Source organism: Tenrec ecaudatus, chromosome 2 (genome assembly GCF_050624435.1).
Source record: "Tenrec ecaudatus isolate mTenEca1 chromosome 2, mTenEca1.hap1, whole genome shotgun sequence".
NCBI classification, from domain to species: domain Eukaryota; kingdom Metazoa; phylum Chordata; class Mammalia; order Afrosoricida; family Tenrecidae; genus Tenrec; species Tenrec ecaudatus.
Window position 1 is genome coordinate 106,025,992 of NC_134531.1, and position 1,153,433 is coordinate 107,179,424.

Consider the following 1,153,433-nt stretch of genomic DNA (forward strand, 5'->3'; position numbering starts at 1 on the left):
ATAGTTTGTGGTTGGATTTAGAAGCGGTTTAAAATATTTCAATAATAGGTAAATAGAATTACTGTTGTTTTTATTAGTTGCCACTGTGTGGTAAAAAAAAATCAAACTTTCAACAGGTAAGTCATTTCCACATCAGTAAGTCATTTAAAAAAGTGAACTCTTCTGCTTACATTAAATATTATACTATCTTGATAGCAGAGTATATATTCAGATTATTCAAGATAACAAATATATAACTTACCAAGTATTTTGAACTTACAGAAATAGATGTTTACCATTACAATTTTTTCCATTTCCAAAAATGAGTTCCTGTTTCATTTTATAAATACTTCCCATTGGTGTGCAAAAGAAGTAGTGTTTGAATGAGTTTTTTAGTGAAATAAAACCAGGTATACTCATGTGTATAATGACATAAAACTTAAAAAGAATGCATATCAAGGAAGCATCCCAACCTATCAAGTGCATGGTCAAATAACCCCTCCAGATTCATGCAGTTGCCCACTAGTGAAGCCTAAAGGTGAACTGGGAAGCAGGGCCCTCACAGCCTGGTGGGTGTATAGACAGATGGATCCAAGAGCACCAGATAGAAGGCAGAGTACTGACAGCCACTGTACTCAGAACCAAAACACAAGCTTGTAGGAAGACCATGAGGGGCAAGAGAGAGAGAGAGAGAGAGAGAGAGAGAGAGAGAGAGAGAGAGAGAGAGAAGTTCTTCATGGTGACTCTCATAAAACAGACCACATCCAAATGAAGACTTTATTATGCTATGAGGTTGGATTTCACCTGTACCTTCAGAAAGTTGTACAAAGTTGACATACAATATAACCAACTCAGCCCACCCCTTGTCAACTGGCCCTTGTACACAACTCTTTAACCATACATAATATCAAAAACAAATAAATAAATAATCTGGACACCTAACAGGAAACAGCTAATATGCATACAACCATCCCCCTTTGCATCTTATATTTCATAAATGACCAAAACAAAAATAGCTGATGCTGAATAATGGAAAATCTTTTAAAAATCACCTACACCTGTATTCTATGATTCTATCACCATCTTTCCCTCCCTCCCACGCCCCCTTCCATTCTGTTCCCTAGGCCCAGTGGAAAAAGAGAAAGCTATTAAGTAGAAATCCTTCCTTGTTCCACTTTTTTGAGACCATAAATGTATGTAAGCCAACCACGTGATGTATTTGTCTCCCCTCATTTGGGATATCCAATTTCTAATTCCCCATTCCTATCAATCTAGTGTTGCAAAGATGCAAGTGTGTTAATTAATGTAAAGAATCTTCATTCTGGTTGGAACCTTCCATGTCTCCTTCCATATAAAAGGGCCAAGAGCAGGCCATCTGTCAAAACTACAAGGATTGCGCACCAGGTCATAGGGCCAATCACCTTTCTCTTCATCTACGCAGGTTCCCATCAACTCAGACGTAGTCATTCCAAGCTGGGTCAATGATAGCAGCACTAAACACAAGAGTTCACACACACACACACACACACACACACACACACACACACACACACACACACCTCCCTTACCCATTGGTCTAGTTATGAGGATTTTGTCCTTTTTTATATGGTCACTGTCCATACTGAAGGATGAAGTCCTTGGATTTCATCAGCAAGTGATTCAAGTTCTCTTCACTTTCAGCAAGCACAGGTGCGCCATCTGCATGTCATGGGTTGTTAAAAAGCCATCTCCAATCCCGAGTTCTTGTTCTTCTTAACATAAACAAGCTTCTCTGATAATGTGATCAAGACACAGATTGAACACGTTTGGGGAGTGGATGCTACCCCTACCCTGACAAACACCTTTTATGATTTACACCATGTAGACACCCTTGTTCCATTCTCACAACTGCCTTCTGATCCATGTACAAGTTCCCCTGGAGCGCAATGGAGTGTTCTGGAACTCGCATTCTCCAGGTCAACCATGCTTTATTGTGGTCCACACACGTGAATGCCTTTCACAGTCAGTAAAACCCAAGTAAGCATCTTTCTGGTGTTCTCTGCGTTCAGTCAAGATCCATCTGACATCAGCAATGATACCTTTGGTTCCATGTCCTTTTCTGAATTGGCCTGAATTTCCAGGAGATACTGTGTCAATGCGCTGTAACAACCATTGGCAGGTAATATTCAGCCGCATTTACTTGCTTGTGATATCAGTGATACTATTGTACAGTTGAGCATTCTATGGTGTCACCTTTCTTTGGAATGGGAAAAATTATGGATGTCTTGTATTCCTTTGTACCAAGGAAGCAGCATAGCCCAGAACAACTCAACTCTATGGGTCACATGCCAGTTTAGCCCCTCCAGGCTTATGCAGTGGACAATTGATGAAGCAGGAAGGCAAAGTAGGAAAAGAAAACACAGATCAGTAGTTTGAGATTCAAGTGGATCCAAGCTAGACAGGACAGTGGCAGGGTGGCAATAATCCACAAAGTCTATTACAAAATCCAGGTAAGCAAGACAATGACCAAGGGCAAGAGAGACTACAGCGTCTCTTATAAAATAGGCCACATCCCCAAGGAGACATCATAACCTGATTGCACACCTCCGCACACGTTTCAACTTGATGTAAGTCTACCTATCATAGGCATTTTGTATATTGCACATATTTTACCATTTTACCTTACACTGGAAACTGGGGATTATCCCTGTAATAAATACATGATTACATATGTCAGTATTTCTAAACTTAGAATCAGATGAAGTATTGTTATGAAGTCAGCAGTTGTCTTTGACTAGAGAATTATAAAAATCTCAAATCACATGTAATCCACTTTGTTCATGTTCTAAAGCTATGCCTATTTTAGTGAATATTTGTTTGGTTTCCATACTTTTTGGTTACCAGTCACACAAAATCACTAATAAAGGACACAACTACTTTTTTTGTGTGTAGTCCTCAGTGATTAACTCCACAAAAATTATCTATCAATTTTATTTCCCATACTAAACTTATTTAATACTAACTAAACATACTAAATCAGAAAGCTGACTTTCTACAAATGGTTCCACTCTATTTTTAAAAATTAGGCACAAGGATAGATTATGTTTAGTCTACATATTATGGTACTTCTACCTAGTATTAAATAATGCTACCTCATAGAGTAATTTTGTTGGAATAATTAAACAGTTGTATGAAAAACTATATTGAGCTCAGGAAAACACTTTTGAGAGATTAGCCTTTTAACTTTTTTAAATTGAGAGATAACATAAATATAATAGTAACTATATAATTCTAAAAAAATTAATCTGTAAACATAAAATATCTTAAATACCATGAGTCACTCATGGAAGAAAATATGTAATTACCTGAACTGCCATAGTGTAATATGTGCAATATTCAAAAATTTATTGATTTACAAGAATATAATAAAATTTGTGAACAATATATGTCATTTCAAATGTTTTAAAGATCAGTTATTAAAACAGCTATGCTACTGCATGCAGAGATTTACTTAATGCATTTCCTTTTGTATGAAGCTCTCACAGAGCTCTGGTAATGGCGTGGTTAAGAGTTGGGCCGAGAACTCCAAGATCTGCGGCTTGAAACCAATAAGACAGGGCTTTCCACTTCTGTACAAGTTACAGTCTTGGACCTCAGGGAGGCAGTTCTGTCCTGTGCCAGAGGGTTCTCTGAGTGAGCGCTGCTCCCATGGCAATTGCTTTGGTTGTGTGTGTGTGTGTGTGTGTGTGTGTGTGTGTGAGAGAGAGAGAGACATTAGCCATCCTCTTTGTAATTCCCACCAAACAACTATGGGACCATACCGTTTGGGCTTATTTTCCTTTTTCCTAAAAAAAATCTATGTAAGAGAAGATGAAAACAATAGGATTCTATGATTCGGTTGTGAGTGATATTGAAGAGTAACTTGTGACTGTAAAAATTCGGAACTCTACTGTGGAATTGCTAGGAAGTGCGGTTTAAAACCGGCAGCTGTTCCTTGAGCAAGAGATGAGGCTTTCTGTCCCTGGAAAGTGTCATAGTCTCAGCGACCCACAGGAGCAGTTCTAGCCTGGCCATAGGGCCACCGTGGCCAAAAAGTGTCTCTATAACAGTGAGCTTGGTTTGGAATGTGGACTTAGTCAATTTTTCCACCGTGCTGGGTATAAACTAAGCCATTCCTGAAGCAACAAGGAAAGGATCTCCCTACCAGCAAGAAAGAAGAGCCAGGTGAGGAATTCTTCCAAATCCTTGTGAGCTAAACTTCTTCACTGCAGGACACAAAGATGTGATCCCTGAGAAGCGGCAGCGGCAGAGGCAGTGATACCAAGAGCAGTAGACAAAACTGGCCCATGGCACATATGCATCAGAGGGCCTTCAGGAAGCAAGGAAGTTTGCAGAATCAGATGCCTCTAGACACTTCATTGGGGGAACTTTTTTTGCTGACCAATGGACCTACAGTTGAGTGCCTTTGGACTGAGGCTTATAGCCAACTGGCCGCCTCACAGTACTTCTTGGTAATACTAAGTGGGTTTTGTAATGTTGCCAGAGCAGGACAGAGGCCATGGTGTTGAGTGGCTTATATGTCAAATACCAGAGAGAGGCATATCTGTGGGAATGGCTGATGATAGATTGTGCTAACTGAACACTGTATTTTGAGCATTTCTGGCACTAAGTTATATGTAATTTGTTGGCTTTTCTAGAGCTTCTGTTACTTCCATCAGACTACCTTCATTTTCCTGATGGGCCTGGCTAAGAGGTTGGTGATGATATTAATTGGCTTTGTGATTCACCTTTTAGTTATTGTTAACAAGATTAATTGTGATTGTCACCCAGCAGGGTAAGAACAATCAGCCATCTCAGAAATGGGAAGAGGGATTTCACTATCAGCAAGAGAAAAGGATTGAGCACATCCTTCGAATTCCAAAATTCCTACACAGTGAAATGCCAAGATCCAGGAAGCAGATTTGAAATCTGAGGAGCCATGGCCGCAAAACCAGGAAGCAGAGCCTGGAATCTGTGGTGGATTTTCTGGCACCAGAGTAACTAAAGCTGAGTGCTTTTGGACAGAAGGCTGGCTTGAGGAGTGGGGTGCTTGTGGTCATTTAATTGGGGGGATCTGGGTTTTCTAACTCATAAGGCTGGAATTAATTGCCCTCTGTCTCAGGCTTATTGTACAGGGATATCTACTGATAGCTCTAAGAGAACTCTGTAACATTACCTGATCAGGGCAGAAACCAGGCCAAGAGGCTGAGGGTTAGAGAGAGAGGCCTGTCTTCAGGCCTGGCAGAGAAGTGTCCTGACTCACCAACAATCCTGAGCATGCTCACCTGAATTGTATACCTGAATTAAAGCTTCTTAAATTCACTAATACCATAATTGTTAGCATAATCTGTTAGTTCTGCAGCTATTGCAATGGATTATTGAACCCTGCTGAAAAATCCAAACATCATGATTAGGAAAAAATTAAAGTTTTCCCTGTAGAGCAGTAATTAATTGTTCAATGGAGCAACTGGAATTATTTTTGGAATGTTTGGGAAAAGTACAATCTTGTCCCAGGATGTCTAAAAGTATAGTCTATCCAATATGACAGACATTCCACCTCAATTAGTTCTCAATAGCTTATCAGAGAAATGCTTCTCTAAGTTACTATATTTACAAATAGTATTTCAAATATAACCATTGGAAATGCAAATTCTGATTCAATTGGTCTCGGATGGTGTCTGAGATTTGTTATTTATAACAAAACACTTTGAGGAACAAATTATTATTTAACAGTCCTCACACGAGTAGATCTTAGGTCAGTGTATGGAACAAACAGATAACATGTTTGTATACTTCTTGTATTGGCAAGTAAAAACTATTATTACATCTGATATTTTACATAATTCATCAATTTTCCTTCCTTTAAACAGTCATGCATGTCCTGTTAGCTTAGCTTCAGAGCATCCCAGTAGGATTAGAATGCACCATTTCCAATTTAGAGGTAGAAATGAAGATATAATAAATTGAGAAATTTTCTGAAGGTGACAGGTGAGGAACTTTACATTTTCCACAGTCACGGCTCTAATCTAGTGTCTGGAAATGTTTTTTCCTGTAGTGATGGGAATTCTGGAGTCTTTGAAATAGATAATATTTTAAGTTTAAAGATAATATTTTAAGTATATTTCCCTAGTTAAGTAATTTGGGCATGAATTGATAAAATAGTCTTCAATTTTTGAACAAAGGACCTATACTTTATGATACATAGCTTATTTTATATTTTAAAAAGAAAAACTATTTCCTTTAAACTATGACTATTTGAAATGTGAAAGGAAAAGTTCTCCAAAAGTTCCTTGTTTTGACTGACAAAGACAGACTGTATAGGCAGCAACTAACAGAATCACGTTTCCTTTCACATATTGCAATGCCATTAATGTGGCCCTTGGTAATTTTCCCTGTCAGAGATTTTCCCTGGCATCCTCACTAGCTGCCATCAGTTACGAAATGTTCCATGCATCATGATTTGCAAGTTTTATCTCACATTGCTGATGCTGATAAAATCCCTGAAATATTCAGTATGGGTGGCAAAAATAATTGATACATATTCTAGTTTATTCATTTCCCTTATTATTATTATTTTAGTATTTATGATAGGCACATAGTTTATTTTCTAGTTTATTTTAGAATTAAAATTCACAATTGTAAGTGGTGGTGGGAGGAGGGGGTAAAAGAGAGCTGATGTTAAGGAGTTCAAGAAGAAAAATAATGCTCTGAAACTGATTGTGGCAGCAGTTTTACAACACTGCTTGATGTGATTGAACTAAGGATTGATATGATAGCTGTATTAACTCCCAATAAAATGGTTTTGGAAAACAAAAACTCATAATTATTGGTTGACTTAGACATATTTGACATAAGCAAACATATTTTTATAATTATTTATTTAATGATTGCTGAAATAATAAGATTTTATTGTGAGTTATATATTGTCTTGGAAAAATATGATTATTTTTAATATTGTTGTTTAAGATATAAATAGATTATAAGGATTATAATGTATAAATATTTTTGACTATTATTAAACTTTAAATAATAAATTTGGGCCCAAAGATTTTAACTAATATTTAATAGCACATTTATCAAATAAACTAAGGTGATATCAAAATTATTTACAATACTCACACATTTTGAAGTTAGAAACATTTTTGGCATTTGTATTTGAAAGTCTCAAATTTAGGGAATTTCAATTATTTTTATTAAAATTCAAAAATAATACTTATTGGATATTGCTAATAATTTAAAAAGCTCTTTTAGAGCTCTAAATTCCTCTATAAGCTATTCATGGATTCCAAATTCATGCCATTTCTATCACATCTCATGTAATGTCTATATGTCTTATTAACAAATGCAATTTAAAACAGAGGGATCAAGAATAGTTTTACACTATTCCTAAAAATTATAAAAATGTGATGCAGTAACAAATTGGATAACAATTACCACTCATTTTTATTTGAATCACTATAGAAAGGCTATAAATATAAGCAACATCACTCACTGTATAATAATATCACTTCATTATTTCCATTTGTTTTATGTGTTGGTCTTCATATCTAACACCTACCTCGCTGGGGTAGTTACACAATTTCAGTTCAACTTGACAAAAGAATGAAGGGGTGGAGTTTAGCCTGTCAAGCAGGTGACAGCCTGATGATCCCTCCTTGTGGAGGTGGCCTTCTCACGAGGATTCTGGGAACTTCCTTTCTTCCTCCCTAGAGACGAGTGCACTCTCGCCACTTAACCTTCCTGTTGACAAGCCAAATGGAGCCGCGCTGATGGCAGCCAGAGGCCTGACGTGCTTCCACCACCACTGGATACACATGACTATCCACCCCCTGGCCTGTAATCTTCCTGCATTCGGCATCATTGCATGTATTGGACTTATGTTCTAATAATAGATGTTTGACTTGATCTAGACTGGGATGTTTTCTTAATATACAATCACTCTTTGATATAAAGTCCCTCTTATACATATATAAGTGCCAATGAATTTGTTTCTCTAGGCAACCCGGTCTAATACACTGCCTACCTGCCTGGCTTTCTCCCTACCCATTTACATTATGAAATGATATCATAATACTTAATACATAATATTGTGGAATGCAGAGACACTAGAGGAATGAAAATAGCCTTTCATTAAAAATATTAAAATTATTATGTACTAATTAATTTCATGTATATTTTCAATGTCAATTATTTGAAACATTTAATCCTTATGGATCTATTTCCTCAGAGCCCTTCTGGATCAGTGAGGATTCAATCATGCAAGCAGGAACTACTCTAGTTATTGAAGACAATTCAATTTAAAGAATGTTTAGGTGAAGGCCAATAGAAGCAAAAGGTAATATTCTCAAATAATAATTACAAGAAGAAAGTCACCCTTTCCCTGATGAGTGGTATTACTGAGAGTTCAGGACTGCTGCCTGCCTGAAGCTTTTGTTACTGCGCTTGAATTGACTAAGCAGGAAGTCAGAAACTAACCAGGCCTGCTCCTATGTTAGCTACTGGTACCATATTTCTGTTTCCCTGATCCTATTGGGAGCATCACTGTTTATCCAGCTCCCTTATTTTCCATACATACACTTTCACCAGCACTGCTGGAACCACCACTGACAGAGATACTTAAAATAATCATAGAACATTCACTTTTATCTTTAAATCCTCTGCTATTTAATGTTTCACATCAAGAAAAAATGTGCAAAAATTATCACAAGTGTCTGGAAAAGATAATTTTTAAAACTAGATGGAAATGAAGAAACTGGTTTAAAGGGCCCTGGTATATTGGCGTAGTAGGTTATATGTTGGGTGACTAACTGCAAGATCAGCAGCTCAAATCTACCAGGCACTTTAAGGGAGAGAGTTGAGGCTGCCTTCTCCCGTAAGCATATATAGCCTCAGAAACCCAAAGGGTCAGCTCTACTTTGTCCTACTGGATCTCTCTGAGTAAGAATTGACTTGATAGCAATGGCAGAGAATGATGTAAGAAATATCATACATTAATCTATACACAAAGACAATAAAGAAAGCCAGCATAAAGCATAAGAGAACAATAAAACCTAAGAAAAACCGCATTTTCGTTTCAAGCAGAGATGTTGCGTGGATCTATATGTTTGGAATCCATAGGGAAAGGTGAAATAGAAATAAAATCTTGAAATACTTCTTTATAAGTGGCATATAATCTGGATATATCAACCCGGTATGACTATAATGAGAGAAGAAAATTTATGTTAGAACTTAATTCTGGGCAACCGTAAACATTTAGAAGCCAAAAAAGAAGTAGATCAATCAGGGCAAGGTCTAGAAAAATTAGAATAAATCAAAAAGATTTTGCTATTGCAAAATTCGAACCAGGTTTTGAAAAATGAAATTATATCTAATGCTCCATATCTAAGCAATTATGTTATTCTAAGTAATTATATCTAATGCTGTTGTTCAGATAAAATGAGGACTTGAGAATTAACCGATACCTTTTAGTTATCTTAATGTCAGTTGTTTTAAAGATCTCTCCTTATATAGTGTAACCAAAAGATAAATTTTATTAGGAAATTCTGCTTTAGGTAATTTCCTGATTTGAAGAGGTTTATGCAAAAGTTAGGAAAAAATAAATGAGTATATGTGTCAGCCAGGGCTAACTATGAAACAAATTCAGTAATACTCATATATGTGTAAGAAAGAAGTATATATCGAGAAATAATTATATATCAAGAAAATATCCCAGCCCAACTCAAGTCCATAAGTCTGATAATAGTTCATTAGTCCCTCTTCAGTCTCACACAGTCTCATGAAATTAGGCCAGCTGCAGGAGTAACACAAACCAGTGGATGTGACGTCCTGTGGCTACAAACATCTCAGAGCTACGGTAGCACCGGGCGGTGAGCAAACAAGAAGGTAAAGGCACAGGGAGAGGGAGGACGGTTCCCTGGGCCATCCTTAGGAGAAGGCCATGCTCACAAGAGGCACCATCAGGCTGGGGCGTGACTGGTAGGCCGAATGCCACCCCTACACTTTTATGTAGCTTCAATTTGACACATTATGTAACTGCCACGGTTTCTTCCCTTTAAAGCTTAACTATTCATGCACTATGCTTAAAAGGGAAGAAATGCGTTAGAACCTGGGGAAGAATAAATGATCAGAACAAATTTTTGGTAATTTGTTTTGACTTTTTTAAAAAGATGATCCATTTTAAAGATGGTCCACTTCTTAAAAAACTTCAGAATATTTTGTACTGATTGGGAAAACAGAGTTGTTGTTAGGTGTCACTGAGCTGCCTTTGACCCATAAAAAATCAGTTCTTTAATTTCAGATGTTCTTCCCTTTTGGTTTTCTAATTCTAGGTCTTTGCACGTTTCATTAAAATATTTGTCTTTGTCTTCTCAAACTGCTCTTTGAACTTTTGTATGTTCTAACTCTGTGATTAAGACCTAGTTTCAAAGTCTCTGCTGACATCCATTTTGATCTGTTTTTCCCTGTCTTTTAATGACCTTTAGCTTTCTTCATGAATGATGTTTCTGATATTGTCATCAGGTCTTCTGTCATTGGTGCCACATGTGTCAAATCTGTTCTAGAGATGGTCTTGAAATTCAGGTGGGATAGATTCAAGGTCATGTTTGGCTGTTGTATACTTGGTTTACTTTATTTTGCTTTATTCTGAACTTACATATGTGCAATTGATTTTCTGTTCCATAGTCATCTCATGGTGTGGTTTTACCTGCTGATATTGAGCTTCTTAATTTTATCTTCCCACAAATGCAGTGAATTTCATTTCAGTGTATTCCATCTCAGGAAGTTCATGTGCATGTTTATTATGAACAAGCCATTGGTTTTGCCAAATTCTATCATGTGATCTCCAGGAACATTTCAATCATCATGACCGTGTTTTCCAATTACTGTCCCTTCCTCTTTGTTTCCAAATTTTGCATTCTAGTCACCAATAATTATCAACGCATCTTGATTGCATGTTTCATTTATTTCATACTGAAGTGTTGGGTATAGTTCCTCAGTTTCTTCATAACTAGCTTTTGTGGTTGCTACATACATTTGAATAGTATTTGTATTGATGGTTTCCCTGAAGGCGAAGAAATATCATCCTATCATAGGAAATATTGCACTTCATGATTGATGTAACAATATTCTTTCTGCCAATGAAAGCCACCCCATGGCTCTTGATTGTGGTGTTCCAGGCATAGTAAGTTATATGATTTTCTACTTCAAAATGGCCAATAATATTCCATTTCAGCTCACTAACACATCACAGCAATGAAGATTACCAAAGACTCACCTACCACATGCTTACCTAAGTCAAGTCACCAAGAAATCAGGTCCTCCTCAGTCATATTTCCAGCACTCTCACATGGAAGTCTCCGTCATCTGGACCTGCTCTGACAATGTTCTGCTTTTGTTGTCTGTGCAATCACAATCTGAAAATACTTAGAAGCTATGAAGGTTTTCGGCAATTTCTTTCTCAGAAGTAGGAGCTGATTTCTTCTTTATTGCCTGTTCTTATTCTGGAAGCTCCCCTGAAGCCTATTTACTTTGGTAGACTCTGCTGGCATTGGGAACACCGGTGACACAGCTTCCAGCAGCACAGCAACACACTCGCCGCCACAGTCTGAAAACTGATAGACAAGTGGTGGGGGTAACAAAGCAAAGGGAATAAATGAATATTTTAAAAGAGAAAGAGAAAAAAAATTCTGTAATTTAGACATGTAGGGTGAAGCTCAATACTTGGAAGAAAGATTTGTCTAATACAGTTGATTTACCTATGTATGAAAAATAAGCTGGAACTGTATTTGAAAATTATATGGATACATTTTGTACTGGAAATACACAGGAAATTTTTCTAATAGATATTTTGACATCAGTTGAGTGAACATTATGAATGTGCGAAGAATTTCTGCACAAGCATGAGTTGAACATTAACAGCTTCTCCTTGGTGTTAGAAGTCATTCTTGTACCCACTCTTCAGTACTAAGGCTCTCCTATTAGAAATACCTCACAGAACAACACTTTACAAAGGTCTTACAGTATTTTTACAATTCAATACATGTCTTACAGAAGAACATTAAAAAAGTCACTCAGGGACTGTGACGAGATAATGCCAGCCAACTAAACAACAACAAAAATGTTCAGTGTTGTCTGAGAAAAGGCACAATTTATTTCATTGTACAAACTATAAAATGTAAAATATCTATCTTCCCAGATGAATATGAATTACTGCTGCTAATTTCTAAGTAAACATTTAGTCATGCTTCATGCCACTCATATTCTGGAATGACCCTGCTTTCTGCTTAGATTCAATACAGATCAGTTTTCTGGCTTCCTTAAACTCTTACCATAAACCCAATTTTTAAATAACTCTTCTTTAATATGCTATAGATATTTCTCAAAAATCCCATAATATGGGTTCTCCCTATTTGTAAGAAGCCAAAAAACAACAAAAATACTGTTTAATAACCTCATGGTTCTAGGGATCAGTGGCTACAGAAAATTGATAGCATGACATTGCTTGAAAATAAGAAAGCGAGTTTTGAAAATATTGAGCAATAAAATTATGAAAAATTAAAATATGAAATAATTTAGGAGACTATGGGTTTATGAGATTATAGTTTAATTTATTAATTAGGAACAAGAAATACAATTAGAAAATGACTTGCTTGTGGCTATCATTGTAAATTTAGTGATAAATGTAAGATTGCTTGATTAGCCCACCCCTCTCCAAAATTCCTGGTTGTAAACTTTGTTTCACGAACAAGGTAAGTGTTATGATGAACAAATATGGAGTTTCCCTAAGTGAGTGTGAGAGAAAGTGGGTAAAGAGGAACAAGCAAGGGAGTTCAATCTAGATGCAAGTTACTGATTACAATAATTTGTCACACAATTTTTTAAGATGGTTAGGAAGCAGTGATAGGGTAAACAGGTTGAGCAGAATCAATGGAGTTACAATGTTATTACTGTAATATTGTTGAAATGTCAGTTCTAGGAAGAACAAGCTTTAAATGTGATAGGTCAGATACTAAACTAGGAGGAAAGATGCAATTGAAATTGAGGTGTAGGAAACTTAGGTTTGAAACGCTCATAGGACAAGCTTAGGTTAATTTTAGGTTTACGAGTAAAATATCGAGAAAAATATCAAGGAAAATCAAGAAGAAAGTTGGATGGAAATTCAAATGCATAATGCAACTTCAAACATGTTAGCATCAATAACAATAAGGACTGATGATGAATGTATCATAGAAGTGATACTGGGGCACAGTCTAATAACATGTATTTAACGAGTGTCATATTTTTAATTAGTGGAGGGGTTCACAGTAGTTTGAGAGGAATAATACAAAATAATATAAATTATAGATCCCAAAGGGGAAAGAGCAACTAACTGAAAGAGATATAGCTGGAAGTAGTGATGTCAGAAAAGAGTTCAGGTCAAACTGGATGAAGGAAGTAAAGGAAATTGTTCAAAATGTTTGAATATATGCAGTATAAAAAAACAATGATGACATTCCATGAGTTTCAGAGACTGAAGATTTGTGGCTTGAGAATGAAATAAAGTATCAGATGTAGTTTGGGATATGCAAAAACTATATGAAAATCTCTGCATTAGAGAATGGCAGAACAATGTTAGATTTCTAATGGCATGTGATAATTGGGTTTTCTGTTAACATGGCTGCACTGAGATTCTCAGTGGTTTAACAGTGTAGGTCTAATAACCCCCCATGAGTTGAGTTTACCATAATATAATAAATTCCAGATTGATATCTGCTATTAGGAGCAATCAGATGTATGAAGATCAGGTTGGAAAGTACAATACTCTTACTCAGCTCATAGTCCTGAAGCATTCAAAGGACATTTCCTATGTGGTATGGCTTGCTTCTTCCAAAAGTGTACAATGTAAGCAAGTTTTCTTTTTGCTGGGTCTTTATCCTGTCATACTGATTAACCTCTGGCTCTTTGAATTTGAGCCAAGTGTCTTCCCTTTTGCCTACTCACCTCCACAGGAGCAATCGTTGACTTACCATCTGACCTGATGATCTTGGATTCCTCTCTAGGCATCAGTCTTGAGGACCTGGACAGGACAGGACAGCCTATAGAATATGTGTGCCATTTCTAGAAGTGTGTGAGTAAGCATCACTAGAGAACCCAACCTAACACACAGCATCAACCACTAATGTCAACTACGATGGCAGGAGTCCCAAGGATCCTTTATTTAAAAAAAGAAAAGGCTAGTTTTTTTTAATTGAAACTATGTTTTGAAACTGGGAGCCTCACAATTGTAAAGTGCTTTGATAAAAAAGTAAAGAAAAATTAGAATTTGATATTTCATTGGGAATTCCTAAATCTTTTATATAAATTAGTCATGTCCATGAACAAATTACTTGGTTTATTAACAAAAAAACTCTGGGAAACTCTTTCCATACAAGAAAATTCTCAAAGCAATAGAAAGCTAGAGACTGAGCATATGAAGACTCTGAAATGCATATTAAATCTAGAAAACTTAGAGTTTGCTCAGAATAAATTGAATCTATCAGAAATATATGTTGACTAATAAATTCATATAATGCAAGCAAAATAGCAGGAAGTAAATTTTCTAAAAGCGATGTTGATAATTAGGTTTTATGTCAACTTAGCTTGAACACGAGTCTCTGTGGTTTCTCAGTAAGCCCTACCTGATAAGGTGCAGGTTACAACCTAATGATGTCTACTTGGGGATGTGGCTTATCGCAAGAAATATAAAAGAGACATTGAGGAATTCCAACTTGTTTTGCCTACTTATATAAGATAGGCATGGGAAGCAAGCCCAAGGAGAAGGCAGCAGGAGGGTAGAGGAATGGAGAGATGAGCAACTAGGGAAGTAAAAGCAACAATGAGGTAGATGTATAGCTCCTGATGGTGGGTGTTGCAGCAGCAATCTAGCTGAGAGGAATTACTAAGAGACATAAGAGGGTGAGCCTGACCTTGGGGCAGGAGGAAGATAAATGGAAACAGAGGAAAGATCTAGAAAGTAAAGCGATGTATAGCGGTACAAACATGGGTGTGCACTTCTTTATATATAGTAATACATAAAAATATAATAATATACATATATCACATGGTGATTCAATGAGGAAGTGGATGGACTTTGGGCCTCTGCTCAAGCCCTCCCTTAATGCAAGAATACTTTGTTCTAAAAACCTGACATTCTGTGATGCTCACCCTCCCAACGTGATCACTGAAGACAAAATGGGTGCATAAGCAAATGTGGTGAAGAAAGCAGATGATGTCTGGTTATCAAAAGATATAGTATAATATCTTAAAGACTTTAAGTAAACAAACGGTTATCTAACTGAGAAGAAACAAGCCCACAAAAAGAAACACACCAGCCTGTGCACTCACGAGGTGTCAACAGGTTCAAGCATCAGGCATCAGAAGACCCCAAACAACAACAACAACAACAACAAAAACATACCGTTGAAAATGATGTGGGGGTTGGAGCATAGACCCAAAACCCATCTGTAGACATTAGGACATCACCTCACAGTGGGTCACAAGGGATGAGTCAACCGGAATGCAGTATAGCACCGATGAAACACATTACTTTCCTCTGGTTCTTTGAGGCTTCCTCACCCTCCACTATCATGACCCCAGTCCAACCTTTCAGTTCTGACTAGACCGTAGCCTGTGCACTAGTAAAGAAAAGAGCTCATGCCACACAGACAGATAAAAGGTCAGATAAAACCTTTAGGAACAGGAATAGGAGTAGCGATACCCAGAGGGTAGGATAGAGAGAAAGTTGAGGGGGGAGTGGAGGAAAGGGGAACTGATTGCAAGGATAAATGCATAACACCCTCCCCCACCCACACACCTCACTGAGGGGGGTGAACAACAGAATTTGGGAGAAACTGGTTGGTGTAAAATACAAAAATAATAATAATTTATAATTTATCAAGGGTTCACAAGGGTGTGATGATGGGGGAAGGGTGGAAATAAAGGGGATGGAGTACAAAGGACTCAAAATGAAAGTAAATGTTTAGAAAATTTATGATGGCAACATGTACAAATATGCTTGACAAAATTGATGTAGGATTGTTATAAGAGCTGTAAGAGTCCCCAATAAAAATGATTAAGAAACAAAAATGAATACTGGATACTGGCTCTCTCCTTCTCCCTTCTACTTGCAGGGTTCTGAAATTTGGTCTCTTGGGATATATTCCAGAGACTTACAATATGCCTGATGATCCCACAAGTTACCTGGGCCCTATCATCATATCAGATCTGCTTCTCCTAGTCTTCCTGCTTCCCAACCCAATTTCCCAAAAACCCTCCAGAGTATACGATCTGATAACTAAGTTCTACCAATGTCTAGGACCTTTTTCTCGATATAAAGCTCTCTCTCCAGCTCATCTCATAATTTGACTTCCTCAAATTAATCTTATTATCTTTTACAAATTATAGACAACTGTTAACATATTACCTTTACCAAAAGCATTTAAAGGAATACAATTATGTAACTTTAAAATCTGAAGGAAACAAAATATTTGAGGCAGTTTTAATTATATTTAACAGATTATTTCAAAAAATCATTTTGTTTGACAATGACCGTGTTACTCCGGGTAGACTACAGAAACCAAGTCATAGACACTCATATGTGCATAAGAAAGACCTTTTCATGAAAGAGTAATTGTATGCTAAGAGAATATCCCAGCCAAGTTCAGTTCAAGTACATAAGTCCGATATTAGCCCATATGTCCGATACCAGTCTATAAATTCTTTTTAGACTCATGCAACACATGCAATGATGCCGAATCCAGGAAGAACATGGGTCAGTGGGTGGAAACTCTTGTGAATCCAGTGGTGGTGGAAGCATCTCAGCACTGATGTGGGTCTTTACGTGGCCCCTCCAGCCCCAGGTCTCTGGTCCATCAGTGTGTCTCCATGTGGCTTGTCAACAGAAATGTCTCAGAGGGAGATGAAGCACAGAATGTGTGTCTAGCTTCCAGTGAGCTATTTATCTTCACAGCACCTCCAAAAAAGGTCATCAAGCTGCGACGTGATTGACAAGCTAAACTCTACCCTTTCACTCGTAATAGTTTCAAGTTGACACCAGATTATGTAATTACCACAATGATTAAAAGTTCATTTATTTATATGGCATGTGCACTTTTAGGTGTGTGTGCAAGTATTGACATGACAATATGTATTAAAACACAAACTTTCATATTTCTGTGATTTTATATCTAGGATACATTTCTTAGAAGCCATGACACATCCTCATAGTAAATTACATATCTTAATAACATTGATAAAAGAAACGTGATTACACTGAGACAAAAAAAGATTAACTGACTTTGGTGGTAGGGAATGGGAGTAATATTCAAAATGATCATTGTTATCCACCATTGGAAGTTTTATTTTGTTCTTTAGTAATTGTATTGTCTTAATTCATATTCCCTATTTTATCTCTCCAGGATCTAATACCCATTGTACTGGTTACATAGGACCCGCAGACAAAATTCATAATTAAAATATTTGTTGAAGAAATTAGCAGGTTGCAATTCTATTGAGAGATGCTTAAAATAGTTGTTTATCAGGATATGTTTCAAAGTTTTTCTTGACTGCTAATGAATGCCCCAAAAGTTACATAACATTTGACTGGAAGCCTCAGCATGAAGGCAGGCAACTCAAACCCCATAGGTCATGAAACCCAGATCCCTGAATTAAACTGCCTCACTCCACAAGCCAGCCTCTACGCAAAAGCACTCTACGTTACTTTTTCATGGGTTGGGAAGCACTCAAGTCCATGCTCTGGCTCCTGATTCTGCTGTTCTGCTCCTCTGGTGGTAGAGCTGTCTATAGGATCTAAGAGGGTCCCTGGACAGGGACTTGGGTGCAGAGGAAGTGCCGCATGCTCGACTTCTACTGGTAATGGGATCCCTCCTGCTACTTCCCAGAGGACTCATTTTATGTGAAGCAGGATGACAGTCCTCAATCACTCACGGGCAGTATTATCAATACCTCCGCTCACCTTCTTGCCACCTCCATGGAGGACAAGGACATTTGGTGAGATTTAGAGACTTTGGCAAAAAGATCCACTTTAAATAATTCATTGCTACTGCAATAATATCTCTTCATCTTTTGTCTAATAACATACCATGAAATGACTTCCAGGAATCTCACACAGATTTGACCAATTTGGAATGACACAGAATGATCATTCCAAAAGAGTTCAAACACTTCCAAGAATGATTTTAAAAACTTACCTTGCCAACAATTAAAGATGACATGTACAATTTGGAGAGGACAGTGATACTTGTCAATTATGAAAGTGCGTCAAAGTAATGACTTTTATTTTGGACAGTGGTTCTCAATCTTCCTAATGCTGCCACTCTTTAATGCAGTTCCCCATGTTGTGGGGACACCCCCACCGTAAAATTATTTTTGTTGCTATTTCATCACTATACTGCTGCTACTGTTTTCCATCGGTGATGCCTGAGAAAGGGTCATTTGACCCCCATGGGGGACACAACCAACAGGTTGAGAACCGCTGATTTAGGAGGACACATAAAAGATATGACTGTTAAATTACATACATCTATTTAGAAACTCTAATAGGGTTACAATGCGTCAGAAACAGCTCATTAGAAGCGATCTGGTATTGTTCTCTTTAATGTCCTATATATGAGAAAGAGAGGCGTGAGTCAGCTTCTGCAAGATTCCAGTCTGGAAACCCTAGAGAGCAATTATGCTCCATTAACCAGAGCTGCTGCGAGTTGGGGTTCACTCAGCAGCAATGAGTTAACTTCCTTTATAAACCCAAAATGAAAAGCTACAAGTTCGATTGAGTTGATATATTTCTTATCTGATATGTCCAATATTTTTAATTAAAATTCATTTATATTTGAGGAAATTAATTTTATACTCTTATCAATACAAATGTCTGATTAGCAAAGCTAAGAAAATCATTAGCTTTGTTATTGAAACTTATTGTTGCTGCATTTTAAATTATTATTTCTATGTACTTTTATCTTTATGTAAGCTTATCTGTTCTTGGTTAAGAATAGATTTCATTCAGTTATACTTACATTAAAATATACCCAGAATAAAAAATATTAGGTACCTTTATATATGTAAATTTTTTCTTATTTTTAATTTGTAAAACAACAGCCATATCTACCACCATGTGGTTCATAAATGTATTTCATGAAGTTTTAATTCTCAGTATTGTCAATCAAACTCCCTGGGAGGTTTCCAAAAGGGAATTAATTTATTTTATCTTATTAATTTTTTTGTCTGAAGAAACCTGTTGTTTGGATTCATACTACTTAGAAAACCAAGAATACTGTATTAGCTTTGCAATTTCATAATTGAAAATACATAATGATATTCCAAAAGTTGACTATATGTTATTGAAATATGCCAATACATTTTACTTATCTTTAGAATTATTTGATGGCTCTTAAAAATGATGCACAGGCAAATTCAAGGTTATGGTGACAATTTATATCTGTTTTTTATTTCAAGAGTAGAGAATTAAAAGACCTAAAATAGTTGGAACACTATGACTAATGAAGTTTAATACCTTTTTTCCAGTTATTAAAGTATAACTGAACAGCTTGCTCTCCAAGAAACAGAAAAATACTATGTGATGGTGTAAAAAGAGAAAAACAAACACATGCAATAAGCCATGGGATATAGATGAAAAATATTCCAAAAGCCCAAATAGCATACCTTTGACATTCTATTTTATTTGTAGCACTATAGCCTAATACCTAAGTATAATTTTAAATGTATCTATGTGATAGATGAGGAGCCATATTTGCATTGTAATTACACATTGGACTACAACCCACAAGGTCAGCAGTTCAAACCCACCAGGAGTGTCAAGGAGGAAAGATGTGGTTTTCTACTCTCGTTACAGTTACAGGTTCGGGAATTCAGGTACAGTTCTACTCTGTAGTACAAGTTAACAATGTGTCAGCATTAATTTGATGACAGTGATTTGAGGGGGGGGGGAGAGTTCAGGGGGTTTATATATTACACTGCAAAAAACATTCATCTTAGAGCCAAAAATTAGGATATATTCCCTACTTGTGGAGGAATTTGGAAAACCATACTTAATCATCTAAGATAATTCTACTGAAAATAATAGAACTGAAAATTCAAAATTATATCATTTAATAAAATTAGCTCCCCCCCACACATAACCAATGATATGATTCTGAGTATTTCTAGCTTCATTTCTGTTAGTCTTTTAGTTGCTTTCTCCAATCTTTATTTGCTACAATTTCATGTTAATTGCATGTCTGCAGGCACTTTTAAGCCATATATTCGCACATATTTTTCAAAGGAAGAGATTTCAAAAATCAAAGTTTACTACCCAGAACTCAACTATAGGCTCACTGATATGTAGCTAATTTCTAATCATACATTGTGAGGCTTTTGGACAGCCCTTCTGGATTTCTGAGTTGTTTAAATCTTCATTGAAGCAAACAGCTTCATTTTTCCCTTGCAGAGCTCCTGGTGAGCTTAAACCACTGACTGTGCAGTTAACAGCTTAATGCCTAAGACACGAAACCACCAAAATTTAGCAACGTTGTTCCCCAGGCTCACTACCTGAATTTATCATAGACTTCTCCCTGTACTGGTGCATGTTTTAGATGATGAATTGTGTTCACAGACTAGTCATGTGTTCTTGAAAAAGTCAAGGTTGAAAGAAAAGCCAAAATTCATCTTTCACCAAAGAGGCTCACATATACAGCTAGGGTAATCAATTTCACTACCAGCACTGGAATAGCATTGAGAAGGGGCAGAAACTTATTTCACATAGAAGTGTATAGAGAAAGAGAACACAGAAACAGAGTGGACAATCAGCACTCACTATTATAAATTGATGGTGATAACCAAAAATATTTCACTGGTATAATATTCATAGCAGGTTTCTAAAAATGAACAACCAACAGAACCAAAGAGTGCATATTAGCTTCTTGTCTCCTTAGTGTCTTCACAGAAAGAAAATTAGTATAAATAACTTATTAAAGAACCCCTAATCACTAAACAAAAATGAAAGTCCATGAGGTTCAATGTCTTGACCAATGTAATATAACTAGTTTTGTGAGTCTGAAGTGAATTAACTTATGGCTAATTGGCACAAATCAACACCATCTTATCAAGTAAGTTATTCCCATTTATCTGCTGAAATCAGACACTACACATATTTTATGTAGAGACATTGCCCGAATTCTTGGTACTAGGGAAAATAATCTTGCCCAAAGAGTCATACTGAAATTTCCTAGAAATTTATAATAATTTTAAATTATTAGAAACATATTAATATGCTTATCATGCATATATAGGTATCTGTATATCAGTTTATACATACTTAAGATAAGATAAACCTGGGTTCTGGTGAAGCTTATTTCTCTGATTCTTATGAATACTATTCCTGAATTCATAGATTCTGACTGTAGCTTCATAAATTTACCCATGTTTGTACATAGATATTAGTAAATTAATATAATTCACACAAAATTCAATTGATTAAATGCACTGGCTGACCTTCTACCATTTCAAGAAACAGCATATAAGAAATAACCAATAGTGCTGAAGGAGAAATTTCAAATTTACTGAAGACATTGGCCAAGAGAAAGGCTCCAGGAATTAATGGATAACAATTGTAATATTTCATCAAGCTGACGAAGTAACTAAAGCACTCACTCCTCTTTGCCAAGAAATTAAGAAGAAAACTTCTTGTCCAACTGATTGAAAGGAATCTGTATTAGTACACATTCCAACTTGTACATGATCAAGAGAGAGTTCTGAGAATGAAACAAGAGAATCTTGCGTGGTTAAAAACCAGGATAGATGTATGATAGATTATATGTTCTCATCACATTTATTCAATCTATATGCTAAGAAAATAATCAGAAAAGGTGGTTTATATGAAAAAGAACATGGCATCAGGATTTGAGTAAGGCTTATTAACAGTCTGTGGCATGAAGATAACACAACCTTGGCTTGTTGAAAGTGAGGAGGACTTAACACACTTGCTGATCAAGACCAGGGATTGCAGCCTTTAATATGTATTCTAACACTATATAAAGAAGACCAATACCTCACAACTGGACAAACAGGATATCATGATAAATGGAGAAAAGTTGGAAGTTGGACAGTCAATGCTCATGGAAGTAGCAGTCAAGAGAGTAAAAGACATGTTACAATAGTTAACTTTGATGCACAAAACATCTTCAGGATATCAAAAAGCAAGGATGTTGTTTTGTAGACTAAGGTGTGTCTGACCGATGCCACGGTATTTCAGTTGCTTCATATGCATATGGAGGTTGGGCATTGACTTAAAAAGACTGAAAAATAAACAATGTATTTGAATAGTGGTTCTGGAGAAGAATATTGAGAGTATTATGGATTGCTAAAAGGACACACTGATCTATTTGCAAGAAGTAGGCCAGAGGACGTCTCTGACGCAAGAATGGGGAGACTTAATCTTACATACTTGGGACATATTTGGAAAGACCAGTCTCCGGAGAAGTACATTATGTTAAGTACAGTAGAGGGACAGCAAAGGAGAGGACAGCGTTTAGGCTATGTGTTGACACCAAGGCTGCAACTAAGGGCTCAGGTGGAGGAACAATTGGAGGATGGCGCAGGACCAGGCAGTGTTTCTGTTTTGCATAGGGTCGCTTTGGGTCAGATCCTAATTGATCGTAACTGACAACAGCAAATTAAAATGTTCTACAACTAGGGTTCCAGTTCGTACATATTTAAGTCAATTAACATCAGTTTATATATCACTTCCTTTAAAAGACAGATTTAAGAGGGAGTAACCCCCAAAACCTGGAATTGGGTTGAGCATAGTGGAGCTTTCATAGTATGTATTTTTCTCACCAGCTGAGCATAAGCAACACACTGGGTTAGTGCACCCAGTGGCATCCTTTGGGAAAGTTCTCTATGTTCAAAGTGAATTTTTTTATAAAAGCAGTTTCACTCAAATTCATTTTTTATGGTGGTGATTTAAAAGCATGTAGCTGTGAAATTTTGTTTCCAGCTTGGGAAAAATGCCACAGAAACTGTCGTGATGTTGAACACAGCTGACAAGGACAGCACTATGGGAAAAACTCATGTGTAGGTGTGGTTTTCTCATTTCAAAGAGGGTGAAATGTCCATTGATGACAAACATTGCTCTGGACATCCATCAACTTCTTGAGTGGATGAAAATGTTGACTTTTAGTGTATTCGCAGCTAGTTCCACCAGGTCAGTTAATCAAGCTTTCTATTTAGAAGTTGTGAACAGATTGCATAACAGTGTGCCACACAAAATGACCTGATTTGTGGCACACGGGGGGCTGGTTTTGCCACCACGACAATGTACCTGCTTATGTTATCATCTGAGTGCACCAGTTTTTGGCACAAACATTTTTCTCTTGCCCCACACACCTGACTCACATGACCTTGCTCCATGTGACTTCCTTTTGTTGCCATGACTTAAGAGGGACATGAAAGGATAATGGTTTAATGGCAAGGAAGAGGTGAATTAAAAAAGTGAAGGAGGTGCTGTCAGCCATCCAAACAAATTAGTTTGACAAATGTTTCCAAGAATGGAATCACTGATCTGTATTAAGTGTAATGGAGAGTACGTTGAAGGTGATAAAGTCATTTTGTAGAGAAAATTTAAATGCATAGCTTTGAAAAATAATTGTCTTTTGGGGGGTACCCCCTTGTAGATATAGGATATAATCTTTAAGACATTATGTGATTGTTCCTAGGGTAGGAGGGTAGGGAGAATAATCACTGGAACTAGAGGGTAGACAGATTATTAACCTGGGTGAAGGGAAATGCAGAAAGAAATGCATCTTGCAATCAGATAAATAAGAAATCTACGTAGCTTAGTCTTGCTTGGCTGCTTTCAAAATATCATAATTTTTGTACCAGATGAGGAAAAATGATTTTGAATTCCAGACTATCACCATTTTGAGAAAAATCAAGTGAGAATCTCCCAAAATGAGCTAATATTTACAATACATTTCTGGGATGCAGCACTATTTGCAAAAGCAATTTTTAGATGGCTCATACATTTTATGGAAGTTCAGGAAGGCCTTTGAAAAGAACTAACAGAGGGAAGTCTGTCAACCTTGACAAAGTATCAAGCCAGACCTGACATCTAGAAAATGGAGGAAGAAGATCAGTATTGATATGATAGCAACTGAAATTGAGATCTCTGATGGCTTGGCCTTTTGAAAATTTTAATCTAACATCTTGGCCTGAAAAAGCTTTGGGTGAATATATAACAATGTGCTGCATCAGCTAGCTCAAAAAATCTGATCTTCCTATCAGTCTTTTAAGTTTGTTCAAAGCTAATGAAAATCGTTTTATGAAACAAATCACAATGAGGGACAACAAATTTAATCCAAAGAGGAAAGTCTAATAAAGGAATGGTTTTCAGGGACATCAGCTGAACCTGTTACATTCAAGGAATAGGTTCCACCTCAGAAGTTTACAGTAAGTGTATTTTGGTACTAATTGAGAATATAAAAACTTGGAATTCTAACAAGGTCAATTTTGTCATCCCCTCAAAAAATTTACTACTATCAAGTTGATTCTAAATCATAAAATCCCTACAAGACATAGTAACCGTATAGCAACCATAAAGACCCTGTAGATTTCTGAGACTAACTCTCTTTTGGAGAAGGAAGCCCAGTCTTCCTCCTGTGGAATGGCTGTTGGTTTCAAACTCCTGACCTTATGGTTAGCTGTCAAATATGTAACAATGATATGAGGGTTCCTCTTTGCAATCTGTGTTAATCTTGGTTGACTAAAGAAACAAATCCAAAGACACTCATATGTACATAGGAGAGAGTTTTCTATCTAAGAGTAATTGTATATTAAGATAATATCCTGGCTCAGTAAAGATAAAGTCCATAAAGTTTTATATTAATCCATAAGTCTGATATTAGCCCATATGTCTGACACTAGTCCATAAATTCCTCTATAGACTCATTCAGCACATACAATGATGCTAAAAGCATGAATAACACAGGCCAGTGGGTGAAAACTTTTGTGGAAGCATATCAGTGCTGCCATGACTCTCCATGTGGCTCCTCCAGCTCCAAGGCTCTGGCTGGAAGAGGGTTCATGTGTCTTGTCAACAGAATGAGAAGCAAATAGAATGTGTGTTCCATCTCCAGGGAGAAAGGCAGGGGTTCCCAGAATCCTCATGAGAATGCCACACCCACAAGGAGGGACTAATTAGTTTGTGACCTGATTCCCAGGCTAGACTCCACTCCTTCATTCTTTTATCAAGTTGACATCAGATGTGTAACTACCACAGAACACCACTTGACAACTTTACACAACTCTTCAGCTATACATAGTGTTTAAACAAAACAATAATAAAATCACATCTGTACCTAATAGGATAAAACTAAAATTGATATTTCCCACCCAAAAAAGCCCCAAACCTAAAATGCAAACAATTTGAAATATGCCAAAATATTTTATAATTGAACAAAACAACATTATTCTATGCCTAACAACTGCAGTTAGTGAACATGTACATCTTAATCCTATAATCCTATGAATATATTCTGCCACCTATGGAAGTTTGTAAACTAGCCACTTCATACCTTTATTTGCCCAATTTTGGGTTTCCACTTTCTATACTGCCCGCTTACACCCACCCCTGCTCTGAGGATACAAGCATGTTCTTTGATGTGAAGAATCTTCATTCCAGTTGGAACATTGTAAGTCTGCACTCATAATAAGAAAAGTCAAATCAGGACAGGTCATCCATAAAGCAGCAGCAATATGCACCAAGTTGCAGGCTCAAAATTGTTTTCTTCATCTGGTTGGGTTCTGCTCAACCCAAGGTGGGCCCCTCAGTTAGCCCCACCAAGGTGCCCAATTGGTCACCTTGCCTTTAGACCATGACCCCATCACAAATTCTCAACAACCCTAGTCCCCTTGTGATAACTCATGAACTTCAGACCAGTGAACCTGCTCTTGTTTTCTCTTATAGTCTCTGTGAACCAGGTCGATGGGTGTCAGTGGTCAGACTCAATCTGTCTCTTTATTACTGCATTTGTCTCACTTCCACTCCACAAGTGGATGCAGGTGGCCACCTACCAAGCATCTCAGCCTGCCCACAGGCTTCCTGTAATGCTCCATTCTAAAGAGGAGAATTCCTTCATGAGTCCAGATTTTGCCAGTCTCGGGCACAAACCACCTGCTCAAAATTTTAAAAGCCAAAGAGTTTCTTTTTTCTTCAGTCTTTCAACTGACCCTAGGCAAGTCTCTTCAAATTTCAATGTCCTGAGCACTCTAAAGGACTGGGTGGGACTTATCTTCTCAGAGCCTTGTTTGCAGGGGTTTCCTATACCCATTTAAAGATCCAATATTTATGACTGAAGGCAAGTAGGCTTACAAGCTCTCTGTTTTCAATTCCCAATAAACATTTATAATAATCATTATATTCAATAACATTAGGTAGAATAAAACAGTGCAATCCTAGTAGAGTCAAATCCGAACCTCAATGTTTAAAACAGTTCAAGTTCAATTGTTATCTATCTTATCTTCTTAATCCTTACCTAAACTATTTCATTGATGGGCCTCTGACAGCATCAAGCCAGGGTGGGGCCTACTGTCAACCATTTTGACCTTCTGTCAATCCACTAAGCAGTGTGGTCTCTGAGAAATTCAAGGGGTGATTTCACTGCCTTAGCTCAAAATATACAGTAATCACATTCATTTTTGGCATTTCAAACAGGAATAACCAAAGACAACAATCAAAGAAAATAATTTAAACGTTAACTTCCCATATTCTTGCCAGAAAATAACCCAACAAACATCATGCCTACATCTGACCTCTGACTAGCCAAAGAAGAAAAAAGTATCATGAGGCAGAGTTGAAACAAACACCCACTCTCCCGTCTTTATGATTTGTTTTTCTAGAACTCTAGACTAATGCGTGATGGTACCAGGAGTTGGGGATTAATTGAAAACATCATTGTCGAACATGCTTACTTGGAGGCTCCCGTTTACCAGTCAGATTACAGGCACGGATTATAGGCACGGATTATAGGCACGGATTATAGGCACGGATCATAGGCACGGATCATAGGCACGGATCATAGGCACGGATCATAGGCACGGATCATAGGCACGGATCATAGGCACGGATCATAGGCACGGATCATAGGCACGGATCATAGGCACGGATCATAGGCACGGATCATAGGCACGGATCATAGGCACAGATCATAGGCACAGATTATAGGCACAGATTATAGGCATGGACATCACGGAGTTACTTTGATCCTTCTGAGCAACTCTTTTAATATGTTATTTTGTTCATTTCTGTAACATAAATGCATTTGCTCTCTCTGAGAACTTAGTTTCAATATCCATACCCTATATATTTATTTCACAGTAGCCCCTCATTGGTACCCCTTTTCTCACCTAGACAGCTTTGCTTTATTGGTATTTGAGGCATCTATTTTTATAGCTGCCACTAAAGTAAGCTTGAACAGACAAATATTTCTTTACATGCAACAATGCTAACGACCTCCAAATCACGGTCATTTTAAAGTTTCATTCCTATTGATTAAATTGCTTAAATCACTACTTTTGTAGTCCACTTCTATTATTTTCATAGTAATTTCTTCTGATTTTTCTCTGAGGAAGCAATTACTCCTAATCTTAGTCATTGTCATCTTGGATGGGTGACCACACTTCAACTACATGCCTTAAGCCAAACCAGAGAGACTTAATTCCAGAAAATGTGGTGACAATATAAGGAATAAACAATCTCTTTCAAATAATTTTAGAATCAATTTAACATCTTCCTGACATGAGTTTGCTGCTTGAGAATGAATATGACAGAGAAAAAACACACACTGAAATATAGATTTGTGACATATTCTTAGAGTATCTGTAATCAGTCATGCTTGGGCACTAATGTAGTGTTCAGTTGATTACTGTTTTCCAGATTTTATATTATTTATTTATAATTTATATCATTTATTTCACTTTCAAATAAAAGAAGTAAAAGATGTAAATATAATTTATATAATTTATTTGACTTGCAACATCACAAGGTTGACCCTGTAATCTGTCATGAGTAAGTTTCAAAAGTTTTCCATGCACACAATCCTGGAAAGATCCAGGTACTATGCAAGTCTTCATAAACTGAGGCTGTCAAGTTTATTCCAATAGCTTCAAGTTCTAATAATTATCCATGTCCGACTCCAAGGTCTTGCTCTCAAAATAATTATCTTACATACCCCCTTTCTCTAGATCCTCCAATTCCCTCCTGGAATATAATTTTTAACTTAAATGACATTTGTACTTCAGAACATTAAAATTATTTGACTGAATATGTACCATTTCTCCAAATGATTCTCTCTTACATTTCTTATTTTAAATTATTACCTATTTTGATATTTCTTTTGTGTTTTCTACTTGCAGTGATGTTTCTTCCCCATGCTGTATATTTCAATATTTATCTCACAACTTACACACAAATGACCTCAATAGTATCTTCTGCTTCTCCTCTGGGAGTCTGGCAGCTCGGCTTCACATTTGTATGTGTATATGACTGAGGGGCGTTGAACATTTTGCTCATTCTTCTTTAATTTTCTTTCTTAGTATATGTATTAAGTTATTTATTTAACTGAACATTTGAATCAATTACTTGTTTATAACCCTCGGCTCTCACCTAAAGTTGAGTAGATATAGAAATGTAAGTAAGTTATATAACCTCTAAGGGAAGATTTTCTAGGTGTTCCTAAATAATTCTAGAATTCTCTACTCAGTAAATATAATATTGAAACAATGTTAATAATTTTCCTTTTTCTCCTAGTATTTCCAGACTACTCTATGTTATTATGCCTACAAATATTTTACCTAGATGAAATATAGTCAAATTGAAAAAGAATCTGGCTTTCCTGTTCTCTGTTTTTAAGTTTAAGAATAATAAGCATGGAAGTATATCAGTAAGGCTGCGGATTTGCATATGTACTTGTCTACATGTCTTGTTGGGTGCCTTGGAGTCAGTAGTAACTTATAACAACCCCATGGACAATAAAACCACAGCATGGTCCTGTGCCATCCTCACAGTCACTGCTATGCCTGAGCCTACTGAGGTAAGTACTGCACCAATCCTATTGCTAAGCATGGACCACTTTTCACTGACCTTCTGCTTTATCTTGAATGATGTCTTTATCGATGGGCTGGTTCCTCCTGATGAAATGTCCAAAGGCAGTGAGAATAAGTATCACCATTATCACAACCAAGGAGTTTTCTGGATGTGTTTTTTCTGGAACACATTTGTATATTCTTTAGCAGTTCATGCTATCTTTTTATAAGTTGGTGATGTGAACCAGTTTCCTAACCTTGACAAGATTTAGAAATTTACGTAAGTTCCTTAAGTTACAAATATAGTTCACAAATATTAATATTCACCTGCTCTTCATTCATTTTCTTCTATTGGATTAGCTTCACCAAAGACTACTTTGCTAAAATAAACCAACTCCCATACTCTAACAACACTCTTGTTATAAAATTGATTTCCTTTCCACAATGCTGCTAACTGGAACTGATTACAGAGGGCTTTTCTAATGTACATATGAACATTGGACTAACTGTCAGAGAAGCACATTGATTGTTTATAGAAAAAAGAAATATTTGAGCCTTTTTTACATTGTAATGATAAAGCAACAACTACAAAATTTAAGTAATTAATAATGGTCAGCTTTAAAAGAATGTGTTCTTCTCTCAAGTTTTATAATTAATATGCCCCTGAGATGGCTCCCCAGAGTTAGTGATACAATTTGAACAAAGAAACAAGCAATCTATCAATGCTTTTTGCCACTTAAATGAAATTGGATTAGAAATTGTGTAGCTGAGAAGTTCTAATTATGTAAGTCTTTTAAAGGCACTAAACACAGAATAAATCAGAAATATGATACTATTGAAGCTCAGGGACCATGTACTTACATAGGAGACAAGAAGTCTAAAATAGTCTCACTTCCACCTGTGACAGCACCTCTGAATTAAATCAAGAAAGTAATCTAATACAGCGCCAATACTGCTCCTACTGAATAAATATTTAAAGAATATTAGTTTGAAACTCTGGCAAGTCACTAGTTTTCTGTCAGGTATCTGCCAAACGATGCTTATATATCCACCAAATTTAATGCTCTAATTTATTGTTTACAAGCTTATGAAAGAAAATAGGATTTAACTTTACTATGTGGCTATTTTATAGCTCTTTTGGTAAACTCGAGATCAGGAAATCGAAATTTGGTTTCAGGATGAGTATAAAATATAACCTTATTTTAATCTATTGAATACTTTTATATTAAAATGGTACCATAGCAATTCCTTATTAGTTTAATGTCTATAGAAATATCTTAGACATATGTACAAGTTAATTCTTGTGAAAGTGCATAACACAGGGGAAAATTTCCCTTGTGGCAATTGAATTAAGAGATCTTTGTAAATATGCATGATGGGTGTTTATTCATTTTCACATTTTACCTCCAACTATGTAAAAGAGATATAAATAACTTTAGCACTGTGATCTGAAAAGGCAACCATTCCAAATGAAAGCTCTTTCTACTCCTGAAGAGGTCCGTATTCAGAAGAGCATGTGGAACATGGGATATCACAGCAGATATCAGATGAACCTTGACTCTAATAGAGACTGCCAGACAGATGCTTACTTGTTTTCATTGACTATGTCAAGACATTAGACTGTGTGGCACATAATAAACTGTGGATAATCCTGAGAAGAATTTCGAAACACTTCACTGTGTTCATTTGGAATTTTTTACAAGGATCAGGAGGATTTTGTGGAAACAGAACAAGGAAACACTGTGTCATTTAAAATCAGGAAGGAGAGCATCAGGGTGTGTATATTCTCACCATATTTGTTCAATCTATGTGTTGAGAAAATTATCAGGGAAGCTATATTTTATGAAGAAGAGTGAAGGAAGGTTTATTACCAACCTTCGGTACGCAGCTGACACAGCCTTACTTGGTGACAGTGAGGAGGACTTGAAACTTGCTGATGAAGATCAAGGATTAGAGCCTTAAGTATGGATTACAACTCAATGTAAGGAAGACCAACTGGACCAACAGATAGTATCATGATAAATTGAGAAAATGTTGAAGTTAGCAAGGAATTCTTTGTGACTTGGATTCACAATAATCAATGCTCATGGAAGGGATCAAAGACTTGTTGCACTAGGTCAATCTGCTGCACAAGACCTCTTTAGATTGTTGAAGAGCAAGGATGTTTCTGTGAGGAGTAACATGTCCTTGACTCATGCCCTGCTATTCTTCATGGCCTCATACATATTTGAAAGGTAGATATTGAATAAGGAACACCATAGAAAAATCTATGCATTTGAATTGTGGTGCTGGAGAAGAATATTGAAAGTACATGCTAAAGGGACAAATTGATCTGTATCAGAAGACATTAAGTCCACAGTGCTTCTTAGAGGCGAGGATGGCAAAACGTCAACTTACATACTGTGGACATATTATCAGGCGAGACCTGTCCCAGGAGAAGGGCATCATGTTTAGTAAAGTGGAGGGGGAGCAAAACAGAGTAAGACCCTTGAGGGGATGGATTGACACAGTTGCCACATGAATGGGCTCAGATATGGTAACAATTTTGTTGGTGGTGCAGGCCTCTGCGTGCATTCATTCTATGGTCATGGGGTAGTTATGAATCAGAGCTTATTGGATGGTAACTATTGAGGCCAACAAATAGTTACAGTTTCAGAGACTCACAAGGGCAGTTCTACCCAGCCGTAAAAGGTCATTATAAGTCATCATTGACTAGAGGTCAGTGAGTTTCTTTTTCATTTTTTTTAAAAAGCAAACACTGATTGGACAATCATGCCAAGAGCCAGACCAACCAATTTCTTAGTCATTTTCCCTAAATATGTTCTATCAAACAAATAATATAACTGCTTCAATTAAACATATTTCTAAAATAAAATACTAGTATTGACCATCCATTCTCTATAGAACAATGGATTTCAAAAAGAGGTACTTTTGAACTCAGAGCACTTTAGACAATGTTAAGATCTATTATTAAAGCCTAAAAGGAAGTATGGGATATGCTGCTAGAATATAGTTGGTGGAGGCCTTGAATGATGTTAAATATATACTAGAGTGCACAAAAGATTTCAACCCACTGACATAGAAATAATTCTGACTCATAGTTAGCCTACACAGAGTTTCTGGGGCTGTAAATTATTCAGAGAGCAGGTACTTTTTTGCTTTTTCCCACAGTGTAGGAGCTGGTAGGTTTGAACCGCCAATGTTGCCATAACAGTCCAATACTTAACAGTCAGCACCACCAGAGCTGCCTTTAATATGCATTGCCACTTAGTTTCTTTTGACTTATGACTCATGTGGTCTTTATGAATTGTATATAGTCACGGTAGCAGATAATCTCCTCTGGTGAGTTTGAACCAGCAACCTTATGGTTGCTAGAGAAGTATTTATACAATAGCTGCAACAGTGCTCCTGCAAATAGAATTGTTGTTGTTATTAGATGTCATAAAGTGGTTCCTCCTCATAGCGACCATATGTACAACAGAAAAAAGCACTGTTCAGTCCTTCACCAGTCTCACAATTGTTCCCAAGCTTGAGTCCATTGCTGCAGCCATTGTGTTACCCACCTTTCTGAGGAGCTTCCTTTCTTTGACTTCCTCTCTACTCTTACCAAATATGATGTCTTCTTCATTGACTGGTATCTCCCAACCACACATCAAAAGTTCACAAGATGAAGTCTTCCCATCCCTGCCTTTAAGGAACGTTCAGCTGTACTTTTTCTGAAGCTGACATTTTATATCCTTTGGTAGTCCACAGTTCTTCCAGTATTCTTCTCTAACAGCCCAATTAAAGCACATCAGTTCTTTTTGGTTTTCTTTATTCAATGTGAAATTCTCCCTTGCATATGAAATGAATGTAAAAACATGGTTTGAGTGAGGTAAACCTTAGTCCTCAAAGTAACATCCTTGCTCTTCAACATTTCAAAGAGTTCTTGTCCTGTATCTTTGCCCAAATGAAAGGCATCTTCTGATCTCTTGACTGCTGCTTCCTTGGGCATTAATTGTGGATCCAAGCAGGACAAAATACTTGACAACCTTTCCTCCATTTATCATGCTGATACCTATTGGTTTAGTTGAGAGGATTTTGGTCGTTTTTCCATTGTGTTTTAATTCACACTTAGGACTAAAATCCTTTTTCTTCTTCAGTAAGTCTTCCAAGTTTTTCTCAGTTTTATCAAGCAAGGTTGTGTCATCTGCATATCTAAAGTTGTTAATGAGAATTCCTCCTATCCTGATTCAGCATGCCTTTTCACATAATCTGGCTTCTTTGAAGATTTGTTCAGATAAAGAATGAATCAATATGGTGAGAGGATCCAACCATGGCTCACACCATTTCTGATTTTAAACCATGTTGTATCCCTAGTTCTGTTCTCACAACTGCCTTTTGATCCAGGTACGTGGTCTGCATGAGTATGAGGTACTCTGTAATTCCCACTCTTCTCAAGGCTATCCATAGTTTGTTTGTTTTTTATAATCTGTACAGTTGATTGCCGTAGCACATGCAATCAAACACACATAAGCATATTTCTGGTAATATCAATAGCCAAGATACATCTGACGTCAGCAATGATATCCCTTGTTCCATGTCTTCTTCTGAATCCAGCCTGAACCTCTGACAGTTCCTTTTCATTATATTGAGTGATTGCCAGTAAAATTTTGTTTGCATGAAATATAAATAGTATTGTTCTACAATTTGACCACTTTGCTGGATTATCTTTCTTTGGAATTGGCGCAAATATGGATCTTTTCCTGTCAGTTGACTACTACATAGCTGTTTCCCAACTTTCCTGATATAAGAATGCTTCATTTGCTTGTTGAAGCATTTCAGTTAGCACCCCATCAGTTTCTGGAGCCTTGTTTTGGGGTAATGCTTCCAGTGCGGCTGGAACCCTGTTCTTCAGCACTGCTGGGCCTTGCTCATATGCAACTCCTGAAATTGTGGAATGTCAACTTGTTTTGTTGTACAGTGACTGTGCATTCTTTCCATCTTCTGTTGATGCATTGGCATCATTCAATATTCTGCCCATAGAATCTTATAAGATCGCAACTGGAAGCTTGATTTTTTTCCTTCAGTTCTTTCATATTAAGATACATGTTCTTTTTTGGCTTTCTAATGCTAGGGCTGTGCACATTTCATTGTAATATTTGTCTTTTAAAATAGCCCTTTGAAAGTTTCTATTCAACCCTGACTTCTTCATTTCTTCTATTTCCTTTAGCTCTCTACAATTAAGAACATATTTCAGTGACATCCAGTTTAAATATTTCCTTCCTTCTTGTCTTTTTAATATCCTTTTGAGTTCTTCATGAATGATGTTGTGCTGGTGTCCTCTAGAGTTCACTAGGTTTTCTGTCATTAGTGTTCAATGAATCAAATCTGTTCTGGAGACATTGTAGTAATTCAAGTGGGATATACTCAATGTCCTATTTTGGTTCTCGTGGATTTGTTTTGTTTTTCTTCAGCTTCAACTTGAACTTATGTCTAAGCAATTGATGGTCTGTTACACAGTCAGATCCTGGACTGGTTTTAGCTCCTAATATTAAGCTTCTAGACTTTCTCTTCCAGCAGATGTACTCAATTTATTTCCTTTGGATTCCATCTGGAGAAGTCCATGTACATAGTCTTCTTTTGAGTTGTTGAAAAGTATGTGCTATGAAACATCATTGGTCTTGAAAAATTCTATTGTGTGATCTATTATGTGACAGATTTGTTTCTCTCTCCAAGACCATATTTTCCAACTATTTTTCCTTTGTTTCCCACTTTTCTATCAAATCACCAGTAATAATCAATGTTTCTTGATTGCTTGTTTGATCACTTTCAAACTGAAGACATTGGTAGAATACTTCAATTTTTTCATTACCAGCTTTAGCAGATTGTACCTATATTTGAATAATAGTTTTATTGATTGAACTACAGAATCACAGACAACATTGGATTTCAAGACAGATTTTGTAATTTCCCTTTTGATGATCAGTGTAGTGACTCTTCTTGATTGTGTCTATCCCAGCATAGTAAAGCAGGTGAAAATCTGATTCATAGTGGCCAATCACAGTCCATTCATCTCACTAACACTTAGGATGTGTATCTTTATGCATTGCAATTTAGACAATTTCCAATCTTTGTAGATTTGTGCTTCTTTCATTCTAAGTTCCAAATATGACAGTTTTCACCTGTTTCTTCTTATCTTCTGTTGTGCCCAATCAGCAAATGAACATCCTAAAGACTCCTCTCCCCTGTTTTACTCCATTCACATTACCATGGTTGACTCTACTTTAAGAAAGCAGCTCTTCCCCCTTCACATTTTGATTGTCTTTCCATTGGAGGTTCACATCCTCTAGCAGTATCTCCGATGATATTCTGATTCCATTTATTATGTCTTCAGTATCTGACAATATTTCTGTGCTATCCATAAAGTTTTCAGTGGCTACTTCTTCTGCAATGGGCAGTTTTTTGTGTGTACTCTGGAAGCTCCTTTGAAACCTGTTCACGTTGGGTGATCCTTCTGGCATTTGAAATACAAGTAATGTATTTTTTCCCAGCATCATAGCAACATACAAGCCACCACAGTAAGACAAAATGACAATTAGTGGTCTGTAACATAGTATTAGCCTCCCTTAGAAATAAATTAATCGACACTAGTGTTATTGTTGACATTGCCGTGAGAAATATTGTCATAAGTCAGAGTTACTATTATTTCACAACATATTCTCATGGTTTAAGCTATACTCATATCTCCTGTAGCAACTTTACCATATATTGCAAAGTTTAATTAGCTCAATGTTCCTTATTTTAACATATCACAAACTTTTTTTTTGCAATAGTTAGTAGTAAAGATCTTCAGCAATTAACTCCATTCAACTGCTTTTCCTTCCTCATCTAAATTATCAAGATTAATTAACAGGAATTTTTCTTTGAGTTTTAAAATTTATTATAATTTTTTTAATTTTATGAGAAGACATTTGAACTTTATTAATTTTCACAATATTTTATTTATATTAGTAAGAAAAGCACAAGAATCTTATATTGAAAAACTCAAATTAAAAAATTGGAATAAGTGGTTTAAATATTTAAAAATTAGTATCAGAAAAAGTTGAAAAAGGAATTAAAATAGTTTAGTAAATATTTGATTTAGGCAAATAGAGTATAGAATTGTCATTGCTGTTAGGTGCCATCGAGTATTTTGTGACTCATAGCAAGCCCATGTACCACAGAATGGAACACTGGCTGATCACGCACCAACCTCCTCATGTTTTTTACTTTTAGACCCATTGTCGCAGTACTGTGTCGATGCATCTCCTTGAGATTCTTCTTTTTTTTCCCAGTTATTCTTTAGCAAGCATGCTGCCATTTTTTCGAGGACTCTCCTGGTAATGTAACCGAAGTATATGAGATGACATATTACCTCCTTGCTTCTAAGAAGCATTTGGGTTCTGCGTCTTTCAAGCCAGATTTGTTTATTCTTCTGACAGTATAATGTTCTTTCAATAATATTCACCAACATTATGTTTCAACTGCATCAGTCCTTCTGAGGTCTTTCTTATTCGTTTTCCAACGTTCCATAGCATGTGAGATGATTTAAAATGCCCTTGCTTGTATCATGAACACTTTAGTTCTCAAAGAGTGTCTTGCTCTTCAATGCTTTAAACACGTTTTATGTTTCACATTTGCCCAATGCAATGTCTTTGTTTTATCAACACTTGCTTCCATAAGTATTCATTGTAAATCCAAGCAAAGCAAGCAAAAGAATTGACATCAATTTTTTCTCTGTTTATCATGCTTTAGCTTAACTCTTACTATAACAATTATATATAGCCCATCTCTTATTATAACAATGCTATAATACTAACACTTATTATAACACTATAAAATATGTGTTAAAATTTAATAGACACATACTTTTACTTTCAAAAGTCACATAAAATATGTGTACGCTTGATTAATATTATAATCTAACCACCATTTATCTCCCAGTTTGTCATACTATGGGAGCTTGGGTGTCGACGTGATGCTGTGGACATGTAGGTAGTGAAGCTGTCCACACGACGTTAAACACCTGTGTAGAGTAACCCATGCCAAACAGTTTTCAGTTTTGCTTCTTGACCCTGAATGACTACGGATTAGGTAGCAGCAGAATACAATATAGTGACATAAGATGAGCCTCACAGATTGGAAAACTCAAAATATAACTTGGAAAGAGCTACCTCCTGAAAGCCATTGTTGTTGTTAGGAGCCATCTACTAGACTCTGACTCATAGCAGTCCTATGTGAAACAGAGTGAAACTCTGCCTTTCATGTGCAGTCTTCACAATTGTTGTTATTCTTGAGCCCTTTTTTGGAATTACTGTATCAAACCGTCTGAGTGCCATGCTTTCTTTTGTTGAGTTTCTGTTTTACAAAGTATAAGTATGATACTAATTTCTCAGGATTGATCTCGTCTAATAAAAGATCCGGAGTACTTCAGACCAGACCATGGGATCCTTCCTTCTAAGGAGCATCCTCACTATGTTGCCTCCAGACAGATTTGTTTTTCTTCTGGAATTCAGTGGCAATTTCAATATTGTTTGCTAAGACCAAAGTTCATATATGGTCATTATCTTTCTAGTCTTCCTTAATCACTGTTCAAATTTCACATGTATATAAAGCAATTAAAATTGCAATTGATTGGGTCAGGGGTCCCTTAGACCTCAAAGTGAGATATTTACTCTTTCACATTTTACAAAGGACTTGTGTGACAACTTTGCACCATACAATGCTTTGCTTAGTTTCTTGACTATTGGTTCCATGACCATTGATTGTGGATCCAAGTTGAATCAAACCCTTGACAACTTCAATTCTTTTTTTTCAATTATCATGATGTTTTAGTTTGGTCTACTTGTGAGGAGTTTTGTATCCTTACTATTGAGTTGCCATCCATACGGAAACAATTTTCTTTGATCTTCATCAGTAAATGTTTCAAGTAATCTTTTCTTTCAGCATATAAGGGTATGCCATCTGCACAACGCATGTTGTTAGTTAGCCTTCTACCAATTATGATGCCATGGTCTTCATATAGTCCACTTTCTAAAAGTATTTTCTGCACATAGAGATTTAAAGTATATTGAAAGGATACAACACTGTCAGGCACATTTCTTGATTGTTACGCAATGTTCAAACACTGCCTTTTCTATGCAAAGGTGCAGAATGAAGAAGATTAGGTGTTCTACAATTCCCATTCTTCACAATGTTGTCCATAGTTTGCTATGATACACACAGTCTAATGCTTTTGCACAATCAGAAAAGCAGTAGTAAACATCTTTTGGTATTCTCAACTTTCAATAAAGATCCATCTGACATTGGCAATGATATCTCTCTTTTAAAGTCTCTTCTGAATTGGGATCAAATTTCTGGAAGTTCTCTGTCAATTTATGACTGTAATAATCTTAAAATTATCTTCAGTAACATATTACATGAATATAATATGAATTGGGTTAATATATATTGTACATCCTGTTGGGTCACTTTTCTTTGAAATGGTCACAAATGCAGATCTCTTCCAGTTGGCTAGCCAGATGACTTTTTCAAATCTCTTGGCATAGAGCAGTGAGCTCTTCCAGTGCTGCAGCAATTTGTTGAAACCTTTCCATTGGTATTCTGTCAAACGAAGAATAGGGAGATTCTATATCATGTATTTGGGATATGCTATGAGGAGAAACCAGTACCTGGAAAAGGACATCAGACTTGGGAAAGTAGAAGGCTATGCAAGCAGAGGAAGACCCTCAGTGAGATCCATTGACAAATGCAAAAATAAGGTCGAACATAACAAGCAATGTGAAGATGTGCAGGTAGGGAAGTATGTTGTCCTATTGTGTCTAAGGGTGATGATAAGTAACAGCACCCATTAGCATAACATGACTTCAATCGTTTTATAATGTGAAACTTAGTGAATAATATAGGGAATACACACATTTTGCTGCCCTAGTGGTATAGTGGTTATGTGTTGGCTACTGTTTATAAGGAGTACATTGGAATTCATTGAAGGAGAAAGACAGGGCTTTCTATGCCAATGAAAAGTTCATCTCAGAAACTCTCCAGGGGGTTGCTATGAAAGGGCACCAATCCAATGGCAATAAGTTTGGTTTGATTTGGTCACACAAATTTTATGGCAAACAGAGACTAGTTATCCTTTTTTTAGTTGTCGTTTAGTTTATTTGAAAAAATAACAAATATAATTGAGAAAAACAAAGGAAATAAAATAAAACAAGGATAGAATTCAATGAAATAGAAAGAAAGCATTTTAAAGGAAATCTACAAATTCAAGAGTTATTTCTCTGTAAAACCCCCCAGCAACATGGATTAAGAACAGAGAAAAAATATAATGCCAAAATGAAATAGCATGTCTAATTTATTGGTCCCAAGGTTATTAAGAAGAATAAAGTAGGATATACTTTTCACCAATAATTTTACGATTCACGTATAATGGATATTATTTTTAAAAGAAATAAAACATATTGAGACTGATGCAAGATCTAAATCAAAACTCCAAATATTACTATATTTAAATATAATATTAACTAATATATTCCTACACGAGGATAATAAATTCAAAATGGTGTCACTAGTAATTATTTCTGGGTACCTAAAGATTAAATGATACAAATAATCCTTAAATTATCTTAATTTTTGAGTCTCTGCTTTATTCAACATAATATCCTTTTCCAAGGATCGTTTCACCCTGATAACATGTACAAAGTATGTGAGAAAAAAATCTCCACACCATCCTAGTTTCTAAGGTCCATTTAGACTATTCTTCTAAAATAGATTTGTTCGTTCTTCTGGCAGTCCATTCAATATTCTAATGCAGTAATGCAAAATCATCAATTTTCTTTTGCTTCTCTTATTTATGGTCCAGCACTGGGCTACTAACTGCAAGGTAGTCAGTTCAAAGTTACCAGCTGCTCTGTGGGTGAAAGATGAGGCTTTGTATTCTCTGAAAGAGTTACAGACTCAGAAACCCATAGGGGAAGATCTGACCTGTCCTACAGGAATACTGTGAGCTAACGTTTTCTCAATGGCAGTGACTTTGTTTTCCTGATTTTTCATTTTCCAATTTTTTATATTCATATGGAACACTTGCCTTTAGATTTCCCTTAGTCCTTTTGTTATGCTGGGTTGTTTAAAGAAACAAAATCAATGATACTCATATATGTACAGGAAAGTCTTTAGTGCCAATGAGGCCCAAAGGACACCTCCTACTGCAAGCTCGCCTAGTAGTAAAGAGTGTTAGCATTATTGTGTCATGGGTTCGGTGTACTGCCCTCTCCCTCCCACTGTCTCTGCTGCTGCCACCCTTTCTCCAAATAAGGGTTTCAAACATGCTCCTTTACCTGCCAGTGTGATATTCTCTAATCATGCTTCCGAGATACCTAACAATGACCTGAAGAAATGTAAAACTGAACAATTGAGTTTTGCCATATTTGACTAATTCCACCCAGTTTTTTTTTCTCTAATGGTCGTTTCTCTCTTTCTTTTTTTTCCCTTAATTAAGTCATTTTATTGTGGGCTCTTATCACAATCCATGCATACATCAATTGTGTCAAGCACATTTTTCATTGTCCTCATCATTATCAAAATATTTGCTCTCCACTTAAGACCTTGGTATAAGCTCCTCATTTTTACCCCTCCTTCCCCACTGCCCCCTCCCACATCAAACAGCAATAATTTATAAATTATTTTTATTTTGTCATGTCTTACACTGACCAAAGTCTCCTTTCACCCACTTTTCTGTTGTTCATCCCCCAGAGAGGAGGTAATATGTAGATTCTTTATAATCAGCTCCCTCTTTCTATTCCACCTTGCCTCCACCCTCCAGTATCACCACTCTCACCCCCGGTCCCAAAGGGATCATCTGTCCTGGATTCTGGTTTGTGTCTGTACCAGTGCACATCCTCTGGTCTAACTAGATTTGTAAGGTTGAATTGGGATCACTATAGTGGGGGGTGGGGAAGCATTTAAGAATTAGAGGAAAGTTGTATATTTCATTGTTGCTACAATGCATGCTGACTGGCTCATCTCCCCCCAGCAACAGTTCTGTAAGGGGGTGTCCCATTACCTACAGATGGACTTTAGGTCTCCACTCTGTACTCTCTCTCATTTACCATGACATGTTTTTTTGTTCTTTGATGTCTAATACCTGATCCCTTTGGCAGCTCATGGTCACACAGGCTGGTGTGCTTCTTCCACGTGGGCTTTGTTGCCTCTAATCTAGATGGCCACTTGTTTATCTTCAAGCCTTTCAGACCCCAGATGCTATGTTTTTTGATAGCCGGGCACCATCAACTTTCTTCACCACATTTGCTTATGCACCTATTTGTCTTCAGTGATCAAGTCAGGAAGGTATGCATCATGGAATGCCAATTTAATAAACAAAATGTTATTGCATTGAGTTAGTACTTGAGTGGAGTTCCAATATCCATCTGCTGCCTTAGTACAAAACCTATTAATATATGCATATAGACCTATTTCCCCATCATCTTACATAAATATATTTACATATGTACATGCCTAAATTCAGACCTCTATAAATTGCCCTTTGCCTCTTAGTCCTTTACTCTATTTCCTTTTTTTCTCTCTATTTCCTTTTACTTTCCTCTTGTCCCACTATCATGCTCACTCTTCATTTGGGTTTCAGTAATTTCTCTCAGTTACATTGCCCTTGCACACCCTCCTTGCCACTAATTTGGATCACTTGTTCTGCCCTGAACACAATTATTTTAAACAAAGACTGTGTATAGAAGAGTGTCAAGTAATTCAACTGTCTCACATTTGAAAATTTTAATCTTTTCCTGAATACAAGAGTGTTATCTATTAGCTCAGTAATGAGAATCTTTCTTTTATTTACATTGAAGTGGAATTCATACTGAAGAATATAGTATTTAGTACTCATCAGTAAAAGGTTCAAGCAAGGTTGTGCCACCTGAACACAAATTATTAATGAGCCTTCTTCCAATCCTAATGTAATCTTCTTTATATATGTCAGTTTCTTGGATTATTTTTATGACATCCAGAACAGATATGTGTGGATATAAGCCTGAAAGGATATAAGCTCGAATCACATGTTTTCTCATTTTAAACTATTCAGTATTCTCTTGCTGTCTCCAGAGCATTGTTTTTTTGGTATATATGTAAGTTCTGCATGAACACAATGTAGTATTCTGGATTTTTACTTCTATGCAATGTTATCTATAGTTTGTTATTATCCACACAGTTGAATGCCTTTGAATATTCTATAAACACAAGTGAACATCGTTCTGTTATTCTCTGTTTTCAGCCAATATATGTCTGACTTCTGCAGTATTTTATCCCCTTTTCTTGTGAATCAGCTTACATTTCATAATGTAGTTGTACTTTATTATTAGATTAGAGAAAATATAAAAGTGTCCCCCTCCCATCTTTTTTCTGTTTTATCTTTTCCTAAAAGATTAAAAAAAGACAACTTTCAACTTCTTGGAGAAGGCTTACTGTAAAATCTCAAACACATCAGGTAAAAAGAAAACAGATATATTTAGTATTACAGGAAAATAACATCTAATACAATTTTGACCCCAACCAAATGTTACAGATAGATAATTTGTGTGGGTCGTTTCCACCATGACAATAGCTCTTCATAGCACTTTCCAGGGCATTACATCAGTCCATCATTCATTTGGTGACTAAACCATTGCATATATGCCAAAAAGGAGGGAAGATGATGAGAAGTGTCCTAAACAGATGGCAGCTATAATAGCTCTTTTGTTTGGAATAAATTATATATAGAAAACGAGCACTTATTTTGTATTCCTGCAATTTGTTCTGGCAGGCTGGCACATCTGCAAAACACTTCTGGTTGGGTCACTTAAAGTGGTAAGAGAGAAATATTATGATGTCTAGGACAGATAAAAACTGCACTTTGAAATTCTGTTTTATAAATATGATTTTAAAGTATTGCTCAATAATGTTTTGATTCAAAATATATGAATACAAATCGGGGATTATCCTTATTTAAATGAGTTAAAGCATCATGTGAAGTTCAAGGATCATTATCTACCAAATAAGACATCATGATTCATATTTTAACTTCATATGAAATATTCACTTTAAGGTTGTGTTAAAATTTCATTTATGCTTCTCAGATTTTTCTTTATCTTCTGAGATAGAATTTCTCCCAAATTTCCCTCAAAATTTATTCACAGATCTCTCCTCTAGATCTATGAATATATGATCATGATAGCACAAAATATTCTAGACCATTGTCTTTGTTAGTCAAGGTTTTATTTAATGACAAAATCTTAAATCAAAGGAGACTAATTATGAGGTGGAGAAGATCTGCCCACACATGGAAAGGGATCTATAAGACAATTGTTTGCTAATCCTATGCAGTGGGTGCTTGAATGACAGGGTATCTCTTTCTTCTGGCTTCATTCAAATTTGCCATTGGCAAATGCAGTTTTACCCTTGGCAATTGGCCTGTGAATAGACAATCTGAGCAATCATGCAGACAAAAAGTTCTTTTAAGATGGCATATTTAGTTTTCTCGTAAGCATTTCTATACTACTTCATGATGGTAATCTCAGTAATAATTGCTTCATTCTAAAGGAATTACATTGATTTAGAAATGTTTCATATATCAGAAAATACCAGCTTCCCAGAGGATAGATAGGAAATATGTCATCCTTGGTTTGTTTGTATGTGCAGTTATGAGGAACTCTTAAGAAGACTGTCAATGATAATCACCATAATTCTGTATTGTTAACACAATACTTTACAAGGAAAATCAAATGAGTTTTCTGTGTTTGACAAAAATGCACACTTAATGCCATTAGTTATTGGGGATTTTAAAAAGTGCTTTAGCAATGCCTGCAGCAATATTCTGAGCATGTTAAAAGGTATGAATTATAAAGTAGAGCATATTGTAGGTATAAAATGGTAATATTATTCACTCGTTTTCCATAGAGTTGTTTTATGGAACAAAATGGACAATCTGCTCATGCAACTAAATATGATTAACCTTAATACGTTTGTTAACTAGCTCTAAGATGGTCCCAACTCCTTCAGGGACGCACACCACCATTACAGTGCTACAATTCACTACAGTAATGTGCAAAATAATTAGCAACCGAGAAGAGCATTGCATATATTTTTGATCTTTAAATAGAAGTCAAAGATACTCTTCAATTTGTCATTCATTGCTCCATATAATACATCTTATTTTATGCTTTTTAGCAGTTATATTTTTCTACTTTTGAAATATGATATAGGTAAATCAATAGAGATAGTAACTGGATTATTGGCTTATTTGGAGTATAATGGAGGTGGGGTGGGGAGTTCTTAACATTATTGAGAGAAGGAAGAGAATGTTCTAGAGCTCATTTTATTGATGCCTGTATAACTTTCTGATATAATTGAATTATTTAATTGATATGTAATTGATATTGATGAATGATATGTGAATTTTATGCCCAAACTATTTTTATAAGTCAATTAGATTTAGCAAATTTACATTCAGGTATGTACAGTGGAAACCATGTTCAGTTATCTCTTCCAGAGGATATATAATCTCTGGATTTATAGCAGAAAGATATTTTTCCTTCCACAAACCAGGACCATCTGAATCCGGAAGTTGAGATGAACTAGATTTTAGATGTGGTAAGAGCATTTGATGGTTCAGGGTCCTGACATCTAAAGAGAAAATGATAGAACATGGAAATCTTAATTTCCCTTTTCCTCATGATGAAGGTGATATGTATTTCCATATATCCCAGAGCATTTCCTAATGTTTGATGTTGACTTTTTAATTAAGGGGTCATTTATTTGATCTTATGCTCTGAAATCTGATGACTTAATTTAGAGGTATACATACACATATTGTTTCAGGTTAAGTTTTCTAGAGAATTAAAACCAGGATACTTATATACATATATAAAGTGAGAAATTTATATCAAGAGGAATTTATATCAAGACAGAAACTAAGAGGTGCAGTGCAGGCAGTGTTTATTATGCTTCCAGTTCACAGGTCAGATGATAACTGGAGATCCTTCCTGACTCACATAGGGCCAGCCAAGGACGAGGAACCACAGTCAAGTGGATGCAAGGCAATGAACAGGACAAGCTGCCAAGAGCTTCCAAGGGTCGGCAATCCACCTGATGGCCGCCAGAGGAAGTCCCAGGAAGTGAGACACAGGAAGACAAGGAAGAGGGAGGCTTAGTACTCCACTGTGTCCTTATGGATCTCAAATTGACTGCACCCCAAGTAGATGTCATCATGTTGTGACCTAACAGAGAGGTTGGACTCAGACCATATTTTTATGGGTGCAACCAAGTCGACCCCAAACCTGTCACATGCATGTACGTATATATCTGCAGACACCAATAAAATTAAAATGCAGAACGGCTCAATAATTCTGAAACACTTCCCTTTCCCACTATTTATCTTGTTGTTTACAAGCAAAGAGTTATGCATGCCTGCTTACTCTGTTGTAGTCACTGATAGAAGTCTGTAGACATAAATTTCAATTTACACTCTTTGATGTTTATAGCTTATTAATATACAGTGATGTTTATTAATATTAAAAGGTCTTTATCATGAGTTAAAGTAGTATAGATAAGTAAAACAAATGAATTTATTAATAAGCATTTTTTATTTTCAACAATATTTAATAAATGAATTGTGCAGCTATTTTTGTTCTTCCAACATAGGGGTTTTAATATCTAAAGGGCCAACAAGCTAAAACTTCTGATCATCATGCAACGTAATTATTCTTTTTAAAAATTATTTTATTAGGGGTTCATACACCTCCTATCACAATCCATACATACATCAATTGTGTAAAGCACATTTGTACATTCATTGCCCTCATAATTCACCAAACATTTGCTCTCCACCCAAGCCCCTGGCATCAGGTCCTCATTTTTTCCTCTCCCTCACCACATCCCCCACTCCCCCACTCCCTCATGAACCCCTGATGATTTATAAATTATTATTTTTTCATATCTGGTACTGTCCCATGTCTCCCTTCCCCCACTTTTCTGTTATATGTCCCCCCAGGGAGGCAGTCACATGCAGATCCTTTAAATAGGTTCCCCCTTTCAAACCCACCCTCCCTTTGCCCTCCCAGCATCGCCACTCACACCACTGATCCTGAAGGGATCATCCGCCCTGGCTTCCCATCTGTACCAGTTTATATCCTCTGATCTATTCAGGCTTGCAAGGTAGGATTTGAATCATGACAGTGGGAGTGCGGGGGAGAAGCATTTAGGAACTAGAGGAAAGTTGTAGTTTTCATCTTTGCTACATCACACTCTGACTGTCTCATCTCCTCCCCTAGACACTTCTGTAAAGGGATGTCCAGTGGCTACAAATGGGTTTTGGGTCTCCACTCTGCACTCCCCCGCTCATTCACTATGATACGATTTTTGTTCTGATGATGCCTGATACCTGATCCCTTGACACCTTGTGATCACTGAGGCTGGTGTACTTCTTCCATGTGGGCTTTGTTGGTTCTGAGCTACATGGCTGCTTGTTTACCTTCAAGACTTTAAGACCCAGGCGCTATATCTTTTGATAGCCAGGCACCACCAGCTTTCTTCGTCACGATTGCTTATGCACCCATTTGTCTTCAGCGGTCATATCAGGGAGGTGAGCACAATATGATTTTTTTTGTTCTTTGATGCCTGATAACTGATCCCTTCAGCACCTAATGGTCACACAGGCTGGTGTGTTTCTTCCATGTGGGCTTTATTGCTTCTGAGTTGGACGGCTGCTTGTTTACCTTTAAGCCTTTAAGACCCCAGACGCTATCTCTTTTGATAGCCGAGCACTATCAGCTTTCTTCACCACATTTAGTTGTTCACCCACTTTGTCTTCAGCAGTTGTATCAGAAAGGTGAGCATCATAGAATGCAAATTTAATAGAAGAAAGTATTCTTGCACTGAGGGAGTACTTGGATGGAGGTCCAATGTCCCTCTGCTACTTTAATACTAACATAAATATATGCACATGGACCTATTTCCCCATCCTCATGTATAAATATATTTTTATATTTACATGTATTTATCTAGACCTCTATAAATGCCCTCTGCCTCCCAGGTCCTCCCTTTGACTTTCCTCCTGCTCCACTATCATGCTCAGTCCCCACCATAGTTTCAGCAATTCCTCTTAGTTACATTACCCTTGATCATGCCTAACCAGGCCTCCCATACCCTCCTCACCACTGATTTGGGTTGCTGTTGTTCCCTTGTCCCTGGGTTTATTAACACCACTACGTTTCCCCCACCTTCTCATCTCCCATGTCCCTATGGAACTATAGGTCCCATTGTTTTCTCCTCCAATTGTTCATCCAGCCTATCTTATTTAGATACACCTGTGGAGATAGGAACATGCACAAAAACAAGACAGAGCACAACCAAGCAACAATATACAACAAAACAACAACAAACCAATGACAAAAACAAAACAAGAAAGAAAAATTTTAGTTAGTTCAAGGATTGTTGGCCTTCAGGAGTGTTTTCCAGCCCAATCTGTTGGGGCACTACGCCATGGCCCTAAAGTCCACCTTCGGCATTCCCTGGGGACCTTGACCCTCCATTCCCATGTTGTTCTGTTGCACACTCTTAATGTTTTGTCTCAGTGTGGCAGGATCTGATCGGGTGCAATTCCCTCATGGTGTCTCTGGTGTTGTCACCTGTAGAGCTATGAGTCAGTGAGGGACGTCATGTCTAATAGTGGGGCCATGTGGTCCTCTCTGTAGACTGGCTGTTATAATTGGGAACATTGACCTCCTGGCCTGGTGGGCTATGATGTGTTCCACTCATCCTTCCCCTTCATCTGTTTCTGTGTGCTCTAATCAGATATGTCCCTCTTCCAGAGCTGTAGATTCAGTGCGGTCCATTGAAATAAGTTCTTCTGAGGGGAGGGGCAGTTGTCCTCTTACTAGTTGGGGTAGAGGTAAGCCCCGCAGACCTCTCCACTGGTTCCCTATTCCACACCAGCATGTTGCATTTACATCTTGGAGCATCAGGTTGAAGTCTGGTCCCTCTTTCCCTGTGGAGATGAGACACAAACAATACCCTCCCTTTGGGTGGGTTAGTGCCCTGTGCCCCCGCTACCCTTTTCTTTTTTATTATTATTATTTTTTCCTTTCCCTACCTCCTATTTAGTTGTCTATCATGTATATCCATAACTTATTCTTTAATACCATGTTTAGGCCTATGATATCCCATGGAGTATTAAATATGACAAAATAATGATGTATAAATTACCAGGGGCACATGAAGGGGGGAGAGGGAAGGGAGGGAAAAAAAAAGAGGACCTGATGCAAAGGGCTTAAGTGGAGAGCAAATGCTTTGAGAATGATTGGGGCAGGGAATGTATGGATGTGCTTTATACAATTGATGTACGTATATGTATGGATTGTGATAAGAGTTGTATGAGTCCCTAATAAAATGTAAAAAAAGAAGAAATATTTTATAGCATTCTCAAACTAACAACACATATAAAATATATATAATATATAATAAAAGCTAACACACATTATAACATTATATATGTGTTAGTGAATAGTAATTATGAATTGCGCTGCTAATGTCATAATCTCAAAATCAGCAGGTCAAAGTTCAAAACCACCTGCAGCTCCGAGGGAGAAAGGCTTGGTTTTCAATTCCTCTAAGTAGTTACAGTCTCTGAAGCCTGTAGGGGCAGTTCTACCCCGTCCTATGAATTGGAATCCACTCCACAGCAGTTAAAAAGTAAATACATGCATATATAAGTGTATGGCTACATATGCACATACATTTTATTAATTACAATTATGATGCCTATTTTACGTCACTAAAATCCAAATCATCTCTAGTGGAATATGTACATCTGTTATTTTTAAATCATGAAAAGTTATTGGCACACAGTCTGCCTATGGATGCAGAAAAAAAAACGACTATCCTGATCAAAGAAATGTATCCTGAGTATATCTGATTCTAAATTATAGCCTGTAAAAGTCCCTAATATGCTCCATAATTATGATTATGGTCTGTAGGTTCTATGTGGTGATAGCAATGAATTATCAGACCCAGACGAGGCATAGAATGACATAGGAGGGATGGCTCAGGTCAGAATTTATTAGATCTTTGGAGTTTGCAGGCATATCTGTCTACTTCACAGAAATCAGCTAAGGTCTGACTTTGATAATGATTCTCACCTCCCACCTTGTGAAATTAGAGAATGCTACCACACCCTTTTTACAATGCGTAAAAATGAGTGTTTAAAAATTCACTCACACAGAGTCAAGTGCTGTTTGATTTCTAAATTTCTAGTTCATTTATTATTTCATATACCACTCTATGCCATTCTTATAATTTATAGATTCATTGTTGAGATAATTGCTTAGATAAAAGGCTTCAGTGTTTCTGCATGACTATAGATATTTTGAATGCAGTGCTACTGTCACCATCCTCTTTCAGTTAATATTTTATCTTAAGAATAAAGATAGCAGTAAGAATAAAGAAAAGGAATCAAGTTATAAGTGTCATTTTCAGAGACACAATCTCCATGATAGCTCACTGCTATATTCAATTTAAATAACAAGTATATATGAATTTATATTGTGCCTTATTGTCATGTAAATGCATAAAAGATTTTTAAATTTAAATGTTTTCCAGACATCTGTTTGACTGCTTGTTGGAAGCTTTTTCCTAGGTGAAACATATGTACTTTACATTTGAAGTAGCATGACAATTTCTCTAATGCATTGCCATATATATAAAAAAATAAGTCATTTTATTGGGGACTCATCCAACTCTTATCGCAATCCACACACCTATCCGTTGTGTCAAGCACATTTGCATATTTGTACATTTGCTGCCATAATCATCTTCAAAACATTTGCTTTCTATTTGAGCCTTTGATCTCAGCTTCTTATTCCCACACCCCTCCCTCATGAACCCTTGATAATTTTTAAATTATTATTATTTTTTCAGGTATGTGTAAGCATTGTAAGTGTAAGCACTGACCAATGTCTCCCTTCACCTACTTTTCTGTTGTCCACCCCCCTGAGAGGAAGCTATATGTGGATCATTGTGATCAGTTAGATATTATAAAATAAATAACAAAAAACATCTGCCTACCATCATAGTTGGAACAGAATGAAAACAAACTGGAAAACTAGAATTCTGGTTTGGAAAATGATTGGAGATGGCATGTCATTCAAAGCTTTAACTTCCTGAAATGTGCTTTAAAAAATAAATTCAGAGAACAATAATATTGAAAGGCCTGGATTTTGTATACCAAAACACAAGAGGGCATTTTGTAAATTTTAGAATTTAAGGTGATTTTGAATGTTCATGTATTAAATATGTATTATCAAATTGTAAATCAAGAGAAAGAATGCTTTATTTTGAACATTTTTTATTTAGTCTAGAAAATATTAGGATTCAGAGAACATTAACTAGAAGAGGATCATTCTGATTATTTAATTCAACTTTCTAGGCACTGAGAAGGCATCTTCAATGTTTGGAGACTAATTTCTGTTTATAGAACTAAAAACAGCATATCAGAAAAAATGTTGATGAAAATTTGGAAATAAAGATCCATGTTCCATAAGTTTTATGCCACTGAACTGTAATGTCAATAATTAGGTACATTTGAAAATTAGACTGTATATATGTGGTCTATATGTTATATATCTGCATATCTAAGTCCTTAAAGATATGATCATATTTGAGATATCTATCCATATTTTATAATTGTGTATAGTAGTAAATTTTCAGTTTATCACAGATTTCTTTCCTTTCTATTAGAAAATGAAAATAATAGTGAAAAATATTTTTTCTTATGATTCAAGTTCTTTTCTGAAGTAAAAAAATCTAAAAGGTTTATGAATACAAAACATACTGTTAGAACTTTGAAAATTTCACCTATAAGTCTTTGAAAAAATTAATGTAACTAATAAAGTTATGCAAATTCAAAATATAGTAATTTACAGTATAACTTGAATATCAATTTTAATAAACACTTAAGTATTTTTCTTAAAAGTAATAATCATCCATAAAAACAGTCTTTGAATTTTTGAATAGATTAAAGATGTTTTTTCACTTCATAATTAGTTATTTGTTCATGTTTACAACTTAAACAATTGAAGTATAAGTCAACAGTTCCTATTTATATTTCTTACAGTGTTTAAGTCATACAGAAACCAACTCAGAAAAATGGCTCTGGATCCACAATTGGAAATTGTAACCCCATATTCTAGAAAGAAAATGTAATTTTGAATGAAATGCTATCAAAAATTTCCTTTTAATGGATCTGACTCATAGGTTTTTTTTATTTTTAATATTTGATTTTGTTGCAGAAATAAAAGTGCTTCAGTCCCTTGTGGTAGTCTAATATAAGAATGGGTTTCACCATAGAAAGTTAAATGAAATTGATTTTACTTGATACACACACTTCTTTCAAGACCATCCCCAGCACCACACATACTACAAAACTCTGACACAGTGATGATATTGTGATAGATCAGCAGAAAGTGATATTTGATGACTATTTCTCAGCAGTGTTAGATGATGAACATATAGTTATTTATGGTTATTTAACATTCTACAAAACTCAGTGTACAATATGACATAGAAGAATAATCTGTGTTTAACAATTGGCTATTTGCCTTATTAAAAGTATAAGTATATATGTGTATATATGTGTATATGTATATGTGTATATATATATATATATATATATATATATATATATATATATATATATATACCATATTAAATGAAGGGGGAAGTGCAGAGTGGAGACCCAAGGCCCAAGTGTCGGCCAATGGAGATCCCCTCATAGAGGGGTTTAGGAGAGGAGATGGGTTAATTAGGGTGCGAGGTAGTACCGATGAAGAACACAGCTTTCCCCCAGATCCTGGATGCTTCCTCCCCCCAGCTACCATGATCCGAATTCTACCTTGTAGGACTGGATAGGGCAGAGGCTATACACTGGTACATATGAGGGCTGGAGGTACAGGGAATCCAGGGTGGATGATACCTTCAGGACCAAGGGTGTGAGGGGCGATGCTGGGAGAGTGGAGGGTGAGTGGGTTGGAAGGGGGGAACTGATTACAAGGATCCACATGTGACCTCTTCCCTGGGAGAGGGACAGCAGAGAAGGGGGGAAGGGAGACTCCGGATAGGGCAAGATATGACAAAATAACGAGGTATAAATTACCAAGGGCACATGAGGGAGGGGGGAAAGGGGAGGGAGGGGGAAAAAAAAAGAGGACCTGATGCAAGGGGCTTAAGTGGAGAGCAAATGCTTTGAGAAATGATTGGGGCAGGGAATGTATGGATGTGCTTTATGCAATTGATGTATGTATATGTATGGATGGTGATAAGAGTTGTATGGGTCCCTAATAAAATGTAAAAAAAGAAAAGAGGAGAAAAAATGATTAGGGCAAAGACTGTACAGATGTGCTTTATACAATTGATGTATGTATATGTATGAACTGTGATAAGAATTGCATGAGCCCCTAATAAATTGTTAAAAAAAAGTATATGCTACTTTTCCTTTTCATGCATAGTGTTTATTTTATAATTTTCCCTGTCAGATACCAGAATCCACTCTATTTTCTTAGTTGTAGCATGGTGGTGTCTTTAATATAATAAATGTTAAAATACTTACATTGTTTGCTTAATGTTTTTATCACCATTGATGGATGACTCTTTTACCTTCTAGATTAAGACAACCATTTAGGAAACTGTAGTTTTTCACCTAATTCACTGCAGACATTTCCTTCTGTCAAAACCAACCCTAGCACAACCAAGATAAGTTTACTTTAATTTTAAACAGCAAAACAAACGATAAAGGATTTTATAATATGTTCAACATAATGCGGGTCAATATTTTATAAATCATAAGTTTTATTCATTTTATCTATGAAATATATTTCAAAATCCATTTATTATTTTTAATACTTTTTAATATCTTGTAGAAGAAGAAAACAAATAAATACTATCCTTCCTGGAAAATCCCTCATTCAACTAGGTGTAAAATAAGTTTGAAATCTCCCTAACTTTACCTGAAGTTTAGTTCACTAAATAAAAACTGAAAGAGGGTTTTATTGTTTTGTTTTAATTGAGAAGAATTCAAATAAAACACATTGATTCCAAAATTGCTTTTGGCCTGGCCTAAAATTCATATCAAGAGAAACTTTAGGATTTAGTTATTGAATATTTGTGTAATCCTTATTGAAATATATATTTTAGTTCACAGCCTTCCAATGTTCAGGGCATTGTAACAGGTCAGTGGCTTCAACTCACTGTTGGCCCCTGGGAGGAAGATTCGACAGCCAGCATCCCTAGAGGTTTCCAGTTTGGAAACCCGATGGAGAGTTTCCAGTCCTTCTTCGTCTCTATGAGCTGGAATCACTTGGACAGCAGTGGGTTTGTTTGGTGGATAATTTAGTTAATTGTCTCTAATTCTTGAATGGTTAATTTTGTCATTTAAATTATAAATACTGCTAATAAAAGGCCAATTCAAATTTAGAATATTTAATTAAGGAACCTAGTGGCACCTTGCTGGACGGCTGGACTGCTAATCACAACATTGTTGGTGTGTACCTACCAGCTCCAATACAGGAAAAAGATGTCGCAGTGCACCTTTGTACAGATGGCCATCTTGATGAGGCAGTTGTACCCCATCCTACAGGATGCCTATGTGTTAGAATCAACATGATGATCATGTGTTTAGGTTTTATGGTGGAACAATGGTTAAGCATTCAACCACTAACACAACAAATTGGAGATGTGTGACTAATACTCTGCTCTCATAAAGATCACTGCCTAGAGAACTCATTGGGTCAGTCTCGGTTGTCAAAACAGGGTCACTGTGAATGGAATTAATTTAACTGAAAACGAAGCAACAGTATATTTAATAACATTTTACCTTCCCAAAGGGAATGCTTCACAGAAGTGAAAGCCTAGTGTAGTTGCAATATCTAAAGAAATTCCAGGAGTCCTCCTGGCATACACAGAGCTCAGAATCATGATCTAGATATCCTGTCTTCACAAGTGCGTGATGGATTCTCTCAATGCTCTTGCTTCTGTAATTCATTTCTTGTTTAGTGTAAAACCTCCCATAATCTGCTTTATCGAGATTCCTTCCCCTCAAATGTTATTCCTTCTACCACTAAAATCTCGATCTCCAATTTCCTGTTCCACACCATTGCCTCTTTTTTGTGTATTCAAAGGAAATATCTGAGAATAAAAATGGATTTCCCTTAATATGATGGAACGATTGAGCTGTTGAATTGCATGATATGTAAATTATATGCCAAAAAATTGGAAAAATAAAGTCTTCAAGTGGTATAATTACTTATTCTTATAAGAGGCCACTTGGTACATATCTCTGTTCATGAACAAATTGTGAAATTCCTGTTAATGGCAAAGATCCTATTTATATTCCTCACATAATATATGTTTTAAAATTTTATAAACAAATGGTGTACCTCATGGCATTGGAACTACTTAAAAAGGATAATGTACAATGGAACACAACAAACAAAAAGATAATGGTGTGCACTAGACTGGAAGCAAGACCAGCTACAAGACATGAAGATGAAGCAGGAAGATAAAATCGCAATACCAACAGCTAGTGGCTGCAGATGTCTAGGAATTCAAGTTCATGAGGCCAGGCTTTTATGTTGCCAAAGCTAACAAATCCAAGGTCAGCAAGTCATAGGACAGGTCAGATGGTAGACTGCTGGTGACTCCCAAGGCCAGCAAGCAATGTGAAACGTAATTTGCATTAATCCAAAGGCCTGGAGTTCAATGTGCTGCATGTAGTAAGTAGATCCAGCAAGAAAACAAATTAGCTACCCTACAGTGTCAATCTATATGGAAAGTAGAAATCCTGAAAGGGATTTCTTTGCAATTGTATTAGGGCTGTGACATACTTAAGGAGATGTCTTTCCCTCCCTAATTTTCCCACAACTGCTTGACAACCCACAACAGATCCTAACATGGAGTTGATTATTTTATGTTAGGTCATATAATGAGGGAGAATTCTGGACCAATCAAGTTGATACAAAACCTAATTATTGTGCAATAGTGGACCTCTTGTGAAAAATCTCTGCCTATAATGCTATTTAGTGTTTAATCATGTATCTGAAGAATCAAGAGGGACCTAAAGATTGAGCAGATCAGTTTGGTAATGCGTATTTTTTTTTCACCAACTTTGATCATTTCTGTTTCTTAAGACTTTATAAAAGGTGTCAGTGACTGTTCTCTTATGAGTGGCTGTACCATTGACTTTCCCCTAATTTTTAAAAGCGGTGAGCATCCTCATTGACTCATCATTGTTGTTAGGTACCATAAGTCAGTTCTGATTCAGTGACCCTGTACCCAACGAAGGAAACACTGCTTGGTCCTGCACCATTCCCATGCCCATCCTTATGTTGAACCCATTATTGTAGCCTTCTCTCAGGCCATTCCTTGAAGGACTTTCTTTTCATTTTTTTTGCTAACCCTCTACCTTGACAAGCTTGATGTCCTTCTTCAGAAACTAGTTTCTCTTTAAAACATGTCCAAAATATGGGAGACCAGCTCTCACCATCCTTGCCTCTCAGGAGTATTCTGGCCATACTTTTCTCAACACAGCATCGGTTGTTTTTTTGAAAGATCTTTGCCCTTTCAATATTCTTTGTAAGCACAATAATGGAAATGTGTCAATTTATCTTTTCTCTGCTGTATTCAATGTCTAAATTCGTATGGAGTATCTGAAAATACATGGCTTGGGTAAGGCGTATCTTAGTACTCAAAGTAACATCCTTTCTTTTCAGCACTTTAAAGAGGTTTGCATGGATTTATCTAATGCAATGTGTTGTTGGATCTCTTGACAGCTGCTTCCATGAGCATTGCTTATGAACTCAAATATGATGAAACCCTGGAATCCTTCAAACTTTTTCCATTTACCAAGGTGTTACCTATTGGTCCAGTTGTGAGCAGTTTGTTTTCTTTAGATTGGCCTGTAATCTATATTAAAGACTGAAATTCTTGGTCTCCATCAGTAAGTATTTCAAGTTTTTCTCACTTTCAGCAAATAAGATTATGTCATCTGCATATAACAGGTTGATGGTAAGCCTTCATGCTATCCTGATGCCACATTCTCTTTTATATAATCTAGCTTCTTTATTTGCTGTGAATTGACTCATGGACAAGGTGAAACGAGAAGGAAGATAATAGTATGATGAAGAGTATGGTCAAAAGAACAACATGCATTTAGCTCAGAAACTCAATCCCATTAATGCAAATGTGATCCGTAGTTATTAGAATTCCAGAACACTCAGTTGATCTTATCCAGAAACTCTACGTAGATTAAGAGGCAGAACAATGTCATATATTGCATGGTTTAAAATCAGCATAGTTGTGTGTCATGTAGTGTCGTTTACCATACATATTCTGTCTGCATGATAATCCTGGAAGGTAGATTATGTGAAGAATTGAAGGAAAGTTAATTTACTATCTTCGATATGCAGATGACACAAACTTGCTTACTGAGAGCGAGAATAACTTGAAGCAGTTGCTGTTGAGGATCAAAGACTGTAGTCTTCAAAAGGCTTACAACTGGACCAATAGACAATGTCATGATAAATGGAGAAAAGATTGAAATTTTCAAGGATTTCATCTAACTTGAACCGTCAATCAGTGCTCATGAAACATTAATCAATATATCAAATGACACATTTCATTGAGTAAATCTGCTATATACCTCTGTCTTGGGGGAAAAAGAGTTGGAAAGCATGAATATCACTTTGAAGACTACAGAGTGCTTTGCTCATCATGATATTTTCATTCAATTCATGTGCATATTAAAAATGTGCATTGAAGAAGGAAGATCATAAAAGAATTGTGGCATTTGAATTATGGTAGTGGAAAAGAATATTAAAATCACTGTGGACAAAAATCTGCCTTGGAAGATGTACGGGCAGAATTCCCACCAGCGGCAAGGATGCTGAGACTTTGTCACACCTACTTTAGACATCTTGTGAGGAGAGACCTGTCTTTGGAGAAAGGACATATTTGGTAATGTAGACATGGAAACAGAGAAGGACTTTCACCGATTTGGGTGAATACAGCTGTCGCAACAATGGGTCCAAGCAAAAGTACTGGGAGGATGGCAGCGAACCTTCTGTTGTATGTCGTGTCTCTCTGTGTGGGAACTGATTTGATGGCACCTGGAACACCAATAATTGTACAACTATACGACAAACTGCTTCTGTTTCTGTAAAAGAGGAATTTAAAAAAATACAGTTGGCTAAAATTAATTAGAATAAATTAAATTATTGAATTCGTTCCCCATTTAAAATTCCAAAAATGGAGCTTGGATAAATGAATTCCTTAATTTCCCATTGCTGAACACTCCGAATCCTCCTCTGTGAGGCATTTTATTCTAAAACTATTACCTCTCTTCACTGATTTAAATAATGACCAAAATACAACCCCCCTGGAAAGCTCGGAAGAGCCATTTCCTTGTCTTGTAGCCACTCACATGGTTGCTGTTGCTGTTACTCTTCCCCGGTGCTCCTCCTGCTCCACGCCTGGTCCTCCTCCATGTCTCCTCCTGCTCCATGTCTCCTCCTATAAGGAGTCATCATCCTTTCCAAATTAAAATTCCTACTTGCCAAACTCTCCCTGTGCTTTCACAGGAATTTTTGTTTAGTCACTGCAGGATAAAGTTAGGTGACAGCAAAGAGGGGCGATAGTAAGAGGTAACATGAATTTTCCTTAGTTTAGTGATGGTAGATGCATGAGAAAAGTGAATAATTACATTTCTTTCATGTGTATGAATAAGTACCATCATATAAAATATTACATTAGATATATAAAATATTTGTGTCATATGCAAGGAAAAAACAACATTTTTTTATCCCACCTATAAATGAGGGAAGGTGGGTATTTATGGATCCCTGGTGGTACTGTTAGGTAAGCATGCAACTACTGACTGCGATGTTTGAGGTTCGAACTCACCAGCTGTTTTCAGGAGAAAGATGAGGCTGTTTGGTCCAGTAATATTAACGACCTTAGGCACTCTCTATACAGTGGGTATTGTTTTTGTTGGTTTGTTGTGATCATATGATTGTAGTGTATCTTGTGGTGTGCAAAAAAATTGCATACACCACAATTAACTTGAGTCCTAAAAACCAAAAAGCAACCACCCCCCAAAAAAATCTAGCTCAAAAATTAAATCTCATGATTTTGTCAATAAATTGGAAGATCATACTCACATATACTAGAAATAAAGGCTCATTTATTTTTGAACAGTAAATCAGTGCATAAAAACTAATTAAAGTGAAGTTGTCTATCAAAAACCCAACCTCACTTGCATTGATCCAATTCCAATCCATGGAGAACCCGTAAGCCAGGTTTCTGAGACTATAACTCTTAACAGACATAGAAAAGCTCATCTTCCATCCATGGAGCACTTTCAATTGTTAACTGTTGACCACGGAAAGTATAACCACTATGCAACCAGAGCTTCTGCAAGTGGCTTAGTAAATAGGATTCCAATGATGTTTCTTTAGTGTCTAAACTGTTTACTTGTGTTTGCTTACATATATTTGCCAGAACATTTGCCAAAAATACTGGAAATACCAAAATAATTTAAAAATATTTTTCATATTTTTGCTTTGCTTTCTAATCACATGAATTTTCCAGATAATTACTGTATACTGTTAATTACTTTAAACCCAATATTGCTTGAGTAGCAATGCCTACGTGTCTGGACCCCTTAAGATGAGCTTTGAATCTAGTAAACAGGCAGAGATTCCTGAAATATTTCCTGGGGCTCAAAAGCCCTCAGCAACTTTGCAGAACCTTCAGTTAGCAAGTGCAGAGCCCTCCAGGCAGCTCCCCAGGGGGCATATCTTGTTATTCCTTTTTTCATTGCCTCAGGCAATGAGTTTCCTGCTAGGTAATTTTTTTACAGGTTGAAAGGAGTAAGCATTCAAGCTTAAATTCCCATTGCATTTAAGGAGTTTCATTATTGCAGTTTTCTTCCTTTTTGATAAACTCAATAAAACCACAAGTTGCATTAAAATAATAAGTCCATTGTCATTTTGTCACTGCATAGCCCAGTGCTCAAGCTAAGCTTAGATTTTCATGTGCTGCTGGGAAAAACCCCATTTTGATTTTATGGGGACAATTGTTCCACACATTGTAGTCTTCAAACCTTTATGAACACTATGTTTTATTAGCTATTAAAATTTACAAAAATAATTACCACATGCAAAAGGGCGTAGATCACACCAAATCCAAAAATGAGCTCAAAATAAATCAACAGTAAGAATTAAAAACATAAACCTCTAAGGAAACAATAATTTATTCTTCATGGCTTAATTATATATAATGATTTTAAAAAATAATAACACCACAATTATAAGCAATAAAAGAAAAGAAAAATCAATTTTTCATCTCACTGCTAGTCAGTCTATGCTGACCTATTGAACCCTATAAAGCTAAGTAGGTTCTGAGTCTTTAACTTTAAGGGAGAAGGAAGAGCCATTTTTCTCCCACAGATTGACTATTGGTTTAGAATTTCTGTCCTTATGAGAGGGTACCCAAAAGAAAACAAATTTTTTTCAAAGCCATGTATTTATTTATTTTAACAAAACAACCTTATCACCTTCAAAATACTCTCCATTACACTTAACACATTTGTCAAATATGCAATTCTGTTCTTGGAAACATTTTTCAAACGCATTTGTTTGGGTGGCTGAAAGCACCTCCCTCATTTTTTGTTTTGTTTTTTCATCAACTTGCTGTCCTTTCATGGCCATCTTCATCTGTGGAAACAAACATAAATTACATGGAGTGAGTGAAGTCAGGTGAGTCAAGTGGTGGAGGCAAGAGAGGTATGTTTTGGGTTTTTTGTCCCAAACTGGTGAACTGAGATGGCTACATGATCAGGTGCATAGACGTAGTGGCAAAAACAGTCCCCGGTGTGCCCAAATCAGGGCTTTTTTTGTTGCACACTATTATGCAATCTTTTCAAAACCTCTAACTAGAAACAAACTCCAAATGCACTATGGGTGTCATTTTCATCCTGTCGGGAATATGATGAGGTTTGTCATTAATTGACATTTCACCTTTTGTGAAAACCACTCATACATTTGCGTTTTTCCCTCCTTTTAAGCTGTGTTCAACATCAAAACAATAGTGGCATTTTTCCCAAGCAGGACACCAAAAGTGACAGCTGAACAGTGTTCTTTTAAATAAACCATTACAAAAAATGAGGTTTGAGTGAAACTTAAAAAAAAAATCACTGTGACTAGAGAGAACCTTCCCAGGAGATGCCACTGGGTGCACTAACTGAGAAAGATGCCGAATGCTCACCTAGAGGGAAATATGCATACTCTGAAAGCTCTGCTTACCAGAGCTATTTTCCATTGAGGTGGGGGGTTCCCCCTCATATGGTCAGCAGTTCCGTGTGTAATCACTAAGTCACCAGGGTCCCCAATTATAGGGAGAAAAATCAATTTCCCTTGTGAAAAAATAGTGGTTGGTGCATACATATGAATAGCACTTGTATTGATTGGATTTCCTTGAAGGGGAAAAGTATAATATGATCAAAGACAGCATTGTACTTCAAGATAGATCTTAAAACGGCATTTTTGACGGTGAATGTTTTAACATTCCTCTTGCGAGTGTCACTCCCAATATAGGAATACATAAAATCTTCTGGTTCCAAATGACCCAACGAGTCCATTTCACTCATTCATGCCTAGAATATTGTTTTTACTAAGTTCCATCTTATTTTATACAATTTCTAAATTCTGATTATGGATAGATGTTTCCAGCTTTTGCTTTTCCTCATTTTGAGTTGTGCCCTATCAGCCTGTGAATGGTTTTACTCCCACAGACTTTCCTCATTCCAGGTTATTATGGTCAACTGTACCCTGATGAGGCAGCTCTTCTTCAGTCAAATTTTAGTGCCTTGTAACCTGAAGGGCTCATCTTCTGGCACTATCGTTGACACTATTCTGCTTCTACTCATTAGACTTTCAGCATCTGACTATGTTTCAGTGATATCCATAAGGTTTTCAGAGGCTAATTCCTCCGAATAGGACAGCCGATTTCAGCATTCCAACAATACTCAAGCCACCATAGGATGACAAACTGACAGACGGGTGGTTGGATGGTCAGATTACATTGAACAAATCTGATGCACAAGAACTCTTTCAAGTGCTGAAAGAACAAGACTGTTATTTTGAGGACTAAACTGCACATGATTTAAGGCATAACATTTTCGGTGCTTCTTCTATAGGTGAATATTGGACACTGAGTAGGCAATGTCATTGAAGAATTGATGCCTTTGAATTATCATACTAGTGAAGAATATTGAAAGTACCATGGATTGCCAAAAGAACAAAAATATCTATCCTGGAAAAAGTACATTCAGATGCACCTTGGAATCAACGATGACAAGACTTTGTATCATATATGTTGGTCATGTGATCAGGAGAGACTGCTGTTAGGTGCCATCAAGTTGACTCGGATCCATAGAGACCCTGTGCACAAGAGAAAGAAAACCAGCACGGTCCTGTGCCATCCTCATAATTGTTCCTATGCCTGCGTCCCTTTGTGCTGCCACTGCGCCCACCCATTTCATCCAGGGCCTTCCCCTTTTTGCTGCCCCTCCTCTCTAAACACATGATGTCGTTCTCCAGTACTGGTCTTTCCAACATTATGTCCAAAGCATGTAAGAGGAAGTGTGGTAGTTACAAAATTTCATGTCAACTTGAATAAGAATGAAGGGGTGGAGTCTAGCTTGTCAGTCTGGTTACAGCCTGTTGCCTCCTATGGGCATGACCTCTGCATGAGGATTCTGGGAACTCTCCCTCTCTCTCGGTTTTATCATCAGAAGAGGCGGGACACTCTCTCTGCTACATATTCCTGTTGAAAAGCCACATGAAGCGGCACTGATGGCAACCAGAGCCCTGGAGATGCTTCTACAACTACTGGATCCTTAAACATTCCATCCATAGGCCTGTGATCTTCCTTCATTTGGGATCATTGCATGTGTTGCATGAGTTTGAAGAGGGATTCATGGGCTAATATTGGATATATGGACTTGACCCAGACTGCACTGGGATGTTTTATTGATGACAATTACTTTTTGATACGAAGTTCATATATATATATATATATACCCAGACTCCCACACAAAGTCTTGCCATCTTTGTCTCTAAAGACCATTCTGACCTTACTTCTTTAATGCAGATGGATTTGTTCTATCAGAAGTTCATGGAAGGACTAGCAGGGGAAGAGGGGGCAAGGAAGGGAGCAGTGAGCAAACAATGCCATCGACAGGGAAACAACTAGGGAATTAAAAGCAACAACGAGGAGGCCATAGAGATTCTGGGGCTTTTGGAGCAACAACAATCTAGCTGAGAGGAATTACTAAGAGACAGAAGAAGAGTGATCATGATGATAAGGCAGGAAGAAGATAAAAGGAAACACAGGAAAGATTTGGGAAGTACATCTATGGATAGAGGTATAAACATAGGTACACACTTATGTAAGTATATTAATGCTTCCTCCCCCCACTATCATTATCCCAATTCTATAATACAAATCTGGCTAGCCCAGAGGATGTACATTAGTACAGATAGGAACTGGAAACTCAGGGAATCCAGGACAGGTGATCCCTTCAGGACCAGTGGTGAGAGTGGCAATACTGGGAGGTTGGAGGGGAGATGGAGTAAAAACGGGGAACCGATTACAAGGATCTACATATAACTTCCTCCCTGGGGGATGGACAACAGACAATTGGGTGAAGGGAGACATTGGACAGTGTAAGATATGACAAAATAATAATTTATAAATTATCAAGGGTTCATGAGGAAGGAAGGAGTGGGGAGAGAGGGGAAAATGAATAGCTGATATCAAGGGCTCAAGTAGAAAGAAAACGTTTTGAGAATGATGATGGCAACACATGTACAAATGTACATGACACAATGGATAGATGTATGGAATGTGATAAAGCTTGTATGAATCCAAAATAAAATGATTTTAAAAAATCAGAAATTAAAAGATTATTTATGGGAACTTCCTTAAAGCATATGTGACAAACATGCCAATTGGTAAAGAACAAATATTAAGTAGCTTATTGTCCATTTATAAAATATGGTCATAGAGAAACCTAAAATATGTAATCTGGTTAGAATTATTTGCACTGGGGACAGTAACATAGACATACTTGAAATAAATAAAATTAAATGAAAGAAATAAATTATAAGAGATATATAGATACAGTATTAATGAAACAAATAACATCAGTATTAAAGAATTGTGTTGACATTATTAGATCAGGTAGTAGAATAATTGCTTTGTATCAGAAATTCTCTTCTATAAATTGATGAACCACGAAAAAAAGAGATATTGACATAGGTACATATATTTATATGGCAATACATTGAGGAAGTAGACAGACTCAAGCCCTCCCTCAATGTAAGAACAGTTTGTTCTAAAAAAAATGGGCATTCTGTGATGCTCACCCGCCCAGTACAAGTGCTGAAGACAAATGGGTGCACAAGCAAATGTTAGGATGAAAGCTGATGATACCTGGCTTTCATAAGATGTATCTGGGGTCTTAAAGGCTAAACAAGCAGCCGCCTAACAGACAAACAACAAGGCCACACAGAATAAGCACACCAGCCTGTGCGATCATGAGGTGTCAATGGGGTCATGTAACAGACATTAGAAGACCAAAAACAAACAAACAAACAAACAAATAAACCAAAAATAACATATTGTTGAGAACCAAGGGGGTTGGAGCAGAGACCCAAATCCATCTATACACAATGGGACATCCACTCACAGGAGGGTCACAAGGAAGGAATGGGTCAACCAGAGTGAAGTATAGAACCAATGAAACACACAGTATTCCTCTGGTTCCTTGCAGCTTCCTCACTCCCTACTATCATGACCCAGTCCTGCCTTTCACTGAGGGATAGGCCGGGGCATGTACAAAGGTACAGATAAGAGCTCATGACACATGAAATCTAGGTCCGATAAGCCCCTTAGGAACAGGAATGGGAGAAGCGATACCAAGAAGGTTGGGAAAACTTAGTGAGAGCAGGGAAAGGGAGACAGTGGTTGGTGTAAGATATGAAAATAATAATAACTTATTATTTATCAAAGGGTCACGAGGGTGGGATGGGGAGTGGAAGGATAAAAAGAGGAGCTGATACCAAAGGCTCAAATAGAATGTGAATGTTCATAAAATAATGATCACAAATGTGTACAAATATTTGATATAATTGATGTATGAATTGTTATGAGATGTAAGAGGCCCCAAAAAAATGATCTTAAAAAATTCATGTCTGAAGTTACAAAGGCAGCAGAGGAAATGTGTTGTCATGATAAGTCAGAGAAAAGAAGTTGAGTCCATGAGGTAGATCAGTGGGATTTCAGACCAGGGAACAAGTCAGAGACCAAGGAGGCCCATGGCTAAGAAAACAAGGACCAGAAGGAAATATGCCTGATAACTGCACTGAGTGAGAAGAACATTGCAAATAAACAAACAAACAATCCTTTATATTTTGTATCACAAGTGCTTAACAAACCTTCCTCCGATAATGATGTCACATTCTGCTTCATATAATTCAGTGGTTCTCAACCTGTGGTTCACGACACCTTTGGAGGTTGAATGACCCTTTGACAGGGGTCACCTAATATAATTGGAAAACATATTTCTCATGGTCTTAGGAACCAAGGCACCGCTCCTCTATCTGTCTCCAGGTGGGACCTCTCACATGCATATACATCTACATATGAGTACCGGCGTGAAGATTATTACCCATGCTACGCCATGCTTCAAGACAAAATTTAATTTGTTTATAATTAGAAATATATATTTCACAATATGTAATTACATATTTTTTATTAATCACTGTGCTTTAATCATGTTAAATTTGTAACAAAATACATTCTGCATATACGATACTTACATCATGATCATAACAGCAGCAAAATTACAGTTATGAAGTAGCAATGAAAATAATTATATGGTTGGGGGTCAGAATTAAAGGGTGGTGGCATTAGGAAGGTTGAGAACTGCTGATATATTTAAACTTTTCCAATGGTTTTCTCAGCATAGAAATTGAATAAGTGTGGTGAGAGGATACAACTCTGATGCACACTCTTCTTGATCTTAAACCATGCCACATTTCTTTGTTCAGTTCACACAACTACGTCTTCATCTATCTCCAAGTTCCACAGTAGTATATTTAAGCGTTCAGGAATTCCCATTCTTCTCAAGGCTATCCATAGTTTGTTATGATGTTCAGAGACAAATGCTTGGATACAGTCAATAAAACATAATTAAACATCTTTCTGTCTGTCAGTTTGTCATATTGTGGTGGTTTTTGTGTTTCCATGGTGCTACAAAATATGTTACTGGTGTTTCAAAGATCAAGAGGGTCACCAAAAGGGAGCAGATTTCAGTGGAGCTTCCCACACAAGGAACTAGCTGCTGAAAAGTTTATGCATAACCTTAATATGTATATTGAAATATTGGTATAAACCTAATGAATGGAAGCCACATCTTTTCAGACATAGTGCTACAGGCTTGAACTGTAGGCGGGCGCCAAAATTTGAATGTGGAATAGCTGCTTTTTTGGAGTGGATTTGATAATTGTGATTGAATGGGATAAAATCTGTGAGGGAAGAGTTGATGGGGCTCAACTCAAGGTAAGTACAAACAGCCATAAAAATCTGCTAACTATTCAAACTTGGAGTGTGCAAAGTATGAATTTCTAGGAAAATCGGAAGTCATCAAAAATGAAATAGAATACATGAAGATAAATATCATAGCATTAGCGAGCTGAAATGGTCTGGTACTGGCTAGTTTGAATCAGAAAATCATATGATTTACTGTAATAGAAATGACACACTCAAGATTGCATTGAATTCATTGTCAAAAAGGACATTAAAATACATCTTTGACATTAAAAAGAAAAAGAAAATCAATTTTGAAGTACAATGCAGTCTAATAGGATTATATCTATTTGCCTTCATGGAAATCAAATCAGCACTACTAATATTCAAATATCTGCACCAATCACAAAAGCTAGTGGTGAAGAAATTGAGGAAATCTAGCAATGTTTTCAGTTGACTATTGATCAATAAGATACATTGATAATTGCTGGCAATGAGAACACAAAAGATGGAAACAAAGAGGACCGAATTGCAGTTGGAAAAATAGACTTGGTGATAGAAACTGAGCTACAGGTCAAGTGATAACTTTTTGCAAGCCAATGACTTATTTATAGCAAATACTGTTTTTCAGCAACACAATAGGTGATTGTATACATGGACTTCTCCAGAAGGAATACACAGGAATCAAATTGAATGCATCTGTTGGAAGATAAGATGGAGACGCTCAGTATCAGCAGCTAAAACCAGGACAGGGGCTGACTATTGAATAGACTATCAAATGCTCATCTGTAAGTTCAGGCAGAAGCTGAAGTAAATTAAAACAAATTCCCAAGAGACAAAATATGACCTTGAAACTATACCACATGAATTTTGAGAACACCTCTCTAACAGATTTGACTCACTGAGCACTAATGACAGGCAACCTGATGAGCCGTGGGAGGACATGAAGTACATCGTTTATGAAGGAAGCAAAAGATCATCAAACAAACAAACAAAAAAACGCAGGCAAAAAGATCAAAATGCATATCAGAAGAAACTCTGAAAGTCCCTCTTCATTTAGAGTACCTAAGGCAAATGGAAGAAAAGATGAAGTCAAAGAGTTGAACATAAAATTCCACATGTCTGCTCCAGACAAAAAAGTCAAATATCATGAAATGTGCAAAGACCTAAAGTTAGAAAACCAACAAGGAAGAACATTTCAAAATATCTTAAACTGAAAGAGCTGAAGAAAAAATTCAAATCTTGACGTCTAATATTGAAAACTGCCAGGGCAAAATACTGAATGATGCAGGAAGCATTAAAAGATGCCTGGAAAGAATACAAAGAGTCACTGTAACAAAACGAACTAGTCAACATTCAGTCATTACAAAAGTTGACATATGAGCAAGAACTAATGATGCTAAAGGAAGAAGATCAATCTGCATTGAAAGCATTCACCAAAACCAAATCTCTTCCAGGAATTGGTGGAATAAGAATTGAAATGTTTTAACAAGTTGATGAAGTACTGGAAACACTTGTTCATGCTTGCCCAACTGACTGGAATAGACACTCATTGGTACCTATCCTAACAAAGCTGATTCAACAGAATGTTCAAATTATAGAACATTATCATTGTTACCATTGGCAAGGCCTGCTTACTGCAGATCATGCAACAGCAGTTGCAGCAGTACGTTGACCGGGAGACACCAGAGGTTCAGGTCGGATTCAGAAGAGGATGTGAAACAGGTGAGATGATAGCTACAATCAGGTGGATCCTAGCTGAAAGAAAATAGCAAAAAAGGTATTTATCTTTTATTGACTATGCCAAGGCATTCCACTGTGGATCATATATACTAGGGATAACCTTGAAAAGAGTAGGAATTCCAGTACACTTCATTGTGCTCATGCTGAATTTTTACATAAATGAAGAGTCAGTTGTGTGAAAAGAACAAGGGAGTACTGTATGATTTAAAATCAGGAATGGTGTGTGTGGCAGTTACATATCTCCTGTCAATTTAAGTGAAGAGGTAGAGTCTATCCTGTCAATCACATCAGAGCCTTTCATGCCTCTGTGTGGGCATGGACCTTCTCCTAGGGATTCTGGGAACTGCTGTCTTCCTCCCTGGAGGCAGGACACGCACACTCTGCTTCACATCCCTGTTTGTAAAGCCAGACGGAGCTATGCTGATGGAGCCAGTGCTCTGTAGCTGGAGGAGCCACATGGAGACACTGGCCAGGGCAGAGATACTTCCACCGTGATCTTCCTGCACTTGGTGTCATTGCATGTGTTGCATGAGTCTGAAGAGGAATTTATAGACTGGTATCGGACATGTGGGCTAATATAGGACTTACGGACTTGATCTGGACTGACTTGGGATATAATTACACTTTTATATAAACCTCTTTCTTGTACACATATGAATATCTATGAATTTGTTTGTCTAGGGTTTCATACTCTTACCAATTTATTCAAACTCGGTGCCGAGAAAATAATCAGAGAAATTAGATTATTTGAAGAAAAATATGGCATCAGATTTGGACGAAGGATTATTAAAAACCTGAGATGTGCAGAAGCTACAACCTTGCCAGCTGAAAGCGAGGACTTGAAATGCATGCTGATGAAGATCACGAATTGTAGCCTTCAGTATGGATTGTGACTCAAAACAAAGAAGACCAAAATCCACACAGCTGAACCAGTAGTAATGACAAATGCAAAAAATATTGATGTTGTCAAAAATTTTGTCTTGCTTGTACCCACAATCAGTGCTCCTGGAAGCCACAGTCAAGAGATCAAAGAATGTTGCATTTGGTAAATCTGTTGCCCAAGACCTCTTTACTGTGTGGAAAAGCAAGAATACCACTTTGAGGACTAAGATGTGCCTGATCAATGTACCCTGAAGAAGAAAGACCAAAGAAGACCCGACGCATTTGACTTGGAAAGCTGACGAAGAATACTGAAAGCAGCGTGGACTACCAAAAGGACAAACATCCATCTTAGAAGAAGCCACGCCAGACTGTCGTTTAAAGGATGCATGACTTCACTTCGTAGACTTTGGACTTGTCAGTCTCTGGAGAAAGGCATCATACTTGGTAAAGTAGAGGGACAGCAAAATAGAGGAAGGCCCTAAATTGATGGATTTACACAGTGGGTTCCACCACATGTTCAAATACACGAACCATTGTGATGATGGCAGGCGACTGGCAGTGTTTTGTTCCATTGTGCATAGGGTCACTATGGGTCAGAAGAAACTGGATAGCATCTAACAAGAACATTTCGTAACCTTAACCTATAACATCCCTAATATACTCCATAATTGTGATTATCTTTGATCAGTTTGGCTATTGCACCAGATTATTGAATCCACGAGAGGAGTACATTGAGAAATATAATTTATGACACAATAAGGCAAATAATACACAGGAGGGAAGCATGTCCAAACCTTTGTTTTGTTTCAATTAGATTTGATTTGTTTAGATTTGGACCCTCATTTTCCTTTTTGTAGCCAGATGAGGTTGTTTATTTGGCCTAATCCCATTTTCTCATCTGCGCTGGGTTGTTGTTAGGTGCTAGGTTCCAGCGAGTCAGTTCTGACCATTAATAGTATATGCACAGCAGAATGCATCACTGCCTGGTCTTGGGCCATCCTCACAATTGTTTGAGCCCATTTTTGAAGCCAGGCTGTCAGTCCATCTCCTTTAGGGCTTCATGGGAGCATGGTCTTTTTAAAGTGAAATAAGGAAGGAGCATGGAAACTGAAACGTGATTCTTACATTATTACTCAGATTATTCTAACCCACAATAGCTCAAAGAAACATAAGCTAGCTTAAACCATACACAATGCATATTTTCAGCTTTAATGTAAATAATAATAATTGTTTTAAAATTGACTAACATTTTCAATAGATCTGGTCTTAACAGGGAAAAATTAGGTGCTTCTTATTTATTTTTATGTTTGTTTTTCTCCTACAACAAGCATGTTGATCATTTCAAATTGTAGCGACTTGAGTGTTCCAGTTCATGGAAGCAGTCAGTGGAAGGGAATTATGCTATGGCATGTAATGTAGCCACGTTGCTGCTGTTAGACTGCCCGCCACACATAGTAAGAGTGGAGAACTGTGATACTTCATCTCTTTCATACAGTTGTATCCTCCTGACCAGATATAGCCTATATTTTTCAGTTTAAAAGCATATTTACTTAAAATTCATTAATAGATTCATGTACACATTTAGTAATTGTTCTAAGCAATGGAGACATAATAAAGGTTTATAAAATAATCATAGTCATTTAGGAAATGTCATTGTGATATAATCTGAATCATCAAAATAGTTGTGTGAATCATGTGTTTATTAAGAATCCATATAATTTAACACTAGCTCTATAGAAACAAAATTGTTTGTTCTAAATTATTAAGAGAATATTTTATAAAGCTAATTTTAAGTTGCTCTAAATGGAGGTGAATACATGTATTGATAAGCTTCTATATTCCACAAAATGTTTTAATTATACCATGGGTGCAAAAACACAAGATGTTATCCCATAGGTCACCCACTGGCAATTTTTTATTTACTGAATGACTACTTATTTATTCTCATCTTCATGTCTCTAAGTCCCTCATTAATTTTCCTTAAGCTTCCAATTTGGAGTGCAGTCTCAATACCCTAAGTTCATCTCCAGGAAGGGCACCAGGATTTTAATATGCTATACTCTATGCCCCAAGGCTATTTTCTAGGACTATTAAGCACATTATCCCAATATAGCTAGAGCATATAATGAACTGTGTTAAACACTAATCAAATATTTAAATAAAGGCATTCCACTGGATGATGGTATTGCTATGAACTTCTCCTAGTTTGAATACATTGATTGAGTCAAGTGACTATTTTAATGAAGCCTTTGATGGATGCTTTAATCACAGTGTATTTGTTAAAAGACATCTACTGGGGGCATAAATACAATTTTATATTAATTTAAATTTAATATTTTCAGATAATAAAATGCTTTCTGATTAAAAGTTAATTATTTGAAAAGCAATACTGTTAAGTATTTTGTGAAAACACATATGAGACTTCACTATTGTAATCTCAAATTATTGATCTACAATTATCCATATTTGTTTGTAGAACAGCCAAAAGACATATTTAATTGAAATAGCCATAATACAAATAGCTGGATGCATAATAAAACTAATGTGCATTTTAAATGGCCTCAAGAAAATTGCACTATAGATATTGATTGATTTATACTAAAGGTTGTGAAAAAGAGTAATAGGTATCCTCGGAGGACTCACTTGTTTGCATTTAGAGTTGAATTGAGAATTGAGTTCACAATTTATTTATTAAGAAATTCATCAAATTTTTATTTTTATTCACCTATTTTGAATAGATTTCTTAAGGATTTCATTTGCTACAGATACACAAGAATAAAAATCAATCAATGAATCCTCGGGTTTCTAGTGAGAGAAATGCAAACTAGGTCTCTTTTTATCTTGCCTGTCGTACAGAATCTGATCATATATTCTATATACTATATGAGTTTTATGTGACGGAGAGTAAGGTTTCCCTCCGAAAATTACACATGAGAGAATGAACACACCATAAATGAGAGCTGAAATCTGAATAAAGATTAGACATTAAATATGTTGACCAAGGAAATGTGGAAATATTCATCCTGATTGCCGTGAGGAATTATTTTGCAGGTGCAATAAGCATGCTTCAACATCTCAGTTTTAGCACACTTCATTTTGCCTGAAATATTTAAAGTGATTTTGTACAATAAATTTTCTGAGTTCAGCTTTAATAGCATGCTGAAGAGTATATCAGATGCTAAATAGGGTTTTATTAGATGAGTTACTGGTTTTCATACAAGTTTAAATTGTCGAAGGTTTGTGCAAAGAAAGTCTTGAAAAAGGTTTACTTATTAATGGAATCACTAACTTTCTTTAAAAATTCCCTCAGAAAAAAAAAAAATTGCTCAGACCAGTCATATGAATAACCCAAATGTAGCGATTATTTTAAAAAACTGTCAAATTTTTATAAGAGCTACTTTGATTTCAATAGTGTATCTCTATTTTCATGTTTGATTATAATTTATTATGTATTTTGCATATCTTCAGTTACCTGTATATACACTGTAGTTTTCCACTTTGTTTCGCACAAAAGGTAAAATCATATTTTAAAGTAAAAATATAACCAATACATATTAATGGTATATCAATATTATTCGTAAACTATGTTTTATGAATAAGATTGAAGTAACTTTATAATATTTTGTTTGGACTTAATTTTTTAAAGAATCCAATAAGGAATATATTCAATAATCCCTGTAGGATATAGTTATTAATTATCACCTATTAAGTTCATATCGTATCTGTTATTGTTTGGTCCCAACATCAGAGGGATTCTGCGTACAACAGGGGAAAGCTCTGCCCAGTTCTGCGTGGGCACCTTCATCATTGTCACGTGGGAGCCCCTTGTTGAAACCGCTGTGAGGGTCTATCTCATGGACGGCCTTCCTCTTTCTCTCGGCCTTCCTCTTTTACAAAGCATGAAGTCGTCCAGGGACCAGTCCTAAATAAGGGAGACAAAGTCTTGCCACCCTCGAGTCTAAGGAGCCTTCTTGCTCTGTTTCTTCCAAGACAGATTTGTTTGTCCTTTTGGCAGTGCCATGGGCATTTCCAATACGCTTCATCAGAGTTATATTTCATACCCATCAATTATGGCACAGTCTTCCTGATTCAATGTCTAGCGTTGACATAAGCAACGGAAGCAATGGGAAATACCCAGGTTTGGGGTATTAGAGAAACAATTCCAAGACTCACTTTCCAGTTTTCTGTAGTGGTTTGTGCGCTGCTGTACTGCTGGAAACGATTCCATCAGTATTTGAAGCACCACCAGGCTCACCCATGGCAGACCTGTCAGAGGCGCTTCCTGAGATAGAGCAGGAAGAAGTAAAGTGGTTTAGAAAAAACAAAAACCTTACACACTGAAAATTTAATGAATAGCAATAAAACACTGTCGAATACAGTACCAGGGCTGATCCTCTCACGTGGAAACTCAAAAACGGAACTCACTGCCAATGAGGAAACGCTGACTCATAGTAACCCTTCATGAGTTTCCAAGACTGTAGCTGCTTACAGAAACAAACAGCCGCCTTTCTCCCGTGGAGCTGCTGCTGGTTTGAAACTGCTGCCTATGCAGATCACAGCCCAGAGCTGGCAGTCAATAGATGATGGCCAGGGACTGTCTACTGGAGGAGAGTCTGTTTCAATGACACGGAAGGAACATAACTTTTGGGGCTTTAATTTACTTCTTTAAGTGTCACATCTTAAAAGGAGAAAAAAAAGCTGCAAATAACTATAGTAATCAAAATGTAGGTTGTATGAAGTATGAATCTGGGAAAAATTAAAATAATTTAAAATGTACTAGAATGCATTAAATTCCACATCCTACATATTAGTAACTTGTGATTGACTGTTATTGGTCAATTTGAATTAGATAATCAAATATTCTTCTTCATTTTGTCATTTTAGCACAGGAGAATAATTTCCTAATCATCACTGAGTAATTCAAATTCAGCATTTCAAGGTATATCCTGAAGTATAACACTGTCAATGACTGTATATGTGCATAAATCTATAATGGTGGTCATATAATATGATTATTATTCACATCTGTGCACCAACTCTTGCTAAAGTTTGGAAATAGAAGACTTTTCCAAACTCTGCAATATGGAATTTATGAGGCAATCTAGATGCATTGATAAACATTGATGATTGGAATATGAAAGTTTAAAACAAGGAGGATTATCAGTTTGATAATTAGGCCTTCATGATCAAAACTAAGCCTGGCATCTCAGGATAAAATTTTACAATGACTTATTCATAGAGCATATCTTTTCTCAACAACATGCATAATGGTATCAGCTCCTCTCTTTTCCCTCCCTCTCCATCCTCTCATCCTTGCGAACCCTTGATAAATTATAAATTATTATTATTTTCATATCTTACACTGTCTTCTGTCCCCCTTCACCAATATTTCTGTTGTTTATCCCACTGAGTAGGGTTAGATGTTACACTTCGATAATTGTTATCAATGTCCCCTTTATCTCCCTTTTTTTCCCCCTCCTTCCTCTTACTCTCATGGTATCATTACTCCTAGTTTTGTCTCTGAAGGGTTTATCTGTCCTGGATTCCGTGTGTCCAGAGCTCTTATTTGTGCCAGTGTCCATGCTCCTGTCTAACTGGATTTGTGAGGTAGAACTGGGGTCATGATAGTGCAGAGGGGTGGGTAGCACTAAAGAACTAGAGGAATGTTGTGTGTTTCATTGGTACTATACTGCACCTGGGCTGACTGCTCTCTTTCTGTGACCCTTCTGAAATGGGATATCCAAATGTCCTCAGATGGACTTTGTGTCTCCACTCTGATCTCCCGCATTCACATTGCTATGATTGTTAAGGGTCTTCTTTGCATGATAACTGATCTCATAGACACCTCGTGATCACGCAGGCTAGTGTGCTTCTTCAATGTGGGCTCTGGCACTTCCCTGCTAGATGGCTGCTTTTTTAAGCTCAAGCCTTTAAGACCCAAGACACTATATTTTATAATAGCCATCAGCTTTCTTCACCCACATTTGCACATGCATCCATTTTGACTTCAGTGACCGTGTCAGGAAAGTGAGTAACATAGAATGCCAGGTTATTATAAAAAAAAGTGTTGTTGTGTTGAGGCAGGACTTGAGAAGAGACCCATGCCTGTCTGCTACCTTCATATTTAACATATAAATATATGTCCAAGACCTATATTACTATAAATATAGATTAAGATATTTGCATACATACATGCCTATATTTATGCCTCTATCAACATCTTTGGCCTCCTAGTTCTTTCCTTTATTTCCTTTTACTTTCCTCCTGTCACACTATGATGTTTGACATTCATTCCACTCAAATACTCCTCTCGGTTACATTGCACTAATCAAACCCCAACAGGCATTGGGCAATCTCCTTGCCATCAATTTTAGGTCTCTTGTTGCTCCCTTGTCCCTGGGTTCCCTTGTCCCTCTTCCTTTTTCCCCACCTCTACCTCTCCCCTGTCCCCCTGGAGTCATCAGTCCTGTTTTGTTGTTTTCTCCTCAGGACTCTTTGTCTTGACTACCTTATATAGACAGAGAAGAAGGAGGAGGAGGAGGAGGAAAAGGAGAAGAAAAAGAAAAGGGCCTATAAATAGTTCCAGGTCTGTCTGCTGACCCTTGTGTATGTTTTCCTATTGAGTCTGATAAGGTGCCAAGCCCTGCCCTCTGAGTCTGAAGTCTATTTCCGGGATTCCTCAGGGACTTTGTTGCTTTGCTTCCCTTGCTGCTTTGTTGCACTCCCTTCAGTGTTACCCTGGTGTGTGTGTGCGGGGGCAGGGGTGGGCTGGGGATGGGTGGGTACGGGGTGGACGTGTCAGACTAGGCACAATTCCTGCACTGTCTCCAGTTCTGTTCCCTGCAGTGCTGTGAGTCAGTGAAGGGATACTGCAAGATCCTCTCTGTGACTTAGTGAGCCAGGGTGCAGTTCGCAGTTCTCGCTCTTGCTCTCTCTCTCTCTCTCTCTCTTCCTCTTAGTTTGCTTCTGTGTGTTCTGAGCAGACCCGCCCCTCTCCCTGGGCTGTATATTCAGTGTTGTCCCCTGTAGTGCAATCTGCTCGGGAGGGGGTCGATGAAGCAGGGATTGGGCAGGCCCTACAGATTTCTCTGTTAGTTCAGTTTCATGCCAATATGATGCCATTGAAGCTTAGCTTACCAGGTTGAGGTCTGGTCCCTCTATCCCTTTACCGTGGAGACATAAATAATTATGTTTATGTTTTAGCTAATTTTATTGCACTTCTTCAAACTCTCTTCTCATTGTTGTAATCAGTGTGATTCCTGTTTATTTCCTGCGCATTCCATACAGTGAGGTACCTGTATTTAGTTGCTTTTTACATTGCTGAAAGAAAGGTATTTTCAACGAGGATATCATTGGTCTTGCAAAACTCTATTATAAGTTCACTATCTATATTTCAATCACCAAAGTCAACATTGTTCCTTATTTTTTATTTCCACCTCTCACATTCAAACCACCAATAGACATCAATGCATCTTGATTGCTGTTTGATCAGTTTCAAATGGAAGACATCTTCAATTTCTTCATTAGTGATCTAAAGGAAGAGTTAGGGATTAATGGTTAAGTAGTGGGCAGCTAACTGCTAGGTCAACAGTTCAAAACCAATAAACACATTTTGGTTTCCAGTACTTTAACTGTCATGTGTGTATATATAATTATTCATCACGGTTAATTAAGCTGAGGTGATGTGTGCGTCAAATTTTTTTTGTAAATTTATTAGTTTTTCCTATTATTTGTGTACTCTTTTTTTTTTCTGGAGGGAGTATGTATTTCTCCTTTTTCCTAAATCACAATGTGCATATATTGCCATAGTTTTTATTGTATATCACAAGAGGACAATCTTTGTCTATTTTCACTCTTTTTGTTTTTTCCTTTCTCAGGTCCTAAATCTGGATAATACAACGATTTGACAATAAATTAATTAAAGATCAATTTCAGTTATTTCTTTTTTCATTTGTTGCCTTAAGTCCATCTGAGCTACTCTAGTTGTTTGTGTCAATATTTGTACTTGTTAAATGCAGAATTTTTGTTAGTTTCCTTTGCAAAATTTCTATCATTTCCAGGATATTTGATAAGGCGTTGTTCTCACTTTTCTTCAATACATTACATATTATGTAATTATTTAGGCATAATTATAATATTTGATTTAAATTTGTCTTTAGGAAGTCTGATATCTAGCCAATTCAAGGATAAGTTCTTTGCACAGAGCCATATTTTTCTAGGTGTATACTCATATCTCAGGAGCCCTGGTGGCACAGTGGTTACTCTTAGGGCAACTAACTGTAAGGTCAGTAGTTTGAAACCACCAGCCACTCTGCGAGGAAAGCAAGGGGCTTTGGGTCTTGTTTTTTTGGTTCTGTTGTTTTTTTTAACATATATAATTATCATAGTTGGTCCCTCTTAAAAATTTGACACTTTAGACAATATAATGAGGGAACTCTATAGATCTTAATGTCCTTTTTTCAGGGTTTATTCCTAATCTTGTTCGTTTTTGTTATTGTGAGTTTGGGTTTAGTGATTTTTCTGTTATATTTGTAAGGATTCTGTGGGAACGACTATTTAATATTTACTTCTGATATACAGAGTGTCTTATGAGTTGGAATCTGATGTGACTGATGGCGCATAATAACCTTAATCTTCCCACAAGTGTTTAGCTTGTCATAGAAGATATAAACAGAAAAGATGGCATTACAGTTAGATCACATCATGCAAGAGACTTCAATTGTCAAACTACTGAAAATTTGTCCCAGCCAAGTTGACAAAAATCCTTACAATCACAGACAGTCACAATAATGTTTGGATAGAATCAATTTTTAAAATATTTTTAGAGAAAATAAAGCATTACAGTGGTGATTATTGGGTCTGATCTACTGAAAGAATTGAGAGAATAATTACTAAATAGGGATGATGATGGAGGAATTAACCTTGAAACCTAAAACTTGTAAATATGTTTTAAATGTAATTATTTACATATTTCAATTGAAATTATACATTTTAAAATAAACATGCAAATGGAACTTGGGTCTAGAGACAAGGTCACTAGATGTCCACGCAGAGATCATTCTACCCATTGTAATGGAAATACACTTGGGAAACTCACAATTATAAAAATTCCCAGAAACCTAGCTTCCACTTAGTCAAAGACTATCAGGAACACACTTGCCCAAGCTAACTTTATTATGTTTTTCATAAAAATATAACCACAGACCATGGGAAATCTCAACATGTCTCAGAAGATATTAGAAAGAAGTTATTGAATTGTGTGACCTTGGTTTCATAATTTGGCAGAGGATTTATTGAAGTGAGGTTTTACCCAACTGGAGATAACATCAGCAAGTGAGGAAATTCAATAATGAGCTATCTCTGTGACCTTATTTATACTCTAAAGGCCGCTTAGATTGAGGACAAAAGGGTAATGGTAACAGCCTCAGTTACTCATTTTTGCAATGGCGAGGTATGCTTCAACTTTGGTCTTGCCCAGTTACAGTTTGGGAGGGTCAAAAAATGAGTTTTTCTAAATTTAATATTTTGTGAGATCTTTTTTGTTTTTTAATGTTCACCAAGTGACTCTGAGATAACCACAATTGCCAAGCAGGCACGCAATAACACTAAAATCTCGCTTTGCATCCAGGCTGTTTGTAATAAGATGGAGGTTTGACCAGTTTCCACATCTAAGGGGTTTCTTCTTTTCATACTCATAAAAAATAGTGTGCTTCATGAAATTAAACTTAGAATATTCATTAAATAATGGAGGTTATTTTTTTCTACTCCCATTTCCTTTCCCTGCCCAAAATAATTCAAAACAATATAGTGCAAAAGATTAGAAAGAAAGACAGTGAGCATGCCATTCCTATGCCTCAGACTTTTGGAATTGTATCAGGCTTAACTAAATAGTATTAAGGAAGACCAAAGTAACAGTGATTACTACATGGAATCTCACTATGGAAACATAAGTAAATAATAGACTCATGGGCTTATACATACACTAAATATGGAGAAGAGAGCTGCTTTCTGATTGCATTTTTAAAAATAAAATGTTATCAAAATATGATATGATTAATGCAGATTGTTACTATGCTTTGTTTCTTTTTTGCTCTCTTTGGATGTCATAAAGAAATGTCCAATAATATGCTTATCTTAAAATTGTGTCTTTTCCAGTCTTTGGAAATGTATACTTCACTCTTAATTTTTACTATTTTATGGAGTTCTTCCTTGTCAAATCTATTATATTTGAATATTACGTCTCATTATTATGATGATTTTCAAGAGCAGCTTTCTGTTAAAACAATAATAATTTCTAATAGACATAATGGTCTATTGTTGGTCTGATAATTACTTATGTAGACTATACTTGCATTAGATCTACTTATATATAGTGCTTTTATGCTATACATATGATGCTATTCTGAAACATATTAATAATAATAAACATGACTTCACTTCTCAGGAATTGAGCTTAAATTGAAAGACAAAAATTAAATGCCATAAAATAAATATGAAATGTACAAAATGAATATCTAGGGGAAAATGACAACTTATTGTTTAAAAACAAAACTCTGTCTTTTGATAGCTGGGCACCATCAGCTTTCTTAGTCATATTTGCTTATGCACCCATTGTCTTCAACGGTCATATCAGGAAGGTGAGCACAAAATGACATGTTTCTTTTGTTCTTTGATGCCTGACAACTGATCCCTTCAGCACCTCATGGTCACATAGGCTGGTGTGCTTCTTCCATGTGGGCTATATTGCTTCTGAGCCAGATGGCCACCTGTTTACCTGCAAGCCTTTAAGACCCCAGATGCTATCTCTTTTGATAGCTGGGCACCATCAGCTTTCTTCACCACATTTAGTTGTTCACCCACTTTCTCTTCAGCGGTGTGTCCGGATGGTGAGTATCATAGAATGCCAATTTAATAGAAGAAAGTATTCTTACATTGAGGGAGTACTTGAGTGGAGGTCCAATGTTCCTCTGCTACCTTAATACTAACCTTATAAATATATGCACATAGATCTATTTCCCCATCCTCATGCATAAATATATTTGCATTTGTACATGTCTTTATCTAGACCTCTATACATGTCCTCTGACTCTTGAAGGTAAACAAGCGGTCATCTACCTCAGAAGCAACAAAGCCCACATGGACAAAGCACACTGGCCTGTGTGGTCACAAGGTGTAAAGGGCTCAGGTATCAGGCATCATCAGAACACAAAATCTTACCACAGCGAATGAGCGGAGGAGTGCGAAGTGGAGCCCCAAAGCCCTTTTGTAGGCCAGTGGCCATCCCCTTACAGAAGGGTCTTGGAGAGGAGACGAGACAGACAGGGTGCGACATAACAATGATGAAAAATACAACTTTCCTCTAGTTTCTAAATGCTTCCTGCCCCCTCTCCCACTGTCATGATCAGAATCCTACCTTGCAAGCCTGACTAGCCCAGAGGATGTACACTGGTACAGATGGAACTGGAAACACAGGGAAGCCAGGGCGGATGATCCCCTCAGGACCACTGGTATGAGTGGCGATACTGGGAGGGTAGTGGAAGGGTGGGTTGTAAAGGGAGAACCTATTTCTAGGATCTAGATGTGACCTCCTCCCTGGGAGACATACAACAGAAAAGTGGGGGAAGGGAGACGTGAGACAGAGCAAGATATGACAAAATAAGAATTTATAAATTATCAAAGGTTCAGGTGGGAGGGGAAAGTGGGGAGGGAGGGGAAAAATGAGGACCTAATGCCAGGGGCTTGGGTGGAGAGCAAAAGTTTTGAGAATGAGGAGAGCAACAAATGTACCAATGTGCTTTACACAATTGATGTATGTATGGATTTTGATGGGAGTTGTATGAGCCCCTAATAAAATGATTAAAGAAAAGAAAAGTAAAAAAACCTCTAGAAGTTAATTCAAAAGAAGTAATTTCTGCAAATTGTTCTCCAAAAGCCATTTAAAAAACTTCTCCAAGAATGAGTGAAACATAATATTAGAAATGCATTCTGCAAAAAACAAACTTCCTAAAATAACCTGCTTGCACTTTAATCAGATTGAACACAGAAATGAAGTGGCAAAATATGCCAGCACACCTGGTCATTACCCCCCGTGGCTTAGATATATTCCAAAAGGTTGGCATTGATGTGTCAAAGTAAGTAGCAGGTGGTCTCAAAGTCTTAGTTCCCTCTGGTGATGGATGTCAGTTGGTTCCTAATTCTTCCAAAGAAGGTGCCCTAAGCAAATTAGCAAGGAAAACTCAGAAACCTTTTGGACCACATTTATGCAAAAATACAGCAAAAGAGCATTTTCACTAATCATATAAAGACCTATTAACCCATTAAAAAGTACTTCAGCTCCTCAATGGCAGGCCAAGGGACAGTACCCGAGAGCCCAGCAACTTATTTTGTACTTTTCTATTCTCCACTGGGAAAGAGAAACTAAAAGAAGCAGAGTTTTAAAATTTTTCTTTTGTTCAAAATGGAAACATACTTTTCTTATATTTGTGTTGTTTGTTCCATCTTGTCTAAGATAGACTTGTTTATTTTTATTGTTGTTCTTTTATTCAAAATTGATATTACATGTTTATTTACTTATGTACATGCCTATATTTAGGTCTCTATAAATGTCCTTTGTCTCCCGGTTCTTTCCTCTATTTCTATTTTACTTCCCTCTTGTCCCACCATCATGTTTGGCCCTCATTCAGGTTTAAAAATTCCTCACTGCTACATTGCCCTTGATTGAGCCCCACTAGGCATCCTACAACCGTTTTTTCATTGATTCTGGTTTACTTGTTCGCTTGTCCCTGGGTTTGTACCCACCCCTCCCCTCCACTTCCTTTCTCTCACCACCTCTTGTCCCATATCCCCCTGGGACCTTCGGTCCCATTCTTTTCATCTCAGAATTACTTGTCCTGCATATCGTATCTAGATAGACATACAGACAAATTAATAAGAGCAAAGATAAGGCAAAGTCAAATGAAACAACATAGGAAGTCAATAACAACAAATCATAACAGCAGAAAGCAAGAATAAACTAACAATAACAAAAAGAAAGCCACTGACAAAAATGGAAAAGCATATATTTAGTTCAAGCTATGCTTGTTGACCTTTATGAGTATTTTCCAGTTGAGTCTGATGGAGTGCCACAGTCTGTCTCCCAAGTCTATTTTTGGTATTCCCCAAAGGTTTCATCACTCTGCTCCTCCTGTTGCTCTGCTGCATGCCCTCAGTGCCTTGCCCCAGTGTGATGGTGCCTGGCTGTGCACTATTCCTAGTGAGGGACGCTGTGCCCCATGGTGGGGCAGGCCCCATGTTCCTCCCTGTGCATGTTTTGCAATAAGCAGGAAAATTATCCTTGGGACTTTGTGGGTCAGGATGTCCTTTCCTCCCTCTTCATCTCTTTGCATTTCCCCCACATGCTCTAATCTTACACACCCCTCTCCCCAAGCTGTAGAATCATGTACTTATATTTATATGTTAATAATTAAGTTTCCAGATGGATATTGGGCCTCAACTCAAGTACTCCCTTAACAAAATAATACTTTGTTCTAACAATCCAGGTTTCTGTGATGCTCCCCTTCATGACACGATTGCAGTAGACAAAATGGGTACATAAGCAAATGTGGTGAAGAAAGCTGACGGTGCCCAGCTATTAAAAGATATAGCATCTGGGTGCTTAAAGGTTTGAATATAAACAAATGGCCATCTAGCTCAGAAACAACAAAGCCTACATGGAAGAAGCGCACTAGCCTGTGTGCTCATGAGGTATTGATGGTATCAGGTATCAGGCATCCAAGAACCAGAATAAAAGCATACCCAATGTGAATTGGCGGGGAGATGGAGTGGAAACCCACTGCCCATCTCTATACAATTGCACATCCCCTCAAAGAGGAGTCACAAGGAACAGATGAGCCAGTCAGAGTGCAGTATAGCACCAATTAAATACAACTTTCCTCTAGCACTTTGATGCTTCCTTCACCCCACTATCATGACCTCAATTTTACCTTACAAGTCTGATTAGACAAGAGCCTGCACACTATTACAGATAAGAGCCCACAACACTAAGAATCCAGGAGAGACAGACCTCTCAGGCCAAACAAGAAGAGTAGAGATACCAGGAGAATTAGGGGAGGGTAGGAGGAGAAAGGGGCAACCTATCACAAGGATCAAACTAGAACCCCTCCCCAGGAGAATGAATTGGCTAAATTGGCTAAAACAATTCCATCTTATTTCAGCTCCCTAGTGATTAGGATATTGATCTTAAAGCTAAAGTAGAATAGAAAAAGCTAGCCAATAGAAGCAACACAAATGTCTAAGAACACTCAGTCCTCACTAATTGTGACATACTTCTATTATAATATTTCTAAGTTCAAGGCTCTTAACATGTGTGATAAATATTATGTAACTTTGAACAATATTTAGAGCTATACGTAAAATTTGTGAATATAATCTTTTAAAAGTTGGCTCCAGAATTTAAAATATTATAATATGTTGTTCAAAACATGAATATTTTTGTGTTATAAAAATAATGAATGAGAAGAAGTTTTGTATTAAAAAGAATTAGTAAGATGATTTGAATCATGGGGAAAAGTTGGTATTTTTCCACACTTGAAACAATTAGGAATATTGTTGGCCAGGTGTAGTCCAGTCAGTTCTAACCCATAGTGCCCCGATGTACCATAGAGGTGCATTCTATCCTCACAATTGTTATCTCTGCGCCATTATTGCAGCCACTGTGAGAATCCATCTTGTCCAGCACCGTTTTCTTCTTTATTTTCCTTGTCCCGAGAATAGGATCCTTTTCCAAGGACTGGTCTCTCCTGATAACAAGTCCAACATATGTGAAATGAAGTCTCCTCTTTACTTCTAAGGAGAATTCTGACTTTACTTCTTCTAAGACTAAATTCATTTACTCTTTTGGCAGTTCATGGTGCTTTCAACATTCTTTGTCAGCACCATAATCCAAAGGCAATGATTCATCTCCATTCTTTCTCATTCAATATCCAACTTGCTTATTGCATGAGACAGTTGAAAATGCCATGGCTTGGATAAGGCACACCTTAGTCCTCAACATAAAGCTTTGCTTTCCAACACTTTAAAGGAGTCTTGTGCAGCACATTTACCCAATGCAATATGTCCTTTGATTTCTTGACTGATGCTTGTGTGAGTATTAATTGTGGCCCCAAACAGGACCAAATCTTTAAATACTTCAATCTTTTCTCAATTAATCATTCAATTACTAACTATTGGTCCAGTTATGAGGATTCTGGTTTTCTTTACATTGAGTTTTAATCCATACTGAGAACTGTAATCCTTGATCTTCATCAGCAAGTGCTTCAAGTCCTCCTCACTTTCAACAAGCAAGGCTGTGTCATCTGCACATCACAGATTGTTAGGACTGCTATTGTAACTTAGTCAATAGCATGCAAACAAACATAGATAATGCATAAAATCAGGAATCGGTGTGACATCAATTATGTTCCCATCCTGTTTGTGCGATGATTATGGAAGCATGTATCAAAAAAGAACTTCCTTAACCCTGAATGACAACCATGAGCAGAAAACCTTTGCTTGTCCACATGGCACAAATGAGTTAAGGAGAAATAAAGCTTTTTACAAATTTTGGTGAAAGAGTAGGTACATTTACTATTCTAGCATTGCAATATGTTTTCTGACTAATACTGTTCAGTAAGGGGCACTGCCATCATCCCAAATTAAAATATATGTTATTTGTTCTTGGGCATGTGATCAAATATAAAGATAACAGTGCTTCCAAAAGGATGACCTATGCTATGGGTGATTCATATTTGGTAAAATGCTACCTATGATGTCTTTACAGTCAGATCATGCATCTAAAATCATGAAACATTAGGGTCCACAAACTGAGGAATGTGCAGTTTAGAAGAAGCTGTTTGTCGACATCAAACTATAAATGGCAACACTGAAAAGGCTTTGATATACAAATGATAATTAAAATTTGGTTTTATGAACATAATTTATTTATTTTATTTCAAGCCTTAATGGATTAAAATATTAAGCGGGAAATCCAAAGGGTAAATCTTGCTAATTGCTAGTGAGTGGGCTCCCAATTTATGCCAAATCCTTACACAACTGAACTATATACTACACAGAGGTGCATCTCCCTCTGTATCTGCTTTAGATGATATCCTTGTGATATATATATATATATATATATATATAATTTGTATTGGCTGACTTTTGGAAGCAATTTATGAAGCTTTTCTTTCTAGTCAGTCTTGGTTTGGAAGCCTTGATAAAACCTATATATCATCACAACATACAAACCATCAATGACAGACAGATGGTGACTTTTTATGAGGATAGAAACGTCAATTTGTGTGGTGAAGATTCCCAACTTATGAAAACTCCATGTGTGAGTAAACTCATGCTACATCAAATTTGCACTGGATGATCTTTTTGGAAGTGTATCATGAGAACTTTCTGTGAAACCAGCAGCATTTCAGTTAGCAGTTGAGCATGTTAGCTGTTGCACTACACAAGGGACTTTCCTGGCGATGTAGCATTTCTACGTCTTTTCCATTGAATCCAAATTTCCAGAGATAAAACATAAGGAACAGACTGAATGTGTGATTTTATTGAGGTCTGATAGGTCAAGCACTTGTAATTGTTAACCAAAATATTTGTATGGTGGAGTACAAGCGGGAAAAGAAAGAATACAATATATTTAATATGAATATGGAAGGGCTAACCGTGAGTATAAATAGTTCTATGATATTTAATAGGGTTAAATTCATGAAAAACAACTAATGTAATGAGGATCAGAAAGCTGATTTTTCATGGACCTCCTTTGTGTTAATAATAAACTACTTATAATTCACAGATCTTCACAAATATTTCCAAATAGATCTGATGAGATTTCTGTAGAAATTGGAAATAATATAAAAATTTTAAACAAATCAGCAGAGAATCAAATAACAAACCTTGGTCAAAGAGAATATTAGTATCAATATATGCAAAATAATTCAACGTGTAATCACATGACATTGCTCTGCTATCCCTGATAACAAAAGGTACTAAGTTAATGGATTTCATCCAAAAGTTATGCTATCCTTAAGAATTCCTTTTTCTTTACCATAGTATGTTGTAAAAAATAACACAAATATTTTTCTATAATATGATATCCTTTGGCAATTTCCTCTGGTAGGAGAGCAAGATGAATGTAAGCAATGTAGAGTAAAACAGTGCAGATGAGTTGAGCGAACCCTGATAAAATGCCAACCTGATTTTCTACTCTCTAATATATCTACCAATCTAAACCAAATCTAATTTAGGATTTGATTATCATACTTAAGCTCTAGACTCTGATATTGAGATCTCAAAATATCATCTTTCAATTTCTACCTAAATTTAATTGTAATCCAATAGCTGTGCATTCCTTAAAAGTAATAAATGAATTTTTGAAAACATCTCTAGTTTTGCCATTGTATGCAATGAATCCTGTTTTGTTGTCTATATTAGAGTACTGAAAGTTCCATTACTTTATCAAAAGATTCTAAAATATATATCAATTATTCTGATTTTAATAGCTATATGTATCTATCTATATATATTATAGGTATTTAATTGTGCATGTTTCTAAATGTGCATAACATATGTATACAAAATTTCTCTGAAGCCAAATCTAAGTTTTATTCTTGTGTCATAGACTATATGTTTAATACAGTCCAAATGGCCCATTAAGATTTATCTGATAATAAATGAATTATATAAATGGGTATAAAATACTATAAATTCAGAAAGCATCTCAAAATGGAAAAGAAATCATCTTAAGCAAATGAGAGGGATTTTATTTTACTCATTTCCCTTTATTTCAAGTGATTAGGGGCAATATGAAACCTCCAATATGCTCAAAACCTTTCAAGAGCACATAATAGTTTTCATGGAAAGATAATATCTAAGTATTTTAAATTAAGGTGTTCAAGGGGAAAAATATAAATGAAATAAAAAGATGCAAAGCAATGCTATCCAGCTCAGAGTTAGTAGGAAGGAATGACCAAGGTTGTGTTCATTACCTGGTGCCACTAAAACAGAAAAGCCACAAGCAGATGGGTTTAGCAATCAGCAAAGTTGTCCTTCCCAAGGCACAAGCTGTAGGGAAGGCTCTGGGGAAGGGCCGTTATCTCTTTATAATATCCATGGCCAGTAGTTACCAGAATATCTACAGGTGTCTTTCCACCAAACTTTCTCTGTGTCCAAAGAGTTCTTAGTACATGGACTCTGGTCAAAGGGCATGCTTTGCTTCCAGCACGTCTTTCTGTGTGGAAGTAGGCACCTCTGGTTTCTACTTGCTCCTAAATCTCAAAAAAGACACTTAGAATATATCCTGCTTTATTAACATAAATACTTCTAATCCTATCTCATTAACATCAAAGGACTTAAGGTTCACTATCCATTAGATAATTAGATCAGATCATAAAATTGATGATGATTACATTATATTGAGAAACCCAGCCTAGCCAGGTTGATACATAAATATATATTGAGCATACAATTCAATCCATTGTAGGAACACAGGGTTTTAATTTTTTTAATTACACAAAATATTTGTGCACAAAATGATCTAAAGATTTCCATTCCCTCTTCTTCTATCATTTGAATCCTTATCTCTTGCTGTCTTATTTAATCTTGCCTAACAATATTTTGTCACATGTCTACAGGAAGAGTCAAAATACTTTCAAACTCAGAGTGTTTTCATGTACTTCAAATTCAGAGCATTATGGCAGAATATCTACAAAAATTGAATAATTGTATTTAAAATTAGCATGTCTAAATGCTTGAAATATATTCAGATAGAAACCCCCACACACACAATGTTCTGCAACCTACTTCATGAAGTAATTGGTGCTTGTTCAAGAGAAGCAAAGTCCAGTCATGAAAATAAAATATCCAAGGAAAGAACTAGTCTGAAGAAGTCATGAAGCACAATTGTCACTATTTTAAAAACAGAACTAAGTGGTCCCCAGCTGCCACTCTTGATCCCTTTGAGCAGCACCTCAGTAGAAAGTCCTGCAGAGAAGAAGAAGAAAAAATAGAATAAAAATTAAAAAAACATAAAACAATGACAAGACTGACGATTGAGATTGAGACTGGTGAAGCCCCTGAAATTGTGACTCTTAGACACTCTTCAATCCTGGAATTTAACCCACCAGTAGGAATGAAATTTCAAACAACAATGTGAATAATGATACCAGGAAGAAATGTAATCTGTATTATAATCCACAATATTAAACCAAAGGGCAACATTCTACCCAAACCAAATCTCAGAAGTAAGAAAAGAAATAAAACCATATGGAAACAAGAAACCAAGAAAGGAAGGTCAAAGGGTGCTGTTATTTTGGGACGCTTGCTGCTAAAATCATGGGGAAATGCATATAAATTGTTGTATAGAAAACTAAAATATTCTGTAAAGTTTCACTTAAATTGAAATTGAATTATATTGCATACATACTTATAAAATTATTGAGTGAATGATAAAAAAATCAAATAACTTCATTGATGAATTAGGGCTTCTTAATGACAATTCCTATTTAGATACATTTTCATCACTAATTGGAGAATATTATGCTCCAAGTAAACCAGAGTTCAAACAAATATCTCTTACTAGCTTTAAGAATTGGCAGAATATCAATTGAAATGCTTCAATAAACTGATGGAAGCACTTGTTTATCTAAGCCTTGATATTTGTAAAACAGCTACATGGCCAACTACCCTGAGGAGATCTATATTTGTACCCATTCCAAAGAAAGGTGACCCAAAAGAATGTTCAAATTATAGAAAAGTATCATTGATTTACATGAAAGTAAAACTTTGCTTAGGATCATCCAAGAATGGTTGCAGCAGCTGCCAGAGGTTCAGGACACATTCAGAAGAAGACTTGGGGAAAGCATACCATTGCTCATATCAGACAGAGCTTGGCTGTGGCATTCTTTGAAAGCAGAGAATATATGAAAGATGTTTAATTTTGTTTAATTGACTATACCAAGGTAGTTGACTGGATGACGCATAACAAAAGATAGATAACTTTGAGAAGGATGAAATTCCCAAACACCTTTTTTGTATTGTGATCATGAGTAACTTGTAAATGGATCAAGACAAAATGTGGGAACAGAATCAAAGAATACTTCATGGTCCCCCCTCAAAAAAAAAAAGATGCACAATTCAATCCATTATAGGAAAACAGGTTTATTGGTTTTGGATTTTTTCAAATCACACTTAAAATATTTGTGCACAAAATGACCTAAAGATTTCCATTCCCTTTACTTCCATCTTTTGAATCCTTATTTTAATGAGGGTTGTAAACACTCACCAAAACTATGCAATCTGTACGCTGATCAAATAGTCAGAGAAACTGTTTGGCTTATGTGAAGAAGAATCTAGCATCATGATTGGAGGACGGGTTATTAACAACCTGAGATATGCAGATGACACAACCTTGCTTGCTGAAAATGAAAAAGACTTGAAGCACTTCTGATGAAAATCGAGGATTGCAAACTTCAGTATGGATTACAATTCAAAGCAAAGAAGACCAAAATCTTCACAGCTGACCTAATACATAATGCCATGATAATTGAAGAAAAACTGAATTTGTCAAGGATTTTGTTTTAATATGATCAGCAATCAATGTTTATGGAAGCATCTGTCAAGAGACCTAAAGACATGTTGAATTAGGTAAATGTGTTTTAGAAAACGTTTTTAGAACATGGGGAAATAAGGCTATTACTTTGAAGTCTAAGGTGTGCTTGTCTCAAGCCACGGTATTTTCATTTGCTTCAGTTGGATGTTGACTAAGGAAGACAGAAGAATGAACGCATCTGAATCGTGGTGCTGGAGAAAAATGGCAAAAGTACCATGGACTGTTAAAAGGACAAACCCAACCGTTTAGGAAGTAGTGATGCCAGAATGCTCCTTGGAGTTTGTTGTCAAGTGAAACCTGCACCCGCAGAAGATCACCATACTTGGGAATGTAGAGGGGCAGCGAGAAAGGGTGACGTCCTTAATGTAAATGGATTGGCACACTTGCTGCAGCAATGGGCTGCAGCATAGCAACGATTGTGAGGATGGCAAAGTACCGGGTTGTGTTTCATTCTGTTGTGCATAGGGTCTCCATTGGCTGGAACCAACAGGATTACACCCAACAACAACATCTTTCACTGCCATCTAGCCAATTCTGACAAATAGTAACCCAATAGAACAGCGTGGAACTGCCCTTGTGGACCCTTTTACCTGCTAAGGAAAATATGTACCTACCTGGAATTACAATAAATCATGTGATGTTTATGCTATTTATTACCTTCACAATAACCAAGCAAATATCATTAAATTAACATAGATGCTTTGAGGTATATCCTCACTATCCGTTCCCAAACCACACTTTAGATAGTATCTATGAACTGACTAACTTCAGAAGGATATTAAACATAAAGCCGATCTAGTCATAAAAATTGTAATTTAAATAATTTTTGCAATAATGTCATAGAAAACCTATACAAACCTCAAATATTTAGAATGAAAAAAAAATCATTGCTGAAGCAGGAATTTATCACACACAAAATTTGACCCTTTTGGCACAGATATATAAGGAAACATCATAAAGACATGCTTTGTTCATTTGTAATTAGTGCTCAATAATTTGTTCTTATCTGGAAAGAAAGTCAAAACATATTAAATGTACAAGGACATAGAAGTTCTTTATTTTATATTGAGTTTAGACCAAGACCACATTTAGAGACTGCATTGCACATCATTTTTTCCTGGAAATATGTGGCTTATAGTAGCTAGGAGAAAAGCCTGGTCTTAGAGATACCTACATTATTTGACATAATTAAATGTTTTTGATTTATTTGAAACATTATTTTCCTTTCTCTAAAATGAACATATTGTCTTATTGATCTGCAAAGATGTTTCCAAGTTTATGTTTTAAATTGTGAACTTTAACTTAAGTAGAATATATAACTGAATATTTTATAATATGAACTATAATATTGAAAACTGTATTCTAGGCAAAATAAAATCTATAAAATATATATCTCATATTTAATATTACTATTTAATCTATAAATTATTGCATTTATTTTTATCTTAATCTTTTATCCAATCAAATTAAGAACCATATAATAAATCTATTAAACTGAGCTAAGTGTAAGATTCATCAAAATAAGTTTCATTAAATATCAGTAGGGAATAAATGGTAAATGTGGCTAAAGCATTTCTCCATCTCTGACATGACACAGTCCAGATTATGAATTGTGAGAGAATGTGTATAAAAGACATGTTCAGCCCTCTGGAACAGAAAAGACTGCCTAAGGACAGTGGAGTGGAAAATAAAGGTCACAGGAGTGTGGTAGGCCATACAAAATGACAAAGTTTTTGGTAACTTATTAAATAAAGGGATTAAATAATAGAAACTAAAAAACAAGTGCTAAATCCTCATTAAAAGATCAATATAAAATAAATTCACAGCAGAATATTGATGTTATGATAATCTGGAAAATTACATCTACAGGCCAACTTTAATATCTTAGTACATGTATATAAATAATAGTGATTGTCACATTTTAGTGTAAATAAACTAAATGAAGTTGAGGAGGTACCTTTCGTTTATACCAATATTTTATATTGCTGTTGTTGTCTTTTAAGATTTTTCTTCTGCAATCTATTTTTTTAAATTTTTGTTGATATAAACATATGGAGATATAGTCGCGCTATAGCTATTTGAAAATTAAAGTGTTTTCAGTAAAGTGCTTGAATATTCTTCTAAAATGAATCTAGGAATACATCTCACAACGTCAGATAAAAATCCGTCAAAACAAGGAACTTCTACTGTTAGTGAAGAAGTAATTAAGGATATACCATGGAATTGATAATACTACATACACAGAAACGATGAAGAACGTTAAGAGTAAGCACTATTTCCCAAAAGAAAGAACTTTCATTCACAAAACATTTTCAGGCCAAGGAGTAACTTGTGAAATTGCTTCAATTGTCAAATGGGAGGGAGGTTACATTTGCTTTATGATAATCAGCAAATAATATAGTGTAGAATTATGTATTCATTAAAGAAGAATAGTGTCGCTTTTCACCAAGATGGCACCAAGGCGAAGAAGGAAGTCCCTGCCCCTCCCCAAACGGAAGCCAAAGGAAAGGCTTTAAAAGCAGGAAGGCCGTGCTCAAAGGCGCCCACAGCCACACAAAAGAAGATCCGCATGTCACCCTCCTTCCTGTGGTCTGCCCAAATACCCTCAGAAGAGCGCCCCAGGAGAAATAAGCTGGACCATTATGCCATCATCCAGTTCCCCTTGCCTTGACCACAGAGTCTGCCATGAAGAAGATCGAAGATAACAACACACTTGTGTTCACTGTGGATGTCACAGCCAACAAACACCAGATCAAACAGGCTGTGAAGAATCTCTATGACATTGACGTAGTCAAGGTCAACACCTTGATCAGGTCTGATGGTGAGAAGAAGGTGTATGTTCGACTGGCTCCTGACTATGTGCTGTAGATGTTGCCAACAAAATTGGAATAATCTAAAGTGAGTCCAGCTGGCTAATGCTAAATATAAACCTTTTCAATAAAAAAAGAAAAATAGTATAGCTGAAATGTTTGACTATTTTCACGGAGGAATTTTCATCCTTGGGGATATAAGCGTGGCAACTTCACAGTGACAATGTGTGCCCTGGATGTGCTTCAAACTTAGCACTGCCTTTCACTACTTCCTTCTCAGGAGTCATAACTCCAGTCACACTGCTCGAACTAGCATTCTGAACCACGTTATTTTTAGAGAGCACACATTACCCTCATATGTAAATAAAAATAATATTTAGGAAACCTAGATTGCTTCATATTAATTATTATTATGTATTATCCTAAAGATAATTGTGAGACAATGCATTTTGTAAGTTAATTTTAATTAAATAATTTGTCTTTGATAGTAACTCAAAAAGCAAGTGATATAGCTATAATGTTTCCTGAAAAATAAAACCACAAGTATACATGGAATAAAATCTTCAAGTATGGCATGAATGTTTCTAATTTATTGACATTTGTTAATTTTTTTCTGAATTCATTTTATCGTCACTTTAATGGTTTGGAAGGGAGAGTAGTATTCTGTGTGAATTTAGTCCATAATAAGAAACATATTTTGGACTCCTTTATTTCCATTTAGAAAATACTTTGGAAAAGAAATAATTAATTATCATAAAGAAATAATAGTCCACTATTGGTTTCCCCTACCATGATCACTTGTTGCCATGATTCTGGAAGGTGGGCTGCCCAGTTCACAAATTCACAGCTGGATTATCCAGGGAGAATACAATTTAGCAAAATTCTAGACCGTGAACAGACTTTGAAAAATAGAATGCCCACATCTGAGAGATTAACCAGTGAATATCTTATGATAAGGAGTAGAATATTTTATGATATATTGCTGAAAACGGAGGCCTTCGTGTTGGTCAGCACTAAACAGAGAACTGCAAAAGAACTACTTCTTCAAAGTAGAGTCTGCCTTAATGATGTGGATGGAGCAAAACGTGAAGGACGTTCATTTGCTGATGAGGCATGACTCAAAATGAGAAAAACAAACAAACAGATACAAACATCCATTAATATTTGCAGCACGGAATACAGGAAGTCTAATTCTAGGAAAAGTGAATGTCATAAAAAATGAAATGGGATGCATAGGTATTGATGTCCTAGGCATTATCAAGCTGAAATGGATGGCATTGGCCAATAAGAGTCACACAATTATATGGCTTATCGTTCCAGGAGTGACACATTCTTAAGGCCATTTCAATACATTTCTTTAAGCACAGTGCTTTCTGTGATAAGAGAGCAAATATACAGAAATCCCAGTTACTGCTACTATTATTCAAATTTCACCCCAACCACAAAAGCTAGTGATGAAGAAATTGAAGAATTCTACCCATTTTTTTCTGTCTGAAATATACAATCAAAATACATTAATATGGCTGGAAAGTGGAACACAAAATTTGAAACAAAAAGAAATGATCCGTAGTTGGAAAATATGGTCTTGGTGATAGAATTTTGCAAGACCGAAGTTTTCTTTATTGCAAGAAAACTTTTTCAATAACATAAGCAGCAACTGTGCATGTAGATGCAACTAGACGCAAGACACAGAAATCAGAAAGACAGAGGTAAATAAGTTGAATGTTATTGCTGTCAGGGTCCATTAAATTGGTTCCAATTCTTAGTGACTTTATGTTCAACAGAAGGAAACCCTGCCTGTCCGGCTCCGTTCTCACAATGGTTCTCACGTCTGAGCCCAGCGTTGCCACCCCCCGCCCCCCCCCGCCTCAATCTATCCTGCAGAGGGCTTTCTTCTCTTTTGTTCCCCCTGCACTTTGGGCATGATATACCTCTCCAGGGGCTGGTTTTCCCTGACAATTTGCCCAAAATACATGCGTCAAAGTCTCATCATTCTCTCTAATGAGGGCCATCCTGGTTGCACTTCTTTGTAGACAGAGTTGTTGGTTGTCCTGGCAGTATATGAAACTTTCGATATTCTTCACCAGTACCATCATTTTAATGCACTGATTATTCTTTCGTCTGCTTGGTTCAATGATAAACTGTCACATGCATATCAGGTGATTGAAAATGTCCTGACTTGGTCAGGCACAGGTTAGTTGTCAAAGTAACATCCTTGCTTTTACATCTTTCAAGTGGTTTTGTGAGCAGATTTACTCAATCCAATGTGTCACTTGCCCAGGTTCCAACTGTGGAACAGTCAGCCAATCACCTGTTCATATGCAAGTTTTATTAAAGTCCAGGAAGATGAAAATAAGGTGATGAGAACCAACATGTAACCTTGAATATATCTGACCTGGATTTAAATTGTGGGTGATTTCAGCATAGTTGATTAATAAAATTTTGAGAATAAATATTTGTTTACCAACCTTGAGCAAAATAGATACTTCAAGGATTTCAAAACAATGGTAGAGAGAAATCAGTGAAAGAAAATATGAAGAGTATACTTTCACAAAATCAAATGTGAAAAGAGGATCAGAAGTAGTGAAAAAATAAAATATAAATTATTTTAAATTCTGCAAGATTAATTGGTTAAAGTAAAATGTGCTTTCTAATTTAGAGATGATTTTGAAGAGTGGTAAAGTTAAAGTAGGAAAAGAGTGTACAGTCAATATTTTTAAAGGAGTCTTATAATGAAGAAGAGAAAATCAATTCAGATAGGCACAGGTAAAATGATGGGAGATATGAAATGATCTTTGAAGACAAATGGGTACATAAGGAAATGTGGTGAAGAAAGCTGATGGTGGCCGGCTATCAAAAGATATAATGTCTGGGGTCTTAAGGGCTTGAAGGTAAACAAGCGGCCATCTAGCTCAGAAGCAACAAAGTCCACATGTAAGAAGCACACCAGCTGGTGTGATCACGAGGTGTCGAAGGGATCAGGTATAAGGCATCATCAGCGCAAAAAAATCTTATCATAGTGAATGAGGGAGAGAGTGCAGAGTAGAGATCCATAGCCCATTGGTAGGCCACTGGACACCCCCTTACAGAAGGGTCTTGGGGAGAAGGTGAGCCAGTCAGGGTGCAATGTAGCAATGATGAAAAATACAACTTTCCTCTAGTTCCTAAATGCTTCCTCTCCGCCCCCTCCCACCAACTATCATGATCCCAATTCTACCTTTCAAGTCTGGCTAGACCAGAAGTTGTACACTGATAGAGATAGGAATTGGAAACACAGGGAATCCAGGGCGAATGACCTCTTCAGGACCAGTGGTGTGAGTGGCGATACTGGGAGGGGTTAGGGAGGGTGTGTTGGAAAGGGGGAACTGATTACAAGAATCTACATGTGACCTCCTCCCAGGGGGATGGAAAACAGAAAGGTGGGTGAAGGGAGAGATCGGACAGGGCAAGATATGACAAAATAATAATTTATGAATTATCCAAGGATCATGAGGGAGGGGGCTAGGGAGGGAGGGGAAAAATGAAGACCTAATGCCAGGGGCTTAAGTGGAGAGCAAATGTTTTCAGAATGATGAGGGAAATGAATGTACAAATTTGCTTTACACAATTCATTTATGTATGGACTGTGATAAGAGTTATATGAGCCCCTAATTAAAAATGAAAATAGATAAATATCGACATACATACATAAGTAATGAGTTACTCCTACATATTCTGGTATTCTTTACCATAGATGTAAAAGACTTAAAAAAATATTTTTTCTTACTTTAAATAAAAACAATATAGTTTTACTTTGTAAAATTATATATGTTTAAAGACATCCATATATATATAAACTCTTCATTTGGCTACTTTTAACAACTTAATTGATTCTATGATGCTGATTTCTGTGTTTTATGATCTCTAAAATATGAAACAACATCACAATTGATGTGGCAATAAAATATATCATCATTTTATTGGCAGGTTTATTTTGTTTGTTTTCTTCTTTGATAGTCCATAAGATAAGAGTGGTTAAGATAATGATATTATCTAAAGGGTAATAATACTGGGGCAAATGTATATTTCATGAAATACTATATAACATGATAATCTCTCTGCTGATCTTTACAGTAAAATATTCCTTTTCAGATAAAATATGTAATAATGATGCAAGCATGTCTCACAAATATCTATTTAGATTCTAATTTAAATATTGAGACAATAATTTTGCTTCATTTGATTTCTGAATGGAAAATAATTACACATACAATGTTAAATTCATTACTAATTAATGATACAAGAAAGTATTTCATTTAAAAGCTGCACTTGCCTTAAAAATAAGCTTCAAAATTGCTTCTTACTTGTATTAGATCCTAAAATTTGGTCAATACATTTGATTCCAAATAAAAGCTCTAATTTAATATTCCCCAATGCTAAAATAAATATACATAACACATAGATGTAATAATACGTTTACATGACATAAATTGTTCACATATATTTTCTTCAACCTCATTTTTACCCAATTTTAAAAAATATAAGAAACCAATTGATTCTCTTCTGAAATATGAACTCTTACTGCCTTCAATTAATATTTAAGTGGAACATAAAACTTTGGTAATTTTACTTTTTTTCTCCTTTTAAGATCATTTTATTAAGGACGCTGGTTACGATCCATACATCAATTGTATCAGACATATTAGTACATATATTGCTTCTTTGTTCCTTCCTAGGCATTTACTTTCTATTGAGCCCATGGGATCAGCTCCTCTTTTCTCCACCCCCACCACCCCAACCCTCAGGGCCTTGAAAGATGATAGATTGTTACTATTTTCATATCTCACACCAACTGCTGTGTCCTTCCCCTCTAGTTTCTGCTGTTCTTCCCCCTGGAGGGTGGGGATTGGTTATGTGACATTCAGTGCGATTGGTCTCCCCTTCTTCCACACCTCTCTCCCCCTTCCCCTACCCTTTTGGTGTCGCTATTCCCATTCCTGTTCCTGAGTTCCATGTGTCGTGAGTTTTATTTTGTTTTTAAATCATTTTATTAGAGACTCACAAAACTCCTGTCACAATCCTTACATACGTCAATTATGTAAAGCACATTTGTACATGTGTTGCCTTCATCATTCTCAAAACGTTTGCTTTCCACCCAGGGCCCTGGCATCAGGTCCTCATTTTTTCCCCTCCCTCTCCACTCCCACCTCCCTCATGAACCCTTGATAATTTATAAATTATTATTTTGTCATATCTTGCTCTGTCCCAGGTCTCCCTCCCCCTACTTTTCTGTTGTATGTCCCCCAGGGAGGAGGTTACATGTAGATCCTTGAAATTGGTTCCCCCTTTCCAATCCACCCTCCCTATGTCCTCCCAGTATTGCCACTCACACCACTGGTCCTGAGGGGATCATCCGCCCTGGATTCCCTGTGTTTCCAGTTCCATCTTTACCAGTGTACCTCCTCTGGTCTAGTCAGATTTACAAGGTAGGATTCGGATCATGACAGTGGGGTGGGGTTAGGGTGGAGGAAGCATTTAGGAACTAGAGGAAAGGTGTATTATTGATTGTTGCTACATCACACCCTGACTGTCTCGTCTCCTCCCCAAGACCCTTCTGTAAGGGAATGTCCAGTGGCCTACATATGGGCTTTGGGTCTCTACTCCACATGCCCCCAATCATTCACTATGGTAAGAAATTTGGCTTTTTAAACACTGTGTCACATTTCAGAACTTAGAGCTAATGATAGGAAGATCATAAACTAACTTTTTTGGTGAAAACAAAGGGTTTGATACTATCTGGCTTAGCATTATCAGATAATTCACTATATCATTAAGAAACTCAGTAAACCAAAGACCTTTTTGTAGTCAAAATGTGTTTGGCTTTTACTAAATTAGATACTCTGTTGAAATCAGATGTGAATGGACGTTACACTCCTCAGGAATCAGAGAATGTTTCATTGTTGCACTAGAATACTATTACTTGTACCATGAAACAGAAAATTAATATCCTTTTATTTACTAGATTTAAACTTCAGAACTTTTAAACATAATTTTAACAAATTGCTTGTTGTTTTATTATTTAGAAAAGGTATAGGAACTTAAGGAAATTAGTAGAAATTGTAATTCATACATTTAATATAAATGGCCTGAATAGATTTAGCTCTATGCTAGACTTGAATGCTTTAACCTTGGGAGTGGAGTGATGACTTTTGTCATTTTGAGGTTTACCATGTATTGCCATACACATGCCCACACATGTGCATATGTTTTCTAATATGTTGAACTTTATGAAATGATTTTACTAAATAACTCATGGCAACAAAATATTTTAACCACTCATATTTCCTCAACTTAAAGAATAGGAGAGAAAGACTTCTTAAAAAGTCAGGACCAAGGGTGTGAGGGGTGATGCTGGGAGAGTGGAGGGTGAGTGGGTTGGAAAGGGGGAACTGATTACAAGGATCCACATGTGACCTCCTCCCTGGGAGAGGGACAGCAGAGAAGGGGGGAAGGGAGACTCCGGATAGGGCAAGATATGACAAAATAACGATGTATAAATTACCAAGGGCACATGAGGGAGGGGGGAGAAGGGAGGGAGGGGGAAAAATAAAGAGGACCTGATGCAAAGGGCTTAAGCGGAGAGCAAATGCTTTGAGAATGATTGGGGCAGGGAATGTATGGATGTGCTTTATACAATTGATGCATGTATATGTATGGATTGTGATAAGAGTTGTATGAGTCCCTAATAAAATGTAAAAAAAGAAAAGAGGAGAAAAAAAATGATTAGGGCAAAGAATGTACCGATGTGCTTTATACAATTGATGTATGTATATGTATGGACTGTGATAAGAGTTGTATGAGCCCCTAATAAATTGTTAAAAAAATTATTTTATAAAAAAGATATGCTTTCAAGAAAAAAAAGTCAACATTAAAGTGTGCAGCAAAAAAACAATGTTGATGTCAAAGCCGTCTGTTGCATTAAGTTTAGCAGGAAAGCTGACATCTGAGAGGGAAAAAAGTGATGTAATTAGTTGTTCACTGGTGACTAGAGGTGCCTAAAATGATTTTTTTTAAATCTCTACCATGTCACACTCTATATTTAACATGGAAACTTCTAGTAGTCATTGAAGAAACCTTCACATAACTATCAATCATCATTTCATTAAATAGACCATTGTTTTAAAAAATCAATTTTATTGGCATGTAATCCACATATGATACTATTCAGCAGTTCATTCTTAATAGACTGTTATTGAAGTTTATTCTAATCCTATATCACTCTAAAAAAAGAAAGAAAATTTTCCAAGAAATAATTCCATTATTGTCTGATTCTAATTATTTTATGATTCTTGTACATGTAAATATATTAGTGCAATAAAGAATTCCAACTTCAGAAATAATTAAATAAGAATAATTGTGGAGTATAATTATGAGTATGTTTATTATAGTGTGATGAAATGCTATTCTGGAGAGGCTGTGAACTTCATAACATCTTATTTATATTTTTGTGCAAATTAGAAAAGCTACGGAGCTCTAATGAGCTTCATTCTGTGTTTTAAAATTCCTCAAAAAGATTTTTAGATCATTACCTCCATAAGCACTAATGCACACTGCTACTCTTAATAGAGAAACCATTAGAGTAGCTAACCTTAAAACTGCCTCAATTCTAAAAATAAAATTGTATATACATGTTTTTGGTAACCAATGCAAAGAATAAATAAAACACAAGATAAATTTTTCTCCTTCATATTTAAAAATATCATTTTTAAAAGAATAAATGGATATAAAACAAGTAGAACATTGTCAGGATAATTTAAGGAAATTCTCTTTGAGACTTTTGAATTTGAAATGTTTGTCTTTCAGCCACAGTTCATGTCACTGATTACGGATTATGCTAAACATCTCCAGGGACTGCTTATTTCCAGTTTTTTGAAATTCTCTGTATATCAATTCATAAACACTTTTGAATCATAATTCTGGGGAGTTTACAATTACTAGTAGATCAAATGGGACTTTGGTAACCAATTAACATGTTGATTACAATCACAGAGACCGAGTATCACTGAGTAAAACTGCTTCTGAGAGTGTCTAGGCTGTCTTCTTTACTGGAAGGCACCGTGATGGTATGACGGTCAAGGTTAGGCAGCTAACCCAGAGATCAACCTTTGTAACCTATGCGTCACTCCGCGGGGAAAGTTGTGATAGTTGCTTCCATAAAACTTACAGGCTTGGAAACTGTATGGGGATTCTACTTTGTCTTTGTAATCAGTCAAACAAATCCCATGGAAATGGATAGGAGTTTGAATGGATACCAGGAGCAGATCGATAAGTCTCCCACAAAGTCTCTGAATAGGTTTGATGCATCCACCTGTTGGCCAGCATCCTAGCACAAAACTGCTTTTCTCACTAAAGCTCTTCCCTATATCCTCAGCAATATACTAATCTTGTGTGACCCTTAAAAAAATCCTATTTAGCAATTTACTGTGATAGGTAGGTTTATTGTGCCAACCTGGCCAATGAATACATATGGGATTAATTGAAGGGCAGAGAGATAAAGGCTCAGTGAGTCTCGCCTTTCTTGTCTCTTGCTCTTTGATAATCGGACCAGTGTGTAGCTGCTTTAGCGGGTTCTCTTTAACCTGCAAACTGCAACTACTGTGTCGCTGAAGTTTGAGGTTCCTTCAAGAACTGCTTCGCTACGCTACTGGAGTCTATGTGACTTGAGCTGGGGACTGTGGGACCCTGACATCTGACTGACTATTGGCGACCTGCCTTGCCATTTGCTGCCTGTAGCCAGATTGCCTGAATTGCTCAACAGAGGACTCAACTGTCTGCTTCTTTGAATTGCACCCAGCAGCCCTCATGACTTGAAGGACTGCCAGTGTATTAACTGTCTCAAGGAAGTGAATTGCACTGAGCCATTTATACTGCTCTATAGACCAATTAGCTGTTTATTTCATATGTTGTATATCTATCTATCTATCTATCTATCTATCTATCTATCTATCTATCTATCTATCTATCTTTATGTACTATCTTCTCTCTCTCTCTCTCTCTCTCTCTCTCTCTCTCTCTCTCTCTCTCTATATATATATATATATATATATATATATATATATATAAAATCAAAAGTGTCCTGATTTTGTTTCTCTAGAGAACCCTGTCTAACATACTTACATTGAAAAAATCATATAATTTATTGGCCATACTTTAATCAGTGATCTCATGAGGTTGAATACCCATGTCTCAAAAATGAATTGTTCTTATAGTAGGATTATGTTCAAGTGATAGCTCAAAATCGACTCATGTAACCATGGTTTCTACATGTTCCTGGTTCACTTTTAGAGACGTTTGTATAATTTTGTTGTTGTACATAATAGATCATCCCCATGGGGTTTAAGGTATTTCTATTGATGATAACATTATTAGAGGCAATGGTAAAGCCCTGCCATGGTCCCTGGTTTTCAGGAAGTTAGGGTCTGGCATCTTAAAGGCTTGTCTCAAAACAAGCAGCCAACTAATTGAGGAGTGAACTCAATCCACCTAGAATAACACCAGCATATGTGATCGAAGTATCCCTAATAATGAGATTCAGACCATTTGGAAGATCCCTACATGGATTGAGTGCAAACCGAAAACCCATTGCCACAAAGAAGGACAGAGAACATATCTAATATCTGTCAAAGAGGAATTGTAAAGGGGTTTTAGCAATTGTAATTAGACTGGAATGTAACACCTTGCCTTTTGGACCCACATTCAATTTGTCCAAAATTTTTAATATCATTTTGCCCCTTAAATGGAGATATTTCACTGTTTCATATGATTATAGTTTTGGGTCCTATTTTTCTTTCTACTCTTTGTTTGTTTCCTGTATAAGACAGCTAGGGTTTCTGAAGGTCTTAACTGAAATAATAATTTCTGGGGAGCACAAAAAGCAAATGTGAGGGAAATGGGAAGTCAGCCCTAATGGGTTCAAGAAGAAGAAAATGTTCCAAAGTTTATTATAGTGATGATTGCATAAACTTTCTTAATATGATTGAAATATTGAATTGTATGTTGCATTACTAAAACAAACAAACCAGGCAGTGCAAAAAGACAGTAAACAGAGCATAGATGTAATAAGCCAAGTACCTTACAATCACCTCCTGCTGTGAGGAATCTGACATCTATGATAGTAGTTCTCCACCTTCCTAATGCCACAACCCTTTATAGAGTTCTTCATATTGTGGTGACATCCAACCATACAATTATTTTTGCTGCTATGTCATAACTGTAATTTTGCTAATGTTATGAATTGTCATGTAAATATCTGATATGACAGATGTATTTTGATTGTTACAAATTGAACATAATATGGCATAGTGATTAATCACAAACAATGTGGAATTATATATTGTGAAATATTTATGTGTTTTCCGATGGTCTTAGGCGACCTCTGTGAAAGGGTCATTTGATCCCCACACGTTGAGGACCGCTGATCTAGGGTATGACGCTGGATTTTATATGGTTCAGATAACAGTACTGCATTGACTCGCCTCATCACCTATCTTGTTCCCCACTGGGCCTTACTCTTGCATTTCTTCTGATCCTTATTACAATTTAATGGTTAGCTTGGTAATCACTGGGTGTGCACCGCTTTATCATATGGTGTAGTCACCTCATTATGACATAGCGTGGTGTTAATAAAGAGATTATCTCTATATGACTTCTGGAATGGGTACTGTCAGGAAATTGAGGATGGATCCTCCAAATAACTATTCCTTGACATGACCAGTGGGGTAGATCAGGTGAGTCATTTCAGGATTGGTTCTTCAGACTTCATAGGTCATCCAGACCTCTAGCTGATGCTGACACTACTCACCTCTTGGCTCACAGACCAATGGGCAAGCGCTATTTTACCATGGCTCCGTATATGTCAACTGTATAGCTCAAACATTCTAATTAAAATGAAAACCAGAATATGCATAATGTAAGAAATAATTTGTTAAGCATATCAAACTATAGGTATTTTCAAAATCACAAAACACTAGAAATAGAGCAATAATTGTTGGTACTGTTGCTGTTCTTGTTGATTTTGTTAGCTTCCAGCGAGCCGGTTCCTACTCAAAGTGACCTTATGCGCAGCAGAGAGAAACTGCTTAATCCTGTGTCACCCTCACAGTGGTGTTTATATGTGAACCCACCATTGTAGCCACTGTGTCAACCCATCTTGTGCAGGGCCTTTCTCTTTTCTTGTTGCCCCTCTACCAATTATGACTTCCATCTCCAGGCACTAGTCGCCCTCATAAATATGTGCAAATACGTTGGACCAAGTTTTGCTGTACTTATTTCTCAGGAACATTCTGGCACTACTTCTTCCAAGACAGATTTGTTTGTCATTTTGACTGTCCGTGGTATTTTCAATATTGTTTGCCAACACCAGAATCCAAAAGCATCCATTCTTCTTTGGTATTCCTTATTCAATGTCCAGCTTTCACATGTATGTGTGACAACTGGAAATACCATGACTCGGGTCAGGCACACCTTCGGCACCTTAGTCCTCAAAGTAATGTCCATATTTTTCACGGATGGTTCAAAGAGACCTTGTGTAGCAGATACCCAGTGTATTAAGTCTTTTGATCTTTTGAATGCTTCTTCCTTGAGAATTGATTGTGGATCCATACATGATGAAATCTTGAAAACTTCAATCTTGCTTCACTTATTATGATATTACCAATTGGTCCAGCTGTGAGAAATTGGGTCTTCTTTACATTGAGTGGTAATCAATATACTGAAGGCAGCAATCCTTGATCTTCAGCAGCAATTGCCTCAAGTTCTACATTTCAGCAAGAAAGGTTTCAAGGTTTTGTCATCTGATATTGAAGTTATTAATAAACCTTCTTCCAATCCTAATGCCACATTCTTCTTCATATAATCCAGCTTCTCTGGTCATTTGCTTAGCATACAGATTTTACAGATTTAATAAACATGGTAAGAAGAAACAGCGCTGATGCACACTTACCCATAATGTAGTTGCTTGTGTGTTACTGTGATGCTGAAAGCGACAGCACTGACATTTCAAATATAAGCAGAGTCACCCAAAGGTAACAGGTTTCTGCAGAACCTCAGATTAAAAACCAGAATAAGAAGGAACTGGCTGACTTCTTGTGAGGAATTAGCCACTAAAAGCCTTATGGATAGTATGGAACCATTGTCAGATCGTGTGCGTAATAATGGACCCTTGAGAATGAGTCCTCAGTGCCAAAATAGCCCAGTTTGCACAGATAACGCATTGTTGCTTGCTGTGGTTAGCTGCCAGCCAATAGTATCCCTATGCACAACAAAATGCTTCCAGTCCTGCATGATTCTCACAATTGGTATGTTTTAGACGACTGTAGGAGCTCTATGTTATTCCATCTGACTAAGAATTTAGCTCAATTTTGCTGACTCTCTACAAAGCATGATTTTCTCTTCAACGGACCACTTTCCTTCATAGAATATTCAAAGCATAGTCTGCAAAGTCTCCCTATTCCCATTTATCAAATAGAAATCCACCTATAGCTCTTCCAAAACAGATATCTTCATTCCCTGGAAGTATATGGTATAGTTAAGTCTTTGCCAGCAACATAATTCACATTTATCTATTCTTCTGTCATTCCTATTAATTGGTTCTCTTTCATTTGTATAAGTAACTACTAAAAATGCCATGGTTGGAGTCAGGCACACCTTAGCCATCAAAGGGATGACTATTCTCTTTAAAGTTGTTTTGTGCAGCAAATTTACCCAATGAAATATATGTCAAGTCATTTTATTTTTGGAAAGCTGCTATCATAAGCATCGGTTATAGAGCCCAGCAAAATGGAATCCTTGAAAAACTCAATACTTTCTCTCTTACAATGATGCGATTTACAGGTTCACTTGTCAAGGTTTTTTACACTGAATTGTAAACCATGCCATAAACTGTAATTTTTATATTCGTTAGTAAGTCTTTCAAGCAAAATTTTGTCATCTGCATATGCCAGGTATTTAATAGCTTTTCCTCCAAACTGTTTGCCACATTATTCTTAATATAGTCTTAATTACTTTTCTCAGAAGAGGTTGAGTAAGTATAAAGAGAAGATATAATCTTAATGTATACCTTTCCTGATTTTTAACTATTCACTAGACTCTTATTCTTGCTGAATGACTGCCCCTGGTCTCTGCACAGGTTTCATATGTGCACAACTAATATTTCTGAAATTTTCATTCTTCATAATGTTATATTATCCACACTATTGAATGCATTTGCATACTCAATCAAACATAATTAGCCTTCTTTCTGTTAATCTCTACTTTCAGCCTTTGATCCATCTGATGTCAACAATGGTATCCCTGCCCATGTCCTCTTCCAAATCCAAATTGAATTTTTGTAAGCTTCCTGTTTATTTACTTCTAAAAGTATTTTGAGCTATTTTTAACAAATATTTTACTTGCGAGTGATATCAATGGTATTGTTCATAAATTATTCATTTATTTTAAAATACCTTTCTTTGAAATAGGCCAAAACATGGATCTTTTGCTGTGTGCTGCCAGGTGGTCTTCCAAGCATTTTGGTAAAAAGAGTAAGCACCTCCAGCACTGTATTCACTTATTGAAACATTTCCATCAATATTCTGTAAATTCTTGGGAGCCTTGTTTTTATTGAATGTGTGTAGTGCTGCTAGAACTTCTACTGATACAACCACCTCATCGTATGCTGTCCTTGAAATGGATGAATGTCAACCAGTTCTCTCTTCGAACTCTGATTCTACGTATTCCTTAATTACTCTTCTGATGTTTTCTGCTGCATCCATTATTTTGTCCATGGACTCCTTCAATGTTACAACTGGATGGTTGGGTTTTCCCTGTATACTTTGAGCACGGGGCATACTAAATGTGCTCTTCTTTTTTTGGGTTCCCACTTCCAGGTATTTGCACATTTCATTGAAATATTTCTATTCTCTAGATTTCTTTTGAAATTTTCTATTTCTCTTTTATTTCATTGTTTCTTCCATTCGCTTTAAGTACTTTACATCCAAGGGCAAGTTTCAGCGTCTCTTCTGACTTCCATTTTGGACATTTCTTTGTTCTGTCTTTTAAATGACCTTGTATTATTTTTACACACAATGTTCTTATCCCTCAAGCTGTCTGATCCCTCAAGAGTGTTCACTGTGTCAACTCAATTCTGGAAATGATTTCTAAATTCAGATAGGATATATTGAAAACTGTATGTTGACTTATTTTAATTTTTAAAATTAAATTAAAATTTCTTTTTCTGTTTCATACCGAACTCTCCTATGAGCAACTTATGGTTTGTTACACAGTCAGCCCCTGGTTTTGTATTGGCTAATGGTGTTATGCCTCTACATTTTTTTCCTTTACAAAAGGTGGTCTATTTGAGTCCTTTGAATTCCATCTGGTGAGATGCACTTGTATAGTCAGTCACCACACATATTTTTGCAAAAGTAATTGTAAGGAATAAGTAGGTGATCTGAAAAAAATCTATCATAAGACCTTCAGCATTATTTCTCTCATTTCCAAATGGCAATCCTTCCTCTTTTCCCCAAACTTTTGCAATCCCATCACCGATAATTATCAATGCCTCTTGATTGCATTCTTATCAATTTTACAATGAAAAAGTTGATAGAATCCTTTAATTTATTCATTTTTTACTTGGTGGTTATATATGAATATTGTGAATAATTTTATTAACATTTCTTCCTCGTGGGCTTGTAGACATTATCTGATTACCGAGAGTGCTGTACTTCAAGAAAGAGCTTGAAATGTTCATTTTCAATGATGAATGTGAAACCATTACGATTTCAGTTGTCATTCCAGGGACAGGATGCTTTATGATTATTGGTTCAAATGGCCAGTACCCACCCATTTCATTTCACTCATACCTAGAATAGGAGCACTGGCTCCATAGTGAAATACACATGGGGCTGCCAACCACGGAGTCTGCAGTTCAAAACCAACTGCTCTGCAGGTGAAAGATGAGGTTGTCTACCCTCCTAACATACCCTCTGCTCTGTGGGCTGGCTCAGAGTCTGAATCCACTTGGTTGAAGTGAATTTAATGTGTAGGATATTAATTTTGGTGTGTTCCATTTTATTTTTTCTTACAATTTCCCTAGATTTATATTTGATATATTCCATTTCCCAGTGCCAATGAATGTTGCCTCTCATTTTTAACCATCCCACGGTAGCAAAGAAATATTATGGAAACTTTGCCCCGTGCCCATCATTCAGATTGATTCTAAGTGGAGGAGATGGGTCTTCAGCTTTCATTTGTGAGTGTCTTCCAATCAGAGATGCTCTTCTGGCACTATACAAGATCATGCTAAATGTCATTCATAGAAATTTGAATTTTTAAGTTTTTCAGAAATCATCGACCCGTCCATTCTTCTTAGGTTGTGTTCGTCTGCAAGCTGTGCTGAAAACAATCCACCGTGAGTCACCCTGATAGTACTTGAAATGCTGGTGACATGGCTTCAGAAACATGCAAGACACAACAGCATGGCAAACGAACAGGCAATGGATAGGTAAATAACCATGAGTTGCAATATGAAATATAAACTCTTCAGTTTTGAATAAGTGATATTTACCTAGGGATCATTTGCCTAAATTAAAATAGCAAATACATTTCATATTATTTTCAAATTGAAACTCAATGCTTTACTATAACTCAAATGATTATAAATGTAATTGAAATTGACAATTAAAATAGATATACAATTTCTGATTATAGAAGACAAAGGTGATTTATGAGAGACAGATTTATATTTTCCACGACATTTAAAAATCATCTTATTGGGGCCTGTACAATGCTTATCACAATCCATACACCCATCCACTGTGTCAAGCACATTTGTACATTTGTTGCCAACCTCATTCTCAAAACATTTGCTTTCTACTTGAGCCCTTGGAATCAGCTCCTCATATTTCCCCTCCCTCAGTTCTCCCCCTCCCTCATGAACCTTTGATAATCTATAAATTATTATTATTTTGTCAAGTCTTATACTGTTGACACCTCCCATCATCCACTTTTCTCTTGTCTATCCCGCAGAGAGAAGGTCATATGTAGATTCTGGTAATAAGTTCCCCCTTAAGTAAACACACGTTCTGATTTCTCTCCAATATGCTCTGTTGCACAATTTTGCCATAATTTAAAAAATATAGTAGTAGTATAACCAAAAGTTACATAGTGTCTTTAGAACTTTTTCATCCATTTAAATTAAACATACATTAGATTTTACATATGTTATTTTTCATTCCAATTGGTGCAACCATATTGAACATTTTCTTTCCTTTTTCCCACCAAAAGTAATTCTTTACATTGATGAAAATGGTAATATATGAGAAAATATTACAAATGATTAAGTATTGTGAACCAAGAGAAATTCATATACATGTATGAAAATGTTTAATAGATTTCTACTAGACAAATTAGATTTTGCACATGTTTTCTCTAGGAGAGGTAGAATTAAACCATACATTCTGATCCTGGCAAGTAATAGTTATTGGAAGTAAGTAAATGAGATAGGCTTAGAATGCTTCCATATGTTCTATATCATAGTTGTTGCCTGCAGCCAGGTTAGACCATGAGAGAGATAAATATACAATCTCCAACATTATTTTTTGTCACACTATTCAGAATCAGCCTAACTGACAAGCCTAGAGGCAATTATTCCAACATCAAACAGACAGCAATTAGATGATATAGATCATTCCTCAGGTGAATTTTTCAAAGCAAAAGCCCCGCTCTTGAATCATAGGCAATCACTTCAGGAAGCAGGTCAAATTCACTCCTCATGGGGAACCCGGAGTAAAGGCCAGAGTGTGAGGAGGTGACCAATGTTCAAAGAGAAATATGTTTTTCTACAGGGTCCACCGATGTTTTCTTTTTCCAAATCCAGTTTTTACTAGGTTGTTTGATGACTGAATTGGCTATATTATGCATTTCAACTGACATTCAAAATTAGTAATACAAGTAAAATGAATCTAAAATAATTATCACTATTAAGCCAATAAACCTCTTAATATTCAAGAACACTCAATCTATATAGAGGATCAATAAATTCTAATAATATAAATATAAATAATATAATATAAATTAGAGATGGAAAAATCAAATAAAAATAGTAATAATAAAGACAGTATTAGGAACTTTCCCCAATTTTTCAGGCTCCCTGGTGGCATAGTGGGTTGATTACACATTGCATTGCTAACCCCAAGGCCAGTAGTTCAAATATGTGAGCTGGTTAGTGGGAGAAAGATGAAGCTTTCTGCTCTCTTGATGATTTGTAGTCTCAGAAGCAATTCTAGTCTATCCCATAGCATCTCTGTAGTCAGAATTGACTCAGTGGAAGGAAGTTTTATTTTGGCATTTCCAAATTGTTAAAACAAAACAAAAACTATGGTGTTTTTTTAAATCTTTTTATTGGGGCTCATAAGGCTCTTATCACAATCTGTACATACATCAATTGAGCAAAGCACCCTTATACATTCGTTGCACTCGTTACTCTCATAATTCACCTTCCACTTGGGTTCCTGGAATCAGCTCGGTTTAAAGTATATTGCTCATAGAAAAATTAAAAATCCATAGGACTAAATGTGCAGAAATACTTCATTAATATGAGTGTTGGTGTGTATGTGGTGTTTCTTGTAACTGAGAATGGTTTCAATCAATTTAATGATTTTCAGGGTAAATATTTAGTAAGAAAAAGGAAAAAAAATCATGACTTAAGAATATAAACTAGATTAAGCTTCATACAGACCCTAAAAATAAACAGAACTACTCCTCTGGATTTCTAGACTTTAAATATTCAGCAAAGCAGAAAGCCGCAACTTTCTCCTGAAGGGTGGCTAGTGGTTATGAATCATTGACCTCTTTGAAGCAGCTCACTGTCTAACCCACTATGGCAAAAGGATGTTAAGAAGAAAAGAGGCGGAGAAAGACAGTCAGGAGTATACCTTAATAATAGAAAAATTAAATAATGGTGTTCAAATTACAAAGATAAAATATCTAACAGATGATAGGAATACATACAGACTTTTGTTAGCCACATCAACATCTTTAAAAAGTAAAACCATTGGATACATTTTAAAATCAGAACAGATGAGAACATGGTTTCATTGCTGGTACCAGAAGAACCTTGCCCACAAGCTGAGACAACTGGGATGGAGTTTGCTTGTGCTCTATTGACCATTCAAAGGCATTCTACTATGTGGATCATGATAAACTGCGGATAGCATTGAGCTGAATGGGAATTCTGGAGCACTGTGCTCATGTGAAACCTGTATATTGATCAAGAGTGGTTCACTGAAAACAACAACAAGGACATTTGGTGGGGTTTAAAATCAGGGAAGGTGTCTGTCAGGGTTGTATCTATTTTTCTGTATTTATTAAATCCATATGCTGAGCAAAAGCCCCCCACTGATCATAGACTAGAGATGTGAATAACCTTGTTATCATGCACAATGCATTGGGAAATGGATTATTATGGATGTTGTTCCGTTAAAATTTAATAACATACATTTGATCTTCCTTTTGATCCATTTAAATTTGTTCTAGTTTTTAAGATTTTCTGATTGGTTTTCAATTGAGGGTTTTTGTTCATTTTACTTTGTTATTGTTGTTTTACTTTAATTTTTTTTTCTGTATATGAAGTACAGTTGGTAAACCTATGGAGACAGTAAAAATATAGGGACTATGTGAAAACGTGTGGCATCAGGATTGGAGAAAAGTTTATTAACAAATTTCAAAATATGAATGACACAACCTAGCTTGCTGAAAGTGATGACAACTTGAAGCATTTGCGAATGAAGACAAAAGACTGCAGCCTTCAGTGTGGCTTATGATTCAGTTTAAAGAAATCCCAAATCCACACAACTGAACTCACATCAACATGGGCTCAAACACAACAATTCTGAGAATGGTGCAAGACCAGGAATTGTTTTGTTCTGTTGTGTGTAGGGTCACTATGAGTCAGAAGTATTTAGAAGGCACCTAAAAACAAGAACAACACTAAGCATGATTATCAATTGTGAAGGAAAATGCTTCTAAATATACTTCCAGTTAGATGTAATCTAAGCTTATTAAAATAGATACTTTAATAAACACACACATACACACACACACACACAGCTTTCAAGTAGAGGCAGACTCCACCCATAAAGCCAATAAATACAAGGTGCTGAGTCCTGTGGAGAGAAGCCTGACTGCTGATGCTGTCAGCTGCCACTGGGAGAGCTCTGACCCATAACGACCCATTGCACAACAGAAAAAACCTGCACCTTCCTGTGCCAGCCATCCTCACAATTGTTCCTGCGCGTGAGCCCACTGTCACAGCCACTGTCAATCCATCTCATCCAGGGCCTTCCTCCGTCTTGCCACCTCCGTTTTATTAGACATGATGTCCTTTTCCAAGGACTGGTATTTCCTGACAATATGTCCAAAGTATGTAACATGAGATCTAGTCCTCTTTGTCCCTAAGGTCTTACCTCCAATACAGATCTGTGTGTCCTGTCAGCAGTCTAGGGTACTTCACTATTGTTCTTCGGCACCACAATTCAAATGCATCAGTTGTTCAATGGTCAACTTTATTCAACATCCATCTTCCACATGCATCTGAGGCAATTGGAGAGTATCATTGCTTGGATCAGGTCATAGTAGTCCTCAGAGTAACATCCTTGCTCTTCAATACTCTAAAGAGGTCTTATGCAGCAGATTTACAGACTACAATTCATCTTTTGATCTCTCGACTGCTGCTTCCATGAGCATTGACTGTGGGTCCAATTACGATAAAAGCTTTGACAACTTCAACTTTTCTCCATTTATCATGATGTAGCTCTTGGTACAGTTGTGAGGATTTTGGCCTTCCTTATTTCAGTTGTTTTCCTCAACGAAGGCTCCAATACTTGATCTCCATCCGCAAGTGCTTTAATTCTTCCTCACTTTTAGCGAGCAAGGCAGCATCTGCATACGACAGGTTGATACTATTCTTTCCTCCAATCCTGACGCCACACTCTTCTTCAATGCTCAGCATACAGATTGAATACTCTTGGCAGAAGGATACAACCCTGACGCACACCTTCTCTGATTGTAAACCATGTAGGGTTCTCTTGTTCTGTTCACACAACTGCCTCTTGGTCCACGTACACGTTTCTCATGAGCACAACGAAGTGTTCCAGAAGTCCTCTCAGGTTTATTCACAGGTTATTGAATAATAATGGGTATCTTTCTGGTGTGTTTTTCTTAGAGCCTGACATCAACAATGATATCCAAGACCCATCTTACTTCATCAATGAAATCCTTTGTTCCATGCCCTCTTCGGAATCTGGCCTGAGCTTCTGGCAGTCCTCTGTCAATGTACTCCTGCAACCATTGTTGGCTGCACAGCAGCGTGCCCGCTCAGCGAGGCAAGTTTCCAAAGCTCCACTCCCACAGGCAGACTCCACGCAGCTCCCCGTGGTCGACTCCCCTCCAAGAAATCAGCTAATCTTCATTCACCTTTTCTGTACCTTATGGGTCCATCTGCTGGCAGTATCTCCAGCACTATCCTGCATCCTTTGATTAATCGGATTTCAGTATTTTAAAATGCTTCGAAACTATGCATAAGCTGTTCAGCTTCTTCTCCAAAGTGGGAGCAGGGTCATTCTTTGATGTCTTTGTCAAAGCTCTACTGAAACCTATTCATTCTGAGTGACCCTGCTGGCATTTCAAATACCGGTCACATAGCTTGTGGCATCCAGCAACACACAAGCCACCACAGTATAACACACTGACAATGTGGGTTTTATGACCACTAAAAAACAAGCATTTGAACTGTGGTGCTGGGGAAAATATTAAAAGTACAATGGACGGCTAAAATGACAAGCAATTTCTCTTGGAATAATTCCCACCAGAGTGTTCTTTGTGCGTGCTGTCAGGAGAGACCAGTCTCTGGAGAAGGCCTTCGTGTGGGGTACAGTGGAGGGGCAGCAGAAGAGAGGAAGGCCCTCAACAAGATGGAGTCACACTGGAGGAGGAGTGGACGATGAGCGCAAGCACAGAAACAATTGTGAGGATGGTGCGGACCGTGCAGTATTTCGGGCTGCTGTGCCTAGGGCTACTCTGGAGCAGAATCAACGCAATGGCACCTAACAACAGAAAAAGATGACTCAATAGAAGTTTAAATGTCTAATTTTGAAATTAGTGCTACTGAAAAAAAATTAGTTTTCCTTAAATTCTCTGTGTCTGTCAAATATTTAAAAAATAAACATGAAGAGCTCTTTAATTATCTTAATTGAAAGGTCATAATATTAATAGAGTGTCCAGAATGCTACACATTGAAGGCTGGAGAGCCAGAGCTCCCTGAATGCTATTTTTCTGGATCTCAAAATTTTCCTCATTGGCAGGGTACAAGGCTGACCCTTTGTCTATGACTCACTTATATGGGAAATATTTTCCTTTACCTTCTCTAGTAGGTACCCATCTACACAGGATCTGGTTTTCAAAGGTTTCCTCTGAAAACTCCCTCTACTCTTTGTGGTAACTCTCAAACAGCGCCGTGTATCAGGGACAATTTTAAGTAATGCTACTTGAGCAAAGTAGCAAAACTGTCACCTTATAACCCATTTCTAAAAATAAATTAATATACATTTTGAGATTCTGATAAAAAGTGTCCCCCTCCCAAAAGTAATTTGAATGATCTCTGCTTGTTGCTTCTGAGGCAAAACTAGATGGCTATTTTTTAGAAAAAAAATACACAGGTAAGTGAAAAGGTGGTTATTAAATATATATAAATTTTAGTTGTCCTAAAAAGAATTATATTATTTCCTACATAAGTTTATATTAGTTTATAAGTTAGCAGTTGATCTTTATATATATATATATTTTTTTGGTTTTATTTTTATTTATTTTTTAATTAATTAATTTTTTTATTTTAACAATTTATTGGGGCTGATACAAGTCTTTTCACAGTTCATACATATACATACATCAATTGTATAAAGCACATCTGTACAGTCTTTGCCCTAATCATTTTTTTTCTCTTTTCTTCTTTTACATTTTATTAGGGACTCATACAACTCTTACCACAATCCATACATATACATACATACATCAATTGTATAAAGCACATCCATACATTCCCTGCCCCAATCATTCTCAAGGCATTTGCTCTCCACTTATATTTTTCTATTAAAATATTTTGCCCTTTTATTTTTTCTATTAAAATATTTTGCCCTTTTATCTCATAACACAACCAAGACTACTCATTTTCTTTAGGTTGAAGTGATGTTTAATGGTTTATATGACATTTATGTGATGTGAAAAGAGGCATGTTTTAAATGTTTTTATATTAAACATTTTGAAACTCTGGAATACAGTATCTATAGAGATTCTTGACCATTATTTTGCAAATATCACCTGGAACTCTCTTTCTCTTACATCAATTTCTTTAAATATTTTATATATACTACACTTTACCATGTCCTTTAAATAAGTTATTTTTATTTCCATATTATGCCTTTTAAATTGCTCATTTTTCAAAGTAATATAGGCAAATTTTACACCTGCTACTTTGTAATATTTCATAGTGTATATGGAAAGTGTCTAAATTTATAAAACCTTACTTATAAATTATTGTTTAAGTGCTATTATAAAATGTTTTATTATAAATATAATTTCAAATTCAGATTAGGAGATTTGAATTGTTCTCTTTCTTACAAATGTTGAAATAGTTAGTAGACTAAATAGAAAAATAAGAACGATGAATTAAAAAAAATGAATAGAATATTCAGAATTTCAAACATACAAAATTATATATTCATTATATTTTTCTTTTAAGTAGGAACTATACTCCCTTTTCTGATCCTGCTAAGAAAATTAGAGTGTTGTTGTTTCTATTGAGAACAAATAGTAATCATTTTCTGTGTAATGATCTAGAACCAGTTCATCTGTGTGTATCTTATTACTATATACACAGAAAAAAATAATTTGTTTTTTTATTTAGAAAGTAAATTCAAATACCAAGAGTGTATAGAAAATAAAATATTTGGAAACAACAATTTTTCATTATGTTTATTTATGTACTATATAGTGAATATATAAGTATATATTCTATATATATTGAATATATGCTATAAATTATTGAATATAAACTATACTTAACCTTTTTCAGATAATCTATGACTCTAAGGTATAAATAAGCTTGGTAAATATTATTCTTGCATCTCAACATTAACTTACTTGTTTATAAGCTCAAACTTTCTTCCTGCTCTATATAGAGAAAAAAATAGATTGATAAAATTAATATAATAATTATAGTCTAGAGACTTCAATACTAATTAGGTGCTTGTAATATAATTGGTACTCCCATTATAAAAGTTTTAAATAACACAATTATAATTGCCAAATAAAATACTGGCACATAAATAATTAAATATACTGCCAGTTGAAAACCTCTTAAATATAACAATATTTCTGTGTGCAGGAAAATTCATGTGTATTATTGCCATGTTCGAAGAATTCCTGAGCTATGATGCTTTTATACATAAGAATAACTGAAATTTTAATTGGTCTTATATTTTCTATCTGTAGTAACAAAACTTTAAATGTACAGTTCATCAGCTACTTGTTACCATTCAGTTCCAACACTGCATGTATTCCAGTTCACTGCCATCTAGTCGGCTCCAGCACGCAGCGCGCTGAGAGGCCAGGGTCGAACTGCATGGCAGGGCTCTGCAAAAGCAACTCTTTTCAGGAGCGGAAGGCAGAGTCTTCCTTCTGACATCCCAATGTTTCAGTCCCCAAAATATACTCACCAGTTTTTAGAAAAGAAAAAAAGATCATCTTTTCCCTCGAGTTGTAGTAGAATGGAGATGAGCCAGGAATATATTGCATGGAAAATTGTGAGAGATGAGGAGATGAAATAGAAAGAGGTGAAAATATTCTTGCCATAATCCTTTCCCACCCCAAACTGTTTTATGATAGGATTTAAGAAGAGATGGGTTAGAAGGAGACAAGGAACATTTCATATAGAATATCCCCATATTCACTTAGAAATGCATCCAAGATAAATCACTAGACAAATAAATTATACTTTCACTATGTTTTCCCCTACATGAATGATTGGTGAAATTGTGGTACATCCATACTGGGGAATAATACTCAATAATAAAAAATGAAAATTTTATGAATCTCAGGAGAATTAGGCAGAGTGAAAATAAATCAAATCTAAAAACTGCATTTCATTTATACAATATTTTGAAATGAATAAATTATAAAAATGGAGAGCAAATTAGTACTTATTTGTTTAAATGATCGGAAAAAAAATTTGGTTGTAAAGTAGTAACATGAAATATCATTGTCCCGATGGAAAGACTATATGAGATAGTTAAGGATTATTGTGCCAATAAACACATATGGTTTAATTGAAAGGCAGAGAGATAAATAGCTCAGTGAGCCTTGCCTTTCTTGTTCTCTGGTCTCTTGATCTCTCATGGCAGGACCAGGGTGCAGCTGCCTTAGCCAGGTCCCTGCTTCAGCTGCCAAGGCTCATTTCCTGCAAGACATCCCCAAGGAGAAGCCGCATGGACCAACCCTGATGCAGGCTTGGGTGCTGGAACAGCCGTGTGGAGACACCTGCCAGCGCTGCGGTGCTTACACATTCACTGACTCGGCTTTCCTCCTGCAGTCAGTGTCATTGCGTGTGTTTTGTAATATGGAGAAGGACTTTGTGGACTGGTGTCAGACATATGGGCTAATGTCGGTCTAGATTTATATAAAGAAAACGCTTCAGTGAGGATTGGAAATAGTAGAGTAACAATATCAGTATTTTGTTGGGCTGGTTAACTAGAAGGATAGTACTTCTAAACAAGCAGTCACTCTATGGGAGATCAGTGAGACTTTCCACCCGGATAGAAAGCCCCAAGGGCAGTCTCAGAAGCTCACGGGGCATTTCTACGCGGTCCTGCAGGGTTACCATGAGTTGGAATTTGAGACAAAATTCCTGACCCATTATTCTTAAATCCTGGGTAATTAATAGGAACGTCTGTCTTCGATATCAACTCAGAGTCGAATGTTAGACTATACAATTAGAATTTCCAATTTAATTGTTTCTAATAAATGGTGACATTTTAGGTGCTAATGCTTATGTTTTGTTGGTTTTTTTAATGTGGGTGCATTTCATCAGCATATGGTTAAGTGAAATAAAACACAAAAGATTTACACTGTGCTAGGCAGAACGTGAGATGAGCATAATTTATGCAAACCGTAAACTAATCCAGGCAGAGGCATGCTTCTGACTCCAACTGCCTTTGCTCCCCCTCCCTCCAGGGCCACTCGATTTCTCCACTGGGCTTCATGATATATTGCAATGGCCATGTTGAGTTCACAAACTACTTATGATTACTGGGGTTGATTAGGGAAATCAACAGGTAACATGGATTTAGGATCAGAAAACAAGAAGGATACGGTCTATATGTTCCCAGTAGTGTTTATTTTCCGCTATACTGGCAAGCACCCCTCTATGTTCCTCAGCTTCCTAGCCATGCAGTCCCATCCCTCTGCCTTGCTGCGGCCAGTATTACAACCCTCCTCAGACACTGACAAACGGGCACGATCAAAGGGCACGATCGCCTGCAATCTAGTTACCTGCCCAGGGACGCTCAACTTTTCTTGTCCCGTAGGCTAGGGAGCCCACTGATGCGACTCATGTTTCCAGCACATTTCCTCTGCTCTCTTTTATCTTCTCAGTAGTGTGACCATTGGTACCTCTGGTGCCCTTGTCAATTCAAGTAGAGATTAGCACGCACTTGGCTGGCGGCTCTTCTCTCTTGATGGTTGTGGTACCAATAGCTTCTCAGATAGCTTGCTTTTATATTCAGGAGAATGCTAAAACTGGCTAATCCATGAGTTAATCTTCAATGTCTTATTTGCATGCTGCCACCCAGTTATTGGGTGAGTATTACCAACATATGGGTAGAGGAGTCATAGCAAGTAATTTCACTTTATCACACAGTAGTTATTCAATAATTCACATTTACCCACTCAAGATGTGTTCAATGGTAGCTATTTTGCATTAGATGCTGCTCTGAATAACATACAAGCAAAGTATTAAATGAATTCTTTCATATTAGGGAATTTAAGTATTAGTCTAGAAGGCAGAAAGCACACAAGTAAACAAAGGAGTCATTTCAAAGTTAAGAAGACTTTTTAAGGACTTAAGAAGATCAATGTGATAGGGAGAGTTTGGGATCAGAAGAGGATGGAGTAGTGCTTCAGATGGTAGTAAGCCGGAAGTGCTCAGAAGAGAGGGCACTTCACTGAGAACTGAATAAAATTTGCTAATGGATGCGCTCTTCTGTGCAGAGAGGTTTTCAAGCAGTACCAGAAAACAAGCTGTTACAACATTTAGGATTGTGATTATATATACATTCAAAATGTTGGACAGGGTAAATATTGCAATAATTTATTATATTTTGAACTGTAATTTTAATAGATGTGAACTCTATTTATTTTTAATGGTTTCCTCTGGTGTATTTATGGAAGTGAGACCTCTTAATTGTGCTCTCAAAGGTGGGAAATTACCCTTTGTTGAGCTGTCTCCTCTCAGTGTACAAAGGCACATTACTCTGCTTCCGCTAATCTCAAGTTCTAAAGGCAAGGAACATCTTATCTTAGCAAAACGTGTGAAATTTTGACTACAGTATTATATTTACAAGAAATCATTTTTATATTGCATAATCACAAACATGTAAACACCAATATTTCCTCATTAAAATATAAGGCTCTCTGAGGATTAATGGACATTTATCGCTGGCAATTCACAGGAAGCAAAAATATCTTCTGCTTTATGAATGAGCTAAAGAGTGGCATGAACAACATTATAGAAATTACATGGGATACATTTTTATAGTAGAAATTTTCAACAGTACACTGAAATCTCAGCTTACATATACAAACCAATGGGCATTATTAATGTGTCATATGGACTCTCTAAAGCAGAAATTTAAAAAAATCATAAAAATCTAGGAGCAAGGGAGAAAGGAAACTGAGTCACCAAATGTCTTGTTGAAAACTATAGAAAATTGAAGTTACACAACATTGATGTACATATTCTAGTCATGAAACAAATCAAACAACACAAAAGTGAATAAAGCTAAAGTAATCAGAATGCCTCAACTGTTCTCCTTTTCATAATTAGAACTGGGGTATTAGTTTTCCAGACATTTATTTTTAATATTTTACATTAAGAAGCCACCTTAGATTGAATGTATACATTCATTTTTCATTTAAAAGTATTCAAGTGTAAAATATGAAAATCCAGATCTTCTGCTCCCTTAGAACCTCTGGTTACTCATAGAAGTGACTCTTGCAGAATGAATGGTGCCTTTGGGGAAAAAATACATGCTGTAAATTCTAACCTGTTTTGGGATGCCATTCCATTAAATAATACTATTTTTTTTTGTTAGTAAGGATATATCGGTGTAGGTAATGTCTTAAACAAATCACTTTTGAGAACTACTGTGATAGATTCAGCACAGAGGAAATCAACATATATGGTGAAGAAGAGGAACAAAAGCTGAAAGGCAGCCGACCCTTCTCCCAGAACCAGCAGACAGCCTCCCCCGAGCCAGTGGCCTGAAGCCTCTCAAATTTAAGAAAGTAAATTTCTCTTTCGTTAAAGCCACTAGGGGAAGTGTGTTTGCCAGCAGAACTAAGAAACTGAGATCACCCCCGTGGACCACACTGTGCACACACCAACAAGGCACTGCGGGTCCTGTGTTGTCTTCTCAACCTTGTGTCAATCCCTCTCAGCAAACACTAAATAAATAAATCCAAGGGGTGGGCTATGTTATCTTTGATTTCCATACAGGAGATAAAAGTTGTTAAAATTGTTGTTAATTCCCTTACATGTCATAAATTCCTGTTGTCAGGAACTTTGGGGTGTAAGTTCCTGCTGCACCCTGGTGGTGTAGTGCTTGTGCATTTGTCTGTGATCCGTGTGCTCTGCTCTTTGAAACCAAGAGCAGCTGGTGGAAGAAAGACTGGGCTCTCTACTCCCACAAACATTTATCGTCTCGAAACCCACATGGGTCACTATGAGTCAGCCTGGGCTCCTCCGCAGTGACTTTGAGTATTGCTGTCGCAAAGTATCGTATTTCAACGACACTTTTCCTAAACTAAATGGTATAAAGTAAGATGCAGTCACCATTGCATTATATAGGAAACAGTTTTGTGCATTCAAAGAAACATCCATTAAACCTACCACATACCACATGAAACGTAAAATAACACCCACCACAGACAGTTCCAAAGTACAGCGGCTTGTGCTGAGTGTACTTCCCAGGAAAGAAGTTTCATGACACTTTTCTCGCTGCTCAGGACACACACTGCCTTTTTAATAAGTCCAATGCTTAATTGTAACATCATTTTTCATCTTATATTTTTAAGTGGCAATCCACTTTGGATATTTTTATTTGAGGGTGGGCAAAGAGGAAGAGGACAAAAATCAAATATTGATATAGGTGTTTTGTTGGTATAAAGCAAAAACTATAGGAAAGGGCACATGCATATAATTTATCTCTATGGGTAGAGTTAAATAACATCACGTGCATATTTCTCCTTTTCTTCCTTCTCCTTCTCGCTCTCCTCTTTCTTTTCCTTTTTCTCTTTCTCCTCCTCATTCTCCTTCCTCCGCTGATAATACACAAGAATACTTACTGTGTGTGTAAACTACAGTTCATCTACAATGAACAAAAAATGTTGGAGTTGAAAGAATCTATGTGATGTCAAATTCATTTAATAAACTCCTGGGGCATATAAAATCAAAATAAAACAGAAATCCATGCGGATTTGGACAGATAAATTGAGTTATGTACAATCATGTATTTCTCAAACCAAACTCGCTGCCGTTGGGTCAGTGCTGAATCACAGCATCTCACCTGTTGGTTTTTGAGACTGCAACTATTTTCAAGCGTAGAAAGAGCAGTCTTTCTCCCGTGGAGCTGCTGGGTTTCGAACTGCTGACCAGGAGGACAGCCCAACGTGTAACCACTACACCAACAGGGCTCCTAATTATGTATTTAAAGTACCAGATTTATATTATCACTTGCTCGGGTTCGTAAGGAATATTAATAATCACAAGGAACAAGATTAGTAAAAAATGAAACCATAACATTTTGTAATTAAGCTGTTGACCTCACAGATGACAGGCAAGATAGCAGCTGAGCTAGGTTGGAATATTAGAGTGTACCAATTTTTGAAGTAAATTTAGCCCAAATCTATAGTGAACAATTAAAACTGATTTTTCTCTTATTTTTAATTCTCAAACTTGAATTGTCGATCCAGCTTCTTTTTAGTGCATGAAATGAAATGTTAGAAGGAGCAGTGATCAATATAGGGCTTTCCTCTAGACAGCCTGGCTGCGGACTAAAGAGGAAACAGTGAGACACCAGATCCATGCACTCCCTGTTTGAAGCAATATTTCTACACTGCATTAGTAGATAATTTGTCATTAAGTAAGTAAAAAAGCAATCGTTCAAGAGGACTCTTGAAATATTTCTTTCTTATATATTTTTTATTTTGAACAATTTTTAGGAATCAGTGCTAAGACAGTGGATCACTTTTATAACAGGAAATTCATGTCCACATCACTTATCCTTTTCTAAATTTTTATAGTGTATTTTGGGAAGGTTAAGATCCAGCTTTGAATAGCCAAGATGTTTCTTCTAGACATTAAAATTGTTCAAAATGAGTGTAGCATTAATTAAATTGGATTCACTGACTAACTTCATAATTAAAGTGATTTACTTTTCATTTCTAATTATAACAATGACATTAATGCAGTTCACCGTGGAAATTTATAAAGTGAATATAATTGGATGAATTTTTAAATGATTTAAATTCTTAAAAGTAGGTACTTTCACAGAATGATAAAATGATCCAAATTTAAATCTTTGATTTCAGCAAATACAATCTAAGCATTCATTATTATATGTTTCTCATTATTCTGCTCACTTTTAGTTGTGAGCCCTAAGTAACACTGTTTAAAAAACCACAGTTCTTGATTTCAGTAGTTGCACCTTGCATCGTCTCTGAATGGAGCTGATATGGATCCTCTAATAAGTAGCTTTCTGGTTAGATGCCATAGAGTGAGTTTAGATTAGGAGGAGACTTATTTAGAACAGAAAGACTACCCCAAACTGTGTAATCTTCACAATCGTTCATACAATTCAATCTATTGATGCAGCCATGGTGTCCATTTATTTGGATGAAGGCTTCTCTTTCCATATCCCTCTATTTCAATGAAGTCTTTTTCCATGAATGGAACCCTCAGGTCACATATCCAAAGTTCACGAGAGGAATTAGCACAATCCTCAGTGTACGAACTGCATGTTGGCAGTACGTATTCCCACACAGATTTGCTAATGCTTCTGATAGTCCATGGTTTGTTCATCATCCTTTTAAAGCATCCTTAGTTAAATGCATCAAACTTTCTCTGTCTTCCTTATTCATTATTAAGTTTTCACACGCATATGAAAGGATTGAAATAGCTGTGTAAACGTATATTCCCAATCTAAAATTTCCTGACAAAAGATATTTGTAAGCAAGTAAGGAGCTTACTAAAATTGATGAACAATATTTAACATTTGTTAAAATCTAAATTAAATAGAGGTGTACTCAATATTGAAGAATACACCATATATACTCGTGTATAAGCCATGTTTTTCAGCACATTTTTAATTCTGCTTTGTGGTAAAATTAGATGCTTCAGCTGATATTCAGGTAGGCTTATATTTGAGTATATATGGTAGTTTTTGATCTCCATCAAAAATGTTTCAAGTTCTCTTGACTTAAAACAATCAAGGATGCAGTATTTGCTACCACAGGATATTAGTCAGTATCCTCCAATCCTGCTGGCATATACTTCTCTATATCGTGAAGCTTCTTTAATTGTTTGTTCAGCATACACATTAAATAAATATGATTAAATAATACAACCCTGGCACAGCCTTTTCTTCCTATAAAATCATGCAGTATCCCATGTTCTACTCCAAGGACTAGACCTTGGTCCATGTCCAGGCTTCACATGCACACAATTAGAATGTGGACTGTGAAAGACCTAGAGTTACAAACGCAAAAACAAGAGCACGCTCAGGATAGCTCAAGAACTGAAGAAAAAGTCAAACCTTATTGTAATATTGAAGGATTCTATAGGCAAATAATGAATGATTCAGGAAGAATCAAAAAGGGATGAAAGAAAGACATCTTATTACTATACCCAAAAGAAATGATTTTCCTCCATGCCAAGAGGTAGCACATGATCAACATTCGATACAGAAGGAAAATTTCCAAGTTACAGTGAAAGCATTGGTTAGAAACAAAGCTACAGGAAATGCAGGAATACCAATTAAAATGTTTCAGCAAATTGACAAAGCATTAAAAAATTCTCTCAACTATGCCTAGATATGTAGATGACAACTACCTGGTCAAATGATATCAAAGAGTGTCTGTGCTTTCCAAAGAAAAATTACACAATTGAATAAAGATATTATTGATGAACATCTTTGATATCACTTGAAAGTAGCATTTTACTGAAGGTAACACAACAACCTTTGCAGCAGTACATTGCCGGGGAGCTTCCAGAAATTAAATTGCTGCAGCTGTGTTATAAGGAATACCACTGCTGGTGTCAGATGGATCTTGTTGGAAAGCATAGACTATCAGAAAGTTCATTACTTGTGTTTTATTGACTATTCAAAGGCATTTTTTCAACTGTGTGGATTATAACCAACTATGTGTGAGTAGAAGGGAATCTCAGAACACTTGATTGCATATTACAATCCCTGTGCATAGAATAAGAGGTCGTTGTAGTAACTGAACACGGGGATACTGCATAGTTTAAAATCTGGAAAAGTGAGCATTAAGGTCTATGCTTAGTAAGCATAAGGAAATGTGCTCAAGCATATTTCATCACACCAATTCAATTTGTATGTTGAGCAAGTAATTTGCGACACTGGACTATATGAAAACAAATACAGCGTCAAGTTTAGAAGAACGCTTATTAACAACTTGTGAGATGCAGAGAACAAAACCTTGCTTTCTGAAAGTCAAGAGACCTGGAAGCATCATTGAGGAGGATCAAGGACTTCCGTCTTCAGTATCGATTCAAACCCAGTGTGAAGGCAACCAAACCGCTCACTAATGTATCCATAAATAACAACAGGATAAACAGAAAATAATGCTGTCCTCCAGGATTTAGATTAGTTTGGATTCACGGGCAATGTTTATGAAAGCCATGGTCAAGGAACCAAAGAATATTCATATTGCATCAGAAAAATGTGCTGCACATGCCTCTTTATAGTGTTAAAGAGCAAGGATAACACTTTGGAGACTAACGTGCAGCTGATTTAAGGCATGGCATATTTACATACATGCTAAAGTTAGACAATGATATTAGGAAGAGTAAAAAGGAATGAAATCATTGAAATTATGGTGCTGGCAAAGAAAATTGGAAGTACACTATTCTATAAGAAGACCAAACAAATTTGTCTTGGAGGAAGTACAGTCAGAATAATCCTTAGAAATGAGGATGGTGAGACTTTGTCTCAAAAACTTTGGACTTATTATCAGAAGAGAAGAGTTCCTAGAATAACACATCAGTGAAAATTAGGAAGACTTTCAAGGTGTAGATGGAGCCAGTGTTTCAACAATGAGCTCAAACATAGCGATGTGAGGATGGCATACAATAAGGCAATGTTTGCTTCTATTGTGCATGGGCTCTCCGTGTGACAGACTTATTTCTGGTAGCTAACAATAACAGCCACACTCAACATTTACTGATATTTAATTGTATTTGACTTACCTTTAGTGATCCTTGATAAAAATATATTCTTGGCAGGAATAGTGATGCATTTATGTCATCCCTCATTCAAAGCATTACTTATTGGCTATTAGATAATATTTCATCTATAAAAATTCATTTTATTGGAATAAATAGGCAGGTAATTTAGTCATATTTATGTTATAACATTATTAAAACATATCACTAGAAGTAATTTAAAGAAAAATTTTAAGTAAACAATTTCACTGAATCAATTTCCTATAAATTATGGTCTGATCACCAAAGTATTTTGAACTGGCTACACTATTTATTTGCTCAATCTCCTTTGTGCCACATCATAAATCAGGTTTCACAAGCAAAAGGTTTTAGAAGCTTTAGATGTGTGCATAGGTAGAAAACACTAAATTCAGAGTATCTAAGGAGAATATTGTGATGAATCCAGATATTCTAGTGAGTACACCAATTCAAATAGACTATATTGAGAGACAACAAAGAAATTCTGCTAGTAAGTTTTCTATGTAAAAAGCAGAGAAAAGTCAAAAGTGCTTAACACATGGATGTATGTATGGATTGTGATAGAGTTGTATGAGCCCCCAATAAAATGATTTTTAAAAAGGAAAAGTTTGTAAATTGAGTAATAAAAACAATAGACATATAGGTATTGCATATTTGTATATATATAGTTGACCCTGAAATAAAATTAGTTTCAGTTGCATGGGTCCACTTGTTATTTTAAAGCGCTGTGTGTGACTCTAATCACTTCTGTGTAATCAGTTCACATTTCTAATAAATTGTGGGTCACAGCAAAATGGGGTTTCTCAACGTGTTTTCGTATTTTCAATGTTTTAGTTCAGTGCATTGCAAACCTTAATAAAACCATAGAGCCATGCAAACTTCCACTAATGATGCTCCAAAGAAGTTTACGGAAATCACGACGAGAGAAAAGTGCATTGTATGACATATACCACTTCTTGAAGTCTGCAACTACAGTAGTGCACTGTTTTAAGATCAATAAATTTAATTTAAGAGCCATTGTCAGAAATAGTAGGAAATGTGTGAAGTGGTCACTAATGCTCAGTTCATAGTTGCAAAAACATGGCATGGTTTGTCAGTTACCTTTTTTTTCTTGTGTTGAACATGCAGATTTTTGGGTTGCAATATATAGTATATATAACAAAAATATATATTATTTGCTTATGTTTATGCTTCCAGTCAAAATAGGCTATTTGCAGTTAAGCAGGAGGGAGTCAACTGTTATAAGGGACTTTTTACTAAGCTGGAGATTGGGTATGCCTTAATCCAAAATTGTTAATTGATCAACTGCATTAAAGCTGATGATATACCATAAATTGAGTACTGCAACTGGAGTTCCCCACTATTTTAAGAGAAATGACTTCAGTGTAAGAACTATTGTAAAATGATAAATAGGAAATTGGTGAAGCCATCAAGGAAGCTCAGCCCACTGGTGTAAAAGTGCATGTTCTCCCTACTTTCGCCTCTTAATAATTCTCAATTAGATTGCTATTGCTCCAGTAGCCCCAGGATCTCTGCATAAGGTACAGATAAGACATAAGAGCTTACGACACATAGAATGCAGGAACAGTGGGAGTGGGGATACCAAGAGGGCAGGGAGAAGGCAGAGAGAAGAGGGGAAGAAGAGGTGATGATTGACATATAACCGCAGCTCCCCCACCGCACTCCCTGGGGGGGCGAACAACAGAAACTGTGGAGGAAGGGAAACAGTGGTTGGTGTAAGATATGAAAATAATAATAATGTATAATTTATCAAGGGCCCACGAGGGGGGGGTTGGTGGGAGTGAAGGGGCAAAAAGAGTAGGTGACACCACGGGCTCAATAGAAAACACATCTGGAAAACAATGATGGTAATATATGTACAAATGAGCATGCTACACGTGATGTATGTTATGGACTGTTCCAAGAACTGTAAGAGCTCTCAATAAAAAGTAAAATAAAAAGTGCAAGTTCTCAGAAATAAAGAAAGCGTTGACCTGGTTTAGACAGGTGTGAGAGGTTTGGGGTAGTAAAGTTTCGTGACTCCACCTTCTTTCATTTGCTTTAAACGAATGAATTCTTATCACTTGCTGGCATAGTGGAGGAGCCCGGATGGCCCGGTGGCTCCATGTTGTGCTGCTAACCCAGAAGGAGCAGCCCAAATCCACCAGCCAAGCCACCGGAGAAAGACAGGGCTTTAACTATAAGAAAAAGTTACTGTTTTAGAAACTCAGAGGTAGCAGTCCCACCTTGTCCTATAGAGTCACTATGACTCAGCAATGACTGAATGACAGTGCGTTTTTTGAGTAAGAACACCTTTCAACAAGTATCAAATTTTGTTAGCTTACTGCAGCTTAATTACATGACCACTCCTAAGATAATGTGTCTCATGAAAAGCAATGGAAATAAATGAGTGGGGGCAAGACTCCCCCAAGTTACGAATACTGAGAGTATATGTGAAAAAGAACCTTTAGATATTATTATCTGTTTATCCTAATAAGGTACCTTCTTCCCATATAAACAAGTCAAGAAATGCTATATTCTAAATAGAGTGAGGACCCCAAAACAGATAAAAGTGGCATTCCCTTTGAGATGGAAGCTAGTTTTACTATTCAATCTAAGTCAATTCTAAGCCTCAGAACTCCCCAGAGGTTCCATAATGAGAAGAAATTTTCTTTCAATAGATCTTAGAATTAAACCTATCTTCTGTCACTCTTTCTTTACATTCTTTTCCTTATAAAATGCAGGCCCATGAAAATAATAAAATATGCTTTATGTTTAATAGAACCCCTGAAGCGTAAAATATTCAACTGTCAACATCAGTGTAAATGTATGATGTAAGCATTATCATGTAAGCAGTATTCCCTAGAGTGTGATCTCTTTTGTACCAACATTAAACTTACCTCATGATCAGAGATAATGGAACTGAGAATTATAGAGTTGAGTGAGAAAGCATCTGCGTAGATTTCTGTTAGGTTGTTGCCCCGGAAAAGCAAAAATAGTGAAACGCCAGAATATATAAGAAAAATTTATATCAAACGGTCCACACATTTGTAAAAGTGGGTAAGTCTAGGTCCAGAGAGGTTCTAAATACACAGATGAGATGCTAGACTAGAGGTTTCTCTCGACTCTCAAAAGCTACATGACCTGATGAACGTCAGGAGGACACAGGCGAGTGGCTGCAGAGACTAACTGTTCAATGTCAGCAGGTCAGAAGTATGGAGGGAATGACAATGAAGCCAAGTCGTGGGAATAGGACAACTCAGAATCTATGAGCTACATATACAGGGCCCAGGCTCAGTAAAAGCAAATGGAATATTTTTACAATGTTCACTTATATTGAAAGCAGGCTGCACTCCTGAGGAAGCAGCATGCGGTCTGTGATAATATATGTGAGTGAGGATGCTGCACCTACCTAATCTTTGTAAAGTTGATTGTCTAAACTGCATTAAGTCAAGCTATGGGGATGATTTCCCTTAAATGACAAGCTGCTGACTATCCTAGCCTAGCCATGGTGACACAAAACCTTAACTATCAAAGCTGCTAAACATAGCAAACCAAATCCTCTTCCCTGGAGGTAGGTGCCAGCTAGCTGGCTCTGAATCATCGTGACCCTTTGAAAAACAGAAAGAAACTCCACCTGCATTATCCTGCTCCATCCTCGTTTTTGTAGGTTTGAGCTCCTTATTTCCATTACGACATCTGTCAATCTTGTCAAAGGCCTTCCTCTCTTTCGCTACCACTCCACCAAGCATGTTGTCATCCTCTAAGGACTGCTCTCTCCTGATGTCATAGCCAAAGTACATGAAACAAAATCTCACCATCAGTTCAACTAAGGAACATTCTAGCTGTACTTCTAAGATCGGTTTGTTTGTCCTTTTGGCAGTTCCTGATTATTTCAATATTATTTTGTTGGGGCCAGGCCCACAGTCGAATGGTCCTGTGGATCGACATGCACAATTAAAGAACACAAGACAGAAAAGGGTGCACAAGGGACTCAACTCCATTCTCAGGCAGGCAAACCTCTTGTTAATCATATACTTCCTACCTAAAAATGGGCAGTGCCCTGGTCTTGGTATTGCAAGCATTCAAAGGGAGTACTTTAAGTGGAGGACAAGGCATACAAGAGGAGCAAACATTCTCTAAGCAAAGCATACTGTATCTGTGTATGAGAGCAGTCAAGCATTTGTAGAAAACAGCTTTGTCTAAGCCTTTAGTCTTTCTTATTCAGTGCCCAACTTTCACATACATGTGAAGCAAATGAAAATACCATGGCTTGGGTCAGGCACACGTCAGTTCTCCAAGTAACATCATACTTGCTTTTAAACAGTTTGAAGAGACCTCGTGCGGCAGATTCACCCGTCACAATGCGTTCTTCAATCTCCTGACTGCTTCTTCTGAGACCACTGATTATGGATTGAAGGAAGATGAAATCCTTTTACAACTTTGGCCATTTCTCTATTTATCATAAAGTTATTTATTGAATCGTTGTGATGATTTTGATTTTCTTCATCAAGTGCTCCAAGCCTTCCTCACTTTTATAAAGCAAAGTTTTATCATCAGAATATCAAAGCTTCTTACTAAGCCTTCCTCGAATCTCCATTCAGAATACTTCTTCATATAATTGAGCCTGTCTTATTAATTGTCCAGCATACAGGTTGATTAAAGATGGCTAAATGGTTAAATCCTGATGCACATTTTCTTGATTGTGTATTCCTCTTTCTGCTCCAAAGACTTCCTCTTGCAGGTTTCACATAAGTACAATGAAGTATTTTGAAATTCCCACTTAAAATGGTTGAATGTAGACCTTTTTTTTTTTTGAACATTCCCTCCGATTATCTTCTTTGATGCTTCGTGCATCCTTCACTAATTTTCCAGACGCAACTTTCACGATTGCATCTCTAAGACGGAATTTCACATTCAGCTTTTTCAGCTCCAGACTTGTTAAGTGGTTTTCCTTTAGCAAGTTTCATTATAATTAATTACTTTATATTCTTAAGCTATCTTTTGGAACTTAACTGTTCAGCTCTTTTATTTCATCATTTCTTCTGTTACTTTAGCTATATATAATTAAGAGCAAATTTATGAGTTTCTTATGACACTTTGACCTTTTCTTTCTTTTTTTCCTTCCTAAAGACTTTTTACTTTCTTCAAGCATTATTTTCTTAATCCGACACCACAGCTTGTCAGTTCATCTGTCATTAGTTTTCAATGAGCCAATTCTATTCTTGAGCTATAGGTATAGTTGTATGTTTTGTTTCGTTTATGTTAAAATGTTCAAATTTATCATAATGACCCTTGGAACTTTCCAAATGACCATGGAATATTTAAAGCATGATGCCAAATTATTTTACTTGATAATTAGGTCATATACTCCACCTTTGAATCTACACAGAAATGACTGACATTCTTGTGATTAATTTAATGTAGCAGAATTAACACTTTATAATTCATTTCTAATGCTAAATCATAAAAATCAAAGAAATTTCTATCCTGTCTTGCATTCAGATCCTTGAGTCTTTGTAGGATAATTTAACTATAATGAGGCCTCTATAAGAAGAAGATGAGGTAATATATTAAGAACACTGTAACCCCTCTTGATGTCAGCTTCATATTAGGCTCTTATGACAGTTATGAATGATGGCCAGATGTGTGAATATAGATTCTTTTAGAAGATTCCATGCCACTTTTATCTAGAGACTTCTGATTAGTTACTATTTACAATGAGAATTCTAAATATTGTAGAGCAAATAAAAGCTGTGTTTTATTCAAATAACTGACTTGAAAACACTATGATAATAACAATATATTTCATATTGCCAAATATTCTAATAATAGTTCTGTGTGGCAATATTATATGTAACACAAATAGTATTAAAAAAATTAGAATAATTAGTACATACATAAATATGCTACTAATTCATAGTTACATTAGATAGTTAGGAGGCAGGGTTAACTTAATCGCCTGTCTCACATAACTTCACACTGACAGATTAAATGGGCAGTGTCATTATTTCTTTTAAAATTATTATTCCAGAGTTCCTAGAGCCCTCATATATTTGAAATTTTCTATCTTCAAATATATAATTATTCATGTAATTTCATACATACATTTTGGGGTGAAGCTGAGAAGAATTTATATGTGATCTTATAGGGGTCACAATTCTAGATTTGGATCGCACATATATTTAGTTTGCTTAAGTTTGGAGATTTTGTGATTATAACATTAAACAAGATCATGATGGACATGATTTATTTTTGTAAATCATATGATTTAATTGATTTCCAAAACTTGGATATGTTTAATATGTTTCCTTTTATTCCCTTTTACTATACAATATCATCTCTGTAGAAATTTGGTTCTAATAGTTTATACTGTAAGACTCTTCCCATAAGCATTGAGAAGAAAAAGTAAAATTTATTGATTCTTTCATCAGTATTCCCCATATAGAAAGAAAAATTATGGTAGAGGTATTCCTTTCCACAAACCATTTTATCAGAACATAACCCAGACATCATACCATTCAGTAGTTCAGTCATATCAGGAAATATTGTACAATCACTACAACAATCAGTTTGACAGCATTTTCTTACTTCTTGTACTCTGATATTAGTTCCCCATTACCACACACACACACACACACACACACACACACACACACACACACACCAAGCTTCCCTGCCATACGCCCAGGAACTCTTAATCTAATTATTGTCTCTATAGATTCATCCACTCTAGGTTTCATAAACCGGAGAATATAGAAAAATATATAATAGAGGGGGGAAAAACAGAAAATATTAAAAAACAGATTAAGCTCAAAGTATGTCAAAGTGGAGAACAACTGATAAGGTTTTCACCATCTAAGTCAAATTTTTCACTTTGATCTATTTAATCCTCTCTATAATACTCTGTCTGATAACAGTGATATTCCTATCCCTCAATTAGGGCCAGAAGGAATTCACTGGAGGCTTCTTCCATGTGTAGGTCCTGCAGATGCATTTTGGGCTTCCACTGTCCTCCATATTCCTCAGTGTCAACAATTTGATGCGGACTAATAGCAACCCTATGCAACAGAATAGAACTGCCCCTGGCCATATATCTATATATCATTCTCATCTAGGTCTTGATCTATCTCATCTATCTATGTCTCATCTATCTATATCTGATCTGGATCTTTATCTGTGTCATCTATAATAAATATATCATCTATATCTATTTAGTTACACTAATGTGTTACTTTATTTCCCACATTTTATTTTTTCCCATTTTATTGGGAGCTATTACAGATTCTACAACAATGCAGAGTTCAATTAGATCAAGTGTAGTTGTGTAATTGCTGCCACCATCATTTTCAAAACATTTTCTTTCTTCTTGCACTCTTTGATATCAGTCCCTCTTACCCACCCATCCGTCTTGCCCACCCTCACAGGAACACTTGTTGTTACATTACATGTTATTATTATTGTTGTTATTTCATTTTTGTGCCTTACCTTTTACAATCCAGTGTATCTCTTTGCCTACCATTCTGTTATTTGTTCCCCTCTAGGGGGCTTATATACTCATCATTGCTATCAGCTCCCCCTTTGTCACTTCCCCCGCCTCTCTTTCTGTACCCTCAGGGAATCATTGCCCCCGTTACTATTTCTGAAGGGTTTGGAGTAGATAGCCCTGTATTTCTCTTATAGAAGAGCTAGTGGTTTCCAATTCCCAAATTTGCAGATTATAACTCAGTGTATAACCAGTTCTCTAATGCTCATCCATAGCCTTCTGAAAACCAGAATGACACAATTTAAGGTCTGATACCATCCCCTGCTTCTGATTTGGATTGTACTATTTATAATCCTTTGATCATACATGTTAGTGTGCAATAATGCAGATTAATTCTTTCTTGGAATATTATTGGAAAAGTTATGGGCTTCCAAAATAAAATATAACAGATTGGGTAATCTACTGTCTCACAGTCCTAGAGAGTATAAATCTGAATTTTAAGTGTTATAAGAATTATGCTTTCTCAGAGAAGTCTGGGAAATAATATTCCTTTGCCTCTTCCAGTGTCTGGTGATTTCACGCAGTTTTTGGTGTTCCATAGGTAGTGATCAATACTTCAATCATTGCCTCAAGCATTACATGGCATCTTTGTAATTGGGTGTCCCCTGCTTTCTGTTCAAATTTCTCTCTTTTTTATTAGGAGTAAAATCATTCAACTGAGTGCATTCTGATCTAGAATTACCTTATCCTAATATAAACATATCTATGAAGTGTCTATTTTCAAATGTAAATATTAATTTCATAGAACCCTTTTGACAAAACTGATTGGTTGAATTGAACTCAGTTCATAATGAATTAAACTGTTTTACTTATCTAGCAATATTAGTTAGCTGTGGAATTAACCTACGTAGAAACTCCACTAGGCTTCCTATGATAATTTTTAGAAACCATAAAAACCCATAAGCAATATTTCCTTATATGATTGAGTCAGGATGTGAAAGTAATGTGCTCTAAGGAAGGGGCTCTTGACATATCTGTCTTTTGTATAAAAGAGTTTCCAGAGTCGAGGAGTCCATGAAGGAACGTAATGTATTCAAACTGATTTTGTTAACAATTTAAAGTTCTGCTTGATGTCACGGAATTATGGAATGACATGATATATGTATTAACTCCCAATTAATAAATTTTAAATAAAAGAAAAATATTTTTCATGACAAGATGTATTTAAAAATGGTTTTAAAAGGTTTGGGATCCAACTTTATCTAATTATATTAAAGAGTTGTTCTGCAAAAAAGCAGATCCTGTTAACCAAAATCAGTTTTCACAAAATCTTGAGAGATTTGGATTGAGCTGTTCAGGCTAGCACTGGGGATCCTTTTATGATCCCATCTGAGTGATATGTGACTGTTATTGAAAATTAGTTCCTGAAATAAATCACCATAAGTCTATAGACTCAATTATCAAAAAGAAGCATGTAGCTGACCTCTCTTCCTGACATCTTCTGAACAGAGACTAAGCACTCAAACGATCATATTAGAACTATCTCATTTGGTGGACCTTGTCTTTCTTTGTTAGAAGTCTTTTAGTTATAGTTATCAATTCTCATTTATGTGGCTGATATTTTCATGCATTTGAATAATAACTTCATTTTCACCCATGAAAAATGTTATACTCTAGAATTACTATCTTATTAACAACTAGAACACTAAGAAAAACAAATGAAAACAAAACATTGTCTCAAAAGATTCAGAATAAAATTAACAATATTTAATACATAATCATAGTGACAAGGGGACAACAAGTGGTCCAAATTGGTGGTGAGGTGGGTGTGGGAGGCATGTTAGGGCATGATCAAGGGTAATGTAGCCAAGAGGAGTTGTTGAAACCCAGGTGGGGACTGAGCATGATAGTGAGACAGGAGGAAAGTCAAGGGAAATAGAGGAAAGAGCTGGGAGGCAAAGGGCATTTATAGAGGTCTACATATAGACATGTACATATGCAAATATATATATATATATATATGGAAATAGATCTATGTGCCTCTATTTATATGTTTAGCATTAAGGTGGAGGAAGGACATTGGGTCTCGACTCAAGTACTCTCTCAATGCAAGAATATTTCTTCTATTAAATTGGCATTTTATGATGCTCACCCTCTCGACACAACCGTTGAAGACAAAGTGGGCGAACAAGCAAATGTAGTGAAGAAAGCTGATGGTGCCCTGCTATCAAAAGATATAGCATCTGGATTCTTAAAGGCTTGAAGGTAAACAAGCGGCCATCTAGCTCAGAAGCAAAAAAAAAACCACCATGGAAGAACCACACCAACCTGTGTGATCACGAGGTGTAGAAGGGATCAGGTATAAGGCATAATCAGAACAACAACAAAAAAACCTTACCATAGTGAATGAAGGGGGAAGTGCAAAGTGGAGACCCAAAGCCCATTTGTTGGCCACTATAGATCCCCTTGCAAAGGGGTCTAGGGGAGAAGATGAGTCAGTCAGTGTGTGATGTAGCACCGATGAAGAATACAGCTTTCCTCCAGTTCCTAAATGTTTCCTCCCTCCCTCACCCCTACCCCAATCATGATCCAAATTCTACCTTGCAAATCTGGATAGAGCAGAGAATGTACACTGGTGCAGATAGGAGCTGGAGGTACAGGGAATCCAGGGAGGATGATACCTTCAGCACCAGGGGTATAAGTGGCGATACTAGGTGGGTAGAGGGAGAGTGGGTTGGAAAGAGGGAACTGATTACAAGGATCTACATATAACCTCCTCCCTGGGGAATGGACAGCATAAATGTGGGTGAAGGGAGACTTTGGACAGGGCAAGATTTGACAAAATAATAATTTATAAATTATCAAGGGTTCATGAGGGAGGGGGAAGGGAGGGGGAAAATGAGGACCTAATTCCAGGAGCTTAAGTGGAAAACAAACGCTTTGAGAATGATGAGGGCAATGATTGTACAAATGCACTTTATACAATTAATGTATGTATGGATTGTGATAAGAGCTGTATGAGCCCCTAATAAAATTATTTTTAAGATAAAAGAAGGATGTGGCATCAAGATTGGAGGGAGGCTTAGTAGCAACTTGCACTATACAGATGATATAAACTTGCTTGCTGAATGTAAGGGTGACTTAAAACATTTGCTGATGAAGCTCAGGGATTGCAGTCTACAGCATGAATTATGAATCAATATAAAGAAAACAAAAATCCTCATCATGTGCCAATGATAAATGGAAAAAAGCTTCAAGTTGTCAATGATATTTTTTGCTTAAATCCATAATCAATGCTTCTGGAAATAGCAGTTAGGAGATCAAAAGACTCCACAAGAATCCTTTAAAATATTGAAAATCAAGAAGTTTACCGTGAGGACTGAGGTGTACCTTACCCAAGTCATGGTACTTTCATTTGCCTTATAAACATGCAAAAATTGGGAATTAAAAAAGGAAAACTGGAGAAGAATTGATGCATTTGAATTATGGTGGTGGCAAAGAATATTGAAAGTAGCATGGACTGCCAAAAACAAATCATTTTTTTCTTGGAAAAAGTACTTCCGGAGGGCTACTTAGAGGTAAGGATGGAGATAATTTGTCTCCCCTAATTTGGCCATGATGTCAGGACCGACTAGCACCTGGAGAAGTACATAGTGCTGGGGGTGGTAGAGGGGCAGGGAAAAAGATGGAGGCTGAACAAAGCACATTAACACTGGGCTACAAAGATGAGAGCGGGCATAACAACGATTGTGCAGAGGGGCAGGACTAGGGAGACATAGGCTGTGGCACAAGGGGGGCTAGGAGTTGGAACGGCTTTGTTGGCACCCAAGTATAAAATGGACTCTCCTTGTAAATGTTCTCTAAGCTGTTTTGAGGGCTACAGAGAAGGAAATTGACCCTTGAACACATGGGGATAAGAATCACAAATCATTCCCTGCAGTCAAAAATTCCGAATGCATTAACAATGAAAGCCTATCATTGAATTTACTTATACCGTAAGCATCCCGCATAGATACTTTGATAGGCTACATGTATTATATAATGAACCCACAGAGAGCTGTATTTTCAACATAAGATTAAAGTATTCTTTTCAAATAATGCAAGATTTCACACCTGTTGATACAGCTGCAGCAACAGCTTTATGAATTACATTTTATTTTATTTTGTTTACAATAATCCTTTATTCAATTGTCTTGTCTTAGTGGACAAAAAAGGCTAAAGGCCACTATCCAGTTATGGCATATATTATTCATTATGCAAAGGATTTCTCTGCTTCTTAGAAGCACTTCCAGCATTACCAGTGGTGCTTATAAGCGTCAGATGAAGCCCCTCAAAGCTAGAGTTACTCAATATTTAGTCTAAACATGATGAAATAATACCCGAAGATGGCAAAATACCACTATATACTGTTTCATAATTTGTTGATGAAATGGACTGCTCAAGTAGAAATATTTAGTGTTACTTATACATTTTTAAATACTTGTATAATTGGTCAGGTTCAAATTTCAAAGTGTCAGATGTAATGTTAGAATTTGTGTTTTTCAAGTAACCTTATGTTATTCTTTTCAGCATTATTCTAAAAGGAAAGATCTTTCATTTAAGTATAATGTCTTGTTAGTTTTCAGGAGCTTTGATTTTTGAGAATTTTATTTTTACAAAGCATGACTTGAACTATTTAATTTTTATGTCAATAAGATCAGGGTTCACTCTTCTAAAATGATATATATCAGTATGTGAATGTTTATCAGTCAATTAAGCAACATTTTTCCTTTATTACCTAAAAATGAAGATAAATTGAAAATATGTTTGTTTTCTTTTTCCTTTTTTATCATATTATTAGGGGCTCATACAACTATTATCACAATCCATGCATACATCAATTGTGCAAAGCACACTTGTACATTCATTGCCCTCATCATTCTCAAAACATCTCTTCTCTGCCTAAGCCCCTGGCATTAACTCCTCATTTTTCCCCTCCCTCCTGCTTTTAATAAATAGTATCTTACCATAAAATGACCAAGTTCAAATGCTCCTACTATTTGTTTACTTTCCCTATAGTTGTAAACTTTCCCTTCACTGTGGTGTAAATCTTCCAGAGAAATTTTGATATGTTTATCTCTAGCTCCATTTCCATCCACACCTTCACCTGAATCCACATATACATCCACAACTATAACTCTATCTGTCTATATATACCTTAAATTGGTTATAGGTCCATGCTTTTAATGTGAGTTCCTGTGATGTGTAGTTAATCAGAAATGCATGTATGATAGGGGTAGTTACCAAAATGAAGAGATACTGGGAGGATATCTTCAAGAAATGCCCAGTTTACTAGATGGCAAACCTAGTTCAAAAGCTCTACATTTTCCCCCATAATATTTATGTTATTGTGAGCAAAACTCTCAGAATGATAATAACCAAATCCATAATGTACTCAAGTTGACCTTTGTGAGTCCTTATGACTCTAAAACTTCGATAAAGCTAAAGTAAAGCAAATTCTGTTAGCATATGTTAATGAAATTAATTTCCATTACTCAGGCACACAGTTGGTCACGTGTTAGTTCTCCTCTTTATCCCCTTTTATCCTCTAAAGTCGTAATATTCTGCAATGAAGCTAAACTAGAAAAATGTGGATTTACTGCTTCATATTCTAAGTTGATTTGGTGACACATTTAAAATTGCTTTCTCTGAGAAACATGGAGCCTACATCGACTATGAAGGGATTCAACTCTCCTCATTTTCCTAGCTCTTCATGTGAAAGATCTTACTACTTTAAAATTTTTCATTTTTAGCTTTTAAACTTACTATTTCTTTAAAACATTTTATTAGGGGCTCATACATCTATATCACAATCCATACATATACATACAACAATTGCATAAAGCACATCTGTACATTCTTTGCCCTAATCATTTTCTTTTTTTTACATTTTATTAGGGGCTCATACAACTCATCACAATCCACACATATACATACATCAATTGTATAAAGCACATCCATACATTAAACTTACTATTAATACATTATGCTTATAATTTTACGTAATTTGATTGGGATCATGTGTGTGTAATACTGTATATCAAATTAATATTGATTCATAGTTTTTAAATTCATGGCAAAGATTTCAAGAATGATGAGAGTACTTTTGTGTGTTACACATGTTTGGATTAATAATATTTTTCATCAATTAAAGTTTATATGTTGCTGCAAAGGCAGTTGATTATTTGATGTGACTCTTCTGCCCATCATCTCTCTAACTTCCACCAAACTACGTTTTCTCACATGGATCTGGGGAAGAAGGTGGGAAAGACACTGACAGGATTGCACTTGTGTATAAATATTAACAGGATGCATTTTGATTGCCAACTTGCTGTTTATACAATGAATTCTCTGAGAAGCAAGAGAAGGAGTCACTCTACTGACAAGAGCCCTAAGGGGAGTGATTGCTCTGGACCCCACGATTACGATTCCTACACTATCAGCGACCTTGATCTAGAAGAGGGCTATGACATCAGAGGAGCAGCAGCTGGACCAGGACGTAGAGCATGACATAGAGTTGTGGATGCCTAGTGTACACAACATATAAGGTTGAGGGCTTGGAGGAGCGGGATGCATCTGAGCATTGAACTTGGAAGCTGGGCTGGCTGATCCACGGAGCTTGAGCGGAATGCCTTCAGGTTGACACTTATAGCTGAGGGTCATGCTCTTTAGTTTGGCCATTTATAAGCAGCCCTGAGAGAACATTGTAACATGTCCTAGCTAAACATCTGTGTGATCAGTATTTCTCATTTGCATTGGAACATGTTAACTTCATTAATAAAACCTTCCATCACGAATATTGTCTGTGACTTCTGTGTGGCCATTGCAATGAATTATAGAAACTAGATATAAAAGATCCTTCTTGTGTATTGATTGCATATTGGGCTGTTAATCACAAGGTCTGCAGTTAGAAACCCCTAGCTGCTCCATGGGAGAAGGATGAGGCCTTTTAATCCTACAAAGATTTACAGTCTTGGTAAGCCAAAAGTGAGCTCTGCCCTTCCTGTAGAAGGTCACTGGGAGTCAGAATGAAATTGATGGCAATGGGGTTTTAGAGATATAAAAGTGGAATTATGTTGTTAGTGACATCATGATCGCCCAAGCTTTTCTAAATGCTTACAATCACCTTTTCCAGTAATTGTACTTAAGCAAAGAAAAATGCAACACCATTGCTATAACAACCAGTGTAAATATGATGTAGGATAGGCGCACAATGAGTCAAAACAGACTCTATGGTATTTAACCATAACAACAAAAACATATGATACATAATGCAAGTTCACAAAAATTACACTTTTGTTTCCAATTTATAAGAAACTGATATTTGCATATACTCATAGATTAAAGATATAAATACTTAATTTTATATTTTGAACATTTATGTTGAAATTGACTCTAATAGAGTTCCTGCAAAACTTCTTTGCCACAAAAATGCATGTTGATACAGAAAGGTTTTCCTTTCTTTTTATAACTATTATAGAAAAATCATGCTATAATGTATTATATTTCTATAGATTATATTAAAGTTACCACAAATTACCTGATTTAACACAATTGCCCTACACTGTTGGAGTTTAGAGATTCAAAAAAGTTTTTCATGAACATAAAAAAAAATCTCATGGAAACTATATATTGTTTCTCAATACTAGTATATATTATTGCTAAAATGGACTATGGAGTTATATAAGTTTAGATATATGAATGGATTTTGAGCTCACATTAAATTATAGGCTCTAATAGGAGAATATTTAGTGCATAATAAGTGGTACTCCTCAATATTTGCCTTCAAGAAGTTATCACTGTAGATATGAGTGCTATAGCAAAGTGTGGCAAAGAAATCACTTGATGCCCAGTTATAAAAAGAGCAGTGTTTGAGGTCTTAAAGACTTGTCTTAAACACCCATTTAAGTGTGGTGTTAGCTATGTCTACATGGAAAATGCACACCAACCAGTAGGATCAAAGATTTATTAACAATAAAACACAATAATAGAGAGAGGAGACTACATGCAGCTGAAATATGAGCACTAATTTGCATAAGGCTACAGATGAGAATCAGTGGGTTTCACTGTGATTTATGCATTGGCGTGTTTCCAGCAGCTCGGTTAGCAGCATTTCAAATGCCAACAGGGTCACGGAAAGTGAACAGGTTTGAACAGAACTCCCAACTAAGAACTGGCCACTGAAGAGGACTCCACTGTCTACACCCGAGGCAGTAACAACATAAAACCCTTATGCAGAGCTTTGAAATATGATTAGATATTGAAAGCCTAATGAGTGGAATCAGAATATTGACAGAGGCAATGCCAGAGGATGGGTCCCTCATTTGCTGATGGGGCACAACTCTGAGTAAGACAAAACAACTGCAAAAAATCTAATAATTGGAAGGTGAAATGGAAAAAATATGAATCTAAGAAAATTGCAATAATAAAAAATGAAATTGAATGCATACGAGCCATATCCCAGGCATTAATAAGCTAAACTCGCACTTGAAAAGAAGATTTCAAGATCTATGATGAAATACAATGCCGTGTGTGAGAGGATTATATGTAACTGAATTCAAAGAAATTCAATCAATAAAACTATTATTCAAATTTATGCACCATAAAAGCTAAGGATGCAGAAATTAAAACATTCTGCCTTTATCTTCTGTTAGGAATTGATCAAATATGAAATCAAGATGCATTGATAATTATTATTGTTTAGAATGCAAATGTGTAAACAAAGATGTGGGAACAGAAGTTGGAAGATATAAACTAGGTACTAAAGACAAAGCTAGAGATCCCATGACAGAATTTTACAAAACCAATGACATGTTCATAGCATTTTTTTTTCAATGATACAAATGCTGATTAAACACATGGGCTTCTCCAGATGAAATACACAGAAATGAAATTGATTACATCTGTGGAAAGAGAAAACAAAGAAGCTCAGTATTATCAGTTAAAACCAGACCAGGTGCTGACTGTGGAACAGAGCATCATTTGTTCATAGATAAGTTCAGGTTGAAGCTGAAGATAATTAAACTAATTCCATGAGAACCAAAATACAATATTGATTTACTCCACTGGAATTAAGGAACATCTCATGAACACATTTGATGCATTAAACACTAATGTTAGAAGACCTGATGGAATGTGGAATGACATTAAAATGTCATATATGAAGAAAACAAAAAAGTCATTTAAAAGATAACCAAGTAAGAAAATAGCAAAGTGGATGTCCGAAGAGACTGTGAAACTTACTCTAGCTAGGGTAAATTGAAGAAACGATGAGCCAAAGAGCTGAACAAGTTATTTCTACAGGTATCTTGAGAAGAAAAACATCAATTATTATAATGCGATGGGCACAGCACAGTTAGAAAACCAAAATAGAGCATGCTCAACATATCTTAAATGAAAATAACTCAAGGAAAAATTGATCCTCAGGTAGAAATACTGAACGATTCTGCGGGCAAATATTCCATTATATGTGAAATATCAAAAGAAAATGGAAATAATACAGAGTCACTTTTCCAAAGAAACTATGAGACATTCTAGCATTTTAGGAGGTGGCATATGAGTAAGAACCAATGGTGCTGAAGGAAGAAATGCAAGCTTCGCTAGACGTGTTAGCCAAAAACAAGGCTCCAGGAATTGATGGAATACCAGCAGAAAGGTTTCAATGAGCTGAAGAAGCACTGGGAGCACTTATCTATACCAGAAAATTTGGAAGGCAGCTACTTGGCCAACTGACTGGAGATGAATATTCCTACCCCGCCCAAAGAAAGGTGATCCAACAGAATGCTCGAATTATAGAACAATATCATTCATACCATGTGCACTTGAAATTTTACTTAAGATTATCCAGGAAAAGCTGCCCCACTGCATTGATGGAGAGCTGCCAGTGTCAGGCCAGTTGCAGAAGGGAACAAAAACCAGGGATATCATTGCTGCTGTGACATGGATGTTGGCTCAAAGCAGAGAATACCAGAACTATGCTTGTGTTTTGTTGACTATACCAAGGCATATGACTGTAGATCATAGAAAACTATGGGTACCCTTGAGAAAAGTGAGAATTTCAGAACATTTAATTATGCTTATGAGAAACTTGCTCATGGATCAAGAGGCACATTTTGTGAACAGAACCAAAGAATACTGCATGGTATAAAATTAGGAAGTATGTGTTTCAAAGTTGTATCCTCTTACCATATTTATTCAAACTGTATGCTAATAAATAATCCAGGCCCCTGGTTTATATGAAGAAGAATGTGGCTTCTGGATTGGAGGAAGGCTTAGTAAAACTTACAATATGCAGATAGCACAACTTTGCTTGTTGAAATTTAGGAGGATTGAAGCACTCCCGGAGGATGATCAATGACTATAGAATCGGGGTGTATTACAACTCAAAGTAGGGAAGACCGAAATCCTCACAATGGAACAAATTTGTAACATCATGACAAATGGAGAAAAGATAAAGTTTTTGAGATAATTAGTTTGTTGTGCCAACCTGGCCAATGAACACAAGTGGGATTAATTATAGGGTGGAGAGGTAAATGGCTCTGTGAGCCTTACCTTTCTTATCCCTTGCTCTTTGATCATGGGACCAGTGTGCGGCTGCCTTGCTTGTTCTGTGCCTCAATTTACAGGTTACACCACATGTGGGACGCCTAGCCTGTGGACTCTTGAGCTGGGGACTGATGGTTGCTGACCTGGCTGACAGTTGGTGAGCTGCCTTGCTGTTTGCTGCCTGTGCTAGGATAACCTAGCTCTCTCTACAGAGGACTACCTGGTGACCCTCAAGACTTGAAGAACTGCCAGTGTCTCACAACTTTCTCACGGGAGTGAGTTACACTGAGTCATTTGTACTGCTTTATAATTTAACTGTTCATTTCTTGTATTATATATCTATCTATCTGTATATAATTTGACAGTTCATTTCTTGTGTTATATATCTATCTTTATATATATATATAAGCTTTATATATTTATAAAGATAGATATATAACACAAGAAATGAACTATTAAATGAACTGTTAACTGTTAAATGATCTGTTAAACTTTATATATATATGGATATATAACATAAGAAATGAACTGTTAAGTTATATAAAATGTATATATGTATATATATAAACGATATATAGTTATTAGCAATCTGGTTTTGTCTCTCTTGAGAACCCTAACACAGCTTTCAAATATTTTTATCTTGTTTGAATCCACAATCAATGTTCATGGAAGCAGCAGTTAAAACATAAAATAATGTGTTTTATTGGTTAAACCTTCAGCACCAGACTTCTTTAGAGTGTTGAGGAAGAGGGGAGGTTACTTTAAATATTATGGTGTGCCTGACTCAAGCTATGTGTGGAAACTGCCTGGGCAGCTCCTAACAACAACAACAACAAACAAACAAACAAACACTACTGCTTTTGATATGTCCCAAAGTCCTAAAATGATGTGTTATCATTATTGTCTGAGTAATTTATTGATTTCATGCCTATTTGACTTATTAATAAGTATTTTTTCAGTAGTATATTGTTCACTCTTCTTGTGTTTGTACTTATGCTCCTGTTCTTGCTATTGCTGATTTCCAGTTTTTCAACATTGTGATCTGGGAAGATGGATTGTCGGATTTTAATACTTTTGAATCTGTTAAGGCTGACCTTGTGGCCTAACAGATGTCCTATTATAAAGTACATTCTATTTGTGCTGGTGAAGACTGAACATTGTGTTGTTCAGTGATGCGCTCGGTATATGTCAAGGAGGTAGATGTTGATTCTGTTGTTTAGGTCTTCTATTTCTTTATTGGATGATCTGTCTTCCCTCAGTGTTTTATGTTGAAGCCTCCTACAATTGTTGTTGAATTATTTATATGTGTTTCAACTCTTGGAGCATTTTATTGATGTATTTTGAAGGTCTTTCCTCAGATGCATATGCTTATTAGGGTTATATTTTCCTTGCATATTATATTTTTAATCTTTATGTAGTGTCTATCCTTGTCTCTTTATGTTACTTTCCTTGAAATCCATTTTATCAGAGATTAATATTGCTACACCTGCCTTTTTATGGTTGCCTAGGCTTGGTAGACTTTTTGCTATCCTTTGATTTTTTAGTCTTCTTTTTCCCTTGAGTATAAGTTGTGTCTATTTTGACAAATCTTGTTTTCGAATTCAGGCTGATAATGTCTGTCTTTTGACACTCAGTGACATTTTTATATCTTCAGGTTTGGTATTACGGTTTTGCTGTGTGCCCCTCCCTTTTTTATTGAAGTCTGTTCCTCCTCTACTTCAGTGCTGTTTTGAGCGCTGCTTTCATCATACTGGTGCCTGGGTGGTTGAGTTTTGTCTGATGCTCTTAGGTTTGCCTGCTGTTATTAATGATTTTCTGTCTATAGTGATCTGATTAATAATTTTTGAAATGGTGGTCTTGATATTATGAATTCATTTAATTTTTCCTTTCTTCTCTGAAAATACCTCTCTTTCTCTCTCATATATGAAGGATAGTCTTACTAAATATAGTATTCTCATTGGTCAGGTTCTTTTTTTCTTTCAGGATTGTATACATTTCACTCCATTGTCTTCTTGGCTTCCTACTCTCTACTGAGAAGGCTGAATTTATTGCTGCCTGTTTTCCTTTGTAGATGGGTGCTCTTTAATTTTAGCTGCCCTCGGGGTTCCCTCTTTTTCCTTTCAATTGGAGGGTTTGACTGTAATGTCTTTGTGTTTGTGTGTGTGATCTATTTTATTTTGGCGCCCTCAGCTTATTGGATAGATTTTCTCTCCTTTTTTGTCATATTGGAAGCATTTTCTTCCATGATTTCTCATGGTTTTTCTCTGAAGATTTTCTTCTTTCTTCTTTTTCCAGGATTCCATAGAGATGTAGCTTGTTTCTCTTGCTATCGTCACACATCGTTCTCATGCTTTCTAATTCCTTTGCTTTTTTTTTTTTTCTGGTGATTCTCTTGTCGCTTGTAGTTAGAGTGGTTGTCTTCAAGATCATTGCCTAGATTGTTGTCTTCTTCCATCCCACTCCTCATGTCTTTTCCTATATTGCCTAATGATATTACCTTCTTGTTGGTTTTCTGAGATTCCTTTTGCTTGCAGGATTTTAGTTTTACAACTTCATTATGTTGTCTCAAGTGCCCCCACATCTCTTGATAGAAACTGAATATCATTTTTCTGAATTATATATTTGATAGTTTGAGAGCCACTTTTTCAGAGTACTCCATTGCTTTAGGGTTATTTTATTTTGCTTTTTTTTCTGGATTTTTGGTTTGCTGTGGTTGATTGCTTTTTCGTCAGTATCATACTACAGCACTTAGAGGTGTGTAAGCTGCTGATTATACGGAGTTATTTGGTTCTATTTAGTGACATGAGAAAGGTCTAATAGGAGCTATAAAATATACAGTGGTGAAAGGGAGAGAGGGAGGAGAGAAATGGGTAAATGGGACAGGTGGGGAGGAATCAAAGCAAGAATAATATAAAATAATGATAGTAATGATAAGCAGCTATTTGGAGACCCTCGCAAATTTGTAAATGTAATGGAAATATATTTTAAGAGGGCTAATCAGAATTATTAATTTCCACTGATATATATTTCATGAGGAAAAAGAGAGAGCAGAAAGGGATAATGAGTAGAATTGCAGGGAGAAGAGGTACAAAAGAGACAAAAGAGCTGAGTGTGGATGCTAATTTCTGTTGCCATGGCAACAGTGCTGTCAGAGGGGATAGAAGCCTTTTTTGAGTGGATGTCCCTCTCTTTACCTGGGGAAATAGGGATTGTTAAGAGAGTGGAGCTGAAGGGAATAAGGCATTTGACTAGGAAATGGGTGATAACTCTGAAATTCTTTGATTATCATAATACAAGAAAAGTGCAAAACCTGAAAAAAATAATATAAAGTAGAAAATATAACTACCTTGTGGGTAGGAAACCTGTTCTTTGATAGTGTCATTTTGTTACAGGTGTGCTGTTTGGAGGAGGTGGTTCAAGTGATGAAGCAGGGCATCAGAGCCCAAAGAAAGAAAGAAACAGGAAGGGAAGAGGGGGGCAAAAATGAAACGAAAAAATTTAGTTTGTGTACTGAATATATTTGTACCAAGCTGTCCAGGTAGAGCCATCTCCCGGGCCAGAAAAGGAAGAGGTTTACCTGCTCAGGATGTCTCAGGAAAGGGATTTGGGCTGTCTAGAGGAGAGGGTTCTCAGGAGTGACTTTGGCTGCTGGTCCAGCGTACAGGGAGTGTTTCTCCTTTAGGGCTGTTCTCCTACTTTATGGAACCTGGGTCTACTTATCCTCATGTTGAACTTCTCACATCCTGAAAAGTGCAAAATATCCCAGCTAGTTAACCTTCTCTAGTTGTTGTTGAGAAAATATTCCCGTGCTCATCATTTGGCGGTCATCTTGACTCCTCTCCATTTACATTTCTTTAGAGAAATGCCCACGTGTCATTTCTGATTGATTTTCAGTGGTTTTTCCAGGTAATTTTCTGATGTGAATGTCCAATAGAATACTTTAATTCCTAATATATGTATTTTATGTTTAGGAGTTACACCCTGTTTCCATTAAGAAGGACGTTTTTTACAACAGAAGACTTACTTTGTTAAAGTTGTTTTGTTTATTTCTACAAGAAATGTACTATAAGTATTTCATATAAATAATGGCTTTTACTCAAAAATGCACAAGAAAATAGAAATGCTTGATATCTGTTAACGAAGCATGTAAAGAGGATTATAGTAAACCGTGCTGAGAAATAACCTTTGCCTAAATAAGTAGTAAATTTATGTATACTATTAAAGAAATTGAAGAATGTAATAAAATCATTTTTGCTAAAAAAGGGTATTAACAGAAATGACTTGATTCTTTATATTCTACAGAAAATGTGTTGCTGGTGGTCTTTTAATTAGTGAAAAGCAAGCTATAAACATGACCTCTAGCTAGTGTGAGGAATTATACAATGTATATAGAATTAAAAACCTAGCTTAAATTTTAAGACATATTCTTGTGTGAAAAAATAAGTAGACTTAGTTAAAAAAAATCTCTGTAACAATGGATGACATACATTAGTACTTACTCAAATGCAAAGAAACAACATTATATACTTGCACCATAGACACAAAATGTGTCCTATTTCAAGGAGGAGAAGGCATGCAACCATAGATTCTACCACTTTCAAAATAAATCATTTGAGAATATTATGATATATTATTTATATATATAGGTATATATATAAATTCACATACATACAAACACATATCTATAATTCTACATAAAATAACTCAAAAATGGTTACAGTAGAATATCTATGAGAGGATGTCTGAAATTCAAGCTGAGTTTAGAAGAGACCATGGCATAGAGGTGTCACTGTTGAATTCAAATGGATCTTGGTTGAAAATAATGGGCTCAAACATACAAAACTTGTGAAGATAGTGCAGGGCTAAGCATTGTTTTGTCTGTTGTACATAGGGTCATTGTGAGTGAGAACCGCCGAACAAGAACAATTAAGAAAACTAAGAGATTCAGTGATAGATTCTCTTAAGTTTGAATAAAAATTATAACACTGCCCAGGGATATTTTATAACTCTATAACTGTATATAAACTGCATATAACTGTATATTTTATATTTTACAAACTGTTTCAGTAGAACTCAGAAACATAGGCATGGTAACTACAGCAACAATAAATATTTTAACATTAGCCTTAGTCCACTTGGACTTAGGAGATAGCATTAAGTTTCAAAAGGCTTTCATTAAAGTGATCACAAATGTTTCAGTCTCTTTTGTGAAATTGTCTGTCTAGTTGTGCATGAACTTCATCAAGAAAAGTACTGGTCATGTTCAAACATACAAGTCTGTCATTCTGTAGAAAATTGTGAAATTCAAAGGTGATAACTTTCAACTATTCCTATGTAGCTAAGGTGTATCTACTTCCAATATAATGACGGTGTTCCTCCAAAAATGATGTCTCATTTTTGCACGTTGTTGCTTGGTCCTGTCAACTCATTTCCAATTGGTACCTCTAGTAGTTTCATAATCTGGTGTCAATTTGAGAGGATTAATACTGAAGGGGTGGAGTCTGGCCTGTCAATCAAGATATAACTAATGAGGCTTCTGTGTAAGCATGACCTCCTAAGAATTCTGGGAACTCTGGTATTTTCCTCCTTGGAGGCAGGAGACATTGCTCTCTCTCTCTCTCCGTTGCAGATGCTCTACTGACAAAGCACAACAATGACTCCTTGTGAGACATCCCTGTGGAGAAGCCACAAGGACTTACCTTGATGGGGCCAGAACCATGGACCTGGAAAAGCCACGTAGAGATCGCGGCCAGAGCTGAGATTCTTATAATGCCACTAGCCTGTGATCATCCTGCATTTGGTGTCATTGCATGTGTTTCGTGAGTCTGAAGAGAACTTCATAGGTTGGTATCAGACATATGGACTAATATCGGATTTATGGGTTTGAACTGGACTGGGTTGGGATACTTGCTTAATGTACAATTACACTTTAAATAAAACTCTCACTTATACAATATGAGTTTCTATGGATTTGTTTCTCAAGTCTGCCCAGATTGACACAGTACCTTATGTACAATAGAATTAAACTCTGTTCTTTTCTGTTCACTGTGTCATCCGCACAATCATGCTTGATTGAACCCATTGCCGCAGCCACAGTGTCAACTTATCTCATTTCAGCTCTTCTTCTCTTTTAGTTACCCTCTACCTTAGCAAGCATGATGTCCATTCCTGGGTATTGCTACCTCTGGATTTCATATGGTAAGACAAGTCTTACCATGCTTGTTGTTAAGTAACAATCTGGTTTTATTTATCTCAAGACCAACGTCTTCAATCTTCCAGCAATTCATGGTATGTGCAATAATGTTTTCTAAGACCATAATTCAAATGATTAATTCTGCAACATTCATTTTTACTGGCTCAGCTATCAATACATATGAGGTGATTGGAAATACCTTGGCTTATATTTGAAAGTGATATATTTTCTTCTTATCAGTTACACAGGGTTCTTTGGAAACAGATTTACCCAATGCAATAAATAGTTTGACTTGACTTGACTTGCTTCCATGGTGTTGAGTCCAAGAAAAATGAAATTCTTGACAATTCAATATTTTCTGATTATCATGAATTTGCTTATTGATCGATTGTTATGTTTGCATTATATTGAGGTATAATCATCAGAGTCATTGTCTTTGATTTTCTTCAGCACATGCTTAAGTCTTCTTCATTTCAACCAGAAAGCTTTGTCCTAAGCATATTATAGATTGCTAATGGAATTTTCTCCAATCTTTTTTAAAAATCATTGTATTGGGGGCTCATACAAGTCTTATCACAATCCATATATACATCCATTGTGTCAAGAACATATGTACATTTTTGTCATCATAATTCTCAAAACATTTGCCTTCTACTTGAGCCCTTAATATCTGCTGCTCATTTCCCCTTCCATCCCCACTCCCGTCCACTCCGTGAACCCTTCATCGTTCATATATTATTATTATTTTGTCATATATTACACTATCTGACTTTCTCCCCCTGCCCTCTTCTCTGCTGTCTCTCCCCCAGGGAGGAGATTATATGTAGATTCCTGTAATCAGTTCCCCCCTTTCTACCCCACATTCTCTCCACCCTCCAGGCATTGCCACTCTCATCACTGGTTCTGGAGGAGTCATCTGTCCTGGATTCCCTTTGTTTCCCATTGCTACCAATGTACATTCTCTGGTCTAGCCAGATTTGCAAGGTAGTATTGGGATCATGATAGTGGGGTGGGGGTGGGGGTGGGAAGCATTCAAGAACTAGAGGAAAGTTATGTGTTTCATCGTTCCTACTCTGCACCCTGCCTGGTTCATCTCCTCCCCACAGCCCTTCAGCAAGGGGTGTCCAGTTGGAATTTTCTCCAATCTTTATGCCATGTTCTTTTTTTTCATATAGTTCAGCTTCCCAGATTATTTGCTCTATTTACAGGTCAAATAAATAGGGAGAACATGTACAATTTTGACACTCCATGCTTTCAAAACATGAAGTGTCTCTTAGTTGTACTTAAACAAGTTCATCTTGGTCTATTTATAGGCTCTGTATGATCATATACATTTTCTAGAATTTCCATTGTTTCAATATTAACCATATTTTTATGGTCACTACTATGAAAGATTGCATAGTCAATAAAACACAGGTAATCATCTTTCTGATACTCTATACTTTTGGTCAAGATTCATGTGACTTTGACAATGATAATTCTCCTTCCATGTCCTGTTCAAATCTACCTCAAATCTCTTGCAACTGCTTGCCAATGTATTATTGCAAAGATTAAAAAAATAATTTCAACAAAAATTTAAATGCATTTGATATTTTCACATATATTTCATTCTTTTTATATGATTATTCTTACTTTATGAAAGCAATCCTGATAGCTTAGTGAGTAAGTGTTGTGCTGCGAACCTCAAGAGCAGCAATTCAAATCAACCAACTGCTCTGTGGGAGAAAGCTGGGAGTTTCTACTCCTGGAGAGAGTTGCCATCTTGGAAACCCACAGGGTTAGTTACTGTATATTCTTTCTTACAATAAGTCATCATTGACTCAACAACATTGAGTTTTGGAGTCATTTTTTATGAAATATCTTCAAAGCACAAATTAATTTTTCATACTTAGTACTAATTTAAGCCTTAATTTGGTCAACATCACTAGGCTTTACAATATCCCTTTCTTTAAGTTTCATGGAAATGTTTCTATACAATAAAAAAAATAAAACAAGGAAAAATAAGTAGGGATTTCTAGTGGCTAAGCAATAATTTAAAATTTATGTTTTAATACAAGTCACATAAATGAATTAAATTTTAGGAAAAACATTTTCATCTTTTAGTTTTTTCGCATTAAAAATCATAATAACAGTTGCTATGGAGAAATGATCATTTTTATTGATTATGGTTTTTAACTTATTATATTCATCAATGGAATTTAACTGTCTTTCATGCAATGTATTATTATCAAGAGTGAACTTACCTGTAAACTTACTTAGTTCTCTTTTTTGGTGTTAAAGATGTCTAGAAGAAATCTTATCTTTCTTATTACACTGTGAAAATCTTGAGGATGGTAACCATTTTAAGTTATCTTTGAATTCCACACTGTTCTTTGAATATTATAAATGTTCATCTAAAATTGAATAAATGAAGAAGCAAATGGATAATACAAAACAAAATATTAAAATAATAATTCAAAAAGTTAAAATGTGCTATAAATATGTGTCTAGCATGATATACATTTGTTACTAATGAGTTCAGGGCTAAACATTATTAGGGGATCATTGAAGAGTATCAGCTTCAGCAGTATTTGTGCATATGTATATACTGTAAACTCAAACCCAAACCCACAGGCTTCAAGTCGACTCTGACTTAGAGTGATCCTGCATAGTGTTTGTGGCTGAAAAATGATTGAGGGACAATAACCTCATCTTTCTCCCAGAGTGGAAGGTAGATTTGAACTACCAACTTTTGTGGTAAGCAGCCAGACACCTCAACCTGGGCTCCAGTATTTACGCTAGTTACTTGCATATTGTGAACTCACTGGAAATTCTAATTTTTTAAGCTCCAGCATAGGATGGGCTAAGAAGCAAGAAGATGTGCCTATTGGAAGGAAATGGAGAGTTTTATTATATCTACCTTGGTAGATAAATTGTTTTCATGCTATCAAAAATAATTGTTTATTTCTAAAAACTTCAATGTTGCTTTAGATAAATTTTACAAAATAATTGCTTTATATTATTTAACATGTTTCAAATATTTTATAAATTGTAATAAAATTTATATGTATACTTTACTTTGTTTGGATGATAATAAATAAAAGGTTAACAAAGCATTTCTTGGTTGAACATTATGCAGAGTGCCAAGCAGTTTCCACAATAGGAAGACTTTTTATTTCAGTATTACACATGCAATCCTATGATTTGGGGTAAATTTGAATTTTATACATTTGTAATAGTATACATTGGAAGTACAATAAAATCATTGTAATCACTATTATGTTATAATATTTTACTGGCATTACCTAAAATTCTGTTATTCATTAGTAATAATTCAGAATACATACTAATATTCACTTACTGAATTGCTTTAATGTAATCACAACTTGAGTCCTATTACTGATGTTTATGAACAGCATGCGGATATTGGGTTTTTGTAACGCAGCTGTAGATCAACATGGCTTATCATATAAATTGGTATCCATAGGAGTAGATAATGCTGATGAGATTTACCTCATCATTTTTTAGGAAATTTAAAAAAAGTATTCCTAGATTTCAGAAGGCATAATTAAAATACTGATTGAAAACACTCTGCCAAATGTGTACTGCTGAGCACCTTACTTATCAGAGCTCTGTGAGTCTTTTAAATGCATCTAAGATACCATAACAGCAAGACAGCACCTTTGTTATACATATATGTACGCAATTTTGCATATTGAATGCTAGGAATTTTCATTTTTGCATTATAAAAATATTTATCAGGAAAAATGTGGTGAAAATATAAAAAATGATAAGTGACTAGCAAAATAAGTGATGAAAGGTATTCAATGTATGATCGAGCTTCTCAACTTGATTTCATAGTTAACCCCATTCTACCCAGTAATGCACACTCTCTTTCTCCTGCTGCTCAGTGTGTTCATTGTAAACTACACTTAGCAGTTTCCTTATGTTAGGATTAGAGTTTCTTGGAGATAAAATCATGCTTTCACAACTTTTGTTTTCAAAATATTGATATTTTGAATAAATCCAAGTCAGAATATTATACTTAATGATATGGAAACTAGTCAAATGAGTGAACTGCTTTCAAGGGAGTAAACGTGATTTGTAAGTAACGAAAAGTATGATGCTACTTTTTCCTTCTATAGCTGTAATTAGCGGTACAATTTTAGATCGCTTGTCCCTATTTTGTTTTGTTTTTGCGCTTATCATTAGTAATATTTGCTACCCACAATGTTGCAGCATGTGATTTACTGAGGTTATCACTCACAGCTATTCAGACAAAGGTGTTTACAGACAAGATTTATAATAACTATTAATAAACAGCAATGGTAATGAAAAATAAAAATGAAAGTTTTATTTGATGTATGTCAAAACTCACATATGATGGGTTGTCAAAACAGAACTGCATTAGGACTACCTGTGCTTATATAACCTCTTGCATTGACTGTGGCTTCTTAAGAAAACAATATTCACATGTAATACAATTGAACAGTTCAGTCACATGGAAAAAGTTGTGCAATGATGACCACAATCCAATTTAGAATGTGCTCTTCCCTCTTTCACTCCTTGTTGTTCGCTGCTCATTTCTTCCCAACCGCGCCCCTAGGAAAACAAGATTGTCTTTTATGCATTGTATTGGGTAAATTTGTTGCAAAAAAATCTCTCCAAAATGTTGAACAGCAAGGCTGTTGCTTTGTTTTATAGACAGTGGTCATGAGTAGCTAAGGAAACGGATGGCACCTAACAACAACAACCACATGACTTTATGTCAGTTACCTATAAATAGGAAACATTGTTATACCAAGGGAGTAATTAATTCACTTTAACTTGTAAACGCCTGAATTTACTATTAATCCAACATTTGATATTTAATTATAAATGCTGTACAGTATTGTAGAGTGCAAAAATGGTTTCTGCTTACAGTGAAAAGCAAGAGAAAATAATTCAAAAAACTGGGAAACACAAGACCAAGATGTCCTCAAAACAGTGTTCCGCATAGTAAAGAGAACATAGGGATTTTAAAGAAAACACGTGTATGGGGGTGAGTCCTGGGGACTTAATGGAGAAAAGCTAAGCATCTACCAGTTTAGCTGCTAGATTGGATCCCAAACTACCAAGAAGTCATCAGCTACATATACATTTTTATGCTACAGTAACATAATATCAAATACTCTGATTAGACATTCCAGCAAAATATTTCTATTTTTTGCCTCCTTTATTCCTTGGTGACAATGGTTAAAGTTGCATTGTTTGTTCAAATATCCATTCTTATCTGCAAGTTTTTTTTATCTAGTGCAGTAAAATCGTACAGACATGACAGACAGTCACCTAATACTAAAAATAAAAATGGAGTCTGTGACATTAAACTCCTTTCCTGATGGGCAGGTGCCCCAAATCTTACTTTTAAGAGCACTTGTTTATCAGTGAACGCACGCAGGAGGTCGGTCTCAGAGCACCTGCACGACTATAATAGTTGCACCCTCCAAGCACTCGCTCCTGAACCCTAGGACTAGGGCCTCTCTTCCTCACAGTGCTCAGTTATGTCTAAGATGTTTTCATAGATTTGTTCCATGTATTCTCCACCACATTCATATATGTGCCTGTAGGAAATGAAAGTGCCATGTACAAGTTTCCTGTCAGATTTTATATATTTATAGGTGCGTTCACATCCTCCCTCCTAATTCTGACTATATATTTCCCATATGTCTATTCATAGATTATTGTCATTACAGAATTGTGTATATAACAATATTTATCTAGCTGTCTTTAACTCTTTCATTATCATCTCTTGCTTCCTGTATTTTCACAGATTTCCTTTACATTATAAGTTGCCTTCCCTTTCACCCAACTTAAAACATGTATGCTCTCTATTAAGTAATTTACCCTTCTTCACCCAACATAATCCGAATCTAAGGGTGTTTCTTTGACTGAAAATTTTTTCTTCATTTTTTAACATTATTGGGGAATCATAGTTTTCCTTTTATGATGGGCATATTTCACTTAGTATTTGTCTTCATGGTCCATCCATGTTATGAGGTGTTTCAGAGTCATAATTCAGATAGTATCCCATGGTGTTTATGTGCCTGAGTTTTGTGAACAGAATTGCAATAAGTAGAATATATATATATATATATATATATATAAATATATATATATATATATATATATATATATTAGGGATCTTATTTCTTCACTATTCTTACCAAATATGAATGAATACTTGGTCACAAGTTATTTTTATTTCCAAATTTTTTAACTTCATCCAGACTGTTTTCCACAATTCTTGGATCATTTTCCAGGTCACAGCAGTGCACAAGAGGTCTAGGCTTTCTACATAATTTCCAACATATTTTCCTGCTTCTTATATTTACTATTAATGAGGAGAGATGATATATCAGAATTTTTACTTGGATTCCTTTAATAATTTTGATCATGATAATTTCTTCATAGGCTGGTTGGTGCCTCTGTCTTCTTTGGCACAATGTCTGTTTAATCGCACTATGCATCTTCTCTTGTTGTTGGGGTTGACTTCTTTTTTTTTTCAGGGGAGAGTGTGAACACAGTCCCCCATTACCACAAATTATGCAGTCAAGTTTCCCACATTTGGGGAAATCGCAGGGGTCAGCACATCTGGAGTGCAATGGATAAGCCTCTCCCTGGGAAAACCACCGTCATGATCATGGTCTCTCCCCTGCCAGGTATGTATATGTGTTGACTTCGTCTATAGAAGTTTTCCCTTGTCCAATATGTAATTGCCAGAAAGTTTGCTCAATCAGTGGGTTCTCCTTTTATTCTTTCTGATCCATAAGAACCAAAACAAAACAAAGAGGAACTCTGCCACTGAGTCAGTTCTGGGTTGTAGTGACCCTGTAGAGCAGGGTAGAATTGCCCCTGTGGGTTTCTGAGGCTGTAACTCTATAGGAACAGAAAGCCTCATATTTTTTTAAACTGTTGACCTTTTGGCTAGCAGACCAATTCAAAAATTCTGTGGCCCCAGGGATTTTCTTTGATGCACATAGCTGTTTATATTTTGGTACCAGGAATTTAGCTTGTCTTCTGTTCTTTGTGTGTTTTATTTATGTTATATGATTGTGTATTGATGCTATGTATTAAGTTTACACTTCATTTGTCATTGAAGAGTTTTATGGTGATGTTGTTAGGTGCATTGTTGTTGGAGGTCTTGGAAAATTCTATAATACAATAGGTTGCTTTGTTTCTAATACCAAGGTCATATTTTGTAACTTTCATAATTCAATCACCAAAAATTATCAATGCATCTTGATATCATGCTTGATAATCTCTGAGTTGAAAATGGAAACTTTAAAAAACTGTCAACACTGTATAATGGTTGTTGCATAAATGTAAATACCTGTTAGTAAGCTGTTCTTTTTTTGTAAGTTTATATATACATTTTCATATCACATACAGCATTGGTCAAGATAGCCCTTAAAATTGTCTCTTTTATAATGAATGTGATATTATTCTTCTTGAAATTTGTAACCCAGCAGAGTAATATCATTGTTTACATTAAAACTACCCAAACCAATTCACTTTAGCTCAATACTGCTTAGAACATACATCTTTATATATTCCATTTAATTTCTGAAACTGCCAGTCATTCTTTATTTATACTTTGCACATTCCACATTGTGGTTATTAGGGAGTGTTTTCAATTTTTTATCTTTTTTCTCAGTTTGCGTTCTGCCTCATCAGCAGGTGGAAACTTGAAATCTTACTGAATTCAAGGCCTGAAGGTAGATCTTATTTAGAAGAGGTTGTGTTTTGCCAGTCTTATTTTGAATGCTTTCCAACCCAAAGGGCTCATCTTCTAGCTTTGTAAGAGATAGGATTCTACAGCTCTTCATACACTTATCAATGGTTAATTTATCAAAAGTGGGATACCTATTAATTCTTCCTAGATTTCTCTAAGTTTAGAAGCTCTCTAGAAACCTGTTCACCATAGACGGCACTTATTGTATCTGGAATAAGGGTGACACCTTTTTAGCATCATGATAACATGTAAGCCACCATAATATGACAAACTAACAAACAAGTGATTTTCTTGGTTTTATGTCTAAGTCTTTGATCGATCGTGAGTTCATTTTTATAATATTTTGTGTTAAATTTAGGTCCTGTCTCATTTTTATGTAAATTAATATCAAAAAATTTTAACATAATTTGTTAAAGACACTGTCACTTTCCCACATAATTAGTTTACTCCTTGGCAAATATCATCTATCCATAGGTTGATAGAATTACCTCTTTTTAAAAATAAATTCCTGTAGGTTCTCAATTTTGTTCCATTGGTCTATGTATCTTCAATTTTGCCAATATTTCACAACCATGCTATGTAGTAGATTTTAGATGGGAAAGTATAATTGTAGACTGGAAAATGCAGGTATCCTGCCTTGCTTGTTTTAGTTTAATTATCCAGCAACTCTTTCTTTTCCACTAACAATTTATGGCTTGGTTTTCTGTCATTTTAAAATATTATATTGGAATATACATGAGAATTTCAAGATGCTTGTACATCTTTTAGGGTAGCATTGGCGTGTTCACAATATCAGTCACATCGATAGACATGGTATCATCTTCCAAATAAGTAGTTCAATTCTGGTTTCTCTGAATAGAGTTTTATAATTTTCTTTGTAATAGCATTTTGTTTTTCTTGTTAGATTTTCAATTAATATTTCATCTTTTGGATAGCTATTGTAAATGGCATCATTTTCTAGATGTCCTTGTTTTGGCTACATTTGTTAGTGTAAATTTTGACTACTCCTTATATGTTGATTTGTACCCTTCAATGATGCTGAATCTTTCAATCAATTCCAATCATTTTCTCACCTAGTCTTTGAGATTTACTCTATATAAGAACATGTCATAGATCTATAGAGAAAATTTTACTTCAGTTTTTGAGAAATTAGTTGCCTTCAATTTCTCTTTCTTAACTTAGATCTCTGTCTAAGAACCCCAACACAAACTTGAATAGGAGTGGTGATAAATCACATCCATATCTCTTTCCCATTGGCAGGGGAAATGCTATCAATTTCTCTCCATTAAGAATAAATTGGGGGAAAAAGAATAAAATTTACTGTTGATTTTTTTACAAAAACCATATGTATATATATCCTTGATTATGCTGAATAATCTTTATCTATGGTATTAATATTTTTGCCAGATTAAAAAAAAACAGAAATAGGTTTTTACTATTGTCAAATAATTTATTGCATTATCATTATGAACATTCAGTTTTTTTTCACTAGTTTTATTTAATAGAGTTGTTTTTCTATGTTTTACCATCCTAGCACTTGGTATGAATAGTACTTAACCACAAAGCATAATTTTTTATTATTTTTGCATTTATCTTCATGAGAGTTATTAGTCTATAATTTTATTTATTAATTTCCAAACCATTTTATTAGGAGCTATTCCAGACATCAAACCATTACATATTCAATCATATTAAACAGTATTTTGCAATTGCTACAAAAATCAGATGAAAAAATGTCTTCCTTCTTGAAATCCTTGAAATCAGCTCCCTCTTATCCATTTACCTTCCTCACTGTACCCCCTAGGGAAACTTATTCTGTTTGCTGTCTCCACAAATTCACATGTCCTGTGTTTCACATACTCTGAAAAACAAAGAAGCACATAACAAAGAGTCACGTAGAATACCAACAATGATAAAATACAGCAGGGATGTACCCCAATATGGGAATTAAAAAGAAACAAATAAACAAACAGGGGGAAAGTGTATTAGAAGGAAGATCCAATGACAAGATTTTAACCATTCAAGATAGATTTATCATTTTAATATATACTATAGTCCTCTCTCCAGTACTCTTTCTGCAGGATCTACACAGGGAATAAGCCCCTGGTGATTTCCATCTAATAACCGGGAGATGGGAATAACTTAGTTTTCAGACATAGAGTATAATTTCTATTTTTAAGCGGTATCTTTTTCTATCTTCAATATCAGGGATGCACTTATTACATAAAATTAATTCAAGAGTATTCTGTTCTCCTTTTCCTCTAAAATAATATGAGCACAATTGGAATTTTATCTTCTCTTGGTGTTTGGTAGAATGCCAATGATTTGTTACTGTTGATGTAGGCCTTGTTTTAAATGATCTGGTAAATTTCTTATTTTGTTATGGGTCTGTTCAGGTGCTGTATGTGTGAGTCCTGTTAGTTTAGCTAGGTAATGTGTTTCTAGAAATCTATTAATTTCTTCTAGGCTTTCATATCTGCTGGAGTACATTCCATCTAATTATTCTGTAATTACCATTTTTATTCCATTTCATTTGCTTGTGACATTAACTAATTTCTTATTTGTGTCATTTGCAAAAAAATATTTTTGTGTGTAATTAGTTTAAACTTTGGACTTGTAGATTATAGAAAAGTAATGTTCATTTTAATGTAAATTCAGGGACAGTGGATTATTTAATGTGGCTAATCTAGTCAACCACATGTTGTCTGTCAGTTTGTAAAATTTTACTCAAGTAAAAAATTTTAAGTAACATTTTTTTAAGATCTTCCAACAATTACAGCAGCATCATGACCGGGAACTGCCATAAGTTCAAGTCAGATTCACAAAAGGACATGGGACAAGGGAGCTCATTGCTGAATTCGGATGGATGTTGACTCAAAGAGGAGAATTCCAGAAAGATATTTACTTGTGTTTCATTGACTATGCCAAGGCCTTAAACTGTGAACACTAAATAAGCTACTGAAAACCTTGAGAAAATGCATATTCCTGAACACTTCACTGTGCTCATTCAGAACTTATACATAGATTAAGAGGCACTTGTACAAACAGAACAGTAGAATGATACATGGTTTAAAATCAGGAAATGTGTGCATCAGGGTTGTATCCGCTCACCAAATTGTCCAAAATAGGTGCTAAACAAATGATTAGAGATGCTATCTTATACGAAGAAGAGTGAAGCATAAGGATTGGTAGAAGGTTTACCAACAACCAGAATTATGCAGGTGATAGAAGCTTGCTAGTTGAAAGTAAAGCGGAATTGACATGCTTGTTGATGAAGAGCAAGGATTATCACCTTCAGTAAGGTTTACTGAATGTAAGGAAGACCAAGATCCTCATGACTGAACCAATGGGTAAACATCATGATAAATGGAGAAAAGGTTGAAGTTGAGAAGGATTTTGTCTGACTTGGATCCACAATCAATGCTCATGGAAGCAGCAGTGAAGAGTAAGGAGGCTTTTTTGAGGACGATGATGAGCCAGACCCAGGCCATGTTATTCTCCATTGCATGCACGTGAAAATTAGACATTGATTAAAGAAAGCTGACGAAGAACAGATGCATTTGAAATGTGGTGCTGGAGAGAAAAATGTTGAAATCCCATGAAGTGCGGAAAGGACTAAGTACTGAATTGGAAGCGGTAAGAACAGAGTGCTCCTCGGAGACAAGGATGGAAGGATTTCCTCTGACATAATTGGGACATGTTGTCAGGAGAGACCAGTCCCTGGAGAAGGACAACATGTTTGGTAAAGTGGAAGGTTGATGAAAAAGAGAAGAGCTCTTAGAAAGATGGATTGACAAAGAAGCCGGATCTGTGGGCTTCAGCATAGGGTGAATCGTAAGGATGTCACAGGACAGTGCAGTGTTTTGTTCTGTTGTGTGTTGATTTGCTATGGGTCATAGTGAACTTAAGGACACCTAACAACAATGTCTAGCCTAAGACTTTTAAGTCCTACCAAACAATCATTTTCTGCATGAGTCTGGCAAGAGGACCGGGGAAAATACTGATACAATTCACTTGTGGGTAATGGTCAACAGGAATCCCTGGAGTGCTGTGGCAGTCACATGATCTGTTGTCAATTTAAGAACTAAGAGTGAAGAGGTGGAATTTAACCTGTCAATCAGGTCATAACTTGATGACCTCATTTGGAGGCACTAAGGAGATAAATAGATTGCTGGAGGTAGGACAGATGCACACTCTCTGTGAGACTTTCCTGCTGACAAGACACACAGAGCTAAGCTAGAGCCCTGGAGTTAAAGGAGTCACATGGAGACCTCTGCTAGTGCTGAGATGCTTCCACTGCCACTGGATCCACAAGAATTTCCACCCACTTGCCTGTGATCTTCCTGCATTCAGTGTCATTGTATGTGTTGCATGAATCTAAAGAGCACTTTATTGATTGATATTGGACATATGGGCTAATATCGGACTTATGGACTTGATCTGGACTGGACTGGAATGTTTCCTCAATATTCTATTGCTCTCGAATATAAAGCTCTTTCTTTTTTCTTTTTTAAATCAGACAGGAGCAAACAGGATGTTGCGAGGCCTGCTCACAAGGAGACGCTAATCACGTATCATGAGAGCTCCGATCATCATTTTATCTCTGTTCTCCAAAAGGAGGAACAGATAAGGATTCACCTTACTGATGATAAAGCTCTTTCTTATACACTATTGTCTATGAAGTTGTTTCCCTAGTCTACCCAGACTAATATATTATGAAAAGAAGCCTTCAAGAAGCATGAGGAGGGATCTCATTACCTATAAGTACCGGGAGTAGAGCACATTCTCTGGATCCAAGATCCATTCACAGAGAACCACCTGGATCCAGGTGACAGCTATAACATCAGAAGAGAACCAGCAGAACCGGAGACCAGAGCATGGGACAGAGTGATAGATTCCCAACCTACTCAGCAGTAACAGCTAGTGGCTCTTATGTAGGAGGCTAGCTTGTGGATGTCTCCAGGCACTTAAATGTGGAATTTGATCTCATTGACTCACAGAAGCTGAGCTGAGTGCCTTTGGGCTCCACCTTACTTGATTGGTACCTCTGGGATCTTAATTCAGGAAGATGGACTTACTAACCCACGAAGCTTGAGCTGAATACTTTCTGGCTGACACACAGTGGACAGGCATACCCCTGTGGGTATTTATTGGCTGTCTTGAAAACACCTCGTGGCGTGTCCTGAAAAACAACTTAACCCTGTGCATTTCTTTGCTCTGTGGGTTGGGAAGTCCATCACAGTATACTTTGCACTAGTATTCTTAATGTAACTATTGAAATGGATATTACAAACAAAAGATTAATTAGAGAATACTAGTGAAAACTACATAAATTGGCATGAGAAGTTGAATTCGTTTCAATAGCTCCAGATTTGTAGAACCATGTTTCTCTATAAGCTACAGAATCCTAGTAAAAGTCACACAGTGGATATACTTTCTAACATAAATATATCTTAATTACACATCAATATCTGAGAATATTATAGTAGTTGTTAGGTGCCATCAAGTTAGTTCCAATTCATAGCGCCTATGCACAACAGAATGTATTACTGACTGGCCCTGCTGCATCCTTACAGCATTAATAGATTTGAGCACAGTGTTGTAGTCACTGGATCCATCTTTTTTATGATTGTCCTATTTTTTGCTGAGTCTCCACTTTATGAGGCATGATATCTTTTCCCAAGGACTATTGTCTCTTGATAACATCTCCAAAATACCAATGACAGCATCTTGCCAGCCTCACTTCTGAGGAGTATTCTGGCTGGGCTTCTTCTGAGATAGACTATTTTTATTCTTCTACCAGTCCACAGTGTGTCCCATATTCTTGGAAAATGTCATAATTCAAATGCATCAGTTCTCCTGCCATCATCCTTATTGATAGCAGCATTATATGTTATGAAAACCCAAATTATCACAATCAGACCACTAAACAACAAGATAAGTGGACAAAATAATGAAGTTTTCAATGATTTCATTTTTCTTGGATCCACAGTCAATGTTTATAAAGTAAGAGTTAAGACATCAAATGCTATATTGATTTTCATTCAATTACAAATTATACTATTCATAGACAATCCCCATGAGTGTCTTTTATTAATTAAAAAGAAAGACCAAAAAAAACCAGGTGCCCTCTAGGTAGAGAAGATGCAGAATGTTGTAAGGAAGCCACACACTTTAGGAAGAAAGCAGGATGAGCCTAAAGAACACACTATTTACTGTGGTAGTTACATAATCTGGTGTCAATTTGAGACTTGGGTGAAGAGGTGGAGTATAGTCTGTCAATCAGGTTATAGCCAATGAGGCCTATTTGTGGGCATGGCATTCTCCTGAAAATTCTGGGAAATCTGGGGTTTCCTCCTTGGAGGCAGACAGCTCTCTCTTTCCTTCTGCTCACTAACTGTAAGACATCCCTGAGGAAAAGCCACATGGACCTACCCTGATGCAGCCCTGGAAACTGGAGAAGCCATGTGGAGACCCTGCCAGAGCTGAATGTCACTGAATCCAAAGACTATCTACCCACTGGCCTGTGATCATCCTGCATTCATCAGTAGTGCTCAGGTTTTGTGAGTCTGAAGAAGATTTAAAGATTGATATTCAACATACAGGCAAATATTGGACTTATAGGTTTGGACTGGACTGAATTGGGATGCTTTCTTAATGTACAATTACCCTTTATATAAAACTCTTTCCTATACTTATATGTGTGTTTATGAATTTATTTCCCTAGTCTACTGAGACTAACATATTTACCAATGCTTATACAATATACATTGTGTATAAAAACAGCAAATTGTAATTTCTTAATCTCTTACACCATTTGGATCCTACAATACAACTAAATCAAAACATTAGTAGACAAAGGAATTAATTATATACCTTTTATATGCACTTTAAAATAATACATGAGAAATACCTATGCAATGCATGGACTGCTATAAAGTTATTAAAGTCGATTTATCTCCACAAATATAGAAAAGAAACAGGGGTAAAATAATATGTTCACATCTTCATATTTAAAAATAATTTAATATCCTGTTTATGTTAAAAAGTGAATCACATTTTTCATATTTTATATATCTATATCTCTTCTCTCAAATATAATTGATAGAAATCATTTTTAAGAGTGTTATTTATTACATAATTCAGTGTTTCATAGCCCTCTTGTCTCATTTTATTAAACGATTATGCCACATGTGGTTTCCAGCTTTGGTGAGATTGTGAAAATTATGTATAATAAAAATATGTATAATTAATCAATTATCAATGATAATTTTTACATATTCTGTAGAGTGAGATAATAACTGTGTAGCTAACTGTCAGGTCAATGGTTCAAACCTAACTTCAGCAGACAGTAGAAACATGCAACTGTTTGCTTCCATAAGATTTACAATCACAGAAAGTCAATAAGTCTCCCTGTGAGTCAGAACCGCTCCACGGAAATGTGCGTATGCGCTTTAGCGATAATGTTCTAAACATAGATATGTAAAAAGCATATTATGACCATAACTTATACAGTCTGATTTTCTTAAGATCATGAGAAGTAGCCTTTTCAATGTATCTTGCTAGTTATTATTTTCACATGTCCCTTGGTATCTCAAGCACCTCCACGAACCTAAAGGAAGAACTAGCGTGCTCAGTTGTGAGTCTCTCTTTTAGTTCCTTCTCAACTTTTTCAAGTCTCTCCTAAAACACTGAAAGGTTGGAAATGGGAGATCTTAGAGGTGCACAGGCACATGAATCAAGTCTTCAAACCTGATGGTGAAATAGTATTGTGTAGGAATCTGCGCTCTCTGATGAAGGGTTCTTTTCAGCAAATGTGGAAAGGTTGACAGTAGTTGCTTTGTAGACGTGGGACAAAAAGCAAGCTGATACCAATCATACAAAATTGCTCCTTTATGGCACAGGTTAAAAAAATAAATAAAAGAATTTCTCCAAAGTTCTGATTTTAAGTAACGGAATACAATTCTTAGAACATCCTTATGAATTTACAAATAAAACCCTAACAAAGAGAATTAAATAAAACAAAATTTGTTCTCTGGGTAAGCATTTCACTTTATTATCCTAGCACTCTTTTTGTCCAATAATAATGATAAAATGATTGAGGGTTGAGTATAAGTAAGTGTCAGTCTGATTATACACTTTCAGTTTGTTGAATTTAATGTGATCAGATTGCTACAATGACAGCGGATTTAAGCATAAGAATAATTGTGAGGATAACACAGGACAGATGGAGCTTCCTTCTGCTGTTCGTAGGAGGGCGGTGAGTCGGAACTGACTTGGTAGCACTTAAAGACAACAAAGGTTAGGACGCCAAACAAAGCCTCTGTGAAGAAAGATCCCATCAGACACGATTATTTGCAGCAAAGTAGATATGACTTAAACTGAACACTATGTTCCTTAGCAGATAAGATTAGCATACTGTGAGATAATATAACCTTGGTTGACTCTGGTATGATTAAACTGTCATATAAGACTCTCTTGTCTGATTTTTTTCTATTTATTATTCATCATTATTTAGTACAGAATTTCAGCTAAAGTGGGAGAGTGATAAAATGTGAAAAGGAAAGAAGAAATCGATATGATGGAGAAGTGATCCAGAACCCAGAATCTCTTCCTCTACTCTACTTTGTGACCATGGAAAATATCTGTGATAAACTATTTGGAATCTGTAGCTTATATTGTGCCTTCACTGTAGGAGTAGACATTTATGAAGGTGTATATTACAGTAAATGTTTTCATAAACTTTAATATTCTCATTTCCAAGAAATTATTTTTTGTGTGATAAAACATTTTCTCTTTTTTTAAGTCGTTCTCTCTACTTTTTGATGTTTACTTATTAATCCAGAGGAAATGATAGCTAAGATTTTATATATTTTTAACTAAACATATCTGTTCAGATAAATATAGGTCATTCAGTTTTGGACTCAGACTTTATGTAAGCCTGATCAGATTGAATATGTTTCCTTAAATCTTCATTGAATACAATACAAAATCTTGAAATTTTTCCAATGTTCATGATCAGGAGCTAATGTCTTCTCTATTGCTTTCCAAGTATATATATTTATGAATGACAGAGTTTTGATAAATGCAGGTTCATAATAGAATAACTCTCAGGAGAGGCACTCCTATATTATAATCCATAACGAAGCAAAATACAATTAAAAATTGGATATATTTATTTCCAACATCTAGTCTTTGTTTTGTCTCATGATAATTTTAAGTGTCCTAAGTCATGATTATTTGATATCTGCATGTGGCAGCACATCAGCAAAATCTGCTGTATCATGTTTTTGAAACCTTAAAATTATTAAAATGATTTGATGTCCTAAATTTTCTTAAAACACAATTATATAGCTTACTGTAAATCTAAGCATAATAACCTGAAAATGGCTCCAAAAAATCAAAGCTTAATATGGGACTATAATTCCTTTCAACCAAAGGAAATGGGATTATTGAGCCTGTAGAGCAAATATCCCAAGGTCACGAAAGAGCCTGTTCAATCTGCCTCTTCTTCTCTATGCGATCAACTCTCAGCATTCTTACCAGGCGCTTTGTACTTCAAGCGTAATGTTGTCAGAACATACGCACATTGTCATCAGGGTTTTTATATCTCTGTTTAGGACATTGAAACAAAAGCAATCAGCCAAACAAACAAAAAAAACCTATTGCCTTCAAGTTCCTCATAATCCCCATGTATGTTAGAGTAGGATCGTAGTCCATAGCATTTCCAGTTATTCATTTCCCCCTTTTTAAAAAATTAGGTGACCATGTAATTTTTCTGAGCATTCATTGGATAAACTCAAATTTCCAATCTTGGAGTTACCAGCCAAAACATTAATTTTTTGCACTACTCACAGACTCTTTGGAGATAAGATATTATAGTAGAACCCAAGATTGTTTTATCCAGCTCCATCCTCAAAATCTGTGTCCTGTTTTATTCTGGTGAGTTTCATGATGCTGGAAGTGCTGCCACATTCACCTCCGGGTCCAACAGGTGCACTCACGAGAGGCAGGTTTCAGCCAGGCTTTCATATGAACACAGACGAGGAATTAGGGTCTTTAGAAAATTAGTCGGTAAAGACCTAACAGAACTCAGTAGAACATTCAAGACATAGTAATGTGTTTCCTAGTGAATACCTACTAATGTATACATTTAATTTCATTCATTGCTTCCATGAAAATATCTTTTAGCGACATCAGTCTTAGCTTTCCAACCTGTGTGTTCCACAAGCTTTGCTGCAGAATCATAGACATTTTATTTTTTGATATGAAAATGTGAAATTATTTCTCAACATACCTCCCATGTACGCCTATGCCTTTCTGAAGTTGGTGTTTCCGTTTCTGTATCCCTTCCCAAGAAGAGTGTGTGCTCCTTGGTTTACAACTCTCCAAAATAGCAGTTTGGCATCCTGAAAGGACTCAAATTTTGTTCTTTGAGATTTTGAGGAAACAAAACCAACCAACTGAACAACTACTTCCACCCCAGGACCCCCAACAATTTGAAGGGCAAGATCCAGAGCTGTAGGCTGAATGGAATGATGCTTCCCAACCAAATTTCTGCAGCAATGTGCTTTCTACCTTTGAAGAAGAATAGGTGCTTTGTCATGATAGGGAAATATTCCTTGAAAATATTTTCTTGGAATTTTTTTCAACAATGTAGTTTTCAACTTTTTAAACTTAATAATATCCATGTTCCTTTTGTGTTCTTTGAGAGAATTTATCAAGATTACCCCCTTTGGCATACCCACTTCCCCCCAAAACCAAACAAAAAAATATTGACCTTATACTTCTGAATTGATTGGTCTACTTTTAAATGTGTTTTTATGTACAAGTTATTCTATGTAAAAATGGTGGTTTTATGTGCGGGAACACTCTTTGTTCCCCATGTTGCCCCCTTGCCCCGGGTTAGCTAACCCTACCTCCTAACCCCACAAACATTCTTTCCAACATATCAGCTTCCATGATTTAGGAAGATGTCCACTTCGGCTTTACATTTTTGATATTTGCCTTAATGAAAGCATTGTTTTCTTTTTCCCCATAGGTAAAAAAAAATCTTTCTTTTTTTCGGAAGACATGGAGGTTAAGACAATAGTATTTTACCAATAGGACTTGTATGCGACTGGTCATATTTGGTTAAAATAGACCGTGTTCATCTAAGAAAGGAATCATAGCAGCAAGACTTTTGACCTAACTTCGTGTCTTTTTATAGTAGAGCTACTTTTGTTATTATCACAGTTTTGATATGTTGTTGTTTGATATATAAAATTAGCATTACCGTCTGGGCAGAGTTCATTTTAAAGGTATTGTACTCAAAGGGGCATAAGTAAGTGAAAAAATATCCAAGGATACATTGCAGAGAGAGAAATGTTTTTTAATGCCCTTATTTTTCAAATGTGCAGAAATAATATATAACTAAAACCATTTTAATGGGAATTCAATGAAAGTTTACAGAGAAGATCATCTGTTTTACATTCAAAGATTCTTATATATTTTGCTTCAACTCATTCATTTCAATCCCCTCCATGTGTCATCATTTACCCCATGTCCTTTTTCCATTTCCCTTCTGTCCTAACACTTCTAACCTTGTTTTCTTAATTAAATGCAGCTTCTGAACTTAAATGGTTGAATATTAGAAGACGCGCAGTACCATATGATTGTCGTTGTTACCTTGTCAAAAACTCTCTGCTCTCTGGCCTGTTAAGACTCATGGCAATCTTTTAGGACAGAATAGTACTGGCCCTGGGACTCTGACATGAAATCTTTGGGAAAGTAGAAAGTGTTGCCGCTCCTTTCTCACCCTTATAAGCTGGCCTTTTGTTAGGGTGATACTTGAGACACACTTCGCAGGACTGAAGCGTGACTATGACCGCAGTCTCTGTAGATCCAGCAGGAGTGCTGTATTGAATGATTTTTGAGGATTTCTTTTTCACATTTTTCTCCTACTCTATACAGGAGCTTCTAATGCAACAAGTGAGATTAGTCGTGATAATAATAGATTCAGTGATGAAAAACAAATAAATACATTTAAAACAAATTGGGGTTCATCGATGGAAATTAAGTTTTGGTGCATTTGAAAATGTTTGCAGAGACAGTAACTGAGAAAATATTTTTTAAAGTAATCCCACAACATTTCATAGATTGTTTAAAAGGAACAAACATTTATCAAATCTTATAAAAAGTAGCAGGTGATTAGGATTTACAAAAACGAAGAAGAATGAAGTTTATATTGAATTTCTAAAATGATTATTAGCATTGATGCAGTATGCTTGATTCCAGGTGAAGCATGGGAATTCCAAAACACTTAATTGTGCTTGGACCAAAGCTGTAAATATACCAAAAGGCAGTCATTTGAACAAAGGATTAGTTAATGGTTTTGAGTGTGTCAGAATGGTAGTCTCTCACCCTACTTATTCAATCTGCAGAGCAAACGATCTGACACGAGTAGCTCTGTAGAGAAAAACAGCTTCTCAGGTCTGAAGGAAAATGCATGATGCACCTGTGATATGGAGGTGGCAGCACCTGCTTACTGAAAGGGAGGCTCTTGCTAATGAAGATTCAAGAATGGCGCCTTGGTAGTGTATTCCATCTCAGTGATAAGAAAACCAAAGTCGTCAGACCTAGACCGAGATACAGCATCACCACCAGCAGGGGGAGGTTGAAGTTGTCCAGCATTTTGTTTAACTTGGGCACACATGAATGCCTACCACAGCAGCAATCAGGAAACAGAGGTTCTTATTGCAATGTGCACACCTACCACAAAAAATCTCTTTAAAGTAAACATCACAAAGATAGCACCTGAAAGAATAAGGTGCCCTTGACCCAACCCATTTATTTTCAATCATCTTGTATCCCTGCCAAAGCCAGACAATGAATAAGGAAGACAGTGGGATTGATGCATCTGAATTATGGAATTGATGAAGAATATTGACAGGTCAGGAAAATATAAAGCTATTAAAATATAATTATTTTATGCAAATGGCATGGTAAATATTGAAGCAATAATGCTTAACCAAAATAATGGCAATTAAAAAGGGTGAAATTTTTGTGTATTTTACATTTTATACCAGTATGTTTTCTTTTTTTTTAACCAATATGTTTTCTAAGTACTGTTGAGAGCAACTCTATCTTATCTTTAAAAGGCTAATGAATTTATAAAGTATAAGCTTTCTTTGAGGTATAGTTTTCTCTTTGTTTTTTAATTTTATTTTAATAAATAGTTTCATTGGGGGCTCTTACAGCTCTTATAACATTCCATGCATCAATTGTATCAAGCACATTTGTACATATGTTGCCATCATCATTTCCAAAACATTTTCTTTCTATTTGAGCCCTTGTATCACCTCCTCTTTCCCCCGTCCCTTCCCTCCCCAACCCCCTACCTTTGTCAACCGATGATAATTTAGAAATTACTTTTATTTTCATATTTTACACTGTACACTGCCTTCCTTCACCTACGTATTTGTTGTCCATCCCCCTCGGGGTGAGGTGGGATTGTATGTCAATCACTGTGATCAGTTACCCCCTTCTTCTCCCCCTCATCCCCACCCTCTCTGCCTACCTCATGAGGAGTTTATCTGTCCTGGATTCTGTGTGTTCAGAGTTCTTATCTGTACCAGTGTACATTCTCTGGTCTAGTCAGGTTTATATGATAGAACTGGGGTCATGATAGTGTGACAGACATGTAGGTTAGTTTAGGATCTAAAATTTTGGACTCTAAAATATTGTAACGTGAAATAAAATAATATCCATTCCTTAAAACCTCTATTTTTAAATTAAGATTTATAGATTTGATCATAACATTCTGTTCTTTTGTTAGTTTCACATTATATCATTGTCTTGTGTCAGTAGCCAAAGCCTAACTCATCCTGATTAACCTATCCTCCATTTGGTAGTAAATCTGAAATGACATATGGTCTGTTGAATTTTCTATTTCAGTTGCAAAGTTCCTCGTAGGAGCTTTAAAAACTGCCCAAGTCTTTCACAGCAAATTAGAATCAGGAAAACTTCAGCAGTCTGCTGGTAGTAAAATAGACAAATATGAAGGTGTCTTACTAGAATAACTCTCTCTCTCTCTCTTTATATATATATATAAAGAAAACACTTTATTTTTCAGAGTAGTTGTAAATTTATCGTTGCTCTTATCCTTGATAATACAGGAATATTGTTTCAATTAAATTATTTTTAAAATGCTAACCTCTTGCCAATAATTTACTACTAATAGTGAAATAGCTCATAGTAATTAAGGAATGCCTAGCAATCAAAGAAGCAGTTTGCTGAGTCTGTTTTATTGCTTATTGAAAAATGTATCATTACTATCAGTATTTTTTTTAGAATTAGATAAGTAGCTAAACTTTCTTTCTTTTTTTTTAAGCAAAAGGGAAGAAATTTATTGGAGACCATATAAGAAATCTTAGAGGGACCCAGCTTATCCTACTGTGTAGATATGCCAGCAAAGGGTCATGCCATTCGCTGTACTCCCATATCCCAGAGGGACACCCCTTGAGCCAAGCCCCAAAGCCCCAAGACTGGCTGGGGGTGGGGACATGAAGCTAAACTTCTTAGTGTGTCCTGAGCAAACTTTGAAACCTGATTGTGAGTCCTTGAAAAAGTTCACTGTATATGGTAGTTAATTAAATTTGCATGTCACCATTTTAGCCAAAATCAATATTAGTAACTGTCAAGATAACCCAGACTTAATGATAATGATATGCTAGGATATATCTAAAATCAAATACAAATTGTTAATCAGCAAGTGTTATAGGAATTATATTACATAGAGTAAACAAAACTGAAATTTTCAAAAGGAATTTTTGGCTGAAAAGCAAATCAATATATTGTAAGAGATTTGGGAAGGTCAGGATGTGATTTCTTAATCGTTTATAAAATTGTATAGTTTAGTAAATTTCTTGATGTTACTTACGGGCTTGCAACATGCTTGCTATTAAGAATAAAAAGAAAATAACACTATGAAGTGTAGGGAATGATTCAGAGGACAAGAATAATCTGTATTCCATAGTTAAATTGATTCAATTTGTGGAGGAGGGGAGATATATATGGAGATTAGCAAGGCAAGGAGTCAAAGAAGAAGAATAAAATCCAGGAATCAGGCACCCCTTCAGTGCCTCTGGCTTATCTACACGTGATCGTGGCTGTGAACATAGTCACGCCGAGTTATTATTCCTATAGATACTTTTCACTGGCTCCCACCAATTGTAAGAGCATCATTTTTGAGTTAAGAATGTCTGGCTTTGAATACAACTCTTGACATTTATTTGCTCTGTGACAGTGTTCAAAACATTTTACTTTTTCAATCTACGTTCTAATTCTTGAAAACACCAAGTCAGACAAGAATCCTGGGGGATTTCTCTGAAAGTCGTGGGGAGAAAAAGATTTTCGCTATGGAAATGAACGCAGTAATTTTTCTCAGCAGAATACAAACAGAAGAGAGTTGGATATATTTTTAAATTCAATTTATAAGTCATGTTAAGATTATGAACAGTGTTATACTAGAAAATAGGAACAATACTTAATTAAAAGTCAGCAGGCCTGCACGCTAGCCTATATACCTTCACCAATTTGTCTGGATCAGTGAAGAAATTAGCTGACTTGAAGAGGTGACAGAAACTTGACTTTTCCATTACGAAGATTGCACTCCCCTTTTCTCCTTTTCTTTCCTTGAAGAAGGAAGACACTTGCTTGTTAAATGTAAACTGATGTTTACACCTGTGCATTCTGCAGGGTGGAGAGACATTGATTGGATTCTACAGATAAACTAGAACATGTGTATTTTATCGGACATTATAAAACCTTAAAAGCTGAAAAAGGAAACAATATAATTTTAACCTACATAAAACAAAGGTAATTCCTTGCTTACTCTGATTCCAAATAATATATGTAAACAAAAACATTTTAAAATTTATACAATTTGGAACTTAAAGTGCAGTTTTCATAGCGTGTGACAAATAACATGGAAGTTGCTACAGCTTCTGTATATTTAGTTAAAATGGATACTTTTAGCTACTATCTGAAATATATTTTCTAATTTTTAGTTAATGATTTACTATTTTGTTCACTGTGTCCAAATTACTTATACATCTAATACTAACAGCTCATTTTATATTTCTAATATTTTGGTTTATGATTTCATAGTGCCATTTTCTAATTCTCTTTCCATATTTGGTTTCTTAACTTTCATCTCTTTCAGGGTTTCAGATATATTCATGCTGTGGATATTTTGTATAAAATAAAGCCTTTAGATTTCTTTAATTATCAATGTTTAAAATAAAAATATCCCAAACTGTATATAAATAAGAGTAAGAGTATAATTTTATTTCCTTTAAATATAAATACTTCTCTGTCTTCAGTCTAATAAGCAATCGTTTTAGTGATTTTTTTCATGAAAACGATTGATTTGTTCTCTCCTCTAATTATATTTATATAATACATTTTGTGGCTTTTATTGGACCCCACAATAAATGAACATTCCATTGTTCTCTTGTCACATTATGGTTTTAGTTGTATACTAAACCATGCATAATATTATTATAAATTTATTCAAATAAAATTGCACTGAAATAGAATAATCTACAATATTTGACTAGTACAGAATATCATCCTTCCTGTGCTTTCTTTGTTGAGGGAGATTTTCTACTTGTATGATATATATCTTTTTCTCCCATGGATTGGCTGGTAGTTTCCAACAGCTGAGCTTGTGCTTTTGGTAGTCTTGTAAATATTTTCTATTGCATGTCTGTTTCTTTTATTCCAGTGTTAACCTCTACTATTTATTTTCTTTTGGTGTTATAGTCTTATTTTGCAGTTCTTTTTAAAATTGTTGTAGATGTTGGATTTATATGTGTTGATTTTGTTTCTTTGATCTATTATGAATTTTGTATTTGTTGTTCTAAACTGTCCTGTGATCACTGGTTTTTCTGTATCTCAAACGTTTTGTTCTGTTGTGTTTTAGTTCTCACTTTATTCAAGGATATTTTAAATTTAATCTCTTCTATTACTTTATAGTTTTAAGGCAAAGAGCCATTCAATTTTCATATATCTGATTTTTTTCTCCCTTAATTGCCCTATTGTTGGTTTTTAATTTCACAGAGCTGTGATCTGAGAAGATACTTTGTAGTATTTCAGTGTGATTATATTGCTTGATGCTTGCTTTTTTATGTATGATCTACTGGAATTTGTTTCTTGCATGTTGGAAAGAATGTGTATTATGCTGTTGCATGAAGGACAAGCGTGTATATTAGGTTATTGCTGTGTGGAGAGTTTGGCATGTGTCCATGAGGTCAGTTTGGTTGATTGTATTATTTAGTTCTATGTTTTGGTTGAATTCCTTTATAATTGTTCTTTCCTTTATCGGAAATGGTGTTTTAAACTTGCCTACTCTTATTAGAGGGTTACCTATTTGTTCCTTCGTTTCTGTCAGAGTTTGATTGATGTATTTTAAGGTTCTTTCAGTGGGTCCATAGCTAGTGATTATGGCTATATCCATTTTTATTGACCTTTTAATCATTGAATAATGCTGTTCCATTTCTCATATGCTGGTGTTTTGCCTTATACTTTAGTCAGAAATAATTATTGTATCAATTGTATCATTTCTTCATTCTTTGATTTCTAGTACATTTTTTTGACTTTGTGTCTAAGATATATGTTGTGTAGACAGCAAATTGATGCACCCAGTTTTCTTCACCACTCTGCTACTTTGTTTCTTAAGCAATTGTTTTCAGTGTGATTATCAGTAGGTGTGAACTTGTTGCTCATTTTGTTGTGTGTGTGTGCATCTTTTGTGGTGCTTCTGATTTCTTTGTTCCAATTAATTTTCTAGACTGAGCTAATTTTACTTGTGAGTTTTACTATAACATTCTTCATTTTAAAAAATAGTGTGAGTGTGCTTCCAAAACCTTTTGTAATTTTCTCTAATTAATCTTGACCTGAAGGCTTATTAATATCTTTTGAGTTTACCTGGTAAGAAGAACAGTGTAACTGGACCATATGACCAGAGTGGCTGATTCCACTTGGTGGGAAAAGATGAAAAAGAAAAAAAGGAAAACAAAGTCAACAACAGCAAAAAGAAAGTAATCAAGGAGAAGAAACCACAAGTTGTTGAAAACAAGCTAACAGCAGAAACAATAATTGATTTTATAACATATGAAAACAGCTATATAATTTTTTAATTGAAAAAAAGGCAGTTGGAAAAATGCTAGGTAGAAGATAAAAAGAAACTAAAATAACAGAGCAAAGAAGAGTAAATAAAAACATAAAAATAAGGGAAGGAAAAGGGAAACACAAGAAAAATAGAAAAGAAAGCGGAGATAGAAAAAGAACAAGAAAGAAAAGGGAAAAGGAAGAAGAAACAGAATATGTGGAAGAGCAGAGAGTCCAGAGAGTACAAAACTCAGTTGCCGCTCAGTGCCTTGGAGTCAATTCTGACCCATAGGGACAACACAATATGCGCAACACAACCTAACATAGCTTGGTTGGTCCTGTGCCACTTTTACAATTGTTCTAGTGTTTGAGCCCATGAATGGATTCACAATGTCAGAGATTCATGGCGTCACTTTGTCAACCTATTTCTTGAAGATCTTCCCATTTTTCACTACCCCACTATTTCACCATGCTTGATGTCCTTATTCCGGGACTGGTATGTCCTCACATGTCAGAAATATGTAACAAAGTCTTGTCATCCTTATCTCGAAGGAGTTTTCTGGTTGCACTTTTTTTTTTTTTGGTAACATACCGTTTTTGTTGTTTTTTTAAATCATTTTATTGGGGGCTCTTACAACTCTTATCACAATTCATACATACATCCATTGTGGCAACCACAGAGATTTCTCTGTTCTTTTGGCAATCCATGATACTTTAAATATTCATTGCCAGCAATAAAATTTACCTTTCTTTGCAATGGGTAAAATATGGATCTCTTCCTCTCATTTATTTGGCCAAATAACTGTCTTCCAAATCCCTGGCATAGGTGAGTGAGTCCTTCCAAATCTTCATTGGCTTGATAAGACATGTTAGTTGGTATAACCTCAATTCCCACAGCTTTGTTTCTCACTAATGCTCTCAGTGCAGCATAGCATTTTCTTTTAGCACACATATGCTACCTCTTGAACTGGTTGAATGTTGACTACGTCTTTTGGGTACAGTGTCTGTGTATTCTTTCCATTTTCTTCGATGTGTCCTGCATCGTTCACTAGTGTTTGCCTTACGATGCACTAATGTTCCATCTAAGGGGCTGCCTTCAATATTTCAAAGTGGCTGTGCTTGTGAGGCCAGCTGACTTGTAACTTACTTTTGTCTGACCCTCTCTTGTCATTGTTGCTCAACTTTTTCTTCTACATGCTATTCAATAAATTTCTCTAACTTTCCCTCTGAAGATCAGTGTTCCAGAATTATTACCTGTATATTTTACTTTTGATGTGTTTTGTCTGCACGGAAGTGTCTGAGTAGTCTGAAAACTTGCCAGAAGTCCATGAAATATTTTAATATGATAGCCCTAACTTTACATTTAAACATTTTCATTGCCATCAAGCCAATTCTGACTCATAAAGACCTGATAGGACAAAGTAGAACTACCCCTATGGAATTTGGATGGTACACTTTATAGAAGTTAAAAACCTTATTGTTCTCTCCCAGAGAGCTGGTGGTTTTGAACTGTTGACCTTGATATTGTCAGCCCAATGGATAACCACTATATTTAGTTATAATCTAAATGTTGATTCAAATAAGCGATCTATTTTTTATATTTTCAGTCATATATCAAAAAATTAGAAATCTCAGATAATTTGTGTTCAGTTAAAAATTATATTTTAAAGCTATATGTCCATTCACAGCTTTTATGGCTTGTGATATTGAATAGATGAGAGGGTACACTAAGAAAACAGAATTGCGGTAAACAGAGAGGAGCTTTCATAGTACCCACTTTTCCCACCAGGAGAGCATCGAGTAACACACTCCACTTTAGTGCATCCAGTGATCTTGCCTGGAAAGGTTCTCTCTGGTCACAGTGAATTTTTTCATAAAAGCAGTTTTGCTAAAACATCGTGTTTTGTGTTGACCAATGTATGAGAACAGTGTGTGGCCATCAAATTGTGTTTCCTGTTTTGGAAACATGACAGAGACACTTGTAGAACACAGGTTACAAGGACAGCGCTATGGGAAAAACTCAATCGGTGCTTTTATTTCAGAACAGGTGAAATGTCGATTAATGACAAATCTCATTCTGGATGTCCGTCAACTTCCGAAACAGATGAAAACATGGACGAAATTCATGCCCTTGTGCTAGAAGACCAACAAAAATAATTTTATGGTTGGGGGATCAGCACAAAATGAAGAAATGTATTAAAGGGTCGCAGTATTAAGAAAGTTGAGCACCACTGGTCTCGTGGAAACATGCTGTGCTTTGAAAGAACGCCTCCAGCGCAACCCAGATTTTTTGCCAAGTTATTACTGGTGACAAGACATGGTGCTGTTCTTAAGACCCTGAAAGCAAACATCAGTCAAACCAGTTGAAGACGCCATCGTCACCGCAAAAGTCCTAAAAGGTCTCACCACGTGAAACCAAAGATCAAGACGATGCTCATTTGTTGTTTGTTTTTTTATATGAGGGGGATAGTGCATTTGGAGTTCACTCAACCAAGTCAGACTGTTAATCAAGCTTTCTATTTAGAGGTTTGGAAAGATTGTGTAACAGTGTGTAACAAAAGGCCTGAATTGTGGCAGATGGGACTGGTTTTGCCACCATTAATTTTTGGCAAAATATAGCAAGCCTCTTTTGCCCCATTCACCTCGCTCTGTGAGACTTCATTTTGTTTCCACAAATGAAAAAGGGCATGGAAGGATGACAAGTTAACTATGTAGAAGAGGTGAGAAAAATATGAGGTAGAGCAGTCAGCCATTCAGAGATGAGAGTGAAAAACGTTTCCAAGAATGGAATCACAAATTTTACAAAATATTAAATGTAATGGCGAGTAGCTTGAAGGTGATAGGGTTTGTGTGTGTGTGGGGGGGTGGAGGTATTTAAATACATAACTTAAAATAATTATTTTGTTTTGGGGGGTATATAATTAAATATGATACTGAAATATTGCATTTTAATTTTTAAAATATATTATATCACTTAGTATGTTTTTAAAAACAGGATTTAGGGAACAATATTTAATTCAGCCCCTCATCTTTTGATTCTTCAGATGAATAATTAAAGTTTTCTTCATTCTTCAACATTCCATAACTTCATAATAGAAATATTTGAAATAATTTAATACAATACCTAACCATCAAGAGTGAGGATTTTTTCCCCTTTACACTGAGTAATCTATAACAAAGGCTGTATTCTTTGAATTCCACCCATAATTTCTCCAAGTTCTCTCTGAACAAGAGAGCTTATGATATCTGTGTTTTATAATTTTTTTTCTATCTTTCATGGTTTCTTTTTTTCCCTTAACCATTTAATTGGGAGCTAATATAGATGGTATATCATTCCATAGTTTAATTGCATCAAACAGTATTGTACAATTGCTACCACAATCATTATTGAAACATGTTCTTCAACTCCTTGATAGCAGGTCCCATTAACCTCCCCTTCCCCACTTGACTCCCCACTGTGCCCCCCAGGAACCATTCTGCTACTTGTATCCTTTTAATGAGTATTTCTCCAATTCTGATTATCCCATTTTATTTATTTAGTACCTCTTCTCAGATTATTTGCTCAGAATTCAGACACAATAAGTATACCACCATGACATCCTTCTTGATTATAAGCTGAGCAGTATCCCGTTCCAGACTGAAAGACTGCCTCGAGGCTTAAGCACAAGTGCTTCATGAACACAACTTAGTGTTCAGGAATTTCCATTCTTTGCATTGTTATCTATAATTTGCTAACAATTTACAAAGTGGAATCACTTTGAAGAATTAATGAAACACAAGTAAATATCTTTATGGTATATTCTACTTTCAGTAAAGATCCATTTGATATCAGCAATGGCATCTTGCTTTCATTGCAGCTTACACTGCTCAATCCTCAGATAATGATTCCATATTTCAATTACAAACTTAATTCTTTCCTTCAGATCTTTAAGGTTGAGAAATCCTGAATGTGATCATCCTTTTTGATTTTTTAATTCCAGTTTTTTGCATATTTATTTCTTTATAATAATTTATTTTGTTTTCTCAGGGGCTCTTTGAAAGTCTTGCCTTTTTAATTTCTCCATTTTCAAGATCAAAGTTTAGACTTTTGTCTGATATCATTTAGGTTTTTTATTTCTTTCCTGGCTTTTCAATGATTTGTTTGTTTGTTTCTTCATAGATGATGTATCCATATATTTAAGAAATATATTTAATCATATATTTATTTTAGTCTAAAATTATATATAATTGTGTAGAGTATTATCTTACATAATTATAAATTTTTAGTTAGAAATTCTGTGTATGCAAAGATGAAGATATTTTTTCTTACATAAATATTTAAGAATTTTAATAAATCATTCTGTATTTCCTGGGGTTATTTTTTTTTGCTTTTTTGTTTTTGATCATTTATAAAAATAATTTCCCACACTATGATTACAGATTAGAGCAAATCTTAGACAGTCTAAACTTTGCATTTATTTTCATTAAGACAATAATTTTGGAGAGAACATCAGGTTGAATTTAATAACATTGACATATATTTTCTCAATCATGCCATCTATTTAAAGTTTATAAAATAAATAGTGAGACTGTGTACAGAGTCTTGTATAGAAATAATTCAAATTCAGCAGTGCTATACTTCATTATTCATTTCAATAATCTAAAAACACAAGCCAGCAAAAAAACAAAAAGGGTCTTTGTAAGCTTTCTTTTTTATTGCTTCAATTTTTCATTTTTCCTCAAAGCAATGTAAGCACTCACAGGGAAATAAATCCTAGTTAACATTTGAATATTGCTCATTTAATATGCATTTAGAAATAAACTAAATGTAAATAAAATGCTCTCTCCTAGTAATATGTTCTAGCCTTTTTCAGTGGTAAAATATTTTCTGATCACCTCAAGACCATATACATCATGGATTTCCACATTATAATTTATAAAAGATGCATTTGTAAGAGAGATGTTTAATGGATTTTTAATGCACATTTGTAGATCTTAACACAAATGAATCTACTTCAGTAACTTAGTAATATAGCAAACAAATTTGCAACAAATTTATTAAAATACACTTTATTACTCAATTTATTCTATGCATTAAGTATATTTACTTGAAAATAAGCAATCTGTAATTTGGATATGTATTTTGCATGTATATTAATTGTATTGCATTATTTGAAATACTAAAGAATGTTAGTCTCCTCATGCTACCAATATCACAGAGAAGGTGGTTAAAATATCTTACCACAATTTTACATTTGACTCAATTTCTATTTACTTCATTCACACCATTATGGTCCACTACTTTATGAAGTCACCTTTTCCTCACTCATACTTTGAGAGTAGCTGTTATGATTTGATGGTATCCATGGGGTTTTGAATTGCTAATTCATCCCAGGTAGGCAGTCTATTCCTTCTGTATTGTCAGTTCATAGTCTGAAAACTGCTGAATCTGTTCACTTTGGATGACCATGTTGGATTGGCGAAGCAGAAGATGTAGCTTCCATCATCACAGTAATCCAAAAGCCACCACAGTCTAACAAACTAACAGAAAAATTCCTTCAGAAATTAAAGAATACCAATTGAAATCTTTCAAAATTCTATTGAAGAACTGGAAGCACTCAATAATTTATGCCAGAAAATTTGGCAGACAGCTACTTGGCCAACTGACTGGTAGAGATCTATATTTGCTCCCATTCCAAAGAAAGGTGACCCAACTGAATGGCAAAAGTATGTAACAATAACAAGAATATCACAAGCAAGTACATTTTTGCTGAAGATCACTCAGCAAATTTTTCATAAGTACATTAAAGAAGCTGCCAAAAGCTCAGGCAGGATTCAGAAAAGGATGTGGAACAAGTGATAGCATTTCTGATGTCAAATGGATCTTGACTCAAAAGATGATTACTTGTGTTTTATTGACTATGCCAAACTTTAGACTGTGTGGATCATAACAAATTATGAATAGCTTTGAGAAGAACTGGAAATCAGAGCTCTTCATTGTGCTCATGAGAAACTTGTACACAAATCAAGAGGCAGTTGTGTGAAGATAAAAAGGAAATACTGCATAGCTTAAAAACAGCAAAGGTCTGAAGTAAGATATGACAAAATAACAATAATTTATAAATTATTGAGGGTTCATGAAAGAGGGGGGAGCAGGGAGGGAGTGAAAATGAGGAGCTGATAACAAGGATTTCAGTAGAAAGCAAATATTTTGAGAATGATGAGGGCAACAAATGTCCAATTGTCAGAACTGACTCGATGGAACCTAACAATATAACCACACATATTTTATCATCATGTTATCTTAATAAATTGGCCCACCAGACCTAGAAGATGATATCCCTGCTCCAAACAGCTTAGGCAGAGTGGACCATATGGCTGATCCCAACATGAGACACACCATCCCTCACTGGCCCAGGGCCCTGAGGGGCACAACACTGGAGACTCAGAGTTGGACTGGCCCAGACTGACCCCATGACACTGAGGCAAAACACTAAAGGCGAACAGCAGAGCAATATGGGGGAGCAGAGCAGGGAGCTTCCAATGGAGTACAAAGAATAGACTTTGGGACCAAAGCATGGTACCCCATGAGACTTGACTGGTGGACACGCCTGGAGTTCAAAATTCAGACCTTGATCTATGTACAGGTTTTTTCTTTCTTTTGAAAATTATTTCTTTTTGTTTTAATTAATTTATTCTTTTATGGGTCATTGGTTTTCTTTTTTGTTGTCATCGCTGTGTTCTCATTCATCACCTGTCTTGCTATGCCTTGTTTTTTGGTGTATATTATTATCTCTACATATCTATCTCGATAAGATGAACAGTCTGGAAGAGAATACAATGGGACCAATGGTTCTGAGGGGAAATGGTAAAGAGGGAGGAAGGCTTAAGGTGTGGTGTTGAACACCCAGGGAGAGGAGAGCAACAATTGATCCAAAATCAGTGGCAAGGAGGGTGTGAGAGGCCTGGTAGGGATTCCGCAAGGGCCCTGTTACCGAGAGAAATTATTGAAACCAAACTGAAGGCAGAGCATGATAGTGGGACAAGAGGAAAGTAAAGGGAAATAGAAGAAAGAACTAGGAGACAAAGTGTATTTATAGAGGTCTAAAAGTAAATATGTAGATATATTTATATAGGATTGTGGGGAAATAGATCTATGTGCATAATTTATAGGTTTAGTATTAAGGCAGCAGATGGACATTGGACCTCCACTCAAGCACTTCCTCAATGCAGGAAGACTTTATTCTATTAAATTGGCATTCCATGATGCACACTTTGCCAACACAATTGCTGAAGACAAATGTGTGCATAAGCAAATGTGGTGAAGAAAGCTGATGGTGCCCTGCTATCACAAGATTTAGTGCCTTGAGTCTTAAAGGCTTTCAGATGCACAAGCAGCCATCTAGCTCAGAAACATTAAAGCCCACATGAAAGAAGCACACTAGTCTGTGTGACCATGAAGTGTTGAAGGATCAGGTATCGGGCATCAAATAACAAAAAAATATATATCATTGTGAATTAGGGTGAGTGCAGAGTGGAGACTCAAATCCAATCTGTAGGCAACTGGACACCCCCTTACTGAAGGGTTGTCATCAGAAGGAGATGAGCCAGTCAGAGTGCAGAGTAGCAATGATGAAACATGTAACTTTCCTCTAGTTCTTAAATGCTTCCTCCCCCACTATCATGATCCCAATTTTACCTTACAAATCTGGCTAGACCAGAGGATGTACATTGGTACAGATAGGAACTGGAAGCACAGGGAATCCAGGAGAGATGATACATTCAGGACCAGTGGTGAGAGTGCTTATACAGGGAGGGTGGAGGGACAGTGGGGTAGAAAGGGGGAATCGATTACAAGAATCTACATATAAACTCCTCCCTGGGGAATGGATAAGAGAAAAGTGGGTGAAGGGAGACATCAGACAGTGTACAATATGACAAAATAATAATAATTTATGAATTACAAAGGGTTCATGAGGCTAGAGGGAGTGGGGATGGAGGGGGGGAAATGGGGAGCTGATATCAAGGACTCAAGTGGAAAGCGAATGTTTTGAGAAAGACGATGGCAACAATGTACAAATGTGCTTGACACAATGGATGAATGTATGGATCATGATAAGAATTTTACAAGCCCCAATAAAAAGATTTTTTAAAAAAGATAAATAAATTAAAAAAGTGTTCCTTACCTGTTTATATCCTCGATCTTGGAGCTCCCACTTTCTAATACCAATGAATCTTATGCTTAATAATTTCATGGTCAATCTTTTTCTATTTTAAAGCATTTTTAAACTCTAGATGCTATTTTTTGAACAACATATTTCTGTGTGTTCTTCCACAGATATGCAAATTCTGTTATTTGATTGATTATCCATTTACATTGGATGTAATTGCTCATATGGTATTAATAATATTGCCCTCAATATAAAATTTTGTTTTTTGCTTTCTGTCTGTCTTACTGTGCATTGCTTTATTCTTCATTTCTGCCATATTTAGATTTAAATTTAAGTTTATTTCCCTTTTGACTACACATATATACTGATTATATTATTTAGTTTATTTAATTTTTATTTATATACATCTGCAAGTTCTCTGAGAAAGATCAAAGTATGTGAAGAGATTTGTGAAAACAAATAGAAAATACATTACAGTATCCACTTTACAATTCTTTTTTTTCCCAGGAAACATGTTTATTTATTTATTTATTTTAAAACATATTATTAGGGGCTCATACAACTCTCATTATAATTCATACATACATCAATTGTGTAAAGCACATCTGTACATTCATTGCTCTCATCATTTTCAAAGCATTTGCTCTACACTTAAGCCCTTTGCATCAGGTCCTCTTTTTTCCTCTTCCTCCCCGCTCCTCCCTCCCTCATGAGCCCTTGATAATTTATAAATTATTATTTTGTCATACATTACCCTGTCTGACTTCTCCCTTCACCCACATTTCTTTTATCTGTCCCCCAGGGAGAAGGTCACATGTAAGTCCTTGTAATTTGTTCCCTTTTTCCAACCCACTCTAGCTCTACCCTCCCAGTATTGCCACTCACACCCCTGGTGCTGAAGGCATCAACCGCCCTGGATTTCCTGTGTTTCCAGTTCCTATCTGCACCAGTGTACATCCTCTGGTCTAGTCAGATTTACAAGGTAGAAATCAGATCATGACAGGGTTGGGAGGGGGCAAGGAAGCATTTAGGAACTGGAGGAACGCTGTAGTCTTCATAGGTGCTACATCACACCCTGACTGACTCATCTCCTACCCTCCTCTAGACCTGTCTTCAAGAGGATCTCCAGTGGCCACCAAATGGGCTTTGGGTCTCCACTCTGCAGTTCCCCCTTCATTTGCTATGGTAAGGTTTTTTTTTTGTTATGATGATGCCTTATAGGTGATCCCTTCAACACCTCATGATCGCATAGGCTGGTGTGCTTCTTCCATGTGGGCTTTGTTGCTTCTGAGCTATATGGCCGCTTGTTTACCTTCAAGCCTTTAAGACCCCAAATGCTATACCTTTTGATAGCTGGGCACCATCATCTTCCTTCATCACATTTGTTTATGTATCCGTTTGTTCTCAGCAATCATATCATGGAGGTGTGAACACAATGATATGATTTTTTGTTCTTTGATGCCTGATAACTGATCCTTTCACAACCTCATGATCACACAGGCTGGAGAGTTCTTCCATATGGGTTTTGTTGCTTCTGAGCTAGATGGTCGCTTGTTTATCTTCAAGTCTTTAAGACCCCAGACGCTATATCTTTTGATAGCCCGGCACCATCAGCTTTCTTCACCATATTTGCTTATTCACTTGCTTTGTCTTCAATGGTTGTGCTGGGAGGGTGAGCATCATAGAATGCCACTTCAATAGAAGAAATATTCTTGCAATCAGAGAGTACTTGAGTGGAGGCCCAATGCCCTTCTGCCACCTTCATACTAAATGTATAAATAGAGGCACATAGATCTATTTCCCCGTCCATATATATATATAGATATATATATATTTGCATATGTACATGTCTTTGTCTAGACCTCTATAAATGTCCTTTGCCTCCCAGATGTTTTCTCTATTTCCCTTGACTTTCTTCCTGTCCCACTATCATGCTCATTCCCCACCTGGGTTTCAGCAATACCTCTTCATTACATTACCCATGATCATGCCCTGCCAGGCCTTCCACACCGACCTTACCACCAATTTGGATCACTTGTTGTTCCCTGGTCCCTTGCATGCTCTCTAATTTCTTCAGTGATTTAATATTAACTTCTGATTTCAAGCAGTTTATCCTCCTGTATTAATTTCTACACCTATTTTCAAACATAGTTTCAATATTTTTATTTGGCCCACATGTACATATCACATATATAAAATAATATATTCTTCATGTAAATAATTGCTTTATAGTCAGAAATTATAGTCCTATATACAGAGTGAAGTAAATGAGATTGAATGGCACAAGGTTCCTTGGGTAACAGAATAACTGATTATGACTCACCTGCATTGTTACAGGCCTTCATTACTTATAGTAAGCAGGACAAGGAAGTGAACTGGGGTTTATACAGAGACAGGTTCTACCAATTCAATGGGAGACAGTTTGGGTCCCTTACTTGCATGTGCCATGTGAGAGAGCAGAAAGATGAACTCAGGCCCAGGTTTATCGATACTTCTGTGCACGACAGTAACATGACTAGGATGAAACCAAGAGAAAGTTGGGTAAGAGAAATGAGTCTTTGTACATGTATAAAGAATATGATCATGCTGTGTCCAAAGTGACCAAAGTGCACAACATTTCTTCCCTTCTCACCACAAGGCTGTACTTTAGTACATGCCAGTATGCATGAGTTGTCATAGAGACAGGAAAATTCACTGTGGGTTCCAGAATTGAGGAAAATTTCTCTGAAAAACAGAAGAAACTGGTAGATAGTGAGACCTAATTCCCAGTGCTCATATCTGGGAATGTCCCAAGCCCAAGGCCTCCTCTAAGGCAGCCTCGATGTGAAACAGATAGGTTGAGTGCCCTCCAAGCTACTAGGCTACAAGGTGACCTATTAGAAACAAAAGCAGCTAGGATTTCAGTCTTAGAATGAAGACGGAGATTTATGCCTAACTAACGTCGGTACTAGTGCAACTCATTTCAGCTCATGCCCGCATCGGCTAAGAGCAGTGCTTACCCTCTCTAGCATGTACTTAATAAGCAGTGCTTCTGTGTCAAATTATAATATTAATAAAAGTCTTACACAGAAACAAATCCAAAATAAGCTGGGATGACTGATAGACATGAAAACAGCCCCTAATATGATGAACAATTCAACTGTAAAATAATATTCAACAGGAATTTAATCTCATTTACTAGAGATATTTATAAATATCCTGGAACACAAACTAACTTATTTCTCCAGTAACAGACATTTCTATAACCAAAGAAAAGCACATAAATATATGTGTCATTTCATTTTTCCACTATCTGTGGCTTTGAAATCTGCATATTTGCTGATTTCATTTCTTCATGATACAAGAAAGATACCTAAAAATGGTACTATGTGCACCTAATGAAGTTATGTTGGATCCTTTTGATAGTAATTTATTTTGAATACAAATTCAATGTTGATATATTGGGGTTTTGGTTTTTTTATATTAAACCTCAGAAACCCTAATTGTCTGAGGAAAATATAAAATATGTAATACAGGGGAATATAATAATGCATTTTGTGATATTTTATATAGGCAACAGCCTTCACAAATAAATCATTGCAGCAGGATTTAAAACAACAAACTTCTGAACTCATGTTGAAGGCAAGTTGAGGGGTTGCAAAGGTAGGAGCTTTAGTATGATCGTGGGTTTTGTGTGGGGATTCTAACAGTACGGTTACTGGTTTGAAACCCCAAATTGCTCTGCATGGAAACAATGGACTTTCTGCTTCCATGAAGATGAATTATCTTGGAAACCCCGAGGCACAGATACATCATATCCAAAGGGTTGATCTGTGTCAAAACAACTCTGTGGTTGTGGCGAGGATGCCCCAGTGCACTGCTCTTCGGTGCCATGCAGTCCACCCTGACTGACAGAAACCCTTTGCACAGCAGAACCAAACAGTTCCCAGTCCTCTCGTTTCTAAAATTATTCCTATGCTTGAGCCCATGGCTGTAGTCATGCTGTCAATCATCTTGTTGAGGTCCTTCCTCTTTTAGGTTCCCCCTCTACTATCACAGGCATGATATCCTTCTCCAAGGACAGGTCTCTCCTGATAGCATGTTCAAAGTATGTAGCACGAAGTCTTGCCATCCTTGCCTCTGAAGGCACCCTGGCTGTACTTCGTCCAGTAGAGATTTGTTTGTCGTCTGGACAACCCATGATATTTTCAATATTGTGCCTGAGCACCACGATTCGAACACATTGATTTTTATTTGACCTTCCTTATTTACTGTCTACTTTCACATGCTTATGGAACAATGGAAAATACCATGGCTTTAATTTTCGCACATTAATCTACAAAATAACATCTCTGCTTTTCAACACTCAAAAATGTATAGTTCAGATTTATCCAATGCATGTCACCTTTAACATTTTAACTCTGGCTTCCATCAAACTTCTATGAGCATTGGTTATGGATATAAACAAGACAATATCCACGATGGCTTCAACCATTTATCCCTTAATCATGATATTAACTATCGGTTCAATTGTGAGGATTTGGGTCTTCACTCCATACTGAAAGCTGCAATTGATGATTTCATCTCCAAGTACATCAAGCCCTTTTCACTTTCAGCAATCAAATTTGTTTCATTGTGTATTGCAAATTACTAATAAGCTTTCCCCAAATCCTGATGCCTCATTCTTCTTTATGTAAGTCAGCTTCTCTGATTATTTGCTCATCATACAGATTGAGTAAGTACAGCGAGAGTATATGATTTAGATGCACACCATTCCTGTAATAACACTATGAAGTATTGCTTTGTTCTGTTTGCACACCTGTGTCTTTATCCATGTACAAGTCCCGAAGGAGCACAGTAAAGTGTTTTGGAATTCTCATTCCTCTCAAGGCTGTTCATATTTTCTTATGATCTAGTGTTGAATACCTTGGAATATTTAATAAAACACAAGTAAACATGTTTGTGGTATTCTCCACTTTCAGCGAAAATCTTTCTGACCTTAATAGATGGATTGACATTGTTTCATGACCTCTTAAAATCCAGCTTGATCCTCTAGAAGCGCCCTGTCAATGCACTGCTGCAATCATTCTTAGATCATCTTCAGCAAAATAAAATTTGCATGTACTGTCAATAATCTTTTTCTATAATTTGATGATTCCGTTGGGTCACGTTTATGTGGAATAAGTACAAATATCCATGGATCTCTTCCAGTTAGTTGACCAAATAATAGCTGTCTTCCAAATTGCTGGCATCTATGAGTGAGTGCTTCCAGTACTTCATCAGCTTGTTGAAACATTTTAATTGGTATTATATCAATTTCTGGAGGCTTCCTTTCGGCTAATGCTTTCAATGCAGCTTGAAATCGTTCCATCAGTGTTGTGGGTTCTCCTCGCCTATTGAACCAACTCAATGCCGACCAGTTCTTTTTCGCCAGTGACTCTGTGCATTATTTCCATCTTCTTTTGATGCTTCCTGCATCCTTATATGCTTTGTCCATGATACATTTCAATATTGCAACTCAACATTTCATTGTTTTCTTGAATTCTTTCTGTTTAATATCTGCTGCATGTGTTCTATTTGGGTTTTTAACTCTAGATTTTTGAATATTCCATTATAATCTTTGGCATCTCAAGTTTCCCTTTCAAATGTTCTTTCTTTTCAACTCTGACTTCACCATGACTTCCATTTGCCTTAGTCATTGTCAGATTAAGAATAAATTTCAGAATCTGTTCTGACATGCATGCTGATCTGTACATTCTTTCCTGTCTTTTAAATGCCCTTTGGCTTTATTCATGAATGATGTTTTGATGTCCTCCCACAGCTTGTCAGGTCTTCTTCCATCATGTTGAAACTTGTCTTTAGAAGTTCTGTAAATTCAGATAGTACAGACTCAAGGTAGTATTTGGCTCACATGAACTTGTTTCCATTTTGATCACCTTCAACCTGAACTTACATGTTAGCAATTGGTCTATTCCACAGTCAGGGTCTGACCTGGTTTAAGCTGCTGATACTGAATCTCTCCATTTTCTCTTCCCACATACGTAGTCAGTTTGATTTCTATCTACTACATCCATTAGCCGAAGCCCAAAAATGCCTGTCGTGAAGTTCACAATAGGAGTGTTGGAAAAGAGTTATTAGGATTGCAAAATTCAATCATGTGATCTCCAATTTGAGAATTTTGTCACCAAGTCCAAATATGCATTCATATTTTCCAACTATTATTCCTTCCTTTGTTTTTCAACCTTTGCATTCTGATTTTCAATGATTATCAATGCATCTTGACCACATGTTTGATCAATTTCAGATGAAAAACTTTTTTAGAATTCTTCAATTTTCATCACTAGCTTTAGTGGTTTATGAATATATTTGAATAATACATATACTGATTGGATTTCCTTGACTATGCATGGTTATACTCATATAACTGACAGCCTTGCATTTCAAGATAGTTCACGAAATGTCCCTTTTGATAAAGAATTGTCACATGAAGAGTAATGCATGTCCTCTTGATTGTGTCATGCCCATAATAGTAAACAATATGGTTTTCTGACCCTAGTATCCCAATATCAGTTCGTTTCAGCTCACTAACACGTAGTAGATGAATCTTTATGTGTTTCATTTCAATTGTAATGACTTCTAATTTTCCTAGATTCATATTTCATACATGAACACTTCCGATTGTTAGTAGATTTTCACCATCGTTTCTTCCTATTTTGAATTGTGTCCCAACACCAAATGAAAATCCTAACGGCTTTACTCTATTCTTATCACCAAGGTCAACTTTGCTTTGGGAAAGGAGCTCCTCCTCTGTTGTACTTTGAGTGCCACCTGATCGCTGGGTCCCGTTCTCAGGCACACTCTCGAACAATGTTCTTCCACTCAGTAGACCTTTGGTATCTGACAATATTTTAAAGGTTGCCATAAGTTTTTCAATAGCTACTTCCTCTTAAGCGGGCAGCTGAATCATTATTTGTGGATTGTTTTCAGTAGGAATATTTTTTCACTTTTAGTTCACCTTGCTGAATTCGGAATATCAACACCACAGTTTCCAGTGGCACAGCAACACACAAACCCCGCAGGATGTCCAACTGAGAGGGGAGTGGTGGCTAGAGCGCATCAGGGGAGCTAGCTGAATGCTGGCCGTCTTACTCCACTTCCCAACTAGAGACAGATATTGGTGGTCTGTATTGCTGAAGATTAAAGTCTTAGAAACCCTATGGGCAGTTCCATTGTGTTCTTTTAGCACTTTAAGATTTTGGATTAACTTCAGACAAGTTGAATGTGGACTTGCCTAAATTATTGTTTAGAATCTAAGTGAAAAAGTAAAGTCAGACTTATAAATGTTAACTGGAAATATTATTTATAATATGAACTCACTGCTTTGAGATGATCCCAACTAACAGCAAACCCAATGATAGTGTAGAACTACTCTATAGGGTCTCAGAGATTGTAAATCTTCAAGAGAGCAGGTAACCTCATCTTTCTCCTATGGAGTAACTTGTTTTGCCCTCTAATCTTACTGTTAGTGGCCCAGTTCTGAGTTTATGTCATGCAATTCAATTTTCAGTAAAATAAAAAAATTTCCAAGTTTTGAGGCTTTTATTTATATAAATATTTTAAAATTATTTTTAGAGTACAAAGATGATCATGCATATTAAAAGTAACATATGCTAATTAAGAAAAGCACCTAGATATTTTGCAATATGTGACTAGTGTTCTTTGTTTTATTACCAAAACCCACAATATTTATAAGAGCAACTAAAGATTGCGAAAACTTGAAGTCTCCAAGACAATGGAAAGCAATAGTACATTGGCATTTGCATCAGAAAGTAGATATGCGTTTTGTTTTTCATTTGCATATGTATTTTGGCACTGTGCTGCTAGACTTGAAGTCAGCAGTTTGAAACCCCCAGCCTCTCTTCTGGAGAAAGGTTAGTTTTTCTCTCCCATAAAGAATTACGGTCTCAGAGACCTACAAAGCCACTTCTACCGCATCCAATACGGTCACCATGATTCCACGTCAACATGGCGGCAATGAACTTTGATTTGGGTCTAATCCTAAATTTAGATTCAGAAACACAGTGATAGCTAAGGACAATTGTTCACTCATAATCATCCATACCAGTGACCAACACACTAGTACCCATTTTTTTAAAACAACAACCAGCAAAAACACTTCTATTGAGTCATTTATGCTTCACAGTGACCTTATAGGACAGAGAAGTTCCCTGTGGTTTCCTAGATTGCAGATTTTCATGGGAACAACAAGTCTTATCTTTCTCACGCAGCACAGGGCTGGCCTTATAACTGCTGATCTTGTGGTTAGAAGGCCAGTGTTTATCCATTATGCCACCAAGGCATCTGAACTGTGACCAACAGCATGAGAGTAGGCATAGCTGTTTAACAGAATCTGTGAGTGTATAAACCACTATTCTTTTCCCTTCTTTGTCTATATAAAAACTTAAAAACCCATATAAAATATAACATTTCTAGAACCAGGAATATCTAACAGTGTTCAGATAAATCCAGAGAACATAAGCTAGCCCTATAAAGTGTAAACAGGCTATAAATGCCCTTTCAACTATTTTATTTTATTATTTTAAAAGATATTTAACATCCTAAGAATATTTACTGCTGTAATACATATATTTGCCAAAATATTTAAAGTGGGACTCCAAAGTACCTGTAAAAACATTTTTATTAAATTTAAGGAATTTATAAGATGTAAAATAGTAAATATGAAGGACATTTATGTACTTGATCCTGGAGTAACATCATCTTTGTCTAGTACACATCATAAGTACAAATAAGATATATTTTTTAATACATTTGGTAAAAGAACTTATCAAAGAGAGTGTCTTAGAGTTTATCAAACAATAGGGTCTTAAAAATACAAATGAAGAGAATACAAATACTAAGAACCTACAATTTACATATTTGATAAAGAATTTCTATTAGAATATTTTTAAAAACTTGAATTCAATAATAAGAAAACCAAACACATTTTAATTGGTAAAAATATTTATTGGCATGTCAAGAAAAATAGGCCCAAATTACAAGTAATTACATGAAAAGTTGTTACACATCACAAGTCATTATTATAAATAAGCTAATATTGTAGAGCCTGCCTATCTCAAGCACTGCGTGGATGTGGAAAAGGAATCTCTCTTAGGGCTGATGGTGGGAATGCAGAAATGTCAGCAGTCTTTAGCTCACTATATGATTCCGTTTGTGTAAAGTTCTATGAAATGGAGAGTAATTTATAGTGACAGAAAATATGTGATGGCCTAGAGATAGGGGCAAAACATAGGGAAAGGTTTTGAAATGGGGTGAGTAAGGAAAGAAAATGAAAAGTTAGGGGAGACACTTGGGTCATAGATAAGTACATTCTCCTGATCGTGGTGATTACGTGCAGGTATATGCACGTGATGTTCAGAAAATAGAAAGCCCCACAACTGGATCAATAAACAACATCATGATGAATTAAGAAAATGCTAAAATTGTCATAAATTATTTTTCTATATATGCCACCCTAAAAACCTAAAACAGAATATAACTTCAGGTGTGATACTTCCCCCTGTTCTTGTCTCCCTCAAAATAACTCTTTGCGGTGCATCATCCGTAGAAATGGGTCTCTGAGCATGTTACCATACATACCAAATATTGAACTTTAATGCAACTGTGGTATATGTGATCACTGCCTCTTTCTACTCCTAGTGAATCTTGGTCTGCTACAATCCTAAAGAGTAGCATGTCTTGACATTTTGATCCCCCACCAAAATGAAATGCAGGCATTCTGAATTTCTCATTTAAATGAACCTTGTAAACTGCTTATGCAGATGTTAATGATGGTGGCTGACTCTTGCAGAAGTAAATTTCTAGAATTTCAGAATTGATAATAGGTCCTAAAGTAACAGGTACCATTCATTGAGTCTCTGTTATATGCCAGATGTTGATCAAAGTGATTTTCCACATATGGTTAATATTGATATTAGCAAGTAAAACAGAAATTTTAATACCCTTTCTAAGGATAAAGAATGCTATATGCACATTATTAATAAAGGCACAAATCATAGAGAGAGTTGTTGGTACTGAATCCTATTTTTTTCAACAAGTCCAAATTGATTATCTTATAATTATTTTTCTTAAAGTGAGACTTTAATTCTTGTCTCAAACTTCAAATAATAGTTTTATATTCCTCAGAAATTGCTGATAGTTGTAGGAATGATTCTTTTTTGCTAAACAAATAAATTAAATATACAGTTTTTTGAGCCAGTGTTTAACTGGTTTTTGTTAAAAGACAAAATCAGTATTTCTCTATTTAAACATAAAGTGGCATATATTAGATCCTTTATGTTTTATTTTCACTCATAATTTTATTGCAACGTTGTTTTAGAAGAACATGGAAGATACAAAGATACATGGGAATTAAATAATTTGCATCATGTTTACAATCAAACTACCTATCCCTGACTCTAGTCACTGCCATTCAAATTTTGTTGTTTGTTGTGGAGTCAATGTCAACTCATGAAGAATCTGCTGTATTAGAGTACAGATACTTCATCAGAATTTTGTGGTGGTGATCTAGTAGAAACAAGCCAATAGGATTCTTCTCTGGGGTACTTTTGGTGGATTTGAACCACTAATATTTTGGGCCATAGGTGAGTGCTTATTGTTTGATCATCCAGCCACTCAGGACCTCAAGACCACTCAAAGGACTCTGGATAATTTTATCAGCAGAGCTGCGTTGTGCTGAGTTATTCTAAAACAAAAGTTAACTAAAACACTCAGTACCAGTATACCACCCCTTCTTTTACTAAAGTTCTACTCTTTTTACACCTGTATGGCATAAATTGACTTATGAAAATTAGATTCATAAAGAACCACTTCATTTGGAAAGCAGAGATTCATGAAAAATACTAAAAATAATCAGACTTGAGTCACCCTCAATTTCTTCACTCTGTGACCAAAGAGTTTTAAAGGTAAACAATGAATATTTGTTAGCTTAGGTTCAAGTAAGACATTTGATACCTAGAGAAAAATAAGCAAGAGAGCGAATAAGGCAGTAGTCACATTTCTGAAGAATGAAGTCGGTAGATTGCAAGTGACAGGTTCAATTACTAGTCCATGGACCACTGACACATCTGCCTTAGACTCTGAGGAATGGGCAGTGGGAAAAGAATGAATAACTCTTAAGATTTAGAGAAAATATGTAACCACTCAGGCAGAAAATTAGCAATTACGTTTCTTGCCATCAGTAATAACTATTTCAACAAAGATCTTAGGTTAACTTCAGACCGTGTGACAGTATATCAACCATTACACCTGTGTTCAATCAGCAACCACATCCCTCAATGTGATACTGAGCTGTTTAGTTCAAATGTGGCTTGTTCAATGATAAGCAAGATGGCTGACATCTGGCATATAAGTATTCAAAAGCAATTTACTTCAGAGTTTTGATTTTGACTGTTGAAAAGAAAAAAATTCTGTAAAATTTGGATGCAAAATTTGTCTTTTCAGGTTGTACTTTGATGTTATTTTTTTCTTAAAAGTGATAAATAAAATTATAATTTTTGAAGATAAAATATCTAATTAGTTCAAATGCACACATTTTAGAGTGGTATTCTTTAAATTAAGAGTTCAATAAAATATTTACAATTAAATATACCTGAAATGGGAATATAAATACATGGTGTTATTCCTAAGTCAAAGGAATAAAAACAATAAATGACAAATTAAAAACTAAATCAGAAAAGAAATCTATAATTAATTACCCTATCTGTGTTCTTAATTTATATTTGGTTGGTTATTGTAAATCTAAATAACAGATTCTCTTAAAATTTATTCATTCATATTCTTACAGAAAAAATGTGGAATATAATAGGTTTTCAACAATGGAAAAACATAAAGCAATTATTTCATATGTCTCATTACATTAAACTTTTACACAGGTAATATGCTAAATAAGTAAAAGTAATACCAAAAAAGCAAATCAAAATAAAGGATAATAAAGATGAGTAGCAAGTGAAAAGAGTCTAATAAAATTTTCACATAAAAATTAGTAAAAATAGTTTTAGAATGTGTTTCTAAATGACTTATTACCATCGTTAGCCCTAGTATTTACGGAAAAATGTCCTTTGTAAATTATAACAAAAGGGGGTCAGATTTTATTCATGAACAATTAAGTATAAATGTTTGATATGGACTATTGCTATCCTGGCAGTCAAATTATTTTTAACTCATTAAAAGTGTTCATAGGGCGAAACCAAACAAGCAAACCAAATGTCCTTCAATTAACCATAAGAAAAATTTTAGTATGTCCTGATATAACGTTAATGTTACAAATGTCTCACACTTATGAATGATCTTAAAACTATATTAAACTACTGAGCTATTCTCTTCTAACACATGTTCCCAATATAGTAATTTTTTAAAACTGGTATTGATGTAATTATATGTGCAATGGTATGTTTACATGCATATGAATAAACTGGGTAAGTACAATCATTAATCATGCAATATTTAGTTATACCGACATAGCATATAACTTATATAGTATATAGCTAGATATCATAAACTGTATCTTCGTAAAGACACCATTACCCATTTTTTCCTTAAACAAATGAAATTGGAATAGTGATGATTATGAAAATCCTTCCTGCCCACCAAGCCCTGAGTACGATGGTCCTGCTCAGAGCTGACAATGCATGGGGAGGGCGGTAGGACTGGCCACACCATGGGACACAGCCTCCCTCACTGAACTATAACACTGTAGGGGACAGCGCTGGAGACACAATGTGAGAATAGTGCACAGTCTGGCCCCCTCATGCTGAGGCGAGGCTCTGAGGGCATGCAGCAGAGCAGTAGGACAAGCAAACTGATGAAACCCCGGGGGCAAACCAAAGATAGACTTTGGAGACAGAGTGTGGCACCCCATCAGACTCAACAGGAAAACACTCATAAAGGCCAACAAACAGACCTTGAATTATTTATAGGCTTTTCCATTTTTGTCAGTGGCTTTCTTTTTTTACTTATTGTTAGTTTGTTCTTGCTTTCTGCTGTTGTTGTTACTATTTTGTTGGTTTTAACTTCCTTTGTTGTTTCATTTGGCTTTGCCTAGTTTTTGCACTTATTAATGCCTCCCTAGATAAGATAGGCAGGATAAACTATTTGGAGATAAAAAGAATGGGGCCAATGTTTCTGGGGGGATATGGGAGAAGGGGAGGTGGGAGAATTTACAGGGAACCACAAATGAACTAAAATCAATGGAAGGACAGTTTTAGGATGCCTAGTGGGGCTCAATCAAAGGCAATGTAGCAACGAGGAATTACTGAACCTGAATGAAGGCCGAACTTGATGGGACAAAAGGTAAGTAAAAAGGAAATAGAGGAAAGGACCAGGAGGCAAAGGACATCCACAGAGGCCTAAATAAAGGCATGTACATATGTAAATGTACATATAACAAGAAAGGAATCGAACTATGTATTCATCTGTATATGTTAAGAATTAAGGTTTCAGATGGACATTGGGCCTCAACTCAAGTCCTCCCTTAACACCAGAATACTTTGTTCTAACAATCTGGCATTCTGTGATGCTCACTTTCCCAACACAAACCTTCAAGACAAAATGGGCCCATAAGAAAATGTGGTGAAGAAAGCTAATGGTGCCCGGCTATCAAAAAATATACCATCTGGGGTCTTAAAGGCTTGAAGATAAATAAGCAGCCATCTAACTCAAAAGTAACAAAGCCCACATGGAGGAAGCACACCAGCCTCTGTGATTGTGAGGTGTCAATGGGATCAGGTATCAGGCATTTAAGACCCAAAATAAAACCATACTCAAGGTGAATGGGGAAAGTGGGCATGGAGTGGAGACTCAATATCCATCTGTAGATAATTGGACATCCCCTCATAGAGGGGTCATAGGGAAGAGATGAGCCAGTCAGAACACAGTATAGCACTGAAGAAACACACAACTTCCCTCTAGTTCTTTGGTGCTTCCTTCCCCCACTATCATGACCTTAATTCTACCTTACAAATCAGATTAGACCAAAGAGACCAAACAAACATGCATGCACAAAGCTACAGATAAAAGCCCAAAACACAGGGAATCCAGGATAGATAAACCCCTCAGGCCCAACAAGGAGAGTAGACACACCATGAGAATTAGAGGAGGGTGGGGGGAGAAAGGGAGAATCATCACAAGGATCAACCTCCTCCTAGGGAGATGAATAATGGAAAACGTGGATGAGGGACAATGGAGGACAATATAAGCTTTTAATAAAAATAATCTATAACTTATCAAGAGTTCATGAGGGAGGTCAGCTGGGGGAGGAAGGGGGAAGCTGGGGTAGCTGATATCAGGGGGTTATGTGGGAAGAGAATGCTTTGGAAATGATGATGGCGGCATGTGTGCAAATGTGCTCGACACACTGGAGGCATGTATAGATTGTGATAAGAGATGTAAGAGTCCCCAATGAAAGTATTTAAAAGAAAAAAAATACTTGCTAATGGGAAGGAGCTATTGACAGAGCAACATACGATGCATGCTATGATGGCAACAAATGTACAAATGTGGTTGACAAAATGGATGGATGGATGGATTGTGATAAGAGTTGTATGAGCCTCCAATAAAATGATTTTTAAGTTATATTCCATAATTAAAATGTAATAATATTGGTCTCCTCTTCAAGATTGAGTGGGATAAAACATAAAAGGGATATGCACATAATTTTTAAAACAAAACAGAGTTGCCCTTTAAGTCAGAGAATACCTACTTGCTTTTGCCCGACTCTCGCCTGTATACTTCTAAACAACCACAAACACTATAATAATAATGATAAAAATTTCAATGAAAATCACGCTATCTTATTCAAATCACTTATACAATTCAATTCCCATAAGAAATTATAAATTTATAAGTATTAGAATTGATGTTAACAAAAAATTAGTAAATCTCTGACATTTTACTTACTAGAAAAGCCATTTCATTTATATTCCTGTCCCTAAAGGTGAAGTTTCTTTCTAATTATTTTCTTAAGTTATGTTCACATATGTTCACAATGCATTTGCTTTTAATTTTGCTCTTAAGAAACTGTATGCCTAACTGGAGCACATAAATATTGATCCCTACTATATTGAGCGACTGAACTGTCACCCCGCGTGCCTGTTAGTCATTTAACCAAAGAAGAGAAGAGAGTATAAAGAAAATAAAAAATTTCCCCCATGCAAATGTCCCATTGTAGTTCTTTACAAAGAGTACACTTTTCCTGAGTTTGTTACCACCATCCCCGCTATTTGTTTCTCACATAGGACACAAGTTCTTTATGGCATCATAAATTAAGTGAAGTTGATCCTCCACCCTCTCCTATTTCTCTTTTAGTTTATCTTCCTCCCTGCTCATGGTTCCGAAAGTACTCTGTCTCACATCCTTCTCAGTCACGCTCAATTTCAGATAGCTGTAATGTTGGGAAGGATTTGAGTGACTACTTCTCATTAAGGTGCAAATGATTGATTGAGTCTTACACTCTCTTTTCCGGGGCATTTACATTTTAATAGGGAATAATTCTTTCATTCTTGGGGAATGAATTCTATATTCATGTCATTTCCAGCAAGAGGGATAGGAAAGTGTGAAGGGAACTTTCACACTTGAAATGGGTAAACTTCCTCCTGCCTTTTTATCAAGGTCATATCCAATTGCTTATTGAAATTTAAGCATTCAGAATGTTAGCCTATATCGTGTATTCTAGTTTCTCCAAAGCTGATATTATTTTTTGAAGTAATTTAAACATAAATTTTATGAAATTAATAGTTACATCTCAAAGATAACCTTGTTTACACAAATGCCATATTATGTAAAGTCCTGAGATATATGGAAACAAAAGTTAAACAAACCATGAAAAATGAGCAGAAAATACAAATACATAAACCCAATGAATGTACAGTAATACAACATAATGAGCTACCCTAGCACTAATTTTTATATCCCTCTCAGAATCATAGTAAATGGTAAATATTGTTTGAGTTCCACATGCCATGCCCCCGCATCAAGCAGAGGTGAAATACCTAGCACTCTTGCTGTACCACACAAGTAAATAAAGCATACGCTATTGTCATAACTATCTAAGATGGACATGGAGGTCACATCATAGCAATTCTTTTTCTACCTTGGACCTTTTTTTTTTTTTTTTTTTTCTACCTTGGACCTTTTTTACGAATTGCAAATTACACACCATAGTGAGGAAAGGAAATGTACATGTAGCAGATTTTACTGACAATTTGTTTGTCTCTATCACAAATAATTATATTTAAAATTGCACAATCTCATAAACCACTACAGTAGTATAATTTTATTTATTGTAAAATCATATCTGTTGCAAAGCAAATTTAAAAGTAAACAAAATGTTATATATTACTAGGAAAAAGCAGATTATCAGATTCAATTGGGAAAAAAGATTCAATATCAGCTAAATCAGGTATCATATATCTAAGTAGATATTCCGAACATAAATGCATTTTCAACAGTTTAAGGAAGCTATTGTTGTAAATTAACATCAAATAGAGTTGCTATTCAGGAAAAGAGAGTTCAAAAACAGGGCAGATTCATGTAACTACATTGAATTTCATGCAAATAATATCAAGTAAGTAACATTAAGATTGATATATATATATAGAGAGAGATTTCAGCCTTCGCTTTTGAAAGATATTTAAGTCTCTAGAAATACTTGAAAAATAAAATATTACTTTTTCTAGAGAACCAGCATTTATGTTGAAATACTCTTTTTTAAAAGTTATATAAATATTTACTAGTCAAAGTGTAATTAAATATAGATGGTTGATTTCACGATGGCAACCAATTTGTTTACATGTAAAAATCTACATTAGTGATTTGAAATTGTTTGCTTATAAATGGAGATTTCTGAATGTCTCTGTACAGGTAATCTTGTTGCACAAATATTACTTAATGAAACTTGCTGGAAAATCTGTATGAGTGTGTGTGTGTGTGTGTGTGTGTTTCCTGGTTATTACTTTGAAACAGAATGTCAGATATTATATTTAGAATATTCTGGTTGCTGAAAATCTGTTCCAGGAATAATCGGACTCTCACTCCCTTGTAGGTGTTTTATATTTATTTCAAATCACTATTCTGCAGATTCTTTGAAATTCTCAATTAATAAAAATAACCTTCCTCAGAATTTTGGTAACATATATATGCTTCTGATAAAAAATGGAGGATATTAAAAATAATTCTAGTTCTCCAAAATTTATTATTTCACTCTTTGTGATTAATAAAAAGATCAGTATTTATGACCTAATCATAAAATGGAAAGTTTGCAATTTAATTTAAGAATTATAATAGGAAACACTTTGCTGTATACTTGCCCATATGACAATTAGTAAGGAGAGAAGAAAATACATTATTTTCATTTTTACTTCCTTTGGTTGAACTAAATATTATTCAAAGAATATTAGAGAAGGTTCTTTCTTTTCTGCATAATGTACCATATATTTTATAGTGTATTAGATGCAAATTGCATGTGAATTAAAATTCCATTATTAAGAACAATAGCTGACCTGCTAACTCTAAGAAACTGCTATAAAGAGGTTAACCAAGGACATAGCTGCCTTAACTCAGTTTAACAATTGCCAAAAATAGGTGTTTTCTTTGAAATATTCAATTCAATTGTGTTTTTTTCCAAAAAAAATAAATTATGCTTACTGCAGAAAGCTTTGTGTAAATGTTAGAAATGACATAATATTACATAATATTCATCAAAGCTTTCAGTACTTACCTTGGGGATTATCCTGGTAAAAAATTTTGAAATTAAAATTTCTGAATTACTTTGAACAGCAATTAAAAGAAAAAGCATTCTAAATATGTTTTAATAGTATATTTTGTTAAAATCATAATTCATTTCAACTGTAAAATTAGTGTCATATAATTTAAGAAATGACTATTAACTATCTCTATCTTATAAGAATAGTGCTTTCTTGATTAAATTTTGCTTTAATAGTTAAACATTTTTAAAAGTCAACTTATGATAGAGCAAAAGCAGAAATGTAGAAATCATTTAAGTGAATATTTTCATTCTGGTGAAGTCATTACTTCATATGATTATCCATGTCTTTGTAACTGTCACCAAATGATTGACATCATGAAACAGAGCAGAGGGGTTTTGATGAGGAGACATGCTGGGACCATGAGGCAGAGATTACTGCAACCACAGGACCATAAGGCAGAGTGTGTGAGATACCTGTATGAAGCGGCTAAGACAGCAGAGGAACTAGAGGTTGGATCACTGTTATGAGCCAGAGCAGAAGAGTTACACTGAGACCTTGTGCAGAGGACAAACCTAAGCACATGTGGCATAACAGAGGAGCAATCTGGAGAGAGCAGAGGAGCAACAAAGGCCAACGGATAATGACTGAGAGGCTGAAGATCAGAGAATGACATGCATACTACTCTGGCTAAGAGCAGGCATTAAAGACAAATTTATTCTGTTACCTGCTCGCTTCACTAATACTTCCATAATCATGATTATTATCTGTGAGCACTAGGGAACCACTGAAAAAATTATTGAACTTAGTAGAGAATTGGAGGGCACTGGAGTAAAAGCAAGAATCAAATACGCTAAAGAAGGATAAAGAATGGAGGTATTTTGATCTCTGTCTTGTGTCAGTTGATCTGGGTTGATGTGAAGTTCTCCTCCATTGTGTAGCCAGAGAAGGTCAGAAAAATTGGCCACCATGCCATTTCCCCTATCACAATGGATGTTAGACAGGGTTTTCTAGAAAAACAAAACCAGAACACTTATAATTTATATTTTATGGTATACTTATGATTATAATGTATATATATATATATATATATATATATATATATATATATATATATATATATATATATATATATATATATATATATATATATATATATATATACAACTATTTAGACTGTAGAGCAGTACAAATGGCTCAGTGCAACTCACCTCTGTGATACAGCTAATATACTGGCAGTCCCTCAAGTCTTGAGGGCTACTGGGTGCAAGTCAAGGAAGCAGACAGCTGAATCTTCTGTAGAGCAATTAAGGCAATCCGGCCACAGACAGCAAACAGCAAAGTAGGTCATCAACATTCAGCCAGATGATGGGGTCCAACAATCTCCAGCTCAAGCAATGTATAGACACCAGTAGAATACCAAAGCAGGCCTTAAAGGAGCCTTAAACTACAGCGACACAGTCCATGGGTTCGGTGTCCCACAGGTATTGGAGCTCATAAGTTGAGGCAGAGAACCACCTAAGGCAGCCACATAATGGTCCTATCATCACAGAACAAGAGACCAGAAAGGTGAGGCTGGCCAAGTCATTTATCTCTCTGCCTTCAATAAATCCCACATGTGTTCACTGGCCAGGTTGGCACAAAAAACCTACCTTTCACAATTCACCCCTTGCCAACGTGGCACCTGTACACAACTTTTAGCTATATATAATTTACAGACATTAATGAAATCAGACTTATACTTAACATCAAACATCTATCATACATATAAATTAAAACACACTGAGTCCAATTGTATCTGATATATCATACATGAACAAAGGAAAGATATACAATAAGTACATATAAAGAAAATACACTGACAATTACAAGCCTCACTTTTGCAATTGATCATGTGGTCATAACTGATAGGTAGAACTACCTTCTTGTACTACCCATTCTGTTACCTTTGCTCTTGGCAAGTACCTCAGTTGGCTGTGGTTTTCTGCCTGGTGCCTTCGTTCCCGGGGTCTGGGTCATTAGGCATCCTGTCAGGATTGGGTTGCTATAACTTACTATTTACTTTAATCACAGGGCATAATAGTACTGAGTCGGCCTATGGGATCTCTTGGATTCAAGACATAAACTTCTTTACCTCCATTATGTAGCATCAGTCCAATTTCTCCTTGGTAGTCAGGATCAATCACACCACTCAGTACAATGACACCCTTCCTAACCTGTTTATCCAAAGGCATAAGAAGCCCAAAGTGGCCAGGGGGCATTCTGAGCTACCAGTTCAGTGGAATCTGTGCTCACTTTCCAAGTGGGAGAGTTCCTTCCTTTGAAACTAGAACCTTCAGGCTTGAAGTGCATAAGGTTTCTGGGACAGGAAGCAAAAATGCTGCAAGTGGATCACTAGGAGTAAGAGTGATTGATGCCATGCTGGTTTCCACCCTCTGGGTTTCCGGATCTATGAATTCTGGCTATTGGAGACACAGCACCATATATTGGCTGCTGGTTTAGAGTGAATCCAGCTTCCTGGAGATCATTGCCCCAGCCCCGCAAGATGTTGCCACCTAGATGATGGCGTAATTGTGTCTTTAGGAGCCCAGTCCATCATTCTATCAAACCAGCACCTTCAGGATGATGAGGAGCATGGTAAGATCAGTGGATTCCATGGGAATGCGCCCATTGCCACACTGCATTTGCTGTGAAGTGAGATCCTTGATCTGAAGTGATGCTATACGGATGCCATGCTGGTGGATGAGGCATTCTGTAAGTCCACGAATGGTAGTTTTGGCAGAAGCGTTGCATTCAGGGAAGGCAAATCCATATCCAGAGTAGGTGTCTATTCTACTAAGAACAAAATTCTGTCCCCTCGATGAGGGGAATGAGCCTATGTAATCAACATGGCACCAAGGTGCCAGTTGATCTCCCTGAGGAATGGTCCCATATCTTGGACTTAATGTTGGTTTCTGCTGCTGGCAAATGGGCCACTCAGCAGTGGCAGTGGCCAAGTCAGCCTTGGTAAATGAGAGTCCATGTTACTGTGGCCATGCAAACCTCCATTCCTGTCCCCAAATTAACTTTGTTAATGTGCCCATTGAGTAATGAGTAGTCGCCAGCGTGTGTATCATCTATCCACTTGATTGTTAAAGTCCGCCTCTTCAGAAGTAATCCTTTGGTGAGCATTCACATGAGACACAATTACCTTTACTTTCTTGGCACATTCAAAGAGGTTTATCCACATATCTCTTCCCCACACCTCCTTATTACCAATTTTCCTATTAGCTTCCTTTCAATTCCCTGATCATCCAGTCAAACCATTAGTTACAGCCAATGATCAGTAAACAGTCTCACATCTGGCTATTTTTCCTGGCAGGCAAACTGAACAGCCAGGTGCACTGTTTGAATCTCTGCCCATTGGGAGGATTTCCTTTGGGAGGATTTTCCTTTAGGGAAGTCCCAGAAAGGGGCTGTTCAGACATGCCCCACATTACTGAACCCCTCAAAACTTTATTGAGGTGGAGCACGTCTGAATCTTTTTTGGGTTAATTTACTAACTTCTTGTACACATTTTTGTATCAACGAATCTAGAGGAGCAGTTCTCAACCTGTGGGTTGCGACCCCCCTGGGGGTCGAATGACCCTTTCACAGAGGTCACCCAAATCATAACAGTAGAAAAAATGATAGTTATGAAGTTGCAACAAAAATAATTTTATTGTTGGGGGTCACCACAATGTGAAGAACAGTATTAAAGGGTGGCATCATGAGGAAGGTTGAGAACCACTGATCTAGAGTCTTTGATGTACCCTCCTTAGTGGGTCCAATCAGCATAATGTCATCAATATAATGGACTAGTGTAACATTTTTGTGGAATAGACAGGTGATCAAGGTCCCTTCAATTAAAATATGACACAGGGCAGAAGGTTTGATGTACCCCTGGGCGAGAGTTGTGGAAGTTTATTGTTGCCCCTGCCAGCTGAAGGCAAACTGCTTCTGGTGGTCCTTTGTGACTGATATTGAGAAGAAAGCATTGGCCAGATCAATAGCTGCATACCAAATACCAGGAGAAGTATTAATTTGCTCAAGCAATGAAATCACATCTGGAACAGCAGCTGCAATTGGAGTCACCACCACCTGGTTATGCTTATGTAATTCACTGTCATTCTTCAGGATCCATCTGTTTTCTTTACAGGCCAAATAGGTGAGTTAAATAGGGATATGGTAGGAATCACCACCCCTACATCCTTCAGTTCTTTGATGGTGGCACATATCTCTGCAATTCCTCCAGGAGTGTGGTATTGCTCTTAGTTTGCCATATATACTCAAGTATAAACTGAGTTTTTTCAGCACATTTTAATGCAATTTTTGTGGTAAAATTAGGTGTCTCGGTGGATATTTGGATTGGCTTATACTTGAGTATATATGGAGCTATATTCCTAGGCAATGGCAGCTCTAACGGTGTCCACCTGGCCTTTCCTACCATAATAACCCTTATTCCACATAGGAGGGATGCAATATTGGAGGTTCTGCCAGTTACTAAATATGTTTATTCCAATGATATATTCCGAAACTGGGAAAATAGCCACAGGATGGGTCTGGTGGTCCACTAGACCCAGGGTGAAGCATACATGAGCTGAAACTCCATTGATAACTTGACCTTCATAAGCCCCACGCTGACTGATGGGCCTTTAAAACATTTTGGGTCTCCTTGAATTAGTGTCAGTTCAGAGTCAGTGGTCAGTGATTAGTAATCCCTGAAAAGACTCATTATTTCCTTTCCCTCAATGAACAGTCACTCTTGTGAAATGCCGCAGGTCCCTTTGGGGAAGGTTAGAAGAAAGACTAAAAGTATAAACCTTCAGTGATGTAGAGGGTCCTCCTTCAAAGGGACCTGGCCTCTCCCGCATTAAAGTGGTTGTGGGTTTGTAAACTGGCTCAGGTCTGGGATTGATTGAGTGATTGTGACTGTCTATTCTGCCATTCATCTGATATAGCATTCTTCTTCCTGTATAGATCATGTAAATATTTAGTCTTTTTACCATGAATTTCACTCCTAGGGACACCGTGGTTAAGTAGTCAATGCCATAAATCCACATGAGACAGGTTTCTTTGATTACAAAAATCTTGCTCTCTATTATGATAACTACGTCCACCCTGTCTCACATGATTTAGTGCTGACACCGGCTCTCTACCACCACGGGGCCCAATAAGAGTTCACTTAGGGTTCACCTAGGGTAGTTCCCACGAGGAAAATATCAGAGTTCACTTAGGGCAGTGCCCACTGTTAATCCTGGTGCACATAAAATAGCAATCACAGGAGTCTTCAGAGATGCTGGGGCCCACTTCAAAAATTTGTTCCTTACAGTGTGGTGAAGGGTATGTCCTCAGTACACCCACTTTTGGAGTCTATGGGAGTATCCTGATAGATCCATTCCAACATAACAATTTCCCTAAGCTTTCGGATGCCTTCTTCTACAGTGTGCCAAGGTAGAACAGATACCTCAAGTTGGTCATCAGGCAGCCTATGCTTCAGTGAATTAACTAAATAAGGAATTAATCCTCTCTTAACCTCTCTCCCAGAGGCATTGAAAGAAGAATCTATGCTTAGGTGTCCCATATCCAGAAACTCAGACCGGTCTAATGTTACATTCCTTGTACCAGTAGCCCACACTCTTAGTAACCGTTCCTAGGGATATTCCTCAGGCTCCTCCTTGTATGTATTAGAAAACTCGAGCAGATCGTTCTGAGCATAGCATGCTGCTTCCTCAGTAATCATCTAAACCTCACCTTTAGGAGCTTTCTGAGACTTAATTTTAGTTACAGGTCTAGCGGAAATAATGGGTGATGAAGGTGTCTCCTGGATGCTCTCAGCAATATTCTATATGGGCATCTCCCCCAGGCAGTGCTACAGATGCAGCCCTACCTGGCATTTCAGCTTGAACAGTTTCATTATTCTGCTCAGGTGTGGGTTGTTTTACTGATAGTAGATTAATCCCCTCTGGTGGGAGGGGTGGGTCTATTGACTGGGGTGCCTCGATCATTTCTAGGGGCTCAATATCCTCCTCTTCTGGTTCATCAGCCCATACGTTCTCATCCCCTCTTTGAGGGTCCCAACATTTTCTTATCGATGCCCTTACTTTAGCATTAGACACTGCTCTAGACCTGCAATTCAGCTGACATTGTAATTCAGCCACTCATATGATGAGACTCTGGACCGCGTTCTCAGCAATGTCAACTCTATTACCAGAGGAGAGAAGGCTCTACTTTGTATCACATACAGAAGCTGTTAGGTCTGTTATTCAGCACTTGAGATGTGCTTCTGAGGTTCTGAGACCATCCCTCTCCTTAATCACATTTTCCATTGTAAGGAGGACCAGCCAACCAGCGGCCGTATATTTATCATCCTGACAAAATTTGCTGGAAAATATCAAGCATATGATCACCCAGAGCCTCTTCTCTAACCAGCACTGTATCTATTGGTGGTGATACAGTGGATGTTATCTTTGCTACTTCACACCATGGATTAGTAAGAGTGGCAGATTTAGCCATGCCTTTATGGGCAGAGACAGCATTATCAAGTTGGAAAGTCAATTTAAGAAGCCTATATTTATGCTTTTGTTTCTCTAGAACCACGCTTGGTACCAATTATGTTAGACAGGGTTCTCTAGAGAAACAAAACCAGGATACTTATGATTTTATCTATATTTATATAGATATGTAAATATAAGAAATGAATACCTAATTAATCTATAAAGCAGTACAAATGACTCAGTGCAACTCACTTCTGTGATACAGATAATACACTGGCAGTCCTTCAAGTCTTGAGGGCTACTGGGTGCAAGTCAATGAACCAGACAGTGGAATCTTCTGTAGAGCAATTCAGGCAAGCCACCACAGACAGCAAGCAGCAAAGCAGATCACTAACAGTAAGCCAGATGACAGTGTCCAACAGTCCACAGCTCAAGCGATGTCTACTGCAGTATCATGGGGAAGCAGGTCTTTAAGGAGCCTCAAACTACAGCGACACAGTCCACAGATAGAGTAGTGTGCAAGTTGCAGAAGAAAACCAGATAAGGCAGCCACACACTGGTCCAATCATCAAAGAGCAAGAGATAAGATAGGCAAGGCTCACTGAGCCATTTATCTCTCTGCTCTTCAATTAATCCCTCATGTGTTTATTGCCAGGATGGCACAATAAACCTATCACAACAATGATTTCTAATCTCATCAATATTGGTTTAGTCACTGTCTGTATTAGTTAATCCATGATGCGTCCACCTATCTTTCCCCTTTCCCTATGTCTTGACAAATTCTCAGAATACAATTTTTCTCTCATACCCTTTTCTCTTTCACAATCTTTTATTTGCCATTAATATTACAGCAAGATGTTCACCAACATTACCTGGATACATAGCAAAACAAAATAATAACAGGGAAAAATCACTACCTATCATAACATGGTGAGGGTCAAACACTTGACTCAGAAATCCTTGACATGAAAGTCTCTTCTTAGCATCCATGGTACTAATCTACAGTGGTGCCTCAACCTTCTAAAATAACAGTGTTCTCAGACCATTCCGATTGTTTTAAAAAGATCACCTATCACAAAGCAATCTGGTGAAAGATCAATGTCAAATATATGTAGACTACATAGTCAAGGACTGGAAATTACTTTAACACACTCAAGAAAGTTTCATTTTTAGTCGTTAGGAATAAAGCTAAAGCTAGATATAATTGATTTTATTTTATTAGAGTCAGAGGATGAGAGAAATTCTCATTTTCCCCTGACTATCTACTTTATTATGACTTCCTTTTTTGGAGGGCCTCATTACAGTAAGGCTTGATAGTAATTATACAAATTCTTGGTTGCATTATGGGTTATATATTGAGCTGTTAATCACAGTGTCTGCAGTTTGAAACTGAGGGTAAAAAGACTTTCAACTCCCATATTGATTTACAGACTCTTGAACCCAGAGGGGAAGTTCTACTCTGTCCTACAGGGGCACTATGAGCCAGAATTGACTTGATGGCAGTGAGTTTTGATTTTGCATAGTCACCTATATTATGGTCTTCACTATAGACACATTTACTAGGCTCCTGACACACAATGATTCTTCCAAAAGTCGTGGGTGGTTTTGTTAAAATAATACCTCAGATAAATATTTTCTATTATTCATTATTTCTTCTCAATGCCTTTTCCCTGCTTTCTGTTTCCTCTTGCGACTTGCTAGCTACCATGTCATTTATCCTGTAGTTATATTACTCGTTGCATTTTTAAATGTATTGATTATCAATATTTAGAACATATAATGTCTGGTAGATATATAGATAGTACCCATTAAATATCTGTGATATTGATTATTCTTGCCCACCTTTGGTATCAGTGTTATAATTGCTTCATAGAATGAATTTGGGAGTTGGCCATCCTTTTCTATGCTCTGGAAAAGTTTGTGGAGCATAGGTGTCAGCTCTTCCCTAAATGCTTGGTAAAATTCTCTTGGGAAGTCATGTGGCCCAGGGTTTTTTAGTTGGTAATCTCTTGATTACCTTATCTGTTTCTTCTCTTGTTGTGGGTCTGTTGAGGTTCTTGACATCTATCTGGGATAATCTGGGAGGGATTCTTTTTCTAAGTTATTGTCTATGTCTTCAATGTTGTTGAATTCACTGGAGTTCAGGCCTTCATAGTTCTATGTCATTATCCTTTTAATTCCATTAGGGTGATTGCAATGCCCCTGTTTCATCCCTCCTCCTAGATATGGATGTTTCCTCCTTGATTGCTCAGGTTAGGTTTGTCAATTCTGTTGATCCTTTGAAAGAACCAGCTTTTCAGAATGTTGATTAATTTTGCCACTTGTTTATCTTCATGCTGATTTATTATTTATTTTCTTTTGATATAAGTGAGATTATTCTGTTTACTCTGGTCTAATTTATAGAGGTTTCATGATAGTGTATCAATCATACATTTCTCTTCCTTTTTCGTGTATGAATTTATTACTATCAAACTTCCTCTGACAACTGCTTTTGCTGTGTACCAAAGGTTTCGGTATGTTGTGTTCTTACTGTCAATGGTGTTTAAAAACTTCCTAATTTCATCTCTATTCTGGGCCAGTACCCACTCATTTTGCAGAAGAGCATTATTCATCCTTCATTGTTTACTCTTGTTGTTTGATAGTTCTTTGGTTGATTTCCAGCTTTAGGGCACAGTAGTCGAAGAGGGAAGCTTGAATGACCTCTATGTGTTTTGTGTTTGAATTTACTGAGGTTTAACAAGTGTCACAACATATGATCTGTTTTGGAATATGTGCCATGTGCACTGGTAAACAATGTGATATTTTTTTGCATTTAGGTGAAGAGCTCTAAAGATGGCCATCATATTGAATTACCTAATTATAGAGTTTAATTCTGCAGCTTCCTTATTGAACTTATTTCCTAGCAATCTATCTTTCTCAGAAAGTGATGTATTAAAATCACTCATTATGATTGTTGAGTTTGTGATTTCTTTTTTCCTCTTTTGGAGAATTTGACAAATTTTCTGGGTCTCTCATTGAGCTCATATATATTTATTATGTTCATTGGTCTTGACCTACTGAACTTTGAACATTATATAGTGTTGATCCTTATCTCTTGTTATGGTTTGCACCTTAAGATCAATTTTATCAATGATCAAGATGGCAACACATGTTTTTTAAAGTTGCCATTTGGTTGGTATATTTTTCAGCAACCTTTCATTCTCAGCCTATTTGAGAGCTCAAGATGTGTTGCTTGCAGACAACAAATTAATGGGTTATAATTTCTAAACCAATCTGCTAGTCTTTATCTTTACAGGGTGAATTCAGACCATTGAATTCAGAGTTAATATATCCATCTATTGGATTCTTTGTTGTCATCTCATATCTTTTGTATTGGATATTTTCCTACCTTCTTTCATCTCAGTGGGCTGTGTATGTGTAGGAGGCTTCTTTTTTGCCTTCTTTTCATGATTGAGGTAATATCATCTTGGGGATTATTTTTGGTGTGGCGACTTCTGGGTGGATGTGTGCTATGTTGTGGCTGCCTAATTGTGCTTGGTGAAAGTTGGTCTTCTGATGACAGTGAATGGGCAAGAATTTTTTCAGAGCTGGGTTTCTTTTGACATATTTTTTGAGTTTTTCCTTGTGTGGGAAGACTCTTACTCCTGCCTATCTTGATAGATAATATGGTGTGATGGAGGGTTCTTGAATTGGTGTTGTTCTCTTTCAATTTTCAGAAGATGTTAATCTACTCCGTACTCTTCTTCATGGTCTGTTGATAGACCTGAGGATATTCTTATCTGAACACCTTATATGTGACTGAATTGTTTTTCTAGCTGCTCTTATGGCTTTTTCCTTTTTCTCAAAGTAGGATAATTTAACTATTATGTGCCTTAGTGAATTCTTCCTGGAGGTAGGATAATTGGTATCCTCTCTACTTCTTGTATGATTGTCTGATTCTCATTAAGTTGGGTAACTTTTCTTCCATGAATTCCTTTGCCGATTTTGCTGTTGACTTCTACATTGTGTCTTGTTTTGGAATGCTAATTATTCTAATATTGTTACTCTTCATATCATAGGTCATTATTCTCAAGTTTCCTTAAGCTTCTTTGAGTATCTTGATTGGCTGTTTTGCTGTTTGTTGAAGTCTTCCTGGTTGTCCTTAAAATTACTGATACGGTTATCTGCTTTTTCTAGTCTGTTGGTCATGTCTGCTGTCTTGTTCTTGGCTTCTGTTACCTCATTCCTTAACTATTATAATTCTCTCTGGTGAGAGGACTTTATTTCTCTATTGTTTGTTCCTCTTTCTGTATTGCTTCCTTCATATCCTGTGTGACTTCAAGCATCATTCTGAAGATTTCTTTTAGTGGCAGATCAACGTTTGCTTCTGCATCATTTGGTTCTGGACTTCTTTCAGCACTACATTTTGTTTCTCTTTTTTTCTTTCTGAGAGTGTTAAGTCAGGTTACTGTTTGTGTGTTGTTTTGGAGGAGCTTGGTACCATTTTACCAGGAGTCAACGAGCTCTGAGTTTTCTCTCTGTAAGTCTAGAAAGAATGATTCTGTGGACCACTTTCAGCCAACTGTTCTGGGGGATTCAGGTTACTTCTTTATCTTACTAGGGTTTTACTCTCTCCAGAGTCAACTATGATTTCCTTTTTTGGAGGACAATTTGAGTGACCTTCTAAGGAAACAGTTTGCGTGGACGCAGGCAGTGAGAGTGTTGCTGTGCAGACCAATCAGGTTAGGTGCTATGGTGGCTTGTTGTCCAGCGGTGGCAGGAGACCTAGGAGGGTGGGCTGAGGCTGGTGACTATAGAAAATCCTCTAGGTCAAGTCAGACTGGCAATGTAACCATGGGACTGCTCCTGCCTGGCAGGGGATCCATGGATCCTGGTAGTGCAATGGAGGAGCCACAGAGCTGGGGCTGGTTGACTGGGGAACAACAGGGGCAGGGAAAACAGGTGTGGGGTTTATGGGTCTAGAGAGACCTAATGGCTTAGGGGGTGGGGGTTAAAGGGTTTGGGTTGTCCAGTGGGAAAATCTGATGATACATGGTACTTTTTTTCTGGCCACAGCATCAAGAGAAAAAGTCAATTGTTGTGGAGGGATTCAGCTACAGCTTTAAGAGTCATGAATTGAGAGGGGGGAAATAAAGCGTCACGAAATTTGACTAACACTTCACATATTGCACATTCATAAGACGCACTGGTGTTTACAAGTCATGTATTAATATGGTTCCAAATTAGCACTTATATTCCTGCACTAGCTTTGGATCCTTAGAGATTAGAACCTAAGTAAATATTTAGAAACAATTTATTATAAAGCGGATTCCTAGGAAAGTAGCATATATGAAAAAGATGGTGAGGGAGAGAAGGAAAGTGAGAAAATATAGTGAATTACTAGCTTGGCTTGAATATAATGGTTGGCTAACTGTGATGGCTCATTAGACATGTTTATGGAGGATTCATGAAGCCACCACGGAGTATTAAAACCATGGGGCTGATCATAAGGAGGGAGAATCATTCTTTTTATTAATAACTATCTCAAAATGATCAACATTTGTCTCAGGACTTAAATCCCTCAGAACAAATATTTTTCAGCAGTGCAAATTTTGAGTCTATCCATATCTTATATCACAGAAGTCATCAGTGGTTTTGAGGAAGTCTTGTATTGAGACTGGGACATCAAACTACATAAAATTTAAACAAGACACTGTCAGGTTTGTTTGTTATTGTTGTCCTTCACAGGTGCCTTCAGGGCTAGAAACGGTCACTGCAGATAACAAATATGACTATAGCAAAGACAATAACAGGTAGCAGTGACCAGATGTCATGAACATAATGAGTTGTTAGTTGTTAGTAAGACAGCTCTAACCAGAAAGCCCAACAAACACACAGATATAGGCATGATTGATACACTGAGGCACACATATGTACCAGAAAGTGTTCTGGATCTGCTGTAGTTACCTTTCTATACTCACGGTGACTAAATCCTCAAAATTCTGTAAAACTATTAAAAGTAGCTTCCCCTTTCATCTATATAAATATAATATTTAAATAAGGATTGTGTTAAAAAGTCTTATTTAAAATAGAAAATCATAAATGTTCAAATGTCCATAAAAGATATTCTTAACATAATAATGTTGTTACTGATACACACAGGTTACTTCACTAACAATATTCATCCTTGTATTTTAGTAAGAATTATGTTGGGGTTCATAGTGTAAATATGTTGTTAAATATAAAGTAGGAGACACTGTTATGTGCAGATCTACCTCTGTAATGTAAATTAACACCCCATTCAAGATTAAGTAATGAAATATCAGACATAATCAAACCATAAGACAAATATAGATCTTTCTGAACTTTAGTTTTTAATCACAGATGTGAGAAAACTTTTGAATGCATTTCACCAAATATTAGCATGAATTTTATTATCAATGTCAATTAATTTTAGATAAGAAGAGAAATATATTGTGTATTGTATCTTTATTTACAAAAACATACAAAATAACCTCTGCAAAAGTAGTCAAGCCTTTATAAATATCCATTAAAGGGAACAGATTACTGCCTATGGTGAAAGTTAATGATATGAGTTTAATTGCCCTGCATACTTGTCGTAGCATCAACTTGATTTAGAAACCGGGAAGGGTTAGAAACTAGCTTTCTAATTGAAAGGTCTACAGTTCAAACCCTTGAGACACAATACAGGAGAAAGTTGTCGACTAGCTTAAAGATTATATCTTAAAAATTCTATGGGCTGTTTCTGAGCTGTCTTATAAGGTTGCTATGAGTCAGAATAACTTGTTGGAAATGATAAGTTTTTGTTTGGTTTCATTTAGGTGTATAAAAGGAGTGGTAAATAGTAACAAACAATCTAAAAATTCATGACACACCTATATATATTTTAAGTGTGGACCTTAGGATTATGAGTACACAATTGTACCCCCATTTTTTTCTTGGAGAATGACTTACATAGAAAATATTAATCTGGAAGTAGCTAAGCAAATAATTTATATACCTTAAATGATACAACTCTTAAAAACCATTGGTTTTGGAGTAAGAAATATCTAAAACCATTCTCAGTTCCATTATGTATTAGTAAACTAACCCATCCTCTGCTGTTGATTCATATAGAACTTATATCCAGAGGCTATACATCTTTACAAGAACATATAACCGCATCTTACTCTCTCAGAGTATTTATGCCACACATTAGGACTCTTTTCATATTGTTTTCAGTGATTGTATGATTATAAGATTATTTAGGTTTTAGTTCACCTTGAGTTCGTTTTGTACCTGGTATTAGGTATGTGTCCTGTTTCATTCTTTTTTTTTTTTTTTAAGTTTCTTTGGAGGTAGAGATCCAATGTTTCTAGCATCGGTTATTGTAAAGGCTATTTTGTCCTCACTTAATGAGGTTTAATACATATCTACATATACATAGTGTCTATAGGTACTTGGTTGCATTTCTGGGTTTTCAATTCAAATGCAATCATTTTCATGTTTATTGTTGCACCAATACTAAGCTATTGTGATCATCATGACTTCTTAATAGTTTTTAAAGTCTCAAAGCAAAAAACCTCATTCTTCTATTTTTTTAGTCTTGTTTTGTTTATCCTGGGTTTCATTCCTTTTCATATAAAGCTGGTGATTAAGTTTTCCATTTCTTTGAAGGCTTGTGCTGGAATTTCTATTGGACTTGCCGTGAACTTATAAAGCATTTTTGGTAATATTGGTATTTTCATTACATTTAATTTTCCTATCAGGAACAGAAAACGTTGTCCCATTTGTGTAAATCTATTTTGATTTCTTGTAGAAGTGTTTTATTGTTTCCTGTGTGTAAGTCTTTTGTTTCACTTGTATGATTTATTTCTAGAGATTTTTATCTTTTGAATACTTATTGTAAATCGTAATGTTCTTTTAATTTCCATTTTGGTGTAATCTTCTTTACCTTACAAAAAAATCTAGCTGATTTTGGTGTTAATATTATAGCCTGCTATGTTTCCATCAATTTTAGTAATTTTTAATAGAATCTTTGGGTTTTTATATATAGGATAATATCATTTACAAAGTTTTGAAAGATTACATCACTAACAAAGTTGTTTCTTCTGGAAAAAGTGTGTATGCTTTTAATATATTTTTGATGTCTTAAAATCTGCCTAGGGCTTCCAGGACTCTGTTAAATATGAGTGGTGATAAAGAATAACCCTGTTTGGTTCCAGTTAAAATGAGAAATGTTTCAATTTCTTTCCTTTAAGTGAGATGTTAGCCATTGTTTTCACAGATATGCCCTTATTACTTTGAGGAATTTTCCTTCTATCCCACTGCCTCTTGTTCTTTGTGTAGGCTCATTATGAACACAATGAAGTGCTCTGGAATTTCCATTCTACTCTCAAAGTATCCATAGTTTATTATGATACACATCGTTAAATGGCTTTGCATAGTCAATAAAACACAAACAAACATCTTTCTACTCTTCCCTGCTTTCAGCTAAGATTAATCTGATGTTAGAAATTATGTCCCTGCTACAAATCCTCTTATTAATCTGGCCTGAATGTCAGCCAAGTCTCTGCGAATGTACTGCTACAATCATTGTTGCATGTTCTCTAGCAAAATGTTGCTTGTACTTGACATCAATGCTATCGATCTACAATGTACACATTCTGTTGAGTCACCTTTCTTTGGTGCCGCACGTGGATTTCATTTAGTACCCCATCAACTACTGGAGCCTTGTTTTTGGCTATTGCCTTTAGTGAAGTTTGAACTTCTCCCTGCAGTGGTTCTTGCTCCCATGCTACCTTCTGGAATGGTGGAATTTCCAAAAGGTGATTTTGGGTACCGTGATTCTCTGTACTTGTTTCATCTTCATTTGATGCTTCCTGCATCATTCAATATTTTGCCCAAAGTGTATTTCAGCATTGCAACTTGAGGCTTGGTTTTCTTTTTAAAAGTGCTTTCAGTTTAAGATCTACTGAGGGTGCTATTCCTTTTTGGTTTTCTGCTCTTGGTGTTTGCACATTACATAGTATTTTACTTTAACTTCTCAAAATGCTCTTTGCCATTTTCGGGTCAGTTCTCTTTTTTTTTTTTTCATTTGCCTTAGCTACTCTATAAAAATTATAGAACAATATCAATGAAATTATATTCAGGGAAATTTTTTCTGAAACTCAGACAGCAAATGTTTCAGCAGTAGGAGTATAGCAGCAGGAAGGTGCCAGAGGTTCAGGTCAGCTAGATTAGATGAAGATGAAGACTCGGATCATGGATTATCTTTGATGATCTTAAATGGATCTTGGCTGAAAGCATAAAATAGCAGAAAGCTGTTTATTTGAGTTTAATTTATTACAGAAGAGCATTCGACTATGTGGATCATAACAAACTGTGGCCACTTTTAAGAAGAATGGGAGTTCCAGAACATTTAATTGTGCTCATGTGAAGCTTGAACATGTATGAAAACATAGCTGCATTAGCAGAACAAGGGAAAACTGAATGGTTTAAAAGCAAAGAAAGATGTTCATCAGGGTTCTATCTTCTCACCATACTTATTTAAAGTGTATGCTGTGCAAATTATCAGAGAAGTTGGATTGTATGAAGAAAATGAGTATCAAGATTGAAAAAAGGCTAACAACCAGAGATATGCAGATAACACAACTATAATTGCCTTAAGTGAGGAAGACTTGGAGCAGTTTTTTGATGAATTGCATCCTTCAGTATGAATTACAATGCAATGCAAACCAAATGGAAATCTTCACAAGTGGACAATTGGTAACATGATACAATCAAGAAAAAATTGAAATTTTCAAGAATTTCATCTTGTTTTGACTTACAAATAATGCTTATGGAAGAAACAAGGAAGAGATCAAATACCACATTGCATCAGCGGCACAAGGTCTCTTTAAAGTGTTGAAAAGCAAGGAAGCTACTTAAGGCCTAAGATTCACTGACCATAGTATTTTCTATTACCCCATATGCAAGTAAAAGTGGGGCACTTAATTAAGGAAGTCTGAAGAAAATAAATGCATTTGAAATATGATGGTGGAAATGAACATTGAAAGTATCATTGACTCCTCAGAAGCAAACAAATATGACATGGAAGAATTACAGCAAACGGGTTCCTTATAGGCAATGGTAGAAAACTTCTCTTTTGTACTTTGTTCATGTTCTCAGGAGAGGTCATTCCCTGGTGAAGGTTTCAAAAAAGAGGGCCACCCTGGACAAGATGAATGGACTCTATGACTTCACAATATGCCATACATTTTTATTGACCTGCTTTCTCCATGTTTATGTTCTTGATGTTATCCCATAGCTTACCATGTGTGTATAAGAAAGAGGTTTATATATGGAGCAATTGAACAATGAGAAAACATCCTAGCCTAGTCCAGATCAAGTCCATAAGTCTGATATGTCTGATACCAATCTATAAAGTCCTCTTCAGACTCACAAAACACGTGCAATGGTGCTGAATGCAGTGGCATTGGACACATCTGAGCACCGGCTGGGGGTTTGCATGCACCTTCAGCACCCAAGCGGCATCAAGGTGGGTCCATGTGTCTTGTCAACTGCGATGGCTCCCAGGGTGTGACAGAGAGAAAAGTAACTCCCACCTCCAAAGAGGAAGTACCGGATTTCCCAGATCTCAGGCGAAGGCCCACACAGAGGCCTCATAGGCTAAGATATGATTGACCAGCTAGACTCCACCCTTACATTTAATCCTCAAATGGACAAACGATTATACATCTACCACACCAGGTCTTCTGTGATTAGTGTGAAATGCAATAAATCTATCATTGAGATGTTCTCAAAATTCAGTATACTCTTGGCTCTTATGGAGTTGTTTGAATTTTTTCAGCTTCAACCTGAACTTACCTATAAGAGTTGGTCTCTTCCAGTCAGTTTCTGGCTTACTGTTAGTTGCTGACATTCAGCTTCTTCCTCATATCTTCTCACAGATGTAGACAAGTTATTTCTATGTTGAAATCTATGCCTGCAGTTGACTTTTAAAGGTGCTGTTGAAGAATGGGGTTTGAATTGCAGTAATTTAATTCTCTCATTCTTTTCTATTACCAAGGCAACGTTTTCCAATGCCTGGTCCTTCCTTTATGTCCAAATTTTGCATTCCAATAGCTTAGAATTATCAATGCATCCTGATGGAACATTTGATTAATTCCAAATTGAAAACATTGGCAAACTTCTTCAGTGTCTTCATTGATTGGTGCATAAATTTGAATAATAATTATCTTGGGTTGTTTTCTTTGTATGCAAAGAAATATTCTTTTTTGACAGTGTCATTGGCAATTGATCCACATATCATGCAGTTCAATAGTTTAATCATATGAAGAGGAGTTTTACAATCATTAGAACAATAAATTTTAAAACATTTACTTTTCCCCCCACACTCATTGTAATTCATGTATCTTTTATTTTTTGGCAAAAAATATACATAATAAAACATTCACCAACTTGATAATGGCTACATGCATAATTCAGTGTCATTGATTATACTCTTCATGGTGTTCAACCATTATTGTTATCCCTCTCCAAATTGTTCCACCAAAATTAACATAAACTCAATGCCAATAAGCAAAACCTCTCCCTCCTTCACGCATGGTAACTATAGATAAATATAGGTTTCTTTTTTAAGTTTTCCTGATGTAATGTTCACATATCATATACTTCCATAGTTAAACTGCTTCAATAAAGAGTTGTATATACATCATTACCCTCAGTTCTAATGTCCTCTCCCCTCTCTCTCATCCATTGATTGCTTCCCAATTCCCCTATCCCTCCCTTCTCCTTCCACATAAACCATTGCATCAATTATTGTCTCTATGAAGGGGTACCCCCAACAACAGATTTCTTTTCAAAGCTAGGTATTTAATGTTTTTTTTTAACAACCTTATCACCTTCAAAGTACTCTCTAATACTATTAGTACATTTGTCAAATTGCCATTCTATCCCTGGAAACATTTTTCAAACTCATCTGTTTGGTTGGTTGACAGTGTCTCTCTCATTTTCCTTCACCTCTTCTGTGTCTTCAACTCACTGTCCTTTCAGTTTCCTCCGCACTTGCAGAAATAAAAAAAGAAGTCACACAGAGCTAGGTTGGGTGAGTAAGGTGCATGGGGCAAGAAAGGCATGCTTTCTTTTTGCCCAAAACTAGCATACTGCAATGACTGCATGAACAGGTGCATTGTCATGATAGTCCATCAGACAGAAAACAGGCCTTTTTGTTGCACGCACAGGGCTACGCACTCTTTTCAGAACCTGTAAATAAGTATCTTGATTAGCATTCTGACCTGGTGCAATGAACACTAAGTACACAAGGACTCAATATTATCATCCCTTCAGGAAGTTGAGATGTCCAGAATGAGGTTTATCATTAATTGATATTTCACCTTTTTGGAAATGAGGAAACCCACTCGCACATTTGAGTCTTTCCTATAGTACTGTCCTTGTAATTTGGGGTCAGCATCACAACAGTTTTTGCAGCATTTTTCCTAAGCAGGAAACAAAATTTCACAGCTGCACGCTATTCTCTTAAACAGCCATCTCAAAAAAAGATATTGGAGCAAAAGTGCTTTTATGAAAAAATTCACTATGACTGAAGAGAACCTTCCCAGGTGATGCCACTGGGTGCACTTATTCAGAGCATGTTGCTTGATGCTCACCTAGTGGAAAATGCATGTTGAAAAAGCTCTTCTCTGGTCAGCACAACTTCACCTTTTTAGGTGGTACACCCTCGTATGCATCAATTCCTTCTGTGCTTTCTAAACTGGAAGACCTAACAGACACAATAAAACACACACACAAATTAAATAGAAATTAGAAAACAATAATCATCAATAAAGATATAATAATATAAAGAAAAAGAAAGAAAAATCACCAACAATATTTAAAAAGCTAGAAAAGACATTTCTGAAATGGAATAATTGTGAAATATTTGAGTATAGTGCAAAGTCAGGTTGGGTCAAAAAAGAATGATCAACTGATCAAAAGTATTATATTATACTATCATTTGATTCACCATAATCAAGTTTGCAATGATCTCTTTCTGATATTAAAGCTTTTCTAGTTGTCTACCTATGACTAAAGGGGATCAGCTAGAGGCCCACTCTGAACATATGGATTTTGGGTTAACACTGTCCTCCATAACCTTCTACAAACTTGGTGTTCTCTTCATGAATTTAGTTGACGCTTAATTTAAATGGTTACTTGTTTGAATAAAAGACTTTAAGACCTTGTATCCCACTGTTCTGATTGGTATTTGAGCACCATTTTCTTTCTTCACCACACTTACTGTAGCCCTTTTATAATCAGTGATCACCTGGTGAAAATGGATATTGAGCAGGTCTACCTGTTCTTGGGTTAGGGCAGAATTATATGGGAGCCCAGAATGCATCTGCTTGTCCCCCAGTTATGGATGACTCTGGTTTGCTTTGTTGGTCATATTGTGACCGAAACAAAAAACAAAACCAGAACCAACAAGATAATCAACAACAACAAAAACAAACGAAACATTAAAAAGATAAACAAAGAAGAGAACATTGCTAATCATCCCAGTGGTGATTTTATTATCGTTTGTCAATTTGACAGGATTAGGAGTGAAAGGATGGAGTCTAGCCTGTCAATCGGTGATAGCCAATGAGGCTTCTGTGTGGGCATGGTCTTCTCCTAATGATTCTGGGAACTCCTGTGCTCCTCCTTGGAGGTGGTAGACGCTCGCTTTTGGCTCACTCCCTGGGAGACGTCGCAGCTGACAGGACACATGGAGACAGGCTAATGGCTTCCAGAGTCTCAGAGCTGGAGAAGCCACGTAGAGACCTGTCAGTGTTGAGATGCTTACAATTCCACTGGGTCCATAAGACTTCCCACCCACTGATCTGTGATCTTCCTGCTCAGTGTCATTGCATGTGTTCCATGAATTTCAAGAGGACTTTATAGATTGGTATTGAGCATATGGCTCAATATGGGACTCATGGCCTTGATCTGGACTGGTCTGGGAAGTTTTCTTAATGTAAAATTTCTCTTTATTTAAAGCTCTGTCTTATACATATTAGTGTCTAGGAATTTTGTTTCCCTAGTCTACCCAGAATAACACAACCCCTTAGAGTATAAGTTGATTACATTGATATCATCAATAACTTATCCAATGACACAGTATTTAAAGTACTGTTGATATGAGGCATGTATGCAAGTACAGTCCAACTGTGAGATGATATCTATGAGTTGTTGTTTTATACAGATTAATTTCTTAATTCATTTAATTCTGTTTACACTGAGGATGGGGATTAGTGCTATGGGGAATTTTCTGCATCATCTCTTTAAAAGGCAATTCCTTGCTTCACAGATCAAAACCTGGCATATTAATGCGAGAGGAGAACTGAGGTACTAAATATTTGGTGGTTCTGGGTCCCCTTTCATTAAACATCCACTAAGCCCAGGGTACCACCTGAGGTCCAAGGAATGCCATGTCTACAGGCTTGGGGTGACCTTTTCTTGCATCCTACCCCATCATGGAATTTTAGTCTAAAGTCCAAGGGTGTAGGTAGTTTTGAGGTAATGCCCAGTTTGTTCAGTCAAGCTTCCACTCTGAGTCATTCTGGCCTTTTTGAGATTCCATGTTCACTGTAAGGTCAGCATCTAAGATCATTATGTGTCCCAGTTGAAGGTGCAGTTCACTGAGGTTGGGTAGAAACATATTTGAAGCATCTACCCAGGACCATAGAACTGGGTTTATTCTCCCCTTAGGTTCAAAAATTATTGTTCAGCATTCCTTTCCTACATGAGGTTGCTCTCCCTCACTTGGGAATATTATTCTTAAGTAACATGAAATATCGTGTCACCCAGACCTTGGAAGCTACTTTAAATGAGCTGGACCTTTTCTTCTTGAATATAGATTATAAGTAAAGTTAAACACATACATTTTACTCATATTTGAGATAAAAGGAAAATATGTAATTCATTTTTTAGATTGCAGTTACAAAGATACTTGGTGTAAAACTTTTATTCATTTGCATAGGATTTTCTTTATTGGTTTTTAAAACTTCAACGTCTATAAGTCTGTATGTTTTTTAAATTTCTTAGACTAATTTGATTCCATGGTGTAAGTGTACAACAGAAAAGTAATTTAAGCTTTCTTTATGACCCTGAAAAAGACCAAAGAATTGTTATGTGACAAGGGAAAATTTGCAAAGCAGAATCATTAGCTTTTTATATTTATAGGCAATTACTTACTTGAAATATAAAACCTTCTTTTACACCTAATTTTGTAAATATTTATCTAAAATTAAGCCAACTGATCCACGTGGATATCATATAAGAATCTGAAACTTACTTTAGATTTTAGATTTTAGAGTAACTAAATCAAATTGAACTAAAAAACAAGCCAAAAAGTTTAACAGAAAATTTCAAGAGTAGTGTGAGAAGACAAAGTATTATAATAAAATGTGCAAGGAACTAGAACTAGTAACAAAAAGAGAAAGAATGAAAATGACACACTCATCACATACAAAGTTGTAGAAACTGAAGTATTCAAGTCTCAAGTTGCAATATTGAAAGATTCTATGGAAAAAAATGAATGGTGAAGTAACCATGAAAAGAAGATAAAGTACACAGACTCACTATTTTAAAATAATAGTTGATTCTCAATCATACAAAGACAGCATATGATCAAGAACTGATGGTAGTGAAGGAAGAAGTTCAAGCTGCACTGGAGACATTAGTCAAAAGCACGACAGACAACTACCTTTCCAACTGACTAGAAGTGATTGGAAGTAAGATTTTGCTGAAGATCATTCAATGATGACTGCAGCAATACATTGAATGGGAGCTGTCAGCATTCAGTCAAAATCCAAAAGAAGATATGGAACTAGGCATATACTCGATATGTGTGGTAATGAATTAGCAATGGTATTTGAATGTGTAGACCATAATAAAGTATAAATAGCATTGCCAAGAGTAGGAATTCCAAGCCACTTGATTGTGCTTGCAGGAGCAGTGGATTATTTAATGGGCCTCCTCAAAGCAAAATCTCTGCCACCAAATGACCTTTCCCTGTGGGGTAAGGTGGGGGAGATACTCAAAGGATTCCCCTGGGAATAATTGTAAACATATTTCTCTAGAATGCCAACCGGTTGTGTACAAAATGGGCACATTTGAGAAGCAAGAGAAGTAATCTCATTATCAGCACAAGCTAGGGGTGGAGTGCATCATCTGCACCTGAGACCCCTGTGCAGTGAATCTCCTACATCCATAACATAGTTCTAGTGTTGGGATCCAGGATAATAAAGAGATTGATGGGTTCCTAAATCCATGGCAGAAATAAAGCTGAGTGTTTGTGTGCTGGAAACCAACTTGAATACTGGCATGCCTCTGGGCCCTTCAGTGGGAAGTTAGGCCAGCTGACCCGTGGAAGTGGAGCTGAGTGCTTTTGGCAGAAACTTACTGAAATGCGGTTTCTCTGGGCATTTAATTCAGGGGGTTGCTGAATGTCTTCTAGTTGAGACTTATTAGCAAATTATTATGCCTGAAAGAATTTTGTAACATTTCCTAATACACTCAACCCTGCACATTTATCACTTCCATTAAAACTTAAGTTCTTTAACAAACACTTCTGTCATGAATTTGGTCTGAGTTCTTTGTAGCCATTGCAATGGAATTTTGTGCTCAGAGAGTTAAAATGTTGTTGCTACTGTTGGTAAGTGCCATCGATTTTGACCAATAGCTATTTTATGGAGAACCGAATGAAGTACAGCCCAATCTGTGCCATCCTTACATATTGTTGAGCCTGTTATTGCTACCACTATGACATTCCATCTCCTTGAAAGTTTTCCTCTCTTTTATTGCCCCTCGACTTTACCAACCATGGTGTCTTCACCATGGCCATAGGAAGAAGTTTTTCCATCCTAACCTCTAAGATGCACTCTGGTTGTACTTCTTCTAACACAGATCAGTTTGTTTTTTAGCAAATAATACACATTTTCTTAGCCAGCACCACAATTCAAATGCATCAATTCTTTCTGTGTCTTTGATATTAAATGTCTAACTTACACATGCATGTGAAGCAATTGAAAATACATTATTTGAGTCAGTTGCACCTGAGTCTTCTAAATAAGATCCTTGTTTTCAATATTCTAAATAAGTCCTTGCAGAAGATTTACATAATGCAATATGTCTTTTGATATCTTGATTGCTGTTGCATGATCTCTTAGATCATAGACTAAAGCAAGACAAACGTCTTGACAACTTCAAACTTTTCTCCATGTATGCTGATGTTATCTTTGGGTCCAGTAGTGAGGATGTTGTTCTTAATTACATTGAGTCATAATCTATACTGATGCCCACAATACTTGATCTTCATCAGCAAGTACTTCAATTCCTCCTCACTTTCAGCAACAAGGTGGTTTCATTTACACATGGTAACTTGACAAAAGCCTCCATCAAATCCTAATGCTTTATTATTATTCATATAACCCTGTTTATCTGATGATTTGCATAAAATACAGATTGAATTAAGTATGGTGAGATGATATAATCTTTACACACATTTTTCCTGATTTCAAAATGTGAAATATTCCCTTGCTCTGTTCACACATTTCCCCTTGTACATGTACAGATTGCACATGAGCACAATACAGTGTTCTGGAATTCTTATTCTTCTCAAAGTTAATCATAGTTTGTCATGATCCATGTAATCTACTTTGGCAAGTAAACATCATTGTGGCATTCTCTGATTTGGGTCAAGATCCATCTCACATCAGCAATGACATCATTTGTTGCATGACCTCTTCCCCAAACAGGTAGAAATTCTAGCAGCTCTTTCTCAATGTATAAGTGCACCTTGTGTTGGATAATCTGCTGCAAAGTTTTACTTGTATGTGATATCAATAATATTGTTTTCCAATGTGAACATTATGTTCAGTCATCTTTCTTTGGAATTGACAGAAATGTGGCTCTTTTGGAATTGACAGAAATGTGGCTCTTTTCCAGCCTGTTGGCTATGTAGCTCTGTTTCAGTGTCCTGGTATAGATGAATAAGTGCTTCCAGTGATTTATCAGCTTTTTGAAACATTTCACTTAGTATTCCAACAATTCTTGAAGTCTTGTTTTGGCTATTGTTTTCAAAGCTATTGAACTTCTTCCTTTAGTATCATTGATTCTTGCTCATGTAATATCTTAATTAAAATAGAGACTATTACTTAAGACATCCCAGTGCTCATACAGAGCCCATCTGTGAACCAAGAGGCAATCATTGAAAAGAGCAAAGGAATGTTACATGTTTTGAAATAAAGTTTTGCTTTACTGTTGTATTATTTCATCACACTTAGTCTACATATATCCGAAGCAAAAAATCTGAAAGGATGGGCCATAGAAAGAAGAAAGTGGCATCAAGAGTGGAGGACTTATTAAAAACTTTCAGAATGTAGTGAGCACCTTTGTTTCTGCAAGGAAGGACTTGAAGCACTGGCAGGTGAAGACCAAGGATTATAGTCTTCAATATGAATTATAATGAAAACAAAAATATTCACAAGTGGAACAACAAAAACTTTAACACAAATGGAGAAAAAGTTGAATTCGTCAAAGATTCCATAATGCGTGGGTCCACAGTCACTCCTCACGTAAACAGCTATCGGAGATCAAATTGCATAGGTCCTTGAGTACATGTGTGGCACAGGACCTCTTGAAGAGCAAGGATGTCGCTATGCTGACTAAGGTGCTCCAGGGTCAAGTCGTGGTATTCTCAATCACATCACGGGCATGTGAAATTTGAAAATTGAATAACAAACACTAAAGGCAAGTCAATACATTTGCATTATCATGATGGCAAAGAATATTGAAAGTACCATGGACCACTCAAGAAAAATCAGATCTACCTTAGAAGTGCAGCTAGAGAATGATGAGGGCAATGAATGTACAAATGTGCTTTGCACAATTGATGGATATATATGGATTGTGTTAAGAGTTGTATGAGCCCCAAATAAAATGATTTAAAAAAAAGAAGTGCAGCTAGAATGCCCCTTAGAAGCAAGGGTGGCAAGACTTTTTCTCATGCCCTTTGGGTCTATTTTCGGGAGAGAGGAGTTACTGGAAAGGGACTTTGTGTTTGGTAGAAGGCAACAAAAAGTGGGAAACCTTTGATGAGATTGCACAGTGACCAGAGCAGGGGCTCAAACACAACAGTTGTAGGAATGTGCAGTACCTGGTGAAGTTTCCTTCTGTTGTACACAGTGTGTATGAGGCAGACTGAGTTGAGAACAATTAACAACAACAACAAAAACCATAACCAAATTATAACACTGATGAGGAGCTGCCTTGAAATATTGCACACATATGGTTTATCCCTCTAGTTCTTTTAGAAACACATCATTGTTTGTTTATTTTTCCACAATTAAATTCATTTCCACATAGGTTTACCCCTACATCATGATATTCAAAATCACAGAAAATCCTCTGTTACACTGACTATTCTCATTACTCTCCATTTATTGAGAAACCGTAGAAGGATATTTCAAAATTTCAAGCTTAGTGTCACTGGCGAATTGGAAGTATATAATGCACAATCACTATTCTCATGGGAGTCTTACTTTTTAAAATTCATTGTGAGAATGGCTTAAAAGCTTTTTGACACATGTATGGTAAAAATATGAAGTTGAAATTATTATCTGCTAAAAGCCACTCATGGTTTCCCACCTTTGAAAGATGTGGATAGTTTCATTAATCTTTTTTCCTGACATCATTATTGTCTGCTTTTAGAAAGAGCTGGTATTTATTTATAAGATCAGATAAAATACAACTTTAGCCATAGTAATTCACATTTTTCTATTAAAAAAAAACCAAGCTAGAAGTGGAAGTAGAGCCTAGTCCTGCTAACAAAAATAAGCCAAAATTACTTGCAAAGAATAGTTACTAATACATTTTTATAATTTGGGATGCTTTTAGTAAAACATCAGCAATAGTTTGTAGCATCAGTAAGCAAGCCCACTGGTTTGTGAAAGGACCTTGTTAAATTTAAAATTTAATAAAAAATACTTGCATCCTACTCATAGAACTAACATTAGATTTTCTGTCATTTATAATAACCCACATTTTAGTCATTATTCCACTTTTTTGCTATTGAAATCAATTTATTTACACATTCTCATATTGGTGAAATCTTAGGTTACTTTTTACTGTCTATCTAAAAATTATAATATTGTAATTAAAATTTTGGTACCATTCCTTTTACAACTTTCTGGTATACCCAGATAAAGGCATTATGGATGAATTGTCAGATATATATTTATATATTGTGGAAAACCTAAATTATCTTTTGATTCCTTTAGCTTTTTTCCCCCTCAGTTAAGAGTTTATTGTCTCAGATCTCTAATGGTGATTACTCTCTATGGATAGAAAACATAAATGCTTCTATAATAGCAAACAAAAATATCTAGGCTATCCGCAACAATTTCTACTATTGACCAAGCCTTTATTGTCAAAGTTTTTCTTAGTTTTAGGGGTCTTCACTGTCCTATTAGGCCGTTTCTTTTCTGTCTCTTCAGCTGCTGCCCTTCCTTGAACCCAGATTTCCTCAATAAATGTACAGTCTCCAACTGGACTCCATTCCTGCTTTCCCCATTCCCTTCCTTCCTCTCTTTCTTGCCTTTATTTTTTTAAAAATATATATCATTTATTTGGGGCTCTTACAGCTCTTATAACAATCCATACATCAATTGTAACAAGCACATTTGTACATATGTTGCCATCATCATTTTCAGAACATTTTCTTTCTATTTGAGCCCTTGCTATCAGCTTCTTTTTTTGTCCTCCCTCACCCAAACTCCCACCCTCATGAACCCTTGATAAATTAGTATTATTTTCATATCTTACACTGCCCAATGTCTCTGTTCACCCATGTTTCTGTTGTTCATCCCCCTGGGTGCAGGGTGTTATATGTTGACCATTGTGATCTGTTCTCCCTTCTCCCCCAACCTCCCCCTTACCCTCAGGGTATTGCTACTCCCATTTTTGTTCCTGATGGATTTATCTATCCTGGATCCATGTGGTAAGAAGTCTTTTCTGCACCAGAGCACATACTCCTGTCTAGCCAGATTAGTAATGTAGAACTGGGATCATGATAGTGGGGAGGAGGAAGCCATAAAGAACTAGAGGGATGGCATGTTTCCACAGTGCTATACTGATTCCTGGCTGACCTGTCCCTTCTTTGTTATCCTCTGTGAGGGTATGTTCAATATTCTACATTTGGACTTTGAGTTTCCACTCTGACTCATCTCATTCACATTGATGTTATTGTTTATTTTGGGTCTTCTGATGCCTGACACCTGATCCTGTGGACACCTCATGATCATACAGACTGGTGTGTTTCTTCCAGGAAGGCTTTGTTGCTTCTTGCTAGATAGCTGCTCATTTAACTTCAAGCCTTTAAGATCCAAGATGCTATTATCTTCTACTAGTCGGACACCACCAGGTTTCTTCACCACATTTGATTATGCACCCATTCACCTTGAGCGATCTTGTCCAGATGGTGGGCATCACAGAGATTAGAACAAAGTGTTCTTTCATTGAGGGAGAACTTGAGTAAAGGTCCAATATCTGTCTGCTAACTTGATCATTAACATATAAACACATGTACATAGACCTATACCTCTACTTTTATAAATTAATATATTTACATATATGTATGCCTATATTTTGCTAAAACTTTTCCAGAATTTTTCATTATTCCTGATATCAACCAGCACCTTTCTCCTCAGTGTATGCTCCTCACATGGTTTCGGAATATGCTATAGTCTTACAGAACTCACAAACATGAGCTATGGTTTATGTGTTGTTGTTGTTAGGTATGATCAAGGCTGATCTGATCCACAGCAGCCCTGTGTACAACAGAATGAAACACTGCCTGGTCCAGTGCTATCCTCACAATTGTTCCTATGTTTGAGCAAATTTTTTCAGTAACTATGTCAATCCATCTCCTAAAGGCCTTTCTCTCTTCGGCTGCCCTGCTATTATACAAGCATTATGGCTTTCTCCAGGGACTGGCATCTCATAAAACATATCCAAATTATGTAAAGCTAGGTCTCCCCATCCTTGCCTCTAAGGAGCACTCTGACAGTACCTCTTCAAGACAGATTATTTCCCCCCTTTGGCACTCATGGGACTTTCAATATTCTGCTTATTGTTGTCGTGGGTGCTATTAATTTACAAATCTGACTTTCTGATATCTGTCTAGAAGTCACTCCTCCTCTCTAAGGATTAGAAGGAGGTAAAATCAGGTTTGGTAACAGGACACAACTCCAGTCTCAAGAACTGGAAGTCAGGGAGAGGCAAGTCAGATACAGGATACAGAGCAAGAGAAAGAAATATTTGAAAGTGGAAGGCCCAAAAGTAAATTAAGATCATGTCAAGATAGTTATTCAAGACCTGGGCCTGGAGTCTTCTTTCTTGGGTGTCAATTAGTATCTTGTGAATCAGAACTAACCATACACACACACTAGGTTGTAAAGAGGTTTCATAGATTACTTTACTATAAGTTTGCTTTTTGCCTTCTCCAGAGCACACCCCTCAGGAAATCAAGGGTGGTGATTTGAGTTATACCCTCTCATATGGGGCAAACTCAAAATATATCCCACTTTAATCCTACATCATTAGCATAATATATAATTTCCTCCAAAATGGAATGATAAACACATATTTAGAGACAAACATTCACAACACTTCATGAAACTAAAATCTATGACAAGAACTGCCATTTCAATTAATCAACTATATCTTATTTTTATATTAATTTGTTCTTTAAAAGCCCATTTGGGATATGATTTCCTTTTGGAAACCTCTATTCTTTACTTTCCTATCAAGGATCCAGTACATAATCATAGTAGTCAGTGTAGAAGCAAATTGTGCCCATTTACATTGCTTATATTTTTAAATTAAGGTTCATATATATGCATTTAATATGTATGTCAATGCCATTTTCCAGTATCAATTAAGAATTTAACTAATCACTAGCATTCAGTCTTCTTTACACATAGCTCAATGACCACCACCCACTGTTAAAAAAAAGAGTATTCTTGATTTTAAATTAAAAATTTACTGTAGTTTAATTGGTTAATTATTTTAAACAGTATAGACCAGTTTAAAGAATAACATAATAGAGAACTATTACAATTGTTGATAACTGCTTAGCATGATTTTTCCTACCTTGTTCATATATAATTTCCAAAGATACTATATACAAAAGTCAGAATAATCTGTTTTCACAATGTGTTCCTGTTAGGTGTCATCAATTCAATTACAACTCACAGTGACCCTATGTAAAACAAAACTCAACTCTTCCCAGTTCTGCACCATAATAACACTTGTTCTGATGTCCGAGCCTATCTACGCAATCATGTTGTCAATCGTTTTCTCGAAGGTCTTCCTCTTTATCACTACTCTATATTTTACCAAATATGATGTCCTGCTCTGGGGACTGGTCTCTCCTGATAAAATGTTCAAAGTACACAGGACAATTGTCACCAACCTTTCCTCTGACAACCATTCGAGCTGTACCTCTTTCAAGACACATTTGTTTGTTTTTGTCAACCCATCGTTTTTCAGTATTCTTCACTAGGACCATAAATCAAATGCATCGATCCTCCTACAGTCTTTCTTATTCAATGCCCGACTGTCGCATGCAGATGGAGCAGTGAAAATACTGTGGCTTTGGTCAGCTGTGCCTTAGTCCTCAATGGAACCGCCTTGCTTTTCAACAGTTTGACGAGCTCCAGTGCAGTGTCTTTACTCAATGCAATGTATTGTTTTATTTCTTGGCTGCTGCTTCCATGGGCATTGATGGTGGATCCAAGCAAGACACAATCTTTGACACCTTCGGTATGTTCATCATTTATCATGATGTTGCCAATAGGTCCCGTTGTGAGGCTTTTGGTTTAATTTACATTGATTTGTAATATATGCTGAAGGCTGAAATACTTGATCTTCATCAGCAAGTACTTCAAGCCCATCTCATATTCAGCAAGCAGAGATGTGAGATCTGCACATCGCAGGTTTACAATAGACCTTCCTCCAAACCTAATTCCACATGACTCTGCATGTAATGCACCTTCTCTGATGCTTTACTCGGAATAAAGATTGATTAAGTATGGTGAGTGCATACAAACCATAGACACACCTTTCCTGCTTTTAAACCGTGGAGTGTTGAAACAACTGTTTATGTCCAGGATCCGCATGAGCAAAAGGCACAGTCCTGGGATTCCCATTCTCATGGTTTTCAATAGTGTGCTACATATACAGACAAAACTATTTGCATAAGCATAAAACATCTATAAATATCTTTCTGATATTCTATTTTCAGTCATGCTACATGTGACCTCAGCAATGATCAAGCTTTTTCCACATGCTCTTCTAAATTCAGCCTGAATCTCTGACAGCTACTTATCAATATACTGCTGCAACATTTTTGATAATCATCAGCAAAATTTTACTTATGTGTGATATTAATTATATTGTTATACAATTTGAACATTTTATTGGGTCACCTTTCTTTAGAATGGGTACTTTATAATGAAATAGCTCAGCCAGTTGGCCAAGTATTTGTCTTCCAAATTTGCTGGCAGAGATGAGTGAGTTCTTTCAGAGCTTTATTAACTTAATAATACTCCATTAATTTCTGTAGACATGTTTTTGGCTAATGATTTCAGACCAGCTTGGCCTTCAACTTCTGCACCAATTATTCTTCCTCGTATGCTAGCTTTTGAATTGATTACAGCAGACTGGTTCTTTTCATCGCAGTGACTCTGGGGATTTTAAATTTTCCTTTGATGCTTCCTGAATCATCATATATTTTATATATTATATATTATATATTATATATTTTGCCATGGATGCTGTCAAGACTGCAACCCCAAGCTTGAATTTTTATTGAGTTCTTTCAATTTGAGATATGTTGAGTGTATTCTCCCTTTTGGATTTCTAACTCTAGGCCTTTGCACATTTAATTATAATATTTTATTTTGTCTTCTCAAGTTACTCTTTCAGATTTTCTATGCAGCTCATTGACTTTATGATTTCTTCTGTGTGCACTAGCTAGTCTATGATTAAGAGCAAATTTCAAACTCACTTCTGACAATTGATTGGAATTTTTTTGCTGTCTTTTTATTTACCACTTGCTTTCTGCATGTATGATGTTCTTGATAACATCCCACTTTTAAGATTAGGGTTTGTGGATGATATGATGTCAACTGTGCACTCTTTTTGGTTTTCAAATCATTTTATTGGGGGCTCGTAGAATTCCTATCACAATCCATACATATATCCATTGTGTCAAGCACATTTGTACATTTGTTTCCATCATCATTCTCAAAACATTTGCCTTCTACTTAAGCCCTTAATATCAATTCCTCATTTTCCCCCCTTCCCCACTGCCCCCTCCCTCATGGACCCTTCATAATTCATAAATTATTATTATTTTGTCATATCTTACACTTTCTGATTCTCCCCTCGCCCACTTCCCTGTTGCCCATCCACCAAGGAGGAGGCTATATATAGATTCTTGTAATTGGTTCCCGCTTTCCACCCCATATTCTCTCCACCCTCCAGGCATCGCCACTCTCACCACTGCTCCTGAAGGGGGCATCTGTCTTGGATTCCCTGTGTTTCCAGTTCCTATCTGTACCAATGTACATCCTCTCGTCTAACCAGGTTAGTAAAGTCGAATTGGTATCATAATAGTGGGGGAGGAAGCATTTAAGAACTAGAGGAAAGTTATGTTTCATCGTTGCTACCTTGTACTCTGACTGGCTCATCTCCTCCAGAAAACCCTTCAGTAAGGGGTACCCAGTTGCCTACCAATGGACTTTAAGTCTCCACTCTAAACTCACCCACATTTTCAATGATATAAATTTTTGTTCTTTGATGCCTGATACCTGATCCCTTCAACAACTCATGGTCACACAGGCTGCTGTGCTTCCTCCATGTGGGCTTTGTTGCTTCTGAGCCAGACGGCTGCTTATTTATCTCCAAGCCTTTAAGACCCCAGATGCTGTATCTTTTGATAACCGGGCACCATCAACTTTCTTCACCACAATTGCTTATGCATACGTTTGTCTTCAGTGATCATATCGGGAAGGTGGGTACCCATTGATAGGATTTTTTGTTTTTGATGTCTGATACCTGGTCTTTTCTACACCTTGTGGTCACACAAGCTGGTGTGCTTCTTCCATGTGGGCTTTGATGCTTCTGAACTAGATGGCTGCTTGTTTATCTGCAAGCCTTTAAGACCCCAGACACTATATCTATTGACAGCCGGGCACCATCAGCTTTCTTCACCACATTTGCTTATGCACATATTTGTCTTCAGCAATCATGTCAGCAAGGTGTGCATCATGGAATGCCATTTAATAGATAAATGTGTTCTTGCATTGAGTAAGTACTTTAGTGGGGTTCCAATGTCCATCTGCTGCCTTAATACTAAACTTATAAATATATGCACCTAGATCTATTTCCCTACCATCTTATATAAACTGCTCTACAGATCAGACAAGATCACAGAAGAGACAATTACAATAGCCGTGCACAAATAGAAATACCTGGGGATATACCTGATTAAAAAAATGAAAGATTTGCATGAGGAAAATTATAAAACACTACTACAAGAAATCAAGAGTTACCTCAATAAATGGAAAAAATATCCCATGCTTATGGATTGTCAGACTCTATATAGTAAAGATGTCATTTCTTCCCAAGGAACTATAAGTTCAATGCTATCCTGATATGAATACCACCATCCTTCTTCAAAGACTTGGAAAAACTGATTAACAAGTTCATATGGAGCGGGAAGAAGCCCAATATGCAGAGAACACCTCAAGAAGAAGGAGAAAGTGAGAGGGCTTTCTCTACCTGACTTTAGCACATACTCTATGGCCACAGTAGTCAAAACAGTGTGGTACTGATATAAGGACAGATATTCAGATCAATGGAAAAGAATTGAAGATCCAGAAATGAAAACATCAGCATACAGGCAACTGATCTTTGATAAGGGCCCCAAAATATTAAATGGGAAGAAGATGCCATCTTCAATAAATGGTGCAGGAAAAAATGGATATCTACCTGCAGAAAAATGAAGCAAGACCCTTACCTCACTCCACGCACAAGAATAAATCCAAGGTGGATCACAGACCTAGAGATAAAACCCCAAACAATTAGGGCCATTAATGAGGGAATTGGGACAAACCTGAGAATGTTGGCACAGGGAATACATAGACTATCAGAAATAGGGAAGGATACAAATACAGAGGAGTCCCAAATAGACAAGTGGGTTATACTGAGGATAAAGCACCTGTATACATGCAAAGAATTCACCAAGGGAATAATAAGAGAGCCAACCAACTGGGAAAACATCTTTAGCAATGACACATAAGACAAAGGCTTTGTTACTAAAACTTGCAATACTTTGCAATCTTAAAATAAGAGAAAAACTAAGTAACCACTGAGGAAATAGGCAAAGAACCTTCCAGAAGTTTCACAGAGTCTGAAATCCGAAAGAAAATGTTCCCGATCATTAGCCATAGGAGAAATACAAATCAAAACAACTATGAGATACCACCTAACACCCTCAAAGATAGCCCAATTCAAAACAATCAGAAAGCAACAAGTGTTGGAGGGGTTGTGGTGAAATATGACCTCTCATCCACTGCTGGTGGACCTGTAGGTATGTACAACCACTATGGAAATCGATTTAGCAATTTGTAAAACAGGTGGAAATTGAGCGACCATACCACCCAGCAATCTCCCTACTAGGCATATATTCAGCAAAGGCAAGAAACAAGCCACGACCAGACATCTGTGCTCCAATGTTCTTTCTGGCACCGTTCACAATCTCAAGGAGTTGGAAACAACCCAAATTTCCATCTACAGAAGAATGGATTAAAGAATTTAAAAAATTAAAGGATGGAATTTGGGGCCAGGGTGTGGCACCCCACAAGACTTATACGGAAAACACTCCTCAGGGCCAACAAACAGACCTTGAACTACTAACAAATTTATTTTTCTTTTTTGCTATCTTTTTGTTTTGTCTTTTCTTTTTTTTAACTTGTAAATTTTGTATGTTAGTGGCTTTTTTGCTTATCAGCGTGTCGGTGTTGCTGCTGTTGAAGCCATGTTCATATGTGGCACTTGAACACTGTCAAAGTCATCTGCATTTGTATGCACATATTACTGTATCAACAGGTCCACCTAGATAAGATAGGCTGGACAAACAATGAAAGAGGAAAATAATGGGACCAACAGTTCCAGAGGGACATGAGAGTGTGGGAGGTAGGGGGAGAGAGGAGGTGTTGGCCGACATAGGGACAAGGGAAAAAGGAGTGGTTCAAAACCAGTGGAGGAAGGGAATGGTAGGACTGGTGGGGAGTGACCAAGGGCAAGGTAACTGAGAGGAATTACTGAAACCAGAATGAAGGCTGAACATGGTAGTGGGACAGGAGGAAAGCGTAAGGAAATTGACAAAAGAGTAGGAGGCAAAGGGCATACAGAGAAGCCTAAATACAGACATGTACATATGTAAATATACTTATGATTATGGGGAAATAGACCTATGTGCATAAATTTATAGGTACACTAGTAGGGTAGCAGGTGGACATTGGGCCTCCTCGTGCACACTCCCTCAATACAATAGCACCTTGCTCAGATAAACGGTCATTCCATGATACCCACCTTCCCAACATGATCACTAAAGACAGACATGTGTGTAAGCAAACATGGTGAAGAAAGCAGATGGTGCCCGGCTATCAAAAAGATATAGCATCTGGGGTCTTAAAGGCTTGAAGGCAAACAAGTGGCAATCTAGCTCGGAAGCAACAAAGCCAACAGAGAAGAAGCACATGGCCTAAGCGAATACAAGGTGTTGAATGGACCAGGTAGCAGACACCAAGGAACAAAAACAATCATTGTGTGATCACCTTCCTCACACAAACACTGAAGAAGAATATGTGCATAAGCAAGTGTGGTGAAGAAGGCTGATATTGCCCAGCTATTGAGAGATATAGGGTCTGGGGACTTAAAGGCTTGAAAGTAAACAAGTGGCAATCTAACCCCAAAGCATCAAAGCCCACATGGAGGCAGCACACCAGCATGTGTGATCTTGAAGGGCAGAGGGACCAGGTCTCAAACAACAAAGGCAGCGGGGGTGGGGGGAGGTAATCACATCACTGTGAATGAGCAGGAGTGCATAATGGGTACCCAGTGCCCATCTGTAGACAGCAGGACATCCCTTCCAGAAGGGTAGTGGGGAGGAGATGAGTCACTCAGGGTTCAGTGTAGCAACAATGAAATTCAAAACCTCCCTCTAGTTCTTGAACGCTTCCTCCCCTCCCAATTATCATGATCCCAATTCTACCTTGGGGACCTGGTTAGACCAGAGGATGTACAGCGGTGCAGTAGGGCTCTGGAAACACAGGGAATCTAGGATGGATGAAACCCTCAGGACCAGCGGTGGGAGTGGCGACACAATGAGGGAAGGGGGTGTAGAAAGGGAGAACCGATCTTGGGGATCTATGTGCAACCTCCTCTCTGGGAGATGGGCAATGGGAAGGTGGGTGAGGGGAGACACTGGGCAGTGTAAGATAAAATAAAATAATTATTTATACAATATTAAGGGTACATGGGGAAGGGGGAACTGGGGAGGGAGAGGAAGGGGAAAAAAAGAAGGAAAATGAGCTGATTCCAGGAACCCAAGTGGAAGGTGAATTTTTTGAATGATAAGGGCAACGAATGTATAAGGGTGCTTTATTCAATTGATGTATGTATGGATTGTTGATAAGAGTTGTATGAGCCCCAATAAAAAGATTTATTAAAATAAAAAAAAATTTAAAACTGTGGTACATACCTACAATGGAGGTATGCATCAATAAAAAGCAGTGATGAATGCATGAAGCATATCACTGTATGGGAAAAACTGGAGGTAATTATGCTAAGAGAAGTGAGCTAAGCACAAAAGAACAAGTACAACATGAATCTGCTGAGGTAAGTTTATAAAAAAAGAAAAAAAAAAGGAAAGCAAAGAAAAATTCACATGGGGCACAGGGAAAAAGCCACTGTATACAAACATTCCAAGGATGAGATCCAGTTAGTATGGCAGGGTCCAGACCAAATCCAGGGTACATATGGTGGCCAAATAAAAAGGAGGAGGGGGAGGGATGAAGGGGGGGGAAGAGATGTGTAGTGGGGAATAGTGCACTGACCCACCCAAGGGGAAGGTATTGTTTGTGTCTCCACAGGGCAAGAGGGACCAGGCTTACATCCAGTATTCCAGGATATGCATGCAGCATGCCGGCATGGAGAGGGGAGCCAGTGGAGGGACTGAGGGCTCCGCCCTCACACCAGCTATGTGGACAACTGTACACTCGTATCAAGTGGCGGAGTCAACTTGTCAGTCAAATGGAAGCTTGGTGTCATTTCCTTAGAATGTGGCCTTTTGTATGAGATTGAAGGCCTCTGAGAAGTGCCTCTCTTTCTGCCACTCCATATACCTGCTTCATTGTGACTTTGTGTCTGCCATGTGAGACCCTCAACTGTAAGAACTGCTCAGCTGACCCTGCCATGTTCCCAGCAATGTTGAACCAATGTGCTTCTTAATCCACCAGTCCAGATTATCCTGCTTCCTGGTTCGCCTATCTGCATCATTGACTTCCTGCTTTGTGCACCTGAAGGGGGAATTATGGACTAGTATCAGAATTATAGGCATGAATTGGACTGGACAGCACTGCTGCACTGACATATATATATGTATATATAGATGTAAATAGTCCTTGATATACAGCTGCTTCTTATACATAATCTAGTGTCACAAGATGTGTTTCCCTAGAAAAATCAACTCAATACAGGGTTCAACACATCAAACCTGTTCTTGAGATGTTCTTGAAATTCATGTGGTATAAATTCCAGGCTGCATTTTGGCTCTCATGCAAATTTTAAAAATATTATTCAACAACAACCTGAACTTCCATATTAGCAATTGATGATCTGACCCCGAGTCAGACCCTGGCCTCATTCTAGTTGCTGATATTGAACATCTTTATAATATCAATTTGATTTCTGTGTATTCCATCTCTATGTATAGTCACCATTCTTGTGTGTGGTGTAATTAAAGGTATTTGTGAAGAAGAAGCAATTGTTCTTGCAATGTTCTATTATATGACCTTTAGCTTATTTTTTTCACTAAGGCCAAACTTTCCAACCTCTGTCCCTTCCTCTTATTTCCAACTTTGCATATCAATCGTCAAGAGTTGTCAATACATATTAATTGCACATTTTATAGATTTCAGACTGAAGACACTGGTAGAATTGTTCTAGTTCTTAATCACTAGATTTGGTGGTAGGTGCAAAAATATGAATAAAACTTGTATATGTTCCATTTCCTTGAATGTTGACAGATATCATCATACTGAGACAGCACTGTACTTCAAGAAAAATCTTGAACTGTCCATTTTGAATATGAATGTAACACCATTCTCATTTCATTTCCAGCATTGTAGACTGTATGATTCTCTGATACAAAATAGATGGTGCCAATCCATTTCAGCTCTCTCGTGCTGAGAATGTTGATTTTTATGGGTTCCATTCATTGTTTTTAAACTTCGAATTTTCCTAGATTTATACATTATATATGCCAAGTTTTAAATTTTAATTGATGTCTGGGGCTGTTTCTTCTCCTTCCGAGTTTTCCTGCATCAGCAATTAAAGTGCCAGAAAACGTTGTCCCCATAGGCTTTTCTCCATCCAAGTCAGCATGGTCCATTCTGTTCTGAGAAGGCAGCTCTTCCTCAGCCATATTTCAGTACCTTCCACCCTGTGAGCCTTAGCTTCTGACACTATCTCTGATAGTGTTCTATTTTTTTCTTGCAGTTTCCAGTATCACATAAAGTTTCAATTCTGTCTATAAGGGTTTCAGTCGCTAATTTCTCAGAAGTACACAGCCTATGCTTTCTTTTTAGTCTCTTCTTTGTCTAGTCGCTCTGAAGAAACCTGTTCACTTTGGGTGCTTGTGCTGGCAATGAAAACACTGATGACATAGTTTCTAGCATCACAGCAACACACAAGGCACCACAGTAAACAAATGACAACGTGTTGGTTCTTTACTATATGAAAACCTTTCAAATAAAGTTAAGGTTACCTTAATGATTGTGTGCCACTTTGTTGGTTCTTAGGTACCATCAAGTCTATTTCTACACATATCAAGTGAATGCACAGCAGGATGAAGCACTTCATGCACCTGTTCCATCCTCAGAGTGATTCCTGGGCTTGAACCCATTGTTGCAGCTGTAGGGTCAATCCATCACCTTGAAAGCCTTTCTCTCTTTCGCTGCTCCTTTGTTCTTTTAGCAGTCCATCGCACTTTCAATATTTTTCTTCAGCACCACAATTCAAATGCCTCAATTCTTCCTCAGGCTTCTATATTTAATGTCTCATTTTCACCTCTTAATGAATAAATTGAATACACCGTGGCTTGGTTCAGGCACACCCTAGTCCTCAAAGGAACTCTGCTTTTCAATACTCTAAGGAGGTCTGTGCAACATATTTATCAAAAATAACCTGGCCTTTGAACTTTGATTGTTGCTTCCATGTACCTCATTTGTGAATCCAAACAAGACAAAATTTTTGACAAATTTTCTACTTGTTCTTTATTTATCAGGCTGTTACTCTACTGCAGAGGTTCTCAACCTTCCTAATGGCACAAACCTTTAAAACAGTGCCTCTTGGCCCATGCACAAGTTCGGCATGAGCAAAGCCAAGTGTTCTGGACTTTCCATTCTCCTCAAGTCTTTCAATAGTTTGTTATGACCTATAGGTTTCTATGCCTTTGCACAGCCAATAAAGCAAAAGTCAAAATGTTTCTGATATTCTCTGTTTACTTCCAAGATCCATCTGGCATCAGGAATAATGTCCCGTGTCCCCATGCCCTCTTCTGAATCCAGCCTGGATCTCTGGATCTGATGTGGTTGGATTATCTGTAGCAAAAATACTGCTTGCATGGAATGTCAGTGATACTGTGCTATTATTTGAGCATTCAGTCTGTCACTTTTTTTGGAATGGGCACAAATATGGATTTCTTCCAGTAAGTTGGCCAAGGAACTGTCCTCCAAATTTCTGGCACAGACAGTGCCTCATAAGCTTTTTGGAATATATCAGTTGGTATTCCATCATTTTCTGTGACCTTGTTTTTGGGCATAGCTTCCTTAGTAGCTACCATAGGCTTTTGCTCATATGCTGCTCCTGACTTGGTGGGATACCAATCAGTTCTGTTGGTTACCGCGACGGCTTTCTTCCCATCTTCTTGTGATGCTTCCTGCATCATTCAATAAGTTACCCACAGAATCATTCAAGGTTGCCACTTGAGACTTGAAGTTTTTCTGGAGTTCTTTCAGTTTCCGATATGTTTAGCTTAGCTTCCTTTTTGGTGTTCTAATTTCTAACTCTCTGCACAATTCATATATTGTTTAGCTTTGTATTCTTGAGCTGCCTTTAGAAATTGTCGATGCTGCTCTTTGACTTCATAATTTCTTCTCTTTACTTTAGCTACTCTATGATTAAGAGCCAGTGTTTGATTCTCTCATGAGATTCATTTTCATCTTTTCTTTCTCTTCTGTATTTTTAATAACTGTTTCCTTGTTCATGAATGGTGTGTTTCATGGCCCCCCACAACTCATCAGATCTTCTGCATTAGTGTTCAGTGCTTCAAATCTGTTCTTGAACTGTTCTAATAACTCAGGTAGGGTAGACGTTAGGTCATATTTTGGCTGTCGTGGACTTGTTTTCATTTTCTTATGCTTTATATGTAAGATATTGATGACCTGTTCCATCGTCAGCCCGTGGCTTGGTTTCAGTTGCTGATATCCTGCATCTCATCCCAAAGAGTCTCTTTGATTTTGGTGTATTCCATGTGGAAAAGTCCATATGTAGAGACACATTTTGTGTTCTTGAAAAAAGATATTCGCTTTAAACATGTTGTTGAACTTTTAGTAATTCCATCATGTGATCGCAAGCTTCAATTAATCCTAATGCACACCTTTCCTATTTTAAAATGACGTAGTGCCATTCCATTTTTCTGCTATTTCATCAATGTGGTCGTTTTGTATGAGCACAATGAAGTGTTCTCCAATTGTAAATCTTCACAATGTTATCCATACATTTGAATGTATTTGCAGTATCAATGTAGTTATCATTTGACCTCTTTTGACTCGTTTTCATTTTTTGATATTGTCTCCTCCCTTTTTCCTTGAGGTTTCTGTTTTTTTTTCATTGTTGTATTTTTGTTTGCTACATGTTTTTATTATTCTAGCAGGATAGTTGCATTTTGCTCTGCGTACTTTGTGCAACACCCAGCTATCAGTGAAGGCTTGTATGTTCCTATACTGCTGAATGGGTAGGATTATAGTTTTCAAAATAAGATAGTAAGGAGGAATGGTCTAGAAATCTATTTCTAAAGTCAGTCAGCAAATACCTTATGGATCATAATTTTCTGCTCTACAATCAATGATAGAATTAGGGAAGAGCCTGCAATGTTTTATTCTGTTGTAAATTCAGCCAACTGGACACTAGCTAGCAAAAACAGAAATGGAATTTTCCAGGAATATTTTTAAAACACTCCTTTGTTAAATGTATTTACATATTCTGATTATGATCGGGATGCCTCTGCAATTGTCATCAATGATAGACTGAATCTAGCTCGTTGTGACCCAAGACTGTCATGCACAGCAAGCAGAGCTGCACATACAACTCCCTCAATATCCACATTTTTGTTTCATTTAGCTTTTACAGAATTTTAAAAAATCCTTCAAAGAGAGTATTTATAATAGTATTTTACATTTATATTTACTCACCATGTATAAATAACCAGAATGATATAGCTGTAAGCTACCTCATTCTTCATCCAATCAAAACCTCAAATCATTCATCTATTACTGATGCTCAATTTAGTGCAAAAAACATATGTGATTTTTTGTTTGAAATAATAGTTCTTTTAATGAATTTGAGAAGATAAAAATTGAATCCATTTTTTAAAAGTATGCCTGCTTCAAGAATCTCTTTATTGAAATAAACTTTTGGTTTCAATTCTCTGATATTTTACTAGCAATATGTATTTCTACATATAGTCTGTTTCACTTTTCAAAATGTTATTACTATTCATATTTATAAAATTCAGGGTGAGTTGGCAAACATTTTTTGTTGTTGTTCTTGTTAATTTCTAACATTGCTATGGATTTTACAACATTTTATTTCTTCTCTTTTTAATTAACTAGGAAGTTATTTCGAAATCATCAAATTGACACATTTTCATGTGTCTTCTATCATTTGAATTATACGTTACATCATACATTAAGAAATGTTTCCCCCTTTGAAAATAATTAACAATCTAAAAATCTGTCGAGCTATGATGGGTGGGGGGTGGGAAGGAGGGAGGGAAAAAAGAGGAGCTGATCCCAAGGGCTCAATGGAAAGTGAATGTCTAGAAAAAAGAATGATGAAACACATGCATGAATATGTTGGATACAATTGATGGATAGATTGTAAAAAAAAAGTTTAAGAGTCCACAATAAAATGGTTATATAAAAAAAAGATTTTTTCCCAACAGTTTTATTGGTAAATAATTTGTATATCATAAAATTCAATAGTTCAATCATATCAAGGAGACTTTTTAATCATCCCCATATCAATTTTAGAGCATCACTCCCCCGACGGTTAAATTGCTTTTAAGATGACTTATGAAATCACCATCTGTTCTAGTGCCCCCTCCCCACTCCTGTCTTTGTTTTCACTCCTGAAATTCCCATTCCCTTCCTATCATTCACTGCAAACTTTGTATTCCTTATATCCCTTTCTATCAGTTATTATCATTATGCATCCACTCCTCCTGTGCTTCACAGCTGGGAGACCCACCAAGAAACATTAAAAAACAAGATTACACTAAGGTAGTAAGGACAAGCACATAATAATATACAGACAAAAATGCAAAATGCATAAAAGGAAAAGACCCCCAACAACATTTAAAAAAGCCAGAGAAGAAATTTCTGTCATGGAACCAGTAAGAGATGCTTGCACCCAGAACAAATTCACGTTGTGTCTATAGGATGGTCAATTGGCCAAGGATGGAGTTTGATCCAGCATAATCAACACGACAATGGTCTCTGCCTGATAGTAACACTGATCGGGGCTCTTGCCTGTGGCCAGAGTGAATCTTCCGTTGGCTCAGTCTGACTAGACACTGTGAAGGTTAAATTTTTTAAAGAATATTTCTGATGTACCTATCATTTTCACTCATAGAAATCCAATAGAAGGTTTTCAAGACTTTAATTTGTTATGGGAGCAGATGGAATCATCGTTCTCACATGGAGGGGCTGGTTGGTGTGAACTGCAGGACTCTGTTTAGTAATCTGACGTTCTTCCAATGGCAGCACTATGGCTCCAGTGAAGGTAATGATAGACCCCTCAAACCAAATCAACGACCCGATCCATGGGCCCGAAGTCTAATCTGTTCAGAGGTACCATGTAGGACAGAGTGGAGCTGGTTACGGTTTCTGCAAGTGTATTTCCAGGCACAGGCAGCAACATCTTTCAAGGAGAGGCCAGAGGGTATGAACTGCTGACCTTGCTGTTAATAGTGCAGTGACTCACCCAAAACATCACCAAGTGTCTTTTGAGAGGGTAATAGGGAATCAGACAAAAAAGAGGAAGAATAAGAAAAAAAATGACACATAAAAGGTGTCACTTGCTGTTATTTGCCCTTGAATCAATTCTAAGGAATGGTGGCTCCATGTTTGCAGAGTAAAATTGAACCATAGGACCTTTAAGGTGGTGGCTGTCCAAAGCACATCTCCAGACTTTTCTTCCCAGAGGTTTGTGAGTGTAGAGGACTAGCCACACTTTCAACTAACGTGATGGTTCAAATTTATGTCAACTAGACACTCCTGGGTGAGAGTAAGAGCACAACCTAACCTATCAATCATACTGCAATCTAATGACAGCTCCCTGATGCAGTGACCTTTTGTATAAGCGAGACCTAGAACAGAGCTGAGCACCCTTGTCTCTTGTCTTAAAATGGGTCTGGATCCTGAGTTTGATTTGCTGATCTCCTGTTCTGATGCCTGTTGATCCCAGTAAGCCTCAGCAGCATTCTGAACATGGATTGATTTACCCCTGCCTTCACCAGCCTTTGGCTCTCCTGCTTCATCACCCTGCTTACTGTTCTTTAGCATCCACAGCTACACAAGTCAGGAGAAGCCTCCAGTTTACATCTGACCAACAGATTGGAACTGAATTGGATTTACCGACTTCCACAACTATTTAAGCTATTTCTTGATATAAATATCTTTCTATATTTAATACATATACTAATGTCACTAGTCCTGGCTGTCTAGAGAATTCAACCTGACACTGAAGTAGTTAACTACTTAAATATCTGTGCCACCTATGTACTCCTCCCATAAGTAGATGATAGACAGATACAGATATATGGACATAAACTAGTACAGCATTCCAGGAAAATGAAAATTTCTCTCTTCTTTACTCTGGATAAGACTTACCTCTAAAACCTTTCTAAGCTTCAATGTGTTCTTACACATCATCTCTCACAATCATCTTCTCTAATAAATTTCTTAACATCTTATCTCGGATCAATTTCTGCTAAACAGAGGATTCAGATCAACATCCTTCCTGCCCCCCGATCTGTGGTAATTCATACAAAGCATACTTTATGTACCTGAGTTTTGTTAATGGCATAAATTTAATGAAATTATGCCTTAAATTTTACTATCTTATCAATTATATTTAGTTGCCATATCTACAGGGAGAGTAGGATTTGATGTGATGGAAAAATTTGATTGCCTTTATCTAATCCAGCTCATTAAAACTGTGATTGTGTGTTTTTAAATACTTGTTTGTTTCCCATCTGCCAAAGCTATGTCAGTTATCATGAACTATTGATCCAGCTATAGGACTCGTCATTATTAATCATATTCAAAACAATACCACTTCACCAGCAGTTTATTTAGTGTTACTACTAATCTAATGGGAGAAAGTGTTAGATTAGTATTAAGTTTCCATTTCTATCATTGTCACCCTCCTTAAACATAACACAAGACAATATTTTGTGATATTTAGCTTTGCTTTGCAACATTTTTCTTGTTTAAATTCAGTAAAGAATCAAAATTGTATTAGACCTATGAAATATTATTGAGGAAATGATGTAGCAGTTATTCCTTATTATATAAATTAGGTAGAGTAAATGACCATTATGCAGTGATTTATAGCTTGTACTAAAAGGTCTGTAGAATGTCATAACAAGTCAAACAGTGATTGTCACAGACATTAAAAGCAACCCTTGAACAATGGAAGGCCAAATTGTCATATTGCAGTATCTGAATTGCTATGAAATGAGTTAACCAAATGAAAAATTATTTGCAATTACACTTTGTTTATTTGAACATTAGTCTTATTTAACCCAAGGATCCCCCTGTTGATTATTAACTATGAGTATGACAAGTAGTATTGTTCTTAATGCAATTGTAATTTATTTAAATATCTGTTGAGCAAGCTTTTCCAAATACAATATATTTTACATTAAGTAAACATTTTTAGGAAGCATGTTTTTGCTTTCTTTAAAAAACAGTAAATTTTTCTTACCAAATAATTAAACAGTTTAGTGTATGTCCACATGTAAATTTTGGCTAAACTAAAAAAGATATTTTTTATAAGATGATATTATGTGACTTTAGGCATACATGAGAATACTTAATCAAATTTATAAGCTATTACATCCCAAGTAGATATTATAATAACAAATCAGATGAATAAGCACTATAACAAACAAATGCCTACTATCAATAATAATCTCAACTTCTTACTCTTCAATAATTTAATCAACAATCCCATCACTTTCATCTCAAAGAATGCACACTCTTTCCACTGTAGTGCTTATGTCCTAGACATATATTCCTTAAGTTAACTACTATATTTATAATATAAATACTTTTTGAATCAATCTTTGTAGCAATATTCATAATGGGAATCAGCATGCTGAAGCATTGCCATTGATATTATGTATATTTCTGTTGACTTACATTTTCCACATATTCCTTTAGTAGAGCTGGGGTCTTTTCCTTCAGCCACATTGGGTCTTGAAATGTTTCAATATCAAAAAGTTCTTTTTGACATTCCTTCCATCTTCTTTTGGTACTTCCCGCATCACTTAATATTTTGCACATAGAATCCTTCAATATTTTAAGATATAAATTTCTTCTTCAGTTCTTCCAACTTGAGATATGATGAGGTTGTTCTTTCTTTTGGTTTTCTAATCCCAGTTCTTTGGACAGTTCATTATAACAGTCTACTTAGTTTTCTCTAGCTTCCCTTTGATATGTCCTATTCATCTCTATTAGTCATTTCTTCTACTTGCTTCAAGAACAAATTTCAGAGTCTCTCTGCTCATTCACTTTGATATTTTCTTTATATTTTTATTTGTAGTGACTTTTTGCTTTCCTCTTGTATAATGTGTTCAATGTTATGACACAGCTGGTCAGATTTTTTATCATTAGTATTTGATAGGCTAATATCTAAATGACTACAAGGAAGTAAAATTCATGTACCTTGAGTATATCCAACCAGGATTTCTATATATTTCAACAATAGTTTGACTTGTTGAACACTAATGGCAGATGACCAATCCAGTTGTAGGTTAGTACAAAAAATATCATATATGAAGAAAGCAAAAGGTCATTGAAATGACAGGAAGGAAAGGAAATGTCAAAGTCGATGTCAGAATCGATTCTAAAATTTGTTTTTGATTGTAAAATAGCTTAACCAAATGGAAAAAAAGATGAAGTAAATAAAAAAGTAAACAGAAATATTCAAAAGGCAGATTTAAAAAAATTGTAAAATATTATAATGAGCAAAGATGTGTCATTAAAAATTCAAAAAGAAGAACACACTCAGTATATCACAGGCTGAAAGGATTGAAGAAAAAAATCAGCCTTAAGTTGCAATATTGAAAGATTATATTGGCCAAATATCAAATGATGCAGAAAGCTCAAATTAAGAGAGTGGGAGGAATATATGTCCAGTCTACCAAAAAGAACTGGTTATGATTCAATGAAGTCAATGTATAGCATATGATAAAGAAATAATTGTGCAGAAATAAGAGTTCAAAGATTCAGCAAAGGTATTCATGAAAAACAAGGTTCCAGAAATTCATGGGATGAAATTGAAAATGTGTCAGCTTCATGAAATAATAGAAGCACTCACTCATCTATGTTACTGAAAGATGGCTACCTGGCCACTAAATTGGAAGGTGTCTAACTATGAAATTATGGAACAGCATCATTAATATCACATGAAATTAAAATTTTGATGAAGATAATTTGAACAATGGTTGCAAGGTACATCAGCAGAGATCTGCTGGAAATGTACAATGGCCTCAAGAAGAGGAGGTCGTGTGAGGGTTCCCACTGGTGATATCAAGTGGATCTTAGTTGAAATCAGAGAATATCGGAAAGATGTTTACTTGTTATTTATTAGCTGTGCCATGGCATCTACTTGTGGATCCTAACAGACTATGGATAGCGTTAATAAGAATGGGAATTCCACAAAATTTATTGAGCTCATGCAGAATGTATATATGGATCGACCAGTAGTGATTTGAAATGAAAAAGGGAATAGTAAATATTTTAACATCAGAAGAGCAGGGATCAGAGTTGTTTCCTTTCACCATATACAAACCCACAACAGACAGCATCATGATATATTGAGAGAAAAAAATGAAGGTGTCAAGGATGATGTAGCATTATCTACTAGACTTTGGACGTGTTTTCAGCAGAGATTAGTCCCTGGAAAAGGACATCATGCCTGGTAAAAGACAACAAAACGATGTGCCTCCGCGAGATGGATTGACACAGGGAGAGCCACAATGCGATCAAACATAGCAACCACGTTATGGATGGCACAGGATCGGGCAAGGTTTTGCTCTACTGTACAAAGGGTCACTATGAATCTGAACTAACTTGAAGACACCTATGCAGCAACAACCACAATAAGAATAACTTCATTTACATGTGTTTCGTATATGACATCAGAAAAACTGGGAGAGTGCCAAGTTACCATTATTGAATGGTGTTTTGTTTTTCACAGACAGCATAACATTGTGATCAGAAGGAGGTCACTGTAAACAGAATTTAAATTCTTATAGATGCTAGACTCAGAAGATAATGGAGGTGAAATAAACTCCTAAAACTATTGCTCAGCAAATTGGGGCTTTCAAGCCATATGTCATTCTTTTGGTATATACATATGGTTCTGAAGTAAAACTGAAAAACTTAAAGAATATCATTCCGACAATGGCTATTTCATTTGCTTTGAAAATGTATTTATGGCTCTGAGGGTCTGGATTGGCTCTTCTGTCTCAAAAGTTTGCTCATCCCTACTCTCGATGATCTCTGAACCTAAACTAAAAGAATCACCCGAAGTCTTCTTTAAACTCCCCACAAATGGAAACCAAGCATTAAAATCTTTTCACTTCCATGTGATCAAATAGACAACAACTCAAAGGACTGCATAGAAACCGTAAAGGGCAGTGGATTTATGTTCGAGAGAGGGAGAACGGTTCCAAGGTTTTAAGAACTGTAAACGATGTCATTGAACTATACATGCAGAAGCTACAGAACTAGCCTCTGTTTTACTGCTTATATACTTAGCAAAGGGAACAAAATAGTTAAAAATAACCAGTCCTATATACATCAAATTAGATATTGAAATTGAAAGTATAAAATGATAGTATGAAAATGAAAGTAAAAATGGTAGTCTCTATATAAGGTCATTCTAATATAAATCAATAAGTATTGCTACTAGATTTCCAATTTAAGTGTATACCTATTTCTTTCAAAGAAAGCATTTTAGCAGTTGTCTCTGTGATCATTGGAATAGCACCGGCAGTTTCTCCCAGTCATGAACTTGACTTTGTCTCATTATGTGCCTTCAAAAGAGGCCTTCAAACCAATGGCTTCTGAGGGGATCTGCTAGAACAGTCAAATTCAAGGCTGTGAGGACTGCTTTTGTCGAATTACCAAGGGGTTATCCTAATTAGTTTCTCAAAGGGAACTAGGAAACTATGGAGGCTTATTAGGAAGTTTCAGAAAATTGAAAACCACATTGCTGATAAATGGGCCAAGAAAGTTGTGCTGATTATGGAAAACATTATACAATTATGTTTGACATGATTGAACTATGGAATGATATGACATATGTATTAATTTTCAAGGTAAAACAGAGACCAGATAAAATCCAGGGATGTACATGGTAGACAACTGGGGAGGAGTTGGGGGGAAGAAAAATAAAAGGATGAATATAAGGAACAAAAAGGGGAGCTGGGGCATGGGGCACTAACCCACCCAAGGGGAGGGTATTGTTTATATCTCCACAGAGAAAGCGGGACCAGACTTCAACCTAGTACAGCAAGGTGTGAATGCAACATTCTGGCATAGAGTAGGGAACCAGTAGAGAGGTCTGGGAGGCTGGCCCCAGCACCAAAAATTAAGTGGATTCCTGCCCCTCCCCCCAAAAGAATTTGTTTCAAAGGACGACATTGATTCTGCAACTCCAGGAGAGGGACATATCTGATCAGAGCACACAGGAGCAGTTGAAGGGGGAGGAGGAGAGAGTGGAGCACAGCCTGGCCCACCAGGCCCTGATAATGATGTTGCTGATTGAAGCAGTAGTCCACAGAGAGGACAACATGGCTGGCCCCACTATGAGACATGATGCCCCTCAGTGACCAATGGTGCTACAGGGGACAGCAGTGGAGACACAGTGTGTGAAATGCACCTGGCCTGATCCCACCACGTTGAGGAAAGCACTGGGGGAGTGCAGCTGAACAGCAAGGGAATGGAGTGGCAAGGTCCCCAGGGAATGCTGAAAGTGGACTTTGAGGCCAGGGCATGGTGCCCCAACAGACTGGACTGGAAAACACTCCTAAAGGCCAACAAACGATCCTTGAACTAACTACAAGCTTTTCTTTCTTGATGTGTTTTGTTTTGTCCTTTGTCAGTGGTTTGTTGTTGTTTTGTTGTATACTATTGTTTTGTTTTCTTCTATCTTGTTTTTGTGCATGTTATTATCTCCACAGGTCTGTCTAAATAAGATAGGCTGGATGAACTATCTGGAGGAAAAACAATGGGACCGACAGTTCTGGAGGGACTTGGGATAAGGGGAGGTGGGGGGTAAGGAAGAGGTGTTAACAAACCCAGGGACAAGGGAACAACATGGGACCCAAATTGGTGGGGAGGGGGGAGGGGCAGGTCTGGTAGGGAATGATCAAGGGTAAGGTAACGTAAAGAAGAGGTATAGCTGTAACCCAGGTGGGGACGGAGCATGATAGTGGGGCAGGAGGAAAGTCAAGGGAGATGGAGGAAAGAGCTAGGAGGCGAAGGGCATTTATAGAGGTCTAGACAAAGACATGTACATGCAAATATATACATGAGGATGGGGAAATAGATCTATGTGCCTAAATTTATAGTTTTAGTATCAAGGTGGCAGAGGGACTTTGGGCCTCTGCTCAAGCACTCCCTCAATGCAAAATACTTTCTTCTATTAAATTAGCATTCTATGATGCTCACCCTCCTGACACAACTGCTGAAGCCAAAGCGGGTGAACAAGTAAATATGGTGAAGAAAGCTGATGGTGCCCGGCTATCAAAAGATAAAGTGTCTGCGTCTTAAAGGCTTGAAGATAAACAAGCGGCCATCTAGCTCAGAAGCAACAAAGCCCACATGGAAGTACACACCAGCCTGTGTGATCACGTGGTTCTGAAGGGAATAGTTATCAAGCATCAAAGAACAAAAAAAATCATATCATTGGCTGCACACCTCCATGATACGATCGCTGAGGACAAACAGGTACATAAGTAAATGTGGCTAAGAAAGCTGATGATGCCAGGCTATCAAAAGATATAGTGTCTGGGGTCTTAAAGGCTTGAAGGTGAACAAGCGACCATCTAGTTCAGAAGCCACAAAGTCCACACGGAAGAAGCACACCAGCTTGTATGATCATGAGGTGTCAAAGGGATCAGGTATAAGGCATCATCAAAAAAAATCAAATCTTACCATTGTGAATAAAGGGGTAAGTGCAAAGTGGAGACTCAAAGCCCATTTTTTGGCCACTGGAGATTCCCTCACAGAGGGGTCTAGAGGAGGATATGAGTCAGTCAGAGTGTGATGTAGGATCGATGAAGAATACAGCTTTCCTCCAGTTCCTAAATGCTTCTCCCCCACTCCCCCCCCCCCAACTACAAAGATCCGAATTCTACCTTGCAAGTCTGGATAGAGCAGAGGTTGTACACTGGTGCAGATAGGAGCTGGAGGCACAAGGAATGAAGGGTGGATAATACCTTCAGGACCAGGGGTGTGAGGGGCAATATGGAGAGGGTAGAGGGTGGGTGGGTTGGAAAGAGGGAACCAATTACAAGGATCTACATATGACCTCCTCCTGGGGGACGGACAACAGAAAAGGGGGTGAAAGGAGATGCCGGATATGGCAAGATATGACAAAATAATAATTTATAAATTATCAAGGGCTCATGAGGGAGGGGGGAGGGGAGGGAGGGGGATAAAGAGGACTTGATGCAAAGGGTTAAGTGGAGAGCAAATGCTTTGAAAATGATGAGGGCAAAAAATGTACAGATGTGCTTTATACAATTTATGTATATATGTATGGATTGTGATGAGTTGTATGAGTCCCTAATAAAATGTTGAATAAATAAAAATAATAATAAAGGAAAATAAAAGCATATCCAGGAATGAGTTCTGGGTTCACACTAAATCCTAGCTCCAACTTAAGAATATTTATTTCTTACGTCATGGCCCTGCTCGATACTCAGCTTCATGAAGTGGTCACTGAAGTAAGGGCGCTACAACCAAGGGTGGTGAAAAAAGCAGATGGTTCCTGGTTCTCAAAGGACAAAGTGTCTGGGATCTTAAAGGCTTGTGTGCAAGTGAGGAGCCTACCAAATCCACACCAAAGGAGGATACCTGCATTTGTGATAGAAAGATGACAATTACAAAATTTGTCTATGATGAAGAGGAAATTATGAACTAAAATTATGAGCAAAAATTATGAACACTCAATTGGGAGGTTATAAGAACAGTGGAGCCCCAAACCCATTGATGTCAGACTGAGAAGATCCTCTGGAGCCAAGGCAAGAATCTTTTACAGTCTTACTATTAAACAGAGAATATTGTAATAGTGATTGTGTGGATCTGATTATGTATATTATCTTCCCTATAGACACAAACTGAATTAGGATTGGGTGCCTATCTCTCAGATGTACCCTAACAAAAATTTCTTCTCTGGATTTTTGAAACTTGATGGGGGTCTTCTCCCTCTTATATATCATTTGTATTTTTTCTTTTGTACTTATATGGTCTTATTCTAACTACCTTAGTGCAATGTGTTTTTATTGTTTGCTATTGGTTTTCCCAGCTGTGAAACACAGGAGGAGTAGATGTGTAATGACAAAAACTGATACAAGGTGTTGTAGGGAAGGCAGGTGGTGGGGGCAATAGGGAAGGAAGAGGGATTTCAGGAGTGAACTGTGAGGGCTGGAGGGGGGAGTAGCACTAGAACTGATAGTGATTGCTCAGCTTATCTTGATGACAATGTGACCAAAGGGGTCGGGGCTCTAAGATAGATGCGGTGCTGATTGTACAACTCCTCTTGATGTGATTTATCGAGGGCACTGTTCAAGTGTATGATATGTGAAGTAGGTGCCCATAAAACTGTTGGGGAAATTAAAAACAAAAGAAAGAAAATTGTGCCGAGAAATTTTTTTCTTCTTTCAGATCAATGAACCTACTTGCTCATTCTTCAATTACAAAGGACTGTCAAATGGAAATTTTATTGGAAAACCTTACACCACGCACCAAACAGCCCCTTCAGAATACTCCCACCCACCCACCCCTCGGCAGTAATAAAATAACATTTTAAATGTACCTTTTTTGAATCTCTCAAAGATGCCAAAATTGTTGTTTTGGTGTGGTGCAAATCAATGTGGTATAAATCACGGTGCATGGAATTATTTGGGGAATTGCTAGAGAGATTGAAACACATACTTTAGAACTTGATGGAGGATATGTCTCACTAGATGGAGGATATAGCAATAAATTTTAACTTTATATTTTAATTGTTTTATTTAATATATTTAATATTTTGTTATCTTTATAATGACTTCAACACACTGACCCATGAGACACAGAATTTCATATTAAATGACTAATGGGTTTACCATATACACTAACCACTCAGAGAAAATAGACTAAATTTTTAAAAAAACATTTTATTAGGGGCTCATAATTTTATCTCTACTTTTAAAAATTTGGTTCTCAGAAACCTGTGATAAAAGGTTACTGTATCCGGAGATATTTTTACAGTTCGTTTTTGAAGTGTAATTAAGTTTCTGTCTTATTATTCCCCGACAATGGTGAAGCCATTGATTGTGCTGCTTTTCAAATCCTGTGTCACATTAGGTACTTCCTAATGATGATGCCCTTGGCGAAAGAAGAAGGGACAATTGACCTAATTAAAATCTCTGACGATCCTTTCTATTACTTTTTCATGAAACTTATTTGTGTCATATGCCAATTAAAAAGGAATCTTACAAAATCTTCTATCAAATTAAGATAAAAATAAAGCAATATACCTTTTAAGTAAATCAAATTGTAAGAAGTAAAAATTGTCAGACTCTATAAAATCGCTAAGAAGAATGCACATCAGTGACATTTTAAACTGGAAGCACATTTATCTTTGTTTCAAGGACCTTGGCTCCAAGAAAAAGGCATGGTTGTGCCAAGAAAGGTGAGTCTTTGGTATAAAAGCATTTCTCATCAACCATAATTACTGTACATTTCAATGAAGAATGAGAATCTTTTTTTTCTTTAATCTTGGAGTCATCTTTCTACTTTCTTTTATTTTTATTACAATGAGATATCCCCCATTATTGTTTCTCAGTCAATCAAGAGCTGAGGAGCTACAGACTACTTGGAAATTATTCAATTTGAAGTTCACATTCTAAGTTAGTACTATTTCAATTCATGCACTGAGCAAATCAAAATTTAAAATGTATTTCAGTCTCCTATTATCTTCAAAAGCAGAACTAAGTTTACAATTTTAGCACATCAAAATATATTTTTGTGTAATCTCTGATAGCTATCTTTCTCTATATTGTATATTATAAAATGATTCCCTATATCTCCCTCCTTTGCTCTGTATTTTTACATGCAGTGCATAAAAGCTTCATACAACTGCCGTTTTCTTGATTTCCTACACAATATTTTATAAAAATGAATGTTAATTTATGCTCTCACTTTGGCCATGCATATATGTTGTGTTAGACATATTGAAAATGGTGCTTTATTTAGATTTGGTGCACTGGTTATTATTTAAAAATAATCTGATATTTTTATCTCATTTAAAAACTGTATTTTCAAATCATACGCATTTTCAACTAATGAAAATATTCAATATTTTAGTGAAATAATATACAAGCTCTTTAGAATTTTAAGAAGCATTAAAATGATAAAGTAAGTACATCTTTCAGCCTGGCATAACATTTTTCTGCAATACATCTTAAAGTTGGATTTATCAAGTTTTCCATGAAAAAAATCATCATCCCAACTACATCTGTGTAAAGAGCCAATGAAGAGCCTCCTATCACCAGTCACAGCAAGGCTGGTAATTGCAAAACAGACAACTAATTTCTCATGTCCAAGTTCAATTTGGAGCTGGAACATGTTGTTAAGTTCATGAGAACCAAAGTACAGCCATGAGTATATGCCTCCCATCTTTAAAGATCATCCAACTAAAGGATAGGTTTGGCACATTCAAAACTAATGACAGAAAGCCAGATAAGCCATGGCATGACACCAAGGAAATAATACATTAAGAAAGCAAGTTGGAAAGGGCAGGAAAGAAAAAAAAAACCAGAATGGATAACTGGAGAAAATCAGAAACATGCTCTTGCGCGTAAAATAGCAAAAATAAATATAAAATACAATGAAGCAAAATATCTGAACAGGTGATTCTGAGAGGTGGCTTGAAATTGCAAATTAAAGTATTATAATAAAACATGCAAAGACATGGAGCGGGAAAAAAAGGAAAGAACATGATTGATTATTCTCAAACTGAAATATGTAAAAAATAAATTGAGCCTCTAGTTGAAATATTGAAGGTTACTTTGGCAAAAATATTAAACTATGCAGGAAGTGTTTGATCATTTCAGGATCAAAACCTGATGGTACTGAAGGAAGAAGTCCAAGTTGTAGTAAAATAATTTATGAAAAATAAGACTTCAGTTGTGAAGTTTCCGCAAACCAATGTGAATGAGATGCTTCAAAAACCAATACAATGTTGGAAGTGCTTACTCAGCTATGTTAAGAAATTTGGAAGTTGACTAACTGGCCCCATCCTAGGGAATAGTGATCCCCTAGAATGATGAAATTGGAGAGGCAGGTCTTTCATATGACACACAGTAAAATTTGCTGAAGATAATTTTAAAAGGTTTCAGCAGTTTATTGACAGAACTGCTAGAAATTCTTGTTGGATTAAAAGAGGAAAATCATTTAAGGAGTTGTTGGAACAAATGAATTAAAATACAAATCAATTATATGCCAAGGCTGTGTAGATTCCCCAAACATATGTAATGTGTATACTGAGCCAATCATCCGAGTAGCTGAACTATCTACGAAGACTGGCATCAAGATTTAAAGAGGCTCATTATTATCTGTGATATGCAGGCATGTAGGTGATATATACTTGCTTGCTGAATGCAAAGAGGTCTTGAAACACATATCTACAACCTTCAGTATGGTATACATCTGAACATAAAAAATAAAATATTCCTTAATTAAACCAGTAGGACACATAATGATAAGTAGAAAAACTAGTGAAATTGCCAATTACTACAAATACTTGAATATTCCATCAATGCTCACAGATACAGATAAAAATGCGGACCTTCAGACTATGTACTGAATTGGGCAAATTTGCTTCAAAAGACATCTTTTCTTGTTAAAAATAAAGACATAACTTCGAGAAATAAAGCACACCAAACTAACCATAGTATCTTAAATCACTTTATATTCATTAGAAAGTTTAACAATAGACTCAAACATAATAACAACCATAGAATGGTACCTGGCCAAATAGTTTTCCAGCCTGTTTTCCAGAGGGTCAGTGTGAGTAGCAGCTTGTTCTATGGCACCTAACAATAACAATAACAAAGGAAATGAAATTTATTGAATATAATTTTACTTAAGGATCCCTATTGGTGCTGAGAATTAGGCAATTAGCTGCTAATTTCAGAGAGGCCCTCTTAACGTAAACATTTTAAAGAGTTGATGGCATGGTGGGTTGTGATTTGGGCTCCTCACTACAATTCAGAAGTTGGAAACCGTAAGCCCTCCACAAGAGAAAGATGGTTCTTTAAGCTCCAATAATGGTTTCAGTCTAACAAACCAGCAGAGGCAGTGCCACTCTGTCCCATAGGGTCACCATAGTGGAGAATAACAATTTCTGGGTTTTTTAAAATTCTGTCAAAATAATGTTGAAGCACAGAGCATGGGCCTTTTGTGTCCTATGAGCTTTAACATGCTATAATCACAAATGATACATGGTACACAAATTTTTATTCCTATAAAAACCAACTCATTTTTCATGCAATGGGATTGTTTGCAAATGAATTAGTTTCTGTGATCTTCCTCCAATCCCATTTATTGTACAAACTTTCAATTTGAGATAGTGTAGTAGGCAGAAATAGAAATCCTTACTAGGATAATTAACTGGTAACTGAAGTAGTTAAAAACAGTAGGCTGCATAAAAACGTTAGTTAAAATGAAAACCATATTAAATAAACCCAGCTGCAATTTTGCATAACTTGTACATGCAGTACCCAAAATCAGAGAAGAAATTTCATACATAGAGATGAGCACTTGTGAACAACTCATGCAATAAATGCCACCTAATTTGAAGAGCCTTGTGATTTGGCAGCCAATCTACTAGATATATGCCAGATAAAATAATAATTGTCCCAGCCTAAAACTAGCCACAATGTGTTATATTGTGTGCATTTGAAAAGAGAGTTTCATAATTGTAGGAATCTTTGTTAAATAAAATAAGTCTCTAAAATCACAGAAATATCAAACATCAACCCTATTGCCAATGGAAAAATATATATATATTTATATTTATATATAATACTGCATATTAATGACTATTGAGATGATACTGACTAAGTGATCCTATAAGACAAGGTAAAATTTTTTCCCCAGGGTCTGTCATGACCCCCAGAAGGGAGAGGCCACAGGAGGCCTGCCCGAGGTCCTGAGGGCATCCTTTCTCTGCTCTTTACGAAAGTCACACATGTTGTGGCAGGTATAACCATGCAGAGCAGGGAGAGCGCAAGGTAAAATTAACTTTCTGATTTTTTGAGACTGTCCCTCTTTATGGGAGTGGAAAGCCTCATCTTCCTCCTGTGAAGTGACTCGTGGTTTCAATCTATTGACCTTGCAGTTAGTCCAATAAGGAACCACTATGTCACCAGGACTCCATATATATACAGCGATGCCTCTGTTGTTGAATGCTTCCAAGCTTAAGCTTTAACCACTCCTCAAAGAGTGAAGTTCAAAGAAAATCGGCTCCATGTTCATAATGTTGTTCAGCAGTGGAACTGAAAATGCAACTTAAAGAAACCTGTCCAGAGCAAGAGTGGGTCGCAAGTCAAGTCTTGCCACAAACACAAAGGGGTGATGCTTCAGTCTAAGCGCCGCTCGCTCAGACAACGTGCAGTGCTTGGGTTAACGCATTAGAACATTCATTATTGTGCTCTTTTGGCACAGTCTTTGCATAAAATATCATAGTCATGGCTCCAAGTAAGGCAAATAATCCTGCAGTAACTCTAAGAGGAAAACAGCGAGAGAGAGCCACTGTAGCATGAAAGAAATAGGTCATTGTGAAATTCCAATCTAGTTGCCACTTTTTGATTTGGCAGCTGAATCCAACAAGGCTAAATCAACATTATCAACATTTTGTGGGGTAAATGTGATTAAAGCAGCTGATGTAGCAAAAACTGTGAAAACGTTAACTACAGACCAAAAGGCCCACACCATGGAAGATAGTGAAAAGTCACTGTTATTTGGATAAATTGGGAGCAACTGGATGGGATAGCATGACCATGACAAAGATATTCAAGAGTGCTCAAAGACAACCTCCCCCCCCCCAACACACAGTGATTTAAAGTTCTGGAAAAATGAATTTCCAAGTGTAATTTTGGGGCCTCAGAACCATTCATTTGGTTTTTCATTACTTCTTTTTTTTTTAACATTTTATTAGGGGCTCATACAACTCTTATCACAATCCATACATATACATACATGTGCTTTTCATTACTTCTTATGAACAAAGTATATTCAGTTCTCAAACTTTTCAGTGTTCTCACATGCATGGATTTGGACTGAATTGAGTTCCACAACTAAAGTATCATTTTATCTTAAAACAATTCAGTAGAAAATTTAAATCCTTAATGATAACCAGCATGTTGTCTTTGGAAAATATCTCTGTTCTAATCCGCTCATACTATACCTACACAAGAATGCTCAGTTGTGAGAATGTGTGTGGATAGAAGAGAGTGGCCACTGAATGAGTCTATATCTACTCCATACTCCTAGATAAGAGTCAACCCTGTCGATCAAGTAGAAGGTTGATGACACTTCCTGGAGGATGGGGGCAGGACGGGGTGGGGTGGTGGTGACAGGAAAAGGGCTTCCTAACTCCTGGTACTCTGCCTGCCTCCATGGCCCCATGCGGGCTGCTGGACCCTGAGAGCTAATGGCGCTCTGCCATGTTTCCACAGACTTTGGATACAAGTCACTCTGTACCTGTCCTATGACCTTCTGACTTCCTGTTGATTCTTCAGGGGCACCAGGCTGCAGTTATGTGATTCTGAAGAGGAATGTATGGGCCAGCACCGGTCATATAAACTTGAGTGGAACTCAGTAGTAAGCCCAATTGATATAAGCCCTCCTTGATATCAAGCTCGCTCTTACACATAACGAGTTTCACTGGATTTGTTTACCTAGACAACCCGGCCTAACACAAGTAGTTCCTACAATGTGGTTATTCTTTGGAATCCAGGTAAATAATGAGTCTTACCAAGAATCAGAGTAGAACCATTTGCAATGTTTCTGTTCTCCCTACTACCATATATTTGCAGAGATAAATTTTATACAGTCTTTCAATCATATCCTTGCCTTTTACTACTATGGAATTGTATTATATAATTCATTTGTTCTCATTTTCAAAAAAAATCAGGAATATGTACTCATTCTTTTATTCAATTAAAAATAATATGGACATATGAAGGGGTTTTAAATAGTTCGTGACCAAATGGGGATTTTTGGAATTTTTAAGGAACTTTTTGAAGTCCTCTCACATACTTATAAATAATATATTTAAAATTATTGGAAGATTTTCCACCTAAGTATAAAAGTTTTCATAACTTCTACTGGTAGTATAGTGCATGACATTTTGAGCTGTTAATCTCAAGGTAGTCAGTTTGAACCTAGCAGCCGCTCCTCAGGAGAAAAACTATTTCTGTAAAGAGTAAACTTTGGGTAAACAAATAGAGCAGTTCTGTCCTATTCTACAGTTCGCTGTGTGTCAGAAGCAAACTAGACGGAAGGAACTTTGGAGTTGGACTCTATCAAATGATAGTAGCTAGATTTTCTGCATGCCTTGTATTTAAATTGCATAATGATTAATTTTTATTTTGGAAAAGAAAATGATTTTAATATAATATAATTAGGCCCTAAGTGTATGTATCCAAATCCTAGATGATATAGAAGAAAGAAATGTTATTTAACAAAAGTACCTTTTTTAATATTACAAGAACATGTGATTGAGAGGGAAAAATAATATCGATTTTGTTTATCTAGATAGTCCAGAAATACTTACGTGGTACCTTCCATTATGTTTTCATAAATATTAAAAATAAAATTAGCTTAAATTTTTATTTTAAAAATAAAATTAATTTTAGATTCATTAATTATATGATTTTGAAGTAAAAAATGTTATACGATGCAGTAATAACAGATCTGTAGACAATGTAATAGTAATGTTGGGATTTAAATTCAGCTATTTTCAGAGGAAAGAGATAAGAAAGCATCCACTAAAAGAGTTATTTTTATTCTTTAATTCTTAAAAACAAAGCAAAAAAAGCCTTGCATAATTTTAAAAGTCCTCAATGCTATAAACCATCCCCCCAAACAAACAAACAAATCAGAGGCCATCTAGTTGAATTAGACCCTTATCAACCTGTAAAACTTTATGGGAGTAGAGTGCCTTATCTTTCTCCCATAGAGTGTGTGGTGGGTTTGAACCATTGACTTTGATGTTAGTAGTCAGTTCTTACAGGATACCACCTCCAAGTTTCTTTTCTGTACTATAAACCAAAAACCAAACAGAGTACCCTCAAATCAATGTTGCCTCCTAGCAATCCCCTTTGGGGTCTCAAAACGGTTTGAGAGTAAAAAGTCCCGTCTTTTTTCAGAGAAGCTGCTGGTTTCAAAGCACCAACTATGTAGATTGCAGCCCAATGCAAAATCACTGCACTTCCAGGAGATCAGTAAACACATCATGTCTTATATTTATTTTCTTTTGCACAAAGGGCGTGTACTAGCTCACATCTAATAACCCAATCTACCATATTGACAGGATTATCACCGTAAATCTTCAGGGGGAAAAAAACCCAAAGAAACAAATACTCATTTAAAGAATCACATGCCTTTGTTCAATCATATCTCAAGTTTTACTCTGCCTAAGAAGTTGTAAAAATTTATCTAATTATTTTCAATGCTATAGTTCAATACTACTTACGAGAATGAAAACACTGGCAATATAAAGAATTAAACAGCAAAGGAAAGTTTTAATCTTCTGGTAGGCTAAGAATTAGATAATGTATTTTTCATTTTAATATCTAATAAAATTTACTAGGACAGTGATAATTCTTGGAGAAAATTCTAGGCAAAATATATCATAAGAAACACATCAGAATCAACTCTAAGTTTTTAAAATAGAAGTATCTAGGTTTCACCCAATTACATTTATTGCATTATGTTTGATCACTTCATGTAAGAGGTGTCTCTAATACTTAGAATATCGGCCCAGTCATGTTTTCACAAAACACTATCACACTATGACCTAAACAGTCCTACAATAACAATAATGTATGAACAGTAATGTAGACAGTCAAGCTGAACAAGGCAAAGAAGGTGAATGGGGCTCTATCCACATCTATTTCTACATACATATTTATGTGTGCTGTAAATAGATCCATGAACGCAATGATATGGGGAATAGCCTTATTGAAAATTTCCTAGTCACAACCAAACACTTGGAGGGAATGAGTTGCTGGATCTGGATGCTCAGATATGATTTCTCAAAGGATATTAAGTAAGATTCTGCATTGTCTGTTGGTGAGGAGCGAATGGGGCTTAAGAAGCTTGTAGTCAGGTATCTAAGGTCTTTCCTAGTATTAAGGAAAAAGGAGTGAGGTAAATTAATGAAGTAAGAAAACAATTACTCCAAATTATCAATGGACCATGCAAACTTCTCTGACCATGAATCCAGAGAATTTGATGCTGCCCAGCTACCATAGCGCGAGTCCTCTCAGAAGGAGATCACAATAGAAGCCTTGGATGGAATGGCAGAAAATTTTTGAAAATATTCAAAATCACTCACACACACACACACTTACTAGAAACTGTTAGAAATTCTGAGACCGTGGCCTCCTTGTAACATAGAGTAAGTCCTGTGAAGAGTAAGACCCATAGTGCACCCATGTGCAAAAGACACACTAGCCAGTCCTGCAAAATGCCCACACTTCTTATGTTCCAGCCAGTGTTGCAGCCATTTTGCCAGCCTTCCTTTCTCTGCCCCTCCCCTGCCCCAACCATAATGTAATTCCTTGGAACTGGTCTTGCCGAACTACATCTTCAAACTACAGGAGACAAATGTAGCCATCCTGGCTTCTAAGTAGCTCTCCGGCTGTATTTCTTCTGAGACAAGTCTGGCTATTCTTTTGACACTCCATGGTACTTTAAATATTCTTCTCTAGCACCATAATTTAAATGCATAAATTCTTCTTTGATCTCCTTTAATCCACATACAACTTTCACGTGTATATCAGGCCATTGAAAATACCATGACTTGGTTCAGGTGAACGTTGGTCCTCAAAGTAACATCCTAACTTTTCAACACTTTAAAGAGGTCTTATATGGAAGATTTACCCTGATCAATTGCATCCTTAGATCCCTTGACTGCTGATTCCATGAGCATTTATTGTGGATACAAACAAAATAAAATTCTTGACAGCTCAAATCTTTTCTCCATTTATCATCATATTACCTACGTGTCTTGTTGTAGGAATTTGGTCTTCTCTACATTGAGTGGTAATCCACACTGAAGGCTACAATCCTTCATCATCATAAGTAAGTGCTTCAAGTCTTCCTCAGTTTCAATAAGCGTGCATGTTGGTGTCATTTGCATATAAAAGATTGTTAATAAGCCTTCTCTCTATCCAGATTCCATCTTCTTCTTCATCTGAATTAGTTTATCTGGTTATTTCCTCAGCACACAGCTTGAATAATTTGGGTAAAGGATGCAACCCTAATGCATATTTTTCCTGATTTTAAACCTTTGCTCTGTTTGCATAACTTCCTTTTGATGTATTTCCTTTTGGCCAAGATTAAACATATACATAATTAATTTCTGTGTTATTGATGATCATATATTTCTGCTTATTATTCATTTAATTGTCATCAAGTTGGTCCCAACTCATAGTAACCTCATGTAAAATAGACAAATAATAGCAGGTCCTTCACCATTATCACAATTGTCTGTATGTTTGAGGCCGATTTTACAGCCACTGTGTCAGTCCATCTTGTTGAGGCCTTTCCTCTATTCTGCCATCCCTCTCCTTTGCCAAGCATGATGTCTTCCTCCAGGGACTGGTATCTCATGACCCCATGTCCAAAACACATGAGATGAAGTCTCACTATCCTTACCTCTCTTGCATTAATATCATCTTGTCCATATATTAATATAGTCATATTAAATTGATTTGAACATAAGGTATATGATGTAACTATATTTTATTACTTGACTTTCTAAATGATTGTTTTCAGTAGTTCTTTGAATTCATATTTTAGCATTGCTTTATTGTAAGCATAATAGTCATTTATTAATTTTTCAGTTCAACCTAAAAGTATGTTACTTTATTCTCTTATTTATCTACTGTTGGAAGAATCAAATAATTTTCTTAGTAGATGACCCTTTATTAATTGTTTATGTTGTTTTTAATGAATGTTTCAGTAAAAATTAAGATTAGAAAGTATAAACTTAAAGTAATGTGGTCCAATACATACATATTACTATTCTTAACAATAAGCATATAATATTAAGATTATACCCCATTTACCTATTTCTTCTTTTGTCCAATTTACTCTTACTGTACATAGTATCTTAGCCAAAAGGCCGAGAAGCGATACTGTACATAGTATCAAGGCCCAGAAATCTTCATTTCTATTTTATAAAAATTTAAGTGTAGTTTGATTTGCCTATGATCTTTCAAGGTTTTTTCCCCCTTGATTTATAGTTTTGTTTTATTGTAGGTATTTTCTTTTAATAAATTACATTAGTTTCCATAGTGATAATCTACTAGTATGAATGAGTTAATTAGCTAATTTACTTGTTTAATTATATTATTTTAAATTCTGAATATTAGATTTGCCATTTTCTTCAGTTGTATTTTTCCTGAAAAAAATTTATTTATAAGAAATCTACTAGAAGGTCCTCTCGGGTAGAACACATAAAAAATTAAGAACAACAATACAAGCAAGATTAGGCACATATTAAAGACTAAATTGAAATGGAACTGAAGGAAATCCCTCAATCAGCCCAATGGGGGTGTTGAGATGAACATTGAATCATCCCTAATTGATAAGTGGGGACACGATCCAGTTCATCCCAGTAGTGAATTAGGAACTATTTCTGGTAAAGTAAGCTTAAGAAGAGTAGTTAACTCTGTTAGGTATTTCCTGTAGAAGGACTCATGTGTGAAGTATCATAACTGGAGGAGTGGAATTGGATTCAGCCTCGACATTCTACAACAGCATCTACTACAGTAGACGCGTTCAGCGCTAACAATGTTGTTTTGTGGTCTTTTCACTTCTGTGGTTCTATTTCAACTTAAGCTGAAATATTTTTGCTGTGCTTTAAATATAGTATGTCTTTTTTCCCAAGTTATTGTTAAGAGATTCTACTGGTCAGAAATTTTTCCTTAAGGATGATCTCTGGGATTCTCTTATAATTTTTTTTAGCTTAAGGTTAATTTTGGTTTTGTTTGGTGTTTTTTAAAACAGATTCATCATGACCCTTTGCCTGATCTTACACTATCTTCACATATTTTCTTATGTTTTAACAAGTGTGCTGTGGCCTGTTTCACTCTATCATGTGAGTCCTCCACAGAGGAAAGAAAACCGTTATATATATGGCTCAGTTCATATGTGGAGCAGCATTTATGTTGTGACAAAAATACTTGAAATGAGTATGTTATTGATATTGCCAACTTTTTGTTATAAACTATCCAACATCCTTTCTAGCACCAAGCTCATATTTTCAAATGAATAATCCTTCTTTGCTTTCAACTTTCCCCATGTAATTACCAGTAACTGTCAATGTACCTTGATTATATATTTAATCCATTTCAGACTGAAGAAACTGTTAGAATTCTTTCACTTCCTCACCTTTGGCTTTAGTAGTTGGTGAGAAAATTTGAATAATAGTTTTATTAACTGGACTTTTTTGCAAATGTATGATATGCTCCTATCACAGACTGCCTTGTTCTTTAAAATACAACCTGATTTTTTATGATGAATATAGCACCATCATCCTTAATTTGCTATTCCTTGAATATTGAATCATATGATTGTCTGACTCAAAATGGCTAATACCTGTCAATTCTATCTCATTAATAAAGTACTGATTTTTATGAATTCCATCATTTTCAACAACATCCAGTGTGCCTAGACTCATGTTTTGTGTATTTCACATTCTGATTGCTAATAAACATTTGAAGCTATATCTTCTCATTTAAGTCATGCCCGATAAGCAGCACATGAAGGACTCTAAAGCATTGTTTCACCTCTGTTATTTCTTGTACTTTGCTTACAGGCCATAACAACAACCAAAGACTCACTTCCATTGAATCAATTCTGACCCCTGACAACCCAATAGGGCAGGGAAAAGCTGCCACTCTGGTTTGTAAGACCGCTGGCCTAAGGGGTTAGGGACCCTGTTGTTCTCTGGATGGTTTAACACTGCTGCCCTAGTGGTTAGCAACCGAATGAGTAATCACTATACAAGGAAGGCTCCTTCAGGAGATTCTCTTAAGGAGATAGCTCCTTTGATCATACTTTAAGCTCCTTCCCACCTGAGCGCACATCTTGGGTCACTATTGTATGCAATGTCTCACTGCTTTCCGTGGCTTTCCGTGGCTCACTCACACATTCACTGCCTTCTCGTGATGCTAACCCCCAACAACCCAATAGGACACAGTACAACTGCCCCTGTGGGTTTTGGAGGAGTTAGTAGAAAGCTTCCTTTTCTTCCCATGGAGAAGCTGGTGGTTCCATACTTCTAATCTTGTGGTTATGGCTCAATACAAACTGCTGCCCCACGAAGGAACTTTCCAGACCTTCTTCTGATTCTTAGACTGAAAGTTGTGCTGAAGCCTGCCTGCTATGGGTGCCCTGCTGGTATGTGAAATATGGGTGACTTACTGTCCAGCGGTCCAACAGCATGCAAGCCACCACAATCCAGCTAACTGACAGGTCTTTAATAGGGCATTTAAACAGCTTGACATTATGACTTTCATTACTTATTAAATATTATTATTCATAGTCTCTTCAAATTTTATTTTACCCTTTCCTATTTTTTTCCTCTGAGAATCTATTTATCATCTTCATATATTTTAAGACTCCTTTACCTATTTTCATAAGTTTTATTTTGAATTATATACTTCAATCTGGCTGTTCCCCAGTGGGGCTGCACTGAAAGCAGCAAGGTGAGTGGTTCAAACCTACCAGTTGCTCTGCAGGAAAAAGATGAGAATACATATTTCCAAAAGGATTCCCTCACACTTGTTTTGGAACTCAAATATCTAGCTCTCTATATTTCAAGTTATCTATAGCAAATTCTCATCACTATTTTTCTTCTCCTTTTTGTTTCTTATAGTTTTTAATTATTTTTCTAAGTGACATCTATTGTGTATTAAATATTACAAAGAGGCTTCAAAAGCCTAATGAAAAAAGTCCTTTATCTTTCACTTTCATTTTCCCAAAACTTTTGAAGCCCCCTCCTACAGATACTTAGAATGACCTATCTTATACTATGACAATTTACTGTAACTCCTGGCAGGTAAAATTCAATTTAATAAGGGACAGAGTTGCTTCCGACTCGAGCTCCCTTATTTCTAAAGTTTCTATTGCATTATTTCTGAGTTATTTTTACCCAGAGATTGGATCTATCCAGAAATCCCAACAAAGATTATGAAGTTGTTACTAGGGCCCTTCCTCATTTTTATAGTGTAAAATATCACTCTGTAATCCAACAGTTTTTGCCAAATAAATGTTTTTCCTGTTGTCAACAATGTTGCTATAATTTTAGCCTACTTAATTGCAGATACCAATTATATATATATGTATATATATATTCCTTGGTGTTCCTGCATAGTTTAAAAATAATTTCTTTTGATCAAAATATATAATCAGAGTAACAATAAATTAAGTAACATTACATGAGTCTGACATGCTTTGAAGCTGATGTGGTGGTTTTCATTTTGGTATATAAAACAACCTTATTAACATACAGATTTGTGATACATGTATACCTTTTATGTAAACTCTGGTATTTTAATCATTTTGCACAGTACCTTAGTTTAAAATGTTAATAAACAATGAGGAAATCATTCTCATTGGGTTATGAGATCAAAACAGGATTTTATCAAAATGAAATTTCTTGACTCGAAGTTCATATTGGGCCTTCCCCTGTTTATAAGGGGCTGATGGTGATGCCATCTTTGCATTTTTGTTCTCTTCCAGTTACTTTATCAAGATGATATTATACAGCAAAAGATTTATTTTCCCATATATGCAATTCAATTTGGCTCTCTATGTTCTAAGTTGAATTTAGCTACAAAGGGTCTCCTTTATTTTGTACATAGATGGTATAATATGGGGAAATTTGCTCCCCAATTTTTCTTTCTTCCCTTTTAGACAACTGGTTATTGAGAACATCAGATTTTTTGTACTTTCATCTTGTGGAAGATTTACAAATAAGTAAGCAAAATCACACACAATGCTACTATAAATTCTCCACTGTCACGTTGACTAAAACAAGTCATGTAACTGAAGCAACATCAAAGAGTGAATAAACTCTTCCTCTATTATTGGAAGAACAGTAAACTAATAATATACAAAATATTGTGGATTCCAAGAAGACTAACAAATTAGAAGCAATAATGATTCTACCCCAGCTTTCCTTTTTGCTTTGTGCTTTTATTTATTTACTTATTCAACTTGTAGCAACCAGAGTCATTCCAATGCTTAGGTACCAAAGAATATTTTGGGTCTCCTATTTCTAGCTCTTGAATACCACGGAAAATTGTCATATTGTCTGTATGCCATGAAAATGTTAAGGGGTTAGTTTAAATAAATAAGAAGTTTAGATAGGATATTCTTACCTCTGCTAAAATTAGTAAAGCACATAAAATTTATATTTTATATTGGCTGAATGATCAAATTGTCTATTTCCTTACACTTATACATGAATTGAAAACTAGTTCCAAAAATGGGGAATATATGAATAAATACCATAATGTCTATGATCATTTAAAAATTGTTCTTCACATACCCACCTCCAGCAAATTTGTTAATACTGAGGATTTTCTTTGTGTAATGAATCATGATATCTACTTGAAATACATATAAGCATGATAAAATAGAAGGTCCTAAAACGGATGATTCTCTGGATATTCGTGATAGCCAAGTAATTTCAATGGGAAAAAGAACTGAATGAAAAAGTAACTTAGATGAAATCTATAATATTATCATTCCATACAATAAGCACAAATAATATGCTTATGTTGAATTATTCTTTAAAATATTCAATGAAAGAAAATCACCCAAATAATTTTAAAACTTTATTTTTTTCAAGACGTAGTTCTTGTTTTAGACTAAAATATGTGCTATCATTTTTGAGTATTTAAATTCAGCTTTACCCTTCTGATATTTTACCCTCTAACAGAACCAGGTTATATTGTATGGATTATAATCTGGAAGCACATGCATCAGAATTGTGTACATTCTTACTCAGTACAGTATGTGGAGCAAAGAATCTTAAAATGTGGACTCTAAGAAAAAGAACTGTACTGACCAAAGGCTCATAAGCAACCTTTATATGTAGTTGTCACAACCTTGCTTGATAGAAGTGATCAGGGCTTGAGTTGATAAAATACAATCTATTTTCTCAAATCACAATGCTATAAAACTAGAAATCAACAATAGTAAGAGCAAGAACCTAAACTCCAGCAGTGGTGACTTGAAAATGTGCTTATAAATTACTGGGTAATAAAGCTCAAATGGATGGAATAAGAGGCATTCCTCGAAACAAACGGCAATGACACAGCAACGTGCTGAAGTCTTTGGGACACAGCACGGGTCATTTCAGAGGTGTATTTATAGTCAACAACGCCCTCGTCCAAAGAGAAGAAACACAAAACCAGTACCTCAGCACGACGCCTCTAACAGCTAGTACAGCTAAACCCTAAACTGATAAAAGCAAAGAAATAATAAAGACTATTGCAGAAATAAATGAAAGCAGAAAAACAATGGAAAAAACAAGACAAGTAGTTGGTTGTTTGAAAGTACTAGCAAAATTGACAAAGTATAGGCAAGATTAATATAAGAAAGAAAATATGCAAATATTTAACTTAGAAATGAGAAAGGTGATATAACAATGCATCCAGATTTACACAGTGGACTCAAGTTACTATAAAATCTGTACTCTAACAAGTTTGATAAAATAGAAGAAATGGACCTATAACTAGAAATGCACCATCGATTCAAATTAATGCAAACTAACAGAGAAAATATAAGCAAACACATAACAAAAGAAGAAATAGAGATGTTCATAAGAAACTCTCAACCAATAAAAGCCAATGACTGGATAGCTTCACAGGGGAATTCTACCAAATATGCAGAGAAGAGCTTGCACCAATTCTACACAGATTATTCCAGAATCTAGAAAAGGATAACAAACTCCCAAATTCATTTGATTAAGTGAGCATAACCCAAATAGCCAAACAGGACAAAAATCTCACCAGCATTAAAACCTAAGGTACAATATATATCGTAAATAGAGACACAATCCCCCACTCCAAAAAAAATTCTAGCTACTAGAATCCAAGAACATATCAAATATATAATGCATTATTGTCAAGTGGGGTTCATAACAGGTATTCAAGGATGGTCCAATATAAGGAAAACAATATGTGTAATCTACCATATAAATAAGAGAAAGAATAAGAACCACACAATCATATCAATAGACATATTTAATAAACCCAACACCCATTTCTGATAAAATCACTCTACAAAATGGGAAGAGAAAGGAAATTCCTGAACACAATAAAAATTGTATATGAAAGACCAATGGCCAACATTCAGTGGGGCAAAACTGAAACATGTTCCCTGAAAACAGGAACTAGATAATGATGCACTCTATGCCCACTTATATTCAACATAACGCTCAAAGTTTTAGCAAGGACAAAGAGAAAACAAAATGAGATGAAGGAAATACAATTGGCCAAAGAAGACGTGAAAATCACATATTTTGCAGATGATATGATTTTATTGGTTGGAAAACCTCGAAGAGTCCACACACAAAATATTGTTGGAAACCAGTAAGGGATTTAGTAAATAGCAGGATACACATAAATGAACAGAAACCAACTGGGTTCCTGGACACAATTGAAGAGAGCTCTGAAAAATATATCAAGAAAATAATATCATTTGCAATAGCCTCAAGAAATATTAAATATTTATAAAAACTGACAAAAAGAACCACTGACAAAAGGAACCACTATTCTAGGAAAACAAAATTACATACATACGTGGAAGTATATCTTATGCTCGTATATTGGTGTTGTTAGGTGCCATCGAGTCCTTTCTGACCCATACTGACTCTATGTACAACAGAAAAAAATCACCCAGGGTCCCATATGCCATCTTCACAATCATTCCCACACCCAAGCACCTTTCAATAGCCACCTTTTCAATCCATCTGGTTGAGGCACTACTCTTTTTCACTACCCCTCTACTTTACCAAGCTCGATATATCCGTCTCTACTGATAATATGTCCAAAGTTTGTAAGACAAGTCTTGTCATCCTTCCCTCTAAGAAGAATTCTGGTTACACTTCTTCCGAGAGAGATTTGCTTGTCCTCTCAGCAGGCCATGGTACATTTGATATTCTTCTCACCAAGTCTTCCTCAGTCTTCCTTATTAAATGTCTTTCCAGATTTATATTAATGGATAGGAAAACTTATCAATGTGAAAATATCAACATTCCCATAAGAATCTATACATACAATGCAATTCTGATCCAAATACGAACCTATTCTTTAATGAGATCGAAATAATTACTAACCTTTTTTTTAAAACAATTTATTGGGGCTCATACAATTCTTATCACAGTTCATACATATACATACATCAATTGTATAAAGCACATCTGTACAGTCTTTGCCCTAATCATTTTTTCTCCTCTTTTCTTTTTTTACATTTTATTAGGGACTCATACAACTCTTATCACCATCCATACATATACATACATCAATTGTATAAAGCACATCCATACATTCCCTGCCCCAATCATTCTCAAGGCATTTGCTCTCCACTTAAGCCCCTTGCATCAGGTCCTCAAAAAAAAAAAAAAAAAAGAATTACTAACCTTATATGGAAGGTTAAGACACCGGCAATGAGCGGAGAACTCTTTAAAATTTATAGCCATCTAGGACTTTTCACAAATATCTGACCTCAGAACCACAGCTGCCACAAACCTCAAATGTCATAGCCAAAACAGCCTGGTAAAATAGTAGCTACATAAAACAGTGGAATTGAATAGAAAATGCAGAAATAAAGCCACTCACCTAACTACAACTAATCTTTGATAAAGGGAAAACAAGACTTAAATGGAAAGGACCAGCCTCTTCAACAAATAGTGCTAGAAGAATTGGATCTCCATCGACAGAAGAAGGAAGCAGGACCCACAACTGACTCCATGTGCAAAAAAACCCAAAAACCCTCAAAATAGATAAGAACTAAATGTAAGTCAGAGAGCCATTAGGATCATAAATGAAACAATAAAGACAAAGTTAAGTTCTCTTAGGCCGGACACAGATACACTACCAGATATAATAAAGATAGCTCACACAGTAGAAGACAACGCATATGATTGGGGCCTACAAAAAATAAGGATTTATGTAAATCAAAAGAATACATCAAAAGATTAAGAAAATCCACTAACTGGAAAATCTTCTTTAGCAATATCACAAAGGACAAGAGACTAATTTCTAAAATTTATAGAATTCTACACCTCAGAAAAAAGCAAACAAGGAAGCAAAAGTAATAAAATTAAAAGTGGACAAAAGAAAAGAAAACAGACATTTCATCAAAAATAACATTCAAATGGCTAACAGACCTGGAAAATGCTCATGATTTCTAGTGTGCCAGGAAATGCAAACCTAAATATTGATGAGGTATCACCTTATTACCTTACACCAGCAATAATAATGCCTATTAATAAAAACAGCAAATGCTAGAGAGTGTGGAGAGATTGGGATGCTTATAGAGAGCTTGTACATTTTAAAATATGTACAAGTCTTGTGGAAAGCTATATGGTGCTACTTAAAACAGCCTAGAATAGAAATCACATCAAATTCAGCAATACCTCTGTAATGTATATATCCAGAACACGAACAGATGCATGTTTTTCCATGTTCATTGCAGCACACTCACAATAGCAAGGAACCCAAAAGTCCACCAAAAGAGTGGATAAGGAAAACTGTAGAATAGTATGCATTCCTAAAAAATGATGGAACTCATGACAAGGATTGACCTTCAGAACATTATGCTGAGTGAATTTGGTCAATCACAAAAAGAGAAAGAATTATAAAGCTACTACTATAAGGATAAGTGTCAAGACAGAGGTGGGTATCTGTTCTCACACCATATAATCTACTTATCTGGTCTCCAAACAAGGAGACTATGTGCCTGCCTGATGCTTATGATCCATGAATCAGCGCCTTAGTTATAGATCTTGAAAACCACTTCATTAGAGCAGGGCTCCCTCACCACAGCTGGGGTTAGGTTCTCGTGTTAAAGGGAGAGATCAATCGGTTCCTGCTATATAGCATTGTTCAATGGCCACTAAAAATCAATAGGTTCTCCTACAGGGGAGCTCGGCGAAGCTTAATGGAAATTGAAGTCCAGAGGTGAATGGTGACACTTTTTCATCTGAGGAGGTAGCTTCATATCTGGTGGTGGTTACCATAAAGTGCAATCTGCTATTGGGGGGAAATAGCAGACCAAACTTAATGTTACATACATCCACCTTCAAAAGGGAATATACCCTGTATTATGTTCATAACAGGTTTTTTTATAGTTTATATTCAGTCCTGTCCACCAAAGATGCATGCTATAGACAACTGGAATTTAGACTTTGTCCTTGTAAGGCGGAAAACATCCTTCTTAGGCCACCTCATAAGAAACTGATTTTAAAAGCTCCACTAAGCACACTAGACATTATCTTAAATTCACCTGCAATATATTAAAGAAACTAAAATATTACCTGAGATTTAAATCTGAAAAGCGCTAGTGTAAGAAGAAGCAGATGCTTGCTATCCAAGGTAGTGAATTTGGAAGTCATTGGACATTTGCTCATATTGCTTGCTTATAGGGTGTTCAATAATTGGCCAATAAAACCTCCCATGTATTTTCCATTTTCATGCTCTTAATTTTAATCTGTAGAAGTCAAGAATTCAAGTATGTTATTCAAAAATTCTATCCATTTTATGGATAGAATTTCCTATTCTCAATATTATTAAAAAATTTAAAGCAATGGATAAATTAAGGCAGCATAGGAATGAAGGAAGGCTTGTTAAACACCTGCAATATGCAGCTCCCACAGCCTTGCTTGCTGGAAGTGAAGAAGACTGGAGGTCCTTCTTAAGAAATGTAAAGAAAACAAAAATCCCCACAATTGGACCAATAGGTAACTTCACAATAAACAGAAATCTTATAAAAGGAAGTTGTCAAGGATTTCATCTTGCTTGGATCCCCAATGCTTGTGGAAGCAGCAATCAAGAGATCACAGAATATGTTGCATTAGTAAGTCTACTGCACAAGTCATTTTAGAGTGCTGAATAGCAAGCCTGCTTCTTTGAGACTAAAGCCAGGGTATTTACAATTGTTTCACAGGGATGTGAAAGTTGGACACTGAATAAGGAAGACAAAAGAAGAATCAGTGCCTTTGAATGATGGTGTGGGTGAAGAATATTGAAGGGGTCATTGAATGACAAAAATATGAGCAAATCTGTCTCGAAAGACATACACTTAGCGTGATCCTCAATGGGAAGGATGGTGAGACATCATCTCAAGCACTTTGGAAATGTTTTCAGGAGAGACAAGTTCCTAGAGAACTGCATCGTGTTTGGTAAGTAGAAAGGCAGTAAAAAAAAGGAAGACCTCAACATGCTAGATTGACAAAATGATTGTAGCAATGGGGATGGTGCAGGGCCAGGGAGGGTTTTGTTCTATTTTACATAGGTTCACTATGAATGGAAACAGACTCAGCAGTACCATCCAGAGCCAAAATAATATGATCATATGGTCAGCAGATATTACTTATAACGTTTCCAATAAAATGATGATGTTGCCTGTAAAGTGGAACAGTGACCTACATAACCAAAGACATTTGTTTGGATTTTAAGTTCAGTTCTTATGATGTGGCCCTGCTAGATAATTGCCCTTATGAAGGGATCACTGAAGATAAAGATGGTCCATCCAAGTGTGGTGAATAAATCAGATGGTGTCCCAGCGTCAGAAAGAATAGTGTCTGAGATCTTAAAGATTTGACTTAAAACCAGAAGCCATTTAAGTGAGGTGTCAGCTAACTCTGCACAAAAGAAGCACATTAGTAAGTATGATCAAATAATTATTAACAATAAAATCCAGGATCTAATCAGGGGATATTATGTAAACCTGATATTCAGAATGCTATGATAACAGTACAAGCCCAAAAACCATGTACAGAGATCCCACATTGACTGTCTCCATTGAATTATTTAGGTATATTGACCAAGGATATGAATAATATTGTCCCTCGTAGAGTGGAGCAGAATGTGGATAGAGTGATCCTGAAATTCATCATCATCCCATTTTTTCCTCTTTTAATACATTTTCAACTTGGTTTAGTTTTTCTTAAATTCTGCAGTGCTTTCTACTCTCATAAACGCTTGCAGGCCCAGAAACTCAGAGAGGCAGTCTATCCCGAGCTATGGGGTCACTATGAGCTCACATTGACTTGGTAGGAGAATTATGTTTAGATTGTGATTGTTCTGTGATTTATTTTGCTGTTGTTGGTTGTGTTTTTGTTTGTTTGGGGTTATTGTATATCTTACTTTAATGATTTCTTTATATGAAACAGATTAGGTAAATCTATAGATATGGCAAATAGACTAATAATTTTTAGTACTATTATTACAGAGGGATTTGAAAGAAATAGTGGATACAAACATGAAGAAAGTGTTAGAAAATTGTTTAGGGTGATTAATGCACAGACCTCCTTAAAATACTGAAATATCTCATCATTGTAGGATGCATTAATTATATGTTAATTAAATAGGTAATAAAATTGTAAACTTCCTTTAGCGTCAATACTATTTGTTAAGAATTAAGATTCATTTTGAATATATTTGGGTAAATTATTTAATCATTGAATCAATATTAAATAGTGTGATGTAATAGTATTTCTTTCATGTTAGAGATAAAATTATTGAGGCTTGAAGCAAACATATCAGGCTTACACAACTTGTAAGTGGAATAGTATGGTTTCATACATAGGTTTATTTTATACCCAATTCTAATCTCTGAATTGTGCACTGTATAAAACACACAAAATGGCATATGTTTGCATAGAAAAACAAATATAAATAAAATATGTATATTCTTAGACATTTTATGTTCATTTAATTTACACAGAAAACTTAACTGAAGTTATATTATCACCATCTTCTATGTAAGAAAATTGCATCTGAAGAGATCATGGAAATTGCTCAGCTAGAATCATAGGAGAACTATGCAAAAATTTATTTTAGAAAGATTAATTTAAATGCAAAAAATATTTTAGAAAGATTAATATAACTTGCTATGTTGGACTAGAATGACAAGTTAAACAGAGCAAAAACCCAGTGTTTCCTGTGGAGAAAAGCAGGGCTTTCTATTACCATGAAGAATTACAGTCACAGAAACACACCAATGCACTTCTACCCTGTCGGTATCAACTCCACATCACTAATTTTGTGACTTTCTTTTTTGTTTTCATCTGAGTGAGGAGGAAACTAAAGATATTCCAAATTCCTGCCTTTTGTACAGTGCTATACCACTTCACATCCTTGATATCCATCATCGTTCCTACATGTATTCGCTCATGTCACAGGGTTCTGCAATCCATTAAAATGTCTCACGGTACTGAATAATCATTCAGGAATCGAGTCACATGATTGAGGGACCTGTCATCCCAAATCTAAGGTTCAGCATCTATCTGGAGAATTCTACTCATCCACAGAGCTGGTGAAATCGAGCTGGTGATAAACCACAACTCAAGTCTTAAAAACCAAAGACAGGTAGAAGCAAGTCATATGCACAATCCAGGGACAAAAGGGAAATTTCCAAAAGTGAAAACAAGAATCATTTTCTTAGCCAAGCCAGAAAGCATACTGGGATGTCAAGATGACTGCTCCCATCTTGGACTAGCCATCCTTTCACGTGGTAACTGATATCTGATCAGTGCTGAACACCCAAGAGTCAGTTATAGTTTTTTCTGTATACTCATTTGGGAAGGGGAGGTCACAAAGATGGCTTTAGTGAAAGTGTGGTTTTTACCTTCAATCTACATTCCAGTTAACAAAGCATGGTACTTGAGTCCCACCTCTAGCAAGTGGTGACTCACTTATTCCCAACTTAATCTTGTCTTGATAGCATAACATAAAATCCCCAAACGGGATTTTAACCACACATGTAGAGTCTAGCATTTATAATAGTTCAGAAAAGGGAGGACTATGTCTAGAAGGACTACATTAATTAATTAGTTAAATCTTATGCCACTACTTAGCTCTTTTATACATTAGGCTGTGATTCACATGGTCAGCAGTTCAAGATCACCAGCAGCTCCTCCAGTAAACATCCAGTCTCTGAAACCCACAGGGGGTCGACATGAATCAGCCTTTACTGAGTTGCAGTGAGTTTGTTTTTTTGGTTTGCTAATATATTTCAGAAGACTGAAGCGCTACATATAAATCTATCCTTTGGGGAAGATACAGCTTCCATGTTCTATCTAAATAAAGAGAGCTCCACAAAAGAAGGTGTTGAAATGCATCGAAGTTTGGTGGTTCAGCTTTGAGTTTGGCTGGGGAATGTCTGTGATATCTGCAGACTCACTTCTTCTCGAACAACTGAGATAGTTATGAACATACAGCTAATGTCCTTTATTAATTTTAAACTCATTTAATATTTCCATGATTTAATTAAATTTTTCCTCCAAATAAAGAACATATATTCTTGTTACTTTATACTTATCATGTCCCAAGATGGTTTCCTCCAAAAGACTTGAAGAATATTGAAGTATTTTAAGAGATTGATCAATCTAATACTAATTCCTGGACAAAACTTGTAGATTATGGTTCATAACTGTGGTTTGGATTATGTGAGGGGGATAGTGCATTTTGAGTTCATTCCCCCAGGTCAGACTGTTAATGAGCTTTCTATTTAGAGGTCCTGGAAAGACTGAATACCAGCGTGCAACAAAAAAAAATCCTGATTTGTGGCGATGGGGACTGGCTTTGCAACCATGACAGTGCGCCTGCTCACGCGGCTCTCTCAGGGCACCAGTTTTTGGCAAACAATAGCAAGCCTATCTAGTCTCATGGCGCTAGCACAGCTGCCTCTGCCTCACTCTGGGTGACTTCCTTTTGTTTCCATGAAGGGTGAGGGACGTGAAAGAGCAACCATTTGAAAATACAGAAGAAGTGAGAAAATCAATGAAAGGGGTGCTGTCAGCAATCCAACAGATGAGGCTGAAAAATGTTTCCAAGATGGATTCACAGATCTGACAAGTATATCAAGTGCAATCAAGAGTATTTTGGAAGTGATAAGGTTGTTTTGTAAAAAAGAAATAATTAAAACATGACTTTGAAAAAAATCTGTTTCTTTGGTGCTATATTTATTTATAAATCAGCATTTTCAGAATGTTTACTGATAAAACAATTGTTGCTTTGTATGTGATTTTGGCAAGATCCCTGAAGGGTACTGCAGGTGGTCACGAAGCTGTAGTCCACCATGACCAGTCAATCACAGAAGGTGACAAATGAAGCTCAAATTTGGAGTCCATAGATGAATCAGAACTGTCATGATGGCAGTGAATTTGGGCTTGTTTGAGTTTAGATCTGCTATGTTCTCTTCACACATATTCATGCTTACTATTTGCAGAGCAAAACACGCTGCATGGTCCTTACAGGTTGTATCAGATTCCCCAGGACGACTTACTGGGAGGCGGCTTTTAGCTATTTAGACATAGTCTTAAAGTAATGCAATTGAAAAAAATCTAGTCTTTTCCTGGAGCAAGTTTTGTTATTTTGGGCCATATGAATCTTTGTTAACAATTGAATTCTGTTCTACTGCTGCTTTAAAACACCTGGCAATTCTTGACAGGATGCCAGACATTAAAATTTTATATTGCTAGGTGCTGGATATTTTTGTGTTTCTATAAATGCTCCTGAGCTTTTTCAGGAATCTAGTAATATTACTTGTGAACAATTTGGCCTTTTGATTTTTTTCTGTAAGCATTTTTAGGTATAATCAGAGAAATGTTTTGTCTAGGCTTAAGCTTTCTCCACTCTTAAAGCAAAATTACCCAGTATAATCTATGTAATGTCTTAAATTATTATTACAATTATTATTTTACTTCAGCTGTTAGAAAGAACCTCCCCCCCCTCACACACATACTTCTTTCTATTGTGAGATATGGATATTGTTCTCTTTAATCATTTCAAGTGGCGCTTTCTCATCCCCGAGATAATTACTTCAGGAAACTGACGTCTTGGAGGAGTCCATGTGTAGATCAGGCCAGCTCGTGGTCTCTATCTGCTCTCCGAATATTGTATCCTGACAATGCTAGGCCCCTGTACTCTCCAGATTGCCAACTTTATATGACGTCAGATATGCTCTCCTTGAGTTCCTCCTTCCTTGTCTAGGTTAGAAATTCTATACTGACGTTAGCGTAGGACAAACCCAGGGCTCTCTGCATGTAATCTACACAACAGGACTCATTGGCCACAGATGATTTAATGTCAACGAGATACCTATTTTTATTACTGGTGTTGTGAACGTATGTTTGATACCCTTTAACATCTAGTCCTATCTAGCTTACCATGACCTTGGATATGATTCCAGAGACCTGCCAAACTTTATAGAACCAGATAGCCTCATCTTTGTCTAGTAGAGCAGCAAGTGGTTTTGAACTACCAATTTTGTAGTTAGTGGATTGCAGTATTGCCATGTCTTCCTATATAGCACAACAGTCTTAACAACAACAAGGCAACCTTGCCGTCAGGTTGATTATGACTCATAGCAGCCGGAGGTAGGGTTGTAAGAACTGTAAATATTTTGGGGAGCAAACATTCCTAGTTGTTTTGATCTTCTGGCCATAGGACTCATATAACACACACTTGACTATTCAACTTTTTGACAATTTAATGACATCAGCTATCGACCAAAACATTGAATGATGCTGGAATCATCAGAAGAATGCTGAAGGAATACAGAGCCACTGTTAAAATAATCAATCAATTAGTGCTCTACCATTTTAAGAACTAACAAATATCAGTGAAGTAAGAAGTCCAAACTGCACTGAAAGTATTAGCAAAAGCCAAGGCTTTATGAATTGAAGGATGCACTTACAGGTCTACATTAAGAAATCTAGAGGACCGTTAATTGGCCAATTAATTGGAAGAGATTAGTAATGGTGCCACTACCAAGGAAAATGAATTCAAAAGAATATTGAAATTATTGAACAATATCAATAGTAGCAAACAAATAAAATTTTACTTAATAAAATGTAGAAATGGTGGTAGCAGTGAATTAACCTGGAGCAGTCAGAAATTCAGACCAGATTCAGAAGCAAGCATGTAAAAAGGGGTGTTACTGCTGAGGTCATTTGACTGTTGGCTGAAAATAAGAGCCAACGGGAAAATATGTACATGTTTCCTATTGATTAGGCAGACATTTAACAGAGACCAAATGAACTATGGGTAGCCTTCATGAGACTAAAAGGTTCAGGGCATTTACTTACTCACTGCCATCAAGTCGCGATGGAGTTCACAGTGACTGTCTGAACAGGGTGGAACTGCTCCTGTGAGTCTCAGAGATGGGAGATGTTGATGGGAGCAGACAGCCTCAGCTTTCTGCTGCGGCATAGCTGGCCCTTCCCAATGCACAGCCACTTTGCCAGGAGGCGCTCCTCTCAGAGCACTTAACTGGGCTCACATTTGAACGGAAGGAGGGGAAACTGCCCGACGTAAATACAGGAAAGTTGCATATCGGAGTGGTACTTTTTCACCAGACTTATTTAATCTCAATGAGCAGCAGAGAAGCTGAGTATATGCATGGGAATGCAGCATCAGGATGGAAAGAGGGCTTACGACCAACCTGTAATGTGACATGACCTGCTTGCTGAAAATTAAGAGCTGAAGTTACATACTGATCAAGATCAAAAGCCACAGCCTTAGGTATGGATTACTACAACATAAGGTTGTTAAGAAAACAAAAATTCTCAAAACTGGACTAATATATAAAATCATGAGCAGACCCAAGGCCCAAGTGTCGGCCAATGGAGATCCCCTCATAGAGGCGTTTAGGACAGGAGATGGTTTAATTAGGGTGTGAGGTAGTACCGATGAAGAACACAGCTTTCTCCCAGATCCTGGATGCTTCCTCCCCCCAACTACCATGATCCGAATTCTATCTTGCAGCCCTGGATAGGACAGAGGCTGTACACTGGTACATATGAGGGCTGGAGGTACAGGGAATCCAGGGTGGATGATACCTTCAGGACCAAGGGTGTGAGGGACGATGCTGGGAGAGTGGAGGGTGAGTGGGTTGGAAATGGGGAACTGATTACAAGAATCCACATGTGACCTCTTCCCTGGGAGAGGGACAGCAGAGAAGGGGGGGAAGGGAGACTCCGGATAGGGAAAGATATGACAAAATAACGAGGTATAAATTACCAAGGGCACATGAGGGAGGGGGGAAAGGGGAGGGAGGGGAAAAAAAAGAGGACCTGATGCAAGGGGCTTAAGTGGAGAGCAAATGCCTTGAGAATGATTGGGGCAGGGAATGTTTGGATGTGCTTTATACAATTGATGTATGTATATGTATGGATGGTGATAAGAGTTGTATGAGTCCCTAATAAAATGTAAAAAAAGAAAAGAGGAGAAAAAAATGATTAGGGAAAAGACTGTACAGATGTGCTTTATACAATTGATGTATGTATATGTATGACCTGTGATAAGAATTGTATGAGCCCCTAATAAATTGTTAAAATTAAAAAAAAAATCATGAGCAAGAAGAAAAAAATAGCTGACCTGTGAAGAACTGCATTTTACCTGGATTCACTCTCCATGCTCAAGAAGACAATGCTCAAAACTCAAACTATATTGGACAAACAGGTTGCACAAGAACTCGTTAAATGTAATATAGATAATGATTACTTAATTAATTAGGTAATCAGATACTCACCAGAAGGTTTTTGACTCAAACTCACCCAGAGGTTTCTTAGAACTAAGTGCTCTCGGTCTACTTCGGAAGGCCTTGGTCTTGAGAACCCCATAGACTCTATAGTACAGAGTGAAGTTCTGCTCCGCAACATGCAGGCTTCCCATGAGTCCGAAGTGACTTGACAGCCACTGAGTTGGCATGTTTTTGACATTGCTTGTGCATCTGAATTGCTCTTACTCCGTACTATTCTCCTGAGTCAGAATTTCCATTGTAACATCATTTTTGACATCAAATATTAGCATATGTATACACACAATATATGCCAAATATCTATTTTCAGGGCTTATATATTAGATAATCAATTATATTAGAGGCTATAACTCAGAGGGTCTCAACTTTTCTAATGCCGGAACCCTTTAATATAGTTCCTCATGTGGTGACCTCCCAATCATAAAACTATTTTCATTGCTACTTCATGACTGTAATTTTGCTACTGTTATGTATCGGGCAACACCTGTGAAAGGCTCTTTGGACCCCCCAAAGGGTTCGTGACCCACAGGTTGAGAACCTTAGCTCTAGCCCCATGCAATTACCAAAGAGCGGCATATATTATTATGTAAAAATGTGTGTGGCAACCTTTCACCATGAAATATATTTCAACAATCATATATATATATATATAAAATTTTGCTGCTGAGTTTCCTCACAAAGACTCTGGGTCTTTGACCTACATACATTTACTTCCCTAAAGTCATTCAACTTTTATTGTTTTAGTCAACAAAATTTAAAATTTAAAAGAGATCATCCAAGCACTTCTTGTATGTTTGTGTGTGTCAGTGTGTATACATACAGCCAGATTTTCAGAGGAAGAAAAAGAAAGAGAAAAGGGGAAACTAAACTATGGAAGTAAAGGGGGATAATTGTACCTGGTCAGGAGGTAGACTAAATCTAAATCCTCAAGCACTTTATGAGGGAGGGGAAAATTCCTAACAGTGGGCATCTCAGCATGTCCAACTCTTGGGTTGCTTCCAAAGCAATTAATTCTCAGTGGGGTGCAAGCAAATTCATTAAAATAAAGAATTGTACTGCCTCTGAGGATTTGTGAGAAGGTGCAGATCTTTTAGAAGAATAACAGCTGAATGAGCAAGTAACTTTTCAGGTTTTCCAATTATAATTCAAGTTGATGTAGGGCAAGATATAATTATGGTAAAGGGTAACAATTGCCTTATCTTTATAGCAGAGTAGAATCATTGTATCTTTTTTGTATGTTTGTACCGGTCTTTCACTTGATTGATATCATAGATTAAATCAGAGAGACAAATACAATAGATTTTTTTTAAATAAAAAAGTGTAACTCAGGAAATTAGTTTATTGGAGGTTGCCTCTGAAGTCTAGTGCTTTGTGTCAATGTTGCTGATGGAAATGCGTGGGTGCCTTAGGAATTGTGGGAATGTGCTTAGGAAAAGTGAGTCAAAATGGCCTACTCAGTTTCAAGGAAAACTAATATATGTTTCTCTTACTTCTTTGTTTTGTTTTTTAATTTTAAAACTATTTTTTTAACATTAGTCCTAATCTTCACAGAATAAATTCAATATGGAAATATATGTGTCCTTGGAGAGGCTTATTATAAGGATATATTGGTTTGTACTTTAAAACGACACCAAAAAAATGTTTGTAGTGTTCCTATATGTTAGTTCACATAATATAGATTTCTGCTGAGTAACATATTGGGTTACTAATCACAAAATCGGCCATTCAAAACCACCTGTCATTAACGGGAAGAAGAGGCTACCTATTCCCCTGAAGATGGAAAGTCTCAGAAAGCAGCAGGGGTAATTCTGTTTTGTCCAAGCGTGTCACTCTGAATCAGATTGCACTCAATGGCAGGGAGTTTGGTTTGAGAGTTTTGTTCTATATGTAGAACTGCAATTCCCATGTGAATCCAATCCTTATTTTAGCAAGACTCTCCTGTAACATATTTTCATATTCAAATTTACACATGAAGATTAGCACTAATGCTGAAAGCAATGATAACAACAATAACAACAAACAAATAGATGTGCCAGAACCATGTGTTACTTTTCCAAGAAGCTGACTAGGTCATTTTTGACCCCTTCCATAAGCACATACACACATTTGGTATGGACTGCCAAAGGGAAAAACAGATCTGTCTTAGAAGAAGCCAGATTGATTCTGTATGAAGCAAGAATGACAACACTTTGTTTCATGTTCTTTGGGCAGAAGAGATCAGTCCCTGGAGAAGGACATTATGCTTGGTAAAGTGGAGGGGCAGCAAAAAACCAGAGAAAGGCCCCCAACAAGATGGATTGACAAGGTGGCTGCCACAATAAGCTCACTGATAGGAACACTTGTGAGAACCAACAGTGCTATATTGTGTTGTAGATGCAGTTGCTGGTGGTCAGAACTGACTTGATGCCACTGAATAAGAGAGCATTAATATTAGCAATATTACACGTCCCTAATGGAATGCATTGCTTTCCATTCAATTCCCACTCGTAATAGACCTAAGTGACAGAGTGGGTATACTCCATATAGTTTCCAAGAGAGCGCTTTTTACATAAGCAGACCATCATATGTTTTTCCTGTGCAGTAGCTGGTGGGTTTGAACCACCTGCTTTTTGATTCGCAGCCACATGCTAAACCACTGTTCCACTCGGATGGCATTAATGACATTACAAGGAGTATGAAATATTTGGTAGTTTTATTTCAGATGTTTACCAATTATTTATATATACCTGAACAATTAATTTAAAATATGAAGAAAATAAATTTTATTTAGGATTTTAAGAAGACAATAATTACTAGCTAAAAATTCATAGGTGCAAATACTGTATATTTTTAGAAATACTGAATGTCCCTTGCCATTTCATGATGCATTTGACCTTTGATTATTCCCGTTTTTTCTACGATGATATTGGGCACAGCTAAGTGTATATGGATAGATAAAGAGATAAACAAGTGGGATAAGATATATAAATAAAGTTACTACAAATTTAAATATCTACCAGTGATGCTGTTTCATGGGGAGGGGTTTAGATAAACACATATGAGACTGGTTTTGTCTTAGCATCGTAGGTAGAGATCAGTAACACTGCTGTCACTTTCACTACAATAATCACTGGGTCCTAACAGGCCTGTAACTCCACTAGGATTGCTCAAGGCAAAATTGTTATGTGAGCCCAGGATTTATTTTCACTCCGTACCTAGTCTTTCTTCACCATCCAGGGCTTTCCCTTAGGCACCTAGTGGTCTTACACTGGTGCTCTCCCCTGTCACTCTAAGGGAAAGTGACAACTTTACTTAAGAAAGGTCTTAAGGATTTAGGAATTTAGTGCACACAAGATATAAATTCTCCCGGATATAGTTGCCTCTAAGCAATTGCAATATTTGGCATGTCAGCTTGTGAATTTAAATTTGAAATTGTTCCATTATTGAAGATATAACAACATGCCTGTTAATAAAGGCATTCTAATTTTACCCAAACAGTTTTTGGATTCCACTGTGGCTAAAAAGAGACCGACCCAGCTTTAAAATACACCTTCTCTTCCTCCTCCTCCTGCTCCTCCTTCTCCTCCTGCTCCTCCTCCTCCTGCTTCTCCTCCTCCTCCTCCTCCTCCTCTTCCTCCTTCTATTCCTCCTCCTCCTCCTCCTCCTCCTCTTCCTCTTTCTCTTCCTCCTCCTCCTCCTCCTCCTCCTCTTCCTCTTTCTCTTCCTCCTCCTCCTTCTTCTTCTTCTTCTTCTTCTTCTTCTTCTTCTTCTTCTTCTTCTTCTTCTTCTTCTTCTTCTTCTTCTTCTTCTTCTTCTTCTTCTTCATTTTACTCAATGTTGAATTGATGTGCACAACCAAGTAACTCTTTAGAGTATACATATTTTAATTCCATAATTTTGAAAATAGTCAGTTTCTTCTAGGAAGCTTCTTCTTCATTGTTGATCTGCTCCAGGATCTAAGACAGGAGGGGTGTGATAAATACACGTTGGTGAAGCTACCCTGCACCACAATAAGTGACCGACGTTGTCACGTATGTTTCCCCAGACACTGCTATTTAATTGCTTTCAATTATCTTAGCCTGGGACTACCCAAGCAAAATGAAGTGGTGAGTCAAGTAATTGTGTTGTGAACATGATCGATACAGAAATTCAATATGTATAATTAAGGCACCCCCAACTCACTTTTATCTTAGTAACTAGCATTCTTTTTGCTTTTTTGAAAAATGTTTAGCTAATGGCCTTAACCGTCCACTTTGCTTTGCATCCATATGTATCAGTCTTTAACTAGCAGCCCATGGAAAATATGGAATAGTCAGTGTAGTTCACAGATAGATTACTCCTGCTTCATTCCTTCCTGGTGTTTCGGAAGAAATCAGGCTGAATGAATTTGGAAAATTATATTGATGAGTTTTGCCTCCTCACAGCCCATATCTGTAGAATTTGGAGATGTGGTCATGACATCTGGGTTTCTGAATGTTGTCATAGCTACCATTTTCCCTATTCCATGAGCATATATGGAAGTTAATGTGTTACAAGAAACTTATAATTTTGGGTTGTACAAATAGTCAATAGGAACTATTTTGAGCCTAAATTTAGTAATGTTCTGAACATGATAACAATAAAAAGAGACTCCTTGCAGGTCACCAGGACAATAAAGAAAAGAAGTTCAGTTTTATTTTAAAAATATTTTCTTTTTAAGAGCATTATTGAAATGTGATTTTATGCATTGAGAGGGTTTATAAAATCCTTACTCATAATTAACTTAAATATTTATTAGTACCTATATTCTTGTCCCTTTATTGTCTGTATATTTCCTTTATAAAATTCTGACTTTTATATAGAAAGGGCTCTATGGACCATGAAACAGTAATTTCAATTTTCCAGTAACTACTGCAAAGTGTTTCTCCTACTTATTGCTTCTCCTAACCAGACTAGTTAGAAGAAGAAGAAGAAGAAGAAGAAGAAGAAGAAGAAGAAGAAGAAGAAGAAGAAGAAGAAGAAGAAGAAGAAAGTGTATTTTAAAGCTGGGTCGGTCTCTTTTCTAGACACAGTGGAATTCAAAAACCACTGAAGCAGGGAAAGGCACTGGTTGGCTTGATGGAGTTGAAGACCTCAGAGTTAAGTATCACTGTGCACAAAATCCTGTAATCGTGGGGGAGCTGCTTGGATAGACATGCAGACTAAATGAGTGGGAGAGATAGAATGGAAGTGTCCTCGCAGCTCTGAATAAGTTGAACAAAGGATATTTATATCTGTACATTTATCTTTGCTGTAAATATATTTCTGGATATGGTGGAGCATACAAGGGGCAAAGTTATGAAAATTCTTAAGACATAACCAAATATCCTGAGCCTTTGAATCTGGAGATATAGGCCTAAATCTTGGGAACACTAAAGTCAATAGACATAACATAGTTCACAAAAACAGTGTTCTACTTACTACTGTGTTAAGTAAAAACTGGCACTTCAATACATGTGCACAAACATGTAAGGCTTACCTATTCTATACCTGTTTGGTGGAAATAAAAATTATGAATATATGAAGAAAAATGCTAAAAGGGTGGAAGAATGTCTAAGCCGATTATGTGAACTGCTTTTATTTTTTTTTAATATCCCAAAGTTTTTCAATTTTATTTATTTACACTTGACCCCAAAAACCTATTTTGGTTCTCTGGAAAAAATGTTTATATGATTTTTGGCAATCTTCTGACCTTTTCAATGCTACAGTTTCACAGTAGGTTTGTAGAAGAACTAGAAGCAAAGCCAGTTAAAACCCTTAAAATACAGATGGACTGAAATATAAGGAACGTTTTTTGGAAAAAATAGTTATTTTAAATGATTTCAAACATATTGAACCCAGTTTAAGGTAATCATTGTATCTCCGTGAAACTTTTTATCATACCCAAGGTAAAAATTTGTGAAAGAAAACGAGAACCAATCTTACAAAATTAATATCAATATCTTTGTAATTAAACTTATATCTGTCTCAAGTTCTTTAACTCCTTTACAATTCATCATTTCATCCTAACTCATCACTAAAGTCCTAAGTTTAATTTGATGTCAATACTAAAACTGAAGCTTAACATAATCACCAATATGAAATATTCATCAATGGGAAAAAAAGGTTAATCATGTTTTACCCTCAAAATGATGTGTTTTTTTTTTCTTTTGGGGCAATTATTTTGGTGAAAATGTTTCAGAAAATTTTCTCAAGCATGTGCTTCATTTTAGCTATGCAAGCCCAGCCAGAGTTGCATTTCCCCGTGAAGTTAATGATAATCAAAGTACATGTCCTATAAGGCAATGGGTAGCCTGGCACAACCCAGATAATTCCTATCGTAAATAGAAAGGCTTTATTGACTGCCTTCAACTGAATCACTTTCTATGTAAACAAAGCCTTGCCAAGATGAAATCATTAAACAATAGAGCATTCTGTTGTTGGATTCTGTCAGTTTGCTGCTCTCACAGTATTCCAAATCATCACTGAATGCTGATTATGTCAAAGAGAAAACATTATGTAGGATGCTATAGAGTGAAGTAGAAATGCAAGTAATTCATTATTTAAGGAAAATATTATTTGTTTCACGAATATAAAAAAACCTACTAACTTTTATTAACCCCATTCTGCTTAGTTTTCTGTGTTTAGTAACCCACTCTTTTTTAAAAGAGCCACCATTACTGGCATGGTGGAGCAAGCAATCTACACAACTGTAACATCAAAGCAGGCTGGTCCCGCCACTCTAGGACAAACACAAAGACGAACTGTGAGGATTATCAACGAAACGCAATGATTGTTAAGGTCAAGGTTGGAAAAGTGAAAAGAAAAAAACTAATGAAAAATGTTCATTTGCAGAATAAAGAAAAACTTTGAATGTTATGTAGTCCATAGAAAAGAAATATCCAATAGAGTTAAGGGAAAGGTTAAAAGTGAATTCAGAAATGACCTAAAAAATGGTCCTACCTATGTACAAGATGGGCGTATGGGCTCACTGCTCTTCAAAATTGTCCATGTTGAGGATATTTAAATGATTCAATAAACCTACAAATCAGGACTGCATTTACTATTTTGTCAAATGCCTAATATTAAGAAAGTGGGAAAGTTGAATATTCATGCATATACTTACTACATTAGAATTGGAGGGAATATTATTTCAGTACTCAATTTTTTATATTCTTATTCAGCAGTATGCATTTACATCAATGACAAATGAATGTTTTATTTTATCATATTTATTGATGTAAATAAAATATCAGATCCATCAATGTTTGAACTATACCCACATATTTATCAATTGCAAAAAATATTGACTGTGCCTAGAGTGGCTGGTGGGGTTTAATCAAGGACAGTGTAACTGAGAGGATTTACTAAAACCCGAATGAAAGCCAAACATGTTAGTGGGACAGGAAGAAAGTAAAAGCAAATATAGGACAGAACTAGGAGTCAAAAGACATTTACAGAGGTCTAAATGCAAACATGGACCTATGTAAATATATTTATATATAATGATAGGGTAACAGATCGATGTCTATATATTTATATGTTAAGTATTAAGGTAGAATATGGATATTGGGCCTCTACTCAAGTACTCCCTCAATGCAAGAACACTTTGTTCTAATAATCCATTATTTTGTGATGCTCACCTTCCCAACATGATCACTGAAGACAAAATGGATACATAAGCAAATGTTGTGAAAAAAGATGATGGTACCTGGCTATAAAGAGATATAGTATCTTGGGTCTTAAAGGCTTGAAAATAAACAAACAGTCATCTAGCTGAGAAGCAACAAACTCACATGGAGCAAGCACAACAGCCTGTGTGAACATGAGGTGTCAATGGGATCACATATCAGGCATCAAAGAGTCAGAACCAAAAATCATGTCAATGTGAATGAGGGAAGGGCAAAGTGCGGTATAGCTGATGAAACATACAACTATACTCTAGTTTAGTGGTTCTCAACCTTCCTAGTGTTGTGGCCCTTTAACACAGTTCCTCATGTTGTGGTGACCCACCAAATATACAATTATTTCTGTTGTTACTTCATAACTGTAATTTTGCTTCAACCTCCAAAGGGTCGCGACCCACATGTTGAGAACTGCTGCTCTAGTTCTTTAATGCTTCCCCCCAACCTACTATCATGACCTCAATTCTACCTTAAAAATAGGGCTAGACCAGAGCATGTACACTGGTACAGATAAGAAATCACAAAACCGGGGATCCAGGACAGATAAAAGCCCTCAGGTTCAATAATGAAAATACAGATAAGATACCAGGAAGGTAAGGGGAAGGGAGAGAGAGAGAGAGGGGGAACTGCTCACGATGATCTACAAATAAACCCTTCCCAGGGGGATGCACAGCATAAAAGTGGGTGAAGGGAGACAGCGATCAGTGTATAACATGAAAAAATATATAAATTATTAAACGTTCATGAGGGAGGGAGGGTGGAGGCGGGGGGGAAATGAGGAGCTCATATCAAGGGTTCAATTAGAAAGAAAATGTTTTGAAAAGGATGATGGAAAAATATGTACAAATGTGCTTGACACATTGGATGTATGTATGGATTGTGATAAGATCTGTAAGATCCCCCAATAAAATGATTTATTATATTTATACATATAAAGTGTATATATATATATATATATATATATATATATATATATATATATATATATATACATACACATACTGTGTTTGGAAAAAATATGTAGGGCATTCTATGAGAATCCATTGAATACATAAAGTTTTTTAAAAAATTATATTGTATGTTTTATTATTTGTTAAATATTTGTCCCCCATTATTTATATGATTGAAAGCTCTAATAGGCTTGTTATAACATATACACCATCATACTTGGCAAACTCAAGTTTTAAATATTTGCCAGCATATCAGTGAATAAACAATAAAATAAATAAAATTAATTCTAATATCAAATATGATGCCCTAAAATATGGTTGTGTACCGTGAATACTTAGAATGGTAAAGAAACTATTGTCAATATTATCTCCCTATTCATATTAATATTCTGGGCCATATTTTGAAAATAGAAGCAGAAAAAATAGAATTTGAGAAGCTCTTTTGTTTGTGTTTTTTATATAATCAAGCTTTTCAAATATAGTTGACAATATTATGCTCCAAACTGAAGTACAGTGTCACTAAATAGTATATGTTCGATAAAACATCTCCTTTATGGAATCTAAATTGATCGCTCATTGGAATACACATGTTGTAAGTAGTTATTCTCTGGATTTCTCAAAGACAATGACTAAAGCAAAATAAAGAGCATCCAACACTTGCTTTGGTTTGATGTAGGAATGGGAGGTTAAGTGGGTAAATGAGTGCTCGAACACTCGCTTGAGTATGAGGTAAGGAGTGGGAGGTTAAATCAGTGCTTAAGGAATGCTTCTGTTTTTATTTATTTTTTCAAAATATAAACCATACTGCAAGATTATCTCTAAAATTTAGCCTGACCTTACATTAAAAAGGGGTGTTGCTTCTAAAGAGTTCAAAAAAGTTGCTAGGATTAGTTCAAAGGAACATATTCAAGATTTGTAAAACATAGGAAAATGAATGTTAAATTTTATATTCAATATGGACACATAAAATATATTTAGCAAATAATTTTAATTCATTTTAATGATAGATATATTGTCATATATTTAGTCATAGTTTCAAAGGCCACAAAACTCTGGGTAGAAATATCATTAGCATTTGCCTCACTTGGAAAGTACACAAATTTTCTAGTACAAAGTCTTAAAAATTATATCTTGAAGCTACCTAGATATTACTTTTAATAATAAAAATCTCTGATATAAAACAACTGGATGCTATCAAATGAACAACTGTTACTGTTATCTCTGATTATTTCTTTGTTTGGTTTAAATTTGAATGTCTTTAATATTTGTATTGTAAGTTGAGACATATGATAAAAATGTGTTCCTTGAATTACTACCATACTAGCATGACAACATCTAATTAAAATGAAGGAAACAGTTGAAGAATAAAATCTAGATAATACCCAAACAACATTTTTTCTAATAATTCTATATTTATTATATATATATTATTAGGGGCTCATAAAATGCATCATAATCTATACATAAATTTATTGTGTCAAGCACATTTGTACATTTGTTTCCATCATCATTCTCAAAACATTTGCTTTCTACTTGAGCACTTGGTATAAGCTCCTCATTTTTCAGCCCTTGGTAAATTATAAATTATTATTATTTTTCCATGTCTTACACTGTCCAGTGTCTCCCTTCACCCACTTTTCTGTTGTCTGTCCCCCAAAGTGCAGGTTATACATACATCATTGTGGTCATTTCCCACCACCTTCCCCTTCCCCTCCTGGTATCTCTACTCTCATTATTGGTCCTGAGGGTTTTATCTGTCCTGGATTCCCTGTGCTTCCAGCTCCTTTCTTTACCAGTGTGCATATTCTGGTCTAGCCAGATTTGTTAAGTAATATTGGGATCATGATATTTGGGGGGGGGGGAGCATTAAAGAACTAGAGGAAAGTTGTATGTTTCATTGGTGCTATACTGCACCCTGATTCGCTCGTCTCCTCCCTGTAATTCTTCTATACAGGGGTGTCCAGTTGCCTACAGATGGCCTCTACTCCTTACACAATGATATGATTTTTTGTTCTTTGATGCCTGATACCTGATCCTTTTGACACCTTGTAATCACACAGGCTGGTGTGTTCCTTCCATGTGGGCTTTTATTCTTCTGAACTAGATGGTCGCCTGTTTATCTTCAAACCTTTAAGACCCCAGATGCTATATTTTTTGATAACCGGGCACCATCAGCTTTCTTCACCACATTTGTTTATGTACCTGCTGTCTTCAGTGATCAATGTCGGGAAGGTGAGCATCATGGAATGCCAGTTTAACAGAACAACGTGTTCTTGTATTGAGGTGTCCATCTGCTACCTTACTATTAAACCTTTAAATATATGACATAGATGTATTTTCCCATCATCATAAATAAATATATTTATATAGGTACATGCCTTTATTTAGACCTCTATAAATGCCTTTGCCTCCTAGTTCCTTCCTCTACTTGCTTTTACTTTCCTATTGTCCCACTATCATATTCAGCCTTCATTTGAATTTCAGTGATTCCTTTCGGGTACATTTCCCTTGAGCAGGCCCTACCAGGCCTCCTACACCTTCCTCACCATCAATTTTAGCTCACTTAATGTTCCCTTGTCCCTGGGGTTGTTAACCCCCACTTCCTTCCCCCCCTAGATTCATTTCAAATAAATATTACCTAAATATAAAAAGGACCTTGTTGACATACTGTGTAACTAAAAAACAATAATTAGAATTCACCAGGGGATCCCATGTGAAAAAGGACCTGACAATCTTCTCCCTTAAAGATTATAACTCTGCAGAGCCCATCGGGATGGGATTCTCCTCCTAGGTACAAAGCCTGTGGCTCTGACCTCTCCCTCCCCGCTGTGGGAGATCAAGTGGCTTTCTTGCCACTAAAAATAGTGATGCTCAGGTGGCCTCTGGCCTCCTGGAGCCACCCAGACAATCAGGAGCAGAAAAAAAGATTATAGCTATGTGAAACAATACTGTATCATACCGGGACATATTAAACAATACAGCTCAAAATAAAAATATAATTCACAAGCAAAAAATCCTCATTGTCCTTGAATCAGTACTGACTTCTAGCAAACTCCTTGTGGGTTTCCTAGACTGACTGTCCAGGAAGGAAACGAATGTTTGGGAATTGATGGTTGAAACAATTTACAATATTCTTTGATGTGATTGAACTATTAAATGATACATGTATTAACTCCTAATTAAAAATCAATTTTAAAAAATGAAATAATATATTGCCCATGCAGCCTTGTCTTCTGGAGCCTCTCTTTGAAGTCTTTACTTCAGCATTTTTATTCAATCATTTTATCTGTTTGCATTAGCCACTCTGTACTCAACAACAGATTACTTACTCTTATGTAACATTCACTTTGATAGCTTATGTACTTCTGGTCTTTTAATAACTTTTCAGTTTATTCACATGTGATATTTTGGATGTATTATGTCATTTGTGTAGAATTCTACTAATTATCTTCATCTTGAACATGAAATTGCAGTGGAGCCACGGTAGTTTATACCACCGTCAGTCTCTGGTCTTATTCCGAATGGTGGTGAGTTTCTCAATCTTAGTTTCCAAAAGACAATGTATAGTTGATACCATTTATTCCAGCTGGTGAGGTATAATTTATGTTGTTGGAAAAGATAATTAACATGAAGAAGTGACTAATCTTTAAAAAATTCTTTCAGGTAATTTACAACTATGTTTCTATCACCAAAGTCATATTTTCTTGCTACTGATCCTTAGTATTTGCTTCTAACTTTTGTACTCCATTCAGCAGTAATTATCAATGCATCTTGATTGCATATTTAATCAATTGTGGACTGTAGGGACTCATCAAAAATATCAACAACAATTTCTTCATCTTTGACAATAGTGTTTTGTGCACACATTTGAATAAGAGATTGATTGGTGTTCCTTGTAGGTATATGGCTGTTATCCTGTCACTGACAATATTGTACTTAAGCATATATCTTAAGATGAATGAAATGTCATTTCTATTCAATTTGTCATTCCCAGTATAGTATACTATATGATTGTCTGATTAAAGATATTTGTATCAGTTCTTGTTAGATCATTAATGTCTATAGATCCATCTTCAATCATTTTATCTCATTTTTTACTTCTCATTTTCTTTTATTCATAATTCACACATTTCATTTTGTAAATATTAATGGAAATAGATTTTGAAGCTGTTGATTCTAATTTTAAGTCACACTACATCACCAAAGTTAACGTCCCAAAACTTTACTTCATCCTCCTAATTGACGGTGACCCTATTTTGAGGTAACAGCCCTTTCTCAATCATATTTTGAATCCCTTCCAACCACAGATGTTTATTTTCAACAGCATATGAGAAATGTCCCATTGTTATCCATATAATTTTAAATGATTAATTAATCTGTTGATTATTCTGTGATTTTGTTTATTTGAGATATATTGTCAGGTTCCTTTTCCTAGTCTTTCTTTGTTTAGTAGCTCTATTCAAATCTGTTCACCATGGACCACTCTGATAGCATTTGAAATACCATAGGCATTTGGTCCAGCCTCAGAGTAACATGTAAAACAACACAGCACAGAAACTTGCAAGCCAAGAACATCCTGATAAAAACTTGAGTATATATTTCTTCTTTTTTTGAGTATATTTTCCTGATCAAAATAGAGGGTATTGAAAAGTTTAATGAAGAGAAATAGCATGATCTTCTGTAACATTTTAAAGAACTTTGTTAGGTCCATATGTTGACAATGTAAACAGCATCAAAATGTAAAAAATTAGGAGACATGCTCATTATGAGAATCATGTGATTCCCAGCATTGTTCCTGTCATCAAAGAGATGAAGTTGGTTTAGATGTTAGCAATCAAGATAGAAGCAGCTACATTTTGAAGATGAAATTAGAAAACTTGCTGCCAGATTGAATGTGGTATATGGGAGAATAGTGGAGGGAGCCATATGATGGTCTGGGCAATGAGCTGTGACATGTGCATTTCTTGGCTCAAACATTCAATTTTTAATGTGAGACTTCCATAGCTAATTTTCTTAATATAGGACACTCCATCTGCCTTTTACTTACCAAGTGAGGAGATCCCAGTCTGGGATGGATATGTAAAATAGGATAAAATAAAAAAAGTATGAGTGATTTTCAATGTACAGATATTTAGGATTGATTTTTTACTGTTGCACAAATAGAATATTCTGAATGTTATGTGTGCTAAGAGAAAAAAAATTGATTGATTGTTTCATAAAGATTCAGTGGTCTAACAGCTAATGGGTTTAGTAATGTAGATGTTTTGGATTATGTTTATGAGATTCAATGTTTTATACAAAATTTTACATACAATTCAGGAAAGAGGGAATGTGACAGGAAACCAATTAAAACAGTCACATGATAACTCTTTTGAGTCATAGCAATCCTGTGTGAAGCAGAATAAGCCCTGTCGAGCCCTGGGCCACCCTCTCACAGCTGCTCTCTTGAGTCCATGGCTGCAGCCTCTGCATTGGTACTATTGCAGACCTTCCTTGCTTTGGTGTTCCCTCTCCTTTACCAAGCTTGACGTCCTTTTCCAGGGACTGGTTCCTTCCACTAACATGTCCAGATAATGTGAGATGGAGTTTTGCCATCCTCGTTTATAAGGAACATTTTGGCTGTACTTCTTCCAAGATATATTTGCTTGTTCTCCTTTCAGTCAATACATAATCGATAACTTCACATATGGCACCATTAAAATGCATACATTCTTCTTTGAGAATTTCTTCCTTATTCATTACCCAGCTTTTCCATCAATATTAGATAACTAAAAATAACATGACATGAGTCAAGTACACCTTATTTACCAAAGTGACATCTTTGTCGACATTTTAATACAAATTTATTCAAAAATTCTGCATCCATTCACAATTTAAGGAGGGGTAGCAGTGGGTGTGCTCAATGGAATTTGATTTCTTGCTTTTTCTTTTCATAAGTTTTAATGATGGATCCAGGTAAAGTGAAGTGTTGACAATTCTAAACTTTTCTTCTGTTTTCATGATGTTACAAATTGGACAAGTTGTGAGGATTCTTTTTCGTTATGTGTAAGTGTGATACACACTCAACACTGTCGTTTTTACTATTCATGAGTGTGTACTTAACATCTTTGATTTTAGAAAGGAATGTTGTGTCATCTGCATATCACAGGTTGTTGATGAACCTTCCTTCAGACCTACTCTGTGTTCTTACACCTTGTGCTATTTACCAGTTAGCAGTTTGGAACCATCAGCCTGGGGAAGAAAGATGAGCCTTTCTACTCCCATAAAGAGTTACAATCTCAGACGCCCACAGGGGTTGGTCTACGCTTTCCTATAAGATGGCACTGATTCAGAATTGACTCCATGGAAGTGATTCAAGATTATTGGCTCATCATCTAGTTTGAATAAATATGTTGAAAGGATATAATCCGGATGCACATTTTTCCTAATATTAAACTATGCAGGATTCTCTTGTTCGGTTCAAATGACCCTTATTCTATGTAATAATTTGGTATAAGTATAATTAAGAGTGCTAAAATCCCCCTCCTTTGAAATGTTATCTATAATTTTCTATAAACACACAGTTGAATGTCTGCATAATCAACAAATTATAAGTAAACATTATTCTAATTCTACTCTTCCAAATTTAATATTTTCAAATAAGTTCATTCCCAATTACTTTAATATACTTTATTATTTAATATATGTATTACATGATAATCAATAGACAGTAAATGGTTTATGTCTAAGGTATATATTTGTGTTTCTTATAAATGTAACTGTGAAAATGATCACTAATATTAAGGTTGTCGATACAAAACTAATATAAAGTTTGCTTGAGCACTTTTTCAAAGCCATTTGTGGTTGTTGTTGTTGTTGTCGTCAGGTACCATCTCGTGGGTTAGAACACATGGCGACCTTATGTACAACAGAAAGACTAACCGCCCAGAGCTGTCCCATTCTCTAACTTGATGTGAAGTTTGAGCCTATTGTTGCAGGTGCTGTTTCGCCCATTCTTAATGAGGGTCTCCTTCTGAAAATTTTCAGTTACATCAAGCATGATATGTTTTTCTAGGGATTGGTCTCTTCTGATAACATGTGTAAAGTACCTGAGACAAAGTCTTACCACACTCACTTCCAAGGAGCAATCTGGCTCTACTTCCCAATTTCTTCCAAATCAGCTATGTTTGGCTTTTGGTGGGAGGCCTTTATGTAATCAATATCACCAGTATTCTACATCCAATTATTGCCATCAATCCAATCCTGCCAACACTTTACCCTCATAATCATTAATTTGTGAGTTTTTTTCAATTTTCCAGTAAGCATATAATACATATTTTGCATAGATTTTATATATGGAGCCAGACTGAGCAATATTCTGTTTTCTAGCTTATTTTCTTCAACATAATTATTATTATTCCATGTTATTATTTTACTGATTATTCATTTTTCATCCTTTATGATTAGTATTCCTTTATGTGTTTATTCCCTAATATGTTTATCTATTCCATTATTTGTGAACATTAGGCTTTGTGGTTTTCTGATTTCAAATTGAACATCTTAAAATTTCTTGGACAACTTTTGGATAAGCTCATGTTGCTATTTAACTTGCAATTTTTAAAATTTGAGTGGCTAACTCTTAAAGAGTGTGCATATATAACACAATATAATATCCAAATTGATTTCCAAAATGGTTCTGAAATTTTGCATTTCCCTCTGCTGGGTCTGAGCGTTTTGTTTATTTTTACACATCCACACAAACACATTCAAGATCAAAACTCACTGCTATTGAGTCAAATCTGAGTCACAGTGAGCCTGTAGGGCACAGTAAAACTGCCCCTATGGGTTTTCTAGACTGTAATGGAGTAGAAAGTCTAGTCTTTCTCCCCAGGAGAAACTGGTGGTTTTGAACTTCTGACCTTTTGGTTAGCATGAGAAGTATAATGACTGTGCAAAGAGGGCTCCCTTACAAACACATTGGCTGATTTAAAACTATATCATATAACACATATCTTACCGCCACTGAGTGGATGCTAACTCAAAGTGACTCTATAGGACAGGGTAGAACTACCGTGGGAGTGTCCAAGACTGTACTTGTCTACAGGAGTGGAAAGCCCCATCTTTCTCCCCTGGACTCGCTGGTAGTTTCATACTACTGACCTTTGGAACTGAAGCCCAGTTCTTCTATGCGATCAGACAATACTAAATGAAAACAATGATTATAATTCCTATTATCAAAAGTCAAAATTTTCCTATTTTAAAAATTCAAAGGTAAGGAATAAATACTAGCTGACCATAAAAAAGAAATGCATTTCCTCCCTAATATAACAAGCATCACAATTCAACAAATCACAGAGAACTGATCAAAAGTGGCAGAAAACAAATAGGAAGGAATTAAATCTAGTTGAAAGATCATAAATGAGAGATTTTTTCATTACCAAGTGCATTGCTATTCAAGTAATAAAATGAGTTTACTTGGAATGGAGAATTTATCTAAATAGGAATAGGAAAAAAGGGGATTTAGTAGGTTTTACAGAAACTTTTAATTCTTTTTAAAAAGAAGAACCATATTGCTAATCACAAAATGCAAGCCTTGGGAGGGAGTTACAGGTAAAACGCATTCTGATTAACCAGAGGCTGTCCGCAGGCCTGGGTGTGTGACAGCATATATAGAAAGAATTAAAAATAGACTTCTTTTTTCCCCATGAAATGAGTAATTAAATTATTTTATATTTTTATTATAAAAAGTAATACTTAATTTTTAAAATTTTGTAATATGTAACATCGAGTTCTAATTGAATAATTAGAAATTGTGGTATTTTCTTGAAACGGTGTCATTAAAATGGAGTCAACATTAGTTCTTTCGATAATTCGCTAATTAGAATACTGCATGGAAACAATAAAGACTGCTCCCCTCTTCCATCTTCATATAAATTTAAAACATCCCAATTCAGCTGAGCAAAGAAAATGTTCTGAATGTCTAAATAGGCAAAAGTGCACCTAGAAGACAATCAATGCTGAGCCAAAAGAAAGTCTCAGTGGGATTTAGTCTGCTTGTCATGCACTTACTCATTCATTTCTCCAGCTGCCAGATAGCAAGTGAAAATGCAATGACATTGCGGCAAGAGGTCACTTTCTGCCTACAGAACCTCCTCATTAAGTTTCAATTATTTTGCCAGTTTGTAAAACAGCACCGTTTTCCCCTGTTTCTTACATTCCTAACACATGTGGGTGGTTAATGTCTCTTCACATGTTTCACAGCGGGATCTGAACTATTAGTGCACTTTCAGCTATGAGTTCTGTTTCACTCGAGCATGTAAACGTGACCCCTGATGGGTGGCGTTTCCTCAGACATGATAAGAATCACTGACTCAACCACTATACCAAGCAGAGAGAACAGTGGAGAAACACACACTAAGTTTCACTGGCAATCGATAATAACAGAGACCACACATAATGCTCTCTGCGTTCTATATTTGCTTAATCTGTCACATATACATCATATCTATATATGTCTATTTTTCTGAATATGTATCTGGGAGTCCCTGGCTTTATAAATTATTAACATGTTAGGCTACCAGTCAAAGGACTGGACGTTGGAGTACAGCCAGAGAAACATGAAAAAGATGGTCCGATAGTCTACACACAAAAACAAACAAACAAAAACAGTTATTGTAAATGCTATGGAGCACATATCTACACTGACACAATTGAACTTGCTGTCAGTCAGAAACAAATATGCTGCAGCTGCTTGAAACCTATACCTAAACCTTCCAACATTTGGTCACCAGTCAAACTGTTTGTACCACCTAGACACTGCTCACTGCTCATGTATTTCTCAGTGTCTAGAGTCAGGATTCATAATTAACCACCACAGTCTTGGGGTCAGATGTTTTTCTTTCAAGGTCCAGGACACTATCACCTCTTTTATCATCCTAGTTTGTACCACACAGGCACTCCTCTTTTATTTCTCAATATCTAAAGTCAGGACACAAGGTTAACAGTTTGAATCCACCATCTGCTTCTCAGGAGAAAGACAGGGGCTTTCTACTCGCATAAAGAATTAGTCTTAAAAATTCACAAGGTCAGTTCTACCCTGTCTTAAAAGGTTACTTTGAAGTAGCAATGACTCGATGGCAGTGAGTATTTTTTTGATTCTGGAAATTTCTTTTTAGGTGAGTAAACATAAAATCTTTAGGGGAAAATATAATATCTGCATGGGTTCCACAAGGTATTTTCTCTTGAGTGCTACTTAGTTTTGCCAAAATATAATGTTCCAGAAATTAAAAGTAGTTAGTTAAAGAATCAATTTTGCAAATGGGGATATTGAAGTTTCAGTTATATGTATATACATTCATATTATAGTTCTGTTTTGTATATATCCACTATAATATTTAGATAAAACACTTATTGTCACAAAGTTTATTTTCTCTACCATACGTCAAGATGATGATGAACCATTTATTATACTTTTCTATATTTTTTCTCTTTTAAACTGCTTTCACTGGCCAGCCAAATTCAAATCTACCCAAAATGTCACATATACACTTCTTGCAAAAAGCTAATTATTTACTGAAAAAGGGAAAATCTGAGACCTGTAGTTGAATATATTCTTCAATGTACCCATATTAATAACCTAACTCAGAAAGATTTATTTACAAAAATTTCAAAATATGTAGGGTAAGGAGAAACAAGAGATGACCCAGAATTTGAGATCATAAAAAGAGAGATAGTGTCTTCTGTCTTGAAAGAAAAAATATATGGCTGTGGGGTGTCAGGATTAATTATATATCCTGACTTACTATCAGCTTGCTTTAATCTCCTGAAAGGGCTACCCTGCTAGATAAACATCTAAAGGTTCTGTAAATATTAGTGTAGTTAGTTCTTATTGACCTCTAACTAAGGCAGAAATGTGAGAAGGTTTGGGATTAGATTGAGAAGAATAGTGGAACAGACTTAAATGAGAGCTTTATTAGGAAGAGAAGACTAGTTATAATACTGCATCCTGATGACTAGACTTTTTCTTACTATACTTCCTTGATTCTCTTGGAAGTGGTATATTTTAAACTTATTCATAAAACTTGCAGTAACCTGATTCTAAGACCGTGGAATAAAGTGCACAACTCCAAATAATAACTTTACTAATTCACCTGTCCTTTGAAATTAAGTTGCTATATTTGAGTGCACATACTGGATGAAGCCACAGTGGCAGAGTGCGTTAAGCATTGTATTGTTAACCACAAACTCAGCAGTTTGAAGACAAGCTCTCCATAGGAGAAATATGAGGCTTTCTGCTTCCATAAAGAGTTATAATATCAGAAATCATAAGTTACAATCAACTCTATGACAGTGAGAGAGTGAGCACATGGTCCGAATTGCCCTGAAACACCTAGAAACATAGTGAAAAAGCACTAGGCATCTCACTATAATCGAGTGAGACATGACCTTGAAGAAAACATGCACTTTATTCAAACGTACTGTGAATTATTTCTTTCCTGTATCTTCCTTGTTAATTTAAAAGTGGGGTTGTTATTAGAAGTAATTTTATATCTTCCTTTCATTATAACTCGGAAAATACCATCAACATCAGCAATAGGAAAACACACAAAACCTAAGCAAGCCAGTGGTAATCTTTTCGTTTTCAATGGAATTCGCTGTGTTTCTTGGCAGCTTGAGCACCCCTGAGAGCACTAGATCCCCTCCTCTTAACCCTGCCAATTAAGAAGAACCTCACAAGGTGAATCTCAAGGTTGCAGCAGCATTGAGCAGGTCATCTTTGCTGCTCTGAGAAAGTGAACAAGGAGCATTTCTTTTGTTTGTGTGAAAGGATGTATCTTCAGCCACAGTTGTGTACGTCAGTTACCTATTGACTCAATAGTGCTACTTGACATACAATTCCAAATGTAAGGGTATACAACTAGCAACATTTATGTCTGACATGTTTGATAGATTTTATTGACCTAGACAAGGCTGGGCTTTATTGCTCTTGTCTCTGTGTGGTGACTTGCTTTGAAAGGTCTGCAGATTGGTTATGTTAATCTTAACAGGACTTTCTCACAGAAGCTGGGCTTGATTTGTTATCCGATTATTTTAATTGTCTAAGCAACAATGATCTGGGAACCCCAGCTTTGATCCACGTCTTTGATTTTCACAAAAACATGTTCTCGAGGCGATGGGTGGAATAATCGTAGCAGTAAGCCCCTTCTTCAACCACTTTTCCATTCTCTTCTTTCCTCAGGTCATCCAGGATCACATGGGCCCAGGTAATTCACTTGTTTGAACACACAGGAAATGGGGTGGGAGGTGGGTTACCAAAATTTTTCATGGCAAAATTTATGGATATGTGTAGAGGTGAATGATTTATTTAGCTGTATGTTCTTGTTTGTGATATAGAATAAAATTCAGATGTCTCCAAGTTTATTTTAAATATTTAAAATCCAATTAAAAATCACTATTTTTCTCAAAGTACACACAGATACCACTTGCTGTTCTTCCATTGCGGGATTTTATCAATTTAACGAGTAGATGGGAGACCAATTGGATGTTAATACAACTGTCGGTTATGAGTAGGGAATATGAGCATAGGAGAATTTTCGTATAAGTATCTTCCCATTATAACCATCAGACCTTTTATTTCTGAGAACTTGAGCCCCTACAAACTGACTTTTAGAGAGATCATAAAGGGCATTGCTAGTATACAGTCCAATTGACAATTTTATTCTTATTGAATAAGAGTGCACTTAATTTATACTATTTTTAAGTGTCTTTTAAACTTTGTTATTACAAGCAAGCAACTCCAAGTCCAAGAATCTTCTCAAGAATGATTCTCTAAACAGGCTAGCCTGGTAGTATACTTGAAGCAGCTTAGAAGCCTGCTTTAGTAAGTAGGTGTTACCTGGTTTCAAGTCAATGCTCTCCCGTGACCTACATGCTCCTAGATGAAATAATCAAATATTTACTATGGTGACATATCGCCATAAATTAGTCATTCCAAATAAGATTTATAATTATCTCTTCCTACTTCAGAAGTTCTCTTTTTGCATACAAAAGGTAACCACATAATTTATCGTTGCCATGGCACTTTAATAAATGATTTGTTTTTTTATTTTAATTTTTGACCAAAAAAACTTTAATAACTAAAAGACCTATAAAATTGTTATATAGAAAAACATCCAACTATGTTTCTAAAATATACTAATACTATATAACCACAACCATAAAGTAAATTTCTGCTCTAGCAATCTGATTTTAAATAAGGTACCAACAGGTTTTCAAGGATCTCTATCTAGCACTATCAATCTTTATAGGAATAGACAGTCTCATTTTATATTGCATATTTTATAGTTAATGGATTTGTGTCTTTAAATTTGTGATAAGCAGCAGTTATTTACCCCGCTGCATGAGCAATGTCTCTGTAATACCACATATATCCATACAATTAAAACAAAAATATCTTATGCTGTATATTTTAAGCATTAAACATATTAGTAATGTAATTATTTTGGGTACACAACACAAAACTCACTTGATTCCGAAGAGGCTATGAATCTTTAGCTGTCTCATACTTAACAGACGGTGGGACTGTGCTTCTTGGTGGTATTTGGCAGATTGGTTTATCCTCTTAGCAGTCCATGGTACTTTCAATATTCCTCTCCAGCCTCAAAATTCAAACTCATCGATTGTTCTTTGGTCATCTTTATTCAATGTCCAATGTTCAATGCATATGAAGTAATTGAGAATATCATGACTTAGGTCAGGTGCATCTTTGTCCTCAAAGGAATACCCTTACTTCTCACTACTCTAAAGAGGTCTTGAGCAGCAGATTTACCCAATGAAATTTGTCTTTTATCTCGTCACTGCTCATAAACATAGATTGTGGAGCCAGACAAGACAAAAATCTCGACAACTTCAATTTAGTCTCCATTTACCATAAAGTTAGCTATTGGTCCAGTTAAGAGTTTAAGGTCTTCTTTACATTGAGTTGTAATCCACACTGAAGACTGCAATCCTTGATCTTCAATAGCAAGTGCTTCAAGTCCTCCTCCCTTTCAGCAAGTAAAGTTGTGCCATCTGTAAACCGCCCGTTGCTAATCAGCTTCTTCTAATCCGGATACCACACTCTTCCTCATATAAGCTAGCATTGTTTGTTATTTGCTGAGCATACAGATTGAACAAGTATAATGAGAGAGTACCTGTCTCGCACCTCCTTTCCTGATTTTAAAGCACCCCCTATTCCCTTCCCCCAACAGCCCTTATATTACTGAGCAGAGCTGCAAGTGTCATTCCCAGAATTCATCAGATGACACCGAAACTTTCACAAACGGAGTTGTTACTGTAACTAACCAAATAACATTACCCAGCACTTTTTTATCATCAGAGTACATTTTTATTATTAGGTATTTTTCATTTTTATTCATTTATTTATTAATATATCTGCAATTATATATATACTATTTCCAGCAAAAAAGAAAATTTTATCAGACTTATAAAAATACTGATATTAAGAGGCAATAATAAGAAAGACCAAAAGAAAAATCAACCTGTGATGAAATTATCACATTCTAAGCTGGAGAATATCAGCAATTATTTTAGTGAGATACACTCATCAAATGGACTTTCCTGATTTTTTATTTTTTTTAGGATATCTAAATTCTCTTGCATTACAGTGCACGATACGATTTTTTTCTAACAAAGTAAAACATCCAAGAGTCAAAAAAATTCACATTATAATTAGAATATTTGTTTAAAGTAAAATTCCTTGTCATGTTAGAGTTCTCACTGCACACTTTCAAATTGCTATAAACTTTTTCATACAATTTTATTCTGGGAAAATTATAAAAGTTCACAATTTCTTAGTACTATAGCCATATTGTTAGTATCCTAACATATATGTGATTAAAATTAGAATGTATTTTAATGCTCACTTTAATTTTTCAGTTACATTATAATAGCAGATGCTTAACTTTCATAAAATGAATTTTAAAAATTTTGCTGGATCATATGACTCTAAGGGGAAAGAACACTATTCTTAAAATGACTAATCATTTCTCTTTGAAATATCTAATAATCATGCTGCATAACTGAATTAATTCCTTACACAAATAATACATTAACACATGCAATTTGCTGACTCTAAAATTTAATAATTAAATTATATGGTATTATATTTATGTGACATTTATTCTATGTATTTGAATTTTGGTGCTGGAGAAGAATATTGAAATTACCATGGACTGCGCTAAGTATGGACTAATCTCTGTTGGAAGAAGCCAGGCCCGAGTGCTCCTTAGAAGCAAGGATGGCAAGACCCCATCATATATCTTTTGAACTTAGTGTCAAGGGAAACCAGTTACTGGAAAAGGACAGCACATATGGGAGAGTGGATGGGCACTAAAAATGAGGAAGGTCCTCAGTGAGATAGGTTAACCCATTGGCTGCATCAATGGTCTCAGCCATATTGTGCACAAGACTGTGTAGTGTTTGCAGTCTGTTGCACATATGCTGTGCTATGGGTCAATGCTGATTTGATGATACTTGGCAACAACATATATAACGGAGTTGATATTTTAAGTTCACATTTAAACAAACTACAAAATATATACAGAATTCCATAAATGTCTCTAAAAACAGTAGAGTTCAATCATCCTCCTTCACAAATTCCTTTGTTTTTTGTTTTTGTTTTGTTCTGCCATCCCTTTCTGCAGTCAGAGATTCACCCCATCACTATAAGCCCTGGCAACCACTGATTAGTTTAAATACAAAACCATGATAGTTTTGTATTTCAGAATATATCAAATAAGCAAATCATTGGGGTTTGCATGTTCAAATCTTTATGGTGTTACCAACTAGAGAAAATGTTGACAAACTGTATCTGTAAGCAAAGATTATTAATATTTTAAGTTTAAAAGTCTTAAAAAATTCTGTCGCAACTACCAACCTATGCGGTTACAGCACAGCAACAATAATACACAGTTAGTAAGTGAATGGCCATGACTGCTTTCCAGTAAGCCCATTAACTACGCAAGTGGACAGCAGCTCCTCTGGAACAACAATTTGCAAATTTGTCACTGAGTGTAGGAGTGTAGATATTTTCATAACAGATATGAAAGTTTTTGTTTCACAACTATGCTACATTTAATTAATTTAATTACAAATATGTTATACAAATTAACTTGCAATGAAATTTAAATATTTGGGAGAGAAATGAGGGAGTAATGGATGAAGGCAAAAGCAAGACTTAAGTGAATGAAAGAAGAAATAAGAAAACAAAGTTACCAAATATGCTGTGTGTTTCTACCATGTAGACGTAGTTGACACTTTACTTAATCTGCTGCTTCTTTGAAAGCAAATATTTAAGACCTCAGACATCATTCTTAACGACAGTTGGGCATGATCTGGTTTCTCTAGTAAACTCTGCTACAAACCCATATGGAAGATATGGTCTTTGATCTTCATAAATAAGTACTTCAAGTCCTTATCGCACACTACAAGCAATGTTCAGTCATATGATTACTGCATGATGCTATCAATCCTTACTCCAACCTGACGCTGCGCTCTTTTTCATATGGTCTGTGTCTCAAGTTCTTTATTTAGCAAACAGCATGACTAGGCATGAAGGAAGGATACAATCTGGACTCATACCTTTTCTGATTTTTTTCTAACAAGATCCACAAACAAGTTACTCATATATACTTGTGTGGAACCCGAAGTTTTTCAGCACATTTTCAATGCAGTTTTGTGGTAAAATTAGGTAATGGCTGATATTCGGGTTAGCTTATACTAGAATTTGTACCGTAGTCATGAGCATAACTAAGCGCTCTTGAATTTACCTTCTTCACAATGTTATTTATTTTGTGCGATGATCCACATAATTTATTGCTTCGTGTTGTCAGTACAACTCAGCTGAACTACATTCTGGCATTTTCTGTGTACTGACACCACCCATGAGATCTCCACTTCTGCTTTGCATATTAAGGTGCATTTGATTTAAGCCATGACATTCCAATAGCCTTAAATACATTGGAAACTTGAAAAAAAAAGAATAGAAAGATCAAAAGAATGAGTGGCTTTGTAGTACCTTGCTAAACATTGAATTATCCATGGATGGCAGGAAGATGAAAATAGTGTATTTTCTGAGAAATACAATCAGAAAACTCTTCAGATGGGACAATAGAGATATATTGCCACGATATATTGTGGCCGTGCTATGAAGAAAGTCCAGAGCTTGCAGAAGGAAACCATGCTAGATAAAGGTAGATCAGTGGTTCTCAACGTTCCTAATGCTGCGACCTCTTAACACAGTTCCTCATGTTTTGGTGATATCCAACCATAAAAATATTTTAGTTGCTACTTCATAACTGTAATTTTGCTAATGTTTATGAAAAATAATGTAAATATGTAGTATGCAGGATGTATTTTTACTGTTACAAATTGAACATAATTAAAGCATAGTGATTAATCACAAAAACAATATGTAATTATTGTGAAATAATGATTTCGAATTACAAATAAATGAAATTTGTCATGAAGCATGGTGTTGCATGAGTAACAGTCTTAATATAACAACAGTAAACTACATTGCTACATTTTGCGATAGTATGCATAAAAAACCAACGTCAGTGGAAAGGCTGACATAGCTTCTTTCTCACCAGATCAGAAATTCTCTGGGAAGTCTTTGAAAAACACAATGAAGATCATCTTTCACAACAAATCTACTTCTGTATTTAGACTTGATAAATAGCAAGGTGAAAAACCCTGTTTCACAAAGATACGGTGTTGGAAATGGAATAAGACAGTGAAACACAGTCTCAGACAGAACGAAATATGACTGCAAACACTTGATCCAGAATTTTGTAACTGGCATTCTGGAGAAATCAGTTCTTCCTGCATAGCTGTTACTAAGTTCAATGAAATCCTCTTGTGCTGTCTCAGGAACATCTTCGACTTTGACTGTGAATGGGCTCCTGTAAAGTGCAAATGGGGTGTCAGGTGGATTTGGAAAATCTGATGAAATTTCACCTGCAAGCATGTGCAAGTGTTCTTTCACAGAAATTATCATCGTAATCCCTTTGTCTGGTTCAATGTCATGCTCCTCAAAGAAATCAGATAAGGTAGGCAACATGTAAATTTTACTTTCATCCAATATTTTTTTTGTCAAAGCTCAAGTGTCATTTGGAATGATCAGATTTTTCAGAAAAATCAAGGCATGTTGCATTTGGTCCTTGCAGTGGTGAATTTAATTCATTAAAGATGGCAACCAAGTAGCCTATTTTCACCAGTTCACTTTTATCACTGAAAAGTGCTTCAAACTGAAGTCTTGCTTTTTTATTAAAAAAGCTTTTTGAGTTCATCACAAAGCTCAAAACACGTTTTAAAACTTTTTCTCTTGACAACAATTCAGTGTGAAATAGCAGAGCATTATTCGCTGCATCCAACTCATTGTACAGTTGTGAAAACAGTGACTGATTAAAAGTGCTCACCTTTACAAAACTGACAGAATTTAGGACGCTTTTTATTACTTCTTCCAAGTCTTATGACAGCATCATCGTTGCTAATATTTTCCGACAAATCAAAGAGTGAGTTCCAATGACTTTGGTGACTCATTCAGCACCAAACATTGAAATCCAGATGGACATCCTAGCATAGCTGGAGCACCCTCTGTGCAAACACCACAAATCTTTTCCCAACAGATCTTATGCTCTTTCAGAAATTAACCGACTGTGTCAAATACATCACATGCAGTAGTTGTCTTTTCAAGGGGTTTGCAAAAAAGAAACTCATCTTTAAAGTTAAATTCATATAATTCCTGTAAACCAGTAACTGTGAATAGTTTGGCAATGTCTGTAGATTCATCAAGCTGGATTCTAAATATTGGAAGTGGAGTAGATTTAATTTCCTGGATTGACTGATCAAGAATATCACCAGACATGCCATCTATTCTCCTGCGGACAGTGTCATTAGATAAGGAAATTGCACTAAATTTCATAACAAATTTATCTCTGATCATAACCTGAACAATGTCGTTGGCTGCTAGCAACAGTAAATCCTCAGCAATGGTGTGAGGTTTCAGAGCTCTGGAGATTCTGAGTGCCACCAAATATGAAGCTTCAATGGCTAGTACATTTGGTTTGTGGTACTTGCCACCAGTGCCAAGTCTGGCTTTCTTGAGTCCATCAGCTTTGCTTCTAACATAGTTGGTATTCTTGCTGACAAAGCTTGGATGCTTGCTATAAAAATGGCGTTTTAGTTTGTTCGACTTCATAGATTCAGCTGATAGCTCTTTACAACAAATAACACGTTGCGGTTTCGCAATTCCTACTGTCATTATTGAGGTAAAACCATGCTGTAAAAAATCCTCACTGTATTTTATTTTCTTAATGTTCTTCTCTACACGATCCATTTTCATGGGATGGTTTGCTAGTGAAAATAATATATGACAATAGCTTTAATAATACAAAAGATGATACATAGCACAGTTCAGTCAATACAGTTCATTAAAGTTTCTTATGATTTACCATTTACTATGTTGTTTTCTTACATACTTGCTACTCTCACAAAGGGGCAGTATTCACATTAACCACAGCTGAATAGAAAAGGACAATCAACATCCAGATTAAGTTCCCATGGTGCAGATATATGTATTTCATGCAGTAGTTGATGATTTTACAGTACATGATTTCACATTTACCCACTAATAATAATTCTTGAAGTGTCGTTTTATCTCTAGTACTGCTGCTTTCAACACAGCAGCTGCTTACTACATAGTAGCTGCTCTCTACACAGCAGCTGTTCTCTACATAGTAGTTGTTCTCTACACATGTGTGACTGATCCGCCCAAGTACATTATGGAGCCAACCTTTTCGCATACACCTGTATTTGTACCGGGTGTATGTGATGGGTTTGGCACAATGATGTCATGTATGTAGACATATCTGCATGTGGACGGACCTGCCAGGAGACAGATAGAGAAGTGGTGTCTCAGTTCCTAAGACCATCAGAAATATGTGTTTCCTAATGGTGTTCGGCGACTCCTGTGAGAACTGCTAAAGTAGAAAGTAAGTGAAAGAGAGGAAAATATTGAGATTGATGTACATGGTGGCTGCAGTAATGTGCTCAAACATCTGTGTGGACAGTGAAGAACCAGGCATTTTGTGGTTTGGTTATACATGGGATTGTTATGAGTTGGAACTGATGCTGGGACTTTTAACAAGAGCAACAACAAATTTTCTTTCTAAAATGTCTTGAGAGAAATCAATATAACAATAGTCTACTTCGTATTGTTTGAAATTATTAAGAGAAAAGTATTACTTACAATTGAATAAGAGAATTCTATATAGACAACCCACCATAAATATATAAGTTGTATTGATTTCTAGTCAAAAATAACTTTTAAGGGTTGAAAAATAAATGTGTCAGGTTTTGCCCTGCTAACATCAAAGATGATGAGTCAAACCTGACAGTCACTCTGTGACTATAAGATGAAACTGTCTGTTCCTGGAAAAAATTACACTCTAGAAACCAAAATCATAGGTGAACTATGAATCACTTGTCTGACAGATGATTGTACTGCGGTGGCTAGTACATTGTTTTGATGCTGGAAGCTATGTCATGGGTTTGTCAAAAGCCAGCAGGGTCACCCAGAGTGAACAGGTTACAGCAGATCTTCCAGACAAAGACCAGACTATGTAAAAGGATGCAGCTGCCCACTTTGAAGGAAGTACCTGCGGAAGACATTATGCAGAGTTTCCAAACATGGTAAGATATTGAAGCCCAATAATTGGAAGCATAAAATTCTCAGAGATTGTGCCAGAGGATGGAAAACCTGGGACAGAAAGCACTCAACAGACTGATGATGCGCTGTTTTCTCAAGTAGAATATACCATGCTTACATGGAGGGAGTAAGGCCTGTGGGAGTGGAAATTTTGATGGGGTACAATTTAAGTTGAGAAGCAAGAGCAGAAAGCAGAAAGAGTCCACTAATAAGCTGAACTTGAAATGTATTAAGTATGTAACTAGGAAAATTGTAAGGTATAAAAAATGAAATGGAACGTGTAAAGGTAAATATAATAGCCACTGGTGAGTTAAAAGGGACTGGTATTGGCCATTTTGTATCAGAAAATTCTCGCTATGGAGAGAATGACGCAATCAAGAGGTGTGGCATAGAATTCATTGTCAATAAAGACATTGAAAAATCCCTAATGAACTACAATTGTTTCTGTGATAATATTATATCTATTTACTTTCAAGGAAATCCAAACAGTGCAATCATTTAAATTTATACACCAAGCACAAAAGCTGAAAATGAAGAAATTAAAGAATTCTACCCAGGTCTTCAGTCTGAATTTGCTCAAACATCCAATCAAGATGCATTGACAATCATTGCCATTGTAATACAAAAGCTTAGAACAAAGAAGAAAGGACAATCGTTGGACAGTATGGACTTGATGATAGAAAATAATCCAAATCTCATTCCAGAAATTTTCAAGATCAATGACTTGTTCAAAATAAATACTGTTATTAACAACACAAAGGTGACTATACACATGGACTTCTCCAGATGCATTACACAGAAATAATATTGAGGCATCTGTGAGAAAAGACAATGGAGAAATAATATCAGCAACTAAAACCACACCAGGGCTCACTGTGGAACAGACTACCAATTGCTAATACATAAGTTCATGTTAAAGCTGAAGAATCCACATGAGTAAAAACATGACATTGAGTCTATTATACCTGAAATTCAAGAGCACATTAAGAACAGATTTCACGAATTGAACACTAATGACGGATAACCTGATGAGCTTTGGAGGATATCAAACCATCATTCAAAAAAGGGTAAAAGATATTTAAAATACAGCAAACAAAGAAAAGATCAAAGTGGGTGTTAGAAGAAATTCTGAAGCTTGCTCTAAATCATAGAGTAGCTAAAGCAAATGGAAGAAAGGATGAAGTCAAGGAGCTGAATAGAAAATTGCAAAGGGTAGCTCAAAAAGACAAATATTTTAAAAAGGTGTGCATGGAACTAGAATTAGAAAAACAAAAGGGAAGAACACACAGCATCTCTAAATCAGAAATCGATCAAGAAAAAATTCAAGCCTCAAGTTGAAATTTTCAAAGATTATATAGACAAACTATTGAATGATACGGGAAGCAAACTAGGGAAGATAGAAAGCATACACAAAGCCACTGTACAAAAAAGAACTGGTAGACATTCCACCATTCCAAAAGGCAGCGTATGAGCAGGAACCAATGGTGCTGAAGGAAGAATTTCAAACTCCTCTGAATGCGTTAGCCACAAACAAGGATCCAGGATCTGACAGAAGACCAACCGAAATGGTTCAGAAAGCTGAAGAAGAACTAGAAATGCTTACTCTTCGATGTCAGGAAATTTGGAAGGCATCCAAGAAAGATGTTCAATTGTTTTTAATTGACTGTGCAAAGGCATTCTTCTGTGTGGACCATAATAAAGTGAGGGCAATATTGAGAACAATGGACATTTCAGAACTCCTCACTGTGCTCCCTTGGAACTTGTACGTGGATCTCAGGCAGTTGTGTGAACAGCACAATGGGGTAATGCTGGTTTAAACTCCGGACACCTGTGCATCACCGTTGTGTCCTTTCACCATAGTTGTTCAATCTGGATGCTGAGCACATCATTAGCGAAGAGTGGGGCATCAGGATTGGAGGGAGGCTTATTAGCAACCTGCGATCTGCAGGTGACCCAATCTTGCTTGGTGCAATTGATAAAGGCTTGAAGCACTTGTGGAGGGAAATGAAGGATTTCAGCCTTTAATTTAGGTTACAACTCAATGTAGAGAAGACCAAAGCCTCACAACTGGATCGATAGCTAACATAATGATAATTGGACAATGATTGCATTTTTCATGGGCTTCGTGTGGCTTGGATGCATAGTCAATTCTCTGGTAAACAGCAATGAAGAGATAAGAGGAGTTGCACTGGGTAAATCTGCTGACATGACGTCTTTATGATTTTGAAAACCAAGGTTGTTACTTTGAGGATTCTGGTGTACTTGACCCAAGGTATTGTATTTTCAATTCTCTCATTTGTTGCTTGTAGAAGTTGGACATTGAACAAGAAGAATTGATGCATCTGTCTTGTGGTGCTGGAGAAGAAAATTGAAAGTTGCGTGGATGGCTGACAGAACCAAGTGATTTGTCTCAGAAGTTTGACCAGTGGGACTTCTTATAGATAAGGAGGCTGAGACATACTTATCTACTTTTGACATATTGTCAAGAGAGGCCAGTCCCTGGAGAAGACATTATACTAAGAATGGTAAAGAGGCAGGGAAAAAGAGGAAAGAAAGGCCCTAGACTAGATGAATGGGCCAACTTGACCCCATGCCTGTTCCAGTGGGCTCCAGCATCAGACCAATTGGGAGGACGGTGCTGGGCGGGAAGAGGGCCACGCTTCACGCTGACGTGCATGCAGGCACTGTGGGCAGGAACAGACTTGAAGGCACTTGCCAACAACAACACTTATAAATATCAACTTTTTTGCAGTAACTTTTTTGGGTAGATTTAATAGGTATCATCCTTAATAAGAGTTCAAGTCACTTCGAAGCAATTACTAAGCAAATATCCATTTAATGTAGAACTTCTGCATATCAGAAAAATTAAATCTAGCAAGTTGTAATCATATTCACATAAATTTGATTTCCTGTTAACTCTCCCTCCCTAAGCATTAAAAGTTTGATCATAGTACTATTTATAATTGATCGCTTGAAACGTCTAGAGTTATTTTTCTACCGAGTCATTTATTGATCAGTACCTAATTATTTGTAATTCAATAGCTTCACTCTACTCTGAATGATTTCCTCACCCCTAGGGAAAACGAATAAACAAGTCTTGAAATAATGAGTAAGTCTACCAATCATGAAAAAGACAACCAATGTCTCTTAAAATCGTGTGTAGAATATGTTGACTGCTAGCATAAATTTCTATGTAAATTTCACAGAAAACACAATAAAATATTTTAAAAGACTCAAGATATATTAGAGCGGTATATTTTGATTTACCGTCTCTCATTAACATATATAAGTGAAAAGAGAATACTATAAAAAGAGCTTTGTGTTGACTCATGGGCACCAATATATCTGCTTCTTTTTCAAAAATATTTTTGAATTGGTAATGATTCCTCCCTATTCCTCAAGCACTCTATTTAATGAGGTATTGTCTTGATTACTTTGGAAAAGGGAAAGGAAGAGATGTAAGGATTATAGAGCTCCTGGACAGTCCATCCAGCCAACTCTAGCAAGAAGAAAGTTAAAAAGAGAAGAAAGTTTGCAAGTTTTTTGTTTTTCACTTGGTCAAGAAAATACTATTGCATGTGAAAGATTTGGCAGCCATTCAGAAGGTTGATAAAATGCTAGTGCATGAAGCCTGAAACAGCTGTTATATATTCTCAACATTTACTTTAGAAAGAAGCATTGGATCTGTCAGGTTTGATGGTCTTGGATTTATTTGACTGATTTCACGATTGTACACTGGGGCATGACCGCTTTTCTAAATTACCCATGTTTCTTAAATCCTTCTCATTCTCTAATATTCAGTTATGTTTTACTCCGATTCTCTAAAGCTCATTTCATGCCTTACTCTCATTCACTCATGCTGCTTTTCCAAGTTGTTCCATTATCTTTTGATTTCCCATTTCTGACACTTACAAGTGTGTTTTTAAGTATCAAACCCTGCTTTTATTCCTCAAACACTTACTAGGGCTGTTTGCCTCTATGGCTTAGATCATTATGTAGTGTCTTACAAGTAGGTGAGACATATTTGGTTTTTAAAATTGCATGATGATTTCTTTTATATTTATTGTTTAATATGTCTTATTTATTTCCCAATAGAATGCTGGATATTAAAGATAAAGATACAGTATGATAAATAGACAGTATGATAAATAAAGAAATATGCTTTAGACTGAGTTATGGAAGAGGGAGAAGCTGCACTATTATTGAAATCACTGAGTGTTGGCAGAGAACTGGCTACAGAGCACGCATGCCTATTGTGATTGTTGTTAGGCGCTATCCAGTTGGTTCTGACTCATGGCAAAGCTATGTACAACAGTACAGAACACTTTCCCATCCTGCGTCCTTCTCACAATTGTGAACTTTGAGCCTATTTTTGAAACCACTGTGTCAATCCATCTTGTGGGGCTTCCTCTTTTTTTTCTACCCCTCTCCTTTACGAAGCATGATGTCAATTTTCAGAGACTGGTCTCTTCTGATAAAATGTCCAAAATACATATGCCTATTAGATGATAAAAATGACTTCAAAGAGGAGAGTTTAGAAGGTGCATGTGCCATTACATGCTTAATTAAATATTTTGTCTTGTAATAATAACTGAAGGACTTTTGCTTTGGAACCTATGCTTAGTGTTATTAGGAAAATACCCCTTGGGTTGAGCATATTAATGGGTCTTAAATTGTAAAATTTTCCCTGATAAATGAAAGAAGATGGCTGTCTTATCTGGGACATGAATGCTGAAAGAAGCGATGTTTAAAAGATATGCAGTAAAATTTGGGAAGCCGCCAAAGATTTCTTATCACATCATTATTTTTTGTACTGATCCTGAAAAGGAAATTTGTCGAGAGGGATGACATTGGCAGAACAGTCTGGTACTTCCTGGAAGACCAAGGCAACCTCTCCGAAAGTTTCTTCCCACCATATTCCCTAGGACAGGACCAGTCATAAGGAGGGACAAGATGAGGTAAACTTCACGCTGTTACACAAGAGAGGGCAGGTGCTCTGAAAAAAAAGGTGAGACCGTTTTCAATAAGGCGTTAGGATTATGGCTACAAATTTGAGATATGGCTTGGTAAATCTTAAAAAAGACAGTTGCTCAAGAAGATATTGTTTTTAGGTGCCGTGCAGCCAATTCTGACTAATATTGACCTTGTCCACAGCAGAACGGAATGCTGCCCAGTTCTGCACCATCCTCCCCATCTTTCCTAGGCTTTTGCCCATTGTGGCAACCATGGTGTCAATCCATCTTCCTGAGGGCTCTCCTTTTTTTGATGCCCCTCTACTTTCCCAAACACAATGTCTTTAGTCCAAAGTATTTGAGACAAGTCTCAGCATTCTTGTCTCTACGGAATGCTGGCCCCATTTCTTCCAGAACAGGGTTGCTTGTCCTTTTAGCAGTCCATGGTACTTTCAATATTCTTCTCCAGCACCACTATTCAAGTGTATTGATTTTTCTTCAGTCTTTGTTCAATGTCCAAATTACACATACATATGAAGCAATGGAGGATACCATGGCTTGGGTCAGGCACACCCCAGTACTATAAAGAGGTCTCATGCAGCAAATTAAACTAATGTAAAATCTTTTGATAACTTGACTGCTGCTTCCATAAGCATTGATTTTGGATCCAAGCAAGGCAAAATTCATGACAACTTCAATCTTTTCTCCATTTATAATATTCTTCAATTTTGGCCCACTTGTGGGGATTTGAGTCTTCTCACAATTGTGGGGGTTTGAGTCTTCCCACAATTGTGAGGGTTTGAGTCTTCCCACAGTTGTGAGGGTTTGAGTCTTCCCACAATTGTGAGGATTTGAGTCTTCCCACAGTTGTGGGGGTTTGAGTCTTCCCACAGTTGTGGGGGTTTGAGTCTTCCCACAGTTGTGAGGGTTTGAGTCTTCCCACAATTGTGAGGATTTGAGTCTTCCCACAGTTGTGGGGGTTTGAGTCTTCCCACAATTGTGGGGGTTTGAGTCTTCCCTATATGGAATTTGAATGACTACTGAAAGCAGCAATCCTCGGTCTTCAACAGGTGCTCGGAGTCCTCCTCACTGTCACACATGAGGCTGTGCCATCTGCATCTCACAGGCTGTTAATAAGCCTCCCTCCACCCCTACACAACAAGGAACGCTGTTTGGCTTAAAGTCAGGAAAAGTGTGCAAAGAGTTGTATCTTCTCACCATCCTGATTTGTCAGTATGCTGAGAAAGTACTCAGAGAGCTGGTTTATATGAAAAAGAGATAACCGACCCAGCTTCCATATTCTGAATTTTTATATGGACACACCTATGTAGATTATATTTCCATTCACAAAGGCTTTTGCTATTTGTTTGTGTGTTTGATTTGTCTCAGTGTCTTCTAGAAAATGCGATGAAGAAGAATGGCTCATGTTCCATGACCACTTTTAGGATCATTTCCAAATGAGAGAGATAAGTGATTTTGTTGTGTTGTTAGGTGTCATCAACTCCGTTTGACTCACATGGTCTCCTTGTCCAACCGAAACATGCCCCATTTGGCTCCGTGCTCTCAGGCGTTCCTGTGTTTGAGCCCAATGTCTCAGGACCGTGCCAACCCTTTTGGCTGGGGGCTTCCCTCTTTTGCAGTGCGTTTACGAAGCATGGTGTCCTTCAGGGTTTGATACATCCTGACCACCTGTCAAAATATGTCAGATCACGTCTCCCCATCCTGGCTTCTTAAGCAAAGATCTGGTTGTACTTCTTCCAAAATACATTTGTTCCTTTTTTTAAATTTTTTTTTTTTACTGTTACTCATGCAGCTCCGATGCCAAAGAAACTGAACTCAGAGGCAGACCATGGCTGCCAGGGTGTTTAATTTGCACCTCTTTTGACACCATGTTCACTAGTTTCCGAAAGCGAATGGGCAACACAAAGGCCGGAATACATTTGTTCTTTTGGCAGCCATGCCAGTCAATATTTGCATATGTAATTTAGAAGTTTAATTAAATTTTTCAAAGGATTAAGTGCTCTGTCCACCATACAAAATCAGAATGGTGATTATTATACTTAATTTTATTGATTTCATTCTGGCTTCTATAAAAGGGAGAAGATATTCATTCATTTACTTATTTTCTTCATCACGTACTTTTTCTTAACCTGTACTGTGGAGTTATACACCTACATTCCTCAATACTTATTACCTCTACCTATAATCTCCTTCTAAGTCCAATCATGTAATGTATATTATAATATTATTTCCGCCTGTGGAACACTTCCTTGCCAAGTTTGCCTCTACTACTAGATTGAAGTAGAGTTTTTGCTATAAAGATATATCTAGAAAATAAATATTTCATTAATATTTCAGAAACATTTATACAAGAAATTTATGTTGATAGCTTTGCCTTTGACAGACCAACTTAACTTATCCTGGTTAATGTCATTTAAAACATCTTGTACTGAAAGATTATTTACTTTATGTGAAAATCAACTATTGTGTAACCAATTACTCCCAAAGTTACTAAACAACACACATTTATCTAACTTATTTATAGGAGTTTGGGTACATGTTATGTTCCTTGATTTAGGCCCTCAAAACACTGAAATCAAGGTTTTAAGAAGAGACTGATTTTATCAACGGTTTCCAGTAGAAAAAAAAGTAATGTCACAAGGTTGTTTGTGGGATTCAATTCCTTGAGGGCGATTACATTCAGAGTTTTGTTTGTTTTGACAATTAGCAAAATATCACTGACACTTCTTTACCAAGTCCCCTTTCTCATCAGAATCCCTCACCTCTGCAGATGTCAAAAGAGGGTCAGAAGCTTGCTCTTGAGCTCCAAGTATATCAAATTATTGTTAAGAGATAATAAAATCTGAATAATAAAAAAAATCTGAAATAAACTCCTAAGGGAAGTTTGAGAAGATAAAGAATTACTATGAAATTTGACAACAGCTGAACTTAGAAAGCCAACAGGAAGAACATGCTCAGTATGTTACAAGAACTGGAGAGCACAATTTTGAAAGATGTAGCCTGTTAAAAGATGATAGGAGTTATACATGAAATAACCATACCAAAAGTAATTTGTCAAATTCTGACCACTGTATGAAGAACCATATTATCAATAACTGTTGGAAGCTGAAGAAGACAGAAAAACAAGTTATCATGAATTTAGTTTTCCTTGGACCCACAAGCAGCTCATGGAAGGGGCAGACAAGAAATGACAGACTGCCTTAGGAGCATCAGCTGAACAGCACTGAGAAGCAAATGGACAGGTGAACTCCCTGGTATTGTGTCTCTGCTGACAAGGTGGACCTACAGGCAAGAGCACAGATCCTCCTGAGGGTCTGCAAGATGAGACATCTTTACAGGAGTAAAAAGCCTCCGTTTTAGTCCACGGATTCCTGGTGGTTTCCAACTGAAAACCTTATAGTTAGCAGCCCACATAATCACCCACTATGACACAGGGCTCTAATTTAAGTGTTAAGAAGTAAAAGGTTATTCTGAGGATTAAAGTGCATTGTCATTTCAATCGCTTCACAGGCATATCAACACTGAGTGATTAATTAGGAAAGCACGAGAAGATTTCATGCCTTCAAATTATGATATTGGTAAAGAATATTGAAAATATTATGGACTGTTAGAACAAACTACTCTGTGATGAAGGAAATATAGCCAGAATGCTCCTTAGAAGTCAGGATGGTAATATTTACCTTCATATACTTTGGATATCCTATCATGAGGGTCAGAACTTAGAGAAAGGTATTATGTGTGATAAAGTAATATCATGCTTATTAAAGTAATAACTTCAGTGAGATAGTTTGAAACAATGCCTGCATAATAACACAAACTTAATAACAATTTTGAGGATGACTCAAGATTGGGAAGGTTTCAATGTGATAAAATGGAGGTAAGCTCTGAGTTGACTAGATAGCATTTCAGAATAAAAATATATCGCAGGTAAAAATCATATCCATTGTTATTTCCTATTACCATTCAAGATTATTGAAGTGGCCTCAATAATAATATAATCAGAATTTCTGCTTTCTCTTCTACATAAAATTAAAATGGATATTCATAAAAATTATCTGAATCTAAGAGTTGTATAAGCCCCTAATAAAATGATTTAATTATTAAAAAATAATAATAAAAATAATAGACTAAACTATGAAACAAATTTATCAATCTCGTCTTTTGCAGTAGTAACATTATGAATCTTTATGGGGCATATAATGCCAAGCTATCCATAAAGTACTCTGAAAAACTCTGAGTTTGTAGAAATGCTAACTTGCCTTTTCCCCAAAACCACTCCTTTAGCTCTAAAGTAGTCCTCATCCTTATCAGCTTCGCAGGTACCAAAAGATAAATAACAGAATTAGAGCCATATTCCCAAAGAATAGTCATTAATTGATTTATACTAATCTGAAAGATTCCATTTACAAATGTTAATTTGTCTTTAATGAATGAAACTCCGTCAGTGAAGAAAGCTTTCTCCCAGAAAATATTAGATGAAAACATGGGGTACTGTTTAACTTGTCCACTATTTGAAGCAGTAAATTACTGTTGGGGTGAACAAATCCAACGTCAAACTCTGGGATGAATTGAGAATCTGGATGCAGATTTACTGCAGTATATTATTTGTAAAATAGAAAATAAGGACAGAGGTCATGTAAGAATAAAGAAATATTGATACAAAAGTATGGGTGAAGGAGAAGATTAAGAAAATTAATATATAGGGTCCTGGAGGAAGCACGTGTACTAAAATTCCTACATGAAAATATTTGACCACTTTTCTCAATTATGTTTAGAGAAAATCATGTCTTAAAAAAATTAAACCAATGGAAAATATGGCAATGTGGTGTTACCATACAGGAACTATCAACAAAGGGATAACATTATTTTAAAAGATGTAGGAATTATGGAGAAAGTGAGAGAGAGAGAGAGTGTGGACCACTATCCTGGACAACTATCCTGGAGGATGACATCCCTGCTCAGAGCACCAATGTGCAGAGAGGACCAGAAGTCCAGGGTCCCCAAGAGACACAATGGCCCCTCCCTCACTGAGCAAAGCACCTTGGGGGACAGCACTTCCGGAGACACAGTAGGGAATCATGCCATCATGTCTGGTCTGAACACACACACACACACACACACACACACACACACACACACCAGGGCCAAACATGAAGGGAGTGCAACAGAGCAGCAAGAGAACAAAGCAACAGAGTCTCAAAGGAATTCGGAAAATAGACTTCAGAATCAGTGGGCAATACTTGGCACCTAACTAGATCAGATTGGAAAACATTCATAAGGATCATCAGAGAACAATGGAACTATTTATAGGGTTTTTAAGAAATCTCATGTCTACTCATATAAGATAGAATAAACAATCCTGAGGAGAAAACAATGGTGCTGAACGCTTTAGAGGGGCAAGGGAGAGGAGGAGGTGGGAGAATGGTAGTGGATAACCAACAAACCAAGGGACAAGGGAATAACAAGAGATTAAAAATTGATGGCAAAGAGGGCATAAAATGCATGGTGGGGTTTGATCAAGTGCAATGTAGCCGAGAGAAATTACTGAGATAAGAATAATGGTTAAGCATGATAGTAGGATGTGATGAAATAAAAAGAAATAGAGGAAAGAACTAGGAGGCAAAGGCTTTTGCAGAGTTATAAATATAGGCACATACATATGTAAATATATTAATAGATAATTATAAGGATGTAGGTCTTTGTACCTATATTTAAATGTTAAGTATTAAGATAACAGACAGACATTGGATCTCTTCTCTAGTACTCCCTTAATGCAAGAACACTTTGTTCTAATAACCTGGCTTTCTGTGATGCTTACCTTCCCAACTTGATCACTGACCTCAAAATGGGTGTATAAGCAAATATGATGAAGAAAACTGATGGTGACCGACTATTAAAAGATATAGTTTTTGGAGTCTTAAAGGTTTGAATTTAAACAAGCAGCCATCTTGCAAGGAAACAATAAAGACCACATGGAAGAAGCACACCAGCCTGTGTGATCTCAAGGTGCCCAAGGGTTCAAATATCAGGCATCAGGAGACCCACAACAAGCAATCATATTGATGTGAACAAAGGGGGTCAGAGTGGAGACCCACAACCCATCTGTAGACGATTGACCATCCCCTCACAGAAGGGGCACAAGGAAGAAACGACTCAGCCAGGGTGCAGCATAGCACAGACAAAACACAAAACATTCCTCTAGTTCTTTAATGCTGCCCCTACCCCTTATATCATAACCCCAGTTCTACGTATCAATCCAGCTAGACAGGAGCATGCACATGGGTACACATAAGAGCTTTTGACACACAGAATCCAAGACAGATAAACCCCTCAGAAACAGTAAGGGGAATAGTGATACCATGATGGTAGTAGGAGAGTGGGAGGTAAAGGGGGAGAAATGGGGAAACAATCGCAATGATCAACGTATAATGGCCCTCCCCAGGGGGATGAACAACAGAAACTGGATGAAGGGAGACACCGGATGGTGTAAGATATGAAAATAATAATAATTTATAATTTATCAAGGGTTTACCAGAGTGAGAGGGTGAGGAAGAGTGGGAAAAAGCGGAGCTGATACGAAGGGCTCAAGTAGAAAGAAAATGCTTTGAAAATGATGATGCCAACATACGCACAAATGTGTTTGATACAATTGATGTATGGATTGTCATAAGACATGTAGTGTCCCAATAAAATGACATTAAATAATTAAAAAAAATAAACATGACTATAACAAATACAAATATGATGAAGGGAAAGTATCAGAGTTTAATTGTGAACAGCCAACATGTAGAAGGCTGAGGAGGAGAGTGGGAACCCGAATCCATTTGCGGACTACTTCACCAGATCAAACCTCTGGCAGATCTCCACTGGGGTGGGAATTGAACAGCCTTACAATGAGACAGAGAGAATTGTAAGCTTGATTATCATTATTGGACTATCGTATCCTATGATACGTAGCCATTGCCCTCTGTCTTGACCCAAACTAAATTTGATATAGGCTTAAATATTTCTTGATTTTCCACGACAGAAATTTCTCTGACTTTTTAAGTACTGCTGGTGGTCTCTTCTCTCTTACTCTCTATTTTATTAACATATTTATATTATTTTTATTATTTTCTTTTGTGTGTTTAATTTTGGTTTTTAGAGTTTCAATTAGGTTTCCCAATTTATGAAGCATGGAAGGAGTGGACACATCGAGGCAATAACTGATGCAATGTTTATTCGGGATGAGGGAGGAGAAAGGTGTAGGGATTTGGGGAGCAAACAATGAGTGCAAAAAATGAATTAATTGTGATGACATATATATAACTCTTTTTAAAAGTGACAACTATAAAATGTATATGTGAATTTTATATCAAGAAAATTGTTGAAAAGGAAAGAAACCAAAGTTGATTAATGCATTAGATGGGTGAAATAAGAGTAGTTGCTTAGTGTTCGTTCAGCTTATATTAACAGCCGTGGAATAATTTGTAAAAGAAAAGCAATAATGATTACATAACAGGAAGAGTCTAACCAAAGGCACTGAATTACACATATAGAAGTTTTGAATTGAAGAATGTTTTGTTGTGTACAGTTTTGCCACAATTAAAAAAAAATTTTAAGGGGTAAAGGGAAGAAAAGTGTTCTAGAATTGAATGTGGTGATAATTGTACATCCCTTCTTGATATGATTCAACTACTGAAATGTATTATATGTGGATTAAGTCCCAAAACAACTGTTTTATTACATTTTTAAAAAGCAAAAATAAATAAATAAATGCCAGGAAACTGCTCGGCCTAACTCGCTCAAATAGTCTGACACCCTCTGTTTTTAGGTACTGGAGACACAAGATTCAATTTCTTCCTTTAAACTTGATTTCTTATACTGTTCAGAACAATGATTTATTAAAAAAATAGGAATTCTGAAGTTAACATTAAAATAATTTAACAACAAAATCTTCAGAGGGTCATAGCAAAGATTTGAGTAGAAAGTGGAGTTAGGGAGTCTTAAGAGTGGTCAATTTCTGGACTGAAGTGAAACTACTTGGAAGTTCCAGACATATCTTGGATGAAATATCACCATGTGAGAGGAAAGACACAAATCTACATATTTTAGAGCTACAATGAACTTCCAGTAAAGCAATTTCTAAAAGATAAATACAGAAACACATTATAATCAACCTGTTGTAAGTCAACACCAAAAAGAGACTCTTTAAAGTTGCAACTGACACAAGTAATGATGCATAAGAATCCTCAATAAGATCAGAAGTTGTTTTTATTCAGAACCTATGAACACAAGAAGACAGCAGTATGATAAATTCATAGTGCTTATAGGAAACAAAAATCTCCCATTAGTTGTTTTTTATTCAGAACCTATGGACACAAGAAGACAGAGGTATGATCAATTCATAGTGTTTGTAGGAAAGAAAATCTCCCATCAACTAATGATTTTATGTGTAGTGGATATAGCCTTGAAAAGATAAAGGGAAAAATAATAGCACTAAAGCAAAGAAAACACATTGCTGACATTCCCCTTTTAAAAAGAAAGAAAGAAAATACATGCTGTGGTTTCAAATAAAGGAAGTTCAAAGCACAATGAGAAGAATCCATCCATTGGAATTGTGGTTCTGGTGAACAACACTGAAAGTGCCATGGCCTGCTAAAAGGACACACAAATCTGTCTTGGAAGAAATACAGTCAGAGCTCTCCTTAGACGAAAGAAAGGCAAGACTTCTCTCATACTGAGTGCATGCTGTCAAGAGAGACCAGTTCCTGGGGACGAACACCATGCTTAGTAAGATAGAGGGTCAGCAAAGTAGAGGAAGGCCCTTAATGAGAAGGATTGACGTAGGGGCTGCATCGATGGCTTCAAATCAATGACTAGTTGAGACGATGGCACAGAACCTGGCAGGGTTTTGTTCTGTAGATGTTCCTAATAGCGTTGCTCTGAGTTGGAACCAACACAATGGCACTGAACAACTACAACAAACAGTACTGAATTCACAAGAAGAATTTTAAAGGACTGTCCAATCATGTTAATTATAATGATAAATATAAAAGACAATATAAAGTTGTTTGTAATATTTTTATTATTTTATAAAAAATTAGATCTATAAACTAATAATTACAAATGTATGTAGCTAGAGATCCATAGATGTTTATAATGACAGGCATCATAAAGGTATAATTTGTATGACAATAACAGCACAAATAGGGATTTAACAAAGCTTTTTAGAAATCCAGATTTTGTATAATATTGAAATTAAGCTATTTTATCCCACTATTGCTTGCAATGCACCAGAAATAAATAAAACAGGTAATAGAAAATATCAATAAACCAAAAATCAAGATATTTCTAAATTTTTTTGCGTATAAAAATTATTTTTAATGTTTACAGATTATTAGCTAAATTGACCAAGAAAATAAGAGAGGGCACAATGATTAAAATCAAGAGTGAAATAGCAGTTGTTTCAGGTGTTACAGACTTTTCAGAAATAAAAATAAATACAAAGGATTACAAAAATATAAATGTATAACAACAAATTTGCTAATTTAAATTAAAGATGCAATATCCTAGAACAGAAAAGAGATACTGAGACTGACCCAGGTAGAAATAGACAACAAAGCCAAGTAAAGAGTTTGGATTAATAATAAAATCAGTTCACAAAGAAAAGTCTTTCACTTGATGGGTCCTCATGTGAATTAAATCAGGGTCTGACAGAAAAATTAATGCAAATTCTTCAAAAATGTTTCCAAAATAAAAAAGAACATGTACAAAACCAAAAGGACTTTCTACAGTAAATCATGAATATATATGCAAAGATATATTTTTCTTTCCAATCTATGTTCATTTTATTTTTTTAAAAATTATTGAGACATTTATGCCACTATAATATTGTGTATCTTGGTGTATGTTCCATATTTATTTTTATGTGTAATATAAATTGTATATAGTCTATTCATGTTGGATAGAATATTCTGTAAGTGTCGAATAGGTCAGTGTGTTTAAAGTTATTTTTAAAATAACTTATTCATTGTTTTATCATTTATTATGAGATATAGTTGTTGAAATCTCGGACTATAATTCTAACATGTCCCTGTTTGTCTTTATAGCTTTATTCATTATTCATTTCAAGTACTTTGGACTTCTTTTATTATATATGTTAGATTTGTAGTAGCTGTCTTGTTAGAATTTTTATGGGTACTTTATATTGATTTAAATTGAATGCTTTATCATTACAAAATATTGTTTTTCACCTCTGGCAAATACATTGTGATGCAAATTTTGCTTTGCTTTTCTGTTAAGATTTATTAATGTTATCATGAGATGTATTTTCCATATTTTTATTTTTAGTTTGTGTTTTTATATTTAAAGTGGCTTTCTTGTGTGTAGCATATAATTAGATGGTTTTAAAATAAGATCATAAATTGTTTGACACTCTACCTTTTAAGAGTTAGAACCTAATTATTGTCTGTATTTAGCTACTCATTTATAACCAAATAAATTATGTGGACATTGTGGTGTGCGACTTCAGAAACAAGGCAACACAAGGCACTTCAGCATAGTCCTCACTCTACTGGATAACTAATTCTTTGGGGACCTATGGACTTTATCACATTTAGGTAGCAATGTGGAAACATTCAGGTAATGAAAACTAAGATATCCTGCCAATAAATGAATCCGAAGCCTATAAGTGGGTGTTTTAAGTGAGGATAATACAAATTTGATACTGAGCCACCCACTTTTTAAAAAAATAATTTTATTGGACGCCGTACACCTCTTATCACAGTCCATACATACATCAATTGTGTAAAGCACATCTGTACATTCATTGCCCTCTTCATTCTCAAAACATTTGCTCTCCACTTAAGCCCCTGGCATCAGCTCCTCATTTTTCCCCTCTCTCCCTGCTCCCCCCTCCCTCATGAACCCTTGATAATTTATAAATTATTATTTTGTCATATCTTGCCCTGTCCAATGTCTCCCTTCACCCACTTTTCTGTTGTCTGTCCCCCAGGGATGAGGTCACATGTAGATCCTTGTACTCGGTTCCCCCTTTCCAACCCACTCTCCCTCTACCCTCCCAGTATCACCCCTCACACCACTGGTCCTGAAGGGATCATCTGCTCTGGATTCCTTGTGTTTCCAGTTCCTTTCTGTACCAGTGTACATCCTCTGGTCTAGTCATATTTGAAAGGTAGAATTGAGAACATGATAGTTGGGGGGAGGAAGCATTTGGGAAGGAAAGTTGTATTTTTCATCATTGCTACATCGCACCCTGACTGGCTTGTCTCCTCCTCAAGACACTTCTGTAAGGGAATGTCCAGTGGCCTACAAATGGGCTTTGGGTCTCCAGTCCATACTCCCTACCTCATTCTCTATGATAAGATCTTTTGTTCTGATGATAGCTGATACCTGACCCCTTTGACACCTCGTGATCACACAGGCCGCTGTGCTTTTTCCATGTGGGCTTTGTTGCTTCTGAGATAGATGGCCGCTTGTTTACCATCAAGCTTTTAAGACCCCACATGCTATATCTTTTGATAGACGGGCACCATCCGCTTTCTTCACCACATTTGCTTATTCATTCGCTTTGTCTTCAGTGGTTGTGTTGGGAAGATGAGCATCATAGAATGCCAATTTAATAGAAGAAAGTATTCTTGCATTGAAGAAGTACTTGAGTGGAGGCCTAATGTCCTTTTGATACCTTAATACTAAACCTATAAATATATGCACATAGGTCTGTTTTCCCATCCTCATATATAAATATATTTGCAGACGTGCATGACTTTATCTAGACCTCTATAAATGCCCTTTTGCTCCAAGCTCTTTCCTCTATTCCCTTTGACTTTCCTCCTGTTCTACTAGCATGCTCAGTCCCCACCTGGGTTTCAGCAATTCCTTTTGGCTACATTACCCTTTATCACACCCTACCAGGCCTCGCACACCCTCCTCAGCACCGAACTGGATCACTTGTTTTTCCCTTGACCCTGGGTTTGTTAACACCACTGCCTTCCCCCCACCTCCTCCTCTCCAATGTCTCCATGGAACTGTTGGTCTCATTATCCTCCTGATTGTTCATCCAGCCTATCTTATTTAGACAGACCTGCAGAGATAACATGCACAAAAACAAGAGAGAGCAAAACCACGCAACAATATACAACAATAACAAACCAATGACAAAAAAATACCCACAAGAAAGAAAAACTTGTAGTTAGTTCAAGGATTGTTTTTTGGCCTTTAGGAGTGTTTTCCAGTCTAGCCTGTTGGAGCACCGTGCCCTGGTCCCAAAGTCCACCTTCAGAATTCCCTGGGGACCTCCATGCTCCATTTCCTTGCTGTTCTGTTGCATCCTTTGTGTTTTGCCTCGGTGTGACAGGATCAGTTCAGGTGCAATTCCCTCACTGTGTCTCCGTTGTTTTCCCCTGTAGGTCTATGGGTCAGTGAGGGGCGTCATGTCTCATAGTGGGGCTGGCCACGTGGTCCTCTCTATTGACTGGCTGCTCTAATTGGGAACATTATCCTCATGGCCTGGTTGGTCAGGTTGTGCTCCACTCTCTGCTCCTCCCCCTTCATCTGCTCCCGTGTGCTCTAATAAGATGTGTCCCTCTCCCGGAGCTGCAAATTCAATGCCGTCTTTTGAAATAAATTCTTCTAGGGGGAGAGTTAGGTGTCCACATAGTAGTTGGGTTTGGGCAGCCCCACCCCCCACTCCGACCTCTCCATTGATTCCCAACCCACATGGTCATGTTGCATTCACATCATGGAGCACTGGGTTGAAGTCTGGTCCCTCTTTCCCTGGGGAGATATAAACAATACACTCCCCTTGGGTGGATTGGTGCCCTGTGCCCCACTACCCATTTCTTTTTCTTTTTTTTCTTTTCCACGCCTCCTTTCTTACAAAAGAGGGACAACACAAAATTATGCTACTGAGAGATTTATGGTCCTTAGAAAGTGAGGAACTAGCCTGGAGGCCACATATGGCTTCCTCCCATTTTTCTAATAGGAAGGAGAGTACAACTCAATGTAGTCAAGGATGATTCTCATGAGGAAGTTAGCAGACATGCCACCATCCTCCAATAGCTTTATCCTACTTGGACAACAACCAGAACAAAACTATTTCTCTGCTGGATTGGATAATTCATTGTAATGGCCATTCAGGACTCATAGATTGTCTCATAAATAGGGAAGTTGACAGGTAACCACTAGTCAGATTTGGAAAGTATCAAGGATAGAGTTGGTTGTCCTTAGTCATGTATCTCTTCATTTATGCCAGCATTGTCTCTCTGATCATGAACCACTCAGTCACATACCCTACGTCTCTGCCTTATTCTACAGGATGAAAGGCACATTACTATTCCTCTTGGTCTTAGTGCAGCAGCCTCTGGTGCATCTGTAGCATCTGACTCTTCAGGCATGGGTTTTGCACAGAATATGCTGGTAGCTCTTCTTTCTTGATGGTTGTGGGATTCCTCTCTTCCTGCTTCTGAAATGACTCACATTTATACCCAGCAGAATTGCAAAACTAACCAATACCAAAATACAGTCTTCTATACCTTTAATTACAGTTAGCAATTTGGAAAGCGTTACAAAGAACTACATCAAGTATTTTAACTTAGCTGCATTTTATGTATTTAATTTTAAAATATATGTTAACTGTTTATGTAGTAATATATAAGTAAACAGTGGCTGAAACAATGGGCTCCAAACTAAAAATTATGAGGATGGTGAATGACCCAGAAGTGTTTTTTGATTGTACTAATATTCCCTACGAGTCAGAACTGAATCAAGTACACCTAATAATAATAGCAATAGTGTAAGTCAGTGTTCCTTGATGTTTCATGAAAACTTAAAACCTTAATATTTAAGTTGGTTTCCTTCGACCAGGGCTATTTAATGCAACTACCAATACGATTTAGTTTACATGCACTATATTGTTGATTATATTCTCGTCATTGTATTCATTCATTCCAATCTTTGAGTAGATTACACTTCTCCATTCATTTAGACCTATTGTCATTTTTCTTAGGAATTTTCTAAAGTTATCAGTTAATATTTGTTATTTTAAGTAAACTATTCCTAAATATATGGTATGTGTCTGTTGATGTAAACATTTTAGTTTGCATTTTTCAAATTTTTTTTTTGTAAGCAGAAAACAAACCAATTGCACTTGAGTTAATTTTTACACTTAGCCATTCAATAGGACAGAGTAGAGTTGCCCTAAATGGTGTCCCAGGCTTTGATCTTCCTTCAAGGAAGCAGAAGACCATATTTTTCTCCCATTGTTGTTGGTGGATTCTTCCTGCCTAACTTTAATTAGCTAACCAATTTGCAACTAAGGTTTCTAGTTTCAAGACAGAATTTTCTAGTGTTTCCCTAAATAAAGAGCAAGGAGAGTGAGTGACTGCTACAAATGGGATAATTAAAATGAATTTCATTTGCGAAATTTAATTTAATTTGGGAAATAGCAAAAAGTCCTAATTAACATTTCAGATTAAATGGTATGTCTTTGACTGGGTTCTCTGGAGAAGCAAAAACAACACACACACACACACACACACACACACACTCACACACAGATGTGCTTACATCAATGGAATGCCTCACACAGTTCTGGAGGCAGGCAAGTTCCAAGTCTATGTTTTACATGTAAGACTGGAGGCTTTTTCAGTATAGCTATATAGGGTAACGATCCCAAGAATGATAGATCACATGGCAGGCTTATGATTGTAGAGAAGTAGTTTTCAAACTGTGAGTTGCGACCCCTGTGGGGGTTAAATGACCCTTTCACAGGGGTCGCCTTAGAACATCAGAAAATACATGTCTCCAATGGTCATAGGAATGGATACACCGCTCCTCTATCTATCTCCTCTATCTATCTCCAGGAAGGTCCACCCACATGCAGAAACACCCATATACAAGTTACCCATGCTACACCATGCTTCAAGACAAAATTTCATTTATGCTTAATTAGAAATAAATATTCACAATACATAATTCCATATTGTTTTGTGATTAATCACTATACTTTGTTTATGTTCAATGAAAATACATCCTCCATATCAGATACTTACATTACACTTCATAACAGTAGCAAAATTACAGTTATGAAGTAGCAATGAAAACAATTTTATGCCTGGGAGTTACCACAACCTGAGGGTTGTGACATTAGGAAGTTTGAGAACCACTGTTGTAGAGGGAAATGACTCCAAAGTCATTTATCCAAGATGTTAAACAGATAATAATTCCCATAATAGGCAGATAAAACTTCAGGCTATTGACTCATGTACAGAGGTCAGAGGATGAGCCAACTATAGGATCCAGAGCTAGAAAGAAAGCTTTTCCACAGCTTTCACTTATATCTGTAACAGACCACTATCCTGCCACCAGAGGAAACTGCCTTTTAATTGATTGCATTAGCGTTGTGACCTAAGAGTGCAGTTCCCTACTCCTATTTGATGACTGATTCACTGCTCATGTTGTCTTGTACTTAAGGGCCACTGAGTCAATTTCAAACCATAGTAACCATTTAAACAGCAGAACACTGCCTGGTCCTGCACCACCCTTAGAGTTGTTCCCACACTTGAATCCATTGTTGCAACCTGGTATCTCCTTGAGGGCCTTCCTTTTCTGGGTTGTTCCTATACTTTACCAAGCCCGATGTTCTTACCCATGGCATGGTTTTTCTTAGCAAAATGTCCAAAGTAACTGACACAGTCTCACCATGCTTGCCTCAAAGGAGCAGTCTGGCTGTATTTCTTCCAAGACATGCTTCTTTGTGCTTTGCATCTCAAAGAACTTTCAATATTCTTCATCAGCACCACAATTCAAATTGCTCTACAGAGGACTCCCAAGTGACCCTCAAGACTTGAATAGCTTACAGTTCATTAGCTATTTCATGGAAGTGAGTTGCACTGAGTCATTTGTACTGCTTTGTAGATTAATTTTTTATTTCTTATGTTATATATCTATCTGTATAAATATATAAAAAATCATTTGTGTCCTGGTTTTGTTTCTCTAGCAAACCCTTTCTAACATCATTGTTCTTCATATTCATTGCACCAGCACCAAGCTTTTTTATTAGCTTGACTATTTACTAGGTTATAAAGTCTGGGAGTGAGACAGCTCCTATTTTATTTTTATTTTTTTAAAGTGTTTCACTTATAATGTGTTTCTTTCCATATAAAGTTGGTGTGGTAAGCAAGGTTGACTAGAGCATCAAATCCAATAAAGTCAATATACATGAAGAAAGCAACACAGCCCAGTCCAACCCATGTCCATAAGCCCAATTATAGTCCATAAGCTCTTTATCAGACTCAAGTAGTCACATGACAGTGATGTAGAATGATTAACTGGGAGGCAGGAGCATCACAAGACAGTGTGTACAGAACCATGTGGATCCAAAGTCAATGGACACATGGAAGGATACCTTCAACTCTCAGGATTATGGCAAAGTATGAGCAGTCAGGAAGATAAAGTGACAGAGAAAGAAGGTTCCCAGTTGCCCTCACTTATAAGAAAGTCACATCCCAAAGGAGGCATCATTGTTTGACAAGCTGAATTCCACCTTTACACTTTCATATATTTGCAAGTCGACATAAAATTATCTAACCGTGTGTGGGGGGGAATTACCTAACTATCACATTGGTCATAAGTTTCTCCGTTGCTTTGAAAATTTGTTGTAGTATTTGCATCAAAATTGTAAAGTGTGTTTTTTAATATTGATATGTTCACGATGTTAAATCTACCTATGCAGGAACATAGTGCTTATATCATTTGTGTAAGTTTATTTTGATTTTTATATGAATGTTTTGTAATACATATTACTAAAATTGTATCTTCTATATAGTTATTGTATTTTGTTCTTTTAATATCTTTTTCAGTATCATCATCTTTAATGTTCAAGAATTTAACTGGTTTCTGTATGCTGATTTATTATCTGCTATGTTGTCAAACTTTTCAATTAGTTACAACAGCTTTTACTTGAATCCGTAGGGTTTTCTACTGTGCTATTTTTTTGTAGGTACCATCAAAACAATTCCAAAACATAGGAACTCTATTTACAAAATCACAAGACACTGCCCAATCCTGCACCATTCTCATAACTATTCCTTTCCTTGAGACTATTGTTGCAGCTATTGTTTGAATCCATATCCTTGAAGGCCTTCTTCGCTTCTGCCTCCCCTCTCTTTAGCCAAGCATGGTGTCCTCCTCTAGTGGTCTCTCCTGACAACATGTTCAATGTGTGTAAGACAAAATCTTGCTATGCCTGCCTCTAAGGAGCACTCAGGTCATAATTCTTCCATGACAAATTGGTTTGTCATTTTAGCAGACCATTGTAATTTCCATATTATTTTACAGGACCATAATTCAAATGCACCAATTCTTCTCTCTTCTTAAGTCACTGACTATCTATTGTATGCATAGGAGGCAAATACCTATCCTATAGCTTGGGTCAGGTGCATCTTGGTCTTAAAATTAACATCCTTCTTTTCCATACTCTACAGATTCTTTATACAGCTGATTTAAGCAACGCAACTTATCTTTTGATTTCTTGAATACTGCTTCATGGGCACTGATAATGGAGTCAAGTAAGACAAAATCCTTAACAACTTCAAACTTTTATTCAATTATTATGATGTCACCTATAGGTCCAGTTGTGAGATTATTGGTCTTCTTTACATTGTGTTGTTATGTCCACGTGAACTCAACAGGATATAATGGTATTCCAATGCTTCTCAAGTCTAACCAGAGTTGGTTATGATCCACATAGTTGTACAATATTGAATACCTTAGTGTAGTCAATGAAATACAAATAAATATCTTCTTGATATTCTCTGATTTCAGTAAGGATCTATCTAACATCAGCAATGATAACCCTGGTTCCATGATCTCCTCTGTACTTAACCAGAATCAAATTTTTTGTATGTAAGATTATACCATTTACTAATAAAGAGAATTTGGTTTCTTCTGTACCTATGTGGATGTGTTTAATATCTTTTTGATGTCTTATATCCATAGCAAAAACTTCTAGAACTATATTACAGAAAAATTGTTATGAAGGCCAACTCTGCTTGCTTCCTATTAGAAGAAGGACTGTTTTTTAATTTGTCTACATTACTTGAGATATTGGTCATGGGTTTAGCATATATGGACTTTATTATGTTGAAGAATATCCCTTATATTCATCTACTGGAACTTTCAAAGAGCAGGTGAAGAATACAAATCAAAGTCTTATAATGACATTTGACAAAAAGTTGATTTTAAAAGAAAAATGTACTTAATATATCTGAAGTTGAAATAACTGAAAATTTTTTTAAGAGTGAAGTTTCAATATTAAAAGATGTTATGGATGAAATATTGATTACTGACCTCCCCCCCCAAAACCCTCAGTTCCATTAAGTCAATTCTAACTAAGGAACCACTGAAAGAAGAAGGAGGGATACAGAATCATTTCAGCCAAACTAAAAGTACTGTGCTGAACTGTTTCAAGTGGCAGCATATGGTGAAGAAGCAAGGTTACTGAGCGAGAAGCACTGAAGGCATTAATGAAAATCAAGTTTGTAGGAATTAACAGAATATTAACTGAAATGTTTTAAGAAGCTGATGACACATTGGAAGCACTCACCCATCAGAATCTAAGAGATTCTATCTACGACCATTCTAAAGGAAATTTAGCTAGCACAGTGTGGATAGTATCAAACAGAATCATTCATGTCACATGCAAATACATTGTGATGTAGATGAATCAGAAATGATTGCAACAGTACATCAAGTGAAAACTGTCAAAAAGTCATGCTGTATTCAGAAGACAACATTGAGCATGAGATATTATTATTGATGTCTCATAGATCTTTGTTAAAGCAGAGGATACCAGAAATATGTTTCCTTGTGTTTTGTTGATTATGCATAGATATTTGACTGTGTGATTATGTATAGACATGTTACTGTGTGAAAACTTAATAGAATTAATAACAGAAATACCAGAATACTTCATTGTTCTCATATGGTACTTGTGCATAGATCAAGTTATTCACACAGAACAGGGGGCAATGTATGATTTCAAATCAGGAAAGGTATGCAAGGATTTTAGCCTTCAATATCAAATACAATTCAGTGTAAATAAATAAAATCCCTACACTTTGATCAGTAGACATTATGATAAAGGAAGAAGTAAAACAAAAAAACAAGTGACTTATTATTAGATGTACCTGTTTTACAAAATATCTTTTAAGTGTTAAAGAAACAGGATGTCACTTTGAAGAGCGTGCTATGTCTTACCCAACCTGTGGTATTATTTCATATTCCTTTCAAAGTTGGAAAAAGAGTAAGGCAGACTGAAGAACTGCTGCATTTAGAGTAGGTTGTTGGCAATAAATAATGAAAGTGCCATGGGATGCCAGAAGGATTAACAAATTTTTTCTTGTAAAAAATACAGCTAGAATATTCCTTAGAAGCTAGGATTGTGAAACTGTATCTCACATTCTTTGTATATATTATGAAGAGCGACCAATCTAAGGAAAAGATCATCACTCTTGATAAAGGAGAGGACAAAAGTGAGGCAGGCCCTAATCAGATGGATTGAGACAGTGGCTGCAAAATGTGCTCAAATGTAAAGATTGTATGGATGTTTCAGGACCAGCCAGTAATTCATTCTATTGTACTTCAGAGTTGCATCTAAATGTCTTGATTGGACATAAATTTATCAATTAGACTATAAGATTAATTTATTTTTATACAATATATTTTATTGATCAATTGAACAACCCTTAATGTGCATTTTCATTTGCCTAAGACAGATAATCAAAAGGATGTAGTCTTCTACTGAAAGGATACTCAGTGCAAGAGATTCAAATCACAGAGATATTTTTTCTTAGTACTTCTTCAAAAGATCCAATAACTTTTGGTTTCTTAAATGTATGAGACCATCTTTTGATTGATAAAAATAAAATTTATTTGCATGATAAGAATAACTAGTTTTTGAAAGGTTTTGAATTTTTGTTGTACTATTTATACAGTAAATATATTCCAAATATTTTTGTTGTATAAATTAAATAGGTACAATGGTGTTCAAACAGCCTAAATATTTTCTTGTATAAAGATCATGGATATCATACAATTTTTATTGGGGATATTGGCCTAATATGAATAGCACAATGTTTATTCTAAAGATAATACATATTTGACTTCCCAAATATATTATTCTATAAAATAGGCTGAAATCACTATCCAGCATTTTAAATGAAGGTTTTATTTAAATCCCTAGTGCAACTAAAATAATATACAAAGTTAATCCTCACATAAAAATATCTTAAGTAAACAATTTTAAGACACTAAAACTCTAGATTTCACAGAGATATCTTAGGGTTTTTATTTTAAATAATGGTTTATATCAAAATTTTCAAGTCAAGTATGACTAGAATATTATATCATACTTCTTTCTTATCATGCATGGTTCTTCATATGCATGGAGAGTAGTTGAATATTAATTAATTCAAAGAATAGATCTGGCTATCTAATTCCACCATGTTGTTTGTTCCATTAAATTTAGAAAAATATTCCCTTTTTATATCATTCTCCACTTAAAAACAAGGACAATTGAAACTACAGGTCAAGTTAACAAATATATTCATTGTTTTATTAAATTAATTTGCATACAACAGAGTTTTGTTTAGTGCCTTCTTTGTGTCAAGACATATGCTCAGCATTAAAATTATTTTAAAATTGTTTCTGCCTCCGGGCATCACAAAGCTGTCAAAATCTGGTAAAATTATGAGGATTATTGGATATTTTTGCTAGTTGTTTTTTTCTTTCTAAATTTTTACAAAGATCTAATAAGGTTCATAACCCATTATTCTACTACCTAAATATTGAATCAGGGTTGGATATCACAACTATCATTCAAAATCAATGAAATAAAATATACTCAATATTTTATTATGTGGCATGAGTTGCTTAAAAGTTTAGTGATCATTAAAATTCAATTCCTTGCAGCTATAAAATAAAATCATTGCTTTTTCACTATGTGAATTGATGCATATATTACTTAAACTACTGCTAATTTGCATGCCACAATGAAATAATTGCTCTGGAGTCCATAATATCACTTGTTAAAGGATTAAGATAGCATTGCTTGATTAGGTTTGTATTTAATCTAAAAAATTAACCTGATATAATCTCAATTTGATTAGAAACTTCTCTAATTTTTAATGAGTAAATGCAAATAATAGTTTCATGTACTTTGGAAAACATCGGGACTTCAAATTACATTTTAAAAGTAATGTGATTTTTTGTGTGATTTTCCCCCCACTTCTTATCAGCAATTTTATTAGAAGCAAAGACAAAAAACAGCAAGTATAGATCAAGTATAAGTGGTAGAAACATAAAAACTAAATGTAAAACTAAATGGCATTTATGAAAACTATGTGGTATCTAGTGGCAAACTCCCCCACTCTAAACTGGAGACGTGGAAAACAAAGTAAAATGGGCACACAGGGTATATACTGAATTTTGTGCATCAAATGAGGTGTAAACCATTGGATTAAACACAGATTATGAAAGAACACACAACATAAATAAACAGTGCATGCGTAGAGAAACAGAACTGAGCCATGAGTTAGTGGGCTCACTTGGAGAAGGCAGTGTACACAGGTGAGGAGAAGCCAGATTCACAAAATCCCCACAGAAATAGAGACACAATATCGACAGATATAACCATAACACTATTCGGATCTGTGAAAGGATGCAAGAAAGAAGTGAACTTCAATGGCGTTAGTCACTGCAGAATGAGGAGGAAGCAAATAAAAAGGAATGACCGAATTTACCAGCAAATAGCCCTAATCATTTGGGTAGAGTTTCTAGGCGTGGGGGCAGAACTGTTAGTCAGCTTTCCATTGGAGATGCTTAACTTGAGTCAGGGTGTTCGTATTGTTGTTGGGTACCATTGTGTCAGGTCTGGCTCACAGTGAGAAAACAGAAAGAAATTCACCCACATATTTCTATGCCTGAGCCCTTTGTTGCAGCCACTGTGTCAACCAATCTCTTTGTTGTGAACTGTCCTCTTTATCACTGCCCTTCAACTTTACCAAGCTTGATGTCCTTCTCCAGGGAATGCTCTCTCCTGGCATGTCCAAAGTATGGAAGTTATGTTTCCCCATCTTTGCCTCTAAGGAATACTGGGCCATATTTCCTCCAAGAAAAACTTGTTTGTACTTTTGGCAGTCCATGAAACTTTCTGTATTTTTCTCTAGTATCACAATTCAAATGCATCCATTCTTCTTCAGTCTTTCTTATTCAATGTCAAATGCTTATGAGGCAATTGAAAATACCAGGTCTTTGGCCTGGCACACCTTAGTACTCAAAATAATCTCCTTGTTTGTTTTTTTTAACACTCTAAATAGGTCTTTGGAAACAGATTTATTCAATACAACCATCTTTTGATTTCTTGACTGCTGCTTTCATGAAAATTGATTGTGAGATAAAATCCAGACTAAACCCTTGACAACTTCAATCTTTTTTTTTGATTTATCATGATACAACCTATTTGTCCAGTTTTGAGGATTTAAGTTTTCTTTACATTTATTTGAAATCCATAGTGTAAGGTACAGTATTTAATCTCAATCTTCATCAGTAAGTGATTAAAGTCTCCTCACTTTCAACAAGAAAGGTTGTGTCATCTGCATATTGTGGGTTGCTAAACCTGCCTCCAATCCTGATACCAGATTATTCATATAATCTAGCTTCTCTGATCGTTTGCTCAACCACAGAGATGGAAAAAATACGGCAAGAGGACACAACCTTGTCACACACCTTCCCTGATTCTAAGACATAAAGTAAGGGCCTTATTTTGTTTTCATAACTACCTCTTAAACAATGCACATTTCTGCATGAGTACAATGCACTATTCTAAGATTCCCAAAATGGTCTGTAGCTTGTTATGATCCACACAGTTAATAAAATAACCAGTCACAATAGTCAATAAAATACCAGTAAATACCTTTTGGTATTCCTTGCTTTCAGCCAAGTTCTATCTGACATCAGCAATGATATCCCTTGCTCCATATCCTCTTGTGAATCTCACCTGAACCTCTGGTAGTTTACTGAATTTGTTAAATGATCTTCATCAAAAATTTACTTTATGTGATATTAATTATCTATAATGGTATTGTATTATAATTTGTCCTTTTGTACATTCTGTTGGGTTGCTTTTCTTTGAAATGGGTTCAAATATGGTTCTCTCAAAGTCGATTGACCGAGTAGATGTCTTCCAGATTTCCTGCATTGCATGAATAGTGCTTCATCAGCTTATTGAAACCATTTCAATTGGTACTCCATCAATTTCTAGAGCCTTATTTTTGGCTAATACTTCATGTTTGCCCAGTATTTCTTCCTTCAGTATCACTGGTTCTTTCCCATATACTCATCATGCCTCCCTAGTGACAAGAGATAAGGCTCCACACCACGTACACAGCCTCAGTGTTTAGGGTTATTCTCTAAAACCTAATAGCAATTCAAGCAAACTACCTCCCTCTCTCAGCAGTCAACTGAGCAAACCAAACCTGAAACTCACACCACGTCCACCAAACCCGGGCAATTGAAAAGGTACCCTTTCATGCGGTAAGAGCATGAACACTGACTCCCAGTGTAGGAAGTGCACAAATGTGTGGAAAGGATGTCACTACTGCTTGCTCCACAAGCATGTACAATTGTGAATTGTGGGACAGAGCTATGATTCCAGGCACCCATTATATCAAAACTGAATGCAATTGCAATTGTACCACTACCTTTTATGTATCATCTTAAACAAATTTTATATATTTCCTTTTAATTGTCCACTTCTTCCTTTATAATTTTTGTTCTCTTACTTCCACTTCTTCACGCTTTACCTTTTTTAATTTCTCACCCTGCCCATCTGGATACATAAAAACAAAAATTTAGGGTGGAAAAAACAAAACACAAACAATAAATAATTACAAGTTTAGCATTTATTGGAAACCACTGATGACCTCAAATTAATAATAATAATTCTTCACTTACATTCTCTGAAAAGAATGAGAACAAGAGACATCAAGCTGAAAGGATGGCAAAAGCAAAGCAAAATGACGATGAGACTGTATGATGGCAGAGTATCTAAGCAGAGAGGAAGTGGATATTATGACAAAATAGTAAAGACTGATTAATACTTAGGAAGGACAATATAAATTGTAGAAAGGTAACCACAAAGAAACACAATAAATATACTAACCAAAATAAAAAAAACAAAGATTAAAATAAATACAAATCAAAGAATGAAGGAAAAACTAATCAAATGGAAACTTTAAAAGTGGGGGAATGGCAATACAGTGTTCTGATAAAATAGAATTTAACACAAAATCCAGCATAAGAGACAAAGTAGCCTTTGCATAATGATTAAAGTGAAAATTCAGCAAGCAGACATAACCATAATAAGTATATACAGACCAAGATGTAGACATCACTCATTGGTCACTGTATGGTGTCTTGAATGTTGCTGTAATTATGAACACAAGGTCACAGATATTAATGAAGGATGACATTAGGTCATTAAAAATACCAGGAGCAAAGAAAATCCAAAGTTGATGTCATAACAGTCTTTGAAACTTGCATTTGAGCTTGAGTAGCTAAATCAAAGGGAAAAGATAAAGAAGTAAAATTACAGAAAAAGAAGCTTCAAAGTGAAGCACAAGAAGACAATATAGTTTAATGAAATGTGCAGAAGACTGGAATTAGAAAGTTAGAAGTAAAAGGAGGTGGAGAAGAAACATAAGGAGAAGGAGAAAAATTACACCTCAGCATATCTCAAACTGAAAGATCTTAAAAAATATTCAAGCCTCAAAATGCAGCAATGAAGAATTTTATAGGCAAAATGATAAGTGATAATTGTCAAAAGACAATTGACAGAAAATACACAAAGCTTGACATCCAACCCTTACAAGAAGTAACATATGATCAAGAAACAATGGTAATGAAGAAAGAAGTACAAGGTGCACTAGGCACAAGGGAAAAAATAATCCTCCCGGGATGAAAAGCATATCAGTGAAAACATTATGACAATTTGATGAAGTACTAGGAAACACTTACTCTTCTAGGACAAGAAATGTGAACGGTCTGACCAAAGAGATCAACATTTTAGTCCATCCCAAATAAAAATTATCCTAGTGTAGTGATTGATGAATAAATCATTAATATCACATGCAAGTAAAATTTTAATATTCTGAAATAGTTGCAGAATACACCAACAATGAACTATGAGAAAGTCAAGTAAGATTTCTGAAAGGACGAGGAATATAGACCTGAAGTGGGTGATGGCTTAAGGTAGAGAATAGCAGAAAAAGTTTTCCTTGTACTTTATTGACTATGCAAAATAATTAGTGTGTGTGAACTATAACAAACTCTTGATAATATTGAGGCAAATTTGAATTTTATAACCCTTAACAGTGCTCCTGTGAAACTTATATATGGACTAAGGAGCAATTTCCCAACAGCATGAGGTAATACTGTATGATTTGAAATCAAGAAATATATAAATTATGTATGTATATTTTAATCATGCTCATGCAACCTGTATGTTAAGAAAATACTGTGAAAAACTGGGGTATTTGAAGAAAATCACAGTATAATAATTAGAGTATTATTAGCCACCTGCAGACAGCATCACAATAAATAAAGAAAATATTGAAGTTGTTAAGGATTTAATTCGGTTAAATTCACAATCAAAGGTCATGGCAGAAATAGTTAAGAAATCAACAATATGTTACTTTAGGGTTAGACAAAATACTGCTCAGTAGTTTTTTTAATTGTTTAAGAACAAAAATGTCACTTTGAGGCATAAGATGCACCTGACCCAAAACCTAATATTCTTAATTCCCTTATGTGCATATAAAATCTGGACAATTAAATGGAAATAATCAAGAAGAATTAATGCATTTGAATTATGGTGCTGGCAAAAAATATTGACAGTATTATGAGCTATCAGAGAAACAAATTTGTTTTGGAAGAGATGCAGCGAGAATGCTCCTTAGAAGTTGAAATGGGGGCCACATAAACTGAAGAGAAAAATAAATAATTCAAAATTAATCATAGGATACTTTAACACATCACCTTTGATGGACAGAAGTTAGCTAGAAAGTCAACAGAAACACAGAAGATATAAAATATACAACCAAACAGCTTTCATTCACAGTCATAAAGAAAACTTTCACCCTCAAAACACAATAAAAGTTTTTTCTAGTGCACATATATCATTCTCCAAAATCGACCACATATTGGGCTACAAAGCAAAGCACAAGCATAATTAATTTTAAAATATTGAAATAATACAAAATATCTCCTTGAATCAATGTGTTATAAAATTAGAAGCCAATGATAGGAAAATCAGGGAATATATCACATACTTGGAAACTGAATAACACCATGCTCTAACATTGCGAGTATATATATATATATATATATATATATATATATATATATATATATATATATATTCTCATAGCCAAAATATCATGAAAACACCATCAACCCAAGCTATCAGTTTACAGCTCAGAGGTCAATTTATAGCAATAAATGCACTGAACAACAACAAAAGAATACCAACATCTGAACCAAACAACTTCAAAAATTAGGAAAAGATCAGGCAAATCAAAAGCCTACAGTCACCAGAAGAAAGGACACACTGGAGATTATAACAGAAAGAAAGGAAACATTAAATAGCACAAGAGAAAGAAAAGTAATCTTAAATGTTGGTTCTTTCACAATGTTAAGAAAATCGACATGCCACATGTAATTTTTCCAAAGATAAGAAAGAAAAGGTATATATATTATGCAAATAAGTGGGAGGACAAGACTGGACTATTACAACTGAGTCTAACTAAAGGATCTTTACCCCCAAAAGATTTATAGATCTAGAAGAAATTAATACAGTTCTGAAAATAATAACTGATCCTGCAAGATGTGGGTGGGGTGAGAGGGAGACAAAAATCAAACACCCAACAAACACATAAGTGCTGATCAGACAGCAGAAAAGAACTGCATTGATTCTATTCAAACTATTCCTAAACACAGACAAGGATGCAATACACCCAAAATAATTTTAGAAGTAAGCATATCCCTGCTACTAAGAAGATTAAGGATGCCAACCACAAAGAAAATAAAATTTCCAACAACTCTCTCTCATGTACATAGATGGAAATAATAAAAAATTAAAAGATATCCAAAGTAGTAAGAAATAAGTAAATTAATCCATTTGCCAATAAAATTATCATGAGCATAGAAAACCTCAGATAGCCAATAATAAAATAAATGGAACTAATTAAAAGATTCAGCAAAGTTGCATTTCACAATATTTATATTATAAAACAGCTAAATACTGAACTACAATGACTAAGAGGTCTCTGGTAATAAAGAAATGGAAATAATACCAATTACAATAGCTACCAAAATATTAAATAATTGTAGATAAGTCTAACCAAAGATGCAAAATTGTTATACAAAGAAAACTATAAAACACTACAGAAAAAAAACACTACAAAAATTGGAGAACATACCAGGCTCATGGAATGAAAAGAACATTTAGAATATATAATATTTTTAAATGTTATCTATTAATATAACACACATATAATAAATATTTCATTAACATTTTCAAGTAATGAAAAAACAATCAACCATGCATGGGAAGGAAAGTGACCCGACATAAACAAAGCACCAATGAAGGATGCTTCACACTTTCTGATCCCCAAACCAGGCTAGTCAAAATAACCCGACGTACTAGAATATCCGACTCATCAACAACTGGGCCAGAGTTGGAAACTGAGGACTACATTCTTCTATGCACACATGATCTTCAAAAAGGATTTATGTCAAGTGGATTAGAAAAGACAGCCCCTTTCCGCTCCTCCTAGTGCATCTAAATGTATTTTATTTTTAAAAATCATTTTATTTAGGGCTCATACAACTCTTATCACAATCCATACATCCATCCATTGTGTCAACTTTGTACATTTGTTTCCCTCATCATTCTCAAAATATTTGCTTTCTACTTGAGCCCTTGGTAAGACAGCCTTTTAAATAAATGATGCTGACAAAACTAGATGGATATGTATAAAAATGTAACAATATTCCTAACACATATTATGTTCAAAAAGTAACTGAAGCTTAATCAAAGACCTAAATGTAAACCAAATACTAAAAGGAATATAAAATAAGAAAAACGGTAGGGCAAAATTTGGAGTTCACATTTATAACATAACTAAACTATCAATAATACTAAAAAATACACAAACAACAGAAGGTAAGCTAGATAAATATGATGCTCTCAAATTTGAATATTTATGTACATCAGAATACATGTACAAAAGAATAGAAAGAAAACCCAAAGACGGGGGAATGTCTATGACTAATCTATAAATGTATTATTTTTCATCTTGGAATTCTCAACAGTAAATTTGCAAACAATTCAATCATGGCCAAAAGAAACCACGAGGCATATCTCTTAAAAAAAAACATTCAGGGGTCAACAAACTCAAGAAAAATGACTCTTCCTTAATAGTCATTAGATACATACAAATAGAAGTAGCAGTATCATCTCCTCCCAGCAATGATGTTATTTATATTTTTAGGTGCCATTGAGTTTGTTTCAACTCATAATGAACTTTAATACAACAGAAGTAAGCACTACCTGAGGTTGTGCCATCCAGTCATTCTTTTGTGCGATCCACAGTCATTCCGTCAGGTAATTCTTCTAATTCAACGACTCTCAGTTTTATTAAGCAGACTGTTTTCTCTTGGGATTGCTCTTGACTGATACCATGCCCAATGATTATGGGAAGAATTCACCATTAATGGTTATAAGGAACATTCAGACTGTACTCCCAAAACATTTGTGTGTTCTTCTGGAAAATCTCACGACATTGAGTCAATTCTGACTCATGGCTACCTGATCAAGCAGAGGAGAACTGCACTCTGGGTTTCACACACTGGGACTCTTAATAGGAGTAGAAAGCCTAGTCTTTCTCTCATTCTGGAAGTCCATGGTGTATTTCATATTGATGAACACCATAAATTCAAAGACATAACATTTAACTTTCACATGCATATGAATTGATTTAAAATATGATGGCTCAAATCAGGCACAATATTGTCTTAGAAGTGACATTGTTGCCTTTTTACACTTCAGGGAATTCATATTCAGTTGCATTTTATTTGCCAAATGCAATGTGTCATTCAATTTTCTGTTGGTTCCTTCTTTAGAAGTAAATTGTAGATCTAAGTATAATATGAATCCTCAAAAATGTCGATCTTGTCTCTATTGATTGCTTATTGATTCAGTTGTGAGAATTTGTGTATTCTTTATGTTGAGGTGCAATCCATATTGAAGTCTGTAGTCTTTGATTTTTATTAGTGGGTGCTTCCAGACCTCTTTACCTTCAGCAATCAACGCTGTGTCCTCTCTGTATCTCTTTGTTAATAAGTTTTCTTTCATTCCTGATGCTGTATTCCCATCACACAGAGCAGCTTCTCACATTGTTCATTCATCACACAGAAGTATGATGAGAGGATACAATCCTGTCATGCACCTTTCTTGGTTTTAAATCACACAGTATCCTCTTGATCTTTTCAAATGACTGTATGTTAATCCTTGTCTACATTTCACATAAAAGCAATAAAGTGTTCTTGAATTCCCATTCTTCAAAAGGTTACTATTAATCTATTATAATTCATATAGTGAAAACCTATCAAATTACCATGTAGTATGCAAATATTAGTCCCTCCTCATCTGGTGGAGAGAAGAGTGAAGAAAAGCAAAGATGTATGGAAAAATTAATCTAAAGGGAACACCTCATTCTCCATGACCCTGAAACCTGAAGAGCTACTTGGTGATTATTAATACTTACAAGTCTTAAATGCATCACAATCTAAGTTACTGGATAAAATGGGGGGAAATATCAAACAAAACTGAAAACCATCTTTAAAAATCACATTTTTAAAAAGTCACTCCGGGTCAGAACAAACTCAATGACACCTAATGGCAACAAAAGCAACAATGACAACTAGTCTGATAGATAATTATGGGCCCCTGAGAAAATAAATGGGTCTATATGTACATATGCCACTGTTTCTCCATTCGTCTTGCTGTGGTGGATTTGGCATTGTTGTGCCTGGAAGCTATTTCAAATACAAGTAGGATTGCACATGATGGATATGTTCCAGGTAAGAAACTAGAAAGATTGATGAGGCCAACAACTTCTAAAAAATTAACCACAGAAATGCTTACTAATAGTAGTGGAACATGCGAATGGTCGAGTAATAATAGCTAGTGTCTCCTATTGAACATAGAGTTGGCATTGCTATCAATCTGAACTGATACCTGGTACATAACAACATAGGTGAATGATAACATGGGGAATATGCACTTCTCAGAACAATCAACCATATGAGATAAAAAGGCAACATTTTCCCGGAGATAAAGCTCAGAACAGGAGAGAAGGATAAAGAAAACACAGGGAAGAAATGAGAAGTGTTTTTCCATTTTGTGTTGGGCTGTGTTGACTAGAAAAACAAATTCATGGGCATTCATGTATGTGTAAGAGAGAGCTTTATATCAAACAGTAATTGTATGTTAAGAAAACATCCCTGCCCAGTCCAGGTCAAGTCCACAAGTCCAATATTAGCCCTAAATCCAATACTAGTCCATAAATTCTTCAGATTCACGTAACCACTTACAACAATGACAAATGCAGGAAGACCACAGACTGGTGGATAAAAAGTCTTGTAGATCCAGTGGCAGTGGACTCATCTGCAGGGCTCTGTCTGGCATAATTGGGGCTCTGTTTGGCTTGTCAACAGGAAGACGAAGCAGAGAGTGCATGCATCCTTCCTCCAGGGAGGAAGAAAGGAAGATCCCAGGATCCTCATGAGATGGCAACACCCAAAAGGAGGCATCATCAGGCAGTGACCTGATTCACAGGCTAAACTCCAACCCTTCAATATCCTCAAGTTGGTATGAGATTATTTAATTATCACACATTGTAAGTATTGAAAGGGATTTCAGGAATTAAAATATATGACTTGTTCAATGAAAAGCTATTTGCTCATAAACTTTCACTCAAATCACAATTAAAACCAGAGGGGAAGGGAGACAGCGATCGGTGTGAGTTTTGAAAATAATTAACAATCTACAGTCTATCAAGGGACCACGGGGTTTGTGTGGGGGAAGAAAGAGGGAACAAAAGGGGAGTTGATCCCAAGGGCTCAAAGATGAATGGAATATATGTATGAATATGTCAGACACAATTGATGTATGGATTACAGAAGTGTTTAAGAGCCACCAATAAAACAATTAAAAAAATTAAAACAAAATAGAGGAAAAATAAATGCCATTAATTTATTAATTCTAAATTATGTAAGAGAAATATAATTTCATGAATGAACCTGTGTTAATTTCTTTTAAAAAACATGATACTGGAATAGTCCAAGGAGTTAGAAATTAAAGATGTCAAAAATACACCACTTTTCTAAGATGTTACATTTCCTCCTTCTCCTCCCTTTAGAATATTTTCTCATGACCCTAGTTTTTGAAATTTGCTGCAATGTATCACAGAAACTCATGTAACTTTAAGAAATGACTCACATTGTTGTAGGTGCTTTTAAACCCCAGTCCAAAAGCCATGAAGAAGTAAGCAAGATTCAAGGGTCAAGAGCTAGAAGACAAATATGTGTTAATATCAAAGCAAAGGTCTTGCTTCTACCAAAATTCATTTGAGAAACAGAGATGACAAAGAAGTGCAGGCTTTGAAGGAGGTGTGGTTTGTATCTTTCAACAGACCACCCCCAAGGAAAATATGAACATTCAAAAGACCACTCCCCACATAGTGCACCCTATCTCTGAGACTCAAAATGGCCCACACTAATGCCGTTCACCTCACCATCACCTAGGACACTGGATCTTTATATATTCTATCTAATTTAGATGCCAGTTTTCCTAGATTTATACATAATACATTCCTAATTGTGATTATTAGAAGGTTTTTAAAGTCATTTTATTGGGGGATCATACAACTCTTATCATAATCTCTATATATACATCCATTGTGTCCAACACATTTATACATTTGCTGCCATCATCATTTCAAAGTATTTTCTTTCTATTTGAGCCCTTGGTAGCAACTCGTCGTTTTTTCCCCTCCTTCCTCCACTCTCCCTCCTTCACCCTTGACAACTGATAAAATGTCGTTATTTTTTCATGTCTTACACTGACCGATGTGTCCCTTCATCCACTTTTATGTTGTCTGTTCCCCAGAGAAAGGGTCATATGTAGTTCATCATGATCAGTTCCCCACACCCCCACCTTCCCCATATCCTCCTGGTATTTCTACTCTAATTATTGGCCTTGGGGGTTTTATCTTTCCTGGATTCCCTGTGTTTTCCCGCTTTTATCTGTATCCATGTACATGCTCTGGTCTAGTCAGATTTGTAAGGTAGAATTGGGATTATAATAGTGGGGTAGGGGAGCATTAAAGAAGTAGAGGAAAGTTGCATGTTTCATCCTTTCTATACTACACCCTGCCTGGCTCATCTCCTCCCCATGACCTCTTTGGACTATTCCAGTATCATGTTTTTTAAAAGAAATTAACACAGGTTCATTCATGAAATTATATTTCTCTTACATAATTTAGAATTAATAAATTAATGGCATTTATTTTTCCTCTATTTTGTTTTAATTTTTTTAATTGTTTTATTGGTGGCTCTTAAACACTTCTGTAATCCATACATCAATTGTGTCTGACATATTCATACATATATTCCATTCATCTTTGAGCCCTTGGGATCAACTCCCCTTTTGTTCCCTCTTTCTTCCCCCACACAAACCCCGTGGTCCCTTGATAGACTGTAGATTGTTAATTATTTTCAAAACTCACACCGATCGCTGTCTCCCTTCCCCTCTGGTTTTAATTGTGATTTGAGTGAAAGTTTATAGAGCAAATGGCTTTTCACTCCACACTCCCTCTTATTCACAATGATACAATATTTTTGTTCTTTGATGGTTGATACTTGATCCCATCAACACCTGGTGCACTTCGTCTTTGTTGCTTCCCAGCTAGATGGCTGCTTGTTTATCTTCAAGACTTTAAGACTCCAGACACTATCTCTTTTCATAGTCAGGCACCATTCTTTCTTCACCTTTGCTATGCACCTATTTTGCCTTCTGTGATCAAGTCAAGAAGGTGAGCATCATGGAATGCCAGGTTATTAAAACAAAGTGTTCTTGCGTCGAGGGAGTATTTAACTAGAGGCCCAATGTCTGTCTGCTACCTTATACTTAACATATAAATATATTTACATAAATCTATTCCCTATCATTTTATGTAAATATATTTACATATGTACATGCCTGTATTTAGACCTCTATAAATGTATTTTTCCTCCCAGTTATTTCCTCTACTTCCTTTTACTTTCCTCTTGTACCACTCTCATGTTTGGCCTTCATTTGGGTTTTATTAATTCCTCTTGGTTACATTGCCCTTGATCAAGCCATACTAGACATCCTATGCCCTCCTCACCATCAATTTCAGATCACTTGTTCCCTTGTCCCTGGGTTTGTTAATAACCACTTACTCTCTCCACGGCCCCTATCCCATGTCCCCCTGGAACTGTGGGTCCCATTGTTTTCTCTGGATTGTTTATCCCACCTATCTTATCTAGATGGACAGGCAAAGAAAATAATAAGCACAAAAAGAAAGCAGAGCAAAACAAAACAACAAAAGATAATTAAACAAACAAACAACAAAAAAGGATAAGCCTGTAAATAGCTCCAGGTCTGCTTGTTGACCTTAGGAGTATTTTCCACTCAAGTCTGATGGGGTGCTATGCTCTGGCCCCAAAGTCTATGTTTGGTATTCCCTTTGACTTCTTGTGTAGGTCCCTTTCCTGTTACGCTGCATGCCTTAGTGTTTTACCCCAGTGTGATGGGATCAAATCTGGCAAAATTCCAAGACTGGTTCTCTAGTGTCCTCTATAGCACTATTGGTCAGTGAAGGAAATCTTGTCTCATGGTGGGCCTGGCCCTATGACCCTCTCTGTACATTGGCTGCCTTGAGTAGAAATATCATCCTCAGGGCTAGGTGGGGCAGGATGTGTTCCACTCTCCTTCCTTCCCTCTTCGTTTGGTCTTGTGTACTCTGATCAGACATGCCACTATCCCTGAGCTGTAGCATCAGTGCTTTCCTCTGTAGTGCCTTCTTCTGAGAAGTGGGAGTGGGGAGGTTATTCACATATTTCGGATTGGGTCTGGTTCCCTGCTTCATGTGAGTATGTTGCAATCACATCTTAGAAAACTCGGTTGAAGTCTGGTCCCCCTCCCCCTCTCCTGTGAAGATAGAAACAAAACCCTCACCTTGGGTGGAGTATTGTCTTTCCCTGCTATCCATGTCTTCCTTTGTACCCCTTTTCTTTCTATTCCCCTCCTTTTAAGTTGGCTACCATATGCTTATCTGGATTTGCTCTGGCCCCTGCCATAGTACCTGGATTGACCCCAGGATTGTATGTATATGGTAGCTTTTCCCTATACTCCTTTTGCATGTTTTAAGCTTATCACAATGGATTCATGCAGTACTTGTCTTTTTGTGCTCAGCTTACTTCACTTAGCATAATTTCCTCCAGTTTTCCCATGCAGTAATGTGCTTCATGTGTTCATCATTTCTTTTTAGGGAAGCATAGTATTCCATTATATGTATATACCACAGTTTTTGCATCCATTCATCTGTTGATGGAAATTTGGGTTGTTTCCAACACCCTGCAATTGTCCACTGTGCCACAAAGAACATTGGAGGATGGATGTCTGGCCGTGGTTTGTTTCTTGCCTCTTTTGGGTATATGTTCAGTAGGGGGATTGCTGGGTCATCTCGATTTCCATCTGTTTTAGATCTTTCCAAATGAATTTCCATAATGACTATACATACCTATAGGCACACCAGCAGTGGATGAGAGTTCCTATCTCACCACAGCCCCTCCAACACTTGGTGCTTGCTGATTTTTTGAATTGGGCTATCTTTGAGAAGTTAGGTGTTATCTCATAGTTGTTTTAATTTTCATTTATCTTATAGCTAATGATCGGGAACATTTTCTCACATGTTTATTGGACATTCAGTTTTCTGGACCTGTGGAATTTCTGTTCAGGTCCTTTGCCCACCCCCGCAGTGGGCAGTTAGTTTTTCTCTTATTGTAAGCTTGCAAACGATTGTAGATTTTAGTAATGAGGTCTTTGTCTTATATGTCATTGCTAAAGATCTTTTCCCAGTTGGTGGAATCTCTTATTACTCTCTTGGTGTATTCTCTCAATTACACAGGACTTTGCAACAACCTTCCCCAGCCAGGGGCAGAGTGAGTAATTGGCTATCCCCCTTTCCACCTCTCTCCACATCTATGCCTGCCAGCTTGAGTAACATTTATTAGGATATATAATTATACAACAATGTGCATTAATTGAATAGCTGCTGGGATATTTACCTGTGACAGAACACACTTCCCAAGAGCACAAAGAGTGCAGGTGGGATGAAGTCAGATCCAGTCAGATCCAAACTCACTTCCCTAAGTGACAGCATGACACAGCCCCAGTACCAGGGCATGCTACAAATGCATTATAAACAGAAAAAAAAATTAAACACTTTCAATTCCAGGCTGTGGTCCTTAGTGTAACTTTGAATGCAAGCCTGCAGAACTCTGTCCATTAACATAACATTAACATAACAAGGTAGCCAGAATGCTAGTATCCAGAGCACAGCACAGAAAACTGACTCTACCATTTCAGGCTCTACAGAGTGTCTTTAAAGGTTGAAAATTGTGGTCTGACAGTCCATAACTGGCCCATGCTTGCACTGCAGCCCCACCCCCAACTGCCAGTGGCATGCCTACAGTCAGCTACCTTAACTCAGACTTAGAGGCCCCACTTCTGCTGGCCAATGAGTGCCTACGGCACCCTGCCTATATAGCAGTCAGACCCACCACCATAGTAGGCCATAGGTAGTTTTTGAAAACATTCTTACCAGTCATACAGAGAGAGAGCCTTAGTCTCTCAGAAACAGGGCACCCAGTTCTTCCGAAATGACAAACAGCAGCATACCTCAACATCCTTAACAAGGAACCAAGGAGAACAAAATTCAGCAGCAGAGGAAGTTCTAAACCTAATGACACTCAAAGAAAAATAACATGTGTATCCGCTACAAAAAGAAATCTTCAGAATGCTTCTTGGAGTAATACAGGATATGAGTGAAGCAACACAGAATACAGACACAGTTATAGAGGGGTTAAAAACCATGCACCAAAGGGAAATTCAAGAACTGATGGATGAGGTAACAAAAGCAAAACACAAGATAATGGACTTTACCAACACACTAGACGAGGCAGAGAATCATACCAGGGATCTCATGAACAATCAGGCAGACTACAACAAACAGGCAAGACAGTCAACCAAGATAATCAAAGAAGTAGAAGAAAGCCTAAGTTCAATGACAGATGCTATGAAGAGGTACAATATTCAAATAATTGGTCTACTAGAATAAGACACAACAGAAAAGTCAGTAGCAGAATTAGTAAGTGAATTTCAGGAAGCAAACTTCTCCATCCTAATGAATGAGAATCACTTATACAGGAATAAGAGTGTACACCAATTACACAGAACCACAAGAAGAACTAACCAAAGCACACAGAGGTAACTTATCAAACTTTGAGGAAAAAGAGAAAATTTTAAGAGCAGCAAGAGGAAAAAAAAAGACATATAATGGTGCTCAAGAAAGAATATGTTCAGACCTATCATCAGATACTATGAAGAGGAGGAGAGGGTAGAGTAACATCTTCCAAAAGCTGAAAGAAAAGAACTCCAGTCCAAACCCGCTATCTTGCTGAAATATCTATTAAAATTGATGGTGAATTGAGATTCTTCCAGGACTTTGAAAAATTCAAAAAATGCCATAAGACATCTAACCTTGTGGAAAATCTTTGTCAACTCTCTATGGTCAGAAGACCAACATCCACCGACCATAAGCAGAAGACCTCCATCTAGACCAACTCCACCAAGAAGCCATCACACCAAAAACTATTACCAAAATAACACAGCCTCAGAGAGAAAAGAAAGCAAAAATGAAACTCCCCTCACAAACACACACACATTGATATGAAGAGAGATGGGAAAACTCTAAACACAAAAGGTATGAGGTGACAGCAATGAGTCCATAGATGGTGATAATAACTCTGATTGCAATGGCTGCAATTCCCCCATTAAAAGACAAAGTTTAGCAAACTGACTCAGAAAACATAACCCATTAATCTGTGACCTGTAAGGGACACATCTTAAACTCACAGACCAAAATAGACTAAGAATAAACGACTGATGGAAAATATATCAAGAAAAGACAACTTTAAAAAAGCCAAGGTTGCAATTCTAATCTGCAACATAATTGACCTCAAAGTACAAACTATAACAAAAGTTAAGGAGGGGCACTATATAATGCTGAAAGGATCAGTAGACCAGGAGCAAGCGAGCATAATCAATATATATGTGCCTAATGAGAGACTGGTGAAATGTTTCAAACAATCTTCTAAAAAGATGAAAAAGAAATCACAAATTTAACATTCATAGTATGTGACATTAATACACCATTTTCAGAAAAAGATAGATCATTGGGAAAGAAGCTCAACAAGGAGTCTACAGAACTAAACATTATATCTTGACCTGATAGAAATTTGTAGAACTTTCCAACCAAATATAAAAACAAAATCACATTCTTTTCAAGTGCACATGACTCATGTTCAAAAAGAGACCACATGCTAGGACATAAGTCAAACCTGAGTTAATTCAAACACATAGAGATTACTCAGACATCCTTCTTGGGCCCTTAAACCATAAAGGTGGAGATGAACAAAAGTAAGACCAGAAAAACAGGCAAACAATTGGAGGATGAATAATGATCTTCTGTGACAAGAATGGGTACTGACCCAGATTAGAGAGGAAATTAGGAAGTTCCTAGGAATGAATGAGAATGAGAATACAATGTACCCAAACGTATGGGATACAGCAAATATAGTTATCAGAGGAAGCTTGGTAGCAATAAGCGCATGTATGAAAAAGAAAGAGGGACTTAAGACTGATAAGCTCTCTGAAAACCTCCAGAAACTAGAATAGGATTAACAGAATAATCCCTCCAATAGCAAAAGAAAGGAAATAATAGAAATCAGGGGAGAGTTAAACTACAAGCGACAATGTAAAATTTCAGTGCAGGAGAAAGGTGGTTCTTTGAAAGGAGTAACAGAATCAACAGACCTCTGTCAAGTCTAACCAAGGAAAGGAAGGTGCAAACACAAATTGTCAGCATGAGGGATAAAAGAGGAAAGAACACAATGGAACCCAACGGGATTAAAAGGATAATCACAAAACAGTATAAAAGTCTGTACACCGGTGAATTAAACAATTTGGAAGACATGGACACATTATTGGAAATACAATCCTCCTTAGACTATCCCAGATAGAGGTCAAGAACCTCAACAGACCCTAGCAAAAGAAGAAATAGATATGGTTTTCAAGAAACTTCAACAAAATATTCCTAGGACAGACGGTTTCACAGGAGAATTCTACCAAGCATTCAGGGAAGAGCTGACACTTACCCTCCACAAATTATTCCAGAGCATAGGGAAAGTTGGCAACTCCCAAACTCATTCTATGAAGAAAGTATAAATTTGATACCCAAGCAGGGCAAGGGTCCCACAGGAATAGAGAACAACAGATCAATATCTCAAATGAACATAGAAGCAACAAGCTCACATGGAAGAAGCACATCAGCCTGTGCAATCATGTGGTGTCAATGGGATCTGGTAACAGGCACCAGAAAACCCCAAACAAATAAAAAAAACAAGGGGGCCCAGAGCAGAAATCCCACACCCGTCTGAAAACAATGGGACATCCTTCCACAGAAGAGTCACCAGGAAGGTCAGAGTCAACCTGGGCTCAGTATAAGACCAATTAAGCACACAATATTACTCTGGTTCCTTAAAGTTTTCTCATCCTCCCCCCCGCCCCACGACAATGACGCCAATCTTACTTTTCTTTGTGGGTTAGATTGGAGCATGTACACGGGTGCAGATAAAAGAGCTCACAATGCACATAATCCAGGAACAGGAATGGGATAGGAGGGGAGGAAGGGGAACCAATTGCAATGATCAACATAAAACCACCACCAACACCCCCTGAAGGGAATGAACAACAGAAACCATGGGGAAAGGGAGACAGTGGTTGGTGTAAGATATGAAAATAATAATAATTTATAATGTATTAAGGGATCACAAGGGTGAGAGGAAGGAAGGGAGGGAACAAAGAGGAGTTGATACCAAGGACACAAATAGAATATAAATTTTTAGAAAATAATGATGACAGCATGTGTACAAGTAAACTTGATACAATTGGTGTTTGGAGAGTTATAAAAACTGTAAGAGCTCCCAATAAAAAATCCTTACAATAATTAATCTCATAATAAGTAGTAAAAATGAAGTTGTGTAGGATTTCCTTTTCAAGGGAACATAGTTAAATCTCATGGAAACAATAATTAAGAAATCAAACGATACATCTCCCTGAGCATATCTGCTTCCCAAGGACTCAGATATTGTAGAGTGTGTCACACTAAGGTGTAGATAATCTAATTCATAGTATTTTCAGTTGGCTCATGTCTGTTTTGGAAAATGTGTGGGCACAGTGGTCCTTAGTGGCAAGGATGGAGATTTGGTCATACATGCTTCATATATTTTTTCAGGAGAAACCAGTTCCTGAAGAAGGATATCATGCTTGGTAAAGTAAAGGGACAGTGAAAAAGAGGAAGGGGCTTAATGGGAAGAATTGATACAGTGGCTATATCTGTACATTCATACACAGTAGTGTTTAGTTCTGTTGCACATAACTTCACTATGGGTTGGAACAGAATAGAAGGCACCTTACAGTAACAACAACAACAAATGCATGTAAAGTTGATCAGTGAATAAAGTGGTCCATGGAAGAATTGATTTACTTCAGTTATAGCTTTGGCAAAGAACATTGACAGTACTGTGGATTGACCAAAGAACAAACAAATCTGTCTTGGAAGAATTATTGCTAGAATACTTCTTACAGCAGACGCAGGTGAGACGTTGTCGCATGTATTTTGAATATGTTATCAGGAGAAACCAAACAAATAAATAGCAACCACACAGCAAAAAAAAACATTGTCATCGAGTCTATTCAGACTCACAATGACTGTACAGGGCAGAGCACAACTTCCCCTATGGATATCTGGAACTGTAAATCTTTACAACATTAAAAAGCTTCGTTGCTCTCCCAAAGAGCAGTGGGCAGGTTTGATATTGCTGACCTGTGGCCAGCAGCTCAACTGAGAACTCATGAACTGCCACCAGGCATCCCCCCTCTGGTATCATGCTCCTAAGGTGACTGGAACGAAAAAGATCCTCAGCAAATGGATGGACAGATTTGCTGCAGTCTTTCACCAAAAGGTAGCAACACTGACAGGATGGCTCTGAGTAGTGTTTCAATCTGTTGTACATAAGATTACTAAAAGTTGGAATCAACTCAATGATACCTAACAATATCACCAACAGAAATTTGATAAACTGGCATGGAAATTTGCCTTCCTATCAAACTGCTTCATCATTTACTACCAGTTTAATCCTGTGTGATCTTGCATAATTCATCTTTCTGTATTTCTGCTTGGGCAGAAGATCAGAAGATCTAGGGATAAAAGAATGCAGCTTAATTAATTAGATTATCTCTATTTAAAAATTCAAAATGTCACAGTTCTGATTGTTTCAAGGACTGATTTTTATTTGTTTTTTTTTGTTGTTTCTTTTTAGTTTTCTACTCAAATATGTCATCATGTAAGCACCTGGATTGTAGGAACACATCAAGACAGGTGAAAAGAATCTGGCAGCCTTTCCTGCGTACACTAATCTATAGACAATGTCCTCTAAATAGCCTTCCTAGGAAAGTACCTCTTTTGTGTACTCTGCTTAGTTTCTTTGTTTTTCTCTAGGGATTAAGAGTGATTTCAAAAGAAATAACATCACTAAGACCTTTTAAATTACCTTCCCCATAGCTACTAAAATTGTTCTTTGCACTTAAACTTTAGATGTGCATATTGTTTGAGCTTTAAAACACCAAGAGAAAACAATGAACTGATGATTTTGTGATATGTTCATTTAATATTATGAAAGAACCACAGTATTCTTTTAATTCCATATATACACATCCCAAATAATTTTGTGTTATGTGAAAAGAAAAAAAAACTTAAGTTCACCAAGTACTAGATTTTTAAATTATTTTTTTCAATGAATAATATATTTCTATTCTCCAATGTCCTTATACCCTCTTCAGGTCTCTGATAAATAGCCAGAGGATTAATGTTTTAGTGAAAGCTAACTTGTCACCTTCAAAGGGAAGCCTCTTCAAATCAAAGCCTGTTCTGCATGGTGAATACAAATTACATTTTAAATAAACACTGTGAAAACAAAGAGAAATCATTATACTCTTAACTATTTGTCTGCCAGAACCCATGGTATAGGGTCTGTAATGAATGCATATGACTTTTCATTTAATGGAAGAATTTACTCATTAGAGTTTATCTACCTTCCAGTATTGTGACTACAAAAACTTATTGTGAATATCACGTCATGAAACCAACCCCAATTCTTTTAAAAACTGATCATTTCTAATGTAACAGTTCAATTTCTTTGAACTTTTCTTTAAAGTGAGGTAAGTAGTTTTATACACAAATTTTATTAGACTCAACATAAGCTGTTAACAAAGCAATCTAGTATACAAATACACGTCTAAAAGCTCTCTTGGCCAGTAAAGGACTAGACTAATGCAAAACCAAGGATATCACCAAGACTACTGGTATTCCTTCTTATTTTCTATTTTTCCCCTCAATACCTGACTCATTACTTTCCTACCGGGGTACAATGAAAAGAATAAAATCGATACACTAAAATTTATACACTAGATGGTTGAAAGGCAGTGTTCTAAAAGTAGAAAGAAAGCATTTTTCAAAAGTATATGTCCTTGTTGCATTAGTATATATCTATTAATTTAGAAAACAATGTTGTCAATTTATACTCTAATAGATAAAACTATTTACCTAGTAAAGTGTGATTTTGAGATCCACTTGGATTTTTTTCTCCCAAAGCTTTGAGTGAAAAAAAAATCTGTACCATTGAGTAGATGCCAACTCATAGTAACATTATAGGAGAGGGTAGAGCTGCCTTGTCAATTTTCCAAAACTTTAAATCTTTATGGGATTACAAAAAAGTTTCCCATATTTAAAAACAAAACAAAACTGCTATGCTGCAAGTTCAGCAGTTCAAAACTACCAGCCTCTCTGTGGGCCAATGATGGGGATTCCTATCCCTCAATATTATCATGAGGAACTTGTACAATGATCAAGAGATGGATGTGCAAAAATAACAAGGGAATACTTCATGGTTTAATATCAAGAAAGGTGTGTTTCAGAATTATATCCTTTCACCATACTTGTTCAATCTGTTTGTTGAGCAAATCATCAGGAAAGCTGGATTATAGGAATAAGAGTGTGGTATCAGGATCAGAGGAAGGCTTATTAACAACGTGCGGTATGCAAAGAACACACCGTTGTTTGCGGAAAGTGAAGAGAAATTGAAGCACCTGCTGCTGAGGATCAAGGATTGAGTCTTCAGTATGAGTTAAACTCAATGTAAAGAAGACCAAAATCCTTAAAACTGGACCATCATGAGAAAAGATCGAATTTGTGAGATTTTAAGAACTTGGATCCACATACAATGCTCATGAAAGCAGTTAGCCAAGGCATCAAAAGACATATTGCATTAGGTAAATCTGCTGTGTAAGACCTCCTAAGAGTTTTGAACAACAAGAATCTTACTTTGAGGACATAAGTGGACCTGACCTGAACCATGGTATTTGTCATTGCATTATATGCACATAAAAGTTGGACTTGAATAAATAAGTGTGTTAGACAGGGTTCTCTAGAGAAACAAAACCAGGACGCTAATAATTTTATATATATTTATACAGATCGAATTATATATATTTATACAGATAGATAGATAATTAACATATGAAATAAACAGTTAATTAAATTATAAAGCAATACAAATGGCTTAGTGCAACTCACTCCCATGCGACAGTTGTGAGACACTGGCAGTCCTTCAAGTCTTGAGGGCCGCTGGGTAGTCCTCTGTAGAGCAATTCAGGCTATCTGGGCACAGGCAGCAAACAGCAAGGAAGGTCACCAACAGTCAGCCAGATGACAGGGTCCAACAGTCCCCAGCTCAAGAGATGTAAATTCCAATAGTGTGGCGAAGCAGGTATTGAAGGAACCTCAAATTACAGCGACGCGGTCCATGGGTTAGATGTCCCACAGGTAGTGTAGCTTGCAAACTAAGGCAAAAAACAAGCAAAGCAGTCACACACTGATATGATGATCAACGAGCAAGAGACAAGAAAGGGGTGAGGCTCACCAGAGCCATTTATCTCTCCGCCCTTCATTTAATCCCACATGTGTTCAATGGCCATGTTGTTACAATAAAGGTTCACTATCTCAAGAAGACAATAAAAGAACAGATGGATTTGAAGTGTGGTGCTGAAGAAGAATATTGAAAGAACCATGGGGGAGTTAAAGGGCAAACTGATTGGAAGAAGTAAGGCCAGAGTAGTCATTAGAGGCAAGGATGGCAAGAGTTCTCTGACACACACTGGGCATATTGTCAGGAGCAGTCAGTCCCTGGAGAAGGACATCACGTGGAATGAAAAACAACATAGTGTTCAAGGGATGGAGTGACTCAGTGGCTGTATCAATGTGCTCAGTGAGGTATAGGAACAATTGTGAGACTTGCCCAGGACCATGCAGTTTTTTGTTCCATTTGTGTGGGATCAGAACAGAATCAGTGTCACCCAACAACAACAACACTCCTGTGAAGAGTTACAGTCATGGAAACCCGCATGGTCAGTTATATCCTGTCCATTAAAAAAAACTATGAGTTGAATTAATTGGATGGTAATGATTTGGTTTTAGTTTGTTCTGTAAATCATCACTTTTTGCCCAGTTTCAGTAGCCTGTATATTTGTATTCATGTTCACAAATTCATATTGTATAATTTAGGTGTTATTTAATCACATTGCTGATAAACAATTATAACTGATAAATTTTGGTTGGACTACTTCACAATAGCATCAATAGAAAAACTGAATATTTCCAAATTTATTTTAAGTAAATTCCTTCCAGGAAATTTTCCTCTTTATTAATCTCATTTCTAATTATTTAATTACTATTTAACCCCCAAATATTATTTTTCTGAGGTTTCCCTGTTTTAACATTTTACTCTAATTCTCTCTGCTAATTGGCAAGAAGAATCTACTGAATGGTAAAAGAACTTCTGTAGAATGAACTCAAGTAAAACTGGAAATGCTTTTGCATACTTGACTTTAGAATAAGATCACTAAGCATAGTATGTAGAGATGTTTTACTACCATTTTATCATTTGTTTCACATATCTAATATACATCCCTCACACTATAGAGTGCAAGGTGAGGCCAACTCTTAAACAATGAGAATATTATTTTTGTGTTCATTTAGAGTCTCTTTCATTAAAAATTTTAGGTGAACATTTACACGGTTAAATTGTGTCACATTCTACACACATATTCTTATAGGACTTGGTTTAGTTTTCCCATAATCTATCAATAAGTTGAATCATTTTCATTCTGACATCTGTATTTACATCCATCTAGATCCCCTGCCCCATCTTCACTTTAGGGTAAATGTTAATTGTTTGCTACCATAAGGAACATTTGATTGTACTAAGGAATAATTTCCTCATGGATGATGAAAGATATGAAATATTATCTTTGAAAGTATCTTCAGTTCCAATTTAAGAGCATGTCTATCTTAGAACAATGATTTTGGGGGTTAGTGTCACTGAATTTTAAAGAAAATTTCTTATGTGCATCATGCTATAATTTTAGCTTCATGACTTGATAAAGTCTTATATACAATATATAGGCATACGCTAAATACTGTTTTACTTCAAGCATTAAGTGAAGAACTTAATCGTCTCAACAATGAGTAAAAAGAAAAAAGTATACTATAGCTCTAATAGGCCATGTAAGATATTAACAGATGCCACTTAACATTTCAGTATAAAAACTATGATATTTCCCAGTTTAATCTTCTGGGATTTGAATGTGGCATGTCTACAGTGAGAAGTTCTCATATAGAATATTGGTCATATACCTAGATTATTTTGTGCAAGAGAAAACAAGATCAGACAGAGCCAGTCACCTTCACATGCTACCACTCTTTTAGGAAGTGATATAAAAAGTGTACAGCAAGAATACACAAACATGTCCCTCTCTGTCTTTTTTAAATCCAAAGGTGAAACTTCAGGGTGGAAATTTACGTGCCCATTCTTTGGCTGGAATTTTAGCAGGTGCTAGTTCTATATTACCAAACGCATATGAGAAGAATAGAATAGAAACTATTGAATGTGCTGCTAGAATTTGAGCAGCAAGGCTGTCACTTAAGAAAAGAACGAAATGTTATCAAAAATGATTGCACAACTCTTCTTGATGTGATTAAACTACTGAATTGTATGATATGTGAATTATATGCTGATAAAACTGTTGGGAAAAAAGAAACATATGAAGTTTCCTAGAACCAAAGGGGGCTAAGGAAGTCAACCACAGCTTCAGAACAGTATGTAACCTGAAGGACATCTGCTCATGTAACGAGAACAAGAATCTATGATAAGAGAAACTGAGTAAAACTCTGCCATTTCTACTGATGAGATAAAATATGCCGGTGACAAAGGCTTCTGCTTCTCTTGGTAAAGTTAAAAAGTCTTATAAAATACTGATGATATTTTGCATGTGATTGCAATTCCTATATCAAGTTTTTAAACTTGCTAATTAGCAATATCTAGTTTCTCGGTAAATATATATTTTTGAAAATGCATTCGGTTGCTTATAATATATAGTTATATTTTACTGACATTTTATCTTGAAGTCTGGATTAGCCCACTTATTAGTAATCAGAGGGTTTGTTGTTGTTTTCCAAGTTATTTATATTTCTGTATGCAATTGTTTATTTTGTTTCTACATCACACCATAAAAAAGGAAGCTATTTCTAGCTTGTATTCAATGTGTATTACTTTTATTTATTACATTTTTTCACTGGCTAGGTATAAAGAAAATTAATGGACATGAATATCCATTACTTCCTATATATAATACAGGCAAAAAATTACACTCTCACTATTCAATACAGTGTAGATACCTTTCCATGGACTATCTTTCTCAAGTTAAGGAAGAATCATTCCATTTCGACTTTATTGGAGGTGTGTGTTACATATAGATACTGGATTTTCTTAAACATCTGTCTGCAATTATTTGGCAACACATATTTCATTTTAATCCAGTGTAATAATTTTCGTTGAGTTATTCTCAAATGTTGAAAAATTCTTGAGTTCTTTGGGTAAATCTTATAGTCTCAACCTCCGTTATTTTTTAATTAATTAATTTAAAAAAATACTTATTAAATACATTATTTTAAAGTACTTAAATACTTATTAAATATTTTAAAAATTTTATTTATTTAAAAACTTTTATTGGGGGCTCTAACATCTCTTCTCATAATCCAGACATTCCTCCAGTGTGTCAAGCACATTTGCACATATGCCACCATCATCATTTTCAAAGCATTCTCTTCCCATTTGAGACCCTAATGTTAGCTCCCCTGTTCCCTCCCTCCCCACCTGCTCTCCCTCCTGATCCCTTCATAAATTACATTTTTTTATATCTTACATTGTCCTCCATCACCCCTCACCCACTTTTCTGTTATTTGTTCCCCTGAGGGGGAGTTCTAGGTTGACACTTGTGCTCGAGTCTCCATTTTCGCCCCACCATCCCTTAATCCTCCTCGTTTCTGTACTCTGCTTGTTGGCCCTGAGGGGTTTATCTATCCCGGATTCCCTTAGTTGCGGGCTCTTATCAGTCGCAGTGTGACTATTCTGGTGTCATCCAATTTGTAAGGTAACATTGAGGTCATGATAGTGGGGGGAAGGAAGCACCAAAGAGCTACAGGGAAGTTGTGTGTTTTTTAAACAGTGACTGATTTTATTTATTCATTGATAAATGATTTATATATTATGTTCATGTGAGATATTGGTCTATAGTTTTTTCTTTCTTCCATACAAAGTATATTTTGCAGAAGTATAGAAATAGAATTAATTAATATTCATACTCCAAAATGAGCACATTTCAATTCCTATGATCGTATTGTAAGTGATGCAGGATTTTTGTCTAGACTTGACCCAGATTTGTGGATGTTTAATTGGTATTTTTGTTCACATTAGATTTCAATTTCTAAACCTTAGTGTATAACCCGAGGTCCTGGACTTCACCCCCTACCTGATCCCCCCCCCCACTCCCTGCCAGTATTCTTCATCATTCATATTCTCAGTGTAACTGGGAAACCTGTATCTTTTCTATGATTGCATGATCTCAGTACTAGTCTGGGTTTGCTACAGGAGATAGGAAGTTCTTAGACAGCGAGGAAAGACGAGGCTTTCTATGCCTGAAAAGAGTTAGTCTCAGAAATTCTCATGGCAGTCCTGTGTTGTCCTGTGAGTCAGAATTGACTTGACGGCAGTGAGTTTTGAGACCTAGTTAATACAGCAAACGTGAGACAGTGTAAGGCATGTCAAAATAATAATAATTTATAAATTATCAAGGGTTCATGAGGGAGGTGGGGTGGGGAGGGAGAGGAAAAAATGAGGAGCTGATACCAAGGGCTCAAGTAGAAAGCAAATGTTTTCAGAATGTAATGGCAACAAATGTACAAATGTACTTAACGCCATGGACGTATGAATGGATTGTGAGAAGAGTTGTATGAGCCCCAATAAAATGATTTTAAAAGTAAGAGGTGGTTTCTCTAGAAGCTGGTAACATAAGCCAGCTACACAAAACTCATTGCCATCAGTCAATGCCAACTCATGGCAACTCATGGTGACTCTATAAAGCAGGTAGAACTGCCTCCTGTGGGTTTCCAAGTCTGAGATCTTTACAGGAGTACAGAGCTTTCTTTCTCCCACAGTGTGGCCTCTGGTTTTGGACTGCTGACTTTGGGGATTACAGCCCAACTCATGACCACTATGCCAGCAGGACTCCAAGCAGAGATTAAATAACTGGGAGGAAAGATCAGAAGGCCCTCCTATTATCAAGATAGAAGGATCAGGAGTGGAGCCTGTCTTTGTGAGTCAGGATCCCTGAACTCAGAAACTCCTGTCGTCAGAGGTGGGTTGATGAAAAGGACCTATCCCCAGAGTCAATAGCGAGTGAAAGCATTCCACTCAGGCGGTACCCTGAATTTGGACATCAAGCTGATGAAAGCAAAGGAAGACTACGTTAGAAGATGCAGAATTGCCTTGCAAGACGGATGATGAACACAGCAGGCTCCATTTTGACAGAAAATAAGAGCCTCAGAGCAAAACAAAAATGCTGAATCAGCGCAATGATATAAACAAGTCGACTGAAGGCGGCCCCGGAAAGTCTGGGGCACCCCTATAAGACTCCTGCTGACCTGAAATAGCCAGCTGAGCAGCCTGTATAAACCCGGGTAGAGGCAGAAATTCAAAGAGCTAGTAACCAAGGAGACATCAAATCCTGCTTTCTCCAACTCTTCTTTGGGATATTGAAAATTACAGAATGACAAGTCACATTGCAACTGCAAAGGATTCCGCAGAAGTGGGAACAATATCGGCAGATCCTTCAGGAAGACCAAACACCACTCCCCACCATGACAGGTTCCCGAGGTAGTATTCAAAGTTAACCTATTGGATGTGTGTAATGTAATATCTGTTTCGTGACGCATGTACTTACTGTTTAGGACAAGCGTGAGAAAGGAAGATTTCACATTACAGACTCTTTATGGAGGAATAGTTTTAAACTTTGAATTAGGAACAGAACTTCTTTTATTAACAAAGCATACCTATAATTAAAGAGTTTAATAGGATAAAATAGACAGCTATGTCATTTTTGTCATTATAGTTGTGTCACTAAAAGTATTTAGGAATTTTAGTGGACATTTTCTAAACCAGAAATGTGTACATCTGTTTTCTAAGGGTACATTTTTGTAATTTAACTTTTAATATTACACTTAAGAACATTTTTATTAACATATAGCAAAACTGTTTTAAGGCCACAATTCTTATCCTAAAAGGAGGAAGAAAAACTGTTTTAAAGCATCTTACAGTCATGTTATATATGATTCGTATGGTTAGAAAAAGTTGTGTGCAATAAGCACAACATAGTTCAGTTTCTTTAAGCCACAAATGGCCAATCTCAATGAATGCCCACCGTGCCAGGGGAAAATTAAATTGAATTCAGTTTTGCTTCAATTTATTTGCAACTGAAAGGACAAACCTTGTGCACACCCATAGCATTTTATCTTTGAACCAATAACTAAAATGTCTAAAGTTGTTAAGCTCTCTTGTAAAAGTTGAGAGGTCAGTGAAGGGTTTGAACCTGAATAACACAGAACTCTTTCAATCTTTTAGTTCAAACCAAACATAGAAGACATAGTAAGCTCGCTGATAGAAAAGCTGTTTTATTTTTCTGGTGTAGATAATCCACATGACCTGTTTGGTTCACCTCTCTCTTTTAATATAAAGAGTTTACTCCATTCATTTTTAGATTCTTCTGTGCAGAAGGCCTGCAAGACTATATCTATATATAGATATAGATAGTCTTTTGTTATACTATAACAGTGTTAGTGGCTCTAGGAGTGATTATTTTCCACTTTGTTGCCAAAATTTCCTCTATTACTACCACTCTAAAATATTCTTTTGGAGGAGAGAAAAATGGCATTTTTAAATGGTGTCCCATGAAGAAAAAAGAAGTATAATTCATTCATTTAAAAAATATACTTGAGGAACTGCTATGTGTTAGTAGTAATTTAGCCAATAGATGCCAAACCCACTTCCAGTGAGTGGATTTGAACTCACAGCAGCCTTATGGTCTCTGAGGCTGTAAATATTTACAGGAAGAGCTAGCTTCCAATGTCTTCTATAGAACCACTGATGACTTTGAAACCCTTACCTTATGGTTAGTAATCTACAGTTGAGGTAGTTAGTTTATTGTGCCAACCTGACTGATAAACACATGTGGGGTTAATTGAAAGGCAAAGGGATAAAATGGCTCAGTAAGCCTGCCTTTCTAGTTCTCTGCTCTCTTGCTTTCTGATGGTCGGACCAGGGTGCAGCGGCCTTAGCAGTTCCCAGCTTCAGCTAGCAAGGCACACTTCCTACAAGACAGCCCCAAGGAGAAGCCGCATGGTCCTACCCCGATGCAGCCCTGGGTGCTGGAGCACCCATGTGGAGATCGCTGCCAGTGCTGATATGCTTCCATGTTCAATGACTCGGCTTTACTCCTCCAGTTGACGTCATTGCGTGTGTTTTGTGAGATAGAGGAGGACTTTATGGATTGGTGTTAGGCATATGGGTTAATATTGGACTGTGGGCTAGGCCAGCACTGGGTTGAGATGTTTTCTTGATGTGCATTTAACCTTTATATAAAACTCTTATGCATGAGTTTCTGTGGATTTGTTTCTCTAAAGTACCCAGACTAAAACAATTGTTCATATAGGAAGCCACAAAACAATTTAAAAATACCCTGGAGCTGTTATTCATGATACCATACATGAATAAAAAAAGAGTATAGTTTAGTAAAATATAAACCAAGTTAACACATGAGATGAAAACATAAGGATTATATATACACACACATTCATATTCTTTATTCTGAAATAAATACATGCACATTATCCACAGGGATCAAAGAAATATTACAAGTCAATAATTTTATATGAAGTCCTTCATGCTTTCCCACAAAATTTGTTCAATACACAGCAATTTTAGTGTTTACATTTAGTGCATGTGTGCTTGTGAGCACACATACAGTTCTAAGCTTAAACGTCAACCATTACTTGACAAATAAATGGCACTTTAAATATTATATCACTTATTACAAAGTAAATATTACAGTGTATAACATTATAAATTGAATAATATATTCATTTTCAAATATATAATTGCAATTCAAACTAACCCACAGGGAATTATAATACTATATTATAATACATTTCTATATTTGATATACCCCTTAGCATTATATTAAAAACATATTTACCTGCATCACATTATAATTAATTTTTTGTTCCCTTGGATTCAAACTTGATATAGTTTTTATAATGTTAGATGTTGATTTGCTAGAAGTCTTTGGGCTATAAAACATATATTTAGGTGTCTCATTATCTCAAGCAAGTACGATGTGAATATAAGCCAAAGGCTACCATTTTACAAACTTCTGTGAATACATATTTAAAATTTTAATACTAGAATGAAACATTATATTAATGAAACCACTCATTAAAATCAGTTTTTTTAAATATTTCATTGAACACACTGGATTTTTAGAAGCACAGGGAGAAATAAAACAATAAAGAACAGAGAGCAAATAGGGGGCAAATAATTGTCCCTGAGTATTGAAAACAGGCTGTATTCACCCAGTAACCTCAATATTGACTGTATAAAAGACCTGACAATATGTTTCCATAAAGAATATAGGGTAAAACCTGTATATGGGTGGTTCTACTGTGTAAAACATGAGTCGTCCTGAGTAGTAGTGACTCAAAAGTAATGGGTCTATTTGATTTTTTCAAAAGAGGTAGATATGGCCAGTACATTATTGATATTAGTTTACACAATTAAAACTATTTAACCACTTTTAAAAACTGGACATTTTTTATGACAAATTTATAGCAATTATCAAGCAAATCTCGATTGCTTAATGCTTTCCCCCACTCCATTCATTTACATTATGTTCTTAACTCTGTGAACTATGCAAATTTCATTGGAATCTAGAGCCTAGAGTTATCATTCACAAAACAGTTTATTTTGCACAGTTAATATTTTTATTTCTCTATGTAGCAAATCAATCCAATAGGAAAATTAGAAATATTTTTAAAAAGATAAATTTAGTGTATTATAATTCTGAAGGATGACACAGGAGCTCGGAGAAGTAAATAAAACTTGAAAATATAAAATAATTTACTAGGTAGAATATTTTCTACAATTCAAACAGCGTGATTCTAAAGCTCACATAGATAATTAAAGGCATAAAAGGGATAAATATTTATCCCTTTCTGTCTAAATATACTATTATTGTGAATGTACTAGCTGTAATCTATACATTGCATAAAAATATTTGTATTGAAATTGTATTTTCTACAAAACAAAATAATTCATTTCCATTATATAGAACGTTAATTAACATGAGACACTTTTATAATACAATTTCATTCGAAAATTTTAAATCATATTAAAATGCAATCTTCTATTTTATATTATTATTAAAATGATTTATCAAAATTAAAATATACCTACTTTAAAATGTATTCAATATGCTCATAGTGTATGAAAATTGCTTATGATAGCATACTGGTTTATTATTACCCTATTAAATAGCACTAAAATAATATGTAGTTAATTTTAATTGCTTAGGATATATGGTTCTCATTTGTTCTCACTGGTTTGAAAAACACTATTTCTAGTACTAAATATATTCACTGAATGAATAATAAAATATTTTAAGACAGTAAGTATGTGAAAGTATTTTCCTAAAATTATTAACACTTTGAGTTAACTTTAGGCATAGGCATAATCCTCAACTAATTCAAAAAATATTTTGTATGAAATAATTTTTCAACTATGAATAAGTTTTCTAATGGAATGCAGAGAAAGTTTAGCTCTGTATAGTCATGTATCTGGTAATTTTGCAGTGATCTTGGTTTGCCCCTTAGAATGATGGAAGGCTTTGACTATTTTCATGTGGGATGATAAAGTACTAAAAAAATATGATTCTACCAATTAAACCTTCTCTTGTCCAGGTTAGTTTGGGTGCAAAATACTAGTGGGCAACAATTTTAGTAAAAAAATTTAGTTGGGAGAACTAAAACCAGAATTCCCTAAGAAATGAGGATGGCCAGACTTCATCTGACATACTTTGGACATGTCATTCAAAGAGACTGTAGAAGGACTTCATGTTCGGTAAAGCAGAGGGTCAGCCCAAAAGAATATACAGTGCGTGGCTTTAAGGATTATTGCAACGTTGAAATAACTGTGAGGATGTTCTTGTTCCAGGCTGTGGTTTATTCTGTTGTATTCAGAGTTTTATGAGTCATAAGCAAAAGAACTGTTGCTTTATTATTATTAAAACAACAAAAATAGCATGGCTTTATCTAAACCTGTATCTCATACATTTAATTGATGTTAGTCAGATTTGATATCAAATTAGAGATTATCCTGTAGACAACATTACATCATAACTATTGATTATGTAATTTTACCTTCAATCAAATCTAATAACTTAATTTTATGTTATAATTAATTATAAACAATATTCACAACATGAAATACCTTAAAATGAATGTGTCATGCTCATTCCTTCAAACTTAAGCTCATTCCACTCATATATTTTTTTTAATTTGGTTGAAATAGTTAAGATTTATTTTGCCAACCTGGTGGATAAACACATGTGGGCTTAACTGAAAGACGGAGAGATTCTAGGTCTCAGGTCTCTTGCTGTGTGATGGTCAGACCAGACTACAGCTGCCTTAGCCAGTTCCCTGCTTCAGCTGGCAAGGCTCATATCCTGCAAGACATCTCTGAGGAGAAGCCACATGGACCTACCCCGATGCAGCCCTGGGTGCTGTAGCACCCATATTGAGATGCCTGCCAGTGTTAAGATGCTTACACATTCACTGATTCGACTTTCCTCCTGCAGTTGACATCATAGTGTCTGTTTTGTAAGATGGAGGAAGACTTTGTAGATCACTGTCAGACATATGGGCTAATGTTGGACTTATGGGCTTGGACAGCATTCAGTTGGGATGCTTTCTTAATGTACACGTACCCTTTATATAAAACTTTCTCTTCTACATATACGAGTTTCTGTGGATTAGTTTCCCGAGTTTACCCAGGCTAGCACATTGGTCATTATTTCCATATCTCTAAATGTCTTACACTTCACTCCTCTTCCTATCCTTAATTTATAAAGTTTAATTTCCACTATATTTCTAAGTGTTATGGAAGGAGAGTATTTATCTAATACATTTGTTCTTTTCTTGAAAATTATATATTTTTATTACTTTATATAGTTTGTTAAGGAACCCTGGTGGTGTGGTGATTACTCATTGGGCTTTTGTCTGTAAGATCAGTTGTTTAAAACCACCAGACACTCTGCAGGAAAAAGTCTGAGTGATCTGCACCCGAAAAGAAGTTAGTCTGGTTTTGGAAGCTCAATGGGGACAGTTCTACCCTGCTGCATAGAGTCACTATGAGTCTCCATCAACTCAGTGGCAGTCAGTTGGGGATTTTCTGTTTGTTTTTATTTACTTCATGTGTACCCTTTGGTAGTTCAAATAAATTAAAGTGCTTAGCTGCTGACTCAGAGGTTTGAGATTTAAATAAACCAGAAAAACTTTGAAGAAAAACTTGGTAATATAGTTCCTAAAAATACATTTGAAAACCATAATACCCTGACACAGTTAGGATCACATTTTTATAAATCCATGCAACCGATACTAGTTTTATTTGGTTCCATATTAATATTAAACTTCAAATATTAAACCTATACATTTCATTCCTGTATTTAATCAACTATAGATAACACCATTTCACTTCCCTCCTTTAGATTCAAATTTTAGTATTTATATCCTTAAAATGTTCTCTTTCCTACATCTGTTATTATTGTTCATTGCAATCCTCTGGCAGATTAAATGTAATGTTGTCAAAAATGATATACTTTAAACTGACCAGGGACCCTGGATGATATGTAACAAGCACAGGAAAACCGTGTCAAAAACAATCAGCGAAATCGCACCAAGAGGGAAATTCTGCACTCTCTGGAAGCTGGAAACATACCTTGAAAGCTAAGTAGACCAAAGTTTCTTATAGCTGGAGTTTCTGAGAATGCTCCATTCTCATGGAACAAGAAGTGGATGTTGTGCAGACACCCACGTGCAGATCAGCAACAAATGTCCATTATTACTGACTCCCTTTCACAACTCTAGAGTGGCCTCAATTACGTCGATGCGCTCTGACACCTGCACACACGGACTCATGAATGCCCATCAATGAATTCATCCTGTCGCTGCTAAAACCCATCTAGGTGCACCCTTTGACCTCTGTCCCCGGGGCATGAACAGCAGAATGCATGAGCAGGCTGATGCAGATATCCTCACTACTGGGTGTAGATGACCTGTCTGACCATATTTTTTCTTTTTATTGTTTATTCCTTTTCCATCCATTGAGGCCCACCCCTCTGGAGCAAGCATCAGTGTCCATTCCCCCACCAGTGGACACTTGTATAAGCCAACACCACCAAAGAGATCAGGAGTCCCACTGAACCCGCAGGGGTTCCCCCACCCCCTGCGCTTTCCCCTTTGCTTCCACCTCCAGAGCATCTATGCCTTACTGTGGTATGCATATCACTGCCGTCCACTTGACCATGCTTGCCAACAGCAACACAGGTCTGGGCACGTGGAGCCACCGTAGGCTTTTGAACTTTTTACATCTGTTTCTTCCTTCTTTTGCTCCTTTCCTGCACATGCATGCCCTACTGCCAGCACGGAATGTTCCACATCTACACGGTCAGAGTGACAAAACTCCGCATCCACATCCAAGACCCACACACACACACACACACACGAACATGCATACACACACGGAAATAAACTTTTCACTTATGTTCTCTCCTGCCCCACACACTTTTTTCCTGCAATTTTTCTCCTTTTCCTTGTGAACAATGTTTCCACACTATCAATAAATTCTTACTATACTTTTTAATTTACATTTTCTGATACACTTACAAACTTCTTTGTATAAAGGTCCAATTGTTATTATTATTCAACTTTTATTTGTACTCAATTTTCTTCACCCCCTAACTTTCTAACTTACTCATTTCTCTCCTTTCCGCACCCCCATTTCCCAACTATCTGTTTTCTATGTCATATTAGACTGTTTCTGGACACTGGACAGACTGAAATATTCCTCCATAATGCTACAGCCCTGTCAGCATTAATATATGCAACACAATGACACAAACTAAAGAGCAAAAACTCATCCTAATCGATAGCATACTCTGAAAAACAGGTCCTGGAATGATCTGAAATAGATTTCTGAGAAATGGCATTTAAATGTCTTTAAGGGATGCACTGAAAGCTCATAAAGACAATGGAAAGAATGGGAAAACTAGAAACGTTACATCAAACGGAATACCAAAAGGTAAACAATATAACAGAATTAAACAACGTGTAAAATGACCTGCCGAATGAATGAGAGAAAATAAAAACAGAATTAGTGAAATTGATGGAAAGTCCTATGAGTGTAAATGACAAAAGGGAAAAAAATTGACAAAAGGAGAAAAATATCAACAAAAGAAGCAAATGAATCCAAAAAATTTCTGAAAATGATGTGGGACATATCAAGAAAAGCAATGTACATCTACTGGGATCTGAAAACAAAAAGAAAGAAACAGAAAAATCTCCAAATAAAGTGCATGGGCAATTGTGAACCTTTCTCCAACACCAAAAATGAGACAACAAATATTGAACAAACTGAAGAATCACAAAGTAATAACCTCCCCCCCCCGAGAGAAACTTTATGATATATTGTAGACAAACTCTCTAATTTCAAGGAAAAGGAGAGAATCTGAGTGCAGCTATGGAAAAAGGAAGCTCAGGCTTCTAGGGAGAGAAAAATGCAGGCAAGAAAATGAAAACAATGGAGTTATATATTTGTAAAATTATGGAAGAAAGAAAAACAATAATAACCCTAACAACCAAGAATTTCCAGCAAAATTGTCTCTCAACTATGAAGGAGCAATAAAGTTATTCCAAACAATGAAAAAATTAAAGGGACCCATGAAAACAAGACCAACATTGAAAAAATATATTAATGGTATCACTATGCACTCAAGAGCAGACTAACTTGAAGGCAATATAGAGGAAAAGCCACCCAGAAACCAATACTTGTTAAACAGCAATAAAAATAATATGGAAGCTGAGGAGGATCAAAGATATCAATGAAATCACACAGAAAACAGAAGAAAGAAAAAACTAATCACACAGCAAAATAACAGCAATAAACCAGAAATGTGGATAATGAAATTGAATGTCAATAGATCAGCTGAACCAATCAAGAGACATAAGTTATCAGAATGGATTAGAAAGTAGGACTCATCTAAATGCTGCCTACGCAAGAACATCTTACACTCACCAAATAAAATAGACTTCAAATCAAAGTAGGGAGAAAATATTGTCAATTCAATAATAACTATAAAAAGGGGAGAAAATATCATACGCTGCTAAAATAAACTTCAAGGCAAATAAGACAATGAAGAAAAAAGTTGGTAGTATGTAACTATTAAAGGAAGAAGACATTCCCAAATTAGACTTGTTTGTTTGCTTTCTAGACACCATCTAGTGAGTTCCTACACACAGGGAGCTATGTGCAAGAGAATGAAGCACTTCCTGATCCTTTGCCATCCTCACAATTGTTTTTAAGTTTGCCCATCGTCACAGTGATGTGTCACTTCATCTCTTTGAGTGTCTTCCTCTTTTTGCTGTTTTCTACTTTACAAGCATGATATCCTTTTCCAGGGACTTGTCTTTCCTGGAAGCATATCCAAATTACATGATATGAAGTTTCACAATCCTTGCCTTTAAGGAACATTCTGGTTGTACTTATTCAACACAGATTTGTTTGTACTTTTGTCCAGGCATAATACTTTCAATATTCTTCACCAGCACCATAATTCAAAAGCATCCATTCCTCAATGTTCCGTATTCTATGTGCAATTTTCACATGGATATAAGGTAATTGAAAGTGCCACGGCTTGGGCAAAGTGTGTGGAAATGTTCAAAGTTGCTTTGCAGCAGATTTTCCCAATGCAATGTGTTCTGTGTTTTTCTGACAGCTTTTTTCATGAGCATTGATTGTGGATCCAAGCAAGAGGAAGTCCTTGGCAACTTCATTCTTTTTTCAGTTTATCATGATGTTACCTCTTGGCCCAGTTGTAAGATGGGTGCTTTCTTTATATTTAGTTCAAATCTATACTGAAGTCTGCAATCTTTTATTTTCATCAGCAAGTGCTTCAAGTTCACCTCACTTTCAGCAACCCAAGGAGCTTCAAGAGGTTCAAAGATACCAATAAAATCACACAGAAAATATGACAGGTTGCTAATTAGCCTTCCTCCCACCCTAATGTCATGTTCAATTGCATACAATCTAGGTTCTCTGATTATTTGATAGGCATACAGATTGAGTAGGTATAGTGAGGATACAACCTTGATACACACTTTTTCCTATGTTAAACCATGCAACAGCCCCTTGTTCTGTTTTCACAGTGCTTCTTGATGCGTATGCAGTTTCTGCATTAGCAAAATGAAGAGTTCTAGAAATACAATAGGCAAAGACATGGAGTTAGAAAACCAAAAGGGAAGAATATGGTCAACATATCTTAAACGGAAATAACTCAAGAAAAATCGAATTGCAATATTTAAAGATTCTATAGGAAAATATTGATGTAGGAAATCTCAATAAAAATGAAAATACACAGATTCATTGAACCAAAAAGAACTAGTTGATATTCCATTTCAGGATGTCGGAGTAAGATGTAAGAGCAAGTAATATATGAGCAAGAACAATGAAGCTGAAGGAAAAAGTTCCAGTTGCACTGAGTTCATTAGCCTAAAACAAGGATCCATGAATTGTGGGGTACCAATTGAAATGTTTCAACAATCTGAAGAAGCACTAGAAGCACATACTGACTGGTCTTTGTCAGCAAATTTGGAAGACAGCTACTTGGCCAACGGACACTGAGACCCATATTAGTGACCATTCCAAGGAAAGGTGACCCAAGAGATTGCTCAACTAGGGAAGGATTTCATTGACATTGAACACAAGTACAATTTTGGAAATGTGAATTTAATCTGTGTCATCAAAGTAGTGATGGATTCAGTACTCCTTAAGCACTCCTACTGATTGGATCACAAAGAAAAATGAAATCCCTCTATAATTGGAATAAATGTGTAAGAAAAGAAAAAAATTCAGCCAACAATGGTTGGAGCAGTACTTGGCAGAGAACTTCAGAGGTTCAGGCCAGATTCAGAAGAGGATGTAGAACAGTGGATATCAGTGTTGATATCCAATGGATCTTGGGTGAAAGCAGAAAATACCAGAAAAATGTTTACTTGTGTTTTATTGATTATATTAAAGCATTAATTTGTGTAGATCATAACAAATTATGGATAGCATTGTGAAGAATGGGATTTCCAGAATACTTCTTTGTGCTCATGCTGTACTTGTACATGGATCAAGAGGCACTTTTGCAAGCAGAATAAGAAAATATTACATGGAATAAAATAAGGAAAGACATGCTGGTCAGGGTTACCTCCTCTCACCATATTTATATAATAAATATGCTGAGCAAATCATCAGAGAAGATGGATTATACGAGGAAGGATTAGACATCAGGGAGAGAGGAAGGCCTTTTAACAACCTGCAATGCACAGATGGCACGACCTTGCTTGCTGAAAGTGAGGCCTTGAGGCTCTGGCTCATTAAATCAAGGATAGCAGTCATCACCCACTGCAAAGAAACCAATATCCTCACAACTGGACCAACAGTTCTTGTTAGGTGATATCTTGCTTTTAAGGAGAACTCTGGTCTTCCTTCTTTCAACACATGTTTGGCCTTTTAGCAGACCATGATACTTCCAATATTTTTCTGCAGCACAATTCATATGCATCTACTGTTTGAGGTCTTTCAATATCCAAATTTTACATGCATATTAGACAATAGACAATAGTATGGCAATAGTCAGGCATACCTGAGATCTCAATATTCTGTTGAGGTCCTTGTGCAGCAGGTTTAACTAATGCAGCACATATTTGGATTTCTTGGCTGCTGCTTCCACAAGCATTGATTGTAGGCCCAATCAAGACAAAATCTTAAAAACTACAACCTCTTCTCTATTTATCTCCAGTTGTGAGGATTTTGTTTTCTATATATTGAGTTGCAAGCCAAACAGAAGGCTAGACTCCCTGATCTTCCTTAGCAAGGGCTTCAAGTCCTCCTCACTGTCAGCAAACCAGGCTCTGTCATCTGCATATGGGAAGTTGTTAATAAGCCTTCTTCCCATCCTGACGCCAAAGTCTTCTTCATATATGCCAGCTTCTTTCATGATTTTCTCAGTAGAGGAAGCAGCAGAAAATCTTATGCACAGCTTCAAAGTATTGTAAAATACAGAAAGTCTAGACAAAGGGAAAAATTGGTCAGAGACCAATAGCTAGCATTAGGATTCATGGAGAAAACAAATTGTCAAGGATTTGGTCCTGTTGGATTCACAATCAATTCGCTTGGAAGCAGCACTCAAGATATCAAAGGACACATTTCATTGTGCAAATATGCTGCATTAAATGCTTTTTTAGAGTATTAAAAAGTAAGGTTGTCACTTTGAGTACTAAGGTATTCCTGCTCCAAACCTTGGTATTTTCGATTGCCTCATATGCATCTGAATGTTGAAAATTGAGTAAGAAAACAAGAATCATTGCCTTTGAATTGTGGTGTTGATGAAAAATAGTGAACGTGCTATAGATTGAGAAATGGGCAAACAAATTGATCTTGGAAGTATTATGGCCAGAATGATTCTTAGAGGTAAGGGTTCCACCCTGCTGTCTATAAAATGAGTCCTCTGCGAAGCAGGGAGGTAATAGCCTTGCTAACAAGAGCCAGGAGTGAAGTGTGTCTGATGTACCTGGGCTCCCTGCAGAGTGAATCTCCTGGACCCAGATGACAGCTGTATCTTCAGAAGAAGACCAGTAGAACCAGGAGCTACAGCACAGAACAGAGTGATGAAAGTCCAAACCAAAGGACCAACTTAGCTGAATGAATACTTTGGTGCAGGACACTGGCTTGAAAAGTAAGGTGATTCTGTGTACTTGATCGGGAGACATGGACTTGCTTCCCTGTGAAACTGGAGCTGAAAGCTTTGGGGCTGAAGTTACGAGTGGAGTGGAGTGGTCTCTGCACTTAGTTCAGTGAACTTCACTTCCTGCTCCCCAGGAGTGTGAGAGGAACGCCTGGGGTTTTAAGCTTACAGCAGAATGATATGCTGCTTTGGGCATTCATTAGCTGACCTGAAATTTTGTAGTATGTCTCGATAAACAATTACCTAAAGCATTTCTCACAGACCTTACAACCTGTTAGCTTCCCTAATAAAGCATTTAATCATAAATTTTGTCTGCAGTTTTGTGTAACCCTTACAATGGATATTGAAACCTGGAAATAAAGTGGAATATATTAACTAAGCTATTGCAGATATGTCTTAAGTAAACCAGAGGCATATATAAGGTATGGACATTTGAACAGATTTTCTATTCTCAATCCTGATCTAAGAGCAATTAGCTATTATGATGTGATCGTTGCTGATATTTGACTTCATGAAGTAATCACTAAAGATATGGGTGCTCTAGCAAAGTATGGTGAAGAAATCAGATGGTGTCCAATTATCAGAAAGAATAGTATCTGTGGGTGTGTTAGTCTGGGTACTTTGGAGAAACAAATCCACAGAAACTCATGTATAAGAGAGTTTTATATAAAGGGTATGTGCAAATCATGAAACATCCCAAATCAGTGCTGCCCAAGACCACAAATGCAACATTAACCTATATATCCGACACCAACCCACAAAACCTCCTCCGTCTCAAAAAACACACATGATGATGCCAACTGCAGGAGGAAAGCCAAATCAGTGAGCATGTAAGCATCTCAGCACTGACAGGGGTCTCTATGTGGCTGCTCCAGCACCCAGGGCTGCATCAGGGTAGGTCCATGTGGCTTCTCCTCAGGGATGTCTTGTAAGAACTGAGCCTTGTTAGCTGAAGCAGGGAACCGGCTAAGGCAGCTGCACCCTGGTCCGACCATCACAAAGCAAGAGGCTTGAGAACTAGAAAGGCAAGGCTCACTGAGTCATTTATCTCTCTGCCTTTCAATTAACCCCACATGCGTTTATAGACCAGGTTGGCACAATCAACTTTAACTATATCAGTGGTCTTGAAGGCCTGTTTTACAACAAGCAGCCATCTAGTGAGGTATCCAGTATGTTCAAGGGAAGAGTGCACCATCTTTTTCATTCAAGAATTGCTAATAATACAATCTTCAACCTGAGGAGGGAGCTATATTACAGTTCAAAATTTGGGCACCTCAAGTTTGCAGAAGGCAGTGGATGACATTGTAAACCCAAAATCCATTTGCAGAATTTCCATATCAGTTAATCCACCAGTGAATCCACTCTGACCGTTTATCATGGATGTCAATAAGGGGGTATGCATATCTTTGCTATTCAACACTTTATCATATATTCTCTCTTTTTGCCTGCTAGATTTTTAAATTATTATTTTCTGCATTATTTCAAATATAGGTTTGTCAGAGTTGTTTTGTTATTGTTCGATGGACTATTATTTTTTGCATCTATTTCTTTTTATGGAATCCAGGATAGGTCAATCTTTAGGGACAGTAATGAATCAACCTTTCTTTAGTTTATATCAGGGGAAGTTGGAGGGAAATGGGAGCTAGCATATTGAGCAGAAGAATGAAGAATATGGTCTAAAAGTTATTGTTGTGATGATTTCACAAGCCTTTTCATATATTTAAACCATTTAGTTATATAATATATTAATTATATGTCAATGAAACTTTTAAAATTAAGATACCTGTACGGGGTCCATGAAAATATCTTGGGACTACATTTTCCAGTACCTCTGTCAAGCCCCTGTACAAGTTGCTGAGAATTGTGCACCTGTGTGTATGTAGGTGTGGGGTAAAAAATAGCAACACCAGCTATGTTAGTCTGGGTAGACTAGAGAAACAAATTCATGGACCCTCATATGTGTATAAGAAAGAGCTTTATATAAAGAGTAATTGTACAATAAGAAAACATCCAAACCCACCCAGATCAAGTCCATAAATCTGATATTAGCCCATATGTCCAATGCCAGTCTATAAAGTCCTCTTCAAACTCATGTAACACACACAATGATACTGAATGCAGGAAGGTCACAGGTCAGTGGGTGAGAAGTCTTGTGGATCCAGTGGTGTTGTAAGCATCTCAGCACTGGCAGGAGTCTCCATGTGGCTTTTCCAGTTCCTAGGGATCTAGTGTAGGTCCATGTGTCTTGTCAGCTACAATGTCTCCCAGGGAGTAATACAGAGGGGGGGAGTTGATAGAGAGAGGCTTCTGCCTCCTAGGACAAATACAGGAATTCTCAGAATCTTCAGGAGAAGGCTATGCCCACACAGAGACCTCATGAGCTATGACCTGATTGAAAGACTAAACTCCACCCTTCACTCAATCTTCTCAAATGGACAAATGATTATATAATTACCACAGGTTTCTTCCTTAAAGAAATAGCTAAATAAAAGTGGCTTTTACCCTTGTCTGCCAAAGGGAAATAATTTTCTACGTAGGACAAGAACCAAATTCTCTTGTGATGTTTTTCAAAAGCAAATCATTCGCTTGGTAAGAAAAGAACCTGAATTCCTGTCACAGAGAACATTCATTAAGTATTAAGCCAGACAAAGACAAGACAAAGATCCAACATCCATTTGAGGAAAACTATTAGTCCAAAGTCTTAATGATATTCAGGGGGCTTCTGTTTTAGAGACTTATAAAGATTTAGTGACCTATCAAGGACATGGGAAGGAAAATAAACTTCCATGTACACCTCTGACGGCAGAGCAGGGCATCACACTTAGGGATTGGACAGCAGACATGGGAATGGGACCATGACCGGGACATATGCATTATGACAGAAGATTTCAAAAATTTGGTCCAAAGTCTCTGACAAGGACACACACACAAACAGCTAAGTGTGTGTGGGGGGGTGGGGTTGGGGCGTTTCGCCTCTCTGGGATCTCTAGGGAGCTGGAGATGATCCAGTTTCCAATAGAACCTGCCCTAGAGTGAGACTATTCACAGCCTTAGTTAATGGTTAGAATTAATTCAGTGAAGGCTTAATTCATGTGGGGAGTCAACTTCATGCAAATAGAATGCTGAGGACTTAAGTTAAATAAATATTACAATAGCTTTGACCTTTGTCATTGAAAACAAACCATAATACATTCATTAATAAAAACATTAACTACTAATTATATTCTTCAATTTATAATATCTGTTTTGCCTTTATTTTATTAAAATTCAAGGTATAAAATGAATATCCTGGAACTCTTTTACCCTGGATAAAGTTGCTTCCACTTCTCCTGTGAGACCTCCCCCATAAAAAGAGTTCAGAAAAAAGGAAAGTAAAATATTACTTATAAAATCACAGTGTTTTATTATTATTAATCAGTGTTCACTTTTTATGTATTTATTCCTGTGAACTGCTTTAACATAAATTTTAATCAGTGTGGCAGTTGCATAATCTGTCAATTTGCAAAGGGGTAGAGTCTAAACGGGCAATCAGGTCATAGCCAATGAGGCCTCCATGTGGGTAATGGCCTTCTCCTGAAGATCTGGGAACGCCTGTATTCCTCCCTATTGGCAAAGAGACACTCTGCTTCTTCTCCCAGCAAGACATTCCTGTTGACACGCCATATGAGCTATGCTGATGGCAGCTAGAGCCTTAGAGCTGGAGGAGCAACATAGAGACCCACACCAGTGCTAAGATGCTTCCACTGCCACTGGTGTAAAACATTTTTCACCCACTTGCCTGTGATCTTCCTGCATTTGGTGTCATTGCATATGTTCCATGACCCTGAAGAAGAATTTACAGATTGGTATCAGGCATATGGACTAATATCTGACTTATGGACTTGATCTGGACTGGGCTGGGATGTTTTCTTTCTATACAATTACTCTTTTGTATAAAGCTCTCTCTTATTACATATGCATCTCCCTGTATGTCTTCCTCTAGCTTACTCGGACAAACACAAGTCTAGCTTTATGGAAATTGAGTAACATACAGAGTATGATATGTTTCTAAATTATATTTATGGCTTTATATAAATATGCTATTTACAAATTGTTTTGATTTTCTTTATTTGTCTTTCATCAAGCTTATTCAAAAAGTTTAGTTTGGAAATTGACACATTATAGTCCAATGCTGAAAAAATACAGTGCACCTATTAAGTTGTGTTATATGTAATATGTTGAGCCAATATACGTTTGTGGTCAACTAATTAAGATATTTATTGCTGTTGCACAGAAAATCATTAAATAGGTCACAAACACACATTATGGAGTTATTTTAATGTTATTATTAGTTAGTTGTGTAACATTGAACAAGTCACTCAATCTTTTTGTTCTCAACTTTTTCGCACACAATAAAGACAGTGATCATCTCCATGGACCTTTTTTGTTTGTAAAGCTTTATGGTTTCTATTCTACAATTATCTTTGGGACAGATTTAACACGAGAAAGGAAAGCTGCACTGTCAGAGTTATGTAAATAATCTCACATGAATTTTTGAGTTAATGCAACAATCCTCTTAGCTTTTTTCTGTGTTTTTTTTTGTTTTCAAGAATAAAAGTAAATATTAATTTAAGATAAAAGTATACTCTAGATTACTTTTAGACATGTTTTAAATAATTACTTGTATAACTGAATGTTTCTGCAAGCTACTTTTCCATGGTCTGTCTAAAAGAATTTGTAACTGTAACTTGAAAGTTTTTCCTTCAGCTATTAATAGGTGAGAAAAAATATAGTCAGAATCCATAACATTTTAAGCTGGTTTTATTTTAAATTTTACTTTATATAGTATAGTTTTAGTTATTAATTATGCAAAAGTGGTTACAAATAATTAACAAGGAAAAATGCAAATCTTTATGAAATTGATTTTCTACAGCACCCAATTGTGTTACTGGAGACTCTGAAGGAGTAGCCAACGCCAAGCGGGTTGTAACAAAGGACAACTTGATTGTTGTGTCGGCTCATGGCTCAGTGGATTCCTATCCAAAGGGTAGGTGCTACCTAGAAGGACCCGCCTCTATGGCAGTGAGACCCCTGGGACTTTAAGCAGTGGTAGAGGGAGATACGCAGGCCTAGGATAGGCTGATTCAATTGTGGTGTGGGAAGAGGTGTATGAGTAAGTATATGGGGAGTTCAAGGGAACAGAAGTATTAAATATTCACCATGTCGTTTTAGCATTAACCCCATGGTTTGTTCTCTGCTGGGAAAGAGGTAGCCACAGGACGGTAGCTACAATAGCATGCTCTTGCCCCTGGGATGTGTGCGGTTCCTGTCTCGGCAATGCTTGTTTTCTCTCCCTCACTTGACTCCCCACCACATGCTGGGTGGTCCTAGGAAAGGTGGTCCTAGGAAAGTTACCATCTTGTAAAATTTGTCAAATATTGTCAAGGATTTAGAAAAGTAATGAAATCATAAAAGTTAAATTCTCAGCAAATAGATAGGTTAAAGATTGGCTAGTCAGAAACACAATTTCACTAGTAGCATGCAGCCAGACATTTAGTGGGTTTCATAGATTATTGAGGAGCCCTGGTGGTTTAGTGGTGACAAGTTAGACTGCTAACCTCAGGGTCTTCAGTTCTAAATTAACGGCTGCTTAGTAGGACAAAGACCGGGTATTCCAGTGAATAGTTACCAGGTTGGGAATTCACAGGGCCGTCTAGTCTATCGTGCAGGGTCCCTATGAGCCGACAGAGCTATATGGCAGTGAGCTGGGTTCCTGAGTTTTGGCATGGTACTCGATACAAAGATTCACTAGTCTGTCTTCTAAGGAGAATTCTGGCTGAACTTTTAGAAGATAAATGTATTAGTGCTTCTGGTAGTCTATAACATAGTCAACATTCTTCACCAACACAATAATCCATGTACATCAGTTCTTCTGAGGCCCTCCTTATTAATTGCCAGCTTGGGTGAAGTACATCTTAGTTCTCAAATTGAAATCTCTGCTCTGTAACATTTTTAAAACAGACATTGGCAACAGATTTAACTAATGCAACATTTCAAGTGCCAAGCTCTTTTATATTGGAACCAAATAAAAAGAAATTCTTGAAAGCATCAATGTATCCTCTTATGATATCTCTTCTTTGTCCAATTCAAATGATTTTTGTTCAAGGGTAATTTTTTATGTAATTCTTTAAGTTCACATGAAAGCCATACTAAGGGCTGTAGTCTTTGATCTTTACCAATTAACGATTCAGGTCCTCTTCACTTTAAACAGTTGTATCAACTACATATTGCAAGTTGTTAATGTTCTTCCATCCTGATGTTTCTTTATATTGTTCAGCTTCTTGGATTATTTTTTCTCAGCATATATATTGAATAAGTATAGTGAAGGAGCAAAGACTCAATGAATACCTTTTCTGTTTTGAACGCATACATTATTTCTTTGTCCTCTTACAACACCTTGACTCCTGATCTGTGTACAGGTTCAACATAAGCACAATTAAGTTTTCTGGAACTTAATTACTCTTCTCAGTGCTACCCGTTATTTGCTTTGTGGCCAAGAATGGGTGTGTCAAGATGGATAGGGGAGGGATAGATAGAGCCAAAAAAATGGAGGGTTTAACAGGAAAACAAACATTTTTTAAAAATAATTTTTAAAAATATATTAAACTAAAATTGCTCCCCGGGAGAAAAGATAACGAAAAAACCCTCCAGATTCCTTATCCCTCAGATCTAAATATTGGTCTGGGCGGCTAAAATAGGAGAGAATGTAGAATTAAAGTAGATTAGGAGTCTTTCCAAAGGAAATTAGCTGCAATTGAGCCAATGCTGATGCATAGTGCTCCCTGTGGGTGTCTGAGACTGTAACCCTTCTTGACAGCAAAAAGTCGGGTCTTTCGCCCAAGGTGCTGCCAGTGATTTCAAACTGCCAATCACGTGGGTTCAAGCCCAACGTGCAACCCCATACACCAGCAGGGGTCCTGGAATCTTCAGTGACATATACGTTCATTTCCAACATGGGGGGCAGAAACCAAAACAATCAGAGACCAGGGCCAAAGGTGCAGAAGAAGGCAGGAGAAATACCATGTCCCGCAGTGCCATCTTCTGCAGAGCATGATCATGGAACTTTATAAACAGTGCACTCTAAATCACAGCACCCACAGAGAAAAGAGCAGTAGCCTGACTAAACTAAGAACTCACTGCCATCGAGTCGATTCTTACGCATCGAATTTCCCTTGCGGGTTTCCACGCCTGTGAATATTTACGGGAGCAAAACCTCTCACTTTTCTCCCGAGGAGTGGCTGGCCGGGTTTAATTGCTGACCTTGCAGTTGTACAGCACAGCCACTATTTCACAAAATAACAAATCCAAGCACCTGTCCTTCTGCTATTACCTGCTTTCAGCCAAGATCGATCTGACATGAGCAATGATATCCTATATTCTAAATCCTCTTGTGAGTCTGCCTTAAATTTCTCTGTTTTCTGCCAACATACACAGGCAACCATTTCTGGTTTATCTCTAGCCTCAGGTTAAATTGTGGGTAATACGTTGTCAATAATCCCTGAAATCACTTGGATAACTTTTTTTCGAATGGGCACACGTGTGGATCTCTACATATTTTTGGTCTTATATCTCCTTTTAAATATCTTGACACTGAAGAGTGACAATTTAATGCATTGCATCCATTTGTTGAAACACCTACATTGATATTCTACCAATTCTTGGCTTTGTGTGTTTCATCACTGCCTTCAGCGCAGTTTGGCCTCCTTGTTTGGTACCATCGTTCTTTGGCTGTATGCAAACGCCTAATCATGAAGAATTCTTTTTGGCACCCTGATTCTGTAAAACCTCTCCGTTTTCTTTTGATATTTCTTACGTTGTTCAATATTTGGCTTATAGAATGTAATTAAACTGAAGGTTTAAATTTGTATTCAGATGGAGACATTTACTATGTTGTTCCTTTTTTTATTTTCTAACTCAATGTATTTGCACAGTTAATTAAAATATTTTACTTGTTCATTTCAAATCACCCTTTGAACTCCTTCACCATATCTCTCTCTCTTTCACTGTACTTACTGGTATTCTCCATGGAAGAACATGTGTCGGAGTCCCTGCTGACTTCCACTTGGGTCTTTTCTTCTTCATTTCACATTAGTGATCTTTCCCTTTCTGCTTTTATTATGTCCTTGATGTCTTCCTAATTTGTCTTATACTCACTCATAGTGTTCAGTGAATAAAATCTATTCATTGATGTTTTTTCTACTCATTGATCTTCTTTGACTCGTATGTACTTGTTAAAATTTTCTTCTCTCCTAACTTCAATTTTAAACCGAGCAACTGGTACCTGGTTAGATAGTTGGTCACTGACCTTCCTCTGACTGGTGATATCAAGTTTCTCACTGATTCCTTTTCAAAGATGTTGTCAATTTTATTTCTGTACATTCCACTGAGTAAGATCCAACTATGTAGTCGCTGTTTATGTTATTAAAATTAATTTTTGGAATTAATAACTTGATGGCCTTGCAAAATTTTATCATGTGTTGTTTCTGTCACTAAATTCAAATTTTTCATCTATTGGTCCTTCTGCTGTTATTCCATCTTTTGCATTCAAATTCAAGTAATATTCACTTATCTTAGTTAGATATTTAAACAAGTTCAGACACCAAAAGTTGGCTAAAAAATCTTGATTTTTTTCTAACTTTGGTATAAGTGATTGGAAATTTAAATAACCTTATAGGTTAGTGTTTTTATAGAAATGTGCATAGTAGCCTTTCAATGATAACATTATACTTCAGAATAGGTCTTGAAATGTTATTTTTGATGAGAAATACAATGATATTGTTCTTAATTTTCCATTCCTATCATAGTAGACAAAATTTTTCTAATCAATGATCTAGCCCATTTCAGCTCACAAATGGCTAAGATATAGATTTCTATGCCATTTCATTTTGAGTCACTTCTGATCAGCAAATGAAGGTCTCAGAAGGTATACTGAAATCATTAATGTTAACTCTACTGTGGAGGTAGCTCTTCTCCAGGCAAATTTTGATTTCCTTTCACCTTTTGGCCCTCTATCAGCAAATAATCCACTGCTATTTCTGATTTTTCATAGTCCATTCTGACTAAACAGATCACCAGATCCTTTTTCCTAGCCTGCTTTAATTTTGAAGTTCCACTGAAAACTTCTTAAGATAGATGACCAATAGATATTAAAAGCACCTGTATCACAGCAGCATGTAAACCAGCAGACGATGACAAATTGATACATGATTAAGATAGTAGGGAATGGCAAAGCTGCTTCTTTCAAAGAGTCACCTCATTTTAATGGAATTCACTACAAAGTGGTCAAATGTATTGAGTACAATTGTCCCATAATGATTTTAGTCATCTATCGTTATAATCCAGTTTTATTGTTAGCTGCTATTGATCAGTAACCAAGTCAGAGTCACCTGATATATCCTTTTGCATCGCCAAACTAGTGGTGGATCAGATCATCAGGGTACATTTGGTTTATATTGACCAATTTTCAGATTTAGCTGACAGTTTTTTCTACTGTGTATTACTCTAGAAATTCTACTGAAACCTCATCACTCTCATAGCTATAAGGAAACTTTCATTGACAGATGGGTAGTCTCAATACATGAGGTACATAGGCTGAGGGTCAAACCCATGTCTCCTATATAAAAAATGAGAATTACATGACTGAACTGTTCTATATTTACTTGCATAAGAATCAATTGCCATTGAGTCAATTCTGACTCATAGATATCCTCTGTGTGCCAGAGTAGAATTGTACTTCAAAAAGGTTTTTAATGGCTGATTTTCCAGAAATATCTTATTTATATGCAAATCAAGTATGCATTCATTGATATTTCTTTTGCAAACCACCACCCCCTTTATTGGTTAGTTTCATGTGATACTATGAGTGCTATATGTATGTGCACATACTTAAGTGCATTATTGGTAAAAACACAGTATATTTCCAGGACTTTCTTCTGAGGTGCTTAGAGTTGGGTTCCAAGCTCCAATGTTTTTCACCAGTGGAGTGTTGACCATTTGCGTAACACAAGGACTTTATACAAGCATAATATACAAATAATCATGTTAAGAACAGTGTTGATGTTATTATATAATAATAAATATCAATAATTTGATATGAGAAAGAGCAGATACTAAAGACTTAGATAGATCCAGGTTCAAATTAAAAATGGATTACTTATTGGCTCTGAGATCAAGTTGTATGCCAGTTGAAAGTGAGGAGGAGATTATTGAATGTATGTATTACTAAGAGGAAACATGGCCTTGGCACCTCAGTGCAAGGCAGCCTGGGAAGGAATTCTCTTCAGACCCAAACCATCGTTAGCCTCCAGCCTCCTCAAAAAGATCTTCACTCTTCTCCCACTGTGATGGTGTTGCAGTTCAATGAGTGAGTCTCTTCTCAGTTCATAATGTGTGACATTAGCAAAGGAAACTTTTGACAGAGAAGTAAAATCCTGTGCTTACTGTGTAGTTCAAGATTTAGCTAAAATCCAGTTGAGTGAATTTCACAGAATTTGAAACATTTCCCTAAATTCAGGCATTGCATTCTACCATATTTCATTCTCTCAATCTCAAACTTTCTCTCAAAAATGTTGGTATTGGGATATGAATTATATTTTCATACAAATGATTGATGATTCTTTCTTATTTTTTAATCACTTTATCAGGGGCTCATAGAATTCTTATCACAATCCATCCATCCATCCATCCATCCATCCATCCATCCATCCATCCATTGTGTCAAGCACATTTGTATGTTTGTTGCCCTCATCAATGTCAAGCCATTTGCTTTCTACTTAAGCACTTGGTATCAGCTCCTCATTTCCCCCCTCCCTCCCTGCCACTCACTCCCCTCCTCATGAACCCTTCATAATTTATAAATTATTATTATTATTTTGTCATGTATTACACTGTCCGAAGTCTACCTTCACCCATTTTTCTGTTTTCTGTCCCCCCAGGGAAGGGGTTATACGTAGATCCTTGTAATCAATTCCTCCATTCTACCCCACCTTCCCTCTACCCTCCCAGTATCACCACTCGCGCCACTGTTCCGAAAGGTCCATTTGTCCTGGATTCCCTGAGTTTCCAGTTCTTATCTTTACCAGTGTACATCCTCTGGTCTAGCCAGATTTGTAAGGTAGAATTGGGATCATGATAGTGGGTGGGAGGAAGCATTTAGGAACTCATGATCACACAGGCTGGTGTATTTCTTCCATGTGGGCTTTGTTGCTTCTCATCTAGATGGCCACTTGTTTGCCTTCAAGCCTTTAAGACCCCAGATGATATAACTTTTTATAGCTGGGCACCATCAGTTTTATCCACCACATTTGCTTATGCATCCACTTTGTCTGCAGAGATCATTTAGGGAAGGTGTGCAGATTGATGTTTCTTATATTGATGCTATTTTTTTAACAGAAAACAAAAATCACACACTATTTTTTAAAATTTAAACTAAACCACAACAAAAACACACCTTAGTAAACTCTTATTTAATTGAATGTTTTGTTGAATATGATGTCTATTTGTATTATAATAACTTTAAAGAAGGCCTTATAAATATGTATGCCATTTCTAGATGGTGCAATTCTATATATCTTCACATTGGCTAACACATAGGGTTAGAATATCAAATAAACTCATGAATCAAAGATATTATTTGGTGTCAGGCTTAATAGCACTACTAATATTATTTTCATTTAATAATAATATAAAATGTGATAATAAAGAGTCAAAAATTAGAAAGATAAAGACTAAGACATCAAAAATAACTTGGCAGATAAAGATTGCCAGACCAAATACTGGATACTTGGTAAATATTCAGTTGTCGACAAAAAATACATATAAATATGATCCCAATATTGCATTAAATATATCATTCCTTACCATTTAAATTAAATCCTGCATTTTCCCTGATAAATCTAGCTACCCTCTAAGAAACTTTCTTTCCACCTTATCTACATATACTTTCCTCACACCCCGAATACCAGACATGGTTTCCAAGTGAGTCATTTTGTGGCTTTGCCTCACATAGCAGGAGGCATGTGCATTTTATAGCGTTTTTATCATATAGAGTCTACAGAGTTGTATGACCTATATTATATTATCCAGGGAGTCCTACGCATAAATTGGATTGAAATTGTATTTACTTTACGCAGCCCTTTAGCTAGAGCTTAAAAATCAAACAAGCGCAAACTTACCATCATCTAGTTGATGTCAGCTTATTGCAACCCTCTCGGACAGGGTAGAACTGCCTCTCTGTGTGGCCTGAACTATAACTCTGCATTAGGAAGCCCTGTCTTTCTCTCATGGAACAGCTGGTGGTTTCCCACTGCTGGCCTTGCAGTGAGCACCCCAAGGGAACCACAATGCCAAAAGTGCTCCAGACACCCCTCACTATTCTTAAAAAATACACCTATCTATGCATAATACAGATGTCGATAAAGATAGCTATACATGTACTTTCTTCTTCTATCAGATATTACTCTGTTCAGAGATCTAGTTGACAAGGAGATTCGACCAGGTCATCTGCACTCCCCACTCCCCCACCCCCTCACCCCAGGGGTTGTACTCCAATAAAGGGATTGGATAGATCACAGTGATATATATTTTAACTGTTTAAGCATTTTAAATATATTTCCATTTATACCATAAATAAAGCCAAGTATATATAACAATCTAATATTTCACCATTAAATTAAACATAATATCCTTCAACTTGGAGAAATGTTGCTGATGTTATTATCTTAATCAAAAATTAAACTATTGAAAAAAATCTGACCTACTTCATCTTTTTAACTGTGAGAAGAAGCTAGAAAAAGGTATTTGAGAGAATACATTTAAAATTAGTCTGTTAGCTCTATTAAATACATCTTCCATTTCCCCAAAAATTGTGTTTAATCAAATATATGACATCTAGTAGGTACCTCAAAAGGAGCGTGACAGAAATAAAAAAGAGCAATTTGATAACTAGCAGGCTATGAAGACCAAGACATTATTCTCAAATCAGTGAATATAGATGAAACGGATTTTAAAGATGATAAGATACAGTAAAATTTAAGATTAGCTTATATTACATACAATTTACATTTAAGAATAAAGTGGAAGTCTATCATATGCATAACAATAAATATGCTAAACTAATATGTCATTTAAATTACTCTTTTAAATGAACATCTATTTAGCCATTGGAATATAATTTAAAACATGGTTAAAAAAGGAATTATATGAGTATAGACCATCTATTGACTGCAATATACAAATTTTGACATGCACAAATTAAACCTTTAAGGGACTTGACACTATTTACATAAACGTAGGGATTGGTAATAGGGAAAATCTTCCAATTATATTCATCCACAGCAGCAGAGTCACACCAGATTGATGCATGTCATAATGCAGTGGGGGGGGGGGCATTACAATAGTAGGTATATTGCAATCCAGGGTTACTAGTTGACAGAGATCTAGTTGGACACCTTTCAATGGAAGAGAGTGTAACTAAAAGCCAAAGTCCAATGTGCCCCAGTTCTATGTCCTTGGGCTAATAGTCATCTGCTAACCTGTGAAGATGTTCAAACTCTGAGAATCACAGAGGCAGTTCTACCCTGGCATATAGAGTCCCGTAAGTCAACATGGACTGGATGGTAGTGGAAGTGATGCCCCAGGGGGATGATCAATAATGTTCTCTAACATAAAATGACAGAGATGCCTCTAATGTGAACCAGAGACATATAGATGTAAACCAAGAATGCATGAATGGATTTGGGACTTTTAATTAATTCTAGCACTAATCTAAAAACAACTCTTATGACATAGCCCTGCTTGATGTTCAACCTCATGGAAAGATCAGTGAAGATATGGATGCTATAGCAAAATGTAATGAAGAAACTAGATGGTGCCCAACTATGAGAAAGAATTATCTGCTGTCTTAAATTTAGCTTCTTGGTTTCAAGTGAGGCTTCAACTACAACCACATGGAAGAAGCACACCAGCCGGTGTGATCCAAGAATTGTAAATAAAAAAATACAAATCCAAAGGAAGGAATGGCATCAGAACTGGAATTGTGAACATCTGGTCTGCAGAAGGCTATTGATGAAAATGGAAACCCAAAATCCACTCACAGTGTCCACACTTGGATTAAGCCTCTGGTGACTCCTTCCCGCTCATAAGTGAGGGATGTGAACAACACTGTAAGCAGACAGAGAGCATTGTAGAGTTGATTATGATGCAAGGAGTCAGGCCAAAATCTACTATCTTATCCTTTTATCTTCCTTTTGGGCTATTTTAAAGCTTTTAAGTTCATTTTATTTTTTAAGTGAAGGCGAAATACATGAGGATTCAGCCCCTGATTTATCCCCTCTGACCATTAACCACGGATGGGAATCGCCTTACTAACAAGCAGAATGCACTGGAGAGTGGATTGTTGTCTATGCGGGTCGCTTAAAATTTAACAGTCTATCATCCGAAGCCCCTTATACTACATTTAGAAGTGTTCTAGTTTTTAATATTTTCCATTTTTCTTCTTTTGAGGGTTGTTTCTGTTTCAATTGGAGATACTGCAAGGAGGCTGGGGGAAAGAGGGAGCTGACAATGATGAGTAAAAGGATGAACAGACATTCTCCAACTGCTTGTGGTGACAAAGCATTCCTTCCTGATGCTAAGGAATGACTGAGTTGTATGATACGTGAAGTGCATGCCAATAAAACTGTTCAAAAGACTCCTAATAAAAAAATTGACTTGTTAGGGTTAGGGTAAGAAAAAGAATGGACTTATTTAGAGGCATTAGCTATATCTCCAATAGCTCCTTTTCATGTTCCCTTTCATATCCAATGGCAACAGGAGCAAGGTTGACTGTGGAATCGTGCAAGAAAGCACCCTCTACCTCTAATCCCTGCTATGGAATCTTGGAGAAAAATGGAGTGGAAGAGAATGACAGAAAGAAAGAGAGTGGAAAGATTGCCCAGGTGACTGAGATACGATTGACTGGATTTGTCAAAACATATGGATTAGCCCCAGGTCTTTGAAAACGGTACGTTTTAATATATCTACATGATAAAAATTAAAGTACCATGCTTTTTAAAAAATGGTAAATAAATAGAAAGTGACGTCTGTTTCTGTAAACAAAATAAGCCATGTCGTAGAAATCTGTGACTGTGATCCCTCCATATCCCACTCATCCCAAATCAGTGCCTTATGTCCTAGGGAAAAGAAAATAGGTTGCTAATCTTATATTTGAGAATTGGCATTTTATTTTTTTCTATTTTTTTGGCTTGAGGATTTATTGTCAAACTATGATAAAGATTTGTTCCTGCCCCAAACGAGAATCCCTATTACTTGTTGAAAATTTGAGAAAAATAGAATGCACTACACTATAAAGAAGATGATGCTTAGATATAGAAAGTATTGAACATGGAAATATAGATTGAAATATTTAAACAGCTAGGTATTTCTAAGTCTACAGATTTTTGATTATTGATAGTGTCAACCTTAGCAACAGCAGTTGATATAATTCATAACGTCTCCTAATGTATCCACCTTTAAGGACTGATAGAGCCCTGGTGTCACAGAGGATTACATTTTTGGTTGCTTACTACAAAGACTGCAATTCAAAATCACCAGCAAAGAGTTATAGTCTCCTAGCAATTGTGAACCGTGAACTCTGCTACGATGACATTGGAGCACAGATGTCTGGCTGTGGTTTGTTTCCTTCTTCTTCTGGGTATGAGCCCAGTAGGGCGATTGCTGGTTTATATGGTAGCTCTATTTCCATCTGCTTTAGATATCACCAGATCGATTTCCATAGCAGCTGTATATACCAACAAGTCCACTAACAGTGGATGAGAGTTCCTATATCCCCACAGCCCCTCCAACACTTGTTGTTTTCTGATTTTTAATTGGGCTATTAGGGTATTATGAGGTATCTCATTGTTGTTTTAATTTGCATTTCTCTTATTGCTGAAGATCGGGAACATTTTCTCATATGCTGATTGGCAATTTGGATTTCTGCCCCTATGAAACTTCTATTCAGGTCCTTTTCCTACCTCCTCAGTGAGCAATTAGGTTTGTTTTTTTTTCTTTCTGGAAACTAGCAGCATATTGCAGATTTTAATAATAAGATCTTTGTCTGATGTGTCATTGCTAAAGATGTTTTCCCAGTCCATGAACTCTCTTATTACTCTCTTGGTGAATTCTTTCAATGTACACAGGTGTTTTATCTTCAGTATATCCCATTTGTCAATTTGTGCCTCCTCTGTGTTTGTGTCTTTCCCTATTTCTGATAGCCTATGTATCCCCTGTGCCAAAGTTCTCAAGTTGGTCCCAATTCCCTCATTGATGGCCCTAATATTTGAGGGTTTTACCTCAAAGTATGTGATCAACCTTGAATTTATTCTTGTTCATGGAGTGAGATAAGGGTCTTGCTTCATTTTTCTGCAGGTAGATATACATATTTTTGAGTACCACTGTCATTCCATCATGCTCACCTTCCTGACACGATTGCTGAAGACAAAGCAGATGCATAAGCAAATGTGGTAAAGAAAGATGATGGTGCCCAGCTATCAAAAGATATAGCATCTGAGGCCTTAAAGGCTTGAAGGTAAACAAGTGGCCATCTAGATCAGAAGCAACAAAGCCCACATGGAAGAAGAACACCAGCCTGTGTGATCACTAGGTGTCAAAAAGATCAGGTATCAGGCATCAAAGAACAAAAAATCATGTCATTGTGAATGAAGGGTAGTATGGCGTGGGGACCCAAAGCCCATCTGTAGGAAACTGAACATCCCCTTACAGAAGAGTCCCGGGGAGTAGAGGAGCCAGTCAGGGTGCAATGTAGCAACAGTGAAACATATAACTTTCCTCTGGTTCCTAAATGCTTCCTCCCCACCTGCTATCATGATCCCAATTCTACCTTACAAACCTGACTAGACCAGAGGATGTACACTGGTACAGATAGGAACTGGAAACACAGGGAAACCAGGACGGATGATCCCTTCAGGACCATTGGTGAGAGTGGCGATACCGGGAGGGTGGAGTAGAGAGGTAAAGCTGATTATAAGGATCTACATATAACCTCTTCCTTGGGGGACAGACCACAGATAAGTGGATGAAGGAAGACAATGGACAGAGCCAGATTTGACAAAATAATAATTTATAAATTACCAAGGGTTCATGAGGGAAGGGGAGGGAGGGGAGAAAATGAGGAGCTGATACCAGGGCCTTATGTGGAGAGCAAATGTTTTAAGAATGATGAGTATAACGAATGCACAAATGTGCTTTATACAATTGATATATGGATCGAGATAATAATTATATGAGCCCCCAATAAAATTATTTAAAAAAAGACTTACTGTCTCAGAAATCCCCAGGGATAGTTGGTATGAGTTAGCATTAACTTGATGGCAGTGAATTTGGCTTTAGAAAAGCATTTTTAAAGTTATGCAATAATGTACTTTAATTATTTCATACAACATACTTCAGCATAGAATATTCAGGTGTGAAAATGGAATAGCACAATTCATTTTTTTCTCAACTATTTTACTTATTCTGAATCTATTAATATTTTATATATAAAGCAGATCAAAGTAGCTTGGTCAGCATTCTAACTAATTTTTCAGACTTCTACAAACATGGAAGTATAATTGAGGATTGGTTATGACCTGAGAACATTTCCCTTTATTCATAAAGTAGCTTTATATATTTCCATATTAAAATGAAATGAAAAATTCTATTTAAAAACTTAAGTAAGCATTTTGTACTGAATATTATGCTTTTCTATGGTGCATTATAAATTGCGTCAACTAGGTTTACTTTCTTTTGTGTTAACATAAACTAGTGAAATAAATGTCTTTTGTGATTATGCACTGCTGTCTACTGGTTATATTCTTCTTAAATATTATATTTATATAGCTTCTACTGATTAGTAAGTATGAATCTTGGGAAAGTGCATTCACGTTCTCTGTCAGAAGTGATAGAGACCGTTGAGACCAGGTGCATCAAAGATGGTGGCATGGAGATTCGGAGGAGCATAGTAGAGACTTTGGTGTGCCTTCCGCTCATTTTGCCAGAATCTATGGAGCTGTAGGCCAGAGTTACAGGTAGGCTGGCTTCCTGGATCATGGAGGGAAAGGTCAAGGGACCGGGGAGCTGAGAGACTGAGGATTGGCTGAGGAAAGCCTGGCTGCTGCAGGACTTAAAGGCAGAAACTCAGAGAGCAAGACTTGGCTCCTGAGAAGTCCAAAAAACTGTATGCTATAGCTGTTTGATATTGACTGTGTAACTTACTGACTTCCCTAATAATCTTCCTTAATAAGGAGCCCCAGTGGCATAGCAGTTACAAGTTGGGCTGCTAACAGCAAGGCCATCAGTTTGAAGCCAGCAGACACTGAGGGAGAAAGGTGAGGGCTTCCACTCTCTTAAAGAGTTAGAGTCTTGAGAAGCCACAAGGGCAGTGCCTCGCTCAGTGGTGACCCATGAGTTCTGTGTGACCGTTGTAATGCATTATCAAACCAAGTGCAGATGTCGAGTGGCATGGGAGAAATAACTGGGGTCACAAAGGTAGCAAAGGATGCCACATGGAGGCATGTCTGACTCTTGTCTTGGGGCAATAGGGAAGTCAAAGAAGGTTAGCTATGTCTATCCCCATGCTCTTTATTGCAGTTGGTGTACGTCTACCCTCTTCTGATACCAAGTGCCCCTACCTGGACACTCTGATTTTAGGGTGGGTTCAATTATTTGTTGCGATAACTACACAGATCTCATAGACCAGTGTTTCTCAACCTTCCTAATGCCTGATAACCTTAATACAAATCTTCATGTTGTCGTCACCCCAACCATACAATTAGTTTTGTTGCTACTTCATAACTGTAATTTTGCTACTGATGTATATATCTGATATGCAGGATGTATTTTCATTATTACAAATTGAACATAATTAAAGCATAGTGATTAATCACAGAAACAGTATGTAATTATATATTGAGAAATAGTTATTTCTAATTACAAATAAATGAAATTGTGTCTTGAAGCAGGGGTAGCATGGGGAACAGGACTGTATGTGTGCATACCTGCATGTGGGCAGACCCACCTGGAGACGGATAGAAGGGCCGTGTCTCGATTCCTAAGACCATCAGATATATATGTTCCCCGAATGGTCTTGGGTGGCTCCTGTGAAAGGGTCATTCAACCCCTAAAGGGGTCGCGACCCACAGGTTGAGAACCACTGCAACAATACTAACAACTTTAGGACTTATTAAGGAAGTCAACAAGTTATAAAACGTGGAGGATAGCGTTTTTTGTGTACAGTTATTCAGCAGCCATGGTGGCGGGCACTTCTCTCCGGGTTTTTAGACTGTCACCCATGTGGACCCTCGGCCTCTGCCTTGTAACTGAGGATAGGAGGTCTCCCCCTGCTCACCCTCAGTCTTCTGCTCTTTCTCAACATCTTGGCACCAAAACCTCCGGTGATGTCAGGCCAGAGTCTCTGATACACTGTAGTGCTGGCTCTTCTCTCTTGATTGTGGAATAGTCATTCTTCCTGCTTCTGAAATAGTATTATTTTAGCCAGAAAAAAAATGGAAATCCTGCACAATGCTCTCCCTAGAGTTCATTGCACCTCATGTGCAGGGTCCTGTTTCATCTTTTGATGAGAGTTGTAAAGACAATAGGTGCACACGCCACGCTAAATAAACTGCCCAACCCCACGCTTTTGCTAGAGTCATATTTCGAGTCACTTTTAACTTGAGGAACTCATCTTCCTGCTGTATATTATTAGACAAGGTTCTAAAGCTATTCATACTATTTTCAGTGGCAATTCCTCAAAAGAGGACCGCGTGACTTCCAACTGGTGGTTGTTAGTCCAATCTTTGTTGAAACCAATTCACTTTCGACAACCCTGCTGATATTTGACAGACAGTTGGCGTAGCTTTAAGCAACAACATACCATGCAAGCCACTATGAGCTGTAGAACAAACTGACAGATGAGTGGGTAATCAAATTTTTATACTTATGTTAAAGTTATTAAAGAGGAATCTGTTTTCATGAAATACACCAGGGTTCAATTCTATCATTTTGTGAACCTTCTATCAACAGTTTCAGTCAAGTATATAGAAAAGCAGTAATATTATACAGCAAAAATTATTTTGTAATGTTAATCTTTGATGCATTCACTGGAATTTTTTTCAAATTTTCTGTAATTCTAAAATCATTTAAAATAAACTTTGAAAGATTCTTTACCACACAGTGCCTTGTTTTATTTGTTTTTCCTCTATAGGCAGAATAATTTCTTCTACATTCTGTGATTATAACAGCATATGGAGCAGAGTGAGTTTAAAACTAGCTTTCTGACATGGGCACTTAAATCAGAGAGTATTTCAAGAATATTATAGACATTATGTGTTTGCTGTGTTTATCATAAATTGCCTGCAGGAATTGAGAGTTCACGATTCCTGGACTGCCAGACATCTTTTTCAGGGAGAAGCTTCAGAAAAGCCTAGAGGCAAGAAAAGAAGAGAGAGGGAGAAAGCAAACACACACACACACACACACACACACACACACACACACTCCTCACAATAAGTTTTTCCATCCTCCAATTTAGCTTTTGGTGTTTTTAATTTGGAAAGTAAAATGAGCACTGGGTTTTGAACTAACAAAGTAAATGACTTAGGGAGTCAGGGAAGTAACTGGAGCTCTTCCACGAAGATTAGAAGTTAAAACGATCAATTCAGATAATGAAATACAGTGTGTGTTCTTTGATGTGTGTAGAGAAAGAATTGTGTTCAGACAAGTTTAAAGAACCCGTGACTTATAAAAATCCATCAAAATGTCTATAGGACATGGAAAGCAGCTATCAGTTGAAGCCAGCTTAGTACAGCTATTATTCAAAATACAACTGTATCTAGAAAATGCCCCACATATGTTCAACACAGTAAAAAGAAATGATAAGAAATATATGTATGATAATTGATTGATTTATATATCAGTGCAAAAACTAATGTCATCTAGACAAAAGAACTAATTGCGGGATTAATAATGTTATTTTTTTTCAATTAGAATTAGTTTGCCATGTGATTTTAATGCATACTACTTGGTAATTATTTTTTTTTAAATATAAGATATTCTACTACCTTTGCTTTTTTCCTGTATTAATGAGGGAGACATATTAACAAATATTTTTTATGTTGCATGAAAACCCCAGAATTTTGAATATATATGTATGATACTTAAGAGGAAATGACCAGTAATATTTAGAAGAAAAAGAAATGGTCTCAGAGAGATGCTAGCTTCAATCTGTCAAAAGTTCCTAAGATTTACTCATTCGTGGAATTCAAGAAACTTCACAGCCATAAAGTCTATTCCAAGTCTTAGTAACCCAATAGGACAGGTAGAACTGCCTGTGTGGCTTTCCAAAACTAACTCTTTACAAGAATAGAAAGACTCGTCTCTCTCCCATGGCACTTCTGTGAGTTTCAAACCCCTCACCTTGAGGATTGCATCTCAAAATGTGAGACCAAGAGTCTCTAGTGCTCATTCTCTATCTAGCATTTTGTGCTAGTTTTGAAGGTTATTCATAATGCTGGCTGCCGAGTTTGCTGATATCCCTCAGAAATTTCCAGAAAGACCCAAAATGTATTAAATTGGATTTCCTACTGCATATGCCTGAAGAAAGATAATTTTTAAAAAACTGTCATAATACGGTACTTTAATTCCTTGAATTCATCCACTAGTAATATGCTCATCTTTCTTGGCTGAGCAAAATCTCAGATTCCAACTAACCTTTAAGTCTTTACAACCATTTTTAGTCCATGCTGTTTATATGTCAGTTATCTGAAGCATATATAAAAGGGGTGTCATAAAATTTATTGCATTAAATATTACAAAAATATTATTATTGCATTAAATAAAACAAAATTTTTATGCCAGTTTTCCCCAAGTTTAACTTAAAGTCAAAGAGAATAGTCATAGTAGTTTGAATTTCTTCATTTTCCACTGAATTCTAGAAATTGTTTTTTTAGTTATATGAAATCAATATTTTTTAATGATTGGTTCAAGTAAATTGTCTTGAAAAATAGGATGAAATATACACTGATTCTGAGGCCATATGAAAATAAAGGAAATGTTCTTTCTTTTTAAGAAAAAAAAGTAGAATTATGCAAACTTAAATGGGTAACTGGTAGATTGGACATTGTTGTTGAAAAATCTATATTTTTAGGGGGTGCATTGAATAGAGACCATGTTTAACATATATTTAAAAAATTCTGTTTTGAGGTATAGGTGCAAGTTTTGTCAGTGCTTGTTAAAAGCATAAAAATGGCAAATTATTTACATTCTCAATATCAACATAAAATTACCCTTGGAGTCAGACCTGAAAGGTTTGAAGTTCGAAACCATCAGATACTGCATGGTAGAAACATGAGGCTTTCTATTCAGGTAAACGTTACACTCTCAGAAACTGACAGAGGCAATTTTACCCTATTCTATAGGCTTGCTATGAGTCAGCATTGACTTGATGGCAGTGAGCAGTGACACATAGAATTAAGCACTGAACTATTCTAATCCAACAGTTGTTTTACGGGAGAAAGATGAGGTTGTCTGCTTCCTAATGCTTAACAGTCTCAGAAACTCAAGAGAGTAGTGTTACTTTATCCTATAAGGTTGATACATACGCAAAAGCAACTCAGCTGAAATGGGTCTCACAAACTTAATCTCTTTATCCGTAAAGAAGTTCAAATGAGACTCAGATCCCATTGTCACTAAATGCCTGAGATTCAAAAAGAGCTGCTTCATACTTTAAATGTTAATTTAAACCTGATCATAAATTGTTCCACGATCTCATCAAACATTTTCTACAGGATAATTGTTAAATATGTATGAATGACTAATAGAATCCTTATGGTATAGAAAAAAGGTCTCAAAGTTTCAAGCCTTTCTACTCCTTAGTATAATTGTCCCACTCACAAGAAAGATTTCAGGAGGGGGACAAAATTCAGACAAGAGTCAGAAAAAACATTTGAACAAAAAGCAAGTTTCTTGATGGGAAAAATTTGGGAGAGAAGTACAAAGGACCCACGACTAATCTAAAGGGCCCAGAAAAAAGAAGTGGAATCTTATTCTACTAATGGCAGGCCTCCCACCACAGGCTGACTTTCTGGAGGGTCTTCTGCTATCAGCTGGTCCTTTGTGGTATTTCCAGGTGTGTGCACCCCAGCACCCCAGTACCCCAACTTTTGCTGTGTTCCTGTTACAGATCCTAAACTCACGAGTCTGTTTAATCATTGTGGAGATTGTCTTTCTTCTTGTTATCATTTTATTATTAACAATTGATAAGAACATGTATTGTATTCTATCCTCACCTCATTTGTGCTGGAGGCATATGTGCAGAAATGTGTTTCCACCTCTCCTTTGTGTTAAGATGCATGCCAGATTCCTGCCATCTTCACCATTTCTTCCCTTCACAACCGCTGACTAGCTCACAGTCCTGTCAGATAGCGCTGGGATGCAGACCACAGCTTAGGGGTTTCAACCCAGGAAGAACTCTGCAGGAGAAAGATGAAACTAGCTGTTTCTTTCCCTGAAGTTAGAGACCAAAAAGAGGACTACAGTTAGCATTAATCAGGCTGAAAGACTTAAAGGAAAAATGCAAGCCTTTAGTGGCAACATTGAAACGTACTACGGACAAATATTGAACAATGCAAGAAGAGTCACTCAAGATGGAAGGGATTCACAGAGACAAGGTGCACACACACACACGCAAAAACTACTCAACATTCAACCATTTCAATAGCGGAATATGATCAAGAACCAACAGCATGGATGGAAGAAGTCTAAGACACACTGAAGGCATTAGTGAAGAGACAGGCTCCAAGAATTGACAGAATATAAATAGAAATGTTTCAGGCAGCTGATGAAATACTTGAAGCTTTCACTGACCTATGCCAAGAAATCTGAAAAAAATTGGTACCTCACCAACTGACTACAGAGAATCCATAACTGTACCCATTCAAAAGAGATGTGACCCAACAGAACCTGCCATCTCCCTGTCAGAAATTCAAGCTGGATCCAGAAAGATATAGAAAAATAGAGATAATTATTGATCTCAGATTGACTCTAGCTAAAAGCAAAGAATACCAGAAATACGTTTACTGGCGTTTTATTGACTCTGCAAAAGCATTCAATTCTGTGGAACTTGACAAAGTATGGATAATACTGAGAAGCCTGGGAATCCCAAGAAACATCATCGTGCTGATCCACAACCGGTACACAAGCCAGGAAGCAATCATTAGCACAACAACAAATAAGGAGTACTTATTTATAAGTAGATAACTTAGATACTTATATATGTAGATATTTACATATGTAATAACAAAAAGGGGTACTGCATAGTTTAATACCAAGAAAGGTCTGTTTCAGGGTTGTATCCGGTCACCACCCTCATTCAATCAGTGTGGTGAGCAAATCAGAGAAGTTTTGCTATGTGAAGAACATGACATCATGATGGGAGGAAGGCTTATTATAAACTTATACAGAGCTACAACCCCCCTTACAGAAAGTGAGGGGTGCCTCCTTTAATATGGAGCTCAACTCTATGTTAAGAAAAATTTTAAATTCTCACAATTACATAAATACATAACTTAAAGAAAAGCAGATAAAGGATTGAAGTTGTCAAGGGTTTCATATGGGTTGAATACACAATCACTGCTCATGAAAACAACAGTTGAGCAAAGGACTGCATTGACTGGTTAAATTGTTGAAAAGCAGAATATCACTTGGAGGACTAAGGTGCTCCTGATAGAACTATGGGATTTTCAATCACCTCAAATGCATGTGAAATTTGGACATTAAATAAGGAAGACCAACAAATGGATACATTTGAATTGTGGCCTTGGAAAAGGACATTGATAGTACCATGAATTGCCAGAAAAACAAACAAATCTGTGTTGTCAGAAGTACAACCAAAATTCTCTTAAGAGGTAAGGATGGAAAGGATTGGACTCATGTACTTTGGGAAAGAACTTTTCCTGGGAAAGGACATCATGCTTCAAAAAGTGGAATATCAATTAAAGTGATGAAGACCCTTGATAAATAATATGGATTGACACAATTGCCCCAACGTAAAAAATGGTAAGGACGTCAGAAGCCCAGGCAGTGTTTCATTCTATAGTACAGAGTGTTTCAAATGCACCTAACAATAACGGCAACAATCTGCTTCCTTCAAGTTTTACAGTCTCAGTAAGGATATCTGGGGCTTTATGAGTCAGAATGGAATTATCTAGCAATGGGACGAATAGTTGAGAAGAAAAATAATGAATTAGGAGTCCTTTGGAGTTTGCTTAATGTGATGTAGTATCACTGACTTAATTAGTTTATTAAATTTATACACAATCTACTCACTTAAAAGAGAACAACAACTAGCACTGAATGCTTGAAAGTATCAAGACTGGCACATAATAAGTCCTAATGCTGAAGAGTATATGGGTCAATTAATACATTAATGTAGATCAACATAATATGTGGACATAGAAATAGCGCAATAAGATTCAAAAACAAATTTTATCTATGATAACTTATCATAAATAATCATAATTATACTTGATATTATAGTTGTTAAAATTCTAATTGAGGATAAAACCTATAGGGGAATTATTTTGTAGTTATACTAAACTACAAGTTTGAAGACATAAAAACACATTGGTCTGAAGATTTGTTTCTCCCAAACACGTCTTAATTTCTCTTTTGTTTTCATGAACAATGATGGTATAACCATTGATCATAATTGTAATGCAATTATCATAAGTGAATTGTAACAATCAAACTCACTGTCATGGAACCTTCTGACCAATGGAGACCATACAGGTCAATGTACAGCTCACCCTGGGGGGTTCCTAGACTATAATTTTTTACTGGAGTACAAAGCACTGTCTCTCTCTGATGGAGCTACCTGTGTTTTTGAACTAGGTGTGGCAGTGGGGGGCAGCAAAAAAAGAGGAAGACGTTTGACTACATGGATTGACCATGGGCTCAAACATAAGAACTGTGGAGGACGGCCTAGGACTAGGCAGTGTTTCATTCTGTTGTATATAGGGGTGTTATGGGTCACAACAGGCTCAATGGCACCTAACAAAAACAATAAACAAATTTAACAAGCGTACTTTAGTATCAGGAATGTGTATTTGTCTTAACATAAGATTTTTTAATAAGTTGCTTTTGCTAACTGTAAAATTTCAAGAGAAAATGATAACTGTATATGTTGACTTCATTAATGTTCAATAATTTAAATCAAGTATCTAATAGCCATTACAATGGCTACACAGAATTCACAGAGAAAAACATTCATGATTAACGGATTATTAAAGAAATTAACAAAGTGTAATGCCAGGAGAAATGCTCAGGTAGTTGCCTACCAGGACATATGACAAAGTTTGGGGGTAAATAATAAATGCCTAAAAGGGCATGCCCTCTGTGTGAGCCTCAACACCAAGGCACTCAGCTCAAACTCTATGGGTCAGCAAACCCTGGAATTAAGTGCCCAGAACACCCCACTCTAGTAAATCTCAGCCCAAAGGCACAAAGCTCTACTTCCCTGTGTCAGCAAGCGCAACTTCCTGAGGCACCTGACTTTCTAAGGGAAATTAATATCCCATGATTCCTGAGAGGTATTAAAGAGGCAAGGTGCTTTGAATGTATTCCCTCCCTGGCTTCTATTGTTTTACTTACTATACCATCAGCAATCATTGAATGGAAACATGGATGAGAGGGGGAGGCCTCATATGATCAGACATAATACAGGAATGCTCTATAGAGTGAATGTGGTTAAGAAATTATCATAAGCAGTTAAGAAATTAGCACAATAAAATGATTAAGTCGAACCTGTTGTATTAAGTACTGTGGATGTTGTTGTACACACAGAACCCCCATAGATAATATAAGGAAACACTGTCTAGTCCTGTAAATGCCTCAAAATTTTACCTCTGAGCCTATTGTTACAGCCACAGCCTATTGTGTCAATCTCTCTAAATCCGGAGTCGTCTTCTTTTTCAATGGCTATATATTTTAACAAAATGATATCCCCTGGGCAGGAGCCTTAATAGTCTAGTGGCTTACAAGTTGGGTTGCTAACCACACGTCAGCAGTTCAAAACCACCATCTGCTCCTAAGTACAAGATGAGACTTTCTATTTCCATGAATATTTACAAACTTGGAACTCCACAATGGCAGTTCTACTCTGCCCTCTATGTTCCTTATGAGTGTAGTCAATAACAGTGAGTTGGTTTGTTTTCTGTTTCTTCAATCCTTCTCTGGAGACATTTATCTGATACTAAGCCTAAAGGACTTCAAATGAAGTCTGACAGCGGTTGCTTCTAAGGAGCATCTAGCTGTACATCTGATTCTGATTTGTTCATTCCTCCAAGATTCTATGATATAATTGATATTCTCTACAAGCACCACAAGTCACAGGTGTCAATTTTTTATTCTCCTAATTCCTTGTACAGCTATGACATATATATTAGGTGATTACAAACCCATTATGTGATCCAAAGCCCTTTAATCCTCAAAGTGACAGCTTTGTTTTTCAACCCTTTAAATGTGTCCTGTCGTAGCTATCCCAATACATTGTTTGCAGAAGTTATTCCAATCCCATTGTTTACATCTCAGACTGCTTCTTCCATGGGTTTTGATTGGAGATTCAAGTAAATAGTAACCCTTGAGAGTTCCAATATTTACTCTATTTATAATGATCCTATTGGTTGATTCCACTGGGACGTTTTTGGTTTCTAGGTTGTTGCTATTTATTGTAGGGATCTATTTCCATTAATTTAGAAAAGCAACCTTACTGTGACTTATCCATTTCTCTCAGTTGCTGTCAGTCTCTTGTCTTTTCAGAAATGGTAAGTCCAATACCCATTCCCAAGGGCAGGGGTAAGGGGAGGGACGGAGAAACTCAAAGTTTGTCAGCGTGGTAAACTGGAAATCCTGCAGGCAAAGCTTTTGCCTTTGGCATCCTCCACATGTGGGGTAGCAAAGGAGCCTAGCGAAGTCTTTGCTGCTGGTGATCACCTCGACACAGTGCTGCAGATGTTTTCCTTTACTCTATATTGAGGTACAAAACACATTTCAAATAGTAGTCTTTGATTTCCGACAGTTCATTGCTTCAGATCATCTTATCGTTCACCAAGCAAGGTTGGTTTTTACACTCAAAGGAATGGACTTCTTCACTAAGGACACATCTGCCTGGGGAAAGAGAAGGATATGACTGAAGTGGGAGGGAATGGTGGGGAGGTGTGGGGCTGGGGAGGAGGAAAGAGAAGCTATTGCATGTAGTTAAATCTTCCTCCAACCCTGATATTCAAATACGCATAGTCAAATTTCTCAGGTTATTTTCTGAGCAATCGGATTGAATAAGTATGGTGAAAGATCATTTTGGCATATTCCTTTCTTGATGGTGAACTGGAAATTATATTATTGATCTTCTTTAATGATTGCCTCTTGTTCTATGTGAAGATTACACATTAGTAGAATAAAGTGATTTTGAATTACTATTTTTGAAGTTATCCAAACTTGGTTATTATCCACAGGCTGTATTTTCCAACTGCTGCTGTTGCTAATAATAGCTCTGCTAGTTGTGTCTTAGGTTGTGAACCCCAAGGTCAGCAATGAAAACTGCCATCCTTTCACAGGAGAAAGATGAGATGCTTTGCTACTGTGAGGAGTTAAAATACGGAAACCCACCAAAGTACATTTACTCTATGCTACCATAAGTAGCAGCACTACAAGTCAGAATAGAATCGATGACTGTGAGTTTGGGTTTTTGAGTTACCACTAATAAATAATCTTATTCTGGACCAGCCAAACCAATTCAAATCTCCAAGTTAGAGAGGAAGAAGCATTTTATTACCAAGAGTACACTTGAGGAGTGTGACAGCATGCAGGGTATAAATGTCCTATTTGAAATCAGAATAAATAGGGAATTTTTTGTCATGTACAGGTGTTTTACTTTAACTCAGGCTTAAGGGTAACCATTGGAAAGAACTATAGAACATGAACAAGAAAAAGAGCAGTAAGTTTCAAGTCTTGGATAGTCTCACGATATTCTAGACTAAATATATGGCATGATCTTGCTTTAAGATCACTAACAGTCAGGTGAATAAGAGAGGACTCTGAGTTAGTTGGCCCTTTTAGGCATATTTATCCCATATCTATATGCCACTGAGTTTGTAGCGAGTTATAAAATTCTCTAGATTCTGTATTAAGTAAAATATCGTAGGCCAACTGCTCTTGGTAAGGTGGATTTTCCAACTACATTAAATAACTTGGGTTACACTACTAATCATTCCCGTTTCCAATTTTCTCATGCCAATCACCAGCAATTATCAATATATCTGAACTGCATATTTGATCAATTTCAGATGGCATAAGTTAGTAAAAAAATCTTCCGTTTCTTCATCTTAGCATTAATGGTTTGTGTGTAAATTTGAATTTTAATGACATTCATGTAGGAATATAGATATTATGCTATTACTGACAATGTGGGACTTCTGGAGAGTTCTTGAAATGTTATTTATGATGCAAAATAATTCCTCTTCTGTTTACCATTCTCAAGATAGTCAACAATAAGTTAATCTCAATCAGAATGGTGAATAACTGCCCATTTCATCCCACTAATTACTAAGATATTTATCATATCCATTCCTTTTAATTTTAGCCAGCTGTCAATTTTTCTAGATTCATAATTTATGCATCCCACATTCTGATTTCTCATGGATCTTTGTAGCTTACCTTTTTGTTTGTTGCTTGTTGTGAGGTCTACCACATTTGCAAGTGAAGGTCCTTAAAGCTTTATTCCTTCCAGGTTTTGATAGTTGGAATTTATATCAACTTGGTTGGGCCTGGATTCTCCCATGATATGATTTAACTCTGTGTGATCAAATCCATAATTGGATCTTATGTGATGTTAGCAAGCAATTAATCTGCTCACAGTTTGATATAATTGCAGGAGCTTTTATCTAGGGGTAAGAGTCCTGGTGACGTATTGGTTAAGCATCAGCTACTAACCACAAGTTCAGGAGTTCTAAACCACCTCCTGCTATTGAGGAGACGGAGAAGGATTTCTACTCATTTAAAGAGTCACAATCTCAGAATCCCCCAGGGGCAGGTCTATGCTGTTATGGTCACTATAAGTCAGAACCAACGTGAGAATGGTAAGTTTGTTCAGAGTGTGGCCTACTCTTAGTTTAAACTGTCAGTGGGGTAAAGGTAGCTCACTTCTACTGCTGAATCTGGGCCCTTCCGCTGCCTCCTGTTGACTGCTGTTATGTTGTCTACCAACCCCGAAGTCTTCAATGGACTGCCAGTCTTGGATCATTTGCCCAAACTGATTCACCCAGATTTACATACATCAGGAGCCCCTGGTGTTCCTGTTCTAGCCTTCTGCTTTCTGTTCCTCAACCCCTGGGGCTATAGGAGTCCAGAGAAGCCTCCAGCTAACATCTGACATGCAGAATTGAACAAGACTGGACTTTCCCACTTCTACAACTGTGTGAGCATTTCATGATATAAATCTCTTTCTATATACCTACATATACAAGTGTCACTCGTTTTGCTTCTCTGGTGAACCCAGTCTAATGCTCATGGAGCATTAAAATTGACTTTACTTTGAAGAGGCAACTCTGTCACAGTCATCTTTGGAGTGACTGAAACCTCAGGGATTCATCATATGGCATAATATTACATAATATAATAATCAAAATAATCTAAATGCAAAATACTTTTAAAAATAAATTTTATTCATGTCTTATGACTAGGAAAAATATCAAAAGGCTTAGTATATTTGTCATATCTACAAGTATTAAAATATAATCATCAAAACAACAAAAACATATAAACACAATTTTAAAGTGTATAGTCTTTAAGTTATTTTTATTATTCCATTTTAATACTTATAGTTACCACTAATATAGAAAAGCTTTTTGATAACTGTTATAATCAGATTAAATTATTAAAAAGAAGAAATATTTTCTATCAAAATGTCAATGATGTTGTTGGTGACGTGTCTGAGGAGTCAATTCTTGCTCATAGTGACCACATATGGTAGAGTGGAACTGCCCCATAAGGATTGCTACACTATAATCTTTGTTTCAGATAGCACATTTCCTTGTTAGAAATGCCAGTCTTTGCTTAATAACCTTACATTGGTAATATTCAATGTGAATATTACTTATGAGTTAAACATTAGGCTGCTAATTATGAGGTCAATAATTCTAAACCACGAACCCCTCCATGGGAGAAAAATGAGACTTTCTATTTCTTTAAAGATTTACTGCCTCAAAAACTCACAAGGGCAGTTCTACTTTGTCCTATAGGGTCACTATGAGTCATAACTGCCTCTATGCCAGTGAGTATAACTAAGTAGATTATATCAAGTAGTCTTCATTCAATGAAGTGGCAACAATGAAGGATGTATATTTTTGAGACAAAATTCAAGAAAGTGATTTAAGAGTCCAAGGACACAGGCTAGGTAAATCTGAATTCAATAGGCCAACTCTCAAGAATGGTAGGCAGAAACCCCTATGGGGAGCTGCACTGGTATCCATAAGCAAATTTCCTTCTTCATGAAAATTCCAGTCCTATTCCTTATGTCTTCTATTTGATTGAATTAAGTGTACCTAGATGATATAGGATGATCTCTCTTATTTATAAGTTGCTGATGATGTACCTCAATCACACCTACAAAATATGCTTACAACTAACACCTAGATCAGTGTGGTTTTCTTTCTTCCTTCTCTTCTCTCTCTCTCTCTCTCTCTCTCTCTCTCTCTCTCTCTCTCTCTCTCGCTCTCTCTCTCTCTCTCTTTCTCTCTCTTCTCAAAATAGTGTTTTTGTTGACCATCTGTTAGCCAAGGAGACACATAAAGCTAACTATAAGAATATGTTTGCTATCAGTATTTAGGATTCTGTTTTATGACCTTACGTTTATCATGTAGTACACTTAAAATTTCATGAGAAATTTTGTTCAGAAAAGTCACTGGATGGAAAGGCAATGTCTGCTTTTTATACTTGTTAAAACATTTCCAGATTCCCTGATTGATGTGACTATTTAGCATGCTCAGTTGCTGGCAGTCTGGCCCTTTGCCAAAGGGTACCATTGCAGTCAGCCCGGAGACAAACTTCCATATATATCCATGGAGAACCCTATGATGCACAAGATTGAGTCAGACTTGATTCTGCAGAAACAGTTATTTATGTTTGTTTTTATGAATCCATGTTTTATATTAAAATAAAATAGTGAACCATTATCAGAAAATAGTTTGAAATTCATCTGATGGAAACTCAAGTACATCCTCCTTCAATTCTGTTAAAGAGAAACAGTTGGAAGCAACCATATTTTTGGAACAATTTATTGACCTGTCATTTTCCGATTTTCTAGAACTGAACAAAAAACCTTACAAACTGTATATATAATCTCTATCTGCTACTTTTTCACTTATAGGTACCATTTTTTTTACTACAATGTAAAATGTTTTCATGTAAATCCCTACAGAGAGGGTTGGGAGAGTGAAATATATTTACATTTATGAAACATGTTCAATATAATATTTTGATAATATGCTTTAGAGATACGGTATTAAACATGTTAAATCATTTCAATAAAAACCTTTATCCTTCATCTTTGGCTCATTCAATATATAAAAAAAATATCTGACATATAGCTTCACTGGAAAAGTCAAAGATAATTGTCAGAATAATAAGGCAAATTGTACTGATATGCTACCAGAACAAAAGGAAATTATTTTCAATTCAGGCAATATATAAATATATCTGTTTACAGCAACTATATTTTTGATAGACAAATATGTATTATCAATTACATATATGTGCAGATAGAAATCTAAATGTTGGAGTAAGCCTTGCACTGAATTTCAGATGTCAATGGTAAATAAACATTGCTATTTGAGTTTAAGTTTTTTAATTGCATATTTTATTTACTTACCTAATTTTATTTTTCCATATTTTATCTTTTTATGTTTTATTTTTTGTTGGGAATTGGGTGAAGTTTTACAAAGCAGATAATAAGTTTTACAGTCAACCTTTCACAAAGATTTTGTTTCAAATCAATTGTATTTCTCCAATGAACCCTTATTTCCTCCCAGTTCCTCTCTGTGTTTCCAATATTCCTTTTTCCTGAACACTTGTACCTTTGTCTTTGAGTAAATGCTCTCCTTTTTGTCTTAAATGTTTGACCTTCTAACACATGAGTGAGCTCAATTCAGTCCTACAGGGTGACTAAAATTCTATCGATCTGAACTAAAGCAGTAAGCCTAGTCTCTTATTATTTGGGGATTAGTTGTCCCTCTTTCTCCACACTAGGATTCTTTACAAAGCAGCCGGTGGTGTTCAGGTAAAATCTAGTTTCTTCTGGTCCCAAGTTTGATGAAACTGATTTTATAGTGAGCTATTGGACTAATTTGTCCATGTGTTTTTCAATGTTCCTCATTCTCCTTTCCTCCAAACAGCGAGAAGCCAGTACGTGCACCTCTGCTGGTGGTCCGTGTGTGTCTGAGGCCCTGGTTGCAATAGGAAAACATCCAACAACATCTTTGTGAACTATTTCGTGCCGATGGACCTTGATGTCTCCTGACAAAATGGTCTGCAGGGCCTAGGCTATTCGGGCGATCCCTGAAGAGTTCATGGTATGTTTAATAAGTTTTCAAAATGCTTTCCCCATGTACAATCCACAGCACACATGGATGCATTTTTAGTAAAGACAAGCATTCTATACTAATATATAGTAAATCTCTGTGGGTATGATCTGCAATTATTATGGACATAACCTGTAAATATTTGTGCGTGTAATCTCATTCTATCTTGCATACTAGTTCAGCCTATATGTCTATCTACGCATCTACTCATAGATCACAGTTTACAATATTGTCTATATAATAGTATTTGTCTCCATTGGCTTTAATAAGGCATTGCTATTTTAATAATATTTTACTGATACTATACCACCAAGCACTTTTCTCACAGTTGAAAGCCCACTATTTTCTGGTCACCTGGAACTCTGCAAATTGTATTTCTGCTTGGAAGCTGCTAATTCTCTATTATGTGTTGTGAATTGTGGCAGACAGGGCTAAGAATGAAGGGGTTTTCTCTTTGCTTGCTTTTAGATTAAGGTTGGTTTGCTTGTTTCCCGACTAACCTGACATAGCAGTTTGCTGTTCCCATAGAAGAGGTTAAATAGGTGAAATGCAGTTAGTAATTCCTTCCAAGTGCCATCACAGAATAAGTGCCACAGTCCTTTAGAAGCGATGGGATCAACCAAGCAGTGTGCTCTCCTGGCAGCTCTGAATTCAGCTTTATTTCCCCACCTCTAGTGGCATTTCTACTGTCAGCAACTGTTATCTATAAGTCAAAGTCTCAGTGATTTCTTGTTTACAGTGTGGATATAATAATTAAATTTAACTATCAATCTATTTTATTTAACTATCTCCATTACATTTTTCAATTAACTCCACTTACAGTAGTCATTTACTCATTTATTTAACAGACCTGAGAGCAAACGCATACTAATGCCATTATTTCATGGACTTAGATTGAACCATGTGCTGAAACCGAGCTAGGAGGCACATTGATTTATCATAGATTTTTTTAAACCTTTTTTGTGTATTATGAGAGGGTTTACATGAGATCATCAGTCTCACATTCATAAACATAGCCCATTAAATCACTCTAAGGCTTATGTTTGCCACTTATCTAGAATTTATGGTTGTTCTTGTTCTTGTGAGATGCCACGCAGGCAGTTTTGATTTATAGCGACCCAAGGTACAAAAGAGAAAAACATCTCCTCATCCTGAAGTCTCCTCTCAATTATGTTTGACGTAATTGTTACAGCCACTGTGCTAATCCATCTCATTAAAGGTCTTTCTCCTTCCCCGCTACTTTATCAAACATCATGTCCCTTTCCAAAATCATGTCCCTTTATCAAACATCATGGCCCCTCTGGATACCATGTCCAAAGTACACTAGATTAAGTCCAGCCACCTTTACTTCTCAGAAGCAGTTTGTACTTCTTCCAAGACAGATGTATTTGTTGTTTTGGAAGCCCCTGGTACTTTGTGTATTCTTCACCAACAGCATAACTCAAATGTGTGATAACTCAAAGGTCTTCTGATTCACTGTCCAACTTTCAGAGGCACATGAAGTGATCGGAAATCCTGTGACTTGTGCCGGACACATTTGTCCTCAAAGTCACATCTTTGCTCTTCAAGACTTTAAAGGGATCTTGGGAAGTATTTTTATGCAGTACTTTTATGCAGTGCAATACACTCTTTGATCTCTTGACTGTTGCTTCCATGAGCATTAATTGTGGATCCAAGCAAGATGAATTTATTGACAGCTTCAATTTATTATTATTATTATTATTTATCATGATGTTAGCTAGTAGCCCAGTTGTGAAGATTTTTTATTTTTTACAATGAATTTTAATCCATATGGAAGGCTGTAATCCTTGATCTTCTTCAACAAGAGCTTCAAGTTTTCTTTAATTTCAGCAAGCAAGGTGGTATCATATGTATATAACAGGTTGCTAAGAAGCTTTCCTTCAATTCTGATGCCATATTCTTCTTCATATAACCCAGTTTCTTTGATGATTTTGTCAGCATGCACATTGTATAAGTATGGTGAGAGGATACAATCCTAAAACACACATTTGCTGATTTTAAACCCTTGTTCTGTCCTCACAACTGCCTCTCAATCCATGTATAACTTCTGCATGAGCACAATGAAGTGTTCTGAAATTCCCATTCATCTCAAAACTATCCAGAGGGTGTTTGTTTTTTCTATGAGTCACAGAGTTAAATTACCTTTGCATAGTCAATAAAATATAAGTGAACATCCTTTTGCCTAATGCCTAAGATAACAATCTTTAGTAGTTACATTTCTATCTTCATACTTAATACATTTAATTATTCTATCTTCATATGTAATACATTTCATGTTCCAATTATTAGAGGGGTTTGCAGTTCTACCTTCCCATTTTAGGCAGTGTTGCCTCAGCCACTGAAGGTCTGTGGAGTTTTACTTCATCTGTTATTATGTCTGACTCAACCTTGAGGAAGCAGCACTTTCTCAGTCATATTTTGAGTGTCTTCGGACCTTAGGGCCTCATCTTCGGACACTGCATCTGACAATGTTGTGCTGCTATTTATGAGGCTTTCAGTGGCTAACGAGTCAGAAGTGGAGAGTTTATTCCTTTTTGTATGTCCTTACTCTGGAAGCTTTTATGTCACCTGTCCAGCTTAGGTGGCCCTGGTATCTGAAATACCAGTTTCATAGCTTCAAAGATCACAACAACAAACAACCAGAGTATAACAAAAGGAAAGACAAGTGGTGGAAATTTATAGGAGTATCTATGAAAGAAAAAGGATGGAAATTAAAATATTCCAGTCAACTTGTAATGTTTGCTTATTATAAGAGGATCCACTTTAATTTTTTAAATCTGGAAAAGGCAAAACTATTTCAAAGAAATTAGGTTTGCAATAAAAAGCTAGGTGAGACATTTTAATTGGTGTTAGGTACATAGAGTTGGTTACAACTCAAAGTGAGTAGTACATGTATTACAAAAGAAAACACTAACTCGGCCTGAAAAGCCACCAATGTTTTCACTTTGAACCCATTGTTGCAACTACTGTGTCAACACAGCTCATAGAACGTTGCCTTCTGTTTGGCTGACCTTGTACTTGACCAAGCATCTTGTCCTTCTCCAAGTACTTCATACTCAAAATGCCATGTCCAAATGTGTGAGATGCAATAACTTCATCTGCACTCTACAGAACACTAACCTGTTCTTCCAAGGCAAATGGTTCTTTCAAAAATCATTAAGAATACCATCATGCAAATGCATTCATTCTTCTTTAATCATCTTAATTTCCTATACAACTTACACATGCATATGAGGTGATTGAAAATACTATGGTTTGGATCAGGTGAACCTTAGTCCTCCAAATGACATTCTTCGACACTTAAAAGGTCTTGTGCATTACATTTGCCCAATTCACTACGGCATTTGATTTATTTAATAATAATTTATTTTGGATCCAAGTAAATGAAATCCTTTGCCACTTTAACCTGTTCTCAATCCATCAATCTTTTAAAATATATTTTTAATACTACTAACCAAAATCTTAATTCCAAGACATCAATATCCTTCAGTGTTTCGTAATTATTGTCCGGCTTTCACATGCCTATGAAATGACCGAGCATGGCTTGCGACAGGCACACCGTGGTTTTCAAAGTGATACCTTTGCTTTTTAACAATAAAAAGATCTTTTGAGAAAATTTACCCAATGCAAAAAGTCATTAAATTTCTTCACTGCTACTTCAGTGAGCATTGATTGTGGATACAAGAAAAGAAAACTACTACAATCTTTTTTTAATTTAACATGTTTATTGGTTTATGTGTGAAGAATTTTGTTCCTTTATGTTGAAGTGTGATCTATATTTAAGTCTTTGATCTTCAAATGTTCTTTGCTTTCAGCAAACAAGGTTGTATCAGCTCTCACTGTGTTCTTCTTCATACAATTCACATTCTGGGAGGATGTGCTCAGCATGCTGACTGAGTAGTGCAGTAAAAGGATACAACCTTGATGAAAATGTTGACTGGTTTAAGCAATTCCATATACACTGGATTTGTTAGAATTACTAATTCAGGGTATATGTATAAAGGCCACATAAACACAACCAAGCATTGTGAAATACCCATTCTTAACGATGTTACCCATGAGTCAATATCTCTCTTACTTCAGTGAAAACCCATCTCATATCAATAATATCCATTCCATATCCTCTTCTGAATCTGGTGTGAATATCTGGTGTTCCCTATTGTGTAGAGCTGAAGACATTTGGAATTATATTTAGCACAATGAGGTAGTTAGTTTATACTGCCGACCTGGCTGACAAACACATATGGAGTTAATTGAAGGGCGGAGGGATAAATGGCTCAGTGAGACTCACCTTTCAAGTTCTCAGGGCATTTGCTTTGTGACAGTCGGACCAGGGTGCAGCTGCCTTAGCCAGTTCCCTTCTTCGGCTTGCAAGGCTTACTTTCTGTAAAACATCCCCAAGGAGAAGCCACATGGACCTACCCCGATGCAGCCCTGGGTGCTGGAGTAGCAGTGGAGAGACCCCAATCAACACTGAGATGCTTACACATTCACTGATTTGGCTTTCCTCCTGCAGTCGGCATCATAGTGTGTGTTTTGTGAGATGGAGGATGACTTTGTGGATTGGTGTCACATATGGGTTAATATTGGACTTGTGGGCTTGGGCAGCACTGGGTTGCGATGTTTTCTTGATATGCATTTACCCTTTATATAAAACTCTCTTTTATACATGAGTTTCTATGGATTTCTTTCTCTAAAGTACCAAGACTAATACACTCAATTTTACTTGTGTTTATATTAATTATTTTGGTTTTATTTTTTGCATTATGCTAGGTCATCTTCCTTTGGAATAAGCCAGAATATTAATCTATTTCCATTGATTTGTCTGGTAGCTGTCTGTCTTCAAAATTCTCCAGCAAGATCCACATGAATCAGGTTAGCATCATCTTTAAAACACTTTAATGAATATTCCATAGATTCCTAGAACCTTATTTTTCACAAAATCTTTAGTGCATTTTGTTTTTTCTTCTTTCAGGATCATTTGTTCTTGATTGTACACTACTGCATGATATTGTTGAATGTGGATCAATTATGTTTGGTACAGAGATCTGTTTATTCCATCTGCCATCTTTTGATGCTTTTTGCATTGTTCCATATTTTGTTCCTAGAATCTTTCAGTATTGTAACTCAAGGTTTGAATTTTCCTTTGATTCCATCAGTTTAAGAAATATTAAACATGTTCTTTGCTTGGTTTTCTAATTTCATGTATTTGATATTTCATTATCATATTTAATTTGTCATTGTAAACCTTCCTTTGAAATCTCTGAAGCTCTATTATTTCCATAATTTCTTTTTTATTAGCAATTCTACATCCAAGAGATGTAGAGTTCCTTTGATATCATGTTTGTCCTTTCTTTTTATTTTTTCACTTAAAGATCTTTTTGTACCATGTATAATATCTCGTATCATCCACAAAAAATATTTCCTCAAGTGGGTTGTGCAGCCCTCTGAAGCATGGTAGGGGATGGACCTGGGAGGGGGCTGCACTGAGATTGTTTACCGTGTGTGGAGGGCAGGGGTTGGAGGGGGATGAAAAAATATCTAACACTTTATCATGGATTATTGGCTACAGTACAAGGTTATTAAGTACTGGGGGAGCTGGTGGAACAGGTAGCCCTGAATGCTGTTTATTTTCTAAAAAGGGGCTATAGATCAAATAAGTTTGGGAACCTATAGTCTATAACTTTCCCAGTTTTAAGATATTAGTGTTTATTTTGTGAAATCCTTCCTGATATGGACTGTAAATTCAGATGGGATATACTAAACGTTGTGTTTGTGTTGTGATCTACATTTTCACTCACATTTGACCAATATAGATAATTGTTTGCAGTTTTCTTCTGACTGATGTTATTCTGCTGCTCTGACAATACCCTTGTCCCTTCACACAGATGTAGCATATTTGATGCCTGTTCACTATCTTCAATATGATCATCTGAGAAAGTTACGTGGAGTGAGTAATTGTTGGACTTGAAAAATTCTTGAAAACCATGTGTTTTAGAGCACACCTTCTACTAGCAAGGAAAACTTTTCAATATTCTTGTTTCCAAGTTTTTCATTCAAATTGACAGTAATTTTGCTGTATCTTGGTTATGTATTTGATCAGTTTAAGATTGAAGAAGGTGTTTAAAATGTTTAATTTCCTCATTTTTGACAGTAATGTTTGTTGTGCCATTTGCATAATTACATTACAGCTTCCACTTAGTAGGTACATGAATATTTTCTGTCATTGACAGTGTTGTATTTTAGGACATCTCTTTTTAAGGATTCTTTTAATGATAAATGCATGATAAATATAAAATTTTAATCAGTGATTTGGGGAGAAATTCTGAAGAGCTCTCATAGGCCAGAGAGAATAATGGTTCACGTACTTTAGGAAAATAATTGAGGAAAGTGAGCATTGAAAATAATTTTTTAAAACAATTGAAATTCTGGATTTGAAAAATGCAACTAACCAAATTTTTAAAATGCTCAAGTTAGGACTCACCATGGATTAGATATTGCAGGCAAAAAAGCTGAATTTTAATAGTTGGAAGTATAAACCATTGCAAAAATAATATATTTTAGAAAGATCGATATATCATCTCTCAATAAGTTGGAGATTAAAGATGTCTTTATTATCTAATTTTTCCAAAATGTTATACCACTCCATTGTCCCTAATATCAAACACTATTATTACCATTAGTATTTTCCTTTGTGTCTCAAGGTTTTCAATTTTCTCCAAGGTCACAAGTAGTTCATGTGGTTATAGTTCAGCATACTTAAAAATGATAAGTTCAACCATCCATCTGGAGAATACTATTCATCTACAAGTCTTTGGAAGCTTGTGAAATTAGGTCAAGTGCTAGGAAGCAACTCAAGTGGCCAAATTGGAGGTCAGGCAGAGGCACTCCAGATTCAAGTATACTGTAAGAAAATGAAATGCCCATTAGTGAAAACAGGCCTATCTTGCTTCTGCTTCAGATCAGCCAGGAAAGAGATCACAAAGATGACTTTGATGGAGTGTGGTTTTAGCCTTCTGCAGACCATGTCTCCAAGAAAACTAACACCTTCTAGTAAGGTGGGACTCAAAATCATTTCACTTCAGTCCTATTAGTCTTTCAGATAACTCCCTCCAAAATGGGATTGTAACACAGACATAGAAGGTAGAATTTACAACACGCTAGAAAGTCCATAAAATAATAAACTGCATCTCAACTATTTTAAACATTATCCATATTAATAAGATATAATAAAATTTTCAAACATTTCAATATGCAAATGGAGACACTGAAACAAATAAATATAAGGTATAGTAAAATATATTTGGAAAAGCTATAATAGAAAAATTTTACAAACTTAAAATATTATAATTTTCCAATGCTTGACAACATAGAAGCAAAACAAACAGAAAGTAAACTCCTCAGAATTACAACATAATCAAATTTCTATAGACCAGGGAAAAAATGCTGCTTGTAATTCAGTCAGAAGGAAATAACATTTTATATACAAAAGAGCAATGTAATGAACATAGATTTTTTATAAAAATAATGAGACCCAGAAACAAAATATATGTATTGAGTCAAGGTAGTAATAGATAAAAAATTTAAAATTAGCAAATAATAACCGTAGCAGTCTTACTCTTGCTCTATTATTTATTTGCATGTATGTCAAAACAGGAGATAAATTATAGACATGGAAATACATCCAAAGGCTAAAAAATACTCAATGTTGGCAGAAATTCACTACAAGCAATTTTAAGAGAATACCTGCAAGCAAAGCAAAAGAGATATGATACTGGATTAATTTTGATTTATGAGTAAGTAACAAAATGCAAAGTACAAATAATCATTGAAACCCAAGAAACCAAAATTAACTAAACTGAAGACATGATTGCAAATAAATCTGAAACTATTTTATTTAATAGAAACATTTTTCTAGAGGAATACAAATATCAAATAGATCCTAGTACAGTAGAAAGTTTAAGCAGCATCCTCATACTATTACCTTAGACGTTTACTATAGATTTGTTGTAGAAAAATAAACATGCTCAAATAGTTTCAAAGGAGCTCTCTAGTGAATCTTAAAAGACCATATTGTCTTAATAACCTTTAAACTGCTCCACAACATTAACCATAAGTACGATATCTCAAATAATTTATAGATGGCAAAAGAAATTAAAAATAAGAAAATAGACATATAGATTAATATATTGCAATAATATTGATGTAGACCTAATAAATAAAATAATTAAAATACAATCTAAATTCATACATATCATGTCCATTTTAAATGAACTCTTCATTCCCATAGGTTGATATTTTATTTAGTATTTTTTGTCAATAATTAATTACTTTGTTCAAATATGGCCTTGAATAAAGCTGATCATAAAGGGGACAAAATTATGAAGTTCTTCTAAAATTGAGGGCACTTGGAAACAATTCGTCCAATGGATTAATGAATCATGTAGACATCAATCTCCGCATCTCTGAGAACAGAAGAAATAGAGTTATGAGTTGCCATTACCCACTGTTCTGAAAGGGATCACAATAGGTTTAAATAGAGTGCATGGAGGAGATTTGTGGAACAAAACTCAAAATCATTTTTAAACCGGTTTAAAAGTTGAATAGGGATTGGTGGAACCCCAGAGACTATAGCTCTTAGCCCCTCTTCAAGAGTTGAAATGAATTCACTCCCAACGCACAATTTTCAGCCCAAAGTAGTTAAGTCTATAGAGAGAACAAAAGCACTGGAAAGGTATGCATACCTTATAATAATTGGCAAATTGAAAGCAAAAGGGCCGTCTTTTGCCTGAGGACAAAGTTCAGAAGGATGAAGAAAGAGAACTCTCCATTACACTCAATACATTTGTCAAATATGCGATTCCATTCTTGGAAACATTTTTCAAACTCATCTCTTTGGATGGCTAACAGCACCTCCTTCGTGTCTTTCTTCACTTCTTCTACCTCCTCAAATTGCTGTCCTTTCATGTCCCTTTTCATTCGTGGAAACAAAAAGAAGTCGCAGAGAAGGCGGCCATGAGTGAGGTGTGTGGGGCAAGAGAGGCATGCTGTATTTTGCTAGAAACTGGTGCACTGAGATGGCTGTGTGAGCAGGTGCACTGTCATGATGGCCAAACCAGTCCCCCCTTTTTTTTTTGCACAGTGTTATGCATACTTTTCAGAATCTTTAAATAGAAAACTTGATTAACAGTCTGATCTGCAAACTCCAAATGCACTGAGTAGACATTTTCATGGAAGTTAATGGATATCCAGAAGTTAATGGATGTCCAGAAAAAGGTTTGTAGTCAATCAACATTTCACTTTTTGAAATGAGAAAACAAACAGTACCCTTGCATTTTTCCCATTGATCTGTCTTTGTAAGTTGTGTTCAACCTCACAACAATTTCTGCAGCATTTTCCCAAGTATGATGCAAAATTTCACAGCCACACATTGGTCCCTTAAATTGGCCATTACAAAAAACTAGGTTCAAGAGAAAGTTCTTGTAAAAACAATTCACTGTGACCAGAGAGAAGCTTCCCAGTCTTCACTGCTGGGTGCACTAAGTCAGAGTAAATTGTTCTATGCTAACCTAGCAGGAAAAATGTATACTATGAAATGTCCACTCAGTGGAACTTTATTCCGTTTTTTGGGGAGGCATACCCCCTCATAAACCACATTAATAGATACAAAACATATATATTATATAGTATCCCTCATATATGTTAACCTCATTTTTAAAATTCTATACTCATAGAATGGAAATTGAATAAGACATTCTAAATGTAAATACATTAATATAAATGTATAATTGTATATGTACAATTTGTCCAAAGTGTAATAGAAAACAATGGAGACATTTCCACAGAAAGTAGAGAGGTCTGCCACATATATTTGCTGCTATCACATATTGTACTAGAAAATCTTTCCTAAAAAACTAAGTTTTGGGAAATTCATATGCTTGCCATAGGAACAAGCTATTACGTACATTAATGTGGTGATGGACATAGTGGTTTTCCAAAAATTTTTAGCATAAGTGAGTGCTTCATCAGCTTGCTAAAACATTTCAATCGGCATTCCATTATTTCCTAGAGCTTTGTTTTTGGCTAATGCTTTCAGTTGAACTTTCCTTAGGACCATTGATTCTTGCTAGTGTGCTACCTCCTGAAGTGGTTGAATAAGTACTAGTTCTTTGCAGTAGAGTGACTCAGTGTATTATTCCCACATTCTTTGGGTGCTTCCTGCATAATTCAATATTTCGCACTTAGAATCTTTCAGCATTGAAACTCAAGATTTGAATTTTTCTGGAGGTCAATCAGTTTAAGATATACTGAGCATATTCTTCCCTTTTGGCTTTTTACCTCTAGGCCTTTTCACATCTCATTTTACTATTTTACTTTGTCTTCTGGAGCTAGCCTTTGAAATTTTCTGTACAATTATTTGATTTCATCATATCTTCCATTTCCCTTAGCTAACCTACAATTAAGAGCAAGTTTCAAAGTCTCTCTTGACAACCATATTTATGTTTTCATTCTTTTTTGTCTTTTAATGTTTTTCCCCTTTTTCACGAATGATGTTATGATGTCATCCCACAGCTAATCGGTTGTCTATCATTAGTGTTCAGTGTGTCAAGTCTGTTCTTGGGATGCTTTCAAATATCAGGAGGGATACATAAGGTTCTCTTTGTTTTTGGGTTTTTTTTCTAATTTCATAACTTTATCCTGAAAACTATATATGCGTAACTGATTATCTGTTTTATAGTCAGTCCCTAGCCTGGCTTTAGCTGCTGATATTAAGCTTCTCCATCCTTTAATTCCACAGATCTAATCAATTTAATTTCTAATCAATTGCATTTCATATGGAGAGGTGCAAGTATATTATTGAGAAAAAAAAGCATTTGCTATTTGCCAGTCATTGTTCTTGCAGAATTCGACCATGTTGTTGTCTAGGTTCATTTCTACTGCTAAGACCTTATTTTCCAACTCCTGTTTCTTCATCTTTTTCTAACTTTTGGATTACATCTTTGGTTAATTTCTGACTAAAGCGGCTGGTAAAATTATTCAATTTCTTCATCACTAACTTCAGCGGTATTATAGGACATTTAGCTGATGGCAGTGAGTTTGTTTTTTTGGTGATTTAGTGGTTGGTGCATAAATTTGAATACCAGTTTTACTGATTGAGTCCCCTTTTACTTTTCACAGACAGTAATGTTCTTCAAGATAGATATTGAAATATCCTTTTTGATGACTCAGATATCTATTAGTCCTATAGCTTCTTAAATATTCTGGAATTTCAAACCAACAATCTGTAGAAAAGCTGAGGCAACTTAAGAGTGATACGTAATTCAGAAGTTTAAGCAAATCGAAACCAAACTCACTGCCAATGAGTCAATGCCAACTCACAGATACCCTGTAAGGTAAGGTAGAACTGCCCCTACAATTTCTGAAACTGTAATTTCTTGTGGGAGTAGAAAGTCCTATCTTTCTCATGCAGAGGGGCTGGTGGTTTCAAAGTGCTGACCTTTCAGATTCCAGGTGAACACGTAAACACTATACCACCATGCACCTTAATGGATAATTTCAGGGAACAATCTGCATAAGATGAAAAGTACTATGGAAAATGTTACTTTTGATGCATCATTATTAAATTATGCTTCATGATCTGTAGTGTTGAAGGAGAATGTTACTGGTCATTATTTGTTTATTGATTCATTTGTCCATCAATCACTTATCACTCTCAGGAGCCTTGTTGATAGTAGAAAATGCTTATAAAAAATTGACTCTGCTTTATCTTCAATGTTAGGGGAAAAAAGTATTTTAAATGTGCTAGTTTGGTAGAGCTCTAAAATGTCTCACAGATTTTTTTCACCAGTCTTCATTCCATACATATTTTTATGAGCCACTGTATAAATACTCTCTTGGGTATATTAACATAAGATTGATCCCTCAAGGGTAGATGTTAAATAAATCCTAAATGTTCCACCTCTGCTAACCATCATCTCTGATACCAACTTCCACCTCTTCCCTTAGTGCATTCCTATGTGCCAGTGTCCTGAATGATGCTGCAATGGCTACTCCAAACTCACAATGTGTGTAAACATGTTTCACCTCATGTAGCTGATGCCAGGTCTCACATTCAAGATTCCGTTGTTGGTCTGAAGGATTCTCCTCATCCTCAAGGCTGTAGAAACAGGTGAAATTGGTTTAGAAGATAGGATATAATTCAATTCCCAAGAACCAGAGGTGCAGTAGGGAAAGGCAAATCAGATATGGCTTCTAAAGAGCATGCTCTACTTCTGGTACACTTCTTTTACTTGTAGGGTGACCCGACTGCCTGCTTCTGAGATAGCCCACCTGTACTCAGAAGGATGCCAATCACAATGACTGTGTTCAAGCACGCTAACTGAATCTCATCAGTTTCTTCCCCTCACCATCTCTTACCCAGACATTTAAGGAATAGGCAACTTGATTCAAGTTTCACACACAATGGATAGAAGGGTCACAAATAATTCACTATGCTGCATTTTCCCATTCATGTAGCTATGCTTTCATATATTTGGTTTTCACGTTTGATTCATATATTTAAATTATTATTTCATACAAGATATTACCTGGGATTCTGATCATGACTTGATGTTCTCAGGGGTGGGGAATGTATAGAATATATAAAAAAGGAAATCCTTTGCGATTTCAAATTATGCTAATTTTTCTTATGTAAATCACAATGAGTGCATATTATAAAAAGTCCAAAGACTTTGGATTTGGAAGTGAAAAATGTATAAAATACTTGAGTTAGAAAGTCACAAAGGACTTGCTCAGAAAATATTCAAGCCCCATTGTGAAATAGTGAAGGAATCTGTGGACAAAGTATTGAATGATGAAGGAAGCATCTAAAGAAGATAGAAGGACAACACAGTCACTGCACCAAAAATAATTAATCTACACTCAGCTATTTCAAGAGGTAACATATGATCAAGACTGGTGATATTGAAGAAAGAAGTTTAAGTTACACCGAAGGCATTTAGTGAAAAGCAAGGTTCCAGGAACTGATGGACTACCATAGGATACAGTGCTGAAAACACTCACTGATTTATGACAAAGAAATTTAGAAGGCAATTACTTGTCCAATCAACAGTAAGACATCCATATATATGATAATTCCCTAAAAGGTGCAGGGAATAGCATGGAGATGATAGAAAAAATGCACATGCAATTATAATTGTTCAAAATAAAATTCCATCATGAATGCATAATTATTTCAACAGGAAACTGTTAGAAATTCAGGCGGGATTCAGATTTGGACTTAGTATGAAGGTTATCATTGTTGCCATCAAATGTATCTTTGCCCAAAGCAGGGAATACCAGACACATATGTTATTGACTGATAACACATTTTGCTGTATGGATCTACGAAATTATGGGGGAAATTGAAGAAAATTAGAATTGCAGAACTCTTCTTTGTGATCCAGTATAACTTGTACATAGACAAGCAGCCAGTTGTACAACAACTTGCACTGCATGGTTTAAAATCAGGAAGGGTGGCATCATGTTTGTATCCTTTCACTATATTTATTCTATTTGTAGGTTGAGCAAACATACAAGAGAGAGAATGGATTCTATGAAGAAGACTGCGGTATTTCTGGTTGGAGGATGGTGTATAAACAATCTGCTAGCAGTCACTAACAGAAATCAAGGATATAGTTTTCAATATGGATTGGAACTCATTGTAAACAAAACAAAAATACAACTGGAGCAATAGGCAATATCAGATAAATAGAGGAGCAATTGTAGTTGTAGAAGAGGCCATTTTGTTTGGATCCACAAGCAGGCTCATGGAAGTAACAGACAAGATATCAAGGGATGCACTGTCTTGGGAAAATGTACTGAACAAGAACCTTAAATTGTCAAAGTGCAAGGCTACCACGGTATTCGACACTTCACATGCATGTGAAAGCTGGACAACAAATAAGGAAGGCTGCAGAAAAGTGGATGCATTTCAATTATGGTTTGGGTGAAGGATATTGAAAATACCATTGAGTGCCACAAGAACAAACAGCCAGGAAAGACTCACAGCCAGAATGGTTCTTAGAAGTGATGAGATAGAAGCTACTGACATCTAACAGTACACACTCTTGATTTAAAAACCATGCTCTGTGGTTTGCACTTTTTCCTACTTTAATTCTTATTTTAAATTTCAATTAATAAATAAAATTCTACTAATTTCTTTTTAGTGAAATGAATATTCACATTCTTTGTCACTTTTAAAAATAGACTGTTGTTAAATAATAGAATTTAAAAATTCATGATATCAAAATATTACCAGATACATAGTTCCAAAATTTTCAGCATTATATAGATTGTCCTCTTCCCTTATTCTTATTATATGTAACATGCAACAAAAACTACCAGAAATTTGAATCAGATTCAGAAGGGAATAGAGTTATCATTGCTGGTTTTGATATGAAAGTTAGCTTATCAAATAAGAAAGTTGTATTTTTCTGTATTTTATGGAATATATGAAGGAATTTGACTGTGGATCATAGAAAACTATAAAGGACATGTCACAAATAGGAATTCCAGAGCATATAATTGTCCTCACAAAGAACCTGTACATAGATCATGATATATTTGTGTGTACAAAACAAAGGATACCGAGGAATTTGAAATCAGGAAAGATTTGCATCATGGTGTATTATTTCACCATATCTTTCAATCTGTATCTTGAACACGTAATTCGAGAAGCCAGAGTGTGTGACAAAGCACATGGCATCAGCAATGAGGAACCATTGCTGACAACTGATGTATGCGGGCTGTTAAACAATATGCTGATGACATATCCATGCCTGTTGAAAGCAAAGGAGATTTGGAAGTACTTACTGATGAAGTGCAAATTTATAGCTTTAAGTATGAATTAAATCTAAACACAAAGAAACAGAAAATTTCACAACTAGCCAATAAGCAATGCCAGAGATAATATTGAAGTTGTTAAAGAATTCTTTTTTATTTGGATCCGCAATCAACACACATGAATAAAGCAATCCAGAAATAAAACCATGTTTTTCATTGGTCAAATACGCTGCACAAGACCTCTCAAAAATGTTGCCAAAAAACATATCACTTTAATCAATTAAGACACACCTGACCAAAGCCATGGTATTTTTAGCTGCTTCAGATACATGCAGAAACTGGACAAGGAACTAGAAAGAATGAAGAAGAATTGATGCACTGAATTAATGTACTGATAAAAAATATTGAATATACAATGGACTGCCAAAAGATCCCACAAATATGTATAGGAAGAAATACAGCCAGAACAGCCTTTAGAAGCAAGGATGGTGAGAGTTAGTATCAGATGGTTGAAGTAGAAGACATCAAACTTGAAGCAGTTGCAAGTAGAAAATGTTCAGCAGAAAATGAAGAAGACCCTTCAACGGTAGATGACACAACAGCTGCAACAATTGGCTCAAACATCGCAATGATTGTGAAGCTAGATCAAATGAATCAGGCAGTGGTACGTTCAGTTGTAGCGGCATCACTAAGAGATGTAACCATGTTTGCAGCACCAAAGAACAATATTTTATTTTAAATATTAGAAAGTATTGTGTTATATAATACATGTACTCTTGCACATAGTGGCTATAAATAAAAAGGGGCTTTAAAATTCATGAAAAAATATAATTAAAAATAATGAATTTTTCCATTAAGTTTTTGAAACTTCCTGTGTATATATGTGTACACATACATGCATATGCATGTGTATGTTTCTAACTCATATGCTAAAATTCAGTTTTAATTGACCTATTGGCTTAGATTGGATTCTATAGAGAAGCAAAGCTAGTGAAGCTTATATATGTATATACATAACGATTCTTGTTTTGTCTGTAAATATGTTCTGTTAGTAAATGGAAGAACTGACAATTGTAGAACTGGGAAAATTCCAATACTAAATCAGACGTTTGATTGGTGGCTTTTTCTGACTCCTACAGGTTCAGTGACTGATGAGCAGAAGATTGACAGAAACATAACAGACTGTGGCAGCATAAATGAATGATCCAGTAGTTGACAGGAAAGAGAGCAGACTTCTGATAATTCCAAGGATCCCCATGCAAAATGGTAAAGTTTGGACTCAAGCCAAAAAAAATCCAAGGTCTAGAATGCAAACGCAAGATCCTGACAAGGCAAAAATACAGGAAATTGTTCCCATTAATCGATGTTGAAAGCAAGCCACGCCCTTGATGAGCTCTCATTGAGTGGATAATACTAGATCTTTACTGCTGAACCATTGAGAATTCTGGTCCAACCAAGTTGACACAGTACCTTCATTATCATAGTTATGCTTAAATGTTAGCCATTTATGAAATATAAATTATAGCTATAAATATTAAATTCTTGCTATGCAATATCATTGTATTTATTATATTTAATAAAGTAAGAAGTTTTTTCAGAAGCTTTAATATTTATTAAACTCCCATTTCAACGAGAAGATTTAACTTGCCTTAAAATCTCAGACTAAGATTTATTGTTAATTTTTTGTTTTCAATTTTGTTTGCTTTAAATAAAAAAAATATATCCTGTTGTTCTATCAAGTTGCAGTGCCCTATTCTCTAAGAAGTTGAATACACTTTTTAACTTGAATGAAATAACAGTCTTTTATTTGGTGAAACTGTGGACATCTGAATATATTTGTAACTAAAAGGCAGTATTTACAGGAGTTTGAAGCCACTTCTTCAAAGAGTTAATTAGACAATGTATAACAACAAAATTAAAATGTAAATTCCACACTGCCATTATCGTATTGTATTCTCTGCAAAAAAGTTACTTCACAAACAAGATAATGATTAAATATTCATTCTAGCATCAGATATATAACATTTTAATTATTTCAGATTTGATTTTAAAAATTAAATGATTATATCTGGAAAAGTCAGTGCTTTATTTTTCTCTCCTCTTATATTAGTAATAAAGAACTTGAAAATGTAAAATTATTCTTAATATTGAGCATGTTTGTGGATATCTATCTATCTATATTGCAATGTGGATTTCTCTCTGGTTTAAATTACATTTTCAGTCAATGGGAACATTATACATAATCAAAATATTAACACATTTTATTAAAATTAGATGTAGAAATTAAGTTTTCAATTTAAAATTATCAGTCTATTTTCTAAGTGTAGCAGTGAAAATGTTCAACTCAAGAAGCTTTCAGATTTTTATGGTTACTGATTGGAAATGAACAAGATAAGTGTGTCCCATGCTTGTCACTCAAGGTAAACCGCATAAGTACATCGTAAAGAGCTTATGGGGAAATACATGAGCATCAAGGGGACAGATATGACCCTAATGTTTTGTATAAACTTTAATAATGCTTTCAAAATATTTTAATATAGGAGCAAATAAACTGAATAAGCAAGCATCAACTACACCTATTCTATTGCCTTTCTACAATCTAACAATGACAATATTTATGTATTAAGATTGTATTTATACGTTCATTTGATTCTTAAATGCCCCTTTGTTTTCTGGTTATAAAGGAAGTCCTTATCAATTGTAATGGGAACAGATATTTGATTATGGGATCTATACAGAGGATATGAAAAGTAAGCCTTCATTACAGTTAAAGGAACTATTGGGCTTGAGTTAACAGTGTATTCAGTGTGATTCATTAGTATACATCTCCTGCTCAGTATGGAGTTTTCAGAGTTTCTAGAAAGGATAGTGTAATTATATTAGTGTGTGTGTGTGAGGCAGTTGGTATATCTGACATGTAGATGAGATGTGTCTTATATCTAGTGGAAGAACTAAGTATTACTTATTTCTATAAGTCAGACTTACAAGAAAAGCAAACAATACAGAAAAGTCGATGTGCTGACCTGACTAGGGTACCTGACCTGATAAAGGCATCAGTGTTGTAACTGATGAACAGCCCTGGACCACTCTGGCCAGAACAGTCAGACGATGTGGTCACTCTGCCTTACCAAAGTTTTTCTCCATTCTTTATTTTATCTTGAGAGAAATTCTGCTTCTTATTTTGAAAATATTGTCTGAGTAGTTCCATTATAATTTTAACATTTTACATAAATCTTTGGTAATCTTCCTTTTAAGATCTGAATGCTCCTTGCAAGGCCTAATTCTTCACTTGCATTTGAGTAGAACCATGTTTGTGATAGTGAAAGAAATGATGTGAGTCAGCTCTGACCGATCCCAGCGATAAAGAAAGCACGGAAAGCCAACATTACATATGCCAGTGAATGATTCCGATGAGGCAGAAGTCACACCTTTTTCCATCCTGTATTTTTCTATATCCTATTCAGACACGAGCCATCCCTCCCATTCCACTCAACTTCTTTGTTGAACTGGACAGTTCATTGATATGGGAACACAGAACTCTGATTGTATTAGTGATTATGGGGATTTATTAGTGAAGCCAACAGGTTATAAAATGTAAAGTATATTGTTATGTTCTCTTGCAGCAACTCTTTTCAGTTATGTCGCTCTCTGAATTTTGACCTCTAAGCCATTATGGACCCTGGGTCTCTGCCTCATTCCATGAGTCAGGAGGCTTGCCCTCCCCTCTATATCGTGATCTCACTGCCTCGGTTGCCTCTGTTGCTTCTACCATTTCAGGCAAGAATCTTACCAGGCTCCCATGGTTGCTCTCTTTCTTTCTTTCTTTCTTTCTTGGTTTTGGGATTTCTCTGTTCCTGTTTCTGAGGCTTACTTACATAACCAGCACTATGACAAAACTAACCAATTCCTGAATCAGATATCTTCACCCTTTATTTGCATGTTCCCACCCAGTCATTGGGTGGGAGTTACAAAGATTATGACTAGACAAGCTATACTCATGACTTTACTTCACCACAGATAAATGTTAAGACTATATAATTGATCCCCAAAAGACACTGTGACTGTTTTATTTATTTATTTAGAAAACAAACTATGGGAGTAGACATTTGTAGTTCTGTAATAATTTTAACATTTGAGCAGAAAATCAATATTTATATTAAACTTATTTTTATGGAAAATATGTCTATGCATGCACTCTGGAAGTCCCTGAAGAGATCTTTGTGGCAAAGACCTGAAAATCATTTCAATAATCAGTGTAAAAATGGAATGAGGATTTTCACTACTTACGTGAGGAGGGTCATTTGAATCCAGATTTTTCAGCTTTGAGAAATTGCTACCAGCTTACTACAATAATATGAGTTATTTTATGGTAAACATCAACTAAGTAATTCTAAATTTCTGGAAAAAATGAATGTTTAATCAATAAATGTGCCAAGGTAATTTTCTATATAATAATAGCTAACTAATATAAGCACCATAGCGGAAGTTTGGGGATAAATCTCACCCCCCCCAAAAAAAAAGACCATCCCCCTTCTTCAAAGAACAGAAACAAAAATGTTTGTAAAACTGATATTAATTATATCCAGCTACAAATCCAATCTTCTCTCTTTTTATTTACTTTAGACTGCTAATAAACTGTACTAATAGATATTATATAAAGGTCCCTTTTGTGCATTGATATTTGTATGAGCATTTTCTTTGTATACAGCTATTATAGCTGCCAAAAATGTTTTAGGCATATTAAATCTTCCTCAAAAGTATAATGTATTTTGACCTTGTGGGGATGGGTTATACGTTTTCAATATTTATCAACAAGGTTGCTGAAAGTTAAGAAATGTGTTAAGATATTTTTTCTTAGTTTGCTGGAAATTATACATCAAAAGATACACACATTAGTAAGAAATATAACAAAAGAACATTATTCCTCTCGTGGCCTTTTTTTACCTCTCACAGTCTTCATGATTAAAAAGATAATTTGTTCATTGTTTTTTGATGACTAGAGCTTCACAAATAGAGATTTACACTGAAATATTTGACCACTGGGTGGGGGATGGGGGGAATGCTCCTCCACCACAAGCCAGAGAAAGAAGAACATAGTTTATAGGATGCAGCAACAATAAAAACATTAATAAACACTCCAGAGGTTAAGAAGTGAGGGTTGGGTGAGGGAGAACACAATGTTGTGTTTGAAATACAAACTTTTTCTGGTTTACTTAGATCTTTAAATAAATAAATTGTTTCAGAATTTTTAATATTGGGAGACATTAAATTATTTGGTATGACTCTTCTATTCATGTCTTTGTAAGCCCTACCAATTGATTGGGTGGAACCATGTAAGCAGGTTTCATGAAGCACTAACAGAGGGGGTTGGTCAGTTTTCTATTCCACTGGGTATATACATCAGCAAGAAGAGAGATAATCCCATGGCCATAAGGAAAGAAGAGCCACCAGTGGAGAACTGGAGAGGTTTCTGAATGGCCTGGCAGAGACAGCAGACACATGACATTATGGTTCAGCACAGAGAAGCAGTATTGAAGCTATGAGGCAGAGAAGAGGAGCAGAATGGAAACCATGAGGCTGAGAAGCAGACTCCCTGCAGAACAAAACAGCAGGCAAGGGGCGATGTAGCTGAGAGGCCAAGGACCCAAAGGACACATGTCTGCCAGCATAGTTGAGAAATGATATTTTGCATAAAAGATCTGTATACTTAATATTTTGTCACTTGTTAGATTCCCTAATAAATCCTATTATCATTAGTAATGCTTGTGAGTTGTGTGTGGCTATCACAATTGATTATCAAACTTAGAGAAATGTAGTGATGCGGGAGCACAGTTAGTGTCAAAATAGTATTAAAAAGCATGGACATTAAGGTATATCTGACGTCAGCCTTGTGAGGATCTACCTTGGGCTGGGGAGTCAGATTTTACTTTGCCCTAGTGGAATCACAGAGGGCAGACCTGGCCTCCATACCATTTCCTCATAGCATACCAAAGCTCATAATCAAAAATAAAAATTTATATAAGGCTTAAACGAACTACTTAATGGAAAAGAAAATTAATTGAATGAACACAGGGAAAATGCTAATTAATTAAATGAGAGTAGATAGATTTTTGTTACACTAAGGGAAGAAAATCACACATCATAAGATAGTATCATTTAAGGTGTATAACAACTGCACATACTTGTAGAACAAGGATTACTGTGAGATTTGACAATACATTTTTAAAAAACTAAAACAAGCAAACTAAAAAGACCAATGTACCTGAGTAAGAAGGGACCTACCTATTGGTACAGTGGCCTCAGCTCAGGCAGCTAAATGCAAATTTATCAGAATGTAACCACAGCTGCCTGTACTAGTTTGGGTAATTAGAGGAACAAATCCACAAAAACTCATGTATGAGAGAGAGTTTTATGTATATAGGTTAAGTGTGCATCATGAAAACATCCCAACCCAATGCTGCCCAAGCCCACAAGTCCAATATTAACCCATTAACCCATATGTTTATTGGCCAGGTTGGCACAATAAACTAAGTCACTGCACATGGAAGGAAGCTCTGACTTTCTATGCCATAGAGAATTACAGGCTCAGAACTCACAGGGGGATGTCTGTCTATCTTGTCTTATAGGGTCGCTGTGTCAGAAATGACTTGATGGCAGAGAGTTTTTTGTTGTTGTTGTTTTTATCATTTTATTGGGGCTCATACCATTCTTATCACAATCCATACATATATCCACTGTCAAGCACATTTGTACATCTTTTTTTAGAGTGTGCTTAATATAGTATAAAGACACATGTACTTTATTCTTTACTATACTTAATTATGACTTTGGATAAACAAAGACTTGATCTCTGGAGCATAATAACATTGAGATTGTGTTACCTTGCTTTTGTTTGTTTGTTTTGTTTTTGAACAATTATTCATCTTATGGATTGCTGTACGAATATATTTCAGTAGCACCACATCCAAATTAATTTCTATTGATTTGATGCCCTGTAGGGCAGGTTAGACCCTTCAGGGCAGAGTAGAAATGCCCCTGAAGGTTTCTGAACTGTAACTCTTTGAAGAAGTAGAAAACCCAGTCATTCTACAGTTGACTGACTGGTGATTTTGAACTTCTGACCACGTGATTAGCAGCCCAATGGTAGTCACTATGCAACCAGGGCTCAAGGTAGTAGTTAACAACCAGTTACAAACTATAATACTCTTGTATTAAATGTCTTTATAAAAATAATCTCTGGCTTCCGGGTGTTGAATCCTTGAGTTCATTTTCTTGCTCATTATCTTCCTAACTCATTATTCCAATTAAAAAACATACTGTTAACTTGAACAACTATTCAGGTTTGTGTATTTTATTTCATTTTTTTGGCTTTGAAAGTGAAGTTGGGATAAAGTTATGAAGCACAAGAATATAAAAAAAGGAATAGAATGTTTGTTTTGTTTTTAATCTTCTGTGTGATGTCTAGAAGTTGCAAAAGAGACAGAACTTGGTAGGTTACATTATATTTCCCCCTCCATATTAATTAAGAATTACTTACTTTTTATAGAATAAGTAATAATGGAAAATAAGTAATCTTACATCAACCTTATAGTCCCCCAAGCTATTTGTAATATGATATTAAACCATGTATTGTTTACATCTCATACCTATTGAACACCTTAAGAGATACTAATTTTGATGAATCTCTCAGTTTAAAATGTAATATCTGAATTCAGAACTTTATGATTCATTCTTAGAGGTGAGAAAAAAATATCTGTTTGAAACCCCACAGTAATTATAATCAAAAATTGAGGGAGATTTCAAATGAACAATTGGAAATAAATCTTGCTCTCTAAATGAAATCAATAAAATGACATTTAGGGAAGATTTAGATCCTGGTGGTATTCCAATAAATATATTTTTATGCTGTCTACAATAAGGACAAACACATTCAGTAATTAAAGATAACATGATGTACATAAGGAAAATAAATCTGAGCCAAGAATGATAAAGATACAGTTAAAATTGAAATGCAAAAAAAAAAAAAAGAAGGGGAAACCGGAGGAAGTGCTGTTGGCTGCCCTTGAGTCAATTCAAACCTATAGAAATCTATGTAACACAGTATAACTACCCTATAGGGTTTCTAGGCTACAATCTTTATGGAAGCAGATCAGTAGGTCTTTCTCTCAAAGGAACTCTGGGTGGATTTGGACAGCCAACATTTTGAAGAGCAGCCAGTGCTTCACCACTGCGCCATCAGGGCTCCTTAAGACACAGATGGTAGACGAAAAGGCTTCAGTTACTGTACATGAAATCTAAATGAAGCTTTGAATTTCTTAAAGGCTGGGGAAAATATTTCATTGCTTTAGATGGAGTTTATGATACTACTGAATGCATATCACTGGTAAATGAGAAATTTCCCCTATGGAGTATAGGATAATTCTCAATTGTACTCATCAACCTGGAAAATCAACTTAGCTGTTATGTCAAAACCAGGTGAAAACTTAAAACTGTTACTATGGCAAGGGGACAGAACCTAATCCAGTCTAAAGTTTACTATAGCAGATGTAGTTAGGTTAAAATTTAATACCCAATAATGTGGTCTCCCTTTTGACCTACTGTAAATTTGTTTCAGTTTTTCTTTTTATATTTTACACTTTCTTTTCCCTGAGTTTTTTTCTGATTTTTTTGTCGTTGATATTGGATTTTTTGTTGTGTGTTTACTTCCTGTTATTATTTGGTGTGACTTTTGGGTATGAAATCCAAGATAACTAAATGTATCGAGACTGGCTAGAATGACAATTGCCTAGGGGCATGGCAAGGGAGACTAAGGGGAGATGAAAGCTAACAACAATGAACAGAATAGAAAATGTTCTGAAATTCATTTTAGTGAAGATTCTGAAACCTTACTCAATACGACTGAAAGAATAAATTGTAAAACCATTTTTTAATCTATAATGTGCCAATCCTGCCTGAGGGAGTCGCCCATTCAGCTTTCCAAATAGAGAGCTCTGACTGTCTAGGGACAGAGTAAACCCCCGTGAGATGGAGGCTCAGTTCAAACCTGCAGCACAGCTGGCTGCATCTCGGCATTAGAATCATAGCTACTAGCCACTGAGTAGGAAATCACAGGATTCCTTTGCTCCCAGGAAAGTGGTGCCGAGTTCACCAAAGCATCACACAGACAACAACCCAGAACAGCGGCCACTCCAAGGAAGCAAAAGAAACAGAACACAATGCCTGTTGAGGACCTGGACCCAGCAACATACATAGAAGCAGACTTTAAACAACCGCAGAAAGAAATCTTCAGCATACTTTCTAGGGTCATACAGGATATGAAGGTATAAATACAGGGGGAAATGATGAAAATAAAGAGGTTAGAGTCTGTTTACTGAAGGAAAATGCAAGCGTTAAAGGAAAATACAGAAGAAGCAAAGTAAACAGTAATAGACCCTTACCACCAGGTTGGAAGAGGTGTAGAATTGTATCAGCAACCTCAAATATAGCCAAATAGAATTCAACAAACATGAAAGAGAATCAAACAAGATAATCAATAAAGCTGAAGAAAACCTGAGAACAATGAGTGATACTATGAAGAGAAACAATATTTCAATAATTGGTTTACCAGAGCAAGACAACAAAAATTGACAGCCAGGATAGCAAGGGAATTCCTGGTACAAATCTCCCCCAATTTATTGAAGGAGGATCAGACAATCATCCAGGAAGCAAAGAGGAAACCAAATAGACGAAACCCTAGGAGAACAGAGCAAGGCATATAGTAGTCAAAGTATCCAACTTTGAAAAAAAAAAAAGGAGAAAAATCATAAGAGCAGCTAGAGAAAAACATGCAGTCACCTGTCTGGGTAATGAGATAAGGCTATACTCAGATTAATCAGCAGAAACCATGAAGTACAGCAAAGAATGAAATCACATCTTCCAAAAGTTGAAGAAGAAGAATCGTAAGCGAATAATCCTCTATCCTGCCCAACTCCCCATCAAAACAGATGGATATGTAAGGGTTTTCCTAGATCAGGAAAAAATTTAGAGAATACGTTAAAACTAAGCTAAACAAAACAAAAACACAATGCAACAAAATTCACTTTCCAACTTTGGTCAATTTAAGAGAGAATTTTATATGAAGGGTAAGTGCATATCACAAAAAACATCCCAAAAGTACTGCCTACGCCCACAAGTCCAACATTAACCAATATGTCCAACACACATCCACAAAGTTCTCCTTCATCTCAAAAACAAAACAAAAAAACCACTGTGATGCCAACTGTAAGAGTAAACCCAAATCAGTGAATGTGTAAGAATCTCAGCACTGGCAAGAGTCTCCACACAGCTGCTTTAGCACCCAGGGATGCATCCAGGTAGGTCCATGTGGCTTCTCCTTGGGGATGTCTTGCACAAAGTCAGCCTTTCAAGATGAAGCAGGGAACTGCTAAGGCAGCTGCACCGTAGTGCGACTATCACAAAGCAAGACATCAGAGAACTCAAAAGGTGAGACTCACCGAACCATTTATCTCTCCACCCTTCAATTAATCTCACATGTGTTTATCAGCCAGGTTAGCACAATAAACTAACTCATTCACTTCCACAAAAAGAAATATTCAGAAGGCTGGATGGAGCAATACAGGAGTTGAGGGAAGCAGTGAAGAATAAGGATGCAAGTATAGGGGTGTTGAAGTCCACAATAGAGAGGATTAAGTCCATGCACCAAAGGGAAATACAGATCTTAATGGATGAGGCAGCAGAAACAACACACGAGTTTACAGAAGTTATGAATAGACTTGAGGAGGCAAAGAAACATAGCCGTGACCTCGAAGACACTCAAAAGGTTTCAGCAAGCAAGCAAGGCAGTCAGATAGGAAAATTAAAGAAGCAAGAGATAACCCGAGTTCAATAATGGATGATATGGGGGTGAATAATATTCAAATTGGTCTACCAGCACAGAAAAAAACATGCAAGTCGACATTAAAGATAGTGAAGTAATTTCTGGAAGCAAACTTTCCCACCTTAGTGAACGAGAATCAAGCACTTATACAGGAAGTAGAAAGGACACTAACTAGACTAAACCCCAGGAAATCACGAAGACATATAATAGTAACAATATCCAAATGGGAGGAAAAAAAAGAAAACTTTAAGAGCAGCAATAGAAAGGAAGAGAGTCACATACAAGGGAGCTCAAGTAAGAGTGTGCTCAGACCTATCAGTAGAAACCATGAAGAGGAGGAAAGAGTAAGGTAACGTCTTCCAAAAGTTGAAAGAAAAAAAAGCCTGCCCAAGAATCCTTTACCCTGCCAAATTATCCATTAAGATAGATGGGGAGATAAGGATCTTCCAGGACAAGGATAGACTCAAAGAAAATGCTACAAGACACACAACCCTGCAGAAGATACTGGCCAACTCACTACCTTCAGAGGATCAACCTCCACCAAGCACAAGCAGGAGGTCACCATATAGTCCAACTTTATCCAACAGCCAACTTGCTGACAATTACCAAGATAATAGGACCTCAGAGGCAGGAGAAGATAAGAAAGAAGCCCTCTATACAAGTACAGCACCCTGATATGAAGGGAGATAGGAGAACACCCCAATCACAAGACACAATGTAGCAGCATTGAATCTAGAGATTATGATAATCACTGAATTCCATTGCCCCCAATTCATTCATTGAAAGAAAAAAACTTGAGGACTAGCTCAGAAAACATAACCCAACAATCTGTTACCTGTGAGACACATCTTAAGCACACGGACAAAAATAAACTAAGAATAAAAGACTTGTGGAAAGTCTACTGGACAAATGGTAACTTTAAAAAAGCAGGAGTGGTAATCCTAATCTCAGACAAAATTAACCTCAAGGTTCAAATCTTAAAAAGAGACAAGTAAGGGCACTATATGATGCTCAAAGGATCAGTAAACCAGGAACAAGTTAGCATATTGAAATTTGATTGCCTAACAATGGAGTGGCAAGTTTCATCAAACTATTGAAAAGATGAATAAAGAAATCACAGATTCAACAATAATAATAGGTGACTTTATCATTCCACTATGAAAGAAAGATAGATAACTGGGAAAGAGGCTCATCAAGGAGGCTATAGAGTTAAACAATACAATTAGGCAACTGGACCTAATAGACATTTATAGAGTTTTCCATCCAAACGCAAAAAATTTCACATAGATAAATACTTGGGAAAACAGTGCTTCCCTAGATTATCGCAGACAGAAGTCAAGTACCTGAATAAACCCGTAGCAAAAGAAGAAATAGATAGGGTTATCAAGAAGCTACAAACAAAAAATCCCCTAGACCTAATGGATTTACAGGGGAATTGTACCAAGCATTCACGGAAGAGTTGACACAGATATTCCACAATTTATTCCAGAGCATAGAGAAGGATAGCAAACTCCCAAACTCATTTTGCAAAGCCAGTACACGACATGATTCTGTATATTGAAAACCCCAAAAGCTGTACAATAGGAGTACTTACAGTGATCGAGGAATATGGAAAAGTGGCAGGATACAAGATCACAAATAGAAGTCTATAGGTTTGCTATACACAACGGAAAGGACCATGGAAGAGTAGATCGAGAAGAAAGTACCCTTAGAAAATAAGAAATTGAAATATTTGGGAATATACTTAGCAACAAAAAACACTAAAAACCTATACAAGGAAAACTTTAAAACCCTACTACAGGAAATCAAAAGTGACCTACGTAAATGGAAGAACATCCAATGAACACTTTATAAGTTTAACACTATTCTGATTCAAATACCAACAACCTTCTTCAAAGAACTGGAAAAACGGACACCAATTTCATATGGAGAGGGAAGAAGCCCAAACTTAGCAGAGAATTCCTCAATAAGGACAAAGTAGGATGACTAACTTTACCTGATTTTAACACCTATTACACAGCCACAGAGGGAAAAACAGCATGGTACTGGCATAATAACAGATATTCAGATTAATGGGAAAGAAGAGAAAATCAAGAAGTAAAATGATCAGCATATACACAACTCATATTTGATAAGGGCCCCAAAAGCATCATGTGGGAAGCAGATGCCCTCTTTAACAAGTGGTGCTAGAAACAATGGATATTCACATGCAGAAAAATGAGACAAGATGTTTACTTCACCCCATGGACAAGAACAAACTCAATTTGGATCACAGACTTAGAAGCAAAACCCCAAACCATCAGGACCATCAAGGAAGGAATCAGGACTAGTCTAAGATCATTGGCCCCTTGGAATACATACGCTCACTGCAATACAGGTGAACTGGAAATAAAACACCCCAAAAGACTTCACCAAGAAGGTAACAAAGCAATGCACACATAGAGGATTTTTAGTAATGACACAGGGCAAAGGATTTATTACTAAAATTTAAAATACCCTCCTGGCCTGCAAAAAGAGGAAAACAGTTAACCCATCCCCTGAGAAAGTGGGCAAAATAACTGAAAAGAAGTTTCACTAGGGAGGAGACCTGCATGACAAATAAACATATAGGAGAGTGCTCTCAATTATTAGTCCTAAGAGAAACACAAATTAAAACAACACGAGGTACGATCTAACACCCTTGAGGCTAGCCCAAATCAGAAAACCAGAGAGCAACAAATTTTGGAGGGGCTGTGGTGAAATAGGAACTCTCCTCTACTGCTGGTGGTCGTGTAGATTTGTACAGCCACTGTGCAAAGTGACCTGGCGACACTGAAAGAAAAGGGAAATCGATCTACCTTATGATCCAGTCTTCCCTCTATTGAGCATATACCCAGAGGAAGTAAGAAATAAAACACGACCAGTCATGTGCACTCCAATGTTTATTGTGGTGCAATTCACAATCACAAAGAGTTGGAAACAACTAAAATTTCCATCGATAGACCAGTGGATCAGTAAACTCTGGCACATCCACACAATGGAGTACTATGCAGCACTAAAAGGCATGGATGATCACATGAAACACATGTGAACAGTTTGAAGGGAATATGTTAAGTGAGGTCGGCCTATTACAAAAGGACAAATATAACTTGAATCCCCTGAGGTAAGTATGAACAACACAGTAGGAAAACAAGAAAAGACACTTATCTCACAATATATGGGTGGAGCCACAGGCAGACGGGTAGAGGTCAGACCAAACCAAGGGAGGTACATGTGAATATAATATAAAGAAGGGGAAAAGGAGAAGGAGCAGGGAGAACTGGGGTGGGGAGAAACTGAGACGATGACATGGAGGGAACAGGACACAGACAATTCTGTGGCTCCACAGAATTGGAGAATGCACACAGACCACACCGTTGAGCGCCAAACCAGCAGGGCTACATAATCATATGGAGGAATGCATGAAAAGACTAGATGACAGGGCCAGCCCCAATCAGAGCCAGTCTGACAGCCGCCCTGGAAGTGTGTGCCGCAGAGAATGACACTAGACCTTCAGGTGGAGGAAAGGAACCTACGTACCATGCCCACATGGAAGTAAACCAAGAAGGAAAAAGAGAAAGGGGCAGTTGGTCTAGACTATATAGGCACACTAAGCCTGGAGGATGATGTCTCTGCATGGAGCTGCTAAGGCAGAGTGGACTGTGGAATTGCCAACAACTCCAGACATGTTGTCCCCCAAGTGGAACCTACAGTGACAGAGAACCATAACGGGGATGGAGCATAACAGATCAGCAACTGGGTTAAAGCTGATCCACAGACCCCTGAGAGCCCCAAGAATGGACTTCAAGAATGGCTAGGAGGGGCAGCCCCCGGATCTTCTTCAGGACCTGAGTAGAGGGACTCATGGGGGCCAGTGAACAGACCAGGATCTATGAGGGGTTTGAAGGGTTTTCTTGGTATTTTTTATGGGGGGGTTCCTCTCTATTTTTCAACTGGATGTTTTCTTATTGTTTGGACTAGGACATTGCTAGTTTACCAGCATCTATGGGACAGACATGGGGCGGGGCGGGGGGGAAGTTCCAGGGGAAAGAAACGGGGCCAATGGCCCTGGACAGCCTAGGGGGAAGAAGGAAGAAGGGAGAAGGGAGTGATGAGCAGACAGCGGCATGGACAGGGGAACAACTAGGGACTCAAAACCACCATCTAGAAGGGCATAGAGATCCTCTGAGTATTAGAGCAACACCAATCTAGCTGAGAGGAAAGAAGGAGGAAAGATGGTGAGGCGGGGGAGGCAAAACGCAGCAGAGGTAAGATCTTGGAAGCAAAGGTATATGTTAGCGAGCGAGACTCTCACCCAGACCACTCACTGAAACGGAGATGGAAACAGTAAAGTTTTATTGAAACAGATTCGAATCTGGGCTCTCACCCGCAACCGAGGCAGGCTCAGCCCGAACAGCATCAAAACAGAAGGTTTTATACTTCCTTGTGGGGCGTCTTGCCAAGCAAGGGGAGGGGGAAAGCAAGTTCTTGTGTGAAACTGGCAAAGCATTCTCAGGAAAGTGAAACAAAACAGTTTTTTAAGTCTAACAAAGTAAGTTCTACATTTAAGGTCAGTTTGTCCCCAGTGGTCTGCCAACCGATACTGTGGATAGGCTAGGCTGCTTCTTGTAGCGTAAACATCCTGGCCTGGGATACACCTGTTTCAGGCTGCAATTGAAAAATTTTCCATTTCTGACCGGGGGGGTGACCTGCCTGTTATTGTTACAGGGCACCCATTCCTGACCGGGTGGGGGGGTGACCTGCCTGTTACTGTTACAGGGCACAGTGTCACAGTATAGATACGGATATTGACAGAGGTGGATACTTATGTAAATACATTAATCCATAAAAATATATTTATAAGGTGATACACTGATGCTGCTTAGGCCTAGATTTATAGCTTCCCTCCATACAAGAACACTTTGTTCTAACAAATTGGCATTTTGTGATGCTCACTCTCCTCGCCCCCCTCTCTGCTCCCCCCCCCCACACTATTGCTGAAGACAAAATGCTTAAGTAGATTGGTGAAGACAGAGGATGGTTCCTGTTTATTAAAATATATAGTATCTGGGGTCTTAAAGGCTTGAAGTTAAACAAGTGGCCATCTAAAAGTGAAGCAACAAGCTCACATAGAAGCAGCACACCAGCTGGTGTGATTATGAGGTATCATGAAAACCAGGCAGCAAACATCAGAAGATTCACAACAAGCAGCAAACAAAAAAGAAATGCATTGGTGAGAATGGGGGATTTGTAATGGTGACCCAAAGCCCATCTGTGGATAATGGAACACCCCCCATAGAGGAGTCACAGGGCGGGGATGAGTCAATCAGGGTTCAGAAGAGCACTAATGGCTCACGCAATATACCTCTGATCCCTTGAGACCTCCTCAGGCCCCACTATCATGACCCCATTACTGCTTCCCCCACTAGACTTAGATGGAAGCATGTACATAGGTATAGGCAAGAGATAAAGCTCATGACACATGGAACTCAGAAACAAGAATGTGAACAGAAAGAGGATAAGGGGAAGGAGGTACAGATCACAATGAATAGCACATAACCACAGACCCTCATCCAAGAGGAAGAATAGCAGAAATCAGAGGGGAAGGGAGACAGCAGTCACTGTAAGATTTGAAAAATTAACAATCTGTAAACTATCAAGGGTCTATGAGGGTTGGGGTTGGGGGAGAGGGGGAATAAAGGAGGAGCTGATCCCAAGGGCTCAATGCAAAGTAAATGTACAGAAAAGAACAATGGCAATATTTGTACAAATATGTCAGATACAATTGATATATGGATTGTAAGAAGAGTTGTAAGAGCCCCCAATAACGTGATTTAAAAAAATGTTCATGGGGAAAAAAGAAATTAGTAAGTTTCTAAAAACCAATGAGATTGCAACATATCAAAATCTATGGGCACAGCAATGGCAGGTAACAGAGGATGCTTGATAGTGATAAATGCACAGAGGACAAAAGAAGAGAAATTTATGGTGGATACCCTACCACGAATCCTTCAGCAGTGGGAACAGAGTCAACAGACTAATCTTACTAATAGCAAAAGAACAGAAATCATAAAAATCAGGGTGGAGACAAATGAGTTGGAAGACAAAAAACAATGGAGAAAATCAACTCAGTAAAAAGTTGATTCTTTAAAATGATTAACAGAATTGACACACTGTTACCAAACCTAATGAAAGATAGGAAGGAACAGACATCAATATCCAAAGAAATTAAAAGACTAATTATACAATATTAAGGAATGTGCTCCAAGGAATACAACAACTTGGAAGACATGGGAAAATGCCTGGAAAATCAAGCTCTTCGCAGCTTATCTCATATAGAAGTCAAGAAGTTGAACAGAACCCATAAAAAAAGAAGAAATAGATGAAATATCAAGTTACTACCAACTTAAAAAGCCCTGGCTCATATGGCTTCACAGGATAATTCTGCCAAGCATTCAGGGAAGAGCTGAGATCAATTCTACACAAACTCTTCCAGAACATAGAAAAGGATGATAAACTCCCAAACACATTCTATGAATTCAGTCTAACACTGGTATCAAAACTGGGCAAAACTTTGAGAATAATAAAGAACCACAGGGATATATCTCTAATGAGAATAGATGCAACAATGCTTAACAAAATATTGGGTAATAGAATACAATAGTATATAAAAAATAATGATTTACAATGACAAAGTGAGATTTATACCAGGGATGCAGGGATGGTTCAACATTAAAAATTCCATCAATATTATCCACAACATTGAGAAGAAAAGGGAAAAGAACCACATGATAATATTAATAGATGCAGAAAAAGTATTCTGTAATATTCAACATCCATTCCTAATTAAGACATTCAAGAGGATTGAATTTGAAAGAAATTACCACCATATAATTAAAGCAATATATCGAAATGCAACAGCCAGCATTACAATCAGTGAAGAAAAGATGAAAACATTCCAACTTCAAAAGGGGACCAGATAAGCATGCTTCTCATCCCCACTTTTATTCAACATTGTTTTGGAGGTCCTGGCTAATAACATAAGGCAACTGAATGATATCAAAGGTATATGTCTGGAGAAATAAGTGAAATTATTATTATTTGGAGATGATAAGGCTTTATAAATTGAAAACCCCAAAGGTTCCACAATAGGAGTATTGGAAGCAATAGAGGAATATGGTAGAGTGGCAGGATACAAGATCAAAAGCAGAAGTCAATAGGAGTGCTATATACAACTGATGGGATTAAAGATAAAGAGATCAAGAAGGTAGTGCACTTCGTAATAGCTAAGCATAAATTGATATATCTAGGGATATACTCAACAAAAAAATCCCAAAATACCTGTAAGAGGAAACGATAGAACATTATTAGTGCAAATCAAAAGGAACTTTTACACATGAAAAAATATCCCATGCTCACGGATTGGTAGAAAATATTGTAAAGATGTCAATCCTACCTAAGGCCCTATATATATTTAATGTATTCCTGATACAAATACCAGCATCAATATTTAAAGCAACGGAAAAACTGCCTACCCAGTTAATATGTAAAGGGAAGAAACCCAGAAAAGGAAAAAAAATAAAACTCAAGAAGAACAATTAAGAGGAAGTAGAGGATGGGCTTGCATTACCTGACAGCATGGTATCCGTCTATCTATCTATCTATCTATCTATCTATCTATCTATCTATCTATCTATCTATTTATCTATCTATCTATACACACCAAATAGATAAGAACAGAAAATCTAGAAATAAAAAACAGCAGAATACAGACAATTGATCTTTGATAAACACCACCCTCCAAAAAAAAAATCAAAGGGGAAAAGGGACCTTATTTAACAAATGATACTGGAAAAACTGTATATAAACCTGCAGAAGAATGAACTAAGACTCTTATCTCATCCCATACACAAGGATGAATTCAAGGTGGAACACAGACCCCAAACTATCAGTATCATCAATAAAAATAATTGGAAAAAAACTAAGACTCTTAGTGCAGGGCATATATGGGATATCATTAATCATGAAGAATACACACCAGATGAAGAGAAAATAGGCACATGGGACATACTAAAGATAAAACACTGGGGTGCATCAAAGACTTTATCAAGAGAGTAATGAAAGAGCCCCCAGTATGGGAAAAGATACTTAGTAATGACATATCAGACAAAGGTCCTATTACTAAAATCTACAGAACCTTGGAACCTTACAATTAGAAACAAAAAAACGAAATACAAATAGCCCACTTAGGAGATGGGCAAAAGATGTGAACAGAAGACCTCAAAGGAGGAAACTCAAATGGTCAATAAACATGAGAAAAGGTTTCTGATCATTAGGCATCCTGGAAATGCAAATCAAAACAATAATGAAATAACACCAAGGATAACCCAATTCAAGAAAACAAAAAATAGAAATGTTGGCAGAGTTGTGGTGAGATAGGAACTCTTATTCACTGCTGATGGTCTTGTGAATACATAGAGCTACTGTGGAAAGCAATTTGATGATACCTAAAATAGATGGAAATCGAGTTACCTTAAAACCCAGCAATTCCACTACTGGGCATGTACCCAAAAGAAACTAGACACAGGCCATGACCAAACACCTGCACTCCAATGTTCATCGCTTCACAGTTCACAATCACAAAAAAAAATTGGAAACAGCCTAAATTTCCATCAGTAGACAACTGGATTAAAAGACTCTGGTATACAGCATGTACCAGGGAACTAACAGAGAGGTCTGTACAGCCAGCCCTGATCCCAACTACGTGGACACCTCCCCCTGCCAGAAGAATGCACTTCAGAAAACAGTACTGGGGCTACAGCTTGGGGAGAAGGGTACATCTGATTAGTTCACATGGGAGAAACAAAAAGGGATGGAGAAGAAAGGGAGGACATCCTGGCCACCAAGCATCGAGGATGATATTCCTGCACAGAGGAGACAATGCACAGAATGGACCATAGGGCTGGCCCCATCATGAGACAAGACATCCCTCACTAAACCATAGCACTGAAGGGAACAACTCTGGAGACACAGTGAGTGAGTTGTGCACCATCTGACCCTATCATGCTGGGGCGAAACACTAAGGGCATGCAACAGAGCAGCAAGGAGCATAAAGTGATGAAATTCCTGGGGTATACCAAAGGTACCCCATCAGGCTCAGCTGGAAAACATTTTTAAAGGCCAACAATCAGAACTTGAACTATTTATAGGCTTTTCCATTTTTGTCCACGGCTCTCTTTTGTTGCTGTTTTTGTTCTTGTTGATGTTACTGTTTTGTTGGTCTTGAATTTGTTGTTTTGTTTGGCTTTGTCTGGTTTTTGTGCTTATTAATGTCTCTGCATGTCTATCTAGATAAGATAGGTGGGATAAACAATTTGGAGATGAAAAGAATGGGACCAATGTTGCCTGGGAGGATAGGGGAGAAGGGGAGGTGGGAGAAAGGAAGGGGAATGGGGAACCAACTCAAGGACAAGGAAGCAAGTGAAATGAAACCAATGGAGAGAAGGGCATAGGATGCCTAGTGGGGCTTAATCAAGGGCACTGTAGCAGCGAGGAATTACTAAACCCAAATGAAGGCTGCACATGATGGTAGGAAAAGAGGTAAGTAAAAGGAAATAGAGGAAAGAACCAGGAGGCAAAGGACATTTACAGAGGTCTAAATATAGGTATGTATATACGTAAATACAATTATATATAATGATAGGGGAATAGAATTTTGTGCTCCTATCTATATAAGAATTAAGGCTGTAGATTGACACTGGGCCTTGACTCAAGTACTCCCTCAACACAAGAAAATTTTGTTCTAATAATATGGCCTTCTATGATGCTCACCTTCCTGATCGCTCACCTTCAGTATTCCTGAGGACAAAATGGGTGCATAAGCAAATGTGGTGAAGAAAGCTGATAGTGCCCGGCTATCAAAAGATATAGTACCTAGGGTCTTAAAGGCTTGAAGATAAACAAGCAGCCATCTAGCTGAGAAGCAACAAAACCCACATGGAAGAAGAACACCAGCCTGTGTGATCATGAGGTATCAATGGATTTAGGTATCAGGAATCTAAGACCCAGAATAAAAGTATACTCAGTGTGAATGGGAGTGAGGGTAGGACATGGACTGAAGACGCAATACCTATCTGTAGACAGTTGGACGTCCCCTCACAGAGGGGTCACAGGGAAGAGATGAGGCAGTCAAGGTGAAACACAATGAAACACCAATGAAACACACAACGTTCCTCTAGTTTTTTGGTGCTTCCTTCCCCCCACTATCATGACCTCAATTCTACCTTATTCTAAATTCTAAATCAGATTAGACCAGAACATGTACACTGCTACAGATAAGAGCCCACAACACTGACAATCCAGGATAGATTAAGCTTTCATGGCCAAAAATGAGAGTAGAGATACCAGGAGGATTAAGAGAGGATGGGGGGGGGGATAAAAGGGGATTCAATCACAAGGATCAATCTATAACCCCCTCCCAGGGGTATGAATAATGGAAAAGTGGGTGAGGGGGGATGGATGATGATGTGAGATATGAAAATAATAATCTATAACTTATCAAGGGTTTGTGAAGGAGGGAAAGGGCTGAAATGGGGAGTTGATATCAGGGGATCAAGTGGGAAGAGGATGCTTTGAAAATGATGATGTCAGCATATGTGCAAATGTGCTTGATGCCGTGAATGAATGTATGGATTGTGGTAAGAGATGTAACAACCTACCAATAACAGTATTTAATAATAATAAATTCAGATGTATACAAACAATGGAATATAGTCATGAAAAAAATGAAGCACCTTGACTCAAGTTGTTAGAGGATATTTTGCTGAGTGAAGTTAGTCAAGCAGAAAAGGACAAGACCAACATGAGTCCACTGAAGTAAGTTCAGGCAATGGAACGGGCACAGGGGAAAATGTAGAAATAGCACAATTCCTGGGCTGACAACCGGATACTCTGGCAAGAGCCTGGCCAAACCCAATGATGTATAAGTCATCAAACTAAAAAAATAAAATAAAATAAAGAGAGGCAGATAGTACCTGTGCAGAAAGACGTCTTCCACCTCTACCCCTCCCCTCAGATGCCTTTACAGCCCACAGCGGAGTGGGGGAAGAAAAAGATAGCAATGGGGTAGTGGGCACTAATCCACCCAGTGGGTGGGTATTGTTTATGTCTTCACAGAAAAGGGAAAGCAAGAGAAGACACCTCATTGCAGTGCATCAAGCTTTGAGGGTGACGATCCTGCTCAGAGCAGTGTGTTCACAGAGAGGACTGCAGTGCGGGCATCAGCTCAAGACATGAGGTCCCCGCCCTATAGCTCAGCGCACTGAGGACAGCACTGAAGACACGGTTCAGGAGTACAGCCGGTCTGACCTGCCCTCAGGCGGACAAACGCAAGAGGGGAGTGCAATAGACCAGCAACGGAAGCAGGCACAAAATCCCTGAAGAATCTTGATTTTGGACTTCTGCCTAAAAGGATGCAAGTGCAGTTAGTTAAGTGGGCCGTGGGATATGGATCCCTGAAAGAAAAGGGGATTGGATTGGTGGGTTATACCAGGGCCTGCTCGCTATTTAACAATGAGATACTTATCTACTCTGGGTCAGGAAAATATTTAAACTTGGAACTATTTGTATGGTCTCTCTCTATTCTATTTTATTTTTTTCTCTTGGTGTTTGTATAAGATTGCAGGATAAGCAATCCTGAGGAGACAGCAACAGGACCCACTGTTCCAGCAGGACATGGGAGAGGAGGAGGAGGGGTGTGTGTGTGTGTGTGTGTGTGTGTGTGTGTTTTCGTGTGTGTTTGGAGGGGATGGTGGCAGCAATGAGCAAGGAACAGGGACAAGAGAACAGAAAGGAATCTAAAATTGATGATGATGAGGGTATAGCACTCCAGGTCTTGTTTGATCAATTGAAATGTGTCTGAGAGGAATCGATGGGTAAACGTGATAGTGGGGCAGGAGTAAAGAAAAATAAACTTAAAAGTATGTGTGTGTGTGTATAGGCATAAATATAGATATGTGTATGTAAATATATAAAGATAAATGTATTTGTCAATGTATATGTATGTATACACACAATTAGGAAGCAGATGAAATTAAATCTTACTTCAGTATGAGAACAGTTTGTTCTAATAATATGGCAAACTATGATACCATCCTGACATGATCCCTGAAGACAAAATGGGAGCCATAACAAATATGTGGTGAAGAAAGCTGATGACACCCAGCTATTAAAAGATACAGCATCTCTAGTCTTAAAGGCTTGGAGTTAAATAAGCAGGAAAGCAACAAAGCCCACATGGAAGAAGCACACCAGCCTGTGTGACCCTGAGGTGTCGATGAGAAGTGGTATCAGAAATTCAAAAACAAACAACCAAATGTACATGAAGGAGTGTAGAAAAAGTGGAGACCCAAAGCCCACCTACAAGATATTTGGACAGTCCCTCACAGAAGGTTCACCTGGAAATGATGATATACCCAGGGTGCAGTACAGCATTGATGAAACACATAGCATCTTCTAGTTCTTTAACATTTCTTCCCCCTACTATTATGGTCTTAGTTTTACCTTATTAATCTTGTGAGACCTGAGTATGCTCATTTACATAATTAAGATCATCCAATGCGTCAAACCCGTGAGAGATGTACCCTTCAGAAATCATAATGAGAGTGATGATTCCCTGAGGGGGCAGGGAGATAGCGGGGGTAGGCAGCACAGAGAGCAATGACGATTGCATAACTTCACTCGAGGAAAATGAATAAGAGGATTGTAGGTGAGTGGACACATTGGATGGTGTAAGATACAGAAAAAAGTAGTATAAATATAATAACGGTTCCTGGCGGTAGAGTGGGGAGGGAGGGGATAAAGGGAACCTGATATCGAAGAGTTCAAGAAGAAAGAAAGCATTTGGAAAATGATGGTGACAGCAATTGTATAATTATGCTCAATCTAATTGAATTATATATTGTTATAACATCTGTAAGACCTCCCAATAAAATGATTCAGAAAATACCCTCAATGATATGATTTGGCATATTGGCTACAACAAAGGTCTCAAACGACACCAACTATGAACAGGGCTGAGCATTGACAAGCACGTTATATTGCTATCCCCAGGTTTGCTGTATGTCAGAAGCGACTGATTTACTGGTCTACCACTACTGACTTACTCTATTCGTTCCCTTCAGAAGAAGGCAAACATGATCACTTCAGTTTGTTTTTTCATATCTTCTGCTAAGAATAGCTGTCACCATGTAGAACGAAGATTCAAGTTATTCTACAACTTTGGATGCTTTTGAGACCTGGGACTGTGCTATATATTTAAGGCTCTCAGGCAATTTAGCATATATGTAAACTGTGGCTTTCTCAGGAAAATAATGTACACCCTGTTGACATATATTCAACAACAGGTAACATTTTATGAAACAATTGTTTAAGAAGACCATTGATAGCTTCTGGTTTCAGTCTGGTTCCTACAATTTAATAACCTTGAAAATAGAATTACTTTATATATTTTTCCACTTTTGTATTTACCTACTGGCAGCATGCTGGGCATCTAAATCAAGAAGCTTCTCTCAGCAACAAATCAAAATTGCTATGTTTAAATGTTTAATTTTCCAGTTCCTAAGCTTAGAAGAACCAATAAACATGCAATCAATTTTAATTTAAATTGAAACCCACTGCTGTATTTATTGTAGATGATCTTTGAGGGAACTGAGCCTAATATAATTTCTTCACTTATCTCATCACATTGAAGTTATGTTTTGACCAACCTGTTACAAGGAGAGTACATAATGATATAGAAGTGATGACATTATGTTTTATGACGCTTCGTGTTGCACTGTTATTCCTTTACTGTGAGAAAGCGTGAGTCACTTCGATTAAATATGTCAGAGTACATAATGGCTGCTGATACTCATACAAGAAGCAAAATTGGAACGGCAGCTGTGAATTGAGTTATGGTGGATTCTAGGCAGGGCTGTCGCATAGGCCTTCATAGGTAATGCACTGCCTAATTTCTGGAAGCATCTACACATCCTTTTAAGTAGTGGGAATTGCTTGTCCTAGATCCAAGTTTTAACAAAGTGTTTAAATGGGAAGCCAGGGAACAAAGCAACACCACTCATCAGAGATGGCAAAGGAGATCACCCAAAATCAAAACCGTTGAAGCTTTCCTAAGGACATGAATAAACTAACCTAAAATTGTAGACGTGATATTCCACTGACAGTGTGGATTCCTGGTGGTGTAGGTATTAAAGGTCAGACTACTAATCACAAGGTCAGCAGTTCTAAACCACCAAGCAATCTGCAGGGAAAGATGAGTCTTCCAACTCCCGTAAAAATTTTACATTCTTAGAAATCCACAAGCACAGTTCTACTGTGTCCTCTTGGGTCATTGTGAGTCAGAATTGACTTGATGGCTGTGAGTGAGTGAGTGAGTGAGTGAGTGAGTGAGTCAGTGAGTGAGTGAGTGAGTAAGTGAGTGAGTGATAAGTGGCTAGATATCCAGATAGGCGGTATTAGAATAAAGGAAACTGGTCTCATTCTCAATCAATGCTCAGTAGAGTCTTTGCAGGATTGTAAGTGTAACAAGATATATAGAAAAAACAGAACGATAATTCTATATCCTCCCTTGATTGTAATTGTGCACAAACAATCAATCTAACAAGTAAATCTGATCATTTTCTCACTGTGACAAACTAGTGATATACTGTAGATTTCTAAAAACCAGGCTGCATTCATCAATTACTCAGAACATTTACTCAAAGTGTATTCTAATAGTGCACATTTGCACTGTGCCTAGCAGCTGTTGAGTATTCCCTAGTTCTGTTGCAATGACTGCATCTTGTTGGATGTGCAGGTGACCTAGAAGCATAGCCAATTGTTCGGGAATTTCCATTCTCCTCAATAGTGTCCATTGTGTGCTATACACATTCAATAGACGTTGAATAGTCAATAAAACATATGATAAACACCTTTTTGCTATTATCTGCTTCCAGCTGAGATCCTAACTGAGAGCCAAGGGTGGACTGCTTTTATCCAAGGGAAAAATTCCCCCCCAAAATTTAACATCTTTGAAAAGTAAAATATTTATTTACACTTTAAATGGACTACTGAGTTTTAATTTGCATCAGACAGATTTTTTAAGCTAAATAGACATTGGATTAACTTCTTCTAATCTCTTTAAAACAATTTGGGCTGCTAAAATCTCATTACAAATGTGCATGCTTGTTCCCACCAGAGACCTAGTGACTCTGGATGTTTTTGCTTTAACAGTATAGACAAATTGCCACCTGGGTGACTTTGATATATAGATGTTGATCACCACTACCCTAGCTTCTTCCTATAAGCAAAATCTTTTAGAGAAGAAGTATAGACACAGCATTAATGCACAGCAATAATTAAGGATTCTGCTTACAATGGTGAATATACATGTGTATTTACTCACATGTGCATACATACAGATGCATACAGATCTTCAAAATTACTCAGGAAAAAGTAAAAATCATTTTAACTTTTAGTTGCCATAAGCGGAACCAATTAGTTTCTCATTCAGAATTTGCACTTAATCATTTTTTGCCTTTGACATTTTTATAGATTAAACTTGAATCGAAATCCCTAGGCAGCCATTCCAAGAGCTCAGTCTGAAAGTAGAATACATCTAACTGAAATTATATCTGTGGAACAAGAAGTTTGTCTCAGGTGAAACACACAAAAAAGGAAATTCTACTACCACAAATTTCGACAGATCCTTTCAACAAAGCACTATAAAAATGCAGAACACGGAGGTGAAACAATTGGAACTCATATCAGAATAGATCAGCATGTTTCACAGACTGAGAAAATGCTACAAGCTCCCAGCTGGGAAAACTTGTAATTGCAACCAGCCAGAACATTGATATAGAGATAGCAAAATTACTAACAAGGGAAAAAGAAAATTTAGGAGACAAATAGAGGAAGCGTTTTCCTATGTCTGACAAGAACCCTAGTAAATATGACAAAGTACTCGTCAAGACAGAATGTTGAACTGGCGTGAAGAAAACGTAAAACTGATTACCACACTGACAAGCCACATAAAACGCCACAATAACCGCACAGGAACTCATTTCAAATAAAAGTAAAATAAAAACACAGTCTCAAATTAAGGGGGAAAATGTGAACAAAACTAAACTTCTTGCTTCGGGCAATTCTGTAACCAGAGACTATCATAGAAAGCAATCAAGACTAATAGTAACATTATCGTAAGAGAAGAATACATATGGCTTGGGGATTTTTTTCAATATATATGTCTAAGTCTTAGCTTGTGTAACATCAGGAAAGCAGCAGTCTAGGAACCAATACCCCATTACAGTATAGTGTTTTTTTTTCTTCAAATAATCAATGCCTTCCCATGAATTCATTTCTCAGCCAGGGAGAATCGCATCCTTGTTTCAAGCATGCCAAGTCAAAATAAGACAGAAGTATACATTATTTAATGTATTTCGGAGAGCAATAATGTGCATGCATATTGCTATCAACTCAAAACTTTTTCATTGCAGATCATTATTGTTAATTAAGTTTGTTTCTTAAGTCAGGGAATAATGGGATCTGGAAGATCCTAGATCTCAATTACAGTTGTTATCCCTGTACAGTTGTTAAACTACAAAAAATGAAAGAAAGAAGGAAGGAAGGAAGGAAGGAAAGAAAGAAAGGTAAGCACTCTGTAAGTGATTGTAAATAAATAAACACCTATTAAGAATACAGCCATGCTTCTGAAAAACTGCTTCAGTTTGGCTGGATAATAAAATTATCCACAGTAGTTGGTGACCAGGACAAAGATTCTTAGCAATGGACATTAGAAAACAATACAAATGACAAACAATACAAACAGAACAAGACAGTTGAGAAAGTCTCAGTTGGTGTAGGAGTTTCTGGAGTTGAGAACTTTCCTGATATCAAACCTAATCGATTGGATTCATGCTCTCTCACTCTCGCTCACACTTCCACCAAGTCTCTTCTCACTCAGATCCACCCTAGGGGACAGGCTAAAAATGTCCCTGTAGGTTTTAGAGTTTATAATTCTTTATAGGACTAGAAATCCTTGTCTTTCGTCCAACAAACTTGGCAGTAGTCACTGAATGAATAGCCAGACTGGAGATCTTGCACACTTTGAAGAGAAAAGTTGCTGGGATTTAAATGACACAATCTGCCCTCTTCATTTTCCTCTCTAAGTTATGCTCATGTACTTATGGTGCTTGATTTTTATATTCCATGTATAATATGTGAAGTCTCCATATCACATTAAAGCAGTAGAGTAGTGCCAAAGTTAATTATCCAAGTTTGAGACCACCAGTAGGTTCAGGGAGAAAGAAGAGGCTTTCTGGTCCCATAAACATTTACACTCTGGGAAACACCAGGGAGCAGTTGGGCTCTGCCTTACACAATTGCTTTCAGAATCGACTCAATAACAAAGGAATGTGATAAAGAAAAAAAAGTAACCTTCAAGGAAATTACTTTGAGGCCACATTTGTGCAATCAATATTTCTATGCAAACTTAAGAATTTATGTAATTCCCACGGCACAAAAACTTGACTTAAAAAATGTTTGAGATTTTTTAAGCATGTAAATATATGTATATATGATGATGGGGAAATAGATATACATGCATATATTTATAGGTTTGGTATTAAGGCAGTAGATAGACATTGGTCCTTCACTGAAATACTTCCTCAATGCAAGAATACTTTGTTCTATTAAACTGGCATTTCATGAAGCACACCTTCCCAACATGATCTCTGAAGACAAGTGTGTTCATAAGTAAACGTAGTGAGGAAAGCTCATAGTTCTAGGCTATCAAATGATATTGTGTCTGGGGTCTTAAAGGCTTGAAAGTAAACAAGTGGCCATCTAGCAAAGAAGCAACAAAGATCACAGGAAAGAAGCACACCAGCCTGTGTGACCATGAGGTGTTGAAGGAACCAGGTATCAGGCATCAAAGAACAAAAAATTAAATCATTGTAAATGAGGGTGTGTGTGGAGTGGAGACCCAAAGCCCATCTGTAGGCAATTGGACATCCCCTTATGGAAGGGTCGTGGGGAGGAGACGAGCCAGTCAAGGTGCAGCATAGCCATGATGAAATGCAACTTTCCTCTAGTTCTTCAATGCTTCTCCCCCCAGCATCATGATCCCAAATCTACCTTACAAATCTGGCTACACCAGAGGGTGTACACTGGCACAGATAGGAACTGGAAACACAGGGAATCTCAGATAGACGAACCCCTCAGAACCAGGGGTGGGAATGGTGACACTGGAAGGGTGGAGGGAGGGAGGGGTAGAAAAGGGGAACCAGGGGATGGACAACAGGGAAGTGGGTGAAGGGAGACATCGGACAATGTAAGATGTGACAAAATAATAATAATTTATAAGGGAAGGAGAGCAGGGAGAGAGGGGAAAAATGAGGAATTGATACCAAAGAGGACGGCAACAAATGTACAAATGTGCTTGACATACAATGGCCGGACATATGGATTGTGATAAGAATTGTATGAGCCTCCAATAAAATGATTAACAAAAAATAAAAAATAAATTAAAAAATGAAATAAACCACACACAAACTCACTGCTGCTGAGTAAATTCTGACTCTTGGTGACCCTGTAGGACAAGGTAGACCTGACCCTGTGGATTTCTGTGGAGCAGCTGTTGGTTTCAAAAAAAGAACTTTGCAGTCAGAAGTCCAAGCATTTTTATCAAAACAAAAATAAATATATTTGTAATTGCTTTCTACATAAAAATAACTGTTTCATTCATTGCTTGCTACTTAATTCTGATTTTCCCTTTCACTACCACTCAAATACAGATGTACAGGTATATGTAGAAAGTAATGTAGAAGTTAATATTTTTGAGTGGTGCTCAATGCCTCTTTGGTGTTCTAGATTGCAATTGAGTCTTTCCATATGTCAGCATTTACCAAACACAGCATAATATATAATAATGGGAGAGGGAGAGATCATAAAATCCTGGACTGTATCCTGTTATCCATCATAATTTGGCAGGTTTGCCTAGTGCAATATGTCTTTTAATCTATTGTCTGATGCTTCCTTGAGCACAGATTATGGATTCAAGCAAGACAAAATACTTGGCAACCTCAATCTTTTCTCCATTTATCATAGTCCAGTTGTGAAGACATTGAACTTTTTTACATTGGGTTTAATCCATACAGAAGGCTAGCTAAATCTTTGATCTTCAACAGCAAGTGCTTCGATTTCTCCACATTTTAAGCAAGCAAGGTTATATCATTTCATAAGCAGTTTGTTAGTAAACCTTCCTCTAATCCTGATGCCACACTCTTCTTTATATAATATAGTTTCTCTGATGATTTGCTTAGCATATAGATTGAACAAGTATGGTGAGAGGATCCAACCCTGATGCACACCTGCCCTGAGTTTAAACCACGCAGTATTGCTTTGTTCTGTTTGCAGGACAGCCTCTTGACCCATGGACAAGTTGCAAATGAGCACAATGAAGTGCTTATTTATACTTCAAAAACAAATCCTATTCGTTCCCTCACAAAAAGCCAGTGGTGTCAAAGTGCTGACCTTGCAGTCACCACTACACCAGGTTTTTTTTTCTTGTTTTCTTTCTTTCTTTTTTCTAAAATAGGGGAAATAGCTCTAGAAAGATTTATAAGCTTGGAAATTTACACGGGCAGTTTTCCCTTCTCCTATATGGTTACTAGGAGCTGGAATCCATTCAATGGCAGTGATTTTTTTTTAAACCCAAAGCTTAGGGGCTGGGTGCCGGGGCGAGGGGGGTGAGGAATCCAAGAGTATCTCAGAATTTTGCAGATATATATATATATATGCTACGCAATACCTATTTAGAGTATTGAAGAACAAGGTTGTTATTTTAAGGACTAAGGCAAGCCCAACCAAAGTCATGCTATTCTCTATTGCGTCATGTTCATGTGAAAGTTGGACATTGAATAAGGAAGACCAATGAGGAATGATTGCCTTTGAATCATGGTGCTGAAGAAAGTACCACAGACTGTTCAAAGGACAATCTGATCTGTCTTGAAGGAAGAAAGGCCAGAGATTTGCTTAGAGAAGATGGCAAGGTTTCATCTTACATACTTTTGACATATTGTCAAGTGAGATCAGTCCCTGGAGAGGGACCTAATGCTTGGTCAAGTAGAGGGGCAGCTGAGGAGAGGAAGGCCCTCAACCATGTGGATCGACAGTGGCTGCATCAATGGTCTCAGACATAGAAATAAATAGTGAGGATGGCACAGGACTGTGCATTGTTTCATTGTCTTGTGCTGTGCTAGCTATGGGTTGGAGCCAACTAGATTGTAACTCACAACAACACTGTAATTTAATTTTTTCAAAAGGATGAAGAACATCCTCTTTCTTTTAACACTCATATAAACATGGTGTCAGTGTCTTTTCTTATTTTTTTATTTTAATCAAGAAGAGCCCTGTTGGCTTAGTGGTTTACAAATTGGGCTGCTAATCACAAGATCAGCAGTTTGCAAACTAAAAAGGGGCATCTCTACCCTGTCCTATAAGGTCACTTTGAGTCAGAATTGGCTCCACACAGTGACTTTTCAATTATTTCTTTAAAAGAATTGATTGAAATGATCTTGCCCTTCCTGGTATTTACTTTATATGCCTTATACATTACCAAGGCCTAACTCCAGATAATGGAGCCCTGGTGGTGATGTAATTAAGTGTTGGGCTCGAATCCACATGGTCCCCAGTTTGATACCAAAGGAGCTCTGTGGGAGAAAAATTGGGCTTTCTACTCTCATAAACAGTTAAAGTCTTAGAAACTCACATGGATCTCTATGAGTCAGCATTGACTCAATGGCAGTGAGTTACAACTCAGGAGACTACTCTGTGAAGCAATAATGAGTCAAAGACCTAGAAACAAAGAATCAGTCTCAGTTCAGTCAAACAATTACAGTATTTATTTCAGAAAGTTTCTCTGTCATCACATGGAGACTTGTTAATTGCTATTGAGATAGTTTGAAGTCATAGTCACTATACACAAATGAGTGAAGTTGTGCCCAGTCCTGTGCTATTCTCACAATTGTGGCTGTGTTTGAGCCCATGGTTGCAGCCACTGGGTCAATCTACCTCACTGAAGATCCTTCTCTTGTTCACTGACCATCCAATTTACTAGCATGAGGTCCTTGTCTAGGGAGTGGTCCTTCCTGATAACGTGTTCAACATATGTCACAAAAGATATTTCTTGTATCTCCTATTCTCACTTCTAAGGACCAAGATTGCTGAATTTCTTCCCAGAGAGATTTGTTCATTCTTTCATGGTATATTACATATTCTTCATTGACCCCATATTTTAAAGGTATCAATTCCTCTTTGATCTTCACTTTTCATTGTCCACTCTTCTCATACACATGAGATGCTTGAAAATACCATGCTTTCGGTCAAGCATCCCTGAGTCTTCAAAGGGACATCATTATTTTCTAATATCTTAAACAAATATTTGCAGCATATTTTCCAGATGAAATACATATTTGATTTCTTGATGGGTGCTCCCTTGAGCACTGATTTTGGATCCAATCAATATCAAAAATATTCCATTGCATTTCCCATTCTAAATTCTGCTTGAGTTTCTAACAGTTCTCTGGAAAGTATTACTATAACCATATATGCCTCATTAGGAGATCGTATGTTTAATGTGGCCCAACTTTATGTCAATTCATAGTTCATGTGCTTCTATAACCTTTTATCAACTGGAATCAGCAAAATTTAATTGAGTATAATATTAATGGTATTGTCTGATAATTTTTGCATTATGTTTTGGATTGTCTTCCTTTGAATGTTGACCTTTTAGATGGTTGATGATGAAGTTTTCTTCTAAATTTCTTGACACGGACAAGTGATCACCTCTCACATTGAATCCATTTAAAGAAACATTTCAAATGATAGCCTGCAATTCCAGGACCATTGATAGGCTGCAGTCCCAGTAAAGCTTGGAATTCCTCCTTCAATACCATTGATTCCTTATCATATGCTACCTCTTTAAACGGTTGACTGTCTACAGATTATTTCTGGTACAATGACCCTATGTATTCTTTCTATCTTCTTTTGAAGCTTCCTATGACATTCAATGGGATCCCAGGTGTAGTGGTTAACATGGGACTGCCTATCCTCAAGATCAGCAGTTTGAAACCACCCACTGTGCTTTTCTATTCTCATATTCAGAAAACAGTCTCAACCCCGCCTCTCCCCTGCTTTTTTGCTGAGTCACCATTGACTCAATGGCAATGAGTTTTTATTTTCTAGTGTCATTCAATATTTTGCACTAAAAAATAACGAGAGCAAAAAAGAAAAAAGACTCTGTGACCACTGAGTCAATTATGACTCATAAAGATCCTGTAGGAGATTCGGATGCCCCAGTGAGTTTTTGAGAATATAAATCATTACAGAAGTAAAATACCTCATATTCTGAAAAGCTGGTCATTCTGACATATGGCAAGTATGCCACAAAATATTTAGTTTATGTATTAATATGTTTTAAAAATATATCTCAGCACATTCCAATAATAAAAGAGAGAAGATCCAAACCCACAAGATTGAAGAATAGGCAAAAATTAGCTCCAAGGTATAGAAATATAGACATATATGTTGAAATTATATATTAAATGAAAACAGTAAGAAGATATATGAAACAAACTAAAAATGCATAAAGGGTTGTTAACTCTCTGTGTATCAAAATACCTATTCTAACTCTAGAAACATATATTAATAAAATAATTACAAGACTATTTTAAAATTAATTAAAATAATAATATATGAGGGAGGGGGGAAAAGGGAGGGAGGGGGGGAAAAAAAAAGAGGACCTGATGCAAGGGGCTTAAGTGAAGAGCAAATGCCTTGAGAATGATTGGGACAGGGAATGTATGGGTGTGCTTTATACAACTGATGTATGTATATGTATGGATTGTGGTAAGAGTTGTTGGAGTCCCTAATAAAATGTAAATGAAGAAAAGAGGAGAAAAAAATGATTAGGGCAAAGACTGTACAGATGTGCTTTATACAATTGATGTATGTATATGTATGAACTGTGAAAAGAATTGTATCAGCCCCAATAATTTGTTAAAAAATAAAAAATAATTAAAAAAAAAATGAAAAAAAAAAAAAAAAAATTGTGTCATATAATATGTATTTATCACTTAATTGATGGAAAATACAATAAGTCAAATTAAAAGTCCTTTACTTTTTTAAAGTTATATGTATATGACAATACTTACCAGGGTGTGCCTCCCCTATGGAGAAAAGCACTGCTGGGCTAAGCTGTGGTGCTGTGCAATTCTCATTTTTCCAACTAGGCACTTTTCAAGGTGCTCCCTCTGAGTCATTGCACCCAGCCCCGCGGACTGGGAAGGCTCTCTCCAGTGACAGCGGATTTTTCATGATAGCAGTTTCATTTGAACCTCGTGTTTCTTTATGTCTGATTTAAGAGAATCAGGTGTGGCTGTGAAATTCTGTTTCCTGATTGGGCAAAAGCACAGCAACAAGGACAGCACTAGGGGAAAAACTCAAGTTTACTAGTGGTTTTCTCATTTCAAAAAAGGTGAAATGTCAATTGTTGAAAAACTTCATCCTAGACTTTGGTCAGCTTCCCGAAGGGATGAAGATGTTGATTCGTAGTGCTTTTGGAGGTATTTTCACTAGATCGGATTGCTAATCAAGCTTTCTATTCAGGGATTCTGAAAAGACTGGTTAATACTGTGCAATGCACAAAGCCTGCTTAGGAGCATGAGAGGGACAGTTTTAACCACCACAACAATGCGCCTGCCCCCACAGCCATCTCAGTGTGCGTTTTTGTGCAAAAGACAGCATGCCTCTACTGACCTATGCACCTACTCACCTGACCTCCCTCCACGTGACTTTCTTTAGTTTCTGCAAATGCAGAGGGACATGAGTGGACAACAATTTAACCATGTAAAACAGATGAAGACAAAAAGCAGGGAGGTGCTGCCAGCCATCCAACCAGATAAGTTTGAAAATATTTCCAAGAATAGAATTGCAGATCTGACAAATGTATTATTTAAGTGTAATAGAGAGTACTTTGAAGGTGATAAGTTTGTTTAGTAAACTAATTCAAATCCATAGCTTTGAAGAAAAAAGAAACATTTTGGGTTTTTTTGGGGGGGATACCCCCTTGTATGTCATATCTATATGGGAATATTTTATATATCTCCAGAAAAACGTTTTTTGGATTTTTTTTCCTTTTAACTTGCTACTGAGAAGTCCTGCCTTATGTGACATCTTCTTAAAGGTCTCTGTCATCACATCAGTTTTTTTTTCACAAAGATTCTCAAAGCATGGAACCATTCAGAATTATAGGACAGCCTAAGTGACATACGTCTTGGGTAACACAACTAAATATATGATGGAAATTAAGTTTTAATTTTTGAGATTTATATTATATAGCAATGCTTTTCTTGTATCAATTTAAGGCTTGTATCTTATCAAAATAAGATGGGAAGAATATACAGAGTCATCATACCAAAAAAAGCTACTCAATAGTCCACCATTTCTGAAGGTGCTTAAGAATGAATGGTGCTGAAGGAAAGTTCAAGTTGCACTAAAAGCATTAACCAAAAGAAAAGGCTCTTGGAATTGGTGGCCTACCAATCAAAATGTTTCCACATGCTGATGAAACAGTGGACACATTCACTCATCTGTGCCAGGAAATTTGGAAGACAGCTACTGGGCATTTGGTGGGCAGTGATCCATATTTGCACTAATTCAAAAGAAAGTTGACACAAAAGAATGCTCAGAATAAAGAACAATATCACTGTTATTACATACAATTAAAATGTTGCTTAAGATCATTTAACAATGGTTGCAGCACTACATTGACAGGGAGCTGCCAGGGTTTCTGGTTGAATTCAGAAGAGGACACGGAACAAGGGATTTCATTGGTGGTGTCAGATGGATCTTGGCTGAAACAGTGAGTACCAGAAAGATATTCACATGTGTTGTATTGACTATCTATGCCTAAACTGTGTAGATCCTAACAAACTATGGATAATCTTGAAAGAATAAGAATTCCAGAACATTTCTTTGTTTTCATTGGAAGTTTACACAACGATAAAAAGGTAGTTCTGTGAGTAGAACAGGGCATAACTGCATGATTTAAAACCAAAAGTTATGTGACAGGGTTGTATCCTCTGTATCATACCTATTCAATCTGTACGTTGAGCAAATAACCGGAGAAGTGGGCTTATATGAAGACAAATCTAGCTTCAGGGTTGGGCGAAGACTTGTTAACAACATGCCAAATGCATATGACACAACCTTGCTTGCTGAAAGTGAGGAAGACTTGAAGCACTTGCTGATGACAATCAAGAATTACAGCCTTCTGTGTAGATGGCAATTCAACGTAAACTCAGACAAAGTAATTTATTGCCATCTAGCCTATGCCTACTCAGAAGACCCAAATCCTCACGACTAGATGAATATGTAACATCATGATAAATGAAGAAAAGTTTGAAGCGGTCAAGGATTTTCTCTCACTTGGGACAATAATCAATGCTCATGGAAGCAACAGTCAAGAAAACAAAAGATGTGTTGCATTGGGTAAATTCACTGCACAAGACTTCTTCAGAGTACTGAAACGCAAGGATGTTGCTTTGAGGCTATAAGTGCACCTGAACCAAGCCAGGGTATATTAAATTGCCTCGTATTCATATGAAAGTGGAACATTGAATAAAGGAAACAGAAGAAAAATCTATGTATTTTAATTGTGGACTTGGAGAGAATATTGAACGTACCATAAACTGCTGAAAGGACACACTCATCTATTTTGGAAGACGTAAAGCCAGAATGCTCTTAGAGGCAAGAATGGTGTGTTAAACAGGGTTCTCTAGAGAAACATAACAAGGACATATATGATTTTATAGCTAGATAGATGGATAGATAACACAATGAAATAAACAGCTAATTCGTCCACAGAGCAATACAGAGGGCTCTCTGTATTGAACTACTTCTGTGAGGTAGTTACTATAGTAAATACAATTCATGAGGGCTGTTGGGTGTAACTCAAGGACACAGACAGCTGAGTCTTCTGTAGAGCAATATAGGCAGTCCAACCACAGGCAGCAAGCAGCAGGACAGGTCACCAACAGTCAGCCAGATGACAGTGTCCTACAATCCCAGCTCAAGTGATGTGCACACCACAGTGTGGCTAAGCAGGTCTAGAAGGAAGCTCAAATTATAGCAACATGGTCCATGCGTTGGATGCCCCACAGGTAGTAGAGTTCGCAAGTTGAGGCAGAGAACTAGCTAAGGCAGCCACCCATTGTTCCGATCATCAAAGAGTAAGAGACAGAGAAGTGAGGCTAGCTGAACCATTTACTTCTTTGCCCTTCAATAAAACTGCAACCTTATTAATTCCACATGTGTCTATTGACCAGGCTGGCACAATAAACCTACCAATCACAGATGGGAAGACTTCATGTTATATACTTTGGAAGCTTGTCGGGAGAAAACAGTTCTGGATAAAGATGTTGTGTTTTTCAAGTGGAGGGGCATCAAAAATGATGAATGCCTTCAAGGAGATGGATCGACACTGGGGCTACAACAAATGGCTCAAGTATAAGAACAATTGTGAGGATGGCACAATACTGGCAATGTCTTGTTCTGCTGTGCACAAGGTCACTATCGGTCAGAGCTACATGGCATGCAACAACAAAAACTATCCATAAGAATTGCACTCTTGGAATTTTGTACATGATATGTACATAGTTTCATACATTTGACCAGATAGATTTTAGAGGAAAAATTCTATTAAATTTAATGATTTACTATATTTGTGTAATCCATTAATTTTCTCTAAATTTTGTTAGTTTTCTGAATAAAGTTGATTTGTATTTTTAAAAAATTATATGTAGTGACATTTTCTCTTTTTTTCAAAACATTTTAAACCTAATTTATTAATGTTTAGTATCAACTGTGTTTAATATCCATGTTATATTATGAGTGACAGTAGGTTCTGTTCAATGTGATACATATCCTCAAGGAATTTAAAGTCTCGAAGGGCAAGGAAGACGTACAGGTCTCTCTTTAACGCAGAGCAAAATGTTAAAAGTTTTTTGAAAGATTTTTACAAATTTGCTATTGCAGTGTAGACTTCTCTTTACCAATCACTTCCAGCTGGGAGTATTAGGGGAAACTGAGCAGTGAAACACTTGGGTCAAATGAAAATAAAGAAAAGTTGCCTTATTCTCAGGCAAAGGAAAGGCACTGAGTCAAGAAAGTTTAAAGGAAGATAAAGCAAGTTATCTATCTATCGATCAATCTGTATATGTGTGGGTATGGTGATATTTATATATCATATATGTATATACAGTATATACACTGTGTATGTACACTATAGATACATGCACTGTATACAGTATATGTTATATATAAAATATTGCATATATACTATATTTATACATGTAATATATTTACATATATAATACTTTTACACATATATCGTATATACTAGAGTATAAGCGGACCCAAATATCAGCTGAGGCACCTGATATTAGCACAAAACTGCATTAAATATGTGCTGAAAAACTTATCTTATACACCAGTATATAGGGTACATATTTATTTACAGATGATTAAGAGTTAGGTAGCTGGAAAAGAATTTCTGAGAAACAGGTTGATGATGTAAGTTAACATATGATGGAAAGGATTCTGCCGTAGATGATTTTTTAAAAATCTAAGATAGTAGTCTTTCAAAATTGCTTAAGATGACACTTCAAATTACACATGAAGGAATTTGTGCTAGGGGCAAACATTTAGAACTAGGTTTCATTTTGATCATGATTATGTCATTGTCTTACGTAGCTATTGAGAAATTTAACAAATCTAAAAGGTAGTGTTTGGGAGATTCTTAATGATAGACTAAAGATTTCTGACTATATCTGTAAATGTGGTGATTTTAAATTGTTTCCAGCTTGTCAAGTTCACTTTCTTTTGTTTTCTAAACCAGTTCTGTTAAAATGTTTCCTTGTTTAGAGTTCAGAACATGATATTTTCAATATTTTCTTTACTAACTCCTTTTCTTAATACAAATCTGAAGCACTAAATGCTAATTTAGGTAGATCACTATTATCATTAATTGAGGTGTTTCTCTTGATTTCATTAATATGGAAGATTACTGGTCTGCTTCTATACTCATGGAGTCATAGAGGTCAAACTTTCCAATTTAGTAATTTTTCAGTAATTCTACTAGTCCAACAGAATGTTATTCTGTTTTCCCTTTCAATGTATTGGAAATGCTTCAGGTCTCATTACCTCATCAACAACTGTCCTCCTCACCCCATAATATAATGAAAAGCAAAATAGCTTTTCATAGGCTTTCCTTGTAATTGATTCTCCAGGGTATCTTTGTACTGCCCCATTAAAGTGGTGTTGTTGCTATGATGATATTTCTCAGTAGGGGTGTTCTAAATAACTGATTAATATGCAAAGCAGTAAAAATGTAATTTTTGCTGTTAAATTGGCCAGTACATAGTACCTCAAGGCTGCTGGAATAAAAAAAGGAAATGGAATGTTTAAACCATTCTTTAATTTACAGAAAATATTTAAAATGTCAACAGGTCAGATACAAGAGTACTACAAACTGTCTATACATCAAAATTTTCTAATTCTTTCCAAAACGATTTTAAATTAAAGGAATTCTATTGAATATTTGGTTACTTCTTCAAAGCAAGGGTCAACATATATCTCCAACACATCTTGTTTTTCTTCAAAATTCTATCTATAGAATATTTTTAATCAGCAAGTAAACTTTATTTAAATTTATTTTCAAGATTTTCTTGTTAGTGTCATTTATATATATTTTTAATTTTGAAAATTAAATCCATATAATTTAGTTATTATCTCTTCCCTACAAAGCAGACAAAACCAAACAAATCTATTGAGACGAACAGAAACAAAGAAATGCATATTATCAACCTTCTCAACCCTTGAATTTCAGATTGCAGTTTTTCCATAAATGGAAGAAATGTTCAAAAAAGTGTGTGCAAGAGAGAAGCCAACAAAATAACACCTTCCCACCTGCCACCCCAGTTGTTGTGGTACATGTACACAGTTCTTTCATGCGCTCTTCACATATGCTTTCTGGTTTGCTGAATGAACAAGCACCAAATCACTGGAGATTTTATGCCCAGTGATTTCTCACCAGGCAAACTCTCATTTGGCGGTGGTTCCAGAGTTCTCCTGGTGAGAAAGCTGTTTCTGGCAGGAGTTGCCTCACTGATGGAAAAAGGTGTTGCCGCCCATGGTGCTGTTTCCTTTAAATCAGGCCCGAGATCACATCTGCTCCTGCGGCGGCAAGCCCAGAGGAGTGCTGAAGGAGGGATCGCCACAGAGCCCGCTGCCATTGCTGGTGAAATGCCTTCTTCTTCCCTCTGCACAATGAAGGCTCCTCATCACCTAGTGACCCTGACGCTCTATTTTCAAGCACGACAGTTTACCTGGGATGCATAAAATAGCATTGTATATGGAAGAAATGGCATAAATTAGACACTGGCGTGCCATGTATTATTAAAGTGAGGAGAAGTTCTGATGGTATGCATTTCCTAGTGTGATATAATTGAAAAATAACCAACAACTATGTGATGTTCAATAAACTAAATGGCATTGTGAGATAAAACATTACAGTGAATCTAAAAGTGTTGGTTTCTTTGGAAAAACACTGCTCTAGTTCTATAAAATATTTTCTTAATAAGATCATTTTTGAGTTAACTATAAGACCTGGAATATGCACACTCATTTCTTACAAGACTTGCAGGTTCCTATAAAATTGACCTCATCAACATGTCCTATATTTATATCTATATATGTTGAATACTTAACAGAAATTTCTGACATGCTGGAGGAAAATATTTGAAAGTTAATACTTTTAGCTGTAAGATAAGTTAGCCTATAACTTTTAGAAATGTTGATTTTTTTTAAAAGAAGGGACCATTTTATTCCAAACTGATGAGGGACTAGACATTTCCAGCACCTGGCACCACAGAATAATAATCAAATAAATGCAAATATGTCTGATTCTCCATTCATAGTTCTATATGAGGTAAATAAATATTCTCTAAATCAACCCAGTAAAAAAAAGAACACTTTTTGATTTTTTACAATACCAGGCCCTAAAACTCAGCTTTTTCACTGAGCCCATTCCATAAATTTGTAACCACTTGAAATATAATTCAAAACAGAGACAACAATGTATGTCAGGCCTTTGTACGCATCATTTAAGTAGTTTTGCATGTGTGCGAAAGACAGAAATATTTTGGAGAGAAAGAGCAGACAACGAACTGCCCGTGTAGTATGTGTGTGCTGCCTGTGGCTATTTCACAAGGAAATCTACCAGCTCTCAATAATGTGAAAATCTTCCTGAGAGGTGCAGTTGCACAGCAAGTCACTGAACCAGAGAAATTCAATTTGCCTACTGTAAAGTATGTTTTGTCTGTCTCAGAAAGCTCTAATTCAATCCCAAATTGCTTTCTAGAAGCAGTCATTCTGGCTCAGGAAGGGTGTGCAGGGTCTGGACTAGGACAGAGCATACTGGGCTAAAACTGTCGAAAGCATTCAATGCTGCTTCTCACTGTTGACTGGCGAACCACACACTAACCTGGAGGCCACTGATCTCTCCATATTTTAGCTGCATCTATATTTGTGATTGAATAACCTTGAGGTAACTTTTGTCTTTGATCTACATTTACTCTAAAAATACCAGGGGAAAATGGGAATCAAGGAAGATGATTAGACTAATATTATGTGGTTGGTTAACTAAAGGTTTCTACTTGAATTACATGAATCACACTTTGTTGCTGTGCCTCTTCTGAGCTTTGAACACACCTAGATACTTTGGAAACATAATTCTAATACATATTTTTGTGGTTTACTGTTGGGTAGAAGATGTCACTTTCAAGACTAATGTACATTTTACCCAAGCCATAGTATTGTCAATTGTCCCATATAAATTTGAAACCTGGACAATAATAAATAAGAAAAAATGCTACATCCAAATTTCTTTGTTGTTTAAGAATAAATATATCAGGGAGTTCAGAAGAAAAAAAAATCTATTTGGAAGCACAACCAGAAACCTCCTTAGAAGTAAAGACGTAACTTCATTCATGTTGTCGGAAGGGACTAGTAACTGGAGAAGAAGCGCATGCCTGGAAAATGGAGTTTGCAAATGGAGGAAAAGCACTGAGAAGATGGACTGACAGAGTGCCTCCAAACTAGCCTCAAGAAGAGGAACAACTATGAGACAAGCACAAGATCGGGCAACGATCCTTGTGTAGACAAGATCACTGTGAGTTCAAAAAGACCCCTCCCTACTGAATAATAATACAGACTAATGGATTATGTAAAATAATTCAAAACATAATTTTCTCCTAAATTATCTAGTTAAATTTCTATGGTCAAACTTTAACAGATTTTTATCAAATATCATTTCTTACCACTTGCCTACACTAACATCTAATTTAGCTATGCTTGTTATAATATAAATTATTGAAATTTTCATAGCACAGTTTTGAGTCATTAATATTAAATGAATACTTCCCACAATTACCTAAAAAAGAAACTTGACCATGGTAGTAGGTCCCATAGTTAAATCCACTAGCAATAGATTCTAAAAAATATCTAAACTACATAAAAATACTTATAGCATTTTGTCATTTTATTTAGTTTAACTAAGGTTATTTCTCCAATACCTGTAATCAAATGTAAAAGAGGAAAAGTTAACTAATAATTCCTAATGTGTAGTAATAAAATTCAATGAGAAAGTTATTAATGTACTTCATATACTTCTCTGAGAAAAGTGATCTCTGGTCCTTCTAGATTTATAAAATTCACTGTTGAGGAAAGAGTATTGAGGCTCTGGCTGACCTCCTCTGGCAGCAGAAGGAAGAAGGGGAACCTGTTCCCGAGCTGTGGAGGCATAATACCTGTGAGGCAGGGGTCAAGCATTCCTCCACCCTCCGCCGTCCTCTAGCGAATTCTGATTCCAATCATCCCTCTCCTGTCAGTCTAGTTCTTTACTCCGTTCCACAATCCATTGCAATGCCCACATAGAACTCACAGACAGTACTCACAATTATAGAGCTTTACTCAGGAAGTGGACGTAGTAAACTATCAAAACATGAGGATTCTCAGGTGGTGTAGTGGTTATGTGTTGGGCTGCTAACAGTAACACCAGTAGTTCAAAGCCACCAGTTGCTGTTTGGGAGAAAGATGGGGCTTTCTACTCCAATAAAGAGTTAATAGTCTCAGAAACATGCAGGGCAGGGTCTGGCATGTCTTACTGGATTGTTATACACCAGAATAAGGCCAATGGCAGTGAGTAGTAATGAGTACGTCTTCTGAGTAACGCTGGCATGAGTGCCTCTCTGGACCTCCGACTCTAAGCCAGGTGATTGCTTGGCCTCTGCCTTCATGGACCAGGAGCCTGGCCCCACTCTCCTTCGTCATCTGGGCATGGCTCCTCTGCTATGTTTCTGGGCCCCCAGACTGTGGCCTTTGGTACCTCTGCCCTCTCTGCCTCTTCAGACAGGGCTCTCCCTGGTGCTCTGCTGCCAGCTGCTTTTCATTCTTGATGGCGGCAGAATTGGTCTATTCCTGCTTCTGAGATGACTCGCCATTATAATCAACAGAATGATATAATGACCAGTATCCAAATTAGAGTTCTCTACAACTTTATTGTTATGCTCCCACTTAATCATTGGGTGGAAGTCACAAAAACTATGTATAGAAGAGTCATATCAAGCAATTTTGTTTCACCCCAACTGTGTTGGAGGCAGGTTGTGGCATTCCTGGCTAAACTCACTCACTTGCTGCCATTGAGTTGATTCCATGAAAGAACAGGGTAGAACTGTGGACTTCGAATATAGCAACACTGTACAGGATTAGAAAGCCTCATCTGTCTCATCGCCATGCACGCTCCCCCAAGTCATTATTCTAGTCCCCTTGGAACTGTTTTCGAGATGCTATGCCACATCTATTTCTCAACCACTTTCTGTGGGCTGGATGAGGAATTTATAAAATAGCATGATCTGACTTTAAGACCTGTCGGGTAGCAAGAGGTATTGAGAATAATGAAAACGTATGCAAACCATGAGCAGGTCACATAGATTTCCATTATGGCATGTTTCTACTCTGCTTCTTTTCTGAGAATTTTATTTTCAATCCTACAAGAATATCCAAATATACAGTACTATATTTAAGCCTTTAATGAATTAATACTTTCATGGCTTAATACTTTTCTACTTTGGGTTTTGTGTGTGTGTGTGTGTGTGTGTGTGTGGAAACCATGTGTTTTCAGCAACAGAAAGTGTATTGAATGAAATGGAAAACAAATAAAACACACTGCTTTGGGGAAGTAATATGAATTTGATATCTTTGGTCCTGGGATTATTTTCTTCAGATTTCCAGCCAGGTCCCCACCAAATGGCAACTGGTACAAGATGTCGCTATGGATGAATAGCCTCGCGTATTGAACTTTTGCCATATTGAACTTTTGCAAGTAGCATTCCATCTAAACAGCTGCCTGGCACAGTATCAGCTGACAACCATACCGTCGGATGACTTTTATTTTCTTCACACCCTCTTTGTGATCAAAAGAGCAGGCCCAGCCTCACCCACTTCCCAGCTGGTGGCACACCCACTGCCACGCAGCCCCTGCTCTGCTGAGCTGGAAAGTGCACACTTGTGGATCAGATGCTGAAGACATCACCCTGCGTCTGTATGAAACTTGAACCCACCCTAATTAAAGAGAACACAAAGGGCCAGGTCCCTGGTGAATCCTTGACAGTTGGAAACTCTTTCAATAACTAGCTATCCTGTCCCCCATTTGTCCTCTGGACCTGTAAGAATTCCTTGGAATAAACACCCTGACCTGAGCCGCCATCAGAGTTAAGGAAAATTACTTCCAGATCAGGTATCCTGACTCTCGCCAGCAACATATAGTCAGCAAGGATTTCATCCAGGACAGGTGTCCCACCCCTTAACTGACACAGGGCCCCACTTGCCCCAGCTTTCTCCTTTTTTAATTTCACTTTTTCTTTCCCTCCTCCTGTATTTTTTCTATTTCAATCCAGTCGTCACTGAATTCCTTTTTCTGCTTTCTTCTCTTTTCTTTTACACTTTCTCTTCTTTTCTCTTAATTTTACTCTTTGTGTTCTTTTCCTCTCCCCAGTTTTGCTAATTTCATATTTTGTAGGTTTAAATGTTCTTCCTGTTGTTAGCCTATTCTTTTTGACTGTATGAACAGAACAAAATGCTTAGTAGGCCTTCACTATTTTCACAATTGTTCCTATGTTTGAGCCCATTGTGATGACCATTGTGTCTATCTCATCAAGGGTTTCCCGTCTTTGCTTATCTCTCATCACAAGCCCAGAGCACATTGGATGAAGTCTCGTCATCCTTACCTCTAAGAAGCAAGCTCGTGGTACTTCTGCCTACACAGATCTGTTTGTTATTTTGGCCTTCCTTGGTACATTCAACTTTTGTTTATTTTTTGCCAGTACCATAGTTCTTCAGTTTTTGCATAATTTTTTTCAGTCTTTCTTATTCGATGACCAACTTTCACTTACACAGGAGGCAGTTGAAAACCCCAAAGCTTGGGTCAGGAGCTCCTTAGTCCTCGAGGTAACATCCTTAGTATTCAGCACTTTAAAGAGGTCATGTGCAGCATGTGTATCCATTGGAAAGACACACTTGATGTCTTGGTTGCTGTTTTCATGAGAAATAATTATGAATTCAAGCAAGATAAAATCTTTGACTACTATCTCTTCATGATTTTACAAATTGTATCAATTGTGAGGACTTTGGTTTTCTTTACATTTAGTTATAATCTATACGGAAGACTGTAATCCTTGATTTCACCTGCAAGTGCTTCAGGTCCTCCTCCATGTCAGCAAACAAGGTGGTGTCATCTGTATACCACAGTTTGTTAATAGGCCCTCATCCAATAATGATGACACATTTTCTTCATATAATACAGTTTTCTGATATTTACTGCACATACAGATAAAAACAAGTGGCAAGAGGATAATGTCCAAACACACAGCTTTCCTGATTTTAAGCCATGCTTCTCTTGTTCTGTTCTCAGCACTGCCTCTTGATCCATGTACACATTCCACATGAGCACGTTAATGTGTTCTGGAATTCCCATTCTGCTCAAGGATGTTTATTGTTTGTTAAGGTTCACATATTCGGATGCTTTTGCATAGCTAATGAAAGACAAGTAAACTTCTTTCCAGAGTCCTCTATTTTCAGTGAAGATCCTTCTGCCGTCAGCAAAGACATTACTTGCTCAATAGCCTTTTCTCATTCTAGCCCGCACACCGGGAAGCTCCTGTCAATGTTCAGCTGCAACATTCGTTGGATGATCTTCAGCACAAATTTTCTTGCATGTGATTATCAATGAGATTGTGCAAGTTTTTTTGTATTCTGTTGGGTCATCTTCCTGTGGAATGGTTATAAATATGCATCTTCTCCAATCAGCTGTCCAAGCAGCAGCTGTCTTCAGATCTCCTGGCATAGATGAGTGAGTGTGCCCAGTGTTTCATCAGCTTGTTGAAATATTTCAACTGGTATTCCATTCGTTCCTGGAGCCTTGTTTTTGGATAACGTTTTACGTATAGCTTGACTTTTCCCCCTTCAATACTGTTGGCTTTGGCTCATATTCCACCTCTTGAAATTGTGGCACAGTAACTCTGGGTATTCTTTCCATCGTGTTTTGAAGCTTCCTGCAGCATTCAATATTTGCCCATCAAATATTCCACGATTGCAACTCGAGGTTTGAGCATTTTCTTTCATTCTGTTAGTTAAGGTATGCTGAGCTTGTTCTTCCTTTTTGGTTTTCTAACTCTATATCTTTGTGCATTTCATTATAATATTTTAATTTTTCTTCTCAAACTGTCCTTTGAAATGTTTTCTCCAATTCTTTGACTTCATTATGTTTTCCATTCATATTTCACAGCTAGGCAACCAAAAGCAACAGACAAACCTACATACCCTAAACTATTTGATATAAATAGCAAACTGCGAACACACTTAAAATTTCTCTTGCATGCACAGGTAGTAAGTGGATAATGTCTCAATAAAATACAGTTGTCAATTAAATACAAAAACAGGAACAAAACATTGTATTAGACTAAACACCAAAGCAAAGAAAACTCACTGCATTTGAGTTTATTTTGAATCAGACTGATACTATATCATAAAATAGAGTTGTCCTAAATCTTTCTGAGAGTAGCAAGCATGCTCTCTTTTGGGAGACACAGCAGGTGGTTTCAATTGGCTCACGTTGCAGGTAGATGCTCTAGCGGTAGCCCACTGTCTGCCAGGGGTCCTTACCTGGCAGAAAAGGGTTCACTTGGAGAGGTCAGAGAGAGTGGCTCAAACAAGCGATGAACATACAGAGCACAAAAACCTTTCTAAGGAAGAAAACCCACAGGAATTTAAAACTTTCAAATTCTTCAACACATTGAGTGAAAGTTGAAATAAAAATATGGAAAGCACAGTGTGATAGGTAGGCTTGTTGTGCCAACCCGGCCAATGAACACAAGTCAGATCAGTTGAAGGGCAGAGAGATAAATGGCTCGGCGAGCCTCACCCCTCTCTCTTGCTCTTTGATCATCAGACCAGTGTGCAGCTGCCTTACTTGTTCTGTGCCTCCATTTGCAAGCTATACTGCCTGTGGGACACCGAACCCATGGACTGTGTCACTGGAACTTGAGGTTTTTTCAAGACCTGCTTTACCACGCTGCTGGAAGGAATATCTCTTGAGCTGGGGACTGTCGGACCCTGTCATCTGGCTGACTGTTGGTGACCTGCCTTGCTGTTTGCTGCCTGTGCCTGGATAGCCTGAATTTCTCTACAGAGGGCTACCCAGCGGCCCTCCAGACGTGAAGGATGGCCAATGTCTCACAACTGTCTTATGGAAGTGAGTTTCACTGAGCCATTTGTACTGCTTTATAGATTAATTAAATATATATATATATATATATATATATATATATATATATATATTAGTGTCCTGGTTTTGTTTCTCTAGAGAAACCTGTCTAAGACACACAGGGAAACAAAACATTGGAGGAATTGAGGAAAACATCAAGAAAATGACTAAATAAGAAATAAAGTAGGAGATTACTCACTTTCCTACCTCAAAACCTTTACACAAGCACACTACTCAAGATAACTTGGTACTGGTGCAATGATAGATATATAAAAAGGTAACAGAATAAGGAATCCAGAAGTAAACCCAGTCTTTGACAAAGGACTAAAAGAGAAATTGGGGAAAGCAATCAGGGGATGCACAACAGAAAAGTGAGTGAAGAGAGACATCGGACAGTATAAGACATGACAAAATAATAATGACTTTTAAATTTTCAAGGGTTCCTGAGGGAGGGGGTAGCGTGGAGGCAGAGGAAAAATAAGGAGGTGATACTAAAAGCTCAAGTAGAAAGCAAATGTTGTGAGAATGATGATGGCAACAAATGTACAAATGTGCTGGACACAATGGATAGATGGATGGATGAATTGATTGTGAGAAGAGTTGTATGAGCCCCAAATAAAATAATCAAATTAAAAAATGCCTACAAAACTGGTTATCTATTTTCAGAAGAATGAAACATGACCTATTCATCACACCATATAAAAATATAATTTATAATCAATAAAGCTTAAAGGTAAAACAACTAGAAAGATAATCAATAAAAATGTAGAGAAAAGCTCAAGCCCTAATACATTGCATAAACATACTATCAAACACAATGAAAAATGAACAATAGAAGGTGAACTAGATGATTGAGTTTTCTAAAAATTAGATTCTAATGTACATCAAAATATCTCACCAAAAGTATAAAAAGAGAACCCGCACATCCAGAAAACATTTTTGGCAATGCTCTTTCAGACAAAAGAATAATCTCTAAAATCTATAGACAACTTCAACTCCTAAGAAAGGGATAAACAACAATTGAACAGAGGATATGAGAAAACATCTCAACAAAGAAGAAATTCCAGTAGCCAATAAGTATATAGAGAACACTAAATATTTGAGAAAGGAAAATGAAAGTAACAATGACATCACTTTAAGCCAGCATTAACAGTAGGAAGAACAAAACAAACAAATAACACCAGAAACCAACCAATGCTAATGGTGGGCTAGGCACTGGAATCCTCTTACATAGGAATGGAACTCTACTACCACTGTGGAATTCGGTAACAGACGCCTCAAACATTGTGAATAAAAATACCATATGATACAGTAATCCCTCCACCTAGCATAGATCTTAGAGAAATGAGAGGTTGCTCACAAATACCCACACGCACACCTATCTTCATTGCAATAATTTAGTAATAAAATTTTTCCAAAAAAATCATGAGGGAAAATATATTCCTAAAAAGAAACCAGCTTTGAAGAAAAGGGAAAGGGAGGCCGTCTATCTTATCAAGGAAAAAAGGCATAATAAATTGTTTTAAGTAAGTTATTCTCTACTGATAATTAATCGAGATGAATATAAATGGATTAAATATTCTATTCAAGAAACAGTGGTAGACTGGATTAAAAATGTGACACATTCACATCTTTCCTAAGAGGAAAACAGATGAATAAGTAGATTAAACTCAAGGAAAACCCAAAATGCCAAGTAGGCAGTAATACAAAGAAAGCAGGAATGGTAGTATTAAAAAATGATAAGAGATTTCAGTCAGATTTTATTATGAGAAGAAGGACATCCTATGCACCACTTTTTGATGTCAGATGAAATGATTTTAAGGGAATAATGAAACAGAATACCTGCTAAATATCAACCATTTGGACCTAATAGATATAGAGCACCACTACTGTAACACAGTACACACGCTACTTCTTTAAACATGCTGAGTATACTATTTTCAGACACAAAGTAAATTTGAGTAAGTTTAAAAAGATTGAATTCATAGAAATCATCTAATCTGATCAAAATAGAATGAAGCCATAAATCACACCAAAAATTATAAGGAAAGTTCAATAAATTTATGAAAATGAAACACTATTAAAATTAAAAACACATTGGGTTATCAAGGAAATCAAAAGTCAAGTTAAAAAGATAGGTATAATCTTAAGAAGCAGCCAAGAGGTAAAACTATTAATTTTATTGAGTCTTGATTTTAGAATATACAATTTTTAGTAGCTCGTGTGACAGAATGGGAAGGATCCAGAGGAAAGTCAGAGAAGAGAGGCGGCTGTGTGAAAACGGACTGGGATGGAAGTCATACCGGTAAAATGAAGGTATGCCTACACTTGTCAGAACCGACAAGGAATCGAATCTCCTCCAGAGTCTTTGAAGAAGGGCAGGATTTTGCAACAACTTGAATTTGCATATCAGGCGTCCAGAACAGTGAAAATACATTTATGTTGTTTAAGCAGAGGATTTTTTAAAATTATTATCTAATAAGGACAATATCCATGTTATTAAATATGAGTTTAATTTCTATAGCTTTTGTCATCCAATTAATGTATGTATACAAACTCCTAGCACAGTTAGTAAAACGTAAGCAAAGACAGAAAAGCAGTCCATTAAAATATTATGGATTACAATATATTGTCTGAATTGTTTAATTACTTCCTGTCACATCATTAGTAGTGACAGAAGGATAAAAACTATTTCCAAACAGGATCACATTAACAGATATTAGGACAAAGAATCCAGAAGAATCATAATTTAGAGAAGTACAATTCAATGCTTGAAATCTATATAATAATTATGAAATATTATGATTAAGTGAAGTTTTCCCAGGCTTTAAAATTACATTTGAACACTAGATTGCACACACACACACACAGATTCTATATAAATTTAGTTCAAGTAAAATGTGCTTCAACATATCTCTGCAAGCAATGGATGACTGTAGACATATTCTCTCAATAATTAAATAGATATAGATAGACAGATGGATAGATAGATAAATAAAAGATACACTCCGAATCCCAGTTTTTAGTCAAAATATTATTTTTTATTTTTGAAGGCACTTTAAAAGGACTTTGATACATATATTTATATATGTTATATCTTAGGATATATATATCACATCTTAGAATAGATATATCATATCTTAGAATATATATATATATATATATATATATATATATATATATATATATATATCTTAGTCTTTTTCAGGTACCTACGAAAAATGTATTCAAAACTTGGATTTCTGAGGGGATCTTTTGGTCCAGTTAAATTCAAAACAGAGAGGGCAACTCAAAGGATTTCTCAGACTGTTTAAGAGTAATTTTAATAACTATTCTTGAAAGACACAGGAAGAACATAGTGGAAGAATTTTTAAAGAAAAGTGAAAGTTGCATAAGTGAGAAAAAGGACTGGGGAGTTTGTTTGTTTTTTTGTAGTTTTCCCATCAACCAAAAAAATACTCATTATTCAAGTGCAGCAAATCTGTTCTAGGAGAAAATTGTTGTGAACCCTTATTCCATTCACCCTACTGGTGTGGGGGGGGGGCACAGGGGGAGATGGAAGTGTAATACATTTTTCATTTTTTGAGGCTCCCTCATATATATGTAGAACCTTAGAGGATCAGTGGTTCAGACACTTGATGCCAACTGAAAGGTCCTTGTTTGAAACCCAGTAGCTGCTTTGGGAACAAATGATGGGGCAGCTTGCTGCCATAAAGACATATTCTTTTAAAAATAATTATTATTACTTTTCAGTTAATGCCGATACCATTCCGTACTTCAATTATCTAAAGCAGAATTTTATAGTTGGCACCACAATCAGTTTCCAAACATATTTTTTTTCCTGGACCCAAGGCTTCCTCTGTCATCTCCCTTTTATCCCCCTCTTCCAACCATTGGAACTAGCCCCCTACCCTGAGACCCTTATTTCACTTGCTTCCCCTATATGGCCATCAATACTGGGTTTCACATACTGAGAAAAAGAAAAACACATAGCGCAACTTCAAGAGGTTGCTCCCCCCCCCCCACTCCAATGACATAGCACCTCTGAGATGCTCCCTAATATGAATAAACAAAAATACAGAAAATGTTGAAAACCAGATCAGGGCCAGTGTGTATCAGAGGGCGGACCAACTGACAAAGTTTTGACTCTTCAGATCAGATTTATGCCTTTGATCTTCTATACTCATCTCACCATTGCACTCTGTTTAGTAACCACTCTCCTCCGATCCCTCAATTGTTGATAGAGGGACTTTGCGGGAGGCTCATTTCCTATGTAGTTCTCACAAATTTATCTTGGGCTCCTATTGATAACCACAGCCTCCTCCAAACTAGATTCTCATAATTTAGGCTTTGATACTAATCCCTCCTTTGACTGCAGATTACATGATTTACAATCATTTGCTTACTGATGATGGTGTACATTTTCCATTTCAACTCAGTTGGCTTCTCTCTTAGATGGCTGCTTGTTTGGATACAAGCCTTTGAGACCCTAGACGGTACATTATCTGATAACCAGGCACCATTTAATTTCTTCCCCACATTTTGTTATAGCACCATATGTTCTGTGTTCCCTTCCTGAGGGCGAGTATCGAGCTGGAACATGACGTAAGAACTAATTATTATTAAGTTGGAGCTAGGATTGAGCGCAAATCCAAAACCCATTTCTGGATATAAGTGTTATTTTTTGTTTGTTTTTTATTTGCCTTTGTTTTCCTTTCAAAACCTCCTTGTTAATTCATGGGAGAGAGTCATAAATCATCTCTCTAAAATGTTTTTTTTTTCCTTTTCGAGGCTTCCTCATACATATAGAACCTTAGAGGCACAAGTGGTTCAGACACTTAAAGCCACCTGAAAGGTCCGTGTTTGAAACCCAGTAGCTGCTCTGGGAACAAAAGATGGGGCAGCTTTGTATCATAAAGATTTATGTTCTTTTGGGCTTTTTTTGATGAATTATAGATGTGATCTTAAAATTTAAACCTATATAATTTTTCAGTAAATATGTTAAACCAAAACTACCTAGATAGAATTCTAAAAAGAACAATTCATTTAAAACATTAGTTATTTATAAAACATTTAAAGCGTATCTTTAATAGACACTTTTAAATAAATGATAAGTCAAATACAACCCAGGATCTTGTTAAGTATATGTCTGACAACAGAGTTGCATCTGTTGGGTTGCTAGGTGCCCTAGAGTCATTTCCAATCTGTAGTAATACTATGCTTCACAGAAGGAAACACTGCACGCCTGTCCTGCACCATCACACAATTATTCCTGTGCCACTATGTTAATCATGCTCCTGGAAGGTCTTACTCTTTTCTGCTGCCCTTTCTCTTTATGAAATATAATCTCCTTCTCCAAGAACTGGTCTCTCTTGACAGCATGTCCAATGTCTGTAAGATGGAGCTCACCATCCATGTCTCAAAGGAGTACTCTGGACTTAATTTCTTGCAAGATCAGTTTGTCCTTTTGGCAGTCCATGGTACTTTCAATATTCTTCTCCTGCAGCACATTTCAAATGCATCAATTCTTCTAAGGTCTTCCCAACTCAATGTCCAACCTTTTCATGCATATGAGAGGCAACTTAAAATACTTTGGCTTGGTTCAGGTACATCTTAGTCACCAAACGCTGCGTCTACAGTATATAAATTCACGTTCAAAATGAATGATAAGATCATTAATAACCTAATGATCTTATATAAATGATCTTATTACAAATAAATAAATAAATAGACTAACAAAAAAGACTTACTCACTTATAACCATTATGTTAATACTGACACACAGGAATCTCTATATAATAGGGATGAATGGTTGTCTAGGGTTTCTGAGACTAATTCATTATAGGAGCAGACAATTTCAACTTTTTTCCTATGCAGTGACTGATGGATTTGACCCTGGGATTTTATAATTAGCAGCTTGACATATAACACACTGTGCCTGATGGTTCCTGACAGAACACATGGAAGAGAACATATGCACTTTTTCATGTTCACTAGATCATAGGGTAATGCACACTGCAATCACAATGAAGCATGACTACACACTTGTTAGAATAACTACCAATGAAACGCTGGATAGATATGCACTGGCAAGGCTTTGGAGAAACTGTAACATTCATAGGCTAGTGATAGGGATGTAAAATCCCACAACCACTTTGGAAGGCAATCGGTCCATTTCTAAAAAGCTCTATATGCCCTTACCTTGGAACCCTGACCTAGGAATATAACCAATGAAAACAGTGCACATGCTGTTGGGAAGGCCTATTTATTTATTTATTTACAGTAAATAAACTTATGTATTTGTTCCGTGGATATGACTTTGCCAGCAGTCACAGATTTGCATCAATAAAAGACTTATTTCCAGATGTTCAGAATACCATTATTTTTAATATCCAAAATCTGACAAAAATTCACATATCTACTGTGTTAATATGGGTTGTCTAGAAACACTCTAGTGTGAATTAGAAAGAGATTTATGTACAAGAGCAATTAAATATTGACAAAATATCCCAACCCAGATCAAGTCCATAAGTCCGATTCCAATCTATAAACTCCTCTTCAGTCTCACGCAACCCATGCAACAACACCAAAAGCAGCAAGGTCACAGGCCAGTGGGTGCAAAGCTTTGTGGATCTATGGGCATCTCAGAACTGGAAGCATCTCAGAACTGACAAGAGTCACCATGTGGCTTCTTCAAGCTTCAGGTCTCTAGTGTATTTCCATGAGTCTTGTCCACAGTAATGTCTCACAGGGACTGAGCCTGTATCAGGCCTCCAGGGAGCTATCTATCTCCTTTGCGTCTCCAAATTAGGTCAAGTTGTAACCTGATTGACAGGCTAAACTCTACCCCTTCATCTGTAAATCTCAAATTGACAACACATTAAGTAAGTACCATAGACCACCTCTTGATACAACTCTTTATCCATATATAATTTTCAAATAAATATTAATGAAATCATGTCTGTACCTAACAAGGAAAAACTGAAATGTAAACAATTAAAAAAATATGCTACCCTCATTTAAACATAGCATTCTACAAGGGAACAAAACAAAAATCTCCTATACTTATGGGAACACCTACACCATAATCCTATGAACATTCCTGTGAATATATTCCAGCACCTATGAAAGTATATAAGCCTGCCACTTCCTGGCTTAACCCTCCCAATTTGGGGTATACAATTTCTATACTGCCCGCTTACATCAACCCAGTGCTCTGAGGAGACAATCATGTTGTTTGACAAAAATCATGTTTTTCTTCATTCCACTTGGAGCTTTGTGAAATCCACATCCATTAGCAAAGTCAAATCAGGAGAGACCATCCATGAAGTCAGCAACAATGTGCACCAGTTCACAGGCTCAAAAAACTTCTCTTCATTTGGTTGGGTTCTGGTCAACTCAGTGTAGGCTACCTCACTTAGCCTCATCAAGGTGTCCGTTGGTCTCCTTGCCTTTAGACCATGCCCCCATCACAAATTCTCAACAACCCCAGCTCCCATGGCTAGGTCATCAACTTGAGACCAGTCAACCCGCTCGCATGTTCTCTTCTAGTTCCTGTAAACCAGGTCCACAGATGTCAGTGGCCAGACTCAACCTGTCTCTTTATTGTTACATTTCTCTCACTTCCACTCAACAAGAGAGTCCAGGTGGTCACCTAGCAAGCATTTCAGACTATCAAGGGCTCCCTTTAACAGTTCAGTCCTAGAGTGGGGTTTTCTTCATGGTTCCAGAGTATTTTTTTCCAGCTTTTGATAAAAACCACGAGTTCAAAATTCAAAAGATCAAAGAATTCCCTTTTCTTCAATCTGTCAACAGTCCCCTAGGTAAGTCTCTTGGAATGCAAATGTCCTGAGTTTTCCCAAGCAATGGGTGGGGCTTATCTTTTCAGAGCCTTCTTTGCAGGCTTGTTCTAAACTTATTTAAAGATCACATTTTAATGACTCTAGGTAAATGAGATTGCAAACTATTTTCTTTCTTCCCAATAATCATTTAAATCAATCATTATATCAATGATAATAAGCAGATGAAATCAGTATAAACAAAGTAGAATGAGATACTAATCTCAATTCTTAAAACAGTCAAGTTTAGTCCTTATTTAGTTTCTCTTAATTATTTATCAAAACTATTCTATTGATACAAAAATATGGGGTTGATACTAATCTCAATTCTTAAAAGTCAAGTTCAATCTTTATTTAGTTTATCTTAATTATTTATCAAAACTATTCTATTGATACAAAAATATGAGATTAGCATCAAGTCAGAGCTAGGCTTTCTGTCAGTCATTTTGACATTCTGTCAGCCATTTTCCCTATGCAGTTCTGAGAAATTCAAAGGGCAATTTTGTCCCCTGAGTTTAAAATATACATTAATCACATTCATTTTATTCTTTATACAAAACAATCCCCCCACCCCACAAAAAGAAAACCTCCCAGCAGACTGCATGGACATATTTGACTTCTTGCTAGCCAAAGAAGAAACACTACCATGAGGCAGAAGTAAAGAAGCAAATTCACTCTCTATATTCACCATTTTATTCTCTAGTACTCCACTCCTGGTATCATAATGTGATAGTCTGAGTTGACTAGAGAAACAAATCCAGAGACACTCATATGTGTATAAGAAAGAGCTTTATAAACAAGAGCAATTGAATATTGAGAAAGTGTCGCAGTTCAGTCCAGAAAAAGTCTATGCATCTGATATTATCCGTATATTCTATACCAATCTGTAAATTCATGCAAAACATATAATGATGCAGAATGCAGGAAGGTCACGGGTCAGTGGTTGGAAAGCCTTGTGGATCCAGTGGCAGTGGAAGCATCTCAAGGCTGACAAGGTTCTCCACATGGCTCCTTCAAGCTCCAGGAATCTAGTATAGCTGCATGTCTCTTGTCCACAGGGATGTCTCCTAAGGAGTGAGCAGGTATAAGGCCTCCAGTGAGCTATTTATCATCTTTGCACCGCAAAATGAAATCATCAAGCTTTGATCGATTGATAGGCTAAACTCCACCCTTTTACTCTTACGTCTCAAATTGACAACTGTTATGTAACTACCACATCTGTCAACAGGATAAAGGATAAACAAAATAAGAGAAGAGTCATTCAATGGAATATTACTCAATACCAAGTAAGAGCAAATAAGATACATACAATTGTGTAAATACATCTTGAAATATTTATATTGAGTTAAAGAAACCAAATTGTTCTTCCCTTAAAAAGAGTACATATTTTGTAATTGAATTTACATACAATTCCAGAAAACGTAAACTTATGCTTAGTTTCAGAAATCAGATCAGTTGCTTCCAGAGATGTTGGTAGAGAGGCTTAGAAGGTGAAGAGGAAAGAATTAAAGCAGTACTAGGAAACTTATGTAGATAATGGATATGTTCATGATCTTGCTTGTCATGATAATTTCACAAAGACATAAATACATCAGGACATATAAAATTATATTTTTAAATGCATGCAGTTATTTTTGTCAATTAGATATTAATACAAAAATTAAAATGAACATTGAGGGATTCCAGTCATCCCTTTTCTAAGAGCAAAGAAAGGGTTCACAATATTGCATTTTAATATCAGATTGTAACCTCATGACAACTGAACTCACACAACCACAGTCAAGACAGGATCAAAAAAAATAGAGTGCTTTTGCCACACATTAAGCCATCGGTTCCAGGAAATCATTCTTGAAAGTTATAAACCTCCATCTGAAGTGAATATTTGCTCTTCATAGACTTTTCTTTCATATATCACTGTCCACGGATACTAGGCAGTGAAGGGTAGGTGCACAGAACGACAGTGATGGCTGCTGGTACATTCTTCTCAGAACACTTTCCTACGGTTATTCAACTGGAAGGACAAAGAAAAGGTAAAGGCTGCCCCACTGATTATTTTCTTCAGGATACACAGACAAGAAAACAAGTTTTAGTCCCCTCATATATGTTTCTAATGCCATTCACTCTAAAAGTGAAAAAATATATACAAGTTTCAGATTTGGCATTATTTCTACTTTATTCAAGACTTCAGTAAGACAAACAGGCAGCCTTTTAAGCTTATCAGATTTATTAAAAGGAGTATATGACATTATCTGTTCTTTGAAGCACTAATGGGGCGATTTTAGCAAATGGAATCCAATTTATAGCAAGGACCTACTCTGGATAATGAAACATAGTCTATCAAAATCTAAAATAAAAATGGCATAGAATGCCCATGTCAGATGGAATAATTTTGGCATATTTTAAACCATAAGGAACTTCTTTAAATATGATTAGGGAAAAGGCATTTGGTATTTCAAGTACATACAAAAATGCAGTTGCTGTCACTATGAATTATTGGACTTTTTGTTTACTTAAAATTTGAAATGCCATAATTTGGCCCTTGAAAAATGAGGTGGGAAAGTGACTGTCCTCCTGTTTGTGACAAATGGAGATTTTATTAGCGCGAAGCAGAGAGGAGGAGAAAGTGCTCATCAGCATGAGTAGCACAATGTTTACACAGGGAGAAACATAGCAACCAACCAGTCACTGGGGACAAAGGGAACAGAATCACTTAGGAAGCTGACGACAACAGGAGCCAAGAATACACCACAGGCCCCAAACTGACCCACCTTTTGGTCCCTATACACACATAATGAATAAATGGATCATGAAGTAAGACTCATATTTTATGGCAATGTGAGACTCCCCAGTTAGATTGCATCTGTTAATAATAAAAATCTCCCTCAGGAATAAGAGTTTAATAGTTTTTGTTCATGCTTTAAATAGGCGATCATAGCAATAAATCAGATTTATGGTTTTAGTAGGTAGTAATACATAAAATATAATATATTATTTTTGGCATTTAATTTTTTCAAAATTAAGTTAAAATATTCACCCAAAGGGACAGATTGATAAAGTAATAATTATAAGCATACAATTTTAAGGAAATTTATACTTTTGCATTCTGGAAGCACCATTAAATTTAACACATATATTATCTTTATTGTCATAATGAGAAATATTAAATTATTTTATTCAGCTTCAGAAGTCAATTGCCTGTTTCAAATAACATTTATCACAAACCATATTCACACATTTTCTTTCCCAACGTGTTTTCATATATTTCCTTAATGAACTTTATTAGTTATGCTTTTTTTTTAGATCAACATACACTTTAAAACATACTTTTAATTTTCAATAGGTGGGCTTAATTTTAGCATTCTTATGCCAAAGCAATTAAATTAGTTCCTCTTTTTTCTCTGAGTACACACAAATACACACATGTACACAAAACTATTGATACAAGAGCATCAAAATTATAAGAAAATTAAGTACATCTGATTAGTAAATTCAATTTGAAGTTTATTGAGGAATCATTCTTGCACTCAATGCTGAATATAATTTCTTCATGGCATATCATTTGTTAAAAAAATGTTTATACCTTGGTAATTGGTTTAGATAGATTTTCATTTATGAGCACCTCTTTTTTATAAGGAAATATTAGATCAACTAAAAGGTTTGTAGTTCAGTCAGCTGTCCTAATAGTAATTTTAAACCATTTAAAAATACTATTCCTCTGTTAAACTTTTTAGGAAGACTAATTGGTATTGTCAGAAGAGACCAGACCCTGGATAAGTACATCATGCTTGGTGAAGTAGAGGGCAGTGAAAAAGAAGAGAACCAGTGACACGATGGATTGACACAGGGGCTGCAACACTATAATGACACCTAAGACCTAGTGTGAGGTTTGGGCATGACAAGATGAGGCCATGTTACATTCTGTGGCATCATTTGAATAAATTAATTGAATGAATGGCAGACCCTCTTAATTTCTAAAATTCCATAATATGTTGCAATCTGATCATGTACATCCTATCCTTTTCTTCTTTTTCTATAGAGTCCCTCAAATATTCTGGAGCAATGGCATTTGTATCACTAAGTACATTTCATAACCTGGTTATGAATTACATTACACACACAGCAAATTTGGAACTCTGAATAATATCAGGCTGAATTTTTAAATTGCGTATTTCCCCATCTCCTGGGGAAAAAAATAAGCAGAGCTTCAAGACTAAAACAGAATATGGAGAAGTGGTCTACTTCTCAGGGATTAAATGATGAAATCTTTATGAACGTCAATGACTATCTGATCCAGTGCCAGAATGCGAACCCCTCAGACTTGAAGGCACTCAAAATCCTCCTGGGGAAAAGCTGCATCCTCAGAGTACTTTGTGCACAACAGAAGGAAACACTGCCTGGACATGAGGCATCCTCGCAATTATTGCTACATGTACCCCGTTGATGCAGCCACTGTGTCCATTCATCTCCTGGAGGCCCTTCGTCTTGTTCACAGAACCTTTACTCTGCCAAACCAGATGTTCTTCTCCAGGACTGGTCCTTCCTGACAACATGCCCAAAGTACGTAAAAGATGAAGTCTAACCAACTTTGACTCTAGCGAGCACTGTGGCTATACTTCTTCCAAGATAGACTGGCTTGTCCTTTTAGCAGTCCATAGTACTTTTAATATTTTAACAGCACTACAATTCACTAATCAATTCTTCTTTAGTTTTAAAAATTATTATTAAATCTCTGACTTTCACATTTATGTGAGACAATTGAAAATACTACAGCTTGGGTCAAGTGTATCTTGGTCATCACAGTAACATTCTTGGTTTTCTATCATCTAAAAAGGTCTTGTGCAGCAAATTTACCCAAGGCACCTTCTTGTTTGCTTGATTCCTTGACTGCTGATTCCATACAAATTTATTGTGACCCCATGTAAAACTAAATCCTTGACAACTTCAACCATTTCCCCCTTTATCATTATGTGACCTATTGGTCCAGTTGTGAGGGTTTTGGTCTCTTTTACATTGATGTGTAATCAATACTGAAAAAGAGTTGATTGAGGAAAGCTTTTGAGACATTCACATGGTGTTGAGGCCAGAAATAAAAATGAGAACATTAACAAGTAATCAACATGTGCAAAGCACAAAGTATAATTTTATTAATATTATGTCATCATAAATGAAATGAAACCTTGAACAATCAATATCTCAGGTATGAGTGAACTGAATGGACTTGAATTTTCCATTTTGAATCAAACAATTCCATGGTTTATTAAGCTGGGAATGAAATATTTGAGAGGAATAACATCATATGAATCATCAAAAAATATCTATGGTAAAGTAAAAGGATTTCTGTGATAGGATACAATCTATATACTTATAAGGATGATAAGTCAATACAAATATTATTCAAACCTGGATCCCAACATTAAAACCAAAGATGGCAGGATTTAAAAGCTAATAAATAGCTGTAGTCTGAAATTGGCCCAATGTACAAAATACATGTATTGATAAGTACTAGTGATTGGTTGAGAAACGTGGAGAACCAGAGGAGGGATCTGGTGATAACAACATGATCTACATAACATAAATGAAGCTGTAAATCACATGACAGAATTTTCCAAGAAGAATCATTTCTTCATTCATCCCCCCCCCAATAACATAAACTCCAACTATAAACATGGACCATGATAGATAGATACCCAGAAATCAAACTGAATGCACTATGGGAAGAGACTGTAAAGAAGCTCATTATCAATTAATCAAAACAAGACGAGGGGCCCACTTCGAAACAAACCATCGATTGTTCATATGCAACTTCATGTTGAAGATGATGAAAATAAATACAAGCACATAAGAGCCAAAATACCATCTGGAGCGTATCCCGCCTGAATTTAGAGACCCTCTCGAGAGTACATGTGGCACATTGAGCACTAGTGACTGTAAACAGATGAGTTGTGGGATGAAATCAAGGACGTCATAAATGAGAGCCCACAAATCATTCCAAAGGCAAGAGGGAGTGGTACAATCATCACCACAATCAGTTTTTGAACATTGTCTTTATTCTTGTACTAATTATTATTAGCACCCAATTTCCCCTGCCATCTCCCCAAGGAACCATTAACCTAGTTACTCTCTCTGTAGATTTGCCTATCCTGGATGTCCTGTGTTGAAAAACATGAAAATTAACAGTCTCAAAACAACAGTATATTAGTTTGGAGATGATTATAATGTTTCATAACATGTCACAAATATGCCATGTTTCTCTATTTAATTATCTTTTCCTAAAGTTTTCTGATCATTTTTATTCTTATTTGTTTATAATTTTCATTCTGTAGCTTTACAAACACTTAAGTTAGGTTTATTTCAAGCTGTTTTTTTATTTTCCAGTATAAGAAATCAACTGCTTTATCCACTGTGAAAATTCTAAACAGAGAAGAACTTATATAGCTGTATTAGTATCAAATCTGGCTGCACTGCCATCAAAGTAACTGAAACTCCAAGACAAACCTTTCTTTCTTTCTATGTTTCTTTCTTTCTTTCTTTCCTGCCCATGTTGCCAAGTAAAGGGAATTCTGTGAATTGAAGATACTTGTGTAAATTTTGGAGTGGAAAGTAGAAGGAAATTTTCTAGTATGGATAAAAAGCAACAAAAAATTTTGGTTCTCTCCTGGGATTTTCATTTAATAAAGAGACCTGAAATCATATACTATGTGTTTTGAGAAATTAATAAAGATACAAACCACAAACTATATTTCAGACTAAACCTTTGTCCATGTAAGCACAAGACAGTTCTAAAGAATCATAGAAAATCTTTTAGAACTAATATGAACCAACTCTCTTAAAAAGTACATTCTATATGAAAGTCTACATTGCTATACATACAATGTAGACTAATTGAAAATAAATATTCAATATGTACTAGAGTAAGACCCACACTTAATGAATCATAATATGTATAATTTCCAGGTTGAAATCCAGAAATGCTCTGTATATAATAATCAGAAAATATGACCAAATCTCCAAAGACAATACCAAAAAAAAAAAACCCAAAACAAAACCAAGCTCATTGCCATTGAGTCAATTCTGACTTATGAGGATCCTATGGGCAAAGTAGAGCTGCCCCTGTGGGTTTCTGAGCCAGTGACTCTTTCTGGAATAGAAAGCCCTGCCTTTTTCTGTGGAATAGCTGGTGTTTTCAAACTGCTAACCTGTGGTTAAGCAACCCAGTACATAACCACTACACCCCAAGGCAATTTCCCAGAGACAATACAATAAACGAATACCAATTCTATGAAAACCCAAAAGGCATAATGGCTTGCTTAAGAATATATAGGCATTTGTTTATTTTTCTATATTGTCAAAATGCATGGCTGAGTGTATGTATAGATAGTCAGCAGGTGGGATTCACAACACTGCATAACTCACTGCTGATGAGCGGTTTTGGAGTCATAGACATTCCATAGGACAGAATAGAATGAATTACAACTCAGGTTCAAAAAATAAAGTCCCTTCAAATGAAACACTAATCAGCATCATGAAGAAAAATTGAAATTTTCAAGGATTTCATCTTACTTTGATTCACATTTATTCTCATGGATGCAATGATCAAGAAATTAAACTACCTATTACATTAGGTAAATCTGCTTCAGAAGACCTCAAAAGTGTTGAAAAGCAATACTGAAGTAATGCTAACTGGAAACATGGGATTTTCAAAAGACTTTTATGCATGTGAAAATTTGGAATTGGATGAGGAAAACCAAAGAAAACTAGATGCATTTGAACCTTGGTGTTGCTGAAAAATAAAGATAGTCCCACAGACTGCCAGTGATCTCAGCTGTCTCTCTTTCTTTTGTAGTTAGGTGCCATCCATAAATTCCAGCACATAAGTTTTTATGCACAACAGAAAGAACCGCTGCCCTGTCCTGCGCCATCCTCACCACCGGACCTGTGCTCGGCCTGCTGGTGTCACCAAGGTGCCGGTCTTTCTCTTTGGAAGGCCTTCCTCCATTTCAGCTGCCCCTCTGCTTTACCAAACAGGTTAGCCAGCGGCAGGGCCTGGTCTCTCCTGGCCACGTGCACAAAGTAGGTTAGATTAAGTATGTCTCTTCTTCCCTCCAAGAGCAGTCTGGCCATATTGTTTGTCTTTTTGAAAGTCTTGCAAAGCAATTAAAATACATTGACTTGATATTAGTCCTTTTCATTCAATGTCAACTTTCACATGCATTTGAAGCAATTGAAAGACCACGGGTTGCAATCCATACCAATGTCTCTAATTCTTGGTTGTCTCTGCTTTCAGCCAGTATACATCTGACACCAGCAATAATATCCTTTTTCCATATCATCTTCTCAATCTGGTCTGAATCTTTGACATCTGCCTATCAAATTAATGCAGTAGCAGTGGCTGAATTGTTGATCTTCAGCAAAATTTTACTTGTATGTGATATCAATGATATTGTTTATATATATTTGCATTCTGTCAGGTCACCTTTCTTTGTTATTAGTAAAACTGCGGACCTCTACAAATCAATTGGCCAAGTATCTCTGTTCCAAATATCTTGGCATCTATGTGTGAGTGCTTCCAGGGCTGCATCAGCTGGTTGAAGCATTTCTATTGACAAACTTACAGACAGATACCTGTGAATGACAGTAGGATGGGGTGTTTGGTATGGTCTAGTTTTCAATGCTCTAGAGGAAATAATATATTTGGGTTGATGAAAGACCTATAATTGAGTATAAAACAATCATGAATGATGATAAAAGATCCAGGTCCGCAGGAAATTAAATAAGATGTGACAGTCAATCTTTTGGACTCAATGATATTTGAAGTAAGGTTTCTTTTCTCTGAAAAAAAAGAGACTGACCACTCCCATTCCAATGCCTAATGGAATACACCACAGAAGGAGCTAATATGTTGGGTATGCTGAATTGACTTTATTCCTGTCAAGGTATTCATCCAATGTTACGCTAAAAGGATGATCAAGGGGTATCCCATGTAACTTTGCTGATGAAAGACAAAACAAGGATCTGAGATACCTTGTCATAACTATTGGCCCAGCTTCCAGCTCCCTGATCTTATACATAGATTCAATACATGTGAAAATGATTCTTAATCCAAATCTGGAGGAGGAAATACTATGAGTTTGTGTTGTACACACCCAGTTTGCAGAAGCTTATGGATGACAGCGGAAACACAAAATTCATTTGGAGGGTCAACATACGGATTAATCCTCTGATGAACCCCCTCTGACCATAGGCCATGGATATGGACAACCTGGTTATCATGCAGAGTGCTGTGGAAAGTGAATTCTTGTAGATGCAATCATGGTAGTTTAAAAACTGACCTTGTATCTTATGATATCTCATTTTGACTCACTTTAAATTTACCCTAGTTTTTTGTGCTTTCTTGTTTATTATAGCTTTTCTCTGTCATACTTTGTCATTGATGTTTATTTGTTTGGCATGTTTTCTGTATATGATACCCAGGTTATGTAACACTAGAGAGACAGCTGTTACATTAATGATTTCATAGAGGTTATGTCAGGAAAGGTTGGGAGAAATCATGACTTGATTAAATGAGAATGATAAATAATAAGATATTCTAAAATTGTATGTGTTGATGATTGTTGAAAATTTTTGTAATATAATTGAATTATTGAATTGCATGACATGTGAATTATGTGCCAATAAATGGTTATAAATAAATAAATTAATAATAAGATGGAAAAATCATTCTTAAGTGAGTTAGACAACAATAAATATTTTCTGGTTTTTGTCTCGTCTTCTTTTGTTTCCAGATTGGGGCTTATCTCTTATTTTGTTATGGTTGGTAGTATTATTTTCTCTCTGAGACCTCTGTCCAACAGCAACTATGGAATTCTGTACTAGTGGGTTTCAAGTATGATATGTATACTATTTGAAATTTCAATATTTACTTGCTATTAGACATTCTTTGATGGTATCAGTAGCACATGACATAAAATCATAGTTTTGAACACCGGTGTCATTCAGGGATATTCCAAAATGAAAGTTGGTGCCCCAAATAGTTCCATACTAAAATAGAAATGTCTTATACCAGCACAAGTTCCCGGGGGATTAGTGGAACGCATCCACCATATGCAGGAGCAAGTAGCCTCTGATCCTGTAGGCCCAAACTTGGTAAATTGCTACAGTGCACTACTACATGAGCTGTTCTCTGTGAACAATGTTCTGTTGATTTGCAGATCATTGCTTGGTTTTAGGTTACATGAACAACATTTGAAATGGAAGGCTGGTCCATTGACATCCCAGATGAAAATGACCTGCTTGAAAAAGATAAGAACAACTCAAGTCAATAGGTTGAAATGCATACTGTTTACCCACCTTTCTGGTGGTAGAATTTATCAATGATGAAAGCCCTCCTGTTTGGATGTTTACTTATCTATGGGTAGTGGCTAGAGGCCACTTAGGCAAATGTAAATTGGGAAATTTGTATATTAAGGTGACACTTATGTAAGGCATTGTCCTGTGAAGGCTCTCTGGTAATTTAGAGAATGCATTAGATTGTGACATGTTTATACCCACCTAAACAACCTCTTCGGGATTCAGAAGGCAATTAAAGTGAAACTTGTGGTACACTCACTTGGATGTTTCCAAAATGTGGTGAGCTGATTGTAGTTCATGCTGGTACATCCTATGGGCACACAATACCAACAAGAATTACTCCATTTCCCAGAAAAAAAAAAAACAGACTCCCTCAGGCAAAGAATATCAACAAATTGGCCAGTTGATTAGAGTGGACCAATGATGCTAGTGACACTAAAGGCCTACCAACAACACCTCGCATCCACAGGAATAGATAGTTACTGTGTACTCAGTTTGTATATCAGGGGTAGATGCTAATGTCAAAACACATTATGAAGTGGTTAGAAGAAAGAACATACCAAGCCACATTTCCATCAGATCAAAGAACACACTCTTGTCCACCACGTGCAGCAATACGCCAAGAAATATTATATTAAATGCATATATTATACTGAAAATACTCTCAAAAATGGTCTGATAGAAATCAGGACTAGAAAATTGTGATTGATAAGGCTCTGTCAATTTGACTGGGTCAAGGTTCTCAGTAGTTTGTCTTATAAGGCCGAGAAATCTCCCATAATGAAATCTTACACAATTCAATCACTTCCATAAAGAGAAATATTGTGAAGTCAAATGAAAAGATGTTTTATCAGTGATGTGGCCTGGATCCCATGTAAATGGATGCTGTGGAAAACCTTGTTTACTTTTTGCTTGGTCTGGTTTCTGTACCTGCCTCATTCTTGGACTCCCAGGCCTTTGGACTTGAGAAAGCATCCTTCCGCTTTCCCACCAACCTTGGATTCATTCACCTAAGCAGCAAGAATCCTGCTATCTGTCAATCATAGGCTCATCATTCCTGTAGCTAAGCAAGGAAAAATACACTTCCATTTTGACATCTGGACTGTGTCTTGGAACTTGCCTGCATTTTTGACTGTTTGAGATATTTCCTTGATATAAACTTCTGTGTATCAACATATATAAGCTTATTGGTTTTCTTCTCCATAGAAGTGAGCCTCCGACAATAACCAACTATTGTAATCTACAATAGTGAGAGGCCTCCATTAGGGAGTGCTAACATTCAATGGTAGACTGTGGGGTGGTGAAAGGTAAAAGAAGGACTATCACCAAGCAGATTCCTTTTTTTCTTTAGGGTAAGGTGTTGGTGCAACTATACAGTTCTTCTATGCATCACTTAATATTTATTTTCCCTGCCAGCTACAGTGGTCTCAAGACCAGGGGTGTAAAAGCAGGAATGATTGTTCTGCAAAAAATATAACTGGACCCAGACATCTTAATGCCATAATTACGGCAGGTTTGATGGTGGTCCACAGCATCTGATAGAATTGTATCTGCTAAACTAGAGGCTAAGAGTGAACACTGCTATATTACCTAACAGTTGATAGAACTCACTGACATACTTATGTACCTCTACCCAACATGAATTTGAGTGGACTGAAAGGGAAATACTTGGACACAGCAATATGGACTGGCAAAGCAGCTGAGTCTGATGTCCCAAGTTGGAAAAGTTCAGAAAAAGTAAATGATAAATCTAAGGGAAAAATAATAATAACGGAGGGAAGGTAAATATGGCTTTCACATACTCTTGTGTCCACTTGAGGGTAATAAGAGTGGAGAGGTAGAGTCTAGACTGGCAATCAGGTCAGAGCTTGATGATGCCTCCTTGTGGGGATGGCCTTCTCATGAGGATTCTGGGAATTTCCTCTTTCTGCTTCACCTTCCTGTAGAAGAGCCAAAATGTGAAAACTAGAGAATCCACACTGAGACCTGCGTGAGCTATTTTGTGGGGAACTACTCCAGTGCTGAGATGCTTCCACCACCATTGGATCCATGGCTGCCTTGTGATCTACCTGCATTGGGCACCATTGCCGTAGCTGTGTGAGTCTGAAGAGGGATTTATGGACTAGTATTGGACTTATGGAGATGATATGGTCAAGGATGTTTTCTCAATATACAATTGCTCTTTGATATGAGACTCTCTTTGACTGGTAAAACATTTAGAGAGAAAAGCCGTCAATTTTTAAAATACATTTTGATATTTTGTTTTTAATTATACCCCTGGAAAAAAAGATCAAGAAGTGGTCTGAAGGGTCATGAATTTCCTTATATATGGCCTCCCTAACTCTGGGCTTGTAGTGCCAAGATGATGTGCTGGTTATAATCCTGGAAAATGATTGAAGCGTTTATTATTTACATAAGCAGCATGGGCCACGATGCAACTGCACTTCTCCAGGAGCTTACACTTACACAGGAAATGTCAGTGCAGAATTTTCTAAGCCTTCACCCTTGGTGAGTGCACATTCCATAGAAGAAAACTAATCCAAGCAGACCATGTGAATGTTCTGTTCAACTTTACGAGAAATTAGTGCAACAATAAGAATAAGGACACTGTGGCTCGTGCTTGAGTTTGTATCATAAACAGCTGATAAAATAAGTAGAACTGGCAGCTGCCAATTAGTGTCAGTCTTCAGATTATGGATAACATACTGCAAACTGGAAATGATTAAACCTAAGCTAAGAGAAAAGGAAAGAAAACAAGACATTTGGAAAAATTTTTTGCTGTGTTTAGCAAAGATTCAACTGAGTATTGTATCACATATTACTTCCAGTGAATGCATAACTATCCATTTATCACATAAACATCAGACCTATAAAATACAGGAAATATTCAATTAATCATTCTTTTTCTCTCTACTATTCAACACATTTCATAAGGTCTGCTATGCATTTTAATGGTTGTTTGATTTGGAAGCAAGAAAACTCAAGATTTAGCAATATTTGTGAAGAAAAGGACTTAAAACTAAACTTAAAGCAAATTAAAGAATATAAAACAAAACATAAGACACCACTGGATTATTAGGGTAAATGCAAAATCCTTAATGGGTATTTACATTGAATGATGTTTGATTTAATGCCCAAATGATACCACCAAAAGCCAGATTTTAGTTGATATTGTTTTTTAATTGGCTACATATACATATTCTAACATAATCAATTTAACTTTCTCATGCTGCAAGCTTAATCTACAACCAGTAGGATTCAGTCAAACTGTTTTCTTCCCATGCCTAGGACATCTTTCTGCATTCCATGTTGGTTAAGCATAAACATGCAGCTCATTAATTATTAACTATCAACTCCCAGAACTAGTTGTAAATTTTACTCCTAGAAAATTTGGCTGAGAATTAGATAGAAAGTTGGTACCCCAAAGAACGTTCAGGTGTTAAACCAGTGAAAACATTAAGTGATAATGAACATCTAAAAGGAGAATTCCACTCTATAGACTCATTTAAATATTTATTTAAGCAGACTTAATCAGAAAAGTAAAATTGTTAGAAAATAACGAGTGTCAAGGAAAATAAAAGTCCTCAAGATATTTCTTCTTTTGGAGATCGCTGATACATTAACTTCCTTTGCCCTTTGTATATTACAGAGAATTTATTGAATTTTAAAATTACATTGACTACTAGCTGAGACAAGTATGCTACTATCAACGCTGAAGCAAAAAATCTGACTGTTATGGAACTATGTTTCATCTTGCTGGAATAGTAAGAAAATAAAATTAAACTATTTGAAAAATAAATCATAAAGTATAAGTTATGGGCCTATCAGAAAAAAAGGTTTCTGGGATGCATTCAATCTACTCAATTAGCTCACGTGTTCTTTAACTACAAATAAATTTCTTTAGTTTGATATTAAAGAAGTCTGTGGTCCACCACCCAGTCCTGCTCCTCCTCACAATCATCATGAGTCCATTGCTGTAGTCATCGTCTTAATGTTATAAAAATATTAATTTGGTTCATTGTATAGCCATGGTAATTATTTCATGTAGTCATCCCTTCTTAAACTCTACACAATGCACATGAAAAATGGCACCCTAAATTATGAGTTTTTTGCTCTCATTTTAATTCAACTCTATTGGAGAAAGAAATTTTTAAAAAAATAAGTCACAATATATGAGATGAAAACTGGTTAACCTTGAATCTTAAATGTTAGTGTGAAATAAATAAAATGATATTCAATTAATTATGTTATTACCCATCATGAGATCATGTAATATATCAGCTAATTCTACATTTCCCATTAAAACAGCCATTATTTAATAAGTATATGCTATCATAAAATATTTTAGTACTTTGCATATGTCATCTTAGAAAATTGCTCACACTTAAACAAGTCAATGAAATGTAACATAAAAAATAAGAAATTAAGTTTCCCCAGGCTAAGGGACTTCATTCATTCTTTCAATTATTAAATAATTTAAACAGAGCCACAGGTGTTTATTGTTTATACAAAGTGAAGGGCAATATTGAATATCACAGTGTTCACTTGTTCCAGTTTATAAACCACTGGGGTTAAGTTGTAATAAATATGAAGGTAAGCAAATAAATAATTTCCTTCAATACATAATGAAATATAAGGAGCAAATATGAGTGCCTTTTAAAGTTTATAGAAAAAGTGGATGAAAATACAGGGATTACTGGCACAGAATTCAGAATGTACTTTTATTAATGTAACATTCTGAAGATGTGGTGGAGGCTTGGAGGGGAATAGCCAGAGTAAAAATGTTTTTTTTTATAAACCCTAATATGACATTAATAAATCACATAATTACACTAATCAATACAATATACATTCAAATTTACAAGATGACGTAAATAATTTTGAAAGTAGTGTTAGTTATTTGCATCCTCATATGTATATCCAGTGGCTCTGGACAACAACGTGCCTTAACTTTCAATTAGGTAGATAATTTTCTAAATATTTTTAAGACAAATTAACTTTTTCTTAGTTGTAATGCCAGCTTTTTTAGTCATATAATTTTATATGAAAAGTATATCTTTTGAGCTATTATTTTATAATAATTGATTATTGAGTTTTTTTTGCCTGGGCTAAAACTAGGAAAAAAGTGGTTTAGTAACCGAAAACTCCAGACCGTGTATTTATCTTCCCGCAGTTCTCTCTGGCATGTCAATCCTCTATTTTCTTACTGCTGTAGATCACTGATATTTTAAAATAGATGACTTTTGAATTTAATACAGATTTTCTAATAATAAGCTTGGGCATTTATCTGACACAAATTATGCCTTTGCAGCTCATTTTCCCCATATATTCAATATACTCATTGTGTGCCTGGCAATTCAAACATGATTTCTTTGTAGATTTGGTTATACTCTCCTCTTTTTCACCCCTGTTCTGCTGACTGCAGCTCAGATGCTTTTATTCTGTGTTTTATGACTTGTGATTGCAAATTCACCCACTTAAAATTTTCTTCTTTGTATTATTTAAGGAGTGGCGCCAATGAGTCTTCTAGTTTGCTTCTGCAAGACAATTGAAACACTGTTATTTTGACACTGGTTTAAATATATTGTGAGTTGAGTTTTGTTTTGCAGTTCTTTTGAGCATGTGTATATTGTAGGATAGATTTTACTTATATCTTCATTTTTAAATAGTTATGTTGATATAAATTCATGTATCATACTCTTACATAGTTAAATATGTTTTAAACAGTTTTATCTAAATCATTACAGGCAGGTCTAGTGTTCCCCCTGCATGATACTCTCTTTAATTGCTCCCCAACTCCCCTCACCCTACCCCACCCCCTGTCCTGGTGAAACAACTGCTTCAGTTATTGTCTCTATAATCCACTCATTCTGTGCTTCATAAACTTGGAAACCTAACAGAAACAATACTAGTAAAAATAACAATATATAAAGAAAATTAATAATATACAAATAAAAGTAAGAAAGAAAAGACCACCAGCAATATTTTAAAAGCCAGAGAAGTTTCTATCATGGGACAAGCAAGAAATATTTAAGCCTAGAGTAAATTCAGGTTGGGTCATAAAGGAGGTCAACTGACCAACTACCATATTATACTACATTTTGATCCACGATAATCAATTCAAGTTTACAATAATCTCTGTCTGAGTGTAAAGCTGTGCATGTCACTCACTTGTGGTCAAAAGGGATGTGCCAGACGCTTAATCTGTCTAGATACTCTGCTGATGCATTCTGAGCTCCCGCTGTCCTCCACCGCCTTCTGTAAATTGACTGTTTACAATTTAACCTCAAATATATTCACTCCTTTATATTTGGATTTTGTTATTTTCATCTCAGACCACAGAGGTTGGTGTGCTTCTTCATTGTTGATGCCTCACTAACTTGAGGGCTGCTTGTTTGAAAACAAGCCTTAAAGACCAGACACGATTCCTCTGGATAGTTGGGCACCATCTGTTTTCGTCACCACGCTTTGCTGTAACCACAGCCTTCTCTTCGGGGATCTCTTCATGAAGTTCGGTATAGAACAGGGCCATGTTTTTAGAACTAACTGTTCTTGGGTTGGTCTAGGATTAAGTGGGATCCCAGAATCCATCATTTTTATCTATGGGTTATAAATGATTTGCTTAGTATAGTGGAGATACATATTGTCTTTTTTTTTCAAATACACACAAAATAAGCAAGAAAAATAAGCAAAAACAAACAAACCAAAAGAAAAATACTTTCTTAATCATCCCCATGGGGTATAAGGAGATTGCAGGAATACCATCAATTATTTATATAATGGCGTAAGCATAGTTTAGCTGTGAACTGCAATGCATTAGTTGATGCTTTGTACAGATTGAAATCTTAAATGATTGAGCTCTGTTTACATTGATTATGGGTGTTGATGCTAGGAAAAATTCCCTGTAACATTCCTTATAAGGGTGGATTCTGGCATATTAGATTATTATCTATCATATTAATGCAAGAGAGCCTAAAACTACTAGACATATGGTGGTTGAGGTTCCCTTTCATTGAACGCCAGGGGTTCCACCCAAAGTCCAGTGACCACCATTTCCACAGTCCATCATTTGCTTTCTCTCCCATCAGGGAATTTCAGTCCTAAATCTGCAGGTAGTTTTGAGGTAGTCCCCAGTTGGGCTTCTATGTCAAGTCCTTTGGGTGTGGTCACTAGGCGTGCCAAGTTCCATGTAAGGCCAGCATCTAAGGTCATCATCATGCTTAGTCCATAACAAGCCCCACTGGGGTTTGGGTGGAAACTTGTGCAAAGTGTCGGCCTAAGAATGTATCACTGAGTTTATAGTCCCCCTAGTTTACTACATTTATTATTTAGCATCGCTTCCCAATGTGAAGTTTCTCCTCTCTATTTACTATCATACCCGTCAACAGAAATATAATTGCCTCTTCTGAAATGTTGATGCTCCCCTCCCCTTGTCTTAACTGGATTTTCATGTATCTTGTCTCCTTCCAGTGGAGTGTCTCTTGATTTGTCTTAGCCTTGTCTGAATGTTGTATGGCATTAAGTAGATGGTCTTATCCCAACCCCCTTCTCAAATAAGTGACTCCAGCTGATATGAGGTCCCCTCTTAGGAGGCTATTCTTATGAAGTGCATATAAGGGGGGGGGGGCAATGTGTGGTCTTGGCCAGTAACCAGACTTTCTATTCCTGTGTTTCAGAATTGGCCTCTAAGATTTGTTTAATTGGTGTTTCTACTCATAGTAGTGAACTCACACAATATTTTCGTTTGTGATTGAATAACTTCACTCAGCATCCCGGTTTCCAGCGCCCTCCGTGTCATGTGGTCTTTCATGCTTTCATCAGTGTTTTTTAGGGATATATAGTGCTCTAATTTGTGTATGTACCACAGTTTTTTTATTCATTCTTCCACTGTCAGGCCATTGTGCTGCTTCCGGTTTCTTGCTATTGTGAGCTGTGCTGCTATGAGCATGGGAGAGCATACATCCTCCCGGGAGCTGTCTCTTACTTATTTGAGGGATATGCCCACTACTGATATTGCTTTTTGGGATTTCAATGAGATGTATGTGCAATAGGAGAGCATACAGCCTCGCGTATTATGTCTCTTATTTATTTGGGGATATATGGTCAATGGTGGATTTGCTATATGGAATCATTATCCCAGTTGTTTTAAGTATCACCATGTTTCCATAGGGGTTGTATGTGTCTATACGTACACCAACAGTATATATTAGTTCCATTCTTTCAACAACTTCATCAGCGTTTGTTGTTTTCTGTTTTTGTTGTTTTGTTTTGTTTTTAATTGGGATAGTTTTATAGGAGGAAAGTGGTATCTTCTTGTGCTTTTAAATTGCATCTCTCTGAGATACCACCTAATACCGCTGAGGCTAACCCAGATCAGTAAATCAGAGAACAACAAGTGTTGGAGGGGCTGTGGTGAAGTAGGAGCCCTCCTCCACTGCTGGAGGTCGTGCAGATTTGTACAGCCACTGTGGAAGGCAATCTGGCGATACTTAAAGAAAATGGAAATTGATCTACCTTATGACCCAGCCATCCATCTACTGGGCATATACCCAGTGGAAGCAGCAAATAAAACATGACCAGTCATATGCGCTTCAATGTTTATTGCGACACAATTCACAATCGCAAAGACTTGGAAATAGCCTAAGTTTCCATCTATAGACGAGTGGATTAGTAAACTTTGGCACATACACACAATGGAGTACTATGCAGCACTGAAAAGCACGGGTGAACACATTATTTCATGGGAAGAGCTGGAAGGAATTATGTTAAGCGAGGTAAGCCAGACCCAAAGGGACAGGTACAACATGAGTCCCCTTAGGTAAGTACAATCAGCATGACAGAAATAGAAGAATAAACATCTATCCCACAATAAACGGGGGAAGCATAGATAGTTGGAGGGAGGGCATGCCACACTTATGGAGGTACATGAGAGCCCAGCATAAAGAAGGAGAAGTGGGGCAGGGAGAGGGAGAATCAGGATGGGGAGAATCCAAGTGGATGGTAGGTGGGGGAACAGGGTACTAACCCACCGGGCGGAGAGTATCGGTTGTGTCCCCACAGAACTGGAACATGCATACGGACCCCACCACGACACACCAAACAAGGAGGGCAACATAAAGTACAGAGGACTACACAAAGAGGCTGGACAACACGCTGGCCCAAACAAGAATTAGGCCGACCTCCACATTCGAAGGGAATACCACAGAAAATGAAAATAGATTGTCTGGAGTGGGAAAGGAATGACCCACCACACCACATCCAGAAGGAAGCTGAAACAAAGGAAGGAGAAAGGACGTAGAGGAGTACACCTGGGTCCACCAAGCCTAAGGACGATAGGCCAGCTCAAAGTGCCCATCGTACAGAGAGGACCATACAGCTGGCCACACTGCGAGATACGACATCCTGCACCAACCCATGGCCCTACACGGGACAGCACCTGAGACACAGTGGAGGATGTGCGACTGAGCTGACCCCACCACACTGAGGCAAACACTGGGGGCGTGCAACGGAGCAGTGGGGGAAGCAGAGCAAAGGGTTCCCGAGGGAGTATAAAGGATTGATTTTCGGGCCAGGATGTGGCACCTCACAAGTTACATCTAGAAAACACTCCTAAAGGCCAATGAACTGACCTTGAACTACTAGCAATTTTTCTTTTAATATTTGCTATCTTTTTGTTTTTTCTTTTTTTTACCTTGTAAATTTTGTATGTTAGTGGCTTTTCTGATTATCAGCGTGTCGGTGTTGCTGTTGTCTAAGCCATGTTCATATGTGCCACTTAGGCACTGTCAAAGTCATCTGCATTTGTATGCAAATATTACTATATCAGCAGGTTCGCCTAGACAAGACAGGCTGGACAAATAACGAGAGAAGAAAATAACGGGACCAACGGTCCTGGAGGGACATGAGTGTGTGGGAGGTAGGGGAAGGGAGGAGGTGTCGCCCAATACTGGGACATGGGAACAGTGAGTGTTTCAAAACCAGAGGAGGGAGGGGAGAGGAGGACTGGTAGGGAGTGCCAAGGGCAAGGTAACTGAGAGGAATTACTGAAACCAGAATGAAGGCTGAACATGATAGTGGGACAGGAGGAAGGCGAAAGGAAATAGAGGAAAGGAGTAAGAGGCAAAGTGCATACAGAGAAGCCTAAATACAGACATGTATATATGTAAATATATTTATGATTATGGGGGCAATAGACCTATGTGCATATATTTATAGGTTCAGTAGTAGCGTAGCAGATGAACATTGGACCTCCTCACGCATACTCCCCCAATACAATAGCACCTCGCCCTGCTAAACGGTCATTGCATGATACCCACCTTCCTGACATGATCACTGAAGACAGACGTGTGTGTAAGTAAATGTGGTGAAGAAAGCTGATGGTGCCCGGCTATCAAAAAGATATAGCGTCTGGGGTCTTAAAGGCTTGAAGGCAAACAAGTGGCCATCTAGCTCAGAAGAAACAAAACCCACAGAGAAGAAGCTCACGGCCTAAGCGAATACAAGGTGTTGAATGGAACATGTAGCAGACTCCAAGGAACAAAAACAATCATTGTGTGATTACCTTCCTCACATAATCGCTGAAGACAAAAGTGTGCATCTGGGGACTTAAAGGCTTGAAAACAAACAATCGGCCATCTAGCCCAGAAGCAACAAAGTCCACATGGAAGCAGCACACCAACATGGGTGATCGTGAAGGGCAGAGGAGACCAGGTCTCAAACAACAAAGGCTAGGTGCTGGTGAGAATCACATCACCGTGGATGAGGGGAAGTGCATGATGGGGACTCAATGCCCATCTGTAGACAGCTGGACATCCCTCGCAGAGGGGTAGTGGGGAGGAGATGAGTCACTCAGGGTTCAGTGTAGCAACAATGAAACTCAAAACTTTCCTCTAGTTCCTGATCGCTTCTTCCCCTCCCAATTATCATGACCCCAATTCTACCTTGCGGGCCTGGTTAGAACAGAGGACTTACAGTGGTGCAGTAGGGATCTGGAAACACAGGGAATCTAGGACAGACGAACCCTCAACACCAGCAGTAGGAGTGGCGACACCAGGAGGGAAGGGGGTGTAGAAAGGGAGAACCGATTTTGGACATCTATGTGTAACCTCCTCTCTGGGAGATGGGCAATGGGGAGGTGGGTGAGGGGAGACGTGGGGGAGTATAAAATAAGATATAATAATTATTTATAAACTATCAAGGGACCAGGGGGATGGAGGGGGGGAGAGGAGAGGGAGGGGGAGGGGGAAAAAAAGGGAAACCGAGCTGATTCCAGGAACCCAAGTGGAAAGTGAATTTTGAGAATGACGAGTGCAACGAATGGATAAGGGTGCTTTGCTCAATTGATGTATGTACGGATTGTGATAAGAGTTGTATGAGCCCAAATAAAAAGATTTATTAATTAAAAAATATTTCTGTAGCAAACTACAAAACTTCACATAAAATAAAATTAATTTTAAAATCAGAAAAAAAAAACAAAAGCGATTACATGGTAAAACGTGAGAAATGTAGTGGTGAATTTATTTCGCACGGTGGGAAGAATGATATTTCAAAGCACATGAAGACACAGAAACATAAAAGATATTTAAATACTGCTGCATCTACCTCCAAAATACAGGATTTTTTTGGAAAACAACTTATGGAGATGAAGAAAAGAAATTAACATTAGCATAAGGACTTATATCTTTTCATGCTATTAGTCACCATCATTCCTTCAGATCTATGGACTGTACATCACAAATTTTCAAAAAGTTAATCAACAAAAAATTGCCTGCGCTAGATCAAAATCTGAAGCAATTGTGTGTAATGTGCCTACCCCATATGCATTTTCAGAATTAAACAAAAATCTAGAAAAAATTAATATTATATCCATATATTCTGATGCATCTATACAAAAGGTTATAAAGTTAGTTCCAACCATTATTAGATTTTTTGATTCAGAAACTGGAATAAAATTTAGAATTTTAGATTTTGTTTCTGTGCCCGGCCAAACTTCTGAAATAATTTTCAGTTCCATTATAAATATTTGGGGGGGGAAATTTTAAATATAAAATGATTGCATATTGTGCAGACAACATGAACACAAATTTTGGAGGAAAAGCAAGAAGAGGTACAAATAATATTTTTTATAAATTAAAAACTTTAATCAAAACATTATTGGTGCTGGGTGTGCAGCGCACATAATACATAACACCATTCAAATAGCTGTTGATTTGTTGCCCGTAGGTGTGGAAAATATTGTTATTAAAATATATTCTTATTTCTATATAAAAACAATTTTGCATCTCCCAAATGGTTAGTGATTGTGAGCATTTTCATGTGTTTCTTAGTTATTTGAATTTCATCTTTGGCGAACTGTCTGTTTATGTCTTTTTCCCACTATTTAAATGGATCATTTTAAACTTTCTTATTGAGCTCTGGTAGAGTTCTATAGTTTTGGGGATATAGAACCTTGTCTGATGTGTCATAATAAAAATTTCCCCCAAAACTGTTGGCTCTTGTTTTACTCTTTTGATGAAGTCTGTTGATGTGCACAAGTGATGTGTGTTCTGTGTGTGATCCTTTGTTACACTTGGTAGTCTATGTATATGCCCTGCAATAGAGCTCCTAAATTTTTTTCCAGGTTCCACATAGATGATCCTGATAGCTCTGTGGCTGTTTTTTATTTTGTGTGTGTGTGCATGAGGAGATATAGAGGTCTTGTTTCATTCACTCTTGTGCGTATGGAAATCCAGGTTGTCTAAAACCATTGGTGAAAGAGGCTGTCTTTGTCCCATTGGATAGTTCTTGGGGTTTTTTTCACTGATTAGTTCCCTGTAGGGTGAGTCATTTATGGCTGAGTGTCTGTTCTAATCTATTGCTCTATTTCTCCCATTGTGCCAGTAGCATGCTGTCTTGACTACTCTGACTATGAAGTATGTTTGCAGCTCAAGTGATGCGAGGCCTCCTATTTGGTTCTTCTTTTTAAAGAGCTTGTTTACTTATCCTGAGTCTTTTACTTAGCCATATAAAATTGGTCATCTGATTATCCATTTGTTTAAATAATGCATTTGAGTGTTGATGTAGGACTACACTGTATCTAAAGATTGTTTTAGATAGTATTGACAGTATGTAGATGTTATTGACATGTTCACATGATGTTGTCTATTGCATCAGTTAGGAAGAATGTTGTTTCCTTTATATTGATGTCTTTGATATTACACTTGTGCTAAAAGCTATAGTACATAATCTTCAATAAGGGATTCAATTTTCCCATATTTTGTGTTATGTGTACTTAGCAGATTGGTAATGGGACATCCTTGAATCCTGAAGCCATGCTCTTCTTCAAATATTGTAGCTTTCAGATTATCTGTCCAGCTTAAAAATTGAAAAGCATGGTTAATGGATACAACCCTGACACACAACTTCCCTGATTTTAAACAGGCACTAACCCCATCTTCTGCTCAAAGAACTGACTCTTATTCTATGTACAGATTTCCCATGACCAATATTATCTTTGCTCCAATCCATATTGTCAAAAGACAGATAAACAACTTTCTGCTATTCGCTGCTTTCATCCATGAGCCATGTGAAATCAGCAAGAAAACTTCTTGTTCCCTGCCCTCATTTGAAGTCATTTTGAATTTCGGGTAGTCCCCTGTCAATTTGAGAGATCTGTAAAACAGAGACAGAGAGAGTCAGAGTAAGTGTAAAATTTATTTGGCTTCTATAGTTATGCAAAGAGTTAAAAAAATTGAATTTCTTTTAATGTTTTGCTTCCTTATTCCTTCTTTTCTCCTTTTATTACATCTTACTCTTTTATATTCTGCTGTTTTAAAATCTAATTAAATAATAGCTCTTTTGCTGGTTTATTTTTTTGGCTTTTAGACTTTACTATATTCATTTTAATCAGGTATTAAAAATAATAATCTTAATAATTCACTCATTATTTTTAAATTTCCAACAGGATATTTTCAAGGTAACTGATTGTTCATATTTAAATAAATTAAAGGTAGATCTTACCTCTTTAATCCATTAAAATAAGAATCAATGTTGGAAGTTTTAGAATTGCAGCATAAATCTAAAGAAATCTGAGAATTTCTGAATTATCCTAGAAGTTTACATGCTCATTGGCCAAATAAAAACCAGACACATTCTGAACACAGCAGCCTGTGTGATCGAGTGATCCCAAAGGGATCAGTTATCAGGCATCAAAGAACAAAAATCCTATCCTTGGCTGCACACCTCCATGATAGGATCGCTGAAGACAAATGGGTGCATAAGCAAATGTGGTGAAGAAAGCTGATGGTGCCCGGCTACGTGAAGGTGAACAAGCGGCCATCTAGCTCAGAAGCAAAAAAGCCCACATGGAAGAAGCACGATCAAAAGGTGCCAAAGGGACCAGGTATAAGGCATCATGCAAAAAAAAAAAAGGCATACGTGTGTATATGTATGTATATATATATGGATATATAATGTGTATATATATATGGATATATAATGTATGTATGTATATATATATATATATATATATATATATATATATATATACCATTTTGAATGAAGGGAGAAATGCAGAGTGGAGACCCAAGGCCCAAGTGTCGGCCACTGGAGATCCCCTCATAGAGGGGTTTAGGAGAGGAGATGGGTCAGTCAGGGTGCGAGGTAGTACCGATGAAGAACACAGCTTTCCCCCAGATCCTGGATGCTTCCCACCCCCCCCCCCCAACTACCATGATCCGAATTCTACCTTGCAGGGCTGGATAGGGCAGAGGTTGTACACTGGTACATATGAGGGCTGGGGGCACAGGGAATCCAGGGTGGATGATACCTTCCGGACCAAGGGTGTGAGGGACGATGCTGGGAGAGTGAAGGGTGAGTGGGTTGGAAAGGGGGAACTGATTACAAGGATCCACATGTGACCTCTTCCCTGGGAGAGGGACAGCAGAGAAGGGAGACTCCGGATAGGGCAAGATATGACAAAATAACAATGTATAAATTATCAAGGGCACATGAGGGAGGGGGGAGCAGGGAGGAGGGGAAAAAAAGAGGACCTGATGCAAAGGGCTTAAGTGGAGAGAAAAAGCTTTGAGAATGATTAGGGCAGGGAACGTATGGATGTGCTTTATACAATAGATGTATGTATATGTATGGATTGTGATAAGAGTTGTATGAGTCCCTAATAAAATGTAAAAAAAGAAAAGAGGAGAAAAAAAAAGAAAATGATTAGGGCAAAGAAAGTACAGATGTGCTTTATACAATTGATGTATGGATTGTCATAAGAATTGTATGAGTCCCTAATAAAATGTTTAAAAAGAATTAAAACAACAACAACAACAACGAAAGAATAATAATCAAAATATGACACTTCTCAGTCATGTATTTTATAAATATGACAAATTTTCAAATTACTATAAATATATAACCCTATTAATATACTTATTATATCCTCAGATTTCTATATATCTATATTTTGTATCAACTAGATTATGCTTTATTCAATAAAGTAGACAGTTTCTTATTTATAATAGTATTATTGAAGAATTGCTAACATATTCATTAAAATTACTAAAATTTATATGTAATTCATGTTTTGTAAAGGGATGTCTGGTTGCCTACAGATGGGTTTTTGGTCTCCACTCCACACTCCCTCTCATTCACAGTGACACAATTTTTTGTTCTTTGATGCCTGATCACACAGGTTAGTGTGCTTCTTCCATGTGGGCTTTGTTGGTTCTCAGCTACTGGCTGCTTGTTTATCTTCAAGCCTTTATGACCCCAGATGCTATATCTTTTTATACCCTGTCACTATCAGCTTTCTTCACCACATTTGCTTATGTATCTGCTTTGTTGTCAGGGATAGTGTCAGCAAGGTGAACATCATGGAATTCCAGGTTAATAAAACAAAGTGTTCTTGAGTTCAGGGAGTACTTGAGTGGAGGCCCAATGTCCACCAGCTACTATAATACTAAACTTACACATATATGTACATAGATCTATTTCCACATCATCATATATAAATATATTTATGAGTGTACATGCCTGTATTTAGACCTCTATAAATGTCCTTCGCCTCCTAGTTCTTTCCTCCATTTCTTTTTACTTTCCACTTGTCCCACTATCATGTTCAGGCTTCATTTGGGTTTCAGTAATTTTCTCAGTTACATTGCCCTTGATCAAGCCCTACCAGGCCTCCTACACTCTCCTCACCATCAATTTTAGATCACTGATTGTTCCCTTGTCCCTGGGTTTGTTAACACCCACTTTCTTTTCTACACTTCTCCCTCTCCCATGTCTTCTACATATTATTTATCCTGCCTATCATATCTGGATAGAACTGCAGAGATAATAATATGCACAAAAACAAGACTGAGCGAAACAAAGCAACAGAAGAAGACAAAACAACAATGGCAAAAACCAGAGAAGCCTGTAAATAGTTAAAGGTCAGCTTGTTTACTTCTAGGAGTATTTTCTGGTCAAGTCTGATAAGGTGCCATGCACTAGCCCCAAAGTCTATTTTTGGTATTCCCCAGGGACTGCCTTTCTCTGCTCCCCTTACTGTTCTATTGCATATCCTTAGTATTTCATTCCAGTGTGATGGGGTCAGATCGGACACAATTCTTGCACTGTCTCCAGTTTTATTCCCATACTGCTATGGTTCAGTGAGGGACGTCGTGTCTTGGAGTAGGGCCGGCCCTATGGTCCTCTCTGTGTATTGCCTGCTCTAAGCAGGAATATCATCTTTAGGGCTTGATGGGCCAGGATGTACTCCACTGTTCCTACCACCCCACCCCCTTCATTTGTTCCTGTGTGCTTTGATCAGTCATGTCCTTCTCCCTTAGCTACAGTTCCAGTGCTGTCCTCTGAAGTGAATTCTTCTGTGGGGAGGGGAGCTGTCCACATAGTTGGGATTGGGGCCGGCCCTTCAGACATCTTTATTGGTTCCCTTCATAGTGGTATGTTGCATTCACATCTTGGAGCACCAGGTTGAAGTCTGAAAGACTGGGTAGTAGGGGAACAGGGCACTTATCTTCCTTCTAACTGAATATATGGATGGAAGCTAAAAACATTTTATATATTATTGTTTCATTGGGTCTTTAAACCACCCACAGGTTCAATGTTTCAATAAAAGGTATTATAAAATTCAGAAAAGCTGTTATTCTCCTGGTTTGGATTATTATAAGAAACAGATCAAAGTGAGAAATTAATGAAATATTTTTTGGAGAAATGAAAGTTTATTTTTTTCTTTTTAACCCAGTGAAGTTATACAATTAGCATTTAATTTTCCAAGCCAAGATATGTGACACCACTTGTAAAATGCTGTCTTCTACGGAAGCTTCTTATCATGGTTTTTATTAGGGGTCAAAATTATAGAACTACCGTGCCAAAGCTACTGACTTAAACTCATGAGAGCTGAGGCTTCAAAGCAAAATTGATGCCAAATATACTAAAGCTCTAAGTATTAAAATACAGTATAAACCACAAGTCACATTGTTAGAAAAATCTATCTTGGGTAGGTCAACATCTCAGGTACATAAAGACAATCATCGAAAATAATACAAGGACACCAATATTATCTCCCAATATCATCAAGTGCCAAACAAAGACCCTGATAACATGTAACTATATATTTATATTCATCTTCAAAAATGGTATCATGTTTTGAAATCAAATTACAAAAGGCAAATTCCAAGTCATGGATTAAATGTCATTGACATTTAGTATTGATTTGTTATGATTCCTTTCCCAATTAATGAGAAATATGATTGTAGTAGAGTTGTAAATTAAGAGCAAATGCCCAATGGTGGTGCTTTAGGTGTGTGAAATTATACTGATGGTAGACAATTCTGAAGCTAATTTAAGCTATTTTAAAAATTCAAATAAAAGAGGTGATTCATTTAATGAGAAACATCATTGCTTTACATACACCACGGTGACACTTGAAATGCACCTAATCTGATGAAAATTTATTTTGTAAAGTGACATGATTATAAGCTATCAGTTCTCTTCAGTGTAATTTTCTGTGTAGTTGCTGACTCGTTATATAGATTTCTTGTTTTGTGGTATGTTTTTGTTCAAGTAAGATAACATTAACCAAGTGCTTATGTCATCTTTTCTTATTAACTTACTTTTTTTTTAGTTTTTTTTATTAACTTACTTTTTATTAACTTACTTTTACTTATTAACTTACTTTCAGTAATAAAAGCGATTTCTTAATTTGTCTGTAAATCAAATTTGTCTGAAAATTGGAAGAGCGGCATATAATTGTTTGCCGCAATTGAAGGCAAAACAAGGCTCTCCAGTGGTTTGGGGCTGCTGACCACAAAGTCAGCTATTTAAGCCCACCAAGAACTTCATAGGAAAATCATGAGCCTGTGAACTATACTATAAATGTACAGTATTACTAACCCTAAATAAGATTTCTATCAACAGAAAAAATTCCATAACAGCATGCTTGGCTTTTTTGTTTACATGTAAGACAGGCTGGAAACCCTTTCAGTGATTTAATACCAACATTTCAGCAAGTGCAGGTGATTTCTATGGCAGCATAAGTTGTTCAATTGTTTCAAAGTGAAGCAAATGTACACAGTCCTAAAAAGCAAGTACAAATTGTACTTAAGTCAAAAGTTTATAAGGCTAAAAGTACTCTATTGTAAATCTCATATTACTTGTGGATTAAGGTGCATTTTTCTCTCAAGACTGTAAACATGAACAAATAAACTATCCATCTTTCTGCTTAACATATGTTGAACGTCTGCAAGTTTAAACTCTCAATAAGCTCAGATATGTATTTCATCACTTTAAAATCATATTATGAAAGCAAATAAATGTATGTCCTTTAAAAACAATCTAAATTTAAATGACTTATCATCATAAATTGCACTGCTTTTACCAGTGCATCAGGGTCTTGTATATAAAACATATTTTTTCAGTTTTGAAATAATATTCAAACTAAATTGTCCTCTTGCCTCCAGTTCTCAATAGGCATATTGTCAAAAATAAATAAAATGCATAAAGATCAATATACTAGGCATTAGCAAGCTGAAATTGATTGGTATTGGCTCTTTTGAAACAGGTAATCATATGGTTTATTATGCTATGAATTGCAAGTTAGTAAGTAATGGCAATGCAGATATCATCAAAAAGGACATTTCAATGCTGTCTGAGGAAGGATAATATCTAATCACCTACAAGGAATTCCAGTTCATACAAATATGTTTCAAACTTGCACACTAATTACTAAAGCCAGTAATGAAGAAAGTGAAGAATTCTACCAATTTCTTAACTCTGAAATTCATCAAATATGCAGTAGAGATACATTAATATTTATTGGTGGTGGGAATGCAGTACATTACAGGTTACTGGCAGAGGTTCAGGGCAGATTCAGAAGAGAATATGGAGAAAGGAGTAGCATTGTTGTTACCAGGTGGATCTTGGTTGAAAGCAGAGAATACTAGAAAGAAGTTTATTCGTGTTTTATTGACTATGCCAAGACATTGCACTCTTTGCATCATAATGAATCATGGAGCCTTGAGCAGCATGAGAATTTCAATTTGAGGGTTGACTTCTTCATTGAGTTCTTTCAGTTTCAGTTTCAGGTATACTAAACACACTCTTCTTTTTTGTTTTCCAACTCTAGGTCTTTGCACATTTAATTATAATATTTGACATTGACATCTAGAAACGCCCTTTGAAAATTTCAACTCAGCTCCTTGGCTTCCTCATTTATTCTATTTGCTTTAGATATTCTACAAGTAAGAGCTAGTTTTAGACACTCTTCTGACATTCATTTAATTGTTTCTTTTCAATCAACTTTTGATTTTTCATGAATAGTGTTCTTGATGTTTTCTCACACTCGATAGAATTTCTACCAGTAATGTTCATTGCATCGAATCTACTCTTTAGATGTTCTCCAGATTCAGGTGGGGTAGACTCAAAATTATATTATTGCTCTCATCAACTTGTTTTTATTTTCTTCAACTTCAATCTATACTTACACATAAGCGATTGATGATCTGTTCCACAGTCAACTGCTGGTCTGGTTTTAGATGGGGATATTGAGCTTCTCCATTGCCTCTTCCCACATATGTAGTCAATTTGATTTTTTGTATTCCATGTGGAGAAATCCATGTGTATATTTGTTGAAAAAAGGTATTTTCTATGAACGAGTCATGGGTCTTACAAAATTCAATATGCACTCTCCAGGTTCATTTCTGTCACCAAGACTCCGTTTCCAAATGCTCTTCTTTGCTTTTTGTTTCCCACATTTGCATTCCAATCACCAGTAATTATTAATATATCTTCATTGCATGTTTGAATAATTTCTGATTGAAGAATTCTTCAGTTTCTTGAAAATACCTCTTGTAGTTGGTGAATGAACTTGAATAATAGTTACAATGATTGGATTTTCTGAAGACAGATATGTGTGTGTATATATATATATATATGTAAATATATTCTTCACATCGACAGGATTGTACTTCAAGAGACCTTAAGATGACATTCATGATATCTGTCTTCATTATGTCTTTCCTGGCACAGTAACCATATGATTTTTTTAATTCAAAATAGTGAAAGCCAGTTAGTTTAAGCCTACTAATTAGGATATCTATCTGGATTATTCCATTTTATTTTAATAACCTACTATTTTCCTAGAATCATCTTTTGTACATGGCAAGTTCTGATTATTAGTAAATTTTTGCAGCTGTTTCTTCTTACCTTGGGTTGTGCTTGGCAGGTAATGAAGAACCCCAACTCCACTCCTACAGACTTTCCTCCATTCATGTAATGTGTTGGACTTTACTTTGAGAAAGCAGCCCCTCTTCAGTCATCTTTGAATGCCTTCTGATCCAAGAGGCCTACCCTCCAGCACCATCGCCAACAATGTTCTGCTCTATTTATGAGGCCTTTAGTATCTGACTCTGTTTCAATACTATTCTTAAGGTTTTCAACATCTACTCCCTCTGATGTAGGCAGCTGCTTCCTTCTTTGTAGTAGTTCTTAGTCTGGAAGTTCTACTTCTAAATGTTCACTTTCATTGAACCTGCTGGCATATAACATATCAGAAACACAGATTCCAGAATCATAGCAACACTCAAGCCACCAGAGTATGACAAACTGACAAAGAAGTGATGAGTATAATTATAAATTCAAAAAGGAAGAATACACTCAGGATACCTCATAGTGAAAGAACTGAAGATAAAATTAAACCCCAAGTTGCATTATTAAAAAATTCTATGTGCAGAAACACACACACACACATGCACACACACACACAGTTTGATTTTCAACAATATCAGTTATGTTGCAGAAGAAGCAAGGCTTTCTTCATGGCAGAATTAAAGGCTTTGAGGTCGTTTTTGGCTATGCCAGAAAATTTGGAAGACCATTACTTAGCCAACTGACTGGAAGCATCTGTATTTGTACCCATTTCAAAGAAAGATGAGTCTGCGGAATGCTCAAATTATAGAACAATCTATTCATTTGATGAAGATCAATGCCATAATGGTTGCAGGAATACACTAACAGGGAGCTGCCAGAGGCTATGCCAATCGTTATATCTTAATCCTTTAACATATTAAAAATGAAAAATCTGGGAACTTAGTAATACAGTGGCACAAATGTAGTTTTAAAACATATTTAGTTTGATCTGAAACTTTGAAACATAACCAAATTGGAATTTACATATCTATATTGGTAATTTAAATAACATAATTTCTTGTTATCATTGTTCTCATTGAGAAATTTACTTTGAGATCTTAATTCTCTCTCTCTCTATATATATATATATATATGTTGATATTTTTATATATTGATATAGTCTATAGTCTTAAAATAATATAGTATATTATTCTGCCTCATATAATACTTAGCCAGGAAACAACTCCAAGCATATTGGAAATAATATTTCACATGAGGAGACAATATATAAAATTACAAGCGATTTAACATAATTCTATCTGTTTTAATCTATTACTATATTTTATAAATATTGAATGATTTTAAGGAATATGTGACTGTCTGGAGTTTTGCAAGTTTCTTACAGAGCAAAGTGAAAGCTGTGGGCTGAGTCACTGAAATAATATTTGAACTTTTGTGAAGGCAGACTTAGTGCTATTCTTGGATTCCAAATGAACTTTTAATATCATTTATTTAAATAACTAGACAATGTAATTAAAGTATAGTTATGATTTACCTTTATTTCAATATTCTTCAAAAATATTAATGAGTTAACTTCCAGAGAACATCAGAATATATTTTTGGCTTCACATGGAGTTATAAACCAAGAGACTCTCTTACTTTTTCCTACAATTTTGCCTATTAGATAATTAAATACATAATTTCTTTTCATTGATGTTTAATGTGTTTGAATTCATATTTATACTATTTTTCCTGCAAGAAAGCTTCCTCTTTTTCCTGTGAAGTTACTGGAGGTTTTGAACTGCTGACCTTTTACTTAGCAGCATAATGTGTAACCACTATGAAACCAGGGCTTAGCCTATTAGCCACACGTTATCCATTATAGACTACTAGCTACTCTGCTAGAGAAAAATGAGGCTTTCTACTCAGGTAAAAAGATAGTCTCAGAAACCCAAACAGGCAGCTCTATTCTGTCCTTACAGGTTCTAACGGTCAGAATTTACTCAATGATATCAATTAAAATTATCTTACCAATGAAATACTGTGTTTCAAATGTTTGACCTCTGCACTTTCAATTTGAAAATACATTACCAAAAATCCATATGATCAGCAAATATTACTGATATATAAAAACAGTAAATTTTCTAAGTATAGAGATTTGAACTACTACAGGTCTTTCATATAATTCTATTACTTTGCTGCTTTTATGGTCTACATATTTTAAGTTTAGCTTCATGAATATAAAGAAGGTATTTCATTTAGGATTCCTAAATATTTTCTCTCTTTAACTGTATATGCAATTATTTTTTGAGAAAAATTTAATAACTGGAGGAATTCACTGCAAAATATGTTAAAGTAAAAATAAAAGACATTAATGACAATGTTAAAAAGGTATATTTATATATGCCCTTTTAATATATCTTAATATAATATATATATATATAATCTATCCATATATCTATCTATATCTACATATTTCTAGATAATGCCATTTCTGACACCCATTAATGGGTAGTTGACATATATCATGGTAGTTAGATCTGTTTATCAAATTGGTAGAGTCAGGATTCTGCCATGATATGGTTTAACATAGTGTGGTCAACTACACGCTGAGATATCCTTTGAAGTACTAAAACAGTTCTGAGTACCACTTCCTTAATATGGTCATAGCCTTGATACAATTGAGGGAGGCTTCATTTGGGGTGTGACCTACTTTTAATAGAGATTGACACTGTGTGGAAGCTATTGTACTTCAACTCCTGGATATGTATCCTGGATTCAGAGCAGTCATCAGGTTAGTTCAACTCCTGCTATATTACATGTCACTTCCTAGAGCTATTAGTAGACTGCCAACCTTGGACATATTCAGTTGACCTTGGATTCATTGAACTCTGCACACAAGTCAGGAGAAGTCATCAGCTTATATGGGACCATGAACTTGAACCTGACTGGACTAATCCAATTATACAAATGTGAGCCATATATTGATATAAATATTTTTCTACATATATATACGTACAAGCATAAATGGCTGTGCTTCTCTAGAGAACCCAGCCAAAAATGCATAGAAACCAAATAGTAAATTTACTAATAATTTAATTTCTATTTAAAAATTATTATCGAGACTTCTGGGAAGATGGGGACAAAGTGATACATACCAGAGGGCCTGCACAGAATTCAGCCCAGGATAGTTACTTAGAGGGAAATTCTATGCTGCTGGAACACAGAAGGAGAATCATAATGATATGTAGGTAAATACCCTCTGGGTTTTGAGGGGATGGGGCCTTTGCCTTAACTCAGTGGAGGCCAGCTGGGGTTTGACCATGGCCCCACCATGGTCTCTGACAAGGCTAGGACCATTTGGAGCCCATAGGAGGGCTTGGTCTCAACACAGCCACAGTTTGCTGCTGCCTGCCTCAGGGAAGGGATTGGACTGGACCATTGCAGCTGCATGGCCAGTGATTGGTGTTCAGCTACATTATTACTGTTATTTCCATCTCTTCTCTCTATTCGCCCACAGCCTTGGAGAGCTGTGAAGGGGCTTTTCCTCAACACAGCCACAGCTTCCTGACAACACCTCAGGGCAGGGAATAAACACGTGAAGCTCTAAGGGAAGGGATTGGTACTCAATTGCATTGTTGCATTTGTTTCCCTCTCTTCACTATATTCTCCCACAAACCTCATCGGCCTTCATTTAAATTTTTTTCTCCTCTTAGTCTCTTTCCTGTTCTCTCACACTCCACTGCTGACCTCCACACCACTCCCCTTAGCCTAGGACATTTATGCCTGTGCCACACCCAGCTAGGTGAGCTCCACCTGGGCCGAGGCTGGGGAAAGTCCTGCGAACCACACCAGGTGATACTCTGCCAAACATTTTACCAGGGACTTCCTGCCTATGTGCCTGGGGCCCTAAAGCAGCTTGGCCAACACTTCTCAACATTCCAAGCTGCTGCAGGAACCCCTGCCCAACCTCTACAACACCAAAGCAGGCAAACCACCAGTCTGCAGGGGCACTCCCCTGAGAGAGAAGTCACAGGAGGATAAAGTAGTAGGTTAAATCTATAGTGAATTTAGCTGTAGGCAGTTCAAAGAAGCATTGCTACAAATCTCCCAGAAGATCCAGTGTTCTTTACTCCCTGGAAAATGCCACTGGGCTCCTCTAAAACAACACAATGCAAACAGAAATCATCCCCAACGACCTCAACAACAACAACAAAAAACAAATAGGAGAAACAGAAGGCAATGGCAGAAGATGTTCCAACCATAATGACATGCATAGAAGAAGCAGGCATTGAGCTGCACGGAAAGAAATTTTCAGAATGCTGCTTGGAGTCATACAGGATATGAGGGAAACAATACAGAAAAGGGTGAAATGATGGAGGAATAAAGGCCATACACCCAATGTAAATACAGGAGCTTAGGGAGGAGATAACAAAAACCAGTAACAGAAATACAGACCTTGAGCATCAACTGGGGGAAGCAGAGAACTGCATCAGTGACTTGGAGGACAGCCAAGCAGACTTTAACAAATATGAACAAAAAATCTCATAAGATCATCAGAGAAGCTGCAGAAAACTTAAGAGCTATGTCTGATGCTATGAAATGGAACAACATTAGAATTATTGGCTTAACGAAGGAAGACACAGAAAGAAGTAATTTGCAACTACAGTGAGAGAATTCTTGGAGGAAAACTTCCCCAACTTAATGAATGGAAACCAGGCAACCATTCAGGAGGCTGAAAGAACACCAGCTAGACTGAACGCCAAGAAGAAGTCACCAAGGCACATAATAGTTAAACTATCCAACTTGGAGGAAAAGGAGAAAATCATGAGAGCAGCTAGGGAAAAACAAGCAAGCACATATAAAGTTTCCAAAATAAGTATAAGCTCAGACCTATCAGCAGAAACTATGAAGAAGGGGAGAAAGAGGAGTAACATATTCCAAAAAATTAAGGGAAACAAAGCAAACGCAAGAATACTCTACCCAGCCAAATAATTGATCAAGCTCTATGGAGAAGTAAGAGTCTTCAAAGACAAGGAAAAACTTAAAGAATATTTAAGAAGAAACTCAGCCCTCTAAAAGATCCTTGCCGACCCAGTATGGACAGAAGAACAACACTCAACAAGTATAAATAAGAGACCGCCACATAGAACAACCTCACACAGAGGGCAACAGAGAGAAAACAGACCCAAAAATAGCATTGGCTTAAGGATGGAAGAAAATCAAGAAACACACACACACCACTAATGAGAAAGGAAAGTAGCAACACTACCAACACAAAAGGTATAAGATGACATCCCAGAGCCCGCAGATGGAGATAATAACCCTGAATATCAATGGCCTTAAAAAAGGCATTAAAAGACTGAGACCAGCAGACTGGCTTAGAAAACAAATCTCATCAATCTGTTGCCTACAGGAGACACATCGCAAAGCTACAGACAAAAGTAGGCTGAGAATCAAAGGCTGGAGAAAGGCATATCAAGCAAACAACAATTAAAAAATCAGGTGTTTCAATCCTAATCTCAGATAAAATTGACCTCAAAGTGCAAACCATAAAAAGAGATAAGGTGGGACACTATACAATGCTCAAGGGAATGGTAGACAAATAACCACTAAGCATTTTAAACATATATTCCCCGAATGAGAGACCCACTGAATACGTCAACCAAACAATCAAAAAGAAGAAAAAAGAACCCACAGCCTCAAAACTTATGGTAGGTGACTTCAATGCACCGCTCCCTGAAAAAGATAGATCACGGGAAAAGAAACTCAAAAAGGAGGCTAGAGATATAAACACTACAATTAGACAATCTGACCTGATAGATATTTACAGAGCTTTTCATCCAAATACAAAAACAAAATAAAGAAAAAACTTCACATTCTTCTGAAGCCCATATGACACATATTTGAAATAGACCACATGCTGGGGCATATAGAAAATCTACATAAATTGAAGCACATTGATACCATACAGACTTCTCTCTCTGACCACAGTGCTATAAGGCTGGAAATCAACAAAAGGAAGGCAAATAAAACAAGAGCAAACAATTGGAGGATGCATAACTCTCTACTGCAAACTGTGCATACTGGCACAGATCAGAGATGAAATTGGGAAATTTCTAGAAACCAACGAGAATGGCACATGACGTACCAAAACTTGTAGGACACAGCAAAGGTAGTCATCAGAAGAAGTGTCATAGCAATACATGCACACCTGAGAAAGGAAGAGAGACTCGTGACTGATATGCTGGCACAAAATTTACAACACCTAGAGCAGCATCAGCAGAACAATCCTACTAATAGCAAATGAAAAGAAATTATAAAAATCAAGGCTGAGATTCAGGAGACAGACAAGAAGAAAACTATGGGGGGAAAAAAGAATACTACTAAAAGTTGGTTCTTTGAAAGAATAAATAGAATTGACAGACCACTGGCAAACCTAACCAAAGAAAGGAGGGAATAAATTTCAATAGCACGAATAAGGGATAAATGAGGGGACATTACAACACACCCTAATGAAATCAAAGGATAATTACACAGTACTTCGATGGATTGTACTCCAATGAATTCAACAATTTGGAAGACATGGACAAATTCTTGGAAAAACAATCCTATCCTAGACTATCTTTGAAGTATGTCAAGAATCTCAACAGACCCACAACAATAGAAGAAATAGACAAAGTTATCAGGGATTATCAACAAAAATTCTCCTGAACCAGATGGCTTCACTGGAGAATTCAACCAAGCATTTAGGGAAGAACTAACAACCATCCTACACAAACTCTTCCAGAATAGAGAAAAAGACAGAAAACTCCAGTACTCCTTCTATGAAGCAAGAATAACTGATACCAAAATCGGTCAAGGATCGAGAACTACAGACCAAGATCCCTAATGAATATCAGTGCAAAAATCCTTAACAAAATACTAGCCAACAGAATACAAAATTATATAAAACTAATAATTCACCTTGACCAAGTGGGATTCATACCAGAGATGCAGGATGGTTCAACTTACAAAAGACCATTAGTAATATTCAACCCATTGACATGAAAAATTATAAGAACCACATGATAATATTGATAGATGGAGAAAAAGCATTCAACAACAACCAACACAAATTCCTGTTTAAGACAATTGAGAAGATAGGAATATAAGGAAAATGCCTCGAGACAATACAAGGTATATATGAAAAACCAACAGCCAACATGGTAGTCAATGGAGAAATTACTAACACAATCCCACTGTAAAAGGGGATCAGACGAGGATGCTCCTTGTCCCCACTCTTATTTAATATCGGGCTGGAGGTTTTAACTAACATCATAAGGCAAAGAAAACACATCAAAGGTATTCATCTGGGGAAGGAAGAGGTGAAACTATTGTTATTTTCAGGTAATATGATGTTATATATGGAAAATCCCAAAAGTTCCACAAGGGGAGTACTGGAAGCAATAGAGGAGTTTGGCAGAGTGGCAGGATACAAGATCAACAAACAGAAGTCCATCATACTGTTATACACATCGGATAAGACCACAGAAGAGGAGATCAAAAACGTGGTACCCTTCACAATAGCCAAATATAAATTGAAATCTAGGTATATACCTGACTAAAAGAACAAAAGATCTATATGGGGAAAACTACAGAACACTATTACAAGAAACCAAGAGCGACCTCAACAAATGGAACACTATCCTATGCTCATGGATTGGAAGACTCAATATAGTCAAGACGTCAGTTCTGCCAAAGGCACTATAGGAATTTAATGCAATCACGATACAATTATCCTCATCTTTCTTCAAGGAAAGGGAAAAATGGATTGCCAACGTCATATGGAGAAGAAAAATCAGAATAAGCAGAGAACTCCTCAAGAAGGACACAGTGGGAGGGATTGCTTTACCTGACTTTAGCACATACTATACAGCCACAGTTGTCAAAACCGCATGGCATTGGTACAATGACAGATTCCCAGACCAATGGAAAAGAACTGAAAATCCAGAAATAAGATCATCAGCATACATACAAATGATCTTTGATAAAGGCCCCAAAAATATCCAATGGGAATGAGATGCCCTCTTTAACAAGTGAGACTGGAAAAAAATGGACATTTTCCTGCAGAGAAATGAAGCAAGACCCTTATCTCACTCCATGCACAAGAATAAACTCAAGGTCAATGACAGACCTTGAAGTTAAACCCCAAATTATTAGGGCCATTAATGAGGAAATTGGGACCAACTTGAGAACTTTGGCACAGGGAATATATAGCCTATCAGAAATAGGGAAGGGCACAATCACAGAAGAGGCACAAATTGACAAATGGGTTATACTGGAGATAAAACGCCTGTGTACATCGAAAGAATTCACCAAGAGGGTAATAAGAGAGTCAATGAACCCGGAAAACATCTTTAGCTATGACACATCAGACAAAGGCCTTATTACTAAAATCTAGAATACTCTGCTAGCTTCCAAAAAGAGAAAAAACTAATTGCCCACTGAGGAGGTGGGAAAAGGACCTGAACAGAAGTTTCACAAGGGCAAAAATCTGAATGGCCAACAAACATATGAGAAAATGTTCCCGATCTTTAGCCATAAGAGAAATGAAAATTAAAACAACAATGAGATACCACTGAACACCCTCAAAGGTACTCCAATTCAAAAATCAGAAAACAACAAGTGTTGGAGGGTCTGTGGGGAGACAGGAACTCTCACCCACTACTGGTGTACCTGTAGGTATGTACAACCACTCTGGAAATCGATGTGGTGATATCTAAAACATATGGAAATAGAGTTACCATATGACCCAGCAATCCCTCCACTGGGCATATACCCAGATGAGGCAAGAAATAAACCAAGGCCAGACATCTGTGCTCCAATGTTCATTGTGGCACAGTTCACAATTACAAGGAGGTGGAAACAGCCTAAATTTCTATCAAATGACGATTGGATTAAAAAACTGTTGTATATACATACAATGGAGTACTACACATTGCTAAAAAGCAGTGATGAATGTATGAAGCACATCACAGCATGAGAACTGCAGGAAATCATGTTAAGCGAAGTAAGCCAAGTTCAAATGGACAAGTACAACATGAGTCCACTGAGGTAAGCTTTAAAAAAATGCAAAAGGGGGATAGGGAAAAAGCTACAGTATACAAACATTCCTGGGATGAAGATAGGTAATATGGCAGGGACTAGACCAAATACAGGGATACACATGATAGACAACTATAAATGAGTTGGGGAAAGGGGAAGAAATAATTAAAAAAAGAAATGGGTAGCGGGGGCACAGGACATTAACCCAACTAAGGGAAGGTTATTGTTTATATCTCCACTGGGAAAGAGGGACCAGACTTCAAACTAGTGCTCCAAGTTGTGAATGCAGCATGCCTGAGTGGAGTAGGGAACCCGTGGAGGGGTCTGCGGGGCCGGCCTAAAGCCCAACTACTAAGTGGATGGCTGCCCTTCCCCCAGAAGAATTTCTTTCAAAGGAAGGCATTGAATCTGCAGCTCCAGGAGAAGGAAATATCTGATGAGAGCACACGGGTGCAGATGAAGGGGAAGGAGGAGAGAGTAGAGCACAACCTGGCCCACCAGGCCATGAGGATGATGTTCCTGATTAGAGCAGCCAGTCCACAGAGCAGACAACATGACCGGCCCCACTATGAGACATGAGACAGAGTGTGGGAATTGCACCCGAACGCATCCCGCCACACCGAGGCAAAACATGAAAGGGGTGCAACAGAACACCAAGGGAATGGAGTGTCGAGGTCCCCAAGGAATCCTAAAGGTGGACTTTGGGAGCAGGGTGTGGTAACCCAACAGACTGGACTGGAAAACACTCCTAAAGGCCAACAAACAATCCTTGAACTAACTCCAAGCTTTTCTTTCTTTTTGTGTCTTGCTTTGTTTTTTTGTCATTGGTTTGTTGTTGTTTTGTTGTACATTGTTGCTTGCTTTTTTTCTGTCTTGTTTTTGTGCATGTTATTATCTCAGCAGTTCTGTCTAAATAAGATAGGCTGGATGAACAATCTGGAGGACAAAACAATGGGACTGACCGTTCTGGGTAGACATGGGAGAGGAGGAGGTAGGGGGAAAGGTAGTGGTGTTAACAAACCCAGGGTCAAGAGAAAAACAAGTGATCCAAATTGGTGCTGAGGAGGGTGTGGGAGGCCTGGTAGGGCATGAACAAGGGTAATGTAACCAAAAGGAATTGCTGAAACCCTAGTGGGGACTGAGCATGATAGTGGGACAGGAAGAATGTCAAAGGAAATAGAGGAAAGAGCAGGGAGGCAAAGGGCATTTATAGAGGTCTAGATAAAGGCATGTATATATGCAAATATATTTATATATGAGGGTTGGGAAATAGATCTATGTGCATATATTTATAGGTTTAGTTTTAAGGAAGCAGAAGGACATTTGGCCTCCTCTCCTGTACTCCCTCAATGCAAGAATACTTTCTTCTATTAAATTGACATTCTATGATGCTCACCTTCCTGACACAACTGCTGAAGACAAAACAGGTGAATAAGAAAATGTGGTGAAGAAAACTGAGAGTGCCCAGCTATCAAAAGGTATAGTGTCTGTGGTCCTAAAGGCTTAAAGGTAAACAAGTGGCCATCTATCTCAGAAGCAACAAAGCCTACATGGAAGAAGCACACCAGCCTGTGCGATCACGAGTTGTCGAAAAAATCAGGTATTAGGCATCATCAGAACAAAAAATCTTACCACAGTGAATAAGCGGGGGAATGTGGAGTGGAGACCCAAAACCCATTTGTAGGCCACTGGATATCCCCTTACAGAAGGGTTTTGGGGAAGAGATGATCCAGTCAGGGTTCGATGTAGCAATGATGAAAAATACAACAGTAGTTTAGTTCCTAAATGCTTCCTCCCCTCCCCACCCTGACTACCATGGTACTAATTCTACCTTGCAATTCTGGCAAGACCAGAGGATGTACACTGGTACAGATAGGAACTGGAAACACAGGGAATCCAGCATGGATGATCCCTTCAGGACCAGTGGTGAGAGTGGCTATACTGGGAGGGTAGAGGAAGGGTGGGTTGGAAAGGGGGAACTGAATACAAGGATCTACATGTGACCTCCTGTCTTGAGGATGGACAACAGAAAAGTGCGTGAAGGGAAATGTCGGACAGGTCAAGTTATGGCAATCTAATAATTTATAAATTATCAAGGGTTCATGAAGGAGTTTGGAGCAGCAGGGTTACTGCGAGGACATGAGCCAGTCAGAGTGCTGGGTAGCAATGATGAAACATAAAATTTTTCCTCTAGTTCTTAAATGCTTCCTCCCCCAATATGAGTTATATGAGACCCCAATAAAATGATTAAAATATTTTTAAGATCTTATAGATAAACATTCTATCTATTTGATTGTATTAAAGCAGTATGAATAATTATAAAAATTTGTAATGTAAACCACTTTTTTCCTAGAAAGTAAAGATATTTACATTAAAGCAAAAACATATTTGAAGTAAGTTCTGCATTCAAAAATTTGAAGGTGAACTCAATTGGAATATGACACTGAGTTTTAATGTTCTAATATTAATGAATATTAGAAATATAATATCATTTTCATCTTATAGTACCAAAATAGCATCAGAATTATTTTACTAGTCAAACACACAACAGATCTACAAGAAAGATGATTACTCTGACTAGTTTAACAAAATTACCATCTTAAAAAAATAAACCATTATTTACATACTTTTTTTCAAGTGTTTAATACAATGTTGTATACATAGATATCTTAATTTTTAATAGCTATGTAGATATACAGGTTACTTCATTAACCCCAAATTATAGATTTAGTTTCAAGTATTATTAATAAAGAAATCTAGTCTTGTTTCAAATAACTCAACATTCCATTTTCTCTAACTTCCTTCCCCTGATCTGAGTCTTTCCTAACAGTCAGTCATCATCATAAGGACCTGCTCTGCATGACCTCTACTAACCCTTAACCCATTGAACTGGGGGTGAGTGTTCTATGATGTTTACCTGTAAGGGCAAGCATTTCCCTATTTAGACTAGGCACGTCTCTGTGGATACATTTATTCTCCTTTCACCCTCATCTACTTCATCGTGTGCTGTCAGGAGACTGCTAAATCTACAGCCCTTCAAAAATGAGTGTCGAGAGCAGATAATTAGGGACACTTGTATACAGAGTATTAATTCAATACCACATCATTTTATTTGCTCTCCTCTTCCCTGCCCATTACTTTTTGTTCTTTCTACTATATTCTGCCATTCTTCTTACTACTTCTCTTGGATCCAATTTTTTAATAAAGAAACAACACCATTTTTAATGAAATTATGCTTTCTCAATGAGCCAAGCTATCAGAGTGTTCAGAATTCCTTTTTCCTCCCTGTAACATCTTCTTCCTAGGAACAATATACTCATAGTAGAGAAAATAAAGTTCGATGGTTTGTCAAGATGTTGCATTTTCTAGTAATATCAGTGCTACATAGAGTCAATTTAAACTTTGATTTCAAATAAGCCTCTCAATTCAGGCATTTAGAATTCTGAAGAGTACTGTCTTAGACATAATATCAATAACGTATACTTAGTTATATGCTTGGAACAAAATATTCATTTTAGTATGATACATATAATAGAAAATAAAGTACTGTCAAGAAATATTGCTTGACGTTTATAAAACAAATTTATCTGAAAAATCACACTTCTGAAGTGAAAGTCACATGAAATAATTTTAAGGATTTCATGATTACATTTAGTTAATTCACTCAGCATCACAATACATAATGATATGTAATATTGAATACTGACCATATTTGGAGAAGTAAACTTTTAAAAATTGTGTCAGCCATCACTGGTAAATTTTGTGATAAATCACTTGTATATAAAATATTCAACATATGTTGCGCTTTGAAAACTGGCAACTGCTCAGAGTAAAAATTGCCAAATGTTTTAGGGTCATTTCCTACAATTAATACGGAAATTGGCATTTGAAGTTTGTGTATGCCTAGAAACTTACAGAAATAAGTTCAAACTCATTTCATTTCAAATAAATGTTTTTCTGTCTCTACGGAATTCTGGAATCTAAATGCAAACCTCCGAGGTTAAACAACCATGTTTCCGATTATAGAGCTCTACGGTGTCATATGTGCACACATTTAAAAAAATCCAATACAAAGCACTCCCTTTGTTGTCAAATAAGAAACAGTAAATTAATTTTGCCTTGGAATTATGTGGAATTGAATTATACAAGAAAATCTTGGCAATGTTCCTTCTTTTAATTAATGTTTTGTCAGATCATCAATCTTACTTTCTCCCTGTGTGTTAATACTCAATTTGTTTAGTATTTACTTAAGCCCACTTCTATTTCCTAAAGAAGAACTCTTATATAGTTAGTTAAGATGTCCCTAAATAGCACAGCGAAAGCAATGGGGATATTTCCTATCGTATTTAACATCAAATGGAGTTCCTAGTACTCCCCACTGAAATCCAGAATGCTTTCTTAATGAATTAGGGTAGAAGACTACAAACTAGTAAATAAGTCTACAAACAGGTAAATAAAATCTTTAGAGCAATAAAGTCAACTTTTTTGAAAAATAATAATCATAATATTATAAAACTATTTAATGGTTGTGTTGTACCCCTGAGGCAAATATTATTTTCTTTAAAGAAACAAACAGATATAAATGATTATCACTAAATTTGATTACAAAGCTGAAAAAAAATCCAAAACCCTTTTCCCCCCTTTGATCCTTGGTCTTATCCATTTCAGAAGCTTTATGTGAAGATTTAAGAAGGAACAATTACCTCATGGCTCAGTGACTACTAACCTGATATGTCATTGATTTTCTAGATCATGAGGTGAGGCAGAGCATCACTGAAGTGGAGCAAATGTCTCAGTCCTGTTAAAGGGTCCTTTATTCCATATCTTTGTTTCAACTCTGCAGGGGGGGGAGAATCAATCAGGTGGAAAAGATGTTGGGAATATTTAGTCTACACCAAGGCAGAGAGAATGAGAAATACTATTGAACAATTAATTTTATATAAAATTAAGTTACAATTATGTTTAAGGAATTGACTAGATCATTAGTAAATTTTATTAATTGGTTAGAGATTAAAAAAGAAGAAATTACAGCGGCAATATATTATTGGCATCATAGTGTAAAGTCCGTAATTCAATTATTAAAATCTTATACATATCAAACTGACAGCATTTGGGTAATCACATTTCCTTTAATATTCTTTAAAAAATTCAACCCATGTAAAAACAAATATAAAAAATAGCATGATAGCAAGGGTTCAGAAAATGCATACATGTTGAATTTTTCAGTAGATAAGGGGAAAATGGTGAGAATTAGAGCCAGTAGATTCAGAGCTAAAAATAATAATAATTTACAAATAACAGTTATATTGGCACATAATTCATGTGGCATACCTTTCAGTAGTTCAATCACATCAAAAAGAATTGTACAATTATCACCACAATACATTTTAGAACATTTTCTTCATTCCTGTACTCCTCATAATTAACTTCCATTTTCCCCCAACCTCTAATATCACTCCCATTGAGACAATGCTGACTCATAGTGACACCCTGGCAGTTTCTGAGACCATAACTGTGGATGAGAATGGAAAGCCTAGTTTTACTCCAGTGGGGCTGCTGGTTTTGAAATGCCAACCATGGGGATTCCAGTCCAACACTTAACCACTGCACCACCATTATTAACTTAGTAACTGTCTCTCTAGATGTGCCTATCCTGGATTTCATATAAAGGAAACTATGTTTTAAAACAGCTAACAACAAAAGCAAAATGAAACAGATCAAGACCATATGCTAAAAACCAACAGTTGATATCACATTTAATGGGAGTCAATTGAAAACATTTCCACTGAAAGCAGGAAATAGACAAAGGTGCCCTTTATCACCACTCTTGTTCAACAATGTGCTTGAATTCCTAGGCATAGCCAGAAAACAGAAAGAAACCAGGAGAATACAATTAGACAGAGAAGTCAATTTCTTGCAATCTGCAGATTATATGCTTTTATATAAAAAGGACTCCACCAAAAAACTGTTGGAAACAATTCAGGGACTTGGCAAGGTAGCAGGATCCATGATCAATAAGTAGAAATCAACTGGAATCCTATCTAACAGCAAAAACAGCTTCAAAAAAGACATCAAGAAAATAATGCAATTTGCAACCACTACAACGTATCCAGCAGCAGTTGTGCAAATCAACAAAATAACACGGCATGGCTTACAAAAAAGTAAGATCTGTCAAGGTTCTCACCCCTTAGTATACTTATTTAATCTGTCTACTTAGAAAATCCTCAGAAAAGCTGGATTGTGTAAAAAAGAATGTGTCACCAGGATTGAGGTAATGTTATTAACTATCTGCAGACAAGAGAAAAGCTTGTAGTTAGTTCAGGGATCGTTTGCTGGCCCTTAGGAGCGTTTTCCAGTCCAGTCTGTTGGGGCACCACGCCCTGGCCCCAAAGTCCACTTTCAGCATTCCCTGGGGACCTTGCCACTCCATTCCCTTGCTGTTCCGCTGCACTCCCCCAGTGCTTTGCCTCGGTGTGGTGGGATCAGGTCAGGTGAAATTCCCACACTGTGTCTCCGGTGCTGTCCCCTGTATCGCCCTTAGTCACTGAGGGGCATCATGTCTCATAGTAGGGCCAGCCATGTTGTTCTCTCTGTGGACTGGCTGCTCTACTCAGGAACATCATCATCACGGCCTGGTGGGCCAGGCTGTGTTCCACTCTCTCCTCCTGCCCCTTCGTCTGCTCCCGTGTGCTCTGATCAGATATGTCCATCTCTCGGAGCTGCAGAGTCAATGTCGTCCTTTGGAACAAATTCTTTTCGGGGGAGGGACAAGAATCCACTTAATTTATGGTGCTGGGGCCAGCCTCCCAGACCTCTCCACTGGTTCCCTCCTCCACACCGGGATATTGCATTCACATCTTGTGACACTGGGTTGAAGCCTGGTCCCATTTTCCCTGTGGAGATATAAACAATACCCTCCCCTTGGGTGGATTAATGCCCCATGACCCCACTACCCTTTTCGATCGAGTGGTCCCAAAGGGATCAGTTACCAGGCATCAAAGAACAAAAAATCATATCATTGACTTCACACCTCCATGATAGGATCGCTGAAGACAAATGGGTGCATAAGCAAATGTGGTGAAGAAAGCTGATGGTGCCCGGCTATCAAAAGAGATAGTGTCTGGGGTCTTAAAGGCTTGAAGGTGAACAAGCGGCCATCTAGCTCAGAAGCAACAAAGCCCACATGGAAGAAGCACACCGGCCAGTGCGATCACGAGGTGCCAAGGGACCAGGTATAAGGCATTATGCAAAAAAAACCCAAAAAAACAACGATATAAGTGTGTGTATAAATGTGTATATATGTGTATATGTATATATATACCATATTAAATGAAGGGGGAAGTGCAGAGTGGATACCCAAGGCCCAAGTGTCGGCCAATGGAGATCCCCTCATAGAGGCGTTTAGGAGAGGAGATGGGTTAATTAGGGTGCGAGGTAGTACCGATGAAGAACACAGCTTTCCCCCAGATCCTGGATGTTTCCTCCCCGCAACTACCATGATCCGAATTCTACCTTGCAGGCCTGGATAGGACAGAGGCTGTACACTGGTACATATGAGGGCTGGAGGTACAGGGAATCCAGGGTGGATGATACCTTCCGGACCAAGGGTGTGAGGGACGATGCTGGGAGAGTGAAGGGTGAGTGGGTTGGAAAGGGGGAACTGATTACAAGGATCCACATGTGACCTCTTCCCTGGGAGAGGGACAGCAGAGAAGGGAGACTCCGGATAGGGCAAGATATGACAAAATAACGAGGTATAAATTACCAAGGGCACATGAGGGAGGGGGGAAAGGGGAGGGAGGGGGAAAAAAAAGAGGACCTGATGCAAGGGGCTTAAGTGGAGAGCAAATGCCTTGAGAATGATTGGGGCAGGGAATGTATGGATGTGCTTTATACAATTGATGTATGTATATGTATGGAGGGTGATAAGAATTGTATGAGCCCCAATAAATTGTTAAAATTAAAAAAAAAAACTATCTGCAGACAACACAATCTTACTTGCTGAAAAGTGAGGAGGACTTGAAACTCTTGCTAATGACGATCAAGGATTGCTGGCTTCACCAAGGATGAAAATTCAGTGTAAAAATTACCAAACTTCTCACAAATAGACCAATAGACACCAACATGATAAATGGGAAAATAGGTTGTGAAGTTGTCAAGAATCTTGTTTTGCTTGGATCGCTAATCAATACTTAAGGAAGTCCCAGTCAAGAGATTAAAAGGTGAGAAAGTCTGCTGCACAAGACCTGTTTAGAAAATTGCAAAACAAGAATGTGGCTTTGAGTGCTAAGGAGCACCTTTGCCAAGTCATGTTTTTTTTAGTTTCCTCCTATGCGTGTGAAAGCTGGACATGGGATAAGAAGAACCATGCACTTGAATTGTGGTGCTGATGAAGAATATTGAAAGGACTAAATGGACAAACAGCTAACTGGACAAACCTATCCGTCTTGGGAGAAGTATAGTCAAAGTGCTCTCTAAAGGCAAAGAGGGTAATACTTTGCCTTACATATTTTGGACATATTATCAGGAGATCAGTTCCTAAAGAACCTCATTATGTTGGAAATGTGGAAGGGAAGCTAAATGATGAAGACCCTCATTGAAATGGACTTTGCACAATAGTTGCAACAGAAGATCAGGCACAAGAAAAATTGTAAGAATGAAACAGAACTGGGAAGTGTTTCCTCACGTTGTGCTTAGGGTCGGGATGGGTTGGAATCTACTAGATGTCACCTAGCCACAGAAACTACATGGATAGGAAGACTTAATATTGTGAAAATATCAGTACTACCTATATATAGTACTCTATAAATACAACACAATCCCAATCCAAGTGCTGATGTCATTCTTTAAAGAAATGGAAAAACTAATTATCTACTTCATATGGAGTCAGAAGAGGCCTAGGATAACCAAAGAACTTTTCAAAAGAAGAACAAGTTAGAAGGCCTTGCACTCAGTCACTGCCATCAATTCTTAGCCCACTCATAGTGACCCTCTCTGTTTCTGAGACTCTAACTCATTACAAGCATAGAAAGGGCCATTTCCTCCCACAAAATGGCTGGTGGTTATCAACTATGAACCTGGCAGATCACAACCTAAAGCATAACCACTATGCCACCCCGGCTCTGGTCTTATTCTACATGACCTCTAAATCTACTATACAGCCACAGTCATCAAACCAGCCTGGTACTGGTATAATGATGGATACATAGATCAAAGGAAAAGGCTAGCAAATTCTGAAAAATACCACCTAGTTGCAGACAACTGATTTTCAAAGAAGGGCCAAAACATAATAAATGGAAAAGGACAAATGGTACTGAAAAATTTGGGTCTCCATTTGAAGAAAATCAAACAGGATCCATACCTAGCCCCATGCACGCACACACACACACACACACACACACACACACACACACAAGAAGATTGATTTGAGAGCTAAATGTAAAATCCAGAGTTTTCAGTATTATCAGTTAGAAAATTGAAACAAGATCATGAGCCTTATTTCATGGACTATCAAGTATGATAAAGGAAACACATATCAGATGACAAAGTAGATGACTGGGACCTATTAAAAATAAAACACTAATGCACATTAAAAGATTTTACCACCAAAGTAAAATGAGAGACCACTTAAACATTAAAAAAGAAAAAAATCCAACTGATTCTTAAACCATGTACTACAAAGTAGAATTCCTTCATCGGTTTTCCTTGGCTATATACCCTATGCCCCCTTCCCCTCCCCTCATTTCTTGTAAATGGTGATTTTGGTGAGATAAAATTCCCACACCCCATTCAAAAAAATACCTATTTAAATTGTACAATTCAACTTTTTTTAGTGTACTCCTAAACGTGTGCTTCTATCCTCATGTTCAATGTTAAACATTCCATCACTTCTAAAAGAAGCTATACCAGTTGGATGTCACTATCTATTTGTGGCAGTTACATAATCTCCTGTCATCTTGAAAAGGGGTCGAGTCTAGTCTGTCAATCATGTCATAGCCAATGAGACCTCCATGTGGGCATGGCCTTCTCCTGAGAATTCCAGGAAATCTGTATTCTTCCCTGTAGAAAGGACAGGGCCTTTCTCTGCTTCAGATTCCTCTTGACAAGCCACGCTGATAGATCTATAACCCTGGAGCTGAAGGACCCACATGGAAATCCACACCAGTGCTCAGATGCTTCCACCACCACTGGACCTACAAAATTTTCCACCCATTGGCCTGTGAACTTCCAAATTCTGCACCATTGCATGTGTTGCATGAGTTAGAAGAGGAATTTACAGACTGATTTTGAACATATGGGCTAATATCAAACTTATGGACTTGATCTGGATTGGGCTGGGATGTTTACTTAATGTACAATTACTGTTTATATAAAGCTCTTTCTTATATACATATGAGTGTTTCTGGATTTGTTTCTCTAGTCAACCCAGACTAACACATTATGGTATATGGGGAGTAGGCTTCTAGTTAAACAAATCATAAAGACAGAGAGTGGGTGCTTGTTTGATCTCTTCCTCATGGCAGTTTTTCTTCTTTGGCTAGCCAGAGGTGAGATATGGCCATGCAGTTTACTTGGTTGTGTTCTGGAAAGAATATGGGAAGTTAAAGTTTTGATTATTTTGTTTGGTTTTTGTCTTTGCTTATTACTCTTTGAAATGGCGAAAATGATGGTGCGGAATGTGAATCATGAGCTTGGGTGGCAAACTTGCCCTTGAAATTCTCTGAGACCATTCTGCTTTGTGGAAATGGCTGACAGACATTCAAAATGGCTGACAAAAACCTGACTATAGCTTGATTCAGTCAGAGGCCAAGGGCCATATCTGTATCAACTGAATAATTTAGGTAAGTATTAACATAGATAAGGATTGAACTTGACTGCTTTAAGAATTAAGTTTAGGATATAATTCTACTTTGTTTACACAGATTTCCTCTGCTTATTGTTATTGATATAATGATTCATAGAATTGATTATTGGGAAGAATGAAAATAGAGATTTTGTAAGCCCACTTGTCTTCAGCCATTAAAATTGGATTGCTAAATGGGTTTAGGACACACCTGCAAAGAAGGCTCTGAAAAGATAAACCCCACCCAAGGTCTCTAGTGCTCAGGATATTTCAAGGTGAAGAGACTTGCCTAGGGGCCTGTTAACAGATTGAAGGGGAAAAAAGGCATTATTGGCATTTTGAATTTTAAACTAGTGGTTTTTGTCAGGAGCTAGAAAAATCTGGAACTATGAAGAAAAATTCCTCTCTAGGACTGAATGTTAAAGAGAGCCTGTGGGTAGGCTGAAATGCTTGTTAGGTGACCACCTGGATCTACTTATTGAGTGGAAGTGAGAGAAATACAGCAATAAAGAAATGGGTTGAATCTAACCACTGACACCCCTGACACCTGGCTTATAGAACTAGAAGAGAAGTTGAGAGTGGGTTGTCTGGTCTGAAGTTTGTTGAGTTTTGTGGAACTTGAACTTATGGCATGATTTAGCCCAAGGGGACTACGGTTGTTGAGAATTTGTGATGGCGCTGTGGTCTACAGGCAAGGAGACCAATGGGCACCCCGGTGAGGCTAAGTGAGGCAGCCCAAATTGAGTTGACCAGATGAAGAGAAGATTTTTCATTCTGTGAAACGGTGCATATTGCTGCTGCCTCCATGGATGACTTGTTCTGATTTGACTTTGCTTATGGATGTGGACTTTACAAGGTTCCAACTGGAATGAAGATTCTTCCCATCAAAGAATATGATTATATCCTAAGAGCACTGGGTTGATGTAAGCCGAGGGCAGTATAGAAATTGGATACAAAATATTGGGGCAGATAAAAGCATGAAGTGGCTGGTTTGCATACTTGATAGGTGGGGGAATATATTCATAGGAATATATTAATAGGATTGTGGTGTAAGTGTTCACTTAACTGCAATTATTTGGCATATAATATTGTTGTTTTGCTCACTTATAAAATAGTATGCTTAAATGAGGCTTTGGCATATATTGAATTGTATGCACTTTAGTTTTATCCTGTTAGGTAAAGATATGATTTTTTGTTGTTACTTAAAAAGTATATATGGCTAAAGAGTTATGTAAAAGTCTCAACTTGACAAGGGATAGTCTGTGGCAGTTACATAATTTCCTGTCAACTTGTGAAGGTGTGAGTCTTGGTTGTCAATCAAGCATGGCTTTCTCCTGAGGATTCTGGGAACTCCTGTATTCTTGCCTGAGGTAAGGGACTCTCTCTGTTTTGTATTCTTGTTGATAAGTCACACTGATAGAGCCAGAACCCTGGAGTTGAAGGAGCCACATGCAGACCTCTAACCAGCTCAAAGATGCTTCCATCCTCACTGGATCCACAAGACTTTTCACCCACTGGCCTGTGATCTTTCTGCATTCTGCATCATTGCATGTGCTGTATGAGTGAGTCTGAAGAAGAATTTACAGACTGATATAGAACATATGGACATGATCTGGACTGGAATGGGATGTTTTCTTAATATGCAATAACTCTTTAAATAAAGCTCTTTCTTATACACATATGAGTGTCCCTGGATTGGTTTCCCTAGTTAACTGAGACTAACTCACTATTTCACCCAAAATGCATCTCCTGCTATTTTATTTTTGTATGTTTGTTTGAGTTTTTACGTGCTGTCAAGTCATTTTGATTAATAGCAACTCTATGTAAAACAGAACTAAACACTGTTCATTTTTGTTTTACCTATATAGCATTGCTTTAAGTTGAAAGTGACTCCAGGGCAGTAGGATTTTGTTTTTTTTGCTGTTGTTTAAACATTTTGTAAAACTGGAATCACTTAGTGCAGGTCTTTTGAATTACTTTCTTTCATTTATCATTGCTTCCAAGGATCAAATATGTTAAATGAGCAACAGAACTCCATTATTTATTAACATAAATGTATGATGTTTTTGTTGATATATCTATCCACAACCACAAAAATAAGGCAATTGAAGTTTTCACATTTACAATTCAGACACTGTAGCATTCTCAAGTTGTGAAAACTTTTTACCCTTCTTTTCTGAAATTTCCTTCCCAATAAATCGGAACTCACTATTATTGGCCTTATGTAATCTTTGAGTTGCTGTAGTCAGTTTGATCCCACACCGATAGCTCTTAAAACTAGCATATTACTCAAGGTATACATTCTTTACTGGTTAAGCTATTTGACTTTTAAGACTCTAGGAAATATTTTTGATTTATGATTCAAAATTGATCTCAGGTCAATAGCTTCATGGATTTACTCCAGGCTTCTTGTCTCCAGAAATATTGGATACCATGAAATGAAAAATTCTATTATTTGACTCTAATTTCTGTGAAAGAAGATTTCCAAGCCCTTTCCTTGGGTGCTTCTGAGTAGATTTGAGCAACCAAGATTTATGTTAGAACAAGAAAGTAAATAAAAAAGATGACCTCAGTCTAAAACTCAATGCAGTTTTAATCAGTAAACCATGCATATACACAAATACACAACCATTTTAAAGGCATCCAGTTCTAATAAGTTTAACAAGTGACTATGACAGTTGATGCTGAGTTAGGTGTCGGGCTATTACTTGCATGCTGGCAGTTCAAATCCACCAGCTACACCATGGGTCAAAGAATAAGATGATTGCTTCTATACAATTTTGAAGCCTATGAAACCCTATATACAGTCACTATGTGTCAAAATTAATTTGACAGAAATGGGTTTGGTTTGGTTTTAAATTAGAAAATTTGCCTTTGGCAGTGCAGTAGTTAAAGTACTAGAATGTTAACTCAAAGGTGAATTTTTAAAGTCAATCAACCACTTCATTGGAGAAATATGTGGAAGTTTGTTTCTATAAAGATTTACATCTATGAAATTTCAATGGGAAAGTTTTATTCTGCTCTATCAGTTGCTAAAGAATAATATGTAAACTGTGTAAAGACAGATATACATATATATGTATATATACATTATATTTAATCTTCTGTCATCACTGTGGGTGGGGAATTAACTCTGACTTTATATATTATTAGCAAATATATCATTTATAATTGAGGAAATTAATTGAGTACTTAGTCATACTGAATAACAAACAGTTCTATTCTTTTAACTTTAAGAAAAAAATTTGAAATTTTCTTTCCCTGTAACATGCAATTTCATTTTTGCAAGTTTAAAAGGAATTTATTGAGAATTGATATTTATATTTTGTAGTATAGTTCATATGATGAAAAATAACCTGGAAGTTAAATAATACATTAGATATATATATTTATACATGTATACATTAATATACATTTTCATCTGTTAAGGTCTTTCTAATATTAAAAAAAGGAACATGCCTATATAAAAATCTAAAATACTATAAGGCAGAAATAGTAAATATATTAACAGGGTTCTAGTCTTGAAAGAGAATGTCATTTCCCTGTGCCCTTCAACTTCTTCTACATTAAGATCATGTTATTTTTTTCTAGAGGCTTATATAATGATAGTATATTTCATCATTGTATTCCTATTATTTTGAAATATTGATAATTAATAACAATTAACAGTCAATTATTTAGTGAAAGATATATATCAATAGCCTGTGAAATGTGAAATTTATTTTTGAGCTTATCAGTTCTCAAGAAGTTATAGAGATTTCATCACAAAATATGAATATGAAATATTTCTTGTTAACTATAATATTCAATTACTGTAGTTCCCTACTAAGAGCCTTTATCCATAATGAAAGGAAGAATGGATCGATACAATATTCAAATAAGATGAATGGTTTCACTACTTTAAAGCACTTTGAAAATATAATTTGCTCTTCAAATATTAAATATATATTGCCTAACATCCCATGCAGAATTTCATTACAAAATTACACTAATATTTTGATAGAATTGGAACTCTTTCAGTTGTTAACAAGGAATTAATCCACATGATCACCATTCAAATTTGGACTTTTATTAATGTCCAGAACTGTGGATGAATTTTATTTTATTTTAGTAAAGTTACACATTACTGACTAGAAGTATGAAATTAAGCAGAGCTAGACATTTAAAATGGTGTTCATTTAGTCTCTGCTGTCTTCTACTATGGAGATTGCAAAAGTTTTGACTATTTCTTACCCACTTCCCTTTGAGTTAGCAATAAACATAGAGCACATTTTACATCCGTTAGACAGTGTGGCTGGAAGTAGGCTGATGTGAAGTGTCCTCACATCCTCTTACCTAGAAAGTGAACCTGATCTCAAGGTACGCAGTAATTGTCCTGTAACTGTGAGAACCAAGATCTTATCCAAGGGGGGTGCCACAGACTATAGGGAGACTTTGAGTCCTTAAAGGCAGCATTAACCTGCCACAAATCCTAGATAGTGAATTTATTGATGTTTGAGAGAAAAAAAAACGTGTGTTTGTTTAAGTTAATGGAATATGTTTTCCAGTTCTTATATCTGATTGTAATTTACCTGCTACACACAGCCTTGGGGGAAAATAATATTTGACTTAGCTCTGTTTCCCAATTTCTGGTACAGTGAAGATATACAGTCAATAATGTTAAAAGAAGTTCGATGTAAGAAGATGGTTTGAGATAATGAGACTGTATACTAAACGACTAGGAGAGGATGAGGGGAAAACCTGGCATCTGAGAGGTAGGTCAGAAGAAGGAAAGCACATTTAGTGAAAGTTTTCCGTATACTTGCTGAGATTTCAGAATTCACCACCTTGAGTAGAATAGGACTCTACAGGCTAGTGCAGGGCCCATACGAAAGGAAACAAGAGTACTATACAGTTTACTTATTTATGATTTAAGCATAGTAACAACATGAATTCAATCCTTGACTCACTCAAAAATAGTTACAGATAGAAATAAATGTGTCAAGATCTAGAGGAAAAAGGCAATAGCGATCACCGTCCCGCATGTAAACTAAAAGAAAGATTACTTATTCATATTTCTAAATGCTACCCTAAATAGAAAGGATGCTAATAATAAAAACGGAATCACCCCCTTTATTTTAAAGAATATCACAAAATCACTTTATTCTGCTCAAATGCTTCCACTTAAGTCATATGTAGGTTCTGCTCACAGTGTCCTGGAATTTTTATTCTCCATAAATTCACCCACAATTTCCTTTTTTTATGATTTACACAGTAAAAAGACACACACAGAATATAGAACACAAAGAAGCATGTTTTATTTTCTCTCAGCCAAGTTTCATCTGATATCAGCAAATGTATGTCACCTTTCCCACACCCGAGTCCGATAATCTGGGCTGAATTTCTGGTAGTTTCCTGTCAATGAATGACTGCAGTCACTTTAAATCATCTATAGCAAAATTGTTCTAGCATGTGGAATTAATTATGGCTATATATCATTAGATAATTTCCATAGTTCCTTTGATTTTTTTTTAAAACACAAATAAAATATCTTTCTGCCATTTGACCAAGTCTTAAATGTTTCTTGATCTGGATCAATAAAAGACTGTTGTGTTGCATTCATTTGTTTAAACATCTCACTCATGTCGATTTATAGAAAATAAATAAATATGCACATTTGCTAATGCTTTCAGTGAAACTTTAACTCTTCAATAAGTTCAATTGTTCTTATTACATGCTATCTCCTCTAGTTATTGAACTTAAACCATGTTCTTTTGTTGCTTTCTGTGCCATTCTATTTTAAAAATATTTTTGATTAAAAATATACAGCAAAACCCCTTTGCCAATTTAATATTTTTCATGTGTATGCTTCAATTTATTAAAACAGATTACATGAGACATGCTGTGTAACTATCATTGATATTTATTGAACAATTTCCAATCCCATAAACAAAAATATATGCCTTTGGATGGTCAATAAAACACAAATCAAGATCTCTCTGGTATTCTCCACTTTCACCCAAGTTTCACCTGGTATCAGCAATACTTTCTCTTCTTAATTGTCCTTTTTAAAATTCTGTTTGAATATCTGTAACTCCCTGTTGACATATGGCCAAATTATTTTGAATTGTCATCAGCAAAATTTTATTTAAGCATAATTTCCACATATTTGTGGACATTTTCTTTGGAGTGGACACAAATATGAATGTCTTCCAATCGGTGACCCAGGCGAGCCTCCTTCAAATTTCTTGACATAAATCAGTGAGTGCTTCTAGGGCCGAATCAATTTGTTGAAACATTCCATCCAAATTTGGTCATTCCTCCGCTTTTCTTCTGGCAATGTCCTGAGTGAAACTTTTACAACACTATTCAAACACCATTAGTTTTTGAGCATATGCTACCTCTGAAATGACTGAATGATGACCAATTATATCGATACACTGATAATGTGCATCCCTTCCCGCATCTTTGATGCTTCCTATATAGTACAATACAATGTTCTACCGGTGGCCTTATTGTTGCTGGGTGCTGCCTCCTCTGCCTCATATGCATGCGAAAGTTGAACATTGGACCGCGGGCAGCTCTCTCTTAACGTACTGCTACAACAGTTGTTGGAGGATCTTTTGCAAAATTTAACTTGCATGTTTTATCAATGATATTGTTCTGTAATTTGAGCATTCTGTTGGGTCATCTTTCTTTGGAATGGGCACAAAAATAGATCTCTTCCAGGCAGCTGATCATGTAGCCATCTTACACATTTCCTGGCGTAGACAAATGAAGGCTTCCAGTGCTTCATCAATTGTTGAAACAATTCAATTAGTATTCCATCTATTCCCTTTACCCTTGCTTTTGGGTAATGCTTTCAGTGTGTCTTGAACTTTTTTCAGCACCATTGGTTCTTCTTCATATGCTACCTCCTAAAATGGTTGAATGTCAACCAGTTCCTTTTTGGAAGGATGACTCTGTACATTCTTTCCATCTCCTTTGGAGGCTTCCTGTATCATTCAATATTTTGCCCATAGCATGTTTTAATATTGTATTGTATTTAATATTGCATTGAATTTTTCTTCAGTATGTCATCTTATTGTACGCTAAGAATGTTCCTTTTTTATTTTCTAACTCTTAAGTCTCCAGTAGATAAAATCTTTTACTATTTTGATTTGGGACTTACCTGTATTCTTCAATTTTGGGCTTGATATACATTAAGCATTTCATTCCCTTGCATGCATTTCAAACTCTTGGTCTTTGCAGATCTTGTTTATTATATCTTTACATTTTGAGTTGTGCTTCAAAATTTTTGTTCAGCTCTTTTATGTCATATTGTCCTCCTGTTCACTTCACTCAGTATTCAAAGCAATTTCCAGTATCTCTTCGGACATCCATTTTGATTATTTTCTGTATTTTCATGACCCTGAATCTCTTAATGAATGATGTTCTTGATGTCATACTAGATTCAGTGCACAGTTAGATCGTGGTCTGGGTTGGGCGATGATATATGCTTCTCCATTATCTTTTGTACAGATACATTCACTTTCACTCCTATATATTCCACCTGATGAGATCCATATAGATTTTCATAAAGAATGCAAAGTGATCATGTAATTAGGAAAAACACATTTTAAGAGAAATGAAAAGTGAATCTTTGAGAAATAAGCCAGGAAATGTATGCAGAATTATATTTTCATAAGTCTATGCACATGCTCATTCTTGTAGGGTAGCAAGGACTCCACTATGAGAAATGTATGGGGAAGCCATATCCCATGCAATCTGCATCCACATACCTAATCCACACTTGCTTTGTTTCCCAAACTCTAAAAGCATTTAAAAGGAACATGTTTTGGGTGTTTTGAGGATGCTAGTAATGTTTGGAATGTTTTAAATAGAAGTGTATAGAGATAGAAATAATGCCTTCAGACATGTATAGACCTAGAGGGAAAAATATGACAGGAAACAATACCATCACATGTTGATGCTTAAATAAATTTCTTCCTACAATTTTCTAAGCACCTTTTTACTTATCCTTATAAAAACCAAACAAAATCCAGTCACAGCGTCAATTCAGACCCATTTCAACCATACAAACTTAAGTAGAATTGTTCCTTAGGTTTTCTTGTGCTGTAATTCTTCATGGGAGCAGACAGTGTCATCTTGCACATGATAGAGCAATCAAGATCACACTGCTGATTTTATATTTAATATTCCAATGCTTAATCCACAGTCCTACCAAAGTCATTGTAACTATACCATTTACTGTTGTTATATACCGAGTAAAATAAATCATATGGAATTTGCAGGACTCTTTGGAGCAGAATAAATACATACGCTACATGCTGCCTTGTCACAAGTTTTTATTACTTGCATTCATCATAAAATGATCAACATAGCAGGGATTTATCTAAGCCAACTTTACCCAAATGACTTCCACTCAAGGTATTTTTTGCTACTTCCATAGATATCCCTCTATATGCATTAGGCTAGAGAACAATTTTGAACTAGGAATTAGAATGTATATAGATAAACAGGATGGATGTTTTGCTGGACTTCGTGGGGGGTAAGTAATGCTGTCAACAAGGTGCAAGATGGCCATCCAGTGATCAAGAAGTTGCCTTTGTTCAAGTATGAACAGCATGACCATGTTGTTTTCACTCTAACTACAAGATCAATGCTGTTGGCCACTGGAGACATGAAGACTGAGAAAGTTACTATGAGCCCAGAAGAAGAGGATGAAGATTGTTTCTCTGACAAGCAGAAGGAACTCGGAGATAGTGAGACATGAGTCCCAGTATCATAAACCCATGTTCTCCCCATGTTCAGTTAGGATAGAGATAGTAAATGCAGACAACCTTCTCCACAAATATTGACATTTATGTATGTTGTTTTTCTCATAGGGGCTTTGGCGTTGTTTTTATTTCCAAAATTTTAAGTCAACTTATATTACTATTTTACTTAATTTTTACATGTATTAATATTCTATCAAACTGAATGTTACAAAAAAATGAATGTTACTTATAATTAAGAACAATTGTAATGGTAGTCCAAAGCTGTGGAGTTTTCAATCTGTTGTGCATAGGGTCTCATATGCTGAACATATGAGTGCGAACAGGCTTGATAGCATCACCACCAACAATATTGATTAAATATTAATGAACATCAACTTTAAAAATAATTCTTATGCCAGGAATTTGATTGTCTCATAATGATGAAAGTATGTGAATTTAAGTTTGTGCTTATTGTTTCAGTCTTGGGCAAAGTTGGCTCAAACAGCAGGCTCTATCCAGCTTTATTTTTTACTTACATATGCATGGTCTTCTACTCAAGTAGAACATGTAGCCTCTAATTACAAAGCAAAGTTTATTTATAGTATATTCTACATAGTAAAATTCTGTGAATCACATGCAGTAAAGTGTATTGCTCGAGTAGGCTAGTATGTGGTTTACTATGTCAGTTTTTTAACTGCACTATATGTAATTAATCATATATTTATATTTGAAGTTAATGTGTGAAAACATGCACGAAGTCAACATATGCAGACTTCCAAGAAATGGCTTTGCCATTAAGCATATTCTAACTTCTGACGAGCCCGTGGGGTCAGAGCAGAACTATTGTGCCATGCTTTCAAGGCTGTGACCTGGCGGAAGCAAATTGCCAGCCATGTCTTCCAAGATCTCTAGCAGTCGAGCACCAACAAACTAAACCAGTCAGTAACTCCTTGGGAGTGATAATGGTTTACATTTAAAATATTTTGTTTTCCATTACATTGTATGTTTTTCTTCAGCAATTTCACAATGTGTTCATTACATGGAGTAGCACAGCAGAAAAAACTGTTCATGTAGTAACATGAAATTTATGTTGAAATGGAGAAAATACCTGCGTTGAGTTGATGAATGAATTTATGACCATTCCTTATCTGTAAAGCATAATGCACACTGTCAAGCTTAAAAATAAATGACAACAAGGATAAAAAATAAATGACTGTTATTATTATTAAAACCAATCTTGGGAAGTTCTGGCACCATGTACCTTCTCTTACGCATGTATTTATTTCTTTGGTGCCCAAACTGTACTGATGTCTGTGGGAGACTTAGATATACTTAGCTCCTTTCATGGGTGAATGCCTGGTTTAAAATCTTGATTTTACTCCTCAACAAACAAAAATTAATTTGATTACATTTAATCATGCTCTGATTGCCTGAGTAAGATATGTATGCTTCCTATTGATACTTACAATCTCATTTAACAGTAAACTCAAGATAAAACAAGGTACTCTTCAGAGAGTTTTCTCTTATTCTTAAATATCATAGAGTTGGTTCTCATTCATAAAGACATTATATATATATGATTAAACTATTCCCCAGCTTGTGCTATCTTGTCATCATCGATATGTTTGAGAACTTTCTTTCACTTCACTTACCCCCGAGTTTATAAAATAAGATGACCTTTTCCAGAGGTTATTTTTTGTTTTAAAAATATTTTATTGCAGCATAACACAATTCAATGGTTCTATCATATTAAGAAAGGTTGTGAATCACCACCAAAATCAACTTTAGAACATTGTCTTACTTTTTGTACCCATTAGTGTTGACCCAAAATTTGAGCCCACCTTTGTCTTTGGTAGCTCCAGGTAATTATTAAAATCGCTTCTGTTTTCATGTATCTGGGATTATCTGTCCTACTAAAATGTACAAAATATCAAACTGGTCTAGCCAGCACACTCCTGCCTAATTTCATGAGCACTGTCCTATCTTTTGTATTATTTGTTATCCTCATGGTTATGACTCTTTTCACCTATTCTGAAATATGGGAGATGTCATCACAAAAACAAATTCAGTATCTAGCTAATCATAGCAGTAAAGCTATGAACACTCTCTTAAGCCAGAATCTCTGTAAGGTACGGATTATGTATGTGATCAAATGTCCTTGTTGTTGAAGATTATAAATTTCAAATTTGGATATAAAAAATTTTTTATAATCTTTAATAGATTTCTATTTCCTTAGAAATTGATATAAAATGGTTGCATACAATTGTCCAGTATTTTGTTAGCAAAGTTTTGTGGAGGATAATAAGACATAGTCATGTATTGCGATAGTTAAGGTTTATTGTGCCAACCTGACTGATGAACACATGTGGGATTAATTGAAGGGCAGAGAGATAAATGGCTTGGCGAGTCTAGCCTGTCTGATCCCTTGTTCTCTGATAGTCAGACCAGTTGCGATTGCCTTAGCTTCAGATGACAAGGTTCACTCCTACAAGACATCTCTAAGGAGAAGCCACATGGACCTACCCTGATGCAGCCCTGGGTGCTGGAGCAGCCGTGTGGAGACACCTGCCAGTGCTGAGATGTTTACACGTTCACTGATTTGGCTTTTCTCCTGAAGTCTGCATGATTGCTTGTGTTTTGTGAGATGGAGGAGGACTTTGTAGATCGATGTTGGACATACGGGTCAATGTTGGAGTTATGGCTTAGCTTAGACCGGGTTGGGATAGTAAATGTACACTTACCCTTTATATAAAAATAATAAAATATGAGTGTTTATGAATTCTGTTTCTCTAGTCTACACAGACTAATCATGTATGTATTTTCAAGATATCTATTGTTCTTCAACTGGCAAGAAATGATATTGTAAATTCTGGTATAAAAAACTTCCTCAGGCCACTGAACTATAAAGATTAGATGGTTAGGTGGCCTGCAATTTATCTTGGAATATTGAATGAAAGAAAAAGTTGATGAAGGAATAGAATATACTTGTAAGCAAAACAAAATAATGTCAAATCAAAGAAGTTATTTAGAATAAAAGTGGTCCATTTGAGCATAACCTGAATTTAAAAAATAGGTGGGAAGCAGAAAACATCAGAATTATAAGTGTGTATGAAATCAGTAAGAAAAGTGTTGTTTAAAAAATGGATACCCTGTATTTTTTAATGGGCAAACTATATAGTCTATCATTTGTTTTGTTCAGGCTGTGAGCTAAGGTATTTTTCTTGTATGTTTAAATTACTAGAATGTATGAAAATATTTCACCCTATGTAAAAGATACATGAAATTTAAATTTTTGTGTCCCTAAATAATGGTTAACTGAAATACAGATGCTCTTACTTATTAGCATATTGCTCACGGCTGATGCTGTTCTACAATAATGTACTGGAAGATGTGAAACTGGGAACAGACGACTGTGAAAGCTTAAAGTATTCATGTTCTGGACCTTTATAGAAAAAACGTTTGCTGATGCTTGGTTTTAATGAATGTCAAAGCCCTCAGAAAAAAAAGATAACATTTTTCTATGGAATTGGAATGATTTATAGAATTTTTCATTCAAAGTTCATACCTAAAACAAGAAATTGCTCTATAGGAAGTAATTTCAAGTTCAAAAATAAAGTGGGCTTATCTTGTGGTCAAAAGAAAAGAATAAAATCAACTCGATTGCTGCTGCATCACTGTGACTCATAGGACTCCTTGTTTTCATTCCGTTTGAGATGAACTTGCTTGACACCAAAGGCCCTATTTCAATTTTTTTGTTCCTTCTCTGCTTTTATTTTTTCAAGTCACTCAGACTATTATTTATGTTTGCGGGATAAAGAATCTGGAAGTTGTGTGTGTGTATGAGTGTCTCCGTGTGTGGTTTTTAAGGAAAATATTACATATATTTACACAGTCAATATCAAGAAATAAAATCAACAATATCCTGGTAAACCCTCTAAATACGTGGTTCTCATGCCCCCTCGTTATTCCCTTCTCTCCTTCCATAATAATCTACTCCTTCCTTCGTCCTCTTACCCTCTTATCCCTGGCTTCCTCGTAGTCACCAAGGTCTTTTCTAATGGTGTATGAATCATGTTTATTTTTCTTAGTTAGTTTTTCCTCCTAACAATGATGTTATTAAATGTTTATCTTTGTAAGTTTGACTGAGCTTATTAACACAGTGTTTTTTTTTAGTTTTGTTCATGTCTTATTGTAGTTAAAATGTCATTGTTTTTATTGATGCATGATATTCTATAGTATGAATGTATGAGAGCTTATTTATTCATTTCTCTGTAATTGGAGTCTTTGGTTGTTTGCATGTTTATGTATTTGTAGAAATTACGGTAATGAACATAGGTATGGAGCTGGCACGCGGAGACCCCTACCAGTACTGAGATGCTTACACATTCACTGAATCAGCTTTCCTCCTGCAGTCAGCGTCATTATGTCTGTTTTGTGAGATGGAGGAGGACTTTGTGGATTGGTGTCGGTCATATGGGCTAATGTTGGACTTGTGGGTTTGGGCAGCACTGGGATGGGATGTTTTCTTAATGTGCACTTAACCTTTATATAAAACTCTCCCTTATACATATGAGTTTCTGTGGATTTGTTTCTCTAGTCTACCCACACTAACACAAACATGTCCATATCTATATTTATCTAACCAGTACAGTTTGCAAGGTCATACGGTATTAGCATTTCCATTGGTTTAAGAAGTGTTATATTGATTTCCAAAGTGGTTGTACAATTCTACCATCCCAGCAGCAATGGAAAAGTATTTCTATCTCTCCGCATCCTTTCCAATATTTATTATTTTCTGTTTATTGAATTTTGCTAACAGTGGCCAAGGTGATACTCAATTTTGTATTTCTCTTATTGCTAATGATTTTAAACAGTTTTTTATATGCTTGTTGGCCACCTATATGTTCTCTTTGTCAAATTTTATATTCATGTCCTGTGCCCAGTTTTATTGGAATATTTGTGTTTTTCTTCTTAAGATGTAGTTTTCTACAGATTTTGGAGATTAGTCTTTTCTGATGAATTATTACTGATGAATATGTATTTTCTTCCCAATCTGTGGATTCTTGTTGTCTCTTGGTAAAAGTCTTTTGAGGTGCATAAATGCCATATTTTAGTAGGTCCCAGTTCTTTATTTTGTCTTATGGGTATATTCATCATATTTATCAGTATGTTTGCACCCTCTTTGGGGGGTTTTATGTCTATCCCTATTTTTTAATTGATGATCTTTATAATTGAGAGGTTTATATTTAGGTCCTTGATCCAGCTTGAATTCATTTTTGCATATGGTGAAAGGTATGGGTCCTGTTTCATTCGTTTGCTAGTGCAGATCCAGTTTTTCCAGCATCATTTGTTGAAAGAGGCTATCTCTTGACATTTAATGTTTTAGTCCTTTATAAATATATGTGTCTATGAGTACTTGGTTATATTTCTGGGTTCTCAATTCAAATCCATTGGTCTTTATATCTATCATTGCACTCATACCAGGCTGGTTTGATTATTGTTGCTACATAGTAGATTTTAAAATCCGGGGAAGGCAACTGAAAAGCCTCCTATTTTGTTTATATATTTAATAGTTTTTATTTATCCTGAGCTTCTCCTTTCCATGTAAAGTTGGTGCTTAGGTTTTCCATTTCTTTGAAGAATTAGATGGCATTGGATGGAATTTGCATTGAACTTGTAAAGTATTTTTAATAAGATTGACATTTTAACATGGCTTAGTGAGTCTCCAGCAATATCATAACTCTTTCCATTTATAGAAGCTTCTTTGGTTTCTTGAAGGAGCTTTTCTTTTGCTGTCTTCCTTATATCATAAGTCATTTGTTTCTCTGCTTAGAGATTCATATTTAAATAATTGTATCTTTTGGATATTTCTTGTAAATAGGATTGTTCTTTTGATATCTTTTTTTCTGTATAATCATCCTTACTCTACAAGAAACCAATTAATTTCTGTTTGTTGATCTTATAGTCTGCTGTGCTGTGAAGTATTATCAATTGTTGTTAGGTGCCATTGAGTTAGTCAAACTCATAGCGACCCCATCCACAAACGAAAGAAATGCTGCACTATCCCAGACCATCCCCACAGTTGTTCCTATGCCATAGCCCATTGATGCAGGCATTGGGTCAACCCATCTCATCATGGGCCTTCCTCTTTTGCACCAGCTTTCCACTATATCAAACATGATGTCCTTCTCCAGGGACTGGTTTCTCATGACAGCATGTCTGAAGTATGTAAGATGAAGTCTTGCCATCCTAGCCTCTAAGGAGCACCTGACCTTATTTCTTCCAATAGAGATAGTTTTGTCCTTTGAGCAATCTAAGGTAATTTCAATATTCTCTAGCACCACAATTCAAACACATCAATTATTTTATGGTCTTCCTTATTCATTTGAATAAGAACATTTTTATTAGTTCAGCATTTTTTCATTGAATTGGGGGTCTTCTATATATAGGACTATGTTGTTTCAAATAAAGAGATTTTGATTTTTTTCTATGCCTATGTGGAAACCTTTAATATCTTTTTGATGTCACTGGCAGTAACTAAAATTTCCAGGATTATATTAAATAAACATGGTGAGAAAGGACAACCTTGTCTATCTCATGTTTGAAGAGGAAATGATTTCAATTCCTCTTCATTAAGTGAGATGCAAATTACTAGCTTCTCATATGACTTTTATTATCTTGATAAATTTTTCTTCTATATCAATTTTATTGAGTGTTTTTAAAATCAGAAATAGAGGTTGAATTTTATCAAATCCTTTTTCCGCATGACGGATATAATCATATAGGTCTTCATGTTTATTTGGTTTATATTAAGACACATTGTTTATCTAATATTAAACCATCCTTGCATATAGGGTGTAAATCCCACGTGATTGTGATGTATAATATATTTTTGCTGCTTTGCTGAATTTTATTGGCTAGGATTTCATAGAAGGTCTTAGCATCTATATTCATTAGAGATATTTGGTCTGTAATTTTCAATTCTGCTGATTTTTGGCCTGGTTTAGGTATCCGACTTGGAGCTGATTCATAAAATGAGTTTGGTAGTTTATTGCCTTTTTGTATATTGTAGAATATTTTTTAATAATTTGTTATTAAAACTTCTCTAATGTTTGATAGACTTCCCCAATGAAATCATCTGGACTCAGGCTTATAAATGTGTAGATTTTTTATGATTAGATCTATTTATTTTCATGTTATTGGCTTGTTAAGATTTTCTACATCGCTGCTAACTTAGGTAAATAATGTATTCCTAGAAATTTATCCATTTCTTCTATATTTTGAAATTTGTTGGATCACATTTTTTCATAATATTGTGTGATTACTTGTTTACACTCTCATTTGGTTCCCTTGTAAAATCATCCATTTTATTTCTTATTCATACAGTTTGTGTTTTCTCATTCTTTTTCTTTGTTAGATTTACCAGTGATTTATCAATTTTGCTAATCTTTTTCAAACTTAATAAATCTTTTTATTCGGGCTCTAGAACTCTTATCACAATCCATACATACACCAATTGAGTAAAGCACCCTTATACATTCATTGCCCTCGTCACTCTCAAAATTCGCTTTCCACTTAGGTTCCTGGAATCAGTTCATTTTCCTTTTTTTCCCCTCTCCCTCCATCCCCGCTCCCCGGTGAACCCTTAATAGTTTATAAATTATTATTTTAACTTATCTTACACTGCCCGGCGCCTCCCCTCACCCACCTTCCCATTGCCCATCCCCCAGAAAGGAGCTTACACATAGATCCCTGAGATCGGTTCTCCCTTTCTACACTTCCTTCCCTCCCAGTGTCGCCACTCTCACCGCTGGTCCTGAGGGGTTCATCTGTCCTAGATTCCCTGTGTTTCCCCATTCCTACTGCACCACTGTGCATCCTCTGGTCTAACCAGGTGGGCAAGGCAGAATTGGGATCATGATAAATGGGAGGGGAGGAAGTGTTCAAGAACTAGAGGAAGGTTTTGAGATTCATTGTTGCTACACTGAACCCTGAGTGACTCATCTCCTCCCCACTACCCGTCTGCAAGGTATATCCAGTTGTCTACAGATGGGCATTGGGTCTCCATCACACACTCCACCTCATTCAGGGTGATGTGATTTTTTTTTTTTGATGAGCCAATTTCTTGTTTGATTTTTTTCCTATAGTATTTAAAAAAATTTCATTTCATTTCTTCCTCCCCTACCCATTTTTCCTTCTAATATCTGATAATTTGTTTTGTTGCACTTTTTCCAACTGCTGTTGATGTATTAAGGTAAACATATTAATGACCTTCTTTGTCTCTCATTATGTCATTAATTTTATGTCTATTGTGTGTCAGACTATTATTGAAATTTTAGCTTTCTTTATACCACTGTTTGCTTGATAATTTTTTTTCTATTCATTGATTTCACTCTATGTATACCTTTTTTATCTTAGGTGTGTTTCCTGTAAGCAACACACTAAATGTTTATTTTTTTATCCATTCTATGTTTTTGGTCTTTTAATTGATGAATCCAGTCCATTTATATTCACTGTTGTTATTGACAAATAGTTTTTGAGAATATTGATAACTGAAAAACAGTTGTTAATTGATGTCATTTTGATACTTTTATGGTATTACTGGTCTCAATTTTCATGATGCTTTGTCATGCTGTATTTCTTTATTTCTTGCTTCCCTTCTTGACACTATCTTTGCTTCTTAAAAATCTTGTTGGTTGTTTTGCTTATAAGGTTTTCCTCTTCTTTATTTTGTTGAAGTTTCAATATTTTTTTAGTTGTTTGTTTTTTGTGGTTTTCTTTACAATTTCAAAATAGTTTGTTATGTTTTTCAAACAGTTACTATCTTCTCTGATTGAATATTTATGTCTAATCTGTTCCCAATGCTCTTGTTTATTTATTTATTTTAATTTCCTTGTAGAATGTTGTCTACAATATGTTGTTTTAATTTATTTTGTTCCATTTTATTTGGAATATTGTTTAATATAATGTTTCTCCGCATTAGTTCTTTATCTAAGATTTTTAGGTTGTTGTTTGTTCTTAAAGATTTTCTATGGAATTTCTTTTAATATTTTTGTAAAGTTTATCGTGTTTTTATAAATCCCTTTAGTTTTCACTGTAATTGTTTTTATTTCTTTCTCATATTTGATGGATAATTTTTCTGACTATAATATTTTTGGTTGGAAATTCTTTTTTCCCTTTTAAAATTTTGCAAATATGTCTACTGCCTTCTTATTTGAATAGTTTTGGTGGAAAAACCTGAACTGGTGCTGATTGCTTGGCCTTTGTTGTTCTTTATGATGTGCTATTCCCAAGATTGTTTCCTTATCTTTTATATTAGAAAGTTTGATTTTTACATGTTGAAGTAATATACTTTTAAAGTCAATTCTGTTTGGAGGTCTATGGACTTTCTGAGTAGTTATTTTATATTCTGTCATGATGTTATGGAAGTTTCTCTTAATATTTCATCGAGTATTTTCAAAGTAGCTGTTATTTATTCTTTCTGTACATTTATTTGCACATGTTTTTATTTTGATGAAGTTCATTAATATTCTTAGATTATTTTCAGGTTATTTTGGTCTTTTTTATAGCTTGGTATTCTTATATTTTGTTCAGAAGCTATTTAACTTCAAGATTACTGACTCTTGATTCCAATATTTCTATCTTACTGTTTTGTTCTTTCAGAATGTTGTCCAGTTCTAATTGTATTTCTATTTGGTCTTCTCTCTCTGGAGTCCCTGTCCCTCTCCATCATGACTCAGTTTCCACAGCTCAGATAGCTCCTTTCTGGCTGAAGTGCTGCAGAACCTGGGTAACAAGGGGGATTAGGCAATTCCACCTCAGCCTAGACTCAACAGGGGCCAGAGTCAGCAAACCGTTATATATGGGCTCCATCAAAGTCTTGGTATAGAGGCTGGTTCCCGAGTTTCCAGGGGGTACTTTGCAATTAGTGATCAAATCAGCACACTGAGGGAGATATGAGACTAATCAGAATAGCATTCACCAAAACGATCTGCTGGGGCTGTCTGCTTGTTCAAAGTCCAATTACGATATGGGGAAGGGCTTGTGGGTTGGCAGGGGTTAGCACATTGAGTCCTGGGCTCCAGGAGAAAAACTCCCTCACTACTGAGCCAAAGATCTCCCCAAACACATGTCCTCTCGATTATACTCCCACTCAGAGATGATCAATCTTCCCTATACTCTCGGAAAACTCTGCCACAATCCAAAGCCCAAAAGGTCCAGGCCGATGCTGGGAGACAGTTCACTGCAGACCCACGTCTCCCCAGTTTGGCTGGCATGCAGTGAGTGAGTCGGTGCCGTTCAAGTGAAGTTGCTTAAATATCCACGCATCCTGCAGTCCAAGTTCCCGCTTAGCCGTTCCCTTGGCATGTCAAGGGAGTAACGTTGTTCAGTGGTGGGAGAAGGGAAGGATGCTACATGCTCACTACTATGGTCTGAGCTGCTAATACTTCAGTGGCATCCTGCTGTGTTTGAAGAGAATAAAGGGTTTTAATTCCACCACCCCAACCTTGCTTCTTTTTGTCAATTTCTCCTGTGACACTTTCAGCAGTCGTTTGTTTTCCTCACAATGGGATCTGTCTGGAACTCTGGCTGCTGCAATCTTTACACAACTTCAATATTTTTCCCTTGAGAGAGGAATTAAAACAAGCCCTGATGTAGCTATATTTTATCTTTCCAGCGCAGGGTCCCTATCGGGTTTCTGAGACTGAATCTTTACAGGAGCAATGCCATCTTTCTCCTGTTGAGCAGTTGGTGGGTTTGAACTGCCAACCTTTCAGTGAACAAGTCAAAGCCTAGCTCTCAGCATCCCCAGGGTTTCTTAGGATAATAATATTGAACGGATTGTTTTGTAATTTAGAATGCTTTGAATTGTATCCTAGAATGTGTAATTTCAACTGAATGAGTGGTGTTCAAAGAGTTTTAAATGTAATATTTTATGTTTATGTTTCAAAGCATCTGATTTGTCTAGAATATTGCTGCTAACCCAAACTTTGCATTTTTTGAAACCAAAGGCCCTATTTAAACAAGGAAAAGAAAAGACAAAAGCATGAAGTTATGCACAACAGGAGAAAATATTTCCTGGTCGTGTGCCATGTCACAATAGTTCTTGTGTGCCAGCACACGGTTTTTCATGTCTCCACTTCATCAAGCAGTGTGTCCTTCTCAGTATGTCCGAAGTATGAGACAAGTCTCACCAACCTTGGTTTTCAGGTGCATCCTGGCTATACTTCTTCCAAGGCAGGTTTATTTGACCTTTAGGTTGAAAGCCCCTAATAACAATATTGTGATTGCTGAGTAATAAGATTGCTTGAAAAGTGTTGAATTAGAAAATAGGCATACTTATGCTCTGATATAGTTGCTTCAAGGTAGCTTCTGAGGCATCTTTGTGGACATTTTTTAAGAATCAAAACTTACTATCTGAATTATTAAATTGAAAGCTTTGTGTATAATGAGCAAATTAAATATAAATCCTTTGAACTTTATGAAACATACAATATATACAACCTTATTGAAATTCCAGATTTATACATATTTTGAAAATATATTTTTATAAATAAGTTGGAATAGAAATTGAAAGCTTGGAAATAATCATGATGATTTCAAATTTTTTATAGTATCAGTTTCATTATACTAGTCTGAATTATGAAGGCTTTTAAAAGTGCTTGAAGTGAAATTTTATTTTATTTTCACTTGGTGATCAAGAAAATTCTTCTTATAAAAATAAACTTAGTTCAATTTCAGAAATACTTCTTGTATAATACTGTGCTAGAACTGAGAATAGTGTGCTAGAACTGAGAAATTTTTGACAAGGTCTTTACTTTAAGATTGCTTAAAAATATAAAACACAGTGAGAAGCTGTAACCCTGATTCACATGATTCCTGATTTTACAACGTGCAGTATTCCCTTGTTCTGGTCACTTGATTGCCTTTTATTCCATGTTGACGTTCCCCGGAAAACAATGAATTCTTACGGAATTATCATTCTTCTCAAGATTATCCTTAATGTGTTATGATCAACAGAGCAAAGGCCTCGGCAAAGGTAATAAAACACAAGCAAAACGTCCACGCTATTCCTTTCATTCGCCACATCTGGCGTCACCCATGACTTCTCAAGGATTACTGAAAAATGTTCTGGGGCGGTTCTACCCTGTCAAAGGGGTCACTGTGAGTCAGAGTTGACTTAGTAGCACACACCATCAACTACGTCACAAACACCTCCCCAAGAAATAGATCCAAGAAGAAAATATAACAACATTAATAATATTTACTTGTACATTTTAAATATCTTAGACTAATTATACTGTCTTGTTGAAAGATTTGTAATTTTCATTTGGACCCAGTAAATGCAGACTAGTAGCATTTTTAGGGATAAACACGCTATTTTATTTGTTTCTATACAATATTTAAGGCTTTAGAAAATTACTCTCAGGCAGTGATTCCTAAACTTGGTGATTCTACCATGGGGAGCCCTGGAAAAATCCAGAGGCTAATGGGCTATAGTAGAAAAGTTTTTCATTTCCAGAGGAGTGCAGAATGTATATATATGTGTGATTTTTTTTCTAGAAATAGGGTTGTAGGCCAAGTATGTCTTAGAAGCCTATGCTCTATTCAGATGTTGTTTTTGTTAGATGCTATAAATTTAGTTCTGATTCATAGGACCCTATGTACAACAGAGCAAAACACGGATTAATCTGTGTGCATTCACACTTGTTCTTATATTTGGGAACATCAGTATATGGTTCGTTCATTTTGTCAAGGCCCTTCGTCTTTTCCCCTGCCCTAGTATTTTACAAAGCATGATATCCTTCTCCAGGGACTGGTATTTGCTGACATCATGTCCAAATTATGTAGAAAGTTTGTTAGAATTTTATTATACATTTTCACAATTAACTCTCTGAAATATACACTATTATCACATTTTATAACACAGGAAATAAGACTTAAGGAGACTGTTCTTATTCACACAAAACATTTCTGCTCTTCTGCAAAGCTGAGTATATTTTCAGTGCCTCATATTTGGTAACACAATAATATACCTTTTAATAAAAATTGAAGTAAGATAGCATGCGAAAATAAATCAAGGCATTGGGAGGTTCATAGCAATAATTTCTTTTTTTAAAAGTTGATTTTCTGGTCAAAAAATAAAGATCCTCATGAGTCATTCTCAAGATGGCATAGAATCAGTGTATGAATATGGGATATAGAATATTAGACGGGAAACAGTCATTTGTGAAACAGAATGGCAGTTCAGGTGCAGTTTGTGTTTTACTGTGTATGATGGATGAGTTAATTCTTCTGACTAATGAACCAAGTCTTTCTCTTAGTCAGAACTAATGAACTAGGATGTTTTGCAGACTCAATATTGTAAGGTAACCACTCTCCTGAAATAGACATGTCCCATGATGACAGCAATCATATATTAAATAGTGATCATAGTGAATATTTATCTGAAGTCACTTGTCTTTTTGATTTTCCTTAAAGCTATTTGACCAGTCTTAAAGGTGGCAATCAATAGAACCTGCCTAATTACAGAAGTATAAAAAGTTCTTAATAATTTTTGAAAGATCATAATTAGCAACAAATAAAAATAGGGTGTTTATACCTAAAAATGCTCCTTTTATTTTTACACTATTTTAAAAAATTCAATAGCATCTGTTCAACCTTCAGTTTTATCATCTCAAGTGCATACATTAATCCAAGAAGTGCAATACAATCTTCATTAGTAATTTTTTCACATTTCATTACATTATTTTACTTGTCTTCTCAAGTTGAACTTTGAAATTTTCTGTTCAGTTATTTCCCTTCATTTTTTCCATGTGCCTTAGTTACTCCACAATCAAGAGACCTTTTCAAGGTCTCCTCTGGTGCCCACACTGTTATTTTTATTTTTTGTTTGTTTCTTTTGTATATCTCATGGTTTTTTGCTTTCTTCGTGTATGATGTTGATTTCTATCACAATAGTCTGTAAAATAAGTTATTATGGGATATGGATTTTGTCAGAACATTCTCCTCCGGCTCTTTCTGTAAATATCTAGTGCAAATTTTAGTGTATGCCTGAGCATTGATTGTCAACATACTTCGAGGCATTAAATGTATACTTGGTCCTCAATACCTGTCATTAGTAATGTAGTCATATCTGAATTATATCTCACATTTTTGTTTGGCTCATACCTTTCAAATTATTTAATACTTAGATGTTTTTCCTTTTTTGAGGATTACCATGCTTCTGATGAGTAATGTACATATTAGCAAAAGTATTCATTGGTTTTATATATTCATGTTTTTCGTTAACCTTTTGTTTCATTTCTAAATCAACTTATCTCTATGTCTCTTGCTGCTGCAATCATTAGTACTGAATTTATATTTGGAAACCAAGATGAACTTCACTGTAAACTTTTCAAAAGAAAATCAAACAGAGCTATAATGTTATAATAGTTAAAAATTATTTAATGCAAAATATTGGATGTTTTTATGCACTAGTCAAAGTATAGAGGGTATTAAAATACAAACATAAAACAAAAAACGTAATTGTTCTGGGTGGGGCAGGGCTTTTGTAATATGCCTTTTTCCTGCTAGGCAAGCCTGGAGTAACTCACTCTATATTAAGTGTAATGAAGAGCACTTTGTAGGTGATAATGTTGACTTGCAAAAATAAATTAAATACATATCTTTGAAAAAATGTGTTTCTTTGGGGAAACCATATATGGTATATATTATACATAGGTATCCTCATTTGCTCTCAGAATCCATAGAAATCCAGCACATTTATGTTATATTTAACATTATTCACTGACATATGGATCCAAATTCATCAATTCTTTGTCTTCTTAATTCATTATCTAGTTTTTCTATGCATATGAAATAATTCAAAATACCATGAATACAGCTAATGTATCTTAGCTATGTATCTTAGCCTTCATAGAGATGTATAAATAAGCCTTAAAAATATTCAACTATGCAATATTTAGTGTTGTTTCTGACAAAAAGACCAGAGTTTTCAAATATCAATCAGTCTACTTTGTTTCTAGATTTTGTATTTCAAAAATGATTAACTTTCAATGTATTTAAACTACATGTTGATGAATTCTAGACAATAGAAGTAAAAGTGTTTGTATTCCCCCATCATTGGCATTAATCATTGACTGAAAGATTTTATACTAAGGAATATATAGGGATTGTCTTACTCTGTCATTTAGGTTTGTTATTAGTAGAGATACATTTTAGAGATGACAACAATATCAAGTATGTAAATATTTACAAGATTCCTAATACAGTCACATCCCTGGGGAAAATAAATTTGAAAACTATTAGTATAAAAATACATAATGATGAAATTATCAAAAATATAAAGGTAATTTTTACTTTCTACAGTTGTTTTAAATGGAGTTATGTTGTTTGTGGATGATACATTGGGTGATGTATTAACTTACCTCTGCACTATTTATGTCAATGATATGTCTTTATTCCTCATTGACTCTAAAACACATCACTACCTAAGAATAAAAGTAGTTTAAAATACAGTAGGAAAAAAATGAAAGCATGCGTGACTGTCATTGGAATTATGATATCTCAATGTCATAGAAGAGGTTAACATTAAATAAATATTAAACTGTGTCTCTGTGTTACCCTAACTAAAATTAGTGTGATGAACATTAATCTCTGCATATGATGAGCTAATATCATAGATAAGGTGGGTGAGAATATAGAAAAAAACAGAAGATCCTGAATTAGAAACGTTGGATATTTACAATAGAGTCTGATTCTGTATAATGTATATTAAAGCAGTGTTCAACATATGTCAGTGGTTCCAAAATTTTCTATTACATGATTTAGAAAACCAAATTGTATATAAATTGACAATGCTGTCAGTTGTTTTAATGATTATGGTAGTTATATAATGGTCAATTTAAGGATTAAGAAGGTAGGGGTAGAATCTAGACTATCAATCAGATCATAGTCAATGACACCTCTGTGTGGGCATGGCCTCCTTAGAATTCGGGGAATCTGGTATTTTCTCCTTGGAAGCAGGAGAGACTCCCCGTCATTTCCTGGGAGACATTGCAGCTGACAAGACACATGGAACTATCCTAGTGTCCTGAGCCAGACAAGCCACATGGATGCAATCAGACCTCTGAAGCCAAATAAGCCACAGAGAGAATCCTGCCAGTACTGAGATGCTTATAACACCCTGGATCCAAAGACTTTCTGCCCAATGGCTTCTGATCATCCTGAATTTGTCTTCATTGCATATGTTTCATAAGTCTGAAGAGGACTTTATAGATTGGTATTGGACATATGGGCTAATATCAGACTTATGGCCTTGGACTAGACTTGGTTGGGATGTTTTCTCAATGTTCAATTGCTCTTGTGTATAAACCTCTTACTTACACACAAATGTGTATCAATGGATTTGTTTCTCTAGTCTTCCTTGACTAACACAATGATACTGTAGCTACATAACCTACAGTAGATAATCATAATAAACACCTATCTTATGGCTTCTGTATGTCTGACGCAATAAGTTTTAACAATATAATTGTATTGGGGGTACCAAAAAAAAACAGGAATTTTTTTCAAAGCTATATATTTAATTTTTTTAAAAACAACCTTATCATCTTCAATGTACTCTCCATTACACTAAATACACTTGTGAAATCTGTGATTACATACTTAGAAACAATTTTCAAACTCATCTGTTTGGATGCCTGAGAGCAACTCCCTCAATCTTTTTCTTCATTTCTTCTAAGGGTTAAATTGCTGTCCTTTCATGTCCCTGATCATTTAAGGAAACAAAAAGAAGTTACATGGAGTGAGGTCAGGTGAGTAAGGTCCGTGGGGCAAGAGAGACATGCTGTTTTTGACGAAAACTGGCACACTTAAATGGCTGCATGAGTGGGTGCATTTTCATGGTGACAAAACCACTCTCTTATCATCCACAGGTCAGGCTTTTTTTGTTTCACATTTTAAGCGATCATTTCAGAACTCCTAAACCGAAAGCTTGATTAACAGTCTGACCATATGGAATGAACTTCAAACGCATTATCACTGTCACATAAAAAAATAAATAAATCGTCTTCATCTTTGATTTCACTTGACAAAGTTTTGGGGGAAGAGGTGATTATTGCCCTTCCACTGGTTTTATTGATGTTTTCTTTAGGAGTTATAAGAATAGCAACAAGTCTTGCCACCAGTAACGGTCTTGGGGAAAATCTGGGTCGCTTCAGAGCCGTTCTGTCAAAGAATGGTATGTTTCCAGTAGTTGCTTTTTCCACTTGTCAGTCAGAACCTAAGGCACAAATTTAACAGTGACCCTTCTCATTACCAAATCTTCTGTTAAAATTACTGAATAAAGCTCCAAGGTAGTCCACAGAACGTCCTCATTTCTTCAATGATCCCTTAATGGTCTTCAGGCACAAATGCACAAATTTTGTTGATATTTTCATCCATTAGGGAAGTTGATGAAAATCCAGGAAAAGGTTTGTCACCCAAAGGTGACACAACCCCTCAAGCCAATTGGCTAAAGGCAGCCTGAAAAAACACCTACAGCAACCTCCCAAAGATAGAGCCCAGGGCTCTGAGACACCCGGTAAAATGGCACCTAGTTCCAATAAGTTGACTAAAAATCAGCAGGATGCTTCCACAGTTTCAAGAAGAAAAGAACAAAATCCAATGCCAAAGAACCACCTGGACCTAACAGCAGTCATAGAAAAGGCAGAGGTTGACCTCCTACAGAAAAAAAAAATTCAGAATGTTTCTTGGAGTCATACAGGACATGAGGGAAACATTACCGAAAAAGATGAAATGACAGAGAAATAAAGGCCATGCACCAAAGAGAAATACAGGAGTTAAGGGGCAAGATAATAAAAACTAATAACAAACTCACAAACTACATCCAAAGAATGGAGGTGGCAGAGAACCACACCAGTGACCTAGGGGATTCACAATTAGAAATTAGTAAACGTGAGGAAAAAGTCTAACAAGTCTCTCAGAGAAGCTGAAGAAAACCACAGAGCTATGTCTGATGCTGAGATGGAACAACATCAGAATTCTTGGCTTGCCAGAGAAATGCACATCAAGGAAATCAACATCTATAATAGTGATGGAATACTTGGAGGAAAACTTCCATACGTTAATGAAGAAAACCAGGCAAGTATCCAGGAGGCTGAAAGAACACCTGCTAGAGTGAATCCCAAGAAGGAGTCACCAAGACATATAGTTGCTAAATTATCCAACTATGAGGAAAAGGAGAAAATTATGAGAGAAGCTAGAGGAAAAACTGGCAACCACATATAAAGGCAAGCAGACAAGAATATTCTCAGACCTATCAGCAGACACTATGAGGAAGAGGAGACAGTGAAGATGCTTATTCCAAAAATTGCAGAAAAATAATGCAAACCCAAGAATACTCTATCCAGCCAAATTATCTATCAAAATTGATGGAGAAGTGAGAGTCTTCCTAGATAAGGAAAGTCTCAAAGAATATGCTGAAAGGAACCCAGACCTACAAAAGATCCTCGCTGACCCAGTATGGGCAGAAGAACAACACTCACCAAGCACACACAAGAGACTGTCACACAGAACAACTCCACCCAGATACCACCAAAGGGAAAACAGCTCCAAAATAACACTGGCTCAACAATGGAAAGAAGGCAAGGATGAACCACAAACACCCATATGCACAACCCACTGAAAAGAAATGGAGGTAGGAAACCAGCCAACATAAGAGAGATACAATAGCATCGCAGAGTTCAAAGATAGATGTAATAACCCTGAATATCAATGGATTGAACTAAGGCCTTAAGAGACAGAGACTAACAGACTGTCTTAGAAGACACAACTTCTCCATCTGCTGCCTACAGGAGACATGTCTCAAGATTACAGACAAAAATAGGCTGAGAATCAAAGACTGGAGAAAAACATACCAAGCAAACAGCAATTCAAATAAATCCGGGGTTGCAATCCCAATCCTGGATAAAATTTACCTCAAAGTGAAAACCATAAAAAGATATAAGGATAGACATTATATGATACTCAAAGGAACAGTACACGAAGAACCACTAAGTTTTCTAAACATTTACTCGCTGAACAAGCATTCCGTGGAATATGTCAATCAAACACTGCAAAAGATGAAAAAAGAAATCACAGCCTCAACAATTATTGTAGGTGACTTCAATACATTGCTCTCTGAGAAAGATAGATCACTTGGAAATAAACTCAACAGGGAGGCTAAAGATCTAAACACTACAATTCGACAATTTGACCTGCTAGATATCTACAGAGCTCTCCACCCAAATACAAAAAACTCACATTCTTTTCAAGCCCACATGGCACATATACGAAAATAGACCACATGTTAGGGCATAAGCTGAATTTGCATAAATTTAAGCACATTGATATCATACAAACCTCTCTCTTTGACTACTGTGCCGTAAGACTGAAAATCAACAAAAGGAAATAAAGAAATCAAGGGTGCACAATTGGAGAATGAACAACTCTCTATTGCAAAAGGAGTACCTAGGAAATAGGAAATTTCTAGTAACCAATGAGAATGAAAACACGAGATACCAAAACTTATCAGACACAACAAAGGTAGTCATGAAGACGGCTCCTAGCATTACATGCACATATAAAGAAGAAGGAGAGGTTTATGATTGATACACTGGAACGAAGCTTACAGCAACTAGAGCAAAGTGAACAAAGCAATCCAACTAATAGCAAAAGAAAAGAAATAATGAAAATTAGAACTGAGATTCAGGAGAGAGAAAATTAGAAAACTATGGGGAAAATCAATGCTGCGGAAAGTTGGTGCTTCAAATGGATAAATCGAATTGACAAAACTCTCGTGAATTTAACCAAAGAAAGGAAGGAATACATTTCTTTTTTTAAAAAAATGTTTTATTAGGGGCTCATACAACTCTTATCATAATCCATACATATACATACATCAATTGTATAAAACACATCTGTACATTCTTTGCCCTAATCATTTTCTTTCTTTTTTTTCTCTTTTCTTTTTTTTACATTTTATTAGGGGCTCATACAACTCTTATCACAATCCACACATATACATACATCAATTGTATAAAGCACATCCTTACATTCTTTGCCCTAATCACTCTCAAAGCATTTGCTCTCCACTTAAGCCCTCTGCATCAGGTCCTCTTTTTTTCCCTCCCTCCCCACTCCCCCCTCCCTCATAAGCCCTTGATAATCCACAGATTGTTATTTTGTCATATCTCGCCCTATCCGGAGTCTCCCTTCCCCTCCTTCTCTGCCGTCCATCTCCCAGGGAGGAGGTCACATGTGGATCCTTGTAATCAGTCCCCTCTTTCCAACCCACTCACCCTCCACTCTCCCAGCCTCACCCCTCACACCCCTGGTCCTGAAGGTATCGTCCACCCTGGATTCCCTGTGCCTCCAGCTCCCATATGCACCAGTGTACAACCTCTGCCCTATCCAGTCCTGCAAGGCAGAATTCGGTTCATGGTAGTTGGGGGAGGAAGCATCCAGGATCTGGGGGAAAGCTGTCTTCTTCATCGGTACTACATTGCACCCTGACTGACCCATCTCCTCTCCTAAACCCCTCTGTGAGGGGATCTCCAGTGGTCGACACTTGGGCCTCGGGTCTCCACTTCCCCCTTCATTCACTATGGTATACATATATATATTCATATATATATATATATATATATATATATATATATATATATATATATATATATATTGCATGATGCCTTATACCCGGTCCCTTTAGCACCTCGTGATCTCACCGGCTGGTGTGCTTCTTCCATGTGGGCTTTATGGCTTCTGAGCCAGATGGCTGCTTGTTCACCTTCAAGCCTTTAAGACCCCAGACATTATCTCTTTCGATAGCCGTGCACCATCAGCTTTCTTCGCCACATTTGCTTGTGCACCAGTTTTTCTTCGGCGATCGTATCATGGAGGTGTGCAGCCAATGATATGATTTTTTGATACATTTCAATAGCTAGGATGAAAGACAAAAAAGGGATTATTACAATGCACCACAGTGAAATCAAAAGGATAATTACACAGTTCTATGAGGGACCGTACTCCAATGAATTAAAAAACTTGGAAGATATGGAAAAATTCCTGGAAAAACAATCCCTTCCTACATTATTCCCAAAGGCTGTCAAGAACCTCAACAAACCCATATCAATAGAAGAAATAGACAATGGTATCAAGGGATTACTAACCAAAACATTACCCGAACCAGATGGGTTTACAGGAGAATTCTATCAAAAATTCAGGGAAGAACTAATACCAATCCTACACAAACTCTTCCAGAACATAAAAAAAAGATAGCAAGCACCCAAATTCTTTCTATGAAGCTAGTCTAATTCTGATCTCTAAATTGGGCAAGGATCCCACAAGAATTGAGAACTACAGACCAATTTTCCTAATGAATATCGATGCAAAAATCCTTAACAAAATACTGGCCAACAGGACACCAAAGTATATAAAACAAATAATTCACTTTGATCAAGTGGGATTCATACCAGACATGCAGTGATGGTTCAACATATGAAAGACAATATTATTCATCACAGTGAAATAAAAAAGTATAAGAACTACATGATAATATCAATAGATGCGGAAAAAGCATTTGACAACATTCGATACAAATTCATGTTTAAGACACTCAAGAAGATAGGAATGGAAGGAAAATATCTCAGTATAATACAAGCTATATATGAAAAAACAAGAGCCAATGTGGTAGTCAATGGAGAAAAGAGAGATTAATTCTCCTGAAAAAGGAGACTAGACAAGGATGTCCCTTGTCCTCACTCCTAGTTAACATCATACTGGAGGTCCTAGCTAACAATATAAGGCAAAGAAAGGACATTCATCTGGGGAATTAAGAAGTGAAACTATTGTTATTTGCAGATGACATGATTTTATATATGGAAAATCCTAAAATGATTTTATATATGGAAAATCCATGAGAGGAGTACTGGAACCAATAGAGTGATATGACAGTAGAGGAGGTTACAAAATCAACAAACAGAAGTCTATAACACTATGGTACACATTGCACAAGGACACAGAAGAGGGGATCAAAAAGGGGGTACCCTGTACAGTAGCCAAACAGAAATTGCAATATCTAGATATTATAAAGATGTCAATTCTGCCTAAGGAACTATATAAGTTCAATGCTATCCCGATCCAAATTCCAGCATCTTTATTCAAAGATTTGGATAAACAGATGATCAACTTCATATGGAGAAGGAAGAAACTTAGAATTAGCAGAGAACATCTCAAGAAGAAGGACAAAGTTGGAGGACTTGCTTTACCGGACTTTAGCACAGCCACAGTGGTCAAAACAGCATGGTAGTGGTATAATGATAGCTACTCAGACCAATGGATAATGATTGTAAACCCAAAAATAAAATCATCAGCATACAGACAACTGATCTTTGATAAGGGCCTCAAAAATATCAAATGGGAAGCAGATTACCTCTTCAAATTGTGGTGCTGGAAAAAGTGGATACATAGCTGCAGAAAAATGAAGCGAGACAGTTACCTCACTCCGTATACAAGAATAAACTCAAGGTGGATCACAGACCTTGAGGTAAAACCTTAAACTATTAGGGCCATTAATGAGGGAATTGGGACAAACCTCAGAACCTTGACACATGGATTACGTAGGCTATTGGAAATCAGGAAGGACGCAAACACAGAGGACGCACAAACTGAACAATGGGATATACTAAAGATAAAACACTTAAGTTTATTGAAAAATTTTACCAAGATAGTAATAAGAGAGACCACAGAATGGGAAAAGATCTTTACCAATGACACATCAGACAAAGGGTTTGTTACTAAAATCTAAAATACTCTGCTAACTTACAACAAGAAAAAAAAAACTACAACAATTGTCTACTTTGGAGGTAGGTAAAGAGCCTGAACAGGAGTTTCTCAAGGGCAGAAATCCAAATGGCCAATAAATATATGAGAAAATGTTCCAGATCTCTAGCCATAAGAGAAATGCAATTTAAACAAATATGAGATACAATCTAACACCCTCAAAGATAGCTCAATTCAAGAAATCAGAAAGTAACAAGTGTTGGAGAGGATGTGGAGAGATAGGAACTCTTGTCCACTGCTGGTGGACCTGTAGGTATATACAGCCATTATGGAAATCAATTTGGCAAGATCTAAAACAGTTGGAATTTGAGCTACCATATGATCCAATAATCCCCCTACTGGGCATATACCCAGAAGAGACAATAAGCAAACCACAACCAGACATCTGTGCCCCAATGTTTCTTGCGGCACAGTTCACAATTGCAAGGAGTTGGAAATAGCCCAAATTTTTATCAACAGACAAATGGATTAAAAACTCTGGTACATACATCTAATGGAGTATTATGTATCCCTAAAAAGAAGTCATGAACACATGAAGCACATCACCACATGAGAAGAACTGGAAGAAATAATCCTAAGTGTAGTAAGTAAGCCAAGCACAAAAGGACAAGTACCACGTGAGTCCGCTGAGGTAAGCTCAAAAAATTCAAAAGGGACATAGGGAAGAAGCTACCGTATACATATGTCCCTGGGGTGAGGTCCAGGTAATATGGCAGGGACCAGATTAAACTCAGGGATACATATGGGATACATATGGTAGCTCACTAAAAGGACAGTGGGAAGACTTGGGTAGCCAGGGGAACAGGGGGAGGGTGTTGATTGTGTATCCACAGGGAAAGAGGAACCAGACGTCAACCCGGTGCTCCAACACCAGAACACAACACACTGACATGAAGCAGGGAACTGATAGAGGCCTGAGGGGCTGGTCCCATTACCAACTAAGTGGACAGCACCCCCCTGCCCCGCAGAAGAATTCACTTCAGAGGACAGCACTGACACTACTGCTCAAGCAGAGTGACTGGTCTGATCAGAGCACACAGGAGCCAATGCGGGGTGGGCGGGGGGGGGGGGGGAAGAGTGAAGTATATCCTGGCTCCCCAAGCACCGAGGACAATGTTTCTGCTCAGGGGAGTAATGCACAGAGATGACCACAGGGGCGGCCCCACCACAGGACACAGCATTCCTCACTGACCCATAGCGCCATGGGGGGCAACACTAGAGACACAGGCGGGAATTGTGCTCGCCCTAAGCCCACTAAGCCGAAGCCAGCCACTGGGGGCATGTAGCAGAGCAGCGGGGGTCAGCAGAGCAATGAAGTCTCCATGGATAGATGTGGGATCAGGGCATGGCATACCATCAAACTTGACTGTAAAGCACTCATAAAGGAAAACAAATAGACCCTGAACTATTTATCAGTTTGTGTGTGTGTGTGTGTGTGTGTATGGTTGTTGTTTTAACTATTGTTTTACTTTCTATTGTTGCTTCGTGGTACTCAGGCTTGTGATGGTACATATTGTTGTCACTGCATGTCTACCTGGAAGCGATAGGCAGGATAAACAAGGCGGAAAAGAGAACAACGGAATGACAGTTCTGGGGGGACATAGGTAAGGGAGAGTTGGGGGAAAGGAAGTCGGTGTTAATAAACCCAAGGACCAGGTAACAATAGGTGATCCAAAATCAGTGGCAAGGAGGGTGTAAGAGTTCTGGCAGGGTTAGATCAAGATCAATGTAACCAAGAGTAATTCCTGAAGCCCAAATGAAGGTTGAACATGATAGTGGGACAAGAGGAAAGTACAAAGAAATAGAGGAAAGATCTAGGACGCAAAGGGCAGTTATAGAGATATAAATACAGGCATATACAGATGTAAATATATTTATATATGATGAGGGGGCAATAGATCTTTGTACATATATTTATAGGTTTAGTATTAAGGAAACAGATGGACTGTGAGCCCCTACTCAAGTACTACCTCAACACAAGAACACTTTGTTCTAACAACTCGGCAGTATGAGATGCTCACCTTCCTGGCATGTTCTATGAAGATAATAGATGCACAAACAAATGTGATGAAGAAAGTTGATGGTGACTGGCTATCAAAGATAGAGCGTCTGCAGTCTTAGAGGCTTAAAGATAAAGAGGCGACCGTCTAGCTGAGAAATAACAAAGCCCACATGGAAGAAGCACTCCAGCCTATCCTGACACTATTGCCAAAGACAATGCAGGTGCATAAGCAAATGTGGTGAAGAAAGCTGATGATGCCTGGCTATCAAAAGATAAAGATTCTGGGGTTCTATAGGCTGGAAGAAAAACAAGTGGTCATCTACCTGAGAAACAACAAAGCCCACATGATAGAAGTACACCATCCTGTGAGATCACAAGGCATCGAAGGGATTGAGTATCAGGCATCAAGACCAAAGGGGAAAAAATTGTATCATTTTGAATGAGGGGGGGATTGCATAGTGGGGACCCAGTGCCCATCTGTGGGAAATTTGATATCCCCTTGCAGAAGAGCTGTGGGGAGAAGATGAGTCAGTTAGGGTGCAGGGTAGCAATGATGAAACATGCAATATTCCTCTAGCTCTTGAATGCTTTCTTCCCTTTGCTATCATGACCCCAATCCTACCTGACAAATCTTGCTGGACTGGAGGATGTACACTGGTACATATAGAAACTGGAAACACAGGAAATCCAGGACAGATGAACCCCTCAGGACCAGTGGTGAGAGTGTCAATACCAGGAGAGTGGAGGGAATGTGAGTGAGAAAGGGGTAACATATTACAAGGATCTACATATAATCTCCTGCCTGGGGAACGGACAGCAGAGAAGTGGATGAAGGGATATTTTGGACAGTGTACGATATGACACAGTAATAATAATTTATAAATTATCAAGGATTCAAGGGGGGGTGGGAAGGGATGGGAAAAATGACTAAAAAAAAGATAAAACCATTCATACTCTTGAGTTTTTCCCATAGTGCTGTTATTGAAAGCTGTGTTGAACATCACAATAGTTTCTGTGGCATTTTTCCCAGAGAAGGAAAAAAAAATTCACAGCTGCACACTGCTCTCAACAAATAAGGTGTGAGAGAAACTGCTTTTATGGAAAAATTCACAGTGACCAGAGAGAACCTTCCCAGATGAGGGCATTGGGTGCACTAAGAGCAAGTTGCTCAAAGTTCACTCAGCAGGAAAAATGTGTACTGCAATAGCTCTTCCCAGTGGAGCGTTTTTTTTCATTCTTTTGGGATCCCTCCCCTTGTATTTAATAAGAAATAACTATCAATGAATTATGATAAGTATGTAGGTGTCAATTAGCTAAATAAATTTTTAAATGCAGAATGACTTTGACATGAAATTATTATTCATATAAATCATTGGAAAAACATGATAATTTGTTCTTGTGATTCACTGTGATACTACTATCCCAATTACTTTCTTTACATCTCTAAATACTGGCCCTAATTATTTCAAAACTGAGAAAGACATAGTTTTATGTCACTTCCTTTTTTTAAAACATCATTTTATTGGGAGCTCATACAGCTCTTATCACAATCCATACAGACATCCATCATGTCCAGCACATTTGTACATTTGCTGCGGTCATCATTCTCAAAACATTTGCTTCCTACTCGAGTCCCTATAGTTGTTACTTTTTTCCTTTTCAGACAATTATTTTATGGCATGATTGACATTTGGTTATTAACTGTTAAATAATATTTATTATACTAGACATAATTTTTCTTTTAACCTAAATCTGAAAAGATACTGTGTACTTATATTGACTTTTCAATAAGTTATTTCTTATTTGGGGTTAAATGAATAAGTTCTACTTATATGAGAACACTATTTGGTAATGGCTAGAGCCCAAGCTATATTATATTCTGCCTAATTATGAAGAATTCCTGCTCAACTATTTCAATAATAAGGGAACATCAATTACTAGTCACATCTGATACCTAAATACAAATGTGGCATTGTCTTATTTGTTGATAGCATTTAATGCAAATGTTGGTGCCTTAAGTTAGGGCTGTGAAAATCTATTTAGTTTATCTTATTACTGTCAGCTTCAATGATGACAGGCAATCACACACTTTTTCTTTCCTCTGTTTTACTTAATATATAGGTTTAAATGATAATCATTTTGAAAATCAGTATCAAAATGCAGACATATAGTAGGCACTGCCATCACCTTGCAAAATCACTTGCCTCTTGGCAGTTTTCACGTAGTTAAAACAGTATCTGAATCTCAGAGAAAGAGTGCTGAATGCACTCCAGGTAACAGATGCTGCACACAGCCTTGGTGCCCTTGGTCAGACAAGCACTATTATTGATTAATTTATAGATCTCAGGGCCAATGGATCAGAGTACTGTATGACAGCAGAATCAACACTATAGCCTTGAGAACTATGATAAAATTCCTAGAAGGCATGCACTTCTTAAACAAAACGTAGCTCGAATGCCCCTTTGATTCCATGTAAAGTCCAGAAGGTCTAGGCTCCTTTACAAACACCACATCCAGAATTTTAAATTCCTAGAAAAATTCATTGCATTAGTTGACATTAGATCAATTTTAAAAGAGGAAATAAAGTTAGTGTTTTAAGCCACAGCTCATGTTTGTTAAGCACAGTTTATTTTTAATTTTTAGTGTATATATATATATCTTACATCAGTGTTATACATATTTAAATATTTCTATCAACTTTCTGTAAAACCACCAATCATATTTTCCCACTTAAGGTAAGTTATATCGATAAATTTAGTGTAAACTTGCCTAATATTTTAAAGAAGAGATAAATAAGATCATTTCGTTTATTCTCCTGGGCCCCACTATTGGCAAAAAGTTTAATCAGATGGCTACTAACTCAAAGATCACAATGGTTTTCCCCTACCAGATTTCCATGGGAGAAACGATTCAGTGGTCTTTCCCCCTAAAGCTTCTTGTTAGGTGCTGTTTGGTTGGTTCCAACTCCAAGCAGTTTATTCATACAAGAAAATAAAACGCTGCCAGACCTTTGCCAAACTCACCATTGTACTCAGGGTGTTGTAGCTCACATGAGGCTTACCCTGGAGGCAGACTAGTCACAGTGAAATCCTAGAAAACAGGAAGATAAAGTGACAGAAAGAGATGGTTGTTAATAAAAAAAAAAGAAAAAGAGAAAAAGATGGTTGTAACAGGCCCTCACTCTCATACAAAAGGCATATTCTCCTTATCAATTTCCCCTGTCTTGTTTATTAAGTATAACTTTCCCGTATGTATCAAGTAAGTGATAACAATAGGGTTGGGTAAGTCATCAGAGTGTGATATTTTTGCTTTATAACAATTTTTAAGATGTCTTTTCTATAGATCTTTATAATGTCCCTTGTCTTTCTTTTTTTAACTGCTACTTTCCTGGATATTAATTGTAGATTCAAGAAAATGAAAACTCCTGACCTCCTCATTCTTATCCCTATATCATGATGCTTCTTTTTGGTCCAAATGTGAGTGCTTTTGTGTTACTTATGTTAGGCTGTTTTATGTAATCTTATTATATGAGAGAAAATTTTGCTGGATATATAATTCTTGGTTGGAAATTATTTTCTTTTTAGTTTTGTATATACCATCCCATTGCATTTTTCCCTGCTGGTAAATGAGTACTGGCTAAGCTGTACCCATTAGTAGATAAGATTTGCTTTCTTTGGGCTGCCTTTAGGATTCTTTTGTTTTTGCTTCTGCTATAATACATTATGGGGAATTTCTTATCTCGCCTGTATAAGATTGCTTGGCATTCTTGGTGGTAGTGTTGTTCTCTTTCATTTTGTATGCTGTCAGATGCCATGGAGTTGGTTCCGACTCAGAGACCCAATGGACAACAGACTTTTATGGATTCGGAACCAACTCTGTGCCAGCCAACCAGAGCAATAACACATGCCTATATGGCAGGGATTTGTGATTTATCTTCTCCTGCTCCCCAGAATGGGTGAAATTGACCCCATTTATAGCGAGACCCTCTTAAAAGACTACATGATATGGGAGCAGAATTCTGCATTTGTCTTCATTTTTACCCTTTTAATAGTAGACTCAGCCAAGATGCGTCTTAAAATGATTGACTAATTTTGCTTTCCATAATTATTTTACAGGTCCATCCATGTTATGAGGTCTTTTGCTCTCTCATCTCTATTTTTAGAGATTCATAGTATTCTAGTGTGAGTAGATACTTGAGTTTCTTTATTCATGCTTTTACAGATGGAGATTTGAGTTGTTTCCAATTCTTACTATTGTGAACATGAGGAAGTGTGATAATCGGATGATTTTATGTCAACTAGACACTCCTAGCTAGGGGTGGAGCCAACCTGCCAATCAAGTAGCTTGATGATACCTCTTTGGAGGTGTGGCCTCTTGGAAGAGAGTGAGGGGCTGTTACAACCATATTTCCTTCTTTTCTTCTTTTTTCATTAGCAACCATCTCTTTCTGTCACTTCACTTTCCTCCTTGCTAGGATTTCACTGGGACTGTAGTCTGTCTCCATGGTAAGCATCATGTGACCTACAATACCCAGAGATCTGTCAGTCTTTCCATGCTTCCAGAGACCATGGATTCATGAGATTCCGCTCCAACAAATCTACACCAACCCCTGCCTCACCTTTCTGCATCATAGACCTGTGCCCCCTTGTGTCAGAGGAGGGCCAGCTAGCATCAGAGCTATGGTCTGAAGATGAACAGGGCTTATGTACCTTCTTGATATAAAGTTGCTTCTTAAAATAAAGTTTTATCTTGTACATATTTGAATGTCACTACATTTGTTTCTCTAACCCATCTAGTCTAACACAGGGAGCACATGTCTATTTGTGTACTGTCCTGTACTTCTTTGGGACATATGCCCAGCTGCGGTATTGCTAGGTCATATGATATTTCATTTCAGTTGTTTCAGAAAATACCCTATTGCTTTCCATAATGGTTGTACATGATGGAAATCCCACCAGCAGCATGAGTGTTACATTCTCTTCACCACCTCTTCAGTATTTGCTGTTCTCTGTGTTTTGAAGTGATTTATCATTGTGGGGAAGAGGTTATATTTGATCATTGTTTCGATTTGCATCTCCTATAACAGCTACTTGTTAGCCGTTTGACTCTACTCTTTAATGAGTTCTCTGTTCATGTCCTTTGTCATCTTATTATGGAATTTTTATTTTTCTTTCTGAAGAGTTGTAAAATTATATAGCTTTTAGTAATTATTCCCTTGTCATTGTGTCACCGCTAAAGATTTCTTTTCCTAATGTGTGAGCTGTCATTTTATTCTTTTGATGAATTTTTGTTTTGTTTTGCATAAGTCCCAATTTGTCCTCCTGGGGAGCTCATTGAACATACAGGTGCTATAGCAAGATATGGTGAAGAAATCAGATGGTGCCAGCCCTAAGAGAAAAAAATAGCATCTGGGGTCTGAAAGGCTTGTCTCAAAACCTGAAGCTGACTCAGAGGCACTTATCAAGAATATATAAAGTTGTGTTTGCTTTAAAAACTAACAAACATATCCCCCCTCAATTAAATGGAAAGGAAAAGGACATTATTTGCCTTTCTCAAAAGCGTACCCCTAGTAATTAGATAAGATCTTGCCACATTATGAACTCAAAAAGGAAAGAGATGAAGACCAGAATAAGTGAATGAATGAACTCTGTTATATAAATAATCATTTTGTGCCTTAATCACATAAATGATAATATTATCAAAGTTTTGTTTCTATTTCCTACATTGATAAATAAATCCTGAGAAAGGCACCAAAAGCACGCTCTAATTAAATATTGCTATCACAACATAAATAATATAGTTGACATTACAATATAAAAATTCTAGGATTAGGATTATTTTCTTTATGAGAAATCAGAAAGTGTACAGCTATTTATACAACTTCCTAATGAGTCATATGATCTCCGCCAGACATTCTGTATAAAGTGTCATTGGAAAGTCATGCCTGATTTAGCAAGAAGAATGCCATTATCTGTAGTATCACCATGATCCTTGGACCATGGAAAAATAACAAAAATATCCTTGGAGAGGAACACAAATGAAATTTATCTTTATTATAATTTTGATAGGGATAGTTACATCTCAAACATGTGGTAATGTTTAGGAGAGAAAAATACACACTTTCAAGTTTGTGATTTTCCTAGGTAAAAAATGACTGCGGTATTTTTTTGCAAAAAAAAAGAATTTCATTCAATATGTCAGATGTTCAAACCGTGATAAAAATGCAGTTCTTTAGGTTATTTGAAATATAGTTTATGTTTCTGAAATATATTAGTATTTTCATAATCCCTATCAATGTGATAAAATAGGGAATTGGATAAAATGACAACTAGTTCTTTTCATGAAATAGAGAAAATACCAAACATTTGTGCACGAATAGCACATTATCTTTAAGAATAGAAATATATCTACATAACTATTCGATTTTGGTCACATAGCTGCCTAAATGTACACCATTATCAATTAGATAATGTTTAAGCTAATAATTGAATAAGTGAAAGTTGCTCTGCCAATTGTAAACAATATAAATACTTGAATATAAATACAACCACACAGCAGCCAATGAAACTGTTGTGCATACAGCAATATAAAAGACGATTTCCAATCTTTGCTCTCAGACTATTCATGAGCGTAATAGACCGTGCTATTTCAATGCAAAATGCAGTCAGCTCTTTATTATTCTCACTAATGGTGCAGATAATCCAAAGTGTTAGATAATCCCCAAACCATTTAATGTGGCATAGAAATAGACCTTTTAGGTTAAACAATTTCTTCTTAAATATTGGAGTTGATTTACCCACAAAGTGTGAAGACAACTGAGATCTTTCTGCCCTTGCTGCCAGCAGACAGATTTGGAAGAAAGTTTCTTCCAATCCTCCTTGACTGCTCCAACCTTTTTTATTACAATCAAGTGTCATTTTTTATATTTCTATAATTTTATTTACTCATCATTATTATTTGAATTAAATAAGTTTTAAAATAAGAGGTAAGAAGGTATATTTTCATAAAAATCATATATTCAGATATCTTATAAAATATTCTCCTACATTTTTGTAAAATAAAGCTCAGATTTGAATTGTTCTCTGTGAGTAAAATAATGCCTTCTCCCTACCAGTATCATTCCTTCATACTACATTTTGAAAAAATATATCCTTGAAATAAAATAAAGTCAGATAACCCATTGCTGTCATATTGCTTCTAATGCATAAAAAATCTGTAACACAGAGAGTTACTTGTTCCCCAAGGTCTCTAAGGCTATAACATATACAGGACAGACCACCATATTTTCTCCCATCACAGGACAGTGAATTATTTAATATTGCTCTTCTAGTCACAGTCTAGATCTTTGTCTAACTGTGTAGGAGAAAGTGGGAGAAAATAGATACTGTTAGGATTATATGTTTTAGTTGCAATTGTTAGCAGGGTTAATTATGATTTCCACTCTGCTAGATATAAAATAAGCCATCTTAAAATCAGGAAGACCATAGGAGATCAAAATGATAAACCTGGTTTGAATTGTTAAATCCTTGTCACCTCCCACACATGTTGGGGATGATATGTTTTCAATATTTTATGCATTTTACTTTTTTTCTTCATATTGGGGTTTAGCTTCTGATGTATTTTGTCTTTGGAAATAGCCCTCTTGAATTTATGGTCTATGTTTTTTTTCTCTTTCTTTCTTTTTTTTTTTAATGAAACCCAGGATGGATGAACTTTAAGATAGAGCAAGGGTTCCCTAGGGGTATGGTGCTGGGGGGGATGGTGGGGCTTAAAAGGGAGCTGATATCGAGGAGTTCAAGAAGAAGGAGAATGTCTTGAAACTGATTGTGGTAGCAATTGTACAATACTGGTTATTTAATTGAGTTATGGAATGATATCTGTATTACCTCCCAGTAAAAAGGTTTGGGGGGGAAATTAGGAAGAGAGGGTTATGACTACTGGCAAAAGGAACGAGTCCAGAGTGGCGTGTGTCCTTTGGACTCTGAGATCGATGGACATAACACTCAGTTTGTCCAGCCACAGCTTCAACATCAGATGGCTTACAGAGGAACAACAGCACAACCAGACAGGAGAGCATCAGACAGAGAGAAAGGAAATAAAACAGACGGTTTCAGGAAGGAGACAGGCTAGCAGAGTGAAGGGTCTCCAGCCCCTGAATTAGGAGTGCTAGGTTTGCTGAGCCCCCAGAGGTACAGATGGGCACTTTCTGGCTGAGGGTTATGGATGGAATGGTGCCCTTTGAGCATTTATTGGCAACCCTAAAAAAGCTTTGGAATATTGTCACAGGAGGTCAGAGGCCAAGTCACCACTCTAGGGGCCATAGAGTGGCCTGCAGGCTGCATAGCAAAGTCTATCCTGCCTGAACTATCTTGAGCTTTTCTCACCTGAATTGAAACCTGTTTATTTCCCCAAACAACTCTATCGTGCCAAGTATGGTCTGTGAATTCTGTGCTGCCATTGCAAGGAGTCACTGACTGTATCTCAAAGTAGAGAGTGCCAGCCTGGTTCAGAATTGGAAAAGGAGATTGGAGGGTAGGACTGTCTATCCTGAACCTCAAAGCGATCCGCTTGAGCTGCTCATAGCGGTGATGGTGACTTTCTTATCTCCTTGTAAAGTTAGAGGAGGTCAGGTGCCACCCACACGTCACATTCACTCATTCACACTTGTGGAGTCACCTGTGGGCTCAAGACTCAGATCTTTTCATTAGCCATTGAACTCCTGAGGATTACATCATTAGGGCTCCTTTCCATTACTGAATAGTTCCAAATGAATTTGCTTTAAATTATTTCAAAAATTGACCTCCAGAATACGATTTATTTATAAGAATATCTGCATTACAGAATAATGCAGTAGAGGTAGCAGCTAAAAGTTGTTGTCTTGATTTCAATGATTCTCTTAATAACAAACAGGTTGAAAAAAATAAGAAAAAAAATAACAAACAGGTGCTGAATTTTTTTCAACATATTAGATAATCTCACATCATTTCTACTTAGTTAAAATTTAGTTATAAAAACCCACCAATACATTCATTGCTACTGAATAAAATGGACACTTTTGTATTCTTATCTTTCTTGCATTTCCTATGGCATTTGATTACTCTCCTTTTAAGAATATTTCATACCCAGTCCCCATAATAATAAATATATGTTCTAAGTTCCTTTGCATTTCTCTAGGAAATCATTCTTGGTTTCTTTCATCAATCATCTCATTCCCCTTTTATTTTTCCTTGTAGTTTCCAAACTTTTCTTATCAATTTAATCAATGCCCAAGGTTTCAGTATATGCTGATTAAATATTTCCAGTCAAATTATGAATGCTGACTCTACTTAAACACATATTAAGTATTCAGTTTCCCTTTGCCAACCTCTAATTTAATTTGTCTTAAAAAAACCCTTGTTTTTTGTTGAAAATCTGTCTTCAGCTTTGTTTCCGAGGCATGTTGATGGTAAACCCATTCACCTAAATTAAACTAAAGCAAGCAAGTAAACAAACAAAAATCCACCAGCTTCTTTGAATTGCATTATTTGGCTATCAAGATCGGTGTATTATTTATATTAATTCCTTTGTAATTTTTCAAATTATTCTAAATAACAGCCATCCATGACATGAATGACTTTAGCCATCTCCCACGAAGGCAAATTTTGCCCTACAGCACATGTGCAGAGCGCATGCAGAGGATGCCTCCGAATACACACAGGTGACTGTCTTTCATCGTGATTGGAGCCATTCACTTGTTCCCTTCACTCAGCCTCTGAGATCTAATCATGGCAGACGTTCGTCCTACAGACTTTGCCACGTTCACATTTCGCTCTTATTCCAGATTCGGGAAGAACTTCATCACATTCGTTGAACATAACACTTTGAGCTCTATCTTGAAGTAAAATACTGTTTATAATAGTATAATATCTCTGTGCCTACAATGCCACAAAGGTGTGCAATAATTCTTCTAGGGACATAATGTGTAAAACTATCCAACTTTCCTCTAGTTCGTTAATGCTTCCTCCCCCACCGCCTCCCCCCCATCCCCCTCCCCGGCTATCATGACTTCAATCCTGCCTTACAAATCCGGTTAGACCAGAGCGTGTACAGCGGTACAGATCTGAGCTAGCAAGAAATGGTATCCTGAGAACAGATAAAGCCCTCAGGACTAATAATGATAGTTGTAATACCAGGAGGGGGAGAGAAAGGTGGAGAGAGGAAGGGGGAACTGATCACAGTGGTCGATATACAACCCCCTCCCAGAGGGACAAACAACTGAGATGTGGGAGACAGCAGTGTGTAAGACATGAAAAAGAAAATTATCAAGAGTTCTTGAGGAAGGGTGGGTAGCCCATGGGGAATAAACTGATAGTAAGGCTCAAATAGAAAGAAAATGTTTTGAGAGTGATGATGGCAACATATTTACCAATGTGCTTCATACAAAGTATGTATGTATGTATGGATGGATGGATGGATAAGAGCTGTAAAAGCCCCCAATGAAATTATTTTCTTTAAAAACACTAAAAAATAACTATGTACTTCAGAAAAGTCAAGGAAAAATAATTATGTAAAATTATATTATGTAACTACAACATTTCTACTAAAAATGGAAACTATCTTTGGCATGGTTTGCCCACTGTTTTTCCACTTCTTTAGCAATGCATCTAATAATATATTTGTAGCTATTAGAAGAATAAAACTATATATTCAGCCACTGCTATAAACATAATGGGAAAATTTCTAAACTGCTCTTTTGCATAGACATCATTATGGGTTTCTTTAATAGAAAATTCATTATTTCAATGATACAGGGTTTTATAGAAATTATAGATGTTTCTTTTCCTCCTCAATTAATCATATCAGCAATCTTAGTGAAACCTTATAAATGCTTTCTGAAGTTATCGATTCCCCTTGCAGAAATCTATCTGAACTATATCATAGAGTCATTAGCAGGTACTGTTATGCCTCACAAATTATGCACTGACAGAATTTACTGGTGAAGTAAGAGAACCAGGACTCATTGCCCATTCACTCAACTAATTGTTGCTACTGTGTGCATCTGAGAGCATGCAGTCCCTGCAAAACAGTTTTTAATGAGGCCATTAGTCTTTCCTTATATTATTCCCCTAATTCCCTTCTATATTCTTTAAAGCCCTAATCAGCAAAATCATTTACAAAACCACTTTATAAAGTGAAACAGTTAGTTGCAACATGATATCAATGGACTTAAGCATTATACCTTTAATATGTGTATATTGTGCATCTCAAAGGGAGTCAACTCCATATATTTGTTCAGTAAAAAATAATAATGGTCTTAATAAGGTAGTATGCATATTTGATGAGATTTTAACGTAAACCATATCTCCTAATATAGAAAACATACCAAGAGCCATAATTCAAGTCTAGTAATTATCTTCCCCAGAATCTGTTAAGAGCAAGAGCTTCAAGTTAATGCTAATGAATTATACATCAATGAATTCCTTCTGGAAAGTCCCACACATCCAAAAGGGTTACTATTAAAGATGAAATAGACATGCAAATTAACAGTAGTACAGGCATTAAGGGTATCTAAATGCTGGTCAAAAAGGTTAAGCTAGTGATAACTGAAATTCAATATTTAAATTCTATGGGGTAACCAAAATATGGATCAAAATTAGAAGTTAACTAAAATTTTCAGAGGAATCACTGTTTCTATGGAATGACAATACAAAAATAATACTACAAGGTTCTAATGGAATCCCTGGGTAATGCAAACAGCTAAGGTATTGGACTGCTATCTGAAATATTAGAAATTCAAGCCTTTGTAGAGACTCTTAGACAGAAGTATCTGGTAATGAACCTGCAAAAATGGAAAAATATTTTAGATATTCAAACTATTATTACACATTTGTGGTCACCATGAAACAGAATTGACATGGTTAGATGGATATTTTTTAAAACTAGGAGGTATCACCAAAATCATAGTATGCGGCTCAAGTGAAAATGGCAGTTTGAAGCTCATGTAAGCATTTTCTATTTTAACTAACACAAAGTTCTTATCATCTGAGGTACTGTATTTAAATTATCAATATTGAAACTTAAATTTGATCTAAAATATTACTGGGGGAAATCATATGCAAATTTAAAAGAATGTATTACTTATTTTGACTGTTAATCTCATTTTAATACATTGAATTACTTAATTATCCATAAATGCAAAGTTGAACAAGACTGTTAAATATGGGTTAGATACGAACTGAGTTTAGATACATGCTGGAGGCTTCTCCTGGCACATGTCTACATGAAACTAATAAATACAGTATTAGCAGAAATGCAACTTTATGGTGGCTACAGAAGTGAATGAATCCAAGACCATCTAGTCAGACTTTGAGCTGCAGAAGCTAATGAGTCCAAAGTTGACAGGTCAGATGGCAAGCCACCAACAGTTCCCAGGACTAGCTGGGCATATGGTAGCTGTTGACTCCAATCCAAAGAACTAGATGTCACTAAGTCAGATGAAGAATCCAACCCAAGCAGAAAACAAGCAAACTTATCCATGATGTCACTTAAATTGAAAGTGTTGCATAATCATAGGAGATTTCCTTTTAATTTATTTCATCTGAGCCATGAACTAGGAAGAGTATTGCATACCGCCCTATTCCTATTCCACTACAGAGCTTTGAAACTGATCAGGAGTGATTATATTGTTTTAAGTCAGGTGATGGGTCATTATGCAGTGTTAACTGCCAAAACACCGAGAATCATGATCCAGCCAAAATTGACAAAAAACACAACTATCACAATGTTCCCTATGCAGAGACAGAACCACACAAGCCTTGCTTCTAAGGAGCTCTACTTATTCCAAGACAGATTAATTTCTTCTTTTGTTAGCACATATTATTTTAATATTATTTGCCAATGCAATAGTGCAAAAATGTATTATTGCCCTCTATTCCTTATTGTGTGACCAGCTTTTACATGCATTTGAAAATAGTATAGTTTAGGTCAGGTGAATCTTAATCTTCAAAATTATGTCTTTGTTAACACCTAAAAGCAAAGAAGTCCTTTGCACCAGATTTGTCCAATGTAATGCACTGTGTGATTTCTTGACTGCTTTTCCCATAAGTGTTGATTGTGAATCCAACTAAAGTAATAATTTGTCATATGTATACCTTTGTATAATTATCATGTTATATTCTAGACCAGTGTGAGGATGTTTGCTTTTTTTCACAGTGGGCTGTATCCCAGACTGAAGACTATAATCTTTAATCATAGTGAGCACTTCAAGGTTCTGTGATATGCATATAGCAGGTTGTTGATAAGGTGTCATTGGATGAGTACTCCCTGTTCTTCTCAGGGTATTTCCTCTGCATACAGACTGACTAAGTATGCTTAAAAAAATACAACTCTTATCCACACCTTTTAAACCACAAAAAATGTTCCCTTTGGGGTTTGGATGACTGTCTCTTGGTTAATATATCAGTTCTGCATGAGCACAACAAAGTGTTCTGGGTCAGCCATTCTTCTCAATGGCATCCATAGTGTGTTATGATTCACACAGAGTAATGTCTTTGCAGAATCCATATAGCAAAAATACATGGGACGACTGACATCAGCAATGATAAAACATGTTGTGGCAGTTACATAATCTCCCGTCAACTTGTGAAGGGATGGAATCTAGCCTGTCAATCATGTCTCAACTAGGTGATCTCATTTGGAGACACGAAAGAGATAAATAGATCACTGGAGGCCAGATACGCATCCACTCTCTGCAGACATTGTGGCTGACAAAGTATGTTGAACTAGGATCATAAAGCCAGAACCCTGGAGCTGGAGGAGCCACTGGAGACCCACGCCACGCTGAGATGCTTCCACCACCACTGGATCCCCAAGACTTTCCACCTGGCCTGTGATCTTCCTGCACTCAGCTCCATTGCATGTATTGCATGAGTCTGAAGAGAAATTTACAGACTGGTATTATATATATAGGTTAATATCGCACTTATGGACTTGATCTGGATTGGGCTGGGATGTTTTCTCAATATACAATTGCTCTTTTATATAAAGCTCTTTCGTATACTCACAAGTGTTTATGAATTTGTTTCTCTAGTCAATCCTGGCTAACTCTCATGCTGTGTCCTCTTCTGAACCTTTTTTTTTTCAGTGCTCTGATGATATTTATTTATTTTAAATTAATAAATCTTTTTATTGGGGCTCATAAGGCTCTTATCACAATCCGTACATACATCAATTGAGCAAAGCACCCTTATACATTCTTTGCACTAGTCATTCTCATAATTCACCTTCCACTTGGGTTCCTGGAATCAGCTCTGTTTCCCTTTTTTCCCCCTCCCTCTCCCTCCTTGCTCCCCCCTCCCCCCTGCTCCCTTGATAGTTTATAAATAATTATTATATCTTATCTTACACTCCCCAGCGTCTCCCCTCACCCACCTCCCCATTGCCCATCTCCTCTTGTGAATCTTACTTGAATGTACTGCTTGAACCATTATTGATTTCTCTTCTGCAAAATTTTATTTCCATGTGCTATTAGTGATATTGTTTGTTAATTTTTATACACTGCTGGGTCCCCTGTCCTTGGAAGGGGCACAAATTCTGGGCCAATAGCTAACTTTAAAATTTCTTGGCTTTGAACAAACAGTAAGTGTTTCTGTTTCTTAAAAAGCTTGTTGGAACAATTCAATTATTTTTCTATCAATATCTGTAACCTTGTGGGTTTTTTTCCCTGTTTCTTCAGTGAACATGGACTTCTTCTGTCATGATCATTGGTTCTTGATCCTATGCCACCTCTTGAAATGGCAGGATGTTTACCAGTGATTTTTGGTACAGTGACTGTGCATTTCTTTCATTTTTTGAGGCACCCTGAATCATTCAATATTTTGCCTACAAAATCCTTCAAGATTAAAACCTGAGATTAGATTTTTTTTCTGTTCTTTCAGTTTGGAATAATGCTAAATGTGTCTTCCTCTTTGGATTTCTAACTCTAGATATTTGCCCATTTAACTATACATTGTCTTCTAAAATTACCCATTGAAATAGTTTACTTTATCATTTCTTGTGGTGGGCAGAGAAAAAGAGGAATGCCCCCAATAAGATAGACTGACACAGCGGCTGCAGCAATGGAATCAAGCATAAGAACAATTGTGAGGATGGTGCAAGACCCTGCAGTGTCTCAGTCTGCTGTGCACAGGGTTGCTATGGGTCTAACTATTTCAATGGCACTTACTGGCAACAGCAAAATGACTTCTTAATAAAAATATCTCTTTTCAACATCATAGAAGGTGACTATGCCCATAGACTTCTCCATGTAGAATACACGGTAAACAAGTTGAATACATCTCTGATAGAGAGAAGGGCAATATCAGAAGCTAAAACCAGGCCAGAGGATAAATGTGAAACAAATGACCTATTGCTCATGTGTAAGTTCAGGTTTAAGGCAAAGAAAATTAAATCAAAGCCAAGAGAACCAAAATACAAATTTTAGTATATCCCACCTGAATTTTGAGAACATGCCCAAAACACCTATAAACACCATTGACAGAAGACCTGATGATTTCTGGGAGGAACTTAACAGCACCATTGGTGAAGAAAGCAAGAGTTCATTAAAAATACTCTAGGGGATAAAAGCACTTGGGAGCAAATGAAGGGGGAGGAAGCGAGAGTGGAGCATATTCTGATCCACAATGCCTGGAGGACGATATCCCTGATCAGGGCGGTCAAAGGACAGAGAGGAAAATATGGTTGGCCCCATTGTGAGACACAACATCCCTCACTGACCCATAAACCTACACGAGACAACACTGGAAACACAGTGTGGGAATTGCACCTGATCTGACTCTGTCACACCGAGGCAAAACCCTAAGGGCATGCAACAGCACAGCTAGGGGAGCAGATCAAGGAAGTCCCAAGGGAGTACCAAAAATAGACTTTGGGGCCATAACTTGACACCCCATCAGATTCAACTGGAAAACACCCATAAAAGGTCAATAAGACCTTGAGCTATTTATAGACTTTTCTCTTTTGTTGTCATTGTTTTTGTTGCAGTTGTTTTGTTGCTTTGCTCTGGTCTGTCTTGTTTTTGTGCTTATTGTGTCTGCAGGTCTATCTAGATAAGATAGGCTGGATAAACAATCTGGAGGTGAAAATAATGGGATTGAAGATTCCATGGGGGACATGGGATAGGGGGAGGTTGAAGATAGGAAGTGATGTTAACAAACCCAGGGACAAGGGAACAACAGGTGATCCAAAATTGGTGGTGAGGAGGGTGTAAGAGGCCTGGTATACCTTGATCAAGGGCAAAGCAAACAGGAGAAATTACTGAAACCCAAATGAAGGCTGAGCATGATAGTGGGACAAGAGGTAAGTAAAAGGAAATAGAGGAAAGAACTAGGAGGCAAGGGGCATTTATAGAGGTCTAATTAAAGGCATGTACATATATGTATAGATTTAGTATTAAGATTGCAGATGCCCATTGGTCCTCCACTCAAGTACTCCCTCAATGCAAGAATACTTGGTTCTATTAAAATGGCATTCCACGATTCTCACCTTCCTGACACAATCACTGAAGACAAAGCAGGTGCATAAGCAAATGTGGTGAAGAAAGCTGATGGTACCCGGTTATCAAAAAATATAGTATCTGAGGTCTTAAAGACTTGAAAGTAAACAAAGGGCCATCTAGCTCAGAAGCAACAAAGCCCACAGGAAAGAACACCAGTCTGTGTGAATACGAGATGTTGAAGAGATCAGTATCAGGCATCAAAGGACAAAAAGTCATATCATTGAGAATGAGGGGCAGTGTGGAGTGGGGACCCAAAGCCCATCTGTAGATAACTGGACATCCTCTTACAGAAGATCTTCCGGGAGGAGATGAGCCAGTCTGAGCGCAGTGTAGCAATGATGAAACATACAACTTTCTTCTAGTTCATAAATGCTCTCTCCCCCCACTATGATGATCCCAATTCTACCTTATAAGTCCAGTTAGACCAGAGAATGTACACTGATACAGAGAGAAAGTGAAAACACAGGGAATTCAGGACAGATGAACTCTTCAGTACCAGTGATGAGAGTGGCGATACTGGGAGGGTGGAGAAAAGGTGGAGTAGAAAGGGGAAACTGATTGCAAGGGTCTACTTTAAAACCCCTTTATGGGGGCAGTCAATAGAAAAGTGGATGATGGGAGATGTCAGACAGTGACATGAAAAAATAATAATAATTTACAAATTATCAAGTGTTCATGAGGAAGAGAGTAGTGAGAGGGAGGAGGGAAATGACGAGCTGATACCAAGGGCTCAATTAGAAAGAAAATATTTTGAGAATGATGATGGCAACAAATGTACAAATGTGCTTGACACATGGATGGATGTATAGATTTTGATAAGAGTTGTATGAATCCCCAATCAAGTGATTAAAAAAAAATACTCTACGGAAAGAAAAGATCATCATGGATGTCAGTAGAGATACTGAAATTTCTGTAAATCACAAGTAGCTAAGGTAAATAGAATAAATTATGAAATCCATGAGCTTAATAGAATGTTTCAAAGATCAGCTCAAGAACACTAAGTGAAATATTGTAATGAAAATAAAAAGACCTAGAGTTAGAAAACCAAGAAAATAAGAACATAAAAACACGGTAGCAAATCCCAAACTGAAAGAAATAAAAACTTGAAGCCTGAAGTGGCATATTGAAAAATCCTATTGCCCAAATACTGAACAATGCAAGAAGTATCAAAATAAGTTGGAAAGAATTCACATTCCCTACAGGAAAGAACTGGTCTACATTGCATCATTTCAGGAGGTAGCTCATGAGCAAGAGCCAATGATACTAAAGGAAGAGGTTCATTCTGCACTAAAAGCATTAGCTAAATACAAGGTTCCTGGAATTGAAATGCTTCAATAAGCTGACAAAGCACTGAAAGCACTCATTCATCTATGCTAGAAATATTGTAGGACAGCTATTTGTACAACTGACTGGAAGAGCTTAGTCTTTGCACTCATACCAAAGAAAAGTGACTCAATGGAATGCTCGGATTTTAGAAAATATCTTCGAAATTACATTGAAGTAAAAAATGATGATAAATCATCCCACAAAGGCCTTAATGGCACTTTGATAAGGATCTGACAGTGGTTCAGTACATAGCCAGAAGAGGACATTGAACAGGGGAGGTCATTACTGATTTCAGATGCATCCTAGCTGAAAGCAGAGAACACCAGAAAGATAGTTACATGCATTTCCTGACTATGCAAAAAATACTAGACTCTGTGATAATAATAAATTACATATAGCTCTGAGAAAAATGGGCATTTCAGAACACCTTATTGTGTTCAGATAGAACTGATGCATGGCTCAGGAGGCAGTTGTGCAAACAGGCTCAGGAATACTGCGTGAGTTAAAATCAAGAAAGGTCTTTATCAGGGTTGCATCCTCACACCACACTTATTCAATCTCTAGACTGAAAACATCATCATAGAACCTGGTTTACTTGAAGAAGAATAGGACATCAGGTTTGGAGGAAGGCTTATTAACAACCTACCACACGCAGATGGGCCAATCTTGCTAAAAGTGAGAAAGACTTGAAGCACTTGCTATTGAAGATCAATGATTGCAAACTCGGTGTGGATTATAACTCAATTCAATGCAGACCAAATACCTCACAGCTGTAGTATGGTAACATTATGATAAAGGGAGAAAACCTTGATGTTGGCAGTGCTTTTGTCTTGATTGGGTCCATAATCAATGCCCATGTAGGCAGCATTTAATAGATCAAACTATGAGTTGCATTGGGTAAATCTGCTGCAAAAGACGTTTTGAAGGTGTTGAGGAGCAAGTACATTAATTTCAGAACTAAAGTTTGTATAACCCACACCATGGTAATTTTTAATTGCCTCACGAGTGTGAAAGATGAACATTGAATAAGGAAGATTAGAGAAGAATATTTGCATTTGAATTACAGTGCTGGTGAAGAATATTGACTGTGTCGTGAACTTACAAAACAACAAACAAATCCGTCTTTTGAAGAAAAGTAGCCAGAATGTTCCTTAGAAGCAAGGAGGGTAAGACTTGGTATCATGTGCTTTGGTCCTGTTATCAGGAGAAACCAGTTCCTGGAGAAGGATGTCATGCGAAAAAGAGAGAGACCCTGGCCAGATGGATTGATATATTGGGCACAACAATGAGCTCCAATATAACAATTGTGAGAATGTTCAGGGCTGCATAGTGTTTTGTTCTGTTGTTCAGAGGGTTACTATGATTTAGAACAATTTATGTGATATATAACAACAAGCAGAGAAGAAAAGAAGAAGTGTACATTTGCTAATTTCTTTGTTTATAATACAATTTGATAGTGTTGGAAGATTTGAAATTAAAACTACATGTTTGACTAATTTCACAGAACTTGAAACTTTCTTTGTAACTTTGATTTAGAGCAGTTAGTTTCAAATCAAACTTCATACTAAAGTCATATTTGAAATCCCTTGATACTCATTTGCACATTATTTGATCAAGTGATTCAGAACTCACGTGATCCCATGTGTATCCATATATTTGCAAATTTATTTTTTAAATTTTAGATGAATTTTGAAATAATTAAATTTGTAGAGACATAATTTTAGGTTATTAATAATTCCCTTTTGACTTTAGCTTGATTTTAATACTTAAATGCAATGACAAGAAAAATTTAAATATGAAAACATTTTCCTTGGAGCAGTCTTTTAGCTATCATCTATTTATCTTCAGAGACTGTATATTTAATGTGGCATTGTTAGCCAAAGTCTCTAACTCCCACCAAATGACCTTTCCCTGAAGATGTCTGGTGAAAAGCTGTAGGAAGCTGCTGAAAGGACTCCCCTCTGAGTAATTTTCCAGTAGGATCCCCTGGAGTGCCAACCAGCTCTGTGTGAAACCAGTTCTCTGAGAAGGCAGCAGGAGGGAGCTCTAGACAAGAAACCCATCCATAGGAAGCGAACCTCCTGGATGCAGATGACAGCCATGCCATCAGAAGGGGAGCCGCAGAACCAGAATCCAGAGCATGGAGCAGATAGATGGACTTCCCAACATATTGAGCAAGTTGAGTGATTTTGTGCATGAGGCTGGCTTGTGGAGGAGTGTAACCCTCTGCACGTTATTGGAGAAGTTGGGCCTGCAGAACCACAGAAGTGGAAATGCATGCTTTGGTGTTGGGGCTTACTGAAGTGAGGTGCCGGCAGGCATTTAATACACAGCACTGGGTTACTGAGTACCTGGAGCTCGACCTGACAGCCTCTAATGGAGGCTTACCCCGGGGGCATGTAGTAACAGGCTTGAACAACTGGAACATCTCCTGCTAAGTAACCAAATGGGACATTTTTCATTGTCATTACAACTTATTAAATTTGCTAATAAACTCTTTAATTATAGGTTTCTGTGTAGCCATTGCAATGGAACCCAAAGAAGTAAAAGGATACTAATTAAAACAATACACTATCAACCGACCTGCTGACCTGGATGCATTTTTAACCTTTTACATATAAAAAAGAGAAAGTATCAATAATTTTGAGTGTTATTTGGCAATGACTGTCTACCGGAATTTAGGTGGAAATTATAAATGTTTATCTATTTCCTTTTTCCATTGATGACATATTATGACACACATGCATCAATTTAAAAAGTCAATCTACCCATTACTTTGTCTAATTTTTGAAATTTATTAAATGAACTAAGTTTCATATTGTCTTTGTTAGAAAGTAGGTCATATCTAAACTTATAATTACAAATAATCTATTAAAATTAAATATTTACTTGTTAATGATTAAAAGTATCTCTTATTACAAGTATTTTATGAATATCATATCTATTTGATGAAATTTTCCTGGATTGTTTCTTTGTGTTCAGTACTAGAAAAAGACAATGGATGTTTGTAATTTGATTTTAACATTTCATTGCTTACATTGTGGTCAAGTATATATTCATCAAAAATATGTATCACAATGCTGTGATAACTAAATGGGTATACATCAGAACTAAGGGAAGGAAATGAATATCCATAATTAAATTTTTATACGTCATAGCTTACAGTGGTGAAAAAAATATCTGTCAATGACATGAATGTTAAATGATTGTGTCAGAACATAGACAAAAGGAATTAATATCCGCAATTAAATATCTATATGTTATGTGGGATTTTGAAGGAGAAAGTCTTTTAAACTTAAAAAGTTCCTTTGCAGGTTTTCTGATCTTAGAAAATATAGTACTTTTTGTTTGTGCTATTTTGACACGACAAAGGTAGAGTACTGGGAGAGTTTCATTTATGGGACGTTTGCTCTTTAAAATTGTAAATTCTTTCTAAGTACATTATGTATAACTCTATTGTGTCAAATTCCCAATAAACTGAAAATGTTAATCTCCTAGTATAGTGAACTTTTATTATTTTGGGTTGCTCTATACCCACAGGGGAAGCTCTACCTTACCTTACAGAGTTGCTGTAAGTCAGAATCTATTCCATAGCAATGAGTTTTGTTTGGGGCCACACCCTGGCATTCTTTTCAGTCATCTTTGAATTCTTTAACTCCATTAAATGTCAAATTGCATCCCTGCTCACCAGCAGGAAGTCTCTGGCTGTTCCATGTCCAACAAAGACAATGACTATCTTTGTAGCACAGCAAGGAAGGCCCAGACCACCACCGAAACTTGGGAAGGAAGGCATGGGCATTCCGTCATCCTTGTAATGAAAGCTCCAGCTTTCCCTAGTACTCAGAAAAGAAAGTCCTATGTTCCTGCCTCTGAAAAAGGCCTCAGATGTCCCCAAACCTGGCAAAGAAGGAAAGCTACTGGTGTCCCTGAATTCCAGCAAGGAAGGCCCCAGCCATCGCAACAACCCATCGAGGGTTGTTTGTTTCTCTTTGGACAGAGAAGCAAAAAGGCAAGCAAACATGAGAGAAATATACAAGCCAACAACACTCAGAATCCAATGCAATACCATCATTTGTCAATTTGGCTGACTGGTGGTTTGCCTGTTGCTGTAATGCAAGAGGCTATATCACCAGCATTTAAAATACAATGAGGTAGTACACAAAGCAAACCGGTTTCAGTAGACATTCCAGATTAAATCAGAATATAAAATAGGAACCGCTGTTCATTCTGAGGGACTAGCTATGGTAATTTTTTATGAAATACAGTACAATGAGTTCATATATAAGGCAAGAAGACAACCTCTTTAGGTCGAAAGATGATTGTTAACTCATGGTTATGGAATTAGTGGTTATTGAACTTTGGTTCAGCTTTCGTGATGTGAGGATTCCTAATGAATCATGGCTTGAGAATACCCAAAGTTTGTTATTTTAAAGACTTCTTATAACATGGATACATTTTGTAGGAATGGTTTTGACTTTATGAAGGAGTGTTATTGAAAGTTTGCCTTCTCACCAACCTCAATTGTTTGTGTAATTAGTGTCTAGTCACTTCAGAGTTTAATGTGTACTGATCTTCAATTTAAGAATTGCTGTCTGATATGATAAAATAATTATTATTTATAAATTATCAAGGGTTCATGGGGACGGGGGATTGTGGAGGGAGGAAAAATAAGGAGCTCATGCCAGGGGCTCAGGTGGAGAGTGGGTGTTTTGAGAATGATGATGGCAACATCTGTGCAAATGTGCTGGACACAAATGATATATGTACAGATTGTAAAAAGAGTTGTATGAGCCCCTAATAAAATTATTTTTTTAAAAAGAATTGCTGTCTGAATCTGGCCTATACTTGTAAATTTTCCTTTACTCAAAAGTGTTTGTAGTTCAACACAACTGGCTATATTTATTAAACTGTAAGTAAAAACTACCTTATTCTGCAAAGGAATGACTTATAATGTTCTCTATCATGAAATGATAATGATTCTCTAGTTGAAGCAGAGACGTATATAAATCATAGACACTTGAAAAACTCACACTTACTTCTTATCCAAATCTAACAGAGTAACAATTAGTTCTCATGGCTATGTCCATGCTGGATGCTTACCCTTATGAAGAGATCAGTGAAGATACATGGGTGCTGCAGCAAAATGTGGAGAAGAAACTAGATGGTGCCAGGTTGTCAGAGGCAATAGTGTCTGGGATGTAAAGACTTGTCTTAAAATAAGCAGTCAATTAAGTGAGGAGTCAACTAAGTCTATATTGAAGAAGGACCCCAGCCAATGTTATCCAAGCATTAAAAATAATAAAGTCCAAATCTGAAGAAGGGAATGGTATCAGAGCTTACATTGTGAACACCTGGTTTTCAGAAGGCTACTGAAGAGAGTGGAAGAGCTCATTTCATTTGCAGGGGCTACACATGGATTAAGTCCCCAGGGAATACCCTCTGACAATTTTTCAGGATAAGAATAGCGTGGCTATCAAACAGTGAACACTATAAAGTTGACTATGCAGACATAAGTAGGCTAAAATATAGTGCATTATCATCTGATCTCACTTTTGATCAATTTTAAAGTTGTTTCAGTTTTTAATATTTTGTTTCTCTTAGATTGAGGCTTTTCTATATTTTGTCCAATTCTTGCTATTGGATTTATTTGTTTGCTTTGTATGATTTATTTTTTGCTGTCTTTGGTATGATTCTCTGTATATGAAATATAGGATAGGTAAATCTATAGAAGTTGTAACATGGCAAAGGAGGATGGGTAGAAATATGGAGTTAACTAAAATGAGTATGAGAATAACATATTCTGAAATTGATTGTGGTGATGATTGCCTAAATATTCTTAATATGATTGTATAATTAAATTGTATAATATTACAACTGGAGCATATGCCTTTGTAAAGCCAAGTCCATAATAATGATGTGGATTAAGAAACATTTTCAGAACCTTCTTTTGCATATGGGGCTTGATTCAAAATGATACGGAAATGTTTCAAACAGGCATTAATAATTGGAACAAGGAACATATTAGGTATGACTCTAGGAAACCTGAAAGTCATCAAAATTGAAATGGAATGCATATGATCACTATCTAATCATCAAGAGCTGAAATTAACTGGTATCGAACATTTTAAATCTAGAAATCATTTCGGTTTCTATGCTGGGGTTCATTAATCATAAAAATGACATATTAATATATATTATATGACTACAATAAAATCCAGGTAAAAGGATTACTATTCAAATTTATACATCATCTACTGAAATTAATGATGAAAAATTGAAGAATTCTACTGAATTATTCAGTCTAAATTTTAAAAATTATGTGACCAAGGTGCTGGTGGTAATTAGTGGTAGCTGGAATATAAAATTTGGTGGAAGAAACAAAGCTCAAGATCACATGGTAGTATTTTGCAAGACAAACGAGTTCTTCATTTCAGAAATCTTTTCCAGCATAATGGCAGCTGTAAATATGGGTTTTACCAAATGGAATCCATCACAATCAATAGATTAGATCTGTGGGGAGAGACTGGAGAAGTTCTATTACATCATCTAAAATAAAACCAGAAAACAAATGGACAACAGACTGTCAATTGTTCATATGTAAGTTCATATTGAAGTTGAAGAAAGACAAAATACGCATATCCTACATGATACTTGAGAAAATCTCAGAAACAAATTTGACACATTGAACACTAATGAAAGATGGCCTGACGAGCTGTGGTAGAAGTTTAAGAATGTCATTTGTAAAGAGAACAAAAGTTCATTCAAAAGAGAAGAAATGAAGAAAATACCAAATTGGATGCCTGAAGAAACCCAGAAAGTTCCTCCTGAATATAGAGTAACTAGAGCAAGTGGAATATATGCTTAAATTAAAAAAAAACACTAAATAAACACTTGAAAGGGCAGAACAATAAGACAAAGTATTGTAATGAAATGTGCAATTGTATGGAGTTAGAAAGCCAGAAAGAAAGAACACACTGGATAGCTCTTGCTGAAAAAACTGATGAAAAATTTAAAGAGTTGCCATTTTGAAGGATTTGATGAGCAAAATATTAAGTGATGCAGAAAGAACTAATTCAATAAGTCACTATTCCAAAAAATACAGTCCACATTTAACCACTTGAGATATAGCATATGATAAAAATACCATATTGACCAAAGAAATCCGAGGTGCAGTGCAGACACTAGGGGAAACAGCTACTGAAATTCAGAGAATTGAAATGTTTCAACAAGCTGACGCAGTACTGGAAGCACTCTCTCAACAAATGTGGAAGACAACCACCGGGACAAGTGATTGGAAGAGACCCGTGTTTGCACACATTCCAAAGGAAGGTAGTTCAACATAATGTGGAAATTATTGAAAAATATAATTAACATCAAATGCAAGGCACGTCAACCATCTCTGAAGCAATAAAACAATGTGGATATAGCAGAATTTCAATCTGGAAAAGGGAGAGAGTGTGGAAGAAGGTATGTCATTGATGATATCAGATGGATCTTTGCTCAAAGCAGAGAATACCCCCAAAATGCTTGTGTTTTAGTGACTAGGCAAAGGCATTCAATTGTGTGGATCCTAAATGAGAGTTGTTAATTTGGCTTATTGACAAAAGCAAGACACTGTAAATGCCTAGATAAGTTTATCTTAATTTCATAAGCATAAAGGTTTGGCCCCAGCATTTAAAACTAAAACTCATTTGAAATATACCTATATAAGAGGCAAGAATATGCCTCCCTAGTGAAAATGCCCGGTAAGTATCTCAAGATTTAAAGCAGTGGTTATAATACTTGTGAAGACACTCCCCCAAGAGCTACAGCAGCAACAAGAATTAAGTAATGAAATCTGGGTAGCCTTAATAACAATGGGAATACCGGAAGAGTCCATTGTGTTTCTGGGAATCTGCACATGGACAAAGGGACCTTCTGGAACAGAACAAGGTAAAGGAGCAAACATTGCATAGTTTGAAATCAGGAAATACTTATATCAGAGCTCTGTTCTTTTATTATAGTTATTCTATCTATATGATTAGCAAACAATCTAAAAATCTGGACCTTATAAAGAAACATGCAGCATCTCATTTGAAGGATGCATATTAACAAACATCAACGTGGAGATGACAACCTTGCCCGTTGAAACGGAAATGGATTTGAATTGCTTGCTGATGAAGATCAAAGACTGCAGCTGAACAGCTGGGCCAATAGATATTATCATGATAAATGAAAGAAAGATCAAAGTTGTAAAGGATTTTATCTTGCTTGAATCCAGTCAATGCTCACTCAAGGAAACACTGTCAGGGGATCAAACAATGCATTGCATTGGTAAATCTACTGCATAGCAGTAGTATAGCAAGCATGTCACTTTTAGTACTAAAGTGTGCCGGACCCAAACCTTTATATGTATATAAAGGTTTGAGAATGCTTAAGGAAGACCAAAGAAGAACTGATGCATTTGAATTATATTAGTGAAAAATATCGAAAGTATCTTGAACTGCCAAAAGTATATGCAAGTATCTTTTTAAAGAAGCACAGACACATGCCCCTTAGAAGTGAGAAGGCAAAACTGTGTTTCACACAGTTTGAATACGTTACCAGAACTAGTCAGCTCTTGAAAAGGATATCATACTTGTTAAAATAGGTCCTGGGTAAAGAAGAAAACTATTGACACAGTGACTGCAACACTGGGTTTACCGACAGTGCTGAGGCTGGCCCAGTGTTTCCTTCTGCTGTGCACATGGTCCCTATGAGTCAGAACAAACTCAGTGGCCCCGATCAACAAGGGACCAGCCGAGGGAAACACTGCTCTGGCTGCGCCATCCTCAAAATTGTTCTTATGTTTGAGCCCATTGTTGCAGCCACTGTGCCAATTGAGGGCCTTCCTCCTAGTCATACCCCTTCTCATCACCAAGAATATGTTCTCCAGTCACTGGAAACTCAGCTACAGGAAAATCAGCATTTGTAAATTCTAGTTGTCACTCACCAAATCACTTTTCCATAGAATTGTCTCCATTTTGAAAACAGAGCAAGCTATCTCATTATACTCTTTTCTGCACATCCACTCTTGGAAACAAATGCTGCAGTTGTACTGAATCCTTAAGGCACAGAGAATAAAGAAATTATTAAGGTCAAGAAATAATTTTTAGGATTAAATCACATAAATGATAAAATATTACTGTTTCTTTGGAAACAGGAGCTTTCACAACAGCTAGTGCTATAATTTCTCAATTTTACAGACAGTTACATAAATATAATCTTCATCCTTAGTCTATTGTGCCATACCTGAGGTGCTACACAACAAATATGAGATGCATTCTGTTTTCTCAAAGTTTCTAGAGAGCCAGGAGGCCATTAACTAAAGAGAGGCAGTAACTATTAAGGATTGTTCTATAAACATGATCTCTTTCCATCCAAAGCCTGAACACATGTTGACAAAAACAAAGTAGATAGAATTATTTAAGAAAGAAAATGGCAACATAAAATGGGACATTCTCTGAAGTACGTTAGTTAGTATATTGTGCCAACCTGGCCGATAAATGCATGTGGGGTTAATTAAAGGGTGGAGGGATAAATGGCTTACTGAGCCTCATCTTTCTAGTTCTCGGGTATCTTGCTTTCTGATAGTTAGAACAGGATGCAGCTGCATTAGCCAGTTCTCTGCTTCAGCTGGAAAGGCTCACTTCCTGCAAGACATCCCCAAGGAGAAGCCACATGGACCTACCCTGATGCAGCCCTGGGTCCTGGGGCAGCCGTGTGGAGATCCATGCCAGCACTGAGATGCTTACATGCTCACTGATTCAGCTTTCCTCCTGCAGTCGGCATCACTGAATGTGTTTTGTGACATGGAAGATTGGTGTTGGATATATGGGTCAATGTTGGACTTGCAGGCTTGGGCATGTTTTCTTGATGTGTACTTAACCTTTATATAAAACTCTCTTATACATGGGTTTCTGTGGATTTGGTTCTCTAACGTACCCAGATTAACACATGAGGAGAGCCATCCTCCTGATCTAAACAAGCCTAGTAGTGTTATTGGCTCTTTCAGGCACCCTCAATTCTGTGTGTCAGTAGAGGGTCTTAAATGGGGCCTTATACCAGTTCAGTCCAGTCCCATTCAGCTCCTAGGAGCTACCCTGGTGGGTGTAAAGGACTCTTTAACTTGGCTTTAAAGAACTCTCCACCACTTGGTATGCCGGTGGGCAGCATAATGACAGCCTACCTTCTGCTGCTTACCTACTAGGTTGCTCTAGTAAGAGGTAATGTCCCAACATGGGTGAAGACATTGAGGACATTCTCTCCACTAGTGTCTTATAACCCTAGTTCAAGTTCCCTGACAGAGATTTTACTGCTGACTATGTGAGGATTCAATTTTCAAAAATCTTTGTTTTTGTTTTCAAATCATTATATTATGGGCTCTTATACCTCTTACAACAATCCACATATGCATTATGTTAAGCATATTTGTACATATGTTGCCATCTTCCTTTTCAAAATGTTTTCTTTCTATTTGAGCCCTGGTATCTGTTCCTCATTTTTTTCCTCCCTCCCTCACACTTCCACCCTTGTGAAACATTGATAATTTATAAATTATTATTATTTTCATATCTGCTGTCTCCCTTCAACCATATTTGGTCCCTCTCTCCCTTGCCTGTGGATATTTAAGCAATACCTCCCCCTGGGTGTGTTAATGCCCTGTTCCCCTGTTACACATGTCACACTTTTTTTTCTTTTCCCTACTTAATAGTTGGCTGCCAGATGTATCCCTGGGTTGGGTCTGACCCCTTCCAGAGTGCCTGTCCCTCACTCAGGAGATGTATGCATATAGTAGCTTTTCCTCTTATTCTTTTGCTTCTTTAAACTTACCGTACCTCAGTGTACTCATGTTGTATTTGTCATTTTGTGCTTGGCGTACTTTTCTTAGCATAATTTCCTCCAACTCTTCCCATGTGGTGATATGCTTCAAGTATGCATTATTCCTTTTTAGAGATGTGTAGTACTCCATTGTATGTATGTACCACAGTTTTTAATCCATTCATCCATTGAGGGAAATTTAGGTTGTTTCCAACTCTTTTTGATTGTGAACTACGCTGTGATGGACATAGGAGCACAGATGTCTGGCTATGGTATGCTTTTTGCCTCTTCTGGTTATTTGGCCAGAAGGATGGCTGGGTCAAATGGTAGCTTCATTTCCATCTGTTCTAGGTATCGGCAAATTGATTTCCATAATGGCTGTACATACCTACTGGTCCACCAGAATTGGATGAGAGTTCCCATCTCTCCAAAGCCTCTACAACACTTGCTGCTTTCTGATTTCTTGAATTGGGCTATCTTTGAGGGTGTTAGGTGGTATCTCATCATTGTTTTAATTTGCATTTCTCTTATAGCTAAGGATCAGAACATTTTCTCATCTATTTATTGGCCTTTCAGATTTCCGCTCTTCTGAAACTTCTATTCAGATCCTTTCCTAGTAAGCTTATTATTATAATTATTATTGTTAACTAGCAGAGATTGTAGATTTTAGTAATAAAGCCTTTGTCTGATGTGTCATTGCTAAAGATGTTTTCTTTGTCTGTGGAGTCTCTTTTTACTCTCTTGGAGAATTCTTTCCATGTAGACAGGTCTTTTATCTTCAATTTATCCCACTTGTCAATTTGTGACTCCTCTGTATTTGTATCCTTCCCTATTTGTGATAGTCTATGTGGTCTCTGTGCCAAATTCTCAGGTTTGTCTCAATTCCCTTATTGATGGCCCTAACAGTTTTGGTTTTTACCTCAAGATCTGTTAGACACCTTGAGTTTATTCTTGTGCATGGAGTGAGGTAAGGTTCTTGCTTCATTTTTCAGCAGGTAGATGTCCATTTTTCCAAGCACCACTTTTTGAAGAGGGTTTCGTTTCCCACTTGATATTTTTTGTGCCCTCATTAAAGATCAGTTGTTTACGAGCTGATGATTTTATCTCTGGGTTTTCAGTTCTTTCCATTGTTCTGAGTATCTGTCATTATACCAGTACTATGCTGTATTAAAGGTGCTAAAGTGAGGTAAAGCAAAGTCCTCCTTCTTTGTCCTTCTTCTTGACAAGTTCTCGGCTAATTCTAGGTTTCTTCCCTCTTTATATGAAGTTGGTAATCAGTTTTTCCAATTCTTTGAAGAAAGATGACCATATTCATATTGGATTAGCATTAAACTTATATTACCTTGGGCAGAATTGACATCATTACTACATTGAGTCTTCCAATCAATGAGCATGGGATATTCTTCTACTTGTGGAGGTAACTCTTGGTTTCTTGTAATAGTGTTCTATAATTTTCCCTGTATAAATCTTATTTTTTAGTCAGATATAGTCCTACATAGTTCTATTTGTGTTTGGCTATTGTGAAGGGTAATACCTTTTGATCTCCTCTTTCGTGGTCTGGTTCGATGTGTAAAGCAGTCTGATAGACTTCTGTTTGTTGAACCTGTATCCTACCACTCTGCCATCTTCTTCAATCGCTTCCAGCACTCCCCTTGGGGAGCTTTTGGGATTTTACATACATAAAATAAATCATATAATTTGCAAATAATGATAGTTTCTCCTCTTCTTTCTCAAGAGAAATCCTTTTGAGGTCTTTCCTTTGCCTCATGTTGTGAGCTAGGGCCTCCTATACTATGTTAAAGAAGAGTAAGGACCAGGGGCATCCTTGTCTGGTCCTCCTTTTCAGGGAAGTTGTTTTCATAGTTTCTCCCATTGACACATAGACTGTTGTTTTTTTTACATATACCTTGTATTATATTGAGGAATTTTCTTTCCATTCCTATCTTCTTGAATGTCTTAAACAGAAATGGGTGTTGGATGTTTTTTTCTGTATTTATCAATATTATGATGAGGTTTTTATAATTTTTCATATCAATGTGGTAAATAAAGCTAATGGACTTTCATATGTTGAACCATCCCTGCATCCTTGAAGTGAATCCCACTTGGTCATGGTGTATTACTCATTTTATATACTTTTGTATTCTATTGGCCAGCATTTTGTTAAGGATTTTTATATAAATGTTCATTAGTGGCATCAGTCTATAGTTCTCAATTCTTGTGGGATCCTTGAATACTTTAGGTATCATGTTTATACTAGCTTCATAGAAGAGTTTTAGAGTTTACTGTCTTTTCCTATGTTCTGGAAGAGTTTGTTTAGGATTGGTGTCAGTTATTCCCTGAAAGCTTGGTAGAAGTCTCCTGTGAAGCCATGTGGTCTGAGGCATTTTTTTCTTGTTGTTGGTAATCCTTTTGATAACCTTGTCTATTTCTTCTATTGCTATGGGCCTGTGGAGGTGCTTGAAGTCAATCTAAGTTTTGTCCATGTCTTCCAGGTTGTTGAATTTATTGGAGTACAGGCCTTCCTAGTAATATGTAATTATCCTTTTAATTTCATTAGGGTCTGTTGTAATGTCCCCTGTTTCATCCCTCATCCTGGCTATTGAAATTTATTCCTACCACTCTTTGCTTAGATGTGCCAATTATCTGTCGATTCTCTTAATCTTTTCAAATAATCAACTTACAGCTGCATTTATTTTTTCCATCTCAGCCCTGATTTTTATTATTTATTTTCTTTTGCTATTAGTAGGACTGTCCTGTAGAATCTGCTCTAAGTTTTAAGTTACCATATTATAAGCTTTATGTCAGCATATCAATCATGAGTCTCTCCTCCTTTTTCATGTGTGTATGTATTGCTATCAAAGTTTCTCTGATAAATGCGTTTGCTGTGTCCCAAAGATATTGGTACATCATATTCTTATTCTTGTTGGCTTCTAGAAACTTCCTAATTTCATCTGTGATCTGGGCCATATTCACTCCTTTTTCAATAGAGAGTTATTCATCCTCCAATTGTTTGCCCTTGTTTCTATTTTGTTTTAATCATTTTATTAGGGGTTCATACCACTCTTATCACAATACATACATGCATCTATTGTGGCAAGCACATTTATAAATTGTTACCATCATCATTTTGAAACATTTTCTTTCTTCTTCAGCCCTCGGTATCAGATCATATTTTCTCCTCCATTCCCCATATTCCCTCCCTCTCAAACCCTTGATAATTTATAGATTTTTATTTTTCCTTGTCTTATACTGACCAATGTCTACCCCCTGGGGAGGGGCTTACCTATAGATCATTGTGATCAGTTCCTTCTTTCTCCTCCACCTACTCCTTCCCCTCCTGTTATTATAACTCTAATTATTGGTCCTGAGGGGGTTATCTGTCCTGGGTTCCCTATGTTTCCAGTTCTTATCTGTACCCATATACATCTTTGGTCTTGCCAGATTTGTAAGGTAGAATTGGGACTGTGATAGTGGGTTGGAGGCATTAGAGAACAAGAGGAATGTTGTGTGTTTCTGTGATGATATACAGCACCTTGACTGGCTCATCTTCTCCCCACGAGCCTTCTGTAAGGAGATGTCCAATTGTCTACAGATAGGGTTTGGCTCTCCACTCTGCACTCCCTCTCATTCACATTAATACAATTTTTTGGTTCTGGGTCTTTGATGCCTGATACCTGATTCCATCAACAACTCATGATCACGCATGTTGATGTGCTTCTTCCATATGGACTTTTTTGCTTGTTAGCTAGATGGCCCCTTGTTTGTCTTCAAGCCTTTAAGACCTCAGATGTTATATCTTCTAATAGCTGGGCACCATCAGCTTTTTTCACATTTGCTTATGCACCCATTTTGTCTTCAGTGATCATGTCAGGAAGGTGAGCATCATGAAATGCCAGGTTATTAGAACAAAATGTTCTTGCATTGAATGAATACTTGAATAGAGTACTTGAGTAGAGGCCCAATGTCTGTCTGCTACCTTCATACTTCACATATAAATATATGTACATAGATTTATTTTCCTCTCATTATATATAAATATATTTACATATGCACATGCCTGTAGTTGGACCTCTGTAAGTGCTCTAAGCCTCCTAGTTCTTTCCTCTAATTCCTTTTACTTTCTTCTTGTCCCTCCATAATATTTGGCCTTCATTCAGCTTTCAGTAATTCCTCTTGGTTACATTGCCCTTAATAAAGCCCCAGTTTATGCTCTCCTCACTGTCGATTTTAGATCACTCGTTGACCCCTTGTCTCTGGGTTTGTTAACACACACTTCCTTGTTTTCTTAATCATCCTTTTGTTGATTTCTAGCCTCATGGCACATTGGTCTTATAAGTGAGCCTGTATGATCTTTATGTGCTTTAATTTACACGGACTCAACTTGTGATCCAGCATGTGGTCTATCTTTGAGTGTTTGCCATGTGGACTTGAGAAGAATCTGGATATTGTTTTTTTGCATTTGGGTGGAGTGCTCTGAATTGATCAGGACAAGTCATCTAATTGTAGAGTTTAGATCTGTAGCCTCCTTATTAAGCTTCTTTCCCAGTCATCTAGCTTAGCATGCAGTTCCTAGCACAGGAGATGGGGGAGCGCTGGCCAGAACAGGGATACTAGGAGTCAGTCGGAAGGGGAATGCTGGTCTTGGAAGAGGGAAGCAGAAGCCAGTGCCGGGAGGGCCTTGTGTACTTTGAAGTAGCTGCAAAAACCTCTGCTCAAACCGTGCCCGCAAAAGCCTTCCCTGGGGGGCTGATGCACTTGGAGGGCAGTGGGCAGTACACAGTGGAATGCTAGGATGGTAGCTCCAGTGGGGGATGGTGGTCTGTTCTTGGTCAGAGGCACTGTAGACAGTTGGGGAGGTCAGAAAAATCCTCCAACTAGGTTCGTTGGCTTAGTGTGCATCTCCACCACTCCCAGCACAGAAGAAGGTGGGGGGGGGGGGTCGGCACTGGGCAGAGTGGGTAAAGAGTAGGAAGAAGAATGCAGGTCTTGGAGGAGGGATCTGCCAACTGGCAGCGGGGGAGCCCTGAGCCATTTGGGGTGTCAAACTGCGGCTACAAGAGCCTCTGCTGGGCAGCTGGCAAGCTTGGGGTACGGTGGCCAGGGCATGGTGGCTGGGGCGTAGTAGCCAGGAGTGATAGCCGTGATTGGGATTGCAACAGCATGGGTAGAGCCGGCTGGTTCAGTCCCTGCAATAGGCCCGGGTCTTTCAGATGCCAGATATGGTGTGGAAGTCAGTTCCTGGTTCAGGTAAGCACTCTGAGCTGTGTGAGGGTTAACTGACAGCTTCACGTCCCCTATTGGCTCCCAAATCTACCCACTCACCTCTCTGCATGGTGCTCCCGGTTTGAACTGCCAACCTGTTGACCTCTGGACTCCCCAAAATCTTGATGCCTAAACCCAAATATATCTCTTTTAGCCTGCTGACATTTCAACAAGGTTTGGAAAGAGTGCTGTTATCATAATTTGTTCCAAATGAACACTGGGAAGTCCATTACTGCTGGGTTCATTTGCAAGATTTCTCACATTCTCCTTTTTTTGCACAATTAAGAATATTAAGTGACATTTCAATACGAATTTTCGTCATTAGACACTGTCATGTTGATTCTGATTCATAGCGATTCTATGTACAACAGAATGAGACATTCACTGGCCCTGTGAAATTTGAGAAAAATATAAGTATTTTGAAGTTAATATATTTTCTGAAAATGAAGGCCTCAAATGCAAAAGAAGACGTAAGAATCCCCTGGAGCGTAAGTCATAATGCTCTGAAAGTAATGTCGAACCACTCCTCCGGTAATATTGCCATGTCTACACGAAAGGAAGCTATCCCCTTTCTTCTGGAAGTACTGTTCTTATGATCAATATTTTTCTCAGCAGAAACTGAATTTCTAAAATGGTGAGATGGTAATCATTTTATCTCTTTTAAACTTTACATGATATATGAAGCCTATTTCCTTATCTAAAATCTGCAACTATCATAGATAGTGATTTATTTAATGGAGCCCTAATGAGAAATTGGTTAAACACTGTCTGGTAAGTGCAAACTTACATCCATGGGAGACAAATCTGGAAATTTCCTTTAGTAAATATTATAAGCACGCCAACCTTATAGAGAAGATCTACTCAGTTACATGGGTCAAAGGATGAGAATCAGATCCAAAGAACCAAACAATAATAATACATTGCTCTTTCAAATTTTACATTAAGCATTTAGTAAATATTTCTGAGAGACTATACAAACATATCTGTCTGGTTTTTGTTAGTTGCCATTGAGTTAATTCTGACTCATAGAGAACTTATATACAATGGAATGAAGCACTGCCTGGTCCTGTACCATACTTATAATAATAGTTCTGTTTGAAGTCAATTGACAGAGCAACTTAAAAATATCTTTTAGAGGGTCCTCTTCTTTTATACTAGCCCGCTACTTTACCAAATATGATGTTTTTTCAAGGATTGATCTTAAACAGTAATATATCCAAAATGTGTGAGTTGAAATCTTGCCATCCATGCTTCTAAGGAGCATTCCGGTGTATTTCTTCAAAGATGGATTTGTTTGTTCATCTGGAAGCATGCAGCAATTACAATATTCTTTGACAAAAACATTGATATCAATTATTTCCCAGTCTTCCATATTCATTGTCAGCTTTGACATGTACATGGGCAATCTGAAATATCATGGCTTAAGGCAGGCAGACTTTTGTAATACCTTTACTATTTAATATTTTAAAGAAGTTTTGTGCAGTATATCCACTGTATACTTCATTTGTTTTTTCAATCATTTATTCCACGAGTGCTGTTTGTGAATTTAAGTAAAATAAATTCTATAACAATACCATTTTTCTCCACCATGATGCTGTTCATTGGTCTAGTAGTGAGAATATTTTTCTCCTCTCTATTGAGTTGAAGACAGTACTCTTTGATCTGGTCAGAAAGGACTTAAAATATCCTCTTAAATTTCAGGAAACTAGGTTTTTTATCTGCATATCACAGGTGATTATTGAGCCTTCCTCCAATCTTGATTTCAAATTTTTCTTCAGTTTCTTTTATTACTTGCTGAGCACACAGGTTGAATAAGTATAATGGAAGAATAGAACTCTATGCCTATCTTTCCTGATTTAAACAATTTAGTACTCCCTCATGGTCATGTACATGTTATGAATGGGCACAATCAAACGTTTGATATTCTATCTCTTTTCAGTATTTTTCATAGTTTGTTATGATCCACATAGTCAAATGCCTTTCATAGTCAATGCAACACAAGTGAACATCTTCCTACTATTTTCTTTCTCAGTTAAGATCCATCTGATATCAACAAAGATATTCCTCATTCCCCTTATTCTGAGTCCAGCTTGAACTTCTGAAAACTATTTTTTGATGAACTGCTGCAATGGTTTTGGATTGTCTTCAACAAAGTTTTACCTGCAGATGATACGAATGATACTCTCCTAAATATGTGCACAAGGGTGGGCCTGCTGTGTCTATAATGAGCACACATATGGTTCTTTTAAATTGATTGGTCAGGTAGTTATCTTTCAAAGTTCTTAGCAAATGAGCACATCCAATGCTTTATTAATTAGTTGACACATGCCAATTCCTGGGATCTTGATTTTGACAGTTTCTTCAGTGAAGTTTGTTCTTCTTCCTGCATCATGTATTCTTAATCATAGGCTACTGTGGAAATGATTGTAGATAAATTCTTTTTGATACAGTCATTCAGTGTATTTCTTTCATCTTCCTTTAATGCTTCCTGTATTGTTCAAAATCTTGCCCACATATTCTTTCAACTTGAGGCTTAAGGTTTTTTTATTGGTTATTTCATTTTAAGACATGATGGACACATTTGTCTCTTTTGATTTTCTAAATTTAGAACATTGCACACTGTGTTGCAATAGTTTACTTTTTTTAAGCTGTCCATTGGAATTTTCTATTCATGTTTTTGCTTCATCATTTTCCCCATCTCCTTTAGGTAATCCAATGTCAAGAGCAAGTTTCAGAGTCTCTTGTGACATTCCCTTTGGTGTTCATGCATGATATTATTGATAGAATCCCAAAAGTTATCTCGTTTTCAGACATTACTGTTTATTGTGTCAAATTTGTTGTTGAAATGGTCTCTAATTCAAGTGGGATATACTCAAAGTAATATTTTGGTTATTGTAGACCCTCTGAAAATGTTTAGATCCAACTTGAACTTGCAATTTAGAAACTGATGGATCTATTCCACAGTCAACCCCTAGCATATTGTGGCTGAAATGATGGAGCTTGTCCATAGATTCTACATGGGCATAGTTGGTTTTAACCCTAAGCATTCTATCAAGTAAGGTTCAAGATATTTGCAATAAGTTATTTAGGCATCCAAAACTGTATCATGTAATAAACATTTTCTCTGATAATGTTGTTTCTAATAATCCTTCCTTCCTTGGTTTCTAATGTTCAAAATGAAGTCACAAGTAATTTTCAATGAATCTTGATTGTATATTTAGTCTATTTCATACTGATGAAAATAAATTCCTCAGATTGTCATTCATTGGTTTAGTGGTGGCTTTGTAATTTGATGTGATAGTCACATTAACTTGTCACTATTATAAGGGCATGGATATAATTTTTTTTCACAGATAGCATAATTCTTTTCCCCAATCAGGGCTATCAAAGAAGTAATTGGGACAAACCTAAGATGATTGATAATGTTCTCTAACATAAAATGAAAATATCGTTTCTAAGGTGAACCAGAGACATATATAAACCATAGGTGCATTTATGGATTTGGGGCTTGCCCTTAATTCTAGACCCAATATAAGAATAATTAGTTCTATTACATGAATCTGCTTATTCTTGTTAAGAGATCACTAAAGATATAGGTGCTTTAGCAAAGTGTAGTGAAGAAACTGGCTATCAGGAAGAACATTGCCTGGGTTCTTAAATAATTGTTTTCAAACAAGGAATTATGTAAATGAGACTTCATCTAAGTCCACTGGAAGAAGCACACTAGCTTGTGTGATACATGAATTGTAAACAATATAATCTTAATCTCAAGGAGGGAATGGCACCAGAGCTTAAATAATGAACGCCTAAGGTTATGGATGACAATGCAATCCAAAATCCATTTGCAGGGTCTGTACGTGGATTTAGTCTCCAGTAAATTCCTTTCAATCAAAGTTGAGGGATATGCATAGCCCTGTTATCCAACAGAGGACATTGGAAAGTCAACTATGGCAGACCAAGTTAGATCAAAATGCAATATTTTATCAGTTGATCTCTTTTTAGACCCCTTTTAAACCTCTTTTAATTGGGGTGTGGGAAGTGAAGGGGAAACATGAGGATTAAGCTCCTGGGATATCCCCTAGAACCAAGGACCAGGGATGGGAATAGCATTGTTAACATGCAGAATGCTTTGTAAATTGATCAATATAGATGCAGTTAGTTTGAAGTTATCATCCTGTCATTTGATCTTCCTTATGATCCATTTTAATTTGTTCTAGTTTTTAATATTTTCCATTTTATTTTAACCTCAAGTAAATTTTGCTTTTATTGTATTTCATATTTGAATACTCTAATCACATATTGACTTTTTGCTTTCCATTTGCTTTAACATTCTCTCTTTTTAAATCATTTTATTTGGGGCTTGTACTATTCTTATCACAATCCATATATACATCCATTGTGTTGAGCACATTCATACATTTGTTGCTCTCATCATTCTCAAAACATTTGTTTTCTACTTGAGCCCTTGGAATCAGCTCCCCTTTTTCTTCCTCCCTCCCCGGCCTGCCATAAAGCCTTGATAATTTATAAATTATTATTATTTTGTCATGTCTTACACTGCCTGATGTCTCCCTTTACCCACTTTTCTGTTGTCCATGCCCCAGGGAGGAGGTTATATGTAGGTCCAATGAGCCTTTTTATCAATTTCTATTTCACCTTTTGGAAATGAGAAAATCACTCATACATACACTTGAGTTTTTCCTACAGTGCTGTCCTTGTCAGCTGTATTCAACATCACAACTGTTTCTGTGGCTTTTTTCCTGAGCAGGAAACAAATTTCACAGACACATGCTGTTTCCTTGAACCAGCCGTTACACACACACACACACACACAAATGATGATCCAGTGAAACTGCTTTAACAAAAAAATTTATTGTGAACAGAGAACCCTCACAGGCACGAACTCAGGGAGAGTAGTTTGATACTTGCCTAGTGGGAAAAATGAGTACTACCAAAGCTTCGCCCACCAGAGCTTTTTTTCCTGATTTTTGGGGGGTACCTCCTGTGTACTTTTGATAATTCTTGGAATCTTTTCCATGATTAATATGACATCATTACTCTTCAATTTGTCATTTGTGCCATAGTAAACCATCTGGTTATCCCATAAAATGGTTAATAGTAGTCTATATTAGTTCACTAATGCTTAAAATTGTTATCTTTTTGTGTTCCAATCCATTGTTTTCCTATATGCTTACTTTGCACCTTCAATGTTATGATTAAGGGATGTTTGAATTTCTCATTTATGAGTATAACACATCAGCAAATGACTATCCCACAAACATTTCTCCATTTATGTCATTAATAGCAATTTAATATACCTAATATAATCGAATATAAGCTGACCCAAGTATATTCTGAGGCACCTAAATATTACCTGGGAAACCAGAAAAACTGAATGACTCGAGTATAAGCCTATGGTGGAAAATGCAGAAGCTATTGGTGAGTTTCAATAATCAAAACAAATGAAAATAAAATCACTAAAAATTGAGACGTCAGTGGGGTAATGTATTTAAACACTTATTTTAAATAAAAAACATAACTAAAAGGACAACAAGTCATTTAACATTAGTAAACCAGCACAGTAAGTGGAAAATAGGTTCAACAAAAATAATGAAGTATCAAAAATGATACCTTAAGATTACTATTCCCTGAGCTCAATCAGCAACCAAACTAAAATGTAAAGAGTTAAAATCCTTCAAAACTGGATTCCTCATCATCATCCGTATCCCAATGCAGAGCCTCAGCTGGTGTGAGGTCATCATAGACGTCCTCACGGAGATCGCCGTCATCACCATCACTGCTGTCATTTTCATACAAAGCGCAGTCTTCACTGCCATCCATAGCATGACTAATACTGCATTTCTGGAAGGCACGTCGCACCATGTCTTCTGGAATGTCTTCCCATGTATCTCGAACCCACTTTACTATTAACCCTATGTCAGGCTTCATGAGATTTCCTCCTTTTGTTAGTCGGGCGTGACCAGATGACATCCATTCATGCCACATCCTTCGCACGCGGTCTTTAAAAGGCTTATTCAAAGATACTCATCATAGGACGGCTCCGATTGGTTAGATGTGAGTAAACAAACATTCAAAGCCCTGCAGTGTCAGCGGGGCTTTGAATGAAGAGCAGAAAAATGGCAATCACCTAGCTGGTTGGGGTACCACTGACCCTTGTATAAGCTGAACCCCAGTTTTTCAGCACATTTTTTTTGTGCTGAAAAACTCGGCTTATACACAAGTATATATGGTATATATATTATGTACATGTATGTGTGTTTATATTTATACATGTTATTTTTATATTTATTTATGTTATTTTTAGCTGTCATTCAGTCATTTGTAACTCAAGGTGATTTTATCTTTAACCAAATGAGACGTTGCTTTGTCCTGTGTCATCATTATGATTTTTTGTGTGTATATATTAGATCCATTACGTAGCTAGAGATATCGATATTTTGGAGACCATTTTATATAGGGATGTTTGCGTAATTTCTAAACATATGGACAGCTAAATGAATTAAGTAAATACAATTAAATATATATTTTATTATTTATTAACAATTTTGACAGCCTTAAAATACAATTGAATGAAGACTTAGTTTCTGAACTTTGAAATATGCTAACCCATTTTTGTTAGCCCATGTCTCCTATTCCATGGGCAGAATTCAACTACACTATTCAGGCAGACTTGTGACTGACACTCATAAATTTTTCTGAAGAACAACTGTTTTTTGAAACTTAAGATTTTGGGACCTTTCCTCAGACACAACACTAGAATTTTTCCATCTAACCTTCATTCTTTCTCTTCCAGTCCTGGGAATTTTTACATTGATTTTCCAGCCCATTCAGCTGTTTTCCTGCTTTCTGTTATACACATTTTCTCTCATAAAATCCTTACATATTTTATCATTCTTGTCACCAGCTTCTTAGAGGAACTGGACTAAAAAAGAGTATGTATTCAATCATGTATCACTTATGTTAATTAGATCATTAGGCAACTATCAAACAGGACCCTTATCAATGCAGACTAGAATTATTTCAAATGAGTCCTATATTAAAGCAGGACTAATTGTATCTTAACAAGCTATTGATGTATTATGATTAAGCTTTTTGTGAATACAGTGAAGAGTATGTCCATAAGGAAATTTTATACTGACCTTTGGCTTCTGGCAAAGGTCTAAGTTTAATTTTATGACTGTTTGGTTATAATTTCTTTTTAAATTTAAGCCATACTTAAGGATCATCATACATGATAATTGTGATTTTAAATGTAGAATTTATAACTTAAGTTCTACAAGCAAAACATGAATGAAAGAAAAATTACCAATGTTCTGTAAATTGAGAAATAATTCTAGTTTTCATTTTATATATTTTTGAACTTTACAGATTATAATTTCCTCTAAAAATCCACTTAAAATTACAGACTTTCTTCCCAGAATAATGATCACAAATGAAATTTTCTCCCAATAATATATATAATTAGTCCCTTGCTTAGAGACACAGAAGCAAACTGCTTTGTAAATTAATTTTATCATCAAGTATATTATAATCACTAGTGTATTTTAATAACATATTTAAATTATAAAATATATTATTTTATATAACCAATATTCCATTGAACATTTAAAGTATTTTCTATATTCTTATAGGTAAGTATTTGAGTTTGCAGATAATTATTCTGTGGGATAACATTCTAGTAAGAAATTTTCTAATTCAAAGTCTTTGCTCACTGTAAAAGTTGTTTATGTTTATTCATTTAATATACATAGAAAGTTTAAAGTATAGTACAAATTAACCTGAACCTTTATTGTAACCAATTATAGTTTGTTTTAATCCTAAGTAAATTTAAAGCAAATTAATATTATATTTGTTTAGATAAATATTTCTTTCTTTCTAGATAAGTCTACTTTTATTTCTCTTTTCTATAAGGTTTCTTGCTCCCTACCACAGCTATCATTGTATTGCCCCTTGATTGGTTTTGTCCATTTTATGTATCTAAATATTGAGTTATCTAGATATTATTTTACCTATTTATATTTCTAGACAAACAAACACATAAAAATGAACAAATATAATCAAGGTGCAGCACAATAGTAGCTGTAGTAGGGAGCAAGAAACTTTATAAAGCTCAAAAGATGTAGAGAAGAGAAATGAAACACATTATATATATGTATTATGTTTGTGTCTATTAGGCAGAGTTTTACATCCAACAATAAACTTAGTACTCAGCAACTCAGCAACTCGACATATTTCCAATCCACTCCCTCAATAGCTTTCCCTGCCCTCTAACGACTTTTGTTTCCCTTCTCTCTCCTGTAGAATACTATCTTCCTTTCACCTAAGTTCACACACAGCCCTCTCCTGCTACATGGTCCAGCCCTTGCAACTCCCATCCTCTGAACTCAGTAATCATTTGTGTCTGGTTTCCTCTGTCTGAACACTTTTCTCTTGATTTTTTCCTTTATAACAATGGTTTCATACAACACCTGTCCTTTTGCAACTGACTAATTTCACTCAGCATAAAGTTTTCCAGGTTTATCCATACTATGAGATGTTTATAATTACCATAATTATTAGTATGCATAGCATTATAGTCATGCATCACATCCCATTATGTGTATGTACCAAAATTACCTTAACTGTTCTACTGGTGGGCATTTTGGTTGCTTGCATCTTCTTGCTATTGTAAACAGTGCTGCTATATACATGGCTGTGCATATGTCTGTTTGTATTATGACGTTGAATTCCTTAGGGTATATATATTATGCAAAATGTTTTCTGGGTCATATGAATTTCTATTCTCAGTTCTTTGAGGAAGCACCAAAAGCATTCTACAGCATTGCATATTTTTACAGTCCTACCAGCAGTATGTAAGAATTCTAAGCTCTTCACAAACTCTCTAGGTTTGTGATGCGATTCCTTCATTTTCTTTAATTATCTGTCAGTGTCAGTTTAAGATACTGTATCATAGTTGTTTTGGTTTGCAACTCTTGGATGAGTGATTGCAAGCATTTCTTCACATGCTGGTTGACTGCCATGATGTCTTCTTTGATGAACTGTCTATTCACACCCTTTTCCTGTTTTATGGATTGTCTTTTTCTTTTCAGTTGATGGAGTTGTGGTAACAATATCTTTTGTAAGAATTAATATCAGGCTAGTTCCAAGCAGTTGGAGATTGAAGATGTCCTAAATGTTCAATTCTTCGAAGATACTACTTTGCACCATTTCCCCTACTCCTCCCTTGAGTATTGCTTAAAGTTCCTGGGTTCTGTGTTTCAATGAAATTTCCCACAGACACGAAGGACCTTTGAGAAATGTATTGCATGATGGTGGATGCTGGTCAGTCCAAAATACACGGGTCAAAAGGAGGCATGCCCAATGCAAGGCATGCCCAATGCAGGGTTTAGAACAGAGCCTAACAATGTCCCAAAGCTACATCAGGTCTCCTCGTTTCTACAAAAGCTCAGTCAGGAAAATGGAGGTCTGGCTTTCCAGAGAAGATGATTGTGAGAGGATATCAAATGACTGCACCACTAAATCCACAAGGGAAACAGAACGTGACGTGGTTCAAGCTCGGTTCTCCAGTGGAATCTTGAAGATGTCGCTTAGGAAACAAAAAGTGTGGCTTGATTCACACACTTTACTAAGGTCAGGTCTTTTCCCCAACCTATAACTGCTCTTTAATAGAGAATGCCCTCCATAATTGGACTTTAGCCACATGAATGTAACATTCCTAATTATGGTACATAAAGGACTATGCCTGGAAGAGTCATAATAATTGACTACAACTCTGTAGACTTCCAGACATTTGTCTGATGTGCCATTGCCCATTTTTTTTCTGTCTGTGTGTCCTCTTTTACTCTTTTGATGAAAATCACGGGTCTTATTTTTATTAGATTACCATTCTGAATTTTGTCTTTGGCTGTGTGTGTTGCTCCTGTTGTGTTTGGCAGTATATTTATGCCCTCTAAGACAGTGCTTTCTACTTCTGTTTACTGTCTCGAAACTCAGAGACAGGTCTACCTGTCATATTTTCAGTTTCTCTCGCTTGAGTGAAATTTTTGCCATTGATTTTCCTTGTGTTGAAAAATTGCCTCAATTCGAATTTTCGCCCACATCCATTGGGTGTTAATATAGATATATCATTCCATTGTTTAATCACATCAAGTAGTACTGTACAATTGATACTACAATCAACTTCAAAACATTCTACTCCTTCGTGAACTCCTTGATAACAGCTCCCTTTTACTTCCCCTCCTCATCCCTGCCCCCTGCCCTTGTTCCCCATGGAAAGCCTTTTTCTACTCGCTGACTCTATAGGTTCATCAGTCCTCAATTTCATATATTGAAAAAAAATCAAATGTTCAAGAGGGACACCCTTTACTGATTTTTTTTAAAATCAGGATTTGCTGTTAAATTTCATTAAATGCCTTCTCTGAATCAATTCTATTTAGTGGATTGCATTGATTTTCTAATGTTGAACAATCCTTGTTTATTTCATACGAATGCAACTTGATTTTTTAAGAAATATTGTTGAATTGTATTAGATTTTTGGATACTTTTCACCTATATTTTCCTATAGCCTCATCATTTTATTTTGGGTAATTTTTGTCTTAGTGGCTGTGGTGTATTTCTTATACGAAGCATATTGGTGGGAAAGTTTTCTTATTTTGTCTGCTATTCTCTGTTTCTTGACTGACAAAATTAATACATTTACATTAAGTGTCATTTTTGATATGGATGAGTTTGTTGCTGCCATTTTGCTATATTTTGTGGTGATATTTATTCTTCATTAATTTTTGTCCTGAATTTCCTTTGTTTATAGATTTCCCCCCACTTTTTTCTTTTACTGACATGCTAACCTTTACTAGATTTTTATGGTTTTCTTCTTTTTAATTTTGATGGAATTCTCCCAATCCCCATTTTATCTGTGGTTACCTTGTTATTAGTTTCTTTCCATATCTAAGACTCTTTGTTCTCTATTTTAAAATACTTGTCTCCTTTTCATTTGAATGTACTGTGTCTAGATTTTCCCATCATTACCCCAAATTTTGTCTTTATCCCAAAGTATCCCCAAATTTGTTTTTATTGCAGATTTATAACTCTGACTCCACATTTTCAGCCTTGTGAGTTTTTTAAATTTTCAATGCTCCTTTAAGTGGGTTGATCTCTGAGTGGTGACGTCTTATGTACTAATCTCATGTTGATATCTATTTTTGTTGTTTCTTTGTCCAAAATTTTTCCATATATATATATATATATATATTTTGTAATTCTGGTGTTTACAAAAATTCTTAAATTTCTCCCTTTGGATAAATGTCGTTACTTCTTTCTTCATTTTTAAGAGATATAGGATTTTTTCCCCAAAATTTTGCAGGTTTTACATATGTCATCCCATTTTGTTTCTGCCTGAAAATTGTTTCTGCTTAAAATTTCAAACTTATTATTATTGGTTCTCCTCTGTAAATAACTGTTCTTTTTCCTAAGTTGCTATTAGGATTCTCTCCTTGTCCTTGATACTGAAAAGTTTTACTATGATATGTTGAAGTCATTTTTGTTTCAGGTCTATCCTGTTTAAATTTCTTTCAGCTTATTGAACAGTCATTTTATCCTCTTTTATGGTGTTAGGGAGGATTTTTTCCAGAATTTTCTGTACTATTTTCTCTGAGGTTTTCTTTTGTTTGTTTCTGTTCTAGAATCCAAAAAATATATGATGTTACTCTTAATATATTTCCACATAATTGTTAGACTTTCTTAAGACTCCCTTGTTCTTTTTGTGGCCTATTATTCTCATAGATGAGAGCTATGAAATTATCCTTCAAGCTCACTCACTCAATGTTCCGTTGCCTCAATTCCGCCACTTTGCTTTTGGAAAGTATTTTCTAACATTTTCTTAGTATTCGTCTTCAGGATTTCCATTTTTGTTGTTGTTGTAGAGTTTGTAAGTTTTTCTATTTTATTTTTCCCATAGCTCTGTTTTTTATTTTGTTTAAATCATTTTATTGGGGGGCCCACATAACTCTTTTCACAATCCATACTTCAATTGAATCAGGTATGTTTATACGTATGTTGCCTTCATTCTTTTCTACACATTTACTAAGAACCCTTAGTATTGGCTCCGTGCCCCGCCCCTACCCTCATAAACCCCTGATAGATTGTACATAGTTAATACTTTCATCTCTCACACCGACTCCTACCCTCATAATCCCCTGATAGATTATACATTGTTATTGCTTTTATCTTTCACACCGACTCCTGTCTCCCTTCCCCCATGTTTTCTGTTGTTCTTCCCCCTATAGAGGAGTGTATGATTATGTGTCGATCATTGTCCCCCTTTCTTCCTTACCACACCCCACTCTTCCCTCTATCATTCTGGAATCACTATTCCCACTCCTGTTCCTGGATTCTTTGTGTCATGAGCTCTCATCCCTTTCAATACCTGTGTACATGTTCAGGTATAGTTTGAATTGGAAAGGAGCACTGGGTTCATGGTAGAGGTGGGTGAGGGAGCCTCAAGGAACCAGAGGAAAATAGTGCGTTTCATCAATGCTTTACTGTCTGCTGGTGACTCATCCCTTCCCTGTGGCCCCTCTGTGGGGAGATTGTTCCACTGTCTACAGATGGGGTTTAGATCTCTTTTCCAAGCCCCCTTGTTCTTAACAATATGTTTTTGTTTGTTATGTGTCTGCTGATGCCTGTTACCTAACCCCTATGACTCCTCATGATTGCACCAGCGGTGTATTTCTTCCATGTGGACTTGTTGTTTCACTGCTGAATGGTGGCTTGTGTAACTTCAAGCCTTTAGGACACCAGATGCTATATATTTTAACAGCTGGGCCCATCTACATTCTTTACCACATTTGCTTATGCACCTGTTTTGTTTTCAGCAATTGTGTTGAGAGGGTGAACATCTCAGACTGCTGATTGGTTAGAACAAAGTGTTCTTGTATTGAGGGAGGGTATGAGCAAAGGCCCAAAGTCCATTCCATACCTCAGTGTATAAATGTATGTACATAGGCCAATGCCTCTATTTTTCTGGATTAATGTATTTACATATATACACTGCTATGTTTATACCTCTATCCATTGCTTTGCTTCCTTGGTCCTTCCTCTGTTTCCTTTTACCTTCCTCCTGCCCCACCATCACTTTCCCCTTATTTTTTGCCTTTTGCTACCTCCCCTTAGCTAGTTTATTGTTGCCCTGACACTCCCCCCTCACCCCACTGCTGCCTCGGATCTCTATCTCCTCCTTCTTATTGACTCCAACACCCCCCCAGTTGTTTCCTTATTCCATAGCTCTCTTTATCTTTTTCTTCATATGTTAAAATATCTGGGCATCACCATTTTAAGTTGTTTTTCTATACTCTGTGGCTGCTCTTCAGACCATTCCTTTGACACTGTGTGTTGTCCACTTCTTCATGTGGACAAATTGATCACTGCCTCTGTGATATTGTGTTAGTCAGGGTAAACTAGGGAAGCATATTCACAGAAACTCATATGTATATAGGAGAGAGCAGCCCAGTGCTGTCCAAACCCAAAGTCCAAAATTAGCCCATATGTTTGACACCAATCTACAAATTCCTCTTCAATTTCACAAAATACATGCAATGATGCTGACTGCAAGAGGAAAGCCGAATCAGTGAGCATGTAACCATCTCAGCACTGGCAGGGTTTTCCACACGGCCACTCCAGCACCCAGGGCTGCATTAGGGTAGATCCATGTGGCTTCTCTTCAGGGATGTCTTGCAGGAAATGAACCTTGCCAGCTAAAGCAAGGAACTGGCTAAGGCAGCTGCTCCCTGTTCCTACCATCAGGAAGAAAGAGACCTGAGAACTAGAAAGGCGAGGCTCACCGAGCCATTTATCACTATGCTCTTCAGTTAATCCCATGTGTTTATTTGTCAGGTTGGCATAATAAACCTTAACTATCTCAGACATCACGATGTAACTTTAAGGGCTTGGGGGAAGAATCTGAGTAGAATTTTAAACTGTCAAGTAATACAGGAAAATTAATGATGGAAACAACAAAACAAAACAAAAACGAAAGGAAATGGCACTGTTTAAACTGACTCCTCAAACCTGGAAAATAGTGAGGGTTGTGTGGACAAGCTCTCCACTCAAATGTATAGACTTTGAGTTGGTAGGTGGAGTGCTTTTCCTGCAGCTTAATAGGTTTAGTGAGGAGAAAAATGACATATTTTCTCCCTTATATCGTTAGCCTCAGGACATAGACTACAGCCAAGCTTCAATAAGGACTGCTGGTGCTGCTCCACTAGTTCTGTAAGAAATAGATATTGCATCAAAAAACAAAACCAAAACTAGACAAGAAAAATGTCCCATTTGGGCTCCGTCATCCAGTCCATTACCTAGCTTATGTACATGCACCTCCTTTCAGTCCTTGGAAGCCTTGGAAAAATGCTGTGGCTGCCCCTACTGTATATTCTGCCTGGTTACAGTGAAACCACCAATCTGTTCTTTTTGCTTTGGGTCTGCATGCTTAGTCTCTGAGGCTGGTGGATTCAGGGTTTACTGGTTCACTTTACTTAGCTTTTATCTTGTCCTCAAAGATTTTCATTTCCTTATTTTTATGCCCGGTTGATTTGTTATTTTCAATAATTGTTGTAGAAATACACTGTAGAGATGTCATGTTATGCTTGTGTGTCTAAGTGGCTATGTTGACCCAGAGATTGCTATCTATTTTTCACCATAGATAAAACACAGTCAGTACTCCTGTAGCAATACATCAAGTAGACATACAGATGGATTTTTTTCTTGTTTGGATCCACAATGAATGCTCTTGGAAGCAGCAGTCAAGATATTAAAATATACATTGCATTTGATAAATCTATTGCACACAACCTCTTTAGGGCATTGAAAAGCATGGGTGTTACTTTGAGGACTAAAGGGAGCATGAGTCAAGTTACAGTTGGCTCATATGCATGTGTAAGTTGGACTTTGAATAGAGAAGATCAAAGAACAATGTGTTCGGATTGTGCTAGTTGAGAACAATATTGAACATACCACGGTCTTCCAAAACTACCATAAAATACAAAGAATGAAAAGGAAAATATAGTTAGACTTTGTCTTCATATTTCGGACATGTCCTTAGAAAATAATCCCTGGGGAAGGACAACATTCTTGGTGAAGTCAAGGGGCAGTGAAGAAGAGGAAGACCCTGCGCAGGATGGATTGACACTGTGGTTTAAGCTGTGATCTCAAGTACAGGAATTATTGTGAGGATGGCACAGAACTTGGAGTGTTTCCTGTGTTATGCATAGGATCACTATGGATTGGAACCAACTTGATGCCACCTAACAACAACACAACCATGATGGAAAATGGGGTAGAGGGAGATAAAGAAAGAAAGAGATCTGTGCGTGCTATGTTTAACACATTAAATAGGGTGACCAGAGTAAAACCTGTGGAAGTAGGCCTTCAAGATCTCCATTTGTTGATGGAACAAGATTCCAAATGAGAAAAAAATATTTTCAAATATCTACCAATAATTGGAATTCTCAATGTACCACATACATTCTAGGAAAATTTGAAGTCAAAAGAAAAAGAAATTGAATGTTTAAAGATCAGTATCCTAGGTGTTAGCAAGCAGAAAAGGACTGTCATTGGCCATTTTGAATCATAAAATCATGTGGTTTGCTAAGCTGGGAATGACACAATGCACATGAACAGCATGATATTCATTCCTCTTGATTTCCTCTTTCCAAGCATTCATTTTCAAGAGACATTTCAAGCTCTACCTTGAAGTATAATGCTGTCTGTGATTACATTTCTTTTATATCTGGATGATATCTTTCAGAATTGAAGAAAATAAAATTAATATAGCTATTATTTACATGTATGGCCCAACCTATAAAGCTAAAATGAGAAATTGAAGAATTCTACCTATAGCTTCAGTCAGACATTACTCAAATATGCTATCAAAATGAATTGATGATTATTGTTGATTGGAAAGCAAGCTTTGAAACAAAGAGGAAGGGACAGTATTGGGAAAATATGGTATTTGGAGATAGAAATGAAACTGTATATTGTATGAATTAATTTTGCAAGACAAATGACTTATTCGTAGCATATATATATAGATATATATATACACACACATATATATAAAAGAAGACTCTATAAAGATATATCTAGACTTAATTTTTTTTATTTTAAAAAATGTGTCCATTCTCCAAATTGGCTTTCAGATTAATTTATAATCCTGCTAACCAATTTGTATTTTGATTGGTTTGTTGTATTTAAAGATGCTTAAGGATTATAATTGGAGACGATTCATTAGCAATCTGTAATATGCAAATGACACAATCTGGCTTTCTGGAAAAGAAGAATACTTTAAGCACTAATAAAGATTAAATAATTATAATTTTCAGTATGGATAGAATCTCAATGTAAAAAAACAACAAAAATAACACCTCACACTGGGTTAATAAGAAAAATCACAAAAAATATAGTAAATAACATACTGAATTCATTAACAAATTCATTATTATACATATTTCATGTCAATGGAAGCAGTAGCAAGAGATTAAACATATTGCATTGGGCAAATCTGCTGCAAAATACTTCTTTTTAAAGTGTTTAAGAAGAAAGTCTGGTCACTCATCTCATATGCATATGATAGACAATTAATTCTCAAGAAGAATTATTGTATTTGAAGTTTTATGTTTGTGAAAAATATTGATTATATTAGGTTCTGTCCTTTTTTTCCTTGAAAGATGCCCAGCCAGGTTGCTCTAGAGAAAAAAGGCAAGACTTTGTCTCCCAACTTTGAACATGTCACCAGGAAGAACCAGTTCCTGGAGAAGGATATCATACTTTGTTAAGTATCTGGACATCAAAGAAGAGGACCATCAACATAAAAGAGTGACATATGGTTACAAGAATGAGTCAAACACTGAAATGATTGTAAGGCTAGTGCAAAACCAACAAATGATTTGTACTGTCATTGAATCTCTAAGAGCTGGAACTGACATGATGACACTCAAAAAACAACCTTTGTTGAATGATATTCAGCAACCATTTGCTTAAGAGTGATATCAATGATATTGTTCAATAGTTTGGGCATTCTATTGAGTCACCTTCTTTGGAATGGGCATAAATTTGGGTATCTTACAGTTGGTTGACCAGCTAGCTGTCTTCCAAATTTCCTGGTAAAGATGAGTGAGTGCTTCCAGTGCTTCATCAGTTCTTTGAAATATTTCAATTGGTATTTCATCAATTGCTGGAACCTTGCTTTTAGCTAATGCTTTCAGTACACCTGAAGTTCACTCAGTACCATTGATCCTTGCTTATATGATACCTCCTGAAATATTGGAATGTAAACTAAATATTTTTGGTATAGAGACTCTGGATTCTTGTCATCTTCTTTTGATTATTCCTACATCATTCAGTGTTTTCCCATAGAATCTTTCAATATTGCAACTTGAAGCTTGAGTTTTTTCCCTTGAGTTCTTTTAGTTTAAGACATTCTGAGTGTGTTCTTTCTTGTTGATCTTTCTAACTTGTTTTTGCACATGTAATTATAATATGTAAATTTAAAAAATATCTGACTTTATCTTCTCGAGCTTCCACCTGAATTTTTCTGTTCAACTCTTTGACTTCATCATTTATTCCACTTGCCTTAGCTACCTTATCATTCAGAGCAAGTTTTAGTGTCTCTTCTCACATCCACGCTGATCTTTTCTTTATTTTCTGTCCTTTTAATATCTTTTGCTTTTTTCTTGAATGGTGTTCTTGACATCCTCCCACAGGACATGAGGTCTTCTGTCATTAATGTACAATGAAGCACATCTGTTCTTGAGGTGTTCTCAAAATTCAGGCGGGATAGACTAAATGTCTTATGTTGTCTCTTGGACTTGTTTTCATTAATTTTCAGCTTCAAATTGAATTTATACATGAACAATTGTGGTCTATTCCACAGTCTCTTCATACATATATATTCAATATAATTTCTGTGAATTCCATCTGGATAAGTCCTTGGCTATAGTCACTGTATTGACAGGAGAAATCAGCCCCTTGATAAAGTCCTCATATTTGGTACAGTAGAATGATGGTGAAGAAGAGGAAGGCCCTCATCAGGATGTTTGATACAGTAGATACATCACTGAGATCTAACATAGGGACAATTTTGAGGATTATGCAGGACTGGGCCAGGTTTCATTCTGTTGTGCATCAGGTCGCTATTGGTTGGAACTAAATTGATGGCAATTAACAACAACAAAATCTACTCTTTTAACAGGAGTTACAAAATCGATGGAGGGAAACCAATACAAAGCCATTTCCCTTCACATTAATACCTGTCCTGACTGGAAACAAGGCAGTATGCCTTTGTTTCATTTGAAAACCTGCCTCTTCCTGTATGGAAAGGTTACCAATGAGCAAAGCCAGGTGTTATGGAATTATCATTCTCTTCAACAATAATCTGGAATTATCATTCTCTGCACCAATTTTTACCTGTATACTCAATAAAAAGTAAAAAGTTTTATATTTCTTATGCTTTCTGTTTTCATCCAGGAACCACCAGGCATCAGCCGTGATATCTCTTGCTCCATTTTCTCTTCTAACTCTGCTTTGAATTGCTGGTAGATCCCTGTGAATGTACTGTTGCAGCCACTGAATGATCTTGAGTAAAATTCCAGCTACATGTAATAGTAATGATGCCATTTAGTAATATTTCCATGCTATGGGGTCATCCATCTCTCTTTGGAAAGGATACAAATATGAATCTCTTCCTCAGCAAGGTAACTGTCTTCCAAAATTCTTGACATCGGTGAGCGAGTGCTTCCGTTACTTCATCAGTGTGTTGATGTTTTCTCGTTGTCATTTCCTCAGTTCCAAAAAAAAATCCAAACTCCCTGCCAAGGAGTCTACTCTGACTCCTATCAATGTCTAGGACAAGGTAGACCTGTCCTGTCACTCTCTACAGGAGGTGAAGGCCCATCTTTCTCCCACACAGGGGCTAGTGGTCCCTCCTAAAACAATGTAGCGCTGGTGGCACAGTTGCTACTGTGGGGTTTTCAGAAGTTTGAAACCACCAGCTACTCCTCGGGAGAAAGATTTGGCTTTCCACTTCCATAAAGAATAACAATCTCAGGAACCAAAAAGGGCCAGTTCTACTCTGTCCTGCAGGGTCACCATGAGTCACAATTGACTTGATGGCAGTGAGTTTCCTTTAATTCCTAGATCCTTTTTAAAAAAATTTTTTCACTAAGGCCTTTAGTGCAGCTTGGATTTCTTCCTTACGTACCATTGATTTTTTTTAATCATATACAACCTCTTAAAATAGTTGAATTTTGACTATTTATTTTTGGTACAGTAACTCTATGGTTTCCGTCTTCTGTTGATGCCTTTTGCAGCCTTCAGTATTTTGACATAGATGCTTTCAGTATGGCAACTTGAGGTGCAAATTTTTTCCTTCCCTTTTTTTTTCGATTTAAGAGATGTTGAGCATATTCTTTTATCTTCTAATTCCAGGTGTTTGCAAATTTTATGATAATATTTTGTCTTCTCCAGGTGCCCTTTGAACGTGCCCTTTTTCTGTTCAGCTCTTTGACTTCATCATTTGTTTTAGCTACTCTATGATCAAGAATAGTTTCAGGGTCTTTCTGATATAGATTTTTATCTTTTCTTCCTTTCCTTTGTTTTGAATGACTTTTTACATTCTTCATTCACGATGTAATTCCACAACTATCAGGTCTTCTGTCATTAATGTGTAGCAAGTCAAATCTATTCTTGATATGTTCTCAAAATTCCAGTCGTATGAACTTAGGATCATATTTGATTCCCCTAGATTTGTTTCAATTTCTGCAACTTTAACTCACAGATGCACATTTGATAGTCTGTTTCACAATCAGTCTCTGGCATCATTTTGGCTCTTGACAATTGAGGTTCTCCGTCTTCTTTGCCCATTGAAGTAGTCAATTTCATTTCTCCCTATTACTTCTGAAGAAATCCACAATGTATAGTTGTTAATTACGATGTTGAAAAAATGCATTTGCTATGAACAAATCCTTGTTCTTGCAAAATTTTCTTGCAATGTCCAGCTTCAATTCTATCACCAGGACCACGTTTGCCAACTACTGTTCCTTCTTTGTTTCCAGCTTTTTCATTCCAATTGCTAATAATTATGAATGAATCTTGATTACATGTTTGACCAATTTTACACTGAAGAACTTGGTATAATTCTTTAATTTCTATATCTCTTGCTTCAGTGCTTGGTGCATAAATTTGAATAAAAGTTGTACTCACTGGTTATTTTTAAGGCAATACAAATATAATCCTGTCAGAGACAGCATTGTACTTCAATATAAATCTTGACATTTTCTTTTTGATTATGAATGTGATATAATTCCTCTTGAATTTTTCATCCCTAGCATAGTGAACTATATGATTATTCTATTCAGTGTCCAATACCAGTCCTTTGCAGCTCAATAATGCTTGGAATATCAATCATTATATGTTCCATATAATTTTGATAACTTCAAAATGTCTACATTAATATTCTGCTCCTTTGATATTCTGATTATGAGACGATATTTGCAGCAATTTCTTCTCATCTTGATTTATGTCACGTCAACCAGGTCATTCAGGTCAATACTACCTGAGGACATAGCTCTTGTTCTTTCATATTTTGAGTACCTTCCAAGTGGAACTGTCCATCCTCTGGCACTCTATAGACAATGTTTCCTTGTTACAGCTAAAGCTGCAGTGGTTGATGTTTCAAATATATCATAACTTACAGTTTCCTAGCAACCCCCAAGGCATGACAATATGACAATATGACAAAATGACAGGGGAGTAGGATCTACATGTGTACACCCATTTATGTTGTTGAGAAAAGGTGTTTGCAGCAAAGAAGGCATTTTTTTCTTGCAAAATTATTTTATATGATCTCCATATCTGTGTCTATCATCCACACCATAGTTTGCAATGGCTGTTCTTATTGTTTCTAGTTTTCATATTTCAATGTCAAGAAACTTTCAATGTAACTTGATTGAATGCTTGAAAAATTTGAGATTGTAGAAGTTGGTAGAATTATTCAATATTTTCATTGTTGGCTTCAAAGGTATTATCCTATCACAAAGAGCATTGTGCTTCAAGACAGATCTTAAAATATTATTTCTGTACATGAGAACACCATTCTCCATTGTCTTTCTTTTTATTGTAAAACATAAGACCGTCTGATTCAGAATAACAGACCATTTCGACACATTAATGCCTAAGAGGTCATTCTTTAATTATGTCATTTCATTGTGTGTAGATCTATAAGGGACATATGCCAAATTTTAATTATTGATTCATGTGTTCAGTTGTGTCTTTCTAGGTGCTGCTTGCCCCATCAGCAAGTGAAGGCCCCCAAAATGCCTTGCCTCACTTCCTTCATTTAAGTTGTATCTACACTGAGGAGGTAGTTCTTGCACAATCATACTTTGAATGCCTTGCAAACTGATGGGATTAGTTTCTGGCACTATCTCAGACAATGTTTCATTATTGTCTGCCTTAGGATATTAAAGTATTTATCATTCTGCCCTTCCTTCTACTTAGTCTGAAGGCTAAGCAGAGACCTTTGCCCACTCCATGACCCTGTCGTACTGAAAACACTGGTCGCGAACTTCCAGCATCACAACAAGGCACCCTCATCAGAAAAGAGAAAAGTAAATATGGTCTCCAATGTTGTTGTTGCTTCATCTTATTTTTATAGTATTTTTTTTAATTTAGGAGCTAAACTATCTCTAATTTTTCAATGAAAATGAAATCATGTCAAACATTTAGATGTGGATCATCTATACTAACATGCTGGTTCAAGTATTACTGAAATAAACTATTTGAAAGTAGATAGAGTATCAAGGAATGCTATAAAGTGCTAAAAGGAAAAGAAAATGAAGAAATTAAAAATACTAAATAAGATGCAGTGTTACTGATATCAATGCAGTATAAATCATAGTTTCACCAATTTGAATGATTTTTAATGAAGTTGAGTACCAAGTCAGGATATATAATCAATTTATACTGCCTTAAAATTTTTCAACAAAAGCCTCACTTTATTTCCATGATGCATTAAAAACTACTTAATCCTCTGTCTCGTTTTAGAAATGCAACCTTTACAAGAAAAATGGGTATTCAGTGTAAAGGGAAATAACTGAAATATGTGGTTATTGCCTTCTAAATTATAGAAATAATGCAGGTAATAATATTTTTCATTTAGAGTGCTTTTCTTCCTGAAAGCTTAAAATAAGCACAAAAATTAAAGTAGGCATTTACATTTTTACCTATTCAACTAATCTCAGAAATACAGCTAGCATAAGTGAACGATTTTCATTGGTTGCCTACTAAATTCTAATACTTTCTAATCAGCAATTTACTGTTTTTATTCATCATATAACAATTTATTTTCTTTAAAATTTCAAGTGCATATTTATATTGATTTCCCAGTCACTAAGAGGAATATCTCAACCACGGTCTTTCTTGTAAACTGATGTTGGCAGTTCCCAGAGTATGTTGAGGCAATGGGCATGTTGGGCAAATGGAATGCCCAGTATTCATCTTTCATTGCCTCCAGTTTATTATTAATAGAGACATTTAACAGAGACTTCAGCACTTATTAATCAAAATAGCATTGTAAGTCCAAAGGCTCTTTGAGAGAAGTTATCAATAAAAGAATTTATTACAACAAGGAATTGTGCCAGACCATTAATATAAACAAATATAGATAGCACTTGCAAATTGAATTTGGAAGTGGGTGGTATGTCATTATGAGTAAATGGATTGAAAAATGCTGATTTTTCATCCAATTCTTTACAGACCATAATTTACAATGACTCATTTTTGAAAAATTACTTATACTAAGTTACATATAAATGAAAAACTGTTAATGATAAACATTTTAAAGTTTTTTTCATGGAATTCTGTCTACATAATTATTGTATTATGGGAAAACTTGTATCTTAGTGTTTCAGTTATCTTAAAACGATCTTAAAACAAATACAGTATGGGGCAGGGCTATAGAAAAAGAAAAATATTTTTCATAGATGGCTATGAGTTTCAGTTGCTTGTATGTAGGATAGAGGAAGGAATTCTCTGTCTTATCTCTTAGAATAGCTGTATCTTTTCCAACATTCTGAAGCTCCTTGGCATTCTTCCCACGTAATGGAATCCATCTTTCTCAATTAGTGCTTGCTTCCGTACCTCATCTGCTTTTTCTCTCGTTTTTGTTTTAGTAACTCAGAAATTAATAGGTTCAGGAAACATCACACATAGACAATATCTAATCAACATGACAAAGAGAACAGTATTTCCAAATACAATTATATCCACATCTACAGTTGCAGAGGTTAAGACTTCAACAAAGTTTGGGGTAACAAAGTTTGATCCATAATGCTTGGATTTTCTACAGAGAAAAATAGATAATGATAAAAAATATTGTTATTATATCTAAACAATTATTACACCAATGTTTCCTTTTTTATTTGAAGCTTTATTCACTATAATATTCATCCTAAATAAATCTAAAAAACATTTACTATAAAATTATCATTGTGTTTCACATTTTATTTAACAATGTGAGACTTGTCTAGGTTTCAAGGAAAGGCAGCCCGATTTAAACCAGTTTAAGAAGAAAGCATGTTAGTGTCTATCAAAGTACGTAAATCAGGTCTACTGCTCACTTTAAGACATAATAGAAATCAAGAAATCCAAGCTATCAGGATAAGTGTATTCTTCTTTTTCCTCCAAATACTGCTTTCTCTTGACTAATATATAGCACAGAACAGTTCCCGAAGTGCACTGTAGGCATCAGATCTAAGTTCTATCTAGATCCATTTGTCTGTGCATTGGGATCTCTCTCTTCTCCTCTCCCCTGTCCTGTCTGCTTTTCCCTTCACTCCCTCTCTTTTCCCCCTCCCTCTTTTTATCTACTGTCCCTTTTCTACCTCTCCTTCACGTTCACCTCTCTTTATTCCTTTTGTATTTCTAATTTTCACTTTCTCTCCTGCTTCCAAGTCCTTCAGAACAGAAAGAAATTCCATTAGACTTTGTGTAGTTTCTTCTTTGGAAAGCATGTCTGAGAAAGGTGAATGCAGTCAGATGAAGTGCCCCTCCGCAGATAAAGCAACACATCTGAGACTGACAAAGAAGACAAAGCACTTGGAGTTTTAGTAACATGGTCTTTATGTCCTTGTCTGCTAACCTAATAGCTTTGGCTTTACTCGCCATCTGCTCCAAGAGAAAAACAGCTGTAGCGGCATCTTGAAACACTAGAAAGTTAGGAATCTCCTTGGGAAGTTCTGCTTTACACTAGAGCATCTCTGAAAGTAAGGATAGGCTCTACAGCGTTGCTTGTGGTTTTCTAAATGCCCTACATTTTTGGCATTTTAACACCTTTCCCAGATTTCCCATTGATTTTCTAAAGTATATTAATTTCCACATATCTATGGAAACAAACATCAAATATTTCATACTTTCACAGCTATCGTTACCATTTGTATATTTCCAGCTTGCTTTTCCCCACTTGTTTTTGGTATTTTTTAAAACAATTTATTAGGGGCTCATACAACTCTTATCACAGTCCATACATCTACATACATCAATTGTATAAAGCACATCCATACATTCCCTGCCCCAATCATTCTCAAAGCATTTGCTCTCCACTTAAGCCCTTTGCATCAGGTCCTCTTTTATTTTCCCCTCCCTCCCTGCTCCCCCCTCCCTCATGTGCCCTTGGTAATTTATACTTTGTTATTTTGTCATATCTTCCCCTATCTGGAGTCTCCCTTTCCCCCCTTATCTGCCGTCCCTCTCCCAGGGAGGAGATCACATGTGGATCCTTGTAATCAGTTCCCCCTTTCCAACGCACTCACCCTCCACTCTCCCAGCACTGCCCCTCACACCCTTGGTCCTGAATGTATTATACACCCTGGATTCCCTGTGCCTCCAGCCCTCATATGTACCAGTGTACAACCTCTGCCCTATCCAGACCTGCAAGGTAGAATTCGGATGATGGTAGTTGGGGGGAGGAAGCATCCAGGATCTGGGGGAAAGCTGTGTTCTTCATCGGTACTACCTCGCACCCTAATTGACCCATCTCCTCTCCTAAACCCCTCTATGAGGGGATCTCCAGTGGCCGACACCTGGGCCTTGGGTCTCCACTCTGCACTTCCCCCGTCATTCAATATGGTATATATATATATATATATATATATATATATATATATATATATATATATATATATATACACACACACATACATACATACATACACACACACACATATATACATACATATACACACATATGTCTTTTTTTTTGCATGATGCCTTATACCTGGTCCCTTTGGCACCTCGTGATCACACTGGCCGGTGTGCTTCTTCCATGTGGGCTTTTTTGCTTCTGAGCTAGATGGCCGCTTGTTCACCTTCAAGTTTTTAAGACCCTAGACACTATCTCTTCTGATAGCTGGGCACCATCAGCTTATTAACCAAATTTGCTTATACACCCATTTGTCTTCAGCGATCCTATCATGGAGGTGTGCAGTCAATGATATGATTTTTTGTTCTTTGATGCCTGATAACTGATCCCTTCGGGACCACTCGATCACACTGGCTGGTGTGTTCTTCCATGTAGACTTTGTTGCTTCTGAGCTATATGGCCGGTTGTTTATCTTCAAGCCTTTAAGACCCCAGTCACTATCTCTTTTGATAGCCAGGCACCATCAGCTTTCTTCACCACATTTACTTGTTCACCCACTTTGGCTTCAGCAGTTGTGTCGGGAGAGTGAGCATCATAGAGTTCCAATTTAATAAAAGAAAGTATTCATGCATTGAGGGAGTGTTTGAGTAGAGGCCCAAGGTCCTTCCACCACCTTAATACTTAACCTATAAGTATAGACACATAGATCTATTTTCTCATCCTCCTATATATATTTGCATGTACATGTCTTTGTCTAGACCTCCATACATGCCGTTTGATTCCTAGCTCTTTCCTCCATCTCCCTTGACTTTCCTCCTGCCCTACTACCATGCTTCATCACCACCTGGGCTAGAGTATACCTTTTCTGTATGCAACCTTACCCTTGATCATTCCCCACCAGGCCTGCCACTCCCCCCTCTCTACCATTTTGGGTCCCATGTTGTTCCCTTGTCCCTCTGTTTGTTTAAGACCACTTCCTTACCCCTCTACCCCCCACCCAAAGTCCCCCCTGAACTGTCAGTCCCATTGTTTTTCCTCCAGATAGTTCATCCAGCCTGTCCTATTCAGACAGACCTGTGGAGACACTAACATGCACGAAAACAAGATAGAGGAAAAACAAAGCAACGGTATACAACCAGACAACAAAACAACAAAAACAAACCACTGACAAAGAACAAAACAAAACACTTCACAAGAGAAAAGCTTGTAGGTAGTTCAGGGATCATTTGCTGGCCCTTAGGAGCGTTTTCCAGTCCAGTCTGTTGGGGCACCACGCCCTGGCCCCAAAGTCCACTTTCAGCATTCCCTGGGGACCTTGCCACTCCATTCCCTTGCTGTTCTGCTGCACTCCCCCAGTGCTTTGCCTCGGTGTGGTGGGATCAGGTCAGGTGCAATTCCCACACTGTGTCTCCGGTGCAGTCCCCTGTATCGCCCTTAGTCACTGATTGGCATCATTTCTCATAGTGGGGCCAGCCATGTTGTTCTCTCTGTGGACTGGCTGCTCTACTCAGGAACATCTTCCTCACAGCCTGGTGGGCCAGGCTGTGCTCCACTCTCTCCTCCTGCCCCTTCATCTGCTCCCGTGTGCTCTGATCAGATATGTCCATCTCTCGGAGCTGCAGAGTCAATGTCATCCTTTGGAACATGTTTTTGGCATTTTTGTGTGCTGATGAACTAGTAACCTAGTGATTCATTTGAAATCCCAAATATGCTGCACATCAATTTTGTGGAGGCTGCATTTTTAAGAAGCGTGTTTGGGATATATTGTTTTGATTCAAGGAGAAAATATTGACAGGGTCATTAATGTACAATGTTTCAGACCAAACTAAGTGTCTAATTATGCTTTTTGGAGCAGAGTGTGCTGCATGCCAGACGTGTGCTTTCCACTAGCTCCTTCATGTTCCTCAACTTCCAGCAAGGGCGTCTCAACCGTGCTCTTTTCTCTTTTTGCAACACCGTCTCATAAACTTTAGCCAAAAGACAAACAAACAAACATATATTTATCATGACACAATCCACCATGTCAATCCTTTTATATACAGTTCTGGATGCAAATCAAGCCTGTGTCATTGTGAAGTTTGAATGGCATAGGAACTCGCATAGGGTGCGAGGTAAACGTTTCTACCAATATAGGAATATAGAGATCATTCATGACATGGTACAGAGGAAAATAAGATTTTGTTTTGAAAGGTTCCATCTTTGCTTAAAATTTAAATTCCAACTTTTAGAAAATTACCAAGAGCTAGCAAAACCTTTACATAGTAAAATTTGTAAAAGCCAGAACTTGTGTAAAGCAGAAGTCTATTCAAATTTTTTCTTTACAGTAACAAAAGCAATAGAAGAGTGGTAAGTCTGCACACTGTCAAATGTAGAAAAGTCACAAAATCCCAAAAAGGTGGCCCTCACAGATTTTATTGTACTTCCTGGACAAGATATTTTAACAAGAGAATAGTTTTTTTTGTGGTTTTCTAAGCCAAGATAATTATTGTCTCTTTCAAGGTTTTTGTATCTCTAAATATTAACTCACTGTAAAACAGAAATGAACAAAACGATTTGTTCTTACTGAAGTACACTTGAATACAACTTTCTCAACCATGGTAATTTTGGAAGTGCATATAAATATTCTAGATACAGAATCTAAGCAGTGAAATCAGTTAACCACAAATTGATCTTGTAATTATAAATGGTGCATGTAGAACTCAATACATTTTTAATGCTCAAATTAAGACACACTAATTACACAGTAACTGCTAAATAAATGGCATATAATTTAAAGTTATGTCAAATAGTGCCACTTACATTTAAATGCTTTTAAAATGGCAGAAATAGGCTTACTGCTTGTAAAATGTTAACTTCCATGAACACATTGATGATTTTCCAAGAAAAGATGTACTAACAAAATATTATGTTTAAATAAATTAAGATGTCACATTTTTGTTGACCTACTTGGCAGATTGTTTTTAAACTTTTAAATTTCAGTTTCTTGTTTACTTACTCAGAGTTCTATTAACAGCTAGGATTTTTTAACTTAAAAAAATAAATGTCAAAAAATAAATAAATAAATAAATGCCTCCAAAGTTCACATGTAACTTTCAAGCCAGTGGATCACTCATATATACACTAATTTAAACCTCATTTTGTTCCAAAATATATTCAAAACATATATATTTTATGCTATTTTGCATATAGAATTTTATTTTTTAGTGTAATTCAGTGGAAAACAATAAGGAATTAATAGCATTTTTAAGTACAGTATAAGAATTTAAAACATCACCATGACTGTGGGAGGTTTCAGGATACAGAGCTTTCTTGGGAGGAGAAGAATGCATGTAGATGAAGTTTTGAAAATATTGAAATGGGAAATTACAAGGAGTGCTAAAATCTACCATATTTAATATAGCATGATGCATTTCTTCAGGTCCAAGTTCACAAGAGTACATTCCTTTTATTTTCCTTGATGTTCACCATTAGCTTTTATTTATAGCGATATAAATAAATATAGTTATTGGGCTAGGTTCTTTTAGATTCACAAATATCCCACAGATAAAAGATAATATTAGGAATACATCGACACTAAAGGCCTTGAAAAGAAGAGAAAGATATTTGAGTGGAAATAAAGGAATCATAAGCAAATCATATGGAAGTGTATAGGTGAAAATGTCTTGAAAAAACTAACCCGATGATAGGGAAAGTTTTTGTTGTTTTTGTTTGTTTTTTTAATTTTCAAGTGATTAACAAAAAGTAGTTGAGAGTAATGTAAAGGGAATGATAAGTATATAGTTCCTTAAAGTAAAAAAGGGGAAATAATTTAATAATAACAAATGAACTAAACTATATACACTCCATTTACTTCTCAGAAGTATTGAATTTCTCTCTTTTCAGCTCTGGAGATCAGAGGAGTCAAACATTCCAAAATAATGGCAGTGTGTGATCACCTCTACGTGTGAATGGGGATTTATCAAGTAGTCATTTGCTTATTCAATGTAGTGTTCTTATAAGTATTCATTTATTTTTAGACACCTATCATTTTGTTGCAAAATATGGGGAATTGCTTTTAAGATAAAATATTTCATAGCCATTTCTTAAATTTCAAAGTATAGTTATCCAAAACCAATCATTAGAATTCTAAGAAGTCTCAATAAACTAAGGAATTTGTCACTAGTTCAATACTTCTGACCAGTAAGAGTGCTGTGGGGACGCTCTGACGTGCAGCTGGCATCTGAACACTGGGGCTGACTTAGCATTTGGAAGGTTGTGTCCTCTACTTTCTGAAACAGCCATTAAGGTCAGAGGAAAGGGTGCTATCTCTGGAGCGAGTATTAGAATATAAGTGTTAGAGGAATGGAATTTCATTTCCACTCAGTACCCAGGAATAATTTTTAAATAATTGACAAGAATACCTATACTTTTAATGAATTGAAATGTATCACTCAATTCCTTAAGATTTATCTTCTCCTATTATCATAAGAACTGTCATATTTTAAATTATCACCTTTTATATGAATTACAATTGGCAACTGTGACTTTTCTACTAATATTCCAAAACTTCTTCTTTTTGTTTTCCAAATCACCAAAAGTTTGTTTATTCACTCTTTCATTCTTTGTGTTTTTCTCTTTGTTCTGTGTCCACTTCCTAAGATTCATACTATGTTTTTAAGAACTCTATTCTTCTTCAAAGTATTCCACAGGTAACTCGATTTGTGTTCATGATGTCATACATAATATGATGCTACTGTAATAATATGTAACTGTTTATGTTCATGTTGATAGTTTATATCAATTGAGGTAGAGGTTCAGAGACTATACCAGATTTTTTGACGTCTTTAAAATTAAAAACCGTGTCTCCATATCACATTAGTTATTGGAATCCCAGGTTCATAAACCTTGCACTTTAGCACACCCATTGCTCTAATCAGAATAGTTCATGAAATATTTTCCTTAACAAGGGCCAAACAGAAGTTATTAGCCATTTAAAAAAAGAAGTTCTCACTTTACTGTCATTTTTACATATCTATCAGCTTGTGTACTGTAGAGATTTGCGTATTGAGATAATTCTGGAAGCTATGTCAGCTGTATTTCAAATGACAGTTGGGTTACTCACAGTGGACAGCTTACAGTGGAAATTATTCAGTAGGAATAAGGTTGTGACAGTATAAGAAAAGGAAAAAAGGTCTCATAGTATAATTATTCATAGCCAGTAAAACGTATTGATGACATCAAAACATTGCTTGATACAGTGATGAGAGATGAGTGGAAAACGCCTGAAATGGGACTGGATAAGAGATTCTGCCTCAAGGAAGAGTTTACCCGGATGATGCAAATGGAGCATAGCTATCATTGTGCTGATGTAGCACTGCTCAAAGTGAGAAGCAACAAATACAAACATCAATTAGTAAGAAAAATATAGATTTTTATTCCTAAAAATCTAGGAAACTTATACATTGTAAAAACTGAAATGAATCCTTGAAGACAAATATTCTATGCGTTTATAAGCTGATATGGACTGATATGGCCATTTTCAGTTAGACAAACAAATGGTCTACTACTTTGAAATGAGAAATTGAATTGAATGGAATTGCATTCATTGTTAATAAAACAACTTTTTCAGAAGCTATACTAAAATAAAATTCTGTGAAGGATATAATAATGGCCATATGTCTACAAAGGAGACCCATTAAGAAAACTATTATTCAAATTCCTGCAACAACAAAGGGAAAATTAATAATTTGCATATTTTTACAGTTTTTAGTTTCTGCAAATGATCAAACATGAAATTATGATGAATGGATAGTTCATGGTGATTGGTATGAGATGATTGGATATAATGAAAGACTAGTAGGAGGGAAATGTGATCTTGGTGACTGAAATAATGTCAAAAATGCATATTAGAATGCTGTAAGATTAACAACCACTTCCTTCCAATGCCATTTTTTGACAACATGGATGATGACTATACAAAGGTAAAACCATGGACCTGCCCTTGTGTCATATTGAGGTGGCTTGTTTGTGACTTTTATGGTAGAAACTGTGCCACCAGTATTTCATAGACCAGCAGGATCATGCATGTTGCACCACTTGCAGCAGAGCTTCAAGAACAAACTGTAATGACAAAATAAACAGTCTGCTTCTGTAGCATTACAAACGGAAAACCTGATGAACAGTATTAGAAAACTGTCTTATAAAATGCTGGAAGATTAACTTCTTAGACTGGAAGGCAAGAAAAAATATGACTGAAAAAGAGCAGGCTCATCAAAGTGAAATCGACTTCAAGGACATTAATAAAGTTTTGGTTTCCTAACTACTGATGTGGCAACTCTCAACACGAAAATAATAGCTGTTAACATTAATAATAGTAAATGGAAACTGTACATTGTAAAAATAAAATAGAATGCATAAACTTGAATTATATTGGTAAGCTGAAATAGACTGGTATTGACTATAATTGGAAAATTATAGTTTGCTATAAAGAACATTATAAATTCAAGAGGAATTACATAACATTAATCATCAAACAAGTACATTTCAAGATGTAACTTGAAGTATAATGCTATATGTAATAGAATAATACTTATATGGCTATAGGGAAGATAAATTAATATAACTAGTATTCAAATTTATACAATAACCAATAAAGTCAATGATGGACAAATTGAATATTTCTAGCAATTGTTCCAATCAGAAATTGACCAAACATGCAACAAAAATGCCTTGTTTATTGCTAGTGATTGGAATGAAAAAGTTAGAAAGAGAAATAAGGGATCAAATAGTTGGAAAATATATCATTGGTGATAAAATTCCATACTATCAGCCAAAACAAGGTGGAAGATACCATCAACTTCTGATATTCAATTCAGGCAGAGGCTCAGGAAAATTAAAACAAACCCATATGAATTTAAATAAAACCTTAAGAGTATCTCACCTGATTTTATTTACCATCTCAAAAATATATTTACTTGCATTGAACATTTGTGATAGAAGGTCAGCTACATTGTGAGATGTCATGTATGAAGAGAGCTAATTATAACTTAAAATATGGGGGGAAACCAAAGTGACCAATGTGGATGTCAGAAGAGAAACATTCTCTCTCTCTTTTGAAAATCATTTTATTGGGGGCTTGTAGAACCCTTATCACAATCCCTACATCCATCCACTGTGTCAAGCACACTTGTACACTTGGTGCCCTCATCATTCTCAAAGCATTTTCTTTCTAATTGAGCCCTTGGTATCAGCTCCTCATTTTCCCCAACCTTCCCCGTTCCCCCCTCCCTCATGAATACTTGATAATTTATAAATTATTATTATTTTGTCATATCTTACACAGGCCAACATCTTCCTTCACCCACTTTTCTGTTGTCCATTCCCCAGGGAGGAGATTATATAAAGATCCTTTACAGAAGGGTCATGTGGGGAAGATGAGCCAGTCAGGATGCAATATAGCTACGATGAAATGTACAACTTTACTCTAGTTATTTAATGCTTCACCCCACCCCCACTATTATGATCCCAATTCTACCTTAAAAATCTGGTTAGACCAGACCATGTACACTGGTACAGATAAGAACTGGAAACACAAGGATTCCTAGACAGATAATGCCCTCAGGACCAATAAGGAGAGTAGAAGAGGAGTGATATGAGGAGGGTAAGGGAAAGGTCGGGAGAGAAAGAGGGAACTGATCACAATGATCTACATATGACTTTCTCCCAGGGAGATGGACAACAGAAAAGTGGGTTAGGGGAGACATTGGACAGTGTAATACATGAAAAAATAGCAATAATTTCTAAATTATCAAGGCTGTGTGATGGAGGGGAGAGTGGGATAGGGAGGGAAAAATGAGGAGCTGATGCCAAGGGCTTAAGTAGAAAGAAAATATTTTGAAAATGATGATGGGAACAAATATACAAATGTGCTTGACACACTGGATGGGTGCATGGAGTGTGATTAGAGTTGTACAAGTCCCCTATAAAATGATTTTTTAAAAGAAGGAAGATATGTTTTTAAACTATTTATTAATATAGTAACACATTTTCATCCTACAATATTGGCATGTTAAGGAGGAAAGAGCAGTATATATATTGTTAGGAGGAAATAGCATATATATTGTGACACTGATATATATATATATACATATATATATATGTGTGTATATATATATATATATATCAGTGTCACAGTTTTAAAATACACAGTTTTTTTTTTCCTGGGAAAAATTAAAAAACTTATAAAAAGACTATCATTCTGTAAGAGATTTAGATGTTAGTGAGGGAGGTACAAATGATTTCTTTAAGTGTTACCTTGTTATTTTTGGGGTCTAGGAAGGAGATGAGTCAGTCAGGGTGTGTTGTTGCACCGATAAAGGATCTAGCTTTCCTCCAGTTCCTAAATGCTTTCTCCCACCACCCACCCACCACCACCAACTATCAGGTTGCGAATTCTACCTTGCAAGTCTGGATAGAGCAGAGGATGTACACTGGTGCAGATAGGAGCTGGAGGCACAGGGAATCTAGGGCAGATAATAACTTCAGAACCAGTGGTGTGAGGGGCGATACTGGGAGTGTAGAGGGTGAGTGGGTTGGAAAGAGGGAACTGATTACAAGGATCTACATGTGATCTCCTCTCTGGGGGACGGACAACAGAAAAGAAGGTGAAGGGAGACATCGGACAGGGCAAGATATGACAAAATAATAATTTATAAATTATCAAGGGCTCATGAGGGAGGGGAAGCGGGGAGGGAGGGGAATAAAAGAGGACCTGATGTCAAGGGCTTAAGTGGAGAGCAAATGCTTTGAGAATGATGAGGGTAATGAATGTACAGATGTGCTTTACACAATTGATGCATGTATGGATTGTGATAAGAGTTGTATGAGTCCCTAATAAAGTGTTTAAAAAATGTAAAAATAATTTTTTCGAAGAATGAAGTGCCAGCTCACTTGACATTCATCAACGTGCCTTCTAGTCTTGGTCTCAGATAGGTTGGCCACACCTAAGGTTAACAAATGGGGAGTGATCAGACAAGAGGAAACAGCTGTCAGGAGGCATGATGTAATCCATTATATCTACATGATGAGGTTGATGAGAGCCATTACCCACTCAGTTTCACAGACAAGTTTCTTGTTAGTGAACATAATCACTATAAAGTATACTATCCCTCATTTGAACCTACCGTGTTACCGAGATCCAGTAGGTGCTTGCCTCTTTGGTAGGAAGAAGGGGAGAAATGGGGAGGGCAATGAGGAGGAGAAGTTGTTTATATGTGAAACTCCCTAACATATAAACTCTGCTGCAACTCCAAGTGACGGCTGTCCACAATGCTTCTTAGCACATTAAAGACCGGATATATTTTTACCAACTTACCCAAGTGGCCATGTATTTTTTCGACTGTTAGGTATTTTTGCATTAAACCATAAATGGGTTTACATCTCATCAACTTTTCATCATATTTATTTATAACTTTCAGCTTTTGAATATAAAATTAAACAATATTTTTCAATGTATGCAGAACATTATTACTTTCATAAACTATAATCTTCATGTAATTATAAACTTCTTGTAAAAATAATCAACATAATCCATATTACTTAGAAAAATTAGAATAATTAGGGCTAAGAATTCCTTCATGTCTTTTTGTGTAAAGGGAGACCACTTGAGTGATTGAGGTGATGTTTTATATTTCACTGAGGTTTGATCATGATTAGTGCCCAACTCCTTGCAAAACAATTCAAACAAATAGTAACTATTTAATTTAACCAAAATGCACTAAAATGCTAAATAAACAAAAAGAACATGAAGACAATCGAGTATGATAGCTTCACTACTGAAATAAACACCTAAATAGATGAAGTAGTTAAAATAGTGCTGCAAGGTGTGAATGCAACATCCCGGCGTGGAGTAGGGAACCAGTGGAGAGGTCTTGGAGACTGGCCCCAGCTTCAAAAATTAAGTGGATTCCTGACCCTCCCTGAGAAGAACCTATTTCAAAGGACGACATTGATTCTGAAGCTCTGGGAGAGGAACATATCTGATCAGAGTACACGGGAGCAGAGGAAGGGGGAGGATGAGAGAGTGGAGCACAGCCTGGCCCACGAGGCCATGAGGATGATGTTCCTGATTAGAGCAGCCAGTCCACAGAGAGAACAACATGGCTGGCCCCACTATGAGAAATGATGCCCCTCAGTGACCAAGGGCGATACAGGGGACAGCACGGAAGATACAGTGTGGGAATTGCACCTGACCTGATCCCACCACACCGAGGAAAGCACTGGGGGAGTGCTGCGGAAGAGCAAGGGAATGGAGTGGCAAGGTCCCCAGGGAATGCTGAAAGTGGACTTTGGGGCCAGGGTGTGGTGCCCCAACAGACTGGACTGCAAAACACTCCTAAAGGCCAACACATGATCCTTGAACTAAATTATATATATATATCACATATCATACATTATATGTATATATTATAAATATATTTATATTATATATCATGTCATATTATGTTATATATCAAGCAGATGGTTCTGAAGACAGCATGTAGAAATCACGAGTTATCTCGTGATCTGTCCGTATCAGATGGCTCTTGAAACATGCGTAAACTCGCGATCCATCAGTAATATGATAGGAAGGTGGTCAGCAGGATGGTATTCATGAAACCATAAGTGCTGACCCAGCTCTCCATAGTTAGTGTTGAAGAGAGCTTGCTATGTGAGTGATCGGACACAAGCATATGAGAGTGAGAAGATGAAGACTAGATTCATTTCCACACTTTGGGAATTTCACTCTTGCTGATTCTGGTACAGTGGTTAAACATCTAGCTGCTACTCGAGTTGCTACTCAAAACATCTGAGAATCAAATGCACCAGCTGCTCTGCAGAAAAAAATGCAGCAATAAAGCCCTGTAAAGTATACAACTGTGGAAACACTTTTGAGCAGTTCTATTTTGTCCTATAGAGTCACAATGAGTCTGAATCAACTCAACAACCAATCACATATTCCAGGATGATTTAATATTGATATTAATAATTAAATCTGCAAACTTCTATTCCAAATAAAACTAATTTCTAGGATTATGAGTTGATGCAGATTTTGATCCATGCCATTTAGTGCGCTAAGGAGTCCCGATGGTACAATTGTTTAGCAGTTGGATATTTACCCTAAGGTCAGAGTTTCTAATCCATGGCTACCCCTCAAAATAAATTTAAAAACCTTCTGACCTCTTTCTGAAAAGTACATGTGTTAGAAACGCTGTGGGGGAAGTTCTACTCTGTCAAATACAGTTACTAAAAATAGGAATTTACTTGACAGTGCCCAACAGCAGCAATATTATACCCACTACACTGATTTTGACCTGAAGCGTTTCTACTGCAATATAACCACCTTGCGTACTTCTATCATGTTACGTTCTGTAATAGATCTGCTTTTCATCTACCCATCCAGTCTGTGCATTTTAGATAAGCACTAAGTAGGTATTTGTATAGAAACAAATATTGACTAAGGATAGGTTTCCCATTTAATTTGTACCCATGTTCTGCATTTCATCAAGTCTATGTAAAAATGGCATCAAGATAACCATAATTCATAAATTCCAGAGCAGCTATCTGAGGTAGACAAGGGCAAAAAGAAATTATTGCTTTTAGGGTTCCGGCTTATTCATTCATGTGTTTCTTTATTAAGTGTCTAAACATAGACATGGATATAGCCCAGAGACAGTGGGTGGCTGCAGAAACTTTCTGAAAATAATAGACTATTTTAAAAAGGAAGAAAGAAAAAGGGGAATCAAAACAGTGGCTTCCCAGGGGATCTAATGGGGCAGGTATACTTAGGGCAGAGAATTCAGTTCATCAGGTTTGGGAATCTGCTTTTTGAGAACCCTATGGAGTACTACCGCAGATATTTTGAAAGGAGACAAAAAGACTGATTGAAAAGAACTTTTAAGACATTCAAAATTGCACTGATGAGACAGGCATGTCAGGGAATGATTGTCAAGTACTTTCCCCAGTCATTCCTCCAGGGTAGTAAGGGCTGTCATATAAGAATTTTGCAGAATGGGTTAGACAGTCAGCTACCAAACACAAGGTCAGCAGTTCAGACTCATCAGCTGCTCTTTGGGAGAAATATGGGCTATATGTTCTCTTAATGATTTACAGTCTTGTACAGATTATACAGAGTTGCTATGAGTTGGAATTGACTCAATTGTTGTGAGATTAAACTTTCCCCATCTACACTACAGAGGGAGGTTGCTCCTTCAGATTTCCTTTGTTTCTAATAACAAAAGACTGCTTATAGGCAACACATTTCAATTCCAATGAAAGCACCAAAACTGCAGTAAATTTTAGAGCACGGGATACTCTGAGGAAGGAATCAAGTGCTGGAAGCAGCAACTTCCCAGGTCTACAGACCTATATGGTGGATATGTTGGCAGACAAAAGCTTCATATATTTTAAATAAAGTATTATTAAATGTTGTACATTGCTTTCTTATATGGGAAGCTACTGTAAAAATACTTTATAGATTTCTGGATTGTCAAATGTGCTTGAAATTCTACAGGAAGATAGTAAAACAAACATACACGTGTTAGTTGTTAAATGCTTTTTTTGGTATTTTAGAATAAATGAGGACAAATGTAAAATTATCTATTATAGTAAGATTAATACAAGGCTAATTATAATTAGATAAAAATTAAAGATGTTCCAAATATCCATTGATGTAAAGGTTTGGTCTAATGATACCCAACTGACGAAGCATTAGAAGCACTCCTTCACTTAAAGCATGAAGTTTGGAAAAGTCCTTCCTGACAAATCTACTGAAAGAAATCTATATTTCTACTTGTTCCATATAAAGGTGTCCAACAGGATGGGAAGATTATCAAACAATATAATATACATGAACACATGCCAGTACAGTTTTACTGATGGTCTTTCAACCATTGAGAAGGACATTGACAGGGGGCCACCATAAATTTAAGTGGGACTCAGAGGAGGCCACAGAATAAGGGATAGCATTGCTGACATCAGACAGACTTTGAATGAAAGCAAAAAATACCAGGAGAAAGGTTGACTTATGATTTATGCATTATGCAAAGGCTTTTGACTGCATAATAACAAACTATACATAACACTGAAAATATGGGAACTCCAGAACAACTTCATTGTCCTCATGTGGAAACTGTACATAGACAAAGAGGCAATTGTTTGAACAGAACAAGAGGATACTCCATGATTTAAAATCAGAAAAAGCCCTACGTCAGGCTTATTCGAACTGTATGCTGAGAAGCTAAACTCTATGATACAGAATGAAGCACCATAATTGAAAGAATACTTATTAACAAGCTTTTATATGTAAATGAAGGAAATTTTCTTGCTGAAAGCAAAGATGACTTGAAATATTTGCTGATGAAGATTAAGGACTGGAGCCTTTGATAGGTCTTATCATACAATGTAAAGAAAATAAAATCCTCACAACTAGACCAAGAAGTAACAGTATGATAAATAGAGATAAAATTGATATTGTCAATGATTTCTTCTTCTTTGGATCCACAATTAGTGCTTATGTAATCAGTAGACAAGAGATCAAATGATGCATTATATTCTGTAAATCTACTGCACAAGACTTCTTGAAAGTTTTGGAAAGCAAGAGTGTCACTTGTTAAAATAGTCACGATCGTTCTGTTGTACATGGGGTCAGCGTGAGGTAGAACAATTCAAAGGCACCTAACAAGAACAAGGGTCCAGCATTCCCATAATGGTAGCTGATGTTTTTATTATATTATATGATTATATATAATTTACATATACATTCTATATATTTATATCTTAATTATATATTATATCTGATACCAATCACAATTCTTTCCCTTACTATATTCCCTCACTATCTCAGGGTCCTGCAATTCACTTCAGTGGATCACAGAATTCACAAATCATAAAGGACTGGCTCACATGTTTGGAGGTGCTGTTAAGTCCCAAACCTGAAACTCAGACATCTGACTAGAGAGGATACTTTTCGTTCCGGAGGTTGTGGAATGTGGTGAAATCAGAGCAAGTGATAGTCCAAAAATTCAAATCCCAAGAATCAGAAGTCACACAGAGGCAAGAGAGGGAAATTCTCCAACGTGACAGCAGGTTTTGCTCGCTTCTATACAAGATGACGCGGATGCGGGGTCTTTTGATTTTCTTTCAGAATATATCCCAAGAAAACAAGGAGCAGTAACTTAAGGAATTCCTTCTAGCTTGTTGGGGACTTAAACCCTAGCCCACTTTAATACTGTATCTTGAATATAACAAACAGTGCTCTTTAAACTGGGATAATAACCATTGATGTACAGGCAAGTATTTATAAAATATCATGAAAGGGAGTGATGGGTAGAATAACCATACTAGGTAATTGATTATATCTCAAACTTAAGAGAAGTTTTACAATGATAGCAAATGTTTATAGACTCTGTTTTGTCAGTGCCTCGAGACGTTCCCAACACATACAACTGAACTGAACACTACCCAGACCTGCACCAGCTTCACGATTGCTCTTAGGTTTAAACCATTGTTGCATCCAGTGTGTCAATCAATATTCCCAAACATGAGGTCCTTCACCGGGGGCTGATCTCTACCATGTGACTGTCAGTTTGCTATACTCTGATGGATTATGTGTTGCTGTGATCCTAGAAGTAATGTCACTGGTATTTCAAAAGCCAGCAGGGTCACCTAAAGTGACAGATTTCAGCAGAGCCTCAAGACCAAGAACAGACTATAAAGTATAGGCTGTCCACTTCAGAGGAATTAGCCACTGAAAATCTTATTGACAGCATCGAAACAAACCTCTATAGGTTATTGCATTTACTCTTATGCCTCCAGGGATGCTTTAGAGGAAAAGGTAGAGAAGCTTAATGTTATGAGAACAGAAATATAAGATATAAAGAAAGAAAAGTAACCATTTATATTATCTCAAAGATTGAACACATTTTAAAGTAGTAAAAACTATTGCAGGATGAAGAATCCCCCAAACAATACAAAGGAAAGCAGGTTGAAACAAAATGAAGTTTCGTGAACAGATCCAAAATCTTAGGAACCATGCTAAACTCAATCATATATTTTATTTTTTTAATTTAATAGTAATACAAACATAAATGCCTCTGTGATAATAACAATAAGCGTGATGTTGTTATCTGAATTATCTTATTTGTAATTCACTTAGTTGTCTTAGTTTAGCATTTCCAGAAAAAAAAACATGTACATGGTGTCTGAAGTGCCAATTGAAAATACAGAAATTCTCAAGATGGCTAGTGAAAATGCATACATTTTAAAATATGATACAAACTAGAATAATTGCAATTTGCTTATGTCTTACTTTAATACCTTTTAAGTTTTACCTAGAATCAATTATTTGGCTAAAAATGTCAAAGCAGAAGGAACCCTTAAATTGAAATGCTTTATTTTGGGTGAGTGCTTAGAAAGCAATATCTTAATCCCAGGATGATTCTACAATGATTAGAATGATGTGGATAGATCCAGTCAAAACTTGTCAAGAGCCAGAGGTAAGCAAGGTAGTTTCACATCTCTCATAATGATGTTACTATCTTAAAGCACTGTAAGTAACCGACATTTTCAATAATAATTTGAAGACTTTCCATTTCTTTAACCAGCCTAGAGCACAAAAGCTGAGAATAACAATGCAGTTAATTATTTTATAAGAGGTTGAGGGATTGGACTTAATAAAAAAGTATCCAAGACATACCTGTATTCTGTCCTCTACAAAATGCATGGTACCTATTATGTAGAATAATTAAAAAAATAAATAGAAATCCCAAATATCACTTACTTTCTTTTTTTCTCTTTTCTTTGGCTTCAATTAAATACAGCATGGGCTTACAATCTGGCAAAGTTAGATAGTACGTTTTATTTTCCTAACAAAAGATATGACTGTAAAGTTACATGTCCTCAAATTATCTCAGTTGCATTAACTTAAAATGAAGTGAGTTTTTTGTTGGATTTTTTTTTTTTTGATCCTGTGGTTTGTCTGCCATGCCACTAACAGCGTTCTCTGGCTGTCAGAGACAACAAACTCCTTAAGTAACCTTTCTCACTTTCTGCTCCAACAGGTGCATCTGCATTTTAACCCAGCTTTACAACTTACCCCAAGCAACAGTCTGCTTCATATGGGGAAAGGGAAAAGGAAAGAAAACAAAACAACCCCCAAGAACAGAACCTAAGAGACAATTTTGCACATCTGTTCCTACAGAGGTTCTTTCATTCTTTCTCATTTATAATTAATGAAAAATAATGGTGCTGACACAAGTTAATTACTATGAAAAATTACAGTTTATGCTATTCATTATAATAATGGCAAATTACTTGAGAATTTCAAACACTGCTCCTAAGCAATTAGAAGTGTTCATAAGGAGTTCACCTGTGAATTTTTTTCATCTGAGTTTGCATTCTGTGAAGTTAAGGAACACCCAATGTTTTTCATTAGCAGCATAGATAACACAGCAAGAGATATTAATCATAGAGTCTTGTACCTGGGAAAACATTTAAAGTAAATTGGGATTATGTGGTTGAAGCAGAGGTCAAAACAATACACAAAGATATTCATTACAACCAAACTTTTCTTAACAGGTTCAAAGGGACTATTAAATTTGTTTCATTTAGTAACAATTTGGTAAACTAATTAGAATTACTATCTTGTCTTAGTTTACCAAAAATATTAAATTACAGATTTTAAAATTGGAATTAATATCTATCTAATTAGCACATGCAAATTAGAGGATTGCTCCTTCTCAAAGTTGCTGTTCTTATAAACCTATAAATTGTAAAACTAATGCAATAGTCCTCAGGTTATTAAGAATAACTTATGACTGAAAAATACTAATTAGGCTTAATAGGCTTGTGTAAATGAGCTACGTGAAATACATTCCTGTGAAATATTTAGTCTGTTGTATATTACATAGTACCCTAACAGGAAGGAGCTCATTTTGTCTTATTTAGATCATTATAATGATAAAGTGGCTCTCTCTCTCTCTCTCTCTCTATATATATATATATATATTAAATAAGAAATAATATATATGTGTGTATATATATTATTTCTTATTTAATCAAGCTAATACAGAAAAATAAAAATTTGAGGGCAAGATAAAGTACTTCATATTATTCAGAGTATTTTAGTTAATTTTGTTTGCAAGAATATATTGATTCAAGAATAAGCAAGTTGCTAAGGTTAAAAACAAGTATATGTTGAGGTATTCCTTTTGAAAGAAAAAGAAAAATCTCATAATTTTATTAATTATATTAATTAATATGCAGCCAGAAACTGATGTTAAAAAAGATTTGATAAATTAAGTACCAATATATAAGTATTAATTTAATATTTTCTTCCAAATTCTCTCTAAAGCCTGGGATATTAAAAAAAATAAAAAGGGAAAAGAAATTCAAATATATTAATACTATGTAGTAGGTCCTGTGTTAAAATCATATGACATCCGTCCAACAAAGTACAAATGACCATACTTTATGTAGTATTATCTCCTCTATAGAACACATGAAACCATGCAAATCAATGGATAGATAGCAACATGTTTAAATAAATTAATCATGGAAGAAATAAAAGTATTTCATTTATTTAATAAGTATCAACATTTAAATTAACTTATTATAAGTTTAGAACTTAGAAAGTTTTATTCAGTGGGAAAATTGACTTACTCGTGCAACGGTATTGAATACATTTTTTTTTGTTTCCTTTTAAAGCTGGTATACTACAAAGGCTGATGTTTAAAATCAGCATTATCTCTTTCTCAGCTTCATTTAGTTACTTATCTCTGGGCTGATTGCATTCTCATCAAAGGTCTCTCCATGAGGTTACATGATGATCACTAACAATTATAATGTCCTGGACCCCTGAGATTTTCAATGAGAGTGGTGAAATGAGGGGAGGCAGGACTAATGAGTGTGAAATAAAACCCTCCATTTTTCAAAGGTAAGAAATAAAATTTGACTTTAACGTGTAACTTCATTAATACAAAGGGGTGATTTTAATATTATCAGTTATTTGTGTACAAATAGATATTTGGTGTAATTTATATAATTTTTGTGCATTATATTTGGGGAATTAAGAAAAATGTGCTATTTATTTCTTATTTACACAAAAATTTTGATATAGAAAAAAATCCTCTTATCATGGAAGAAATAATTGATAAGATGATACATTTTTGAAAATCAAACACCTGGTAAGTAACCCTAGATTCAAGCCTAAATTTACCTGATTACAGAGCTCCTTTTTCAAAAATTTCATGAATTCTCTGTTTTGAAAAGCTCTTCTGGAAATAATTAACAACATTTTAAAAAAAATTTACATAAATAATAAATTATCTTTGTTAAAATACTTACCAGGCTGGGGAGATACCATGATCACAAAGGTGATTTTCCAAGACGAGGCTTATCCATTGCACTCCGGATGTGCTGACCCCTCTGATTTCCCAAATGTGGGAAACTCGACTGCATAAAGTGTGGTAGTGGGGGACTGCGGTCACGCTCTCCCCCGAAAAAAAATATATATCCGAAAAATTTTTGGTAAAAAATAAGTTTCTCATACAATATTCTGAAAATTTTAGAACCAAAAAATTTCTTTCTTCTTCCTTAATACTCGATTTAAACTTTGGAGATTAGTTGAGAACATCCTGGTAGTTCTTTTTTTGTTTTTCATCCTGGCAGTTCTTCAACAAAAAGCTTCTGACTGACATTGCTTCAGTGATTGTACTTTTACATATTGAACACTGTTCTTTTTAATAATGATTCTTCTTTATATGACGTATGTGTCTCTAAATTGTCTGTATCTTTTCATGTAATAGTATGAAAATACAATATGGTTATAAATTTGGAATGAACTTTGAAACCAAGGCCAATTTCAATTCTATCAAGAAATTAATGCTCTGTAAGAATTCACTTTGAGTTCGCCTTTCATTGAATGATGTAATTAAATGAAATTTCTTAATATGGCCCGCCTAATCATGTCTTTGTAAGTCTCACCAAATGACTTGGCAGGACTGTGCATATGTGCGATGTCTCAGAAGCAGGAGGTCCATCCATGACCATCAAGAACAAAGAGCCATCATTCGAGTCCTGCACGAGCCATATCGGAAGTGAAAGAGGCAGTGGCATGCAGGACGTGGGGCAGACCAGGGCAGCCAAACAAACTATGAGACAGAATGGCAGCTAGACTCTGACATGTGGAGGTGGAGGCCAAGAAGGCAGGTGGTTGAGAAGCCAAGGACTAGAGAGATATGCCTGTCAGCATCACTAACAAGATGTTCTATGTTCAACAACAACTCTATCCTTAGTATTTTGTAACCAGTTAGCTTCACTAATAAACTCATATGCCTTTGAGGTTTGTGTGGAATAGTGTTCTGTGTGGAAATTGCAACAATTTATGGCATCCACCAGAATCCATTCCAAGAGTCAAAAAATTTCTTTTAAAAAGCATATAATACTAGAGAATCCCAGATATCAAAAATCTTCACAAACTTTATTTGATTTAAGTGAAGTTAAACCTAAATCAAAATAACAAAAAGCACTAATGAGAAAGATGGAAGCCATGCCACATAAAGATTCCAATGCCCACATGGAAGAAACACACCAGCCTTTGTGACCATGGGCTGTTGAAGGGATCAGGTATCAAGCATCAAGGAACAAAAAAATCATATAATTGAAAGTGTGGGTGAGTGCAGAGCAGAGACTCAAAGCCCATTTTTAGCCAACCGGACAGCGCTTACTTAAGGGTTGCGGGGAGGAGGTAAGCCAGTCAGGGTGCAGAGTAGCAATGATGAAACATATATCTTTCCTCTATTTCTTAAATGCTTCCCTCCGCCCCAATATCATGATCCCGATGCTAACCTTACAAATCTGCCTAGAACAGAGGGTGTTCATAGGTACAGAGAGCAACTGGAAACAGGGAATCCAGGACAGAAGACTCCTCCAGGACCAGTGGTGAGAGTAGCGATGCCTAGAGGGTCGAGAGAATGTGAGGTAGAAAGGGGGAACTGATTACAAGAATCTATGTATATCCTCCTCCCTGGGGGAGGGACAGCAGAGAAGAAGGTGGGTAGAGACGTTGGACAGTGTAATGTATGACAAAATAATAGTAATTATGGATTATGAAGGGTTCATGAGGTAGAGGGGAGTATGGATGGAGGGGGAAATGAGCAGCAGATATTAAGGGCTCAAGTAGAAGGCAAATGTTTTGAGAATGATGATGGCAACAAGTGTACATATATTCTTGACACAATGGATGTATGTATGGACTATGAAAAGAATTGTATAAGCCCCCAATAAAAGGGATATATATATATATATATATATATATATATATATATATATATATATATATAGCTTTTCAATTAAATTCAAATTATACTTCTAAAAAAATATTTCAAAGGAGCCAAGGAACTGAAGCTGAATATAGACAAAGATCTTTTCCCAGAGCCAACTGAGAGGGAAAACCTCACAGAGTCAGAACCCCAAATCAAGACTTGCAGCTTTCAAACTATGAGAAAATCCCACACTCTGGTGATATTTCTGTTACACCAGCATTAGATAACATATGGTCCCAAGAGAGTGAAGAAACAAAGACTCTGTGGAGATTTCAGAGACTTGAGAGAAATAAGATGTAGTTTTACTTTGAAAAATGGAAGATCTGGCAGATGGTGGAATATACAGAAAAGCTACACACATTACCACAAAGATGTGAGAAACTAAATGAAACAGATATAAATGATTATCTTAAACATTGAGTTTCATTGGAAAAGGGTCTAATATATCAAATACCAAAGAGGAGATGAAATTGGATGAAAATAGAGCAAAAGAAGACAAATGGAGCTGGGGAATTAATTACTAACTAGCTTGACACTGAGTGGCCACTTTCAATTTTTGCCGGCAGGATTCCAATCAGAGCAGCAACTTGATAATTGACTCTCCCTCCAGGACACCATCAACACCCATGTGGGTAAATGGCTATGATCTCCCTCTTATTAGTCACACTCTCCTGGTAACCATAAATATAGCCATCCCCCAGCCTGTCCTTCCCAGCAACCCAAAATGCATGCCTCTCTCATGCAGTTGCTTCGCCAGTGTAGCTGGAGGTTACATCTTAGTATATCAGGCAAGAATGGATCCAACTATCTTAGAAGCTCTTTTCTGGGTCAGCAGAATGCTCTTACCGACTCATCTGCCCTGAAGCCTGCGTGAACTCCTTCCAGATTGAGGAACCTGGTGTTCCTTACCTTCTGGCCTGGTGGGGCTTCATTCTGTGATGAATTTCACTCCCTCCCATTCCCATGTGCCTTATGGGTCAGCATGGCCTCCTTCAGAGACAGGTTGACTGACTGGCCACAACCCTCTCATAAACTAGCAGAAAATCATAGACAGCAGGCAACGCCAGCCAAACAACTTCCAACTACTCACAGGAACACAGAAGGAAGAACTGTATATATATATATATATATATATATATATATATATATATATATATATATATATATATATATATATATATATATATATATATATATATTCCCATCCTCTATCATACCTACAAGAAGAGAGTTGGTGAGGGGTTAACTCCTGCTAAACTAGCAAGCAGAGTGGCACATTTATCCCAAGAATACTAACGAAAATAAAAAAGGATTTTTTTAGGCTTCAAGGAGACCGCCAAAGACCTGATACACCGCCCTATGTAACCCCACTGGTTGACAGCGAGTCCAGTTCAGATGAGCACAATGCATCCACATGCCCCTTATGTGCAAGATGTTCTTTTATACCCAGATGCCCTGTTCACTGCTACACGATGGGCCAGCAAGGACTCCTAGAACTGGGAGCCCCGCCCTTGCTTTGCTGCATTTACTTGAATCTTCATAGCAGATTTCCAGCAGGGTTATCAGAGGATATAGAATTCATGAAGATTACCCTACAATTTATATTTTAAAATAAGATAAATTTATAAAGAAAATAAATTTAGTTAATATTTATTTCACAATAAAGAAGAATGCCCAGAGTTAGCCATTACTTGAATATAAAATGTTAGAATGCATTTATGAAGAAAACCCCAGCCATTCTGCCTGTCTGCTTCCTCATGTTTTTCTCTTATTTCCGAGTCCCAAACAACCTGCTGGAGCTCGGAATAAAGTGTGGTGAAAAAGCACCTTTGGATTACTTATTCTTTGAGTATTAATATTTTCCCCCTGGACTCTTTGTTCCTGGAGGCACACTGAACGCGTTTCCAATGCCAAGCAGATAACAGGATGGCCTTTATTGTGTCTACAAGTGGCTCAGTGGATTCTATCTAGAGACTGAGCCCATAGCTTGCCATCACAGGGTAGTCGGTGACAGCCCATCGAGCCAGCAAGTGGGAACATGTCGAGGCAGAAACATGTTGTTGCACAGGGCTTTCGGGGATTGGTTGGCCAGTGACTAGCACACGCTGGCTCCTGAAGAGGAAGTAGGCAGTGGGTTACAGGAGTAGAAGTGTCCAAATGGTCATGGGAGACTTCACAGTCGTTCAGATTCTTTGTTTCCACAGCAGTGGTTTGTCCCTGCCTCTTCCTCATGTCGTCTCAAAGTTATTTCATCACTGCAATATAAAGCAAAGGAATTAAATATGGAACTCTTGGACGTGTACATGTTTGCTTTCTTTCTCAACAAACTGAAATAATATTGATTTTAAAAGTGGCTGCCACCTCAAATGAAAACATAAGCTTATTCTGTCTTCCAGAACTGAATTCCTGTACAGCATATTTTATTTTTAACGTTTTGTTCCCAAATGTTTTAACATACCACTTTTTTGTTCTTATAATATAAGATATGTTAATCTCGTATATATGTATGTCTATATATATAATATATATAAATAATACTAGAATTCAAAATGTAAATATTTACTAGAAGAAAGAAGAGTGACAAGTAGATTTTGAAAAATGGTGGTTGCTATTTTGGACTTTTAATCAATTTCTATTACTTGCATGGCCATTTTTATTTTATCTATTAATGTTGTTATTTTACTATTTATCAAATTGTATTGATATCAAATAGAAACAGAGTTGTACAACTTTAAAAAAAATAAACATAATTATACAACAATTTATAATTTTAGAAAATTATATATGGACATAAAATGTCCAATATCAATTTTAATTATCTATTTAAAGTGAACTTTTATTTGTTATACACTATTGGATTTTCAAATTTTTTAATTTATTTATTATTTATTTTTAATTAAGTACTTCTATTAGAGGCTCTTACATCTCTTATCACAGTCCATACTTACATCCACTGTGTCAATCACATTTGTACATATGCTGCCATCATCATTTTCAAAGCATTTTCTTTCTACTTGAACCCTTGCTATCAGCTCCTCATTTTCCTCCTTCCTCTCCCAACTTCCCTCCCTTATGAACCCTTGATAAATTATAGATTATTATTTTTATACCTTGCATCATCATCTGTCACCCTTCACCCACTTTTCTGTTGTTCATTCCCCTGGGAATGGGTTATTTGATGATCATTGTGATCGATGCCACCTTTCTACCCCACCTTCCCCTTATCCTCCTGGTATCACTACTCTCATTGTTGGTCCTGAGGGGTTTATCTAGCCTTGATTCCCCATGTTGTGGGCTCTTATTTGTAACAGTGTACATGTTCTGGTCTAATCTTAAAGATTTGAAGATAAATAAATGTCTATCTAGCTGAGAAACAACAAAGCCCACATGGAAGCACACCAGCCTGTATGATCTTGAGGTGTTGATGGTATCAGGTATCTAAGAACCAGAACAAAATCATACCAATGTGAATGGTGGGACGTATGTGTGTGGAGTGGAAACCCAAAGCCCATCTGTAGACAATTGGGCATCACCTTACAGAAAGGTCACAAGGAAGAGGTGAGTCAGTCAGGGTGCAGTATAGCACCGATGAAACATAAAACTTTTCTCTGGTTCTTTAATGCATCCTCCACCATCATGACCTCAATTCTACCTATTTTTATTTTAAGAGAGCATTTATTTTAGTCTTAAACAGGATAAGGGGAAGACAGAAACCAAAAAGATCTATTAGGAATATGGGGAGACGACTGGCTTGGGCTTTTAATAGTGTCCAAGGATTGACTGATATACAGAATTTATGAGGATATGGATGGTCAAGAAAATCTGTTACACATGCATGATAGGCATGCAGTAAATGAAGACATCATGGTTATAGGTGGGGTTGCTAAAGCTGGAATAGGTTCATTTTTGGAAAAAATATGCTCATTCGGGGGCTTTTCCAAAGGCATTCTATGGGACCTCTTATTGTGATTGACATTAAGGACACACAAGGCAAGCTCCAGGTGAGGCTGCCTCTCTTTGGGCTTATCAGGTGAGTGCTTATCAGAGAGTCATTGCACTCTGTCTGAGGGCAATGTTATTCATATCTATGCTCCAGGTTCTGAAAGGATTTAATGGAGGTTTTATCAAGTGCTCATTCTGCAGATGAATTTTGGCCTTTAACTGCCAACCATAGTCTTTTGCATACTGAGTTGCCAGAATTTAAAGTATAGTATATTTTCCTTTTTTGCTCATGGATCTTAGTATTTACTATCCTTGAGTCAGACAAGCTGGTTCACTTCCACGTGGACTTGGGTGGCATCTCACTTAAATGGCTGTTTTAAGCAAGGTTTCAAGAAGCCAGAAGGTATTCCTTCTGATAAAAGGGCATCATCTGATTTCTTCACTACGCATTGCTACAGCACCCATATCTCCAGTGATCCCTTCATAAGGAAAAATATCAAGCAGGGCCACAACCTAAGAATAAATTATTCTTATATTGGGGTTTATGATTAAGTATGAGCTCAAATCCCATTCATACATTTAAGGTTTATGTAGATTCCTAGTCTACTTCAGTGGCAGCATTACCAGTTTTTTGGAGAGAAAATGTAAGTAAACTCCAAGGAATATTTTGTAATTGTATTGATAGTATCATTAATCTAGCCAGTGGTATAGACTTTACAATACTATTATGTAAATGGAAATATTCATACATAGGGAGTCTTTTCCGAATAAAATATGTATAATATTCACTTATACATATTAAAACACAAGTGACTGACATAAGGCAGAACTCTCAATAGCAGTCTTTTTTATTAAGCAGAATTTTGTCTGTAAAGTAAAATATATCACAAAAAGCTAAAAATATAATAAATATATAGTGGTCTTAATTTGCCTTACTACCAGTCAATCTCAACAGGAAGAACTCTGAATCCAAGTTCAGTGACACCCAAATTTGGGACCTTGGGGTAGCAGTTACCTTTTTCTCACATCAGACTCTCCTAAAGAGAAAGACAGGGCTTTCTACTCCTTTTAAGGTTTGAAAACCTCAGAAACCCACTAGGGAAATTCTACTCTGTCCTATAGGGTTGCTATGAGTAGGGACTGACTTGAGGCAATGAGTTGGCTTGTTTTTTATCATTGTCATTGAAGGTGGCCTCTCATCATTGCTTTGATTTGCATCTCCTGGGTGGTTAGTGATCATGATCATTTCTTCATATTTGTTACTCATTTGGATATCATATTCATTTTATTCTTTAAATGAATTATTTTCCTGCATATAAGTGTCTTATTTTTAGTAGGTTCCAGTTATCTATTTTGTTTATGAACTTTGTGTATTTGCTTTGTTTCATTTGATAGTTTTTCAAAAAACTCAACTTACCGCCATTGAGACAATGCTGATTCACACAGACTCCCTGAAGGTTTTTGAGAGTTTATAGGCGTGTATCTATGGGAGTACAAAGCGCAGTCTGTATCGCGTGGAGCTGCTTCTGGTTTTCAACAGCTGACCATATAAATCTCATAGGGGCTTTAAACCATTCCCTATTTTCTCTCTCATTGAATCAACAGAAAATAGTGGGAAAGAGAACAAGAGAAGGAGAGAGAAGAAAGTATTTTTAATGTAGTTTAAGCACAGAAAAAGAATAAATAGTGGGAAAATGAGCAGCTTAGAAAGAAATATAAAATTATTATTCATTTTTCTTTAAAGAAATAGAGCGAATACAATAAAGGGATCCTTGGTTGTGTAGTGATTACCAGTTGGGCTGATAATTGAACGATCATCGCTTTGAAACCAGCAGCTGCTCAATGATAGAAAGAGAAGGTTCTCTACTACCATGAAGAGTTACAAGCTTAGAAACCCACAGGGGCAGTTCTACTCCATCCTGTAGGATCACTATGACTCAGGATTGATATGAAACGGTGAGTTTTGTTTTCCTGCTTTCATTGAGATAAAAGAAGAAAAGAAAGGAAAGAAGAATAATAATAAGATGAGCAAAAAGGACAAAAGGCTCTGTTTGGGGCAAGCCTGCCTGGATGGGATGTGTGGATGGCCAGTCCGGCCTGCCTTGGCAGTGAATGGTGGTGGTGCCCTGTGAATGCCAGTTCTGGAACCATGTGGGGGCTGCTTAAGCCCAGCTTTCCTTGGTGGTGTGGACAAGGCTGACCTTGTCCTATCTGACTTGATGGGGCTCGTGGTCACGTGTGGCCTGCCTACCTTGGTGGCGTTCTGAGACCCCCCGGGCCTGCCTGCCTTATTGATGACCTGTACCTCTTTAGGCCTGCCTGCCTTGGTGGTGCGCTAAGTCTCCTAGGACGTGCCTACGTGGCATTGTGTATGGGATGTTTGAGACCTGCCTGTCTTGGTTTCTCTCTTGGTCACCCAGGGCCTGCCTGCCTTGGCAGCACTGGGGATCATGTTCATTTTAAAGTTTCTTTGAGTTTCAGAAATGTAAGACATTTGCAGTAATAAGATTGAGACTGTAATCTATCTGTATGTGAATAGATTTACCAGTGAAAATCTTGTAGTGCAGCACTTGTTACCTTTGTAGAATGAGCAAGTGGACTGTAATAATACAATGTAATAACATAATACACATACATATATGTGTACACGTGTACACACACATTGCACTACTTTTCTATATTTTCTCACCAATGAAGTTTTGCATTTTCTTTTTTCCCAACAGTTTTTTGGCACATAATTTCCATATCACACAATTGAATAGTTCAATCATTCAATCATATCAAAGGGAATTGTACAATCATTGCCACGTCTATCTTAGAGCATCCCTGTCCACATGGTTAAATTGCCTTTAAAATGAGTTGTGCAATTATGATCAGTTCTAGTATTACATCCCAACACCTGCCTTCATCATTTACATAGCCCCCCCAAACTCCTTTCCTCCACTATTGCCCATCTCCCACCCAAGCATTCTTTATAAAACCTTATATCAATTATTATCATTATATTTCCATTTCTACTGGGCTTCACAGCTGGGAAATCCAACAGAAAACAATAAAAACCAAAATCCCACTAAGGTAGTAAGGATAAGATCATAGTAGTAAAGAGCCAAAAATACAATCACTACACCAGTGGGAGAAGACCCCCATCAATATTCACTAAGCCAGGGGAGAAATTCCTGTCATGGAGCAACTAAGAGATTCTTTCACCCAGTACAATTTCAGATTGCATCTATAGGAAGGTCAACTGGCCAACTATTGTGTTTGGTCCACCAGAAGCAAGATTACAATGGTCTCTGCCTGACAATAAGGCTGTTTGGAATGCTTGTCTTTGGCCAAAGAGGATCTGCCAGCTGTTTGTCTGACTGGACACTGCAGATGGGTTTTGAGCTCCACTGTCCTCCAGAGCCTTCTCCAAATTGGGTGTTCATTATTTTAGCTCTGATATTTTTCTCTTCACCAAATTCAAAATTTGTCTTTGTCATCTTCATATTCACACAGTAGGTATGCTTCTTCTTTGTGGACATTATTGATTCCTCACTTAGATGGCTGCTGGTTTAAATACATGCCTGTAAGACCCCAGACATTATTCTGATTGATAGCTGGGAACCATCTACTTTCTTTGTCACATGTTGCTGTATCAACCTTATCTTCAGTGATCATTTCATGAAGGTGGGTATCAAGCAAGTTCATGATGTAATATCTGATTGTTTTTAAGTTGGCACTAGGATTCAGTGTGAGCTCAGAATTTATGTTTTATTTTGTTGTTGTTTAATTTGCTATCACTTGGGAGTTAATAAATATGTTATATCGTCCCACAGTTCCATATTTCAATCATGCCAAACATAATTGCAAAATTGCTTCCATAATCACTCTTTAAACATACTTTATCTTCCTGGGCTTCTTGATGACATTCCCTTCTTATCTCCCCCTCCCCTCTAGATTGTACCTCCCTTCAAACTTTTATGCTTTCTTTCCTTGTAGGCTCAACAGCCCTGAGTTCCATTTACTGAAAAACACACAGAAACAAATAACACAGCTTCAAGAGGGTGACCCCCAATGCCAATGGACCTCTGAGATACACCCTAATACACACAAGCATAAGCAAAATAATACAGAATGGCGGTCACAGGATTGACAGAATAGTGTGTGTGTGTATATATATATATATATACATATATATGCATATGTTATATGTGTTTATATATATAAATACATATAATATGTTATATGTATTAATATATATACAGCCCACAGGGTGGTGTTGAGATAGAAAGCTCTTGTTTGTCCATCTACCAACAGTGCACCACTCTTGCTACATCTGTCTTCTGTTTCTTCAGGCACCATGTGTTTTCTGGCTTAAGTCCTCAGTTACAAGTGTGTCTGAGGTAGAGCCCCTTTCACCCCGTGGGGTTCCTTTGTGGGGTCTCACAGATAGTTTCAGGAGAATGTCACGTGGGAGCCCGTGGGTGCAGGATTCGGTGTCCAGTGTTCTATGGTGCCCAGCCTGGGATTCCAGGATACCCCAGATGCCCTAGGTCTGTTCTACCACCTGCAGCACATCACTAAAGAAGCGCCCCACTGACACACACACACATATTGTCCACAAGAGCATTGTCAGTCTATCTATGTTCTTCCCCAAACTTTAACCATTCCCCCTCTCCGTTTCTGCATTGCCCCTCCTGTCAGTAAGCCTCATCCCTCTGAGAGAGCCAGCTTCCTTTTCGGGGGACCTAAGCCAGCGTCAAATGGCTACCACTTAGCAAACAGCATCACACCCCATCTCCCCCATCCATTTGAGACCAGTTGTCGTGGGTGCCCGCTGGCCAAGTGACCTACACTATACTTACCTGGAGCAGATGGTGTAGGTTCATTGGCACTAGTCTGCCTCTTTACCAGGCTGTCTGGTCCCCAGTCAGAAGACTGGATGGGCTGTAAGCTTGAACTCATGCCCCTTCTGCTGCTTGTTCCTGCTGCAGTGGACTCATACAGTATAGATCCTTTTATGCTTGACTAACTTCACTCAGCATATTTTTCCTGCTCGCTCCATGAATTGAGGTGTTTCTTCACGGTTTCATATGGTTTCATCGTGTTTTTTTAGGAATGCATAGTATTCCATTGTGTGTATGTATGAGTTTTTTTACTATATAATATTTTAATATTGTGTCCATTAGAGATTAAGTAATATTAATTTAATGAAAGCTGTTTCTTTATAGTTCAATATGCTAGTGTCATGTTTGTTTATTTATTTAATAATTAAATCATTTTATTGGGGACTTATACAACTCTTATCACAATCCATCCATCGATCCATTGTGTCAAGCACTTTTGTCCATTTGTTTCCATCATGATTTTCAAAACATTTGCTTTCTACTTAAGCCCTTAGTATTAGCTTCTCACTTTTCCCCTCCCTTCTGGCACCCCTCTTCCTCACGAATATTTGACAATTTATAAATTATTATTATTTTGTCATATCTTACAACCTCAGATGGCATATAAGAGTTTTTAAATCCATTCTTCTACTGATGGGAACACAGGCTGTTTCCAGGTTCTTGTTATTGTGAACTATGCTGCGATGAACACAGGGGACAAATGTCTGTCCGTGATCTCTTTTGTATTTCTTTTGGGTCTATGCCTAGTAATGCTATTTCAGGGTCATGTGGTAGTTCAATTGCCATCTGTACTAGGCAATATTGCTATATTGTTTTAAACAGTGGCTGTACATATTGATTTACAAGTTCACCAGCAGTGGATATGAGTTCCTATCTCACCACACCTGCCCATCATTTGTTGTACTCCATTTTGTTGAACTGGGCTACAGTCATTAGGTGGTATCTCATGGTTGTTCTGATTTACATTTCCTGGACAGCTAAAGACTGGGAACATTTCCTTCTGTATTTATTAGCCATTCGAGTTTCATTCTTTGTGAATTTGTCTTTTACCCACCTTCTCAGAAAGGTATTATTTTTTTTCTTATTGTAGGCTTGTAAAATTCTGTAGATTTTAGGAATTAATCTTTTGTCTGTTATTTCATTACTAAATATATTTTTCCACTCCATGGGCTCTCTTTTTTACTCTTTCTAAAAAGTCTTTTTATGTGCACAGGGTCTTATTTTTATTAGGTCCTATTCATTTCTTTTATCTTCCATGGGGTGTGTTTCATTTGTTAATTTTGATAGGCTATGTATCACCTGCAGTAGGATTCCTAGCATTGTTCCAGTTGTCTCATTGATGATCCTGATAACTTTTGGTTTTCCATTAAGTCTTTGATCCACCTTTAATTTGTTTGGAGGCATAGAGTTAGATATGGGTCTTGCTTTCCAAGACCATTTATTGAAGAGGGCATCTGCTTGCCGTGTAAGGTGTTTTGGGTCCTAGTCAAAAATCAATTGTCTTTGTGAGGATGTCTTTATTTCTGGGTTTCCAGCATAATGTGGAATAGAAGTGAGGATAAGGGACATCCTTATAGGGACTCCTTTTTAGTGCAAATGCTTTCAGCTTTTCTCTATTGAGTGTAATGTTGGCTATTGTTTTTTGTTGTTTTTTTGTAAAGGTCTTACTGTATTGATAATTTTCCCTTCCATTCCTATTTTCTTAAGAGATTTTATTAGTAATGGGTATTGGATATTATCGAATGATTTTTCTGCATCAATTGATTGCTTCATATGGTTTGTGTCTTTTCTTGTTAATATGGTGGATTACATTAATTATTTTGGGAATATTGAACCACCCTGCATCACTGTTATGAATCCTACTTGATCATCCTATAGGATTTTATTGGCCAAGATTTTCTTTTGTATATATGTTCATGAGATATATAGGTCTGTAATTCTCTATCCTAGCGGGGTCTTTGCCAATGTTTTTGTTTTACATCAGGGTTTATATTGAATTAGTTTGGGAGTTCGCTGTTCCTTTCTATGTTCTGGAAGAGTGTGTGTAGGATTGGTGTCAGCTCTTCTCTGAATGCTTGGTAGAATTCTTCCATGAAGCATCTGAACCAAGCTTTTTTAGTTGGGAGTTTTATGATGACCTTACCTGTTTCTTTTGTTGTTGTTGTTGTTGTTATGGATCTGTTCAAGTTCTTAATGTCCATATATGAAAATTTGGGGAGAGAATGGTTTTCTAGGTTTCTGTCCATGTCTTGAAAGGTATTGGATTTGTTAGCGTATGGTCTTTCATAGTCATGTGTTATTTTTTTTATTCCCTTGGGGTCTGTTGTGACTTCCCCTGTTTCATCTCTAATTCTGATATTGACTCTAATTCTTAATATTGATGACTGGTTCTTCTTTTCCCTGGTTAAGTTTGGTAGCAGTTTGTCAATTTGTTAAACCTTTTAAGAACCAGCTTCTTGTTTTGTTATGATTTTTTCATTGTTCTTCTGTTTTCCATTTCATATAATTTCCACTCTTATATTTATTATTTCTGTCCTTTTTCTGTAGAAGGGAATATGCTGGTGTCTCTGTTCTAATTGTTGGAAGTGCTTTGTTAAGAAGGTGAGCATAATTATCTCCTCTTTTTTCATGTGTGCTGTTATTACAATAAAGTGACCTCTGATAACTACATTTACTGTGTCCAATAGATTATGGCATATTGTGTTATCATTCTCATTAGTTTATAGGAATATCCTCTCTTATTTAGATTATTGCCCATTTCTTTTTGAGAAATGAATTGTGTAGTCTCCAAGTTATTGTCTTTGTCTATTCTTTCTATTGTTCCAGATTAATGGCACAGTGGTCATTGGATTGAATGCTCTCTATGTGTTTGAATTCTCTCAAACTTTATTTCCCAGAATGTGGTCTATTCTAGAATATAAGCCATGTGCATTGGAAAAGCTAAATTTTTTTGCTGATGGGTGGAGAGCTCTATAGATATTGTTGAGGTCAAGTTGATTTATTGTCTTGTTCAGCTCTTCTGTTCCTTTATTGAGTTTCTTATCTGTGATTTATCTGTCCTTGAGAGTGGTTTATTAAAATCACCTGCTATAATTGTTGATCTAGTGATTTCTCCTTTCATCTCTTTAAGAATTTGATCAATGCATTTTAAGGGTCTTTTGTTGGGCTCATATACTTTTTTATGGTTATGTGTTCTTGGTCTATTGACCCCTTGAGCATTATGTAATGCCTATTCTTGTCTCTTATCTTGTGTAACTTGAGGTTTATTTTGTTGGAGATTAATTTTTTGCCAACCTTTGACTCTCAGTCTGTTTTTTACTTTGAGTAGGAGATGTGTCTCTTGAAGGCAGCAGATCGCTGTATCTTGCTGTCTAATCCAGTCTGCTACGCTTTGTCTTTTTATGAGAGCATTTAGCACATTAGCATTTAGTGTAATTACATCTAATTACAGATTAGACACTGTCATCACTTTCTATTTCTGTGTGATATTTTTCTTTCTTCCCTGTTTATAGGGTGATATAGGTGTGTGAGGAATTTATTCTTGTCTTTGATTCTACGTTCAATCAGTGATACTTTGGCAACTGTCATCTATGTTTCAGTCTCTGGGTATTGTTACACCCTGTGATGAGCTTATGTTTGTGTGCTGTTGTTGGTTTTCTGCCAACAAAGAACTGGATAGTAATTTTTGTAATGCTGGCTTTGTTTTTACATGTTCTCTGAATATTTGCTTGCTTGAGAAAATGTATTTCTCCTTCTAGTTTGATGGAAAGCTTTGCTGGATGAAGGATTCTTGGGCTGCAGTTGTCTTTCAATTTTCAGAATATGTTGCTGCAATTCTTTCATGCATGATCTCTGTGGGGGAGTCTGAGCTTAATCTTATATGTTTACCTTTATATGTGATTGATTTTTTCCCTAGTTGCTCGAATAATCCTCTCCTTTTCTTTGAAGTTGGATAATGTGACTACTATATGTATTGGTGTGTTTTTTGATTTAATCTAAGTGGTATTCTCTCTGCGTCCTGGATAGTTATAGTCTCCTCCTTTGTAATATTGTGGAACATTTCTTCCAAGGATTCCCGTAGGATTTTAACTCTAGGCTTATTTTTTTTTCCTGCTCAGGAACCCCAATAATTTGAATATTGTTACTTTCCATGGAATCCTACATCATCCTAATAGTTACTTCAGATTTTTGTTTGTTTGTTTGAATGTTTCTCTCACTTGCTGAATTCTGCTTGGTTTTCTTTTAAGTTCACTGATTCATTTTTCCATTTCTTCCATTCTATTGTTGAGATATTTCACCTAGTACCAATTCTGCAACTTCATCCCTCAACTCGTAACTTTCCATTCAGGTGTGGATTCTTGCATCTGTCTTATTTCTTCTGTATTCAGGATTGATCCCCTAATTTCTCATATGTTTCACAATAACATTCTCTTGAGTTCTCTACCTGGCAATTCAAGGGGAGTTTCTTTTGTGTAAACTGTTAAGTAATTTCCAGTAATTTATTTTTCTTTACACTTTTTGTGGTAGCTGCTGATATTGGCTGTTGTCTGTGTTGCATCATTGATGAAATAAGGTGCTGCATTGGCTGTTTTATGTAGGGCGGAGGGTCTAGCTCTATACGTTAGGGAAGGATAAGCTAGGTGCTGCAAAAGGTATTGTGTTTAGATGTTGTGGGCGTGTTAGTTGGGTGCAGAGGAGAAATAAGATATAGGTCCTTGCAAAACAATAGGGATCGCAGTGGAGACGCAATTTGTTTAGAGTACAGCAGCACTGTTTATGGGGAAACTGACAAAAGGTCCCTCATGCACTGCGAACAGGGCTTAATCGATTCCCGAAATTGGCCCTTACCACACAGATCCTCAACTACTGATAGGAACTGCAGAGGATGTCCTCCCATCGGCACCATCTTCCTGGAAGTCCTTTGCTTTTTCTTATAGTTCTTCATAATAACCCAAGAGCCTCTCGTGTTCTTTTGGACACAATTTCAACATTAGTAAAATAAAAAAAACAAACAAAGTCAACATAGGTTTATTAGGTTATCTCTCTCCCTTGAATTTAACTGGACAAGCAGATTCTCAGAAAACCCATTATTTTTATAGCGCTCCTTTCAAAGGTACCCTGATGAGTAGAACAAAACAAGAGTATTACTGAGAACATCTGTCTGCAGCAATCCACTGATGATGGAGCTGTGTTACAGTGTGTATGTATATATATATATATATATATATATATATATATATATATATATATACACATACACAACACTATATATATAGTACTTGTATGAACTGAAACCCTAGTAGCAAGATTATTATATTTCATATTAGTTTATATAATTGTCAAAATTCATTAAATTGATTAAACTTATTTTAAGATATTATAAATAAAGGAATACGAAAACAATCATTCTTATTAAGGTTCTTGGGAAATAACCTCTATTACAATAAACAGTAGGAAGTAGATTGCAGATAGTAGTTTGGGAAAAGTAGTTTTTCTAGACATTGCTTGGAGTCTTAGACATTCTGTTGTATTAACGTAGTTTCCCTTTTCTATAACACGTCTATACCTAAGTACAGAGGGGTGTTCATAAAAGTCCAATGGGTGCATAAAATCATAGGCATTAAGCCACTGCTATATCCAGTCTATTCCTATTAATAATATCAATTCTGAATTATTGAGGAAATATGGAAAAAATTGAAAGGAAACAAAAATTCAACACACAAACACTAGAAAGCGATAATTGGAATAAATAAATCATTGTATTTAGTTAGTTATGAAAAATGAAAAGAAATAATCTAAACTTTTCAGTGAAGGTTTTTGACATTTTCTACAATCGAGAAACAAGTTATAATAACAAAGAAAAACTGATAATATTAGTTGAAAATATTGTGTATATTATTATAAAAATAAAAAGTCTAGAACTAAAGCATGTGTTTAGTACCACATATTACGCTCCAAAAATAAAGAATTTCAATTTGGCTAGCTTGTAAAATTTGTATCTAAGACCAAGAAATAGCCACCTCTCTCTCTGGATCTTTTTGGGATTTTCCTAGTGCACAGGCTGCATATCATTACTGGTAATAGATAATCTCATGTATCTTAATATCTGGAATACACTAGGCTAAAAGTGTTATTTCAGTGCTACAAGTTCTAAAAGAATTTTACACTATTTGATAAAGCTTTCTTGTCTAAGATTAGACACATTGTGTGAGACTGTCATGAACATTTTAACATCATTTCAGTATATGCTTTATCACTGACCTGGAAAACTCTTAAAGTCTGATAATAATGTCCCTTGGAATAAACCTAAACTACCAACTGGGAAAGTTTCCCTTTCATTGACAACTTTATATCATTCAGTCCTAACATTTATTAGAACTATGTTGTGAAGAAAGAGCTCATTAGCATTTATCTTCTTGTGATTTTTTATCAGCACTAAAAAGACTATCTAGGTTTTTAGTAAGAGAACTATATAAGGTAAGTAGATTGGTTGACATACATCTCACAAAATTGACAAATTGGGGGATGGACAACAAAAAATTGAGTGAAGGAAGACGTCAGACAGTGCAAGATATGACAAAATAATAATTTGTAAATTATGAAGGGCTTATGAGGGAGGGGGGATCAGGGAGGGAGGGAGAAAATGAGGAACTGATGTCAAGGGCTTGGGTGGAGAGCAGATGTTTTGAGAATGGTATGGGCAGTGAATATACAAATGTGCTTTACACAATTGATGTATATATGAATTGTGATAAGAGTTCTATGAGCCCCTAATAAAATGATTTAAAAACCTAATGCAGTAAATGAAGACTAGGAAATGCAAAGCTTTATTCCCACTAATAATGCAAAAAGATAATATTTTGCTTTAAATAAAAAATGCATTTTCTTTTTTAATGGTTTTATTGGCATATAATTCACAGATCATACAATTGATAGTTCAATCACACCAAGAATAGTTGTGCAATCATCCTCCCAAGAACCCCTTAATTCCAGGTACGATCTCTATAAACTTACCTACCTTGAATTTCTCATTCAGAAAAACATCAAAAAACAAACAAACATAAATATAAAATCTAACAAGAACTACCAAGAAAAACAGTACTCTCGACTCTATCTTTGATATTATGAGGGGGAAAAATATATAAACCTCCATTCAAAGAGTAAATTGGAGATACTCATATGAATGAATAAAACTTAGCCAATAACTAAAATTGGCTTTCAAGTTTAGTAATAATATAATCAAGAAAAAGGTATCACACATTTGGGATTAATGAACTAAAAAATACTACAGGATATTAGAATGATAAACATTCAAGAAAATGAAAAATGCTGAAAGAGTATTAAAAAAAGATAATGCCTAGTCAATCTGAGTTATGGAAGAGGTGATCAGAAAGAATCAGCGAATGAATAACAGATATAAGTAATTTGTACTTGGCCTTAAAGAAATCATATATGAAACAATACTGTAGAACCTGTTGGTACCAAGGAGGAATTGTTCCTGTGAACACAGGCAATGCCGATGCAGAATTCTGCCACAAACATCTCCCCTTTCTTCTAGAAGACGGGACTCTGCCTCAGAGTGGCTCACTGAGGTGCACTCATAGCACATTGTTTAAAATGTATTTATTTTATATTCAGTTATATTAAACGCCAGCTATGACAAATGCAAACATACAAATTTAAAGTTACAGAAAAGAAGAAAACCAAAACACTCACATTACTGAAAGCTAATGCAACATTGCATGTGTGTTCTTGGTGACTTAAAAAAAATTGTTTATACAGGCGTAAGTTTCATGTTTTATTCTTCCTTTGACTGAATATCATATGTATTTTTCCTAAAAAAGAACTCCAAATATGTTAAAATGTAAAAATAATTATTTCTCCTTATTTTTACCCTCAGATGATCCAAGGAAAACCTATAGCCATGAAGAAAACAAAGGACATGAAATCAGCAGAGGTCACTGGCACTAGAGTTGATCGGCTTTATGGCCTCAATGCATCATCTATTTCACTTGTGTACACAAGAGATAGTTTGACCTGACTATATATCTCAAAGAATTTCTATCATACTTTCTTAACAAAAGCATGATTTTCTTTCAAAAGAGCCGTGTAAGAATAACAGCAACTGTTTCATCACAAACATCATCACATTAACAGAGGCATCTTCATTATGATTACGATGATTTGAAATAACTACAAAATTGTTCCAGTGAAAGCTGAATACAGCTAAATAATAATATGAAGCAGAGTCTTACAAACTCAGAAGTAAAAAAAAACTTGAATCCTAATTCACTGTACCTGGCAAGAGTCATTGCCTTTCACTTTGGGAAGGAGCCGTGGAGCTAGGTTGCGACCCAGAGATCACTAAATATTACATTATTCTAGGGGACGAGGCTGATGACTAGAAGACAGAAATGTTCTTAACAAAGTTGCTTTGCTCCTCCATCCAGGATGGTTTCTACCTCCCAAGGAGAGTGACCGAATCTCCAAAGAGTTAAATGTGTGATGTATGTGTTACATGAGTAGTGTGGGAATGCAGAGGAAGCTGAAAAACATAGTCACTGACAACAGTTCAGAATTATTTATCTTAAATATAAATTATTCACCCTCCTACCCTCAATTATCCACAATAGTTACAGCAGAGAAACCAAATCACTTTTATATCATTACAAATTCTGAACAATGTTATTGGCTGTGTGGAACATTAAGTCCAAGAAAACTCTGAGTGTCATGATTGATTAACTGAATTCATCATGTATACAGGATGGGGAAGGTGATATATTTATTTACTGCACTTAACTTAGATGATATTTCTAAAAGAAATAACTGGCTTTTAATAGTTGAAACATGCCATAAATAATGATGTGTTCTCTGTGTGACTAATGTCTTAATTATCAAAAGTAATGATGACGTATATGATAATATGCTCTATAGTATATGCAATGGCATAATAAAATACAGCACATGCAATGGTATATTATATATATATACTCACTACTTTTGAAGTGGCATAAAATGTAGATATAGTATGACTTAAACAAAACACACATATAGAGTAACGGTGCATGTAATAATCATATATATATATATATATATATATATATATATATATATATATATATATATATATATATATATATAACCACTCAGGAGCCTACTGGGTTAGCCTTTGGGTTGTTAACCATATGGTCAGCATCATGCTGACCCCCAGCACTGTGCCAGAGACAGATGCAGCTTTCTCCTCCCTGTCAGAGTGGCCATCTTGGAAACCTTCAGGAGCAGTCTCCCTTGCTCTGTAGGGTCACTGAAATTCAATCTACCTGGTGGGAGTTTCTGTTTTTAATTAAAATCTAAATAACTAGAAATATCTTAAAATGTAATGAAGTATTTTTTACTATTTTTTATGAAACAAATACAATGGGAACAAAATAGCTAACTCACCCAAGTGGCATTAAAGAAGTAGTGGGGAGGACTCCTGAACTTATTGATTGGTGTCTGATTTGGTTTGTTTTCAAGACCAAGCATTTAAATAAGAAAAATATACCCATCACCAAGGCATAGTAGATTAATTTGCTCCCAATCTATAATTCTCCTCATCTTAAAGATTTTCCTTTATGATTTCAACTGAGATTTTATGCACAAAAGTCCTAATAGGAACCTGCCCTACTTAACTTACACAAATGGTGATACTGGGAGGGTGGAGGGAAAGTGGAGTAGAAAGGGGGAACCGATCACAAGGATCTACATCTAACCCCCTTCCTGGGGGATGGACAACAGAAAAGTAGGTAAAGGGAGACATTGGACAGTGTAAGACATGACAAAATAGTCATAATTTAGAAATTATCAAGGGTTCATGAGGGAGCGGGGAGTGAGGAGGGAGGGGTAAAATAAGAAGCTGACACCAAGGGCTTAAGTAGAAAGCAAATGTTTTAAGGATGATAGTAAGGAATTTACAAATGTGCTCGACACAACGGATGCATGTGTGGATAATGTAAAAGTTGTATGGGCCCCCAATAAAATGATTTTTTTAATCTCTGAATACAGATTATATTTTAAATGCAGAATTGAATGAGTGTTTAAGCAGTTGTCAATGTGGACATGAAGCAGAGAAGTAAAGTTTCGGTTAATAAAAGAAAACTGGAGAGGTCTGTTGATATCTACTGGAAAGTTGACTGCAACTCACTGTGGTCTCAGGTGTGACCAATAGGGCTTCAAGACTGTGGCCTGGGAAAGAGTAGCACTCCTTTTTCTGACATGCCTTTGTCTACTGATAACTAATGCTTTACTGCCCACTCTTGGCTAGCAGTTGAATGATAACTAAAGTTTTGTTGACTTCTCATTGTTAAAATGGTAATTGTAAATGAATGGAAATCATGTTTACATTCCTTTGCATTCTTTACTGTTTCTTAGCATTTATCTGCACAACAGTATATTCTAAGCACCCATAGTAATGTTCGTTCCTTGTAAGGTATAAAAATGAGACAGAACTAAGCTTGTAATATTTATCTATTCATTTCATATAACTGGTATTTTGATGAAATACTAATTTTTTTATTTCCTTGTGCTTGCTACTTCAGTTACAAAACACATAATGTAAAGATGAAATGTGTTAAATAAAAGTAGGTAACACTGTCTTTTACAGCTTTGCCGTTCACCTTAAATTCCCAGGAGTGAATTATGCAATTCCTGAAAGTGTTCAAAGAGCTAAAAATTATTGTTAGAAAAATTGCTATAGGTTTAACAGAAGCAGAAAGGGGTTTAACCAAGATACACATAATGCATTTAAAGAAGTCACCTAAATATTCCACTATATCAAACACAATGACTATTGTCTAATTGGCCACCTGTAAAGGAATGTACTGTTACTCCTACACTGAAAGATGGCTAAGATTAAACCACACAGCTGAAAATGCTCAGATGAAAGCAAATAATTTCAATAGTGAGGATGCTAATCAAGAAGCAATATGGAGATATCTTATGTAACAGTTTTATTGTTTTTGTTACGTATTGTTTAATATCATTTTGTGAATATTTTAAAACGTAATCTCATCGTGTGTACCTTTTTGTCGCTTTTGTTTAAGAAGCAGCTGCATGAAATAAAGAATGACCTTTCCGAATATCATTCTGAAGACTTAAACCTTTCACCAAGGCAGCAAACCAGTTGTTAAGTTATTGAATTCCACCACTGCATGGGACTGTGTGATGTTTCATTCTGTCCTGCATAGTGTCCTGATGCATCGGAAGTGACATTATGGCACCTAACAGTAACAATGAGGACATGTGTTTTTATATATTTCCTCATGCATATCTTTGTCCTCAAAGTAACATCCTTGTTTTTCAACGATGCTTAAACATTTTCCCTGCCCATAACTCCCGGGTAATTGACAGTGAATTATAGAAAGTAAATTTAGTTGTTTCATACATAAAATTACAGTTCTTCATCATTTTTATATACAAATGAGTGCAAAAAAACAGTTAAGAGAGGTCTTATACAGGAAATCTACCTAATGCAACGCAGCTGCTGATTCTATGAGCATTGCTTGTGGATCGAAACAGGACAAAGATCCTTAACCTCTTCAACATTTTCGCCATTCATCATGATGTTATCAATTAGTCCAGTAGTGATTAAAGGCTGTAATCCTGGACCTTCATCAAGTGCTTCAAGTCCTCCTCACTTTCAGCAAGTGAGCTTCGGTCTTCTGCGTTTTGATTGCCTCCAATCTGATGCTCCATTCTTCTCCATATGACACAGCTGCTCTGATAATTTGTTTGACGTACAGCTTGAACAAGTGTGGTAGGGAAAACAACTCTGTCACATATCTTTCCTGACTTTAAAGCATGCAATATTCTCTGGTGTTGTTGTCACCATTTACATGTTCTGTTTGAACACAATGACGCTCACTGGATTTCTCACATTCTCAAGGCTGTCCGTATTTTATTGACTCTTATAGTGGAATTCTTCCTGTCAATATACTGATGCCACCTTTGTTGGATGATATTCAGGAAAATGTTACTTTCTTTTTTAAAAATCATTTTATTGGGGGCTCATACAATTCTTATCACAATCCATACATACATCCATTGTATCAAGAACATATGTACATTTGTTGCCATCGTCATTCTCAAAACACCTGCCTTTCACTTGAGTCCTTAATATCTGCTGCTCATTTTCCTCCTCCCTCCCCACTCCCCCCTACCTCAAGAACCCTTCATCATTTATAAATTACTATTCTTTTGTCATATATTACACTGTCCGACATCTCCCCCCGCCTTCTTCTCTGAAACCCTCCCCCAGGAAGGAGGCTATCCGTAGATTCTTGTTATCAGTTCCCCCTTTCCACTCCACATTCTCTCTACCCTCCAGGCATCGCCACTCCCTCCACTGATCCTGGAGGAGTCTTCTGTCCTGGATTCCCTGTGCTTCCAGTTGCTATCTGTACCAATGTACATCCTCTGTTCTAGCCAGATTTGTAAGGTAGAATTGGGATCATGATAGTAGGTGGAGAGGAAGCATTTAAGAACTAGAGGAAAGTTACATATTTCATCGTTGCTACCCTGCACCCTGCCAGATTCATCTCCTCCCCACAACCCCTCAGCAGGGGGTGTCCGGTCGCTTACCATTGGACTTTGAGTCTCCACTCCGCACTCACCCACCCTTTCAATTATATGATTTTTTGTTCCTTTAGAAAATGTTACTTTCATGTGACATAAACAATATTGACTATAGTTTGAGCATTCTGTTGGGTCACCTTTCTTTGCAATAGGTACAAATATGGACCTATTCCAGTCAGTTGTCCAAGAAACTCTCTTCCAATTTTACTGGCACAGATGAGTGAGTGCTTCCAGTGCTTCATTGGCTTATTGAAATATTTCAACTGGTGTTTGTTCCATCAAATCTTCGGGCATTGTTTGTGGATAATGCTTTCAGTAAAGCTTGAGTTTCTTCCTTCAGCGCCATTGGTGCTTGATCATATGCTTCCTCCTGAAATGGCTGAATATCTACTAGTTGTTTTTTTTCCTTCAATGCCTCTATATTCTTTCCATCTTCTCTTGAGGTTTTCTGCAAGCGGGGAGCATTCACACTGGCAGAGATAAGAGCTCTTGACACACAGAATCCAGGACAGATAAAACCCTCAGGAACAAAAATGGGAGTAGTGATACCATAAAGGTAGGGGGAAGGAGAGGGGGGAAGGAGGAGAAAGAGGGATCTGATCACAGTGGTCAACATATAACAACACCCCCCTCCCCAGGGGGACGAACAATAAAAATGTGGATGAAGGGAGAAAATGGATAGTGTAAGATATGATAATAATAATAATTTATAATTTATCAAGTGTTCATGAAGGTGGGAGACTAGGAGAGGAAAGATAAAAATAGGAGCTGATACCAAGGGCTCAAGTAGAAAGAAAATGTTTTGAAAATGATGATAGCAACATATGTACAAATGTGCTTGATACAATTGATGTACGGATTGTTACAAGACCTGTAAGAACTCTCAATAAAATGATTAAAAAATAAAACAAAACAAGAAGACATTGTTTTTATTGGCCCATTTTTTTGAAGCTTTATGAGATTAATGGAAGTTTATTGTTGAAAGAAGGTGTCTTACAGATTCACATTTAAACAAGTTTTGCTTGGAAGGAATTGTCATATATAAACTGGAAATCCAGTGGCAATACTCTTTTTTACTTACTCTCATATTGTATATATTCCAGATTGTGTATACATACCCTTGTTTTACAGACACCAAAGATGGTTTCAGTTAAAGGTATAATGTTGTTGTTGTTCGGGGCCACTGAGTCATTCCAATCCACAGTGACTGTGTGCCAACACAATGAAACATGCCCAGATTTATGCAATCCTCATAATTGTTCCTATGCTGGTGCCCATTGTTGCAGACAGTGTCCGCCCATCACCTCGAGGGCTTTCCTCTTCTTTGCTGCCCTCACCATTTCAAATTATAGAATAATATCATTTGTGTCACGTGCAAGTGAAATGTTTCTGAAGATTATCCAACAAAGGTTGCAGTACATTGATAGGAAGCTGCCAAAGACTCAGGCCAGCTTCTTAAAAGAACGTGGACCAAATGACATCATTGCTGATGTCACAAAGAAGTTCATCACAAAGAAGTTCACTTGTGTTTTATTAACTATGCAAAGGTGATAATTGCATGGATTCTAACAATGGGCAGTGGAGATGAATGGGAATTCCAGAACACTTTGTCGTGTTTATGGGGAAATTGCACCTGCAGCAGGAAACAGTTGTGAGATCAGAACAATGGAAACTGCATGGTTTAAAATCAGGAAAGGTATGCAGCAGGATCATATCCTCTCACCAGGTTTATTTACTTTATATGTGAGCATATAACGGACTGGTGGGTGTGAACTGCTGACCTTTAAGTTAGCAGCTCAATGCATAACCAACTATATTTCCAAATGCTTAAATCAACCACTCGAAATTAAAAATCACAAAGTAAGTTCAGAAAGATACAAGTCTGTCTCTTTCTTTTTCCACCAAGTTATTGTCATTAACCATCATCCCATAAATGGAAAGGAAATTATGATTTCCCAAATATGCCATAAGCAACAATTCGTGGTTCTATGTCTATTTTCACCTTCCATTATTCTTTCACCTAACTTCTTGTTGTTTTGCTAACAAAACTATATTTGGCAATGATACTTTTAAAGTAATATAACTCTTGCCATCATGCTTTGTTTTCTTGAATGGCCTTCTCTAAGGTTTTAAAACAGAAAGCCAGCACTCGACACTGGCAATCTCTAGATCACGTTCTATTTCCACTCTTTGGGTGGCATTTTCACTCAATTTCTGCTCTCTTCTCTTTCTCTCTCCCCCTCGCTCTCTTTTCTTTACAAGTACTACATTTATCCAATCTTGGACACCTCTGTATGCAGATAAAAATGGAACAAGATCAGAAAGTTTCCAGAGTTGTAGCAGCATTGCTTGTTACTTTCAGCTAATTCATTCCATCTGGGAAAAAAATTATAGCAATGTGAATTTACAGAGCATCTGAGTTTCCTGTTTCATATGTTATGCCAAAGCAAAGTTCAGCCTGCTGGCCCTCTGTGGAATTGCCTTATCTGCCCACCACAAATATAATCTCACAGAGCATCTTTCAAGTAAACCAAACTAAACAGATATGGAATATGGTATTTCTCTTGGACTTGAAGTCTCATTTCATTTGTTTTAAAACAGGGTATCTGAGGAAGTTGCTGTTTTCCCAAATGCCTAGAGATAATGTGCTTATGTTCTGTGAGTCTCATGTGAACCATCTTTGAAGCCATGTTAATTTTAAACATCAGGGATTTTTACTGTTACTTGTTTCTATTTCTCAGTAATGATTTTAATATTATCTATCTTAAGCAGCTTTATTTATCCTTGGTCGCATGAATTCACGGTTTGCGTTGTTCTGAAATGTGCCTTTATAAAAAAAACAGAAAAATAAGCATGAATAAATATTATGCATCATTTCTTGAGATATAAAAATGACATCACTTTGTACAGTATATAGAATTGGACTAGAGAAAGGGAACAGACAAAAAGCAGTTTAGAAGAGAGCAAAATTTATGTGGAAAATGTGTGCATGGGACAAAAAATGTTCTACAAAGTCTGTGGAATTATCCTCAAGAAGTGGAGCACTAAAGTGACTTCATATGGAGGATGGTAATTAAAGCAGTCATTGAAATTGGACCAGGCTACCATAAACTGCTCATGAAAAGTATCTAGGATACGTTTGCATGGTGTGGTGATGAGTATAAGGAGCCAGTCCAAACCAGGTAGTTTTTGAATGGAAGGAGACCAAATTTTAAATGGGCATGACTTCTAAAAAGTTAGGGGGGGCAGAAACCAAAACATGCAAGCATATTAATGTGTACATTTCAGGATACTTTTTTTTATTCTACTCAATTGATGTTCAAACGAAGAATATATTTTATAAAGAAATGGGCAAGCATTAGATGTCTTAGATGTTCCATATTTTTATGCTTTTATCTGTATGTTTCTTAATTTAAATTAAGTAATTAAAATTTAAATGATAAATTCTCCCAGAATACATTTATTTCATTTTAACAATTATGTTGCAAAAGAATTGTCCATGCTTGACAGAAACGGATGAATACCTCAGCCCTTTCGGCTCCCTGAGTTAGGAGAAGCCTCAGCCTGGCACCTGATCCAAGGCCTTGGAAACTGCCCGCCTCTGTGACTACGTGAGGTATTTCCTTTTTTTAAACCGCTAAGTGTACACCTGTGAGTTCCACTGATTTTCTTCTCTAAAGAACCCAGCCTGAGACACCAGATCTTTCCCTCAAGGAACCACTGGGAGAACTGGAACTGCTAAGTTTTTGGATAGCATCAATCGCTTCACCATTTGGACACCAAGACCTCATGCCATTGTTTATACATTGTCAACATATTTAAATATGCCATGGCATTTAAATAATTATACTGATCATTAAATTTAAAACATTCTATTTTAAAACAAGCATTTCAACATATTGCATTAATATTTAGAGTTTGAATATGTGAGCTAAAATTACATGGGTCATGTTTATTTAATTTTTTCCTGAGATATATGTCATGATGAAATATTTTATTTTCAATTTTTAAAAATAACACTTGCAAAATATTTTCTTGAATAACTCATTTACCTAAAAATATTTTAAATTAACATCTTTAAATATTTAATTACATAAAATTTCTAAATCATATTCCGTATCAAGCATGAGTTATAAATAAATTATATTTCCATTCAATAGCAAGAAAATTATGAGTATTTTTAATATTTTAATAGAAAATATACATATGCTAAGCAATCTCTGCCCCAAGGATTTTCATGAGCACATTGTGCTACTTTTTACAGCAAAATATAAAACCATTAGCACTGCATGCTTTTGGAAGTACCCGAATAAAAGGCACAGTTGACAAAAACATGTATTAGGCATTTTATTTGTGTAATATAGTACAGTCTGTCATTTACTTTAAAATTTATTGATTTTGTTTGTTTTGATTTGAAAAATGTGCTTACAGTTTATATCTAGATGTTAGCCAGAGCAGATGCAAAGGATAGTTTTAAGACAGAGATGATACAACCTTGATAGGATCAAAGAACTATAAGCTGATACATACTCTAACTTTGAAAGAATAATATGCAGTGCAAATAAAATAATATTTAAAATTCCCTTGACTTCGAAAAGAACAAACAAATCTCTCTTGGAGGAAGTGCAGCAAGGATGGCGAGAGTTGGTCTCCTATATCTGTCGTCAGGGTATACCATGCAGAGGGGGCCTTGCCTGGAGAAGGACATCAGGCCTGATAAAGCAGAGGGGTTGTGAACAAGAGAGAGACCCTCGAACATGGTGGACTGACCTAGTGACTCAAATAGAAGAATTGTGTTTCGTTCTGCTGTGCCCGCGTTGCTCTGAGTTGCACAGGCCCATAACAACAACTGATCACTAAGTGTGTGTGGAACAGATCTATCAAAAGTAATCACGTTTGCTTCTTCATGCAAAGCATAAGCAAAATAGTCTAACGTAGTTCCCCTTGAAGCTTTATACTCACTTCCTACGGGAGGTGCTGTGTGGTACCATTATTTAAGTGAATTAGTTTATTTCCTCATTTTGTTATTTTAAACACTCTCATATGACTAAACTTAAAGCTATCCTTAAATAACACATGACATTTCAAATAGAATTAAATATGGTTTCTTCAAAGCACATATAAATAACTACTATATTCTCTCACAAGGTTCCCTTGTCTGTAATGCTTGCTTTTATGAGGAAACTACTCTACTGTGCACATACTGTTTCCTGATGACTTACATTTTCAAAATTTCAAGTCTGTACCAATTTAACAACAACATTAGTTGAAATTTCTGATACAATATTAATTTAAAATATTTTATTGTCTTCACTTAACCTTATTCTGCCCTGGAACCCTAATGGTATGCCTTAATGATTATAAAACATAGCAATATTCAACACAGCTGGAGACATTAGGAATCCGGTCTTCACGAAGGCAGTACATTCTACAATTAAGTTAATTTGCTAAAGCTTGGACGAAGGCTAGTGTAATATTTATGTTTGCTTAAATTTGCTCTAGGGATACAGACAATATCACAGCCATTAGAATAATGAAGAATACAATTTCAAAATGCCTTCTCAAGTGGTAAATACAGTTTCTCTTATTTTTTTAACTGATCTGACAGTGGGACGGTCTATAAGAGGAGGGTCACACACTGCTGAAAATATTTCAGTAATTCTCTTCATTTCGATAGAGATAAACAGTTATTTATATATTCTTAGTAAATCAGTTAATTGTTCTATCAAAGCAAAGCTCCCTTTAAATTTATATTCACAATCTCTCTGGTTCTACTTTTAGCAAGCCATTTGATTAGTGTTTACAATTTTCATTATTCTGTGAGGAATACCGGTTTTCTCTCATCACTAGGTATTTATTATATTCTTTCTGGACAACAATTCCATAAGTTTGATATATCATATTAATTTGTTTAGTAAAAGCTGATCAATTAACTTGAGAAAACTCTATGAAGTGTTGATTCAATCCTATAACAAGCATAATTTAATATAAGTGGTGCATAAGACATTGATTTTACCCAACTGCTCTGTAGAATTAGTGTCGCTGAAGCAGGCAGCCAAGCTGAACTAACAATATTAAGCATTTATGCAATTTATCTCTTGATATAATGAAGAGTAAATGATATAATGACCAGCAAGATTAATGATAAAACAAACATGCTAGAATTTATACTATAGAAGACCAACTCACTATGCTACTTGCTAATCAATAATGTGAAGATTAATTTAACCAGCGAAAGTTTAGAGTTTTGCAAAAAATGGAACTAGATGTTTTTTCAGATGCAAATTCATTGAAAAACTCTTTTAGAATATAATCCACATTGTATATACGTAATTTATATATTCATACTTTAGGATATATTTTCCAGAATTTATATTTAAAGTCTTCATTGTGACAATTTTTTTATGTTGTTGAATTTTTGCAAAAACGATAAAACCATAGATCATTAAGAACATTTTCTTTCCTGACTCTGTTCCAAACAAAGAGGATATTTACTGAGGGTGGCAATTCACACACAATGCACCCTTTATCCATTGTCTTCATCAAAAGCCATTTACCAGATGAATAACTGTGTATCTTATGACAAAAATGAGAGGTGAATATACAAAAATCTTACTGCAAAATTTTTTTGAAACACAAACTTCTGGCTTATTGCTAGTTCTTTTGTCCTTCTTTCCAACATGCTGTCTTTGATTTTAACATTTTTGGTAATTTTTACACTTTATTCTAATTACGTATTATATTTCAATAACATATTGAACAATAAATGAGAAACTTTTAACTGTAAAGTTTTCTATTTCTCTAGGAGGAAATAATGCAGGGCAGTTCAAAGCCTCACAGTAAACGGAAATATTCCCTTTAACTCTGTGTCCTCCACGGAATGAAATGATTGAAAGATAACACTTTGCAGTACCTTACTAAATGTGTCTCTTCATGACTTGAAAGGCAGCCAAGTTACTTCATCTCTAAAACAAAGTTATGAATATCATTCCCATGGCCAACTCTACTATGAAAACAGAACATGAATCTTGGATCTTTTTGCCTACAATAAGACATATAAAACGTTTATATTGAATAATTTTATAGAATCAAGCATTCACTGTTAGCAACTCTTACAGATGAAAATCATTGTTACTCAAAGATATCTACACCATATCAGTTTAATTGTCAGATTAAGTTCAACTTATTTTAAGAAAAACTCTAACAACCTGATGGTAAGAAGTATAGTAGCAGCATAAATCCCAAGTCACACGTGGTGCTCTCTAACATGTGTCATTTACATGTCAAAACTACTACTTGTACAATTCCTTATTTTTCTTGTATTACAACTGTCTCCTTGTACCCCAAAGTCTGGGGTATGTGTTTAATTTGTAGCTTCTGCACATTCCTGGCTTTTTACTCTCCATAAAAATAACTTGTGATCTCAGATCTATTGGTTTCCATGCCTACTTATCTTTCAGTTGAAGTTCCATTCCTAAGTGTTTTATTATATCTGTGATTTCCATTTATTAGAAAGAATATCAGATTGGTTCGGTCATTTTGTTTTAGTGGATCAGAGCATATGGAACTGGCTAATGCATTGAATGGATTTTACTGTTTCAGGTGCCCACCAGCCTTGGATTCCTATGGTTGCCATAACAAATTATAATTAACTTGGCAGAGAAAAAGGGTAGAATTTAATATCCTGCAGTTTGGGGAGCTAAAAGTTCAAAATAAAGATTTCATGTTACCTCCAAAATTTCTAGGGAAAAAAATCTTAGCTTCTGGTAGTTGTTAGCAACCCTTAGCAATTTCGGTCTGTAATTGTATCCATTGGGTCTCTGATTCTTCCGTCATGTTTCTCTCTTATGAGGGTTAGGGCCTCAGAACATCATATAGAAGGACCCCAATTATTGGTTTAATGTCCACTCTGATCTTTTGTGTCCTCATCTTCACTAAATATTTATGTCTGTCAATACAGAATGTTCTAAAGGGGACACCTTCTGAGGTTCTTGGTAAATAAAACGGGGGGAGAGGTGGAGGGAAATCCCTGCTCAGTGTACCAAAGCTGGCGCAGTTCCTTGTTAAATGCAGGGATCGTGTGTTCTCTCTCATTAAAGCTAGTGAGGCTTTTGTCTGAGGAAAAACTCTTTTAAGCATTGGAGAGCATGGCTATTGCTTTGAGGGCTAAAGCAAAGCTATGGCGAGGCCTCCCTGGACAGGTGGACAGCTGATCAGAGGGAAGAGGGACCCAGATGGAAAATAGAGTCAGGGGAGGGGAAAGGGCGCCAACACATCAGGGAGAACACAAATGCAGGACTGTTGTTGGGATAAGAAGGAGCCCCAGCCTTCATCTATGGGGAAGGACTGCCCTCCATTTGAGGGGAAGAATGTCTGAATACGCTTTGGGGGACCGTAGGCGGGGAATGTGCCTGGTGTTAGGTACTGACTATGTCACACATTGGCCTAGGTTCTTGTGTGCAGCCTGGGAACCAGGCTGGGTGCTGTGGAGCATGGAGCATTCATGGCACATGGCATGCTCCAGAGGCTGCAGCAGGAAGGCCCCAGGTAGAAACTCCACTGGGTGACCTGGACTCTATCTCAGACACACTTGTAACCGGAGGACTGAAGACAGAGCATTCATGGCATCTGAGGAGCCACGGCAACTCTACCAAGGCAGTTGCAGTGTTGGTAGGCAGACAAACTTGGTCTTGCCACATTCATGCCCCCTATACTGTATTGAGATATATATTATTCCGGCAAACATGTGACTGACATTCTCAGCGAATAGTATTGTAAATTTTCCCAGACAATTAACCCCCATTGTTTGTGTAAATAGTGTTTAGCTATAGGAAGGTTTAATTCTGTACTTTTTTTGTTTGTTGTTTGTTCATATTGGGCTTTGTCTTAGATGTGTTATTTTATTCATGGTAATGTTCCTGAGTTTTTATATGGTTTTCTGCGTTTCAGTATATGAACCCAGGGTGAATGAACCTATAGGGAGAGTAAGTGGAATACGGGTTTCTGGGGATACAGTGGGGGAGGGGTAAAGGGGGCGGATGTCAAGGGGTTCAGGAAGGAAAAGAATGTTTGCAAACGGATCGTGGTAGCAATTGTACTGCTTGATGGGATTGAACTATGGATATATCTGTGTTAAGTCCTATAGAAATGATCATAAAAACAAACAAATAAATAAATAGAGTGTGCCTAACCCAAGCCATGGTAATGTCAATTGCCTCATATGCATGTGAAGGCTGGACATTAAATAAGGAGACTGAAGAAGAACCCATGCATCTGAATTATGGTGCTGGTGAAAAATAACGAAAGTGCCACAGATTCAAGAGAAAAACAACACATTTGTTTGGACATAGTACAGTCGGAAACATTCTTAGAAGCCAGTATGGCCAGACGTCATTCACAAAGTTTGAACATGTTATCAGGAGAGAAGAGTCCCTGGAGAAAGACATCATGTTTGGTTAAATGAAAGCGGCATTCCCTAGACAAGAGGGATGGACAATGTTTGCAGCAATGGGCTCAAATACAACCGATCCTGAGGACAGTCCAGGATGGGTGGCGATGTGTCCTGTTTCATCATGAAGAGTTGAACTGCCTCAACATGAGAACTGCCACGTTTTCTAACATGTAGTCTGAGAAAGCAACCCTGGTGACATAGTGGTTAAATATTCAGCAGATACCTGAAAGATGATAGTTCAAACCCAGCAGCTACCACCAAAGAGAAAAAGATGATAGTTTGCTGCGTAACGATTACCACCGTGAAAAACGGATTGGGCAGTTCTGTGCTGTTCTGCAGAGTCATCGTGAGTTCAGATCGAATCAATGACAAGTTTTGGCTGTGCATCTTGGAAGCATAGCAGAGTCCATGCACTCATAATGTGACATCCAAAACAGAACATATTGATCATGGGCATATCTAGTCATTCAAACATGCCATATTGAAAAAAAAAGGTAACTCCAAAAAAAAGTGTTCAATTTTCAATGTAATGTAGTTAAACACCAATTAAACATACTAGGCAAAAAGGTTTCTTTATTGAAGAACCAGACATCAAATAAATCATTCAACTGAAACATTCCATTTAATTCCTACAGTTGTATAATTCAAATGATTACCACTCCTGTCCAATTTGCCTCACTGAAAGAAACATTTTAAATCTTTAACCCATATTGCTGTTTTAGAATATTACACATATACTAAATATGATAAATAAAATAGTTCACTACAGGAGAGCCGACTCCAATTCATAGTGGCCTTAAAGGCCAGGGTAGAACCACTCTTGTGGGATTCAAAAGTCATAATGTTTTTGTTTTTATTTTCCCCTTGGAACAGTTGGCGCTTTTTAACTGCTGGGTTTTTGTTAGCAGCCCAGCTTCTAACCCACTATACCACCAGGGATGGCGACATAGATCACAGGTCATATCCCTTTATTGTTTTCATGATCTACTACTTAGTCGAGCTTCAAATGGTTAATATAGAAGCCTCATAATTAGAGTACTTCATCTCCACATTGCTTTCTTTTCACAATTTTCCCATTGTTTACCATCTCCCTACCCTTATAAGTAATGTCACTAAAAATGAGCAATGGCTGACTTCTATGTTTCTCATTCAGAACAGACAATTTCTCTTGGCTGGCTGGTTTAACTTGGGCATTTAAAGGAAAGGTGTGGGAACCCATGCTATGTAATTATCCATCAGCCTCCGAAAATCCCCACATTAATCAGGGTAATCCTATTTGCTTTATGTGAAAGAGTCTTCTCAGGATCACGGGGGTTCTTCGTAAATCCTAGCATTAGTAGATAAGACTGGCAGAGTAAATTAGGGTAATGTACATGATTTCAGCTCTATCTAGACACCACAGTAATGTAATAAATTATTACAGTTAAATTTTGAAATTGATAGTGGTGATGGTAGCACAATACATAGATGCCAATAGGAAATACCGTTGAATTCCACACATATAAACCATAGAAACAGCATGTGTTTCATTTCATTTTATTAAAAAACCACCACAACAAAAGCATGCTATCTGGGTGAGAGCATATTGAACCAGTGATCAAAGAAAGAAGAATAAACACTATAATTGTAAATCTGTCCTGCGCAAGAAGTCTTTAAAATTTTGAAAAGCCAGATGTTACTTTGAGGAATAGTAGGAGCTGGTTGGACAGTACCTAAGGACAGCTATAATCCTAATCCTAGCAATTGATCTAGGTCTTGCCAGAGAATATCCACTTTTCGGTTGCATGCAATATACAAAGTAATGCAATTTAAATGAGTTATATGTAATCAAAACTTCAAAGAGCTTAGATTACACAACACTCAACATAAATTCAGCTTTTCTTATACACTGACCCTAGGGATCAACAGAGGATCTCTGTAGATGAGTTATCATATTAAAATTGATGGAAAATATAAATTACATTCTTCTCTTTTCGTCCATATATATGTGTGTAACTCACATCTCACTGAAACACAGTTAATTCTGATTCATAGTGACCCCATAGGACAGGCTACAATTGTCACCGAGAGTTTTGGAGATGGCAGTTCTTTGCAGGCACTTTTATTTCCTTGCAGTTAGCAGTACAGAGCAACAAAACTACTGTACCACCCATGCGCCTCATACCCCACATACTATATGAATAAATATGTTATGCATGTAAGTCAATGTTAGAAAAGTGTAACACTTTCTTCATCAATAAACGACATATTCATCAAAAAGGAATGAAACAAAAATGACTATGTGAAATATAAAAGGCATTGATAATGTTTCAAAATTTGAAAACACTACATTTCTGGTTAGGAAAGAAAAACAGAAATAGTAATATACATTCCCAATGCATGAAATAATTTTTAAAAAGGTAAAACTATTTCTAAATTATTATTTTATGTTGATTCCATTATATTAAAAATTACTTTCAAAGGTGGTAGTTTGGGGCATTTATAATTCAACTTGAGAAAAAAAGTGTGATAGATTATATTGTTAAAAACACTAGGAAAAATATTTTTTCACAGTCACTAGAGTGTTTTGATATTCTTTAATAAGTAAGTGAAAACATGAAGTAACAAATTTAGTCAATGATAGAAAGATAATTGATGGGAAATAAGAGGTAATAATGGCTATGAGAAACACAATATGATAATGTTAAATCTTTTGTGTTTTTCTCTTATATTTAAAACCAAACCATTATTTCCCAGTATTGATTTTCAAGTAAAGATTCTGACCCGGAGAATGTAAATGTATTCTTTTATACTCTGTCCAACCCCAGTATGATACATATTATGTGCTCAATAAATATTTGTTGACATAATTTTAATGCTCTACATAAATATAGTATTTTTAAAAATATGGACGACATATTACAATCAGCATATACTATATCTCTGCTGATAGAACATATGGAGTCTTCAAAATGTATGCACTAAATGAAAAGCTAATTATCATTCAGTAAAATTGCATGCATAATTTCTTGTATAATGTAGATGTTCATTAAATAAAAACTACTTTATTTTACAGGCTATTCCTTTTTCATGGGATTGATTACATTTTAATGAAAATTTAATACACAATCGTATTTAACTTACAAGTGCACTGCTTGCAGCAATAATATATTATGGCTTCCAAAACATTATGACACAATCTTCAGAATATGTATTTTCTTATTTTGTGTATGATTTCCCAATTTTGTAGCTGTTCAAATATGAATATATATATATATATGCTCATATGTAAAGGCGGAAATAATTTCAGAAGAAGTATAAGTGAAATTTGTAGGACATTAATTAAAAGATGATGTTTGAATGAAATATTATTCTAATTACCAATCTGGATATAGATTTAGAAAATTTAAAAAATTTACATTACCAAACATATTTAAGATCTCATATAATGCAAATCTATCATTCCTCATGTTTTACCTCTATACTTCTGTCACCTTATTTTCTTAAATATTTCTCCTGAATCTCTGCCTCCTACTTTAAAACTACACCAAATATACACTTCGCATTCTACCTAGTCAATGTAACCATGGAGACATAATATGAGAATCCCTTAATTTTCTCCCATTACACAAGCCCCAAACACATAATACAATTTTATAATACTGAAATCAATATTAAAAAGTATGCATCCAAATTTGTCAGTCTATTCAGACAGCCATAAATTATTACTATCACTACTTTTATTTTAATCTTGCTTTTCATCCCATACCTTCCCCATTTACCCATCTTTCTCTCCTGTGCTCCACTTCACCGTTAAGTATTTCCCAGCTCCTAGCAGGCCTCTACTTTGTCACTAAACAGAGCCAATTACCTTTCCAGGACCCAGTAGCACATGCACCATTAAAAGTTGTGCCACAACGCCGAGGAAACAGAAGTCATTCACAATGAAATATTTAAAAATCAAGAAACACAAACAACCAGAAACACGTAAACCCAACAGAGAGTTCTGAAGGAGATTCTGTGAAACAGCCACATACAGATTTCAGAAGAAGGGTGTTCAGGTCCTTCAAGAGAAGTGGGGAGCGTTCCTGAGAACAATGGAAGAAATTGAAACTAAAATCCTTGAACCAAAAGGAATCCCAGGAAAACAAATGAGATAATAGAATTAGGCAATATAGTAAAACATCAGAGTAAAAGAATTGAAGGAGAGGATCTAATTGGGGAGTTCAAAGTTGTATAAATTCGACTACAATCTGTGAAATAATCAAAAACAACAACAACAAAAACAAAGGAAACAGAAGAAAGTCTAAGAATAATGTGGGACACTGTCAAGAAACAAACTCATCCCTCATTGGGATTCTAAACAAAAACAGGGGGGGGAAATTTACAAAAAATAGTATAAGGAACCAAGATGAAAATTCCCTATCACCATAAAAGAAGAGAAAATAAAATATTCAAGAAGCTGAGAGAACTGTAAATAGGATAGCTCTCCAAATAAAGTCACAATGATGTATTGTTATCAAACGATCCCATCTCAAGGAAAAGGAGAGAATCCTGAGGGTAGCTAGAGGAAAAAAATGCCACCTACAAAGGAAAACTGATATAAAATGCTCAGACTTCTCACCAGATATTAAGGAGATAAGAATTTTTTCTCTTCCTTGAATCCACAATCAATGCTCATGGAAGCAACAGTCCAGAGATCAACTGACACATTACATTAGGTGAGTCTGCTGCACAAGACCTTTTTAGTGTGTTGAAAAGCAGGGGGATTGCTTTGAGGACTAAGGTGTGCCAAGCCATGGTATTTTCAATGGCCTCCTATGCTTATGAAATTTGGACATTGAATAAAGAAGACCACAAAAGAATTGATGCATTTGAATTGTGGTGCTTACAAAAATATTGAAAGTATCATAGACTACCAAAAGGATAAACCAATCAGTCCTGGAAGAAGTATGGCCGGTGTATGCCTTGGGTGAGGGTGGCAAGACTTTGCGTCATATACTTTGGCCACATTGTCAGGCTACATCAGTCCATGGAGCACATCTATCAGACTTGGTTTCAAAAGGGGGCGGGCAGAGAGAGGACGGCCCGCAAGGAGATGGATTGACGCAGTGGCTGCAATGACGAGCGCAAACATAGGAACAATTGGGATGATGGTACAGGATCAAACATTGTTTTTGTTCTGTTCTCATAGGGTGACTATAGGTTGGAAACAACTCTTTTGCGCCGCACAGCAACAAAGGAAATAAAAAATTGAATATCCTAGGAATGTAACGAAGCAAGGGAAGAGTTTTCATAGAAAAGTGGCTATGATAGCAAATAGGACTTAAAAAGCACTTGATGTCATATCTAAAGATATATTTCCATTGTAGACAGGTGCTGGCAAGGCCATTCCATCTTGTCCTGCTCCATTCACACAGTTGTTCTTACGTTTGAGTCCATTGTTGCAGACACTGCGACAAACCATCTCATGGCGAGTCTGGCTCATGTCGTTGCCCTTCCGTTTCCCAAGCAGGATGTCTTCTTCTGAATCCAGCCTGAACATCTGGCAAATGCCTGTCCATGTATTCCACCAACCTTTGTTGAATGATCATCAGCAAAAGTTTACTTTCATGTCACATCAAAGATATTGTTCGTACATTCTGTTGGGTCACCTAGCTCTACAATGGGAACATATATTAATTCCTTCCAAACAGTTGGTCAAGTAGCTGTCTTTCAAATTCCTTGACTTAGAGTATTGAGTGCCCCCACTGCTTTATCAGCTTGCTGAGACTTTTCAGTTGGTATTCCATCAGTTCCAGGCATCTTGCTTTTGGCTTATGCTTTCAGTGCAACTTGTAGTTCTCATGTAAGTACCATGGATTCTTACTCATATGCTTACCCCTTCAAATGGTGGAATTTTACGAGTTTCACTTATTAATTTATCTAACTATATAGCTATCTATCTATCTATCTATTTATTTATTTATTTATGGTACTGTGGTTATGTGTGCGGTAGTTACATAATTTCATGTCAACTTGATAAATAGGGTGTATGGGTGGAGCTGAGCTGGTCAATCAGGTCACAGCCTGATGATGCCTACTTGTGGGTGCGGCCTTCTCACGAGGAGGATTCTGGGAACTTCCTCTCTCTCTCTGCTTTACCTTTAGCAGCTAGAGTCGTGGCAATGCATCCACAGCCACTGGACTTTGCTCTCACTGGCCAGTGATTGTCCTGCATTTTGCATTATTGTTTGTGACTATGTGAGTCAGAAGAGGGATTTATAGATTATTATAGGTTTATGGTCTAATTTCTGACTTAGGGACTTAATCTGGACCCAGGCTGGGTTATTTTCTCAATATACAATTGCTCTTTGACAAAAAAAACTCTCATGTACATATGCATGTCCCTGGATTTGTTGTTCTAGTCAACCCAGACTAACACATGTGTATTCTTAATATCTTCTGTTGATGCTTCCTGCATCATTCAGTACTTTGACCATAGAAACGCTCTTTGCTGAAACTGAAGGTTCCAAGGTTTTCTGGATTTTTTCCGTTTTATATATGCTGAATGAGTTCTTCATTTTTAATTTTTTTATCACTAAAACTTTTTCCACTTTTTCTTCTGGAGCTGCTCTTTGAAAGTTTCTGTTCAAATCTTTGACTTCATCATTTTTCCATTTGCTTTAGCTACTCTCTATGATTAAGAGCAAGTTTCAGAGTCTCTTCCAACATCGACTTTGAATTGTTCGCTTTCTTGCCTTTTTAAGACCTGTTTTCTTCATGAATGAAGCTCACAACCTTTTCTTTCATAAGCGCATCAGATTGGCTCCTGAGATGTTCTTGAAATTCAAGTGGTATAGCTTCAGTGTCATATTTTGCCTCTCATTGTTTTAATTTTCTATAGCTTTATCCTGAACTTGAGTGATAAACGGTCATTTTTATCCTCAACCCCTGGCCAGGTTTTAGCTGCTGACATTGAGCTTCTCCCTCATCTCTTCCCACGGATGTAGTCCATTTGATATCTGTGTGTTTCATTGAGAGGAGCCCCACATGTGCAGTCATTTTCGTGTTCCTGAAAAAAAGGCATTTGTGATGGAGCAGTCATTGGTCTTTAACAATTATTTTTATTATTTCAGTCACTATGTTCATAAATACTGGCTGCCAAAATGGAAATCCTTATAGAACCTGGAAAATATCAAATTTAATAAATGTAAGTCACAGCACAATGACAATATGAACCCGTGAAAGACTTCAATATAAGAAAAGACACACAGTATTATACATTTAATGTAACTAGAAAGTTAGTCTAAAGGGAGATTGAATGAAAATCTTGAAATACCATTGGTATAGCTGTCACTTTCACAGCAACACACAAGCCACCGCACTACAACAAATTGATGGACAAAATGAAGAGAGGAATCTTGATAGTTCCTGCATTGGACTAGCATATGTGCGAAACTAATAAGACATATTGTTTGGGAAGAAAAGTATCTTTAGTTTAGGTTGGTTATGAGGTATTAAACATTATGATTTACTGTATGACTTAGTAAATCGGTGGGATATTAAGTGAATCTAATATGCATGATGTCCATCTTGCTTTCAATCAGTTACTTTCTTTTGCACTTGGGAATAGATACTCCTGAGAGATAATCATGTAATCTCTTCCTCCAAATTTTGGAAGTCTATCTCATCATAGGCTCATTTTCACTTAATCACTGGTTTATGATTATTTTCAATGTGCTTAAAAGACAGGAAATATTGGAATTTGCTGACACATTTTTCACACTCCCAATGCTCCTTATCTCCAAACATAATAACTCATGCAAATTGCTCTTCCTGGTCTCCTGGCAGCTGTGGGCAGAACTATCTTGGTCAGAAGTGGATTGACTGCAATAATTCCCCAGCGAAGAAAGCCAACACACTCACATAGCACACCAACATAACTTTTAAGTTCTTAGTCAGCTATTTCTCTTTACACAGGGTCAGAATTGAACTCTCACACAGCAAACAAACTTTCTAGACATTGAAACCCTGTTTTCCACAATATAAACTCTGAAAGGATCATGCTCCACAGTATAGATTATTTTTGTTTTCTATCACTTCCCACTTAGTTTACAAATCAATTCACATCTGTGGTTTAAAAATAAAAATTCAGCTTGAAATTGTACAAACCACATAATCAAAAAGCAAATAGGTTACTAAGAATTATTTAATCTTCATATATTTTATTTGTATTTTGTTTCAATTTAATCATAATTTGAAGACAAATGGACTTTTCTTGATGATTTCCTCAAAAGTCCAACTTAGTACAATCCATGAATAAAGGGGATCCAAGAAGAAAATTATTTGGGTAGCAAATGTACAGTGCTGCTTAATGTGATTGAACTAGGGAACATTATGATATCTAGATTATCGTTTAATAAGATGCATGAAAAAAATTTAAATATAGATATATTAGGATTTTTCTTAAACAGTCTTCACTTGTGGACAAGCTACTGAAAGTGAACAATAACCTTAAGAAATACAAGATTAGATAAATAACCTCATATACCACAAGTTGATAAACTATTAACTAAATCCAATTCACTACCAAGTTTGTATAAATGATACTTTATTATAACACAGAAATAATTATTTCTTCATGTGTAATCTATATTTTCTTGCACATTACAATGAAAGGAATGAATAGTTTCAAGAGAGATTGTATGACTTACAAGATGAAAATATTTTTTAATTAATAAATCTTTTTATTGGGCCTCATACAACCCTTATCACAATCCTTACATACATCAATTGACCAAAGCACCCTTATACATTCCTATCTGACATCTATAGATACTCTTCATTGGCCCTTAACTTTAAACTCACGACCATCTACTTGATTCCATCTGTTAGTGACCCTTGGGGGCAGAGTGGAAACTACTGCCTCTGTAGGTTCTTTAAACTGTTCATCTTTATGGGAGTAGAACACCTCAACTTTCTCCCACAGAGCAGCAGCTGATTTTGAACTGCTGACCTTGTGGTTAGCATCCTAATGAGTAACAACTATGCTGCCTGGTCACCTTGATCCTTAACTTTGATAATTAAAATATTTAAGAGATGTAAAGATAATAAATTACAAATGTTATTCTTTTTTAAATTTTTTTTACAAATGTTATTCTTACAAAACAATTCAACATATGTGTTCAAATTGAAAGACAGGTTTCCCCTATGTTATAGTCCAAAGACTAGGCTTCATCTATATCACCATTATTCCATCATATGACCTCACATGAATTCCGTATAGATACCTGAGACTATGGAGTACAGAAGGACTGGGAATCAGGGGCCCGCACTGAACAGATGAAACAGATCTATACTACATCAAGAATATTCTGGGTGGACTTTTGGTGCCAAATTTGTTGTTTCTTCGACAAGAACTAGAGAACCTTTCATCTAATCAGGTATGAGTCATAATAGGGATAATTCCAAAAGCCATCTTGGTAAAAAGAGAAAAATCCCTAAGGAGTGGGTGAATCTTAATAGAAATGAGGGTCTGAGACAAATTGCCCCTTCTCTGAGGGGGAGGGTTTTCCATTTGACTGATGGGGTTTGATGCCTTCCAGTGAGTTGCAACTCACAGAGACCCTGCACATAGAGCAGAAAGAAACACGGCTTGATCCTACGCCGATATCGCAATGGCTAAATTTGAATTCATTGTCGCAGCCATGTCACATGCATAATTATTTTGTAAATGCCATTCTTCTTATTGTTTATTATGATTCTCATTGTTGAATGTCTGCATAGTCAATAAAACGCAAGTAAACATCTTCAATTCCGTGACTTCATTTTATTAATTGAGGTAAGGCTTTCATTGTATGGGTCCAATGAAATAATGTAGAAAAACATACATGTGTGATGGTGGGACAGGAAGCGGTTTATAGACTGGCATCTGCTGAAAAACGTGCTTTTTAGGCAATTGGAATAGTTACAAGAAATGGAAAATCATACTCACAAAGGACAGTTAGAAAGATACAAAAATAAGTATTGATTTATATTCATAGGTTGTAAGGGATTCTTCAGTTTCCCAACTTAAAAAAAAACATAAATAAAATTGTCTTTTACCGAAAAATTGTTTGCATCATTGATAAGACTTGTGATGATTATTTCCAGTTTTATTAGAGAAAATTAGGCCCTGAGAAGTTCAGTTATTTCCCCAAAGTCACATAGTAAAAATGAAAAGAGGCATTGTTTTCTAACCACTATATTCTCCCTATTGACTCTACCCTGTGTTTAGTGTCCGGGATTGAGTTGCCATCCTCAATATCCTGGTTCAAATCTACCAGCCATTCTGCTAGAGAGAGATGAGGTTTTCTGCTCCAGTAAAAGTATAGTCTCAGAACTACCTTATCTAGGTCGCCATACAGGAATTGACTTGATGGTAGTGGGTTTTGAACATATAGGTGACAGGATATTTTACTAACTCACCAGTGTGGTTCAGCAGTCTGAGTATAACTAACCATAGCCCCATAATTACTCTCTTCCAATTTCCCTCTTTCTCAGAGTGTATGTGTGTGGTGGGAGGGAGTAGTCAGTATAATATTTATTTTATGACTCTAAAGATCGGTGGAAGGCCTTCACCTGCATCTGCCAGGAACAAATGTGTCTGCGTTTCATAGATTTATGCTTTTATTTTGTGTGACTGGGTCAGACAGAGATAATTAAGTATCCTCAGCGGCCCCAGGCTCAAAAGTGCTTTTGGCTGGAGCTCAGAGAAAATTCCCTGAAGCTAATGTGGAGCTATTCCTTTCTTCTTTAGGTTGCCAATGCAAATATTATTACTGGTCCTATTAATCAGCTTCAGTTTTTGACTCCCTCACATTCTTAAGGCAGTATATTTCTAAAATGCTGTATGAAGTATTTCTTTGTATGTGCTGAAATATTTCAATATTAATTTCTTTGGCAATGTTTAGAAATACATTTTTACAAATGTTGCTGTTGTTAAGTTCTATCCATTAGTTCTGACCCACGATGATCCGATGCACACATGAATCATCTCTCACTATATATTTTTGAAAATTTCATAACTCACATTATTTCTATTTTATTTTTTAATCTTAAAAACAGGAATATTAAACCTCTTTAACATTAGTGTATGTTTTGTTCCACAAATTCTAAAATATAGCTAATGATACTGATCTTTCCAGCTTGCATTTTGTACAAACGGAATCTTCCTACACTGACATCAGCGGATAGATTACAATATTCTTATTATTGTTTATTCTTACATTAATTTCAAGTTTCCTATGCATTGAATATTTCTACAATATACCTGTAACATGTGCAAAGCTCTTGATTCATACAAAAGTTAAAAAAATAGCAAATTACTTCTCAACATATATTCACAAATTGTATGTTATTATAGAGACCTATATTAATGTCATAAGGAAATTCTAGAAAACTCTTAAGTGAGTGGTTTTTAACTAGCAGAGACCACTTAAGAATATTATCTGACCTCACTTGGTGAGTATCTGCTTCCTCTTTTAAATCATTAATTTGTATAAACATCTGGATAAATCTTGAGTAGTTTCTCATGTTTCTCATGGTAAACAGTTCGAGATGTAGAGGCAGGAAAAGAAACCCCAGGTTTCTACCACACAAGTGGCTAATTCTATAGCGAATGACATTTATCCATGTTCACTGGACTGCTTAAAAAATTATAATAAAAATAAAGTAAATCACTGATTTTCCCATGCTGAAGCTTACCATATTTCAAAATGAATCTATATATGTTAAATTATCTCTCCATATTACAAGTATGGTACACATATTTTATATTTTGTATTCAAAGCATACTTGGAGAAAATTCATAAATAGAAAGTGTGATACAAACAAGGACAAAACACATTTTATGGCAGCGCTTGTGTTTCAAGGATTTTTGAAAAACAACAAAAATATTCAAATTTCTTACTCACTGCTCTGTGGTCTCCTTTATTTTGAAGCTGCTTTGCTTTAAGATTGATGTCAAAATCCCTGATATATACATCTTTGCCATTGTTTTTGGTACTTTTATCTTGAATATGTTTATGAGACTTACTAAGATAGTTTTCAAAACTGCAATCTTGACTCTTTCTAGATTTTCACATAAAGGCTTGCTATGATGACAACTTTGTGTTTGAGAATCAGCATGAAATCACTTTCCCAAGAAGCAAAGATTTATCATATCCCCACTTTTCTTTCATTTCTCATACCAGCTTCCCATCATGGCCTTCTGTTTCTCACCCTAACCAATCACACTAGTTCAGACCTTATATGTTAAAAAGAAACATCATCTATGGGTTAATTAGTTCAGTGGAATGACCCACATATCTTGTCCCACTGATATTGAGTTGATTTCAGTTCAAAATGAACCTTTAAAGAGTATCAGGAGTTTAAATATTCATGGTGCAGACAGTGTCATCGTTCTCCAAAAGAGGCTAGAAGTTTTGAATTGACAACTTGGCCATTAGCAGTCCAATGGTTACTAAACAGTGTAGAAGATATAAATATCGATCAACATCATTATAAGGGAGATTTGTACTGGCACGGTTCAGAAAATTCTCAAACTAGATTTGCAGTGTCTCAGGAAAGGCGTATCATCTCTTCTTCAGCAACTAGAAAATTCTTTGGATATCATGGGGTGGAGTTGTCTCTTCACACAATGTATTTCAACTTGGCTGGATCATGATGTGTCATCTATATGGTAATCCCTCATTATTAGTGTACAGATAGCTTTAATTATCATAACTAAACCAATAGACAACATTGTTAAATATTTCATTTTGCTTGGATCCACAATCACTGTTCATGGAAGCAGCAGTAAAAAAAAATCAATGACATATTGCTTTGGGAAATCTGCTCCACAGGCCGTCTTTAAAGTGTTGAGGATTAAGGTTATCACTTTAAAGACTAACATGTGTCTGACCAAGCCATGATATTTTCAGTCATCTCATATGCATATTAAAGTTAGGCAATGAACAAGGAAAACCATTGAGTAATCAATACATTTGAATTATAGTGTTAGAAAATAATGTTCAAAGTGACATGAATTGCCAGAACAAACAAATCTGTGTTGGAAGATATACAGCCAGAATGGTTTTTAATAGTGAAGATGACAAAATTTTATCTAGTTACTTTGGAAATGTTATCAGGAGAGACCAGTCTCCAGAAAGGATATAATTCTTGGTATAATAAAAGGACAGTAAAAAAGACCAGCATTGCCAGGGGGGTTGATTTATGGTTGCAACAATGAACGGAAAACAAAATAAGGATGGGAGGATATTAAGGCAGGACACTGCCGTGTTTCGTTCAAATGTACATAGAGTCTCCGTGAGTTGGAATTGACTAACTGGAACCTAAAATCAACAGCATCCCTAAGCACAATAAAAACAATAGACCTTAGAAAAGTATATAATTCTTGGTGAAGTTTACAGTCCTTCAAAATGAGGTAGACTGTTCATTAGATGGATGGACAATGATTCCAAGCAATAGGCTCTAATGCTTTGTGAGGATGGCAAAGAAAGGATCTGGCTTGTTCCACTGGGTTCCTTTATGCTGGAAATGGCTCCTGGAACATAACAACAATAGTGGTCTTTAATGCATACAGCTTCTAGTACATTGCCCTCATGCCAACCTCAAAGGCAAATAATATTAATTTACAAAGTTTTTTGTAATTAAAAGAAATAATAATGAAAATTAAAACAACGCCAAAAGGAGATAATGAGATATTTGAAAATAGAACTCTTTTAAAATATTTTAAAAACTCTTCATTGTAAATTTAGCACTCCATATGTATAAATGTAAATCTTTGCTAAAGACATTAAAGATTTTCATGTAGTGAAAAAAAAAAGAAAGAAAGCCTGAGGAGGCGACCTAGATTTAAAGAAAGTAGACACATAACAAACTTTATTATATATTTGCTTCAAGGTTGGATATTGGGCCAAATATATTTAAAAAATGAACAATTAGGACAATTCCAAAAGAACTGATTAAGCAATGTAGATTAGGCAATAAATTGTATTCATGTTAATATCTCAATTACAATGACTTCTGTGTTTTCTCAGATGACTATCTTGTCTTTAATGTAAGTACTGTCGTATTTACAATTATTTATGCTTATTTCTGTTTCTTCTCAGTGTGTATCTTATCATATGTACAAAAAAAGTTCCCGAAAGAGTTGAAAATAACCAAACAGCTGTTTCAAACAAAGCTTTGTCTACCTTCTCCTCTGAATACTTTTTACCCTGAGTGTCAGGAATGGGATTCTTTGTAAGGGATCCAGACCCATGGGAAGCACAAGAAGCAGCGTTCTGATTTCTGGATGACTGCTTGTGTAGGCTCGTTTGTGGTTACACATTAAGATGCTAAGAAGAATATCAGCAGTTTGAAAGCAGCTCCAGTGAAGAAAGACAAGGCGTTCTACTTCCATAAAATATTACAATGTCAGGAAACCCACAACGCAGATAGTTCTACGCTGATCTATTCTAGGGTTACTATGAGTTGAAATCGTCACAATGGCTGTGAATTTGTTGTTTTTTGTTCCGTTTGTTTTGGGTAATGGCTGAAAAGAATTTAAGAAATTATATGCCAAATAACAACTTAGCTTCCAGAAGATTAGGGTGGAATGCAGCACTCATTCATATTTTAGTCCCGATTGATAGCCACCAATTGATAGGAAGTTTCATGGGGGGGGAGTGTCCTAATTCCAATAAAAGTGGATGCTATGGAAAAGCTTACTAGCTTTATGCTGGACCTCTACCTGGATCATTGCTTCCCACTTCTTTGGACTTCAGACAATGACTTCCACGTTGATAGTGGGTGTCGTCAGATGCATTAACCTGCAGATTTTGGTTTCATTCCCCTCTACATCCCTAAACCTGACTTACTGACTTTGGGTTAATTCAATTCTATATAACCACAAGCTTCTTGCCAGTCTTGCACTTATCAGTCTATGAAACTGTAAGTGGGCAGTATATAAATTGGATACCCAAAATTGGGGGATATAATGGCATGAAGTGGTTGGCTTACAAATTTTCATAGGTGGGAGAAAAATGCACAGGATTATATGGTTAAGGTGTAGGTGTTAGTTAATTTCAATTGTGAAACTAAAGAATTATGTACAGGTGCCAGGTTGGCAAGGGGTGGATTAAGTTAGTTTATTCTGCCAACCTGGCTGATAAACACATGTGGGATTAATAGAAGGCTGGAAGGATAAATGGCTATATAAGCCAGGCCTTTCTAGTTCTCCAGTCTCTTGCTTTTGATGGTCGCACCAGGGTGCAGCTGCCTTAGCAGTTCCCAGCTTCAGCTTGCAAACTTGACTTCCTGCAAGACATCCCCAAAGAGAAGCCACATGGACCTACCCCGATGCAGCTCTGGGTGCTGGAGCAGCTGTGTGGAGATCCCTGCCAAGCTGAGATGCTTACACATTCATTGATACAGCTTTCCTCTTGCAGTCGGCATCATTGTGTCTGTTGTGTTAGATGTAGGGGGACTTTCTGGATTGGTGTTGGACATATAAGTTAATGGGTTAATGTTGGACTTGTAGGCTTGGGCAGCAATGGGTTGGGAGGTTTTTCTTGATGCACACATAACCTTTATATAAAACTCTCTCCTATACATGAATTTCTGTGGATTTGTTTCTCTAAAGTACCCAGACTAATACAGTAACTATGAGAGTCAGAAGAAATCTCTAGCCTAGCACCTGGACAACAGATTTGGATTTTCTCATAGTTGGAACTTTACTGCTTCCACAATTGTATGAGCCTTTTACTTCATAAAAAAATATCCATGCTCTCTATGTATCTGTATACATATGCGTATATAAGAGTCACCTCACCAGTGATGCTTCTCTAGAGAACTCAGATTAAGATAGTGACTGTAATAATATTGGTAGTACTGCAATGTAGCTTCCAAGATCATAGAAACACAAAAGCAACCGCAATGTGATAAAAAATGTCATCATGAAGTTATCCAATTTAAATATCATAATTTATTTTAATCCATGCATTAAATTTCTTTTTAAATTGTAAAAAATTCAAAATAAATAAAATCCATATTGCTAAAACCTAAGTAATAATTTTTAAAGTTACTAGTAATAAACAAAGTACAAAATGAAGCAAATCAAATGTCTTTGTTTACCAGTAGTAGTGACTAAGATAACATAAATATTAAATTGCTCATTTTTTGGAAAGGTTGAAAGAATCTATATTGTTCACAGTACAACTGTTATCATTCCCTGTGAAGGCAATTTGTACACTATTCATTAAAAGAATAATTCATCTAGAAATATATACAACCTTGGGGAATAATTTTTCACAGTTATATATACAGAGGAACACTCATAATTTAGGAAAATGTTAATGATACAAATAAAATATAAAACCAGTAAATTATGGTTTAAATTCATAAAAAAAGAAATTCTGGAGTTCAAAAATACTAAAGGATTGTGTTGGTGTTATAAGAATATATTGTGTGATATTATAAGAAAAACTAAATTAGATAAACTAGACACTATAAGTTAGGAGACTAGCATTTATCTTAAGGAAGAAGGCCTTAGATTTACTTTTACTTCAGAATAGAAATCTTTAAGAGATATTAAGAACAACCTCACAAACTGCATGTTACCTTTTTAGAAGAGTTTTAAAGAAGAGAAGAAAAGACCTACATATAGGTTTGGATGTTTTCATTTGTTAATATTTGCCACTTTATCCATTTGAAATGGGTCTCTAGTTAAAAAAAGAAGAAACTTGCAATGTGCCACCTATAGTGAAATTCAGAACCATAGCTACAGTGAAAGCAATATCAGCTTCAAAAAGCAGTCATTGCATTTTAAAATATACTAAGTCACCAAATATCATCCAATAGCAGTTTGAAACCACTACCTCTTCTAGGGAAGGAAGATTAGGCTCTCTAATCCCATAAAGATTTATATTCTCAGAAAGTCACTGGGGCAGTGCTAGTCTGTCCTATAGGGTTGCCATGAGTCAGAATTAACACTGACAGTGACTATGGTGAATACTGTTGAAAAGGTACTCGAATGCTGCAGTTGGTTAATTAGTAGGCTGCTGGGGGGAAAAAATCTCTAGTTCAAAACAACTAGCCACTTCAGGAAAAAAGGTGAGCAGTGTTCTTTTGTCAAAGCCTCAAAAACCTATGGGGTCGTTCTCGTGTGTCCTGTACAGTTAGTATGAGTCAGGGAAAATACATGCCAATTTACATATGAGGGCAAGAGAGAGAAGACGAATCCTTTTGACTTGAAGTCATTTTTGAAGGGCTATAAAGTAAATTGGATACAGTCTACCCCCATTTTATGGTTTTTGTCTGTCCAGTGATGTTACCCAACTCTTTTCTCATTTGATACAGGAACAGGATGCAACAATTTCAGTTACACATTCTATTGGTCTGGGGAAACTAAAGGAAAAAATTCATAGAAACTCATATGTGTATAAAAAGCTTTATATAAAGAGTAATTATTTATTAAGAAAACATTCCAGCCCAGTCCAAATCAAGTCCATAAGTCTGATATTATCCGATATGCCCAATACTGATCTATAAAGTCCTCTTCAGACTCACAAAACACATGCTAAGACACCAAATGTAGGATGATAACAGCCAGTGGGTGAGAAGACTTGTGGATCCAATGGCATTGTAAACATTTCAGTGCTGGCAGGGGTCTCGAAGTAGCTCCTCCAGCTCAGGGCACTTGGGTAGTTCCATGTGTCTTGCCAGCTGCAATGTCTCTCAGGGAGTGAACCCAGGAAACGAGAGTCTATCATGCCTCCAAGGAGGAATACAGAGGTTCCCAGAATCCTCAGGAGAAGGCCATGCCCACACAGAGACCACACTGGTTATGACCCGATTAACAGAATATACTCCACCCTTTCACTCTTAATCATTTCAAGTCCCAAATTGCCATTAGTTCATGTAATTACCACATACATTGTTAGGTAAAGGTTGTGTTATATAAAGTTTATTCTGAGAAAATTATTCATTTTCATGTGCACATGATTTCATTAATTTGAATTTATTTGACTATCATTAAATGGTGACATTTTTAACTATAGCTCTCTATATAATGGCACATCCCCATTTGGTTGGGGATTATAATTACTATTTTATAAGATCAACATGTGAGTATGTGCTCATATAATTTTTACCCATTTAATTGTTACATAATTTGACTTTTTATTGTTACATTATGAACAATATATCTGGGTAAGGCATGTTTCCTGCATTCGCTTAAAATTAGTCATTGATTTTAATGGTTTTAATAACCTCCTATGTGCAAAGTTATTTTCTTTGAGTTAAAGAAAAGAAACAGTTATAATAATTTTTGTAAAAAAAATCATTTATTTCCATTTCCACCCACTTATATTACTTTTGAGATACTGTTTTTAATTAAGTTCATACTTTGATAGTCATAACCAGTCTATGTAAAATACAGAACTATTTTAAGTTAAGTAGCACCTCCAGAAAAAAATGGTGGTAATTAAATCATCCTTGAAAAAAATCTTTAATATAGTGGAAAATTATAGTAGCTAAACATCAACAGAGCAATTACAAATAGAAGAGGTGTATGTCACTCAAAAAGACATGGACAATTCAGGTCAAAGAATCTAGACTTCATAACTGGAAGAAAGATTAGTTTGCTTATGAAAAAAATGTATTCCTATACTGATTAAAAATGCTTAGTATTTGAACGCAAACTGTTACAATTGACCATATTCTAATTGTGGTATTATAAGGCAAAGTAGAACTACCCCATAGTACTTCTAAGGGCATATGATTTTATAGAAGCAATTCAACATATATTTGTCTTCCAGAGCTGGAGATGGATTTGAATTACTAACATTTTATTTAGCACCCAACTGCTAAACCACTTGGCCACCAGAAATTCTATAAATAATATTAAAAAAGCAACTTACCATAGGAAACTTTGATGTGATGTTGGACGAATACATACTAATAATGAAAATTACGTAAGCTCTTAAAGGGAACAAAATAAATGAAAAGATCTGAATATTAAAAACAAATTTAAATAAGACACAAATGCAAAAAGAAACTAAAACTGTCCATTTCACTACAGAAATAATGTGGTATATTTATGTTGCTATAATCTATTTGCTTTGCATTTGCATTAAAATGTAAAAAAAAAGACCCAAGTTAGAAAACCAAAAAGAAATAAAGTTCACTCTATAAAACACTGAAAGAGTTGAAAGATATTTCATGTTATGAATTATAATCGGAAAGATTCCATAAGCAAAATATTGAAGCATGCAAAAGCATAAAAAGAAGGTGCAAGTAATACATAAAGTCCTGTACCAAAAGAATTGGTCATTATTAAACCATTTGTATAGAGAGAATATGATTAAGAGCCCTTGGTATTGAAAGAAGTCCATGTGCATCGAAAGCCTTAGCAAAAGCAGACTCTAAAGTACTGAAAGAATGCCACTAAAATATCACAAAACACAAGTGTGACTCAGTAGCATTCACTAACATATTCAAATAATTTGAAAGCTAGATAATTGACTCATCAAAAAGACAAGATACATATTATGCTTATTCCGAAAAAAAATTTGTCACCGATATGAAGGTGCACATCCTCAAACAATATTGTTAAAATCACAGGCAAACAAAATTTTACTGTCAATTTAAAATGTTTGTAGATGTACATCAAAGAGGAGCTGCCTGACATTCTAAGTGGATTCAGAAAAGTACACAAAGTATATATTTACTTTTTTTACTATGTAAAAGTATTTAACTTTATGAATTTTAACAAACTGTAGATAACTTTTAAAAGAATATGAAACTTTAAAATTTAAGTGTGCTCATACAGACCCTGAACATAGAAGAGAAGTTGTTCGACTAGAACTAAGGGTTGTTGCATGCTTTAAAGCCAGGGAGTATGCTTGAGAGTTGAAAACTTTCACCATAATTACTCAATATGTACAAGGGAGACGCCCCTCCCCCTCCAAACAGAAAAAAGCCCCGCTGGGCAGAGCTTTCAAAGTATGCATTTCCCACTAGGCAAGCGCCCAGCAACTCACTCTGAGTTAGTGCACCCAGTGTCTTCACCTGGAAAGGGTCTCTTTGGCCACAGTGAATCTTTTCTTAAAAGCAATTTTGCTCAAACCTTCTTTGTGTGATGCCCAATTTAAAAGAACAGTGTACAGCTATGAAATATTGTTTCCTGCTGTGTTAGTGTGTGTTGACTAGAGAAACAAATGCAAAGGCATTCATATGTGTATAAGCAAGAACTTTATACCACAGAGTAATTGTACATTAGGAAAACATCTTAGCCCAGTCCAGATAAAGTCCATAAGCCCAATATTGCCCCATATGTCAATATCAGTAAATAAATTCCTCTTTAGACTCACAGATCCATGCCGAAAGATCACAAGCCAGTGGGTTGAAAGTCTTATGGATTCAGTAGCCTTGGAAGTATCTCAGCATGGGCATGGGTCTCCATCTGACTCCTCCAGTTCCAGGACCCTGTCTCCATTAGTATAACTCCATATGGCTTGTCAACAGGAATGCCTCGCAGGGAGTATGTGGGTCCCACCTCCAGGGAGGAAGACAGGAGTTCCTAGAAACCTCAGGAAAAGGTCATGCCCACACAGAGCTTCATTGGCTGTGAGCTGAAGAACTGACTAGACTCCACCCCTTCACAAGTTTTCTATTTAGGGGCTCTGAAAATATTGTATAATGGTATGTACAAAAAGGCCTACTTTGTGGCAGACAAGGGACTCGTTATGAAACCACGAAAATACAACTGATCACACAGCCATCTCAATGCACCAAGTTTTGGCAAAAAAAAAAAAAGCATGTCTCTCCTGCCCCTGCACCTGACTCACCTGACTTTGCTCCTTGCAACTTTTTTGTTTCCACAAATGCAGAGGGACGTGAACAGACAGTGATATGACAACACAGAAGAGGTGAAGGAAAAAAGGAGGCAGGTGCTGTCAGCCATCTAAAGATATGTTTGAAAACTGTTTCCAAGAACGGAATTGCAGATTTGACAAATGTATTAAGTGTAATGGAGAATACTTAGAAGATGCTATGTTTGTTTATTTAAAAAAATGAAAAAAAATCCTATTTTGGTAGGGTGGGGGTATCTCCTCATATGCTGAATAAAAATCAGCAATGCTGAACTAACTGTTGAAGAAGCTAGTATCAAATTGGTAGAAGGTTCATTACCAACCTACAATATGCAGATGACACAATCTTGCTTGAAGAATTGAAGAACTTACTGATGAAGATCAAGGAACACAGTTTCCAGTATGGATTAGGTCTCAATGTAAAGGAAACAGAAACCCTCAAAACTAAACCAATAAATAAGCATCCTGGTCAATATAGAAAAACAATCAAAGCTGTCAAGGATTTCATTTTGCTTGGATCTACAAAGAACAATCAGCAGTCAACAAAATCAAATGATGAATTACATTATGCAAATCTGCTGTGAAAGACCTCTTGCAAGTGTTGAAGAGCACTTTGAGGACTAAGGTGCACTTGACCCAAGCCGTGATCTTTTCGGTGTTCATGTGCCCGGGGAAGCGGGGCAATGACTAGGGAAGACCGCGGAACACTGTGTGCACTTGCATTCTGGTGGGAGTGAGATGATTGAAAGCGCCATGATCTGCCCAAAGACAAACCTATCTTGCAGGAATAAAGATACAATGCCCCTTAGATATAATATGGGGAAATTTTGTATCAAGTCCTTTGAACACAGAGTAGTTCTAACCTGTAGGATAAGAATCTATGGAAAAGATCTAGTTGGCACATGTGCATTTCCTCGAGTTGAAATCCTCTTGACTATTAATAACCTCAACAACTCTTATTTTACCTAATTTTCATACCAAACCACTCATCTCAATTCCATCATAAACCTTCAGAACGATGAATATGATATTTCTAATGCTCTTCCCTAATTTCATACTATGCTCGTTTCAACAAAGTTTTAGGATTGAATAACTGTATGCCATTTTTATGTAGTCCTAGTGTCAAATTAACTCTTTTATCCTAAGTTTCCTGGGCTGAAATTTATAGCCATTTTCCTGCATCCAACCCTCACTTTCCTGCATCCAACATTCCTACAGCAATTATTCAAATCCTTTCAGTTACTGATGTCCTTCTTTATGAGTAACTACCACAATTATTATCATCACACATTCTCCTGCTTTTAAAATAGATGGTAAAACTTGACACTATACAGAGAAGCCAAGTCAAAAACACCCAAAGGACATGTCATATTATATGAGATTGCTCTCTTTATGTCTGTCCACTTTTCTATAAATTCACAAATCAATACTACTAACCTATATGAAACATGTGACTTTTTTAGGATATAAGATAGCCATATTACAACTTGCTTTTCACATTCCTGGAATCTAGAAAAATTAGTGTCTCTCATTTATTTGATAAAGACTTGTAATTTAGAGGTCAGCAGTTCAAATCCACTAGCCACTCCCAAAAGAAAGACGAAGTTGTCTACTTCCGTGAGTATTTTCAGTCTGAGAAACTCCCTATGGGGTTGCCACAGTGCATGTAGCAATGGGCTCCAACATAAGAGCAGCTGTAAGGTAACTCAGAACAGGGCAACATCTCATTCTCTTGTAAATAGGTTGGATCGGAGTAAAACTGGCTCGATATCACCTAACAACAAAAAGAATTAAAATTCATCTGATGGCATTGACTTGGTCTGTCTAATAAAGTGTAATGTAGTATTATCAAATGCTTAAGGTTATTTACAATGAATGCATATGGTAACAAGAAATTCACATTAACTTACATATAAACTTTATATTGATTTTATGGGCATATTACGCAATTTGCCCATTTTTGTGAGTCGGTCACTTTGTTTTTGTTGTTGTTAAGTGCCAAGTCTGTGCCACCGGTTATATGTTTCTTTTCATTTAACCAATTACAATAAAAAGACAAATAAAAACAGCCAGAGAAAATGACACATACAACATGACATCTTTGAAGCTCAGCAGTCAAGCTCATATTCTTCATACAATTTCCTTCAATGCAGTCAGTTTTACAGCAGTTTTCAAATATTCTATGTACATATTTTATACACATACCTCATTTTTAGGTCCACCCACCCACTGCCATTGAGTCAATTCTGACTACGGATGATCATATGTAAGGTTCCTGAACCTGGAAACTTTTACAAGACAGATATCCCCCTTCTCCTATGGAACTGTTGGTGGGTTTGAACTGTTGACCTTGACATTAGCAGACCGATGCCTAGACCAGAGACCCATCAAAATTCATGTTAGTTTGTTAGTCCACAGAGTTATTGTATAATGACAAATGAATTTACTATCATATGTCACAGATCATATAAGCATTCTTTAATTGTCAGCCAGGTTTATGTTTTAGATGTAGTATTAATGTAGCATTTGCTATTACAAGTTTTAAGGTAGTATTTGCTATTACAACATATGTAAAAATTAAGATTTTTAAAAATTCATCATCTTTCTTTTCATTTGAACTTTCATTGACCTTTATTTACAAATTTGGAGATAGAACATAAAAATTTATGTTTTTTACATACTGCATAAGAAAACTTAGAGTTTGTCTGAAATTTCCATGTCCCGAAGGCAAAGTGACACCAGTAGCCCTGATCATGAAGACCTTGTGCACGTAGCCAAGTTTTCTCTCTCTTACATTATAAAATCAGTAGCGTATGACTAATTGCACAAATGTCGGTCTAGTTGTAAAGAATTCCTAAAATGCTCATTTCACCACTTTATAAATTGAGATCTGTTCCATTTATTTATAATTTAATAGATTGGGACAATTACATAAAGTGGAGTCTTTACTATATCATTTATGTTTAGTTCAACCTACCATAATCTCAATATTTACTTATTTATTGTTATTTTCATTAGAAAATGAATATTTTTTACAAAAACTAAAACTTTTATGTGAAGTAACAGTTGAGTCCCAAATATAAAGCATTAATGCAATGTATAACCTACACTAAACATTAGCTACTGAAATCTGCTAATGCAGCATTTAGACAGAAAAGATAGGTCAGGAAATTCAAAGTGATGACTATGTACTATTGTTCATGCAAAACTATATTCCAAGTGACCAGGTCACCACAGAAACTAGATATACATGTATACATAATACATATTTTTCTAGATTTTATGCATTGAAACTACCAAATTATATTAAGTTTGTTTATATGCATTCTTATTTCTATTATAAGCATAGATCAAATTGTATTCAAAGAGAGTTTTGAATACGTGAGGCATACTGAGATAACCAAATGGGAAGACTTCTTAGGGGTCATTGAATTTTTAAAATGTCATATGTTTTTGTTTAAATTAACTTTTTTTATATTGTCTGTTATACTAACAGCATTTTTGTAACCCTTTTATATTTAGTCTCTAGGCCATTTTAATTCTACTCTTAAACTATGTGATATGAATAAAACTATAATTATTTATAGTAAAATAAGGATTTGAATGTTTAAAATATATGTTCTTTTATTCCAATCAAGTTTGATTTTTCTAAACGGTCTTGTTATGGTAATATAATTTTTATACTAAATATTATTTAAGTGTACATTATAATAATTGTCAAAATATTAATTTCTATTGGGAGCGCAAAAGTCTTATTCAAACAATATGACACCTATCAAGGTATTGGAGTTATTGAAGAAGAAAATAGTATTTTCTTTATTTTAAAATAGCCTCTCCTCTGAAGACAAAGTTGTCAAAGCGCTGATATTTGACATGTTCACTTTGTCCCTCCTTCTGCCTCACCTCTGACTGCATCACGTGTTTAGTGCTTCTCCTTGAAGGCAGAATGCCATCTGTCTCTTCACACACACAGGTGTTTCACACATTCACTGAGAACTTGTAGTTGTATTTTGTATACAAGTACATGCTTGGTTATTGGTATAGAGTGTGCTTTCAATATTTTCGGGCATTTTACACACACATTAAACTATGCATAAAGTGCAGCAAATAAATAGCAAAATTGCATCATATGAATGGGGTTTAGGACCACCAAAGAGAGGCAATAAGTTAGGGTTGTAGGATAATGTAGGAGACTCTAAAGTGAAGGGATAATATGAGCAAAGGGTGTTCAGGAGAAATAAAAAATAACATAATGTCTGAAATCATAAAATGATTGTTATAAATATATTAACCATTAAATATGATGTACCATAGTAATACTTTTAAATATAGCAATCATGCCATGTACTTTTCTAATATAGTCTCCTAAGCAGAGCTAGTGTGCTCTCCTAGTGCTCATGAACCATATATTAACCCTTATTTGATATTTAAAATAACACCTTGACAGGGAGGCTTCATCTCAACTAGAGTGAGTTTCCCATGTTGGGGGAAAAGGACTAAGACCAATAAATTCTTGCCACATGACATTGTTTTAGAGTCTCCTTGAATCGACACTCCTACAAGGGTGCTTGGTGAACCTTAGTAGATAATCAAATACAGAGCTGGAGGGGGCACATGTCTATCTCTGAGAAGGTGATCTCACTTATGTAGGTGGTAAACCAGGTGGGGCGACCTCCCACTGGGAAAAACACTTAACATCACTTATATATACACCTCCCTGACTGAGGGGAGCATACATCTAGTGTTATGTCCCTACTTGAACAATGTTTACTGAATTTCCATCAATCCCTGGTGACCCAAGTCATATGATGCAGACAATTAGGATTTTAGACTCTCCTTTGAAGGTGCACAACATCCTTCATAGCCCACACTAGAAAGATTTGGAAACCCAATATCATTTGATTTTCTTTTTGAACCAATTAAAGTTTGTTACAGTTTTATTATTTTCTACTTTCTCTTTGATTGAGGTTTTCCTTGGTTTGCTATTATTATTTTTTGTTTTTTAGTGTTTTTCTATATGTAGATAAATATATAAAGCTCTACCTGTATTATCATTTTCTTAGAGGTATGGCGGGGATGGTTGGGGAAAATGGGGAGTTTATAACAATGAATATAAGAAAGAATAAAATCTAAAATTGATTATGGAGATGATCTATAACTTTTGAATATACTTGAATGACTTAGTGTATGACATGTGAATTATATGTCAATACAACTATTAAAATTAATTGTATGCATGATATTAATATGTCCGGTTCTCACCAGGAAAAAAATGAACATAAATATATGTTCCTGAAAAAAAGTTGTTGACATTTTCTAAGTAATCATGGAACATGGTCTAAAGTCCTTTTCAGGCTGTAGTCACCCAAAACATTACATTGAAAAGCTGCCTCATCACAAAGTGGAAGCAACTTTAATGACATGGCAAAATTAGATGAATAAAAGAAAAAAAGCTTCAATTATTTGTTAGTAATTTGAATGTGGAGTGTGCAAAGTATGACTCTAGGAAACTTGTTAGTTGTCAAACATAAAATGGAAAGCATAAAGCTCAATCTCAGGTATTACTAAGCAGCAATGGTCTGGTACCATGATTATAGGAAAAGTCACTGATCACCCGCAATATGCAAAAGACAATGTCAACCACTGAAGCGACAGAAGAAATGAAGCACTTAATGAATAAATAAAAAGATTACGCCTCAACATAAGCAAAACATGAATCTTCACAACCAGCAAAAAAGATGAAGACCTTCAATGATATGGATTGACAAGATGGCTGCAAAATTGGGCTCAAGCATACGAGTGAGTAGAACAGTGCAGGGTCGTTGCTTCATTGTTGCATGATTGCCTCATTGTGTGCACCGAAATGGCTCAAAGGCACTTAACAACAACAACAATATCATGGTGATATTTTATTCACTGCACAGAGAAAAGTACATGAAAGACTATAACTATAATAAATGGATCCTTATAGCCAAAGAAAATAATCACATTATATACTTACATAAAATACATATATAGAGATTTGTAACAACCATAATTTTTTCAGATGTTTAAATTAAAACAAGCATCCAAGATAATTAAATGCTCTTCTTTCATTTTGGAGCACACTGATGATTTCCATAAACCACCCTTCTGTGGCCAAGAACAGGAATCATGTTTCCGACTTCACAGCACTTCCGTTCTGTAGCCTGCCCTCTACCTTCTCTTTCCAGGTATTTCTTGTGAGAATCTTGGCAGCCGGTAATTCCAGTTTTATGATTTCACAATACTTAGATTCAGAAGATGATGTTGACTACAAAAATATGTGCTTTCTTTACAAAATTGATGTATGGATTTTTATGAGAGCTGACTGTAAAATTGATGTATGGATTTTTATGAGAGCTGATTTATTAATTTTTTTAAATGTGTGCTTTCAAAATCCTCGACACCCCAAACCCAGTTTTCCAAACGTGTTTCCTATACATGAAACAAACAAACAAAAATAACATGTAAAAGATGCTTGGATATATATTATAATATTTCTATTAGATGACTAGTCTTCTAATTGGGGCTTACATTTAATGTTTTACACTTAGTCCACATGATTCAGACTTAGGAAGTAAGCTGGATCACTTTACAGCTTGCACTGTTTTTCTTCTATGTACAGTTTCCAAGGAGCTGTCTTCAGAAACTGATCCTCGTGGTGAAGTCTTCAAATACAGACATAATGACGGAAATCTTCCATCCAAGAAAGGAAGAAGGTAAAGTCTGGGCAATTTAAGCATATTTATTTTAGGTAGAAAAGCCTAATTCTCCTAAATTTTAATCCAGAAGCCTACCATGTATTTCTGTGCAAACAGAATGTTCATCAAATTGTGACACTTGTTTTAGTCAGGAGTTCTGCTTAAATTAAAAAGGAAAAAAAGATAATTTTGGTGAGTTGCCTACATAAGTAAAAATTCAAAAAATGTTCATGGTAATTAGTTATACCCATATTTTCACAGCTATAAGATACTAAATATATATAGGATTATTTGATATGCTGTAATCTCTCTCTCCCTAAACATACACAAGCACACATAAACACATACAAAAGTAATTTAACAATCATATAAACCTATTGAAAAACCAGTGTCTTTTGCCATATTCTCTAACTTTGAAGGTGATGTATAAACTTTCTAACAACTTCCCTTAAAACTTGCTCTAAACCTACTGCCATCAACAGCAGAAGAGAACTACTCATATTTGTTTCTGAGAATAAATCTCATGAAAATAGAAATGATCATCTTTCTTGTATGATGTGACTGTTGGTTTCGAACTGCTGACCTTGTAGCTAGCAGCCAAAACAATGTGTAACCAAATAGAAAACTTTAGACTATATTAAAGTGACATCCTGGATGGATTGTGTTCCTTTAAAAATGTTTTTTGAGTTTTTAACACAATGAAATCTGAGGAACAAATTCAAAGCTGTCAGTCAATGGGATAAGGTTTCTCAATGAAGTTCTCCAAGGACAGCCCTTTGAGGAATGAGCAAGTGCAGTGTGACAGTGAAAATCTTTCACTATATTTCTTGGTCTTTTATTAATCAATGCAGTGTACAATTTTTATGAAACTTCTTACTAATAATTTTCCCTCTGATCATTTATATCCTTCAAATACTCTATTGCTTTCATTCATTTGAATCAACAAAACAGCAATGGAATCTTCTGACTTAATTAGTCCTAACTTTTGAAGATGCTGCCAGAGTTTCTGACCAGATTCAGAAGAGGATATGAACCAGGAATATCACTGCAGATGCCAGATGGGTCTAGGCTCACAGCAACGAACACCAGAAAGACGTTTCACTTGTGTTTTATTGACTAGGCAAAGCAATAGACCCTGTGGATGATAACAAATTCTGGATGGTCTCGAAAAGAGTGGGAATTCCAGAACATATCATTATGCTCCTTTTGAACATGGACATGAATCAAAAGGCAGTTGTGCAAACATAACCAGGGAATGTTGCTTGGTTTAAAATTAGGAAAGGTATGGGACAGGTTTGTATCCTCTCACCATATTTGCTTAATATTTATGTTGAGCAAAGCATCAGAGAAACTGGCTTATATGAAGAAGAGTGTGGAATAAGGCTCGGAGGAAGGCTTATTCATAACCTGCCATGTGCAGACACAATCTTGCTTGCTGAAGGTGAGGAGGACTTAAAGCACCTGTTAAAGAAGATCAAGGCTTGCAAACTTCAGTACAGATTACACCTCAGTGCAAAGAAGACCAAAATCCTACACAACTGGGCCATCATTATAAATGGAGAAAACGTTGAAGTTAATAATTTTGTCTTTCATGGAAGCAGTAGTCAAGAGATCAAACAGCATTGCACTAGGTAACTCTGCTGCACAAGATCTATTTAGTGCACTGAAAAGCAAAGAGGTTACTTTGCAGACGAAGATACACAGCCATGGTATTTTCCATTGCATCACATGCATGTGAAAGTTGGACATTGAATAAGGAAGACTGAAGAAGAATCAAAGCATTTGAATTGTGGTGATGGAAAAGAATATATAAAGTACCGTGGACTGCTCACAGGACAAATGTATCTTTGAAGAAGTACAGCAACGTACCTCTTAGTGGCAAGGACAGAAAGACTTCATCTCACATACTTTGGACATATTGTCAGAAGAAACCAATCCCCAGGGAAGGCCATCATGCTTGGTCAAGTGGGAGGCAGGCATTTAAAGAGAGTAAGACCCCTGATGAGATTAATTTGGACAGTGCTTGCAGTAATGGGCTCATAAACGTGGACAATCATGAGAATGGCTCAGTGACAGACAGTGGGCTATATGGTTGCTATACAGGGTTAGAAGCAATTCAATATACATACCAACTTTATATGCTCCCCACCTAGTCAAATTGGTGGTGTTGAAGGCACCCACATGAGACTAAAACAGGTCTATTACTAGGAGAACTTGTTTAGAAATATCCAATGGTCATGGAATATATTTAAACATATATTTTCGGGAGTGAACTCCTGCAAGTATGAATGAGAAAGATAGTACTTTTGGATACACACAGACATAAAAGCAGTCTCAAGTTGCACGAATAGGGTAATTTTTTGACAATTTAATCATTAGTGTTTATGTTTGCCCTTGGGTTTGAAAGCATTAAGTACATATACAAAATATATTTATTTATGGTATGTATTTGGACAAACGAATAAGTAAGACTGCAAAAGACTCAATTCACTTGGCAGGTTTTTTATGTTTTGTTTTTATTCTGGCAATGGATAATGAAAATACACCAGAGACTGCCAGCAGAACAAGTCAATCTGTTGTGAGAGGAGTGCCACCAGAGCATTCCTTAGAATGGCAACAGTCCGATTCATTCCTCTCATGTACTTTGAACATGTCTTCAAGAGCCCCGTCCTGGATAAAAGGGAAGAAGGCCATCATGTATGGTAAAGTTGAGCGTCAGCAAAAAGAAGACCTACAGGGGATGGGGGGTGACACAATGTTTGGCACAACACAAGACAACATTTTATTCTGTTATACAGAGCTGGCCACAATAATTTGGAACTGATTATACTGCATATAACAATGAGAAGATAGTATGTATTACTAATAAGAAGTTCAAAAACTAAAAAATATTGTCATAAGGACAATATGTTGTAAATGGAGAGTGAGTTGGAGGATTTATATGCATTTAGCCATAGTACATATGTATTTATGTTTATATGTATGTATGCATGCATGTATAAAAACATACATATATATTATGAATACATTGTATTTTTTCACTAGAATCTATTTTATCACTCTGCATTCCAATATCCATGACAATGGCTACACAAAACTCAGTAATAAAATTCATGATAAAAGGGTATATTAAGGAAGTTAACAAGTCGTAATGCAGGTGAGAAATACTCAGGATTAAGTTATTTTTTATTTTGTTTTAAAATTTCAAAATATTTCCATTTATTTTCCTTCAAAAGTTTACATGCATTTTCTTCTCTTTTTAATTTTATTGAGCTATAGTTAACATTTAATAAAAATCAATCATTCTTCTCCTTCAGGGTGTCAATCTTGGCCACATTCAACATTGGGATGCTTTCTTTTGTTTTGTACCTATGATGTTGATTTCCCATTTCTCCCAACCTTCACTTCAGTGCCCTGAACCAGCTACTGTCTTCAAATATTCTACCCCTCCCAATTTCCCAACCCAGTTAAGCACATAAAACACAGGCAACGAGACAAATGCCCAACAATGACGGCATAACAGAAGTTAAAACTTCAAAGCGAAAGCAGAAAATAGTAAAATTTAGAATATATTCATGCTGGGTGGAGAAACAAATTACAGTGCTGCATTCCTAGCCTAGGTACACCTGCTAAAATCCATGGCATAATACTCTTTGGATGATATTAGGACTGATAATTGTACATGTACATGACTAGAGTCAGTTATGTGAATGAAACAGGGAGGCACTGCAGGGTTTAGAAACAGCAAAAGTGTGTGACAGGGTTGTATCCTCTCATCATACTTATTTAATCAGTCTGCTGAACAAAGCATCACAGATACTGGCTTAAACGAAGAAGAATGTGATATCAAGATTGGAGGCAGGCTTATTAACAACCTAAGGAATGCAGATATATCTTTGCTTGCACCATCCCACCACATTTCTAAATGAATTGCTCTATCCTTAACAACTTGACCTGAGCAGATAACAAAACCTTTCTTGTTGAAAGTGAGGAGGACTTGAAGCACTTGCTGATGAAGATCAAGGATCTCAGCCTTCAATGTGGATGACAACTCAAAATAAAAAGACCCAAATCCTCGAAACTAGAAATGTGACCAATAAGCAAGATCAGGATAAATCATGAAAAGGTTAAAGTTTTCAAGGACTTTTCTCTAGCTTGGCAGCAGTCAAGCAGTCATGGCAGCAGCAGTCAAGACAGTTGCATTAGGTAAAGCTGATGGACAAGATCGCTTTAGAGTATTGAAATGCAAACATGTTGCTTTGAGGACTAAGGTGCTCCTGACCAAATGATGGCATTTTCAATAGCCTCATATACATGTCAAAGGTGAGAACTTAATAAAGAACACCCAGAAAAATCGATGAATTTGAATTGTAGTACTGGAGAAGAATATTGAAAGTACTATGGACTGCTAAAAGGACAAACTATCTGTCTTGGAAGAAATAGGCCAGAGTACCCCTTAGAGGCAAAAATGGAATGACTTTGCCTTACATACTCTGGATATGTTGTCAGGATAGAATAGTCTCTATAGAGACATCATGTTTGATAAAGTAGAAGCACAGTGAAAAAGAGGAAGGCCCTCAATGAGATGGATTGACACAATGGCTGCAACAGTGGACTCGACTATAGGAACAAAAGTGAGGATGACAAAGGTGGGGGTAGTGTGTCGCTCTGTTGTGTAGAGGGGAGAGATGGGTAGGAACCAACTCAATGGCACTTAAAAACCACAACATCGTTCCTAGCCTATGTGCACTGAGGATTCATCTGGGACTCAATCCAGGGCAGGGACCCTGCAAATAGATTTGGTACTGCAACTCTCATTCAGAGCTCTCTACAAACCAGTTGTTTAGAATGTAGGCCATTCCCTGCTACCATTCCCTCCTCCTGGTTGGAAATTATTTGCAAACCTTGGATCACAGAGGTTTGCGTTCTTTTTATGTGTAGACTTAGCTGATTTCTCCCTTCACTGGCTAGTTGCTTCGAGATAAGATTTTAAGACATTAAACAATATTTTTCATGAGAGCTGGCACAATCTGATTTCTTACCACATTTTGCTATAACGCATGTTATATCACATGATCTGCTCAAGAGTGTACCAAGCAGTGCTTGATCATAAGAACCAATTGTTCTTATATTAGGCTACAATTAATGGAGATCTCAAAATCTTTGTATATGATTGTTTCTATGAGTTCCTGGTTCTATTTTGGAGATCGCCTAGTAATTTTAGTACCTCAATTTATAAATTTTCCCTAGGAGGCTTAAGACAACTCTTTTGATAGTATTACATTAGTTGAACACTGTTGAGCAAAATATTTAGTATATGTGTAGGACTGTAAATAAACTGTACATTAATTCAAATAAATGAATTGTTAATTAGGACATGTCACAAAAATATTTCAGGTCTGCTAATAAATGTCCAAAGAGGCACTCCAGTAGAAGCCTCAACACCCAAGTACTCAGTGTTACGTCTGTTGGTCAGCAAGCCCAGTTTCCTGAATTAAGTGTCCAGAATCACCCTGCTCCACAAGCTAGCATCTTGCACAAAAGCACTCAATTTTACTTGCTTCATAGGTTGGGAAGTCCATTATTCCAGTCCATGACCTCACTCCTGGCCCTCCTGCTTCTCCTCTGGTGTTATACCCATCATCTGTATCTAGGATTCACTTCATGGGAATTGTAGGTGTAGCTGACATGCTCCACTCCTGGCCCCAGCTGGTAATGAGATCCCTCCAGGATATTCTCCAAACACTCATTTCATACCCAGCGGGTTTACACTCCAGATAATTCTGTTCATAATTACTCACAAGGAAATCCTATCAGTGTCTCCCCTGCCCCCAACTTCTTGTGAGACCGATGTAGAAAAATATCCTTTGATGGGAGCTAGAAATTTGCCTGGAAGAACCACATTAAATAATCCACTGTTCCTGCAGGTTAGCCATTGTCCATCTTATGTTGAATGATTAGCTTCCCTCTTTCCTTTTTTTTCCCATTTATGAAATTAACATTAAGATTTGTATGCCTGCCACTTAATTCCTTTATCTTCCCTCATTTTAAATACTCAATTTCTGAATTGCTCACCTCTAACCACCCAGTATTGAGGAGGCAAGCCTGTTTCCTGATCTGACTAGTCTGCATTTCTGTTTGGACCTTAGACCATCTGCGCTCTTCAGTAAATTTCAGGCTATAATAGGCCAATCATCAAAACTGTAGCAATGTTTACCAGATCACCGGGTCAAGCATCTTTCTCATTGGTATTTCAGCACCAGTTACTAGGATAGGTCAATCGGTACCAACTCTGCAAGCTTGGGCGTCCAAACACAGCTCCCTATACTTCAGGTCAGCTGGTCCCTGGGGCTAATCCATTCCCATAGGTCAATATTGACACAAATTTTTACACTTCAGACTAGCCGTGACTTCCTCTTCTCTCTCATCTTTAGGCTGTGTGGATTAATTCACCAGTTACCAAGCAGGCACTGCTAAAACACCATCTGCTGCCTCTTCCTGGACTTCCACTCAGAGCACACCAAGTTCATGAACTCTCTTTAATTCTCAGTCCTAGAAAGGGCTTTGTCTGGTGGGCATGGACTTTATTGCTTTGATGCATGCAGTAAAAAAAAACTGCTCACTCAGGGGGTTCTCCCCTACAAAAAGTGGGGGCATCCCCAGCCTAAACCCTGAGGCCTTACAAGTGACTGGGGGAAATGCCTAACCACCAATTGTGGGGCTACACGCTACTGCGGAAACATCCACCCAACCTCCAAGGAGATAACTCTGTCTACGGTAATCCCTCTGCCAGCTACAGAGCTCTACACCAAGGAGGGTATAACCGCACAACCTCCTAAGCACTACAGTTGCAGACAAAAGCACCACAGGACAGCCGAGGTGCTCCAAGAACTGTGAAGCCTACTTGGAGATAGGCCAGGGAAACGACACGATTGTGGGCCCACAATGATCCCACCAGTGTCACATGAGAGGAATGTCCAACACACATTCATTCCAAGTAACGGAATTCTGGACGGTTAGGATAAGAGTGAAACCACAGGAAGTTATAGCGATAGCCTGACCCCTCAGAACAGCTACCAGCAGAAGTACTCATACAAACCCCCAAGAGAGAGCCCAGAGATCTTCGATTCAGGAAGCTGGTTCTAGGATCCTCTATAACAACACGTTAACAACAATCAGTTCTAACAGCTTCAACAAAAAAATCAGGAAAAACAGAAAACAATGATGGAAGAAGTCATGAACCTAACGATGTGCATAGAAGAAGCAGATATTGACCTACCACAAAAAGAAATTTTCAAAATGCTGCTTAAAGTTATAAAGTATATAAATGAAGCAATTCAGAAAAAAGATGAAATGATAGAGATAAAGGCAATGCACCAAAAGGAAATACAAGAGTTAAGGGACGAAATAACAGAATCCAGTGGCAAATTGACAGACCTTGAAAATAGGCTTGAGGAGGCAGAGAATCGCATGAGTGACCTAAGGGACAACTAAGCAACCACAGCAAACAGGAAAAACAGTCAAATAAGACAATCAAAGAAGCTGAAGAAAACTTGAGAGCCATGTCAGATGCTATGAAAAGAAACAATCCTAGAATAATCGGACTACCAGAACAAGACACAACAAAGAAGTCAACAGTGAAAATAGCAAGGGAATTATTAGAGGAAAACTTCCCCACCTTAATAAATGAAAATCAAGCAACCATACAAGAGGCTGAAAGAAAACCAACCTGGCTGACACCCAGGAAGAAGTCACCAAGACACATAATTGTCAAACTATGCAACTGTGAGGAAAAGGAGAAGATCATAAAAGCAGCTGAGGAAACACAAACAGTCATGTATAAAGGTACCCCAATAAGAGTATGTGCAGATCTATCAGCAGACACTATGAAGAAGAGCAGGGAATGTAGTAACATATTCCAAAAATTGAAGGAAAACAACCCAAACCCAAGGATACTCTACCCAAACAAATTATCTCTTAAGATAGATGGAAAAGTAAGAGTATTCCCAGACAAGGACAAGCTCAAAGATTACATAAAAACAAACCCAGTCCTACAAAAATCCTTGCCATCCAGTATGGGCAGAAGATCAACACTCACCAAGGGCAAATAAGAGAGCATCACATTGAACAATTCCACCCATAGGGTGACAAAGAGGAAACAGCCCCAGGATAGCATCAGCTCAATAGTAGAAGGAAGGCAAACATAAACCACTCACACAAAACAAGCGGATAATATAGGTAGATAGGGAAATATCCATCATAAAAGGTACAATATGACATTACAGAATCCACTGATAGATATAATAACACTGAATATCAATGGCCTGAACTCAGGCATTAAAAGGCAGAGGCTAACAGACTGGCTCAGGAAACATAACCCATCATTCTGCTACCTCCAGGAGACTCATTTCAAGCTTACCGAAAAAAAACAGGTTGAGAATTAAAGGCTGAAGAAAAATATACCAAGCAAATGATAATGCAAAAAGAGCAGGGGTAGCAATCTTAACTTCTGACCAAATTGACTTCAAGATACAGGACATAACAAGAGACAAGGAGGGGCACTATATGATGCCCAAGGGAACAATAGACCAAGAACCAGTAAGCCTAATAAAGATATATGCACCTAACGAGAGACCTGCAAAATTCGTAATTCAAACACTCCAAAAGATGAAAAAAGAGATCACAGGCTCAACAATTATAGTTGGTGACTTTAATACACCACACTCTGATAAAGACAGATTATTAGGAAAGAAACTCAACAAGGAGATTACAGATCTAAATAGCACAATTGGATGACTTGACTTGATAGATATTTTCAGAGCTTTCCACCCACGTGCAATTATTCCACATTCTTTCAAGCCCACATGGCACATATTCAAAAATAGACCACATGCTGGGACACAAGTCGAACTTGGGTAAATTCAAGCACATAGAGATTATACACACATGCCTCTGATTATTGTGCTATAAAGCTGGAAATTAACAGAAGAACAGTGAAGAAAACAAGGGTAAACAATTGGAGGATGAACAATTTCCCATTACAAAAGCAGTGGGTATTGACCGAGATCAGAGATAAAATCAGGAGGTTTCTAGAAACCAAGGAGAACGAAAATATGACGTACCAAAACCTGTGGGATACAGAAAAGGCATTTATCAGAGGAAGGCTGATAGCAATAAATTCACACATTAAAAAAGAAGAGACACTCATGGATGATAAGCTGACACCAAATTTACACCAATTAGAACAGAGTCAACAGAATAACCCTACTAATAGCAAGAGAATAGATATAATAAAAATCAGAGCAGAGATACAGGAGAGGGAAAACAAGAAAACTATGGAAAAAATTAATGCTGCTAAAGGTTGGTTCTTTGAAAGAATTACCAGAATTGGTAGACCTCTGGCAAACCTAACCAAAGAAAGGAAGGAACAAACATCATTTGCAAGGATGAGGGGTGAAACAGGGGCATTACAACGGACTCTAATAAAATCTAAAGGATAATTACACAGTACTACCGAGGTCTATATTCTAATGAATACAGCAATTTGGAAGACATGGACAAATATTTGAAAACACAATGCCTCCCTATACTATCCCAAATGGATGTCAACAACCTCAACAGACCCATAGCAAAGGAAGAAATAGGCAAGGTAATCAAGGGATTATGAACAAAATATCCCCTGGGCCAGATGACTTCACAGGAGAATTCTACCAAGCATTCAGGGAAGAACTAACACCAATCCTATACAAACTCTTCCAGAACATAGAAAACGACGGAAAACTCCCACACTCTTTCTATGAAGCTAGTATAATTTTTTTTTATCTAAAGCAGGCAAAGACGCCACAAGAATCGAGAACTATAGACCAATATCACTAATGAACATTGATGCAAAAATCCTTAACAAAATACTGGCCAATAGAATACAAAAGCATTTTAAAAAAATATTTCACCACAACCAAGTGAGATTCATACCAGGGATGCTGGATGGTTCAACATACGAAAGACCATCAGCATTATTCACCGCACTGGCAAAAAAATTGATTAAAAAAAAACCTCATGATGATATCAATAGACGTGGAAAAAGGATTCGACAACATCCAACTCGCATTCCTGTTTAAGACAATTAAGAAGATAGGAATAGAAGGAAAATTCCTCAATATTATAAAAGCCATATATGAAAAACCAACAGCTAATGTGGGAGTTAACAGAGAAAAGGCAAAAACAATTCCACTGAAAAAGGGGACCAGACAAGGATGCCCCTTGTCCCCACTCCTATTTAACATCGTACTGGAGGTCCTAGCTAACAACATAAGACAAAGGAAACATATTAAAGGTATTCAAATGGGGAAGGAGGAGGCGAATTTATCATATTCACAGATGATATGATTCTATATATTGCAGATCCCTTAAACTCCACACGCGGAGTGTTGGAAACAATAGAGGAATATGGCAGAGTGGCAAGATACAAAATCAAACAAACAGAAGTCTATTGGACTGCTCTACACATCAGCCAAGACCACAAAAGAGATGATTAAAAAGATAGTACCCTTTACAATTGCCAAGCACAAATTGAAATACCTAGGGATATACCTGACTAAAAAAATGAAAGGTTTGTATGAGGAAAATTATAAAACACTACTTCAAGAAATCAAGAGTGACCTCAACAAATTGAAAAATATCTGATGCTCATGGATTGACAGGCTGAATATAGTAAAAATGTCAGTCCTACCCAAGGCACTATATAAGTTTAATGCTATCCTGATACAAATATCACCATCCTTCTTCAAAGAATTGGAAAAACAGATTGTCAACTTCATATGGAGAGGGAAACAGCCCAGAATTAGCAGAGAACTCTCCAAGAAGAAGGATAAAGTGGGAGGGCTTGCTCTACCTGATTTTAGCACATACTATACGGCCACAGTAGTCAAAACAGTGTGGTACAGGCATAATGACAGATATTCAGACCAATAGAACACAGCCAAAGACCCAGAAATTAAAACATCAGCATACAGGCAACTGATCTTTGATAAGGGCCCAAAATATTAAATGGGAAGCAGATGCCATCTTCAATAAATGGTACTAGAAAAAATGGATATCTACTTGCAGAAAAATGAAACAAGACCCTTACCTCACTCCATGCACAAGAATAAATTCAAGGTGGATGACAGACTTTAAGATAAAACCCCAAACAATTAGGGCCATCAATGAGGGAATTGGGACAAATCTGAGAACGTTGGCAAGGGATTACATAGGCTACCAGAAATAGGGAAGGATACAAATACAAAGGAGTCACAAATAGACAAGTGGGATGTACTTAAGATAAGACACCTGTGTACATCCAAAGAATTCACCAAGACAGTAAGAAGAGATTCCACCGCCTGGGAAAACATCTTTAGCAATGACACATCAGACACAGGCCTTATTAATAAAATCTACAATACTTTGCAAGCTTTCAATAAGAGAAAAACTAATTGCCCACTGAAAAGGTGGGCAAAGGACCTGAACAGAAGTTTCACAGAGTCTGAAATCTGAATGGCCAATAAAGATATGAGAAAATGTTCCCAATAATTTGCCATAAGATAAATGCAAATCAAAACAACTATGAAATACCACCTAACACCCTCAAAGAGAGCCCAGTTCCAAAACCAGAAGGCAACAAGTGTTGGAGGGGTTGTAGTTAGATAGGAACTCTCATCCACTCCTGGTGGACCTGTAGGTATGTACAGCCACTATGGAAATCGATTTGGTGATTTCTCAAACAGATGGAAATTGAGTTACCATATGACCCAGCAATCCCTCTATCCCAGAAGAGGCAAGAAACAAACCACGGCCAGACATCTGTGCTCCAATGTTCATTGTGGCTCAGTTCACAATAACAAGGAGTTGGAAGCAACCCAAATTTCCATCAACAGACGATTGAATTCAAAAACTGTGGTACATACATACAATGGAGTACTATGCATCACTAAAAAGCAGTGATTAATGCATGAAGCATATCAACGCATGGGAAGAAGTGGGGGATATTATGGTAAATGAAGTATGCCAAACACAAAAGAACAAGTATAACATGAGTCCGCTGAGGTAAGTTTGTTTATATATATATATATATATATATATATATATATATATAAGAGAGCAGAAAGGTAAGTGCAAAAGGGTAACAGGGGAAAAGCTACTGTTTACAAACACTCCAGGGTTCAGGTTCAGGTACTATGGCAGGGGCCAGACCAAATCCAGGGATACATATGGTAGCCAACTAAAACGGGGGTGGAGGGAGGAAAGGGGGAAAAAGAGATGTGTGAGGGGGGAATAGGACACTGACCCACCCAAGTGGTGGTTATTGTTTGTGTCTCCACAGGGAAAGAGGGACCAGATATAAAGCCAGTGCCAGATGAATGCAGTGAGCTGGCAAGGAGTACGGAGCCAGTTGAGGGGCCTAAGGGATCAGTCCCCATACCAGTCACATGGACAACTGCCCCTCACCCCAGAAGAATTTACTTGAGAGTATGGCACTGAAGCTGCAGCTAGGGGAGAGGGACATGTCTGATCAGAGCAAATGGGAGCAAAGAAGGGGGAGGAAGAGAGAGTGGAGCAAATCCTGGCCCATCAGGCCTGGAGGATGTTATCCCTGCTCCGAACAGCCAAGGGACAGAGTGGACAATATGGCTGATCCCTCTACGAGACACGCCATCCCTTGATGGCCCAGGACCCTAAGGGGGACAACACTGAGGACTCGTGACTGGCCCAGACTGACCCTGTGACACTGAGGCAAACCACTAAAAGTGTGTGGCAGAGCAACCGTCGGAGCAGAGCAGGGAGCCCCTGAGGGAGTACAAAGGATAGACTCTGGGGTCAAAGCACAGTACCTCATTGGACCTGACTGAAGGGCACGCCTAGAGATCAAAAATCAGACCTTGATCTATTTACAGGTTTTTGTTTCTTTAATTTTTTTTCTTTTAATTAATTTATTCTTGTATGGGTAATTGGTTTCCTTTTTTGTTGTCATAGCTGTGTTCTCACTCATCCCCTGTCTTGCTATGACTTGCTTTTTGGTGAATATTATTATCTCTACAGATCTATCTAGATAAGATAGACTGGATGAATAGTCTGGAGGAAAAAACAACGGGACCATTGGTTCCGGGGGGGGAAACAGGAGAGGGGGAGGGGCCAAGGAGGTGGTGCTGACCAACCCAGAGACAGGGGAGCAATATGTGATCCAAAATCAGTAGCAAGGAGGGTGTGAGAAGCCTGATAGGGATTCAGCAAGGACAAGGTAACCTAGAGAAATTACTGAAACCCAAACGAAGGCTGAGCATGGTAGTGGGACATGAGGGAAGTAAAAGGAAATAGAGGAAAGGACTAGGTGACAAAGGGTATTTATAGAGGTCCAAATACTGTAATGTACATATTTAATTATATTCATATAAGTGTAGGGAAACAGATCTATGTGCATATATTTATAGGTTAAGTACTAAGGCAGCAGATGGACATTGGGCCTCCACTCAAGCACTTACACAATGCAAGAACACTTTGCTCTATTAAATTTGCATTCCAGGATGCACACCTTCCCAACATGATTGCTGAAGAAAATTGTGTGCATAAGCAAATGTGGTGAAGAAAGCTGACTGTACCAGGCTATCAAAAGATATAGCATCTGGGGTCTTAAGGCTTGAAGATAAACAAGTGCCCAACTAGCTGAGAAGCATCAAAGCCCACATGGAAGAAGCACACCAGCTTGGCTGACCCCAAGGTATAGAAGGAACCAGTTATTAGACATCAAAGAACTAAAAATCACATCAGTGTGTGATCATCTTCCTGACATAATCACTGAAGACAAACGTGTGCATAAGCAAATGTGAAGAAAGCTAATGGTGCCAGGCTATCAAAAGATATAGCATCTGGGGTCTTAAAGGCTTGAAGATAAACAAGCAGCCATCTAGCTGAGAAGCATCAAAGACCACATGGAAGAAGCACACCAGCCTGTCTGACCACAAGGTGCAGAAGGGACCAGTTATCAGACATGAAAGAACTAAAAATCATATCAATGGGTGCCCACCTCCCTGATACGATCAATGAAGACAACGTATGTATTAGCAAATGTGGTGAAGAAAGCTAATGTTGCCCGACTATTAGATATAGCGTATGGGGTCTTAAAGCTCAAAGATAAACAAGTGACCATCTAGCTGAGAAGCATAAAAGTCCCCATGGAAGAAACACCCCAGCTTGTGTGACCATGAGCTGTCGAAGCGATCACATATGAAGCATCAAGGAACAATAAATCATATCATTGAAAATGTGGGTGAGTGCAGAGAGGAGATTCAAAACCCACTGGCAGCCAACCGAACACCCCTTACTGAAGGGTTTTCAGAAGGAGATGAACCAGTCAGGGTGCAGGCAAGCAACGATGAAACATATAACTTTCCTCTAGTTCTTAAATGTTTCCCCCAACCCCCCACTGTCATGGTCCCAAGTCTACCTTACAAATCTGGCTAGACCAGAGGATGTACATTGGTACAGATAAGAACTGGAAACACAGGGAATCCAGAACAGATGACTCCTTCAGGACCAGTGGTGAGAGTGGCGATGCCTGAAGGGTGGAGAGAATGTGGGGTATAAAGGGGGAACTGATTACAAGAATCTACTTATAGCCTCCTCCCTGGGGGAGGGATAGCAGAGAAGAAGGTGGGGGGAGACATTGAACAGTATAATATATGACAAAATAATAACAATTTATGAATTATGAAGGGTTCATGAGGTAGGGGCAGTGGGGAGGGAGGTTGAAATGAGCAGCAGATATTAAGGGCTCAAGTAGAAGGCAAATGTTTTGAGAATGATGATGGCAACAAATGCATATATATTCTTAACACAATGGATGTATGTATGAATTGTGATGAGATTTGTATGAGCCCCAATAAAATGATTAAATAAAAAAAACTGCTCCCTCAAAATTGTTGATTGTTGACCACCTAACAGTTTTTCTTCTCTGTTGATCTTCCTTTCAAATGTAAAATTCCTATTCTCTCAGAAGTTCTGTGGGAACCTTGGGATTCTTTCTAAACCCCTTACTCTGTCTTGGTTTCAAAAAGAAAGCTTTTTATTTTCAGACACTTCTTAACTCCCCTTGCAAATCTGATCAAATGTAGGTTGAAGACGTATTTCCAAGTTATTGTAATCATGATTAATATCTTGTAATCATGATAGATGTCCTATAACATAGAAGAAATATGGAGTATCAAGAATGAAGCCAAATAAACATATAATGTTGAACCTTTTTAATAAAACCCAAATATAATAACCCATTCCACATCCTTGGGCCACATTTATGGACACACGACCAGAGGAATCAGACAGGATGGTTCCAGGAAGCACTGGCCTCTGTGAAGCTTGATCAGCCAGGCTTTGTAACCCAGGCCACTCCCATAGCAGCTTTGTTCATCTCAGCTACACCACATCATTCCTCATATCCATTCTAAGGAGCAGTAACCAAAATAGCCAGTCTAGGAATCAAATATTTCATCTACCATGCCGTTTTAGTCCTTTATCTTAAAAACAAACTAAAAAAGCTACCTTCTTCTATGAGTCTGGTATCATTGCAAAGAATGTAATTGTTTATTTTCACTAATATCCTTTATTTTACCTTTCTTTGTTCTAATATTCATTGTAATGACTACACAGAACTCGCAGATAAAAAAACCCATCACGAATAAAGGGTTTATTAAGGAAGTTAACAAGTTTTAATGCCAGTGAGACATGCTCAGGGCTGAGCTGTTTATTAGGCCATATTACAAAATTCTTTCTGGTTTGCTAGTAAATGCCCAAATGGGCATATCACTCCAATGAAGGACATTCTGCTCCAGCTCAGTGGGGCAGCAGGTCCATCATCCTGAAGTACATGCCCAGGGGCTCTCCACTCCAGGAAGCCTCAGCCCAAAGTCACTCAGCTCCACTTTTGTGGGTCAGCAACCCCAGCTTCCAGAATTGGATGCCTGGAGGAACCCTGGACCATGCAACAGACTCCTGCAAAAAGCACTGAGCTCCACTTGCTCCACGGTTTAGGAAGTCCATTACTCTGTCCCCTGCTCTGGCTCCTGGTTCTGATGGTGCTCCTCTGATGGCCTAGCTGTTACCGGGATTCAGAAGGATCCCTGCACAGGGATTTTGGATCCACAGTAGATCCTTGTCTCCTGAACCTTGCTGGTAATAATATCCTTGTTCCTGCTTCACAGAGACCACTTTTTATATACAGCAGAATACACACACACACACACACGCACACACACACACATTCCTCTTTAATTCTATTTATTCATGACAAGTTCACCAAGTAAAAGTTCTACTAATTCAACAGTGCTTTCTGTAAAAAATAAAATAATGATTGTACTGAGGATAAAGTTCTTATATCAACATAGACATTCATTTCAAACCAACTGCTTAAAAAATCTTGCTACTAGTCAGAAATAAGAGCAAAATTTTGATGGAAGTAGCCAAGGAAAACAGACAGATCTGGCAGGGGGGAAAAAAATCCCTTTTCTCTCTCGATTTATTTTTCAAAATCATTTGAAACACTAAGAGATCCCTGGTGGCCTAGTTGATTACTAGTTGGGCTTCTAACCACAAGAACAGCAGTTCAAAACCACCAGCTATGCTGGGGGAGAAAAATAGGGGTTTCTAATCTCCAAAATAGTTATAGTATCAGACATCCACAGAGGCATTTCTATTCTGACTTATAAGGTCACGAAGAGTTGAAATTTAATTGATGGCAGTTAACTTGGTTTGGATTTGATTTTAAAACACCTGGAAAGTAATTTTTCATAAGCTTTAATTCTTCAAAGGAAAAATAACAGCTCCCACAAGGTTTAATTGAAAATAAATCTAATTTATTTACTTATATTTATCAAAAATTTCAAAAAGATACTTAGATATATGTATAATACATATGTGTCTGAATTTTAATGACAATTCGTTATATAATTAAATATAATCAATAATATAATGCATTATGCAATCATATATAATGAATTATATCATTTAAAAATCTCTTTGTTATCAAGGTGATTCTGTCTCATAGAGACCTTGTGGGTTTCTGGGGTTGTAACAGTTTATGTGAGTAGAAAGCCCATTCTTTTTCCATTGAGCAGCTGGTGATTTTGAACTGGCGACCATGAGGATTGCAGCCCAATGTGTACACCACCAGGGCTTTAATTTGTTCATGAATTATACTGATTATCTTTATATGAATATTTATATCCTTAAAATATCTCAGCACCATCCAAGCTTTCATCTAGAAGTTCTTCAAACAGCTACAAAGATAATTTTTTGTCTCTCTGTTTATTGTGGCAGTTATATCATCTACTGTGAACTTGAAGAAAGGGGTGGTAGCTAGACTGTTAATCAGGGCACAGCCAATGGTGTCTCCATGTTGGCATGGCTTTCTCCTGAGAATCTGGGAACTCCTGGCTTCCTGGAGGTGGGACGCATACTCTTCCTGTGAGACACCCCAGTTTACAGGCCACATGGAGCTACACTGATGAAGCCAGAGCGTAGGGAGCTGGAGGAGCCACGTGGAGACCCACACCTACGCTGAGAGGTTTCCACCCTCACTTAATCCTTAAGACTTTACACTCATTGGCTTGTTACCTTCCTGTATTCAGCATCATTGCATGTGTTACATGAGTCTGAAGAGTAATTCACAGACTAGTTTCAGCCATATGGGGTAATAAGAGATTTATGAATTTGATCTGGACTGGGATGGGAAGTTTTCTCAATATACAATTTCTCTTTATATAAAATTATTTCTTATATATATATATGACTGTCTATGAATTTGTTTCTCTAGCTTATCTGGACTAACATAAGGAGAAATATGGTTACTAAGATATTTTGAAAAAAGATTGAAGTTGTCAAGAATTTTGTATGCTTCATTTCAAAAAATATTGAACAGCGTGGATATTACTTTGAGGCCTATGGTTCACCTGACCTAAGCCATGTTATTTTTAATTTGTTTCATGTACATGCTTAAGTTGGACATTGAATAAGGAAGACAGAAGAAAAACCACTGCATTTGAATTATTGAAGAACATTGAAAGTGCCAGGAACTGCAAAAAGAACAAACATAAGACAAACACATCTGTCTCGGAAGAAGTATAGCCAGAATTCTCTTTAGACACAAGAATGACAAGACTCCCTCTTGCATACTGTGGACAGATTATCAAAAGAGACCAATCCTTGGGAAAGGGGATCATGCTTGGCCAAGTATAGGGGCAATTTTAAAGAGGAAAACCCTCAACAAGGTGAGTTGACACAGTGATCACAACCATGGCCTCAAACAAAGCAATTGTGAAGATTTTGTGGGATCAGGTGGTGCTTCATTCTGTTCTACAGAGAGCCACTATGAGTAGACCTGACTGAATGGCACCTAACAAAAAGATCACAGTTACTATAAAAACAAATGAGGGGCCACCCCTCAAAAACAGACATTTTTTTCAAAGCTCTGTATTTAATATTTTTTACAAAACCACCTTATCACCTTCAAAGTACTCTACATTACACTTATTAATCTGCAATTCCATTTTTGGAAACAGTTTTCAAATTCATCTATTTGGATGACTGACGGCACCACCTCATTTTTTTCTTCACTTCAATCAAATTGCTGTCCTTTCAGCTCCCTCTTCAGTCACAAAAACAAAAAGAGTAGGGTGTGAGACAAGAGAGGCATGCTGGGAGATATTTTGTTTGTTTATTTGCTTGTTTGTGCAAAAAACTGGTGCATGGACATAGCCTCGTGAACAGTTACATTGTCGTGGTTGCAAAACCAGTTCCCCATCTGCCACAAATCAGGCCTTTTTTTGTCACACACGGTTACACAAGCTTTTCAGTTGCTCTAAATAGAAACCGTGATTAACAATCTGACCTGGTGGAACGAACTTCAAAGGCACTTTCCCCTCACTTCTAAAAAAACAACTGAGTATCATCTTGATCTTTGATTTCATTGGTGAGCTTTTTTTGGTGTGAAGTGATGATGGCACCTTCCACTGGCTTAGTTGATGTTTGGATTCAGGTTCATAAGAATAGCACCATGTCTGGTCACCAGTAATAGCCTTTGGAAAAATGTCTGGGTTGCTTCAGAGATGTTATTTCAGAGCACGACTTGTTTCCACTTGACACTCTTTTTCCTGGTCAGTAAAAACCCAAGGCACAATTTCAAAGAGACCTTTCTCTTTCCCTAATCGTCCATTATATAATTCAGTGAAATGAGCTCTAAGACAGTCCAGACAACTTCCCCATCGCTTCAATGGTTTGCTGTCAGTCTTCAAACATAGCTGGACATTTTATTTTATTTTATTCTATTTTATTGGGGGCTCTTGCAGCCCTTATCACAATCCATACATATATCCATTTTGTCAAGCACATCTGTACATATGTTGTCCTCATCTTTTTCAATACATTTTCTTTCTACTTGAGCCCCTGGCATCATCTCCTCAATTTTCTCCCTAGCTCTCCTCCCCTCTCTCCCTCCCCCAGACTCCCTTGATATCAATGGGAATGAGGGGGGGAGGGGCAGACTGGAGACCCACAGCCCATCAGAAGTCAATTGGACACCCCCTGTTAGAACTGGTAGAAGGAAGAGAAGAGTCAGTCAGGATGCACTGTAGAACCAATAAAAGACACAACCTTCCTCTGGTTCTTTAATACTCCACCCCAACCCCCCACTACCATGCCCCAACCCTATTTTACAAATCTGACTAGACCAGAACATGTATACTGGTACAGATAAGAACTTGAAACACAGGAAATACAGAACAGATTAACCCCTCAGGACCAATAAGGGGAGTAATGGCACATCGTTTTTGACATTTTCATCCATTAAGGAATTTGATGGGCATCCAGAATGATATCTGTCATCAATCAAAATTTCACCTTTATTGAAACAAGAAAACCACTCATACATTTGAGTTTTTTCTGATAGCACTGTCCTCAACAGTTTCAGTAACATTTTTCTCAAGCAGGAAATAAAAGTTCACAGCCTCACACTGTTCTCTGAAATAGGCCATCACAATAAACGAGCTTTGAGCGAAACTTGTTTTACAAAAAACTTCGCTGTGACCAGAGAACCTTCCCAGGTGACGCCTTCGTGTGCACTAACTTATAGCGAGTTGCTAGATGCTAGTCTAGTGAGAAAATGCAGGGGAAATGTGTGCTAGGAAAACGCCACCAAGCAGAACTGTGTTCCATTTTTTGGGGGGTGGTGTGGGAGGGGTAACTTCCTTGTAGGTAACAATTTTATAGAGGATTTAAAATAGTACTTGAGGGTAGTTGCGCATACATTCTTTCTGTTCCTTCAAAGATAATTTACAACTGGCCTTTGGAAAAAGAGGATTATAACAGTATATAATCATTAAAGAATGGAATTGGAAATTAAACAAAATCGACTGAATTTCTCTCTAGTAACTTACCAAGTGTATAAATACATGGCAGACACTTTCATTGCAGTTTAGATTACTATAAAAGGACACCAGTCGCACTGCCATCTAGTCGTGTCTGCCTCAAAGCAGCCCTCTAGGACAGGATAGAACTTCCCTGGTTTGTTTGGAAGACTATAAGTCTTCAGGGGAGCAGGAATTGTCTTTCTCCTGCAGAACAGCTGTGGGTTTCTAACAGCGTCCCTTGCTTTTAATAGCCCAATGTGTAGCCACTATGCCTCCAGTGCTCCCAAATTACTACATCTAAGTTAAAAACATACAGAGGAAAGCATTCTCACCAAATTATAAAATAGCATGAATAAAGATATATCCCAAATGGAAAATTTCACATAATGTCAAACCTAAAACAAAACAAAAAAAATTGTTATCAGGTCATCTTGGCTCAGAGCTGTCCTCTGGCAGCATAGAGTGGGAGCATCCAGTATTTCTGAGGTTTCGATACACCCGATGGGAAGAGACTGAAGCATCTTTCCAATATGGATCGGCTGGCAGGTTCCAGTGCCAACCTTTCAGTTAGTCACTCAAGGATAAGTACTCTGCCACCAGGATTCCTCTCTCAAATGGCAAGGAACTAGTATGTCGGCAAAATGGCTAATGGTTGTGGTATAACATATTTAATTAACCATTGAGTTAAAGGGGGGATAAACGCTCATAATAATTAGCATCAAAGCACTTTTTTCCCTTAAAGAAGTTGTTTGCATTCCTCTTAAATGTTTCCTATTAGAGTTTGTCTTTTTATGATTTACATTTTCAAGTTGACTTGGCCTTTTCTTCCATGACTTCACTCATTGTGAAGATGTGAATGCTTCTAGATGTACACCTCTAGAGAAGGTCGCATTCCTTCACTTGGCAGCCATACACTGAACTGCCGGTGGATGCCTAATGGGTGACTCACAGATATCTCAATAAAGGGTTTTCAGTAATGAGCAAATGCTTTTCCTCTCAAAAAGAATTACTCCTTAAGTAAATCATCACAAAAACAAACATAAAATATTGAATGTACTTTAAAATCTACTTTTACTACCTCTGTATAGTGGTTGCCCAATTATATTTCTACTGGCTTGTTTTATTTGAAGAAAGCAGCACAGGTGGTGTGGTGGGTTACCTGCAGGGGGGTAATCATAAAGTCAGCCAACCACTCTGAGGGAGAACGATGAGATTAGACCTTCCCAGAAAGTTTCTCAGTCTTGGGAACCCTAGAGAGCAGCACTTTGACTCTGCCCTATACTGTCACTATAAAAATGTATAACAACAACAACTAATCCCCATTCTCTCTCCAATTCAGACTACTTAGTTTCTTTTTATTCCTAGTATTGTGTAACAACAAAATCCTTAGCATATTATGACAAGCGTTCCAGAATGTGGCTCCTGATCAACCCTCTCCAGGTCATATTTCTCTTTCATGTTCAGAGATGTTGATCAAGGGAAACTACAATAATGGTCTAAATACTTGTTATCTATACCTAGACTACTAAACCACTGTGTCAAGATACACCACATTTAGGATGTTTTCATTTAAGATTTCTTGTTTATGCAAAATTGACCACTTCTTTATATACCAACTGAAACATACATAGCAAATACTTAAGTAAAAAGCTTTATTCCTCATAACATTTTGATTATTTATACATTTATATATTTTGAATTTGCATTTATATTTTCTTTAATGTCTCTTTGACCATGGAATCAAATCACATGTCTAATTGAATTTTTGACACTTAGAATATTACTAGACTTAAAATACAAGCACTATTAATGTTTGTACAATTAATTGATAGCACATAAATATATTTGAGACATTTAACAAACAAATTGGATCGGTTTTCTTCATTTCAACTAAGTTGAAAAATACATTGAGATTGAATTTCGGGGAATAAAATGAAAAACAGGCATTTGTGATAGTGATGATCTTGGTGATGATTAAGAAATGTCCCAAAGTGTTATGAAAGAAACTGACTTTGTGGGGAGGGGAGATTGAAAGGCACTGAAGTGTGAAAATTATAATAAAACCAAGTAATGACTTTTCAAGGATATTCGGCGAAACTTTATAAATGAGATTTGTAAATGATGTGACCCAGTTGCTGGTAATAGCAAACTAGATTAAAGAGTTATAAAGTCTTTTATTTTATTTTAAGTTGTCTTTTGACCAAGAATAATGGAATTAGTATATTGTTAAATTGACTCTAAGCATATATGGTTATACCTCATTTATCTCGCATTACTGAGTAAAGATATTGCTCTTTTGATTAATAAAATATTCAGACACATGGAAGTTTCTTTTAAAATTAAGTAGTTAGAGTTCCACTAATGGAATGACAACACAAACATTTCTGTGGACAATATCCCCAGAAAAAAACATACAAATCAGATTTTTTTTAAAAAACCACGAAGTAACAAAATAAAGAAAAGTTTCTGAGCATTATCACAGAGGAATACACCATAAGAAAACATTCATCTAAGATAATATATTAAATTTTGTAGAAACAGCAAGAGTCGATGTATTTGAGCTATGATACGTTTCCTGCAATCCTCAGTGTAAACTGCATGTAGGTAAGTAGGAACCAGAACATGAGTCCGTGCTCACACAAACTCCCAGGCCATGCAGCAGTATTGCCTATGGCAAGCCATCATCACTTATTCTCTTCTTCTCAAATTTAAGAAGTTTCAAAAGCAAGGACTTGGAGGATGAAGGTGCACCTGACCCAAGCCATCATATTTTCAATTGCCTCATATACATGTGAAAGTTGGACATTGAATAAGGAAGACAGAAGGAAAAATCAATGCATTTGAACCACAGAGCTAGCAAAGAATGTAGAAAATACCATTAGCTGATAAAAGAACAAAGAAATCTGCCTTGGAAAATGGACACTCAGAATCGCCGTAGAGGCAAGGACAGTGAGACTTTGTCCCACAAGATTTGAACATGTTGTAGGGGAGACAAATCCCTAGCAAAGGACATTGTGCTTGGCACAGTAATGGGGCAATGAAAAGAGTAAGACCTTCAGCAAGGATAGATCGTCACATTGACTATATCAATGGACCCAAACAGAAGAATAATTGCTAGAATGGCCCGGGACCATCAGTGTTTTGTTCCACTGTACACACAGGCACAAGGAGTCGGAATCAACTCTACAGTACCTAAAAACTCTAACAAATGCCTACCAAGTGGATCTAAGAAGTCAAAACTACCCATCACTTGTCAGTTTCTTGAATGCCGGTGGTTTTTTGTGTTGCTGTGCTGCTAGGAGCTAAGTCACTTGTGTTTCAAATATGAGCAAAATCACTCAAAGTAAACCGGTTGCAGTAGAGTTTCCAGATTAGAACCGGCTTCAAAGAAGTAGGAGTCAGTTGATTTTAGATAGATTAGTCACTAAAAAATCTTATCAATATTGATAAAAACATTGTCTGATACTTGGAAAACTCATGAACAACCATAGAACTTCTTCAGATATAATGCTGGAAAATAAGGCCCTCCCATCTCAAGTCACTACAAATAAGATGAAGGAAAGCTGTCTTCTCAAAGTAGAGTCAGTAATGACATGGAGGGAGAGTGGCGAGATTTTCATTTACTTGATGGGGAACAAATCAAAATGAGAAGAAACAGATAAAACTATCTGTTAGTAGCTAGAACACAGAATTAGAGGTCATGCAAAAAAAATTAGAGGTCATGCAAAATGTAATACTCACTCAAAAGTCACCACCATCAAGTTTACAACTCACAGTGACTCTATAGGACAGAGTAGAACTGCCCCATGGGTTTCAGAGACTATGACTCACACTAGGGTATAAAGCCTTGAATATCTGGGGCAAAGGGGTAGATGTGCTGGCCTTGTGGTTAGCAGCCCAATGTATAATCACTAAGCCACCAGGAGTTGCCAAAACAAACACCTAAAGTTGGTATTGTAGTGAACAAAAATGGATTGGAATTGCCCATTTTCAACCAGGCAATAGAAGTTTTCACTATGCCAGCAGTGAAATATTCAAGAGGAATGGAATCACATTGATCATCAAAGAGAGTATTTCAAGAACGATCTTATTGAATTTGGCATTTTTGTGCCTGTTGTGAAGCCCCATTTGCATATTGGGGTAGGTTGGTCAACTGTTCATCAGCATCAGCTTTTCCTAGGAAGGAAGTTGAGCCTTTCTACTCCATTAGCGTTGCGGTCTTAGGAAACTCACACAGGGTGTTCTACCCTGCCCTAGACTCAATGGCACTGAAATATTTGACTTAGAAATCTCAGTGAAGCTTTGGCGTGAACAACAAAGATCAGGTTTTCTATATTGCTTTCTTCTCTAAGTGAACTTTGATATTCAACATGTCTTCATAAGTTTCTCACACTACTTCTTTCATGCTCATTTATCTGTTCTTTGTTAAATGTTTTTGGTAATTTATGTCAGAAAGATAGTGTTAAAGTTATGCCAAATGACAAAGTATGTCTGTGGAATATCATTGGTTGGAAGTTGTGGCAACTCTCAGGAATCCTGTGTTTTTTATAATGCTTAGCTATTGTTCAAATTTCTGCTCAAAGGGCCTACGATAATTTGAAAGAGTTCAGCTAGCTATCAAGAGGGAAAGAACATCACTGAAGTAATTGTGTGCCAAACAAATCATTCTGTGCTTAATTTATCATGTACAAAGGTCATAAATAGTTTAAGCATATCACCAGCTCTAACATTTATTCATATATTTATTATTTCAATTTCTTCTTGCATATCTCTTTGAGGTCCAATAGAGTCCAGTTTCTTAATTATGAAAGGTAAAATAACCTTTTCTCTGTGTATTTTTGCCACACATTAATTTTAAAGTTCCATAACATCTATGGGCTCTATTAAACAGATATTCTTTCAGAGAACAAAAAAGTTTTACTGATGATAAAGGTAATGTAATGTGAAGGGGGTACAGAAACTACACATTAGATTACAACAACTAATTAAATCCTTCCACTGCACAGTATACAGGAATACTTCCAGAAAGAAAAAAAAGGAAAAGAAAACAAAGACCAAATATAAGCATTTAATATATCCTGAGGAAATGTTATATAATGTTAGAGTTTTTATTATTATTTCATTTGGTGGGGCCTTCTTACTAGTGTCAAATGTATGACTTATAAATTAACCTTGTTTTAAAAAATGGAAGAATTATTTATTCAAAAATCCTAGGAGTAATGTTATAATTGTCTAATAGTTGATAATATTTTGGTATTCCAAAGAAAATTTAAATGATTCAGAAATATTTAATTTAGGATTTGAAAGTGGCTTACACTCTAAAAACACAAAATTACCATGTTCCACTTCCCTGTTCTAGTTGGAGGTAATTAAAAAAAACAGTCTAATCAAGAATTTAACAACCTCAACACTCTTAACTTTTGTAACTATCAAAGCTCTTTGCAGCTTGGAACATTCTTGTGCACTGTAGAATGTTCAGTAGCCTCCTGGTATTCTACTTCAATGGGCCTTTTCCCCCAAATTTGTGACAATCCAATTTAAAATATCTCTGTATTTTTTCAGGTGGCTTATTCATTGAAAGTGTGGTTCAGCTGTACACTACTGTTACCAGAAGTAGATTCTTCTCTTGCTTAGAGGGAGATTTAATTTTGAAAGACACAGGGGCATCACAAGGGAGTTTTATTTACAGACTCCGAGGAGGAAGCAAATTTTACCAACCATCACAGTCAGCCGCTGCCTGAACATCAATAATTTTAAAAGGTTGCCCCATATACAAGTTTCTCCAAAACCTCATCAGAGTAGCAAAGGTTTCTGGAAAATGTAGTCTCAATATATTGTCATGGACTCTACCCATGCACTGTACAATTTTCCACCTTTGCTCCTTTGTACTGTCTCACTACTTTGTAAGAAATTTCTACAAACTAATATTTTAACGCTAATTTATTATCCCACATTTATGAGACTGACTCAAGAATCGAGGTTGGGTTAAGACATTCCTTTTTCGTGAATTTTGAATGAAAGTAAAACAATCACCATGCAGTGAATTCTGGCTCATGGATACTCATAGTACATGGATAGATCATAGTACAATTGTGCAATATCTGTCCTGAATATGGTTTTTATGGACTGAATTTTCAGAAGTATATCATCAGGTACTTATTTTCCCTGAGAGACTTCTGATTGCATTCAAACTTGAAGTCTTCTAATTATCAGCAGAATGATAACTATTTGCACCACTCCAGGGTTCTTTTAAATTACATGTAATGAAATCTAATTGAAGAAGTGCATACTCCTAATTTCCATACTCATTGAACATAAAGGAATCATGCAAAGTATACGCACTTGAAATAAGTTATTTTGGGACAATGAAAGGCTAGAATTCTCCCTTCCATGAAAGACAAGTACTCAGTATTTAAGTTACACCAACCATTTAATATAAAATACTCAAGATCTGGGTATAAGTCTTATTGTTATTGTTAGGTGGCATCCAGTCAGTTCCAACTCACACGCACCCTTTGGACAACGTGTTTGCCCCGTGCTTCCTGCTTTCGCTATGTTAGACCCATTTGCTGAGCTGCGGTGTAATTCCGTCTTCTCAGAGGTCTTCCTCTTTTCACTCAGCTCTATTTTATCAAGCATGATGTCCTCTTCCTGGGAATGGTCTCTGCTAACAATATCTCCTAAGTGATTTCATAAAATCTCCCCATCCTTGCTCCTAGGAGAAATTTGACTGTTTTTCTTCCAAGACAGGCTTGTTTGTCCCTTAGACACTCCAAAATACTTTCAATAATTTTCACTAGTACCCTAAATCAAAGTGCATTGATCTTCTTTAGTCATCCTTATTCAATGGCCAACTTCCACGTGCATATGAGACAATTGAAAACAGTAAGGGTCAGGCACAAATCAGTCCTCAAAGTGATAGTCAAAGAAAGGAAACCGATAGGATGATCACAAAACAAAATCATTGATATGGCCTGCAAGTAAAATGTTGCTGAAGATTATGCAACATCTATTGCAGCAATACATTGACAGGGAAATGCCAGAAGTCCAGGCCCAATTCAAAGGAGAACAGGAACAAGAGATAGCATTTGTGATGTTTGTGATGTCAGATGGATCTTGGCTCAAAGCAGAGCGTACCAGAATGGTGTTTACTTGTGCTTCATTGACTATGAAAAGGAAGTCTACTGTGTGGACCACAATAAACTCTGGATAATTTTGAGAGAATAGGAATTGCAGAACATTGCATTGTCTTCATGAGTAACTTGTACATAGATCAAGAGGCAAACTGAACAAGCACATGTTGCATGGTTGACCATCAAGAAAAGTGTGTGTCATGGTTTCACCTTCCTGCCATACTTGTTCAATCTCTAGGTTGAGAAAATAGTCAGAAAAAATTGCTTATATGAAGAAGGTTGCATCAGGATTGGAGGAAGACTTATTAATAACCAGCAGTATTCAGATGACACAACCTTATTTACTGAAAACCAGGAAGACTTAAACCGGTATGCAAAGTGAAACAAAAGTCCAAGATATAAAACAGGAAACCAGATATCACATTCCACAATGAAGGTAGCAACACAATAATAGAAGAAATAGAGGATATATAAAATAATTGAACTGAGAGAAATTAAGTAGTTCTCAAAAGAGAACAAACTGCTTTAAATTTGAAAATAAGATAACAAAAAGCAAGCAACTCAAATGGTCAAACAACATTAAAATAAGTTAGAAGAAAACCACATAAAAATGGAGAACAGTAAATAAAAACAAAAAGTAAAGAAATTATAACACGAGTATCCCAAAACAAAATTCACTCAGCATAGAAATGTATGATGAACAAATAAATAACACTGCAGTGAATGACAATGGTGATGGGCAGATCTGACCTCCTCTTCTTTCTTATTGCTGCTAAGCAAGAGTCAGACATGTCTCCACACTCCATCCTTTGTTACTTATTCTGACACCAGCTCTTCCTTTCGCATCCCTCTACATCTCTGCTGGGTTCAAAAATCCATGGCAATGACCACATAGGTTGTCACAAGTCAGGTGTAGCAGTTAGCAGAGAGTCACCGCTGTCTTCAGTCAGCAGCCAACTCTCTCTCTCCTGTTCTCAGCCTCTCCTCCATGGGGGAGCCACACGTCTCCTCTTCAGTCTCTCAGTCGCATGGTCCCTTTGCCTTTTTCCTTCATGGGCCAAAAAGCCATCTGCTTTTTTCTCTGCCTCATCGTTCCATAGTCTCACGCCAGATGAGGAAATGGCACCCCATAATGTTGACACTGCTCTCTCTTATGTGTCACAATCTCTGGTTGATCTGTTCTCAGTGGCTTTCATCAGTTGAGACAGCGATCTTGAATGTGCTCTTCCAAGGTCTTCTTGGTTTCCTCTGTGTGGCTGCTTCGAAAGTCACAGCCAGGGAGTGGTCTCAGAAACTCACTAATTCCCTCTTTTAATGCCACATACGCCCTATCTGCACAGCACCATTCAGTCACCTGTTGGGAGTTAGAGACTTAGATAGAAGAGCCAGATTAAGAAACTTCATCCCACTGCAAGCACAAATGCATACACAGAATCACAGCAAATTGACAGTAATAAAATATTACTTCTCAATAGCAATACTGAGTAAAAATTAATTAAAATCACTGGTCAAGAGAAAGACTCTAGCAAAATTCATACCAAAATAGGACTCATCATCATGCTACATGCAAGAAATACACCTCAGACACAGAGACAGAAATATCAACATTAAACATGAAAGGATGGAAAAAATATCAATGCAACAGCAATTTTCAAAAGCAGGATTTGCTGTTTACACTTTAGAGTAAAAAATCATCATGGGAGACAAAGGAATGTACTATATAGTGATAAAAGTCATAATTAAAAAAAACAACCATAATAAACATCTCTGCACCCAATGAGAGAAATACAAAACACATTAATCAAAGTCTTACAGTGTTGAAGAAAAAATAGAAAATATTATCATAAAAGTAGAAGACTTCAATATTACGTTTTCAGGGAAGGATATATAAATTAAGAGGGAAGCAACAAAGACAAAGAAGAACAAAACAATCCAATCAAATTGATCTCTTAGGCCTAAGCAGAACAGTACACTCAACAGCGACACAATCTACATTCTTCTCCTATGTGCTTGGAGTTTACTTCAGATTTTCCATAACAAAAGCCTAAAAGCAAGCATCAATAATATTTAAAATAGAAAAGTATTATAAACTATTTTCTCAGATAGCTGTGCAATAAAATTTTAAATCAATAATAAAAATATCAAAGAAAAGGAAAAAAATTCAACATGCTGCTTAAAAATAGTGAATTATGGTTGGAGGTACAGGGAATCCAGGGTGGATGATACCTTCAGGACCAAGGGTGTGAGGGACGATGCTGGGAGAGTGGAGGGTGAGTGGGTTGGAAAGGGGGAACTGATTACAAGGATCCACATGTGACCTCTTCCCTGGGAGAGGGACAGCAGAGAAGGGGGGAAGGGAGACTCCGGATAGGGCAAGATATGACAAAATAACGATGTATAAATTACCAAGGGCATATGAGGGAGGGGGGAATGGAGAGGGAGGGGGGAAAAAAAGAGGACCTGATGCAAGGGGCTTAAGCGGAGAGCAAATGCCTTGAGAATGATTGGGGCAGGGAATGTATGGATGTGCTTTATACAATTGATGTATGTATATGTATGGCTTGTGGTAAGAGTTGTTTGAGTCCCTAATAAAATGTAAAAGAAGAAAAGAGAAAAAAATGATTAGGGCAAAGACTGTACAGATGTGCTTTATACAATTGATGTATGTATATGTATGAACTGTGAAAAGAATTGTATCAGCCCCAATAAATTGTTAAAATAAATAAATAAATAAATTTTTAAAAAATCTAAAAAAAATAGTGAATTAAATAATGATTACAATTTAAGCAAATTTTGAAACAACTAGGAGTAAAATACAACCTATCAAAATCTCTGTGACAAAGCAAAAGTAGAACTCAGAGTTCTGAAAACCTAGTGTTGAAATGTCCACGAGACATCAGCTAATCATGAGCTGAGTTGAGTGTTTAGGTTCAATGTGAAGAAGATTGATTCTCTACAGATGCATATATTTTTATAAGAAGTGAACATATCATAAAATAAAAAATAATCAACTTAAACATCTTAGACCAACATCTTCACCAATTAGAACAAAAGAAAGTAAATATTGAAAATTAGAGCAGAAATAAATGAATTAAACAAAAACAAACCAGTGGAAACAAAACAATAGAAAAAAATAAGACAAGAAATTGGTTTCTTGAAGGGGTTAACAAAATTGCTAAACCACTGGAAATTTCAAAAGGACAAACGAAAGAAAAAATGCAAATATCATTAATAAGAAAAGAAATGAGAGGCATCACAACAGAACAAACTGAAACAGAAAAGATAACTACACAATATTATGAATTGCTGTATTCAAAAAATTCTGATAACCTAGAAGACAAATTTCTAGAAATGCAATAACTACCTAAACTTACACAGACATGTGAAACACCTTAATAAGCTGTAGTACAAGAAGAAATAGACCAGGCCATTAAAAACCTCTCAAGAAAAAAATCTTCAGGTGTAGAAGGCTTCTATCCAATTTTCAGAAAAAAAGTTGACACCAATTCTATACAAACTACTCCAAAGTATAGAAAAGGAGAGCAAGCTCTGAAGCCGTTTTATGCATTGAGTAACCTGATACCCAAACCAGGCAAAAACATTGCCAGAATATAAACTTATAGACCAATATCCTTGATGAACATAAGTGCAACATTTTCAACAAAAACCTAACCAGGAGAATTCTACAAAACACTTTCAAAAATGCATCATGATGAAGTAGGACTTATTCCAGGTATGCAAGGAGCCTACTCAATAGCACATAACAACAAAAACAGCGTGCAAGGACAGTCCATCATTAGAAAAGCAATCAATGTAATCAATCATATAAATAAAACATTAGAAAAGAACCATATGATCATATCAAAAGTCAGAAAAAGTATTCAAAAAGTTCAAATATTTAAAAAATCTACTCCCACAAAATAGGAGTAAAAGGTAAATTCCTCAACATTTTAACAGCCAAATATACAAACCCAACAGTCACGATTTCATTCAATGAGGAGAAACTGAAAACTACTTTTGGAAAGGGAACCTAACAAGGATGCTCTTACCACCACTTTAATTTAATGTGGTCTGGAAGTCTTAGCCAAAGTTATTAGACTTCAAAAAAGAGTTAAAAGGCATCCAGATAGGCAAAGAAGCATGTAGATAATATGCTTGTAGATAATATGATTATATATGTGAAATACTTTATAGACTCACAAGAAAATTACTGGAACTTAATGGACAAATTTGGCATGGCAGCATGTTATAAGATCAACATACAAATATCAATACCATTTCTGAATACTTAGGAGGAGAATTTTGATAGGGAAATTATGAAAGTGATACCATTTACAATAACCATGCCACACATGATATACGTAGGAATAAACCTAAGCAAAGAAACAAAAGACTTCTACAAAGAAAACTACGAGACATTACTGCAAGAGACTCAATGAGTTCTACGTAAATGGTAAAATCTCCAAGTTCACGGGCATTTGTGCAAATGTCTACCCAACCTAAAGCAATTTATAAATATATTGCAATTCCTTTAGAAATCCCTGGATCATTCTTCAAAGAAATAGAAAATAGAAATAGATCATTCTTCAATGATAAGGACAGAAACCCAATATAAGCAAAGCACAACTAAAAAAAAACAACAACAACCCAAAACACCAAAGTAGGAAACCACTCCCTAATTTCAAAAGGTATTATATAGACATGGTAAGAGAATCATCTTGGCATTGCTACATCTACAGACAGATCAATATAAGGATATGTAGAAGCCAGATATGTATCTTTCCACCTACAGACAACTAATTTTTACTGTTGATTCAGGCACATCAAGCAGTATTGTACAATTGCTACCATACCAAGTTTCCGGACATTCTCTTCTTGAACACATTGGTATCCACTTCCCTTTACTTGCCCTCTCCCAATGCACCCCCCAGAGTAGGTTCTTATAGGCTCATCCATACTGGGTTTCAAATACTGAAAAACAGACAAACATATTACAAAAATTCAGGAGAGTTACCTGATGACAAAAATACATCTAAGTCTTAGGCATTTCCCCAATTCTCTCTATCGCCAGTTTCTTTCCATCTATCATGGGTAGATGGGAATCACAGTAGGCGTATTTACTGTGTAGATCTCGCAAATGTATCTTGGGCTTCCGCTGCATTTTTGCTTTCTGCCAACCAGAATCTCACAATTTAGGTTCTGATACTAATCCATTTTGGAGCTTTGGCTTGTATGATTTACAATTCTTGGTCACTGGTGTTGGTGTGCATCTTTAATGGAAATTAGGTGACATCTCTTTCAGATGGCTGCTTGTTTGGAAACAAGCCTTTAAGACCCTAGAAGCTATTCTTCCTGCTAGCTGAGCATCATCTAATTTAGTCACCCATTTTCTATTGCACCCATACCTCTGTGTTCCCTTCCTGAGGGTGAATATAGAGGAGGGCCACGATGTAAGAACTAATTGTTCTTAAATTGGAGTTAGGATTTGGTGTGAGCCCCAATTACATTCCTATATCAATGTTTTTGTTTTTGCTTTTTTAAAAAATCGGCCCTTGGTTCCCTTAGAGTCCTCTTTGTTAATGTACAGTAGGGTGTCTTACCTACCATCTCCCTGGAGCATAAAGATCTTCCATTAATATTGTCATTGATTAGCCCCTGGTGCTAATTTTTTTCAAAACATTGTTGAGAGAGGAATATTGTGCCAATGTAGGCTATTACATATCACAATACTTGCATTGTTTACCTGTTCAGAATAAATCTTTCATGGCTGGAAGTTATTTTCACAAACAACTGATATTTGATAAAATAAAAATTAAATGGGGAAGAGATGTCCTCTTCAATAAATTGTTGCTGTTGTTATTTCTGTCTCACAGTGACCCTGTGTACAACAGAATGAAACACTGCCTGGTCCTGCACCACCCTCACAATTGGTGCTATGTCTGAGACCATTGTTGCATACCCTGCATCCTTCCATCTTGTTGCCGGCCTTCTTCTTTCTCCCTGTCCCTCGACTTTACCAAACATGATGTCCTTCTCCAGGAACAAGTCTCTTCTGACATCATGTCCACAGTATTTGAGAGAGTTCGCACAAATATCTTATGATCCTTGGTGTAGTCTGACCTTTTCCAACTTAAATTAGTTTATCCTTTTGACAGTTCTTGGAACTTTCAATATTCTTCCCTGGGAGCATAATTAAAATGCATAGATTCTACTTTATTCCTCCATTTTAACATCTGACTTTCACATGTGAAACAGGTATTAGAAAACATTGTAGTTTGGGTCAGGCATATCTTAGTTCTCACAGCAAATGCCTTGCTTTTCGAAACTTTAAAGAGGTCTTTGAACCAGATGCAATGCATTGTTCAATCTCTGGACTGCAGATCCTAATAGTGTGAATAAAGCACGACAAATTCAGTCTCTTAACCATTTATGATGATATTTTCTATTGGTCCAGTTGGGAGGATTTGGGTATTTACATTGAGTTATAATCAATATTGATGCCTAAAATCTTTGATCTTCAGCAGCAAGTAGTCTCTCGAAGTCCTCCTCACTGTCAGAAAGCAAGTTTATGTCCTCTGCTTATTTCAGGTGGTCAATAAGACAATCCTGATGCCACATGCATCCCCTGGTAATCCAGCTTCTCTGATTATTTTCTCAGGAGACAGATCGACTCAGCGCAGTGAGAGGACACAACCAGGATGCACTTACTTCTTTCCTGATTTTTCAACTATGCAGTATGTCTCTTTTCTGTTCACACAAGTACCTCTTAATCATGTATCGGTTCTGCTTGATCACAATTAAGAGTTCTGTACTTCCCATTCTTCTCAAAAGTGTCCATAATTTGTCATGATCCATGCATTCCAATGCCTTTGTATAGTAAATGAAACACAAGTAACGGTCTTTGTAGTATGTTCTAGTTTGAACCAAGATCCATCTGAAATCAGCAATGATGCCCCTTGTTCCACACCCTCTTCTGAATCCAGCCTGCATTTCTATCAATGACTGGTCTAACCATTGTGGTACAATCCTGAGTAAAATTTTCTTTGCACGTGACATCAATGGATTCCAGGTGTCAACCTGGAAGTTAATAGCCCAACTCATATAGACAGACACAATATCTTACCTAACACATTACATTATGCAATCTGGTCACTGGGAAACAAATTAATAAAATAATGGACTATTTAAATAGAGTGATTTGTTAAGAAATAAAAGTCTGTACTGTAAATTTATCTTTGTCAGTCAGAATGTTTGCTGTTGTTCTTGGTTTTGCTGAATAGTTACCTTAACAGGATTAGAGAAACATCTGCTTTTTAAAAGAACATCTTGAAAGACTAAAATGTTTAAAAGAACAAATTATGGGTCAAAGGTTTGCATCCCATTGAGAGGGTAGATGGATACATTTTTGGTTTCTGAGGGCAGAAGGAGTCATGCTCTTAATTGGAGATTCAGCTCCCCTTATCGTCAGCTAGATAGCACTTCATTTGGCTTAAGGCAATATCTTGAGACAATACTACTTAACGTTATGCTCATCGTGTTCCTTATTTTAAATTATGCTCATAAGGTAAAGACAGATTTATAAGTTTTTGAGGGCTAGATGAATAGTTCAACTTTTTATAATTATATTTTCAATCCACTTTAAATATTCTTGAAATTTATATATCTGCAAAACAAGAAAATATATAAACAGAGATATAAATTACGGTGTATGAAAATATGCTATTGTATTAGTTTTACAAGATGAAAATAATTCTGTTGGAATAAATTGGTGTGAACGTCAAATAATAAATCTTTCTACACTAATTTTTGTTTTCATGTACCTACACATTTCATTGCACAAAAGTGAGCAAACAGTAAGTGAGATGGTGAGATCCTGGAATGTGTGATGCTCATATGGTTCATGCAACACAGGCAGCTGCTCGTGCCAATTATGTAGTAATAAGCTTGAGCAGCTGCCAAAAGAATAAACACTGAGCTTGACTTTAAAGAAAGTGAAACATGGTATTCATAATGCTCCTGTCTCTGAGTATAAGTGGATGCCAGTCTATATTGTGTATATAATAATTAGTCATTAAATCACAAGTACAAAGATAGCATGTCTTCAAAGATGAACGCTTTGGGATTATAAAATCATGATCTTACATTTTTATCTTTAAAAAACAACCCTGAGCTTTCAAATTACTCAACAAATGTATGATTTAAACATGCAGCGCCATATATATAAAATCAGCATACTAGATAGAAACATATAAGAAATAATCTAAACATACAGATGACATCATTTATAAAAAAACATAGCCACCTCTTCAGTAGAATTAAGCAGATGTTTAAATTTTTTCAACAAATTTACTAAATGACTTAAGGCAGGAAATGAAGAAAATTATATCCAATTTAAACTCTAGAAAGAATCCTAACAGTCTATAATTATCTATTATTGAGGCAACTCATGTAAAGGATAACAAACTTCATCCAGACGAGAGCTTCTTCCATTGGCTGAGTCTTGTGAATTGCAGTGAGATGACAACTGAGGATTCTGTTTATATTTGATGTTCATCCATCTCCTATAGAAATCTGGTACATTTATTCACTCATTTTTGTAAATATTTAAACCTTCTTTGAAACTTTGCAAACGCTTTATGATAACTAGTTTCAGGGGCTTGTAATCTTCCTCAGAGAAAAGGATAAATGAGAAAGAGAAAGAAAGATAAATTAATGAAATATTCATCTAAGAACTGCAACCTGAATTAAAAATAGTATTATAAATAACAGTTCATAATTTCTGCCATAAATCCTTATCTATTTCTGAGAGATCTGAAATTCAAAATATATTATATTTATGCAGAAAGAAAAATTTTATATTTTTTTCTTACAACTAGATATTGTCCCTGACACTGTATTTCCTACATGGTTGTCAAAATTAGTAGTATGTTAGCACATAATTTTTTTTTGACAAATTAGTTTATTAACTTCAGTTGAGGCTTGTACATAAAATGGCCATAATGAAAATTCATATAAAGTGAGACTAGATCATTTATTAAAACATCGTATGATAGAATACACTTTCTGAAACAATAGTACAGTGGTAAACATTTCACCTCATTGTCATTCCACATAAAACCCAGCTAACTTGTAACATAATCTGGCCAGAATTGGAATACATGTATGCCTATAACCACTGAAAGGTTTAAAAGGAAAGTGAATTCGGGTCTAGGTTTTCCCTAGATTTGTTGCTGGGTTACCGAATATCACCATCTAAAAGGTGATCAAAATCCCATGTACCTGCAAGTTAAATTTTATCTACCCTGGGTTCATTGGTATACGTCCAACTTAAAAGTTACCTTTATAGTAAAGATTTCACTATTACCTTCTCTCCGCAAACAAAAAATAAATATCAGGAACAAAAATTAAAGATAAGAGTTGAATTTCAAACCACGTTTTGTTACTATTATTCTTTCTTTTTAACTGATCACCTATAAGCATGCAAACAACTGTCCTCTGAACAACACTGCTTCCACAGTCTCTTGGGTAGCAGCAGGTAAATTGAAAAGGGCATTCGATTGGCAGTTCTCTCCTTTTCCAAAACACTTCTAAGCAGTGTGGGTGTGATGCACAACACGAGGTAGGAAAGACCATCGTTAATAAATTATCTTCTTAACTGCAGAGACTTTCTGTAAAATGAAACGACAAAATGTGAAACCACGCCGTTAATGAGAGCCATAGGAGTGCCAGCCCATTTCCGGAACCACTTCCAGGAGTGCTCAAGCCTAAGCAGCGCCTTGATATCAAGGTCCACCACGCCTTCAGACCAGGGCACTGAGACCACATTCCTCCACTCTCATTTGCCGATTCTTTGGACCACCCAGCCTTGCTGGCAGAGGGGACAGCGGTTGTTCTGTTTCACCCACAGGGACATGCAACAGTTGTGGAAGGAGTGATTGCGTTCTCCCCAGACCACAACACAGTCCTCTTTGTTTTCAGCTTGACATCTAAGGCAGGCATCTGGACCCTGCAGATGGCGCACGTATCGCACTCGACGTCCCAGCTCCACATGGCCACCGCGTTCCACTTCTTGAGGGAGAACATCTTGTCGGCCCCCGCCTTGGGGCCTGCGCCCCCGGAGTGAGCGGAGAAGACGCCGGGCTCCTCGCTGTCTTCCACGTCGGCCATCTAGCGCATAATTTTTACCGTAACAAAGTATTTATGTACCTTTCCCGAGACGAAAAGCTATCAAGAAATGAAGGCCTAAACCTCTACAGCATATTGAGAGAAAAAATTTCTACTAAAGATACAGAAGAAAGCCTCACTCAGAGCTGTTCATCAAATGGCAAAGTTTGATGTGTCTTCTCCCTTTCTAGCAGGAAATGCCTCAGAAGAGATAGTTATCCTCTGCCTGAGGACACTGTCAACTTCTTGGATATTAAACCCTAGTCAAAGAGAAACAAATCACTGGTCATTCCTCCCAAGTAAAACTGGGAGCTAAAGCAATGAGTGCACAAACAATTATTCATTAATTATTGCAAATATAAAATGTTCAAGTAGTGTAATACAAAATACATGTAGACAGTATGCAATTCTATTAAGAGAGAACAGTTGTGGGAAAAGTTATACATTGGAAATCAGATTGAAATTTTTGCTCCGTTTGAACTCAATTATATTACCTTTTTCAAGCTATGTAGAAGCAGAAGTGAAAGGAGTCAATTTTGGATGAAAGCCTTAAAAAGCAGTGTAAAGCTCATTATGTTCATGCCCACCCTTGATCTGTGGGAATTGTGGAATCATGTGCTGAGACAGATATTCTGTGAAGTTGTGTCCTGTGTTTAAACAAGACCCAAGCTAATTAACATAGGCTTTTGCAAATGAATAAGCATGTATTGTCTTAAGGTGTTAGATTTGAGAGTTCTTTGGGAATATATCATAAACTAGTCTATTTGACAGCCCACTGGGCGATTGGAGAATAACATCTGCAAAGTATTAAGAAAATAGTACTTCACCCATTATTGAGGGAGATAAGAACCAAAAGCAAGGACCGTAGCCATCTTGACACTCTTGCTGTCACATGCAAGGGAAACGTTGCTGAAGAGCACTGACAGCAGTGGCAGAAGTGCATTTATATGAGCTGCCGGGGGTTCAGCACCATGGTGCAAGGGCTATCCTTGTTAACATCAGATGGATCTTGACCGAGCGCAGAGAATACCACAGAGTGGTTTATTTGTGTTTTATCAACTATGCAAAGGCATTTGTATTCCTGTGTAACATGCACATGGATCAAGTAGCAGTTGTGTGAAGGGAACAACGAAACTGTTTGGTTTAAAATCAGGAAAGGTGTGTTGAGGTTTAATTCTCTTCTTGTACTAATTCAATCTGTATGCTGAGAAAATAATCAGAGAAGCTGGAGTATATGAAGAAGAGTGATTCAGGTTCAGGATTGGAGGAAGGCTTGTTAACAAACTATGATATGCAGATGACACAAGCTTCCTTGCTGAAAATGAGGATTTGAAGCCCTTGTTTATGGCGATAAATGATTTCAGGCTTCCATGTGGATTACAACTCAATGTAAAGAAGACTAGTACCTTCAACTATACCAATAGATAACATCATGCTAATTGGAGAGAAGGTTGACATTGTCATGTATTTTGTTTCGCTTGGATCCACAATCAGTGCTTATGGAAACAGGAATCAAGAGATCAAAAAACAAGATGCATTGGGTATATCTGCTGCACAACACCTCTTTAAATTGTGGAAACACAAAGGTGTTACTTTGAGGACAAAGGTGCACTCAGTTGCCTCACAAGTATGTGAAAGTTGCACATGGAATAAGGAAGACTGGAGAACAATAGTTGCATTTAAATTGTGGTGCTGGAGAAAAATATTGAAAGTACCTTGGACAAATAAATCTATCATGCAAGAAGCACAGCCAGAGTATTCCCTAGAAGCCAGGATGGTGAGACTTTGTTTTATGTACTTTGGGCATGTTGTCAGGATACAAGTCCCTGCAGAAGGACACTATGCTTGGTGAAGTAGAGGGCAGTAAAAGATGGGACCTTCAGGAGGTGTGCTGACAAAGTGGCTGCAACAATGGAATTGGGCAGAGGAAAGATCTTGAGGAAGGAGCAGCACCCCGGTGTTTAGTTTTGTTGTGCACATGGTCGCTATGGCTCACGTGCCCTCGATGGCACCTAACGATATCTAGTGAATTCAGACTCATAGGTCAGTTCCAGAGCTGGCAGTGTTTCCTTCTGTTGCACATGAAGTCACTACGTTTGAGCCGATTTTGAAGCCTCTACATCAGTCAGTCCCATTGGAAGTGTTTCTGTGTTCCAGAGATGCGCCCCAGTACCACGCAGGATGTCCTTTTACAGAGACTGATCCCTTTTGATAACATACCCACACTAAGTGAGAGAGGGCTGGCCATCCTCACTGGTGAGAATTCTTGTGTGCTTCTTCTGAGAGAGATTTATTTATTCCTCTGGAAATCCATGATATTTTCAATATTATCTGTCAAACCCATAATTTAAATGCATTTATTCTTCTCAGGTCTTCGGTATTCATGCCACAAATTGTACTAGGCAAACCTAGTCCTCGGTGTGGTATCTTTCTTACCTTTAAGAGATCTTTCGCAATGTTTCCAATGCAATAAGTCACAACTTCTTGATGACTGCTTTCATGCACATTTTTGTGTGTGGGTGGATCCAAGTGAAATGTAATCCATGACAAATTCAATATTTTCTCTGTTTATCATGGCATTGTTCCTGGTCAACATGTGAGAAATTTTATAATCTCTTCTATCATGTGTCAGCTTGCCCTAGTGTGTTTGCTTGTATGTTGTTGTGATGCTGGAAGCTAAGGCACCAGTATTTTATAGGAACAGTTTTTGGGGGAGCTTCACTAAGATTAACTGATAATTTCTGAATTGGCTGTAATTCATAGAAACTCGGTATACAACAGAAAGAAATACTGTCCTGTCTTGTTCAGCCTTCACAACTCTTATGTTTGAACTCATTTATCATAGCCACTGTGTGCGCCCATCTCCACACTGCTCATATTCTATTGCTGCTCCTTTTCTTTACCAGTCATGGTGTCCTTTGCCAAGAATTAGTCCTTGCTGATAACCTGGCATGAATTATCAACATCCTTGCTTCTCGAGTCCATTCTGGATTTATTTTCTTCAGTACAAATATTTCTGTTTTCGATAAGTTTGTCCTGCTTCCAGTATTGGTCATCAACACCATCACTCCAGTGCATTACTTCTATGGTATTCCCCGTCCATTATGCAGCTTCAGATGCATGTGAGGGGGGTGGAAAATACCATAGCTTGGGTCAGGCCCATGTTATTCCATGTGACAACTTTTCTCTTCAACTGTTTAAAGATATTTTGTGCAGCAGATTTAACTAATGCAAGCCATCATTTGATTTCTTGGCCGGTACTCATCATAAGCACTGATTGTGCATCAAAGTGAAATGAAAGCAACATAAAGTGAATATTTCTTTGTTTCTAATGCTGCTGTCTACGGGTCCATTATAAAGCTTTTTGTTTTCCTTACACTGAACACAACCATAGCGATGACTGCAGTCTTTGATTTCCATCAGCTAGCCCTTCAAATCTTCCTTGCTTTCCGAAATCAATATTGTGTCATCTTCATATTGTAGACTTTTAATAAACCTTCCTCTAGTCTTGATGTGGTGATCTTCTTTTTGTCTAGCTTCATGTATTATTTGCTCAGCATACAAATTGAATGAGACTGGTGAAAGATCAAGCCTGGTATACATTTTCCTGAGCATGAACTATGCAATACCACCTTGTTACACATGAACTTTATTTAGTTCCCTTTCGCTTAAATGTTCCTTTATTCAGATTCCTTTTTTTAAAAGCTATTTATCTTTCCCCAATTGAGTAGAATTAATGAGATTGTTTTTCTTTTGATTATTTAGTGTGAAAATCAATGTTAATTAAAAACTTTACAATATAGAAAGATTAGATTACTTTCCTGTGTTGAATTTTGAGGGGAAAAACTATGAGTAAGCATCCTGTGAGAAGAATGGAAACAAATGAAGAAAAAGAGAGAAAAAATAGACTAAATAAAATATGAAGTTTGTATAGAGATTGAACATAAAACATAATAACAGCCTACAAGGGAAATTCTAATTCTCATTGTTAACCATAATCCAATGCCTATCTTATTGTTATGTATATCTGGCATCCACCTGGTAAAATACCAGGATCTATAGTCTTATCTTGAACTACATACATTCAATAACATTAATTCTAGACTGATAGTATGGCTCCAAAATATACAATTTATATTATACCCTTAAATATATGTTTTACCTCTCTATAAGAAATAAAGTCCATAAGGAAGAAAAAAAATGTTTTATTCACAACATATCAGGGAATATACTCAACACTGTACCTTGAGCACAGTAAGCCAAACAAAACAATAATTATAAAGTTAATCCTGACTCAGAATTACAATCTAGCACAGAGTAGAACTGTCCCATATGGTTTCCTCAGCTGTAAACCTTTATGACCTTTACAAATATCATATCTCTTTCCCACAGAGCACATAAATACAGGAGGGATTAAATAAACCTTATGAAAGGGAAAGGTAAACCAGATTTATCAAGAAATTTAACACATCTTCCCCGCTCCCTCCCTTCCTCCCTTCCCCTCAACCCACTGCCCAGCCCCCAGCCCCTCTGTGTAATTCTACTCTCTTTCCTGGCCTCCTGCATTTATAATAAAACGTAACTTGTCATACTGAACAGAACACCATACAACCTGTGCTAAACTAGACACTGGGAAGAGAAACACTATGACAAAAATTGAGAAATTTGAAAGGCTATGTGGATGTTCTCATTGCTACTTCTTCAGATTGCCAAGATATGTGATAAGTAGTGCAACTTCAAATAAATCAAAGCCTATTATTCCATCTAATACCTGATATGAAATCTGTGACTCATTTGTGCTACAGTGGTAAAACAACACTATTGCCAAGTTCTATAAATGAAATAATTTTTGATATTTATTGATAGCACATGTGCAGGAGGGAAATATAACATGATAAATAGAAAGAAAGACCCTTTTATCTAAACTAAGAAAGGAATATTAAAGTTCCTGAATCTAGGGCAGTGTAGTCAAAAATTAGAAAATACAGAGAACACATATTGTTCAGCCTGACAAGCAGCAATCTACTGTGGGGAATGTGTTTTTCAAAATTCCACTTTATTTTCTTCAATTAATTTAAAAGTAAAAATATAACTAAAATTTCAAGAGCAATAAAATCTTGCATGTTACAGATCAGCGATATGCATTGCATAAAATAATTTTATCATGAATATAATCTTAATTATATTAAGTAGTATATAAAGTAGCCTTAAGATATAGAGTATCATATAAAAATATTTAAACTTTAAAACTAACATGAAATCATTTTATTCTGGTTTCTTATGCCTTTTAAATAAATCTTGTTAGCTGCCTTAAAAAAATAAAATGTCCAATCAAAACAGTGGTTTCCCAGGGTTTCTGAACTGCTTAACTTCAAGGCAAAAAAGTCACTGCAAAAAGGTGTAGGGGCTACCTAGTCTTAACAGATCTTCTCAAAGAAGACAGATGATCACACGACTTCTTAGGAAGATACTTTAAAAAAATGGAAATCTGTGCAGAAAAAAAAGCTAGGAAAATTATGCTACCCCATGACAAAGCACTGATTCATTTTTCAAGATTAATGTGATAATTAGATTTTTTCTATCAACTTGTCTGTATTAAAAATCTCAATGCTTTTCCAGATAAGGCGCAGTAATGCTCCCTTCTATTACATAACATGGTGTCGTCTACTACATAATGGGATTTGTTGTGAGCAATTTTTCAGTTGTAAGAATATTGGGGTAGAATGCAATCTCTTTACTCAGATGACAGCCCCGGTGCAAGTCAAAACACATGTGGCCTACTTCCCATCTAAGGACACTGGAGAAGGATTTTGCTAGGCCTGGATTCCACTCTTGTCTCATTGACTGCTCTCTTTTATCAGCCTTGAGCCAAAGGCCTACCATATAACCTGCTAATCTGAAGAACTATGCCCTCTGACCTATTGACTTTCACTTCATTCCACTTTGTACTTATCCATAGTCACCAGGCTGTGGGGTCTAGGATAAGACTTGTCCACTCTATAACTCCGTGATCCATTTGATTAATATTATCCGCCCACCCCCTCTTGCTCTCTGTATATATCTATCTCTACCTCTTTCTCCAAATAGATAGATAGCAATCATTTGTATGTCAGCTGGTTGTGTTATGGTGGCTTGTGTGTTGCTGTGATGCTAGAGGCTAGATCAGTGTTGTCAATAATGTTGGTTTGGTATTTGTCTACAACTGAAACTCAAGAAAATAAATTACTATAAGAAAAGGTGCAAAGACCTATAGTTAGAAAACCTAAAAGGAAGGCATATTCAACAAACTTTAAACTGAAATATCTCAAAGAAAAAGAGTTAAGCCTCAAGTTGCACTATTAAAAGATTCTATGGACAAAATATTGAACATTGCAGGAAGAATCAAAAGAAAATGTAAAGAATACACAGAGTAATTGTATCCAGAAGAGCTAGTCAACATTCAACCATTTCAGGAACTTATGGGCAAGAACAATGGTACTGAAGAAAGATGCTCAAGGTGCACTGAAATCATTAACTAAAAACAAAGTTCCAAGAATTGCTGGAATATCAAGTGAGAAGTTTTAACAAACTAGTCATGACTAGAAGTCATACTATGCCAAGAAATTTAGAAAAGAGCTACTTGGTCATTTGACTGGAAGAAATTCATATTTTGTACCAATTCCAAAGAAAAGTAAACCAACAAGATGATCAAATTATATAACAAAACCATTGCTGTCATGTGTGAGTAATATGTTGCTAATTCCTATCAAACAACAGTTGTAGCAGTACATTGCCAGGGATAGTCCAGAGGTTCAAGCTGGATTCAGAAGAGGACGTGGAACAAGGGCTATCATTGCTCGTATCAGAGGAGATCTTGGCTGAAATCAGAGAATCTCATAAAGATGTTTACTAGTTTCTCATTGACACGCAATGTTACCCAACAACAATCTATATCTCAACATATGTATGTTGTTAGGTACCATAAAGTCTCTGAGTCTCAGGGATATCTGAGGAGTATTTATGGCTGTACTTCTCCTATATAGCTATATATGTTCTTTGGCCAGTCCATGGTATTTTCAATTACTTCGCCAACACCATAGTTCAAATGATTTGATTCTTTTGGGGTTTTCCTTATATAATATTCAATTAAAAATAATTTTATTGGGGACTCTTACAACTCTTATAATGTTCCACATATCAATGGTACCAAATACATTTATACATATGTTGCCATCATAATTTTCCAAACATTCACTTTCTATTTGAACCTTTGGTATCAGCTCCTCTTTATTGCCTCTCTCCAATTCCCACCCGCATGACCCCTTGATAAATTACAAATAATTATTATTTTCATATCTTACACTGAGTACTGTCTCCCTTCATTCACGGTGATCTTGTTCATCCCCCCAGGGCTGGGGGGTGTCAGACTGGACTTACTCCCCATCACATGTCCCCAGCATTGTCCTCTGTCGCAGCAAGCTCCAGTGAGGGGACATCATGTCTTGAGTGGTTGTTGGTCCGACAGCCACACAGTCCTCTCTGTTCCTTAACAGCTCCGTTAAGGGAGGTCATCCTCAGGGTTTGGTGTTTCAGTATGGGGTGTAGTCCCTCACTCTCTCTTTTTCCTTCTTGGTTTGCTTCTTTATGGGTGGAGCAAGCTGGCCCCTCTCCCCAACCTGTTTTCAATATCCAATTTTACACGCACAATAAATGATTGAAAATATTATAGTCAGATTCTAAAAGTAACTTTCTTGCTATTCAACTTTAAAGAGGTTTTGTGCAGTAGATTTTCCCAGTGCATTGTGTCATTTGATCTCATGACTGCTGCTTGTATGAACATTGATTGTGTATCACAGCAGGACAGAATCTTTGAGATTTCAATCTTCTGTTTATCATGATGTTACCTAATAGTCCAATTGTGGGGGGTTGAGTCTTTCTCACTTAGCAAGAAGGAGTGATCCATCTGCACATTGCATCTTGTTCAAAAGCCTTCCTCCAATCCCGATGCAGAATTCTTCTTCATACAGTGCAACTTCTATGATTATTTGTCCAGCATATAAATGTATAAGTATGGTGAAAGGATAAAAGAGGACACGCACCTCTTTGGGGTTTTTTATTTTTAGTTTTTAAGCCAAACCAAATGTCTTTGTTCTATTTTCACAACTGCCCTTTGAAGCATCCACAGGTACAACATGTGCACAGTTAAGTGTTTTGGAATTCATATTCTTATCGAGGATGTCGTGGCTGGTTATGGTTCACATGGCTGCATTCCTTTGCCTAGTCGATGAAACACGGTAAACATCTGTCGTGTGTTCTATGCTTTTAGCCAAGATCAGTCTGACATCAATTATGATATCCGTTGTTACATATCTCTTTTGAAACTGGCCTAAACCCCTGTCATCTGCCTGCAAATACACTGATACCACTGTTGTTGCACGATCTTCTGCAAAATATTACTCATGTGATGTTATTTTATAGTATTATAAATTATATTATTCTATAAAGTCATTATCTTCTGTGATAGTATTCTATAACTTGTTCATTTTATTGGTTCACCTCTTTTTGAAATGGACACAAGGAGGCATTTCTTCCAGTCAGTTGGCCTGGTAGGTGTCTTCCACATTTCTTGGCATAGATGAGTGAGTGCTTCCAATGCTTTCTCAGCGTGTGGAAGCATTTCATTTGATATCCATCTATTCTTGGTGCATTGTTCTGACTAATTCTTTCAGTGCAGCTTCTTTTTCCTGAAGAATTTTTCCTTCAGTCTCTTGAGCATATACTCTATCTTAAAATGGTTGAATGTAGACCAGTGTTTCTGAAATAGTAGCTGTGTATTCTTCCCATTTTATTCTGATGCTTCCTAAATTGCTCAGCCTGGTCCAGGAACAGGGCCTGCAAGCAGTGAGCCTGGAATCACTGGTGTCTCTTCCAGATTTCTTCTTTTTTTTCACTGGATTACTGTCTCAAGTGCATGTTTGCATCCTGAGCATACCAGACCCGGACTTATCACAGGGTTAAGAAGAAAGACAAGACAGGAAAATGAACAGGGAGAGGAAAATGGAAGGAAGGAAGGAAGGAAGGAAAGAAGGAAGAAAGGAAGCAAGGAAGGAAGAAGTGAAAGAAGGAGGGAGGGTGGGAGGGAGGGGAGAAAGAAAGAAAGAAAGAAAGAAAGAAAGAAAGAAAGAAAGAAAGAAAGAAAGAAAGAAAGAAAGAAAGAAAACCAAACTTACTGGCATCGAGTGGATCCTGACTGTAAGGTTAAATAAAACGAAAAATTAAGAAAAAAACAGACTCTGCCATGGTGTTGATTCTGACTCATAGTTGCCCTGATAGGACAGAGTTGAACTGCCCTTGGGCTTCTGAGACTGTACCTCTTTACATCAGGGTCCTGGTGGCTGTTTGTAGGTTACAAGTTGTGCTGTGATTACAAGGTCAGCAGTTGGAAGCCAGCAGCTGCTCCTGGGGGAAAGATGAGGCTTTCTAGTCCCGTAAAGATGGACAGCCTTGGAAACTCAAAGGGGCAGTTCTAGTCTGTCCTACAGCATCACGATGAGTCAGAATGAGTCTGATCACCATGCTAAGCGGATCATTTGATTTGCAACCCAGGGCTTGAATACCTCTTCAGCTCTTTTGATTTTTAAATATACTGAATGTTTTCTTCCCTTTTGCCTTTTAAAATACGGATCTTTGCATATTTCATTATCATACTTTACTGTGTCTTCTCAGGTTGCTCTGACATTTTGTTCATCTCTTTTATCATTATTATTTTTTAGCTATTCTGCAATTAAGAGCAATATTCAGTATCACTTCAGTCATATACTTTGCTCTTTTATATTTTTCCTTTATTTTAATGACACTTTGCTATCTTCAAATGTGATATTCTTTTGCTTTTTGTCAAATAAATTGAATTTATTTGACCTGGTGGAAAAAAAAGTTATTAATATTATTAAGAGTGAAAATCGACTTTTCTAGGTATGGCGTATGCATACTAATGAGGATTTGGTGAGTACTCGACAAGGATCATTTTGACCACAGAACAACACCCCTCTTGGTCTTGACCTACCCTCACAATTATTCTTATGTTTGAGCCCTTTGTTACAGTCACTGTGTTAATCCATCTATGTGAAGGTCTTCCTCTTTTTTCTTTTCTTGTCCCTGCGCTTTCCCAAGAATGCTGTCCTTCTGTGTGTTCCAGCTATCTTTTCTTCTAAGACTGATTTGGTTGTCTTTTCGGCAGTCCATAGTACTTTCAATAGTCTTCACCAGCATCATAATTCAAATACATTCATTCATCTCTATTCTTGCTTACTCAGTGTCACCCTTCACGTGCAAATGAGCCAATTAAGAATACCACACTTTGGGTTAGGCGCACCTTAATTCTCAAAGCAACCTCCTTGCTTTTCAACACTTTAAAGAGATCTTGTGCAGAAGATTCACCCAATGTGTTGTGTCATTTGATCTCTTGACTGCTGCTTCTATAAGCCTTGATTGAGCAACAAAGCAAGAACAAATCCTTGACAGCGTAAATCTTTTCTCCAATCATCATGGTGTTACCTTCTAGTCTAGTGGTGAGCATGTGGTTTACTTTACATGAATTGTATTTTGTACTGTAGGCTGCAATCCTTGATCTTCATCAACAAATGCTTCAATCCCTCCTTACTTTCTGCAAGCTGAGTTGTGTTATCTGCATCTTGCAACTTGTTAATAAGTCTTCCTCTACTCCTAATGCTTAAGTCTTCTTCATATTAGCCAGTTCCTCTGATTGCTTCCTCAGGATACACATTGAAACATGAGGTTACAGGATAAACCCCATGTACATACCTTTCCTAATTTTAAACCAGGCAATAAGCCCTTGTTCTGTTTACACAACTGATTCTTGACTCATATACAGATTCTGAATAAGTATACTGAAATCTTCTGGAATCTCCATTCTTCCTAATGTTATCCATATTTTGTTGTGATCCATACAATTGAATGTCATTGGATAGTCAGTAAAACACATGTACATATCTGTCTAGTATTCTCTGTTTTGGGTCAAGATCCATCAATATCATTATGATGTCCATTCTTCTATGTCATCTTCTGAATATGGTCTGAATGTTTAACAGTTTCCTGTCAATATATTAATGCAAACTTCATCTTACAAAATTCTATTATGTGAGTTCCTTCATTGTTTCCAACTCTAAGGCCATATTTTAAAACTATTATCTAAAAAGTTGGCATTCCAATTGTCAGTCATTATCAATGCATCTTTGCTTATTTCATTAATTTCAGACTGAAGACATTGCTTTAATTTTACAATTTCTCCATCACTAGCTTTAGGAGTTGGTGCATACATTTGAATAATATTTGTGTTGATTCAAGCTCCTTGCATGGACATAGAAATTATCCTATCGCAGAGAATGATGTACTTTGAGAAAGTTCCTGAAATATCCTTTTGATGATAAATTCATTGCCATTCTTTTTAAATTTGTCATTCTCAGCATAATAAACATTCAATTTAATTCAAAAGTACCAATACCAGTCCATTTCATCTCACTAACACATATGATTAAGGAGCAAGAACAGCAGCTTAGGGTGGATGGGCCAAGGTTTTCTACCAATAAAACCAAAAGAAAAACAATATTCATTGCCATTGAGCTGATGCTGAATCAAAGTGACCCTATTACATAGGAATACCATTGATTGATATATGAATTAAAGTTTTAAAGAATAATATTCAGGGAGAGAACATAGATAGTCATATTTTATTTCTGATATCACATTTATATCTCAATATTTTTACTTTCTGAATTTTTTGTATTATGTTATATTATCCCATCTTTCTTTCATGGTTTAATAGATTTCTTTATAGTTATGACCATATTAAATATTAATAACATCTTTAATGTTCTGTTTTTCCAGCCTACTCTATTAATTACCTTTGGGCGTGTTTTTCTTGCTCTCTGTTAGTGGTCTTTTTCAGTATTCTGTATTTTCCTTGGATAATTACTTATTTTTGAGCAGAGATTTAAAATAATGTGTGCTCTTAGAATACTGGTAGTTTCTCATCTGTGAGATTTATTACAAGATGTAATTGCTGATACCAATATGCTTACAGTTTCACATTAAATTAATCAAACTTTAATGTTTAACCTGGAGAGAGATGTGTCTGAATAATAAATGAGAAAATTCCTAGATTTGACAATATGTATGCATATATTGGAAGGCCTAAACTTAGGTCTGAAATGCAATTAAGTTTAAAACCAAATCCCTACCTCTTCTCACAATAGCCAGTATTCGCTCAACTTTATCTGTTGCTCCTCAAACCAGTGTCTTTTTTTATCCTTTCCAAAAAAACAAATATCCAATTCCCTATCTGATAAGTGTTAAATGACTGTTCAGTTGTAGGTAGAGAGTTAGTGATCTGAATAGCTCTTAAATTGTCTACTACAGACACCATCTTCATCAACATATGTTGGCTAACTTTTATGTAACATGAATACACTAAAGAGCCCACATGTTTAATTGAATGTTAGTTTGATTCTGAGTATAGGATATTACACCTGTTAATGTTGATTAACTTCATTTAATCTGTTGAAGGAGTTACAGAAAAAAATTTAGAAGTCCCCTGAAGAAGGAGAAATTTTGCTGCACTTTCTGAAATATTGGCATGTCCTAGATATTATAGATTTAAAACTGCAACATCAGCTTTTATGATTTTCCAGACTGTTGGCTGAGCTGCAGATTTCAGGTCTACCAGCCCCCAAACACCAAGTGCTGAGCGGACTCCTCAAGGCCAGCAAATATCCATTTCCCTCTCCTCTTTCTTTTGCTAAATATGTAGGGTTTTGGCCTTTAAAAAAGAAAACACTTGTTGATATGTTGTAGCTCCAAAGAGTACCTGGTGCCACCAATTTCTGATGTTACGGAAATTCTGCATTATAAATCACATTGACTCTCGGCTTTTACCAATAGCAATTTAGAATTTGGATTTCTCGAGGATGATCATGTAAGATTGTTGTTGTTTTTTTTCAGTTACCACTCTGGTATCCCTTATCTAACTTCAAAATATGTTGTTCTTCTCTTCTTTATATATATTTAAATATGGGTTTTACTTGGATCTACCATCAATGCTTATGAAAACAGAAGTCAAGAAATAAAATGTCATGTTACATAGAACAACACTATTGCACAGAGCTCCTTAAAGTGCTGAAGAGCTAGGATGTCACTTTGCAGACTAAGCTGAGCCTGACTAAGCTAAGAACCTCACATCATGTGAAAGCTGGACATTGGATAACAAAGACTAAAAGCCGAGGCATTGGAATTGCGGTGTTGGCAAAGAACAATGAAAGAACAATGGGCTGCCAATGGAACAAACACATCTGCACAGGAAAATATACAACCAGAATGATCCTTGGAAAAAGGGATAGTAGGAGAGAATAGTCCCTGGAGCAGAACTAGAACAGAAGCAAAAATGGGTAAATGAAGATGAGGAAGGTCTTCGGCTACACGAGTTGACATGGTGACTGTGGCAATAGGCTCAAGGACATCAACAATTGTGAAGATGGTGTAAGGCTGGGCAGTTTCTTGGTAAAAGTACAACCAGAATATTTCTGAGACATGAGGATGGTAAGACTTCATCTCACTTTTCATGGAGATGTTATCAGGAAAGGCCAGTCATGAGAAAAGCACATGTTGGCAGGTGAAGTGGAAGAAGAACTAAAGGAAGAGGAAGAGCCACGAGGAGATGTACTGATGTGGAGACTGCAACAGTGGGGAGTCACAACAATGTTGAGGATGGCACAAGCCTGGGCAGCATTTCATTTGGTAGACAGAGCTTCTCTATGAACTGGAACTTACTAGAGGGCATCTAACAACATCAGCAATGACTCCTTGATGTTTAAAATATTTTAGTTCAGAAGATGTGCATGCACAGTGAAATTTGATGCATTTGATCCCCTCTTTTAATTTAAAATAATCACATTATTTTATTAATACCAAATAAGAGTATTAGATCAAATGCATTCAACCCATGAAAAGTTACACTACAAATTAAACTTTACTAGGTGGTGTAGTGGTTATGCACTGGACTGTGATCCTCACGATTAGCAGTTGACACCACCAGCAGCTCTGCAGGGGAGAGACTGGATTTTCTACTGGCATAAATAGTCTTGGAAATACACAAAGGGTCAGAATGAGTCAGCACTGACTTGATGCCAGAGAGTTTTGTTGGAAGAACATTTATTCTTCTAATCTTAACAACTGATTAAAAATTAACTAAAAATCACAATGTTCCATGACTCTTTTGAGAAAAAGTACATCAATATCTTCTGAATTTATATATAATTGCACTCAATCTTTCCATATTTATAATTGTATTTTTTCTGAACAAAATAAAACACTCTAAAGGTTAATGTCTAATTCTCCATAATGAAATGAACTGAATGAAAAATGAACACAAAAATTTCCACCTCTTAAAATTAATAAAGAAGAAAATATATAAAGGAAAAAAGTAACCACAGAAAAACTCAGAATATATGAAAAATAAATTAGTATTTTCTGCTTATTGTTCCTCCATGTGTCCCCCTACCCAAATCTCACAAAGATGACTAGTTACTGAAACTTATCACATCTTCAAATTAGTCTGTAAAACAAATTTAAGTTATAGCCGTGCCTTCTATTTTTTGGTAAGAATTGTTCAACTATAGCTTACAACAGCTTAGCATGTGTTAAAACTATATTACAGTGATATATCATTTTTTTCTTTGCTAGATTTCATTATCAGAATAATTATACCTTCCAGGAAAATTATCAGAGGCTTTATTTGAGTAATAGTAATGAGGTGTCGCAATGAGGCCAGCACGGTTCCATCGTCATTCTCATAAAAGAGCACAGCACACATTTAGTAAATATAATATGACATAGAGTAAGAAAGACCCAATGTGAATCAATGCATTTGAATTATGTTGTTAGCAAAGAATATTGAAAGTAGGTGGACTTCCTAAAACAAACAGAGCTATTTGGAAGAAGTGCAGCCATAATGCTTCTTTCAGACAAAGATGGGGAGATCTTTTTCTCATGTACTTTGGACCTATTGTCAGAAGAGGCTAGTGCCTGGAAAGGACATGATGCTTGGTAAAGTAGAGAGGTAGAGAAGAAGAGGAAGGTCCTTGACAAGATGGATTGACAAAGTGGCTGCATTGATAAGCTCAAACATAGGAAAAATTGTGAGGATGGCACGGGGCCAGGAAGTGTTCATTCTATATAGAGTTGTTATGAGTCAGAACAGATTTCGTGGCATCTAACTACAACAATAGTTCTAATTTTAAAAATGAAGATTCTTAATTCTTGTGAAAAGTCAGTTAGTAAAATCATCCAAAAGTACATATTTGCTATTTTACTATTATCTTAATATTGTACAATATTATAATTTTATAGTAATTTATTTAACACTTGTAAAGTTGTCATACCTGAAAAGGATTGCTTACTGAATGAATGTGATGCTTTCATCACTAGGTGATTGTAGTAGTAAAGTTATATTAATAAATAACTTATACGGCTATAAGAGATTGTCAAGCACATCATATAATAAAGAAAATTAATCTAAGAGGAAAATATGTATAACCATATCAGTTTAAAATTAAGAAATTGATATTTTATAAAGTTAAAATTCTTTTTCAGTGTTCCATGCAAAATTAACATATTGACTCCTCTTTGGATGTTCATTTGCTCACTCTGCTTGATAAACTTTACTCCAATTTTTTTTTATTGTAACTTTATAGTTCAATAGCTTGATTCTCCTCCTTAGTTTCATGAGATCATCACTAGCTACCTAATAATATTTCCCATAAGATATTTCACTGAAAAGTAGAAGAAATGGTAGCACAGAGAAGTTAAACATATTTCAGATTAACATGGTAATGACAAGGCTAGGATTTTAGTGCAGCTAATTTTGCAGCATGATGATTAGGAGTTGAGCTGCTAACCTTAAAGTAAGCAGTTCGACACTAGCAGTCATTCAAGAAAGACAGATGAGGCTTTGAGCTCCTGTAAGACATACAATCTGATGTCCATGAGGGTAATATTATAGTCTGATGGATGTGAGAGTAATTCTACAATCTGATGTCCGTGAGGGTGATTCTACAGTGTGATAGCCGTGAGGGTGATTCTACAGTCTGATGTCCGTGAGGGTGATTCTGCAATCTGATGTCTGTGAGGGTGATTCTACAGTCTGATGTCTGTGAGGTTGATTCTACATTCTGATGTCCATTAGGTTGATTCTACAATCTGATGTCCATGAGGTTAATTATACTCTCCATCATATAGGGTTCCTGTGAGTTGGAATCAACCAAAAGTATGGAGGTTAATTTTGTGTGTTTGTTTTTAATTCAGAATATTAATCAAAGCCAAACCCACTGCCTCCAAGTGGTTTCAGACTCAAATAAATCCAATAGTACCGAGTAGAACTACTTCATATGTTTATACAACTATAAAATTTATTGTAAGCAAACGTTTACATATATCTTTCATGGAATGGCTGCTGGATTTGAACAGCTGATCTCTTGGTTAGCAGCTGCTAATGTTAACCCTTGACCCAATTATATATCTATTTTATATGCATATTTGAAGAAGACAAAATGAGTAACTTTAGATCAAAATAAATTATTCACATTGTTGAATCATTTAATTGATTGTAATTTACTTTAAATAGAATCCAAAGTGAATATGCCTTTCCTTTACAAGTTACTGATTTTCAATTAAATAAAAAGTAAAATACAGTATAAAGTAAGTTGTTGCAGGTGAGCAGCTGGACCTTAATGTCTTCAGCTGACCTTTAAGTACATGTATTTAAGTTTATTTAATTAAATTTGCACTGGTGTCACAAATGGCAACCATATACATTGAGGTTTAATAGAAATGGATTATCTTCAAGAACAGCAGTGGAACTGGAAATAAGCTTCTCTTGCAGAAATTCTGTGAAGAGCTAAGATCAAAGCCCTTTGATGACATATTGGTGTTTGGAAGTCCAAAGCCTAAAAAGTTTAAACATTATTTCAAATCATTCTGTGTTCATTGTTGAATGTGTTTCAACAGTTCTTCAGAGAATCAAAGCAATAAGATATTTGAGAGAGTTACTTTTTTCTTTGCCTGATAGAAGCATTGTGTTCAGCTAGAAAAATGGACTGAATTTATATAGCTTTTCTCTGCAAACATGCCTTGCCATGCCTCTGGTAAGCAAAAGAAATAAAATAAGTAACAGAGATTCTTGGAATAATTGCCTTTGCTGGCTATCCACAAGTGATTTCCAAGGAACAATAAGAATTCATGAAAGTAATCTGTGTGGATTTCCTGTATCCTTTGGTACCAGATCATTTCCAATGTACTGCCAGGTGGTTTGGCATTCATTTTACTTATGGAATGTGTTAGTCTGGGTGGAGTAGAGAAACAATCCATGCACACATATGTGTATAAGGAAAAGACTTATATACAAGAGCAATGGTACATTAAGAAACATCCCAACATAGTCCAGTCCAAGGCCATAAGTCTGATATTAGTCTATATGTCTGATACCAATCTATAAAGTCCTCTTCAGATTCATGAAATACATGCAATGAAGACAAATGCAGAATGATCACAAGCCAGTGGGTAGAAAGTCTTGGGTCCAGTGGCATTGTAAGCATCCCAGTGCTGGCAGGGATCTCTCTGTGATTTCTCTGGCTTCAGGGGTCTGGTTGCACCCATGTGATTTGTCCTGCTCAGGGCACTAGGGTAGTTCCATGTGTCCTGTCAGCTGCAATGTCTCCCAGGGAGTGAAGTAGTGAGAAAGAGTCCCTCCTGCCTCCAAGGAGGAGAATCCCAGATTTCCCAGAATTCTCAGGAGAGGACCATGACCACATAGAGGCCTCATTGGCTATAATCTGATTGACAAGCTAGACTCCACCCCTACATTCTTAATCCTCAAATTGACAAATGATTATATAGCTAGCACATGGAACAATCAGACTTTCTGTGTCCCCTAAGAAACAGCCACCTAAGCATTAGAGCAGGTTCATAATATTGTTTTCTTGACTTTCAACATGCTGCTTATTTCTTCATTATGAAAATGTTGCATATATAACATCTGCCTGAAATCTTACTCTCTATGTCTTCCCCACTCCTGCTCTTTCACATATTCATGTAGTGAATGTCTGAAAGTCTCATCTAGACCACAGAGCTGTGTAATAAGATCTCATTTGGAGCGATTTGTATAAATCATCGCTTGTGCATCATTGTGAAATAAATCATGTTCACATTCAAAGGTCAATTTTGATACATGAGATCATAAATAAAGGAATATAAATACACTCTATAGGGAAATTAGTGTAATTATATTTAGGAACAAAGATGAGCCCGGGTGGTCGACTCAAAGTCAGTTCTGAGGGACTAACACATGTTCCATGGAGAAAAGACTAGGCTTTCTACTTCCATAAATACATACCATCTCAGAAACACACAGGGGGAGTTCTTTCTTGTCTTGTGGAGTCTCCGTGAGACAGAATTACTCCACAGAAGTGAGATAACTTGAATATAGAGTCAAAATTACAGAAGTATTTTTTGTTGGTTTTAGTGGTAAAAATTTTATACGTTAATATGCACACAAAATAAAAGGTAGAAACAAATACAATTTATGGATAATTAGCAATTTTAAGTTATTTTTAAAATAACTATAGATATTAAAAACTGTTTGCAGGAAACTAATCAGTGGAAAGGGACTTAATGTTTGATAATATAGAAGGTCAGAGAAAAAAAGAGGAAAATGATAATAATTTCAATCAAATTATCTTCCATCATAAATATCATGAAAAAAGCATATATGTCAGAAATTAAAAAACATATTATTAAATGAAATTAGAAAACATTTTTTCCAACTTTATAACCAGAATAGTAGTTTGTAACCTATAAACAAAGCTTTCTATTATCCCATTCAATTTGTTTTCTCCAACAGGATTATTTTAAATTATGATATAAGTGCATGCTTTATTAAAATATAATTTCATCTTAATATCCATAAATTTGAATTTTCTTCTTAATTTTTTAAATGTTCATTGTCTTAAAGAGAATGCTGAACATCACCCACGTGGAAACATACTGATGTGTATTAGATTCATTTCCATCTACCCATTTAATGGACAGATTCTTCTTTCTAAATCTGTAAAATGTACCTTAAAAACTTAATATTTTCCCTGGAATTAGCATGGGAAAAGAAACTTCTACTTTATGCAAAGTTTGGAGGATTTGGGGTTTTAATGGGGGTTTTGGGTTTTTTTTTGTATGCAGAAGAAAATGTAGACTCATGTCACATGGAAATTGAATATCTGTTCATTGAATTTTGAGCAGTGATATTTTAAATTTTATAATAATACTAATGAATACAATCTGATATTCTGATTTCAGTTACAATTACAATTTAAGGCTTTCAAGATTAATGAATATTCACCACTCTGATCATTGTATGTCTAGAATGCTAAGGTTAAAAAGCATTCTAATAGGAGAATTTCATTTATTGATTTGATACTTTTCAAAATACTCAACTCTAACACCAGTTGTATTGTCCAAATATGTGCATAATTTTATGTTGTAAAAATAGTTCATATTCTGAGGCATAACAATATACTGCAAGGGTTTAAACAAATTAAAAGAAAGTTCTTGTCAAGACAATCCCACTCATAGCAACCTCATGTGTTACAGTATAAAGCTGAGCATCATGTGCCTTTCTTAACAGAAGTATATCCCCTGAGTTTTCTCTATGATGCAGCTGGATGTCTCCAAAAGACCTACCTTTATGTTAGTACCTGAGAGCAAAGGGTTTACCCTATCTAGAGACCTATATAATGCCAGGTCCACTGTATTGCATTTCTACCTTTTGCAATTAGATTTTAGCTACAGAGTGAACTTAATTGTCAAGAGTAAAACCATTATAAGTACCTTGGATATTGTGGTGAGAACTTTCCAACCCTGTATAATATAGTTAAAACATTAAATTGTATGGAATAAGAAGTCTATGTTAATGAAATGGTTAAACTTTTTTTTAAAAGAAATATTGGCCCATACTTGCCAATTTAAAAAAGTATCTTGGGTAAGATCCTGGGCATAAGTTATATATTAAGTAACATTCCTTTATCCAAGTGGAGAGAATGTATTTCAAGTGTGTACCATTTTCTCATTGGCTCTATTAATTAAAAATAGCAATATTAATTGATAAAAGAAACAGAGACAAATAGGATAATTCATTCAATATAGTTAATGCCATTAATCAACAGAAGTATATTAAGAATATACAACCTTTCAAATCTATATGTGCTCAGAGTATTTCCACTAGATAGCTACAATCTAGTTAGTCGATCATGTATAACAGACATTGCTTTAAACACACAACTTTAATTGGTAAAACACTAAGATATATACATAATGATTTTCTAAATTGTGAAATAACTTCGGATTGAACCAAATTCCACTCAATCTTTCCAAGAAGAGGTTTAGTTAACAGACTTATCTATATTTTGCTTTGTATTAAGGAAAGAATTTTACCTGATGCATACATAGCTTATGTTACAATAGGTCATGTCCAATTCTCCTCCAGAGGAAAAAAAAAGGTAAGCAAAAAGAGTTTGTGGTGTGTAAGGCCAAGACATGGGATCCTAAGTGAAATGACATGGAATAGGAAGTGCACAATTATTTAAAGATAAAAATTAAATGAGATAACCAAAGCAACTCCATGATTTTTTTTTTCAAATCAATTAATAGATAGAGTTCTAATGATAGACTTGAACCTGTGCAAAGTACTGGGGTAGAACCATAAAGTAGGCAGTCGCTCTCCCCTTTATTACGAATTTAGTAGTCTTGAGTGTGTGTTAATTATGAGTCTGACAATTCTATAAAAATAGTTAAAGAATGATAAAAGATTAGTTTGTGCAGAGGATGATAGGGTCCTATAGATATCTTGTGCTTTGCTTCTTATTTTTTTCCAAGGACAGCATTCCAAATCTATCCTGACATTATGGTTTTTTATATTTAATAAATACCACCTCAAAGACTCTCTTGTAACTTTCAGAAAACCCTATGAGCTATCAAGCAGTTAATCCTTTTTATTCATCTATCTCAATGGAAGTTAAATAAATGAGCTTGAAGGAGGATCATCTTTTTCCAAGTCTTTCCTTTTATTTCTTTTTTAATCCAATTTTGAACACTTAATATAATCCAGTTTGTGTTTCACTTTCCTCTAGATTACAAACAGTTAATTGCTCAATAACCAATGGAAAGGTTGGCTCCTCAGGGATTGAGAATTTATCGCCCTCTGACACACATGGGTCACCTGGATTACACTTGGGCTTTGCACAAATGGGAGTGTTGTTTTCATTACCGACAGATTCTCAAAAACTAAGGAGCTCTTAAAATAGGGTATACTAAATACTTTTCATGAGGAAGTGATGGAAGCTGTTCTATTGAAATGAAGAATTATATCTGTATAGAAGGACACATTCTTCCTTAGTTAGATATCTGCTTAAAAAGTGGTTGACAAAGATGTCATGATCTGACGTTTTTGCCAACCTGTAGAATAAAAAATCTATTTCATCAAGTCTATGTAATCTTTGATAAACAGTTTCCCATAACAACTTTTCCTACTTCCCATTGGTGTTGAGGGGAAAACACTAGCATTGTTAATACGAATAGGCCTCGTGTATTATTTTTTTCAAAAATTTGGAGTCAGTACAACTTAAAAGCATGAAAGTCTATCAATTGTCGCATAGCATGTGGTCACGCAAAGTGTTTTGTGTAACAGAGGAGGAAGAGGGAAGCCTCAAGCCCTGCAACTGTAACATTTGTGCTGCTTTGGTCGCCTGGTTGTGTGATAGCCGTGATGTGACACTTTTTTTTCAAGTCTATGCTTGCCGCCTGGACACTCTGCTGATAAGCTTCTCAAATTGAAGCCGCTGACAAAAGTGAGATATGGCTTATCGCTTTACTATGTCCCATGGAGAATTTTATTCCCCCTAAGAAGGGCCCAAGTAAGCAACTGAGTCAACAGAATACTCAGACATTCTAGCATTTTAAAAGACGGACACTTTGTCTAACTACTAGAGTAGCAAGAAAGGAATCCTAAGAGCTATCTCCCCTTGTCTGATAGTGTGAACTGCAATTTAATTTCATTTAAAATTTAAGTATTTATATTGTTACCTTTGGAGAAATAATATTAATTTCAATATGTAGGGAAAAACTAAATAAAATGAATTCACTTTCCAATTCTGCTATGCACATTGCAATGAATTTCTAATATGTCATGCTTATTTTCAATTTTGGTAAAATAAACTTTAAAGCAGCCTGTTAATATATGAACCTTACAATATTGTAAGTCCAATAATATATTTACTGGGATATGATTACTGAAAAAAATAATGACCCGTTGATGGTTCCGCATTAAATGTGTGTGTTTCTTTCTTTTTCACTCTTTTTATTATTTGGAGCTATTTGGTTTTCCATTCAATGATTCAGAAACTTTTAAGCTAAACAGGTTGTAGTCCCTTTAAGGTAACAATATTGTTCCCACTTTCTGTGTTTTCCATCCCGTTTTTCCTTCTTTTCTATTACTCCATGCCTTTTGAACTTTATTCATGAACAAATACTACCTTTTCAATCTTGTATGGCTCATTGTTTTAAAGAGCGCTTACCTCATTTGTGTTATTGTTAGCCCATAATTTGGATGAATTACCATCAACGTGGGAGAGTTTCAGGTTTATAAAGGGAATTGTCTCTGAGTTTTCATCAGTCTCTATCAAACGAGTAAGCCTGAGCTGTTTCATGTTTTGACTTTTGTAAGAATTTTACCCTGTCAGGACTTCACACTCTTTTGAAAAAACTCAGCAATTATAGATGGGCACCATTAAGTTCTTCTACTTTCAAAGTCACAAGGATTAGGGTTCAAGTAATCTGTTTGTCCTTTACATTAAATGTTGTTGGAAATCCTTTGTTATTCTCACTATCCTTTGTCCAGAGTAGGTATTTTTCAGATTCATCATTAATCTTTAGTAGGTGTAGTATTTCACTGTGTGTAAATGCCAGTAGTTTGTCTATTCTTCCATTGATGAGCACCCAATTTATCCATATTTTTGCTATTGTGAATAATGCTATGGTTACAATGAATTTGTATATTTATGTGTGTCACAGCTTTTATTTTTTAGAACATATCCTAATAATGGGATGGTGGGGGTTACTGGCACTTTTATTTTTAATATTTTAAGGAAACATTATACCATTTGCCACAGTGGTTTCACCACAGTTCCATTTAAGTCCATACGTACTCTAGTCTTTCCTAAAAGGGTATGTTTGAAGAGCTAACTGTTTTTATGGATATTTAATGTGGTTCCCCGTATGCTTTATTTAAATACTTCCCTGGCCTGTTAATGAAGCTACCAAAGCAGCAGAAATATATTTTATATAAACAGTTATGATTGTATATGCTAATTTCATTTTCCAATGTGATCATATAGTAAAATTTTAAATTCCAGTACTGCTTAGAATATCTTTGGACCTGTCAGTCAATCCATCATATTGCGGTGGCCTGTGTGGTTCTGCGGGGCTGGAAGCTATGCCACTGGCAGTTCAAATACCAGCAGGGTCAGCCACAGCAAGCAGGTTGAGCAGAGCTTTGGGGCTAAGAAGGCACTACGAAGAAGACAAAAGCTTCTGAGAAACTGGCCCTTGAAGACCATATAGATAATAACAGAACATTGCCAGATACTGAAAACATCATGAGGAAGAGCAGAACAGTGTCAGAGATTGTAGCAAAAGATGAGGTGCTCAGGTAGGAAGACACTCGAAATATGACTAGGAAGAGCTACAGTCGCAAAGCTGAAGCAGCCATAATGACCTTGATGGAGTAAAGCATTCAGGAGGAAAGCCTGAGGAACTTCATTTGCTGATGGAATACAAGTCAACATGAGAAGAAATGGCTGAAAACAGCTATTAATAGGTGGGACTTGAAATGTATGAAGTATGAAACTAGGAAAAGTGAAAGCTGTCAGAAATGAAATGGGACATATACAGGTCAGTATCCTAGGCATTGATGAGCTGAGATGGACTGGGATTGGTCATTCTGAGTCAGGAAATCATATGGTTCACTATGCCAGAAATGACAAATTCAAGCGGAACCTCTATGTATTCATCATCAAAAAGATAATCTCAAGCTCTATCTGAAAGTACAAGGTTGTGTGTATTAGGATTACATTTATATAAATACAAGGAAACACAGCCAATGCAACTATTAGTAATATTTATGCACCAACTCAAAAAGCTAGTGATACAGAAATTGAAGAATGTTATCAGCTTCTTCATTCTGAAATTGATCAAACATGCAATTAAGATGCATTGATAATTTTTGGTGATTGGAATGCAAAAGCTGGAAACCGAAGAAAGTACAAAACTTGGAAAATATGGCCTTGGTAATAGAAAGGAAGCTGGAGATCTAATGATAGAATTTTGCAGAACTTCATCACCAATGTGTTTTTCAACAATGAAAACTGGCTTATATACATGCACTTCTCCAAATGTAATGCACAGAAATTAAATTGACTACAACTATGGGAAAAGATATCGGAGAAACTCAGTATCAGCAGCTGAAAAAGTCCAGGGGCTGAATTTGGAAAAGACCATCAATTATCTGTATGTAAATTAAGCTGAAGCCAAAGAAAATGTAAGACAAGCCTACAAGAGCCAAAATTACCTTGAATATGTCTCACCTGAAATTCAAGAACAGACTTTATGCATTGAACACTAATGACAAAAGAGCTGATGAGCTGTGAGATGACTGATATCAAGACCATCATAGATAAAAAAGGGAAAAGGGCATGAAAAAGAAGAGTATGATGAGAGTTGTATGAGCGCCCAATAAAATGATAAATTAGAAAAATAAATAATTAAAAATGTGTAAATGTGCTTGACACATGGGAGGGATGTATTGATTGTGAAAAGAGATGTAAGAGCCCTTTAAAAAGAAGAAAAAATCAAAGTTTATGTCATAAAAGACTCTAAAACTTGTTCTTAATCATAACGTAGCTACCAAATTAAATAAATGATGAAATAAAAGAGCTGAACAGATCAGCTGAAAGAGTAGCTCTAGGAAGAAGAGTAAATGTTATAATGGAATGTGCAAAGGCCATTAATAAGAATAAAAAGAAAAGTGTAATCCACGGATTTCAAATAATGCAATCCAAATCTAAAGAAGGAATGGATCGGGGCTTAGCTTGTGAACACCTGGGTTTCAGAAAGCTGTGGAAGCCCAAATTCCATCTGCGGGTCCATATATGGATGAAGCCTCTTGTGCTATTATATTGATTATGGTTAGGAAGAAGTATCAAGGACATCAGACTTATTTTTAATATTTAGTTTGCTAGCAGGTTGGAAAGTAATCTAATAATTCAGGTGCCTTATAACTTAGTGAAAATGGTACAAGTCCAGTAGTGTGAAGCATGTGAAGACTTTGCTACCAAAATAAATGAAAAGTCATGTCTTCTGGTCCTCCCACAACTGAGAAGAAAGCTCAGCATCTGAAATGCCTCTTTAGATTATGGAGTAAACATCCCTCAGTGGAAAAAAAGGCCTGAGGATCATGATCGTAAAATTGGTGACTAGGTGGTGTAGAACAAAGTGAAACTATTTGTACTTCATGTGGATTTTCACCAAAAGCTTGCGGCAATATTCTCCAGGAGGCTGCATATGCTCCAACCCAACAGCCAAAATATGGTGCTAGTTCCACAATGGCCAGAAGTCACAGGGACAGGAATGGAGAGGTGAAAATGTAAGTGGATCGCTATTACCCTTTTTATCCACTTGCAGCATTTTGTTTCCTTTCTCCCAAATGCTATGCTATTCAGAAATGGTGTTTCTAGTTTCAAAGGGAGGAAGACTCCCATTTGGAGACACAGCACCGACTCCATTGAACCGGCATTTAAGGTCTTCTGTCATTTGGGGGCTCCTCATACCTCTGGGTCAAAAGACAAAAAAAGTGTCACTTTACTAAAGGGTATGATTGAACCTTATTACCAAAGGGAAATTAGGTCGGTAATACATGATTGGGGCAAACAAGACTAGATCTGGAACCCAGGATGTTCTTATGTCTCCTTAGCACTACCATGTCCTATAGTTAAAGTGAATGGTACACATTAGCAATGTCATTCTAAGAAGGCTAGTAGCGAAGACCCTTCCGGAATAAAGGATTGCTTCACCCCACCTGTGAGCTGAAATGCTTGATGATAGAAGGGGACTATAAAATGGGGTGGAAATGGATGTTTATAAATACCATGTAATCAGTTGCAGAAACAGGACTGTAATTGTTATATCTTCTGTTTCAGGCATCAAATATTTTGTCTTGTCAATTTATAAAATATAAGATATAAATGGGTTAGTGAGTGTTTGTTTGTACTGAGTTATCTGTGTCATGTTAGGTGAAATTATGACTGTATTATTGTTTTCAGTTGGAACTTGTGTGCAGTTAAAGAGCTGTATGCAGGGGCCAACTTGACAACTGGGATGTTGAGATTCTGGGTCAAGGTGGCTACACCTCTCAGAAGTAAAGGGTGGAGTGCATCTCTCCTTCAAGTCACTGCTTCCTGAAGGTGCCCTGATGGTGTGACATTTCATATCCATAAAAAGAGATGACGTAAGAACTATTTCTTCTTAAGGGTGTAGATCTTGCCTCTATTGCCCTGTTCTCCAGTCCACTGAAGGGCCTAATCCACAGTGCATTATATTGACGGTTTCCACTGGCCCATGTTCTTCCGGCTTGCTGTCTCCCCAGCTCCCCAGGCCCAGTTAACCATGCAAGCTAGGAAAAGCTGTCAGCTTCATTTCTCAGACATGGACTTGAATTAAACTGGAATTAACCAGATGAGGCTTTTTATTCCCATGAAAAATTGCAGTCTTGAAAACCCAAAGAAGTAGTCCTTTCCTGCTTTACATGTTTGTTAAGAGAGTGAGACAATGTCAGTGAGTTGAGTTAAAACTCAGTAAGTCATTATCTTTTTGTGTCTCTGGGAAACCCAGCCTAACACACCAAGCTTATAATTCAATATATGAGGAGGCTTCAAGATCATGAAGATCAGGAAAATTTCTAAAATCTTTCAATTCATTTTTCAACAAACTTTTTGAAACCCTCTCCCATCTTAGATTTATTTATAATCAACTACTTATAAAGAACAATAGTTAACAGTAGGATATCCAAATATCAAAGAACAATTACTAATTCCAATTCTTTCAAAGTAATAATTATATTATGAATCATGTCTAATAATTTTTAAAATAATAATGATATGAGTAACCATTCAATGTTTTAGCAGTAAAACATATGCTTCCATGATATGATTGTTGATTCTAGACTGGCAAAGAATTACTCACTGAGTGCAGTCAGAGTTTAATTAGGCCAAAAATTCCTATTAAGAAATTTTTATACAAATTATGGTGTTTCCTTTAAATAAAACTATGATAACTTGATAATTTGTCAATTGTTAAAATAAAAGTTATCTGAAAGTGTAAATATCATATAAAACTATCACTTATTTTATAGAGCTAGCATAGATTATTAAATATAATTATATAAATTTTGATTTAGTTTATTTCATCATACATTTAAAACTAATTTGGGGAATCATTAATATTCTTTAAATTATTAAATAAATTTCCTATACTATTTATACATAATAACATACTATAGTATATAATCTGTGACTCTTCTGGAGAAATTGAAAACCAAAAAATAAATAAAGGAAGAACATAAAGAAGCCCAGTTCTTGATTGCAGAAATAATCACTGCATCCTGTTCCCCATTGTGCTAATACATGCGGAGCAGCTAGCAATGTGATTGTTTTGGTTAATGAGCTACTGAATGATTAAGTGATGTAGAAAAGATATAAGGAGGCTAGTGTACAGGGCAATGGTTCCTTAGGGAAGGGTCACATAGTCGAATACATGAATGCATGCAAGAAATGTTCTCCTCTCATTTACCACAAATGGCTTAAGCTCACTATGATGTATAGAGTTTTGTTTAATCATTATTTACTAACCCACAGAGAATTTCATAACACAAACTAGGCAGTTGGTGATGGCACATATTTGTATTAGTGATGGCAGTCTTTGAAATTAATTCCCTGTTTTGGATTCTACTACCAAGGGGAGTCTTTTTTCTAAAGTCATTGGAACACAATTAGCATATTTATTAGCATTGATCCCCTGTTAGCTTCTCTACTAATATTTTATCCTAATATTTATTGCAGTCCTAAAACAAATCTGAAGGTTTTAGAAATGATTATTTTAATCATGTTACAAAGACTAATACCTCCAAGGTTCAGTTCCCTTTTTACCAATTCAATGTCTACTAAATTATAAAAAATGTCATAACAGTTCATCAACCCTTTGAATTTTATGATCCTTTCTGGAGATATTAGCATTAATTAGTTCAAAAAAGAATACTTACTGAATTTCAATAAAAAATAGACTAAGTAAAATTAAAATAAGCATCGAGTATATATAAGTGTGTACACATGCTTTTTCTGCCACAAACTTTTAAAACAAAGACAAGAAATCAAAATATTTTAGTTCATATAGGATTTTACAATTAGAATCATCTTTTTGTTCTGCCAATATCTATAGATAAACTTCAAATTCAAGCTGAACTTACAAAATCTCTGGTTTGCTTTTTTTCAAAAACATACTGAAGTTTTCTCTGTTTTCCAATTTTTGTTTATAGTTCTGTTTATACTTATGTTCTATGTCATAATTAGATAGAATTAAGGAGGTTGGATAAAAGTTAGTAGTAAAACTAAAATTATATCTATTGATATTAAAGTTTTAAAATCTCTAGATTCTTTTTAACAAAGGAAACTTTTCAAGTTCAGATTAAAAATTGTCTACAACATTTAGGAAATTAATCATTATATCAGATAATTTATTAAATAAATAATAAGTTTGCTTGCTCCTTGCAGCCTAATATCACAACCTAGCCAAAAAGGAGCATAAAGCATTTTGACCTCAAAAATTGTTTAAAAACGCAAGGAGAAATACAAGGAGCTAATTTTAGCAGCGATTTCTACATGGTATCACAATGGAATGTGGCAGCATACAGCTGAAGCATGAAAGCTAGATCAGAGTGCATAGAAGAAGAAGTGTTTGATATTCATGAAGTTGACAATAGACATTATTCAACATTTAATAAAATCACCTTGAGAAATTTCTTTGAAAAATGGAATTAGCAGAAGGGAGAAGAGTGGTGAGTAACCTAGCATCTATTAGAGAGAAACTATATTGGCCTAATTGTGTGCTTGTGAATGAAAATAAAAGGGAGAAAGGAGAGAGAGAGTGAAAGAACTCAAGTTTCTATGATAGAATATAAAAATAGAGTATAGATTGTGGTTGTTCCTTGATTACCATGCAAAGAAAAATAATAGGAATCCACAAAATATACAAAATACAAACTTTTAAATTATGCCTTCTTATCGTAGCTCCATCACTGTTTCAGTCTGAAATTAGTAGGCGTGATTTTGGGGAAGCGCCACTCTGGAGTCAAATGGTCTGCCTGAGTCTCGGCTTTACATGTTCTGATTGTGTTAACTCAGACAATTGGGTAAGTATCTTGAACCTCAGATTTTGCATTTGTAACTTCCACCCAATGAAACATTGTATATACAAAACATTTAGCCTCGTGTTTCTTTCACAATAGGCATTCAATAAATATTATAGATACTAGGTGTTTTATGTCAGTATATTTGCAAGAAACTTGCTTTTAGTAAGCCAAAGACAAGGGAAATGGAGCTCAGAGAAACTTCAAAATGTGCTCAATGGAACAAAGAAAGAAAATAGAAAATTAATTAAAGCCAAGACAATGTTATTCCAAAGTCTGTAATGTTATGCACAACCAAATTTCATATTTGATTTGCTTTTGGAATATTCATTCATAGTCCACAGAACTAAGGATCAATCTTCCTCAATAAACAAAGAAACAAATAGGCAAAAAAGGAAAAGAAACTAACTGGCTTTTGCACAACAAATGATGCACAGCTAAAGAATTAGATTATTTACAGGTAATTATAAACTTGAACTCAGCATTCTTGTAAAATTATGCTTTTATCTTCACTAGGTGTATCTGCACTCTTATCCTATGCCTCTATGAACAAAGGAATTTTTATGGGAGTGCAAGCTTTATGGGTTATTGAGATTAGCTGTGGTCAAATCAGTTCCAACACAAGCAACCCTTACACAGAAGAGAATAAAATTCTGCCTGATCCTGTGCCATCCTCAAATGTGTCGTTTATGTTTGAGCCCATAGTTGTAGCCACTGTGTCAATTTAGAAGCCTGGAGGGCCGAGATGACATCAAGAGCATCATACTTGAAGAAAATTAAAGGTCATTAAAAAGACAAAAATGAAAGAGAATATCAAGGGACTCTAAAAGTACTCTGAATTGTAGACTAGCTAAGGCACATGGAAGACAAGGCAAAGTCAAAGAGATGAACAGAAATGTTCAAGGGCAGCTCAAGAAGACAAAGTAAAATGTTATAATGAAATTTACAAAGACTCTGAATTAGAAAAGCAAAAAGAAAACACTAAGCATATAATAAACTGAAAGAGCTCGAGGACAAAAAACAGCTTTAGTTGTTGATTTACAACTTTGAAAGATTGTATGGGAAAAATATTGAACAATGCAGGAAACATCAAAAGAAGATGGAATGAATACACAGAGTCACTATAACAAAAAGAAATAGTCAACATTCAGAGATTTGAGAAGGCCGCATATGAACAAGAACCAATGGTATGAAAGAAGAACTTGACATTTCACTTGAAGCAGTATCTAAAAAGAAGCTCCGGGAATTAAAGGAATAGCAATTGAAAAGTTTCAACAAGTTGAAGAAGCTCTGGAAGCACTCACTTGTTTATTCCAGGAAATTTGGAAGAGAGCTACTTTGCCAACTGAGTGGAAGAGATCAATATTTGTATCTATTCTTAGAAAGGTGACTGTTGCTGAAACCAGACATCAGAAAGATGCTTACTTTGGTTTTATTGACTATGCTGTTTTATTGACTATGTTATGGACCATAACAAACTATTGATAGCTTTCAGAGGAATATGAATCCCAGAAAAATACATTGTACTCATATGGAACCTGTACCTGGGTTAAGGGGCAGTTGTGCAAACAGAATAAGAGAATATTGCATAGTTAAAAATCAGGAAAGGTGTATATTTCAATGTGACTACCCAACATACTTATTCAGTCTGTATGAAAAAATCAGCAGAGAATTTGGATTATATGAAGAAGAATGTGGCATCAGGATTGGAGGAAGATTTATTAACAATCTGATATAAAATCTTGCTTACAGAAAGTGAGGAGGACTGGAAACACTTGCTGAAGAAGCTCAGGCATTGCAGCCTTCAGTGTGGATTACAGATCAATATAAAAATAATAATAATAAAACTTCTCAAAACTGGACCAATACGTAACATAATGGTCAATAGAAAATGGTTTGAGATTTTCAAAATATGTGTCTTCCTTGGATTCACAATCAATGCTCATGGAAGCAGCAGACAAGATACCAACTATGTATTGAGTTAGTTACAAAACTTTCCTAAAGTGTTGAAAAGCAAGGATGTTACTTTGAGGACTAAGATGGAATTTATACAAGCAAGGGTGTGATGAATCACTTCATATGCTTTTGAAAAGTGAGCATTGAATAAAGAAGACTGACAAATCCATGCATTTAAATTTATTGTGCTGACTAAAAATATGTAAAGAACATGTACTGCCAAACAAACAGATTAGTCCTGGAAGAAGGTCTGCCAGAGTGCTCCTGAGAGGCAGAGATTGGAAGACTTCATCTAACATGTGTTGAAAATATTGTCAGCAGATGCCAGTCCCTGGAGGAATACATCGTGCATGGTAAAGTAGAGGGGTCAAAAAAGAGGAATCTCTTCAGCAAGATGAATGGACATAGTGGCTGCACAGATGGACTCAAACATAAGAACAATTGTGAGGACCGCACCGTATTGGGCAATGGTTCACTCTGTGGCAGAGCGTTGCCAACAGTCACAACTGACCGGATAGCACCTCACAACAGCAACAACTGCTTTGCCCAACATGATGTCACTTTCTTGTGGCGGTTCTATTATGCCACAAAGTAAAAGAGTGTTTTTGAAAGCACAAATGAATGGACATTGTGGGAAAAAGATAAAAGAAACTAGTTGAAAGAGTTGTCAGTGGTCAAAGTGCAAACAAATTAAACCACATGATACATATTTGGGGATTATAATCCAAAATTTATATAAGTATTCATATAAATATACAATTGACATCCATGAATTTATAGCCATAAAATGAGCGCACACACTAATAAATTTGTGCATAGATACTTCAGTAAACAAGGCTAACAGACATACAGAAGAATTCCAAATAATATATGTATAGTAGGGGTAGAGTTTAACTTGAGAATGCATCGCACCCAGTGACAGTTCTCCCATGGGGACTCTATCCATACGAGGGGAATGGGCAGTTCACACTGGAGAAAACTGATAAACATGACTCAGTCAGTTCCAGTTCACCATCACGAGCCCTGGGCCAACTTGTTATGATTCGGGTGATGGCATTTTCACCATTAGTCTTCTCTAAAGAATTAAATCAATAGACGAATGGATGGATAGGTAGGTAGATAAATATGTAAGAAAAAATAAATATGTACATAAATAAATAGTGAATAAATAAATTATCTCAGTTTAAACACAAGAGAAACAAATCCCACAAAGTCCAACTGAGGATAAACTACAAAGTACTTGACCATCAAAAAAATTTCACGCATTAAAAAAAATGAAAGTCTAAATAATTATCATTAATGAAGAAGATAATGAAACATGATGATTAAATGTAATATAGTATGCTAAATGGGTTCTGGAAAATACCTAGGAATTTAGCAAACTAAACCTACTGCCTCAAGCAAATTCTGCTTCATTTCAATCTTTTAGGACAGGAGCAGAACTTCCTGATAGGATTTCCAAAGCTGTAAATCTACATGCAAGCATTTTGATATCTCTTCCTCTGAGAGAACAGCTGGAGGATTCAAACCAAGGACCTGCAGGTTATCAGCTGAGCACTTAATCATCTTGTCACCAGAGCTGCTAGAAGGCTATTCTGTAATAGCTAACGAAATCTGACTAGGGTATGGATTTTGGTATATATATATGCAATGATAATGGAGAAAATATTTAAGTTTTTAAGGATTTCATTTAATTTATAGTCACAGTCAACACCCAGTAAAGTGGTTGTCAATAAATCAAATAATATATCATATTAGATAAATCTTCCATAAAAAACACAAAAAATTAACTAATTATTTTGATGTAGCACTTTGAGATCTACACTGTGACTGACCCAACCAATGGCATTTTTCATTAAATCACATGAAGGTGAAGCTGGAAATTCATGCCTTTGAAATGTGGTGCTGGCAAAGAATACTGACTACCCCATGGAATTCCAGAAAATGAACAAATTTTGGAATACGTACATCCAGAATGCTCCCCAGAAGTTAACATGAAGAGACCCCATCACATACATTTTGACATTTGATGAACAAGAACCAGTACTGAAGATTCACAGCATCATACTTCAGAAAGCAGAAAATTAGGGGAAGAAGAAGACCCTTAACAAGATTGATCAACACAATTGATGCAACAATTGCAGCAAACATAACAATTACATGGATGGCATAGAACTAGGCAGTTCTGTTCTGTTATATTCTGGGTTGCTATGAGTTGGAACTGAAAAAGGGACCTAACAACAACATTGGTCATTGTTCTTTACAGATGCACCATATAACATGTCAGTAACGGGGATAACTGTGTGTTGATAATATGGGGACTCAGTATTAATTTGTAGCATTTTATAAATAAAAACATTTTTAATAATTCAAATTTTTTCTCTGTGAATAGCACTGTTAAGACAATAAAAGACAGTTATAGACACAGTGGAAATATTTGAAAACCATACATATATCTGGTAAAGTGACTTTTATTTACACTTTAGAGACAAACATATCTCAAAAATTTTTTAAAACCGCCCAATTATAAAGGGGCAAAAACTTCAATAGACAATTCATCAAGCAGTGTATATGAATTATATACAAATTCATTAAAGATGCCCAACATAATTATATAATAAGAATGAAAAATAAAATCCCATATTAAACACCTAGTAGAACGGCTACGTTCTAAAATACATGCCATACGTTGGGTACAGAGAATAAAGTCGAATGAACTCTGTACATTGGAAATGTGATGACAACATGGCAGAGACATACTAGAAAACTGTGTATCCGTTTTGTATTGAGCTGTTTTATGACCAAATAATCCCACTCCTGAGTATGTACCCTAGAATAATTAAACAAATGTTAACACAAACATTTGTATATTGATGTTTTAGAAACTCTATTCATAATCTTTGGAACCTATTGTCCTTTAATGGACAAAAGAATAAACAGAATCTGAAATACTATTACCATGAAGTTAACAGACTATTGGTACATGAAAAAACAATGGGTAATTCTTAAAGGCATATACTGAGTAGACTACAGTTCCAGAAGATGGCATCCCTTATGAGTCCATTTAAAATGACATCTCCACGTAGAAAAACCTGAAATGATAACTAGAAGACCAGGGATTGCTAAGAGTGTGAGATTTAGATAAGACGTGGTATTAAGAAGGTAAGAAAGATGAATATCCCTGGTTGTGAAAAGAGTTAAGTACTCAGCTATAATACAAAATGAACTGTTTGCACCATGAAAAAAGGAAAGCCCCAGGAACTGATTGCCTGAAGGACACTACCAAGAAAGTCCAATGGGGCTGTTCTACTCTGTCTTAAGAGGTTTCTGTCGTCAAAATCAACTCAGTGGCCCCTATCAACATTAGGAAGGTGTTCCTTGAACTACAATAATGGTTTGTTATCTAGAGTGAGGTTGTGGTTATCCAAATACGTTTTAATGACTGGAGGACTATACACATGGCCACACAAATATCTATTTTACATCAGTTTAAAAATAAGACAGCAAACAATTGGTAGTGTATTACATATTATAATAGAGGCCAGAGAGAAATTTGAGAATACAGAGCAAATGCACCAGCTTACCCTTGAGGGGTTAGAAAAGACAGTCTACCTAAGTGTCATTACAAGTAGTCATAATAATAGAATAAGAACTAATTTTATAAATCAAGAGCGAGGAGTGTGTTGTATGCACATAGAAACCCATATGAGAATGTAAGGAGGTTTAGAGAAACGTAGAGAAAGCCAGTACAGCGATAATGGAATGAGGGAATGGGGGAGGAAGTTGATAAGGTGAGAAACAGCCAGAGTTCCAAATAACTGATAAGTCACACAGTGAACTAATATATGGGTATATTTATTCATTTAAAATTAGCATTTTTGCACTACAATATATCTTACTGCATGAAGACATTGCTAAAAGCAACAATGCCCACTGGGCTTAATTTATAAAGCATTGAAGTATTGCCAAGCTAGTTTTATACTAGTTTATATGAGAAAAATTGATATATTTTATTACAATCCACTTTTACAACAGCATCCATGCTCAGATCTAAATATTAATCACCAACATCACATATGCCATACATAATTATGATCATAAATATTAATATATAAGTTATACAAATTGTTCTCTTGGAAAACATGAAAACTTAGTTGAAAGGGAGTTTAATGATCATGTCTCCTGGACTTGAAGACTGTTTCTATGTAATGCCACATGAGAAAATTTAGGAACTACACAGATGAATATTTAATAATTTAAATAGCTATCAGTTTAACTTAATATATAATCTAAAATAAGTAGTTACTATTATACCCATATTTAGATTTTATAGATAACATAACATAAATTGAAGCCAAGTCTTAAAAATATTAAAATTGATTTATTTTAAATGTTAATTTAATAATAGCAGAGGTGGCATGCTAAAGTTAAAAAAGAAGAAAACATTTTACAAGTTGGATTTCGAGTCCTCTTATAAAATACCCTATGTGGTTGTCCTTTATAAAACAGAAGTGAATTATTTTGAAGAGCGATTATTTTTCCTTCTGATTGTTTTGCACTTAAATGGTTGAAAAGGCCTATTTTAGGTTGAATCAAAATGTCTGTCTGCAATTTTCAATGACTAGTCATATCAAGTGTTTTCAAGCCAGTAAAGTGTAAATTGAATTCTCTTTTTTTGCCTACGGGTATATTCACACAAAATGGTTACACTTTAATTATTTGTGCTGGTTAGGATACAGAGGGAGGGCCTGTTGATAAAAGTCAAAAACTATTAAGACCAGTGTCCCAAGTTATTTATAAAGGGGTATATCAAAAATAAATGTTTTTAACCATGTCAATACCATCTATGTATTGTTTTAGATAAGTCCTCTCAGTAATATATTTTTAAAATCTCATTAAAGTGGCTTTAAAAATATATTATCGATGTGGTGTCTTCCAAGGGTATTTGCTAAGCCAGGTAAATTCATAGCAGATAGTCAGCTAAGAAGGCTAACGGGACTGATTTTTTATTTTCAGTAGATATTCTTTGAAGATTTTCTTGAATTACATAGGACAGTAGCTTGGACTTATAAAAAAAGGTTTCTGAAAATTGAAGTCTGCATTGGTGAGAAAAATACCAGGCAAATCGTGCTGATGATTTGTTTTCTTCTCTCATGACAATGTGCTTGCTCATTCTTCGAGAGGACTAAGGACTGTTATACGAGAATTTCACTGGGGAATTTTACAGAATACCATGTCCCTTCGATTTTCTCTTGCCCCCCAAATTCATAAAGGCTTTGAAAAGGAATCCCATTTTTATCCCCGCCTATGCCAAAACTATCACTTGGGTACATTTTTCAGTTAGTTGCCCTCAAGTTAGTGACAAACTATAGTGAGCTTACGCACATAGACGAGACACTGCAGGGTCCCGAGTCACGTTAGAAATCTTCCCAGTGCTTGAGCCTGTCAGCGCGGCCACTGTGCCCGTCCGTCTCATTGAACTCCTTCCTCTTTCTCACTGCCCCTCCACTGCACCAAACATGACAACTTTCTCTGGGAACTTGTCTCTCCTGACATGTTCAAAGTATGTAAAATGAAGCCTCCCCATCCTGGCCTCTAAGGAACATCTTGTCTTACGTCTTTCAAGGCAGATAAGTTTGTCCATATACTATCCAGGGTACTTTCAATAGTCTTCTCTAACACGACAGTACCAAAGTATCAACTCTTCTTTAGCCTTCCTCATTCAATATCCAACTGGAACATGCATATGAGGCAACGGAAAATACCGTGGCTTGGTTCAGGCACAGCTTAGTCCTCAAAAGCACATCACTGCTTTTGAAACTCTGAAGTCTGTGGAGTACAGGTTGTGGAGGACAGGTTGTGGAGTACAGGTTCACCTAATGCAGCATGTCTTTGTATCGTTTGACTGCTGCTCCCATGAGCACTGATTGTGGGTCCACGCAGGACAAAATCCTTGACTTCGACCCTTTCTCCATTTACCATGATTGGTCCAGCTGTAAGGGTTTGGGTCGGCCTGACTTTGAGTTGCAATCCACTTTCAAGGCTGAAATTGCTGATCTTCATCAACAAACGCTGCAATCATCGTCATGTTTTGTCATTTGCATGTCACGACTTGTTAATACATGTTCCTCCATTTCGATGCCACGCTCCTCTTCACATCATTCAGCTTCTCTGATTAGTTACTCAGCATGCAAACTGAATCAGTACAGTGAGAGGATACAACCCTGTCGCACACCTTTCCTGATTTTTAACCGTACACTATTTCCATGTTCTATTCACATAACTGCCTCTTGAACCATGTACAAGTTCTGCATGAGCAAAGTAGTGTCTGCAATTCCATTCTTCTCAAGGTTATCCATAGCTTGTTATCATCTATGCAGTCAAATGCCTTGTAATAGTAAATGAAGCACAAGTAATTGTTTTTGGTTTTTTTTTTTTTTTTTTGGTATTTTCTGCTTTGGGCCAAGATCCATCTGACATCAGCATCTACATACCTGTGCCATGTCCTCTTCATTTGAGCATGGTATAAATAAAAGAGCAAAGAATTGGTTATGTAAGTGTAAAATGTAAACAATGGTTACAGAAGGGTGTAGGCTTAGATGTCATGAAACAATGGTTTTGGATTTTGATATATTGGTTAAGTAAATATTTCTATTATTTGGTCACAATTGTTTTTAACTACTCCCCAGTTACTATATTCACATGTCTATTTAATGGGAGCATAAATGACAGCTTGATTTCAATCATACATTTGTAATTACCCACAAAAGGTGACAAAAATAACCAAAGCTGCTGATGGTGCCCTCTGTCTTCTCCATCCCTGCGGAGAAGAAATGAATAGTTTGAGAAGATAAAAGACAAACATTGAAAAAACAAAAATCACTGTGATCTGGTTTATTCCCTCTCACAGCAACTCTGTAGGACAACACAGAAATATGCCTGTTGATTTCCCAGACTGCGACTGTCTGCAGGCGTAGAGAACCTCATCTATCCAAGAGCAGCTGGTAATGCTCTGTGTTCAGCAGCCAATTGTGTAATTCCTTACTCACACATACTTTGGTTTTTAGTGTGTAAGTGATGTAGAGTCGGCTCTGACTCATAATGATTCTATATGCACACAGAATGAAACACGGTCCAATCCTGTGCCCTTCCCACAAGTCCTGCGGGAGCCCATCGCTGCGCCACTGTGTCAGTCCATGTCCTGTCTGTGTGGGTCCATGTCCGGTGGCGTTCCTTCCCTTTCCTTCAGTGTTGCAGACATATCCCTTTCCTAATCAACCCTCCTAAGAGCATGAGGAAAGTGCTGTCGTCCTTACTTCTTAGGAGCATTACGGTTATGCTTCTCACTGATCTGCTTGCTCTTCCGACAGTTCCAAATTCTTTCAATACTGTTCACCAACATCTTAGCTCCAAGGCATCAATTCCCCTGCAGCCTTTCTTATTCAATGCTCAACGTTCACATGGGTGTAGAGACACTTGAAAATATCATGGCTTGTGGCAGGAAAACCTAAATCCTAATAGTGAACTTGTTGGTTTTTAACACCTTAAGGAAGCCTGATGTAGCGGATTTTCCCACTGCAACGTGCTCTTTGAGTAGCGTGGACTGCTGCTTCCATGAGTGTTTCTGTGGACTCTGGTGAATAAAATTGACAACTTCAATTTTTTTACATTTATAATTTTGTTAGGATGAGTTCTCTACAAAGCATTATCAGTGGTGCTTACATGTGTATATAAAGAAAAATTCTATCAAGAATTGTGTGGCTCACACAGTTGTGGACATGACTAACTCCAGTCCAGCTCAAGTGTGTGGGTCAGCTGTTCGGCAGGAGGCTTTTTCAGACTCCTGTAGCTTCTGGGACTGTCTGACCAGGAAGCAGAAAGACAATCTCAGAAACAGAAACGAAACAACAGGTGAAAGTAGAGGGAGAAGATGACAAGGTCAGCAGGTCAGCCTCAGTCTTGTGGTAGCAGAGTTTCCTGAATAAAAGTTGTACAGGCAATGTTATCAGCTATAATTCATAGGATTGGCAGGCAGTACTTAGCTGGTCATTGGCTCAAATCCAGAAAATTGGAGGTCAATGAGACAGATGCAGAATTCATCCCAGCAGTGGGGAACAGAGAAGTCTTGCCATATAAGCTTCTGAACTAGGTTTAGGCCACACTCAGAAAATTTCCTTTCCCTTGTAGCAGAGCAGTGAGCAGAGAAGGGAGCCGAAACTCCTCCATAGTCCTTTGAAACCTGGTTTGGCGCTCACAACAGATTCCAGCCTGGAGTTGTTTGCATTAGTCATTGGGAGGCCTCAACTGCAAAGTACTCAGAATCCTGGTCCAGCTACCTTGACACAAAGCCAAATCATTACACACATGATGTCTATTTGTCCAGTTGTGAGTATATTTGTTTTCTTTACATTGAGTTGCAATCCATAGGGAAATTTTCCATCTTTAATCTTCATCAGAATATCCATCAAGTGCCCCTTGCCTTCAGCAACATGATGTGTCAAAGGTTATTAATAAAATTCCTCCAATCCTGATGCTGCTCTATTCTTAATTTAGCCCACTTATTCAGATGATTGATTCAGTTTACAGGATGATGAAGTATTGTGAAAGGACAGAACCTTTCATTTGCCACTCTCCTGATTTTAAACCATGGAGTATTTTGCTGCATTTTTCCATTGACTACCTCTAATTCGATGTATACATTCTGCATGAGCGCAAAAAATTGTTTAGTATAACTCCTTTTTTGAAAAATTATCCATTGCTTTACATGTTCCACACCGTCAAATGAGCTTTCCATAAGCAATGAAACAAAAATAAACATCATTCAGTACTCTATGTATTTGGAAAAGATCCAGCTGAAGTCAGCAATGATATCCCTCATATCATATCCTGTACTGAATCCAGCTTGAATTCTGACCGCTCCTCGTCTATGTACTAATGAATTAGTTTTAATTTTATCCTCAGCAGAATTCTATTTGCAAGTGATACTAAATATATAGTTTGGAGATTTTCTTATTATTGGGGGTCAAATTTCTTTGGAATATGCACAAATGTAGCTCTTTCGGTCAGTGGTTTGTTTATATAGTTTTCCTCCAAATTCCATGGTTTCAACTTATGAGTATGTCCAGTGTGTCATCAGCTTCTTGAAGTTTCATTTGGTATTTTGTCAATACCTGGAGACTTTTTCTTTTTGGTCAATACCATCAGTACAACTTGAACTTTTTTCCTTCAAAATCATTCGTTTTTTATCATATGATATCTTTGGAAATAGTTTAACATGAACAAATTATTTTTAGTACAGTGGCTCTGTGTAGTTTTTCCATTGTCTTTTCATGCTTCCTATATCAATCAACATTATTTTATATAATTATTTAATATTTCAATTCATTGCTTGAACATTAATTTATCTTATTTTGAAATATGCTGTGTAGTCTCCCTTTTTTGATTTCTAACTCCAAATTGTTGCACATTTCATTATAATGATTTGTTCTTTCTTCTTGAGCTGCCCTTCGAACTTTTCTGTTAAGCTCTTTTATTTATTTATTTATTTATTTATTTTTTATGAGTGGTATGGTTTTTATTTTTTTTTAATTTTAACAATTTATTGGGGCTCATACAATTCTTTTCACAGTTCATATATATACATACATCAATTGTATAAAGCACATCTGTACAGTCTTTGCCCTAATCATTTTTTTCTCTTTTCTTCTTTTACATTTTATTAGGGACTCATACAACTCTTACCACAATCCATACATATACATACATCAATTGTATAAAGCACATCCATACATTCCCTGCCCCAATCATTCTCAAGGCATTTGCTCTCCACTTAAGCCCCTTGCATCAGGTCCTCTTTTTTTTCCCCTCCTCCCTCCCCATTCCCCCCTCCCTCATAAGCCCTTGGTAATTTATACATCGTTGTTTTGTCATATCTTGCCCTATCCGGAGTCTCCCTTCCCCCCTTCTCTGCTGTCCCTCTCCCAGGGAAGAGGTCACATGTGGATCCTTGTAATCAGTTCCCCCTTTCCAACCCACTCACCCTCCACTCTCCCAGCATCGTCCCTCACACCCTTGGTCCTGAAGGTATCATCCACCCTGGATTCCCTGTACCTCCAACCCTCATATGCACCAGTGTACAGCCTCTGTCCTATCCAGTCCTGCAAGGTAGAATTCGGATCATGGTAGCTGGGGGGAGGAAGCATCCAGGATCCGGGGGAAAGCTGTGTTCTTCATCGATACTACCTCACACCCTAATTAACCCATCTCCTCTCCTAAACCCCTCTATGAGGGGATCTCCATTGGTCGACACTTGGGCCTTGGGTCTCCACTCTGCACTTCCCCCTTCATTTAATATGATATATATACATATATATACATACATATATACATATACACATATATACACATACATACACACACTTATATCTTTTTTTTTTTTTGCATGATGCCTTATATCTGGTCCCTTGGGCACCTCGTGATCGCACTGGCCGGTGTGCTTCTTCCATGTGGGCTTATTTGCTTCTGAGCTAGATGGCCGCTTGTTCACCTTCAAGCCTTTAAGACCCCAGACACTATCTCTTTTGATAGCCGGGCACCATCAGCTTTCTTCCCCACATTTACTTGTTCACACACTTTGGCTCCAGCCGTTGTGTCGGGAGAGTGAGCATCATAGAGTTCCAATTTAATAAAAGAAGGTATTCATGCATTGAGGGAGTGTTTGAGTACAGGCCCAAGGTCCTTCCGCCACCTTAATACTTGACCTATAACTATAGACACATAGATCTATTTCCCCATCCTCCTATATATATTTGCATGTACATGTCTTTGTCTAGACCTCCATGAATGCCCTTTGACTCCTAGCTCTTTCCTCCATCTCCCTTGACTTTCCTCCTGCCCTACTACCATGCTTCATCGCCAGCCACCTGGGCTAGAGTATACCTCTTCTCTAAGCAACCTTACCCTTGATCATTTCCCACCAGGCCTGCCACTCCCCTTTCTCTACCATTTGGGGTCCCATGTTTTTCCCTTGTCCCTGGGTTTGTTAACACCACTTCCTTACCCCCCCTACCCCCCCACCCCAAGTCCCCCCAAAACTGTCGGTCCCGTTGTTTTTCCTCCAGATAGTTCATCCAGCCTGTCCTATTCAGACAGACCTGTGGAGTCACTAACATGCACGAAAACAAGACAGAGGAAAACAAAGCAACAGTATACAACCAGACAACAAAACAACAAAAACAAACCACTGACAAAGAACAGAATAAAACAGTTCACAAGAGAAAAGCTTGTAGTTAGTTCAGGGATCGTTTGCTGGCCCTTAGGAGCGTTTTCCAGTCCAGTCTGTTGGGGCACCATGCCCTGACCCCGAAGTCCACTTTCAGCATTCCCTGGGGACCTTGCCACTCCATTCCCTTGCTGTTCCGCTGCACTCCCCCAGTGATTTGCCTCGGTGTGGTGGGATCAGGTCAGGTGCAATTCCCACACTGTGTCTCCGGTGCTGTCCCCTGTATCGCCCTTAGTCACTGAGGGGCATCATGTCTCATAGTGGGGCCAGCCATGTTGTTCTCTCTGTGGACTGGCTGCTCTACTCAGGAACATCATCATCACGGCCTGGTGGGCCAGGCTGTGCTCCACTCTCTCCTCCTGCCCCTTCATCTGCTCCCGTGTGCTCTGATCAAATATGTCCATCTCCCAGTGTTAAGCTCTTTTAATCGACATTTTTTTCCTTTTGATTTAACTATTTTATGTTCAATAACAAGTTTGAGAGTCTCTTCTGCTCTTGTCTGTCTTTCCTGTCTTTCAAATGGTATTTTATGTCTTCATATATACTGTTCTTGATGTCAACCCACATATTCTCAGGTCTTCAGTCATTGGGGTTCAATATGTTAAATATGTTCTAGAGATATTTTCAAAATTCAAGTGGGATATACGCAAGGTATTTTGGATCTTGTGGATTTAAAAGCTTTTTTTCAGCTTCAACCTGAACATAAGTAGGAGTCACGGAGAATCTATTCTACCGCCATCTCCTAGCTTTATTTTGGCTGATGATATTCAGCTTCTCCACAGTCCATTTCAGAGTTCTAAACAATTTGATTCCTCTGTATTACTTTTGGTGAAGTGTACATGTATAATTGTCATGTGTGTTCTTGAAAAAGATATTTCGATGAAGAAGTCCTTTGTCTTATAAAATTATACCATATGATTCCCAGTCCCATTTGTTACTAAGACTATATTTTCCAAAGCTGCATGATTCTTCTTCTTTGTTTCCAATGTTTGCATTCCAATTGCAGGGTTTATCAGTGGATCTTGATCATGTGTTTGATCAATTTCAGACTAAATTTTATATTGATAAAATTCTTCATTTTTTCATCACTAGCTTTATTGTTTGATGCATTAATTTGGTTAATAGTTGTAATAACTGAACTTGATTATCAGCATGTTAATTTTATCTAATCACATATTTCCTTAAATTTAAAGCTAGATCTTTAAGTGTTATTTTTGATAATTAGTATAATACAATTCCTTGCATAATAAACCTTATTAACAAGTGAAGATCACAAAAGCTTTGCTCCATCTATGTCATTAAGGTTAACTCTATTTTGAAGAGTCAGCTTTACTCCCAGTTATATTTAAGTTCTGTCTAACCTTAGATCATCTGCTGGCACTATATATTATAATGTCTTACTGCTATGCATACCGTTTTTCACAGATAATTTTTAACAAATCAGCATCTTAATCTATCTTCCTTGTCTGTTCACAGTCTGCAAGCACCTCTGAAACTTGTTCAACACGGGTGTTCTGCTTGGATTTAAATACGGATAGCTCTGCTTTCAACAGCATAGCAACGTGCAAGCCAGCAATCTAACAGGTGAGTGTGAATGATTAATAATATCATGGCATTTTCTAGTTCTTAACATTGATGGTAAGTTTGCATATTGTATTTAATCATTGTTTTCTCTTTTAATTAGTAAAGGATACTATCTGTTGCCTGGACTGCTGTTATAAATATATATGTTGCCTTGAGTGGGCCAACAGAAAAAATAGTTATTGAAAAATTGATCATTACCTACTGTTTTTCTTTTTGTTTTCTAGTTCATTGCAAATTGTGTTTCCTGGTATCATTTACTCCATCCAAATTCCCGGTACATACATTCCTATTATTTAATAACAGTTTATCTTATAGATAATCTATATTTTATAAACCATAACCACCTATTGAAAATATATATCTTGTCTTTAGTATACTTGATTACTAACAAATAATAATAGGTAATAATATATTGTATATTACAGTGGAGAAAAATTACTTGTAGTTTTTTTATGCACAGACTTTGCAACTGCCACTTTATAGAGGAAGCTCACTAGAGAATTGGTCATATTTCTAATCCCACTTAATGCAAAGTGAGCTATTTCAGAAGAAGGAATGAAGAACACAGTGACAGCAATAAAGATGAAGCAGGAGTAATGTGCTTTGAGATCTATTCGTGACAAGCGAGCAAAGGAACAGCTTCAAGAGACCCGACTGAGAAGCAGTCTTTCTGGGTCAAAGGACCGGTAGAGCTTAGTGCCTGTGGGCAGTAGACTGGTGCCCAGCGATGGGTGCCATTTGAGCATGTTTCGTATTTAAAGAGCTTTGTAACACCTGCCTGAGCAGGTGTGACGCAATCTATGGTGCAGAAACGAAATTGCAAACAAGCAGGCACTGTAACATTAATGTTTTATAATTCTGAACTGTGATAAGCTATTAACACCCTTAGAAATCCCATAGTCAGCAGCACTGGGGCTGAGTTCTGTAGGGGCACTGAAAAAGTATCCAACCCAGCAGAGAATTGTAGTGCCTTGAAAAAACTGGTGTCAGAATACTATAAAGAAGTTGGAGTATAGAGACACATCAGGCCTCTGTCTCACAGGAACAATTCTTGAGCAGATGTCGAGATGGATTCTCATTCCCTCTGATGAAACATTTCCATGAGTTCACCCTAACTTATAGGACCACTGCAAGACAGCTAACAACAATAACAACAGAACATTCAGCAACCCAAATTTCTTAGGCTTATACTAGGATAAATTTGATGACCCTTATATTTACTTTTCTTTCTTTCTATGGTTGGGGATGATACCCTGCTAAATAGTGGCATAAGCATAGAAATGTGAATAGATTTTAATGCACCCCCATTGCATGTTTCTAATCTTAAGCCAGAAAGCAATGTGAAAACAGCTTAAATAATTGTACCTTTAAATAAAGTTTTAACTTTTCACCTTTATTTGGATAAGACATTGTATAAATTAAATTATTTGTGTGAGAAATTTTGATCAGTTAAAATATAACTGCAGAGAACACTTTACTTAAGATACATTCAAGTTATGAGAAAATTAATTATGATTATCTTGTTTTGTTTATTTTGTACACCTCAACATTAGTAATATGTGAAATATATAATATTAACATTCATCTATAAGTTTATATGTAATGTTTCCAAACTCCAAAGGAAAATAAACAGCAGATTTACAAATAATAATAAACAGCAATAATGAATGAAAAGACAAAACAAAACCAAACTATTCTTTTAACATCAAAATCCATTTATGACAGTCATCAGAATGGAGCCCTGTCCCAATAGGGAAACTAGTTGTATATACATCTTAATATGTTTTCTCTAGAGGATCAAAACCAGTGATTCTTGATGTATGTATGTATAGAAAGAAATGTACAGCAAAAGAAAAAAGGCTCACATAATTCTAGAAGTGGGTAAATTCAAGTACAGGCAGGTTCAGGCCCATGGGTCAGATGTTAAGCTGGAGATTTCTCCTGGCTTACAGAGCATGGGGGCAGATGAACCCAAGGTGGCAAGAAGATAACAGACCGGTGGCTTCAATAGAAGATGAATTCACATTCGGTAGTTTAAGTCTGTAAATGAAGAGGCAAATGAATCAAAGGCCATCAGGTCAGATGGCTGGTGGTTGACAGCTTCTGGGATCATTAGGCAATATGGCAGATTGTGGGTTCAAGTCCAAAGAACTGGTGGTTGATGAGCCAGATGCAGGAAGCAGGCTCAGTAAAAAGTAAACACGTTTTTCCCACATAAACCACTCATTAGGAGGCCAGCCACACATGAGGAAACTTAATTTCATCAGAGCTATTATCGAAAAAGGTGTTGCATTTGACCCTAGTTTGTGCCAATGTCAAGCTTACAACTGATTGCTTGTGATTACAGCATGTTAGATCAAGTCATGGGAGATTACTATGTGCTACCTACAAAGCCACTGGGAATCCTAACACAGCCCTGTTGACAAAAAACCTAACTATAAGAATATATAAACCATGTAAACATGGTTGCTTGTGGCTTCTCATATATATATATATATATATATATATATATATATATACTTTACTAAATACTGTATATACTTGAGTAGAATCCAACCCAAATATCCACCCATGCACCTAATTTTACCACAAAACTGCATTAAATGTGCTGAAAAACTCAGTTTATATGAGTATATATGGTACTAGTAAAGGAAGTATGCCAATTGCTATTATAATGCAAAAACAAAACTATTCACAAAATAAGGATTGAGAGACACCTTAAATGGTGAGCAAACACTAACAATATATCAAATTTGCAAAGTAAATATCTACTATCTTGGTCTGCAATACAGTAGACACAAGTGTGTGTTTGGAATACTTGCTCTCATGTTTCAAAAAGTGACTTAAACCACCAAACAATATAAATTTGCTGTTTGACTCAAGATTTTCTGGGGTTGAAATCACATTTCATAAAATTAACTTCTCTTGCAAAGGACATTGATAGAGATCTAAATACGGGCATGTACATATGTAAATATATTTATATGTAATGATAGGGAAATAGATCTATGTACTTATAGTTATATGTTAAGAATTAAGATAGCAGATGGACATTGGACTTCAACTCAAGTACTCCCTCAACTCATGAACACTTTGTTCTAAAACCAAAATCCAGCATTCTGTGATGCTCAACTTCCTGACACGATCGTTGAAGACAAAATGGGTTCATAACAAATGTGGTGAAGAAAGCTGATGGTGCCCAGCTCTCAAAGATGTAGTGGCTGGGATCTTAAAGGCTGGAAGATGAACAAGCATTCATCTAGCTGAGAAACAACAAAGCCCACATGGAAGAAGCACATCAGCCTGTGTGATCATGAGGTGTTGACGGAATCAGGTACCAGGCATCTAAGACCCAGAAAAATCATACCAATGTGAATGGGGGCTGGTGGGGGGGCATGAAATGGAGACCCAAAGTTCATCTGTAGACAATTGGAGATCCCCTTACAGAAGGGTCAAAAGGAAAAGATGAGCCAGTCTAAGTGAAGTATAGCACCAATGAAACATACAACTTTCCTCTAGTTCTTTAGTGCTTCCCCACCCCCACTATCATGACTGCAATTCTACCTTATGAAACAGACTAGACCAGAACATGTCACAGCTACAGATAATAGCTCACAACACAGGGAATCCAAAATAGATTAAACCCTTCAGAACCAACAATGAGAATAGAGATACCAGGAGGATAAGAGGAAGGTGGAGGGAGAATCAATCACAAGGATCAATATATAACCCCCTCTCAGGGGGATAAAGACAGAAAAGTGGGTGAAGGGTGACAGAGGAAGATGTAAGGTATGAAAATAACAATCAACAACTTATCAAGGATTCATGAGGAAGGGAGGGTAGGGGAGGGAGGGGAGAAATGAGGAGCTGATATCAAGGGCTCAAGTAGAAAGCAAGTGCTTTGTAAAGAATGATGGTAATGTATGTACAAATGTGCTACACACAATGGATGAAAATATGGATTGTAATAAGAGATGTAAAAGTCCCCAATAAAAGTATTTAATAAAAAAATTGACCTCTCCTCGTTATGTATATCTATCACACCTTTCACTTCTGAATGTGAAAAATAAATATTTAATTATAAAATAATCCATAACAGGTTTTCATAGATTAAAAACCACCAATGAAAAAATAGAAATAAAAAATGACCAAGGAGACCTTCTTTAACTTACTATGTAAGCTTCAATACTCCAGTCAGGAGATGGTCACTGAATTGTCCTTGGATCACCAAAACATCATATCTCCACTCAAGTTTCCTCCTCTATCAAAGAAAGCAATTAAACCAGATGACCTCTATACGACCATTAAAAATATCTACAGTTTTATACTGTGAAAATTAGTCTTTATAAAAAATGTATTTGGATTTTTGCACATGACTATACTTTGATTAAAATAATTAAATATGTCTAATATATAGTTTAATATCTTTTGAACTGGGCTTCCAGGAATAAGAATTAACTAATGATATGTTGTTTAGCAAAACCTTTTGAGGTACAAAGAAGCTTAGAATGTTGGGGTGAACAATTTAGGGAGCATAGGTTTTTTCCCATTGAATCTTTGCCTAATACACTGCCTCTTTAAACATCAATATAACATTAATCACAGTGTGGAATACAGATTCTAGGGAAAGGCTGCTAGCCCCTCTCCCGTGAATTCACATAAAGGATGTTCCTCTCATCCAAGTAATTCCGAAGGTGACAAATATTACAGATGCTGAATTTATGAGAATGCTTGCTCTCTGTTTATTAACTCATCCATCTTGTGTGAAATAAAAGGACCAAACAGTAAGACAAGTGGGCTTTTCTTATCCTGTCAGCTCAATGATGTTTTAAAGTAATCAATATCTATAATTACTAAATCCCGCCAAAGCAATTTAACCCTTCACTACCTCATTGGTGCCTGTACTTCTTAACATGAGGGCAAGAGTTAATCCAAAATTAATTGGATAGAATACAACCCTAATTTTGACATGAGTTCTTTCACCAGAACCCACATTTGTTTACCAACATCGCTTCCTGTGTTTCTTGAAGTTATACATCAAGTTTTTTGAATCTGGAAACTATTTTAAAGGAAATTCTTGAATACTTCGTAAGTGTTCATATTTACTTTTTAGAGGAGCTCTCACTACGAACTACTGGGCTGCTGACCTAAAGATAGCAGTTCGAACATATCCAAACACTCTTTGAGGGAATTTTTTTGGAAATTGCTTCCATACACTATGAAGCTGTTCTATTCTGTCACATGAAGCCCCTCTGAGTAAAAAATAGCACCACCATCATTGTTTTAATCATTGTTTCATGTACAATATATATGTCAGATGCTTTATTGAGAGATTATGATTGCTTTTTCCAGGCTCTTAGGGGTTCAAAATGAGATAAATAAATTTAGTCTATTAAATATGTGAGTTTTAAACAGTATAAGGAATGGAACACCTATTCTTGTAATTTTTATGTTAAAATATGATATAAATCACTTAGTACTCCAGGAAAGCAGCTTTCCTTTAAAGCCATTGGAAGACTGGACCACTGAAACACAAGCATGCATGTAAGCAATAAATTCAACAACAAATAACAAAAGGCAGCATGTTAGAGGGACCTGCTAATGTGTTCAGAGTAAGGAGAATAAAAATATAAAATGCTGAAGTAGCACAACATTTTTTTAAAACCAAAAGAAAACAACCAATTTTTCAAAATTGTGTATTTCAATGTGAAACTATACAATTCTTGTGTGTGAAGGTAATTTTTATCCATAATTTCTATCCACAAAATTTTATCCTTAATTTTCCTTTATAAACAGACTATAAGCAAAACTATAAAGAAGAAAGTGACTTAACTATCCTTTGCAGTTTTAAAGTTTCATATAGAATGTTTATATTTTCATAGACTCATTTCCATTACCTTAAAATCAGGGTCTCAAAATTTAGAAGCTTCATGGTGTCAAGATATTTCAGGGTTGTAGTTTTTATTCTATAGTTCCCAATCTCTCCATCTTTTTTTTCTTCTTTTTTCCCTAACCCTCACCCTAACCCCAATCTCTCAATCTTATAGTTACTCAAATCTGTCTCTCAATCTTATCTGTATCTCTAAGAGTATTCATATCTCAAGTTGTAACAATAGTATTTAGTCTTCATCCCCTACTGGAGAGAAAGAATTAAAATACTCTTCAAAGAATTCAAAATATAAAATGAGATAAATTTAAGTAAATTTTCAACAAGATTTCAAACTTCATATGTAGCATATTTACTCAAGTTCATGACAAATTTGAGCATGAAATTGAATTAAAGAGAAAATAGTCAAGTAGATATCAAGACATAAATTAGTTCTCTGAAAGATATTGTTTAAAAGATTAGAAAGATCTTTAGAAAGACTGATCAAGAGAAGAGAAAGTAATATCAGAAATAGAGAAGGAGAATAAAAGTAATGATACTCTCGGTATTAAAATCATAAAGTGAGACAAGGTTTTTCTCAATAAGCTAGATAATAAAGATGGCTACATTTTGAAATTAGACTTCAACCTAAATGAAGCAAGAATAAGTTGAGACTATAAAATAAGGCGGTATTTAAACAAATTAAATATTTTAAATATGGGAGGTTTTCACTAGAAATAGTTTCACTACTCTAACAAACTCATAATGAGGAAATGAAGACAATCCTTTTAGTGAGAAGGAAAAAGAGAGTAATCTCATTTTGTGATATGATAAATCAAATTCTGAAAATGTTAATTTAAGAAAGACAATTATAGACCAATACAATTTGTAAACATGGACACATAATTGCTTCAAATTTATCATATAATGTAATCCAGAATGTATATATAAAAGAGAATAATGTACCATGACCTAGTAGGGTTTATCATCGGATTTCAAGGTTAATTTAACTTTTGAAAATCAGGCAAAGTAATAAGCTATATTAAAGAATAAGAGTAAAATCACATTGTCATCTTACTAGGTACACAAAAAGCATGTAAGAAAGGCAAAACCTTTCCTGATGCTAAAAGGAAAAAAATGTCCTCACTAATTTAAGAATACAGGTGAAAGTTCTCAGGTATATTAAAGAGTCAGTGAAAAATACAGATAAGTTAAATATTAATTTCCATTACTCTAAGATCTGGAGCAAGACAACAATATGCACTCTCTCCAGTATGACTCAGTATTTATGGTGGATTCTTTATCCAGTCAGAAAGGACAAAGAAAATTAAATGGAAGCTTAAATCAGGAAGAATATTTACATTTATTCATAATCAATGTGATTATGTAAACAAAACAGAAGAATGTGCAAACATTCTTATGATAATTTATATTATATGAATTTATATGAATATGATAAGTAAATGTGATTTGACCAAGTCATAAATACAAAGACATTTATAATCATTTTATACAAAATATTTTAAAATCCAATGAAAATAATTTGATAAAGTTTCAAAAATAATTTCTATAGATAAACCTTTTTTAAATGTGCTTTTCAAGAATGAGGAATAGCTAAAATGTTACCTTATTTTCAAGCTAATATGGTAACCCTTCACCATGTCATTAGTATTTTTAGATGATGGGAAATCTCTTTGTTGGGAAAAAGAACTGTGTTTAGGCAGCAATAATAAACAAATTATTAAAAGTTGCACGAGTTTTTAAACCCAAAGCAAATGGGAAATAAAAATATAGGTCTAAGATGCAAATGTTGGATGACAGTGCAAGATTTGGGGGTTTATGGAGTCTGAGTCTTTTATAATGTATAGTAACTCTTTCTAATTTGTGCTCTCAGGAGGCATTTAATAGTGAAAAAAACTTGCCCATTGCCAGAAGCCTTTACAAGCTTTCAAAGCTTTGCTGAACAAATATTTTTGAAAAGGGTCCCCAAATTCAACAAAGGAATGAATTAGATTATTATCATAAATGTTAAGATAATTCCAACATTCAATTTCAAATTTTTGAAAGAAAGTAAAATATTACAATATTACAATAAAAGTAGATTTTTAACAAAAAAGCAGAAATTAAAGATTAAAAATACAATAGAGTGCATAAAGAATAGATACAGTGAAATTATCACTAAACAATAGAGTCACCCAAATAGTCTAGAGAAAAAGTTGGATTTAGATATTGGGTCTCTACACAAGTATGTCCTCAATGCAAGAACATTTTGTTTTAATAACCTGGCATTCTGTGATGCTCACCTTCCCAGGATAATTGCTGAAGCCAAAAATGTGTACATACGCAAACGTGGTGCAAAAAGCAGATGCATCTAGGGTCTTTAAGGCTTGAACGTAAACAAACAGCCATCTGGCAGGGAAGCAACAAAGCCCACATGGAAAAATCACACCAGTCTGTGTAATCACAAGGTGCCAATGGGATTGGGTATCAGCATCAGAAGACCCAAAATTAACAAATTTATCAATGCAAATGATGGAGGTCAGAGTGGAGAACCAAAGACTATTTGTAGACAATTGGGCATCCCCTCACAGAACTGTCCCAGGAAGGAACCAGTCTACCAGGGTGCGCTATAGCACTGACAGAACAGACAACATTCTTCTAGCTCTTTAATGCTTCTTCTCCCCCACTATCATGACCCCAGCCTCTACCTTACAAATCCCACTAGACTGGAGCACGTATACTGGTACAGATAAGAGCTCTCAAGAAACACAGAATTCAGGACAGATAAACTCCTCAGGAACAGTAATGGGAGTAGCAATACCATGATGGTAGAGGGAAGGTGAGGGGAGAAGGGAGAGAAACGGAAACCAACTACAATGGTCTCTGTATGACAGCCCCCCCCCCAACTCAGAAGGAAGAATAACAGGAACATGGTTGAAGGGAGACAGCAGATGTTGTAAGATATGAAAATGATAATAATTTATCAGAGTCCACAAAAGTGAGAGGGTGGGGGAGGGAAGGAAAAAAGAGAAGCTGATACCAAGGGTTCAAGCAGAAATAAAATGTCCTGAAAAGGATGATGGCAACAAATGTACAAATGTGTTTGACACAGTTGATGTATGGATTGCTATAAAAGCTGTAAGAGCCTGCAATAAAATGATTTATTAATTTAAAAAGAAACAAGAATATAGAACCTCAAGAATCCATGTGATATTAAAAATGGATTCTGTAATTCTGTATTCATAAAAGTTCAACTATAAACCATGGAATCAACATACCAGCCTGAAGCAGTGAACCAATAGAAAGGTCTGAGGGGCTAGCCCCAATCCAACTATGTGGACAGCCACCCTTCCCCCAGAAGAATTCACTTTAGAGGACAGTACCAAAGCTACAGCTCAGGGAGAGGGACATATCTGATCAGAGCACATGGGAGCAAATGAAGGGGGTGGAGGAGAGAGGGGAGCACATCCTGGGCCACCCTACCTGGAGGACAATATCTCTGCTCAAAGCAGCCAATGCACAGAAAGGACCATATTGCCAGCCCCACTATGAGACACGACATTTCTCACTGAACCATAGCCCTACAGGGGACAACACTGGAGACACAGTGTTAGAATTGCACCTGATCTGACCCACCACACCGAGGCAAAACACTAAGGGTGGGCAACAGAACAGCAAGGGGAGCAGAGCAAGGAAGTCAAGAGGGAATACCAAAAATAGACTTTGGAACCAGGGTTTGGTACCCCATCAGACTCTACCAGAAAACAGTCCTAAAGGCCACAGACAGACCTTGAACTGGCTACAGGCTTTTCTTTTGCGTGTCATTGATGTTTTGGTCATTGTTATTTTCTTTTGTTGCTTTGTTTTGCTCTGTCTTGTTTTCTGTGCATATTATTCTCTCTGCAGCTCTATCTAGATAAGATAAGGTGGATAAACAATCTGGAGGAGAAAACAACAGGGCCAACAGTTCCGGGGGAAGGTGGGGGAGGGGCAGAGGAAAGAAGTGGGTGTTAACAAACCCAGAGACAAGGGGACAACGGGTGATCATACTTCGAGTTTTTGTGATGGCCAATTTATGAGAACAGTGTGCAGCTGTGAAATTTTGCTTCCTTTTCGGGAAAAATGCCACAGAAGCTGTCGTGATGGTAAATACAGCTTACAAGGACAGACTAAGGTAAAAATGCAAGGTTACAAGTCATTTTCTGAGTTCAAAAAAGGCAATGTCGATTGATGACAAACCTCATTCAGGATATTCATCAACTTCCCAAATGGACAAAAATGTCAACTTACATTGCATTTGCAGTTCATTCCACCAGGTCAGACTGTTCATCAAGTTTTCCATTCAGGGCTTCTGAAAAGACTGCATAAAAATGTGTGACAAAAAAGGCCTGGTTTGTGGCAGACAAGAGACTGGTTTTGCCACCAAGACAATGCACCTGCTCAAAGTCATTTCAGTGTGCCAGTTTTTGTCAAAAAACTAGAAAGCTTCTCTTGCCCCAAGCACCTTACTCACCCGACTTGCTCCCTGACACTTCTTCTTGTTTCTGTGAATGAAGAGGAACATGAAAAGAGAGCGATTTGACGATATAGAAAAGGTGAAGAGAAAAGCAAGGGAGGTGCTGTCAGCCATCCAAATAGCTGACTTTGAAAAATGTTTCCAAGAGCGGAATTGCAGATTTGACTAATGTATTAAGTGTAATGGAGAGTATTTTGAAGATGATAAGAATGTTTAGCAAAAAATTTTAAATACATAGCTTTGAAAAAAATTTCAATTTTTGGCAGATGGGGCTTCCTCATATATAGTTCTGCAGCATGTCTCCTTAGGAAGACAGTGGAGAAATGATAGATGCTTATTTTCTTACACAAGAGATTATATCGCTCAAGTAAATAAAAAATAGATATATCTTGATTGACATTAGGTTACCAACAGCTTAAATATAAGTGAAAGCAATGTTTAAAATTATGATACAGTCCAGTAAAGTACTTGAGGGGGGCATATATGACCTTTTCCCTATTGTCATAGACAGAGGCCAGACAAGACTCACCCGCCAGTTTTCTTCACCTCTCCTGACCCCACTCTAGCTGACTCTACTTCTCTTCTTGCTGCTGTTAGGCGCCATAGGCTCGATTCCAACTCATAACAAGCCTGTGCAAAGCATATTAAAACATGGCACAGTCATGAACCATCTTCACAATTGTTGCCGTGCCTGAGCACATTGTTGCGGCCACAGCATCAACGCAGCTCAATGAGTGTTTCCCTCATTGTCACATGCCCCTCCACATTATCAGCGATGATGCCATTCTGCAGGGCCTGGTCTGTCCTGACAAGTTCCACGTGTGTAAGAAGCACTGTCTTCCTTGTCTCTGAGCAGAACTCCAGCCACACTTCTTCCAAAGAGATCCATTTGTCCTTTCAGCAGGCCACGGTGCTTTCAATCGTCTCCACCAGCACCCTAATGAAAGTGTATTGATTCTTCTTAGGTCTTGCTTCGTCCATGTCAGACTTTCAAACGCAGACGAGGCAATGGTAAAGACCATGGTTTGGGTCAGGCATGCCTTAGTCCTCCAATTAATATCCTTGCTTTTCACTACTCTGAAGAGGACTTGTGCAGCAAATTTAATATATCATCTCTTGACAGCTGCTTCCATGAGCATTGATTGCGGATCCAAGCAAGATAAAATCTGTGACAATTTCAACCTATTTTTCCTTATGTCATGTTGGTCGAGTTGTGAGGATTTCAGTTTTCTTTACAGTGAGTAGCAATCCATACTGAAAGTACACTACCTAATTTTCATCATCAAATGCCTCAATTCCTCCTCACTTTCAGCAAGCAAGGTTGTGTCATATGTATAGCATAAATTTTTGCTAAGCCTTCTTTCAATCCTGATATTACATTCTGTATACAATACAGATTCTCATATTATTTGCTGAACATACAGATTGAAAAATTATGGTGAGAAGATACAACCCTGATGCACAACTTTCATGACTTTAAATCATCCGTCATTTCCTTGTTCTGTTCACACAACTGTGTCTTGATCCACGTACAAGTTCCAGATGATCACAATGAAGTGTTTCGAAGTTCCCATTCTTCACAAGGTTATCCATAGATTATTACAATACATATAATTCAATGCCTTTGTATAGTCAAAAAAACAGAAACCCAAACCACAAGTAAACTTTCTAGTATTCTCTTCTCTGAGCCAAGGTCCATGTGCCATCAGCAATGAGATCCCTTGTTCCACATCCTTTTTGAATCTGACCTGAACCTCTGGAAGTTCTGTGTCAAAACACTGCTGCAAACCTTGTTGTAGGGTTTTAGGCAAAATTTTGCATGACTGGAACATCAATTATATTGTTCTATAGTGTGAGCATTTTAATTGGGTCTCCTTTCTTTGGAATGCACACAGATATCAAACTCTTCAAGTCAGCTGGCCAAGTAACTGTCTTCCAAATTTTCTGCATAGATGAGTAAGTGCTTCCCATGCTTCATCAGCTTGTTGTAACAGTTCAATGAGTAATCCATCAATTCCTGGAATCCTGTCTTGGCCAATGCATTCAATGCACGTTAAACTTCAACATATGCTGCCTCCTGAAATGATGGACTGTTGACTACTTCATTTTGATATAGGGTCTCTCTATTTTCTTTCCATCTTCTCTTGATGATTCCTGCATCATTCAATATTTGCCCATAGTATCTTTCAAGATTGCAACTCAAGACATACATGTTTTTTAATTCTTTCAGTTTCAGATATGCTGAGAATATTTTTCACTTTGTATTTTCTCTAGGTCTTTGCACATTTCGCTTTGTCCTCTCTAGCTGCCCTTTGAACATTTCTATTCAGCTCCCCACACCCCCATATTTTTAGGAGCTCTTACAGGTATTACAACAATTTATTGTTCAATTATATCATGCATGATTGTACAGTTGTTGCCATCATAATTTTCAAAATATTTTCTTTCTTTTTGCATTCTTTGATATCTGCTCCTCTTTATTCCCACCCTCCCCTACCCGACCCCCAAGTACCCTTGTTATTATATAAATATTATTATTGATGCTGTTAGTTCTTTTTATTTTGTTGCCGTATCTTACACCATTCAATGTTTCCGTTCACCTACCATTCTGTTATTCATTCCCCTTGAGTGGGGTTATATAGTCACTGATGCTATCAGTCCCTCTGCCTTTATGCACCCTCAGGGACTCATTACTCCCATTACTATTTCTGAAGGGTTTATCTATCTTGCTTCTAACTATCTTAATTGTACAAATGAACGTACACAGGTCTAACAGGATTAGTGAGGTAAATCTAGACAAAAGAACTAGAGAAATGTTTCTGTGTTTCAACATTGCTGTACTGCACCCTGGTTATATCATCACTTCTGTGTAGCCCTTTTGACTCGATCATTTATTTTACTTTCTATAGATACTCTATGAATAAGAGCAATACCTATAGTCTCCTCTGACATCCACTTTTATCTTTTCTTCTTTCCCGTATTTAATTATGTTTTGATTTCCTGAATGATACTCTTGATGTCCTGTCACAGCTCATCAGGTCTTCTGTCATTATTGTCCAATGCACAAATATGTTTCTGAGATGTTCTCAAAATTCAGATGGATAGAACCAAGGTCATACTTTTGCTTTTGCGAACTTGTTTTTATTTTTCTTCAGCTTATTTGAGCACTTGATTGTTCACTTCACAGTAAAACCCTGGCTTGTTTTAACAGCTAATATTGAGTTACTCCACTGGTCTTTCACATAGATGTAGTCTTTTTTTCCCATGTGCATCCTATCTGGAGAAGTTCATGTACTTTGTTGTTGGAAAAATGTATTTTCTATTAACATATCATTGGTTTTGCAAAATTGTATCATGTGATCTCCAATTTCATTCCTATCACCAAGTCCATATTTTCTACTACTGTTCCTTTCTCTCAGTTTATAACTCTTGCATTCCAATAGCCAATAATTACAAGTGCATCATGACTGCGTGTTTGATCAATTTATGTCTGAAGTAGGATTGTTCAGTTTCTTCACTATAACTAGCTTTTGTGGTTGGCACATAAATATGAATAGTACTTGTACTGTTTGGATTTCTTTGAAAGGGGGATGGAGGTGATCCTATCACAGACAGAATTGTACTTCATGATGGATTTTACCATATCCTTTTTGACATTGAATGCCATATCATTCACATTGATTATGTTATTCCTGGCATAGTAAACTATATTATTTTATGATTTATAATGGCAAATGCCTGCCTATTTCCCCCTTCCAAATGCTCAGAATCAATCTTTATGTATTCCATTTCATTTTTCATTATTTTGACAATTTTCCTAGATTCATACTTGGCACATTTATATCCTGAATGATTAACTAATTTTGCAGCTGTTCAACCTTGCCTTGAGTAGTGTCCCATGAGTAAATGAAGCTGCCTATATCTCCACTCCCTCAGCCTTACTGGATTCACATCACCATGGTTGACTCCCCTTTGGCAAAACAGCTTTTTTCCCAAACACATGTTGAATTCCCTTCGGATCCAAAGGACCCATGCTGCAGCACCATCTCTGACAATGCGCTACTTTCATTCATTAGACCTTCAGTGTCTGACAGTGTTTCAAAGCTCCTGCCTCCATGGGGGAGGAGGGGGTCCATCTTCATTGTAGATTCTTAGTCTGGAAATTCTACTGAAACTTTTTCACACTGGGTGACCCTGTTGGCATTTGAAATACCAGTGACAAAGTGTCTGGCATGAGAGCCACACACAAGCCACAACAGTGTGACAAACTGACAGAGAAGTGGTGGTCTTCTTTACTTCTCTTCTAGGTTCCAAGATTTTTATGTGATGGCTACACAGAACTCACAGACAATACTCACAATGATGCTTTTTTTTAAAAAGGAATTCAGCAGGTTGCCACAATCTAGGATCCAACAACATTAAGAATAGAATGACTGGTCCACAGCAATCCCTGTCCTTGGCCCACAGCCAAGACCTTCTCTAGTTCTCAAACTCTCAGTCACATGGTCCTTGGTCGTTGCTCCCTTGGGTCAGAAAGCTAGATTCACACTATAATTAATCATCATGGCACTGCTCTCAGGGACTCCTTGCCTTCACCTCTTTGCCGCTGGTGTCCCTGGTGCCTCTGGATTTGGACTCCACCACTTCACATATCAGCCTCGTCCATCTCAAGTAGTTCTAGGATTCCTCTCTCTGCTACGAATACAAAGATCCTTATCTTCATAGCTAGGAAAGTGGTGATGAAAACTGGCCAATCACTGTTATACACACTCTATTGCATAGTCCCACCCAATCATCTGATGGGATTGAGAGACGTGGAGAAGAATACCATTAAAAAAATTCCACTCCACGTCAAATAGTTAAGATATAATACATGAGGGAGTACTCCCCAAGAAATGGATTTTTTCAAAACTATGTTTTTAATTATTTACAACCCAAACTTATCACCTTCAAAGTATTTTCCATTAAACGTAATACCGTTGTCAAATCTGGGATTCCATTCTTGGAACCATTTTTCAAACTCATTTGTTTGGATGACTAATAGAACCTCCCTCATTTTTTCCTTCTACATCATCAAATTGCTGTCCTTTCAATGTCCCTCTTCATGTGTGAGGAAACAAGAAACCATCACATGGAATTAGGTCAAATGAGTAAGGCGCATGAGGCAAAAGAGCGTGATGTTTTTGCCAAAGACAGGTACACTGAGAAGGCACCGTGAGCAGCTGCATTGTCATGGTGGCAAAACTAGTCCCCTGTCTGCCACAAACCAGGCTTTTTTTTTTTCACACACTATTACACAATCTTTCCAGAAGCTATAAATAGAAAGTTGGATGAAGAGTTCAAACTGATGGAACCAAGTCCAAATTCACTACCAGTCGACATTTTAGTACGTTTGGTAAGTTGGCAGATATCCAGAATGATGTTTGTCATCAGTTGACATTTCGCCTTTTTGAAACAAGAAACGACATGGATACTGGTAATTTTCCCATAGTACTGTCGTTATAAGCAACATCACAACAGTTTATTAGGCATTTTTTCTAAACAGGACACAAAATTTTACAGCCATACACCGTTCTCTTAAATCAGCCATCACAAAAAAAAACAAAAATCGAGGCTTGAGCATACCTACTTTTATGAAAAACTTCACTGTGATCAGAGAAAACCTTCTCAGGCAAGGCCACTGGCTGTCCTAGCTCAGAGCAAGCTACTATATGCTTGCCAAGCAGGAAGAATGCACACTAAGAAGTCTCTGCTCCACCCAGCATAATGACAGTTTTTTTGGGTATCACTTCATACATCATATAATCAAAGAGGTTTATACAATCATGATTATTTCCCCAAAGGTCTAAGACGGAAGTTGTTGCTTAATTTTGTTTCTGATAGACACAGTTCTAGTGACAGCACATGATATTGCCTGGAGAATCTGCAAACTACAACTTTTTAAATTTCACTTTTCAATAAGACCTATTGAGGTCCATATTTAACTATTTTTGTCAGATATAGCCTTGTAAATCAAATTATTAATTACATGTTTTATAATATTTTGGCAACAAATCTTGATGTTTAAAAGTTATTATTCAACAGAAATGAGGATAAAAAGAGATAATGGTTGGTGCAAGATATGAAAACACTAATCATTTATCAAAAGGTCACAATGGTGGGAGGGTGGGGAGAGTGGGGGGAAAAAGAGAAGCTGATAGCATGGGTTTCAATGTATACAAAATAATGAGACATATGTACAAATGTACTTGATACAATTGATGTATGGATTGTTAAAAGAGCTGTAAGAGCCCCCATAAGATGATTTAAAAAGAAGAAATATTTTACTTGCAAACCAGGAAGAGGTACCTTTTATTTAAAATGCAAAATGGAAAACAATTAATTTCCTTTTATTGAGGAAATTTAAAAATATTATTAAGTCATATATTGTCTACCTTTAGATAACAAAGTTAGAAATTTCAGAAGATCAAAATGAATTTTATATAAGATGTTTTTTTCATTTTCAATATTCTTAGATGTTTATGAAATCTTATAACCTTTCTTTGGAGAAGTACTAACTATACCTGTAGTTTTAGAATAAAACTGTTTATTTTGATTGACTGAAATTATGAAGGAGTTTAAGTTAAAAAAACCCACCAGATTAATTACTGACAAATGTTGCTGAGAATGCTGACATTTACCTCAGTATAGTGAATGTGTATCTAAAGCCGACAACCAGAGAAGTACACCAAGAACAGTTAAACAGTGTGAGTAATCTCTATTTGTCACTGGGCTTCTGAGTGTTTTCCCAAATGTGATAAATGAGGAGAATAAAAACGAAAGGCCTACAGTTCTCTAAGGGAAGATCAACTCAGTAGATAAGTTATGGTCTGGATCACCCTGTGGCTCTTCTGTGGGATTCAGGTTTGAAGCCTCTGTAACTTTTCATTAGAAACCAATGAGGCATTCGCAGATTTTGATCTTCAACTGAAATAAAACACTTAAGCAAGATTTCCTTTGATTTACTTAAATATGGATGGTTTTTACTGTCTACAAATATTCACCCTAACATATATTTGCTGACTTTAGAGATTGTGGATCTTTGAAAAAGTAATATCTAGAAGTTGTACATTGTAAAGAAGTTTTTAAGGGCATAGTAAACAATCAAAAAATAAATAAAATAAAACAAAAAAAGGAAAATACTTGTGATATTGCTATTTGTAGTTGTTTTGTAATAAAAAAACATATCAAATCCCTTAGCAACTCACACTCTGAACCCTACCAATGAGAACAGATTTAAAAAAAAATAAGCTTGGAGGTTCTAGTGCCCTCACACATATTCAAACATGACCCTAAAACAAACATATGTTTCCCACTTTCTCACTAAATCGATCTGACACCCCATTTACTACACTAATCTTAAAAACACACCTTACAATGTTACGATTCATTAGATCTGTGATTGTTTAATATGGAGGACATCTGTGAAGGAGTTCTCTCAACATCTGGGACACATCACATCATTAGATGGGAGAAAATGTTGATTAGTCCCTGAATGTTCAACATGGCTGGACTTCACAGTACCATGGTTCATTGCAAGACTGATTTGCTTTTTCTTTTGTTATGTTGTTTTAATTTTTTCTTTAACTAAAAGGCTGAGATGTTAAAATGGGAACAGAAGAGGAGAAAGGAGAAAGAGTGAGGTTTAAAATCATACATGCATTTCTGCCATTCTATTTAAAATACATTAAGGAGTTCAAATTGCCCATTAAACAAAAATTTTAAAAAGCTACATTTCCTAACCCAGGCAGCATGATATCAATAAAACATGGGTTATTATTTCACCTTGATCTCTCCCTTTGGTTTCCTCTAGTACAGATCCATTTTTTTAATCTTTTGCCCTGATAGTAGACACTTTATTGTCCTTCTTTCATTATGAGCTTTACATTCGCTCTTCTCTTTATGGAATTTTGGTTCCCATATTTTTACCTGCTTGCCTTTTTGTCATTCAAATGCTAGTCCATGAGAGATGTTACCTACCCTCAAAGTAAAGACTTGAATAAGGAGATTGAAATCCACACTAATCATCTTAAGCTGCATTACTGCTTACAGCAGATCCTGTTATGAGGCTGATTACATTGTTAGGTCTCATCATACAGGATACTTGGAGTCAACTACCAAACCACTAACAATCTTGGACCAGGCAATTTGATAGCCAGATCTATCACAGAGAGACCGGTGAAAACCTGGAGTCTGTGGCATTTAATCACCTTTTGTGTTTGAATTTAAAGTCACCCCCATGTTAGCGCCAAAGTAGGAATATCTGTACGGGCAACAGTAGCATTAGTGAAGTACATGCACCTTAGAAGAGTCAACCATTTGAGATATAAAGGGCTTCACTTATTTACGGAAGGGCAACAGTAGGAGGATTAAGAAAGAAAAGGACAGAGGAAATGCAGGAAGCAAGGGGGATAAGGAGTGTTTGCATTTATGGGATTGCAATGAGTGAGATGAACCACAGTGTCTGAATAGTTGAATGTAAAGTGTATGATCTTCTCTGTAAATTTTACCCAATTATAAAATGTTCCCCAATTCATCATAATTTTAATTCCCCATATTATTTTAGTAAAATATTTAATAATATTCTTTGATAAATAAAAATGTTTCACTTTAGTTATACAAGCATAAATTCTAATACTATTACCCTGTGTTCTTCCATTTGCATAATGCATGACTTCACAGTAGCAAACTATGTTTAGGCAATCATAGTAAAGCAAAAACAATACAATAACAGCAGCAATCTTTAAATTTTAGCAAAACTCCAGGAATACCATTTCTACTCTTTTTTTTTTTCCTGACAGTAAAGTGTACCCTCCTTAAGACATCGGAGATCTACTCATTTATAACCCATTGTTACTCTTTGCTTTTCTGAGGCTTATATCAAATGTGACGTAGTTCTGACTCAGTCACACGACCATATTTACACAAGATTAAGTTCATTTTGAATAGTTATTTACACATGTGGTTACTGGCACATTAAGTTAAACAATCTACATAAGTATAATTGTATTTCAATTTTTCAGACACAAATTGACTACTATGTATAAATATTTGGATTATACATCACATAATTAATTCTCCATCTTCTCACATTTAAAAAAATAATAAACTTGCATTCTGGTCAATAGATTTGTTTTATTTCCTGTCATTTGTTTACTAGTTATAGTTAATTTCTTGATGTGATCCTACCAGCCATAGTGTTTGTAACTCCTATAGAACATTTTTTTCCTGAGATGGTTAGGTGGAAGAAGATACTGAGATAGTTATATAAGTAAATTGAGTGATTTAAAAACAAAACTTTATTGGTGACTTTTAGTTCTATTACAATCCATACATTCAGCCAGTGTGTCAAGCACATTTGCACATATGCCACCATCATCATTTTCAAAACATTCTCCTCCAACTTGAGTCCCTGATATCTGCTCCCCATTTCTTTCCCCTCACGAGCCTATTTTTTCCATATCTTGTATGATCCTCCGTCATCCCTCACCCACTTTTCCATTATTCTTCCCCTAGAGCGAGTTCTAGGTTAATCCTTGTGATCGGTTCCCCCTTTTATCCCCCTCCCCTAATCCTCCTGGTATCTCTGCTGTCCTCGTTGATGCTGAGGGGTTTATCAACCCTGGATTCTCTGCATTGAGGACTCTTCTCTGTAGCAGTGTGCATGCTCTGGTCCAGGTGTCCTCAAACTTTTTAAACAGGGTTCAGTTCACTATCCCTCAGACCATTGGAGAGCCAAACTATAGTTAAAATAAAACAACTATGAACAAATTCCTGTGCACACGGCACATATCTTATTTTGAAATAAAAAAAGCAAACAGGAAAAAACACCCGGCGGGCCAGAGAAATGGCCTTGGCAAGCCACATGTGGCCTGTGGGCCATAGTTTGAGGAACCCTGTTTCTATTCCAATTTGTAAGATAGAATTGAGGTCATGATAGTGGGGTGCAGAGATCATGACAGTGGGTGGGGTAAAAGAAGCACCAAAGAAATAGAAGAAAGTTGTGTGTTTCATCGGTACTATACTGCACCCTGACTGGCTCATCTCCTCCCTGTGAACCCTCTGTGAGGGGATGTCCTATTGTCTACAGATGGGCACTGGGTCTACTCTCCATGTTCCCCATTCACCTTGGGTATGGTTTTATTCTGGATCTTAAATGCCTGATACCTGATCCCACCAACACCTCATGATCACACAAGCTGGTGTGCTTCTTCCATGTAGGTTTGGTTGCTTCTGAACTAGTTGGCTGCTTGTTTATCTTTAAACCTTTAAGACCCCAGAAGCTATACCTTTTGATAACCAGGCAACATCAGCTTTCTTCACCACATTTGCTTATGCACACATTTGTCTTCAGTGATCATGTCAGGAAGGTGAGTGCCACAGAATACCAGATTGTTAGAACTTAGCGTTCTTGTGTTCAGGGGGTACTTAATTTGAGGCCCTATGTTTATCTGTAACCTTAATTCCTAACATATACACATGACAACATAGTACCTACTTTCATGGTAACGCCTATACACATGCTAAAATAACTCTGAAATATGTAAAAAAAAATTTGCCATTACAATCGTGTCCTACTGACGTGAACTTTTAGCCAGCATATTGCAGCAAAGACCTTAACAAATGCTGGATAATTTAAATTATCAAATGACACACGCAGAATACTTCCTTTTAATTATATTTGTAGGCGCTTTCTTTTTGTTTTGCGTTATGCAGGTAAAAATATTTTGACAGTAATTCCTGACATTTTATTATTTGAGAATAAAACATTGTGTAAGCTGCGACATAATATATTAGTATGCAGTACATTTATATGATATCACTGGATAAAAGCTATGAGCTATAGTCAATGTTTAAAGTTCGACATATAAACATGCATATTTAAATGCATTGTTGTCAGACTCCATCCATTCCATTCTGACTCACAGCAAGCCTGTGGACAGGAGAACGAAACACTCCCTAGTTCTACGCCATCCTCATCATTGTACTGATGTTTGAGCATTTTGTCGCAGCCACTGCATCAATCTGTCTTTTGAGAAATATATATATATATATATAGGCATGTCAAATTTTACATGTGGCAAAGCTACATCCATCAATTATAAGAAAGTAGTAAAAATATTGCTTCCAAATTATACAAATCTTTATTAAACAAAAACAGCAAAATTTGGGGAGCTACATCAAGATGGCAGACTATGCCACTACACTACACAAAACCACTACACTACACAAAACCTCTACAGTGAAGACCAGAGACCATGGCACATGGTCAGATGTTCTGACAGCAGACAAGACCCATGCCAGCAGAAACACCATATAGGACTGGGTGTCAGTCACCCTAATTCACCCTTACCCTGTGAGCCCCTTGGCTAGAAGAGTTTACCAACCCATATCAGAGTGCCATGCCACTCTCGGGTTTTCCCTTTGTGGGTCCTACTTCTGAACTAAGTTTTTCCTTGATTTTTTCATAGCTCTTATTTTTCTTCTTCTTTTTTATTTTCATATTACCTGGTTTTTAATCTTTTCTTTTTGGATAGCAGTTTTTAATTTTTCTTCAATTATATTATATTTATATTTGTTTTACCCATTCCTTTTTCTGCTTCTCTTCATTTGTATTTGCTACTCCCTTCCCCCTTCTCAGCTATGTGCAATGCAATGGTGTTCAATTCTTTTCTATTAATGTTTTTGTTTTCCATTAATTTTAATTTTATTTCACTGTTCATTTGATTGTTTCCATGTTCTTTATTTTTCTTATTATTATATCTTTCTTTCTCCCCTCCCGGCTTTCTCTCTCTTGGTCACACGTAAGAGTCAACAAGTATGCTAAAATTGTCTAGCAAGACACATAATGTATTCAAGTCCACAAACTGCGTAAGTGCCACTACCCACTCCTGTATAACATCATAAATAGGCAATAGCCAGCACCAGCCAAACACATTCTCATCTGTGCCACAGAAAAATTCAACAGAGAACTATGTACATATTCAAATGATATATCACATGCTCTAGGAGGAAGCTTTTGAGTGTTTAACAAGTAATCAACATATAATCATCAATTGAACACAATTACAGCAAAACCATCATATTTCATATAAAACAGACAATTGCAGTTCATGTGATAAAACTGAAAAACAAGACAGCATGACCAAAACACAGATCCAGAATACATTTCTACCATGTTTCTCCAAGAATATGACAGGGTCATATTAATTTTTACTCCTAAAGATGTGCTAGGTCTTATTTTCAGGGGATATCTTATTTTTCCATGAGGACAAATACGGTACACATTTATTGTTGAACAACAAAAAAGGAAATTTATTACCTGTATACGGTAGGGTAGTAGTTGTGAATCTTACAGAAAGTTCACTTCGCAGAAGGGAATTATTCAGCCAGTGTTGTGATGCTTTGAAGTCTGTGGGGGCTTTGTCAAACTGTGGTGCTATTGCAAGGGAAAATTCTAGAATCTGAGCCCTATTCACAACCAAAGCCTTTGCTCTCCTGTCAACAACCCATTCATAGATCAGGTCTTCCAGCTTGGAAAATAATGGTTGCCAACCTGATCCAAACTTGCTCTTTTTAGCAATTCCCTTGTCCATTTGTTCAATGGGGTTACCATATTCTGCTCACCACTTTCGGATCAATTGGTTACTCAACATCTTCTCTTTGCTTAAAGGAGTAAGATTTGGGCACCAAGGGCCTTCCATAAAGCCTTTCTTGTACTCCATGGAGTAGCTTTTTCTTTTTGTGCTCATGTGTAGAGGTTAAAAAAATGACACTGGGGTAGCAGGGTGGGGGGAGGGGATCACTTAAAATGACACAGGAGGATCAGAGGGGGGAATCAAAATGAGAGGAGAATCAGAGGGGGGAATTATCATTTTGTAACCCCTTATGATCCTCCTGTGCCATTTTAAGTGATAACCCAGTGTCATTATAAGTGATCGCCCTCTCCCCACCCGTGTCAGTGGACACCTTCACCACACACCCACCCCACCCCTTTATCAGACATTTCTCCCCTACTTCAGTCACCCCTGTGTGTCCACACAATGTGCCCTACTCCTGCCCGATGAGACTCACTATCTAATTGTAAGTCAGCCAGATTCTGTCAGGGAAGAGCGAGTTCCAGGTGGCAACTTGTCCTGGTGGCAGCGTGGGCTCTCTGATTAAAAGAGACTTCGCAATTCCTGTCTGCTCTGGCTGTGCTGCGGCCAACTGTGAGCTGCTAGGTGGCACCCACTGCTATGGTCCAGCATCTAGAGGTATAGTTGCTTCAGGGGGCCGTTTTATCGGGAGGCCTTATGTTCGGGAGAGGCTTTATATTTCAGCAAGAGGCAAAACTGTAAGTAGGTCTTATTTTTGAGTAATGTCTTACTTTCAGGGAAACACAGTAAGGAAGAGATGACATTGCAGCTACCTGATATGTAATTCAAAAGAATATTGAGAAATCTCAACAGATTGATTGAAAGATTTGAAAAGATACAGACAAAATCAAAACAAGTGCAGAAAATCTTTTTAAGAATTTAGGAAAGCAGTAGAAAATGTTTACATGAATTTAGGAAAGTATTATGTTGAAAACAACAACAACAACAAATTGAATGAAAATTAAGAAAATAGCAAACAAAGATCCATAAGATTAATGGTAAGATTTCAGAAATAGATAATAAAAAGACAAAGGAGAACAATTGTATCAACCATAGTTCAGATTAGAAGCTTGACATAAATCGACTAATATTAATCTTTTAACAGAAAAACAGAAAGAAAGAAAACATCAACAAAAACAACAGAAAACGTCCAAAGAAAATCTAAAAATGATTTGGGCAACAACAAGAACAACTTTTATGCATTGAATTGCAGAATAAAAAGAGAGAAAAATGAAGAAACAAACAAAAATTAAGAAAGCAAACAAACAAAATAAGAAACTATCCAAAATTTGTTGGGAAAAAAGCATTCCTATCACCATTAAAATGGAGAAAGTATGCATTCAAGAAAAAGAATAAGCTACAAACAGATTAGACTCCCAAAGAAAATCAATGAGCTATATCATAATAAAATTTTCCAGAAACCTACAAGTTCTAATCGCACACATATAACGGCATACATAATGTACATGTGTAACTTCCCACATCTATATTTTGTGATAGGCAAAAGTCAACACCAGGTAACCCATTCTCAACTGTGCTACATAAAATAGAACAGATAATTTTTCACACATTCATATGATTTATCACACCCAACTGGATACAGATTTGAATGCTTTAGAACACATAAACATACAATCATCAAACACAAATACAACCAAGAAACTGTCTCAATGGAAAAAGATTATTTCAGTTCACATGAAGAAGCAATACAGAGTGATCAAAATCCAAAACCTGGAAGCAAAATGATAAAGATATCTACAAATGAGCATCAGTAAGTCTAAGTTCTAACCTCTCATCAGAAACCATGCAGGCAAGAAAGCAATGCAATGACATATACATAACTCTGAAAATCATTGTTGATCAAGAATCACATGCTGAACTTCCAGCAAGCTAGGCAGGTGGACAGTGTGCACTGAGAGCTCCCTGGAGATTAGTGTGTAGGGAGATTTGGAGGCTCAGTGGGGGGATTTGTGGTTGGCTGTTAGTCTCCACAAAAGTAGAGTGCTTCCCTTAATTGGGAACCCTACTTCTAAACTCGCTGCCAAGACACAGGGATCTGAAGTTTAGTGCAAGGGCTGTCCCAGCCCCAGCACCCACACTGTTGCAGATCCCTCCACAGTTACCACCCCCTATTTGTCAACCCATGCCCAGACAGCCTCACCCCAAGCTCACCAGCAATTCAGCAGAGGTTCCTGCAGCCACAGATTGACCACCAATAGCATGTTTCGCTTTCCCTGCCATGCCCAGGACCCTCTCTCAATCCACTGGTAACTGTGTCCACCACACACAGCATTCTCCTGCCTTCCTAGTGTGGCCTCCCCCACTATGCCAGGGCACTCACAACAGAAGTGTATGAATTACCCCACTGTGCCCAGAGCTTTCCTAATTTCTGTGTGTAGAGCTGACAGCCAAAGCTATGGCCTCCCTGCTGTCCATCTGTAGCACCTCAAACTGTAAACAGCCCCCCACTGAAGTTGTTTATGGTTTAGGAGTCACCACACATGAGGAACTATATGAAATGGTCGTGGTATTAGGAAGGTCGAGAATCACTGTGCTAGTGCAATTCCACCCCACTCCCCTTCATCTCATGCATCTGGGCCCATACTGGCATTCACCTTGGGATCACAGCCTGTGCCTCTGCAGACAGCCCCTCAACCATCAGTACACAGCTTCCACAGCCATGAAAGTGTTCCTATGAAAGCCCAAGTGATGTGGCTCATGACACCTGAGAGGGACACCCAGCCCACTCCATAAAAAAATGAATCTGGATAGCCTAGGTTGAGAAGGAAATCACAGTGGGACAGAGTGGTAGCTCGACTTCCCAGCACAGTTGACTATAGGCAGCCCACAAAAGCATTCCACCAGCTGCCCAAAGAGGGAACCCAGGCCCTTTGCCTCCTGTGTAAATGACACTGAGCTCCTCTCAAATGACATGCAGACAGCAACCATCCACAGTAACCTCAACAAAAAACAAGAGAATCAAAACACAATGTTGGAGGAAGTCCTGAGCTAGTGACATATATAGAAGAAGCAGAAGTTGATCAACCATAGTCAAAATGTTATGTGGAGGCATATAGGATGCAAGGGAAGCAATACAGAAAAGGATGAAATGATTGAGGAAATAAAGCCCAAACCCAAAAGGGACATATAATAATTAAGGGAAAAGGTAACAAAAGCTAATAACTAATTGACCGACAGATTAGAAAAAGCAGAATACCATACTGGGGACCTCAAGGATAAACAGGTCGATTCAACAAATGGGAAACTCAGTCAAACAAGATAATCAGAGAATCCAAAGAAAACTGAGAACAATATCTGATGCTATTAAGAGGAACAACATGAGAAAAATTGGCTTACCAGAATAAGAAACAATGAGGAAGTTAACAACAAAAATAGCAATAGAATTCCTAGAGGAAAATTCCCCAGATTAATGAAGGAGAATCAGGCCAACATTCAGGAAGCCAATAGGACACCAGTTAGACTGAATCCCAGGAAGAATTCACCAAGTTATATAATAGTTAAACTATCCAATGTTGAGGAAAATGAGAAAATCATTAGAGCACCTAGGGGGAAGAAAGGGCAGTCATCTATAAATATACCCAAATAAGAATATGCTCATACTTATTAGCAGAATATACCCAAAAATATACCCAGATAAGAATATGTTCATACTTATCTCCAGGAAGAGGAGAGAGTGGAGTAATATCTTCCAAAAGTTGTAAGAAAACAATGCAAACCCAAGAATCCTCTACCTAGCAAAATTATCTATTAAGATAGAGAAGTAAGAGTCTTCCTGGACAAGGAAAAGCTCAAAGAACACATTAAAATAAATCCAGCTCTATAAAAAATTCTTGCTGACCCAGTGTTGTCAGAAGAACACCACCAACCAAGTACAAATAGGAGACCACCACATATAGCAAATTCACTCAGAGGTCAACATATCTAAAACAGATCCCAAGATAACATTGGCTCACTTGTGGGGGGAAAAAAAGGCAAGAATGAACACACACACCCCCTACACACACACACACACACACACACACACACACACACACACACACACACACACACTGAACTGATAAGAAGGGAGGTAGGAAAACACCCAACTAAAAAGTTAGTTAATGATATGAGTCCACAGATAGAGTAATAACTCTGAATATCAATGGACAGAAGTCACCCATTAAAAGACAGAGATTAGTGTACTGGCTTAGAAAACACAACCTATTGATCTGCTGCTTACAAGAGACACATCTCAAGCTTACAAGAGACACATCTCAAAATAAGCTAAATACCAAAGGCTGGGAAAAAATATATCTAGCAAATAACAATTCAAAAAAGGCAGGGTTTTCCATTCTAATCTCTGACATAATTGATTTCAAGGTGCCAGCCATAACAAGAGTTAAGGAGAGGCACTATATAATGCTTAGGGAATCAAGAACTAGTGAGCATAATAAATATATACACACCTAATGATAGACCCATGGAATTGTTCCATCAAACACTCCAGAATATAAAAAAAGACATAACAGGCTCAACAATCATAATAGGTGACTTTAATACACTGCTGTCCAAGAAAGATAGATAACAGGGAAAGAAGCTTAGCAAGCAAGCTATAGAATTATACTCTACAATTAGGTGACTTGTCCTGATAGCCATTATCAGGGCTTTCTACCCAAATGCAAAAAAAAACAACAAAAAAACCAACATTCTTTTCAAGACCATATGGCATATACTCAAAGATAGAACACATGCTGGACTAGAGCAGAGCCTGTTTAAATTCAAGCACATAGAAGTCCCTCAGACTTCTCTCTCAGACCTCTATTCTATAAGGCTAAAAATCAAGAAAAAGATGATTTTAAAAACAAGGGCAAACAATTGAAGGATGAATAAAATGAGTGGGTGGGCACTGGCTCATATCAGAAACAAGATTAGAAGTCCTAGAAACCAACAATCATGGGAATCGATAGACCATTGTCAAACCTAAACAAAGAAAGGAAAGAACAACTATCAATAGTCATGAACCAGGGGACATTACAATGAACCCTAATGAAATTAAAAGGCTAATTACATGGTACTACAAAGGTTTGTACTCCAATGAATTCAAGAACTTGTAACACATGGACAAAGTAAAGAACCCCTCCATAGACTATCCCAGATTGTTGTCAAAAACCTAAGCAACTCATAGCAATGGAAGAAAGAGACAAGATTATCAAGTGAATAGCCACTAAAAAATCCCCCAGGCTAGATGGCTTCACAGGAGAATTCTATCAAGAATCCAGGGGAAAAAATGACATCAATCCTACACAAACTCTTCCAGAGCACAGAAAAAGACAGAAAACTCCCAAACTCTTTCTATGAAGCTAAATAAACACTGATTAAAAAAACTGTGCAAGGATCCCACAAAAATTGAGAACTGCAGACTTACATCTCTAATGAATATAAATGCAAAAATTCTTAACAAACTATTGGCCAAATAAAATACAAAAGTATACAAAACAAATAATCCACTATGAGCTAGTGGGATTCATTTCAGGGATGCAGAGTTTTTAAAAATAAAAAAGTCAATCAGCATTATTTTCCACCTTGAAAGGAAAGGAGTAAGAACCACATGATAATATAGATACACAGGAAAACCTTTCGACAGGGAAAATTCCTCTATATACTGTATATACTCGAGTGTAAGCTGACCTGAATATCAACTGAGGCACCGGATTTTACCACAAAATTGGCATTAAAAATGTGCTGAAAATCTCGGTTTATACACTAGTATATACGGTAATACAATCTATATCTGAAAAATCAACAGCTAATATGGTAGTTGATGAAGAAAATATTTTAAATAATCCATTGCAAAAGGATACCAGACATGGATGCCCATTGTCCCCACTTTTATTTAACATCATACTTGAGGTCCTAGCAAGAACATAATGCAAATGAAAGACATCAAAGATATTCTTCCAGGGTAAGAAGTGGTGTAATAAACAATATCCATGGATGATATCATTTTATATATGGAAATATCCCAGAGTTTCATAAGAGGTTTTTTGGAGGTGATATTAGAAACTGGAAAACTGGAAGAGTGGTATGTAAATCAACAAACAAAAGTCTATCAGATGGATATATATATATATATAAAGGAAAGAACAAATATCAATAGTCATGAAACAGGGGACATTACAATGAACCCTAATGAAATTAAAAGGCTAATTACATAGATATGTATAAAAAAAATATATATATATATATCCATGGAAGACGATATTAAAAAAGGTAGTATCCTTCACAATTTCCAGGCACAAATTGAAATATCTGGGGATGCACCTAACCAAAAAAATAAAAGATGTACAAGGAAAACTATGGAACACTATTAAAAGAAAGTAAAATGACCCCCACAAATGGAAAAATATTCCATGCTCATGAACTGGAAGACTTAATATAGTAAAATGTCTGTCCTAACCTAGGCCTTCTATAAATTTAACACTATACAAATACAAACATCTTTCTTCAAAGAATTGAGAAAAGTGACTACCAAATTCATATGGAGAGGGAAGAAGCCCAGAATTAGCAGAGAACTCCTCAAGAAGGAGGACAAAGTCGAAGGGCTTGCTCTAGATTTAGCACCTTCACGTGACTTTAGCATTAAACCAGTACTTCACTATTTTGACCAGCCATAGTGGTCAAAGCATTGTGGTACTGGTATAATGACAGATATTCACACCAATGGAAAAGAACTGAAAAACCAGAAATAAAATCACCAGCATTCAGAATACTGATTTTCTTTAAGGGCCCAAAGAATATCAAATGGGAAGCAGATGCCCTCTTAACAAGCAGTGCTGGAAAAAAATGGATATCTACCTATACAAAAAATAAAGAAGACCCTTACCTCACTCCAATCATATCAATGCAAACTAGGTGGGTTGTAGTGGAGACCAAAGACCAATCTGTAGAAAACTGGACATCCCCTCACAGAAGAGTCTCAAGGAAGTAAAGTGTCAACTAGGGAGCTGTATATAACCGAAGAAGCACACAACTTTCCTCTAGGCTTTGATGCTTCCTCCCCCTGACTATCATGACCCAGGTTTACCTTACAGATTTGCCTAGAACGGAGATGGTACATTGGTACACATAAGAACTCTCAACACACACAATCCAGGACAGATAAACTCCTCAAGAACAGTAATGGGAGTAGCAATATCATGATGGTAGGGGGAAGGTGGAGGTAGAGGGGAAGGTGGAGGTAGGAGGAGGAGAAAGGGGGAACCAATCACAATTATCAACATATACCTCTCCTCCCCCAAATCCGGGGAAGAACGAACAAAAGGTATGTGGGTGAAAGGAGACAGTGGATGGTGTAAATATGAAAATAACAATTATTTATAATTTATCAAGGGCTCACATAGGTCTGAGGGAGGGAGAGGGAAGGAAAAAAGGAGCTGATATCAAGGGCTCAAGTAGAAAGGAAATGCTTTGAAAATGATAATGGCAACATATGCACAAATGTGATTAATACAATTGATGTACATATTGTTATAAGAGCTGTAAGAACCCTCAATAAAATGATTTTAGAAAGCAAAGCAAGCAAAAAAATCACATACCAACCTAACAATTGTTCCACAAATAGGGTGATGAAACTAAAAAATAAAAAATCCAGATAAATTTAAACTAAACACATCTATGAAAAGGAGATCAACTTTGCAAGAATACTGAAAAAAAAAATACTTCCAACAAAACATCAACAATGGTACAGAAGAACTGTAACTTAACATCCATAACAATACAACCCAGAGTTAATTTATCTCTGGAAGTACTCGAAGGAAAACCAAGCCTGCAAAAATAATAAAGGAGAGCCAGAAATAGTGAGAGAGAGAAAGAGAGAGAGAGAATAATTTAGATATAAAATTGATCGTTTCTGATCGAAACAATAATCAGGACAACCAACAGAAAGAGATCCATATCTGTGCCAATTTCAAAGAAATGTGACCCAATAAAATTACCAAATAATATGAGTAAAATGTTGATGAAGAAATTATTTAAATAACTGTAAAAATGAGCCAAAACTTCAAATTGCATTAAGAAGAAGGGGTGGCAATGGGGATTTATTCCATTGCTGTCCTCAAATATGTCTTGACAGATAGAAGTGAATACCATACAATGTTGACTGTTTGGACAATAACAACTTATGGAAAACATTACGAAGAATGATAATTTCAAATTTATTCAATGTGCATGCTGAGCAAGTAATCAGAAAAAGCTGGCTAAATGAAAAACTGGGCACCGGGCTAGGGAGAGTTCATTGTTTACTGAATGTGTAGAGGACGTGATGCATTTACTGATAAATATGAAAGACAACAGCCTTTTTTATGGCTTCCAGCTCAGCAGAGCAGATCAAGAGAGAACACTCTGTTAAATGGAGGAGAGATTGAAGTCCTCAAGGATTTTACTTTTACTAGGCTCCCCAATGAATTCCCCTGGACATAGAAGTCAAGAAATCAAATGTTGTATTACATGATGTAAATCTACTACAAATTACCCATTTAAAGTGGTAAAGAGGTAGAACTGGGCCATGGTAGTGGGGGTGGAGGAAGCATTCAGGAACTAGAAGAAGGATGTGTGTTTCATCTGTGCTATACTGCACCCTGGCTGAATCGTTCCTTCCTTGTAACCATTCTGTGTGTGGGGAAGGGGGGCGGGGGGGGGGGGCACACTGCAATCCAGCTAGACCAGCGTATGCACAGTGGTACAGATAAGAGCTCTGAACACATGGAATTCAGGACAGATGAATCCCCCAGGAACAGTAGTGGGAATAGCAATGTCATGAGGAGATGAGGTTGGTGGGGTGTGGGGGAGAAGGGAATCCTTCACAAGGCTGGATATATAGCCCACCCCCCCTGGGGATAAATAACATAAATATGGGTGAAGGCAGACAGCAGGCAGTGTAAGATATGAAATAGCAACAATAATATGTAATTGATCAAGGATTCATGAGGGTGGATGGGTAGGAGAGAGAGGGGATAAAAGAGGAGCTGATACAAAGGGCTGAAGTAGAAAGAAAATGTTTTGGAAATGTTGATGACAATATATGTACAAGTGTGCTTAACACAATTGAATGACAGATTGTCATGGGATTTGTAAGAGCCCCCCAATAAAATGATTACTAATAGTTAAAAATTTGTTAAAGAACAAAGGTGTCACTTTGTGGACTATAATGTGCCTCCCTCAAGCCAAGTTACCCTTGATAGTGTCATATGCACATGACAGATAGATAAAACTGAAGAAGAGTTGATTCATTCAAATAACGTTGCTCAAGAATATTGAAAGTACCATGGACTGCTAAGAGAACAAATAAATCTCTCTTGAAAGAAGTACATCCAGATGTAAAAATGGTGAGATTTCATTTCATGTATTTTGAACATGATATCAAGAGAGATAACATGTCCCTGGAGAAGGAGATTGTGTGATAAAGAAGAAGGTTAGCAGAGATGAGAAAGTTTCTCCAGAAACTAGATTGAAACAGTTGTTATAAAAATGGCCTTAAGCAGAGATTTATGAGTAGGACGATGCAGGACTGGGCAGTGTTTCATTCTGTTGTATATGTTGGAAATTGTCTCTGGTAGTAGATAACAATAAAACTCCTTTCATGAAGAATTCTGTACTCTTTGATATACACCATGTCAACACGGTAGTTTTGGTAAATCTGAAGTGGTTCAGATTGTGTTCCTTGAAAATATACTTTGAGTTTTGGGAATTAAAAAGAACTTTGAAGAAGCAAGATTAAGATGGTATCATTGATGGGATAAGGTTTCCAGTTAATTTGCCTAAAGAATTAGCATGTCCCTTGTGAATTTTTAAAAAAAATCTTAAGCGCAACTTGCCTTGTATTTTATTCATGAATGTACTTTTCAATTTTCTTTAAAATTCTTCTTCATAAAACCCCATAATAATTCTGGTTCCCATTAGAAAATCAATCAGAGTTACGTCTTTGAAATCCAGAAACAATAACCAAAATCATTCTGAGGTTACCTCTCTGCCTAGAATTTAACTGGTGCAGCAGATGAACACAAAAGACATTGTTTTAATTGGATCTGCATTGTTGGGTAGTGTTGATAAATATAAAACATAAAATAATCTTCCTTAATTTTTATTTGCTGAAAACATGGGTGGCAAGATCAACTTTTTGAGTTGGCATTATAACCTTTGCTTTTCTCACCCATTGAGCTGAAAGCTTATTGTGCCCAAATGTTTAACTTAAATTTGAAAATGCTTAGCCATGTTAGATCTCAACTTGCGTAGCTTATGACATCAGTGATACATATGGGGTCCTTCTATACTGGTTTCTAGGCTCCACTATAGTTCATTCAAGTATTAAGATTAATGGTCGACCCTCTTGCCTTTTCTTTGATGTACTCCCCAAATTCCTTGAAATACTTGATCTAAATAAAAATGGTGTTTTCTGTAGAATAGTATTCTGTAAACTTGTTGGAAGGGTACAATGATTTGGGAAGATGTTTACTTGGATTTTCTCTAAAATTGGATGTTATCTTGATCTCAATTCTGCCCTCCATCCCCAGGCACTGAAAGTACCATTTAATAAAAGGAATGTGTGACTGTCTCCTACAGCCTTATTAGTGGGAGGAGGATCCGATTTCAAATCCTCCCAGGGATTGTTCTTATGAGGCAGAAGTCAGTCAGGTCGCCACACTCCCCCTTTCTTTAACCCATTCTGACTCCAATTCCCTCTCCTGCTACTCCACTTCTCTTCTGGCTTCACTCATCCATTGCAATGGGCACACAGAATTCACAGGTAAGAATCATGTTTATGGGGATTCGTTAGCTGAATTTATCAAATTATCAGAAAACATTAAGGATATAGTTCTTTGTTTATGGGAGCACCTTTTCTTATACATTCCAGCAACCAGGTCTCTCTCTGGTCCTCAGTCTCTTCTCTGAGAGTCTTGTTGGCCTCTAATTTCTTCTGTGGTCAAGGAAGCCTTCTAATGTGTCTCATGGTCTAGGTGTTTCTCCTATATTCTGTCTCATGGTCTGGTTATGTGGCCTATATGACAGATATCTCACACATGGTTTAGTAATAGGACTACTTTCTTCATTGTAATGGATTCCCCTGTTCCAGAATCTTAAATGGTTGTCTTACACCCAAAGGAATGGCAAATTGGCCAAGCTCCATGTTAGAGTCCTCCAGTCCTTATTTGCATTTTCCCACCTAGGCTATGTGTTGAAGTTTCATATCAAGCAATTTCACTTCATACTGACAAGATTAAAGAATTATACTACTGAGATAAATTTTTGTAGCCATCAACTGATTACAGTGACATGTTTCAACCTGTTTTATTTGGAACAAACTCACATATGTATGAATCAGAAATTCTCTAGTTCTTTTTCTTTTAACTTACCATGCAATTTATAATGAAAGGAGTTTTGTATCAGGCGATGTGGTCAGGCATCTACAGACTGCTCTTTTTAAAATTTGCAACAAAGACACCATTATTACAAAATAAGTCCCACGGGTGAACAAGGTGTGATAAATTAACTTCATTTACATGACATGTTTGTAAGTGAAGGCAATTTAATTAGATCAACTTTAATCATCTCTAGAGGATAGAAGCTGTTATATTGATCGGTTTGTAAAAGGACAGTAAAATAATTCATTAAATTGTTTTCTTATTTTCTAGGTTTAAGTAGAAAAAGCTTAAAGCACAACTTACCTTACATTAGAACTAAATCCTATTACTATAAAAAGCAAAGCAAAACAAAACACGAAACTTCCTCAGTGTGTTTCTCAATTTAGAGACAGTTTTCTTAAAGCATAGTTTTGTTTAATTTGAGATTTGTAAGATGTTTCCATATTTTGACCTCAGGGCAGATTTTGTATATGCAATAGCCACATATAAATTGAAATCATAAAGGAATTTTTTTTTTATTTTACAGCAATGGCTATGTAGAAAGCACAAAACTAGATGCAAGCAAAGTGATTGGTTCTGGCCCTTGTTGCTTGATTTTAGCACGTAATAGAAACACTTATATCACTGCCATCAGTCAATTCTGACTCACAACAATCTACAGGAGGTTTCTGAGACAAAGTCTTGGCATCTACTGACCATCAGATCTTGGTCCTGGAAGACAAAAAGTACGGAAATTTCACTGAGTAGCCTGTACTTTACCAACACCACCGCCAGGGCTGGCGATGTAACATCTATAATTTACCAGTGCAAGCATTATTTATGATTGTCATTTAATTTTCATAGTATTGCATTTTGTCTTCCCCTCTCTTTTCATACAGGAATGTTTGCGTTTTCTTGTTGAGTGCCATGGAGTTGGTTCAGGCTAAAAGCAACCCTATGTCCAACAGAACGCAACACCGCACAGCTTTGCACCATCTTCATCGCTGTGTTTATCTTCGAGCCCATTACTGCAGCCTCTGTGCGAGCCTATCTCAAGGGATTTCTACGTTTACACCCTCTCTTTCACTACGCATTTCCCAGGGACTGTCTCTTCTAATCATATGAGATGAATTTGCACACCATCCTTGCTTCTTAGGAACATTCTGGCTGTACTTCCAAGAAAATTTTGTTTGTTCTCTTGACAGTCCATGTTACAAATAAAGCACATGCTATATGTTTTTGTTTAGCTTTGCAAACTGTAAATGCCTTTTTAGTATTAACTTCCTATGCACACAGTGCACTTATATATGAGGAGCTAACCCCCCACAAATGAAAAAAAGCTCCTCTGGGCAAAGCGTGTGTAGCATGCATTATTCTGGCTATGTGTGTATCCAGCAACTCTCTCTGACTTACGGGACACAGCAATGTCGCCTGGGAGGATTCTCTCAGGTCACAGGAATTTTTTTTTTGTAAAATTAGTTTCAATGCTCATTCTTTTGTTATGGCTGATTTAAGAAAACAGTGTACGGTTATGAAATTTTGTTTCCTGTTGGGAAACATTCCCCAGAAACTCTTGTGATCTTGAACACAGGTTACAAGGACAGCAGTATGGAAAAAAAAAACATCAATTGTATGAGTGGTTTCTTATTTTATAAAAGGTGAAATGTTGATTGACGACAAACCTTCTCTGGACATCCCTCAACTACCCCAACAGACAAAAATGTCATCTAGTAGTGCTTTTGGAGTTCATTCCACCAGGTCAGATTGTTAATCAAGCTTTCTATGTAGAGCTTCTGAGAAGATTGCATAATAGTGTGTGAAAAAAAAGGCCTGGTTTGTGGCAGATGAGGGCCTGGTTTTGCCACCATGACAAAGCACCTGTTTACGCAGCCATCCAGTGAGCAAGTCTTTGGCAAAAAGCAGCTTGCCTCTCTTTCCTCATGTATTTCACTCACCTGCACACACTCAGTGCGACGTCTTTTTGTTTCTGTGAATGAAGAGGGACAGAAAGGACAGTGAATTTCGATGTAGAAAAGGTGAAGAAAATAAAGAGAGGTGCTGTCAGCCATCCAAATAGATGAGTTTGAAAAATGTTTCAAAGAATGGAATTACAGATTAGACAAATGCTTTAAGTGGAATGGAGAGTACATTGAAGGTAATAGGTTGCTTTGTGAAAAAATTTAAATATGTAGCTTCAAAAAATATTGATTTTGGGGGATACCGTCTTTTGCATTATCTCCTAAGTTATGCAGACATCATAATGGTGAAAAATGCTATGTATACATATATATTAAAAATAGTTAATAGTTACAGTCTCTTAAATAAAAGTACAAACAATGTCTCATTTTGGTAATCCTAATCTTCCAGATTTTTAAAAAAAAATTTTTAGGCTGGGGTGGGGCTGAGGTGGGGACAGTGTTTCTCTCCAGAGAGAATTTTGAGTCTCCACAAAGAGATCGAAAGCCTTGACATTTCTCTGCTTTGAAGACAGGCTTTTTAAAGTATTTCCTCCCCTCCAACCCACCACAGAGATTGTTGGGAAATTTCTACACGGAGGGTTGGGAACTGTGAGGGGAGGTGGGGGCATGGGTGGTGTCAGAGCTAGTGGGGGTGTCATTTCTGTTAGGAGTTGGGGTGCGTGTGATTTCTGCTAGGGATAGCAAGGATTTCTGCACCATGTGGTGCCGAGATATGCATGGACTGTGCACGTGCTCTGTCCAAATCTTCTTTGCTCACCTGCCCTGACAAACTAACCCCTGACAGATTTCATAAACATATTTTGGGGGGATTAGAATTTATAACTTGTTTCTTTGATTGTCTCAGCGCTAAAGCTCTGCTGTCTTTGTAAGATTGGAAAATGGCTGATCTTACACTTTCATCCCTTTCCTGTTGTGGTATTTGAAAATAAAGAGCACTATTTGAAACTAAGGAGTCCTTGTGGTGAATTGGTTACAAGCAGCAGTTTGAACCAGCTGCTCCATGGGAGGACCAGGGGACTTTCCACTCCCATAGACAGCTACAATCTCAGACACTCGCAGGATCAGTTCTACCCTGTCTTATAGGGTCACTGTGAATGAGCACCAACTCAATGGGCAATGAATTTGTTTGTATTTGAATATAAATATTTCTAAAAGGAAATTAAATGAGAAGTATGATTTTGTTCAACTGAACAGTTTGGTTTTAAAATTTTAAATGTTGTAAAAAGCCTGAAAAATGTTTAAACAGGGTCATAGAAGAATAATTGATATTTGTTAAATTATAGGAGTATAGATTCGCTTAATATTTGTAATAGTATTTATCCTCAAAACACACTAGGGAAAGGAAGTTTGTACATCAGTTAATAAACTGGAATGGTGTATATTTCTTACATCTTGCAATTTGGAGATTTTTTCATTCTATGATAATCACACTTCAGTGTCAAGGTAAATATCATTTTAACCTTAGAAAAAGTATCATCTATTTGTATCTTTAAATACAATTGCAAAATCCACAAATTTTCTTCTGAAATCTTTGAGTCATGGAAAGGTTTTAAGGGAATTAACTATAATGTTCACAGTAGTTTAATACCAGAAATAAAGACTATACATCTAAATAAAAATGAGATTCTATCTATGTGATGCATATTTAACCCCTAAGAAGTCATTTGTGAACCATTAGCTTTTTGTGTACATAAAAGCATCATGTCTCAAGCTATCAATTCCTTCATAGGATGGCAATTGTATCTTTCCAATATTGCTCTAGACAGTCCTTCAGGCTGAAAGCTACTCAAAGTATAACTAGGGAAAAATTGTCATGTCAAAGTTCAGTCAACCTAATGACATGGTTAAATCAAAGCTTTGGAGACCTGCACTTGCTGGCACAAGTTAAGTGGCACAACTTAAAATGAGAATAAATAGCTGCAATTATCTATTAATGATTAAATGTGTGACAAAAATAATTACTGACATTGGCAATTTTGAATCAGATCCTTTTATGATTTGTGATTTCAAAAATGAATAATTGGGTAGGAATGGTCTCACATTCAATATTTTAAAAACATTTCATTGTTTAAATTTGCACATGAACCACTAAAGCCAATGATGAAGATAGTGAAGAACATCTAATCATGATACATAGATAATTATTGATGACTGGAAATGAAAAATTTGGAAATATAGAGGGATTGCTCATTGGAAAACATGTCTATGATGTTATAAGTGTCACTTGAGATTGCAAGGTAGATTATTACAAGATAAAGGACATCTTCAATGCAAATACTTTTCTCTGTTGAAGTGACTTCAACAGATGTAATACATAGGAATCCAATTGACTACATCTGCAGGAATAGAATGGAGAATCTCAATAACATCCAAAAACAAGGCCAGCAACTGGCTGTGAAACAGATCATCAATTACTCTCATACAAGTTCAGATTGAAGTTGAAGAAAATTAAAATGTTATAGGAGTCAAAATATAACATTTTATTTAATCTCCATAACGACCAGTTTAAATTTATTCTAGTTTTTAATAGTCTATGGTTTCTTTTTGATTGAAGCTTTTACCTATTTTACTTTTTTGTGGTTAGTTTTTATTTTTTGAAAACATTTTTCTGTATATGAGATACGGGATAGGTAAATCGATAGAGATGGATTAATGATTCCTGGGGACTTTCCCCGGGAGGTTGGGGAGAAGTGGGGAGCTCATAATGATGAGAATAAGAATGAAGAAACTGTTCTAGGAATGATTGTGGTGATGACTGAACAACTCTTACTGATGTGAATAAACGATTGAATGTTATGATATTAGATTTATATCCCAATAAAGCTATTGAAGATATATATGTATAACACTTAATATAGCTTACCTAATTGTAGAAACCAAACTCAAGAATAGATATGGTGCATAAAAATAGTAAACAAAGAAGTTGTGGTGTGACATCAAGAATATTATAAAACTTAGGAACAAATGCAGCCAGAGAAACAAAGGCCTATACAAAGCAAGCCACAGAGCACCATTAAAAAATTCAAGAGCCACCTAAACAGATGGGAGCAATTTTATGCATATGAAGTCTTATTTTTGTGAAGATGTCTATACTATACTCTCCAAAGCAAGCTGTCAATGCACTGCAATTCTGCTCCAAATTCAGACTTTATTTTGTAAAGAAGTGGGAATGAATGACTGAATTCACAGAGAGCAGGAAGGTAAAATAACCAGAGCACCAGACTCACTGTCATCTGGTTGATGCTGATTGATTGCGGCCCTGAAAGAAAGGGACAACGGCCCACGTGTGATTGTGAGACCCACATTTTACAGGAGTCGAAGGTCTCGTCTGTCTTCCAGAGTGGTCAGTGGTGTCACACTCCTGACCTTGCAGTTAGGAGGTCAAAGTGAATCCACTAAGCCAACAGGGCTCTTCCAGGAGAAACGAAGAGCACTTTTCAAAGAAGGACAACATAGGAAGCCTCACACTGTCTGGCCTCAAAAATCGACTCCAAGCCACCCTTGTCCAAAGAGCCCGGTACAAATCATGGCAGGCACACTAACCAATGCATCAGAGCATAAATGCATGCACCTACAGGCAAATAATCTTCAATCAAAGGCCCCAAACTCTTTAAATGGACAAGAGACATTCTCTTCAACAAATGATGCTGGTGAAATTGGATTTCCATCTGCAGAAAATGAAATGGAACTCATACATCACTCATGTACAAAATGAACCCAAGTGGGTCAAAGACCTAAATGTAAAATCCCAGATCTATAAAGATTATCAATGATAAGACAGGAACAAACTTAAAGACCAATTACAGGACATACATACATCAAATATAATGAAGTATCAAATATACTGAAGGAAACACATACAGAAAACAAAATAGAAAACTGGGACCTACTAAAAATAAGACACTTTCATCCAAATACTTAATCAAAAGAGTGAAAAGTGAGCCCACCAACTGGGACAATATTTAGCAAAGACAAAATAGACAAATGATTATTCTCCAAAATCTATACAATAATACATGACTTCCATAAGAACATCATTGAATAAAATAATCCAATTAAAAGTGGGCAAAAAACATGAACAGAGTTCACCAAAAATGGTATTCAATGGCTAATGAGGACAAGAAAACACCCAAGAGATGCAAATCAAAAACCAATAAGATGCTACCTTTTTCCAATGATGAAAGTCCAATGAAACAACAACAGATAAAAATCAAATGTTGGACAGGGTACAGAGTTATTGGAACTCTCATACTCTGCTGACGGGTCTGTAAACATGTACCAACATTGTGGATATCAATTCTCTGAATAACTGGGAGTGAATGTCTCATATGATCCAGCAATTCCTCTGTGTATATTAACTTACATAAAAGATATACCATGCACACTCTCATGTTCATGGCACCACTGTCCCCAATAGCAATAGATTGAAAATAACTCCAAATGTTATCAGTGGGAGAATGGCTAGAGACGTCGGTGCATAACACAGCCGAATACAATGCATAGTTAAAACTCATTGATTAAACTATGAAGCACCTCAGGATATAGATGGGACAGAAAAACTTCACCCTGAGTGAAATTAGTCAATCACCAAAAGACAAATATTGTGCAAGTTCATGACTCTAAGGACAAACACCAAAATAAAGAGAGACATCTGTTCTCAGGTCATGTAATCATTTAATCAGGTCTTCCCTAACAGTGTAATATTTTGTCTGCTTAATGCTTACTGTCCTTTAATCTTACCTTTGCTTGTATACTTTAAAAAGCACTTATTTAGAGAACGTCTCAGCTCAGTTGGGTCAGTTTTTTAGCTTTATGTTTTGGGGGTTACTTTTTTAGGGGAGAGGGAGAGAAACAAATAGTCCTATCATGTAGCATTGTCTATGAACATCTCAAATCAATAGACACTCCTGTAATGGAAGCTCAAGAAGAAGTAATAAAATATTATTTTAAAATGTGCAAAGACTTGGAGACCAATAAGGAAGAATACACCTGGCATACTTTACATGGAAAAAAAGCCTGGATCTGCAATATTGAAAAAATTCCATGGCCAAAGTATTGAATGATGCAGGTAGCATCCAGAACAAGAGAGAGAGAGTATAGAGTTACTCTACCGAAAAAAGGTATTTGACGGGCATTTTAAGAGGTAGCATATGATGAAGAATCAATGGTACAGAAAGTTTTCACTTCACTGAAAGCATCAAAATAAAGCAAAGTTCCAATAAATGATAGAATGCCAGTTAAAGTATTCAACCAGATGATAAAGCACTGGAAACTCTCATCGATGGCAAGAAATATGGAAGATAGCTACTTGGTCAACTGAATGAAAGAGATCCATACTTATACCCATCCCAATTAAAGATGAACCAATAAAATGCACAGATTATACAACAATGTCAATACTGAAGGTCAACCAACATCAGATGCAGAAGTACATTGATTGGAGCAGTCAATAATTCAAGCGGGACTCAAAATAAGACATGGGACAAATGATAGCATTGTTGATTTTAAGTGGAACTTGGCAAAAAACAAAGAATACCTGAAAAATGTTTACATGTGTTTTATTGATTATACAAAGATATTTAACTGTGTGGATTATGACAAAGTATGAAAATACAGTATTGAGAAGAAAAGGAATTCCAAAATATGCAGAATACTGCTTGTGTTCATGTGAAACGTATAAATAGATTAAGAGGCAACTGTGCAAACAGAGCAAAAGTATGTTGCATGTTTTATAATAAGGAAAGGTGTGCAGTGGTAGTTACATAATCCGGTCTCAATTTTAGGATTAAGAGTGAAGGGGTGGAGTCTAGCCTGTCAATCAGATCATGGCCAAAGAAATCTCTGTGTGGACATGGCCTTCTCCTGAGGCTTTTGGGAACTACTGTAATCCTCCCTGGGGGTGGGAGACTCGCTATCTCTCTCTGTCTCTGTCTCTCACTCTCAGTGGACTCCCTGAGAGACATCCCTGTGGAGAAGACACATGAGAGAGAGGCTGATGGAGCCAGACCTCTGGAGCCAAGAAGCCACGTGGAGCCCCTTGCCAGTGCTGAAATGTTTACAACACCACTGGATCCACAAAACTTCCCCCACACTGGCCTGTGATCTTCCTGTATTCTGCATCACTGCCTGTGTTTCATGAGTCTGAAGACGAATTTATATATTGGTATTGGACATAAGTACTACTATTGGACTTACAGACTTGATCTAAACTTGCTGAGTTTTTTCCTCAATATTCAATTGCTCTTATATATAAAGCTATTTCTTATATGCATATGAGTATGTCCATGAATTTGTTTCCCTAGTCTATCCAGACTAACACAAGGGGTGTGTCCTTTCACCATCCTTATTCAATATATGTTGAATATTCAATCTATGTTCAGCAAGTCACCATAAAAGAAGTTGGACTATATGAATAAGAATGGAGCATCAGGATTGAAGGAAGATTATTATTTAACAAAGTTTGATATGTAGATGATCCAACCTTATTTATTGAAAGAGAGGCGGGCTTGAAGCATTTACTAATGGAGGTCAAGGATGTAGCCTTAATTATGGATTATAAATTGAGGTAAAGAAAACAAAAAATCTTCCTGACTGGACCAATAAATAATATAATGATAACTGGAGAAAAGATTGTTTTTGTCATTTTGCATATACCTACAACCAATGTTTATGGAATCATCAAATCAGAAGAGTAAATAACTCATTGCATTAGGTAAATCTGCTTTACAAGATCTCTTTAAGTATTGAACAGCAAGAATATTACTTTGAGGGATACACTGAGCCTAACACAATCCATTGTATTTTCAGTTGCCTCATTTACTTGTGACAGGTGGATAATGACTAGGGAAAACTGAGAGGGATGGATGTGCTTGACCTTTGGTGCTGGTGAATAATATTGGAAAGACCATGGACTGAAAAAGGACAAAGAAGTCTGTCTTCGAAGAAGCACAGCCACAGTACTCCTTAGAAACAAGTACTGTGAGACTTAGTCGCATGTGCTGTGGACAGGTTATTAGGAGAGACGGTCCTGGAGAAGGTCATTAAGCTGGGCAAAGTGCAAGAGCACCAAAAAAGAGGAAAGCTTTTAACGAGATAGATCTCCAGTGGTTGTGTAATGGAACTCAACATATGAACAATCGTGAAGATGGCCCGGGATTGGGCAGTATTTCATTCTGGTGTACGCACGTTTGCTATGAATCATTACTGACTGGAAGGCACTTAGCAGCAAGATAATGCTGATTGGCAATTTTTTTCATGGGCATTTATGACCAGAGACTGGGATGAATATGCCTGTCCTTGACTAGGTAATTCACTTCTGGGGCAGCCTGCCCTACGGTATAATGGTCAACATTATTTACATAGTTTCCCAATAGGAGAATCTGGCCAGTATTATCTTACTGATCATGCATTTTGACTAAACTTCTTTTGAGCCCTTTGTGACTTTGACTGCATGCAACAGGCTACCTGGCGTTTAGATTTTGTCTTTTCTAGTTGGCACACAGAAAGTATATGAAATGTTGTCTATCACTACCTTGGTGCCTTGGAGGAGAGCAGTGAAGACAAGGAAGATGTTTATTTGTGTTTTGTTGACTATTCAAAGGCCTCCAACTGTGTGGATCGTAAGAAACCATGGCTAACGTTTCAAAAGAACACGTCATTGTTCTCCTGTACATAGCCCAAGAACATTCCTTCAAAGACGACAAGAATACATTAATGGTTTTAATTCAGAAAAGATGTCAATTATAATTATATCATGCCACCCTAATGCGTGCTGATCAAATAATGTCCCAAAATGGTTTATATGAAAAATAATGCAGCATTAGAGTTGGAGGAAAAATCACTAGCAATTGGCAATATGTATGTAGATAACCCAACATTGTTTGCTGAAAGTAAAGAAGACCTGAAGTACTTATTAATAAAAATTTTAATAGTGATTACACCGTCAAAAACGGCATACTAAAATTCTCACAACTGTACCAAAAAGAAAATTACAATAGAGAAAACATTACAATCCTAAAGGATTTCATTTTGTTTGGATTCTAAATCAATACTCAGAGAAGCAGCATTTAAGGATTCAAATGATACATTGCATTAAAAAAATCTACTGCAAAAGAGCTCTTTAAAATATTCAAAAGTGAAGACTAACACATGGCCTAACAAAATAGTATTTTTGATCTCTCATATGCATGTGAAAACTGCACAATGCATAAGGAAGGCAGGAAAACAATTGAGACATTTAAATTATGATGCTGCTGAAGATTATTTAATATACTTGAACTGTCAGAAGAACAAACATATATTTCTTAGAAGTCTAGAGAGAATGTACCTTAGAAGTGACAATGGTGAGAATCCATCTGCTGTTCTTTGTGTGTGTTATGGGGGTGGGAGTGGGGAATACACGGTGAAAGGTATCAGACTTAGAATGGCAGTCCTCCTCACCCTGCTCTCAAATGGATTCCATTCGTGTGACTGTGAAACAGAGTACAACTGCTCCTGTAGGTTTCTGAGACTGCCGCTCTTCACTGGAGTTGAAAGCCTCATCTTTCTCCCTTGGAGCAGCTGGTTGTTTCTAACTGTTGACCTTGTGGTTAACAGTTCAATGCATCAGTGAGAAAGAGGAAGACTTTCAATGAGTTGGATCAACACAGGGTCTTCAACAATGGCTTCAGACATAGGAGCAATTAGGGAGAGGAGTGGTATTTTGTTCTATTGTACTTAGTATCCAGGGAGTAGGAACGAATTTGAGAGCATGTAACAGCAACTCCAGTCAGATAAAGTAAGACTTTCTTACTAAGTTTAAAAGGGATGACTATATTTCAGGAAATTAATAAGAAAGATATTCATTTGTATAAAGTCATAAAAGGTACTTGCCAATTAGCTTAACTTTGCCCAGGAAACTTCAGAATACTTGCCAAATGTAATCCCTCATATAAAAGGTTCCTTTGTAAAAGTTAATTATACTTCATATCCATGTTACAATTACCTGTGTAAATATAATTAGAGCGAGAGCGTGAGAGAGAAATAAAAAAGAACACCTGCCCATTCAGCAAGGGATTGAGTTGATTAAATCATTGTGTATTCGATGATGACAAATTTAACAAAGCAGATCTACTCTGTTGAGCAGGAACATTGAAATTGTCTGGCAAAGAAGTGAGAATAATGGAATCAATGATACAATGTTGCTTAATTCCATGGAGAAGAATTAGAATGTTGAAGAATGTATATCTGAAACAAAGAGTATATAATTGCATCATGAGAGATGGGTTATATTCTAAATGTAGTCACAGGGTCAGAAATCGACAAGGACAGTTTTATTATTTTCTATAAGGTCCCTATGAGTTTGGTTTTAAGTTTTGGATATGTGTCTATTCAGTATAAAAATGGTAAATATTCATTTTCAACTAACAAAATTAGTTGAATTTTATCTGTGAAAATCTAAGCAAATATTATTACACAAAGGTCTTTTTTTTCACTGAATTTATGAAACTCTTGACCAAATACCAATAAATAGTAGGTGAAATAGTTAAAGTTTAATGCCAACTTGGCCAATAAATTACATGTGGTATTAATTGAATGGCGGAGAGATAAATGGCTCGGTGAGCTTTGCCTTTCTAATTTTGTGGTTTCTTGTTTTGTGATGGTCAGTTCCCTGCTCAGCCAGTTCCCTGCTTTAGCTTGCAAGGCTCACTTCCTGCTAGACATCCCCAAGGAGAAGCCACATGGACCTACCTCAATGCAGCCCTGGGTGCTGGAGCAGCCATGTGGAGACCCCTGCCAGCACTGAGATGCTTACATGTTCACTGATTCGGCTTTCCTTCTACAGTTGGCATCATAGTGTGTGTTTTATGAGATGGCGGAGGACTTTGTGGATTGGTGTTGGACATATGGGTTAAGGGGTTAATGTTGGACTTGTGGGCTTGGGCAGCACTGGGTTGGGATGTTTTCTTGATTTGCACTTACCCTTTGTATAAAAAAACCCTCTCTTATACATGAGTTTCTCTGGATTTGTTTCTCTAAAGTACCCAGCCTTGCATACTAGGGAAAGTTCATATATGACACATATGCAATGTGAAATTTTGGATATAATTAGTTAAAAAAAGGAAAACATAGTGTAGTATCCAGTCTTACAACTGAGAAGGTCCTGAGGATCTCTTGTGCAATTGAAGGAAAATAATGAGACAGATGAAGCATACAGGGTCTTATCTTTCTTTCCAAGAAACAACAAGAAAGAGAGTGACTGTATTCTGTAACAGGCTTATAAAGTCATGGGGTTTACAAGCCCTGGTAAGTGTGGGAGGCATTGGCTGATCAAAGTGTTTATTTATGGGTGACCAATTAGTCCCCTGTGCTTCTGTGTCTTTGCAGACAAAAGCATTGCAAAATGACTGTTATTTGTGACCTTGCTGCTAAAAGCATTGAGAGATAACTCAGTTATTTATGATCTCTTTTAAGATTCTTTTGAATCTTGCATATCCATATGATTGCCTTGGAACTTAGTGCTTTTATTATTCAAAGGTTAAGAAAGTGTGACTAGTTAAGTAACATTTGCATAGATAAGAGTTTAGGAATGTTTTTAAGTTCTTTGATATTTGTTTTGTAACCAATCCCAAGTAAGAAGAGTATAAAAACCAAGCTTTGAATACTACACTTGATCTTAGCCAAAAGGCCGAGAAGAGATAAAACCAAGCTTTGAATATACTCAGTACTTCAGTCCATCAGATTGTTGTCCTCCCGATCCCATACTTTATACATATCTCTTTCTTTTCCTTTCATCCGCATGCCTCAGTTCGAACCCAGCTTGATGCGGGATAGCTGGTCTAATCCCATGCAGGTAAGCATACAAGGAACACTGTGGACAAGTACTAGAGTTATGATGACAGCTTAGCCTTGATGCCCCTGAGCTGGGTCAACCATGGATGTCCCTGAACCCTCCTGAGGGGAACAATCTATGATCAGTAGCGGAAGGGATTCAACTGTGTTTTGGGAGCCATAGAGCCTGACTTTTCTTAAGGATGGAAAGCCCCCAGGTGTACAGTAAGCAGCCATATTCTTGTAAGAATCATCTTAAAAGTAGCACTCTCATAAGGGGAGATTGTGGGGATAATTTTTAGTCAGGAGAATGAGACTGGGAATAATCTCCATCTCACAAATGTAAAATCCTTTCTCCACCAGAGTCTTGGCCTTCCATACTCTTTATTATGGGAATAGAGAATTTGTCCACATACACTCTTGTCCAGGTCCTCAGTTTCCCACACATAAGTCTTGGTAGTACATAAAAAACTTCAGATGAATAGAAAAAACTTTACAACATGTATATGTTATGACTAAAACTGTAAAAATAAAAATACTACCTTTAAAAATCAATGCTTTTATTTACAAATGACAGAAGCGTAGCTCAAAGTCTGTTAAGATAAATACAAATTTAATGTCTAATTATGGAAAAGTCCAGGAACTGAAATTTATTTAGATATAATTGAATCCAGGGACTCAAGGTCCATATTCAGAGCCATCCTTTGATTCGGGTTTTCAGATGTTCATTTTTCATATAGCATGGAGAATGACTACAAATGTCTTCTACACATTTCATAGTGACTAGTGAAAAGATTCATTTCCACTGATGGTTCTACCATTTACAGAATTTCTTCAAGTCTTGTTGGTCAGTTGTCCATAAGTATTTGTGTCTACAAAGATAGAATATTCATATGACCTTGTCCTAGTAATTCAATTCACATTCAAACCACATTGGACATATTTCCCATTAGAAAAAATATTTATTCCCTTTATTTTTAAATGGTATGTTTATCCTGGGAAAACAAAAGCATTAAATGTTCACTGTATTATGAAATAAGAATAACACATCTTGCATGATCTAACACAGCAAGTAACTAATGTACATAGGTTATCTTTTTTATACTCCAATTTAGAGTCAAACACATATTTTATATGAAATATATGGGGACAACACATATAATTTCCTTGAGATGGCTGTGAATCTGCTGCATCCCAACAACTTCTAAAATGCACCAGAGTACCTCTTGAAGACTGCTCCTGAGAGTACTAAAAAATGGATAGATATAGAAATAAGTAAATAAAATGAATTAGTACCTTGTTTTCATCTTTTTAGTTTATATTATGTCTTCATTCGTTGTAATATAAGGGTATAGATATATATAGCTCTGATTTGTTTTGTTTTATAATGTGTGTTTTTCCTACTGTATGTCTCCTAATTATTATATATTTCTTCCAATTTCCCTTGGAACATTATTAGAAAATATCACAACTTGCTATTTTAGCATGCCACACAATATAGTGCCATACTATTTATAAAAGCCTTCTCTAATGTTCAAATTGTCTGCCAAAGAGATTCATTATTTTATCCAAATTACCCTTCAGCCATAATTCTCAGCAATTATAATAGACTAGCCCTCTGTATTTATATAATCTTCATCTTAATTTCCTTATAACTAAGGTTGCTCAACTTAGCATTCCTCATTAGCAGAGTATAAAGATAGAATGAAACATACTTTGAATACATTTCACAATTATATTCTTCAAGTTTCATGTATGTTGCTCTATATTCAGATGCCTATGTTGTGACTGATAAATTTCATTCTTACCATTTCTTTGTGCCACTTAAAAATTGACCCTGGCCATCATACCAATCCCAATTGCATTAAGAGTAAATCTGGCCCTTTGAAAAGCTGTTGAATATTGAACATCCTTTTAAATTAGTATTATCTTAATATACTCACCAATTATATTTATATAAAAACAAAGCAGTGTTTACTTACCCAATAATTTAGCCAGGATACGCTGTCTGATCTTGAAATTTTGTATGAGAATTAAGGCCTATTATTCCTAATTCATCTTATCATGATGTTATTTATGATTTTTTAAACCAAAGAGAATAGACCCATAATTCCCTCAGCATATGGCAATTTATTTTGTAAATTATGTCATTTGGACTTACAAAACTTGGCCTAATGTATATGCATAAAATATAATTGTAGGCATAAAAATATAATTTACTATAATTTCCTTAATAATAGGGTTGAATAATGAAAGATGAGAAATATTTCAAACAGCCTCATAGGGAAGAATTCAAAGAACTGATAGAAGTGAGAACTTTTTTCAAATATTATAATAGGAATCATTGTACTTGATTTTAAGACTTACATAACTATGGTAAATAAGACGGTGTGACACTACCAAAGAGAGAGAAACATGTATCAATAAAACCGAATAGAGAACCTAGCACTAGCCTTCTTAGTCCAACAGCTTTTTGATAAAGTTGCAAAAGCAATTCAACAGAGGAAGAATAGCCTTTTCAACAAATGGTCTTGGAGCAATTGATTATATCTAGGCAAAACAATGACTCTTGACCTTTACGTCACACTTTATAAAAAATAAGCTCACAACAGAATACAGATTTAAATGTAAGAGATAAAATGTTATCACTGTGGAAGATCACAGTGAAGAGAATATTTTGTCTCTGAAGCTTGGTGAAGTTCTTAGACATGATAATAAAAACATAATCCATGAAATTTAAAAAAATTGCTGTTTTACGTTAAACGGCAAAAAGGTGCTTTCTAGGATATGTTGTAAAATATAAAAGAAAATATATGTAAACAATATAATCTATAGAGTATTTAAAAACTCTAAAAATTTAAAAGTAACAAAACAGTTATATTTGAAAATAGGCAAAATACAGAAGACACATTTCACTGATTAATACACAAAGATGGTATATAAATACCTGAGAGTTTGTTTACCATTATTGTCCACTCCAACCACCAAATTCACTGTTATCGAGTCAATTTTGATTTATAGCAAACTCCTGTGGTCCTGGAAAGTAACTGTTTATGAAAGTAGGAAGTCGTCTTTCACCTATGGAGTTACTGGTAGTTTCGAACTGCAGACAGTGTGGATCACAGTGCAGCACATAACCGCTACACCACCAGGAAATTAGGAAAATATAAATTAAGATTGCTATGACATATGACACACCTATTATAACAACTGGGGGAAAGTTAGAAGTTGCCAAGAATTTCATTTTACTCAGCTCCACAGTCAATACGGATGGAAGCAGCAGTCAGGAAATCAAATGATGTATACCATTTGGAAAATCTTCTGCACAAAAATTCATTAAAAAGTTGAAGAACAAGATGTGACCTTGAAGATTAAAATGCATCTGACTCAAGTGATGCTATTTTCTATCATCTCATATGCTAATACCAGTCCATTTCAGTTCACTAATGCTTAGAATATCAATATTAATGTGGTCCATTTAACTTTTTATGATTTCTACGTTTGCAATATTCATATTCTGTACATTCCAAGTGCCAATTATTAATAGATGTTTGTAGTTGGACTTATACACAGGGACTATGAAGAAATCAATTTGTCTACATCTGTGAAACTAGACATGGGAGAAGCTGAATATTAATGGATAAAATGAGGCTGGGGGATGGTGGAACAAACCATCAATTATTTGTACAAACATTCAGATTGAAGAGGAAGAAAACTAAAGCAAGTCAATGAAATCCAAGATATGACCTAGAATATATACCACTTGGGTATCAAGAACAGGTTTCATAACTGAACACTCCTTACAGAAGACCCGGGAGCTGTTGTATGACATCAAATATACCGTACATAAAGAAAAGAAAAGGTAATTTAAACAAAATCAAAGCGGGTGCCAGAAGAGGCTCAGAATCTTGCTCTTAAGCATAAAGTAGCTCAGGTGAATGGAAGAAATGAGGAAGTCAAAGAACCAAACAGAACATTTCATAAGGCAGCTTGAGAAAACAAAGTAAAATAGTATAATAAAATATGCGAAGAACTAGAGCGAGAAAACCAAAAGGAACATGTTCTGCATATCTCAAATTGAAAGAACTTGTGGTAGTTACATAATCTGTTATCAATTTGAGACTTAAGAATTAAGCGTTGGAGTTTAGCCTGTCAATCAAGTCATAGCTTGATGATCTCACTTAGGGGCACTAAAGGGATACATAGCTTGCTGGAGGCAGGACACATACTCACTCCCTGAAATACATGCTTGCTGACAAGATATATGGAGTTACACTAGAGCCATGGAGTTGAAGGAACCATGTGAAGAGCCCTGCCAGCACTGAGATGATTCTACCGCCACTGGATTCACAAGGTTTTCCACCCACTGGCCTGTGATCTTTCTGCATTCCGCATCATTGCATGTGCTTTGTGAGTCTAAAGAGGAATTTATACATTGGTATTGGACATATGGGATAATATCAGACTTATGAACTTGTTCTGGACTTGGGTGGTATATTTTCTCAATATTTATTTGCTCTTGTATATAAAGCTCTTTCTTATACATATACGAGTCTCCCTGGATTTGTTTCTCTAGTCTACCTGCACTAACACAGAACACAAAACAACAACAACAAAAACCCTTCAAGTCTTCAGTTGAAATCTTGAAAAATTCTATAGGCAAACTATTTAACAATACAGAAACATCAAAAGAAAATGGAAATAATATGTCATTAATTACCCTTCTTGCTCCCCCCACCCCCATTCCCACTCCCAAAATATCTAGTCATCATTAAGCATTCAAGAGTTAGCCTATGACCAAGAGCCAAAGGTAGTGAAGGAAGAAAGCAAAAGTACACTGAAGGCACTTGTCAAAAACAGGTTCCAGAAGTTTTAGGAATGCCAATTGAAGTGTTTCAACAAGCTGATGATGCTCCGGAAGCGCTGATTCATCTATAGCAAGAAATCTGGAAAGCAGTTGCCTGATTTCTGAAGAGATCCCTATATGGACCCATTCCAAAGAAAGGTGACCCAGTAGAATGCATAAATGATAGAACAATATCACTGCTATGACAAGTAAAAGTTTGCTCAACAATGGCTGCTCCAGTACATTGACAGGGAGCTGCCAGAGCTGAGGCAGAATTCAGAAAATGACAAGGAAAAAGGGATAGCATTGATTACATCAGATGGATCAGGGCTAAAATAGAGAAAGATGTGTACTTGTATTCTATTGAGTATTCCAAAGCAGTAAACTGTGTGGATCATACCAAACAATGAAAAGCTCTGAGAAGAATGGCAATCCCAGAATACTTAATTGTGTTCATGTGAAACTTATGCATGGAACAAGAGACAATGGTGTGAGCAGAAAAGGGAATACTTCATGGTTTAAAATCAGGAAAAGTGTGTGGTAGGGTTGTATCCTCTCACTCGATGCATTCAAACTCTATACTGAGCAAATAATCAGATAATGTGGTCTATATAATGAAAATGCATCATTAGGTTTGCTGGAAGGCTAATTAACAACCTTCAATATGCAGATGACACAATCTTGCTTGCTGAAAGTGAGGAGCACTCTAAGAACTTGCTGTTGAAGACACGGGATTGCAGACTTCAGAGAAGATTACAAACTCAGTGTAAAGAAAACATAAATCCTCACTACTAGAAGAGTAGGTAACATTATGTTAAATGGAGTAAGATTAAAGTTGTCAAGGATTTTATCTGGCTTGGTTCTGCAACCAATGCTCATGGAAATAGCAGTAAAGAGATCAAATAATGCATTGCTTTGAATAAATCTGCTACAAAAGACTCTAAAGTGTTGAAAATTAGGCTGTTATGTTGAGGATTATGCTATTCCTGTTCCAAGCTATGATATTTTAATCATCTTATATTCATGTGAAGATTGGTATTGATTGAAGAAGACCAAAGTAGAGCCAATGCATTTGAATGCTGGTACTGGCAGACTACGGAAAGAGCCATGGGTCGGCAAGAGAACTAGTCTGCACTGGAAGAAGAGCAGCCAACATGCTCCTTAGAATCAAGGATAGTGAAGCTTGGGATGTATTATCTGGAGAAACCAGTCTCTAGAAAAGGACATACAATATATACTCATGTATAAGCCAATTTTTCAGCACAAAAATTTTGCTGAAAACCTGGGATTTGGCTTATACATGAGTCAGTGGTACCCCAGTGAGGTGTAACATTTTGCTACCTACGCCCCCCCCAGGTAACTGGACGAGCTCCCATTAACTCGCAGATGATTGCCATTTCTCTGCTGTTCATTCAAAGCCCCGCTGACACTGCAGGGTTTTGAATCTTTGTTTATTCACATTTAACCCATCAGAGCCATCCTATGACGTGTATCTTTGAATAAGTCTTTTAAAGACCGTGTGGGAAGGATGTGGCATGAATGGATGTCATCTGGTCAAGCCGGACTAACAAAAGGAGGAAATCCCATGAAGCCTGATATAGAGTTAATAGCAAAGTGGATTCGGGATGCATGGGAAGACCTTCCAAAAGACATGGTGTGACGTGCCTTCCAGAAATGTAGTATTAGTAATGCTATGGATGGCAGTGAAGACTGTGCTTTGTATGAAAATGATAGCAGTGATGACGGCTATCTCAGTGAGGACAGTGTCTATGATGACCTCACACCAGCTGAAGCTCTGCATTGGGATACAGATGATGATGGGAAATCCAGTTTTGAAGGATTTTAACTCTTTACATTTTAGCTTGGTTGCTGATTGAGATTAGGGAATAGAACTCTTAAGGTATCATTGTTGATACTTTATTGTTTTTGTTGAACCTATTTTCCACTTACTGTGCTGGTTTACTAAAATTAAATGATTTGTTGTCCTTTAATTTCTGTTTCTTATTTAAAGTAAATATTTAAATACATTACCCCACTGATGTCTCAAATTTTAATAATTTTATTTTCATTTGTTTTGATTATTGAAACTCACCAATAGCTTCTGTATTTTCCACCCTAGGCTTATACTCGAGTCAATCAGTTTTTCTGGTTTCCCAGGTAATAATTAGGTACCTTGGCTTATACTCGGGTCGACTTATATTCGAGTATATACAGTAGGTAAAATGGCACAAAAAATTTGACACGATGGTTGCAATATAGGGTTCAATTATCACAACTGTGAGGACAGCACTAAACATGCAGCATTTTGGTTATTTGAATAATGTGTTGCTATGAATTGAAACAAACCAACATGACAACACCTAACAACAAAAATTAAAACAATAATTTCTAGGAAAACATAAATAATCTGAGGAATTGTTTAACAGGCAAATTTCAGACCCCAAATAAGGAAACATGTGTAGCTAAACATATTAATTGGTTCTAAATGTATACATTTATACAAGTTAATTTCTCTATATTATTTTTTAATCTGTTAGTTATTTTTCTATATAATTATTATATTATTAATTCAACAGTTTCATTTTGGCAAATGATAATATTCATGGTGAAAAAAACAATTTAGGTTTGAGATTTGTCAAGCCATTCTTTATTTGGTTAAACAGAAATACATTAAAATGTCTTATTTTCATCATGTTTATCTGTGGTAATTACATAATTTCATATCAACTTGAAGATATACAATTGTAGGGATGTTATTCAACCTGTCAATCAGCCTTATGAAGACTCCTTTGAAACATGACCTTCTCATAAGAAGGGCTCTGGGAACACCTCCTCTCCCCTCTCTTTTTACCATCAACTTCCTGCTGGTTGCTGACACAGCACTAGAGATGGCACAGCACTAGAGATGCGTCCTGGTTGCTGGCACAGCACTAGAGATGCGTCCACAGCCTTGAGTCTATGGGACGTTGCATCCACCGGACAATTACATTATTGCGTTCTGAATCAGTGAATGTGACCTTGTGAGTCTGAAGAGGACTTATGGAACAATACAGACTTATGGTCTTGAGTTGGGTTCGTTTGGGACGTTTTTCTGATATACAATTACTTCTTGATACACAAGTATAAGTGTCACTGAATTTATTTCTCTAGTCAACCCGTCCTAACACATTATGGTACCTGGGAACTGTGGTGCTAGAGAAACAAACCATGAAGATAAAGAACGGATACATGTCTGATGGATACCTTGTGATAGTCTTTCTTCTTTGGCTAGCTAGAAGCCAGATAGGGTCACACTGTTAATTCAATTTTTTCCTGGAAAGGACATGGGAAGTGAAAGTTTTGATTCTTAGAATTTCCTTTGGTTATTGTAATCTGAAATTGTGAGAATGACTGTGATTTAAATGTAAATTTTGAGCCCAGGGGAAAAATCACGACTTGAACTACTCTGAGGCCATGTGACTTAGTCAAAATGGCTGACGAAAAGTCAGGCACTGACTTGATTTAGCAAGATGCCTAAGGCCTTATTGCACATGCAAGGGATAGTTTAGATAAGAGGATTGAATTTGACTGTTTAAGAATTGAGTTTAGGATCTGTCTGTACTAGGAATATACTTATCTATTCTACCTATTGTTATTGATATATCAAACCATTCCATGTATCAAAGCTTCCACTGCTTTGACCCCACACCTGATATTTGGAAATGCTTCCATTAACATGGTCAAGGTGCTAACCCAAACCAAATAATGCAGGTTAAATGTACAAATAGAACACAAAAAGGCTCACAGAGACTTTTGAATGATCTGATCTGGCTGTCTACATTAGGAATTAATTGAATGTAGAAGACTGCTTGTCAAACACAGTCACTTAAAATTATTACAACTGATTAAGCAGATCCCTCATTGCCAAAATTATAAGACAAGTTAAAATTTAATAGCTATAAGGGGAACCTAAGGCAAAACCTTTATAATAAAATGAATTGGCTATTTAATGTCAAATACCAAGTACTCAATCTTATTAGAATCAGCTGATTCAAGTTAGTCATCTAATATTTTAATGATTAAAATAACCAGACACTTAATGTGAACAGTGAAATGATATAATAAGACCAAATCAAACCTTACAAATCTTATTATTAAACCATTTCCATTATTTAGAAATGCTTTATAGTGTTACTATAAAGAATAATGGATAGGTATTTAAGGCTGATCTATTTAAGAGTTTATTGAAGCTGACTAGTTATTTTTAATATATAATTTCCTAAAATCACTTATTATATGACAAATTTATTTAGAATTATGTTAATTGAGGAAGATAAAATTCAACTTAAATTTTCTTTAAATTGTGATTTTTAGGTGATAGCTTTAAAGGATATTTTGTTGATTGGCATATTTTGTGGTTATATTTATCTCTAATATATCCAAGTTTATAAATTCTACAAGTCACTATAGTCAGATATTAAAATTACACAATAAAATATGTATTTTAAAGCATGGCAAAATAACATAACTAAAGTGGTTTTTTTTTAATTCATCAATTTATTGGGAGCTCTTAGATGTCACAACATTCCAAAATTCAAATAGATAAAGTATAATTGTACAATTGCTACTACAATCAGTTTCAAAATATTTTCTTTCATCTTGAACTCTTTGATACCAGTTCCCTTTTGTCCCTTCCACCTCCCATCCTTCCCTCCAGGACCGTGTGTGTGTGTGTGTGTGTGTGTGTGTGTGTGTGTGTGTGTGTGTGTGTGTGTAATTTTAGCCTTATCTTACCCCATCTAATATACCCATTCACCTACAATCCTACAATTCTGGTATTTGCTCCCCATGAGTGGGGTTATACAGTCATAATTGCTATCAGCTTCTCCTTCCTCCCTACCCACCCCCGCCCCACCATCTTCCAGAATCGTCAGAGAATTATTACTCCTGTTGCTGCTTCTGAAGAATCAGAGGTTTAGTTCTGAGCTATGCACAAGGTTTTCAGCAGCTACTTACTTCATCGGAAGAGGGAACAATTCCTTCTTCTTTGTCTATTCTTAGTCTGGAATCTCTGCTGAAACCTCTTCACCTTGTGTGTCCTTGTTGGCATTTGAGTTACCAGTGACACAGTGTCAAGCACCACAAAAATATGAAAAGCTGATCAAAGTTGTCAAGGATTTTGACTTCCTTGGGTTGTATTAAGTAAATCGGATGCACAAGACCTCTTGAGAGTATTGAAGAGCAAGAATGTTTATTTGAGAATTAAAATGCACCTCACCTAAATCATGGTATTTTCAATTGTCTTATATGCATGTGAAAGTTGGACACTGAATAAGGAAGACTGAAGAAGAACCGATGAATTTGGATGGTGGTGCTGGAGAAGAATATTTGAAGTACCATAGACTGCTGAAAGAACAAAACAGCCTAGCCTCTCTTGGAAGAAGTGTGGTAAGAGTGCTCCTTAGAGGCACGAATGGCAAGACTTCCTCTCACTCACTGTGGACGTGCTGTCAGGAGAGCTCAGTCCTTAGAGAAGGACACCCATATTTGGAAAAGCCGAGGGACAGCAAAGAAGAAGAAAACTCTCCACAGGATGATGGATCCCACAGCTGCAACACTGAGCTACCCCCGGGAACACGTGTGAGTGACGCAGGAACAGCCGGTGCTTAGGTTTGTTGTGCATTGGGTGCCTGGGGGTCAAACCCAACTTGACAGCACCACAACAACATACAAGTTTTTGTAGATAGTCCATCATTTTCAAATTATGAATTTTATGATTTATCATATTTATGGAATAAATGATTTGTTATCTTATACTTGTTGTTTTACACTCTCAACACCTGAAATGTTTGAGGGGGCTGCATAAAATTTTGAAAAATATCCATTCTCTTTTAACCACACTTTTGCAAAATCTTTTCGATGTTCCATTGCATATTATGCTTAATTCCAGAAACTGTGTAATAGGATCATCTTTCTGGCATTTATCATTTACTCTTTTGATCATAACAACAGAGCAAGTTATTTTACAGTTAGATCTGGAGGCACATATTCCATTTGATGCTGTCAGGTTGCTGAGTGTATCCTGACTCATAGCATCCCTATGCACAACAGAATGAAACCAGGCCTGGTCCTGCACTAGCCTCACAACTGTCCTTATGTTTGAGATCATTGCCATCGAGCCAGTGCTGACTCATAGTGATGCTCTGTGACTTTCTGAAACGAGAACTGTTTACCAGAGTGGAAAGTCATGTCTTTCTCCACGGAGCTGCTGGTGATTTTGAATTGCCAAACATGTAGATTACAGACCAGTATATAGCCACTATCCCATCAGTGCGTCTTATGCTCGATAGTGATAATTATATTTGATACAATTAAATAAAAGTCTTCATTTTTTTCTATTTAATTCTTCAATATATATCTGTTTGGTTTTCTTTTGCTGTGATAGTCCATATAAAATGTTCTTATCTCAATTTTTGATTTGTTATTCTGAATTAATTCAATAACCAACAAGAAAAATAGATTCCAGTTTAAGTTTAGTGCTAGCCTCAGTAACTTTAGAGACAGTCATGGATGGCAATGGATTTAAGTGCTCTTCTTTTCTTCATTCCTCAAGTAAAACTAGCCTATTGTTTGATAGAATATAAGCTCTTCAATAGCCTTCAAGAATAATTTCACACGTATGTCACTATTTAAAACTATATATAGAATCTGAGTCTTTCTAATTACAATGACAGGGTTGAAAGTAATAGATATATCTGATGAAAATATTAACAATTAAATTCAAATGAGAAAAATCACAGTCCTTTCTCTCAAAACTAAAGTTACTAAAAATAAATGATTCTTTTAAGAAAATTAAATATGCATTTTGATAGTCTAATAAGCAATTTTAGTAGGTAACTTATTTAGTAACTGATAACATTCACACCAATTATTACACTAGACTGAAATTTTATATTTAAAAATCTGAAACTAATTTCTAAGACAATTAATTAATAAAATAAAGCTAACCAAATGAGAATTATTTTATGAAAGTATATTGATATAGTAATTAATTAAAGCAAATAATCAGAAAATATATATGTTTATGTGTCTTGAGTAGGTAATGACCCTAAGTACAAGAGGACGAAATGTGAATGATCTTACCTCATCCTCACAATTGTGCTTATGTTTGAGGTCATGGTTGTGACCACTGTGCTGCTCCATCATGTAGAAAGTCTTCACTTTTTAAAATTTTCTTCTAGTTTATGAAGAACTATCCCCTCCTCCAAGAACTGCTCACTTCTGTCAATATCCCCAAAACAGGTGAGACTAAGTCTTGCCATCCTTACCTCAAAGGAGTAAAAATTCCAACTGTACTTCTTCCATGACAAATTTGTTTGTTCTTTTGGCAGTCCATGGTACTTTCAATTTCCTTTGCCATCAAAATTATTCAAATACACTGATTTGTCTTAGTCTTCCTTAATCAATGTCTAGCTTTCATATGCATATGAGACAATTGTAAATGCCATGGTTTGGATTGGGTGCACTTTAATTCTCAAAGTAACATCCTTACTTTTCAACATTTTAAAAAGGTCATATTCAGCAGATTTAGCCAATGCAATACATCCTTTAAATTCTTGGCTGTTGCTTCCATAAGCATAGCTTGTGGATCCACAAAAAATGAAATCCTTAACAAATTAAATATTTTCTCCATGTTCCATGTTGCTACTTATTAATCCAATTTGTGCATGTTTTGGTGTCTTTGTGTATATCTTCCAATTTCGGTTAATGTTACCTGTATTCTTCAAAATTTGTCCATTAAATATTTCAGTATTGCAATTTGAGGTTTATTTTTTTCCTCAGTTCTATTAATGTGAATGAGGTTGAGCATGAACTTCCCATTTGGTTTTCTAACTCCAAATAGTTGCTTGTTGCATTAGATTACTTTCCGTTGTCCTCTGTAACTTTCCTTAGGATATTTTTGAACTTTTTACTGCTATCCTTTCTACCTTTTACTTTAGACATTCTATGCTTAATATCAAGTTTCATAGACTCTATTAGCATCCGTTTACCTCCTTCTCTTTTCTATTTTATAAAGACTTCTTGCCTTTTTGATTTTGGATATCTCTGATGTCACCTCCATACAACCTGACTATTCCTCAGTCATTATTGTACAGTGCTTCAAATATATTCTTGAAATGGTAACTGTACTTTAAGTTAAATTATACTAAAGGTTATATATTAATTTTATGGCTATATCTTAATTTATTTTAGAGTTAACTTGAACTTGTACATATGATATTAGTGTTTTATTACAGTTGATATATTTTGTTATGACTAATGATAATGAGTTCCTCCATTATCTCTTTCTATATATACAGTCATTTGATTTTTGTATATATCATCTGAAAGGTCCACTTGTATGCCTAATATTTTGTTATTAATAAAGATTGTTAATAGATAAATTTTTGGTTTATTGCTGCAGACAGATTTTCCTGGAACTCATCTTTCTTCTTTGTTTTTCATTTTTAAAATTCCAATCACCAGTAATTATCAATGCATCTTGACTGCATGATTGATAAAATTTAAAGTGAGAAAATTAATATTTTCATTTTTGACATTACAAGTTGATGACTAAATTTGAATAATGTTAACTCGTGCTCCTCATAATTATATAAATACTATTCTATAACAGAGTTTTTCATTAGGAAGTATTAAAGTGTTCTTTTTTGACATATGCCACCATTTTCTTTAATTGATATTTGTGGCATAGAAGATCATATATTTGTCCAAATTAAAAGAGCCAATAGCAGTCACTTTCAGCTCACTATCGTGTATAGGCTTTGTGTATTACACTCATTTTTCATGAGTGCTATATGTATTGTTTATACATGCCATATTCTGATTATTGATATGTGCTTGCATTTGCTCCTTCTCATTTTGGTTCACTCCATGTCAACAAAATGAGGAGCATGAAAGCTTTACTCTAGTCTCATCATTAGAATTAAAGCTACAATGAGCAACATATCTTCCCATGTGATATTTGGCATGCCTTCATATCTGAGCGTTCTGCCTTTTAGCTTTATTTTAGCTAATGTTCTATTATTCATAAAATTTTAGCTGGCCAAAATTTATCAAAAGTAGAAACCCATTGTCTGTCTTGTATTGGGTTCCATTGAAATCTATCCCCTATGGATAACATTGCTGGTGTTTGAAATAGTGGTCACATATCACCTACCATCATTTCAGCAGGCACGAATGACAAATTGACAAACAAATGGTTAGTTTCTCTATAGGCATCATTTAATATGCAATGAGCAATCTATATGGATAAAGTATAGCGGTATTGAAGAATGGGATCTAAAGCCTTCTAATATGAGGGGACATTGCGAGAAGGAAGGAAAACTGAGTAAATCTCTGAAGTAATGTTCAATGACACCCAGTCAGTTCTGACTCACAATGACCTTATGTAGAAAATGGTAAAAGCCGACCCAGTCCTGTTCTGTCCTCACTACCGTCATTCTGTTTTAGCCCACTGCTGTCCGTTGTGGCAGTCATTGTGCCAATACATCTTCACCACTTTTTCTTTTTCAATAACCTCCCGCTATGCAACCCATGATGTTGCTTCCAAGAACTGGTCTTTCCTGATAGAACGAAAAAATGTGTGGGTGAAGTCTCATTATCCTCATTACTAAGAAACATGCTGGCTGTACTTCCAAGACAGATTTGTTTATTCTTCCAGCAGTTCACAGTACTTTTAATATTTCCCCCAACATCATAATTTGAATTATTCTTTATTCATTGTCCAGCTTTCATATGAATATGAGGTAATGGAAAATACTGTGGGTTAAGTCCACAACTTGTCTGTCTGTTTATTATACTGTAGTGACTTATGTGTTGCTGGATGCTATGTCACTGGCAATTCAAATGCCAGCAGATTCGTCTAAAGTGGACAGGTTTCAGCAGAGCTTCCAGACAAACAGCAGATAAATTAAGGGCTTGGCTCCCCCATTCAGAGTAAGAATCCCATGAAAATCTTATGAATATTTTCAAAGCATTGTAAAATACTGAAAGCCTAAACAAAGGAAGCAGGGCATTGTGGGACAGACTGCCAGGGGATGAGACCTCAGTCCCCAGGGCACTAGAAATGTAACTGGTTTCAGGAGGGGTGTCAACCATGATGACATGAGTAGGGAAAATCCTGTGGGAGTGGACCCGTCTGAATCTTCATTTTCTGATGGAGCATAATTCAAGTTAAGGAAAAACAACTTGTTCACTTTCCATAATTTCCTCCAGTTCTATCCATGCGGCAATATCCTTCATGTGTTCATTGGTGCTTTATAGGGATGCATAGTACTCCCTTGTATATATGTAAAACAGTTTTTTGATCCATTTGTCTGTTGATGGAAATTTGTGTTGTTTCCAACTACTTGCAATTGTGAACTGTGCTGCAATGAATATTGAGCACAAATGTCTGGCTGTGGTTTGTTTCTTCTGGGTATATGCCCAATAGCGGGATTGCTGAGTTGTATGGTAACTCAATATCCATCTGTTTTAAATATTGCCAAAATGATTTCCATAGTGGCTGTACATACGTACAGGTCCACCAGCAGTGGATGAGAGTTCTGATCTCCCCACAGTCCCTTCAACACTTGCTACCTTCTGACCTTTTGAATTGGGCTATCTTTGAAGGTGTTAGGTGGTATCTCAGAGTTGCTTTAATTTGCATTTCTCTTAGGGCTAATGATTAGGAACGTGTTTTCATATGTTTCTTGGCCATTTGAATATCTGCCCCTATGAAACTGCTGTTCACATCCTTTTCTCACCTCCTGAGTGGGCAGTAGGTTTTTTCTTATTGTAAGCTTGCAAGGTAGTATAGATTTTAGTAATAAGGCCTTTGTCTGATGTGTTATTGCTAAATATGTTTTCCCAGTCTGTGGGCTCTCTTAAAACTCTCTTGGTGAATTCTTTCAATGTACACAGGTGTTTTACCTTCAGTCTATCCCATTTGTCAATTTGTGACTCCTCTGTATTTGTATCCTTCCCTATTTCCGATAGGCTATGTATTCCTTGTGCCAAGGTTCTCAGGTTTGTCACAATTATCTCATTACTGTCTCTAATAATTTTGGGTTTTACCTCAAGGTCTGTGATCCATCATGAGTTTATTCTTGTGCATGGAGTGAGGTAAGAGTCTTGCTTTATTTTTCTGTAGATAGATATAAACTTTTTTCCCAATACCACTTGTTGAAAATGGCATCCACTTCCCATTTGATATTTTTGGGGCCCTTATAAAAAATCAGTTGCTGTTGTTTTCATTTCTGTGGTTTCAGCTCTTTTCCATTGGTCTGAATATCTGTGGTTATACCAGTACCATACTGTTTTGACAACTGTGGCTGTATAATACTTTCTAAAGTCAGGTAAAGCAAGCCCTCCCATTTTGTCCTTCTTGAAGAGCTCTGCTAATTCTGCGCTTCTTCCCTCTCCATATAAAGTTGGTAAGCAGTTTTTCCAAATGTCTGAAGAAGGATGATGTTTTTTTGTCTCAGGATAACATTAAACTTATATAGTTCCCGGAGTAGAATTTACATCATTACTATATTGAGGTGTCCAATCTATGAGCATGGGCTATTCTTCCATTTGTTGAGGTTTCTCTTGTTTCTTGTAATAGTGTTCTGTAGTTTTTCTCGTACAAATCTTTTGTTTTTTTAGTCAGGTATATCCCTAGATATTTCAATTTGTGTGCGGCTATATAAAGGGTACCACTTTTTAATTGCCTGTTCTGTGATCTTGTCTAATGTAAAGTGCAATAGACTTCTGTTTGTTGATCGTGTATCCTGCCATTCTGACATATTCCTCCATTGCATGGATGTCAAACCAGTGGCCTATGGGCCACATGCGGCCTCTAAGGTAATTTTTTGTGTGACCCACAATGCTCTGATATAAAATGAAAATAGAAAAAAAATTGTTGTGATGAAAATAGCACTTAGGGGAGATTCGGGCAATACTGTAAATCCAATTACCTCGTTAACCCTTTAATTACCGAAGACAAGTATACACGTGGCCCAGTGCCTTTCCTGGGAGCCTGTGGATGTGTACAAACGTGCTGTCTCAGTTCCAGTGACGCTTGGAAGCAATATATATACCACTTTCATTGTCACCTAATGTAAACAGATCTCAACAGTGAAAAGGCTAAAAAGAGCACTCTGGGTTGTGCTGTTATGAGTCATACCCAGCGACAGCGCTAGTTAACATTTTCAGAGGGAAGCCATTATGATTGTGCATCACGTTTGTCAGCTGTCCAACATTTTGTGGTTTTTATTAGTTACTCTGTTTTATTTTTCGGTCACAACATAAGAGGTAAGTGAAAACTAGTATGAGGAAAGTTCTGGCAAGTTTCCGGTAAAAAAAAAAGAATAATTTTAGTTTTATAAATAAAATAAATGTTTAAATAAAAGAAATTATATAGTGTTTGATTATCCTATCTATATCCCTGTATCAAAATATATATTTTAAAATATTTTCAAATGTCATGTGGCCCGTGTGAATCTTTCCTGTTGCACCAAATGATTTTCATTGAATTTGACACCACTGCTCTATTGTGTTCAACTCTCCACTTGTGGAGTCTTAGGGATTTTTGATATATAAAGATCATATCATCTGCAAAGAACGATCGTTTCAAATTTTCCTTCCCCAGACAAATACCTTTGATGTCTTTTCTTTGTGTTATGTTGTTAGCTAGGACCTCTAGAATGATGTTAGAGTGGGGTCAAGGCGCATCCTCATCGGATCCATTTTCAGTGGAATTGATTTCGTCTTTTCTCTCTGGATTACCATGTTGACTCTTGGTTTTCCATGTGTAGCTTGTATAATATTGAGGAATTTTCTTTCCATTACTATCTTCTTGAGATCTTAAACAGGAATGGGTGTTGGATGTTATCAAATGCTTTTCCCACACATTGATATTATCATGTGGTCCTCATAAGTTTTCATGTCAATGAGGCAAATAATACTAATAGTTTTTATATGTTGAACTAACCCTGCATCCCTGTTATAAATTCCACTTTGTCATGGGTGAATTATTTCTTTTATATGCTTTTGTATTCAATTGGCTAGTATTTTGTTAAGAATTTTTGTATCGATATTCAGTAGCGATATTAGCCTATAGTTCTCAATTCTTGTGGGATCCTGGCCTGCTTAGCTATCAGAGTTATGCGAGCTTCATAGAAAGAGTTTGGGTGTTTTCTGTCTTTTTCTATGTTCTGGAAGAGTTTGTGTAGGATTAGTGTCAGTTCGTCCCTGAATGCTTGATGTAATTCTCCTATGAAGCCAGGAGATTTTTGGTTGGTAATCCCTTGATGACCTTTTCAGTTTCTTCTATTGCTATGGGTCTGTTGATGTTATTGAAATCCATCTGGGATAGTCTAGGGAGGAATTGTTTTTCCAAGTATTTGTCCATGTCTTCCAAGTTGTTGAATTCATTCGAGTACAGGCCTTCATAGTACTGTGTAACTATCCTTTGGCTTTCATTATGGTCTATTGTAATGTGTCCTGTTTCATCCCTCATCCTTGCTATAGAAATTTGTTCCCTCCATTCTTCAGTTAGGTTTGCCAATGGTCTATCAATTGCGTTAATCCTTTTCAATGAACGAACTTTTACTTGCATTAATTTTTTCCATAATTTTATTGCTTTCCTCTCCTGTATCTCATCACTGATTTTTATTATTTGTTTCCTTTTGCTATTAGTAGGATTGTTCTGTTGCCTCTGCTCTAATTGTAAGTTTTGTGCCAGCATATCAAATGCAAGTCTCTCTTCCTTTTTCATGTGTGCATATATTGCTATCAGCCTTCCACTAATAAATGCCTTTGCTGTATCCCAAATGTTTTGGTATGTCATATTTCAATTCTCCTTGGTTTCTAGAAACTTCCTGATTTCATCTCTGACCTCAGCCAATATCCACTCCTTTTGCAATAGACTTATTCATCCCCCAATTGTTTTCCATCATTTTCTTCATAGTCCTTTTGTTGATTTCCAGCCTTATGGCACAGTGGTCGGAGAGAGATGTCTGTATAACATCTCTGTGCTTGAATTTACTCAGGTTTGATTTATGCCCCAGCATGTGGTCTATATTAGAGTATGTGCCATGCGGGCTTTAAAAAATTATGAATTTTTTTAATATGGGTGGAAAACTGAAAATATTTACCAGGTCCAGTTGTCCAATTATATTGTTTAGATCTGTAGCCTCCTTGTTAAATTTCTCTCCCTGTGATCTGTCTTTTACAGAGAGTGCGGTATAAAGTCACCTACTATAATTTTTGAGCCTGTGATTCTCTTTTCATCTTTTGGATTGTGCGGTTTATTAATTTCATGGGTTTTTTGGATGCATATATATTTATGACGCTCACTGGTTTTTGGTCTATTGTTTCCTTGAAAATTATACAGTGCCCCTCTTTGTCTCTTGTTATGACTTGTACCTTGAGATCAATTTTTTCAGAGATTAACCCATTAAATCCTAGATTTTTTTTAACCAACTTGCTCAAGTGGCCGTGTATTCTTTCGGCTGTTAGTTTTTTTCCGCAATAAACAATAAATGGATTTACATTTCATCAACATTTTATCATATTTATTTAGAACTTTCAGTTTTTCATTATAAAACAATGTATCACATTATGAAACAATATTTTCCATGTATGTATAACATTATTACTTTTATGAACTATAATCCTCAAGAAATTATAAACTTATTGGAAAAATAATCAACATAATCCATATTACTTTGAAAAACAGTAAAAATAAATACAGTATATCAAACAAAAAATACATTATTTGTTCCCCTGAGTTCATTTGTTGATATGTTCCATTGTTATACAATGTATTATTGTTACAATACTCTAAAACTACACTCTACAACTACATTGAGAAACAAAGACAGTGTGCCAATATTATCCCTGAAATACTGTGCAAAAATTATCACCTAGCCCTTTGGTTTGATTAGTTGTGGAGACCTTATCCTAAACAGTTACAATTATTTCATATATTGTAGTTAGCATTGGACCTATAAATAAACAAAGGTTCCTAGTATTTTTTTGATGTATGGTACTTTGTATAACATTTTTCTCTGTGAAGTGGTAGGTTACAAAATTTGCAAATATACCTGGTTTCACTTCTTTTATCCATGGTAGGACTTTTTTTGCCCATTGCTTGAAATGAACTAGGTTCATGCTACTTCATGTCACCTGACAGCCTTCCTGGTAGATATTTATGTGGTCCTATACCTGCTCTACTAGGAGTTGGGCTGGACATCTCTCTCTCTGGTTCCAGAGAGCCTTCATTTTCATCTTCAGTAATCCTGGATTTTTCCACTGAAAGGGGAAACTGCTTGTCCTTCATTTTTTCCTCTGGGTTCAAGGCATTGTAAATTCTATAACAATTGAAAAGTCCAGTTTATGAGATAAAGAACGAATTTTTTTGTCCATTTCATTGTTTTCCTTAGAATAGGATAATACAACAGGTTTGATCTGCACGGTCAACTCCCTTCCTGCGGGCATTATGCTGATGTATAGATACAGATTTCAATATATCCTCTCCAGTTTTTACTCTATTTGAGAGAGAAGTGTCAGGAATTGTTTATATCATTCTGACATCTCACTTGTCTTTCCATATGAGGAGAAGAATGTCACCTTTTCTACAGAAAACTGTGTCACCTTTCTTCATTCTTGATGCTTTGGCTTTTAGCGTTAGCGGTAAACATCTGTTCACTCTGATATTACCACAGACTCTAGTTTTGTTTTTCAGTAGTAAATCAGCAGTAGAGGTATTGTTACAGTAATTATCCTGGTAGATATGGTGCCACTTACCAATATAAGGACAAAGAACTGAGAGAACAGGTTCTTCCAATTTCTTCCCAGCACCTGTATAAATTTCAATATTGCAGATAACGCCTGTGTCACTCTTGAACACCATCCTAACAAGGAAACCATACTTTGTAATATTTGCTGGGTTGTATGTTAGAAACCTCAGGCATCCTCCCCACAAAATCATCCTGTCATCCAACGACAACTGTTGCTTTGGTCTGTAAAGTGTCCTGAATTTATTAAGGAAATAATCCAGCACAGGTTGAATTCTAGAGTCTTCCATAGCTATTGTCAATTTTCATGTTATTATTAAAGTGCCAGAATGTCCACATTTATTTGAATGTATTATACAACACATAGTTTGTGAAAATATTGGGGTAACTATTAGAGGATCTGTTTACCAATAATCTGTCCAGCTATCTTTTTTTGTTTGTCCTATTTGAAGAATTAGGGTTAAGAATTTCTTCATGTGTGTTTGTGTAATGGGAGACCACTTGAGCGATTTAGGTGATGTTTTACAATTCACTGAGGTTTTATCATGATAAGTGCACAACTCTTGCAAAACAATTCAAACAAGTCATCCCCAAACATCTGACTAGTCACAAGGGTTACAGAGTCACATTGAATTGGAAATGTAATAACCCCAGGTTGACCTTCAAACATTTACAAAGTGGTGGAATGTACATTTCACTCCAATTGTTACTAACATTATTACAAAATGATTCATTCACCAAAGCAGAATTACTGTCATCGTTAGTGTCAGAATTACTTGAAAGCACTGCCACTGTATGCTTCTTTACAGGCCTAATAACATCACTGTCACTGGAAGCATCCTCAGAACAATCAAAACATTCATTCACACAGTCATCTGCATTTTCTTTTTCACCAGGAACATCTGAATAATCATCGTCAAAACTTCCAAAAGTATTTCAGATTCATTCATTTCCTTCCGTTTTCTGAATGAGGCCATCTCATTCAGAAATTGAAGACGAAAATAGTAACTATTTGATTTAACCAAAATGCTAAATAAACAAAAAGAACATGAAGACAATCGAATTTGATACATTCACTACTGATGTAATCATCCTAAAAAGAAGAAATAGTTAAAATATATCCAAGCAGATGGCATCGGAAGACAGAATGTAGAAATCATGAGTTATCTCATGATCCATCTGTAACAGATGGTGCATGAAACACAAGTAAACTCAGGTTCCATGACCTCAATCCTACCTTGCCTTGCGGACCTGGTTATACCAGAGGATGTACAGCGGTGCAGTGAGGATCTGGAGGCACAGGGAATCTAGGACAGAAGAACCCCTCAACACCAGCGGTGGGAGTGGCGACACCAGGAGGGAAGGGCATGTAGAAAGGGAGAACCGATCTCGGAGATCTATGTGTAACCTCCTCTCTGGGAGATGGGCAAGGGGGAGGCGGATGAGGGGAGACGCCGTGGAGTGTAAGATAAGATATAATAATTATTTATAAACTATCAAGGGACCAGGGGTGGGATCGGGGAGGGAGGGGGATGGGGGGAATAAAAGGGAAAACCGAGCTGATTCCAAGAACCCAATTGGAAGGTGAATTATGAGAGTGACGGGTGCAATGAATGTATAAGGGTGCTTTGCTCAATTGATGTATGTACAGATTGTGATAAGAGCCTTATGAGCCCCAATAAAAAGATTAAAAAAAAAAGATTACTACCCCTGCTTTTTTGCATTGCCATTTGCTTCGTATATTATTCTTCAGCCTTTAATTCTGAGCTTATTTTTGTCTGTAAGCTTGACATATGTCTCCTGCAGGCAGCAAATTGATGGGTTGTTTTCTAAGCCAGTCTGTTAGCCTCTGTCTTTTAATGCCTGAGTTCAGTCCATTGATATCAGTGTCATTACATCCGTCTGTGGACTCTATGATTTTATCTTGTAACTTTTGTGTTGGGTGTATTTTTTGCTGTCTATCTTATCAGTTTGTGTTGTGTGGCTCATTCTTGCCTTATTTCCACTATTGGGCTAATGTTATCTTGGGTGCAATTTTCTCTTTGTTACCCTCTGGGTGTTGTTCTATGTGACAGTCTCTTATTTGTGCTACTCGGTGAGTGTTGATGTTCTTCCCATACTTGGTCAGCAAAGATCTTTGGCAGGATTGTGTTTCTTTTTAAGTATTCCTTGAGGTTTTCTTTGTCTTGGAAAATTGTTACTTCTCTTTCTATCTTATTATATCATTTTTCCAGATACGGTATTCTTGGGTGTGCGTTATTTTTCTTCAATTTTTTTGGAATATGTTACTCCACTCTCTCCATTCCTGTTAATTTGCTATTGGATTTTGTTACCTCCTCCCTTAGGTCTTGTAATTCCCTTTCATTCATTGACGGTGTCTCTCTATCATTTAATCTGTTTTTTTTTTCTGCATTCTTTCCCTTACATCCTGCTTGACACCAAACAGTATTCTGAAGATTTCTTTCTGTGGCAGGACAAGTTCTGTTTCTTTCATGCACATGGTTGGGATCATGACTTCTTGCTTTATCTTCTGTTTCTCCTGCTTTTTGTTGAGGCTGTTGGGATGATTGCTGTTTATGTGGTGTCTTAGTGGAACCTGTCATGATCTTCCAGAGTTAAGAACACTGGCCTCACTCTTGGGAGACTTGTATGAGTGCTTCTGCGAATTACCTGCCAGTAGCTTCCTTGGGGGTAAGGCTACCACTATCTCTTCCTGTTCTTCACTCCTACCCTAGCCAACCAGTATTCTGTTCTTTGGAATCCGAGTTTTATAGACCACCCACTGGCTGCTGATCCGGTGGTTGTGGGCCCATGAGGATGGTGTTTCATTGGCTGATCTCCATGAAAGCCATAGTGGTGTGCCTTATGTTGCTTTGGATGGCATATGGTGTTTCTTTATTTTACTGGAGTGCCACGGAGGATGTGTGGGTGTACCATCCTTGGTGTAGCTCACTCTGGATGGCGGGTGGAATTACCTGAGTAGGAGAGATAGCATGGAGTTTGGATGGATGTTCCCGCAGCACTGTGGAGTAACACAAGCAGTGGACAGGAGTTCCCCCAGTCACTTGTAGGGCTTTGAGTTGTAGGCAGATTTCCCCCAGCCCTTTGAAGGGGAGATCCCCCAGCCGGTTGGGTTGTAGTTGAGTGAGAGTATGGTTTCCCCAGCTGTGTTTAAATATGACAAGTGCAATCAAAATCTCCCCAACTGGGCCATCAGACAAGCCATAGGTGAAGGGGAGTGGTCTGGAAGCCAGTAGTGAAAGGAAAGAGAGGGAGAGGAGAAAAAAAACAGAGAAAATGGAGAAACAAAGACAAGAGCAAAAATAAAAAAAACAAACTAACATACACACGCAAAGACAAAATAACAATACAAACAGTAAAAAAGAAAAATTGAATCTGTATAAATGTGGCATGAAGATAAAAGAGATGAAGAAGAAAAAAGAAGAAGCGAAAGAAGAAGGAAAAGGACAAAAGATAGCTAAAGAGATCGCTGAGCCCTGTGCTGTGCCATGTGGAGCACTGCCTTTTGTCGTGTCCAGCACCGGTAGAGGAGGCAGGCTGGAACTCTCCCTGCGGGGGGGCAGAATGTCCCTAGGCAGAGAGCAGTGGGCCGGAAGCCAGCAGTGGCATGTGAAAAAAAGAGGGAGAGGAGGGAATCAGAAAAAAAGATAAAAGGAAGAAGAAAAGGAAGGAGAAAGAAGAAAGAAAGAAAAAGAAGGGAAAAAACACAACCGGGCTTGCTAAAATTGTGGTGGAAAAACAGAAGGGAGAGAGAAGATAAGTAATAAAGAATGAAGAGATAACTGATCCCTTAGCCCTGAACGTGGGGCCAGAAAGGTTTTAACCCTGCCCCAAGGCGGCAGGTTGATGTGCCCTTTGAGTAGAGGGTCCTGCCGAGGCTGGGTGCAATTGCAAGATCACTGTAGAAGCCAAACTGTAGAGGGCTGTCACAGCTGCCTGTGTGGTGTGCAGCGCTCTCACAGAGGGCAGGCTGGAGTTGCTGTAGGTGGGGGTTAGTGGCCTGGAAGCCATCAGTGGTAAATGAAAGGAGGAAGAGGGAGAAAATAGGAAAAAGAAAAAAAAAGATAAATAAACAAAACAGAAATGGCCCACTGAGATTGGCTGCAGTGGGAAAGATAGAAGGGAGAGAGAATAAAGACAGAAGAAAAGGAATAGTAAGTAGAGACATAGCTGAGGTCTGGTTGCCTGATTGTGGGATGTAGGAATTCCAACCCTGCCTCCAGGTTGTGGTGTGGTGTGCCCCTTTGGTGTAGGGTCCCACAGATGCCGGGCAGAATTACCTTCAAAGACTAGATCACAGTGGAGGCCAGGCAGCTCTTCCCACAGCGGTGTCGAGTGCTGGAGATCTCTGGATAGCTGCCTTGTGATGTATGCAGCACTGCAGCAGGGAGTGGGTGCGGATGGAATTCCCTCAACCATGTTTAGGACCCTAGGACAGGCAGAGGATCCCCCAGCTACATGAAGGACAGGCAGAGCCTCCTCAGCTACATGTTGGATCACTGAAGGCAGAGAATAGCTCCCCCTGTTTGGCTTGCAGAGTTGACCCAACTTGTCAATAAATATATTTAACTCTTTTTCTACCCTTTTAAAAAATCTGAATCAATAGCTGAATGTATTGCAATTGGTTCATTTAGCTTTCTTTCCTATCATTTTATTGGGGGCGCGTACAACTCTTATCACAGTCTATACTTCCATCCATTGTGTCAAGCACATTTATACATTTGTTGCCATCATCATTCTCAAAACAATTTCTTTCTAGTTGAGCTCTTGGTATTATCTCCTCATTTTTCCCCTCCCTCCCCTCCCCTTCCTTCCTCATGAACCCTTGATGATTTATAAATTGCTATTTTTTCATGTTTTAAACTGACCAATATCTCTCTTTACCCACTTTTCTGTTGTCTATTCCCCTGGGAGAGGGTTATATGTAGACCATCATGAGTGGTTCCCCCTTTTGTCTCTCCCCCCCACCTTCCCCTTCCCTTCTTGGTATGTCTACTCTCAATATTGGTCCTGAGGTGGTATCTGTCCCGATTCCCTGTGTTTCCAGTTCCTTTCTTTACCAGTGTACATGCTCTGGTCTAGCTAGATTTGGAAGGTACAATTGGGGTCATGCTAGTGGGAGGGATGAAGCATTATAGAACTAGAGGAAAGTTGTATGTTTCATCAGTGCTATACTGCACCCTGACTGGCTCTTCTCCTCCCTGCAACCCTTCTGTAAGGGGATGTCCGATTGTCTATAGATGGGCTTTGAGTCTCCATTCTGTACTCCCCCTCATTCACAGTGATACCATTTTTTGTTTTCGGTCTTTGATGCCTGATACCTCATCCTATTGACACCTCGTGACCACAAAGCCTGGTGTGCTTCTTCCATGTGGGCTTTGTTGCTTCTCAGCTAGATGGCTGCTTGTTTATCCTCAAGTCGTTAAGACCCTAACCTAGGTGCTATTATCTTTTGATAGCTGGGCACCATCAGCTTTCTTTGCCATATTTGCTTATCCACCCATTTAGTCTTCAGTGATCATGTCGGGAAGGTGAGCATCACAGAATGCCAGATTTTTAGAACAAAGTGTTCTTGCATTGATGGAATACTTGAGTAGAGACCCAATGTCTATCTGCTGCCTTAACACTTAACCTATAAATATATGTACATAGATCTATTTCCCCATTGTCATATATAAATACATTTACATATGTACAGACATGATCATATGTAAATGTATTTTTTTATATATGATGGTGGTTAGATTTCCTTTGGATCCAAGTAAAATGAAATCCTTGATTATTTCACTTATTTCTCCATTTATCATAATATATTTTATTCATCCTATTGTGAGTAGTTTTGTTTTTGGTTGTTACCCCTGCTGAGGGCTATAGTCTTTAATATTTATCAGCAAGAGTTTCAAGACCTCCTTCCCTTCAGTAAGCAAGGTAGCATCAAGGTAGTAAGCCAAATATACTTACTTAAATTCTGATGCCACTTTCTTCTTCATATAGGTAAATTTCATGAATATGGCTTGGATTTCAAGCAGATCTCTATTTATGCACTGCTGTGAAAATTTTTAAATTACTACTGTCAATGTTTTACTTGAACATGATAGCTAATATTGTTTGGTAAATTCTGCATTCTGTGTGAGTCACCTTTCTTTTGAATGTGCAAAATATGGATGTCTTTTAGTCATTTGGTGAGATAGCTCTCTACTAAATCTCTTGCATAATGTAATGAGTTTTTCCAGAGTTTTTTTAGCGTGTTGAAACATTTCAAGTAGTGTTCTATAATTCTTGGAACCTTATTTTGGTGAAAGCCTATAGTGCAGTTTTACCTTAAATATTATTGGTTCTTGATTATATACTACCTTTTGAAATGTTAACTGTTTTTCTTTTTTTGAGTAGTGTGCATTTGTATATTCTTTCTCCCTTCTTTTGTTGCTTCCTGCATAATTAAATATTTTTCCAATAGAATCCTCTAATATTATTACTCAGGCCTTGGAATTCTTCAGTTTGTTTCAGTTTGAGTTATGCTGAGGGCATTCTTGTTTTTGAAAATACCTAACTCTAGATATTTCAGTATAATGCTTTACTTTGCCTTTTTGTGCTATTTAAAAATTTCCCCCTTGTTCTGTCCTTTACTTCATTTGCACTAATTAGCATTTTTCTGTGGAAGAGTAAGTTTCAGAGCCACTTCCAGTATCAATTTTCATCTTGTTGTCTCTCTCTACTGAAATTTTGCTTTCTTTATGAGGTTCTTTATATCATTGTACACCTTGACTGTACGCTTGAGTGAGTAGTATTTTATATCGAGATTGTGTCTAAAGTTACATGTGATTCAACTCAAGCTATGTTTTGGTTTTCATGGACTTGTTTATTTTATTTTCTCAGCCTCATCCTGAATTTTCACAGGAGCAGTTAACGATATGTTCCACAGTAGGACTCTGTCTTTATATATCTAAAGATATTGAGCTCCTCCATCTTCTTTTCTACTGATGTCATCAATTTGATTCTTATGCATTTCAGTGGCCTACATCTACAGAAGTCATTATTTGTGGAACAATGAAATTCTTGTAGGGGGAGAAAAGGGGAACTGATCACAGTGATCTACATGTAACCCTCTTCCAGGGGGAATAGACAACAGAAAAGTGGGTGAGGGAGGCATCAGTCAGTGGAAGACATGGAAACACAATAATAATTTATAAATTATCAAGGGTTCATGAGGAAGGGAGAGTGGAGGAAGGAAGGGTAAAAATGAAGAGCTGATACCAAGGGTTCAAGTACAAAGAAAATGTTTTGAAAATAATGATGGCAACAAATGTTCAATGGTGTTTGACAGAATGGATGGATGTATGGATTTTGATAAGAGTTGTACAAGCCTCCAATAAAAAATTTAAGAAATCAAGTGAATGTATAGAAACTAAAGATGGCATAATATGTACAAAAAAAGAAAAATGATATTTTTTGGTGAAATAAATATTGATCTTGCAAAATTCTAGCATGCTATCATTAGCTTTGTTTCTACCCAGAATGCTATATTTTCTCTTGCTGACCCTTCCTCATGGTTTCCAACTTTCACATTCAGTAATTATCAATGTCTTTCGATTGCATGTTTGATCAATTTCAGACTGAAGAAGTTGGTAGAATAACAATTTCTTCATCATTAACATTATTGTTTGTGCACAAATTTGAATAATAGGTGTATTAACTAAACTTCCCCATAGATATACAGATATCATCCATTAAAGTCCAGTATTCTATTTCAAGTTAATCTTTTAAAATAGTTAATGAGGAGTAAATCCCTCTAGAAAATGTTAATCCTAAATGGAACTGTAAACCATATTAATGTCTGACTCAAAATGACCAACACTAATTCATTTTGTACCATAAATGCCTGGAATTTTGAACTTTATGAGTTTCATAAAGTTTTCTTCTTTGATAATTTCCAAATTTTCTAGATTATTTTTATGAGCATTCCATTGTATGATTATTAATGAATACTTATAGCTTTTTTCTCATCAAGCTATGGAGGTTCTTAAAGATTTTCTCCACTAGTATCTTCCTGAAGAAGGCAGCTCTTTAGTCCAACCTGAGGGGTTCAATCTCTGTGAATATGCTGAACAACATCAAACTGCTAACATCTCCAATGACCATTCTCTTCTGAAAGGAGTTGTCATTGAATCCCTGAGGAAGGCTTTAGACTAGCTCTCTCCTGGGAGCTGCTCACAGGTTCAGGCTGGATTCAGAAGAGGACATGGAATAGGGATATCATTGCTAACATCTGATGGATTGGACCTAAAAATATAAAACTCATAGATATCTATGGTTGTTTTATTGACTACACAAAGGTATTCGACTGCATGTACCATAACAAACAATGTCTCGACATGAGAAAAAATGTGAATTTTAGAACTTTTAATTGTACTCACGTGAAACCTGTACATGGATGAAGACAGAGTTGTGTGAACACAACATGGAAATAGTGTATGGTTTAAAACAAGAAAAAGCATGTTTCAGGTTTGGATCCTCTCACCACACTTACTCAATCTGTATGCTGAGGCTGAGCAAATATTCAAAGCATTTGGATTATATGAAGAAGAATGCAGCAGCAGGATTCAGGATTTGGTCTTTGATGTGCATATCAACCTTGCTTACTGAAAATTAAGAAGATTGTGAAGAACTTGTTGATGAAGATAAAGGATCGCAGCTTGCAGTATGGATCAGATTTCAATGTAAAGAAAAACAAATCTTCACAACTGGAACAATAGGTAACATCATGATAAATGTAGAAAAGATTGAAATTGTCAATGACAATCTTGTTTGTGTTTACAATCAATGCTTATGGAGGTAGCAGTTAAGATTAATGATGCATCGTATTGGGTAAATCTGCTGCCCAAGTGGGGTAAGGCAAGGATGCTACTATGAGGGGTAAGGTGCACAACACCAAAGCCAAGCCTTGGTATTTTCAATAACTCATATGCATATGAACGTTGTGTGTTGGCTAAAATATAATTAAATGTATGCATTTGCTGCTGCTTAAGACTATTGAAAGTCCCATGGATTGACCAAAGAACAAATAAATTTAAACTGCATAAACTAATAGTGTTTGATGATGCTAACTGATTTTTAGTAGATTTTATTGAGTATTGCAATGGTTAACACCTATAAAATATTTTTATATATTATAAAATAATATCTCAAATTTATATTCAACAGTGTGGACAAAAGTTCCAAGATTACTCTCTTCAATGTTATTTCGTTTATCAGATTTTCTCGATTGAATGAGAAGATTTGAATGGAAATGTCTTTCTTAATGTCAATTCAAATTAAATATAACAAGTGATCAACTATACGGAGGTGTTTAGCTTTTTTTCTTAGGATACAGGGTTTCTGTCCAAAATGATTTTAATTCTAAAGTTTTGGTGATATTTGAGCATGTACATGTGCATATGAAAGAGATTTGTGCTACTATACTTCACAAATAGAAAATTTGTTATGTACTAACAATAAGGAAAAATAGATTGAGTTTAGAAAGTGTATGAGCTTCAGATCCTAATTTATTTGATTGACAATCATCCCTATTAATTGTGCCCAGTTTTCCATTTACCACCCCTATCCTTCACTACCAAGTAGAACACCAAATATATTGGAAATTCAACCTTTAATATATATGCAACATCATGATAAATGGAGAAAAGGTTGAAGTTGCCAAGGATTTCATCTAGTTTGGATTAACAATCAATGCTCAGGGAAGCAGCAGTCAAGAGACCAAATGACAAAATGCGTTTTGTAAATCTGCTGCATAACACCTCTTTAGAGTGTTGAAGAACATAGAGGCTTCCTTGAAGACTAAGGGGGGCCTATCCCAAGTCCTGGTATTTTCAGTCACCTCAAATGCAAGTGATAGTTGGACATTGAGAAAGTAAGACCGAAGAAGAATTCATGTATTGGTAGTGTGGCGCTGGTGAAGAATATTGAAAGTAACATGGGCTACCAAAATGGCAACTAAATCTGCCTCAGGAAGAAGTATGGCCAGAGTGTTTCTCAGAGGCTAGGATGGTCAGACTTCTTTGGACAGGTGGTGAGGAGAGACCAGTCCCTGGATGAGAACATCATGTTTGGTAAAGTAGCAGGAAGAGAAAAAGTGGATGGTCCTCAATGAGATAGATTGACTCTGTGGCTATAGTAACGGGCAGAAGCATAGGGGAACTTGTGAGGACCTCACAAGATTGGGCAGTGGTTCATTCTTTGTGCATAGGGTCACTCTGGGTCAGAAATAACTTCATGGTGCCTAAAAGCAATAATGAGATGTCTATCAAGTTGCCTATTAAATGTGCTGTATTTTATTCTATGAATAGTTGTATATGTTTCAACATACTATGAATTTCTTAATCTTCAAAACTTAAAACTGAGAATTTATGTGCTAAGAAAGGAATCAGATATATTTCTATATCTTGACAGCATTCAGAAAAATAAATGACAACGAAATATCATTAACATTGTGACTTAATATATGACAGACTTCAGTTAATCAAGTTTCATTTTATGAAATACACTAGGCTGTCATTGTGAACCAGGTCATCTAATGCATGGACTTCTTAAAGACCATCATAGTCACAATACACATTATGATTCACTTGAGCCCGTTACCTGGAAGGATTATCTTGTAATAGCAAGAGCTTCAGAAAATGTTTCATTTTAGAGCACACATTAAGTTATACATTTGACCTCTGTGTATGTCTTTGGGGTGTTCTTAGCATACATTAGTTTTGTTCAAGGATTTGAAGCTTTATAGGAAACAAAATAATGTCAGCCATGTGAAATTTATTATCTTACATGGTTTTTGGCTCTTTTATGTGCCATGCTTTGGATCTAATTTACTTATCATACTACAATAATTTCAGAGTCTGTATAATATATTTCCAAGGGTGTGAATTATATTATGCAGATAAAATGTCAATAGTGGGGAAATATATTTAAATAATTCATACTACTCTTTTTTTTCTACCTTTACTTTCTTTATCTGGAAAGAAGTCATATTCTCTGAAGGATCCACTCTCCCATGGAGATGAAATTGACAGGTGATGGCTAGAAATTTTTAATTAGGTGAAACTCCAAAGTGAAGAGCATCCAGTAGGAGTAGCAGTTAGCCCCGGTAAACAATATTTGACACCTGCTTTGTTAAATTAGGGTGGACACCTGCCATCCACCATTCAGAATACGTACTGATCACTAGTTTCAAGTAAAAGCACAAAATTAGGCTACAGATTAATATTCTTTGAAGATTTAAAAATAAATAAACTATCACATTACTTTTCCTGCATTTGTATTAAGATTTGTAACAAAAGTAAAATATAAATCTCTCCTCTTTGCAAAGAAATAAATTTACACAGTAAGATTAAGAGCTCACTTGACCACGTCCAATCTCATATTAAATATAAACCTGCATTTCAAGATGCCAAGAATTTGTTATTTGGTTAAAATAATGTTTAAATAGAATCAATAGTCACAGGGTAATTTTAACCAACTTTATTAAGGAAGAGGGACTAAAATCCTCATAGAATCTGTTTTCATAAATTTATACCTAGAATTATTTTATAAAAGAGATCACAAATAATTTATTCTGTATTTCCTTATACTTGTTTCTGGATAGTAGTTAATTCTTTCCTCAATAAATATATATGGGGCTAACAGACAAGTAAACTAATTAAGTAAAATAAGCAATATATTTAAAATGGTAAGTACTATAAATTTTCTGAGAAAGGAGAATTGAAAATACGCTGAGTGAAGAAGATTGTGCTTTTAACAGAATGGGTGAGGAATGTGTAAAGGGGCCGTTATATTGCAGAAATAATAAATGGGAAGTGAAGAAGCCTGCTATACGGATATTTGGAAAGTGAGCAGGTCTGGTAGGAGAAAAACGGGCTTCCATAAAAGAGGCATGCTGGCATGTGCCAGGGAAAGGAGGGAGTGTGTGTGACTTATTGTAAGTGAGGAAGCTGAAAAGTAAGGAGCAGTCTTGGACATACAGCTGTGGGTCTCAATGCTACATGAAAATGCTGGGCCGCCCCTTCAAAATGCAGACAAATTGACTTGCTATGGTGTCTTTTTTGTTCTATGCGTAATGTTTCAATTTTTAGTTTTGGAGGAAATAGGCACATTGAAACAAACATTGTTTCACAATATTTATAAAAACAGCTCAATAGCACCAGTTACATACATACTTTTATATCAGTATTTTCATTACCACCCCGAAATTGTTATATCACCATTAATTTAGACATTCTTCATTGTAACGTACTCATGTGTGCCTAAGATGAACTCTGGTTAGCTTGAACACATACAGATAATTGGTTACAAAAGGGAAATGCTCAAAACAAATATTCTTGTTTAAGGTAAGCTGTTATGCAGTTTGTCATAATTCCATAATTTCATGAAATATTTTTGGTTCAAGGTTTTAAAATAATTTCTAGATAACTGACAATGAATCTAATCAGTCTGGACTCAAATGGAATTTTTAATTTTATTAAATGACTTTCTCCTTTTGATCGTGATCCAACTATAATCAAATGTTCAGTAGTGGTATCTGGATACCCTCCATCTTTTCCGGTCTCGGGACAAAGCGGGCGAGTCTGCAGAGGCAAGTAAACCAGGAATTGCTTTTCTATTCCTATTTCTGAGCTGTCTTCTTCCTCTGGTGCTTCAGACAAACACCACATTTTAGTACCCCTTGTATTTTTCTCTCATGATATGTTTGTTTACATTTCCCTTTTCCATAAATTTCTAAGGAAAAGATAACTTTTAAATTATTAACCTATATTTAACTAATTACCTTTGTATTTATTCTACAATTTATTTAAATGAAAATATATAAGGTCACTTTGACTCATATGAAGCCACTGATAGCACACAGTTCACAATCTCAGGTTTTATAGTCATAATTGTTTTTACATTTTGTATTAGATCATTGGAAACTTTGCATCCTGTTTAATACTCATAATTCATTTTGCATATTGTCTTATGAGAACAGTGGAAATGTTACATAAAATATATTTTATGTTTTTATTAGTCTTCTTTGAATTCATACATTAATACATCCTCTCAATTTTCAGCTGATGAGATGGGAAATAAACCTCATTATATGAAACCTAGGATTGATGAACTTATTGGGGCAGCAAGTAGAATAAGGGTGTGTAGCATGTCTGGTGTGGTAGTTACATGATCTGGTGTCAGTTTGAGGATTAAGAGCACACAGGTGGAGTCTAGTCTATCAATCAGGACATAGCCAATGAGGCCTCTCTGTGGGCATGGCCTTCTCCTGAGAATCCCGGGAAAACGAGATTTGTCCTCCTTAGAGGTGGGAGACACTCTCTCTCCGCTCTCTCCCTGGGAAACATTTCTGACAAGAAGCCACGTGAATTTACCCCGATGCAGCCAGAACCCTGGACCTGGAGAAGCCATGTGGAGTCCCCTGCCAGCGATAAGATGCCTCTTCTGCCACTAGATCCACAACATCTCCCTTCCACTGATCTGTGATCTTCCTGTATTTGACATTGTTAAATGTGTTTTGTGAGTCGGAAGAAGACTTTATAAATTGGTATCAGACATATGGACGAATATCAGACTTATGGACTTGATGTGGACTGGGCTGGGATTCAACTGCTCTTTTATATTTAACTCTTCCTTATACACATACAAGAGCCCATGAATTTGTTTATCTAATCCACCCAGACTAACATAGGGGTACATGGTGGTGGGGGAGTAAAAGGGAGGTGTTATCAAGGAAACCATGTAGGAAAAGAATGTCTAGAAACTGATTATAGTAGCAATTGTACTCTTCTACTTGACATGACTGAACAATGGAATGATATGATACATGTATTAAATCCCAATTAATAATTAATAATAATAATAATAAATGGACACTATAAAAGAGAAAAAGAACCCTGCTATGTGCACTATATTTTCCAATCATTCCAGGTCATTATTTTTGATCTATGTGATTTATTAATGAAATAATATAAATATGAGAATTAACATGAATAAGAAACAGTATGATTTAATTACTAGGTCATTTTTAAATCTTCATCTGCCACTGTTTTTGCTGGGTATAAGAGAGAAGTTCTTCAAGTGAAAGTATAGCGGTTATCAACACCTTTCTGTTTACTTAGTGTAGATGCAAACCTTCTCTGTCTTACTGAAGTTCCACAAATTGTGCAACCATAGAGTTTTGTGCTCATGAATTATTTCAAATGGTGTATGTTAAAATGGCAGTAAGAACACTGTAGATTGTGTGAATTTCCTTGGTTCACATGAATGCTTCATTATCCCATCTGAGTGTGGTTAAAAGTCACAAGTTCAAGTAAAACTTTAATGATAAATTAAAGAAGGTGACAACAGAGGCCATATATGGCCACATCCCCTTCAACCTAGCTCTGCAAGGAGATACAAACAGAAAGTTAATGAAGAAGTCAGTGTGGTATAGGGACATCATATGTGGATGTATGCCAACTAGGATTGCAGACTACTTTAGTGTTTTAAGAGGCAGTGTAGACATATTGACATGTTATCCCTACATTACTGTGTTAGGCTGGGTAGACTAGAGAAATAATTCCATGGATACACATATGTGTATAAAAAAGAGACATATACACGAGCAATTGATCATTGAGAAAACATCCCAGCCTAGTTCAGGTCAAGTCCATAAGTCCGATATTAGTCCATAGTTTTGATATAAATCTATAAAGTCCTCTTCAGACTCATGAAACACACACAATGATGCCGAATGCAGATCAAAGGCCAGTGGGTAGAACATTTTTGGATCCAGTGTCATTGGAAACATCTCAGTGCTGTCGGAGGGGGGGGAGGGGGGGGTCTCTGTGGCTTCTCTGGCTTTCCAGATCTGGTTGTGACCATGTGTCTTGTCTTCTGCAATGTCGCCCAGGGAGTAGCAGAAAGAGAGAGAAGTAGAGAGAGAGAGATCGTCTGCCTCCAAGAAGGAAGTACCAGATTTCCCAGGATTATCAGGAGAAGGCATGTCCCCTCAGAAGTTCCATTGGCTATCTCCAGATTGACAACCTGGACTCCACCCCTACACTCTTAATCCTTAAATTGACACCATGTTTGGTGACGACCACACTTACTCACTGCAGTTCTCCATTTACTGAAATTTAGCACTTTAGTCTTTATAAAATCCCTCAGTTGTTTGGGGAGACAGCAGGGTATGTCTCCCATATTCTGTATTTGTGAAAATCTGAAAGTCTACATTGACATACTATTTTTTCTCTTCAATATCAATTTATGAATAACATTTAAGGAATTGTTAGCTGTGCAGAGGCCAATAACTAAGGGTTTCTAGTGCAATGCCAACTATGCTCCATCACACTTTAGATTTTAATAAAACAATGTTTGCTTTGCTTTAAAATTTATGCTATGTAGCTCCTTGGGAGAAATACGTATTACTAGAGGGAGAGATAAGTTTGAATAATCATTAATACATTTATTATGAATTACATTATATTATTCAAAATTATTTTTATAAACCATAGCCCATGCACCTAGGGACTACCCCTAATTTGTGATTGTGTTGTACTGTTGTGGTTTTCATCTTGCTGTTCTGCTGGAGCTGTGCCACTGGTATTTCACCAACCATGGCGGTTGGATTACAGTAGACTTTCTAAAATACAGCAGACTAGGGAAAAGGACCTGGTAATTCATTTCTGGAAAACAGAAATGAAAACCCTTTTGACAGCAATGGACTATTATGTGATAGAGTACCAGGAGATAAATCACTCAGGGTGGAAAGCACTCAAAATATGACTGGAGAAGAAGGTGATAGCAGAGAACTCAAACCATAAAAAGACCAACCAAAGAAACAAACAAAACAAACTGCCATCAAGTGGAGACCAACTCACTGTGACCCTGTACAGCAGGGTAGAATTGCCCCTGTGGTGCTCTGGTATTTTAAGGTTTTGCATTGGCCTGCAATCTGCATGGTAGGCAGTTTAAATGCACCAGCATCTCCTCAGGAGAGACTGGGCACGCTACTCCATTAAAGTTACAATCTCAGAACTCCACAAGGGGCCACTGTGAGTCAGCAGTGACTTGATGGTGGTGAGTTTGACAGTTCTTTGGGTGGGTTTCTGAGACTATAACTAGGTCACCAGGGTAGAAAGCTTCATCGTTCTCCTGCAGAGTGCTGGTGGTTTCAAATTGCTACCTTGAGGTTAGTTAGTAGCCTGTGATAGTTAAAGTTTATTGTGCCAATCTGGACGATGAACACATGTGGAATTCATGGAAGGGCAGTTTAATTGATGGAGGAGAGATAAATGGCTTGGGAAGCCTCACCTTTCTGGTCTCTTGCTCTCTGATGGTCGGGCCATATGCAGCTGTCTTAGCTTGTTCCCTGCTTCAGCTGGCAAGGCTCAGTTCCTGCAAGACATTCCTGAGAAGAAGCCACATGGACCTACCCGGATGCAGCCCTTGGTGCTGGAGCAGCCGTATGGAGACCCCTCCCAGCGCTGAGATACTTACATGGTCACTGATTCAGCTTTCCTCCTGCATTTGGCATCCTTGCATGTGTTTTGTGAATTTGAGGAGGACTTTGTAGATCGGTGGTGGACATATAGGCTAATGTTGGACTTAAGGTGTTAGATTGGATTGGGTAGGGATGCTTTCTTAAAGTACAAAAGTACACTTACCCTTCATATAAACTTCTCTCATAAAATATGCGTTTCTGTGCATTTTGTTTCTCTAATCTACCCAGACTAACCCAGTAGCCCAATGCATCAACCTCTGTGCCACTGGGGTTCCTTGACAGGAGAGAGATGACTTTAGTCATGTCGATGGAGTAATCTGGGATCTTCATTTGCTGATGTGTCAGGAATCAGAAGAGGAGAGGAGAGAAGGAGGGAGAGGAGGCAACTAAAACCATCAATTCAGAATTAGAACATTGAATGTGTGAAAAAAACGAATCTATAAAAACTTTAAGTTGTCTAAATGAAGTGGAACCCGAAAGAATAAATAAGTTCGTGAGTTAAAAGGGACTGTCATTGCTCATTATGAATTGGACAATCAAGTAGTCTACTATGCTAAGAAGGGTAAATGGAAGAGGAATGATGACATATTCATTGTCAATACTAAATTGCCAGATATATCTTGATGTGTAATGCTGTCAATAATGATAATATCCATAAATCCTATGACTACTATTCAAATTTATTAGCAAACCACCAAGGATAAAGGGGAAGAAACTGAAGACTTTTAATCATTTTTGATACATTGTCAAACAGTATCACAATATCACATTCAAGTAAATTAATTATGGACACATTTTAAAAATAATTGCAATTGTCCATTTGCAGGGAATTGCCAGAATTTCAAATCAGATCCAGAAGAGAAGTCGGACCAAGGATATCAATGCTGGTGTCAGATGGATCTTGGCGAAAAGTAGAGCATATAAGGTATATCAGTTCCCCTTTATCCCCTCCCTCCCCGAGTTTACCCCCCAGGGACCCTTATTATTATATGTGATTATTTTTATTGCTGTATCTTAGACCATCCAATGTATCCATTCACCTGCAATTCTGTTATTCATCTCCCTGAGTGAGTTTAAACTGTCATCATTGCTATCAGTTTCCCCTTGCCCCTCTTCCCCACCCACTTTTCCCATACCCTCAGGGAATCATTACTCCCTGTGGTAGTTACATAATCTGGTATCAATTTGAGGATTAAGAGTGTAGGGGTGGGTTCCAGGCTGTCAATCAGAATATAGCCAATGAGGCCTCTGTGTGGGCATGGCCCTCCTCTAAGGACTCTGGGAATTCCTGGATTTTCTCCTTGAAGGCAGGATTTCCTTCTCTGAGGATTTCTTCCTTTGGACTCACTCCCTTGGAGACTCACTACTGACAAAGCTGACTCCTAGAGAGACTCTCTCTGACAAGACACCTGGCACTAAGCTGATAGACCCTGTGATCTGGGAACTGGAGGAGCCACATGGAGAGCCCTGCCAGCACTGAGGTGCTTACAACGCCACTGGAACCAAAGATCTATCCACTGGTCTGTGACCGTCCTGCATTCAGCGCCATTGCATGTGTTTCATGAGTCTGAAGTGGACTTTATAGACTGGTATCGGACATACGGGCTAATATCATACTTATGGGCTTGAACTGGACTGGGTTGGGATGCTTTCTTAATGTACAATTACCCTTTATATAAAACTCTCTCTTATACACATATAACTTTGTCTATGAATCTGTTTCTCTAGTCCACCTGGACTAACACACTCCCATTACAATTTCTGAAGGATTATTTATCTTGGCTTTCATGAATCAAATGCTCTTAATTTTAACAAGATTAATGAGGTAAAACAAATACCATAATAGTCAGGGGAGAAATTACTAAAGAATGAGAGGATAGTTATGTATTTCATAAGTGTTATATAGCTCCCTAGTTTTGACTACAAAATGCACTCAAAGGTGTGAATCCTAACAAATCACATAGAACACTGGGAGGAATGTGTGTTCCAGGGCACATCATTGTCATCATACAAATCCTGTACACAGACTAAGATGCAGTCATTCAATCATTATGAGTTGGAACCAACTCGATGGCTTGTAACAACAAGCAATGTATTTGTGGATATAGTTCTAGCCGTGAATGGAATTGTTATGTTAATGAGGCAGTGGCAATGCAGGGTGTGTTTTAAGCCACTGGCTGCTGAGATTTGAAAAAGGAAGCAGATGAGACTCAGAAGAAAGGGAAAGTGGTAGAGCCATCAAAAGATCACCAAGGAAGGAATCTGAAAGAGACACGATTTTCCTTTGTGGTCAAGCAGAGACTGTCTTCTTCTGCAGCCGAATCCTTGAATTCAGACTTCTAAACTCCTACCCTGGGAAATAATACACTTCTATTTTCAGATCTTTCCCAACTTTTGTCTTCACAGCATTAGGAAACTAAGTAATTCATTTAGAATCAATCTTCATTGAGAAATGACTTCATCCATTTTTGCCTTGCAACTCGGCTTTCCACTATAATTTTTCACTAGAGTTCTTGTGTGGTAAAAATGGTTACACATGCTTCACTGCTAACTGAAAGCTTGGAGTTCTGTGTCCATCTAGAGCCACCTCTAGAGAAGGGTCTGTGAATCTACTTCTAGAAAAACATCCTTTGAAAGGCCTGTAGAGGACACTTCAACTTTGACACATGAGCCACCATAAGTCAGATTCAATTTTACTAGAGCCAGTTATGATTCCTTACAGATACACAGAAACTCAGTACTTCCCACATTTTCTTGCATAAACTCACACAACTTCTTCCACATGGAAAAAATTACCTACTGATTCTATTAACTGGCATTATCATCAAAGACTCTGCTCATATTTGCATCATTGAAATATTCCTTATAAAATGTCCATTTTGTTATACACTTTAAAAATGGTTACTATGTACTTGGCATTGTTAAACACATTAAATATTAAGCTGACCTCTTAAGTACTATCTTATTCTCATGTAATTTGTTAAATCCTGAGACAGAGGAAGATTGTATAACATGATGGAATTAATAAAAATATTAATAAACAAGAAGATGAATTAATAAAATTTCTGCTGAAATTCCATCTTCTTAATAAAAACCATTTTTAAGGTGCCATGAAGTTCATTCCAACTCATAGCAAACCTATAGAACAAAATGCTGCCTTGTCCTAACACATCCTTATAATTGTTATGTTGCAGCCTCTGTGTCAATCCTCCTTGTTGAGGGTCTTCATCCTTTTAATTATTTTCTATTAACAAGCCAGATGTCTGTCTGCGTAAAGGAATTGATCTCTGCTAGTAGCGTGTCCAAAGAACCTCAGACGAAATCTTGAGCATTCTGGAAGGATTGTCTCCACAATAGATTTACTCATGCTAATATCCTCAAGATGAAACCTTTCCTTCAAATTCCAACATCGATTACTACTTTCCTTATTGAGGGTATATAAAATTCCCATTTACATTTTTCACCTCTATGTTTTCTTGGGTGAATTTCCCACCATATATAGTATGTACTGGTCTCAGGTTCAGGTGCTTGCATAAATGCATTAAACATAAGAAATTTCATAAGCATTGTATTGTGCTGTTAAAGGATTATTGTATAAATTTGCATCCTGTGTGTGTGTTTGTGTGTATTATTGTTTAAAATGTTCCTCTTCTTAGGCTTTTGTACAGTGAGATAAGGCTAGCAGATACATTACCTATCCCCTGTGTGTTCTTGGAAAGGGTACTGTTTTTGTTTAATCATTTTATTAGGGGCTCATACAACTCTTTTGACAATCCATACATGCATCATTTGTGTCCAGCACATTCTTACATATGTTGCCATCATCATTCTCAAAACACCTGCTTTCTACTTAAGCCCTTGGTATCCTTGATAATTTATAAATAATTATTATTTTATCATATCTCACACCATCTGACATCTTCCTTACCCAGTTGTCCACTGTGCATCCTACAGGAAGAAGGTTATATGTAGACCTTGTCAACTGTTTCCCCTTTCTCCCTCACCCTCCCTCCACCTTCCCGATATCGCCATTCTCACCACTGTTCCTGAGGGGCTCATCTGTCCTGGATTCCCCGTATTTCCAGTTCCTATCTGTGCCAGTGTACATCTCCCAGTCCAGCAGGTTATTTAAGGTAGAATTGGGATCATGATAGTGGGGGGCAGGGGGAGGGGAGGAAGCATTCAAGAACTAGAGGAAAATTGTATGTTTCATTGTTGCTACACTGCACTCTGACTGGCTCGTCACCTCCCCACAGCCCTTCTGCAAGGGGATGTCCAATTTCCCTCAAATGGGCCCTGGGTCCCCACTTTGTACTTCCCCTCATTCACAATGCTATGTTTTTTTTTTTTTTTTGGTCTTTGATGCCTGATACCCAATCCCTTCGATGCCTTGTCCTCTCACAGGCTGGTGTGTATTTTCCATGTGGGCTTTGTTGTTTTTCAGTTAGATGGCCTCTTGTTGTTTTTTGATTATATAATATGTAAGTGAATGTTGCTTTCGTTCACAGCACAATACAAGCACGAATTCTTAACTTACATAATGGCCACAGGTAAATATTAAGTACCACTCATATTGTTCACCGATCCCTTCTCAGTAATCCCTTGCTCAAGAGCAATTGCAGAATCCAAGGCAATTAAAGGAAGAATGATCGGAGCTACACAAAAGGCACAGTTAGTAGGTGCTCAGACAATGCCAGCATGGATCTACAGTGGGAATGCATTGGTCAAATGGTAGCATGGATTGTTGGATTTCCATAAGGACCCAATCATTGCAAACAGACTTACAATATGGAACTATGCTAACAAAGGCATATGTGACCAATTTCCCTTCAGGATTTCTCTCCTTAGACAATTTACTGTGAGTCAGACAACCAAAAGAAGAGGAAGATACTCCTTCCAAGGGAAGAACAAACCAGAAATCAGTGGTATGGAAAATAATGTCTGCCTCTGACAAATTAAACATCATTTACCTGTCAAGGCAACCAGAAGGTGAGATTGTGAATGCAGAAGCAGAGTAAACCAACAGTATGCGAAACCCATGCAGGGTGTTATTTACATCATGATTTCAAAATTGCTAAAATGCTATATTTTCCTAGTTACTCCATGACAGGGATCTAATGAAACATATGTGTTCCACATAAAATTAATGAAAATGCCTCATAACTAACAAAAATTGCGAAACACTTCATGACTCAAAATATAGGGCATCAATGAAAAAAGAAGAACAAAATTTTATATCTAAAAGTCTTACAAATTATCATTTGGGTGAAGGAAGTTGTTTTAATCCTTGAGAATACTTACTGAAACTTTCATGGAATTAAAGACAAGCCAAAAATTTCTATGCCAAAATATCGTAAGCATCTTTTATTCAAAAAAATAATACATTTTGAACTTACACAGAAACACAGTTCCAAAGATAAGTGGTCAAATGTTAACCATTTCAAGAGATAGCCTATGATCAAGAATCAATGGTGTTGAAAGAAGAAATCCAAGAAGCACAACAAGCACTGGTGAGAAACAAGGCTCCAGGAACTGACAGAATACAATTGAAATGTTTCAGCCAAACAATGCTGTGCCGGGCACATTTAATAGCCTATGCCAAGAAATTTGGAAAACAGCTACCTGGAAGAGATCCATATTTGTCTCCATTATAAAGAAAGGTGACCCAATAGAATGCAAAATTTGCGGAACAATATCATTAATATCATATGCAAGAAAAATTTTGTTGAAGATAATTCAAAAACTGTTGTAGAATAGATACACAGGGTGCTGCCAGAAGTTTAAGCAAGAGTCATAAAACTTGCAATGATGTATACTATTGCTTATATCAGCTAGAACTTCACTAAAAGAAGTATATTTATTAGTGTTTTATTGATTATGTAGATATTTGATTTTCATATTACCAATATAGATTATATTGGAATTCCAAAACTATTATGTGCATGTGTAACCTATATATAGACCAAGAGGCAGCCATTCAAACAGAATAAGGGGAATATTGAATGATTTAAGATAAGGAAAGGTGTCTTTCCAGGATGGATCCTTCCCCTATACTTATTCAATCTGTATACTGAGGAAATACACTGAGAAATTAACCTATATAAAGAAGAACATGTCATCAGGCTTGGAGGAAGTTTCCTTAACAACCTGTAACATATAGATGGCATACCCTTGTTTTCTGAAAGGGAGGAGTACTTGAAGCACTTCGTGACGTGGACAAGAAATAGAGCCCTCAGAAGGGTTTATACCTCATTTTAAGAAAAAGCCTCAGTCTCACAGCTGGGTCAACAGAGAAGCAGCATCATACCTGGAGCAAAGATTGAAGTTGTAAAAAAAAATTCATTTTGCTTGAACGCACAGGTTCATGGGAGCAGCATTGAAGGAAGCCAACTTCATTGCCCTTGGCAAAGGTGATGCACGGGATATTTTTAAAAGTGTTAAAGAGCAAAGATGCCACTTTGAGGACCAAGCCAGGGGGTTTCCAATTGCCACATATGCAGGCAAAAGCTGGACGATGAATCATAAAGATCGGAGACACCTTGATGAATCCAAATTAGGTTGCAAGTAAGGAAAACTGAATACACAAATCTGTCTTGGGACAAATACAGCCAGAATGTTCCTTAAAGGTGAGGTGAGTAAGATTTCCTCTAATGTACTTTGAACATGTTATCAGGATGAACCAGGGCAGAAAAAGACCTGCTGTTTGGTAAAGGCTAGCTCCCGGAAAAAGAGGAAGGTTCTCAATTGTCTGCCACCTGTTCTAGCCAAGTGCCATTCCAGGCATGGTCTCATTCGTTTCCGCTTTCCCAAGATTTCGATGAGTGAGAACTGACAGGAAGGCACCTAAGATTAACAACACAGTATGCAAACAATACTCAATAAAATATTTCTGAATGAAAACTAATAAAATAATTAAATATATGGTCTGAATCTCATATATTTATTATTTTTTCTATACCACAGTTGAAGGGTTTGCAGTCGAATTCTGTTTTAGGTCTGGTTCTGTCTATATATGACATTGGGTTAATGTCTCATTGATTATCCCTAACAAGATTATTATTTATTTATTCATAAGCAGACTGAAATAAGAGAAAGTAAATAAAAATAAACGCACACATGTGTATTATTTACTGTACTATACTATGATATATTAATATAAATGTTCCTAGATAACAAAGTATTTTACAGCGATATGTAACTGATTCTGTAAACATTAGAGATACAGAGCTGGGTGATACAAGCATTTACGTGTTCCATTACGAATGGAAAGTTCTGCAATTGGAATCCACCCAGAAACACTTGAAATGTAAGGTATGGTGATACACTTCCTAAAGGTCACAGCCATTAAACTCTTGGGGGGACATTTTTCTATTCAGAAACAGAGGAGGACTTCATGAATCTCAACCAATTCAGTGGCAACTGATTTGGCTTTCTGCTTTGTAGAGTTTTGTATAAGCAGAAAATGTGCTTACTTTAGTGCATGAAAATTGACATCCAGAGAAACAAGATTTGCCATTTATAATCAATAATAATTTAGAATGGTGCATCTTTCATATTATTCTTCATGGAAAATCAACATACCATTTGTACCTCTATAGATTTTCATACTTTAGAAAAACGCGTAATTTTGGGGGCCATATTGGATTCGTTTTTTAAGGCATCTGCTTTGTAGTCAAAAAGGTACACTTAGTGGCTGACAGTTCTAGCAATTAAAAAAAGAACAAACAAAATGAAAACTCTTTACTGTCAGTCCCAAACCCTTTCCCAGTAATTCTCCATCCAGAAAAAATAATTTATACAAATTTCTAGGGAAATAATTTATTTGCCTTTTATCCTGAAAAAAGCAACATTCATGCTGGGTGGTTGACAGCAGGTGTTAATTCTGCAAGTACTAATTTAACATAGCAGGTGTCAAATACACTGGGTATTAACTGCATGGTTGCTACAAAGTGATGACAATCGCTAAATGAGCTCTGATCAGGTGGTCACTGGCTCTCACAGGCCTTCTGCTGCTCTGCATCCACTGGGGGCACATCCCTCGTAAGCCTGCCACTCAGGAATTTATAGAGCAATGAGCATCTACCTTATTGATCGAAACTCCAGGGATATGGCCATTTTCTCTGTCTCCACCATCATTTCTTCTCTTCAGTCGCATATAATGTGACATACCAAGGTAATTATAATCATTTTAATTTTTTTAAAAGATTAATAATACTTCAGGAAAATTGCCAACAGCTGGTCCAAAATTAGTTTCTTTCCCCAAATATTGCCAACCACCTGCTCCCGCCACCACGTTGAAATAATCTAGAGAAATATACACATACAATAACACACCTAACATTAGTGTGATTTATTAAAAATAATTTCAGAAGTAGAAGCTTAAACATTATACATATATATGAAATAGTAATTATCCCCAATATGATTTCTGTTTTGTTTTTCTAATATATAACTTCAAGATTTCCCCCCACAATTTGTGATGTTTCATACATTTCTCATGTTGCCAAAATCATACAATATTTTAAGTTCTTAGTTGTTCTCATGAATAACATTCATACCTCCTTATTTGAGCTGTTGGTTATTTTTTTCAATATCTCAGTTGTTACTAAGTTCACTCTAATTTTTATTTAAGTTATACTCACAAGTCTTTCATTTTCAGATGTTCTGCTTGCCCAGAAATTTACTTTTCTTTAAAAATTGTGAGAGCATGGAGACGGACACTGCTGCCCTTTGAAACGGTGTGTGTGTGTGTCTGATGCAACTGAGTTCTGGAGAAGACAGGGAAGGTCTGAGACAATGCTGCACTTTCTTTTTGTGCTGAGAAATACTGTTCCTCTTACTCACTTGTCTTAGCACCAAATCTCCCCACTCTTTGATCATTAGACTCTGGCTGATATGATAACAACATATGACATAAATCATTATGTTTTAGTCAAAATCATCAGTATCACATTCTTTGAGGGTGTGCTTGGATAGCAGGCAAAATCTATGCAAAGCCTGTTAGCTATCAGCTTTTTACTATCTTGTTTAGTTGGTTAATACTGTGTTCAGACACTGAGTGAAAGCAGAGCTTGCGAGGCTTTGTGAAACAAAGAATTCAAATTCACAAGCCTTGCCATGAGACTAAAGGCACGAACTCAGGTGTTTTATATCAGCTTGATCTAAAAGAAATGAAGTGAGGTGCTGAGAGAGGTGCCACAGACAGGTAAGGGTAAAAGTTTGTAGCGAGAATACCAACTTCCAAGGGAGCAAATCCCAATGTTGCCTTTTATTTTGCTCTAATCAACCAATATGCAGTCTATGACCTGGTGTGTGACAGCCCATTTGTGATGCTCTTTAGAGAGGTCTTCCTTCACGGGAGCAAAGTAGGCATGATGTCTTTGAAATGGAGATCTAAAACTGTAATGAGGATGTACTCTTCAGATCATAAATGTATTTTATGTAAGATCCCCTTTCATCATGGAGAGCTTATTGTGTGGACAAAAAGACTGCTATAGAACCCTTACTTTAAAGGACTTCTAAACATAGTTACCTCCTCTCCCCAAACTGCAAAATGCGATGAATTAACTAGCTGAGGCGCCAGAAACAGTGGTTATCACATTTATGGAATCATGACATTCTAACACGCTTTCTGTATCCTACAAAGAGATGGGTAGCTGAGCCTTGATCACAGTGTAGCAAATGGAAAATGTGGGCCAAGAAAAGTCTGTAACTATACCAACTAACTTAGAAATAAGCAACTTTGCTTCCTATTTTCAATATGAAATGTAATAATAAAAATAGCAGTCTGCGAGTTTTGAGTTAGATTATTCTAAAATAGAGATGAAGCCATAATGCTGTAGGACAGTTAAACCAGGCTCTGGCCACTAGTGATGCTTCATAAAATTCTAGGGGTTGTCTTTAGCCAAAAATGAGGGAGTGTTCTCCTGGAAATGTTCCTTGTCAACAATTTGATGCTCAGGAAAATTTTCTTTTAATTTACTGAGACATTGAGCAAACGATACTTTTGTGAAAAACCTTCCTGCAGATATTCAAATTTTAGAATTTTAGATGTGCAAAGATCCCAAAGAATACTACTTCATGAGAAACCACATAAGTATTTCTACCTCTCTCCAAAATATTTAATTATGATCCAGCCTCTTGTTGTCAAAAGCATGTTTTCGACATGTATCATCTATTGCTGATTTTAATTACTTTGCACTGACAGGTCAAATAAGGGTTAAATGTCAAGTAAACTTTACATAAAAAAACAGAATCCAGTCAAGAAAAATGTCACTCCCACAACAGACACAGCTTCTAGGCTTCTCAGAATCCTCACAAACACTCGGACACAGACACCGACTCCAACCTTGACCTCACCCAAATGTGCCCACCGATACAGGAGTAAGCAGTTGTTACCTAACTCTAAAATAGAAAATAATTATCACAAACAGAAACAATTAAAAATATGGCCCTGTAATTTATATGATTTTTTTTCCTGTATCTAGTGAACCAGTGATGAATTTAATTAACCAAGATAGAATCTCTTTATTTTCTGGTATTTCACAATTTTCAAATGGTGATTTTTTTTTCTTGGATGGCCCTCTTTAGAATGAACTCTAAAATTACATAGACTGTGTGATTTACAGTAAGCTGTGGGATTGCAATGGTTACTAATATTGATTTTTTGCTTGCTTATTCTGAGAAGCCCTCGATTGAGTTTTCTCATACTGAATAACATAATTAAAAGGAAATAACTGTAAAAGAAGATTGATGGCTATTATTTAGATTAATTGCAAGTATTCTCTCTTAAATGTCCTTAAAATCATTCTCACTTTACTTCTTGTACCATTATTACTTTTGTATGAGTGGTTTAAACTTATTTTCAAGTGTTGCAAATATAATAAATATTCAATGTAACTTTCAATAAATGTTCAGCAGAGTTTTCAGCTCCACGGATAACTGAACTGGAAATGAAGAGGCTGGGCTTAGGATATCTCATTAACAAAGCAACAACAGCCACAAAAACTTCAGAGTTACTTTGGAATCAACCATTTTCTTTGCACTGAATATTCATTACACTAGAGGAATGTATACAATGGGCCTTCATATAAGTTTGAATTGAATAACTTAATGAATGATTTATTTGTTGATCATTTTCTAAGGTAAAATCCGTTTCTCACATAGATCATGAAAGCGAGGGTTGAAGGCCAAAGATGAACTCTAGAATGCAGTTTTGCTGAATTAACTCTTGACCGGGATAGAGCTTTAAGGATATAGAAAGTTAGCCTCTCTCTAATTGTCAGCTTCCAAGAATCGTCTGATAAGTGTTCAGAATCAACATATAGGGTTTAGTTATTGAATGAATTCACTCAGCACGACATTCTTTTCTTTGATAAGTATGCAAATTCCATGATATTTGTTGAATCAATTTCTGATTTCTCTGCATGATTCCTATGCAATTTATATGTTTATTTTTTCAACAAGCATTTGTCAACCACATCGGTTGAGGAAAATGAGCCCATAATGAACAAAAGTTACAAATTTCACGTGGAATGAGGAAATCTAGGAGGCTGCAATGCTGTGCAAGCTACATCGTTACGAGTGCCCCTGCTGGCTCCCATTCATAGAGACTCCATGGACCACAGAAGGTAACACCGCTTGGTCCTGCACCATCCACACAACTGTTAAGTTTGAATCCATGTTGCAGCCCATAGGTCAATTCTTGTCATTGAGGGTGTTCCTCTTTTTAGGTGACTCTTCTTCACCAAGTATGATGTCATTTTCCAGCCACCCGTCTCTCCTGAATACATGACTAAAGTCTGTGAGATTAAGTCTCACCATCCTCCCTTCTCAGTTCCATTCTGGCTATATTTCTCCCAAGACAAATATGTTTGTTTTTATGGAAGTCCAGAATTGTCTGTCTCTATAGATTTCATGAACAGGAAAACATTTCCCTTCCCCAAACTTACAGTAATAACAAAGTAAAAGATAAAACCTGTAATCAAAAAGAAAGAAGAAAATATTTTTAAAAACTAGCACAAATTTAAAATAGATCCTATAGGGGATCAAATATAAAATTGCAACATTTTAACCCAATTGCATCTGTAATAATTCACTTTCCAATGCATCTTTTTCTTATGATTGCCAGGCTACGCCCAACCCTGGTCCATTGTCAGAGGGGATTCACCAGAGGTTTAATCCACATGTATTCACCCTTCACTTTTCTACTTTCAAATTTAACTGAATCAACTTTGGAATGGGTCAAAAGGGTATCAAAGGTTAAGAAATTACATTTAAATCTGAATAAGTCTGTGATAATTGATTTTACAATTTCTCTATCCAATAGCAAGCTTATTAACACCCCTCAACTATAATCAGACGGGATTCTCTGGAGACTTAATCCATGTGTTGACCCTGAAAATGGATTTTGGCTTCCACTTTCATCCATAGTCTTTTACAAATCAAGTGTACATAATTTAGGCTCTGATAACATTTCCTCCTTTGAATTTAGACTATATCATTTATAATCCTTGGATTATAAATGTATAATCCTTGGATCGCACAGGCTGATGTGCTTCTTCAATGTGGCTTTAGTTGACACCTCACTTAGATGGGTGCTTGTTTGAAGAGAAGTATTTAAGATCACAGGTGCTCCTCCTTCTGAGAGCTGGGCACTATCTAATTTCTTCATCCCACTTTTTTCTAGTATCCATATCTTCAATGATGTCTTTAGAAGGGTTACTGTCAAACAGGGGCGTGTCATAAGAATTCATTATTTTTAGATTGAGGCTAGAGTTAAATGGAAGCCCTAAATCCATTCATATGTCTACCGTTTACATATGTCTCTTGTTCACTTTAGAAAAAGCATGGTCATTTTATATTAGAGAACATTATCAGTCATTCCACTGGGACATCACTTCCTGGCCATTGAGAGGAGACCTCACCTTAGCTGGAGTCAGTTTTCACATATTGTTGTTAATATTTATTCTACCTTCTTCCACTCAAAAATTCAATTTATACAACAAGGACTTTTATTAAAAAAAAATCCCTGTGTTCTGTATCTTAAGTACTATGGTTCCTGGTACATAACAGATACACTTCAATATTTGTTGAATTAATTTAATTCAAAGACACAGCAACATACAGTGCTAAAGAACACATATTTTGGAATCAAATAAATCTGAATGAGTGTTAAGAAAGTAGTTTATACCTTTGAGCTTTCATTCCTTATAAGTTACAGTCCTCTAAGTTATATATCCTTAAAGATAATAATCAAATCTATGGTGACGTAAGATTCAGAAACTTTCCCTTCTCATTCAGCCTTCCTTTCCTTTTCCAACTTGCACAGAAAATGGAGATCCACCAGAAAAATCCTTTCTGTGTGTGCAATATATACTGAGGATAGAAAAATATCATGGTCATAAAAACTTGAAGAAAAATAAAATTATTTAGACAAAGAAAGAATAAAAGAGGAGAGTAGTTTGGGCAGAGTACAGTAAGATTGTGAATTTGTTAATGACATGTCTAGAGCTTACACTGAGAAAATTAAGGAACTAAAACTTATTGCTACAAGTCACCTTTCTTTTTATTGTGTTTTGAGGAAAATAATAAAAGGACTGAAGTGGCTGTCATAAGTTTTGTATTTATTTGAGTCGAGTGTTTTAATGCTGCGCAAGCAGATAGTGGGTGATCAGTGATTCTAGAATTCCTGCGAGTGGCACATATAATACCAATAGGCAAGTGCATTGCATGGCCCATGGCAAGTGTGCCATAATATGGGTTACTCATTTATTATAAAAATATTCATCAGGTTCGATGGCAACTAAGAATCAATTTATTGATTCAATGCATATTTATCAAATTCCTACTATCTTCCAAATATTATGCTTATTGCTTAAGATATAAAGTGGTCCCTGGATTCATAGAGGTTAATTTCAATGTTTTAGGTTGAAGGTTAATTATTTTCAAGATCAAACCCAGATGGGCTAGTGCCAAATTTTCTTTATGACTACATACAATTTTCTCTTCCTAAATCAGCATTATATTCTAAAGTGTCTCAGATAAATTTTTTAACTTTGAGATTTTCGAGAAGTTTTGGAGAATCGGAATCAAAACAAAAATATAGTCAAAGGAGGAATGAAATTAAAGGAAGATAAGAAATGTAGAAACCCATGAAGTAGAGGAGAAAGACAAAATCTTGGAAATAAAGATTTACTTGTTTACTTGTTCCTTCGCTCAGAGCAGAGAGACTGAACGTGATTAGAAGCTGAGGGTTAAGATTTTCTACAGAGGGACATGATAGAAAATATGTGACAGTGTAAGCACGAACCTAAATGTCTTAACTGAAAGTATACACAGGTTTGACATGTACGGAAAATTTAGAATCACTATTATTCACTTAGAACTTTCAAGAAATATTAAAACCTGTGACTGAAAACACTTTGGTCCATTAAGAACAGATGGAGGAACACTTTTTACTTAGCTTGTATTCAACACTTATTGTAGGCAACCAGGACTTTTGACTCTGTCCTTCAGGCGATATAACATCCCCCATAGACTATGCCAGAAGGATTCTATTTGGAACTCCCACTAAGTGAACTGGACTTTATCGAAAACAGACTGGTAGCAGATTACAAATGCAAACTCCCATGTGCCTATGGCTGAAATGACTCTCTTTGCCTTTTGAAAGCATTAATGAAATTTAGCCCATCTCTACACCTCAATATAAATGTAAATAATGTTCAGATACCTAAATTATTAGGCTGTGAAAATCAACAATGCATTTTTAAAACTAAAAAATTAGTCTACACATGTATATATATTTCTGGACAGTGTTTTATATTCTCCATCAGTGACTAAATTGATAATAATATCAATATAACTACCATATGGCCCATGGGATAATTTGTAATGCCCTTCAATAAAACAATAATGTTGTCTTTAAAGTGAACCAGGGACATATCTAAACCATAGATATATGCATGGATTTTCCAACTTAATAGTAGCCCCAATGTAAGGACCATTAGTTCTTATAAAATGGTCCTGCTCAATACGTACCCCCATGAAGTGATAACTGAAGGTATGGGTGCTATAGCAAAGTGTTGTGATGAAATCAGATGGTGCTTGGCTATCAGAAAGAATAGTGTCTGAGGTCTTAAAGGCTCGTCTTAAAACAAGAAGCCAACTAAATGAGATAATGGCTAAGTCACACAAAAGAAGCACACCAAAGTGGGTGATCCAATAATGGTAAACAGTACAACCCAACCTGGAGGAAGGAATGGTATTAGAGTTAAATTGTAAACACCCAGATTACAGAAGGCTTCAGATGACAGTGAAAACCCAAAAGCCATTTTCAGGGTCTGACCCACAGGTAACCACTGGGGAATCCATCTGACCATGGACCGGAGAAGGGAAAGGTCCTGTTCTTGGCAGAGCCCACTGCAGGGTGGACTGCTGCATTTGTAGCTAGGTCAAAATATGACATCTTGTCATTGAGCTCCCTCTTGTCCCGGTGTATAGCCGCTCCAGCTCTTGATGTTTTCTTCTTTGTTATCAACTAAAGGTTTTCTTTGTTTCATTGTGTCACTGCTATTGGACTGTTTGTGTTTTATCTTGATTGTGTTTGATTTTCTTTATATGAAATCCAGATAAGGTAAACCTATAGATATAGATACCGAATCACTATATTCAAAGGGACCTGACAGGAGAAACTGCCCATAAATGGGCAGCTAACTACGGTGCATATCAACACAAAGGAAGACACAAACAAAAAAACCCAAACTCACTGCCATGGAGTTAATGCTGACTCATGGCGGCCCCTTTGTGCTTTTCCAAAACTGTAACCCTTTATGGGAGTAGAAAGCTCATTTCTCCCACATTGCTGCTGGTGGATTTGAAATGTCATCTCCGCATATGGCAGCCCAACATGTCAGCACTACAGCACCAGGGATCCACAACAAGGAGCGCAGGGAAGAAAGCCATGTGCACTGCAGTCGACTGCACGGATGACTGCGCAGCTCTTAAGAACACGACTGAACCATTGAAATGCATGTGATCTGTGAACTGGATGTCAGCGAAATTGTTAAAAATAAAGAAACGAATTATTTTTTAAAAATGGATGAACGAGTGAACATTCGAACAGATTAAAACAAAGAAAACATACAGACAATGAAAACATGATCGATTGAAGTTGATCTCTGGCCTTCAGAATGGCATTGGCCCTTTAGGAGAAGAGCCACCTATTTCTCACTTACACGGACTCCCTGCCAGCAAGTCAGTGCTGACTTTTGCTTCCCGATAGGATGCAGTAGAGCGCCTCTTTGGGTTCGGAGTCTTTCAATCCTTACAGCTGCAGACAGCCTCTTCGTATCCCCTGATAGGGCTGGGCGTTCCCACTGTGGACTGGGCAGTTTGCTCAATGGTATGCCATCATGCCATCAGGTTCCTTTATTTATGATTAGATAACCTCATATTCTTATGAGCTCAGAATAATTAATGGGCAGAAAAAATACTGATTTTAAATTAAAAAAAAAAAACACTGTAAAACACCAAAGAAGTTCCTGCAAGTAAACACAAATTATTAGATCAAAGTCTTCTTGACCAGCTCCCCAGCCCTACTCCTGTCTTTACTCCTAAGAGGAAGCCAATTGTATGAATCCAGTTTGCACTTTTTCTGAAAGTTTACATTATGTCTGTCTATGATTTGGCCCTTCATTTAAAGTGGAATTTTAGGAGAGAAGTTTTCCCTAAGTCTCTAAATGTGCAAGTATCTTTCTGTTTGCGACCACCTATTTGGTCATTGTGATGCTAAAGTAGTTAGTTTATTGTGCCAACCTGGCCAATAAACACATGTGGGGTTAATCAAAGGGCAGAGGGAATCTCGTCTTTGTAGTTCTCAGGTCTCTTACTTTCTGATGGTCAGACCAGGGTGCAGCTGCCTTAGCCAGTTCCCTGTTTCAGCTGGCTTACTTCCTGCAAGACATCCCCAAGGAGAAGCCACATGGACCTACCCCGATGCAGCCGATGCAGCCGTGGGTGCTACGTCAGCCATGTGGAGACCCCTGACAGTGCTGAGATGCTTACACATTCATTGACTCACCTTTCCTCCTGAAGTCGGCGTCATTGCATCTGTTTTGTGAGATGGAGGAGGATTTTGTGGATTGGTGTTGGACATATGGGTTAAGGGGTTAATGTTGAACTTGTGGGCTTGGGCAGCACTGGGTTGGGCTATTTTCTTGATGTGCCCTTAACCCTTATATAAAACTCTTTTTTTATTAATAAATATTTTTATTGGGGCTCATACAACTCTTATCACAATCCATATATACATCAATTGAGCAAAGCACCCTTATACATTTTTTGCCCTCGTCATTCTTTTTTTTTCTTTTTTAGCATTTTATTAGGGACTCACACTACTCTTATCACAATCCATACATATACATACATCAATTGTATAAAGCACATCCATACATTCCCCGCCCCAATCATTCTCAAAGCATTCGCTCTCCAAACTCTTTCTTATACATGAGTTTCTGTGGATTTGTTTCTCTAAAGTACCCAGACTAACACCGAGGCCTTGGAGGGTTTTCCTTAGATCTACTTAATAACACGACAGCTGTGGTTAATGTTGTTTTTATTATCCATTGAGCTGACTCCATTCATAGTGACCTCATCTGTAGTTTTGGACTCGCACATCAGATTTTCAAGGCTGTCACCTTTCAGAAGTAGATTTCAAGGCCTGTTTACTTCTTAGCAGGGTGGAATTACCAACCTTTCTGCTAGAAGTTCATCATTTAATAATTTGTAGTACCAGAGAATGCATTGACTTGTTATAGATGTAAATAACTATGTTTTAGCTATAAAACTTTGATTGATGTCAAAGTTTTACTTTAATTTTTAATAATTAAAATTTATTTTGGAGTAGGAATAATTATAGAAAATATTTGAGACATGTTGGTAGACATTCTATTAGTCCTTTTGTAAAACAATAATAGTAGACCGCCTGCTTTCAGAACTAGTCTCTATGGCATATCTGAAAACTATCATGTTCTATATTTCTCATTCTGGACACTGTCAGTAAGGAGGGTGGTGGAGTGAAAGTTCTTAACACGGACATCTGTGCACGACTCTGTCATGCCCACCAAATGATTGGGTGGAATTATGCAAATAGAGCATGTGCCACACTAAGAGAAGGGATTGGGCAGTTTTCATTGATGCTCTTCTGACTATAAAGATGAGCAATCCTTGCAAGGGTGACAGGGAGGGAGAAATCCTGAGAACCTTGGAAGAGCATGTTCAAGAGCTCTGTCCAAAGTGGCAGAGGCTGATGAGACAAGATACATGAGAGACTTTAGCCCATTGACTCAGTAAAGCAATACAGAGTCTATGGGATGGGTAGCTTCTCTTCCTCTACTTCTAGTGGCAGAAGAGCAATGCATTAAGCTGCAATCTGCAAGGTCTGTAGTTCATAACCACTAGCCTCTCCTTGGGAGAAAGACTGGGTTTTTCACTCCTGAAAACAGTACAGCCCTGGAAACTCACAGGGGCAGTGGTGCAGGGCCACTGTGAGTTGGAATCAGCCCGATGGCAGTGAGTTTGTTTTTTGGTCTCCTCATCTAGCCGGAGTTTATGCAACAGGCAGTGTGCCTTCCTGGCCCATGGATGCAAGGACCCAGAGACCACATAGCTGAGAAGCAGAGAGACTGGGCTGCCAGCTGAGACCAGGGACTATATCCTTACTGGTTGCTGATCTTGCCTATTAACTACTTAATAAGCCTTCTTGACAATGAGTGTTGTCCGTGACCATTGCAAGGGATTATCAAACCCCACAGAGATGTAGAGTGGCATGGGAAGACTGTTGGCATCACAGCAGATAACAAAGCACAGTCCATAGAAACTGTTCTGACTCCTGCCTCGTGGCAACAGGGAAGTCAAAGACAGTCGGCTATGTCCCGCCATTGCTGTTCAATGCAAGGAGTATTCACAAAATCAGTGATTATCAATGTCAAAGTAGTATATCTAAAGCACACATGCCCAACGCTGATCTCACCTGAAAAAATGACCTGTGGAAGATGAAATCCTTCCTTACTCTTACAAACTCGGAAGATGAAGGAGGCATACTTGTAAAGGTGATAGAGTCTTAGTTTATTAGAAAACCCACTGCAATCAAGCCTATTCTGACTCATAGTGACCTCTTTAGGATTTCCCAAGCTGTCAATCTTTATAGGAATAGTCACAGTGATCTTTCTCCCTCTGAGTAGCTGATTGGTTTGAACCCACCACCATGTGCTTAGCAGGTCATATTCTTTAAAAGTATAACAATAATAAGCTATAAAATCTTGGAAAGCATGTAATATATTCTAATAGAATTTATTTGATATTGAGAAAATGATTTGGTGGTAAAATATTAAACTAAGAAGAGAAAGAAGTTACTTAAGCTCCTCCTGGCTATCAAGAGATATAACATCCAGGGTCTTAAAGGCTTGAAGGTAAACAAGCAGCTACCTAGCCCAGAAACAACAAAGCCCACATGGAAGAAGCAAACCAGCATGTGTGATCTTGAAGGGTTGAGGTGACAGGTATCAAGCACCAAAGAGGGGGAGGAATCATATGATCGTGAATGAGGGGAGCATGTGATAGGGACCCAATGCCCATCTGTAGACAACTGGACATCCCTTACAGAGGGCTAGTGGGGAGGAGATGAGTCACTCAGGATGCATTGTAGCAACAATTAAACTCAAAACCTTCCTCTAGTTCTTAAACGCCCCACCTCCTTATCCTGATCCCAATCCTACCTTAAAACGATTGTTAGACCAGAGGATGCACAGCAATGCAGATGGGAACTGGAAACACAGGGAATCCACAGGACAGATGAACCCCTCAGGACCAGCGGTGAGAGTGACGATACTGGGAGGATATAGGGAGAGTGGGTTGGAAAGGGGGAATCGATTACAAGAATCTACATATGACCTCCTCCCTGGAGGATGGGCAACAGAAAAGTGGGTGAAGGGAGTCACCGGGCAGTGTAAGATATGATAAAATAATTTATAAATTATCAAGAGTTCATGAGGGAGGGGGGAGTGGGGCAGGACGGGGTAAAGAAAATTAAGGAGCTGATTCCAGGAACCCAATTGCAAAGTGCGAGTTTTGAGAATGATGAGGGCAACGAATGTATAAGTGTGCTTTACACAATTGATGGATGTATGGATTGTGATAAGAGTTGGATGAGCCCCAATAAAATGGTTTAAAAAAGAAAAATGAAGGATTTGATCAAAATTATATTGTAACTTTCTAATGCTGTCCTTTGAAATAAATGATACCACACCCTTTTTATACAAAGTAAATCTCAAATTTAAATTTGATATTCAATGGTCTTGTAGAAGTCCATAGAGACAGGACAATCATAGAAGACTTCGGCGAGTCTAACCATGACCAACTTAAAGCTGAGCGTTTCCCGGACACTTTGTATGGACATACGATCTACAAAGCCTGCCTTAGGGACGGAGAATCCTGAAGTCTGTACGTTTCAGGAAAATACATTTCTATAATTGTCCTCATTCAGATTCACTTTCATTGTGAACTGAGGTCTTCTGAGAATAATGTAGCTCAAGTCCTTGGTCCATCAATATATGATTGCAATAAAACAGGCTGGAGAGACATTGGTGAGATGCAGTCCCTCGTCATAGCCTGTCTGGATTTTCTAATTATGAAGTATTCCTCTCCCCATTTTGCCGCCAACTGACCCCTGCACCTGGCACATGGCCTGTGTCTATGATCACAACAATATGTCGAAATCCCTTGTGTACATGTCTACTAACTCTAGACACCTGTTAGGTATCCATTCGTAGCAATATTAATCATTTTTCAGTTTATTAGACATTCTAAATTCTATTTACATAGGAAGGGTAAAATATCATAACATGTGTGATATCATTATTGTAACCTTGTAATTTCAGAGTTAACATTCATCGGCCCCTACATAAATGCACCTAAATAGTAAAAAGACTAATAATTTTTTTTAAAACACTAACTCAAGAAAGCAAAGATATTGCTACACAATTTAGGTGCGGAGGAGACATGAGGAACGTGGGGTCTTTTGCGCATGGGAGAGCTGAGGTATGCAATAAGGAAAAGTTTACTCTCTTACATTGTTCAAACTCTAGTGTCTTTTACAGTGCTTTGATAATTGCTACATTATGAGAGAGTGTGTCTTCTTGAAGATGAACAGCCTTTGAGGCAGTTTGTAAATTGCATGCATTCTAGCCAACACCAATTACAAAGAAACAGACTACCCTGTCTTTCTCCTCTGTGCTGCTTTTACTTAAGCAGTCGTTCAGGTGGACAAATGCCAGTCTTCCTGGCCTGGGGCTGGTGTAGCACACTTACAGATGTCTGGCTCAGATTATAAACAGATACAATGGCACTGATGCCAGGCTACGCCTGGGAATTTCATTGACATCATTGTGAAGAAGAAAAGTTTGAATGATCAATTGAAGCAGGTCTAGGATGAACTTTGCTAGCTTTAAAATATATCTTACAATTGCCTCTCTTAAAGGAACAATTCCTAAAAGATCTATTCTCCACTAATACTTATTTTGTTATGAGAAAAATCTCAAGGGGTGACAGAATAATGATTTATAACAAAAATAGGCAGAACACTCTATTAATCTGACATTGAGGGGGAATGAGCTGTACACATATGTTAATTTTACAGATAACTGAAGCTCAACTTTTTCAAGCACTAAAACTAACCATTTAGATAGAAGTATTTCTAAAACATATTACACACATCTATGCCTTTAGAGAAGAATGTGCTTAATATAACTCTACCTTTCCATTAGACTCAAATATATTCTGGAATATGGTGATACCAGATGGGATCCCCATGACCTGAAAAGTTACCCAACTATTCTCAACCTACCACTTATAATGTTTGCTATTATCTATTTGCCTAAACAGAAATGTCATGTCTTCTAGTTTACTTCTTTCAATTTTGACGAGTCCTGGGAAATGAGATAGCTGGCTCTATTAAGAATTTTAATTAAAATCTAAGATGTCATAACTGAAGACCCAAATTTCTAAAGAAGTACAATAGATCATTTATCACTCCCCGGGTTCACAGAAGATATGTTTATAGAGTTCTTCTCACCCGATAGTTGCTATGGAGTAAAATAGTATATTTTATATAGTATATAAAATAGTATATGTTATATAGTATATAAAATAGTATATGTTCTCTTGGAGGACTCAAATTTATAAACTAGAAATTGAGAGGAAAATTATTTCTATTATTGAGCACCCCAGTGGTGCTGTCTGTTATTCTTTTGCTTGCTAACTCCAAGGCCTGGGTTCAAATGCACTAGTCACTCAGAGAGAAAGAAGGATTGTTTGATCCCATAAGGAGAAACAGAATCTCCAAAACTCTATACATGGTTTCTGTGGGGGGTAATGGGCTTTTGTGTTTTATTTCGTGTCAAGTTCTCTGGTTTGCATAAATTGTGTTCAATATACACCTAAAGTTGGAAATTTGAACATTCCCAACAATGCCGGAGAAGAAACTGCTGGCAATGTGTTCCCATAAAGATTACATCTCTGGAACTAATGGAGGAGTGACACACGTGGTCCCCATGTACGACTCGATGTACTCAGTGCAATGAATTTCCCTTTTAGTGGGTCATATTCAGGCATGTCAGAGAAAATCACAATAATCTTGAAACAAATCTATAAAGCAAGTATTTCCTAGTTTGAGGATGAAGGCAAGAACAACATGAAATAACATGTATCATCCCCATTGGCAGAGTTGTGTGAGTGTTGGACTATGCACCACAGACGAGATCAAACCCACTGGCCACTCCACAGAGGTCAGTTGGGGCTATCTGCTTTGGATTTTAAAACATCGATAGTATCAGAGACCCTATATAAGGTCACCATGAGTCAGAATCAAATCAATGGCAGAGGGAGAAGTAGATGCATGGTCAAGATTTGAACCTTTATGACTAAAACCTATGAGCTTCCCGTTTTTGTATTGTAGTGCCATTGTTTTTTGTATTAATTCCCATCTCCTATCTAATAAACAGGTATGTATTTTTCAAGGAGTACCAAAAAAATGGAGTTCTTTATAATAAATTTTGTACAATTAAGATGGGTAGAACAGTGATGTCAAGATAAGTGAGATGTCATTGCCTTCGGTGGATTAGTTTTTAGTCCGAATATTTGGTGGTTTATTAACTTTGGAAGACTGGAATTGAGCAAGCATACTAGTATAGCACAGCGGTCAAGTAAGGCCAGGGACACTTAACCTGCAATGAGACTTGTATGAGAGATGATGAGATATGCATTGTGGGCTGAAGTTGCATCAGCCCTGACATGACTCATGGTGATTCCACCCACAACCCACAAAATCATCCCGTTCTATGGGGCATCTGATTACAAGTCACTTAGCCCAAGGAATGTGGGGCAAGGCAGTGAATAAGGATGCAAAAACCCAGTGCTCAGATAATTTTTTAAAAAAACATTTTATTAGGGGCTCATAAAACTCTTATCACAATCCATACATATACATGCATCAATTGAATAAAGCACATCTGTACATTCTTTGCCCTCATCATTTTCAAAGCATTTGCTCTCCACTTAAGCCCTTTGCATCAGGCCCTCTTTTTTCCCCCCTCCCTCCCTACTGCCCCTTCCCTCACGAGCCCTTGATAATTTATAGATTGTTATATTGTCATATCTTGCCCTATCCGGAGTCTCCCTTCACCTTCTCTGTTGTCCGTCTCCCAGGGAGGAGGTCATATGTAGATCCTTGTAATCAGTTCCCCTTTCCAACCCACTCACCCTCTACTCTCCCAGTATCGCCCCTCACACCACTGGTCCTGAAGGTATCATCCACCCTGGATTCCCTGTGCCTCCAGCTCCTATATGCACCAGTGTACAATCTCTGCCCTATACAGTCTTGCAAGGTAGAATTCAGATTCAAGTTGCGGGGAGAAAGCATCCAGGATCTGGGGGAAAGTTGTATTCTTCATTGGTACTACATCGCACCCTGACTGACTCATCTCCTCCCCTAAACCCCTCTTTGAGGGGTTCTCCATTGACTGACAAATGGGCTTTGGGTCTCAACTCTACACTTCCCCCTTCATTCACTATGGTATTTTTTTGGATGATGCCTTATACCTGTTCCCTTTGGCACCTCGTGATCACACAGGCTGGTATACACCAGATAATTTTTTTAAATGGATACTGACTCCATGTGATACACAGGGAAATAAATAAGATCAGGTATCAAGAATGCATAAATCACACTTCTTTGTGTACACTGTTTCTGTTTTAGTTTAGGCTTAATTGGTATGTTGTCTTTATAGTAATTATGCCTTTTCTTCTTTAGTACATTCTAACTAATAAAACCTTTCAATGAAAAACATACCAGCCTGTTGTAATCATGAGGTGTCCATGGGATCAGGCATCAGGTATAAAAGACCCAGAAGAAAAGATCGTGTCGATGTGAATGAGGGGGAAGGCAGAGTGGAGACTCAAACCCATCTGTAGCCAATTGCACATCCCCCACAGAAGGGTCACAAGGAAGGGACGAGCCAGTCAGGGGGCAGGATAGCACCAATGAAACATACAAATTTCCTCTAGTTCTTTAATGCCTCCTCCATCACCATCTCCCACTATCATGACCCCAATTCTACCTTACAAATCCTGCTAGACCAGAGCATGTACACTGTTACAAATAACAGCAACACAGGAAATCCAGAAAAGATAACCCCTCAGGACCAATTATGAGATTAGTGATACCAGGAGGGTAGGGGAAGATGGTGGAAGAAAGAAGGAACCAATCCCAGTGATCAACATATGAACTTCTCCACTCCACCCCCCCTCACACCCCGTGGGAAGAACAACAGAAAAGTGGGTGAAGGGAGATAGCAGCCAGTGTAAGACATGAAAAAAATGTTATAAATTATCAAGGGTTTATGAGGATGGGAGAAGGGGGAAATGAGCTGATACCAAGGGCTTAAGTAGAACGAAAATGTTTTGAAAAGAATGATGACAACATATGTGCAAATGTGCTCGACACAATGGATGGATGCATGGATTAGGATAAGAGCTGCAAGAGCCTCCAATAAAATGATTTTTAAAGCTGTTTTTTGTTGAAAGTTTTTTTGGTTAAACTGTACTATCTGAGTTCTTCCCATCAATCCAAAGCATGCTCCAAAATAATTTTTATTTCTAAAAGTGAAGCATATTACCTGGCATAAACCTTTGAGATATGCTTAATGGATTTACCTTTAAGATTAGAGCAAGGGATCTAAGCAATACTAAGCTTATTTTTTCCCTTCTCATGTCTCTGTATGCTTAACATAACTGATAAGTCAAATAGTTCCCCTTGATCTAACATTCAGACAAAATCAATAGGATCCCGATATAAAAACCTCAGAATAAGATAACAATGAGGTAGCCAGGGATCATATTGAGGTTACTGAGGTGTGGCTTGTGGCAAGTCATTTCTAACACTCATCCTCTCTTTCAGGTTAAGATAAGACACCACATATTGACATCATTCATCCTAGCCTCTGGCTGAACAGGTGTAATAGCTATCGTTATTAAGAGACACTGGAAAATCACAGTAAACAGCACTAAGAATTAATAATTTTCTATGGTTCTGTTCAGATTTATTTGAAAGGAAACAGAGTTCTCCAGAGCAGAGACAATGAGCATTGCTCACAAAAACAATAGGAGTAAGATATTAATCAAACTTATTCTAATGCCTGGAGTGAAAGAATGATATGAATAATAAGGTGATTAATAGGAGACAACAAACCTTTGAATGCCTTTCAGCATTTGTATGCAACATGCTTGAATAATTTAATGAATTAATATATCCTCTATCAAAGCGTGGAAGTCAGAATTATTTTCAGCAGGGTCACACCTTATTTTCCAGTTTCCAAGCTCTATGCTAATTCTCTGAATTGGTATGTGAGCCAGAGTGGTTAATTTAATGTTCATTGCAGGATTGAAGTCTAAACATTAAAACATATCACAACCTAGTGGGCTTTTAGTGAAACACTAGACAGACGATGTCAGTTTTGATTGAGTTATTCTTCTGCCAGAGGCAATTTAGCACATGCCAACTTACTTAAAAACAACCCAAAATCCTTGTCACCTGGCTCTATTGAACTCTTGGAGGAAAAGCTCGACAAAGAAAGCAGGAGATAATAGAAAACCAGTTTATCAGAGAGCCACCAAGGAGGCGACCACAATTGCGAGAGGACATTCTTCTTCTTCTATATAATCTCTGAGCCAGGCCGAATATACTGCCAAAAAAGATAACTTAATAATAACGAATCAGGTTGCTTCCTTGCAAGAGATAAGCCTGTATTAAAATAGTGTCTAGTGGCCAAGTACCAAAATAGGGCAGCACATTAAAACTGGCTATAAAAACAGTAAATAGTCTTAGAGAGACATTTAAGGAGACAAGTAACTATCTAAATTGCCATATGTTAAAACAAGTATTTGAGTGGGTAAGGGAAGGGAGTCTAATTGTCTCCTGTGATAGCAACGCGCTTTTAATAGGACCTATGGGAAGGCACTAGACATAAAGGAAAGCAGGGATTTGAGAATCAGATTGCTTCTTCAGCAGTTCCTATTTAAAAATTTCCATTACTATCTGCTATTCTGCCCTTAAGTTTTGGTAACCCTGCTTGGAAAATATAGGAGAAATGGCTTCACCCCTGCTCTTATCCATTTCCATTGTGCATACTCCTTCCCAAGAAAATCTGGTTGTAGAGTAATACAGAAGGATGTCCTTCCACACATGAATATTGAGAACGTAAAATGAGAAAAGCAAGCAAGCAACAAAATAGTCACATGTATACACAAAGATCTCATTTCCCCCATGGATTCCCCATGCCGGTTCTTTCTCAGATTTCCCAAATAGATTTCCAGTGCATTCAAAGTTGAAAACAAAGTTAGCCAGCCTCGGAGAATCTCATCCACTTTTGTAAACTTGATTTTTTGTTTCAATATTGTGTTGCCTTTGAGTAAAAGTTTACACAGTTAAGTGGATTCCTTTATAAAATTTGGCCATACATTTCACTGTGACATTGGTTTTAATTTTCATGTTGTGTCAACATTATTTTATTTCTGTTACCTGTTTTCTAGCTGTCTCTCTCTCTCTCTCTCCTTGACTTCTCATCTTAGTTTTGGGTAAATGTTGACTGTTTGGTCGCATATGCTTTATTATTTCAGGGGTACATTATCACTGATCTATATTGTTTTTTCATAGTACAATCTGTTAATTGGCTAACGGTTACCTCTGTGAGTGGTTTCAATTTTAGAGTGAAAGGTTAGAAATATTTTTGAGGTGCAATATTACCACATTTGAGTTAGGCAAATGCGCTGCACCAGACCTTTTTGAAAGCATTGAAAATTAATAATTTTATTTTGTGTACTCGTGTGCCTGTCCCAAGCCATGGTATTTTCAGTCACCTCATATGAAATTTAAGGTTGAACATTGAATAAGGAAAATCTAAGAAAAATCAGAACTATTTGAACTATGGTGTTGTTAAATAATATTGAATTACTAGGAACTGCAAAAAAACAAAAACAAAAACAAAAAAACCCAAATCTATCTTAGAGGAAGTAGAGCCAGAACATACCTTAGAGAACAGATTTCATCTCAGGAAAGACCAGTTCCTTCCTACAGAAGGATATCTTGTTTGACAAAGTGGAAAGACCTCGACAAGATAGATCCACACGGTGGCTGTAATGATGGACTCAAGCATCAGGACAATCGTGCGGATGGCAGAGGATCTGCAGCATTTTGTTCTGTGATCCGTCGCTTCACTGTGAGTCAAAGGCGAGTCAGCGGCACCTAACAAGACCACAGAGGCCATGCCTATTGCTCGCGCCCTGTTTGTGCTAACAGAGGGTGGGCTTTTCCCAGAACTCCTCCTTCATATGACTCTCCGCAAGAGAGCCTGCTCTTACTCTTTCTCTGTGGACTACACATTCGCAATCATGTTCATGCTAGATGATTTGACTTTTACTCTCTTTCACCAAAAAACCCAGGAAGAATGGACAACAGGAGGAAGACCATTGAATTTTATATAATTTGTCAGAGATGCCTAAGACTTACTGTTACTTTACTCTTAGGCGCCACACTCCTCTTTATCGAGGCTGTTAACATGTGGCTTACAATTCTACTCCTACGGCCTTTAGCATACTGTCCACATTATTACATCATCTCTACATAATTGATAATTTCTTTATTTTACACTGATGGTACACAAAACTGATTTATTTCAGCCATCCTCTATAATTTCATGCAGAAGCGTTTAAGAGTCCAGTTGCCTTTACCTGTGGTCTCCAAACACAATTACCTGTCTTTTCAAGACCTTCTGCACCCTCTTCTTCCTCTATCAATTTTCCATCTCTTTAAAATATTCTGTGTCTGATCCCTTACCTTGTAAGCCATTCTAATCTCTCTTTTTTATTCCAACACTGTCACTGTCATTCATTTCAAAATTCACGTGATCATATTATGTCTATGCTAAAAATCATTTATTTTCAGTCTTATTTTCTTTTTATAATTATACTTCTATTTCTACGTTAGATATTTACAATTTTCCCTTTACTAAATAAAAATGCGAGTTTATGGAAATAACCTATTTAATTCATTTCCTTTAAATTAATTGCATTTATCTTTTATTTAACTATTTCCCAGTAGAAATAAACCTAAAATTTCCCAGGAATCTTTCAATTCAAGTTTTAAAAATTTATTTTTATATTGTCAACTTCCTTTTCTCTATTGAGATCTCTATCTCAAGCCATAAAGTAGTTTAGGTTTTCTTATCTAAACAAGTAAATTTTAAAACACACCATTCATTTCTATTAATAGCAAAATATATCAAAAGGTAATTCTTTATCTTAGCCTGTGTTGTCTTTTCCTCTAGAATGTCCATGACTTCCAATCCAAGATTGGATTGGCCAAGATTGGATTGGAAGTACAGGTATCTGATAAATATTTCATTAACTTTAAACTAATTTTAGCCCTACTTCATATATTTAATACAGTACTGGTATCTGATAAATATTTCATTAACTTTAAACTAATTTTAACTCTACTTCATATATTTAATACACTTGCAGGTATTTTAGTCAAGCATTTAAAAAAATTCCTATTTATGCAAGAGTAAGTCAGAATCGATTCAATGGAAGTGAGTTTGGTTTGAGTTGAAAGTCATGCACATTATAGAGGAGAAGTGGCTATTTTCATTGTTTCCCCAAGCCCACAGCAATACCTCTGCGAATATCTGTTCGCTGTTTTTCAAGTATAAAAATGTAGAACAGCACACAAAAGTGTGAAAAACAACAAATCATCTCCAATGTAAACCATCTGTGTGGTCCCATCCAGGACAAGAACGAACACAGTGCCAGAAAACCAGCTTCATGCCAGTAATCTACAATCAGAATCCCTTTCCTTGGCCCAAAGGTCACCTCTACCTGGACTTCAAACACAGCGAATTAGCCGTGCTCATTTAGAATTTTATAGAAATTGAATCCAGCAGTTGATATTCTTTAATGTATGACTTTTCACTTGTAAATGTATGTGTGGGATTTGTCCATATTTCTGCATTTTGCTGTGCTTAAGTACTCCCTGGCCCCTCTAGTATTCCATTAGGATGGCCTGTTGATATTATTAAGAATGAATGAGACTGCTAAGCACAGGTTTGAAAAAAAACAAAAACAAATAAGGAAACTCAACAAATGAGTCCTATAAACTTGACTCAAATAAGAGATATCCATTAAATTAAATTCTGGCCATCATTTTTATATAGGTAAATGATGAAACATTATATAACCATGGGAGGATAAAGGAATGAAGTAAATGAGGTCAAAAGTGAAACATTGGTGACTCTAAATAAGGAATTAATATGAGTTTATTACTATTTTATAGATTTCAATGGCGTACATTAAGCACTATATAAGAATTCAACAGGGATGTGAGGGTGATCTGACTGTGACATCTGTCACCCCATGATCACCAGGGTTGATTTGGCTGATCTGGCTGCCTAGGCGGGTGTCCTCCCCGCCTCCATGTGTGTTCCTTATAAAGCTGCACACTCGGCTGAAGAGGACAACATTCCCTGATACCAAGGTCTTAAGTAGAAAGAAAATGGTTTGAAAATGATGGTGTCAATATATGTACATATGTTCTTGAAATAGTGGTTGTATATATGGATTGTGATAAGAGCTCTAAGGGCCTTCAATAAAATGATTAAAAAAATAACAACACAAAGAATTCTAGTACCAACAATGTACAGAACATTTTAATTGGCTCTCACTTTTTAAAATTGGCACTCACTATTCAGATATGTAGTCATGATGGTGTATTGGCTATACATTGGCTACAGTCTGCATGGTTGACAGTTTGAAATCAGCAGTAGCTCCAAGGGAGAAAGACTGGGCTCGCTGCTCCAGAAAACAGTGACAGTCCCCAGATCTCATGGGTGGTAGCAATCAATAAGTGTTGATTCCATAGCAGTGAAGTGTTTGTTTGTTTGTTTATTCAGATATGTAAAATATGACTTCCCCTTTTACATCATTCAATTTATCTAAGGCGCTCCTAATCCATCTGATGTCTGTAAACTCATAAACCTTCTAGAATTAAGTTCCATGAGAACAGGGCTGTTATTTTGCCTCCACAGTATACAGTAGATATTCCATGCATTATCTATGTAAAAAATTGCTATTTTTATAATTATGTTCATTACTTAAATTGGGATTCATTTCTGTTTTAAGTCTTAAAACATTTTTAGTAAATTTGAACAGATGCAAGATTTAAACTATGAATGCTTCATTTTGAAGCTAGATAATCATGTCCCGTACCTCCAAATAGAAAACAGAGAAAGAGCTCCCTCTCAAATTTGAATAGAGTTTATATTGTCATTGGGGCCTTTCCAGAACCTTGATGGTACTGAGGAGTAGGTGTTGAACTGTTCACTACAAGGTCAGCAGTTCAAATTCATCATCTGCTAGTAGGAGAACACGAGGCTACCTACCTGCTCCTCTTTCAAAGGTTTACAATCTCAGAAACCCTCTATGGTTTTACTATGAGTCAGAGTCAACAGAATGGCAGTGGGTTTGAGTCTCAGCTGCTCCTACATTTCGTATTCCACAGTTACTAATTGTCTGATGCTGTACAATCTAGAGCAAGATTTAGTATTCTGAGGGTTTGGGGAATGATGCTTCAGAATGATGCCTCAGGTGCTCTGGTCAAATAGTGAGTTATGAATATGACTCTAGGTCACTAGTTCAAACCAACCAACCACTCCTCATGACAAAAATGAGGCTTTCTGCTTCAATAAAGATTCACTGGCTTGGCAACCCTCATGAGATGCTTCACTAGGTTTCCTAGGGTTGTTATGAGTTGGAAATTGACTAAATGGAAGTGGGTTATATCTATCTGAAGTGTTCAGTCCTTGAAAAATACAAGTTCTTTGATTTCCATTCAAAAAACTTCCTATGAGCTAAAAATTTTGTGGTAGTTACTTAATCTAGTGTCAATTTGGGACCTGAGAGGATTAAGAGTATAGGGGTGGAGTCTAGCTATCTCTCGGGATATAGCCAATGAGGCCTCTTTGTGGGCCTGGCCTTCTTCTGGGAGTTCTGGGAATTCCTGGATTTTCCTCCTTGGAGATGGGACTTTCTCTACTCACTCCTTTAGACGATGCTCTGCTGACAAGACACAGGGCACTACATCCTGGGAGCTGCAGAAGCTACATGGACCTATCCTGATACAACCGGACCTCTGGAGTCAGAGAAGCGACATAGAGATCTCTGCCAGCACTGAGATGCTTACAACCTCAGAAGATCCAAAGACTTTCTACCCACCGCCCTGTAATTGTCTTGCATTTGGTGTTATTGCAAGTGTTTCAGGAGTCTGAAGAGGCTTTTTATAGATTGGTACAGGACATATTGGTTAATATTGGAATTATGGGCTTGGACTGAACTGGCTGGGATGCATTCTTAATGTACAATTACCCCTATATATAACTCTTTCTTGTACATATATGGGTTTCTATGGATTTTTTTTCTAGTCTACCCAGACTAAAACACATCTGTTCATTATATTAAGTGATTTTTAAGCCCCAAACACAACCTTATTGCTATTGAGTCAATTTAATCTCATAGTTAGTGACTTTGCAGCAATGAGTGGAACTGCCTCTGAGGGTTACTGAGCCTGTAAATCTTTCCCTGAGCAGAAAACCTCCTTTCTCCCATCAAGCAGTTGCTAGGTTGGCAGACAAAGCTCACACACACACACACACACACACACACACACACACACACACCTTGTTAAAGGGAAAGTATCATCTAGTGAAAGAAAAGCATCTCAATTTTAATAAAACATTGATGAATTTTAATAAAACATTGCAGTTGTGATAAGGGAATATATATATATAGCATCTATCTAACATAGATATGTGTGTGCTAGATACATATATATTATGTATATATAATAGGATGAACCCTTTTATTCAAAAAGAGGTCATTGAAAAATAAGAATAGGAACTGATGATTTAAAAGACATGAAATATTATAGGGCTGTTCAGATAGATGTAGCTGATGTAAATAATCATGTTGCAATAAATAAGAAGGAATGCAGCAGAATAAGATTTACTGTGTTTAGTACTTATATATACGTACATAGTAACTTTCAAATCCATGCCAAATTATATTTCTCTTTCCTTCAAATGAACAATTTATTTGAACTATAGCATTTCCCATAATCATCTAAAATCAAGGAGAATCTGATTTTTGTCTCATGAATATATTGATTACCCCATGGGCAATAACATAAAAAAAACTCAATAAAAAATCCCTTAAGAGTAGATATTTCATTGAAAATAACATGACTTGGACCAGGCATTCCTTACTCATCCGGGTGACATCTTCATTTTTTAACTTTTTAAATAGGTCTTCTGCAAAGGATTTTCCCAATCTTTTTTTCCCTTTCTTTTTCTTTAACAGCTGCTTCTATAGCTATAGATTGTGGATAACAATAAAACGAATTTTTGACAACACTAATGTTTTCTCTGCTTAACATGGTGTGCATCATTAGTCCACATATGAGGATATTTGTCTTCTCTCTGTTGAGATATAATCCATACTGAAGACAGTAGCTTTTATCTGCAAGTGTCTCAAGTCCTCTTCACTTTGAGCAAGATTATGTCATCTGTCTATTGCAAGATACCTATGCATTTCTCTCCAATTCTGACGCTGTACTTTCTTCAGATAGTGCAGCTTAGTTTCTCATCAGATGGACTGAATAAATATGGGTTAAGACTAGAACCCTTGCATGTATCTTTTCTAATTGTAAATCAAACAACAACCCCCTGGTGCCCTGGTCTTTGCACAGTCTCCACAACAGCCCAATTAAGTGTTCTAGAATTCCCTTTATTTATAATATCAAAATATTAACTGCAAATATTTAATGATTCAGAGAGTTGAATAGCCTTTGCTCAGTTGAGGAAACATAGGTCAATATCTTTCTGGTAGCTTCTGCTTTTAGCATAGATCCATTTGATGTCAACAATGCTATTCCTTGCACAACATGCTCTTCTATTCCAAATGCTACTGAGAGTTCCTTGCTGATGTACCACTGAAGTCATTTCTAATTAGGGACACTGAAATGATCTGCAATTATGTATCATATTTCTATTGTAAAGTACAACAAAATATTTATTAACCCACTCTAATATTGATTTATTTACTTACTATTTATTGACAAAATAGCTGGATAATATAACATATTTGCATTTCCTTCCAACTTCCCCCTAACCATAACTTCCTTTATAACTTCTTAAATAAAATGAAAATCATTTTCAACTGAAATAGATTTAGTTATAAATGACAAACTAACAATTTCTTGTAATGATGAAACATGGATGATAAAATGCAGTGATATAAAATTATTACTTTGACTCTTGAAATTAATAATAAGTACTTGCAGAATATCTAATAGAAGCAACTTATTGGTAGAAAGTAACTCCTTAAAACACATTCAAAACCACTAGTTGGCAATAATTAGAGAAGTGAACATGTAGACTGAAATCCCATTTATCCACTTCATACATTTTTGGACTGATCAATGTGACCAGGAATGCTGGAAATGTTTAACTTTGTCCATGAGAAAGGAAAACAATAAAAAAATCAAACCAAAATAGTATATGAAAAAGTGACACTTCCTCTGTGTAACTAATTCACTAATTATAGAAGCTGCCAAAGATTTTCAGGAACAAAAGATTCCATTTGCTGATTTTTCAGGACTTATTTAATAACACTGATTTCTTCTCCATTATAGGATGAACTTTATTATGTTTCAAATTTGCATAATCACAGAATGCTTGATTAAGGAATGGAAGCCTTGAGTGTAATGGATACGCATGCATGATTAGTTGTAGGAGGAGATCTGTAATTATGTGGTATATAAATATACATCTATATACACTTTCACAGTAAACACAACAAAAGCCTTGACATTTTTCTTGAAATTTTCCTAGACATGCTTTAAAGCATAAAAATAGGCACTTGTTTAAAAAAAAGATCTTGAGCACATTCTTTAAGAAATAAATTCAGAATATTATATGAAATTAACAAAATATTAACAATTTTTTGAAAGACAAATGGAAGCTTTACTTTTAAGTTTTCTACAATGAAGTCTAAGTCTAGAGTTCTTGAGTATTCCAATTCATTTGGAAATATAGAGGACTGAAACTATCTGCCTCTTAATTTTCTGTAATTCATAATCATTTGACTGTTCCTTTAAGGTGTCACCATATTTCTATCACACTCCTAACCTTTCTGTAAAATACCTATGATCAAATTTCACTGCTATCAAATATTGTTTACCTCAGATTCCTTAGTTGGAAAAGAATAAATTGTGGCTTAATACATACACACACACTTATATACATATATAGCAGTTTAGTCTGAAATATATGTACATATTCATATCAATAAAACAAGAGTAATAGCTATATTTTGTTACAGATTTTAAAATTAACCACCGTATATACTGGAGTATATAAGCTGACTTGAATATCCACCAAGGCACCTAATTTGCCACAAAAACCTCATAAAAATATGCTGAAAAACTCACCTTATATGCGAGTATATACGGTAAGTTCAAAATGGACCTTAGCTGTAGGAAAATAAACATTTTATTTTTAGGGGTTGAACTTTATTTCATATTCTTGGCGAAGGGAAACTTCTTACTTAGAGTAACTACTTCCTTACTTCTTCCCATGCCAAGGGCCATTGTGCACAGTGGCTATAGGTTGGGCGACAATCTGCAATGTCAGCAGTTCAAAACTACCAGGCCCTCTGTGGGAGAAAGACAGGGCTTTCTACTCCCATAAATAGCTTGTCTTGGGAACTTACAGGGACAGTTCTATCTTGTGCTAAAGGGTCGCTCTGAATAGGCATCGACTCATTGCAGTGAGTTTGGGATTTTAGAATCCATGTCTTTGGAACTTCCTCCTAATAATTGTATAGAGCATGCACATCGTGTATGTGAAACACTCATCGAAGACTTTGGTCAGTTTGGCCATTCTGTTGCTTTTTTGAGTGCCATCACTGAAAAAGAGTGAGACACCCCTGTGACTATCCAGAAAGGAGAACCGCATATGCAAGAGCCCTCTCTGAAGTGGTGGAGGCGGCAGAGGTGGCAGCGGCCAAGGGGCTGAGGGCGTACGGCAAAGAGAAGAACCATGCCGAGATCCCGAGGCAAAGCAAGGAGTGGCACCTTGAGGAGAGCAGCACAGCTCCTGGCCCCAGAACAAGGCAGGGTTACATGCTTGAGAGTCTCCGAACCAGAAAACGAGAGACCTGCTACCTAGGAAGAGGAACACCTTTAACCAAAGACGGTATCTTGAAGAGTTTGGGGTTCTAACTTCCCGAATAAGCTTCCAGACTCATGAGTGTTGACTGAGCTCTGAGGGGCCGCGGCAATGAATTATTGAATCTCGCAGAACAGGGTGAAGGAACGTGGATGGTAAAAGCCTATCTGACTTCTGCTTGCTTCGGTTGACTGTGGGATAGTGTGGGGTTGCATAGTTTGTTTGTTTTTTCCGTTGTGAGGTAAGATGTGCCTCCCCCTACTCCATTTCTACAAAACAGGTTGAAGTAGGTAGTTTATTGTGGAGAGATAAATGGCTTGGTGAGCCTCCCTTTTTAGTTTTCAGGTCTCTTGCTTTTTGATGGTTGGACCATGGTGCACCTGCCTTAGCCAGTCCCTGCTTCAGCTGGCAAGGCTCACTTCCTGCAAGACATCCCCGAGGAGAAGCTCATGGACCTACCCCAATGCAGCCCTGGGTGCTGGAGCACTCATGTGGCGACCCCAGCCAGCGCTGAGATGCTTACATGTTCACTGACTTGGCTTTCCTCCTGCAGTTGGCATCATTGCCTGTGTTTTCTGAGATGGAGGAGGACTTTGTGGATTGGTGTCAGTCATATGGGTTAATGTTGGACTTGTGGGTTTGGGCAGCACTGGGTTGGGATGTTTTCTTGATGTGCACTTAATCTTTATAGAAAACTGTCTTATACATATGAGTTTCTGTGGATTTGTTTCTCTAAAGTACCCAGACTAACACACAGGTTCCCCAGCTGATTTGACGTACTGACTCCTTTGCATAAAACAAAACAAAACAAAACAAAAAACCCAAACAAGTGTAGGTATCTGCTTTTGCCTCCTCCTGAACTGGATTGCCCAGCAGCTCAGGGTCAGTATCATTCACGTTGGGAAACAGTACCCTCGGTGTTTAGATTCTACTTTGGCTGCTATTGTTAAGCTCCCCCATGGGACCTCATCGTCTCTCTCCACAGATATTTGATGTTTGCATTTTCCATTCGTCAGGTTTCATGTGTATAGTCCTGTTGAATAAAATTGTTCGTGGAGATGAAGTCATTGGTCTTGTGAAATTCTATAATGCGATCTCCAGCTTCAATACTATCACTAAAGCCATATTTTCCAACTACTATTCCTTTTCTTTCTTTACAACTTTCAAATTCTAATGTCCAATAATTATCAATGAATTCTTGATTGCATGCTTGATCAATTACAGACTGAAAATGAATTCCTCAATAACAATTATATTAAGTTTATTACCTTATAGGCATATAGATTTTATCCTTTCACAGATAGCACTGTACTTTAAGAAAGATCTTGACATGTATTTTTATGATAAATATGAAGCCATTCCTCTTGAATTATAGTGAACCCTATGATTGTCTAACTCAAAGTGGCCAATGCAGTTCATTTGGGCTCACTGATGCCTTCATGACCTCCAGTTTTCCAGCATTCATACTTCTTACGTTCTGTGTTCTGAATCGCAATAAGTCTTTACAACTGTTTCTTTTCATCTTGCTTCATGTCCCATAAGCAAATAAAAGCCCCCAAAGCTTTCCTCACATCTCTTGGTTGACACTACATAAGAAGGCAGCTCTTCCCCAGTCATATGGAGGACGCATCCCCGGCACTACCTACCACTGTCCCATTGCTATTCACATGGATTTCAGCAGCTGATCACTTAGACGCTAATAGCATATTCCTTTTCTGTAGTCTCTTATCTGGAAACTTTGTTGAAAGCTGTTCACCTTGAGAGACTGCTAGTATTTGAAATAGTTGTGATATAGCGTCCGGATTCACAGTAACATACAAGTCATCACAGTACAACAAACTGACATAGAAGTGGTATGGTATGTGCACTTTTTGAAGTTTGCTCATAATGGATTTCTCTATGAACTTTTGAAGTTCATCTGTGGGTTGTACACATGTACGCACACACATATATCCACATATATGTGTATTTTATCTTTGAGATGCATTATTTATGGATATATATGGATATATATTATTCTTAGATTCTATTTGCCCAATAAAATTTAGTAACTACAATTAATTATTCTTTTCTATTTTTTTCCTATTTTTTTAGTGAGACAGTGAGTGAGTAAGTGAGTGAGAGTGAGTGAGGCAGTGAGTGAGTGAGTGAGTGAGTCAGTGAGTAAGTGATAGTGAGTGATTGAGTGAGTCAGTGAGTGAGTGAGACAGTGAGTGATTGAGATAGTGTGAGATAGTGAGTGAGTGAGAGTGAGTGAGTGAATGAAAGTCAGTGAGTGAGTGAGATAGTGAGTGAGTGAGTCAGTGAGTCAGTGAGTGAGATAGTGAGTGAGTGAGATAGTGAGGAGTGAGTCAGTGAGTGAGTGAGTCAGTGAGTCAGTGAGATAGTGATTGAGTGAGACAGTGAGTGAGAGAGTGAGTGAGAGTGAGTCCATTATTCTTTTCATTGTAATATTATATTACACAGTCAACAATAATAAAATTTAGATCATTTTGTGAAATCGGATTATTATTCCTCACATAAGAAGCATGACTAAATATACTTCAGATAAATTTAAATATTAATAACTGAACTCAAGAAATTTTATTGCTATAATTAATAAGATTTTACAAAATTTAAGTTTCCAGATATTCTTAAACTTTAAACCCTATATCACTAGTAGAAAGCTGTCCTTTTCCCAAATAAATAAAGATTTTTTAAAATGTGGAAACCTTTTGCTATTAAATGCTCAGACCCCTGAAAACAGTGATCACTGTAAGAAAAAGGAAAATTTACAACTAAAACTACCTGAGAGTAAAAATAAAATTATGATTCAAAATTAAAATGATCACCTAGTAAGGCCATATGCTGCACAATATATTCCTGTTGATGTCAACAGCATTTCCAATGAGGATGTGAGCAACATATGGGCCTGGCATTCTGTTAATGAAAAACAATGTTTTCCACATTGATGTGTGTTCGGAAGTGAGATTCTTGGAGCATAACACCAAGTTGCTGAGCTCACTGTTTGGGGAGGTCAGCTGTATCACAGTTCAGTACTGTTGTTTTGAAAGGTGGCGTTGTAACTTTCATGTTGTCACCTGGTGGCATTTAATGCATAATTATTCGATTTTTAAGAATGGCAATAGAAGCCTTTAGTTTAAAATTTTCATTGAGTGAGGTAATTATTTCATGTAACTCTTCAATCTACTGCAAGTTGAAGCTATCAAGGTTAATATTAAGGACTAAAAGATTATATAAATGCATGTTAAGTCTATGAAAATTGGTCAAATTCTCAAAGTTTCACGTAATTCAATATGCCTTTGTAGCTCCTCACACAAATTGTTTTTATTGTGAGGTGAAAATCAGTCAGTTCTGACTCATAGAACTGTTCTGAACAAAAGAGCTAACCACTACCCTATATTGCTCCATTTGTTTTGCTCTATTTGAGTGCATTGCAATGAATCTCACAAAGGACCTTCCTGTATTCACCGCTCTTCTACTTAACCAAGCATGACGTCCCTTTCAATGGGATATTCTTCCCTGACAGCCTAACCGAAGTATATGAGATGAGAACTCACCAGCTTCCTTTCTCAGAAACATTCTAACTCTACTTTGTTCAAGATATATCTGTTTACTCTTCTAGTCCTCCATGGCACGTTCACTATTCTTCACCGGCACCACCATTCGAATTCAGGGATTGTTCTTTGGTCTTCCTTATTGAACTGTCACATGCATGAGAGGCGGTAGAAAGTACCATGGCTTGAAACAGACACACCTTGACTGATATTTTCATGAGCATGGCTTTTGGTTCAAAGCAAGGTTACCCTTGAAAACCTCGGCCTTCTCTCTGTTTATGAGTTAACTATTGGTCTCTCGTGTTGGTTCTTGTTTTCTTTACACCGATTTAGAATCCATACTAAAGGCTGCTATCCTTGGTTTTTACCAGCAATATGTCAAAGCCTTCCACTATCAGAAGGAAGGTTGTTTCTTCTGCGTACCAAGGTTGTTAATTAGAATTCCAACAATCCTGATGCTGGTTTTTTTTTTTTTCATATAGCACAGTTTCTCAGATTATTTGCTCAGCATTCAGGCTGAATAAGTATTGTGAGAGGATACAACCCTCACACACATTTTCATTGGCCTCAAACCCTGCATCATTCCCTTCTTCTCTTATAATGACTGCTTCTTGGGCAATGTACATCTTTGTCCACATAGAGATTCCATATAAGCATATTAAACTGCTCTGGAACTCACATTTTTTATGTTATCCAGAGTTTATGATTCACATAGTCTATAATGCGTTTGCATAGTCAATAAAACACAAATACACATCTTTTTATTATTCTCTACTCTGAGCCAAGATCCAACTGACTTTAACAATGATGTCCATCAATCCTAATGCTCTTCTAAATCTAGCTTGAAATTCTGGCACTCCTGTCAATGGACTGTGTAATCATTGTTGAGTGATCTTCAACAAAATTGGACTTGAATGTGATATTAACTATATTGCTTTGTAATTTCCACAATTTGTTGAGTCACCTATCTTTGAGAAAGGTATAATTATGGATCTTTTCCAGTCTGATGATCACATAGCAGTCTTACACATTTCTTGGAATAGGTTAATGAGTGTATCTAATGCTTCATCAGGTTGTTGAAACATTTCCATTGTTATTCTGTCAGTTTCTGAAGTTTTGTTTTTCACTTAGGTCTTCAGTGTATTTTTTCTATGCCTTCAGTGCAGTTTTTGGTTTGGTTTTGGTTTTGGTATGGTGACTGTGTATTCCTTCCACCCACTTCTGATGCTTCCTGAGTCCTGAAATATTTTGCACATGAAATTTTTCAATATTGCAACTCAAAGGATGGATTTTCCCTTCAGTTCTCTCAGCTGGTATATGCTGAGCATATTCTTCCCGTTGGACTTTCTAACACTGAGTACTGGGATGCTCCACTACAGTGCTTTGCATTGTGTTCTCAATTTGCCTTTTACATTCTGTTCAACTCTCTTTCTTTATATTTTTTCCATTTGCTTTAGCTGCTCTATGTCAACAATGACTTTACAACCCCTTCTGATATTGACTTTGATCTTTCTTTTCTTTCTTGTCTTTTTAATTACCCTTTGATGTTCTTGGTATCATCCCACATCTGATCATGCCTTCTGTCATCAGTGTTCGATGATGTAAATATATTCTTGAGGCTTTCTAAAAATTCAGATGGAAGGGATATACTCAAGATTGTTTGGCTCTCAGACATGTGTTGATTTTCTTCAACTTCAACCTGAGCTAATCCATGAGCAAGTGAGGTTTTGTCCACAGATAACTCCTGGCCTCACCTTGGCTGCCGATATTGAGCTTCTCTATTGTCTCTTCAACTAATCTGTTCAATTTCATTTCTGTGTATTCCAACCATTTGCTATTCCTGATTTATTTTTTTAAGTATTTTCTACGAAGTATTTGGTCTTGTAAAATTCTATCACATGAATTGACAGCTTTGTTAATATCACAAAGGCCAAAATTTTGAACTTCATTTCCTTCACCTTCAAGTTTTGCAAGGTAATTGCCCATAATTCTCAATGTATCTAGATTATATGTTTGATAATCCTATCACAGACAGCGTTGTTCTTCAAAATAAATTTTGAGGTGTCTTTTTTGATGAGGACTGTAATACCATTCCTTTTTAGTGATTTATGTCATAATAAATCACACAATGTCGGATTCACAGCTCTCTAATGACTAGGATCTGAATCTTTCTGTGTTTCATTTTAGTTCCAACAACTTCCAATTTTCCGAGATTCATGCTTTATACATTCCAGTTCCAATTATTAATGGACGTTTACAGTTGTTGCTTCTCATTTTGCATCATGTGCCACCAACAAGTTAAGGTTCCTTGTGTTTTACTCCAACTCATCATTATGGTCAACGCTACAGTGTGTGTAACTCGGGGGCCCAGAGTGTGTTTGAAATACTTGTGACAAAGCTTACAGGCTCGTAGCAACAATCATGACACTACAGTTTGACAAAATGACATATAATCTACTTCTCTAGATCAACAACCTGGGATAGGCTTGATGTGTTCTACATATCACAGTACAGAAAATGTAACAATGATGATATTCTGATATAAAATCCTGATCTACAGGACTTCCTTATTTCTGTCCTAGCTTTTATTTTCTTGAGCTCTTGTCTAAATATTTCATATGCAGATTAGTCTAGGTCAGAGGTTCTCAACCTGTGGGTCATGACCCCTTGGGGCGGTCTGACAACCCTTTGACAGGGGTCACCTAAGACCATCAGAAACATGTATTTCTGATGGTATTAGGAACCCAGACACCGCTGCTCCTCCATCCATCTCCAGGTGGGTCCGCCTACATGTGGATACGCTCTCATACGAGTACCAGGCATGAGGACATCATCGTGCAAACCCCATTGCATACACCCCAGTACAAATACAGGTGTATGTGACAGGGTTGGTGCCATAATGTACTTATGTGGACCAGTCACACATGTTTATAAAGCAGTTACTTTGTAGAAAGCAGCTGCTGTGTTGAAAGCAGCAGTATTGGAAATAAAATGACACTTCATGAATTATAATTACATATTGTTTTTGTGATTAATCAATATGCTTTATTTATGTTCAATTTGTAACAATGAAAATGCATCCTGCACATAAGATATTTACATTATGATTCATAACAATAGCAAAATTAGAGTTATGAAGTAGCAACAAAAATAATTTTATGGCTTGGGGGTCACCACTACAAGAGGGACACGGCATTAAGAAGTTGATAACCACTGGGCTCGTTATTCCAGTTAATGCCCCCAAAGAGTATAGCCTACCCAAATTGCCTGATTAAACTGATCACAATCATGACTAGCAAAAACCAACTGTTCAACACAATATAATTGTAATCTGGTGAAGATTATAAGTTATTTTAAAAAAAAGAAACTGTGCTCTAGATGATTCCACCTCATAGCAACCCTATATGTAGGGTTGAGTAGTTTTGTAAATCTACTTTAAGGGAGCCGACAGCCTCATCTTTTTCCTGTGGAGCAACTCATGGGTTTGAACTGTCAACCTTGTAGTTAGCAGTCCAGGGAATGAGAATGACAATGTCACCAGGCTTTCTTATAAACGTAAAAGGTAGCTCCGAAGAGATGGTGGAAAATTCTGCAATCTTTTGATAAATTTTGCCATAAACATGTTTTTTTTTCAAATATAAGGTTAAATTATTTTTCTGTAATATATTAACATCATTATTATGATATATTCTGTCATGTATAACATCACATTGTAACTAAGAAATTTAAAGTTTTTATTTTCCCCTTCTTTTACACATGGTTGTTGGTTCGCCAATTTCCACTTCCAGGTTCCCAGATTATTATGAATCCCAATACTGCCCTCATTATTCATTCACCCTTGTTTACCAATACAGATAAAGACAGATAATGCTAAGGTAGAACACCAAAGAAAGGATGCATTAAAAAGGATCATACAAAACGGAAAGAGACTCCAGTCTTAGAAAAAGTAAAGAATATTAGTTTAGACTAAATTCACATTGGATCCATAGAGATCAGATTATAGCATGTTGCATTCATCTAAAGTGGTGGCTGTTCTTGTTCAATGCCATCCACCCACAGTGAGGCTAAGTACAATACCTAAACAATGACCAGTCTTGGGCCACCCCACAATTGTTCCTGTGCATGAGCCCATGGATGCAGCATCTGTGTCAATCCTGCTTGTTAAGGGCCTTTTTTGTTTTCCCTCCATTTTACCAAACATGATGTCCTTCTCCAGGGACTGGTCTCACCTGACAGTATGTACAAAGTATGTAAGAAGAAGCCTTGTCACCATTCACTCTAAGGGATAATCTGGCCTTATTTCTTTCAATACAGATCCCTTTGTCCTCTTATCAGTCTGTAGTACTTTCATTATTCTTCTCCAGCACCACAATTCAAATGCATCTATCTTACAGCCTTCCTATTCAATGTCCAATATCCACATGCATATGGAGAATACCAAGGCTTGGGTCAAGCACACCTTAGGCCTCAAAATAACAACCTTACTCTTCAATTCTCTAAATAGCTCTTGTGCAACAGATTTACCCAGTGCAATATATCTTTTGATCTCTTAATTCCATGAACATTGATTGTGGATATTCAAGTAAGGCAACATCCTTGACAACTTCAACATTTTCTCCGTTTTATCATGATGTTATTTTTGGTTCAGTTTTGGGGATTTTGGTTTTCCTTACATTGAGTTGTAATCCATACTGAAGCCTATAACCCATGATCTTAATAACAAGTGCCTCAAGTATCTCCTCACTTCCAGCAAGAAGGTTGTGTCATCCACATGACAGATGTGGTGAACATGACTTTCTCCATTCCTGATGCCACACTCTTCTCTAATGATATTCTCAGCATATAGGTTGAACAAGTATGGTGAGAGGTTGCAACCCTGATACACAACTTACCTGATTTTCAACCATGCAGTATTCCCTTATTGTGTTTGCACAACTGAGTCTTGATCCATGTTTAGTTTCTGGATGGGGAAAATGAGATGTACTAGAATTCCCACTCTTCTCAAGGTTTTCCAGCATTGATTATGGTCCATATATTGTGCTATGATCTTCAGAAAAATTTTACTTGTGTGAAATATCAATGTTGTTCTATGTTTTGAACATTTTGTTGGATCACTATTCTTTTTCACGAGCACAAATAAGGAACTCTTCTAGTCAGTTGGTCAGGTAGCTGTCTTCCAAATTTCTTAGTGGAGACCAGCGAGTGCTTCCAGTGCTTCTTCAGCTTTGTTAAAATGTCCAGTGAGTATTACATCCCTTCCTAGCGCCTTGTTTTGGGACTATATTCAGTACAGTTTGGACTTCCTCCAGCACATTGGTTCTTTATATGCTACCTCCTGAAATGGGAGGCTGTAGAGTAGTTCTTTTCGATATAATAACTTTATGTATCCTTTCCATTTTCACTTGATGCTTCATGTATTATTCAGTATTTGCTTATAGAATCTTTCAAAACTGCATTTCAAAGCTTGAATTTTTACTAGAGTTCTTTCCATTTCAGATATGTTGTGCGTGTTCTTCCCTTTGGATTTTCGAATTCTAGGTCCTTGTACATTTCATTGTGATATTTGTCTCTGTCTTGCCAGTGCCATCTGACATTTTTTATTCAGTTCTTTAACTTCAGCCTTTCTTCCATTTGCTTTAGCTGCTCTACAGTCAATAGCACACTTTAGAATGTCCTTTGTCCAATTTGATGTTTTCTCTATTTCCTGTATTTTTAATGATCTTTTGCTTTCTTCATGAGTGATGATCTTGATGCCTTCCCACAGTTCATCATGTATTCTGATATTAGAGTTCAATGTATCCAATCTGTTCCTGGAATGTTCTTGAAATTCAGGTAGGGTAAACTCAAGATCATATTCTATCCCCTGTACACTTGCTTTAACTATCTTCAGTTTTACCCAGCCTAAGTAGAGTTGTTAAAATTCAGTTTACTATTCTCACTGTCTGGTTTGGGGACTATTGGCTTTTCCCACTGTTTGTGCATTGGGAATTCACTGAAGGCTCATTACATGTTCTGACCCTGCTAATGGATTTGGGGATACCTCTACTTCACTATAGACATGGTCTATTTCCATATCAGGGGAAGAAGGAGAAATCCAATCAATATGAGAATGTTCTATGGTCTGTCCAATTAACAGATATTTCCATAATAGCAATTAGTGAACCTCATTGAGAGATTATATCAAGAAGGATTGAGTGTAGCTTATATATTTCACTTCAAGTAGTGAGTAAGCTAATAAGATACCCAGATAATGGGAAAAAACACCTAACTCTGTTTGTAGAGAACCCATGTGGCATTTTATTCTTAACTGACAATTAGGACCCACTTTGTAACCAGTCTCTAATGACCTAGGCTATGCACCATAGACAACTTGGGCATGAGTCTCTTTATTACTGAGGTACGAAAGACCCTCCATAAGCCACACCAGAGGGATACAAATTGGATGCTCTACTGAGCTACGTGGACTTTACCTAAACTCATTTATATCAGAACCAAGGAATAGAAATATTTCCTTGAACTTCAGGCTAAAAGCCGCATTAATATCTTTAGAGACCTCTATGGAGAAATGAAATTGCTTAATATGGATCTTCTGTCCATAATCTTTGCAAGCCACACATATTTGAAAAGATGCTCTAATGACAAAACAATACATCATGAACACTGTGTAATATGTTAGCTCCCGTCAATGCGAGTGTTGTCTGTGAGTTCCGTGTGGTCACTGCAGAGGATTAATGAGGGTACCAAGAAGAAGAGTGCCGTAGGAGGAATTGTTGGCGTCAAAAAGGAAAAGAAGTTGGAGGGTAGAGACATGTCTAACCCTAGCCTCACAAGAATTAACCTTGGGCAAATGTGGAGTTGAATTCTCCTCATTTTCTGTAGCCGAAAGAGGTTTGATGTTGTATTCATGCCCTTTCCTCACCCCTTCAATTGCCACTGAATTTTGAAGTGGTTTGTTATGTAGCACACTTGTGGCAATTTCTCTCTCTCTCTCAAATAAATGGTACATCGTTCTGAAATGTTGATGTGTGCTGTAAAGTTGCTTCTCAGGCAGAGCAAACTTATATAACCAAACTATCCCAGTGTGGTTTACAGTATCAGATAACGCGTCTGTTTCCCATTGAGTGGCTGATCTATTTAGATCTACCCACCTGTAAGTTAGCAAACACTTAACCATTGCCCTACCAAAATCATTTCTATCGATACCTATATGTTCCTATAGAGTGCTTTCTCTCTCTAAAGGAAATCACTTTGTGAGTTAGCATCTATTTTTTAGGAACTTGGAAATATCAATGCATGTAAAATATTAAGATAGGAAATGTGTTCCCAGGTGCTTACATAATATTATGGGAAAGGAGAGGGGCTCTGAGACACTGGAATACATATTTTTATAATATTCACATTATGGAAACGGATTGTTGCCATTTTCAAATTTTAAGAACTCCCAGTTGTCTGGGGAAAGCTTCTCAATGTAACAGAAATAAGAATATTAGCGACATTTTATTAAGTTTTATTTTGTATGTGCTTATGCTCTAAAAGTTATCTAGGAAAAAGAGTGAAAGTGAAATAGAAGCAAAATGAATATAATTAAAGAAAATTAACTGAAAAATAAAATGTAGAACATTTTTTTGGTCCTAAAATGGAAAGCCAGAAATAGTTGATAGGGTAAACATTTTCCATTCATTATTTTAAAAAGCTTTTTCAAGAGTAGATGATATTATAGTAATAGCTCATGTTTTTGTTATCTGGAGTTGAACTAAAAAGAGATTAGTTTAATCCATAGTAAATGGTTTGTTTCCCCAATATGTTCATAACAGAAAAGTCAGAGAACTAGCCTTTTAAAGAATACCCTTTAAAACATTTGCCAAGATTTAGCCATCTCTAATTAACCTGTGTACTATAGCAATTTCTCTGCATGGGCCTGTTTTGCTACTGTGCGCCGTTGTAGCAATTCAATATTCAGGAAATAAATTCACATGAACGTTTACAACTGGAAAGCATCCAACACACAAGTGCGCGTGCGCACACACACACACACACACTCCATCGGGAGCCCTCAAATAGAGTCTCAGAAGCAATCTACTGTCTTGCCTTAGGAAATTTTCAACTCAACATAGCCTTGTTTGCATATTTTTGTTTTGACTTAATTGAGAAACGAGATGTCAAGAAGCTCTGGATGTGGTTACTTTGTTCTACGTATCAGTGTGTTTGTTTAATATGTGGAAAAATGGAATTAAAATAGGGTGAATTTGTTCAATGATATATCGAAACACTCTCTTGTGCCTTACTATGCGTTACTATGCAAAACACATACCCTAACATTTTATAACTACAAATCTAGCCAATTCTAATATTCTCATTAGCTTGATGCTTTAATGATTTTTCCCTCCCAGATAGCTTAATTAAGGATAAAAACTTGAAAACCTAGTAGTATTAAAGTTCATTTCTTCTGGGTGTGGTTGGCTGCTGTGGAGTTAATGTCCACTCACAATATTCATTACACAGGAGAGGATAAACCTGCTGAAAGCAGAAGCATTGAGTGAAGACGGCGATTTCGTACTTCCACACCCATTCCTCGAGTCTTGCTAAGTGTGAGACTGCGAACTACAAGTTCCATGTTTCAAACCCATCAACCACTCGGAGGGATATTTGCTGCCCTGAAGATTGGTAGCCTTCGAACCCTGACAGGAATCCCAATCAGTTGCAATTGACTTGATTACAGAAGATTTTATTTATTATCCCTATTCCTCAACTTTGCAAGGAAAAATCACCTTAAGGCACTTCTGTGACAATTTTCCAAGAAATCAAAAGTTTTATAATTTATTGAAGAGAGATAATAACGCAGACCATCCTCTTTGTTCACACTTCTCCATTTTATTTTTAAAAAACCACAAACTTTCATTTATCTCAAGTCAGAGTTTAAGATTATAAGAGCCCATTTTCCATGATAAAGAAATTGTTTGTGTCATTGATTCACTAGTTGATATGAAAATCCCAGAATAAATTTAGTATATTGGCATTTACATGTACTAAATGACAAATGTATTAGAAAATTCACAAGATTTATATTTCAGATTCTGGTTTCAATTCTCAAAGTTCAAAGATTTTCAGTTGGTCCTTAGTTAAAAAAAACAAAACAACCGTCAAACTCAAAATGTAGTAGTGTGTAGTGAAGAAATAGAATAATATCTCCAATTAAACTGGGACCCAATGAGTGGTCAAGAGGTCATAGTTCTCATTTATTTGCATTTTATGTAAATATCTTAACAAAGCTATCTAAAGCAACACCCAAGTTTAATGGTAATCTACTAACAGCCCTGATGCAGGTGGATATCATTATTTACAGGTCTCATTTGTTAAAGAAAGCAACTGTAATTTGGAAGCAAGTGTATTTTTAAGTGCTTTCATAGATAGGAGATAGTAATTATGAAAGTGTCTTAAAATCAGCACCTAATAAAATGTTTGCTCTTATGTTGATAATAATTTATTTTATTATATTTTTATTGGTTTGTACTATGGAATTTTCATTTGATTAATATGCATGTGAAATTTTACTATATATTCATACATAATTTCAGATCCATAGTTGTGTTCAGAATATCACAATAAAACAATCTTAAGAATAAAATAATATTCCATTTCTTTCACATTATGTATATATATATATATAGATACTCGTATATATATTCTTGAAGATGATAGACTTTCTTGGTGGCTCTCCATACTTACTTGAGGACCCTCATCAGAGTTGTCTTTGGTGTCTGTAATTCTGTCAAATATCTCTTCAAAGAAATCTAGATTTGTACAAATAGACACTTTAAAATTCTTTTATTCTATACCATGATCTCATTTCAAACTACTGTCACACTTTTTTTTCTGTTACACCAGCACCACACTCTCAATACTATCCTAATGGATGACATTAGGAAATAAAACTTATTATTATTTAAAATAATTTAGAAGCTTAGAAGTCCAAATTCATAATGGCAACTCTGGGGGCATTGCCTCTATGTTGGATCTGAAGAAAGGCCTGTATCTTCAATATCTGCCTCACAATTCCTTGGAGATGTCCATCTGGATTGCTGTCTATTTAACTCCCTTTGCTCGGCTCCCTTGTCTAATCTCTTCTGTATCTCAAAAGAGTTTGACTCAAGATGCAATCTACACAACTCTTGCCTCATTAAAAAGAAAAAAACACTCTCAAATGGAATGCTAACCCCATGCATGGAGGTTATGGGCTTAAACACATCATTTAGTGTGACATAATTTAATTCATAAAAGTGACAGAATGTAAATTTCAACATGCTATTAGCATAACTTTCATTCCTCTGTGAGTTCTTAGCTGAAAATATACTCCAGTAGTTCTTTTATCTCTCTCCCCATTGACACGAGAGAATGCTAATATTTTAATATACTTAAGTAAAAGGAAAATATCAAGCTTTCTATCCATTTGCAAGGACAACTAGATATTTATTGTTTGAAAAATGATTTTTAAGAGTTAGGATCTACAATCGTCTAAAACAGCACCCAACCAAAAAAGAATAATACTCTTGGCTGCCTTCAAAGATATTTTTATTATTAAAAGTTATAGGTAAAGTGGTCTGACAATAGGAAAAAATGTGAAAAGACACCTGATTTACCACAATTATTCTGAATTAAGAAAAGAAAAATCTTGTATGATATTGCATGTGCTTCAGTCTCTCAATGCAGATTCCTGATATTCAAGGTTATGGAACCAAATTCAAACAATATTGATTCAACATTAATTTCTTATATAATTTTTTCACTGTCCTAGAGTCAATGCCAACTCAGATCCCAATGGATGGGACCCTATTGGGTAGAATAGAGCTGGCCTTATGGGCTTTGGTGATTCTCTCTTTAAGGGAGTAGAGACCCTTTTCTTTATTCCTATGACCTGCTGGTCCTTGAAGTAAGCAGCCCACTGTGCCCTGATGGCTCCTAGAAATTAGTGAGAACAGGTCTGTAGCTGGCAGAAATTATGGGAATGTAATTATTATTTAGACCATCAGAACCACGGCAAGACACCCAAACATTTTGCTCCATTTCTTTGCCTACGGCTTTAGGACAATCTACAGGGCTGCCCTTCAGCTTCAGGGGAAATAGTGTACTATACAGAATAAGAGTACTTGTGATTCGTGAACATTATCAGAAAAAGCAACCCATTTCTAGGTACAACACCTACGAAGCTAAGAACAAAACAGAAAAGCCACAAGTGTGCTCCAGGTTCTCTAAAGGAGCAAAACTAGTGAGGTTTCTTCTGACTCACATGGTTACAAAGGAGGAAAAACCCCAAATCAGCATGTCAGCCAGGTATCGCTCATAGGAGGCATAAGCTAACAAATTCCCACAAATGCAAGTTAGACCAGAGGCTTCCGGCTCATTTCCCAAGGACTGGAGGTCAGAGGATGACAGGTGAGATGCAGAATCAAAAAGGTCAAGTTTTAGTAGCATATTCATGTCACACCCTCAAGGAAACTCCATTTCAATTGATTGCCTTCTCATATGAGATCACAGAATGGGTATTTCGCCTGTCAAACCACTGAGAATCATGGCCTAGGCCAGTTGACAAATAACATTAACCATCACAAGTATTTACTCAAAGGACATGGACTGATACTGGAGCCAGTTTGTTACCACTATCTACTATTTTAGCATCTGAGACCCCAGCATTCTCTTCAAAGAGCTTACAAAGGAGGGTCATTTTTTAAATTCACATGGGTATAATTGACTCTGTTTATGCATGCTAAATAAAACTTTACAGGAAAAATGTGGCTACACAATGCTTAATAATAAAGCAACAAGCTACTAAACCAGCATGGAATGTGAGCTATGTCTTATCTGCTCTGCTTAGGGTTATGTATTTATTCCTTGCATGAAATAGACCTGGTAAAATGCCAACAGGAGCACTGAACTTACTTAATAAGTGCATGTAATCAAGCTATTAAAAATAAAGAAATTTCAAATATTTTAAAGTTTTCCACAGTTCTGGTTTTATTATTTAAACGATATTTCACCATAAAAATGTTTGGAAAGAAGAATCTTTTGTAATAGGTCAAATTTCAGCAGAAACTAATTCCAAATTTTCATCCACTTAATATCAATTGATCCTTAGAATATAAATTGGTCTGCACTTTACCTCACCCAGAAATAAACTTCCTATTTTTTTTATTTTAGCAGTCCAAATTTAAATTTCATTCATTTTCACTGAAATGCCTTAGGATTTCAAAGCATTTCTAATATATTCCTTTGTATTTCTAATAACTTTGCTAATAATCAAGACTCCAAGGGCAATGGGCATGTTTCCCTGCCCTTGCTGGGGATATGAGGCGGATCAAAAGAGCGTTTTAATAGATTATTAAACTCTTGCTCTTGGTAAGCTTTCTCCAAAACATGACCAGGAAAAAAGCTCAGAAAACAGAAAACAAAAGCAACATTTTTTCTATTTCAACCCACAGTTATATATTATGAACTTTATTTAACTGAATTTCCTAACAGTTTCATAGAAGGTCAAAAACTAACGATCTAAATAAATACACCTGTCCCTGTCCAATAGATCCAGACTCACGTGGACCCTGTAAGACACGTCACGTCACCCTTACAACTGCCATGAGTGATTTCTAAGGCTACAAACCTTTGCATTCACAGACTGCCACACTCTGGCCATCCCTCAGCCTCTCTGGCCAGTGGACTTTCTCCCGGCTGACCTACGGTGAGCAGCAGAAGACTTAATCATGAGCCGCCAAGGTTCCTTCACAGAAGTGCCTTGTCTACATGACTTAGTTTTTATGCTGCGGAATCGCAATAGAACATTGAGAGCTTCTTTCAGGGTTGCTCAGCCATCTCCCTCTTCTTGAATTTTTATTTCCAATATATATTTTATATGCCAAAAGTCATAGGTAAAAACCAAGAATCATATGCACCACATGGAAAAACACAAGCATCATATATAGCCTCCAATCATATCCATAACTTGCTCAAACTATGTGCATTTTGTGTCTCGCAAATCCAGAGAGAAAAACTCATATGCCTTAATCAGTTTTTCTTTTCATGGGGTTGAGATCTCCTTTTTAAATTAGCATAACGAACAAACAATTTCTTTCATCTCTTCCTTGTCTTCTGGAAGAGTTCATTAAACTGATTGCACTTATCTTTTTGTAAAACTCCTTTCATAAGGCCACATTCCTGTTTTATTTTCATTAAACCTAGCACGTAAAGGTGGTGGAAACACTTAAACTATTTCCAATTTTTGTACTTTTCAATCTAAACCCTTTGGTGAGCTAAAATAATTTTCCTTCCAAAGCAATAGAATGAATCTAGATAAAAACCTCTGTGGAATAAAACGTTGTTTTGTAAATCATCTGAGTCTTTCTGATTCTGTCTAGCAGTTAAAATGCTTCCTTTCGAGGTAAATTGAATGGAATAAATTGCTGTGTAACATTTCCTAAAATTAAACCTTGTTTTGTTGTTATCCTCACTAATTACAGGTTAATTAAAGTTTTTCACCCTGTGCTTTATTAATGTTCCTTGAAAAACTCTTGATTTTACTGCCTATATGGAATACTTATGAGACCTAATCAATGTGCATTTGGATAGATTATGTCTTATATTGCATAATGTAGTCATAGGATTCCAGGCCTTTGGTGCTGACCTCACTATTCACTGATATTTCTTATTTAAGAAAGGCCTGAAAACTATCCTTGTAACAATTTGTATTTCAACTTTAATTAGACTAAATTGCATTTCCAACTACTCTGGTAGTGCGGTCTAATTTGAGCTTTTAATTTGATCTAATACACAAAACTATTGTAGCAATATAATTATCATAATGTACTGACTCCTTCCTTTCTCTTCTAGCAAGAGGGAAAGATTAATAATTAACCAAATATCCATAATTTAAAATATCAGAATTTTAAGAAGTTCTAATTATTCAAAATTTTATCCTCTATAAGATCTTCATTATTAATATGTGGTACTATATGATGCTTATTGACATAAAAGTTTATCAACTAAGGAGAAGCTTTGGGAAATTTTTTAATGTTGACATAAATTTGTTTTTCCTAGTGTAAGAGCTAATTCATTCTTACATTTTTATTCATAATGTTTCAAATATGTTTTCAAGATTCTAGCGACTTTTCTGAATCCATTGTAAGATTAGAAATAGATTTTTATCTGTTTGGTAACATACATATTATTTTTGAGGCCTTCAAAATCACATTATTCCTAACTGTAGAAATTCAGCTTATGCACACAATTCAATTTTTTAAAAGCCCCTTAGGTTTCGATCATGATGTTTAATGACGTAGAGAATTTCAAGGTATAAAAGCACAATTCCTAGTTTCAAGGAGTTTATAATCTAGGAAATAATTAGAAGTAACATCTCACTCTAAAGGTAGCAAGAATTAGTAACCGCTAGACATTGTTACTTTAATTAGTAACAGCTAGACATTGTTACTTTAAGCTACTATAAAATAATATGTTAGCATGATCATTTATTTGTGCCATGGCCCATATTTAGAAAGTAATTTGGAAAAGGGCATTCACTGAGTTACAGATGGATGATATAGGTTTACAAATTTTTTTTTTGCTTTAAGATAAAGATTAAGGGAATTTCTATTTGAGTTGGTGACATTTTGATCTACCTTGATTCATCAAGCTATGTAACACCCCCTACAATATTTTAGGTACATCTTCTGCAAAAGACCACTACAGAGTGCTGAAAACCAGGGATGTTACTTTGAGGAATAGGTTGGGCCTGACCCTACCCATGCTATTTTAATCACCTCACATGCATGTGAATGTTAGCCTTGAAGAAGGAAGACAGAAGAGGAATTGATGCAGTGAAGTGTGGTGCTGGAGAAGAGTATTGAAAGTGCTCTGGACTGTGAAAAGGGCCAACTTGTAGTAAACTGAGGGGCTGGTTCAGAATATAATGCAGCTGATCCTCTGTGCTCGTAATTAAGGGTCTGTAAAGCCAACTTGAGTGGGAGGAGACCCTCGTAGTATCACATAAATACATCTTAACACACATTCTTATGACTGAGCACAGTCCCTCCAGTAACCCTCCATAAAGGAACTGTCATAAAGGAGCTACTATAAAAGACGAATCATGCCTGTCTCTTGTTGTTCACTGTGGCTGGAGGTTAGCTGTAGATGAAAGCAAGCAGGTTCTATAGCAAACTCTTTTCTGATGCCTCTTGCTGAAACACAGGTTGCTCCCATGGGGAGGGCTCAAGGGAGTTTGTAGTCAACTAGCACTAGACAAAGACACCGAGTCATTTCCATTGCGTGTATATTATGATACCCTTATGCTATTACCCATTGCCCATTGATTATGCTGTGTGTTCACTGTATGATGTATACACATTTCGAGAGACCTTTAAGCCCCATGATATATACTCTTTGGAAAATACATTCACTCTCTGGGTCCTGACACAGGGACAAGGAGCCGCTTCAACTGTCGGGGACCTGTACCCCCACACAAACAGATCTGTCTTGGAGGAAGTAAGGCCAGAGTGATCTGTAGCGTCAATGTTGGCAAGACTTTGTCTTTCATACTTTGTACATGTTGTCTGGAGAGACCAGTCCCTGGAGAAGAACACGCATTCGATAAAGCAGAGGGGCGGTGTAAAAGAGGAAGGCCCTCAATGAGATGGATTGACACGGTGACACTTTCAACAATGGACTCAGACACAGGAACAGTTGCAAAGGTGGAGCAGGACAGGGCAGTGTGTCGTTTTGTTAGAATAGTCACTGTGGGTTGGAGCAGACTTGATGGCATCTAACCACAAGAATACCGGCAATTCTTTTTAAAGTGTGTCTTTTTAGTGTCTGATATAACTCCTCATATGAAGTCACTATTTTTTTAAAAAGAATACACAATTTTGAATGAAAACATGCTTTATATTTTGGGAAAGGAGGTTTGAATTGTGAGAAGTAATGTTGTTTATAAGTAGCTGTTAAAACATTTTATCTTGTAGCCTCAGTTGTTAAAATGTGATTCACAGAGAGTGACTTCCAGGAGCTCCACAAAGTTATAACTGCTTTTATAATACTACTAAAATTATATTTGTCCTTTTTTATTGTGTAGGCATTTATAATGGTTTTATAAAAGCACTGAGGGCTAAAGAGGGCTGGTGGCATAATAGGGAGGGGGTTAGGATGAGGCCAGTGAAAACTCACCCGGGGTGCAAAACTTAAAGGGAGCTCGAAGGAGCTCAGTCATCAAGAAAAGATAACTTCAGCTAGTTTTTAAATCAAAATGAATATACATTTCCATGATGAAAACATATCAATAAATATTCTTGACATGGTGATCAGCTAGGTCAGTTTGAATCCATTAGCCATTCTGTGGGAGAAAGAGGCTTTCTGCTCCCATATAAATCTACAAACTCAGAAAGCCATAGGCACTATGCTATCTAATAATGGTCATTATGCATCAGGATCCAGGCAATGGCAGTGAATTTGTTTTTGAGTGACTATATATTCATTTATATGTATAAATATTTAACTTAATTTAGCTATCATAAATATAATTTTAAAAGTATATGGGGGCATAGTTTCTAATAAGGCTTAGCAAGACAAATCGTGCTAGTCACTATTGTTAATGTTATCGATCATTTTGGATCAGGAAATCACAAAGTCTACTATGCCAGGAAACACAAATTGAATAGGAATAACACTACATTCATCCTCAATATAACAGTTCAAAATTATAAGTAGTGGAAATATACGCACACACACATACACACACAAAAATGATAATTCATGCTATTACTATCCAAATTTACTCACCAACCACTAATGCCCCAAATGAAAATATTGCTTATTTTCAATATCTTCAAAACTATGAAATTGATCAAACATGCAATCAAGATTCAGTAGTATTTATTGGTGATTGAATTGTGAAATTTTTAAACAAAAACATATTAGTAATTTGCCTTCCTGAAAGATAAAATACCATATATTACAAAATAGAATTTTGTAAGACCTGTGGTGTATTTATTGAAAATGCCTTTTTCATAAATCATTTTGCTGGGGGCTCTTACAACTCTTGTAACAATCTACATATAAGTTGTATGAATGACATTTCTACATATATTGCCATCATCATGTTTTTAATACTTTTACTGGGCTTTTACATTTCTTATCACAATCCATACATTCATCCATCATGTGAAGCATATTTGTACATATGCCATTATAATTTTCAAAGCATTTTCTTTCTACTTGAGCCCTTGATGTCAGCAAATGCCTGTCTCTACAACATAAATGGTGCCTATGCAGTGAGTCTTGCCAAATGGATTTTACAGAAATAAAAATTGAATACACCTTTGGAAAAAGACAGTGGAAAAGTTCAATAACATCATTCTGAACCAAACTAGGGCCAATTGCAGAGCAAACCCTCCATTGCTCACATACAATTGGAGCTGAAGTTATTTAAAGGAGGCCCTGGGCCATAGCAAATGTATAACCTTGAGTACAACCTACCTCAATTTAGTGACAGTTTCATGAAGCTACTTCACTCACTAAGTGTTAATGGCTAAGGGTTCTTCAGCTCTGAAGATGTAGGGTCATCCTACATGATGAAAGCACAGGCCATTAAAACTACAAGAAACAAAAAAAAATTAATTTAGAAACAAACTCTGAATTTTATTCTTGAAGGTAAAGTAGCTAAAGTCAATGGAAGAAATGATAAAATGCGGTAAACAAAAGGTTTCAAAAGAAAACTCCGTAGAACATATCTCCTTTAGGTGTTAAAAAGCAAAGCTATCACTTTGAGGGTTTAGGAGTGATTGACCCAAATCAGTATAATTTTATTTGTCCCATATGAATGTGAGATCTGGTGAGTAAGTAAGATCTTAAAAGAACTGATACATTTGAATTTTATAGTCAGAAGAACAAAGAATTCTGTCTTCAATGCTCCTGGGAAATTACAACACCCTACTTTAGTGATTACCTGATGAAGGTAAATTTTGAGCAGCTCTGCTTGGCAAAATTAGAAGTTCTTAAGTAGGGCTAGACCTTCAGGTTCAAGTCCAAAGATCTTTCATATAATTCCTCTAGCTTACATATTTATGGTTCACTCTATAGGCACTATATTAGCTTCCTGAAAATTACATTATATGTTAAATCCATTGTGTCCCTGGTCATCGTGGGTTAATCATTGGGCTGTCAACTCTAAGGTCAGGAGTTGGAAACTACTAGCTGCTCCTGGCATAAAGCTGAGATTTTCTTGTCCTACAAGGGCTTACAATCTCGGAAAGCCACAAGAGTACTTTTATTCTGAGGTTATGAATCAGAATTGACTCAATGATGGTGAGTTTGGTTTGGTTTGGTAAACTCCAGACATTTGATAATTCTAAAATAGCATCACTAATCTAGTCAACAGGACAGATTTAAAATACTAATGAGAAAAACATATAAAGAAAAACATATTAGCTAAAACACGTGGGAAGTTTCACTTATAGAAAGTAATACAATGTAAGTGATAGAACAAAATGACTACAACACAATGAGAGTTAGGCACAAAGCAGTATTCTTAAAAAATCAGTCATTTATTCAGAACTATATGTCTTTAGAACTTAGGCATGCAATAACAATATGTAAATGCTGGTAATAAGAACATAGATATTGGGCTAGTGTGGCCTGATCTCCAACTGCCCACAAGACCAACTTGGAGGGACGTTGACAGCTCAGGTCAGCAAAGTATCTGCATCTGCCACTTGCCATTCAGATACAATTCTCCAGGATCTGGTCAAGGAAGTCCAGTTTTCTATCAGCTTCCATGTAGATCTGGGTTGTAACACAGCCTTGACATGAGATGAAGCACAAAGATCTGGGGTGTTGAGCATTAAAGCACTATGAGAAGGCATTTCAAGCAAGCCATTTTATATGCAGAGAAAATTCAAATGTACCTGGCTTGATAAATAAAAAGACTTGTGGGAGTGGAAAAAAAAGAAAAAAGATAGCAAGTGTATAATAAACCCAATTTGTCAATGTTAGGCAAAAGTAATAGAGAATGGAACACATCCCGAAGACCTCAAAGTCCTTGGGGTAGCTCACCTTTGCTTCCTTCACCTGTAACAATTGTGTTTCAATATGAAAACTTGGGGTTATTCTTATAGGGTTTCAATCACATTATTTAGATGTCTCTTCCAATATATTATATTTGGGGTGAAATATGACAGGACTGAAGAACAAGCCTCTATGATTTATGAAAAAAGCTAGACATTTTGCAAAGATAAATCTAAAATCCGGGTCACTCAAGGCATGAGGTCTAGTTCAACAAAGGAAAACGAAAAAAGAGAGAAGTTCAGTTAAACATGATTAGCAAGATAAAGTTGGGCAGACCCTGCCTTAGGGTGTCTATTTAAAATATGTTAAGTGTTTCAAGAGCAAATAGCCCTTTCCTCGTTCATCTGCCAAAAGTTGAATTCTCTTGTTTGAGACGTACAAATGGAGCCGTGTCTTCATTTATCTTTATCCTTTGGAAATTATTTGGTCACAATCACATATATTCTTCTACACTGCTTGTTTAATGTAAAAATACAATAACTGCAAGTAATGCACTGTGTTGTTTAATGTGGCATTTCTTACATTTAGCACTCCCTTTGTGACTCTCATACAAGAACCTTCATTTCCTTGATGGGCCTGGGTAAGAAGCTGGGAGAGTATTGATTGAATTATCTGATTTATCTGAGTAGTGATTGTTAGCAGAATTCATTGTGATTGCTACCCTTCAGTGTGTAAAATGAGCCCCTTTTGAAGTGGGAAGTGGGAATCTATCTACAAAAGAGAAGAGCCAGAAGTTGAGCACAGCTTTGCACTCTGAGATCCCTGTGCATTGATCTCCTTGATCCAAGAGAAGGCTTTGGCACCAGAGGAATGGTAGAGGAGCAGAATAGCAGAACCAGGAACCAGAAGATAAGGAAGAATTTTGGACATCCCATCCCATAGAGCATGTGAAACTGAGTACTGTGGGGCAGGAGGCGGGCAGGTGGAGTGGGCTCTATCTGGGTACATAATTGAGGAAGCTCTATTTGCTGGTCCATGTAGCTGGAGCTGAGAGCCTTCTGGCTGAGGTTTATAGTTTGAGGCTTATAGTAGAGTGAATACCTTTGCTTATTTATTAGCAGCCTGAAAGAGCTTTGTAGCATTGCCAGATCAGGGCAGAAGCTATCACCAGTGCCAGAGGGCCAAAGAGGCTGCCTGCGGACATGGCAGAGAATAAACTGTTCTGATTAAGCAACTGTATCCTGAGCGTTTCTCACATGAATTGTAACTTCTTTAATAAACCACATAATTAGGAACATTGTCTGTGAGTTCTGTGACCACTACAATAACTTACTGTACTTAGTGCTCGAGAAATATGTAGTGTGCGAGATGGACAATTCGTTTCAGAATATAGTAAAAAGTGATTAAGGTTCCTCTGTCCTCTGTCTTGTGATAATTATTCTTCGGAGTCTAAGGAGGCTAGGTCTATTCTCCACATTGATCCTTTCTGCGGGACAGAGCCGTATTGGAAGAACTATTTGGCTTCTATTCCCCTTCCAGCTAAAAAGTGAACTCCAGCCCAGGAACAACCTCCTCTGTAGAACTAACTTTGAAATGTCTAACAATGACGTGGCAGTTTGATTTTAATAGAATTCTCATAACATTATCTTGGGGACAAAATAATATGATTGAATTGATCTAATCCCTAGAACACCGAATTAGATTTTATTTTCTTCCATTCTTGTGTTTTTTCCCCCTAAACAGACAGAATTCTTCAAAATAACATAATTCACAGAGCAAAATGGTCTCATTATTTTCTCTGGACTAATCCTCACTTCAAAATAGCTTTTCTGAACTGCTTTTTTTTTTTTTTTTTACAATTTTGTAGATTTTAGACTCAAGGTAAAAAGGACATCTGGGACTATGGTCTGGGTAGGTTACCCCAACTTCCCTGAAAGCTAGAGGTGGAACAGATATATTAACATACAACTTTCCTCTAGTTCTTTAATGCTTACACACACACACACACACACACACACACACACATCTGCACCCCATCATGATCCCAATTTTACTTTACAAATCTGACTAGATCAAAGGATGTACACTGGTACAGATAAAAACTGGAAACACAGGGAATGCAGGACAGATGATCCCTTCAGCACCAATAATGAGAGTAACGATACCAGGAAGGTAAGGGTAAGGTGGGGTAGCAAGGGGGAACCAATCACAATGATCTACATATAACCTGCTCCAGGAGGATGGACAACAGAAAACTGGGTAAAGGGAGACATTAGACAGTGTAAGACATGACAAAATATTAATAATTTATAAATCATCAAGGGTTTGTGAGGGAGGGAGGAAGAGAGGGAGAGGAAAAATGAGGAGCTGATATCAAGGGCTCAAGTAGAAAATAAATTTTTTGAGAATTATGATGGCAACAAATATACAAATGTGCTTGACGCAATGGATGGATGGATGGATTGTGATAAGCGTTGTACAAGCCCCCAGTGAAATGATTACAAAAACGAAAAAGAACAATATTAGGCAATTAAAAAAAAAATAACCCACACAACTAACTCCCGAAAATCGTTGTACAAGGAATAACAAGTAGCACGAGGCATCTATTGATTTCTGAGCAGTAACACTAGCAGCTCCTATCTGTAAAATCTCAAATTGTTTATGAACATATATGCAGAAACATTCGTGTATTAATACACGAACTGTTCCTTTGGAGAGTTGGTTATAAAAAAAGCAAACAAACAAAAAACTCTTACTGCCATTCTTCATTGTAAACCACAGCTCCAAATCTGGTCGTTTGCTTAGTCATGTTTTCTTAAATTTACTGATCTGAGAGTCATACTATCTAAAACCACTAATAAGATAATTTGAGAAAAGAAAAAAGTGATTTCTTCTATGAAGAATTCATTCACTTTCATCAGGGGAATGCTAAGTCATAATGACCCTGTTGTATAGCGTAGAGCTGACCTGTGAGTTTCTGAGACTGTAACTTTAACCGGAGTAGAAAACCCACTCTTTCTCCCAAGGAGAGGCTGGTGGTTTCAGAACTGTCAACCTTACATTTAGCAGCTCAATATATAACCTCGATGCCACCAGAGCGGTATGGTCAGGGCCTGGGTCCTTAAAATACCCACAGTAGTCACACATACAAAATCCATAATGACATTCGGGTCTGTTGAGTGGCTAATTTCTGTTCTGGATAACTTGAATTTGTTGTACTTAGTGATCCCTGTCACTTCCCAGCATTCTGGAAACATCTATTAAGTGTAGCAGGTTCCAATCTCAAAATAATTTTTTTATAAATTTATAACTTCAATGTAATTCCATCATTCTTTTGAAAGCATAACAGCAAAACCAGAGCTTACTTATACATGACAATATGGTAAAGATTAGCAAACATGTTAGTCCTGGTAGACTAGAGAAACAAATTCATAAGCACGCATACGTGTATACGAAAGAGTTTTATATGAAGGGTAATTGTACATTAAGAAAGCTTCCCAATCCAGTACAGTCCCAGCCCCTAAGTCTGATATTAGCCCATATATCTGATACCAATCTACAAAGTCCACTTCAGACTCATGAAACATGCAACGACACCGAATGCAGGACGATCACAGGCCAATTGTTTGGAAACCTGGATCCAGTTGCGTTGTAAGCATCTCGGCGCTGGCAGGGGCTTCTCCGGCTCAGGGCACTAGCACAGTTCCATGTGTCTCATCAGAGACAAAGTCTCCCAGGGAGTGAGCAGAGGGAGAGAAGTGTTTCCTACCTCCAAGGAAGAAAATACAGCAGTTCCCAGAATTCTCAGGAGAAGGCCATGCCTACACAAAGGTCTCATTGACAATCTCTAGAATGACAGGCTAGACTCCACCCCTTCACTCTTAATCCTTTCAAGTCCCAAAATGACACCAGATTATGTAACACATAGTGTTTATAAAGATAAAACATAATGGAATTATAGAACCAATGCAAAACAAAATAGTTTATTTAAAATTAAAATAAAAATGAGACAAAATAATCGCAAAACACAATTACTCACCTTAATCTTAAAAAAGCTTCAGATATAATGCCAAATTATCCAAATATTAAACACATGCATTTAACATATAGGTAAGTGGCTAGATTCAAAAGAAATAAAATGGCGAAAATATTAGCAATGAATCTAAATGAAATTATAACCTGTTAAGTAGAATGTTCGATGCCCTCCCATGAGGTTTTGCATTGTCGGGAACTTCCAGCACTCTACTGCAAAATAACAGCTGAGCGTCAACCTTTGCAAAACCATGTGGTCTGGGAAACCCAATCCATCCTTATCCGGGAAGTCAGATTATCCAAAGAATGAATTAAATCTTCAAAATAAAATTTTAAAAATCTTGTAATTTTAATGGCAAGAAGCCCATTTCCATTTTAGGCTATTTAACAAATTCCTCTCACCTAAAACATTTTTAAGACTATTGAATTTTCATATAATAGACAAAGCTGTAATATATCAAAGGAATTCATTTTAATGGTTCTTTTAGCATTGCTCTCATTGCATATTTCTCATAATAATATTTTAAGTAAGAAAAATAACATAGTATTTAACAGACCTGAATAGATACATCTTTTCTCTGAAAAGCATATGAGATTCAGATTATAACAATTTGTTAATCCAAGCCAACACCAATATATTATTATTGATATACCATGTGGCATAATTGCTGTTAAAATAAATTATGTTTAAATATTTTAAGTTTTCTTTAACATTCTTACCTATTACCAAATCTACATTGAGGTCCTCAAGATTCCTCCCAAATTTCTACACCCAATTGAAAACCCATTGCCATCAAGCTGACTCCACTCATAGCAACCATGTAGGACAGAGTAGAACAGTTCCCTCGACTTTCTGAGACTACAGGTCTGTATGGGAGAAGATATGCTCATCATTCTGCAAGGCTCTGGTGGGCTTGGTCCACAAACTTTCAGTTCTAAACCCAGCCCTTGGTCCACTATGCCACTCAGCCCCATCCTACACCACATTGTGAGAGATCTTTGGCTAAAGTTTTCCTGGGATACCTGAAACTCAGATCAGAGCCTTCTCTAATTTGGGGCACACAATCAAGTACTGGAACTAATCAGGAGCATGTGCTTAAGCTAGTCCATGTGACTTGAAAACACTGTGCAACTAAATTTTCAGGCAAGCTCTCTAACAGGACAATAGGGAAAATAAACCAACAAACAAACAAACAAAACCCCACTCAAGGTTCAAAGCACAGCCTAGGCTTTTGGGAACAAAACAAAAACTTACATGGTATTGAAAATATTTTTACTCCTTAAATAAAGCATATTTTGTAATATGTCGATCAAGATAATTATAAAGATTTTGTTTTTGAGATTATTATAAACACGAAATTCTGTCAAAATGAGTATATTTCATTTTTATTCGTATTTGAAAAATATAATTCCCAATGCATACAGATATTTTAAAATCAAATCAAGCTCCTAAGATTTAAAATCTAAAAAAATCTTAAATAATAATGCAATCAGGAAATGACAATTACATTTTAATTTGCTTTAGAAACCTTGTCCTACCAATAAAATTATTTTTCTATAATGGACTCTTCAAATGAGCTATTCAATTAAGAATCACAAGAAGCAGTTTGTCAATAGAGGGAAAAACTGAGACCTGACTTGAATGTTTCAACATTAAAAGTTCTACCGTGGAATCTCATCCCACTTTTCAGCTAAACCAACCCCAAATTTAGATAGTTCACACATCTAGTCATCTGTGAAGTCAACTAAGGTTTATGTATTAGGTCACTGCCCACATCCCTTAATGTATTTCTATGTTACAATTATTTATCAACAGCATACTAGTCTCAAAACAGTGCCACACAAAGCCAAGCACCTCACACACACAAAACTAGCTACTTAATCACAGACAATTTCAGTTAGGTCAACCTATCTCGAAATTCCATGATTCCCTTTAATGGTGGCCACAGATTTTCTAAAAACTTCTGGGCAACTGAATGCCAGCACCTACAACATGAATAGAGCTCTCGTGTGATGTTTAGAGAAGACACACCATGCCACGGCATGTTTTCAAACAGCCTGAGAACTACTGCCTGCTCCCCTGCAGACTTCTTACAAGCTACAGTGTAAGAAACGCAACAGAAAGCAACACTTACATACTGTAAAGCAGTGCATTCATTTCTCAAAATTGGCGACAAGACAATGATTCCCTGATGACCCAGACTTCCTTGAATATGGAATGATCCCAATTCATCTCCAAAAAAGAACAGCATTTCCTAGATTCTCTCTGAATCACAACCACCTAGGCAAACACAACCAGAAACGTGGTCTTCAAAAGAACAGAAAGTGTTTGCCAGCGAAATAAACAGAACTGAATGAAGTTCTAACCGTTTACTTAACAAAAACACACACAAGACAAAATGTTATTGTTAAGCACCATCAAGTTGGTTCGAAGCACAGCAGCCCGCTGCACAAAGGAAGAAAACACTGCCCAGCAGCCTCTAGGCCTTTGAAGGCCTCCTCTTCTTCATGCACCTCCACTTTAGCAGATATGTTGTCTTAATACGGCTATGACGTCTTGGAATGCCATGAAACACAACTCCATCCATCTAAGAGCACTTACCTCACGGGTTCCTCAAGGTTCATGAAGCTGCCACTTAAAATAAACTTTTTCTGGTATTAGTCCTCAACTTTCAGAGAACCTCCTTCCCCCGAAAAAAGATAGTTTGGGATCCTGTTCCAGGGGAAAAGAAACCTCAAATTCAAGTACAATGTATGGGGACCAATTTTTTAAGTCTTAAGTAGGACAAAGGCAAGATAAAGGTAAATCACCCAGATCTGGGATAATAACAAGGTAAGTCACATGGTGGCCCCAAATTCACAACCCTATGAATATTTAAATAGGACATTAGACACAAAGGAAACTCACAAATTCATAATTTGGGGGTGATAAATTCACCTTATATGTAGCTGGACTACAGAAGGAACCATGATTGGGTTATGTACACTTCTGCAGATGAGAAAAGTTTAAAAGACTGGTTCATGGTCCTCCAACCACATAAGTTAAAGTATGGCAGACACATGACTATTTGGCCCCAGCCCCTCAATTTCCATTAGCAGTGTGTCCAGGCAAATTTCTGAGTAACATACTTCTTCAGTGAGTTGGTCTGTGGACTTGCAACAAACACTTTGCCTGAGGGCAATGATTTTACCCATTTCCTGTCAAGAGTGAGGAAGAACTCAGTGGAGACAACATCTATGTGGAAATTTACAATGGATTAGGAGCTCTCATTGTAAATAGACATCAACAAACCAAGTGCACAGGATTTATAATACAGTTGTCAAAAAGGTTTTTCTAGATTTGAAGCAAATAATCAAATTTTGGAAAACAACTCTCCCACCATGAGTTTGACCAGCTTCTATTACATAAAAGTTTTTGGATGAGCTTAATATTTTTTTATATTGGACATTGAATTACTACGGTAAGTTTTTGAGAACTGTTTATTCACCAAGTAAATATTTTCTGAAGCGTCAAGGCATAACTTTATATAAAATTTATATTTACTGTGCCAGATAAACCAATGTACTCTAATAGAACATATTGTCCCCCAAACCTATTGATATGGTTTCTAATTCTACAGTGAAAGAAAATAGCACATTAAAAACCTTGGTGTATCAAAGTTTTGATGATTACTTAAAAAATCTCGTAAACATTCTTATTCTTTTAAAATTACATATCTACATGAGGCCAGATTTTCTTTATATTTTCAAACAAAGAAAATCATCTACAAAGATTGAGAGTAGAAGTATCCAGCTGTACTTCTTTTATCTAGACATGGAAGCAATTTCAAAAAATGTATTTCACCTTTGAAATTCAATTATCTTTTTGAATCGGTGATTACTTTATACAAAATGTTACAATTTTACTTGAAATGGATTCTTAATATATTTAATAATGAAAAATACACTTTAAAAGATAAACATCTCTTCGTAAGGAAACAATAGCTCTAGAGATCTACAGTCTTGTAGGCCCCTTACGTTAAACCATTTCAAGCTTGCTTTTCTTCAGAATTGATGCTTGATTATTTTCATCATGAATACACTGAATATTTACGTACCAGTTATGTACTATTAAAATACAATAGAATACTATTTGAAAGCCTTTGTTTTCCTGTGATTTGCAATTCTAGAAGTCTAGTTATGCTTATATTTTCTTCTTCAACTGACCCTCCAGAATCTAGTGTTCTTTCAAATAGGGGATAAGCATACTGATGTACATGATATTCTTTGACACACGTTTGCACACAAATGCATCATCGTTTGTTTTTAATGCATATGGCCTTAGAATCCTCATGTCATTATTAATTATGCAAATGACTTCTACGTAAGCAAGTAATATAATCCAAGTGCTTAAGGTCATTTGCACTTACTCAAAAAGTTACAAAAATTATTCTGACAATGCTTTCACAGTGAGAATTTCCTTCCGTGGTCTTCAGTTTACTTTAAATCAAGTCAATTTAATGTACTATACTTTGCTCTTTTGATAATCTTAAGAAGAATTAGAATACCAGAACACTACATTGTGTTCATGCAGAACATGAACACGAATCAAGTGGCGTTGTGCAAAGAGAACAAGGGCATACTGCATGGCTTAAAACAGGCAAGTTGTCTGTGGGATTGCATCCTCCCCCCATGCTTATTCAGTTGGTATGCTCAGCAAATAGTCAAAGAAACTGTTATGTGAAGAAGGATGCAGCATCAGAACTGAAGGAACGCTTAAAACAATTTGTGATATGCAAATGATACTCCCCTGCTTCCTCAAAGTGAGGTCTTGAAGCACTTGCTGATGAAGATCAAGGATTGCAGACTTCAGTATGGATTACAACTCATTATAAAGAAGACCAACATTCTCACAACTAGACCAGTAGGTGACTTCATGATAAACAGAAAAAATTAAAGTTGTCAAGTATTTTTTGTTGCTGGACTCCACAATCAGTGCACATGGAAGCAACCATCAAGATATCAAAGGACACATTGATTTCGGCAAATCCTTGCACAAGGCCTCTTTAAAGTGTCCAATAGCAAGAATGCTACCTTGAGGACTGAGGTGTTCCTGACTCAAACCATGGTATTCTCAATCACCTCATATGCCTGTGTAATAGGCCTGACTGAATGTAAGATGGCATCTCCCTCCTATGCTTCCTGCTCACCCTCTCCACCCCCACACCTTGACACTAGTATCAAAGCTATGTCACCCCCATCTCATTCGAACTTGCCAATCAGGAGGCTTCATGGTGCTCTCCCACCCATAACCACCAGTCTCTACCCCTGAGAGCATATCTGTCCATGTTTCCTGTGTTTGGGCACTAATTGCCATTGTAGAGTAACCTGGAAGACTTCACTTCCTAATAAAGCCTGTTACTTGATACCCATTTGTCCATGATTCAGTGCTGAACCAGGTGTGGTGCAGTGCTGGGACAGCAACGATCCTCTGTTGGGTCAATTGGCCTCCCTGCCTCTACTTCTGGACCTGCCGAAGCCGTTTATCTTCCAGTGACCCTTTTTGCTTGCAGAGCACTCAGCATCCACACAGACTAATTCTGGGTGTTTATTTGGTTTCCCTTTCTCAAGGCCCCCACTGTCACTCTACAGCCTTTTAGGAAGGGACCCATTCCATAATGTTGGTACGAGACTGGAGGACTCTCTTCTTTTGTTGTACTCACTCTGGGGATGCCCTCTTGACCTGCTTCCCTCTCTCTATTCCCTTTCTGGGATCCAGAGTCTGATGGACTCAATTAGGACATTCCTTGAACAATCTTTCTCCTTGGAGCTCAAATCTCAGTCATCCTCCTTCCATGAGAGGTATTCGATCCAGGCTGCCTGGAACTTTGCCTCTGGGGTAACTTCTTACTAATATTAAACGCTGAATCTTCATTTATTTATTTTTTTGCAATCAGGTCTGACCTCAGAACAAACGAGACAATAACTCAAAATAGCCAGAACACAGGTCTTTGAATTTTAAGGTCCTCCACGACCTTGATACTTTTTGTCAGCATAATGGCTAGTACCTAGAAGTTCGTTATGTGCAGGCAATTTTATATCTCTCTTCTCACCCCTCTCTGTGCCCAAACTGCCCCACTTCCCAACTCCTGCTGGCTCAGAAGAACCTCCTTCTCCCAGACAGTGAATCTTCCTTTAATCTGTACTATCATGCCCCTCCGTCCACACCTGTGCTTGTTCCTCCTCCTCCTCTGACTGCACCAATTTTCTTCCCTTCTCTCCTTTATAATCCTTTCCTCCAGTCTCATCCCTGGACTCTCTGGCTCCTTCCACCTCTTCCAACCTGCCATTTCCTGATCCGCCATCTTCTCCTCCATTGTCCTTCTCCCTTCCTCTTCATCACCATCATCTCTTATGTCACCACCATCTTCTACACTATCTTCCCTCCCCTCTGCCACCATTTTCTCCACCACACACCAGTTGCCACATAGCTTTTCCTTGCTCAAAAGCCTCTTCTATATATCCAGAAATTCCAACTTCAGACCCTGCCTCTCTTCTCACTCTCCATTACCTGGCATATCATGTGCATCATTCTTACAACTCTGCCATCTCCTGAAGACTGATGGAGACCTGGGTAGCAGTCTAGCAGAGAGGCCATGGCATTTTTGCTCAGGACCAGAATAAACCAGTGGGCTCGGATGCAGTTCCCCAGTGAGACCCTAACTGTAATTATCCATTCAGTCATGAGGTATCACATTCTCTGAGATGACATGGTTATGCACCTCCTTGAGGACTTACAAAAGACGGCAAATAAACAGTCAGTTATGACAAGATTAGATAAGTCCTTCAAGACCCCCCAAAAAAACCCTGCCTAATAGTTATCCTGCCTCTTGGAGGATCTCCATATGTTCCCCAGGTTGATCCTTCAGCACCAACGGGCACCACTTTAAATCACTCCTACCTTATCTTGCAATCAGCTCCTGGCATCAAGAAAAAAACTTGAGGAAGGTCCTCAAACTCCACAAGAAGACCTTATGAATGCAGCCTTTATGGTTTTCAATAAGCGGGAGGAACAAGAAAAATGAGAGAAACTAAAGAGGGACAAAACTAAAGATCAGATCCAGGCTAGCACCCTTTAGGGCAATATGAGTATATCTAAACCAACAAAGAATGGGCCACACAAGGGAAAGAGCCCTTAGCCCTGCTTCAAATGTTCCCAGGTGGGGTATTGTGCACACATATGCCCCAGTTCTTGACACCCACTGAAGCCTTGCCCATACTGCAAATGAGGAGGACACTGAACTCTACCAGAGCCACTGGCTCAAATGCCTCTTTGACAGGGCTTCTAAGCTGGTCCATAAAGGATTGATTTTGCCAGGGTTGATATATCCCCCACGGAGATCACTCATTATGAGCCCAGCATAATGATCCTTGGCAGATATATTGTTTTAAAATTCAAACCAGTAGTAGTAATGTTTTATTTACCAAGGGCCTCCCGGGCTCCAAACTTGTTGCTTCTCTTAAAAGCTGCACCAGACACTGTCCTCGCCTCCATCTCCCCCCAAAATAACTGTAGCGTCCTGACACCCCCAGGATGCCTGGCACCACATCATATTTTAAATGCCACAGTCTCTTTCCCGATAACTGTGTAAAGCCCTCTCTGACAATTACATAGTCTGGTGTCAATTTGTGAAGGTTTGGAGGCTAGCCCATCAATCAGGTCACAGCTTGATTGCCTCATTTGGATGTGCCACGGAGATAAATAGCTCACTGGAGGCAGGACACAAAGAGACTCCCTGCAAGACATTCCTGTTGACAAGCCACATAGAGCTCTTCTGATGGAGCCAGAGCCCTGAGGCTGGAGAATCACGTGGAGACCCATGCCAGTCCAGGGATGCATCCTTTGCCACTGAATATACAAGGTTTCCATCCACTGGCCTGTGATCTTTCTTCCTGCATGTGCTGCATGAGTCTGAAGAAGAATTTCCAGACTGGAATCAGACATATGGGCTAATATCAGATTTATGGACTGAACCTGGACTGGGCTGGGATGTTGTCTTAATGTATAATTGCTATTTTATATAAAACTCTTTTTCATACAAAAAATGAGTGTCTACAATTTTCTCTAGTATAACTGAATTAACATACCCTCACAATTCCATAAGTGCCAGGTAGGCAGTAGCAAATTTTGGACAGGCAAAAAAACCCTGAATTTTGGATTGGCACAAAACCAACAGGTGTCCCGCAATCCTTGGCCATCATATCTGTTGGTTCTATGATCCCCATATGGGACCACATTTCCATACAGAGCCAAATATGGAACCTAAAAGCTAAGGAGAAGGCTGGCCATGCGACCAAGCCATAAAACAAATAGCACAAACTGGCATCAAAAGGATCATGGAGCTAACCAAAACCCTGCCTCCCTACAAACCAAGAGACCCAGCCAAACTCAGACAAACAGCACAAGAAGCTGGCTACCCGACATCAGTTTAATCTTTCCTTAACACTACCCACCAACTCCTTAACCAAACAGTGCTTACCACACAGTGTTGGTTATGCTTCTCCTTCCAACAAAGAAAATAACTAGCATCTCCCAGCCCAACTTCATGGGTACCACTCAACGTAACCAACACAGTTAAAAACAAAACCCTGCCATTGGAACAGTGAAACTTCTCTTTTCCAAAGTACTTCTCTTTTCCAATTAAGACATTCTCTGACTCCTGGCCACAGGGGAACAACCTAAAATCAATGTCTTTACTAACTCTTAAAGTTAGACTCTCCTTTGGCCTAATACTGAGGCTCAGTGTGCCTCACCTGGAATATTTTCACTATGTGACATATGTGTCTACTTATGTCTATGAGCTAACTAGACAGGACAATGTATCCCAATCTTTCTCACTACAGACATATTTTTCTTGGGTGAAAAACACCATCCAAAAATATAAGTCTGAATTGCCTCCCCAAAATTACTATAGCCACACAAGAGAAGTTGTAGCCCCTATCCTCACTAGACCTAGCACAGTGGCCACTCTGGGAACTGGGGTGGGAGGGATTGGAACTGCTACTAATTTTTACTACCAATGATCAAAATACCTTAGCATTGGTGTGGGGAAAAAAATAGGTGAACCTTTTCTAATGCTACAAATCCAAATTAATTTCCTCACTCCAAAATAGGTGAGGCCTAGGTTTGCTCACTACAGAAAAAGTGAGGCGGGGGGGGGGCTATCTTTTCCTAGGAGAGGAATGCTGTCACTTTCCTAATTAATCAGGGATTGTTACACAAACGGTTAAAGAACTAAAGGAATGAAACCAACATCAACTAAAGGCGTTAGGAGGCGTGGGACTCACATGGGAGACCTTCTTTGCCTCTGGGAAATCATGGGTCCCTGGCTTCTGCCACTCCTGGGACCTCTTCATTTCATATGTATAACTGGGTGCTTCAGGCCCAGCCTGTTCTGCTGTTTACAATTTGTTGTTGTTGTTGTTGCAGGAATGCATGTTGTGCCTTCGCCAGTCAAACATACACTGTGTATGGCTGGAACGGTACATGGTTGGGTTCTATCAACCCTTAAAGCACTCACTTGACACTGCCGAGACAGACCTGTGAGCAGTGCACCAACCCTCTCACCATTGCCGCATTTCACCCATTTCCATGCAACAGGTGGGTCAAGGTGGTTGCCTAGGGAGCATTTCAGGCTGCCCACGGGCTCCCGTTACCTCTCAGTCCTAGAGAACACGGTTCCTTCATTGTTCCAGATTTTCTCAGCTTAGACACTAAAGACTTGCTCAAAATTCTAAAGAGCAAAGTTGCCTTTGCTTCCCCTTCAGTCTGCCAAAAGCTCTAGTGGCAAGTCTTTTCAAGGTACTGGGTAGAGCTTACCTTTTTTAAGCCTTCTTTGCAGGAATTTAATACTATCTATTGAACAGATCCAAGTTAATTCCTAAGGGTAGTGAGCTTACTAATTCTCTCTAATCATACTTCCTAATAAATATTTATATCTATCACAGTAAGTAGATGAAATCGATATAAGCCTAGTACAGCTAGATCCAAAACACAATTCTTCAGTCATTTTTTAAATCATTTTACTAGGGGCTCATGCAACTCATCACAATTCATACATACATCAATTGTGTAAAGCACATTTGTACATTTTCAACCCTTTCTTATCTAAGCTATCACATTCACATGCCATGGGGCCTTCAGTCTCTGGAAGGATTAAGTCAAGGCCAGGCATTCTGTCAGCCATTTTTACTACTATGCATGACTTAGGCTTCAGAGCAGTTCAAGTGGTGTTTATGCCCTGAGTTGATATTTAACATCCATTATATTCATTTACTTTATTTCAGGTAGGAATAATCAGACAGCTTCTGAGAATCAAACCGTTCACTCCTTTTACCCTTTTAGAAAATAACTTAATTAACATTGTGTTCATATCTGACCTTCCAAAAACAATAGTCTAGTTGAGTGAGCCAAGTTGAAATGAAACCTATCACACCTGATTTTGCTCCATGAAAATGAAAATAGCTGAATTTAAGACCATCAAGAATCAAAAGATTCACTTCCCATGCCCTTCTGTTCTTTTTCTCACAAAGTCCCGTGCTTCCTTTGATTTGGAGCTGTTGCCATGGACCCCACTCCAGATACCCTCTGAGTGAACTGTGCAGCCAGACCTCACTTCTGGCTACAAAGGTAGAGAACGCAACTCTACAAAATTGCCAGCAAGCATAAGTTGGAAATTCCACAACCCTTCATCTTTGTGATTTTTATTTATCTAAAACCCCATTCCTGGTACCACATGAGTTTTCTAGATAAACAAAACCAGTGAGATATATATATATATATATATATATATATATATATATATATATATATATATATATCACTGAATATATATATATATATATATATATATATCACTGAAATATATATAGCATGGAATTTGCATCATGAAAGTGGACCACACAGATATAGAGTGAGCAGGTCCTGTTAGAGATGCTCCTGATTTATGCACCTGTCAGAGTAATGAAGCAGGGAGCAGAAAGGTGATGGAGGCAGAGTCATCTGGATACAAAACAAGGAAAATGGCCACAAAGGTTGCCAACAATTCTCGGCGATCAGTAGACCTCCACAAAACCTGAATATCACAGGCGGCACCAGACGCAAATGGTCTGCCATACGGTGACTGCAGAGTGTTGAAGTGCTGAGCTGCTGGTTAGCAGCGTGGTGAGCAGCCTGCTATCTCATCAAGTCTCCTTTCACTAATTATTGTTTTAAAATGTTCAAAATATTTATTCCTAGAGTTATGAGCAGGTTAAAAATGTTTAGAGGATTGTTAGTAAGTTTAATATGGTTGCTGTTGGGTAAGTGTTGGATTGCTAACTTCAAAGGCAGTGGTTCAAACCTTCAAGTTGCTCAGTAGGAGAAAGATGAGGCTGAGTGCTCCAATAAAAATTCATAGTCATAATTTTGCTCTTAAACAGGCTTCTAAATTTGAGCAGCCACAAACTGGTTCGGGTTCAATGTTTCCATGAATCTTTAATTAATTAATTTAAAATTATTTGATGGATAAAATGTATGTATGATTCTAGGCTCCACTTCAGAATGCAAAGTATTCTTTGTGTTTAAGGCTGCCCAACCTTTATTGATTAATTGATTGACTGATTTTTGTGTGTGTGACATTTACAGAGCCACTTCCATAGCAACCCATTGGACTCTCTTTTGCAACATGGAGCAAACAATTTCTTATGCTATGTCCATTATCCAAAAGTAGCAATGAAAAATATTCCTGGATTATTAAAGATCAAATAAAATTAACATTTTATTTTATGAATTTTATTCCATTTTCAATGGTCTTTGTTCCAAATATGACATAATTTTTCCTGCCAAAGCTATTGGAAATAAAATGGATATAATAAATAAATAAATAAGTTTCTGTACTAAGAATCATGTTTTAGGCAAATAACATTTAATTACAGAGTATAATGATAGATATATAACAGCCATCTTTTCCTAAACAATGGTAGTCTCATCTCATGAACATTCTTAGAACATTTTTAAAATACATCTCTTTCTTGCTGATTCATTCATTCAATTCTCTCATGATTTATTGAATATCTACAATGAAAAAGAATTATAACTGTGGACCCAGTGATTGTTCTGAACTTGGGGGGAGCCTCTAAATAGTAAGCTTTTCTCAAACTTTCTCAAAAATGTTTACAAAATAAATATACATAACACTTGTGTAGCACAATTCGAGTCTAATTTAGATAGACACATTGTTTCATTAATTCTATGGAAAATCAATCTCATTTAAGAAAAATATAATTTTGAGATGCTAACTGTATATATTTATTTCCTAAGTTACATATAAAATATGATCAAAGTAGGAAAGTTATATTTTTTGTGTTTGTGTATGTGAAAAAAAGAAAGGTTTAAAAACGATACTGTGACTCCCTGTTTGGCATATGTGTACTCTAAATCTTTTTCATATTTCATCTAAAACCACTGGAAATGCTTTTGGAATATTCAACAGTTCTATAAATCATTAATATCACTTTCCGATTGAAGAACCATTATAGCATCTCTTTTATGAACTCTAATTCAAAACAAGGGCTGAGACAAACCAATGTATTAAACATATCAATTCTGTAATGTGACATGATACTTAAATAAAGAGATTTTGGAGTGAGCAGTAAAATACATTCAATATTTTAATGCGGAGCACTTATGAGAGATTTGCTATGATTTTTCATAAAATGATTAGAACAGTTACAATACCATCTACAAAAAGTAGTAATAAAGCAAGAGAACTGCCTGAGTTTTTATCATGTGCCATATGCCTTGTAAACTTACAAAGTATTATCTTATTTAGTATTCATAATAATTGTAAGACATAGATACTCTGATCCTTCCAAAGATATAAATAAATAGAGGTTAAAGATATAAAATTTCAGAAGGCAATTTAAAGGACATGCCATTTGAATCTGAGCAAACCAGATCATTTACCAAATTTGCCTCTGAAATATATTAATATATATTCATTAACAATGTATCATCTGGGATCTTGTAACATTCATACTCTGAAAATTCAAATTACAAATCAGTATCATCTTCTAAACCAAAATTGTCTATATAATTATATATCCTTCCAGAAAGAGAACTGTTGAACCAGTAATATCAATAAATTAGGATTTAACTGGAAGTGTCAAAATACGCAGATGGCAGAATTGAAGTATTTTGTTTTGCCACTTGGTTTGTTATTTTTCTTTGTCCTTTAAGAGTGATTTTCATAGATTGATAGTATTAAATACTGAGTGATCTTCCATAAGGAAATGGGAAAATATTACTGAATTTAGCATGTAAGTTTTTTTTTTCATTTAGTACAAAATGCTATATAAAACTTTGCATAATTTTATTATTACATAAAATGACTAGTAAAATTTAAATTAAATGATAGTAACTAAATGAAAACTGAAAAGTATATCATTTTAGTGCCTTATAAGGTTTGGTTAAAACTCAACTAGAAACTGTTGGGTCTCTTTTCATTCCATAAAAACTTTGTATAGAGTTGGCTATGGTTTTCTATTGCTGCCATTCTTGATTATAATTATAGATTAGTGTTATTTTGCCTTCAAAATCAGCAGCTTAATTTGTTGTAGGTTTGGCTAATTATAAAGTATGGCAATTTCCATTAAAAACATTTTTAGGAACAATTTTTTAACTAGGCTTTTGAAGAGAATATGCATTGTGGTTCAAATATGAATTATTCATACCTCTTGCTAAAATATATGCAATTAAATTACATGAATGTTTGTATAATGATATTTCACAGATAAGTAGCAGCAGATATGGCAGAAGGTCCTACTTAAGGAGTCCTTAGTAAAAGTATTTGATAATAAATGGAAGCATAAACATTTTAACCACCATTTTCTATAAAATATTAAAAAGGTAATAGTTTATCTTTTTTGCTATCTTTGACATTTATTTTTTATTTCATATTTCCTTTTATCTTCCATCTATCCAATTCTGACCCTATAGGAAAAAGTAAAACTGACCAATAATATCTCTGAGATTATGAATCTTTATGGATGTGAAGGCATCATATTTTTTCTGTGGACTGACTGGTATGTTTGAATGACTGAGTTTTGGGTGAGCAACCCAACAATGGATCTCTGTAAACATCAAGGCATTTATTTCAATATATACTCCATTTAAATATACATTTCAATAAGTACTACACTTCTTTTAAAATATGTTGTGAGATAAGTATAACAGAAATTTATAATAAAGTTGGTATAATACAATAAAATGTAAACTCAGCCTTAAAAAAGACAATATTCTAATGACAATGTCATTATTGACATCTTGATAAAATTTGACTTGATAGCACATCATGATTTTTAGAAAGGCGATTCAATCCTATATCTCATCTGGGAATAGAAATAATGCCTATTCGTTCACCTCTAAAAGATGACTGTGATAGATCATAACACAATCATCAATGTTTTAGCCAGCACAGGAACTGCCTGTGGACAATTCGAGCACACAAAGCCTCTAAAGATGCGACTGTTTGTCAAGTCACTTCCAAGAGGCGTGGCCTCACTGTACCTTGACCATCCAGTTCCATTTTAATGAAGAGTACTGAAATGATACAAGTACAATAATTTCAGGAATAAATTAAGCTAAATACTTAGTTGAAAATGTACATACTATTACAGGATTTGTATCTTCCTGATTAACTGTAGTTGTGATTAAATTATTTTCCTCTTTATTTGAAGTTTTATGTAAGATGGAAATCTTTCTTATTTGGAGGATCAAATACTTTTACATCAAGATATAATATGTGGTAGATTTAATACTTTCATGTTATGTTATATTTTATTTTTCACTTTACTATGTAACTTTGTATTGTTCAAAACATTTTAAAACTACTGATCCTTCTTGTTGAAATTTCTTGCATCACTTTTATGTTTAGATAAATCTTACTTTATGCAATGGTAGGTTAAAAGACCCTTTCATTTTTATTTACTTTCACAATTCACCTGGAAGTAATTTGATGTGTGCTGATAGGAGGGATAGATCTTAAAGAATATAATAATCCTTGCAAGCAAACATGGACCATTCAGAACAGACATGGACGACACATTTTCTCAAGATGTTCCAGGAGTTCCCAACTATTGCCAAGTGTTCACCCTTTAGCTGCCGTCAAGTGAAGCAGTAGCACTGTGGAATTTCAGAAGGACCAAAAAGATGTGCTGGGATCAGAGCCCTGCCCTTAAGAAAGATAATGCACAAACCAAGAACAACTTGTATAAGGAAATTAGTTATTTTACTGGTTTGACTGTACTGCCATATAATAGAAAAATACCACGGTATCTCCAGTGGCATAACCCATTAGCATGAGGTCCTTATTTTAAAAATACCAATATTGGTTGAAATGATTGATCTTAGTTTGACACCTGCTTTTGATATAGACAAAAATTATGGTGCTATAAAATGAACAATCTATTTATAATCAGCACAGGAAAATGATTCTCATAATTTAAATAATATTTAATTTCTGTTTTACATTCAGGTTAAAGTAAGTCCTGGTGTATTTTTACAGACATAACATTACAAAAACAATTGTTGGAGGAAGATAAACTGAATTGCCTAAAATTGAAAGTTCTACAATATTATTTTCATTACTCTTAAGTAATATAAGGATAATTAGAAAAATATAATCCAAATACATTGAGCAAATTTCTATTTTCTCCAATGATTAGTCCAACCCTGAATATACCACTGAGGGAAGGAGGTTTGGGCATCAAGCCAAACAAAGTCAGATGCTATCCATTTGAATTCCACCACTTAAATAGTTCATGGTGTATAGAGAATTAGTTAATGCTATAAGCTTCAGTTTTGCATCTACAAATTGGGGATAATTATAACTTCAAAGTGATATTGTATATATACAAGGGGGTACTCCAAAAACACCAGGAAAAAGCTCTATTGAGCGAAGCTTCTTTTTTAACTCTCTCTGAGTTAGTGCACCCAGCGCAATCACCTGGGAAGGTTTTCTGTGGTCACAGTGATTTTTTTTTTCTTAAAAGCAGTTTCACTCAAACCTTGTTTGTTTTGATGTCTGATTTAAGAGAACAGTTTGCAACTGTGAAATTTTTGATCCTGGTGGGGGAAATGGCACAGAAACTGTTGGGATGTTAGACACAGCTTACACTGAAAGCGCTAAGGGAAAAGCTCAAGTGTATGAGTGCTTTTCTTGTTTCAAAAGAGGTGAAATGTTGGATGATGACAAGCCTTGTTCTGGAAGTCAGTCAATTCCCTGGACAGATGAAAATGTTGACTTACAGTGCATTTAGAGTTTGTTCCACCAGGTCAGACTGTTAATCAGCTCTCTATTTAGAGTTTCTGGGAAAAAAAATTGGGTAACAGAGTGTGACAAAAAATGCCTGATTTGTGGCAGACATGTTTTGCTACCAAGACAATGCACCTGCTCACACAGCCATCGCAGTGTGTGAGCTTTTGGCAAAAAACAACATGCCTCTCTTGCCCCACACACCTTAATCAACTGACTTCACTCAGTGAGACTTCTTTTTGTTTCTGTAAATGAAGAGAGACATGAAAGGACAGTGATTGGATGACTTAGAAGAGGTGAGGAAAAAACGGAGGGAGGTGCTGTCAGCCATGGTGATAGATGTTTGAAAAGTGTTTCCATGAATTGATTTGCAGATTTGAAAAATATATTGATTGTAATAGAGAGTACTTTGAAGGTGATAAGATTGATAAGATTGTTTTTTTTTAAGTGTAAGTGCATGGCTTTGAGATAAAAATACAAGGGAAATGAAATTCTGTGTCTTTCGGGGTTACCCCCTCATATGTAGGTATCATTGGCTCACAGTGACCTTGTGTGTGTCGGCAGAGAACTGTGTGGTATAAGGCATTAAATAACTGATTTCTCAAATTATGTTATTAATTCTTTATTCTGAAATCCTACTATGTGCTTATTATCCTCACACATAGTTTGGATTCAAACAGAGATTAGAAAAATGATGATTAATATGAACTTTAATAAAACCTCATATTTATTTAATTTGGACTGCAATTCAGGCAAGCCCCTTACCGTTATGGCAGATCAATTGGCAGCATGCTGAAAATAGGACCACACTTTTTCATAGGAAATCTACCTGTATATAATCATAACATTTATATTGCTTTAATGTATTTATCAGTACCTGAAATAGTCAAAGATAAGGGAAGTAAAGTCAGTCACATCTTGAAAGAGGTATTTCCCTTATAATTCTCAAGATAAGACTTTTGGGACATGGTTTTGTTCAGACCAGGGTTCTCCACATAAACATAATTAATGGAGACCATCAAAGCTGAAGATAGATTACTCAGAGAGAAGTCAAGAGCTCGGCATGGGAAGCAAGCCCAAGGAGAAACAATGGGATTGAAAGTACCAGAGGGACCTGGAGGGTGGAGGAGGAAGGTAAAAGAAATGGTGAGCAAATGCTCTAGACAGGGGAACATGGAGGAATTAAAGCAACAAGGAGGAAGACACAGCCCCCAGTGGTGTTGGAGCCACAGCAATCTAGCTTAAAGGAATTACTAAGAGGCGGAAGAAGAGTGAGCATAATGGTTGGGCAGGAGGAAATTAAAAGGAAACAGAAGAAAGATCTGGGAGTCAAAGCTATGGATAGAGGTATAAACATAGGTGTGCACTTATGTAAATATATCAATTCATAAAAATAGAAGTATTAGCCTATGTACACATATTTATGCGGCTATACATTGAGGAAGCAGACGGACTTTGGGCTTCTGCTCCAGCCCTCCTTCAATGCAGGAAAACTGTTCTAACAACCTGTCATTCTGTGCTGCTCACCTTCTCAACAGGATTGCTGAAGAGAGAGCGGGTGCATAAGCAAATGTGGTAAAGAAAACTGATGGTGCCTGATTATCAAAAGATATAGTGTCTGGGGTCTTAAAGGCTTGAAGTTAAAAAAAAGCAGCCATCTAGCAGAGAAGCAACGAGCCCATATGCAAAAAGTGCACCAGCCTGTGTGACCATGCCCTGTCTTTGGAATCAAATCACAGACGTTAGAAGACCCAAAACAACAACAACAAAAAAACATATTGTTGAGAACAAGGGGATTGGAGCAGAGACTCAACATCTGTAGACAACTGGACAGCCCCTCACAAAAGTGTCAAAAGGAAGGGATGAGTCAGCCAGGGAACAGTGTAGCACATATAAAACACATAATATTCATTTGGTTCTTTGAGGGTTCCTAACCCCCCACTTTCATGACCCCATGTTCTGCCTTTCATTTCTGGCTATACTGGAGTATGTACACTGGTACAGATAAAAATCTAAGGACACACAAAATCCAGGTCAGATAAACCCCTCAGGAACAGAAATGGGAATAGGGTTACCAGAAAGGTAGGGGGAAGGTGTAGGAAGGAGGGGGATAAGGGAGAACTGATCAATGCATAAACCTCCCCCGATCCCACCCCAACCCGCCTCTCTGCCAGGGAATAAAGGGAGGCAGTGGTCAGTGTAACATATGAAAACAATAATAATTTATAATTTACCAAGACGTCACCAGGTGGGAGGTGAAGGGGAGGGAGGGAAAAAAGAGGAGCTGATACCAAGGGTTCAAATAGAAAATAAATGTTTAGAAAATGATTATGGAAACATATTAGCAAATATGCTTGATCAATTGATATATGGAATGTTTATAAGAGCTAATAAAAAGCTTAAAAACAAACAAACCTGTAGGTAACTGTTGGATTGCTAACCTTTACAAGATTTTTCAGTTCAAACCCACCTGCCATTCCACAGTAGGAAAATGAAGTTAGCTCTCTTTTTCTGTACGGAGTTTTACAGCTTCAGAAACAGTACTTGAGGTGATGATACTAAAATTCACGCAATGGCGGTGTATTGGGATTTTTTTGGGGGGGGGTCTTATAGAAGCTAAATAAAAAATATAGATGAACTTTGTAGGAGGGTTTGACCGGTAACTTGACCTTTTGAATACAAAATTGATCATCTTAAATGTAAACCTAGTTCACAATTTTAAATAATATATTTTAAAATATCAGAGAACTTATATACTAGTTATTTAAAATTTTAGAGCATTTACATAATTTCTTGGGAAATTAAATTTTTGACGCAATATGATTTACTCGTCCAAAGATGGATATTTATATGGATCTCTTATGAGAAGATGTTGTAGACTTTTTACAGTAGAAGTGGAAATGTTTGTTATACTGCTTTCTAGATAGCCTATGTGTGTTGTATTTGAACGGATAGAGCCTCCGGCATACTAAATATATTCTACTTTATGATACCTGGGGTACTTGTCACATATTATTTCAAGAACCATAGCCTATTATGCCCCAAACCATTATGATATATTTTAGAAGAATATTTAATTTGCTAAATCTATTGTACAACACTTGACAAACATTTATGCCATCGAATGTAGTAAGCCTCTTTAATTTATTGTACTATAAGAGAAAATCTATAGCAAAAGGAGAAGACATGGGATCAAAGCAAAAATTTTAATGGACTAACATAGAAAACAATTCATTGAGAATTATATATTTGTGAAGGAAGGAAACGTTTGAAATTTTGGGAATGTAGATAATCATCACTCAATGGGCTAAGGATAATTCATTATATTAATTATGAAATCATGATATTGGTTTACAATCAAATCACATTGGTTATTTTGGTTTAGATAACTTATCCTATAAGCATTATGACTAATACATGTATTTAGTATTTTTTTCAGAGCATTGTTTAGCTAAATCATTTGCTTAATTTGGCATCCTTTTCTGGAAAGGGGATTTACTGAAGTACAGAATATGTAACCTTGTTCTCCTCTCCCCTGAAAAGGCATTCTCAACCTAAAAGACAAGCACAATTATGCTTTTTCCATTTTTTCTTACTCTTACAAACTGAAAACATCATTTTAGTAGTTGTGCTGTTGAAGCAGTTTCTACTTAAATATGGAAATATTTTAGTAATTGACTATTTAAATTTCAATTCTGTGGTTATATCCTAGATCAATACTTAAAAGAAATCTCTAGACCTGTGATCAAAATCTCCTTTAAGAGACTGGCTGGCACTTTTTAGAAACTTATTATTCAGTTCACCAAAAAGAACCTCAAGGCTTCATCAGCCTATATTATTTACCCACTTTAAATAGCTACCAGGAAACGTTTCAAGGGGTCTGGAGGAGCTTTGTATGCTCTTCTCTTGAGGTCACAAGAAGCATTATTGATTCTCATTCACATCAGTGTTGAGCCTCTGCCTCTGGGCAGCAGGCTGTTTCAGAAGATTTTGCGATGTTCATTTTAACCTCTGGGTCTCAAAACAATACAGAAAACAGCCTTGATTGGACATAGTCTTATCTTTCTGATGAATAATATTGGATTCATATTTGAGCCATCATGCTCTTAGCATCACAGATTTCCACTTCTTGGAGGTAAGACTGATAGATTCCAAAGCTTTTAAAACATGATAACCTGGATATCTTGACTCAAACTATTCTTTTGGAACTTCCTGAGCGGGATGCACATATGTAACAGTACAGAATTGTTCTGAACTATAATTGGCTTCACAAAGGTTTATAGATCTCTATATCAAAACTCTATTAGATCCCATTTTGGTGTAAGTGTAGAAAAAAATAATTTTCAATTCTTATGAACTCAGTATTAATCTCAAAACTCAATCAACCAGAACTTTATTCTCTCAAGCCATTCAACAATTGTTTTGCCTCATTATATATATATATATATAACTTTATTGGGGAGAAAATTAGTTTCCCCAGTGAGTTACCCTCATAGTAGGTATTCTTAAGGAACTTATTCTGACTTCACACCAGTCTCTCATTAAACTCATTCAAACCTTCATCACTAAATTCTTACAAGTAAGATACATATTTTTAATTTTTTGCTGATAAAATACCATGATCAACAATTTTCTGAAATACTGAAATACAATTCAAGTGAAATATAAAAGGCAATGGTAACAGGAAGCATTCTGAGTGATTGCCACTTAGGGGAATTCTAGTGGTGCAGTGTGTGAGAATTACTCCATTGAGAAATGGAAATCAAGACAAAACATCAATTTTCACAAGGAACCACCTGTTCTTTATCTCCTTGATATTGGTACTTGGGAAAATAGAGTATTTATAACATAATACAGAGAAATTACCTAATTGACTTGTGCAGTTTTGTTTCAGTTGACAGCACATGTTACTGCAAACAGCTCAAGACTTCCAGATGGATAACGAAAATTAAATAATACTTCTGTAACTTACTTTATGTATTTATAGTGGAATGCTAACCAAAATATTGCCTGTTTAAAATGACCCCTGCTCCATGGATGAAAGTCGAGGTTGTTTTCTCCCTTAAACATTTACAGCACTAGATAGAGTCACAAAAAGTTGGAATTGATTTGTTGGCTGTGGGTATTTGTTACTTGATAGTGTTAGTTATAAACTACTTATTCAGAACACTTTCCAAACACACATAGTATATGCCACATCCTATCCTAATCCTGAGCACTGCAACGATAAATAAGACTATTCCAAGCCCTTAAGGGACTCAAAAATTGGGAAAATGATATGCATAAATTATTTCATAGCATAATGGTAAAAACAATAACACCCAATGAACTTAAAAATGTGTCTATTACCTGAAGCTATGCTTCCTTATTGAAAATAGAAATAAATGCTATTGCCCTGAAAAGCGTTCTAAAAATATTGTGGAGGTTAAAACCAGAATCAGATAATATATATAAGTCCATTTATAACTGAGAAAACACTTCTTATATATCAGGATTTGTGACCACTTTTACAGAGTGTACACTATTTATTTTAAAAGATAAAATCATAAATTTAATTCTGATATGAGCTTCATTGTATACTTTTGTATTGTGAAAGGTAATAGCATAGAAGGTGGTAAATCAATGAGTAGTAATGCCTCTTACTATAAACCTAGGCTTAACACCCAAAGAAATATTTAAGGAAGAAAATGGGAATGATGTAATATTTGAAGAGGCTAAGGTTTCAAAAGAAAGGATGCTCTAAAGAATGATAGAATAGAAATTCCTAATGATGTCTTTTTTTCATACATCCCTAATGATGCCTTCTTTTCTATAAGAGTTTCTTCTCATAAATGCAGAAAAAGCAACATATAGTAGCCTTGGCTAAGGCTGCTTTCCATGTAAGTGCTATTGCATAGAATTGTTGGATTTAATTTTTGGGATGCCAGCATTGTGCTTATTTTGTTTCCATGTGTGGGAGCAAATGACAATCCAATTAGTGAACTCGTGTTGGTGTCTGCTATTGCTAAATATGAAGGATTCTGACAGTGCAATGGCGAAGCACTTGGCTGCACAGCCAGTGTTGGTGGATTGGACCCACCAGCTGCTTAGGGAATAAAGATGTGGCAATCTGCTTTGGTAAATAGTTCAGCCTTGGGAAACCTATGGAATCACTGTGTGTTATGAAGCCTGGATTGTGGTTAGGTGCCACCCAGACAGCTCCAACCCACAGCAAGGCTAGTCAGAACAGAACAAAGCACTGGGCAGGCCTGCCCCATCCTCACAATTGTTCCTACAGCCGTGCCCATTATTTCAGCCACTGTGTCAATCCGTCTCCTCCCGGGCCTTCCTCTTTCACTGCCCCTCCTCTTTCACAAGCATGATGTCTTTCCCCAGGGTCTGTTCTCTTCTGACAACATGGCCAAAGCATGTAAGACCAAGTCTTTCCATCTTTGCATTTAGGGAGCGCTCTGGATTTACTTCTTCCAATATAGGCCAGTTTGTGCTTTAAGCAGTCCACGGGACTTTCAATATTCTTCTCCAACACCACAATTCAAATATATCAATTTTTTCTATTGTCTTTTCTATTAATTAGCCAACTTTCACGTGCATCAAATGCAAAGGAGAAAACCATTTCTTGTATCAAGAGCACCTTAATCTACGTAAAACCCTGCTCTTCCAAATCCTAAAGACTTCTTGTACTGCAGATTCACCTAATGCAATCCATCTTTGGATCTCTTAACCGCTACTTCTAGGAGCACTGGTTGTGGATGCAAGCAAGACAAAATCCTTGACAACATCAATCTTTGCTCCATTTATCAAGATGTTATCTATTGATCCAGTTGTGAGGATTTTGGTCATCTTTAAATTGAGTTGTAATCCACACTGAAGGCTACAATCCTTGATCTTCATACTAAATTCATACTAACGAGCTTTGCATTGCTCTGCACTCTCAGCAGGCAGGGTGTGTCATCTGCATACTGCAAGCTGTTAATGAGCCTTCCTCCAGTCCTCGTGCCCCACTCTTCTTCATATGATCCTACTTTTCTGACGGTTTTCTCAGAATGCAGATTGAACAGCATGGTGAAAGGATACACTCCTGATGCACACCTTTCCTGACAGTAAATCATGCAGCGTTTATTTTCTAGTTCTTTTCACAAAACTGCCCATTGATCCATTTATAAATTCTAAATGAACACAATGAAATGTCTGTGATTCCCTTTTTCCTCCAAGGTTATCACAGTTTATTATGGTCCACACAGTCTGGGCCAGTTACATAATCATCTCCTATCAACTTGAGTGCAGGAGTGTAGTCTAGCCTGTCAATCAGGTCACAGCCAAAAATACCTTAGTGTGGGCATGACCTCCTCCTGAGGATTCTGGAGAACTCCCGTCTTTCCCCCCTAGAGGTGGTGTGGGACACACACTCTATGCTTCATCTTCCTGCTGACAAACTACATGGAAATATGCTGGTGACAGCAGGTGCCCTGGAGCTGGAGGGGCCACCTGGAGACCCGCACCAGGGCTGAGATGCTTCCACCACTGGATCCACCACTGGCCTGTGATCTTCCTGCATTCTGCCTCATTGCATGTGTGGCATGAGTCTAAAGAGGAATTTACTGGCTAGTATCAGACATATGAGCTAATATTGGACTTATGGACTTGATTTGGATGGGCCGGGATGTTTTCTTAATACACAATTAATCTTGGATATAAAACTCTCTCTTACACACATGTGAGTGTTTCTGGCTTTTTTTCTCTAGTCTACTCAGACTAACACACAGCCGAATGCCTTTGCATAGTCAATGAGATATAAGCATCTTTCTGATAGTCTCTGCTTTGTGCAAAGTTTTGTCTGACATAAACAATTATATCCTTTGTTCGATGTCCTGTTCTAAATCCAGCCTGAATTTCTGGATGTTTCCTGTCAATGTGTTGCTACAACTGCATTCTTGTCATCTTTTCTTGATGCCTCCTTCATCATTTGCTATTTCACCTACAGATTATTTCAAAATTGCAATTGAAGGCTTGAATTTCTTTTCTCGGGTTCTTTCAACTTCAGGTATGCTGAGCATGCTCGAACCCTTTGGTTATCTAAATATCGGTTATTGCACAGTTTGCAATAATATGTTTCTTAGTCTTCTCCATCTGTCCTTTGCCATTTTCTATTTGTCTTCTAGGTTTCATCATTTCTTCCATTTGCTTTAGATACTCTGCAATTAACAGAAAGCTTCAAAGTCTGTTCTGACCTCCACTATGATCTTTCTTTCATTCCTGTCATTTTAAAGAACATTTGCTTTCTTCATGAATGATGGTCTTGATGTCATCCCACAGCTCATCTGCTCTTCTGTCATTAGTGTTCAATGTCTGAAATCTATTCTTGAGATGTTCTAGAAATTCAGGTGAGATAGGTTCACGGTCATATTTTAGCTCCTATGGATCTGTTTTCATTTGCTTCAACTTTATCCTGAACTTATATATGAGCAATTGATGGTCTCTTCCACAGTATGCCTCTGGACTGGTTTTATCTACTTATATTTAGCTCAGTCATCATGTCTTCCCACATATGAAGTCAATTTGATTTCTCTGAATTCCAACTTGGGAGTCCATGTTGTAGAAAAGTGGTATATGCTATGAACAAGCCTTTGGTTTTGCAAAATTCGATCATGCAATCTCCAGCCTCATTTTTTTTCCTTTTTTTTTAAAAACATTTTATTAGGGGCTCATACAACTCTTATCACAGTCCATACATATACATAGATCAATTGTATAAAGCACATCTGTACATTCTTTGCCCTAATCATTTTCTTTTATTTCTTTCTTTTTTTTCTTCCCTTTTCTTTTTTTTTACATTTTATTAGGGACTCATACAACTCTTATCACAATCCATACATATACATACATCAATTGTATAAAGCACATCCATACATTCCCGGCCCCAATCATTCTCAAAGCATTTGCTCTCCACTTAAGCCCTTTGCATCAGGTTCTCCAGCCTCATTTTAATCAACAACTCCATATTTTCCCACCACTGTTCCTTCCTCTTTGTTCCCAACTTTTGCATTCTAACCACCAAAATTATCCATGCATATTGATTGCGTGTTTGGTCTATTTCCAACTAAAGTCATTGGTAGACTCCTTCTATTTCTTCATTACTAATTTTCACAATTGGTGCCTAACACGGAATAATAGTTGTATTGTTTTGATTTTCTTGAGGGTGCACAGATATAATTCAATCACAGACAGCATTGTACTTAGTGTTGGTTTTGCGATGTCCATTCCGACATTGGATGCCACACCAATCCTTTTGATTGTTAGCTCACAGCAAATCATGTGTTTTGCTGATTCAAAATGGCCTACACTAGTTCATTTCAGCTCACCAATGCCTAGGATATCAATCTTCATGCATTTCATGTCATTTTTGAACACTTCCAATTATCCTAAATTCGTACATGTTACATTCCCAGTTCCAATCAATTGAAGATTGTTGTGGCTGTTTCTTGAGTCATGCCAGTCATTACCTTGAGTCATGCCAGTCAACAAAAGAAGATCGCCAAGGTCCACCCACTCCCACAGACTTTGCCTTACCATGGTTGACTCCCCTCCAAGAAATCAGCATTTCTTCAGTTACATTTTGAGTGTCCTTGCTTATGAGGGGTTTACTCGCTGGCCGTATTTCCTACAATGCTCTGTTTCCTTTATTCAGGCTTTCAGGATTTGACAATATTTCACAGCTATGCATAAGGTTTTCAGATGCTTGTTCCTCCAAAGTCCAGAGCCAAGTCCTTCTTTGTTGTCTGTTCTTAGTCTGTAAGCTCTGCTGAAACCTATTCCTTTTAGGCGAGCCTCCTGGTGTTGGAAATATTAGTGATAGTTTCCAGCATCCCAGCAACACACATCCACCACCGTATGACAAACTGACAACCAGCGATAGAGGCCTATATCAGTCAGAATCAACTTCACAACAAGGAGTTTGGTTTTATTGTTAAATCTATGGACTCTGGTGAGCACTCAGTGGAACTTTATATACTAATGGGCAGCGGGAAAAACTTATTTTGTGAAGGGATTAACAAGTGCTCCCTTCTTTACACCGGAGTCTAGCAGGGTTTCAAGGAGTGTAGCTTATGTAGTGCAGCTCTTCCATCTAACGTCTCTAACACCCACCAAATGACTTTGTCCCCTATGAGTCTATTTAAGGAGTTGAGGGAAGATTCAAATAGGATTTACCTGTGATCATTATGAACTGGATTCATGGGACGGTTATTCTATTGGGTATAGAATTAGCCTCTGAGAAGTAGGAGAGAGGAGTTCACTGCAGCAGGGGTCAGAGTTGGAGTTCATGCTCTCAGCCCTGAGATCCTTGTCTAAGGAGCCTTCTGGATCCAGAATGGAGTTGTGACACCAAAGGAGCAGCAACAGAACCAGAAGCCAGCAAGAGCAAAAACCACATGGTGGACTTGACAGTCCATGGAGCAAGTAAAGCTGAGGGTTTGGTGCAGGACTTGTGGAGTGGGGTGATTCAAGGCACTTAATTAGGGGATTTGGGTTTGCTCACTCACAGAGTTTAATCTGAATTCCCTTAGGTTGAGGCATATAGTAGAGTGGCATGCACTTTGGACAGGCCTGAAATAACATTGTAATACGCCCCGATGAATAACTCTATCCTATGCATTTCTTCCTTGCATTACAACCTGCTCACATTCTTCATAAAGCCTAGGACCATCAATTTTTTGTGTGCTTTTCATGGATGCCATTGCAAGGACTGTTAATACCTGGATCTAAGAGTAGAAAAATTATATTTAAAACAGAAGGATTAAATTTTAAAGCAAATAAAAATTTTAAAATAACTTAGGGATGAAAATCATGTATGTTGTCCAGGGATATTTAACCAAATTTTTCAATGACAAAAGGTAGTTCACAATGTACAAATATTTTCAAGGAGAGTTTAATCCAATTGTAGGAAGATATTGCTAATAAATTGTTAATTCTCAGTTTGTGACCCTTCTTTGAAAATGATAAATAACTGAGTGATAATAAATTGCTGTGGATGATATCACAAGTCTTCTCACATGTTCTGTTGTCAGGCTATGTTATCTAGAGAAGCAAAACTTATATATGCATGCACAGAAATAAATGTAGTACAAGAAATTGCCTCACACTGTTTTATAATTGGAAAATTCCAAGTCTGGGCAGTTTCTGAGACTGTGGAACAGATATTAGCTAGCTAGAGGCTTTTCCTGACTCACATGGCTGTGAAGGGGAAATGAACTCAAAATCAGGTGGAAACTTAAAGATGGTGACTGCAAGGACAGTAAGTCCAAGGTTTGCAAGTTAGGTTCGTGACTACAGAGTGTATGAGTCCAAAGTTGACAGATTAGACAGTGGGTCCCTGAAGACTCCCAGGAGCAGTAAACAACATGGCAAGTCATTGGCTCAAGTCCAGAGAATCAGAGGTCAATGAGCTAGTTCAAAGGTCAGCAAACTGCAGCTCTCTTTGACATATCTTGCTAGGTGCCAAATGCCAAGCCACAGACAATCACAGCCCAGGCATATTGACTCAAAACTTCATATCTGTCACTTAGGTTCTTGAGTAGGTCCAGGAGGCTACCTGCCTGTAATCAGAAATTAACTAAACATTAAAGACAATGACTAATTGAGTGACAGAGCCAAATATAGCTAACACCAAATGGCTTTCATTAATTGCAGCTGAATTGGAACTAAAAAGGAAAGACCAACAGGAGGAAATATGTTTTGGGTAAAATAGAAATGGAGCTGGAGGTCAGAGGACAGAGTTTCACAAGGCCAACAACCTCTTATTACAAATACCCCTTTTAAACAACACAGATGATGACTACACGCATGGACTTCTCCAGGCAGAAATATGTAGAAATCAAGTAAATTATACCTGAGGAAGAGGTGATGGAGAAGTTCAGTATCAACAGGTAAAATGAGATCTGGGGCCAATAATAGAACAGACCATCAATTGATTATATGAATTCATGTTGTGGCGGTAATTAAAATAAGTCCATGAGCATTAAATACAGCTCTGAGTACATCCCTCCTGAATTTCAAGAACCTCTCAAAGAACAGAGATGACACATGAAACATTAATGACAGAGGGCTGGGTGCACTGTGTGACTCCATAACAAACGTCATACACGAAGAAAGCAAGAGGACATTAAAAATACAAGGAAGAAAGAAAGATCAAAGTAGATGTCAGAAGACACACAATTGCTGTTGATTGTAGCATAGGTAAGACGATGGGGATATTATGAAATCAAAGAGCTGAACAGAAAATTTCAGAGGGCAGCCCAAAAAACAAAACAAAGTATTATAATGGAAGGTGCAAAATCCTAGAGCCGGAAATCAAAAAGAAAAATATTCTCACCATATCTTAAACCGAAATCACTGAAGAAAATATTCAAACCAAAAGTTTCTATAGTGAATGGTTCTATTGAATGATGCAGGAACCATCACAAGAAGACTGAAAGAATACACAGTACCAAAAGGAACTAGCTGACATATCACCACTTCAGGATTCCGGACAGCATATGAACAAGAACCTATTGTACTGAAGGAAGAAGTCCAAGCTTCACTGAAAGCATTAACCAATAAACAGGCTTCAGAAATTGATGAAATACCAATTGAAGGGTTTCAACATGCTGATGAAGCACTTACTCATCTAGGCATGGAATTTTGGAAGAGCATTACTTGACCAACTGACTGCAAGAGAACACTATTTCTACCTATAACAAAGAGAGGTAATACAACAGAATGCTCAAATTATAGAACAATATCATCGATATAATACACAATTAAAATTTTCCTAAAAATCATCCAACAATTGAGACTGAAGGACATTGACAGAGATAGTAGAGGTTCCGTTAGACAAGGGTTAGCAAGGGAGATCTTTGTTGATGTCAGATGGCTCTCTCTCGAAGCAGAGAATATCAGGAAGATGTTCCCTTGTGTTTTCTTGACCATGCCAAGGCATTTGACTGTGTGGATCACAACAAGCTGTAGATACTATTGAGAAGAATTGGAACTCCAGAATACTTCCCTGTGTTCATCTGGGACTTGTACATAAATTAGGAAGCAGTGGGAAGAACAGAACAAGGGGACACAGCATGGTTTAAATCAGAAAAGTATGTGTATCTGGGTTGTATCCTCTTACTATACTTATTCAATATGTATGCTGAGTAAATAATCAGAGAAGCTGGGTTACATGAAGAATAATATGACATTAGGAGTGGATGAAGTTATATTAGCAACCTGTAGTATGCAGGACTAGAAGCACTTGCTGATGAAATTCAAAAACTGAAACCTGTATGGACTATAACTCAATGTAAAAAAAAACCCCAGAAATCCTTATAATGGGCCCAGTATGGAACATCAACATAAATGGTGAAAAGTTTGAAATTGTCAAGGGCTTTACCTTGTCTGGATCTATAAACAATGCTCATGGATTCAATAGTCAAGTGATTGGATGATGTGTTGCTTTCAGTAAAGCTTCTACACAAGAGCTCCTCAAAGAATTGAAAAAGCATGGATGTAACTTTGAGGGCTGAAGTGTGCCTAACCTGTGTCATGGTATTTTCAAGCACTTCATGCATGTGAAAGCTGTACATTGGGTAAGACAGAATACATAAGAGTGTCAGTGTATTGGAATCATGGTGAAAGTAGAATATATCTTGGAAGGGTTACAACCCCAATGCTTGTTAGAAGCAAGGATAATGAAACGTTGCTTCATATCCTTTGGGCATGTAATCAGGAGGGAACAGTCCCTAGAAAAGGACATCAGATTGGTAAGGTATGAGGATAGTAAAAAAAAATGAAGAACCTTCAGCGATCGTGTCGGAGATGTGAGAATCACAGAATGCCGGATTGTTAGAACAAAGTGTGCTTGTGTGGAGGGAGTCCTTGAGTTGAGGACCAACGTCCATCTACGGCCTCGATTCGTAACATATAAATATGAGTACATAATTCTATGCCCCTCTCAAGTTAAATATATATATATATATATATATATATATATATATGTACATGCCTATATTTAGCCCTTTTTAAATATCCTTTGCCTCCAGGTTCTTTCCTCTATTTCCTTTTACTTTCCTCTTGTCCCACCATCATGTTTGGTTTTCGGTCAAGTTTAGTAATTCCTCACTGTTACATTGCCCTTGGTTAAGCCTCACAAGGCATCCTACGACCTTTTTTCCCAATGATTGTAGTTCACTTTTCCCCGTGACCCTGGGTTGGTTTCCCCAAACCCCCGCTTCCTTTCTCCCATGTCGCCTTCTCCTGTATACCCCCAGAACAATCAATTCCGTACTTTTCATCTCCAAGTTATTCATCACGCCTATCTTATCTAGATAGACATGCAGCTACATTAATAAGTGCAAAAACCAGGCAAAGCCAAATAAAACAACAATGAAAGGAAAACCCAACAAAACAATAAGAAAGCCACCTACAAAAATGGGAACGCCTATAAATAGTTCAAGTTCTGTTCGTTGGCCTTTACGAGTGTTTTCCAGTCGAGTTTGATGGGGTGCACACTCTGTCTCCAAAATCTATTTTTGGTATTCCCTAGGGATTTCATCACTCTGCTCCCCCTGCTGCACTGCTGCATGCCCTCAGGGCCTTGCCCAGAATGATGGGGCTATAAGGGATTGAAGATAAACAAGCGGTCATCTAGCTCAGAAGAAACAAAGCCTGCATGGAAGAAGCTCACCAGCCCGTGATATCATGGCATGTCGATGAGATCAAGTATCAAGCATCTAAGGCCCAGAACAAAAAATCATAACCAATGTGAATGCAGGGGTTGGCGTGGGGGGCATGGCTTGGAGAGAGACCCAAAGCCCATCTGTAGACAATTGGACATCCCCTCACAGAGGGGTCACAGGGAAGAGATGAGCCAGTCAGGGTGCAGTATAGCACCAATGAAACACACAACTCTCCTCTAGTTCTTTGAAGTTTCCTTCCCCCGACTATCATGACCTCAATTCTACCTTACAAATCAGATTAGACCAGAATATGCACACTGCTACAGATAAGAGCCAGCAATACAAGGAATCCAGGGGAGATTAACCCCTCAGGGTCAACTATGAGATTTGAGATACTAGGAGGTTTAGAGAGGGTGGGGGTAGAAAGAGGGAATCGATCATAAGGTTCAACCCTCCCTGGGGACGAATGACAGAAAAGTGGGTGAGGCGCGAAGAAATGATATAAGATATGGAAATAATAATCTACAATTTATCAAGTGTTCCTGAGGGAGGGTGGGTGGGGGAGGCAGGGAAAAGAAATGGAGAGCTGATATCAGGGGCTCAAGTGGGAAAAGAATGCTTTGAAAATGATGATGTCAGCATATGTGGAAAGGGGCTTGACACACTGGATGAATGTATGGAAATAAAAATACTACCAAATAAAATGAAGCACCTGACAAGATAAATTGGTACACCGGCTACCATCGGCTCAGATGTAAGAATAATTGTGAGGCTGACACGGTGCTGGTTAGTGTTTTGTCTCTTGTCCACAGGGTTGCTATGAGCTGGAACTCACTCGCTGACACTTTACCAGAGCAGCAAACGCAGCTGGGGTACTAGCAGGATAGACGATCACATTGGGAAGAGAAATAAGGCCCAGCGAAGCACTTTGACCTTTGAATTACTGAGCTTGTAAAGTACTGTCAGGGAACTATTGTGAATTATTATAGGTGAGGTTTCCCTCTTGTAAAAGCATGGACTAGTACAGAACATAAAGAAAAGAAAAAGCATGGAAAAATATGTTGCGGTGTAATCAGGGAGCTTATGACCTTCTCCATGCCCTGCTTAAATAATTAGACTCTGTCTTAAATTTAAAATAATAAGCAATTCAAAATTTACTTGAATAATTTAAAACTCATTGGACCAGAAAATCATGTCAACAATCATTCCCTAGAAGTTAGACAATGCTCCTGAGGGAGTTTCCTGAGATCAGCATTTGTTTCACAACATTACACATTTCCCAGCTAAACAAGACAGGACCAAACCAAAAAGAGAAAGCGTGCATAAAAACTGATGATCTAATCTAAAACATGCCTTCAGTGATTTCAAATCTGACACCTTGAGTGATTTTTTAAAATTCATTTCACATATAGGAGTCCCATTATTTGTTGATTTATAGTTAAAAGAAATGACAGTCTTTAACCTTAAAATATGATTGAAACATATGTGAACAGTCATTGATTTATAAATATCCTTTCTTCAAGTTTAAAATGCCATGTCAGGTCAAACTTCTTTCATTGTATAATGATATTTAGCTGATTTGAGTGCATATGACAACAGTCAAATACATGGATTAAAGAGAAAATAGTGCAACGAAGTAATGAAAAATGCTTGAACTATCAGATAGTGTGATAATTAGGTTTTCTGCCTATTTACCTGACAAAGTAGTTTGTCGGTTAAGCCGTCCATCATGAAGTGACCTAACATAACGTAATGAACTGCATGACAGGATCTCCTGTAAGCAGCCAAACAAGGTGAGCAGATTACAGTAGATTACAGCTTTCTTACGCATGTCACAAGCCTGATGAGGTTTTCTCACGTGTGTGGCCTCCTTCACATGTATGTAGATGCTGTGGAGAAGTGCTTTAATTCTTGCATGCCTGGAACCTGCATCTGGCTGCTTGATCTCGGATTCTTTGGACAAGGAGTGAACATTCCACCATATTGCCTGCCCCCCCTGGGAGCCATTAGCAGACTGCCATCTGAACTGCTGACCTTGAATTCAATGGCCGCTGTAGCCACAGGCCTGACATGCTGACTTGGATATATTTACCTCTGCAACCACAAGACTGTGTTCTTCCTGTTTCACTTCCTGTCTCATAGTTCAAGAGCCCATGCACAATGCAAGTCAGGGGATATCTCCAGGCTAACATCTGACTCATGGATTTGACCAAAACTAAATTTACCCACTTCTACAATTGTGTGAATCATTTTTAAAATATAAATTTTCTCTCTCATTCTCTTATTTGCTAAATGTCACTCGTTTTACTTCCTTATAGAACTCAATCTGATACAGATGGCAAATAAGAATTGATTTGAGGGGATGGAAGCATTCTTAAATGTTTTATTGAAGTGAAATATGCAAGTGATACAGTTCGTGTATGTATAAATCCTGATGGATTTTCACAGACTAATAACCAGAATATTAGCAATCTTCCCAAAGTGCCTCCCATCTGAGAAGTACCCTTACCTCACCACCACCGCGACTGGCCTGATTTCTCATGTGATCCATTGATTTTCCTTGTTCTTGCACGTGACTTTAGAGGAATAATACTCTTTTGATTCTGTCTTTTTTCACTAAAACCTAGGTTGCTGAAATTCATTATATTTCTGTTCGTAGTTACAGACATATTCTCCTAGCTCTTCAGTGGTCTGTTTACTCTAGATCAGTTATTTGAGACTTTCAGATATTTCTCTTGTAATTAATGCTGGCAACATTTCTGATCAACGTCTTTTGAAAACAATTTTAATACATGTATCTTGAGTCTATAGTCAATGCTCACTATTTGTGAATTTAATATTTGTAAAACTGCAATTCATGACAATGTTGCAGCATTTGTAGACATGGACAGCAGTGACAATTTTGAGTCACTTGATATGCATGTTTCCAACTGAACTTTAACAAATATTACTCTGCATTTTATTTTAGTTCCCATACCGGATTCAATTATTCTTTTCCTAGTATAGTCAACGTCTTATCTTCTGTATGGTTCCTTTTGTTGGCAAATGTGTTGGTCTAGAAAGTACCCAAGCAACGTGTTAAAGTGTTGTCAATATTCTTGATTACAAGTCATGTATAATGTGTCTTATGCAAAAACTATGTATGTAAGATAAGCTTACTCAGACTCGTGTCATAGTGTTATTGACCATGAGTTCAATATTAATGATCTACAATATTTATTAAATATGTTGTTTAAAACACATTTGAAAAAGTCATTTAGTGATGAAAATACTGTGACAAGAGACTAGTAAAGACCTTACCCAATATATTCTCTGAAAGCTTAAAAAAAGCAAAAAAGTTCAGTACTGCTGAGTTAACTCCAATTCATAACAACTTTTCACTGTGATTTCATAAAACTTAACTGTATAAATAATGGGCTCAACTGTACCCAGAAGTTGAATTATTGAATAATCATTAGGCAGATATATGCCTAAATTGTGCTCAATTTTGTGCAAATGGTTAAGTACTCAGATAATAATTGATGAGTTTTGGTTCCTTTCCATACGAAGGTACTCAGGAAGAATTATTGGTGTTCCATGTCCTAAACCACTGGTCTACAACACACGGGGTCACCAGAAATTGAAATCAGCTCAACTGTAGTTTTCCCCCATTGTGTGTATTTCTGACAAACTGCCCAAAATTCTCACTGGATGTCATTCTTATGATGTATTGGGAAGAAAATTTTAAATTTCTATCAATATGCAAGCATAAATTTAACATCAATTTAAATGTAATATTTATATATTTTTATTTTGTGACAGAATTTTGTGTGCTCTAATTGTTTACTATAAGGAAATACATTGAAATTTCATTTATCCAAATATTTATAACTTGAATTGTCCTATATATTTAAATTTTCATTAAAATGTTTTTATTCCATTATTTAGTACCTGATATGTGTATAAATTCTCTTAGTAAAACATCCTATGCTTAAGCTTGTCTATTTATCTCTATATACACAGACATAGATATACACACATAAAGAAGTCAAACAATATTGCTACAAAATTATAGAAATATTTAACAAACTTGCCAAACTCTGGAGCTACAATTCTCAGCACATCTTGTGATACAGGACTGTGCATTTATGAAGACAGTGTTGCTGTTACAACTTCTGCCAAATGCTACACTCTGATTTATAAGTAAAAATGGGACTTTTTAACTTTGAAGGTTTCAAAGTATGTTTCTTATAAATTTTCTTTGTTTTGAGAGAAACAAAAGTCTAGTGTGTAAATATTGGCGTTGTAGGATGGATGTGGTAAACATTTTTTAATGAAATTCTCATAGGATAATTCTTAATACACACAAAGAATGAGTAGGCATATTGTTGTCATAGGAAAAATAATTCCTCTTTGAATTTTTGCTGGCCCTTTTATTCAACCAGTATAGTATGCCACTACCACCACCCTTTTATTTTTTTAAGAAAAAAATTCTTCATAATAAACCCTTGTGATAGTCCTGTGTTTTTATACACAATGTATTCTATCAATATTACCCTTTGGGATCCAAGAAAGCAGTTCCTATAAACCTGTGAGATTTTTTGCCCCGACTTCCTCTTTGACAATCTTTGACATTATCATGACCGTCTTCAAAATTCTCAAATCATTTAAAATTATTCGTTTATGTGGAGAAGCATTCTTGTGAACTCTTTGCAAAGCTCCAATGAGCTGTGAAGATATCTATTTGAATCAAAATGTGTTCATGCAGTTGACCTCAACTCATATTTTTTGTTTCATTTATCTTTTGAAGACAAGTGTGTGACAGAGAACTTTTCTACAGCTATCCTTGATGTCAGAGACATGTGTAAGCATGTTTTAAAATAAATCATGCATGTATAAACTGGAACGCTAGTACCAATACTTTGTTTTACTTGCCTCTATTCATTGATCACCTTAATAAAAATTTACAATGCATTTGAATTTCATTTGTATTTAATGAAATATACACTTTGGGAATTTAGGTGTGGTTTTAATGATTTTGCTAGTTGAAGTAGAAATCTAGGAAAATTGTAACTCATAAAAATGAAATGGTGAACATATGATCCTAGACATTATTGAGTATAAATGGACTATCATTGTTCATTTTTAGTCAGACAATCATTTGGATTACTATGCTTGGAATGACAGGTCCAAAAGGAATGGAGTTAGATTCATACTAAAAATAAACATTTCAAGATCCATCTTGAAGCATAATACTGTCTGTCATAGAACAATATCTATATGCCTATAAGAAAGTCCAGAAAATGTAAATATTCAAATTTACCCACCAATCACCAAAGCTAGTGATGAAAAAAAAACTGAAGAATTCTACAGACTGCTTCAGTCTGAAATTGATTTTTAAAAAGCAATCAATCTGTGTTAATAATTATAGGTGATTGGAATTTGAAAGTGGAAATGAAGGAAATGAATCTAACAGCAATAAATTAAATAGCACTGTAGGAAACCAAATTAATTATATAATGAAATGTGCAAAACCCAAAAAGAAAACATGTTCACCATATTGCAAACTATAATAAATGAAGAAACAATTCAAGTCATGAGTTGAAATGTTGAAAAATTCTAAGGACAAAATACTGAATTATGCAGGAAACATAAAAAGGTAGGAAATAAAACTAAGGTCATTTTACCAAAAATAAATCGTCAACATGCAAAATTTAAAAAGATAACAGACAATCAAGGACTGATAGTATTAAAGAAGAACTCCAAGCTGCAATGAGGGTTTAAGTCTTAGAAAATATCTTAACAAAAACGAGGATATCTTGGGCTGTGTTCTCAAGAAAAGTAAGCCTGGTGATGCTTAAAGTTAGAAATTTATATCAAGAGCAAGTCTGATAAGAAGCTAAAGCTTTCTTCTGTCTTGTGTATCTGATGGAGTTACTGAACCCAAGATTGATAAGAAGACCGCAGGCTGGTAGCTGCAGAGACAAATGAATCCAAGGTCAGCAGATCAGAGGACAGGATGTTGATGGCTTTCAGGAGGGCAGGCTATATGACAGGCCATTGTCTCATGTCCAAAGAACAAGAGGTAAACTAGGCACCTTGAAGGTCAAGGCCATGCACTTCTCATTCTGAAAAAAAATTGCTGGAAAATATCAAATGCTAAATCATTCAGAACTTCACTTTTCACCAATACTTCATGTATGCCACCTCACATCACGTGATGAATAGTGCCTTCTAGCAATAGAGGCAGATCTATCAGTACTAATGGAGGCAAAGTTATCAATGGAAATAGATGGAGAGATATCTGTGTGCCATGGAAACTAATCACATGTGAGAATCAATTAGAAAACACATCCCTGATTTGATAACACTCCTGGTACCAAATAGGGAGACATTCATATCAATAAAATTTCTCATCCAGTTATAAATGTGGACAAGTCTGAGTCCAGGGAGATTCCAGTTCAGAGGATTAGATGGAAACCTCAAAGTCTATCCTGACTCTCATAACTCCAGGAAATAATGAGCCCATGATAAACTGGAAGAATACAGGCTAGTGGCTACAAATTTTGATGAATCCCAGGTCAATTGGTCAGGTTTTTAACCAGAGAAGCCCGTGGAACCAATGACAGCAGGTCATATGGCAATTTGCTGATGACTTCCAAGAGCTTCAAATAAGATGGCAGACCTTTGGCTCAAGTCCAAAGAATGAGAGTTTGATGAGCCAGATGCAGGCTTCAGACAAAAAGCAGGGGTTTTTGAACAAGACCTACTTACATAGAAATAGGCCACATCTCTAAGGCAATTAAGTAATTGCACTTATTACTTCAATACAGGTGTTGTATTTATCCTAATTGAACCCATTAGAGAGACTTACAACTGATTGTCTTTGATTATATTGTTTAAAGTCAGGTAGTAGGGGATTTCTAGGTGTTAATTATCAAAACACTGAGAATCCTTACCTCAACCCCAACTGGCAAAATATTTAGCTATTACATAAAGTTCCAGGATTGAAGGAATAATATTTCAACAACTGAAAAAGTCCTAGAATCACTGACTCTTCTATGCCAAGGAATCCAGGAAATCTAAACAACTTGAAGCAATTCATATTTTGCCATTCCAGATAAAAATTATCCAAAATAATCAAAATTATGATGAATATCAAAATCATCAGAAATATCATGGATATCATATGAAAGTAAACATTTCCTAACGATAGGTCATAATGGCTGCTGCAGTATATCCATAGGGAGATGCAAGAAATTCAAACCATATTTAAAAGAAGATACCACATAAGAGATATCATTCCTGATGTCAGATAGATCTTGACCAAAAGTAGAGAATACAAGAAAAGGTTTATTGGGGTTTTATTAACTATGAAAAGGCCTTTGCCTGTGTGAATCATAACAATCTATAAATATCATTGTGAAGAATAGAAATTGCAGGACATTTCATTTCCTTCGTGTGGAATATGGATGTAGACCAGAAGGCAATCATTTAAACAGAACAAGAATGTGATTTCTCAATTAGTGTTCTCACTATAAATGTCTGGATTCTAAAAGCCATTGCAATGGCTACACAGAACTCACAGACAAAATTCATTATTAAAGAGTTCTTTAAGAATGTTAATAAGTTGTAATGTCAGCTAGAAATGCTCAGGGAAGAGTTTTTTTTTCACGACTAGCTACATTTTCATTTGGGTCTGCTAAAAAATACCAAAAAGGAAGAACTTACTAATATACCTCAAATTGAAGTAACTGGTAAAATACCAGCCTCTGGTTGCAATATTGACAGTTTCTATGGGTAAAATATTGAAGGATGTAAGAATCATAAAAGGAGCATCGAAAAAATATACAGAGTCACTATACCAAAAAAAGAACTCATCAACTTTCCACCATTTCAGAGGATAACATATGAGCAAGAGCTGATGGTGTTGAATAAAGAAGCTCAGTCTGCATTGAAATCATTAGTCAAAAAAAGACTCCAAGAACTGATGGAATACCAATTAAAATATTTCAATGAGGCGATGAAGCACTGAAAGCAATTACTCATCTATATCAGGAAAATTGAAAGACAGCTGCTTGAACAAGTATCTTGGAGAAATCCATATTTGTACTCATTCCAAAGAACAGTGGCTCAATATAACGTTCAAAATATAGAATAATATTACTGATATAACATGAGAAATAAAATTTTGCTAAAGATCATCCAACGACGGTTGTAGAAGTACTATGGCAGGGAAGTGTGAGAAGTTCAGGGAAGCTTCAAAACAGGACACGGAGCAATGGTTATTGCTGGGAATGCTAGATGGGTCTTAGCTCAAAGCGGAGCATACTAGAAATAAGGTTAGTTGTGTTGTATTGACTATGTCAAAGCATTTGACTGTGTGATCATAAAAAAACTATGGATAACCTTGAGAAGAATGGGAATTCCAGTACACTTGACTGTACTTATGCAGAACTTGTACATAGTTAAAGAATCAGTGTGAACACAGAATAAAAGGATACTGCATGGTGTGGAATCAGCAAATACGAGCATCAGCGTTGTACCTTCTCAATATACTTATTCAATCTGCATGCTGAGCAAATCATCAGAGAAGCAGGATCATATGAAAAAAATATGTGGCATCAGGATTGAAGGAACACTTTTTAACAAACTACAGTATACAGATGACACAACCTTGCTTGCTGAACATGACCAGGACTTGAAGCACTTGCTGATGAAATCGAAGATTGCAGCCTTCCGTATGGATTACAACTTAAGATGAAAAGACCAACAATCCTCCCAACTGGACCAAGAGGTAGTGTCATGATAAACAAAGAAAAGATTAAATTTTTCAAGCATTTTATCTGGCTCGCATACACAATCTGGAAGCAGCAGTCAAGAGATCAAAGGATGCATGGCATTGAGTAAATCTGCTGCAGAAGACCTCTTTGAAATGCTGAAAAGCAAGGATGTTACTTTGAGGACAAAGGTATGCTTGATCCAAGTCATGACATTTTCAGTTACCTCATATGCATGTGAAAATTGGACCTTGAATATTGAAGATCAAAGAAGAATCAATGTGTTTGATTATGATGCTGGGGAAGAATAAGGAAAGTACCATTAACGGACAAATGAACAAACAAACCTCTCTCAGAAGTACAGCTAGAATGCTCCTTAGTAGCAAGGATGGTGAGACTTAGTGTCATGTGCATTCAATATGTTGTCAGGAGAAACCAATCCCAGGGGAAAACATCGTGGTTGGTAAGGCAGAAATGGCAACCAAAATGAGGAAGACCCTTGAATAAATAGATTGACAGAGTGCATCACAATGGCTTCAAAAAAGAAAAATTGTGATGCCAGCACTTGATTGGTCAGTGTTCCTTTCTGTTGTACGTGGGTTTTCTGATTGCCACTAGCTACAACAGCAATCAAATGTTTTAGTAAATGTTTCTCAAGTATTTGTACTCTTAATGCCGCACTATGTTTATGCAAAAGATTGTGCATATTGAAGATACAGAAGTCCTAGAGATTAATCAAACTCTTCGCTTTGGCAATGCCCCTCTTTGCTAAGAATTCCCATTAATTCAGCCATGCTCTTGGCCATCCTTCTTAAAAACAAGCAAAAACAAGATCACAGAAGCAGGCGACCTAGCTGTGGCATGGCGACAGACTTGATGATGATGTCTGGTTACCTGCATGATAGTTACCCAAGCCTTATCGATTTATTAAGTTAGTCACCAAAGACTAGATGGTAGCTGGCATCCTCTCATGGGTAGCGTCTGGGGTCTTAATATACTATTTATAATAGGAAGCTGCCTAATAAACATAAAAGATTTCTTGAAGAAGATAAGTTAATACTATGTGGGCAAGGTGACACCTGTGCACCCTGAGAATAAGGCTCCACACATGGTCAGACAGAGAGATTAATCCATGGAGATAAAGACAGATACTCCTAAAATGATGATTATTGAATTTCTATAGAAATACTAGCTCAGAAGTAGGCTTGTGAAGGACTTCACAAGAGCTTAGTGCTAGCACATTGCCTCTGTTGGTAAGTTTTCGACTGCTAAAAACCAGCCTGGCAATTCAAACCCATCAGGGGCTCAGGAAGAGGAAGATGAGGTTACCAGAGTGATTTGCAGACTTCGAAATAACCACATAAATTTGCTATTAGTTGGGATGAACTGATGGTAGTAGCTTTGGTTTGGGTCTGCCAACAATCCAAGTTGAAATGCATTCCTACTATTTACTGCTTATCCTTGCCTGACTATCAAAAGCCAGCTAACCAGCAGACATCATGAAACCATGAAGATGTCATATACCCCCACCACCTTTGCATACCACCCCCTTCATTTCTCCCAGTGCATGCTTCCAGGAAAAGCATTCACACAGGCTAGTATTCAGAATATTCATACATTAAATTGTTAAGTGGCTTAAACTTTATGATGATCAAATGTTTCCTTTGTCTAGTATATATTAAAAGATGATTTTTAAATGTCAACCAATCAGAATTTCTTCTTGTACATTCCTGAAGCCTCTGTATATAAGTTTGTGGAAATTTCCTTTCACTGCATTATTTTGGTGAATGCTTATGAAGTGCTGCCTGATTCTGGATTGTTTTGTTCTTTTAATAATCACTTTAAATTTAACAGAAGCTGCCATTTGCTTGTTGACAAAATATAAAATGACTTGGTTATGTCACACCTAAGATTTTATTCTAAGAAAAACAAATGTAATCTGTCTTCAAGATCAGCTCATCCATTTAATTATGTGGGGGTATACTTGTCTTCAATTTAATATTTTAGAACATTTGGCAATGTCATTAAAATCTCAGAATTTTCTTGCTGTGGTGAGAAATAAAATAAATATCAAACCAAAAAATAAATTCATTGCCATTATGTCAATGCCAACTCATAGTGACCATGTAGAACTGAAAGGAACTACCATATGGATTTTCTAGACTGTATGTAACAAGTGACTAGAGAGTCCCTGCTTTGTCAGGCAGAGCAACTAGTGGTTTTTGAACTGTTAATCTTGTGGTTAGCAGACAGACTCATAGCCACTATCCCACCACACACACACACACACACACACTATTGTACCTTTTGTCTGTATTACACACAAACACTTTGAAACAAGTGGAACAGTTTAACTTTGGCTACAACAATATTTTACTAATAAACTCTAATAATGTTTTTTTAAATATTATGGGACATCTATCTTTTCATTTTTTACTGGAGTGTAAATAAAAGGTCTGGCAGGTTGCTCACCTAGGTTTATCCATAAAAGTGATCTTGAAGGCAGATCAGAAATCTTTTTGAGAAAGACTGAACTATATATACTCAAATACAAATGAATCTCAAGATTTTAAAGTCTACTCAGAATAAATTGCTAGCTATATGTTTATGTATTTTCAAAATATTTTAGTGTTAATGTTTCTTTTTATGCAGATAAAATATAATGAAAATTCAATTCAACAAGTATTCATAGAAAATTACTCTATGAAATTTACTATGCATTGACTAAACAAAATGTGAGAAAGTATTTACTGGCTAATGGTTATTTTTTTCTTTCCCAAGTATAAGGGTATTTGTGTAGGCATGACTATCACTAGCCATTAATATCAAACATGCTGTTTCTTCTGTCGCTATTTAAGTTGTTTTTAGATGTATGCACTTCAAATGGAAATTCATGCATTAACCATCCCTTTATTTACAGCCACAAAAAATAGCTTCAACACTAAAATGATTTCTGAGTTTCTCATCTCTTTCAAATTGAATAAAAACTTGAGGAAATATCAAAAATATTTTAAATGTTAAATTGAAACCTATAATCCCAAAGCAATTTAACTAATAAATATTCTCATCAAATTCATGTATTACATATTTTTACAAGGAGTCTTGCTTCAAACAAGTTACCTGATGAGGTAAAAAATGGTAAACTTGATATTTAAATTTAAAAGGGTGTCTCATTTACCTGAAATGTAGTACATAAAATAGACAAATTTCTTCTATGTATCAATGGTGAGAAGAGTAATAATTTTAAATGTCAAATGTAAATTACTAAAAACAAATTTCTTACAGAAAAATTTACTAAGTATTTGTAAAGTTATTGAAGCACTGTAGGATGTTGAGACCTTATTGTAAATAACAAAATAATGTAGTATGAAATTTGTTAAATGTATTGTTTTTAGACAGCTAATAATCTTATTACTGATTTTTCATATAATTTCATAGTTATCATTCGGTCAAACAAATTGTTTTATCAAAAAAATTACTTTCAAGCCTCAATGATTTGTAGTATTCTTGTTGAAAATGAATATGACAACATTACTAAACCCTAAGAAAACTCTTCTAATTTACAATCTCCTAATTTACAACTTTCCTAATTTACAAACATGATTAATTACTCTTTGGGGGAAATATTTTCCAGATTTTAGTATATATTTATAGTTATAGGAAGAGAATCAAGAAGATATATATTTACATAGCAGGTCTCATGAATTAGAATCTGAGACCTTGTTAATAGTGACATGTTCCTATTTCTGTCTTTTTTATTTTAGAGGATCAGGTTTCTTATTATTATTTAATATTATGTAATATGACTACTATCGTGATCAGTTAACATCTTTTTAAGTGTTCTGTACTCATGCTACTTCAAATCTTCAAGAAAGTACATTAAGGTACATCAATAATAAAGTCTGCATTGTTGTTGCCATTGTTGTTGTTAGGTGACATCAAAGTCTTTGATTAATAGCAACCTTATGCAGGTTCAAAACAGAAAGAAACACTGCCCGGTCCTGAGTCAGCCTCACAATTGTTCCTGTGCTTGGGCGCATTGATGCACCTATAGTGTGAAGCCATCTTGTTGAGGGACTTCCTCACTTTTGCTGCCTATTTACTTTAAAAACGCATGATGTCCATCTCCCAGGACTGGTCTCTCCTTACTACATGATGTCCACGGTAGGTAAGACGAAATATCACCATTCTTGCCTCTAAGGAACACGCTGGCTGTGCTTCTTTCAAGGCAGATCAATTTGTCCTTTAGCAGTCTTTGGTATTGTCAACATTACTTGCCAGCACAATGAATCAAGTGCACCAATTCTTTTCAGTTCTTCATTATTCAGAGTCCAACTTTCACACCAGATGAAAATACCATGGCTTGGTCTGGCTCACTTAGTCTCAAAGTAACATCTGTGCTTTTCTAAGAGGGTCGTGTGCAGCAGATTTACCCAATGCAACTGGTATTTTGTCTTTTGATCTCTTGACTGCTGCTTCCATGAGCATTGAATGCGCATCCAAGACAGGAAAAATCCTTGACAACATCAGCCTTCTCTCCATTGAGCATGGTGGCACCTAGCGATGCAGTTGCGAGGACTCTGATCTTCTTCACATTAAGTTGTAATCCATAGTGAAGTGTGTATTAGCCTCTACCATTCACTGTGATTCAATATTCTATTAATATTTACAATTTACAAAAATATTTGTTAAGGATATTAACAGAATTATGAATATCAAAGGACAATGCTTCCTTCATATCTACACTTGTTAGAAAAGCAGTTATATAATTAGCCTGTATCAATTGGTTAACTAAATTCATAATACTATTATTATTAGTGGACTGTAAAGAGATTGTGGAAAAAATCTTGAATAGGCATTCTTTGAAAATTAATTTACTCTCCCTTAGCCTCAATTTCCTTAGATCAAAATAAAAATTGTCATAGTACCTTTATCAAGCTTAAATAATATCAATGTATGTAAATTAGCTGATACTATTTTCATTAAAATTGTAAGAAATTAATTATAGAAATCCATGATTGTTACTGTTGTTATTGTTGTTGTGTGCTATCCATTTGGTCCTGACTCATCTAAATTCTACATGGAAAAGATGTTGACCTTTAGGGTTTCTTATGCTGTGGCATTTGTGGTAGCTGGTACACGTCATTGCTCTCAAGGGGTTAGGTTAGATTCTAGCTCTTCATCATTAATTTAGCATCTGAAGTTTTAACCTTAGCACATCAGACCTTCTTATCAATTCATTAGTATGAACACAAGTGCACTTAATACGTTCATCTAGAAATCATTTGAACTTGTATATTACAAAGAGATAAGAACTCAGAAACGAAACTCACTGACATCGGATCAATTCTGATTTACAATGTTATTTAATATTAAAAAGAAATAGAATCAAATAATATTGTAAATATGTGCCTCAAGTTGTTTGAATGTATAATCCAATGTAGCTAAACTTGAGAAAACAAAATGTTTCAAATACTCTCAACTTGAAACTTTTCTGAAATTATTTCAAATTATTTATTGTCTGTGAAAAAAAAAGATTTATCTTCAGTCTTTACACAAAGCAGAAATAATATTTTGGACCCATGAAAAGATGTAGTAAAGTCAGATTGATGTTGTTACTGGGCAATTCTTGCTTTAAGTCATTCTTTCTGGTTCTATTTTATTCTTAATTCTTCGGGTTATTTTCGGGTTGTCGTCCTAAGATAAGTGGCTTTTAGAGTTAGTGACAGATTGCTGCAGATGGAGAGGCAAATTGCTGCCACTCTGTTGTTATCTCTTAATTGACCAGTAATAGGGGCTATATCATCATGCTCCTAGACACATGGCTTCTTCTGTGACCAGAATATAGTTAGTAATTGAAGCAGAGTCCTTACATAGAAAATATCCAATTAACATTTTCCATTCAACATCAGCCCCAAATTCGCTCGTCTGCCTGAACACTTTTGTTTTATTCTTACTAGACAACATTAGGGAAGAAAGGCAAGGGTGATGGGAAAAACAACCAAAAAAGCCTCTATCCCTGATGAGATTGAGCCATGGATTTGAAGGCACCGTGCCTCCTACCCTGCACAACTATTTAGATTTATTTCTATGTTTACAGAGCACATAAATTTACTAGTGGTTCCTCAATGCAGTTGTGAAGCAAAATTTGTGAAAAAGACAATCTCACATAGGTTCAGCCTTTTTTTCTGCATTCAGGCAGTTTCTTATTAATTTTTGAGAATTTATTCCTCAATCCATAAAATAAATGTTTTTATATTTAATAAATTTAAGTTTAAATTAAATTTATTTAAAGATAAAAGGTTCCATCACTGAAAGCTCTAGGAAGATGTTTTCAAATTTCACATTCATAAAATTTTAATCTGCTTTTTTGTCCCAAATAGGACTGCAAAAATGGGATACTCCTTTAGAGCTTATAAAAATCCCTAAAATAACCTGTTCAGAATGTGGTCTATCAAGTATGCCAAAACCATAAATCAGACTCACTGCCCCTGAGTCACTACTATGGACTATGGACTCACAGTTACCCTTGAGGGGAAAGGAGGACTGTCTTTGTGGCTTTCTGAGGCTGTCCCTCTTCAGGTCCAGAAACCTTCAGCCTTCTCCCTCAATGTGGTCAGGCCACTCAAACTGCCGGTCCTGTCCTGAGCAGTCTGCTTGTAATCCACCATGCAGCCAAAGCTCCTGAAGTTACAATGGCAACAGTGTCAATTACAAGTTGATGGTGCATTTTCCGTATTTGTCATTCCTTTTTTTCCCTAAAGTGGCAAAGGTGGCCCTACCCATTCATGAAATTAAAGGCTGGTTCTATCTGGTTAATGGTATATGTCAATTGGATAGGCTATGGTTCTCAGTGGTTTGGCAGACACTATGTAATCACCTATCATTTTGTAATCTGAAATGAACAGCCAATCAGTTTGAAGAAGAATTTCTTGGGGGTGTGTTTTATATCCTCGATATACAGGAATGTGCTGGAAAATTTTACTTCTATGCTTTATGCTTTTTCTTCATCACTTGACCTCAGTTCTTGGGGCATCAGAAGCATTAAGATTATTGCAGTATGGACTACAGATTTTATGATTATCATTGAGTTATTAGGAGTCTTCAGTTTGCATAATCCTTCAGCCTACTGCCTGACCATTGCTATTACCAATGAATCTGAATTGGTAATACTTATAATTGCACAAGCCAGTTCCTTAGTGTATCTGAAATTGAAAGAATTCAAGAAAAATCCATGCATGGAGTTGCAATATTTAAAGTTTCTATGCACAGCATTAACTGATGCAAACAATATCAAAAGAAGATGAGATAATACAGAGTCACTATATGAAAAAGAACTAGTCAACCCGCCAGCATTTCCGGAGGTGGCATATGAACAAGAAATAAGGGTGCTGAAAGAAGAAGTTCAAGCTGCACTGAAAGCATTAATCAAAAACAAGCTCAAGGATTTACTGGAATATCTATTGAAATGTTCAACAAGTTGAAGAAGCACTAGAAGCACTAACTTGTTTATGCCAGAGATTTTGGAAGACGACTAATTGGTCAGAAATGTGACCCAATGGAACACTCAAATTATAGAACATTTTCATTAATATAACACGCAAGTAATATTTTTCTGAAGATCGTCTACCATGGGTGGCAGCAGTATATTGGCAGGAGTTTCCAGAGGTTCTGTTGGGGATGTGTAACAGGATTCCAAAGGGGATTTGGAGCAAGAGATAACTTTGCTGATCTCAAAAGGATCTTGACCCAAAGCAGAGAAAACCAGAAATGTGTTTTCCTGTATTTTAATGACTGAGCTCAGGCATTCAACTATGTGGACCATAAAAGACGATGGAGATCCTTGAGAAGAAAGGGAATTCCAGACACTTGATTGTGCTCATGAGGAATTGTACGTGAACCTGGAGGCAGCTGTGTGAATAAAACAAGGGAATAGTGCACGTTTTAGCATGAGGAAAGGTGTACATCAAGGTTGTATGCTCTAATCATATTTATTCAATCTGTATGCTGAGAAAATCATCAGGGAAGCTGGTTTTATGAAGAAGAATGAGGCATCAGGATTGGATGAAGGATTACTAACAACCTGTGATAAACAGATGACACGGTCTTCCTTACTGAAATTGAGGAGCACTGAGGCACTTGCTGATGAAGACCAAGGATTTTAGCCTTCAGAATAGATTACAACTCAATGTAAAGAAGACCAAAATCCTCACGACTGGACAAATAGTGAACATCAATTTAAATGGAAAGAATATTGAAGTTATTAAGGATTTAATCTTGCTTGGATCCACAATCAATGCTCATGGAAGCCGCAGTCACAAGATCAAAGGCATGTTGCATTGAGTTAATCAGCTGCTTGAGAGCTATTTAAAGTGTTGAAAATCAAAGGTGTTACTTTGAAGACTCAGGTGTTCCTGACCCAAGTCATAGCATTTTCAATTGCATCATATGCATGTGAAAGTTGGACATTAAATAAAGAAGAGCTAACAAAATCGGATGCGTTGAAATTGCAGTGCTGGGGAAGAATATTGAAAATACAATAGATTGCTAAAAGAACAAATGAATCTACCTTGGAGGAAGCACGGTTAAAGGGATCCTTAGAAGCAAGGATGGCAAGACTTAGTCTTACATTATTTGGACACGTTGTTAGGTAAAATCAGTCCCTGGAGAAGAACATCATGCTTTGCAAAGTAGAGGGGCAGCAAAAGAGAGGATGGCCCTTAACAAGATGGATTGACTCTGTGGTTGCAACAGAACTACTGTAAGCATGGCATATACAGGGCAGTGTGTCATTGTCTTACGTATGGAGTCACTATGGGTTGGGGTCAACTGGCTGGCATCTAAGGAAACAACAGCACATGGATATTGGTTCTGAAATAGTAGTCCTAGTACGCAGTGTGTTAAGTGCTGGCCTGCTAACTGTAAGGTCTCTTGCACCCACCAACTGGTCCAACAGAGAAATATAAGGTTGTCTATTCCCATAGGATTCATAGTTTCACAACTCTTCAGTGAGCAGTTCGACTCTGTCTAATGAGTTGGAATAGACTGACTGGCTCTGGGCTTTTTATTCATTTGTGTATTTTAATGGCTCTGAACTGACAAAAAGTTTTAGGAAATCCTAAATAGTTCTGCTGCCCACAAGTCAGAGGAGGAATACTCATCTACAAAGATCAGGATATTCATGGAATCTTAGTTTAGTTATGTCTCACAGTATAAGTGCACCCAGTCTGTAGTGATCCTTCTGTTCCATAATGAATGACTGAAATAGGTACAACCAATCAACTGTGTATATTATAACATTTTCTGTGGATGCCAGTTTAGCTCTTTAGATAGACACTCCTATCATTTCATTGCCCAGTGATTTCATGAACAATATGGACAAGGTAGTAGGAATGTGCTTATGTATGCATTCAACAACAAAGACTTTTATTCAAGACTAACTTGGCTCCAACTACTATTTAAAGTTTAGTTTGCCAGTAGAGACTAACATCGAGTCCTTAATATGACTCAACTCCTCAAAACTCGCAGTTGGTCAACTGATGGCTGATTGATTATATCACGCCTCTTCCATTATGGAAAGGGAAATCCTTTTGTCTTACATAAATGGTCATTCAGCCTGGATATAGACTTACCTTCCAGTCACACAATTCTTGTGCCAAAAGAGACACCTGTGGACTTACAAAATGCTTTAATAACCATCTCAGTTTCGCAGAGGGCTTTGCCATGATCAAGGAAATCAGTTTTTAACCAATGAAGTTTGGCAATAGACTCTAGCTCATGAAATACATCAATATTACCATTGTCCCTAACTTCCTGAAGCAACTGGCTTAACATTAATTATGGAATGCCCTTTCTAAGATACAATATGCCAGTTAGGTGTCAGAACTTGCTGGTCTGGGATCACTTCTCCAGAAGGCAGTATATTCTGTACACAAGAGCCCTATATATGATGTTAATTCTCTTATAGCCAGGATTAGTGGCTTCCTCAATCAACCAGTGGAGATGTAAGCATAACCCCTCAATATTATCTCGTTACCACACAAATAGTTCTCATTCATGTCCCATAACCCAGTGTTCTGTGGATCTAAATGTCCTAGTGCCAAAAGAAGTCCTAGTACCCACTAGAAAAATAAAACAAATAACAAAACCCCGCTCTTTCTTTGACTGCAAATTCAAATAAAAACAAAAACACTACCCAGCCATTTTGGGTTCTGCCTTCCTCTGGATCAATCGGGAAAAAAAGGGTGTGGGGGGGTGGAGTTACATAAAAGCAAGTATAATTGATCTAAATTACCAAAGGGAAACTGGGTTAGTTTTATACAGTGGATATAATAAAAATATGTCTGGAATACAGAGGTCTCAGGTATCTTTTATTTCTACCTTGCTCTATGATTAAAACCAATGGAAGAATAAGGCCTAGACCATTCAGAAATGAATGCTCTGTCACTCCTCCAGGTAAATAATGACAGAGAATTGAGGTGTTAGCTGAGGGTAAAGGGCTTATGAATGGTTGATAAAAGAAGGTAGTTCTAAATATCAGCTGTGACTAATAGAAGAAGTGAAGACTGTAATTGTCTTGTACAACTTTGTCTTATCATCTCTGTGTATAATAAACCATACATACATCTATATATGCTTGTTTCCTTCCCGCCTATGTTTCCCTCTATTCCATTGTTGTTGTTATAGTTAGGTGCCACAAAGTTGGTTGCCACCCACAGCAACCGTATGCACAACAACACTAAACAGTATACTGTCTTGTGCCATCCTTAAAATTGTTCCTATGCCTGACTCCATTTTTTCAGCCCTGTGTAATTCCGTCACCTGAGAATCTTCCACTGTTTGCTGCCCCTCCACTAGATCAACCGCAATATCCTTCTTCAGAGACTGATCTCCCCTGACAATGCATCCAAAGTATGTAATACAAAGTCTTACAACCCTCGCCTCTAATGAGCACTCTGGCTATATTTCTTCCAAGACAGATCTGTTAGCAGTGCATGGTGCTTTCAATAGTCTTCTCGAGCACTACCATTCACATGCATCAATCCTTCTTCATTCTTCCTTATTCAAGGTCCAGTTCTCCCATGCATATGAGGCAGCAGAAAACACCATGACTTGGATCAGGTGTACCTTAGTCCTCAAAGTAACAGCCTTGATTTTTAACAGTCTAAAGAGACCTTGTGCAACAGAGTTATCTAATGCAACATGTCTTCTTTTCATCCCTTGACTGCTGCTTCCATGAGCATTGGTTGTAGATCCAAGTAGGACAAAATCCTTTACAACTTGAACATTTTCTCCATTGTGATGACTATTGATAAAGTTGTGAGGATTTTGTTCTTCCTTATATCGAGTTCTAATCCACAGTGAAGGCTGTAATCGATGGTGTTCATTCACAAGTGCTTCCAGTCCTCTCTACTCTCAGTAAGTAAATTTGTGTCATCTGCATATCAAGGTTGTGAATAAATTTTCCTCTAACACTGATGCTACCTTCTTCATATGTCAGCTTCTCTGATGGTTTGTTCAGTCTACAGACTGAATAAGTGTGGTGAAAGTATGCAACCTTCTCAAACACCTTTCTGGTTCTTCAAACATCCCATTAAACATTATACACTATTAGAAGTAAAGAAGTCTAGAGAGGTTTGGGAAACAAGCATGTTATTTGTATGATGTTAGGGAAAATAATAACTCCACCATTTTTCCTCTAAAAATTGCGCATGGTTTAAGCCACTGGTGGCCAAGTAGTCAACGCGTTCAGTAGCTAACAACAACAAAAATTCCCAACAATGTGAAGCCACTAGCCAAATCATACCAGATAGTCAAACCAGATTCAGAATAGACTATATAATGAGGGATATTATTGGTGACAACACAGAGCCTGGCTGTACATAGAGAACACCAGAAAGATGTTTATTTGTGTTTTATTGATTATGCAAGAACATATGTATCTGTGAACTAAAAAAAAACAACTGGATAGCACTGAGAGAAATGAAAATTCCAGAACACTTAATTGAGTTCCTGTGGAATTTATACATAAACCAAAACATAATCATGTGACCTGAAAAATGGGATACAACATGATTTAAACTCAGGAAAGGTGTGCTGATGAGATGCATTCTTTCAGCACACTGATTCAATCTGTACACTGAGGAAATAGTTCAAGAAACTGTACTGTATGAAGAAACATGCAGCATCATACTGAGAGGAAGGCTCTTAACAAACTTTAACATGAAAATGATATAGCCTTGTTTATTGGACGAGAAGAAGACTTGAAGAACTTACTAATGAAGATAAAAATTTAATAATTATAGTTTTGGGTATATATAGCAACTCAATGTATTTTTTAAAAAAACAAATCATCACAACTGGACTCAGAGAGTTTTATAAAAAATTCAGAAAATTTTCAGTTGTCTAGGACTTCATTTTATTCGGATTCACAATGAGCGCTCATGGAAGCAACAGTGAAAAAATACAACAAAGTATTGCATTGAATAAATTTTTGCCACAGACGTTTTCACTGTGTAAAAGAGTAAATATGTCACTTGATGACAAGGTGTCTTTGACACATGTCATGGCATTTCAAAACATATTTTTAACATTTTATTAGGGACTCATATAACTCTTATCACAATCCATACATATACATGCATCAATTGTATTAAGCACATCTGTACATTCTTTGCCCTCATCATTTTCAAAGCATTTACTCTCCACTTAAGCCTTTGCATCAAGTCTGGAGGAAAGCTGTATTCTTCATCGGTGTTACGTTGCACCCCGACTGACTCATCTCCTCCTCTAGACCCCTCTGTGAGGGGATCTCCAGTGGCCAACAAATGGGCTTTGGGTCTCCACTCTGCATGTCCCCCTTCATTCACTATGGTAAGATTTTTTTTTTGGATGATGATGCCTTATTCCTGATCCCTTTGATACTTCGTGATCGCACAGGCTGGTGTGCTTTGTCCATGTGGGCTTTGTTGCTTCTAAGCTAGTTGGCCACTTGTTTATCTTCAAGCCTTTAAGACCCCACACACTATCTCTTTTGATAGCCGAGCACCATCATCTTTCTTCACCACATTTACTTGTTCACCCACTTTGGCTTCAGCGGTTGTGTCAGGAGGGTGAGCATCATAGAATGCCAATTTAATAGAAGTATTCATGCATTGAGGGAGTGCTTGAGTAGAGGCCCAAGGTCCTTCTGCCACCTTAATACTTAACCTATAAATATAGGCACATAGATCTATTTCCCCATCCTCTTATATATATTTGCATATGCACATGTCTTTGTCTAGGTCTCTATAAATGGCCCTGTCATTTTTATTATTGTTTCTGATGCATAAGAAATCTGGACAATGCATACAAAATCTGGAGAATTTTTGCATTCGCTCATGGTGTTGTGAAGAACACTGAGTGCATGATCAACTGTCAGAATAAACAAAACAGAAAGCACAATAAGAATGTTCCTATGAGCAAGGGTAGTAAAACATTTTTTCATGTACTTTGGACATGTGACCAGGAAAAATAAATCTTTAGAGAAGTACATAATGTTTGGTAGAGGGGTCAATGAGAAACCTAGAAGAGACACAATCAGCTGATTTGACATAGTAACTGCAAGAATTAGTTAAAACATAACTGTGGGGATGGCTTAAGATCAGGCAATGCTTTATTCTGTTATCCTGAGGATCATTATGGATCAGAATGAACTGACACCTAACAACTACACCAATCAGTCATAACTATCTAACGATATATCTATCATCTATCTCTCTCTCTCTCTCTCTCTCTCTCTCTCTCTCTCTCTCTATCTATCTATCTATCTATCATCTATATATCATCTACTTCTCCATGCTCCACTGGTTTTAATCTTCTAGAAAGCACAGTCTTCAACATTTTGACAGTTTAAAAACTCAATTAAAAGAGTATCTAAAATAAGCATTGAATTTCCCTAAGTCTTAACATCAATTCAAGATAAAAGTAAATCAGTCTCACCATTGAACATAGTAAATTGTTTTACATTTGTTAAAATTTTACAAGCAAACAAAATATAAATAGATGAAGAATTATTTCATATAGTTATACATGTATGGTGATATGTAAAACAGCTTCAACTTGATTGCTTTTCTTCTATTTATTCAGCCCATTACAAGAGTATTATGTTAACGTGAAAAATTCAGTATACGCAATATTTTAATGCAAAAATTATTCAAAGAAAAGTATGTACTACTTTTATTTATGCTGTAAAATCCAGAGTAATTAGGTTTCATGAGTTCTGTTGCATTGGTTCATTTATTAAACTACTATTAATTTTTCAATCTATCCTTTTGCTATAACTTGTATATTGCAGTGGTTCTGGAAGAAAGATTCACCCATCCTAACAGGTTTCATAAAAGTTTCCAGACCAAGAAGTTACAGACAAGGACAAGGACAAGGACAAGGACAAGGACTAGGACTAGGATTAGGATAAAGGGTGATGTGATCTGCACCTAAAATTCTGACAACCTTAAAAGTAGCAGGGACAATTTTCTGATATAGTTCCAGAATATAAACCTTCAGGTTGGACAGCACTCAAAATAAAAATAGTGAAGAGCTACCTTCTTAAAGTGCAGTCAACTTAACGAAGCAAAGCTTATTTTGAAAACTTCATTTGCTGATATAGCCTGATTCATTATGAGAAGAAACAACTGACACCATTCATTAATTACCATAATGTGGAGTGGATAAAATATGAATCTAAGAACACTGAAAGTCATCAAAAATGAAATGACATGCACGAAGATCCACATCCTCCCATTAGTAAGCTGAAATCCACTGGCACTTTGAATCAGACAATGATGTGCTCCCATTATGAATGACAAGTTTAAGAGGAATAATGTCACATTCATCAATAAAAAAGCACATTTCTAGGCCTATCCTGGAGTATAGTGCTGTGAGTAATAGGATAATACTCATACTACTACAAGGACTACAAGTAAATATAATCATTAATCAAATTACTGCCCCAAACACCATTATCAATGATAATTAAATTGGCGATGTTTAGCAACTTCATCTATCTGAAACTGATCAAACAAGCAATCAAAATGCACTAATATCTTCTGGTGATTTGAATGCAAATTTTGGAAACAAATATGGTTTAGGACTAGAAATTACACCATTCTCAGAGAATGCATAGTATAATTTTGCCAATCCCAATAACTTATTTTTGCAATTACCATTTTCAACAACATAAATGATTACTAAACACATGGAACTTACTGAGTGGAATACACAGAAATAAAAATAACTATATATGTGGAAAGAGACTACGACGAAGCTCAATATCATCTGTTATGACAGTTAAAGTTGAATCTGAAGAAAACTAATGGAATCCAAGAGCACCAAAATCTGACTCTTGGTATACCCCATGTGAATCTGGAGACCATTTCAAGAATAGATTTGAGTCATTGAACACTAACAACCAAAGACAGGCAAGATGTCAATGACGTAAGGACACAATACGTATATGAAGAAGTTATTCAAAGTACAGGTTAGATCAAAATGAATGTTAGAAAATACTCTGAAATTTTCTTTTGCACCTAGAGTAGCTAAAGTGAATAGAGGAAATTAGAAAATTAAAAGAGGGGAACAGAAGATTGTAAATAGTGACCCTAAGACAAAATAACATATTATAATAAAATGTGCAAAAGCTTGGAGTAGAAATCCAAAAGGGAAGCACATATTCAGAATTTCTCAACTGAAAGGATTGAAGAAAAAGCTCAATACTTCAGTTGCAATATTGAGTTTCAATAAGTAAAATATTGAGGCACACAGGAAACATCAAAGAAATTTGAAGAAATTGGTCAACATTCAATAATTCCAGCAGTTTCCACATAATCAAGACTTCTGGAATTGAAAGAACAAGGTTAAGATGCACTGAATGCATTCGAGAAAAAGAAGATTTCAGGCATTGATACAAGATCAGTGGATATGTTTCAACTAGTGGGCATAGCTCTAGAAGTGCTCACTTGTCTGAACCAGCACTTGAAGAAAGCCATTTTACTGTTCCATACACAAGTAACATTTTTCCAAATTCACTTGAAAATTGTGTTCAGCGGTACATTGATAGGGAAGTACAAGAATTCCAAGCTAGCTTGAGAAGAAGACTTGAATTTCATTAAAGATATGAGATGGATCTTAGCTGAAAGTAGAGAACACCAGAAATATACTTAGAGTTCCTTCATTGACTTTACAAAGGTATTTAACTGTGTGGATCTTAGCAAATTATGGATAAAATTGTAATTAATGGGAATTCCAGGACACTTACTGTGTTAATTAGAACATGTACCTAGTTCAAAGATACATCTCTTGAGTGATTTTAAATAATGGAGTCTGTGTGGCAGGGTTGTATCCTTTCACCATATGTATTCAATCAATAATGGAAAAAAGATTAAAATCATCAAGGGTTTAATTTTATTTGACTTTGCAACCAATGTCCATGCAAGAAACAGTCAGAGAAACACAAAATTGATTGCATTGGCAGATCTGTTGCACAATATCTGAATAAAGTGTGAAAAATTAAAGCTGTCTCTGTGAGCACTATAGTGCACCCATCTCAAGGGATGGTTCTTTCAATGGATTCATATGTGTGAGAATGCTGGACAATGAATGAGGATTCCTGAAGAATGTACACCTTTTATATGATGTTAGTGAAGAATATTAAATATACCATTGACTTTCAAAAAACTAAATAAAATCTGTCTTAGACACGTGCAGACAAATTGCTCTTTAGAAGAAAGGATAGCGAACTTTTGTATCTCATTTTTCAGACATGTTATCAGGAAAGACCAATCCTAGCTATGTAGAGGGTCATTTAAAAAGAGGGAGATCCTTATTAAGATGGAATGAAGCAATGACTGCAACACTGGGCTCAAGCACAGGAATGAAGATGGCACAGCCTGGGCAGGAATGCACCCTGTTATACAGGGATTCACTATGAATTGGAACCTACTCCATGTTGCAGGCAACAACAACAACAACAACACTTTAAAATGACACATTAATTAAGAGAAACACTACTTTGGGGTTCCATGAACACACATGGCAAAATCAGTGTTGCTTTGCATCAGTCTGAGTTCATCTGACTAACAGCTAAATCTACAACTTCTTGTATTGAACATAAGTAATTTCACAAACCATCAGGTAAGGCAACTCTGTGATTACAATAAATCAAGACAGAAAAATTAACACTTTTTAAAAACTTTTCTCTTTTTGATCATTTTATTGGGGCTCTTACAGATGTTGTAGCATTTCACAGTTCAGTCACATCAAGCAGTATTGTATACTTGTTATCACAGTTTCAAAGCATTCTCCTTATTCTTGACTTCCTTGATATCAGCTCCCCCAAATCCCCTCTCTCCTGCCCCTCCCCCCTACAATAGTTCGCTCATTTTGAGTAGGGCTATAAAGTCATCAGCTTCACCTTCCCTCCCCTTCTTTCTTCCCATACTCTCAGGAAACGATTTCTCCTGTTACTTTTTCTGGGGGCTTACCTACTTTTGCTTTTAGGCATTGGACAATCTTAATTTTGCAAATGACCACATGCAAGTCTAACAAGGTTAATGAAGCAGAACTGAAACCATAATAGTAGAGGTAGTAAATGTTAAAGAACTAGAAGACAGTTATGTGTTTCATAAGTGCTATACCAGGCCCTGGATGTATCATCCTTTCCTTTTGGCCTTTCTGTGAGGGATTGTCCAATTATCTCACAGGCAGGTTGTGGCGTACTAGCTTTCTACCTTGGGTACCTGCTGTACTAGAGCTGCCAGATGCTGGAGTTTGCTGGCCAGGATCTCTCTACCCACCTCTGCCAGAGCCTCTTCAGGGAAGATACTGAACAGTGCAACCTGTTCCAGGTGGAGATGGTTGTGAAAACTCAGATGAGCAAGTGCTACTTGCCGCCAAACCTTGCCAAGGCGTTGGACTTCTACCAGAGTCTGCCCAGCATCTCCAACAACGATAACACAGACCAGCTTCCTGTCAGCACCATGGTGGAGCTGACCCCCATGTAGCAGCTCACTGCTGAGATGTCCTTCAGTCTTCACGTGTTTGACCTGCCAGGGCCCAGCATCCCCCAGCTCTTCCTGGAGTCGCTGAAAGCCTGGGACAGCATGCTACACCCAAAGCTCATGTCTAACGTGGTAGCCTGTGTGGTCAAAACCCTGTACCCTGGATTCTCCAAGTGCTTGTACAAGGAGCTGGCCACCAATGATCTCCTTAATTCCACCAACTCCTCCAAGTGGATGGGTTCCAAGAGAAACTTCAGCGTCTAAGAGTCTCTGTAGTGGCCCATCTTTCTTCTTTCAAGTCACAGTGGATGAACAGAGAGGGATATGATGAGGTTATGAAGATGTGACCCGTCAACATGGTCCAGTGATTGGCCTTCAATGGGCACAGGAGGTTGAATTTTAGTAATAAGATTTAGCAGAAGTTGAGAACATGGGATTCACTGGTTTGTGGATGTTGATGACTCCATGAAGTTTTACATTATACAGTTTTGCATTCTTTTTAGATGGGCATCCATTCCATAGAAGCACGGTGTCATCCCTGAATGGCCCCCCAAGGGGCATTCTTCCTGGGTCACATTGTCCTTGGGGTGGGAGCAGTCATCTGCCAATTCCAGGTCCAGTGTTTTGGCAGTGTACAATAAAAGGCAACGTGGGACTTTACCATGGTTACTGTGGCGGAACCCATTGTGAAGTCCCCATTTCATTACATTTCATTTCCTCCTCTCATTTTTCACCAACCCTGGTGGATTGTCTTTTTCTTGTTGGTTGAGTAGGCTTCAACCCTGGGGCTGTTTCTAGGATGTTCCATTATGTTTTTGTTTTGTTTTTAATCATTTTATTGGGAGCTCTTACGACTCTTATCCCAATTCATCCATTCCTATCATCTTGAGTGTCTTAAACAGGAATTGGTGTGGGACATTGTTGAATGCTTTTTCCACATCTATCAATATTATCATGTGGCTCACATAATTTTTCATGTCAATGTGTAAAATAATACTAATGGTCTATCGTATGTTGAACCAGCCCTGCATCTCTGGTGTGAATTCCACTTGGTCATGGTGAATTGTTTGTATTATATACTTTTGTACTCTATTGGTTAGTATTTTGTTAAGAATGTATGCATAAATGGTCATTAGGGATATTGGTCTGTAATTCCTGAATCCTGTGGGATCCCTGCTAAGTTTAAGTATCAGAGTTATACTAGTTTCATAAAAAGAGCTCTGGAGTTTGCCATCTTCTTTTATGTTCCGGAAGAGTTTGTGTAGGATTGGTGTCAGTTCTTCCCTGAATGCTTGGTAGAATTCTCCTGTGAAGCCATTTGATCCTGGGGATTTTTTGTTGGTGGTAATCCCTTGATAACCTTATCTATTTCTTCTATTGCTATTGGTCTGTGGAGATCCACAATATCCATCTGAATTCCATTATGTGTTACTGGGTGCTAGAGAGGGTCAGAGAGGGAGTAGTTGAGGTTTCTAGCCACACAGACCCTTTCTGGCCAGGGAATAGCTGTCTCGGCTGAGTTTGGAGTGTGTCTCTCAGTCATAGCCAGGGTCTTTTTTCATCATTTAATTGGGGGCTCATACAATTCTTATCACAATCTATACATGCATCCATTGTGTCAAGAAAATAAGTACATTTGTTGCCATTATCATTCTCAAAACATTTGTCTTCTACTTGAGCCTTTAATATCTGTTGCTAAAAAAGAATATATATATAAACCATAGTGACTGAAGGGGGGGAAGTACAGAGTGGAGACCCAAGGCCCATGTGTTGGCCACTGGAGATCCCCTCATGGAGGGGTTTAGGAGAGGAGATGGGTCAGTCAGGGTGCGAGGTAGTATCAATGAAGAACACAGCTTTCCCCCAGATCCTGGATGCTTCCTCCCCCCAACTACGATGATCTGAATTCTACCTTGCAGGACAGGATAGGGCAGAGGTTGTACACTGGTGCATATGGGAGCTGGAGGCACAGGGAATCCAGGGTGGACGATACCTTCAGGACCAGCGGTGTGAGGGGTGATGCTGGGAGAGTGGAGGGTGAGTGGGTTGGAAAGGGGGAAATGATTACAAGGATCCACATGTGACCTCCTCCCTGGGAGATGAACGGCAGAGAAGGGTGGGAAGGGAGACTCTGGATAGGGCAAGATATGACAAAATAACAATCTATAAATTATCAAGGGCTCATGAGGGAGGGGGGAGTGGGAAGGGAGGGGGGAAAAAAGAGGACCTGATGCAAAGGACTTAAGTGGAGAACAAATGCTTTGAAAATGATTAGGGCAAAGAATGTACGGATGTGCTTTATACAATTGATGTATGTATATGTATGGATTGTGATAAGAGTTGTATGAGCCCCTAATAAAATGGAAAAAAAATCTGTTGCTCATATTCCCCCTCCCTCCACATCCCTCCCCTACCTCATGAACCCTTCATCATTCATAAATTATTATTATTTTGTCATATATTACAATGTCTGATGTCTCCCCCCACCTTCTTCTCTGCTGTCCCTCCCCCAGGGAGGATGCTATACGAAGATTCTTGTAATCAGTTCCCCTTTTCTACCCCACATACTCTCCAGGCATCGCCACTCTCACCACTGGTCCTGAAGGAGTCATCTGTCCTGGACTTCCTATGTATCCAGTTGCTATCTGTACCAATGTACATCTTCTGGTCTAGCCAGATTTGTAAGGTAGAATTAGGATCATGATAGTGGGGGACAGGAAGCATTTAAGAACAAGAGCAAAGTTATATGTTTCATCATTGCTACCCTGCACCCCGACTGGTTCATCTCTTCCCTACAACCCTTCAGTAAGGGGTGTCCATTTGGCTACCAATGGGCTTTGAGTCTCCACTCTGCACTCACCCAAATTTTCAATATTATTCTCTGTTGCTTGATGCTTGATAACTGATCCCTTTGATAGCTCATGGTCACACAGACTGGTGTGTTTCTTCAATGCGGGCTTTGTTGCTTCTGAGCTAGATGGCCACTTGTTTATCTTCGAGCCTATAAGACCCCAGATGCAATAGCTGGGCTCTATCATCTTTCTTCCCCACATTTGCTTATGCACACATTGTCTTCATTGATCATATCAGGGAGGTGGGCACCCGTTAATATGATTTTTAGTTCTTTGATGTCTGATAACTGGTCCCTTCTGTACCTTTTGGTCAGACAGGCTGGTTTGCTTCTTCCATGTGGGCTTTGATGCTTCTCAGCTAGATGGCCGTTTGTTTATCTTCAAGCCTTTAAGACCCCAGATGGTGTATCTTTTGATAGCCAGGCACCATTAGCTTTCTTCACCACATTTGCTTATGCACACATTTGTCTTCAGGGGTAGTATTATACTTGAAAATAAAAACTTGTTTTAGACTCAGAAAAACAAACAAAACAAATAAACAAACAAATGCCACTACAACCACACTTCTTCACATAGATTCGGTTGCTTATTTTTGACCCTCTGATACCTATTCCACCTGGCTATAAAAGATATAGCTTCTGGGATCTTAAAGGCTTAAAGTTACACAAATGGTCATTGAGCAGGGAAGAAACAAAGCCCACATAGAATAAGCACACCATTCTGTCTGATCATGTGGTGTTAACGGGAATAACTCCCTTTATCATATATGAATATAAAGAAAACACAAAAATTGCTCCAGCAACAAAATAGCAAATTCTTGTTGTTAGCATAATAACTACCTTTTAGTTCTTTCTCCTTATTTTCTTTTAAACATTCAATTTTATTCTCTATATCTTCCTACTTAGATAAAACTTAATAGACCCCCACATATAGATGTGCATAGCTTCTTGTAGCTTAAACTGCAGCAAAGTCACAATTTCTCATTTTACAAATTATTGCTATCAAATCAATTCCACTATTGGTGACTCTAGGGGCACAATATCAAAGTTCCATGGACTTTTCCAACCTTGAAATCTTTCTAGAAGTTGACACCCCACCTTTCTCAAGCAGAGCATTTGGTGGGTTCACACTACACACATTTCAATTAGCAGCCGAGCATATTAACGACTCTACCACCAGGCTTCCTTCAATTCCTTCAACACTTCCTCAACTCACCTAAATCATAAAGCCTGTAATATTTCTTTCCCAATGCCCTGTTACTGAAAAAGTCCACAAGTCCTTAAGATATGTATTATTTCGTGCTCAAATTAATGATCAACTTAACATGTTAAAGTATTACAATCTCTCGTGAGGTCATTAACTGATTTTTACTTTATTATTATAAAATGGTTCTGCTAGTGACATGGACTTGGTTAATTCAACCTGCTTCTCATATCTATATTTATTTAGTTCTATCTTTCCTAAGTTATGCTGAGTTGTGATATGAATGCATCATCTATGGAGGACTTTCCCACATTTAACCTTTATTCCAATAGGTAAGCAAATGACTTCAGCTGCTAACTGAAATGTACACAGGGCTGGGATGATAAGCAAATGTTAATGACTTGATGAAATGGTTCCGTGGCCACATTTGACCTCCTCCAGCTACTCAAGGGGGAAGATCTCCATATTTGCCAAGGATGATAACTATGAGGCCAAGAGAGATATACCTCTACCTGCCATTCATCTCTATCTTACCCTGACGCATCTCTGCTATGGCATTCGACTTCTCTGCTGGTTCTAGCAGTCTATTGCAATGGCCACACAGAATTCACAAATAATGCTCCCACTGTGAGTGTTTATTAGCATGGCTAACACATTAGAAACTGGTTAAAGATAGTGCTCTTCTGTCTGCGGTATATTTTCTGAGTCATGCTGGCAGACATGTCTTTCTCTGGTACTAGGATTCTCAACCTCATAGTCACGTGGCCCCTGTTCTGCTCTTCAAAGTGTTACAAAGCTCAGAGAGTTCTGGTAAATGCCCAAAGGTTATCCCAATAGTCAAGCCAGCCTCCTGTGTGAAGGCCCAGTTTCACTCCTTAAGAGAGCTACGAAGCGCACTGCTGTGTCTTACACCTTCTCCTCTATTCTGTTATGGACTTAATGCCAAAGGGGAGTCTCATAAGTTGTTTAGTCATGGCTCTTCTTGGTCATTGCAGCATTCCTCTGTCTGAGAGTGCTCATTCTAAAACCCAGTGAAATGGTAAAAAATGATCAATACCCAAGTTAGACTCTTCTATACCTCATTTGCATGCTCCCACACAGTGAAAGGTACAAAGACTATTGATATCAAGGCCATACCAAATATTTTTACTTAACCACAAGTCTCTAAGAAAATGATTTACATAAACACGGGGAGTTTTGAAATGGAATGAATATTTAAATCTTTTATTTAAGATTGATGATAATGCAAATCATGCTATTTAATCCCATTTTATGTTAATAAAATGAAAGTATTGAATATTTGAAACATAAGAGGTAGTATAAGTGTAGCTGTAAATTTCTAACATGATTTCGAAATTCAAACTTATATAATGCATAAAGAATATACAACAAACACAAATAAAATGTTGAAGAAATAGCATGGAGGTCAAGTCTGAACTCCTCTAGCTGCACAAGGGAGGAGTAGGAGAATCACCATGACCAGAAGCGGATGCCCAAGACCAATTGCAATGAGGCCGTGTCGGAGAGGCTTTCACCCTCCAAACTCTACTAGCTCGGACACTGAGTTTCCTTCTCACAGCAACCTCTATTATCAGCTGGGTTGATCATTCATTTTTCATTCATTCATTTTTTCTCTCTCCCTCTTTTGTGACTGCTGATTTCATTTTGATAGCGACACAAAACTCAGACAATACTTACGATTATATTTTTAAGGAAGTTGACTTCCTGTGTTTTGATCAGAGCACTTGGGAGCAAATGAAGGGGTAGGAAGAGAGAGTGGAGCACATCTGGCCCACCAAGCCTTGAGGATGATATCCCTGCTCACAACAGCCAAGGCACAGAGAGGACCATGTGGCCATGCCACTATGAGACATGACATCCCGCACTGACCCATAGCCCTACAGGGGACAACACTGGAGACACAGTGGGGGAATTGCACCTGATCTGACCCCACCACACCGAGGCAAAACACTAGGGGCATGCAAAAAAACAGCAAAGGGAGAAGAGTAAGGAAGTCCTGAGGGAGTACCAAAAATCAACATTGGGGTCAGGGCATGGTACCCCATCAGACTCAACCAGAGAACACCCTTAAAGGTCAACACTACTATTTACAGGCTCTTTTTAAAAATCATTTTATTGTGGCCTCATACAACTCATCACAATCCATATATACATCCATGTATCAAGCACATTTACACATTTGTTGCCATCATCATTCTCAAAACCTTTGCTCTATACTTAAGCCTTGGTATCAACTCCTCATTTTTCCCCTTCTTCCCGGCTCCCCTCTCCCTCATGAACCTTTGATAATTTATAAATTATTGTTATTTTGTCATGTCTTACACTGTCCAACGTCTTCCTCCCATCACCCACTTTTCTGTTGTCCATCTGCAAGAGGGAAGGTTATATGTAGATCCTTGTAATCAGTACATTCTTTCTATCCCACCTTCCCGCCAGGCTCCCAGTATCACTACTCTCACCACTGGTCCTGACGGGATCATCTGTCCTGGATTCCCTGTGTTCCCGGTTCCTAACTGTCCCAGTGTACATCCTCTGGTCTAGCCAGGTTTGTAAGGTAGAATTGTGACCATGATAGTGTGGGGGAGGAAGCATTAAAGAACTAGAGGAAAGTTGTATGTTTCATCTTTGCTACACTGCACCGTGACTGGCTCATCTCCTCCCTGCGACCCATTACCTACAGATGGACTTTGGGTCCCCATTCTGCACTCCCCCTTATTTAAAATGATATGATTTTTTTTCTTTGATGCCTGATAACAGATCCCTTTCAATACCTCGTGGTCACACAGGCTGGTATGCTTCTTCCATGTGGGCTTTTTGTCATTGCTTTTTTTATTGCTGTTATTCTTTTGTTGCTTTGTTTTTCTCTGTCTTATTTTTTGTACATATTATTATCTCTACAGGTCTATCTAGGTAATACAGACTGGATAAACAATCTGGAAGAGAAAAGAATGGGGATCAGGGGTTCTGGGGGCACATAGGAGAGGGAGAGGTGGGGGGAAAAGAAGTGGTGTTAGCAAACCCAGGGACAAGGGAACAACAAGTGATCCAAAATCAGTGGTGAGGAGAGTATAAGAGGCCTGGTAGGATGTGATCAAGTGCAATGTAGCTGAGGTACTACTGAACGCTGAATCAAGGTCTACCATGATAGTGGGACACGAGGAAAGTAAAAGGAAATAGAGGAAAGAACTAGAAGGCAAAGGACATATATAGAGGTCTAAATACAGGCATGTATACATGTAAATATATTTATACATGATGATGGGGAAATATATCTATGTGCATATATTTATAGGTTTAGTATTAAGGTAACAGATGGACATTGGACCTCCACTCAAGTACTCCCTCAATGCAAGAACACTTTGTTCTATTAAAATGGCATTCCATGATGTTCACCTACCTCCCAGATAAGATCACTGAAGACAAAGCGAGTGCATAAACAAATGTGGTGAAGAAAGCTGGTAGTGCCAGTTATCAAAAGATATAGCATCTGGGTCTTAAAGGCTTGAAGATAAACAAGCGGTTATCTAGTTCAGAACCAACAAAGCCCACAGGGAAGAAGCACAGCAGCCTGTGTGATCATGAGGTGTCCAAGGGATCAGTTATCAGGCATCAAATAACAAAAAAATCATATCACTGTGAATGAGGAGGAGTGTGGAATGGGGGCCCAAAGCCCATCTGTAGGCAATTGGACATGCCCTTAAAGAAGGGTCATAAGGAGGAAATGAACCAGTCAAGGTTCAGTATAGCAATGATGAGACCTAAACCTTTCCTCTATATTTTTAATGCTTCCTCCCTACCCCACCCCCCACTATCATGATCCCAATTCTACCTTACAAATCTGGCTAGACCACAGGATGTACACTGGTACAGATAAGAACTTGAAACACAGGGAACCAGGGACAGGTGAACCCTTTTAGACCAGTGGTGAGAGTGGTGATAACTGGAGGGTGGAGGGAGGGTGGGGTAAAAAGTTGGAACCGATTACAAGGATCTACATATAACCCCCTCCCTGGGGAACGGACAACAGAAAAGTGGGTGAAGGGAAATGTCAGACAGTGTAAGACTCGACAAAATAATAATAATTTTATAAATTATCAAGGGTACATGAGGGAGAGTGGAGTAGGGAGGGCGGGGAAAATGAGGAGCTGATACCAAGGGCTTAAATGGAGAGCAAATGTTTTGAGAATGATGATGGCAACAAATGTACACATGTGCTTGACACAATGGACATATGTATGGATTGCGATAAGAGTTGTATGAACCCCCAATAAAATGATTTTTTTAAAAAGAAAAAATAATAACTTCCTTTTTAAGGAAGTTATAAATGCTCAGGGTATAATTGGTCAATAAGAATAGCTTCTTCTCAGTGGTGCCACAGGCACATTAACCCCTGGCCCTTGACCTCTTGGCCACATCCCCTTGGCCTTGGGCCTGCTGGGTTGATGTTATAAAGCTCTTTCTGGGGTGATAATAAATGCTAAAGAGCATTCTTGACAGCCTTAAGCCTCAAACCTTAAATGTTAAGTACGAGCTTCAGAGTCAGCTTCAGAGTCACTCACAGTGAATACCTTTTCAACAACAAGCCTCCTGCCCAGAGGCTCTCAGTCCAAGGCCCAAAGGTTCATCTTCTACATAATGTGCTGGCTCTGATTTTGCTGCCATTGTTACAAAACTCTGCTGTTTATCTGTTATCACAGATTTCTGTTGCTGAATCAATAATTTTCAATGCACAGAAATCTTTCAATGCACAATGAGCCCCACTCCTGGCTCTTCTCTTTTGAGATATTTCCTCCTGCTATTGAGATGGTTCATTTATACGCAGCCAAACAGACACCAAACATACTATTATGGAGTCAATGTCAATTCATAGTGAAACTTGAGCTTAGGGTAGATGCTCCTGTGGATTTCAGGAACTGTTCATCTTTAGGGGAGATATTTCTGAAAGATGGTAAATGGATTCATTTCCATGATAGATACCTATATTTATACAATCACAATGAACACTGTTAACAATTGCAAATGAATCCAATAAACCTAACAGCATCTTCTACCATTTTTATGTACCCAGACCCATCAGGAAAGAGAGAAACACATTAAGTCATCTGTTGAGAGTCACAAAGACTATTGGTCTGAAATTAAACACTGTGACATACATATTAATTATTCCTCATTAAATACAAAGTAATGTGATAATTTATACCTATGAGAAGAAATATGAACCAATCAAGAGATTAAAGCAAAATATTTCATTGTAGTTTTGAAACTAACATTATCAATTTCTAATTTGTGGAATAGTATAGGACCAAAATATAGTAGCGTGAATAATTTCATGAATCTTTGAAAATATTTCGAAGAAAAAAATTAATATCTCAAAAATTTTTAATGTTTCAAGTTATTTTTCCAAGTAATTATCTGTTGAATAAACAAGAAAAAGGGGACAAGCGACACTAATCAGGAAGTAGCTCAAAGTTGCTTTTCTATAAGAGAGTCCATATAAAATATCTTTCATTTGCTTCTACTTGAGCCCTTGGTATCAGCTCCTCATTTTTTCCCCTTCCTCTCTGCTCCGCCCTCCCTCATGAAAGCTTGCTAATTTATAAATTATTATTATTTTGTCATATGTTCCATTGCCCGACGTCTCCTTTCACTCACTTTGATGGCAACAAATGTGCAAATGTGCTGGACACATTAGATATATGTAAGGATTGTGAGAAGCATTATATGAGCCCCCAATAAAATGATAATAATAAAAATCTTTGATGCACCAAGAATATTTCCTTTCTTCAAATAGCACAGAAATGCTATTAGAAAATATCAACGCCTGAAAATGAGTTTGATTTTGTATGCATTAAATCGTATGTATTGTTACATACAATTGTGGTCAATTTCTTTTTCTTTTCATGTATAGATAATTCTAATGAACTAAGAGTAACATTGAAGGGGATAGAGAGAATAACAATTGTTTGTTTCTCTGTGAATGAAAAGAAATAAACATTATTATGATTCTTTTCATTTTTCATATTCAATATGTTGTTTATATAAAAAAGGCTTTTCGTCTAAAAGGTAATTTGTCAATCACAATTGAAAGTGTTCAAGATGCAAAAGACTTACAAAACTGGACAACTGGTAACATTTTAAATATCTCTCACTAAACTTCGTTTTTCTAGAATCTTTTTCCTTTTTGAAAGCAGGTGATAACATGTATTATGTTATTTGTGTTTTGTTAACCTTCTACTCTACAAGGAAGTCAATTTCATCAATGACTAACTAGATGTTGTTTCAGAGGAAGTTATAATTTTTTGTAATTGCTGCTGTATCAATGAGCAAGAACCAAAAAGAGAAAAAAAACAGAGAGAAAGAAACCACTAAAAGAAAATGAAAAATGAGAAGCTTCAAATAGATCAGCTGAATAAACTGCATTATTGATTTTTGAAGCTTTTTTATTATCATTTTGGTCAGTTTATATGGTATACTGAAGCTCTGTTTTTTGCTAATACTATAAAAATTCACTTCAAGAGCATGATAGAAAGTCAGTAATACTTTGAGACTTTTATCACATTAGTAACTTTCTTATGATATTGCAAATTCAATAAAGGACAGAAAAGTCACTGATCCTAAAGCTAAATTGCTAATATAATGCAGCATTTACCAATGTGACATGAAATATGCATTGCGCTTCGATGCTTGAATGTTTTCAACTTTTTTTATATCCTTAACAATAAACATACAATAATATGTAAAAGTCCACAAGTAGGAAAACAACAGAATACTGCTTCCTACAAGGAAAAGTAAAATGTCATCTAACATCTGGCGCTTCTGGGTTGACAGTGGAAAACTCAGATTGTCTTACCATGCCAATGTACATGTACTAATATAATATATTTTAAATATATATATATATATAATATATTTTAAATAGGTCAAAGTATAAATAATATGGAATGCTTTCCAAGTTCATCTAATATATGACCAAAATCATTTATAAATAAAATTATTTTCATAAAATAAGCAAAAGACAAATGATTTCACAATTTTACATATTCAAATGTGTATGCATGTAGTACTAAGTCTGTTCGTGGTTGTTAGGTGCTGTCAAGTCAGTTCTGAATCATAGCAACTCTGCCGGCAACAGAAACCAAAGCAGCCTGACCATAAGTCATCCTCACAATTACTGTCATGTTTGAGCTTATTGTTGATGCTTCCATGTCAGTCCATCTCATTTAGGATTTTCTGTTTTTCACAGACACTCAATGTAACCAAATGATGGTATCCTTTCCCAGGGCTTCCTCTTTCCTTGTATGTCTTCAGTGCATCACCCAAAGTGTCCTCAGTGCCAAGTCTAGGCCAGTGATGCTTTTCATGGTAAACCATCGTATTACCACACATGACAAAACAAGTCTGCCAAGCTATATACACTTGTATCAGTTGATTTCATCGGAAATCACCTAGCAGTGCAATTTGAGGTGAGAATTACCAAAAGTTACGAGAGTGTGTCAAAACTTTTCAACTAGGGTTCCAGGGAATGCATGAGTTTTTCCAATTTCAAACTAAATGTGTTTAAATATATCTCTGCAATAAACAGAATCATTGTCTCAGTAACATACATTTCCTATCTCATTATGGTGTCTTCAAACAGAATAAAGAAAGGATACATTTTGAGATATGGAAAAATGATTTTGAAGACAGGTCTAATATGACATTAAAAAAAAACTCCACAGGACATCTTTGCTAATAATAGAAGTTTTGCAACAGCTTTGTGGGGATCCTTCCCTCATGAAACAACAATGTCCAGACAGATGAATTAGCTTAAGAAAGATTAAGAAGATATCAAACATTTCAAAAAGAAGTCCTTCAGCCTCGACAAAAGGAAACTGTGACTGAATTCCAGATACTGGTGGAAGATGTCCAGAGAATTGCTATTAATGTAATAACTACTACATATTAGAATTGTTCATTCATCACTACAATCAACTTTAGAACACTTTCTTCCTTGTTGGCTCTGTGATTATTAGCTCCCCATTGTTTCCAAACTTCCCTTGGTATAGCCCTAAAAAACTATTCATCTATTTGATCTCTTTCTAGATTTACCTATCCCACATTTATATAGAGAAAACAATCAATAGCAGCAACAACAATAAGACACCAAAAACCTCAATCCAAAAGACAGCACAAAGTAATGAAAATTAGAACAAATTTAAAATGGCTAAAGAGTGAAAACAAATGCTAAGATGATAAATTTTATCCCAACCATATCTGTAGTATTCCACATTCTACTGAGCTCTGTCTGGTCACAAGCCTATCCACATCCTTGGACAGTGGTCTGTGGGAATTCAGTGGAGACTTAGTCCATGTGAGCATGCTATAAATAAATTTGGGGGCTTTCATGGTCATTAACAGCTTTCTGCAAATCAGATGCTCAGAATTGAAGCTCCAATATAATCTCCCCTCTGATCTTAGATTTTATCGTAAATCTTTTGGTCACACTGGCTGGTGTATTTCTTCCGTAAAGAATTAGCTGACACTATATCAGACAGAGTTGTGCTATTACTCAAAAATTTCTTTCATTAGTGGCCTCCCTTTTGCTTCTGTATAGTCTGTCTTAGTCCAGAAGTTTTACTACAGTCTGTCCATAATTGGTAACACCACTTGTATGTGTAGTTTCAGTAGCCTATCATCCAGTATCACAGAACCATACAGTCTACCACAGTACATCGAACTTACACATATTTTAAAGGACAGAGTTTAATTCAAGCCATTTGCCAATTGTGATTTGTCTTAGAGATGGTAACATCAATTCATGTGAATTAATGTGAAGGTTTACAACTAATTCTTGAGTGCACAGGATTCAAAGAAATGAGGAAAACACAGTTCAGTGTCACCAAAATGAGGCACTTTCTTAGGAACGAAGACAAAACAGAAGAAAATAGAACAGTGAATTAAAGAAAAATAAATATTGGTGAACTCATTTGAGTCTGTGGATCCTGTCACTACATTAATAGTTTTCTCTCTCTGTGTGTATTGTTTACTAGAACTTAGTGTAAGCGTGAGTTTAGTTTATCATTTCCAACCAACATAATGATTATTAATTCACTTTCTATACTATGTGGAATTTGATTTATCCCATCTATGAGCTCATGTTAATATTCTATTGTAGAAAAAAGGTTACAAGAAATGTTTGTGGAATGTTTGTTTAACAGAGATTCTTTTTTATCCCCAGGAGAAAATAGGCAGGGAATAGGTTCAATACTCACACAAGAACCGATCACACTAAGAAAAATATCTGAATCATATAAAGGAGTTCAGCTATAGGAAAAAAAAATACTTTCCAATATATTGACTAGCTACTGACAGCTAGATATTGTTTTTATACAGAGATGCATTGTTTTTAGGGAGCGCCCACTCATTACACGCTTTCCTCCAACAAAGGTCTCAGCAGTCTCTTCTTTCAATTCCCTCTTTGCTTTTTTCTTAATATATGAGACTAACTCACTAAGATTATCTGAGCGCACATGCAAAAGGAAATGTCTGCTGTTTTGGAGTACCGTCGGCTAATATGAAATGAATATTTTAACATTAACACATTTACACTCTGCATTATGATCTGTGAAAACTAAAAGTGACTCCTTTTTGATCATTCCAATTTAATCTGATTCTTATCAAAATATTATGTCTAAAATGGTTTTTAGTTTAGGAAAAAAAGAGAAGGAATAGAGACGGACAAGGAAGACAATTAGATGAATTAGCTATTGTGTAGAAAATGTACATTTAAATATTTAATATAGAGAAAAGAAATTAGAAAGGAAAAATCATAACTGAAGTTAATTCATGAAAGAAAATTGAGTATTTTGCTGCTGGTAGAGGACTAATGGCATATAATTAGCTCTGTACTAAAGGCAGATAATGATTTCTATGCAGTTGTATGGGTGGCATAGTACATTGTAGGCCTGGGTAGCATTTCACTCTGTTGCACACAGGGTTGCTGAACTGACTCGATGACTCGTAATAACAACATACTAAAGAAAAAGTGATACAGAACTTATTGACTGAAACAGAAGCAACATGTACATTAAGTGGATAAAACATGCAAAATCTATTCTTTCTGAGAATCTATTAGAAAGTAAAGCAGAAATTTGTAAACTAAACAGTGTTTATAAACTATTTGGCAGCACGAAGAATAAAAATCAGAGTTGATATTACCTCTTGATTCTGACCGTGCTATTGTTTTGTTTCAATAAGATTGTGTTCGAGTTGAGAGACACAACTTGGCTAGGGCCTCATTCTCAGATATGGCAGTCATGATGTCCTTTTGCAACTATATAATGTACAGCTACCTCCCCCATTGTGATATCTCATATAACATAATCACTTTCATGATGAAATTTCTTATAAAAAGCAAAGCTTTGCAACAGCAATTGAAACAAACGAGAAACAAATTCTACTAACTTCTTCAGTCAGAAAATGATCAAATGAGCAATCCAGATGCATTGATAATTACTGATGATTAGGATACACAATCTGGGGCAAAAGACAAAGGATCACTATTGAAAAATTTGGTGATTGAAATGAAGCTGGTGAACTCATGTGAAAACTTTGGAGCACCAGTGACTTCTTCATTGGAAATTCCTTTTTCTATTCCACCACAAAAATAGCGACTAATACATGTGCCTAATAGAATACACACAAACCATAATTATTTTATCAGGGAAGACAAATGAAAAACCAAACAAACTCACTATTGCCAGATAAAGAAAAGAGAGGGGCTATTGTGGAACTGATCATCAATTGAATATATGAAAGTTGTGTTAGTCTGGGTACTTTAGAGAAACAAATACACAGAAACTCATGTGTAAGAGAGAGTTTTATATAAAGGTTAAGTGTACATCAAGAAAATATCCCAACCAAGTGCTGCTCAAGTCCACAAATCCAACATTAGCCCATTAATCTATCCCATATGTCCAACACCAATCCCCATAAAGTTCTCTTCCATTTCACAAAACAGACTCAATGAGGCTGACTGCTGAAGAAAAGCTGAGTCAGTGAACGTGTAAGCATCTCAGCACTGGCAGGGATCTCCACACAATTGCTCCAGCACCCAGGGCTGCATCAGGGTAGGTCCATGTGGCTTCACTTCAAGGACGCCTTGAAGTAAACCTTGCCAACCAAAGCAGGGAACTGGCTAAGGCAGCTGCACCCTGGTTCCACCACCAGAAAACAAGAGACCTGAGAACTTGAAAGGCTAGGCTCACGGAGCCATTTATCCCTCTGCCCTTCAATTAACCCCACATGTGTTTATCGGCCAGATTGGCACAATAAACCAACTACCTCAAAAGTTAAGGCTGCTGTGGGAGAAAATTAAAACAAGCCTATTACAACCTTATTGTAATGAGGTTGGCGTTCCATTCTGACTCCTAGTGACGCCATGTACAATGGAACAAAACGTTGCCCAGTTCGGCATGATCGCCACAATTGTTGCTGTTTGAGTCTATTGTTGCAGCCACTGTTTCAGTCCATTTTGTCCAAGATCTTCCTCTTTTTGCTGGCCTTACCCAACACACTCGTTCAAATGCATGGATTCTGCTGGATTCCTTATTCCTAGTCTAGCTTTCACATTCATATGAGGTAATTGACGATATCCTGGAGACTAGGTCAGGCACACTCTAATTCTCAAAATGAGATCTTTTCTCTTTGGCATTTAAAAAGAGGTCTGGTGCAGCCTATGTGGCCAAGCAATATTTAAATGTATTATTTGGCTGTTACTTTCATGAGTGTCAATTTTCAATGCTACTGAAATGAAATACTTGATTATTTTGATCTCTTCTCTATGCCATGACATACTTTAAGCATTTCCCACCTTAATTAGAGGCCACACCAAGAGATGTTGTTGTTGCTAGATACCATCAACTCATTTCACACTCACACTGACCCCATGTACAACAAAGCACACTCTAGTCTAGTACCATCCTCACAGTTAGTCTTATGTTTGAGCCCATCTACAAGGAAGGGATAGGCTGTCCACTTCAGAGAGATTAGCCACTGAGTACTTTTTAGATAACTATGTGACACATTGATAGCTGGGTGCCATCAGCTTTCTTTGGCACATGTGCTCATGCAACCATTTTGTCTTCAGCGATCATGTCAGGATGGTGAGCATCATAGAATTCCAGGTTGTTAGAGAAAAGTGTTCTTGTGCTGAGGGAGGATTTGAGTAGAGGCCCAAAATCCATCCACCTCCCCAATGCATTGCCATATGAATATACGGACATAAGCCAAAACAACCCTCTATTTTAATGAATTAATATATTTACATTAGTGCACAGCTATGTTTATACCTCTGTCCATTGTCTTACTTCCAAGATCTTTCATCTGTTTCCTTTTACATTCCTCTTGCTCCACCATCACTCTTGCCCTTCTCTGTCTCTTAGTAATTCCTCTCAACTAGATTGCTGTTGCTCCAACATCACCAGAATCTCTATGTCCTCCTCCTTTTTGCTTTTAATTCCCTAGTTGTTCCACTGTCTGTGGCATTGTTTGCTCACCACTCCTTTCCCCGTTGCCTCTTCTGAACCTCCAGATCTTCTGGTTTCCTTGTTTTTTCCTTGGACTTGCTTCCCTGGCCTATCTTATATTGTTTTATAAAACAACAATAACAGAGACAAAACAAAAAAACAAAACAAAAGATTGAATAAAAGGAGAAAACACACATACACACAAAAGAAATCAAAGCTAGCAAAACAAAAATGAAAAAGCATACACTATTCCAAGTCTGTCTGCTGACCTTTATGACTTGAAATCAAACAAGCAGCCATCCAGTAGAGAACCAACAAAGGCCACATGGAAGAAGCACACCAGCCTGTGTGATCATGAGGTATCAACGGAATCAGTTAATAGGCATCAGAAGACACAAAATGAGGGGTTCAGAGCAGAGACCCACAACCCATCTGTAGACAATAAGAATCCCTCAGAGAAGGATCACAAGGAAGGAATGAGTCAATCAGGGTGCACTCCAGCACCAAGGAAACACACAATACTCCTCTGGTTCTTTGAGGTTCCTCACCCCCATTATCATGACTCCATTCCTGTCCAGCATATACACTGGTACAGATAAGAGTTCATAATACACAGAATCCAGGTCAGATAAACCCTTCAGGAACAGAAATGGGATTAATTATACCAGGCAAGTAGGGGGTAGGTAGAGGGAGAGGGTATGAAGAGGAACCTGATCACACTGATCGACACGTAACCCTCCCCACTCCCCAAGCAGGACAAATAACAGACATGAGGGTGAAGGGAGACAGCAGTTGATGTGAGATATGAAAACAGTAATAATTTATAATTTATCAAGGGATCACAATGGGGGTGGAGGAGGGAGGGAAAAAGTACAGCTGATACCAAGGGCTCAAATAAAAAGTAAATGTTTACAAAATGATGACAACATATGTACAAATATTCTTGATTGATATGTGGCATATTATAAAATCTGTAAGATCCCCTAATAAAATGATTATAAAAAATACCAGTTACCAAAGACCAGATACTTTTAGGGATGATATCAAGAACACTATATATGAAGAGAGCAAAAGCTCATTACACAAAATAAATAAAAGACCAAAGTGGATGTCAGAAGAGATTCTGAAGCAAACTTTCAACAGAGAGTAACTCAAGGAAATGGAAACAAAGTGAAAGAGTCAAACAAAAAATGTCAAAAGGTAGCTCAAGAAAACAAAAGAGCATTATAATACAATGTGAAAAATCAAAATGAAAAATATACTAGGCATTTATTAAGCTGAAAGAAATGAAGAAACAATTCAAGCTTTGTGTCATGCTTAGGGTCTTTATCAACTTGCCTTGCCCAGAATATTCAGTAGTTTGTCAGTTAGGGCCTGATATTCCCTGGTGATATGAACTATCAGAGTGTAAGCAACTGTATTATGGCATCTTATGTGATAGCCAGACATTTGTAAGAAGATTAGAGTGGGATACAATTGAAGGGAAGTTGTCTTGCAGGGGGCGGGGTTGTGTAGATTCTTATTACATATGTACATACTATGAAGAGCTTTTTCTCATCTTGTTAGAATGGATCTTGCAAGTTGGCTATCCATGGGACGAAGAGCCAACAGTCTACCATATTGCTTGTTGACCCTGGGAGCCATCAAAATTTACTATCTGACCTGCTGATCTTGAACTCATCTACTGTTATATGCACCAGTCGTGATGTTCCTGCTTCCTGGTTTGTCAAACCTGGTTGTTATGTGAGTGAGGAAGAGTGTCCTACAACTTTTTCTGTTGTTCTACAACTATATAAACCATTTTTTGGATATAAATATATCAAGTGCTATTGATATACTTATGAACATCAGTGGTTTTGCTTCTCTGGAGAAGCCAGCCTAACACATTTGGCACCAAGATATCAGTCTAGAGGAAAAAAAATTAGAAGTATGGAGGTAAAGACATGTCTGTCTTCTGATGTACGGCACTCACCCTTGGGTGGTGTGGAGTTGTAACATTCTTCTCTCTTGTATAGCCAGAGGAGGTGAGGCATGACCTCCATGCTATTTATTCAGTTGTCATCTGAACTGGGACCTATTGCAATGCCTCCAGACTCATGGAAGCATGTGGTATTAAATAAAAATATGGAAGGGTTATGGAAAGTGAATGTAATACTTAATGGTTTGTTTGGTTATTCTTACCTGTAATGACTGAATGGGATATAAGCTATGTTCAACCACAGTTGAAGAGAGAAAAGCAATTTCTTCTAAGGCCTCGGGGAGAAGTCAGGGTGGTTAAACAGTATGTTTGTAGAAGGCAAAGTCCTGCTGGATTCACACAGAGTCCCAAGACCATATGTGTTGTTGTTGTTTCTTACCATAAACTTGGTTCTGACCTGTAGATACCTGATGTATAAAAAAATGAAACCCTGCTTGGTCCTACACCATTCTCAAAGTGTTCCTTCACTTGAGCCCGTTGGTGCAACTGCTGTGTTAATCCATTGTGTTTCCTCTCTTTCACTGGCTTCTACTTTACCAAGCATTATGTCCTTCTTCAGGGATGAGCCTCTCCTAACAATATGTTCAAAGTATTTAAGACAAAATCTCCCATCCTTACTGTTAGGAACACTCTGAATGTACTTCTTCAGGATAAATTTGTTTGTACTTTGGTAGTACTTAAATATTTTTTCTTAGCACCATAATTCAAATGAGCCTCTTCTTCTTCAGTCTTCCTTATTCAACTTTCACATGTGTATGAGGCAAATGATAATGTAGCTTGGGTCAGGCACAGCTTAGCCCAAACAATCACCTCCCTGCTTTTCCACACTCTAAAGATGTCTTGGGCAGCAGATTTACCCAATGCCAAGTGTCTTTTCATCACTTGACTTCTGCTTCCATGAGCATTAATCAGGGGTCCAGGCAACACAAAAATCACTGGCTACTTCAACATTTTCTCCATTTATCATGGTTTTAGCTTTTGGTCAAGTTGGGAATATTTTGGTCTTCTTTTCATGGAGTTGTAATCCATACTGAAGCTTGCAATCCATAATCTTCATCAGCAAGTGCTTCAAATCTTCCTTATTCTTAGCAAGAAAAGTTTTGTCATCTGCATATTACAGGTTGTCAATAAGTCTTGCTCTAATCTTGAAACCACTGTCTTCCAAATATAACCCAGTTTCTCTGATAATTTGCTCAGCATACAGACTGAATGAAGATGGTAGGAGGACACAACCTTGATGCACAACTTTCCTGATTGTAACCATGCACTATGCACGTTTTCTAATTGCACAACTGGCTCTTCATCCAGATACAAGTTATGCATGAGTACAATGAAGTGTTCTAGAACTTCTATTCTTCTTAAATATATCCAGAGTTTGTTATGGTCCATAAAGTACAAAGCCTTGGCAAAGTGAATAAAATGCAAGTAAGCAGCTCTCTGCCAATGTGCTGCTGCAAACCCTGGTTGGATGATCTTCATAAGGATATTACTTCCATGTGATAATAATGATATTTTTCTATGATTTGAGCATTTTCATTGTGACACCTTTCTCTGAAATCGGTACAAATATAGATATCTTCCAGTCGTTTGGTCAAGTAGCTGTCTTCACATTTCTAAGTATAGTCGAGTAAGCACTTCCAGGGCTTCATCAACTTGTTTAAATGTTTATTTTGGTAGCCTATAAATTCCTGGAACCTTTAATTTGGCTAATGCTTTCAGTGCATCTTGAGTTTCTCCTTCAGTACGCTTGGTTCTTGCTTATATGCTACCTCCTGACGTGGTTCAATGTGAACCCACACTTTTGGCACAGTGACTTTGTGTATTTTTCCATTGTATTTTGATGCTGCCTGCATCATTCAATATTTTAAATATAGATTCCTGCAGTATTACAATTTAGGCTTCATTTTTTTAGCTCTTTCAATTTAAGATATAATGAGAGTATTTTTCCTTTTATTTGACAATCCAAATATAATTCTTAATAAAGATAATTAGAAAAGATGGAAAACTCAGCCCAGAGAGGCCAGTTGCTTATTGAATAAAGATGTTTTTGACATAGTAACACATCAATTTTAAATACTATCACATAAAGCATAGTGGAGAAAAAAATTGCTTCATAATTAGAAAACCACAATAAAACTTGCCAAAAAATTAAAAATGAAAGCTTTTTTGTAAATAAATGTAGTCCATGGCAAATTAGTATAAAATAAAGCCAGAAGTCTCTTTCAACAGAAAGCATTTTTCTTCTCAATTATTTTCTCACTTTTTAAATGGTTTCCTGAAACTGGTGAAATTCAAATTCAAGGATTGCTGAGCGATTTTGATTTGGCTCCTTTGGTGTCTGCTTTGTTAGCATTATTGTCCTTGGATTTATCTTCTTCCTTAAAATTTGCTTTTTTGTCTTCTCTTTCTTTCTTATCTTCCTAGATTCCTGCTTTTTTTCCCCCTCCTTACAATCAGCCACATTTCTGTGATGCCCTTCTCCTTCATCCTCAGAAACAGAGAATTCCTTATCACATTCTATCCACTTGTCTGTAGCTCAAATACAGATTCTCATTTCTGGCTCTTCTCCATCTTTCTCTCCACTCTCTTCATGAACAGCATCCTCAGGAGTGACCTGCATTTGAACACCTGGTGCATGAGGTAACCTGCGCAAATTTCAAATAAATGCGGTCTGATTTTTCCCATATATTCTGGAGTAGTTGGTTTGTCAGCTTGATGACTAATATGCAATTTTGTGTGGTGCAAAATAATCATTATATGGAAACTCATTAGGAATTTCACAATCAAGGCCAACAGCAGTCTCATATGTCCAGCATCAGGCAATGTTATGAATTATGTATCCACCTCCCCCAAGCATCAGCAATAGTGAGTTAAAAGTTTTTACAACTTGTACACATCTAGCAATCCATTGACTGTTAGATAAAAGCAACCAAATCTATCACCAGATAAAGTGTTTGCACAGCAATGTAAGACGACAGCACTCAGTTGATACATCTCCATTACTTTTGAGATAATCTGCTTAAATAAGTGCCCATTTGACTCATCATCTGTACGATCTCTCATTGGAAAATTCACAGTATAGTATTTCCCTTTCCCTGCGCCAATATCCCGCAAGTCTCCAGTGCCCAGAAAGTATTCCCATATTTATGCAATGATATATTCATTACACTATCTGTGGTATAAAAATCTTCTTCAACACCTTCACCATGTTGAATATCAATATCAATGTACTAGACTCTCTGATGATAGTTTAGTAATTCAAGGATGGCAAGTACAATATCATTAACATAACAGGATCCTGAGGCTTCAGATTTCTTAGTGTTCAGTAATCCTCCAGCCCAGTTAACAGCCATATTGACTTGTCAGTTTAACCTGTTGAGAGCTGACATAACTCTGAGTCCATCACACACAGAGCACTCCTCTCCACCATGAAATCTCTGCATCTGCTTCCTGTACTCAGACACATTATCTGGTATTATTGAACGTACTAACTTGATGGACCCATCAGTGTGGTATTTTGTCATTTCTTCGGCAATGGTTTTATGGAGCTAATAAATTTCCATTTTTTTGTATAAGCCATAATTTAGTAGCAAGTTATGGGCCATGCAGATCCTATAAGGTTTCATAGGATGACCCTTTCTATAACAGTAATCCCCAATATCACCATCTTAGTAGTAGCAGACTTTCTTCTTGTCCCCTCCTTGACTGTGTGTCATGGGTTCCCCAACCCTCACAGCCTCCAACTTCAGACTTCTCCTCCTCCTCCTGCTGCTGCTGCTGCTGCTGCTGCTGCTGCTGCTGCTGAGACCTAGCCTCTGCTGGAGAGAAAAGACTCAGGCAGTGGGAATGGCAGTCCAGCTGGGAAAGGCAGGCTGGAGGCAGGTGAGGAGGGACTGCTGGAGGTATTGGTACCACCCAGCCAAAAGGCGAAAGCTGGGGGCTTTTTTTTTTTGTTTCCTAACTCCAAATCTTTGCACATTTCATTACAATATTTGACTTTGTCTTCTTGAGAAGCCCTTTGACATATTTTGTTCAGATCTTTGTCTTTGTCCTTTCTTTGCTAGGCCTCACCACTCTATGATTAAGGCAAGTTTCAGAGTCTCTTCCGGCATTCATTTTGATCTTTTCTCTCCTGTCTATTTTTAAAACAGTGTCATTGGCATTTAATCTACAAAATCACACAAGTCAATAGTTCAATTACATCAAAAAGTTTTGTACAATCATTAGCACAATCAAATTTAGAAGACTTTCTCTTTTTTCTCCCCATGGTTAATCACTTTCTAAATGAGTTATGTAATCACCATCAGTTATAATGCTCACACCCACCTCCCAAGCACATTGCTTGTCCCCCCACTCTCTCACCCTCCCTATCTCCCACCCAACCCCTACCTCCCAGTGGTAATCTGGGTGCATTAGAGAAACAAATCCATAGAAACTTATTATGTATATATGAGAGAGTTTTATATAAAGGGTAAGTGAACATCAAGAAAGCATCCCAACCCATTGCTGTCCAAGCTCTTATGTCCCACACTGATCTACAAAGTCCCCCTCAATCTCTCAAAACACATACAATGAAGCTGACTGCAGAAGGAAAGCCAAATCAGTGTGCATTTAAGCATCTCAGCACTTACTGGGTTCTCTGTGTGGCTACCCCAGGGCTCAGGGCTACATCAGAGTAGGTCCAGGTGGCTTTTCCCCAGGGATGCCTCACAGGAAGTGAGCCTTGCCAGCTGAAGCAGGGAACTGGCTAAGCAGCTGCACCTTGGTCTGACCTTCAGAAAGCAAGAGCTCTGAGAACTATAAAGGCGAGGCTCATGGAGGCATTTATCTCTCTGCCCTTCAATTAACCCCATATGTGTTTACCGACCAGGTTGGCACAATAAAGCTAAATTTTCTTATTCCCCTATAAACCCTTGCATCAGTTCTTACCTCTATGCATCTACATCTGCTGTTATTCACAAACTGTAAAACTCGACAGAAACAATTAAAAAAATGAATCAACATAAATTTACAAGAATAAAATAATACAAATAGTGAATAAGAAAGAAAAGACCAACGTGTGTACTTAAATGGTCAGGTAAGAAATTTATGTCATGAAACTATCAAGAAATACTTATACAAAGAAGAATTTTAGGTTGGGTCAAGAGGGACTTTAACTGACCAAAGGTCAAGTTCAATCCAGTATAATCACAATTACAGTTACCCCCTATCTGATGGTAAAGCTGTTTAAGACCCTTGCCTATGGCTTGTGGGAATCTGCCAGCAGCTTGATCTGACTGTATACTTCTGTATTTTTAACGATTTGAACGATATTACTGATGTCCTCCCCCAGCTCATCAGAACTTCTGTCATTAGTGTTCAGTGCAGTAAATCTGTTCTTGAGTTGTTCTCAAAACTCAGGTGGGATACACTCAAGGTTGTATTTTAGCTCTAGAGGATCTGCTTTAATTTTTTTTTTTTTTAGCTTCAACAAGAACTTACGTATGAGCAGTTGTTGATCACTTCCACAGTCACTTCTGGCCTGGTGTTAGCTGTTGATACTGAGTTTCTCCATTATCTCTTCCCACACATGTAGTTCATTTGATTTCTGTGTATTCCATCAGCAGAAGTCCATGTATATAGTTGCCTTGTGTGTTGTTTGGAAAAAAAATGTATTTGCAATGAACAAGTCATTGGTCTTGTATAATTCTATCATGCAATCTCCAGCATTATTTCTATCATCAAGACCATAGTTTCCAACTGCTGTTCCTTCTTTGTGTCCAACTTTTGCACTCCAATGGAAAAAAGTATTACGGTATCTTGGTTGCATGTTTGATACATTTCAGACTGAAAGAATGGTATAGTTCTTTAACATTTTTATCACTAGGTTTCCTGGTTGGTGGATACATTTAATAATAATTGTATTACTTGGATATCCTTGAAGGAAGATGGATATAATCTAATCACTGACAGCATTGTACTTCAATATGGTTCTTGAAGTGTCATTTTTGATGATGAATCAAACCCCATTCCTCTTAGTTTTGTCATGCCCAGCATAGTAAATACTAGGATTTTCTGATTCAAAATGGCCAATTCCACTGGGGTATTTATTTTTATGTGTTCGATTGCATATTTGACTTCTAATTTTTATAGTTTCATACTTCATAAATTCAAAGTTTTGATTATTAGTAGACATTTTTAGCTGTTTCTTTTCATTTTCAGTCTTTTCCCAATAGTGAATCAAGATCCTAAAGGCTTTGCCCCATCTTTATTCCATTTATGGTATCGTGTATAGTAATGGGATTGGCTGGGTTGGAGAAGACAAGGCTAAACTAGAGTATTCTTAAAAAATTATATATTTTGGATTATGTGCTTAACTTTGCTATAGATTGTGGTTTGTCTGTTGGGACGTGGTTCAAGGTTTTGAGCCCCTCCATGATTTGGTTCCTGTAACTATGAAAGAGGAGGGACAACATTCATACAAGAGTTGAAAGAAAGTGTTGAACAGAAAGAGTGAGTTTATTTAAGGGACTATTTTGTAAAAGAAAAGCTAGTGTAAAAGGCCTAATGGAAAGTAGACCTGGCCCTTTTATACGGCTAATAGCAACCGCCCCCCCCCCCCCCCCCGTGCCCCCACCAATAGCTGGCTTTCTGGTAAGTCTTCTGCTTTTTGGCTGGTTCTCTGTAGTGTGCCACCTCTTTGTAGGTATGTGCACCCCTGTATCTCTGCTCCTCAGACCTTGCCTCTAGACATAAAACCCAAGAGTCTATTCAGTCATTTGGGGAGTAGTATGGACATCTGTATTTATCTACCCATACTCTAACTCCACTAAGAATGGCCCATACCTCAACCACGCCCCCACCTCAGGGTAGGAGGGAATAAGAGCCAAAGTTCAAAGGCAGTCGCTCTCTTGTTCTGGTACTTCTTGCATGTGGTATTTATGCTCCCTTGAAGTGGCCATCTTCAGTCATGAATTCTTGCACAGTCCCCCATGAGACTGTGCGTGCTTTCTGGTGATAGCATGTACTGAGACTGTAAGACCCTAAACCTCCCTTTCTTGTTTAAAGTTACTTGGATTGATAAAAGTGCTTCTGCCTCGTGAATTCTTTCAAAGTTGAGAAGCAAGAACCAAGGGAAGTCATCCTAGAACCTAACATGGGCACTTAATTCAGAAATTTGGGTTTGCTAACCCAGAGAGCTAGAGCTTAATGCCTTTAGATGGAGGCTTACTGACCAGTGGTATGCACCTTTAAGCGTTTATTAATAGACACGCAATATGTAACAAGTCCTGGAGTGTTAGTCTGGATACATTAGATAAACAAAGCCATGGAAACTCATATGTATACGAGAAAGTTTTATATAAAGGGTAAGTGCACATCAAGAAAACATCCCAACTCAGCGCTGCCCAAGCTCACAAGTACAAAATTAGCCCATATGTCCAACACCAGTCCAAAAAGTTCTCCTCCATCTCACAAAATGCATACAATGACACCAACTGGAGGAGGAAAGTCAAATCAACGAACGTGTAAACATCTCAGCACTGGCAGGGGTCTCAACACGGCTGCTCCAGCATCCAGGGCTCCATCGGAGTAGGTCCATGTGGCTTCTCCTCAGGGATGTCTTACAGGAAGTGAGTCTTGCCAGCTGAGGCAGACAACTGGCTAAGGCAGCTTTTCCCTGGCCCGGCCATCAGAAAGCAAGAGACCCAAGAACTAGAAAGGCGAGGCTCACTGAACTAATTATTCCTCCACCCTTCAACTAACCCCACATGTGTTTATGGGCTAGTTTGCTACAATGAACTTTAACTATCTCACCTGGTAAACAACTACCCAGAGCATGTCTCACTGACATTGCAACTAGTTAACTTCCTTAATGCTGCTGTTGTTGCTAGGTGCCATCAAATCAGTTTGGAACCATCATGAAAGTCTCCAAGAGAGAATGAAACATTGCCTACTCCTGGGCATCCTCACAGTTGCTCCTATGAGCCCTCTGTGTCAGTACATCTCACTCAGGGCCTCTCTACTCTCTCTCTCACAGCCTCTCCACTTTACTCCTATGACATCCTTCTCTCATGGCCGAAGTATGTAAGATGAATTCTTGCCATCTTGGCTCTTCAAAGCCCTCTGGCCATAGTTCTTCCAAAATAGATTGGGTTGTCCTTTCAGCAGTCATGGCACTTTCAATATTCTCCAGCACCACAATTCAAATACATCAAGTCTTCCTTTGTCTTCCTTATTCGATGTCCATTCTTGCATATGCATATGAAGGAATTGAACATGTTTTGGCTTGAGTCAGGTCATCTTCATCCTCAAAGTAATATCTTTCCTTTACAATGCTCTAAAGAGGTCTTGTGGATGAATTTTGTCTGCAAGTTCTGTGTAACCATATCATTGGATATTAGAACCTAGAGATCTCAAGTAGAGAAGTAAAATAGAGAACATTAAACAACTCAGTCCATGATCATAAAGGAAATAGGTTCTGAAATATAAAGAAAGGGAAAGAAATCTCATCAAATAACTGAAAATACTATATAAAAATATACAATAAACTAAAGGTGCATAAGGATGGAAGAGTAGGGGAGGGAGGGGATAAAGGTGACCTGAAATCAGAGTTTAAGAAGAAAGAAAATATTGAAAATGATGATGATGGCATTTGTGAATTATACTTTATCTAATGGATTCATGGATTGTAATCATATCTTTGAGTTCCTAATAGAGTGTTAAAAAGTATACTTAATTATTCTGATTCTTACATTTGGTATTCAATAAGTGAGATTTTATATTATTTGCCAATCATATTAGGTATCAAATGTAGAGTAAGAATCAGGTTTGTACATAACATTGTTTTAAATCTTTTCAGATTTTACCTTGGAGAATTATATTCAGAGAATTATAACTAGAATATCTATTATTTAAAAAATAAAAAGGATATTTAAATATTTAAGGCATGCATGTAATGAAATATTTTATTTCCTGGATGGTGCTCTGCATTTCTTTGATTTACATTGCTTATCACTATTAAATCCGGATTTGGATGGCTGTTGGTCTATAATCTTAACTAATTGCTTTCCATAACTTGAAAAGAAATATTTACAAATGACTAAGAAATCCAAATCCACATGACATCTGTTGCTCACAGCCAGAGCATTACTCATGCACTTTTATTGTTCAAAGTCATTTACATTTGACGTAAGGATAATTAACTACACACATCATGAACGATAATCACATAATTAAATAGTCTTCACAGCACCAGAGTACTTTTAAAGCATAACTGCAGAAAGTTGGCATCACATTGAGAGGGCAATTTTCACAATGTAGTACAAAAGGTGATTTCAATTTTCCAAAATGCCTTCTTCAGGTGGGAGAATGTGCTTAAGGAAAGGAGGCAAATGGCCATATTTCCCTATTTTCAACTTGTCTCTTTATTTTAAGCTCCTGTGATAAAGAAGGTTTTCAAACAAGAATGGATTGTTCTTACTATAGTAGAGTATAGGAAAATAAAGTTAAGTAAATTTTAATGGTGATTTAAATGAATGTGAGATTTTTGTTGTTGTTGTTGTTAGGATTCTTGGGGTTCCAGTGAACCCTGGGTTCCAATAGAGCTGCCGTAGCCCAGTGCTGAAGGGAAAGGCTGGAGGCGCTCTCTGTGAGGATTCCTGGAAGTCTGGGGGGATGGGAGCTGTGATGGGCAAGGGAGTGGATACCAGCCAGTTCGCCTGGGAAGCATAACGCTGGGAGAATCCAGGGAATCTGGTTCACTGTCCTGCTTAGAGTCACATTTATTTGCAATTATGTAATTTACAAGGACATATTTATCATTATGATTTTGAAGAAATCTTTGGAGATGATGACTCCAAGGTACATACTTCTGACATGGCTGACGCCAGCATTGCTAATACTTTTTTTTTATTTTAAAAGGAGAGAAAGTCATTATTAAACTGTTTTCACTTTTGTCTAAATGAAAAAGATGCCGAGTGGATTTCATTCATCTCCTGTGACATTTAGAGATGAAATAAGTGCTTCTCCTTTGTCCATGGTTTTATAATTTTCTAAAAGGTCTTATTCCTCAGATTATTACATATACACCATACTATTTTTCTTTGAATCTCCTCCAGTATCTCTATTTCATATTTAAGCTTTGGGGAATTAAAGAAACACCACATCATGATACATATCTGTGATAGTTTTTTGTGCCAACATGGCATCTGTAAGAATATATGTGTAGAGTTTTGCCTGTCAATCAGGTCACAGCCTGATGACCTGTCTTAGTGTGACTGAGATATATAGCTCTCTGGAGAAAGGCCTCTTTTTTTCACTCCCTTTACTTTCCTGTTTGCTGACCACCTTGAAAACTGCTGGAGCCCTGCGATGTTTCCCACTGCCATTGGATCCACTAGACTTTGCACCCCCGCCCTGTGACATTTCTGCACTCTGCATCATTGCATGTGACCACAGGAGTCTGAAAAGGGATTTAGAGAATACTATTAGATTTACAGACTTGAGTTGGATGGGACTGAGATGCTTTATTGATATATATAATCACTTCTCGATAAAAGGCTCTTTCTTACACATATATGAGTGTCACTGGATTTATGTCTCCAGTCCACCCAGCCTAACACAGTATCTAAGAAATTTCAGATATATTGTGAAAAAAAACTATTAGGATCTCTAACATTTAATTTCATAAGGGAAATCATCTGTCCCATTTTTAATCTACTCTTCTAAACTATTTTATAAATCAAAATGCAATGAAAACAAAAGATTGATGTTACGTAAAATAAAACACTAATTTTTCCAATTTTATTTTTAAAACTGACACTCAAATAATTAAAAAAATAAGATTTTTAAGTGGGAATAACACAATAAACATGCCTCATTTTAAAGAATGCCTTGTTTTTATATTTCTACACAACCTCCTAATGCTCTTAATGTTGTGTTTTCACTAAAACGACTCTCAAAGGGGGAACATTTAGCTAAAAAGTATTTAAACATGAGCAGAATAAATTAATTATTGAACATTCACTATAAGTGAAGTCATATTTAAAACTCATCTACATAAAAATACATATGATTTTTACTTATTTTTGTTTTGAAAAAATTTCAGACCTTCTTGAGAAGAGTGTATTAATCTTTAAACTTAAATATTGCCATGTAAAATATAATTTTATATGGATATTTAAATCATAGGAGCCTATTTGAGAAAGTCTTTGTATGGGTTTCCAACTTTCTAACATTTGTAGATTGGGGATTTTTTTCAAATGAAATATTTACCTTGCTTTTTGCAACAAAGAAAACTTACTGTTAGAGATGTTTTAATACTAACTTAACATTGATATGAATATATCTTCTGAAGGCCCTCTCCTGACTCTCTGGGTTAGCTATTGGACTGCTAACCCCTAACTTACTATAGGCCCAGTGAATTATTTAATGTGGCTCGTTTAGCCAAAGTACCTGAAACTTTGACAAACATAACCTTTTCCTTCATGGGACAGGGTAAGAAGGTGGGGAAGACACCTATAGGATTCGTCTATGAGTAACTGCTAACGGTATGTCATTGCCATACTACTGTGCATAAAATGAATCCTCCAGGAAGCAGGAGGAGGCCTCTAACTACCAGCAAAAGCTCGACCTGGAGCCCATACGCTGAACCTTGGGGCCATTGCAGAATCCGCCTCCTGAATCCAGAAGACCATTGTGACATCATCAAAGGAGCAGTCGTGGAACCAGGAATCAGAATCAGAGCAGGAAGCAGGGTGCTGGACCTCCTGGCCCGTGGAGCAAGTACGACTGAGTGCTTTTGTACAGGAGCTTGGCTTGGGAATTGGGATGCCTTTGAGAACTTAATTGGTAGAACTTGGTTTCCTTACCCACCAAGCTTGAGTTGAATGCCTTCAGGCAGGTTGAAGTTTGCAGCAGAGTAGCATGCCCTTTGGGCATTTATTAGCAACCCTGAAAAAACTTTGTAACATGCCCTTATAAACAACAGTACCTGGAGGATTTGTCAAGTGGAATCATAACCTGTTAAATTCCTTGAAAGCCCTTTTATCATGAGTTCTGTGTGGGTGACTGGAATGACCATTATAAAACCTAGATGTAAAAATTTAAAAAGCCATAACACTTGTGAATGGCATAGCACTTACAGACTCCGAAAACCTAGACAGGCTTAATATGGGTCAGAGTAGACTTGGTGGCAGTAGATATTGTTTTTAATGCCTAATAAAAATGAGAATGCTAGATTTGGTATTAGAAACCTAACATTACTCACTGAAATGGTATCCAGGAGAGGCGGGTTTAGTTTAATTCTGACCAATGTTCCACATACATAACCACTACCCAGCTGACAATGGAGATTATTTATTACTGTGATTCTAAGCAGGCCCTAGTGGTGATTCAAAGTTAAGACATGAGGAAAGGCCATGTGATTTACTATCCAGTTAGCCAGTAAAACTCCATGCATCACAACTCCCAACCTTACTATGCATAAAATCTTCATGAGGTCATAAGTCACAGAGCCAACCATAGCAACAGTAACATCAGCATTGAAGGTGGAAGTTTGTATAAGGAAGGCTTCAGAAATTTTGTGGGGAGTAAAAGAAATAAAAATATTTTAAAATCTACAAATTTTCTGAAGGCCCTCAACTTGTGTGTGTGTGTGTGTGTGTGTGTGTGTGTGTGTATTCTGTTCTTGGACTAAGTCCCTATTAAAACTCTGAACAAGTATTAATTGTTGATTTACAAATCCAAGTATTTTTAACAATGCTAAAGTCCAAAATTTCCGGGTCACTTTATGAACCACAGTTTTGCTAAGGCAAAAGCAGTGTTGTTTTTAGATGAGTTTTAGATAAGGATCAATAAACATGCAGGCAATTTAATGCAAACTATTTGGCTATAAACTGCCTCTGCAGACATATGTTTCTATAATGCGCTCTCTTTAATGTGGTAAAAGTAATTCTATTTGCATTCATATGTATTAGTTGCTGTTTTTATGTAGCAACAAATTTTGAGGATTGGGAATACTTTTATTTGGCCCTGGCTCTGCTCCCTTTTCTGAACTTGTATCTACTTATTTATAAATGCACAGAGAAGAGAGCAGATGAACAATGATCCATCCTCCATTGAACATTATACTTTTACATCAAGGATAAAGAGGGTCCAGGGAAATTAATCCTTTGCCCTGGGAAGTTTATTAAAAATGCTAAATCAGGAGCTGATGGCAGTTCAAATATCTTAAAGTAACTCTCTTGGGGAAATCTGAATATATATATATATATATATAGTTATATTTGGTTTAAAATGAAGATATGATCATGTAAAGAAAAATGGCATAGTCATAAAACATTGATGATCCTTTTAAATAAAAATTGGAAAGTAAAGAAGATATTTACACATTAGGCTATATGTGGTAATAAGAGTACTGTTTAGTTATGACAGTCTGAATCACTTCTTTAATTTTAAAAGAACCAAAATATTAGAAACTACACATGGACTGAAAAAAAAAAGTTCACTATGTATGCATTGTTAAATACATACATCCACACATAAATGGAACATGTCTCCTCCAAATACTAGCTGTGAAAAATGCAGATTCAAATGCTTTCTAATAATAGCACAAGGCTTCTACTTTAGGATTATTTTAACAAAGGGCAAAAGAGACAAGATACACCATTGCCATCCCACCCTCATCTTTCTTCTCTCCACAGATAGATGGCTAAATAAATTCATACAGATAAACTACTTATTTATGTAAATATAGATATATAACTTTGTGAAATATATAAGAAGAATTTTGAGGATAGTATGAAAACTAACCTTCACAACTTTAGAAAATCAGGAACATAAATGGTCTCAAATAAAAACTGAAAAGATTTCAATTGTAAAAAATTGAGAGAAGGCACATCACTGTAAAAAATATAAGCCACTATTTCAAGATATTGAAGTCAAAATATACCCCCAAACCCTAATATATATTATTTAATAAGAAGAACACAGACTATTATTTGGGACATAATCAGACATCCTTACATTGAAAGGATTGGAGTTTTGTTAGGAATTTTCTACACTATCCTTGACATGCGTATCAGGCTGGGTTCTTCAGAGTAGCAAAACTAGTGATGTTTATGTGTGTATATAAAGATAGAAGTTTAGTACAATAAACACATTTATATTAAAAAACCAGCCCACACTACTACCGCGTGTGCAAACCCAGTCAGCTAAAGTCTGTGGGTCAGGTGCATATCTGGAGGGCCTTCCCAACTCCCTGAGGTATGCTAAAGTGTAAGCTTCTCTTGACTCCTGTGTTTGTTGAGACGGGAAATGGGAGAAGCCAGAAAACTAACCCAGAGGCAGGCCAGCAAAGCTGGAATAGTATGGCTGGTAGATGCAGAGATTAACAGGCAGATCAGAAGCTATGCAGGTTGTTCCTAGCCTCCACTATTGCACGCACCAAAGCAGACAGCTGGGCCCAAGAGAGGAGATGGAGGATTAAATCCAATGTGAAGAAAAGAATAGGGGAAAGGTTTATCACTTCTCTTTTTTGGGGGGAACCAAATAAACCACCCCTGCAAGGAAACAACTGCAGGTTGTGCCCAGAATGAGAGATTGCCTTGCTTTATAACCCCCCCCCCCAAAAAAAAAATTAAAAATCAAACTCTCTGCCATCCAGTCAATGTTGACTCATAGTGACCCTATAGGACAGGGTAGAACTGAGCCTGAGAACTTTTGAAACTGTAACTGTTTATGGAAGTAGACGTCTCTGTCTTTCTCACTCAGAGAGGCTGTTGTCTTGGATCTCAGTCCAGGACATAACCACGATGCCACCAGAACTCCTCTTGCTTCGTGAGGAGCTTAGAATTGTTTGTATTATGTCAAGTCTAAACTGCTAAGGATATTGGCCCCACCTAGTTGACACAAAAGCCCTGACCGTCACAATATTTGGTAAGACTGCAGGGAAAGCTGATAATCATGCAAACAGAAGATATGGAATTGACCTCACTCAAATAACTAGTGAGGGAAATAAAAGGTGCTAGATATTGTTGTTGCTTACTAGAAATGATATCTGGACAAATAATTTTTAAATGGGCTTATTGTAATTTCTGTGTCAACTCAGATATCTCACACTGAAAAATGCCTTCCCCTTGAACACTTTAAATTTGCCTTCTGTATTTCCTATTGTCTTTTCATAATGTTTTTGCTCTAATTGCTGTAATATCTAAAATGATCTATTATTTGTTCAATTATTTTGACCTACACTGAACTCTGAGAGAAGAGAAAAAATTTGTTCAAAGTAAATATAGTCTTTTAAAGCATATATTAGGTTACCTCTAGTGTCTCATTGGAAAATGGAATGAAAATGTGGTTGATTTTATCATGACACATTTGAATTCCATTCATAAGCAAATTAATATTTTGATTGGAAAATTAGGTAAATAAGAAGGACGCATCTAAGACACATTAGACTTTTGCATCTGAAGCCAAATTTTTTTTTAAAGTTTGTAAGGGGGTGTGGGTTCTCAGCAACAAGTGACATTGGACAATGGAATTACTATGAAGCAATCAGGAGGAAAGGAATGGTTAAAGAAATCACAGAAAAGTAATCACTTTGAAAAGTTCTCAGTCAATGAGAGGTGGAAATAAAACCCTGTTTTACAATCCCTGCTGTGCCATCCATGCAGGCCAAAGTGCGAGGGGATCTGAGTGTCTATCTGTGTACACCCTGGAACGAACATAGAAAATGGGGAAGGGGACAAAAAGAAATGCCATTGTCACTGTGGGCTCAAGCTGTGTGACAATCTTACCATTGTCATTCATTTCATTCTCAGTAAGTCATACAAAGAACATATTCTTTCCTTTATAGATATAAGATTACATCTTCCCATCATGTAATTGTATCGTTAATCACATAATTTACCACTAGGACCCCAAGTTTCCGGACAGTTTCAGTCTAAAGAGTATGTGGGCAGTGGGAGACAAAATTGCCTTTGCTCTGGTTATATTGTACAATCGGAGACCATGAAACCAAGGAATAAATTTTATAAATGAAAAATAAAGTTTCCCTTTAAACTAGATTTGTAGTCTGAGAACACTTAGATCATGAGGTCTGGTACTAAGAAAAATATTTAGAAGAATTTTTAGGCTACAAATGCAAAGTTGGAATCATTTCATTAATCTAATTGTTAAGCAATTAGCATGAATGAGATCTTCTCAAGAAAGGAGAGGAATCTTGGGGTGGGGTGCTAACCGTCACAAGTTCAAAGGTATCTAAAGGCAGTTTGAACTCAGCCAGAGGAGCCTCTGAAGTCAAAACAGGCAATCTGTACCCCAAATGTCATATCCTTGAAAACCCTATAGAATAGTTCTACTCTGCCACAGAAGTGGCCCCCATAGAGTCCAAATGAACTCTACAACCATTGGTAACAGCAAATTAGAGAAAAAGCAGAGGACTCATGTGAAGGAGAGCAGAAAAAGAAGCAGTGGATTAGTTAACCAATAGAATGAAACAATCCAGTCTCAAAAACAGGATATAACGACTGACAAACAGTTTCAAATACAAAACATCGTCAACTGTACATAGTGTTAAAAAAAGTATCATGGACCACTAGAAAACCACTGCCATCGCGTATCTGTCCGTGTGTCATACATATTGCTGTCATGATGGAAGCCATGCCTGCATCTACTTCCAGTACCAGGAGGGTGACCTCTCTTAGATAGGTTTCTGCAGAGTTTTCAAAGGCAGTAACAAATAGGTAGGTCACATCTGAAAGATTAACCATTGACAGCTTTAGGGAAACCAGCAATGTCTGATTCAGTGGAGTCGAAATGCAATTTTGAAATAGCCACTGCTCCAAGTAGTCAAAAATACACGGATAGAGCTGTTTAATGATCCTTATCTGCTGATGGAGCACGACTAGATAAAGTAGAAACAGTTGTGAAAATTCATTCATATTAGAATATGAAATGCATGACATATGAATAGAGAGATATTGGAAACCGTCAAAAATGAAATGGACATAAAGTTCTATGTCCTGAGCACTAGTGAACTGTTGTAGACTGGTACTAGCCTATTCAAATCAAACATTCATATGACCTACTATATTTGAAATAACACAAAGGAATGAAGCCACATTCATCATAAAATTTTAATAAATAATAAAAATTCAAGATACGCTCCAAAGTAGAATGTTACCAGTGATAGAATCGCATCTGTGATCGTTAGGTTTTCCATCAATATGGCCGGACCGGTGTTCACAGAGGTTGGCGGTTATCCCCATGATGGGATTTAGCTCAATCTCATCAAATCCGTGTTGCGATCTAGTATGAAGTAATCATCTCTGTGAGCAGCTCGCAGCTAGGGCATGATACATCCCTTTTGATCGGGTCATCGGGTCACAGCCAGATGCAATTGGAAGAAAGACTCCTCCGGGGTGAACTTGCTCTTTTTAAAGCAGATTCTAAGGAAACTGAGTCCTTAGAGCCTATAAAGCTGCTAAAGCCACCAAGACCACCCTTCCTATCTAAAAAGATTAATTCACTGTCAGCCAAACCATAGTCCCTTTCACCTGCACTTGAGAAGATTAGCTCACATTTTAATGCTGATGTGGCACCTTTGGCTGTTCCTCAAACATTGACCGAGGAAGATGCCTTATAAAATATTCTTGTAAGTCCCAGGGAAATACCTCACCACATATTACTGATTCTAGAATAATAATTAGACTTAAGTCACAGTGAGTCCCCGAAGGTGAAGTTCAGATGGTGACTCAGAAAGAGATACATTATACTCTGAAAAAACTCCCAGGGTTTTCTAATATGTACAGATTTTTGTTTAAATGTAGAATATGTGTGGGGCCAGCTATTAAGGGAAGGGGAAAATGGTACAATAAACATACTGTTGTTGACAGGGTCCCACTGAACACAGATTGCATTCAGAGCATCAGCTTGAGAGGCTAACGGGGATCCTAATAATTTGTTTGGTTGGTTCTCTGAAGCATAGGTTGTAAGGTGACCTAGAATAAATACGTCAAGATGTTTCTGCCAAAGCGACCATTAACACACTATTAAACTCTTCTCCACCAGCATGGTGTCCTACTCAGTATCACCTGAGATGAAGGGATTCACTTCAGCAGCAAAGGCAGCACAGCAAAGGGCCCATGCTCATCGACTGCAGGTTGTTCTATGTTCTCTTTCATCTTGAAACATCTGGCCTGACAGGACAATGGAAATGCCTTCGAAACACATAATTATAGTGCCAAATAGGTGGGAATACCTTGAAGACTGATGCAATGCTTTCCAGAAATTGTATATGCTTCAAACCCCAGTCCACTGTGAGGCGCTCTTTCTCCAATAGCTGGGGAAGGTGGGTCCAGGAGCCAATAGGTGGAAATGGGAGGGGAACCAGTAACTATTTTAGTAATAACATTAGCAGCAGTTTTGATTCCAATTCTGAACACCAGGCTCTTCTTGTCTGGAGTTGTTCATTGCATAGGGAGTAATATTCTCACCTGTAGGCACAGCACTGATTACATTGGAATTGAAAGTGGAATTTTGGTCGCCTCTTGCTTCTTAGACAATAAGACAAAGAAAAGTGTAACTATAGTGAGTGTTATGTTTTAGCATTTTTATAAAGGGGAATTGGATTGGTGTTACACAATGTAGGTAAAGAAAACTTTTTTTTTCTGGAATCCAGAAGATTACTTAGGTTATCTCGTAATACTGTCATGCCTGGTGGTTAAAGCATAACTAAAACATCTCTATACTGAATTGGCTTACTAATAGCCTCTATTCTACAAAAATCAAGGTGTGGGCGACCTATCAGTAAAATAGTACCAAGCACCCAAGATTTTTGCTGAGGACAAAGAAAATGCATAGCAGGTGGTGGAAGAACATAGTTCTAAATACCAGTTACAGGCACATGACCAGTTGAAGAAACTAGGACTTTAATTGTTATGAGCATTGCCTCTTTGTATGTATCCATCTGATTTTTGGGGGTTCAATTAAAAAATATAACATATAAATTGGTTAATTGATTTTGGGATGTATATCATGTTAGGTTAGGACTTACTTGTTGCTTTTGTTGTAGAGTGTGGAATTTAAGAAGATGTGGACAGGTGTCAAAGAGTAGACAAAATTGACATAGGGTGGAATGAGACAATTAGGTTTTATGTCAACTTGGCTGAGCCAGGATTCTCAGTCATTTGGCAGTAGACCCTCACCATCTTATCTAACACAATGCAATCAACTACATGATGGGTTCTAACATAAAGAAATCAACTCTCTGAGCAGCTACCAGATATGGTACAGTGTAGTACTTTGATTAGGTCGGGTGGTGGGGTGGGATTCATTGCATAAGTTTATGCAATTTGGAGATATATAAAACTGTAGGGGCAGTCACAGCCTGATGATGCCTCCTTGTGGGTGAGGCCTTCTCCTAAGGAGGACCTGTGGAAACTCCTTCTCTCTCTGTGAGGTAGTAGTTGATTGTGCAAACCTGTCTGATAAACACATGCGGGCTTAATTGAAGGGCAGAGACATAAATGACTCCGTGAGCCTCGCCTTTCTAGTTCTCAGGTCTCTTGCTTTGTGATGGTCACACCAGGGTGCAGCTGCCTTAGCAGTTCCCTGCTTCAGCTGGCAAGGCTGCCTTCCTGCAAGACATCCCCAAAGAGAAGCCACATGGATCTATCCCGATGCAGCCCTGGGTGCTGGAGCAGCCGTGTGGAGACCCCTGTGAGCGCTGAGATGTTTACATGCTCACTGATTCAGCGTTCCTCCTGCAGTCGACTTCATAGTGTGTGTTCTGTGAGATGGAGGAGGACTTTGTCGATTGGTGTTGGACATACGGGTTAATGTTGGACTGTGGGCTTGGCAGCACTGGGTTGGGATGTTTTCTTGATGTGCACTTAAACTTTATGTAAAACTCTCTCTTATACATGAGTTTCTGTGGGTTTGTTTCTCTAAAGTACCCAGACTGACACACTCGGCCTTTTCTCTCCTGCTTGCTGACCACCTTGAGAGACACTGAAGCCCTGCAATGATTTCACCAACCTCGGATCCATATGACTTCACACCAACAAGCCTGTGATCCTCCTGCATTCCGCATCATTGCGTGTGATTGTGTGAGTCGGAAGAGGGACTTATGGATGAGTACCACACTTATGGGCATGAGCTGAACTGGACTAGGATGGTTTCTTCATATATAATTACTCTCTGATATAAAGCTCGCTCCTATGTTTGGATTTATTTCTCCAGTCAACCTGGCTATCACATGCCAGATATAGTAGTTTTCTTTTTCAGCTGACCAGATTCTTTAAGAAAGTTTGTTATTTCTGCTGGATCTGGATAGTGTATCTGGTTTGTCAACCTCATGCCTATTGCCTGCTGATCCCCAGAGACATCAGTGGAATCCTGACTTTGGATTAATTCAATTTTGTATCCACCCAACTATTGTATGCCTGCTTCATATTGCTGCTTCCTGATTTGTGAAGTTCCTGTAGCTGAACTCCTCAGGAAAAGCCTCTGGTTTAATATCTGACCCCCAAACTTGTACTGAACTCAAATTACCCACTCCTACACTTGAGTGAGCTTTCCTCCCGTTAATATAAATGTCTATCGTTATATTCCCATGAGGGGGTATCCCCACCAAAACCGATTTTTTTTCAAATCCATGTATTTGAATTCTTGTTTTATAAAACAACCTTTTTAATTTCAACATTCTCTCCATTATACTTAATACATTTGTCAGATCTGAGATTCCATTCTTGGAAACATTTTTTCAAATTTATCTGTTTGGATGGTTGACAGCACCTACTTTGTTTTTTCTTTCACCTCTTCTACATTCTCAAATAGCTGTCCTTTTATGTCCCTCTTCATTCTCAGAAACAAAAACAAGTCACATGGAGTGAGGTCACAAGAGCCAGGCAAGAGAGACATGCTGCTTTTGTCAAAAATTGGCTCACGTGATGGCTGTGTGACCATATAGACAGTGGTGGTGGCAAAACCAGTCCCCCGTCTGCCACAGATCAGATCTCTTTGTCACACACTGTTATGCAATCTTTTCAGAAACTCTGAAAGCTTGATTAACAGTCTGCCCTGGTGAAATGAACTGCAAATGCATGCACCTCCTCACATCAAAAGCAACAAAGGAGCATCATTATTGGTTTTTTTTTCAGTGGGGGTATCTCCTCATAAATATGTGAAAAACAAAACCCCTCAATATAAAGCCAAGAGATAGAATCATGATAAACAGAGAAAAGTTATTCAGGATTTAATTTTAATTATATCAACAATCACCACTCAAGAAGTCAAAAATTAAATTAAATAGTACATCTGGGAAATATGATTCACAAAATCTGTTTAAAGTATTGAGCAGCAAGGATGTAATTTTAAAGACCAATGTGCACCCTGTACAAGGCACAGTGTTTTCAATCACCTTATATGTGTGTGAACATTGGACAATGAAAAGGGAAGACTAGAGAAAAATGGATTCATTTGAAATACTGTTTGGACAAAGAGCATTGAAAATGTCAAAAACCACCAGGAGAACAGAAAATTCTGACTGGGAGGAGCTACACCCAGAGCGATCCTTATAGGTGAGGATGGCGAGACTTCATCTCATTTACTTTGGATTTGTTATCAGGAAAGACAAACCAGTGGAAATTATATTATGTTTGGAAAATAGAATATTAGTGAAAAATAGAAAGACAGATGGATTGACACAAGGTTGCAACAATGGTTTGAAATATAATGATAACTGGAAGGTATGCTCCGGTCTGGGTAGTGTTTTGTTCTGTTACATAGGTATTTGATGTTTGCCTTGACTTGGTGTCATATTACATCAACAGAAACATAACCAGAGACAAATGTAGCTAGAATATGCAAAGAACAAATTTATATATGTATCATACATTTGTCTATAAGTTGTTGTCATTGTTGGCGGTGCCATTAATTCAGCTTTGACCCATAGCAACTACATGTATAACAGACTGAACCACTGCCTGATACTGCACCATTCGAACAATCCTTCCATGCTTGAGCCCATTCTTGCGGCCATGCAAATCCATCTTGTTAAAGGTCTGCCTCTTCTACTGAACTCAAATCAATCTTTGTTGCCGCTCCTCTACTTTACCAAACATGATGGTTTTTCTCTCCTGATTACATGTCCAAAATATGCAAGATGAAGTCTGCTATCTTTGCCTCCAAGAACATTGTGGGCACACTTCTTCTGAAATATATTTGTTTGTTCTTTTAGAAGTCCATAGTATTTTTTTTAACATTTTATGAGGGACTCATAGAACTCTTATCACAATCCATACATACATCAATTGTATAAAGCACATCTGTACATTCTTTGCCCTCATCATTTTCAAAGCATTTGCTCTCCACTTAAGCCCTTTGCATCAAGTCCTATTTTTCCCCTCCCTCCCCACTCCCACCTTCCTCATGAGCCCTTGATAATTTATAAATCATTATTTTGTGATTTCTTTCCCTGTCCGGTGTCTCCCTTCACCCCCTTTTCTGTTGTCCGTCCCCAAGAGAGGAGGTCACATTTAGATCCTTGTAATCGGTTCCCTCTTTCCAACCCACTCACCCTCTACCCTCCCAGTATAACCCCTCACACCCCTGGTCCTGAAGGTATCATCCGCCCTGGTTTTCCTGTGCCTCCAGCTCCAATCTGCACCGGTGTACATCCTCTGCTCTATCCAGACTTGCAAAGTAGAATTTGGATCATGGTAGTTGGCAGGGGGGAGGGGGGAGGGCATGGGGGTGGGAGGAAAAATTTAGGAAGTGGAGGAAAGCTGTATTCTTCATCGATCCTACATCACACCCTGACTGACTCATCTCCTCCTCTAGACCCCTCTGTGAGGGAATCTCCAGTGGCCAAAAAATGGGCTTTGCGTCTCCACTCTGCACTTCCCCCTTCATTCACTATAGTAAGATTTTTTTTTTGATAATGCCTTATATTTGATCCCTTCAACACCTCGTGATCACACAGACTGGTGTGCTTCTTCCATGTGGGTTTCGTTGCTTCTGAGCTAGATGGCCGCTTGTTCACCTTCAAGCCTTTAAGGCCCCAGACACTATCTCTTTTGATAGCCGGGCACCATCAGCTTTCCTCGCCACATTTGCTTACACACCCATTTGTCCTCGGTGATCGTATCATGGAGGTGTGTAACCAATGATATGATTTTTTTGTTCTTTGATGCCTGATAACTGATCCTTTTGGAACTACGTGATCACACAGACTGGTGTGTTCTTCCATGTGGGCTTTGTTGCTTCTGAGCTAGATGGCCACTTCTTTATCTTCAAACCCTTAAGACCCCAGACACTATCTCTTTGGCTTCAGCGGTTGTGTCTGGAGGGTGAGCATCATAGAATGCCAATTTAATAGAAGAAAGTATTCATACATTGAGGGAGTGCTTGAGTAGAGGCTCAAAGTCCTTCAGCCACCTTAATACTAAACCTATAAATATAGGCACATAGATCTATTTTCCCATCCTCATATATATATTTGCATATGTATATGTCTTTGTCTAGACCTCTATAAGTGCCCTATTCCTCCTAGCTCTTTCCTCTATTTCCCTTGACTTTCCTCCTGGCCCACTATCATGCTCCATCCCCACCTGAGTTACAGCTATACCTCTTTGTTACGTTACCTTACCCTTGATCATTCCCTACAAGGCCTCCCACTCCCACCTCACCACCAATTTGGATCCCATGTTGTTCGCTTGTCCCTGGGTTAGTTAACACCACTTTCTTACCCCCCACCTCTCCCTATCCCAAGTCCTTCCGGAACTGTCGGTCCCCTTGGTTTCCCTCCATACAGTTTATCCTGTCTATCTTATTTAGATAGACCTGTGGAGATAATAACATTCACAGAAACAAGACAGATTAAAACAAAGCAACAGTATACAACAAAACTATACCAAAAAACCACTGACAAAGAACAAATCAAAACACATCAAGAAAGAAAAGCTTGTAGTTAGTCAGCACTGTAATTTCAATGCATTGTTTCTTCTTTGGTCTTACTTGTTCAATGTCCAATTTTAACATGCATAAGATGCAATTGAAAATTCCCTGAATTGGATAAGGCCCACTTTAATTGTCTAAGTAACTTCTGTAATTTTCAACACAGGCTTGTATAAATTTACCCAATAAAATTTGTCCCTTGATATCTTGACTGATGGATCCATAAGCAAAAATCATTAAAATTTCAATGCTTTCTCCATGTACCCTAATGCTACCTATTGATCCACTTGTGAGGATTTTGTTCTTCTTGACAAGGAACTGCAATCCATACTGAAGGCTGCACGTTTTGATTTTCATGTACAAGGACTTCAAGTTCGCTTCATATTAGGCAAACAAGGTTAACTCATCTGCATATTCTAGCTTGTTAATAAGCCTTACTCCAATCCTGAGACTGCTTTTATCTTTATATAATCCACCTTCTCTGATTATTTTTTTAACATACAGATTGAATAAACATGGTTAAAAGACAGATCCCTGATACACACCTTTCCTGATTTTAAAGCATGCAGTATTCCCTTGCTCTGTTCACACAATTACCTCTTGACCCATGTACAAGTTCCACAGATACACAATGAAGTATTCTGGAATTCTCATTTATCTCAAGGCTGTCCAGACTTTGCAATGATAACACAGTTGAATTATTTTGTATAGTCAATAAAAATCAAGTAAACATCTTTCTGTTATTCTCTCCTTTTAGCCTAGATGTATCCGACATCCGCAATGATACCACTTCTTCCACATTGTCTTATGGACTGAACCTCAGGCAGTGCTCAGTCAATGTACTGCTGTACTCATTAAATCATCTTCAGCATGATTTTATGTGAATTTAATATGAGTTATAGTTTAAGCATTTTATTGGGTCACCTGTGTTAGGAATTGGTACAAATGTATATCTCTTCCACTCAGCTGGCCAGTTAGCCAAATTCACTAGCATAGACAAATAAATGCTTCCAAGTGCTTCATCAGCTTGTTGAGACATTTCCATTGGTGTTCCATCAATGCCTTGTTTGTGGCTACTCTTTCAGAACAACTTGAGTATTTTTCTTCAGGTTCATTTGTTTGCTCATATAATATCTCCTGAAGTGGTGAAATGTCAACCTTTTGGTAGAGTAGCTCTTTGCATTTTTTTCAATCTTCTTTTTTTTCCTTTTTTAAAATTAATAAATCTTTTTACTGGTGCTCATACAACTCTTATCACAATCCATACATACATCAATTGAGCAAAGCACCCTTATACATTCATTGCACTCGTCATTCTCAAAATTCACCTTCCACTTGGGTTCCTGGAATCAGCTCGGTTTCCCTTCCCCCCCCCGCTCCCCCCTTCCCCTTGATGCTTCCTGCATCATGCAATTTTCTGTCCATAGAATCTTTCAATATTTCAACTTGAGGTTTGAATTTTCCTTCAGTTCTTTCAGTTTAAGTTATGCTGAGCATTTTCTACCTTTTTGATTTTTAACTCTAAGTGTTTGCACATTTTATTATAATATATTTCTTTGTCTTCTCAAGCTGGTTTCTGAAATTTTCTCTTCAGCTCTTTGACTTCATGATTTCTTCCACTTCCCTTAGTTACTCTATGATTAATGTCAAGTTTCAGATTCTTCTGCCAACCACGTGAATAATCTATTTCTTTTCTGTCGCTTTAAAGACTTTTCTTTTTTCTGTAGGGTGTTTCAGATGTCCTTGACGGCAAAAGACCTTGCAGGAGTCACCAGGCCCTCTGCCATCAGTGCTCAGTGTGTCAAGTCTGCTCCTGAGAGGTTACCTAAATTCACATGAATGGATGCCAAGGCTCCTTTTAGTCTAGAATTGGTTTAGTTTTCTTCAGCCTCAACCTGATATTAAGTAAGAAAATTGATGGTCTCTTCCACAGTCAACTTCTGCCCTTGCTGATCTTAGGCTTCTCCCTTGTCTTTTCCCCCAGGTATAGTCAATTTGATTTCTGTATATTCCATCTGAAGAAGTCCATTTCTAGAGCTGCCATTTGTGTTGCTGACAAGTGGTGTTTGCTATGAATGAGTCATCGGTCTTGCAAAACTCTGTTATGTGTGCTCCAGCTTTACTTCTATCACTAAGACCGTATTTTCCAAGTTCCATTCCTTCCTCATCAGTTCCAACTTTTTCATCCCATCCCCAGAAACAAGCAGTACATTTTGATTGCATGTTTGGTGACTATCACACTGAAGCCATTGATAGAACTCTATAATTTCTTCATCACTGTTTTTCATGGTTGGTGCATTAATTTTATTTAATTTTTGAAGGTGGATAGATATATTCCTATCACAGACAACCCCATATTACATGGTGGACCTTAAAGTATCCATTTTTATTGTAAATCCAACACCTTGCCTCTTGAATGTGTCACTTCGGGCATACTACATGATAAGATTTTATGATTCAAAACAGATTTTGTTGACTATGCAAAAGCATTCAATGGTGTGGATCATAAGAAACTCTAAATAATCTTGAAAAGAATATAAATTCCAAAATACTATATTGCACTCGTGCAGTACCTGTACCTGGGTCAAGAAGTAGTTATCTGAACAGAACAAGTGAATTCTGCGTGGTTGACAGTCGGAAAGGTGAGCATCAGTGTTGCATGCTCTCACCATGCTTATCCAACCTGTATACTGAGAAAATAATCAGAGAGGCTGGATAAGCAGAAGAAAACTGCTCAGGATTGGAGGAAGGCTTATGACACAACCCTGGTTGCTGAAAGCGAGGAGGACTTGAAACACCTACAAGGGCCAAGGACTGCAGCTTCAGTATAGATTGCCACTCAATGTAAAGGGGACTAAAATCCTCCCTGGACCTAGATAACACATCATAGTAACTAGAGAAAAGATTGAGGTTGTCAAGGATTTTGTCTTGTTTGGAACCACAATCAATGCTCATTGAAGCAAAAGTCAAGAGGTGAAAGGTGACAACATCACATTGCAGTCCAGAGATTAAGAGAGATATCAGATTAAAGGAGACATTGCATCTGCTGCACAAGACGTCTTTGGTGTAGTTTTTAGGTGCCATGGAAGAAGTTTTGACTCATGCTGACCCTATGCACAACAGACATAAACCCTGCCGTGTCCTACACCATCTTTACCATTCCTTGAGTCCATTTGTGTTAATCCCTCTCATTGAGGGCCTTTCCCTTTGTCATTGTCCCTCTACTTCATTAAGCAAGATGCCCTTCTCTACAGGGACTGGTTTCTCCTGACAACATGTCCAAAGTACGTGTGATGAAGTTTTGCCACGTAATCCTCTGAGGAATAATTTTTTTATTATTGAAAACAGGGAAGTTATTGTGAGGACAAAAATGCACTTCACCCAAGCCATGTTATTTTCAGTTGCATCAGATGCATGTGAAAGTTGGACATCGAATGTGGAAGACTGAGAAGAATTGATGCATTTGCATTGTGGTGTATTTGATTTCGATGCTTTGCAATGAGCAAGATCCATATGTGTAGTTGCTGTTCCTGTTCTTAAAAAGGCATTTGAAACCAACAAGTCATGTTTTATCCCCAAATGCTGTCATGCAATGTCTGGAGTCATTTCTAAAACCAAGACAGAATTCCCTAACATTGATCTTTCTCAGTCTGAAAACTCTCTTGAATCCCATCCTTTATGAAAGCCTGCTGGCATAGCTCACAAGAATGAACTCCACAAGATACTACAGTATGTGGCTTATCGTGTGTAAGTATGCACATGCATGTTTAGTGTATATATCCTTCTGTAACATGAAGTTATCTGTAGCGTGAAGCATATTTGCATTGGTAGTATATTGCGTGCTGTTTATGTTGTTCAGTGCCATTAGGCAGGCTCTAATTTATAATGACCCTTTATTCATCAGGACAAAAGCCTGCCTGCTTGTGCACCACACTCACAATGCTTCTCATGTTACAGCCACTGCTGCAGCCCCTACATCATTCCATCTTGCTCAGGGTCTTCCTCTTTGCCAATGCCTTTCTACTTTACCAAGCAAGATGCCCTTTTCCAGGAGCTGTTCTATAATGACAACATATTCAAATTTGGTTTGGAAAGTCTTACCATCCTAGCCTCTAATTAGGCATTTTTTTCAATATTCTTATATATTTTATATAATATTCAAATTTAAGTGGGATTCTTCTAATTTATCTGGCAACCCAAGGAAGAAGCAAATGACTTCTGCCTCTAAGGGAGGTGCAGACAATATTCTTGTGCACAATCTTATCTGATCTATAACCAAAGACTTCTAAAATCTGGCCAATCCTCAGTACCTAATTTGCCAAAGTCATCTATCACCTTGATAATTGCTACAATCTTTTAATTAATGCAATTGTTTTTCCTTTTATAAGATAATTCTTAACACAGGAATCAGAATTTAAGTAATAAAGCCTAAGTCATATGATGCCATTTTCAGCTCATATCCTCCAATGGTTTCCATACTTCCTGGCTGTGCTTGCGAGTGCTAGGTAGTGTTTGTTACATCTTGGGTTCTTAGCACGTACCCACTTCCCTATCTGGGGGGTGAGTCTTCCTCCAGGTAGGGACTTCTCTCAAATTGTAAACCTCTGTAACTATGTAAGCAAGCATTGCACCTACCAAACTCATTTATCATGCCCTCATGCTATTATGCATTATTTTTAGCCACCAAACACATCATAACATTTAGCTATGTATTTGGTTTATTTTTTGTCTCTGCTCTTGGGTTATTAGGATTCACAAAGATAAAGATTCTTTTTAATTTTATTGACAGCTAGAACTCACAAGTTCTTGAAGAGTTTCTAGATATATAATTAATGATCAAAATGTTTTGAATAAATTGTATATATTAATGATTGAAATAGAAGTGTAACATTGACAAAACTATATGATTTTTTATGTTGTATTATTAACGAAGAAGCATTATTTCAAGAAATAAACTATGGTCATGTTTGAGAGGTATTAATAAAAACTTAGTACATTTATCTTTTTTCTTCAGTATATTCACTACATTAGAATATGACTTTTCTTGATTTTTTAGGTGCGTCAGTAACATTCATCTTCATGCTCTTTTCAGGTTGATGTGCTGCCTCGACTGGGATACACTGTAGCTTTTTAATATCAGCATTTATCATACTAAAATATATGCATGGCCTATAACTTCTGTGAAATAGCCTCCAATGTGGAATAGCAGTGATCCCGAGGCAGAGTTTAAAATAAGCAAATAGGTCAAATGTTTCACTTACCTGCAGTATTTTTAATTACTTGATCTATCCTTTTCGATGAATGTTCAGGCCCTGTAGCCATCATGACACTAAACTTTAAACGAGTAGAATACCAGGAGCCCCATGTGTTTCATCTTTTATAATGCTCTAAGTCAAATGATTTTAAAAATATTTTTTTCATCTTGAAAATGTCTCTAAAGAGTCAATAGTTTAAATGCAAAATTCTTCCCTTAAGGAAAAAGGTTCGAAGTTCTCATTTTTTCCCAGAGAAAAATATTACTTTCTCACATGAAAGTTTTGTCTCTTTTATTGCTAACGTTAAGGGGGGGGGGGGAAATACCAAGACTTCTTGAATACAGCTCTATTCATCAAACTGATTCTTTCTTGCTGCAGGTGATTTCTCATTGATATTCCCTTTGGTTGTAGGAGTTTTTAAATTAGTGTTTCATCGCTGTGGCACACATTATTTAGCTAACTATTACCTTTCATTTGTATTCATTACGTGTGCATATGACTTTATCATTCCTCAGCATTATAAGAACCATAAAGGGGAGATTTATATTGCCATAGATACAAAGATAGAAGTATTTCACTAAAAAAATCCCTATCTTTTCTTACTATAATCTGTTAAATAAAGTAACTTCATTAGACATAAAATGTGACTAAGTATTTTAGTATTGTAGGAGTGTATTTGGTATGCTAAAATATAACTGAACAATAGTTTCCAGGTTTTTTTGTTTGGGTTTTCTTTTTGTCCTTTTAAATCTATGTGTTTTACCCTTAATCAATTTTATTATGACATTGGAAGATAAAAGAATCAAGACTTCACCAGGACATGCTTACTCAAGGTGAAAAATCTCATGTCCTAGATGGATTAAGCGTGCTCTAAATTTATTCAAGCCAAGAGCATATATATATATATATATATATGTATATATATATATGTATATATATATATATATATATAATTAAATTTTACCTACTTACAAGCATTTTACATATTCTACCTTTGTGTTCATTTCTCTGGGTGTATTATCTATAAAATTAACTTTATGGTATATTTTCAAGCTAAATTAGCGACTATATACTCCATATAATTAATGAAGGTGCAATCTCTCTCAAACCAACAGAGGAGAACATGCAACTATGTGGAACATGACATTAATCATTAAAAGTATAAATGAGATAAAGTTGGTTGTTGTTTCAAGGTGTTGTTTGCCAGCTCCAACTCATAGCTACCTGATGCCTATTGTTTCCATAGCTACCTGATGCCCATTTTTCCATAGTTACCTGATGCCTACTGTTTCCATAGCTGCCTGATGCCCATTGTTTTCATAGCTGCCTGATGCCCATTGTTTCCATAGCTGCCTGATGCCCATTGTTTCCATAGCTGCCTGATGCCCATTGTTTCCATAGCTGCCTGATGCCCATTGTTTCCGTAGCTGCCTGATGCCTACTGTTTCCATAGCTGCCTGATGCCCATTGTTTCCATAGCGGCCTGATGCCCATTGTTTTCATTACTGTCAGTCCATTTTCTTGATGCTCTTCCTGTTTTCTGCTGGCCTCTCCTTTACCAAGAATAAGGTCGTTTTCCAGGGACTGATCTTCCCTGATAATATGTGCAAAGTACATAATATGTAATTGAGTCCTTAAATTGTATGATACATGAAGAATATGCCAATAAAACTATTTAAAAATTAGTTTATATTTTTTCCAAAATATCACCTTTTTTCTTTCCTTTTGAGTGACATTTTGCTTTTATCCTATAGGATATTCTTGATGTCATCCTGCAGTTCATTTGGTCCTCTGTCATTAGTATTCAATGTGTAAAATATATTCTTGAGATAATCTGTAAGTTCAGGTGGGATATACTCAAGGTCCTATTTTTAACTCTCTTGGACTTGGTTTATTAAAAATAATATGTACTACATGTAGGACAATATCACTTGCCTTAAAATAAATAATTATATTTATATTTTCATTGACCAAAAACACAAAACATAATTATTCTAGTCCTAGGGGTCCTTGGTTTATGTTGCAAATATTTTCACTAACTGACTAATATCAAGTTCCTTGTGCCTTTTCTTTTGCTCCATTCCCTGAATACCAAAATTCATAATTTCAATCACATAGACCACACCAGGGTAGAGAATTTTGTTATTCTTATAAATTTAGAGATGGGATAAAAATTAGGAATAATAATAAACAAATATAATCCAAACAATTCTTCAAAGGTAAAACTGAGATAAACAGCAGTACCCAATTTCAAGAGAGATTTGCCTATAGATATAGGCATTTAAATAGGTAACTAACACTGTAATCTCTGAAAATAGTATTGAGATAAAAATCTGCACCCAATTTCAAGAAATAATTGTATGTAGATAATTGGTATACATTTTAATATATATATATATATATATATATGTATATCAGTTTTAAAAAGATAAATCAAATTGCATACTCTGACAAGGTGGCTAAGAGAACAGAAATTAAAGTGAATTTGTTCTCTACACACTTTGGGGCATGTTGGTGGGTGAATGAACTGGAGGTTTGGGAATGGGTAACTTTTTTTGTTTCTTGGGCTGCATGGCGATGTTGTCACACAGTGGATGGTGTGAAAATACAGAAAATGTCTTACCATTACGAAGGAGAAGGGTCCGAATGGGTTGGATTGTTCATGTTGATTCCTTCTTGGAGTTATCATCCATCCTTAGTCTTCCTTGGCTGCTCATATGTGCATCGGACCCCACCACCATAAGTTTCCGCTTAGGTATAATTCTGTTATCATTTCTAGTCTCTCCTTGTTGAAGACACAACTCAAGAGATAATAATTAGAACACCACTGAAATGTGACCTTGTTTAATTAATTGTTGACAACAGAAAAAAAAGAACTACCTTAATTCCAAAGAAAATATTATTCACTGATTCAGGGGATAGAACTTCAACATATCTTTATGAAAGACACAAGTCTATCCACAGCAATGTCTTAAGGAAGGGAGAGGCATGAAACACCAAAAAGGGAAGGAAATTAATAAGAAAAGAGAAAGCAGCAGGTGCCAGCAATAAAAATAGCAACAGACAAATGAATATTTCCCCCTCAAACATGTTTCTTTACTAAAAATAAAAATTAGAATTCTTGACCTCTTACTTTTTTTAAACTTCATGACTAAATTCAGAGCTTTAAATTCAGAATTCAAAATATCAGAATTGACATTTTATTTTCTCTGGATTAGAATATTTATGTATTTAAAGAACTAATGTAGGAACTGAAAAATTTTGAAATCTATATCTCCCACTTGAGTGTGTATTCTGAGTTATAATCAACTTTAAATTTAATTATTAGAATATATTGCATTTGTAATTTTGAGATATTCTAACAGTAGTACAAGTGTCATAGGTTATTTTACAAACAATATAAAACTTAAAATGTTTTACTGAAGAAAACATTTTTTCTGCTGCAGATATGTATATATAAAATTGTCCTAGTTGATTTCTCAACCCACAAAAGATCAGTAAAGGTTTACCAATTGAATTTCAAACTGGATTTCATTGTTTCATCTTGTGATTTTAAAAGTTTAATTGGCTGCTACTGGGAAATATTTCAGTAGACTGTTTGATACGATAATTGTTGAAATATGATAACATTCTATTAAAGCCATATATTATATAAATTACCACTTTATAAAGCCAATAAAATTCAATACTTTCCAAAAAATTACATCTGGAATCCATTTAAAGTTTTGTGGATATATTTCAAATGAGATAAACTACTATTTATTGAGTATCTATTCTGGGAAACAAATGGACCACTGATTAAGAAAATTTCAGGAGAGTAAAGTAAACAGAATATCTTTACTTAAAATCAGGACTTTCCCTGGAAAATATGGTCTTAATTGGACTTATCAAATAAAAGAGCATAACTTACTGCCATCAAATTGATTCTGACTCATGGTAACCCTATAAGATGTAATAAAACTGGCCCCTTGGGTTTATTCGATGGTAAGACTTTACAGCAGTACACAGTTTCCATGTTTCTCACATGGAACAGCTGGTGGGTTTGAATTGCTGACCCACTAAGCCACCAAAGCACCTACTAAACTTACAACGACCTCAAGTTATCTTAGAATTGGAAGTGACTCCATAGTTAATTATTACTACATTTAGTTATCTAATTAGTTATTTGTTTATTATGGTCATGGAGTAAATTATATCCTTTTCCTTCCTCCCCCCACGCAATGTGTCAACTTGGTTAAGTCATAATTCTCAGTGATTTAGTCATAATGTAATGAATATATAGTCTAATAAATATACAAGTGTGGCACTTAAGTATTGATATCCATGATCTAATTTGATAAAATACATCATTGAAAAGGTTATGGCTTGATACAAAACTCTTAATTCAGTGACAGCCCTGATGATGTAAGGGGAGGTGTCCTGGAATTTGATAATGACACATGGAACCTATGGATAAGAATTAGATTGTTTTCATCTGATACTATGGAGTCTAGTGAATTCCTAAGTCATATAATAACTATCACCTTAGGCAGTTTTTATTTGTAAATTAAGCTTTGTTCAAAAAATATTTTTAAATTCTGGGAATGATTCCAGTAGATAAGATGCTATTAAATAATATTTTATTTTGTTAGGTAATAATAGCAGGCCAAGTCAGAGGACTCTAGGTCAGCCTACTTACCTAACCAAAAACCTAATCACATCTTAGTCATCAAATGAACAAAATAGATACATAGTTTCATACTGAGGGAAGAGTCCACATGAAGAAAGAAACATTCCCAGGCCCAGGATATCCAAGGGATGCTGGACCTTGTGTGAAATCCTGAATTTCAACTTCTGGCCTCAAAAACAGAATATACTTTTTTGTTACGTAAAGCCACCCTTTGTACTTTTAAAATTATTGTTGTTAAGGTTGCATTATATAACTCAGTAAATTCATGGTAATTGTAATGAGTTTATAATGACTTATGAGTATATTGATCATGTTTTTGGTTTTTTTTAACTTTTCTAAAATGCTGTACTTTCTCATAGAATATTGTCAAGATATGTTGTTTATTGATGTTTCTCCTTTCCTATATTTTTCTTATCATGGAAATCAAGGGGGGAAATCACCTTCAATTTTCTGAATTGTTTATAATTTTCTGTAACTTCACAAAATTACTAGGGTTTTCTACTATAGCTAATGATTCTATAATTTAACCCTTAAATACTATTCTCACGTGTTTTTTTTTCAAAATGTAATTATTTGGGGTTTGAGGCAGCAACTCATAAGAATTTTCCTGACCAACCTAATGAAACTTTGTAATTTTACAAATAGCTTATTAGGGGAACAAACAAAGCCAATCAAAGGATTAAAAACCAGAATCATCTAGAAAAAACAAAAAATCAAACCCACTGATACGGAGTGGATTCCAACGCATAAAGATTCTCCAGAGCTGTTTGAGGCTGTAACTCTTTATGGAACATGCTGAATCTTCTGTCTTCTGCAGAGCAGCAGGTGGGAGTGAGCCACTTACCTTGAGATTAATTAGCATTCCATGCCCATCCAGCATCACTATAAGTTATTCAAGCCTAAATTTATATTTGTTTATGCTGCCCTACCTGAAAACATTCACCATTCTCATAGCTATTCTTTTGAGAGAGGAAAAATTTCAAATAACAATTAATTATATGCACATATAATTTTCACATTGATGGAAAATTTTAACTTTCTATTTGAAAATTGTGTGTCAATAAATATCCAGGGAACCAATTAACCTACATAGAAACTTGACCTTAATTAGATGACAGCTGTTATAGACAATGCTTGAGTCAAACATCTGAAATAGCAATTTTTGAATGTGTGTGTGGTAGGTTTGATGTCAACTTGGCTGGATTTTCAGGATTCTCAGTGGTTTGACAGTTAAAGCCTAGGGATTCCTGAAAACAAATGAATTACCATTGAGTCAATTCTAACGCACATGGACCCTGTAGGATAGGCTAGAACAGCCCCTGAGGTTTTGCAAGACTGTTACCCTGCGGGAGTGGGATGCTTCCTCTTCTCCTGTAGAATGACCGGTGGTATGAAACGGCTCAGAATTAGCAGCCCAAAATGTAACTACTAAAAAATGTAATCAACTCCATTATGGGATCTACTGGTAGCAGGCAAATCAGTTGTAAGAATATTAGTGTTGAGTAGGACCCCTCTATGCAATTTACAGCCTGATGTAATTGAGAAGACATTTCCTGTGAGCCGATGCTGTGGGAAAACTAGCTTGCTTTATGCTGGGTCTGGAGCCTCATGTGACTCAATGGCTTCCAGTTCTTTGAACTTTGAGTCAATAGATGCTACTGGTACTGCCTGCCGATTCTGAAAAGCATCTTGAGCCTGAGATCTAACCTGTTGATTTTGGGTTCATTGTAGTCTACCATCACAAGTCTGACCTGTTGATCTTGGCTTCTCATGCCTCTGCAGCCAGGAGTCTGTCCTCTGCTTGGTCTACTTTGTTGCCTTTTTCTTTTCCATCTATCTTCCTTCCTACTTTCTTGTTTGTCAGTCAAGTCATAGCTACAAGAGTTGGGAGGAGCCTATAACATAACATATGACAGATGAACCAGCCTGGGCTTACTCGAGTCTACAATTCTCTGAGCCATTTCCTTGATATAAATTTCTTTCTTTTATATATCCCTTTGTGTATGTATATATATGCATATATTATCTATCTGTCTATAATCTATAAGGTATCTATCTACATGAGAGCTGTATTCAGAAGAAAAAACATGTAGAGAACCCAGTCTAATATAGTACATAGATACATATCTTAGAAAACCTTAAAAATATGACCATTATTATGTTTAGTGATGTTTACAACCAAGGCATAGGAAATATGAATAAGACTTTCAGAGTTTCTTGCAAAGATATTCATATTCACTTATCTCAATAAGGTTTCCAGTTTAATACTATATTGTTTTTAGAGACCATTGAGTCACTTTGACCCATAACAACACTATGCACAATAGAATGAAACACCAGTTTTGTACCATCTTCACAACCTTTCCCATACCTGAGGCCATTGTGGAAGCTATGGTGTCAATACATCGAGTTGAGGTCCTTACATTTTTTTGTAAGGCCTCGACATTAGCAAGCATGATATCCTTCTCTGTAGACTGCTCTTTCCTGACAATATGCCCAAAATATATACGAAGAAGTCTTGCCCTCCTTGTCTCTAAGGAGCACACTGGCCATATGTCTTCCAACACCGATCACTGTGCCCTTCCATCAGCCCATTGTACTTCTGTTGGTTTTCTCCAGCACCACAATCCCAATGCATCAATTCATTCTGTGATCTTGCTTATTCAATGTGCAACTTTCACGTGCAGAAAAACAATGGAGAGTACGATAGTATGGATCAGGAACACCTTAGTCCTCAAAATATGATCCTAACTTTTCAACACTGAAAGGTGTCTTATACAGCAGATTTATCCAATGCAGTATATCTTTTGATCTCTTGACTGCTGCTTCTGTGAGCGTTGATGGTGGATCCAAGCAAGACAAAATTCCCCCGACTTCAGCCTTTTCTCCATTGACTGTGATGTTACTTATGGTTGCCGTTGTGAGGATTTTGGTCTTCTTTACCTTGAATTTTGACCTACACTGCAAGCTGTAATCCTTGATCTTCATCAGCACGTGCTTCAAGTCCTCCTCACTTTGAGCACACAAGGTTGTGTTCTCTGAATATCACAGGCTGTTCATTAGTCCTGCTTTAATCCTGCTGCCACAGTTTTCCTCATACAAACCAGCTTCCCTGATAATACAAGATAAACAAATATGGTGAAAGGACTCAACCCTGACCTACAATTTTCCGCCTTTTAACCCTGCAGAATTTCCTCGTTCCTTTCTCACACCCAGCTCTGGATGGAGCAGCGCCACAGTGTGAACTGCGCATGGGCACTGCCGTGTTCTGGCATTCCTCTTCTTTTCTGGGCTATTCGCAATTTGTTAAAATCCACACAGGAAAATGGGTTGTCACGGTCAATAAAACATAAATAAATTTCTTTCTGTGATCCTAAGCTTTCAGCTAAGATCTATCTGAAGGAATCGAAGACATCCTCTGTTCCGTGTTGTAGTAGTCACATAACTGCATGTAAACTTGAAGACATAAATATGTAGGGGTGGACTCTAGCTTCCATCGGGTCACAGCCTGATGGTACCCCTTGTGAGCGTGGCCTTCTCATTGGGAGGGCCCTGGGAACCTCCCCCTCTCTCTCTGCCTTCTCCTTCCTGCTGGCTGACCCTGGTTGCCGCCAGAGCCCTGGAGATGTGTCCACCGCCATTGGATCCACCATCACTTACACCCTCCAGCCTGTAATATTTCTGCATTCTGCATCATTGCATGTGGCTTCATGAGTTTAAAGAGGGATCTATGGTCTAGTATCGGACTTATGACTTTGAGTTGAAGTAGGCTAGTATGTTTTACAATATACTTTGTATGTTATTTCCTGATATAAAGCTCTTTCTTGCACATATAGAAGTGTCACTGGATTTGCTTCTCTGGTCAACCTGGCCTAACACACATGTCCTCTTCTGATTCCAGCATGAACATCTGGCAGCTCCCCACTCTGTTCCACTGCATTCACAGCTGCATTTTGTCAGCGACCATCGTATTAAAAATCCATCGCATAGTTTAAGAAATCATGTGTTGTAGAAATCATTCTCATTTTCTCTTATAATTAAAGATCACAGAAACTCAGGTATTTCTATTCCCTTTTGTTATTGTTATAAGTTTCCACGGAGTCACTTCCAAGTCAGACCACGATGTCCACAGCCTAGCACTGCTCCCTGGTTGGATTGCGAGCACTTCACTGGACAATTGCCAATGAGTTATTAGTTATTTTGGATCATATTCATTAGAACGTTTAGCTAAAACCTCCTTTCTGTCTTTTTATTTTTGTGTTTAGTTGAGGGTGTTAATGGCATTTCTATTTTACAATCCTTCGTTTGATTGTAGATGAATTCACAGTGAAACAAAATTATATTTACAATCACAGAAGGGTAATATTTTTAGGTAAACCATTTACTCTTAGAAAAGGACCACATGGTCCAGTCCATTATTTTCTACTTGAGCCAGATTACCATTCTTTTTTAAAAAAAATCTTTTTATTGAGGCTCATAAAGCTCTTATCACAATCTGTACATACATCAATTGAGCATAGCACCCTTATACATTCGTTGCACTCGTCATTCTCATAATTCACCTTCCACTTGGGTTCTGGAATCAGCTCGGTTTCCCTTTTTTTCCCCTCTCCACCTCCCTCCCCGATCCCACCCCTGGTCCCTTGATAGTTTATAAATAATTATTATATCTTATCTTACACTCCCCGGCATCTCCCCTCACCCGCCTCCCCAATGCCCATCTCCCAGAGAGGAGGTTACACATAGATCTCTGAGATGGGTTCTCCCTTTCTACACCCACTTCCCTCCTGGTGTTGCCAATCCCACTGCTGGTGTTGAGGGGTTAGTCTGTCCTAGATTCCCTGTGTTTCCAGATCCCTACTGCACCGCTGTACATCCTCTGGTCTAACCAGGTCCGCAAGGTAAAATTGGGGTCATGATAATTGGGAGGGGAGGAAGCGTTCAGGAACTAGAGGAAGGTTTTTAGTTTCATTGTTGCTACACTGAACGCTGAGTGACTCATCTCCTCACCACTACCCCTCTGGAAGAGATGTCCAGCTGTCTACAGATGGGCATTGGGTCCCCATCATGTACTCCCCTTCTTTCACGGTGATGTGATTCTCACCACCACCCCACCTTTGTTGTTTGAGACATAGTCTCTTCTGCCCTTCTCGATCACCTATGTTAGTGTGCTGCTTCCGTGTGGGCTTGGTTGCTTCTAGGCTAGATGACCACTTGATTGCTTTCAAGCCTTTAAGTTCCCAGACACTATATCTCTCAGTAGCTGGGCACCATCAGCCTTCTTCACCACACTTGCTTATGCACACTTTCGTCTTCAGTGATTATGTGAGGATGGTGATCACACAATGATTGTTTTTGTTCCTTTGTGTCTGCTACATGGTCCATTCAACACCTTGTATTCGCTTACGTCGTATGCGTCTTCTCTGTGGGTTTTGTTGCTTCTGAGCTAGATGGCCGCTTGTTTGCCTTCAAGCCTTTAAGACCCCAGACACTATATCTTTTTGGTAGCCGGGCACCATCAGCTTTCTTCACCAAGTTTGCTTACACACACGTCTGTCTTCAGTGATCATGTCGGGAAAGTGGGTATCCTGCAATGACTGTTTAGCAGGGCGAGGTGCTATTGTTTTGGGGGATTATGCATGAGGAGGCCCAATGTCCATCTGCTACCCTACTACGGAAACTATAAATATATGCATATAAGTCTATTGCCCCCATAATCATAAATATATTTACATATGTACATGTCTATATTTAGGCTTCTCTGTATGCACTTTGCCTCCTACTCCTTTCTTCTATTTCCTTTCGCTTTCCTCCTGACCCATTACCATGTTTAGCCTTCATTCTGGTTTCAGTAATTCCTCTCAGTTACCTTGCTCTTGGTCACTCCCTACCAGTCCTCCCCACCCATCCCTCCTCTGGTTTTGAACCACTCGCTGTTCCCTTTTCCCTGTGTTGGGCGACATCTTCTCCCTTCCCCTACCTCCCACACTCTCATGTCTCTCCAGGAGCGTTGGTCGTGTTATTTTCTTCTCTCATTAATTGTATGATGTACCATTATTACTTATTGTTTGAAGAATATGGGCCTCATTGTTTTTAATTAATCTTCCATTACTTCATTTTCCTATTTTTAATTTGTCTCATTTTTTGTCTCTTTTTATTATACTCGACACTATGTAAGGATGTTATCTTCAAACTTTTTTACTTTGTTCAATTACCACTGATTTTAAACACTGGATTTTCCTGTCATTCTTTATACTTTGTAAGTAATTCAGTAAATATTACTGGGATTAAGGACATTCATATATTTTATTATGGAGATTTATTTTTCTGTATAATATCAGTATAAGTGTTGTTATATATTGAAAGCTTACCAAATGGATTGCTTTCTATTACCATTGATGTTTCAAAATAAATCAAATTCAATAGAAGTTTAAGTGAATTAAAATACTTTAAGTAGGAATAACTTTCCTTTTTATGAAATAAGATGATCTAGTATTAACTATAAAAATGTTCTGGGATTAAGATTTTGAATAATTTATATATATATATATATATATATATATATATATAATTTAGAAGAAGGTAAGGAAAGAAAATTAATTGCTAAGCTGACAAAACTCTCAGTGCACATATTTCCATATTCCCATTACATAAGTGAGCTTCATTGTCAGAGGATTGCAAATCAGGAATGCAGAGAGGCCAGAGCTGTAGTAGTATTAGAAACCACATTGTTGCCCAAAGTATTGTGACTTCAATTTACTATTCAATAAATGCAACAAGCTTCCACTAAGGTTCTCACACCTAGATAGAGACAGCAAGTAGGTACTTGAGTGAATAACTCATTAGAAATGTGTAGAGCGAATCCTCTACCAGTTTTATTCCCTTCACCTGCACCACTGAGTCCAAATATGGTGTGTGGTGTAAAGATCCCATCATGTACAAGATAATCTGTGAATGTATAATACCATCACAATAGGATTCATCCTCATTAAAATTATAACTATATCAGAATTTTACAGATGGGATTTAATCAGTTGGGCTCTCATAGGATTTCTGATATTTTGCTGTTTCTAGATCTGGATAGCATAAATATCATGGTCTATTTCTCTTCCAAAATCTCTCCAGTGGCTTTCTGTTGAAAATATTGTGATAACTCCATATTTTGCTGGGTACTACAAATTCTAAAAATACCTATGTCTTTGATCTTTTCTCTCCCATTCAATTATTTCACTCTTTTCATTAGCCTTTATTGCAGGCCTGAAAATACTCAAGAACAATTGTTATATTTTGTATTAAATTATTCTTCTACTAAACCATTAATCATTGAGATTATTCCAACTAATAGTTACTCAGGTGTGTGAGAGCAGTTTTCAATGACTGATTTTCCCTGAAATGACTCTGTTTGGAGCTGAACTGCCAACTTGTTGGGTAGAGGGTTGGTGTGTTTGCCTATTATACAGGAATTTATCTTTGCACTAGTGCTAGGGTTGTTTTTCTGTCTTAAATCTCCAGAGTGGTCTTCTCTTAACTGCCACAGCTAAAAGTATGCCGTCACACACCCCACTCGTGTTGCTCCATATATTGCCTATTTTTTTGTTTACAGCACACATCAGATACATAAAATTTTATTTTTTCATATTTACATTTTCTGTTTCTATCAATATATACTTTCACCACATTAGAATGTAAATCATAAATTGTTGGATAACACTGAAGAAGTTATTCACAAACAGGGAAATTAAAAGCCCTAACAATGATTGTTGTGTTACGCTTGATTGTCTCGAGAAATGTTGTGATGCTCATATTTAAAAGAAAGAGCTTTATATCAACAAGACATCTCAGTTCATTCCAACTTAAGTGTATGCATCCTATGCACGCCAGAGCACGCTTCAGACTCATGTAGCTGCCTCTATAGAGTAATTCAGGCCAATGGTACAGAAAAGTGAAGTGGAATGCAGGATGCTCACAGCCCTGTGAGTGCAGAGTCCTGTGCATCCTCGTAAGTGGAAGCCTGGGAGGTTCTGACAGCTTTCAGGGTTGGGTGTCCTACCTAGAACCTCTGAAGGCAGGCACAGAATCTCAGCAAACAGATAGGGGGAGAGAGAGAGAGAGAGAGAGAGAGAGAGAGAGAGAGAGAGAGAGAGAGAGAGAGAAGAGAAGGGTCCCCAGAGTCTCCCTTATTTAAAAGTCTTAACTTCTAGGAGGCGTCATCAGGCATCAACCCCATTGAAAGATTGAATTTAACCTTTATAGATGGGCAAGTTCTCACAAAACCCAACTACTACAGAAAGCCACCTATCTACTTGACACCTGGACACAACTTTTTAATCAAATAGAATCTTTAAACAAAAACAATGATACCAATCTTGGTTTTGTCTACAGATAAAACTAAAATGATTACAATCTCAAATATATTCACCCCATTTAAATCTCATGTTCCATAAGTGAACACAGCAAAAGTATTCTATGCCTAAAATGATCAGTTTGTAAATGCCTGCACCTGATCCTGTAATCCTAGTAACATCTTCCCCAACCAAGGAAAATGTGTAATCAGCCATTTCATGATTTCTCTCCCCCTCATTTGGGGCATCTAATTTCTGAACTGCCAAATTCTATCAACCCTTGCACTGAGGAGAAAAGCATGGTTCTTAAATGAAATAATCTTCATTGCAGTTGGAGCCTTGTGTCTACACTCATCAGTAAAGTCAAATCTAGTGCAGGCCATCCATCAAGTCAGCAAGCAATGTGGACAAGCTCATAGTAGCAAACATCTTCCTCTTCATGCAGTCGGTTCTGGTCATTCAGGCTAGAGCAATGGGTGCTGTATCAAGCCAGGGACTATCTACATGACTCCCTTTGCTTTAGACCACTAGCCCCTCCAGATATTCTCAACCACCAAAACTCATTTAGGTTCAACATAACTCTTTAAACTTCAGACCAGCTAACCTTCTCTCATCTCTCCACTAGTCCCTGTGAGTCAGGTCCATGTATATCAGTAGTGAGACTCCACTCACCTCTCCACTGCTGCATTTTCGCCCCCCACCCTTTTAAAAATGATTTTATGGGGGCTCATATAATTCTTATCATAATACCTACATACATCCATTATGTCAATCACATTTGTAGATATTTTTCAAAGCATTTTGAAAGCATTTTATTTCTATTTGAGTCCGTGGTATCAGCTCCTCATTTTTCCACTCCCTCTGTGTCTCTCTCTCTCCCTTGGTAATGTATAAATTATTATTTTTTCAAGTCTTGCACTATAGGATGTCTCCCTTTACGCCCTTGTCTACATAGCCCCTCCCCCTGGGAGGGGGTTATAGGTAGGTCATTGTGATCAGTTACCCCTTTCTCCCCACCTTCCCCTTGCCCTCCTGGTCTAGCTATTCACAATATTGGTTCTGAAGAGTTTACCTGCCCTGTATTCCCGGTGTTTCCAGCACTTATCTGTACCTATGTACATAGGATTAGTATTAAGGAAGCAAATGGATATTGGTTCTCTACTCAATTATTTCCTCAACACAAGAACACTTTGTTCTAATAATCCAGCTCTCTGAGATGCTCACCTTGCCAACACAATCACTGAAGACAAAGCGGGTGCATAAGCAAATGTGGTGAAGAAAGTTGATGGTGCCCACCTATCAAAAGTTATAGCATGTGGGTTCTTACAGGCTTGAACATAAACAAACAGATATCGAGCTGAGAAGTGTTGACCCCCTTTTACACTGAACAAATGATTCAAGGTGGCCACCTAGTAAACATTTCAGGTGCCCCATAGGCTCCCTTTAATGTTTTATCTAAAAGGAGTGAATTCTCTCATGGGCACAGCTTTTTCCAGCTTAGTGCATCCACATTAAACTGTTTACACAAAAGTAAACCATAAGTTTTTCTTTTGTTTGCTTGTTTGTTTTTTCAGTCTCTCAACAGTTCTAGATACACAATTTTCAAATGTAAATGTCTACTAAGGCACGGACTATGCTTTTTTAAGCTTTCTACCTTGGCTTCAAACAAAATGCTATTTCCTCTAGGAAATTCCTAATGACCATTTAAAAAAAAATCCAATTGTTAAAAGCTGATGGGAAACAGCTCTCTCTAAAAATAATTTCTAACATTCATTTCTATCATATTATACTGTTATTTTGTTTTCTTTTGTTGCTTTGTTTTGCTATGTCTTGTTTTTGTGTTTATCATTGTCTCTGCATGTCTACCTAGATAAGATAGGCAGGACAAACAAACCACAGGAGATAACAATGGGACTGACAGTTCTGAGAGTGTGGTGGGGGACATGGGAAAAGAAAGGCTGGGAAAGGAAGTGGGTGTTGGCAAACCAAGGGACAAAGGAACAATAAGTGATCTAAAATCAATGGTGAAGAGGGCATAGGATGCCCGATAGGGCTTGATCAGAGCAATGTAACTGAGAGAAATAACTGAAACCTGAATGAAGGCAGAACATGATAGTGGGACAAGATGAAAGTAAAAGGAAATAGAGGAAAGAATTGGATGCATTTATAGAAATCTCAATGCAGGCATGTACATATGTAAAATATATTCATAAATAACGATAGGGAAATAAATTTATGTACATATATTTATATGTTAAGTATTAAAGTAGAAGACTGACATTGGGCCTCTACTCAAGTACTCCCTTAAAGCAAGAACACTTTGTTCTAATAACCTGGCATTCCATGATGCTCACCTTCCCTGATAAGTTCGCTGATTACAAAGCGGGTCCATAAGTAAATGTGGTGAAGAAAATAGATGGTGCCTGGCTAGCAAAAGATATAGTGTCTGGGTCCTTAAATGATTGATGACAAGTGGTCATCTAACTAGGAAGCAACAAAGTCCACATGGAAGAAGCACACCAGCCTGTGGGATCATGAGGTGTCAATGGGATCAGGTATCAGGCATCATCAAAGACCCAGAAGAAAAATATCATATCAATGTACATGAGGGCCATTGTGGAGTGAAGACACAAAGCCCATCTTTAGACAACTGGACACCCCTTACAGAAGGATCAAAAGGAAGAGATGAGCCGGTCAGGGTGCAGTATAGCACTGATGAAACACACAACTTTCCTCTAGTCCAGCAAATCTCAACCTGTGGGTCTTGACCCCTTTGGCGGTTGAATGACCCTTTCATAGGTGTTTTCTGACTTATAACAGTAGTAAAATTATAGTTATGATGGAGCAACTAAAATAATTTTATAGTTGGAGAGTCACCACAACATAAGGAACTCTATTAAAAAGTTGCAGCCTTAGGGAGGGCTGAGACCACTGCTCTAGTTCTTTAATCCTTCCTACCCTCACATTTTCATGATCCCAATTCTACTTCACATATTTGGCTAGACAGAGCATGTACACTGGTTCAGATAATAGCTTGAAATACAGGAAATCCAGGACAGATAGGCCAATCAAGACCAATCATGATAGTAGCAACACCAGGAGGGGGAGAGGAAGGTGGGGGGAGGAAGGGGGCACCAATTACAATAATCTACATATAACCCCCTCCCTGGGGGATGGACAACAGAAGTGTGAGTGAAGTGACATTGCTCAGTGTAAGACATGAAAAAAATAACAGTTTATAAATTATCAATGTTGTGTAAGGGGAAAAATGAGGAGCTGATACCAAAGGCTCAAGTAGAAAGCAAATGTTTTGAGAAGGATGAAGGCAACAAATGCACAAATGGGCTTGAGACAATGGATGTATGCAATGTATGTATTGTGATAAGAGCTGTGTGACCCAACGATAAAATGATGTGAAGAACAGGAAGGATGGGAAATAAATATAAGTCCCGTGGTACAGTAAACATATACATGTGAAACACACAGATGGCATTTTTTCTTATCTAGGCTATCTCATCCATACATGGTTTGGTTTTTGTCAAAGCAGACAACCAGGACCCGGTCACATATTTTGGCTAAGCAGTATAGCTTTGTCTTCAGAAAAGTCCAAGGGGTAGTTTACTTCTCTGAGCTTCACCCTAACCCCTACTACATTAAAAATAATTTATCCCTACAGGTAAGAACAGAAGCTAAGAATCAAGTTTTGCTTCCCATGTCTTTTTCAGATAAGTCACAAAGCCATATCTGCTCTTCACTGCCTACCTAAAGGAGAAAGAACATCCAATTCCACTGGATTGCCATAAGGCTGACATCAGCCAGGCTATCACCCTTTATTTGGATGATTTGTTTCCCTGACACCCTACTTCTGGTATCAGATAGTGTTAGATTGAGTTGGCTAGAGAAACAAAACCAGCGACACTCATCTAAGTATAAGAAAGATCTTCATATCAAGAAGTGATCTTATATCAAGAAAGCATCCCAGTAGAGTTCAACTTAAGTCCATGGGTCTGATGCTAGCATGATCCCGCTTCAGACTACCACAGATGCAGGTCAATGATGCAAAAGCACAGTGGAATTAGGAAGATCACAGGCCAGAGGGTGCAGATTTGTGTGGATCCTAGGACAGTGGCACTGTGGCAGGTCTCTGATAGCTCTCAGGACTGTATGCTCTACATCAGCCACCCCTGGAGGCAGCCACTGACCCCAACAAACAGAAAGATAAAGGGGCAAAGAGAGTGTCTCCTATAAAAAGGCCACACCTACTTGACAGCGTCCACAGGATTCAGGCCAACCAACAGTTGAACGCTACCCTTACACAAGTGCAAGTTGACATAAATTCTACTGTCACAATTGCATTAATTTAAAAATTCATATAAAGAGAATTTACACTTACTGAATATTATATTCACATAATAATTATTAAAATGACAAATAGAAGCATAAGGAAAAATGACATAACCATATATTTCCATGAACTTTTATGATTAGTAAAAGACTCCCACCCTTTTAGTCTACTGAGAAATATATTCTAAAATATGATACAAAATAAATTAATACTTAAATTTTAACTTTTGCATTATAATTTAATTTTTAAAGTTGTATTCCAAGTGACACAAAATGAAATCTAATTGTGTATGATATTTGTTAAGAGTGCTAGAGACACTTTCTCCCAAGAAGCAAATATGTTGAAGTTTGAAGAGAGTCCTTTGATGACATTTCAAAAAGGGGGGGGGGGAAATGAGAAGAAAATAATCAATAAAACAAGTACATATCTGTGTGCTAGGAAATGTGCCAGACACTCTGAAATTGACATGGCTGATTGATATTAATGGAAATGGTGCAATATCATAAGCTTCTGTCCTTTTTCTCATATTGTTGTTATAAGGTCTAATCTAGTTGGGGGACCTGCAGTGACACTATGAATAGCTGAATGGAATATGTCAGTCTATGCCATCTTCCAATTGGTTTTCTTGCAGTCTCTGGGTAAGCCAATCTCATTGACGGTCTTCCTTTTTCAGGTGACCCTCTACTTTGTCAAGCATATTGTCCTTCTCCAGACACTGATCTCTCGCGTAATATGCCCAAAGTACATGAGACTAAGACTTGTCATCCTTATTGCTAAGCAGCATTTCTTTCAAGACAGATTTACACCTGGTTCTGGCAGTTCATTCAATATGCTTCACCAATATCATAATCCAGAGACACGGACTCGGTGATCTCCATTGCTTACCATCTAGCTTTTGCATGTATAGGAAGTGATTGAAAACGCCTTGCCATGGGGCTCACTCAAAACCCACGTTCTAACGTCCCTTGCTCCCATTCACTTTAGCTGCTCTATGTTCAACGGGACTTTGAGGGTCTTTCCTGAAATCCATTTTCATTACCTCCTATCTTCCTTGTCTTTTTAAGGATGCTTCATTTTCTTATGTGTGATGACTTTGGTGTCATGCCAAACCTCATTTTCAGTCAATAGTGTTAAATCCATACAATTTGTTCATGAAAGGACCTATAAATTCATGTGGGATATACTTAAGGTTGCATTTTGGCTGTCACAGGTTTGTTGTAATTTCTACAACTTCAGATTCAACTTCAATGTAAAGCTTAAATTATACAGATGATAAAAAACAGATGTATAAACTTTAATTTCAAGAATTTCATTTTATTTGGATCTGTGATCAATGATTATGGAAACAACCGTCAGATCCAACAATGTATTGTATTGGACAAGTCTTCTGCCCAAGACCTCTTTAATGTGTGGAGGATTAGGATGACCAGTTTGCACCTTGCCCAAGAGTTGGTGCTTTCAGTGGTCTCTGTGCATGTTAAAGCTGAATGACGGATAAGGTAAATCACAGAAGAATTTATGGATTCTAATTTTGGTGTTAGCACAGAATACTTAAAATACCATGAACTGCTGGAAAATGAAACAAATCTGTCTTACAAGACATAGAATCAGAATGCTCCTTCAGTGTGAGGATGGCCAAATGTTGTTTCATGTACTTGAGACCGGTTTTCTAGATAAACCAGTTTCTGGAAAAAGACATACTGCTTGGTAAAGTGAAGGGTCAGCAGAAGAAAAGAGGAAGACCCTCAGTAGGATAGATGGACACAGTGACTGTACATCTGGGCTCAAATGGACAACAATGTGAGGACGGTGTATCACCAGGCAAGGCTTCATTCTGTTGTCCGGAGGGTCACCATGAACAGGAGCCCACTTGCTGGAACCGGCCAACAACAAGCAATGACAAGCTCCCAAGAGTAAACAGGTTAGTTGAGATAGACAAAAACAAAGGAAACTCAGATTACTGTCAAGCAGATAAACACAAACGGAGCCAACCTTTCTGGAAGTTGCCAAATGTGTCATTCTGTGAGCCACCCAGAGATTTCCAAAAGAATCCTTATCATTAATAAGTTGTTGATGTATAGCATGACCTTTTCCATCTCTGAAAAATGTTCATGAGTTCTATACCAATCTTATATGCAAGTGGATATTTAGATATTTTTCCTGATATGGGACTATGAATTAAGTTATCAACATAATCTACTCTGAATGTAATCATAACATATTCTATTTTATAGAATGTGTCTCTTAATTCATTACTAAAATGGTCATATTATCACATAAGGTATGCTATTATACACTTTGTTTCTTGTTACTTTTGAGATCAAAGTTAAGAATATGTACACTACTGAATTTTATTTGCACGACTTTACAAGAAATTCCTTCTCTCCTACAATACACTAAGACTCATGCTTATGAAATGTATTTAATTGAAATCTTCAATAATCTCACAAAGAAATTCCCTCATCTTTTCTCTAAGAAGCTGCCCGAAAACGAGAACAAGAAAAGCCCATCCCATGCTAATTTATCTAAATTAAGTATAAATGTTTATCTGCTAAATGAATAGTGGTGACTCTACCTCTGCCAACATTTTATCAGGATAAAAGCAATTACACAAAAATATGTAAATATTTGAACGTCGGAAAAAGGAAAATATAGAAGTGGCCAAGAGTATATAATTTACTTAGGAACTAGAACACAGACAGGCCAATACATTTCAGATACATTTTATTTCTCTATATGTTTACATTCCTTGAAATACTGCTGAAAGACATATTCAACATCAAATATAAACAAATTTATTCTATCGATAATAGCTCTAATAAGGCAAACTGATTAAGTTTGAAAATGTGAGCTTTAGCTTGTCTTGCCTGAAAGATCAATCAATAGATCTTATCTTTCTACTCAATCTTAGGTTAATAAAAAAATAAGTGAGGTTCTTTCAGCTCAATTATAAATCAATCCTGAGCATCTGCTAATCCAAGATCTCCATGTTGATTACCGACTAATCAATGTTTTATACTCTGACTTCAGTTTAGCAAACCTAACGGAATCTACCTAAATATTAATAGCACTAATAACAGTAATATATTTTTATTAAATAGAGGAAACTTTACTTGTTTCAGGTAGGATTTTCCAAAGCAGAGCCTGAGTATATGATTTCTTAGTGAAAATATGCGTTATAAAAGCCCTTACCCACCAACAGAAGTGTAATCCACTTCTAGACAGACATGTTGGTTCCCCGGTATCTTCACTTGAATTTTCAGTGAGGTTCACTAATCCGATATTCCCCCCTGTAGGAATATCTGTTGATTTGGATTGACTTCAGAACAATGCTGTATGGCAGCAATTGATGGTCTTCTTCCTCTCACGGCATCTTGAGAAATTGTGACCCCAGGACAATTATTAGTAACAGCCGTCATATTCCTATAAGTATAAATGCCTCATCTCACTTGGACCATACAGAAGTTTGTAAGGCTATAAAGATTTTATTATCATTCTCAGAGAGCAGCATTCAGACTCATTCAGATTATGACCTATTTAAATTTACACAGATACAAAATATCCATTTTAACTAGAAATTCTAGATACAAGTCCATTTCATTTTTCTTTTATCTCAATTTTGCAACTGTATTTGGGTCTGTTTGTGAGACTTTGTATATATTTTTTGATATTGTCTCCTGGCAAAACCTACTAAGTCACCGAGTTATGGTGATAGATCGTAATTGGAGGAAGAACTGGGTTCTTGACTGCACTTCTGCTTCAGGCTAGCAAGGTGATACTGCAGGGAACTTCTGTTCACCTGTCAATAAAGAGCACCGCATGCTACAGTACTTAGATGTTGTATGTTGAGAGCGTTGTCTCAGAGGTCTTATGTCACTGGAGGTCATCCTCTTGAAGTTGTGTTATGTATCTTTCTGTTTTTCAGTATATGAAACCCAGGACTGACAAACCTATAGGGACAGCAAACATAATAAAGGTTAGGGAGAGGATTGTCCAGTCAGGGGGGAAGGAAGAAAAGGAAGATGATGTCAAGCAGTCCAGGAAGAAAAATAATGTTTGGAAACTGATAGTGATAGCAATTGTACAATACTTCTTAATGCGATGGAACTGTGGAATGATATGATATCTGTATTAATCCCTAATTAATAACACATTTAAAAATAAAAGGAATATTTACTTTAGAAACCACTTCCTGCTCAGGTCAAAGTAAATTTTAATGATTGGTGACAATATATCTTATTTGAAGTTGTAAAGATAAAAATCCAAAATTATCTGAAAACAAGTTTTTGAACTATATTATTGCTTATGTTAAATAGACTATTACAAAGTACACCTTTCATAAACCATTAGAAAGCCCAGAGAAACACCTGTTATTGTGGTCAACCACTATACATTCTCCCAGTTAGCCAGGGTATGACCTGTGCAGGCCTGTGAGAAGTAATCCAAAATGCAGACGTGATTTCTGAGTCTGTCCTCCTCAGTAATATGGGTCATTGAATGTAGGGGACATGTATTAAATAATCCTAAACTTCTCTCCAAATCTCATTTTCAGAAACCACGCTGCGATCAAGCTGTGCCTCGTTCCAGTGACCTCTGTTCCCATTGTTTAGGTGTAAGAAGGATTTTGGTTAATGGAACCCAACAGGTGGAAGAAAGATGAAGAGAAACCTAGTGACTGCTCACACTATCCATTAAAATATGGATGGAGATAAGTTTCAGCGCGTTAGTGTATGCCTAAGCCATTGCAGCAGTCACTATGTGATTGCGGCATCTCCAGTTTCTGTAGCTGAAAAGCCACCATACTTGAAGGAGGCACAATCTTTCTTACCTTGCCTTTCCATTGGGGAAAATTCCAGAAACGGCGTGATCCTCAATCTGCTTATTCTAAAGTATTTTGGTCCCTTATAAGAATTTTGTATTTTTTGAGTTTCTCACTTGTGTTAATGTGCTTGTCTTCCATTCCCTCTACTTAAATATGCCCCTGTCTCCTCCATGTTTCATAAACCATAATTCATGTTGGTTAAATGCCACAAGGTGCTTTGAATTTCACACGTGAGAGGTGCCATGTAAGTGGAGACAGGAATCAAAACCATGCTCCATCCTGGGAGATCCAATTGTAACATAAGGTGTCAGGTTTTTAACATGAGCTACAGCAGCATGTTTTAAATAATTCTGAGTGCTTAACGGAAAGCCACAAGTGCTTTGGGAAAAAGTATGGTTGCAGTTGATTGTTTGTGCAAAATGCATTGTGCCCTCGACAGACTGAGAGGAAGGAGAAGCGAAAGGAAGAAAAGCTGGACAACACTTGGTTAGATTTCCATTTTCAAAATGTACAGACATTGACAAGGCATTTGCTGTTGTTGTTATGTGTTTTGTTATTATTATTTGTTTCTAAAAAAGTGCTACTATCATCATTTGACTGGGTCATTTTGAGTTAAGAAGACTTGGATAAAAGTTCTTGGAATTTCATTGAATGTAGTTTTAGGGTCAAGTAATCCACATACATAGATTATGACTATGCCTTCCAAATTACTCCCCATGGGGCTTCAAATTACCCAACCCAGTCCTGCTGCCATTGAGTCAATACCTACTCACAGCCCCCTACAGAACAGAGTTGAACTGCCTCATTACGTTTCTGAAGGTGTAAATAAATCTTTAGAGATGCAGAAAGCTTGGTCTTTCTCCAGTGGAGCAGCAGGAGTTTTGAACTGTTGATTGTGTGTAATTCCCTAGAAAATGAAGCACTTTCTACAATTTAGCGATAATGTCTTCGGAAAGAATTACTATAAAATGCTGAATTGAGTTATATATTCAGTGCCAGGTAGGCATTAGAAGTCATCTAATATCACCTCTATATTTTATAGTTAAACTGAAATATGAAAAATTAAATATAAAATATACCATAATCAATATTAGAGTTCAGTAGCTGAAGTACTATAATGTAGAGACATAATACTAATTCTTCTCAAATTAAAGAAATTGCAAAAGGAAAAGATATTTAAAAATAAAAATCTAGAATCTTGGATTACGATAAATTTTAATCATGTGATTTGGATCAGAAAGTTCACATGGACAATAACAAAAACAAATAAACCTCTTTATTGTATTCTCTACTGTTAGTTAAGATCCATCTAATAGCCGAAATGATAGCCCTTGTACTATATCCTCTACAGAAACGGGTGAATTTCTGGTAGCTCTTGTTGATGTATTGCTACAACCATTGCTGAATGATCTTCAGAAAAAGTTGACTTGCATGTGATATTAATGATGTTGTCTGACAATTTCCACACTCTGCTCTGTCACCTTTCTTTGGAATGGGAACAAATATGCATCTTTTCCAGTGGTTGGCTAGTTAGCTTTCTTTGAAATGTATTGGCATAGACTAGTGAATGTTTTCAGTGTTTTCTCATCTCATTAAAAATTTTTCATTGGTATTCTATCAATTTCTGGAGCCTTTTTTCTGCTAATGCTGTCAGGGAAACTTCTTTCAATATCACTGGTTCTTGATCATCTTTCAGGGCTTAAATATCAGTGATTACATTTTTGTTACAGTGACAATTCTTTCTACCCTTTTGATAAAAAATGCTTTCCGAATCATTCAGTATGTTGCCCATAGAATCCTTACACATTGCAATTCAAGGTTTTCCTATTTTCTTCAGGTCTTTCATCTTGTGATATCCTGAGTATGGCTTTGGTTTTTGGTTTTCTAAATTCAGGTATTTGCTTATTTCATGATAATACTGTTCTCTTGAAATGCCCTTTGAAGTCTTCTATTGGGCTCTTTTACTGCAATATCTTCCATTTTCTTTAGCTATTTTTATGTTTAAGAACAAATTTTAGAGTCTCTTTTGATACCAGTTTTAAGTTTTCTTTTTTTGTTGTTGTCTTTTTAATGACCTTCTGTTTTCTTCATGTGTGATGTGCTTGATGTCATCCTACAGTTCATCATGTTTTCTGTCATTAGTTTTCAATGTATCAAATCTGTTCTTGGGATGCTCTCAAAAGACAAGATCATACTTTGGGTCCTGTGTTTTAATTTTCCCCAGTTTCAAAATGAACTTACATATGCTCTCTCTTCAAAGTTGAATTGATCATAGTGATGTGAATAAAGTTTAGTAGCATTCATTCTCTGATGGTGAATGACTCAGAATGGAAGGGAATAATTGAAAATATCAATTAATAATCAGAAGTTGGAATGTACCAAGTATAAATCTGGAAAAATTGGAAATCATTACAAATGCAATGGAGCACAAAGATCAATATCCTAAGTATTAGTGAGCTAAAATGGTCACTTTGAATTAGACAATCATATGGCTTACTATTAAATCAAAGAGGAATGGTGTTATATTCATTATCCAAAGTAACATTTAAAGATCAATCTTGAAGTGAAATGATGGCTCTGACATAGTATCTATACACCTACAGTCACATTCAGTTAAGACAACTATTACTCAAATGCGTTCATCTAATCAATAGCATTGGTGGTAAAGATATTTAAAAGATGCTGCACTCTGAAATTTATCAAACATGCAATTAAGATGAATTGATAATTATTGGTGATTGGGGTGTGAAAGTTTACAACAAAGAAGAGAAAATAGTTGAAAATTATGAGCTTGGTGACAGAAACAAACCTGAAGATCTCATCATAGAATTTTGCGAGACCAGTAACTTCTTCATTGCAAGTGCCTTTTCCAGCAATCTCAACAGTGACTGTATCCATGGACTTCATCCAATAGAATACCTAGGCATAACATTGACTTTGTCTGTGCAGAGAGCCCATAGAAAATCTCAATATTAGCAACCAACCGATTCCAGAGGCCAACTGTGGACAAGATAATCGATTGCACAAATGACCTAGATACTCTCAAAAAGCGTATCTATGGACACACTCTACATTTAAACACTGGCATTCACACCTATGTTATTGTAATGACAGGCACATTGATTATAGTATCAAAAATGAAAAATTATCAAGTGTCCAATGCATGAAATACTGTACATGGTGGAATATTAACACTGATTATGTGGATGGTAACCAAATAGTGTTTGTGTTGCTGTTAGCTGCTCCAGTCCATTCTAACTCATATTTACACTCTGTACAGCAGAAAGAAACATTGCTCACTTTTTTCACATTTGCATGAAATTCACACAATTGTGCAATTTTCTCATTTGTTGCATTTGAACTCACTATCACAATCAGTGTGTTAATGCATCCCACAGAAAGTTTTCTTCTTTGTGGCTGCCCTTCAATGTGACCAAACATTGTGTCTGTCTCCAGGGACCGGTCTCTCCTGAGACTTTGTCAAGCCGTAAGGAACCGTGTCCAACAATCTCAGTTTCTGGACTGGTTTGGGCTGTACTTTCTCCAAGATTGAGTCTATGTTGCTCTTGCAGCCCATGGGATGTTCAACATTCAACTTGGGATTTAGAGATTAAAAATAAACTGAAAGCGAACGTCAATGTAAATGTAAATTTAAAATTTTAAAGCAAAATAATTACACTTGGAATAGAGAATTGATTACCAATAGAAAGTAAAGAGTTGGTGCAAAATTGTAAACAAAAAGAACCATACATACCTTCATATATATAAAATACTTAATGAGAGGCTAGACCAAATTTGCATAAAAGTTTTATGTTCAGTCAGAGAATTCCGATTCTATAGTCTCCTATTCTCTAATCATAATAATTTTCCACTCAAACTCTGTAGTAAGGAAATAAATATACCACTTTCAAATCCAATAAGATACAGATTAATTCAAAGTATCCAGAATGGCTTATCAGTAAGCCAGACATGGAAAAGGAAACAATGGTAAAACACAGCCATGCTGCAAGAAAAAAGAATCCATCCTGCAAAGGGTTTCCTCTGTTCCGCTGCCCATGAACAAGCCTGGTGTTCTGTCCCTGGCTTGTCCGCAGTATGTGACACAAAATTTTGCTGCCCTGGCTTCCAAAGAGACTTCTGACTATACTGCTTCCCAGAAATATCTGTCTGTTCTTTTGTCACATCATGGTACCTGCTTTCAATATTTCAATAGAACCATAATTCAAATGCAACTTAATCATTACACATACATCAATAATGCGTTTACCTGTAATATCCTTTACAGAATATCTTTTGATTTCATAATCACCCATATATATTAAGATGTCTAAAATATTATTCTGTAAAATGTTGAAAAACCAGGGTGTTACTTTGAGGAATAATGTCCACCAGATGCAAGCCATGATATACTCAATGGACTGGTGTGCATGTGGAAATTGGACACTGACTAAGCAGAAAAAGAAGAATGGATGCATTTGAATTATGGTGCTGGCAAAGAATATTGAAAATACATGGACTTTTAGAAGAACAAACAGATCTGTCTTGGAAGAAGTATCAGCAGATGCCTCTTCGAGTCAAGAGCAGTGAGACTGTCTCTTGCACTCTGACATGCTGGTAGGCAAGATCCGACCCTGGAGAAGGCCATCGTGCTCTGTAAAGTGGAAGAGCAGTGTAAAAGGGGCCGGCGCTACATGGGATGGACTGGCACCCTGAACGCAACAACGCGATGAAAGATCAGAACAATTGGAAGGAAGCCCAAGCACAGGGATGCTTTGTTCTGTTTACAAAGGCTCTTTGTGAGCTGGAAATAACTCATCAGCACCTAATCGCAAAAGCAACAACATTATACTGTCTTGGTACATTTTAAAAGTAAGATGTCAAGCAAGCTTTTGTGACAGCACCATCTCCACTTCATTCTTTTTTTTTTTAATTTTGGGGTGGGGGTTTATAAGGGAAAGGTTCAAAAGCTATATGACTACAGGCGATATAAAAAGAATGTAGGCGTTTTCAATGTAAGTGAATAAGCGTCTTCAGCCATGTCCCAACTGAGCCAAGCCTTTAAAGACAAACAAAAACCCTCTATACGTGTTTTATTACCATACACGTCAATATTATGATATCACAAAAAAACACGGAAAATGCATAAAGAACCCCAGAAGAGTAATGATTTCAATACAGCCCTCTCCTCATGCATTGTTGTAATGTGGGATATGTGTTTTAGAATGGCAAATTAGGGATGAGTATATATTAATGTTATACACAATAAACATTGATTTACATAACAGTGTAAGCTGCAAGTAGTTTAGAGACTTTTAATTCTTCCAGTTAGATAAAAATGAAATTTTATGCAATCCCTAATGTTAGGAAAATGAATTCATATTCAGTGCTTAATATTCCAGGCACAGTGCTAAGCTATTTACTTGATGAAATAGCTTATTTAGTCCTCTTTAAGGATAATAGTATTATCATTCCCTGTTTTCAGAAAGAAAAATTGAAGCACAGAGAGGTTGAGAAAATTACTCAAGATCACATGGTTTGGAAGAAGTGGCAATCAGATCCAGATTATATTGCTTCTAAAGCTCACCCATATTTCTTTGTGTATGTCTTATAAAAAATCCTCTCTGACATTTTCTGTCAAGCCTGTGACCTAGAGGAGATGGAAGTCAGACTGAAACTGATTTTGCCATTATCATTGAATATTTTGAGTCTTATTCATATAAAATTACTATTCTATAATTGGCATCATAATTTAATGATTTCAGTGTGAAGTTGAAGAGACAGCCTTTGTTAGACACACACATGTTAACCAGGAGGTTATCAGAATGTGAACTGAAAAATGTGAAATAAACCACATTTATTATCTACTTCAAAAAACTGGGATTGAAAAAAGAAAAGATTCATACATATTATTAAGTTTCTGAGCCATTAAGCCAGATTTCAATGCCATTAGTCAATCTCGGAGGGGTTTTGTATTCCCCATCTTATATGATAATCTTAGGTGTGTAATTTTGTGAAGTAAATGATAAAACGGAAAGAAAATACAGAATAAGTATTTTGTATTCAATTGTAAAAATTGCTTTCTCTGCAAAATTCCAACAGAAACTTTTGTCCATGAACTATGATTCTCACTTGGTTTAAAGGAAATGATTTTCAAAAATATGACATCAAATGTGCATCTAATAATTTTCCATTTCCTCTCATAAATTTTCTTAATATTTAGGTTTTTCTAAAAATAAAAGAATATATTGAAACCAAAACAAAATTAAATGGAAATATCATTTGTACTCAAAATATAGGTTGAAAATATTCCATTTTATATACTGTGTTATAGCATGCTTAATATTTATGGTAATACCTTTCTTGGGAAATGGTCATTATTTTCTCTAGAATATACATTATTTCTCAGGAAGACCTGCATATTCCTTTAAAAGTCAGTTTAAATGTCTTACTTCTCTAATATCACTTACTGAATCTTCTATCTGGGCAAATATTAGTCCTTCTAGAGTTTATTACTTTTAAATTTTATTATGGTTACATTCCTCTTTCCTAATTGATGATGCATTTCTGAAAAGCCAGTCTGCTCATTTTAGCTAACTATCTACTACACTTACCACTTACAGAGTGCCTACAGTGGTAGAAAGCCCTGGTGATTGAGAAAGAGTACAGCCAAGAAATCTCCATAAGGCAATTAAGTCATTCACGTACATTGTAATCAGGTGAAATGAACTCCAAGATGCATGGCAGCAGCAGCATCGCCATCACTGAATTAGATGTCTAAGGTTTTGTTTCTGTGTATTTTAAATGATTGCATCACGATGCAATGTATGTAAGAGAGAAAGAAATTGCAAGAATATTTTCTTAGGCTAGTTCATGATGTGTTACTATTGGTTATCTGGGAAAGCGAAATTAGTGATACCTATTTATCCATCTATCCAGAAATGGATAGATAGATTGATGGTAGATAGATGGAAAGATGGATAGACATTTATATAAGGAAGTCCAGATGCAAGCCCATAGGTCAAATGTCTAGTTGGAGATTTCTCCTGCCTCCCATAGCCTCACAGGCTGAGGAACGCGCCATCAGAAGGAACACCAGAGGCTGCAGTGATGGTGGGATCCAAGTCAGGAGTTCAGACTTGTGGCTGAAGAGGTTAATAATTCCAAGGTTGGCAGGTTAAATTACTGGTCAGACTGCACTTCAGATGGTAGGCTGTTGATAGCTCTCAGGATTGACAGGTAATTTGGCAGGGCATTGGGTCTGGTACAACGAACCATAGGTCAATAGGCCAGACAAAAATCATCTATATTGAGGGAAACAGAAAACAGACTTTCCACCCACAGGATCTTTATAGAGGAAGTAGGCCAATCCCCCTGACGAATCTCCCTTCCACTGCTTCTGAGTGATGACCTGAGTAACGGGCTGCACTCCACGCTAACATTCTTAGGACCGCTTGGTGGCATCACTATTTTGGAGTTGAGAACATTTTGCTAGTTCACTTGAGGAGTTATTACTAGGCTTCAACTGCTAACCCACTGAAACTTCTGGTTTAGCCAAGTTCATACAAACCCTCAACTCCAACTTATTTAATTTATTTTTGTAACAAGGGTAAATCCAGCTATTTATAGAGTTAAGAGAATTGATTCTTGCCAGAATCCTGCAGTCCACCAGCAATGAGAACATTTTCCACTGCGTGAGACAGTGCTGAGACCACATGCAGATAGATGAGTATTTCCCTTTCTAGGATAACTTAGGAAAACTTGAACCCAATGTAAAAGATGAATCTAGGGAGGACTTAATACTCAAAGTGGAATTCAAACTAATTCTACTTTGCTATTCACTTTTATTTCTTTAGCAAACAATACATTTTGACTAAGCTTAATAAGATTACTGTAGAGTGAAGGTCGTCATAGTCATTGGAACAGAGAGAAAAGACTCTGGAAGGGCTCCAAGACTATAATATTTACAGTTATTCTGTGATGGAATGGCCGGAAGATTGGAACCACTTCCTTTTGTTTAAAATTTGAGTGTTTAGCCCTTACACCCTCATGGCTTTTTAGAATAATTTTAGAAGAAACAAAAAATTTTAAAAAGTTAAACAAAAAGCTCGTGTATACTCTGAAATCAAATGAAAATACTTCCTAGAGCTTTTTTCTCCATAATATTTGTAATTCCACCATGTTCCTGGGTGGGAGCATACAACTAATGTGCAGACGAATCTATCTTGGGGATTGGTCAGCTTTACCATTCTGCTAGGGTTAATAGTGAGCTATCTCAGAATCCAGGCCAGAGAAACCTGCCATCATTGAGAACCAAGAGTCACTGACAACGAGCATGAGAAATCCCTGACTGAATGGCAGAGGTCCCAAAGACCAAAACACAGACTGTGAGACAGAGCAGAGGAGCTGCATTAAGACCACGAGGCAAAGAATAAAGAGGACCCCACAGGCTGAGAGACCAAGAACCAGTGAAAGATAGTCATGACAGCACTGCCAAGAAGAGGTCTTGTGGAAAAAATAACTGTATCCTTAATATATTGTAACATGTTAGCTTCCCTAGTAAACCTCATAATAGTGAGTATTATCTGTGAGTTCTGTGTAGCAGTGGAATGAATTATTTATCCAACCAGAGAAGTAGCGTGTCATGAAGCAGAAGAATGATATGTCTGTTTGCCTCTGCCCTCTAGAAATCACCCCTGGGTAGATGTAGAGTTGGAATATCCTTCGCGTAGCAAGAGAAGTTCTCCTTTGTGTAGTTAGAAGTATTCACCACACCATTTTTCTTTAATATTAGTTCTACTATACATATTTAAATTGTAGAATCTGTAATATGTTTTAATCTTTTGTCCATATGATAAGCTGAGTATTTTCTCCAGTAAAATACAATTGTGTAAAACACACTTTTATATAAACATTGCATATGGAAATCATGCCAATATATTAGTACTGAAAACTATTTCTGTACAATATCAAAAATAGTCTGATTTGTATGAAGTTCCATGTTTTGTGAGTAGTGATGAAATAATTGCACACATTAATCCTCTTTAGGCTCTCATTTCTCTTCTCCACTTGTCTAAGCCTGAGTTCTCTAAAGAAGCAAAGTAAATGATGGATCTATAGATATTTTACATTAAGAAACTGGTGTTCATAGGATTAGAAGAGGACAAGTCAAAGGTCACGTGGGTTCCAAATCCATGGGTGAGATTCTAGACTAGATTCTTCTCTGGACTCAGGTAGCTGAAGGGCTGATGAGCCCCAGATTACTGGGTAGCTTCAATAGTGAAATAATCCAAAGTCTACATTTCAGGCTACGATTACAGAGAGGAATGACAGCAAGGCCAGTGGGTCAGATGGCAGGCAACTTCTGGAATCAGATAAGCAGAAATGATGGTAGCCACTAGCACAAGTTCAAAAATTGGATGTCACTGAGCCAGATTCAGGATTCATCCCCAGTGGAAAGCAGAAAACTTTTCCACAGTATTTGTGTTTAGTTGAATTTTCTGGACAATCAGAATCAGTGTATTCAGCTAGGTACTCTTGTGAAAAACAGTGGCTTTTGTATGTGCATTTATGTAGACAGATATTTATGTCAAGAAGTGGCTCACACAGTTCATAGTATAGTCTGGTTCTGGTCTATGGATTAGAGATAAACTAAAAGATTACTTATGTAGCTTCAGGGGCTGAGGAGTGGAAGCAGGAATATGAACAAGGAGACTGCAGGCTGTTGGATACAGTGCTGAATAAATCCAAGGTTTTCCAAGAAAGTGGTCGACATAGAGTGGGCAAGCTTTGACCAACTAAAATCCTGAGTAAGGGTATTGCATTCTGCTCTATTTTATCCCAGAACAGTAGCTTACAATTGATTGGTTATGCTTACATTGTGTTACATCAAGTTAGGTCAGCTCATCTGGGATTACCAGGTGTTAACTGCCAAACCACGTAGGATCCTGGCCTAGCAAAGCTGAACAAAACCTACGTATCACACCACTTATGTCCATGTTAAATAAATAAAAAAAAACAAGATGTAAATAAAAAATTATATGTTTGACATTTCTCAGGCTCCAAAATTATGAGTGTTTAAACTCATGGCCATATCAAGTTTTGTCACCTATAGTTAAGCTGTTGCTTTGTGGGCCCAATAAGACACTTAACCCTCAAATTTCTACAAAATATTTTTATATCAGATATATCCTTAACTTGGAGCCCATCAGACTAAATCAAGATTTCTAGAACTCTGGAAGTCCATTAATTAATAGAAATTATCTAGTAAAATAGATGAAATGTTTCTCTAAATTCATTATATGGGAATGTTATTGGATTTTAAAGTATCATCTGTTTATGAGTAATTACTTAGCTAGGTTGGTTACAATTTAATATATATTCAGGTCTGATGCGAAGCTATCGGATCACTGAAGAAATCTATCCATTAAGGTGCCTGTCTCTTTAAATCTTTGCAAGAAGCCCAGGTGATTTAGTGAGTTGTGGTTCAGATGCTAACCAGAAGGACACCAATTTTGGACTACCAATAACACTGTGGGAGAACAATGAAGTGTTTTGACCCCAGGAGGACTTGCAGATCTGCCTATACCTGCGTGGTTGTCAGAAGTCAGAATTGATGTGGTGGCAGTAGCCCAGAGGCGTTATGAAGGTGATATGGGGTTAGATCTCAGGCTACTTGGTCAATCAGCTTCAGAACAGATAGCATCAAGGTGTAGTTTTACTTTGTCAGTCTTAAAAGAATCTTCTATCCCTCAAATGATCCTTACCGGGTTAGTACTTTTTACAAATTCCAGCCGCCATTCAAGAAATACAAGAAATCTTTGACCCTTTGCTGATTCCCCTACCTTACAGGAATTTAACAATAAACCAGGGATAAGAGTATATTGCAGAACTTTCCCAGGAGTGAGGATGGGTAGGCACCATCAGAAGGAAGGTTAAGGGAGTTTACCCAGTAAGTAAGGCATAGTTAATTCAGGAAAACGTGGTCTGGAGGAGGGATATCCTGTCAAAGGAGGCTTATATAATGGACACGTCCAGCCTTGGCCAGGATCTTCTCCGCTCTCTTTCCGATGGGAAACCAAAAATGAATACCTTCAAACGGACCTCTGGGTTGCATCCTTAAGAACTGGGAAAAATTTAATGCTCAAATCATAAATAAAAGCTGATTTTCTTTGTAATAAGTTAGGTAGTGCGGAATTTAGCCTGAAACGACTAACCTACATTGTGACAAAAAACTAACTGCTGTTATCCAAGGTGCTCAAGAAATCCAACTGGCATTTTCTTCAAAATGTTACCAAAGACTATACTAAAATCTACTGATCAGGATGCTAGGACTCCCACAAGAAAAAGAGTGTTTGGCGATAAAGGCATATAACTCTGCCCCGGTTTACAGATCTGCCCCCAGACATGAAAAGAAATTACCAAGAGTTCGGTATAGGTCCGGTTCCCCATGGATCTCTCTCTAAGAAGTTTAGATAAAGCTGAGGAATTATCTGCCCAAATGAAATATATGTATTAGAATTTTGCCTGTTTATCGTTTAATCAGGTGCATATCGATTAAATAATTCATTAAAATTTTTAATGATGAAATTCTTATTGCAGGTAGAAAGGAGGATATTCCAAATACTCTAGCGCCATTAGAATCTGGCAACTTAACTCTAGCATATATTGACCACCTGTTATGTAATTCTTGCTTATTGTCTTCTGCCATCATTTGCAAGTTTACCTTGGCGAATAGCGCAAAAAGTCTAAAATGCTGCCCAATTACTGCGCATAAAATCCTACAAGCATATTTTGCAGCTAAATAAAGCTAGGTTCCTGATTAGGTGGCCAAATTAGCAAGAAGAATTGAACCTAGAGTTTAGGTGCCCTTCAAAACCGACCCCATAAGGGCCTGCCCTTGGTTGGGTGACTGCGTGGTTACGTGAGATTTCTGGGCGATTCCCCTAGCCCAGGCTTCTCAACGCTGAAAGGAATCCCACCAGCAGAAGCCCGAGGAACTTGTGGAAATCCCTGTGACTTTTCAGGGCAAAGGGAAGTTCAGGGTACTCCAATCCAAGATAGCACACCTATCTCTGGAAAGTGTGCAAAGGCCCAGCAGGGGACCGCGCAGGTATTCCCAAGCGAACATGGCCGCTTCTTGGGAGCGTGAAATAACCCGTGGAAATGGCTGCAAAGAGGAGCCCAAGGGCTGAAAGAGAGCTCCGGAACTGAGAGAGAGAGCACTTGGGGGGCGTAAGGCCCAGAGCTGAGAAGGGGTACTGGGTGCACAAATGTGCACACACCTGACACAGAGCAATCCCGCTATCCCATCCGAAGAGAGAGAGCACCTGCCTTCAATCTCTGCTCTTTTTCCCCTTCGACCCCCAAAGAGGGGGCAGTGAGGGTATTGGCCAGTCTTTTAAGCGTGTCTGCGACGTAGTGTTGCTGTTTTCCAGTGTGCATGCACAGGTTGACCTTCATCAGTGTGCCTAGGTGACTTCGTCTGAGCCTTGGTGACCTTGGTCTGTGAGGACCCAGCTTTGGGTCTTCCCCCTAGGTGGCTCATGTGCGCCTTATTTCTTTCAGCCCCCTTCATTGTGGCATGACCAACTAATTTTCTTTTAGTGTAGGCTTTTGGTAGAGACAAGCCCCTGTATCCATAATCTTTCTGCCTGTCAGTTACATAACTTCATGTCAACTTGAAGAAACATAAAAGTGTAGGGGTGGAAGTCAACCTGTCAGTCAAGTCCCAGTCCCAGTTTGTGGGCGTTGTCCTTTCAGAAGGAAGGTCCTGAGAACCGCCCCTCTCTCTGCCTTCACCTTCCTGCTGGCTGACCCAGGTTTCTACCATGTGTCCACCCCATTGTTTCCACATGACTTTGCACCCACCAGCCTGTGATGTTCCTGCATTCTTCATCTTTGCATGTGACTGTGTGAGTCTGAAGAGCCACTGATGGACTAGTACCAGACTTATGGACTTGAATTGGACTGGGCTGGTATGTCTTATATGATTTATACTTACGTCTTGACATAAAGCTCTTTCTTACACATAATTGAGTGCCTCAGGATTTGTTGCTCTGATACACCCAGTCTAACACAATGACTCACTTGCAAGTGCGTTTATTTTTATAATCCCCAAATGTGCTACTTGTTATATCTTTTCATTTAAATTTATGTGAACTGCCTGTCTAGTTACCGTGTGCCTTTTAGGAGTGTAGATACTTGGATCACGAGCACTTCTGAAGGACTTTCACAATTCAAGATATATGCTGGTAATCCAGTGCAATGTTGGATTTGCCACAAGAATGCCCATTTCAAGCTATCATTTTATTCTGCTCTCACTTTATACTTTCACAATTTTTTAACTAGTGCAATAAACAGTAACCTGACTACCGCTCTTACATTATTTTAATTTTACTTGGAGTAGGGTTAAATCACTACTTATTGGAAATCTAATTTTTAAAACAATATCCTCAATTTTGTTTCAGGGGAAATAGATGTTTTGTAGCAAATTTCAAGCCTTCCCTTAATATTTAGGTGAGTGGTACCCAGAAAGTTATGACAAACCAGTTGAAACTGCCCTATTATATGTTGTAAAATGAGAGTTCAAAGGAAGCTTCTTACTCCAACACGCAGGTTGGCATTGGTCGTTTCTGAGGACTTTAGTCCTGAATTACGATGCAGTTGAATTGTAACCGTCTCTGACCTTTCCATCAATCACCACAGAACAAACATCGATCAAAGCTGCTAAGGGGCAATGCTTCAGTCCTTTGTCCAAACTACTCCTCTTTGTCCAAAGAACCACAGTAGCTTTCGACACTGCTTTTACAAGCCCAACAGAGCTTCCAATCTCTATCAAAAATCAGCAGAATCTTATGACTGTACGTAATATCCTCAATTAACTGAGACGTGGAAAGGAATATTTTTTATACACATACTAAGCTGAGTTTATCACAAGTACCTCAGAGAAAAATAATGAAAGACTGAGTCCAGACATTAGAATCTACAACCAAACTCTGAAATCTAGTATCTGAAACTATACTTTAATTATTGTTTTTCACTAAGATACTTTCATTTTTTTCACTAAAATAATTTTCAACATAATTAAAAACTAATTTCAGATAGTAGAATCTACAACCAACCCTTACCACTTGCCTCTGAGTTTGTCATATTGTGGTGGTTTATGCCCTGCTGTGAGGCGGGAAGCTGTGTCACGGATGTTTCAAATGCCGCAGGGTCGCCTGAAGGGAATAGGTTTCAGTGGAGCTTCCAGAGTAACAACAAGTAATGCAGAAGGACTTGACTCTTCACTTCAAAGGAAGGAGCCAATGAAAACTTTATGCATAGCTTTGACCGAAGGCCTAAAGAATGGAAACAATATTGTGTCGGAGGATGTGTCCCTCAGGTACGAGGGCACTCGCATTGTGACTAGAGAGGAGATGGTTTCTCATGGGAGTCAACCATGGAGACTTGTGTTTGGTAAACCTGTGGAAATGGAATCTTCAAGACCTTCCTTTGTTGATGGGACATGACTCTAGGGCATGCACAAATCTGCTAATGATCAGGACTTGGAAAATTCACAGTACGAATTTAGGAAAATTGGAAGACTTCAAAAATGAAATGGAAGCTCATAAAGATGGCTATGTTGGCATAAGTGAGCTGCAATGGACTGGTACTGGACATTTTGAATCAGAAAATGTATATGGTTTAATATGCAAGGAATAACACAATCAAGAAAAAGGGCATGGTATTCATTGTCAAAAAGGTCATGGCAAAATCAATTATGAAGTACAAAGTGATAGGATTACACAATCTGCCTTCGAGGAAATCTAGTCAATACAACTACTATGCAAACTTATGCATGAACAACAAAAGCTAATGTTGAAGAAATTGAAGCATCTACTAACTACTGCAGCTGGACATTAAGGACTCAAGCAATCAACATGCATTGACAATTATTGGTGATTGGAAGGCAAAAGTTGAAAACAAGGAAAAATGACCAATAGTTAAAAAGTAAGGTGTTGGTGATTGAAATGAAGCTAGAGATTGCATGACAGAATTTTGCAGAAACAGTGACTTATTTATAGGAAATGACTGTTTTCAACCATATAAAAAAGTAGATTGTACACATGGACTTCCCCAGATAGAATACACATAATCCAAATGGACTACATCCCTGGGAAGATCCAATGGAGAAGCTCAGAATTAAATCAAACCAGGCAAGGGTCTGAATGTGGAATTGCTCATATGTTAGTTCAGGATAAAGCTGAAGAACAAATCTATGAGGGTCAAAACACTAATTTGATTCAACATTTTGTTTAAAAGAATTTTTATTTTGTTTACTGAGCAACAACTTGTGCATGCTCTAGACTATTGGTGACTTTGAAGCTCCATGATGAGAGATAGAGGTTTCTCACTGACATCCTTATTAGCATATATTTGTGACTTGCAAGAAACTCTCTGCATAGTTCTAAATTAAAGCCAGGAGCCCTAGTGCTGTAGTGGTTACACATTGGGCTGCTAAACACAAGGTCAGCAGTTCAAAACTACCAACTGCTCCATGGGAGAAAGACTGGCTTTTCTGCTCCTGTGAAGAGTTGTAGTCTCAAAATCTCAGAGGCAGTTCTACCCTGTCCTATAGGTTGCTATGCATCAGCATCAATTGATGGCAGTGAAAACCTAACACTGCTGTGTTGAACAGTGGCTTTCTAATTTACCTATCTTTTAAGTGACACACGGTATGCAAAAGTGATGCCAATTTCCATCTCCTTCCTTGTATCTTTTTGCTGGACAATTAGCAAAACAGTAGGATATAGTAACTTGATTAGCTCTTTAATTTGCACCTGATAGTATATGTGTTTTTTAAAATGTTCCTAAACTTAGACCTGAGATTTTATGAAAATGGCATGGAATTGTCTTGTGATAGAGACTTAAAACAACAGCTTTGGATAGGCCACTGCACGTAATTATTGGCAATTCCAAAGATTTCCCTCATTGTCTCTTTTCTTCTCCACTCTCAGTGTTTTATTTCCTCTTCTTGTTGTATGTCATCAAGTCAATTCAGATGTACAGTAATCCTATAGGACAGAGGAGAACTATTACATAAGGTTTTCTTTGCAGAAAATATTTTTGACAGATATAATGATCTTTATAGGAATTGATCTTTACAGAATTTGATCATCATTTATCTTCTTTCACAAAGTTGTGGGTGAGAGCTAGCAATGGCATCTTACTTCACCATTGTGGGACCAGGACCCTTCTGTTACTCTTTGGTAAAATGTTATAAATCATTTTGTTAGTATGCTTTTCTAATTCAGACTCATGATGCATTCAAATGTGTCACACTGGAATTGTGATCCCTAGGGTTTCTAGTCACTTATTGTGTTCAGAAGCAGATCACCATAACTTTCTTCAGAGGCATGTACATGGACTTCAACCAACACCCTGCACGCAAGGAAATAATAAGCCATTGGAGGTGATTACTAGACACTGACTCAGATTGACAGTAACCGTGGATTTCAGGGCTCACCAATCAGAGTGGGCAAATAGATAATAAGCCGTTGGAGGTGATTACTAGACACTGACTCAGATTGACAGTAACCGTGGGTTTCAGGGCTCACCAATCAGAGTGGGCGCATAGCGTGGTCAGGTGATTAATGAATTCATAGGTCCAGTTCATCTTAAGTGGGTCCAATTTCCCAGCCTCAGAAAGTATAAGAATAGACATATTCAGCAACCTTCAGTATTTCGACATTGGATTATTAGAACGTAGAATAAGGGCTATTGTGATAGTAAAAGCCAAATGGAAACCATTAAAACTGCTTCTGCTTAGGTCAGTAGTAAATCAAAGGCAATGCCGCATTCCTAAAGGGATTGCAAAGGTTAACGCCACCATCAAGAACTTGGAGCAGGTAAATGGAGTGATTCTATTACATTCTTATTTAACTTGCCTATTAGACCTGGGCAAGAATCAGTTGGATCTTGGAGAATAACAATGGATTATCATAAATTTGAACAAGTAGTGACTAAAATTGTAGCTATTAGTCCAGATTTGGTTTCATTGCTAGAGGAAATTAATATTTCTCCTGGTACCTGGGATGCTTCTCTAGCTATAGCCAATGCCTTTTCCCAATTCTCATTTTGAAAGACCACTGGAAGCAGTTTAACTCTAAATGTTACGTATGTAAATTATGGTTTGATGAAGTTTTAACAAATAAACTAAATATACTTGACCCATTGGTTTGATTTATTATGTGTATTTTGAAACTATTGAATTACTTTACTTCTTATCCAGTTTATTTTATATTGCAATGATTCCTTTACATCAGCAATAAGCTATAAATAGTGAAGTACATTTTCAATGAAATATTATGTAATAAATTCCTATTTCCTAACCAGTTCAAACTGAAAGTATAACTTGCATTAAATATGTGTCAATATTTCTCTTCCAACATGACAGCCATAGTAATATGAACTAGTATGTTAGAACTGAGAATATAGTCTACTGAAGACATCTATTTAGCATCTATTTCAAATTTTGTCAGAACTTTGAGAGACCATATTTTAAGAAAAAAATTCTAGTATGTGAATTTGCAGTATGTATATACACCTTTCTGTGATACAACATTTTCATAAAACTATTTCCTTTTGGGAGTCAGCCATCCCGGCTGTTTAGTCTGCAGCCGCGCCGAGGACTGCGGAGAGGACCGCGCGGCAAAGCCACCCGGCAGCCTTCCTCCGCGGTCACCCTGTGATCGAGGGCTTCCAACTCGGCCAGAAGGAGCACGCCGAGGTGACAGACAGACACGCTGCTGCCGGGGGTGTAAAGGAGGGACAATCGAACAAATACCGCGATTGGACTCCATGCCGATCCTATCTGGACTCGAGACACGGTGTAACCGGGAAAAGAAAGACACGAGATCCTACAATTGCAGGGTAGCAGAATCAACTTATCAGCATCACCCCAAAAGGCCATCCAGGCAGATTCACAAAGGTGACATTACACTGGTACCTACAGTAAATGGCACACTGCCTATCAGGTCTCACCACAGAGCGTCTCCATCTTCATCTCCTACCCTGGAGAGAGGGCAAATGGGCAGCCGACAGAGTCAGAACAGCCACCAGTCACTCAATAGTTTGGTGACAATCTCATCAAACCACTTGCCAGAGAATTTCTCATTGGAACTCACCCATGCCACCCCTGCTGTTGATGTCTCCCAGCTTCTTTCCATGCTTCACCAGGGACAATATCATCCCAGGCCGAGCTTTCGAAGAAACAAATATTCCAGGAGCTATAGATATGCCCTGCAAGACATGAACAAATTTAGCTTAAAAGACAGTGGCCGTGGTGACAGTGAAGCAGGAGACAGTGATTATGATTTGGGCCGAGATCCTCCTATAGACAGACTTCTGGGTGAAGGATTCAGCTACCTATTCCTCACAGTTGGGAGAATTCCAGCAGAAAATATTCACCTTCAAAGCTTTCAATGAAGCTACAAAATATTAGCTACTTGGACTATCTGACCACAGGCTATGATCCCTCAGAGACTGCGCAGAACCACTTCAGAACTGAGTTAACATAGGTACTGAAATGTACTCAAATAGGTGAATATTGAGCAACAGGTTAAAAAATATCCACGCAATTTAGAGAAATATCTTCTTCTGTGCCACTACTTTTCCTTAATGTCCCTTTATTGCTTTCACCATCTCTTTCTCAGCTTTTTCTCTCTCCATCGGGGTTTCATTTTTTATTCAAAGTTAACTTCTCATTTTAACTGGAATGCTCTGTATTTTTCATTGTGATGAGAGTGTAAACTAATATTTTGTTTAATAAATTCCTTGGACCAAAAAAAACTATTTCCTTTTATTTTCATTCTGTGTGTTCCTCTTTGGGAATAAAATGTGAAACAATAGATATTAATACATGATTCTTTTAGCAGAACAAACAGTTACAAGTTCTCATCACTATTATCAGATGCATCAGATAGAAAATTACTTTTCATGATCATTTGATTTTGTTCATCCAACTTACAGAGTCAAAGTAAAAGCATTTCAAAATTCATTTTGTGCGCATACGAATTTATCATAAGTCATGCTGTGTATTTTCAAATTCACTGCTATTGACTTGATTCTCACTCATAAGGATCCTACAGTGGTTCTCAACCTTTCTAATGCCCCGACCCTTAAATACAGTTCCTCATGTTGGGGTGATACGCCAGCTATAAAATTATTTTTGTTGCTATTTGATAACTAATTTTGCTACTATTATGAATTGGGCGACACCTGTGAAATGGTTGTTCAACCCCCCCCAAAGGGGCCATGACCCACAGTTGAGAACCGCTGCTAGATCAAAGTAAAACAGTCCCCTGTGAATTTCCTAGAGTGTAAGACTTTACTAGAAGAAAGAGCCTTTTCTTTCTCCCAAGAAGCAGTTTGAACTGTCAATCTTGCAGTTAGCAGCCACCCAGCCTGGGACCCACTCATAACACCTCTAAGCCTATTTTTCTGTATATTGGGGTACTTCACCGTTTATGTAAAAATAGAACTGAACTAGAACACAGTGGAAATTTTCCACGAACTTTTTGATGTTCCCTCTAACAGCTAGTTAAAAGAGCCCAGTTGCAACACTGGTTAAGCCCCATTTGCTTAGCTGGAGAAAAATCCTGGATCTCGGCTCTGCAGAAGTTAGATTGTATGTCAGCTTGCACTTGTGGAGGAGTGGAGTCCAACTCGTCAATCTGGACACATTCTAATGATGCCTCTTGAGAGATGCGGCCTTTGAAAAAGAGAGAAACTGGGAACTTCCTGCCCCTCTCTCTTGCCCTTTAACCTTGAGTCTGCTGGGACTCTGTATCTGCCATTAGGGGCAGTGCCATGCACATTGCCCAACCCTGAGCGCTCTAAGTGCCCTGCCATGTTTCCACCGAAATGGGACGACCTGCTTTTGCATCCACCAGTCAGATCGCTCTGCTCATGGCTTTCACCTTTCAGGATCATTGGCCCATAGCTCCATGAGTCTGAAGAGGGTCCCAGGTGGAACTGGAACTATGGACTTGAGTTGTACTCGACCAGGGTACATTCTTCATGTAAATCAACTTCTTGAGGTAAAGCTCTTTCATGTGCACAGATTAGTGTCATGGGGTTATTTCTGTAGTCAACCCAGACTAACACATGCTCCTATAAACATTTGTATTGTTGTTCTGTGTGCCGTGGAACCCCTACTCACATACAGTGACCTTAGGGGATAGAATTATCCCATAGGATTTCCTAGATTTTGTTCTTGATGGACTGATGGATGCAGATCTCTAGGACTTTTAACCCCAAAGTGACTGGTGGGTTCTAATCATCCACCCATGATTAGCCACCAGCTGCTTAATAAGGGCTTTTGCCTGCCTGAGAAATCATACAGAGCACTTCTACTATGTCAAGCAGGATCACCTGAGTTAGAATCAATGCATGACGCTTAACAACACATGATGCATAACAACACATGACGCATAAAATGTTAAGCATACAATATAAAATTATTTGCCTTTTTTCAGTGATAATGCAATACAACTTTGCTGAATCACAGTATTTTTGGAGAAATTATTTTACTAAGAATCCTTTGAAATTAAAAATTACTGGCTTTAGCTTCTATCACCTACATAATTTGTACTTCAATTCAAACAATCAGAATGAAAGTTGAAAATATAGAAATATATATGATAGACGATAAATACGAAGATATAAAGGAAAAAAGATGATTGATAAATTATAGGTACATATATAATGACCTAAATTTAGCTAGAAACTGGATAAAAGATAATTATACATTGTATATAGTATAATTAAAGGAACTATAGTTTCATAACACAATATTATTCATTATATTAATAGATCATTTCTTTGCTGTTAGTAATCTGATTTTAGAAATGTTTGAACTTTTGTAGAGTGAAATTAAAAGAATTGAAAAGAGAATAACCTTACATAGGTGAGAATAGGAATTTAGAAACATTATGAACTAAACATTTTGAGAAATTTTAAAGCAGGTTGTAAATGGGAAATATTTAAACAGGTAAATCTAAAACAAAGAAACTCTTTATGGGGAACAGGGAGAAGAATGCTGTAGCAAACTTAGGAGCAGATCTTCTCAATGAGGACCTACAAAAAACAACCAATGACAGGTTCAAAACATAGTCAGAGTTAATAATGAAAGGAGAATGCTTAATTGAAGGATGATCTATGAGAAAATCTACCTCTTTTCTGCTCTCATACCCATGGGCTTATTTGGAAACCTGATATGGATAGTGGCTTAAAACAGAGAACACTTTTCCAAAAGAATGAAATCATCTCACTGAGAAGAACTGGGCTTTCTAATGTAATGTTGGCATTGTGGATTAGCTCTTGTTTGGGTTCTTGCAATTTATTTATAAAAAATATCCATCACATGGTTACATCCGCAAAGAAAAGGCTTTGTTCACATACATTATAGAGAAAGACAAAGGATACCTATAAGAATGAATCATATTAATTAAATTAGGCCTTCAGTTATAAAAGGAATGGACAATTATTTGAGGAAATATCAACACATAAAAATGACATTGAGATAAAAAATTAATTGAAATTTTAAAGGATGGTAAAATAATTTTAAAATATATACATTAAGAATAGTATGCTGTTGTTGGTAGGTACCGTCAAATTGCTTTATACTCATGTTGTTGTTTTTGTCATCCTGTGGGCCATGACTTACAGTGACATGCACAATGGAAACACTGCCCAGTCCTGCATCATCCGCACAACTCTTCCCAGGCTTGCACCTGTTATTGCAGACACTGTGTCAGTCTATGATGTCGGGCCTTCTCCTTTTTGTCTGTCCCTCTACTTTACCAAAAATAACATCTTCTCAAGGAACTGGTCTCTGTTGAAAACAAATCCAAAATACATAAGAAAATGCCCCACCATTTTGCCTCTAAGAAGCACTCCATACAAGACAACTTGGGGTGTTTTTTTGCCTTTCCATGGTTCTTTAAATATTCTTCTCCAGCACCACCATTCAAGTGCACCCATTCTTCCTTGGTCTCCCTCATTCAATGTAAAACTGTCACAAATATATGACGAGATGGAGAATACCATGATTTGTGACAGGTAGACTTTAGACTTCAAAGTAACATCCTTGCTTTTCAATACCCCAAAGAGGTCTTTTGCAGTAGACTTACCCAATGTAACATATATTTTGATTTCTTGAATGCTGTTCCTATGAGCACTGATTGTGGATCCAAACAAGACAAAATCCTGACAACGTCAACCTTTTCTCCATTTATCATGATACAACCTACTGGTCTAGTTGTTTTGGAATGTGATATTCTTTACATTGGATCATAATCCATACTGAGGGCTACAGTCCTTGGTATTCATCAGTGAGTACTACATGTCCCCTTTACTTTTCACCAGAAGAGTTGTGTCATCTGCATATCTAAGGTTGTTAATAAGCCTCTCCACTCCTGAGGCCACATTCCTCCCCTTCATACAACCCGGCTTTGCTGATGATTGATGTCATCAGTGTAGATTTTGAATAAGTATGCTGGGAGCATGAAATCAATTTTCCTGATTTTAAATCACGCGGCATTATCTTGTTGTGTTCTCACAACTGCCTCTTGATCATGTACAAGTTCTGGATGAGAAAAATAAAGTTTTCTGGAATTCTCAAGTTATCAACAGTTTGCTATGATCCACACAGTCGGATACTTTAACTTAGACAATGAAATACAATTTAACATTTTTTCTGGTATTCTGTGCTTTTTATCCATGATCTATCTGACATCAGTAATGTTATCCTTTCTTCCACATCCTCTTCAGAATATGGCCTGAATTTCTGACAGCTCCCTTTCAATTTACTACTGCTATCATTTTTGGATAATCTTCAGCAAAATTTTACTTTTATGTGATAGCAATGATATTTTTTATAGTTTGAGAAGTAGGTTGGGTCCCTTTCTTTGGAACACATATTAGAGTGGATCTCTTCCAGCCAGTTAGCCAACAGTCTGTCCAAATTTTCCTGGCAGAGAGGAATAATTCCTTCTAGTGCTTCATCCGAATTCAGAAACATTTCTATTGGTATTGCATAATGTCTGGAGCCTGGTTTTTGGCCATTATCTTCAGTGCAGCTTGAAATTCTTCCTTCAGCACCACTGGTTTTGACTTATGTGCTCCCTCCTGATGTGATGGAACGTTGACTAGAACTTCGGGCGCAGTGACTGTGTGTCTTTCCAGCTTCTTCTGATGCTTCCTGCATCATTCCATATTTTGTCCATTGAATCATTAAATATAGCAACTGGGACTTGAATTTTTCTATAGTTCTTTCAGTTTATGATATACTGGGGAGTAAATAGTCTAGAATTTTGGCTAGCTATTAGGATTTTTCCTCTTAAAGTGTCCATTTAAATTTTCTGTTCACTTTTTTGGACTTCGTCCTCTCTTCCATTTGGTTTAGCTTCTCTATTATGAAGAGAAAGTTTGAGTCTCCCTGACAGTTACTTTGGTCTGTCTTTCTCTCTCTCTCTCTCTTTCTTTCTGACTTTTTCCTTTCTTATCTTTTTAATGACCTTTTGCTTTTTTTCATGAATGATGTTATTCATGTCCTACAGCTCATCACATCTTTGGTAAATAGTTTTCAATGTAGCAAACCTTTTCTTGAGATGTTCTCATGTTTCTGAGGGGATAGATTCAAGTTTGTATTTTGCCTCTTGTGGGCTTGTTTTTAAGTTCTTAAGCTTTAACCTGAAATTACATATGTGAAATTGATAGTCTGTTCCACCAAAAGACCTTGGCCTGGTTTTAGCTGCTGATATTGAGCTTCTCCAGCAGCTCTGCCCACAGATGTAGTCATTCAATACAACAATTGTTAACATTTATACAAAAACCAAAAAGCTAGTGATGAAGAAATTAGAAGATTCTACCAATGATTTCAGTCAGAAATTTATTAAACATACAATCAAGATGCATTGATAATTATTGGCGATTGGAATGCAAAAGTTGGAAACAAAGAGGAAGAAACCATAGTTGGAGAATAGGGGTTTGGTAACTGAAAGAAATCTGGAGATTGCATGAAAAAATTTGCAAAGCCAATGACTTGTTCATACCAAACACCCTTTTACAACATCACAAAAAGTGGCTCTACAAATGGACTTCTCTAGATGACTACAGATATCATGCCCACAGGGGCTCCATTTAAAACAGGAAAATCGCTGTCTGGACTTGCGTCATCCTCACCAGTTGTGAATGAGCCTTCCTTTAAGGCTGGTGCTGCAGTCCACTTCACTTTCTCCGCTCTTGTCCAAGTGTGCAGATTAAATATGGTGCCTAGTGAAGGGATATGACCTTTATAAACTCCTTTCTCCATTGAAACCATTCAGGATCTCTGACTTCTGTCTGAACAATTGTTTTTTGATAGACATATAGCTCTAAAGAGGAATGAAGTCTTCAGACATGCAACAACGTGGCTGCACCACAATGAGTGAGATTCATTTGAGTTGGCTGCTTATAAACAAAGCTCACCAAGTGCAACAACAGGAACCAAATGGAATGCATCTGTGAGGAAAGACACTGAGTTCAATGTCATCAGGTAAAACAATAATGTCAGCTAAAACAATGTGAGGGATGACTGTGGAACAGATTATCAGTTAATTACTCAGATGTAAATTTGGACTGTAGCTGGAGAAAATTGAAGCAAGTTCACAAGTGCCAAAGTATGACCTCAAAATTTTACCATCTGAGTTTCAAACACCTTTTCAAGAATATATTTGACAAAAGACCAGGTGAATTGTGGGATTATACCAAGAATATCATACAGGAAGAAAGCAAACGGTCGTTAAAACAGGAAATAAATAAAGGACCAAAGTGAATATGAGAAAAGATTCTAAAATGTGTCTTGAAAATAGACTAGCTAAATGAAATGGAAGAAATGATAAAGTAAAAGATCTGAATAGGAAATTTCGAGAAGAAAGAGCAAAGCATTATATTGAACCAGGAGGCAGAAAGTCCCAAAAGAAGATCATGCTCAGGATAACTTAAGTTGAACGTACTGGAGAAATACGTCAAGTCTCAAAGTATATATTGTTTAAGGATTTTCTGGGAAAAATATTGAATGCTGCAGGAAATGCCAGAAATAGAGGAAAGTAATAAACAGTCACTGTACCAAAACTAATTGGTATACATGTAATCATTTCAAGAGGTAGTATGTGATAAAGGTCTGATGGTATTGAAAGAAGTTTAAGGCACACTAAATGGATTAGCAGAAAACAAGTCTCCAAACACTGATGACATACCAACTGAAATGTTTGAACAAAGTGATGTAGTGTTGGGAGCACTCACTTGTCTATGCTAAGAAATTTGGAAGACAGCTTGCTACCTGGCCAACTGCTGGAAGAAATTCATATTTCTCGCTTTCTAAAGAAAGTGACCCAATATAACAAAGTATTTGATCCTTAGCATTAATATCAGATAAGTAAAATAATGCTAAAATATTTTTAAATGTGTATAGTACTGCATAGACAGGGAGTTCCCAGAAATTCAAGCTAGAAGGAATTGTGGGGTAAAGGATATTAATGCTGACATCAGATGTGTATCTTCACTGAGTAGAGAATTCAGAAATATACTTATTTGTGTTTTATAAACTCTGCAAAGGCCTTGTTGTTGATCATCACAAACGATAGATTACATTGTGAAGAATTGGAACTCTGACTCAGGTAGAAGCTGTACAGAGTCTAAGAGGAAGTCATTAAAACAGAGCAAGGACTAGATCATGGTTTAAAATCAAGAAAGGTGTGCAGCAGGGTTGTATACTTTCATCATACTTATTCAACTTGTGTGCTGAATGAATAAGGCAAGAAGCCAGGAGTTATGAAGAAGACTGGAGAAAGGCTCATTACCATCTTTGATATTCAGACAACACAATTTTGCTTGTTCACACCTCAGGGAACTTGAAGCACTCACTGATGAAGATCAAAGGCTATAACTTTTAATATAGATATTAACTAAGTGTAAAGAAAACGCAAATCTTCATAACATGCCAAATCAACAAGCTCATGAAAAAGGAAGGAAAATGGGAGCATATGAAATTATCAAGAACTTCATTTTATTTGTGTATAAAATCATTGTTTATTAATACAGCCAAGAAATCGGATGAGTCAGGCAAAGCTGTTGCATAATATATAAAGTGCTAAAAAGCAAAGATATCACTTTGAGGTCCAATGTGTGCTGACTTAAACCCTGATAACTTTGTTTGCCTCATGTGCACGTGAGATCTGGACCACGGGAATAGAAGAACAGAGAACAGAGCATTCATTTGACTGACGGTGTTTGTAAAGAACTCTGAAAGCACCACGGATGCCAGCGGGAAGTGCAGCCTGCCTGATCTTGAAAAATGAGGATGATTTGACAATTTTTCAAAGGCTTTCAACAGGTTGCCAGGAACGCCAGTCCCTAGGGAAGGGTATCTTGCTTGGTAGCGCGTCAGAGAAAAAGAGGAAGGCTGTAGATGAGACAAATTGACATAGTGGCTGAAACTATGCATAACAGCAACGGTAGGGATAGTGCAGGCCTGACCGATGTTGCGTTCGGTTGTGCATAGGGTCACTACGAGTTGGGGCCAACTTAATGGCGCTTAACAACCACAACAACATATACCCAAGAGGAGACTCCAAAACATTTTTAATTTTTTTCATTACCTTTTGATTTCATTTTGTCCACAAGCTTTAAAAGTACCTTTAAACTTACCTCCCACCCCCAGACAAACACAAAAAACAAGAACACCTCTTTGGCTCTAGTTACTAACTCACAGACTGACTCCTAGGATTTCCACAGCTGAGAACCTTAAAGCAGTTTGCCACGTCTCTCTCTTGTTGAGAAGCTGATGGGGTTGAATGGCAGCTGAGTGCTTAATTACTGCACCACTAGAGCCTCATCATATAACAATATAACAATAATAATATTACATATAATATAAGAAGAAACCATTCATGCAGAACCTGTAATTCAAGGGAATTTTCCTGAATGTGGATGTCACCCAAAGGAAAAGTAAGCATCATTGTGAGTTTATGCTTTAGCCAAATCCAGAGGAACTCGTAGGTCTCGTGTTTGATTCATTCCAGGGGTGACTAATGCTGCAAAGAGCAATGTTGAGATTTGTGGTCTAATATGTGACAAGAGCAACCTGAACCCAGACAAAAAATGAGCTAGCTATAAAACTAAAGCAGGAAGAATGAAGGATTTGCTTCTGTGATTCTCAAATGGAATCTGCCTATATTTCATATAGTCATATCTTTGTTCCAGAGTTCTTGGGTTGAAGTACATGGGAGATTCACAAAGTTAATAAAAGAAAAACTGGAAAATTTCCACAAACTTTTTGAAGTCTTCGCCTAGATCCTCCGTCTACTTCTGCTGGACGAGCCAGTAAAGAACCCGAAGCATAATGTACGGGCATTTTAGTTTCTTTAGGATTTATGGGAGGGCTTCGTAGTTTCTTTTGTCGACACAGACTCAAAAGTGAATCATTGTGCTGATTGTTAACAGGACTTCACAATTTACTTCCCATGAAGGATTAAGTGAACACTTTATCTGAGGTCAATTTCAGGAGACTAGGTTTCTAAGTTTATGCAAGAGTTTATGAAAAGATGTTGCAGAAAGGGTTCACCTGTGTATTGAACATATAACTGTGTATTCTCTGAGTCTATTGCAATATTTGATTATGCCAGCTTTTAGTAAGGTAGAGTCTAACATACACAGGGATATTTCTAGGCACATTTTTGACACTCAGTTAACAGAACATGGGAAGCAACCATGAGAGTGTTTGGTCACACAGCCATTAAGTCCAATGGATAAACAAACTGGTTTAGTCATAGTCATATGGGATGGTCCTTGGCAATAGAAAGAAGTGAACTATAAAGACCCATGAACCTCAGTGTAATTGCGCTGAGTGAAATAACCCAGACAAATCATCGTATATATTGTATAACTGTATTTACATAAAATTCTGAAAATGCAAATTGATCTAAAGTGACAGAAAGCAGACCAGTGGTTTATATGAGATAATGGTGGGAATTGGAGAGGGGAGAGGAAGGATCGCTGTGAGAACACAGTCACATGGGGAAGCGATGACTATCTTCCTTTTATTCGTGTGATGATTTCATGGATACATGCATATATATGAATATATCAAAGTATAAGCATTAAATATTAGCAGTTTTCATGTTAATTATACATCAATGTTTTAATTTAAATGTTTTTAAAATATCCACCTTTATATCATTTTTCTAAATTAAATTTCCTATTTTTTTAGTAAACATGTTTTAAAAGATTAGCATTTGCCACATAAAAACAATATAGAAAAAAATCAGGAACTTTAAATCATGCAATTTTAAATGTAGACTTATTAAAACTAAGCTATTATTTCATATAGCAAGACAAAAATTAACTTATTTTGAGTTGTACAATGATTCTTCCAATTATCAGAAACATTATATAAACTTTCAATGCACAAACATAAAATGCATGAGCCAATTTTTAAAGTGTCTTTGCATCATTTTTGAGCGCATCCCTTTTATCTCAAACCAAGACCTTTTCTCCTTATCTTGTAACTATAGTAACTAAGACTGTTATTGAAATTTATTTGTTCACATTTATTGAAGTGAAAGCACAGTTAATTAGCTTTTTTCATATTTTAGACATTTTAACTTTTTATCTGAATTAGATATTCTTAAAGAATGCACATAGTTGAAGATAATTGTCTTTTTAAGATCACTTTACGTTTCAAATATCCTATATAAGGGCAAAAGAGAAACAGAAAACAATAGGAGAGATTTCTGTTTTAGGAGGTTTCTGCCTTTATACAAATTAGATAAATGTATATTTCTGGATCCTTTAGGTGTAGGTAACGTGGAGAATGTCAAAGGGCCTGTGAAATTGGACATGACACTGCGATTAGAGAAACCGATTAGAAAGGAAGAATTGTAGAGACAAAGAATGGAGTAGGACTGAAAAAACTTCACAAGAAGCAGTCTCAGTTTTCCTTTTTTAAAAAAATGTATTTTTGCCAAGAGTCTTTTAGGGAATGGTTTCAGAGTCCTAGTTACATCTAACAGCTCTACATTGTGATTACAAAAACCCTGGTGGTGCAGGGAGTTAAGTTTTGAGCTCAAGATTGCACCAGTCATTCAGCAAACAAAAGGTGAAATTGTCTGCGGACATGAAGGTTTACATTCTAGAAAACTCAAAGGAGCATTTCCACTCTGTCTACCATGTAATTATGAATTGGAATGGACCTGATGTCAGTGTTGTTGTTTTTTAAATCATAATAATTACATAAAGCGGGTCCATTTTATTTGAAATTTGCTTTGTATTCTAAGATACCTCACAAATGAGCATTCTTCTCCATATCAAAATTTCCCTTGTGGTCATAGTAATTGTATATTGTCTTAGTTTGGATTGTGCCACTTAACATAATAAGCAAATGAATGAACAGAACGCCATATATCTCTATCTCTATATCTATATATATACCTATACCTATATCTATCTACATCCATATCCATATCCTTATCTATCTATATGTATAGTTTGCTTTCCCTTTGCTATAGCAAGGTGCTCAAGTGTTGAGATGATCTACTAAAACACCATGTGATGTTAATAACTGAAAAGAGATACTCATTTGAAGATGATTGACATTATGTGGCATCTTCAGATACTCACCACATCTGAGCTTAGCAGCAGAGAAAAAAAATGTAAACATAAGTAGCTGACACACTTCCAGTGCATGCGTTCCAGGGTCAACTGTAACTTGTGCATGACTTTTGCTGTGTGCCCATGTGGTGGAACTACCATGTTGCCCAAATGTCCACTGTAGAATAAAGGTACGTCTTTAAAAATGGCATAATTCAAAAATAGCAATTCTTCTATAATTATCCTTCTTAATTGTCCAGCTTTCGTACTCATATGATTCATCTAATAATATCGTATCATGAGTCATGCACACCTGCGTTCTCAAAGTGCCATATTTGCTTTTCAACCCTTTCAAGAGGTCTCTAGCGAAGATTGGCTCCATGTAATACTTTCTTCTAGTTTTTGACTGCTCCTTCCTACGAATTAATTGTGGATCCAAGTAGTATAAATTCCTTGACCACATTTCTACATTTACCATGATATGACTTATGATCCTGTTTGGTGGAATTCTGTCTTCTTTATTTGAGGTTTCAATCAACCTCATATGTGTGATCTTTGATTTTAATCAGTAAATACTTCAAATTCTGTTTTTAACAAACGAGATTGTATCATCATCAAATCACCAGTTGTTGCTGAGTCTTCCTTCAATCCTGATACCATGTAGTCTAGTTTTTTTTAATATCTCGGAGAATACAGATTGAATAAACATGATGAAATGTTAAAACCCTGACACACACACTTCTTTATTTTATGCAACATAAAATACCCTTGTTCCTTTTTTATTGTTATTGTTTGAAGTGAACTTGTTTGTCACAAGTCTCCACTCAATTTCAGCTTTACTTTTCCTCCTTTTTCTTTAAGCCACTCAGACCACTATTTATCTTTTTAGCTTTTCTCATGAAAACAATTTTTCTGAAATCCGATTTTTAAAAATGCTATCCATAATTTGTGGATATATACTGTCGAATGCTTTTGCATAGTCAATGAAACATAGAGAAACATCTTTCCAGTATCCTCTGCTTTTGCTCCACCATTTGTCTGTTGGTTTGTTGTGCTCTGGTGATTTGTGTGTTTCTGTGCTGCTCAAAGCTATGTCATTGGTGTTTCAAATATGGTCACTCAAAGTGAGCAGGCTTTTGCAGAACAGAAAAGAACAAACTAGGGTCATGGAAGCTGCTGTCAACTTCTAAGGAATTAGCCACTTAAAATCTTAGGGACAGCACTGAAACATTGCCCCTTACTAAAAACCTAATGAATAGAAGAAGAACATTATCAGAGATAGTGCCAGAGATGAGCCTTTAAGGTTGGAATGTGCATAAAATATGATTAAAGAACTCCCCTCTCAAAGTAAAGTTTACCATAGTGACTTAGACAGAGTAAAGTCAATGGGCATAAAGATTTAGAAACCTTCAATTACCTATGTGGTGTGTCCCAAAAGATAAGAAACAGCTTCAAAATCTAAAATTTGGAACTTGGAATGTACACAGTATGAATCTAGGAAAATTGGAAATCATTATAAATGAAATGGAATGCAGGAAGATTGATCTCCTAGACAGTAGTGAGCTGAAAGGGACTGGTATGGGCCATTTTGAGTCAGAAAACCATTGGGTTTACTGTGTCAGGAATCACACAGTCAAGGGGAAGGTGCATTCCTCATCACAAAGGACACTTCAAGATCTATCATGAAATACAAGGCTGTCTATGAGAGGACAGTGTCTTTCTGAATACGAGGCAATCAAATCAGTACAACTATTATTCAAATGTACACCCCCAGCTCTAAAGTTGGTGGTGCAGAATTTGAGGATTCTACCAACATCTGCAGTCTGAAATTGATCCGGCAATCAAGATGCCTTGATGATTATTGGTGATTGGCATGCAAAAGTTTGAAACTAAGGGGAAGGAACAGTCTTTAGAAAACATGGTCTTTGATGCTCTAGGGCAGGTTCTCAACCTTCCTAATGTCGCGACCCTTTAATACAGTTCCTCAGGTTGTGGTGACCCACCAACCATAAATTTTATTGCCACTTCATAACTGTAACCTTGCTCCTGTTATGAATCGGGTGACCCCTGTAAAAGGGTTGTTCACCCTCCAAAGGGGTCGCTACTAACAGGTTGAGAACCACTGCTCTAGGAAATGATAAATAATGGCCAACATAAAACAACAATGATGTCTTAAAAGTGAACCAGAGGCATTATAAGCAATAGATACATGAATGGATATTAGACCTGCACTTACTTCTAGTCCCAATTTAAGAGCAATTAACTCATGATATAGCCTGGCTCTACACCTGCTCTCATGAAAAGATCACTAAAATTATGAATGCTACAGCAAAATGTTGTCAAGAAATTGGATGGTATCTGGATATCAAAAATAATAGTATCTGGAATCTTAAATATTTATCTTCCAACAAGCAGACATCTAAGTATGGTGTCAACTAAGTTTACAGGGAAGAAGCACATTAGCCTGTGTGATCCAAAGATTGTAAACAATATAATCCAAAATTGAAAGAGGGAATGATATAAGATGTTGGGAGCCATCCCAGCCATGCTGTCTAGCAAAGCTCCAGGCTGGTGGAAGGAGCATCTGCAGAGCAGAGCTTCCTGGGGAGGGTTTCCAACATCCCTCAAATATTTGCTTATGTTAAATCCATTCTTAAGAATTTTGTGCATTGTCATGTTTACCGCACTTGGAGTGGATGTGAGGGCAGTCTTGAGAGGTACGAATGGAACCAGATCTAAAACTTGCTTCAATATGACAGGGCTTTCCTTAACTGAGGCATTGGTGAGGCTTAGAGAGTGAAACACCTTTGGGAATTCTGAAAAGGATATGTGGGAATTGAGTGAGGAAAAAAAACAAACCCAAAAATTGAGGTCAGAGGAGAAAATCAAACCCACCAAAAACCCTGGATTCCATTCAGATTAGGTAGTGGGAGACTCTTTGGCCTCCCCGATATAGAGAATCTTTTTTTAAAGCATTTTATTAGGGACTCATACAACTCTTATCACAATCCATACATACATCAATTATATAAAGCACATCTGTACATTCTTTACCCTCATCATTTTCAAAGCATTTGCTCTCCACTTAAGCCCTTTGCATCAGGTCCTCTTTTTTTCCCCTCCCTCCCTGCTTCCCCTCACTCACATGCCCTTTATAATTTATAAATTATTATTTTGTCATATCTTGCCCTGTCCGGCGTCTCCCTTCACCCCCTTTCTGTTGTCCTTCCTGAGGTCACACATAGATCTTTGTAATTGGTTCCCGATATAGACGATCTTATAGACTGCCTCCCCCAACTGATGCCCCTTTACCTTGGACAGGGGCTTACATAGAAGGAGAGAGAATGGTTAACACTAATAGAAAACATGTGAAAGGGGAAACATTAAATCTCTGGCAAGGAATCAGACAGTTTAACTCCTCATGGTGCCTCAGGAGTATAAAAAAATAAAAGAGACATAGGTAGACTAAAGTTACCATAAGAGAGCTTATAAAGGGAAATATTTGAGAAGCATTTAACTCTGTAGATATTTTTAGAATATGGTAGGCTTTGAAGTAGCACATGAGGCAGTTTCATTATGTTAAGCTAGTCAACCAGGAAAGGAATATTGTGAGAAAAAAATATGGCAGTGAGTAAGATATGAGTCTATTTTCTGAAACACCTCAATTAAGAATAGCATGTAACGTATAAGACAAACAGTACAGAGTGAAAGTACCAGGAAGAGGACAGAAAGTGATAGAAAAAAGTTCAGACCTTATAATGGTCTTTTATCAGGTTTTAGTGGAAACAATAAGGGTGACTTTGGAGTTAATCATAGGGCATTGTTTTTATGTAGTGGTCTGCAAAACTTTTTATGGTATAAATAAAGCTGTTTGGAAGAACTCAGCAGAGATTGCTTCCACCAGAACATGTCTCGTGTCTGTCTTGTCTGTGTTTGCTGGCTCCACACCTCCTTCAGGTATCCAGTTTAACCCTCAAGGAGCTGGCCTCTGGCAATCAGAGTTTAAACTATGAACACCAGGTTTGCAGAAAGCTATGGATTACAATAGAAGACTAAAATCTACTCGCAAGATCTACACCTAGATTAAACCTTCAGTGATTTCCCTTTGACAATAGTTGAGGATTGTAAATAAACCAGGTATAAGACAGGTACTAATATAGAGAACAATATAGTACATTAAAATATAACATCTGATTTGACACATCTAAAATTTCTAACAGTTTAAAAAAATGAAAGGGAAATACATGTGGTTGAAGACTCTTGTGTATCCCCTAACATAGACTAGAGACATGAATGGCTTTGTTGTTATACAGAGTGTATTGGAAAGTCATTATGACAGATATAACTAGATTAAAACCTAACACCTTCCCATTTGATCTCCATTTTGACTCATTTGGAAGTTGTTCTAGTTTTTAATCTGTTCTGTTTTCTTTCCCACTGGGGCTTTTATCTGTTTTATTTTGTTATTGTTGTTAGCTTCTTTTTACTCTTTGTTCTGTAATTTGTATATTTTTTAGTATATGAAATATCAGTGAATTGTTCACACAATTGGATTAGTGGTTTTGGGGGGGTAAAAGCAGGAGAGGTGAGAGGGGTGGGAATAGAGACCTAATAACAAGAAGTACATTAAAATGTGCTAAAATTAATTATGATACTGATTATACAACAATTATTGATGTGATGGAAGTGTTGAATTGTGTCATATTTGGATTATCTCCAAATAAAAGTGTTTATTAAAAAGGAAATAAAGAAAATAATATGAACTTGGTGCTAGAAGCAAAGCTGGAGATCACATGATAGAATGTAGTAAGAACAACTCCTTAATTGCAAATACCTTTTCTTCAGTAATATAAAAGGCTAGTATGCATGTGGATGTGTCTAGATGGAACACAGATAAATCAAATGGATGATATCTGTGGGAAGTAATGATAGAAAACTAGGCCAGGGTAACTCTGGAACAGACCATCAATTGTTCATATGTAGGTTCAGGTTGAAATTGAAGAAAATGAAAAACAAGTCCACAAGAGCCCAAACAGAAACAACATCCCATCTAAATTTAGAGCATATCTCAAGAAGAGATTTGATACATTAAACACTAATGACAGAGGTTCTAATGACCTGTAGGATGGCGTCAAGAACATTATACATGCAGAAAACTAAAGATTATTAAAATACAGAAAATATCAAAGCAAATTTTAGAAAAGACCCCAAAATTTTATTTTATGATTGGAGTCTGAAAAAAATCACCTAATTCACTGCCATCAAGTCAGTGTTGCCTTATAGCCACCCCTTGTGGGTTTTGAGATGAACTATTTATGGGAATAGAAAGTCCAGTACTTCTCCTGCGGAGCTGCTTGTGCTTTTCAACTGCAAAAGATTGCAGCCCCTACACCACCAGGACTTCAATGTTAGAGTAGCTAAGTCAAATGAAAGATAATCAAGAAAAGAGCTGAACAGAAAAATTTAAAGACAAGCTCTAGAAGGCAAAGTGAAATATTATAAAAAATGCAAAGATCTAGAAATTATAACAAAAAGGCTGTACACACACTAAGCATATCTTAAATTGAAAGAACTCAAGAAAAATTCAAGACTTGAGTTGAAATATTAAAAAATGTATGGGCAAAAAATTGAAGGATGCAAGAAGCATCCAAGGACCATGGGAAGGATACACAATCACAATACCAAAATAATAAATCGACATTTAGCCATGTGAAGAGGTAGCATGTAAGGAAAAATCACTGGTATTGAAGGAAGAATTTCTGGTTACACTGAAAGCATTAGTTAAAAACAAGGCCCCAGGAATTGATGACTACAAATTGAAATGTTTCAACAAATTGATGACACACTGGAAGCATTCAATGTACTGTGTAGAGAAATTTGGAAGACAAATATTTGGCCAACTGACTGGAAGAGGCTTATATTTGTACTCATTCCAAAGAAATGTGAGCCAACAGAATAAAGTGTAGAACAATAGAATGGAAAGTAATATTTTTTCTGAAGATAATTCAACTACTGTTGCAATAGTCCATTGACAAGGAGCTGCCAGAAATTCAGACTGGATTCAGAAGAGGACATGAAGTAAGGGATAGCACTGTGTACAAAAGATGGATCTTGGTTCAAAGCAGAAAATACCAGAAACATATAATTTGTGTTTCAAAGCCATTCAACTATATAGATCACACCAAACTATGGATAGTCTCGGGATGAAGCAAAATTCCAGAACATTCCATTGTCCTCATATGAAAACTGTACATGGAGAAAGAGACAGTTGTTCAAACAGAGCAGTAGAATGTGATATGGCTTAAAATCAGGAAAGTATTCAGCAAGGTTGTATCCTCTCACCATATTATTCAATCTGTATGCTGTGTAAATCATCAGAGAAACTCGATTGCTTGAAGAAGAGTGAGGTATCAGGATTGAATGCCTCCAATTAACCACCTAAGATATTCAGAAAAAATTGAGCTTGCTTTCTGAAAATGAAGAGGGCTTAAATCATTTGCTGAGGAAGATCACGGATTGTAGTCTTCAGTGTGGATTACAAGTCCATGTAAAGAAAACAAGACTCCTCAAAACTGACAATAAGGTAACCTATTGATAAACATATGGAGAAAAGCTTGAAATAGTCAAGGATGTCACCTTGCTCACATCCACAATCAATGCTCATGGAAGCAGCAGTCATGAAGTCAAACGGAGCATTGCACTGGGCAGATCTTCTGCACACAGTCTCTTTAAAATGATGAACAACTAGGATGTTACTTTAAGGATGAAGGGGATGAAGAAGATGATCCAAGCCATGATATTTTCAATATTCTCAAGTGTAAGTGAAATTTGTCCATCCAATAAGGAAGACTTATTAAAGAGCCACGTATTTGAACTATGGTGTTGGTGGAAATGTCTATCTTGGAAGAAGTACAACCCAAATGTTCCTTATAGGTAAGAATAGCGAGACCATTTTAACATACTTTGGATACATTATCAGAAGAGACCAATCCCTTGAGGATATTATACATGCATGGTAAAGTGGAGAGGCAGAAAAAGAGAGGAAAGCAATCACAATAATGTACATATAAGCCTCCATGGGGGAGGGACAACAGAAAAGTGGGTGAAGGGAGATATTGGACAGTGTAAGACATGAAATAATAATAATGATTTATAAATTATTAAGGGCTCATGAGGGAGGGAGTTTGGGGAAGGGAGGAGAAAACTGAGGAGCTGATATCAAGGCTCAAGTAGAAAGAAAATGCTCTGAGAACAATGATAACAACAAATGTACAAGTGTGCTTGACCCAATGGATGGATGGATGGATTGTGATAAGAGTTGTATGAACCCCAATAAAATGATTTTTAAAAAGAGAGAGATGGGCTGACACATCGCTGCAGCAATAGGTTCAAACATAAGACCAAGGGTGAGGATGACACAGGTCGGCAGTGTTTTGTTCTGTAGTGCTCAGGGTCGCAAGGATTTGATACTAACTTGAAGACACCAGCAATCCAAGGGTTGCTTTTGTCAAGATCCATCAAATATTGCAATGATATATTTTGTTTCATCTCCTGAATCTGGCTTCAGTTCCAGGTAATGTCTTGTGAATGACCTGCTTTACAATTTTTAAAGTATTTTTAGCAAAAATTTTCCTTAATAGTGATATTGATAGTATTGTTTCATAATTTCTAAATTCCAAATCACCCCTTCCAAATAATTGTCCAGTTATCTGATTTCAAATTTTCTTGGCATAGATTAATGAATGTTGCCAACATTGTATTCACTTGTTATTATGCCTCAACTTATATTCTGTCAATTCTGGGAGGAAGTTTTGCCAATATCTTAAGTACAGTTAGGACTTCTTCCTTTAATACTTCTATTCTTTTTTTTCACCAGATAATATTTCCATTCTTGATCATATTCTACCTCTTGAAATGTTTGAGTATTAATTAATTATTCTTGGTACAGTGACACATCTATTTTTGTCTTTAATTTTTATTTTGCATCTTTCATGCATATTGTTCTTTTTTCATTCCAAGATTCCTCTAGTCGTTAAGCTATAGTGATCAATTCATCAAATCTATTTCCTGGCTCTATTCTTATTGATTACTATTGAACTTCCCCAACCTTTTCATAGATGTAGTCTATTTGATGTCTTATGCCTTCAAATAGTTTCTTGTTAACAGTCTATCATTATGTTATTGAAAAAAATACATGCACAATTAATAAGTGATTTATCTTGCAAAATTTCTATCATCCACTCTCTGGAGTAAGTTCTATCGCAAAGGTCACGTTTTCCTAAAATCTTTCTTCCTTTTCAATCTTTTGTATGTCATATGCCAGTAATTATCAATGTATCTTCATTGTATGTGTAATCAAGCTCAGACTTCACAAGTTGCTAAACTTAAGCTTCTTCAGCGTTGGTATTGCTGGTTGGTATGTATACTTGATTAATAATCATTAGCTAGTCTTATTGTAGCCCGACAGGTGCTAACCTGTCGCAAACAGTGTTGTGCTTAAGGAGAGATTTTGAAGTGTTTTTTCTGATGATGAGTGCCACTGTCATCCACTTCAAATTGTAATGCCTGATTTTCAGGTTCAAAATGGTACTCTTTTTCAGCTCATCCAATTAATACTTTGGCATTATAAGTTGTATTTCATCCAATAGCTTCAGATTTACTTGGAATTATACTAGATACATTTTATTTTTCGCTTAATTTTTAGCTGCTTTTTTTCTCATTTTGAGTTGCGCTTTTTTCCGCAAATAAAAACTCAGAAACTTTATCCCATCGAGATTGTTATGGTTGACTCCAATTTGAGAAGGCAGCCTGTCCCTCACTGTCCCTTGAGTCATTTTTAGTCTGCCGGTCTTTCATTGTAGTACAGCATTATGTTGTAATTATATGCTTTGGCATACAGGGGGGAAATATCACTCTTAAAAACTCTTTGCTACATCCTGAATTGGAATATGAACAGCTAAAATAGATATCTGGATATCAATTTTACTCAGTAAAATATTATATTTTAAAAATAATTCTGAAAATAATATCAATATAATGTAGAAAATATGATTAAGAAGAGAGAAAAAAGAAAGAAAAGAAGTAACAAAAAATCAGTGTTTTTCAGAATCATTGTTGACCTGAGTTTTCTCTTGATTGCCAGAATGTTCAGTATTGTGTGCAGACACGTCAGGATGAGAAGTCATCAGGGATATGCCCAAAGTGATATGCCATCAAATGAGACCAAAACAAATAATCAAATACCCTCTCCCCTATATCAGTCAGCTACGACAATCTTTATCAAGGAATGCTGCCAGATTTCTATATAAAAATAGACATTCTGATTTGAAAAAAAAAGCCTAAGTTATTTATAGAAAAAAATCTACAATCCAAAGAGAAAAATATACCCTGTAAAAGAGTGGGAAGTAGCCTTTAGAGTGTAACTCTAATGTCTTCAACTATAATTTATGTCACTTCAGCAAGGCCATTACTCCATAATAAAAAATTCTTCCTTTTTGTTTTACAGGAAGATTGAAATTGAAATTAATACCTTAATGTAGAAGCATGATGAACTACCTGTCTCTGGAGTCTTCGCTTATACTTTTACAAAAGTTCAATATCTAGTTCTTCTTGTTCAGTATGACTCATCTTCATCGAAATCATTTGTGGCATTACAGGGGGTGGGGGAAAGATGGTGCATTCTATGCTCCTAGCAGTGTAGTAGCTTCTTCGTGTGTGAAACTCCTACATTCACATACTATCTGGTGTAACATTATAGCCTAAGACAATTTTATGTTCACATTCATATCATTTATTGCCCTATAATCAGAAGGCTAAATGAGAAAATATGTATACAACAAGCAAGTAGAAAGACATTTTTGAGGCTGGAGTAAAATACATTATTAGATGTGGATTCTTCCATAGGTACTACTTCAGCTCTACAGTCCTTATCTTTTTCAATATTTTAAAGTCAATATTTAGTATTTCAGCACCATTTTTCAAGATACTGTAGTTCTCCATAGATTTAAAGATAAAAAATGTATTATTTAGTTAGGCTGGTCATGCTAAGCAAATCATCAGCCTTTTCTGCAATACTTACTTTGTCGCTCCTATATCTCCATCGTTTAAACTAATATATGTGAAAACAGTGATTTCAGAATGCTTTAGACTTGTTGTTCTTAAAAATAAATTCCGTGATGGGTAAGGCATTTTTTAAAATCTGTCTACCTATATATAGATATATTTATCCACCACATTGGGAAATTAGGAAATGAAAAAATAAAAATAATTTAGGGTTTAATATTTTATTAACTAAGAAGGCAACCTCTACCAAACCACTCTCATAAATATTTTGTGAAAATAAAATGAGATGATGTATATGAAAGTGAAATATAAACTGTATGTGCATATAAACTTTAAAATTTTAATATTTTTTTAAAGATCCTTTAGGGAAATGGATTTCAAAACTGAAGTCTCTTTCGTTTGCTTTATCCATATTGTTGGTTTTTGTGCATTCCCATTACAGTTCCCTTCCTCATCTCTGTGCTGAACGAAAGAAAGGCACCAGGAAAGAATGCACCCACCTCTCATCACATTTATCGGCGCTCAATGTTTCATTAATGCCTCCTGAAGGTTTTCTACTTTTTTGAGAAGATGAGCTATAAGTAGTAAGTTTTCCTTTCCACTTACTATTTTGTCTAAATCATAAACTACAATTTCTCCTTTAATATCTCCTAGCCTAACTAATATCCTGTTTTTCTCAAGGCTCAATGTGACATGAACAAGATTTTTCAACTAGAAATGCCTGCTGGGAAAATACATGGGGATATATATCTGTTGTTGTTGTTTTTAGGTGCCATGGAGTTGGCTCCAACCCACAACAGAATGAAACACTGCGTGGTCTGGGGCTACGCTCTCAATTGTTCCTGAGCGTGAGTCCATTGATGGAGCCACTGTATCAGTACATTCTTTCAAGCTCCATCCTCTTCTTCGCTGCCCTTCCTTCCACTGTACCAAACATGATGTCCTTTTCCAGGAACTGCTCTCTCCTGGCAATATGTCCATAGCATGTAAGCCGAAGTCTTGCCAGCTGTGGTAGTCACCTAATCTGGTGTCAGTTTAAGGATTAAGCGTGTAGGAGTGGAATCTAGGCTGCCAATCTGGAGGTAGCCAATTAGACTCCTGTGTGGGCATGGCCTTCTCCTGAGAATTCTGGGAAATCTTGTACTTCCTCCTTGGAAGCAGAAGACACTTCTCTCTCTCTGCTCATTCCTTGGGGACATAGCAGCTGACAAGACACATGGACCCACCCTGATGCAGAGAGCGCTGCCAGCGCTGTGATGTTTCCAATGCTACTGGATCCAAAGACTTTCTACCCACTGGCCTGTGATCCTCTACATTTGGCATCATTGCATGTGTTTCATGAGGCTAAAGAGGACATTATGGATTGATATCAGACATGTGGGCTCATTTTGGACTTGTGGCCTTGGTCTAGAGTGGGCTGGGATGTTTTCTCAATGTTCAATTTCTCTTATCTATAAATCTCTTTCTTATACTCATATGTGTGTCCGTGGATTTGTTTCTCTAGTCTACCCAGATGAACCACCAGCCCTGTCTTACTTCTTCCAATCCAGATCGGTTTGTCCTTTTCGCAGCCAATGGTTCTTTCCATCTTCTTTTCCAACACTGCACTTCAAATGTGTCTATTCTTCTATGGTTTTCCTTATTCAATGTTGAACTTTCACATGCATATGATAAAACGGAGAATAACAGGGCTTGGATCAGATACACTTTAGTACTCAAGGTAATACCCTTGTTCTTCAAAACTCTAAAGAGATCTTGTGCAGCAGATTTCCCTACTGCTTTTGATCCCTTGACTGCTGCTTCCACGAGCATTGTTTGTGGATCCAAGTAAGACAAAATCTTTGACAACTTTAACCTTTTTCTTATTTATCATGATTTTACTTATTGGTCCAGTTGTGTGGATTTTGGTGTTCTTGACAAGAGTTATAATTCACACTGAAGGCTACAATACTTGATCTTTATCAGCAAGTGCTTCATTTCCACCACTCAATCTTCATAGTTTTTATAAAATATAATTGTTCTATTTGAGCCTCTGTTGCATCTATTGTATCTATTGATCTTATGAAGGGCCTTATTCTTGTTTGCTCCCTCTCCACTTTACCAAGAATAATGTCCTCCTCCTGGGCCTTGTCTCTCATAACATGTCCAAAGTACATAGCGTGAAGTCTCACCATCCTTACTTCTAAGGACTACTCTGGCCATACTTTTCCCCCAAAATTTTTGTCTTTTAGTCTGTCTATGTTATTTTCAATATTCTTGCCCAGCACTATAACCAAAAGGAATCAATTATTCTTCAATCTTCCATATTCAATGTCCAACTTTCAAATGCACCACAATTTGAACACAGTCATGTTGAAGATGAAGAAAAGCAAAACAATCCACAATATTCAATGCATGATTATAAATAAGTATGTCTCAACTGTATGTAGACATTATCTCAAGAATGGATTTGGCATTCTGAATGCAAATGACTGAAACCTGGTAAGGAGTAGATGCTATTAAGAGCATCATACATAAAGAGAGCAGTTGAATACAAGGTCAACAGGTTAGGCTTGAGGTTGCAGAGGTAAATAAATTAAAGTTTTGGCAGGTCAGATGCAGGGTTCTGTGGACTTCCGGGATAGTAATACAATATGGCAAACCTTTGGATCAAGCCCAGAAAACTGGAGGTCAGAGAGCCATATGCAGGATCCTGATTCAACAAAAAAGCAGACACATTTTTTTTCTACAGTGCCTACTTATATAGAAAGCAGGCCATATCCCTGAGGCCTTCCTGTCATTGACGGAATCAGGGTTATGGTCTGATGAAGGATAATGTACCACACTCTAATCTTCAGTTGATTGTTTGCTCAGAAAGCATGCCATTATAGTGTTAATTATATAAGCTTAATTCTCAATGTGGGGTATTATAAGGTTTTAACTTACAAAACATTATGAATACTAATATAGTTACATTGACACAAAACCTAACTATCATAGTATATGCATATATATGTGAAACAAAGGAAAACAAGCTTCTCTTGTGCTTCTGGTGCTATTGATGGAAATATAACATGGGATTCTGGGTTTATATTTTATGTTAAATGACTTTATAAACATGAGAACTATATATTCATTTTCTTATATTTAAAATTAAAAACTATATTACATCAACTAAACTCCTACAAAGAAACATAACACAGTTGATAGAAAATAATTCAGCCTAGAAAACAAGTCAAAGCTATTTTCCAAATATTAATACCTAAGGCTTGATGTCAGAGTTTTATTTACTATCTCCTAAAAGAACAAGCCACTCTCTTGTGGGACTTTTTCACCAATCTGGAGCTATGAAATGCAAGTAATAAATGTGAATATATACCGAAGCACAAAAATAGAATTAGTAATCAAGTTAGTTTCATTTGCACATATGGCATATTTTTAATGCCTTTAATTCTATTAGAAACATTAAAAAGGACATTTTCCATTGGCATGAATGTCCCTTCCGGGTGGAGACAACTGAAATTAAATTCCTGCGATGGGACAAACTCTTTCCTTACTAGATGGGTGGAGGTAACACAAACCTAATTGAAATGGTTTGACCTGTAATTCTTTATACTCAATGATGAAACTGGCAGAATGTGAATTCTAGCTTAATGATACTGTCTCTTTGACATGAAAAAATAGTAAGATCAAAGGAAAAATCGATGGTTTCTGAAGTTTTCACCGAAAATTGAGTGACTTACACAATATAGATATCCTGGCCATAGTCTTTTAACTTCCATTAGATAATTTTTTCCTGAAAGATCTGGATAAGAGAAGGTTGGGGGCAAGGGGAGATCTGTTATGATGATATGATTCAGTCGTTAATAAGGTTAATTGTGATTGCAAGGACTTGAAACTCTAACTTGGAATTTGGTAATTTTGCAACACTGCTGATTTGAAATGATTCATCTCAGAAGCATAGGCAGGGGAGATTTGCCAGAAGGACAAATAACTTTACTAACATTAAGAAAGAAGAGCCAGAGGTGGACTGGCTCTTTTGGACCCTGAAATCCCTATACATTGAAACTCCTCGTTCCAGGGATAAACATTTATGACACTACAAAAGCAATAATTGAGCAGCAGAGGAGAGGCAGCCGCTAAACAAGAACCAGAGCATGAAGTGGTGAGAGTCACAGCCCAGAGGAAAAGCACAGTTTGGTGCCTCTGGGCAGGAGAGTAACAGAAAGGAATGTTTTAACTGAAAGAACTTAAAAAAATCAAATATCGAGTTGCATCCTGGAAAGTTTCTTTGGTTAAAATATTCAAGGATACAGGAAGCATCGAAAGTGAATGGAAATAAGACACAGTCACTGTCCCAAAAAACGGAGCCAGCTGTCAAACATTCCACGAGGTAGCCTATGATCAAGGCCAAGCAGCATTGATAGAATGAGCCAAAAACAAAAGCTCTGGGAATTGATAGAAATGACGACTGAAATGTTTCAAGAAACTGATAAAACTCGGGAAGCACTCAATGGTACATGCCAGGAAATTTAGGAGAAAGCCGCCTGACCAACTGACGAGAAGGTACTTGTTTTCATTCCTAAGAAAAGTGACCCAAGAGATGGTTCCAATGATATAACAAGATCAATGATATCACATGCAAATAACGTTTGCTGAAGATCCTCCAGCAACAGTTGCCATGGGACATTTACAGCGACTGAGAAGAGGGCAGGGAGCAAGAGATCTCATTGCTGACCGCGGATGCATCTTGGTAGAATACCATAAAGATACTTTTTTGGTTTTCTCGACTATGGAAAGGCATGTGACTTGCGAGTCATAACAAACTTCGGACAGTGTTGAGAGAAGTTGGAGACTGCAGGGGTGGGTGGGAGCTGACTGAGAGACGCATTCTCGGCCCTCTCCATCAGTGTTGCATCATTCGCGTCTCCAGCTGGAACAGACTGAACCACTTAAAGAATGGTGGGCTGAAGTCCGCCTAAAATCATCCCCGGGCCCGACCCCATCGCCCTCATGCTCTCTGAGGTGCACCTGGACACGGTGGAGCAGCAGCTGCAGAGCATCCTGGCCACCGTGAAGCAGTGCACAAACCAGTTTGGGGCCGATGCTGTGCTGGTGGAGGACAGGATGTCCCTGTCCCACCTGTAACTCTCAATGCAGAATGCCTGAGACTCCTTACAAAGATAGAGAAACAGCAAATCTTTTCCAAATGGTAGCCCGTGGACTGGAGCTGGCCAGCAGAAAGTTCTGAGGACGGGAGGAGGGGCAACCTTGGCTATCTGGGGCTTTCTGTGGCGGAGACTACACCGGTCAGACCTCAGAGATGGTCGGGTGGCATCACCTGGTGTCCATTAGGGTTGGATTTCCCGTGCCTCGGGGCTCGCCGAGGTGGGACCTTGGGACCGGTGATTGGGAGATTGCTTCCACAGTGCCTTTCGAGATGACACTTCTAATCCTTTCTCCACACTTGTGGATTTTCTGAAAACACTTTGAAATCTCTCTTGTCTTTTTTTACTGGGACTTGTCAAATTGGAACGCTTACTGCCTCCTAAGGAGTGGCAGCAAATAAAGCCTTGTATTCTACTGGGGAAAAAAAAAGAAACATTATAGCTACATAATATTTCACTATCTTCATCAGGTGTCTGCACATGTGTTAAGAGGCAGTTGTGCAAACAGACCATGGGAGTAGTTCCAGGTTCAAAATGAAGAACGGTGTCTGTCAAGGTTGTAACTTCTCACCATGCTTAATCGGTGTTGGGCAAATAATGAGGGAAGCTGTACTGTAGGAGGAAAACTGTGGTATCAGAATTGGAAGAAGGTTTATTAATAATCCGTGATGTAAAGATGACAAAGCTTGCTTGCTGATGTGAACACTTGCTAATGGAGGTCAAAGATTCTAGCCCTCAGTATGAATTATCATTCAATGTCAAACCAAAACAGGACCACTAGACATCATCATGATAAATAGAGAAAAAACGGAAGTGGTCTAAGATTTGTCTTGCTTGTATCCACAATCATTGCTCATGGAAGCATGATTCAAGATATCAAATAAGACTGCGTTGGGTAAATTTGCTGCATAAGACATCTTCATAATGTTGAAAAGCAGGGACTTTTTTTGAGAACCAAGGTGTTCTTTGTGGAAGCCTTGGTATTCTCAGTCATCTCCTATGTGTCATGAGCCGCATGATCAATCATCACTTAACACACATCAAACAATCTAACAATCTTAAAGTCAATGTAAGTCATTAGCTATCAGGGTAACACAAGATTAATTCAGCATCGTATCAGTTACTGGCCTTTAGCCCCGTTAGGCATTGCCTTCATCTGTGTGCTCACCTGGGAAGAGTAGGAGAGAGCAGGAGCTGATGTCTCCTCCCTGGTTCCTAGCTCTCTGAATTCAGTCTTTCCACCCCGGCCTAGTATAGTCTGGCTCTTTGCCATCATTCAAGGTCTTCTCAGGGTGTCCCCAGATGTGTCTGGGGAGCTTCTAGGTGCCGCCCTGATAGGTGGTTTACTTCATTTCAGTGGGTCTACAGTGATTCAGCATTTCTTACTGGGTTTTCAACCTCTCTCAAAATAGAATCACATATGTTCATACGTGGTATGTCATTCAACATCTTCCAATGAAGTTCCATGTCTTGCAAAGCCGTTTCATGCCTTGTAAGGAAGTTGTAACACACTCTCATCACAAGTGCATACTGCAGGTTATTAATAAGCCTTCCTTATTAAATATATTGTTTCTCAAATCCACCGAGTTGGTTCCAACCCATATCGACTCCATGCACAACAGAATAAACTATAGTATACTTTAATTCAAATATATTTAATGGACTATCAAGGGTAATGACTTATACTCTTAGACCTTTAAGGAAGAATAGAGAAATCAGCATGCTGCTTATGTCATATGGTAGTTCTCTGTTAGCATTATGAACTTATATGAAAGAAGTGTAGGAAGAGACCTTTGAAAAGAATCTATGGAAAGCTTTAATTGAGAAAGATACCATAACAGCTAATTTTATTGTTCTGTATTTGCTGCCTTTAAGAGTGACTGCTTTATTGCCCGCGGCTAAATGACCATGGCCTAAGTCAACTCTTCCCAGTCCAAGTTTATAGAATATGAAGTGTAGGTTCAGTGATAACTAAAAAAAAATATCCATCAGTCTTTCACATTTCTCCATTTTTTTTTTCACAAGAGAAAATCTTGTAGTTAGTTCAGGGATCATTTGCTGGCCCTTAGGAGCGTTTTCCAGTCCAGTCTGTTGGGGCACCACGCCCTGGCCCCAAAGTCCACTTTCAGCATTCCCTGGGGACCTTGCCACTCCATTCCCTTGCTGTTCCGCTGCACTCCCCCAGTGATTTGCCTCGGTGTGGTGGGATCAGGTCAGGTGCAATTCCCACACTGTGTCTCCGGTGCTGTCCCCTGTATCGCCCTTAGTCACTGAGGGGCATCATGTCTCATAGTAGGGCCAGCCATGTTGTTCTCTCTGTGGACTGGCTGCTCTACTCAGGAACATCATCATCACGGCCTGGTGGGCCAGGCTGTGCTCCACTCTCTCCTCCTGCCCCTTCGTCTGCTCCCTTGTGCTCTGATCAGATATGTCCATCTCCCGGAGCTGCAGAGTCAATGTCGTCCTTTGGAACAAATTCTTTTCGGGGGAGGGGCAGGAATCCACTTAATTTCTCCATTTTATGAATGGAGTCATTGAATAGGCTTGTTCTGGAATCTCTATTTTTATGAACATCTGTACAAAAAACATCTTTACAGGATAAGGATATTACAAGTCCTTGGAGCAAATGAGAGGTTGGCTTACATTCTTGGAAATGAGAGATACTCTCCTCTTGACAGATTGTCCTGTATTCTGAGCTCTCTAGGGGAAAATCCAAGTGTACTTCCTGAATTTTGCCACCCACTACTGACATTATCTGCTCCACTTTGAACTTCTATAAACCAGTGGGTCTAAAGGAAAGGCCTGATAAATTGACTGCTGCCATAACTGAATAATAGTGTAAATCATAAACTAATCTTTACCTCTATTTCAGATGTCTCGTGTCTTCTACCTGTGTTCCTACCTGTGCTGATGGGACTTTCTCATATTAGTTTGTGTCTGCAGAATAGGCCAAATCGCAGACCTTGACTGCTCTTGTAGAAGGAAACCACCTTTGTTTCTGCTTCACATATCAGTTCCATATTAGCTCTGTCAATCCTATTTTCCCTTCTTCACTCGTGGGTTGACAATTACATGTAAGGTTAGACTACAAAGCTCTCTCTTTTTTATTTTCCTTAGAGTAGTTATATTTGTGTGTGTGTGCATAACCTTTTAACCAAACCATGCCTGGGCCAAAATGTGAGTATGATTGATATTTGCATAATTTCTTTGAGGACACAGAGTAGATAACTTCTAAGATAGTGGTAACTTTTTACTTGCCTTTCTATCTTCAGATAAGTGAGCTTAGAAATAAATGATCCTCATCAACCTGACCCCATTCCTGTATTTTTTAATAGTATAATTTTGTTTCCTGAAAATGACTAGACATGTACAAAATTACTGTTACCAGGTGCCATCCAGTCAGGTCTGATTCATAGTGACCCTATGTACAAAAAATGAAACACCATCTAGTCCTGAACCATCAATTATTCTCATGATTTATACCATTGCTCAGTCACTATGTCAATTCATCTTGTCATGGCTTTCCAATGCCAAACGTGATGTCCTTTTAAAGGGGTTAACCTACCTTCATAACATGACCAATGGTCATAAGACAGTCTCATCATCCTTTATTTTAAGGAGCACTCTGACTCTGCTTCTTCAAGACAGAATTATTTGCTTGTAATAATGATCAGTTAATTATAAAGGAAATGTTCTGAAACCCATTTTGGTGATGATTGTTCAACTCTTCTAGATGGTATTGAACTATTGAATAGTATGAAATGTGAAATATATTCCAAAAGAAAATGATTTAAAAATAAAACCCTATGGATACAACTCTACCCTGAGACACATGGGTTCTTACCAGTCAAAGCTGACTCCATGAGAACTGATGCAAGAGAGGAGGAAGATGGAGAGGCTTGTTCGGGTAGCATCGTTGGAGTCCGGAGAAGGGAGAGAGAGTGAGACTGTGACAGGGGTCGGTGGAAAAGAAAAGAAAAAAATTTTTGTTTGTTCTTTGGTAGTGCATGGTACTTTAAATATTCTTCACCAATAATACAATTCAAATGGATGGATTCTTCTTTGGTTAACATTATTCAATATCCAACTTTCACATACATGTGGCATATTGATGAGAGCCTTTTAAAACTACGTTACAAGACATGGAACTGCCTTCCAAGGTGCGGAACTTCATTGCAAGGTGCTGAATGACATACCACCTGTGAACATAAATGACTCCATTTTGAGAGAGACAAAAAGCCCTGTAAGAAATGCTGAATCACTGCAAATTCACTGAAATGAAGCAAACCTCCTACCAGGGCGGCACCTAGGAGTTCCCCAGACACATCTGAGGAACCCTGATAAGACCTTGGCTGAATGCCAGAATGACATCAAAGAGCCAGCAAGACTGCCTATAAAAGGCCCAGGTAGAAAGACTGAATTCAGAGAGCTAGGGACCAAGGAGGACACATCGCTCCTGCTCTCTCCAACTGTACCCGGGTGAGCACACCGATGAAGACAATGCCTAATATGACCAAGGGCCAGTAACGGGTACGCTGCCGAATTAATCTTGTGTTACCCTTGGAGTTAATGTCCTAAGTTAATTTTAAGATTGTTAGATTGTTTGATGTGTGTTTGAAGTAAATAAACCAAGCCTTCAAAAATGTCAAGGAGCATTAAGTAATTATTGATCGTGCTATTTGCGACAAGATGACACAAACTTCCATGTTGAAAGTGAGACCCTTGCTACTGAAGATCAAGAATGGTAACCTTCAATATTGGTGACAACCCAATGCAAAGAAAACAAAAATCCTCACAATTAGCTCAACAGATAGCATCCTGAAAAATGGAGAGAAAGTTGAAGTTGTCAGAGACTTTTCCTCACTTTGACCCACAATCAATGTTTGCGGAAGCATCAGTCAGAAGATCAAAAGAAACATGGCAATGGGTGACTTTCCTGCACAACCTCTTTAAAATGTCAAAAAGAACGGGCGTTACTTTGAGGACTAAGGTGTACCTGACACAGCGATGGTATTCCAAACAGGTCCCATGAAAGTTAAAGTTGGACTTTGAATAATGAAGACTGAAGAAGACTTGATGCATTGGGAGACTACCAGGGAAACGTCCTGTATATATGAACAAGTACAGCCAGAATGTTCCTTAGAGCTAAGGCCACCAAGATTCCGTGTTACATACTTTGGTCTCCTTGTCAGGAGACACCAGTCCTTGAGAAAGTAAAGAGGTGAGCTATAAAAGTCTGTTTTTCAAGGAGATGGACTGGCGCAGTGGCTGCAGCAATGGACTCAAGCAGAGGAACAATTGAGAGGGTGTTGCAGGGTTTCACAGTGGTTTGCTCTGTTGTGCACAGGATCTTCATAGGTCAGAACTGACCCTATGGTACCTAACCTCAGGAACATAATTTATTCCACATACAAATGAAATAAAACCGTGTTCTCCCCTCTGCCGTGTACGTAAATCCTCAGGGAAGTTTTCTCACTTGACCCTTTATCATTGTCACATAAGTACCACTGTCTAAGGTCTGTTGTCCCAGATCTCCCCTCAGGCCACTTTAGTTTTGTTGACTTTGTATAAACAATTTTTAAGGAAAAATAGAAGACTTCAAAAATATAACAAATTGAGTAACTTAGAAATAAAGCTTTCCATGTCCAAAATAGCCTTCAATGTGCTTCATGTTGCTACGTTTCGACAAGCCATTCTTTTCTATGCCTAAATTTGAATGGCTGGCTGAATGTAAGAGTTTTAGCTGAGTCATCAGAAGAAAAACTATCCAAGTAAAATCTTGAATACTATAAATAATACTGATGAGCATGACATAATAACAATTGACAGCTGATTCCCAGTTGCATATATCAAAAATAACATACCAAGGGAATTTGAGCCATAGCTTACATTTCTATGCTATCAAATTTTCATTATCAGTGCAAGTAGGCTCACAAAAGTCTGTCCTGTTGCATACAATACGACTAAACTAACCAATGGTATGGAGTTCTGAAATTATTTTCAATTACAATGACAAATTTAAGTAATAAAGTAGGTCGAAATATATTTTCACAACGGTAGCCCTAAAATAGTAAATTAGTAAGTAGGAGAGCTATAAAAAGTGCTTTTCCTTGAATACTTGAAGTCAAAGATTTTTTAATCGATGATAAATTTACATGTTTATTATTAAAGCTTGTGAATATTCATTATGGTCAGAAAATGTTAGTATTACTCTATGATGACTCACATGACGCAGTTTCACTAATGTGTGGAACACAAGATTGTAAAGTTTACAGGTCCATTTTATCATTTTTAAATACCTGACATAAAATATGTTGCCTATATAAGGTATAGAGAAGTGTTTAAATTTTGATTCATTAGACAGCGGCAGAAAGCATTTACTATGCTTTTGATTTTATTTAATATTATATGTTCAATTATAATGCTTTATTTTTAAGGAAAATGTAGTGTTCAATGTTGTGAAACTAAAGAAGAGCAAATTTATTTCTGCAAGAAAAATATTAGAAGTGTTCTATAAGGTTGAGTGGAAATGTAATTACTACTGGGGACTAGTCCATGTCAGGGGTTACAGCATTGTGTGTTAAAGGAGAACGAAAAGACAGCGGGCTAGTTCCACCATATTGAAAACATATTCCTACAAATAGTTTGAAACCCCCTCATGCATATCAAACTAAAACCCATTGTCACTGATCAATGCCAACTCAGAGCGAGCCTGCAGGACAGAGTGGAAAAACGATGAGCTTTCTTTCAGAGGCCATGGTCTTTAAACAAGCCGACAGACTCCTCTCCCCCAGAGCTGCTAGGAGGTTCAAATGCCCCCCTTTCTGTTCCCAGTCCAGGGACTAACCCCCTGTGCCACAGGGTTCCTTGTCCATCCAGACACGGATTGACTCCAATCAAGGGATGTTTATGTATGTCTGCAATCGGTGACTGGCTGCAGAGCAATTCTGTCAGAAATACACTTATCTCCAGCTCCTTAGGATGCCTTTAAAAGAAAAGAAGGGAAAGAACAATTTCTAATCAAAACTGCAGTTTCCAAAAGGATCTACTTCGCCAGGTAAATTCAAGACAAAGAAGTCAGCTCAGAAAGTTAGGCAGACGGTTTCAGGGGGATTCTAAAGAAGTGTTTTCCCAAAAGACGAAAGTCAGTCACAAGGACTCATTATAGAGAAGTACAAAATTGAAAACTGCACTGGTGAAAGAAAAAAAAAAGGCCAGAAAATTTGCTCTGAGGTGTTTTCTTTTTTCTATTTTAAAAATGTACCAGCTCATTCTTCAAGGGTAGCCAGGGCTGTCTCCAAGAATTTCATTGGAAAATTTATCCAATTTACTCCACTTCCCTGATCTTGCCCCTTTCAGACTTCTCTTTATTCACAAACCTTAAAGGAAATTTAAAAGGTACCTGGTCTGAGTCCCTTGAGGGTGTTAAAAGTGCTATATGGACGCAGTATTAATCAAAGGCCACAGATTCCTCCATGGGAGAGTTAGAAAGAAGGAAATACCTCTTTCAGGATTGTATAGAGGTAGGTGGGGAAATTGTTGAGAAATAATATTTTCACATTTTGAATTTTTATTTAATCAATGTTTTTATTATTGTTCTGGTAATTCTTTCTTATTTATCCTTGTATAAATAAAATGAGTCTTCTAAAATTCAAAATACTATACAAGTTCTATACATGTTTAGTTTATGTCTTTCTGTAATCATTCTAAACCACAGGGGGAAAAATAAACTAAAAGATTTTAGCTGGCACATAGCTAAGTTCTGGGCTGTCAACAAAAATATCTCAAACTACCCAATAGCTCAGTGGAAAAAAAAAAGGTAGGGCAATCTAGTTTCTTAAAGGTCACAGTCAAGAAAACCTATGAAGAATTTCTATTCTGTCAATTAGGTTTCTATGAGCAAGACGTGGTATAATGGCGCTCAGCAACAGACAGGACTTTCCAGTGCAGTAAAATCACAGTCCCAGAAACACAGGGGCGGTTCTACATTGACCTACAAGATCACCATGCGCTGACATTGACTCAATGGCAGTGAGTTTTGTTTTGCGCAGCAGGTCATGTTTCCTCTACAATTGTTCTAAACCTTAAAAAACACAGGCAAATGTAACAGTGCTTCGCAATTGTGACAAAATTATTTCAGAGGATCTCTTTCCATGCTTAATATGAATGATTCATACATCACATTTCTTTTTATTCCTTCCTAAAATATTTATAAAGAATGAAACAAAACATTATAAAACCATAAAAACTATGAAAATAGATAACACAACTATTGACTAGAAGGTAGAAAAATTAAAGAGCTATAGTAATTTACATTTTGACTGAAATCTAAATGTCTACTGCAAGGTGAAAATAGAAAAATCCTAATAGCAAACTAATGTTATAGAACCACAGAAAGCATCAGGAATTGGTGATACCTGGAATTGCTATTGGGTAGGATACTGGGTTTGTCTAAACATAAGCATAGTTGGTGCTGGTAGAAAAAGGAATTTGAAGCTAAGTTATGTCTCATCGACCAGACCATATAGCTATATAGGGAGGAGCCTGGTCTTTCTTACTACCATCAAAAACAGGAAGGAGAGAAAAGGGTGGAAGTCGGGAGTATTCAGAAAAATATATAGTGGAAATAGAAAATTAAAAAATGATATCTAAGTCAAGACCTCTTACTCAACTCTCATAATTCTGAAAGCCAGGCTGAAGCTGTACTAGGATCTCACAAAGAAAGATTCATATAAAATTGGTCCAAAGGATGAGATGATAATCAAACAATTAAATGATATTTAGGTTTTTTCTTTTGGAAGACTCTTACAAACTTCTGGTGAACAGGTCCTACCCATGAAATTTCACCATCTCAATTTTCTAATGTCTCATTTTAGACTAGGTACTAAATATAAAGGTTCAAGGATGTCAAGTTGGAGCTCTAAAATTAGTTAAAGTGATGAAAAGAAATTATTTAAAGGAGAAAAATCATAAGAAAATTGAAACAATAAATAGTTTTTAGAAAGCCAGTCATATATATTATTATAGTATATACATTCGGTATCATGCTATTTCAAAAATAATAAATATATTTCTTACAATAACACTGCATAATATTAAAAAGAGCACTGATAATATAATAAATCATCTCTGGAGATTAGAAAATACTGTGTCATAAGCAAAACTTTATTTAAGATTGCAAAAAATAAAAAGCATAGAAAAAGACCAGAGTTTGAATTTAAAAACACATACAAGAATAGAAAATGGTACAAGATAAAAGGTATCATCCAAAATGAAGATATAGATATATAGATATATATACTAACGTATCTCAAATAGTTTTTTAAAAAGATTAAGATCAAATTTTTAAAAAGAACATTTTTAAAAGTTTTTTTTAAAAGTTCTTCAAATTTTAAAAAAGAAAGCGCTCATAAGAACAAAATAATTAATAGAAACAACTGAAGAATATGAAGACAGTGATCTTATTTGTGAAAAACCTCATAATCTGTTATGGCTTCCAGAGCAGTGCTAGAAGGTAGAAAACAATAAGAGAAAGCATTTCAAATATGAGGATATGTTATTTCAATTCTTTAATTATATGCTCAGTCAATCTATCCGTGACTTTTTAGCTAAGCTACATCTCTCGATGGCAGATAGATAGATAGATAGATAGATAGATAGATAGATAGATAGATAGATAGATAGATAGATAGATGATAGATAATAGATTATAATTACCCCTTCAGGTATAGTAAGTAGGGTAAACACAAGGCTGTCAGACCCCATATAAAGGAGAAAACATAAGAATTAGGAAACAGGTGAACCAATCCAGGAGACATGAAAATTTCAATATGGTGTTTTTGAGAAATATAATTTGAATGTATGATATGAAAAATAATACATGTACAATGTTGAGGACCAACAGTGTTTGAGGGAAGAGAAATAAAATAAGGATATCTCCAAATAATGAAAGGGGGTGAAGAAATATTATTATCTACTGTAATTGAATGCTATCAGAAATGATATTGTAGTCTTTATAGAGATTTGGGAGCAGAATTTAGGTAAAATTGAAATAAAGGCAAACATTTACCTTGGAGCCAGGGGAAAGAGGGTTCAGATGAGATAATACTTGAATAATTAAGATAATGCAAACAATATTGATTTAACTAGTAAATGTGATAAAGTAAAAAATGATAATGTAGGAAAGAAATATGTATTTAGTGGAGAGGCTTATAGGTTGTAGAAAGATAGTAGTAAAACAGGAAAAAATACATACTTCCCTGTTGTTATTTGATGCCATAGTGTTTATGATTAAAGTCACAATGTAAAACGGAAGAAAATACAGTCCAGTCATGCACCTTATTCATAGTTGCTATATTGAAGCACATTTTTGCAGTCATGTGTCAGTTCGCCTTATTAAGTTTCTTCCTCTCTTTTGCAAACCATCTATTTTACTGAGAGTGATTTGCTCTTTAAGAGACTAATTGCTCTTGAAAACATGGGCAAAGTTTGGACACATGCTGCCATCCTTGTAAGGAGCACTCCAGCAGTCTTCCAAGATATATTTGTTTCTTCTTTGAAAAGTCCATGGTACATTCCATATTTTTAGTCAACATCATATCATAATTCAATGTGTTAATTATTTTCTGTTGTTGTTGGGTTCCATCAAGGTGATGCTGACACATAACGACCGTAGGCATAACAGGAGCAAACACTACCCATCCTCACAGTCCTTTCTCTGCTCGCGCCCATTGTTGCAGCCACCGGGTCAATCTGTCTTGTTGAGAGTCTTTCTCTTTTTCGTTGCCCATCTACTTTACCAAGCACGATGCCCTTTTCCCAGGGATTGGCTTCTCCTGACATGTCCTAAGTCTTACCATCCTTTCAATACTTTTGCCAATATCACTTGACAACTACACTGATTCTTTTTAGTTTCCCTTATACAGTTTCTCACCATCACAGACATATGAAGCAATTGAAAACACCAGGTCATTTTCTGTTCGCACAGCCACCTCTTGATCCATGTTCAGATTCTGCTTCAAGGCAAACGTGCTCCATTCTGAACGTAGATGACACCACAGACAGGTTCCTTTTCTTTTCTTGACTCTGCCAGGGCTTTTGGTTGTGTGGATCATCACAAACTATGTACAGCCGTGAGAAGAATGGGAATTTCAGAACATTTCATTGCGCTCATGAGGACCCTGCACACAGATCAAGAGGCCGTCGTGGGAAAAGAACAATGGACTACTCCATGGCTTGAAATCAGGAAAGGTACGCATCATGTTTGTACCTGTCACCATACTTAGTCTGTGTTCGGAGCAAGTCATCGAAGAAGCTGGGATATATGGAGAAGAATTTGGCATCAAGATTGGAGGAAGCCAATTATCAAGCTTCAAAATGCAAACAGCACAGCCTGGCTTGCCAAAAGGGAGGAGTAATTTAAGATGTTGCGGACAAAGACCAAAGATTGTTGCCTCCAATATGAATTACAGTCAAATGTGCAAGAAACAACGATTCTCACAAGCAGACTATAGGTAGCATCAGGATAAATGGAGAATGGATTGAAGTAGTCAAACATGCTGTTTTTCTTGGATCCATCATCCATGTTCAGCCAAGACATGAAAGGATGCATTGCATTTATCTAATCTACTACACAGACCCCTTTACATGCTATAAGAAGGATACTACTTTGTGGATTAAGGTGTGACTCACCCAAGTCACAATATTTTCCGACACTTCATATGTGTGTGAAAGTGGGACAGTGAACAGGGAATAAGGTACTTTTTCCATTTATACTCTTTATCTCACAATGTAAAACAGAAGAAAATACAAGCTAGTCATGTGCCTTAATCATAGTTGTTATATTTTGTTTCTACATACAAACTATATCTTGTAACACATAATTACAACACCGCAAATATAAATGTGTGCATTATTCTATTCTACTGCTAAATTTAGAACATAAAATATTTTAAATCAATTTTCTTATTTTACATATGATTTCAGCCTAATATTTTAGTCATATACTTTTTAAATTTATATAATCCAAAAAGTCATCTATGTTGACTTGGCTTTACCAATATTTTATCACAGGTTTGCCCATAAATTTTCCTTATTCATCTTTCTGAGTTTAATTTTATTGTCTGAAGTGTAATCTTTCTCTATGGCTTTGTTTTTTGCTATTTTATTTCTATTGTTTGGGGTTTGGGGGGGTGTTTAAGACTGGAAACTGCATCAATTTGAATAGTTACAGGTGTAAATGACAACTATGGAAACTTATTTCAAACTGGATAGAATATATGAACAGGTTTTTATGTAATAAAGCAAAATCCAGATACAAATCAATCTTGTATTCTGTGATTCGTTTGCTCAGTTGTGTGACTAATGACTTGCTATTTATTTAGAGTTTTTTTTTCATTGTTACCCCATTAGTACAATTTTCTTCAACACTTTGGTCAGCATTTTTTTAGTTTATGTATGATGAAAATAACAGATCACTTTCTTCCCCAAACACATATTAATTAATCTTTTTTACCTGATTGGGCAAATTCAGGGGGGAAACAGTACCCAGGACACAGAACAACAATCTCCAGAGAAATTGCTTAATCAGAGGTAGTTTTTCCATTTAATGTAATCAACCTTGAATATACACTGTTATTTTGGGGGGGGGATCTAAAATATGCTAGAATGTGAAAGGACATTGAATAAAGAACAAAGAAGATTTGATGCATATGAATTGTGGTGCTGGAAAGGAATATGAAAAGTACCACAGACTGCTAAAAGTACACATTCACACACACCAAAAAAAACTGTCTTGGAAGAATTGTAGCCAGAATGCTTCTTAAGATGTAAGCGTGGTAAAACTGCCTCTCACACACTTTGGACATGTGTGAGAGACCGGTCCCTGGAGCAGAACATCTGCTTGCTAAAGCAGAGGCAGGAAGAGAGAACAGGCCCCACAAAGATGGAAGGACACTGTGGCTACAATATGTTGTGCTCAACCTAGGAACCGTTGTGAGGATGGCGCAGAATCAGGCAATGTTCCATTATGATATGGAAAGTCGCTTTGGTTTGATCTGCTTAAATGGCACCTTCAACAAAACAACAATAAAATATACTAATGCCTGGTTTGAATTCATGTTAATATAATATGCTTGAAAAATTTAGAACCAATTACATACTTTCCAGGCTGAAAGAGAGTTTTCTTCTCCTGTCAGCAGTTTGTCTCAGAAACTCGCAGGCAGAGTTCTGCCCTTTTCTAGAATGTATGAGTTGGCTTTGATTCACTGGCACTGCATTTGACCTTGGATGAAATACTTCAAATTACTGAAAAGGACGAATCTCACTTTGTTTGGTTACTTGTCTATGTAGAAGCATTATTGAGACATCATTTACTCTGTTGACTACAAAAAAGTCATTTATTTGTCAAATTTTTATTTCACTTTAAGTCTACTGTAATTTCTAATTTGAGATTAATTTTCATTTATCAAATTATGCTATATATTTTTCAATATAAAAAGTAATATATCATGTCTATTCTGGTGAATGCTCAATCATTATTTAAGAATTGTAGAGATATCAAATAACAAGCAAGCATACATGTATTTGTTCATTAAACATTATCTAAATCAGGATATACTATTAGTTGTTGGTTCAATATTCAGGATTTGCTCCCTCGTACATTATTACTAGCTTTTCTCTTTTTTTCAGAATGACAATTTGTGCAAGTAGAAAGGCTTACATTCACAGAATATGTTCTGGGAGAGAGAAGCAGTGCATTGTTGTTAAAGTGAAACGCGTGGACATAATTTAATATTTTTCAGCCTTTAAGAAAATATGTTAAAGTGATAAAATATGGAAAATTCATGTTTTTCTTCTCTCGATCATTCACTTGTTCTCCTTCTGAAAATGTTGCTATGATATGAGGCAAAGAGAAAGCATAGTAAGAAAGAAACAAGCAGTAGCCTGTGTCCTTGATTGGCTACATGATCAATTCATCCTTCATCTTTTAAAAATCTCGAGAATTCATTTTTTATATAAAAATACCTAGATTAAACTCCTATCATTTGTTAGGTAGGTGCCAGTGAGTCAATTCTCACTCTCGGTGATGCTACGGACTATATGGCTTGTTCAGGAGTCATCCTCGCGATTTTTCTTATGTTTTGAGTTTCTGGTTGCAGGCACCATGCAAATTCAGCTCCTTTTGTTTTTATGAGGGAATCCCAATAGTGAAGTCTCATTATGAGACTAACTGATGATCATTCCATATGCCAGAGATGAGAGAAGAGAAACTGACAGTACTTATTCAAAGTAAAAATGTAAAGAGATTCTGCCTTTCCATTTTGATCCATGTCTCAAATTTAATCTCTGACCACAGAATTCTAGTTTCCACTAATATTCTTGAATGTAAATTCTATAAGAATATTTATATTATTGCTTACTTTTTGCTAATTTGTAAAATGTATTCAATATATTTTGTTTTCCACAAACTTCTAAATCCCTAAATTTCTACATTGCAAAACACCTGTCCAAGTACGGATACACTGTAGTAATATTCTATTGGTCTGAGTCTATAATAAGAACACTGGTTTGAATTTTATAAGTTTCTAATGTTGTTTCTGATATAAGTTAAAATACATTTTAAATTTGCCTTTTAATAAGACTCAAATATGTACAATTATATTTTTGAGTGTCTGTGCAAGAGAGTTTTGTAGTTAAGTTTCCAAGCTTCTGTCCTAAAATTGAGTATTGAAGTCCCAAGGGATCTTTACTTTAGTGTTGAAAATACAGATAAAAGGGCCAAGTGTGTAATGTGAATTGTTTCCAAAACCCTGAGCTATTCAGTGAATCTATAAGTTTAACTTTTTGCTCTTGTTTGATGGCTAGGACTGTTCTGAGACCAATTTTTGTGGTTTCACTTGGGTTCAGTGTCTAATTCCTGGGCCAGCTGGTAGGAATGAGAAAATGAACTAAACTCTAGAGATGTTTCCAAACCCACAGAGCTGAGCAAAGGGTAGGGATTTTATTTTGAGTTTCAGGTTTCCTAGGGCTTTAAATGAAAGGAAACCAAAGGCAAAATGCAGTCGACATGGCATTTGTGAGTGAAAAGCAATATAAAGTCTGTGTTAACTGACTCAGTATGGTTGAATTTCCCTTCATCTTTTCTGTACTAGAGACTGTTTTCCTTTGCTTTCTTTATACTCCACAGGAATCAGAGTAAATGCCTCATTTAGCACCTTTAAAGTGCAACTTTAAAAACAAAAGTCTACTTAGATCGTTCTTATTTTATTCTCATTTAAGTTTTCCTAATCAATTTTATTAATTTTCTAAACCATAATTTATTGAAAATCCAAACATAATTTTAAAATTCACAAATAAGATATTACAAAATAAAATGCCAATAAAGAAATTACTTAATAAAAATAGAGGCAGAGTAAAGATTTATTGTTCAGACATATAATTGTCACACTTGGTCATTTTTTCTAAGATAAATAGTGAACTCCTTTCAACTTCTGTGTCAATTTTATGACTGAATAAAAAATAATGAGAATGTAACACAAGTTTAAATATTCTTCTTTATTACAGTAATAGTATGATGTCCAGAATCTTCAAGATGACACATAAATTTGGATTTTAATTATAATCTCATTGAACAAGAACTTAAACTTACTTTTTATGTTCATATTAATTTTATGAAATTTCAATTATTAAAAAGAAAAGATGGATATATTCAAATATTGGTCTATTGTACACTACCAGTTTTGTTGTATTTTATTGCTTTTTAGAACTTGAGTCAATAATTTATTGAAGAAATATCCCCAGGTCATTTTTACCATCTATTGAAATCCAAAAGAAGTAACAGGATAAACAAACAATTAGTCATGGATGTGCTGATTCAATATTTTTTGAAGAGGTGGTAATGACAAAATTTCATGTCAACTTGAAGATATACAAAAGTGGAGGGATGGAGTTTAGCCTGTCAATCAGGTCACAGCCTGATGGTGACTCCTTGTGTGGTTTGCAATCACATAAGGAGGGTCCTGGGAGCCTCCTTCTCTCTGGCAGCTCCCTGTCAATATACTTCTGCTTTCTTCATGAATGATGTCTTGATGTCCTACCACACAGTTCATCGGTTTCTTGTCATTAGGGTTCAATGTGTCAAGAATATATTTTCTAACTACCTTTCCTTCCTCTTTGTTTCCAACTTTTGTATTCTAATCACCAATAATTATCAAATGATTAACTTGATCAAATGATCAACTTCAGACTGAGGACACTGTAGAATTACTAAATTTTTCTTCACTAGCTTTTGTGGTTGGTGCATAAATCTGTATTACAATTTTATAGATTGAATTTCCTTGTAGGCATATAGATATAATTCTATCACAGACAACAATATACTTCAAGAATGATTTTGAAGTGTCCTTTTTTGAGAATGAGAGCAATGGTATTCTCTTGACTCTGTTGTTCCTAGTATAGTAAATCATATGATTCCAGATGGCCAATACCAGTGTATTTCATCTCAGTAAGGTCTAGGATATCAATGTTTATACATTCCATTCATTTTTTATGATCTCCAGTTTTCCTAGATTCACGTTTTGCACATTCCAAGTTCCCATTATTAGCAGAATTTGCAGCTGTTTCTCCTTACCTTGTGTTGGACCCTATCAGCAAATGAAGACGCCACTTCCATAAGCAATACTCTGTTCTCCACACCATGGCGATGATGATGTTCCTCAGCAGGAGTTATATGTGTTAAGTACACACTGATGGCTAGAGGTGGACTTATACTTGTAAGTCAGGTCACAGCCTCTTGGAGGCATGGCCTTCTGAGAAGGAGACCTGTCTTTCCCACGGTAACTTTCTGCTTGCTGGCTACCCTGTGTGCTGCCAGAGCCCTGCCATGTCTCCATCAACCATGCATCAACACCATACCCACCACCTGTGTTCTTTCTGAACTCTGCATTACTGCAGGAGAACTGTGTGAGTCTGAAAAAGTACTTCTGGACTAGAATTGGACTTATGAACTTGAGTTGAACTGGGGTGGGATGCCTTCTTGATATATAATTATTTCTTGACATAAGCTCTTTCTTATACAAGTGTCAATGAATTTGTCTGTCTAGTCCACCAGACCTAAAACACCTCCTGTGGCACATTTTTAGTTCCCTCCAGCTAGCAGGGTCCACCTTTTGACACCATCTCTGACAATACATATTCTGTTTCCATTTACTAGACTTTCAGTATCTGACAATGTTTCTCAAAGCTTTGCATAATATTTTCAGTGGTTAATTCTGCCAAAATGAGCAGCAGATTTCTTCTCTGCAGTCTATTTTTAGTCCGGAAGCTCCACTGAAACCTGCTACTTTGGGTGACCCTGTTGGCATTTGACACACCAGTGGCATGACTTCCAGCATCACAGCAAGAAAAAGTCTCCAAAGGGCAATAGACTGATAGACAAGTGGTGTACTCTGCACATAACTGGTATTTACTAAGTAATATTGGCATATATATAGCTCTACAAAAATTACACTAACCACAAGCCTTACATTAAATCTATGACAAATTAGATATATTTAAAAACGCCTGTCTTAAATTCCCTGTAAATATGTTATTTTAGTTATAGTACTGAAATCACAAAATACAGAATTTTATTTTCAGGAGAACTCTGAATGTAAAATTGAAACCATTTGTTGTCACCAATGATTTAGGAAACAGTAGTTTTAAATATGTTAATTGAAACTTTGTTGTACTGGCTTTCAGATCAACAACATTTTCTCCAGAAAACGTTGTAATTATAAGTTAATACCTCATTTTCTTTTTCTCTCTTTCAGCAGGATGTTTAACTTGTCTTTGAGATCTGTCAAATCAGAAGCACCAGCTCTTTTTGCTTCTATTATTGTTATTAATCGATTTTTTAATTTAAATTAGTTTTAAATTTAGCTTGGCATGGCAAGTATGTCCTATTGAATGTTCCTTTGCTCCATAAAATAAGCTATATATATCAAATAAATGTGTACATTTAGAAATTTACACAGATATTTTACTAAAATTGTGACAAGTAGTATGAATAAAATTCTACTATTTAGAAACATTAAAGAATTTTCAAAGAATTTACATTTTTGTAATGGACTATTCTCTACTCCCTTACAGAAATTTCCAAAGAAAATTGAATTGACCGTAGTTGCAAAATTAGCACATTATGTCACTGCTAATTAACATCCTGTTTATATTTGAAATAATTAGTCTCATCTGTTATATCAGGCTTCAGTAAAACTTATTATGTAAATATCTTAAAAATTATATTCCCATTATACATTTTTGAAAGTCAAGTGAACCTAAAAAAATACACGTTACTATTATATAACAGCCACTAAGAATTTTATTTAGAGCAACGAAATTTCCTCACTGAGAAAAAAAATCATAAGTAACAATAGAAATATAAAAGAATTTCTTGATTTGTTAATGCCAACTATCTACTCATTGAACAAAAATTCACAGTTAAGAACTCTTTTTACTGGCTATAATTTAATATGTATTTCCTTTAGGTCAAGGACATTAACATTGCATAACTATGGTAAAATGATAAAAAAATCTACTGACTAAAATGGATATATATATATCTATTGAACAGCTCTGATTCAGATTATATCCATTTTTAATAATGTCTTTTATAAACAAATGCTTCAAATCGATGGATTTGAAGTCATCGACAGCCTGTACAGGGTTTGCCGTATTGCAGAGCTGCACAGGGGCAGACAACTTCATTGTCCATAGTAGAAGCTGGTGGATTTGCTCTTCTCGTGTTCATTGGTGGTCCAAACATAGCTCACATTGCCATCACGTTACGTTCAGAAAATAAAAAGGCCAAGTCATACTTTTTCTCCAGTTGCCATGTATCATTAGTTTCCTTGATTCTGAAGTTCTTTACTTTTACTATATTTATAATTTTGAAGTATAACTATTTTTGAGAATTGCCCTTAGTTTTTATTTTACTGCTATATTCTAATAATTACAATTGATGTAATTAAGTGTAATATATAGCTTGTCAGGAAGAGATCTATATTTTTACCGAACCCAAAGAAAGGTGATCCAACTGAATGCTTAAATATAGTACAATATCAGTGATGTCACATGCAAATAAAATTTTGCTGAAAATAATTCAATAATAGTTGAAGTTATACATTGAAAGGGGACTGCTATAATTCAATCCTGATTTAGAACATGACTTGGAACAAGGAAGATCATTTCTGACATCATATGAGTCTTGGATGAAAGCAGAGAATAACACAAAGATGTTAGCTTTGTTTTATTGATTGTGTAAAAGCAATTGACTTTATGGATCATAATAAACTATGGATAATTTTGATAAGAATGGGAATTCCAGAACACGTCATTATGCTCATATGGAATTTGTAGATGGATCAAAAGGTAGTTGTGAGAATAGAATCAGAGAATACTGCATGGTTTAAACTTTTTTAAAAAAGTGTATGCCAGGGTTTTATCCTCTCACCATACATATTCAATCTCTGTAATGATCAAATCATCAGAGCAACTGGATTGTATGTAGAAGAATATGGCATCAGGATTGGAGGAAGGCTTATAAACCACCTGAGATATGCAAAGGATTCAACCCTGTTTTCTGAAATTGAGGAAGATGAAGCACTTGCTGATAAAGACCAAGGAGAGCATCCTTTAGTATGGATTACAACTCAATGCCAAGAAAACCCAAATCCTCACAATTGGACCAGTAGGCAATCCCATCGTAAGTGGAAGAAAGGTTGATGTTCTCAAGAAGTTGGTTTTGCTTGGCTGTAAAATCAATGTTCATGGGAACAGCAATCAAGAGATCAAATAAGCCATTGCACTGGTTAAATCTGCTGCATGAGATCTCTTCAGAGTTTACAAAGCAAGGTGTACCTAACCCAGGCAATAGTATTTTCCATCACCTCATATGCATGTAAATATTGGACACTTAAAGAAGACAAAAAAGAATCGATACATTTGAATTATGGTGTCGGGAAGAATATTGGAAGTGCCATGGACTGTCAAAGAACAGGCAAATCACTCCTGGAAAAGGGCACTCAAAATGCTTCTGCAATGCAAGAATGGTGAGGCTCGGTCTCATGTACTTGGAACATGTTACCAGTCCCTAGATAAGGACACCATGTTTGTTAGAGTAGAGCGACAGAGACTCCTTGGCATAATGGAATGAGACAGTGGCTACCCCAAGGGGCTCAAATTTGGAACCGGGGAGGGTGGTGCAAGACAGGTTGGGGGTTTGTTGTGCTGTACACAGTTTGGCTGTGAATCAGAATCCACTCAACGGCACCCAACAATAACATGCATTTTAGACTGGAAAAACTACAACTGCGGTGTTGTTATCTTCTGCGTCTATAATAGTGAAATAATCTACAAAGCAATTTTTGTCTTTATTGATAATATCAATTGCTTCCTTAGAGTGGTTTATGCAAAGTGATTTTATATAAATTATTATTTTTCTTTTCCCCTAAAAAACATTCTATTGGGAGCTAATACAGATATCATAACATTCCATAATTCATCACACCTAGCAGGATTGTATAATAGCTACCATAATCAGTTTCTAAGCATTCTCTTTCTTCTTGAACTTCTTGACATCAACTCTATTTACTGCTCCCCTCTCCCACTGTAGCCCCCAGAAACACTTATGCTACTTGCTGTCTCTACAGGTTCATCAATCCTCGGTGATAAACATACAATAAAAATTCAAGAGGGTATCCCAATGACAAAACACATTGAGATTAACCCCTATTAAGGAAAACAAGATTCAAAAAATATGGAGAACCAGGTAAGGTCCAACATGCACCATAAAGGGGATTAACTGGCAAGATTTTAACCATTCAAGTCAGGTTTATCATTTTGATCTCCCATAGTCATCTCTCTCATGCATTCTATTTGGTGACCACTTTCTTCCCATCCCTCTATTATCTACAGAGGGAAACCATCAAAGGCTTACTTCCTATGTGACTCTCATCAATGTATCCTGAGCTTCAACTGTCATCCATAGCCCTCTGCAAACCTAAATCTCATCATTGAGGCTCTGATACTATCCCCTCCTTCAGCATCACATTATTATTTTTCTTGTGAAATATTTGTGAAATATTGTAAAAACATTAAAACCATAAAAATGTTTCCCTACACCTCAAATGGAAACTATTCATCTTTCCATTAAAAAAAAATACCGTATGTACTCGAATATAAGCTGACCTGAGTATAAGTCGAGGTACTTAATTATTACCTGGGAAACCAGAAAAATTGATTGACTTGAGTATAAGCCTCAGGTGGGAAATTCAGGGTGTGAATTAACACAGAGACCAGAGGGGAGAGGCAGAGCACAACCATAGACACATCCTTACCAGTTCAGCTGCCAAGGTAAGTGAATCACTGCGGGTGCTTCTGTGAATTGGAGCCATCTACGTCATAGGACGGATCTGATTGGTTAGATATGAGTAAACAAACATTCACAGCCCTGCAGTGTCAGTGGGGCTTTGAATGAACAGCGGAGGAAAGGCAATCACCTGCAACATGTTACACCTTGCTGGAGTACCACTGACCCGAGTATAAGTAGAGTACACGAGTATATACGGCATTTACACGAGTGTATATGGCATTTGATAAATTAATTATTTTCAACATTAACTCATTGAAATTTTTAACATGATGAGCATTTTTCTATATGCCTAATTATCTGTCCCTTTATTATTGTTGGTATATTTATAATACTTGAAAATACTTGAAATATTATATACTATAATACTTGAGATACCAGTCAAATTGGTTCTGACTGATACCAATTCTATGTAAAACAGAATGTAACACCACCTAGTCCTCATAACTGTTGTTATATTTGAGCCTATTTTTGCAGCCACTGTGCCAAGCCATCTCATTGAGGGCCTTTCTCCTGTAATGACCTTACCATTTATCAAGCACGATACCCTTCTCCAGGGTCTGGTCTCTCTTGACAGCATATGCAAAATCCGTGACTAGATCTCTCTCCGTCTTTCTCTCTACGAAGCATGTAAGTTGTACTTCCTCCAACACAGATCTGTTTGTGCATTTGGAAATCTATAGTTCTTGAAAAACATTTTTGGTTTTTTTGCTTTTGTTAATATTATACTTTATCTCTGTCCTATACCCATTGATTGACTTATCTATGTGAAATATTACTGTTATTGTCATATATGTGGCACCACCCATTTGATTTTTTCTTTCATGTAATTTCCCATCATCCATTGAAATTAAACAGTCCTAGAAGTATCTAATATATGTCCCTTGTTTCTATTAACGTAGATGAGCACCTTCATTTGTGTTTTGATTCCACATACTTTCTCTTTCAAAACCTGATATTAAATAAAATAATTACTTTGTATATTTTTATGATTTAATTTAAAATATATTTTAGAAATCTCTCCGAAATGTTTAGTAGATTTTTCTTACAATGGTGAATTTTCCACATGAGGATAACTTATAATTTAGTTACTCAATCTATTATATCGGAGTATATTGATTATTTCAAACATTTTATAGTTAAGCCAATTTTGCATTACAGTAGACTTTGGTTTTTGTCTTTTGTTTTTTCTCATAGTATGATAGATAAATTTTTAAAAACAATAGGGTAGAATCCAAAGGTAAATGTGCATATTGTTGGTTTATATATTCTAAAAGCCTTTTTTAAACTCTAGTTAATATGATTTGGAATATTTTCTAGTTTGTGGAAATTGGTATATACATATTATTGTAATTTAGGATTAATCATAAATAAAGTATTTGTAACATTTTATACCTCTTTGCTTTCTATTTAGCAAAATATGAAAATTTCTTTTGTTTTTAGAATTTTGGATTAAATATAGCTATATATATTTTAATTCAATGGTTTAATTATATTAAAGTTATTTGTTCAATGATCACCTAATAAAAATAATAAGTTGTCTTAGTATACCAACAGATTTATAAAATAATGGGAGATATAGTTTAAGAGAAGTAATAAGATGTAATAGGTACTGTGAAAATATATTTCATTAGGAATAGGAGAGGGAACACACAGAGATACTGGAAGGGGCAGGAGAAATGTATTAGTAAATAAGAAGGTCAGAAGAAGAGTAATTGTGTGTTTGTGTGTGTGTGTGTGTGTGTGTGTGTGTGTGTAGAATTAAAGAAGAGAGAATAAAAAAGAAAAGGGAGAAAGAATGGAAAAGATGATTATCATGAAAAAAGAAAGAAAACACAAAAGGAGAAGGAAAGTTTTAAATATGCAGAGAAGAGATAAAGGAAGGAAAATTATATTAGTGTTTATTTTTGTAGTAGACATGAAGTCCTGTTGCTCTCACAGTGTGAATGTGGATATACCTGGGCCTCTTTGGAGAAGACAAAAAACTTGTGTGTGTGTATATATATATAGTCATTTTATTGGGGCTCATACAACTCTTATCACAATCCATACATACATCAATTGTGTAAAGCACACATATACAGTCATTGTCCTCATAATTCTCACAATTCGCTTTCCGCTTGGGTTCCAGGAATCAGCTCCTCATTTTCCTTTTTCCCTACCCGCTCTCCCTGCTTCCCCCTCCCTCATGAACCCTTAATAATTTATAAATTATTGTTTTATATTATCTTACAGTCCCTGGCATCTCACTTCACCCATTTTTCTGTTGCCCATCCCCCAGACAGGATGTAATATGTAGATCCCCGAAATCAGTCCCCGCTTTCTACACTCCCTCCCCTCCTGGTATTGCCAGTCTTACACTTGGTCCTGAGGGCTTCATATGTCCTAGATTCCCTGTGTTTCCAGATCCCACCTGTACTGCTGTGCATCCTCTGGTCTAATCAGGTTTTCAAGGAAGAATTGGGATCGTGATAATTCGAGGGGAGGAAGTGTTTAAGAACTAGAGGAAGGCTGTGAGTTTCATTGTTACTGCACTGAACCCTGAGTGATTCGTCTCTTCCCCACTACCCCTCTGCAAGAGATGCCCAGTTGTCTACAGATGGGCAATGGGTCCCCATCATGCACTCCCCTCATTCACGATGATAGGAGTGCCCGCCCCCCGTCTCTGGAGCTTGAAAACTGGTCCCCTTGACCCTTCATGATCACACATGTTGGTGTGCTGCTTCCATGTGGGCTTTGTTGCTTATGAGTTAGATGGCCGCTTGTTTGCTTCAAGCCTTTAAGACCCCAGGCGCTATATATTTTTGATAGCCAGGCACCATCAGCTTTCTGTACCATGTTTGCTTATGCACACGTCTGCCTTCAGCGATCATGTCAGGAAGGTGGGTATCATGAAATGACCATTTAGATGAGCAAGGTGCTTTAGTATTCAGGGAATGCATGCTAGGAGGCCCAATGTCCACCTGCTACCGTGCACTAAACCTACAAATATATGCACATAGGTCTATTTCCCCCATAATCATAAATACATTTACATATGTACATGTCTGTGTTTAGGCTTCTTTGTATGCCCATTTGCCTCCTACTCCTTTCCTCTATTTCCTTATGCTTTCCTTCTGTCCCACTACAATAAAACTTGTATATTTTTAAAACTTGTTTGTTTGTTTTCTCTGGGTATATCCAGATCTCTAGGTTTCCCAATGTCAACCAGAAAGATGCATGTGGCTCGAAAGATGTGAAGCTACAGAAGAAGAAGCAAAAATTAACACGGGGGGCATACTTGAAATAAAATATAGTTAAGCAAAGTACAAAAATAAAAAATAAAACTTTAGTTTGGTTGTGGATTCCTAACCATTGGGTGGTGTTGGTTGGTGTACATATCTGCCATATGGGGATGGACACCAGAGAAGGAAGAAATATGTATAAAAAATATACAAAACAAAATGTAGAAAGCATTGCTTGATGAGTGAGCATGTCTGCACCGGGCTCATGCAGTGTGCTCTCCTCACAGGAGCCCAAAGGTTAGTGAAGCAAGAGGTTTGGTGGAATGGATTGCGTCAAGTGCAGGGAAGGATGCGTTTGTGCATGGGAAGTGGGATGCACAGAAGTGGCTTTGGCTGTTGGTCAGCGGTGAAAGGGCATCAGTAACAATCAGCTGTAGTTGCTAATCTCGATTTAGCTTTGAACTTAGGTGTCTGACGGGCAGGGAGGGCAGGACTTCACCACACATGGAATTTCTCCAGTAGTTGCTGAGGAGATCTTTTGGTACTTGTTTCCTAGTAACCATATTCCTCCAATTCAAAATGTTTTTATCCTGAAACCTCACTGATAGAGTGTGTTGATTTATTTTTTAATTTTTTCTCTTTGATATCTAGGAAATGGTATTACAGTGTAATTTTTCTGCAGTTCTTTGTTATATAACTAAAAATATAAGAAATTAAGCATAAATGAATAATTTCTATTACCCAGTCTATAGTTAACAAAATAGGACAAAATAAATCCACAGTATCTATTAAAATCAGGAGAGAAATTATGTTGGGCAGATTTTTGTGACCACTATGCTTCTTCATCTGGTTGCTTTATATATATATATAATGTTTCCTGGTGTATGCCATAAAGATATATATATATATTCAATACATATAATATCATGTTTCTATTATTATTTTAAATATGGCTTAATATTGACATTCTAAATTATGAGGAGTTGAATATATTTTAAATGTGAAAGAAAATAAAAGACATGTTTTTTTCTTATCTTAGAATGGCAGTTGATTTATAACAAGAGACTTCTTTACTAATTTGTTTTTGCTTCATAATAGCATAGAATATTATTGCTTTATTTTGTATACTCGTGTCGTTTTCAAACTAGTAAGATTTACACTCCAAAGTCAGTGCTACTTTTTCATGTATTAAATTATTTCATCAAATAGTAAGCAAATAAAAGTTGGAAACAGATTCCCTTCCCTTACTTTCTGCAATACATCTATTTGGCCATCTTTGTTCATATTTTCAGTCTTGTATGACTTAAATTGAGGGAACCTGGTGTGCATGCCACCACAAGTTAGTATCTAACCTGCACCTGCTCCAAGTGATCCTTTCTAAATATCTGTCACCTGAGTGCCATCCTCAGGAACTTTGCCATATAAGAATACGAGGAGTACATTAAAAGTAAGATTTATCTAACATACTTCTTCAAATGAATTCTCTTTCAATATGCTCACAAGGAAAATGTATGTGATTAATTGCAAAACACTATTTAATTGTGATTTGACTAAAATATTACCTATCATAAATCAGATGTGCTTTCATAACAAATGTGAAGAAATACAATATTATTAAACCCTGTCAATTAGATAATGAATCTCTTTCTTTAATAACAGATAGACAAACAGAAAGAAAAGAAGAAAGAAAGGAGGGAAGGCAGAAAGAAAGAAAAGAAGCCCTCTGCCACCTATTCTATGCCAACTCCTAGCTACTCGGTAAAGAGTTTCTGAGCCTGCAAATCTTCATTGGAGCCCCCAGCTGCATCTTCCTCCTACAGAGAGGTGGATTCATTTGAATCTGGGACCTTGTGCTTATCAGTCTACTGCATACTTAACCACACCACCAAGGCTCCTTTTAGGGGGATATTAGTACAGAGGTATAAAACATAGCTTTAAAATTAATTTTTTTCTTGAAAAGATTTAAAAGATAATTGAAAATAAAATAAAATTATTAAAATCTAATTAATCACGTCTTCCCTCCTCACTGGTATATGCTCCACATTTGGAGGATATAGGACTTCTGTTCATTAGCATGACATCCAAGCTATTTAATTTGGACTTTTCTTCTTCTTTCATTACTTGCTTCTAGATACATGATTTCTGCATATTGTGAATTCCCTACTGCGCTTGGATGTCCAGCTTCAGTGAATCTCTGGCTCTTCTCATCCTAACGTTTCTACTTCTGAGCCCAGAGCTGCTGCTCAGTCTTTAATCTGATGGTTGGCCTTGATATCTGACAGACTTCTGAAACTGTCTTCCCTGAAGGCCCAAGTTACCAGAGATGACCGTCTGGAATATCTGAGTAATGCTCAGCCTGATGACGTGTTCACAGAGCCCTTAGCCTTGAACATATGCGAGCTTCTATTTTGCTTCTAATTTCCTGGTCCACTGACTTCAATGCAAAGGAACTTTCACACAATGTGAGAATGAAAAAAAGTCACCGATAATACTTAGAATCATCTCAGAATAAGTCTCATTCTCAATTACTGAAAGTTATGAGAGTAAAGTGAGAGGAAAAAATGCTGAAGATCAAGTCATATAGACAATATCACAACCTGAATACAGCGAACATTTTCTGATCCTTGGTCAATTGGAGAATGTGCTCAAAAGGTGTATCAACATCCAAAGTACTTTTCATAACTCAAATGCTTTAATGGAGGAATGATATATATTATAAATGGCAAAGGTATGAAACAAGCCTTTTTCACTATAAAATTTCCCTTTCTGTGATTTATTATACTCTATTCTCCAAAAGTAATTGGAGACCTTTTCATAACAAGTCCAAAACTATATAAATGAAAAGAAGGATGGAGTTCATTGAAGGAAAAATATGGTATTATTATGTATGTAATAAAATATGAACATTTAAGAAAGAAAAATACTGACTAGTAGACTGTGTAATTCATATTGTGCATACTCAAGGCAAAGGTTGCTTGATGCTTGCAAGAGTCACTAGGAAATACGGATTTCCTACATGTGAGAATCATTGTCACGAGAAAAAGCTGAGTTGTTAGTGGATACTGTCATGTATTAACTTTAGGTATGGCTCGAATTTTAAAATGAAACTGATTAGGTTTCCGTGTTATTAAAGTTTTTCCACACTATTACACTTTATTTACCAAATAGTGTATATCCTATCCAATATTTTCAACTATAGAAAATGTAAGTCAAGCAAAATGAAATAAATAGAAAAATCTCTATGTTATCCAACTACACAAAGAGAAACTCTGTCAATAGCTATTAATCTATAAAAGCTCATGATTTTCCACATACTTGATAGATAAATTTTACTCTTATTCTCATCAACTTTATTTCTTAGCATTTATCTCTACCATTTTAGAAGAAAACACATTTAAAAATATATTGTTGTTCATTGCCGCTGAGTTGGTTCCAGCACCCAGTGAAACAACAGAAGGAAACACGGCACCGGCCTGTGCCAGCCATCTTCACAATTGTTCCTTTGCCCAGGACCATAGTCCCAGCTCTAGTGTCAATCCATCTCTCACTGACAGACTTCCTCTTTTAGCTGCCCTTCCACTTTAACGAGCATGAGGTCATTCTTCAGTGACTGGCTCCTGACAGCACGTCAAAAGTGGGTAGGATGAAGTCTTGCCATCCTTGTCTCTAAGAAGCAATACTTCTTCTAAGCAGGTAAGTTTGTCCTTTTATCAGTCCCTGGTACTTTCAATATTATTTTCCAGCACTACAGTTCAAGTGCATCAATTCTCCTTTTGTTATCCTTATTCAATGTCAAGCTTTCACATACATATGAGGCAGTAGTAAATACCATGGCTTGTGTCAGGCACACCTTAGCCCAAGTAACATCCTTGGTTTCAATACTCTAAAAAGATCTTGTACAGCAGATTTATCTAATGCAACACATCTTTTGATTGCTCAACTGCTGTTTCCTTCCATGAGCATTGATTATGGAACCAAATATGATTAAATCCTTGACAACTTCAAACTTTTCTCCATTTATCAGGTTGTTACCTATTGATCCAATGGTGAGTGTTTTGGTCTTCTTTGTAGTAAATTGTTTTCATATTGAAAGCTGAACTCCTTGATCTTCATCAGCAAGTGCTTCAAGTCCTCCTCACTCTTAGCACACTAGGTTCTTTCATCTTCATATTGCATGCTGTTAATAAGCCTTCCTCCAATTCTGCTGCAACATTCTTTTTCACATAATGCAGCTTCTCAGATGGTTTCCGATTTGCTCAATGTACAGATGGAATAAGTACGTACGGTAAGAGAAAATGATCAAGGCACACATTTTTCCTGATTTTAAGCCAGACAGTGTTCCCTTATTCTGTGCGCACAACTGCTTCTTGATTCATGTGTAAGTTCTGCATGAGCAAAATGAATGTTCTGATATTTCTGATCTTCTCAAGGATATCCACAGTGTATTATGGTTCACACAGCCAAATACCTTTGCATAGTTAATGAAACACAAGTAAACATCTTTCTAGTATTCTCTGCTACCAGAAAAGATCTACGTAATCTACGTAACCTCAGCAATGATTTTCCTTATTCCATGTCTCTTCTGGAAGCTCCCTGTCAAGGTACTGCTGCAACTGTTGTTAGATGATATTCGGAAACTTTCAGATGTGCTATCAATGACTGTTCAATAGTTTGAACGTTTTGTTGAGCCACCTTTCTTTGGAATTGGTACAAATAGGGATGCCTTGCAGGCAGTAAGTAGGCCAAGCAGCTGTCTTCCAACTATCCCTGCATAGTGAGGGTTTCCAGGGCTGCATCAGCTTGCTGAAATATTTTAATTGATATTCCATTAGTTCCTGAGGTCTTATTTTTGGTTAATGCATTCAGTGCATATAGGAATTTTTAAAACTTGTTTTCAACTCTACATTTTCCCCCCAATAGTAGTCCATAAGGCCCTCTTGCGACTAACTCATCAGATGCAATGAAGACAAATGAAGGAAGGCCAGTGGGTGCCAAATCTTGTGGATCCAGTAGTGGAGGAACATTTCGAGGGCTCTCCCATGTCTCCGTGTGGCTCCAGGTAGCTTGTCAACAGGAAGGGGAAGGCAGAGAGGACCACTTTTTTATTTGATTTTCAGTGTTAAACTTTCTTCCACTTTTGTGGTATTCCTATTTTTAACACTTTCCTTTTCTTACCTTAACTCACTCCTCAATACTCCCTGCTCTGAAAACATCAGTCTTATAATTCACTGATGCGGTCTTTTTCTTCATTTATTTGTTGTTTTTAACTGCTTTATTCTTACTTCATCCACTTATAATTCAATCATAACAAGAAGAGCTGTACAATCATTACCACAATGAATTATAAAATATTTTCTTCTTCCTTATATTCATTGTTAGTAGAGTAATTTTTTAATTGTGGCAAAATATATAAAATAAAACATCATCCAATTAACATATTCTACATGTATAATTCACTCTCATTGACTATGCTGTCTGGGTTTTGCAACCATTATTGACATTCTTTAACAAATTATAATACCACCTGTAACGTAAGCTCAATTCCCCGAAGTAAATTTTCTTCCTCTTTCACTCATGGTGACCACCTGTCAAGTTGGCTTCTTTTTTATTAGTAGTACTTTTCTTGATATCATATTTACACATCATACACCGCCATAGTTAAGTCACATTTAAAATGATTTATATATACATCATCATCAGTTCTTAAGTCTTCATCTTATTTGAACATGATTGAATAGAAAGATTATTTTTTCTCTTTATTTTTAATTTTTTTATTGTTGCTTGGGTTTAGGTTTGCACAGCAAGATTATTTTTCCAGTGAGTAATCCATGCACATTTTATTTCATGTCCTTAGCTAAAATGCTCACAATGTAATATCACTCAACTTTCTCCTTATGTTTTCTATTTCTATTCATTATTTTATCCCATTCCTTCCTTTCTTCTGAACCCTGCCTTTGACAAAGTGCAGTCATTTTTATCTCAAGCATTTTATTTTTCTAAGACATACAAACCTCCCTGATGTTATTGTTTACCTATTGTTATTGTTGCTGTTAGATGCCACTCAGTGGTCCATCATACACACCTTATGCACAACTGAAGGAAACATTTCCGGGTTCTGTGCCATCCTCATCATTGTAGTTAGTCCACTATTATAGTCACTGTACCAATTAATTGCATTGAGGATCTGTACTTTCGCCACACAACAACTTTACCAGCAATGGTATCTGTTTTCAAAGACTGGCGTTTCTTGATAGTATGTAGTTTTTCAATCTTTGCTTTTAAGTAGTATTCTGGTTGTATTTTATCTTTTAGACTTGTATATTATTTGGGTAAAAATTGTGGCAAAGGGGTGAGATCATTCCCAGGCCTAAAATATGATGAAGGCCCAGTGTCCTGAAGATTCCACCACTCTGCCTGAACTACAGGCTGGTGTTGTTCATGATTAGAGCTGTGTTGCATATGTTTCTTACACTCTTTCCAAGACCTTCTAATGCAATTCCTTTCAGAAATGTCAGTAGTGGTAGTTTTTCTAATCTCAGTATTAAATATCAAAAACCATGTGCTCATTGGTCATTTGAACTAATTGCTTCTATGGGTCTTTGCTTTTCTTCATACTTTTTCACTTAGGTCTTGGAGAGACCAATAGTTGTAATTCTAAGGCTGCTCACATGTTCTTAAGACACTGGTTACCACTCACTTAAGTTGCATGTAGAAAAAAATTTTGGGAGGGAACCACTGCTGTGCCAATTGACCTTGATGTCCCTGAGACCATGTTCCTGTGCCCCTAAGCCCAGAAACTCATTACTTCAAAGTGTTTGGTTATAGCTAAGAATTTTATATAACTATATCTCAGGTATGCTCTACTATATTCATGGATATATTTTCAGTATAAACATAGTGCCATTCTTCTTCCCACATATATTAAGTATGTACATATATCTTTACATCCAATTGAACATTATTGTCATAATGGGTAATGCAGTATTGTGCGCATAGTGTTATTTACCTCTGTTGCTTTTTCTCTTGTATTCAACCTAGTGTTTGCCATTGTAATTAATGCTTTTTACTGAACTCCCACTTATTATATATTGCCTTCCTAATTATCAATGTTAATACATGTCTACTCACTGTTTTGTTGTTTCACTCATGTCTTCATTTACCTGTGTTTTTGAAATTATTTACTTGTCTTTTGATACGATGGGCTTATACAATATTTGTCATTTGTGTTTGAATATTTTCGCTCAGTGTAAACTCCTTTAAGTTCATCCATGTTATAAGCCGCTTTACAGACCCATTGATATTCTTCAATGATGAACAGTATTCCACTATATATGTGCATCACCGTTCGTTCATTCTTCCATTGATGATCGTTTAGAGTTCTTCACTTTGCTTGCTCCTGTGAAGTGTGCGCTGGTGAATTTGGGCCTGCATGGATGTGTGTTTGTGCCCTGAATTTTGTTCTCTAGGATATAAACGTAGTTATGGCACAGCCAGATCATATGATAGTCCTAGTTGCAACCTTTAAGGAAGTTTCACATTATTTTCCATTATATTGTACAATTTTACAATTCCACTAGAGGTATGTTATAGTTATACTCTTGCCACACACAGGCAAGCATTTGTTGTTTTCTTTTTTCTTTTGGTTTTCATTTTGAAATTTGCTATTAGTGCTAGGGTGCATTAATATCTTATTGTTGTTTAGATTTGCAGCTATATAACACGAAAAGGTCACATATATTTCTTCATATATATGATGGTTCCCTGAAGGTTTTCTTTAGTTACATATATTGATATCATCTGACTATTATTTAATGGCATTAGTTGGCTTTTAATTACAAAGGAAGTAATATTTTCTCCATATTTGTGAGATTAGCCTCTTATCCACGATTCTATTGTCAAATGATTTTATTTGCTCTGTGCATTGCATTTATACATTTTTGGAGGGTAAGATGGGAGGTGAAGACTGTTTAGGAATATAGGTATCTTATTTTCAAGTGGTACATTCATGTATTTTGTGTTCTGCTGTTCGAGTGTTTTTGGTTGTTTGTCATTTATTATTTTAAGCTTTACATTTAGGTCTGTGAGACATACTAAAATAATTTTAGATGTAGTGTGAGATATGTGCCATGTATATCTTTATACTAAAGTTTACTCTGTTCTGTCATCACTATTTGTCAAATAAACTATCTATTTTCCATTTAGTACATTTCAACCATTTGACAAGTGGCAGTGGTCTACAAGTGGATGGTTCTCAATGCTGTTCCATTGGCCTATGTGTCTGTCACTGGGCCTACATCAAGGTGTTTTAGCAACCGTAGCTTTGTAGTAAATTTTTGAATGGGAAATGTGAGGTCTCTACTGTGTTCTTCTTCATTAATAAGGCTTAATTTATCTGGGTGTTTTTCCATGGATGTTTAGTTTTTAGGTCTACATCCCATTAAAACTTATCATAGATCAGGATTTCATTATATATTCACGTCACTTTGGATAGTATTGATATTTTGCAATGCTACGTATTCCCTGAGTATACTAATTATTCTTTGTTGAGATTTCTTTCTAATACAAATGCTATAAGTTGCTTGGTACAGGTCATTTGTATCTCTGATTGGATTTATTCTAAATTAATTCATTTTAAGATGGCCAGTACGTATTCTATTTCAATGAAAAGTACAAATACATGTAAAACAAGTATCAACTTGAAAAAATGCGAGTTCTTTCAATACTCAAGAAGTAACGAGTGGCAATATTGAAAGATTTTATGAACAAAATATTGAATGATGCAGAAAACATCAAAATAACATGGAGCAAATACAGAGTCATTTTACCCAAACCATTTAGCTACAATTAACAACTTTCAGGAGATGGCATACGATAAAAAATCAATGGTACTGAAGGTTGACATTCAAGCTGCGCTGGAAAAATTAGCCAAAAACAAGGTTTTAGTTATTTATGGATCTTGATGTTTCAACAAGGAAATTTGGAAGACAGCTATTTGGCCTATTTACTGGAAGAGATCCATATTTGTACCCATGTAAAAGAAAGGTGGCCCCACACTGCATGGATGATAGAAGAAGATCCTTGATATCACATGCAAGTAAAATTTTGGCGATGATCATTCAACAACAGTTGCAACGGTATATTTACAGTAAGCTCCCAGAGGTTCAGGCCGGATTCATAAGATACATATAACAAAGGATTTCATGTTTTATATCAGGTGAATCTTAGCTGGAAGCAGAGAATACCAGAAAGATTTTTACGTGTGCTTTATTAACTATGCCAAAGCAAGCCAAGACATAGTCAATATTATTTGTTGATCGTAAAAGCCGTGGATGACCTTGAGAAGAATGGGAATTCCAGAGTATTTCATTATTCTCCTGTAACGTTACATGGATCAAGATGAAGTTGTGCATTGTGTGAGCTGAACAAGGGAATGCTGCACGGTTTGAAACCAGGAAAGCTGTGTGTCAGGGCTGTATCGCCTCACCATACTTATTTAATTCATATGCTGAGAAAGTCATCAGAGAAACTAGATTGGATGAAGAAGACAAGGGCATCAAGCTTGGAGGAAGACTCATTAACAACCTTTGATTCGCTGATAACACAACTTTGCTTGCAGAAAGTGAAGAGGACATGAAGTAATTGATGATGAAGATCAAGATTTCAGCCTTCTGTATATATTAAAACTCAAGGTTAAGAAGGCAAACATCCTCATACCTAGATCAATAAATAGCACTATGATGAATGAAGAAAATATGGCAAGTTTTTAAGGATTTTTCTTGCTCGGATCCACAATCACCGGTCATGGAAGCAGCAGTCAAGAGTTCAAGTCTCTGTGGATGGAGTGACTCTGCAGCATGCAACCTTTAGAGCTTTTGACAGCAAAGGTGTTTACTGGAGGACTAAAGGGCATCTGACCCAAGACAGAGTGTTTTCAATAGCCTCAATTGCGACTGAAAGGTAGACACTGAAGAAGGAAGACCGGCAAATAATCAATGAATTTGAATTGGGGTGCTGGCAAAGAATAAAGAAAGTACCGTGGCCTGCCAAAAGGACAAAAATAAAAATCTACCATTGAAGAAATTATCCCGACAGGCAGGGATAATTGGAGCTCATCTTCCATCCTTGGGCACGTTGTCAGGAGAGATTTCAAGAAGGAAATGTCAGGAGAGACCTGAAGAAGGAAATCATGCTTGGTAAGTAGCAGGGTAGTGAAAAGAGGAATGCCCCCAGGGACATGGATTTCTTGGTGGCACCAGCAATGTCCTCAAACATAGCAACCACATTGAGAATGGCACAGGATGGAGTCGGGTTTCCCTCATTCTGGTATACATAGGGCATTATGGGTTGGAACCAACGAGGCGGCACCTAACATCAACAATATTATTGTGTTATTTTCCTGATTTATTTTCCAAAGTTTCTTTGCTAGTGTAAAGAAAAGTTCTGATTTTGTATGTGATCTCCTATTTTTAATTTTATAAATCTATCAGTTAGTTCCAGTTTTTAAATTGTTTTTCTTTGCTAATTCTTTAAGACTTTCTATACGTAACAGAATCTCAACTGATATGGATGTCTTTATTTCTCTTTCTTCTTTTTTTTTTTTTTACGAATTTGAAATTATTGCTTTAGTTCCCTTTATGAACTTATTGCTTGGACTACAATATTCAATGTTATACTGAAGAGGAATAATGATCATTTTATAATGTTGTAATCTGATAAACTGTGTGGCAGTTACATAATTTCATGTCAGCTAGAATACAGGGGTGGAATCTAGCCTGTCAATCAGGTCACACAACCTGATTGATCCCTTCTCATGCACAGGATATTCTCATGAGGATTTTGGGAACTTTTCTCTCTCTTGATTCTGCCATCAGAAGAGATGGGTCTCTCTCTCTCTCCCCCACCCCCTTCCTGTTGACAAGCCACATGGAGCCAATCTGATGGTAGCCAGAGCCCTTGCGATGCTTCCACTGTCACGACTGGATCCACAAGAATTTCTGCACACAGGCCTGTGGTCTTCCTGCATTCGGAATCATTTCATGTGTTGTGTGAGTCTGAAGAGGAATTTCTAGACTCTTGTTGGCCATTTGGGCTAATATTGGACTTATGGACTTAATCTAGACTGGGTTGGTATGTTTACTGGATGCATAATTAGTTCTTGATATAAAGTTATCTCTAACACACATATAAGTATCTCGGTTTTTTTCTTTAGTCAACTTGGTCTAGCATAAATTTCTTCATTTATTTCAATGTTTCTAAATATATTTCAGCTTGATTTTCTGCTTAACATATGGTCTTTCTGTCCTAACATATGGTTTGTGCTGGAGAATGTTTTGTGTGTGCTGGAAAGCATGTATATTGTACTGTTTTTTGTTGATCGCTCTGTATCCACTGTATCCATTTATGATGTCATGTTTTAATAGTATTTTAAATTTTCTATGTCTTGGTTGTATATTTCCTCATTATCTTGCCATTCATTAAAAGTTTTACATTAAAGACTTCTATTATTGGGGTTGTATATTTCTAGTTTTAATTCTACATGTATTTCCATGCTTTTCCATTGGATACATTGACACTTGTTGTTGGTGTGTCTTCTTGTTTGGTTGATTCACTATAGAGTGTAAATATTTATATTCTCAGAAACCCAAAAAGGCACTTCTACTCGATCATTTAGGACCACAATGAGTGAAACTAACTTAATGCCAGTGAGTTGATGCATTCTCTTTCTCTCTTACAGAGCTTCCCAAAGAACTCAAGTTCCTAAGTTTTCTTTCTTATTTTTTCCCACTCTAAATTTTAGTATCACTTCTGGAATAATAACTTTTAAAAAGTGATGGGCAATAATTCAAAGTGATTTATTTGTATATATATCATTGCTAAAATAATAACTATGGAATTATTTATTATACAACTCTGGTCTTCTCTTGTGATTTATCTGTTTATATATGTTTTTACTATACTGTTGATATCTTTATATATTTATAGATATATTACTATAAATGGATTAGAAACATAATATGTACTATGGATATGTTTTTAAATATTTTAAGTTGTCATATATTTTAATAATAGTAATATTTTCATTTAAATTACCTATTTAGTAAAAATCTATCAAGATTTTTCATATATACTATTTTCTTGTATCTGTATATAGCTCCCACTTATGTAGGCATCAAACTTTTTTTTTTTTCAGAATCCAGGAAGGTTGAAATCAGAAGGGAATAGTTGGTATATTACAAAACTATATCTTTAAATACATGTCTAGCAGTGAAATAACTTGTCCCTTTCATTACCTTTCTGTCAGTTGCATGACATTTAAAAATAATCTATATGTAGGCAAAAAGAGTGTACAGACTCACTCAATAAGTTTATAGCCACTTGTGCTAACTTGTCTAGTTCTGCTTAGAAATCCTCATCAGAAAGCCTAGCTCACCTCACAAATTAAACATGTTAGAAGAGTTTTTATAGCTTGTCCTCCGTTTCGTCAGTACATGGAGAAAAACCATCCCTACTGAGCAGCACTGTTCTGAGTTAAAGACTGGTCAGTCACAAATGATGTGAAGGCAGGTGCTGATCGTCACAATCGCCGTGTGCTCCGGGAACAGAAAGAACGCTGGTGAAATTTAGGACATGCAGTTTATTAATATAAGCTCAGAAGTAACTCTTGTAGCTTCCTCTTATTTTAGGAGATTGTACAAGTCCTTTTTTCTAATATGCTGGGTCCCCTATAATAGTATACATAATAAAAGATTATAATATAATAAATAAGGGTATCATATCAATTATGATTCATGTAGGTATTTGTGGAAAATGCACATTCCTGACTCACATCACACATATTTTGAGACCAATTCTCAGCAAAGAGTTTCCAAAATGTCTATACTTATGCAAATGCAGAAAGCAGTGAATTTGTTTATATGCATTATCTTGCTCAAATTCTCATCTTCCTACATTGTTAAAACAGGCAAAGATCCCCTGTTATAATGAGAAAGACACTTACTTTGGAAAATCTTTAATTGCTACCACAACAATATAAGTAAAGAAAATAGAGGGCAATACATTGCACCCTTCTAACACCCTTATGATTCATTCATTCTTTGTCTCAGAAGGTTGCATTGTAGGGAGCAGAACTTCTAACCTCCTGGTCTAACTTCCCTCTCAAAATGACCTTTGTTTAAGAAACATGGTTGCTTGATATTTCTCAGCATAAAATGTCTCATTCTTTCTCTTATGAAAATAAAGTCTGTGAAAAGTGAATGTTTCTTTGAACTTGCTAACATATTACATATCTGTTTTTCTGTAGATTTACATATTTGCCTACCACTCTCGAGAAGATGATTGACATGGTGGTTGCAACACTGGACTCCCATCCGAAGGGTCGTGAGCCTGGGGCAGGATGGGGCAGCGTTTCATTCTGTGGCACGTATGTGGCTGCTATAGGTTGAAACTGACTCCTTATCACCTATCAATACCAATTTGTATCCACTTTTTAACAATCACCTTTTTAATTTCAGCAATTAATTACTTTATATAACAAAATGGAAAGAACGAGGGAAGGAAGAAGAAAATGAAGGAGAGAAGGTAGTGAGTGAACGGAGTGGGGATGTGGCTGCGCATGCGCTACAAAATGACATGCTCTATACACATTATAACGTTTCTGTGGAATTTAGGGGGAGTTATTTGATCATATTCATCACGAGAGTACAAAGGAGGGAAAATGTGTACTCTAGAACTTTTCAAAATGAAAATACAAAATTGAGAAACTATTTGTGAATTAAATTATAGCCCCATCTTGATTATTACTTACAGTTGCATCTGTAATAATGACAGAGCATTACATTTCTACATTGTTTTAAACACATCATAAAATTTTTAAAGTATTTGAACATACTATTAAGTATGCTTATTTTGTGGTATACTTTGAATTATTTATAGGAAAGTATACATGTGTCAGGAATTAGGTACAATGTTCTGTATTTTATACCATAAAGTAATAAGTACTCTGATTTAGACATGAGGTAAGTTTCTGGGGACCAATTTACCAGCACCTGAAAAAAGTGTAAATGGATGATCTCACAATCATTATAATAGTTCCTGCTCCATTGGGAACTCCAAACTTCTTTCAAACAACCTATACACACTTCTCCATTTAGTTTCCCGATCTACACTACAACATAAAAAATATCACTGCCTATGATTTGCAGATAAGTGAGCTATCTCAAAAAGGTTGCCTAAAATTTTTTTAAATGTTTTATTTTATCTACTGCCTCTCTTGTACACAGTTAAACTTTGAACAACTTAAAACAACTATTTTACTGAGCTCTAATTAATACATCACACAATCAATTGAGCAGTCGTATTAAGAAGGGTTTTGCAGTCATCACCATGATTGACTTTGGAACTTTTTCTGCCTTTGTACTCCTTGGGCTTGACCTAGGGCAGTGACTTTTTCAATGAAAGCAGAGCTTTCCTACATGTTTTCTACTATTTCCTCAGTGACTCAGGTATGTTATTTGTCAATATATGGCATTGGTAGGAATTATGGGAACGACTGATCTTTTTGAAAAAAAAATCATTGGAAAGAAAAGTCTTCTCATTTTCAACTTCCAAATGGCGGTAAAGGTTGTGTAGAGTTGGCCTTATTGCCGTGCTTACCATTCATCTCTATATAAAGTATGGAGCAGGACCAAGCAGTGTTTTAATCTCTTGCATATAGCACCATTATGATTCCCAACAAGCTGGTAGTATATAACAACAATAACAGTATGAAAACTGGGATTTAGAAAGAAATTGAGATCAAACTATTTTTTTTGATACTTGGGTACTAATCCCTAAAATATATTTTCTGAATTTGCAAGCCTAAATATTCAAAAAGATAAATAGAATGCGGCGAGTGGGAAAAATCAGCAGGTTGGGGTGGTTCCCTTTAAAGACAAGTGCATCTCTGCTGAGGGGGAGGGGAGGGAGTCAGCCTGTAGGTGGGGAGTCTGAAGATGGTCTTGGGGTCACTAGGTATGGAGAATCTTTATTGGTGCACAGCAGGAGGGCAGAATTGCACCAGGAAAGTCTGGGAATGTCCTGAGAAACCAGGCCTAATGCCGCAGAATACTGGGACACTGCATCCATGGGACCCCAACCAGGGACTCTACTGGGTGAACTGGACTCTACCCCAGACCCACTTGTAACCTGCAGGAAAGCACGTGGTGCCTGAGGAAGAGGAAGACAGCAGTACCCAGAGTGGTGCTCTGTTGGCTGGCAAATTAAAAAAAGGCTTGGTGCATCAGTGCCCTGTGTGCCGTATTAAGATGTGTATTATCCCAGCAATCCTGCCATAGCCATTCTGTTATTTTCTCCGTATGCTTCTCCAGATTAGGCTGTATGTCAGACGTGTGTCACCATGTGTGGGCTCACCCTCGTGACACTGTGATTTGCTAACTTATGGGTCGGTAAATGAAACCCAGGCATGTTGAGGCTACAGGGAACGAAGCTATAAAAGGAATTTGGGTGAAGGTCGACCTATTGAGGTGGGAAAGATGAGAAGGAGGATGTCAAGAAGTCCTGGAAGCAAAAGTACATTTGGAAAACATGCATGATTGTATAATAGATTGCTCAATTATGCTTGACATGATTGAATTATGGAAGGATATGACATATGCATTGGCTCCCAAGTTACAGCAAACTTTTTTTTTAAAAAGGGCACAGATCAAGGAATGGGTTTGGGGTTAGCACTCAATCCTAGCTCTAACTTATGAACAATTGTTCTTACGTCATGTCCTCGCTACATATTCACCTTCATGAAATGACAACTGAAGATAGGGTGCTAAAGCAAAGTGTGGTAAAGAAAGAAGATGGTGCCTGACTATCAATAGGAATAGCGTCTGGGGTTTTAGAGGCTTGGATTCAAACAAGGAACAATTTAAGCGAGGAGTCAACTAAGTCCACATGGAAGAAGCACACAAGCTTGTGTGAGGCAAACACAATAATTATAAAACGCGAAGATGGTGAGGGAGGAGAAAAGCATCAGAGAAAACTGATGAACACCCAATTTATGTAACGCTATGTGAGATGGTGCGGGCATTCCTTTTGCATCAGCTTCCACATTGAATATGAACATTTGAAATAGCATTTAAAAGGATACTTTTGTGGTAGTTCCAGAATTTCATGTCAAATTGGTAAATAGAATGAAGGTATGTAGTCGAGCCTGTCGGTCAGATCTCAGCCTGTAGAAGTCTCCTTGTGGGCATTGCCTAATCATGATAATTTGGGGACCTTCCTATCAATCTCCCTGAGGCAGGACACATTCTCTTTCTGCTTGGCCTTCCTGTTGAAGAGCCAAATAGAGCCATGCTGATGGCAGCCCGAACCCTGGCAATATCAACTGCCATTGGATTCACGGGACTTGGCACCCACCAGCCTGTAATCTTCCTGCAATCGGCATCATTGCATGTGCTGCATAAGTCAAAGAGGAATATATAGACTAGTATTGGACTTATTATGGACTTGATCTGGAGTGTACTGGATGTTTCCTTAATGTACAATTAGTATTTGATATAAAGTTCTCTCTTACACACATATGAGTGTCTCTTGATTTGTTTCTGTAGTCAACTAAAACTAACACACTTTTAAAATCATACATATAAGAGTTGTTTGTTCTGCAGATGAATTCAAATAATCTGTTGCTTTTTTTGCTTAAATTAAATATGGGAGTTTTGAGGCAAACTACGGCTAACTGCTTATACATTTAACCACTTTTCTAGTTTTTGGGTCACTTCAGTAAGAAAATTAATCAATTATTCAGATGCTAATTCTTCAAGATAGAGAAGGTAAAAAATTTATGTTTCACGAATCAGATTTGGCTCATTGCTTAATTTCATCAAGGGCGGGATGCTATTAACCTTTCTAATTAGTACATTTTGTTTGTGGTGTAGCTATTTACCAAATGTGTTGCTGGACTGAGATTGACTTAATGGATATTGGTTAATTAATTAGCTTCATTTACTTATTTACTCATGTATGATTTATGGAGATAAAAGAAACCAAACTAGTTTGAAGTAACACATAGTATAGTACATACAAAGTATGAGAATTGAAATGTAGGTTTGTTCAAAAGTCACTCAGAGAGAAGGGCAGAAATGCATTACATAGATATAGAAATAGATGAAGAAGATATAGTTATAGCATTCGAACTCATAGCTCCCTGAACCAGTGTTTCTGAGATTGGGAATCTTTACAGGACAGAGAGTCTCATCTTTCTCCAGTGAAGAGGCAGCTGGATTTGAAACTCCACTTTAACCTTGCAATTTTTAGCCCAACACCTAGCCCCTCACACCATCAGAGTTCCATAGTATAGCTATAGATTATAGATATAGACATAGATATGTTTAGAATTAACTATGTATTGTAACTGAACACAAAATATATCTCCCCATTTCCAAGTAGTCATGTGAAGTGAGGAACCATTTGGTGCCTTAATAAAATAAGTGATTGATGTAAAAAATATTCTTAAGGAGGGATCATTTTATTTTAGTAATAAATCTAAAAAATATGTCACATTGATTTTCATGAGGAGTTTTACTTGAATAATTATCGGAAGAGGGTTCCTGATTTGTCTTGCACACACACATGCATCAAAGTTGTTCCTCCTTCAGTATTCTTGGTAATAATATTATAACTCACAAATAAGATGTTTGCTATTGATTCTTTTATTTCATCATTTATTTGGTACATATTTAATAAAATACCTTTTCATTGCTACACCCACAATATATCCTGAATCTATTACGTCCACTACTAACACCGTCCCTGGTTATATATAACCGGGACCATGAGTCCAGCGCTCCGAACTATTCTTCACACAGATATATGCAAACATACCAGTGTATCGCCTCTGCACACCTACACAAAAGTACTTCAAACAAGTTCACAGAAAACCCTAATATATTTTAGTTCCATCTTCTTCATGACTTTTTGAAGCACCTATTGCCTATGTACACACAAGCATATACACAAGCACCTTATACAGAGAGATATTAACTAAATGAAGAAAAATAAGAATGATTTTAACTTTAAATTTGATAATATTATTTCCCTACTTAGGAATTTCCAGTTGCTTTTCACTGCAGTAGCATAGAATCCAACCTGCTGAGGCTTCTGTCATGAATTGTCATGAAAATGGCTGTGACTCACTGTATCCTTATGCAGATAAGAACATAACAATCTATTCTATGTAGTCCTATTGTTTCTAACAGTGTACTAACTTTTACCCTTATCTCCTATTATTCTTTCTTGGTGTATTATATTTCTGTTATATTTTATCAAGTGACTATCAAATACAGATGTTATCTGAAGATTAAAAACATGCAAATGAACAACAAAAACTTGATCAAAATGCTAAAACTTCTCTTGGATTACTAATTTCCTTGCTATGCTATCTTTTAGCTACATCTTAGTTATGGAAAATTCTTTTTTCATATGATTTCCTATTTCTCAGTTTGAATTTATCTTCAGTTACTATTATTCATTTGTTTGATACTTACTGTTGCCAGAGCAGTATATATGTTAGGTCATGGTGGTATTGCATTAAGCCAAATCTTTATAGATTAGAACCAATTTTTATGTTATTTTTTGACCTCAGAATGTTCAGATAGTCACACTCTCAGTTGATGTGTGCCATGGGTCTGCGTCTTTGAATTCACATAGCATTTTACTCCCGCCCAGAGTGTCAGGCCCAGACAAATGTCCATGCTTTCTCGCTGAAAAGTTTGTTGGTGATCCCCTCTGTTTCTTATTGTTTACATATAAACTGATTGATCTTGGCTTCTGATCTCTAGGGTCAGACAGACATATAACCCCATTTCTTATATTTGAGATAAACAAAGTCTTAGTTATTACATATTAGGCATTATCTCTGTTAACCCATCAATAGTCCCATATTTCTGGACTTGTGCAACATCAGTTTGGGTTCTGACTGATTTGCTTTTTAATTTCACTCAAACTACTTACTGAGACTGTTCTTGATTTAAAAAGCATATAGTTATAGTTTAGGCATGGTTCGTCTGCTCCCAAAATGTTGCATATTAAAGTAAGATACATCAATCGAACTTGTGCAGTGGATTCCTTACTGATATTATTTTTTATTAAATATATGTATTTAAAATATTCTCAATGTTTAAGTCATTAGGAATTATTTAAAATAGAGATTGGACTTTGTTTTTAATGAGCATATATTCCAATTAGGATTCAGCATAAAATACAGTGACTTGATTAGAAGTAAACGATGCAATAAAAATTTCAGAAAACAAATCTGTCGCAAAGCTCAAATGTGAAGGCTAAGTAAATCTCTGTGGTAAGATGACTGGGGATGCAATCCTTTTCCTACTATGTCACCCAGTGTACAGAATCCAATCTACTTGATTAGAGCTCATATTACTAGATTTCTGATCTTTCAAATATAAAATATTTTTTCCAAATATAAATCATGATAGGTTGTCAGATAATATGTTGGGGGAATACGTTAAAAGCAAACAAACAAACAAACAAAATCTATCCCCATATCCACAAAAATAGAAACGTTTTATAAATATTTACCCAAAATGTGATGTGCCACAGGTAATTTGGTAAAGAGATTACAAACACAGAAAGAAATCTTACATTTTATAAAGCTGATGAGCTAGAGCCTACTCGTGTGATCAAAATACTAGTGCTACTTTTCTAGTCACTCCATTTCAGGATACTTGAAGGTATGCTAATTTCCTCCCAGGAAACCAGATGTAGAGCAGGATTACCTGAGGTAACTTGCTTCCAGGAAACTGGATTTAGAGTAGGATTACCTGAGGTAATTTCCTTCCAGGAAACTGGATGTAGAGTTGGACTTCCTGAGGTAATTTCCTTCCAGGAAACTGGATGTAGACTAGGATTACCTGTGCTTATTGCCTTCGAGGAAACTGGACCTAGAGTGGGATTTCCTGAGGTAACATTTTAAAGAGGTGCCTCCAAGGGAGAGCTAATACCAGATTTGCATACTTTTCAAAGAGAAAGAATTTACAATTAAAATTCATCTGAAATGAACTGTGAAATTCCATTAGAGGATGGTGGGAATGTTCCTTTTCAGCAGAGAGAACTCAACCTCTTGTTGACCTTGTGTCTTGGTTCCCTGGTCCCACTGTTCTTCATAGCCCCGGGACTCTGGCAAGGCAAACTAGACCTCGACCTGTTTGGCAAAATAATAGAAAATTGAAGGAGGGGTGGTCCGTCATTTTTAAGAGCAAACTCCAAAGTTGGTGCTTTTGTCTCTTAAAATTATGTTCTGTATTTCTGGTGAAAATGTATGCTTAATTGTTTGTGTGTTGTGTTCATTTTGACTGAGTAATCTGGCAAATTCCCAGTGCTCACACCACTGAAAGAATGCCTATTCTCATTTGTTCACCCCTCATCAGATACCAGGATGCAGACGAAAAAAATTACTGTGAGCGCTGAAAAATGAGGATACTACATCAGACGATGAGCAGCCAAGGTCAGCCTAAATCGGGGGCCTCAAAAACCAAACCTACTACCAATAACCTAATCACAGCTTATAATGGCCCTAAACAGTATTTCTGAGACTGTAAATATTTTCAGGAAAAAAAACAACAACTTCATCTTTCTTTCACTTAACAACAAGAAACGCATTGCCATTGAGTGGATGCGGACCCACAGGGACCCTATAGGAGGACAGTGTAGAACTGTCTCTGTGCCTTCCCAAGGCTAACTTTCGATGGGAGCAAGAAGCCCTGTCTTTCCACCCAGACTGGTGGGTGATTGTAAACGGTTGACTTTGTAGTTAGCAGCCCAGCACGTAATCACTATGCCGACAAGTGTGATCTACATTATTCTCAAAAGAATTAACGAGGCAATCGCTGGACCCAAATGGTAAAAGAGGTTGGCTATAAATGAGAGGATCTCAGAGGTGGGTATGTGTGGTACGATATGGAGAAAGTAGTTATAGAAAGCATCCTCTGTGCTAAAACCTAGGTTTTAAAAAAGCCACTAATTTAGCTTGAATTTTAATCTTTATTTTCTGAACTTCTACTAACTTTGGGAGATTTTCCTGATAGTTCATTAAATATTTTCATTTATCTTCATTACATTCTGAAGAATATGTTTCAATGAATCAGGTAGGACAATAATAGCAAGGCCAGAAAAATTGAGTTTTCCTACTTTATCATAAGTTGTTGCTTATTGTGACCTGATCATCAAAAGTCAACTATCCGGCATACTTATGGAATACTGAATATTTCACCCTTTTCACCAACCTGCTAACGGACTCTAATTTTACAATTAGAAATATAATGTTTAAAGTGCACTTTTGTTTGTTAAAACATGATTTGGTAAATTTTAGTCAATCAGACTTGTTTTGTCTTAAATTCCTTGATAATGTGAATTTAGACTCTTTTAAAAAATCCTTTCAAAACAATATTTGCATTCAATTTAATCAATTCTACTTTTGTCTTCCTTACTTATTGTCCACCTTGACGCTATTGGATATACCATGTCTTCGGTCAGATTCTGCTTAGGTCTCTGTTTATCGTGATGTCATTTATTGGTGCAGTCGTGAGGGTTTTGATTTCTTAAAATAATGAGTTGCAATCTGTACTGAAGGTTAGAGTTTTTGATCTTCATCAGTAAGCAGTTCACATCCTTTTGGCTTTCAGCAAACAAGGATTTGTCTTCATATTAAAAGCCATTCATGAGACTTCCTCTAATCTTCATGCTGAATTTTCCTTCCGATGCTCTAATTTCTAGGATTAATTTTGACATATATATTGAATAAACATGGTGGAAGAACACAACCATTTTCATAACTTTCCAGATGTTAAAACATGCAGTCTTCCCTTGTTCTGATCAAGTGGCTCCCTCTTTGTTATGTGCAGTTTCCAAATGAAAACTATTAAGTGCTATGGAGCTCTCAATTTTCTAGAATGGTATGCATTGTGGTGAATTGAAATTCCTTGGTATGGCTCTATACCCTATTCTTCATAACTCTCACCGAGTCATAAGCTATAAACATAAACAAGCAAACTCATTGCCATCAAGTGAGTGCTGATTCAGAGCAGCCCTATAGGGACAGAGTAAAAATCCCCTGTGAGTTTCCAAGACTGTAACTCTGTACAGAAACAGAATGCCCCAGCTTTCTCTCAAGGACTTTGGTGAGTTTGAACTGCTGACCTTGTAGTTTGGAAACCAACATGTAACCACTCTCCTTTAGTCATAGGCCATTTTGCCATTCCACTGGGTATAAAGGTAGGCCAGCTCTTAAGTGAGAAGAGGGGAAACCCAAGATCAATAAGGTAAAATCACCTGTAGATTACCTACGAGATCTCCGCCTAAAGTGGTAGAGGTAGGAAATATACCAGAATCCCAGCACCATGATCATGAGACAGAGCATTGAAACCATGAGCCAAGTGGTGGGCTTCCCATCTAACCTAGGCATAAAGCTGGCTGTCTTCATTCAAGAGGTGGCTTACAAAGTGGAGTTCTCTTTGGGCATTTACCAGTATTTGAAGAAGCCCTGGGGAAGTAGTGGTTATTCATAGAGCTGCTCACCGCAAGGTCAGCAGTTCAAAACTACCAGCCGCTTCACAGCAGAAAAAAAATCAAACATCAAGTAGAATCAGACTCATAGAGACACTATGTATAACATAATGAAGCACCTCCTTGGCCTATGCTATCTCCCAGTTGTTCATATGCTTGAAAGTACTGTTTTAGCCACCTTGTCTTGGACCTTCTTTTTGCTGCCCCTTTATATTATCAACAGTGTTTTGTTTTGTTTTATTATATGTCAAAAATACTTGAGACAAAGTCTCACCATCCTTTCCCCTAAGGAGACTCTGGCTGTACTTCTTCCAAGAGAGATTTGTGGGTGATTTGGGCAGTCCATGCTATTTTCAGCATTCTTTTCTGGCACCACAATACAAATGAACCAATTCTTCTTTGGTCTCCTTTATTCAATGTCTAAATTTCCTATGCTGTGAGGCAATGGGAACTGACTATGGCTCATGTCAGGCACAACTCTGTCCTCAAAATAACAGCCTTGCTTTCCAATACTCAAACTAGGTCTTGAACACTATCCTGTCCTAAATGATTGCTAGGAGTCAATGAGTCAGAAATGACTTAATGGCAGTGAATGTTTGAGGAACTTCTGCTACTCAAAAAAAAAAAAAAAAACCACTGGGTTACTTTCCTCAGAGGGAAGGAGAAAATAGAATCCTTCCCAGTTGGTTTATGAACTGGGGTTGAATGATGAAAGGGTGCGGATCCATGTGTGTTAGCCTTA

The 1,153,433-nt window shown here is 36.7% G+C and overlaps 5 non-coding genes and 4 pseudogenes across 5 annotated transcripts; 2 read left to right on the top strand and 7 right to left on the bottom strand.

The window, feature by feature from the left end:
• Nucleotides 1-155,501: 155,501 nt before the first annotated feature.
• Nucleotides 155,502-155,665, bottom strand: LOC142441612 (U1 spliceosomal RNA). Its single transcript, XR_012782977.1, has one exon. It is a non-coding gene; the product is annotated as a U1 spliceosomal RNA (small nuclear RNA).
• A 5,579-nt stretch (nt 155,666-161,244) lies between these two features.
• On the bottom strand, nt 161,245-161,379 carry LOC142442070 (U8 small nucleolar RNA). The gene has a single exon (XR_012783325.1). It is a non-coding gene; the product is annotated as a U8 small nucleolar RNA (small nucleolar RNA).
• Nucleotides 161,380-257,635: 96,256 nt separating this feature from the next.
• Nucleotides 257,636-257,763, bottom strand: LOC142442099 (small nucleolar RNA SNORA64/SNORA10 family). The gene has a single exon (XR_012783347.1). It is a non-coding gene; the product is annotated as a small nucleolar RNA SNORA64/SNORA10 family (small nucleolar RNA).
• Nucleotides 257,764-317,667: 59,904 nt separating this feature from the next.
• LOC142442151 (small nucleolar RNA SNORA13) lies at nt 317,668-317,802 on the bottom strand. The gene has a single exon (XR_012783385.1). It is a non-coding gene; the product is annotated as a small nucleolar RNA SNORA13 (small nucleolar RNA).
• A 325,500-nt stretch (nt 317,803-643,302) lies between these two features.
• On the top strand, nt 643,303-643,464 carry LOC142441755 (U1 spliceosomal RNA). Its single transcript, XR_012783102.1, has one exon. It is a non-coding gene; the product is annotated as a U1 spliceosomal RNA (small nuclear RNA).
• Nucleotides 643,465-741,092: 97,628 nt separating this feature from the next.
• LOC142440924 (RING-box protein 2 pseudogene) lies at nt 741,093-741,489 on the bottom strand (annotated as a pseudogene).
• A 91,390-nt stretch (nt 741,490-832,879) lies between these two features.
• LOC142441868 (U2 spliceosomal RNA) lies at nt 832,880-833,024 on the bottom strand (annotated as a pseudogene).
• A 95,402-nt stretch (nt 833,025-928,426) lies between these two features.
• LOC142442169 (small nucleolar RNA SNORA44) lies at nt 928,427-928,546 on the top strand (annotated as a pseudogene).
• Nucleotides 928,547-1,011,537: 82,991 nt separating this feature from the next.
• Nucleotides 1,011,538-1,012,956, bottom strand: LOC142440925 (histone deacetylase 2 pseudogene; annotated as a pseudogene).
• Between the last annotated feature and the right edge of the window lie 140,477 nt (nt 1,012,957-1,153,433).